The 1153433-nt window shown below is 42.5% G+C and overlaps 15 protein-coding genes, 2 long non-coding RNA genes and 1 pseudogene across 36 annotated transcripts in view; 7 read left to right on the top strand and 11 right to left on the bottom strand.

Moving 5' to 3' along the window:
• The window catches only part of LOC139669559 (voltage-dependent L-type calcium channel subunit alpha-1C), a 412800-nt gene extending 323507 nt beyond the window's left edge, over positions 1-89293 (bottom strand). The window contains exons 1-2 of the mRNA XM_071550062.1: positions 89250-89293; positions 85851-85956 (exon numbers count right to left, since the gene is read on the bottom strand). Coding sequence (XP_071406163.1) covers positions 85851-85956; positions 89250-89293 — 150 coding nt within the window. The remainder of the gene's footprint in view (positions 1-85850; positions 85957-89249) is intronic.
• Positions 89294-89487: 194 nt separating this feature from the next.
• LOC139669558 (voltage-dependent L-type calcium channel subunit alpha-1C-like) lies at positions 89488-117402 on the bottom strand. Its single transcript, XM_071550061.1, has 2 exons — positions 116914-117402; positions 89488-89897 (listed from the first exon to the last, which is right to left on the bottom strand). The coding sequence occupies exons 1-2, from the start codon at positions 116960-116962 to the stop codon at positions 89488-89490; spliced, it is 459 nt and encodes a 152-aa protein (XP_071406162.1). The 5' UTR covers positions 116963-117402.
• A 34422-nt stretch (positions 117403-151824) lies between these two features.
• DCP1B (decapping mRNA 1B) lies at positions 151825-196303 on the top strand. 3 transcript variants are annotated; one of them, XM_071551254.1, is made up of 10 exons: positions 151825-151965; positions 153927-153967; positions 156964-157091; positions 177802-177868; positions 180266-180401; positions 185123-185251; positions 186000-186839; positions 193233-193481; positions 194690-194724; positions 195219-196303. In XM_071551254.1, exons 1-10 carry the CDS (start codon positions 151831-151833, stop codon positions 195235-195237), a joined length of 1779 nt encoding a protein of 592 aa, XP_071407355.1. In that variant the 5' UTR covers positions 151825-151830; the 3' UTR covers positions 195238-196303. The 3 variants fall into 3 exon arrangements, with proteins under 3 accessions (XP_071407355.1, XP_071407354.1, XP_071407356.1); XM_071551253.1 differs by lacking the exon at positions 194690-194724; XM_071551255.1 differs by lacking the exons at positions 151825-151965; positions 194690-194724 and adding an exon at positions 153773-153836.
• A 19936-nt stretch (positions 196304-216239) lies between these two features.
• CACNA2D4 (calcium voltage-gated channel auxiliary subunit alpha2delta 4) lies at positions 216240-342417 on the top strand. Its single transcript, XM_071550060.1, has 39 exons — positions 216240-216319; positions 220733-220814; positions 227300-227416; positions 228894-228953; positions 230542-230704; positions 232875-233006; positions 234014-234074; positions 234643-234793; positions 236333-236407; positions 237915-238004; positions 245676-245789; positions 246862-246940; positions 248954-249087; positions 252118-252195; positions 253464-253544; positions 255915-255989; positions 257356-257442; positions 260707-260778; positions 265170-265231; positions 265942-266009; positions 266130-266175; positions 267606-267703; positions 269812-269905; positions 270838-270933; positions 273165-273292; positions 276600-276680; positions 317688-317749; positions 318889-318903; positions 321325-321369; positions 322263-322325; positions 328097-328167; positions 329015-329090; positions 330868-330920; positions 331898-331953; positions 333306-333326; positions 338476-338593; positions 341390-341495; positions 341701-341892; positions 342331-342417. The coding sequence occupies exons 1-39, from the start codon at positions 216240-216242 to the stop codon at positions 342415-342417; spliced, it is 3369 nt and encodes a 1122-aa protein (XP_071406161.1).
• On the bottom strand, positions 293560-313380 carry LRTM2 (leucine rich repeats and transmembrane domains 2). 2 transcript variants are annotated; one of them, XM_071551250.1, is made up of 4 exons: positions 312862-313380; positions 300603-300766; positions 296277-296867; positions 293560-294794 (listed from the first exon to the last, which is right to left on the bottom strand). In XM_071551250.1, the coding sequence occupies exons 2-4, from the start codon at positions 300667-300669 to the stop codon at positions 294340-294342; spliced, it is 1113 nt and encodes a 370-aa protein (XP_071407351.1). In that variant the 5' UTR covers positions 300670-300766; positions 312862-313380; the 3' UTR covers positions 293560-294339. The 2 variants fall into 2 exon arrangements, with proteins under 2 accessions (XP_071407351.1, XP_071407353.1); XM_071551252.1 differs by lacking the exon at positions 312862-313380 and adding an exon at positions 302232-302524.
• Positions 333761-335560, bottom strand: LOC139669185 (uncharacterized; annotated as a pseudogene).
• An 8414-nt stretch (positions 342418-350831) lies between the features above and the next one.
• ADIPOR2 (adiponectin receptor 2) lies at positions 350832-397535 on the bottom strand. The gene is made up of 8 exons (XM_071551249.1): positions 397403-397535; positions 373733-373968; positions 360614-360733; positions 358641-358812; positions 357798-357984; positions 356535-356722; positions 355111-355304; positions 350832-353593 (listed from the first exon to the last, which is right to left on the bottom strand). Exons 2-8 carry the CDS (start codon positions 373898-373900, stop codon positions 353462-353464), a joined length of 1161 nt encoding a protein of 386 aa, XP_071407350.1. The 5' UTR covers positions 373901-373968; positions 397403-397535; the 3' UTR covers positions 350832-353461.
• Positions 397536-406312: 8777 nt separating this feature from the next.
• On the bottom strand, positions 406313-479692 carry WNT5B (Wnt family member 5B). 2 transcript variants are annotated; one of them, XM_071549774.1, is made up of 5 exons: positions 479385-479692; positions 422128-422258; positions 421191-421438; positions 414779-415071; positions 406313-406881 (listed from the first exon to the last, which is right to left on the bottom strand). In XM_071549774.1, exons 1-5 carry the CDS (start codon positions 479388-479390, stop codon positions 406423-406425), a joined length of 1137 nt encoding a protein of 378 aa, XP_071405875.1. In that variant the 5' UTR covers positions 479391-479692; the 3' UTR covers positions 406313-406422. The 2 variants fall into 2 exon arrangements, with proteins under 2 accessions (XP_071405875.1, XP_071405876.1); XM_071549775.1 differs by having other exon boundaries at positions 479503-479513.
• Positions 443496-446668, top strand: FBXL14 (F-box and leucine rich repeat protein 14). Its single transcript, XM_071551248.1, has one exon. It carries the CDS (start codon positions 444043-444045, stop codon positions 445243-445245), a length of 1203 nt encoding a protein of 400 aa, XP_071407349.1. The 5' UTR covers positions 443496-444042; the 3' UTR covers positions 445246-446668.
• Positions 479693-483448: 3756 nt separating the features above from the next.
• Positions 483449-484812, bottom strand: LOC139669323 (uncharacterized). Its single transcript, XR_011697238.1, has 3 exons — positions 484765-484812; positions 484458-484658; positions 483449-483517 (listed from the first exon to the last, which is right to left on the bottom strand). It is a non-coding gene; the product is annotated as an uncharacterized lncRNA (long non-coding RNA).
• A 10109-nt stretch (positions 484813-494921) lies between these two features.
• On the bottom strand, positions 494922-794422 carry ERC1 (ELKS/RAB6-interacting/CAST family member 1). 9 transcript variants are annotated; one of them, XM_071551238.1, is made up of 20 exons: positions 794320-794422; positions 782141-782962; positions 726858-727274; positions 713021-713095; positions 710856-711011; positions 709018-709101; positions 706395-706562; positions 699899-700066; positions 680764-680901; positions 679783-679923; positions 678599-678739; positions 673762-673797; positions 665246-665439; positions 632781-632916; positions 615391-615522; positions 599151-599311; positions 554648-554792; positions 530742-530843; positions 513049-513237; positions 494923-501659 (listed from the first exon to the last, which is right to left on the bottom strand). In XM_071551238.1, the coding sequence occupies exons 2-20, from the start codon at positions 782807-782809 to the stop codon at positions 501522-501524; spliced, it is 3390 nt and encodes a 1129-aa protein (XP_071407339.1). In that variant the 5' UTR covers positions 782810-782962; positions 794320-794422; the 3' UTR covers positions 494923-501521. The 9 variants fall into 9 exon arrangements, with proteins under 9 accessions (XP_071407344.1, XP_071407339.1, XP_071407340.1 ...); XM_071551239.1 differs by lacking the exon at positions 794320-794422 and adding an exon at positions 794101-794180; XM_071551244.1 differs by lacking the exon at positions 494923-501659 and adding an exon at positions 529077-529143 and having other exon boundaries at positions 513148-513237.
• A 98-nt stretch (positions 794423-794520) lies between these two features.
• Positions 794521-811162, top strand: RAD52 (RAD52 homolog, DNA repair protein). Of its 3 annotated transcripts, XM_071551235.1 has the most exons (14): positions 794521-794608; positions 795130-795242; positions 798036-798119; positions 802040-802128; positions 803383-803484; positions 804056-804149; positions 805262-805329; positions 805542-805660; positions 805750-805825; positions 807629-807825; positions 808026-808168; positions 809397-809477; positions 809974-810219; positions 810480-811162. In XM_071551235.1, the coding sequence occupies exons 4-14, from the start codon at positions 802042-802044 to the stop codon at positions 810536-810538; spliced, it is 1272 nt and encodes a 423-aa protein (XP_071407336.1). In that variant the 5' UTR covers positions 794521-794608; positions 795130-795242; positions 798036-798119; positions 802040-802041; the 3' UTR covers positions 810539-811162. The 3 variants fall into 3 exon arrangements, with proteins under 3 accessions (XP_071407336.1, XP_071407338.1, XP_071407335.1); XM_071551237.1 differs by lacking the exon at positions 798036-798119 and having other exon boundaries at positions 808032-808168; XM_071551234.1 differs by lacking the exon at positions 798036-798119.
• A 2016-nt stretch (positions 811163-813178) lies between these two features.
• WNK1 (WNK lysine deficient protein kinase 1) lies at positions 813179-919236 on the bottom strand. Of its 5 annotated transcripts, none has more exons than XM_071551228.1 (30): positions 917633-919236; positions 883852-884024; positions 879532-879752; positions 877366-877523; positions 859326-859414; positions 857780-857999; positions 857250-857562; positions 855626-855813; positions 846906-846977; positions 846139-846288; positions 844622-845095; positions 843338-843619; positions 842571-842662; positions 841213-841375; positions 840694-840810; positions 837862-838035; positions 837041-837092; positions 836734-836874; positions 834968-836367; positions 832196-832279; positions 829077-829163; positions 828309-828378; positions 826758-826837; positions 825569-826227; positions 824454-824656; positions 823155-823349; positions 821834-821926; positions 819563-819604; positions 816337-816524; positions 813179-816031 (listed from the first exon to the last, which is right to left on the bottom strand). In XM_071551228.1, exons 1-30 carry the CDS (start codon positions 918425-918427, stop codon positions 815717-815719), a joined length of 7290 nt encoding a protein of 2429 aa, XP_071407329.1. In that variant the 5' UTR covers positions 918428-919236; the 3' UTR covers positions 813179-815716. The 5 variants fall into 5 exon arrangements, with proteins under 5 accessions (XP_071407329.1, XP_071407330.1, XP_071407331.1 ...); XM_071551229.1 differs by having other exon boundaries at positions 821855-821926; XM_071551230.1 differs by lacking the exon at positions 832196-832279.
• Positions 919237-943757: 24521 nt separating this feature from the next.
• On the top strand, positions 943758-944972 carry LOC139669322 (uncharacterized). Its single transcript, XR_011697237.1, has 3 exons — positions 943758-943848; positions 944526-944606; positions 944909-944972. It is a non-coding gene; the product is annotated as an uncharacterized lncRNA (long non-coding RNA).
• A 1618-nt stretch (positions 944973-946590) lies between these two features.
• NINJ2 (ninjurin 2) lies at positions 946591-996883 on the top strand. The gene is made up of 4 exons (XM_071549772.1): positions 946591-946696; positions 993238-993469; positions 994816-995000; positions 995846-996883. The coding sequence occupies exons 1-3, from the start codon at positions 946664-946666 to the stop codon at positions 994977-994979; spliced, it is 429 nt and encodes a 142-aa protein (XP_071405873.1). The 5' UTR covers positions 946591-946663; the 3' UTR covers positions 994980-995000; positions 995846-996883.
• A 1486-nt stretch (positions 996884-998369) lies between these two features.
• Positions 998370-1066410, bottom strand: B4GALNT3 (beta-1,4-N-acetyl-galactosaminyltransferase 3). 2 transcript variants are annotated; one of them, XM_071551226.1, is made up of 20 exons: positions 1066146-1066410; positions 1024270-1024373; positions 1023539-1023616; positions 1017043-1017138; positions 1016434-1016524; positions 1015443-1015543; positions 1015016-1015083; positions 1014414-1014492; positions 1013947-1014013; positions 1012121-1012264; positions 1011056-1011165; positions 1010302-1010402; positions 1009008-1009084; positions 1007423-1008428; positions 1006021-1006319; positions 1005489-1005642; positions 1004678-1004750; positions 1004066-1004219; positions 1003236-1003362; positions 998370-1002442 (listed from the first exon to the last, which is right to left on the bottom strand). In XM_071551226.1, exons 1-20 carry the CDS (start codon positions 1066291-1066293, stop codon positions 1002334-1002336), a joined length of 3186 nt encoding a protein of 1061 aa, XP_071407327.1. In that variant the 5' UTR covers positions 1066294-1066410; the 3' UTR covers positions 998370-1002333. The 2 variants fall into 2 exon arrangements, with proteins under 2 accessions (XP_071407327.1, XP_071407328.1); XM_071551227.1 differs by lacking the exons at positions 1015443-1015543; positions 1023539-1023616; positions 1024270-1024373; positions 1066146-1066410 and having other exon boundaries at positions 1017043-1017135.
• Positions 1066411-1073178: 6768 nt separating this feature from the next.
• On the bottom strand, positions 1073179-1088196 carry CCDC77 (coiled-coil domain containing 77). The gene is made up of 11 exons (XM_071551225.1): positions 1087980-1088196; positions 1086304-1086520; positions 1085025-1085167; positions 1082771-1082864; positions 1081456-1081513; positions 1080595-1080692; positions 1079144-1079292; positions 1078564-1078804; positions 1077530-1077655; positions 1077293-1077445; positions 1073179-1075565 (listed from the first exon to the last, which is right to left on the bottom strand). The coding sequence occupies exons 1-11, from the start codon at positions 1088009-1088011 to the stop codon at positions 1075419-1075421; spliced, it is 1458 nt and encodes a 485-aa protein (XP_071407326.1). The 5' UTR covers positions 1088012-1088196; the 3' UTR covers positions 1073179-1075418.
• Positions 1088197-1091340: 3144 nt separating this feature from the next.
• On the top strand, positions 1091341-1143097 carry KDM5A (lysine demethylase 5A). Its single transcript, XM_071551224.1, has 28 exons — positions 1091341-1091717; positions 1093393-1093470; positions 1094497-1094619; positions 1096699-1096869; positions 1097332-1097466; positions 1102986-1103091; positions 1103636-1103724; positions 1106621-1106779; positions 1109105-1109224; positions 1110351-1110509; positions 1112071-1112252; positions 1113969-1114131; positions 1114941-1115060; positions 1116308-1116502; positions 1116606-1116787; positions 1117056-1117180; positions 1117429-1117579; positions 1120697-1120814; positions 1123980-1124335; positions 1124853-1124991; positions 1125882-1126061; positions 1127496-1127657; positions 1129103-1129654; positions 1130435-1130578; positions 1133854-1134013; positions 1134494-1134714; positions 1137905-1138315; positions 1140419-1143097. The coding sequence occupies exons 1-28, from the start codon at positions 1091553-1091555 to the stop codon at positions 1140629-1140631; spliced, it is 5079 nt and encodes a 1692-aa protein (XP_071407325.1). The 5' UTR covers positions 1091341-1091552; the 3' UTR covers positions 1140632-1143097.
• The last annotated feature ends 10336 nt before the right edge of the window (positions 1143098-1153433 follow it).

Below are 1153433 nucleotides of genomic sequence, written 5' to 3'. Positions count from 1 at the left end.
GTGCCAGACACTCGGGGTATAAACATTTCAAAATCAATCAAATCATAGTTTACGATAGGAGTTAGAACAATATTTAGGTAACAGCATTATGACCAGATTAAAGGTTGACTGTGCATCTAATTTTATATTTAGCAGGTGCCTTAGCTATTCTCACTTTTAGTGCTGAGGTAATAGGATCTTTTGGCTAATTAAATGTTAATATGCAGCAAAGGAGAGGCACTGGAAAACAATTCCATTTTGGGGCTTTATATAAACAGCTCTTTTCAAATACAATTAAAGTGTGAGAAATCTAAAGCCAGCCTATGCTAATGAGGGAGGTGAGAAGCCATAAAGCACATTCCAAACCCCTGCAACCTGAGTGCTGCTAAACCTGATTAGCTTAATGTCCAGATGCAGACCATCAACTCAGTACTGTATTATTTTATAAACTGAGTGCTTCCCATTTCAAAGGAAGACCCCAGTGATGCAGATCCTAGTGCAGCTTGCCCAGGGAAATCAGCATAAATCTGGAAGCAGGAAGAGGATTTTAGAATGTAGCTCTATTGTCAAGTCCCATCCCTTTGAAAGCCACGTATTTTTATTTGTCTGACTCAGTTTCTGTATTTATGCTGCAGAACTTAAAATATTTTTAATATTTTTGCTTATTTCTTAGAAATATATCAGTCATGTAATGTGAGTGGTAAATGTGGTTAGTATAGAACTAAATAAACATTTTATCAAATGTGCTATTGCTAATTTATATTAATGGTACAGTAAGATGCAAAGTTATCACCTAAATTCAGATTCACAAGGCAAGGCACTCCACAGAATACAGTTTCTTTACAAAGAAACAGATCACAAAAATATGGAAAAAAAGTGGACAGAGTTGCATAGGTTGGAAAATAACTTTAGGATCATCAAGTCTAACTGCTATCCCAGCACTGCCCAGCCCACCACTAAACCATGTCCTTAAGTGCCACATCCTCAGGTCTTTTAGATAACTCCAGGCGTGGTGACCCAACCACTTTCCTGGGCAGCCTGTTCCAGGACTTGATAACTCTTTTGGTGAAGAACTTTTTCCTAATATCCAAACTAAACCTTCTCTGGTGCTACTTAAGGCCATTTCCACTTGTCCTATCCCTTGCTACCCAGGTGATGAGGCTGACTCTCCATCTGGTTAAAACCTCAGTTGTCCTCCAGACCCTTCCTCAGCTCCATTGCCCTTCACTGATTCAGCCTGTCCAGATCCCTCTGCAAAGCCTTCCTACCCCACATCAGATCAACACTCTCACCAAACTGACTGAGGCTGCACTTGATCCTCTCATCCACATCATCAATAAAGATATTAAACTGACACTGAGCCCTGGGGAACAAACACCACATATGACTGGACACCAATGGGCTTTAAATCCATCCAACACCATCCCAGCCAGTATTTAAGTCAGTAAAGAGACATCTATGCAAAACAGGAGCAGCCAGTTCCTCCAGGGGAATGCTCTCAGAGGATGGGATAAGTGAAGGCTCACCAAGGCTGCAAGGAGAATTTGCCACCACGCTCATTTAGGTAAATACAAAAGAAGCTGGGACATATTTTTAAGATGTGGACTTAAGTGATAACAATAATATATCACATCTACTCCATCTGAAACTGTTCAGATATTTAAAGATGATGAATTGAGCCATCACTCCTTTGAGACATCAGAGATCATTACTGGGTCTAGAATCATTAACGTACATAAAGATAATGGATTCAGGTGAAGAAGTTATGGCTTGCTGAACCCAGTAGTTGTGTTACCAATTTCAACCAAAACCAGGATTTCACTCAGTGTTGTATGGCTAGAAGAGACTTTTACAATCATTAGATCTGTTTAGGGCTGAGAAGATTCCTTGTGAAACAAAACAACACCACTTTGGAGGCACAAGCCCATTAATGTTTCTGATGGGCAATGAAATATTGTCTCAAAATGTACAAGATGACCTTAAAAACAGATGCAGTGAAATGTTTTTATTAAGCTGTTTAGGATTCTGTGTGGAGATTACCAATTTCCCCAGCATGGGGTCAGCTTTCAGCAACTTTTTCCATGAAAACACATGTTGCTAGCAACATAAGCATGCTAAGCTTCTTCAGATGGAAGTTACACATTTCATTTTTATGGTAATGACTAATACTCCCAGTCTATGAAAAATATAATAAAATAAAAAAAGCATCTTACTCCAACTGCAATACGTATTGTGGAATTTCATGAAATTACATTTCAGAAATAAATCAAAATAGGAGGCTGGATGTGTCCTTTATTATTCATAGCTTGCTCTCTTAAAGAAATGTTAAAGCCCTATGCAGCCTTTCAGATTTATGCTCTATGAGCTGTGAAAGCTCCAGTGCTCTCTGGAAGAATGATAAAATGTCAGTTAATCAGTCATCTACAATTTTTATCTCTGAAACCGTATTTCTAAGATATTTCCCAATTTTTTAACCTTAGTAAAGAGAGGATCCTTTACATGCTAAATTCTGAGATTATCTGCAAATAATCCACTTTATTTTATTAACTACATTAGTTTCTTGACCTTATCCTTATTTTAAATTATGGGTTTCAATTATTTGTGGATTCACAGAATTGCTCCTGCATTCCTTAAGAAAACTCAGAACCTGTATAGCATGAAACCATTATACCATCCCATGAAACTAGAATAAGTCTACAGCTTCCTCTCAGTGTTTTAAAACATTTATCTGAATTCAAAGGAGTTGCATGTGTTGTTCTGCTTAAACATCATGAGACTAAAAAAGAGTTAGTTTCCTCACTGAGACCTTCCATGTAGCACATCTGCAAGAGAAAGAGGTTGGGATGATGTTGTTGTGGTCTCTGTTTATGAATTGTACAAACTCAGTGTTTTAGAGATGTCCTCAAGTCCAGGTTCAGGACAGGAATTGCTCTGCAAGGGCAGTGTGGTTTGGAATGCACCCTCATTGCCTGTGGACTGTTACCAGGTTTGGCAGGACTCACAGGAGTGACAAGTCTCTTTAAGCACGACCTGTGATCCAAATAGCAAAGCTATTACAGAGGTCAGAAGGGATACACATTGGGCAGAGCATGTGAGAAACACACAAAGGAACAGGAGAGGCTTTTGCAGTTCACATTGGGTAGAGGCAGCATGCACATCTGGAATGGCAGAACTGAAGGAGGATGAAATCAGAACATGAGACAGAGTCACAGAGCTGGTGAAGGTCACAGGCCTGCAGTAATGAGATGTCACAAAACATGGATGAGCTGCCTGGGTAGCTCTATCTGACAGCAGCTTTGACTACATAATAACCCAAGCCATTGCAAAACATATTTATCCTAAAAATGTCAAGGAGGAAAAATTGAAAATGCTGTTAAGTCTCATAGTCCAATGATGACGGTTGAACAGTGACACAAATTCTACTTATAGAGCATATGGCAATAACTAATTCATGGGCAGATCAAAATAAACCAAAAGATATATTCAAAGCAATGCTACCAGCAAATATATTAAAATAAAACTATATAATATTCTCTCTCATTTCTCTTTTGAGAGTTTCTCTTCTCCACCTAGACAGTTACTGATGGATACACACAACAAGGCGACTGTATACCCCACTCAGAAAGTTCAGATGACTTCCAGAACACTTAGGTCTTTCAAAATATAAGTGTCCAGGACAGTACTAAATTATAGATCCCCACTCAACCACCCACTTACACAACAGGACATCCCAGGTCCCAAATAACTAATATTTTTCAGTATCCTGAATCGTCAGATTACAGCATCTCCATGGTCCAACCTAGTTTAAACAACACAGGGGGAAGGAGGCATGGGGGTGGGACACAAAACACAAGCATGTAAGCAAAAAGTTGGCTTTAATAAAAGAACCAGAGCTCAGAGGGTATATAATCTCCCTGTCTGAGCTATCATGAATAGGGCTCTAAAATCACTGTGATAAGATTATGTTTTCTGACAAAAAGAAAGAATCCTTTAGATACACTCTGCAGATGAAAGTGAAGAAATTCCTCTATAAGTATTGATAATATTTTAAAAATGCTTTGCAATAAGAGCTGAGGCATTCAATGTTCTTTTCAAGTGAATTCTCACCATTTTAAAAAGGAAACTGAAATAAAAGATTGGCAGGATAGAAAAAAATTAAGGACGGAAAGAAGAAAATCTGCAAGTCATCACTGCACAAGTGACTCATAGATTATCCTTCCATCTTTTGACTCTTTTCCATAAAATGTGGCAGAAGAAACATTGCAAAGCAGAAGAGCAGAGGGCTGAGCACGGAGCATGTCAGACAGCTGAAATTAAATGAGAGGTCAGCAGTATTTCCAGGCTGACATGCCAAAGTGCAATTTTCTTTTCCAAATTGGAGGTTAAGTGTGCCAGAAGAAACTCCATAGTAACTGGAAGATGCAAAGAAGGAAATGGAAAAGAGAGCAGAGAAAAACTCATTTATGAATGATACACCCAAGCAAAAGGGTTCAAGGGTGGCAAAGAGGACAGGAGATTTGTCTACAAAGAAACTTTCCTAGGCCTTATTGAAGGCAGTTACTACAGAAAAGAGAAAGAAAGCAGACACAAGTTAGTTATACATGTTATCAGATGGAAGGAGGTGGCACCTGGGGCAAGAGCTGCAAGTTATTAACTCAATAAATTTTCAGGTAAAGCAAAGAAAGGTTCAAGGCGGAAACAGGAGGGATGGATGAAGTCACAGGCAAGCTGTTTACTTACAGACAGAAAAGAATGCACCTGTACTTTGAGGAGAAGAGGTCAGAGGAGGAGGTAGCATGAAGGCAAGGTGGACAGTTTTCTTGCTTTCTGAATTGTGACTGGTTAAGTGTACATGCAGGCAGCAGGTCTGGTCTTGCTGACTTCTTTCAAGACACACTGTAAATCAAGTAGTAATCCCTATTACTATCTCTCTGAATTAGTATTCCCCTGGGACATCTAAATTTCTTCTGCACATTGAAGTAATTTTGCTCATTGCTTACTCTCCAGCAAGTTACTGGCTGGAATATTTTGTAACTGCCGTATTTTGACAGTGCATGAGCATTTAATTCTATGCTGTCCTTACCCTAGAGATTCAACTTCTCACTAGCCTGCAGCACACTGGCTAAGGACTCACCAGGACAGCAAGGAAAAAAAAAAGGGGGTAAAAAAGTCCATGTAGAAAGAACGTTCCAGTTCACTGTGTTACATGAACATAGTCTGGAAGGGCCACTTCCCACTTTGTCAGCCACAGACACAAAAAGCTGTAGTTCTGTAAGAATTTTGGTTGAAGCTTTAGATCAAGTCTCACCAAATTCACATGGCATTGAGTTTGTCAGTAACAACGAGGGAAAGAACAGAGTTTGTGTGCCTTGTAAGAATTAAATCCATGTTTATATTCCTAGTGAGAGAAGGGAAGACAAGAAACATATAGTCAGTTCTTTGGGAGGGGAATAAGAGCATGCCTGGATCTCAAAGAATGAGACCTCGAGAGTCCACGTATGCACTTTAGCAGACAGAATCTACCTTAGCTCTGCAAGGAAAACAGCAAGGGATTTATATTTATAAGTGGATTCCAACAGGGCAGAACTGGGCAGGCAGAAAGAGAAATTACATGCCTGTATCCTAGCAAGAGGCAGCTGATGTTGCACATCAAAAATGTGCTTTTTAGCAATGTCATTTACAGGTCATTGGTGCACACTGCCCCTTACCTCTGCTGTAAATCATCAGTGGTTTGGGGCAATTATCTGTGCCTCCATTTCCTGGCCAGTGAGAGCCCTATTTATTTTAGGAGACAGAACTGGACTAGAAGTGTTCCTGACATGATTTACAAAGTTAGTATTTCTTCACATTTCTCTTGCATAGGAAACTTGCTGCATGTTTATAATAGGATTTTCAAATAGCTGATTCAAAAGGCCTCCCTCAGCAGACAACAGCATCCAACCACTGATTTTCCTGAAAGCAGCAAATTCTCCCCAGTAGTGCAGATTCCCCACAACTGAAGCTGCCAATCAGAAAAATGCTCCATCTGTGTGCAAGGCTCTGACCCTTCTTCATTTCTTTCATTTGGTAAGCCAAGCTTCAATATTGCAATTTCAGGCATTTTTGTTTGAAAATTCTAGAAAGTATGACTTACCTGAAGTCATAAGCAAGTTAATTAGAATACTAATTTCTATGTTTCTCACACTTCTTGCACTGGAATACACTCCTCCCTACAGAGCAAAATGTATTTCCCCATCTATTCCTTTAAGACTCTAAGGCTCAAACAGAAGCTATACACAAGTGCATATCAAAACTGCCACAGGAAAAAAATTCTCCCATTTTGTTTTGTAGGCTCAAGTCAATGTAACAGTATAAGCCACTTATCCTTTAATCTTCTTTTCATAGTAGCAGAACACTCAAAAACATATTATCCTGAATTTCCTTTAGCAGGCTCAGTAGCACCAGGTTCCCATTAAACCAGGCTGCCTTTTCTTCATGCTGTTACTGTACTTACACCAAGGACAAGATGGGAGCATCTGTGTTTCAATCCTGAATGACCTTCCAGAGCAGGAGTGCCAGCAATTACCTGTTACCATACAAGCACTCCCACTAGGAAGGCTTGGTGGCATTTTATATGCTATTCGATTTTGTTTCCAGGTGACAGCTCGTATCTGTTCTTTACCTGCAGAGCTTGAAGCATTGCAGTCTATTGTCCTATGACAATATTTCCCTTTTTGACTCTGTGGCACACCTTCTTTTCAACCACCAAGTGCAGTTCTAGAACGCAGTACAATGTCCCATCGGTTTGAGGGAGAAAGCAGAATGACAAAGAGAATGGCTGGCAATAGTTTTATGACAACACTGAAACCCAACAGGTTCAGAAATGGCTTTCTTTGACGATATCTACACAAGAATTTTTTCTAACACAACAGAAAAGGTTCAGTAGGTTAGAGGAGCTGATGCTCAGGCCCCTACATCTCCCAGCTATGAAGTTCTGCTATTACTTGAGATGAAATTTAATCTGTTTTCCTGGATCAAAACATCCCCACTCTGCATGTGATGTAAGTGCTCCAGCAGATTTATCCTTCCTTCAGACCCCTGTGCTCCCTTAGGGACTTGAAATGCTCTGGATACACAGGCAGATAAGAGCTTTGGGTTGCAGTTGGTCTGAGAAGAATCCATTGAACATGAACCAAAACCACACAAGAGAAAGGTACCAAGAGCTGGTAAATGGGGACAATCAGAGGATTCTTTTCAAAACTGCACCACTTCTCTGTACCAAAACGCTGACATAAAGCCATCATTCATTTTGGCTGTAATGGGATAATTAAAAATAAACAGTCAATAATTGGAGTAAGTTTGGATTGGGTATGAGACATAGAAAGGAGCACAGCTATGGAAAGAGGGACTAGGCCTGAACACTGCGAGGACTGTATGGATTTATTCACATCACATGGAAAACCTGAGGCCCATCACGTAATTTTAAGGTATGGTTCACTTATTTTGTCTGTCACAATGTGGACAGTGAACTCAGACTTTTTTTGGTCACATTTTTCATCTAAACAAGTACTATCTGAGGAGATACATCCAAAATTTTACAAATATATGTCCTGTATCATTTTATGATCAGCAGAGAGATACTTCCATGAGCTGAAAGTCTACCCAATTGTTATAATCCCTGAATATTTTAATGGGAAGATTATTTTCCCAGTCTGGGATCCAGCAAATTTTCAATCCTCTTGGTTTTCCCATTTGTTCCTTTCCAGTCCAACAAAGCCATAATATTTGCTAGGGGCATTCAACCCTGATGGGCTAAGGACTCTGTGGTATGTAAGAGCTAAATTATTTGGCTTAGTCTTGGAAGTGATTTGTGGTAGTGGGAATTACTGACAAAACATTTTAAAAGAGATGTTTGTGCAAAAAAAGAATGTCTATCAAAAATGTTCTTGTTTGAAAAAGCCTTTTTACCCTCAGCGATAATATAGTATTTCTTTTAAGAAGTAACTACAGCGACAAGGTGAACTTGAAGTTGTTAAATAATGAAGCCAAGTTGATCCTTTATTTGTATATTTATTTCTATGTTAGCCAAGACTCTTGTTATCAGATTTTTATGAATGGACAAATGCTTATGTAAATGGTATTTTTATATTCTCCAAAGGTTGTCAGTGATTCTGCAGGATGGGCAAAATGTAATTCAGTTGATACAGTGCTTAACACATCCCTTCATAGACTCAAACACTTCAATAGAAAATTAGACCATTTAAAAAATCTTTTAAAATTGACTCACATGTCGTAATGCCATTAAAGAGGCTACTGGAGGTGTTAATGCAAGTTTCATTCTGAGTAGGGTGATGAGATGAATTCTGTGTGTGAAAGCCCAGCATAAATCCTGAGCCTTTGCACTCCTTCAGCTCTAATATGAGTGTAGGTGGGGTAGGTGTGATACAGAGCCTTAGGTTGGCTGTGAACACTGGCTGAGGAGGTTTTGTAAGTCAGAATTCCACTTCTGTTTGACTCATCAAATAACCTGCAAAAGCCTGAAAAAAATATTTTCTAAAAGGGCTTAACTTCTTCTCAGGTTGGCAGTTTTGTCATAATAAAGTCTACACTCAATGCAACACAACTGAGTCATTCTGTTTATGGGGCACCACCAAATCATTAAGCAAAGGACAATATGGAAAATATAACAGCTTGAAAACCATTACTACAGAAACACAGAATCACAGAGTTGATTGGGCTGGAAAAGACCTCCGAGATCACCAAGTCCAACCCTTGGTCCAACTCCAGTCCCTTTACCAGATCATGGCACTCAGTGCCACGGCCAATCTCAGTTTAAAAACCTCCAGGGATGGGGAATCCACCCCCTCTCTGGGCAGCCCATTCCAATGCCTGATTACTCTCTCTGGAAAGAATTTTTTTCTGATCTCCAACTTCAATTTCCCCTGGCAGAGCTTGAGCCTGTGCCCCTTGTCCTATTGCTGAGTGCCTGGGAGAAGAGACCAACCCCCACCTGGCTAGAACTTCCCTTCAGGTAGTTCTAGAGTAATGAGGTCACCTCTGAGCCTCCTCCTCCAGGCTAAACATCCACAGCTCCCTCAGCCTCTCCCCACTGGACTTGTGCTCCAGTCCCTTCACCAGCCTCGTTGCTCTTTTCTGGACCTGCGCCAGCCCCTCAATCTCTTTCCTGAACTGAGGGGCCCAGAACTGAACACAACACTCAAGGTGTGGCCTCACCAATGCAGAGTATAACACATTTAAACACCACATTCAAGACAGTAACATGACCTTCCAAGAAGGAGGAAAGAGAGATGAAATAGCAGAGTACCAAACTGTAAAAGAATATGCTGTGTTTTAATTCCAGAGGATGTTTTCTTACTCTTAAGTTGTCTGGTCTATATCAAATGCACCAAGAGCTTAGAGATCTCTAGGGGTTAAAAAGTCTACATACCTAAATTACACTTATAAAGTGAAATAAAGAAATTTAAAAATAATTTAAGGCAGACAAATCCATTCAAAAGTGCAGTCAGGAAGGGCCCTGAAAAGAGAAGCATGGAACAAAGTATGCAAGTCTTTATGGAAGAAAACTTACTAATCCAAATCCATAGTTCTGATCTGAAGTGGTCCAGATCTATAGTTCAACTTACTGTATTTTGAAGTAGAAGATGCAAAGACAGGCAGTATTTACTGCAGATAGGAGAAAAATTGGAAGGACTTCTACAACTCCTAACACCATTTTGAAACTAAAATTCAATAAATCTAAAAGAAACTGAATTTCTGAAGTGACCTGTATTTTCTCTCACTCTTTCTATACTAAACTTGAGAAAAGAGTTCATCACATGGGGAGGCTAAAGACAAGCTGAGCTGGATAACTGTATCAACAACATCTGGAACAACGCAAGTTCACTGATATCCCTAATGCACTCCCAAATTCCCCCACAATGTGGGAATGGGAGTCTCATTCCTCACCCAGAAAGATCACTGTGTGCCTTGAATGTTGGTGGGGGTTTGGGATTTTGGTTTATGTTCCTCTAATACTGCAAGTGATCATTCCTGGGTACAGGTATTGAGGAACCAACAGCTTGATTGAAGGTGGCAAATCCAACCATACCCTCCTGAAGTTCTTCAGAAATTGCTCTTAGTTCAGGGGGGCAAATTAACTGAAAATTAAATGTAAAGGAGAGAAGAGAAACAGACCCCGGCACTGAATTAATTTATTATTTCTTCATCTAAAAACCTTTTCCCCCCCCCCCCTCTTCTATACCTTTCCCAGTACTGCAGGAAGACTGTTTTGGGTGTTTTTTAACATCTAAGAAAGATGAGATTCAAAACAACATGACCAACAGGGAGCACATTCCAGATGTGGGGGACACACACATAGTAAGCATCCTATAAATGTCAAATATAATCTGTGTTGTTTTCATATATGAATTGGGCATATTTTTTATTCTGCTCCCTGCTTGGGGTGTTTGTCTGAGAGTGTACCAGGTGCATACTAACTATGGATAAAGTATGGCCAAGCGATTATGCCAAAGCAGCAGCTTGTTATAGCTCTCATTTCACTGCTTTTATTGGTACTTGTGGTGATGGAAGAACAGGCAGTGAAATGGCACAAGTCATTGCTTAGGAGGCTCCTGTGCATTTTAACTTCTGCAGGGGTTAGAAGGACATATGTGGAAGGACAAAGGCTGTTTACAAGTTGTGGGATCACAAATTCCCACTGAGATTCCAATTTCCAACACAGTTAACAGACAAACCTTGTTTTTCAGAAAGGAATTGCCAGGTCAAACAGGTGCCAAAGCAGAAGCTGGGCCAAGAAATACCAGCTTGCCATGAAAATGTCCTCTTGTGCTAACTCTCCCAGAGGAGAGCTTGTCAGTTGGAGTGAGCACATACCATTTGAGAGCAGAGTGAACAGAAACACTTATTTTGGGACTCTTAAAAGGGCTCCATATCCCTTCCTATTTTTTTCTTTCCTGACCAAACATTTTCCTTTCTCCTAAGAGAAACAATGGAATGTCCTTACTGAACTAAAATTGTATTTGAAATTTCTCAGACAGTTCTGTGGCTCAGAGAAACAAAAACTTGCTGTAGAGCCTGTCATGTTTACACAAGGCACTGCTCGTGCTCCCTCACCATCATTTCTACATCATGTATAAATATAAGTGAACTTTTCTAATATGATAAGACATGCTCTTCCATCTTGTAACCAGGAGAGCTGGGAAATATAAATTCCATTTCATGGAAGCTTCTGATATTTCTTTTTTATTCTTTTTCCTTTTTTTATCTCTGATTAGAACAAAACACAGCTCCTTCCTAGAGTAACTCCTGTGATATCCTCCTGTCAAGTTTTGTTTCTAGCTTAGAGAGATGAGGTCCTGCTCAGATAGCCTATAAAGGCATGACCAGGTATAAAGCTGTGCATTTCACTGCCTCAGTGGCACAAGCACACCGATTCTTGGAAATTACTGTGAGCTCATTTTAATAAATTCTTCTTGAACTTCATTGTTACATGTGTGTGAAATGAAACCCTTAAAGCTGGGAAAGCACACATGTTATCCAGCCCAAGGAACTATTTTATCACTTGTTGAGGTGGGCTTGTGTTTGACTCTGAAACAGTCCATAGATGCAGAACTCCAAATATCACACAAGAGGTGGCAGCCAGACACTGGCACTTGAGACATAAGATAAAATGGACTAAATTGCAGAGCATTTTATCCTTTGGCAGCAGAATAATCAGTTTTTCAACATAACATAAGAGGATAAGACAGAGTTACAGAGCTGTGTTAGCTATCCAATAAGAAGATTGCTTATAATGACATTCTCTTTAATTGGCTCTTAATGCCTATGTTACACCATTGCTTTCTGTTGAATAGAACCCAAATTTTTTATGGGTGTGCAATGGCCCTTCCAATTCAATCAACAGGAGACAGAGTCTCATTTAGCTTGTGTGTTTGGTGCTGGTGGAACAGCAGCTGCTTTTACTGAGATGTTCTCAGCCTTCACCAAGAAGTTCTGACTGGCCCCAACAGGCAACAGAAGAAAGATGGGGAGTGATGTGGTGAAAACCTTGGTTTAAAGTCCCCTGCCAGCAGCTGCCCTGCTGGTTTATGTGCATAACTGTGTGGGGTTACATAGGAAAGCAGAGAGCATAGGTAAGTAAAACAAAGGAGGAACTCACAAGAACATTAGAGAAAGGAGATATCAGGAGACAGTGAAGTTACACTGTGGATCTTGCATCCTAATTCAGATCTTTTTCTAACACACAGAAAGCAACTTCTCCTTAGAGCTAAACCACTTGCTTGTTTTTTTGCATTAAGTATGGCTGAAAACGCTTTTTTTTCAGGTCGATGAGAAACAACTTTATTCTTAAAGCTGGAAGCTTATTTCACATTGGGTGAAATGCTTCCTATCATTTTATATATCTAAATACACACAATCTGAATCGAATATTTAGACTTTAATTCTTTTGCATGTCTTAAAACTGAAAATATTTACCAAATTCAGCACAAAGACAAGTGTATTTTCCAGTGCTTTTAATCTAGATTGTTTTGGGCTGCAGTTGCCCCAGATTTCAATAATTTATTTCCTTTACTCTTTCCTCTGGTGAGCTTAGATTTGGAAAACCCACTACTACAGCTCACACGTGTAGCAGAGACACATTTCTGGATACAGCAGAAAGGATCTTGAGTGGTTCTCTCTATGGAACTCTCCGATCCCTCACTCCCCTAAAAACTGCTTGATTTCAAAGATCCACTACAAAAATCCATGGATGTGGCACCACTTTCAATGGAGTTAAGTTAAAGCTTTCAAGGGAAAGCTTTTTGTGTACTATCCTTTCATGGACTGAACATTTACCCACCAAAGTTGAGGCACAACAATATATCTACTTAATATTGTACAAAATATTGGCAGACAAGGCAGGGCTTAATGAAAATTTTATTTCTCTGAACAAAAAGTATAACTTCAAAATGGAATTTCCTGACTCGATTTAGACAGAAGCTCAGACTTCAGCTGAAGAAAAATAAAAAAAATGTTGATAAAAAATGAATACATTATTTGGATTTTGGTTGGAAATCTAATTTTATTCAGTGTGATTGTTTTTAGAAAATATTTTCTTTGTAATTATAATTTTCTCTTCTAGAAAGGGGGAATTTAAATGTCTTTTAATTATTTTTTATCAACTAACTTCCCTGTAAAGAAAAGAAAAAAAAAGAACCTTTCAAACTTTCTTTCATCATCAGAAAAATGCAACTGAATAAGAGACTTTTCACAGCTTTAAAATTTTCCCCTAGATTTGTTTCATTGTCCAAGTCTGGGGCATATGTAACTAAGCATCCCTGCCACTAAATCCTTAATATTAAATTTCATTTTCTCTGCCTCTTAGTCAAAAGGAGTGTTTGGTAGCCAACAAAGAAAAGAAGAAAACACATAAATAGTCCTAATTTTTATAATTGTATGCAATTAGAATTTCAGTTTGAACTAAAGGGATAAAATATTTTCACTCCTAGTCTTTCAAATAAAACAAATTACAGTCTGTAAAAAAAAAATACCATTTAAAATATTCTAAAGACAGAAACAGCCAAAAACTTAAAAAAAAATATTAAAATTGATAGCCAAGATTCCTTCTTGTTTGAAGCATTTACCACCAACTTTCTCGGCAGATTTGACCAATCATTTTAATCATTCTGCTCCTTATTCTTAAAAGAGAAGTAATAATATCAGTTTGCATAACCAGGATGTGATCTGGCTTTTAGTATTAAAGACAGTGAAGTACTTGAGGAAGTCTGTTTTGAAGTCAAACTGCTGGACATAGTAGATAATCTGAAGAACTTCAAAGCAGTGTCATCTTCATTAAAAGGAGGGCTAAGAAAAATATTTGTATTACTCTGCTACGTGTTTCCATATGCAGACTTCTGAAAATAAGTTTCTGACTCATATTTAAATATTTAGAAAGGCAATGTGGTTTTAAAAAGCACTGATCTCAGTAGCTCCCCACCTGGGATGATAAAAGATGCAGAAGCCTAATTTTCATCACACTTTTAAACTTTACTTAAGGCCTAGTCCTAGATTTTCTTCTAATTATATCACTTGAATTTTCCATCATCTGAGGATCTCAAATGTTTGACTTTGCACAGAAGTACAGGTGAACATTCAAGCATCAGTCAGTCTTTTCCCCCTCTCTGGGCATAACACAGCATTGCTTTCTGAACTTCCAGGCAGGGGTGAGAAGCACCACCTGCCTCACACTCCACTTTCAGGAATATTCAGAGATCAAAGGCACAGCCTGAACACCACTAGTAACTCATTGGACACCATAAAGCCTCCATGCAGATAACAGAACTGGTGCCAGGAGAGGAAAACAACTCTCATTCATCAGGTACTGCCATGATCATGATCCCTCATGATCTATTGCCCATGTAGGATGCCAACTGGCAGCATATTTCACCTGTCAGGCTCTGTGGTACCAAGGCCTTCACTGGCAGCTCAAAATGCATGGAGGGGCTTTGTTACAAGGTGAAAGAAAGTTTTCTTGCTGGCTGGCCGTGCCATGGCGAAATGTTCCCTGGAAACAGATCAGAGAGATTCCAGGCATTCCTGCACCATCCCTGAACCTGGGTCTGCTCCCTCTGCACAGGTCTTGGACTAAAGGTGGGTGGCAGGGGAAAGACACCCACGAGCTTGATTTATTACTTCTTACAAAGAAAATGGCACTACAGCCACAGAGATCAGGAGAATGTTCAGCATAAACAATCTGAGGAGGAATGCAAAATGCGTGGATGATTATCCCGAAATGGAGACTCTGCCTGAGCCATTTTAGGTGTTTTTGGATTTCAAAATAGCTCAGGAGTGTTAAAGTCTAAATCTAAATTTTTCTTTAGACAGGATTGTAGGAACTGAGCCTCTGTGAGTAAGGGATACCCCAGTAAAATCTGAGGAGGGGAAAACTCAGGGCCTGATCCAGAGCTGAATTTTAAAGAAGGTTTCTATATTTTTCTGTTTCTTATTTTTGCACTGAATTTCAATAGCAATTGCTTTCTGAAAAATCAAAGGAAGATGAGGATAGATGAATCCAAAATAAATACGGAGCTCTAACTTGTTTGTGAAAAGCACACAGATAGCTGACGGCAGAATCTGTACCTAAATTATTGGAACGTCTAAGTTTTAATTAATGCTGTCACAGGATCTGTGTTCAAGCAAAGCAAAAACAATTGGAGGATTTGAGGACTGTGACCGATATCTAACCACGTATTCGCTCACCAACAGAGACAGCAAATGCAGCTCTGCATAATGAAGCATCTCAGTGTCCCAACATCAATATGATGCACTGTCATAGCATCCTGGTATTGAGCAAAAGCTAATCAATTCACAGGGAGTATTAAAAGAACTGATTTCGAAAGCTCTCAGTAAATGCTTTGGGACAGATTCTCTATCACCAAACTGCTCTTTTACTGACAACAGTATTTAAACAAGGAAACCACCAGCAGGCAAAGAACTGCCCCGGCCAGCATCCAGCCAGCCTGGGGTTTGAGCTGCAGCAAGCAGAGGGGAAGGAAATAATTGCAGCCTGCTGGATGTCACACAGTGTGTGAGCCCTGACAAATCACAGCTAGCAGGGTCAAGCCAGAGCAGCCAGAGAGCTGCTGCATTCTCCACCAAGACTGCCACCAAGAGTTAGGAACAAGTGAATATATCACAGTAACATCCAGCTTGGGAGAAAGAAGGAGGAAGAAGGAGTGGATAAAGCAAGCCCACAAACACACACGGAGAGGGCTGGGCCCGAAGGACAGAGGAGTTTCCTACTAACCTAAACCCTTGGGCAGAGCTCTGTGGACAGGGGCCAGAAGAGGCAGAAGGGAGGGCACCCAGCACACAGCTCAAACACTGCTTTTTCAACTACTGGTCTGAATAAATTAACTTGAACTGCTTTTGATAGCTACCATCAGTCTGTTCTCCTTTTTTCCTTACCCTGAGCTGCTCCAGGCATCTCTGGAGGAGAAGGACTGCATATTGTCAGGGGCACCACTGCCCCTAGCAAGACGTAGGTGATGCTTTATCCCTTGGACTTCCAAAGCCAGGGAAGTAGAGTGTAGAACCAAGAGCAACCAGACTGTGATCTTACCCTGCTGTAACACAGCTGCATCCAGGGAGGGACAGAAGCTGCACAGATCACTCACAGCTTACAGGACACAGAATGGGACAGTGATGGGAAACAAATGAGGAGTCAGTGCTTCCTACTGTCTCTCCATAACAGTGAAGTTGATCTGAATGTTTCATATCAGGCCCAGTTCAGGAAACTTATTTTTCATTCACAATCTATTCAAAACATTCCTCTCAAACTATCCTCAACAAATGTCACACTGTTGGTCCAAAGGGCACTTTCCAGACAGATCTCACTATGTTCAACTTCATGAGATCCCAGCACAGCCAGTTATTGGCACCAGACTGAGCAGAAAGTCTGTTGCTGCTGCTGATCCCAGTCAACAGCTTTTTTAACAGCAGGCAAAAAATTGCAAGGAAGGTCAATATCCAAGGTCTTATGGAATTGCTGACCAGAAGCTGCACATCCAAATGGAAATGGTGAGAAAATTCAACAACTATTTTCAGACTACCTAGAAACTAGGTTTGAATTCATGGGAGATTTGATTTGCATGGCCTAGATGATCTGTTTGCAGTCTAAGAGGTTCTGAGAATCCAACACTGAAAAATTTAATCATCTGTTTTCTTTGAGCATTTCTTTAGGATTTACTATAGGGAGCTAACTTTACGTGCTGGAAAAAGCTTTTAATATCAAAGCATTTCAGAAACTGAGGAAATGTCCAGATTTATTTTTGGTGGAGAACCAAGGGACAGAATGAAAAATCAGAAAAGCAGGATAAAAATAAAAACAGAGAACTATGTGGACTTTTTCTGTTCTGAGCATTTCTTAGATTCATATGTCCTCTGATAGACACATCATCCAGCTACATGTCAAAGCCAATTGCTGTGGATTGTACACCTCTAGAGGCAGGAATGAGCAGATAATGTAACTTGTGAACAGAAGCTTGGCAGCAAAGAGAATGGAAGAGTATTAAGTTCACAAAGTTAGACTTCATTAGGAGGCAAGACCATCTCCAGCTTTACCTGAGTGTGAGGACTGAATGTCCCTGGCAGCTCACATGTGACTTTCTGAAGGTGCAGCTTGAAAACAGGACTTAACTTCATTCTTCTGGGTAAGCAAATCTCACTCTTCTTTCCCTTTTTCATGTACAAACAGGGGAAATATTTCTAAGACCTGATATTCAAACACAGAGCACTGCAGGAGGGAGAAAAGCCTCTCAAAATCAACTGGGAAATACACTTCTTTTGGCAAGAGAAATTAGTAAGCTTTAGAGCCAGGAAGGACTTGAACCATACTTGGAAAAGGAATTTGGGATTTAAGATTTGTCACAATCACAGATGATGAAAAAGATTGTGTTGATTTCTTCATCCTTATCTTTACATATTGTTCTTGGTATTTTTAGACTCTTCAGTATTCAGTTGCAAAACCTTCTTTCCATTTTATCCTTGGCCTCACTTTTATGTATGTTAGAGCTTTCCATCTGTAACTAACCTGAAAGAGATCTTAGGATTCTCCCTTTTCCTTTTAAACATTTTGTCCACTCTTTATAGATCAAATCCTATTCCTACTGAAAATATGGAATAAATCTCAATAATGCCAGTAGGATTAGCCACAGTGCCCATGAAATAAACCTTGGAGGTCTGAAGAAAATGCTGACAGGTCTTTATTGGAAGGACAAAAAAAAGAAATGCACAAGACAGAAGAGCTAGTAAATCACTGGTAAGTGCCCCAAATGGCTGTGAATCTTTCCATGCAGTCATCTTGTTTTCACTGCGTTACTTAGTAGTACCTGGAGCTGAATGAGGCAAGAATAGGCCATTTCCAAATGGAGACTATCCAAAGGAAAAAAATTAAGTATTGCCAGGATTGTAAGTGAATTAGTTCTAGAATGTGGCTACATTTTAAATATGTTGTGATTGTAAGTAGGGACCACTATTCAGTAACGGAGGGAAGCTTTGTAGCAGATCTCTGACTCTCCCAACAAGCCCCATATATCCCCAGAGTGCATTTGTTGGCCTCATACCCCAGCTGAATTTCCACTTAGGGAATTATTTCTTAACTATCTGATACGCCCAGAAACATCTCTAAAATTATTCTGTAACTGTGGATACTTTAAAATAATTGCGTTATTTCACTTTGGAGGGAAATTCACATGGATTTATTTGTTTGCCAAACAGAAACCCCAACTTTTGCAAACAGTGGTTGAGACAAGAACTTCACTGGGTGAGACATGAATGCCTGGGATTTGGGATGAAGGAAGGGGGTGGGGGAAGAGAAAGAAAAGAATCTTTGGATATATTTTGATATGAATGAGAAGGATTGGATGATGTTTTGCTGCCTCTCCACTGCATCTTGCTCCATATTACACACTAGTGTGGGATGAGGAGTATCTGCAGTCCTGTGGTTACAGAGCTTGGTGATCACTTCCTTGGGGCACCAACGAGGAGCAGAAATGTGGAAAGGCAGGAGAAAGAAAAAAGTACTTTGTACATTTCCCAACTAATACATTGGATTGGCAGGCAAACCTCTTGGAAAGGTTGTGACAGAGCCATTGGCATGAATACAAAACAGAATGTTTACTTTTAATAGGAAAAAACCCCAAACAACAACAACAACAGCAACAAAACAGCCAGAAAAGAAGTGATGCAGCTGTATTGTTCCACCCATTAAATTACATTAACATCAATTCAAAAGGTGCACTCTAGGCCTTTGCTGGCACCAAGCTCTTTTATTCATTAATCTTCTTAATGTGGCCAAAGAACTTTAGAATTAAAGAATATGCTGTGGGTTCTGCAATTCCTTGACTGATTTTTTTTTCCACCTTCATACAGCTCTTTAGCTGATCACCATATAAAAACACCACATATAAAAACATACCTGCTCAGTATAAAAAACATATAAAAACACTACTGAAAAGCTTTGATGAGAGTGGAAGGTGTCAATTTGCAAAGAAATTAATTTATACACCAAAATGGTGTTCCTGATCTAGCAAAATGAGAAATCAAAAGGCTGGAAATACCCTGGGTTAATTTGCCAGACAATATGTAGGTTTACTATTGGAAGAAGATGGGGAAAAAGCATATCTCATATATCAAAATCCCACTATGAGTGCAAGCACATATGTTAAACCCAAAGTGTTTTTTTATGGGAAAAAAAGAAAAAGAAGGAGTAGGAAGATCAAAACAAAAACACCATCTCAAACCTACTCTAACCTACATAGTCACACACTCTGTCACACAGATGCTTTTATTCCCATCTACCCCAGCGAGCCTCCATCTACCCACCTAAATACTCTCCTATCACTGCTGCTAGCACATGAGCACCAACACTCACATGTACTCACTTGCTCTCTCCCCCACATGTACACAAGTAATCCATGGCTGTCGGTCTGTCACTGCACCTCAGCCATGATATAACAATATTACAACAGATAGAAGACAGAGAAGTGTTCATTCAATCTCACAGCAACAAAGTCCAGCAAACTGACTGTAGTTACCTACACGTCAGAGGGCTTGCCCAGCATTTAGAAGGTACCACATCATCCTGTGCGACCAGAGCCTGATAAATCCAAGGGTGATGACAGCACCCACATCCCTCATTGCCTGCATTAATAGCCAAGTTTTCTGGCCATCAGTGAAGAAGGAACCAGGGCAAAACATGCACATAGAGGAGACCCAAGGCACTGAGTTGCCTTAATCAGTATCAATCTTACTACAGATTGTAAAAAGTTTCCATCAGACCCAACCTTGCTTCAACCAACATAGTACTGACAATGCTCTTCAAAAATGCAAAAATAGGTCAAGCTAAAAATGCTCCCAGCTCTGAACTTTACTGCAGTCAGTGGGAGTCCAGCTGAAGCAAGCTTGGCCTTTGAACTGCAGAGAAAACGTGCCTTGCGTTAATCTAAACTCAGCTTGTTGGTTTTTTTTATTCTAATTTACTAGTAGGAGGCTTATAAACAAAAGGACACCAATAGAGAAAAATACTGTAGTTAGAAAATATGATGCTGAAGAGAACAAGCAAACATTACAATTGTTGGCATTACATCTTTTTGGTAGACTATAGATCCAGCAGAGCAAAGAGTTATCATCCTGAAGTATTTGTGTTTCATGTAATAATGCCTTAATGATTCAATTAGCATTGATTCTTCAGCTGCAACAATATTTTCTGACTGATCTAGTAATTTAGCTCTCACTGTTGATTGATACAATTCCTATGAGTAATAAAGCAGTTTGAAAGAAATTTATTTAATAATTCACAAATCACTTTAAAGAAGATTTTTATTGCTTCTGCAACAAGTAATCCCTAAGATTTCTGACCGTGAGATATTCCTTTTAACAGTCTGGCATATGTAATAGTGAGTCTTACTATTACAAAGTCCTTTTTCCCACCTGGCATGGCTGTGATGACTTCATCTGAGAATACTTACTAGCCTTTAGGTGGAGAAGATTAAGACAAGGATGGGTAATCTGAAGATGAATGTACATCACCTATAACATGCACAGATCACATAGAAATAACACAGGCAACATATGCAAAGTCAATACATAAAATTTGATTTTGAATCTCATTAGCTATAAGGAAATATCTTGAAATTACAACTGCTACTGAAGGTAGCCAGGCAGAGAGATACTCAAACTCTATGACACAGGGAAATTTATTCTAGTGTGGAAATGGTGGTGGATAAATGAATTATCCTCCTAAGTGTTTTGGGAAAAAAAGGCTGTTTCAGAACTTCTGCAGCAGACAACCAATAACAGCTTCACGGCCTCCATGATGATTCTTTCTGTAGTAGCAAAAAATACATACAAGGGAAATTTCATTAGCCTTCCAAAATAGCATCCTCCACGTGATTTGTGTTTGTCCATGCTCTACAGAGCCTCATAAATTTCCACGCTGATAAGTAGATCCTGTCCAAATGAAATGCTCTTTTAATAGGTTTGTATGTATCTCTTTATGCATGTATTTATACAACACACTTCTTATTTCATGATAGCTCCCCAGGCTAAATCCCTCATTCTACTTTATTAATTGGCTAGTATTTCCTGGGGAAAGCAGACAGTTCAGGAGCACACAGATTTTTCTTTAAGTCATACTGCTCATCATTTATTTTCAGTTCAGTGGGGAACAATCCAACTGAAAAGACGATGTGAAGAAAAAAAAACCTTTGGGCAAACATGGATAACAAATCAGACAAGCCCACATGAAGTTTTGAGGAGAATTCATCCTTACTGGGATATATCAACTTCCCTGTTTCAGTCATTCAAGGAGAATGAATAGCTCTAGGTTTAAAACACGGAACAGGGAGACTGAAGGCATTGGTTCTCTTCCTCACTCTGGTTAAACTCCTTATGTGACCTTGAAGATACAAGGTTTTAGTTTGAAATTGTGCTCAAGCTACCTGCATATACATATATCAGTCTTTTGCAAATATACCTGTTCAACAGTCGACTGCTTTGCTGTGAGATAATGCTTTCACAATTTGGGGCTGAAATTCAGAGCCTAATCTGCCTATGCTTTAGTGTCCTATCTTGCTCCTGCATAAAGCAGAGATAATGACTCTTACCTAGTTGTACTGCACAGGCATGATGTTGCCAGGCTCCGTTCATTCATACAATATTCATAAAGCTTTCTGAGATCCCTAATAAAAGCTTCTACATAGCTACAAATTATTATTTAATGATGGAAAATTGAAACATGGCCTGTGGAATGCAAATGAGAGTGAGATATGGCAGTTTTGCTCTGACAGACTGAGGTTGTCTCCTTCAACCGAGTGTCAACCAGCACGCAAACATGAATGCAACAAACAACTGTGCCACAAAAAGCCTGTTATCACAAGGTTCTCAAGAGCAGCAGAAGTTATTTCAAACAAGATTCTACAAATGGCAATTATGCAATCAAAAAGGACACCAAAACTGAGTATCCATTGTAGGTTTGTTTGCCCCTTTCGTCCCGTCAGAGGAATTCATACATAGAGTTATGTTCCCTCTTCTTTTCATTGATATTATTAATATATCTAGGTCATTTAATAATTTCTGGGGCAGGTGAACAGGAGGTGACACGAAGAACTGGCTGCTGCACAGTTGCTTTCACATGTTTTTAGAATTAATGTAAAGTACAGAATACAAAAACCATTTAATCTTGTCTACTCTTTCCTCAACTTGCTTCTACCTCTGCTACAGAAATCATTATTTGGCAACAGACAGCCTTCTATTCAGTCTTGCCCTGTTTGCCAAAATGTCCTGTGAACTCAGGACGTCTCCATTCTCCTGCCCTTCCTAACTACACCTACCAGCACTCACCCATCACAAAAGTACAAAGAATTCAAAGCATTGAGTACATGCTCACAAGTTCACTTTCAGCTTCTGACTTGCTGAACAGCAGGTTAAACTGCCCTATACTCTCTCCTTCCATGCTTGTCAAGGCAGAAATCCCCATAAAGCCCACAGGAAAAAAAAACCACACCAAAACTGCACAAAACCCCCCCAACCTTTCATAGCTGCAGTGGTAACATGCACTTCAATGCATCAATCACACCATGTAGGTGTCCCATTGGTGAGGCAGATCCTCCTTCAGCCCTCAGTGTTGAAATGTCCCAGTGGAAAACACACCTAGAAGAGCCACTATCTAAAACAGACATCAGCTGGGACCTTAACTGTTTCAGAGACCACCAAGTAAATGTTTATATAGCCAAAGACTCTCCAACAGAAAAAATGCTCCTTCCCCTTCAGAACTGAGACATAGGATGCTCACTTCCTGAGAAGGGAGAAAAGCTAAATATTCACTGCTTTTCATTTAGGATGAGCAACTTAATGTGCTCAACTCCACCTGAAAAAAAGGAAAACTCTTCAATACCATTATTTTTAATCACAGAATCTCATATAGTATCCTGTCATGAAATGAGGATAAGAAATGTGAGGAGCACTAAAAAAAAAAAAAAATCAGATTAGAAACTGAGTATTGGGTTTCCACAAATCTACTTCCAGGGGATTGTGTATCAGTGGAATTTTAATATTGAACTATGTCAGTGCTTGGTCTCCTTCAAAATAAGTTTGCCATCTATTATCTTTATTTTGTTTCTTGGGATAATATCACACTATCAAACCTCTGATAACAATTTCAAGAAGGTTTCCTTCCATGCAATCTAGGTAAATCTTTTAAGAGAGAAGAGATGCGTAACATAAGTTTTGCTATATGTAATTTAGAGACACTGAACATTATATATGAACACAGCACAAACCTTCCTCCCGGGGACTGTGACCAAAAATCTCAAAACATACAATATCACAGAAAGGTAATTCTTTTTGATTTGTCATAAAGTTCTCAGATATCATCTGTAATTAAGTAGCTCTCCAAACTCCAAACTCCAAACTAACTCAGTAAATTCCAAAGCCAAGACAGATATTTCCAGAAAGGCAACAGCATTCTGGTGAACATGAAAATAACAAGGATAGCCTATAATGCCCTGAACTCCTCACTTTTGGATTTCCCTTATGATCTGTCTCGTTACTCAGTCAACAAGGGCCGTACTCCAAAGGAAGTGCCCACCTCAGTGGGTAGCAGAACAAAAGGGAGAAGCAGAAAGAATGTGCTAACAAGTGAAACATCAGTGAGTAGTGAGAATTAGTAAGAAGGATATCCTCAAGTAAGAACCATTGCAGTAAAAGCTGAGACAAGTATAGTACAGACAAATATTTTCTTACCAGACTTTTACTTTCACTTAGTGATGTTGTAAGCATGAGACTGGTGAGCCTCATTTTAGAGTGTCTCCCTTTCTGCCCCATGTTTATTATCAACATTCAACCTCCCTGGCTAATGACTCTATTAGCATACAAACTTCTCCTGTATTTATGGAATGTTGAAGATATTTCATATACCAGCAATTTGAAAAGAATAAATTCCTATTAGTGAGAAATGAAGACCTTATCACAACTATGGTAGCTGCAAAAGATCTGCATTTCCTCCAGGAAGAAAAACAGTGCTAAATGTAAATTATTTTTACATGTCATTGGAAAGGTACTTCTCCCTGATTTACACTAAGTTCTTTCTCTTGACCTACAACTTCTATGTCAAGGACCATTAATTATCTTTCAACACGTTATACTAAAGCAAACATCATTTTCTGAAAGTTTTCTGGAGTTTAAAAGGATAAAGTAAATTAGCACAAGTCAATCATATAATAAAGGTATTCATTTGACTGTATCTTTCCTTAGCTGGCAACTCCACCACTCTTGCATTGTGTTCTGTGTGCAAATTAGAAATGACCTTTTGGATAGTGCTAATTGTTTTCAGCAGTTTAGTGTTGATGATTCATCCCTGTGGGACACTGTCAGGAGGCACAGAAAATATCAAGACCAATATCTAACAGATCCTGATGACTGTTCCATATAAACATTCCTCCCTTCCACAGTTTCAGTGGGTTTTCAGATTCAAAGGATCATATTTGAACACAATTCCCATCCCTGGAGCTACTTTTAGAGTGATTTACTAAAAGTTGTTAGTGCCTTTTAGGTTCAAAAAGATAAATTACCACTGTCTATGCACTCACTAAGGGAAAGTCAGCAGAGAGTCCCACACTCCTACAAGACAACAAAGAACAGGGAGTTGAATACAAAAGTGTACAGTTTGGATGGGAAAAAAGAATAGAGTAAAACTTCCTTTAATAAATAGAAGAAATTCTTTTGTATTTATATTAGATATAAACATGCTTAAAGTGAAATAAAGTTCACAGTAAAGTATATTGAGAACCTGGCAGTCCTTTTTAAAAGAGGCAGTACTGCATCCTTTCCACCTCCTTGAGCACAATGTCAAATTGTTCCCTATTGTACATTTATTAACATTTTGTCCAGTCTATATTTAAATGTGTCAACAATAGGGTTCCCACCATTTCTCTGTTCCACTATCTATTCCCCTCAGGTCTAAAATTACCCTGTTATAATTTCCTGTCATTAGCTCTATTTAACCCTCTAGATCTATCCGAAAAAAACCCATTCTCTTCAGTGTTAAATTTACATCATTTTCCCACTTGCTCTTTACTATTGGAAAAACAAGCTACCAGAGGTGGCAAAACTCTTGTCAGCAACAACTAGTTTAAGGCTGTTAAATGCTCAATATTAAAACACAGTATTTTCCACTGCTTATTACTGACATTATTCTTGCTAGAAATTTTTCATCCTCCCTCAAGCTGAGTTTGGGAGGAACTTTCTTTTCTTTATTCAGTCAAATTAATTGTGTTACTAGCCAAGAGGAAAATACTCCTTCCACTGCATCTTGTCTAAGAACTCCAATGACATTTCTTTTGAAGCAGCCCAGTATTGCAGATTAAGAACAGAAACCTGAAATATAAATAATCTTTCTCCTGTTACTTTTTTTTCTTGTTATACACACTTAATTCAAGCAAAACCTTTCTTAATCTGTTAAAGTGAACTCAATACGAAAAATTGTATTTTGCAGACAGCCACCTATTGCTTTCATTAGCACAGTGATTCTGTGCTCTCATTGCCTGGAGCATTCACTCAGGGCCTGTCCTGCAGGGCACTGATTATCCTCAGCTTCTGCTGAAATCAGTGGAAGCCAAGCATGGCACAACAGGCCCTCTGCCACTGACAGGAGCAGGTACTTCAGGTTAGTGACATATGGAAAACAACACAGGAGCAGCCACTTGTTAATATTAAAACTGCTCTTTTGACCAAAAAAAAAAAAAGAAATCCAAAGGAAGTCTTATTCCTGATACAAGCAGGGCCTGCTGCATTTAAAGCATGATATTAACTGTGGTGAAATACAGTCAAACTTTTACAATGGCACAGAACTTTAGGAGAAGAGGGAGAGAGAAGTGTGATGTATGGCATGTGCTCTGCACACTGCCCTGCCCCATCCCTCACAGACAGAGACTTCCCTGTTCATGCCTGAGAACCACTATGGAAATCAGCTGCTGTGCACAGGAGGGAAGAGGAGCACGAGGGAAGGGGAGGTTTGACAAAAGTGAACGCTTCAGCATAGGTTATAAAGCAACAGCAACCATTTGAAGTACCTTGGGACAAAGATCTGTTTCTATGGCCCATCAAGTCCAATTTAAGGCTTATTTGCGCTAATTTGTTTCTTCCTACAACTATGTCCTTCAGAGCAAAGTGGTATCATGTGGTTGTCCAAATATTATCTGATCTTCTACTTGAGTAACTTTTCTACAGCTCCAAAGCTTGGATGATCTATTCACTGGGATAGACAGGAGGGACTGATAAGTCCCTCAAAAGCAGAGATGAATAGCGTGAATATAAGAACTGTATCCAAGCCTTCCATTTGACAGTTCATCTAAGGAATATGTGTGAGGTTGAAAATAATATAATGAGTCCCACCAGTTACATAATGAGTATCAGATAGAAATGAGAGCCACTGTCATTCCAAGGGAAATACTCAAGGCAATGTTTGCCAAATGTTACACACATCCAAACAGACTGAATATTATGAAATCTACTTTTCAATAAAAAATACCTTGGGATATCTCTGCTTTTAGATGGTTTTCCTCTTGAGAAGAAAATAGATGTTCCCCACTTGCAGAACAGTTCAGGTTACTGAGGTCTTTTGGAAAGTACAGCAGTATGAACCTGCTAATGAAATTTTTTGGGGGAAGCCAAAACCCAGGAAAACTATGGGTTGTAATATTTCAAGGCTACAGAACACTAACTATTCTACATTAAAAACTGTGATACCCCTTTGGAGTGTCTTGGTATTCTACCAATGCATTAAAACCCCTGGGGACCATGTAATTTACAAGTATTAGAAACTGTTACATGTTTTAATATTTTAACTTTTAAGAAATTATGCAGAACTGAACAAAAAGTGGGAATTACAAAAGTGAAAATCAATGCAAAAGGAAAAACAGGAAACGCTGCTGCAGCAACCCAATGCCCAGATAATCACAGTATAACTTGTTTTTAAAAAGAACTTTGATAATCTCATATAAACGTTTACACTCCCAATACCTAATTATGGAAAACAATTAAGAATTCTCAAAAGACATAGAATAGAAAATAGGCTATTAGTCTTATAAGTGAAATGGAGATGCTCTTTAATGCACTTCCATTTCGTAGGTAGAATAAAAGTCAATTAGATGTAAAAGGTCTATAAAAAATGAATGGTCTGGATTCCAACCATCTATGAGCAAAAATGCTCTTCATTATCAAGCATTGCCTATATGATGCCAGGAATGCCACCAACACGTTCGTTTAGAAGAGCTTTGAATTTCCCCTACAAATGAGCTCACAGTAACTGCGAAATATTCCGACTTGTCTGGCAAAGGAGAAACGAACGATACAAACTACTTTGGTTTTGCTGTAGAGAACGACTGGGAATGTGGAGATCCCACTCACAAGTGGTGCAAAATCTCTGCAGAGCCATGTTCCCAGAGCTCTGCTGAACACAACCCACAGACTCTGCCGCCGGCATAGTTGGGGAATCCCAGGATGCCCAACAAGCTGCAAAGATTTCATGGGAAGCCCACAAAACACTAGGGCAGCCAGCTTGAGTTGAACTCCATGCTGCTGTGATTAAAGAGCTTTTGCTAGACAAGATACTTAGTTTTAAAGCCAGCTCTGCTTCTTCTGCACAAGCTGCTGTTATATACGTCATTGCTCAGAATGATCTGTCAGCTATTTAGATTAAATAAGGGTTTGAGTCTTATAACTCCCAAGAGTATTCGCATTGTGTGCATTTGGGAAATAATTTCCACTCTACAACTTTCAGTACATGTAAAAACAGGTACTATTTTCTTTAAAGCTGCTGGTGGTTTGAACATACCAGGCCAGCACATCAGTTTGCAACTAAACAATTTACCACTTCCCTTCCTGGCTCCCTCTTTCATGGTCCAACATTTCACAGAAGTTGAAAGCAAGGGAGTTGAATCCTGACATCAGTTTTGACTCTCCCTGGAAAGAGGTGTGAATACTTGATTGAAAATGGTTTTCCTGCTGCATAGTTTGCACATGTGGCACCTTTATTTATTGCATTACAACCTCTCATCAGCACATGCCTTGGTCACTCTGTGGTGTGCAGAGCAGCTCCCAAGCTCACACCTTGGTCAGAATGGATGAGCCTGCCTGCTCTTCTGTTCCACAAAGATTTAATCTGCTCTGACTGCTTTCCATGAGCTGCTCGGAGTGGTACTTTGCCTTGAAGGTGATCTCAGGAAGTTTTAAACACTCAACTGGAAATAACCTTTATAACATAGAAACTGACTTTTCACCATCCTTTTTCCAGGGATTCTACTTCTGCCCATAGAAGTCTTTGTACTTTATCACAGCTGATTTCTTGATAGTGGAACTCACTACTCTAAAGCACTCATTTCATTTTATATTCCTAGCCATTTTTATTAAACAAAAGCCGTCAGCATTTTTTAAATACCAGGAGGATTTTTTAAAATTATATTTATTTAATGATTACTTCTAGCCTTATGTTTATTAATGCAGTGTCTTTCCCAGCCTCCCTTCTGAGCATATGATTGTGTGGGAGAGAGAGGGATAGTAGGATGCTGCCTTTGTTTTTAATCTGTTTGCATTTTAATACTATGTTATTTATTTAGTACTACTGAATTTTAATGTTTAAATGAGCGATTCCTTGTTTAAACAAACAGAATAAAATAAGAAATGGAGAGTGCTTTATATATAAGAGCATTATTCTAATTTTGCTGGCATCAAAATGGTAGCCTAGGCAAGATGGGGCTGCTCTTCTTAGGCATTACCATGAATAAATAACCACAGTTAACATTGGTATGGCCCCAAGACTCTGAGGCAAAAGTGAGTTTTTCCCATCAATAGTTACATAGCACATGCACAGAGCACCTTATTTCAGACTTACAAGGTGGTCCCTGAAAAAGAGGTGGAGCCATTACCCAATCCAAGGACTCTAAGGGCTGTTCTCTTCAAGGAATGGAACAATTAGCAAATCCCCTGGGAAGCCTGACACAAAAGGAGGTAGAGAAACCTAAAAAAAAATCAGGACTTAAGAGGAGGGTTTGGAGAAAAATACACCTGACAAAAGATGAATGTCACCAGGATCAAGAGGACACACAAGCACAACCACAACTGAAAAAGAAGAAACTGTATTCTGACTGACCTCAAATTTTGTATAGGAGCACCCAGACCTGTGTAAGTCCCAGGCAGTGCAGCTTCCACCCTGGGGCTGATTTTGCACTGGGGCAGGCAACTGAGTGGGTTCCAAGGCTCAGGTATTTTGCATGAAGTGTTTTGCATGAAGGTTCCTTTATCTTCTATCGTACAAAAGGCTGGAGCTACAATCGTACAGTATTTTTTGACCAAAGTCCTCTCAAAATCTCACTAATGTCTTTTCAATAGAAGAAAACTTGCACATATTGGGATGGTTTTCAAAAGTATATTTAAGCTTAAAAGACCATCAGAACTTCGGCGCAAAACAAAAATGAAGGCAGATGCATTACTGTACAAGTTAATTTATTTGCAATGATACGATCCATTCGATCTAGCCGTGATTTAACATGCACTATCTCCCCCATTGTTATTACAGCATTGATGCACACATGAGCACATCCATGCCTCTGTCTGGTTGCACCATTACTAATGTTCTACCACATGATAAAATATGCATAGAAAAAGTGAGCAGGAGAGAGGATAAGTCTTCTGAGACATCAGGAAGCTCTAGTGAACTGACTCTGCCATGGCAAAGCTGAAAAAGCAAACAGTGCTGCAACCACCACTCTACAGCACCGTGCAGGAGGAGCAGATGCACTCGGTGGGTAGTGCTCAGGCCCTGAGCTGTGCCAGCCAGCCCCAAAGGGTTAAGTCTCTCTTGAATCTACAGGGATGCCACACACACATCTGTTTAGCACACACTGACTAATTGCAGCGTTGGCGGAGTGTGGCGCGATGCCAACCCCGTGCTCATGCGCAATGAGCTGCTTTATGCATTGATCTGCTTTTCTTGTGTGGGCTTTAAATACCCAGATAAGCCTGCAAAGCTGCAAGAAGATCACATCGATATATTTACCCCACAGGCTTCCCTCTCCCTTCCTGTCATTCTGTTGTCTGTCTGCCAGAGGTTTGCTGTGAAACAATCTCCTGAGCCCTGTTGTGTTGTAGCTTTCTCTCATGTTAACTGAACTTCCCGTAGTAACAGAGACACGGTATCTCAGCAGTATTCCCCCTCTCCTCCCTGAATAGCTTATCACTTGGTGGTGGAGCTATTCAAAATGGCATCTAGTGTTTTCTTCAGAAGAATTCAGTCCCCAATTATTGATGAATTGGAGTGTAATTTTCAAGGAGATGCAATTGAGCAAAACAGTTGGGTAAGTGATAAATAGGGGCTTAGCACCCAGGGATAAGTTTTGCCTGTGACAGCACTACATCCAATTTCAAGGTCAGGACTCTCATTATCAACCAGCATAGAGCTCTGGGAAGAACACCAGCAAGGTATGAACATAAATTCCTTCACCTCACTCTTTCCACATGAGGCAGGCAGGTGTTGTGATCTCCATTACACAGAGAAATGCAACTTCTGAGAGACAGAGAGTCCTGTCAAAAGTCCAAAGACAGTCACCAGAGAGGTGTTTCAACTATCGTATCTCTGAAAGATGGCTAAAGATATTTCCATGGAGTACTTGATTTTCCAGAGAGATGTTGATAAATGGAAGTCAAGAGTTCAAATTAACATCTATGCCTGTATCAGCAAAGACAGATACAGAAAAAAAGGGAATGGCCCAACCAAGCTCAATTGGGCAGTAAGATAAATCTAGACAAGTAAAAAATAACTCACTATATTCTAACTGGAGAGAGAGCTTTAAAATTTTGCTTCACTCAGCTATAGACCTTAACGTGGAAAATGAGTGTCTGTCCTACTGCTCTAGAAGGAGCATCTTTCTTTCTTTGAAAGAGTCATCCATCTGCAGAATGAGTCAATATTTTGAATGCTGAAACATCTCACAGGACAAAAGACAGTCTTTCTGCCCATTCCTACTACTTGCTTCTGAAGTCTAGGTCAAATAATATCCATAAAAGTTTGGAGAAAGATAAATGAAGTTGTCACGGTTAGGGAAAAGTTGTCTTGATCCAAAACTTATATCATCGAAAGTTTATTTAAAAAAAAATAAAAAACCAGAAACAAAAAAAAGAACAAGCAAAGAAACAAACAACAACAAAAAAAAACACCTAAAACTGGCCTATTTCCTCCAACAAGCATTCTGGTACCAGATGAGAACTAGACCAAATTCCACCTCACTGTGAAGTGAGGTAGGACTTGTACAACAACAAGGAAAACATAATGAGACAGGGGTTACTTCTGACCAAAAGAATCTTGTAGAGAATAGAAACTAAACAGAGGCAGGAAAAAGACCACTCAATTTCCTGCTAATTTGAGCATACAACACTGGAAATCGCAGGTTTAAATTTATCAGCATCTATTTTTAAATTATCAAGGAGTAAATATATCGTGAGGATTATTCCTCTTGATCAGTCCTCCCATAAAATATAGTTTTTTAGGGAATGTGTTTTGGTATAGTTTTGTTTTATTTCATCCCTCATTTTTATCAGCTTTCAGGGAGTCATTTTATATATATATATATATATATATATATATATATATAATTGTTTTAGTTGTGGATGAATTAGGTTAGAACAGAGAGATGGAACTTACTCCACCTCCTAAAGAAGTTGGTTCTTTTTTTTATTTGAAATTGAAACTATTTTGCAAAAGAATCTGTGAACTATGCTTATTTATTTTCCTAGGAAAGGGAGCAAAACAAGGAGATGCTAACATAATTGCTTTTATTGTGTTAATAAAGGTCAGTCCAAAGCAATCCTGTAAGCCTGCCATTTGGTACTTGTGCCATACAGACCTTCCTGACATCCCTGTGATGTGCAAATATGACTCTTAGTGTCATCTTTTCCCTGCAAACCTTTGAAAGGGCCCTTGCTTGAACTGTTTGCCACAAATGTCACAACATCACGTCACTGAAGACATAATAGTGTGCACTTCTTTGTCTCTCACCTTCCTCAGTCTGGACTAATTTATCCAGCTGTTTCTTGGCCTAGTTAATCCTCACTTGAAAAAACCCCCACAATGTTAGTTTATTTTTACTTATTTGTTAATGTCATTTCAGAATGTGACTCTGGTAAAAGTATGGAGAAAATGGCAATGACAAAAGAAAATCTTTAAAACAGAAACATTTCTGTTGGCTTTAGATCCAAAGTTACCATAGCAGCCAATTGTACACTACTTGTAGACTGGAGAGCAACAGATAAATAAAAGCTGGGAGAGCTCAGGCTAAAATCTAAAGGTCTGTGCAGCAGATTCTTCATTGGTACCCATGAAAACAAGCAGATATGTGTCTTGTTTTGATTCCTGGCACCCCTAACTCAACAGAACCATGCAGAAGGTCTCCCTGGCCCTCATTTCCTGTGGCAGTATTGTGCAGACATCCTCTGAGAATTAATTTCTGGTAGGTTTATATAATAATACAGCTCCAAGAAGCCATCCTCTCTGATGATGAATGAGTGTTTCTTTTCAGTTTTCTACAAATGGAGAAGAATGCCTAAGCCCAGATGCTCTCAATTCACTGAGGGTAACCCAATCTGATGTGAGATGCAGACTTCTAATGCTTCTAGACTCATAGAATCATAGAATCGATTGGGTTGGAAAAGACCTCCAAGATCATCAAGTCCAACCCTTGGCCCAATCCCAGTCCATTTACCAGATCATGGCACTCAGTGCCACGGCCAATCTCAGTTTAAAAACCTCCAGGGATGGGGAATCCACCCCCTCTCTGGGTAGCCCATTCCAATGCCTGATTACTCTCTCTGCAAAGAATTTTTTCCTGATCTCCAACTTAAATTTCCCCTGGCAGAGCTTGAGCCCGTGCCCCCTTGTCCTATTGCTGAGTGCCTGTCATTATGTAATGACAAAGTGATTTGCATTTCCAATTTAGGAAAGTTCTCTCATACAAACTCTCTATTTTACATTCATACATATACAGAATCTATGTAACAAACTGTACATCCTGTAAATATCCATATGTGTCACTTATATTTTACATACTGATCTGTTTTATTATTTTCAACCACCAGGTCCTTGGTTACATGGCACAATTCAGCTGGGTGGCAATACTTCTAAGCAATCACTATTACATTATTGCAAATGATGCCATCCATCAGATGAGCTAACCCAGATTAGCTGGCCATGGTCACATCAAGATGCTGGATCCTGCAGTCTATGATAGCCACTACAATTAATTTTCAAATAAAGATAATAGCAAAGAGACACTGCTGGTGTGTAGGTCAAACACAACTCAGTTTGGCTTCAGAACAAAGTTTCTCCACAGGTTCAAAAGCCTTCACAGACATGGAGAGGGATTTTTGCTTGAAGTTTGTTGTTTTTAAGAAGGGATTTCCTCATTGTGACTTTGCTGGTACAAGTGAACAATAGAGAGCACAAACAGACCTTCACCAAGGTTAATAAAGAAAATACTTAAACTGCATGGCTGGGACTCTTCTTTGCTACTAAAGTACATGAGAACTGTCTATGCAAAATGGAAATCAGGAAAGAGATTCCCCAGTCCAGTACTACAACAATGTTAATGAGATTTAGTCTCAGTGGGATCTCTTGGTGTTTGTCAATTATGCCATTTTACCTGTCCTTTTGGCTTTTATTTCTCCAATGACTTTTCTATGCAGTTTGCCAAATAACAATGAATAATAGTAATGAAAACTTGCATTTTAATGCAGTTGTGTTTGAAAAAATAATCACACAGCAACAGAATATGATTCAGGCTGCGGATATAGAAGAGTGCTTAAGAAAATCATTAACTTTAGACCTGTGCAGCAGTCCTACAAAGAGACCGAAACAAATGCTTAAGTACTTTCCTGAGTTGGTTTTCCAGAAATTTTAGTCTGCATAATAGTTTTCCCTATCAGCTAAAATGCAGGAATTATTCTATTCCCTGAAGCTTTATCTTTTTTACTACTGAAAGTGCTTATGGAAGTTCAATTCCCATCACTTTAAAGATCATATTTCACTTCAAAGATCATATTTCTACATCAGGTGGGGCAGTGCCTGTCTCAAAGATATTATGATGTTAAATGGACAAGGAAGACAAATGTGAGAGAACTGAGGGCAATAAAACAGTAAGTAACCACCAAGAGAATGAGAACTGGGAGAATGAAAACCCAAAATACGTTTCAGCTGAAACGAGAGTGGAGCTGAAGGATGCTAATAGGAAGGGACAGCTAATCTGCCCCTGTGCATTCCTATGGACTGCAAATAAGGAATGTTGGGGAGTTTAGACTTTAATTTTGACTCCTAATTTTTGCTGTCTCAGGAAGTTGGAGAACCTGCCTTTAATATTGAACCATGAACTTCAATCTAAAAATGTCAGTTCAAATCCACTTCTGTGCAATTAATTAGGACGACGGTGGAAGTGTGCAGCAAGAGTTTAACTTTTCTGACAGATTCAGATTCAGCTATTCTGAAGCATAATTTATGCACTTTTTCTTGTGTGGAAATTAGTGATTGAAATATTTAACTACATGAAATTGTAGATGAAGATATGAAACTCATAAAAGATGCATTGAAAAACTTGTAAGTAAACTAAAAGCTATCAGGATAATAAAGGAATGGAAAAAAAAAAAAAGGAAAAAACCAGCTCAGACACAGAGGTCAAGCAAACAGCCACGTGTGAATCTGTTCAGTCATCCGAAAGCATTGATGACTGTCCCATCATCAATGAAAAGATATAATTACCAACTAGACCTAAACCTCAATCTGTGCAAGGATTGCAAATTTACTTAAGACCAGCCACACATAAAGCCCAAATGGTTGTCAGTTTAGAAAAATCTCACTGCAATCTGCTGAAGTTTGTGTGCTAAAAAGAAGTGTCACAAGGATTGGCAGGATGGTCTCACTGTATAAAAAGTACATTCATTTGTCAACTTGGATATGCCTGCTTCACTTGAGACCTTCCACCTGCACTTCAAATAGTATTTAAATCAAGTTCTTATCTGCAAAGTCAGGATAATAATATGTGGCCTTTCTCATAAAGCAGTTCATGATTCTTGGCTCAGTGGACCTACAGAAGTGCAAACTATTTACCATTATGCAAATTGTTGTTGAGAATGACTCTGGGGCAGCTAACTGTACTTTTTTCACTTCAAAAACACATCATCTCTTCCAATGGAATTCTCTCCCAATCCCAAAATTCACTTTCATTGTATTAAATTACCATGAAAAAGACTCGAGGGATGAGTTCCCACATTTTCACTCATTCTTTCTTCAGTCAATGTGAAGTTAGTAAAGGGTCTGTTTAAATAACAACCAAGTGAAAACTGATTAAGGAACTCCAGATCAAGCCAGGAAAGGACCGTTTTCCTATGTATGTGGAGGAGGAAGCGACTGGCTGCCCTTAGATATTATCTTTAATACAATGCAATAAAAAAGATTTGGTAGATTGTTATTATTCTTAATTAAGAAAGACACCACTCAGCAGCACACAATATGCATTCCAGCTGCCATTTTTCATGTTAAATTTATTTGGCTTTGTTTTAAAATAACCAAAATTATTTACTAAAAGAATTAAGCCTATCAAAGAAGTGAAGCACAGAGTTTTATTCCTAAGAGCTTCAGGACCATCTCTAGACAGATTGATTAAAAAACAAAACAAACAAACAAACAAAAAAACAACCAAGATTAAAAGATTCCTGAGTTCAAAATGCATTTGGAAAAAGCACATCCATAACAATGTTTTTATTTTCAGTTTTGCACTCCTGTCTGAAAAATCACATATCTTAATGATAGCCCCCTAAAGCTGATGAATGTCTTTATTTTGACTAAACTACATCTGACAGCCAGTCCCCAAAGCCTTTCATAGTCCACTCAAATTCAGTTTTATTTGCAATATACAGTCATTACTCTCTTCCCCATCTCCACTTCAATACAGAGGTACTGCTAAGCAGATGACAAACACTAACAACTTAATGGCACATAAAACTCTTCCAATTGATAATCCCACTCTCTTTCTTATTCAACTTCAAATACTATAGAAATCATTCAGAAATGCCTTGAATTGAATCTTTGATCTTCATGCGTTTGGATTTTTAAAAAAATGATCAAACTACACATCACCATGAAGCCTTTTTCAAGACACTCAACACCACAGTTATCAAACTGGAAACAATCATTCTAAGAAAAAGCAGATCTCTGCAGAAGATTTTCTCTTCTATGAATAGAGTTTATTTCAGTGTCTGCATAACAGTAAAACTTTCCTGGAAAATATTCTCTGTCCTTCTGTTTCACAGGGAAAAGTAGCAAGATAATTTTAGTCATAAAAATCATATAAGGCTCAACGGAGTACCTTAAACCAAATTCTGCCTGTTTACCTCCACACAGCACAGAGAAAAGTGCAGTTACAAATTGTCTGAAAGAAAACAGACATGTTCCCCAATCCAGTGCACTCTAAAATCAGTGTGATTTGATTAGCAGAGTAGGCTGTTACTACAAAATTCTCTCACTTTGCTTAATTTGCTCATTTCCATAGAGCCTAAATGGCCTAAATGCTCCCTGGATTGATCGCATGAACTCAGGTCATCGCTGCCTCCTGCTCTTTCTTTCTCTCCACTGGCCACTCAGTCACTTCCTCTGCATCGTGATAGACCATCCCTTGGCTCACAAGCAAATGGCAGAGAATACAGACAATTTTTTTACAGGAGGTTGGAAGTGAATGAAATCTTTGAGTAGCCTTGCATTAGGCACCAAAACAGGTCTGTTTCCTTAGGTTGGGATGGCCACCACAATTAGTCTGACTTTTACTAGCTCGTTTTTTTCCTACCATGCCCTCCCATTGCTTGCAGTTTTCTCCCAGATCCCGTCTTTCATCCTTCCATCTTCAGACACCTGATGGCTTTAAATCTTTCAGGTATCTTGTCAGTAGTGACCATCAGCTCAAAATACATTCTGGGTCACCAGTAAAGATCCCAGTATTAAGCACAGCTTTGCTTTGACATTTTATTAGATAGACATCAAAATGTGCGTAATAAACACATTTCAAGATATTTCACTCCTGCAAAAGCATTTTCTTCTAATCTCCTTGTGAATACTATCATCCTTTTGTGTAACATTTCACTGTAGTCTGAATTCATCAGTGTCAGAATCCACCATTGTATTTGCCTGTACAGTGCCACAAACATCTGTGGCTCTGTAAAAAGTAAAAAAAAAATCATGAAAATACAACGATCTTATTTCTCCTTAACAGCCTCTCGTCTCTCTCACCTATTAATGCAAAGTCAACTTGAAAGTTTATCACAAGTAGAATGACCTTTGCTTTAGGTTTTGTCTTAAAATAGACATGCAGTGCTGTAGAAGAAGTCAAAGCATCACCCATCATCTGCTGGTTTGCTGGGTGGCAATGGCTCAGATGTCTCACTCTGCTACCTCAAGTGGTTAACTACATTACCTAAAGCAAGCCTTGACTGGCAAAGCTTGAGCCCATATTCTTCTCTGTTTTCTCTGAAGGTAATGCAATTTCAGATAAACGATTATTTCATCCGATGAGAAAATAGAATGAAAATGCTCTCTCTAATGCACTGAAAGGATCTGAGCCTTAATGTCTTAATACACTGTAATGAACAATAAGAAATATCTTTTCATCTTGTGAAAGGGGAAATTTTTGATTGCAAAAATGCATCTGTGATAGCAACAGTGTACAGTGTTGCATATTCAGCCCAGCCTGATGATGCTCACAGAGCACACAACACAAAGCACTTCTTTTTTTTTTAAGCTTTTGTTCCTGGATTTTAAGTAAGATGTTCAAGGAAAGTGTGAGGGCAATATTTTGAAGTTACATAACACACTGTCAACCCTTCACAGTTAAAAATAAAAGGATTCAGGCTCTCCTCTGTAATTGTAATTTACAATGAAGAGTTGCATAGACGTATTCTCCTCAAGAATTTCAGTATTTATTCCTCTTTTTAGCACTGTGAATCATCCCACTGGCTCTCTCTTCAGTCAAGTTACACACACAGTGACTTTAATGGATTAGGAACAAAAAAGATCAATCCCAATATATTTTTGTTTTCTGCCTTTGTTGCTTAAAGGCAATAGATGGAAAATTAAAGAAAACTATCAGTGCACTCCTCAAAGCTGCTGTTGGAATGCACTTCAGGTTCTGTTTCTGTCCCAAACTTTCCCACACCCTTGTCCTCTCCTAAATGCTCCCCACAGGGCTGAAGTGCTGTGTATTTGTGAGGTGTATTTATAGCACAGCTAAGGCAAGAGGCTTCCGAGGAGGGGAGGCAGAGCAGGACAAAGCAGAACTCAGAAGGAACTGGGAGGCCAGCTGCATGTGACTTGCAGGGGAACCTCTTCACAGAAATGTGCTGCCAGACCTACAGAAAGGAGAGAGAAGCACCATCTCTCACTTTTCAAGCATCCAGTTTGAAGAACTGAGGCGCCAAGAGAGAACAAACAGTGGCTCAGCTGCAATTACAATTCTGAATATATTTCTAAAAGCCTATCAAGACAACACAGACCTTCGCCTTGACAATAGTGCTATTTGTAATAGGTGTTCATTTTAAGGCTTTTATTCCAAAGAAATGAAGACCTACAAGCAATCACCTGCAACACTGCTATGATTGCAAAAAGAGTCATAGTCTGGATGGATTCTAAAGCATCTTCCACCCTGCTGAAAGCTTGTTGGACAGATTATATTACTGAGAGAATAAAGTGTTTACTGTGTCAGCAGGAAAATTATATCTGAGGGGAAAAACCCCCATGTGAACATTCATAAAGTCTCTCCCCAAAACAGAGTTATGTGCTAAAATAATGATGGCTGTACAAATAATCTCAATTTCAACAGACTTTTCTCTTGCAAAGCTCATGGCAACCTATCCTTCCTCCCCTATCTTCCAAAGGTGTCAGTCATCTTCTACCTTATCACTATGAACACAATGCAGCCCAGCACTGCCAACTCCTTGTCCTGCAAGAGCATTTGAGTAATTAGAGGTTTCTCTTTTGTTTATGTATTCTTTTCGATATCTCTCTCTCTCTTAATAGTAAAAGAGATATTTTCTTTTCCTGCAAAATTTGTCTAAGACTCACAGTCACAACTTCTACCAAAAAGATACCAAAAAGTCTCACAACATTCCCAAGCCTTGTGTTAAAGGGCTTAGGCTGAATTCTGAGCCCTGAAACTGAAGTAGAGGAAACAAAAATCATAACCTCAATTTTAAAGTGTTAGAATAAGATTCTTGGAGGTCTTGAGTAAAATAAGTTTTTAACATAAGATACATTTCTGTAAAATTGTTACCATAGATTTCAAATGGCACCCAGAAGCTCCAAATTGTACTGTAAATTTTGGATCAAAAGGAAGAAAAATCTCTTTATAAATATTTGACCGAACCCTGTGAAGTCTTTTGTACTAATTAAATTCTTTCAATATTCCTATTTATTACTACTTTCACCAATCTTACATGAGAACCTCAGCAAACTACCAGTGAAATCTAGACTCAGAATAAAGATAATTACTGATGGAATGAGATTATAGAGACTGTTATCTCACACAGCCGAGGAATTTTCAGTAACTGTGCTTTCACAAATTTTATTTGAAAAGTAATCTCCAATAAGTAGGTCAGTATCCTGATTAAGAAAAGCATTTAATTCATGGGGTTCAACAATGCAGAGTCCACCAAAACCAAGAAACTGGTACAATTCCCGCTGATTCTAAACATAATACCCTCAATCAGAAAGTATCAATCAGAATTTTGCCTGTAGCTTTACAGCGAATTCTTTTTAAACTCAATCCAAATTACTCAGTGCAGCTGCTTCAAAAATGCATGCAATCAACACATTTTACATGCAACACCACACAGCATTTTACCCAGGAATGATGAATGGGGTAGAAGGCAAACTAAATGTTAAAAATATTAGATCTCATAATTTCTTGTAATATTTATACATGTACATTCGAATTCTCCTCAGCATCTTCTAAATCAAGACATGCATCCTACAAATTCATTCCTTCTCTAGTTTGCACTAACACAGGAATTTCAGTTGGAAATTTAAAGCATTACCACTTAGTATTTTACTATTGCTAAGAGAGATGTGAGATGACAGCTACTAAAACACCAGACCAGTCACAGAGTATTCTACTCCTCTGACTGATAAGGAAAATGAGCACATCAATAAGTGCTTTTATGGGCAATCACAGGCCCTCAAAGTGACATGACAGGAAGTATATCTGGGGTTTAATAGTGTGTATTTGAGTACTGTTAGGTAAAAATGAAAAAACATTTCACTTCTACATTACCAAAACCCTCAAAGTGGTACTACTGAGCCTAATATATAGTAAAGTTTAGAAAATCTTAAAACATTAAAATACAGTAAATAAATAAATAAAATCCCAAACCTCCCTATCCAGATTAAAGATAAGAAATTCCAAGGCAAACATCAGTGATCTGCCTGCCACATACAGTGCATCAAATGACATTCTTCTTTCCCAGGTAAGAGGGTGAATATTTGAATATGCAGTGAAACTCAGCATGACCTGAGAGACCTGGTACCACTCACTTCATTGAGTGCAAGGCAAAGACTCCCTTTGATCCTGACTCCCTCAGACTCAGACTCTGAGTTCTGAAAGCTCAGGGTGGAATTTGTCCTTGCAAATGTTTTGGAGGGTGCCTGATGTCCCAGGTCTACATTTGTGCTGGCTCTGCACTGTGCCACGTTGTACCTGCTATGTCTGACCAGCAGCACACACGACACAGGCTGCTTGCTTTGCTGTAAGGAACCTTGTTCGTAGCTGTCTGACACGTTCAAAAAGCCACTGACAACAGCAAAGACCTTCATGACATGCTTTTTACTGATCAGTTTGGTTACACTAACATCACCCCAAAAAGAATGGCAAGCAAACAGGTATTGTATTCAAATGAGGATGGCTTAGGCTCATCTTTTGGTCCCCACAGAAACTTTTGTGAGGAAAATGAAATTTGGAAACCAGCAAATTTTCGGGTGCTGGGGGCGGGGGGGAAGTCTTCTTTTCTGTATATAACATAGGTTTAGTTTTGACATACTATGTTTAGTAGGTTCAGATCTTTTGAAAACCAAGAGAAATTCAGCTTCTGCCCTCTGTTTGAGGGCACTCTAGAATTTACTTTTTTTCCTACTGTTATGATTAGTATATCACTTCATTTTTACACTACAGAGGAGAAAACTACAGCATGTTCCAGTCTGCAGGAATCCCTCTAGTGCCCTACCTTTGTCCTCATTTTGGCTTAGGTAAGGTTTGTTTTTTCTTAGTAGCTGGTAATAGTGTTCTGTTTTGCATTCAGTATGAGAATAATGTCGATAACACACTGATATTTTCCATTAAAACTAATTAAAAAATAACCAAAAGTGATCTCACTATGACAGAGGCAGCTCCCTTGGCTCTTGTGAGTGCATCCCAAACAGGTCATGAGGACTTGTGTATAACCATTTTGTTTAAATTCTCCCTCGTACAAAAAGCAATTCCCCCCATACCATCCTGCCCCATCCTTCCTAAAGAGTTTGTTCACATCCATTACTGCACTGCTCCTCCCATCCCACCACACCTGCAGTTCAGGTGATATTTGTAGCCCTGAAACCGCACACAGAGCCCTAACTTCTTCTGTTTGTTCCATACACTGTTTGCTGTACCAGGCAGACTCTTTAGATGGGTACTTGGTGGTGCTGATTTCCCAGAAAAGGTAGAAAAGCTTTCCCTGTAATGCTGTCTTGTGGATGTTTCCTTATTGTGTGCATGGGCTTGAAGTGGGCCCTCCTTCAGTGTTGTGGATTAAGAGGTTTCTCCTGTCTGAAAAAGTCTGCATCCTTTGCTTACAGGTTCAGTTCACCCCTTCCTTACTTGACTGTGGGTCACTTTTCCTTTCTCCCATTGTTTCTAGTTTAAGGTTCTCACCCTGTCAGTGAGCTTGTTGGCAAAGTTGCTTTTTGCACACTCCCTCCTCAGCAGTCCACAATTCTTAAGGAGAATCACACAGTCACAAAAGTGGAAACTGTGCTGTGAAAACCAGTTGAGCCACCAGTTGCTCACCCGTAGGATCCACCTGCTCCTTCTCAAGCCACATTGAGAAACATGTCAATAAAAACATTTTCTAACGCAAAGGTGTGAATCATTTCTAATTTGCACCCACCCTGTGAACAAGAGCAGTCAGGCCTGAGCTGTATTACACGGAGTTAAAACCAAGACAAGGAAGCTGCAGCAATCTCTAAGAGATACACAGGAGAACTGAGCAGAGCTTTGTCCTTGAGAAGGGATCACCGCCTCCCATCTCCTGGGAAGGTCCCAGTGACATCCAGAAGAGAAAACAGTCTCTGTTCACAACTTTCTCTACCAAACTTTCATGCCAAGTTTCCAGAAACCAGAATATGCTAAATTTTGTGGTTTGAGTTATCAGTGGAGTAAATCCAATAATAATTTAAAAAAAATTAACATCTGAACTATCATTACATATTACATTAATTTACAAAAGAACAAATAGTTTTCTCCTGTTATGGTAATTTCACCTCACCACATTAAATTATCAAAATTATGCTCTGATTTACAACCTCAGCACTAAAGTCCCAGGTTAAACTGTAGCATCAATGACAAAACCACCATCTGTGCCTTGCAGAACGTGCCATGCCAGGCATGAACCATGTGAATGTAACCAGGAGAAGCACCAGCAATGTGGGCTGGGAGCCTCTGGCTGAGAGAAAAATTCATAAAGAGTTAAAGAAGAGCTTTATCGGTAAGAAGGGTTAGGAACACAAACAGGTATGAATGAGAGAAGAATTCATAAAGAGTTAAGAGCTTTCAGTAAGAAGGGTAAGGAACACAAACAGGTATCAATGCAGCTGCAGTTGTGAACTGAACAAAGACAATGAGCGCATCAAGAGTCTGGGTAGCAACTCAAAAGAGATGAATTTGACAGGACTAGCTCTCCATTTCCCAACAAAAACTTGAAACCCAGGCAACAAGTTCTCTCGCCACCCCCCCCCTCCAGAGCACACAGCAGGCCCCTGGCAACACGGCAGTGTCTCAGCAGAGCCAGCAGCCCGTGGCTCTGTGCCCTTCAGGGGCTGTGGCAGGGCTGCAGCTCCCAGCCCGACCCAGCCAGCAGAGCCAGGCTGAGCCCGCTCCGCAGCACCGTTGCCATGGCAATGGGCTGTTGCCAGGTAGCCCGCAACTGAGAGAAGACTGAGAATTAGCAGGGCCTAAAAATAAAGGTGTCATATTTTAATTTTTTTTTTCCTAGATGTTCATATGTAACAGGCAAAATAATAAATAAATAAAACTCCCTCAAGATCTCGGCAGTTACGGGGTGTTTCTATTCCGCAGGCTTTGATCACCTTTTAAAATTAGCACATTTTTCTAAGCAACAAAAACAACCAAAACATGACGGTGGGAAGGTATTCCAAATCATTGAAAACATGAGACTAAAAAGCAAGAAAGGAGATAAACTGTTCCCAATATTCAAAAAACCTGACAGATAAAAGGCTAAATTCTATTTAAATCTCTGCATCAGCAGAGTCAGAAAGCACAGCAGCTCTGCTGCTTTACATCATTCATGTGGGAACTGTCCTGTAGTTAAGGGATGCAGGAAAAATGGATTTCATTTCCATCCCTAAACATTCTGTTTGCATATGGATTCTATAAAATAAGAGAAAATGCAGCTTGGAATATTATGCAACGTCAAGGGCTTTGGCATTCTCAGACTTAAAGGGATGGGAATACAAGACGTGCCACATCTCATTGCAACAGGGTTTATGAAAGCAAATGTTGCAAAGGCTCATCACCAAGCAAGGAAAGGCTGTCAGAGTGAAAAAATTTTCAACAGAAGTTACTAAAAACACAAAAGGCAGCCTTCCCTTCTTCTCCATGGCCAAAACAACCACTCAAATCTAAACACAGGTCACCACAGCCCCAATGGAAAGACAGGTCTGCAACATCTTTCTTCCCAGGAGCAAGTATTTTAGAAGAGAGGAAGCTGTGAGAGTCCCTGTAAGCTAAAATATCAAAAATCAAGTCTGATTGCAACCAGTTGTGGTTTACAGTTATTGATTCCAAGATCTGCATGGGATTGTGCTACTGGATTCCCCAGAACCATTCCTTAGAGGTTTCAAGGCATAAGCCCATGGCAGAAATACAGGAGGGTTGGGCCAAATTGCTTGTCCAGCTGATTCCTTTCATAGGAACATCTAGACAATGAATGAAACAGTGAGTCTGAATCTATTTCAATGTACCAAGTAAACACTTGCTTTGGGTTAACTAAAAAAGGAATTTTACTTAGTTTTTTCTTCATTTCAAGTAAAGAAAATCTGCAGAAAAAAACAAACGCCATTAATTCTTTCTATTAAGAAATATTGTTCTCGCCTTCTTCTCTTTTAGTAAACCAAAGCCAAAATGTAATGACGTAAATCAAAAAGGAATTAGGAAATGAGAAGTAACTTCAGATTAAATAGTATAAACTTTCAATGCTAAAGATGTTAAAATGAAACATTTGGTAGTTTTTGAACATTGTTCCTTCAAATGAGTAACTTAGCAACAAAAAAGCAATTTCTAAAACATCTTGGATGTTGCAAAATCTGTATGTTTTAGTAGCAGTAAAATTTCATCAAAATATTCAATCCTATCTCAAGTATCAGCCCAGGAAATATTTCCCCCCTAAATTCTATGCTGTATGTGACCCTGTGTTCAGAAAGATGCAGGACTCTGAGCATCATGGCAAACTCCTTTTCCCCCTTTTTTCCCCTCCCATGTTTCAATAAATAATATATATTCTTCAATGTATGTTAGGAATCAATGGGAAGTGAAAAAAGTCAAAGTAAATAAACACTTAATAGTAGCTCAATGGATCTGAGAAACAGGCATAACATCCCTGTGCACAAGGGCCTTTGAAACACTGACATAAAGAAGCAATGGATTTGCTGAGAATATTCTATAAATATATTTTTAGACACCCTACAAAGTCACCAAATAAAAGGCCAAATTTGAATGGAAAATTACTTCCAAAGATGAACAAGAACAATACAAAGGAAGTTAAAACAATGGGAGCTGGATTTCTTATTAGTGACTGTTTGTTTTAAGAAATGATTTAAAATTAAAATACCTCTTAGAAGAATCATTCTTATCCTCTTTCCCTTTGTTCTGGCATCCATCACTGAGTTTTATACATTTTGACTTGCTAAGTATCAGATAAGATCAATTTATACAAACATAGCCAGACCCACTTCATGTAACTGTGTCTTAACTCTCCTGATTTCAGTCTAGAATTGGATTTTTGTCTGAATGGCTTAGCAATCCCATAAAAACACAAAGCAATTGCAAATATGGTGATAACCTTTAAGGAAGCCACAAACTTGAGGACTAAAAAAAAATCGGACTTGACTTTTCCCTCTTGTTCCATTCCCTTGGGAGACACAAATAGTCACCACATGGATGGTTTCCAGAAACTCAGTGTTTTCTGAAGTTCAAAAGAGGTATTTTGATCTCTTGGAGTTTCTCAGCTTTGTTTCTGAAGTACAATTAGAGATTTCTTAGCCTAAGCCAAGTTGTTGCATATATGGAGGTGCTGGTTAACGTCTCCCCTGTAGAAGAGCACGAAGTGCTGTGATGTTATAAAGACATTCTGTTCTCTGTGCCACACATGAGATTCTCTTTGTCTCCAGAGAACTTAACTATTTAGGGAGAAGTGTTTCCCCCATGGAAAACCCCATGGCAGCACCCAAAGTGGGACTAAGCACTGCCTGATGCTCACACAGCAAAGCCCAGCGCTGGCTCCTGGTTATGCTGGAGCACAATTCCCTCCCCTGAGCTCCCAAGAGGCAGCTGGGAGGGGCAGGGCAGGCAGAAGGAAGAGGCGAGCTCTTATTTCTAGTTTTAACCATGTACAGAACTAAGGGAAAATAAGGGAACAGACATCATTAAGTGATCTCCTGTCATCCTTGTTTAATTTTTGCTGCACTTCTGTTTCCTATAGTAAGTCTTTCTTTTGGTGTCTTCTAAAGCTTAAAAAAAAAACCACCAAAACCCCAAGCCAATAAAAACCTTGAAATGGCAGAGAAGTTCTCTCTTGTGCAAAAATAAGAAACAAAAATGCAGTTTTTTGCATTGATATCAGCTAAGTTTTTGACAGAACATTGTCAAAGCTTTCCACTTCAGATATTGAACATAGCAATTAATGGACTCTTTCTCACACTAAACTATTAACTGTAATTGTAGATGTAAAAATAATATATATATTATACTTGGTGAGACAGTACAAGACAGAAGTTGAAATTAAATTAATCAAACTGTTTCAATACCATTAAGGTGATTGCTGGATTTTCAATTTTAATTCAAAAAATGTTGAATGTATATTCCAACTTGAAATTATTCTCTACTTAAATTTTGAAATTCCCCATGAAAGACAAAATCGAGTATTTTATACACAAATAATTGTCACACATTCACATGAATCTTCTGAGGAATAGAGCTGCAGCCCAGGAGCATTAGCTAAATTGAATACACTCAAGAAAAAATGATTATTAATTTACCTCCAGAATACTGGTGTTAACATGCAATTTAAATTCAAACAATTCTGTATATTTTCTTATGGCCTCCAGAAGCATTTTATACTTACTCTCTTTTTCTTCTTTTTTTTTCCTACCTACATTACATTATAGTTAGAACAACAACTACCTCACAAAATACAATGAAAAAGCTCCCATAAGATTAACCCACTTCTCTGCAATATAGAAATAAAAGCTTTGTATCCTGATAACAAGAGACGTGGGGAAATTCATCTGGTTGAGTCCCACACGAGGAAGCTTGCAAGACACGAGAAACCTCTCTACTTATCCAAAAGTTAGAGGTTGCACACTAGTGAAAAAACTGATGATGAGACTTGTACCCTAAAAGAACACAGAGCTCACTCTTGTGCAGCACTAGAACGAAGATGCACTGACCTCACCTCTCCAATTCTACTGGACCATTGCTGAGTCTGAGAAAACTTCACTTCAAATGCATAGGTAAAAGCATATATACCACTGTAAAAGTGTGTTATAAAATAAAGTAGTATATCATCTACCTAGGGAAGTATTTTTTCTTCCAAATGTGTTGAAATTTCCTTCTGTGTTTCTTTCTCTGTTTTGAATAATTAAATAACATGGGCCCCTCTTACACCCTCACATAGGAGAGAAGGAGCACTTAGTCATTGAAAGGCCAGATCTCTGTAAAATGTTGCCATTTATCTATGTACAGAAATTATATACAGTATAGCAGGAAAAAAAAGTATTCTGGAATACCTTTGCATGAGGATATATTTATACTTTCATTTCACTGGACTCTTCTGTGGTTTTGCTCAGTTGTAGCTATTTCAGTAAGTTACAGGATATGCAGTCAGGGGACAAGAGTAGAGTAAGAAATGCAAAATTTCTGACCCAAAAGTATTCATGTGTTCATTTTAGTGTAATTTTTCTTTCTTTTTTTTTCTTTTTTTTCTTTCTTTTTTTTCCCAGTCTAACTCTAATTAAACTTAGAGTAAAATTCTCCCTAAAATCATTGAGTTGCAGCCTATTTTCACTAAAAACTGCTAATTGACTCAAATACACTTGAATGATTCAGAAGCCTCTTTATGGTTTCTCCTCTACAAAGCAACACATAAAAATACTTCTACCAACACGAACACTAACTACACAACTTCTTTATAACTAATTGTCTTTGCTGCTTCTTTAAATTTCTTTTCTTCTTTCTATCCAATGAGGAAAAAATGTGTTGATCAGAGTGAGCCAGTTCCATTTTTGGTGTATATATCAATTTATAAGTTTCCATTGAAGAACCAGATCTGGAAGTTTATGGCACCTGTAAAACCAGGGCTTGTGTAAGTTCCATTGAGAGTCAAATCTATGCTGCAGAATATTATTGGTGATGATGCACAAAGTAGGAAAGAATCAGGCTTGTCTTTCTTTGCTAAGTCTGCAAGGCTGACAGCAAAAATATCTGTAATCTAAATATATTTGATCTGAAGTTATACAGAAAGAAACATGACAACCTATCACATCTTTTTTCTTTTTAAACAAAGTCACATTTTGAGAAGAACTGCAATTTCAGGAGTCTTTCAAGTTTTGAGGTCTGAGTCAGTTATGAAAGCAGAAAGTGGGCATAATGAACATGCACAGCTCCAGCAGGTACCTTTAGATCCGTGTCAATCATTTCACATGCCACCTGGAAGGGTGGCTTTCCCTCAGAGACACACAGGAGAAACAAGCAGAGCTTCGTCCTTGAGGAGGGACCACCAGCTCCCTTCTCTTGGGAAGTTCCCAAAAACTGATCTAGAAAGATCTAGAAATCATCTTGTGATCCACTGCTGTAGTTTTGCATCATTTTCCTGAGAATTACTTTGTAAGAGAGGGCAGGACACCAGCCAGCCTCCAGTCATCCTCATTCTGGTCTCTCCACCCTTTGGCTTCAGCCTAATTTTTTCACAACACCCTCCACCACTGCTGGTTTGTTGGGTTTTTTTCCCCTCAAAACAATTCAGGTAGGGATTAAGGCATTTTGAAAACCACTTTGAAAAGCTCAGATCACAAAGTGATCTATAGTTTTCCCAGTTTATTATTTTTTACTTGTTCTAGACCATCAGCTCATCATCTTCAAACAACAAATTTATGCATATGGATATGGGTAAGGCTGGCAGGAAAACAACAAATTTATACACTGAAAGCATTTGAAGTTTTGATCTCTTTTGGTTTTTTATGAGATAAAGGACTTGATCACTTACATCCCATGCCTTGTGTATGTGCTAACTCATATTTGTTTTGCTGAAATTCTACCTGAAATTTTATGTAATTGTCATCAAAGCTGAAGCTTCTTACTTCTTGGGGAGAAAAGGAAAGATTTAATCAGCTTTAGTTATGACTTTAAGTGAGGAATAAACCAACATGTAATGATAAATTAAACACTGACTCCCAAACACAGGCCCAATGACTAAAAAAAAAAGAAAATTAAAAGAAAGGTAGCATGACACATCCTTTTACTTCAACTAATAGGAGACACAAAGGAAAAACAGAGATGTTGATCAGCATCCAGAGAACATGAGGTTCCTGAATATGGATATTTCTGATTCTTTTGAAAGGTCTCTGACATAGCACAAATCTCTAATTTACAATTTTCAAAGAAAATTTGAATGTGACAAGCAAGACAGAGTCAAATTAAACCTAACAATTATCCTCTTTCTCAATAATGGAGTCTTCAAATATGCACAGTATTTAAAATTAAACTTTTACAATCCAAATCTATCTTTGGGGTGAGAACCCTTATGCAGAGACACAAACACTAAACCTCTACCGGGCTGAGCTCTACCTAAAGGAAAACAGTGCAGAGACACACACACCCCTCCCAAATAAAAGGGAACAAATGGCTCTTTAGGCTGGAGAACTAAAAAAATCAGGGTTCCAACAGATTTACACCAGGTGTGTTCTGCCTCCTCTGCTGCCATGACAAGAAGCTCAACTCACCCAGTGTTTGCTGTTGTGCTTCCATAAGATCTCCCAGGTTTCCTCAAACACCTGCAGTACCAGCCACCTGCAAAACACCTTCTGTTCCTCCCTGTACTTGCATTATCACTCCACATCTTTCTCAGTGTTCCTTTACCCCCTCTTCTGGCAGCAAAATTCCACATTTTCTCCAAACCTCACTGACCTTTCTTGTTTGGCCAAGGCCAAGCATGAGTTTGTCCAAAGCCACTGATGCTCTTTGCTGATGGGATGTGTCTACTCCTGTGCTGGTTGGTTGTGCTGTTTGCCAGACAGGCTCTTGCCAGTCAAGGGATAATGGCTGAATTTTCTCTGCCATTCTCTCAGTGGGGCCATTAACAGGGTTTCTCTCCTTTAATTAGCCACGCTTTTTAATAATTGTCTTCGGAATTCAACACCTCTGAGATATCTGTCTACATGCTAATTTTGATTAAAATTTGCCAACAAACTCACAACTTATTAGGGAAGACTGACAGAAAGTGCTGTTCCTTACACTTTTTTCTTGAAGAAGCCATGCAAAAAATACAGTTCAAAGAGGTGTCATTCATGGTGTTATTCTTTCTTTCATCACAAAACTCATCTCAGATCAGTATAGCTAATACAATCTCAGTATTACTTTTCTTGTTATATTACACATTTTTGATTGACCAAATCAGCTAGGGCTTCATACAAAGTTAGAAGAAACTAAAAGTTTTTTTGCACAAGGTCATACAACATGTCACTCACACATATGAGTGTTGTCACTCATGGTCCAGGTTGTTCCACCTGGAGAAAAAGAGACGGAGGGGAGACCTTCCTGCTCTCTAGAATGACCTGAAAGAGGCTGCAGTGAGGTGTAGGTTCAGTCTCCTCTCCCAAGTAGCAAATGACAGGATGAGAGCGAATGGCCTCAAGTTGTGCCACAAGAGGCTTAGATTGTGTATTAGGAAAAATTTGTTCCACAAAAGGGTTGTCAAGCACTGGAACAGGCTGCCCAGGACAGTGTTTGAGTCACCACCCCTGCAGGTATTTAAAAGACGTGCAGATGTTACAAGTGGGGACACGGTTTAGTGTTGGGCTTGTCAGTGCTGCGTTAATGGTTGGACTCATTTATCTTAAAGGTCTTTTCCAACCTAAACTATTTGATGATTCTATGACTCTGGTTTCTATTTTCCTAATCAGTGTCTCTCCCCTCTTTTCTCATTTTTCTCTTCTGTACCAAAAATCTTCTATTTGCTATTTTCAACACTGGAAAACACAAGGTGTGGCCCTTCATTGGTCCTTCAGAACAGGACACTAATTTTACCTGCCTTATAGAACAAAACTAACAAAGAACTTGTAGAAAAAATCAGAACAAACTTGCCTGAATGATACTCCATTCTACTCATTAAGGAAGTTCATAAAAGGATGGTGGAAGGAACACTTTTAAAACTACTGAAATGGTGCTGCAATTCTTTGATGAAATTTGTCCACCCTATACGTGATCAAGCATTTTGTTTCTATTAGTTGCTGCCTATAAACACTTTGATCAATAATTCAGTATAAAATTAACAAACACACAATCAAGAATACCGTTAGTTTTCCTCCAAACCTTTCTGCAATGTGTAAAAAATAAATACAATTCTCCCTCTTTCAAAAATTGACTCCAGTTTCAACAGGCTGAACACTCAACACTGACCCTTTTGATCAAATATTGTTTTCCTCAGTCTTGAATGAAACCACAGCGGAAGGTCATAATATTTCATGTCCTTCCTTGTAAAACAGACCACAACCTCATTCTTAAATTTCTGTTGGACATACGTCAAATGCAAAAGAGATGAACTGCAATAGGTAAAAATATTTTCCTATTTTTATCATATCAGAGGTTTATTCTTTTGTCATAAACACCTGATTTTAAATAGCTATGTGGTTTCTGAAAATGTGTTATTTTAACAGCATTTTTCACATTATTACATGCTTTAATTTCTTTTATTTCAGGTGCATAACTGTTTTTTTGGCTAGTTCTGCTCTCCACCCTTGTCTCATTCACCAGCTGTAGCACCACTATGAGGTCTACAATGACCACGCAGAATGTGGAATCTTAAAATCCCTACCCAGGACAACAAAGCTTTTAATCCTAGATAGTCTAAACTCAGCTGAAGATTTAGCCACAGCTGTTTATTTCCATTGCCTCCTGATGTAATAATCTCATTTTTCATGAATAAGTAATAACAGGAACAGAAAAATGTAGTCCTCAGTGCTTAGGAGTCTCTTGTAGGATGAGCATAACCAAGTTTCACCTGCTCATTGCAATGAACAAAGCCAAACTTTTCCAGCAGTTGAACCATTCCAGCTGAAGCCCAGTCCCAGATTCCCAGCAGGAAACTCAAGAGAACTCAAACCCCTGTTTCCTGTGTCCCAAATCAGTGTTTCATCCACTAGAGCACTGGCCATGCTAGAAGTGCTAGAAGTGCTTTTCCACCCAAGATTTCAGAACCCCTTCTGATTTAACTTTCATCAAAAGCACTAGATTCCTACAAAAGCTTTCTTTTCAGTGAACTCATTTTCAGATGGAAATGTTTAGATGAAGAAGAACTCCTACTCACAGTTGTTTTGCAATCCCTGTTAAGGGATTTGCAGACCCTTGTGAAAAAAACAGACTCCAAAAAAGCAAGCATTTATCAGCACTTTGTTAAGTTCAGATTTCCTTTGGTTGTCATTTAACAGTGGCCATATTTATTCACAAAATGAGAGGACCAGGAAAACCTAACAAAGTGTCAAAGTGACCTTGAGAAATAAGGACCTCAGGGATGCTTTCACTGCTTGCAAGGAAGGAGATACTGGAGAACATATTCAAGCTGGTTTTGTGGAAATGTATAAATCCACAGCATCAATTACTATTACATGATGAGCTTACTTCAGTTGTGACCAATATTCAGTTTATTCCAACCCCTGAGACACCAGCAAACCCTAGTTCAACTCAGAAGCAATGGATTTTTAACTCTGTTAGGATATAAAACGAAAGCAATTGTGCTGTCTACAGTACTTGAAATGGGACATTCCTAGTGTATGATGTTGAACTGTCTTTCTGCTGCTCCAAAGGGAAACATGAACATCAATTTACCTAGGATAGACAGTGAAAATAATATGAATTGTCACTAGTTGTATGTAACAGCAGAACATTCCTCAGTACTCACACACCTGTGCTCCTTTTGCGTCCCCGAGACGCTCAACCTCCACCAATTCCCTTAATACCAAAACTCATAGCAAGGACCTTGTCCAAGAGCAGAACTCGAACACCTGGGGGAAATTCTGTTCCTGAGTTTGGCTGGTGTTACACTGGCTATTTCAGAGAGGCTGTGGGAAACACACAGCAGAATTCAGCTCTGTGCTGAATTCATCCACAATTCAACACTGGGCTTTTTCTTACAGAAGCCACCATTGATAAAGCAGTGACTGCCTGACTGATCTGACACACTCCAGGAGGGTTCTGTGCTGTTGCTCACACAGGCACCATTTCCCAGCTGAGGCTCTCTGGTATTTACAGTCACTACAAACCCCACAGTTCTATGGAGAAAACATTGCTATTCATGCCTGTGAGTTATTACCTTCTCCGCTTCAAAATATGCAGTGGTTGGTTGGGGTTGTAGTAAGGAAAGAAAAATGAAAGTTATTTTTTACTATATGAATTCAAGTACAAATTTAAAATGAGGCTTAGCAGTATGACAAACTATTTCCCCAGCAATGTTAAAAATTACTAAATTATCCTTTAAACACAGTGTTTTTCTCCATCATACTTATTTCCTGAGAACTTCCAGGCAGTAAGTATACCTCCTCCTGGAGAGGTTGATTTTTACTACTTTTTATCTGATTTTTTTATTACTTTAGTCTAATCATCAAGTTGTTCTCATATATAAAATCTTCTCATATGTCAGGTCTTCTTTGGTATCAATAATGCCACATAATTTTAGTAACCACCAACTTTCTTCAGCATATTATTCCTTTTTTTCCCCCAATACAATAATGATAAAGAATATATTTGACAAAACATGCTAATTATTAGTGAATTTCCATCATGGGAAACCAAAAACACCCAGACCCTCAACTGGTTGCATGCTAATTGAATGAAAAGAAGTCATTCATTTGGTAGTTTTATCAAAATTTGCTGTACAAATCTAGGGTATCTCTATTGATATGTACTTCTATCAGGGAATATTTGCTTATCATAACCATCCTGAAAGGAAAGGCTTGTTGCTTCACCCCTTAGAGTAGCAAGAATGTACCTGCAGTTTCCACCTGCATGTCAGGAGCTTGCTCACTCACATCTCACCAAGTTCTGCAGCCAGTCCCCAGCTCCTGCCTCACATGGGGTTATCACCATATGCAAGCACCACCAAGTGCAAAAGCAACAGTATTCCTGCTACAAAACTGTGCCTAAGTTTAAACTCACAAGAGACTTACAAATTCCACATAAAGACAAGAGGTATTTCCTGAAAATAAACCCACTGGATTTGAAAAACATAAAAAAAGCTCTGTATATAATGAGTAATTTGCAGGTGAAACAGATCTCTAAGGCCTGTGGAGATCTAACCAATCAATTATAGTCAAATCTGACAGGAAGAAAGGATTAATTGATACATCCATCTTGGAAATGTTTTGATGCATCCATCTTTCCCGTTTCGTGGGTGTTTTGCCATGGAAATAGGACTGCTCCCTAACTACATGTCTGACCCTGAAGAAAGATAAAATTTACACTTCCAAAGCAAATTTTTGAGATCTCTGCACATTTTTCTTTCATTGCCTATTCCAAAAAAGAATTGACAAAAGAAAAAATCATTGAAAAATACTTTGCTGGGTCTCTTTCACACATCAGAATCTACTGGCCACAGACTCCTGCCAAATCTTTGATTAATGATGTACTGGCAACTATAAACATATTAAAACATTGTAATTATGCCTGCTATTTCATCAGATGTAGATGAGACATACATGCTCCCTGCATTTCCAGGACACATCTATATCAGCTTCTAATGAGATTTAAGAAAGTGACAGAAATGATGGAAGATCTCAGAATATTCAAGCTGTGAATGTATTTATGCTGAAGATTATGAGCCAAGTCCTAACTATAAAATAGCTTTCCTCACATGACTAAAATGCCATCATCTCAGATATTCTATTGCACACTATTTGTTCTATCTTTATTCGTAAAGGTGTTTGGCTAAAAGAGTCTCACTGAAGAAAGCAGAACTGCAGAAGAAATATCTGTATAAAGATATTTATACCATAGGAAATGGCAGACACCATGAAACATTGGACATCCAAAACACAAAAAAAGAGAAACATTTCTACCATTTCTAACATTTTTTTATCTGTACGTAATTGCAACTGAAAATGACAATCCCTTTAAAACATTTGGTATAAAACTTATTGAACAAGTATGATCTAAAATAAATCTTGCAATTTGACTCCTAGTCCTTCACATAACAGAGTTAAACATACAGATATCTAATTCCTGGCACATTGAAAAATATTTAGATAAAAATGTCCTCTCTCTCTAGGCTTCACTGCTGCAGAGAACAGTATGGTTTTCACAGGTATATATTAGTATAGAAATATTGTATCTAAGTGTCTGGGATTTTGTTCCTATTTTTAGTGCAATTTCACAATCATGTGACCTTATATGTACATAAAAAACTCATGCCAATGAAAAAGAACCAAACTTCTCTTTAAGAACTAATATATTCCATTTTGGTACCTCAAAGAAACACACAAGTGTTGAAGACTAAGTATGAAAGGAAAAGCTATCTAGTTCCTAAGAGTTTAGACACCTCATTTGTTTTCTCTCCTAATGTTATATGCCTCAAAATTATTCAGAATGGAAGTTCTTCCTCTGCTTTTGTAAGTACAGTTTGCCAAAAAAAAAATAGAATTGAATGAAGAGAAATTAGTATTGAAGTATTCTGAATTAAAATTAGGTGCAAAATTTTTCCAACTACATATGTATCTGCTTTCCGTGAGCACAGGATGTAACTCAAACCAGACTTTATAAATATAGAAAACCTTACCACAGCATTTTCCATAGGATATTAATAAAAACACTTCATCACAAATGTGGTCAAACTGATAGGTTGTGGAATCTTCATCCTTAAGGATGATCAAAACTCACCTGGGCATGGCACTGAGCAATAACTTCAGTCTAAACTTAAAGCTAGTTCTGCTTTAAGTGGTAGCTTAGACCACACAACCCTGAGAAGTCCCCAGTAACCTCATTTATTCTGTGACTCTCTCTTCAAGGTCAGCTCTCCCAGATTAAGGACAGAAGCATCTTACAACTCTCATGAGTACAGACTGTAGTTATCATACTACTATGATGATTTTCCATTGAGTTCCACCTGCTGTTCTCTTGCCAGGTCAGTTTTCAAAGCACCTCTTATATTGCGTGACCACCTCCCCCTAGACAGGCAGCATCCAGGCTTGCATGTATTTCCAGTCCCTCTAATGTTTTCTGTGAGCATCCCTCCTCTCACACACTTTAGAGTACTGAAGAGAAAAGGAACGTGATGGAATTTTGCCCAAAGAGGAACTTCTGTCTCATTCAGCCAATAGGATTTTTACCAGAACTGGGAGCAGAACAGTCATCTCCACATTGTGGTTCAAGTGGGTGATATGTAGGTGCAAAAGTCAGGTCATGAGTGTGAAACTAGCTGAGAAATTCAAAAGCAAGTATGTGAGATAAGAGACACCTGCAACAAGAGGTAGGAGTGATCCGTATTCATAGGACCTATGCTCTCTTCAGCTTTGCTAGAATTTTTATTTTCTTTTTAATGGTGAAGGTCTTGTTATTTGTAATAAGATGTTTTATTTTTTTGTTTTGAAAATGACCAATGAACATGATATGACAGTTACTCTCCTACAGGTAATGTATTTTATCACTGATGTCCTAGAAATCCCATTAGTTTCCCCAAATTAGCCTTATCAGGAAGCAGTTTAAATTTCTCAAAAGAATTATCTGCCAATATGTTAGGTGGGGATGGGAAGGAAGAACAGCTCCCCAACAAGGCCAAGTTTTGGAACCTGCACTTTGGTCACAACCACCCCATGCAGCGCTACAGGCTTGGGGCAGAGTAGCTGGAAAGCTGCCCAGCAGAAAATTATCTGGGAGTGCTGGTCAAAAGAGGCTGAACATGAGCCAGCATGTGCCCAGGTGGCTAAGAATGCCACTGGCATCCTGGTTAGTGACAGCAATAGTGTGGCCAGCAGGACCAGAGTAGTGATGGTCCCCCTGTACTCGGCACTAAGGAAGTCACACTTCAAATCCCGTATTCAGTTTTGGGCCCCTCGTGACAAGAAAGGTACTGATGTGCTGTAGCAGGTCCAGAGAAGGGAAACAAAGTTGGGGAAGGGACTGGAGCACAAGTCCTGTGAGGAGTGGCTGGAGGAGCTGGAGTTGTTCAGCCTGGAGAAAAAGGAGGCTCAGAGAGACCTCATTGGTGTCTACAACTCCCTGAAAGGAGTTTGTAGCAAGGTAGGGGTTTGACCTCTTCTCCCAAGTAACAAGTGACAGGACAAGAGGAAATAGCCTCAAGTTGCACCAGTGGAGGTTTAGATTGGATATCGAGAAAAATTTATTCCGCCTCAGACTCTGTGATCTTAAAGGTCTTTTCCAATTCAAACAATTCTATGATTCTCTGACCATAATAATGCAGGTAATATTAACTTTATTCTGAAGTTGACTGTTTTTCTCTTTTTCTTGGTTGAGTCAATGGGCACATCACTGCTGACCTCCTCCAGTGTGAGAAGCACCACATGATTCCATCTGCTTCACTGATGCTTCTGAGCAGTTGGTGTGCAGTATATGACCAGTTCTGTGCACCTCCCAGGCTTCATTTGTCTACATTGCAGGAGGCTCCCATGGTTTTTAACTCCTAACCAGACTGTGGGTCTGTATGTGGGGTAGTATAACCCAGCAGACATGCCTGAGTTAGATTGCTATGCTTTTCTCCAGTGAGGGCCTCAGCAGCAGCAGTGTTGAGTAAAAAAGCCTTCCAAAATCCATCTAAGTATTTGCTTGGAGGCAGTGCCATTGGGCCATTCTTTTATTTCTGCTTGTTCTGATTTTTACCTGATTGCCCCCATTAAACTAAATATGTTTGTAGAGTAAATACTGACATAACCTAATCAAAGTAACATTCTCAGCATCCTCCGTCATGCCACTCCAAAGTCTTGCTAATTATCTTGACTAGCATATGGAAATAAAGTACCATGAAGCAAAAGAGAAAGTACCATGATTTTATCCTTCCTAATGAATTAATCTTTAGATATCTCCAATGATTTTTTAATTTTAATTTGCCATAAGCAAAAAAGATCATACCAATGCAACCGTCATGGCCACAGTTTCCTAGCCCCACATAATTCACTGGTGCTTATCAATTAGTGTTTCAAGAAAACCAAACAAAATTCTCATTTCAAGAGCCAATATTATGTTTCTCTGTGAAACCTACTCTTTATGAAGCTATTATGGTGTTGTAAAAGAATGCAGAGACTGGCTTTCTACTTCAGGTGCATGTGCATGCATGCACACAGAAGGAGACTGCATTTTGCTTGGCACTATTGAAGTGTCAGCTCTGGCTTTATATTATTATCCCTGAGGAATATGCCTCTCTGATTTCATCGGACCTTTAAGAGAAGAGTCTGCTAATGCTGATAGCATACTACTGTGTCTGAAGCACACTATAAAAGCGACTGGCTGCTAGATATGCACCCAACTCTCCATCAAGGAAAACCTTTTTAACTCTGAACAGTGACAGTCAAACCATTGGAGACTTGAGGTTCTGTTAAGCACACCAAGCAGCCAGTTTCCCAAACCTCTAGCAAACCTCTTTGCTCTTTTAAAGTAGAAGGAAGTCTGGCAAGAGCAGACATGGGAATTTATGGGGTTTGCTTTGTTGTATTTGGTTGCTTCAATATTATTCTGCCATGGTAAAGTCTCCAGCCCCTCCCAGGTCTCGCCTGGCTGGAATAGCCAACCTTCCACCATGCAGATCTTGCACAAGGGGTCTTCACTGGAACAAGGAAGAGCAGAGTTCATCAAAGTGAACAAAAGTGGATTAACTTTAATAAAATGGAAATATCAGAGTTCTGAATGAGTGATTCCAATTAAAAATATGTGAGAGACTTGACAGTTACTTCAAAAGCAATCTGATCTAGGTTTAGTTCAAGGGCTTGGTAAAGAACAGAGTCAGTTCTAATTTTATCCGAACTGATTCACCTATTTGTAATGGCTGTCCTATGTGCTCTAATAACACAGTCCTGTGGGTCTTACACACATGCTGTTGCATAGGTTTCAGGTTTTTAAGACCCTGAAGAGGTTTTTTTGCTGGCAAACTAGCAGCTTGACCAAGCATATCTTACCAGCTCACATTAAGGGACATATATTGTGGAGATTCCCTGGGGCAAACAATGGGACAGCAGGCAAGACAATCTGTCTCATAAGGAAAACTTAAAATAGCTGTCAAGTCAGAACAAATCTTAGAGTACACAACAAGTTTAGTGTATTAAAGGTAAGGAAAACATCAGTCAGAGTTAGAAGTCAGTAAAGAATTGCAGAATACATTTTCTGTGAACACCTAAAAATAGAGTTACTACTGACACTATTGTCCATGCCACAGAAAAGGCAGCAGCACAAGAATAATTGAAACATCAGTCACTAGAACAGAAGAAAGTCAGGACTCAAGAGTTCAGTACCTTTCTTTACATGCCTTCACTTCATCTTTATTGAGTTTTAGTTTGGGCAAAAAGGAAACTTTTACAAAATTAGAAATTAAGAGGTTTGCTACAGCAAAATTATCAAACACTCTCTCCCCCCTCCATATTCCTTGCCAATGCTTTTTAACATTAGTAAAGCAAAACTCCTTTGAAAGGCATTGAGGACGATCCTGCATGAACATGTTCACTCAGCCAATTATGGTCAAATACTAGTGGTGACTTTTCTGATGTGGGCACTACTGATGATTTATAGAGAGACTATTACTGTAGCAGTGAAACATTTACTAGAAACTGGACTGGGGCCACCAATTCATTTCACACAAGCTATTGAAGCAAATAAAATGTTCTCGTGTCTCATTACTAAATTGAGACAAAGTTACTTGGTTCCTTTAAATCAGTGTTTCTCATTAGCCTGCTCTGGGTTCAAAAAGGCTGCTTACAATTTTTGTGACAATTTATAAGGCTTTTAAGCACTTAGTTCAGTATAGCTCATTGAATAAGGGTTAAAGTAATTGAAACATCCCAGTGAAACATACACAGGCCTTTTTCCAAATATTTTCCTGTTGCACTTGAGGCATTGCAAAACAACGAAGGCAGTTTAATAATGCAAATGGTATTGTTTTATTACTGGCTTTCATCATTCTTCCTGACCATTTATATGGGGAACTGCAAAGAGAAGTCATCTACAAGTAGTTTAGTACAGCGATGGCCATCCTTTGTCCACAGAGGGTCATAATGAAACAGCAACAAAAGAATATACACATAAAATGGAGAGGAGCCAACTATTAACACTGAGACACCATGTAACCCTCCATCTAGACCCGAACAACTGACTCTAAGTATAAAACAGGTCCCTAGTTTCCTAATGCAAGAGTTGGAAACTAATTTTTCCTACAGATCAGGATATTCTGGAATCTAGAAGAAAAAACAAAGCCCTTACCCCGCTGTATAACTAGCAGCTCTGCAGCTGGTTACAGCATTTGTATTGGGTTTGGGAAATCCCCAAATAGACCTTTACTCTGCTTATTCAAGAATGTGAATCTTATTTTTTTTAAAAAAGGAATGTCTTAGCAAATAGATTACAGAATTATTGTCTCCTAAAGTTTCCTGTAGGAGATACCCCATCATGTATAAATGACTGAATCATTGCAGACCAGGCTTGAGTCTCTTTTGTACATCTCTAGTGATTGTCCTGTCCTAACTGTGAAGATGGATTCAGTCCCCCTCACTTGCTCCAGACTGTATCTAAGTATGCCCACCAAGAATAACTCTGACAGGAAAAAAGCCAGGAATGATTCTATAACTTGGTGGCTGGGGCATTTGTTGAGTAGAGAAGTCACCACTTTGTTATTGAACTGTTTGAAGCCTTGAATCTGAATCACTCCATCAAGGGAGGGCCCTGGACACTGAGCTGCTGGTGGCTGTTTCAGGTTGTGTGTTTTCTCATCCTAACTATAAATTCCACTCTGAAATTAAAAAGCTTTTCCTGCAGAAACTGGTAGTGTACATTGCTATAAAAAGTGACTATTATGACATATGCACATGTTCCAGACTGACACTCATGCAAGTACATGCTGGATCCAGACTGGATCTGAATTAGAGGACATAACTGCTGGTTGTTCTGTCCCTGCCTTGGTTCCTCCATCTCCGTGTAAATGGGCTCCCACAAGGATCTGGATGACCCAAGCAAAAATCTCCTCCTTCACATCTGAGCAATATGGTGGTAAATATGATGATGCCTCTTAGGCAAATGTAACCACCTTCCTTCCACACATTTTAACAAGCACACTCCAGTGATCATGTTCCTGGTCTCCTTTATCCTCCTGCACTGAAGAGTCCACAAATTATGGAACTAGAAAAAAAGGAATAATCAATTCCGCTATTATTAAATCCTCTGTCCTGCAGCCAAATCCAGGGGAGTAGGCCATTGCAAAACTAAGGTTTGCAACCAAATTAAGGAACATCACTGCCTATGTTATATAACTTGCAATACATAACATTTCTTAATATATGAAGGTGCTTCTGAAACACAACTGGTACTCCAAAGGTAAGTCCCAAATGAATCACACAAGCATTGTGGCATTACAGTATCTGTACATAAGAGGCAGAACAAACATTGGCTCAATAAGAGATAGCATATATGTGTATGTCATTGGGTAAGACAGCAAGACTTTAACCCATAACATTTAATTTCACAGCTGTAAGCATTAATTTTTCCTAAAATAAATCCTGAATCCCAGTTTAACAATGTTTCAGCAAAGTGAGGTAACCAAGTAAGAAACCCCAAACCTCCATTAAGCAAAGATCAGTAACCATCTACATGAATACTTGTAGAAGATTTTTTCCCCCACTCAAACAGCATAATTCATGTGACTCAAGTAACACACCCTTAGTTCATAGTTGTGCTACATCAACCAGTGCCTGAGTATGACTGTTAAAGAAAAAAGATGACTATGTAGGTAGACTTCAGGAAAGCAGGAAAATAAGGAAATTCCAGGGAAGAGCAGCTTATAGTTGTTGGTTGTTTCCCCCCCCCCCTCACCACAGTTAAGTGTTTTTAACATGTAAGTTATAACAAAGTCTCACTGAAATCTGTGTGGTTACACCAGTTCACACAGCCTGAGGATCTAGCTTCAAGACTGGCATTTGTTTGGGATTTTTTATTGTGAAGCATTTCATCTTCACAAAATAACTCATCACCATGAGAGTCTCATATGGGCAGAAATGGTCTCATCTCGCTGGCCATCCATGAACTGTAATTAAATAACTTAGAGTAGGAGTCCTGAGGCTCCTGCCTGGTTTTAATTGTGTTTTCATTAAAGTAAGCACTGCTGTTGTCCAAGTCAACTGCGAGTTCTTCAGCGTGGCCTGAACTGCCTCTGCAGGACCTCCATGAACTACATGAAGAAACCAAATGCTACAGTTTGAAATGTAGAGAGTCCATTTTAAAGATGTTTGATTTAAAAGAAAGCAACATAGTTACTCCCTCCTTTTACTTTGCTGCCAAGAGAAATAATGTTCCTAAGCCAGGATGCGGGAAAGCAGCCTTATGGAACAGACAAACGGCACTTGCAAATACATTTACAGGTCTCATGGTACCCTTCAAGTAATGCAGGAACAATATCCTTCCTTATAAAGGAAAACAAGGACAATACAGGAACGACGCACCTTCCAATTGAAACCTGGCAAGGCAAGCAAGTAGTTTGCACATAAGGTCCAGGCTATGCAGCTTTGCTTTAATATCTGCTGCAAGAGTAGATTCTCCCCTAAAGCCGCTGCAGTTATTAATATTGAGAAAATAGGATTACTGTCTGAGCAGCAAAGAGATGAAAAACTGCATCTGCAAGCTGGTTGCTTATTCAGAAAGCATTCAAGGCCATTTCTTCTTGATAATATAGATGAAGAACAACTTTGGGAAAATGATCCTTTTGTGCTATTTTTTTAATTTCTTTTCCACCCTGCAGATGATCTGTGATTTTTTTTCCTAAGTGACACAGAGCACACAAATTCTTGCATCTTCCCACTACATGCATGGGAAAGGTTTCCAAGAGATTAAATTCAAGGATTCCAAATCATAATATTAGAATAAAAAAGAATGATTTAGAGGGCTTCCTACTATGGAAAGGAATGATTTAGAGGGCTTCCTACTTGCCCTGAAGTACGTAAAAATCAGCTATTGCCATTGCATGCAGAGGTAAGTGTCTCTCAAGCTGATTTTATTTCATACCCTAGCTAGAAGAAACTGGAAAACACTTCAAAGAGAAAGTGGATGAAAATACTGGCCCTGATGATGGTTGCTAGGCACCAAGCAATGCAGAGAGGACTAATACTGGCCATGTTTCAAGCAGATTTTGATTTTGTCCTAGTGAACATGGAGTGTCATTAAAAACCAAGGCCTAGTTTAAATAATTTTGCCCAGATGAATAGAAAGGGAAAATAATTTCATTATGGCTAACTCTTCAAAGTCAGATAAAATACCCAGGTAGGTGAACACAATGATAGTTACAAACACAACTCATCATACTCAATTTCCAAATAAAGGAAGATTAAATAGCATTCATGACTCCTCCTGAGCATAAGTTCAGTGGTTCACTTGCAAAGTCCCTCCAGCAGGATGAGAATGCAAATCCTGACCTCACCCTTGCCAGTCACACCTGCCAGTCAGCATGTCCCCAAAAGGGACACCTCTGTGTGTGGCAGGTTGTACCACACCACGAGGCATTTCCAGGGGAGCTGCAATCCTCTGAGTGCACCTGACACAAGTCCAGGGTAACATGCACCTCTCTGTGCCAAATGTGAAACAGACCAGTGTCTTAAAGAACTGTAAAATAATCTAGGTTGGAATAATCTAGGAGATAACCTGATCCAGTGTCACACTCAAAGACAGGCTCTGGGCTCAAAGCAGGCTTCAGGTCTTTGAACAACTCTGCCTTTAAATAGATTCAATTTCAGACACTGCACAGTTTGGGGATTACTTTTTTCTTTTCTTTTCTTCCTTTTTTTTTTTTTCAAGTTAAGGTCTTTGATCACAGTTACTTTTTGGATATGTGACGTTTCCTCACCCTTATCTGCCATATCTCTTCATGCTTTAGACCTAAACACTGGAAATAAAATAATATCCTAAATCATCCCAGATTTTGAAACACAGACACAAACTTCTCAATTTTTGTCCATATGTTCAAAATGCTTCTAGGAGAATATTTTGATCTTGGTGCTTTTGTTTTCCCCCCCATATATTCTGATTATTACTACAGGTACTTACAGAAAAGCATTTAAAAAACAGTAAACTGCCACCACTCGAATTCAAAACCACTCCAACCAATCTAAAGCCAGTCATGGAGCAGATCAAACTACATCAAAATATAAATACATGGAGATACAACTATTACCAAAGTTTTATCTTCATTTGAAGCAACACTAAATTTCTCTATTAAAAATGTTTTAGTGAGCGATTTCCAAAATATTTTCTGCAATAAAAAATTCTCTAGGTCATCCACTACTAGAAGCAGAAGTTTCTGTTTAAATTTTCAGTTATCTAATATCACAACTTCAGAGCATTTTATTATTTGTATTTATCTTACCATCTCTTCATATATATTATTTTGGGGTTGTGTCATATTTTGTGCTCCAATCTACTAATTTGGACAAACTTTCCATTTTTCAAAAGTTTTTTAGACTCTAATGAATTAATTCTCTTCTATGATTTATTGTGTGAAACTTAGTGCCTTTATTTTGTTATTCAATTTACTCTTCTAGCAAAATGCATGTGAACAGCCTTCTCTGGGATAATTTTATAGTTTAACTTTTGTCTTGTTTTTCCATCTAACTTTCAACACCTCTAATAATAAATTAGAGTTCCCATGCTTAATAGCTGAATTACTCCTAATCCTCTGCAGAGAGGGCTGGTCTGTGAATTTCTGCCATTATGAACTGGTAAAAAATACCATCATAAAAAAGAAATAGTTATCATCCTACTGTCTCCAAATCTTCAACCAGTCCTTTGACCAAGCTGGGATTCTGACCAGCAGAATTAGCGCAGGGAACAGAAAGAGGCAATGGGGCAGCTGAGAGTAGCAGAGGGACAGGCAGTCCTGTGACCTGCATTGCCCGGAGCAACTGGAGGACAGAAGCACTTCTGCCACAGGTGGGGAAGAAGAAGAGTTCAATTTCATAGGCAAACCTGGAAACAGTTCAATACAGCAATGACTTGGATTCCCCATTCCTAATTTGAGCCTATTTGCCTCCATTGGTCCCAATAACAAAGTTCTGAGCCCTCTCTCTTCCTTTATGTGCTCCAAAATCACATACTTGTTATGTTGAAAAAAAATTATTATTTAAACAGATTTTCCTCTCTTATCATACAGGACTTTTCCACTATTTAGAGTCTGGCATGATGTGCCACACATCTGCTATTATTACTTGTATTCATGCCTTTGTAACCCAAGGCAAGAGTTTGTAAAGCAACTGCTTGAAGTTAGCATTCTATGCCAATACTTCAGCATCCAAGGCAGTGGCTTAATTTTCACAAGTCCTGAGCATACTGCTGCTACCTTAACTTTGAGAATGAAGAATAAAGGCTACTAAATTTCTTTGGGGCTTTTTTAAAGAAAGTACGTTTTTCAAAGTTTATTTGACATCTTTTCTTTTTTTCAGGATACAGCTAGAAAATTTGATAGGTGAAGCAAAAAAGCCTGACTAAATAAATAAAAGCATTTATAGCAATACAAGAAATGAGATAGTTCAGAAAATTAGTAAGCTTATAAAAGGAACACAAATTAATATAATGTCTTTTAGAACCAAAATAAATTGGCACGTGGAAAAATGTTTTCCTTCTCTGATAAGATTGTGCATTATAATGACTCTTCCTCTTCCACTCATGTGTTCAGACACCACTACAGTCCTCGACCTGAGGAACGGCAGTGCACAAGGAAGCCACTGTCTTTTGTAGCCTGGCAATAGCAATGTACTCCTGAGGCACCCGAAAGCTCACTACAGCACTAAGGCATGTTCATTTTTAAAATCCCATGTTCCCACCTAAAAAACCCTTTGAGACTGCACCATATATGGTGCAATAATAGTTATATTCTTCTTATATTTCATAGCTACTATAGAATTCCATTCTATAGTTACTATACAAGCTATATATTTCCTTTCTAATACCAATGTACAGCCAAGAGTTTATCAAGAATACACAATTTGACATTGCAGATCAAAGACAACAATATTCAATACTGAACTTCAAGCACTCCCATAGGATTAAAGTTTCACCACTCTTGATACATAAGAAATCAGAAAAGAGCATAATGAACTCATTTAATATCCAGTACAGTCAATCAATTGATCTAGTCTGATAACCTACTTTGGGTAGGGGCCAGTTTCTTGAATTTCATAGGAAAACACAAAATTTCCATCATACTCTTGGATGAGATTAGAAATTTGTGAACATGTGGAAAGCATAAAGGTGCAGGGAACTTCACTGATTACCACAGACAACCTCATGTCAAAGTATGTCTCATAATTAAACTGTGATAATCATTACTCCCTCCCATTGAAGTGCAGCTATCACACTGTTTGATCAAAAGTTCTACAGTTTAACATCTTTCTAAGCATTTCCCAAATTCCTGCATGCACTTATATGTGAATAAAACATTTGTGTTGCTAGCAATATGCTTGTCCTCAGTACAATTACATAGTACAAAGTCAGTGAAAAACAAGATGAAGGTAAATGGTGTTCAAGGTCTTCTTCCTTGTCCTGGAACAACCTAGAAGCTGTCCCCAGTCAATCAGTTAATTTTACCTAATGTAGCTGGAAGAGTGTCAGGCCTGTCAAGGAGACAGACATGCTCACACGTCCTCTCTGCCAGCTGCACAGCTCTTCCAAATCAATTGTCGGGCATGAAGAAAAGATGGAAGAGTCTGTCTTGATCCACTGCTGTGTCAGAACAAAAAGTCTTTGGGACAGTGACTCACTACAAAGACTGAAGTTGAATTATCACATTATTTGATTTGAATCACTTTGTAACTAGAAGAAAACTCACAGTCTCCATCCTGGTTCTAAATCAGCATCTTATACCATGTAAATCCATAACAAAAATCCCTCTCTAAATTTTAGACTTCAGGAATGGGATGTAAAATTTTAAGTGAATGTATCTCATTTGCTGTGAGAGGTTGAGGGAGGAGAAAGCAGAACTGCAAGAACCATAAAATACAGATGCAGCTTATCTTGATGATTCCATTCCAAATTGCTTCATCCAATCTGGAATTGTTATGCACCTGTGAAGTATCTGAAGGTAAAGACAGAATAGAGCCCTTATGCCTATTGTTCCTTCTCTCAACCTAATCCACTTTCCTGATATACTTTTAATTTCCCAATCACCAGACTGGAAATTTTTGGCAAATTGAAAAACATAACCTTTGGCCACAGTTTCAAATCAACCACTCAAAAATTCATTTCAAAACACTGTGACTATATCCATGATTCTTGGTGCATGATCAGTCTAAGTTGTGACAGTTCTCAAACATTAAATCACAAAAAGTAAGGAGGTTTGGGCACAAGGAGAACCTGAATAAAAGAATCTAAGCCAAAATTGTACAGAAAGAGGACTGGGTAATTACAGTGTCAGTGTTCTTCCCTTTTAATCCTCAGTGAGCCAGTGTGGGGCCAGATGCACAGGCTATGAATGTTTACCAGCAATGTTACATAGTACAGTCATGACATTCATTCCAAGAAAAGAGTCCATAAAGCCAGGGCAAAATCCCAGTTTATGGGATTTTTATTTTGGTTTGGTTCATTTTAAATATACTTCATCCTCTTCTGACTTGTTTTCTCTTATACTCACTAGATACAGGTGAAAACATAGCTATGATAATTCAGAGCTGATTTTATAAAGCAAAAAACCAAAATTCCAGTGGCATCCATCCTTATATTGTCATGTATTTTGTTTTCAGGCACTGGTACTTTGTTGTACTTTTAGAAATGCAAGAGGCAACAGTATCTTTTCTTCCAATTGTACCACGTCAGAAGACATACCTTAAAAAAATTCAATTTTACACTGACAAACACGGTGATATGACAGAGTAATCGTAAACTCCCTCCTCCTGTTTTGGTACATTTGCACAGCTTAAGAAATTGAAAATGCTCTGTAAACTCCTGCATTCTCAAAAATAGGCATGTAAAGCAGTAATTTGCTATGATATGTGCCACTTGCTATTATACATGTCTCTGGCTTCAAGACAGCTCTTGATATTCAGATAAACTCACTCAGATAACAGCTTGTATTGATAGATATATTCTCTATTCACATTGATGAAAAATAACCAAGCACCTGGAGAAAACTCTTTGAGTTACACAGGATTGCTTCTTCCAAGAACTGCGCTGAAAGATTTGGGGCAGGAATCATCCTTTATTCTCTATAATGCTTAGCACAATGGGGTCTGGCCTACCTCGAAGGCTCCTGGCAGCCTGGATTCTTTAAATAATTTTCCTGCAGTCTAACGGCATAGAATGGCACAGCTCAATCCCTGCACTGCTCCACACTGCCCAAGGGTTATTTTGCTGTGTGACTGTACTCACTGAAGGCAGCAAACCCAAGAGAACAAGCTTCACCTAAATCTGTACAGAAGAGATTTTCACCAGGATTAAAAAAGTGCTTCTAGAATCAGCTTCAATCTATTGAAATTCAGGCTACTCCTTCAGTTGTGACAGCCCTGTCAGCAGCAGCTGTGGCTGTGCTGCCTTCACCTGGGCAGGGCTGCCCACAGGCTTCTCTCCACCCTCCCAAGCACACCACGGACACGTTGTCCTGATCAGCAATGCTCTGTGGTCAGAACCAATGCTTTGCCAACTGTGCCACAAACCTCTGTGTCAGTAACGAAGGAACATGGCATCTCTGAGAGCACCAACACAGTGTGAAAACAATAAACCAACTCACAGCCACGAGCAATTCAAAAATCTGTATTTTCACGTTATCTTGCTCGTATTATTTGATATAGCTTAAAGCTGCTTAAAAAATTTCAGATAAATATTACTAAATGCAGCTTCCTTCTTTTTCCCAATGAAGTTATTTCAAGAAAGAAGCACATAATTTTATTTCTAATGGCTATTTTTCGGCTATACACATTTTAGAGAGAAACAAAAATATTTCCTTTTCCAGTTTTAAATTAATCTTTTAAAAAGCAGCTATGAATGATAATACACAGAGCCTTTTCAGAGTCTATAGTGTTATTCACATAATTTAGGTCATATATATTTTTACTAGATTTATTTGTGCTGGTTGAATTAGGACTAAACGCTTGAGTCACTTACCGGAAAGTTTCAACTCCAGGATTTTTATAACCATTTTATAACTCCTTTGTCCTATGTACCATCAGAGTCTTTTCAAAAGTGTATAATTAGTTCCTAATAGAACTGAACTTCTTTTCATAGACTCACTACATTAACCATTACTAAAATGACAAAGGCATTGTCATGATACATACACTTATAATTTACAAGTGCAAAATACTATAATCCCTCACAGATGATACTTATGTGGGCTCTGTGACCTTCTCATGACATTGTTAAAATTGTTCTCTTTCAGAAGTGTCAAACAGGAGCTGATGCCTGTCCTAAATCCAGGTGCCTAACTCAAATGCAGGAAGTGACAGCAAATGTAGTGAAACAACGAACATATCACTCATTTTCTTATTAGATGTGACTGGATGATTATTTTTTCATGACAGTTCTATTCTTAGAAAAGTTGTGAAAAGGGGAATGATATAACAAGAAAGGTTCTGGTCAGACGTTTAGGCCATAAAAAAAAAAGAAAAAAAAAATCTGAGCTTCCTAAAAGTTCACTGATCCTGAAAGTGGCCTGTGCTGATGACATTTGCTGATCCAGAGAGCACAATGGCCAACTAGAAGTCAAGTAGATCCAATCAGAGATTATGTAGCACAGCAGTTTTGCCTTCCTGGCTTTAGAATTTCAGAACTGCAATTCCAAGTTGCACTGGATTATTTTAACATCCTCAGGAAATCAGTAGCAACCACCAGCAGTTCATAAAAGAAACCTTATCAACAAAAGATAAACTTAACAGCAAAATTTTATAGAAGCTTGTGTAGAGAGAAAAGTATCCTGATTTGCAAATGCATCAATGTCTGGAGTTTAATGGCATCCTTGTGATATATTAGTGCTCAAAAAAAAAAAAACCCACACAAAAGATTTTACTGGCTCTCAGAATAATGTTGCTGAATTGTCTTCCTAGAGAATCTGAGAAATGCCAAAAACTAATGCAAAACCAGCAGGATATTTTCCAAAATAGAGTCAGCATCCAGACCTTCAATTCAGACAACTCTGGGAAGTGACCTAGATGCCACAGAGCTCATCCCAGGCTGAACCCAGAGAAATTCCCTCTCATTACTAATACAGAGATGAATGCAGTCGCCTCAAAGTTCTCACATTCCCACATAATGTCTCCTATACATGTAAAGTGAAAAGACTAAAAGGGACGCAGATACCTTGTTAAAATAGGGTAGAATACCCCTATGTGATTATGGCTGGGACTTGTTGATACTGTGTGAGGAATTAGCACAGCCTGTTCCTATAAGCTTTAGTCTTCTAAGAAAGTTCCCTGGTCAGGAACTTTATTGGAAAGACTAAGAGGATTCTCTTCCAGCAAGGTTTCTGAGGCCTTAGAGAGATCCATTTTTTTTTTTCAGATATCTAGGACACTTATATCTGGACTCCCACTGGCTAGGGAATTGATGAAAATAGGGACAGTATCTAGACCATGCTGCTAGGTCTGTTTTCCTTGGAGAGAGCCTGAAATGTCTTGGGTCCTGCCATCTCCTTCATAGTCCTTGTATGTGACTCTCCACTGAAAGCGCCTTGAAGTAAAGCTACTGAAGGACACCATGAATATGACAAAAAGTGTCACAAGTCTGATGCTGAATTGTCAGCTTCTTCATGACCCTGCACTGCCAAGACTCTAATGCAGGATTTGTAGTGTCACTTCACAGATTTTCAATTTCTCTTGCTTAAATCTAGTGTGAAAAACAAAATTAGATTCAAAAACATATGTTTTGAATAGAGGGATGTATCACAAATTAACAAATCAAGACCATGAAATTATCCGCCTCCCTTCCCCTTAATACCTCTCTTCTAAGTCTTTGTACCATCCTGAGATGAAGAATTTTTGCTGAATACTTTTTCACAATGACTAAACTCCCAAAACAAATAGTTCTTTATTTAAAAGGAAGACCATGTATACCTTCGGTACTTTGGACAATGCTTGACAGGATCCTGAAAGACTCAGGAAAACACAGAGTTTAGTTTTCCTGTAAGCAATGCCAAGGTAATATACACATGAACAACACTATTATTACGTGGCAGGAATCACTACTGATTTTGGTTTACAAGACTCTGATGACCAGCCTAAGTAAGAAACCAATACGAGGGAATTAAAGTGATGTCCTTGGAGAGAATTCTTCCATGCGAAGGGATGAAAAAGTAAAAAATTCCCTGTGAATAGTTTTATCAGTCACATTCAGGTTTCATTTCCCAAATTAATTTGGATTTAAGTCCACAATATGTATGAAGCCAAACATTATTACCAACAAAATTAGCAATCCGACATAAAAGTGCATTTTCAGATGTCAACCTGAGTTTGGCAGCTCCTACATTACTGTCTCAGGATGTGTCTCAGCTGACAACCTTGAACCTTCCTCTTTCCTCAGATTTCATTACAGTAACAAGCCACAAATCTTCAGCTTCACTTACAATTATGTTCTGTTAAACCAAATTCACTAAAAGGCCAGGCTGGATAACGCTTTGAGCAGTCTGGTCTAGTGCAAGGTGTCCCTGTCCATGCAGGGGAGGTGAAACTAGATGGTCTTTAAGGTTTCTTCCAACCCAAACTATTCTATAGCCCTATGAAAAGTCAAGGACTACTGACCTTTAAGGAAATGTGTTCAAAGTACATTGTTTCCTTTTCTTTCTTGCCTTTCTGTGGCCAGAAGAAGACTGGCCACAAAACCATAGAGCTTAATCTTGGAATCCTTCTGGATTTTGAATCCCAGTGTTCTGGTTTTCAGGTTCCCCCCAACCCTCCAACAAAGAGTTCATTTAACTCAGTACTGTGATTCCAGGAGTGACCACAGTCAAAATCCAAAGGAAGATCCAGGACAGGACAGGCTTGGACCTCTCCTGCATATTTCTCTCAGTTTTCAATTACTTTCAGCTTAGGGGATTTCCTCAGCTTGATGCCGTTTCTCTATCAATCCTCAACGGACCTGTCTTCCAAATTCTTGTTGCATTCTCCCCCAGAGCTAATGTAAACTTTCTGCATTCTTACACAACAGTAATACTTCAGACTAAACCTCTTGATTGTTCATGAAGTAATGTCAGAGGGGAATGGTACAGAGAATGAGTCATTTCTGTCTCCTGACTCAACTTTTGTCTGGGATTGCTATTTTCCTGTGAGGCTATAGGGAATAGGTGGAAAGTATTGCTCCTTACACAAGTCAGTCAATCAGCTCCCAAGTGGAAAAATCCATTATAATAAGCTATCAAAACAAAAGGTCTTACTGAAATTCATAAAAGGCTGCTTGTGAGTTGGTCATTTGCTATCTTTAAAGTGTATAAACTTCTCTATGATTCATTGAAAGCAGACTGAGAAATAAATTTTTGCTCATTGAGACAAAACACCACCGAGCAACAAGAAGAAAAAAAAAACCTATCAACAACTCAGTCTATTTATCAACAGTTCAATGTAAGATTATTTAATGTAAACTACCTTCTGCTGTCATGGGGTTATGAGCATTTCAGTGTAAAAAAATATTAATTTAAGTTGAGAAGGAGTATTGTATCTGACTCATGTTCAGCACAGACTATCATCTAAAGTTAGGAGTCTACTTTTTGAGGGTTTTGTTTGGTTTTTAACAGAAAACAATGAGACAATGAGCAGATTTTAGTTTTTAAGTAAATAACATCCATGTGAGAATACAGCACACTTTCCTCCTGCCTCTCTTCTCCCTGTTCTGGCACTCAGTTATGGAAACAAAGACAAGTATAAATCACTATATGCCATCAAGGCAAAACTGGCCCTGAGAATCTGGCATCATGCCCAGGATTTTACTCACTCCGTGACAAGTGGTGTTCTCTTCAACCAGGATTTATCCAGCCTCATCAATAAATACCTCAAGCATGGTCATTTGATGGACATGATGAGATTAGATTCCAAAACATTTAGGGCTGTATACAGTATTTTGCTATTGTAAAGAAAATGGCAAACACCCTGAAGTGGGAACAACTTCTTTTCCTGGCATTGAATGTCCTAACAAATTGTTGTACAATCCTTGTTGGCCAGGAATAACAAGGGCTTTGTAAAATTCACTCAATGCTTTTTCTGTACATTATTCTATGAGCCACTTTCCCCTCAGGGATTGCTTTACAATCATCACCCCTTTACTCACTTATGTATGATAAGGGAGAGTTATGTTCTCATCCGTGTCTCAAGAAGCAAGATCTGGATTTGATTACCAGCTTTCAGTTCTTTGCTTTTCTCATTAAGACCAGGGTATCTAAAATAACAGGTTTTAATATGGCAAGTAAATACAACAGACTCAAAGCTCACAGTCTCTCTTGCTCTCTAGTCCAATTAAAATATATTTACTGATAGCAGAATAGAGTAACTGTATAATTACTTGCATACAGTGCAGGGCTCCGGCAGGTAGGATGGAAAGAAGATGCAGAGACATGGCAGGAGTAGCCAAACAGCAGAAGAAACACAACATGTTGTTTGTAAGCTGTTCAACTGAGCCTTCCTTACCAACTGAAATCAACCTGCATGTTTCCAATTTCGCTAAAGCTCTGCAGGCTTAAGTGTATTTGTCAGAGGATTGGGAACTATTGAACAATGTACCTCAGCATAGCCAAAACCAAAGGTGTATATCTGGGATTGGGGAATGCAGGTCAAACTTATCAAACTGTCACTACATATTGGAGAATAACAGTTATTCAGTGTGGCTTTCAGATCACATCCAAGGTCAGCTGAACACAAGTATCAGGACAAAGCTTTTGGATAACGTGGCTAGTAAGACTCCAGAGGATGCCCACTGAGTTATTAACTTTTATGCTGTGTTAGTGATAACAATATGGAAAGCTTTATCTTCCGCCAATAACAATCCCTTTAGAAGGAAAAAAAAAGAATTATCAGGAAATAAGAGAAAATAGAAGTAGTTACTGGTACTTCTAACAGGGACAATTAAGCCATGACTCAAGACTGATCTGTCAGAATTTACATGGAGTAAGGAAATAAATTTTCATTCTTGGTGGAAAATTGTTCAATAGTAGAGGAATGTATGGAGGGAAAAAACTTTCTATATTTTTTGGGTTACAGTTTTCTTAAGCAGGTTTAAATTAGAAGTGATGCTGTCTTACAAATACACTATAGACATTTTCCCTCTTCTTGATAGAGAAGGTATTGCATGAATTTACATGACCAGTGGAAAGCAAGACTAGGGGCTTGCAATCATCCCCTCCCACTTCACAATATAGTCTGATCTATGGAATTTGCCTAAAACTTCAAGTTGGTGCTCACCTCTGGGTCCTGCTATGGTCTAATTCATTTGGTCTCTCCCTAGTCCCACAGGGTCAGACATACTTTCAAGAGGTCATAGGCCACTTTATTTTAAGCAGTTCAATGAAAAAGGAATAATTTTCAGCTCCCTATGGATTTTCATGCTTTCAAAAGGTCAAAGGCTCTGCAGAGCCCAGTTTGCCTTCTGGGCTGGAACAGTGAAGGCACATCAGTTTCTATATCCAGAGGCACACAGAGCGATGTGGTTCTCACTGCGCTCAGCCCCCTGTCCATATATGCAAATGCATCGATTAGAGGCAATTTTTAACACTCTTCTGATCAAAGCTCAAACAGTCACCCATGGGAGAACAGCAGAAGGCCTTACCTGCTCTGACACTACTCCAAGAGCACAGCAGCCTTCTTTCCTGCACAGACTGCTGAATGGATCTGCTGCCCATCTCAGGGAGACAGCAGGGAAGGTGCAAAGAAGACAAGAGGCACTTCTTCCACTCAGGCAGCTGCTGCTGTGTCTGCACACAGAGACAGAGGGAAGCCTCCAGCCTGGTGCCTGTTACCCTGAGCATCTGTATCAGGACTAGTGTGTACTTCTGTTAAAGGATGGAAATGGCAGAGACCAGACCTGCCTCTGACAATCAGAGAGCCTCTCAGGGGTGTGAGTTGCTGTGAGCACCACCCAGAAACATCCAGAACCCTGGCCCACACAAAGATCTCAGAAGTGGATCCTAGCAAAGGTGGAACCATGCTCTTCATAACCTCTGTTTCAATGTATTAGCTCAATAAAGATGTTAAAAAAAGAAAAAAAGGCTAAGGCATACTGAAGAACCACTGATTGAAAAATCCTGCTTGGGAAATTATTCTTCTTCTAAGAAAAGGAAAAAAGTGTCTTTTAGTAAGTCATCATCCAATGAAACATTTCTCTGTGTTTTATTAAAGAGCAGTGGTGGGCACACAAGCTGGGAGCCACATTAGTTCAGGTCTGGATGGTGAAAGGAGGGAATGAACCACAAAACCAATTCTGTTTTAAACACACTTCTTTAGATCTACACCAGAGCCCAACAATGATACCTGTCTACTGTGGAAAATGACTTGAGTAACCAAAGTGAACAGAGCAGAGGAACACATGAGCAGCAGCTTGAATACAAGCTGTGATCTCTCTTCCTCTGGAAGGGGGATCAACATCTCTGCAGTCTCCTTTTTCAATACGTACTGAAATGTGAAAGCAAAGGTATAGATTTTCAAAAAGAACTGTCAGCCAGGACTGAATTTATTTCAAGGGCTGTTTATCAGAACCATTTCCATGGTTGTATCAGCAGTTACTCCTCTCAAATACCACATTGCATTTTCTCTAGATTAGCTCCTGCTCTTTACACCTTTGAAACATGTCCCTCATACAATCAAACCCTCTGTACAACTGCTAATACACACTCAAAACTTAGCAGCATTAGACCTTCTGAAAGTTACAAATACATTTCAGTGTATACTTTTCCTCCTCTTTTTCTTTCACTCCATAAGATTTGAGTACAGAAAGAATATCAGAAATAGTCAAACACATCCTTATATTCATGGCCTTGGAAAAGCTAAAACATTCAACTTTGCTTCATCTGCTTTTTCCTTTTTCCCCTATGAGCTGTCAAATACTGGCATCCAACAGCCTGATGTGTCAAAAGGAAAACAAAGCAGCAGCAGTGCTGTTTTTATCATAGGGACAATGAAAACTGGAGACAAAGTTGATCTGGACATTAATATTTATATATTTTAAAAAAACAAAAAGCAAGAAGTTGATATTGGAAAGTAATTCTTAATGGTGTTGTAAAATGTATTTAATTTGAATAAAGGGTAATGGCAGAGCATGAACTGCTATAAGCAAGAATGTACTTGTGTCAAGAGGAAAGCACCACACACACCCCTGAGATGGAAAAAAATTATATAATTGTCAAAGGAGAAGTAGGATACAATAAAAACATTAAATAAGATAAGAGCTATAAAATAGCTAGTGACTTGATGCACAGCTAAGATTTGGTTCCAGTTGAGTAAGGAAAGAATAGTTCATGGTTGTTGACCTATAAAATTAGGATGCAAGTTGTTTGGTTTAAAGGAGATTTATCAGATTCTTGCTGGCAGAAATCAATACAACCTAAGGTGTACACTGCAGCTGCACATCCAGCCCTCACACCTACATGCAGATATCAGCTTTTACCTACTGTTCTACCCCCTTTGACATACAACACTGGATTTTATAGAAAACTCCAGATGAAAATATAGTACCACTCCATTACCATAGTTGCACATATTACTCAGTGTTTGCACAAGCAAATGCTCTATTAGCTTGTTGGACTCAGGAGGCACCTGAGGCATTTAATGGAAGTAAGTGGGAAGCTGGAAATACTTTATTTCTTTCCCGTTGTTGCAAAGACAGCAGCGATTTTAAAGAGCAGAAGCAGCAGATTTCCTTGTTCTACAGAAAAACAATTCTTAACAGCTAATTGCCCCAATACCTGTCACCACAGTGACACCAATCTCAGGTGTGTTTGAGAGCCTCCTTTGTCATTGTTATGATTTAGGTTTACAGCTACAGGAGCTGTTCGTTCTCCTCCTGTTATTTCAACTCGAAGTCTTTCATCTCAGCCAACTACTCCTGAAGGGCATTGATGTGCCTTTTGTTCTGACTCAGACATTGTCTTGGCGACCATGACGAGGAGAAGCTTCTGTTTGTTTGTTTTTAAATACAAGTTTAGATTGTGAAACAATTATGCAACTAGATCTTTAAAAATCTTTTGTGACCACATGTTTGACTGCATAATCTCATCTAAACAGGGATTCTTGTGCTGAAGTGACTCAGACAACAAGGCCACACGAGGATAACAGAACTGTAAGTGGTTTTCAATGGATAAAAATAATAATGATAAAATTACATGCGAGTTCCGCTTTTGTGTAAGGTTTTATATTTGAGGAGATTTAATAGAACTAAAATATCTTAAAATGTCCACATAAAAAGCATTCTTCATGCTTCAGATCAAAGAGTAGTGGTAAAAGATTAAGCACATTTATTGCTAGCTAGAAAAACATTTCAACATACCAGATGAAGAAAATCATATGCAAAAGACATTTGCTTCAGTTTCTAATATAAGCTACCTAAATATAAATTTTACAAGCAAGAGACAATAGCAAACCAGCAAGAGAAGATGAATTCCAAACCCCCAAACTCTCCACCAGTGCAAGTTTATCAGGACAGCCTGAAAAACAGTTTCATGCTTGCCAACACATCCCCACATGCCATTTCCATTCTGGAAATCTGATCCTCTGGGAGCTGGGCATCTTGCTTGTGCCATTGCCAAATTTAGTGCATGGGACTAAAGGTGTTGACACCACTGTTAGAGAGACTGTCAAGAAACTGTACAGCAGCAACCCCAGGAGGGTAAGTTTTCAAAGAGCAGGTGTGCTCCCTCAGCCAGCAGTTCAGCATCCAATGGATAAGATCACTGTGAGCACAAGACATCAATTTACATCACACCTGTATAAAACTTTACAGTTTTACACCACTAAAATGTCTCAATGGAGCAAAATATGCATTCTTCAGTGTCCCACAGATCATCACAAGTTATTAGGGTTATAGCAAAAGGTCAGAAGAACACTGCTGCCTAAAAGTGGTCCAGCTCTCTGGCCTAGGCTTAGCTGAAACAACTAGCTAAGGATGTCTTAAGGAGATAACCTCCTGTGCCAACTTCCCAGCATCTGCCAGAAACTCAGCATACTGAAGAGACATTAATTTCCTGCTGCTTACTGGAAGTCTTTCCCTAACTGGTCAACTTCCAAGATCATATTCTTAATTGAGAAATATCTTTGCTAAGTATAGGCCCTTTGTGGTGATCATATGAGAAGAAACAAGATTTTCTCCCACGAGGTTATAGACAAACTCAATTGTACATTGTCCAGCATTTCTCAACGGTGAAATTCATGGATGGTCTTAGCTTGCTCTCTGTCATACAGCCAGGAGCCCTGAAGAGCTGCTGTGACATACAGACCTTCATGCTTTAGGAGTTAGAAAACATGGGGGAAAATAGGAATTGTCCTCCAGAGGAATAGCCCAACAAAACTCTGACAAACCCACAAAACATATTCTTCCCTTTTGGCAATTCTGTCTCTTGGCAAGCAGCACATCCATTCTTTTATTTCTAAGGGAACTATGAAAAGTTGTTGGGGTTTTTTTTCTAGTTTGCACAAGTACATGGAGCATTGCCTGTAGAGTCAATGATTTTGTAGATGTCAGCAAAGCCCAATGTTCCAACAATTGTTTTCCAATGGCATGCACTAAATTAGTGGTTGGATTTGGGTGACAATCAAGTAAACGTCTGTGAAGTCAATGGGAAGTTTGCCTGACTAAAAACCCAAGAATGTAGTGCAATACAAACTATACATAAAGGAATCTAAGGGTCATGTGTGTTCTACTGTATTTCTGGGTTTTCTAGATGCTCATCTCCTAATGTGATTAAAAGGATCCTGAAGAACTCACAAACAGAAGTCTGACATCCCACATACTTACAGAGTGATAAGGATACCTGTATCAAAAGGAGAATACAAAAAGCACCAGCCATTTTGGAAATTTCCACGGCTTTTGAATGACTGTTACTCTTGCAGTGGCAGGAATTAGACTACAGTGAAAAGAACAGTACTTAAATACTCTTATTTAATCTGCTTCCACATTTTTTTCTCCTTCCTGAACAGGTAAAAGTAGTAAAAAAACTCAAAGAAAACACACACACGAAAAAGTCCTACAGTAAATTTGAGGTTTGATAAACAAGAATAATTATCACTTTAAAAAAAAAACAAAAACAAACACACTTGTTAAAAGTCAAAGATTTAGAAAACCTATACATAAGGAAAAGGAAAATGGTAATCAGAGCTGTTTAAAGAAATAGGATAAATTGCTTAATCTGTGAACAAAACCAACAAATGTGCCATCAATCAGAACCAAAAGATACAATTAAAAATCACACAGAAACATACAACCTTCAAATTTTAAGTTGCTATTTCTTACAGTCCTACTTACACAAAACTTACACTTACAGTCTTACTGTGAGTGAACACAAGCATCCACTTCTTCTACCAGACTTAGGGCTGTTTATAAAATAGTCCTGTCTCTGCAATTCCTCTGAACCAGGTCAGCCCCTCTTGAATAGTGGAATTTTGCCTCAAAAGCACATACTTCACTTTCAAATCATATCTGAAACCTACTTTCCCCCTGCCTTGGTCTGTATCTCCTAATCCTCTTCTCTTTATTAGGTTATATACTGCCTAATGTAAATGCACCTGATATCATTACAGCATTAGATATAATTCATTGTTTAATTCTGAAATCCTGTTTTGCCACACTTCAATATTTCACTGATTCAATGAAGCACCATGTTATGTATTAATATGGAAGATATTAATGGAAGTGAATCTCTAACACTATTTCTGTTAAAGCTACCTAACACTGTCAATTACTAACATACTCTTTTCAACTGCTTTTAATTGTGATGTTACCAGCTAATATTAGTTTTTCATGCTGCTTTCTGTCTCAGGTCAAATATTTGGGAAGTTTAAAAATATCCATTGATTCACCGTAGTTTAATAAAAAATCTCAACAATTATTTTCTTTAATGAACATATTCTTTGCAACAACTTCATATGCACCACCAAATTAAAGGTCTTTGTGACAGGGCTGCATCTTTTGCCTCACCTACCCACTCAAGTATGGCCAAATTGGCTTCTGCAAACCTCCCTCTGCAAAGGCTCCACAGAGACCTGCTGAGGCTCCAAACCCAAACTGCCATCACAAAGACTAACCAAGCACCTCCACTGTGAGCACAGGCTAAGAACACTGAGGCTGTTCAGCCTAAAGAAGAGAAGGTTGAATGGAGACCTCACAGACACCCAGAGAGGGACTCTTCATCAGGAACTGCAGTGATGGAACAAGGGGTAATGTCTCTAAACTGACAGAGGGTAGGTTTAGATCGGATATTAGGAAGAAATTCTTTACTGTGAGAGTGGTGAGACACTGCAACAGGTTGCCCAGAGACGGGCTGGATGCCCCATCCCTGGAAGCGTTTAAGGCCAGGTTGGATGGGGCTTTGAGCAACCTGGTGCAGTGAGAGGCGTCCCTGCCCATGGCAGGGAGTTGAAACAAGATGATCAGTTCCAACCCAAACCATTCTATGATTCTATGGTCTTACAGCTCCTGCAGACCAGAGAGTGTGTCACATCCACAGAGCTGAGCAAGGGCTACAGAGGCCTTCAAGGACCCATGCAGGAAGGGTTCTCAACTGGTCTGAATCAAGCTGGAATACAGCAACTGAGCTGAGAGTTGGGGCTGCTCTCAGTATTTCTACTGTTGGTGTCCAAACATCATTGGGAAGGACTATGATTTCCAAAGTAAAAGGGTTAAGGCCAAACCACACACAGGCTCAGACTAGGAGACTAATGTGTTGAGAATGGAGCTTAGAAAATAAGAAAGAAGCCACCAGAATGTGCACTGGGATTAATTACTTGATTACACACACCAGGTTCAGGAGTTGAAAAGAATTTAAGAGTAGAATTACTCTTTCCTTTCTCCTCCTCATCCTGACTCCCGTCCCTTTCCGGACTCATCAGCATCTCTCTTCCAGCTTCTGTCACTTATTCCTCCCTTTTCCAGTTCAACAACCTCCCCCAGCTGTAGCAGTGCTGGCAGGAGGCCCAAGGTAATAAACCTATCAGAGTGTATTAGTGTGGTATGCACTCCATCCCACCCTGCACCTCACCCCTGGTGTCAGCATTGCTCCTTACTCGCCTGCTAGCTGGGAACTGTCACATGGGAGCATGATAGCAATGACACAACAGAACCAAAAGCCTTTGTGCAGTATCCTTCCTCACCCTTATGCAGAAAAGCCTTCCTTTCTTTTCCTGATCCACTCACCCCCACTTTGCTCTCTAACACTTTCTGATTTTGCACAAGAAAAATTTAGAGATTGTTCAATCTGGTGACTCCAGAATTCTGGACACAAGAAATGCCTAAGTTTGTTATGCCAATAGATAGAAACATAATAGATAGTCACATCCAGGCCTATTGTGATGGTCTGCTGAAAAATGCAATAAAAACATAAAAACACTTTCTACTTTTTTAATACAGGAATCACCTGCTCAACTGAATACTACTATAAGGATAAAGCAGCCATACCTCCCTGAAAGGCAAGCCCCTTTTGTGTAGGCAGACACAAACACTGGCTGGCAAAAGCACTAACATGCAAGCAGAAACCCCATCTTTCCTTTCACAGGGTCCTATTTCAGGTTTAACAAATTAGTTTGAAGGTGACATTCCATTATAAGCTCACGTATAGACACAAGAGTTCTTTTTTTTTTACATTTAACTCGTGTACAACAGGATTTCCACCCCATAATAAGGACAAGAAAGGGAAAGCAGAGCTATCAATACAACACTAGGAATATTCTCCTGCTCTTTTTCCAAAGCAGAAACAACCAACCGAACTGCCTTCCCTGGAACGTGTTGTAAACTTTGGTCTTAACCTCATAATGTTATCACCATGCTGTGACATTGCCCAGGCTTGTGCCATTTGCAGTTGCCAGTGAAGTGACAGGAGCATTTTCCTCTCAGCTTCCTATCTTAGGCAGTCCATAGTTTTATTCCTAAATGCACGTTATCTCTGTTCTAATCCATAATTGCAAGGATAAAAGCAGAAAGCCTCCGTATCAGTTGCAGCCTCTGATTCACGCCAACTTTAATTCCCCTCACACTACCTTCAGTCTTCCTGACTTCATTAATACACAATGGTTCTTTGCACAGAAATTTACTTCCCTTGTAAATTTAAAGTCTCAGTATTACTGGACTTGCTGAAAAAAGTTTGCACCCAATACAACTTCCCTCCACTTGTGCAAGTTCAATATTTTTCCAGTGAACACAGTGCAGAAGTAACACATAAAAACTGTTGAAGCCAATTTCAAGCATTTATTGTATTATATTGTTCTGGCATTTTTCTTAAACCAGTGACAAAGACACTGCAGTGAGCATAAAAATATGAAATTTGGGGTTTAGTATAAATCTCCATTTAAAAATTGAAAGTGCTTCACAGTCCAAATTACTGTCTCCAGATTTGATAAAAATGGCTTGAGGATTTATAGGAATTATTATTCTAGGAAGATAGATTGCAGAGAAACAGTCAGAATATCTGTGTGCTATTTGGCCTAAACTTGTAATATTTAACAGCTATTCACAATTCCTTGCTAACACAAAAGGGAACACAATTCCTTGCTAACTAACTACTCTTCTGTTGTTAGTTCCAAGGCTCATCACTGTGGCATCAAAACAAATACAGCTAAAGATAAGGCTAATTAAAATGGAGACATGAGTACAGGGTACTGGTTTTGTACAGGTAAATGAGAATTCAAGAATTCTGTGGAAGGCATACAGCACTATATGTGACCATGGCTATTGTCCTCTGGCTGGTCTCATGTGTGAAATTCATACAGAGAAATCATTTATCAAAACTTTATGTAGGTATCAATTTCATACTTTTATAAAGAGAAGCCACTCAGTTTCTCTTCCCCCATCACCCTCTACTCCATCAGCTTATTAAAAACAACTGACTGGATTTTTACCTCAGTCATCAAAGTTTGCAAAGTTATGATGAAACCTTAGGGAAGGAATTCTCAGGGAAACATGGCAGCTTATTGGAAAACTGCTGTTGTGCCATTTTCAGACCTCGTAAAACAGTTACTGCCCATCATGTTTGCTGTAGAAAGTTTTTTATGTCTCAAGAGTTTAGGGATGGCTCAGGAAAACAGGGATAACAGTTTCCATTACAAAATGCAAATGAATAGAGAGTTCTTACACAGGGAAGTCATCTTCTGGGCAGCCAGAAAGATTCTGCAGACATTCAGTCACACTTCTGCTCAGTACACACGAGTGCACACTACTGACCTACGTGCACACGCTGAAGACACTCCATGCCTGTTTCAGATTACAACCCTCAGAGCTCTAGACTTCATGGCTGCAAAATACATCTGGTTGTGAAATACATGCTCACAGGTAGACAAAAATGTAAAAGATGAAGAGAGTACATGAGCTTTTACATGAGCAGATTATTAACCCCGGCTTGTTTCTAGTCTCTTCCATGTAGTTTGGCTCTCTTGCAGTAAGGCTCACTCATGTTCAGTTGCTGCCTTATGGAATAGCTTTGCTTTAACTCCAAGTATCATATGTTCTTTCATCCTATTCCAAAACACAACTAGCATGTTTTTTCACCCTTATCTCACCCATTAGCCTCCATTTCCCCTCCCTATTGATCAGGACTTTAGTCACAAAATGCAGCGTACGACTCAAAAAGTCTGTTTCTCAACAGCAGTATATACAGGCCAAGAGACATGGATATCACTGAGAAAACAATAACAAACCCACAAAACCCAACAACCACAAACACAGACTAACAGGAGATTACAGGACCAAAGGCTACTGAGCAGTCAGAGCTCAAGGATTTGATCTCTAGTGTAGAAGAGAGTCTTTATTTCATCAGTATAAGCCCCTCATGGGATACATGAGCATTCCTTTTTCCATACTTAATTCTTTCTTCCACTGAGACACAAAGAACAAAAAGTGGAGGCAAGCAGACTCCCCATTTAACTTTCTTCCCCACTACTTCTGTGAAACAGCTCTTTAGATAAACTAACAATGCCTCCTCATCCTCAAGGCTATAACATCTCGAAACTTCTGAGATGACAGTTCTTGCTTGGCTGGGTTTTTTTTAAATCCTACTCTCAAACAACATGAATGTTTTGATAGACTGACTAAATGATGAAAAAGATGTCCTGGAAAACATGCAGAATAGCAAGGTGCACGTATTTATTTACAGTAGAACAGTTTCAATACACATTATTCAATTACAAACATAATTCCAACCTAGTAATAGCCAGAAGTCTTCTCACTGAATTAAGGCACATACCCACCCAGTTAAACTCAAGACAAATTGTGAGTCCTCTGACCTTCAAAATCTGCTTCCTTTTCCTCTTTCAGCCTTGCAAGTCTGAACACATAATGACTATACTGTCTTTTTCACCAGAGGATCTATTGAATCTGCTTTTTATTAAATAACAGATAGCAATTTTTGAGAGGTGCCATGCTGAAGTTTTTTAAACATACACATCACAATTCTCTGTTGTTAAACACTAAATCATGCTAAGGAAGAGTAGCTAAAGAGAAACAAGGCCATCTCATGCATATTGTAAATACAGAGAGTAGTTAACAACTTGTCACCTCCTGGTCCTATTTTTAAACTTCTTTTTACAGTGCAAATGCACTACACTACAAAATTTTTACTCCCCTCTCCTTTTGTTTTTTTAACAAAGAACTCCTGTTTCAGAAATTCATGAAGTTTTCAATGTGTTTCATTGAGATTCATTGCAATTGTGTTTCAAGAGATATTTAATCAAATAACTGACTTCCAAGAACAGCATGAATATTTTTAATTACAATGTCTGTCAGCCATCCCAGTTGTCACTATTTTAGAAATATGGCTTTATTTGCCTCCACTATCGCTCTAAAATTTCTTAGAAGTCAAGAAATTTTGATCAGGAAATAAAATTCCAGCTCCTAAACTCTGGGAGCAAATTCTCATCCTGATTCAGCCAGACAAGTAGGAGATTTGTTCACATATTTGAGAGGGGGAAAAAAACGTTTTCTGTTAATTCAGTGAACTGCATTTCAGAGCTGTTTTGAGTAGTGCCCTTACTGGACAAAATTCTTGGCTATGGCTTCATGCTAAGCCAAAAGTAAACACTCTTGGCTTTTTATATGAAGAGCTCTATCCCAAAGTACCAACACCAGCATCAGTGTTGACAGAAGAAAAGTTATATTGCCCCAGTAAGAGAGAAGAATAAAAATAAAATTAAAAAAAAAACAAAACACAAAAACAAAAAAAAACCTAACCCACAACTGAAAAAACCAAACAGCCTCACAAAAATTGTTCGACCAAATAAACACATGGGTCTGAAATTCAAGCAAGCATTAATGTACTTCCCAGAAACTAGTCATCAAGCTGTGCTCTTGGGTATCACCTGACAGGAGGACAGTATCATTTTCCCAATGGCACATTGTAAGACAAAAACCATCATGTAATCCCTGATTAAAAGAGATTTTCCACAAATACCTGCAGTTTAAAACTTATCAAGCACTTTTGCAGCATGCAGGAATTTGTTAACCTAAACACCACATACAGCATCTGCACAATTTTTGGAACATTCTTTTCTAAAACCAGCTCAGCTATAACAGGTGCTGACATGAATAGACAAGACATAGAAGTCAAAACCAATTTTTCTTATGTTCTCATATTTGGTGGATATATTTATGTTCCCCAGCTTCAACAGTCTCTATGATCACTTTTCAAAAGGACTTTCAAAATAGCAAGAATAAACACCATCGAGGACTTACCAGATTGGAATTGGTGGCATTGGAATCATCTTCTGGAAAGGGGATATAGATAGCTAAGGCCACACAATTGGCAAAAATAGTCAGTAAAATAATTATTTCAAATGGTCTGAGGAATTGAGTTAAGGAAATTGTTCCAAAATGTGCACACAAAAATAAAATAAAAAAATTTATAAGAATTCTGTTTAAAGAAAGCATTCCAAGACCCTTATATTATGAAAAGAAGCATATGCCTTTTTAAGTGCTTTTAGGAACTTCCAGCCAAGAATCTTCCTAATATGTCAAAAGCAGTGCAGGCCAGTCGCGTGCCAGAGTAAACACAGATTTCTTGAAAGTTTTTTCTTCTTTAATTTATTTAGATTGCATTTTCCCTGATTTTCCTTCTAGTGTGGCTGGACTATTTTTAATAACAGAAACCTCTTCTAGAAGAACAGCCTTTGCTCCTCTCAGGCTTAATTTCCTTTGGTCTTTCTCCATCTGCATTTACAAATTCTCAAATAATTTTGACAAATATTTTGGTCTGGTTTTTTTTTCTGTTGTTGTTGCTGTATTTTTCCCCCCTTTCTCAATTTCTCCCTCATATCTCAAAGCTAAATATATGCACACACATTTCTAGATGTTTAAAAGATGATAAATTTTGTTAAGGCAAAAAAAATAGCTTTGTCTAAAATATGCTCAGACTGCACATTGCCTCTATACTTGTTTTGCTTAAAAATTATTTGAGGGAGTATTTCTCTTTTTCTTATTTGCATTTCATATCACAGGGTACACAAGTGAGCCAGCTAAGAGTTCCTTCTGACAGAGAAGGTAGCAACAATTCATGGGCATTTCAACTTTGCATCAATGTTTTTAGGGGAAAAAAAGAATCCAAACATTTGGGATGTTCAGCAAAGAAATCCCTGTGTAACCTCAATGTCCTTTGACTGTCCATTGGAATCAAAGGGCATTTTTCCACCATGGGGTTTGCTGGCACTGTCCTTCATCTACTTGAGTGGACTCCCTCATCTCAGTTGCTGTGAAGAGTCTCCCAGCTCAGACCACAGACCAGATTTACAGTCTGTCTGCATTTATTTGCCTGCAATATCCTGCAGGTCAGCTCTGGGATAACTCTCCAGGACTTTGGAGGAGAATGAAGAGCAGGAGAGGAGAGGGAGAATGCCAAACATAACCTGTGCCACAGAGTGCATTTGAGCACGAATTTATCTACCCTGGGACTGCCTCTGCAGCACTGCCAAATGTCAACACAGCATGTATGATTTTGGTCAGCAGTCTACTGTTCTCAGCAGGCTTCAGTAGGAAGGAACTGGAGATCTTTTAATGTGCAGCTGAACTGCAAGATAAACACAAATTCCAGGCACCTGGCTGCTGTTTATACTCAAATACATTCTACATTTCACATAAGGAAGAGTCAAAGCAGTCTAGTCCCACCAGACTACTCTGCTTAAGCCTGTGAATAATAGGAGATACGTGATCCTATAGAGGAACAAGAGCAGATCAGGGTAGGTAGATTAGATGTTAAATCAGTGAGGCTTCTCAGGTATGTACTTCAGGCTGCTAATATAATCTTTACTGCTTAAAGATCTGGATTTCCAAAGGCTTTCCTGACCTTAATTGCTTTATTTCCTCAATGTTTTTGTTTGTTTTGACAGGATTATTACTTACTAACTTACCACTGTTCATGCATATATTCTTTTACTTCTTTTTGTTGCACTGTAAAAAGAAAATTATATAACATTTACAAATACAGTGCAGGCAAAGCAGAAGATTAAATACAAATATAAATCTTTGTAAAATAAGATAATTGCTTCATTTTATTTTTTTCTTAAGTGCAATTGCACCTTCAGGCTGTTAACACTGTAACATTTGGGTAACAAACACCCCTGAAGTACCATTTGATATTTGTTTAACATCTATTATGCTTAGACTTCACTGGTTCAGCAAATTAAGCTAAGCTTTCCTCAGTTTTTAGCAATTAGGAAAAGTCAGTATATAAAATAAAATTAAAGCTTATCACAGTCTTTTGATATTGCTACTTGTCATTGAAGTGTTTCATGTTTATAAACACTAGATGTGCAATGAGAGGTTCTGATGGAAAAAAACCACTTCCATCAACTCACCTAAAACCAAACCAAACAAAAAAATGCAAGTTTCAGCATTTTGGGATTGCTTTAATCACATTGTTTGGTCCTCATTTGATCTCAGCAGTGCTGCATCCTGCTTTCCAACACAGTATTCCCAACATTCATTGCTGATCTTACTCATCTATCCAATGTCACTCTGTGCTGTCTCTAAAGACATGTGGATACTGAGGTGCTGGCAAGTAAACCAATACTCAGCTTCATCCTGTTAGTCATCATCAATCATCTTGTGCTTAAAGTATCAGAGCTATGTCAGAAGGTATAAAATACCACAAACTTAATCACGGTAGTAAAAATTAGCAACTGAAGAAAGCGATAGGCAGGCAGGTAGTTTAAGGACATCTAAGAATTGACAGGAGCATTTTTAACAAGTTCTTCATCTGAAAAATATCTCTATGTCAGCAATACCTATATATTCATTTTCTGTTTTCACCTAACATCCCACCAGACACGCAAAATAATATTGTCATACTGTCTTAAATGTCTTAATTCATTTTTTATCATATGAACCACTGCCAAGTTCTGTACTTCTTTCACATGCTTATCTATCCCTAAAAACATTCTGTTTATTTTGTATTTACTGAAGGACCCCATTATCTTGTGATTACTGATCAAGGTTAGTAATGTTTTCTCTTTGGGGTTGTGAGGGAGATACTATATTTCAGCTTGCATTGCACATCAAATACTCAAATTCCAGCTTGCATTGATCAGCCTTGGGTGACTAAAAAGGCTTTGCTCCTCACAGATAACAAACCAACGGCCAAACTCTCACTGACTTCCCAGGGAAGCAGCACTGATTCTTACATTCTGCAATTCTGTGTCAGTACTTATCTGTTATCTGTGACACTGTCTCTTGTTCAGACTACTAAATCTGGCTCTGCACTGCATTTGTATGTGTTGCAGGATTACTTTTATGTATTTCTTTTCCCCTTCATCTAGATAACCATTACCCCCTTACCATACATTACCGAGCCTTACTGGTTTAAGTGGAATTCCAATATAATGAATAGTCCTTAGCCCTATTTCATGATCTTACTGCATACATTTGGGGGTTTTTTAACCTCCTCCTTTTGCCCTATTCTTTTCTCCATACTGTAGAAAGTGTGATGCCACGCGTTTAACAAAAAGCATACAAATCAAAGTACAAGAGCTGCTGACTGGTGGCACTTCTAATTGCCTGCAAAAATACAACAATAACAACAATCCCACCAGAAAAGAAAGCCAGCAGCTGCTATCAGTTCCATACAGTCAGCTCAATTCTGACCTCAGATACCCTGAATATCTCCCACCCATTTCAGCCTGGGCCATGGGTTTGTAAAATAGCAGAATTCAACCCCTAACCTTTATCATTTAAACTTCTAGTGGTTTCTAACACATGGGTGTAGTTAAGGCTTGGGGTCTATCTTCTTTCCTTCCCCCTCCCCCAGCAGAAATTATCTCGACTTAGACAATCAAAAACTATTTGTGTACTTTAAATTCCCAGCAGTGCCTTTCACCCCAACCTATTGATTTCCCCACACATGTGGACAGCACCTGACATGCACCACCACCAGTTTGTTGTTTCCCTGGGGAGGCCACCAGAAAGGATATTTCCATTCGACGATGCTGATGCAGGCCCTCCGGATGGGGTTCTTCAGCGTCAGGCACAGCAGTGCCCGTGGGGGGCGGGTGGCTGTGGTGCTGCCCTGCTTTTTCTGCTTCCCGTACTGCTGCCGTTTCCTCTGCGTGGAGCTGGCCGTGGATATCGTTGCATTGCCAGCGCTGCCCATCAGTTTGGCTTGCCTGGCAGCATCGATGGCAGCTTGCCAGGACAGAGCTGCCCCTGGAGTAGGGATGTGCTCTGGGGCAAGCCCTGCAGCTGCATTGGCATTCATGTTGGCATGAGCTGGACGGGGACTCCCATAGTTGGAACCTGGGGGAAAGAAATTAAAACGAAATAAACAGACAAATTTGTGAAGGCATTTTTTAAACAGCAGAAGAGATAACTGATGTTTTCAAAAACCTTCAATATCAGTGAAATCGGGAGATAAGGTTAAGTGTAGGGGATCCATTTACTGTCAGCTTGTTCCTTCAGTTCAAACTCTTCATTTTAAAGTAATAACACTATGTAATCCTTCATCTTGCAAGAGACTCTCAACATGACCAATGGACACCGAGCTGTTAGAAGTGGCTCCTCAACACAACCTCCAGAGATTCACAGAAATCAAACTATTCTTTTCCTTTTTAACCCACATATTTTGCAAGTTGGACTGCTTGAAAGCTCAAAAGGTGAGGATAGGTCTCATCACCTTAACACACAGACATGCACCACTACGTTATTGATTATGACAAAGCACCCAAATGAGATCCTATCATAAAAATCCTTATGTTTTCAAGATTATCTCTAGATAAACTGAAATTCTAACAATAAGTTTAATTCCCTCTGCAAACAGTACACATGGATAAGCCTAGGAACAGCCTGACCAGAGGGTACACTGAAGCAGAAACTGGAACACAAAGGTAAGGCTCAAGGCTTGTGTGCTCTATACATTGCTATGCAGATAGGCCAACCAACACATATTTAGAAATCAGAACCTATTCCTTATCCTTATAAACTGATTTTAAAACAGATTAACTACTGAATCAATAAAGTAACACTTGCTTAAGAAGTGTACACTAACAAGAATGGTAATTCCAACAGTCCCAAGTTTTGCAGCTCTTTTAGCCAAAAGTGAGGGAGAATATGCTTTTGTCAAATCATAATAGAACATACACACCAGGTGACACGTGGCTGATATTTAGGTCTTAGAAGTACAAAAAATCACCCTTTCAAGCTGGTGTCATTGTTCCATTGTTTCAGTAAAGACAGTTAAGTCACCTGTGCCTCTTCAGTGAGGCTTTTTCAGAGACTCAAAACTTCAATCACTTCAAAATGAGCACATTTTGAAACTTTAAAACAGATTCCCCTAGTCCTTGGATCTTCAGTTGAATTCTGTAAGAACTTGAAAGATTAAATGAATTTTGCTACAGATATTTTACAGAAGAATTTATAAGACATGTTACAAAAGTGCAACATAGAATCTACACAAAGTCACAACAGCAAACTGATTAAGAAGAACATCCAATTTAAGTATGTCCTATATAATATTTAAGAGCCTAATTTTATTTGTTGTGCACTTGGGACTTTGGCTGTGACCCGTACATTGATATACAGATAAAAGGGAGCCAAAGGGGTCTACAGATCTGATTCCTTCACAGTCTCCAAAACTAGAGTTCAGTTTCAAAACACTGCACACCCCACAGACTGTGTTTTCCTCATATCTGAACAGCAGACTCTGCTGCAGAAAAAGTCCACGTGCAAGGGGCAGATAGAAAACCAAGTAAAGGAGTTAGACCACCTTCTATTTCAAAGCAAGCTCAAAGTCTGCTATTGGCCACGTTGGACTTCAGATTAATGTAGAAATACGATGTTACAAAATAGGTCAGGCAGGATCTTTATAGACTACTAGACCAAGCAAACAGAACACCACTTGGCACAGTGTTTCATTTACAATATCAGTTGAAAGACATTCAAAACCAGGAAGCTGGCAAGCTGTTCTTGAACAAAAACAATTACCCAAGATGCATATTTCATAGCTGGGTGTGCAGTGCCAAGGTATCAGAGCACTGACTGCACTGCTAATGAATTACAGCAGGTAGAAGAAATACAATTACATTGACACACAGTGCAACAGGATGTGCCTCTACCTAGAAAGCATACAAGGTTTTTAAATTCATCTCACTGAATCGCAAGGAAGAACATGATAGAGTCAGGTGTTACTTTATGTCAGGCATTGCCATAAGATTTCAGGGCTGTTATAGTTTCATTACATAGCAGGAAAATCTCAGGCTTGTCTGCTCACTGAAAATCTCCTAGCTGCAAACCAGCCAAAGGAAGCTGGTGAGTAATACCACTCTGATATGTGAAAAGGAAAGCTGAAAGAAACAAGAAATGGGAAATAGTTAATTCACATCCCTCGGATTTTGAAAGTGAAGAAAAAGAGCTTTCAGAATCATACAGGCTAAGCAGATTTCCTCGATGAAGGAGGCAATCAATGGGCAGGCAAACTTAGTTTTCTAAGGCTAAGCAAATTGTACACAGCACTACTCATGGGATACATATTTATTTTCAGACTAGTTCCAGATGCAGTTTTTCTCTTTAGCATCTATTTGACCTCCCTAACCTAAGGCATACTCCAAAGGAAAAAATAAATGGAAAATTACTCTAATTATTCTCCAGCTCTTCCTTACTGATCCATTAGAGTGGATAAGAAAGATGTGTGTGTTTTCCAGTAAAAGCAAACTTGCTCATCCCTCTCTGCTGGGTTCTTATCATGCTGACTAGACCATGTGGTCCTGAAAGTAAACAGCTGCTGAATCTTAATGAAGACTTTTCTGCAATTTGGGAATGTGTCAAGCATCTTCATTACTATTCCTTATTAGTTGGGTTCCACATGAGGATTCAAGTCCATGCATTTTGACTTTGATGTGCCAGCAAAGTTAAGGAGCCCAGTTCTGGTGGTTTTATTGGCTTTGCTTCTACCATGATCACCAGTCCCATAATAAAGTGCTTTGTCTCAAATTCATTTTAAATGATGAGTCAGTAATGACAGATTTATATTAAAAAATATTACAAATATTGATTTCTGATAAGGATCTGTCTGTTTTATGAAGCTCAGAGGCTGCAGACACTATCTGCACTAAATGACTAATGGCAGTGACAAACAACTTTTCTAGAGGCAGTTTATAGAAATTGCTTGAATTTAAGAGTGAAGCTCACACAGCACCACAAAAAGTACATTCAAGAACTGAGCAATATATTTTCAAGGGCAGCGTAGCCAAAATTTCAGGGACAATGAAATTCTACCCCCATAATCTTAATGTTTAGTGTTATTTCCTGGGAAGTAATGAGGACACTGTTTATATTGAACTCATGAGGCACCACGCTGAAATTTCACCTATGGAATTCATTTCTCCCCACCACAAAACTTTGCTGTAACCTGAGAGCTGCAGTTACTGGATTTGCAGTTTTCTTTTTGCAGTGTAGCAGTTAAAACACTTCACTAAATTTGCCCATTAGGAATGAAGTTTCACACTACCTAAATGCCTTGAATCATACTTGTTTACATTGTTGTTAGGCTAGAAGTTGAGCAGAACCAGGAAAGGGAGATTCAGCCCCCACTCAAATGCAGTAACTCACTAAGCACTGTGATCCACAGCATCATCACCCCAGTAATCCCTACCACCCTGCAGCAAGAATTTGTATTGTTGACTATATCCAGCTGGTCCACAGAGCTCTTCTTTCCCAAGTACTTCTGTGCTATGGACAATGAGTTTAAGCATTTGAATTATAATTAAACAGAAAAGATCATATAAATGAATAAATTTGATTACAAAGTCTTTGGGAGAGACTTACTGCGAAAATAAGAATTTGCAGAACTAAAACAGGTGCAGAAACAGAAGTCTCAAAAATCAGATCACGAAAGTAACAGGTAAGGTTGCTACACAACAGAAAACGTTCCACACTGCAAAAGTACCTGACATTGTAAGATTACAACTATGTCACCCAAATCACTATTAAAACATACAGTCATAACCCTTAAAAGCTTTATAAGTGGCACACTACTTATTAACTACCTCAAAAGAATCATTAAAACAAACAAACAAACAACTAAGCAGTGACCATTTGATATATGATGTGAGCAAGTTAAAGACACAATGGAATCACAACTTAGGAGCTTTTTTGACTTGATCTAGTTAGCTACGTGTTTACTGTATAGGAACTTTGATTTAGTTAATTCTCTGAATGAAAAGGGACCTATCCTGGTGTGGGGCTGTCACTGTTCTTTTTTCCCTTCATTTCAAAAACATCAGAATGCTAAGAATGCAAACTTTGAAACTGTGCTACTGTATTTTTCCCCAAAGCATAGGAGAGATGGGTACAGTAAAAACTAAGTGGTTAAATCATAATGTCTTAATTGAATTCAGAAAGAAAGCAAATAGAAAGTAGGAAACTGGTCACACTACTATGATCATGTGTGAGACCTAATCCAGCACACAGGAAAAGAATTATAAAATATTAAAGCAAGAAGTGTCCAAAGCAGAAGCATGAAGAATAACACACACACACAAAAAAAGTCAGTGTATGAGATCATCTCTTAACAAGAATGTGGAAAACATTGATCCATTAACCAATGGAAAAAGGGGAGCATTTGATAGATGACTGCAAGAAGGATTAAGTGTTACATGAATTTTTTCCATCAATTTTGCTAAAGAAAATCCATCAAGAGCTGGTGACTTGCATAAATAATCCCGCAAACCAAAACAAGTAACATTTCCAACTGTAAAATTGGCACAAAACCAGGAGAGATCTCAAATGGCTGAGAAAGGGTGAAGGGAGTCCCCAGTCAAAAAAGGAAAAGGGGGGAAAATTTAAATCCAGTTTCACTTTGGTTTCAAAAAAAAAACCCCAAAACTGGAATAAGTAAAATAAACAAGTGTCAGCAAGTACTTGGATGACAAGTAGAAACAGAGAAAGAGACATAGATCTTTCATGAATACATCATGTCAGAGAAAACCAGCTCCTTCCAGAACTGAGGAAGAGAATTCCCAGGCAAATGGAAGCAGTGGGGTCCATGTCTCCTGATCTTTACTAGGTCTTGTCTGATAATTTCATAAGAATGCTAGGGATGTATGAGAAAAAAAAACATTGCTATAACAGGAATATGAAATCAGTGGATATCTGAGAGCAGTTATAATTGATACACAGTCTAAACTGGAGGATGTGTCATACAGAGGTACCCAAGGGCCTGCCCTGGATCTGATTCTGCTCAAATAATGATCTGGGTGATTAAATGGTGAATAGAGTTACTAAGCAAACAGGTAACTGTGAAGCAGGGAGATAAAGCAAACACACTGAAGGACAGGATTTGAATTTAAAATGAACTTCATCAATTGAAGCAAAAGTCTTTAAAATAGAGGGACAAACGCGAAGTATTTAAGCAAAATGAATCATCTGCCCAAATTCCAAAAAGCCTTGGAGAGTGAGAATAATTCTGCAACATAACAGAGGCTGATATTGTCATACTCCATTCCTCCCACCAAAATGCAAGCACCACAATGTGGGATGTAAACAGGGAGGAAATCTATGCAACATTACAGCTAATCCTTGTCTTCAGCTCAGCACTGGCAGAGCTTCAGCTGAAAAACAAGGGGCAGTTTGGGTGCCACACTCCAGGACAGACCCATCTCAGTTCAGGCTTCCCAGAAGGGAGCAAGGAAAGCAGCCAAAGGTCTGGAGAACACCAGCTATAAGGGACAGTCACAGAAATGGGAATGACAGAGCTTGGACTGCTGTTCCTGAGGATCTGAGGGGGAGGATGGTATGATAACAGCCTTTAAGTGTGTATATATATATTTATATATATATATATACACACATGCTATATATCTGGGTTTAATATCTATTTCTAGATATATATGTCTGTTTATTTTATTTCAAAGAACAGAAAGGGAGTATCTATCACCAGACTCACAGGGAATAAGCAGAAGCAATGTTTTTTCACAGTAAGAAAAATTCAGGATGTACCTCCCACACTCTTAAGTCTTTTAGACCAGGCCAGAAAAACATTTATCTGGAATCAGACACCCGAGGCAAGATTTATAGTGAGTAGTAGTTTCTTTTGTTAGCTTAAAGCAGGTTTGACATGAAGGAAGGCCTCTGTACAGAAAGACTGTGTATTTATTCCATCTGTTAAACTCTTAAAAGAGACCCTTCTGGGTAAACCCTGCTTCACTCAAATCTTTAGGTTATCACAGCAACATCAGCACCTTGTAAGACTTTATTTGTGCACTCATCTCTCCATGGTGGGGAGAAGGTGAGGACCCTCAGTCCCATTAGGCTGCAGCTTCTAAAACACTACTCCACAAATATTATCAGTCTAAAAGCCCTTCAGCATCTCAAGACAACAACAACTAGCCACACTCAAAGTTCAAAATATTGACATAAAATAAACTCCTTTAGTTGCATGAGAAAACATGCTTTTTCCAGAAATCCTTATTAAATTTTCAGATGACATGCCTGGAAATTTCCCTTACTGAATGCAACACTGCACACACATGAACCCCTCATTCCTTAAAATATGTTTGGATATTTTTCCTTATTAGATTTTTTTTTTAGTTGACAACATGTTAATTCTGACAGCTAGCTGGTAAAGTAACACTAGGGGTTTTTTTCCAAAAAGTTTTTTTGTGAAGGCAATTTGTAATTAGAGACATGAGTTAAAATGAAAGCTGGATTGCAACCTCAGCTATGGCTTTTTCTATAACAAAATTTATAATAGTCATACATGTTTAGAGATCACATCAGACTAAAATTCAGTGTGTAGTTTTTAGCCCAGATAAGAGAGTTAAAGAATTTTTCCTGTAAGTTGTTTTGGGGTCTCAGAACACACACACACACCATAGAAGATATGTAATCTCAGATGGTTTGTTTGCCATAGTTGAGACTAAACATTTTTAAAAATCTAAACAAAAAAATGCTTTGCAACTGGATCTTCATTCTTCTTTATCTTCTCTCTCAAAATACAGGTGTTTTGGGTTTGTTTGGTTTGGTGTTTTTTTTTTAATTCATGCTATTAACAGAAGAAGCAATGAACTTCTAGCAATGTGGAAAAAAAGTCCATTTCAATGAAGAGTGCAAGTGCACAAGTTCTTCTCACTTCCAGTATTGAAGGCCTCCAAGTTAAATATTTACACTTGAAAATTAACTACTGAAACTGCACAGTAAATTATTGTAACTTCGCCAACACTATTTAGATTTTTATTTTCTGAGAAAGAGATTCTACATTCCTAGAACACCCAGCACAATGGATTCCCGGCTCATGAACAAGGCACAGCAAGAGCACAAGCAATAATAATTTACTATCAACACTGGAATAAACCATGGGACAACTCTCCCCTTAAAATCACCACATACATATTTCTCTCCATGCAAAAATGCCTTATTTCAGAGTCTGTGGCAAACTCACTGCTTCCTAATCAGATCATTTCTCTGTATGCACTGAGATACAAATTTCTAAGATTTCCTTTATTTTTCTGTTTGAAAATGCTATGGTTTTCAGTGAACACAGTTCAAGTGTTTGGGATGGTTTTGTGGTTTGGTTTTTGTTGGTTGTTTTTTTTTTGTTGTTTTTTTTTTCCTCTGGAGCTTTTCTTTAGTTTGTTTGTTTTTAGGGGGGTTGGAAGTGTTGAGGGAAGGAGCACTGCTTGTTTTGCACTAAATTTAATTTTTTAAATAAATGACACATCCTGTACTTGTAGTAAAAGCAAATGATATTCCTATTTCCTGATAAATTTGAGTTTTTCCAGTTCAACATACATCAACACAAATTACAGAATCCCTCCCTCTCCCCATCCTAATTAGCAGGTGGTAACAAATTATCATCTAAGATTTCATCACTTGAGTGTTCCTTCTTTCAAAGATTTCACTTTCTATTCAGAAACAATATAAGTAATGTCTGTTCTGCCTCCTTCACCAGAGGCATCTTGTCAAACCCTTCCCAGAAGAATCTAGAAAGCCCAAAGTTTGAAAATTCTCAGCAGTCACAAAAATCCGTCTAGCTTTGAATTTTTCTCTTCTGTAACTATGGATTCAAGAGAACTAGACTGGGAGATAAGGTCCCTTTTTAATTTTTTAGAGAGGAGGAAGAGGGGGGAAAAGCATGAAGCCTACTAAATGATAAGGCCCAAGGCAAGTGTGTAAGTTTGAGCCAGAGAAGTTCGGAATACAACTCAGCTGAATTACAAACTCTGTAAGAAGATAAATTTCTTTGGGTGAGGAGGTGTTAAGAGGACAATTTCCTTCAAAACATTTGCCTTTTTTTTTCTTTTTTTTTTGGTGGCTTTCGAGCTACAAGAAAACACAAAGAAACTCCCACAGAATCCTTTTTGATTTCTTGAGATGAGTTCCTGGAGGCACCTACATTAACCTCTCAGAAGTCAATCCAGGTAACACTTTCCTTCAACCACAGCTCACTGAAACTTTCATACAACTTGAACATAACAAGGGAGGACCAGGGACACAAAGATCTTGTTTGCTAACAACAGTATTAGTATTTGTCTCAAATAAGCCTGAGAGAACCCAATGAGCCATGTGTTGGAAGGAAAGGCTAGCAAGGGTTTTTACATAACACCATAGTTCTGCTGTGAAATGCAATCTCCAGCAGAGCCCAGAGCACAAATGGCATATAGAATAAAACCAGAAGTTCCTCACTTGAGGCAGTTATAGATGCACATCTCATGGTATAATGCATCAATACATCTTTTTAAAGTAGGGTACCTACTTTTTAGGGGACCTGTCAGCACAAAACCTTTGCAGTAACATGCATACACATCAGGGTGAGTTTCTTGCCCTTCCATCCTCAAATCGAAACACCAAGAGAGCTTTCTTGTTGAAATGTATTTTTCTTCCACAATTTGTCTCAATATTATTACCACTGTTACAGATCCTGGGATCAAGCACAGCTTTGGTAAAATTTCCTTGACTTCTGGAGATAAACTGTAACTCAATAAATCAGATTCTTCTGACAAACTTGTCATCTTAAGTGCTCATCATTTTCTTATTGGTGAATGATTACTTTTCACATAATGAGCAATCTAAATATAACTTCTTCGCAGAAATTAAGCTCTTACATTTTAAAAATAATATTCACTGAATCAGATCATCTCCAGATAGCTCACCTGAGAAAGCAGAGTGGGATAAAAAGCAATAAAGAAACCTGTCAATGTGATTTGCCTCACCCTACCCAAACCATTTTAAAAAGGGATCTTGTCTAAACCCTCTCTCTAGACAGGACAGAGGATCATTTCTTCTATCCTTAACACAGATGTCTGAAATGCAAGTGAAACCAGCTGCTCAAAGTGCCAATCTCTCTTCAGACAGTACAGAAGTAATCTAAACCATAAGTTTAATTGCACAACAAATTTAAGTGGATTAAATGAGATGAAATGACTCCCACTTCTTTGTGGGGAGCACAAGCATGCACATGTGATTGTGCACAAGGTGGGGAGCAAATCTGCAGCTGCATTTAGTCCAATTCTATAACTGCTTTGGGCCCAAAACATGTGACACAATTTGGAAAATATGTACAAGTGTACGATACCTAAATAATTCACAGCCTGCAATTTCAATATTCCTCATCCTAGAAAAATCAATCACAATTCTTCCACAACTCATAGTATTCTCAGTCCAGAAATAGCAGGCAGTTCCCAGTTTCAGCAGATGTTGACTAAAAAGCACAAAGGGATCTCTATATAGGTCTGTATCTGAGTTACAGACAGTGAAAATTTCAATAGACAAGACACATACCCCCAACAACAAAGCAAAAAAGAAAGAAAAGAAAAAGAAAAACCAAGTCAAATAACAAATAAAAAAGAAAACAAACTTTTGCCTCCAGATCTGAAGGGAGATCAGTCCTGATAAACAATAGACAGTGCAACTTCTAACAAGCTGAGGGTTTTTGCTTCCTCTTGATGTTTATGGAGTCAGTGTTCAGCTGCACAAATCCAGACAGCAGCTGAATTTGTTGGAAAGACCTTAGCAAGTGTACAAAAGGAGAGTAGGTATCCAAATTTCCTGCGCAAGTCTTAAGTATTCCCTGCCAGCCCTCCCTCCCAGTCGTGATACCCACATCAGGAAGCCATTAATCTGCATTATGATACAATAACTTATCTTAAAAGGGACCTCTGAAGGCCATCTGGTCCACATCCTCCTCCTTTTTAGCCCCCCATTCCAAGTGGTCAAATTTCATCAACCTCTTTGGCTACCCAGCATCAGAGTTTACACCATTACTGCTGCCTCTGAATGTGTTTGTAAGGCTCTAAGAACTGACCACAGCAGTCACACAAATCAAAGACTCATTCAGGTGCTGGGCGTACAGCTTAGAAGAATATATCTACCAATATATGTATATATCAATATATAATCACTGATTTTCAGAGGTACATTATCGTTGGTGAACAACAGTCATCTATAAATTATATCATTAGTGCCCAGGCAAAACAGTCACTTAAAAACTATTTGTGGCTTTCCATAAAGGCAGAAATTTATTTTAAACTGCATTTACCTAATTTTAGATCATGCCTGCAATATCCTAATAAATTAAAGATGCACTCCCTTCATGAAATATAGCCAGTTGCAAAGGAAAAGGTATTATAAGATGCTTCAAGTGTCAAAACTGACTTTTGATTTTAGCTATTAATCTTAGTGATCTAAAAAGGGTGATTTTTTTCTTTCCCCTACTGCTTGGAGTAAGATTAAAAAAACATCAGAAAAGGCAACTGAAGATGAAAGTTTTGAAACAACCTATACAGAGAGTTCCATCAAATCCTAAGAATTAAGTGAAAATAGAAAATTTTGGTGTTTCTCTTAATTTCAGTCATCTACTCAATATTCTTATTTTTTAATTATTTTATGCAAATAAAAAGTATTCAAACAGGAGGGTTGTTTATAACTTGGCATCATTAAGGTACTAGAGAGGTATCATGTAAAATAATGGCAAAATTTGAACTGAGGGGAGAATTATTGCTTCTTTCATTCCATATATTTCCTTTCATCGACAAAACCACAAGGAAATGCTCCATATATAACATGCTCTGCAAAGCAAGGAAAAGGAAGCCCTTGTGAACCTCCCTTAAAACAAACTCACAGAAAATTACTAACCACATGAACGTAAACTGTGCCACACAACAAAGGAAAACAGTACTTGGTTCAATTTCAGGGTGATATTAAAAGACAAACTCAAACTAGACCTTTGTGATCTAGAGGTATTACAGCATTAACAGATTTCGAGCCATATTTTTATAGCACTTTGCATAAATAATTCTACTCATTTGTTTGATACCTAAGGTGCTCTATCTCCAATATATAGACTTTTCTCTAACATTTATTATTTACTGATATGTTCTTACTAAATGTTCCAAGTCTGAATATTAAGCACGTGTGATATGCAGATGCAAAAACAAGCACTCCACTTGCTCTGCTAGTTGTGTGTTTCCAAGCTAAGGAAGGCACTAAATCAGCAGATTGCAACTGTAGCAAAAAGAGGGTGGGGAAGGGGCAGGAAGATAATAAGAGGTGGAGAAAATTAGCAAGAGACAATCTTTGTAAGCACCTGTATGAGGAAAAAGTAGCATCTGGTTTACATCTCAGGCTGAATTGTAACACGTAACCCCAAAATAGTTCTTATGTCACTGGTTGACTATACAAACATTGTTAAGCAGCTTCTCTGTGACCTTCTCTACAGCAGATGTTTGAGACAGTCTTTATAGATTCTTTCTAAAAATAAGAACTCCTGCTTATATAAAAGCAGATTCATTGATCATTACTGAATTTACACATAGCAAGGCAAAGGTGGCACAAGCAGATCCACACCAAGTTTCTAGACCACTTGCTCAGAACTCAGTAGGCACTATTTTAGCACTGCCAATGAGTTAGTGCTCCAGCTGCTGCTCCAGCTCTGTCTTCAGATTCTTCAGATCACACCAAAGATGGTGAAAGCTGAGGCTTTTGTGTTCCTTTCTTGGGATGCTCTGCTCTTTGCAGGGTCAGCATCACAAAAAGAGCAGGGCATTTCCTACAAACCCTTTACTCTGATAGCACATGAACACTGACCAAGAGATTCTATCATTAGAAAACAGTAACAAACAAACAAAAATAGAAAACACACACACAGAAGCATAACAGAAACTCCCAAAACAGCCGGCCTATTTGCAAGGATGAAGCATCTCTCATTACCTCTGGAGTTTGCCATCTCTAAAAAATACTAAGATAAACGAAAACTATCTGAATCATTTAGTCTTATATAAAAGAGAGTTTAAAAAAATGAATGGGAATTTATCAGCATGAGCATACAAAAGGTTTGTGATACCTCATGGTTCTTTCAACTTACTGGAGTAACCCTTATTAGATTCAATATTTGGTAGCAGTAACTAAGCAAATTCAGCTGTCTAATAAGGTATACACAGGTAGCAGTGAGGAGGCCTGAGCAGTGGAAACTTCACTGTGAAATGTCAGGGTCACTTCCACTTTGTGTCCCCAGGCCAGGCCTGTGCAATTTTCTAATGTCCCTTTTGATGATCAAACAGGAGGATTCAGAAATTGCTGGGAGAGATTCCTCAGTTTGGCAGATGAACTCAAAAATCTGTTATCCACAGACAGCCCAAGGACAGCAGGAAACACAAAGCTATCGGGATGATATTTAAAATACATCAGTTGGAAATGTCTCTGTAAAAAGGCAGGTATTTTTTGCAACATATTGAGGCCTGTAGTGGGATAAATGGAACATTTTCACAAGCAGACCAGGGATCCCCATTGTTGCCCTTATTTCAAGTTATTTGTAGCACAACGACTTAATCAGTCAAGTAGTGCTACCAAAACAGTTATGGGGGTTTTTTAAGTAAATTACTCCCACTTAAATCTATACATTTCCTGAAACATTCTCTTGTTTCAAGTTTTGAGTCATTGTATCATTACCAGGCACAGGCAGTAAATGAGCACTCAAAAGCAAATGGTGAAAGTGTAACAGCAAACATCAGAGACAACCCTATGCAAAATTACAGAATAGCTTTCCATAGATGCAAAGCATACATTCCTGATTTCTACAGAAAGATTTAACTGCAAGCCACCAATGGAAAATACCACATTTAAAGGTTGTTATTTCATTAAAAAAAATCCCCTGACTTCCTATTTTCAAAATTCAGCTTTCAAAATTGAGGTCACAAAAGTTCAAGTGTTTCATCAGCACCTCACGAGAAGGGCAAGCACTGCTTTAAGCTGATCTACCCCATGGCAGAGGAAGTTTCTGTGAGCAGAATTCCTAGTTGAGGCTCTCCAGGAAGCTGTAATAGCTGCTTCATAGCCCAGCCTTTCTCCCAGGGCACGGCAGGTGTCTGGGCACTATGGAGCTCATGCAAAGGGCAGCAGCGGAGAGAGAGTCACGGCTGCAAATTCTGGGAAAAGAGGCTCTGAAGAGATATAAGGATGATACATAAAGACTTTGTATCCCTGCTTGTGGCACTGAGAGGAAGAAATTTTGAAAGACACATATTCTTTGAGATAATATAGTAGTATAAGAATACAAAGAAAGTGTGTGTGTCACCCTTTATTTAGGATGATAAAAACTTGCCCTGCCAAGACAAGTTAACCTTTTCTTCTGATGTCACCAAAATGAAAGACCTTTGTATTCCTGCTCTGGCTGCATCCTGAAGGGATGAGGGCTCTCCCTCTGGTTGCAATCACGGACCCAGCACACTCTGCCTGGCAGAAGCACATTGGCCAACACGTCCAAAGTTGAACAAAGTTGCCAAGCTAACACGACCAAATGAATTTTGCACTTCAGTTTATCTTCTCTTTGAGACCCTCCTACTGTCTAAGTTTGCAGTGACTCAAAAATTACATGGTCAAAATCAGGCATGCTGTATTTGTTCTCCCCAAAGCACAACACACAAATCAAAGAATTACTGCAGAGAACTCTCTCTACATGCCTGTTACCTAACTATTAATCTTTCCTTGTGAATGTGGTACATTCCAGCCAGTTCAGCTGCCCACACTCACTAGCTAGGAGGAAAATACTGATGACAGCACAGTTCCTCTGGTGCTGTGTCTTCTGGCACACTTGCCATCCCTCTCTGACACTGCCTGGAAGGCCCCATCTCCCTCCTGAAGCTACCTGTTTTGCATTCACAAAATTCCCTGCTCCTAAACTTTGTCTAGTGTGAGAACAATTCATTTTTCCCAGGATTGAGATGGGGCCATTCCTTAAGAAGCAGCTTTCATGAATTCCCAGCAGGGATTTTCCCCAAGTTACTGTTTTTCTTATCAGGCTTTTCTTTGCCCATTTCTTTTATTTAACAGTGTGGATTCAGGCAGGAAGCACATATTTAATACATTCACAGGTCACCTGAAAGACAGGTGACTACTAAAACCTAATATATACCTATAACTCCTTTCTTGACACTCGTCTTCTGTTGTTGACAACCAGAACTAGAAATCAACACACATGCATGAAGTAGAACTCATTTCACTAGTTCAAGCAATCTAAAACCTGATATTCAGTCTAAGTCAGTCATCAAAGCTTTAGCTATATAGGCAAGGCAGAGTTAAGTAGCTCCAAAATAAGTAGCCTACCCCACTATTTTAGATATCTATAATGTTCTGTGGCCATGGCTGCCTTCCTCTCCACTGACTACACATCAACTCTAAATGATTAGCTCCAACTAGACAATTTAAACACCTACAGTGAGGTAAAATGAAATCTACGGCAAATAATTAGTTTTACTATATGAAGAATGACAATCTGAAAACATAGACCATTGCTCTCTTATTTGGTACTATTCTATTTCTTTCCAAATCTTTCATAACACAGCTAGATCTTTCCAGTCACAGTCACTTATTCATTCTGGTCCACTAAGCAAATTATACTTCTGCCTATATATATTCACAACTGTGTAGGCACAGTGCAACTGCAGACATCTCAGAGACATTCTAATGGTTCCTGAGTGTAAGATAATTTTTTCCAGTTATTTGAAAACAAAAATAAAAATGTCTCATGATACAGACACTTCAAAGACAGCAGATAAAATCAGAAATGTCTGTGTAACTAGGTTGCTGTTTGAGCCCTGGAGGTGCCTACTGACAAGTATGTGTAGAATTGGGAGGAAGAGGGAGGCTCAACTCCTCTTCCCCACTAGCACCAAGTACACTCTGTGCACACCACATCCTACCCTGTGCAGTCCCCAGAGATCAAACAGTTCCCCTTTTTATCAGATTCCCATTTGACCACGGTAATATCTACATTCAAGGGAAACATCCTTTATGTCTGCAATTCACATCCAAGAGTGAACCCACATACATCATGATCAGAAACTATATTGTTCAAAATTCCTGCTAACATCTCTGCACTGACTCCCCAAAATCCTGTCTGATCACTTTTTTCTGTTACCCAAGATACTGGCCTCCTTCCATGACCAACTCTAAAACTGATGATCACCAGGAAAAGATGGCACTTGCCAAGAAGAGAATCCTCTTCACTTATTAATATACAGCACTAATTACTGAAGTGAAGATTACTAAGAATAATTGGTATTATGGTTGCAGGCAGATGACTCAGCCCTGGCTTGGGTAACTGAACAGGACATGGAAAACTACTGCATATGACATGAGAAATTACCAGACATGATAACAAATCAAGAAGCTGACAAGAGTTACAGGTGGCACTGGGAGGAATGGCCACATTCCCCACATGGGTAAGAGAGAGTTGAGTCTGAGATGAATGAACTTCACAATTAGTTGACAGAAGTCCTGTTGGGGAGTATCACAAGGCCAACAGTGCCCACATAACTCTGTTAGTAATAATGCCAGAATTACTGAGGATCAGTATCAGAAACATCAAATTTGGGTATGGATGTAGAAAAGCTGGGATAACGGGGCAAACAGTAACTAGGGGTGGGTTATTTATTCTGGTGAAGACTGGAGAGAGAAGGGAGGCCCAGGGGCAGATGGAAGGGGAGTCAGTAGCACTGCAAAGAGATAATGCAAATCATGGGGCAATATTTATGGGGATTCCCACTGGGGGCCCTGCCCTTGATCACCACAGCTGCACCAGGACAAAAAACCAACCTGTTGTTCTGATCATACCACAGGATTCAAACCTCCTTGAGCACTCAGGAGGACCAGGGCAAGGGTTGCTCTCCCTGATTAGCACCCAGACACATGGATTGAACAACCTAGTATTGCTGTGTCTGCTACAGGTTTGATGACATCAGTAACTACACACCATGTCATAGCATGGATCTTACTAAAATTAAATGCCATATTAATTTATTTGCCTGTACCTCCTAGAGTAGCATCTTTACATAAGCACAAACAAAACATAATTGGTGAAGAAAAAGAACATTAATTTTCCAAGCCTGTTGACCTGGCATGTTGGAAGAGCAGTAGAGTTTTTAACACTGGAAGATGTTTGTACAACATGGATCATCACCATGTAAATATATATGATATGCAAATACCTTCAAAGAAAACAATTTTTTTTCAGTCTTCCAAAAGGGAAAAAAAATAGCCTTTATGAGGTTATGACAGATTCTCTGGAAGTCTACAGCCTAACACAAAAATAAATTAAAATACAGTCTGATCCTCTAAATGTCCATACTCCAGTCTTTACATTCATCTGTCAAACAGCACACAACAGTCTGTCAGATCTCTGTTCAGTGTGTTGTAGATGCAGGAGCAGGTTTAGATACTTTCTACTGCTGTTATTAGAACAACTACCTACATTAGCCAGAGGTTTAAATCCTAAGATGACAAGTGGGGCTTTCTTTCTTCTGCAGTAATTTTATCCTTAAATAGTATTTTCAAAGAGTATTTCACACTGACATAGGGAGACAAGTAATAAAATTCACCAATATATTAAGCCATCTGGATGAGTTTACATCACATTCCTTTTGAAGGATCAAACACCACTGATATGTGCTATAAGAATAAATTTGCTTCCCTCTGATATTTGTAGAATTGACTCCACACAGGGTTTCCCCATCCATATTTCTCACAAGTAATGATCTCTCTGGCCCTCCAGCATGCATGGCAAAATCCTTAGCATTATTCAGTCAGACCTAGCTCTGGATTCTGTACACGAACGTTCCCCAGGAGAAACCACCTTAAAGGAAAACAGACAAAATCTCAAAAATGCATACCCCAAAATAGAATTAAAAATGTGTTCTGGTGAAATAAGAGCAAAGCAAGATAACAGAAAAGTTCTCAAGAAGAATGCTAAGTACTGGAAAAATAGATAAAGAACTGCTGACCCATATGTACTTATTTAAATGCAAGCTTTGCCTTCAAACAGCAGGATGTATGTTCCAGTCAAATGCATATCTGTCAACAGAAAGACTCTAAAAGCTGTGTAAATCACATTGCAAATTAAAAGCACTTAAGATCTCTAAGCATAATGTTTCATAGAAAGTAACAGAAGTTGCATTATCAGCATTAAAAACTTCCTGCAATGTTTTGTTGAATTATTCATATTTTAAGATGCGATTCTTTTTTAAGCACTTCACATGTGACCATGTGCTATGACACTTTCCCAGAGATTCTCCCAGGCACCTGTAAAGCCCCATGCTCAATATTTCTCAAGTTTGATACCTGATTTTTTTCCCATTCTATTTTTAAACACTTCAGTTGTTTTTAAGAACTGCCAGTAGCAAGTCCCTCTAGTTATTTTTTGACTGATTTCCTGGCATGCATAACAGCTTTTATCACTGCATGAGAATTGGGACACAATTTTTCATCTCTTATGATCTTTCTTGACACCCTCTGCCTTAAAGTAGATAAAAGCTTTGAAGGCATGTTCATCTTAATCTTTCACTCTCTGCTTTTATTTCTGACTTTTGCCATAATGGCTGAAATGACAAGAGATACTCTATTCCAGCCACCACTGGGCAATTGCATTTGTTTTCAAATCCAAAACTGAAAGGAAACTATTAACTCTTTTGGTCATAATGTAAAGTGAAAGACAAAACAGAATATATTTTTTCAGCATATTCTCTCATGAATTCCCCTGTTTCTGATTCAAGCAATAAGCTCCATTATATTAAACAAATAGCAAAAAATTCTGAAAGAGAACCACGGAGAGATGTTTTTGAGAACTCAGCAGCACAGACTGTTCTGAGTTGGAAGGGACTCACAAGGATCATCGAGTCCAACTCAAGTCAATGGCCCACACAGGGGATTGAACCCCTGATCTTGGCATTATTACAACCAAGTTTTAACCACCCCATCCCAAACACCAACTCAAAACTATTTCAGACTCACAGAATTTGTGCAATTGAGCCAAAGCCAGTGAGAATCTGTCAGACAAGATATTAGAGTTCTATCACTCAAGACACTCATTGATTTGAACTCTGACACTGCCTGCACCAATCCTAACTGATGTCTGCAAATCTCAAGTTTTTCATTTAAAATCTTCATTTAGGTGAAAATGATATAAAAATTTTGTGTAATCCACTCCTAGATGCCGCTCCTGAATACAGTCATACTAAAGTCCCATTAAACTCACAATTAAACCTGATCACTTTCAATTTTCACCCCATAAATGCACATTACTTCTCTCTAAAGACACCAATTCGAATTTAAATTACACCTGAAAACACTCTATGCACCTATACAATTTATAATAGGCAATAATAACAAGCAATATACAATTTATAATAGCAGTAATAGGCAATTTAAGTATCAGATGGGAATTCCAGCACACAGGTGAAGCTTTCCTCCCAACACATAAGTCTGTTTGTTCACAACTCCAGAGAGTAATGAATAATATGGATTTCCTCTGTTTTCTTAACGACCCTTGGGCTGATCTGACTTCATTTGCTGACTTTGCTGTCAATATGTTGAATTCATCCCAAGGAAATCAGACCCATTGGTACTTAACCAAATTCAAATTTCTAATATTTAGATATAGGGTCTGCATGGAAAATGCTCTTTAGTGAACTATATGGAAGCTACAAGATAGAAACACCAACAAAATTTGGCATTACAGATCAGTCAACTTTCAGCTTCCTGATATTTGTCAGTTTTAAGGTTCAACAAAAATCCACTACACAGTGTATTAAAGTGCAATAGTTCATATTCCCTTTGCCTTCAACAAACATCAGTTTTGATTCCTGGTTTCACCTGGATTACATTTGCTTCTACACAGTTAATTGCAGTGTTTCTGTAGCTAGAATTCATGAACTCTTCTACTAACAGCTATATCACGCTGGTTTCAATTTCAGAATTATTATTTTTGTCAATAATACATGATGCAGAATATAGCTGGTACCTAACAGGGTATAACTGACTTGCAAGCAAGGAAACACAAGTATTCTTTTTGTATAGGTAAAAGACTAGTTTGTGTTACAAGAATATCTGATATGTCAATAATACATATTAAATTTTTAAAAATACATAATAAATTTAAAAATCGAGTCTTACATCTGGCCATCCATAACAGAGAATGGAATCCCTTTTTCCTCTTTTGGAATAAAGAATCTGAAACTCATCAGTAACATGAATTCGTTCCTACAATGCCTTTAGGAAGAAATGTTGAGTTAATTACTCAATTAGAGCATATTTACTTTGTAATTATAATGTCATGTTCAGTCATATTTAATTGTTTTTTCCAAAATACCCAAAGGCAACCATACACATGGTGGGCTGAAAACCTGAAAAATTTTAGATAAACAACAATACCATTTAGAGAAGCATATTTTAAACATATGACAGAGTATCCTTTAAGGTTAGATGGATCTCAGACAATATTTTCCTTAAAACAATTAACTAAAGATTTGTGTACAAAATGCAAAAAGAGTTCCTGTGGAGTTAGCCAGATTTTTACTGGGTCTGGTTTGAAAAACATGAAATTTCCAGTCACCCTTAAGAATTACTTTATTTTAATCTTCTGTCTTCTAACAAAGCAGCAAATTTTCCCTCCCTCTTAAACATGGTAAGTTTGTTCGTGCCCAGTTGATGAACCCAATGGATTTCTTTGATTTCTTTACAGCTCCCAGGTTAAATAATCCTTTTCTTTAATCCCCACAGACAAGGATTTAGCTGGTACTCTGGTAACTCCTCACAGCTATAGAAGGACATCCAACTTGCTGGTGTTTTTTCACAAATTCTGAATGTTTTGACTGCTGAGACAGACACTGAAATTCAGAATTTATTATCTGGGACTGGAAAAAACAGAGGCACATAAAAAAGAAGGAAAATTGTCAAAGTCCTCTACAAATGCAAAGTCTTAGCATTCTTAGATAAGTTTCTAACATCCCAGATAACATCCCTTAACAGTTATTTTAATATTCTTTAGCCTGCAAGGAAAAAGGAATGTCAATCAAAGCTGGGATCCCAATCCTGTTGGGATCCAAGCCCTACAGTCATCACTTCCCTGGTGATTTTGTGTGGGTACACAGATATCCCAACAGAAAGTAACTAGATATGGCTAAAGACTTATAACTTACAGCAGGATTCATTTATTGACCTCATAAGTTAACAGGTATTAGAACATGAAATGGAACTACTCACAGGTTTCCACCACCTCATCACTGTATGTGCCTATCTCAGTGTTGAGCCACAATTCTGTATGGAAGTTATTCCAGCACAGGGCAGGAAAACAACCCACTTACAAACTCAGGGTGTCTGCCCAGAGCAGCTGAGACTCCAGGCTTGTCTCACCTTTCCTGCAAACTATGACACCATTTCAAAGAAAAAAAAAAAGGGGGCAATCACACTACTCTAAAACTGGTGTGATGCACTGAGGCAAAAGCCCCTCCAGTTCTCCATCTCAAAGTTTCAAGCAACGGCTCCCCTACACTACTACTAGACAGCTGTAGTTTAGCTATTGGCTGACATATGTAAATTAGCTCTTCATCTTCAAATACAGAGATTTAAATATATAGAGTAGATACTAGGAAAAATGTGTTGATTGTGTTTGTTTACCACGAGGGTAGTTAAATTCTGCAATAGGCTGCCCAATGAGTTAGAGGAAGCTCCGTCCTCAGAGACATTCAGGATTAGACAGGATATGGTCCTGAGCAACCCCATCTAATTAGACCTGGTTTGAGTAGGGTGTTGAACTACCTGGCCTCTCTAGGTTGCTTCCATCATATTGTACCATTTTATTTAATCCTCACCTCTTAGAAATGCAATTCTTTGCTATGAAACAAGCACCAGTGAGGGCAGGATTTCCCAGAACTGTCTTTTTGGGAAAGATGCCAGGGAAGGTGACATACAGAGCAGACCACCTTCAAAGCCATCATCAGCTGGTTCTCCTCAATTTAATCTCTTGAGGATGAACCATGCTAATAATCTCTCAGCTGTGGAGCACAAGAATTCAACCTTGGTGTCTGGACAACTGCCAATTTGACTAAATAAAGACAAAATGTGGTTCCATCAAATCTTCTGTCACCCTCTATGACACATGTATTAATATTTTCTCATTTCCCCACCTCCCAGACTCCCCTCATGGACTCTCACCTATCCAAACCACGCAATTTCTAATGTTGTATTTAGGTTTCTGGGAGAAATTTGGCCAGGCCTTCTGTTCTGGAAATCTCAATACATGGTACAGAGACACCTGTGACTCTTCTAGCTGGAAGAGACCTATCCTGAAACTATTTCAAGCTCTCAAAGAAGTTTATCCCACTCTCATGATTATGTCCCATGCACAAAATCTGACAGAAACTATTTCAAAGACTCTTTCATACAAATATTCCTATATACTATCAGCTACACCCTGATATATTCCATGACAATCTTGCAAGAGCATCAGGTGCATTTGTGATCATATAACCATAATAATTGATATAAGAGCACCCAGCAGGACCACTCTACCACCTAAACCCACACCTGCTCTCTGGCAGAAGCACCACAAGCCCATCCCTGTGCTCTCTGCCCAGAAGACTGACTGTGACTTCCTCTTTCATAAGAAAAAAAAAAGGGTTGAGGGGAAAAAAACCTTCAAGCACAGTGATGCTTTCAGTCCAATAAAACAAAAATTCTCTTAAAATGGCTTTTTTTTAACTTCCACTGGTAAAATTATAAGAAGAAATGCTAATTTTATGTTAGGTAATATATGAACTACCAAAAGGAAAAGTATTCAGTGGCAATCAACAGTCTGAACCCTTAATACTGTTTCCTCTTTTTAAAATTGATGATGCTGAAATTCAGTAATGAATATTTTAATGAATACATTTGCTCTCAAATTCATATCATCCCCACTATCTAAAAAAATCAGTGTTTCAGATAAATTATTAACAAAGAATATACTGGGTTTGTCTACAGTCTCAAAAAAAGGCAATAGAGCCATTTAATAACATTATGTTTTGTAAAACACATATCTGCCACTGGAAAAAGCTTTCTTTGGTCTTGATCTGATTTGTTGTGTTCAATAATTTAAGAAAGACTTTTATTGCATGCAGGCACATCTGTTATGCTGGTTGATTGTCAATAAATTTAGAGAACACACTTGCTCAGAAGAGATCTCATATTTGCTGTTCCTGAAGTTGAATGACTGTGTTCCTTTAATTATTTCCCAGAAAGAGTTAAATCAGACACTTCCTAGCAAGTCAAATGGCCACAATGACAGTTCACACACACCTGCAAAGAGTAAATTTAGGACTGATTGCCATTCAGATAAATCCTATTTTAAGCATAGATATAGAACCATTTTCCACAAACTGAAAGAAAGTAAGCACACATGGTAACAGTGCACTTACACCACGTTCCCTGAAGTGTTGTGAGCAAACAAAACAAAAAGATGAGGACAAATAATTCAAATCAAATATCTTGGGTGGAAAAATTAATTCTACCTGGGCAAGGCTGTGTCACATCTGCTGCAGTGAATTACTCAGACGTAACCTCAAAAACATATTTGATTGCAGAGTAGAGAAGCAAGAAGGAGTGGGTTCACAAAGGTGCCCTGGTTGCAGAGAGGACACCAGGTAAGTGTTCAGGAGACCAGGACAAGCTTCAGGAACCAGCAAACAGGAACACTGATGATGGCCTAGCAAAGGCTGGACTCTGTGACTGTAGATAATTTCAAAGACAATCTTTCAAAAGTATATCCTTTAAATTCCATGCCTTTAGCAGGAGACTTAAATACTCCTTTTAAGGATAGGAAATGCTTGAAAGCACTTAAATACTTTTCTGAAGATTCTACTGGCAACTTTCATAATGCAGTGCACTGTAACATGAAGAATGTTGAAGTATTGTTACTTAACACTAAATATTTTTATATTACACTGCTATTTCACACTATATTGAATTAAATGCTTTACACTTACTGAAAGTTCCTACTACTTTGAGGCAGAAGACAATACTTCAATACTTCATAAATACAAGTGTTTATTGTTAAACCAGGGGGTTTGGAATTCTAGTGGTCCATGTTTAAACAGTGATTCAAACTCTTTTTTACAAAAATCCTGAAGATAAGTTATTTCAAACTACTTAAGGTGAATTCTTTTTGCCCCACAACTAATGCCTAGTCTGACAGCACAAGAATAGCTCAGTTTACTAATCTGATCACTTTGTGACCATGGAAAGAGCATGGTTTCTCCTACATATAAAAGCATTGCCCCAAAAAATAACAGGAAATAAAACTGGCTTTCTGAAAATAGAGCAGAAAATTAAAGCAAACATCCAATAAATTCTAGTGTATATAACCAATGGTTTTGTCTCGTAGCACAGCACAAGACAGATTTCAACCCTTCAACTGGAATCAGCTGTGAAATGTACACAATCATCTCTATTTATACCTGTAAAATTAAGAGGAATATTTGTGGGTCTGACCCTCACTTCAGGTCAGAAAATGCATTAGGGACTGTGCTTGTGACTTGACCCTCTCGCTATCAATAGGCTTCTGAGAAATAAAGGGTATACTAATTAGTTCTTAATTTAACACATACAGAAGATACAAGGACTATGAAAGGAGTGTCTTACAGGGTAAGATTTCAAGAACAGGGTATGTGCAGGTTTGGAAAGGAGGTTGCAAGAAGACCTAATTATGGTTGACAAATACCTGAGGGGGTTTTTTTCTACAAGCAGCAGGTAGAAATCTGTTCAAAATATGCAATAAGGACAAAGCCCAAAGGCATTATCTGAAATTGGAGGAAGGATAGTTCAGACATGGTGTCAGAAATGGCTTTTCACTCAGAGAATCATTACTACACGGAATAAATGACCTACCAGGGGCTCTTCGATCCTAATGAATTTTATTCCGGGATAGACACTTGTCTCTCAGTGCTACATGTGGCTTTCCCTCCCGAAGCGCAGGGTCTGGGTGCGCAGCGCGGGCAGCGGCTCCGGCCGAGCCCCTCGGAGCGCCGCGGGGCTGCGCGGCCCTGCAGTGCCACCTTCCGGGAGCGGCAGCCGGGACCCCCCCGCTCCCCCTCCCCACCTAATCCCCGGAACTGAAAATCACTGCAAAACCGCTGCCTTGCTTTCATTTCCTGCCTGATCGCCAAATCTCCCCCGGACAGATCCCGCCGGACTCCAGCACGGCCAGCAGCGAAACCTCACCAGGTGTTTGAGCGACGCTGGAGACCCAAAGCGGCCACCCAGGGGCTCGTTCCGGTCCCTCCCCGGAGAGAGCTGCAACACGTGGGCTTGCAAACTGATTTTTCCATTTCATATTGGACTGCAAGTTTTCAAAGTAATATCAGGGAGCGCATTAGAGCTGCCAATCTAGGATTCCATTCGGTCCCACATGTGCACTAGAGGTGATGTAGTTACTTTTGAAAGCTTTTGCTGCTGCTCAGCAGGTGGGTTTTTACCATTTTCTAGACAAACACATGCTCTATAGCATTAATGAATAATTAATGGTATTAAAAATACACTCCGATGGGTAGCAAAAATGAACACTGAAAAATGTCTCAGCATCAGCAAATAATATTATTTACTCCCTTTTGTGCAATAGCAGACTAATGAAAACACAGCTTGTGTTTCAACATCAAAAAAAAGAGGAAATTCTAACTTTAGAGTCAAAGATTTTCAGGGTACAAAACCATGTTCAAAAGTGTAAAACAAGTGTATTACAAACCTACCAAATCAACAGTTAAGTCAACAAAGCACTTGCAAATACCATTTCTTTTCCCCACAGCCCTCACAATGTAACGGCTGTGCCTTATTTATGTATTTTAAGTAAGCCCTGTTACACCAGCTCCCCTAATGCCTAGAGACCTGAGTGGAAGGGCTGTTCAGGTGCACTGATAAAGTGCACTGAGATCAGATCTGTGCAGAGAGCAACTGCTAGCAGAGGCCTAGTCATGTCAGTCACATTTCAAGAACAGGCATCAAAATTGATCTTGCACCACTAGTACCTGGAATATTCACCTTGCTGCCAGCAATTGAGAAGGATGTAAGAGTAAGGACTTATCTAAATCAGACTTCCCTGCTCAAGGAGTAGAAAAGGATCACAGACCCAGCTTCACCTTCTACTCTTTTTCTACCACTACCTTGCAAGTGAGAATCCGTGGTTGCTTTAATGGCTCCATTCCACATTGTGATTGGTTTACTCCCATCTCCTCACCACCAGGTTTTCTTGACTACTGATCAATTTAACCTTTCAGGTGCTGTTTGCACAAAATAAAAATAGATTGTAAATAAGTGGCAGCCTGAGCACTATCAGGAAACAGAACTCTCTTCCACCTGGCTGATTTTCTGTTTGCTTTAGAAGTTGTTCTTTCACCTGGGAGTAATGACAATCCGCACCAAGAGACAGATGCAAAACTGTTCCTCCAATTATATAATCACTGCAGCTGATAAGGAGGGAGCTGGATTTAGGTTGCCATAGCGTTGGCATATTGCTATGGAGGCTGAGCTCTTCATCCACTTTATCAGCTCTGGACCAGGAAGAGCAGCCCAATTACGCCTGCTGAATGCATGTGCTGTGGGCTCGCTCCCTCTTGGAAGGAGCACTCTGGATCAGGGGCTGCTTCCTTTCCCCTCCTACCTCATTTCGATAGAGTAGCTAGGGGTGGGGGTGCTGGGTGGTTTTATTCTTTTTAATCTGTGTTTAATCGGAAGCAGGGTGGTGGTATCTCCAAAATCCACTACTCGTCCATCACTGAGGGCTGCCACAGCGCCAGTGCCCCTCCCCAGCTGCACCCTCGGCCGCCCCTACAAGGGGTAGAGGGCACCTGGTGGGCTCACCGGGGGCACCCTCGCACCCAGAGCAGGTGCTCATGGCAGCGGGCGGGGGCACGTTTGAGGGCAGGCAAGTTGTGGCTGGCTGAGGGAGGGGCTGCCCTGAGGGCAAGGCCGGGGGCGAGGGGGACGTGAGGGAGAAGTTGGCCGTGACTGGGGGTTTCTGATGGGGAGAGGGAAGCATCCCGGCACCCGCTCCCGGCGGAGCTCTGCTTCTCTCGCGCCGAGGGGAGGAAATGGCTCTGGCTTCTCTGCAACACCGACGTGTGTGTGTGCAGCCAGGGCTGGAGGGAAGGGAGGGAGTGGGTGACACCATGCAGGTAATAGGATAAAAATAACTTCAGGGACGGCAGATCGGGGTTGGGCGGGGGGACGGGGAGGAAGGCTTCTGGAGTTTGGACAAACAAACTTTTACTACAGGGAATAGAGGGGGACGTTTGCTAATGCTGAGGAGCAGCAGCACGGGTTGGTATCCATGATGCGGGCGATTCTGAGAGGACCTCGAGGAGAAATCAGTGCCCCAAGTAAAACCCAACTTTAATTTTAATACAGGAACAACCCCCACCCCTCCCGGTGTCTCTCGTTCTCTCAGTATGGGCGCGTGTATGGTGTACATGTGTGTAAACAGATAATTCTCCCTTCCCCTCCCCTTTTGTGTGAGAGATTGAAAATAGCGTAAGAGAAGGGAAGGGCTCCTCTCCCGGTGTCTTAGGAAGCCGTACCCACACGGGGGTTTGGAGGTCCGGGACCACGTTAATTGGGAAAGATCCCGTAATTCCGGCCACCCTGCGAGTTAATCTTGCTCTGACACGGAGGAGCGGGGCTGCTCTGCGGCTTCCCTCAGTCCCCGGCCCCAGCGCGCAGCCCTTCACTGGGCGCCCCTCCTCGCCCCTCCGCCTGAGAAGGCGACGACGGCGACTTAAAGCAACTTTTCTTTGCCCGGGGTTGCCTAACACACGCTCCCTGAGGGGCTGTGGTGGTCTCCCTGCAGCACACCCGGCCGAGGGGAGCTGTGTGCTCCGAATGGCACCCGGTGTCAAAGGCTGTCCTCTGCCCCGGCCCCTCCGCCTGCCGCGGGATGTGGCAGCGGCGGCTGAACTGAACCGAGAGATAACGGACAAAGGGCAGGGTCGGGAATGGTTGCTGGGTCCTCGGAGGTAAATCTCAGGCTTACCTTGATGGTTTTCTTCTGGAATGTACATCCTCTTGTTTTCATTGACCATTTAAAACGAGTCCAGATTAATCCCTCCGAAAATCGGCTTGGTAAAATTCAAGGAAGAATGGAGCTGTAGAATTTCCCCTTTTATTATTACCTGATTCCCATTATTGCATCAAACACCAAAAACTGATCCTTTCCACTACTGCCTCCTTTAGTGAAATTGCAATGCATCCTCAGTACATCCGGGCCCCTTCCAAGAATTTAGCACAGCACCTCTGGCTGTTAAACCATAAAAAAGAACGGAAGGGGGGAAACGAGAGAGAGGGAGGGGGAAAAGGGAAAAAAGCAAAAGCATCCAGGACAAACCTCTCAGGGCTAAATGTCTTTTTAAAATCCACCAACTACAAGAGTAAGAAAAGGAGGAAGAAAAAAAAAAGAGAGATGTTCAAACGCTGCTGCTCCTCCTCTTCAAAGCCATTCTGAGCGCGTTGTGTTGGCAGGGAGCTGTTTCTGCAGAGGAAGAGAACACAGTCCCAGCCCCTTACTCCCTCCCCTCCCTCAGCGCGCTCGCTCCCCGCTCTCTCCCTCTCGCCGACAGACAGACACACTGAACGCTTCCAGATGTTCCAGCTGCGGCGGCTGCACGCAGCCCCCCGCGCACGGCGTTGGGAGCCGCCGGACTTGATCTGAAAGTTTAACACGCTGCCTCCCTCCACTGCGCCTGCTGAAGCCTCGCTACAGACATGACGTCAAGGAGGCGAGCTGGAGCCGGCTGCCTGGAGAGGAGAAGTGGGGGGACAGGCGAGGGGAGCAGGGCCGGCGCGGGGGCAGGGGCGGCACGGTCAGACAAGCGGCACGGCCCCAACGCAGCGCCCGCCGCCCGCCCGCGCCCCGCCCGCCGCACCCGGCGCCGCCGGCCCCGGCCCCGCTTCGATCCGGTTTCTCAATATTGTGGGCTCTGCCCTGCGGTTCCACTACGGAATGTGAGTGTGAGCTGCATTTCAAGGAGGACAGAACCGTTCGCATCGTGTGCGAGAGCTGAACGAGGCGGCAGAGCGGGCTGCAGCTATGTTTGATCCGCTGCGAGCAGGCAGACACAGGCACGGTAGGCAGGCAGCGGAAGGGAGAGATACCCAGGGATAAGTTGCACAGACGAGAGGATGCACAGATGTTTAAACAGATTAATCAAGCTAGGATTTGCAAAATCCTTGGTGGAAACCCCGAAGTGCTCCGCTGGTATCCCACCACTTGCTTTAATTATGCCTGTCATTTGGCCCTCTATAATTGAAGCCTCCGCAGAGAGCAAAAATGACTCCTTTAAAACGAAATGTGAACTGAATGCAGTACATGTTAAACCTATTTGGACTCTCTGAGCTGCCATGTTAAACAAGAGATGCAGAGTTCTAAAATACCCCTCAGGAACCACTGCAGAAACTGCCACAACCTGAAGAACTAAACCCCTCTGACGTACACGTAGGTGAATGACCAGAATATCATGTCCTACATCCAAACCCTTGGCTGTAGATTCTCATGATAACCGAGTATCCATTTAATGTTACAGCAGGCAATACTATTTGTGGAACTTAAACACAGTGGTTCTTTCCTTTCAAGTGGTTTTCCACTTCAACTAGAAAAAAAGAGAGTATTTAGAATTGGTAATACCTCTATAAAGGAATTACTTTTGAACAAACTTAGTTCCTTCTCTACAAATGGATTACAGTGGGATGTATCAAATATCCATCTCTTTGTGAGGCTTTCTTCCCAGCGCTTTAAATGAGCTGTCTCTCAGCTGGAACTCAAAATATAACAGAAAACACCACCACCTAACAGATTTAGGCAAAGAAACAAGAAAACAACACATCCACTTGGAACTACAAGAAAATGGGAATAGATGTAAAGCACTTACCGAAAACTGGATGCAGCCAAAGCACTTGTCCTAAACAAAGGTCATTTTGGTTTCTAATAACCACTGATCATCACAACTTCTGCATTAGATGCTATTCAAAGGGTAATTAACCAACACCATATTGCCATTGACAGCATGTAGAGGCGCAGCTTTATTTCTGACTCAGGAGGAAGAGTTCCTCTGAGCAATTAAAATACTCTGTCCTCTATTGCCTAGTTTTTCTCTAATAATGTCACATGCACTTACCCCATTTAACTTACCAGATCAAGCAAGATCTGAGCTAGAGGTGGAATGGCAATATATTGGCTTTCATTTTCAACTCAAGCTGCCTTTTCTTAAAAAGAAACAAGTCTTCCCTTTGCCATTATAAGACATACTGAACAGAAAACTCTTCACTGCCTACATTTGTTGTGTAAATGAACATTTTATTTTTCTCCTTGTGACCACAAATCCTTGCCATTTTGGATTGTGCTAACTCCATTTTTTCCACCCATGAGTCAACTGAGAGTTGCATGATTCACCCTTGCATGGACATAGTCTCTGGGGAAGTAATTAAGTGCATGCTGATCACTCCTCTACAGAAATCAAACACCAGTGGAGATATTTCTACACCTGTAAATATTTCTTTTGCCTTTCTTGGGTCACATTCTCAGCCAGTTAAAGATTTATGTACAGTATTAGTTTAACAGTTAAAATCCACATAGCCTTCCTTTCTGCCAGCTCACATATGCATGCAGCCACATACACAAGCTGTCCCTGCCACCTACAAATCTTTTTCTCTGTTCTTTATCCCTCTCTCTGCCAAGCTCCCACATAGGACACAAGTTGGGCCAATTACCAAAAATCAAATACAGAAGAAAAATAGAACAAGAAACACGAATATTAGCTGGCATTAATTTCTTCAGCATAAATAAAATTCTACTATAACTTGAGGTTTCCTTACTCAGCAATTCTGATGCAAATAATTTTCTATACAGAGAAGTGGAAAGAAACTGATTGAAGGATTAAGATGGAAAGATGCTGCTAATGTAAGAGAATCGGGTGGCTTAAGAGCGACCATCACACCATCCCCTGAAGCATTTGTACTGTCCAAATGTAGTCCATGAAAACTGTTATGGTAAAGAGATGGCCTGTGAGGTGCTTGTAAGATTTTTTTTTTAAAAGTGATTGTTGAAATGCATATTTAACATATTTCCACCTGGAAAGAACTTGAGGTATTACTATTCACAGAGACTAGGAAAATTAAATTGGCCTAAAGTTGGTTTCTACACTTTCTTTCCCTTTTCATAGAAGGAGTACAGAAGGGATTGTATTGGGGACTTCAGAGCAGTAGCTTGGAGACTTGGGAGAGGACAACAGCCCTTCCCTGTGTGGCCTCTCAATCCTGAGGTCCCCAAAGGGGTACCTTCTGGACCAGGACTCTAAAGGCAAAGTGTATAGCCTAAGCAAATTAAAGGTTTTTTTGCAGGACTGAAGCTCTGAAAAGCTTTAAGGCCTTCTGAAGGTGGGGAGGCACACTTAGCCTTCTGAGTTCAGTCCCCACACAAGCAGCCCAAAGAGGAATACACAAGTAAGAGAAGATCTTTAAAAAACTTATGAAAGAATCATTATTTCAATATAAAACCAATTAGAAAGTTCTTAGTCCCTGCCTGATACAGCAACCAGCAGATTTAGAGGTACGATGGACAGTGTAATGATCAGACACAAGAATAAGTAACACTGGGCTGAATCTGTGCTTGTAGACTTCCCCTAAGCAGATGATACAGATTAGACAAGTGCTCCAATGTACACTCCGCTTAGGCCAGCTCTAAGATGGAGATGGTAGTTTTCTATCCCACTCAATGCTACAAGGAAAAAAAATGTTCTCCAGTTGCTCTGAGAACAATAGTTACAAGGGCCATATAAAGCAGCAAATCAAAGATTTCTGAAAAACAGCTATCTAAAGTTATAGTGTCAAAGGGTGCGTGATATGAACTTGCAACAGGCCATTCTGTGTGTCAGGAATGTTTTGTTCTGGGTACAGTAGAGTAGTTCTCCTCTCTTATCCAGCCTTATATAGAGTATACTGGGCACAACAGCTTCTTCAAAATCCAGTATCAGAGCCTGAATCCATCTTCAGAACAGAAATAGGTTAGAAACTGAATAGGTTGTGCAGGAGAATGTCTCCCTGATTCAAGAAGGAAGACTTACTGTCGTGCTGGATTTAACGATGGAGCTGGAAAGCAATGGAATGAAAACAGACAAGAGCATGCAATACCTCTGCGCTGAACTATTTTTATAACTTATAAAATTATTTGGAAGGCTCTTTTAAGCACTCAGTACTTTTGAAGTGATGTAGGGTTTTCATTGGGCCTACTGCTTAGGTTATCTGTCTAATTGCTGTAGATTATGCTCACGCTATTTTGGCAGTAATGCTTTTTACTATAAAATAAAAAGGTAAATTATTCAAAAGTGGGAAAGAAATGCATTTTATCCCAGAAATAGTACTAATGCTCACAACAAAAATGCAATTTCTTCCAGGGCCAGCTCAGAGAAACAGTGCCAGAGCTCTTTATTACTTTGTTGAAAGGTACTTATTTTCCCCACAGATTTAAGATTTTGCACTTCTACCAACAAACAGAGAAGGCTTCCCATAAGAATGAACACTTCCTTGCACTGAAAACTGTGGAATCCTTTATTTCTGTTGATTTAAATAAATGGGATCTAAACACAGTACAATCTTGACATGAAGTCTGACTCTCCTTTTTATAAAAGGCTAACATGTCAATATTTCTGGTTTCTGTCCGGTGTCTGTTTTCTTCAGAGCATTCAAGCCTAAAGCAACAGCCTGATCAGTCCTGGGTACACTCAAAGAATCACTGTGCATGAATAACATAATACTCTAAACAAATTCTGTCATTTCTGACCAGACTGCAAAATTGGTCCATACGCAGCAATATTGGGTATTTGCTGGTGTTGTATGACTGCAGTGTTATTTTTTAACTTCAAATATTGATGATAACAATTTTTTCCTCATATTTCAGGAGTGTTGTGTTTACAGTTTTTGATTCTTCTGCTCTACATATTGTCTAAACTGTGAGTATCATCCACTACATTTGATCTTCCTATTTGTTAATGAAAAAAGTACCAGTTCACATCTATGAGTAGGGATTTATAGAATGTTCTTTATTTGACTTTTCTTGGTTGCTTAACATTAATTGAAATGAAAGCAATTGATAATCCTATCTAAGGGTATTCAGAGTGTGGTCAGTGCAGACCCTTCAAAACTATCAAATAACTACAACACAGGAGACTTTCTCGAGATAAATAAAATCTGGGATGGAAGGGAAAAGGAAAATTGATGATTAGGATTTCTAGGTGGTTTCCATTTCTTAAAATCTTCAATAATGACATACAGGAACTTTTGAAATTTTATACAGTGAAAGAGATTGATTTTCAGAGTCAACTTGGAAAACTTAGCTGTGTTTTTCACATTCAAATTAGTAGGAGTGGTTACTTGGCTTTGACATTTCAGTCATTGGCTTTTATATTTGCATTTAAACGTTGACAAGCAACTACAAAAAAGTTAGGAGGAAAATTATAAGATTTATCAAGACAGTTGTATGGCCACTAAAGCATATTAAGACCTAGTATTGGTAAATGACAAAATGTTAAATCTAAGAGGAAAAAAGGAAAGAATGAAACAACAGACAACTGGGTAGGAAAGTAGTTAGTAAGTAGAATAAATGGTCATTAGACACAGAAGAGAAGGAAGTAGATTAAATTGATAACCTTTAAGTAGGTTTTGATTTTCTAGAGTATAGAAGCCTCAAGAAAGTAACCTGGATATCTGACCATGTGATTTTATTCAAATCTTGCTGGCTATCTCAGCTGTCAGCTGTGAGCTGTGATTCAAAGGCAGGTGGCAGGGATGGTTTTTTAATTCCAACTGCAGAAATAGAAGAGCTCACCACTTATCCTTGTAAATAGGTGTTTGATTACTATGTGTGACTCCATGTACAATTTCAAAGTGTAACAGCAAACAAATTGTTGAACACACTGAAACAACAAAAGAGACATTTGTCTCAAGTGGAATATAAATGCAGCTACACTCGTCAGACTTGAAGAGAACTTCTGGCAGTTTTCACTGTGCCATCCCCATCATGGATCCACGGTGCTAATTAGAGCACTAAGGAAGGAAGGTTTAACACCTTTGCAGCATTTCAATACAGAAGTATTCTCTGTTCCTCAAGCAGGAAAAAGGTCAGTTGGTGGCTCTTCCATGAAAGCTTAAGGAAAAGACTTGAACTTGAAATAAATGCATTGTTTCTGTTTTAGATAAGAATGATTTAGCTTATCTAGACTGGTTACATCCTGATACAAAGAGATTTAAACTCAGCCCTCTGTCATTAGCTACTGCCAACTGGAAAAAAAAAGCAAAACACAAAATTGTTGTTACTGTAAATTGTTACAGTAAATAATAGCCTAAAATCATCAGGTAAACAAAAGACGCGATCTAATAATGTCTACAAGGAGATATACAATGAAAAATGAAATTTTAATCCAATCAGCCTACACTTTGGTGAAAATAATCATGAGAACTGTTGAGGGCATCTTAGATCCTTGCCACACATTACATACCAAACATTAAGAACTTATCACCATTCTAATCCTCTAACGTAGTTCTACTAAATATTCAGGAAAATGTAGTTTGTAGTTTGTATCTTGTTCATAAGTAAGAACCACACATAAGCTGAGGTTTAAGGCAAGCACAAAGACTTTTTTAGGAGAGGTTCTTCAAGGAGTAAATTTTTGCAAGTTGTTGAGGAAGACTTTACAGTGACTAGAGGAATTACGCAATGTTGACATTTGGAAACCTCGATGGATCTAATTACTAAACAATGAAAACTACACAAAGTCAAAATAAGAAAGCGATGCAGAAAAATGGTTTTATCTACTATAACCAATTCCAAGTGTAAAATTCATAAACTGAGTCCAGAAAAGGAAAACAAACTAATGTTGGAGTGGGCTGCAAGACCAAGCTCCTTTCTTGTCTTTGGGAATTTAAAGTCTCAGAACTTTCAGATCTGCTTTGTCAACATAGAAAATTATCGAGAAACTCATGGAAGCCAGTAATTTGGAGTTCTGACAGATTTTGGAGGATTTACAATAATCACTAATGAGATAAAATGGTTTAAAAATACATCATCTTATGTATCAGCCACAAGGAAAATGATTAGATTAATTCATTAAAATAGTCAGTTACTGTGATATTGGCCTGACAGACACTGTCAACATTTCACTTTCAGCTACAGGTCTTTCTATACTGAAGGGCTGAACTGCTTAGTAAGTGTATCTGGTTATAATGCAATCTTCTTGTTGTTCCTCTGGATTTTTTCACCATTGTTTCTCTCCAAAATGAAGAAATACACAACTCATCCAGCAATCAGTCTCTGTCTCAACTCTAGCAACTTTATTTCATGTAATCCTAAAGTCTGTTCTACAACTTGCAGTTCTCCCCTTGCCTCCTTTTAAAATAACTGCTAATTGTGTTTAGCTGAATAATGATTTTGTGGTCAAATCAAACGGGCACTAAGTCAGAAACAACTTCCATATGTAGCAATGTTTGATTTCAACCCTCTTCCAGAATTTTGTGGTTAGAGACTATAGTCAGACCAGTTACCTCAGTACCACCTAAGCATTGTGTTTAATATTTTGCAAACTGCCCTTTAAAACAAAATTAGTTCCACTAGAATGCTCAAAATAGTTCTCTTTATTTCCAAAAAAATCATCATCAAAACATCACAAGCAAATGCTATACAAACCCTAATTGAATCAGTTATATCATGAACTTTAAAACTATGTCTTTCATTATGATTCCATCTTGACTAATTGTTCTCTGAGGACATCCAAAAGCTCATTTAGTGGAACTTTAGTAAAGTGTTACAGAGGTTCTGAAGGTGTGAAACAAAGTGTTTGAAAGTGTGTTTTGCTGAAGAGATATTAAAGGCATCATGGAAAGGTTCCTGAACACTGTATAAATTAAATCTGCTCCAATTGCATGGATTTGGGTTTGCACACAACAGTTATTCAAATAGCTTTAATTTAAAAATGGTTGTGTTACTGTGAACTCCAAGAGTGCTGCAGAATACTCCAAACAATCACAGCAATATGGAATGGGGGGTTTCCTGAATATGTGCCCTCCAAAACTTCCTTAGGTGCAGTGGAACCTTGAAGGAACAGAAGCAGCAAAATAGGTTAAATGACAAGCAGCAAAGCTGAGAGCATTATTTAATCTGGGAGATAATTCAGTAAGGTAGGTTTTGATTCAACATACTATAGGAAATATTTATTATGCTTACAGTTTCTCAAAACAATCTGAAGCTTTAGAAACTGAGAAAAATGCTATACTGTTATTTAAACTACCCTTCTAGCATGCAATCAGGAGTTTATTTATGTCTCCACTTTCAGTCCTTCCCTCTTTGCTTAAACATGCAGACAAGCAAAATGAAACAAATAACTTTAAAATCTTTACTCACTAGTCCCATGTGTTGTGAATGAATTATTTATATTTCCTTAAAAGAAGTGGTTAAGAGTTCCTTATTTTATAATGCCATTGATGTGTACATTAGTTTATAAGCGTTGCCTCTCCAGAACTCCATGAGACCATGAGTGACCAAGCTAAGCTCCTTACAAACACCAGAAGGGGAAAAAAAGAAAGCAAGAAAGCGAGGAAGGGAAAAAAAAAAGAAAGCAAGAAAGGGGAAAAAAAAAAAAAGAAAAAAAAAAAGAAAAAAAGAAAAAAAAAGAAAAAAGAAAGACAGCTTTATCTGAAAGAAATGCATCACAGGAAATAAGATTTCCAGATCAGGTTTAACATCCTCTTTGATTCAGGATGACAGCAAGGAAGAAATAGAGAAAGACCACCTTCTGCTTGAACTTAAAATAACACTGAGGGGAAAACAGATAGGTTGCAGAATAGGTTACATCACTGGCTAAGTCTGCTTGAGCTGTTATTCAGAACGCACTCTTTTTTAGAGTACCATTGAATTTTTCAGCCTTTATTTGACTTCTCCTTTTAAACTACAGGAAAAAATCTAATGATTTTTAATAAGAAAAAAATCAAATCAAAAGAGAACGGAAAGCCCATGCCAAGTACACCTATAGCAAGTACATGCAATTGCATCCTTTCATTCCCTGCCATTATCCTTATTTCCTGTCCTCACATTTTTGCATTGTTTTCTTAACTCAGAAAAAATACATGAGTTGTAAAGAACTCAGGTCTTGATCCTGGTACAGAATTTTGAGATTAACCAAATATAATAACACTTATCCTAAGTAACCTTTCAAATTGTGAAAACCAGAATAAATGTCTGCCCCAACGTTGCACAAGCTATAAAGAAGAGGCCACACTTCCCAATTTATTCTCCAATTGCCTTTTGAGATGTTCTATATATCTCATTTCTTGTGTTTCCATGAGACTGTTAGAGTCTTCTGGCTGCAGAAAAAGATTAGGTGAAACAAGATGAACATTTCAGACCTGGCTCATGAACAACCAAATCCCCAAAGAAGTCTCTGTATCTAGTTCCTTATTTGCTTCTTCTAGATTTCAAAGCAGAATAAAGCCAGGTTCTTTACAACAGGCACAAGTGGCAGTGACCATAAACTAACACACAGCATGATCCCACTTGTTGTAAATAAGCCTTTTTTTCACCCTGCAAGCTGTCAGACACTGGACCATCTCCCTTTAGTCTCAAGGGTACTTCTCTTCCATCAAAGGAACATGAAAGGCTCAGAGTCTTACTCAGTTCCATCTGCAGCATCGTAATGCAAAAGGCTTGATCATTCTGTTATTTAACTGAGTAACTCTTGGGCAGATTTCCCTCTTCAGTCTCATAGGAGAGTCTCTGACTTTTACAATTATTGTGTCATCTGCTGCCATCTCCTGAAGAAACACAGCTTGAACTTTGGAGAGAGACAGGAAGATGGAGGTATCGATATTCTGAGCTTTCTACTGGTCAGTGCTGCCTGTCAGTCCCAAAGGAGAAGTGTAGCCTGAAAGTTTCATGTTGGTAGATGTTAAGAATGTAAAAAATGAATATATGGGACTATTACATCCCTCTGATTCCAGTTCTCTTCCATTCAAATCTCTAGTGCTTGTGGCAATTGCTACCATGCACATCAGGGGCTGCTGGTTTCCTCTGCAGCCTGAGGAAGGAATTCTTATCAGCACAAGCACAACAGTGAAGCTTATGCACTACAGAGCAGAGAAAATCCACAGTACATGGGCTGCACAAAGACTACCTGATTTAATAAGGCATGTGACTGTTGTTCTAACATGAATAGGCATAGTCTTGTGCCCAGGGGAAGGACTGACAGACTTAACATTTTGAATATCTGTATCTAGCTGTACATTACTGTAGTGCTGTTTTGCAGCCCAAAGGATGTCTAGAAGAGAAAGACATCAATTAATTGAAGAAGGAAGAAACTAGAAAGGAAATTCTGTTCTCAAAATAAAATATGTTGACAGAAGAAGAATGCTAGGAGGAGAGGGAAAAAAAAAAAGAAGCAGCAGGGAAAAAAAAAGGAAGGGAAAAAAGCGCAACAAGCCCCAAAAAATCAAAACAAACTCTGCTTGGCCCAGTGACCCAAAGACAGGCCTGTAAGATCATCCTGACCACAGCCCCAGATAACTTCATATCTGTACTTACATAAGTCTTTTTGTGCCACTCTAGTGTATCAGATAGCTTGTTTACCAGAAATAGAACTGCAGAAATAGATCTATAACCATATATAAACAATTTTTTCTTCTGTGCTCCTCCAGGTTTTAAAATCATTTTAAAATCATACAGCTATTTTTAAACTAGATTTTTGCAGCTTAACTGGCCTAGCATATCCAAACAATGTAGTCATCCAGAAAGTTACAAAGATAGAGGAACAAGCACACTATGAAAGAATGGCAGATGGTATTATTGTCAAAATGGAAGGGAGCTGGTGGTCAAGTCTAATCATTCATCGAAAGCTACATCATGCCTGAACTTTCACACAGGAAGAACACATGGCCTAAACGTCTTAATTTATTTTACAAGTATTCTACTGGTAAATAACAAGCAGAATCCACAGATGCTCTCCAGTGCAAGGGAAATCCACATAATTTCCAAGGGAACTAAATATGTGTATTTCCTAAGACCATTCCTATTTCCAGAGAAGCTGTTGAATCTGAGAAGATCTCCCATAAGAATTACACTGCTATAGGTCTACCGGTTTTACCAAATTTCTCCCAATTTACCTTATTATAAATGAGATCAGGATGCTATTTAGTCTTCAATGGAAGTAGAATCTCACCCACAGAGATGCATCTGCACTTGAGTATTCAGCAAAATGGAAGTGATGAATCACACTTTTGCCCTAAGAGTGGCACAAAGGAGCAATCAGCTTGAGCTGATGTTCTGGCACTAGTTAAGAACATCCTCGTGACTCCCCATGTTGTAAGTTTTCGGCCCTTGAGATGAAGGGGCATAGTCTGCAGCAGCAGCAAATATAATCACTGAAGAGATTCAGAGTGCCTTGCATCCAAAAAAACTTCAGAGCACACAAAAACTGTTTAAAAATAATTTTACTAGTCACAAAGATAGAACTGACATTTGAGTTAAAGCTTCGTTTTGAATTAACACCACACCATACCTTGAAATTGGAATTGAGAAATGTCATGTGAAATGATTTAGCTATTGTAAGAACTTGGTCAGAATATAACTATAAAAAAAAAGGAAATCTGCCTGTCCTCTAAAGCTTATGGAAAGGTTCAGTGATATGTATAATGAGCATAAATTGTTGACCCATCAGTTGTGTAGTACAGTTAAAATAGCACATTAGGCAGCACAGTGAAACCCAAAACATACAGGTTTGTTAGCTTAGTACTTACTCCAGGAGAAGAATGCAATCTGCTCACTAGCTTTACTACATCTGCTGTCATCCTAAATTCTTCTTGAAGTCTCTTTCAATTAGTAACTATGACTGGTTTTGCCAGAGTTCAATTCCTGGTAACATGGTAAGTAGAACAATCAAAAGCTGGGCTACACTGGAATGAAGAACCAAATTATCACACTTAGCATTTTTAACTCTTGCAAAGCATGGACCAATGAATTTTTAGATTATCTATGAAGACAGCAAATAAGGCACCGTTCTTTGTGCTTGGATTCAACCTGACTAAATTGCAGATATCGTGGAAATTTTTTTTGAAGCAAAACCTACTTGTGGGGGTAAGACCGAATGTATTTTCCAGTAAATCAAGGGCATCAGATCAATTCTGTGATAGGAAATAAAAAGATGAGTAGGTGGCTGCCCTACAGTATTCCTACAAGCTAACATTGTCCTTTCTGTCCATAAATACTTCTGAGAATAAATGTTAAATGAACCCTCATGGAAGAGGATATTCTGTCAACCCTGGTAGTTTAAAAAGAGTTGGTGTGGTTTTTTAAAAGAAAACTTGAGCTCTACACCAGTTTCCAACTACTTTTTGTCTTTCTTTATATACTTAGTTCTCTAGTATACATCAAATATTCCCTTTTTACTAGATCAACCAATACAGTTAGAAGTATTAGACCTTTCAAAAGCAAAATGAATGGTAGGCCACAGGGGTCAAGAGTAAGGGGGTAAAAGGTAAATCACAATTGTATTCCCAATTAATTTGCTGTTTCCTGTCAGCCACAACTAAGGAATACAGGCCATCATTTCCAAGCTGGTGGAGCCAGATGGTGTGATGTGCTAGAGTTAATATTAATGGTTGCATGCTGCCTTCTCTTGACTAATCAAGAGTGTTGCTTCATGCTGCTTTGGGGGAGAAGGCTGCAAAGCCAAGAACTGTCACTATAAGGAAACATGAAGCGGGAATTTCTGTTCATCGAGACAAGCTTTGGTTTCTGTAGTTGGTACCCAAAGTTTCAGGCAGATGTTTTTCTTCAAATTTTTATTTAAGAGACTTGTCACAGTATTGGGAATATCCCTCTTCAAAATACATTCAAATTAACATTTTTTCTTTGGAGTCATGGATCATTGCTCTGAGGGCTCTTCTCTTCCCCCCAAGGTGTGCTCTAGGACAATATTTGAAGAGTCAAAGCAGTAACTCACAATAGTGATTTCTTTTACTTCCTATCACAATTTAACATTTTAAAAAGGACATGAAAGAGTTCCTTTCATTGAAATGAAAAACACCACAGTATGTTACATCCTCTGCTTGAGCTTTAGAAGACAAATTCAGGATACTGTTTTACTCTTTCAGTCCCATCCTTGTAGGATACCTCAAATCAGGATGCATTTCCAAATGACCCAAATTTGGATACACTTTTAATACTGGAGCACTAACAATTGCCACCACCTTAAAATCAATGGGGTCACATCCTGCAGTACCAAACATACATTCAGGCAAAATGTAAACCAACTCAAATAGTGACATCAACAACGACTTCATGATTTCACATACTGTTGCTTTTTATTTTTAGTAAGGATGGATTTCCAAAGTCCACATAATCTTCCCTCACAGACAATTAAGGTAAATTTTTATCCTAAATAGTACAGTTTTTAATTTTGATCTATTTCTACAACATATGTTCATCATAATTTATTGCACTTTTTTGGTTATAGATGGGAATTCCACCTTCCCATAGTAAGGAAAATTATTTCTTTAATATCATTTGCCTTTCCTTTAATTTGAAAGGTCACATTTCTAAGGTGCATCTTCTGATACTTGGTATATTCTTGTCTTTAGTAAACAGTAATTCAACTATCTGCCTTTGTATTCTCTAATTATATGTAAAAAATCAGCATTTTAAATAATTATTTTCTTTAAAATATTTAGTAACACAAAAGCCACTCCAAACCCTAGACTGGGAGAAAATATTTTCAGTTAAATTACATTATCAAATTTCTTGCAATTTCTATTAATAATATCAACTAAAATCTGGTTTTGTTTTTCATACTGAAGTGGTACATCTGATCTTCTCAGGCACAAATGCTATTTTTAAATAAAAAACTGCTTCTATAAATATTTCAGCTTTAAACACCCATAATTCAGTTTCTCCTTTTTTTATATGTAAAACTGCAGCAGGGCCTTGGAGTGGTAAAACAAGCACAACCCCCCCCACCCCCCCAGCATCCACATAATGACTACAAGTAGCATTTCCCCTTGTTCAAAGCAGACTGTCCATAATTCAGAGGACACGACAAGGTCACTAATAAATATCAGTGCACTCTGTCTGCTTTTGCAAGTTCCACATAAAAATAGTGCATCCCTGGGAACACAAAACAGACATAATAGATTGGTTCACATCAGAACACACATAAACACAAGAAGCTAATCATCTTTTGATTGCAAGAGGCTCTGATTCAATTATTTTGCAACACTGGCAGCCTTCTCCTTTGTATAGGGTTAAAAGAAAGGAAAAAAGTCGCTTTGTGACTTTAAGCAATTAGAATTAATGCCAGAGCCAAATTAAGCTCTTTGTAGACAAAAGTAAAAGGCCTGTTATGATCTACACATTTGGCAGAACTCAACCTGAAATACTACAATGCATATCATCAATTGAATTATCCTCTCCCACCAGAAAACACACATGCAGCAGGGTGGGAATTCAGTTTTTCCCACCACCCTATTTCTTCTGAATGAAAGAAGTGATTCCAGGAGGGACTGAGGGTTCCATTTACCTGCAGCTCTGTATCACAGAATACCTGACAAAGCACACTGCACTCCCCTCTCTACATAAAACATCTTCAGCTCTGAACAGAAAATGCACTCACCAAGTGACCTGAACCATGTGTTACCGGGTGGGGGGACGACTACTCAGTGAGTGAAAGGTCAGCTTGTGAGAGGCCAGCACGTGGAATTTACAAGCAGTACATAAAGAAGTTGCTCCTGAATTTACTCTTGTAGTAGCAAAATATTGAGGAAAAGTCACCCAAGTGACAATGACTATTGAATACTCGGAGAAGATGACTTCTGAAATACTCAAGACCTTTGTTATTACAAATACTTTCTCTTATTCAGTTCCAAAGGATAAACCAGACCGTGTCTTAGACTACACACTCTTTGAATAACAGACGTCCCTCCTTAGCCCTCGCCAAAAAAAGCAAACCATAAAACCCTCAAACCCAAAAAACCACACAACATATTTCATTTTTGTTTCTTCAATATTTGTCACTATTTAAGGTACCAATTCATTGTATCTTCTGCGTACTTCCTTTGTAGTTTTTCATTCTTATCCCTACTTAGCTTTCTGATGTCAGATCACATTTAGAGGTCCAGAAACAGAGAAAGACAATTTCTTCCTTCATGCTGGTTGCAAGACATATCTTGACATAGTCAAAATGTCATGTCCCCCACCCTTCACTTCCCAGCCATTACATACAGTTAGTAAGGATGTTTGTACTGACATCTTCCCATTTTTCCCCCTCCATCTGTGAGGCACTGTGGAAGCTGGAGTGTTCCCAGTGGAGGGTGGGAGCAGTGCATTTGTAACTGCAGAGTAATTTATTATTGAAACTTGCAGGAAAGGAAAGAAACACTTGACATCTCCTTGCTGATTTCTAGTCATATCTCTGGCTAGGTATCCCCCCAGCATTTTCACCCTCTTGTAACATCAGGAATTAAATGGTCCTTCTCTCTTCTCTGTGCTCTATGTTCTTCTCCCCAAAGATGCTGCTGAATGGGGCTGTGTCCAGCTGGCAGCCAGTCACCAGTGGTGTCCCCCAGGGGTCAGTGTTGAGCCCAGCTTTGTTTAACATCTTTACGGATGATTTAGATGAGGGGATTGAGTCCATTATGAGCAAGTTTGCAGATGACACCAAGCTGGAAGGGAGTATTGACCTACTGGAAGGGAGGAGGGCTCTGCAGAGGGACCTTAATAGGCTGGAGAGATGAGCTGATTCCAATGGGATGAGGTTTAACAAGGCCAAGTGCTGGGTCCTGCACTTTGGCCACAACAACCCCCTGCAGCGCTACAGGCTGGGCACAGAGTGGCTGGAGAGCAGCCAGGCAGAAAGGGACCTTGGAGTACTAATTGACAGGAAGCTCAACATGAGCCAACAGTGTGCCCAGGTGGCCAAGAAGGCCAATGGGATCCTGTCCTGTATCAAAAATAGCATGGCCAGCAGGCCCAGGGCAGTGACCCTTCCCCTGTACTCTGCATTGGTGAGGCCACACCTTGAGTGTTGTGTTCAGTTCTGGGCCCCTCAGTTCAGGAAAGAGATTGAGGGGCTGGAGCAGGTCCAGAGAAGAGCAGCAAGGCTGGTGAAGGGACTGGAGCAGAAGTCCTGTGGGGGGAGGCTGAGGGAGCTGGGGGTGTTTAGCCTGGAGAAGAGGAGGCTCAGAGGTGACCTCAGCACTGTCTAGAACTACCTGAAGGGAAGTTCTAGCCAGGTGGGGGTTGGTCTCTTCTCTCAGGCAACCAACAGTAGCACCAGAGGGCACAGGCTTAAGCTCTGCCAGGGGAGGTTTAGGTTGGATATCATGAAGAAGTTCTTTACAGAGAGAGTGGTCAGGCATTGGAACAGCCTGCCCAGAGAGGAGGTGGATTCTCCAACCCTGGAGGTTTTTAAGGTGAGACTGGACATGGCACTGAGTGCCATGATCTAATAATCAAAGTGAGGTTGGATTAAGGTTTGGACTTGATGACCTCAGAGGTCTCTTCCAACCCAACTGATTCTATGATTTTATGATTCTACAGTTACCACATTTCACAGGGACAGAAAGCACCAGGGACACTCAGTTACTAGAATGACACCTGGTCATGACATGCACGTGGCTTTCTATGACTAAGCCGAACTTTTACGTGAAAACATGTAATCTTCCTGCTAACCTCAAAAATATTTGGTTTGCAGTTAAAGTTTTATGGATTTCCTGAAGTCATGAAAGATCTAGGAGAACACAAGGCCGCAAACAATCTTCAGGTAGTTTTCCTCAAGGTGGGATGCAGTATGTGTTGTGATTTCCTTCTACTACTTTTTCCGTCCATCACTTCACCTCTCTCTGAGACTGAGTTTGGACTTATCTGTTTCATATATTTCACTAGTACCACCCAGGTATTTGGGTAAACAGTGTTAGGGGAAAGTTAGATGCAAGGAGACCTTCATTCCTCAGATTAGAAAACTAGGCATTAGAAAATATATTTTTTAGAAAAGTGACATATCCTCAAAACCTCTGGAGAAGCTTGAAGATTACTGGGGCAAAATAGTGTTACTGCAAATCCTAATAATTCTCTGACATTTCAATAAGGGAAACCACATCATTTACATAGAATACTGTCATTATTTCTACTGGCAAACTTTCTAAACACTGGAAATATTTTTGAAACAAAATCTCATTAGTTTTTCACCAGCAGAAAACTGTCACAGCAGATGATATATTAGGCATCTTCAGAGGTATTTCATTAATATGGGCAAATTCTTGAGTGTAAAGAGGTTAAAAACTTCACCAAGCTACACAAGATGAACTACTAACCAGTGCATTAGAAACAGAACAAGAGAGTGATTGCAAATGAAGAGTAACAATGATCATTGTAATAAGAATCCAAAGCAAAATATAAATAAGCAGTATCAGTACTGATTTTTAAAAAATATTTCTAAAATATGCAGGCCTATGGTTAAAATTCATTAAAAATTTTCCCCATGCAAATTTTTTGCTTCAAAGTATCCCTTTAACTTAAGAGTCAATTCTGTTTAAAGAAAGGGCACCAGGAGAGTCCTCTATTAGAAGTTACCTGGAATTATTTCCAGATTAGTCTTTTTCTTGACAAGCACTTTTCTAGACAAGATATCAGAGGGAATTGTGGGTTTACACTAATCAGGCCAAAATCTTGGGGTGAATTTATGAAATACTTGTTGATTCACTGACCAGGAATAACCTACAAAGGAACATGAAGGGCAAAAAATACAAAATCTTGGTTAGTGGCAAGAATTTATATGACTGTGTAAGCAACAATAAGAGACTTAATTCAAAACTTACTGCAATCAAAGAGTCACATTCATTTCAGCTGCTCTAAGCAAAAATGAAACTACTAAGTTTTCCCTAAATTTGCAGTTTCAAAGGTTAACAGGAAGGATTTGGTAAATTATTGCATCCCTAACCTCAAGTGCATCTTGCATCTTCACTCATGTTCACCAACTGCAGCCTTTCCCATCCTATTTTTGTTTAAAAAATAAGATGAATATAGTATTTCTGCATCTCACTGAGGTGTAGAAGATTCATGAAGTTACCTGAGATCTTGTAATGAAAAACTGAAACTCCATATTAGTACACATGAACTATAGTGTTATTAAATGGTATCCTGCAACTTGATTTTCATTTAAAAATAACCCTCTTTTACACAATGTCAGTATAATGCAACACTACTGCAAGACATTCTTTTCTATTTGTGATAGCAAAGTTCTAACTATTTGGATTGAAGTTTCTCAGGGTGTAGGTTGAATTTATTCTTGAAGTTTCTGGGCGAAAAAAAAATCAATCATCTTTAAGAGAGGGGTAAGAAGTGCTTTATCTGACAACATTCAAAAATTCACATAGTAGAAATTCCCAATGAAAATGGGTAGTAAATGCTTCAGAGCCAGGACTTGCAATCTGACAAGCAACATTGCCCAGATTTCAAGGCCTTCTGTCATGTACATGACTTGAATCTTGTCAAGCTAAAGTTCCATAAAGGAACTGTGGCTTCCATATGTTCAGTGTGGAAAAAGAACAAGCTCTAGGGCCAGAAACACCCCAGAACACAAGAGGCACTGACCTTAGAAGCTACATTAGAACATGACACTGGATCTCTACACTCTCCTGCCCAGAGAAAGCAGCTCCCACATCTTCTGCAGATGTTGCTTGTGTTTCCTCTCAAGGGCTGCCATAAGAATACAACCACCTACACTTAGTTTGAAGTTACTTCTGTTTTTCAAATGGTAAAATAAGGTCTCTGAATAGAAATGTTTCAGCTGTTTGAATAAACTGTGGAGTAATAACAAGTGTATTTCAGGAGATACAGAGCAAGAAAATTATTTCCGAAAGACTATGTGAAAGATACAAGAATTAAGCCTGAGTAACCTCATAATTCTGTTTCCATGGAGTTATAATATTTACATCATGTTCAAGTACTACTTTCTGACAGAACCACTGGAATATTTTACTTCTGTGATATTGATGTATCTTCTCTGCCTTTGGAACCAAAGGACTGAGTAAAGAGGTTGTATTTACAGCAAAATCTTTTGCTCCGGGAAAAAGGCACAGCTCTACACTGAACCAAACTAGTATCGCTGTCATCCAGCAGGAGTCACAGTCTGTGCTGGTGGACTACTGGGAAAGGGCAGACTGAACACAGCTGTTTTCACACTATGATGTCATGGCAATTTGGAGACAGCCATCCTATCATTTGATACTCTGAATCAAGATGTAATCCTCCTTCATAAGCGAAAGCTCATGAATAGTCCAATTAAGGTGAGTAATGAAAATTAATTTTCCATCAATTAGAATGGAACAAAGCCTGTTCTTACATTTACTGCTCTAGTAGAATGCCTTGATGAGAAAATTCAATAAAAGTTGAAAAGAATTAAGAATTTGGGCTTTGGAAGACACAATTCCACTTTACAATCATCCTCAGAATGTGGTTTTTCAGCTGCAGATTATCAGCTGTTCTTCTGGGACACTAAATACCTCGATGAGCTTGGACCTTCAATGACCTAATTATTCAGTCTTATTTTTCAGTAATCTGCTGTTTTCCTTGTCCTTCAGTAGGATAAGGAAATGTCCTACTTTTTGACAGTGTCCTCATGAATGTCCTATCCTCAAAAAGGGGAGGCAAAAAAACCCCCAACCATGTGGAATACTTCCAATCACGAATCTGTGTCAACAGATGATGTACAGTAAGAGCACAGCTAATCCTGTTCCCATTTTATAACCGGTTACACTTCCATGTTTATAACATAACGAGGGGGTTTTTTTATTAAAAGGTGAATATCTTGAGATAGTGTTATAAGTTTGATACAGCTGTGTTAAGTGTACACTGTGAAATAAATTAAAAAGTTTTGTTTCTGAAGCTTTACATCAGTTCAAACATGCAATAGCTTACCCTATATCATATTCTAATTTCACCTCTAAGGATATAACATGTATGTGTATAGCTGACTCATTTTCCTATAAGACAACCTTCTGGCATTCTGTACAGCCATTATCTTCAGTTTTCAAGGCATAAACAGTATTTCCTCCCCTCATTTGCTTCTCTTCACTTTGTTTGGAATGAGTAACTGAACCAAAATTATTATTTTCACAAGGCATTCCTTTTTCCTCATACACCACATGAAATGGTATATTCAGAATCGAACATCTGCATAAGAACTTGCATGTGACCTGAAAACCTTTTCTGTCCCAGTTTGATAAAGGTTGCTAACTGCTCTGAATGGACAGGTATAGTAGGACAGTCAAATACATGTCCAACATTTCTTGGAATACTATGAGGAAAACAAAATTCTTAATATTTGGCTCCTTAGATCTCTTCTCTCTAACGTGCATATTGTAACAGCGTGCTGGGCCTGCATTCCAGAAAGTCACCTTGATGGCTGTTTGTAGTCCATTTCCCTGGAATAACACCCTCTGATCCATGGCTCAGAAGTCCACATGGGCCTTCCTCTACTGGGCAACTCAACAGGAGACTATGAACAGTAAAGTCAGTTCACTTCCCCAGAACAAACAGCAATACCTGCTCTTATTAGCCTTTTTACTCTCCTGAGAATCTTTATGTAATGTTGCATTAGTAGCCTCTACTAAATTAGAAAACCAAAAGGGAAGATAAATCAATATGAATGTACGTTTGCTGATATTGATTTTTCCTCTTATAGTCAGCATGGGAATATTGTGGCTCCTATTAATACAAGAAGTGGGAGAGCTTTAAATGGTTCTGTTTGGGTAATTACCCAATAGTTTGGGAAACTTATTCAAACTTCTTTAGCCTGTAATTTTGAACCAGACATTTCATGAAATCAAACCCTTATCATTAATAATCATGTTAAGATGTTGTTGAAAATTTCTTGATGCAGAATATCAACAAGATCACTGGGAGAGGCATTTGACCTGGGCAAATGCAAAGGTTGAGGACAGCCTAGGATGCAGCAAACATGACATTCTGTGGTTCAACCTCCTGGAAGAAGTGAGAAAGAGAAATACTGAAATTACAACTTCAGAATTCAGACTACGTTTCAGGTTTTTTAGGAATATTCTGTGGGGGATCCCACAGCAGACTGCCCTGCAGGGCAAAGTGGCCCAGTACAGTGCACATGAACAGGTCATTCTGACAGGCAGGAGTGAATCAAGTATGGTAGAAGGTGTGGATGAACAAGAAACTCCCATCACAGCTCAGATGGGAAAAAGGAAGTAAGCAGAGGATGAAAGCAAGAGCAAGGTACCGAGGATAAATACACAGACATGACCCAAGAACATGGAGCTGGAAAGCCAAAGCTCAAAGGCAGTTGAAAAAGTGATAGATAAAAGAAGGGCTTCTTTAACCACACTGGCAGCAAAGGGAAGGCTGAGAAGAATGTGGACCCACAGCTCAGTCTGGCAGGGAAAGCAGTGAGAAAGGGCATGGATAAGGCTCAGGTATTTATTGACTGTTTTACTTTACATCTTTCTTTGCTTGTTGGTTTGTTGGGGCTTTGGCATTTTGGGGGTTTTCTGGTGTGGGTTTTTAGTTTTGTTTTTTAGTTCCTAGTAAGGTTTGTCTTTAGGCCTTTGTAGTCTCCAAGCCCAGCATCAGTCTGTGGGATTGGAGCACTTAAGCCAGTTGGACATACAGAGATTCCTGGAATGACATGAACTGTATCTGAAGGTGTGGAGGGAGGTAGCCAATGTCACTGCAAGGTCACTCTCCATTTTTAAAAGGTCATAGCTATCAGGGGAGGTTTTTGATGACTGGTAAGACAAACATCACATCCATCTCCAAGAAGAAGGAGCCAGGTATCTGTAGGGCAGTCAGCCTAACTTCAACTTCTGGAAAGATCATGGAGTAAATAATTTCAGACACCATATCCAAGCACACAAAGGATAAAAAGGAACAGCCAGATTGGAATTACCAAAGGCAAACAATGCCACACCAAACTCAGTGCCTTCTGCAGTGAGATGACTGGCTCTGTGGACAAGAGGACTAATGGGTGTCACTTACCTTGAGTTTAGCAAGGCCCTTGACAGTCTCCCATACTATTTTGTAGCCAAATTGCAGAGATGTAGACTAGATCCACAAGAAGGTTGAAAGTTTCCCTGGACTAGCAAAAATGACAAATGCAAACTCCTGCACCTGGGATGGAATAAACCGATGCACCAGGAGAGGCTGGGGAGCAGCTTTGCAGAAAAGAACGCGATGTTCTGGTAGACAAAAAGCTGAACATGAGCAAGTAGCACATCCTGACTTGGAGGAAGGCCAACCACATCCCAGACCTAATTAGCAAGAATGTTGTCAGCAGGTCACAGGGAAGGCATTCTGTGAGACCACAACTGGAATACCCCATCTAGTTTGGAGATACTCAGTACCAGAGGCCGCAATACTGGAAGAAGTCCGGAGGCTTCTAAGAGAATTAGGGGGCTGAGGCACACCACACATGAGGACAGGCTGAGAAAACTGGGTTTGTTAGGCTTAAAGAAGGTAGACCTTGTTGCTGTCTTCAGGTATTCAATGGGAGAGCACAGAGCATGTGGTGCCTGCCTCTTACTAGAGGCACAGAGTGAAAGGGCAAGAGGCAGCAGACAAGTCATAAACCGGAAAATGCCAGTTAGACCCAAGGAAAATAATTTTCATTATGAGGGTGATAAAACACTAGAACAGGTTGCCCAGAAATGCTGCAGAATCTCCTTTCCTGTTGCTACCACTTTAGTTTAAATCAAAGATCTGCTCAGAAGCAATTTTTTTAACACAGAAAAGGGAAATTTGGGATTTTTTCCTGTTACTGTAGCAGTTTAAGTACAGTATTCTCATTCACAGAACAAAGATCATATTCCTCAGCACTGTAGGACACTTCAGATTCAATAAAACTACAAAACTCATGGGGTTTTCATTCTCTCCTAGTATAGCAAGATGGATTTGCCATGTGAAAGGAAAAACCCATAAGCCAACCATCCTATTCACTTTCACTAAATGAAAATGGACTCATCTCTGATGGAGTTACTGCAGATAACCAAATGCTAGAGGAAATCAAACTTCAGAAAAGCTTTACAACATTTCATTGCTTGAAATTTACTAAAAATAAGTAAAATGAGCCGCTCCCTCCTTTCGGGCCTTGGTTTTCTTGTATACAAACATACATACATATATGACCTAAAGCTCAGACAAAACAGCTTGGTTTATATAATTTTTGCAAACAGCAATATCCAAGACAGAATGTTAAAAATAGCACCCCCACACCTTTCCTCCCTCTATATCCTAAAGCACATTTCAAACAGCAATCTCTAATTGACATACTTTGGGATAAGTGTGATTTTTAGGATAAAATGTGACTGCTGTTTATCAGTTGAAGTTAATGATACCTGGACATACGAGTATGTTAGACTGTATCATCTCTGCTGGAACCATACAAAGGGCTTCGACATCTTGTGGCAACTGTTGCCAAGTAGTAGGGAAAACGGAGATGCCTTCTAGCAAGGTTTATCATTTCATAAATTCTTCCTCAATCATTACAACATTTCTTTTGATGGTAAAGCAACTTCTCCTAGAACAGTTAAGTCTATGCCCCTTTCTTCCTCAAGAGAAAATGACTGTTGTTCTGTATCCCTCAGAAACAACTCAGAGACAAAGAGGCAGCAAACGTTTGTGATGCTGTATCTGCCTCGTAATTGCTCAGAGCTGCGTGAGGAGAGACTTCCAACTAGGTCACGTCACAACCAGCAATTAAAGTGACCTGAAAATGGCCGGGGTATAAGGGCATTTTCAAGTAATGACAGCGCACTGACATCCTTGTGCTCAGCATTTCCTTCCACCAAAACCCCATTATAAAATCTCCTGCCCTGAGATCCACATAACTCCGGCCTTTCCATTTCATTTTATTCCTAGCAGGTGTCTCATTCTGGCTGGAATTCTCCTTCAGTTTTGCCCCCCTGCTAATCCTGCCTTCCACTCCACCACAGCAAGCCTTGTTCCACCTCTGCTCTGCCTCCTGTCCTCCATCCCATTCTTCCTGGTTCTTCTGTCCTCTTATCACATCAGCTGTGCTTCATGCATCCTGCTTCCCCAGTCTGTATGCTCATGTATTGTACCAACAATAACACAAAACTCTCACTAATCTGCTTCCAGTCCTTGCCTCTCCACTATAATCATGTCAGACAATGTGATCTCCAGAACCTGAACCACCCTGTGATTCTCAGAGCACCATGAAATACTGTATTGTCTGATATTTTAATAACAGAAATTCCTCAGAAGCCATGTAGAACTGTTTCAGCAAGATCTTTCCTTGAGTAGTATGTCAAAAGTAAATAACAGAAGCACCTAACAAAAATGTCCTGAACCTGATTTAGCTTTACACAGTCTTGGTTAAGTGATGCCAAAGGGGTTTTTTTTCATTTTTATAGATTTTAGGAACACAGTAACTGTAGCAAATGTAGTGTTGATATTTGTAACAGCTTAAGTTCATTGTTTATACATCCTAACCCCTACCACAGATTAGTAGCTCAAATTCTTTTAGCTGTTTAGGCTCTCTTCAAGGCAGAAAGGCCGAAGACTATCCGAAAGGCCTGCAAAACAAGACCAAACATAAACCAACAATCTTGAGTCTAAGAACACTGGAAGAACTCCAAAAGCCCGAGGAAGAGGAAAATGAAGAACAGAGGGTCCCATGACCTCAGCCCCAGATCCTGGGGGATGGCACAGGGGTGGGACTAGGGCTGGACCGAGAAATGTGTAAAGTAATGATTGGAAGGATCATATTATAGAAGCCATGGAAACCAGTGTTCAGGGGTGCACAAAGATGTCATCATGTATTCCTAAAAGCCCTAAGCCTGGACATTAAAGAATGTACCTTTTTATCTTATCCCACATTAACATGACTCGGAGTCCTGGTTTTGGGTTCTCTCACGGCATCAAGGTTTACTAGTGCTTCATTGATACAGCAATTTCACTGCAGAGTACAAGGCAAGATTATAAGATTAATTTAGGATGATAATAAAATTAACAGAATTGGGCAAACCAGCAGGAAAAGTAAGGCAGAGGGAAGAAATCTTGTCCTGTTTCTCCTTATAGAAGACTCTTTGAAAAATCCATGTAGTTCACGTTTCAGTCAGGCAAGGTAATACATCTGTAAATTTAATCTGACAGAAGACACAGCACAGCTCACCAGAAAATGACACAATCAGATTGTGAAAGGGACAGCCAAATGCCTTCACAGCTCTCAGAATTCACCAAGGAAAAAAAATTCACATAAGTGTAATAAACCCAGACTCACACACTCACTGGAGGTTTGTGGTGCTAATACCTTTAGTTTCCACTTCAAAATCTCATTCAAAATGCTTATATCTTCTATTGGTTGCCTGTTGGAAGGTGCCTTTGCCCAAATCCATCCCTCCTGAAAACCAGGGACAGACTGCATTCATTGTTTCCAAGGGCAACACTTCAAATGTTATCAAGTGTTTTCTTCTGATAGAGTTAAACAAATCTGAGCTCCTTTTTCTACCTAAAGCTTTCTTCCCACACTCACAAACCTTAAAGCAACAAAAATAATGTCCAAAATAAAGAAATAAAATCAAAATGAAACTGGTTTAAGCTCCAGGAAGATGCAAGTAATTGCATTTAAAGCATAAAGATCATTGTGAATCCTTATTGTAACAAGCTGCATAATGAAAGAAAAAAGTCAAATTTCAGTTTGAAAGGAAGTTTACTTTAAAACAAATCTCCCACTGATATTTCCTAGCCAAATAAAGCCAGCAGCCAATAAGAATGATCACCCAACGTGTTATACCAAAACGTAAAGACCCTGCTATTATAAGTTAGGTGATCTCACATTAAAAGACACTTAAAATAGCTTTTAAATCTAACCTTAACTACTGAAGATGTATTTGTGAGAACCTTCAGAAGCTTTTCTGGCCCCACAGGAGCAGATCTGAAACAGCCATTAGCATCACAATTTCCCCCCAGCAATATTCATGGGCAGCTATCAAAAATACAGAAGGGTTGGGGGAATATTTGAGGCAGCAACCCCACTTTACTTGCTTGTTTTCACTTTAAGGACCCTTCTTTATATCATCATTTGTCTGTTCTCTAGAATTCTGTATTGTCCCACCTCATTCACTTATGCCAAAAGCTATGAAATACTGTATCAGTCTTTAACAAACACCAAATTCTTCATTCAAAACAAACAAACAAAAATCCAAACAAACATGACAACAACCCCCAAGAAGATACTTCTGTTAGTTAAGAAGGCAAACTCTCTTAATAAAGTAACACTACAACTACAGGTATAACAGCTATTCAGACCTTTTCCTTACTTCATTTAAGCTGATTTGAATGTACAGAACTGATTTTTATAAAAAGACACTTCGGCACCACCGGCACAGCTCCCTCTGCGCCCCATCCCATCCCATCCCATCCATCCCATCCCATCCCATCTCGCCCCATCCCGCCCCATCCCATCCCATCCCATCCATCCCATCCCATCTCGCCCCATCCCGCCCCATCCCATCCCACCCCAGTCTAGCCTGGGCTCAGCTCAAACATTCCTCCAGCACTATCAGCTTCTCTGCAGCAGCAACAGTGTCACATCTCTGTACTGACTCCATTTCCTTCATGTGGCAAGAGCTGCTATGCCAAGTGAGGTGTAAAACAAGGTCCTGACTTAATGTAATTATCTAATGGAACTTTCTGTATTAGGGGTTAATTAAATGGTCTCCATCTTCCCTGTAACTAGTTGGGAAATTGCTCTTTTAGAGCTGCAGGTGTTTGATTCTGCCAAATTAAATGGTGATTACCAGAAAGATGTGGTTGGAAAGGTATTATCTTAGGTAAGATATAATTGCTGTTATATCTTATGAACCTATGGGCAATATCAGGAATGTCTTATCCTCTTCAGTATCTTAGTGGTTTGTCTAGCCAATCAACAGTGCAAAGAATGAAGATGATGGATTAAAATAGTTTATGTCAGTTTATCAGGATGGCAATAAGGTAATGGCTATAAATAATATTTTACTGAACTTAAGCACATATAATTGTGGCAACAAAATTACCAAAAAAAATCAAATACTGGCCCCAAATGGTTGCATTCTCATAATAAAATCCAGTGATAATTTTTAAACTGTAAATAAAGTAATATGGTGGGGGATGTAAAGGAATTGGCAAAGTTAAGCCTTCTGAGAAATGTTATTGAAGTCACTGAATTGTGCTACATTAAACAAATAAAAAGTGTGGAGGAAAGCAGTAAGTTTTGCCAGTATTTTTTCTTTGTTACAGCAGGAAAATCAACAATATATGTTTTGATCATTATCAGCATTAGCGAGAGACTGGAGAATAAAATCTAGAATTTTATTAAGAGATCGGACAGAATCATGCTCACAAATCTACAGCTATAAAAGTCAGGTAAATTTTGTGGATAAAGGCAACCAGATTAACTGGGAGAAATATTCCATACACAAAAATCTTTTTTTAGGTTTACCATTTTCTCATATCTGCTCTACTGAAAGACAAGTCAGTGAAATCATATAGTTAGTTAAAACATTGAAAATCTGATTAAATGTACTTGAGGAAGATTTTTTTTTCTGAATAGTACTATAATTCAATGCAACTATATTGGTACAGCCTTTCCCTTCTTCCTCCTGAAAAAAAGCCTTTTTTTCTAATGTTAAATTTATTTTTTCAGCTCAGTTGATGCCCTTGGAAAAACCACTAAAGTTAAATCAAAAAGAGTTCTTCATTCCACAAGAATAATATCTACATAGGAAGTTAGAAAGTAAAAACTGTAGCTCTACTAATGATAGTGGAGATCTTTCCTTTAGCTCTGCTCAAGTGAAACCACTGGCAGAAGTTGGGCCTATAAAAAAGGTGAAGCTCAATAGCTTCCAAATAAATGTACAGTAGAAGTATAGAGTTACTTACTATCAGAATTACTTAATAAAATGTGAGTCAGAGGAAGACAAAGTCTTTTGGTAAAAGCCCCAGCTCTTACATGCAGGAAAAATGCAACCTTCAACTGAAAATCATAGTAAATTTTAGTTAATTATTTTATGCACAGTATGTATAATATCAGAATTTTCAAACCCAACAATGCCAAAGAACACTGTCCCATTTCTGTATGGATCAACATTTGCAGAAAGTCTCAAAACAATCTCGTAAACTTCACTAGGGAGCAGCATTACAGACACATGTGCCTGGTAATAACTTATTGTGCTGGGGTTTATTTGGGGACAGGGAAGGGAGTTATTTTGAATTGGAATGAAAGTACCCAGATCTAGTTTTAGTGCAGAGAGACAATATTTTAATAACAGCAGCAGATGAAACTGTAATAGTCTGACTCTATAATCACTAAGGAACACTTAGCAAGTAATGGATTAGCAACAAAAAGACTAACATTGTTTTAACTATTAGGACTGGAGTTAAGAAGTGGCCCAACGGTATAAACAAGAATTTCAACTTTTGAGCATGAGGAAAGCATTCCAGTGCTAGCTACTGAGAACCTCTAATAAATGTGGGCTGAAAACACCACACATTTCAGCTGAGCCTGGGAGGGAACCACTGGTTCCCACGTGGTAAGGGCTACCATGCTGCAGAGGTGAAAGCACATCCCCAGAAATACGTGGGGTATGGCTAATCAAGCCTTGTGAGATCATCCTGGCTCCACAAGAGTAACTCACTGTTCCCAGGAAATCAGCACACTGAAAAGCATCACATGAAGATATTTAAGTAGCCCTGGATGGACTAAAAAGAATCTTATTAATGTTGCTCCTCTAGCAGAGGCAGCAGTGGTGCCACCAGTCAGAGTGAGAACAGAATTATGGCAGCCTTTGGGAAGAAATAAAATGGAAAAGGCAACTACTGTGCAATAAAAACCCCAAACAGACTGGAGAGGAGGAAGTGAAGCAAATGAGGTGCTCAACACCACCTTGGCTCAAGTTATTCCTGCTGTTTATAAAGGAAGTGCTGCTCTGAGAACGGAGGGAATGTGAACAGGTAGGCAGGCAGCCAGTGCAGGCTGTGATCTCAGGGGTAGCATGAACACTTGTTTCTCACACAGTTCATTTCCCCCATCTGCGTGGTTCACACTGAGGCCACGTGCACACCTGTGCCAGCACAGCACCAAGGGGCCAGAAGGGCAGCACTGAATGCCTGGCACATGGGCTGCACATACCCAGCAGTGCCACCAGATGTGTGTGTGTGGCTCGGCTTCACGAACGAAGATTTGGGAAGGGCTGTCCCCACGTGGGTGCCCTTCCAGCCTGCGCAGTGGATTTTAGGTGAGGCTCAGCGTGCGCAGAACTGGCCCCACCGTTTAAGTCCTGAGGTTCATCTTCCACAGCCAAGCGACCTTGAACAGTGCCAGTGAAATCCTCAGGACTAGAACCTACAGCACCCGACATTTCCCAGGAGGTCTCCCATCCAAGTACTAATCCGGGGCTGACCCTGCTTAGCTTCCGAGATCTGACGGGATCGGATGTCAGGGAGGCATCACACTCCCAGTGTCAGTAATGTGCTGGAGGAAGCATGGCTTAATCTTTACAAGCATTATGGCTTCTTGAACATGAAAGTTTAATCACTGAACAACCCTTGTGAAAAGATTTGGCCTAACCATCCCAAAATGTGTAATTCAAGGAGACCTTCAGAATGTCATGCTGTGTGGATTTTGCCTTAAATCACTCTGAATATTACCTACACAAAATGCCTTTCATACCATGTCAAAAGCATAGGTTTTGGGGTTTTTAATATAACAGTATCCAGGTAAGTAGAAGACAAGAAATTGTATTGTAATTATACACTTCATGAAATTATGACATTTTGAAAGCTAGAAAATGACTCTGTTTCATAAACAAAATTACAGCAAAATCATTCAAAGTCGATTTGATAGTTATTATGGACTACTGGATTACTGACTGTAAGCAAATAACCACAGTTTAAAGAATCAATCTTCTAAGCTGTGACATTTTTGACAAAAATCCTGAAGTTTTCAGATGCAGTGAGAATTCACAGTGTTTTTCTTCTTAATGGCATCTTGTTTCACTCGAAAATTTTAGTCTACTCTCAAGTGATCTCACAAAGCAGGGCAGAGCTAATGGCTTTATTAAGTATATTTACTCTAGGCTAAATGGAAGGAGCTATTACATCCCACTTATACAGGAAAACAGCTGGAACCAGCTGAAACTACACCACAGTGCAACAGAAAATATAAAAAAAAGGCCTGATCAGAAGCTTGACAGGTTTGCTGACTCAAAACACAGGGTGGAGGAACTGTCTGTCCAGCTGTGTTAGGAAGGGGCACAGTGATCTGGGAGGAAGGTAGGACTGAAAACACATCTGCAAACAGGGCACTGAAAACAGACAGGCAACATTTTTGACATGCCTGCCTCAAGATACTTAACCTCACAGCTGAATTTTCTTCCATGGACCTCAAGAAAATGGGACACACTGTGGCCTTCCTATGTCAAGAGAAAGGCAGAGGAGATAACGTTAAGCCAGTCAGTCTCTCTAACACAACAACTTTGCATGGCTTTAATTATTACTTACTGCCTGGCCTGACAAAAGAGGCAACAACAGAAACCAATTAAGTTGTAACAACTGGAAGGCACCTTATTTCTGCTTTAAACATTTTTATTTCAAATGGAACAGAGCTGAAAAGCATCTTCTAAGTACTGCTTTCTCCTACCCGATAAGTTATGAGTAACCTTCTTAATTCACATAAATAGACTTTGAAATGCAGTTCCTATAACACACTCTTCCTTATGGGACTATTTGCAATATGCACACAACCACACACACACACAAAAAAAAAAAAAAAGCTGGGCACCTTTTTTGTATTACAGCTGGAGGAAGGAAAAGCATCTGGAAAGGGAAACTCCATGAGTGGGACTTCAAGAGTTTCACACTTCTAAGCCTTGGTGACAAGTTGGGACTTTGTGTAAGCAGAAGAATTGCCAAAGAACTGAAGATGGTGGTAATGAGAAATCCCAGCACATGAGAAGGAATGTGGTTAGGGGTGCCTGGAAACTGTGAACTGAGAACTATCTAATCAGCAAAAAGAAATCATTGTGCATGTTAGCCATTTGAGCAACATGACTTATCTTTCCTAATTATTCCTTTTTTGCCTTTCTATTCTGGTCGTTTCCAGACCAAGGACAGCAGTTGTTGTTGTCCACGCTGAGCCTACACACCTTTCCTGATGTTACAGGATCTGTAAGTCAGCCAGAGCTTTGCAATGGAACTGCTTAGAGCCTCTTCCTACCACAAATATAACAAAGAACACTTATAAAATTCTAAACCCTAAAATCGTGTTTCATCCCAGCCCCAAGAGAAACAAGGTGGCTTTAGAAAAGGAGGACCTAAAAGTGAGATGGAATATAACTAAAGGGTGTTTATATGTTTCTTCTTTCACTATATGCTTGCAGAACAAGCTGTATGTCCTAATTTTTAGTGGCCGCCTGTAATAAAACAAAACTTACATATTCTCTTCTAAGTCCCAAACCCCAGTATTTCTTTCTGTCCTTTTGACAACATGCCCATTCCTATCTCCACTCAGGACTCACTGTCCCAACATTTCATACCATGAATTTCCATCTTGCTGTCTCTCAATTTGCTCCTTTCTTCGCACAATGAAAGCTTTTCCACCCAGTGTCCTAGTTCAGCAAGTGGGACCAGTTTATCACTGTGTCAGTGTGACCAAAGCTGTGTATTCTAAACCCTTTATGTCATTTCTCATGAACTGTTAAAAATGGACCATTTGCAGCAGTTGCCCAGTGCAACCCCAACCCCTCAGCATGTACACTGGGTGTTAAAGAAGTCTGTGAGATAAGAGCTGTGATAACTCCCCTCCAGGGAGTCGTTAGCACCTCCACACCCAGCCTGAAGGGGTGTGTCTGCTAATAGGCCATCAACAATTCCAAAAATACCCCATGACTCACAGAGTCAGATCTTCCATTGTGGAACTCCCCACCGTGGGGGAGGTACTGGGAGTTCCCACCTGAACCTGAGGGGATATAATCTTGGTGTTTGGAGACTTCTGGGACCATTTGTCGGATCCAGGGGAGGATGAGAACCTCGATAGGACCGTGATTGCCACTCTCAACAAGACTGCGACCGTCATTTGCACCAACAGGTTTTTCCCTTCCTTTTACTTTCAACTCAAGGGAACCACAGAAGGGTCTCAGCACAGGGGCTAATGAACACCATTCTGTTTGTGCCCCAGGGGCTGGGTTATACTTCTGAGTTTTGTGGGGCAAAACCAATTTCTCTTTGTATCATTGCATTTATTGTTATTAAATTGTAACTCTGACTGATGATCTCTTTTCTATTGGGTTCACTTCTGCTGGTTTACCTTTAAACCAGCACACCTGGGCTTGCCCATTTGCTCTTGGAACAAACACTATTGCTCGCTCTAACTCACAAGTTCCATCTGGCGTAGAGTGAAAAGAAAGGAAGAAAACAAAATTACAGTCCTCATCTCCTAGTCCAGATACTGCCCTTTTAAAAATGTGTAGTCAGGAACATTGTAAACAATTAAGACAGCATCCATGACCTTTGCCTTTAGTTCTTCCAGGGTATCCCATTCCCTGGAAGTAAATATATTGTCTTGCTGCTTCTGTACAGAGAAGGTGGTGACTCCTTCCAAAACTGCTACATCAGTCTGAGGTGACAGAGTAAAAAAAATGTGCTCTCGCCAGGGATTCAGGCTGAAATGGTTTGCAATCTTTTCAATATATGTGCTGAGTTATCTGCATGCCTCATAAAGCTCATGTATTAGCTGTAAACTGTTGGTATCAATAGATTAATAATAAATATGTGTGTCTGACAGTAAAATGTGGCAACCAAATTTGTGGTCTTGTCCATCTGTTGCTTGCTGTTTGCATATCTCCACATCATAGTACGCTTGCTTAGGTTTCATCTGCTTGTCACATGTATGAGTATATGTATATATATATATTTACAGGAGGGCTGTGTATGGTTTAGTTTGCAATCCTGCTCCCTTCAGTTGGATGCAGGAGTCTGTGAGTGTGTGCCAGCAAACACAGGCTGTGTGTGCTCATCGATCTGAACCAGCTTCTCTGTCTGTGCGAGTGCTGAGCGTGCACTGTGCTGGTGCTCAGCCCAGCCCATGGGAAGAACACACGTCCTAATGGATTCCTGTGGTTACAAACACACCTGCTGGCTTTGCTCAGTCCCGCACATGCCTCTCTCCCCAGGCACACCAGAGTGTCCATAAAGGAATCACAGAACTATTGGGGTCATCCAGTCCAAGACCCCTGCCAAGGCAGGGTCACTGGGAGCAGGAGGTGCAGGAATCCATCTATGTGGGTTTGGAATGGCTCCAGACAGGAAGACTCCACACCCTCCCTGGGCAGCCTTTGCCAGGGCTCTGCCACCCTCAGTGGAAAGTTCTTCCTCCTGCTGAGGAAGAACAAGGCTGGTGAAGGGACTGGAGCATAAGTCCCATGGGCACAGGCTGATGGAGCTGGGGTTGTTCAGCCTGGAGAAGAGGAGGCTCAGAGGTGACCTCATCACTGTCTAGAACTACCTGAAGGGAAGTTCTGGCCAGGTGGGGGTTGGTCTCTTCTCCCAGGCACTCAGCAATAGGACAAGGGGGCACGGGCTCAAGCTCTGCCAGGGAAAATTTAAGTTGGAGATCAGGAAAAAATTCTTTCCAGAGAGAGTAATCAGGCATTGGAATGGGCTGCCCAGAGAGGGGGTGGATTCCCCATCCCTGGAGGTTTTTAAGGTGAGATTGGCCGTGGCACTGAGTGCCATGATCTGGTAAAGGGACTGCAGTTGGACCAAGGGTTGGACTTGATGATCTCTGAGGTCTTTTCCAACCCAATTGAATCTATGATTCTATGATTCTATGAAACCTTTGTTTCAGTTTGTGTCCATTACACCTTGTCCTGTTGCTGGGCAGCACCGAAAAGGGTCTGGCACCATCCTTTTGGCACCTACCTTTGAGATATTGATGCGCATTGATGAGATTCCCTCTGTCTTTTCTCAGGACTAAACATTGCCCAGCTCCCGCAGTCCCTTCTCATAGGAGAGATGCCCCAGACCCCTCATCATTTCCTGGCCTACGCTGGACCCTCTCCAGCAGCCCCTTGTCTCTCTCGTGCTGAGGAGAGCAGACCTGGAGCCCGCAGCACAGGCTTACACACACACACAGACACACACGTGCCAGGCTGAGCCGGCCCGGCTCCAGCTCCAGCGGGGGTGCGCCTCCTCCCTGCCCTCCTGGACCTCCGTGCCGTGGTGTGCTCTGTGCTCCCTAATCCTGCTTCTGCTCCGGCCGGGCGGGCTGGCGGGACCCCTCTACTGAGGAGACACTGCGGGAGCTGGGCCTGGTCAGTCTGGAGCCCAAAGGCTGAGAGCGCATCTCATAAATAGCACACAAATATCTCAGAGGCAGAAGCCAAAAGGACGGTGCCAGACCCTTTTCGGCGGTGCCCAGAGACAGGATGAGGTGCGACGGCCACAAACTAAACCAGGAAAATTCCCACCTCAGCACGAAGGACAACATGTCTGTGCCGGGGGTGGCAGAGCCTGGCACGGCCTGCCCGGGGAGGGTGCGGGGCCATCCCAAGCCCGCGAGTGAGCAGGCGGGTGGGCAGGGATGACCCCCAGAGCCCCCTGCACCCTTGTGTGCCCGGGCCGTGATCCCACAATCCCGGTGGGATCCCGCACTCCCGGTGCCCCCATCACACAACACACACACTCCGCCCACCCGCGGCAATTCCGAGCAGGCCGCGCTCGGCGCTCGATTGCGGCGCCTTACACTCGGGCCGTGGCCGCGGGGCGGGAGCCGCCCCTTCCCCCCCCACCCCCGGCCGGTGGCGCGGGCGCTCGGCGGCGGATTGGTCGCGCCTGGTCGCGGGCCGCAAGATGGCGGCGGCGGTGGGCCGGGGGCTGGACATCAGCCTGGCGGCGCTGCGGCAACACGACCCCTACATCAGCCGCATCGTGGACGTGGCCAGCCAGGTGGCGCTGTACAGCTTCGGGCCCCGCGCCAGCCAGTGGGTACGTGCGCCCGACGGCAACGCCCCGCCGTCCGCACCGGGGCCGGGCACGGCCCGGGCACGCCCCGCCCGCATGGGCCCCGCCACGCCCCCGCCGCGGCCCAGGTGTGAGGGCGGGACGGAGGGGTGTGCCCGGGGGAGGAGTGTGCCCGGGAGAGGGAGGGGTGTGTCCGGGTGAGGGGTGTGCCCGTAGGGGGGATGTCTCCGGGAGGGGTGTGCCCATGGGAGGTGTATGCCCGTGGGAGGGCTGTTCCCGGGTGAGGGGTTTGCCCATGGGAGGGAGGGCTGTTCCCGGGGGAGGACTGTGCCCATGGGATGGGTGTGCCCGTGGGAGGAGTGCGCCCGTGGGGGGGATGTCCCCGGGAGGGCTGTGCCCGTGGGAGGGTTGTGCCCATGGGGTGGGTGTGCCCCAGGTGAGGAGTGTGCCATGGGAGGGTTGTGCCCATGGGATGGGTGTGCCCGGATGAGGGGTGTGCCCATGGGGTGGGTGTGCCCCAGGTGAGGAGTGTGCCATGGGAGGGTTGTGCCCATGGGATGGGTGTGCCCGGATGAGGGGTGTGCCCATGGGAGGTCTGTGCCCCGGCAGGGCTGTGCCCATGGGATGGGTGTGCCTGGGTAAAGGATATGTCCGGATGAGGGGTGTGCCTGTAGGAGGGCTGTGCCCGTGGGAGGGCTGTGCCCATGAGATGGGTGTGCCCATGGGCTGGCTGTGCCTGTGGGAGGGCTGTGTCCGTGGAAGGGTGTGCCCGTCACACCTGAGAGGAGCTTCCTGGGGCCTGGAGGCAGCCTTGGGGTGGCTGCAGGAATGGGAGGGAGGAGTTGTGTCACATGGGGCAGGGCAGTAGAGGCTGAGGTTTATCTCGGGACTATATGAGATTGGGGTTAACCAGGTCCATGGAAAGCTGGGGTTTAACCAGGGCTGTGGAAGACTGGGGGTTGACCCAGGGCCGTGAAGATTGTAGTTTAACCCAGTGCTGTGGGATACTGGGATTTCAGCCTGGTCCAAAGGGGTGCAATGAAAATGGTGAAGGGCATTGATGGGAAGCAGCTGAGGTCACTTGGCTTGTTCAGCCTGGAGAAGAGACTGAGGGAAGACATCATTGCAGTTACAACTTCCTCGTGAGGGGAAGAGGACAGGCAGGCACTGATCTCTTCTCTGTGGTGACCAGTGACACCAGGTGGGGGAATGGCCTGAAGTTGTGTCAGGAGAGGTTTAGGTTGAATGAAGAAAAAGGTTCTTCATCCAGATGGTGGTTGGGTGCTGGAACAGTCTCCCCAGGGAAGCGGTCACAGCACGAAGCCTGACAGAGTTTAACCCAGGGCCATGGGAGACTGGAGTTTAACCCATGTCTGTGGAGGCTGGGGTTTAACCCCAGGACATGGGCCTGAGTCACTCCTCTGCCATTCAAACACCTGTAATAAGACCCAAATGAGTACAAAAATGTAGGCGTTCACAATGCTGAAAAGACAGTTGTAAGATTTAAAACCTTAATTAACATGGGGTAATTGTAGGTAATCTTAACATTCAAGCTCTCTCCCGCTGGTTTTTGCTTTGCTGCAATGGTGTGGCTTAGGGCCTGTGTTTGAAGACTCTGTACAATATACCTTTTGTGTTGTTTTCCTTGGACCTGTCGCAAACATTGCCCCGAGGGCAGGTGCCAGTTGGAAAATCCTCTCCCTGACTCTGAGCTGTCCACTGCCCTCGGGTATAGTGGAGAGTTATTCAGTTTAGTCTCATGGTGTCCTGCCTTTAATCTTTTCATATCTTACCATGATATGTAGGGTCACCTGTGCTCACTCCAGCCTCTCGCCACCAGCCCATGAAGTTTGATTCATTTATTCAAAGCTTGGATGAGAGAGGTGAAACTGATGGTACTGGTAAACAGAGATAAGGGGGTGGTTGCTGGTGGTGAGCAAAACACTGCCCTGATTTCAACTTTCTTAACTTTCCTTTTTCTTCAGGAGAAGACTGATGTGGAGGGAACACTGTTTGTTTACACAAGGTGAGGACACTGTCTTTAAATGCTGCAGGTGAAACCTGGGGATATGGAAAAGCTGGCTGGGAAGGAGTGTGGCTGAATGAAATAAAATACTCCCTCTTGTTTAAGGGTGAAAAGAAACTGAAACTGGCAGAAGCAAATGCAGGGACAAAACACTTGGAAGGAATCATAGAATCATAGAATTGATTGAGTTGGAAAAGACCTCCGAGATCATCGAGTCCAACCCTTGGTCCAACTCCAGTCCCTTTACCAGATAATGACACTCAGTGCCACGTCCAATCTCAGTTGAAAAACCACCAGGGATGGGGAATCCACCCCCTCTCTGGGCAGCCCATTCCAATGCCTGATTACTCTCTCTGGAAAGAATTTTTTTCTGATCTCCAAGTTAAATTTCCCCTGGCAGAGCTTGAGCCCGTGCCCCCTTGTCCTATTGCTGAGTGCCTGGGAGAAGAGACCAACCCCCACCTGGCTAGAACTTCCCTTCGGGTAGTTCTAGACAGTGCTGAGGTCACTTCTGAGCCTCCTCTTCTCCAGGCTAAACACCCCCAGCTCCCTCAGCCTCTTCCCACAGCACTTGTGCTCCAGTCCCTTCACCAGTCTTGCTGCTCTTCTCTGGACCTGCTCCAACCCCTCAATCTCTTTCCTGAACTGAGGGGCCCAGAACTGAACACAACACTCAAGGTGTGGCCTCACCAATGCAGAATACAGGGGAAGGGTCACTGCCCTGGTCCTGCTGGCCACGCTATTTTTGATCCAGGACAGGAACCCACTGGCGTTCTTGGCCACCTGGGCACTCTGTTGGCTCATGTTGAGCTTCCTGTCAATTAGTACCCCCAGGTCCCTTTCCAGCAAGGGAATGCCTTTCTGGCATTGCCTTGTATTTTGATAAGACTTTCAAATGTGATTTAAATCTCAGTATGGGTAAACTGTAGAAATCTTTTGTGTTGCTTTAAATAGGATGTAGCAGTTTAAAAAGCATCTGAACAAAAAAAATGGTGAAATAAATATTACTATTCCTTAAAGTAAGGCAGTGGTACAACTTAGGGAGTATTGTTTTTCCAACTTAGGATACTTTCCTGCTACTTGTGTCTGTGTTCAGTTTTCATGCTTATTTCATGCAACATTTTGGATGGGTTTAGTGCTTTCTTTTAGCAGCAACTCTAGTTGTGGCTTTTCAGAGCACCAGTGTTTACATAATTTGTTCTAGAACATGTTTGTTCTATTGTGAGGCCTGCCTTACATTGGGGTTTCCAAACTAGTGCCCAAGGATTTCCCCTGTGACTGTTGTTAAAGTTGGAAAATAACACAGTCAGCAGGTCTTGCAGTAGTTGCTGGGGTTTACCACCAAAGCAGAAACTTTCTTCTTCAACTGTTATGTTGAAGGGGAACCGGTAGGAGAGCTGAGAAAGCAAGAGATTGTTTTGAGAAGGCGAGAGATGTGTGTATGAAGTGAGAGAAAGGCCCAGGAGTCTGAGCTTTGTGTGAAGTGGGAATGCTGGTTTCCATATTTCAAAATCTTTTGTACCAGCAGTGGAAATGGTCAGTAGTAATTTTTCTAAGCTGCTTTCAGGTAAATGGAGATAAGGTGCTGCTCTAATTACCACCTTGAGAGGAAAGAACAGGCCCTTTGTTGTGCAAGCAGTAGGTGGATGTGGCTATTTGGGTGCTGCAAAACAGCAGTGGTATTTCCTGGTGTGTTGGTTTTAAAGCTCAAGAACTGACAACATGTAACCTGGTACTGCTTAAATCTGTGATCTTTCATTGTTCTTTTTGTTGCCTGAGGAAATTGCCCTTTAGAGCAGAGGTTGATGCCTGGCTGCTCTATAGGCAACAGAATGGAACAGGTTGTGGACTGTGGCTTAACATCATACATCATCAGTTTTAACTTTAGTTTTTCTTGGCCTTGAGCAAAGCTGTAAAGCCCTGTGGAAAAGACATTGCCAACAGATCATAGGTTGGAGACCACTGCTGTTGCCTTGGTTGTTTCTCTTTAGTCACAATGTAAAGTGATGTGACCATTTTAGTTGAGATGACTTGAGGAGCAGTCAAAAAGTCAGACTTCCAACTGGGTTAACACCAGTAGAAGTGGACTGTTTGTTTTAGTGAAGCACTGACTGCTGCAAATAAGGATTCTTGTTAAGGATTCCACTTTTGTTTATTTTTTTTACTCCAATCTTGGAAGTGTAGTTTCCTGTGCTTTGGGTTTCATAGAGAAATCCACACACCAACAATTGCCAGAGGTGGCAATTTTCCCAAATGTTTAGCCATCATCTTTTCCTTTGTTGTCATACTTGGTTTGAAAGTATCTCCTGTCAGGATCCCGATGGGTTTAACAGCTCACATTTATCTAAGTGACTTGAAGTGTAACCCCCATGAATGTGCAGAATGATTTAGAGTCACAGAATCGTGGAATGGTTTAGGTTGCAAGGGACCTTTAAAGATGATCTGGTCTAACCCCCCTGCCATGGGCAGGGACACTTTCCACTGCATCAGGCTGGTCAAAGGCCTGTCCAGCCTGGCCTTGAACACTTCCAGGGGTGGGACATCCACAGCTGCTCTGGACAACCTGTTCCAGTTTCTCAGCATCCTCACTTTCATTCTTAGGCCTTAGATGGTATGAAAACTCCTCTCTGGGATGACTGATACTGTGTGCAGTGGTTAACCTGAGTATTGAAAAGTGTGCTTGCACTGGCTCATGACTGACTTGTTTTAATTTCTTCTTCCTACTCCAGTGAAAATGTACAGGGTAGATTGTAGTGTTGCATAAGGTGATGCTGATAATCTATTTTTCATACATAATTTAGGGTTTGCCATAATTAAAAGGGTTACATGAAACACTATGAGAGTCAATTGCTATTTCCTTGGCAACAAAATCAGTTTTTAGTAGTGCCTCTTAGAAAAAATTAAAAAAAAAACCATTTGGAGAACTATACAGCAAAGAAATTCTAATGATTTCTTTTTTCCCTGACTTGATGGGATTTCTGCTTGTTATTTTTCAGATCAGCTTCTCCTAGGCATGGTTTCACAATCATGAACAGACTGAGCATGGAGAATCGAACAGAGCCCATTACTAAAGACCTGGATTTCCAGCTCCAGGACCCTTTTCTACTGTACAGAAATGCCAGATGTAAGTATATGACACGCTGGGTTAAATACTGAAGTCAGCTTCTCTTCAGAGTCTGTTCTTGGCTAAGGCAGTCCAAGAGTTTAGACTGCAGCTTTCAAGGGCTGAAACCAGCTGTTTAACAGGTGAAATGAAAGGCATGCATTTTGCTTTTTTGGTGTGCTGAAAGAGAAGGAGTGCTCAGTGCTTCCTAAAATGCCACTCTACTAAAGGAAGTATTAGAATGTGCTTAACAGTAATGTCTTCATTTAACTGACAAAGAGCAGATGTTTATTGTCCTGTGTATGTGATGGGCTGAGAGTCAGAGAGAAGAGCGTATGTGTGTGTTCTGAATATAGCTCAGAAGTCTCAGAGTAGTCTTGGCTTTCTGCATAAAAATAGGCCAATGCAGCCAATTCAAATTGTTTTCTGCTCCAGCTCCAAAATCCTGTCCTTGGAGCAAGTTGGAAGGCAGGTTGCTTCTCAACTATTAGGCATAACTCTTGACGACATAATGTTGAGTCTAATTTAAGCCCTGATGAAAGACAGAGTTATTACTTTGGGCTCTGTGTTTATCTTGCACGATTATCTTTATACCAGAATTAGCAAGTGTCAGGCAAACTCAGAAATAAGTGGAAGAGAAAGCTTACTTGTACATGCCCATGTGCATACAGTGTTACAATGTGCAATTACATGAGAATGAGCAGTTGTAAATCTAAAATTTGTATCTGTGCTTGGAAGTGGAGCTGTGGTATGGTCTGTGCTTTGTCCTTGATGCATAAAAGCAGATTGCAAAAATGTTTTATGTGAACTGTGATGCAGAAGTGTTCCCCCTGGATGAAGTAAAGGCAAAAGCAATCAGTGGCATGCAAAGCAGCCCAATTTCGTAATCTGCTAGACTTCTTTACTTCATAAACTAATTTGGAGTCGGAAAGTATATCAAGAGGGAATCCTGTTGTTCACACGCACTATGTGGTAGAAACAATACAGAAATAACATTTTAAATAGCCTAAATGAAACTGCTGTTTTTGAGAGTATTTTCTAGGTTGACAAAGAATTGGAATTCACAAAGAAACTGAAAAGAAATGCAGACATATCCAGGCTGACCTAGGACATTAGGATTTTAAGTACCATGAGACCTATTTATCCCATCTGTTTTTGAAGGGTCATTCTTATGTAAGAGTAATCTTTAATCTCACTTTGAAATTCCGTTAGGAGTTTATGTATGTATATACTAGTACCTACATTTTTGTTGAGACCGTAACTCTGTGCTGACATGAAGTCAGTCAATCTTTAGTCTGATTACTACCTGTAAACTGTGATTTGTTAATTTTTTTAATTAGATGAAAAATCATGGAGTTTGGGGGGTATGAGCTGTTTTTACTAAGAGATGTCAGTCTTTTGGATTTGCAGGGTCTCAAATATAAGTACTAACCTGTTTAACTACTTTTGCTCTTCTGATTGTCTCCCCCATCCCACTGAGGGGAGGGAGCAAGTGGTTGCAGGGGCTGAGCTGCTGCCTCGGGTGGACCCTCCCAACACCTACACCAACAATTTGCCAGTGGCAACATGGGAGTAGAACTACCTTTCTTTTAGTTTAGGACCTCTCAGCCATGAGATCAGACAGTTTTTTGTCTTCATGGCACTCTTTACTGTATCGTTCCCTTGAATGTAATCATGAAAAAAGAAGTTAAAAGATCCCCAGCCCTGAAAATGTGTGGGGTTTAGGCCCTGATGTTGTAATATTATTTTTATCTCCTGCTTTCAGATTCTAACAAGGAGTACTTGGTAATAGCTGTTTACTTGGCAAAGCAGTGGACAGTTTGGCAGTAATACTTAACAGTATCTGGAAACAAGTTATCTTTTTCTAACATTTTGTTTGACTTGGTGACTTGTGCTATTTTTCATACATGCCTTCTCATTAGATCTGAAAAAACTAACGGTTTCCTGTGTTTTCCCCATTGGTATAGTGGTTTTCCCATATAGCAGGACTTATATTTGGATTTTGTCATAATGTAAATTTCAGGAAAATACAAAAGAAGGCGTTTGAAGGAACAAAGAAGTCGTGCCCAGTGTTTTGTTTCTTCCAATATTCTGAATATTTGTTGAAACCAGCTTCATTTCAGTACAGCAGAATATGGCTTGTTGTACCACACAGTCTAAAATAAAACCTCTTGGAAGCAAAAGGTGGTACTTGTGTACTGGACAAATCCGCCAACATTTTGTCATGTAATGGCTGTTATTTTGTAAAGCTTGCTTTGCATCCAATGTATGATTACAACAGAAAGGTTTTTCCAAAGTTATACTCAATAAATAAAAGTTTTAAGAATATTTAAAATAAGAAAAGGAGTATTTAATCTTCCTTTTTACTTTATTATTTTTTTGTATTTCTTCTATTGTTCCATTCCATGTGATCCTGGTCATCTTAAGTTGAAATACTGTCTAAACACCATGTTGGAGACACTTAGTCTAATCCCAGGATTTTTCAGGCTGGATTTGGGATCCATGCCAGTTTATGTTTGCACAGATCCACTGTTTCACAGAAGAGTTTGGTTTGGGAAATCTGTTAGAGTAGAGCTGAGGTTAATCATTTCAAAGCCAGGAGGGAAGCTCAAATTAAAGTTTTTAATGCCAGCAGAAATCTTTGTCCACCAAGGGACAGGGGGTTTATGGATCAAATAGGGAATTTTCAATGTGCCCTTTAAACTTACGTAGTTAGCTGCAATTTTAGATGCTTTCTTTCTGAGAGTTCTGGTTTTGTTTAGATCATCTGAAAATTTTAAGAGTTTTAAAAAATGTCCTGAGTTCTCTATTTTAGTAATCTTAACTACATAATTACTACTTTTTCATTAATTTTTGTTGATATTTATTGTGAAAACCAGTGTTTAGAGCCTGTTGCTTAAGGCTTTGTGCTGAATAATATCAGATAGTTCAGAAGAAATACATAGCAGTAAATTATTGATAAAATGAATTTAATTTTCTCCCTTCAGCACTGATCAGCTATATAATAATTACTCACAACTGTGTATTGTACCGAGTGTTTCTGCCTTTGTGCTGGGTCACTGAATTAATTCCTCAATTGGCTGATTTATCTTTTCATCACCAAATACTGTTTTTCATGCTTACAGGATGCAGAGGATTTGGTTACTACTAGGCTGTGTATCTCAGAGTCAGCTTCACCTTGAGCATTTCAGCTGCCAGAGAAGAACACAAGATCCTACCTTAAAATAGTGTGCTAATTGTGACAGTGATCTGTACAGGTTAATTGGGTGCTTTTCTGTTACATGACTTGGAGAAATGAATTGTGTGACAGATCAGCAGATACTCTCTGACAAGTTTCTGTACCTGTTGGCATCGCAGTTACTTTTAATTTCTGTGCCACATTTGTAGCAAGGCCTTTGTTCCTGTCATCTCCTGGGCTTGAAACAGGACCAAGCCTTTCCAGTCAGGTGTGTCTACTGAACGTGAGCCTTAACAGAGGTTCAGTGAGTAGTACAAAAGCAGGCCAGACATGCCTGGCTTTGGCAAACTGGCCTAGGCACATGTGAGACATACATAAGCTCATACTTGTTTCAGTTGTCCAGTTCAACCTGCCACTAAGTGTCTGTGAGAACCCTTTTAATTTTGTATTATTTTCCCAAAGATGCCTAGTGGGTGGAATGGAAGGGAGAGGGAAGTTTGCAGCTGTACAGAGAAGTTTTGTTGATTGGGTTTTTTTTAGAGGTTTGGGTTGGTTTTCTTCTCTCCTCTGTAGGTCATAATTATTTTTCCAAATATATTGCCTGGGAACAAGTGACTGTAAAATGTTTAGGAAAAGATAATGGTGTATATTCTTTTCAAACTATTTCATTCTTAAATTCAAAATTACAACACCTGAGAGCCCTCTTAAAAAGAACAACTCATCTTCTTGTAGCTCATTTCAGTTCACTCTTCTAAGTAAATGTGTTTTGTAAAATTGCTAAATGGATAACAAGTGTCCCACCACTGCTGGCATTTCTGAAAACCCAGTGACCCTGCAAGTAGCATTGCATAGTTTGAAGGCTGTTAGAAGTTTACCTCTGAAGGGAAAGTAGAGACAACAATAAGACCATGAGTGATATGTAAAAATGCATTTATCATGAAAAACAATCATCTTTTGGATACTGTGGTGTCTTTTTTACCCTGCAATATGTTTGTAGTCTTTATTACATTACACGTTCTGTAATGGGGTGTTTTAAATCTCTTCTTTCTTCTGAAATGTGTTTTTACTTGAGAATGAAATCAGCATTTGGTGGCTAAATTTACTTGTGTGTGTGTTTAGATTCAGCCTTCTGCATATTGCCCAGTAAACAACTACTTGCTTAATTGTTTCCATTGTGACAGGCAAAATAGATATTCTAGGCTTTGTTTTTATGATGTAATAGAGTTTCTGTTTGGTTTTTGGTTTTGGTAAAAATGTCAGTTTAGAATGGAGAGCATTATTTATCAGCCTCCTGCCTGCCAACATACAGTATCTGGTCCAATAACAAAAACCCCAGCAGGATGAATGCAGTAAATTGCCACGTGCATTCACTTGATTATTCCCCAAATGCTCATTTTTCTTTCAGAAGTTTGAAACAAATACCTTTACATGTTTTTAACTTTGTTCAATTTGTATTATTTTTCCCTAAATTCAGTGGTCTACTAATCCAAAAATATGACATGGCTTTCCACTGCAGCATCATTAAGCAAAGTGCAGTGTTTTTTGTCACAGCTAAAAAACTTAAAAACAATTTTTTTGAGGTTAAGTTTGATTGCAGAATTATTGTTCTGGCTTGCTACAACCTGCATGTTTTGTTGAAGAAAATATTTCTGTAGTTTAAAACTCTTTGAAAAATGTTTGTCAATTTGGAACAGAAGTGCAACCTCAAACTATAGAATTCAAAGTAATTTTGGCAGAAGGGCCTTGCCCTCTTTAGGAGTATATTCTTCTCAGCCTGTTTTTTTGCAAAACGGATTTGGGTAAAGCTTCTTTTAAGAAGTCTGCCTGGACTGAATACTGCCATTTATTCAGAATACCAATGCTTGTGGTTCACCTGAGGTTCTGTCCTTCGAGACATTTTTGTCTCTGAGATACAAACAAACCTCTCCTCCTTCCTTCCACTCCAATTCCTCTCCTTTGATCAGCATTATAAAAATTCATCATGTATGCAGTAAGACAGAACAACAATTGAAGGAGGTCATGATTATCTTCCCTGCCTGTTCCTGACCTTCAAGTGAAGCCTCGGCTTTGCTGAGGGTGTTGGGATGCTGCCACTTCAGTGCAGGTATCACTTTCCTTTTGCAAGTTTCACAAGAAAATATGCATACTGAAAATAATTAATGTTTTAGTAAGCTAATTCTAAACCCAGGAAATGAAAGTTGCAGCAAGAGCTTTGTCATATTATATACTTTTTCTTTTTTGAAACCTGTTTTACAGTTTGTGTCCAAGTTCACTGCTTTATAGTTTGTCATGTGCTAATTTTCTTGAGAGAAGCAAGACAGTTTCTTATTGCCTCTATTTATCAAGTGCATAGTGATGATTTTTTTTTTCTGTGAGATGCTCTCCCGTACTCAGTTAATTGACTTCCTTCTACCTATACTCAGAAATTATCTGTTCATAGGCTAGTGTACAAAGGCATTACTAATTTCCTACTGTTTCCCATATAGTGCCTCCTTTTGTGGTCTATATTTCAACTAACTGATGATTTTGGTGTGCTTAGAAAATGGTAAAAATTGCTTCAGAATGACAAAAAATAATAAAGAGGCCCTTGGAAGTGGTATAGATACCAATTTACATTTTTGTAACTAAACCCATAAAATATGTACATGTATCTATTAGATCTTTGTGCTTTCTGTCTCATTTTTATCTTTAAGGATGCCTGAAAACCTTGAAAGTCTGCCTGCTGAGATATAAAAGTATTATTGCAACTTCATTCCATAACTTAATACTATTTTGCAGTTGGGTAGGGATGGACATGCAGCAGTTCTGGCTCAAGGCAAGGGAGTTTTAAGATCAGGAATTATGATTTTGCTATCTAGTGGTTGTTTGGCTTGCCTGTTCTAGAGTACCCAGACTGGTTTTGTAACTATTCTGCACAAATCTATGAAAGAGGTGAATTTTAAATGTAGTGAAAAGGACAGAAAAACTTGGTTTAAAGTAGTAGGCATGTATGCAAATTACTTAACCATAAATTGACTGGAAAAGTGCCATAGAATATAATTTCTGTGTAAACTGGTAGTTGATCATAATTTCCTCTTTTCCTAAGTCTTTTTTTTACTGAAGCTGGCCATATTTTGAGTAAAAGCCTGGAATAAATGACCTGCAGAGGTCCCAACCAAACTACGTTATTATTATTATGATTCTAGGGTTAGCAGGTATTGGTTCATTCTACTTTAGGGTGTTTGGGGTTTTTTCTGCTTATTGTGGAGAGTAAATGATCTATGACTTAGGTTTTTAGGGTTCAAATAAAAAAAAAAAAGAGGAAAAGCTGCAATATCCCATTTTGTTTGTTGTTTTTAAAGCAAAATTGTTTGTACTAGTAAGTATTTCTAAATTTAGTTTTTCCAGTGCTGGAAAAACTAAATACAGTTTATGTTTTTTAGTGGAATTTGTTCATACAAGTTCTAAGGTGTAAGGTACAAGTTTTGATGTATAACACCATGTCCCTTTTGTCACTCTTCCCAGTTCAGCACAGATAGTTCTATTCAGACTTTCTTCAAAGAATGTTTTAGTTGTATCTTCCTCACTCTTCCTACTCTGAGGATTTGTTACCTGTTGTGAAAGTCTTTGACTGAGCAAAGCAAACAATTTAGAACCCTTTCCCTTCGTGAAGTGGCCTTTGGCAGCTGTAACTATGATCACAGAGTCATAGAATCACAGAATCGATTGGGTTGGAAAAGACCTCCAAGAGCATCAAGTCCAACCCTTGGTCCAACTCCAGTCCCTTTACCAGATCATGGCACTCAGTGGCACGGCCAATCTCAGTTTAAAAACCTCCAGGAAAGGTGAATCTATCCTCTCTCTGGGCAGCCCATTCCAATGCCTGATTATTCTCTGTAAAGAATTTTTTTTCTGATCTCCAAGTTAAATTTCACCTGGCAAAGCTTGAGTCTGTGCCTCCCTGTCCTATTGCTGAGTGCCTGGGAGATGACTGCAGCCATCTTTTCAATCTAATGATGTGTTTCTGTAGTGCCTTGAAGGTGGTTGAAACAAAGTGTAAGGGAAAGCAGTGCAGTAAACCTAACGCAGGTTTCTTGTTCTGTGTGATGGTGGAGTCCAATCTGAAAGTCAGAGTAAGCTATATGCCAAGTGAGAAGAAACAGGCTAAGCAGCTAAGATAACACAGCTATGCAGTTTTTTCATGGCTGGTAATTATTTTGTGTATAGTGGAACTGTACCTCTGCCTGGGCAAACAATTTGTAGGAAAAGTGCACGGAATAAAATTGAAAGCACATATTGAGCATCCTGCTGTCATGGATGAGTTCCTGTATAGAATGGAAGGACAGTCATACTGTGAGTATCTGCTAGACACTGTCTTTTTTTTCCCATTTATGGATGTCAACATATAAGCAACATATTAGCTTGTCTAGAGGTTCACTGTTGAGAGTGTACTGCCAGTGCTGGGAATTCCGGACATCTTTTCAAGATAAGATAGGCATATGATGCAGTAACGCTCAAGAGTTCAAGTTGGAACAGATAATTGTTTTTTCCAGAGGTTGTTTTCCTGTGACTACTTGTATACCCTCTGCTTCACACACTCCTCCTTGTATAGCATAAAGTGGTAGGTGTTCAAGATCAGGGTAAATGTGTACATGAATGCCTACATATTTCTTCTGCAAACGAGAATATTACAGAGCAAGTTGCTTTCCAGAAATCTCTTGCGTAATCGCCTTTGCAGCTTAATCCCTTCACATGTGCACACACGTATTTATTATTTCCAGCGTTTGTGTGTTTTAAACTTCTTAGACTCTTTGTCTTAAAAAAAACATAAACCTTTCTCTTTCTTTTTCCTTACACTTGCATTCCTTTTCTTTTTTTTTAATCCTGTCACAGTGGAAGTGGGAAAGAAATTTCCATTAGATGCTCAAAATACAATATATTTCTAAGAGAAGCCATTCATCTGCTTAACTCCACAGATTCAAGTACCTTAATCTGTGGTACCATGATCACACATTCAGGACTTCACAGTACATTAGCACCAAATATTGCTACAAGTTATTAGTGTAGTCTCCTACATTGTGCAGATTGCTCTGTTTAAATAGGAAAGCAATACTCAGCAGGTGGATACCAGTACAGTTTGTGTGCACACGACTGGGTAGTGTTCTCTTACCTCCAGGTTTGATGTAGAAGCAGTTCAGCTGAGTTTCATGCACCAGTTTCCCCTTGTACTTGGTGTCAGGTTCTGGCTGGTGGCTGGGTAGTGGGTGATACTGCCGAACCAAGGCTTGAAACATTTTAAAATTCCGAGGAGCGTTCAGTTCAAACAGCTGAACCTCAGTGTATTTTCTATAGATAGAAAAGGCACATTCCTTTTGGTCCGTTTTTTCTTGCTTCAGAGTTATTTTATGTAGTAGCCTTGTACAGAAGTTAAAACTCGAATGCTGTTTTAAATTACTGGCAACTGGATCTTTTAATCTAGAAACTATTTTCTAGCTCAGAAACCTCTGCAATATCTCTTGCATTATCCTTCCTTTTCTTGATCTCCACTCCTAATCCTCTGCTTGTCCTCTGTGCCTTATGCTCAGTTGCAGCCTTCTCCTCCCCCTGTCGTTTTTCAGGAAAACTTGGATTGAGAAGTGAAGATAATGGGTGCCATCCACCCGTCAGCTCATCACCTCACCGAGCCATGGCGATCTCTGGTTTCTGTATATCAGCACGGACTTCTCTGATAATATCCTCTTGTGCTTGAAAGAAATAGGTTTGTCTAGCAGAGGGTGGACTTCACTCCTGACATAGCCAGAAAACTTCTCTTGGAATGTGAGCTTGCTCACTCGCACTCTTTTATATGTGTGTGTATATATATAAAAATATTTGTAACCTTCTCTCAAAACATGGAAGATAAATATGTGAGCAAGTGTATCCCACAGCGCATATACAAGCTGCTCACTTCTGTCTAACATTGATTTAATGCGAGCTCTTGAGTGCCTCATCAGCGTTCCCTTTGTCAAAACAAGCCTTAAATCGGCAGTAAACAATACTTTTCAATTACAGGAGGAAAAAGGAAAGAAACCCTTCCCAAGTGTAAGATCGCATACCCTTTAAAGGACAAGGAATGTGTTATATCCAGAAACACGGTGCAAGTGCTCCAGTGGAATTCCACTCAGGCTGCAAATGCAGTGTTGCTTTTTTGACTTAACTGGCATACAAACTAGTAACAGTGTTGGGCTTAATGCCTGCTGTCTGCTCTGCTTTAATGGTTGTGGCTGCAGCCCAGTTGTTGGTTTTTCAAAGCAGAGCTCCCTTTAATAAAATATAAAGTCTTCATATCACAAAGCGTTGCTTAAAATCAATCTTTAAAAATACCCCAGTGGGTTTTACCTGCTAGCTCCATTATTTTGGACATACATATGCTTAGGAACCTGTTTCTGTGATCCTTTTGCATAACAGAGCTACTATTTATATGAATAAAACCAATCAGAGATTTTGTAGCCGGGGGAAAAAAAAGTGATATAAGACACACGCTTCAGGTCAGAAGTCAACAATAAAGGGACAAAGAATATTGTTCCTGTGAATCATCTGGTGTTGGTTATTGTCTTAGACAGTATATAGACTTTTAGTTTGATGAGCTCTACCAATTCTTTTGTCTCTGCCAAACAAACTGCCTTTCTGTAAAATTTCAGTATTATTTGCTTAATAAGGTACAGTGTTAATCCCCCCTATATGGGAATGTGTAACATCTCTCAATTAAGAAGTTTGTGAAATTTCATAATAATTAGAAAAAGGAGAAAAATAACATTGGATTTTTATGTAAGGTATCATATGCCTTCCTCCAGGGCTTTACTGCTTTCTTATTGTTATATCTTGTTTTTCTTCTGATTTCTTTCACATGAATATTTCTCTCTCTAACAGAAAGCAAAGTAGATGTTCAAATTTGCACTGAGAGTTAAAAGCTGAAGGAGGGGTAAGACTGAGGAAGCAGAAGATGATTACAGATGTATTTTTTTCCTAAAGGATTATGCATGAGTTAGTAAAAAACTGCTGACTTCTGAAGGAAAATGAAATACACATTTTTACTCTCTGTGTGAAAATAATACAATTGCTGTAATAGAAATAATCCAGTGCAAAATTCCAGATTTTTATTAAAATTTAGCTATATGTCTAATCTATATTCAGGGATTCAAAGTTGCAGGGTAGCCCCCAGAGCTGCCATTGTGAAATGTCTTGCTGCTAATATAAAATGAACTTGATAAATGTGGAGCTTTTTCCTGATTACAGGTTTAAAATAAGGAAATGTTTACTGCTGAAACTGTGTTTTCTTGGTAACAAACTTGATCTCAGGGGTACATTCTGTTTCTCCCTTTGTACATATACCCATATAGAATGTCTTGTGTGCAAGAATGCAGAAAAATCAGTAAACTACTAAGTAATCTAAACACTAACAACAGTAGTTAAAATAAAATTTTGAAAGATATACAAATACATTTAAAATTAATCACAATAATCAAAAGAAAAAAGCAACAAGGTGATATTTTTATCTTCATGAAAGAAATTGCTAAATTGCAATTTCACAAGAAAATTGCAGGTGGAACATTTCTATTAATCCTTTAATGATCCTTCAGCTTTCAAGCATGTAAAAATACAGTGACCATATATGAATGATAAAAGGGTTCAGGGATGCAGCCATCTACTGAAAATTACCCTGTGAATACAGTGTGAACCTACCCACAAAGTCGAGTAAACCTGTTACAGTTTGCCTGTCATTATGTGAGAACAGGGAAAAGCTTTTCTGTGCCTATGAAATTGTATTATATCACTGAAAATTGTATGTACTTGAAAATTTCTGACTGCAGCTCTACAGACAAGCAGATGTTACTGAAGGCAATGGAACAGCTGACTGCAAGAGAAGGGATGGCTACAGAGCAGTAGAGAACTCTTTAATGTGTTGAATATAACATGTTAACAGGCTCTGGCAAAGCAATAAAAGGAAATACATAAGATATGCTGTAAACATGAGCTAAACATTCACAATCTTGGGAGGAGTAGTTGGCTTTACTTTTCCCTATTTCTATGTGATTTTTTGATTGTTTTTCTAACCATTTCAGAAATAGAGATGGTGTAAGAAAAATGAAAAAATTGCCTGCCTCCAAAATGCTGGTGTGTACAGAGTATACAAACAGCAAAATAACAAAAGTGAGGCTTTTTAAAATTCTTTAGTCTTAAGGTACTTCTGACATGTTTCCTGTTACATAAACAAGTATATACAAGTAACTCCTCCTGTTGAAGGCTAAGAACTTAGTCCAGATTTGCAAGTATATTTCCATTACTTAGGATCTGAAGGTATGCAATGAAGAAACAAGAGATGAGATCACACCAGTCAGAATTAGAAACATCATCTATAGTTAAAGTTGCTTATTTTCCTCATGAAGCCCTTTTTGAAGTTGTTCATTATTTTGTGGGAGTGAAGCCATTTGGAATGACAGCTCATCACACTAATACAGTAAAAACTCAGATTTCAGGAAAAAATTACGTGCTATTGAACACCTATTTGAGGTTAAAATAGTCTTTCTTTCCCTCCCCCCCCTTCCCCTTCTATTATACTGCAAAAATAACATCGTCAGAGTTTGGAAAATAACTTGACCTTGACCTCGGCTATAGCTCTGGAGTAAGAGGTGTACTTTGACCTTTGTCAGGTACCTCAGAGATGCTGCACTTTAAAAATAATTGGGAATACATTCTTAGATTGGACTAAATTATAAATGAAAACTGTGATGTTCAGATCCTGAGGATCCCTCCACCAAGTGCGTGTGGTACATCCAGGAGTGCAGCCTTTATCCCCATGGGACTGGGAGCCCGGATACAGCACAAGAAACAGGGAAGCTGCTGCTTTTCTTAACATAGTGGAAGGCAGGATGAAAATAAAAGTCTGGAAATTGAGATGCTGAAGGCAGCTCTCCTTCCTATTCTTTCAAATAAAAGCAGGGTTTTTTTGTTTTGTCTCCAGGTTGGAAAAGCTGTGTTATCCCATTCTCCCTGACTGAGGGGAGTTCTCACTGCTTTTCACCTCTAGGCACGATGTGATGTGCACAGAATCAAGAGCATGGCTTCTGGTTTAACCTCCTCTACTTGTGATAGTCTTCTGTTAGTGCAGAAGATGCAGATCTATATTTAGCCTGGATTTGTTCAAGGCATTTCTGTGTTATGTTCAGATGATTCCTCTAGACCAGGGCCTGGCTTCATTTCAGAGTGTTGAAGACATTTTGTTATTTGCTATAGAAACTAAGCAGAGAATTCGGAGCTAGTAAAGGTAATAGTTTCAGATGTTGAGGAGCTATGGGATTTTTTCCACTAAGCCATTCTCTGATGGGTTTTTATTTCACAGGAAGGATGCTGTTGTTGTCTCAGGATATTTGGATGTAGGTTTTACCTTTGCTGCAGACTTTTTCACTGACCTTGCTAAAGTCAGTGTCTATCTATGTAAAAACTAGAACAGGACTTTCCCCCACCGTTTGTTTCTCTTAATACCTCTTCACTTTGCTTTTACCCTCCTAGAGTGACATTCTGCAGTGGTTTCCATTACAAAAGGCAGTGGAGCTCCAGTCTGATGGGGACATTTTGGAAGTCTGTTGTGAAATAGTAATGAGAACCACTTGTTTTTTAAGAGCAGCTTATAAATAAGAACAATAAAATGATTTATTAGGACAACTTGTTATTTAAGAAGTTGATAGCCTGGCATTTACAGACTTCCTGCCTTCATTTCAGTGTCACATACCATCATGATTTAAAATTTATTTGGAACTGATGATGCAATGGCAGGAGGTGGGACTGGCAAACCAGTGGTGTGGGGAAAAAGCTAAATGCACTAAGCCAGATGGATCATAACATAGATGCTATTCCTGTGTCATGACTAAAAATTTCTTGTAGCATCAACAGAATGCATTTTAAAGGAAATCTTGCACATACAGTTTGCATTTGGGCTCTATTCCAGAAAAAGTAAAGAACCTGCTGATGGACTCTTACATCTGCTGAGCTTTATGGAAATATATGGATCAATGGACTTTAAATTTTCCTGCAGTACTAACAGAACTTCAGCTTTGAGACTATTTTAGGGGGTGTTGCAGGGAGCCAATTTTGTTTGTCTGCTATAGAGCTGATTTTTTTCCAAAAAGAATTTCTGATAAATTTTGATTTAAAAATCTGCCTGAAGTCCAGGCTATCACAGTAGAGCCACAGACATTATTTACTAAACAGTTTGCCATCTCTGTGTTGTCCCTTTTTTGCCTCATGAAATCAGAAATATTTGCAGGCTCTATCTGGAAGTCTGTAAATTAGTCACCCATCTTTCATGACTGGTACAAGATGACAGGGACATTTCAAGGTCCATTCTATTAACAAAATTTGTTTCTTATGTTCATTTTTAAGGCCTAGTTCCAGGAACAGTTAAACATATGGTGGTAAGGAACTTAGTCTTTACTTCAGTAGTGTTGCAAAACATTGCCCACTTTCAAACCATTTGCTTTGGGGGGAAGGGGTTTTGAGAGGCTTTTAAATTTCCTTGGGTGTGCTGTTGTTGCACATTTTCTGGTTATCTTTTTTAAGAAAGTTACTTGAACAGTTCTCTCCTCACTTGAATTTCACTGGTCAAGGTGAAAAATTACTTTTTTTGCTCTCCATGTCTGATCATTGCTTTGCATTAACGTGTCTCTGAGTAAGTTCTTTTGCCTTTATAATTGTGTTGGTTGGTTGGTTGGGTTTTTTTCCTGTTGTTCATATTTAATATTTTAAACATTTGAAATAATAGAAATACCAAATCATCCTTTTCCCTCTCTTTATTAGCAGTTCCCCAAATAAGTGGATTAGGAGCTCTATCAACCTTTAAATGAAAGAATGAGTGTCTGTTGATTTAACAGATTGGGTCTTTTCAGAGCCTTTTAGGAATTAAGGTTAAGCTCATATCAAAGTACACATTTTTGTTGCTTGAAAACCTCTTACCTTGCTTCAGTTTATTGACATTTTTGTGCCTGAGAAATTATAAAAGTTTTGGTTCCCCTTTAGAAACCTCCTGAAATACAAGGATGTATCTAGAGCTGTGTATTCATTATTTAGAAGCAAATACATATTTAATATATATGTTGTATTATGCAGTTTTGCACAATGTAGAGAAGCAAAAGATCTAAAAATTCCAGTCCTGTTGATAAGCCACATTACTATCAATATGGCAAAATAGGACAATTTTTTTTTTTCCTAGTGTTTTGGTTTTAAATACCTAAAATACCTAAGCAAATTGTTGTACTTGAAAGAACTTAAAGGCTCCTGAGAGTTAAAAGAACTTTAGGACTGCTAAACTAGGAAATACCAAAATTAAGGTTTCTTGTGCAATCTCTCTGTTTATGGAATTTTATATTGCGTGATAATTTTCTTTTGCAATAAGGACTTTGTTTCAGGTATCAAATAGTCAGAATAGTGTTCACATGAAGGGTGGCTATTCAGTGTTCTGATTTTTTTCTCCTAACTTGGGTCTCTTGCTTTGTTACATGCCACTGAAGTTCTGCACTGGGGACAGAATTATTACTTGCTTTTTTCTTGTTGTTTCGTGCACTAATAATCACTACAATAGCTGATAACTTATGAACAAACTGAACTGTTTGACCTTGCTCATATTAGAAATATTATTCTCCCCATTTTACATATTGGGATCCTAGGGCAGACTAGTTAAAATTACAGAAACCAATTAAACAAGGGGTGCCTGCCTTTCATTATTTGAGCCAAATCTTTACAGTGTATTTCTTACTCAAATGTTCAAAACCTTCTTACAGACTTTGATTTGATTATGATCCTGAGTCGCTGGTGTTTTTGCAGGTCATGCACTCCAGTCTTACACTCAGGTCTGGGATCTCAAATCAAACACTGGAAATGAAGCACACAGAGTCAGTGCAGCCACTTAAGATGACATTTCACAGCTTCTGTATCATTGCGAAACATCTCTGGGACAGCATCAGAGATGGAATTCAGCTTTCCAAGACAGTGCAGCTGCCTCAGCTGCAGGGTTTTATATTTTCATAGAATCATAGAATCGATTGGGTTGAAAAAGACCTCCGAGATCATCGAGTCCAACCCTTGGTCCAACTCTAGTCCATTTACCAGATCATGGCACTCAGTGCCACGTCCAATCTCAGTTTAAAAACCTCCAGGGATGGGGAATCCACCACCTCTCTGGGCAGCCCATTCCAATGCCTGATTACTCTCTCTGTAAAGAATTTTTTCTGATCTCCAAGTTAAATTTCCCCTGGCAGAGCTTGAGCCCGTGCCCCCTTGTCCTATTGCTGAGTGTCTGGGAGAAGAGACCAACGCCCACCTGGCTAGAACTTCCCTTCAGGTAGTTCTAGACAGTGATGAGGTCATCTTTGAGCCTCCTCTTCTCCAGGCTGAACACCCCCAGCTCCCTCAGCCTCTCCCCATAGGACTTGTGCTCCAGTCCCTTCACCAGCCTTGTTACTCTTCTCTGGACTCACTCCAGCATCTCAATATCCTTTTTGAACTGAGGGGCCCAGAACTGAACACAACACTCAAGTGTGGCCTCACCAACGCAGAGTACAGGGGAAGGATCACTTCCCTGGTCCTGCTGGCCACGCTATATTTTCTTCCCTTTGTTCCATCCTCTCTTGCATTATGCTGCAGAATAGGATGTAGAGCTTCAACAGGCAAGTCTCTTGTACCTCTTGAGCCTGAGCAAAGTAGAAGGAACATCCTGTGTTTGTATTGTGATTGTAAACATCATAGATGAAATGAACACACACTGGAGTAGAAGAGGGGAAATGAACATGGCATGCTTTAGTTCATGTTTTAAGTGAAGAGCTTGTAGATTAAAAATTACTATTGTGGGTATAACTCACTTTGGTTCTTTTCTCAGTAGGTGCTGCAAATTGGGGGCTGCAGTATTTGAAAAAGTACTAGGAAAAGATATGCAAGCATTGATAGTTTGCTGGAGTCACGTATTACATGAATGGTAGACAGCAAGGGGAAAAGACGACCAACATAAAGGCATTGGCTACCCTGTAAGGTGTGTGTATAGAAGCTGCTTTTTGGTGTAGCCAAGGGAGGATTTACATATTCAGGAGCAGGTGTCTAGACCATACATAGGGAATAAAGTACCTTAAAAAGCATGATATAAATATGAAAGATTAAGACCCATTCCCTTTCCCTTTCCCTTTCCCTTTCCCTTCCCCTTCCCCTGCCATGCCCTGCCCTGCCCTGCCCTGCCCCTTTTCTTCCCCTTCCCCTTTTCTTCCCCTTCCCCTGTTCTTCCCCTGTTCTTCCCCTTTTCTTCCCCTTTTCTTCCCCTTTTCTTCCCCTTCCCCTTTTCTTCCCCTTCCCCTCCCCTTCCCCTTCCCTTCCCCTCCCCTTCCCCTCCCCTTCCCCTTTTCTTCCCCTTCTCTTCCCCTTCCGCTCCCCTTCCCCTTTTCTTCCCTTCCTTTTCTTTTTTTAATGCCAGCAAATGTAAAACACTTTCTAGGTACAGAGGGGTCTCTAGTCAGTAGTTGTTTCTGTATTAACTTTAACCAAGCTTAAATACTTTATGCAGCTTGTGAGCAATAGCTTAAAAATCATGTGTTCCAGGGACACTGAAACAAAAACCTTGGTAATGGAAATGTCTATCCAGAAGACTAAAAATTAAGAGCTGGAAAAATAAAGAGTAAAACAAATAATCCAAGAGAATGTCTTCCTTTTTGATAGAATATTTAAAATGAATGATTGAAGTTGGTAAGAAATTCTGTATTCTCTTAATAACTAAATAAATGTTTCAAATATTGAGAGGGTAGAAATTGTTATCTGTAATTCTGCTAGATAGCAGCTGTCAGCTTCTGCTTATAAATAGCATCAAGTGCTCTAGTGTTTGTGAGGACAGGAGAAATCTGTAGACAAAAAATGAAAATTGTAAGGCGGAAGCTGTAGAATTGGCTCCGAAGTCGTGATGTAAAACTCAAACAGTGTCCTTCCCAAAATTCAACCATGCAGTTATTAAAGATGCTTCATGGACTTTGTTGAAATGTTTCAGTTTTGATTTCTGAGTAGTCTACCTTTTTCACATTCTAAAAATTCTAAAGACTGATATCCCTTAATATGTAATAATTTCAGTTACATTCTTTAAGTAATTTATTTAACTTCCCATTCAATATTAATTGGATCTTCTTGATTTGTTAGTTGCATTAATATCCTTCTAGTTTTGTGTAATCTTGTTAACAACATCACTACTTTGGCACCTTTTTTTTCCTTTAATGTCATCGATTGACTTTGGTGTCTTTTTTTTTCAGTTTTTTTACAATATTCTCTTCTTGGATGACTATGATTGAAGCTGGGCCTAAGAGTGACTTAATATTTCCTCTTCTGTGCAGCAGTAGAAAAATTTACTTTGTGCCTCTGCTGTTTCATGATTCATTTTTAATGTGAAGGTTTTAGTGAAATTTCCACTCTACAGATGATACTTAGATCAGGAATTCTGTTTTGTCAGTCTGATAGAGAGGGAAGGCAGATAAAAGTAATCTGTGTAGGTTTAATCCTGGTAAGACATGCAGTGTTTTCACAATGGTAGAAGGCTTGCAGTGAAATTAGTATTATTGTATGTGTATGAGTGTGCCAGGTTCCTGGCTTGGCAGTTACAGTTCATAGTCATCCTGGGTTTTTTTTCTCCTCGTGGGGTTTTATATGTTGACACACACACAAGAATTCTTTTTTGCCATTTTGTGTTCATCATCAATCAAGATGGTGGCATTTAACACACATTCTTAGTACTTTTATTTACCCTTTTTCTCCCTTAAATGCAGATTATAACAAATACATTCCTGTAGTGTGAATTTATGCCATGGTTTCTCCAGGTGTCTCAGATTTCCACAAGTTATTGCCTTCTCACTGGTACCTCATTCTCACGAAATGAGAAGCATGAAAAGCTTGGAGTATGTTGTGCTGCCACAAATGGAGCAGCTGAGTGATTATTTCTCAACATATTTCCAAAGTGCTTATCTGGCCTGGGCAGATGGGGTAAGTGTGGAAGGAATAAGAGTAGGACTGTCCACTTCTGAAAGATTTCACTGCCGACTGGGTGAGCTGTAAGCTCAGAGCATGTTGGGCTTTGGTCTTAGCTTGATTTCAGCCATGCTTTCTAATCTGGGTTGAAAGTACCATTTAACTGAGGTGAGAAAGTAAACGTGAGTGGGTTTGAAGCTCAGCTTACACCTGGCTAAGGGTCTCTGGATCTGCAGTATCCTGACTTAAAGCTGAAGTTAAGATGTGATATATTGTGGAGTAGTGGCTTGATTTGGTGGGACAGTCCCAGTGTCCTTATTCTGTGATCTGAAATTGATTTGTTTTGTTGGAATTGTATTTGAAAATAGTAGTTGTAGTTTTGTAAAATCTGAAGTGATCTTTTATACAGACAGTTTAGTTGTGTTTGACATTGAGGTAAACTAGTTTGTTTCTGCTGTTGATTCCAGTCTTTCAGCTTTTTATGACCACAAGCACTGCAGCATTTCCAAGGGACTGGCAGCTTTCAGATTTATTAGATACTCATGAATAGTCTATGACATGTTTCATCAGTTGGCCAAAAGGTGAAACTGCTCAACCTGTGTTGCATATTGATGATGCCACCAGCTGTGGCAGACGTGAGAACATTTGAGAAGATGGAGCAGATGGCCAAAATTTCATCATGACTCTTCTGCACTGGAGATTCTTTTATAACAAAGAAGAACCTTGATTAAAACACATTTGCCTTGTCTGGGGTTCTCAGTCTGCTTGCTGTGTTGTTGCATTGAAGAATGTAGGGTTACTTGTGATTTGGACGAGAAGTTTTTAAATGTGCTTCACCAGAAGAATGTGTAATTTTGTATATCAGGTTGGTGTTTTGGAACCTTCTGAGTTGTTCACACACTCTTCTACAGATTCACAATTTATTATTGGATGCCCATTGGAATGTGCTAGAATAGTACTGTATATTTTAAATGTATATTTTAAATGCATATATTAATACTTATGTCAGAAAAACCTGAGGTTATTTGTGCAGTTCAGCTCTTACATTGCACATTTGTAGAACCATTGGTGCATATTATTTTGCTTGCCTGGTTTAGGTGAATAATAGAAATCATTACACTTTCCAATAATCATACAAAGTCAATATTTGTATGTCTACAGGGTGCCTGTTCATTTGTGGGATATTTTAGGCTTTTCACCAATGTGCTGTATTGAACCATTTTTAGTTCTATAGAAGACAACACACAGCTGAAAATCTGAGGGGGAATGGAGAGAAGTATCACACTTGTGTCTGATGAGCAACTGTACATTCATTTTCTCTCCAAACACTAACAAAGCCAACATACACTTCATGTGCCACAGGTTTGGCCCTGTGGAACTGAAGGATCTATTGCCTTTGGATTCTGCTGGTACAAGGAAGTATTACAGCATCGGGGTCAGTGTTGCAGTTGTTTTTAAACAGGTACTCAATCCATTTCAAATGAAATCCATTTTCAAATGAAATCTAACCCCTGCTATGTTTGAAGACATGTTAGGAACTGCCATTTCTTAGTAAGGTTAAGGGAAAACTCTTGCTTGCAGTAGGGTAGGAGGGAGAAGAAACACAGCACCCACCTATTTGCTACCCTGAACGTGGATGGTGCCCAAGGCTGGGGTAATGGAGAGGGAAAGATCTGTGGTGCTTCTGCCTTCCCCTTCTCACAGCAGATGCCTGAGGTTAAAACTAGCACAGTTACCCTGAGAAATGTGGACAGATTGCTTTGAGACAGCATTGTAGTTTTATTCCCAGGCTATCTTACCAGGGCGTTGTAACATGGGTGTGAGTGGAAAAAAGCTCCCTGTTTAGGATGATTTTGGAACCTGCACTGACAACAGTCCTGTTACGGTTCTTATTATCATGGTGGTTTCATTAACAAGTGTGTATGTTTGAAAATCTTGAACTGTTAGTAAATTCAAATCTGTCATTGCTGCAGACGCTTAGTTCAGGGAATATCTAAACCTCTACATAGAATTCTAATCTTGGGGTTGGCTACAGGTAATTACTTCTTTGGTGGTGAAAATAATGGGCAGCATTGAAGGAAATCTACAGGGAGGCAGAGGTATGTTTGTACTACTCCAACAACTTTTTTGATGTATAAGACAGAGCTGAATGTTGTTGAAAGCTAAACAGATTTTCCTACTTATGTATGTATGCACCACTCCCTGCAGTATTCTAGTCACTGGAGCCTCATGGATATGATATGACAACTGAAAAAAAATTACAAATATTTTAAAGAAAAAAACCCCCACCACTGGTGTAGTGTTCTGAAGAAAAGGATCAAATATCTTTGCCTCCATTGAATATTTAAGAGCTTGTAATTTATGTGTTTAGAGATGTGCCTTTGATCTTTTTTTGATTTTTGTAGGATCTCAAATGTCTTTTTATGTTTATAGATGGGGGAGATACAAGACAGAAATGAACTTTAAAATTCCTTTACAGGTCACTTTTAAATATCTACCAGGTAGAATTGCTGTTTGAGAAGATACTCATAGTTTGTGTTTGATGTGCCTTTACAGTGTCCATATATGGGATTTGGTTTTATGATAAGGAAGAATGCCAAAGAATCGCAGAGCTCATGAAAAAGTAAGTGATGGGTAAACAAGAATTTTTGTGCCTTTTTTATGTATGTATTTCTGTACATCCATGCACATTATATTTCTACGATGATAATACCTTTTTTCTTCAAACTTGTATTTATAAACTTTGTTGGAAGTGTCAAGCCATTGTATAATTTGGTATAATCAGAAATGTCACTGTGTTGCAATACTTTTTCCTAATTGGTAGGGGTGCTTCACAGCTACATCTGAGTGTAACAGCTGATATGATTTATTTACTGATGACTCAGAGATTTTTGAAGAATTGTATTCTTTGGGGTTTTCATGTATTTTTCAGTTTGAGAAGATTTTGTTTTTTAATTCTACTGTTTCCTTTTTTCTCCAATCAAGGTAAGTGCAGGAAATCATGAAGGTATATTTTATTAATGCAGTTTATATGGGTTTTGTCCTCTTTACACATCATGGCTGAATTCCTGCTTCCTCATGTTTTTAGCAATATGTACAAAATTCACTTTGTTTTTGGAATATAAAGCAAGACTTCAGTTATATTTGAATTCATTACTTTCATGTACATAAAGGTGTTATTTTACATGTTACACAATCTTCAGTTTTGCAGTGTCAACCTGAAGATCACACAAAACTGTATTCTCAGCTGTTTTTAATATAAGAATCTCATGGATATTTTTTTCCACTCTCATTCCTTTCTTCACGTGTCCAGGATGGACAGGGCTCATTCTTCTGCTCTCCCCTCAGGCTGGCGTAAAGACAGGCTTGTTTTTAATGACCATTTTCTTATGACTGTTCTGCAGGCTTTCATGTTTGCTTGGAGGAGGAAGCAGCTGAAGTCTTACAGATTTTATCAACATAGACTATCTAATTTTTTTAGAGCTGTACTGTGGAGGATACAATGACAGGGCAGGGTAGGAACAGACAGTGATTGGATATTCCACTTGCCTGTGGTATAAAGGGTTGGACATATCACTGTGTCACAAATCTTGCAAGGGACAGGAGGAGGGATGATGTAGAGCCATGCCTTTGTCATCCCAAGAAAAGCCATGGGAAGTGGATACAGTCAAGCTGACAGCATTGGGTACTAACAGAGCACAAGGCAAAAACCTGTGGATCTCTCCTTTTTGGGTCATCTGTCTCGCTCTGAGCAGCTTCTGTAGCCAGAAGCTTCCTGAGGGAGTGACATCAAGTTTGATTGCCAAAATTGCCAAGTGCCCCAAAGCCCATTCGTGTGCCCGGCAGTACAAGACCACACAGGCTCATCCTCACACATATCAACTCATAGCAAAGTCCTCTAACTCTTCTACCACTGTGTTCCAGAGAGGATTTGTGATAAAATACTGGATGGGAAGATGGTCATGTTTCCTCTGTACATCTTTTAAGTACTACCTGCCGCGTTTCACTTTGCAGTGACAAAACATTGTGAAATACAGACTGTGACAGTGTTGAGGGTTTGTTTAGTAGAGTTTGTTGGTTTTGCTGTATATCCTGCAGCTCTAAAATGAGTCAGTTGTGACCCAAGAAATAATTGATGGGGATGAATTTACAGAAATAAGCAATGAACCCTAGGAAACCCAGGTTTTTGACAGCTCATTTTAGTTAACTAGCTCAGGTTTCAGTTGGTGGTGATTAGGTGCTCTCAAACTGGTAATTTACTACAATAAAACCTAGTTTTCAGAGGATTCATGCAAATGTAAACCACGTGTAGTGGTTTATAATAGCAGTATTTCATATAGATAAAAAATACCCTGTTGCTCAGCCAATTGGCTGTGTGTTTTAATTCTCAGCATTCTACAATAATAATAAAACAGCTGGGGCAGGAAATTGGTCATTTGCTAGTAGTTAATGCCTGATTTGTGTGTGTTTGCCATCCTCCACCACCAGCAGAACTGAATAACACTATAAATTCCCTGCTCCTTCTGGGTATAGAAATTGTGACTCAGAAATTTTGTTCTGTGGTCTAGTGTAGTCAAGATGAGAGAAAATTAATCTCGTGTCAAATTATGGTTTTATGTAGATTTCTAAATAGAGATTTTCTTAATACATGTTTTAATATAGATGGGGGGAAAGCAAAAATTATTGAGTTTCAATTAAATATTGTGTAATGGTTTGACCCATGGCTTCCTCAGACAAACACAATTAAAAACCTCAAGCATGAAACAATCTCACCTAGGACAGGAGAACCACCAACAACTGGAGGGATCAGATCCGGGCCAAGCAAGGAAAAAAAACAAAACCACTCCTCCCCTGCTAGGTGGAAGACACGTGTGGAATACTTGTAACTTCCTTAGATACAATGGTTACTGAGGAAGCCATGGGTCAAACTATTACATATTGTACAGTAATTGTAGTTAAACTTTTTATATTTTATCTGGGGTTTTGTCTTGTGTGTTCTGCTCTCCCCTCCAACTTTCAGCCTAACTCAGCAGGAACAATTCAAAGCACAGCAGGGCACGGGAACAGGAGTGTCGCCAATGATGGTGAATTCTGCGAATAACAAAGAAGTGGATATCCTACGGATGCTCACCAAGGCCAAAGATGAGTATACCAAGGTGAGACTTGCTGTTTAGAAAACCAGGACATTTCTGTTTGGCGGTACTATGATGCCAACATGCTCCTGCTTTACATTATGAATCATAAAAGATTTGATTTTTGGTTTATTTCATTTTTGAATAGTTTTACTCAAAAGTGAAGCTGCTTTTGGACAGTTTGCTCTCTCGTATGTGTAGTGGCTGGTAGAAGAATTCTGGCAGAATTTGCTAAAGATTCAAAAGAAATGAATGCCATCAATAAAAACTTCTAGAGGGAGAACATGTATATGATTGATTATTTGTTGAATGGTAGAGGGTAAGAGCAGGTGTAAATCACCTTTCATTTTGATCCTTAGAACTCCCGTGTTTGTTGAGTAGCACCTGGAGTTGTGCCCTTTTTCTGGGTGAAGTGGTAATAATTTCTGTGATTTGTACAAATGCCTTCGTTCAGAGGAGGCCTTTGACAGTGAAGTTACTGCTTTTAATTGTGATTGTTAGCTACTTTCAGACACTAATGGAAGGAAATGAAAAGGTTGAAATGTAGTATGATTTCAGCCCATGTGCTGCTTTGGTCTTCTGAGGCTTCTAAATAAAGAAGTAACTAATGGACTAATAATGTTCTCTATTATTGAGCAATCAAAAACGTTTTACTTTGGGGAATAAAAATCTAATAATTTTAACTATTCATATATAAGCTGCAAATTGTTACAGAGCCTGCAGGTTCCTACTGCTGTTTCCTGTATTGCTTATGTGCTGTCATGCAGTAATAAAGCTTATAAATGTTCTGAGTCTAGAAATACATGTATCTCTTTTTCTCTTTAAATTTATGTGGGGATTTTTTTTCTGAAATGTAGCTACCAATAAAATCCTCAGAACCGTAATAGCAAACTATTTGAGTTATGGTAAAATGTAGCCCTTTTTGTTGTGGTATAGTTTATTTTGAAGCTTGGGGTCTTTGTATTTTCTGATTTAATGTATTATAGTGGACAAACACTTCCAAAACATGGTATCTTTTCTATGTTTTAATACTGAATCAATATCTAGGCTTGGCATTAGAGACCATGATTTAAGATGTTACAAAACATTCAAGAGGTTTCCGTTAAATAATCTTAAAATACTGTAAATGGAAAACTAGAAAAATATTAAGCTGTGCTGAGATTCTATGAAAAGGAGCTAAAAATTCTAAAAGAAGTTACCTTACCTTACCTTACATTAGCACACAGAAAATCAAGACAAAGAAGAGGAAATTTTATTGTTTACATAATAGCTTTGGGGACTTTTCTCCTTGCAGATAAGATCTTTTGAAATCTTGCTTCTTACTTCATCTTTAATCTTTCCACATTTAAGGGATTGCCAAGGAAATAAAAAATAACATGATAACTTCCTCTTCATCTGGAACATGAGCACTAGGAGTCTCTGATCTCTTCGGAGCAGGATGTATGTGATTTGTTAGCAATATAAATTTTAAAAGAGTCTGATCAATAAAGGCAGCGACAACCATTTTTATATTTAATGTTAATATGTTTGGAGCAATCATGATTTTTTGCTGCTTTGTGACATCTGCTTTCTTGCCAGTGTATGTATTATGACTTAGATGTGCTGAAATCAGTTATGAATTACGTTGTGCTCCTCTTTGCTCGTTTCAGTGAAGAGGGTGTTTTGAAGTATTGGAAGCTGTAGAATAAAAACACCAGTTTTCAAAACTTTTAAGGAATTTTGCTCAATTTTTAATGGTGTAACTAATTTTGAAGGGTATATCTTGTTCCAAAATTATGTTACGCATTTAGAAGTTACATGCAAAACAAAATACACAGGCTCCCCTCTCCTTTTTTTTTTTTTCTTTAATGGTGCTTTAGGATGCTAAACCACTGAATTAGTTTCTGAAAAATGTACTTATTATGCACTTGATCTCTGGTAAGAAAAAGTGGTGTTAGCCACAGGTGATAGCCAGGGAGATAAACAGTTGAAGAGCTGTGAGGGCACAGAATGAAGCATGATGGAATGTGTTTCTCTTTAACCATTGTGCCTTGTACTGCAGGACAAGCTCTGGTTTTAGCTCTGTGCTGCACAGATCTCCTACAGCATCTCCCCATTTACCACACCATCTTTGATCTAGTAAAGGTCAGATTAAGTGGATATCCTTTGTCTGCTTGATTGTGTCCAGTATAACTGAACCTTCCTTCTTCATTCCAAGGACACAGAGCCATTTGATAAGAACATAATTTCTGGTGGTGTGTAAGCATCACCTTGAACTTCTGTTTCTGTTCTTTGCCTGCAATTTCACTGTTTCTAAGCAAAATGTTCCACTGGTACTGCCCTGACCCAACAGGAATATAGTTTCAAAGTTTTCAGGTGCCTTAGCTTTTGGTGTGTTGACTGCGTGAAAGACTTGATGGCAGGATCCAGAAGGTCTGGCTTTCCTGAGAGCACTACCATACACAGCCTGGATGATGCAGAGTCAGCATTCCTGTGCTTAAACAGTCTGAAGTGGTTCCATACGTCTCACTTAAGCAGGGCTTTGGCTGGAAAGCCTTGCTGCTTCTGCTGTTCCTCAAGACTATTCTTGTCCTCTTTTAGTTGCTCTCTTCTGCTGAGCACCTTGTACACCTTCATGCAACTGCTCATTAATGTCATTTTATGGCTGCATTACATCAGCTAGGTGGAAATCCCCACTGTCCACGGCCTTTTAGGTCTGCACTCAAGCTCTGATTCAAGCCCACTTCATTGCTTTCAGCACAGACATCAATCTCCATAGCTCTTCTAAGTTCCATCAGGTTATGGCTGATGTTCTTTCCTTGTATCAGACCTTCTGGCATCTCCTCCTAAGTTCCATCAAGTCGTGGCTGATGTTCTTTCCTTGTATCAGACTTTCTAGCATCTCCTCTTTGTTCTTGACAGATCTGTGTAGCTCACCTCTCAATGTCAGGTTTCCACTACAGAGCATGAGATTGGGATGTGACTTGGCATTTGCGTCAGGAGGATTACAATACTGAGGTTCCATGATTATCCACTGGCTGTTTCCTTTGACAGTTCAGCCTGAGCTTCATATTGCACAGGTAGACTATGAGATCTCACAACACGGAGCCGTTGTTTTCCTCAAATGTCTCTGCTAAACTCATCAAAACATACTCAGTGTTGTTCTTGCTCATTTTGATTCACATTCACCACATTTTCTCCAATGTTGCAGAGACTTTCTTTGACTTGATCTTAGAACCTTTTGATTTCTTGAGCATCTTTTGTAGGAGCACAGTTTTGAACTAAACAAAATTGTTGTAGCTGATGAGTGCCCTTCTGGTTCTATCACTAAAGAGCATGGTGACATTTCTTTCCTGCTGCTTTCTGCTGTTTGTTGATGATGCCATCTGATTTCTTCTTTACCTGTCTACCTGAAAGTTGCTTAAAATGTCATGCTAGTGCTCCTGACTTACTCATCAGCAAGGCCGTGCTCCCTATCTGCCAACGTGGCCTTATATTCTGATCTGCAATAGTTACAGATTCTTTTGAAATCATAACAAGCTTTTTTTCTCTTCAATGTACTACTCTGTGTTTGATACCAGCCTAGTAGCCACGTTACCAAATCACAACAATGATACCAAGCTGGGTCAATGTCATTCTCTGTAGGCCTTTGTATATACTGATGTTCATTTTGCTGAGGAATTTGGTCTGAAAAATGTAGTGACAACTCTGTTAAACTCTGCTGCTTCTCACCTCATGCTTATATGCTTAGTTCTGGTATCCTGCAGAGTAAGGCAGTGGAATCTAAGGTAGTTATGGCTTCTGAAGAATTCAGTCTATTAAAATACCCCAGGAAATAAAGGTATTATTTAAATTCCGCAGAACTCATTGCAAAATATTCAAGACTATGCTATCCATTATGTTAAAGAAAAAACTTATATGGGTTTTGCCCAATACCTTATGCTGAGAAATAGCAATGAGAAGGAGGTATGTTGAAAAAAAAGCAGCATCATTAGAAAGAGAACAGTTTGGGAGAAAAAAGCTGTTTAATCTTACTGAAGTGTGGTTTTGGTCTACGTAGTATCATGTAGGATCTGTCCAACCTGAAAAACAAAATTCTCTACACTTGTTTTAGTATCAGTCAAATAGGGGCTTCATTCCATGTCTCTGATCACTTTTAGTTATTTGCCTCTGCCCATCTTTTTATAAATATTTTTATTAATATTGTCATATTTAATATGAAAACATACTGATTCTACAAATTGATTAAATCTTTAATTATTTTTCTGTGCAAGTGCATGCATCCTCCAAGTTCCCACAAAGTGAAGATTTATGTAGAAGTGTTTAAACTATAATTCCACTTTTTAAAAAAAAGCATTTTAAATGTTCTTTATGGGCACATTAATCCTTCATGGATCTAAACTACTTCTAGCAGCCTATTGATGCAGGAAAAGCATGTCTGTTGCTTGGTTTCCAAAGTGCTTTTGAAAAATATTTTATGTTCTTTTAAGTGCAGGAAAAGCAGATTAAAAAAAGTACTGAGATTTAAATTAGAGCGAAGTCTCATACTAGGGAAATCTTCGAAACAACTGTTCAATTTCACATATGTCTTGTGGTTTTAGAAAATTAGGTTGCAGTTGTTACAATCCTTCCAGTAGCATAATACTTAATAATCAGTGCTACGTTAGTATTTTTTATTATTGAATACCTGGTTATGTCTTTTTACTGCAGTTGAGAACTATAGGGAAAAGATAGTCATACTAAAAAATACATCTTTTCTGTTGCAGTGTAAGACCTGCTCAGAGCCAAAACAAATAACCAGTTCCTCTGCAATCTATAACAACCCCAACCTAATCAAGCCAATTCCAGTGAAGCCGAGTGAAAATCAGCACCAACGAATCTCTCAGCAGAGCAAGGTAAAATGTGCTGTGTGTTTTCTGACTGGTGCTGCTGTAATCGAGGAGCCCTGTAGGAATATTTATTTGAGCCAGAAGGTCAGTGCAAGAATTTGCAATGGAGCCACTGTGAGGAATTATTTTAATGCACAACTAATCTGTTTTATAAAAGCTCCTGAACCCCCACCATATGATGTGGAGGCATGTGAATTACAGACTTATTATTCTGATGCAACAAAGAAATAGTAGTCTTTCAAATTTTAGGTGCTTCTTTGATCACAAGCTGATCTAGTCAATTGCCGGACCACAGCTTTTGTGTTTATTTTTTTTAGGTGAAATAATTTAATTTAAATAAAGAAAAGTCTCTTAATACATCTTCAAGCCAAATCACACTGCAGAATCCTAAAAACTGAATTCAGCTGTGACCAGCAGATGCACAAGAAGCAGCCCTACTTCATACACAGGCAGATTTGTCTCCTACTAATACTGTACTGATGGCTGAAAGAGAAGATGCTCTCTCATGATATTTAAAGCAAAGCCACTGCTGTATCTCAGATTCAGTGACTTTTCTCCCACATTAGCAGCTTGGCAACAGTCTTCTTGCCCTTCGTATGTGACAAAACTATTAAAAATCCTCTTGGGGGAAAAAAAAAGAGCATAGCGGTTTTCTCAGCTTTTCCTTGAATGCTGCTGGCTAAATATTGTCGCCACTTAATGTAACTTACGCATGAGGGAACTGTGTTTACTCTTTCCCTTTGTCCCCTCACAGAGTGCGGATCCTGAGCCACAGCACTTGTCTTTGACAGCACTGTTTGGAAAACAAGACAAGCCAGATGTCTCCGAACCACTTAATAAGCAGCCCCCGGAGACCCTCCCTGTTAGGCAGGGTGTGGTTCGCTCGCTGTCCTACGAGGAGCCCAGCAGGCACTCGCCCTCTGCAGAGAAGCAGCTTTGCCCTGCCATTCAGAAGCTCATGGTGCACAGGACAGACCTTCATCCCCTGGCTGAGTTCCCCCAGAACCGACTCTGTGAAAATGGCAATATCCACCCTGTGGGAGAGACTTTCACAGGACTCTTCCAACCTGTGACTTCTCATGGTATTGCAACATCTCACGTGGTTCAGGATACTGCTGGCACTCAGAGCTTATTGCAGAAATTGCAGAGTCAGTCAGTGTCAGTGACGAAAATGGACCCCAGTGCAACAGGACCTGTGAACTCAACAGCTTCTGTGTTCAGCAGGACTCCTGCTGCTGTTGGAGCACCAGCAGCAACTGTGAATAACATGAGCCAGCCACCTTTGGTGTATTTCAATGGGTCCCTACCAGGCCAGACTTTAGAGGCTCAGACACTTGGTAAAGAACAATCCAAACTTCCCAGACAGCCACTTTCTCTCTCTGGCAATCAAGCAGCCAATTCTGGGGTGATCTCACCTCAAGAGTTATTGAAAAAACTCCAGATAGTGCAACAAGAACAACAGTTGCATGTGTCCAGCCGACCAACCTTGGCAGCTAAGTTTCCTGTTGTTGCTCAGAATACCAACACACTGAAACCACTGGATTCCTGGATAGAAAAGGCACCGGGTACAGAAAAACAGAGCACACTCTTCCAGGTAAATGGGGAGTTTCAAAATTACACAAACAAAATTCTGGCAATCTTTTAAACTTGATGAGTTATTATGTTAGTCTTTGGTTCATTTTGGCCAGTGTATTCTTGTTACTGTTCTATGACATATTGCACATCATTCATTTTGCAGGTGATACTTTAACAACATCAGGTGAGTTCTGATTTACCAAAATGTGGTATTGCAGATACTGAAGGCCACACCTCTGCACATTACTGATGACCAAAAACTACTGCAGTGTTGTTTTTTATCACAGATCCTTTGAAAAGTCACCTAGTTTTCAGTTGCCATATTTAGTCTTAGGCTGTTGTGTGTAATTGATGGTTAATGAGTGTAATATTTTGGGTTTAATAATATTTTCTACAAAATTAGTCATAGCTGTGTGTAGATATGCACTCTTCTGTATTCCAGTTGCTAAAGATCCTTAAAAGGTCCCTTGTTTTCTAATAGTAGCTTTCTAAGTATTTGTATATTGGTGAATTAGTTATCTTGTACCACACCTGCTACTTCTACCTATTCATTAGCAATTCTTTTTCATATGCTGTGTATTATTTTGAAAAAAGGTCTTGTACGTGAACGCCATCAAAAAGCAAATCCCCATAGTTCTGGTGATTGTGATCCTAAAAGTCAGATTGGTGTGTTAAAAAATTCAAGAGATGTCAAGAGAGTTTGTCTCTCCTATGAGTATTTTTTTCTGTTCTTCAGAAAAGCAGCATGTGCAATTACAAGAGTCCCATCCTGGATAACTACTATCTTTAACAACTTAATTTTCTAAAGGTTCTTCTGCACTAGAATGTCTTTAGATGTCCTGTTTAGGGATGTTTCTAAGCCCTTTTCAGCTTACTTTATTGTGGATAGACTTTCCACAAGACTTGTGTCGTACAGTATTTGAGACTGGAAGTTACTTATCCAAATGAAAAAAACATTCCCTTTTTCAGTGTAGAGTTCAAAAGCTGCTTTTCTGTTGCAACTATTCAGTTTTTCTATTTCTACTTTATTCTTTTGTCTGTTTCTGTCAAAACCTTAATGAAAGACTGCAGAATACCTCAATGTGCTCCAAGAATCCTCCCCATGCTAGAAAGTTATTCTACATGTGAAGAGACCGAAATGGTAATTTAAGAATGTAAGGGCCACATCTGTCACTAAGTCTGTGACAGGTCAAGTTTTCTAATTCCATGAGACAGGTCAGAGGAAGATGAATTTGATAGAGCAAATAGCCATCATTATTTTTGTTCTTTTAATTAATGCAGCATGATTTTGAATCTGTGTGAAAGAGTTTTTTGAGGATTAGTCATTGCTATTATTCAGAATCAGTTGCTTACAGATGGTAAGTCTGACTCTCCAGTGGAGAGCTAAAGAATAAAAAGAGGATCCAGAGTGACAAAAATTTAATTGTTTTCACTGGGGATGGAACTTGCCTGCTTTAAATGCAAGAAATTGCCTGATTCACTGGTACTCATAGCATGAGAACATAAGACATTCCTACTTCAATGGTAAAAGTGAAACGAGGCAAGTGCCAGACTGTACATTATAAGTCAGCATGCATAAATACAAGAAAGGAAATATGCTGATATATTTTTTCAAATTAATAATCCCTAGAGATGCTACTATGGCTAATGACTTTATTTGTGTATATATGAACAAAAAACAATGCCAGCATTAGTTGGAATATGGAAAAGCATTTACTGAGGTCTGACATAATGCAATTACAAGAGTTTCACTGCTTGAATATGGATAGAACACAAGCTTGGGAGAAAAACAAAATCTTCTATGGACCAAGTCTCATTCACTGTGGTTATTGCTGCAAGTTGACCTTAAAAAAAAAAAAAGAAGCAACTCTCAATCTCCCTTTCTGTGGCTGTGAGCACAGCAAGGAGAGTGAGACTGTCTAGGAGTGGCTTCACAGGCTGACACAGCCAAAGCTGCCATTGAAAGAGTATTAGATGCAGCTCTTCCTACACATTTAATATAGCTTTTGAGATTTAATGCATAGACTAAGATGATAATGAAAGCATGACTAATTGTTGTTTAGGACAGCTAAAGCTCTGCAGTCTGGAAGGAATGGCCTCTTTCAAATGCAGCAGATTGCCAAAAAAGCAAAAGCTGGGAGGCTAAAAATGAAGGAACGAGTCTGTGTTCCTCTGGAAGCCATGAATTAGCCACATGAAATATGCCTACTTTTGATAAAAACCTGGAAGATAATAAACAACTTTGAAAATCCAATGTTAATCTTTTTATAATATCATCCTTGCAGTAGACCAGAGGCTTTAAGTGCTGCCATGCCTGCAGAGTAGACATTCGAGTGAAATTGAATTGGCACAAATACATCTGCACATGCTCATGCAAAATTGATCAGAGCAGATTCTGACAACAAATGCTGAAAAAGGTTTGTTCTCTGTAATTATTTGTCTTTTGGTATTGCCTTTTCTACTACATTCAGCATACAGAAACAGCAAAGTCTAAAAAGTCTGACAGGAATAGAGAGGTGTCTGGATGGTGTCTGTTGTTGGAAAAATCATATTAAAGGAACATCCTTAAATCCATCAGCAGCACTAAGAAAATGAAAGCAATAGTCTTTTGCACAACTGACACATTACAAGTCCAAGTTTAAATTGGCTTCTGCTGCATCTCCATATGGTATAAGAACTGTGATCTCCCACATGGAAAGGAAGAGACCAGTTACCAAAAAAAAAAAAAGAAAAAAAAAGAAGAAAAAAGCAAAAGCTGAAGAATAATACTTGGAAGCATTCAGTCTGGTCTGGTGCCAGCCCTATTCTGCGAAGTATTCCTTATGCAGACAGTGAGTAATGTGTGCTTAAGATACAATAAAAAACATTAATCTGCAGTGGGCTTTTAAGGATATGTTTAGTGTTAAGCATGTGCTATCCTGATTAAAGATACATGCTTGCTTAAGTGTTTATGTTAATCAGAATTATGGTTTTAAAAGTGCTTACAAGAACCCAGACATAAATTGATCTTTTCTTCAGAAGGCCACTTCACTTGCAACTCATTTTTCTCATTTCCTGGAGCATTTTTCTGTCATGAATGTATTTTGTACATGGTGTTACATTTTCTGAGTATGTGCATGTATCTTGTATCTTTGGTGTGAGTGTCACACCGTTGCCTCTTCGTTGTCCTGACTGCAGTTTCAGCACGAGATTGTAAATGCACAGGAGGGATGCAAATAGGTGCATAGAACTTGTTTCAAAAACTAATTTAAGATTCTATAGCTAAACATCAATTAAAATATTCAAAATTAAGCTTGAAAGACAAGACAATGTTAGCATTGTAGCACGCTTTATTTTAATTAACTGCCTTTAAATTCCCAAACCATTCTTAAGTAATGGCACTAAAAACTGTTTGAGGCCCACAGCACCCACTGGGTGTTGATGTTCCAGAGGAGCACTCATTGCACATGAGATTCTGCTCATTTAGGAGCAACAGAGGGTGCCAGTTTGCATTACAGGAGATCCAGTGCATTCCTTAGTTCATGGTGTTACGTGAATTTTCCAGCTACCATGTCATCCATCTAAATCTCAAACTGGTACCTTAGTGAGCATTTGGGCTTCAGAGAAAGAATACTACAACAATTGTTTTGCACATTTTTCGTTGTTCTTACTTCATTGCTGCACAACTGATGGTAGACTCTTACTCTGTTATTAGTGACTCAGAGATTTAAGTGTTGACCTGATAAAGCTGGAGATAATTCAGTAGAGGCTGGATGAACAAGCAACTCAGGTTATGTGCTGTGGGAAAGAAGTTGATCAACAGAATTTTGGAAGGGCTGTTACAACTTGTAAGAAGTTACTCAAAGCTAAAAGATTGGTCCAAAGGCTGTTAATGTCCCTCCAGAGCATTCTCAGTGCTTTCTGCAAAAGCATGGTGTTATAGGAATTGCACTAGTTATGCCAAGATCATCATCCCATTTTTTGATGGGTGTCATTTTTCCTGGTGACTCAAGGTGATCTGAACTGAATCTGAAATGAAAATTTTCCTTCATATTTAAAAAACCAACAAACAAAAAACCCCAACCCATGTGGTTTATGTAAAAGTTTGTTTTATGAGAGAAGTTTTGAACATGAACTCTTAGCAAAAGATGCATTTTAATATTGTGTACAGATCCAAATGTTATGCACTGAAAAAAAGATATGTGTAATTTCTATTCTGGCACAAATATTTGAAGTTCTGTGGTAACCTGTAGATGTTGTCTGTGTCACCAGTAGATGGCAATATTGCTCATTCCATGTAGTTTCCATATGCTTGGCAAGCCCTACCAAAAATCGTTTCTATCCAGAGAAGACATAATTCTTCATATGTCTTTTAAACCACTACATGTGTACGTGTTTGACAGGAGAAATTGTATGTTACTAAGAGCACAGTTTGTCTCAGGTTTTGGTTATATGCTTTGGACTGCAGAGGAAAATGTCTTTTGATTTGAGGGGATGTGTTATCTAGGCCTGACATAGTCTGTGGTAGATTCAGCAATGTCAGTGGGACAGTTTATCTCCTCCAGCTGCTCCCAACCTTCCCTTTGCAGGAGGTTTCTGCCCTTGCAGAGCAGTTTGTATATCCATTCTTTAAATTACATTAGGAAGAGTCATCTTGTTTAAACAAACCCTGCCAATTCTGCTTGAGGCAGGTTAAAGAGAAGTTACTTCACTGGCATGGATGAGTAGAGCAGAAGCATTATAAGTGTCTGGGGACAGTCAGTCTTCCCGAGACAGAAGAAAAATCTTCTCACTTATGGGAAAACATCTGTGCACAGTCCAAAGGTCTCACTCCACAGGGGGATGTCACTTTGGATTCACACTGGTTTTCTTCAAAAAGGAATGTACACAAACATATGCACTGCTACAACCCTGCAATGAGTTAGTGATACCTCTGCTCATTCAGGACCTTGTAACACAGATCTAGTGATCACTGTTACAATAACGTGCCCTGGAGTTGGAAAAGAGCTGTAGGTCAAGAGTTTGGAAGTGCTGCTCTCTGTATGAGAAACAGAAACAATATTTACCTAACAGGGTAAATATCGCAAAAGTAGAGGAGGGTTTTGCATTAGGTGCACACTGCATGCTCTCTATTACCCATGAGTTGTTCCTGACCCTTAGTCTTTCTGCTTCCTTAAATTTTCTGTAAAAGACTATTACATCTGTCCTTCTCCTTTCTTCCTATTACTTTTTCTGTTTTGGGCTCACTAACATTGCTCAGAAATATCTTGGGTAGAAGGATCATAACTAGGAGTAAGACAAACTACAAGAATATGAATATTCTTTAATATTAAATTATGTGGCTTTGCATACTTAAGGGAGCACCCTCGGTTTTATTTTCTTAATTTTAATTTTTCTTCAAAACTGAAATGTAATCTAGGACACAGAGTGAAGTGATTGTAGCTTCTTACCTTTATATAATAGCAATAAATCATGCTTCAGTCCAAAAGGAGCTTTGGTGAGGTCAGATCAATTCATTTGTGTTTTCTGCTCTTTGAACAGAAGATGGGATACAGGAATAGCAAGAAGATGGCTGTTTAGGATTAAGATTTATTACTAGAATTACCTGGAGGGAGGTTTAATATCTGCAAACCAAGTGAATTAGCTTCCTGTTATGTTGTGTGTTTTATCTGATAATATTTGCTAATCCCACGTGTTTTACAGTTCCAAGATGCATTACAAAATTTAAAAGTAAAAATGATTTGACACATATCTTTGCAGGTTGGCATGGTTAGTATATTGAGGGAACTTGCAGAACTGCTGCAGCATCAAGGCTTTCATTCTCTTTGAGGGTCATTTTGATTTTGTCAACTCTGTGTTGGTCAGGAGTCAGTTCTGTTTCTGACAGTGCCACCAGCTCACTATGGCTCTTAAGTCTGCCACTTAATCTCTGGGGCTTTCCATTCTCCTTAAGTAAAATGAGAAGATAAAATATATACATATATATATTTATGAAGTAATTTGAAAGTTTTAATTGGTAAATACCTTCAAGTATTGGGTACAAAGATTAGACTTCAATGGTGACATTTGCATGTATGTTATCAAGGATTAAATTTACTGATTTACCATCCTTATGTAGAAGACTTTACAGCTTTAAGTGCTGATACTTAATAGCGCTCTGATTTCTGTACTAAAATCCTCTTGTCCTAAGATATGTGCCTATCAGATAGATTTAATCACACTTGAATCCATTGCTGCAATCTCAAATTGGATAGAAGACCTTTTAATCTGGAAACAGATAACATAGGTGGTCCTGAGCTGGAGTTTGACATCACTGTATCAGTATCCAACAGTCCCTGGGCCTGTTGCCAATCTCCCTGCAGTTTTCATCATCTTCATTCCCATACAATTAAGTGGATAGGTTTAATTGATGACTCTATTTTTGTACGGACAGGTAATCTCACCTCAGCGCATTCCTGCCACTGTGACTCCCACGCTGCTGATGTCCCCGATGGTGTTCACTCAGTCCACCCCTGCTCCCCCCAAAGCCAGTGAGAGTGGGCGGTTGGCAACAGCAAACCCAGAGCCTGCTGCCAGCCCTGCCAGCCTTCTCCTGCCCCTGCAGGCCCCAGAGCCAGCCATGCTCAGCAGCACCTCCATGACAAAGATGCAGCTGCAGGAGACACTCCTACACCTCATCCAGGTAAAGCACCAAGAAGTCTCCCACTTTTCTTTAAATCCTGATAACCACTTTTATATAAGCACCCTGTAATCAGTTGCATCCGTCTGTCTAGAGGCTGAATGAATAATTAAGATACATGTTGGAAGTTGTGCTACCTGTGGCTGCCTCTTAACAGGGCACCATGGCACAGGTTGGGGCTGTGAGAGCCTCTGCTTGCACCCTGCTGGCTTAACTGCATTTCGATTAATGCCTCTGATTTCGGGTTCAGGAAAGATAATCATTTTGATGAAAAAAACCCAAATGACTGAAAGCTTTGTAAGGTCAGCCTATGAGCCACAGAGACATCTATTATATTTTTAGCTAAGGATAAATAATGGGTGATTATCCGAGCTGCCAAATATTTCAGAGATGTGTGTAAAGCAGTAAGAGGAATTCAGACAGGAAATTAAAATTGCAGGATGAGTATGAGCAACTTTAAAATATGGGTTAGATAACATGAATATATACTAGTTCAGCTTAGCATTTAACTAGATAATTACATTGAATAAAATTCCTTTTGCTGCAGTTTTTCAGGTTTAATTGTGGCAAAGCATTAACATCATCATTAATGCTTGTTGACTGCTCTGGAATGGTGCATAACATGAATATTTTTTTCCTTAACTTGCTGTGTGATGAATATCTGAAGAGTAGAAGTTTATGAGAGATTACATTATAAAAGACCTGGCTACAGGACACAAGAAACAGACACAGGTTTAAGAGTTCATTTTGTAGACCAAAACTATGTGACCGCATGGCTTTGGAATAAAATTAAAGTCATTATTGGAATGTTGAAGTTACTTAAAATGCTGTTTAACTTATAAATCCAGAAAGAAAATAGTATGTTTAACAAATTGGAGGCTTCCCATTTTCCCCTGTATTTTTATTTTGGGATTGAAAAAAAAATTACATTTTCCTTTTCATTTTTCTTTACATGCTTGGAGTATCAGGATAGTATATATGAAGTTAAAAAGGAAACTAGTCAAGGAAAACTGGGGGTTACCCTCTGTAACTCTGTACTGGTACAATATATATTTAACCCTGCTCTTCTTGGTGGTAGTTAGGATTAACCAAGTTACCTGGAAATTATTTGCTGCCAATTTGTTAGCTGTCATTTTCCATTATATAAAACTATAATCTTGGATGCTCCTAATTTTCCTTAAATATAATCTTGATTGTAATTATCCTCGTAGGTTTATGTGAGCTACTTACAACATTCTTTCTCAATGTGAGTTGAATCATTCTTGTGAAATGTTCTTCATAAGGAAGAAAGTTAAACATCAGAGCAAAAGCAGCAGCTGTTAGGAGTGTTAAGCCTAAAAGAGCTAAACAAGATGCAAGGATTTGCCCAGGTAGGATTTAGTGTCTGATCAAGACCCAGGGTGTTTCAGTGTTCTTCAGACATGTTTGGAATTATGGGTGACCTGATGGAGGACACAAGTCAGGGAAATACCTTAGGTCAGTGGTGGTAAAGAGCAGAAATTACAGTGTTCTATTGTCACTGGGCTATCATGCAACAATAAATCCACAGTGAGTCTGGAAAATCTGATTCTTCTAAAGCTGCTGGCAAGGCTTAGAAATAATACATCTCTTTGGTAAAGGAAATAACCTTCCTATTGCCAAGTGAGGCTGTAAAGCATCTGGTTCATAAAATGGAATAACCTTCTAATCTTTTTACTTCAAGTGCTTATCCTGCTAACAATTGCCTGTTTTGTTTTTCAGAATGATGACAACTTCTTAAATATTATTTATGAAGCATATCTCTTCAGTGTGAGAAAGGCAGCAATGAAAAAGTCTATGTGAAAGATGATTTTTAACTCAATTTCCATTGCTTCCTGCACTCCAGGAAAAGGATTTCGACATTTTAAAGTATGTTTATGTTTGAAGAAATGAATGGTCTTAGGCATGTTGCATACACTTGGGTTTTGCTGGTTGGCAAAGGAATGCTCTACTGAGAAAAACGAGTGGAAATGGATTGTGCCTTTAATGAGGGGAGCATCACGGTACTGAAGACTTGAATCACAAAATATCTTAAATTATTTTTCTTATCTCGATTCACACTTAGAATTCGTTTCCTTGCATAAGGACTGAGTTCTCGGGATCCAGTTTGATTTGCTTACTCGCAGTGTGGTTATTCATTGCCTGGGTATTTGTCCTGGATGTTCCCCGACCGCCCTGTGCAGCTGTCCGGGTGAACGTGCGCATTCCTGGCCACATGGGGGCAATGTGGGACTATTTTTAGGAACGTGAAAATCGGATGAAATCCTCGCGGAAAGCCTCGGGATGATTGATCATCGTACTTAGTTGTCTGCAAAGCAATTTAGATGATGTGTCATGACTTCCTCCAAAATTTTTGTAGAAAAATCTTTTTCTATTTTGACAAGAATATTTTTAGCTAGAGGTAGAAATGGGATTCTGCAGGTGTTTTGAGGAATTGCAGGGGGGTGGGTTTGTGAATGTACTTGCTATCCATAGCTCTGGGGTGGCACTGGATTCGTGTTTCTGTTATTCCAGGTCCAATCTGCATTATTATAAGCAATGTGAAAATTTGTTAAGGGAAAGGCTACCTGATGTAAAAGTCCTATTAAAATTTTTTAGTGTGTTCCTGGAGCACAGTGATTTCATTGATCCATTTCTTAAGAAAATAAAATGGATAATCTCTACTGTGTGCTGATTTCCTTTTGCTGTACCATGGGCTATGTATTTAGGATTGTTGGATCACTTGTTTGTATGACTTGAAAAGGTTTTTATACTCCTCAGAAGACACATGAGGTTTTAAATCAACTAGAATAAATGACTGAAAGAGTTTTTATGTATTTTTTTTCACTGGCATCTGCTGCTGTAGCACCAGTTTACTACAGTTTAGGAACACACAGTTGTTGCTGAGGAGGCATTTCTTTTGTGGGCGCAGAGAACCCAAACTGTAATCCATAAATTATTGTACAATCTTCTTTACTATGGGCATTGATGTAGTCACAACTCAGAGGCCTTATCTGTGAAAGTTCTTCAGTGTAAATTTGGCTGCAGGTTTCAATTAATGTAGTTGTAATTTTCAAACAGTTGCTCCTGCCCCCATACCCATGCAAGAGTGGGGGGAAATTCACTCATTTTCCTTGGGAAAGGCTCTAAATCAATAGTAAAAAAAAAAGTCACGAGCTAGTTTCTTTATTCACACAAGAAAATAACCTCAAGAGACTCATGCCTACAAAGCTGCTAGACCTTCCCTTCAACTAAGCAACTGGTAGATAGCAAGTCTTACTCTAGTTCCATTTAGTTAACAAATTGTTTTCGATTCTTGCAGATTCAGTGAAATGAACATGTTGAGCAGATACCAGGAAAAGCAGATTTTAAAGACTGACAGTCCTAATTCTAATCCTGTAGCCTTTGCAATTTATGTAGCCATTATAATTTATGGGATTCTACTGAGTTAATTGGTATTATTTCTGAATGAACTGGTGTGGAAGAAATTGCAATTTACACAAAAGAGTTTGAAACTAAATACATACATAATTGGTGTCTGTGATGTTGGAGTATCTGAGAGTGAAATTTAAAGATGATGGGGACACATAGTTAATACCTTGTTTGACATCCAGAACTTCAGGTAAAAACAATCCTTAAGCACCTCAGGCTGTGTTTCTGATAGGTTTTCTAGTCATGGGGAAATATTTCTTTTTACAAAAAGACAAGTAGAAATTTTAAAAAGCCTCTTTACTTACTGCTTTTCAGAGCAATTTAGAAAAATTAAATGCATATTTTTTAAAACATCTGTTAACCTGGATGCTTGTGACAACTGTAGTATTGGCATTATGGTTGATAAACTGAGGCTTATCTTAAAGCAGACAAGGATTGAGCTAATTCAGAATTTCTTTTCACTGCCCTCTCTTCTGGTTACATCTAACACTAACAGAGTTGGAGTTCTCTCACTGTATTATGCCATAAGGAATTTCCGGGATTGTTCAGGATGCCTTTTGTGGAATGAAGGAAAGAAGGTAGTTGCTAAAGAAGGGAGGGGCTGTTTTAGCTCACTATCACGCTTACCCAGAAACAACAGTGGTAAGAAAATCGAACAAACTCAGAAAGAAACTCTGAATTTTAGGACAAGGAACAGAAGAGGAAAAGTAGTGAGGAAATTATGTTGAAAAATAAAGCCAAACTTCATGTCTAGGTTTCCATCTCAGATGGCAGGATCTGCTTCTTCAGATGCATTTGGGTGTTGGAGACCAAGCATAGAACTGAGCTCTGCTCCTTTCTCTCTTCTTTCTACCTCAATCTAAGCATCTGTCTCAGAAAAATCCTTTTTCTAGAAATATAGTCAAAGTCTTCCAGTACTGTGGAAACCTGGAGGATTCTCACTGAATACTGGAAAGTTATCTCTGCCTTTGTGGTTTTGTCGTACTTTACTGGGGGCTTTGAGCAGCCTTCTATCAGCTGGCACTGTCTCTGTAGCCACATCTGTGCGGGACACCAAACAGGTTATTTTGGGTTTGAGGGATCACTTCTGAATACAGGGGTTGTGAATACTCAGGTTCCCCTATTTTATTTTTTAAGACGAGGTAACAAGGCCTTTTGAGAAGAAAAGGCTGCAGCAATTAAGATTTACCTTATTTTGCACCTGGTTTTTTACCTGAATAAGGAAAAAAGACAGCAAGCAGGAAATCAGAAAGTATGTAAGAATCACATTAACTGCCTTAAATGATTCCACAGTATGCATATGTAATATTTTTATTGTCTGTGTGTTTCTTAATATAGTGCTTGCTTCCGGTTAGTTGTTCTGTTTGTTTTGGGGGGTTTGTTTGGTTATTTATTTATTTATTTCCAGAAAAATTAAGTAACTTGTAAATTGTGGTGTAGCAGGAATTCCAGAAGTTGTAGCAGTGCTTTATGCATTAATCCCAGTCTCAGCCTTGAACGGATACTAGTTTTGAGTGTGGTTCCACTTAACCACTGTCCACTTCCTTAGAAAATTCCACAAGAGTGAGAAATCAAGGAGTAGAAAGCCAGTGAAAATATTGAAGCACAATTTCTGTCAGTCTTTATCATGAAAATCCCTAATATTCAGTGCAGGAATCCAAATATTTTCTCACAAAAAATTCGAATCCTTAATTGGATTTTTATTCATTAGCTCTCTGTTGCTCCTCTGTTTACTCCCTGTAGTAGCTGCAATGGGGATAATTAAAATGGTCCAGCAAAATAAAATTTTCCAGGAGCAGGATGCAGCAGAACAGGCAGGATGCTTCGTCTCCTCTGACAGCCTATTTAGAATGTGTTGAGCTTTGAATTTCAGTCATAAAAGTGGTGAGTATTGGAGATATCTTAGTCCCTTTAGGACATTAAAATCATAGTTCAATATTTTAGCAAACTTGGAGATCTTTGCTGAGGAAAAGGCAAAATTAAAATACATTTTTCATTAAGCATTTGAGGCTCCAATGTACAAAAATCTAATGAGAAGGCAGCTTTACCCAGAGGGATCCCTAACACCTAGAAAAAGGCAAAATTCTAGTCCTGGAGGTGAATAATGCACTACAAAATTAATCCTCCATCAACCTATAGTAAACTTTACTGCTAATTATAAGGACTTTTAAGAGACTTTTCCAAGTCCTTGCCTTTTCCAAACTGCTGCAAATATCTCTAACAAGCTTGTTCTGACCTTTAGATATAAATCTGCGTGCAGCTGAGTTGGGAATATAGGAGGAGGGAGCTTGGCACATACAAGCAGCAAGTGGAAAATGGGGTTCCACAAGACACTGAAGAAGCAAAGGTTACAGCCCATCCCAGCCACCCACTCTAGCTGCTCATCCCTGCTCCCACTCAGTCTCTCCTGTCTTTTTCCTGATTTTTTCTCCTTTTTTATTTCAAGATGGCTACATGGTAAAATGTGTTCCAGCAGAATTAGTCCAGGTTAAGACTCCTTCCATGCCAAGGTTGGCTTTATTGGAAATGAGTTCAGTGGGCAGCAGCCCAGGCACCTGTACCAGTGTATGGATGGGATGTGCAGCCATGGGGTTGAGTGGGTGAGATGTGGGGAGAGGAAAGTGAGGCAGAAGACAGGAGCTGTGCTACTGCATTAAACTGACTTGAAGCTTCTGTGAAATGGGGATGTAAAGGCCTTTGCCTCTTCGCTGACACTAAGACTTGGAAAGTGACACAGAGACCAAAATGTGACTTTTTGTTGTATCCCCTGCCTTGGCTGTCTGTGGGAATCCTTGGGAGTGTTTGCAGATACCCTCACAATGGGTAACTGCTGATCCTGAGCCGGATCTTACTGCAGACCCAGCGCTAAAACAGGATCCTTTTGAGGGCAAGTCTTGGTACAAACCTAATTTAGCTTGTGAGATTAGAGTGTCTGGGCTAAAGTTAGCCTTCCCCACCATCACCATCTTATACTGACCAGTGCTGGCATGAGAGTCAGAGACCCTACCTTTCCTTGGAAAACAGCAGATGTTGGGTGAATATTCCCTTCATTCTTAATTTTTTTTAATTTAATGGAGATTATACCATCAAACTAGAACAGACTCAGATATAAATCTGCCCAGCATGGAAGTGAATGTGAAATGTGGGAACCAGATTGCTTTTGTATGAAAAAACTACTGCAACAAGCAGGAAATAATCACTGGAAAAATAAAGGGGAGAGAAAACAGATTTTTAGATCATTTCAAAGAACAGCTTTTGGAGAAAGTGTGTTCAATATAGGAATGCCTTTACATTACAGCTCTTGTGGAAAGAAGTTCAGTTGCAAGTAATCTCCATGCTTCTTCCTTTTAAGAGGTGAGCAACAACATAAAAACTTCCAAAGACTGAATTTAGAATAAACATCTGGTGTACACAACAGGAATTCATGCACATTTTTTTGAGAGCAGCAGCTTCAGTCATACACATAACAACAAAAAATTTCAAACCATTTGGAACACACATTAATTAAAAGCCCTTTTTACTATGTTTGTATCCAAATTCCACAGAAAGCAAAGTAACTCTGACCTCATAACAATGTGTCTACACAAACACCACCAGGCACTGAAGGCAGAAGGAAAAACCCTCGGGTGTGTGGTGACTAAACAGAAGTCAAGAAATAGAATGGGTGACATGTTACTATCAGCAAGAGAATATCCTGCTTTCACGCCATGAGGGAACTCTGGGAGATGATGGCAGTCCTACAGCTGTGTGCACAGAGGGATGCTAATCCCATCCTTACATCTTACATAAATATTAAAGCAGTTCTTGCCCAAGTGCTGCCCCCCTGCTCCCTGGGCTGGCTGCAGAGCTGCTGTGCTGCCTTGAGCTGTGCTCTGTGTTACACCCACTGTCTGCAGGTACAGCCACTCGTGCTGCATTTCTTCACCAATACTTGAAATCTGCTTCTGAAACACACTGAAATGGAGAGAAATAGTATTAATATGTCACTTCAGAAACCTACCCACCTATGGGTTTGGCTTCAGCACTTGTCTATAAATACAGTGTTGGGAGGGAGAGAGGAAAGAAGCGTGCAGGCTCTTGGCAGCCCTCCCAGAGCAGGGCTACTCGGGCTGGGAACAAAAGCTCTGTTTTCCTTCATTTTTACTGCTGCTTAGCAGTCTGGCTCACTAACAGCCACCTTCTTTCTGCTTGGAGCAGTAGCCCCAGACCTACCACTTAGTAAAAGTGCCTGCCTTATGCATTCATCTGAGGAGGAGGAGTTTATTACAGGGGGAGCCCCTTATACCGAGCTGGGCTGTGGACTGACAGTCAGAAGAGCTCAGGCACAGAAGACATCAGAAGGCTTGATCAGAAGGCTCATAACTTAGGGAGTTTATTCAAGATAGATTAACAGACAGATCTTCATAGCTCATAGTAGAAGTAGATAGTTCCTAGAAGTTCCTATTACATCATCTCATATCCTAGTAGAACTCTCACTCAGTAATATCCACACCTTTTATGCACTCTCACATCCAACATGCTACCACATAATTGGTTAACCAATTCACCTTGCATACACCACAGTCACAAGCCACCACACATAATCCAGGTAGCTCTGTTCTCCTTAAGGTAGAACTCCAAACAGCTTTCCTTAAGGGATGCACTTACATTCACCCCTACGTTTTATGTCTGATGTTCCCCTCTTGGATTCTTATCAGGCAAGTCCTGCCTCTCCTCTCCTGGCTTCTCACATGGATGCAGTGAAGTATGGCCAATAGTCTGAATTACAGGAGCTGTCAAACTGTAGTATCATAACACTGTTCAGGAGTTGCACACTTAGTGCTTGAAGTTTGGCAACAGAAGTGTAATTGCTATCTCTTTTAGAAGTATGTTTGCAAGCAGGATTGACAGCTTGTCTCTGCCATCTCACCTTCTTGTGACACGCCTTTCCTTTCCATTGTTTTTACCCTCAGGCCAAAAGCTAATGCTGCCAAGCAGTCTGTGACCTCCTTGTTACTCCTGTGCCAGTTCCCATAATCACCACCAGTTCCTCCAAAACGCTGCAGGGAGATGCTGTAACCTTTGTCTGCCCCATGAGCAAGCACAAGCCATCACGACAGGCAACTTCCAAGGGGATCACATCCCACCAAAAGTGTGCCACAACTCAGGAGTGTCTTAACAGTGTCAGGGACCACATGAGCTTCATTAAGGGAAGGGTAGAAGGAATGAGTAGAAACAAAGAAGTTGAAGAGTCTCCAGTTAACTCCTTTCACTGAGAGGTATGAGGAAATGATGGCTGTGTACTCAAGAAAATCCACTAAGATCTTTGAAATTGTCGTGATTAATTCTAAAAAGAAGCAAAAGCTGAAAATTTTCATTTTACAAGACAGAAGTGAAGGTGTGAAAATTGGAAGAGGAAGCAGGGAATATTGAAAAGCAAAAATGAAACAAGATACTGTTCAGGAAACTTTAACTTCCTTGTATAAAAGCAGAAATTTAAGGAGCATTAAAAGTTCAGAACACTAAGCTAATCCCTCACAGCAGGGGGCTGCTAAATCCAGCAGACAAATGCCCTTCAGTGTCAAGTGCACTGAACAGTCAGATGCCCAGAGATGAAGACAAGAAGTACTTGTGTCTGACACAGGCAGGCTGCTGAAACAGCCCTGGCTTTGCAAAGCAGAGCACTCTGCAAGTGCTGCTGTGCATACCTTAAAGAAACCAGTTTATGGAATGGGAAGATCTTGGAAATAAAATACCAGTTTAGGAGGTAACAGGAAGAGAAAAGTCAGGGACTCTTGTCACACCATAACAACCTGCTTAATTACTGTGCTGTGGGGGCAGGTCTGAGCAGACAGATGGGTGGGGTGGGGAACATGGGCAGGTTCAGGTATAGAACAGAGGGATATAAACTCTGGTTGGTATTTAACCCAAAGTGAGCTGCTCTTTTTTCCAAAGAAGGGATTTCATAACCCACTAAAACATTCTTGGATGATTACTATTACATGATTGTAAAGGATTTCTGTTTCCTATATATATTTTTTTTCTATGTCTTCAACATTGCTCTAGAAGTGCATTTACACAAATAGATAGATAGATACAAAGCATCTGGAAGTGCTTTTTATACACATTACCCATGCAAAGGAGAGAGAAGGAAATACTATCTCCATTTAAAGTGGACACAAAGAGTGGTTTGATAATGGATTTATAGAGGTCACAGAAGAAGTCAAGAGGCAAAGGCAGAGTCTGATGCTCAGTCATGCCTCACTGAGGCTTCACTCCTTTCCCCATCGCTTCATCTTTGTTTGCAGCCAACTGAGAAATCCCTCAGTCCAGCCCGAACTGCCCTGTTCCCCAGGTGCAGCAATTCATCAGAGATCAGCATGTTGTGGAGGCAGTGAAAACTGGAAAAAGCAAGGAACAGATAGAGGCAACAGCAGCAGCCTACCAACCAAAAATTAGTCCTGACAAATGCGGGATTTCTGATATTATATTTTTTTCCCTTTGCAGGTGCTATATCTCCTAGCAGGAATCCCTTCCCCTCTCCCTTGCTCTGCAGCATCCTCATGGCTGGCACATGGCAGCCTAGTGTGCCCTGTGCCTGTTGTAGGCCAGGCAAATGAACAAAGCCAGAGGGAATGATCAGAAAAGAGAGAGTACTTTCATATGCAATTCCTGTATTGATCAGAAAATAAATTACTGCTGCTCCACAACGTAGTTTCTCCAGCTGCGTAATAAAGATTACACTGAAGAGGCCAGTTGGTGCAAGTTTCCCACTATCCTTCCTGTCCCATTAGCGTCTGCTCTTCCCTCAGCTCTTTACTCAGAGTCTCTGATGTAATTTGTGATGTGCTGCTGACAAAGCTGCTGTTGTGCTTCCCCCTTAGAAGTGTTTTTCTCTTGCCAGGTGACTACAGTGGCCTAATGGCACATTTAAAGTTTTATTGATGGTCTGTCCAGAGGTGAGCAATTGCTACTGGCATTTCAGTAAAGAGCAGAATTAAGGGAAAGTCCATTTTCAGCTGGAGAGGAAAAGGAAAAACCTGCTGTGTGTTAGTTACTTCCCCACAAACATGGGTTTGCCAGAATAGGGTGGACTCCTGAGCTATTGAGGTCTGGTTTTGCCTTGTCCTTTGCCACACCAGTCTTCATGCACCAGAGAAATCTCAGGGCCAAGCACAGTGCTGTTCAACAATGTGGTAAACCTCTGTGGATGTTAAAATATCTTCCTGACTCCTGAACACAGGATATTCTCCCTTTGTCTCCACAAAGGCCCTGTTCAGAGATTGAGCTCACTGTGTGCTCTCAAGCATATTATCTGCTTTTGTTTCTACACTTTCTTGGCCCTGAACTGCCATATGCCTAACTCGCAATTTTCTAGAGCTAATAACAATTTTCTACTTGGTTAACATGTGCAGCAGCGTACTAAATCCAGCTAATCTGTGTCCTCTCTGCCGAAAAGCAGGAAAAGGGCTCCATGGCTATTCTAGCCTCTCAGAGTTCCTAGCCCTCCTAAGCAACCAGTTCTGAGGACTTCTAGTCACATCAGCCTTCTCTGCTTCCATCTTACCCCCTACTAGATGTGATAGCTTATTTCTCTTTAATCTTTTAGCCTGAGTATGACCAGCAGTGGGTGGAATTTCAAAGCCTGCTGGATTCCCCCCAGCCTTTTTGGAGGACTGTGAAAGCAGTGAGCTCCTCTCCTAATCATCCTCAACAGATGTTCATGTCAGTGAGAGGAGAGAACACCAGCCTGCCCTTTGCTGCTAGAGACCATCCCTTGGAAAGGAACAGCCTCTCCAGTTGCTGTTTCTGCCTGGGTAGATGAGGTAAAGACAGCTGTTGGTGGATCTGAAAACCTATATGTGCTGTTTTAGAGGTAAACCGGCAGGAGAAATGGACCCACCACAAGAGAGATTACAAGTCAGAGTTACAATTTAATGAAAGATATTACCATAAATACACTGACACAAAGAGAAATTGCTTTCAACTCACAAAACCCAGCAGTATAACCCAGTATCCTGGGGCACAAACCCAAAGGGGTTTGTTGGCCCTTGTGCTGAGACCCGTGTGGTTCCCCCAAGTCCAAAGCAAAAGGAAATGAAAAGCCTGTTGGTGCAGGTGATGGCTGTAGTCTGGTCGAGAGCGGTGATCTCCTCCTGTCGAGGTCCTGCTGCTCCTCTGGATCTGACAAGTGATTCCAGAGGTCTTCTTACCCACCACTTATGTACCCTCAGGGAGCACCCAGTCCCTCCCCCTGGGCAGGGACTCACACAATGGGTGATTAACTCTGGGAGCCATGGGGTGTTGTTGAACCATTGATGGCCCATTAGCAGCCACGCCCCCCCAGGCTGGGTGTGAAGGCGCTAATGACTCCCTGGGCTGCTAATGGTTCATTGTCCTTGGGAAATGAATAGAGGGGGTAGAATACACAGCTTTGATCACCCCCACACAGTGATAACTGGTCCCTCCTGAAGTAGGACAAGATATTAGGAAAAAAATACCAAAAGAGCTCTGGAAAACCTCTAGAAGGCAAAGTCAAAGCTTATAGCACTTTAAAGATGGGACAAGACTGCCCAGTACCAGCACATTCTGAAGGTGCCCAGCAAAAGACTTGTGAAATCCCAGGCACAGTTAGTTTACATCTAGGTGGGGTAAGGAGTGCTGTGTCTCTGGCCTTGTGTACTTCCCAAGCAACCCCAGAGAATGACATCCAGTCTCAGGAATTCACTTCCTAAATGGGCTGGAGCTTGCAAGGTGGAGGTGCACATTGAGTAAGGGGCTTTGCTGGAGCAGGAGAGCAGGTGGAGGGTCCTGGTAGAGGTGGCTGGCCCTGTGTCTGGGCTACAGAGAGGGATAACTTTAAGGCTGTATGACAACAAATGCTGTAAAACCCAGCTGCTGTCCTTGGTCATGGTTTCCCTCCAGCACTGGGGTCCACATGGGTGGGTAACACTCAGAGGCTGGTAGAGTCTTACACAGCTGGAAAGTGCAGGGGGAAGCCTGAGCATGACCTAGTTTAGAGTATGACATAATTTAGGCTGCAGACACCACTAATGCTACAAAGGCAGGTCCCATGGCAGAGCCACTGCTGCCAAGTCACAGCCACCAAGTCCCAGACACCTGACCTGGCCTGCAATGCAATGCAAATGTCACCTTCATCTGCCCAGGGCTCTCCTGAGACACAACACCAAGCAGGATGGATTGCTCATGCTGGCAGAGGCTGCTGTCCCTCTCTCTCACAGCTGGGTGCAGCTCTCATGTACCCTGTGAGAGCCACCACGGGGATCTGCCTCTTCCAACCAGCCTTTGCCACACTCCAAGGTCGGCATCGCTGGAGGAGCTTTGCTGACTTCATCCATTGTGGCCTCTCAGGTATGGTCCTCAATTCTTGCAGCATACTTTGAAAATGGACAAAGACATTGAGATTTAATGGCTGTTGTACCTGTTCAGAAGTACTCCACTAGGATCACAAACATGCAAGCTGCAACACCCGTGTCCCTGCTGCCTGCTGTGACATTTTGGCCCCTACACAGCCATAAAACAGCTTAGTGGCTATCAAAGTGTGACACTGTACATCAGAGCACAGGAAGAGCCAGGTAATGCTTTTTCTTTCCAGGGGAATTATAGGCCTGGCAAGCAGAGTAGATCTAGGTCTAAACTGCAGTTATAAAAGGGAATCGCCCCAAACTGAGAACGCCAATTAACTCCAGCATCACTTGAACCAATTAAGCTAAGGTCAGAGCTGCAGCAAGCAACTATCACTAATGAGATTTCAGCCCTGCTCTGCCTACTTTATGCACATCAGATTTCCCGTGAAGGAGTCCCTCAGGGCACAACTGTTTGGCTTTTGTCTGAAACTTCAGGAGCCTCTGGCTTAAAAAGATGTTAACTTCAGCCTGGACAATACACTAACCAGAAGGTAGGAGCTGGAGTGCTGTTTTTGCAAATAGCAGATGATTTTAGGCAGACATCACAACTTGGAATTCAATTTTTTCCTTACAATATAAAATTTATAAATATTTATGTTATTAAAATTTTATATTTATGCTTGCTATTTATTAAATATTTATTTATCTATACCTCTGGTAATCTGAATTCCACTTTGTGTCATGGGCAGGGAATGTAGTTCTTAGTTTTATCTCAACCATGCCGCAGACTGCTCTGTCCCCAACCCAAGCAAGTGGCTTGCTGAGCTGTCCCTGTCTCTCTGCTGCCTGTCCCACGTGCTGCCCAGATGCTGACAACAGCAGGAGGAAACAGAAGAACCCACGCTGCTGGAAACTGATTTTTTCAGACATATACTTTGCACAATGTTACACATTCCAGCAGCAAGAGAGAGATTATTTGTTCTCAAAACACATGTGCCCATACCAGGCTCAATCCTTGAGAGACACTCTTTCCTGGGAGCGGTTATTGATGTTCTCCTTAGCCAGCACCCGTGTGGGGAGGAGATGGATGTAACCTGGGGAGACCTCACCCTCCACAGGCTCACTGTCTCCAACCTGTGCCAATGCGGGTTAAAATAACATAAACAAAAAATTCCAGCAAGAAATGCACCGGTTTGCTTCCTCAGCTCATTTGTGCTCCTTGAAGGAAATCAAAGGCGGCATTTAATGATCCTCCTGGGCACAACATGATTTGTATCTTCATCCTTTCAGGGCAGGCTCACAGGGCAAAAGCCCCTGGGGTGGAGGGAAAATCTGTTTGAAAGCTGCTCGCAGAGTGAGATGCTGTCAGATGTTGAAGGGAGGAAGAATGAGTGTGTGTTATGGAAGTTGGCAGGTGACTGAGCTAATTACGGACTCGGAGGCAATTTAGGGTGACGGGAAGTGACTTGAATTGCAACCAGAGGTTAAAAGAGTTTAACAGGAGACAGGGCTGGCGCTGCCATGCTGGGATGGGTGGATACCATTCCCCTCAGCCCGTGGAGCAGCTGGAGGTCAGGAAGCACCTTTCACACACGGTACAGAGCAATTCTGGAGCAAAACACAAACTGCTGCAAAACGGTGTTAATTGGATGTGGAAAACCTTTTGGAGCCTTCCCCCACCTCTCCTTCAAAACTGTCAGGGTATTTTTAATAACAATCGATGGTTGCCTAAAATCACAAAACATGTTTTCATTAATATTCATGAAAGAATGGACTGGTTTTATCTACACCTACATCAGTGTGTGGTAAAATGTATCCAAAGCCCAGCTTTTATCTTTAATCACACTGAAATGATCGCCTCTGATTTTTGTGGGGAAAAAAGCAGTCCTCTTTTCAAAGGAGAAAAGCATGAAACGCTCTAATTTCTGACCTAGAATTTTGGCAAAGCTGCTCCCTTCTGTGAAATCAAAAGGGGTGGGGGGTGGGGGGAAGAATACTTTTAATATTTTTGAGTTCTGAATATTCCAGAAATTCTGATATGCATTTCTGCAATAGCTCTTGCCTGAACACTGTGTATCTGCAACAAAACAAATAAAACTAACAGGACACCTTTGAAAGATCAAAAAAAAAAATCAGTCTGCCTAGGCATTGCCCTTTATTCATGCTGTGGTAGCACGCAGCAGCTTCCCCAGGGATCAGGCACGACTGCTGTACATGCCAGGCAATCCCACAGACACTACACTGGGGACAGTCAGCTCGTCTGTATTGATGCCATTCCTCCTGACAGGCAGATGCTGAACGCCTGAATCACTGCAGAGAGGTCTGCAGAATGCTGCAGCCCAGCTCCACTGGCTCTCTGATCCGCCCCTATTGTCAGGGAACAGTTACAACCACCCTGTGGGCTCAGTCCAACCCCGTGTAAATTGACAGTGTGATCCAAATAAATCAGGGGAGGAGAGGGAAGCAGACAGGTTTGTTGCTTTGCCCCTGTACATCACTTGCCAAATGAGAAGAGGCTCCTTGACCCTGGAGGCTCTGCTGTCTCCTTCTGCAAGAGCTCAGAAAATTACAGAGCACCCTGTATTTCCAAAATACCCATTAGCCATTACCTAATAAATCTTTACAAGGAATTCAGAAAATAGGTGAGGCGGTAACATCAGACCATAAAGGCAAGTAATTCATTTCTGCACCTCCCACACCTGCTGACTCTGACAGGGTAACACATGGGAGGAAGGACCCTCCTTCTTTCTAGCCCAGTCAGGCTGGAGCAACTCTGCTTTGGCCCAAATACCTCTGTCCTGATAACCTCACAAAATCCTAATCCTTACATACTGAAAAGAGACAAGGAGGTATCTGTAGCCTGTTCCCTGAATAGGGTCATTGCATCACACACATAATACAAAGGATTTGGCTACATAGATGATGTTGCTAGATGTGCACTGAGTCAAATGTCTTTGCCATGTAGAGAAGAACAAAATAAGTGGTATAATTTATTTAGTCACTTGATGCACCACAGTTCCTGGAATGCCTCACAAAGACAAGCCTCCGCCCCTCCCACCCCCCCAAAAACAAAAACAACAACAAAACCTCCCATGTTTTAGTGCAGCCAGTTTGTCACAAAAGGCTTTAATATCTTTAAAATGGGGGTTCCCTTCTTCTTAATCAAGTTCTTTCAGGTGGACTTAAAATGGAAAAGAAAAAAAGGTGTTAACCCTTCAGTAGTGAAGAGATAAGGATGACTTTCACTCTGGGTGCTTTTGTGGCAGCACCCAGGAAAGCTGCATTCTGCTCACAGTTCTCCCCAAACAGAGCATCTGTTTTCACTTACTTTTCCTTTTCTTCTTTTTATTTTTTAATTCATCCTTCTTTTCTTACCACAGCTTCAGAGGTGGTCGAAAAGTGCTTCAGTGATTTTTGTTTCCTGTGCATTCTGCTCTCTCTTAGTGTCTCCCTCTGTGCCCTGAATTTCCTGCTGCTCAGAACACTGTGTCTGACGAGGGTTTAAAATGCTGCTAGCAAAAACAAATTAAAAAAAAAATGCTCATTTCTTCTTGGAGTATTTAAACAAGTCTAAATTTAGAGCGAGACTGTGGAAAAAAAATAAAAAGGAAAAAAGGCAAAGTAACCTGCCGAAGGCATTAATTAACATGACACCTATGTGGCTGCTTCTGTAAACTACAGGGAGAGCATGTGGCTGGCAGATGAATGGATCTGCAGGCAGATATCTACTGAGCACACAGATAGAATGTGGGGTCTACGAGGAAACTTGTGGCCTGAGTGATGCTGCTGGCACCACATGAGGCTCTGCAGGCCAGACATTCATCCATTATTCATTGCCTCTGAGACAACCTGAAGTGAAGTCAATGGTGTAATTCCTGCCTACATGCCAGTCAGAGTACCTGTATATTCCTCTATATAACCCCCCTGTGTTACATTAGGGATGACTCTGTACTGCCCTACAGAGATTCTATCCAGGGATCAGGTACAGAGGGATCAGGTGCATTCCCATGGTAAATAGGCTTGTGCATGCCTTGTCTGTGGAGTCATATCAGGGCCTCCTTGTGACCATTGATACTTATCAGCCTGGACCCCAATGGCAGAAGAACCTTTCCATGGCTTCAGACTGCATCAAGTTTTTTCCCTGCACCTGGAAGGTAATAAAAGCAGCTAATTTAACCCAAAACACACCTGGGAGTGACGTATTTTCCCACTAGGGCTGCAGTAAGGAAGGGGCACTCAAAGAAGCTGTGCTCACCCAGCACCACGTGATGATGAAGATGTTTCAGATGTCACTATCCCAAATGTCCCAGGTCCCAGGTGCTGCCAGTCAAGTGGCCAACAGCATTCTGGATCAGACAGCATCTCCGTGTTTCATTGCAGCTTCCCAGAGGACAGCTGGGATTGTACAGGTCCTGATGTGACCAAGCAGGGTGGGAGGGCAGATCTCAGTTGCAGGGACACCTCCTCAGCTCCCACACCCCAGCCCTGCAGTCCTGCCTGATGCAGGAGCACCTCCTTCCCCATCCCCACTCAGCTATCAAATCCACACCTCTGCAAACTCAGCTTGAGAGTGACAACTCTCCATAGCACTGAAACCTGATCAGAAGAGGTTTGCATGACCAGCCAGTAAACCCATGACTAAAAGTACTTTTCCACCATTGCTTCTAGCAAGGGCACCTTCCCCATGGCAGCTGCCAGGACAGGGAGATTGGATTCTCTGGTGTTGGCAGAACACCACACGCCTGCTCTCCAAACCACACAGAGGAATGGTTACACCTACTCAGACAAGCCAGAGACACAGTCTTTATATCTCCTCAATAGGATATAAGTACAAACACTGGTGAGACAGCAGTTTCATATGCAGAATGTTTGACCAGGATAGAAAGGAGTTTTTGTACCCAGATACTCATCTAAGGAGTCCTGTCAAGAGATAACGAGAGGCACAAGATTATGATCTCCAATAAATGCATCTGCTGTGAACAAGACTGCACCGTTTATTCCCATCATGACCTGTTTTAAGTTATTCAGAATAAAGCACATTATTCTTACTAAGTGATTATGTCCCACATGTTTTAAGTTCAGGATGATGATGGAGCAACGACTTTGAGGTATGCACTGGTGGCAACCACACAGCAAGATCCCAGTGTCTCCAGAATGAAAAATAAATCAGTGCTGATCTCCTGAAACCCCTGCCCCAGTTCTGATATCTATGGTGTGAAAAGGACCCTGATGTTTGCTCCATGTGAGCCCTGAGACACTGATCCAGCGTACCCAGAAAATGGGAGGGAGCAGCCCTGCCTCACTGCACGGGCCATCTGTGAGAACACTACCAGGGATGCCATGGGGAAAAAGTGTCTCTGATGACCAACTTCAGCCCAACAAACTTATTGTTTACAGGATACTTCAAAAGTAGTATTACAATGCACTGGGTGCCTGAGAAGGCTGAGACACTGTGCCATCTGCTCTTCATCTCCATGAAGCTGCATGATCTTCTCTTTGCTGTGTTCAACGTTGTTGCCATATCCCCTGTTCCAGCTGTCTTTCTAAGAAAGAGACACTTGGCTGCTACGAAATGTGGCTCATTGATAAGTAGTGCATGGAGACAGGTTGCCTCCAGAGGCTGTGCCATGCCCAGCATCTTTCTAATCAGCTTTCTCAGAGCTATTTAAAAGACTTGTCAATGTGGTGCTTAGGGACATGGTTTAGTGGCTGACCTGGCAGTGTAGGTTAATGATGGGACTGTATGATCTTGAAGGTCTTTTCCAACCTTAATTATTCTATGATTCTATTCTATGATTCCCTGGCACTCAGTGTAGTTTCCCCTGTAAGACTACACCTCTTAATCACTGTTTTGGTGACACTTGTTCTTTTGCTAGTCTTAACATTCCCCAGCATCTTCTCATAACATGATAATCCAAACTGAACTCAGGTTCTAGTCAAACCAGAAATAAATAAAGCTGGTAAATTTTCCTTGTGCCTGTGAATACAACACAAAATCACACTGGCATTTTTTTAATTGCCTCGTGGTTTTGCAAATGTAGCTCTACATTGCTGTACTTGTTCACCTCATATCTCTTGCAGCCTTAAACTCCCTTACTATGTATTTGGTTTCATTCTTTCTCAGAGGATTAATTTTCTTTTTCCCTAGTCAGACCCTGCTGTTGTTTATCTCCTTCCCATTCTCCAACTGTGCTTACATGCTGTGGTGGCTGCGCTCTGCAGAAGTAACTGGATGCACACTAATCCCATTAAGGGCCCTCCAGGCACCTGGGGTTTTCAGTTTTCAGTGCTATTTTCATTTAATCTTCAAATCTTACTTCCTTGCAATTTTAGATCATTAAGGGGTTAAGTGAGATATATCCAGCAAATGAGATAAATCCAAATAAAGGGATTTAGATCTCAGTTCAGCGTGTCCCTGTGTCTCATTGCCTTTTCTATCAATGTTTCAGGGGTTTCCAAACACACCCAGACAAGGGCTCTTGCCAGAACCCATCTGGATTAAACTGGGTCCCAGCTGCAAATAGCACATAGTGGCTGGGAGGGTTACTGAAAAGATCCTGCAAAAATCACTCACAATAGCTATTTATATGGCTCCTTGCAAAGTGGAAAAAAATGCTATCTACAATGTCGATAATCCTGCTTTTAGATCTCATTTTAGATTTTTTCAGAATGTGAATTTTTATCGACTCTTCCCTGAAGTATCCAGACAGGGAAGCCTGCCAGCCAGGATGCTACCCCTCATTTTTAATCCTGGTAAACACAGACAAATGAAACATTGACTGTCAGCCTTCCTAGCTCCTCTAAGAGCAATCTTCTCCTCTTTTCAGGCTGCAGAGGAAGAACAAGGCAGCAGAAGCCCAACCCTGTGGTCCCCAGTCCCAGCAGCATCAGGCTGGACTCGGGGGAAGGGTAATCAGCTCCCTCTGTTCCCGTGGGGGACACGATGAGCATTTCTGGGAGGAGATACATTTCTCTGTCCTGCCCTCACCTCCAGATTTCCCCAGGACCATGTGGGAATATATGTACTCCTTTATGGGGCAAGAGCCCCCACAGAACATTTTGGCAATTTGAGAAGTGCATTACTAAGACCCAGACTTTCTCTGCCTGCTGCCTTCCTGAGCTGACTATGGCAATTGCTTTGCATGCATGTGGTATGCTGAAGGCACTGCCTCTAGAGTGTTTGTGTGTGTAGAAATTTTTTGTAGCTTTTAAGGTCAGAAACATCCATTTCAACCTTCCCATGTAACCTTTTGCAAGACTTAAGAACACAGTTTGGAAATTTCTGCCCTTCAAGCCCACAGCTTCTGCCTGAAGAAGATTGTAACTTTCAGTAAGACACTCAGTCTGGAGTAAAGATTGTAATAAATGACAAAACCATCCTATCCTGAGGTGAGTTATTCCTGTAATTACTTAACTGCTCACCGCAGGATTTCAGCCTCTTTTTCATACAATTTAACCTCTCTTTCCTGTTTCATGGCTTTATTTCTTTCTCTGTATTTCTCTGTCACTTCTATTATCCCATTTAAAGTGCCTCTGTGCTGGTTTTGGCTGGGATAACTTTCTTTAGAGTAGCTGTTAATGGGACTGAGTTTTGGATTTGTGCTGGAAACACTGTTGACATCTCAGGGATGTTTTGGGTACTCCTAAGCATGGAGTCAGGCCTTTTCTGCCTCTTATACCACCCTACCAGCGAATGGGCTGGGGATGCACAGGATGCTGGTGGGGGTGGGACACAGCTGGGATCACAGACCCCAACTGACCACAGGGATATCCCACACCATATGGCACCTTGCTGAGAACATAGGGCTGGGAGAAAAGGAGGAAGGGGAAGATATTTGGAGTGATGGCATTTGTCTCTCCAAACCAGTGTTACACATGATGGAGCCCTGCTGTCCTGGAGATGGTGAACACCTGCCTGCCCAATGGCAAGTGGTGAATGGCTTCCCATTTTTTCTGCTTTGCTTGTATGTGCAGCTTTTGCTTTACCTATTAAACTGTCTTTATCTCAACACACAAGTTTTCCCTTTGGCTTTTTGGATTGTCTCCCCCATCCCACCAGGGTGGAGTAAGCAAGGAGCTGTGTGGAGCTCAGGTACCAACTGGTGTTAAGCCAGAACAGGCACCAGTGCTGCACTTAACAGCACATCTATAGTACTTGCCTTAATTTTATTTCAGTGTTTTGTCAGCCAGCTTCCCCCTCCACACCCTCATGAGAAACCTAACAACACAGCATGGCTTTGCATTTTATATTAAGTAATTATTAAAAGTAAAAAAGATGATTGGAAGATACTCTAATAAATGGCTTAATTCATAGCAATAAAGTCAAGCTGTACAACAGGTTGTTGTAGTAATTTATAATCTTTCTGCTGCCATATCTGTAGTTATTTATAATTCATACTTCTCATGACGATAATGAGCTTCGATAGTGTGTCCCTCACCCGAGCATGCAGTTTGCTACTTCCTGCTATTCATCAACTTCAGCCATTGGGCTCCTTTGATTCATTGGCCTCCAGACACAGATGAGGGCATGGCAATCTCAATTGAATGTTGCACAAACGGAAAGGTCTGACTATTAATAAATAATCATTCACATTAGGAGGTGATCAGTTAAAACTGGCAGAGTGCTTTCTTTCACACTGCTTTTGTTTCCCACTGCTCATTTTCCCACCCCTCCCCTCACCAGTGTGAGATTCCCACTCCCAGCTTGGAGGGCAAATGCCTTGGCGATTGCCCTGGACCTGCACTGGATGCTGGCAAGGCACCAGCTCTCCCTGGCCTCATCTGTCCCGTACAAACCGCAGTGCCAAGCAGGGGCTGGCACGAACCTGCTGGTACCTGCTGGTACCCACCATTGTCCCCACACTCCCTGTGCCAATCCCAGGTACCCACTGGGGAGGAGGCAGCACTGGGACAACCTGCCAAAGGACCTGCCGGCATCCTGCATTGTCAGACAGAGGTCAAAGCTCAGGCAGAGGTGTTCGGGATGTGGATGAGACCCCTTTAAAGCAGGCATGGCCTGACCTCCGGTTGGAGAAGCCAAGACCCGTCTTCAGGAATCAGAGTAATCCCGGGTGATTTTATCCCACTCCACTTCACTAAATCTGTGGCTGCTGCTGCTTGGCGAGGGGATTAAGGGGCTGGCAGGGGATTACGCAGCCACTGCGGCTCCCGGCGCGGAGCTCCCTCCTGGCTCGGCTGCTCCTCGGGGCGCGGAGACGCAGCGCACCTGTGGGTGCGGACCCACCAGGGGTGCCGGCAGGGTTCGGGCTCCTGCCCTGCACTGCAGACCCCTGACGGCGCCTGGCAGCGGGAGAGACGCTCCCGGGGCAGAGGGAGCCGGGGTGCCCCCGGGGCTCGGCCCCGCAGCAGCAGGGCCCCCAGCCCGGCAGGATGGCGGGGGCCGCCCGGGAGCCTCCCCAGGGCAGCAGGAAGGGCGGGGAGCCCCCGCACCCCGTCGGCCGGTCCCCTTGCTGATGGTGGGTGCGCGGAGGATGGGGCCCTGGGCTGTCCCGTGGATGATGCTCTGTCTTTTTTGCCTCCTGCCCCCTGCCAGGGCCCAGACGAAGATCCCGCTGGAGACGTAAGTGTTCCTCTCCCTCTGGCGTGGGGTGTGCCTGGCGTGGAGTGGGCAATCCGTGGGCATGGCAGGCGGGTGGGAGTGTCTCCCTGGCAGTGGCAGCACTGCGCGTGCAGGCTCCTCCGGAGGGGCACGATGCTGTAGGGTGGCGTTTCCTTGCGATGGTAGAGATGACTCCTGGCAGAGGACGCAGACACAGGAGCCACAAATTCGGTTCCCGGGTCTAGCATAGGATGAAATACCTCTTTTTCCCCATTTGTCAAGCATAGCAATGCTACTCATCTGCTTTAGTTAAGCACTTTGACATCTATTAATGATCTGCTTAATGCATTGGGCAGCAGAAGGCAAAATCAGTTTAAAGCCACGCTGTAAAACCTCGCTGCTGCTGCCACTTGTGGAGATCCAACCATGGAGGTGGATGCAAGTGGCCCCAGTTTGGCAGCTCCCCAGTTTAGCAAAGTGGTTTCAGTAGACACTGCTGGTTTTCAGTATGTCAGGAAAACCCAAGGGCTGCACAGCACTACCCAGGATCTGGCAGCAGGAGGCTACACACAGGATGTTTGAGCGAAGACACATGTCTGTCACACACGAGATCCAGATCGTGCAGGGCAAGGTTTGCAGTTTCAAAGCTCTGATTCCTGGCACTGGTCTGGGACACTGATGGCTGAAAAGAGCCTTCATGCACAAAAATGCAGCCTGGGTAATACACACATATTCACGTACTCACGTGTGGGAATGTCAGGAGAGGTTAGTGGGAGGAGGCTGAATGGAGGAAAGGGGCCATGGCACTTCTTGCTTATTCCTGCTCCACCTCACTAGAAAGGGCACGACAGCCCTCCCCAGAGCTCTGGAGGAAAGGAAAGAAAAGCTGAGCTGCAACACAAGGCATACACAGCCATGTGTTGTGAATGCATTGCAGTTGGGTCCAGGTGCTAATGCACATGCAGGGAAACCTGGTGGACCTTTTTGGATGTGGGTTTGCAGGGCACCTGCGCCTGCATATGTGTTGGTGTGACAAGTGGCTCCTCTGGCATGGGCACTGCCGGAAAGCTCCTCGCCAGCAACGCAGCCTTGGCACCCCACCAGGAGCCTAACAGCTCTCAGCAACCCCAGTTTATAAAAACTTCACCTTGTTAAGCTGATTTAGACAAGTTAAATCCTTTAAGGATTAAAAATGTCAGCACCGTGATTGGTAAAAGTAGTTGTGGGGCACTGGGATAGGTCTGCTGGCACAGGACAGGGGCTGGTCTGCAGAGGAGGCAATACTGTCATCCAGTTTCAGGAGGAGATATGTCCAATAAATCAACAAGTCAGCTCAAGCACTTTACTGAGTTTGGGAAAATGTTTTATAAATTGCCAATAAGACCCTTACACATGTGCCCACCAAAGCCCATGCAATTACCAAGTGCTGCACTGATGTTATTCAAGATGGTCTCAGGAACCTTTGCGACTAATTTTATTCTTGGCTATACTATCAAGCTCTTCCTCAGCAAAGTGCTTCTGATTTGGGTTTCACAAAAAGGACACAAAAGTTCCACAGAATAAAATCCAACTTCTGATAACTTCAAACCATGCAAATTGACTTTCCATGCCCAGGATAAATACTGCATGGAAATAACTTTTGGCATTGAAACCTGTGGCATTAAGAAGCCAGCCTGTCCGTTCTGCTGTTTTTTGCCACTGAATACAACTGCAGGGATTACAGGCAGGCAATCTCTGACCAAATCCTTTTCTGATGTGTTTAGTTATAATGTGATAGCCCTTTACTACTGAGAAAAAGATTTACGTCACTTTGCCCAATTTGGAACTTATTCATGTACAAGAATGAAGAATAAACAATAGAAAAAGAGCTGGTGCTAAAACCAGACCAAGAGCTGGATTAATCCCTGGTGTTTCAAATCCACTCATGAATTTTACTAAAACACAAGAGTTGCCCTTTTGAAATGAAATTTCAGTAGAGAAACACGCTGGCCAGGGGTCCAAAGGGCGTAAATCAGCAGAAAATGGACCTGTTCCATAGGTTCCACAGGGACATGTAGGGGACACAAAACCAGAGTCTTTTAAACACTGACTGGGTTTGATCACAGTTAAGTGACACAAGGCGGAGTTGGCCTGTGCTGCTCCCCAAGTCGTGTCTGGCTTTGCTGCATCGCGCTTGGCTCGTTGTCAACTCACTCCCATCTTTGCAAAGCTCACTCAGCTTTAACTCCAGCAGTGCAAAAATCTGCTCAGTTATCAGTGATGCTTCTGGGGTGAAAGTTCAGCACAGAAACCACGTCTTCTTTCCTCCTGGACACAGCTCTGCTTGTCAGCTGGCCAGGGCATGGACAGGAGGGCTTGCAGCTCGGAGGGTGGTGAGGATTTGGAGCAGGTTTCTTCTTGGCCTAATGGGAACACTTGGAAATGCTGGTGGGAGAGGTAAAGATCAACCTGGTATGGGCTCTTTAGGCTGCCCCTATTGCCTTTATACATCTCCTCCTGAGTTGATGAAGCCAGCAGCTTTAAATGAAATTTCTCTGCAACCTGATGAATTTTAGACTGGCCTTTTCTTTATTTATGAAAAAAATAAGGAAACCTATTTAAGTTCAACAAGCTGCCCTTAATTCCCCAATACTCTAAGGTTGCTCATTTCTCTGTTTGATAGATTTGTAAATTACAGTGTATTTCTGCCTCTTCACTTTCCTCCTTTTCAACTTCTGTGAAATGCCACCAGATATTTTTAATTGCCCAATAATCAGACATGTAACACAGTGATTCTGGACCTCTGTGCCTCTAATTTCTCTGTGCTCCCTAACTTTCCAACCAGCCCTCCAGTGCTGCTGGTCTCTGGCCCTCTCTTTGGTCCTCCTGCCTTTGCATCTCCTTCCTTCTCTGTTTCAAGACTAGCAGAAATATCAGCCCCTGAGCCAGATTAGGGACTCAGAAGAGGCTGGGAGAGCCTTCCCAGTGCAGGAGTTGACCCAACACATGGAACATCCGTGTACAAATCCCAAAATTACACAAACCTCGACCTTTTTATTTGAGTTCTGCTGTTACTGGAAGTTTCAAGAACTTTCAAAAGGAGGCTCAACTGCACCCACTAATCAGAAATTAACACCACAGCCTCTTCCACCCTGCTGGGTTGAAAAATGATGAGGAGTAGGGGCACACACATGGCCACAGACCTGACACAAATCAGAAAGACCAGGATCAAGTGCACCTCTTTCTTTTTTTTTTTTGAAGGCAAATGGGGTAAAAATAAACACCCCTGCTAAAATTACTATCCCAAGCTTCATGTTTATGTTCTCTTTTTACAGTAGAAGGTGAGGAGACTGGAGAGAATATTAGTTAACATCAGCACAAAACATCTCATACATAAAACTTATAACGCCAGCAGCAGCAGATGGGCATCAAGTTAGATATTGATCCAGAGATCTTCATATCTAAGGGAATGTGTTAGTCACTACTACAACAAACAAGAAATCATCCCATGGGATCCCTGTTTCTGGTTTCCTCTTTTATTCTGGTCTTGCTAAAATAACTCTCTTATGGCCCAATAAATCCTGGTCTCCTAGAAAATACTTGTATTCTTTTTTCTCCAAGGATGACGTGATGATATAAAAGCTCTGGCTCTCAAAATAAGATGCAGAGCACAATGGAAAAAAAAAATTACTTCAGCTGATGCTATTTCACACTCAGTGGTTAAATATGAATGTCTCATTGCCAATTAAGGACTGATTTAAAAAGACACCCACTGTCTCATATTTTTTTTATAGGCAGTGGAGAGAGATGCAGATCAGAAGCCTTCTGTATGTTCATTGTCTAGAGCTGCATATGTGTCCATATTTGCAAGAGGGGAGTCTAAATAGGCTTTCTTAGGCTAAAGTTAGTTGTTGTTATTATTCTACCATTGCTATGGTTGCCTTATTCCAGAGATCACCTCTATGTTGATGTATTGTTTGTGGTGCAATGCACTTGGGCATCAGGCCCTGAGGTTAAAGTCTGCTTGGGACTCAAAGAAATCTACTGGAAGCCAAGGGTAAGACTCTGCACACCATAAATAAGTAGTGTATTCTGGTAAGTGGAGAAGGCCACTTACTGCATTAAAGACATCTCTCTTGTTGAAGGAACAGCACGTAGGTGGAACTGCCTAATGCAGATCATGTAACAGATTTCTGATGAAGTGCTCTGTCAATTTTGAGAGCCATCTATTTTGATTTGGCTGGCTCAGTGTTCAGGCTGCTCTCCAACATCCATATGTTCTCCATGTGGTATTGCTATTGTCCATTATTTATAGGATGGCACAAATGTGAGTAGTGTTTTACAGTGACAAGGTGCATAATCTACTGGGGCATTATCAAGCAGTACTATCACCACTGAGAGCAGTGAATTCGCCTGGCTCATTAGTCTCTGTCCTGCATTGCTGCAGGAACTGAATCCAAGGAGTGAATCTTGACAACTTCTTCCAGGTCTGACACTTCTTTCTCTTCAGCAGTCTTGACACTAGGTGTCTAGCCCATCACCCCAGGCCCTGTCAGGGAAGACAAATAGGTGTCTGCAGAAAGCTCATTATTTCGCTTTGCTAGCAACCGAGTGAAAGCAGACGATACCTAGGATGAAATTTTTACCTCTAAAGTTAGGTGAGACAAATTCAACTCAAAACATAGTGACCAAGACCAGCAGAACAAAGTGTTTCTCCTTGCTGACCAATGTCCTGGGCAGGATCTCCAAGAGCAGCTTGCCCCTGAGTTACTGCTTGTCTGGCTAGCACTCTGGGGAAAAAACATTATTATAGTAGCTTAGAAAAATACAGCAGGGTTCGTACTTGGGAAGATAAGAGTTTTCTCTGTCTGAAAAAGCATGAAGTTGTGCAGACTTTGAATTATTAATGTTGATTTTCCTTTTTCTTTTTGTCTTTTTAGGGTGAAGTCCTGGGCAGATGCCTTTGGTGGGGAGCTGTACTCCATTGTGACTAAGTATTCAGGCTCTCTCCTGTTGCAGAAGGTAGGCAAAATCTGAGATGCTTCACATCATCTCCCTGTGTAGCCCTCCAAGGTTTCCCCCTGGTGAGGAAAAACCAAAAAGACAGAAGTTTCCAGCTATCTTTCAAATCCATCCATAAGCACAAAGTGATGTCCTGTGGCCATTCTCCATGAGCTGGAGAGGGGGATCTGTTTAATTCCTTTCCTGCTTTCATTAGCCATTGCCAAATGCCACCTAAATTGTCCCATTTTTTACAAATACTTTTAAACAGCACTCCTCATGTTTCCCCTCTGATGATCATTTCGTGCCCTCCCAGACTGTTCCTTCATTCCTCCTTTCCTAAGTCCTTATCAGTCCCTCTGCTACTAATCACTCACCTGCTCATTTTCATCCCATCATCCCCTCCTGCAGTTCTTCAGCTGACACTCATTTCTTGCTGTTTCCCCATCGGTACTCATCCAGTTGTTCACCAGTGCTTTGAATTCTGCCCTGAAAACTCTCCTTTGGACAGGGTCCCTGAGGCAGGTGCCCTGGAAACAGTGATCTTCCAGAGGCACAGAGCTTGGCTTCAACACCAAACAGGCACTGTTGCACTAAACTCTCTAGCAGCATTAAAAGTGTAGCTCCAGGGGCTTTAAACAAATGGTCCCATTTGCAGCTGTAGAGAAGTTTCCTTAAGTCAGTGGTGAATGGCTGTTCCTCTTTCAAACTTGGTGATCTCTGCCCTCTGTGTGAGTCAGCACCTCCTGAGGGCTGCTCTGGGAAACTGGTGGGCCCTGAAGGAATCCAGTCACTTCTCCACTTCATGCAGCCATCCAGAACTTTTCCTTTACTCTTTCTCTGATACTTCTCTTCAACACAAGTTATGAGTTGCCTCTTAGACCTTCTAGGTGTCTGATTTCTGTACCCATATTAGTAATAACACCCATATCCCAATGCAAAGAAAAGGATGCATATATAATTTTCCTTGCCTTGCTGTTCCTGTATCTCCTGAGTGCTGCTTTTTGTCTGGAGTAAGCAAGCATGTCCTGCAGCATCAGCTTTGCTAGTCTTGGCCAAGAAGGTCTTTTGGCATCCATCACAAAGATCTACGCTGATCATCAGTTCTTCTTGGGAGAAAAGTGTCACAACGTGATTGGAAACTATCAGCACTGATATAGGTACTTTATGCACTAACCATGAGGCAGTTGCAGGCAAAAGTTTGGCTTTTAGCACTTTTGATGATGTTTCCACATTGCCTGGTGACCCATGGAGTCCCCAAGCAATAGTTGCCAGATGCAAAGTAACATGTTAAGGCATGTCTGGTGTGGGTACTGGAGCTCCAGTAGGAAAGAGGTACAGATTGGGGTTATTTGATAGTCAGGTATTTGTCTGATGCTGTATAGCTGTGGGTCAACACAGTCAACTTGCACAGTGGGTATTTCTACTAACAGATAAAAGGATCTCATGTTCCTTGAGGTCCAAAAGTCAGTGGGACTATGAAGAACTGGGGTTAGCTTGAAAATACAGTGTTATAAACTATAACAATGGAGGCCAAGTATGGTAGCTGTGGCACTGAGGTGAGTGTCAAGACAGCTGGGCCGTGCTGATCCTCTGGCCATATTTCATCTACTTATGGGTTTTATCTCTTAGGATCTTGATTCCTCTGGGATAGAGGTTATATGAGACCTGTACCATTAAAAATTAGAGTCACAGTCATCTTGAACAATTAGAGTCATAGTCATCTTGAACAGAAATTCACAATTTTACCAGCTCTTGATATAATTCACTGGAAACAAATTAAAATCATTTCTGATGAAAAAGAAGCCTGAATGTAACCAAATCCAATCTAGTACTCATGTCAAGAGAAATCAAGGCAGAGCTATATTTTCCTGATGCTCTGACAGCCTTATAAAATAATAGCCCATGCCTGCCCCGGTTTTCAATGCATGTGGTTTTCCTCTTGGAGAGGAGAAGGTGTCTGGTTCACTATTGCATGTGTTGGGGCCTGGATGCAGCAGAGACTGATTGTGCTTTGCACAGTAGAGCATCACCTGTGATTCAGAGGGAAAATGTCACTTCCAGCAGGGGATACAGATGAGCTGGATCCAACCTTGCCCTTTAAACACTCCAGCAAAGTCATCTCCTGAATGCATGTTCTGCCCTACCCTGCCCTAACTTTACTTAAGCAGTTTAAACAGCTCAGATTTACCTTTCAACCCTCACTTCCTGAGCCCTTTTATTTCCCCTTATTTCCCTGTGAGTAAGGAAATAGAGGAGAACCAGCCAGCACCAAGTTCTTCGGTCCTTCTCTCAGCCACCATTTCTTTAGTAAGCAGTACATCAGGCACCCTCTCAAAATCATCATCTTAAAGCAGGGGCCATCCTGGAGGGCCCTCTCTGCATCCTTGGCACCTCCTGTGCTTCAAGTGGATGCAGACATGCCTTTTACTGTTAGGCAACATTGTCATGCGCTCTGGCAGACTCCAAACAGCTTTATTGTAGATCATCACACTGGCATGGCTTGTGGGCGAGTTAGGGCTGGGGAGCCAAGTACACCAAAGTCTGGAAATCAAACACATGGATTTGTCTGCTCCCCAGGCACTTTTCTCTTCTTTGAGCTATTGCTTCTTTTTCATGTGAAATATTTCTCTTGGTGCATGTGTATGTGCAGACTAGCAGAAAGGTGGGGAGCACAGTGAAGAGGTTCAGGCAATTACTTTCTTAGTGTTTGGCTGAGTCAATGTATATTTTGCCTTTGAGGAAATACAGACTGAGAGATAGCATCACATTTTGTATTTTACTTTGTGTCTACCTTGTGCCTAATAGTCCTGAAGCAACCACTTTATTGTTGCTTTGAGAGCCATAATTTTTCAGTTACTGAGTGCTTTGCAAGTCAATGTTGTCTTTAATATTAAGCATAAACTTTCTTTTGTGGCTTTGAGTTTGATCCGTTTACTTTGGGTTTTTTGTTTGCTTCCTCCAGAAGAACCTTAATATCATGTTGCAACCCCAAATGGTTGACTTCTCACCAGGCTTTATTGTTCCCAGAGATCTGGTGAATCAGTAGACATCCCTTGAATCTACAGGGGAAGGATTTTACCCTGGATCAGAGAACTTTGAGAAAGCCCTCAGCAGTCAGGGTATCAAACCTCACAGAGGTAGCAAATAGAGAGTAGCTTTGGCTTGATGGCTGAAGCATTCATTGTCTTGTATTCTCTTGCTCATTGTGCACACTTTAAACCTGACTCAGAGATGACTGATCTGTGTTAAAGTGTTGGCTGTGGTCTGGGACAGCTGAAGGCAACACAGATGGAATAAAGAAGCAACGTGAAATGCTGAGTAGGGGGAGGGCATGTCTCAGAGCAAAGGAACAAAGTGTTTGAACCTGTGGCTTATCAAGTGTGTTTGCCACAGCCTTGCTGCTGCAGTTGGCCAAGCAGTGACCAGAGATAGGCGTGGGCCACAAATGGCAGCCATGCCAAGAGGATACCATGGTGACTCTGGGCTTCTTGGGGCTTGTCTTTAAGTGACAAAACCACCATCAGCTTCAGCAGACCCAAAACTTAACTTTTCTTCTACTGTGTCAATGATGCACTATAGGTGTTTCTGAGAAGTGTCTCATACTTCCTTTTGTAGCCAAGGTGCCAATTGCCTTGCCCAGTGGGTAGAGCTGAGATAGGACAGCAGGGTTTGACTCCAGCCCTGCAGTTACTAGAAAGTACAACAAAAAACTACATGGCAAAGAAGAGACAAACTCCAGAAGTTCAGTCAAGACATTTTCCTGGGTGAAGATGAAAGGAATGTCTTTCACACTCTTAATATAGTTCCACTAGCAGTGAGTAATGCAGCACTGTGTATTTCAATAGGCTAAATTTCATGGAGGTGGGAACAAGAAAATATATTTGGTGACATATCTCTGTTCACAGATAAAACTTAAGATACTGAATTCTGGATATTCCACTTTTAAATTACCACCCCCGTCACTACAGAAGGAGAATCTTAATGAATTGCTCCTGCTGTTTTAAGGGAATGCTAAGTACTAGCTGAATAAGAAAAGATTTTCTGTTACATCTGACCTAACTTTTTGGCGTCTCTTCAACATATGATCCTTTCAGCAAGCTCTCCCAAGCCTCATTCCTGTTCTGTGAATTATAGTGATCTGATTACCTGAACCCTAAATACAGGTTGTACAGGAGCATCTTGGGCAGCTACGAGCACCTGAGTTGACTTTCAGCCATGGTGTCTGGTAATAGGATTGAAATCACAAATACCACCCCATTGCCCACCATTAGAAACTCTTGGAGTGAATAGTCATTAATAGGGGGAGATTTTTAGCAACAGGAATACAAGCATGAAGTAGTTTGCTGGTTTATTTATATGAAAAAAGCTTAAAGAGGATCTGAGCTCAAACTTGGTGTATTCTTTCAATGACCTGAAACTTGCAGAAAGTTTTGTTTCTTTGTTTGTTTTGTTGGTTGTTTGTTTTGTTGGTTTTTTTTGTTTTGCTTTATGTTTTTTGTTTTAGTTTGGGGTTTTTTGTCTTTCCAGCTCTGGCTAGATCTCAGGGCTGAGACATGTAGGGTATTAGTAGGCTGCTCGTGATTGGTCATAATTATTTTTACCCTATTAACATCTGCTTATCAATGTGTCAAAAGCACATTAAAAAATGAGAGGTAAGAAGCCGTTGTTGAATCGAAGCTGTGACCCAAGGTAACCGCTGGCGGGTCACTTTGCACAGCGCATGTTTGCCTGTGCTGATGTGGTCCCCCCCTTCGTCAGCTTTCCCAGGAGAGATTACCCTCCTCCCCCCGGGGAGCGCCTGATTAAAGCCTGGCCTGGCAGAGATCACTTCCCTCCCGTCGAAACCATGACATGGAGCTAAATGGGACAGACACCAGCTGGGATGCGCTCCGCTCTCGTCAGCAGCCGGGGACCTCAGCCGGGGGGTTGTCGCTGCACATTCCTGTCCCTGCAGCGTGGTGACACCACCCTTCATGCCCCACCCCACCTCCTCCTCCTCCTCCTCCCCCGCCTGTCTGTCCCAGCTCTGCAGCCGCAGCGGATGGGATGCGAGGCCTGGCGTTTTTAATCCATAAACCCCTTTGCCATTAATCATGCCAGACAGAGCGAGCAGCCTCCCTACCATGCCTGCTGCAGGCTGGATGCTGCTGCTATTTCTATCTGACCTCCTCAGCCTGCCTCATCCTCAAGGCGTTTCGTACTCTCCCTGCGCTCAGCTGCCCTCGCGGACCATCGAGGAGCTTCTTGGACAAAAGCATCTCCCCTCGGTCACCCTAGAGACATGCAAAGTCTTTTCTCTGACATTTTCTTCTAATTCAAAAGTGTCACCAAAGCCCCTGCCATCTCCTCACCCTTTTCACCAGCTCATTTTTTTCCCAGCACAAGAAGTCCAGTCCAGCCTGAGATTGCTGCTATGGTGCTAATACAATGTGGAGATGGGGGTGGTTTGTTTACACTGCAGAGAAAACTGATGGTGAGGGAATTGCAATTTGTTGTTTCCATACTGCTGAGGAGATAAGGCTCTATCTCTTCTGAATAGATTAACCATACTCTGTCCTTTGGCAGGTTTTTTACTCTTTTTTGCCTGGCTATCTCTATTACCTGTGGGATTTTTTAAAAGCAGAAATAAAGGCCATTGTGTCCAGTCTTGAAAGGGCAGCTTTAGGGACACAGATTAGTTACACAGTTTAGGAGTTCTCTTTTTTTTTTTTTTTTAATGCCTAGATTGTATAAAACCTGATCAGAAGACACCAGTTATCTCTAAAGCTGTCAGATTCAGATACTCCTCGTTACAACATCTCTCCCAGTGGAGGCAGCACTAAGTGGCCATGCTTGTAATTCCTAGTTTCTGGGAAATGCTTCTGTGGTGCTCTTAGCCTAAAGCACCAATAAGTTGCATCATAACTGTCTGTATTAGCTTTCCTGAAGCATTGACCAGACCCTTCTTGCTGGAGATCTGGCAAGTTACCTTACAGATATGATGACACTGTGGGAGGACAGCACATGCACCAGCATGACGTCCCTCCCACCAGTGCCTCAGAACACATATGATATAGAAGGAGATGTAATGACAGTATATAACTCTGTTCCCTTGCCCTTCCCTCTGCCTTAAGTAAATTTAAGGTGTGGGATGTGTATAATGCTGCTATAGATGTAATCACAATACATGTTTTAGGTTTGAAAAAGTTGGCCTTTTGCTTCTCTCTCTAATTTGTAGGCATTAATAGCTTCAGGTGCATTGCTGTTTTCAACAGCCACAACCTCACAGTTGGATCAGTTGCTTTTACTTAAGCAAAATGCTTCAATTTATGGACAGTGATCTGCACACACCCAAATTATGGGGTGAAAAAGGAGGAAAGGCAAAGATGGGGAAGGTGATAAATCAAAGCGATTCTTTCAACACATCTTTCTTCACCAAAACAGTAGCCAGCCAGCAGTAATAGATTCACCTGTCTACATATAAGCCTCCTGCTCAACAGGAATTTCTTTTTTCCCTTGAGTAGAAGTACAAAGATGTGGAGCCAACTCTGAAGATCAAAGAGGTGGATGGCTTGGAGCTGGTGAAGAAGTTCTCAGAGCAGATGGAAAGCATGCTCCGCAGGAAGGTTGAAGCTGTTGAGGTAGGACCACTGGGGCTGTGGGAAGGAAGTCCTCTCCTGCCAGCCCCAGAGCAGCAGGCACAAGCCTCGTGCCTGTTCCAGGAGTGTGTGGGTGCAGAGGTTGTGTGAGGACTTCCTTGCCCAACCAAATGCCTGCTGATGCAGCTGGCTGCTCACTCTGAGCTTTAAGCAGACACTGGTGGGAGGATGTGGGCGTTCAGACAAGGAAATGCTGGCTTCTCCCACAGCCCAAAGTAGGAAATAAGATTAAAAAAAGTCTAGGAATAAATATGAGGGAATGAAAACTCTTTTAGGAGACAAGAGCTGTTTTAAGAGCTAAAAAAATAACCTCTCACAAGTGAAAATAAAATTCATCCTTGCATAATGCACTGTGGCCACTGAAGACTAGTAGCTTGTTTCTACTGTGTGTGTGGCTCAAGGGAAATTTCTGCACCCCCTGAACACGAGCTGCAAGGAAGGTGCTTGGATTTCTAGCTGTGTACTTGGGGAAGCGTGGAGGAGGTGGCAAGAGGTCCTTAGCTGTTGCTGTGTGGGAGATCAGAGCAGGTAATCGTTACAGCCCCTCTTACTTCCTACATCTAAGGATTGATGATATTCCTGTGTATTTACCTTCTATGCAAAGCCTATTTCTGTAGTCACAGAGCCGTGACTGTTTAAGGCGTCTAATGTGGAAAAGTCATCCAGAAACACATCATTTGAATCTCAAAGTGAAATACGGGCATATTTAAGCCCAGAGCTTTGGCCCACAACGTTAAATTTTTACCCAGATTTTTCCAGTGTTTGAATTGCCTTATCCTTTGTGAAGGAGCAAAACATAGTTTTGCTGAGACTGTTGCTGATTGTGCAACCCTGAAAACGTTTACATATTTAGCTGGATTCCTTTCCAGCCTGTACCAATTGAGAATTACTGCCCTGAAGCATCATACTGGAGAATACTGGCTGATTTTATTGCCTTCCATAAATGGTAAGAGCTTATAAATGGCCACAGCATCACTGAGCCCTTTATGAAATCAAATCATGGTCTTTGTCTCAGCAACAATACCAGAGTGAGACTCCCACAAGGCCTTTTCTTTTGATGAGATGCTAAACAGCAAGCTGGGTCTGCAAAGCCTTTTCCATGGCTTTTTGGAAGGGTTCATGGAAAATGAATTTAAATCTCTGTCTGGTTTTTTTCTAAATGGACCTTTTTCTGTTTGTATATGTCCTGTGATACCTAAAATTGTTCAAGTGTTTAGCAGGGACTCTGGAGTAAGTAGGTGTGAATATACTTGGCAATAAATAGCTGGAAAGGTGCAGCACAGAATGACAGGTCAGCAGAAAAGGAGGGAAAGAGGGAAGTTTACAGCTCCATGATCTGTTGTGGTGAAGGAGGTAGTTGTGTGCTTTCATTAACTGTCTGAGTGGCTGATACAGCTGGAATAGCTTCTGGAGGGCTTGCCTGAGCACCTGCTCATCTTTCTTTCTGTGTTTGCATTAGAGGTTGGTGGAAGCAGCTGAAGACGCTGATCTGAACCATGAGTACAACTCCTCACTGGAGGTGAGTTTATCCTGGTCAGTGACAAAACACGACCCACATCCTCAGAGAGACCAGCCAAAAGCCAGGCCTAGCCAGGAATGCAGCCACCTCAGGTTCCTGGACAGGTTAGGAATCTCCTTGTCCCCAGGGCACTCAGTTTGTCTAGAGACTCAGGGAGTAAGAGACTCCCTTGGCAGATCTCAAACCTGGTAACACCATGCAGATTAATCCTTTGGTTTTGGGAGGGGAAGGACTTAGGGAAGACACTAGACTGTGTGGTATTATTGGCATTACTTTTACTGCACACCAACATTGTCATTACTTGGTGCGTTAGTGCAAACTAGCTGGCACTTTGTGGGGTACTTGACTGGAAAATGAGCTAAAAATTGAGTGTGAATGAGCAATGAGGAGGATGCTGTTACAAATACCCTCAGCAAACTGTTAATCCAAATGAACTGAGCTTCTCACCTCTTTCTCAACAGCTCCCACCATCTTTTCTCTACCAGACAGACACCCACTTCTGTCAGGACTTCTGTTAGGTGAAAGTTTGGTGCTGTCCGAGCAATTTGGATAATTGGCTTTCTGTTAATAACTATTTGTTGTGGCCAAGCTATGGGATTATTGCTGGTGAGAGGAGCTGGAGTGAAAATTCTGTTAAAGGAAGTCTTCTGTCCATTCTACACACACAGACAACTTAGCAGCAGTGCAGGCTACCTCTGCAAGTACATGTCTCAGTGCTGGGAAAAGCTGAGAATGAAAACATTTGTTGAAATCAAGCTAGCTCCTAATTTCATCTCTCCTAGCTTTTTTTTTCCCAAAGAATCATATTAGTCATGGTAGTTGGCTCAAATGCATTCACATCATGGGTGAGTTTGAGGTACATGAATCTGTGCTTGTACCCTCTCAGTACTGATGGTGCTTGAACATAAATCCTTAAATAACCTCTAGTTCAGATAAAGTCAGCAAAAACATCTTAAAAATGTTGGTTATCCAAGGACAAAGAATGTCCTAAATATATTAAAGGGACTGTAGGTGATAAATCCCCAGTGACCTTCACGCGGTGGGAACTGTGTTGTCCTTGAGCACCTTCTGCTTGATCCTTTGCTCTTGATGAGTGCCTGCTACTTGGAGTGACAGAATGAAGGGATAATCCTGCCTGGATGTACATCAGGAGTTAACTCTAGTAAATGACAGCTGTAGAGACAGGCCAAGTAAGGTCGGCACTGGCATGCCCTGCAGTAAACCTGGGAGCCAGACCCAGTGAGACACTCCACCTCTTCAGTTAATCACTTAAATACCTCTGAGGGACCACAGGAGTCTGCCATTGTGTCCCTTTGCTCCTAAGTGGCTCTTCTGCTCCTGGCTATGACCCTGCTTTCAGTCATTTCTTATTGCGACCTGACAGTGAGAAGTTGGCCAGCAACCACCATTTGGGCAACTTGACAATTTTCATTTGGTAATAGCTTGTTTCTTGCTCATCTTGATCCTGTTTGAAGCCCCAATTCTCCAGAAGTCCATTTTTTATCTTTTAAAGAGTGAGTTTTTAGGCAGTACTGGTAATTTTCTTGTCTCTCTTCATCTTTCACTTTTCCATTGTCTTCATCAACAGTTTGATTACTACAACTCTGTCCTGATTAATGAGAAGGATGAAAATGACAATTATGTGGAGCTTGGAGATGAATTTATTTTGGAGCCAAATGAGCATTTCAATAACCTGCTAGTGAACACAACATACAGTGATATCCAGCTCCCCACCAATGTCTACAACAAAGGTAATGGCCTCTACTTTCTCACTACCATTAGTTTGCTGTGGAAATTATTAGTTAAAATACTGGAAAAAAGGATGGGAATAGAAAAAACTGACTGATAGAAGAGAAACCAGGGCTGGAAAAGTACTGTCCCAAGGCACAATCATGTCTGTGCTGTATTCTGTCACTGTGACAGGGCTTCAGTATAATCTGCTCTTGGAAAATCTTTTATGATGGACAATCCTCCATCTTGGGCAGGAAGTATATTCTCCTACCCAAAGAAAGATGCTGTGAAAACTGATGTGACTGTATTGGCAATTGTTACTCTGTATGAAGGGTTGGATCTATGAAGATCTTACATGTCAGGGATCCACTGATTTCAGCTGAGTATTTAGACCCCAAATACCTTTGTGTCAAGAGGCATTAACATTTGATGAGGACACTTTCAGGAAGCATATCCATGGGGTACTAGGTGTGATTCACAATTGCTACTGGGACATGACAGTTCTGGACTATTTTCTGTTCTCGGCAAGCCTTTGGCACCTTGGCAGCTGCAGGAGCCCAGGAAGGCACCAAGGCTCATGTGGGCTCTTCGGTGCCCAGACTGTGTCCTCTCCCCCAGCACATTCACACCACTCCAGCTGCACGCCAGAAACAGGTTTATCTCCAGGCTGGTCAGCAACTGCCACCTCTGCAGGCTGAGACACTAATTGCAATTGTCCTAAGTTTACTGCTCACTTTGGCCAACATTAAAAGCAGCCTGTGCTGGCTCCTTAACTTGCCTCTCCATCAGCTCTTCCCCTTGTGTATGTTTTTGGCAAGAAAAAAGGTGCCATTGCTTCTCTCATCAATGGAGCTCATTTAAAGTTTTCAGGTCTGGATGGGGAAGGCACTGGTGACTCTGCTCACAACTGCTGTGTTATTTAGACAGACAATAGAGGGAGTTCTATTTCTCCCATGAGTTTAAATCAGTTCCATCTGGTCTGACAACCCCAGACACTAAAATCTTCCTCACAATAGAGCCACCAGCAGAGCTGGCTCTGGGTAGATGCAGCAGAGCTGCACAACACAGGCTGCTGCCCTCAGCAGAGGACAGAGGGTTTTGACCACAGAGTGGTAAAATGGCCACTGTCAGAGATAGCAGAGAGGCACTGCCCAGCCATCAGATTTTTTGCCTGTACACCTTGATGGAAACCAGCCATCTGCTCTGGCTATGGCTGGAGGGATGAGCAGGAGATGGAGGGCTGCTTCCATGCCCAGGGATCCTCCAGGGAGCAGTGCCCAGCAGTACTCACTCCCTCTGTTGGAAACAGCAGCAAGCCTCTTTTGGCTCTCCCTTCCTGTGGGACTTACTTTTACCTCATCACTGGGGAATCACAGTTCAGTTTTCCCCCTATTTTGACCAAAACCGCTTTTAGTAAAATGTCTGAACAGGAAGTGGTAAGTCAAATCCCCATCCCTTTCAACATTAGTACAATGACCAGTTTCTCTTGATTCGCTGTTTCTATTGCTGCTGCTGTTGAGTCTCCTGAGGCAATGAGTCAACATAGACACCAAATATACACTGCCTCTTAGGAGTTCTTGGAATCTGCAACTTCCTATACATTCTGATGAGATGGGGGCAAGGCAGGACAGCCCAGGCATTGTGAAAGAAAGGGCAGGGAAAGAAAAAAAGAAAGAATTGTTGAGGAAAAAAGGAAAGAGAGAAATTGTGTGTCATTCCTAAGGCTCCACTGTCTGAAGTAAACACACCTAGCATAAATTTAAACAAAATTTGCAGGAAGGCTGTTAGTGGTGAATCAGGCTGTTGTCTTTCAACAGCCACAGGTTCCCCTTCATCTAGCATCTGAGTCCTGCCTGTATGGTGTGCCAGCAGTGCTTGGCATAGTGGTGCCTTTTCTGGGTCTCTCACAGCATTCTTCCAATCAGATGCAATGCCCAAGGGAAGACAATGCTGGAAAGAGATATAGAGTATGACCAAGCTGAGATTACACCTGTAGTGGCCATTCATGACCTGACCTCCAGGATTTATTTTGAGTGATGCATCCAATTCTTTGCCCAATGTAAAAGCTTTGGACAAAGCTACATTCCTCCTGGAGTTGCCTTTGTTCCAATCCCTCTCTTCCATTGGGGTGATAGATGTCCTTCCTTCATTTACACACTTTTTTCCTGATTTTTATTCTTTTCCCCACAGACCCTGCCATCCTTAATGGAGTTTACATGTCGGAAGCCCTGAATCCTGTTTTTGTAGACAACTTTGAGAGGGATCCCACGCTGACCTGGCAGTACTTTGGAAGCTCCACTGGATTCTTCAGGCTCTATCCAGGTAAAAAAACAGCTTGACTTTTCTCTTCCAGTGTAACAAAACAGTTTTGCAGGACAGGGTCTGTGCCATGGAACAATCTGGGAAGGCTGGGGGCATCACAGCCCCATGATGGGCAGGGTGCAGTAAGCAAAATACTTAATTTATGGACTGCTTGGGTTGAAGGAACAGTGTCCAACAGCCACAAACCCCTTTTTCCCATGGGAACCAGCCCCACAGGCATGTTGCCCTTGCAGCCCCAGAGGATTCTGCTTGCAGGGGTGTGCCTCTGCTTGTAGGCTGCCCTCCAAAAAGCTCACCAAACACTATGGCAGAACCCCCATGGCAGGGCTCCCTGCCTCATGCTGCCTGTGGTTTTCAGTAGTGGCCAAAACCTCTCTCTGTCTCCATGGACACACGTGGCAGATGCAGCTGGCTGGCCTGACTTGTTATCCACTCACCAGCTGTGAGTGACACATAAGGTCATGGTACAAGAGGGAGGTCCCATGCTCAGAGGAACCCATGAAATACTCTGCAGATGTAGCTTGGCCTGGTGACCACTTTATCAGATGGCTGCATGCCCTTGTTCTGTGACCTGTCACGTGTTGGGAAAGGGGAAAGCAGAGATGACTGTGAACAGAGCCTTTAGCAGGGAATCTGGGACATGTCTCTGTCACTTCTGCTGCTTTTTTATGTTCTCAGCCACCCATGGGGAGAAAAATATGTTGTTGAGATCTATACCAAAGTGGCAAAAAGTTCAAAGTACATTCAACTGCTCCCCGAATTTGAACAGAATATGCCTGGGTACATTTTGTAATAGGAACTCAATAAACAGTTTACTGAGAGCTGCGAAGACCATGCAGCGCTGCTTGTATTTGTGCAGAGTGGCTGCTGCTGTTGCTGGCCAGACTCGTGTGCCCCCGCAGGGTCGCTGGGGCTCGGCAGTGAGGAGCAGCAGTGTGGGTGCCTCAGGAGCAGGGAGCAGATGCCTGTCTGTGTGTGCTGATTGCTCCTTTTGCTGCTCTCTTCAGGAATAAAGTGGTTACCAGATGAGAATGGAGTCATCTCCTTTGACTGCAGAAACCGTGGCTGGTAAGTTTTGGAGTGACTTGGCCAAAGCACCTTTCAGCCTTCCTCTCTGTCTTTTCCAAGGTGACACCTTGATGAGTTGTTGATCAACAGTTACTGTCCTGTCTACCTCTGTGAGGGATGGCAGGTACATAAACAAAGGTAATAGCAGATTAGGAAGGTCTAACACCTGCCAGCAATAGCTTTTCACGTGGCATCTACATGGAAATCACCACTGTATCCTTCCTGTCTCATTCTCCTTATAATTTTGCACCATGGAGGCAGGGTCATTCAGACTCCAGAAATGTGGCATATTAATTCAGACTACTCAGCATAGCTAAAGAAGGCTTTAGCAATTATCACTCTTGGATGTGTGTCTGCAGCAGGCCCAGCACTTCCCAATGCAGGCAGTGAGGTGCTGGGGCCAGCAGAAGAGGCAGTTTGGTAGGAAGGGACCTCCCAAGGGACCAGCCTGATCCCTCTGGATACCTGTGCTCCTGAGCTGTGGGTAGCGTTGTGTGACAGCAGTGTGTCCAGCATTCCTCCTCCTTGGATGCTCGCCCTGCTTCCTTGTATTCTTCTGTTTATGCAGGTATATCCAAGCAGCCACCTCTCCAAAGGACATTGTCATCATTGTGGATGTCAGTGGAAGTATGAAGGGCCTGAGGATGACCATTGCCAAACACACCATTGTCACCATTTTAGATACTCTGGGAGAAAATGACTTTGTCAACGTCATTGCAGTATGTCTGCCCTAATTCCAGTACTGAGCTGTCTTCTTGTGCCTCATACCAACTCCTCCTTCCCCTTAGCAAACAGTGGCTACAGTCATGTAGCCACAGCAGTTAGTAGCTGTGTTGGATGGGAGATTAACACAAATTTCTCTTGGGAAGTCAGCTTTACGTGGTCAGCAGGATGGTTGCCAAGTCCTTTCACCTCTCCTCTACAGATGTCAGCTGCATCCTTTTGCTTACTTAAGGATGTGACTGCAACAGGTAACTGTTGAGAGACACCTAAGCTAGCAAGGACCCGAGCCAATAAATTCACCTATCTTAGCATAATACTGTGTTTGGGTCCAGTAGCAGTACAATCCTCAGGATAATGTTTCTGGGCTAGAAAATTACCACCATATGTCTTTTTGTGCACCAGCACCCTGCAAGGCTGCCAATACAGTTCAGAGTCAGTCTGCACAGGTCCCCATGGAGTTTGGTCAGGTTGCCTCGGTGTTATTCTCTTCCTTTTTAAGGAAGACCTGACCATGAGAATGGGCTGATTACCCACAGAGAACCAGCACAATTGACCACAGAAAGCAAAACTTTACCATAGTCCATGCCAGGACTGGTGCCAGATTAAAGGCTGCTCACCTTCTAATTTTCAAAGCTAATTCAAGCAAGCATCATCTCTTTCTGTAAAAGCTTGCTAGGGCACAGACACTGAGATATAAAGTCTACTTTTTGTTATGTTAGATAATTAGAAACTCCAATGGCAACAGCTCCATCTTTATATGACTAGACAGATGGAAGAGTGAACAGGGTTGGCAGAAAAATGGAGGGAAGTTATTAGGGAGTTTGAAATATCATCTGTTCTTCAAAAACAATCCCCCAAAAGACCATATAATATATATATATATTCCTTTACTTCACTCTCACCAAGAACCTACTGGCTCAAGACACATTATAGCCTGACCTAAGCCCCTATTGATCAGCTGAGCATCAGTGGCCTCTTATGAATTGCACTCTTCTGAACCTTGCAGGAAAGGGTTTACACATCTGAGGTAAAGATGCCAGAGCATCAGCCTAGAAGCACACACCCCACCGATTACCACAGTTTGATGGATGTGTGTTAACTTGGTATGTTATTGTTCAGCTGTGTGCCCAGAGGCATCAAAATTCAGGTTACAAAACCACTTGCAAAGTTCAGCTGATGCCTGGGGACTCAAAAAGTCTCCAGAAGTCAAAACTATGTGCAAATAGTGCTAGAAGCAAGGCCACGGGCACAAGCTAATAGAGTGTGGATGAAAACTCTGCAGTGTGAAGGGCAAAAAAATATAGGTAGATATGCTCGGATAGAACTCAGCAAAACACCATAATTAATGTATTCTTTAAATAAATAGATTTATCAAAATTAAAATCTGCCATTATCACTATAAACAAGTTTTAAGGGAAGTATGTATAAAATGGCATAATGCTCCATACTGCTTTCTGAACATCCATCTAGGACTTGAACCCATTTCGTGAATTTTCTCCCATTACAGCCCCTTTCTTTCCATTTTCTCTTTGCAGTACAATGATTATGTTCATTTTGTTGAACCCTGTTTTAAGGGTATCCTGGTCCAAGCAGACAGAGATAACAGAGAGGTGAGTACCAAACTCCCATCAATGTAATCCAGGTAGCTCTCTTAATGTAAGAAGTATAAGGGGTTAAGATGCTGAGACGTGAAACTCCAGGGACAAGGAACAGCCACCTCCCAACAGTGTGTGGGTTTGCATTTCAGAAACAAGCCCCAGTTCAGTGGTGCTGGCTCTGTGGTTCATCTTTGCTTACATGAACTCACTAAGGCAGTTAAATGCCTCCCTGACATCCGATCCTGTCAGATCTCGGAAGCTAAGCAGGGTCAGTCCTGGATTAGTACTTGGATGGGAGACCTCCTGGGAAATGCCGGGTACTGTAGGTTCTAGTCCCGAGGATTTCACTGTCACTGTCCAAGCTCTCTCGGCTGTGGCAGATGAACCTCAGGACTTAAACGGTGGGGGCCAGTTCTGCGCACATTGAGCCTCACCTAAAAAAAAAACACTGCGCAGGCTGGAAGGGCACCCACGTGGGGACAGCCCTTCCCAAATCTTCGTTCACGAAGCTGAGCCCCACATGAACTCACTGTACACAGGGTCAGCTGGCCAACTAAAGAGCAGGACTGGCTCCCCTGTGCCAGCACTGCTGTACCATGAGCACACCTGACTGTGGAAGAACAGTGTGCAGAGGGCAAAGGGTCTTCACCTCTGAGACCCCACATCCTGAGCCTTCAGAAGGGAGAACAATCAGCCCTTTCCTGGTGGATGTTGTTTTCAGCCTGGTCTGATCCTTCATCAGGGTGGACTGGCAGCTAGCTTTCCCTGATGAGGGGTTTTGCTGCTCTGATCCAGGAGGCCTCAGCAACCCTAGGGTGGTTAGACTGCATCCAGCTGCTCCACCACTCATCTGAGCTGACTGGTATTTTCAGATTTTCATACTGGCTTTTTTTCTTCCTTTTTTTTTTCCTCTCTGTATTCATACCACAGAGGTAGCACATCCCTTTGTCTTCAACAACCAAATTTCTCTCCAGATTTTTTTCCCAGCTTAGCTCTGGGTCACAGATTATGACTCCAGAGGGTGATGTCTCCTGCAGTGTTTCCTAAAGGATCCCCAAGCCTTTTGGACACTACCTCGCAGAGAACACTCTGAGGTTTTGATTTACAACCAGATCCAGTGCTTTTTAAATAGTAGACAAACATTCAAATATTTTATTTTTTTCCCCATCCTATTGCTTTTACATGCACAGGATGTTCTTTACCTGAAGGAATGGATGAGAGAAAGTCAGATTTCTAGGGGTTTTGTCCCTTGCATGACCTTTCACGGATTATCAATGGTTCACAGTGCAGAGACTGAGAAATGCAGTCCTGCTGTAGCTGTGTGGGCAAAGGTGCAACATGATTGTGCACCAATGGAGTGGCCATTTGATGTTCCCACCTCCATCAATCCCAGTGCTGCCCTGCCCTGCCAGCAGTAATGAAGAAGCAGAGATTTGTCTAGGCTACCTTTTCCTCCCCTTGTGCAAGGGAATACCCTGCTTCCAACTCATTCCTGTCTTTTTCTCTCACTTCTTGCTAGCACTTCAAGCAGCTGGTGGATGAACTGCAGGCAAAAGGAGTGGGCACTGTGAGCAAGGCTTTGACAGAGTCCTTCAAAATTCTGAGGGAGGTAAGAGTCAGCATTGATCCTTGTGTCAGGCACAAGAATTCTTGCCCATTCCTACATTCCCCTCTGAAATCAGTGACTCAGCACATCCCTCTCTGCATGGTGCTGCAGGGTAGATGTGGTATGAGTTGTTCTCATGGACCCCAAACTTGTGACAAGCAGTGTAGAGGGATGACCCAGCTTTGGGGAGGTGTTGGTTTGTGCATGATGTCCATGGCCACCAATCCCTGCCCAGGAGAAATAAGGAGCCAACAGGGTTGTGGTTCCAGGAGTCTTTTCTTAATGAGCCCCACAACTGTGCCTTGTCCAAGCACCTTTATAGATGGTGGCAATAAAATATAACTGATCAGCTAAGGGCAACAATTCTGGTTGTAAGTAATGTTATTGGTGAGCAGTAGATGATGGTGAAGACATGAAAGATTATTCTCAGGCTTCACATTTATTTCAGTGTCACTTTGCTGAGTATTAGTGCTTGGGGAAGAAATCACAGGTCCAGGAGAATTAATCACTCTGATTATACCCTATGATAAGAATCATAAATGATTCATTGCCTTGTGTGAACAACAGGGACTTCAGTAGCCTGCAGATAAACATACTACTTAACTCTGTTTCTTAAGAAATGGTAACAAAAAAAAGGGCCAAGGACTAGCTGAATATCCCCATCTCCTCATGGCACTGTCTATAGTGGGGTTGGCCTAAAGATGCCAATGCTTTTGGTACTGGCAAAAGCATATATGCATATGATGTTAGTGGCTAATAATAATGATGTAGGTGTCGCAGGTGGTGTGCCAGAGGTACTGACACCCTGGGAAGGATTCTCCACTCTGACTTATCTTACAAATTGAAAGTATGGGTTTGTTTGTCCATGGTAATGCTGGTCCCTATTTATGCCAGTGCAGGCACCATCAGAGTTGAACCCAGGGAGGGCGATAGCTGAGCTGACATGTCACTGGTAGTAGAAGCAAAGTGGTTTTAATGACAACCTGAGAAGAGTGTAATGTATCCTTGGCATGGCAGTTCTAGGCTGGCAGCGCTCCAAGGAGTAATGGTTCAACATCCCTGGAGGAAGAGGAAGATAGTTACTGCGATGACCAGGGAAGCAGTAATTATATGAACCTAGAACAATTACATGAGCTAGATGCCTGCTAGATTTGCCTACATGTATCCTTGCATATTACAAAAACCCAAAACCAAACCAAATGGTGTTTTGTTTTTTTTTTTAATTAATATTTAAAACAAAAGATACAGAACCTATACCTGAGACAGGAAAAAAAAGTCCTCCACTGACACTGCTGGACCAAAAATACTCCAAAGAGAGAGTGATGTCCATGCAGCTCAGTGGACTCATGTGACTCCATTCCAGTAGTAGAGAAGAAACTATTTGTAGGTTACAAAATATGGCTTTTTCTATTTGGCTCCAAAAATGCAGTCAACAGTTTAAGTAGTCATCACTGCTCGTGATCCTTGTTGGTTTTCCCTTGTCTAATGAACTCAAAACAGCTCTGAGATTGCTCTTAGACAGTGCAGCACTCAGAAACCTGCTGATACTATTCACTCACAAGGGGAACTACTGCTTTCCTCATGCCTTTTGCCATCACCTCAGATCTGGAGAGAAGGCTACTGGCACAGACATTTGAGCATCTTTCCTTTGAGCACGGGCAAATGAGGAAAGGTGTTGTACTTTTCTGCATCCTGGAAATGGTGATCCGCAAAACAGTATTTCAGAAACAGCATCCTTGTTGTCAAAGAAAGGTGTGAAACAGGGCTAAATGTCTCTTCCACCCAGCTTTCCTTTCCCAGCAGCAGTGATTGCAGCTTTCTTACAGCATGTCTTTCACTGTAGCATGGGCCATGAGTATGTACTCTTCAGCACAATGGGACAGTCCAAGGTCACTGAAGCCATCAACTAAGACCCTTGCTCCCAACCAGCTGCACATGTAGCAGGAGTCCTGCAGGACCTCCTGTGTCTTCATCCCAGGATTTCTGTCTGCCTGGTGACATTCAGAAGAGACAGACATTGTGTGTCTGTGCACACACAGCAGCACCAGAGGCTGCCAGTACACAGGCATACAATTGTAGAAACATGCTGCAGCCTTCCCCAGACTGTAGCATGGTAAGGGCTCATCTAAAGAGTGCCTTGATATTGCCAGCTGGAGGACCCCAGGGTCTTCAAGTACCACAACTTAAGGCAAAAGGATATACCACCTGTCAAATGCTCATATGGCTTAAGGGCTCTCTGAAATCTTCTCTTAGAGATTCTGAGATCTGTAACAATGATAGTGGAGGAAAAGATTTTTAATCAGTGTGCCTTGAAACAAGTCTGTGCTGCTGCAGTCATGCAGGCAGGAGAAAAGGAAACTTTGATAGAATTGACCACCCCCTTCTCATCAGACAAAATTCACATTCTCAGCTTGTAATTGTAGCTGTTCCTCACAGACTGTCCTGTTATTGTTCACGGGAGCATACGCAAGAGGGTGAAAATGAAAATTGCTACATCACACTGATGAAACAGGCTTTGCTGATTACAATAGACAACCAGTAATAATATCTGTAATGAAAGTGACTGCAAAATTTCCCTGATAATTTTCCTCGGTCCAATTGCTCACAGAATTAATAGCCCAGCAGAGACCTACTCAATGAGGTATGAGTAGCAAAGAGGGATAGAAGAGCAAAAATCTCTCACCATCTTTGTTTTCCTCCATTATGTTCTGGGGTAGACAGGGCATATTTGAATCCATGACACAGTTTGCAGAATGGCTTCAGGACGACAGTTATTCAGTGCCTCACCTGCCCCTCTCTGCCATGCTCAATAAACCACTTGGACTTTCTATTTCAATTTAGCCACACACCAAGTGGTTTCAATAAAATATGCATCCCAGAGAAATGATGGTCTTAAGCACACATTTATGAAGCGCTTCAAAATTCTCAGGTGTCAAGTGTTATCTTTTGAGCTCTTTCCTTATTTATCAATAATCTATCTCACTGTTATCTTCTCTTCTGTTTCAACAAGCTTGGCACTTCTTATTCTCTCACCCTTTTCCTGCAGGATTTAGCCCCTTTGTTCTGGCTGCTGCTCTGCTTGTGGCTGCTTGCAGGCTGCCTTCCCTGAAACACCATCCTCCCAACAGTGTGGAAGTGCTGCAGCTGAGAGCTATCAAGGGCTAGGCAGAGCAGAATAATTGCCTTCCCTGTTTTACTCACCATAGTCCTCTTAACACAACGTAAGACAACAGTTATGTTTTTTCAGACACTGTCACTTTGTTAATTCCTATCCAGCTGATCTGTCTCTGCATTATCCCTCTCCAGGCAGTATCCACCATCTTGTTTGGCATTTAAGCCACTGACTATCCTTTCCAGTCTACATACATGTGTACACAAATACATGTGCAAACACACCCCCCTAATCCTAAGAGATGCATATAAATATGTTCATATATTTGTTAGATATTAAACTTTTAAGATTAGATAGTACATTAGATGGACCAGATGACCCTTGAGAAACCCCTTCCAACCTGGTATTCTTATGATTCTGTGAAAATCTGTGGCACTTATGTATCCTCCTTTCTCAGAATCCTCTCAAAGTAAATAATTATTTTGAAAGCCAATGCTTGTCCCATTCTGCGGAGGACAAGAAATGCCAAATTCTGCTTTCTGAGGCCACCTTGAATGTTCTCTCCTCTTAACACTAAGCTGTTTTAATTGTGCCTTGAATCACTGCTGACCTCAGAAATCGCATAAATCTTGAAGTTAATTGAGTAAGGCTCTCCAAAATAGCTATAGGTGAAAAAACATGATGCAACTGGTAACAAACTCATTTCAGTGAGACATAAAATTCTAAGTAACTTGAGCAAACTGGTGCCATGAAAAAATGAACCATCTGTTGATGTGAGTAATCAAAGGTTTGTGGCCTCTTAAGCCTCACTTGTGTGGAGAAGCATTTCATTTGCACACTCACAACTGTGTTACTAATTTTTTTAGCAACATGCATAATGTTTAAGGACTATTTACCCATCTAGTTTCCTCTCTTCTTGTAACACATTTTCTGTTGATTGCCTCTTCCTTCTTTGTGATGTACAGTCCCAGTCAGGTCTCAGCTCATGAGACAAGTAGTTCAGCTGTACCTTCTGCAATTCTTTCCCTTCATGTTGAGCATTATTCAAATGCTTTCAATTAGCTTTCTCTTTAGCTCCACCACTTTGTGACCCTGTCTATAATTCATCATTCTTTTCTTTGTTTCTTATCACTTCAGCCATTACAATATTATCCTTTTGATGATCAAGTATGGAGGTTATAAAGCATCTCTGCCCGACCATTTCCCTCTTTTTTTTTAACAGCTGGCGACATACTATTTTTACTCACTTTTTTTTGCATTTTTTCTTCTTTTTATTAGTATTTGCTTAATTCCAGTCACAATTTTGGGGCTTGGATTTTACAGCATATTTTTCAAGATATGGAAAGATCAGTATTTCCTGTTTACCAGTTCTTATTATTTTACTTCATTTTTCATTTCTTCTGCACTGACTTTCTGATTCCTTCTCTACTGCTAATTTTCTACCCATGAGACACTTTCCACCAAGCTTGAATTTTCAGTAGTTCTGGAGGCCACTCTGGAGGCAGGTCTGCATAAGAATAGGGCAGGAGGAGATGAAGAGGGGCTGCTCAGTCCTCTGGCCAGATGTGTACATAATCAGCACGTGTGCCTGCACATCTCTGAGCAATGGGGATGGTTCCTATTGCTTCAGTAGTAACTCTGTGCCAGGCTATAACTGCAAAGCAAATGGCAATGAGAAAACAAGGGACTGTGACTGAATTAATTAGATAATGCCTGTTAGTCCTGGCAATGTGGCCAAAGTCATACAGGAGAACACACAGCTCCATGCCTTGTTCACTGACCCAGCTCTAGCCTGTGTTTCTTCAGACATCTATTCTGTGGGCATTTTATTCTTCATCTCCCCTTCTTTCATGCTCCTTAGACTTCAGTCAGAGCAGGGAATTATGGTGAGAGCTGGATATGAATGCTGTCAGATCATTTGCTACAGCTGCAACCAGTCACAAAAGGACCTAAAAACCAGGGATTACCTCCTTGTTCATTTGTTTTCTAAATCTGTCTTTTTAATCTCTATTTCTATGACACTGATGATCTCATTTTCCCTGTTGAAAATATCATCTACTCCTGTAATTAGGAGATTGCTGGTTCTGATGCAGCGTCTAATTTCTCAGTATTTCAGTATTATGAAATCTGAAGTAAGCTTCATGAGATGTCTTAAGTAGTTTGATGAAATAGTGGGTGACCTTAACTAAGTGGTAATTTAATAATAATCTAAACAAACATGTTGCAGATTGCAACATTTTGCAATAAGCTGCTTTTGTAACGATAAGGTTTGCTTATCTGTGATCTGCACCTTATTCTGTCAGCATCTCCTGCACCATCATAGCCCCATGCCTCCCTAGTGGACACGCACACTGTCTGTTCTCCCTGCTAATCTGCATGCAGTTGATCTCTGTCCTAGAAACAGCTCACTTGAGGCTGTCTTTTTTGTACCTGATGGTCTGCAGCAAAATACCATGTAGCTGTCACCTGCCTTTCTCCTTTTATTTGCACCTAGGAGCATCCTGTGCTTGTTCCTGTGGTACACCCTCAGCCTTTGTCCTGAATCTCCTTACTGAGCAGGGTGCACATGAGCTCTGACCCCTCCTGAAGCTCAAATTATGCTGTATTCAAATTACTTGGATGGGATTTTTTTCCATGGTACAAAGTATAGCAGCTTTTTAGACAACTGGACACCTTGGGGACTCTGTAGAAAGAGACATGGGAAATCCCCACTGTTGGGTTGGAGGGACCACAGCAGAAATATTGTCTGTCTCCCCTCTAAATGTGCTGCTGTGGTGACATGAAAGAGGAGGAGCACATCCAACCACCTCATCCAGCTTCAGGATGTTTCACCTGAGAACAACTAGTTAGAAATTACCTTATTACACCACCCTACTCACTCCACTCATAGTAATCTGATCTGATTCTGACCAATGATACAAGTAATGAAACAGAGAGAGATGGGTTCATACAAGTGGTCATTTAGCAGCTGTTTGAATCCATGCTTCCTGCTGTAGAGTTACAGGTACTTGGTGATATTAAGAGTAATGTTGAAAGAGGTAGGACTGATAAAACAGATGGTGGCAGGAGGTGATGTTGTGGTGATACTAGCACTGAACTTGGTAATTTCATAATAAGGTACAACCACAGAGCTAATTGTAGGAATGGTGAAATTACTGGGGAAATCTGGCTTGGAGCTGGCTTCCAGGTATGGATGGATTTTGGTGTTAACAATGGATATTGATGTTAATCTGCAGTGGAACCACAGTGCTACCCATGTTGGTACAAACATTTGTCTGTCATAACATAGTATTACCAAAACAGAAGGGAGTTGTGAGTTGAATCCTGAAACATCTAACAAGTCCCAGTTCACACTCTATGCTCTTGTTTTCCCATTCAGTGCTTGCTTTCATTTTATGCTAATAATCTTGCCACTTTTTCCTTATTTATATGATATAAATATCCTTTCAAATTTAAAATTGCTGCTGTTTGATACAACCTTACCCTTCAGTTAGTCTCCTGTATACTCTCTATCTCATGCCATTGCCTCTCATTAATCTCTTGTGCAGAGTTGTCATCTCTCCCTCTTGCCATATTTTTTTTACCCTGCATCAGTTTTTGCATCTTCCCTTATTGATTAGACTTTTCCTTGCTCAGAGCACAGAAGTGGTGAGATGCAGAATAAGGATAAGCACATGCTGACATCAAGCTGGGCACCTCAGAAGAGTAGCTGCTCATTTTTGTAGCTTGGATGTCCTCCACTGCCTCCGCTGGTGGCTATGTTGGTGCTGTAGAATGCACTTAGTTCTCTTGGGCCATAAGGCAATCGCTCTGCATGCAGGAACAGGAGATGAGCAGCATTCCAGGGCTGAGGGGTTTTTTGGCTGAAAACAGGGAAGGGCTTGCTGGTAAGAGCACATCTGTTCAACATCTCTCCAGGTGCTCTTGGGAGCACATCGACATTTGTAGCAGAGTCACAGTGTACTTCTGCTCTGCCTTAAGTATCACTTATGCACAGACAACAGGTCATCTGTCACCACAGTGTATGGCCTCTCTCTGGCACATCCATAACCTTTCTCAGCTCTGGTGGCAGTAGCCTTCTTTTCTCATGTGCTCCTGCCTTTCTCCACTATTCTTTGGCAGATTGATGGATTTACCCTGAAATAATGAGTCTGGTTTTCACTCCTCTCACATTTTCTTCCATAAAAAGTGACAGTTATTGCTGTCAAATCAGAATTGCAGTGTTTATGGTCAATCTATAGTTGTTTTGCATAAACGAATGCGACTGTGCAAGATGTGAAGCAGCAGGGAATCGCACCCTTCCTCCACAACACTTTTTTTCTCCTCGTTATTTTACTTTTGTAAAGCCTCCCATGTCTATATGTGCTAGGCAGAGCTGTGGAAATAAAAAAAAATTATATGCAGCATGCAAACACAGTCCTTATTTAGACAGAGTTCTTTCTGAGTGCAGTGTGAGGTTTGCAAGAGGTAGTCAGAATCTGCTCCCCCATGAATAAGTAGAGTGCAGTTTCACAGCATCAGCCTGTGCTGGGGTAACCAATGCTCTCCCTCTCTGTTTGTAGTTCAGAGACGCCGGTCAAGGAGGCTTGTGTAACCAAGCCATCATGCTGATCACTGACGGAGCAGTGGAGGATTATGAAGCTGTGTTTGAAAAATACAACTGGCCAGATCGGAAGGTCTGTCTGGGAAGTGGTAATAGAAAGGGAGAGAAAAGGGGCTATCCTGCCATGGTGGGAATAGAAGAGCATAAGCTGAGCATTCATATCCTCCAACACCTGAATCCCCTTGAGCACCTGTCTGTAAACACAAAACCAAGCAGCCAGGCAGGAGCCTGCTGTGGTGTTTTCCAAGGTGGTAGGATTACAAGTGGATATCTGTAGGTCAGTGAAGATTTTGTTTTTAATGTACTTTTGTTTTCTAAAGGTGTGGACAAAAGGTTCTCCTAATAACATCATAAAGACTGAGTTGAATATTTCAAAATTTAAAAAAAAGCCCAAAAAATTTTGAAAATAGTTTTAATCCCATGCAGGACTGTTTATAATTGATCCTGTTTGGAAAAGCTTTGGCTATTACTGGTTTTATGTTGGGCAGGGAATGGCCCAGAAAACCTCTCTAGGTGCCTTCCAGCCCTGTTTACTCTGAGGTCTGTGATTACAGGCTTGTACTAGCAGAGCTGACTCTGAAAGCAGAATAGACCACAGCTCATCCTAAACCCTCCTGATTTATTTGTTTACCTTATCCCAGCTAGCAGCAATGCACAAAGGGAGGGAGAAGCCTACTGAGAGACCAGAGCAGGGGGCTGTTGAAGCAGTTTATTTCAGGATTGGCTCTTTTGTTGGTGGTCAAACACAAAAGAAATAGTAAAGCTTTCTCTAAATGATTCATACGGCCAGCTGTTCCCTTGGGTAAAGGATTCCTGTGAGCTATAAACCTCTCTGCATGTGTTTGCTGAGTGCCTGGCAGAGCTGCTATCATAAAATCAAACAGGATTTGCACTCGTGCATTGTTATTCAGATGATGCTGGGTGCTACTTGGCTTTCTGGGCTTGTAATTGGAAATTAAGTTCTAGCCCACAAAATGCAAAACAAATGGCATGAGAGGCTCCTGTCTCTGTGTGAAAGCAGAGCTATTGCTTTGCACCACAAACAGGCACTCACAGCAGAGTGTAACAGAATGCCAAACCTCAGCCATTTGGATTTGGTAGCACATTACAGCCTAATTCTTCTGTCTTTGTGTCCTTGTGCCCAGGTCCGGGTTTTCACTTACCTCATTGGACGGGAGGTCACTTTTGCCCCCCAGGTGAAATGGATTGCCTGCAACAACAAAGGTGCTGTATGGGAGTGGGTCCCCAATCCCCATCACACATGTCACATCGGGACTGCACTCACAGGGCTCTGGACCCCTCTAAGGATCACAAACCACAGCTGGGGCCCATGAGCCCTTGCTTGGAAGACAACCTAAGGAAAAATCAGCCTCTTCTAGTCCACATGAAGAGTGCCTGTGTCCAACTAACACAAGCTCTCCGTGCTGAGCCACTGCATTTTCCTGTCACGCTGCCAAGGGACACTATGACCGAGATTCATGCTGGCTGTAGTCCACCTAAGTCCCTGTGCTTATTGTGCCCCAGTTGTTGGCTTTTGACAATCTGTCTACAGCTCTGTCAGAGAGCCTGACATCTTTTGGCTGAGATGTAAAACAAACATCACTCTTTTAAAGATTTTACAGCATTTTTCACAAGGTCTGTGGGTTAACCCCTATATCCTGGCCAAATTCCTTGTGTGTCAGTGGTTTTCACTGAGGCACCACAATAGCTTGTTAATCCCCCCACCAAAACCCAATATTCTCTCTAACTGGCATTAAATGACATGAGTAGGAAAATCCATTCACAGTTGGTGACTCACCTCTGTACATTTGGGGCCAGTTAAAAAGTCAAGTTAGCTCTATCAGAGTCTGCAGAGGGAAAGGAGGGGTAGGAAAGTCTTCTGTGTTTGGGCATGACCTGGCCTCAGTGTGCCCAGAGACAGTAATACTTGTTACATCAGTGTCCTGATTAAACAGGGAAGGGAAGGAAAGATTGCAGCTGGGAGATGGGTACATCAACTGTTTTCTGGTCTGAGCAGTGGTTCCAGCTGGCTATGAAATGCATGGAGGCTTTTGCTACAGAAAATAATTGACAGATGAGTTGCTGACCTGCAGAATGTCTGTGAGCTGGGGATTTTCAATGCTCAAATATTCATCTATTAGCACTATGAATTACACATGATATTTTTAGGTTTTGTTAAATGAAACAAACCCCTGGATTTCAGATTGTATATTCAGTGATTAGTGACACAGAATTCATGGTGCTGTTGGTTCACTGTAAAATACCAGATTGGCTTCTTCTCAATAACCAGGTAACAAAAATATACTCTTTCCACTTGGATTCTCACTTACCAGACTTGAGCTTTGCAGAAGGCTCCCTGATTTGGTTCTTCTGTTTCAATACATTGTGTAGCTCTCATGGTCCTTGTTTTCAAGCACACTAAATCTGTTTCCACATCACAGAGCTTATCAGAATATTAGCCCTTTCACATGACAGTTTTTTCCTAGTCATAGAAAGGGTTTGCATCTATCTATCTATCTGATGTATTCTATCCTATACCAAGTACAACCAATCTGTGCAGTGAGAAGCAGGACAAGAGTCCTCATGACATTAAACTGTGTTAGCACTTCTAACCAGGTAAGCAGCTACTGTTGAGGACTTCAAAACATTCTTTCCCTGAACTCCTTTTTGTAGTGTTAGACTGTTACAGGTCCATCTGCAAGGACAAAGCTTTAGAAATGGGTTACCTGCTTTTACCTTTGTTTCCAAGGGGTAGATGGAACTAGTCACCATCCTTGGATGTAAAGCTAGGCAGAATGAAGAGTGCTGGAAAAAAATCTGAAAGAGAAGGTGGGAGTTTGGTCTTAATCTAAAATAGTGCAGGGTAAGCAGGTAGCCTGGTGAAATACTTTGTTCACATATGTTTGGCCTCCAGGACCAAAGGCAGCCTGATTAGTGAAAGCTTTTACCCAAGACACAAAACAATGTTGTATATTTGCTCTGCATAAATCTGGTTATATCAAGACTCTAGTCTTAAGCATTGCTTCAGTATTTTGAGAGAACAGAGTCAGTACTTCAAAACTAGATTTCCACAGAAACATGTGTCCACAGAAACTTTGGGATGCATATCCAGGCCCATTTTGTAAACTGGGTAGTTTCAATCTCTGACACCTATTTTTCTAGCCTGGCACAGACACTCATTTAAAACCACAGAAGATGCGTCAGCAGAGTGACTCACACCTCTGTTTCTCCATAAAGGCTACTACACTCAGATCTCCACGCTGGCAGACGTCCAGGAGAACGTGATGGAGTACCTGCATGTGCTCAGCCGTCCCATGGTCATCAACCACGACCATGACATTATTTGGACCGAAGCCTACATGGACAGCGCGGTAAGGACCTACAGCACAAGTCTTTAGTCAGCAAACAGTAGGGCTTGTGGGCCAAACTGGCAGAGGTCTTGGGCACACAGCTAGTATGTTAGGCATACAGCTTCTCCCTGCTTCCCTTCTAAATATCTTGTGTGTATCAGAATCTAAATAAAGTCCTGGAATTTGTGTAATACTGGGAGTTGGTGGATTGGTAGAAATTACTGGTCACTGGCTATGCTGACGCAGACAATATTTCTCTTCTGCTCGCTCCGGAGCTGAGGTGTGTATGCAGACTCAGACCTGAATCTGCAGTGACCCAAGTGCCCAGGGCTTATCACAGAGGCACAACGTCACTTAAGTAGTGCTTCTGTGAAAGCAGGTTACCCTCTAAAGGATTATTCACAGGGAAGATTATACATGGCTCCGGGTATGGGTCACAGAGACTGATTTTCTCCAGACCAGGAGCTAACTGCATGTTGCTTGGCTCTCAAAGATACAGATTTCAGCAGGGAAGCAGGCTCCCTCTTTCATTCCTTGAGCTAGCACGGCCTAATGTCACCACAGTGGTCCTGTGCCCAGTTCTGAGGGCAAAGGACACATCACAAAGAACCAAACAATCAGCACTCCCAACACTCCGTGCTTTGTCTCAGGCCTGCCCTGTTGGAAGGTATTGGACCACGAGCAGGTGCTGTCATGCTGTGGTGTTGCTAAAGCAGTTTTGAAATTCAAAGGAGTGAAGGGAAGGACAAAGGAGTAGATGACCACTGAAGGAACCTTCCCCTACACTTCCTCAAGCAAAAGACATTCCTCAGGCTCCATTCCTTTTTTATCCTACTTGAAAAAGAAAATTACAGGGTTTTTTTGGTTCTCTGTGCCCTCTGTGTGGGGAGACAAGTGCCTGCATAACTCTGACAGCTAGAGCTGACCAGAAGTCAGGTTTCCCTCTTCCAGAAACAAATCTAAGGGTTCAGGACTGTTTATTGTATCTGAGGAGGAAAATATTATAGAAATATGGAGAATGTTTCTGTACACAATCCAACTGTGGAACTGAAGTTATGGGCTCCAGTCTGGCCAATAGCAGCTTTAGGGTGTCTGCCACAGCCCTGGGGAGAACACACAGTTTTCAGGTTTAAGGTCTGCAGTGAGAAACAACTCTTTGAGCTGGAGTAAAACTAGGGGTAGTGAACTTAGCTTTGCAGCAGGAAACATGGAAGTCCAAGTTACACATGGTGGTATTTAATGCTCTGAGCATGCAGTCAAGACCACGTGAACCTCAAGAAATACCTCCAAGGTTGCCAGGCTTGCACCATCATGGTGTATAGATGTCATATTTGGGAGATTCTTGTGGGAAGGGACCATTCACCACTTTTGTGCTGTGTCTGACCATTGAGGCTGTAGCCATGGCACACTAGCTCTGGAAGAGTGAAGTGGAGATGTCTTCTGCAAGAGCTGTGTCAAGTGAGAGCTGGGACATGGTACTTGAGCATACTAAGCAAACCCTCTAGAAATGCTACTAATTATGCAGCAAGTTTATTTTATCAGTGGGCTTGCCACCCCTAGCACTGGTGTATGGGGTCACACTTCCCAAGGCAGCCTCAGGGATTTGTTTGCTGCTCACTTTTTGCTGCATCTCTTTTCATGCCTTGTGTCCTGGCTTGCCATTCTTTTCCTCTGTCTCAACCTCTCCCATCTTTGATTCATTCCACCATTCATGTATTCATTTCTGTGTTCATCCATGTCTCTCACTAGCTGCCCCAGTCTGAGGAGGTAACTGCACCCCTGTGTTTTGTGAGTGTGCTGTTTCCCTTGTGCCAGGTGGTGTGTCAGTGCCAGCATTCACAGCCACAGCTGGCCTGTACATCTTGGGGGTGGGGGCCACAGTGCTGAAAGAGTCCTCTTACACTGGCAAGAAGAGGAGAGGAGATGCTGGATGTACTGGAGAGCTGTGCTGTGCTGTCCTGCTGGTTCAGAGTAGGTAGAGGTGTCTGTGTGGTGCAGTAGCTTAGTTCACCTGATCTCTTTCTATGTGTCAATAAGTGCCACAGAACTTTACTTGCTGTGTGTTAGTGTGAGTGTTGCTGTGAATGGGAAGTTTCCACAAAGATCATTCAGGATAATGACTCAAGATACCATACTCAGATCTCCATCAAGTGCCTGTATAGATTATTGACTGGCTCCTTTATGGCTTCCAGCACATATTGTAATGAAGACAGGAGGTCATTGCTTGCCTTGCTACTTACTTGACCAAATGAGAGATAAAAGGGGGATGCTACTGGTAACAAGGGATTAGATTCTTTTGACAGCTTGGCATGTTTGGGAGACTCATTTGCATGTGTCTTATCTGTTTGCCTCCTTTCATGTGTGTTTTTATAGCATCTGTCTTCTGTTGAATTGGGAGCCTCTGTTACCCCATTACACGTGCATGTCCTGTGTCCCTCATAGAGATAGCTCACTATGTTGTATCTGTTTGGATCTGTTGTATCTGTTTGATTTTGTCTCTGTTTTTCCTATGCTTAGGTGGTTGAGTAACAAATATATATAAGTAGGCTTTGTGTGTATTTATGCCTTATAAATATTTACCTGTGGTGTTTTTCATTTGTGGCGTTCATATGTTTGCAATATACTTTGTTTGTGATTTTGCTCATACATGTGTTGCTTTTGTCCATTCTGCGCTCCTTGTGTTGGTAGTTTTTATACTTCTTGCATAAGTTCTCATGTCTACAGTCCTAAGACATGGTGTATATAAATTGTGCCACCACTTCTACAGGTTCCTGTCTTTTCATTAAAACAGCTCTTTAATTTCTCCTGATTCAACACATTTCACTGGCTTTCATCCCATCTCCATCACCCTACACAAGCAAGCATCCATCCCACAATCCTCTTGGATACAGAGTATTTAAAAGTGCTGCCATCTGGTTTTGGAGAAGTGTGGGAGGCAAGGAGGTGGCTAATTGTAATCAGCATCTGGGGTCCTTGGGAATTCCAGTGCCTTCCATTTGGCTTATCTCTCTTATTGCATTTGCTAACACACATCCCGTTGCTCTGTGGCAGCTCTTTGCATCTCAAGCTCAAAGTCTGTTGCTCATGACGACAGTGGCTATGCCAGTCTTCAGCAAGAAGAATGAGACGGTGAGTGCAACATGGGCTTTGCTCTCCTCCCAGCCAGCAGAGGTGACAGGATGCAGTGGACCCTTGCAGGGTTTTAAAGTCTTTGAAAGAACATCCGGCCATTAGGAACTGTGATAGACCTCTGGCAGGATGGATGGCTGATAATTTATCTGTCAAAATTATAGACTTTCATTTCCTCTGAATGCTGTTTCTTCAAAATATCTCTTAAATGTGACATTTATCCTTGTTTTCTCTCTTCCTTTTTCAAAATGTGCCTAGTTCTTTGACCCTAAAATTTCAGGTTGGAAGAGATCATTACCTTGTCTAGTCCATCTTTTTTACTGCAGAGCTTTACATTTCCTATAGATGGTCCTTCATGAACCCAATAGCATGGTTTTGGCAAAAGTATCATTGAGGAAAAACAGCCAGCCCCAAGCTCTCCATTGTGATTGCTCACTCTTCATTAAAAACTGATGTCTAAATTCCACTTTCAATTGGTCAGACTTTGCCTTCCTGTCATAATGACTTCCTCTACTAGATTAAAAGTCTGTACCCTTTAGTATGTTCTCCTGGGAAGCAAATTCTGCACTTCCAGAAAGTCAAACCTGTCTGCCTTGATAAGATAAAAAGGTTGAATTATTCAGATGTATTTGATAAGGGCATTTCCTCTGGGGTTTGAAACCCTTTAGACGCTCTTTTCTGTACCATTTCTAGTTTCTCAGCATCCTTTTAAAATGGTGGATGGTACTTTACCATTGCTGTACAAGGGACAAACTCTTCTCTTGGGTCCTATGAACAATTGTCTGTCTTCACCTGGGGCTGTCCTTAGCCTGTACTAGCAGAGTGGTGGAGCGGGAGTCTGTGTGCCATTTTAAACAACCAGTTCCCATATCATGGAGGAGGGAGCTCCTTTTTCCTAGATTAACAATTTTATATTTGGTATTTGATTTAGTTGACCCAGGCTATCAACCATGCATGTTCTGTTGCGTGATTGCCTTGACCTTATTGTTATTTACACAAACTGAATGCAGAGGTTAGCCCTCAAAACTTGTTTTCAGTGACTTTATGTTGTTTCTAAATCATAGTAAATAGTACTGACTAATATTGTGTAGAAATACTTCTCTCCATAAACACTGCAACAACCTCTTTAGATTTTCTGGAGTGTGTTAGTTGGTTTTAAACAAAGATATTCACACAAGCCTAGAGAGACCAGTAGAAAGACAATGTGTTTTCAGGTAGAAAACTATCCAGATCTTGCTTCTGAAAATGGATTCTCCTTTGTTTTAAAGCGATCTCATGGCATTCTTCTGGGTGTGGTGGGCTCTGATGTACCACTGAGGGAGTTGTTAAAACTTGCTCCACGGTATAAGGTAAGACTGAGATTATGCAATTTGTTCTTTTGCACAGCAAAGTCATTAGTCATTCTCCCATGGGTATGACTGCAAAATCATTTCTCTGCCTGTAAGAAAAACAGTGAACATAAAGGAAGAGATGTTGGATGTGGTGATGTGTGGTTTCTATATAACACATGTGAAATTTACTACTAGAAGCTCTTAGGCTGCTTCAAGAACTCAAGAACTGGATGACCCAGTACATTGGCAAAATGTTATGGAACCTTTGCATCTTGATGGTCACCCACCTAGATTCCTGAGAGATGACAGCCTATATTAGAAGAATTAAAGTTTTATATCCTGTTCCCAATGGACAAGAGTTGCCATGCCAGCTGGCAAAAAATGTACTAGTTTCACTGTCAATATTGTTAGCAGAAAAAGTGAGGACTGAATGGATTGCAGAGCCAAATCCTCTGTCATGTCTGGAAGGTCTTTCTCCAGATCAGCATGAAGATTTTTGGCAGGACAGCATACAGAAAGTTGGCTCTTATTCACTTGTGCTATACCTAGATAGAGTATTTTCTCCCCAGACTTGTTAATCAAAAAGCTTTCCATTAGCTCTGTGTTCAATGTATCTAAAAAAAAGAAATGTTCATCCATAGGAAATACCCCCCACCCCGCAAGAGATGCACTGTTTAGTTTGGTTTCTGCTGTAAATTCCACGCAGTGACCCTTTGTTCAGTCAGGCTGCACTCCAGGAGACAACAAGCACATCCAAGGACCACCATGAAACAAGGCAATTTGAACCATCATTTCAAGTTTTCAGTTTCTCTGAAATAACTATGAGACAGCTACTACCAGTTAGGCAGTTGTCCAAAACCTGATTGCTGAAGACTCATAGGACTGAAAGTGCTGTCAGAAGCTATGAATTTCAGTGGCGCTTCCAGATGCAGGGCAGGCCATTAACATGAAGGTGCAGGAAATGATCCTTCAGGCAATCCTGAAACTAGGAGTGTCGGGGTGCATGCACTCAGCATGCAAAACCTATCTGGTTTGCACCTGGGGGAACATTGTGTAGGAGCTTCAATGTTTATACATTTATTTTCTGTGTAAGACCTTTTCCTCTTCCTCTCTCCATGTCACTCAAAGGCCAGGTGTCACCATAATCTCTCTTCTGGGCCAAGGAGGGACACTTTTTTCCTCCAAGAAGTGCCAGGGAAGGAGGCAAAATTATTTGGATTTCCTTACATCAGAAGCAGGAACCATCTTCCCAGAAGCTTTTCCAGCTCCAAAGTAGCTTGGAAACCTAGGATCCTCAACTTGAATTCCCTGGCATATGGCTTCCAAAAGGACCAGTTCCAGAGTTCCAGCCTTCAAGAGCTTATATATTAATGATCATGCTTACTCGGCTGGGAAATTTCAGCTTTAATAGGCAAAAAAAGAAGTTTGCTGATCCAGTGTACTGGTTTCATTCTTGCCACGCTGAGCTGAGCCAAGTGTGCTTCGCAAAAACTGATTCACATAGAGACAGTCCAAAGTTTTGTTCTGGGATGTGTGAAATACAGAATTCATTCCCTGCATGCACAGACGGATTGTAAATGACTTACCTCCTCATTTTCCTACTGTTACCCCTCCAGGATCGTCTCTATAGGAAAATAAAGTTGCAGCCTTTTTTTGAAGATAGAAACCTTAGCCATTCTTGTTTTCCTTGAGATATATCTTGTTCTGGCAAGCACAGGCTATCTGCGGATTTTTAGCAACTCTGGATTTAGTTGGAATTTGTATTATATATGGGCTTGAGCTGAGTAATTGCTCTCTCGGAAATCTCTTGCAGATCAGGTCAGCCAGTGTCTGCTCTTGTTAGATTATACTGTTCCTGTACAGTTGGCCTAGGCTAGGTCTGGTCTTGCCAACAGCGAAACATAATGCAGAGCTCCTCTGAAGGCTGATCGGGTTTCCAGGGAAGTGAGTCATGCTCACTTGTTCATTCATTGCTCTGCACACATAGTGATGGGCACACAGACCTGTCACTGCTGTTCCTGTGCTGTTTACAACATTCCCCATCACTGCCCATTTCATGTGCAGCTCTGCTGTGCCTGCTGAGAGAGCTCAGTCTGCCTCTGGGTGGCAATTGTCCATGAGGACAGTGAGATTCCAGGAGGGCATCTTTTCCTGAGTGTGTACACAAAACCAACTACCTGTCCATGCCTTTGTACATCCAAGCATAGTAAGTCTGTTTAGTCAGAGACCTGGAGATAAATAGTTTGGGATGGACCCTATTTTCTGCTGGTCAACACCTAAAAAAGGAAAATATTGCTGACTGTTGGTGGTGCCAGGATATTAGTTGTACCCATTACACAGCAGTGTTTCCAGCTAAAGCACTAATTATCTTAATGCCTCTTTCCTCAGCTGGGTGTCCATGGATACGCCTTTCTGAACACCAACAACGGCTACATCCTTTCACACCCAGACCTCCGTCCTTTGGTATGTATAGCTGTGAGCTTGAGAACCTTTGATGATGTGAAAACAGTGACTTTGAGGAGTCCTTCTGATTTGGGTTTGGGGGTTTTTTTTTGTTTTTTTTGGATTTTTTTGAGCTGTGAAGGCTACTAGGCTCTGATATACAGGCACCCAGGAGAGAGAGGGTCAGAGAAATTAATTCTGTGTATATAGATGTATATATGTAGACACATGAGTATGAAGCTTAGGGTACCTTGCCCTTCTGTTCTCCAAAAGACTGCACGTGAGGGCTACATTTGTGTGCACTGTGGGTACACATGTATCTGTCCACACAAGGTTTCACTGCCAGGCTGCAGAAACAGATGCCCTTGCTCAGGCATATCTCCTGCAAGGAGATTCAGCATCAGTAGCACCCCCAGTAACAGCTACCCAGTGAATTTGAACATTTTAGGATTCTGAGCCTAGCAGGGTCCAGTACCACCAACCTTAGTAACATGGTGAGCCAGAGACCATTTAGAGACCAGTAGATTGCAAAGACCTTCTGGGACTTGAGGGAATGGACACTCCCAGTGCCACTTGGAGCTCCAGGCCACCCATCTGTTTGCAAATACACAGCAGTCCTCAATAGTCAGATATCCAGGCAGGCAATGAATTTATCCAGGCAGGCAATAATTTTAAACTCCATGCACATGCTGGTCAGCACAAATCCACCTGCACAGAGCTATGGGCATTGGTGTTGTCACTGGCAAGAGGAAGTGCCACCACAGGGCTTCACAGCAGCTTTGCATAGGGGGACCAAAGGCACAGGCAGTTACTTCAATATGAGAAGGGGCGCATCGTGTTTTCAGGGATATGACAAGACTAAGTTAGGCAAAGGTGCTGTTTTATCCTTCCCTCAACTGGAAGATTACAGTGAAACAGCTCTCTTGCATCAGTGAGCTCTAGGTGAAAAGTCTACCTCCAGTGGAGTCAAAGCCTAACTCGTGTCAGGAAAGATCTCCTGCTGGTATTACAGTGTTAATGGGATTTTACTCCTAGCTGCAGGGAAAAAACTGATTTCCTGGAGGCAAGTGTATTGTACTGATCTGTTTAGAAGAAGGAGGCCCTGGCCTTTACCTGCAAGTTTACCTTTGTTCCTGACTGTCCCTTGCTCCTGATCAGCCTCTCCCACTTGAACTCTCTAGCCCTGCACTGCCTGTGTAAAGAAATACATAACATATGATCAAGAAGGTGATGTACAAATGCTGACTGTCTATTCAGAGAATAAATGAGACACCCCTATTTTTTCAACCAGTTCTTAAAGGGTTAGTTTAGGAAGTTATCTAGCCACTTACTTGGGTGTTTTTCTTTCTTTCTTTTCTTTTTTTTTCTTTTTTTAAATAAACACCAGTATAAAGAAGGAAAGAAACTGAAGCCTAAGCCGAACTACAACAGCGTAGATCTCTCTGAAGTGGAGTGGGAAGACCAGGAAGAAATAGTGAGTATCAGAAAGTGAATTCAGCCTTTTTTGTAGTTCCTTCTTCCTATTACTTTGTGTGCCTGTATGAAAGGCGTGAGGTAGCAGTGGTCATTTCTGGTTTTCCCTGTGCCTGACTGGAGTTGGAGAGGCTGGTGGTCTGCAAGAGGACAAAAGATGAAGCTTCTCTACAAAGTGCTTGTCTTCATCCCAGTATGAGTTTACCTTCTCGTGGAACAAGGAGGGACAGCACTGGCAGGAGGAAGGAAGCACTTTGAATGGTGCTCCAGGGAACAAGTTCTGTGTATACATGGCCCAAATGCTGCCTTAATACAAAGTCAAGGTAGCTTTAGGAATATGGCAGTGTCCAGTGATGTTACCCATACATGCGGTATGTGAGATAAAGCTGAAGCCACTTAACTAATGAGATCTACAGCAAGGAAGAAAGTTCATTCAGAAAAAGACTAAAGCTTGCAGTTACTATTAATACTGGACAAAGACAATAAGGGACTTACACACTTAGAAAAACCAATTTCCAGAAACCACCTTTTTGGACAAGTGTAGAGGCACTGAAAACAATAGATGGCCAGTGGGAAAAGATTAGAAAATACCTTTTCTACTGTCTTCTGATAAAAATTATTAAAAAGGGATAGACAAGAAACAGCACATTGCTGCTTTGCATAACTAGGAACCTAGATAAAATGAGAAGGTAGTGGGGTTTTATTTTACTCAGAAGAAGTAGGAAAAAAGAGATACTTAAGTTACTAAGATAAGATCTGAATTTGGAGTAGGACAGAATTAGCTGCGAGACAGATGCTCCTGGATTACAGGGGAGACTGCTGAGATAAACGGATCTGATGCTATAGATATCCACTTAAATAGGTAGGACAAACAAACTGACCAGCAACAGGATCAAAGTAGATACTACCACTAGTGCAGGCCAAGTACAAAGGGTACGCCAAAGGAACTTGGGAAGTGGAAGAGTGGCAAATGGAGAAAGAAAACAAAGCAGAACTGGGTGTGAAACGTGGAAAGCAAGACAAAAATAGAGGCTTTACATGTAGTGGAACCACCAAGATGCAAGTTGCCACTGGCTATGTGTATGTTCACTGATAATTTAGAGAAGCTCTGCTCACACTGTAGTGTTCTCTCTCACTGGAGACACTTTTAAAGCTGTTCCTCTTTACCTAGTTTGTTATTAAAAAAAATCCAGAAAATGAGAGAACTTTGCTTTTCTCTCCTATTTATTTGGCTAGCAGGTTCCTGCCTGACCAAATAACACTGATACCTGAATGCAACTGTGATGCAAAGTATAATGTTTTTTTCCATAAGCAATCAGAATAAAACTCTCCAGCAGGACAAAAAAAAGTCATGAAACAGGCAAGAAAAACAAAGCCACTTTGTGTTCTTGTGCTGCACCTTCCAGAAGAAAGAAAGGTTGCAGTCACTGAGGGTGCAGAGACATTCAGTGACGTGAACTATATCTGCAGTGTGACTTCAGCAAGTCTAGGGACTCTCAAGATACACCCACTGCAGCAGGCGGCTGCCAACATTTCAACACTTAGATTTGCAGCTATGGTATTAGATCAATGACAGACTCAACATCAGTTGCAGTATAATCAAGCAACACTGATAAGCAGCAAATTCAGACGGGAAAAATATGCCCAAGTGCTAATGGTGTGTAATACAGCCAGCTGCTAAAAAGAAACATAGTGGAGGGAAGATGGCATTATCTGGAAAACACCAACTGATGCACAATGGTTTTATCTGCAGCCAGGCAGCAGCGAGGATTTGGGCTTGCTTGTAAAGCAACACAGGGACATTGACAGTGTGAGGAGGAAAAGGGGAAGGGTCGAGTGTCTAGGGTGGAAGACACGATGAGTGGTTGAAGTCACTTGGTTTGTTCAGCCTGGGCAAGAGGAGACTGAGAGGAGACCTCACAGCAGTCCACGGCTTCCTCATGAGGGGAAGCAGAGGGACAGGCACTGATCTCTTCTCTGTGCTCACCAGTGACAGGGGCCCCTTGAGGGAACAGCATGAAGTTGTGTCAGGGGAGGTTTAGGCTGGGTATTAGGAAAAGGTTCTTCACCTAGAGGGTGGTCGGGCACTGCAACAGGGAAGTGTCACAGCACCAATCCTGAGTTCAAGAACCATTTGGACAACACTGTTGGACACATGGTATGATTCCTGGGGCTGCCCTGTGCATGGCCAGAAGCTGGACTTGATGATCCTCATGAGTCCCTTCCAGCTTGGGATATTCAATGATTCTAACCCCAGAGCCCAGAGCAAATGCTGCAGGCTGTTAGAGCAGAACAGAGAGTGGCTCTGGCAGGAGGTCAAACACTCTTAGCCAAAAAGAAGTAATAGTACCAGTCAGTGTTTTCATTTCCAAGATGTGGGCCTTGGGAAACATGAGATTTATATTCTAGGTCTGTAAATAACCCACATCAAAGAGCCATGGTAAACAAAACCGTGGCCTTGTAAAGCAAATGCAGTTGAGACTGGCTAGCACCTGAATGGAGTCCTGTCTCTGGAAGTAAGGAAACAATTTGTGTGAATGAATAAGTTGCTTCCCACCTATTTTTTCTACGCAGGCTAAAGCAATAGACTGATATGCTCTGGCAGGCTGGATCTAAAGTCAAGGCCTCTGCACTTGTGGAAAAATTTCCTGGCTCTCTCTTGCAAGAGGCTGGGAGTCTCTAAAAATTAAATTTTACCTTTGGAACCTGGACTGAATAAAATGGTCTTCTCACTGCCTACCCTGCTGACATACAGTCTTGTTTTGCTGTGCTAAACAGCTGCTTTGCTGTATCTCAGAAGTGGTGCTGAATACAGCCTATAATTTATAAATCAGTTTTAAAAATGTCAGAGAGCTTTGGATTCAGTCTGGGGGAGTTAGTGAGTTTCTCAGTTGTCTCCCCTCCCAGGCTCTCGAAGCACTGTGCTAATGACTTTCTGCCTGCCAAACAGTGAAGTCTGAAACTCAGACTGGCAATTTCATAGATTCCAGATATTCAAGATCCTTTCTTTTTGCTAAAAAGATATATTAACAAGCTTTCAGCATAAACCATTACTATTCTGCATCACTTATCAGCTTGACTGAACAAGGTTTCTGACCACTGGAAACAGGTTTTCAGTTTAAAAGAAGCAAGAAAGAGCTGGGGAGGAGAGGGAAGCTACAGTCATTCTTTCTGCCAGCCACTGTGTGTTAATGACAAGTGGCTCTATCAGTTCCTGTCCTGCCCTGCCTGGAGACACTAATCCCAAGCTTGTTCACCTCTGCAGCTGAGAACTGCCATGATCAATGGGGAAACAGGCTACCTCTCTATGGATGTGAAGGTTCCTGTGGATAAAGGGGTAAGAAATCATCCTTCTGTTCAGGTCACACAAGGGAGTGGATGGGAAGTGGATACAGAAGAACCACGAAGGATGTGGTTTTAATGCTCAGCATTTCTGAATGTGAGGATTTTATTGTTTCACCACATATATAATGCATGTGCTAAAGACATAAAAAGAGCATCATTAGAACTGCTCATTATACCTTCCAATATTCTGCTCTTGGAAAGGTATTGGAAATGCCTCTCAGCTCCCTACTTTGTTCAGGCAAAGCCAAAAAGCATGTTGTTAATTGTTTATATGGCTGTGAAATGAAATCAGAGATCTTCAAGGGTTTAGAATGGGGAAGACTATGCTGAGCTGACCTAGACAGAAAGGTTTGGAGACTATTTTGGCACTCCCTTTTCCTACCCAAAACCACTCGTGAAAATTCTGTCCCTCACTGTGTCAGAATGTGATTTCCTTTATCCAGGTCCAGGATTAAGTTTCTATGCAAATATTTGCAGACGTTTTCTGAAATGTCCTAGTGAAATGTAGATTTTTGAACATTCCCTACCAGCTCTAGGGTAGGGTTATACATCTTCACTTGGAATCAGTGCAAAATGTTCTTGTACATTTATGTTCACTTGTACTTTTTCTTTTAGGTTTATTCAATCTCTTAAAGATTTTGGCTTTCATCATTTCCTGTTAGGAAGTATTCCAAAGTCCTGCAAATTATACTGCCCAGAAGTCTTCCATATTTCAAGAAAATTTTCCATGCTTTATAGAGAGCACTTTTTCAGTGGCTGTCTGAACTACTCCCATGCTAAGCCACAGTCAGCACCAATTCCAACAAACCAACTGCTCACAGCCACCGCTGAGATGGTGCCATTTCCTAATGAAGACACCCCTCTGTTTCCTCTGAATAATTACACTGCTAGATTCTTGTCACTAAATTTTTTTTCTCTATTCCTGGTGTTTGCAGCTCTCACGTACCTGTCAATGGCTATGCCTTTCTCCTCCTGGGCATTGCCAACATCTGCATTTGAAATATTTGCACACTTTTTAGTCCAAGCAGTTCAGCTATTATGTTTGTTCTCTTTGTCTCCTTTATCATTTCTGGTGCACAGGTACCAGGGCTTTGCTTAATTAGAGTTCTGTTTCCCTGTTGCTCTTCAGAGAGCATCTATTCTCTGCAATAGGATATTTCTGAACAGGGAGCCCCAAATCTCCTTTCTGCTATCTCTTCAGGTTTTTTCCCCTCCCACTGCTGTGCTGGAACTGCTGCTTTCACTTCTATGCTTCTTAGTTCTTTTTTCCAGTTGCCATTTTTCCACATGAAACCCACTCCTCCTCTTCATCCAGCCTTTCTAAATTTAATGGCTGTTGAGACTTAGTATGCAGAGAAATGTTTTATTTTGTCTTACAGATCCCTGTATGTAAGTGCTGCTAAGGCAGAGTCTGTTCCTCTCATTAGATCCTTTTCCCTTGGTGGCCTGTTGTTTACTGTTTCTTTTTGTTTACAGTGCTGCAGCTGGTTCTCACTCCATATCTTATTTAAGCCCACTTTAACAGATCCTTTAGAATAAAATTTCATGAGAAGCTGTTTCAAGTGCTTTATATAAACCCAGATACATTGCATGTCCTTTATTTCCTCCATCCCTTACCTTAATTATTTTGTCAGAAAAGCAATGAAGGTTTTCAAGCTCAATCTATTCCTTGTAAGTCTAGATTGCTTATTTTGTTAGCTTAACCTCTTTGTTTCTGTGAACTCTCAATAACACCTCTTCTGACTCATCCAGTGGTATTTTTTAGTTCGATATTTTAGAGACATCTTTCTGATCCCCTACCCAGGGAGAAAAAAGAAAAGTGACAAAAAGTAAAAGTAGCCTTGGTAAAGAGTTATTTCCTGTTTCATCTGCAACTCTGGAAGCCTTATGAAGCATAATAGGAGACTGAAGCTGAGTATGTGACAATTTTTACTATGATCCGAATACACATAGAGTGGGAACCAGAAATGAAATTTAGCAATTCTCACTTTTACCCTGCTAGCTGATGAAGCAGATCAGCATTGAAACAAAGAAAGTGCTGACAGAGCCTTGGAACAAAGAGAAGGAGGCAGTCAGACTGTGGAGAGAAGGCCTGAGTGAAGGGGATAGAAATTATTCTGTCAGCCATGTAAAGGTCCATTTTACAGGTTGATCTCGGGAAGGTATTGAGAGCAGAGGAAGACAGAGAGGGGGGAAATAAGGAACAAATACAAGAGGCAGTTTTTAGAGAGATCTAGTGGCAAAAATGCCTTTGCTTGCAGCTGAAGTACAAAAGGGTTGTGACTGTGAAAGCAAAAGAGCAAGGACATGGGTAGGAGCTGTGGCAAAGCACTGGCAATGGCAATGGCCAGGACAGGATACCTAATACAGTGACGATACCAAAACTGGAAGTACACATGTTCCCAGACTGCAGGTGATGGTACTCAGCCATCCTATCACTGCGCCAACATGCCCATTCTCTTCTCCCTTGATCCCACTATGTAGCAAAGTCCTGCCTGATCATTCTCAGCCCTACCTGGCTCAAGGGTGCCTCTGCTTCTCTTCCATTCCATGGATAAGAAGGAGCCCCCCTCCTGCTGGAGATGATGATGATGATGATGATGATGTGCAGAGCTGTCAAGGTTGCTGTGTATGGCAAAAGAGCAGCAGGGCCCCACTGGCCCACTGGCTGGCCACCCACTCTTTCCTCCTGCCCAAACAGAGGTTTACCGTCTCTCCCTCTGGGTGCAAGCGCTGAGTGGCTGATGTACAGAAGAGGGGCCCATCAGGAGAACAAAGGATGAGCAGGGCAAGCCCTGCTAAAGGAAAAGGTCTGAGTAGTGGTCAGTTCTTCTCCATGCCTCCCTGCCTCCACCATCAGATCAGATAGGCAAGAAAAGAGAGGGTTAATACCTCTTGTACCAACCCCACAGCCACCAAAACACCACTATGTTGTTTGGGGGCATCCCAGCACTTTGGATGATGTTGCACATCAGGAGAAATAACTTCATGGAAAGGGTTATTAAACATTGGAATCGACTACCCAGTGAGGTTGTGGAGTCATCATCGCCGGAGATGTTCAAGAAACAACTGGACATGTTGTGCCATGGTTTAGTGGACAAGGTGGTGATCAATGGCTGGATTTGGTCTTCTTAGGTATCTTTTCCAACCTAAATGATTCTCTGTGATCTTGGCACAGCAAAAGACCCTGGTGTTCAGCGGTACACAGCTGCCATGCATGGAGAGAGAGAGACAGAGAGAGAGAGAGAGAGGAGGGAAGGAGTTGAGCCTCCTGCCACCTCTTCACCTAAAAACATCCCCCATCCCCATCAGCCCAGTGAGCACAAACTCAGCACACACTGTGGAGCTGGAGCTGGCGCTGGCTCACCCTTTGTGCCTCGCTCCACTTCCACTGCTGCACAGCTTGAGCAGGTTAAAGCAGGCACAACTCTCCCTGGGGAACACTGAGTTTCTGTGTTCACTCCCCTGTTTCCCACACACATCCTCTCACCTCGTTTTCAGACTGGGTCTAGGACTTTAAACATATTAGGGTTCATATGCTGGCATAAGGCTTGGATAGAAATTTTCCAAAAACTTCTCTCCTTTGGAAAAGAGTTCCACTGAAATCAACACTTTCCTACAGGAAAAGGCCAGTCTGGCAAACAGATGAAGTTCTGAAGCAGCTTTCAGTAATCTGAAATGTCTTCAGTTGAAATGTCAGTCTGAAAAAAATACTTGCATGTGAATCAAAACGGCTTGGATTTGAATCAGCACTTTTTTCCAAATTGAAAATGTAATTTTTTTACTGATGTTTTTTAACAAAATTGGAATATGCTAATGTTTTGTCCCAGTTTGGCATGAAAGCAAAGGTCAGGAATATCAATATTTCCCCCAGGAGTGGGGAGACTTGGCACCAGCTGCCCACTCACATGGTGGATAGGTTTGCCATCCTGCCTCACCTTCAAATCCACCTCTCCTTCCCACCTGCCCCACTGAGCCCCTCTGCTGCTGGAGATGATGATGATGATGTGCAAAGCTGTCAAGGTTGCTGCGTATGGCAAAAGAGCAGCAGGGCCCCAGCACGTTGGCTTGGAGGATGTGAGAGGTGGGGCAGCTCCCCCTCACCCCTTTCTGCAACCAGTGCAGGAGCCCTGGAGCAAAGAAAGGTTTAACTGAAGCCCTAGTTGGAAAGACAGAGTGGCTGCCTGGATGCTAAAAGTGCTGGATATGCTGAATACTGCACATTCATCCCTGCCTCCAGCCAGCCCTAGCAGGGTGTAAAGTGTTGGTGATCATCAACTGCTTTTGCTTAGCCTTGGGGACATATATCCCAGGTCCCCATCACCACTATGCTCTTGGTCTGTCAGATGGTCTCTCATTTTCTTATTTCTGTTCTTATTCCAGAAACGAGTTCTTTTCCTCACCAATGATTATTTCTTCACGGACATCAGTGGCACACCCTTTAGGTGAGCAAGAGTTCATGTGACACCAACACAGTGTATCAGAAGTATGATCAGGGACAGCAGATTGGTCACTTTTCTTCATAAAGCTGGCTACAATTCATGAGCAGAGCAGTGTGAATAACTGACTTCTTTGTTCCATAGCCATTAAAAACTGCTTGGGGTCAACGCAAAAGGAATATTATGATTTATCTGAAGTTCAGAATACAAAAGCTATGCCTTAGGTTAATCATGTTGTTTCATTTCATAGAAATGAGACATCCTGTGTCGTTTATATTCTGGCATATGACTTAAAAAAAATCCCCACAACGTTGCTATAAACTGAAAATTACAAAACATCAGATAAGAAATCAAGTAAAGTGTGTGTGTGTGTGTGCGTGTGAGTGTGTGTGTGTAATTGCTCGTGAGTGGTTTGTTTTTTTTTTTTTAACTCCAGCCGAAATGGTTGGAAACTGGCACAGATTTAAGTAATGTTATAGTTGACCTGAATCTACAATGTTGGACAAAAAAATTGTCACCAGAAATGCCTCATAGCTCTACAGGCAGGTTCCTTTGCCTCTTATGCTGAAATTGGATCTCACTTAATCCTCTTTTGATGATGTTCTTTTCTTTAATAGCTGTGGAGGGAGTTAATGTCTTTAAGGGAATGCAGCATCATGTTTAGGAATTACACCTTTCCTTGCTGACACATCCTCTGTTTTCCTTCCTGCCTCCAGCCTGGGTGTTGTGCTGTCCAGGGGACATGGGGAGTACATTCTGCTGGGAAACACTTCAGTGGAAGAAGGTAGGTTAATGTGAAAGGGCCACACTGTCCTAAGGGACAAGGTAGCTACTCTGAACCTCACCAGCCTGTTCCTGTCTGCCTGGTACCTCACTGAATACTCCATGTATCATCTGGTTTCAGGTTTGCACGACCTGCTCCAGCCAGACTTGTCTTTAGCGAATGAGTGGTAAGTGGAGGAAATCTTGTCAGTGACACAGGACTTTGTCACATATTTGGGCAAAGCTCCCAGCAATTTGGCTTTCATTCACCACCCTCTGTGGCCTAGAGAAAAGCAGTACCTGCAAAGACCTGATTGTCTTCAGTCAATTCAGTTCCACCTCTTCCTTTGGGAGATCTCACCAAGACCTGGCATATTACTCTGCTAAGAAACATCTGAGATTTATCCTCAATCTTCTGTGCTCAGACTTATTTTTTTCCCCTTGTGTTGCTCAGAATTGTTTTACAAAACCTACAGTATGTCAAACCTGTCAGGAAATTTTGTTGCAAGCTTGGTGAGAGATTGAAATGCTTTTTTAAATCCTAGCTTATTTTTGGTTGGCATTCTTCTAAATTGAGCCTAGACCTAATTTCTAGTGAACATAGAGGTGATTTATGACCCCTGTTTCAATAGCAAGCAGAATTTATGGTTTTGCTTAGTTTGGATATGAGACGGGGTGAAGCATGGCACTTTCCATTTATTGCTGTGAGGTTTGGGGTTTTCATGAACCCAACATTCAGTTACACTCAGTCACATGAACCCAGCTTGTATCAAAGCCAAAATAACTATATTCAAGAAGCCCTGCACCCCTTCTCACCTCCCATTACACTGTTAAGTTTCACAGGCAGCGCATTTGATGCACAAGCAGTGACTTCTCCTTCTTCTACTCCTGACTTGGCATGTCAGCTTACCACACTTTACATATTAACTTTCCTTAGACTTCTCTCATAAATCACTCCTTTCAGCCCCTTTATGAGTTGTAATTCTCTCTTATAACCCCTTCCTCTCCTGACAATGAAGTGGTCAAAGTTGGAAAACTGGATTCTTTTATAAAGCAGAGCATTTGTAATACATTCTTCTGCTTCTCCCCAGAGTGTGTCCTGAGGCTGCTGCAGTTGTGTTCCCTTGGGACAGCTTTTCATGTCACTATATCATACTGCAAGATCATTTCTCATCTCACATTTTGTTTCTCTGTCTCTTGTTTTTTCTGCTTTTGTTCTGGTCTTACTCATGTTACACAAGACTCTCTGCTTTTCAGGTCTCTCTGTCCCACTGCTATTGTCTATACAGACACGTGCACATCTTACACAACATATAATACAGATAACTGCTGGAAGGATTTGGGACACCTGTGTTGCATTGTGAGCTTATGCTGAAGAACATAACAGCAGCCCTACTAAGCATAGCAGCCACGTTAATTGGTGTTTGGTTTATTGGTAGGAATTGACTTACAGCCACACTGTTAGATTTTGAGTGGGCACACCACACTGCAGTGGCAAAATCTTTGCAGCCCAAGGTTTCTTGCTGAATTTTTTTTTTGCAGTTATTACCTTCCAGGAGTGTTTCCCTGACTGTGGTTTCTTTTTGTCCTTGTGGGTTTCTTTTTCCCTTCCCACCAGGATTTACTGCATCACCGACATTGATCCAGACCACCGAAAGCTCAGCCAGCTGGAGGCTGTGATCCGTTTCCTCACTGGAGAGGAGCCTGACCTGGAATGTGAGTCCCAGGCACTGAGAGGGCCCTACTGGCGTTTTCCTGTACCCATCACAGGGGAGAGGGGACTATGACAGAATGATTGGTGTCAGACTGAGCTCCTTTGGCAACTGCTCACACAAGCAGGACTGAACTCAAGCCCAGATTAATTCACAAGTGGAAGCAGAGGATCCACTTCCTTGTCTCTGTCAGAGGATTTTTTTTCCATTTCAAAGCTGACACATAACTCAGCCTTATTGGAGGTCTCAGCATAGGAAATACTGAAGGGTGAAAGGCTTGAAAGGAGCTTGGCAGGGGCTGCACACCGTGTTTAAGACAGACTGACCAGCTGGGCTAGAGGGGGCGGTGGCAGGAAGAGCCAGGAAAACTTCTGAGACAACTCAGCTTCCTAGGCCCCCAGTCATCATCCTCCAGGGGTTCACAGTGCTATCTAGAGAGATGGGTTCTTTCAGAACAAGGATTATTAATTTTGTTTTCCAACCAAATAGGTGACTGATCTTGTGGGAAGAAATTGTTCCTGAATTATTATCTTTCCTGCTCTCCCTGCTGCTCACCCCTTGCAGCAGGGCCCATTCTCCAGGCAACATGTAGCCACACAGGCAGCTGGTACAGCACCACTACACTGAGAGCTCTGTCAGAGGGCAGAGGTGGGAAGCTCTGCATGGGAACTCCTTACAGCAGGAGTTGCTGGGATGTCCTTCAGCCCTCTGTCTGTGCCAAGTACAAGCTTTTGCAAGTAATGCTGCCCCTGAGAGGCACAAACCTTTCCACAAGGATGGGAGTCTCTTAAAACTAAAATCAAATGTAATCCAGTAATTTTTCATCTCTTGCCCCTCCTGGCTGTCCTTAGAGCAGGCTGAAAATAAGAGATGTATGAGCTGAATAGGCCAAGGAGAGGAAAGTTTCAGGAGAGCTGACCATGAGAAACATGCAGACTTGGAAGTGCTATAGAGGAAAAACAAATACAATTTGAACACATCTGAGACATATGGGGCCTGGAGAGGGAAATATCTCGTGGTGAGCTCTGACTTTGAGGTTTGAATGACAGCAGGGATGGAGAGAAGAATCCTGAGAGCTGTGACAAAGAAAGTTGGGAGAACTTGAAATAAACCATTGAGAGACACTGGAACATCAACAGTGGAGTCAGAAACACTGGAATGCTGGGGGTGTCTCCATCTAGAACAGCACTGAAAGGGGCATTTCTGCAATATGTTGTTCATCATATTCTCACAGGAGATTAATGCCAGCAGGGCAATACAATAATGAAGCAGGTCAAAGAAATGGGGTTTGGGGGTAAGTCACTTAGCACATGATGATACCTTGAGCTTTCATAATCACTTCTTAGTTCCAAAGTGGATTAGACCGGTGGCCTGGACTGGCTTGAGCAGCTGGTGGAAACCAGGACAGGACAGTGTTTTGTGAGCCTTACACAAAAAAAAAGAAGGTGAAGAGAGAAGCCAGTGAGCACAGGGACAGAGTAGAGGCCATAAAGAAGTCACTAGTGATTTTGAAGAAAGCTTCTTTAGTGGAATGTGGTGACTGGTATCCTCTCTGCAGGATACCCAGAAGAAAGGTCAAGGCAGGGATTTGAGGCAATGGCTGTGGACAGCCTGTTCACTGAAGGAGATGGTTGAGTGAAGGTCTAATGAATAGCTGCATTTGAAAGCCTCTCACTTGCCCAGGCACCACCCTTCCACCGAGTTTGCAGAGCAACTGATCTGGTGATTTTGGACATTAGGAAGAAATTCTTCACAGAAAGAAATTACAAATTGGAACGGGCTGCCCAGGGAGGTGATGGAGTCACCATCCCTGGAGATGCTTAAGGAAAGACTGGGCATTGCCACTCTGTGCGATGGTCTGGTTGACATGGTGGTGTTCAGTCATAGTTTTGACTTGATGACTTCAGAGGTCTTTTCAAACCTAGTTGACTCTGTGATTCTTCGATTTTAGCAAAAACATCTTTTCCTGTGCTCTGCACCATCCAGGGGCGTAGATCCTCTTCTCTGCCCTGTAATGGGAGGCCTTTTTGCTACATTGTCCCATTATCTTCGCCAGGTAGATGCTCCTTACCAAGGGACTCTCTCCTGATTTTTGTTCTCCCTTCTTCTCAGGTGATGAGGAGTTGGTCCAGGAAGTGCTGTTTGATGCAGTGGTCACTGCACCCATGGAGGCCTACTGGACAACACTAGCCCTTAATATGTCCATGTAAGTGTATGAGAAGTAAATATGGGTAGAACAACATTGAAGATGCATCTTCAGAGGATATGGGCTTATGCAGTGCCTGACACAGTCACAAATCATTGCACAGCATACAAGAAACTTCAGAAATAGCTCAAAAACTTATAGAAATAGCTCTAGAAATAACCCAAAATGTGTCTATCAGGAGTGAACTGCAGTAGGCTGGGCCTCCTTGGGACAGTCTTTAGTTTGGTGAGGGATTTTTTTTAGTAAAGAAAAGGGAGTTTGGTCTTGCCTCTATTGGCGATGCCTTCAGATTGAGCCTTAGGAGGGTAGTGGACAGGCTGCCTTCACTCACCAACTTCCTACTTTGTTATTTCCAGTGAGGCACCTGTTGCTTGTAGTATCTTGTGTCATGTCAAACATCTTCTTTCAGCAGACAATATGTTACTTACACACATTTGTGGCCACAGGACTCCTGTTTCAGCTGCTGGTATCCCTACCACTAACAGGTTGAGGTGAGGTTGAGCCAGTGACAATCATGTTAGGAAACCCAGCTATCTGCACAACCTTAAACAGCTACACCAACACACACTCTTCAGAGACATTCTGCTATGCTGCCCATTCTCTGCATCCCTAATCCAGCCATTCTCTCTTCGTACTTCCTCTCCTTCACTTCAGCCTCATGAGGGTGACCTGGAGCAGGGCTAGCAGGAGAAGAGAAGCTTATGGTCTATTTACAAGAGAATTAAATGAGCAAACTTCAAAGATGTGAATCTAAGTACAAGTGTTAAGCCTGCCAATTGTTAGCCAGTAACAGCCTGTTTCCATTAGCAGGGAGGAACCACTGTCACTCCTGGTGTAAATAGGTTATGCTGCAAATGTCTCCAGGTGTGGCTTCTAGTTTGAAAGGCTCTCTGAGAACTGTTTGCTTCTGCTTGTGTGTTTCTGTCCCACAGGGACACCGATGCAGGTGTTGAGATGGCATTTCTGGGCACTCGGGCTGGACTCATGAGGAGTGTCCTGTATGTGGGCTCTGAGAAAATTTCCAACAGGTAAGTCCCAAAATTGTATTAAGGGGTTTCTCTCAGTGTCTCTGAAGGGGCAGCCTGAAGTCACCATCAGCCTTGGAAATGTATTTAGGAAGACAGAAACAGAATGGAAAGAAGCAACACCTTGATGGCATTGGTGCTGATTCACAGTCAGGGTGGTGGGCCTGGTCCTGTTGAGTTTTCCTTAAAATGTCATGCCAAAGTGCATTCATTTAAATGGAAACCTTCAATCATTCCCTGGCTTCAGTCAGCCAACACAGAAAATGTCCACAGTTACTACATATCCCCAGGACCATTTTGCAGTGCAAAGGCTCTGCACTCCAGTGCCCCAGAGACATTCCAGCTTGGCTGTTTGATCTTTCTGTTTCAATTCCTCCTCCAGATTTATTCTGTTCTGCCTCTCACATTGCCCACATCACAGTAGCATCCCAGTGCCTTCCAGTGAGGCATTAAGTGATGTGACTGACATCTGTCACATACAATTCGTTCTCTTGTCCTCTCCCTCAAGGCAAAAATGTGTGTTCAGTGGAGGGTTTAACACGGCTATGGTTTCCATTTTGTTGTGTTTTGAATATGCAGGCTGGTGCATGCTGCTGTAAGAAAGGACAGGTCACAGAGGCACACCAGCAGATGGAACAGAAGGGGACCATGTTCATGGTGGTCATTAACTTCTTGGCAGCTGTTTCACTGTCCCCAAGTTCCCTAAACATGAGTCCTACATTCAAGCTCTGCTGTGCCTGAAAAGTGACACTCATCATGTTTTTGAGGCAGTCTGAACAATGCAGAGTAATCAGTCTCTGGCAACAAGGGAGAAAACGCTGTGTGCTGCAGGAGGCTAATATGATGATTCCCTCTCCCCCACTGCTCATCAGGAGCAGCGTTCAGTGCTTTCAAACAGCTGCAGTCACCACACTGCTGAGCCAGACCCCCACACATCACACAGGAGGCGCTTCTGGAGTCTCCTGAAATGAAGGAACCATATAAATGAGTAATTATCATTATGTCAAAATATACAGCAAAACAAGATCCTGAAAACAAAGGGACTTGCCAGCCAAGTTGTAGGGACCTCAAGGGAAACCAATGACCTGATTTTCATGAGGTCTCTCCTGAGCACCCACTGCTTGTCTTGTAATGCCCCAGGACACAACCTCTTGCCTTCAGAAGCACCCCTTCGCTCCAGCACTTCAGTCCCTGAACCTCTAGGAATCATAGAATGTTAGGGGGTTGGAATGCACCTTAGAGATCGTGTAGTTCCAACTCCCCAGCCATCATGGGCAGGGACACCTCCCACTACAGCAGGTTGCTCAGAGTTCCATCCGACTTGGCTTTGAAAACCACCAGGGTTAGGGCATCCACAACCTCCCTGGGCAACCTGTTCCAATATCCCACCACGCTCACAGTAAAGAATTTCTTCCTAATGCCTAACCTAAATTTATCCTCTTTCAACTATTCCTTGTCCTATCACTACAGCTCCTAAGGAGGAGTCCCTCTCTGGCTTCCCTGTAGGTGCCCTTCAGATACTGGGAGGTTGTTATGAGATCTCCATTCTGAGAGAGGGTCCCCCGAGGAGATCGGGAGTTGACTACAGCAGTATGATCTTATGTTTGGGGTGGGGTTGGTTTGTTTTTGTAGGAGAATGCCTAATCCCCCTTTCCTCACCTGCTCCCCACTGTCCTGCAGTAACTAATGGCCCCACTCCAGCGCCACGTGGGCTCCCCTCTCCCACCCTCTCACCTGGCTCTCCCGGCTCTGCCCCGGCTCCCCGCGGGGTAACCTGCCAGGTTGCTCAGGTCCGGCGGGGCAGGACCACATCCCCGCATCCCTCCCTGTCCAGCTCCAAGCCCCGATCCCTGGGGATGCGCCGCGGGCCTCGGCCGGGCCAACAGCGGCACCTGGCGGCGGCCGGCGGCGGCACCGGCCCGGGAGCGGCCCCCGCACGGCGCGGGAGGGCTCGGAGGTGCCCCGGGGATGCCACAGGGGGACACCTCCTGCCCCCGCACGGCGCGGGAGGGCTCGCAGGTGCCCCGGGGATGCCCCAGAAGGACACCACCTGCCCCCGCACGGCGCGGGAGGGCTCACAGGTGCTCCGGGGATGCCCCGGGGGGACACCGCCTGCCTCTGCCGCAGGGGAAGCCCCACGTGGTGAGATGCAGGCGATGTGTCCACCCCCGGGGCTGGCACTGCACTGCCCTCCACCCCGTGAACAGTGGCCTTCCTGTGTTTTCTCCCCGCAGGAAATTCCTGACACAGAAGGACAAGGAAAGTATCTTCACTATGGACCACTTCCCTCTGTGGTACCGCCGGGCAGCCGAGCATCCCCCCGGGAGCTTCATCTATAGCATTGTCTCAGAAGATGATTCAGGTAACCCCAGCCTGAACACAGAGTAGAGGAGGAGAAGGAAAGAGCTTTTCACATCTTGCATCCCACACCACGCCCATCCTGATAAGTTTATTTCTGCTTCCTGCCTAGTGGAAAGTGGAGAGACCTGACCTCTTGGTGTTACCTTGGACAGGTCATGGCCAAAGTACTGGTCACAGCAGAAAGACAAAGCTGTGAGCTGTGGGGGAGGCAGGCAGGGCTGCGTGATGCAGGGTTACACAGGAGGTGAAGAATGCATGGAATTGCAGGGCTTGGGTAAATGGAAAGATTTAGGGAAGTGGGAGTTGGGGGAACACAAGGTACCTGTGGGTCTAGAGAACACACTAAAGGTGAGAAGGGAACAGAAAAGGTATTGCAGAAGGAATGAGACACATAGGTGTGGCCAGGCTTGGGAGGGAACATCAGCCAGACTGGGTGACAGTAGCAGCTGGCAGTGATGAAGGACCATCAACACTCAGTCAGGAAGTCTAAATTTCGAGGGTGTCATTTTTTCCATCACCACTTTCCTTGACAGGAATGGATGTGTTTGTTATGGAAGATGGCAGAGGAAAAGGGCATGGGAAAGGCTTTTCCATAGCATTGGTGCCCTGTATCCTTCCTATCCTACTACTAGAATATGGCATCTCTTGCTCAGTAAAGAACTTCAAACCCTAGAGGAAAGCAAGGAGTAGCTTTTCAATGTCTCTTCCGTAGGGTGTTGGTTCCTGTGACTATGCAGGACCAGTCAGGGCCTCCTCAAAGGCTGGAAGAGAGCAGAAAAGCCTAAAAAGAAACAAACAAACCAAAATATTCATGTTAGACTCCTACACAGAAGGCAGAATTCCCCTCTGTGCTCCTTCCTGGCCCCTAGTTCTCCATCTCTGTCATGGAGCTCGGCACTTCAGCTGTTAAAGCTTTTTGTGGCACACTGGTGGGAGGCTGGTGGGTGGGAAAGCAAGTAGCAAAGTGAAGAAAACCAGGCTGGAAGGCAAGAGATGAACCAGGATGTAAAGTAAGAGGGATGGAAAGAGAAAACACTTGAAACCTTCTACAAAAGCCTCTCTCTGCCCAGAACTCTTACTTAAAAGTCAAGTGTGGAGAGAGGGGGAGAGATGGCAAGAGGGACCTTTTACTCCCCTGCATGCCACAGTAGTTGCTCTTTGAAATACAGTGTGAGTTAGAAAACCAGGCAGTGACACCCTGTGGGATTTCCTAGGGCAGCCATTACCCACAGTAGTAACTCTTGGGCATTATGTTTGCTGTGGCTTTCTTAGAAGCCATGGGTAGTTATGCATAAAGACAGAAGACAAGTAGCTGCCACTGGTTTTTGTTTTACATGGCTGTTGGTCAGAAGCTTCAATCAAATCCAGATCCCCATTCACGTAGAAACCCTGCAGGCACATTATAAGAAGTAGTACATGGCCCTGAAGACCTTGTGCCCCAAACTGTAAGGGAGATTAGTAGTCTCTTTAGGGATGAGCAGCTGTGTTTAGAGGGACTGATCCATGAGATCCCACAGTATGCCTGGAAAGAGCCAGGAAATAGTACTCAGTGCTTCTGAGTCACAGGGATTCACTGTAAAGCAGAGTCCAGGCCCTTCTTTGACATTCAGTGAAGCAGGACTGCCCCACCTTTTAGCCAAAATAGGCCACCCAGTTTCTTATTAAATTCTATTAGATGCTGAAGTCCCCTTTTCATGTTTTCCACAATTCTCTACCCAGTGACAAGGGGTTTTCATGGCAGATGGAATTCTAACTATATAAGAAGGGAAAGCCCCAAGAGCACCCTGTTGGGGAGGAAACCAGCAGGGAATGACTGCAGGTCATCAGAATACTTTATCCAGGGCACCTCCTTCCAGCATTCAAAAGTCCCAGAGATAAAAAGGCAGTAGGGAAACCTCTGCATGTCAAGCAGAACTGTTGTTACCAACCAGTTCCCTCAAGTGTTGGATGAGATTTTTTTTTCTAGAGTTACTAGATGTGTTTTACTTTTTTGTCTCATCCGAGGAAGAACAAGACATTTGGGATTCACCATAAAGGCAGGATCATGCCCAAGGCATGTGAGCATAAGTTGGCTGGGTAGTGTTTCACAAGTGTTTCACTATTTCTGACACCCTTGAACAGGTTAGTCTGTCTTTGGTCTAAAAATTAAAAAAAAAAAGCCAACAATATGAGCCTACAGGCTAAACTGTGATAGACACTGAATTATGCTCTGGACACTCTGGGTACACCCAGAATGATGAAGGCAGAAATGGAAAGCAATAACAAATGCTGGAACAGTTGGAAAAGAAATAATCCCTGATGCATCTCTCTAAGCAAGAAACTTCCATACAGCATGCAAGGAGGGAATCAGTTGCAGACTAAGTCAATCATACTGACCTTTAAACTGTCCCCTGGCAGTTCCAAAAGAGGTGCCCCAGCTGAAGCTAATCTAATAGTTAAAAAAATACAGAAATGGAATCTGCCACATGGACATTTGCAGGCTGAAACAACTGCACTAACAAAGAGGGGCGATGGGGTTCAGTTGTTTAAGCCTATCCAGCCATGTTGTTTTAAATGCCCTGTGGGAGCCAGGAGATCTGCACAGGGCTGGCAGATGTGACATGGGGCTTACAGAATGCTTAAAAGATAATTGGGAGACCCTGGAGCATAACAGATTTTAAAGTCCCAAAGGACCTTATTTCTGAAATGGAGTGTACCCTGGAAGTACCTGGGAGTGCTTTGTCTCTCTCTGCAGTTTGCAGTGCTGGCCTGGCTTGGGTAACTGAGAGATAACCCTGGGCTTTGCTGTGCAAGTATTGACAAAATTACCTGTGCTGCTTCTCCTCTGTCTACAGAATTTAGATGGTACATTAAACAGAACAGCTTTCTGGCCTAAGAGAAGTCCCACATGTCCAAAATCGAGGATGCCAGTCCTTTACATTTTGTCATAGAATCATGGAATGTTTGGGGCTGAAAGGGACCTCAAAGATCATGTAGTTCCACCCACCCTGCCATAGGCAGGGACACCTTCCACTAGACCAGGCTGCTCAAAGCCCCATCCAACTTGGCCTTGTACACTTCTTTTATGCTGAGGATGCTACTTTTATCATGAGACGTTATCTATAAGGCAGAAAAATAATATCTACTCTTAGTCCATTAGGTTGCTTGTGTGTCTTGAAAGATTCAGTCTTCAAAACTTTGGGATGTTTTAGAGTTGAGACATATGTACACACTGTCCTGGATGCGAAAATGTGTGAGCAAGCTGCTCCTGCATTTTCCTCCTCTCTGATGGTAAGCTAACCAAGCCTGCTGTATTTGTGTCTCAACAGAGGGAGGTGACCTGCCAAAAGTGGTGACAGTGAGCACGGCTGTGTCTGTGTCTGTGGATGGGAAGATGGGGATTGCTGCAGGTAGGACATTCTGGTTTCTCTTTTTATCTTGAATGAAGTGGTTGAATTTTTGATGGAGTGTGGGAGCTCAGAGCTGTTAGCTTGTCATTCAAGGAAAGTGAAGGGAGCCACAATAGATTGTGATGTTGAAAACTAGGCTTAACAGAGAATAATAGAACAGGCACTGAATGGCTGACAGTCTTCTGAAAGGAGAACTGGGGAAGCTTCCCATTGTCAGTTCTGGTGAATTTGTAGATTGAGGCTATTTCTCTGGAGCATGAGTAGGTTTTCAAGTCCATGCAGGTTTAAAACTCTATGTAGCAGGCATTTTTGGCTTTGGAACAGCATCATGTTCATGCATCTCCATTGTTATCTCAGCTGAAAAATAACTTCTGCTGGTGGAACGGGTGTGTTGCCAGTCTCCAACTCAGACCTAGAGATTGCCAAATTTACTGTTGTATCTGAGCTTTAAACTCCTTTTGGTAGACCTTCACTAGACTCTGCGTTTACTTCTGGAAAATTCATACAGCACATTACTTCCAACAGAACACCAAAGCTTTTGAAGATTCACCATTTTCTGTATTAATTGCTTCAGCCTTTACAGAAGTACAGTAAACTCAGAAGTGAAACAGAGCAGCCCTTTAAGAAAACAAATCAACATAAATCAGCAATGCTGGTGTCACATCCAACTTAAACATTCAGCATAGGAGTACTGGGGTAAGAGAAGATGTAGCTCAGTGGAAGGTGGTTTAGACCTAGAAGCATTGACTAAGAGGAGAGGTTGGTGGAGCAACTATTATTAGTGGAGAAATATGCTGTGATGCAAAGCTTCCTGTGAAAGAATGGTTAGTGTTAATGGAGCCTTGTATGATGGAAAGAATGACTGATAGAAGAGATACCAAACAGCAATTTTGTTATAGAAGTATCCAATAGAGAGAAGGCCACACTGCAGGTACCTTCATATGACAGTCTGCCCTTGCTTTTGCCTGGGCTGGGTAGGATACAGGGAATGATCTTCAATACTACTAGTCAGTAAAACCATGGCAATTTAATGTCATCTGATGAAGTATTCCTTAATTTCCAGGCTTTAAGTAAGTTCTAGCTGAGAGTGATACTCTTTAAATATCACCTGGGCATTAAGAAAGTATTATAAACTGAAGGAGGAGTGTTATGAAATAGCACTTTTCACAAACAAGCCACCATGTTAAGCCCCAAACCTGAAAAATATTATGAAAACTGACCAGAGACACCTGTGAAATAGAGATGGTTTCAGCAAAGTTCACATGATACTGCACCAAGGGTCCCTATGCAGCACTGGAGTGTTTTTCTAAACAGTAATTAAGGTGGAGAAAAAAGTCTTAAAAAGAAAAATAGAGAGTTTTCTTTTCGTGATCCCTTTCCTGCTCTTTCCTGACCTGTGAGAAAGAGCAGAGGCACACAGGCAGTTCATCTGGCACTCAGAATAAATACAAGGAAGGAAACTTCTCAGTGGAAGCACTGGAGGAAGAACAAGTGGCAGGAGGATCTGCCCCTGACAGAGCCATTTCTCTTCTGTCAGCAGCGCTTTTCACAACCCCTGTGGAGATTCCACCCACTCAGTTACGCTGAATACTGAATTGACTGTCTGTGTGGACATGCTGTGAAGGGGCAGGACTCTTTGCAGAAGGTGGAAAAAACAGCAGAGGATAGGAAAACAAATCATGTTAAAACAATAAGGTTAAAAATCTGTCATTTGTGGAAATGATACAGAACAAACCAGTGTTCTCACTGGCATTGACTTCAGCAGGAGTGCAAGGGTTTGCTGAGATATATCCCACTTGCTGTCTTGGGTGTCAGTTTACACCACATTTTGGGGGTTTCAGAGAGCAAAAAATTACTATATCTATATTATCATTTGCTTTTTTCCCAGCACTGACTCGGTTCATCATCTGAATCTTTCATACTAATGGTCATTAAAAAAGAACAATAATTGTGGTCACACTAGCTATGGAAATACTGTGTTTTCTTGAGGATGTCAGCTTTGAGAGTAAGGATGTAGGTCTCTCTTCATCTCCCCTCACACTAATATAATCATCCTGAGTGTCTAGAACCTGATTTTCGGGGGCTTCATCCCACAGTGGAGTCTCCAGTTCAAATGGTTCTGAGCCGTGCTGCAATACCATCCTGAATACAGGACAGAGGTAAAGGAAGGGGAGTGAGTAGAGACACAGCGAGAGGCAATCAGAACAGAATGGAATGCAGATTGTTGTTATTATTGTGGTTATTCTGATGGCATCAGCCCTTAGTGGCATTGATGCTGTGTTCATTTGGGGTTATGATACTAGCAGAAATTTGCTACCCAGAACTGGTCCCCAGAAAGCCAAATATCTGGGCAGACTTGTAGTTTCTGAATAAATGCAGTCAAGTTCTATAAAAGGGGAACAGAGACTTTTTAACTGCCCCTATAAAAGAATAAGTGGTATGAACTGGCCTGTCATTCTGCCACTGATAATTACTGTCACTTGTTTGGCTTGATGGTGCTTGAAGGGATTTGTAAGCACTATGAAATGTTCGCTATGCATGCAGTGAAAAATTAAGCTCCAGGATTTACAGCCATGCCCATGGGGAGGGAGCACCCTAAGTGTCCCCGTGGGGAAAACGTCAGTGATGGAGTGTTGGGCCCCTTTTCTTCTGGCAGATGAATGTCAGTCCCCAGCCAAGGCAGAGTAAGGCACACTGGTAAAATCAATTCCCAGGAAGATGACACAGGCCTGGGTGCTGTCACAGAGTGAGGGAGCAGTCAGATGGGATTAGAGAGTAGCCAGTCTCTAGGGCTGAGTGAAAGGGTGGAGTAGGGAATACAAGGGCCTCCTTCCTTTTCAATCTGGCTTAGCTCAGTAGGGAATCCCAGAATGTGTTTGAGGGGAGTCCAAGCTGCTTCTCTTGCCATTAGAGGTGCTACACTGGACAAGGACAGGTGGGGAGCTGGCCAAATTCAGGAGAGAAAAGCAGTGTCCTCTGCCCTGCCCTACCCTCCCTTTTCCCTCTCCTTCCTTCATGGGCCAATCCTGGTGCACAAGCAAGGGAAACAAAGGGTTCAAGGTACATGCAAATTTCCTGGAGGATGTGGTGGAGTCAAGACTGAGTCCACTGGTGTGAGCTGAGTTGGTGTGATCTCTTTGGTGGGAAGCCACATGGGGAAAACAACCTCTGACTTGACTGTACCTGTTTCTTGCAGTTAATAATATCTACCTGCTATATTGTGCTTTGCCACTTCAAAGCATTATGCAAACATTAAGTAATGGCTGGATGATTAATTATAATTAACTAGAAGGCAGCTATTCTACTGGGATGTCAGTCCAGTACCTTTCATGCACACTAACTTCGTTGGAAATGAGAAATAAGGAATGGTGATGGCACTCTCCCCAAGCCATGTCCTGCCCCAGATAGCATTGTCATCTGCTCCCTCCCGTGAGTCAGTAGCCTGGGGCTTTCTGGTCCTCGGGGTGCAAGGCAGAAATCACATGTAGTTGCTGACAGAAGCTTTTAGTGATTTAAAGCCCCAGTGAAACTGCTGGAATCTGCACAGGAGTTCAGCTGTCACTCTGGGCTGTGTGTGATGTCTCTTTCATTGCCTGACCTTCTTGCTGTTCAACTTATGTGGCTGTCAGCTGGCTGCCAGTCCCACCAGGGACACATAGGGGTTTCTTTCCAGTTGGTGCCTTGCCATGGTTGTCATGTTTCAGGGATGGGAAATGGATGATGGGGCATGCCCAGGCTCCAAGGTGCCCAATAAAAACAATCCAAATGGGCACTTAGGAGATGCAGGTTTATTTTATACAATACTTAGCTCCTCTGTTTATATTGAAAGTTACTGTTCTTATCAGCAGTGATTGGACCACAGTGAAATCATTATCCCCTGACAACAAGTATATACAGATGTATTTGAGGAGAGCTCTAGTCAAGCTCAAACAAAGGCCAGAGGAGAGAATATTGTCTTTATTTTAAAGAGAAAGTTTGGGGACACTGAGTTATTAAGACCAGTATTTTTGGAAGAGCTGTATACTCACAGCAGGAGCAGATTTAAAAAAAAAAAAGCTTAGGAGATTTTTTCAGAGGTATTTGAAATCAATCAGTCTGAGAAGCAGATAATGGGAAGTTATTTTGCCATTTTGTCACTGATTAAAATCCAACCTCCATCAGTCTGACAGAAACTTTTCATTTGAAAAGCAATTTCTGGCCAGCTTGATGTCTCTTCCTTGGTTCCTGATTTTGGCTACCCACTGTCTGTTACCAGCAAGCAGGGACAGGAGGTGCAAGTGGCTTTTTCAGCTGTTCTGTTGCTGTGGCATCTTTTCAAACTAATCTACACGCAATTCTGTATTCCTCCAGTTTTGTTGCTTGGATGGATAAAACATTTCAACCCTCTCTCTTGAAAATGACAGTTGCATCCACAGAAGCTGCTAAAAGGCAGGAAATAATCTATAATAGCATAAGCACATTTTACATTGGAATAGGTGCATCTAAGCTAGAGAATTAAAATTATTTCACTAGGCTGGTTCAGAAACCAGCATAAAACTACCCCTACAAAACTTGAGGGCAGCTGATCTCTTGAATGTGTGCTCAGTATTCAGGAATACTGTCTCTCTTTTGATGGTGGAGGTTGTGCCAAAGTTGTCCCAATACAGAAACTTCTGTGAGCTCCTGAGGCATCACCAGGTGCCTTTATGGAAATCATGGTCCCCACAGCATCCAGTGGTAGGATGGATAAAAAGAAGGAAGACTCAAATAATTTTCAATCCATCACTTGCTATGTTTGGTTTCTGCCTGATGTCAGCCCCTTCTGGCAATCCCCAGAGCCCGAGCAGTTTCTCACTCATTCATTTAATCTGACAAATGAGAGGCATCTGAACTGGCCATGCCCTGGAACAGAATCATAGGAAGTGCTGGGCAGAAATGCTGATGATTTTAGTGCTAACAGCAGTCACACCTCTTCCACCTCTCAGGACACCTGTCTGGAGGCATTATCAGTGGATGCACACATGGCTGGCCTAAGGGTTGAGCCAGAACTCCGTGAGCCAGGTATCCACATTACATGGTGCCATTGGGGTGCCAAAATCAGTGTCTCTTGCACCCTTCATCCATCCACCTTCCTGCCATCTACTGAGTTCTGCTTCTGTACTGAGCCTTGGGGGAGAGACCTGTAAGCACAGAGGCTGCTTTTTGGGGGGTTTCTCGGGCAGACACAAGCTGACCTATGAGCCAGACAAAAGCGAGGTGGTTGCATTATTTTGCACTGGCTCTGATATTACAAACTTTGCCTTTCACTACGGTTTGGTATTGGTGTGGGGCCACATGTCTCCCTGTTCAGAGCTGATTATCCTCCAGCAAGGTCACTGAATAGAAAGAGCAAACATCTGCCTGCTGAACTCCAAATAGATGTCTCCATACATAGACAGTAACTGGCAACAAGAGGGCAAAGTAAGTTGATTTTATCCTCAAAAGAATGCTAAAAATAGGCATGTGAGACATCTTTCATAGTGTTCTGCTTACCCGGTCTGGACCTTTGCAATTCCATTTCTTCCATGGTGTACCTGCTGTCTCATAGGCTGTAAGATCTTCTGTGCATGAGTGATGCTTCCTCCCTGTGTGTGCAGACATTGCCTATTGCCTTGGGATGAGCCCTTGTCTGGGGAACAAGTGAAGACAATAGCCAATTCTGTAGAATAAATGTTTTCTTCTAGTCTCTGCTGAGTGCCAGAGTTTGCACACTGTGCCACTTACTGGGAAAAGAGCACTAAGTGACTGAGCCCTCTGTTTCTCAGCCTATGCAGGCAGTTCTCCACCCAGCACAGAGCAAATGCCCTTGCTGTGGGTGGGTGCCCAGGCCCTGCCCTCACCAACCCTTTCAGAGAATTTTCTCCATGGGACACCAAAACAAATTGTGAGCAGTGGGTTTTCTCTTGTGGGGTGTGGTGAGGCCTCTCCAGAACATCCTCAACCCTGAAGCCTGTTCCAGGCTGAGCTCCAGCCCAGGACCAGGTTCTTTCCTATGTGTAGCAGGAATCTTCTAGCCTGAGGTTATCCATCACTGCTGCCTCTACAGCTCCTCTGATTGCCATGGTTGTCACTCTTGAAGGGAAAAGAGCCCTTGACACTGGCTCAGGAGAGACTTGCATATAGCTGGATTTTTTAGATTGGCACCCAGTGCCTTCACCATGTTCCCTTTGCTTGCAAATTATTTGATATCATTTTAATTCTGAGCCGAATTAGAGCAGTGCAGGGGTTGCCATAGCAACCATTTCCTTGTGCCTTTTGGTCTGACTCATTGCAGACAATTACTCTTGCGCTCCAGGATTCACAGATGTGATAGGAGAAGGATCATGTGCTGGGCTTTCAACTTTTTTTGCTTTTAATTTCCTTCCCAACCTCTCTCCCATTAACTCCTACCTAACCAGCATCAGCAGGGACCTGTATCTCTGCCCAGGGCCACATGGCCCCAGGGGAGCACGTTTCAAGAGGAGTATGTGTAGATGCACAGTGTGTGAGGGGATTTGTGATACATGTGTGTATTGGTGTACATAAACAGTTTCTCTGCAGCGTGTCCCATGGCTGGGATACCTGTCTGCTTGTCTGATTAGGTATATGCACAGATACTTATACCCACGGAGCAATTTGCACTTACTCCTGTCTGTGGTGGGGCTACATGTTGACACATGGTTTCTGTGTGTGCACACAGGTATGTCCATGATTAATCCCTGCAGACATGGAATTTTACCCAGTGAGCAGTGTCTGTCAATATACGCTGGGTATTTCAGGGGATTGACAAAGTGTGAGGGTCACAAATGGTCCAGGACCTTCCATTTGGAGCTGTGTGGAGATCCAAATGTCAAGCAAGTGGCATTGGCACCTCTGACAAAGCAGGGTCCCAGCCTAAATCTCTGTGTGAATTCAAGGCCAGTACATTATTTTGCTCACACCTGGCCCCCCAACACCCCACAGCTGTGCATCTGAAGTACATGGAATACAGCAGTGCTGTCCAAGCAAGGACTGAAGTCTTAGCTCACATATAATCAATGTCATGAGCTGTATTAGGACCTACAGTTCAGCAGAGAAGCAAAGTCACATGAGAAGATGCTGGAAAGATCACATAAGCATATGTGATCATAAATATGAATATAAGCAGCCTGTAAGATGTAAAAATGGAGGTGGTAAATATCACAGCAGAGGAGGTTATCGGAAATGTCTGCTAAGATGGTTTAGCTTAAGTTCAGCCAAGGCACAAGCAGACAGTTTGCAGGGTGGAAACCACAGAAACTTAGCAGATCTGAATACAGCTCCAGTCTAATCCAAAGATACATTGGTTTTGCCACCAAACAGCCTGAATTATTCTTCTTCTGCCCTACCTATTCCCTAAAGCACCAAGCTCCCCATCATAAGCCTGTATAATGGGACTCTGCCATCTCTTTCTTTTCACAAGACCTCTTCTTTTCCTTCACTGGGATACAGAAAGCCTACCTAAAGAATCACAGGATAATTCTGGTCAGAAGGCACCTCTGGAAGTGTCTAGCCATCCCTTTGCTCAAAGCAGGGTCAATTGTGAAGCCAGACCACTTTGCTTAGAGCTTTTTCACATTAAGAGTCCCAGAAATATTTCTTGTTCCTCACTAATGCTCCTGCACTGTGCTGTCCCTGGGTGTGCCATGCAGAGGCTGTACTGACAGACATTCCCTTTCTCTCTTCCTGTCCTTATACTGTATGAGGACTATCAGCAAATCTTCCTTGCTCACTGGGAGCTGTGGAAGGTCTGAAGACAGGGTAGTTTGCAGTGTCAGTGGGCCCAGTGTTGGACGCTGAGGCACGGAGGATGTGAGAGGAGAGGAAAGGAAAAATGTGGAAGGTAGATATCCTGCTTCTGCATATGGGAGAGCCCTTGCCTGGAAGCCATGGAAAGTTGCAGGCTTCCCCAAGGCAGTGCAGAGGCAGGGAGATGAGGTTGTGTGTGCAGGAGATAGGCAAGATATGGAACACACTGCCCAGAGTGTGGGGAGGGTGTTCTGCTGCTGGCTCTTGGTGCTGCTCTCACAGGCAGCAGTGCAAAGTCTGGAGTGTGGGGAGGGAGCAGTTGAGATTCTGAGGACAGTGTGAGGGCCTCATTTCTTTGAAGAGCCTGATTCTCTTACCCACCATCTGCCTGCCACCACAGGCAACTGCTTAGGCTGCTTAAGCTGGCTCTGCAGGGACCCTTTGTGGAATGGAAAAAGAAGAGACAGCAAAGAAGGCTGCCTTGCCTTGCCTTGCCTTGCCTTACCTTTGCCCTGCCTTGCCCTCTTTTATGGGTCAGGAAATGTAAGGATAATGTGAGGATTGCTTCCAAATCAAACTGAGTTAGACCTTGCAAAGCTGGTTAAAACAAACAACAGAAGATTCTTCAGCTATTTGAAAAAAAAAAAAGGAGAAGAATAAGAAGTGCAGCCACTTTTGAGCAGTAAGAGTGCAGTTGAGATCCAAGGAGTCTATAGTCTGAGCGAAAACCAGAGGACTCTGTGCCCAAGATATTGATAAAGACAGAAATATCGTCCTTGGGGAAAGAAACATGCTGACTGCCATGAATAAGCAGTTCAAGCTGCTTAGTGCACTTGCAGTGCTGGGCATGTCTGCTCTCTGGCCCTGGGAGAGCTGGCATGTGGAAACACAGGCTAATAAAAGGGCTTTTTTCAACTCTGCTCACAGTGGTGACTTCATGCAGTCTGGAAAAGTGAAAATTCACCAGTTAGGATTAAGGAAGGGCAAGAAATAAGTTTGTCAGACCTTTAAGTGTGACCTCTGTAATGTCTGTAGCACTTTGGAGGAGATTTTGAAGGAAAGTATAATTCTTATCAAGCAGTTAGGGGAAAAGGGAGTCAGGCAATATGAGGTTATCAATGCTGGATCATATCAGACTAACCTATAGCTTTCTTTCAGATGGTTCTTTCCCTGGAAGGCAAAAGAAATGTCAAAAGTCTCATCCCCATATTTCAGTAAAGCACTGATACAGTTCTACAGAAGAAACAATTAGTTTAAATGGAGAAGATCAAGAAAGGCAGAGGAATTGTGAGGGACAGGGAGGGAGAAGTTAATCTGAGAAGGCAGCAGCAGCAAGATCACCTATCAAAGTCTAGCAAAAGGTTACTTGTTACACTCCCCATTGTCACTCATGGGATTAGCCTTTTCTATTATTAACCCAAGACCCTATAACTGTAGATACTGTGGAAGTGTCCTGATAATTCAACATTAGAAGGCATTGCTAGTACAGGGGAGGACCAGGATGTTGTAGAGAAAGCCTTATTTGACCTTGGCAGGAGTACCAGAAACAGAATGAATTTCAGTAGTATGACAGACAAGGTCATATGCTTGACAACTAATAATAGAATTCTTCTGTAAGCTGGGAACTCTGTGAGATCTGGCAGAGACCACAGCAAGCAGGACTAGAGGCAGTCCTTGTCTTCTGGGAACTGTTGGGCCAATTTTGCCAAGACTCAGTGAGGATCCTCAGTGTAAGCTGTATTGCTCCTTGATGTCCACATAAAATTCAGGGAACCTTTGTCATCTGCCAGGATCTGTCCTGAGATTCTTGCTGAAAGGCAGCTGGGTAGACTCAGTAGGTAAATGTATCCTCGCAAAGCTCAGGAAAAAATGCTGGGATCTTCTGTGTTAAGTGATGGTGGGATGATGGTGAGTGAAAGTCTGATGCAGTTGTGGATGAAGCAAATGCTCTTCTAGAATGTACTTAGGAAGGTGTTCCCTGTGGTGAAATGCATTGATGCTGCTACCCAAAGTCCTGTGAGACCTCTCCTCTGGTTTGTACTACAGTTTTGGTCAGAGAAATACAAGTTAAGACAGGAACAGACAGGATGGAAAGATGAGAGGAAAGGAAAGTCTGACTTTGAGAGAGGAACATGAGAGTACTCAGCATGTTAACCACATGCAACCAAGGCCAAAGTGGATAGGATTGCTGTAATAAAGGCATCTTGAAGGAAACATTTAAACTAACATGGTTGTATGGATATAGTGTAGCACAGATAAGCAATGAAAATATTTAGGGTGGAAAATTAAAAGAGGGTTTCTGGTAGGGTGATGCAGCTTTGCCCAGTATCTGAGGTAAAAACACAAATGGGTTTGAGCTGGTGCTTGAAAAGTCTGTAAGAAAGAGGTGGTGCCTTGAATAAAAAGAGCTGAGGCCCTGTTAGTGTGTCATCCCTTCTCCATCACCAGGGAACAGCTGAAGAACCTGATCTCACCATGCAATAACCAGCAACAAATGAGGTGCAGGATAGTCACTCAGGGAACTCTATGAGCGCAGCATTCCCTTTGGGCACAAGGCTGGGCTTTCTTACCATATAGTTCACACACTCCATGATTTTAGTCATGACTGAATAAAAATATGCTTGTTAATGCAGCTGAAAGCCCCAGCAGAGCACCTGAAAGGCCAGAAGTTAGGGATGATCTAAACCCTTCTCTCAGCCTTTGATAGTGTGGTGGTTTCTCTTAATTGATTTGGATTTTGCAAATTAAAGAACTGTGAGTAGAGAAACCCCTGCTTATGATAACAAACCCTTAAAAAGCAGATGGGGATGTGGGGGCTGGTGTGTTTTGTGGCAGCTGAGAAGTGACAGTTGAGCAGAGTAGAGAGAATCTGAAAAGCAGCTGGTCAGAGGCACTCACTGGAAAGGGAATGATCAGTCACAAGAGGATGAAAATAAGGGGGAGAGAGAGAGGATGACTGGGGAGCCAAAGACATGTATGTCCAGTGGGAGAGATGTGCAAAAGAACCGTATGAGACCCTGAGTGGATGAAAAAGGGAAGAATGCTAGAAGGGGAACATCCTCTTAAATAAAGGGCTAGATTTTCTCTTGCCAAGAATTGCGTAAATCTGGAGGCTCTTGTATAAAATTCAGTGAATTTATACTACTACAAAGGTGACTGTGAGTGAGATCAGGACCAGTTACCCATAATCTGGGTCCCTCAAAGTTGCTTGTAAGGGTTTTGCCCTAACATTTCCTTAAGCCTCCATCTTCAGAGCAGGAACAATGTTCACACAGCCCAGCGAGTGTGCTGTGAGACATTATTTGGTGGGGAGGAGTAGGGAAAGGTAATATTTATTATTTTATTACAAAAGTCATGTACAATACAGAGCACAGATACTGATGGATGAGAAGAATAATTCTAAAAGGAGGAGGAAAAATTAGAAACTGTGCCAATAGGCTACAGTGTTGTTCCAGAGGTGAGGAACTGCTTTACAGGCCAAAGACTTAGTGAACTCAATTTATTTATCTTATGTGAAAGAAGACTGAGAGATGATCTCATTTAGAGCATAAAGTGCCTTCACAGGGAGAGGTGCTGGTCACTGAAGGTTTATTTTTTTTTAATCTAGGGGAGAGAAGCATAACAAAAACTGTGGTAGGAAACCAAACAAATTCAAATGAGTTAGTAATCATGAATGCTAACAGTGAGCATGAATATTTACTGTAGTAAGGTGTGAAGGGAAATGGGATTATTCCCTTGCTCGGATGCTTTTTAAATCAAAGGTAGACGCCTTTCTGGAATATTCAACTTAGCTGCATGTAAATACTCACTGCTGGTCTTTCTACAGGATAACTTGTTTAATTTCTGTTTCATAAGCTAAACAGATTGAGCTCTTTAAGCCTTTCACAGGAAGGCATTTTCTGCCACCCTCAAATAGTGTTTGTGGTTCTTTTCCACACAATTTCCAAGTAGCGTGCGATACGCAGAAGGTCAGACTGGATGATCTAAAGTCCCTTCTGGCCTTTATATTCTCTGAATCTCTGCCTCTGTGAATTCATTAATGTTTGCAAGCTCCCAGAGAGCTGCCAAAGGCAAGCACTATAGAAATGCAAAGCATTGTTGTTACTCTGCATATTTCCCTTGAGCTTTGTGCAGAGCTGTTTGACTATCGCAGTGTATGGTCTGTGCGTGTTGCCTCAAATCAAATACCTGCATTCGTCGCTCCTTTGGTGCCCTTTGAGACTTGATTTTCTGTGCCTGTTCTAATAAACAAGTTTATTCCCAAGTTAGGACACAGAAAATGCAACTGTGAAGGGGCAAATCTCTACTTGGAGCCCTGAGCGAAGAGCGGCACATGTTTGTCCTGGCCTCAGAAGCTCCATTCAAGGCAGAGTTATTCTTAGCATCACAGTTTGCTTTCTCCTTGGCTCCAGGTGCCCTGCACATGGCCTCTGCCTGGCTGCAGCACAGCATGGCTGTGGGAAGGACAGACCTGGCCCCTCTTGGTTGCTTTTCCCCCCATCCTCTGCAGGGAGAAAAGCTGTGATGATGCTGCCTTGTCCCCAGATTTCCAGGGCTGCTGCAGATGTGAGGAGCACCCCAAAATGACACAGGAAACCTTTATTTACTTGCACTTCATTCTGTAACCATCCTCCTTGGGGAATGCTTATTCTTTTGTTTGTATTGCTCTTGGAGGGAAGGCTTTTTGGTCCTCAGAAATCCCATGCTAGGGCTTGCACTTACCTGATCAGAGTGTGGAAGCTGACCCTCTGACCTGTGCTTCCAATCAATGCTAGCAAACAGTCTTCAAGACAGCACAGCAGGCTGCTGGTGAACAAGAGACTGAGGAGGAATTCTATTTTATATATTTTGCATGTTATATATATATACATAATTGTATGTGGTGTCATGTGTGTGCATGAGTAGATATGTAAGCAGGACAAATACATTTGCCAATATCAAATAATAATCAAATTATAATAATCAAACCACAGAAAATTACAGCCTGTTCCCAGACAGTTCATGAACTGAAAAAGCCTCGAGTCATCAGATGAGTGTGTTGGCTTTGCTTTTTTCTGCTCTGTGTTTCTGGTATTATATGAAGTGCTTAGTAGTATCTGTGTGCACTCCTCTACCTACATGGCAAAATTAGACTAAACTATGTGTCATAGACACCATACTATTAAACAATAATGGTGACTTTCTTGCAGCACATACCTTTTCAGCAGCACAGATGCCTCAGCTGTTATCAGATTTAGAGTATTTGGGTTCTGCTCCCACTTTCTCTCTGGAAATCAGACTAAGCATAACAGGGTGACTGAGTATAGCAGTGTGAATACGGTGGCACAAGGGTTTGCTTGTGGTAGGATTTAACATCTTTTGTGGTTCCACATGTGCCGGGATGAGCTTTTTCTCACAGGATGAGAATGTAATGAATTGTGTATGCTTAGCACTGGAAGTGGCAAAGTGGGGAATTTAAACTTCTTAGCTGTGTGTGATAGACCAAGCCAGGGAACAGCTGGAGGACAGACTCTTTTAGCTCTAGGGGTGACAGCTTGTGTACTTGGGGTGCAATAGGATTAGATAGCAATTTCCATCCATTTCAAAATAACCTTGCTCAAGAGGGTCAGGAATTTGGAGATGTAGGAAGCCATAGCTCACTATTTGTTACATTATGTTCTAATTAAAAAAAAAAAAAAGATTTTGGAATCAAATTTGACCTGAATATAACTCCATTGGCTTCTGAGTTCTTACACTAGGGATTAATTTGGCCCTTTCTACTTTTATGTAATGAGCTGATTGCCACAGTATCTTATCCTTGTTACACAATCACCCTTGTCTGGCTGTGTCCCTGGAGCACTGTGTGTGTGTGTTTCTAGATCTAGGGTCTCACCTTGACTGACTGTGTGCCTAGTCCTGGAGCCTCACCCTCCCTTACACTCATACACTCTGTATGTGCATGTGCATTCCAAGTTCAAACAGAGTGTACAGACAAGCATAGGTGGGAACTGAGAGGCTTTCTCATTTGGCTGTCTACCCCTGTGTTGTTTGCTTTTGCAGTGGACAAGGAAAGAGGGAATTTGATTATCAGAGATCTCATTTAAACAAGAAGGAGCATAGGAAAATACATTCTTTATTATTATTCTGTAACAACAAGCCAGAAATATAATATACCTTTAAAAATTTTCTGTCTCATGCCAAAGAAACCTCCATTCAATCATTTTAGAAAATCTTGTCGCTCTCCCTCAAACAGTAACAAAAAAGAAAAAGGAATTACAAGTGCCATCTGTTCCCTGCAAGAAATGTGCCTGTACCACAGGTGGGGGTGTGGGGAAGGGGAGCGGAGGGAGCAGGAGGGGTGTTTCTGGTGGCCCTGCCAGCCCATGCAATGCCCTGGCATGTGTTGGACCTGCCTGCCCCAGAATGCCACTTCTTGAGTGCAGGCACCTGCATGGGGTGCTGGTGCACCTGCCTGCACCAAAGGGCAGAGGGATCTCTCCCATGCCTGTAGGAATGCCAGGAGCCCCAGTCTCCACACACCAGAGGAACTCATTGGCTGAGCACACAAGGAACACTGGGTCTCATTCTGTAACCAGCATCCCACAGGAGGGCTGGACCACACTGGAAACCATTCCCTAGAGTGCCTGTGGACAGTGCAGCAGCTCAGTCACACTAGGGTAGCCTGTTTTCCAGGTGTGCTAGGGAAGGGGAAAAGAGCCTGTTTGCAATCAATGGCATGAGGAGGGCGTTTCCCAGCAAACCCAGTTACTCTGCTCTGCACGTTAGAGGACAGGTCCTCATCCTCCCAAGCACAGTATTTGCTTTCCAGTGGGACTCCCTATAACAGCCAGCCTTCATATTTCTCAGTAACACTCAGTTGTTTCCTTTCCTGGATGGGTTTCTAAACATAGCAGTCCCATGTCTAGGGTTGAGATAAATCCAGGCTTTCTGCCGTATAAATTAAAACAAAAAAGGAAAGGATGGGCAAGGTCATCATCAGCCCCACAACACAAGATATAGAAAATATTATTAGCAACAAAGAAGAATTGGTCAGGGCAGAAGGGAGTCACAGAGAAGGTGCAAGGAAAGGAGGATTTCATCCCTCCAACCCCTGCTGTGTTCCCTGCCTTCCTCCCATTAATTTTACCTCTAGTCTATTCCCTTAAAAACGGTCTCTCTCACTCTCGTGCTCACTCACACACACACATACACACACACATATATAGATCCCATTTGTTTTGTGCAATATTTCACCATTATTTGATGCAAGTAAAATATAGATCTATAAATATACCACTCTGACTCAAGTCCCATTTCAAGTATGATTGTGGAGTCCAGTATGGTAAAGGGAGAAGTTCCCCTGAGAGGGAGGCTGGGGAGAGGTTTGGATCCAGCAGGCAGAGTCTAGTCCTGGCTTGCTGGGAATGTGGAGCAGCAGTAACACGCATATGGAGTCTGCAGTGCACCAGTTCTGCCCTTCAGAGCGGGCTGCAGTTGGAGCAGATGGGATGGTTGGAGTAGCTATACAGTGCATGGGGCGAGAGTCCTTCCTCCTCCTCATCTCTTCCCCACTAGCAGTGTGCTGGGAGCAGGGATAAAATGTGTGTGCACGCTCATGGGTGGACTGCTTCTCCCAGTACTTCCTCCATGGCAGCCTGGGCTTCTGCTTCCTGAAGAACATCCTCCCCTATCCCATGCATCCCTGTGTCGAAGGGAAGTCATGCTTAAAGAGTCCAGAGCATCCTGTCTCCTCACATCTGGTGACTCCGGGTAGACCAGGAGCGATTTTGCTGCTCCAGGCTTTGATTAAAGATGTTGTGTGCCCATGGGTCAGTACAACCACCTGTCTGGGACCAGAAGGGGATGAGGAGCCAGCATGCATTGCTTCCACAGGGATCCAGTCACAGCAAGCAGGAGGGCTGTGAGATGTCCAGAGGCATCGGGATTCAGATGGAGCAGGTGGAAGAGGTGATGTGCCCTGGCAGGGTCCACCTGCAGTGCATGCTGGGCTCTGAACACAGGTTGCCGGTGAAACACCTTGCAAAGCTGGGCTGGCTGCCAGCTTGTTTCCTGATGGCAAGGATCACACCATCCACAGGCACTGTGGATGCACGACCTCTGGTGTCATCTTCCTCGCCCAGGAATACCCACTGTGACGGGTTAGAGCAGGTTACCATGGCAATGTGCGTTCTCCCCTGGAGACAGCATTTTATCCCACTTCCAGTGATACAAAATGAGTCCTTATGTTGAGTTCCTTTCATTTTTTTCCCCTCTCACTTGTTTTTTTTCCCCCTGTCAGGTCAGAATGAGCTAAGACTAATAGGAGGTACTGCAGTCTGAGGGCTTTAAAGTCTGACTGGGGGAAGTCACCCTACGTGACAGTGGTAGTGGCAGTGTGCACACACTCATGTGCAGCTGTGGATGGCATCAAACACACCAGTGATGGTGAAGGGAGTGTATGTGGGCTGTGCTGCCTTCCATGCCAGACCCTTCCTGGGCTCTCCCACTTGTGCCACGCTGTGGTCCAAGTTTCAACTTTCAGCTCAAGACCCCCCAGAACTGTGCCCACTCTTTTCGGTCACCCCAGCTGGATCACCCTCCTCCACACACCATGTTGGTCCCTCTGGCAGCCACACCAGTTGTGTGACTTCTGACACCTTTCCCCAGGCTCACACTACTCAGCATGGCTTACAGTGCTGAGGCTGGTAAGCCACCGCCTCCTCTAGTCTTTTCTGATGACCCACTTCTGCTTTGCCAATCAAACATTTCTAAATGGAGGCTTCATATCCTTATCTTCTCCATTTATCAGAGAAACATAAAACAGATAAGAAGAATACACCTTATTTTTTTCATGCTCTGTACTTACTTCCACAGTCTCTTACTGTAATCTCGATAACTTTGCTCCTTTTCATCATCTCCTGCCAGTTTCCACTGGCTCTGCACTATGGCCAAGATGTTTTTGTTAGGTCCTCAGTGGCAGTGTGCATATATTTTGTCTGAAGCGGAAGGCAATATGCACTGCTATGATCAGAGTAAGGTAAAGTGGCTGAATGAATTCATGGTTGCACAGAGAGGGCAGATCAGCATGGGCATGTGTGGCTCTGCATGTGCAGGTGAGATGCCTGCATGTCTGGAACTGGCTGTGTGTGCATGTTGGGATCAGAATGAGTCAGTGTGTGTGTGTACAGGAGGGTGACTCTGTGTCTGTACACTTATAGGAGATGAAGTGTGTCAGCTCACAGATTTGGACTTGGCCAGGAGCAAAAAGAGGGACACTGTGCTCCCTGGCAGTGTGTTAAAGTGATATGAGTATCTTTCCACCTTTAAAAGTGAGAAGGGAACTCTCTCACTGACTGTTGTCCTACCCTGGGGACCTTCCCTCCCTTTTGATACAATCTTGGCAGCACTGACCTGAAGGGTAGACAGCAACTTGCTGCCACACAACAGCAGTGACCCTAACAGTGAGGCTTGGACACTTCTGGTGTCCTGCTTCCCACATAAACTTTCACAGAGCTTCTCTCTGTTTGCAGAGAACTCTTGACAGGATACAGAACAACTCAGGACCAAAGCTCAGAGGATGGCACAGGTTCCCAGAAGGTGCCAGCTGCCTTTGCAGAAGGCATGTGAGGGAAGATCTGTGCAAGGGCATGAGGCACAGCAAGCACTCGAGGTCTGACTCTACTTTATTTTGCCTGGGAGGCCCCAAGGGTGAAAGGGCAAAAAATGGGCCTGGGGCAGAGGAAAAGAAATTGAGCCAGGTGCCCTGACCCCCCAGAAGCATGTTACACTACTTGGTTGAGTGGAGCAATAGCACAGTCTGTCTCTCTGTCTGGGAAGATGTATTTTGGGAGGACCCCATGCTTGACTGCTCTCAGGTACCTTTTTTCATTGCTGTCCCTTCCTTCCTAGAAGAGTTTCACGCCACAGAAGAGATTTGTTTTTGTTCTTCATGTTCACCTTCTGTGTCACCCATGAGTGGCTGCCTCTTCTTCAGCTCCCGGTGGTACTTGGCCATAAGGGAGGCATAGATGCAGCCATAAGCAGCTGCCACCACCATCATGATGCAAACAATGCCACAAACCACCCCTGCAATGATCACAGTGCCAATAGCCCGGCGCACGCTCACGGGTCTATATCGCTGTTTCTGAGGGCATCCCACACTGGGCTCCACTTCTGGTTCTGGGCCTGATTTAGATTTGGAAGGAGTTGGGCTTCCTTTAGTGCAGGGTGGGCCAGTATTGTCCAGGACTGTAGAGCTGTTCTCATCATCCAGCTGGGAGCAATAGTTAAACATCTCCATGGGTACCATTCGCATATCCTTCCCTTTCAGCTCCTTGGGCAGGGTACATGCCAGCTGGTCAATTTTCCCACCTGTTCCAATAGAGATAACAGGAGTGAATCACAGCTTCATCCTGATACAGTGACAAAAGACTTACATCCTGAGGTGGGGTGCGTTCTTGGGCCCCCATCACATCTGCTAAATATTTTCCCTGCAGAAGCTTCAACCATCTCAGCTGGCTGATATGATTCTGCGTAGGTTGGATTTGACATTATACCTCATGGTGCATGATATGTGCATAGACATTTTTGAGGCCAAGACATGAAAGCCCTCTGAAACCATTTATTAAGTCAGCCTCATGTTGTTTAGTGAGTTATGTAAATGTCAGTAGAACTGTTTTGTAAAAGGAGAAATAAAAGTAAAAAGATAGGACCAGGCTGTATCTTCTCAAAATAACAACAGATACACAGTCCCATCTTCTAACAACAAATCCGTCTCTGTGAAAATAATGACAGATGTTGAAACAAATGCTTGAGTGAGTTTGGGCAATTTCTTTGGAAGGGGAGAAAAAAAGCAAAGTTATCTCTGTGTGCTTTCCATGTGATATGGGAGTCAAGAAAGAAAACAAACCAGAAAAAAAAAAGAGGAAAGTGGCACTGGTGTGCTTCTTTGATTCTGCTCACACCAATGCATATTTCAGACTGCAGTGTAGCCATAGGCAGAGATAATCTTCTTGCAGCATGGCTGTGATCAGCAGGGATGTGACAGCTGACTCTTGCTATCCGCATGATTTGAGACCTTTCCTACTCATTGGGTCCAGCAACAGAAGGTCAGGCCTTCAATCGTCATTCCTGTAAAATGTGCCATCTTTCTTTGAGTTTGAGCTCCTAAAAACATATAATCCTAGCAGCATTCCCTATAGGTGATATGCACCTTTCCAGCCTTCTGTGTTTCAAGGAGAACTTCTTAAAAACTCCTTGGTTTAAAATGATGATTTTATAGCCAGTCTGACTTGGGACCTGGCTTGTTAATTTAAGCCTTAATTTGGGATTTCCAGTATTAGTTGGACTGTTTTTCCTGAGTGGCGCTGTTGCCTATGGTTCTTTTTTGGCAGAAAACCTTATGCCTTACAGCCAAATCTGACTTTTAGTTCACTTGGCTTAAGAAAGAGAACAGGATGGTTATTTTCAATTGTGAAAAGCATTTTTTCTCTTTTGGGAGTAAGGGTGAGGTGAACTCATGTTCCTAAAATTTTGATGTTACGTGGGGAAAGTTCTTTCTTCTCCAAAGTTTAAAAAAAAAAAAAGAAAAAAGGTAACCCTTCAGATTAGAAACTAAACGAGGAAATAGAAGATCTGGGTCTGCAGAGGACTCCTCAGCCTGGCAGTGTGGTTGTACAGAGGTGTGCTGGCTCTAAACTATAACACAGATCTCATGTTCTTTGTCTAAGACATATCCTTCAGGTCAGCCTGACCTTAAAGATGTATCTGCTCAGGTTTCTTCCCTACCTTTGTTTGCCCTTCCGTGGAAGAGCAGCATTTCTGCACTTTCATTCCCACAGAGCAAGCACCTACCTCGGTAGGAGAACCACTCCATCCAGTGCTTGAAGTCTCGGAGGTTGCAGTCACACTCCCAGGGGTTATCCCCAACTTGGAGCAGCTGCAGGCTGGTTAGTGGTTCGAAGGTCACCCTGTCCAGGCTCTGCAGGCGATTGGACCTGAGAGAGAGGGAGCGGAGAGCAGGCAGGTCGTCGAAGATGCCTGAGGGTATCTGGGCCAAGCCGTTGATGGAGAGGTCCAGCTGACGCAGCAGAGCCGTGTGTTGGAGCAGGTCCTTGTCCAAGGCCCGGATGCTGTTGTTCCTCAGTTGGAGCTCCGTGAGGTTCCCCAGGTCACTGAAGATGTTCTGAGGGAGCTGGTCCAAGAAGTTGTTGGATAGATCCAGCCTCTGTAGAGCAGAGAGGTTGGAAAACACTGCTCCTGGCAGGATGCTGAGTTTGTTGTTGAGAAAGAGGAAGGTCCTGGTGTTTGTGGGGATGTCCGAGGGAATGGAAGAGAGGCCCAAGCCACTACAGTCCACTTCCAGGTTGCCACTGTTACACTTGCAGGAGGAAGGACAAGCAAAGAAGGACTCAGCAGCACATAGCGACAGCCAACAGCCAAGCACTGGTAGGTGTAAAGCAGGGAAGAAAGAGTGCATGTATTAGAGCATTCTTTCCCACCCTCACCCATCACCACCCTGAGCACAGCCATCACCACAGTACAACCCTCAGGGCAGGACCCTTCGCTGCAGTGCCCTGCAGTGTAACCAGTTTCATCACAGCTGCATCCCTTTACTGCTGACCTGCACCCTGACTTTCCTCTTAGCCTTTTTTTTATGAGCAAGCAAGGAAATATCCTTCCAGTTTCACAAAGAAGTTAGAACAGCGCATCCCAGAGGACTTTGCTGACAGATACTGGAGCACTGGTACCTGTCAGAGCAGAATGGAGCAGAGAGTGGTGGGGAGGTGTCACCTCTGATAAAGGACATCTCTTTCTAAGAAGTCAAGGTAGAGAGAGGAGGGATCAGTTTATATTTAAGAAGCTCTTTTTTTCAGGAATAGACATGTTAATGCAGAGCTTTTAAGAAAAAAAAAAAAGAAAACAAAACAACCCATATCTCAGTTGTGCTCCTGCAGTTTGAATTCTGATATTTGTGATAGAACAGGCACAGATCTCAATTAGCCTCTAAATCAGGGTATTGTTTGCTTACCATATTCACAGTGTGTCATGTGGGCCTTCTGTCCACTTTTAATGACTTAAATTATATGTTACAAAGGGATGACCAAGAAAGCTGTCAAAAAGTAACAAGAAGTCCCTGGACTGGACACCTGGAACTTGTCATTGCTCTCAAAACAGTTTTGTAATCCTATAGCAATAGCCCCAGAAGTATCTCCATTGACCGAAAGTGCCCACAACAATGGAATGAGGAAATAAATTGCAGGTTGGTAATTGAAAAAAGGGGGTTAGGAAAAGGGTTACCATGTACACCCTTTCTCCGCAGTGCCTCAAATTTAAGGTCAGGCAGTCGACAAATCTGAATTCTTTTAGAACTGCTCTGGATCACCATTCCTGACATGGGGCCAGATCCTTTGAGTGGAATCAGGACACTAGTTATCAACCCTCTCTGGGTGCCAGTAGCTTTTAAAACCCCCATTTCTGTGACAAAGAAGCATTGGCAACAGGAAAGTGAGCTCTGTGCCTCCTGTCATTAGAGGAGTGGGAGTTATGTTTAAGCAGACTATGTAAAACATTTGCATCCTTCATCTTAATTCCTTTTGTGGAATTGAGATTGCACAATGAATTCCAGAATTCTTCAATGTGGGAAGCAAATTCAGCTCCCTTGCAGTTTTTAAGGTGACAAGCTTGAGCATTTGACTAAAACTGAAGCAGGTTTGTCTATATGTCATGCTCTGTCCTCTCCCTTTCCCACGTTTCTTCATAGAAGGCATTCACTTAGGGGTTGGTAGAGTCTTTTTAGGGGTGAATGGTGGCTAAAGTGGATGCATTTATTGTCTCACCATTCTTTCCTGAGCTGGAAATCAGTTTCTTTTGCCCTGCTTTTTTTTCAAAGAACCACCAAGTAGGTGATTTGCTTCTTAACCCTAAAGGAATTGTGAAAGGGCTGCCACAGGAGAGGGAGCCAATGGAGACAAGCTCTGGAGTAGCTCTGCCTGGAACAGTTCTGAAGTCAGCTGTGCTCTTTCTCTCTTCCCCTGTGACACTCTCTAGAGCTGAATCTGACCCATAGCCCATTTTTTATATCGACTTGACTTCTATCAGTGATGTGCCTTCATATTCAAACCCTGTCATGCTGCATAGGGTGATTTTTGTGTTCCCAGTGATCCTTGGGAGAACTGGCACATTTGTGGACTGGCAGCCTAAGGAGAAATACCCAATTTGGACCCGAAGCTATCTGACTTTATTAAGGACCATGGGATAAGCGTTCAGAGAGAGTGTCCCAGCTCTCTCTCTTATTTTATCCATCTTTTGCAATTCTTCAAGAATCTTTCACTATCCTGCAGTTGAGATCTCAGGTCTCCATCAGCCCAGGCCATGCCAATATGTGTGCCCTTTTAATGATAATTATGGATCTATATGGTGAAATACAAGACAGATCTTTACCCTGAGTGTCTCTGTGCTTTCTTGTCATGCAAGGTTGGGGTCCACAGCAGAGACTGCCGTGAAAGCAGATTGTAGCCTGTGTACAGGGACTGACTAGCTGGCTGATACTTAATTCTGCTCAGAATACGTCACCCTCTTGTTGTAGGAAGAGAATCAAAAGAATGGGAACTAGAATGGGGAAAGGAGAGCCATGAGTCACTCAAGTGACCCCGTCTTTTCCTGCATGCTTAACAAAAGCACAGTATTAATAATAGATTGACAGCTGTGATGATGAGATAACACTTAGCTGCTTTGTACACCAAGAAAGGCAGGAGCAGACAGTGTGTAATGCTATACAGGTGGCATTCTGTTCAGGGCTTATCTCTCAAAATGCCTGCCTGCCTCCGGCGCCGACTGGGTGGCTGTGGGGTTCCACCAGTATGTGTGCTGGCAGTGGCTGGCAGGAACAAAGTCTCAGGCAGCTGGCTGTGGTTATGTTCAGGAAAAGGATTTATGCCAAGTTTCTGCAGCCATGTAGGGTATGCCAAAAATGTCTTGTTGTTACCCATACATTACTGTATGCTTTTGGAAATATTTTACTAAAATCATCCATAGAAGAGAAAGCCTGATTTCATTTTCATTTCCTTTCAAGAAGTGTATCCACTAGGATGTGAGCTGAGACCAAGGAATTCGTCTCACCGGTTAGGAGGCAGCTCTGTGGGAGAGAGAGGCAGGGAAGCAATAGACAGAGCTTGGAGCTGTCTTCTAGCCCTACAGAGGATGAATAACACGTGTTTTTGTGTTAGAGGAAGATGAAGTTACTTTGTGGGGTGTTTGGTGACTCTGGTAGGTGGCAGAAAGCTGATCCAAGTATATCAGATTAAGTCAAAACTCAATAGCATTCATTATAAATAATCCATACAGCAGTCTAGTCCATGAGGATAGATTACAAAGATGCCTGTTTTCTGGAGAAGGAGATCATTCCCCCAGCTTCTTACAGAGGCAGCCCCAAATTTGATCAGGAGGACCGAAACAATGGAAACCACAGACCTACTTGGTGCCTGGGCACGCGGTAGTGCTGGACACACTTCGAATGTTCCCTTTCCTCTGCTGTGGTCCCCAGGTGCTTCTCTGAGATGCAGGTACATTGCCAGAAGTCCCACACCACTCCAGCAGTCTCTGCTCTGCATTCATGGGTACTGTAGCAGATGCCCAGTCCACTGGGAATATGCACAGGCTGAATGCTTACAATTTAATTTGAAAGATATATTCTTTATTTATTTCTTGATTTTCACTACATGTGGCAGTGCCCAGTAGGAGAATTCTGCCTTCACATCCTCCATTCCCTTGTAAAATCTGTTGTGAGTTCTGCTGTGAAGAGCTGGGAGCCTTGCTCAGCAGCCTGTGTATAAACCCCTACCACAGAGAGGAGTCTGCAGCTTTTAGGATACTGTTTTGAGAAATGCTCGGGGTTGATCTTTGTGTGATGGTATCTGTCATGCTGTTTCTCACCTGCCAGGCCCACTGGAATTCAGAAGCAATCATCACTCGCTGTCCCACTTTAAGCCCATATTCAGCTTTAGATTCTCACTCTCTCTCCCAGCTAGCCTGGCCTCTAAAGGAATCAGGAATTAGTTCAAACATCTCCATTCTTAGCTGTCCCTCTCCCCTATTCTTAACCCTGATGTGACCTATTTTCTTTCCACTCCCTTGACAAACAGGAATATTGTACTTAGTACCTGAGTAGGCATTACTTACGACAAGCCTCTTGCCACCTCATGAGGAACCTGCTCCTCCACCAGTGGCCAGCAGTTGTAGGCAGCATCGTTGTCTTCTCCAGCGTGTTTTCACATCCAACAGCCAGCCTGGCACACAGCCCCAAAATGAGAAGGAATGAGTCCTTGTAGCCTGCCAGCCAGGTCCTGGAGTGGGAAAGCAGAGCAGAGCAGTGAGATTCACTTCCCTGAGTGCAGGACATGGGTCTGGGCTCAGTGTTGTCCTTTCCCATCTCCAGCTAGTGTTTTGCCTTTGAGGCATCAGCTTTGTTTTGGAGGAGAAATAGAGGATGTTTCAGGAGGCACAGCATGTTGAAGATGCAATGTTAATTCATTTTGAACCTCAGTGCAGAAATGAGGCCTGATTCACCTAAGTGCCAAAGAGAGGAGTTTGTGCTTGAATAGCCTGCCGTGGTAGCTACATTAGCCTCATGCTCAAGGTTAACCTGAGGAATTGCTAAGGTGACCCTGCCAGGGCAGCAGACTCTGGCTCATTCCTGTCGCCTCCACGCTGGCTGGTACCACCTGTGCATCCTCTCCCTGACGCACGGCTCAGGCTCACTGAGATCTGGGTACCAGCGGCTGCCAAGCTGCTTTTCTCCCTCCCACCTCTCCCCCCCACCCCCTCCCCGTATTCCCTACCAGCACTTCCTGTCTGTTTTAAGGTAAAATGGATGTGGTGGCTAGAGCAGCACAGCTTCAGCCTGGGGATTTCCCACTGCAGCAACTGCAGGAGCTGAAGAGCAAGCGAGCCTCGGAGGAGAAGGAGAAGGAAGGACCTGGGGCGGGGGAGACGGAGTGGGAGTGTTGAAAAGAGGGGAATTGCATCTTAATTAGAAGAAGGAAAAATCCTCAGTCTAATTAGAAACCCAAAGACCATAAACTCTCCCCTGACAGTAAGTGACTGACAACAGGTTTCAACTTCCTTCCTGCTTCCCTTTAGGATACAAGGACGCAGATAAAAGGAAAACACCACGGACCCTTGTGTCCCCCTGCCGTACTCTCTGACATGCCACCCACAGTCGCAGCAGCAGTTAGATGGACGCATTTCAACCAGAGTACAGAAATAAACCATTCTCCATCCCCTCTGAGGCGCTCTGACAACATCCCCAGCCATTATTTGAGCTGGGTGCTGCACTCGCACCAGTACACCCTCCCCATACACGTGCCAGCAGCCTACCCTCCCCCCGAGCTCCCATGACTGATTTATTTTATATGGGAATGTAAACCACGAGAAAATATTTAGCATCTTGATGAGAAGGATGAGCAGGTTCAGTGCCTGGACTGGTACCTTTGCAAGGCTGTTTAGATCATTTACCTAAATGCCAATGCACCAACTAGATTAATACCTCTCATAGTACCAAAACTGATTCCACCTTCCCCCGCTGCAGCCCCCCACTCCCCAAACTGAGCTGGAGCCCTTTCCCTGCAGTCCCCACTGAAGGAGAAATTGCAACAAATAGCTGTCCCCATTTGGTGCTTGCGCTCGACCTGACTGAGGAGACTTTCAGCTTCCCCCATATAAATGTTTCCATCCTAAATGCCACCCCTGAAGTCTCCTTTCCTTGCCTGTCCATATTGCAAAGGAGGATGAAAAGCCACAAGCACTTACCTGGAGGGGTTCTGCCTGCAGCCACTTCCACCCGATTCCCCGGACACTGCCCAATTACAGCCTCTATCTTCCCTTTCCCTCCTTGACTTTCATTCCCCAGCAGCAGGCTTTCCGTGTGCTCTATTTAACTCCCTACAGCACTGGAATAAACGGCAGAGTTAAGCTGACAGCCACAGAGCCTTATCTGCCTGCTGGATAGCGCGAGTCGATCAGCTCCAAATCCTGTTGCCGAATGATCACGTCCTTGCTCTCAGCATCAGGGGCAGCCGCCTGCCACGCTCTGTCTTTCCCTCTTCCCCACCTTCACTCCATCTAACTTTTGTCAGGGTTATAGATAGCTCTGTTCCTTGTGCTCTTGCTTTTTGGCTCTGTTTTGTAACACCCCATCTGTATCAGCTGGCTTGGTGCCAATTAGGGGGCTAAGCTTTTTTTTTTTTTAAATAAACAAAACCAGCTTCCTTGGGTGCTTTGTGACACAGTTTCCCCCTGTGGTCTCCCCTCAGCCCAGGCCCCCTCTCAGGCCATGGGCTGGTGTCTCCCCTATCCCGCTCACCGCTCTGTGCAATTCATCCACACCATCCGCAGGTGACAGTGGGGGGCTGAGGGCAGGGCTGGCATACCCAGGCCTGAGGACAGTGAAAGGCTTGGGGTTTCTACCCCTAGATCCTTCTATTCTGTCAGGGCAAGTCCAGCTCTTGCACTCATTTCTAGTACCTCACGGGCACCTCTTTCTCTCAGACAGCACCAAGGCTCAGGCAGAGAGTGCAGGGTGGGAGGAGCAGCCGTGTATAAATAAGCCCTTTCCCTATGTTTAGAATTTATTACAGTGCATAGTGATTAACACCTGTTCAGGCTTTAATGCTGTCTCCTGCACTGCAACATGCACAAAGATGGAGGGGCCTTGATAAACCCAAGATTATTTTAAAAACATGTCACATACACGCAACACTCCCCAGCCCATAGATAGCAGCCACCCTGTGTGCACTTGTACACGTGTTTTCCAAGACTTGAAAGTGACTGTCTTCAGGTCCAAATGCACATATAGTCTCCAACTGAGCTTAAACTTACAAATATGTGTGCAGGGTTGGGCTTGCACATGTCCTGGGGACTCTTCTGTAGCCCATATTTATCAACCTCCATGTCTTCCACAAAACTGCCTGCTTCTCCAAGCATGACATATGCTCAGGTGGCAGAACAGTAGATTTGGAACAGGTAGAGATTCTTGGCTGCTGAAGAGCAAAGGACAATGAGCATCTGCACTTATACCTTAAAGTGGCATGTTTATTGAGAAATTTGAATTCCAAGGATCCAGAAAAGTTTCTCCCATGCATTGACTACCCATAAGCACATTATACCCTTAGTATTAATATTCCATAGTCAGGAGAGAGCAAAGAAACAAAGAGGATTTTTGAGAGTTTCTTTTTTAAAGGTTTTCTCTGACTTATTTTTAATTCTGACTTAATTAGCGATTTTATTGTGGCCCAAGAGATGCCTTCTGCTCTGCAGAGCACCAGGCCAACTGCACTCACTGCTAGTGCAGCATTGGAAATGCACAGTCCTAGGGCAACTAGCACCTGTCCACACCTCAAACCTCTCCACAGCAGCATCAGATCTGTCTGGATGCATTCAGCCTGACAGCCAGGGATTTTTCCAGCTCTGAATGCTCTGCCAGACCTAGGAGTGCCCCCTATATGTCCCCAATTCAAGAAGAGAGGCACCGTGCTGTTCTGAACTAGCCTGGCATTGACTGGGTTTGGGGGCGCAAGGCTGATTAGCATTGCTGGAGCTCTGAATGCTCTGAAGTGACCGAAGTCACCCAATGGCTCCACAAACCAGGCATTAGTCTTTCTCCTGGGCTTACTAGATGGTTCCTTCTCCCTAGAGCAACATGTCAGCTGAATGCCCTGTGATCCATGGGACACAGTGTCCAGAGCTTTCTTCCTTGTACTTGGAGTTGAATGTCTTTTTCAGATTCTGGAGAAATTAACGGAGTGGCCTGTGGCACTGGTGATGGCCTTTTCTTCTTACTGTTTCATGTAGGACAGTAAAAGACAACTTTTTTAGTTTCAGCTCAAAGCAACAAAATGAAATCATCCATTTCTGGCCCATGGGCTCCAGTGGCCAAAAATACACCGAGCTGAAGTGCCACTTGGACATTTGGCCTGCTGTCAGACTCTAGAGGACTCTCTAATGAGGATTCCCCTAATTAGATTGAACAGGGAACTTTACTGCTGGGGGCGGGGAATGGGGGGATACAGAGGAGACTGTAATGACTCTGCAGCACTTGCCAGGACATAAAAACTACAGCAGACACTATCCCTGTCTTGTGCTTTGCTTCTCTCTACCCAGACACCAGTAATGTTTGCAGTATCACTCCAAAGCATTAGCTTTTGTGGGTAAGGTCCCAAAGATCATGCTATGAGAGCGGGGAGGGTTTCAGTTAACTGCATCCACATGCTGTTTTAGTAACACTTCCCGATTCTGTGGCACCTTCTAACCAAAGCTTTCCATCTGCTCTATGAATGGCTCTTACCATAGTTGTAGGTGGTGTTATTTTGTATTTAATGAACCCCAGAAGTATGGCTGAGATATCAGCCAGTAATGCGTCTGCTCTTGGTAGGTGGAAAAAGGTATTCCATTTTCCGCACAGCAATGCTGAGGCTGGAGAGACAGGTGACTGTGTCACTAGGATGAGACACTGTGAGAAACAGAGCCCAGCAACTTCTGTCTCTGATTATCATTCCTAGTCCTTTGCAGTAACCCTTGGATCATGGCTCAGGGATCAGACTCCGTTAACAGCCTGGCTTATGAGCATTGGCAGGGCATGTGGGTGACCTATATTATAGAAGGGTGGGTAGCAAAGGCTGCAACAGATGCCAGCAATAAATTATCAGAAAGTATACACAGACGTTCATCCCTCCCCCACACTCTCCTTTATAGCAAAGTCCCTTTCCCCTGAATTGCTTTAGCCTTTATCAGAAAAGCAGCAGGGTGATGGAGGGCATGGAGGACACTTTAAGGAGATTATCTTCTTTCCTTCCCCTTTCCTTGTTGGTTTTAGGATTCATGTTTTATTAGTATCACCCCATAATGGAGGGGGAGAGTGGTACCCCAGTATTGAGTGGCTAAAACATGTTTGTTCCATGCCTATTCCTTGATCAGCCCTTGGGGGTCAAGACTCACAGGCAGCAGGAGGACATGTCAGCTGTGTGGCCTGATTAATACACCACAAGTGGGTTTAGATGGCATGGACATGATGCCCATTCTTGGTCCCCCAACAGATCTAAGTTAGTCGTGCAAATTATTGATCACAAGAGGTCACATTGTCACAGTGGCAGCCCTACATTTGTCATCTATTTGGACTGCAAAAGCATGCAGAGGTGGTAGCAAAGCTCAGCAGTGCTGCAGAAAGATACAGCATGTGTCACTGCCCCAGTGAGCCTCTAAGGTAAATAGCTGAGGGCTTCATTTCCAGTGCTTGCTGATTTATTAACACATGTGTTCAGGATTTGTTAGTGTTATGCTGTTACAATCAATGGAAAGCCCATTTTTAATTCATATGAGAAACCCGGCTGCAGAAGAAATGGTGCCCTCTGACTTGCAGTGATCAATCACAGCTAAGCAAAACACCTCATACAGAAAGCTTTAAAGCAAGTAGAAACCGTGCAAAACCACTTAGTATTGTAAGGGACTCTGCTGCATTCCTGACTTGGTGTGAATAAAAACCACACCCATTTCTCTATGATGTGAAGAGGTCGAAAAGCTTCTGATTTTTGGATTGACAGTGTGTAGGCACCTCTGAAATGCGAATGTATTGATGGTAAAAATGTTTCCTCTCCAAGCCTCTCTAAGGAAGATCAACTTTATCCCCATATTATGGAGGGGCAAACTGTGATACAGAAAAAGTGGCTGTTGAGTTTGGCTGGCTGAAATTTCAGCTGCCTTGGTTTTGATACCTCATCATGAGCCCACATCAATTCCCTGCTCAGGATTTTCAAAGCTCTCAAGTGCAGCACTTGCACTTGGGCTTGTAAATACTCTTCCAACTTGCAGAGAGTATTTGAAGGGCTTACCAAAGTTACACAGAATAAAGGAGTTTTGGCCAGATTTTCCAAAAGTTTCATGACAGGCCTGTGACAAAAACAGGAAAGACACCAGTTTTCTTGATTCCTCATTCCATACCTTAACCAAGAAACACTATTTGCATCCCAAGCCTCCCTGACCAATGCACGATAATTAGACTGGGAGATGCTGTAAGGGATGGAAATACCCAGGATATAAGGCCTCAGCAAACCCTCTGAGAAAGTACAGAGCATCTGAAGAGGGGACAGAGAGGGTGGCATTACTGGGGAAGACCCAGATTGCTGTGGAGATGTGGAATTCCTTGGGAAGCTGTGGAAGCAGGTGGGGAGACCAGGACATTCAACACAGGAGTGACAGGAAAGTCCCAGCACAGTGTGAGTGCGGCATATGGAGGAGGCCCAGAGCAGCAGCAGGAGGAGAGCTGAGGGGGCAGCTGACAGGAAGAAATCCAGCCATGTGTGTGCCAGCATCTTCTCCAAGTATTATTGAATGCGACAGACCACGTGCATGTTTCCTCCATGCAAAACAGAGGCAGCTGAGAAGGCAAGCGGGTGAGGGAGTGGGAGAGGGGCTCAAAGGAGGGACACGTGAACTGACTACCCAGTTTCCTCCTTTTTTTCTTGCCACAGATTGATGTTTTCATTCTTCTCACCCTGTTGGCAAAAATTGGTAGCCAAGTGAGATGTGGAGAGGGGTTCTACATGAAGTTGGAGATAACATTTTCTGATCCAGCCGGGAACAGTTGGCTGTGGGTGGTGGCTTGTCACCAGCCCTGCCAGTTCTAATCCAGATCCCAGTTTTTCTCTTTCAGCTGTGGAGTGAAGAGCCTTCTCTGCAACTTTAATTTCCTGCAGGGGTTAATCCCGTGGTCAGTGGTAGCTCAGGCCCTTAATCCTTTCGCTCAGTCCCTTGACAGAAAGACTGCAGCTGCTCCTGACCTGGCACCCTTCTGCTCCCAGCTCCTCCTTTACACTCCACGAGCATCCTCCAGCTCACTGGCATTTGAAATGCTTCTCCCCCCTTCCTGCCAAACCTACCCTGGGGGTGTAAGTGGGTGGTACAATCCAGGAAAAGGTTCCAAGCAGGGAAGACAGCTTGGTGGGAGAATCCTGGTTCTTTGGTCCTCAGTGCCATCACCACTGCACACACAGGTATTTTCTGCACTTCTCAGTTGGATGGTGCTCTGAATCCCAAAGTATTCTCCTTCTTCTTTGTATTTGGGTGGAGGTCAAGAAGGAAGGTAGGTATAGGCCCACATTTAGGAAGGATCCTCTGAGGGTTTAGAAATTTTGACATGACACAGTACCTGAGTCTCTTATTAGAGTCAGAGAATGCAGCAGATCTTTAAGAGGGAAGATGCCAGCCTGTCTGAGATGAGAGATACATTTACATGCACAGAGTAGTAGATGGAGGTGCATCAATTTAGCAGCAAGATAGGAAAATGTAAGGGTTTTAATCAATGCAAGCTCTCAGTTCACAATACTGTCCACAGAGTGCTAGGCCAGAAGTCTATCCTGAACAGTATGGCCAGACTGCCAAATCCAGGGGCTTCCAAATCAGCACCAAGAAATCCCAGTTACCTCTTAGGAGCCAGGGCACTTCAGCCATAAGCTTTTCTCCTTGTGGTTTCCCAGTCCTGAAATGAGCTGAGGTTCTGCAAGCCTGGGTGACCGCTTGCACACAAAATGCCCCACACCTGTTTGTTTGCCATCATTCACATCTGCATTAGCCTGAAAACTGGCTTTCCCTTTCTCCATAGTCTGTGTTCTGAAATACACCAGAACCTCCAGCTCACTGGCCTTCCTAGTGCTTAACTCCTGTTACTCTTTCTTCTTATGGAGACACCAGCATGGTGGAGATCTGCTGCCACCCAGGCTCCTGAGTGAGGAAGTCCCCCCCTCTCTTCTTCACTCACCACCTTGGCTTTGCTTCCCTGGCTGCCAGGCTCCCAGAATGAGACCACCAGGTGCACAGCAGTGTCTTGCCACTTTGGCAGATGGGGCAGGAGGAGAGAGAGAAGGTAGAAAACACAGTGCAACAAGGGAAGAACTTCACTACCACCTCACAAGCCTGTGCCCTGGGCGCATTCAGAGGGGAAGGGATCGTCCATGCATGCAATGCACCGTGGTGGGGCAGAGCACAAGATGCCAGCAGTAAAAATTCTCTCAGCTCTTATCATGAGGGGATCGGTGACCCAGCACGCACACAGCTCCTGGCAAACCTCCCAAGGAAAGGCCGACTCCCATTGTTGGCACACAGTGCATTTGTTCTGGACTCTGAAGGAGACCTTTTCTGCCTTAGTGAGTTGCACAGATCTGTCTCACTCAGTTGCACAGTAGTATGAGGTCACTGGTGCTGCCTGTTAGAGAGAGCCTGGAGCTCTTCTGGTGCCCCATCACCTTCCTACCACCTTCCCAGAGCACCCAGCAGGGGCAACCCTGCAAGGTCCACTCAAACTGCATGAGATCTGAGCAGCTGCCTGCAGCTCTAGGGGTGCCTGCAGACCTCTGGGACACAGTTACACTCTTTATCAGCTGAAGGTGGGCCCTGCTTTCCACACCACTTGTAGTGGGGAACCCTGCCCATAGCTCAACAAGATGTGGTGACAGCTCTCCCAACCCAGAGTTCCAGCCAGGATCTTTGGATGCATCTGGGTTAGCACACAGATCACAGCCTCATGCTGCAGGGCTTGCTGAGGCTGAGGAAGGTCTTCAGGTTTGATGTGACTTTAGTTTTCCAGAGGGTTTGCAGCCACAGGAGAGATATGGTTATGGCAAAGTTCACATCCCATCAAATTCTTTAGATGCAAGTGGTGTGGAGAGCAGGACCCAACTTCAGCCCCTCTGCCCCAACACAGGTACCTCACAGCAAAACCACAGCAGCACCATGCTTTTTGGGCAGCATTGGCAAGAGACAACATCACCAGGAGTGGAAAAAGAGCCAAAGCATTGACTGCCAAGTCAAGTTGCCTCTAAGAGCTCTTCTCCAGACTCAGAATTTTTTACTCCTTGTGTGGGAGCATGGTTCATTGGGAAGGAGTCTTCCCAGCCTCCTTGAACTGAGGAGGAGCACGGTAGCAGGGCCAGTCTTCAAAGTAGCAGCCTTTGCTTGTACTCAGTAGGGAAGTTCTGACTTGTATGGTCCTGCTGTAAATTTAAGTCTCTGTCCTTCCTGTGATGGGTGTGGGGCATTGCAGTGCATGAATAATAGAAAGTCTCTTGTTTTCCCATTCATAAGAATCAAGAAAGTGTCATTTTAATTTAAAAAAATGCCACATGATAAAATATGCTATTTGGCTTGCAAAACTAAGCACTTAAATGTGAGGTAATACCTGCCCAACCTTCATTCAGTGACTTGCATGTGTATCTTTGCTTACTCGACCAAGTACTATTTCTTTTTTTTCACAGTACCCCATCCCATACTTGAGGCAAAGGACACATGCGATACTTGAGCTAACAATGAGGATGTTGTAATAAATAAGGCTATTTTTGTATGGTTGGAAATAAATATTAACCCACAGTTTTGGCAGGAGGCCACAGTCTGCACATTCCTAGTTTTGCTGGTGCCCAGGACAGGACCCCAGGGGCCATTTTGCAGAACTGCTGAACATTCACAGCTGTTGTCCAAAATGCTGGCAGCTTAGCCAGCAAACTGGTCTCAAGGACTCAATGGCACTGAGAGCCAAAAGGCCTCAAGCTCTGGCCCTGCACCTGCTGCTCCTTCCCTGTGTGACTAAAGGGGAAGTCTCTTTTCCCTTCAAAAGCAGAGAAAGTAACCACTCTCTCCTGCCTGGTGAGGAGCATAAATTCTCTATCATCAGCTACAAGGCAACTGTAGCAGCTAACATCTTCAGAACACCACAAGACAATGAATAATGATGTATTGCCTCCAGGGCTTGGATGGCAGGCAGTAAACAAACAAAACAGGCACACACTTTGCAGTACCAAAAAAAAATAACAGCCCCCTGCTTCACTCCTCAAACACCATGTAGCCAGTACCCTGAATGAGGCAGCTCATGAAAATACAGCACATGATCATACCAGTCAGGACTGCAGCCCAGTGCAGATGGCATGCTGCCCCCAATCCCAACATTTTCCAACTTTCAACTGCTTGTTTTTGCAATGTGAATAATGTATTTCACATTATCCCACTCCTCACAGGCAAAACAACTTCTCTTGTCTGAAGTTGAACTGGTTTATAGAAAAAGTGTACATCATCTTGCTACCACCATACCCTCAGTCATGCAAAGCTTTTTGAGAACCAGCATTTTGGTAAAGCCACAGCAGGAATAAGGTATGTGTTACAAGGTATTTCCATGCAGCAGAAGGAACATCCCGGAACTCCCATCCAGCTCCTTTCCACTGAGAACTGGAGTGTATGTCATAGTGTAGCTCACTGGAACATTACCCAGCTGGCAGGAGCATCCCAGTATGGTCATTTGAATTATGGCTTGAGCCGCCCAGGACTGGGATGGATGTCAAGCAGTGTAAGCAGCTGCTTATAACCAAACATGGCAAGTGAAGGAGACTGCTTTGTCTGTCTTTTGAATCAGCAACAGGCAAGTGCTAAAGAGTCACCAAAGAGCTGTCCAAAAATGCCCTCCCACAGGCTTAAGGCTGTCCCCATCATGTTGCAGCCTCTGCTGCTCCCTGAATGCTCCTGTCCATGTATCCTCACAGCCCTGTGCTGCTGCCGACCCTCACAGCTCTACTGACACAGGTCTGCCTTCATCAGGCTTCTGTGGTGCTGAAGAGCCTAGAAAATCCTTTCTGCATCAGGCTTTTAAAAAGCCAGAGGAAGGGCAGGAACCTGAAGTAACTCATGAAGATATCCAAGCTGAGAGTGCACCTTGCTAGTGTGTGGCATTCACTTTGCTGGAGGCAAGGGTAAAGCTATGATCTGGTATAAAAATTACATAAGAAGGCTTCTCGCCCTTTCTCCTTGCAAACAGTCCCTTTGCTCAGGATTTACCATAATTCCTTCAAGTGGGCAAGATGCACTAACAGAGGCAGCGGTGATGTCTGACAGGGAGACAACTCCCGCAAGCCTTTCGCTCATGTGGAATAATTCCCTTGCAAATGTTGTTTGCCCACAGCAGTTTAAGGAAGATCCACCCCCTCCCACCCCCCAACAGACCTGAGCAACAAAGCTCAGAAGAAAAATGGTCTGCTCTTCTGGAAAGGCTCCCTCATTTCTAGAAATGTCCCCTGCCTTGGGTTAAGTGCCTGTGTGCCTTTAAGGGTTCCCTTGTCTTTTAAGGGTTTCCTTGTTTAAACTCCGCAACAGCAGCTGCTCCAGCCCTTTCCCAAATGAGATCTTAATTTCTCTCTCCATCCCTGAATGGCAGGTCAGGCACCAGCAGCAGAGCAGTGCTGTACCCTGCCCGCTGCCATTCCCATCAGGGCTGTGCTGCATGTGGCACATTCAGGCTACCTGACAGTCCACGAGGCCCAGCTCAGTCATGACCTGGTTGGAACAACAGCTTAAAAAATCCTCTCCCCAAATCTGGAGAGCTCCAGCTTCACGTGTCTCTCTCAATTAGCATGAGATGCAGGGGCAGTACTGAACTGGTCAGGCAGAGGGAGAAGCAGGGCACAGAATGCCCTGTGTGGGACATACGTGTGCACGTGTCTGTGCATGTGTATGTATGCACACACACATACATACATGCTAATGCTTGCATATATATCCCTATCCTTAGGGGGCTTCACATCAGCTCATTTGGGACCTCATTCTTGCCCTTTCCTCCCAGTCAGGGCTGGAAAAGGCTGTGAAGCTTCTCCGCGCTGTGTTTCACTCACCTCCCTCAGTGCTGTGCTTTCTGCTCAAAAGTTCAGAAATTGCAGACTCAGTCTGCAGAGATGCTGAAAGTAACCTGGGGCTTACTTTTGGCTCTACTTGTGATCTGGCATTCTTCACTTCATGTCCTGTGCTCATGTCTGTGAGCACACACTCCCACACACTGATACATATACAGCCCCCCTCATCTAAAGCTGTGTACTGAGTGCTGAACCTGTTCAATTTTGCTCCTCACTTCTCCATTTTAGGTTGTTCTTACTAAGACAGCGGAGCTCAAAATGATAGCCAGCAAAGTCATCACGGGTCAGGCAAGTGGCACCTCTCATGCTGACCCCTTCCACAACCCTGAGGAGGGGACAAAAGCCAGGGCTACCTGGGAGCTGCTGATACCTGGTGACCACAGCACCAAGCTCATAGCCTCAAAGCTACACCTGAGCTGCCTATGGTGCAAGAAAAGGTGCTGGTGCCATTCTCAGCTGGGAGAAGTTGCTCCCAGCCGCCTGCACTGAAACTGGACTGGAACTGGCACCAGCAACCTCTGCAGCAGGTTTGCCGTTCTGCTTTGCCGGGAGGATCGCTGCCCATCAGTCTCGCACAGCCCAGACTTGTGCACTGTGCTGTCTGGCAGACGGCGCTGCCCCTGCTGACACTCCGCTCCCCGGGGAAGCCGGTTCCTGGAGGGCAGCTCCACTGATCTCGCTTGGCTGGGGATGGGGAGAAACCGCAAAAGAGACATGTCTTTACTTACCTCTCTCACGCGGGAATGGGCCCTCCTGTGAGAATGGCAGCTCTTCCAGTGAACACGGCTACAATCCCAAAACAAATCCAGCAGAAAGCCCCTGTGTTGCCAGCCGGGCTCTCGGTGAACCCTGACTGGCAGGAGCCCCCCCAAGCCAGCCGCTCACCCCGCGTGGAGGGCAGAGGAGCCGCACGGCGAGATGACAGCGTGGGAAAGGGACTGTAGTCCTCCGTAAATAATAAATAGGGGGAGAGAAAAAGAGAGAGAGAGGCGGGAGAGAGAGCGACTGTGCGCGGTGAAGTGACAGCTGGGGGTACATCTGCGATGGCAGCAGCACACGCACAGGAACGCGCACAGACAGTGCAGAGGAGTCACCCCGCCAGGCAGGCAGGATCTGCACCAAAACACCCAGAAGAAGGAGCTCGGGAGGTTTTCATTTCTCTCAACCCATCCTGGAGAAAGGGCAGTTGCTGTTAGTCCCCCTCTCTCCCTCCTACCGCCCCTGCTGCCATCCCTCTCCGGGTGCCAGGAACCGAGGGGCTCGAGGACGGGTGAGGAGATGCCAGGGCGGGAGGAGCTCCCCACAGCCCCTCGGGAGGCAGATTGGTCAGGCACAGGTTACAAGAGAAGGCTCTGAGCTGAATTCCTCCTCCCCTGCCTCCATCTCTTCCCTGCCTGCTATGGCTGATGACAATAAACACGGAGAGAAAGGCATGAGGATAAGGAGGGACGAGCATTGGCTTTTGTACAGAGGCGAGCGGCTGCAGTGAAGGGGAGGTAGCAGGGGAGAAACTGAGGGGCTTGGGAGAAAGGCATCCCCTTTCCACCAGTGCTCCAGAGATGATGGGGTGGGTGGCAATGTGTCCAACAGAGAGACTTAATTGAGAGGTGCCCATGCCTAGCTGGCCACGTCCTGCCCGGGCACAGTGGGTGTCCCCAGAAGCTGACAGCCCTGTGTCCCCTTCCGTGGGGATTCAGGGAAAACTTGAGGTGTGCTAGTAGGGGATGGTTTGGACAAGGGGAATGGATGAGAGAGAGAAGTGTTTTGCATCTGTTCATTTCCCTAAATCTTGTGTGCAGCAGGATGAGTGTGCTCAGCTGTATGTCCAGTGCAAGTACTGGGTGTGGTTATACCCATGCAGTGACCGAGGCATCCCCTGCCCTCCCTGACATAGCCTGCTGGTACAGGGGTGCAGTAAACAGCTGAATCCAACCCACTGCCTTTGTCAGGATTCCCTCTATGCTCTCCCACGGGCTCCTGTAGCCTATCTCCACAAAACCAGACCCCTCTCTTGCCTTCCTTGAGCTTGCTGAGGACCTTGTAAGCTCACATTTGCAGGAATTACTCTTTTGCTGATCTACTTGAACTGTGTCTTCTATCAGGTCCAGTATCATAAACAGACTGGTTTGGGCCTTTTATTAATTTCAATTTGTCTGGAAGTTATTTTTAAGTAAAATTTTTAGAGGACTTAAAGTAAAATTTCGAGCTGCTGGCTTGAGAGGGAAAATGGGAATATTTCAGAAACAGGGAACAGAGAATGCAAAGGGACAGTATGGGCATGGCTACTCTGCTGCTCTGGTACCTTCTTCTCTTTGAATCACGAATTTTATTTAATCATTGGACCGGCTTCCATGAAAACAGGTTATGAATGGCAAGGTGAATCTTGATAAGCACTCTGCAGGATGTAATCTTGCAACTCTTTGTTATGCCTTTTTTGGTGTGCAGCAGGCCCAAGAATTAAATCTTGGGGAAAGCTCCTTATGAGAACAACATATGAATAATCAAAGAGAGAAGCCAGAGAATGCAGACAGAGAGGCAAGCAGAGGATGAACTAATAAAGCAGGCAAGCTCACTGAGATGAACAGGTGGAGGGGAAGGCTCTTATCTCCACAGTGAACAGCAGTGCACAACTCCAGAGAGAGCCCATTGCAGTCATGGGTTTGCAGGCAGGGTGCCTGCTGGTGGGAAGTCATGCACAGCTTTGGGTAGCATGTCAACATAGTGAAGCAATGGCTATCCAAGCAAGGTATTCAGCATTGCTTGTCCTCATGTTTTATTTCACTGCTGGGATGCACAACTTACTGACACATCACTAGGAATAAAACTATTAGTCTCTGAAGACTCTGCAGTGGCCACTCATCATTTCATGGACCTCAGATGTTCCTGCTGATGCAGCATACTCTTTCTCACCAGAGCAAAAAGGCTCATTAATAATCAGTTACACTTTGGAACAAGCACAGAGGAGTTTATTCCAGTTTTCTCCCTCTCACCTGAGCTGTAGCGTCATCCTTACATCAGACTGAATTGCTGCTTTCCTCCTTTCTCTTTAGTTTCACCAACAGCATGAAGATGCCAAGGTGACTATTTGTTACTAGCACTGGGGAGGTGGTGATTATGGCCTGTTTCTCCTCAGCTTCCATGTCTTCTTAAGGTCACCTGAATGTGTGAAAGTTTCTCATAGTTCTTGCCAGTAGCTGTCAATTCACACCAACTGGCAAGGAGTGGTGCTGCCAGGCAGGAGCATGAAGCAATCCCTCTAGTACTGTTCCCTGTGATGGATACCATCCAAACAGACAAACCTGGATGCAAGGCAGAAGAGACCCCAGCTTTGGTTTCAAGAACTTCTTCAGACTGTACCATGATGTGAGGAGGAGAGTGGTGGTCACCATACTTCCATGGATTCTCCTAGCTAGAAATGTATGCTGGACCACTGAGAAGGAAGAAAAGGGCTCGTGCAGAGAAGACAAGTTAGTGCAAGCCCTGTGGAGAGGTTAGAGCTGAAAAGATTGCATCCAAAGAACAAGGCTTGCTGTCAGATAGCACAAATAGGTTACACACGACTGTGGGCAATGTACAAAGAGGAAAAAGAGAGCTGGGAGACTCCGTTTTCTGTCTCTGCCGCTGGCCACTGGGTCTTCTTCTTCCTCATGTTGCAGGCAACTCTGTCCAGGTTCAGTATGTGTTACACATGCCTCCTGGGCAGAAGCAGGGATTCACAACCAGGGGCTAAGATCCCTTTGAAGAACAGTCTGAGGCTGAACGTTCCCACTGGCAAAAACACGAGCCACTGAGTAAGTCCACATTGCAAGGTTGGTTATGTAGGTATCAACTCCTCTTCAAGGCTTATAAAACTCTATGTCCTGGGTAATGCTCAGTCCTATTGGTGTGATCTGATGTGATAAGGGGAATGACTCTTTCTTGAGATGGTTTAAAAGGATGGCAATGAGTTTATTTAAAGCTACATCCCAAATCAGGTGCGTGGGCTTCGTTGGACTCAGCAGCAACAGCACCGTTTCCCTTCTGTCATGGACTGCTGGTTTGTCAGCAGGGGCACCAAGCCAAACCATGCCTGCCATAGCTCTGCTGAAGCTGATGAATCTTCGCCTGAGCTGGACTCAGCCTTGTCCTTCCTCCTTTGTGTGCATTCTTTGTCTTGTCTGGTTTGTGCTCTGTGAAGCTTAGGGCAATGCAGCTCTACAAAAGCATTCCTTTTCCCCACATACAGGCAGTCAGATTCAGTTTACAGCAGGGAGAGCAGGTTAAGAAATGTGCCTCAGCTACATGTGATTTTGTAAGATGTACCAGCAAGTGTGAATGTGACAAGGACACTGGTATAGACACTGGTAGAGCTGATGCCAGGTGCCAAGGTCTCTGTAAGTGCAGCAAGAAAATATACCATTGCATACTCCAGTTTTAATTCATATCCATCTGAATTAGAGCATCAGATCATACTGTTAGCTTAAAAGCACCCACACGACATGATTCAGATTTAAAGGATCTGTTCCCCCCTTTGAAGCTCCTTCTAATTTAGAAGAAATCTGTAGAAACAGCAACACTTCATCCGCCTGATATTGAAGGTTGTGAGAAAAGGCTCAGAATCTCCCTCTCTGTGTTTCTTCTTCTCCCTTACTTGCACTTTATATTCTATTTCAAGGTCCTACTTGAGGCTGTAATTCCTCCAGAGCTCTAGGATTCAACTAGTCGACACGCAGACCAGTTGTTGCCCATCACCGTGCCAGGCTGTGTGTGGCTGCACTGGTTATTACGTGTGCTTGTAGGCAATCTACCCAGGGACAGCTGGGATGTTCTGGTGAGGAGACCCTGCACTGTTCCTTCTCCTGTGGAGCTATGCCTTACTTCAGGAACATGATGCTGGGAATAGAAGAGAAATTAAGACAAGAAATTAGGACACACTTCATTAAGTGACACACACACAGAGTTATGCTTAGCCCACTGTGCACTAGGCTGGGACCAGGTAACAATTTGCTATTCCTAATCACACTTTCTGTCAAATGACATTCATAATTCTGTGTATGTGTAGTGGCTTAGGAGCAATCTAAATCTCTGTGGTTCCCCCTTGAGACAGGTGGGTTTTCAAATTAATCCCTTCCTCACACTGGCCTACTTTATTTTTGATTGATGCTGTATGGTGCAGGACTTGAGGCCAGGATGATCACAAACATCCATTCTGGCCAGGGAAAACTGAAAAAGACAAAGAGGAAAGCTTGTGATATCTTGGGAGATTTTGGGAGGATTTTTTTTGTTGTTAATTTGTTTGTAGCTTTGTAGTGCATAGAGTGAGTGAGGTCTCAGTACCTCAGTACAGTCAGTGTCCCCTATTCCTCTCCCTTATTAGAATTCTGACTCTCACTTGGCAGTCTGACTCAGCACTCATACCCCGCTGCTTATCATTCACACTTGAAAGCAGGTTGCAATTGTGATTTCCATCCCATCAGCTTGGGCAAATATTTCCTCCTCTTTTCCTAACTTGTATTTGTCTTTCCTCTCTTGCACATTCCTCTCTTCATCTTCCCCTCTTTTTTGTTTCCCATAGCGGTGGGTGTGCAAATTAAGCTGGAGTTGCTCCAACGCAAGTTTTGGATGGCCATGCAACAGGTAGGAGCATCAGCAGTCATACAAAGAGACAATTTAATACTCTTTGTCAGCAAAGTTGATACTGTTACATCACATACAACGGCATGTTGATGAAGGCTTTTGCGAAATTCATATTAAAAGATTTATGAAGTAGATTAGTTTGAAGTCACACATTTCTGTAATCCTTTGACGGCACTAATGCCGTGTGAGCCATGACTCTGTTCTGCAAGTGCCGTGTGGACAGTGTCAGCATCCTGGCCTGGCATTAGCTCTGCTGCATGTGAAACATTTAATTGTGGAAATATGCTTGTGCTCATTCAGCCTTTCAGAAACCTCATGGAAATCTGCAATTTTGGGCACACAGAAAAAAAAAAGTCTATGCCTTCTCTTATTATCTTGGTAATGATAAAAAAACACTACCAGCTTGCCAAAATAAAAATTATTCCCTTCAGGGATAAGCCTTTGGTGTTGTCCTAATTTTGGACAATTTCACTGGACTGAGAAAAGTGGAATAATTAAAACATCTACTCCAGTCTGAGAAGCAGAATAAGTGAAGCACTTTTGCTTTACTACCCAGGGTCTTTCTCCCCAGAGTTTGCTTCCAGGGAGATCTGCTGGAGAGGTGATTCTGACAGGACTGAAGCAGCACACAGCAGAAGCAGCTCTTTGCTGTCAGAGGAGGGAACTGTCATCAGTGGGGGATAACAGAGAAGACAGGAGGGCAGAAAGCTGCTCACTGGGAGTGAGCACATGTAGGGAGTGGAAAATCCCAGAATTGACCATGGAGGCAGGAGCATCCTAGCAGGTGGGAGATCACATAAATGTAACCTGAGCTAAAAAGACCTCTGCAAAGCACAAGAGAGAATCCTGAAGCAGCTTCATTTCAAAAAAAAAATCTCTTGAGGGCTGTACCCAGGCAATTTTCACAGAAACAAGCCCTCATGAGCATTAAGTGAAACCAGGAGGACTTATTAAAGAAGCTGAAAGGAGGCCTGTGGCCCTTGTGGGTGCTGGTATGAAAAAAGCTTGTGGATGGTTTCCCAGGACATGACCGCCATTTGACAGAGGAATGACTAACAGATTTTGTTTTCTCTCTGTCTCTCCTGCTTTGCTGCATGCTGTGCTGCTCTGGGTGTCCACACCGTGCCTCCATCTCCCAGCCCAATGACAGTGATGTAAGTAGACAAAAGCTGGGGACAGGGAGGCATCCTGGCGTGCCTTGCCGCAGCTTGGCTTCGTAATTGTGTCATTTGTGTGCCAACATATTATAGGCACTGTCCCTTGTCTGTAGTCACTGGAGATGGTCCAAACCTGTCAAAGGCTGTGTTTGTCTTCACAGTAATTAAGTGTCTTTGGCAAAGCTGAAAGTGCTCTGGGTCACAGAGACCTGACCAACAGCAGGAGGATGCTGTGAGGTAGGCTGGTCTCTGAGGAGGGAGCTGTGCCTGAGGCAGCAGATGTGGTCTCAGAGCAACCAGGGAGCACAGGCTCAGTTCTGCCCCCACCTCAGGGGCTCCCTGAAGGCTGTTGGTGCTCTCAGACTGGTGTCCTCACTGTGGTGCTGCTGCTGTATGGCCAGCCCAGCACTGTGCACTGCTGGAACTTCTCCAGGTCTGGAAGAGCAGCAGTGGTGAGACTTGGTCCTCACACTGCTGAGGAAGATGCTGTGAGACACAGGCCCTTCTTGTGGAAAACCACTGTGGGCTTCTGTTCTGATATCTGTACTCTGGGCTCCGTATTTGTTATCCCCCAAGGCCATAATGGTGGTTTGTTGTGGCCATATTTCTCTGCTGATCAAAGGAAGGAAACCACCAGGGTGAAGTACAGGGCCACCTCTAGGGATACAGCCAGGGAAACCGAACAACCACACGCTGTTTTGTGGTGAGGCAGGGGTGAGACGGTGCTTGCAACTGTGGATGAAGGAATGTTTTTAAACCATCATCCCTGGGGCCTCAAAAAGCCAGCTGGATTCAGACATGTGATACTGCAAAGCCATGGGGCTTGAGGCAAACTCAGCCATCTCCAGGCCTCCTCTGAAGTTGAGCAGAGGGACAGAAAATTGAAACTGCTGGTTTTGTTCTGCAAAACTCAAGAGGAGAAACAAATTCTAACTGAAAGTTATGGTCTTCTTGTGGTCTGAAATGGCAAATTCACCTCTTGCTACTGAGAATCATCCAGGAAGGGGGTTGGAGTTTATGTCTGAGGGTTTTGAGAAAATAAAGGTAGTGGCTGAGAGCAGACAGGCTATACACTATGCCAGTGTCCTTCCTTGACCCCAGAAAACCTCTGGCAGGAAGGGGATCCCATGTACAGGAATGGCAACGCCATGTCAGCTTTTTTCCCTCTGCTGCTGGAGAAAATAGAATTAACAAATAACACGAAGAGACAGACACATGCAGCCACAGCAAACTCTGAACAATTATGAAATCAATAAGCACCTGAAGGGCTTTGTTACTCACCACTTAACCCCTCGTGTCCCCACCTGGTTCAGTGTTGTGAAACACATGTCAAGTCCAGTAGGCAGAAATCCTAAATTAAACAAATGGATGGTGCCTTGGGCTACATGAGCACCATTCACATCCTATTTTATCATTAGCAGTCTGGAAAATAAAGAAACCAACAGCAACAACAACAAAAAGATTCCTGCCTGAGAAAAATCCTGATCTAAAATACACTCAGTCTGGATACTAACAGATGCTGAAATGCATGCTGGTTTCTCACTGGTGCACAGTAACCTCACTTTCACCCTTTCTTTACAAGTGGCACCTCTGCTTGGAGTGCACAGGTGCTGCTGGAAGCATGTCAGGGAGGCAGGTGCAGGATCAGAGCCCTCAGCAAAGGGGATGTTGCTCAGAGAGGTGGAGAATATGTGGAGTCACTGAGTGGCCAGCTTGGGGGGTGGTACCTGTGCCTGCTGTAGAGCTTGTCTTGGAAATGCCAGATATATTGCAGAGCTTTATGGAGTGCTGTTATGGAGACCTTTAGTTCATCAGCCCCGAGGGGAAGACCATAAGATGAGATCTTGCCACATGTTAGGGATACAGTCAGTGCAGGTATGTCAGGGTGCAGCTGCAGCGTGAGCTGCAGGGTGAGCTCTGGGTGGTGGGAGCCCAAGAGAAGAGGCCTTGAACTGGCACTGACCCTTCGCTCAACCAAGGGCACAGGGATCTGTGGGCCAGCCAGGTGTCTGGTCACAACACAGCCATTGTCTCACCAGGAAGACTCCAGACTGTTACACTCATAGACTGTGAGGATGTGAAAGCCCAGGGTTTCCTTTGTTCAAGGTCCCTGCTCAGAGGCACCAGCTCAAGCTGTTTCTGTGTTACTGGACCATAAATAAATTGTTTTAAAGTTCTGGACATCTGAGACTCTGCTATGGAAAATCTGGAGTCAAACCAGTAAAGAAAACCTATCTGACTATATAGGAAATCAAGTAGGGACCCATCAGGTCACTGAAGCTGCCCTCTGTGAAGAGGTTTCAGTCCCAGCAGTTAAATTCTCTGGTATTGGGAGTGAGACTACCAGAGTGGTTCCTGCATGATCAGAAAGGAAAGTTTCCTTAACACCATATTTAACTCTCTGCTTTTCCTTCCCAGTGCAGTGCCTTGGACGGTGCCTGTCCACTCAGCTGTCAGGATGATGTAAGTTGCCCAGCTTTCTTCTCTGTACCTCTGGTGGCTGTGATTGACTCCCACAGGTATTTCCTGTTAGTTCCTCACAAGAGATTGGACAGCTGGGGCAGGACCTCATGCTAATGAGAAAAATTTATAGTTTAGGTCTTCCCATTGGCTGTGAGATGCCAGCTGGGCCAAGGCAGGGACAGCAGAGTTCCAGCCAGTGACTCTAAGAAAACTGTGTCTCCTCTAAGCCTGTCTTCCCCAGTGTCCCAGATGAGATTGGAGAGAGTGGTTGTCATGCCACTCTCATGACATGCATACTGGACACCTCTCTTTCAGCCTTGGTCCCAGGAATATTTGGGACCCAAAGAGTGCGATCACCAGAGATTTCTTGTTGTATGGTCATGTAGGATTTGTTCTGCACCCTGGTTTGGCCCTGCAAGACCTAAGTGCTTTCATCTAAAATCAGTGACTCCATTTCCTGCTCTGCAAAATAAAAATAAGATCAGCACTGATACTCAGTGGTAGGGAGAGGATTATTTCATGAGTGGTTATAAAACGCTGAACTCTAAAGATGGAAGGCATTAGATACCATATAAAGAGAAGAGCTCTCCAAACCTCCTGTCTCTTCCTGAAGGATGTCTTTTATTAAGTGTGTCTCATAGCCTCCTAGGCCTGCACACAGCCCTGGCAAGAGTCAATCTCTGTCACAGCTCATGAACTAAATACCTCAAAATGGAGGCCAAGAGAGAAAGGCCAATTGTGTAAACCCTGTGGTAGCTGAGCCATGGGGCTGGCACGGAAATGCCAAGGCTGTTGCCATCATCACAAGCCCACAGCACTCCATCCTGACCACTGAGGTACACACAAACATGGAAAAAGCCACCTTTAACACTGATTCTCTTTCATCTCTGCAGATGCTGAATTGCTTCCTCATTGATAACAACGGCTTTGTACTCATTTCCAAAATACCTGAAGAGGTAAGAGGGCATAAGAGAAGGAGGAGAGTGGGGCTTGCTTGTTCCTGAATAACCCACCAGAGCTGGATAAAACAAATGCAGTTCGATTGTGTAATAAAGGTGGCTGTGGTGTAATTAAATTCAACTGTGCAGTGAGGGGGAAGCCTCCCAAAAGAGTGACAGCACATCCTAGGTGAGGAAGGAGCTCGCAGTGATAAGGAAGGAACTAGTCAAAATATCTTTTTATCAGAAGTGAGGAAATTAGCCTCCTTTCCCTTGGCATAGATGCTGCTGAAAGATGATCTGAGACAGTGCCAGAAGGCAGACCTGCCAAGGAAAGGGGAAGTAGAAGGGCAAGAGGAGGAGCAAGGGCAGGGCAAGGGAGCAGCACTTTTGAGTGCTTCTGAAGTCAAAGCAGGTGTTCTTCAAGAATGGAAACTGAGGGGATGGTAAGAGTAAACTGCCAGTGGCAAAAATGAAGATTAAATCTTTTAGGCAAATTGGAAACCAGAACACACCTAAGGAACTGGAGGATTTACTTGACTCACAGAGGTGAAAGAAATATGGAAAAAGACTGAGAATAGTAATAAAAATAAGGTGTGTGCTTCCACAACCATTTCTAGGGAGCTGAAGTGGTGCAGTTTGTGCTGTGACATCCTGTGCAGCCTGGGTAAAGTCAACACTACCAGCCACTGCATGGTTGAGCTATACTTTTTTGTTCTCTGATAAATTCACCACACAGCTATTTCTTTCAAAATAATAAACCCCATAGTTCTGAATGTCAGAAAGTGATTTGTTGGAACAGTCTCATAAACTGCAAAGCAATAAGTCAATAGTAAGAGTGGTCTTATGGAAGAAATGGAAAATGAAGCAGTTTTGTTACTGCCAGAAGTGTGGGTTTCATTAAAATTGCCATTGTACTGGAGTTAACAAATACAATCTGGGCATTTCCAAAAGGCAGCAGAGCCAAGCCCAGAAATTATTTTCTTCAGGATGTGACAAATAGGTTGAAATGGAAATTAAGGTAACAGAATTCCCAACAGATGTTACTGGGACAAGCAGCACCACTTCCATAAGGAAGAAAATTTATCAGCTATAGTTCTTTGAAAGTGAGAAAATCAAGACACAAAGAAGACTGGATTACCTACTGTATTTCAGTTCTGTTCAGCCTTGAACAGAGTCCCTTACAAGAGGCTGTTAATTTTAAGTTCTGGCAAAAGAATGAAGCACGAAATAGTGGCATTGATACCAAAAGAGAAAGAAGAGGAATTTTTAGATGGATATTTAGACAGAAAACATCAGCTGTATGAGTCCCATAGTTTCCCATCTGGACTTCTGTTGGTTAGCATGTTCAGAATGGGCTGGCCAAAGAAAGAGGTGAGGCACTGCATGGTGAGTTCAGAGAAGCCAGGATGAGAAGTGTTGAGACTCACAGAGCGAAACAAATCAGCAACACGGTGGCATCAGGGGGTTATACAGACAGATATCAAGGGGGGCATATTGCAAGGAGTAACCAATCTCTTCTGTAGGAAAGTGACCTACCCAGTACACTGAATAGTCCAGTAAAAGGGCCCCTTCAATTCTCTGGTGTGCCACAAAAGAAAAAACAAAACAAAATGTTGAAAAATAAGGGAGGGCAATGGTGTAAAGTTGTATTGGCTCCCTACTAAGGGAGACCAGGTCCTACTGCATACTCAGGACGAACTGGTAGTCTTAGGAATTGATGGTTCCTTCTCTGACTCCCATAGCATTTTGAAAGGTGCTTTACTGAGTCCCATGACGTGTCCAGTGAAGACAACTACACCCTTTAGCTACCACATCTACTGTTTTTCCTCAGCACCACTCTCCTGGATTCTGTCTTTGTAGTTTTTCCTGCATCTTATGGAAAATGGGTTTTTCCAAAAGCTCATCTCTGGAAAATCTGACTAACAGAAACTCAGCATTATAGTGGATTTGGGTAAATTATAAACATTATCCACATGCCTCCAAGATCAGGTATTTTGGCAGGCACCAGAGCTGTCCTCCTCCAGCTGTTCCCTCCTCTGAGCTCAGAGAGTTCACCACTGCTTTTCTTCTGATGTCTTCATGTTGTTCCAGTTAGTGCTTTTTTCCCTGGTGGCACCATGAGTTTCCACACAGTTAAACCCTACAGGGAATTCAAGACAACAGCAACACTAAATCAAAACTCTGGTTTTCTTATCTTTGTCACCTGGATGTTGCTGCATGGATTCATTTGTCCCAATGTGGCCCTCCCTGCCCCATCCTACACTCTTTCCTCAGTGCATCCTTGAACATAATGCCAAAAAAAATCCCATACCTCGATTTTTGTGGGTATTTTGCCATCCTGGAGAAGTCAGCTAATTCACTGCCCTCCCTCTCTGCCCCATATCAGCCAGCAGCAAAAGTGGCTCAGCTGCCTGAGTCAGGGTTTCAGCCCAGCACGGTGGGGAAGGGCAGCCTGCCTGCACACTGCCTGCGCTGCCCCTCCAGATGGGATGGGAGTGAACTTACTGGATGCCAAAGGAAGGAGGATCCACAGGTGAACCGTCTACAGCACAGAGCCATGTGGGTTGTGGCAGCTCCAGCACAAGCATGGCTCCAAGCACATCCCTGCTTCCTCTAGGAAAACAGTCAAGGAGCTTTCATATCGAAACACCTACATTCTGGGGCAGAGTTGGAGCTAATAATAGTGGAGAGGTGCCAAAGTCCCTGTGTCCTTACAGCCCTTGAGTCAGCAGCTCATGCTGGAGACCCTTTCCTCAGGCTCTGAGATGTTTTGTTCCATCTCTCTGCTTGTTCTATCTTTCTGCTTGCTCCTTTGGTTCTGTAGCATTTTATGATGTGTTCATCACTGCCTGCCCAAAAATTCAAACTGCCTGCACCTCCTTCCTTGAGTGACCACTTGTGGATTCCTTCCAACTCAGCATATTCTGTGATTCTGTGAACCAGTTCCCACAGGAAAGGGGTGAGAAGAGCAGGGTTCAGGCCCTGCTCCTCTCTGCCCATGGGATGGGGGATTGGACTGAGGGGTTGGCTCTAATAACCTCTCTGTGTAGGCAGCAGGAGGCTTACTGGCAGTCAGAAACCACCACGGAAGAGGGACTTAGGATTTTAATGAGTGACGAGTTGGAAACTCCCTGCAGGATTACTCGGGGAAGAACGGGTAATCTCTTAATTCGAGCTAATCTCTCCATCTGACTCATCAGAGGAAGCAAAGAGTTAAAACCCAGAGCCCTGAGAACGGAGTGAGGGAGAGGACCAGGCAAATGAGAGCAGGGCAGGCAGGGGAACTGAGTGGCAGGCTCAGGCTGTGCTGTAAGGAGGGCTGCTCTGTGCTGTGTTTCTGCCAGTGTTTGCACCGTGGCCCCACAACCACCCCTGAGTTTTTAGCTGCCTTTAGTTGCCAGTCATAGGCACAGCTGTGGATCACAGGTCTTGAGCTCCCACCGACTGCTGCATCCAGATGTTCCGTCACTCACTAAACCCCTTTTCTAGGACTGCTGCCTTCTGCCTGAGGCATTTTGCAGGGCATGTCTGCAAGCTCTGCCCAGGTGGGACTCGGGGACGGGGTGGAGGGAGGCAGCTAAAAGGCCAAAGTCCAACCAGGCCTGGGCAGAGTTTGGGGAGAAGCAAGAACCTTTTGAGCTGTGCAACAAGGAGGCTGCCTGCTTGTCCAAAGCCTGGCCCATTTGGCAGATCCTGCTTGTCCAAAGCCTGGCCCATTTGGCAGACCCTGTTTGTCTGCAGCTTTTAAGTGTACAAAAAGTGTAAATTGCTCAACGAGTCAGCAGAGCATGGATGCCTGTATGTCTGTGAGCAGTGGTGTAGCCTCTGAGCCATATGTGTGCGCTGGGTTGCCTCTCTTCCCTGTGCGGGTGCTTGTACGCTCAGCTGCAGGGGATGTGACACAGCATGTGTCGTGCAGGAAGTTAGAGCAACGCTTTGTGCTGTGAACCTCTGAAGCTGCAAGGGCCTGTGGAAACTTGCCCAGGGATGGGAGTTAGGAGCAACACAGCAGAGGGATGCCCAGGCGAGCAGTAGATTGTAATGAGAGCTGCTTTGCAAAATGTTGCTTCAGTACAGGACCACTTTGTTTTCTGCCAAGTGATGCTTTTCTCTGTTACTACCTGCACAAAGTAGTAAAAACAGCATAGAATGTCTGGTTTGGTGTGTTAAAGGCCAAAGGTGTAAAAGGTGTTTGGTGCTGATGCTTTTGTGAACACACTCCCTGGGTCATACTCCCTTTTACACCAGTAGATCCTGACTCTTATACGACTAGGAATGAAATTCTACCTGGAGAAATTCGGTCAGACATCAGCATCTCTTGACAGGACAGGCCCCATTTACAGTCTTGCAGTGGCCCCCTCCCCTTGCCACACTGTCTGCAGCTTGCACGGTGTTAAATCCCACCTCTCCAGCTCCTGCTGGGTCTGCAGACTGGTATTAAATGGAAGCAGCTGGCCTCTTCACCACCCTAATCAGATTGAAAGAGCGAGGGCAGTGAAAAAAGTTAGTGCTTGCTCAGGCACATTTTACTATGTCTGAGACGATTAGAGCCTAAATGCTCAAAGGGGAGTTGATGTTATGTATCGATTTATACAGTGAAATTACTTCTAAAGCCTGTTGGGAAGAAGCTCATAACCATGTAACGCTACTGTTAGATGATTACCCTGTGATCTTAGGTAAATCTGCCTAAGGGTTCAGGTTTTTTAGTGAAAACGTCCCACTCAAATAAATGAAGTCATCTGTCATCTGCTAATACATGCTAAATGACTGCTAGCCTATCAGTGGAAAAGCAAAACATCCTCCCAGACTCCATGAATGCCTCTATAACACATGGGAGCTATTTACTGTGTCAGGATCCATGAGCCAGGAAAATAGACAGAAGACAGTTCATATCTGCAGTTTTATTATTTACAAATATTTTATTTACTTGCCTGCAAACAAAATGGTCAACTTGATAGATTTAAGAATTTTTGCTATAGATTTGTCATGGTTTAGTAATCAGGAGTGCCAGAGCTGTTGTTTCTTTGAAGAAGTTTTCAAGGCAGCAGTTCCCAGATTTAGGATTGTATCTGTATTTGAGGTTATTGATGCCAAGGTGTAAATGGGACCAGAGGACCTCAAGCTCCACTTTCAGCCCAGGCATGCAAGTGCGACTGGGGGGTTGTTGCCCCCCAAATGCAGCTTTTGGTAGAGTGAAGCCTGTCCAACAGCTCTGGCTATGTCAGTGCATAGTGTGTATGCTAAAGGAATGGATGGATTTGGTTGTGTTGTTTGGGTTACTGCCTGCTCAGTGAGTTGCAGAATTACATTTGCTACCTAAATATGTCAGTATGTCACTTACACATGATGGGGCAGTTCACGTAGCACAGCAGGAAAGCAGTTTCCAAAGCCACTGTGACCATGAGCTAACAGAGAGGCTCAAATGGAAGACTCAGGCATTCAGATCCACAGAACATGGATTCCCAAAAACCCACAGGAGAGCCCAGGCCTCTGGTGATTCAACATGCCTGGGTCTCTGAAGCTTGAGAGTCTGCCTTTTTCTGTCACAAGCTGCAGGGACTTATGTGGGCTAAATCATTTCCAAGCGTGGTAGGAATGGTGCAGGATGCCCAGCTGGCGTTGGGGGAAGTCCTCCCTCAAGCTTTCCAGCCAGCCAAAGGACAAAGCTCAGCACTACACTTGTGTGTAGTGGGCCACCAGTCAGACGAGATCGGCTGGAGCCACCGAGCGTTTGGAAAAATTACTGTTGTCAGTTTATCCTCTGTTTTCCTTTTATGTATTTGCAGACTGGAAAATTTTTTGGTGCAGTGGATGGCTCAGTAATGACCCAGCTGCTAAACATGGGCATGTTCAGGCGGTAAGTGGGGGATCTCCATGCTGTACTTCTCGTTCTTCGCTGGTGTGTGGGTCAGAGCATATTGGTCCCTCTAAGAAGCACTCGAGCAGGGAAAAATGCACATGCTGATGGTGCATGTGACTGTCTTATTTAGATACAAGAGCTCCTTTAGCTACCTGCCCCCTCCCCTGACTCGCTCAGCCATCATCACCACACACACTGTTTCTCCTCATCTCCTGCTCTTCCACCTGCTGCAAAACACAGAGAGAGACAGTAACTTCCAATCTCCACGTGGCCAGAGAGCACCTCCTTCTCTGTTTTCTCTAGGGCAAGATGTTATGGGAAACATTTCTCTGCATTTTGGGTACAAAAATGCTTCAGTTCCTCCTGAAACTCAGAAAAGCCTATCTGTGGAGTGGTTGTCTGAGAGTTCCCAAGATGCAGCATTGCAGCTGGCTGACCACATTTCTCTCTCTCTTGAAAATACCTCTGTTCATCTCACATCACTCGACCAGCTGATGTCAAAAGGGAGTTCAGAGTTTCAGTGGCTTGAAAACAGGAACTAGGGGGACCTGAGGTAGTTGCAATCATAATTCCTCTGCTTCACAGCCTGCTTTGCTCACTCTCTGAAATTAGGGACATATTTCCTCCTGGACTGACCCAGTTAGATTAATCCCAAGCCCATATTTCTTGCTCTGCAACATCCAGCACTGGCCAAACAGCAAAGATACATGTAAGCAGGTCGCTGCCTTAGTTCATACAGGAAATAGTTCATACATGAAATTTTTTAGAAAAAGCTGACGTGCCTGTCCCATAGGCAGTTGCATTGCTTGCCTCTGACTGCTGGCTTGTTTTGTTCTGATTGCAGGGTGACCATGTATGATTACCAAGCAATGTGCAAAGTCCCGTACCACCACCACAGTGGCGCCCGGCCCCTGCTCAGCGTACGTACCCCTCAGCACGCAGCCCTCCCGGGGCTTGGCTCCCTTCTAGGGCTCCTCCAACACCTTGCTGCAGAACAGCCCCCAAAAAACTTTCATATAGATGTTTGCTTTCAAGTGGTGGGAATGTCCAAACTCATGTAAGGCAGATTTCTGAGGCAGTGTTGGGTGACTGGCCGTGGTTTCCATTGTGGCTCTCTATTGGCATATAGGATCTCAGTGCAAATTGGAAGAATGGGGAGAGGACACGAACTAGATTATGTCAGGCTTCTACTAAAAGCCAAGGAACGATCTAGCAGCTGAAATGAACAGGAATGCTTTTACAGAAGGTGGTTTTACTCAGCAGCTCAAAAAGGAGAGTTGCACTGTCAGGGAACATCTGGGAGAAAACTGAGTGTCTTTTTGGGAAGTATGAATGGGCTTGGAGCAACAGAGAGAGAGAGAGAATGCTGATAGCCCAGGAAGAGTTTTACCAGTACCCCAATGAAACCTCTCTTTAGTCTGATACAAACCAACAATCTAATCCCACTCTACCTTCCTAACCTGGCCTCAAACAGGAAGAACAAAGTAATTTAGTCTACACTTAGGCCACTTCAAACTGGTTGACACAACCCTAAACAGGGATGTGTTCACTATTGTTATGATCCTTTGATACTTTAAAATGCAATGTGCTGGAAGTACTCCTTACAGTGTGACTATAAGGTAATTCTTTCCAGTAAAAGAATTTTCAGCAAAATATTACCTTTTAACAATGTGTTACATTTTTAACAGCAGGTCTCTTTTGCTATGCTTAAGCTGGCTAGATAAAATATTGTGATTGTAGTGAAAATTTTTTCTTGATCATATCCTCCAATTCTGATTACTGAGGGAAATGTCACAAAATATGAGCTGCCAAAGACAAGGGAGATTTGGAAGAGAATAAAAAGGTGAGCATTCAGTCTCCATCTCTCATCTTCCCTCTTAGCAAAAGCTTTGAAAAGGAAAAAATCAAGAAAAGTCTGGTTTTTATATACACACATAAAAATCAGTCAAATTCCCCATAATCTCTCCATTTGCTGACTTACTTTGGCTGAAGACTAGTCTGTTAGCAGAAATGGAACATTATCTTGTGTCCTGTGACTACTGCATCTGTTTTGGGTTTGAGGACATGGGCATGATTTTGAGAGGGAGAGATGAAAATTAGACAGGGTTACCATGAAGAAAAGAAGCAGCAGGATCCTCTGCAGATGAATTGTCCCTGGGATAATGCTGGATTTCCAATTTGTAGCTGAAAAGCAGGAAGATGATAGAAGTCATGCCATCTTGAGGAAAAGCTGGATGAAAGCACAGTTAAGCATAATCAATCAATGGCAGATAATACTAAATCCTGGGCTTGTCCCAGAAACACCACTTGCTATCAGAACATAAAAGCATCCTAAACTGGTGGTGTCCCATTTAGCTGTGTTTCTCTGCTGCTCTGAGCTCTGAAGGTCATCCCTACTGGAGAGAAATCATCAAGCAATTACATCTTCAAAGTCCTTCATACATTCATGATAAACTCCCTGACCCTGATGGGGAGAGGGTGAGAAGGTATTATTAGTAGCAAGGAAGCTCTGCTGGCTTTTTACATCAAAACATTTTGGACATTTTCCAGTGATGCCCAGACCTTGAATTTCTAGCCTGTCTTCAAGAGCTCTGTTTAGTGGAGGGAATTGCTCTGAAATGTGGGGTCCTGCATAAAAATTATAAAATCTCTGACCAGGTCCTTATGGTATTTATCATTTCTTCTTTTGTTCTCCAGCCAATTTATGCCTTTCTAGCTGCAGTGAAATGGCTGATAAGTGATTTCCTCATGTGAGTACCAAAAGATGGGGGTGTTTGGGAGGCTCAGACCAGTGGGGGCAAGAGCTGAGAAAGTTGCAAGCAGAGCCCTCACATAGGGCACTGCTGTCAGCCTTCTGCTGACATTCAGCTCAGTGCCTTGCTCCTGGGAGACAGAAAGCTATTACTATTCCCATTTTGAGAGGCAGAGGCCCAGAGTGGGTCTGGGATTTACCTGAAGTCACTCAGTACAAAGTTCCTGAGTCAGAAATAGGACTTGAGTCTCCTGGGGCCCTGTGCAGATCCTTGATGCCAAGGCCTCTTGCCTGTCTCCTTTGCCCGTGATGAGTGAAGGAACACCTTCCTTTCACAGGGAGGGGGGAGAAGACTTAAGGGAGCAAGCCAGGGAGCTCAGGCCTGAGTGACAGGCAAGGCAGGAGAGACGGGAGGCTCTCCTCTGGATTTGGGTTCACCTCAAACTTCTGGGGTGAATCAGAGTTGAGGCTCAAATTTGGATGAAAGTGCTACTGCTCAGCTTGCTGGATGTGCCAAAGGGGAGATGTGGAAAAGGTTCGGCTCTGAGGACTTGAGCCTGTGGGTGCAGAAGAATTCAATGTGGCTTGTGGTTGCCTCCAAGTAGCCAGAGTATGGGCTCATGGCCATCCATGCCTGCTCCTCAGGTGGGTCCCATGGTGACTGAATGCCCTCCCAGGCTCAGTGGCTGCTGTACTCATTCCTCCCTTCACTAGTGAGCCCCTCACACAGTGTATAACTTTAGGAGAAGCCCTTTCAGATCTTCCACAGTACAGATCCCATGATATACAGCTACACTCTTCATGTGGCGAGGGAAAAATATTAAAAAAAAAAAAAGAGAGAGAGACTTCCACTGCCAGCAAATTTGCAGTAAACATTTTAGAACTGATACTCGATGGGTGACAGGGACATCTCCCTGACACCTGCATCCTTCCAGGCTGCTGAAAAAGCATCCTCTGTTCTTGCTCTTTTGACAGCTTCCTTTTGGAGTTTAACATGAGTAGCTTCTGGCACTCAGACAACTTGGCAGATGGTGAGTATACAAGAGTCCAGCAACCCCATAGCACATGTGTTACAACCACTGGTGTCAGAAGAAACTGTATGGGGAAGCCTGGCCTTGTGCGAGGAGCCTGCCATCTGCCCCCCACCTCTTTCTCCCTGGACACTGGAATCCAGCTTCCAGATCTCACCACCACCACCATATCTTCCCCCATTTCCACCTCCATTTCAGGCTGCCACAACACCAGAGCAGTCAGGGTGAGGTGTGTGCTGCTCAGAGCTTGCTTTCCTAAGGGGAAGTTGCTGAGAAGGTTGGAGGGTCTTCTCGCTGAGCATCCCTACCCTGTGTGCAGTGGGATGAGAGAGGCCATCCTCTGCAAAGCACTTAAGTTGGAAAAACTCCCAGTCTCTGACAGGACAGAGCAGGGCTGGAGCAGGAGGCTCTCCAAAGCCTAGCAGGGTTCCAGGAAGCTAGGCAGAAACCTTACAGTTCAGTAACACGTTGAGGGTTTTCACTTACCCACTGGACCTGCTCTGGGAAAGAGAAGATGATGGCACATGGTATTGCATGGCAGCTGAGTGCAGCAGAGGGGTATGACTGGTTTGGAATCCAGTGACCTGTCCTGCAGCTGTAGTGCTAAAATCATCCCAGGAATCTCCATGGTCCCATCTCTGGCCCTGCAGGCAGGTGGGATGTTTATGGCCCTGAGGAGACTCAGAGGGAAAGGTGGAGTGTGCCCTGTGCAGCCACATAGGGACTGTTGTTGCATTCTCACTAATTATCAATCACTAAGGGTGCTTTTATTGGAGACAGTGGTACCTCCTGTGCTAACTGGGGAGCTGAGTCTTTTGCATGAAGTCTCCTGGTGTAATGGGGAAACAGTGATTTTTAGAAAGCAAAATTCCCTTCTACTCAGAAAACAAGGCCTATGTCTGGGAACTGTTTAGGTTCCACTCACTTCCTCCAAAGAGATGGTAGTAGAAGCTGCAGTGTCTTCTAAGTGGCCGCTACCACCAGGATAACAGGAGTGGCCCCATGAAGAAACTGGTGAGGAAGAGTCAGATGAGCAAGTGTAGTGCTCATGCCAGGGCAGGAGAGACTACTCTTTCTGGAGGACAGACTGACCCAGTGTTCCTGCATGGAGCTGCTGTGGATGCTCAGTGGCTGCAGTTTTAGTCTTTGCTTGAGAAGATGTAAGGAAAAAGGGAGGGGGTTCTCACTGCTGCCCTGCTCATCACCATTTCATTTTGTGCTTTCTTCATCTCTTTCCCACATCACCTCCATGACTCCATGTGTGAACCCATGTCTTCATGCGCTGCCATCATGTGAAACTGTCATGTGGCTCCATTGTCACTGTGTGTCTGTGTGTCATGGGACTTCTCCAGCCAAGGCTGTCTTCCATCACTGTAAGTAGAACTACTTAACAGCAAAAAAAAAAGGAGAATTAACTAGAAATTCCAGGCTAGGAAAGACTTTTTTCCACCTTTTGGGCAGTGGGGAACTTGCAGAAAGGTGTGATGGGGACAAGGCGGTGCCTGACTCTGTTTCCCTGCTCTGCAAAGAAGTACGAGGTGCTGGTGCTCATTTAGCTGGCTGAGCTGGTGATTGAAGGTCTGTCACTGAGAAGTTGATAAGAAAAGGATACACAAGCCTCCTCAGGGACTGCAGTCACAGACAAAATCATCACTCATTACTGTGGCATAGCTGGGCCTGTAGCTCATGTACCATGGCGTGTCCTTCACCTTGGTTCCCAGCTGGCTCATTCTTTTCCATTGTTATTCCAGAACCAAAGACCGACACATGCCTTCTTGCAGGAAAAACTATAGGAATCTTGTAGACTTCAATTATTAAGAAGCAAGTTAAGTCTTCTTTTCCACACCCCATGGCTTAGCTCCTTCTGATAAATCCCAGCCCAGCTCCAGGATAATGCAGAACTACTTTCAAGCAGTTCAACTGATAAGTAGATGCTCCAGTTCATAAATCTGCTCCTACAGACGAGTTAGAAATTCCTCCAAGACAGAGTCCAGACTGTGGCTGTATCTCCCTGCTTCCATATCTAGCTTGCATTTGCTGATTTGCTCTCTGCCCAGCAAGACATATGTGTGAGACAGAGATAGGGAAATAGAGACAGTTGGAATGCATTTTACTGTATGAAGGAGAGGAAGAGAAGGAGAGGGTGTCTACAGATGAAAAAAATGAATGTCCATGTGTGTGTGGGAGTAGCAGGGTAGAAGAATACTATTGGGGCTGGAAGAAATGGATTGCACATGTTGTTAAGAAGGGGCTGTAGATTTTTGCTAGAGATGTTAACATTTTCTTGACTGCGTGCCAAGGCTGGTGTATGCAAAAAATACGAAGCAAAGGAGACATTTTGTGAGAGAGAAATTGAGCACACATATTTTCCAGGTTATGTGCAGAGGAATTAATGATCAGGGATCTAATGCTCACCCTTGCCTGACTGTGTACCACTGGCTCTGCAGCACTGAGCCTATTTCTGCTTCCCAAATACTCTTGTTTTCTGGGAAAGCAAGACTTGCTGTTGGAATATGGGCGTGATGTATTCAGACTGCACTCATCATACAAATCTGCTTTTCAGAGGTGGTGAGAAGACATGTTTGCTGCCACAGATTTTTCACTGCTCTCAGCATCTTAATTCCTCTCTGTGTTTATAACGGCTTCTGCTTTAATGGACACCACCACAGGTTTGAAAGCTTTTAATTAGGCCAAAAATACTTCCAGCCAAGGCATGCAGCCTAGAAAGGACTATTTCTAGAATTCTGTAGATCATAAATGTTTCTTTTTTTACTGGTAATGTATACAGAGGATATTTTACAAGATAATTGATTAAATTCTGTGTTTTATATTGGTAACTAAGTGGCAGATTTTGTCTCGTGTCCCAGAGTAAATCCACTGACTCAGGTGCATGATTTATGCTGGTGGGAAAGAGTTCACAATCTGGGCTCTATAGTTCAAAACAAGGCACGGCAGCTGCCTTTGCTGCTCAGAAGGATTGGTTGCCAAATGTCTGACAAAGTCTTTCTGGAAGTGCAGATGGTAGCAACGACAGCCTGGAATTAACTCACTCTTTGCTATAAGGTTTGCAATTTGTTATCAGCTCCTCTGGCTGTTTACTAATCCCTAACCACCAGACTCTCAGGGCGCTGATAACATTTTGATGTCCAGCATGTGTATTCAGAGGCTCAGCCCGAGCGTTTTGCTGATGAAGTACATGCTACTGGGCTCCTCTGAACTTCTCAATACTGCATTGCTTCCAAGTGAATTAAGTGGCAGTAGGCTTAAGCATAATCTCTGTCATAGGTCTTGTCTCTCTGCAGACGTTAGGAGATTTTAAAGCAGCTTCTTTTCATTCAGCTTGTGCCAAAAAATCTGACTAAAGATTGTCTGCGCAGGGCATTTCTGCCAGTTTAGCAGAGTTTAAAAATACAGCTTGGTGTACATGGTGAAGTTAACCCAGAGCAAGACAAATTGCAGACGGTCGTGAAAGACTTAACCAGAAATGCCACTTCTGAGAGTGACATAGCTCATAATGTGAGTGGCAGAAATGCTCCTGAAGGGACCAAACCTGGTGCACTTCCCCCTGCTTACCTCCAGATGCACACTCTGCTGCTCTGAGTGCCATCATGGCATAGCTCAACACAGGATAACTGATCAAATGTTGCCTCTCTAGTCCTGTGTCCAGAGCTCTTGCCCACATGTGCAGATCAGGCCAGATAACAGTGTTGTCCAGGTTTATCCTGGGTATAGATCATGCAGTCTCTTTAATTGACTTTCCCCTTGAGGCCCAAGGCCATTCTCCAGGCCCACCAAAGCCAGCATGACAGCCTTCATTCATTGCTACTTGAGTCTGGGAGACCTGAAATCAATTTCCATTCCATATTTTCCACAATGATGGTCTCCTTTGCTCCCTCCCTGCACACCCATCACACCACTGTATTTTATATTGCTGCAACTCCATCTGCTTTGATGATACTATAACAGGAAGCTGAAGTTAGTGAGGGATCTCATTCTCTACCAAGGACAGGGGAAAAACTCTTATGTCAGGACTCTTTGCCACTCCTGACATGAGCAATACACTAAATTCTTGCAAGCAGTTTTCCCCAACTTTATGAGGTCATCTTTGTGTAATCATCTCTGAGTAAGAATGGCACAGTCCTTTACCAACAACTCTGCTGCAGTGACAGTGCTGTGAATCCAGGGATAACAACAGGACTTTGATGTGTTGTGGCTGAAAGATCAATGTGTGGTCCTGCCACAGGCATGTCCCCAGGAAGTTCTGTCCTTGATCCAAACTATGATAGCCTGGCCACCTGTTTCAGAGTTTGGAACTGCTTTCCCAGTCTTAAGTACAGTGAATTAAGGCTGAAAGAAAGGTTTCCCATTCTGTTCCTCACACTCCTTTAGTCTTAGTTTAGGGACTTAACTGGCCAGAATACAGTTACCACCCCTGGAGGTGGTCTGAGCTAGAAAGCATTTGCAGCTTCTCTCCTTACAACATAAACAGAGATATTCTGCATGTTCTATCAGAAATGTCCAAGTTGTTGAAATTCATCTCAGAATCTCCTTCTGCTCATCCCAAATCTGCTGAGGACTGTTTGTCCTTGTGACAGGTAATAGTCAGAGACATTCTCCATTAGCAAAAAAAAGGGAGAGGCTTTTTTGCGCTTCTGCAGTGTGGGGTTTGCTCAGAGGGACGGCAAATGGTGGCAGAGCACAGCCAGGCAGCTCCTGCCACCAGCCCCTGAAACAGCGAGTTTAGCTGATTAATTCAGTGTGAATCCAAGGTGAATACAAAACAAGGCATCGTGCTGAAATCATGCTCCGTGTGCTTTTGGATCTGTGCAAAATTAGCCTCACCATTATACCGACAGGTGGGTCCCACAGTCTGGCACAATTTTAAGGGGCTGCCTCGTCAGTGCTGTTTCTATAAAGTTCAGAAGAAAAGCACAAAGTACAACTACCAAAGACTCTGTACTGCAGGGAGAGGTTTGAGTGCCCATTATATTCACCTGGGAAAAGGCATTAGAGGGAAGATTGGGCTGCAGTTCTTGAGAGAAAAATCAGAGAAAATCATCCAATTTTTCTCCCTCTCATTTAATCCACATTGTTTAGACGGCAAGCTCCGCCGCGTGGTGCCAGCCGGTTCCTGCTCCAGCAGTGTCGGGGGAGAGGAGACCATTGCTCTCAGTGAGGGTTTTACAGTGATGCAAATTACCTATCGGAATCATGGGTGCCCTCTTGCTGCCTTAACGTACATTTGCTGATTAAAACCCATGATGCTGCATTTTTCTGTAAATCTTCAACTCTTGTGATGCACGGGATAAACTGGGCGTCCTCCACTCAGAAGGACCCTGTTCCCTGCTGGTCTGCCCCTGGCAGGGCTGCTTGTGGCTGTTGTGTGGGAGGAGGGCTGCGAAACGGGGCTTGGTGCTCAGACCCAAAGCCGATGTAAAACCATTTCTCAGACTTGCTCTTGGCTGAGCTGCAGCCACCTCTGCCCTAGCAACAAAGCTCCGCATTTCCATCGGCAGCATTCCCCTGTGTCTTACGAGGCAGGAGCTGGCTTTGCTACCTCCAACTGCAGCAAATAATTGCCAGAAGGGCCCAAGGCAGTAGTTTCAGGCAAGACAGATTTTGCTGAACTCCTAGAAAGAATGCTCTTGCTTCTCGAGGGAGGCTTAGTAAGGCAGTCCAGCTCCCCCTCATCCCCAAATTAGTTTGGGAGTCCCACAGAGTGTGACTGATGAGTGATGGAGCAGCTGCTCCCTGCCTCTGTGGTGGATGGCTCCCTCCAGGAGCCAGAGTTGTGTGTTAGCTGGGTCTCTGCTGGTCCTTGAGAGCCATCATCTGCTTTCCTGTGGTCTCAGGACAGATCTGTTTGCCTGTGGTGATTTCTTCCTAATGTGGCACATATTCAAGCCCTCAGATTTCCTGCTGTGCACTCGCTCTGAAATGTCAGAGGGCTTAGGAAGGATCAGCAGTTGATGAATCCCACCATGGACATGCAGGGTTCCTGCAGGGGCAGATCAGTTGGCAAAGGCACTGAGGATCAGCCCAGTCACAGGTTTCGATGTTTAAAACAGTGAACCAGGGCTGGGTTAGGCTGGAGGGAATTCATTAAAGCTGCTGGTTCAGTCAGACCCCATGCTCCTTTGAACACAGGGGTAGCAGTGCCCACGTGTCCCTGCCTACCTGGCTCTGGGGGTCCCTGCAGTGCTGTGGCTTCAGCATAGCAGGGTCTCTGCTTGCTGGGGGAGGGCAAGTGGAAATATTGGGTACATTTCTCATATAGGCTGGTTTTCCCACACCACCTAGTGGGAGCAGGGATCACTGCCTGCCTGCTTTATGCAGCATCTCCTTCCCCCTCCTCTCTGGTAGGCACCTGCTCTTTGCCACTGTCGAGGGGGTAGTAGGCATGCAGGGCTACTCCTCCAGCCTATGTTACCAGTCTTAAATGTTTCTATCTCAGTGCAGGCGGCTCCTGTGTGATCCTCTGCCCTTCCCTTCCCATCTCACCTTATCTCCTTACCCCCGCAGCTCACAAGCACAAGAAGCACGACATGTTGCAGCCCTGTGACACCGAGTACCCCGTTTTCGTGTACGAGCCGGCCATCAAGGAGACCAATGGGCTGATTGAGTGTGGAGATTGCCAAAAGTAAGAACTGCAGCTTTCCTTTCATTTGGGGGCTCCTCAGGGGGATGTCACATGAGCCTTGTCAAAGGGGCCATTGCCAACGACAGCAGCCTGAGAGGAGTCACCTACTGCTTTGCCTATGGCACGGCCCCCAGGGCATCCACAGCTCTGGCTGCAGAGCAGAGCTAAACAGCCATGCTGGTCAGGGAGGAGGGAAAGAGATCAAGTTACTGTGTCTTGATAAAGAGCATACAATTTAAAACCATCTGTTAATAAGCCAAGGTAGCTGGAGAATGAAGAAAAGAGCATTCAAATATATATATCTTTCCATTCCACATATTTCAGAAAGGAACTTTTTCTGTTTTCTCATGCTTCTGGCAAAAGTTTTCTTATAAAATTTTCCTTTTCTACAATGCTTTTGGCTTTCCTTTTCCTTTTTTTTCCTTTTCCCCCTTTTCTGTTTTTCTAAAGAAACAAAAAAAAAGCAGGGATGGGGAAAAAAGGAAGTGTTAAACTGAATGAAAACAAGGGTCCACTTTATTCATTTTCCATTTCCATTTTAAGAGAATGAACAGTCCAAAACGATAGAAAAGTCATTGTGGAAAGAGGCTGTTTTCTGTGGCTCCACAGTGCCATCAGCAATCACATGTGGAAAGGTGACAGAAAGATGAATTTCCACTGGTGCAGCTTTTCCTAGCATGAGGCATCCAAATAGATCTGAGTGGAATTTCTTTTAAAAAAAAAAGGAAAAAAGAAAAAATTTCTACGTAGTCTGACTTCAGTCTTGGATCAGCTGCAGGAAAGACTTAAAATTAGGAAAACAGCCTGCACTAGTTAGCATGACTGTAGGAAAATCAGGCTTTACCCAACATTGTTTCAGAAGGGATTGCAGATTTGATGACAACAAGGTATTGTGTAGGGGCACTAAGCTCTGGGCAGATCCAGAGGAGCTGAGTACCCTAAACTGACCTGTTAAGCTCTTGCTGCACAGATCTCTGTACCAACATTGCCTGGGAATGACCCCTCCTTGCTGGAGGCTGCACCTCTCCAGCATCAAAGCAGCAGGTGCTGCACCCTGCTCTGCTCCTTTGTAGTCACAAGTGTAGTTGCTGCCTCTGACACAGGCTCTGTGGAGCATTAGCCAGTGGGCCACTGAGGCATGCAGGCTTTCCTGGTCACATTCCGCAAGCCCAGGTAGTTCCTGCTGGAGTGAGGGTAGGCTGGGTGCTTCATGCCAGGCAAAAAGTGGCTTGCTGATTGATGCATGGAGCATCTCTGTCCTGGTTACTGGGTTTTGTGAGTGGGTTAAAGCCTGCTTGTCAAAGCTCCCAATGCAGTCATGAGTCAGAAAATGCTAATGAAATGGTCAGAGCAAGTGTGTGACATTCACCATTTCTGAAAGAGAACACAGTGATCTCTCGAAGGCTAGAAGGCAGCAAGACAAGGTGGTGAATAACCAGGGAGACAGGGTGCTCCTCCAGTGCAGTCAGGTTGGGCAGTGCAGTGGGCACATGCTCACAAACCTGTATTTGTATTCCAGAAGCCCTCTCCCGTGACTGAGCAGCATTTAGCAGGACTGGGAGTGCAGAGCCACATACTGGCTGCAGCACCATAGCCCTGCATGCTGAGCCCGATGTCCCCAGCCTTCCCTGTGCCCAGCAGCTCCAGGAGAGCTTTGCCAGCTCCTGCCATGGCTGCACAGCCACTGGTGCCTGTGGCAGCATCACAGCCTGTCAGGCAGTGGGGGACGGCAGCCTGGGCAGCTCAGCCTCGCTTTGGGTGGGTGCAGCCTCTGTGTTGGTGAATGACGTGCAATGGCTGCAAGGCATTGGGCAGGGAGCAGCACAGGCTGCTGAGATGCCCAGACATGTGGTGCCACTGGCATCCATATGCTGGGAAATGCACCCCCTGCGACTCCTCGTGCTCGCCCAGGGGTGCCACAGACATGCACGTGCCAGGGCACAAACCCACAGGCACAGGCACGCACGGCCTCGTGAGCACACAGGCACATCTGAGCTGCCCACGCACCTTCACGTGCACAGCACTCATGTGTAAAACCCTGCACTGAGCCGGCACACATCCTGCCCCCAGCCCTGCCCTGCCCACTCGATCCCTGCGCCGCCTGCGCACCGGGCAGCAGCGCTGCCACAAGCCCTCACGTGCACGTCCTCAGGCGAACACTTGCATCCAGACCCATCACCTCTGGCACGTGCCTGTGCTCATCACCACAAGACATGGATCTGCTTGCCTGACAGGGAGGGGAAGGAGCAGGTGAAATCGTGGCTGCAAAGCGAAGCCGCACAATTCTCAAACACCAGTTGGTCAGCCCTGTCACACCAATGTAGCGTACAAGGCTACTGGGATCCTCTATTTCTCTCTCCAGCAATGTGAAATTTAGCACAACACTGCTCCTCACAGGACCTCATAATGCAGACATCCTTGCAGTGTGTAAGCATACACACAAATGTATGTTAAATGTGCACTGCCGTACCTCCAGATGAAACCAGACTTTCTGAAGTGTCCTCTGCTGTCACGTGCTGCCCCATCTTGGGTTGGGTTGGGTTTGGTTGGTTGGGTTTTGGGATTGATTTTGGCTTTTGTGCCTAACACAGAATTGTAAATTTGAGCCAGTTGAGAGTTTTCTGAGGCCAAAAGGGTGTGCTAATGTCACTTCCCTCCTGGGTATGTCTGCTCCTTGGGTCCCTCCTGCCTTCCACTGACTGACATCCTGTTTCCAGTGGTCTGTTTTCTTTGCTGTGGTTCAGCCAGTTCTACTCTGGAGGGATGTGCTTTTTCTCACCTGCTCTCCTCTTGCAGGATGTTTGTGGCACAGCAGATCATCAGCAGTAACCTCCTGCTCCTCGTCACAGATGCTGTCTGTGACTGCAGTGTCTTCCCACCTGTCCCAATGGATGCAAAAGAGGTCAAATATATCCTTCCATGCACAGCAGGGATGCACAACTCCACAGGCCCTTTCATCTCCATGTTTGCTAGGGTGGAAAATATGCTTCTGGTGTAATTGCCATGGGGGTGGAGGGCATGACCCGACTTCTGGGACAGCTTGGAGAAGTCTCCAGCCTATGCAAGGTGACCTGTCCTTCCCTAGTCCTCCCCATTCTGCCTCCCAGGCCATGCAGTCACACCTAGACCAACTTGCATCAGGGCCCTGCAGCTCTGTGCTGTGTGCATCCCCCTTTTCCCTGCCTGCTGCTGCCATTGTCCTTAACAGCCTTGCACATAACGCTTCAGTGAAGTGTGAACGGATGCGGTCCCAGAAGCTGCGGCGGCGGCCGGACACCTGCCATGCGTTTCACCCTGAGGTACCCTGGGGTAATGTGGGAGGGAGAGCATGAGGCTGGACTTCACCATGGGCATGCCTGTACCCACACACATAAATGTCTCCTCTTGCACCCTTGCATCGAGTGTATAATGTCCTCATTCTGCTGGCTGGACTCTGACACAGTCATGTGAATCCCCAGGGGGCCTCCTGGCAGAAGGACCCTCACATTAATATCACCTGGGAAGGGCTTGAGCTCAGATATCAGAGGGTCAGGAGCAAGCATCCTCACCACTGGGAGACAAGGAGGCAAGTGTCTTCCTGGCTTTCAGGTGGCTGCTATGGCAAACAGGCATCAAACCAGTCCCTTCCTTTGCCCCAGTGATCTTCCCTCTTCCACAGGTGACGGGTGGGATCCCTTCCCTTTGCCAGCAGCTGCCCTGGCAGTGAGCAGGCTAATGCCTTCTCTCCCGTCCCCCAGGAGAATGCCCAAGACTGTGGTGGCACTGCCGAGATCTCTGTCTCACCAACTCTGCTGCTCCTGCCGCTGATGCTACTCCTGCGGTGACACCTCCTGAGACATGCCTTACACAGCACAGGCCCAGGAGCACAGGGCTGTCGCTGGCTGGAGTGGTGGGAGCGGAGGACATGGGAATACAGCCCATTCTGGGACACCCACTGCAACTCCCTGGTGTGTCCCTCACCACAAGATCCAGCATGGTGCCAGCGGTGGAAGCTGCTCCCTCCTCGAAAGCCTGTGAGCACCAAGCAGGGTGAGATCCTGACACAGCACCTCCTGAGCAGCTCCTCACAGCCATGGGCTCACAGCCGGGAAGGCCCGAGGTCATCGGCATGGCCAGCGTTTCACCATCAACCTGCCTCCCACACAGCCACTTGGGGTGCAGGAGGCAGAAGGCTCAGAGGGGCAGATCTGGCCTTGGGAGAGCAGGAGGGGCAGTGGACACTGTCTGCCTATCCTGCAGTGGGAGCCACCAGGATTTTGAGCACTCAGGTCTGGAGCAGCCCAGGCACAGCCCTGCCAGAACAGGGTCCTTAATGGTTCCCAGCAGGGAGGGAGCATCTCCTGTTCTTGGGAGTGGTCCTCAGCTGTGACCCCAGGGGTAGGACATGGTACCTGACCGGAACTGCACTAACTTACCATGCAGCTGGACAATGGGAGGTACCATGGCTTGGTTAGCTGCATCTATGCCAGCTCTGCCAGGGAAAACTCTCCTAATGCTGCTAGAACAGCATCCAGATTCTTGTCTAGATGTGGACTTACCTCTAGGAAGGGGTTTTGCATGACCCACCAAAAAAGAAGGTATGATGTTTCCTGCTACCTTCACTGCAGAAGGAGCAAAGAAATAGGCACTTTTCCCGTCGGAGCAGCACTGCCCTGCTCACTGCAGCTGCCCTTGATTGTTCCCTGCCCTGAGCCTGGCATTCCTGCCTAGTGGGCATGGGCCATTTCTTACAAAGCTTTATGGACAAAGGGTGGGGAACACCCTTTTTTTTTTTTTTTTGTATGAACTGCTCCATACTGTGTCATTAAAAGCAAATACATGGCATATTCTAAATAGATACTGTAGCTTCAACATGTTTGGTGGTAATAACAGCCTTACACTACACCCCAGAAACCTGTGGGGACAGGTTGTGGGTGGAAGGACTCAGCTGCAGTGGCCTGGCCTTCAGGGGTGTGCCAGCAACTCATAGGGATGCCAAGAAGTGCTCCTGGTCACTGTGCTACTGTTTTTTACTGGAGCTACAAGAAGACCCTCTGGCCCTGCAACACATGGTGATCCAGCTGGCTGCAGCCCACAGCCCACAGCTCTCCATCACCTCTGAGGTGGGGTGGAGGTCCCAGCAATGGCAGAGTATGTGCCAGGGGGTAGGGATGCCACAGCCAATGGCTATAGGTGGAAACAGTCTCCCCTTGAGCTCTGCACCGTCTCCATCTGTAGCCACCCTTGCACACACAGGTAAGCCATGGTGGCCCCAGAGGAGCAGGCAGTAAACCAGCAAGGCAGAGCCTTGCCCTGGCCTTCTTTGCCAGGTGGGCCACTTTGGGAGCCTCCTGCACTGCTCCAGAGCCCCAGAGCACTGTGTGGCTCATCACACCAAGCTTCCAGCTCCTGCAGGACAAGGGCCTATGCCCTCCTTACTCACTGCCTGACAAGCAGCACTGCCCACCACACTGCCTGGCACAAGTGTCTGCCATGGGGAGCTGTGAGCTCTAAGCCCACCACATGACCCACTCCCACAGCCACCACCTCAGGGGCTGGACTGATGCAGCTGCTGCAAAGAGCAGTTTTATGGGAAAGGGCTTTATCCGCACACCAAGTCGGTCCCCTTCCCTGCACAAGCAGGAGCCCACAAAGACCCCCCAGGTGTTCTAGGGAAAATATGGATGCTGTCCCTCTTGTCATCCATCTCACCTCATGCCAAGGGGACAGTATCAATCACAACCAGGTCCTGCTGGAGACCTTTCAGGACGTTTGAGGTCCTGCTGTGCGGGTTTTGCCTTGCTGGAGGCAGTGTTATGGCAAAGAGAGGAACAACTGCAGTACTGGAAGTAAAACTGGAGACGGGAGATGGACTCCAGGCTTCAGATGCAGTGACCTTATCAGAGCCAGAGCAGCCAATGAAAATGAAGGCAGCACAGAGGCAAAAGGGGCTGCTGTCAAGGCCGAGGAAGCAGGAGCCATTCAGAGACAGAGAAGCCACTGACTCAGGGCATCCCCCACTGGCTGGCACAGTTCCCCCAGCTCCATGTGCCTGCCCTTGGTGCCTGCCCTCCTTGGGCACCATTCTTAAGGATGACCTTCCTGTCAGAAAGGATTAGCAGTCCCATCTCCACTCAGCTTGAACAGGATATATAAATACACATTGCCCTGCTACATACGAACCTTGCTTGATTTCAGGTGCATTAATCCACAATAAACATGAGCCCTGTAAAGATACCTGCATTGAGAGAGTGAAGATGTGAATTATACCTGGTTTAGTTGGCTCAGCGAGCTTGTGCATAGGTTGTAACTGGAAGAAATAGGACAGGGGTGAGAACTGGATTATTTCTTAAACTGAGAAGTAAAAGCAAAGGTCTGCCCTGACTTAAAACTTGAGCACACACCAGGAATCAGGCTGTGGAGTCACTCACCCTGATGGCACACTGCCGCGGGCAGCAGGACAGACATCTTCCCCTGTGCCAGCACTGGGGTACACATGGCTAAAGGAAAAGATGCTGTTCTCAAAGCTGCTGGTGCCTCCCAGTGCACCCTCGAGCAGCAGGAGCCAGGCTGTTGGCATGGCTGGCCAGTTCAGAAGGGCCCTGCCAGGGCAGGCAGTGGATGCCAAGCACTCACCTCAGCCTGTGCAACCTCAGTCCCACAGATCCCAACTCACCTGTCTGTGCAGCCTCCTCCAGCTCTCACAGGGTCAAACTTGATGGCAGCAAATGGTCAGATGCTCTGGCATGCCTCCAGAGGAAAGCAGCTCCTGCTTCTGTACATGAGGTTTGTCTTAGCTGCTTATTAGGAGGCAAACAGAGCCCTTCCCACAGCGTTGCTGATCCAGAGAGGGATGAGGTGCACCTGGGTATGGTTTTAGCCTTGGAAGGAAAACAGCTGGTTTGTTTGTTTGTTTGTTTGTTTGTGGGGGTTTTGGCAGCAAAGGATACCATAATCAAACCTACCCATTTCTGGTCTCCAACATGGGGTTAAGTAAATCCCATTTCATGCTCTGACAGAGAGAGTGACTCATGGCACTACAGCGAGAGAAAAATCCCCAGGAAGAGCAGCTGCCTTAGCTCCCAACTTCTTCAGCCATGTGTTGGGCACAGCAGATGAAAATAGGTCAGCAAAAGCAAACATTGAGCTGAGGCCAGAGGATCAGACCAGCAGCAGAGCAGCTGTGAGAGAAGCCATCTCTCACTTCCAGCTGAACAGCATCCTACTGCCACCCTAATACAGCACTATAAACCACAGCTGTCCCTCCTGCAAGACCCTGTCCACCCCTGTAAGCACCCAAACTGCAGGCATCAGGGGCTATTCTGTTAGGGCAAGACTCGATGGGAGAAGACTCACAAGTGGTGCTCTGCAGCCAGGAATGTCCATCAGACCCATCCAGCCACATCTGGCAGCCACACAAATCAGGGGCTCCACAAGTTCTAAATCTGCAGCCAGTTCCCTCACAGGCAGGGAGACAGGGAGCTGGGAAGGGGCCTGAATTCTCTTCACTGCACTCCTTACAGGCTTCAGAAACACCCCAATGCAGGCTGAGGTAACCCTGGATCTCCCCCAAGCACTGTGGTGGGCAATGAGGGTGTCTGAACCACAGGCAGGGACACACACCTTGCACAGCGTCATGTACACGTGCCCTCCCTTGACTCATGCCTTGGGACAGAGCAGACCAATGACTAGACCTTCAAGTGTGGCCAGACAGGGATGACCTCATCCTACAGAATAGTAGGAAAATCAGCCCTGGATTTACAGCAGCTGTTTGCAGTTGAGATTGGGCACAAAAGCAGGCTGGCCTGAATCTGGTTACACTTAGCAAGAGCCTGGCACGTCCCAGGCTGGGGATTGCAGCAGTCCTGGTGAGGAGCTGCAGGCTCCAAACAGGTGGCCCATCTCTGCCAGTGAAGGACCAATACCACAGTCTTGCTTGGGTTTGAGCACACCTCAAACTCAGGCCCTGCAGAGTATTTTCCAGGATGCTTTTTCGGCTGATAAAACCCAATGGCACCATCAGAACAGAAACACTGGACTCTCACAGGCCTTTGCTCCCGGGAAGGGGCCTGAGGGCAGCCTAATGCAGCACACTTTTGTGCTAAGTGAATTTTCAAAAGCAAGTAGGGAAAGACCATCAGATTTCCATGTGCTGAAGGACTCCATCACCAGCTGGGCATTCGCTGAGGAAACTTGCTGTTCCTGTCCCCCTTGGGCACTGGGGAGCTCCCAGGCTGTTTCCCAGGCTCCTGCCCCAGCTGCAGGTTCCCCTACACCACCTCTGCCTAGCCCTGACAGGATCCTTTACACCTTCTGTGGCTCAGGAAGCAGCTCTGTCACTGCCTGCCATGACTTCAGACACAGCCATGTAGCTTCTCATCAGCACGTGATGCCAAATGCAATGGCTCCCTCAAATGCCACCAAGCACGTTCCTACAGTAAACACCTCACTGGCCCTGCAGGAAATTTCATCAGCTCTTCCTGCTCTGCTTGCTGCTGCTGCCTCAAATTTTGGGAGCCCTGACACTCTGCCTTTCCCCAGGCAGGCTCTTCCTAGTGGCAGGTGAGGGCTGGGCACCAAGCCCTGTCTTTACACCCGTTTAGCTCCCCTAGGGCCAGGCAGCTGCCACGGTCCTTCCCACCAGCATTACGAGGAGCAGCATCTGCATTGCACAGGGGTGTGCATGGGTGCTTCCTCAGCTCTCCTTAAACTGCAGGGATAGTGGCAGCAGGCTGCCAGCCTTCCTGGGGGCCACCATTGCACCCAGGGTTGGCCTCTCAGAGGTGGCAGGGAAAGGGAAGGGAGCTGCTGGGGAAGCCCCCACACCAGTGACAGCTGACAGTGTAAGTTACACACCAGCCGAAGCCTCAGACTGCTCTTACTCATCTCAGATTCAGCCAGCAGTGCCTTTCCTTAGCCCCTGGCAGCAGAGCTGGAGCATGCTGTCACCCTTTCCTGCCTGGCCCTGAGGGACACAGTATTGCTTTAAAAACTGGCAGGAGACTCCTAGCAAAGGCAGCAATCCTAGCCTGGCTGCCCCGGCAGGCAGCAGGATGGGGGAGCTGGGCCAGAGCCAGGGCAGAGCCCCAGGCCGGCCGCTGAGGCCAGGAGCTGGCAGGGAGGTGTTGGCAGTGGCTGCTCCCTCCCAGGGGCAATGGCTTCCTGTCCCAGCAGCAGATGCCACCCCACATTCCCAGTCTGCCTGTGCCACAGTGAGCAGGCAGCCTGCCCTCAGCCACAGGGAACAGCTCCTCCAGTTTGGGGGGCTGGGCTCCTGCCAGCACCAAGGCAAACCCCAAACCACAGGCACAGGTTCGGCACGGTTAGAGGTGAGAACAAAGCCAGCCACTGGAATTGGCTGGGGTGCCATTTGCCTCTCTAAGGGAAACACATCGTTGCTCTGGGAACCCAGCCAGACCAGTGATTTTCCCATCTCATTTACAACTAGACTGATTCAGTTTTTATGCCAACTGTGAAGCGCCCCTGTGTCCTGTTGCACCACTACAGAGATGAAGCTGCTAATAAAACAGGATCATGGTGAATGTCCACTGCAAACACCTCCCAGCTCAGAAACTGTAATACCTCAGTTGTTTAAATATGAATTTTACTAGAGGAAGGCAAAGATGAAGCTTCTGGAAATGCCAGAATATTTCTTCACTATGAGGGTGCTAAGACACTGGCATAGGTTGCCGAGAGAAGTTGTGGATGCCCCATCCTTGAAAGTGTTCAAGCCCAGGCTGGATGGGGCTTTGAGCAGCCTGGTCTAGTGCAAGGTGTCCTTGTTTCTGGCAGGGGTTTTGGAAGGGGATGATCTTTAAGGTTCCTTTCGACTCAAGTCATTCTATACTAAGACCAAGCTGAAAACCATCCCCTTGGACACACACAGAGTTCTAGGCTCACATCCCACCATCCCTGCCCCAAGAAACCTCCCTTCCCAGCAGTGAGCAAGGTGGTGAACAAGGAACTGGTTAGACTGCAATCCTCTTGCAGCAACTGCCCACATGATGTTTGGCAGAGTTTCCTCCAGCATTTTTCATACTTTGCTCATTGTTAAAATAGCTGAAGATGAGCAGGTGGGACATGCTCACTGTTGTGAGCTCAAGGCCAGTATTCCTTCTTCAAGAGCAACATGTACGTAGGAATTAACACACATCCTCTCCAAGGAGCTGATCTTTTTAAGAAACTTCATTCAAACCACATCAGTGCTCAGCACTCCTGGAGATTTTCAGCTTGGGGACTTCAGACAGATACAGAAGCACTGAGCAGCAGGAGGGTTTAGTTCAAACAGGTTGCTTTGATGCCACACAGGAGGCAGGGGTTAAAAGCAAAAAGAAAGGGAAAAGAACTCAGTTTTGTAAGGAAGCCTCTAATAGCTTCAACTAAACTGAACTTGGCTCCTCCATCCTAATCATATGCTTCATTTATTTCCAGCTCCTTAAAAAGTCAGGCAATGGTCTTAGACACCCACCTTGATTGCAGCACTTTAATCCATACTCAAGATAATTAGCAATGAATTAGCAAGCCATTCTTGGAAGAGGGCAAAACATGACCACAACTACACATAGAGGAGGTAGGACATAAAATTTTAGCCTGCTCAAACAACCTTTAAGTAACAGAAATAAATCCAATTCATATTCAAAAGTGAAAGCTACTTTTAGTGAAGTATGTGTGAAATCTGATGCCAACATTCTCCATATTCCTTGAATTTGGTTTTCATTAAAAATAAAAATAAAACAATAATACTCGATCCTGAGACCTCAAGCTGTTGAGGTTATTTACAAAAGTTGTCTCTCTTACAACATCACTGCAAAACACACATCCCAACTCAAGTAACTGACAAAACCCACAGCTCAGCTGTAGATGCCCAAACAACACAGGAGGAGGATTGGGCGTATCTTGCTCAGGCAGTTCCCAGCTGTTTGCTGACAGCTGAGGAACAGCAATGATGGAGCAGAAGGCAGTCTGGCACATGGCTGTTCTGGTCAGCACCAGCCTACTTCCCCTGCCAGCCAAACCCCACTCCTGCACACCAGGAGAAGATAATCAATCCTTTACATGGGTACAGGATTGGAGGCATTTCTTCTACATGAGGAATTTGAATCCAGGCCTCCTCAATGTCTCTTCTCGATCTCAACTCACTTAAAATTTTGCCCACAACTACCAAGGTCTCCAGCACTCACCCTCTTTGCCACACTCCACAGCTCTTCTTTGCACCTTTGGTCCCTCCTGCCCATTTTTCTCCTTGGAAATGCTCATCTCCCAGTGCGTCTTCACCTTTGGTTTTCCAGTGCTGTCCATAAATCATTCCCTGCTCTTTTGAACACACTCCACCCATTCTGACTCCCTGGCCAGCCTGTTCCTTCCCCTTGTGTGCCTGTTGTTCCATTGCACCCAACCCACAGTGTTGAGAGAAAGCCTTTTAAATCTTGAAAGGAGGAAGGGGACAGTCTGCTCTAAAATCTGCAAGAACAGGAACTGGAAAACTGAGCCAGTCAAAATTTGTATATCTAAAAAACGTAAGTAATTCTTGAAATTCTAGCTAGCCTAGCTTTGAAGGCTTGGAGAGTCCTGAGCAAGACTAGCCAGCCCCAGGACCACACTGCTGCTTTATGCCCTTGCTCTACACCATGGGTTCAGTAAAGCTCTCCAAAAAGGAGTACCAACCTTAGCAGTAACACCAATCCACCAATCCTACTTTTAAAATATGGCAGGGGTCAAAACTGAGCAGACTGACCCAGGCTTATCATTCTCTGCCAGTTTGGAATAAATGTATGGCAGGAGAATTTTCTGACAAGCAGCTTCATGCAGTGGTAGCACCAGACACATTTTCCCTCACAACACCACTGGCCCTGAACTACAACTGCCAACTCCACTGGTCATCTAAGTCTAGTCTTTGGACAAACCAATTTCCCTGGACATTAGCACAGTAATCAAGAGGCAGCACAGGCCACAGAGACAGCCAGCTGTGATGCTGAACTGCACCAGGCAGTACCAAAATCATAGAGCAAGACCAGGCACATACTTGATGTCCATCACAGACATCAAGAGCATGCCAAACTTCCCACCTGCTGGCTTTGGCCAGAGCAGGCACACAGCAAGCACCAGCTGTGGATAACCAGGACTTTAGGCAGCAGTTTGGTTTCTGCACCACCAGAAGTCTTTTACCTACAAACCTCACTGATATGCGTTGGGAAGGAAGGAAGCAAGAGTGACTTTCAAGCTTCACACATGGCACAGAAACACCCAAACTAGACAATACTTCATTTGGTTCTTTTATTAGCAGAAGTTAAGAATACAGCAAGTAATAAGATCCCATCTTATATGGAACCATCACCAGAGTCCCCAGCCATCAAAACCCCAGAATGTGCTTCATTGCTTCCAACAGTAAGCAATTTTTAAAAAGAAATATACTGAACAAGGCCACTATTTAATGGGGAAGGAAAGAAGCTGTAGGTCCTAACTATTCTATGGCAATAACCTGCACACAGAGCAAGCAAGCCTCTGACTGCTGAGAGTAAGGCATTCAGGTGCCAACCTGGGAAGAGTTCTCAGCAAAAGCTACAGAAAAGTGCACAGCTAGGTTGTTTTTATTGGAACACACAAACGTCTTGAACAGAGAGACTGACTCGGTTAAGAATAGCAGGTGGAGTACTGTGTTTTTGTAATAGTTCTGTGCTGTGTAGGACCAGGTTACAATCACCCTTCAAGGAGTGAACGTGGGATGATCCAGGATGGAGACTGTCGCTTCTGCTGGTACTGTTCAGAGGTATCCCAAAGCACCTTACAGACAGCTCTGATTCTGATATGTACCACGCTTTTCTCACACCAGCACACTTCCTCCAGGCAACTCTACACCTTTGTCTGGGATGCCAGTGCCATCAGCCCTTACATCCAAGTTAATACTGCTCTTTGCTTCATTTAAGTACCACACAGACCTGTGACAAACTGCTTCCAGCCCTACAGGCATCCAGTGTTGCGATCCTACTGAGAACATGACCCTCTAAACTTGCACACTCTAGTGCAGCACCTCTTTCTACAGCTGACCCTGCTCTCAGAGCCTTTACTCCATTCGAGGGGTGAAGCCTTAATATTCAGTCAACTTTAGGAAGGCATTCTGCTTCTAGGTGCCTCAGCAACTCCCCAAAGCACACCCTGTAGCATCCAGAGTACGGGATGATCTTTGCAATCCGTATCTCTTTCCCTTGAAGGATGAAAATAAACTTGCAGGAGTCTAAAAAACCCGCAAAACTCCAACAACAAAAGAAAATGCACACAAAAACCAACCACCCCTTACTTTCCTTGTGAAACACAGCACATTGTAAGATGTTTAACTCATCTGTGAGAGAGGTAATTGCTCTGAATTTCCACCTAAAGACTCCAAGCAGTACCTGTGCCATAACAAATAAAACGTTCAAGTTTCATCTTACAACTCCAAAGATTCTCCTTCAGTCTGGCTTCTGACTGGGCTCCAAAGATCAAGCTACATCAATTACTAAGAGAAAGGCATAGGCCTCCCCTTATATAGGAGGTGTGTCTGCTCCACAGCAATCCAGCTGAACTCTCAGTTTTAGGTTTAAGAAATACCAGCAGTCCCATTAGTCCCTTTGCTAACGCACAGACGGGAAGCAGACCTAAGGACCAAAGGGAAAAAAAAAAGAGGAACTGCACTGGGCTGGTTGTGGATTTATTCCTCATAAAAAGAAAAACCTGCAAACTCCCTTGGCATATCGAGCCTGACACACAAGAAGGTAATGTGCTTGAGGTCTGCAGTAACTGTTAACTCTAAGTTCTGGAGCACACAGCTTCCTCTTTCCAGTCCATCTTAACCCCACCTCTGTTTCCCCTCACATGCTCAACTATCTCCTGACAAGTCTATTACCATCATTTCTTCAGACCAAACAAAGCAGGCTTGCAAATGGCAACCACCTTCTCAACGGGGGCCTTTAGGTATAGGCAGGCACTGATGGAGTTGAACTGTTTGCCATTTCATGTGCAGTTATCCCATCATGCTCCAATTCATATGATGAGAACCAAAACAACTAACTGCAAGATCCACTATCCAAAGCTACACACACCACACAAGCTTGGAAGGCAGCTGTCCCACACACTTGGGCAGGGTGCAGATGTATCCTCAGAGTTACTCAAGTAAAGACCTTTGCTCACACCGTGACCTGGATGATGTGACTAACCCAGCCTTCACAACCCTTGTGCACATGTACTGAACCTACTCCAGGTGCTGGCCAGGACCCCGCATTGCCCAGGGCATGCTGGCCACCAGGAAAATCTGCAGGGCCAACGTGCTTCACTCCTGGGAATTTTACCTGGTCCTCCTGCAATCATTTATTTTGTGCAAAATTGAAACAGTGTGTGGTACTTGCATGTTGCATTCTTTACAAAAACCCTTTTCCCCCCACCCATTGTTTAAAACATTTATATAAATTTTATTTAAACAGAAAGTTAGAAATCTTATTTACAATTTTTCTCCCAAAAGAGCATCTAAAATCAACGCCCAAACCCTCCAAGAGGATATAAATTTAACCTTGATTTTTTTTCTTTTTTTTTTAAAAAAACGGAAACTGCTAAGCTATCCCTCCCCAATTCTACAAATAAATATGGCATTGAACAGAAGCCGATTTGGAAAGGGTCCTCTGTAGCTCAATCTGTAGATCCCAAGAATAAATTAGGGTTTCAGAATTTCCTGGTCTTCAAATTGATTTATTCCATTGCTTGAGGTATAGAATTTTATCTTGGTTAGTCAGAATCCCCATGAAGCTCCATGCCTCAGCAGCTGAAACGTGGATTCTTCTTAGGTATTCCTTTCACTAGCCTGTACGCTTCCGCCACGCCGGCGGCTCTGTTTTGGTTACGGTCTTGGGCTGAAGGCTGGTCTTACTGCATCCCATCTTCCTCTGTGCAGCCTCCTCCCACCGTGAAACGGAACTCCTGGAGGTTGGAAACGCCGTGGAAGTGCACGAAAGCGCCAGCCACTACAAAGACGTGGAACAGCTGATGGGAGTGGAACTGCGGAAAGGAAAACACTGTTGTTCAGCTGAGGCTCCTGGGGCTCCAGTGCCACCCTGCCTCCCAAAAACCACACATTCAGCTGAAGTACACAGTAACACGTAGCAGTACCTCAAATCACGAGCTGCAGAGTTCTCCAAGTTGGGTATTAAAGCCCATCCCTTTCCTATCATTTGCAAAGTAATCGAATTCTACACACACACACACCCCTCCCCTTCCCTTCAGAGTCATCATAACCAGCTGGTTAATCAACAAATATGGTACATAAGGGCTATAACTCATCTTTGTGAAGGGACAAGGATGATTGCAGAGCCTCAGGTGAAAGGCTTAAGCAGGACACTTTTAAAATTAGCTCCTTCACAAGACACACTGCTGATTTACTGATAGAAAGGTCTCTCTCACAACAGGTAACAGGTACAAACCCTGCTCTGGTCACAGGCATAAGTTTTTCCAAGTGGACTGTGAATGCTATTATTTTGTTTATCACAGAGAAACAGAACAGAAAAAACTGTATTACATTAAAACCTAGAAACAACTACATGTTCTGAATTAATGCCCAGCAGGTTATTGACTGTAATACAGCAGAATGAAAACCATGAGGGAGCTACATGACAAAGCATGCCCTTGTTTGAGGGAAGCCATACCAATATGGATAATACTCTTGAAATATTTCTACAAATGTGTATTTGCAGGCTTCATGGAATGCTTGGAAAAGAACTGGTGGCACACCAGTGCTTTTGGTGCCTAGCTCATCATGGCAACACCACTTCCTTCGGCCATTTAAACAAACCAAGCACATTGGTGCTGTGCAAAAGCCACTCACCCAGGCCTCATTCTCACTCCTAGCCTTAAGGGCCTTAACTATCCTAGTGGAAGTACAGTGGCCTTCCAAAGGTCCACTTCCCCCTCATCTCTATTATTGCTTCATCCAATTTCTTTCTTTACATCTTCCCCACGTATTTCTCCTCCAGTCTTCACTATTCTTTCCCTCATACCAACTTCCCTCATCCACCTATGTGCTCACCCCACTCTCCCTTCTTCTAGGCCAGAGATCCCTTCCAAGTCCACCATCTCTATCCAGCATTTTCACTGGCTGCACAAGATGAGGAGCCAGCCATGGTGAAGATCCCAGAGAACACACTGAGCATCAGTGAAATAACCATGTACTATTCTCCACAGAAGCAAGATAAAGATGTGTATTTCTAGGGTCCTCAACACACACACACACAAAACTTTGCAGAGTTGTCTGCCAATCTGTTAAAGCAGCCTAGTACACATGCTGGGGTGAATTTGCACACCAGCTGTTACCTCAGACCAGCCAGGCTGTGACAACTTGGGAAGAGAGGCACCAGGAAAGGTAGGCTCAGAGAGCCCACAGCTGTTTGGCCCATGAAGACCTATTGCTTCTGGTGCATCTTTGATACTTGCAATAAGCAAACATTGACACAACATCCCTCAGCCTCAAAGGGAACCAGCTTTCACGTTGGTCTCCTCATCCAGCCATTCTGTAGACTCACCCAGATGTCACACTTGCCAGGGAAGAATCTCTCCGGGATGCGGGCAGCATATAGTGCAGCACCAGTGATGTACAGGCATGCCATGAGTGCCAGCCAGCCTATCTGCCCCATTGTGGCTGCTTTCAGGAGCCCCTCAGAGATGACAAAGTGCAGAGTGGGAATTACCCCACTAAGACCCAGACCTAGAAATACTCCTGGGAGGTAAAGAAAATGTGGGAGAGTCAGGTTGGAACACAGTGGTGGTAAAGGGAGACAATGAAAACACAAAAGCTATGGAAGGAAAACTCAGTCTTTGCCAAAGCAGCAGAAAGGTGACAGCTCTTGAAGCTGGAGGTCCCCAGAAGAGATTTATTGGAAGTTAAAGAAAGCACAGACTTCCTTCATATACCAGAAGCTACTCAGCTGTATGTTCCAGCAGATAGCCAAAATACTTTGTTTACTGATTGCTCCTGCCAGCCTCAGTGTACGTGAGGCCAGTTACTGCTCTTGGCCTGTAGAGGGAACTGAGACCACACGAACTGTGCTTCATTTCACCACAATCGCTCAAGAGTAAGACAAGGAGAAACGACAAGGAGAAACAACAAAGGGATTGTTTATCGTACACTGCACAAGGAGTCCTAGGAACAAAAAAGGGGCATCTGTGCTCATCTGATCTCCCATATAATAGAACATGGTTGGTTTGTTTAGATTTTAGCAGCAAGCACAGAAAACTTGTAAAAAAACTGGGCATGGGGGGAATATTCATGACCCATACAGAGATTTTAAGTTTAGAAAGCTGAACTCTCTGAAGGTACACCCGTAACTTCTCCAGGAAATCTAAATTTACCGTAGACACCGTGTGCAGGTTAAGAAACAAGAAATATTACTATTCAACCCAGCTGTGTGCACATTCCACAGCTGCTCCCTAAGCTTTCTCTTGTTTCCTACCTTGAAATGTGAAACCAAATCTGGTTTTGGGTTTTTTACGATGTGAGGAGAAAAAATAGTTTTTTGTCTTAACACTGTATTTTATCCCAGCAAATCATTCAGATTAATTCAATCATCCAATGATTTGCTAATGTCTGAGCCTAGTGCTACAAAAACAAGACTAACAGTAGAAGTACACATACACACACCAAGCAGTCAGTCATTTTTGGGGAGCAAAGTTGCTAGATACAGCTAGAAATACTTTGCACTACCTTTCCTACTGCATGTGTTACTGTCCATTTCAGGAATGCACTTCCAGGACTTGCACTAGCCCTTTATCTGTGCATCCAGTTGGCTACAATACATGCTGAAAGAAAACCCATCAAGCACCCAATCCAAGAATATTAGGTCTCTATAAAGTTAAGCTGTCTTAAGTCTTCCCAAGATGGTTTTTCCAAGTGGCAAGTAGGAAGGAGGAAAGGCAGTCAAGTAGCCAAACAGTTAACTTCAGGTCTTACCTGCCCTTACACCCCGGTATTCAGGGGTGGCAAACATGTCCCATTGTGAGACAATTATGGCTGCAATGCCCAGGACACAAATCACAATCAAGTAGATGAAGCAAGGCTGAGGGTTGCAGTAGAAGGAGTAGTACAGCCATGGTACAAAGCTGCCCATTATGAGAAGTGCAATGCCAGAATAATCCAGCCTAGAAGGAAACAAAAATCAGTTTCATAAGAAATGCAAACCTTTGGAAGTCCTCTCACCCACATGCTCTTATTTAGTTGACCAATTATCTACTTCTCACTGCAAAATTAAATTATTCTCACTATTGTAGCTTACTTCTTGATGGCAACTCTTCCACCAATGAATGTCCTCCTACAGTAAGAGATTCTCTTGCCAAGACAGCCAGTAAGGCCATTTTTGGACAGTCATCAGCAATAACTTCAGCAACCTTTAGACTAAAGCTTTTTGAGGAAAATTCAAATTTGAGTTTCAGATGAGGTAAAAAGCAGCACAAGAGCCCCCCTAAACACGGGGCACACAGTATGTTGTGAGAGCACAGCCAATGCAAACACTTCAGCATCTGACAAGCACAAGTTAGTCATGCATCAGCTTAAGTGACCACAGAGGAATAATGTTGCAATTTTGGAACCACGCTGTTTTTCTATACACCAGTGTGAAAAAGGAAATCCACAGCCACTGCTTTTTACCCCACCCTTGATAAAACACTCCTACAGAAGTTAGTGGAGCTAATTTTTCAGTAGGAGACTTTTAACAGCTGGGTTACTTTGAAAGTGGTCTTGCAGATTACAGAAGCCTAGGGTTGAGTAATCTTAGGAAATAAAAGTTATTTAGCAGCCACCCAAAAAAGAATGTGTAGTAAAACCAAAAGACCAAGACATCTTGATACACGTTGTGGAACTGTCTTACATAAGTTTAAGTTCAGAATAGTTGAAATGATAAGAAGTGACAGTTGCATTAAAAATGTAAAGTCCTGCAACTAAGCTCAAGGTGTATTACTTATAGCAGCAAGATGCAAACACATGCCTGCCAAACAGCAGAAAATGATGGAGTTTTAAGACTAAAATGACAGCACAAAAACTCATGCTGAAACAAACTATAATTAGAAGAAGCTGCATTAAATCTCTGTTCAACTCTGTTCCAAAGTACATGCAGTCATGAAATGAACAACTCCCACACTGGGGCTCCAGGCACAAATCCCAGCCCTGTTTTCCCACCTGTTTCCTATTTGGCCTACACCCTGTTCTTCAGGCACTTACTTGGAGAAGAGCCGGGAAACACCTTCTGAGTGGCAATAAACTGTGTGGAAGAGCCATGAGAAGGAGAGGCAGAGTATGGCTCCCAAGAAGAACAATCCAACGACCACCTTCTCCTGCACAGGTGCTACAAAGGACATGTTTGGCCGGAACATGTAGAAGATTCCCAGACAGAGGAAGAACACACATCCTGAAAAACAGCAAGGCAGAGAGGTGTCAAGTTCATGCACACTGAAAGCTTCTCTGTAAAAGTTTGACTTTAATGATAGGACCACTAAACCCAGGCCAGCAGCATATGCAGTGCTGAGTACTGCCCTACTTCAGCTCTGCATTCCAGCCACAGCTCTGTCTCAAGACTGATGCAACACAGACTTGCACAGACTGTATTTTCACTTGTTTTGCAAGATGCCTGACAAATATTTGGACACTACAACAATAAAATAGCTGTTGCAAAAATGTAAAAACAGGGCAAAGTTCAAAAAAAACCCTTCCCCTTCAAGGTTCCTCACAAGTTGAAACCACTAATACCAGCTGCAATATAAGCCTGTTCCTGTGGTAAGAAATGTGATCTCAACACCTACACACTCAGGAATAAAAGTATTACCAATAATCTATGAACAATTAGGAAATTTTTAATGCATTTGTTTGTATTACCTGACATAATTAAAGAAGTCCCACCCAACACTGGTGAAATGAAATTAGGAGAGGGATATCAACCTGCGAATTTAACAGGTTATTAGTGGAAAAATAATGCTGACAACACCACACCCCTTTTTATCTTGCTTTCTTTGAGAGCAGTGAAACCAATTAGCATAAGATTAGAGCAAGCTGAAAATCTGAAAATACCTAGAAGATGTGTCCAGATGTTACCAGTTTCTGTATGTATTCTGAAGATACTCTTGAAACAAGCCCGGAAGGAAGGCATGGGTGGTCTGTGTCCATGCAGCAGGTAGTCATTGTCCTTCAGCCAGTCAGGCAGCACATCGTGGGGAATGACTCTCCATCGGCCCTCCCACACCTACAAGTTAAAAGACTTTAGTTAAATGCAGCAAATTGAGTCCATCATCATATGGTCACACCCATATTAGCAGAAGTGTTAATCTTATGAGTGCAGTAAAGAGTTGATGGGACACCTCTGGGTAAAAGGCTTTACACTTGAAATATAATGGTTTAGTCACTGTTCACTATTATGAAGCTGAACTGCACCACCAAAGATACTTCAGCATTTCATTGAACAAGAAGGCTACTGGGCATTTTTTACTGTTAACAAAAGGGAAAGCATTTAATTAATTTCCATGTTCTGTTATTATTACAGGTCATCTTTTCCATTTAACTAAAGAAGCCTACACCTAGCTCTTTCAAAGGAATAAATAGGCCTGTTCCTCCACCACAAGGAAACCTGACTATATGTATCTGGTAGCATTTGGTGCAATCTAGCAAAAAAAAGCTACCCATCATCAGCACTAATATGGGCCAGAAAGCAGGAACAGTGACAGGTGTCCAACGCCTTACTCAGGTTGGGGAAAAATCCCCCCATGCTCACAGAAGAAGTGGTGACAGATCAGTTAAGGCAACAGATTCATGACTCTTAATTCCATCAAATTTCTCCTTTAAAGGGGAAGAGAGTGTATGTGCACACAGCTATTCATGCAGCTGGTTCCATGTGAAATGAGTGTGCACAGATGTCCTTAGCGCTGCTTTGGTAACCTAAGACACACGAAGTCTTCAGCTGGGCGTCAGAAGCAGCACTGCCAAGCACAGGGGGAGCAGGGAACTGCTTTATGTACCGGGGTTGTTTCTGCTGTATTCCTTGGATTTGCCGTCTGGCTAGTATTACAGGAGCAGGGCTGAAGGTTCCTGAAACACTGAGTTTAAAAGGCTACATTCTTATTTCAGTTTCAACAAGAGCCCAGACTTTTTTAAATCAATTCTCCACACTCATGCATGGAAGAAAAACAAAGCCATTCAGAATAACCAACCCGGTTAAAGATGAGGCTCTTAAATACATTAAACAAGAAAAGAACTGGTTTACTTCAAGAACCAAAAAGTTGAATTGAGGTAGAAACAGAAGGAGGCAATTCATTTTACACAATCTACTCTACAAAACAGTTTAAAAGAGGGTAAGATGCATAGTAAGAAAAACCCAAACAAAACAACAACAAAACCCACACACAAAAGACCACCAAGTAACTACAGTGACTCTGCAAAAACATAAAAACAAATCATAAAAACAGCAGGAACCAGAGTATAAAGGGGTAGCATTTCTTTCAGCAAGGAAGGAGGGCCAGAGACTGACACAGCCCAATGGCTCTAAAAAGTGACAAAAATTGAGCCAAGGTCAACAATTACAAAACCTACAATGGAATTACTTACATATAGTTCTAATGCAGCATTGTTTTCAAGTCAGGGGCAAAGTTTATTCTACAATGGATGCAAATAGTGCTGGAAAAGCAAAGTATTTGCAGGTCTGAAGAAAACTGGACAGAATGACCTTGTAAATGAAAATGCCTTGAACCAGAAGGCTTTTATTCTGCTTTGCACTCACAGGTGTTTCCCAAGAGACACCCTTGAGTTGCATGATCAGCTTTAGAGCCTCATTTGTAATCCCTATTGTTCCATGCTTTAAAATTTAATCATATATGACAGACTGAGATCCTGAGACACTGCAGCATTGCTAGTTAGAACATGAGATGCTCACTCAGGGACAGTGTCTACTTCCCCTCCCTCACATCAGCAGCTCAGTTACTGTAAGTATATCCTGCTGCCCACGGAGCTTCCTAAAAGAGAAAACTACTTCAGTAGTTTCCACATGCCCTTACCTTACACACAAATTCTTCCATTCTCTCCATAGCATGGTGGGCTTGTAGAAGAGGTGACATACCCATAAACCCTTCATCTTCTTGAGGTGACTCATCATTGTGTTTGCAATCTTCAGAACACTGGGAAAAAAAAACAAACAGAAAATGCTTTGTAGAAAGATGAACAGAGAAAGTTGATGTTGTTTTCCATACCAAACTATGATTTGAGGTCTTGGCAAATAAGAAGTCTTTCCTTGTACAGCACTGAGAAAAGAATTCAAAAGAACAAGCAAAAGAAATCATTATATTCTTATGTATCTGAGAACAACTCACATTGTCTAATCCATTCTGCATGTGCTTTCAGCAGGTTTGGAAGCAAGCAGTGCTCCTCTGTAAGTTATGCTTCATTAAAGCCCAGATATGGAGCCTGCAGCTTGCAGCCTTCCCACCTCTAGGGAAGGATTATTCCCCAGTTTATGTTTCAATAACACTATGTCGGTGTTAATGCCTCTATAACATATCTGGCATTTTGGGATAATAAAAGGTAAGACAAGGAGAGGAATCCATTTACCTTGTAATAAATATTTCACCTTGACTTTCAGTTCGAATCTAAAGATCTATTCTGTTTCACACACTTCTGTTCATCTCATAATCCAGTAACAGCCATTTACTAATTTGTTTGATTTTCAGTGTTTCAGAAATTAGTATGAAATTTCTGCCAGTCAAAGGCAAGTTAACACAGAAAAGCAGTAACAGAGTTTTAAGCAAAATTCAGATAAACACCCATATATCCAAGGTGTACCAAGAAAATTATAAAAGCTAAAACAATCTGCAGAGCCAGGGCATTAAGCTGGTACAGACCACTAATTTATAGAAATGAGGTTGGGTAGTTTTCTACCATATGGTGACTTATCACATCATCTACATATTATGATACACTGTAGCTTCCCTTTATGGAAAAAAGCAGGGAGGTCACAGCAGTTCTACATTCCTGTTTGCTCGCTACAATGGTCACAGCCCATCAGAGACTCCATTCAACACTTCAGCTTCCAAGATAAACAAATTTGAGAAAGCAGAAAAAAAAAGAATGAGCTTTTTGTACTTAATAAAGAAAACTGCCACTCACCTCATGACCCAGAAAGCTCTGCAGTCTGTACAGAGAGTGGACTCCTCCGTACCTCCCAAAACACTCCTTTTCCCTCCTATTCCCATACCAAGGTGAACAACATTAAAATCAAGATTCCGTATCAATAATGCCATCCAAAGTGACTGAGAATGTAGTATATAACCTCTGATACTTTCATTATTAGCCATGTCCAGGTTGATGCCCTGCACCCTGAGTCAGCTCAGACGTGGCTGTGCATCCCACTTTACAGCTCTCTCCTTACAGTAAAGCCTTATTAAGTACTTCTGTCAACAAGTTAACTAAATAAGCTGCTTAAAATGTTCATTTTTTATCAAATAAAAGGAGACTTCTTCCAGCCTGCAGTGAGCTATGCAGAGTCTTCAACATTTTTCATTTTCTGAGAGAGAAATCCCTGGCTTGCAGAAGCCACTGAAGCCTCATCTTTCAGAGGTCCACCACCAAATAGCTCTTGACCCAATTCTGCTTATCTAGAACACAATTCCTGGTAATATGCAGTATACACACCCTTTGCATGTTACACTAGGATATTTGTCCACACTAGGAAAATTTAATTGACTAAACAAATCTTAGTAGATAACCCAGGTTCCTTGTACTGTCGACTCACCCTTAAATTTATTATTCCAGTGAACACCCCTCCTGCATTTTATAGCAGTGACTGATGTAAATATTGATCAGCTCTAACCGGATTCTACAGCAGGTTAAGACACTCACTCTGCCTAGATTATCGCATTAGTTCTACTCAGAAAAGCTAAGATGCAGATAGGTTTAATATCCTTCTAAAACAGGCACAGTTCCTATTAGGCATAGGGATAATAAACAAATTTAGTTTCATTCTGACTCAACAACTTTCACTGACATTATTTCCCACACTGTCAATTTTACTGGCTTCTTCTACTAATGGAGCTCTCTGGTTAAGATTCTCAGTTTTCAATACTATAAATAATTCACTCAAGGTCATAGAAACATAGAATGGTTTGGGTTGGAAAGGAGCTTTAAAGTTCAACTAGTCCAAGCCCCCTGCCATGGAGGTCTGCATAAGACACTCATGATGGTCTGCACAATCTCAGAAACCAAAGAAACCTTCAGTGTCCAAAGGCACACCTTAGGAAAAGCAAGGTTGGTGTTTAAGTTCCAATGCACTCAACAAAAAAGCACTGCTGTGCCTTTTAGCTATCCTAGAATTCCCTCCCCCAGTCCACACAATAACCAGCTCAAATAGGGTGAACAAGTTAGTAATCCTCAATTTACAAAACTTGGTGGACTGAAGGAAAAAAAGGTCCCTTATGGAATCAAAGCCTGTATTCATTGCAGTCTGCCCAGTGACTCGAAGCCAAAAAATGTTCATTTCCCCCTCTGCACATACTCCCATTTCTAGAATGATGGGAAGGCTTAAATTTGAACAGACTGTAAAGCTTGAAGAGCACAGCTATTTATGAACTAGTCCAAAATCTTTGCATTTTGGCAATGTGCCTACAAACAAATCATTACTGAGCTTCTTCTAGTGATAAAAGGAATTCATATCATAAACACAGCCCAGATTACTGCCAGAAAATGGAATTGATTTTACTATCTCCTTCCTGCCATTAAACTGCAAAATTAGCATTCAAGGAAAAAAATTTAAAGCTCAGCTTCTTAGTCCTTTCCTCGCTAAGGAGACAAAAGAAGGTCCGTTCTGGAACGTCCGTCCTCTCTCAACTCCTTCCCGTAATGCCTCATTGGAAAGAACAGCAAGTTGTGCTTCTTGAAAGCCAGAAATCCATAGTGGAAGGCAACACCAATACCAGTTTTCCTTTGGAAATCTGAAGGAGTCTACTGACCTTCAGTTCTTCAGACAATGACTGAAAGGAAAGAATATCACTTTTCTTCTCAGAAGGCCTATTGTAAAATTTCTACTATGACAAGTTCCTTCCTGTCACAGGATTCCCACACTCTCTCCTCTCTGGCTGATCATGTCAGAAATTCGAGAATAATTCTAGATCGTAGCAACATAAGCAACCATGGGCTTTAGGACCTGTTTTCAACTAAGTCCTGCCCACAGAACCACACTGTAAAATGAGAAACATGCTGGGTAAATAATATCATTTTCCTAAGACCGTGCAAGAAATGAGAGCCCAGAAGAAAACTCTGATAACTGTCACTTTTAAAGAGCTTTGGTATATCCTGAATTAAGTGCTTTCAAGAATAACTTTTGCCTTTTTACTTTTTAGACCACAGGCCAAAAGGATTGTCACTCAGCTAATGTTTCAGATGTTCTTTTATGTCATCTTATTGACTCAATTTCTTTTAAAAGTGTCTCAAATTTTGACGAAATAATTCTGTGAAGTCTTCAGAGCATCTTTAAATAAAACCCTTCATTTGTTTGTAACAAGCAAACTCGTTGCATCATCAGCTGTCATTTTTCTGCTGCACACATGCAGCAACGCACACCATGAGTCTTTCACACAAACCAGAAATCATGGAGAGTATCCATAATTCTGGATGGGTTGGAATCCCAATTCTAAGGAAATGCCAAGCAATAACTCCGATTTTAATCCTACTCCCTTTGCAAATTCACAGTGTGTTTAAAGCTACCAAAAACCAGTGCAGATACCTAATGAGATGGAAATTACAGAACAGACATATAAATACAGCTTGAGCTGCATAATGGTACTGGAGAATAAACCAATCTGAAGGACAAGTGAAAGTGTCCAGAAGAAAAGAGCTTTTCTGGTTTATCCATATTCACTTTATGTTTGTGAAGGGAGAAATCAGAGTTAATTATATTCACTTTCTACAAAGACCTAGGCTGCATACTTACAGAGACAGATCATCATCTAAACAAGAATTTCAGAGCATACTTTGGTAGGGATCAAAAAGGTTTGATCCCAAAACCAAGACTTAGAGCACCAGAGCAAGCAAAAAAGCAAGAAATCCAGGAGCTCAACTGCACAGTGCCTATCATTAAATAAGATTAGGAATAAAATCTCACTCTCTTATAGCAACGGGACAAAAGGTAAAAGTTTACATTCAGTACAAGGATTTGTTGTCTGAACACAGTCCAAAAATGTCACATAGCCAAAGATCCTGTTACAGACAAAAGTGCAGTAAAACTTGCCCTAGTAAATGCAATATACTTCTCTTGTCTACTGCCGCAGCTTATCCTTCTCACACAGATGAACAGTTTCTATACTATCACGCTCAAATCTGTTAACAGACACACTGTTTAATAATTGTCCTTACTATGGAAAAGAGTGTCATAAGTCAAGTCATAACGACAGAATAGAAGTCCAGAAACACTTTTCCTACTTTCTCGAAAGTTGTGTTCTCTGGATTTCAAGTAGTAAAAGTTTATTTTCTTGAGGTCTGCAGTTTCTTGGTCTCAGTTTAAAGGTTTCTAGAAAGTTTCAGAGTTTGCACAGGTGACATGCAAGTTCTGGCTCATCACGTCAGAAAGTGTCATCTATCTGTGTTCATTAGAGTGTACAAAGTGAAACAAAAATCAAATCTGAATGAAGCTACCTAAGAAGTTTACTCTGTCAAAGTGGTCCTCTTCTCCTTCACCCCCATCTGCCATTACACTGACACCAGCATCCCTCTGATCCTTGGGTTGATTAGCTGATCCAATACTAATCTGGCAGAAATTACCCACTTTTTCTGCTAGGTGACCTTCCTATTAGATCATAAAGCTGGTGCAGATAACCAGGGGATTTAAGGAGCTCAAGCCAGTGCAACAGAAACAAAGGGAGCATCAGCTCCCATTTTACTGCAAACCACTACAGAATACATTCCATGGATCATGTGCAAAGCCAAGTTTCTCTTCAACACACGTCAGCCAGATGTCAAATGATCTACAGCCCTCCTTTTAGCAGCATTCATAAATCACCAAGGAGCCCAAGAACACAGCTAGGCATGGAATGAGCAAAGTTACACCAATGATCACTTCAACAGGCTGCTCCAATCTCAAAACTGCTTGCAGCTTTCAGGACTGCACTTTCTGAAATTTGAGACTTTTCCTAGGTTGCACGTATGGTATTTGAAGAAGTGCACATGTTAACCAGTAACACCAGTGGCACAGTTTAATCCCAGCTGGCAATGAAGTACCACAGAGCCACTTGGTCACTCTGCCCAACCCCACACTGGGATAGGAAGAAGAATCAGAGAAGAGGTAAAACCTGTGGGTTGAGATAAGAACAGTTAAATGAAAAAAGAGTAAAATATTATTATAATGATAACAATAAAAAGGAGAGAGAGAGGAATAAATCCCAAGACAGGTAAGTGTTGCACAGTGCAGTTGCTCACCAGCCCATTCCCCAGCAGTGACCAGCGGCTCCCAGCCAACTCCCCCCCTGTTTAAATACTGGACATGACGTTCTCTGGTGTGGAATATCCCTTTGGACAGTCCAGCTTAGCTGCCCTGGCCCTGCTCCCTGCCACCTTCCTGTGCCTCTCCTCACTGGCAGAGCATGGGACACTGAAAAGTCCTTGACTCAGGTAAGCACTACTCAGCAACAACTGAATCATCAGTGTGTTATCAAAGTTATTCTCACACTAAACCCAAAACAAGCACCATACCAGCTACTAGGAAGAAAATTAACTCTGCCCCAGTCGAAGCCAGGACAAACAGTAACAGCAATAAAACTCTCCTAAATGCCAGAAAGGGCAAAAATGTTCTGGTTTAGGGTTCCTTTTCAGACAGTGTCATTATCCAGTTACCCAAGAGCCTAACTGACCATGCACATTCCCATGTAGTATTAAGCTCTGGAGTTAATGAGCCAACTGCCATGTCTCAAAGTTCAACTGTCTGGGATGCCAACTCACCACAAAGATGTCACCAGTGGCCTAAATGTATCATCACAGGGATATCCAAAACATGATGCAGTCTGAATCTGTTCTAATACTGTTGCTTCCTTCAGCTGCTGACACCACTTCCCCACTCCCTACATGTGTCCTGACACAACTCTCTGCCTGGTACCAACACAACGTTGTTACATCATTGTAGCACAGGCAGGATAGCCCAGAAAACCCAAATGTCTTGGATAACACTGAGTCATGGGATATTATACAACACAGTACTTAATACACTGTTCTCTTCCTAAAATACAAGTTAGAAAACACATGTTGCTGCATTTACAATACCACTGTTATCCCCCACATTAAACCAAAGTCACAAAGTCTAGACATGACTTGGAGATTTTGCTCTTGTTTATCTTGATCTCACCAGATGAATGATTAATAGTGCTTAACGTGACATTTAAGTCATTTAATGTTCCTTGGGGCAGTGTGCCAGATTCGGTAACTCAAGAGCCTTCAGCATAATGGCCAAGATACGTTCAAGGCTTTAATATAAAAATGCTATTTTTCTAATCACAGTCCTGTATCAACCCCATTTCAGCTCCCCAGATGCCTTTTTTCCTCTGTGCCCATTCTGCCAACTGACCTTTATCAACCAGCCTTTCGTAAGGGGAAAGCAGCAATAGGTGCTGCTGTGCCACACCACTTCTAAAAGCCCATTGCACATTTTGCAGAATCTCAGCAGTTTATGTTCTTTGGGCTGTCAGAAATTAACTGGAAATGAACGGCACCATAAAACTTTCTCTGACTTCCCCTAACTTTTGAACATACCAAGTAATTCTAAAATAACAGCTTTGTCCTTTAGAATTCACATTCTGACAGGCTTGTAAACACAGCTACACCACAGTTTCCAAAAGGCCAACTATAACCCTCTAAACAGAGTGTGCAAAGCTGGTTTTGCTGTCACTGGACCAAAAAAAGTCTTCCATTAGCACTGTGCCAAAAACCTTTACAGCCTGTTGGTCAAAATGTTAAGTACTGGGAGGTTCCTGGAGTTTAGTATTTTTCCTTTGTAGGTCACCTTCTTATAAAAGACACAGTCCATTAATACAGCACTTGGAAACAGCTTTATCCAACTGGTCATGGGTGACTGCTTGCTGGCACTCATTTAAAACAAGCACTAACATTCAAAACTCGTTTAGCAAATAGACTTAGGACAAAGTCACATTTTGGCTTCAGCAGCCTTGCTAATACACCCTGACTAGAACAAGGTCACTTGTTAAGTATCTGCAGATGAAAAGTGTCTGTTGCATCTCTGAACAGCAGCAACTACCGATTGCCTGTCCATGCCAGTATTTGACAGGGGCCAAAGGCCTCAGTGCCCACATGAGCTCATCAGGACACTTTGGGGGAGAGTCTGTAGAAATTGCTTCCACTGCAGACGAGCCTCGTGCCGTTTTCTGCTCCTTTGCCATTGTTAATCCTGACAGCAGAGAAAGAAAACAAGCACGCTGGGCTTATGGAAAAATAAACCCTCTGTTTAAAAAAATAAACAAAGACTGAAAGTGTATTGCTGAACTCAACATCAGAGCAGAGCCAATCCATCTAAAGCAGCTGGAAGAAGATGCAAGTTAACCCACCACAGCAACACTGTTTTCTGTTATATCACCATGAAAGGCAGACATTTGTCCCCACTGCTGCCCAAGTCAGGCAGATAAGATCTCCAGGAGAACAAAGACAAAGCCCATGGAATCTCACCCTTGTCCAGGGAAACAGTTGTGCCAGTGAATGATAAAACAAAACTACTCCCTCCCTCGCCTAGTTTCAAAACACTGCACAGCAGGCAAGGGTTACAAAACCTGCTGGCAGGCAGCAAACTCTGGAGCACCAACACTTCCCCTCCGCAAGAGCTGAAAGGCTCCACACTAATAGGAGACAGTTGAACCCATGTGCAACTCAACGAGCCATAACCTGTGACAAACTTCTTGTGAAATCAATCAGAACTTTCTGGGAGACAGAGCACAGAGAGAGACATGGCTGTTTTGCCCATGTTACCAGCCTTCTGGGCAATGCCTACTCATGGCTGACTAGGTCACCAGCTTGTCTTTTCTGCAGACTTTCAAGCTATTCAAGTCTGTTAATAATGCAGGCACATTACCTGTCAGTGAAGGATGCATCAACATCTGACCAACTCAAGCCTGTGGAGCCTGGAAACCATCTCCATAAACGTATCACACGTCTTACTACTATTTGAGTGGGAATACTTGGAGATATTCTGCTCTGTGGTGTATCCAAAAATGCTTTGCTGTACGAAAAAAGGGCATATTTACTAAATTCGAGCACATACTTCAGTGACTGGCAGTCCGAGTAAAATATACATTACTTCCAGTGCTTAGAACAGCAAGTGAAGGATAAATACAGATGTTAAGATCTTCTGATCTGAAGCAAAATGCTTTTAAAGAAGTAACTCTGCTTCCCAAGGGTTGCAAAAATGGAGGAAAGGAAGAGGTGATAAAGAAGTCTCCAGAACAACAAATTTTGAACATAATGTGCTTTAAAACAAAAGCAAATGTGTTTTGCTGGGACCTTGAAATTTATTTTGCCAGGCCTCTCCCATTCACAACCTCTACCAACAAACCCTGCAATGCATTGCAGGAAGAAGGAAAATACTGAAGCAGATGCCAAGTTTTTAATCACAACTCCAGAAAACCAATAGTAAAATGCCAGACTGAAAATAAAGCTAAATGGTTTCCAACTGAGCAAGTAACGTGCAAGTAGATCTATAAAGGATAAAATTTCAGGCAATCAGAATTTACAAACATCAGCTTCAGAAAGCCTCAAATGTCTCCCTTTGACCTTCAGGACTTAACCTCTGTGGCATGCACCATAAAGACAGGTTGACAATCCCATTTATTTACATGCACCCTTCTGTCAATACCAAAAACATTTCTGCAGTCTGCTTTTGCAAACAATACATACACACTTCTGTAACAGTAAAGGCTTTGAGTAAGTGCTATGATACAAGCTAAAAGCCTCGAGTCATTTGTTCACCTTCAATTACTCTAAAAACTCCCTAAAATTCTGTTACATCTTTCTGTCTTGCTCCTTCAAGTCACTTTGGTATTTACAGTCTAGAAAGATTCCTGTAGGTACATGGAGATATCATGACATTTGTCAGAGGTCAACTAAGTTCCCCTTGAAGTCAAAGCCCATGCTCCCAATCCAGACAAGTATTTCCCCAAATTTCTTCTGCCCATTCAGACGACTCCAGCACTACACAGAGCTCCTCACAAACCCGGACTGGAGGTTTTCAAACACTTTAAAGCAACAAGGTCTCCTCCCTTTTACGGGCAGATTTTTGGTGCAGCTCAACTGCATGAAACAGGAAGGGAATCATCATCCAAGCACAGGAAAATTCGACTACTGAAATAAAGGTAAAAGAATTGGTTCTTTTGTTTACCTGCTGTCACTAACAGGTTAAAGTGCAAAAGGAAAGAGTCAAGCACAGGGTTTCAGGGCTGCATAAAAAGCCCATTCACCCCATTGTGAGAAATCATATGCATTTGATTGTGTCACTAAACAAAGCCACAGTAAGAGAGAGTTCTTTAGGAACTATTACTGCTGGAATTACAAAGGCAGTTAAGACACAGAAACTCCAGGGCAGGACACAGGATGCCGCCCCAAAAGCAGGGCAATCCAGCAGGATACAGGAGGGAAGCACCTGCTGGAAACTGCCTTATCAGCACATACAGAGCACACAAATCAGAGAAAAGTTTAAGTTGATGAAAGAACACGAAGAATTATGCAGCTTGCCTGATCCTCTTCTCATCACCAAATGCTTAACATGCAGAAAAATGGTCATTATTTCTCCAAGTCACCACAGAAGGTTCACCACTGACTTGTCACTACTTTAACTGCATGTTCAAACAAAACAGTAAGATGTGTATCTATTCTTTGGAACAAGTACTTGGAAGAGGGGATAATCTCTGAACACATATGCACTTTAGGAGAGAGCTAAGAATTATGGAATCAAATACCAACTGAGATGTTCAAGTGTAAAAGGATATTGATTTTATAGGATTCATATTTTCTTATATGAATGATTGTAAAACTGGTACATTAACAGAGCTGGCAGAAGGATGCAGCTGTTTTATTATTATTTTGAATAAACATGTTCAATATGTCTAGCAAATCTTTGAGATGGATATAGATACATATTTTCAGTGAATGCCACTATTTACAGAAGGTAAATCTTTAATGTGATTTTTAGTTCAGAGCTATGCAACCTCCCAGGTAGTTACTGGTGTCAGGGTCAAAGGCCTCAGAAAAAAACTTTCAGCAGTAAATTTTATTTCTTAGTATCATTCCCATTTTCTTTCTACAAAAAAGGCTTTATTACTAATAAGGACCAATACTGGTCCATTAAAACTAGAAATATATAGTATACACTGCAAGCTGTGAGGGAGATGGAAAATAATTCTGATAGTCTTTTCTAAGGAGGTGGAAGCATGCCACTATGAAAATAATTCACCAAATTCAACTATTACCTCTTAAGAGCTCGCACTGCTTAGTTCTGTAAGTGGAGCAGAAAGTAGGCAGAGGGAAAGGAATCTTGTATAGGAGAGCTCGGGGAAGATTTTATGCAAATAAAGCAGCTGTAATGATGTAAGTAGGGTAATAGGAGGTGACAGGAAAAGTAAACAATGCAGTAATATCAGAGGATAAAACTCACCTATTTTTACACTAACACCTCAAGTCTTAGGCTCAGTACATTCAGGGGAAGTGCTGTATCTATTAGAATACATCTGTATTAGGATACTAGCTTTCATTTAAAAGCACATTAAATGACGATGGTGGTTCTACCACCAAGACACACTCCAGAGCTTTCATCCACCTTCCTTATCCAACGTGGGAATTGTTACCATCAGCTGCACTGTGGTTGCATTTAGCCCCTGGAGCACTAATGGAGTGGGCACCACTTGAGTCCCTTTATCAGGCTGTGTTTATCCTGAGTGCCCAAGTACCACTGCCATCTAGCCAAGAACAATAACCTTACATTGCTGTTATCTAAACATGAACCTCATCAAGACCAGAGGAAAACGAGGCTTTTGAACTAATAAGTCATCTCTACTGAGGCAGCTGCACAAGTGAATCCCAGCTGATATTTGAGTAACAGCTGTGCTGAGGCTTACACAAGACAGAGGAAGATATACAGCATAATGTCTTTTCCAGATTATTTAGAACACTGCAGAATATCACATAATAAATGCCATTTGGCAAGCTAATATTGGTACTTTTGACAGCAGAGTGTTTTGGGATGATCTATCAGAAGCATAAATTATTCAGCCTTTTTAGATGAAAAATAATTTAAATACATCACATTATTAAAAAGAAGAAGTCACAGAGGACGGGAATAAAAGGCTGAAAAAAAGTCAAAAAAGCAGGTAGGTATATAAGGCAGAGAAAGTGACGCAGATTAAGACAGAACAGCAAGGCCCAAATGGCAACAACAAATTTCCGTGACAGCATTTCAGAAGACCAGGGAAAACATAAGACATCAAACACAAGGAAGCTAAATATTTGTAGTGAGCCAAAACAAACACATATTTTTATCATACAGATAAAAGCAAACAAATGAAAAAAACATAACACATGCTAAGAATGTCTGAAAGAATTAAATTATTCAAACCATTTATTTCCAAAATGTTAAAATAAAACACTTTGACTCATCCAGATAATTTCTGTTTAGCTAAGTAAATTTACAGAAAGAATTAAAGAACACAATTATGGACTTTTACTCTGGGCTATTCCATCTACAGGCAGCAGGTAACTCACAGTACTCAACCAGGAAAGTCAGAGATGAGAATGGAAATGTCCTTCAAAACAGATGATCCCAAATACACGGTCAGATAAATGTGTGTCCAAAAAAAAAATGACAGCACAACTTAACTTTTTTTAACATTAGAGCATTCAGCTACTGGCCAAGACTTTGCACCTCATACACATGCTTCACAACCTCTCACAGAACAGAAACAGACTGGCTATTTCCTGTTATCATGATCCTGGAAATGTCCTAGAGAACAACTCAGAGTGCAGTGGCTTGGCTTACTAGCCATGACTATCTGTTCTGACAGATTCTTCTCATTACAGGGACACTTGAAATTCAATTCTGTAAGGACTCAAACTCATCAGGCTAAGACAGGCTCATACCAGTTCTCAAGTCAGCTGATCCATGACAGTGGGCCACGCACAGACCCAGAATTTGTGGCAAAGGCAATTACAGCCACAGCCCAACATACACTGAGTAGCACTGGCGTGTTTTTGCTGCTGGCTAAAACCACACAGTTGCTGTGACTGTGCTGATTTAGTAAAGTCATTAATCCATGATGAATTTAATAGTGAGCCCAAGATGAATGCCTCTTCCACTTAACTGTGCTGATCTCCATCTGAATATATCCTGGGAGAAGCACTAATTAGAGTTCTGGAACTCTCTAACCAGAAAGTACTTCTGTCCAAGCTTGGACATTACCTTCGTGTAACACCTAATTAATTTGGGGAAACGCCTTTCCACAGGATGTTGTGGCTGCTGAAATGTACAGAGGCTCGTGCACCAGCCACTGGCTCAGAGAATCTGTGATCCACCAGCTGCTAAAAACTGGGAGAGTGTTCCAGGAAAGTAAGACAACGTGCTTCCCCACCCCTGTACTCTTCCTTATGGATCTGTTCCTGGCTGCTGTCCAGAGATAGGATATTGTGCACTGTGGATGTTTGGTCTAATCCAGTTTGGCCATTCTTAAAGCAAGAAGACTTGCAAATGGATTCTTCTGTCCTAATCTCCAAAACTGTAGCAATTAGCCAAGGTTTTGATTACATTCAGGCAAAGTAAATGCATCTTCTCCTTTCACGTGTAATTAACTGAAAGTTACAGAACAAAAATCTTTTTATATGAGCAGCATCTCAGCAGAGAACAAATCAGTACAAATTGCATTTCTTTCAGGATGCAATAAAAAAAATAAAAGTTGGTAAAATTACAGTTATGCCCAGTCTTATCATTCAAGTTCCCACACATTCAACTGAATATTTCTGGAACCTTCCTGGTATTATTGCAATTATTTAGTAGGCATTAAAAGGCTCACAGTCCACCTTTGTGAGAGTTATTTCCAACGCTGAACCACTAATGTCATAACTTGCTTTTCCCAGCAAACCTTAGTCATGTAACTTACATTTTCCTGATCAGAGGACAGAGGTGGCTCCACTAAAAGAAGGCTCTGTTGAGAGCTGTCCTCCCCAAAGGCTGCCTGTGTTGTTGCAGGGTCAGACATGTGTCCTCTTCTGAGCCGCAGACCTGGCTCTGGAGAACCAGCATTATCGAGTTCCGTTAGTTCATTCATGAGATGCTGGGAGCCTTCTCAAATATTCTCTTTCCTCTTGGTTCAGTTTGGCTGATTATGTGTTGGCTCTGAAAGACAAACAGTTTATGTAACTCAACTGAAGTTAAAAAGAAGGGTGTAAAAGTTGGCTGGAAGAAGAGCATGTTTAAACGCTACAAAACAGCTACAGCAACTGCGTTTCTGTTTGCCAAAACTCCCACAGGATCAATTACACGGATTTCCACACTGCTGGACAATGAATTCTCATCTTGAGACCACTAACACTTTCATATCCTAACACAAGTTAAACACAACTTTGAGAGATGATAGAAATTAAGCTTCACAGAACTTTAGTTTTATAAATTTTAAATTTTTTTTATAAATTATATTTACAAAGCTGCCAACACTGGGCTGTTAATACTAGTTAGAAATAAACTACTTATCGCAGGTACTCTCTAATAATCAGCTTTTTGTGCATATGAAGCTCATACCCAAGCTCAGTCATCTGGACAAGGATTCACCAAAAGTAGGACGCCAAGTGCTGGTACAGCTGCTCAGGTAAGAGCAAACCAGCAGGGCTCATGCAGCAACTAATTTTAGACAGGCTGCAAGAAGGGCAGTAGTACACAGAGCAATTAAGCTTCCCTTGCTTAAATTAACATGCTCACAATCACTGCCAGCAATGGGCTTATACCTTTACTTGTGTAAGGAATTAGAGCAGACAGATTTAAACACCGTTCATTCCTTCAGAGCAATCAGACACAGGCAATTCCCCCTGAAAACCATAAGCCATGATTTCTACTCAGAAAAGTAATTGTATTTTATACTTACAACACTGCAAAAAAAGGATTCAGGCTGAATTTAATTCAAAACGCTAAAGGTTTGATTAAATTTGCAGAAAATTAATGACAAGAGTTATTATGAACCCTCATCCAAGAGTATTATTGGTTACCCCTTCATCTTGTACATCACTGTGTGGTGATCTCTTCAACAGCCAGACAAAGATGCTGCTGTACACTGGTAGCCTTGGGAGCAGAATATCCAGAGAACTTTGCAATCTGAGTGCCAGAAACCATTAGAGCAAATTATCAGAATGAAGCCTCAGCTGAGGCTTCAGAATCACTTTGAATGAGAATCTATTTGTTTTGCACTAATCACTTGGTGTCATTCTTATTACTGTAGCATCTAAGTACTCAGATGTGACTAACACATAACATTAAGATAATCCATCTAACTAAGTTTCAACTTGCCAGGATGCATAATTAAATTGGAATTTTAGTGCCCAATAAAAGATGCTGAAATTTGTCATAATGTAGGAGAGAGAATTAAAAATATAAGATGGGGAATTGATATTGGCAGTCTTATAATAAAATGTCACCTCCAAAAAGCCAATAAATAGCATATTCTGTCCTTACAGGAACTAATTTCATTTACATATGATCACTGCAAGATAATTCTCAGCTGTGACAAATGGGCTATAGTTAATCTTGCTGCAGCATTTTGCCATATTATATCCCCTCAGCTGCCTGGCAATCCTCAGAGGAGAGAGCTGCTAATGAGCAGGTAACAGACTTTGCAGAACTAAGTGATACCTCAGGTTGTCTGAGTTCAGTATGGCACAGTGCTTTAATCACCCAGGATGGCAGGCTGACAACCCGACTGCAGAGCAGATGGCGTGCCCACCTTCCTGCCACCTTCACTGCAGGGTCAGCAGCCTCATCTCAGAGGCAACATCTCAAATGGCCACAGCTGTTTACTTGGTAAACACAACAGGCACAGGAGAATTAAGATGAGGTTTAACAGCATCACACAGGAAGTTCAATGAAGAAGTTGAGCAAGTAGATTTCAAGAACAAATACTTAAAAAGCTACAGAGCTGCTGAAATTTTCACTGTTTTGTCATATTTCAAGCAGCTAAATCACAATTCTATTTTTATGCACGAAACATGAAGACAATCACACTGCCATTTGGCAAAACTGATCTAAGAGAGAAAAGAGTATGCAACAACTACAGTCTGAAAAAAAAGCTTATGGGTATCTTAATTTAAAAGGCAACCTATAGGAGACTAATTTCAGTCCAGTTCTATGCTGGTTTTGGCTGGGGTAGAGCTGATTTTCTTCCCAAGTAACCGTTCTGTGTGATGGAGTCCTGCTTTCCTGGGGATGGCTGAACACCTGCCTGCCCATGGGAAGTGGTGAGTATATTCCTTAGTTTGCTTTGCTTTATCCAGAGCTTTTGCTTTGCCTCAAACCACAGGTTCTCTTTTTACTTTTCTGAATCTCTCCCCCATCCCTCTGGAGGAGTGAGCAAGTGGCTGTGCAAGGCTTAGTTGCCAGCTGGGGTTAGACCACAAGTCCCCTGCACCAATTTGTAGTGAAAACCAAAAAAATGTGATCAAGCAGAGCAGCTGGTCTTAAACAATAGCTACACACACACAGGCACACACCCCCACCTGGCATCCCACACGGCACTTCAAACAGGTAGTTAGCTGAGACAGCCCTAGTTAGTTCCATGGATTGTGCAATTTGCATTAGATGTTTAACCAGCAAGTTTTACTAGTTCTTCTTTCTATCAGCTTTAAGCAATAGAATTGCCACCGTGTGCTGCATTACCCACTATGTTGCCCAACAGTCTGTCCTTACATCACCTCTGTGACACTGTGGGAGCAACGCTCTGAGACACAGTAACAATCACACAACAGGCTGAACCACATTCGGCCAAGATGCTTGTGAAAGGTTCTTCCAAACACCAAGATACAGGAATGGCAAGAGACTTAAATCAGGCCCTGACGATTTACCTCACTAGCACTCACTGCCAAGCAATCACTAAGGTTAAAAATAAAAGATGCATTTCAACTCCAGAGAGCCAGATTTGCATTCAGCAGTAGAGCTGAACTTAAGAGCTCTGCAGAAACAGAAGCTGCTGTTTCTTGACATTACACTGGAATTGTTCAATGAACTAAGATGTTTCCATTATTTATGCAGGATCCTCTTAAGTGCTAGATATGCTGGCCCTAAAACAGCATGCAAAGGTGAACAAGTTAAAAAAACAGTCCAAAAGCATCACTGCTGGTTTTTTGTTCTTTTTAAACACGTACTATGAAAGCCTCAACTATTAGTTCACAAGTGAGAGATAGCAGTCTGAGGCTATGAACAGGAAAGGAAATCAGAAAGAAATTAGGAAGTCTTACGTATGGTCTGTAGCATCTAGACAGAATTCGATGGCTGAAACATTGTTAAGGGACTTACTGCCCCATTCTAAGTCAGTGTAGTTCATGAAAACAAAAACTAAAAAATGGAAAGCTATAGAACACTTGAGGTCTTGTAAAATACTGTTTTGTGTTTCACTGAGATTATAAATCTCATATATGAAGTTCTTTAACTTTTTTGTAGCATGCAAACTAAAGGTTTCATTAAAATTAGCTTCCATTTAAAGAGGAAGTTGCCATGTACAATTTAAAATCTGCTTAATGACTGCACACATAATAAGCATAATATCAGCATCTAGATGAATCAGTGAGTTCCTGCTGTGCTTCAAATAAGCTGAGAAAAGCATCCACAGAATTTGGTTTGTTGTGGTGGGGATTGTTTAATATAGAAAACCTCTAAAAGCTAAGTCAGCTTTTAGAAAGGACTTACCAGTTTAATACAACCAGAGTTCTAAACACGGCCTATAAACACAAAACGGGACACTCCCTTAGTGGAGTTAATTTGCTGCTGCCGCCGTGCCCCCACACCCCCCCAGCAGCCTGAGCTGCTCCCTCCATCCCAGTTCAGCAGCACGAACCCCACAGCGAGGCCAGGAGTGCCAGGCTGAGGCACCTGCCGCCTTTGCAAAGGCAGAATCAGAAGGCAATACCATTTCAGCAGTTCACTGCAATTGTGCAATGCCACAGGAGTCAACATCCACAATTGCAGGATATTTAGGACACCCTTTCACTCCTCTGCATAACAAGGAAGGGGTAGTTACACAAACTTAAGCACCAGGGATAATGCTATTATTCTTTGTAGGATATTCCCCAGGATAAGCACTACAGCCCTTTTAGCCTTCCAGGATTCACCAAGCACAAGGCCTGGTTTACAATCTAAGCTAAAGGATGTCATATGGTAGCAAAACAAAGCAAGCACACTAACAGTAGCGTTTGCAATCAAATCTTAAAGATCTGTCACAGTCCTGGATGGTCAGACTACCTCCCACTACCCCTAAGCAATGCAATCTCTAGTATTCAGCCCTTGGCAGTATGTTCTCCTCTATAAGCAGCACAAGAATGATCCCTTAAAAGGTATTTTACTCTGTCTGTAGCTGATATTTGGAAGATGAATGAGAATTGCATCCCCCTACACTCCCCTCTCAGCTGCCTTTCTGACAGAAACTTTCTTGTTCAGGTGGTCAATGGCATCCACTTCCTTGCTAATCCTCTTCCAAAACATCCATTAACGCAGCGTAAGCCATGTATACAATGCATGATACTTCTTAAGATTAGCCCATTCTCCCTAACAGAGAACCGAACTTATCAAAGGAACAAAGAGCCATCATGAAAATTTCAGGCTATACATTTCTCTGAACGTTCATTAATGCTTCATGAAGGGCTTGAGTGCCTGAAAAATCTTGTAAGAGATACTATCTGTATCTACAAACTTTGCCTTGCCTGTGTCCATCATGACAGCTGCAACAGCATCACGAGGTGACTACAACTATGCCAGCGGAAAGGCAAAGCTGATTGAACAGTAAACCACTGATGGGCTCAGTAACTTCCCCAAATCCAAAGCTGATTAGACGAGGCCTTAGTAACAAGACAGGTACAACTCCATTTCCAGAGCTGCTAGCACAAGCAAAAAAGGCAAAGTAAGCACTTCAGTACAACCCATGGGCGAATTGTGTGATAAGAACACAACTTACATAAGGTGATGGGAAATTCTGTGCCTGTGGAAAATAAACTCTGGCTACCTTGACTGAAAATAAGGTCTACTAAATGAAATGTAGCTTTCTTGGCACGTTATATTTCTACTACTATCTTCTGGTAGGGAGCTTGTGTCATAAGTAGTCCCTCACAAACACTATAGTAACAACAACAGCATTTGGTAACACCACACAAAAGCTTGAATTATTCTCAGGTGACAACGGCATCATCCTATGACCCATCTGGTTCCCTTCCTCCCTCCCCAGCAGTGATGCTCAACTGAGGGCATCAGCAGGGAGCTGCTGGCAAGGTGTTGGTGTTTGTGCTTTGGGCTTTCTTGGGGGAGGTGCCCTTTTCTGACATTGTGCCTCAATTGTGCCCCAGTCCATTTATAGCAGAAATCAGGTGCGACCAGCACAGCGCGGGTGCACTCGGTGTGTGTAAGTTAAAGACTGTTATGCACGTGGGTTTGGGGTTTTTTTGTTGTTACTGTTTTGGTTGTGGTTTTTTTACTTAGAGTCTTTCAACAATTGAGCTGTCTTCTTCAATTAAGGAGTTAAACATCCACAGTTAACATTCCAAATATTCTCTAAAACTACAGTCAAAAACAAAGCAAACAAGGGTATGTATGAAAGGGAGGAGGAGGGAAATCTCAGAGAAGACCTTGTTTTCTCAGTGTACCCTAAAGGAGAAGTATGAATCAGGCTGTAAAAATTCTTTGGAGGTCATCTTTAACAATGAGGAACAATGAGGAAGTAATCCGGCACCTCTTTTCCCGATGTAATTTCCCCAGATAAAGAGGCATCTACAAAACAAAGCTTAGACTCCCGCAGAGGGTCAGTGGCCAAAAAGCTGTCTTGGTAACTTGTAAACTGTCACTGGACGCTTCAGCCCAAGCTCTTTCACAGCAGGCTGCAGAGGCAAACAATCAGGCACATTCTGATGCATTTGGGTCCAAAGAAAGGGAACAAGCCAGCAGTCTGCCTACATTAGCAAAATGCTGCCATTTCAGAGGATCCCATTACATTGTTACAACATTTGTCCAATTTGTACTGCAAATTGGACCCCAGTTTTGTAACTGGGTTAACTGTTCTGTCGGAGGTTGGCCCACCCCTAGTGCACAATGTCCGGTCATTAGAAACTGGATAACTCCTGTAAATTAGTTCTATTCTTTAATAAACCAAAACCAAGAGAATTGTCACAAAAGCAATACAAAACTAAGAACAGAAATTCAAGTTCTTTTCACATCATATTCCACAAGTATCCACAGACCAGACCTGGAAAACTTGCTTTAGCTTCATTTTTTATTGAAAGACTCAGTTTCACCCCTTGTGATTTTATTCCCATGGCATGCCACTCACAGCAACTTCACAGTTGCCAACAACAAAAAGATGTAGTTCTTTTTCGTTAGTAACACTCTGGATCACAGACTGTCTGAAAGTGAAAGACTGAAATTAAACATTATTTCTGTCTTAAGTGAAAATTTAGAATACATCCTTTTAGTTACTGCCTCAAGGACATCCAGTTCACAAAACTGTTGGGTAAAGATGAAGAAACTCAGCTATTTGGAGCAGGCAGAAATCCAGAGCTAGACCACTAAACTGAGGTTACATCCATTTAGCCCCTCTACACAGAGGATCTTTGCATGGGAATGCAAAGGACACCAAGATAACATCAATCCAGGGAGCAAACATTCCTCTACCCTGCCAGGCACAACACTCTCCTCCTAGGAAAGCCAAGTTTCAATCTGTAAGAACTGAACCGAGATCTTTTATAGCTCAAGAAAGTGCTCCAAGGCCTGGAGCAATGGGACAAAACCAAACACTACCACTGTGCTTTTCAAAGACTCATAGAATTGGTTGGATTGGAAAAGACCTCGAGATCGGACACAGATTGGACGTGGCGCTGAGTGCCATGATCTAGTAAATGGACTAGAGTTGGACCAAGGGTTGGACTCTATGATCTTGGAGGTCTTTTCCAACCCAATCGATTCTATGATTCTATGATCATCAAGTCCAACCCTTGGTCCAACTCCAGTCCCTTTACCAGATCATGGCACTCAGTGCCACGGCCAATCTCAGTTGAAAAACCTCCAGAGATGGGGAATCCACCACCTCTCTGGGCAGCCCATTCCAATGCCTGATTACTCTCTCTGGAAAGAATTTTTTTCTGATCTCCAACTTCAATTTCCCCTGGCAGAGCTTGAGCCCGTGCCCCCTTGTCCTATTGCTGAGTGCCTGGGAGAAGAGACCAACCCCCACCTGGCTAGAACTTCCCTTCAGGTAGTTATAGACAGTGCTGAGTAATACACATGTTTCAGGAGGCAAACTTCAGCAGATCATTCAGACAGCTGCCTTCAGCACTTCTACTGGCCTGCTGGGACACCTCTTTGCTTCAATGCCACCACCGTGCAGATCGAAGGGCTGGCTGGTGCCCAGAGGGGCAGCCCCACTCAGAGCCCCACCTCTCACTGCTGCCTCTCCAGAGGCACCCTGATGTTTGTCACAACCCATTCCAGGTGACAGTGTGGAAAAACATTAACCCAGGGAGGAGAATGAGATCACTGTTTGCCATGAAAGACGTCAATGCTCTCAAACATGCAAGCTCAATGGCTCAGTGCACTATCAGAGCAGCACCACGGACGTGGGTGGCGTGACAAAGGGCAGCACCCCACCCCCAAAATGTTAACTCTATATATTTTATAGGCAGTGTTTCCTAACCTGTTAAAACCTGACAGTTACCTGTTGGCCCTGGCCGTTAATTGTTATATATGTACACACCATGGCCTTTATTATGACCTGTTGACCAGCTGCAGATACACCTAGAACAGCAAACCAGACACCTTACCAAGATTTACCAGTCTCAATAGAGCGGAGAGGATTTCAGAGGACTGGCTGAAAAAGCTGTCACTCCTCCCAGTTTTTGGGCACCTGCTCTCTAGTTTTGCTGATAATCTTGGTAAGCTTTATTCATAAGATTGTAAGCTTGCTCATCAGTATTTTATTTTGTGGCTGGCAGGTTTGGTCTACAAAGTGTTTGCATTCCCATATTTATAAAAAATAAGAACAAGCAAAGTTATTACTTTACTTACCCTACATTTCTTCAGCTGAAAATAGCAAGAGCCATAATGTTGTTTTGTCAGAATTCAGATAACTAAAAATTTGTTATTTTTCTGTAGCGAGTCCAGAGAACAGCAACAAGACTGGTGAAGGGACTGGAGCACAAGCCCTATGGGGAGAGGCTGAGGGAGCTGGGGGTGTTTAGTCTGGAGAAGAGGAGGCTCAGAGGTGACCTCATCACTGTCTAGAACTACCTGAAGGGAAGTTCTAGCCAGGTGGGGGCTGGTCTCTTCTCCCAGGCACTCAGCAATAGGACAAGGGGGCACGGGCTCAAGCTCTGCCAGGGGAAATTGAAGTTGGAGATCAGAAAAAAATTCTTTCCAGAGAGAGTAATCAGGCATTGGAATGGGCTGCCCAGAGCGGGGGTGGGTTCCCCATCCCTAGAGATTTTTAAACACAGATTGGACGTGGTGGTGAGTGCCATGATCTGGTAAATGGACTAAAGCTGGACCAAGGGTTGGACTCGATGATCTCTGAGGTCTTTTCTAACCCAACTGATTCTATGATTCTCTTCTATGAAATGCCACAATAACATTGTAGAAATAACCAACATTCACATCCACAGAATTGTATCAGCCTAAGATCAAGAGTGGTGCATCATCTTTCAGATTCTTTCTTACCCAACAAAACTCAAGCAAACGAGGCAGATCCACCACAACCAGACTGCATCTAATTTATGTGAGTCAGAAACAGATTTAGTCAAATGGCTGAAGTTCTACATAAAACCAGGTAAAGCTAATTATTAATTACATGTCATAACTCCCTTAATGCAACAGCCAGAGGGTTTAAAAGACAAATATTGTTGAGAGTTAAGAAAAGCTGAAGTGAACTTGTAGTTTCCTTCACCATTTACAGCCACTCATATAAGCATTTGTTTCCTGGTAACATTGTTTGAAATCATCTCGAATTCTGAAACAAGACCTGGTATCATAACACTGATATCACAATACATCACTGATGCACTTCAAAAGTAGAAATGTTAAGTTAATCCTTTATTTTTTACTGTCCCATAACTAAGGAGAGATGGCAAAACACCCAGTCTACTTATGAGAACACTGCTACAATTCCAAGAACCAAGACTATTATCAATATACATGTAAGCCCTCTAAGCAGGGATGTAGCTTAAACTCAAAACACTCTACAGGTCCTGGATGAAGGCACAAAAAGTCATCTTGCTGTGGTTTGACCATCTTGGCACAATATTTTCTGCTAGTTCCACTGTGTCCTCCTGCAGAGGATTTTGCTGCAGTCTGTTGTCTAAGTGAGCACAGCTATCCTAGTGTAAATTTTAAGTCTGAGACAATTCAAGACTATAAACAAGCTTCATGTTAATTTACAAGCAATGAGGAAGTATTTTGTGAATATACATGTCAGATGTTTTGCATGACTTAATATTATTTATTGATGCATTGGGATAGTCATACAGGGGGAGGTCTGTATGTGTGTGATCCTTGTCCTTCAACTTAAAAAAACCCACAAAATCAGAAAAGTTCCCCAAACACACACTGGAATTGTCTGAAAAACCAAAATGCTGTAAGTGACCTGTGGCAACGAGGAGCACTTAATTTCTATATACCTCTAGTGAAAAAAATATACTGTCCCCATGTTGAAGCATTTAATTGCAATCCACCCTTTGATAACAGAGCTACACTGCTTGTTAAGGACAATGAGGACTCACTGTAACACTGGGTTAAGGAGAATCAGCACTGTTAAAGAAAAATAAAGATTATTTTTTATGTCAAATGATTTACAGCAGGTAATTCACAACATAAGATAGCGACAACAGCAAAACATTCCTTAAGGGAAACAGACACAGTGTTTACACTTACGAAAATATCTTATTACAAAACCAGAATAAAACCATAATTTCACTTGAACAGAAAAAGGTGGACTTAGACATCCATGTTGCCTTTATCATGGATGGAATACAGCATTTACTGGAATTACAAAATTCATAAAAGAAAACAGAGTATTATGTGCAGCACTTACACTGAACAACAATGGATATGTGTGACAATAAGTACTACTGGCTACCCTCAGACCTACACAGGTCACCAAAAGGCAAGACAGGACAGAAAAGAGGGGATGTCTGCAGGATCACTTACTCCTGCTCAAGAGTCTGAAGTCATAAGAGGGTCTGCAACACCATTCCTGGACTTCCAAGTGATATGCAGGGATTTGGGGACACTGAACAAGGGGAAATCATAACCATGCAGCCCTGTAAGTGCAGCACCATCGGAGCCAGCGAGAGGCCAAACGTTCCATATCGAGCCACAGGGCTTGCTCTGTCTGAACTTTTCTTGGGCTTTCAATCAGTTTAGCTGTGACAGCACTTTTTCTGACTGACCAGGCGTCATTCACATTCATAATTTGGTGTGATATAACCTGTAGTTATCCTGCACAGAAAAGGGAATGTACAGTGATGTTGAGAAATGTAGCCCTAGTATGACAACAGAGGCTCTGAGAAGAACAGATACAGTGCAGAGCAATACAGGCATGAAATAAGGGATGGGGCACAGCCTTGCCACCAGGGATGGGGCACGGGCCTTGCCACCAGGAGACCCACGGCTAAAGAACTTATTAATGGACACTTAAAAAAACCACAGACTTGGAGCTGGATACACCTGGCTTTAGAATTAACAAAGAAATGCGAATGAACATACACAGAGGGCAGTAAATTCAGACATAATCTGGAGCTTTAGACCAGTGAAGAAAGGTAAGAAGAGTAAAAAGATACTTGCAAATATACCAAAAAACTCAAGTGAATCCTAGAGGGAGAAAGTAGAAACAGGCAAAATCAACACCATACTCCTCCCAACAAACGACCCCAAGGCTGACAACCTCCCATTATCCCCTCCAGCAGTCAAAGCTGCTGATTTAAAGACCCAAAGCAGCAATGGAAGTGTGCAAGTAACCCCAAGAGAAGGGACAGGAACCAAAAAGCATATGTGTTACAATTTTCACTGTTTGGCAAGGTTTTCATCTATGTGAGTCTCTAACTGCAACATTTCTCTTAAGAATCTCTAGTCTAGACTTAATTATTAAACAAAAATTGAGTCAGACTGTTAAGATTTCTATTATATCATCAATTAATTCTTGGCTTTTCTTCAACACACACTACTTTTATAAACAGACACATGTACAAAGAATACTTCCCTTTTGCCCATAAACAAGAACAAAGCAACATGGATGGAGCCTTCCATTCCTTCTATTTTGCAACTCTGAAGAGCACTGTTGTCTTTAAAGTGTTACAGGAAAATTACAATACAGTAACAAGCTCTGAAACAGCCCCAGGAAAAGCAACCAAATGGGCAACAATCTCTCTCCCCAGAGGGAACATTCTGTGTGGGGTGACGAGGTCAGTGTTGTTTTGTACCAAAGGGCCTTTCACACACCTATAGACAATCCTACAACAGCACCCAGACACAAACAGAGAGCTGAGCACACACCCTCTGCACTTTCTGTTTGCTGAAAGCAGCTCTAGACATCGTACAAGACACTCAGTTTCCTCAAGAAACCCTACGAACAGGAAGGAAACATGGCCAAGCTGATAAGCATTCAGGATCTTAAGAGTAGGAAGGGTAGGAATTTCGGTTGATTTCTTGGACAAGGACCCAGACAGGAGGAACATGAGCAGAAAGCAAGAACTGGGTCAGCAAACTACTGAATAGTTATTTGTCCTAGTTTTCAAATACTCACTGAAGGTACTCTCACCATAACACAACTGCATCAATATGTGTAAAATACTCACATGAACTATTCTGGAAAAAAGAAAAAATACCTTGCACTGACACAACAGCTACTGTCAATGGAGTTAGCAAATAAAGGATTTCATTCTTGTCTAAGTTTGTTCTCATTCTGTAAGAAAAATAAATTTTGCTGAGAGGACAAACTATTGTATTCATGGCTGTGACCAAGATGCAACACAGCTCTTCAGATTGATCTGACCTGCACAGACACAAAATACAGGCCCAGCTTCTCAGCAGAGAGTGAGTGCTACATGTAGGAGCCAACCACTAATTTGTATGCCAAAGATGTACCTGGAAACCCAGCAGAGTACTCTGTACAGAGGGGCAGACCTAAACAGCATAAACACTGCCTTATCCACTTGTAAAATCCCCAGGTACACTATTATAAAAAGCATTGAAGTATTGACAGCACAGTAGTGGCAGGCATGATTTTGGGGAAAAAAGCAGACACTGACAGGCTTTAAGTCCTAAGAAAAATCAATCATCAGTGTTGTGAATTTTTAATATGTTAGAAAAAGCAGAAACAAAGTCTTGAAGGACAATCAACCTGCCCAGGTAACAGGCCAGTCCTGACCTAGGTAGATAAACAAGCAATTGCAGCTAAAGAAACAAGTAAGATGTGAAACAAGCCCTGCATTTATGAAATACAGAATCTGGTATCTACTCTTATCATGTGATAGTTAATCTGTTGTAAGAGGTCAGAAGTTTTACACCACATTTCACATATCTACTAAATTATTTGAGAGGGTTTCCTTTGCAACAGCAAGGAAAGTTTTATGTAAAACCATTGCTGGTTACTCAAAATGGCAGTTAAGATTTCAACAGAGCCCCATATTTCCTCATCTTCGTGTCTACAACAGCAGCACCCCCCAAACCAAGAAAAAGTGAAGATACCAACCACTGCTCATCAACCAAGGTAAGGTCACAGAGTAAGTAGATGGCAAAAGGAATGCAGTTTTGACAGATCAAAGAGGTGAACCTTGGGACTTCTTGCTACACGATAAGGATTTACAGCGAAACTGGACAAATGCACAGGATAAATCCCTCAAATCATGTCAAGCACATGAAGCCTCCTCTAGCTCTAGAAGCCCCTGAACACCAAATACTGCTTGCACATTCACGCTTGGAAGCTTTTTTCATCCTTAGGGAATTGATGTCCTTACTAAAATCCTTAGAGTTCTCTCTCAGGAAGGACAAGGGGCCTACTGAATAAAAACACAAACAGGAAGGAAGTCAAATTATTATGAAACAGAAAACTAAAAACTCCACATAAGAAAGGGTAAGAGCTGAAAGAGTAAATTTCCCAGGGACACAGGGCAAAGCACCCTCACAATACCAATAACTCCCCAAAGGCATCCAGTAGGCACCACCCTGAGATGCTTGGCCAGCAACTTATGTAAGAGGACAAGGGGACAGAAAAACCCTCTGGCTGCCAAGTTTCCTCCTCCTCCCCTGAATGGTCAGCTTGGCTGGGGCTGGTAGGTGGTCCTGCAGTTTGGCCAGGCTTCAGCCTCAGAGGTATAAATAGAAAGGTCAGGGACAAAGCACAGTCAAAGACTCAGTAGGAAGTGCTGCAACCTGGAGCACTTGGCATGTGCATGTCACGGTTCCACCCCGCAGTAACGGGACACATCAATGCGCCCCACCACGAACACGTTCATATCAACTCCCACACCACTCACCCAGCGCCAGTGACACACAGAATCTGCTGAGCACAACCAGCCCAAAGGCTCTTGGTCTCGATACTTCAGGCAGTGTTGTCACTGTGCATGGGTGAGACACGGGGGAGAGAAAACGGAGCAAGTGGAGCACAGGAACATAAAGATGTTTCTGTAGCAGGGCTTGGAGCCACACAGGGCAGACACCACACTGGGGGTTACACACCAGAGGGTGGTCAAAGAGCCTCAGGGGGCAGAACCTCAAGCAGCAACGCCACAATAAAGGCACAATCCTGAGCCAGAGGGATTTCTAGTTTGACAGGTTTATGTTATAACTACTCTGAAATTTCAGGTTTCATTGGATTAACTTGCTGTTTTCCAGAGATAAAAGGAAATCAAAACACTCAGTGTGCCCTAAATTTTGTTCTTACAGATTAGATAAAATCTGTTTACTACTATGATTTTTAACTTCTTTCATGGTGATGTCAACGATTTTCATTTAACAAAAAGTCAGAACAGTAACAGCAAATATTTTAAGAAAAACTGGGAGAAAACCCCTAAACAAACATCCCTCCTCCATAAAAAAGCAAAACAACTCATAAACCTGAAAAAAAATCCACAAAAAGAAACCATCCAAAAAACCAACCTTATCAATTACTTGATGCACTGCTGCAGCTTCCCTCCTGAAGGAGAAAAGAATGATTTGTTCAAGTACTATCTCTGACTTGTTTATATTCTCCTGCACATAAGGAGTCCTCACCTGAACCGTGAACTCCAAGTTGGAAGCCAACCTTGCAGAGTGACACTTCATTTCAGAAATGTACATATTTCTTGTAAGCCTCAGTACTGACAAATGACAGAACAATGAAACAAACAGATCTTGCACCTTCCCTTTGGAGTAACACCCAGCAGTTATCTTAACCACTAAAATAATATTAAAAAACCCCCACCAAGTATTCCTCACACTAAAGTGCTCTCTGATAAACAGCTGTGCTACCTATGAGGAAGCACAGAGCAATCTCTCATCTCAATTTTGTCACTGGTTCCTGGTGTTTGTATTCAAGCTTGGGAAGGTTACAGGCCAAGAGTCCTACAAGAAAGATGCGCAATCAACATGAAAGGTGTTTCTCCAAGTAAACTTAAAATTAGATAATAAATTTATGCAGAGAAGGAACAAAAATCCTTAGAGTGCATGTCCCGCACAGCAACTTGTAAACATTTAGAGGATGACAAAGGGCATGCATTCCACTGAAACTAGAATCCTTCCATTTTTATAGGCTCACTCACCAAGATAACTCTGACTTAAATAAAACCCCACATAGTTACAGCTAAATTGCATAAAGATGCATCAGCACAAAACCAAAGAACACATGAAATTCTTCAACCATCTCAGCTATATCATTCTCTATAAATGTTCAATGTAACTCCAGATACCATATCTTATCCAAACTCTCTGCCAAACAAATCTCTGCCTCAGTACTTGGTAAAGCTGATTTATTAATGTCAAATACATTAATCTGCATGTTAATCTGCCTCAGATCACTTGAAGTTAGAGAAAAGGGACCTTTGTCAAGCCACATAAAATGTAGCTTTTGGTCCATGTGGGAGCTTGAAATCAGAGCTTGGGAGAGATCCTCTATGACATAAATATTACAGCACGAAAACAGCAAGGAATGCAGAAGACTTTTCCTGTAATCCATTTCCATTTTCACTGCTGCACTTCATGGCTTGCTGTTAAAGCCTAAAAATGTCACTAAACGAAGGCTGAGTTTATCTCAGGCTCCCGTGTCAGTGGAGTTGTAAAGCACAAAGTTCCAGCACGACAGCTCAGACTGGCATTCCCTGCACTCCCCTCAGTGGAGGAGGGAAGGTTTGTACGTTACACAACCTACTTAGTCCGTACTGCAAGGAGTACACAAGGCAGAAAGTCTGGCTCAAACATTACACACACCACATTAGGTACAGTAACTGCTGGTAATATTTATATACAAAGTCTTATATCCAACAGTTTAAAACCTTCCAGCTGTGTGGCTTCCTTCCTCAACATTTCCAACAGAAAGCAGAACTAGTTTTCACTAACAGATCACTTGCCTCCTAATATAACCAATTCCCCAGGACAACTTACCAGATGACACAAGATTTTCAGTACAGCCAAACCAGCAGTTCAAAGACAAATACAGACAGTTGGATGATCACTGAAGAGAAGCAGTTTTAACAAACACATCCTGCATCTTTGCCTGGCATCTGGATCACCCTCAGCAGAATGTGCTGGTACAGCTCTATTAGCTCTGCCACATTTCCTGAAGAAGCAGTCTCCAATGGAAGCAGCAGTCATGAGTACATCCTCCACCTTTCCTTTTTATGTTTGCCTGGTAATTAATTTTAAGTGCCAGTAATTCTCAATTGCTCCATCATTAGTATGATTAAATGCCACTCTATGATAGGAATTATGCAACTATGCTTTGGTCAACCCCAAATAACCACCACTGTCACCCGTGACTTTGAATGTTGTAGCAAATAATGTGCTTATAAACTGTTCATTTATTACAAAGACATTACTTTGATTACTGACCAATTCACGAGTCCCTTTGGCTTGAAATGAGAAAGTGTTCAAATTATCTGCCACCTCAAAACAGGATCTCCAAGAAGGAAGCACCAGGTTTAAAGGGAGTTTTGATGTCTACATAGGATGAATTCTCTCAAAATGTAGGAAGATTCAGGTGGTTGTACAAGAACTACTGGACACATCACACTCACTGCTAAAAGAACAGGAATGTGGAATTGTACCTTCAAGGATGACCTTAGCCTGCAAAAAACATTCATGTGAGTCTTGCAGGCAGATAAGCCCTCAGGCACTTAAATAATAATGAACGACTGAAACAGAGCCAAGACATGAGTTTTCAGAGGAAAACAGTCATGAGTTCTGTGATCATGCTTTGCTTCTCACAATGACTTTACTGTGATGTGTAACAAGGGGCTGTTTGATCCCATTAACCAACACAGAAAAAGTCAGCTGGAAAGGACTTACATGGAGGAATTAAAAACTAATGTCCTTCTGAGAGCTTCTTGTACCACCTTTCCAGCAGCATCTTAGAACTCTGCTGCTCAAAACCCACGGCAGGTCATGGTTACCCACAGTCATGGAGAGCTCTGCTCTTACAGCCACCCCAACCTTATCCTGAGTATTCGGGATTTTTCAGTCCCATCTCCCTCTCCCTACACTGACCCCTACACTGGAGCCCATCCAAGTCAGTTGACACGACTGGCATTTTCAACAGCATCACGTGCCAGTCTGATGTTTGGGACAGAAACATTAATGCAAGTGAAACTTGGTCAGCTTCTCTTGCTCTCTATCCAAAGGACTGGCTTAACTTTAAACTGAGTTTGCCTTCAAGGCAGAATACAGGCAACATCCCACCTTTAAACCCCAGAGCTAAGACACAGTAGCTAAAACTAATACACACCTCCAATTTTTTCAGCAACAAGTCATTTCCTACTGAATCAAACATTGGATTTTTGTAACCCTGAAAGTTTCAAAATTTTATTACTCATCTTCTTTCTTTACAGTCCTAGGTGGTATTAGAATGCCAAAATACCTATGAAAAATCCTAACAGAAAGAAATGAGGCTTTAGCAAATTACGCTCTGTGTTTCTGGGGGATGATCTAAAATGAGAACACAAACACACCACCAAAAACTATTTCTTTATATCCTTCACAGAATGAAATGAATAATTCATCATTATCAGGTATATGTTTATATTTAAATAACACAGTATTTATATTTAAATTGAGTATTCCTCTACTGCACCAAAAATGTATTTGAAAATTGCCCCTTGAGAAATACCTCACAAATCAAGTCTAAGCTACCTAGCAACTTCCTCTGCTGCCTTAGTGAAGCTTGCAAAAAGAAAAGGAATTTTGTAACACATCTATTATTGAACTATTCCTGCAATGCTGCAGAATTCATATGGTTGCCAATTATTAAAATGTCACAGAGCAGGAAGTCAAAGAGCAGTTGCACTTAACCATGGACATTAAGATAACCATGACATAAGCCTTTCTCAGCATCCTTCTTTTAGCTTGGATTGTGTAAAGGTCAGAAAACCACTAAGTAAAGCTTTTGTTGGCTTTGTTGTGCTTTTCACAACTCTCAGAACACTCACCTCAGAAAATAATCCATTTTGTTCCCCACTGAAGGTACAGCAGGCAGAAAGCCAATAGCTGGCACTTTGTCACGTACATACTTCAATAAAAATTATGAACAGTCTTTTACTTTTATTTCTACAGTCATGTTCCATTAAAACAAAAAAATTATTTGCCTAAAAGATTAATACTGAGAGGAGAACACTGCTGCTACCAGCCTTGCAATGCCATATGCTATTCTAGGAAATACACAGACAGACAAATAATTGCTTGAACTAACACAGTTTCCAAAGCACACTGTTCTCCATATGCAAATTGGCTGTGTCAGCCCATAACATAAAAAGTCCCAGATTCCACCAGCACTAACTGATCCCCACAGCACCAGTATTTGTCTAAGTAACACATGCCCACCAAGTCCACCAGCCATGGAGACCAGGATATAATTTAAAGCATTAGGAACAAAAACAGAGAAAGTAAATCCTTCAGTTTACATCAGGGAATGGCAACTATTGAATCTCAGGACTGGCTCCCCAGGAAATGCCGTGCAGTGCTCCCCATAACGAAAGCACCCGAGAGATGCTGAAATGCATGGTCAGTGGATCTTCATCCCAAGCCCTGATAGCCATCCACTTCCTTGTTCCAAATGCTAAATTCCCTTTCCCATCAGCTAAAAGCCTGCCACTACTCTCAGAATGGAGAGCATAGTCAGCCTCAGGTACATTTATCTTTGCACTGCCCTGCTTTTGAAAACAGCTCCCACTGCAGTCTGGAAGGCATGGATGTATTCCTAGTACAAGCAGGAGTTAAAGATTAATTTAAGGAATTTTACCACCAGCTAAAGGAATTTTACCATTCAGATTTAATCTAAGAAGCCTTGATATTTGCTCTCAGAAGGCAGCTTTTACTGCCTCAATTCAACCATTCCATTTTCATCACAAGTCCTGCACTTTACAAAAACACAGAAACAATGCACAGATGTGTGTGACCTTGAAGTCTTTATCATGGTTACAGCTCCCAAAATCCAGTATCACCCACCAGGTAGTTTGCACAAGAATCAAAGGAGTATGGATAAGTGTCTTTAATGAAGTCTGGAGCATTACATGAAGAAAATGTTTCATACAGCAAGAAGGCCCATGCCTTGTTCCCTCCAGAACAGCCTATTTATTCAAATATCCATAAGCACCCAGTTTACTAAAACACACTTATGACAGCATTTTGAGAAAAATCAAACTTGACAAGCAAAAAAACAACCATCAGCAAGGAGGTAAAACAGGAACCTTGCCAGGATGCCATCATTAAAGCAGAGAAAAGCCCACTAAAAGTTCTTACCAATAAAATACTTTTTATCTAAAAGCTGTACATCTGCTTAACACATCCAGTGATCTCCTAACGAAACCTGAGGCACATAAAGTGCCATCCTTTACACCCAAACAGAGCAGCACAATTGACCTTGTCTTCAAACAAGGAATGGTAGTCTCTGCAATCCTCTAAGCAGATGGAACCACACACCTTGGGAAAAAAAAGCATTTAATTTGATTGCGAAGGAGGAAAATTGGATGAATGAGAAATGGCTTTGATGCAATTAAGGTAAGGCAGCCTAGTCACATCTTACCTTTAAATATATGCAGATAGTCAGAAAAACTTAGAATATACTTTCAAAATCAACCATGCACTTTGGCAGACAGATGGATGTTTACAGGACCTATTTAAATGCAGATAACACTGTAACATTATGACATCTATACCAGCATAAGTTTGGCTTTCAGCATCACATGGAAAACATGAATGTAAACCATTCTGAGATAAAATACTATCAGAAAGAAGAGAATAAAACGGGGTGAAAAAAGGAAGTAGCCTTTCCTCTAGCAGGTCCCAACAGAAGTTTGCAATGCACTATAACATGTGCTGGCAGAGCTCTGCAATACCCACTGCAAGTATTCAGGCTTGACTTCCAAACCATTCTGCAAGTGAATTCTCTGCTCTCTTGCCCACTGCTGTCGAAAGGTACCTCAGAGACAGTGATTACAGCTCTGCCTGTTCCAACACTTTTTCCTGTAAATAGTGCCTGACTATTTTCTGTTCTCACAAGGGCTTAATTAGTCCTGTTCACAGAGCGCTGCAGCAGCTGGCACAGCCCAGCATTTTCACAGCTATTGAAACCCATCTGAACCAGGCAGCAGATTTTTCTACACTGACAATTACGTGTCCTGGGAACCTTCTATCTGCCTGTGCATTTGCAGACACCTTTCTGCAATCAATTTAACCACAAGGCAGCCCTGAGAAGTCACAAAATATTCACTGTCACAAAAACAGTTCACAGAAGTCCAAAGAATCCTGGCTGGTGAGAAAAAGAGACTTTCTCCTCCACTAACAGAGCAGCAGAGATCTCCAACTCCAGAATACAGGGGTAATCATAGCTGTGTGCAACAACAAATACAACTGCCATCTAATTTTACTTTATGCTCATCATCCCTACAGCACATTTCATCTGATCAAGATAGCATTAAGCCACAAATTAAAAAACAAACAAAACCTGGACAGTAATTTTCTTCCTACACTGGCCACATCATAACTCAAATAGATGCCATTGAACAAAAAATAGTGGAGTACAAAGATATTTCCATGAAGTCCTGAACATTCTAAAGATGTTATAAATTGAAAATCATATTAAATCAGAAGGCAAAATGGCATTAAACACGTAATATTTGCTCTTCAAATTTCTAAGCACCTTAATTTGCCACCTCACTTCAAGTACTTTGCTACTTCTCAAATCAAGCATAAACTGTGGCACCTTCTTTCCTGAGGCTGTCTGCTTATCCCCACCCCAGCTGCCACTTCCTAGCGTGGTGAGCCATCCTCTGGAAACAGAAGGTCTGTCACCATGTCCTGAAAGGAAATCTCGAGGTTCATCTTCAAACTGGACGATGATAAAGGGATAAAGGGATAAAGGTTATGCTTTTATGTCAAACTACAGAGACATAAGTTTAAAATGTTTTCAGAAATCAGTTTTCTGAAGATTCAGAAGTGGTATCTTATTTGCCTCCATATTCTGAAATTTTGAAAACCAGTTTCTTTGTTAAACTTGTTTTGACAAACATACTGCTTTAAATAGCAGAGGCAGACAGTCAGCACATTAAGCACAACCAGCTGGAATACAATGTCTTATCTGTCAATACAAAGGAAACAGCATTTAAAACAAGTTCTATCAGAAAACAATACAGTTTAAAGTAACAGCTTTCCCATTACACACTGTTCCAGATACTCTGCCATAATCACAACGATTATCTTGTGTCAAGACTTTTCAAATCTACCAATACCGTCTGTCAGAAAATTCACTGAATGACTCAGACACAGACACTTTCAAATCATAAATACTCAAAATTGCTATTTCCATTTCAGAACTCCTATTCAAGGGTTTGAATTGCTGATGGCTTAATAATCCAACGACCTCCAGAAGTTTCCTTATCAAGATTTTCCTCATGCACAAACAGCATCTCCACTGACGAAAGCAAAGCTTTGTTGCTTTGCACAGTGTCTTGGACAATATGGTTACACAATCAGAAACCTGTAAAACTTGCAAAATTTTTAGTGCCTAATATAGAGTATCTTTCATACATGAATGCTTGACACAGCTCCTTGACCACGCAACTGAAGACATGAGACAACAGCAGGGCCAAGCATTAAAATCGTGGGCATTACATGCCCTGCCAAGTCCCATTAATTTTCCTTCATGACAAATCAGCAGAAATGCTTGCCGAGAGCAAGCACAGGCTCTCCAAACCCCAGCCTTTTAATCCTGGAGTCAGGCTTCAAGTCTGAATCTCACCCCCGTTGCCAAAACTGCTGCTCACTGGCCACTTCAGCAAAGCAGCAGTGATGGCAACAGCACTGACACAACTCCACCAGTGCAAAGAGTGCAGGGGGGGTAAGGGAAAGACCTTTGGATCTGGCTCCCTGCCTTGAAGACCTGATACAATTTAAGCTCTTATACCCAACATATATTTATATTTCAGAATATACATTTAAGAATCTGCTGAAGAAATTCTCACCATGAAAGGTTTTGCTTAAGAAGTGTGCCAAAAATACACTCTTGTCCTTCACGCCAGGTTATGTTTTCATATCTGATTTACACTCAGAAAGCATCATTTTGAAAATCTGGACTGAGTTGGAATGTAGCTTTAAACTGCTCCATCACTAACTCCAATTCAGTTTTCCACATTAGCAACTATTCTCCATGGTTTTCACTGCAATGCTGCCAATAACCTTACTCACAGTCATATTTATTTGTAAGCTCAGACAAGGGAATCATTTCTGTATTTTATTAACTAATATTATGCTTCCAACACAACAATGAACTTCTTTAAAGTTTCCTACTAACACACACTCACAGTCTTTGTGTAGGATTAAGTGTCGCAGTACAGATGAAGTTGACACATAATAATAAAAGAACCACAGCACAAAACCTTCATAACTGGAACTTGTACCCCTACAGGAAAAGTAAAAACAAACTCAAAACACAATCACTTCCTTTCACATATAAACAATATTAGCTTATAGCTGGAGATAACAAGGAAAACAGGCTGTGTTATGACCAGGCTGCACCCATAATTTCATGACACAACAACCTACTTCTGTCGATCACAAATGTATTTTCCTCTGCTACAGCAGCTACCACCAAACCTGCAGTACTCTCACTAAGGTTCTGCAAAAATCGAGCACCTCGACACTGAAATACTACAAAAAAGGCCTGTGAAAGCTGAGGATTTTTAGCACAGTCCTGAGAGAGAGGGCTGTGCAGTGCACAGCTCTTCCTCGGCTCCCAGAGCAGATCTGTGAGACCACAGTCAGGATGGAACCAGAAATTTAATACTCCCCAGCACTGACTACAGCAAGGGAGTGAAAACAAGAGTTTAGATTACACTTTAAGACCTCAAGCCTTGAAAACCACATTAAACCAAGAAGGGCTCACCCAGAGGGCCTGGTCAGTTTCATCAAACCTGGTCTATTTTGAGAAATACACAAGGGTGGGATACACAATACAACTGCCTGAAGAACTTCAATGCTGTACAAAGAACAAAAGGTGTCCTTAAACAAGGAGTAATAACTAAAAGCTTTTCTGCTATGTAATAGGTGCACAATAGTTTACATACACAAAGTGACAAAATCTGTATGCCAAAAAAAAGTTATCATTTCATACTAATGGTTTTCTCTAAACAAATGCCCAAACACCCACGAAATCAACTGACCTGTAAGGCTAAGACAGATGAAAAGAAACTACCACTGCTTGAAAACCCCACTAAGAACAACAGCTGTCGTATCTGCTTTGTCTTCCAGGCGATTGCCATATGTTTAAACGTCTTTATTGTTCATCCTAAGCAAACAAGAGCTGAACGTCTAATTCTCCCGAGGGGGAAAAAAAAATCACAAACTTTTAAAAAAGTTTATTCAGCTGTCACATGAGAATATCCAAATTGTGGTTACCCTGGTATGGAATATTTGCATTATCTACTGTCGGTAAACTCAATAAAAACAAGCACTTGAAAACACCCAGAGACTGCTCTGCCTGCACAATAATGTTCCCATATTGTGGAAGTGGAGGAGTTATTATTTTTATTATCTCCGTGAAAATACTTCGGGAGCAGCAGATCTCCGTGCCCTGGCGAGCAACAAGTGCACGGCAGGCTATAAACAAGACCCACTTACGGTGCTCTTGACCCACTTAGAGGCTCCGCTGGCCTAAAGCCTCCTCCAGCCGGCAATTCCCGAGCGAATCCCGAGCTGCCCCGTGCCCCGAGCGAGCTCCCGCCCGCGGGGCCCAGCGCCGGCCGGGCCCGGGCAGCGCCCGCCGGCCCTACCGCGGCTCCCCCGCCCCGCAGCGCGGCCCCTTGGCCGCGGGGCTGCCCCAGGGCACCCCCCGGCCCCGCGGAGACCCCGCGGAGCCCCCGCTCCTCACCTGGCACCGGCCGGCGGAGCTTCTGCCGCCGCCGCCGCCCCCGTCCCGCGGCCGCCGCTGCCGCCGCTGCCGCCCGGCCCGGCCGCGCCGCCCCCTCCGCTCCGGCCCTACCGCGTCATCATCGCACGAGGGGCCCGCCGCCAATGCCGCCCGCCCCAACGCGCCTGCGCAACCGCGCCGGAAGGACGCGAGGCCGAACGGGCCCGGCAGGGAGGGGATGGAGGGATGGGAGGGATGGGAGGCGGAGCCGAGCGGGCCGGCCCCGGCAGGGAACGAGAGGAGGGAATGGGAGGGATGAGAGGGGATGGGAGGTGGCAGCGCGGCCGCGCAGCCGCACCGGGAGCGGAGGTGGGACGGGTGATCCGCCCCCTCCCGCGGGAGCAGTTACGGGATCAGGGGACGGGGTTATCGAGCCCACGGCCACGGCCAGTCTGTCCTTAAACACTCCAGGGGTGCTGACTCCACCGCCTCCCTGGGCAGCCCGTTCCAGTGTCTAATCAGCCCTTCTGTGAGGAAATTCCACTGATGTCCTGCCTAACCCCTCTCTAGTGCAGTTTAAGACTGACTGCGCGTCCTGTCACCTGTGACCTGCGAGAACAGCCCGCCCCACCTGGCAACACCCTCCTTCAGGGAGCCGTAAAGAGTACCCGAGTCCCTTTTCTCCAGGCTAATCGCCACCGGCTCCCTCAGCTGCTCCAGTCCCTTCACCAGCCTCACTGCCCTGCTCCGGACTCGCTCCAGCACCCAAATGTCCTTCCTGACTTTGGGAACCACAGCTGGACACGGGTCTACAGCTGTGGCCTCACCAGTGCCGAGCACAGGGGACAATCCCTCCCCTGGTGCTGTGGCCACACTGTTGCTGGTACAGCCTGGATGCTTTGGCCTCCTCAGCCACATGGAATCACTGCTGGCTCATGTCCAACTGCTGTTGAACAGCACCCCCAGGTCCTTCCCTGCTGGGCACCTTTCCAGCCGCTGCCCCCAGCCCGTGGCACTGAGTGGAGTTTACTGTGGCCAAAGAAAAAAGGTCAGCAAACACTGTCATGGAACAGTGAAGCTTCCAGTTCCCAGCAATGGGTTCCAGGGCTGGCAGGGGGGTTCCCCTGTGACAGCTCTTCCTGTGTGCCCCAAGCAGGCGGCAGAGTGTCACCCTTTCCTACAGAAATTGGTGTCTTGGGAAACCCCTGGCCACGCAGCGCTTTGGTGCCACGTGTGGAGACAGCTCAAAGCCATGCAGGCAGTGCCAAACTCACTGGGGGGAAGGTGACCAGCAGAACATGTACCAGCAAGGACAAAAAGAATCATGATCATCAGTTAAAAAGCCCCAAATAACAATAATAACAATACCAGTATAATAACAATGATCACAGCATGCTCATGCCCTCCATCCATCAGTCTTCTCCTCCAGGGCCTGAAGCTGTTACTATACTCTCTTATTTCTTAATTATGTTTAAATTACAAATCTCTTTTTTATATTAGAAGAGAAGACTGGAATAGGGACTCATCAATGCCTTTAAGTATCTAAGGACGGGGGTGCCAATGAGATGGAGCCAGAGTCTTCTCAGTGATGCCAAGCAACAGGAAAAGAGACAACAGGCAGAAACTGATGCACAGGAAGTTCCACCAGAATAGGAGGAAGAACTTCCTTACTGTGCAGGTGATCACTCACTGGAATAGATTGCCCAGAGAGGTGGAGTCTCCTTACTGGAGATATTCCAGAACCATCTGGATGCAATCCTGTGTCATGTGCTCAGGGATGACCCTGCTTGAGTAGAGGCTGGGACCAGATGACTCACTGTGGTCCCTTCCAACCTGCCCTGTTCTGTGAGTCTGTGGTGTGAAGCATTCCTGTTGTCCAGGGCAGCTGCCACAGGCCCTGCTGAGGCCCCACTGGAGCAGGATTTAGTGCTTGGGACTGACCTGTGTGCTCCAGGTCATGGCACTGGATGGGGAGGCCATGGCCAGTGCAACACCAGTAAGATGATGAAAACCAGACGGTGTTACCAGGCCTGATGTCGCCAGAGGCAACTGGGAAACCTGGCTCATGTGACAGCATTCAAACGCCTGCGTCTGGTGGAGGGGCACAGAGGGGGAACACTGAAGAGAACAAGAACTTCCCCTGTTAAGGAATGGGAAGTGTAGGCAGAGCTGCAGGAAAACCTATGTGATGTGGAAATTTCACCTCCCAAAATAGTGTCCTTGGGGAAAATGTTGGAAATCCTACACTTGCATGTTTTGCAGTGAGACCAATCAAAACACTATGGGAACACTGCCCTGTCAGAGGACAATCTTAGCAATTGCCAAGGAGAACAACTGGATGATTTGGAGAGTAACTTGTGTGGCTCTGTGCACTTTAGTGCTTTGCTGAGCTACACTCCAGCCAATGCATTTGTTCCCACACCCAGAGAATTTAGCCCAAACCAGTGACTGTGAATGAAATAGTTAATGGAAGCAAAATTATCCCTATAAAATAATATTTGAAATGTTTTGATGCCTAATACCCACAAACATTAAATACATACTGGTTGTTCCTTAAAACTTTTAAAATAAAGATATGATTGCTTATTGTCTCCTTTAAAACATGTCCCATCTCACACATTCATTAAAGTTTTTATTATTGTAAAGTGAGCAAGATAGTTACTGAACATCACAGTTGCATTATTATGTGTACTTACATTTTCTCTCATGAAACAAAAAGGATTTTGACAGCCATTGGGCAGCAGCACGGAGACCAGCAGCTGCAGTGGCTGCTCCAGCTCCACCCCGTGCCTGTTGGATGAAGTATTTCCTGCCCTGTCTTTCAGGATTTCTTCTGTAAAATGGTGCTAATGATTTTAAAATATTTTGAGCTCCACTGATGAAAAATATATGTAAAAACTGCATGCCATTTGTATCTGTCATTTCCTGTCACCATAACTTAACACGTACTCAGCCAATGAAGAGGGAAACTGAGATAGGAATATTGTTTCAATAAATTAAAGGAATTAGGGAAGTTTATTCTGGTTCAAGATCCTAGAAATCCAAAAGAAAAAGCTGTGCTCTGACTTAAGGGGCAAAGCATTCAGCAAGACACATTTTCAAAAACTGAGCTCTATACAGCCTGGGCATTTATAGGTAGTTCCTAGAAATTGTAGTATTAATAAAATGTTCATTGCCTTAATTCCATCTCAGAATGTTTTTCTCCTACATACATAGCCCTGTGATTTGTGGAAGTTGGTAGGTAATCACAGGTTCACTGTTGTCCTTCCCGAGCAAGGGAAAACAAATATACCTGTGGTAAATGAAACTGAGTCTAGACAGAATCATCAGAGTCAATTGCAGAGGGCTGCCACCCTTTTTAAAAAACTAGTCTAGATGTTTGCTCAGGCCAAGAAAGGTGATGGCTAAGTACTTGTGCAGTTCCCTGGGGCTGTAGGCAAGACATGGCTACAATTAGCTCCAGCACAGTGACACTGGGTCTACCCCACATCTTTTACTTTATTTCCCTCGAAAGGCAAGATTATAATGTGTCCTTGTGTGGTAATGCTTCATCCTGCCTATCCCACGTGATCACAATGCTCTTGGAGTCTTGTGAAGGACTAACACAGCTATATGGCATTCTAGGAAGAGCCATAAGACAAACTGTGATTCAGAACAAAACTGCCTTAGGGTAAGGAAGAAACTGGTCTTTTTTTGATTTTTTTTCCCCCAGGATATGCTTTGTTGCTGCTTCATCTCTACTGACAAATATACCTGAGCAGCTCCCTTCTCAAATCCCCAGGAGGGTTGTCAGCATGTGACAGTGCCATGGGGCAGCGCTGATGGGGAAAGGGCTGGGAAAAGGTACTGTTATCTCCCTGCCTCCCAGTAAAGCCAAGCCTGCCATTCCCTCTGTATTTCCTTCCTTCTCAGAATCTTTCTCCCCTGCCAAATCAACATGCAGGTGGCCCACACCACACACTCCATGGTGGTGCTGAAGACTGATGGTTGCTGCAGCCACCACATTCCAAATAGACATAGCTGCTGCCAGTTCCACAGGGCCATCAGAGCCAGCTTGCACTGGGTGGGTAACTTGCAGAAGTAACTGTGACACCTAGGGCAGGTGTCCAACTTCAGTGTCACAGGGCAATATTTAGTACTTCTTTTTATGGCTGCTGCATTTTATCACTGCTCACAGGGAGAACTCCTGACCCTGTTTGTTCCCCCTTCTCTCTCTGAGGAAATGCTGTCAAGTAGGTCATGCCTTTTTGAATTTGAATGCAAAAAAATAGATTTCAACTGTCATTTCAACAGAGCTAAGAAACAAGAGAGGACAGTAACAGCTTCAGACCCTGCAGGAGAAGACTGATGGATGGAGAGCACAAGCATGCTGTGATTGTTGTATTATACTGGGTTTTTTATTATTCTTATTTGGAGATTTTTAACTGCTGATCATGATTCTTTTTGTCCTTTGTGGTATGTGTTCTGTCGGGCACAGAAATCTTATCTTTGCTTATCTCTGAGGCTGGTTATATTTAGACCTCAGAGCTGGTATGCTCACAATGTGGCCCAGTCCCAAAGCCACCACCTATCTACACCGGAGCTGGGACAGGCTACCCACTCATCAGCCTTTGCACACAGGGTACTGGTGCCCACACTGCACCAGCGGGCAGTCAGGATATGGCCACGATGCACATCAGGACCAAGGGGATGGGATGCATCTCTGGGTCCCAGGGGATTGGACAAAGAGTAGAAGCAGATCTGATATTATGTTCACATCTGCTGTCAGTCATGTAACAGTTCCTTCAGAGCCTGCCCTTCAGTGAACTTCATTTCATAGAGTGTTAGAAACTATTTCAACTGAAATGTAGTTAAACAAAAGCTAAATGAAAGTTAATGACCATATAAGCAGCTGGTTCTGGAAAAACCTTGTGACAGACACTTGAGAAATGCCCTTTAGTCACTGGAAGGTATTTCCCAAGGACTTCTTGGGATGTTCTGTGTCTGTGTCAGTGGATGAAAATACTGTCTATATTTCTGTAGCCACAGGTGATTAGGAATTGCTCCCACAGTGTAATTTAAACCTACTAGGCTTCTCCCTGGATAGGGTCAAGTCAGCAGAGAGAGACCCTTGCATGTTTGATTTTATACAACTGAACAAGATCTGCTTCATTTGTGCTTTGTCAGGGCTGCAAAACTTGGGTGCATATAGAAAGTGTAAGTTACACTCACACTGCTTATCTGGGTTCAGCTTTGCTGTTTCCTCAATTGCAAAAGGCAGCAGTTGCTCCATTACATTGAGCTCTGGGTAGGCACAGACTTTTTGGGGACAAAGAATGGGAGCCTCCAAATGGTGCAAATGGCCTAAAGCTCAGCAGTGTTAAAAGGTTCATTTAAATTTTCTCACAACCCTACCACTATCTTTTTACCATAATTAATATCAAATGAAAGTTTCTGTTCTGGGATCAGCTTTGCTTAGCTTACCTTGCAACAGAGCATACCAAGACCTCATTCATTCACATTATAACCTAGGTAGTACTAGCCAGTTGGAAAATGCTGACAGATTTGTGTCCTGTTCTGGTCCGTTTAGGAGTCGATGTTCACTGACTTGCAATAACAGTATGTTTGCATACTGCCTTTAAGTCCAAAATATTTTAGTTTTACATGATTTAAGGGTGGTCATTTCTGTCAGTGCAGTGACTTCAGGATTGGAATGTGGCAGCCAGTTACCAGCACACACTATATAATAGCGTATTGTGTGAATATCTTATCCATATGAAACTGCAAACAGAATTTGAGCAGGTAGATACTTGATTCAGAAACCAGGCTAACCTCCCTAGCCTTACCCTAGCTACAAGACATTGAATACCCACAAATAAACAAGCCCCAAGCTGATCCCTCTTTTGTAGCACAGTCTTTCCTCCAGCATTGTGCCAGAGTAAGGCTTTGCTGCTACAGCCCCTCTGAGGCTCCTGCTGAGCCCCCCAGCAACCACCTCTGAGTGTCTGACCCTTCGAGGTGCCGCTGAGCCTCTTTGACCTGCTCTGAGCGTGTCCCGGCACAATGGGGGTACAGCTGAGCAGAGTTAATGAGCAGAGAGGGCAGGCCTTCAATTACTGCTTTTGTCAGACACATTTCTCAAAAACCTTTACAGGAAAAGGAGGCATTCTGCTCCTCATTTTATACAGAAGGAGGCTGGAGGCTAAAATGTAAGGAAAGTAAGTAATTTGTTGAAGACTACAAAGTAGATAATGGGCAGAGCTCAGAATCAAGCTTAGGTCCCCAGTCTCACTCCCCTCCACCACTCTGAGAATCTAACAAGGCCCAACTTAAAATCCAACTCTTAAAAACTTTCATAGTAAAGAAGCAGTTCTGCTGCAGCTTTCTGTTTGACTTCTTTTGGCTTTGCATCAAGTCCATCTGGCTGTGTTCTTATTTTATACTTACTACCACCCTAAGGAGATTCTTTTATGTGTGGGCGCCATAGAAATTAGGTTTTATGCTACAGTTTAGTTGGATCAAATTTTTGGATATCAAATTCCCAGAAAATCTAAAATACTGAAAACTAGGTCTTATGAAAGAAAGGGGGAGGAAAGAAATTTAATGGTCAGTTCTTTCCTATCGCTATATGGTCCCAGTCCAATAGGAACTGCTGGGTCCAACCAGGCTGCCAGAGGTCTGGAGTGCTGCGACAAAAGGCCAAAACCCATCTTTTTTCCATCCAGACAACATTTTAGATGGAAAAAGAAGGACATACCCAGGGACACCCAGCTAAATAGTAACCCTATCAATGCCAGTTTTTCTGCTCCCAGAGTTGTTTACACCCACAAAATTAATTGTGGTGCCAAACCACAAAGAGAGTTTTGACTCTCTTAAATGTGTGGTCTTTATCATAAAGGCCAAATGAAATAATTTTGAACTATTAGGCATATTAACAATGCCTGAGGGTGTCATACACAAATAGCTGACACCTTTAGGTACTGATGCAGTAAGGATGGACAAGAACAAGAGGTGAGGGTGGTGGGAGGAAAGGTCTTTTTTAGATGCATCCAAGGTAGAGCAAGTTTTATTACTGGGCTAGGAACATATAGTAGCTCACACATTTGATCCAATCATGGGCTCAGTCCAGCTCCCACTGAAGTTTAATGGGAGTTGGATCAAACCACTGCACTCACATTTTTTCCATGCATGGAAAACTATTTCCGTTACTTTGAATTACAATACCACTGGCTTTGGATTTTATATAATAAAATAAATCTTGGCCACTGTTTATATTCCAAAAACCTGCATTCTGGGATGCCAGCAAATATATTGCCTGTTGGATGAAAAAAAAAGTAAAATAAAAACTGGACACATTGGTTTAAAAAAACAACAGCTCCTAATTGTTAAATGTAATTTCTCTTCCTTGTGCTTTTCTGGAGTCCTCAAATATTTGAAGTATGAAAGGTACATATAAATTCTTCTCTGGTGGTTGAAATGGTGGAATTTGTAAAACTGCAATGTTTTACAAGAAACAGAAGTTTAATATAAAAACAATAATCTTCAAAACTGGCTCTTTGCTTACTGGCATATTTTGTGTATTTTAAAATTTACAGGGGAAAAAAACCCAACATCCTTGGAATGTCAGTAACAAAGGGGATATGTATTAACAAACCCTTATATTTTGGGAACTGGCTCTTCTTTGATTGTTCTGACTGCAAATGAACTCTGCAGATGCTGAGAGGCACAGGAAATGTGCTTGAAACAGCGTTTGTTGCCTGCTTCATGAATTGGATTCTACTAAAATCCCACTGTGGTAAGACTGATTAGCAGACTTTGGTAATGCCTTCTGCCCCGGTAGAGTTTTATTGTAGTCTTTTATTACCAAGGAGGAAAACACAGAAAAGACTTCCATTGGTGAACATACACCCACATTCTGGGAGCAAACATAACTGTGGTCAGCTTATGCCAGTGAAGAGCATGGCCCCCGGGCTCTGGAATAGAGGGCAGCAAAATAAAAGGCACCTCACCAAAAGAATAAAATAAAACCACATATATACACAAGCAACAGAGGGAAAGAAATGCCAGTGAGGGGTGTTTAATGTTAAAGAGAAATTATGCAGCTGGGATGGTGGTGGTGAGGATTTAATAGAGCTGAACAAGGTGACCACCTGCATCCACTTCATAAATGAAAGCCGGCAGTGGTACTAGGAGTGCTTATGCAGTCACGTGCATGTGTGTGTGTGCAATGCTTCTTTCTACTGACAAAATACACTTTGCAAATATCCCTGGGCACCGGCAGCTTTTCTTCTATATTGACGAATTCAGTTTCAGCATGAGATTAAAAGGAAAAAAAAAAAATTCTCTCATACACATAGCCATGTAGTCTGAGCTGGACAAATTTGCCTTGGCCCAGGTGGTACAGAAGAGGTGCTGGCTCCATGGGGACTCCCAGTGTGTGCACTGGTTAGCCACAGGTTGCACCTTCCTTTTTCACAACAGATGGTGGCAAACCTTCCTCCACCTCATTGTGATCTGCAGAGCATCCAGGAATGGTTTACAGGACTGTGGATTTTAAGCCATACTCTGTTAGAGGAGCCTTGGCTAACCTTCCCTCTAGAGTGACAAAGCGCTTTAGACAGACCAAGAATTGGTTCCAAATTCCCCAGTGCAGGGTTTGAAACTCAAATAACTAGGACTCACCAATGTCTGGCTGCAATTTCTGATGTGCAGTAACTATGCAAAATGCTGAGATTTACTGATGAGAGAGCAGGAAGAACCCACTTTTTTTCTCGTTGGCTTTCTTTCTGTAATGAAATAGTGTGTGCTTGTGTGCTTTGCCACACCTCCTCAGTCTCTTCACCCTGACTGAAACAACCCAAAGGGAGATGAACCCAAAGACAAACTTTTCGAGTGAAACTGATGGAATGTCAAACCAGATGGCCTGATGGGGGAGATTTCAAAACCAAAATGTCTCTTAAATAAGCTTCTTTAATTATTATCATCATCTGTTTATTTATACAAATATAAAATATATTTATATAGATTTATATAATATAGATTTGTTGCTTTGGTGGCTCCTTTCATTTACAGACATACTGGTCAACGATCTCTGTGCACTTTTTACACTTGACATAACAGCACCAATGGAACTTGCAGTGGCAACGCTCCACCTGCACGCTCTTGAACTGGTCATAGCCCCGTCCGCAACACATCAGCTCACACCCATCCATGCCCTCGGAGGTCTTGTTGCACAGCCGGCCCTGGGTGCCCAGGGAGCCGGTGGTCTCGTTGCGCAGGCAATAGTCCGGGCTGGGGTCAACGTAGACCAGGTCCTCCTGCGTGGGCATGTTGAACCGGGTGTTCACCAGCTCCAGCTTCCCCTTGCGGCTGATCCTCATGGCAGCGGCGCTGTCGTACTTCTCCTTCAGCAGGTCGCCCACCTTGCGGAAGTCAGCCAGCTGCAGCCAGCAGGTCTTGAGGCTGCAGGAGCCTGACACACCGTGGCACTTGCAGGCCACGTCTGCCAGCTTGTACACGGCCTGTGGGGAGAGAAATGCAGTCAGGCAGAGCTGTGTCTATTCCTGCCACACTGGCAGCTGGCTTAATTACAATGAATTCATCCTGCTTTCAGAACTGTGCTGATTACCCCGCAATTTCTGTTGTTTCGCCCTTCAAAGAGACAAAGGTCCTCTGTTCTCCCTGTTGGGACTGCTGTGTTCCTGATCCCTAAATATTTCTATTTCTGGTCACATTGCCTTCAAACATGACTCCCTCACCCCACCTTCTTTCCCTCTGGCAGACTGCTGGCTTGACAGCAGGGTCATGAGATGGAAAAACAGGAAAGAGTCCTCTTCGGGTGGACTCTGGAAATTCCCCATCTCACACACCACAGTGGTGGGGCATGTTTTTCCCTTCAGCGCTGCAGAAAGGGAACACCTGGGAACCAGCCCATTTCCTACCACCCACACCAGGAACCAGCGCTATCACTGTAGGGATACATCTGCATCCTTTGGAAATAAATCCACAGACCCATACCCTTTCCCTTCATCTCTGTTGAGATGAGCTATCCAGGGGCAGTGTCCAGAGAGGAGCAGGCAGGGGTGGTGGTGCAAAAGATGGACACATCCACTCTGGAATGGAGCAGTTCAGCTCTGCTCGAAGTGTTAACCTGGAGGAGCAGGGCTGAGCAGGGAGCCCTCCCTGCGGACCTGCGCCATCTTGTGCCCACACTCCACTAGCAGGGCTGTCGCCAGGCAGAAAAGCCTAGATTCTAACAGCAAACACAAGTTTTCCATGCTGTCTTTTCCCAGACACTTTCAGCTGTTTTCAGGAGCCTGCGGGGGTTGTAGATGCACGATATCCCCAAAAATCTGGCATATCAAAGTTAGCAAAGAGTCCTGAAAATTCAGGGCAGTGAGCATTAAACCCTCAGCAGAGCGAGTACACCATGTAAAGGGAGACAGTGCTTACTCTCCTCCTCCCCACACTAGCTGGGAGGAGAGAGAAATACTGAAAAATATTCTACAATAACAAAGCTGAAAACCATGGAAAATAAACTGCAATGCAAGTTGGGTTTGTTCTTTCGATTTATTTCAGAGACAGGAACCAAACTGCATGCTATGTGAGATCCTGACAGCTCCCAGGCACTGACAGAGCTTGCAAAGTGAGGGGCTGGCAGCATCCCCACACCATCAGAGCTACTCCATGTTACAGGGCCTGACCCCCTCAGCCCTTCCTCCTCATCCTCTCACCAGCACATTCACATCTGCTCTCTCACGACCATCCTGCAGTGCCTTTGCCAGATCCCACATGCCAATCAAAGGTGTTTGGCATCAGCTGCAAAATTACCACCAGCTGTATCCAGTGGGGGAGATCAAAGAACATGGGCAAAAAAAATAGGGTTCTCTGAAGGAGATGGTAATGTGTCTTCCAGCCAGGTTTTCTGCTGAAAAAGAAGCAGTCAAACACAGAGGTTTATTTCCTGCCTCACTCACTGACACAGAAGAAAGCTTCCCAGCTCTCTGCTAGCACATGCCAAGGACTGGGTGATGAAGGCAATTGAGCATACTGCAAGCAAAACCTTCTGCCTATGACTGTTCTGGACCAGCAGCAAAAGGTCAGAGTTCTCCTACAACAATGGGTCACTCCTGGCCTAACTAAGGTCAGTGCTTTTGACAGCTAGAGAAGATTCAATATGGCTTAATGGCTAAATCACATGGAGGCCAATCCAGCTCCTGAGAAAGTCAATGGAGTGAGTCCTTAAAAAGAAAAGCTTTAGTTCTGCTCCTCAGAGCTCAATTTACTGAGGCAATCCCTCATGGTGCAATGTAACAGCTGTAACAAGCTGGGAGTTAAGCACTTGTCTTGGATCAAACTACAACTGCAGAGGACCAACCACACTGTTACTTAAGGATTCCTGTTGTACTATAACCAGACAGAGCTACAGCTGAATTTCCCAAGCACCAGACACTTACTATATCCTCACTGCATTGCCAGCCTGCTTGTTATAAGCTTGTGTTAGCACTTTTTGGTTATGGTTCTGTCAAATCCCAGGCCACTCGTGCCTCCCTTGCCCTTGCAAGTGTTTTTATAAAGTATTATGATTCTTCCTAATCCTGGGCTTTGTTCCTTTAGAAAAACACTGCAACTCAATCCCTCTCAGTTAATGTCATGGGACTGAGTTCACTCCGTCTTGGCTTTAAGCAACTGATGCTCAAAACATCTGGCCCATGTGGGCAGTAGCTGTGCTGGGGAACAGAATGCTACCAGTTATCCCAGGTAAGCACAGCGCCACTCAGCCCCCCACAGCTTCCAGCATCAGTGTCCTGTGGAGGTAACCACAGCTTCAGCTCCTAAATGACTCTCACACTCTCCCCCTCTGCTGTCTGTCTGGATGGGGAGAAAGCAGAGGAAATTGGAGAATTCCTCTCTGATCAGGCTCAGGTCAAGGTAAAGAGTAACAGACCCCACATGCAGTTCTGAGAGCAGGAGCTGATCGACGGCCATGCCTCTTAAACAGGTTGAAAATCCCTCTAATGGAAAAGCTTAGAGCCCCTTCCCATAGGCCCAAGTTCTTTTCCAATTCTTTGCTTGCAAGAATGGGAACAGGATGAGAATTAATGGGCAATTCCTATGTGGTCAATTAGCCAGACCCCCTTCCAGGCTGGCACTTGCTGGAGTGACTGATGACTGAGGCCTGCCATATGCTGACTGGGTAAACAGTGTGGAAGGACTGACCACCACAGTCTGCCAGACACGGTGACAGATAAAGAATGGGGTGAAATAACAGAGGGTAATGGAGACCAACTGGAAGAAAAAGACAGATGGAAGGAAAGGGCATATTGAGATAACAGCCAAAGACAAACAAACACAAGCAATAAAGCCAGAAGCCACGACCACAAGGACTTCAATGTGGAGTGAAGGGGTGATGGGGTCAGGACTGCCTGAATGATAAAAGACCTCTGATCCCCTCTTGTCCCCTCCAGCTCCTCTGAGAACCTCAGACAAAAGGGACAATCTTCTCTCCTGCTGCCAGAGCTCCTCAGGGTTCAAGGAGAACTTACCACTCACAGGAAACTGAGTGAAGGGACCTGCCAAAAATCTGCCTATAAATCAGGAGGTATCAATGAGAACACTGGCAGGGAAAGAGGGGCAAGGCTGCAGGGGGATGGCACTCAGCAATGCTCCCTGATGGATCTCCCATACTCCTTTCCTTCAGCATCAACTTCTGGGAGTATGGAGTTACACATGAACCTTCCTACTTCCAAAAGCAGAATCTCAGAAGTTTAGGAATGCAGGACTAGACAGGACCTCCTTGGTTATTAAGAATGATCTCTTGCTATTGTAGGCACTGCTTCAAATAACAATTTCCCCAAATGCATACACTGCCCTTTTAAAAGCAATTAGGTTTTCAGCCACCATTATTCTGATCACTATTCCAATGATAAAATATCTTTCTCTGATTTGCAGCCTAAATGTATTCACTTTATGCCCATTTGCTATTGTGCCAAATTGGCCTTTTGCTTAAAAAGTACTTTTCCTTCCCTATTATTTCTCCCATGAACACAGACATCAGTCATAGCCTCTCTCAACTTTCACTTTACTAGGCTAAATATGGCAAGCTGGTCTAGCCCACTTTCTTAAGAAAAGATTCCTATCCCTTGGGTCAGCCATAACAAGCCTTTTGTAGTCTGAGGTCATTTTACTTGGGAATATGAGAGCATACAATATTGTGGAGCCTCATGAGAGCTTAATACAATGGCATTAGTATTCCCCCATGTTTCATAAAAAGTCTTTCCTTAGTATGTTATAGGATATTTACCACCTTCCGAGCCACATTACATCTGCAGTCGTCTGCAGCTGCCTGCAGACTCATTTCCTAATGACTAAAGACATATTTCATACAAGGCCTCAAATGATGGTCTTAATGTTATTTTATTGGATGTCATTAGCTGCTGTACAAAATTCAGATTTTCCTCTGCCACCTTTGCATCATCATGAAATTTCATCAGCCCATTCTAATGCTTGTGTGCAAAAATACTATAGCAAGTCCTTGAGAGCTCTGCTAAACAAGCTCTGTTAAGATCAAGATACGCCCTTTCACAGAACTTACTGGTATCTTTTCTTGAACCAGTTTCCTGTCCATCTCATAGCTGCTGCATTTTTCCTTGTATTTCCCAATTTAATGAAGAATTTTCCATGTGGGAAATACTGTAAATGCTTCACAGAAGTTCAGATAATGAGACCCATCAGATCTAGTCTGCTTTTCAGAAAATGAGTAATGTTCTGAAAGACTGTGTGATCAACCTTTGAAACAGTCTTCTCAAATTATTTCCCTTTTTGCCTTTCTCTGAGATACCCTTTCCCAAGTCCACTTGTAAATGCAGCCAAGGTCAAAGGTGCCAGCTCTTTCAGAGTGCCAGGAAAGAAAGTGAGTAATCCCTGAGTCTTGAAAGGTTTAAACCTGAGTTTTGCATCCACCCTGGTGCCAATAATTTCTGTTTCCAGCCTTTCTCCTTTGCTCCCAAGCTAATACGTTTTTAAGAGACAAGATGAAAGACTGCCCTGTACTGGCCAAATACCAGCCTGACCAGAAAACTCTGAAATATGTAGCAATAACATTTCAGAGACACCTATGAAAGGATCTGGAGATGAGACCTGAAATGGCTCTGAGATAAGATCTCAGAGATCTGAGATCTCCAGATCCCTTCATTTTCATCTCCCATTGCAATCCCACTATCTCTGTTCCTCACTACCTCCAAATCCTTGTCCACTTAATCCACCCCAAAGCCCCAGCCACATTTATTCCAGAGCCCTCCTCTCTTCCAGTGCTCTGTTGCCACTTGACTCTCATTTGAATCACCAGGCCAGATGCCAAACTCCCCTTCATAAGCAGCCCCTTGCACCACCCCACCCATCTCAAGTCCAATGGCTCAAACTTCAGTACTTGCTGCTCAGCTTCTCTTCCTCTACCTGTCTGAACACAACACCTGCCTCCTCGTGCCCTCCTCACTCCCACAAGGTGCCAGCACCACCAGCCACTGCCTACTCTGGCAGACCTTTGCCTATGGCACCCTGCCTGGCTCCTCCCAAAAAACACAGTCCCAGAGATATTTAAAATTCTACACATCTAGTGCTTCTTCCCTCTGAGCAGAAGTGCTGAGGACAGAAAGAGACATCTTCATTGTGCAGCAGACATACAGCATCCCTCTCTACCAGCAACACCCCAGACCCCAACTTGAAGACCCAGGTAATGCACTCACTTACTTTTGGGACCAAAACTTCTCTACCTTCTACTCAGCACCATCCTCATTGACTATATGTCTCCTTTCTTCCAAACTCCTCCAATCTGCAAAGTTTAAGAAACTTTTGCAGTTTATTTTCCTACCCTTTGCAAGGTCTGACTCAGCATGATTTTTACTGTTCTCACCTCATCTTTACACTTCTTGACTTCTAAGACAGAGCTTTTTGTTATTTATTTGCTATCAGTTGTTTTTTTTTCTCCATTCTTGGTAGGCTCTTGGTCTAGTCCTAACAGCTTCTCTGTGGCAGTTACTCATTCAGAGAGGTCTGGATATTCTTCCTACAAGCTTTTTCCCCTTGCTTGGCATGCAGAACTGTAATGGCTTTAGCATCTTTGACTTGAAAAAGTTCCAGACCTCCTTCACATTGAGTTCCTCGGCTGAGCTTATTAACCGGCTCCCTTAGTTTATCAGAGGTTTTTTTGAAATCCACAAGCTTAATTACACACTGGTTTATACTACCATTTAATTTAATCTAAAATGACTTGTGTTCATTTAATCTAAGGTTATTGTCTACAGCCATCTGTTCTAGAAAGTCTCAAAAACCCAGCCTTGAAATAACATTGTCTTTTGCTGGCCCCTTTAGAAAGCTTTTGTCCAGGTCCTGGGTTAACTGGAGCCACAGAAACGGCCTTGAGAGCTTGTCTACAGAGTCCAAAGAAGAAAGGCACTGTAGTGTTCCAGGTACAATTTAAACAACTTTCTGCCCTGTAGTAAAGGCAGGACGTAACTGGCTTTAACTCTATCCCTAAAGCAGGACAAAGCTTTTTTTCATCTGTATCATCACCTGGAATCTCAGCTCAGAAAGAATCTTGCCTATATAACAAGAATAACACAACAGGGCACTGTTTTACCCACACTGTGAGCAAGTATCTTTTGACTTGATGCAGCTACAGTTCAATTGGCTCCCAGACTACTGGCCATATTCTATCTCTGGATCCCTCAAGGCAACAGGCCTGGCTGTTAATGTCTCATAACATACTCACTCCCTGTTTTAGGCAGGGTATTTATTTGCAGTAATCCAAGTTCATGACTCCAAACGTCTAAGATGTTCTAAGCAAGTAATGCAGGAAACAATGTCATGTTCAGGCTGCTACTCCACCACACCCTCCATTTCTAAGCAAATGCAGACCCTCTGCCCCTTCCAAGCCAGAAAAAAAACATTCTCAAACCAGAACCTACTGTGTTCTTACAGCTTTCAAGACCATTTTATCACCTACTGCAAATTTACCACAGTTTGATTTTGCAAAAGAACCACGGAGTACTTGCAATGCTTCAACGTGACACATTGATTTTACAATCAAAGAAATAGAGCAAGTCATCTTTGGTGGCAAAAGGAAGCTGAAATTACATGCAGAAGAGACAAACATCCATGGGAAAGGGAAAGATAATTCAGTAACAATTAAAAGCAAGAAGGGGTAGAAAATTGATAAGAAAACTAAAGATATTAGTTAAGAATGTGCAAAAGAGCAAGACTAAGTACACTTAATGGGATTTTTTAATATGCATTAGAAATAAAACTAACCTTAGAAAAGCTTACTTCTAGGGAAGAATGATAAAAATTTGTAACACCCTGAGGAAAATGCACAATGTAAGTATTCCTGTTGTACTTCTGGAAAGAGGCAGAATCACACAGCTCTAGTGCATATGAATGATGTTACACCTTCCAGGCTATTAATCACAGACAGAGGAACTGTGTAAAAAGCAAAAGTGCATACACTGAATGCATACAAAAGGGCTATGAGAAAACTGGAAAGGGTATGCTAAATTGATAGAAAAATGATTTGACGGCTGATGAGAACCTCTGAAAGTGAGAGAGTCCTCAGTGCTCAATCTAGTTTGCCAAGAAAGAATGGTGAATAAATTACAGTGAATAAATACTTGTATGCAGAGGAAATTCTGATTAGGAAGAGGCTTTTGGATTTAGCTGTAAAAGTCAGAAAAAGAACTGATTATGGTGCCAGATAAATTCAAATGATAATGAGGTGCAGCATTGAAACAGGGTGATTAATGATGGTAGCATACTACAAAGGGAAGGAATAGATTCTCCATCCCTAGGGGTGTCCAGATCAAAACTGTGAATCTTCTCAGAAAGTATTTGTCACCTAGATGGAAATTATTTATTTTGCCTAACACTAAGGCAACTGAGCAAGGCCTAAGTTCCAGAAATAGCCAGGTAGACTGATTCAGCGTTTGCTTCTGGTCTTATATTCCCAAAAGTATAAATGATGTTAGTAGAAGAGAGCTCCACATGCCCAAATATTCTTATTTTCACCAGCCCGTCACTTCAGAGCTCTGGGAAGCTGATTTCTGAGACATTAACCTTAAAAATGGGCCATAACAGCGCCGTTTTATTTGGAAAGGGCTTACATGTCTGCACATGTGTGCCACAAAGTATCTCAACAGACCCCAAAATTCACTGGCTTTAGCCAGCAATGGAAGCTTGACATTAAAACTGAAATATATAATTGTCAATATTGTCTGTAGTATTGAGAAAAATGCAGAAAATGTGACCATACACTGTTACTGGGGCATCACTGGACTGTCCCTCATCATACCTCCAAGTAGTTTGGTATCCAGCTATCTCCAGCCTTCTGCATCTGCCTCTGAGAAAAAGGGTCAGCATTCCTCTTACCCTGCGCCCAGCCTCGTTGTTCTGCAAGTTCATCAGCATGCGGGCCTGCTCCTCCGAACCTCTCACGTAGTTCTTCTCCCTCTCCTTGGCATCCACAAACTCCTTGGCAAAGCGATATCCATACTCCACGTTATCCCCGCAGCCGCCCCACAGCCAGTCTCGGGGCAAGTCCTTGGGCCGGGCGGTGCGGCTGCAGCCGCAGCTGGAGAGCTCTCCCTCCCGGCAGGCGCGGCTGATGGCGTTCACCACCCCGGCAGCACTGACAGCATAGGTGAAGGCAGTCTCTCTGCTCCCTGTGAGAGAGGGGAGAGAGGCAAATTAACCACAGACAGACCTCATTTGACATGCAGTGCACAGCCAGGAGCAAGCAAACAGCCTCCAGACAGTATGACATGATGTATTCCAACAGGATGCACAGGATTTGCTGGAACACAAGAACATGATGGTCAAGCACAAGGGCATCACCCCGTTCTGGACCAGGGGGAGCTGCCCTAATGCAGGCTTGCATCCTGGGTTTGTTTTCGTTGCATTGTAACAGCTGCAGCCAATTGACTGTCCAGAGCTGGCAATTTCTGTGTAACCAGGATCAAACTCAAATCTGATTATCTGACACACACCAGGGAAGGGTCTGAGATTCCTGCCATCACCTGGAGCAATGTTCTTCAGAAAACCATGGTCTTCATCATTTGTGGGTGCTGCTCCTCAAGGGTTATTATTTTTATTACACCTATATTTGAACATTTAAGAGTACTGGGAACTCCAGGCCTTCCCAAAAGAAATAGCAACACCACAGGCAGCGACTGCTCAGCCTCTTTCCCCTTCACTTATCCTCTCATTTCAACTTGGAGGAAGCTCTCAAACAGCAAGAGGGTAATTCACTTGCGAAAATACAGCTGCTGCTTTAGCCACTGCATTTGCCAATAATCACTGAGAACAAGTAGCGAGGTTGGGTCTGTGCAAAAGAAGCATTCTGGTTAAGCCAGGTATTACCTGGAAAGGTTTTCGTTTAAATGCAACAAGGAGTCTTTATGGGCTCCTCAGTTCATCAACCTTATTTTGGTTTACATAAGGTCAGCTGAAACTTGTTGAGAGACAAACTAAAGGAAACTCATTTTTACACTACAGCATCGAGGCAGAGGCTCTCCCAGTGCCTACAGAATCGCAATGCTGGAACAAATGAAACTTTCCCGTGCAAACAATAATAAATGAAAAGACTTTCCATTAGCAGGTTTACTAGAGACTGCCCTGCTTGGCATGTATGCCCTACACAGCTTAGCTCTGAGCCAAGCATCTGGATCGGGTCTCCAGCTATGTACTCCTGGCAGTGATTCAGCCCCACTGTGACCGGGGCACCAACACAGCCAGAACCCAGAACATCGCATGAGGCCAAGTACCAGCAGTGCTGTGGGTATGAATAGGGGGAGCAAAGGAGAAGGAGGCAATCCGCACCTGTCCTTTCACCACACATTCTAATAGCTAACCCAACACCTTCAGAATCATTGTGTTCATCACCAAACTTTTACGTGATAGAGAACAACTGCTAAAGCTTCATTGGAATAAGCAATCTAATTGTGAAGGGCTACTCACATCAAACCCCAGCAAGATCCTCTCAAGCAAATTTGAATGGCTTCAGAAGTCAGATCTTCCAAGAATACTTAGCTCGTCACCAGCCGAGGCCCTCAGTGCCAGCACCCTTAGCAGGACTGAGCTGATGCTTTTGGTATAATGATGTTCCAATTTGCACTTGCTGACAATCTGTAACTAATAGCAGCTTATCACCAGCTTAAGTGGTAATGACCCAAGACAAAAGCAGGGCTGTGAATGGCATCTACCTTGCAGAACAACTTGTGAAACAACGCCCCCCCCAACTGAGAGTTGAACACTAAGGGTTTCTGCTCTGGACCGCACAAGGCTGATAAAATGCTGCAGGACACAAAATGTAGAAGGGAGGGCCTTACTAACAGATCATAAGGAGAGGACTGTGCCGTCCTAAACCTCCCTGGTCCGAGAGGTACAGAGGAATGACTCCCAGTTAAGGTAATTCAGCAGAGACTGGCCCATAAGGGAGTTATGGTCATTTTTCAGTAACCGCAATCAAACTTTTACTCATCTAGTTCGTTTGGCATGTTATTTTTTTTAAGATAACAATCCAATATGCAGTTTTGACCCTACCAGTCTGTGTCTGTTAGAGAGAGCCCTGCAGACGTGTCCTGTTAAGTAGAACACTCCCTTTCTATAGGGATTAAAATACATGCAAGGAAGGGACCTCACGCTGTTACAGCTCGTGCAACAGAGCCCTCATGACTCCAGGTGCTTAGCATCCTTACAGCTTGCTTCAGATCTCTGAAAGCACAGACTGAATTTACACTTTTACTGTCCATGTTTTAACCATCTCCGCCTGCCAGTTGTAGCAGCACAGCTCAGTGTGCAGCCCCTGGATTTGGGCGAGTTGTTTAGGCTGCCAGAGGATGGTGATGGGAGAGGCTGAAACATGTCACAGCAGAGTGGGGTTTTCTTTCCCCGTGCTGCCCACAAAGCAGAACAAACCACAGTGCCCGCTAGTCATAGGTTTGGAAGACCATGGCTTGGTCTGGGAGTCACGATCAGACATGAGATGAAAGCCTGTGCTAATACAAAGCAGATTTGTAGTTGACAATTGAGGGCTTATGCATTCAAGTTTTCCCTGCTCTCTTGCCATGCTTTCCAGCCTTTGAAAAATATTTGGGTTTTTGCTCATCCTCTCAAAGTTCACTTCAGTTTCACACCTCTGTGCTGTCGTGTCGAAGGACTGGGGTGTCCTCAAATTTGTCCTGCCCTCTCCCACACCTCTGCCGAGCTCTCCCGAGCGCTGGATCACAGTCGCCGCGGGCTGCCGAGGCCGATGCCGGGGCTGCGGGCCCCAGGAGGCTCTGCCCGCCGGTGTGGAGCTCCGCGGAGCTCTGCTGCCCTCCTGTGCCCGGCAGCAGGACGGGGAGCCCGGGCTGCGGCGGCTCCCGCGGGCACCGGAGGGATGCGGCGTGGGCAGTACCCAGGCAAGGGCTCAGTCCTCACGGCTCCCTTCCCTGGAGCCGCTCGAGAAGAAACGGGAGAATGGACCACACCGGGGAGACTGACACAAAGTTGACAAAAATATGTCACTTTAACTTTTTTGATGAAAAAGTTTCGGCTTTAACTTATTTTTTTAAAGGATTACCCGAAAGTTTGCCAGTCTCAAAGAAAAACAAGGAAAAATATTTCTCTTTGTTCTTTGCTTTTATGACTCTTTTTTTTTCCTCTTTTAGCATTTGAAAAGGCTGAAGAGATAAGATCTCTGGCTCCAGAAACGACTGGACTAACCTGGAAACCCCAGCCTGGCATTTAGGATTCCTCCAAGTGAGATCTGTTCTCTCCCCTGGGGAAATTCTAACCTGACCTTTTGGGGTGCTCTGTCCCCTCCGACTCATAAATGTAGCAGTAAGGAATGTCTGTATAGAATGCACAGAGATACATATACACTTACGTGTGCAGTCTAAAATCTGTATGGACAGAACAAGGAGCATGGTTTTTGTACATCAGGTATGATTATTGAATAAACCATATTTAATAGGTAAGGGCACTTCTCATGACAACACAAACAGTAGGAGAAACCAGTGCTAAAAAGCAGTGTACCTCAGTGCTATGGATGCTTCTACAAAAGCTTTGTATCGTTGGACTATCTCACCTCTTATGAAACACACAAAATGAAGGTGTAATGATTAAACACAGACTGACTGGCTCTCCTGTTTCTGAGCCAAGACAAGTTCCGCGAGGGAGAAAGGAAACTAATCTTCCAGGTTTCTGAGTGAACGCTCTCACAAGGATCTCCCAGGCTTTGGACTTGGCCAGGTCAGGTTCTCCTCCCCTCTCACAATCCAGAGCAGCTCAAGAAATTATGTAATATATGCCATGCCTGCAGAGGTGGGTGGGCAGCTGAGGGTTGCTGGCACATTACACACCTTCTGGGTCCTTATCTCCTTTCCCCTCCCTCTCCACAGCAATCTGGCATGCCTGTGCACTCTTGCAGATATTCTGGTCTCCAGACCTTTCTCATGCCATTGGCACAGAGAACAGAAAAAGGGCTGTGGTCCAGATTTGGGGCTTAGAGGTTGAAAGCAGGAGACAGATACACGGTATGAGCCCAGGGAAGAGTGACTTTACAGCTGACACAACTTGAGAGATTGAAAGGCTTTGTCTTCTTCCCCAGTGTGGAAAATAGAAATGATAAGCAATGACTTATTACAAAGTAGGAAAATGTTAAAGCGGGAAATAGAACTAAGAGAAGAGGCAGCAACCCCCTGCACAGCAGCTTGTCACTGACATAGGAAACAGCAATGAATCACAGATCCCCTATTACCCCAGGCCACTTTGGTGACAGTTTACTTATTTCTGTGCTGTCTTGTGCTGGAGTATAGACATTGGAACATACCCTAAGTGACCAGAGAATCTAAAGGGGCTGGGTTCAAAACCCTGCTATGGGAGGTTTTTGAACAGCGGTCAACTGCGGGCAGTCACCCCACAGCCACTGCCATCAGCAGATTCCTACCAGAGATACAACAGGACTCAACAAACAAATCCAAGCACACATAAACCCAACAGCAGGAGCAGGACTTCTGGTCATACACATCACATACCCACAAGACTTCTGCCTTTATCAAAACTTAAATCTACTCCCAATCTAAACAAATAGGATCGAATTCATTTTAGAGAGGACAAATCTTCCCATTTCCACTATTCATTCACTCTAGTCCCTTCTTCCTGTACACACTCAGATCCTTCTTGACAGCTTCTCATCCCCAAGCTCTGATTTGTGCTTCCTCTTAGTTCACCCTTAATTTTCCAGGTGCAGACTCTCCCACTGGACCAACTCAAGAGTTGCAGGAAGGTACTGAAGAAGAGAATGAGTTTTGCTTCATCAGGGGAGATTGCTATTTTCTTGCATCCTTGCGGAGTCACCAGTATCTCTTTGGGGATCTGAAATTAACTCTGGTCTTTAGAATAAGTTACATGTGAGAGAAGGACATCAGAAAGGAGAGATGGAGGTGTATTTTCTGTCCTTTCCCTTTGGTGGCTGAAATTTCAGTTTTCATACCCCAAAAGCACAAGTTTTAATAATCTGGGATTGCATGCAGCCCCATCTGGCCACCACTCTTGCTATCAGAAAGTGGGAGATCAAGGATGCACAGATGCCTTGGATGTGTGTCAGGAACTAGAAGTATGTGACAGAAAATGGCATTTCCCAGGGGAGTACCCCAGAGAAAACTTGTTGGAGTATGAGCTAGGCAGAAAGGGAAGGATTAGAATGGCTCGGGTGGGTTGAATTAGCAATTCTGAAAGGTTGAGTAACACATGCAGAAATATCCTCAGAATTCCCTAGATTGACACACAAGAATTTTAGAATCAAATGGAAGGGACCGCAGGACTTGGTGCTCTATCACCTTGATGCCCCAGAGGTATTAAAGATTCATCTCTTGGTGTGTTGCTGCCTATGCAGTTTTTTTGAGAGTGAAGCCAAAAAAGTGCAAGCAATGCTGAGGGCAGCTGGGGGTTCAGGAGCTGAAGGTCTTTTTCCATCCCTTGCTAAGTGTTTTCCTTGACCTCACAACCGAGAAATAGTGCTGGTTCTTCAGTGTAAATGATTGGCTTTGTGGGTGGGAAAGAAAACCTCTTCAGACAGGGGTTATGGAGAGTGAGCGAGTGAGTGTGTGTGTGAGTGTGTGTGTGTGTGGCTGTTTTAACACCTTTTCTTTATTGTCCTGGCTGTCGGACACATCAAACCGAGCCCGGATTTCTCAGTTTCTTGCCATCAGATGATTGCATTTCAAAAGGAGCTGGGACAATGTAGCTAGGTCACACCTCAATTCAAGTGCAGCAATGGCCTGTCAATGTGCCTCTTATGGCCAGAAGGGTAGGAATTATAAAAATCGCTTAGGTTTACTCAGAAAGTGGCAGTACAAGGAAGGGGGGGGGGGGAATTCCCATGCCAGGGGAGCCCATATTTCCCACATCTCAGGGCTGCATTCCCTTGTTCCAGGGTACTCCAGATGCTGGTAACGATAACACGAGTCCATTGTTCCTGGCTCCAGTTTCTTCCCTCACTACCTTTAAACAACCACACAAAACAGAAGCAGCCCCGCTCTTCCTGACCTTCCCGTGCTCCCCCAAAAAGAAAGTGTGTCCCCCTCGCCCCCCGCTGTGGCTCAGGTGCGCTGGTGCCACTCCCAGGCAGCACTTGGGCAGCCACCAGCACACCAGGGAATGGAAAACTCGTTAAAGGCAGCTTTAGAAGTTGTACTAATGGGGCACATCACTCTGGCGTGTGTATTTGAAGGAAGGGCGAGAGGTGCAGAGGGGCAGCCGGCCTGCATCCAGCACCTTCAGTACTACGTGTTCCTACCTATTTTCATGACCCTCCCAAAGACGGAGGTGTTGTCCACCGTGCTGCAGTTCCACCGCCGCTGCCGAAACTGGTACTGGCACTCCTTGATGGCGCTGCGGGCCCCTTCTCCGATGAACACCATGTGCTCTTGGTAGAGCTGGCAGAGCTTGCGCTGCCCCGGGGACAGCCCTGGCAGCTGGCTGCACACCGGCTGAGCGCCGATGATGTACATCTCAGGTCTCTGGATGGGGTTCATGGCCAAAGACCTACGATGAGAAAAACAGCCCTGGGAGTCAGGAGGGAGAGGCCCCCTCCGCGAAGCGCCCGGCACCTCTCCCCGCCAGCCCAGTCCAGCGCAGCCCAGCCCGGGCGCATTTCTCATGTCAGCTGCCTCCCTCCACGGCTCTGCCAGATGCGAGGCTCTTCCAGGGCTCTAGCGGGAGAAACGCAGCTCGTCTGTAACACGAGTTTAAATACAGAGGACACCCGGGATGGGGAAGGGGCAGAGAGAAAGCTCCGCACTTTCTCTGCCGAAGAAAGCGAGCGGCTTTTTTAGAGAGCCCCGGGCGAGCGATGCCTGCCTTCCAGCCAGGCTATTTTCCGCTCCTCAGGAGAAGGGGGCTCCGCGGCTGCTCCCAGGGCTTTTGGCAGCGGGTAGGAAACCTTACCCATCCACTCCCTACGCATTCCCCGCATCCTGAAGCCCGGATGGCATTTGAGCGAGCCCGTACAAAAGGAGCCCAGAAATGCCTGGAGGAGAGGGGCTGCGTCCCACGTCTCCAGAAACTGGGCAGGGACAGTGGGAGCGCGGGGGGAACCTGGAAAGGAGCGAGCTGCTGCGAAAGAAGCCCAGGAGGCAGGGAAGTTCCCGCGGAGGGCGCAGGGCACGGAGCCGCCGCAGCGCCCCGGACGGTCCCCGGTGCGGACAAAGGCACGTCTGGCTCCGCTCACTTACCACCAGGAGTTGGCGTCGGCCACGGGCGAGGTGCAGCTGCAGAGGAGCGCGGCGGCGAGGGCCAGCCTCGGCCCGGTCATGGTGGGCTGCGGGGGCAGCCCCCGCAGAGCCGGCCGCCGGGACGGGGCGCCCTGCGGAGAAGTGCGGAGGAGAAGCCCTGGAGCGGGGCCTGCGAGCGGCAGGGGCGCGGCGTGCACAGCCCGGCTGCCGCCCCCTCCCACCCCACAGGACCCTCCCCCGGCCGCCGCCTCCCGGGGGCTCCGGCGGCGCTGCCTCCCGTCCCGCCCGCCCCGGGGCAGGGGCCGCGCTGCCGGGGCTCCGCCAGCACCGACGGAGCCTCCGCCGCCCGACCGGGGCTGCTCTCGCCCCCGCGGCGCCCAGAGGGGCTCACGCAGCCCGCGGGCCGCCCCCGGCGCGGCCGCCTCTGGTGCCGGGGAGCGCCGCGGCCGCAGGTGTGCGCCGAGCCGGCGGGGCACATCAAAGCGCCGCGCTGGCCCCGCCGCCTTTGTAATGCGGAGCCGGCTCGGAAATGAGCTGCGCCCCCTCCCCAGAATGGCCTCCCGGGGGGCCCCACGCCGGCCCCGGCCCCGGCCCCGCGCCCTGGGCGGGGGGTCTGCGGAGCTCGGGCGGGCGGCGAGGCTGGCACCGGAGCCTAATGGCTTTATGGGCGGGTGGACAGCAGAAAAGCTTCAAAGGCTCTTCTTGTCCAAACAGCCTCTCCCTTGCCAACTCGACCCACCGGGAACCTCAACGGCCGGGGCAATCCGGCAGCTCCTCAGCCCGGTCTCCCCCAGCCACGGGCAGAAGGCAAACGCGGGCATCCCTCCCTGTGAAGGTACTTGTAACAGATGTTCCTCACACCCTGCCTCCCTCATACTGCAGGGAAACAGCCACCTTATCACGCCATCGACACTGCTGCTGCCTCCATCTCTACACGACTTCCCACTGTCCTGTCCTATCCTGCACCACACGGTTTCCATCTCTCTGCCATGGAAAAACGTCTCCTCCTCCACACCAGGCCTGGTGTCCCCCCAACCCTGTCTTGCAGCAGTGGCTCCCCAAAGGCAGGCTGAATGTGCAGGTTCCCCCTCAGGCTGTGGCCACTGTGCTTATGGTCCAAGATGTACAAGTGCCCAGCCCTTCCAGTTTGCCTCACAAGCAGCACCCGAGACATGAATCACCAGACTCGGCAGCTCAGACCGCTGAAGTGTATTTTTTATCAAATTCCTCGCACCCGCCACGGTGGACTTGCTGTGTTTGTTTACAGCACGCTTCGCTTCCTCCCCCATCCAGATGTGCTGTACCTGCCACTGGTGGCCCATCTCACCTGGCAGGCAGATGTGGGGCTGCAAGTGCCAAAATTAGCCTCAGGACAAAAAAGCCTTGTGTGACCCAGAACCTCAGTGGGAGGGGAGTTTTACTGCTTGGGCACAGCAGGATCCATGTCTGAAGAAAACAGGGTGACTTTATTCACATCTTCTATATCCTTCCCTTTTCCTCCTCCCTCAGCCCTGAGTGTGACGGAGCGATGGCAAGGTGTATGTGTGTGTAGCCACGCATACATGTTTTGGGTGTTTCTATAGGGAATAGACAGAATGGAAAGTTTATCTCCCTGAGTCTGGGGAGGAAGGAAGTTGTGTATGGATGAATGGCTTTTCCATGACAAACAATGAGTCTGCACAGACATGGTGTGATGTCACCTAAAGAATTTCCAAGCCAGCCTCAGATACAGAAAACCTCTTCGCTGGCAAGATGAGAGCCTCCCACCTTTCCATCTCACCACAGCCAGAAGGAAGAACTAGGACAAGGGGAGAAAAATAAAAGCCCGCACTGTCTCTCTCACACACACACACACACACACACACACACACACACACACGGCATGTGCCATGTAAACAGATGACATGATGGGAGAAGTGTATCTCCAAGCTTTGCCCTCACCAAGTCTTCTTGCGGATTCTGAGAAAGGAGTAAACTATGGCGAGCCGCCCGGGTGCGTCTCCCAGCCAGGAATGTGAGCCGGCACCAGTCGATGAGGCAGTTCCATAAATACAGGTGATGTCAATGTCCGTGTTCGTGTGAGCTTCTCCAGGCACATGTGCGCAGTCGCAGCTCTCCATGGGACAACAAGGATACACCACCACGCAGCCCTGCACTGGTGGTCCAGCACCAGCACCGTGGTGTGGTGGGAACAAAAACCTTTCCAGCCTGGGAGATGCTCATGTGAGACTTGGTCCAGAAACACATGACATTAATTAAATATCTCATTTTAAATATTAATATGCACAGGCAGCCGATGATTAACAACTGCCAAGTGATATCAATACTGTTAGTAGCAACCTGACTGCCAACAAGCACAAACAAGGCAATGATCTTATTTTGAAACACGAGACGTAAGTATTGCCGTATGGGATAAGATCGCTTATCCAGCCAACCTAATATCCTGTCAAAGGCAGCAACTAAAGGAGTTGCTTCAGCAGGAAAGGTCTTAAACTCTGAATTCTACCTAAAATCTGCTGCTAGTGAAATCAACTGCCACTGAACTAAGATGTGAATTATGGAAGTGAGTCCTTTTTAAGGTGCTGGAAATAATTTCTTCACTGGCTGTGTTTATGACTTCAGATAAAGTGATAATAGCAAGGTGAGGCATTGCTGGAGGGATTTAGCCTCAGCCAGCAACTTCCAGACCAAAAGCTGCAAAGCACTTGCCTGGTGGTCCGAAGAATTCAGTCTATCCCTCTTCCTTGTGCCTGTTTCTACTTGTCACCAAAATCCTGAAAGTGAGTTTTTTGTTTTGTAAATAAAAGCTTGGGTTATTTTTTAAGCACAACTGCAGGGCTGCTTCAAAAAGTTTTGCGAGGTTGTTTGCCAAAGCAGGGCTGGGTGGGAGAAGTCAATGAAATTTTGTGACGAGGAGAGGTGGAGTGAAGCAGGGCTGCTGGTGGGCTGGGATGAACAGTCAGTGACGCATGAGGTAGGAGAGCCCAACCTCACCATAGGCACACCACCCTTCCTGGCCATCATGCCTGTCCACCCTTCACCACCCAAGTGATTCCCACTCTCACCCCAAACCAGCTCTCCCCTGCAGCAGCCCACGCACACCAACTCAGTCCACTTCTGCTACACTAGGGAATGAAGGAGCAGTAGAAAGAACTCCAAAACTAGGGGTTGCTCTTGCTTCTATGCAAAAAGGCTCCCTCTCCCCACCCTTTCCAGTGGGCATAGATCACTCAAAGGGTAAAGTGAACACTGGCTCAAGCAGTGCATGCCTGGTGCTTGCACACAGACTGCTGAGCATCACCTGAAAACAGGACATGAATCTCAAACCTCAGATTACGGTCTAATGCTCCCTTCTCAGAGGGCAGAGCCTGCATCTTTGTACAGCCTTGGCATTCTGCTGCATTCAACAGTCTGCTGCCCTAGGCAACTGTCTACTGTGTTGGCTGGCTGCCTAAAATTAGTACCTGTGTTTGCCTTTGTTCAGTTTTCAGAGGTGACAACTGTGCACGAAGCATAAATTTACACATCCAGTTTCCAAAGTCACAGCAAAGCAGTTGGAGAGCTATCCCTGCTTTCCCAATACCGTCCCTGCCATGTCTGCTGGAGAGAAGCTGCAAGACTCCAAGAAAGGGAGGTCATGTCCATGAGATCACTTGCAAAGATTTGGCAGACTGTGAAAAAGTTGAACTCTGGCTGGAAGACAGCCCTGATAAATGAGAAAAGAAGAGTTACTCATGCAAATTCCTTGTCCTACTCATTGTTTTTCAAAAATTTGGGATGTCCCCAAGTGTGACACAGATCCTTATCAAGTGCTATAAGGAGTGTTGAAAGGAAACGTGTCTTCCACAGAACTCCAATGATACTCATTTCTGCAGCTTGTCTGGTTTCTCCTAGGCTGGGGAGAACTGGACATACATTCTTCCTGTAATGATCAAGAGCTTCTTCTGAGTTCCTGTTTATTCTTGCAACTTGACAAGCATTGGCTTGTTTCTAATGCCTCACAATGTCCAGGGCATCCAGAAATATTTATTGCTCTCCCTGACAAAAGACACTTATTCAAGATGTGAAAAATATTCCTTGAAGTAGAGTCTCCTCTGCTTAAGGTGCCAGTAGAGATGCATTGCCCAGTGTCTTCATTTAACCCCAGCCAGTAACTAAGTACCACAGAGCCACTCGTTCACTCTCCTCTGGTGGGATGCAGGAATCAGAAGAGTGAAAGAGAAAGCCCATGGGTTCAGATAACAATACTTTTGCTTTAATAGGTAAAGCAAAAGTAAGCAAAAGGACATGAGCAAAGGAAACCAAGGAATTCATACACCACTTCCCATGGGCAGGCAGGTGTTCAGCCATCTCCAGGAAAGCAGCGGTCTGTCACACGTAACACTTACTTGGGATGTCAGATGCCACAACTCGAATGTCATCTCCTCCTCCTCCTTCCTTCAGTCTGTATTGCTGAGCACAACATGATATGGTCCAAAGAATCCCCTGGGCCAATTGTGGTCAGTTGTCCTGGCTGTGTCCCCTCCCTACTCCTTGTGTACTCCCAGCCCACTCACTAGTGGAGTGGGGGGAGAAGCAGAAAAGGCCTTGACTCTGTGCAAGCTCTGCTCAGCAATAACCAAAATATCCTTGAGTTATCAACACTGTTTTCAGCACAGATCCAAAACACAGCCCCATACCAGCTACTATGATGAAAATGAACTCTACTCCAGCCAAAACTAGCACACAAGGAAGGAGGGTTTGCATGTGCTGCTCGAAAGGGAATCCCTGCCCTTTGGTTCCATGCCATGGACCTGACGTTGACAGCACCAAGAGATGTATCATAACGTCCTGCTATACATCTGCTTCTGGCAGCCTGGCTTGGTTTTAAACCACAGTTCTTACTAAGATTACAGGAATCTCATTATTAAAGTCACATGCTTGCCCATTCAGCTGAACCAGTTTTCGAGGGAGTGTAGATTAAAAAAAAATAGAAGAAAGTAAAAGAAGAAATCACTTGAAGCTAAATTGCAGTCTTCACACAGAAACTTAAATCACCTTTTATCTCACCACTCCCTGACTTGTCTGGTTCTGTGCTGCTCTCTTGCTGCCAACCTGTCCCTCTCTCAGCACGGTACCACGATGTTGCTGTACTGGTGTCAACCTTCCCAGATCTAAATGTGTTAATTTATTTGTATTGCAATTATTACTTAGACAGCAACTGGAGCCACCTCCGTAGGTCCAGACCTGGTTGGGGTGTCACAGAAGGTATAATGAAACCCTCTTAAAGTATCCCAGCACATCAGTCTTTTATGTCTGCCCTTTTGTCTTAACACTGCCTTGCCTCACTGAATTGTTACGCACCGTCTGTCTCGGCTGGAAGGGCAGATTATTCCTGCTTATATCCTGCTTGTTTCTTTTGGTACTTACAGACTTGGTTTTATCTCCTGATGTGCTCATGCACTACCTTCTTCTGCATCTCATCACCTGTCACCCCTGCTGACAGATCCAGGTTTCCTTTCACCACTACCTTGCCCTTTCAGTTTTCCATGACTCTCTCGGCCAGTGACACCCAGCCTCACTGTCACCAGGGCATGTAGTGCAGCAAATGCCAAGATATACCTGCCAGTCTCAGCAGACTCACTGACAGCTGTCCCTGAAGTGCCTCACAAAGCAGAGCAAGAATGGGGGAAGGTTGCAAGTAAAGCAGAAGCATTAGACAACAAAAGGGCTCAGGTACTAGTCAGATACTAAATATTTTCACAATTTATATATATATATTTATATATATAAATTTATATATAGATAGATTTATATAGATAGATTTATATATATAAAGATTCTATGAATAAAACAGCTTCTCATTAGTAAAAGATACAGAACATATGTAAAGCCTTACGATCAGTCTTTTTCACCACAATAATTCACAACAGACAATGAGCTCACCTGGAGCAAGACCATCTCACCCCCTACAAGAAAAGAAGCAAACTCCAAACATAAACCAGAACATGATCTTCTTTCCTCTCGAGGAGATTCAATGGTAGATGTACTTTTATCACAGATTAAATCCCAATGTTAAGCCAACCTGGTCCACTGAGACTGGCACAAGATATCCCAAAGAAAAGTGCAAGAGACTCAGCAACAATCAGTGGAGCATCTGCAGAAGCCTCATGTGCTGAAGCAAAATTGATTTTGATTTTTTGAAACTAAGAAGCAATATAGACCCAACCCTGCAGGTACATAGCTGTCTGGAAAATCTCCATATTTATGATACTCCCATGGACAGATCCAAGTCACCCAGTTCCCTTTTCCATGGGAACTTTATCTGCATGCTGGCAACCTCAGCTGAGAGCCAGAGCTCTGAACCAGGACATGTCTAGCCCAAATTTTACACTTCTTGTTCCCACGACTACTAGAACACCAGGGTTTCCGGGCCTGCAGCAAATCATCCATAATCACAAACTGAAATTTTCTTACCTCTTTTATTTATATGAGAAAATCCCGTAAGAAATTAGACCAGCTCCACTGTGTGTAGTCATAATCTAACAAATCAGTAGATAGATATATTTGAAAAAAGTACCAAGCATTATCCTCTGCTGACCATTCAGTGGCTTATTTAAGATGCCCACCATGTCACAGCTGACTTGTCAAACAGGCACTCCATCTCCTTAAATAGCACTAACAATTTCATCTTCAGAAACTGTTCCCCAGGCCCCCTCAAAGGAGCCATGGGGGGTCAGGTTGAAACACAAACCCAGGAAGATTAGGAAGCTCACTTTGTTGCTTCCCCAACATCACAAGTTTCTAAGAATGAAAGACCTCAACCCTAGAGGCCATCTAGCTAACACCTTCCCAAAAGGTTAAGTGTACACAGAGGATTAACCATCCTAGAGAGGAATAAGACATGAGAAAAGCAAAGAGCGAAAAGAAGAACATACATCCCTGATTTATTTGTTTTCCCAAGGCCAGCCTGGGAGCTGGTTTGTTACCTGCTATAGCTGACGGCGGCACAGATCCCTCTAGCAGTGACAGGAGGGCAGCCCTTGTCCTACTGGAGAGTTGATGCTGCCTGCAGGGTTTGCATGAGAACTCTGGACTCAGATTATGGTGGTTACGAGCACACACGTCAGCCCTCCTTGAAGGTTAGGAAGGATAAGAGCACAAAGTTCTCTGACAGCGTGAGCAAGGAGGCAGCAAAAGGCAATCCAAGTCAAAGCAACTTCCCTGCACAGATTTAACAACAGACCAGGGGATGGAAACAGCTGGATGACTTTGGGTGTTTTCTTCTTCACTCTGATCTCAGAAAGCACAGAGCAACCTTCATCCTCCCTACAGGGGTGTCTAACTCTGCCAGTCCCAGTGGAGTCATTCCAAACCCAGAAGATTTATGTCTCTGCATCTCACAGGACTCATTTTTACTCTGAATATATATCCCTTTTAGTTTGTTCCATGCTTTGTAATAATTACATCAACTGGCAAAGAAAGTCAAATATTTAAAATACAGTTAAGCTGCCGCTGCAATGGCTCTTAGCAGTCCAGGAGGGACTGACCAGGGGAAACAGGGAGACGTGTGGTTACTGCTCTGTCCTGGACATCCAATTCCTCGGTGCCGGTCACAAGGACCAGCGCCAGACTGAATCGGATCAATAGCCTCGTGCCAGTTAAATCATTGCCAGCAAAGCTTGACATACACATTTCCAAAGGAAATAGTAAGCCATGGGAATGAATCCAAATTTATTATGATTTTTCTCCTTCCTGACAGACTCTTCAAAGATGTTCTTTTAAAGTCCAGTATAATGAAAATAATATTAATGACCAGCTCTTCCTCCACTCTAGAGTTGCAAAGCAAGCACACACATCCATATGTTAGACCACAACCCCAACAGCCAGTATTTTTCCCTGACCTTACAGAAAGGGAAAGAGAGGTGCAGGATGGGCTGAGTAACAGGATCAAAACAGTAAATCTGTGGTGCAGATTTACCTCCATTCAGCAAAGCACTAAACCAGGTGCCTGAAAGTAAGTATACAGCTCCTTATTTTTGCTGAACAGGGATCAAAATTAAAATCTGCTGGTTTTTTCCATTCTTTAAACCATGAAATGCTTCTGCCATCAGTTAAATGTTGTTCCTGATCAAATAAATTGATTCAAGTACAAAATGTTTTGGGAATAATGCCCCAGTGTATCAGTTGTATCATCTTCATAGTTTTCACAAAAAGTTTCCAAACCAAAGAAAAAACTTTTTTCAACCATTCTTACTGTGTTTTCATATTAAAAATTACATACAGAAAAGGTTGAAGCACTATAAATAAAATCCTGTCTATGTCAGAAGATTACACTGAGCTGACCCATTTCAGAACTTATCTTCTGTACTGTCACACTTCTGTGAAGGAATTTCCTGTTAATTCTGGATGCAACAGATTTAAGCTAAACCTGTTCAAACTGTCTGGGGGACAGACTGCATATACATTTGTACCAAAAAGAAGATAATTTTATATCTCAACTTTATTCTAGCACCAATCACATATAGGCAATTCTAACTTCAGAAAATAAAGGTATCCTATGTTAGATCTTGATTGTAGAATGCTATTATAACATTATTACCTGCTTAAATAAAGAGCTTCCAGATACAAATTTTCAGCAAAATGTTCACTCATGCAAACCAAATCTGCAAGAGTAATATCTGTGTATCAGTGTTGTGTAGGTTAGTTACCCTTTAAATCAAAAGCAAAGCCTTTGAAATTAAGATCTGCACTCATTTAACTGAACTGTTCAGTTAAATCACCGCCATTTTTTTTCCTTTGTAAGTAGATATGGTCTAGTGTTAGGAAGAAGGTGTTGTGCCTCTTTTCAGTGACACATCACATGATATGCCATATGTAAACTCAAGAACCATCTTGAAAGCCTTGGTTTATTTGGGGTCCCTTCTCTGTCTCGCACCTCACCATGCAAGAAGATGTGACTCTAATTTTCAGTCAAATTTTGTTCATGGTCAGCTCATGCCCATTTGTTCACATGCCAGCTTGTCCCTTAAAACTCAGGATGCTGAAGTTGAAGCTGGAACCTGACAATATGGTTCTGCTGGCAGCATTACCAGGGTAATAGAGACCTCTCCTACCCTGGGGGCTCGGCCCCGTGCCACAGAGCATTGCTCTTTCAAGGTGCAGCCCACTGATGATATAAGCAGTTAAAAAGATGGTCTAAGGAGGCAAAACATTCAAAGTTAAACTTACAAAAAGAGAACACCAGGTTTTACTTCTTCCTAACTGCCTGGACTGGTTCATGCAGAGATCAGAAGCACAGTGGAATGGAGAAGGCTGGAAGGGACTGAGCCGTGGCAGTACCACCTTCTCCTGAGTCAAATTCTCCTGAGTTAAAGAGATGCACTGACAGTTTAAGAAAAGTAGTATTCCTGGGGGATCTTTTCACTGTGGGTCCACTCTCTGACCAGCCTCACAGCTCTCCACCACAGGCTGAGGACACAACTGCACAGAGGGTGAACATCACCCATTTGAACAGAAACTACACAAAGCTGTGATGCTGCCAAAGGCTCTGTGTTATCAAGGCAAGGCCTAAAGTGCAGGACCATGGTAGCAAAAGGAAAAAAAAAATCTAAGTCGTAAAAAATTAGTAACAAAGCATTAGTTTGAAAGATGTCTCTTGTGTGAAATTAGCCGGTTTGTAACAGAGGAGGTTTCCAGTATTGGTGCTAGTATTTGCTGCTTTGTAAATCTTTCTTTGAGCATAAAGGAAAAAAAAAAACCTGGAAAAGTAACCGAAACTGCTAGTGCACTTCACTCTTTTTTTTCATTTTTACTGACTTTAAATATGCTTCAGTTTTCAAAGCATATTATATAGATGTTTTAACTGCCAAAGTTATCCAAAAGCTTTCCAAAAAAAGCTACGCTTTTTTCCTGCTTCTCTCCTCAACACGAACTCTAATGTGACATTTTCACTGGTGGTACAGACACGAGAATAGCATCCATCTTCTCCTCCCACAGCTCTGCTTGCCCAGCAGGGCTAACGAAAATCAAAACTTACTTTACATCAACGCAGCCAGAGCAAGCTGTCACCAGACCAGCTTTCCACCCATGGGAAGGCTTTCTGAGCACATCCTGCACTCCACTGGTGGGGACTTCATCCTCCAAAGAGCTCAGCCCACACCTGGGCTTCAAAACAAGGAATCAGATTTCAGAGGTGCCTGTGGAAAACTGTGTTTTTCCTTTCCTGCTTTTGACGCGAAAAATGTTGTAACCACCAGAAACATAACTCCAAGGGGTTAAATTATCTGGAAAATTTAGGTGTCTATCTAACACTTCATCTACTCAAAATTAGTGTGCAAGTCCAGGAATGACTGACACCAGACAATTTGGCTCTGTGCTGTTCTGAGAGGCCAGATGGCAGTACCCACATTTTGCAGCCCTTCAGATAGGGATTTAAAAGTCACCATTCCCACAGCAGGTCCAGCTGGGCTGAATAAGGCTACCCAATTCAGATCCTAGTGATCCTGCAAACTTCAGGAAGGCACTGGGATGTTCTGACTCCTAATGCCAACCAGTTTTCCAATCCAGTTTGTTATCAAGCTGAGGGAGGGCACGACTGCTTCTTTTGATGCAATGTGGGTTGACATCATCTTTGAATGATCGTACACCTACAATGTCAGATGGCGTGACATTGTCACCAGGTCTCAGAATCACACCTGAAGAAGGAAACAAGGATCTACTGAGTGATTCTCATTCCTGGTGAAAATTCAGGTGTGTATATGATCACATGCTTATTTATCAGCAGGAAGGGTGTTTTCCTCAGAAGCCATGGAAGACAGCAGCTTTAGCCTCTCCTGTGGGCAAACTTTACGCTGGGCACAGGGTGGACATCAGACCAGGTGCCTGCAGGGACAGCCTGACTCCCCTCCCCGCTCACACTTTTATGCTAACGGCACTCTTTGGCCACAGAATGGGTGGCACTTAAATTGCACTGCGCTGGCATTTCCAGCGAGGAGCACGTACAAAGCTGACGGTTTGGCACGAACAGCCCTCACTGCAGTGACTTCGTCTGGAGCTCTGCTGATCTAGGCAAGGTGGGGATCTGACCCTGTGTCTGGTGACTGCAGCAAGGGCTCAGGTCAGGACCTTGTCTTCCCAGCACCGCTGCTGACTTGCTTACCCATCTTGTTTTGGTTGTAACTGACTCTGAAATTCAGTTCCTTCATCTGCTGGAGGAGCTAAATTTATTTCAGGACCAGTATTGTGATTTTGCCTGTAAATGCTATGGTGTGTTACAGGCTCCAGTGCATTTAAAGATCCTCCAGTGAAAACATGTAAATACAGTTATTATTAAGTCCATGTTCATAGGAGACCTCAGGCAGAACTCACCAAACTCAAAGGAACAGTCTACAGGAGATGGCTTTCTTTCAAAGAAAGTGATATGTTTATTCTTCCCTTGAAGCTAAAGGGAAAATAACATACCCAGGGGGAGAAATCCAGGGGGTTAAGTTCTTCCAACTGCCACTCAAATAGAGAAAATTAAAATAAACTATTTTTTATTGCTATGATCCAAAAGACTATTTACAGTACTAGAGATTCCTTCCCCATTATCTTGAACATATTTATTCTCTCTGGCAATATGCTATTGAGTAAGTTGACTAGACAGAACCAGGAAATTTCTGTAGGTGGAACAGCTGTACATCTGGATTGCAATCTTTGCTTTTTTTGACAAAGTTCTTGCAAAGAAAAATGCATTTGTCCTGCAAAAAAAGCCCCAGTGTATTTGCAGAGAAGACAGGGATTGCTCATCATGAAAGCAGGGAAGCTGCACAGCACAGAGGGGTTATGAGCTGGTGCATGAGGACATGTGCACCCATCCCTGCAGCAGGAATGGTGTAGGAGGAAAGAGGGAATTGCCTGAGTCTCCATACTGCAGGGAAAGCAAGAAACCCTATTAAGGATTTATGCTGTTTCAGCAAAATAACTTCCTCATTTGAAGCAGAAGCCAGGTTTTCCATTGTCTTTGCTTCTGTCGTGCTGACAGTGTGCAGTTCTTTGGTCAAGCCCAGCACCAGTACTGAGAGATTCATCAGTAGAAAATGGGCCACCAAGGCTCCTATTCCTGCTCTCAGTCACAATTTCAGTTGCTTTTGAGATGTACTTCCAAGCCCTTGTGTTTCTGAGCACTCCAAGAGGGAAAGCAGTTATTTAGTACAGGAATGGGTTTGAAAACCCAGTGACGTGCATGTTCAAAAATACTTTCTAGAGAAGGCATGTACAGGAGATGTCTGAGAAGACATTTGTGCATGGTGCATAATAATTAGAATATGTTTTCATTTACACAGTGTCTCCTCCACGCACAAGAGAATGTAACAAAATGTAACTAAAACCACATATCCTTACAAATAAGGGGAGAGAGAGTGTTTCATACAAAGGTTAAACAAAAAAATCTGTTTAATGTCACTTTGGGGATTATAGGAACCAGAGCAAAACAAGCATCCAGAACAAACTTTGATGGGTTGCTTCAGGAAAAGCACATGTGTGAGTGTGTGCCATCACATCTGCATATTCAATATGTCTTGCTGGGACAGCTCAGGGAAAATAGGAAGCTGGAAATATTCAGTGTGGGAATTAGATGGAAGAATGTGAACCATTCTAAACAAAACATTGCAAAGTTGCCAGCTGACTTGCTAAAATGCCAGTGCTCTCTAGGATCCCTTGAAACAGAGCTGAGGACTGGCCTTGCCGCTCTGGGAGTGGGTAGGGAGCCAGGAGATCTGGGCTGTATTCCTGGCCCTGCAACAAATCCAGCATGTGATGCTGGAAAGTCATTCAGCTCTCAGTTTCCAAAAGCTGATTTCATGCCTATACTTCTGGGCACCTAGCGTGAGACAGCATGAGCCCAAACATCCAGGATTTCAAACAAAGTTAAGCTGCAGGTACTAACTTCCCATCCATGAAAAACATACATTTTGGGACTCAGCTTTATCACAGATGCAACAGGGCTAAAACCTGCAAAGCAACCCAAAATGCTACGACGCTCCAGGCAGTACATGATTACATGATGGACATCTCGTTTTGCAAAAGGAAGGGTGCTACAGATATACAAAGGAGAATTATTTAGTTACCTGTTGTCTCCCAGGTGCTGGAAACCACTGCCATTCTATAAACATTTTCACAGGTTTCAGTACATCTGAAGACTTTTGTTTAATGTTTCCTGCTGCGGTGCATCAAGGAATAATCTTCTTACAAAAAGATTCACTGTTCCAAAAGGAACGTGAAGAATACAGATCAGGAGTGCTGCCAAAAAGTGTGGAACAACAACACTGTCAGGACTAGGAAAATACTTGAACTCAAGAGTGAAATATTGGAAAGAAAGAAGCTTTTCCATGTAATTTAGTCAGCATATATGCTGGGGAAAAGAAAAAAAGCAGGAGAAGAAACAGTATTTCTAACTTACGTTTTTTTCTGTGCACACACATTTTTAAAAAACACTGGAACCATGTGAATTAAAGAAAGTTGTGTTTTCATTGTACATGACAGGGTCTGGTCACAGAGAAGATTAATTTACATGACACTGTAGGGGAAAGGTTTATTATGGGATTTTTTTATGAACGGTGTAGAAACAAGTTGAAAGAACTACTGTAAAACACAGATCTTGGTTTACCCATTTATATTTCCACCTCCAACATGATGAGCTCTATACTTTCTTCATAACCTGTTTGTGTCTGCCCTTAATTTTAACCCCACACATCTAGAGAGGATTTTCAAGATTTTTGTGCAGGTAAATAATACGTGTTGGTGAATTTGGCTGTTTGAATGGGGTTTTTAGAGTGCCCACATGTACCCAAGAACAGAAGCAAGAAAAAAAGCAATTAAAATCATCCACTATGTATAAAATTGTTTTGTATCTTAAGCCTGCCTTCCTTACAAAACTGTATTTTCTAATTCTCACCTGCAGTTTGAGCTGGGCTCTAACTGTGAATCTGATTTTCACAACAAGTTCCCGAAACAGTACTGCCCTATTTTTCAGTTTTCTTCCAAGAACTTACTTTGGAGCTGATGCTCACAGGGCTGGTGATCTAACTTTGTCCAATTCAAGGGAACTGCCAATTTTAGAATGCTATTTACTACCTGAAAATATGCTGGTGGCCACAGTCCAGAAAGAGAGGAGTTAAAAGTAGTGCTGCAGTAATCCATGGGTACAAAAATCTTGTGTTTTAAGAACCTTCCCTGGGCTGAGTTTACCTCTTAAGAGGTTACCTTTCACTATTACAAGAATATATGTGAATTATTTGTCCCTGGACCTCACTCCTGGGGCCCCATGCAAGGCTTGACTGGAGAGGGATGCACCCAGGTACTGATACCTTTTCTTCCTTGCAGCTTCAGACAGTGAGGACAGAAAGAAGCTTTCCTGATACCAAATAACCCTTGCTCACAAGCTGACCAATATTGCAACATCTGCCCTGACTGCATGGAAGCCTTTGGCAGAGCAGAGGCTGCAGCCACTCTTCTCCAGCCTCAGCCAAAGGCCACAGCATCTCCTCCACCCCAGGCTGGGTGTGCTGGCTGTCAGTGCACAGAGCATCCATCTACCTCTGCTGGGCTTTGGACTAAACAGCTGTTACAAAGGAAGATTTCACAGACCTGCTGCTGTTAACAGGTACCACACAGCATGTCAGACACACATGTTTCTGCTGTGACTGCACAGGCTGCCCCTTTTGGATCAAGTTGTAGAGGTCTCAGAGTTCAATCCCCAGGAATGGCTTATGAAAGCAATTACTACCTGAAAGGTCTCTTTGTTTTTGTGCCACTGCTTTTAATAATAATGATTGCATCAGATATTTTCTGCCATCTCGATCCTCTTTGGTACTGCTAACAAAGATATGACAAAGCCCAACGCTTAAAATAGCACCCAGGGCAATGAACTGCAAGCACTAAGGTTTGAGGTTTTACATCCTGCCCTCCCAGAGCACTTTCCCTTTGATGATTTTAACCATTGAGTACCAAGCTTCGCATAAGCCACAGAGGGTGTGACATGTATGGCCGAGTCAGAGAATCCCCTGTGGGCAGGGGCCCAAGTCCCTTGCTCTGAGCACCAGACAGTCCTGTCCCACAAGAGCAGACAAGACATACATGACAGGCACATGGCATTCGAGGACAGTTGTCCGGACAACAATACATTGGTTTGGTTCTTTAAGCAATCCTTTCATTTGTGCTTGGTTCAATCCGTCACAGCAGCAAGTCACTGGCCAGTTTAACAGCAAAACTGGGAACATAATCCAGACCTCCCACACTTTACATCCTGTGACCTCTCCTCCTCATATCCACATAGTTAAGTTCTTGTCAACTACTGATTGACAAGTAAAATCAAGGCCTGAAGGAAAAGACCCAAATCCCAAAGGCTCGGATTTATAGCTGGAGTCTGCACTGAGACATCAGCTCTGGATTTTACCCCAGCAGCCAACCACATATTCACAGTACATTGTATTTTGAATAAACCATCCCTGACACCAGGAAATACATGGCAGATGAGAATTACTTTGTGCAGGTTGATACTACATAATTCTGTAGCATCTATTAGAGACAAGATAGCTGCAAATTACAAAAAATGCACCATTTTTTTAAGAAAGGCTTAATAGTGACCTAATCTTCACAAAAAACCTCAACACGCAAAAGGACCCTAATGTTACAATTTGCAAATAACCCATGGATTAGTTACATTTTCTTTATAATCTCTGGTAAAAAAAATAAAATTATAAAGAGCATGGGTTCCAAGGGGAATCCATTCACTTCACAGCTCTATCCTAATTTATATCTGTGTTTCTGAGTACACAGGTTAAGTATATATGCTTATGTATCTAAAATATGCACCTTACATGTCCATTCTGTCTACACTTAAATGAGTAACTCTTAATAGAGATCTTTGTCACGTAATTACTCATTGCATTTACAAAAGGTTTCATGGGGATCATTTTTATTTTACATTCAAGAAGAAAAGGAACCTCTAAAATACACCAGGGCTGCTTCTGTGACACTTTGCTAAGCCCAGAAAAGCTTTTCAGTAGTAGTCAGAGTCCAGTCAGTGTGAAATGCTGATGAGCAGCATGTTCCCTCCACAGCAAGGGGCACCCTCACTTTGCTGAGCCATGTGAGAAGATGATGCCTTAGGTGTCAGCAATGCAAAATCACAGAATCACTGAACAGTTTGGGTTGGAAGGGACCTGAAAAGGCCACCTAGTCCAACTCCTCTGCAATCAGCAGGGGCATTTTCAAATAGGCCATGTGGTTCAGAGCCCCAACCAACTGGGCCTTGGATGTTTCCAGGGATGTGGCATCCACATGGCTCTGGGAAACCTGTTCCTGTGTTTCACCACCCTCCTTGTAACAAACTTCTTTGTATCTAATCGAAATTGACTCTCCTTCCATTTAAAACCATTCCCCCAAGTCCTAATGCAACAGGCCCAAAAGGGCCCTTTTGGTCTCATTCTTACACAAAAAGAACATTTCCCAAAATGACTTCGAAGAAGTTCCACTAAACCAACTTTAAATCCAGTTTAAGACCATGTTGTTGTGTCAGACTTAGTTGATTTTTGTGGATATGCTTCAAACATGTTGAAGAAGGTCTGAAAGCCAACTTGTGAAGGACAACTGTATTCCCCTGAAGTGTGCCTGCATCTGAGCAACCGGATCTAGTGGGAGGTGTCCCTGTACACGGCAGAGGGGCTGGACCTAGATGATTTTTAAGGTCCTTCCAACCTAAGCCACGCTATGATTCCATGATGAGAACTTGAACCAGTCCCACATCAGCACTAGCTGAACTACTCAGCGAACCAGCTGCATTTTAGGAGCGGAGAAATTTCCGCACTGTAGCTCATACAGTGTGTTGAAACGCTTTAAACTGAGAAGTAATGTAGTGGTGGGTTGGACAAAAGAGCTGAAAACCCAACCCCAGCCAGTCACAGGAAATTAGCTAATGGATTGTGTCAGGCTACACCCCAAAAGGCACCAGCCTGCAGCCTCTGTAACTGATGAGGGAGGCTGAGACCATCCATCCCTTCTTTTTCCAAGGGTGGGAAGTAAAAGGTGGGAAGTTTTAAACAAAAGCCTAGATCTTGAAGCTGTTTGTGTGAACCAGGGCCTTGCTGGGCTCCTACCTCCCTTTGATCATCTCAGCCATGCTGAGTAGAGCATGTAAATCTGAGCTGCCTCTCTGCTCCCTCAGACAAAGCTGCTTCCTGTCTCTCAGGTGCTGCAGTAAGGGACAGTGTGGTCAGTTGGGGCAATGGAAAGATCAGAGACCGCAGGGCACAAGAGAAGGCAAGAGGAACACAGTTCCTCAAGGAGCCAGTTCAGGAAAAGGACTGTGGTTAGCTAGGCAAGGTGGGAAAAATACATTACTTTAGGAATTAATTTAAGGTTAAATGGAACAAAAGAGAGAAAAGGTTAGCAGGGCATAGGCTTTACTGTCCAAGGGGTTTTGTGCCATTTCTATCCTGCAGTCTCAGTGGCCACCACCCATAGGCAAAAAATAGCCAAAGGCTAAAAGGATTCCTGTGGGTCAGTTCACAAGTTTTCCATTCTGCAACTGAAGCCATGAAAATGCAGAAAGCACATGGAGTAGGGTGGAAGAAGAAACAGAAGGACAGGGAAGGATTCTGTTATCTTTTAAATTATTAATTTGAGCCAAAAGTTTACCCTGCCAATTGACTGACAAAAATAACAAACAAGAACAGGCTGAGATGGAAGCTGTGGAGAGACCTGGTGGATGTTATGCCCAACCATGGAATAAAAGACACAGGATAGACAACAGTGCAGCTATATCAGCAGGAATCATTTCCAATGGCAGAAGCCACGAGTGAATTATGTGGATCTTCCTGAACCCCTGCCAAGCAAAACCGTCCGGCCTCAACTGAGCATCAGTGGAACTGGGGAAAAAAAAAACCGAAGCATTTATCTGGCAAGTGCTTTCAAAAGAGAAAGTGGCTGTTGGGAGCTGCTCAAAGGGCTGGAATGCTAGAGACAGTTCCAGGGTGACAGATCAGCCATCAGAGTGTACATGAGACAGGCAGGGACTTTTAATACCATGCAGTTTATTGCACAGTGATTACCACCTTCTATTTATGCCGTACAAGATCCTGAAAAACATGGCACTTATTTCCTTACTCCTGGAAACACAAAGTCAATTGAACAACCATGTGACATATGGGCCCTTTTCATGCACTTTTATCTTTCTAAACCTCAATTTCCAAATATCTGTCACTTAGACCGGGAAATAAAAACCTACTAGAAATAATAATACCTGTGCCTTCCCTCTCCTTCCTGCCCAAACCAACCCCACAGTAGATTAGGACTATGAGTCCAAATTCCAGGCTGTTCCACTCAACATATAAATCTCAGTTTTTCAAAAGGAATGACATATGCTCTAAGTGTATAACATATGAGAAAGAGAACTTTAGGGTCTCCAGAAAATGAATCATCTATTTCTAACCTTTACTGGATACACCTAATAGGCATTTGAAGGCATAAAGAAAACCATATTTCAGGTAAGCTTTTATGCCTTGAACAGGCACCTTTCCCTACTCTCCTTCAAATGTGGTTTGAAAGTGAAAGGCTTAGAGAGAGGAAATACTGCATTATTTCCGTGATAAGATTCTGCAGCTAAATTTGGGATAATACGGTGAAAGACTTCATTAGCACCCTTTCAGAATGACTTGTCTAACTTGCTTGTAGCTTTGCCAGTTATGAGTAATGCAACAATAGCTAAGATACACCAACACCACTTTTGTACCACATTTCCTTCACACATTGCCTGATGTCTACTGGACTCAGCTTTCTTGTGTGCAATCCCACTGCCTTCAGACAAGCAATCCTGGCCAAGACAAGTCCACGAGAGGCTGTACCTTTCACCTGCTCCTCACTCCACAGAAATTCTCCTTTTTGGTTGAGATGTTCTGTGACTGATCTGAGCACAGCTGAGCCGCAGTGCAGCTGCTCAGAAAAATCTGCTGCCCTTTATCTTCTTCTTATTTAACCTGATGGTTAACCACCTCCGACAGCACAAAACTACAAAAATAATGCCACAAAGATAATTCATACTGGGTGACACTGGGTGACTGCAGCTCCACAATCACTACAACCAGGTCTACACATTGCTGGATGACCCAGGAGTACAAATTTGGTCGGGATTGGACCAAGGTATGTGATCAGTCTCCTGCTGAATGAGCCAGAGCGCAGGATGCAGAGCCAGCGCCAATTCTGCACTGGCCGTATGCCAGCCACAGGGGTGCAGACGATACCTGATCTGGCTGGAGTGGTGCTCAGGGATACCTGAGCCGGCATAAAGTCTGCTAGTAAAAAGTTAACCTGTCAAAAACCACTTGAATTAAGTTGAGCAGGCAGGGTGAATGAATACCAGGTCAGCGCTTCACATCATGTGGCCACCCCATTTTTGAGCCAATAATAGGAGCTGTACTGCTGGCTTTTCTGCATTGCCAAACCACAGCCTAATGTCAATAGTGATGCTTATATGCATGGGGATCTCACTGTAGGGTCAGGGCCTCAGAGTCCTTTAACATGCCTTGCCTCTAACTTAAGGCAAAAAAGAAAGAAAGAAACAGAAAGAAATTTAAATGTTTAACCTCTAAGTAGTCAACTCGATCTACTAATATGGAATCTGTATGTGAAGATGGAGCCATGGGTGTTTCTGTAGAAGATAAATTTAGATGATGATTAAAATAGAGCCTATTTCTTCAGGTTAGTCAAAGCCTCACTACAGCAAACACATCAGTAATGAGGCCGATTTGTGCAGTATTTTTGTAATCCAAACAGCATTAAAAATGTGCCCTGTCATGTTGAACAAATGTGAACTTCATTTTTTTCTTTATAGCCCTTTGGCACAGAAGGGCAGTTCTGCTCTTCTGAAACTGTTTTGAAAAGCCTTACCTGATCTCTGGTATTTAACCTGGAACTTAACCCATTTTTAACACTGCCACAATACTGCCCAGCATTGAGATGTGCACAGTTACTATTACAGGAGGCTACAGACACATAGGAAATGTGGTTTTCAAACATTCTTGAAATTGCTGCAAATCACTGGAAATTGTTTGGTTTATATGAGTACTTCAACTATTTTCAGGGCTAGTTCAAGAAGGACGTTAGCCGAAAGCTGTTTTCAGATTTTCCATTTCCCATTACAGAGGTCCTAAAATGGTCCACACAGAGATGGATGGCAACCCTGGCAGTTACCCAGATCTCTGAGCTGTTTACAGCCATGCTCCTATTGCTCCTGCAGGCATGCCTGGACAGAGGGTTCCCAAATTTTGGCCCTCAAGGCTATTACTCTGCCTCAATCCCACATGGCAGACCACAGCAGTCAGTGCTCCAGAGGGCAAGGGCAAGGCAGTGGCCTGCTTTCCCCATGGCACCTTCCAGACCTGCATGAGCCCCCTGTCCCTCCTGACAGGGCTCAGGGCTCCCAGAGAGCTCGAGGGATCACCAGCCAGCCAAAAACAGCCCTTGACAAACGCCAACATGGAGTGGGGCCAGTGGCAGGCACCGAGGGCTCACAGGGGGTGGAGTGAGGGTGCTGGCTGGAACATGGAGCTGAAGTCTCAAGCTGTGCCAAGGGAGGTTCAGGCTGGACATTAGAAGGAATTTCTTCATAGCAAAGGGTGATTAGACATTGGAATGGACTGCCTAGAGAGGTGGTAGAATCACTGTCCCTGGTGGTGTTTAAGGAAAGACTGGACATGGCACTTAGTGCCATGGTCTAGTTGACATGGTGGTGCTTGGTCAAACAAGGGACTCAATGCTCTCAGAGGTCTTTTTGAGGCCGGGCTGGGGGCGATACTGTGCCTCAGGCCATGCCGGGCTAGGGTGATGCTGTGCCGGGCCGGGGCCATGCAGTGCCCCAGGTCGTGCCGTGCCGTGCCGTGCCGGGGCGATGCTGTGCCGGGCCGGGGCCATGCTGTGCCACAGGCCGTGCCGGGGCGATGCTGTGCCCCAGGCTGGGCCGGGGGTGATGCTGTGCCGGGCCGGGGCCATGCAGTGCTCCAGGCTGGGGCCATGCAGTGCTCCAGGCTGGGCCGGGGGCGATGCTGTGCAGGGCCAGGACCATGCTGTGCCCCAGGTCGTGCCGGGGGCGTTGCTGTGATGGGCCGGGGCAATGCAGTGCCCCAGGCCGTGCCGGGCCGTGCCGGGGCGCCCCCAGCGGCAGGGCGGGGCAGCGCCGCGGGCAGGGCGGGGGCGCCGCGCGCGGCCCGCGCTGTTTCCAGGGCGACGGCTCGCAGTGTTCCGGACCGTACCATTGCGCAAGCGGCGCGGGGGGAGGCGGGAGGGGGGGAGCAGGCCCGGCCCAGCACCGCCTCCTCCTCCGCCGCTGCCTCCTCCCCCCCCGCCTGGCCGCGCCTCCCCCTCCCGCGGCCGGAGCGGCGCCGGGCCCAGCAGCGCGCGGCGCGGAGCGGAGCGGGCGGGCCGGCCCGCAGCGGCGGAGTCGGTACCGGCGGCGGGCGGGCCGGGCCGCGCCACCCCTGCCCTCGCTGCCTCGCCGCCGGCGCGGGATGCGGGCGGCGCGGGGCCGCGGGCTGTGAGCGGCGGCGGCGCGGAGACAAAGGGAGGCGGCGGGGCTCGGCGGCCGGCGCTGGGCACGGGGCGCGGGGGCCGCCGCCGGGGCGCGCCCGCCGGGATGCGGCGCGGGGCGGCGCGGCCGCGGCAGCAGCGCGGCGGCGGCAGCAGCAGCGGCGGCGCGGCCCGCCCGGCGCGGCGGTAGAGGCGGCGGGGCCGGGCCGGCGGTCGCGCAGCAGCGTCTCCCGCGCCGTCCGCGCCGGCGATGTGAGGGCGGCGGCGGCGGCAGGAGGAGCGCGGCGCGGAGCGGAAGGCGGGCGGGCCCCGGGCGGAAGCGGGCCGGGCCCGGCGGCGAGGGGCAGCGGCGCGGCGGGGCCGGCCGGGCGCGCGATGGAAACGCACATCTCGTGCCTGTTCCCCGAGCTGCTCGCCATGATCTTCGGGTACCTGGAGGTGCGCGACAAGGGCCGCGCGGCGCAGGTGTGCACGGCCTGGCGGGACGCCGCCTACCACCGCTCGGTGTGGCGGGGAGTGGAGGCCAAGCTGCACCTGCGCCGCGCCAACCCCTCGCTCTTCCCCAGCCTGGCGGCGCGGGGCATCCGGCGGGTGCAGATCCTGTCGCTGCGGCGCAGCCTGAGCTACGTGGTCCAGGGCATGGCGGACATCGAGAGCCTCAACCTCAGCGGCTGCTACAACCTCACCGACAACGGGCTGAGCCACGCCTTCGTGGCGGAGATCAGCTCCCTACGCTCGCTCAACCTGAGCCTCTGCAAGCAGATCACGGACAGCAGCCTGGGCCGCATCGCCCAGTACCTCAAGGGCCTGGAGGTGCTCGAGCTGGGGGGCTGCAGCAACATCACCAACACCGGCCTCCTGCTCATCGCCTGGGGCCTGCAGCGCCTCAAGAGCCTCAACCTGCGCTCCTGCCGGCACCTCTCCGACGTGGGCATCGGGCACCTGGCGGGCATGACGCGCAGCGCGGCCGAGGGCTGCCTGGGCCTGGAGCAGCTCACGCTGCAGGACTGCCAGAAGCTCAGCGACCTCTCGCTCAAGCACCTGGCCCGCGGGCTGGGCCGCCTCCGCCAGCTCAACCTCAGCTTCTGCGGGGGCATCTCGGACGCGGGGCTGCTGCACCTGTCGCACATGAGCAGCCTGCGCAGCCTCAACCTGCGCTCCTGTGACAACATCAGTGACACGGGCATCATGCACCTGGCCATGGGCAGCCTGCGGCTATCCGGCCTCGACGTCTCCTTCTGCGACAAGGTGGGGGACCAGAGCCTGGCCTACATCGCACAGGGCCTGGATGGGCTGCGCTCCCTCTCCCTCTGCTCCTGCCACATTAGCGACGAGGGCATCAACCGCATGGTGCGGCAGATGCACGGGCTGCGCACCCTCAACATCGGCCAGTGCGTCCGCATCACCGACAAGGGCCTGGAGCTCATCGCTGAACACCTCAGCCAGCTCACAGGCATCGACCTCTACGGCTGCACCCGCATCACCAAGCGGGGCTTGGAGCGCATCACCCAGCTGCCCTGCCTGAAGGTGCTCAACCTGGGACTTTGGGAAATGACTGAGAGTGAGAAGGTCAGGTGAGAGGAGGAGGGCGCCCTGAGACCTCCATCTCCTCTGGAGGGACTCACTGACTGACTGACTGCTGCAGAGGAGGAGAGAAAGAGAGAGAGGGGCACGCACAGAGTCATGCTACCCACGCACTCTGGCACTGGAGGGGGGAACACAGAGAAAGTATATCCTTGACCCTTCTGTGCTACCTACCTACCCTTGCTGTAGGGGAGGAGGAGGAAGGGGGAGCAGGAGGAGAGAGAGAAAGCACCTATCCATTTTCCAGGTCATGCCTCAAGCTCCATGCTGGGGAAACGGAGCTCTCCCTTCCCACAGCATCCTTCCCTGCAGAAGAGGTAGAAGCCCACACTCTTATGCACTGGGGCTGAGACACCCCTCTATCCCCACTCCCCGATTCCATCCCCTCACGCACTAAGGATGGATAAAGAAAGACCCTTGTTCTGCCATGCATTCGGAATAGATTATTTTGGTTTATATAAAAGGAGAGCGGGAATGGAGATGGGAACAAAAAATAACAACAGCAGAAAAGGCTTCCTAGCTACACTTGTGTATCCAGCCACCCAGTCACCCTGCACTGGGCACAGACACAGCTTTTGGTAAAACACCATTCCATCTCTGTGCTTGCCCCTCCCCTGTCCACACATTTGTGACAGAAATACTGCTCCCTAGGTACACAGATTTTTTTTTTCTTTTTAAATCTGTTTTCAGTCTCTAGGTTCATGTTATTCTCTGCTGTGGGTGGATACAACCTCCCACTATTCCAGTTCTCCACTGCACTGAGATTAGTGATAGCTACAGCCTCTCCTTTTGTCAGTATGTTTCCATGTCATCCACTATGGCTAATGGAAAAGCCTAGGCACTCCATTCTCTCTCCCCATCTCTCTCACAATTTCCTCCTCCTCATGTCTCTGTGGGGACTGGACACAGACCCCAGTCTCTTAAGCCTTCCCATGCACTGGGGGACACTGAGAGTTACCGAGACTTGTCTTCCCTTTCATCGTTCTCTCTTTTTCTCCCTTCCATCGTTCTCTCTTTTTCTCCCTTCCTTTCTCTTGGCAACAGGGATAGACATATCCAGCCACATACATATCCATTCCTCTTTGGATCGGGGGTGAGCAGGTAGAAGGGGTTTTCAGCTCCTCTCTACCCAGGGAACTTGAGGAAGAATCTCCAGCTTCATTTCTGCTTCATTTGAGATACTGTGACCTGTTTTTATTTTGAAATGCATAAAAAAAATTACTGCTACAAAAACAGCCTCTTTCTATCCCTTGCTTACATCCTGTAACTGATTCCAGTTCACTCATTCTCCCCTTTACAGTATTCATTTTCTTACATGGTTTTATTTTTAAAGACATATGAAGTTGCTGTTCTTGTGGATTTTTAAGTACATTTTTTTTCTGCTGAATATATTCTATATATATAAATATATATATGATGTCTGGCTACCTCGTTTTAATTTGTTACTTTTTTTTCCCCCTCAAAAGCCCTGGAATTCTTACAGGAAAGAGATTTTGAGACTGAAACATTTTTGTGCCTAGACTGGAATAATGCCCCTTGGGTTTGTTCTTCTTTTTGCCCCTCCTCGCCCCCAACCCCTTTTTTTTTAAATTTTTGTTTTCAGGCTTACGCTACTGTGTCCCACCTTCACATTCTGGTTGTGCCTCTCCCTCCCTCTTCACTGGGGACCCAAACTGTGCTTCTGCATTTTTACTTTTCTAGCACAAACATATAACGTGAGGAATCCACTTTGAGGATTGGGCTACTGTTAACAGAAATGTGTAAAATGCAAGTTTGTTTTAAAAAAAGTTATATATATATATGTGGATATATGCAAATGCTTTTCCCCTCCCCTGCTAAACCACCTACAAAAGGTCACTATGCCAGCCTTCCTGTTTGTAGGTGGGGAGGAACAGAGCTGGCCTGCAGGCCCTGAGGCTGCAATGTGAAGGGGAGGAGACTGAAGTTCATCTGTCTTATCTCTGTTCTGTCAATAAAATGGAGCTGGGTCTTTAGATTATTTTTTAATTATTATTTTAAAGAGAAAGAGCAAGTTTGGGGTTTGTTTTTGTTTTGAGGTTTTTTGTTTCATTTTTAAGTATCTTGGCTTTTTTTTTGCTCATCTGTTCAAAATCTCAAATCCTCTACAGTAACAGGCCAGACCATGGAGTTAACGCAAACCCTGAGACCCCTATGGATTAATTGTACTGTTTGTGAATTTGTATAAAAAAATAACAAAGATCCTCTTAAAACATTTTATATTCTTACAGTAAAAGGTTAAACATATTTATATAATAAAAGAGGAAATATGAAGTATGTTTTTGAAAAAAAAAAAAAGCCGTATCTGTGTTGTCTGTGCTTTTTAAAGATGTGTATCTGTATCTGTTGGGTTTGGTAAGTACAGCCTTGTGGCTGATGGGGGGAGTTCAGGGCTGCTTGCTCTGGTGAGGGATGGAGGAGAAGGAAGGGAGAGAGCCTGGTGCCTCCAGTGCAGGATGTTGAGTAACATTGTCATGAAGAGTTTGTAAGGAAGGGGTTTGGCAGGACCAGCCTTGTCTGCGAGGGTGCTGGCAGCATCCCTGGGGACAAACCCAGTTCAGCTGCTTATTGGTGTGAAGAGTCAGCTGAGTTTGAGGTCAGACAAACCAAAAGTGCTGAAGCTTGCTAGCAGCTAAATCAACTGCTCAGAGAGAGAGGAAGACATTTGTGAGCAGGGGAAGAAGGGCTGTGTTTCTTAATTCTCTTAAGCTCCTGTTAGATGTTGTGGGGGAGAGGGTTTTTTAGTAATTTAAATTGAGGCCCTCCCTGGATGGAAGACCCATCAAAGAAAAATATTTCCTGGCAGTGACAACCACCAAAAACCTGTGCCCTTGTGGACCTGTGAAATCTGAAAAGTCTTGGTTGATTTCCACTGCCCAGGCAAAAATTAAAGAGACAGTAAAGTGGGACCGTGTTAAAAAAACCCCAACAGTTTGAATAATCTGAGATGTCCTTTGTCCTATACCATAATCTTTCTCCTCAGCGTATGACTTTTAACCCGGTAGGGTCCCTTTTTGGCCTCCACGACGTGGGGTGTTTTATTGTTGTTGGGGATGGAGCTTAAGCGGTGTTTATAGGCAGCCACAAAGCCCATCTCCCCCAGCCCGCGGCGGGGCTTGCTCGCCCACTGCCCCCTTCCTGCCTCGAAGGAGGGGGAGTGCGAAATGGTGGAAGAAGCCGGGGCCATTGTTCAGGAAAGTTAAAAGAGGAGCTGTCCTTGCTTGCTTGCTCAGTCATGCATACTCAATCTGGCCGGGCCCGGGTCCCTATGGAAAGGAGGAGGGCGATTCTTCCCCTCTTTTTAACATTCCTCTCCAGGCCTGGCTGTATTTAAGCTTCTTTCCTCCGCGCCGAGGAGGAGGGAGGGGGATGGTCTGAAGTTCCTGTACATTTGCATTTTAAGCACTTCCAGCACTGAGCAGGCCACTTTGTTCCCTGCTCCAGCAACCCTGGCCTGGTGCTGCTCCAGGTGGGTTGGATGCGCTACCAAAGCGGGTCCCCTCGAGCCCAGGCCTGCCCTGGATGCACAGTCTCTGCCTCCACAGGTATTTTGGCTGAGGCTGGACTGGTCATACTCTTTTGTTGCCAGCTCTAACCACCTCAGCTCTTTTATGTCAGTGCCACATGTCAAAGGGGAAAATAGTGTCTGACTCTGGCCCTCTTAAAAAGAAACACCATCTCTTCTGCATCCTACGGATCTGGACTATCTCAGGGTTTGGACTTGGAGGCATGTGTTGTTTTATTCCCTCCTTTCCAAGACTTCCAAGCTTTCTGCTGGGAGTCTATCACAAAAGCCGCATTGTTCGCTTTAGGGAAAGCCACCGCAATTGGATCTAATTGAGCCTGACACTATATCCATCTTCCTCTACTTGGAGGGAGGTGTGGGGTCTGTCTTTCCAGCATTAAGGAAAGAGTTTACAGTAACTTCTTGATGGAAAAAGAGCATGTATGTAAATGTTATAAACAACAGGAATTCCAGATCAGGTTCCAGTAACAGCTGAAAACATAATTGTTCCTGGGATCAGCAACAGTCCCAGCCAAGAACAGGGACTGATAAACTTCTCATAAGGTAGGTTTGTTTCTGCAGGGTTTGAGTGAAAACGGCATCTCCTTGATAAAGCCCCATGTTCACACGTATAACACTGGGACATCTATGTTTAAATATAATGTGCATGCTCATAAGCTTTGTCATCAGATCTAGGACAGTATTTTTTTTTAACTAAAACGTTCTCCAAACTTCTTCTCTGAAATGATATAAAAAAACAAACCAAAAGCATTGCCCTGATGACTTGACATCCTTTTCAAGGAGAACCCAAGCCAAAGGAAGCTGCCAAAACCAAGGCCTCCCTGAAGCCCAGAACTGAGACACCCTGGGTTGTTCCCGTAGATGGAGCAAATGCTCCTCACACCTTCCTCTCACGCACCAGTGTGCACTCAGGCACAGATACAGACCAACAACCATAGACCAATTCCTGCACAACTGCTCAGCCTAACAAGGAAATGTTTGGTCCCCGACCACTGTTGAAATTTTGAACATGACTCAGCTGGCAACTGGGGTAGAAAACAGTAAAAAACACCCCACTACTTGGAAATGAGCTGGAAGTCTCCTGTCCGTGTCAGTGAGCCCACAGTGCCCCAGCACTGGCTTTGGTGCCAACCTTCACTGCTGTGCCCAGCACAAGGGCTCCCAGCCCTCCCAGCCAAGCATGGCTGGTACAGCAGGTCCTACAGCTGCACAGGACATGGAGGGTGAACCAGGGACCCACTTTACAGACCAACAGCTCTGGGGAGCAGAGAGGCCATGCTCAAGAGGTGGTGACACAAGCAGAGCAGAGCAGGAGCCACGCAAAGGAGGGATGAAGTGACTGAGCAGGGGAGGAGGTGGCCAGGGACCAAGGGGCAGCAGCTGCAGTGAAGTCCTGCATGTGCATGGGGGTCCCTGGTTTGCAGCAGCAGCTGCTCCCTTGGCCAGATCTGTGGCTGGCTCTTCTCCCTGGGAGACAGGAAGGAAAAGCAGGCTCCACCTGGGTCCTACTGCCCTTGGACTAGCACATGGGAGGTCCATGCATGACAGATTTATGTATTTTATACCTTCTCACGCCATGCTGTGGGTTCAGCTGAATCAGTTTGTCATGGTGATTCTGGGGTCCTTTGTTTCACCAGTAATAAATAACGGGGTCACGGGGCAGCTGTCAGACAAACCACCTGGGGCCTGTGCTACGACCAGAGGTGATCTCTGTGCTAGATAGTATAGAGCTTGCTGTGGAACCCGCCCTTTGGAGGTCAGGCAAGGGTTAAAACGAGAGCTGGGTGGTCAAAACACCCACAGTTTTTGAAACCAAAGCTAGAAGTTAGCTCAGGCTGCCATTACCAACTCAAGGGTAGATGTCCCTTGGATCCGGCAGCCTCGCTACGTACGTAACGTGGGATGTTTCTAGCAAAGTGGACCCTTTTTTGTTTTCTCTCTCCTTCCTCTACCTTAAATGCCACTCTTTCAGCCAGCAGCTCTTTATCCGTGCCTTTTGTGGAGGAAAAAGATAAATGGATAAACTCAGCTGGGTGGTGCGGGCTGGATGTGAGGACCCCTGAGCACATCAGCGAGGCCCCACGCCAGAGCTGCTGGCTGGGCTGCAGGACACTCCCCACCATGGCCAGCCAGCAGGGCCGTCCTGCTCAATTCCCCAGCCCCAAGCTGCACGGAAGAGAGAGCTGGAGACGGTTCATCAGGCTCCTGTGCCAGAACTTAAGACTCCAGCCAAGTTTGGCAGGAATGCTAGAGTTTCTCCCACTTCTTTAATTAAATCTACCAAATGCATTAGCTCAATGACAACCCAAACTGGAAAAGCACGATTGAGATTTTGAAAAACCCGAATCTGATGTGTCCTTGCAAAAGAAAGATAAATGGAATTGGACTTTTCCTTAAAAATTTCCTAAAATCCACAGTGTGTCTTGGAAAAGGTGTCAAAAGTTTAATACCAGGGCCTGGATACATGCCTTGAGTAAGTATTTCCACATGAGAGGGTTACTGAGACATAAACCAAACTCATATTCTGCTACAGAAACTAACTCAGATCTAGAATGGACAACTCCTCCTAGTTATTTTCCTTCCTCTGAGTCTTGTTTCTCCAGGCACAGCCTTAGTCATTTCACAATGAAGCAATTTCCCCTCCCAGCTTTAAAAAAAAAATTAAATAAAATACCCAAACAAATGTTATCTAAGCTTTGTCCTCTTTCTCCCTCTTCTTCACCTTTCTCCCTCAAAATGTCCCAGCTTTACAACCCCTGGGTAACTTTGGGGCTTGGCAGCTGGCAGGCACAGACAGCACCACACAGCCACACTGATACCTGCTCTGCAGCCAGGAGCTCTCAGCTTGTTCAGTGAGCTGAAATGCCAATAAATCCCTGCCATCATCTGCTCTCAGGACAGCCGCAGTGGCATTAGTGGCACCTCAGCTTCGGCATGAACCACGTGCATCCTTCAGTGCCAAAAACTCCGCCTGCCACAAACTGGGCACAAGTCTCCTAAGGCTGTCGTGCCACAGGTTTCAAACCTCTGCTCCGCCAGACTCCTGGAGCTCCCAGGGATGCAACGCCTGACCCTCAGCTCTGGCAAATCTCCACCCCCTCAGTCAAAGTGCCCAACGCACCACCAATCCCTGTGCGAATCGACCAGAGGTGATGGGGACAAGATCCCTCCGGGCTGCTTGTCTACCAAACACCCAGCGGCGGACACAACACTGCAGGCTGTGATACCGGCGGGGGTTCTGCGATCGCATGGGCTGGGTGAAGCATCCCCACCGCAGCTCCTAAGGGAGCGGCAGCGCCAGCGGCACCTCCGGGATCGCTCCCGCGGGGTCCCGCCTGCAGCGCGCCGCCGCTCCGCCAGGCGGCAGCATTGCCCGCAGAGTGCGGCACCGCGCCCGCACCGTAATTAATTAAAGCTAATGGCTTCGCACCGGGCAGCTGCGCCCTGGCAAGTCCGCACCAGGGCACATGTGCTGCTCGGGGGGGTCACCTGCGGCATCAAGTGGGAGGGGTGAGAAACTGGATGCACGGATGGATGGATGGGCCCCGTTTGACAACCCTGGACCATGGGGCGGTGCGGACACAAACCAGCACAGTGTGGCTGAGGTGGAAAGAATGGTGAACTCCATTGCTGCTCATCATCACCACCATCAGTATTTGGTGATAGTGGAGGGTCCTGAGGGCTTGCACCATAAACCAAAACGGGAAGCCACACATGGCACAGCTGGACCAGTAGTCAGTCACAAAATCACTGAATGGTTTGGGTTGGAAGGGACCTTAGCGATCAACTTGTTCCAGCCCTCCTGCCATGGGCAGGAACATCTACTACAAGGTGATTGCTTAAAGCCCCATCCAATCTGGCCTTTAACACTTCTACGGATGGGGCAGCTACAGCTTCTCTGAGCAACCTGTTTGGGTGTCTCACCACCCTCATGGTGAACAATTTCTTTCTGATACCTATCTAAATTTATCCTCTTTCAGTTTGCAGCCATCACTCCTTGTCCTGTCACTACATGTCTTTGTCAGAAGTCCCTCTCCAGCTCTCTTGTGAACCCTTTAGGTGCTGGGAGTGCTCTAAGGTCTCCTCAGAGCCTGCTCTTCTCCAACTTCCTCAGCCTATGTTCACAGAAGTGCTCCAGCCCCCTGATCACCTCCATGGTCCTCCTCTGGACTCACTCCAACAGGTCTGTGCCCTTCTTATGTCCGGATGTGCATCAATGCACTCCATCATTATGCAAGAACTTCACACCCCAGCCTAGACCATCTTCTGGAAAACATCCATTCTACACTAAGCACTTCTGCCTGAAGTCTGAATCTCTTTACATCTATGACTTGACACGAAGAAAATTATTTTGCTGACTTGGTTTTATAAAAGCATGCAAGTGTGAGAATGGTAATGGAGCAGGACCAAACAAACTAATGCTTGGATTACGTTATTTCAGTTCTGTTGTGCAGGGCTTTGCTACACTGTTGGCACGGACACTCCACTGGGTACCTCTGCAGTGATTAAGGTATCTGGAGCTGTATATACGTGTCCTTTTCTAACAGATAAATTTGAAAAGTCTTTTTTTATACAGTTCTTACACAGCTGCTACAGATACAGTGATGGTGTCTTTTGCAGAAGCAACTATACCTTATAATTTAAAGAACTAATGATGAGCTTCTGCAGGCTCATTACACACACAGACGTCAGGAAGAGAAATGTCAGCATTAGTGGCGAAAGAGGCAACTTGACTAAGGTTATGTCCCAGATCTACACAAGGCCAAACAGTATCTTCTGTCAAGCTCTTCCATCTCCAGTTCTGCTGGTTTCTGCCACTTGGAGCAGGAAAACCAGAAATGAGTTTTCCAGCCTAAGGTAGCCCTGGAGAGGAAGAGTCAGGACAGAGAAACACAAAGTGCAGAGAACATCTTCCTACTCCTCCCACACCAGGTGCTACCCAGGGCCCCAGGAGTGCTGGTGGTGTACGAGTGTGGGCTGTGGAAAAGCTCCCAGCAGCAGGAGCCCCTCCAACAGGTCATCTCTCTCTCCCTGTGCAGACTTTCCAGCCGTCATGGCTTTTATTTCAGGCAGCAGCGAGTCTCACCGAACAAACGCGGAGCTGACAGAAAGCGCCGCCCTGACAGCCCTGATCGCCACGGTCCCGCCGCAACAACAGGTACGGCTCGGATTGCAGCTCTCCCAGCTGCTCCAGCTACATCTTCACCAGCACTATCCCTGCAGCCAGGCTCGGGGACCACCCATGCGGATCAAAGGCACGGGCATTGCACAGTCCTTAAGGCTGCAAATGTTGTCTCCCCTCATGGATTCCCTTCCCGAGAGACACCTGTCCATTAGCGCAAACTTGCCCAGACCACACCAAAGGCCAGCCAAGCGACAGTGACTTTCAACCCTCAGGCCCAGACCACACGGCATGAGCACTTGTGCCTGGGCTGCCCACTCCCCTCCCCTCCCCTCCACTGGTTCCAAATGCAGCATGCCAGGGGGACATCGGGGGGGACATGGGGGACATCATTTCCCATCCACACCTGCCAGGGAGTCAGCAAGACCAGGGGAGGCTGCATGTGAGCGGCTGGGTGTAACTTCCACCCTATCCCTAGTGCCAAAAACAAGCATGTTAAAGCTAATCTACCCCTGTCTCAGCTCAACTGCTTTTCTGTGACTAAGCCCCTTATAATAGTTTTACTAAAATCCCCTTTTGATGGAAAAAATCCCAGCTGGAAGTTTCGGGCTGCGGCACAATGTGCAGGTCTGCGTGTCCCTTTCCCCAGCTTCACAAAAGCCTCTAATCGAGTGGAAAATTTGCTGGAGGCCAGAGGTTTAGGCCTGCAATTATTTTTTAAGGGATTATCAGGAGAGAATGGGGGTACTTATGACCCTCCCTCTCTTTGTGCTTTGCTCTGTGCCGCTTTCAGACAGACTTAGCCAGAAACCTAAACCACCACAGCTGGATCCAGCAAAACCAGGGCTCAGCTGGGCAGCTTGCCTCTCCTCTCTTATAGGACAGATCCCAGACTCCAGGTTAGATGACTTCCACTCCAGCAGCATGCAATGAACAGAAGTGCTTTTCCACAGAAGTAACACTGTAAGTTTGGGATTTTTAAAAAAAAACCTTGAGAAAAAGCGAACAATTCCACTCCTGGGAGCCTCAGGGGAACTGAAAAACCGAGGAGCCAGAAGGGATGAGGTCCATTGGACAGGCTGGGCTTTGGCTCTGCAAAGCCATTATGCAGGAGGTCTTACACAAGTTACTTGCAGCAAGCTCCAAAACTGACTTGGCAGTGAAGGTGCACGCACTGTAACACCCAACTTTTCAGGGCTTTGCTCCAAGGGTGTATCCAGGCATTAGGGTCCTCGGTGCTGTTGTGGCCTCCCAGAACAGTCAACCACCACTAAGGATCCAGAACAACTCCTTGCCGGGGCATGGAGCCACTTACTGTCAGCACATTTAGCACAGGCAGGCCAGAGAAGAAGCACCACTGGCCCTTGTGCCTGAGGAGCTCCAAACCTTGCTCAGAGACACCAGGAACCACCTGTACTCACACCTGCCCCCAAATCAGGTGCTCCTCCTCTACCACCAAACTGCTGTGCTCCTGCTTGCCTAACGGCAAGCAAGCCATATCCAGAGGAAGCAGCAGCATTCCCTGCCTTCAGTAGCCTAAGGGGAAGAGGAAGAACTGCTTTAATCCCTGCCTCCCTTCATGGCACTTCAAACCTATCCCTCTGGGAGAAGGCATTAACCATCAGCCTTCAGGTGAGGGCCAAGAAAAAGAGCTACTCTTCACTATTCCCATATAAGCCATGCTACAGTGTGGAAGATTATTCCAGACTCAGAGCGAGGAAGGAAGTACAAGAAGGAAGCAATGGTGATAGACCAGAGGCCTCTTGGTGTGTGGCATAAATAACGCATCGGTCAAGACAGAGAAGCAGGTTTGATCCCTGAGCTTTCCAGCCATTCAGCTGCTGTATAAGCTGTTTCAAAAGGAAGTGGCAGTTGCCACTGGGTTTTCTATCTTGTCACGTGCACGTGTGCTGGGTGAGCTCTGAAAGCACCTGGGGAGGCTCAGGAGCCAGGGTGCTTGCTTTGGATCATGATCAGACTCATCAGTTTTGGGCAGGCATGTTAAGTAAAATGCTCAGCACTTAAGGGGTGTTAAAACAAAAATAATTTTAAAAACCCCAGAAAAACACAGAGAAAAAGTCAAATGAGGCATGTGTGGAATTACAATGCCTCCAGGAGCTAGGTGGTGCCTAAGCTGGGGATTTTGATTTTGCAATTTTCAATGCTGGTTAAATGTCATTTGATTTTGTTTTGAGTTTTTTCTTGGATCAGTTTTTTGCTCCTTTCTAGCCAGTTCTCTCCATCCACACAGACACTGTTTTCAGAGTTTTAAGACAGTAAGGTAAATGACAAATGGCCTGGCCTGCTCAAAATTGCTCATTAAGGCTAATGTGCTTTAAGATACTCTCCACATGTCTAACTCCTGCAAGATGGATGAATCTGTTCTCCGAGACAGCTTGAGAACTTCAACATCCAAAGATAAGGAATGCAGAATTGCCAGTAACTAGTAGCACAGGATGTGACCTGTGTCATTTACTAATGGCACTAGAAACACAAGATCAGGTGAAGGGTTAGGTTCAGCTCCAACTTCTCACTCTAATAAACTGAGCACCATGCATAGTACCACAGGAATCCTCCTTCACTACTTCCAAGGAAGCAGATATTTCCTCCAGCCTGTTGTTCCCAAGTACCATCAGTGAGCCTTGCTCTTGGAGTCCCAAGTCCTTCTGTTTACACACAGTCTGATGTCCACAAACAACCTTGGAAAGCCCTACTTACAGTATCACTGAAACACTACAGACTTCAAGAGATCACCACACACATCTGCACAGAGGCAGGATCAAATATACTTGGATCATTCCTGACAAGGAACCTTCATTTTATCTTACCTGCTCCTAGAACCCTCCCTAAAGGCACATAGCCTGAAGCCCTCTTACTCAACCACTACCAGTTTACTTCTAGTATTTTTTCTCCCTATCCACTGCAAGTATTTTACTTTTTCTTTGAGACTAAGCTGTGTTTTTAATGCTTTCCACAACTGGCAACAGAAAATAATTGAGGAGTTTTCTGTTTCAGGCAACCTCTTATGACCTGGACAAACACTTCTTTCACTGAGTCCTCACACTCCTACAGATGCACCTCAGATGCAACTTGTTTCAACTCCACCTCTGTGCAGTGTCTGCCTTGTGAAGAGCCCAGCTATGCTGCATTGTTCCAGTGGATTTCTAGATATATGATAAACATTTCTGGAAACTGCTACTATCCTCACAAATGTTCGTGGCCTGCAAGATTTGAAACCAGAATCCCGACAATGTAAAGTGATTTGCTCACCGGGATGTTACAAAGATTTTATATTTTACAATATTATAATATCTTTATGGTAGATATTATAATAAAGATACAACTTGCTGCTTTTAAACTGTTAAAGCTTCCTAAAACATGTAGTTAACTCAGCATCTACCCTCTGTCTCAGCACTCCCACTACTTTACTTTATAGATATCTGCCAGCCCCACTCCTTTATCCTCCTTACAGGTGTTCTCTCACACCCCTTGATCTCACACAGCAGCATTGCCCAAAAGAGGCAAAAGGGACCCTATTTCTGTCCCCTACCAGGTGCCACTGATGGAGACACGAGGGGTGTGCTCAGTTCAGTAAGACTGAAGATAACCAGTGTTTCACAGGCAGATGCACACAGCAGAAGGATCTTACTTTTCTAGCACAGCTTTAAAAGGCAAGTTAAAAGAGGGGACTGATGGGCCATGACAACTGGAACAACTCCTGTTCAAGCTGGACACTGCACCAAAGCTATCCTAGCATAAACATTACAAACCTTTGAACTTCATGGGCTCCTGTCAACTCAGTCATCAGGACAGGAGGTCCCACATCATGAACAGACTGAAAAACAAAAATCCCTTTCCAGATCTCAGAAAAGTAGTCCTGCTGTCACTGTACTCAGAGAGTGCAGGGTACAGGTAGGTACTTGTTTCCTACTTGCAGTATCACTACTATTTTTGAGACACAATTTCAGCTCCAGGCTCACTGCTAGAGCAGCAGAGCAGAAGTGCTGAGCTGTAGTGCAGTACAGAAATAGCATTACTCATCCAGGAAATTACAGCTCCACATCCTAAACACAGCAGTGCCCTCGTGTCCAGAGATGCAGGGCAGTGGGCATTCAATGGCTTGAATTTTTAATGTTTTAAAACTCCAGGTACTCAGGTGTCCCAGAGCACCACAACAGCTTCTGGTGACTTCTACCTCTCATGAAAAACAATGAGTGGATTCTGTTCCAGGCTCACACATGACTCCAGGCAAGTCCTGCCACTCCCTCTGCATCTCAGCTGCTTTGTGCTTAAACTATGAGAATAGAAACAGTTATTTTTGGAAGTTCAAAAAAGTACTCAAGACCTCTGCATGGACATCAGCAGAGAAGTTTCAAACGTCATTGCTAACATTCCCATGCCCACATCACAGGAAATCTGTCAGAGCCTCCCAACAAGGCTGAGGAAGTCCCAGCACATGTTCATTTCTGTTCCCTCCGTGCCATTTCCCTGAAGAACGGGCCTTGTAGACAGAAGGGTTTCAAAATATGCCTGCAGTGACTGCACTCGAGCTGTGTTGTGTCAGACAGGGGCTTGGTGTTGAAAGAACTGTCTATATGTTCAGCTGCATATTGTTACAAATATTTAAAGAAGCTGCTGTTTCCAACAAGGAAGAAGTTATTACTATTATGAAAGCTGGGGGTTTTCCAGGGTTGCTGGTGTGCCAGCAAAGGATCCAGAGCCAGGATAGATAATCACGGTAGAAATGATAAGAAAATCTACAAGTGCCTGAGGACCACCTACGCAACATCTGCACATCTTATAAACCAGGTGTTGCTCCCTGGAGCACATAATTTGGGCATGCATTCAGTGTGCCACTCCTACCACCTCCTGGCTCCCACCAGAACAGTAGCACGCACTACCTACAGCTACGTGCAAAGCAAGCAGTGCCAACCCCAGCTCAGAGAAATCTGTCATTTACCACAGGGATGTTGTGTCAGTGCAAAGCCAGCCCACAGCTGGGAATTGGCAGGACATACTTCAGGGATCACACTCACAGAGGAGGAACAGAAAAACTGCTTTGCCCACAATTACCAAAAACCTGCAAGCAGTTTAAGTCAAAAGACTTAAAAGGAGGCACACAGAGAAGTCAGGGGTCAGGCTCCTAGAGAGACACAGACTGACACTCCAGTAAACAAGCTATAAAGCACTAAATGCACAGAGGAGTTTATCCCAGCAGCAACTGTCACTGCTGCACACAGACAGGCTTTCTTTACAGAGGCAAACACATCTTGGCACACCCAACATCTAACACAGCTCTGGTCACTTACTCCATGGATCCTACCACACTTGAAGGATGGGACCATCTCCTCTTCATCCACTAGTTGTGCTCAAAACAGATGAAATTCTGGCAATAGTTCCACCCTTTCTTTAAAAACAAAACAAAGTGCCCAAAACAACAAATTAAAAAAAAAGCGGGAAAAAACTCCAACAAACTAAACAAAAAATATCCCTAGGAAATATCCCTGCTCAGGAGTCTGCTACACCACAGAATGAAAAAGTGCTTACTTTTCTTCAGGAAGAGATTATATTTCCTGTATCAGGTTGAAGGTGGCCATGGAATGGGGTTCAGCACATGGATGCAGTTCTGGAGGAATTTTATTTTAATAAATGGCCATAACTCCAGGGGAAAACCTCTGTCAATACAAATTCTATGGAAAATATTGCTCCCGTAGACAGAAGAGAGACCAGTTCTGTTTGTGTATTCAGGCGCTGTATATATGAAGATATTTCAGAGACCTCTATACTTAGCCACTGTGGTTTCAATCTTTCCCAGGCCAGAGGTAGTTGTGTAAGCATATAGTCAGCATTGGCTAAACAAGTACTTTTAAACCATACTATTATTACTAAGTTCATTAAAGAAGGCTAAGGAGGCTTCTATTTTTTTTCTTTTCTTTTTTTTCTCCCTTTGTGTGTGTGTGAATTTGTAATTCCAGATAAAACCTTAAAAAAACCACCCCAAACCCCCAAAAACAAATGAAAAACTAACACCCTTCTAGCCCTTAGAGTGAGATGTGTTTTTTTCCACTATCTCTTTATATTTAACTGCAGCCAGACCACTTCAGGTCATGATTCCATGTGATCTCAGTGGGATGGCAGCGCTGGGTCTCGCCGATGCTCCCGGGGAAACTGGGGTCCCTCAGGAAGCGACGCGGGTGACTCAGGCAGTGGAGCTCCTTCCTCTGAGTCAACACTGACCCAGTATCTCAGCACCGTGCTGGAGGGCACTGACCTGCTCAGCAAGTTGTCTTTTAGAGGAAATAAATGGGTGCCTGACCACGCTTGTGGTTGTTAAAGACAACATGTCATCTTACACAAACATTGGCATCTGCTACGTGACCACTCCCCATGTGCGTAATTACATTTCTGCCTTCCTCCACTTTCCATCCTCAATTGTTTCAATGGCTGCTGTGTTTCATCCAGCCCTAAATGCACTCTCATGGTTGGAGGAACAGTTCCAGCAGAGCCCAAAACTAAGAACCTGGAATTTTATTGCTGACCCTGCCTTTGGCTGGCTGCATAACCTAACCCTAAGCATGTCTCTTCTACCTTCTTTCCCTTGCTTTCCCCATGTTCAAAAGGAGGATCACGTGAAGAATCTCTCCTGTAAAATGCACTGAGAGGCACTGGTGGAAAACTTCATATAAGAGAGCACTATAAGATGAGATGGTGCTATTAATTAGGTATGCTGATTAAACATTTTGGGAATTTCTTTTCAGTAGAAAAAGCATTAGGGAAAATAAGCGAGATTTGTAAGGGAAGAAGCAAAGTCTTTGCATTTGATATAATGATGACAGACCTAAGACCTTTCTTCAATCCAGGAGTGCCTTGGAATATGGACCAGACAGGTATTTCCCACTTTGACACAGAGTTCAGTGATAGCTACTCCACAGTAAATTCTCTAAAGGTGCTGAGCATTAGCAGGATTTTTTCCCATAGGCAACTCAGCTGCCTGTAATTACCTGAAGAAAAATTCCTACTCTTCTTCCCTAATCCCACTACTCCGATCACATGCTCTCGAGACTCCATTTTGGAGCAATGTGACATTTACAACACACAGCCTGAAAAACACATGAGAAATACACCTCGATCTGGGATTTGGCACAAACTCAGCCCAGGTTCACCAAAAGGTTTGTGACCCTTCTGAGCACAGCTGGAACCAAGTTACAGTTTTAGATTGTACCCTTTGGCTTGGACAAGAAAAAAGACTGATCACACTTGGAAGTTTTGACTGAGATGCACTTGGAGAGTTTCAGATCAAAACTCAGAGACCAGAAACTGCCTTGAACAGAGAACAGCTGAAGTATCTGCACTCACCTGCACAGCAAAAAGGATCAGCCTGACACAGGTGACAGGGACTCAACAGCAAACCTGACCACTACCAACTCAGAGACAGCCATGAGAACACTACTGCTGTAGGTGAAGTAGGGATTCACTTCTGAAGCAAATCCTCCACCAATCCCATTACCCATGAAGTGGTTTGCAACTCTGAGCAGCCTTAGAGCTTGCAATTTGAATTCACTCTGGGTGAAACTGCACAGGAGGCTGTGCTTGAGGACACCTCATGTGCTTCCTCCACACCCACAGGATCAGACCAAACTAGTCCAAAATAACACTCCCCCACCCCACAGTGCTATTGCATGGGTGCCACATCTTCAGCACAAACTGTTCACCCTCCAGGTCTGCTGTTCCTGACCCACTCTGCCTGACAGTGTGGCCATGGCCACCGAAAATCTGGGACTCAGCCACCAGAGAACTGGAGCACAGAGGTACAGCGGTACCTGATTATTTGGGATATCTGTTTTTGAGCACCCTCTGCTGGATATTACAATTTTTAATTCCCTTCAGGCCAGCAATGCTAGCAGGCTAACAGATCAACCAGCAGAATGCTGGGGTGTGGAAGCAGGGAGTCTGTCCTGGGTATCTCTGGGATGCCCCAGCATACAACCTGCCCAGTGTGCTGTGGGGGACCCTACGCTGCACTGGCACATCCCCAACAGAATAAATCACAATCAGAGCCCAAAGTCACACTCCTAACAAGGAAAAAGTGAAACCCAACAGTGTTCCCCACATGATTAAGCTGCTTACAACTCCATCTGAAAAAAACATATTGCTGAAAAAAGATGTCAATGAAATTGCTCCCCAAGAGGATGGAGCTGCACAGGCTCTGATGATGTAACACTTCCTACTGCAGCTCAGACCTGCAGAGGTCACCTATCCACCACAGCACTGGAGTTGATGACTATCAAAGAGGTTGTTGAGACAAATGAGATGGTGGTTTGACAGGATGGATAACTCATTTTGGATCTACAGTTCATGAGGATAACAATGACATCGTCATATTCTACATCTCAGCCTTCAGGTGATTACAGAGTTGTGGTCACCTCTGATCCCAGTCAGGTTTATGGTAATCTTTCAGTGCAGAGATCTTTGGAAATGCAAGGCTTAGGCAACAACTCCTCTAAGCTAGTGTCCACTGTCAGATGTTTCAAAGGAAGGTATTAGAGTTTTATGGGGCCAGGAAGAGCATATAACCAGCTGCAGCTGAAAGACTGTCCAGGAGCTGGAAGCCTCATACTTTCTAAACCAGCTAGAATAAAATTAATGAACTGTAATATTTTTATCCATATATCTAAACCTTTCTGCATTTTACTGTGTTCTCAGTCTCAATTATTTATGTGCAGTAACAAAAAAATAAGTTTCACGTGTGTCAGATGTTTTATTTCAATTTCATTGGAAACCTTGTATTATGTAAAAGTATACACAGGAACGCCTGCTTTACTTCTCTGTACTTCTAAGTTTATATACTTCTGTCACGTTGCTTTTTATTACTCTTCACTCTAACGAAAGATGCATAATCTTTTCAGACTTTCCACACCTCCGGGCATTTTCATCACCTTGTTCTGTTAAATATTTGTAGCAGAGTGAGCGGAAATGAACGCATGATATTTTATTTCTAAAGACCGGAGTCCCACAGAATGACTCGTCTTCCCACCAAAGAGATCCCCACATCCCCCCTGCCACCAGCCTCCTCCTCGACCAAGGCGAGGGCAGGGACGGAGGAAGCAGCCCTTATTTTATTACCTCGGACCCTTTCACACTTCCAAATTCACTGCTGCCGGAGGAGTTCTGTGCTCCCGGACCCCGCCAGCTGCGGTAACGCAGCCCAAAGGCATTAACCTGCTCCCTGCTAGGAAACAAAGTCTCCTACTCATTCCCGAGCATAGTTAAAGGCACTCATTTCGGAGGCACTTGGGGGTGGGTAGATACGCTCGCTGCAGTTCTCCCAAGATAGCTCAGAAATAACCTGGGAGGATCCCAGATGAAGGCTGGGTGTCTTCTTACATCTGTCTGGTTTCGGAGATGGAGTGTAAACAGTGGCACATTAGCTGAGATTAATTACAGCCTGTCGGTATTTTGCTTTCATGTAGCGAGCTCCGGGAACGTAACACCGCCGATAATTACGTAGCGCCTTCCATCAAAAGGCTCCAAACCACGAGCAAAGCAGTCGAGCCGCAAAGGCTGGAGCTGCACACAGCAGAGGCTCAGCAGGAGCAGGAACACAGCACAGCTTGTTTAGGAGATGAGACATTTCTACTGAAACTACAGAAGGAATTATCACGTGTCTTACGTCAGTACTGTACCTTCAAACCTGGGCAGGATTAGCAGCAGTGCCAGGAGACCTTCACTACTCAGACCCAAAGTTTTATATCATAGGAAAATAATAACTTCTCGAAGTTTTCCCTATTCCTTATTTTTTTCTTTCTCCCTTGCCCCAGAACAGTGGCTCAGTAACAACTGAGAAATAAAAAACCCTAGTTTTCTCCTTTGTTTTCTGCAGCTATGGGGTTTCTTTGCAGCTTTCCCACACAGAATATGAACAACGCACAGGCTTTATTTGGGAGATAACAGACCTTAGGTAAGCAAGGGTGAGAAAATACAGACCAGGAGATAGATGCCAACAGAGAAAAGCTCATGGCAGTGGGGTTAATCTTCTGTGTCACCACATCCCCTCCTCCTCCATCTCCTTTCACACACACCACTGCCTTGGTTATGTGAGATTTTGTGCCAGGCTTATCCTTCCTTCCCATGTGGCATATTGCAGCTGGGTTACCACATCCTTTCTTGCTGTTGATTTCCTTTTCTGTCCCTGCTCTTTCCAGTCCTGAGGCTGCTTTTTCCTTCTCACCCCATCCCCTTGCAGTCAATGTCCACCAATGGCAGTGAAGACCACAGTTGCTTTGGCTGGGATGGCTGAATGAATTGCTGCTATAAGGCTGGGATGCTCCCCAAAACTGCAGCCCTGGAACCATCAGCTGTTCTCTGAAAGACACCACAATGAGAAGCCCATGTAGAAACCAAAGGGAGAACAGGGACTGCCAGGATCTAGCTGCTGCTTTATGTTCACACTCCATGTCTCAAGATCAGCAGCCCTTTGGAGGCAGGATCTAGGGACTGGGAATGCTGACATACTAAAACATACACTAGATACCTTCAGCATTCCTGGAGTAACTCTCAGAAACTCCAGTTTGAGCATCAGCAGCATTACCAAAGGGCAAAACCACTTATTGTCCTCATAAGCGCAGCACAATCACTCAGTTTTACACAACCTGCCCTCTCTGCAGGGGCAGTGACCAATTCAGCAAGTTTCACCTTCCACGCCTGGATTCAAGGCAAGGCCACAGATGGCCCCCAAGAACCACTCAGGCTGGAACCTTCCTACCCATATGAGATGGCTGGAATGCCTGGCCAGGAGGCAATCCATAGCAGTAACAGTCACAGGGATAAGGGCTTAAGTGCGAAATAAAGAAGGGAGCAAACTTCACACTGGAGCAACTCCTATTTTTGAATGGTTAATTACCCATTATTATGGTTAATCTTCCATTCACCACCTCCTCATCTAACAGAGAAAGCTACCTTTTTTGCATATTGTGTAGACAGTCTTTACTTTTCACAGTTGAGTAAAACCCATGAGTATGAAGTCTGTGTCACAGCATTTGATACAGCAGCTGGAGCAGGCTGCTGTGGGACAGCTCTTTGTGGATTTTTCTGACCCCTGCCAGAAAAAACCCTTCCCTGAGCCCAGCCATCACAGATACCAGGTAATCCAGGCTACAGAAGCTGCACCAACTCCTCGGGGCTGCAGTGGGGGTACTGATGAAGGGGAAGACGAAGGGAACAGATCACTTCACAGATGTAAAGCACCAGGTAACAAAGTACAGGAAAGCCAAGGAGATACAAAGCTACCAAACTTCTACAATATCTGTTAGCATTGTTCACTTACCTACCAGCTTCCTAGGAACCACAGGACAGTTGAAAAAGCAGGACTAGATGCAGAGCCCATAGAAGAAGATGAAGAAAAGTACTTCCCATCTGCTCTCTCACAGTAAGGGAGAGGACAAACTACACCTGGGCAGGTGCAAATGGCAATGGCAATCCTCTGCACTATCTGCTGCTAACAACCATCAGCACCGAGGTGAAACTCATGAAGCAAAGAGCCACCTGGGCTTACCAGAAATCACAGAGCCTGGGTTAACTCCATAAAACCCAGTTCCCAGCCCTCAGCCTCATTCCTCAATCCTACAAGAGAAATCTGGAGTATTTTATTGTTATTAACATGAAGTACATATCCTGGAGCCTTTGGATCCCTCACTGCAGAGCAGGACCCCAGCCTGCCAGGAGCTCTCTGCCAGCAAAACTGTATGGCTTTGGTCTGCAATGTGTGGTCTGTGCTGCAGGAATATTCAGAGGTCCCAGTGTGTTAGGGACTATTAAGCACAAAACAGAAATTAATTTGCATCATTATTATCCCCTTAGATAAATATAAAATCTGATACTGAAAAGTTTTCTTATCTCCCTTTTTAGTAAGACAACCACATTAGCAACACTGGCATTCCCTTCTCTTACAGAGGCATAAGGATAAAGATTGAAAAGCCTATTCAACAGCCAGAGATGTGACTGCAGTGTGTTAGATGTGCAGGCAGTAGATCCCAGAGAGCTCATGGAGAAACAGCAAGGGTTTCCAGCCACTCCTTTGCCTGGGGTAAGTCCCTGAGACTCGCTAGCAGGTTTGTCACCAATGCCCTGCTGCTGTTCCTTGTGTGTGGCACAGACCACACTGAGCTCAGGTGGGTCTCCTTGTGCTGAGTCCACCCCTCAGCATTTTCATGCTGTGCAAACACCTTCCTTTCCCATGGAATCACTCCTACTGCACTCGCAGAAACAGCAGAGGAAGACAAGCCAAAAAGCAGAACTAGAAATTGCAAAACCTAAGTCCCCTCCTTAGTCACCAAGTTGCATCTGTTCCTCACACATTTCTTGGAGGTATACATTTCTGTTCCAACATAAGTGAGAGCCCAAGGACTCCAGTTGTCAGAGTGCTGCCAGTGCTGGAGTTCTTTCTGATATATTTAGAGCTCACAGCATCACACCAGCTCCTCCACCCATTAAGCCATGATATTTGAGCTATGACTTTTATGTTTTAAAGGTAACCTATCTGAAAAAGCTTTCACTGTAAATCTGTTTGCTGAACAAGAAAAATATGGTTGTCCCAGTGTGATTTTGTTGCTGTAGTTAGTTTGACTTTTTTTTAGAGAGTAGGTTTTATGTCTGTCTTCCAAGGACAAACTCCTGATCAAAACTAAAAATCTGGGTGAGACAACTGACCAATGCATCTGACCCAAGGCTGAAAATAAAAGCTGGCTTCCCACCTTAGTTTCCAAGTAAACTCCACCAAATGACGCAGCACCCCATACTGCATTTCACAGGCAGTGCAGATAAATTTAGCCCTGTATGCCCCTCCCAAAGCTCAGCGTGGGGCAAAACTGGCTGAGCAGAACCCAAGGAGAAATACAGGAAAACAAACCAAGCAAACCATCCCCTCCCACTCAGTAGCATGGCTCGTGTTTACTTGCTTTGTTTAAAACAACACAAACAAACAAACAAACCCCCAAAACAAGGAAACCTCACAAGAAGAGTTTTATTTTCAGGTCAGGCGGCAAACCCAAGACTTGTAATTAGGTCCTGGAAATCAGCAGTTTAATTTATTTGTGTTGTTGGATGCTCTTTGTGTTTCCATCCCAGTGCCAGATGAGAATGCAGCAGATGAGATCAGCATCTACCCTTTCTCGAAAGGCTCGTGAGAGAAAATGGTGTAAGCACCACAGAAGCATCAGGTACGTATGAACACGCTGGGACTCCCCTTTCACAGATGTGAAAATAGAGGAAAATAAACCACTTGAACAGTGACATTTGGGTGCCCAAAGCAGCACACTGGTTGCTTTGGGGATCTAGAAAACAGCCTGAGGAAGATGAATTTCAGCAGTGTACAGACAGCTAACATGCAAATGACTTGGTGTATTCCAGCAGACACTTCCCCTGAGAGATTTCTCCAGGGGGTCACCCCAGGGCTATGGGAGGGCTGGAAAATGAATGTAGGGAAGCTGAGGTTTTGCCCTGAGAGCCCTGGGATCTCCTGAGATCTTCTGCTCAGCCTACATCAAATCAGAGAGCAAATAAGCCAAATTATTGTGATAAGAACAACAAAAGGCAGTGGCTGCTAAGAAGCATCTGCCAGCCATGGTTTTGGCACCAGTTGGTTGTATGTGGTGATGAATCTCTTCACCCAGAAAGCTACAGGGAGGGCTTTCTGACTTCCCCAGAAGGTCTCAGCTGCTGCACAGGAACACAAGGCATCTTCTCGGCTTCCATGATGGGCAATCTCCTTGACTCAGATAAAAATGACTTACATACTGAAGTCTTAGTCGTAAAAGACTTTCTTTCTTCTCAAATCAGGAAAACAATCCATACCATACTAGAAATGAATGAAGAAATCACAGCAAAACATAACAATGAGGTTGCATGAACAGGAGTAACCCACCAAGATCCCTGGCCTGCAGCTTTCCCCAACAGGACTGGTTTTAGTTCACGTTTTTGGGAACCTCTTGCTCCACAGGATGAATCTTCCATTCAGAGCTGGCCTAAGCAGAGTTTGATTCATTAAGAAGCCCTCAGTGCAAAACAGAAAACAACCTCCCTTATAATTTTTCTCAGCTCCAAAAGGAAGGTAGTGTAGAGCCAGGGAAGGCTCGTGGCCATGGTAAGACTTTATTGTCTCAGTAACTCTGCAAGCACAGAGACGTCTGATTTCTCAGAATTGCACCACTCCATCCTCTCCTGTGTCAACTGGAGAGGTTGAGTGGAGTAGCTGCCTCCTAGATTCCCCAACCTTTTGTTCCTTTTCCCTAAAGAATGCTCTCCCAAGGCCTCCTTTCCATGTCCTCCCCTCAGCCGAGAGAGCCAAGCACAGCTCTTTGCTCCTGTTATCGCTGCCCCAGCTGACCTGGAGAGGAGACTTCTTTAAAGAGGTGCCGAGTGAAACTGTGATATGACTGTAATTACTGACCCCTGGGCACTCTAAAGCAGAAGACCACAACATGCTGAGACGTGAATAACCCTCCTCCTGCGGGAGAGTTGGGCTGTGTGTGACCAAGAGCTAACCAGGTTTGGAAACCCCTGGACATCGGTGTCCCATTTCACGGTCCTGCAACCGCAGAGACAAATAATAGTTCATAACAAACAGCTGGAGGAAACCTTTTCCTTATCAGATTTTTTAAAAAGCAGTACAAGATTTTTCTCCAGTTTGAGGCAGAAAATTGTTTACAAAAACTCCTGCAAGTAATTCCTGTCCTATAGGTTGCTTTTGTACATTCTGCTGACAGTATTTATCAGCCAAAAACTTAAGAATAACAGGCATAGCTTCTTATCCCTAACTGGGTGACTGCAATGCCTGAAACCAAATTTATTCCACAAACATTTGAAGTGAAGCTGTCAAAATTCAGGTCCCTTCAATAGTGCTTGCTTTAGCATGCTACTACTGTATCTGTATTTTCCCATGATGAAAATAACTCATTAAAATACTCACCAAGAGCATGGAATGCTCTTCAAACACAATCAAACAACACTCTTCCTCTAAATATTGGCCAATACTAGCCAAAAAGTTTAAAATACTCACCCAGCTCATCACTGTTCCAGTGATGTAATGTTTGTAACAGTCCTGCCAGTGCTGTACACAAGGGAGGTTTCTGTGAGAACTAGTCTTTTCTCCTTCAAGAATATGTCTCCTGCTCGTTTAGATTAATTGATTTCACACACAGTTGTTTATGTGTGTGGCCTCCCTTGATTTTCTGAGCTCTTTTTGCTCCAAACAAAACAGCTTAGGGTTGCAGACAGAGCCAACTGCATTTTGGAAGAGGGGAGATAACACCTCAAAGCCAGACAGAAAAGGACATTTCTTGCTTCTGAGACTTTTTTCTGAATTGCTCTTTGAGGCAGCCTGACCAAAGCAAGCTTCTGGGGAACACCATAAACTGCTTCACAGACACACTCCACGGAGCCTGGCAGGGAAAAGCTCCCCACAATGGTGGGAAGGGGAAAAGTAACTTCTGAGCAGAAAGACATATGGCAGTCTGTGAGAATGCAAACAAGAGATGACCAAGAAGCTGTCTCAGATTTTAAAATACCGTGATTTCATAGAACAGCTTGCAGCTACACAAGAGAGCACCATAATCCTCTTTTGTGCATGAAACGTGTATCAGGCAGCTGTGCAGTGCACTACCAAAAGCTGGTTTGGAAGGAAAATATATCTTTGGAAAGAATTCTGGATATTAATTTGAAAGCACAACACAGAGTAAGAAAGATTAACTGCCCTCAGCCTCTCCAGACCAGCCATGTGGACACACCACAGATTCAATCTGCAGTGAATGACGAGTCATCACAGAGTATTGAAGTAGCCAGCCAGCAAAAAACAGCAGAAATACTTTTGTGGATCTGGTCAGAGAATGGACTGTCTGCTCCCCAGGAAGGGCTGCAATTTCACAGTTTGTCTGTACCTCAAATAGGGAGGAAAGTTCAAAATATTATGCTATTTCATACTATGAACAATTCTGAACACTTTTATATGAAAATGCAGTGCTTGGTGGGGGAGATCCTATTGATAGAGACAAAACATTCAAAATATTTTACCAGAATTTTCTCTACCAGCACTGTATAAACAAATGTGCCCTGATATTACCCATCAAGGATGTTAAGAGAGCTGGCTGATGTCATTGCAAGGCTGCCCTCCACAACCTTTGAGAAGTCATGGAGATTTCAGGATATCCCAGAACTGGAAGAAGGCTTATGTCACCTCCATCTACAAGAAAGGCTAAAAGAACTTTTAAGTCTGAATGTCAACTGGAAACAGAAATCACTGGGTTTTGAAACATCACTAGGGAAAAATATGTTTTTCTTCTGAAAATTTCAATTTAGAACAAACCATGTTTTCTTATGAGATCTTTTTATTTTACCAGCTCTGTGTTTGTTTAGCTGCTTGAGGACTGGAGATTTTCTCCAAGCATACAGATGTGCTAGGGCTTATCCACACTGGGAACACATTGGAGGTTTTCTTTAGAAGTCCAGGAATATACCTGCACCCAGACTTTCTTAGGAATCTGAAATATTACAGGGTAATTACATATTTTCATTTAGGAAAAGTGGTCCACAGTGTCAGATGAGTAGCAGACAAACAGAAACTCACTTTGCACACAGATGAGGAGTGGGGTCTGCAGATGCTCCTGGATGCCCTCCAAAGCAACATCTCTTCATCTGCATGCAAGATTACAGATCTCTATCCAAAGGCTGGCTTTGCAAAATCTTGGAAAGAAAAAGGCAAATGGGCCTCTGGAATTAAATTACTAAATCATCTCTAATAAGTTGGTACTTATTTAATATAATTTCTTTTCAGAAAAAAAACCCACCACAAACAAAACTTTTAATTCCAACTCCAGTTATCTGGAGACATCTTTAAAATTTCTGAAGGCATCTGCCCTGTGCAGAAATAACCTGCCAGAGCTTTCTGTGGAAGCAGGGACACTGAGACAAAGCAGTATAGCCCAAACACAAGGTTGTAAACTTTGAGTGAAAAGGCCACTCCATCACTAACTGCTGCCTCAGCCCCACGGGACAATGGCTGTGAACATGCAAATCTGCACAGCACCACAACCACAAAGCACATCAATTCACAGGGACTGCTCACAGATACAGGAACTCAGATTGCCAGTCATCAAGATGGTCTGTAAGATCCACCCAGCACAATGCTGGGTCATGCCAAGAGAAAGGCTTACCAAGGCAAGACTGGCAGGATTAAATGATGAATTTGATGTGATGATGTTGGTATTAAAAGCCAAAAGCTCCTGTACATTCAAACAGAGGAGCTGAAGGCACAAATAAAATGTAGTTAGGGGGAGTCACAACTGTTGACTGAGCAGACCAACAACATTTGCCTGAGAACCAAAGGGAGAATGGATCATGTTCAAGAGACTCATCAGCTTTCAATACCAGACCAGCCCCTGCTGGATTGATGAACCTTCTGGATGTCAACCTATAATTTGGGAATGGGTGCTTCTTTTGAGCTCTTTCAATCCCAGGCTGAGTTTAGAAAACTATGACTATGGCAGCCTCTGGCTCCTGTCCCAAGATGTGAATGAGCCACAATTTCCACAAGACCATGTCATCCCCTACCTACCCTTTCTCCAGCTCCCAGGATACCCTCCACACCAGCACATACATTCTCTTGCATGCAGTTCTGCTGGATAACCCTAAACCTAAAGGTTTGAGGCTTTGTGAAGATCATCACCTCTTTTACTAGGAGGAAGAACGAGTTACTGGACCAGCTAGGAAATAAGAGGATAATCCTCCTTGTTGTCTCAGGGAGGTGAAGGAGTTGGTACAGGTAACAGGTAAAGCTTTCCATGCCTGCTCAAAGGCATGTTGTGATGGTCACCTTCCATCTGCTCAGCTTGGAACTGATTGCATGAAGCATGAGATTTGCCAGCTCACATCTCACCCAGGTTTAACAAAGGCAGCAACAAACTGACAGACACTTCTCTCTGATGTATTTCAAATACATTTCCTATTTCAGCCTTGTCCATAGGCTAAAGTATAAAGCTTAGTTTGTGCTAATTAACTATGTCTAAATGTAATGTCCTGTTGCTTCTAGCTTGGTTTTGCCCTTGACTTGGAAGCATTACCTGGCCTGGTCCAAACTATCAAGGTTACCCCACAAAACTTTTTTAGTTTATTGAGTGAGAAAAGAAAAATAATAAAACCAGACACCTCCCAACATCCCAGTGAACACTGCTGTGCTGACAAAGATGGCTGCATGGTCAGATATGTGCCCACAGAAAATGCTCCCCTCTCTCATGGGCTTTGGAAAGGTGTCAGGGCTGCACAGGCAGAAAAAACCAGCACTGCCCAGCCGTGCCAGCATTGCCCTGCGATAGACACCACCTCACACAAGCAGCCAAGTAAATTGTTCCTGATGTGGGAGTCTCACCTAACTGGCACCATTTTCTTAGATGATAATAAAATTTTACATGCCTTGTGGATAAAAGTTTTGGTTGTCACGTGCAATCGGGTTTTATACCACTGAGGTGCAACTCTCATGCAGAAATACAGATGCACTCTCAGGTCTTCTCAGTATGCTATGAAGGAGACAAGCAACTCTTGAGCCTTTCAGGATTGTGCAGGCTTTGTAGAAAAAGGAAGAGATGCTGAAAGAACCTGTGCAGCTTCAGAAAAAACTAAACAAACCAGTGCTGCTCTTCCCAAGCTTACCCAGCTGAAAACTTCATTGCCATTAATAAAAAGTTATTGGAAGTTCATTTTGTATATTGGCACAACTCCCAAACAGCTTGTTAAAAATAGGTGGAAATGGAGACTAGTTATAAAAACAGAAAAGAAATTGGGACAGGTAATTGGTCGTAATTCACAGGAGCACTCACTGCACTCTACCTGTATGGCAGGCTGTGAAATCTCTGCAGGTGGAATAACAGCTGCAGCCACCCACGAGGCTGCAGATGTTGGTGAGAAATCTGGTTTGTACAGACCATGCACTGGAGCAAGAGCTGACATTTTGGGTCAAAATCAGAAGCTTCCAGTACAGCATGTAGAGTAAGAGTACTCGTGAATATCTGCATTGCCTCAAAGTAAGACCATAAAGCTTCAGTTAGTTTTCAGAGATGCACAACTGGGCAGAATTGACAGTGATGACACCCACAGGATACTACAAACCTTCCCAGCTGTGGTACACAGAGATGATAATGGCAAAATATTTATTGAAGAAAACTCTGCCATGCTGCCAGGACCAATACTTACAGTAATGATTAACAAATCTGGGCCACAGAATATAATAAACCTGCAGAATAGTTATATTTGTAAAAAGAGGATGAAGAAAAGGAACTTAATTTTCTTTTGTACACTGTCAATTTTTTATGATTAGAGACAATTTCGGAAGACTTAGGAATACCTCAGGGCATAATGAACCCGACGATCACAAAATTATTTTTTTTGTGTTTCATTAATGAAGACATATTTGAGCTCCTATGTTTCTCTCAACAGTGATGTGTAGCAAAGCTCAGAAACATTTTCACAGCTAAGCAAGGGAGACTCTCATTTAATTTGCTTTAGAGCTCTAGCTTATCAATAATAGAAGTGCTACAATGCTTCAGGACTCAGTGAAACAATGGTACCAAACCAGCCAAGAAGCTAAATACAGAACAACTGGAAAAGGAAGATGAATTTAGGGAGACCACTGAAATGTTAATATTCCTCTAAGTTTTGTTAACCCTCTGCCCTTAATGAGGGAAAAAATGGAAAAAAACAAACCCAAAACACATGTTCCACCAAACCACTTCAGTTTCCTTTACCTCCAAGATCGGAGACTTTACAGAAAACATATTTTCCCTCAAATCCTTCAAACCAAGAGTTAACCTTCGTATGTATTCACAAATATCTCTCTATGTATATATAAAGACACACTGATGGTCTCCTTTTCTTTCCCTAAGAGAAAAACTATCAAAGCCTTTAAGCCTTTCCCATGAGCTACTTAAAACCACAAATTAATCTAAACCAAGAACTCCTTACAAATCCCTGCATGCAACAGTGCCATGAGCTCTCTGGCCACAAAACAATTCCTACCCTAGGAAGACTCATTCCATTTGAGTATCCCTGGTATGCTGTGCATTAATTTAACTCATTTTTTTCTGCTCCAGATCCTGAGACAAAGCTTTGCAAAAAAGGACTTGTCATTTTGAGTAATCAACTCCAGACTACTAAAGCCTGCCCAAATATCAGAAATAGGTGAATCTTGGAAAAAACAAAACCAAAACAGGACCTTTGACAGCATTTCAAGTTGGATACCCCATATCACTAGTCCTTGCTGAAAATTGGCCTTCGTTACCTTTCCTCTGAATATGAGAGTGTTAAGCACAAGGCCACCGGGTTAGCTCAAAGAGTGGAGAGAAGGCCAGGATTCAAACCATCTCTCTCATGTGGTACACCACAGCATTAGCTACACGGCACAGCAGGCATGCCCAGAGAGGCACAGATCAATTAGGGGTCTCTTGCAGGGTTATGTAGGACATGAATGGCTTGATCCCAATGGTTTTATTTAGATGAAGAAGACTGTCAGGTTGGGCCATATTTACTGTCCCAAACTCAGGAACTCTAAAGAAAGTGAATTCTGTCCAGCCTGACAGGAACAGGAGCATTCCCTCTCCTCTTCTTCTCCCTCTCTCCAGCTCCTCTGAAGCCAAGGGGCACACCACTCACCTCTCAAACAAACTCGGACAAAAGCCAGGTTGGGGAAGCCCAGCTCTGAACAAAGTGAAACAAGGAAGATGCTCTCAGAGGGAATCATCTGCTGACTGCACTGCTGGGATCCCTGTGGGAGCAGAAAGAGGCACTGTCCCTTCAGAGCTGGCCAGGGAGAACTCAGCATGCCTGGTCACTGGAAGCAACCACAGCCAGAGGGAAAACAACTGTGGGCTTTAATGTGACAAGGGGAAATTTCCTTAAGCCCCCTGTGGAATAAACACTCAGCAACCAGAGATGATAGGACAAGGGACCCTCCAGTCCTGAGGGCTGTGCAACCAGATTTAAAAATAAAACCTACAAGAGGGAGGACTGGGACCTCAAAAGAGCCAACATCCCCCGGAGAGAGGGAGAGAGCGGCAAACCACCAGCCCAAGGCAGCCAGGAAATGCTGCAGCAGGAGCCAGACCCACAGCTCAGCCACAAGAGAACAGGTCGGCTCAGGATGGATGAAGGCGGCTGGGGAGTTAAATTTAGACAGGTAAACAGACTGAGGGGAAGAGATGGGGTTCACAGAGTCCTTACCATCTGCTGCTGCCAGGCCCTGGGGAGGACCCTTCAAAACATCTGCTGCAGGGATGGGGCACCTCAGAACGGGGCTGTTGGGGGCAAGAGGGTTGGGAGCACCCAATCAGTCACTTGGGTGTTTTTTTCCCCATCATTTGCTCTAAGCATCTCCCTGCCAGGCAGTGCCTCCAGGAAGCAAGGAAGCTGTTGAGAGAAGCATGGAAAACTGCAACCTGAGGAGAGCTGCAAATCCTGGGTACACATGGTGCAATGGGATCTTGCAAAGGGAAAGTACCAAGGAAAACCCAACGAGAAACACAGGGGCCACAGCACCAGTGTAGCTCTGTCGGTGTCAGAACTCTGCTGAGCTCCCTTTCGGAGGGGAAAAGAAGGGTAAAAGAAGCAAGAACAAGGAGTTAGTCTTGCGAACTCAGCCAAAGTGTAGCTCAAGTCATCTGGACCTTGAGACACACAGCACTCCTTTCCCTGCACTGCCTGCAGCCTCATGGCAAGCCATCAAAGCTCACTGCCCATTTTACAGCTCCCAAGGACAAGGGAAGGATCCCCACACTGACTCACACAGACTGCCATCCACAATGGGCTCCCCTCACAAAGCACTCCTGTGGAGAGCAGATGTGCAAGGACAAGGTACACGAGAGCATCCATCTTTGTGAGAACTGTTGTGCCAAAAAGCTCCAGTCTGCTTTCAGTGACCCTGTGCTTCACCTCACACAGAGCAGGGCAAGGCTTGCATAAGCTTTATCAAGGCCTCAGCCAAAGCTTGGAAGGGGGCAGTGGATCACAGGGTCTGGTCTCATCTGTAGTTCTGTCCATATGGTCTCAGCCAGTTATCCCTGCAGTGAGCCCAAGAACTCGCCCTTCAGTGAAGTGTCTCTTCCACAACGACACCCAGTCTTTATGTGAAGATTTTGAGAGCTGCAGAAGCTAATGTTGCCTTTGGTTGGTTGTTCCGATGGTTTATCACCATGCTGGTAAAAACTCTGACTGTTTCTAACAGAGCTTAAATGCCCAGCCATGTGCCTTTAGAACTCCTCTTGAATTAGAAAGCTCTCCAAGCACCAGCTACTCTCAGAGCTGCTGAAAATGCTCAGGTAACACACCATGCTACCTCTTAATGTTCTTTCTGAAATGCTACCTTAGGTCCACATTCCTTAAATCTCCCAATAGGAAAGGATGTTTTCCAGTCCAGGAGAAATTCCTCTGAGTCCTTTCAGCGCTGCCTTCAGTTTTAATGAAGTCTGTATGCCTTTTCCCAGCAAGCAAAGGTCCCTTTCTATGCAAAAGTGGAATCAAGTCACAGACTGCCCTGTCTTACATAACAACAAGCCCTGGCTACCCACACCCTGATTTTAAAAGTACTGTGTTTAAAAGTCTCTCTGAAATGCTGTGTGTGTGTGTGTGTGTGTGTGTGTGTGTGTGTGTGTGTGTGTTCAATTTATTTGGAAATGATGAAAAGGCTTTCACTCCAACTTTGATCAGCTGTTAGAAAAAAAGATCTTATGAATAGAAACAATTTATATTCATTTAAATGAGCAATCATGCAGTTTTCAGAAAATAACTGGTTTCCCTGCACGCCTTGAAACCCAAACCCAACAACTTCAGGACAAAAGACTCAGGACAAAAGACTCAAGATGTGAAGCAGTCCAGAAACAGAGAGGCCTACTGAGCTGGAGAAAGGGACAAATAGCTTAAAGGTGACTGCACTGATTTATTCATTTTTTAAAAATTTCACAGTGTTTGATCTCTTCCTAAAAGACCAAACTCCTGGAGACTTCACTATACAAAAATGTTAATTTTTCTTTAAAAAAAATAGGATCCCCCCTGCAACCTTCTAGACCCAGTTCTTTCAAAATTTCCATTTTTTTCAACTGATGTCATGAATTCTGGCAGATTGGGAGGGAAGGGGCTGAGAGAGAAGACTTCTCAGGGCTGGGAAGCTGCAGCCGTGACTTCAGCTTTCCTCAGCAGAGGTCAGTCACATGTGGAAGGGCATTTTCATTGTACATGCACTATAAACAAGGGAAAGAACACAGGGGATTATAGCCTTCAGCTACCAAGAGGAGAGAGGTGTGCTAATACTGAAGGAGCTAGGGAGGGACTCCTTTCCAAAAGGAAGGAATCTCTCACAGACACTCCTGGGCACAGAAACATGAGTGAGCAATGGAGCCTGTGAGCAGAGGAAACCCACAGGTGGAATGGGGCCAGCTCACTTCCCCAGCTCTGCCTCCTACCCTGCACTGGCAGCTCAACTTCACATTTTTCTCTTCATGTATTCAGCTAATTACTTTAAAGGAGATAAAAATGCAAGTAGTTCATAGCACATGTGGCAACTAATCTCTTATGCTGGACACTTGGGAAAAAAACATTTCACCTGAATTCCTGCAGTGCCTAACCTTCACCTTGGATAAACCTAGGAATCCATGCATAGGACACTGGTTTAAGGAAAGTGTCTCTCCAGCCAACTTTGAGAAAGCCCACTTCTTTCTCTTTTGGTAAGAAGAGCACACATCCAGCTCGGTTCTCCGTTTACAACAGCATCTGTGTGACAGAGACAGGCACCTGCAGGGGAAACCTCCCACCATCAGAGAAAGCAGTCCCCTCAACTCACGTGTCAGAGCCCAGCAGCAAACATGGGAAGGAAGGGCAGTGACAGGCTTACACCTGAGCACTGCTGGAAAGGGGAGGGTGGGGGAGATGTCAGAAACCTGCCTGCAGCAGGCAGGTTTTGAAGGGACAGAGGGATGAAGAGGAGTGTAAAGCAGAGAGACACCTTGTGTGCCTGTTGTATGTGTGTGCCTGAGGCTGTGTGGACACAAACCCCAAACAACGGGCAATAGGAAAGAGCCCTTTACACACAGGCAGACGAGGAAGTATCCATGTAAAAGACAGTCTGCATGTGCAGGTGATGAGGAGTAGAGCGGATTACACTGGAAATGTGCAGGTGCACAAGGAACGTGATGCACATGCCCCCAAGTTTTTGGCTAGGAAGAAACTGAAGCAAGAATGTAAGTGCTGGTACATGTGTAAGAAACAGCTCTGCCACAAAAACCCCAACAATCCCCAAGAACAACAGGTGAGTATGTGGGTGCAGGCAGCAGGACATTAAGAGGCAGGTGAAAGTTGGATAGAGAGGCTGACAGGGACACTCACCTGATGGCAGAGGAAAACTACCAAAACCATGGGGCACTCAAGTGTATCACAGCACACAAAAGTATGTTTGGGGAAGTTATTTTACTTATATCACTACGGGAAGTATTGCACTACAATTCCCAGAAAAAAGTTTCATAAAACAGCGTGTTTGTTACAAACATAACTGGGATGCTCGAACCCTGGTACTGTGAAACTGTACACCCCGTTACTACCAGTCTGTGTTTCCATGTGCACAAACACCCTTTCCCACGTCACATGCCATGGCTGGTGTCACACCACAGGCACGTGGGTGAGGAGGACAGTGTGGGTTGGGGGCTTGTGTGCTCTCGGGAAAGCTGCTGTGCTCACGCTCAGGAAAAGGGTCCTCACCCGAGAATAACATCCCCGTGCCCCGAGTAACGTCCCTCTTACTGCAGTAACATCTGTTTTGCTGAACTCATGTCTGTCATGCCTGAGGAACATCTGTTTTACCAGCACAGTGTCTGCCACCCCAGAGGAGCATCGCTCGCACCCCAGCAACATCCCTTGTGCCACAGGGTGGCCTCTCACACCCCGGCACCGTCTCTCCTGTCACAGCAGGTCTCTACCACGCAGCAACACCACCGAGGTTACCGCGGGCCCACCCCGCAACTGGCCCCATCCCCGCGCTCCGGCCGCCCCTCCGCTGCTTCGTGTCGCGGGAGGGCTCACCCGGGGGCTCAGCCCCCCGACAGCCCCGTCCGCACTCGGGACCGCCCGCCGCGGGAGCTCCGGACCGCCCGATCCCCGCAGCCTCCGCCCTGCCCCGCCCGAACCGCCCGCGCCCCCCGCAGCCCCCAACCCGACCGGCTGCCCGGGGCTAGCGCCGAAACGCTGCCGTGTCTCCCGGGCTGGGAGAACTCGGAGCCCCCTGGCACTGCCCGCGCCGACTCCCGCCCCTTCGGGGGCCGCCCGGGGAGGCGTCCGGCCCCGGGACGAGCCGATCGCGGGGGTCCGCACCGCCCGGCGCGGACAAACACCTCCCGCCCCACGGCCGCCTCCTCCTCCTCCCGCCGTCGCGGGCCGGGGCCGCCTCCCTACCTGCATCTCCGGGGCGCCGCGTCCCCGGGCGGCGGCGGCGGCAGGTGAGCGGGCGGGCACGGGGCTCCGCGCCCCGCTCCGCGCCGTGGCGGCGGCCGGAGACCGCGAGGGGACGCACCTGCCCCAGGGGCCGCCGCCCCGGGCCGAGCCCCCCGCCGGCTGCGAGAGGGGAGCGGCGGGGAGGCTGCCGGCGCTGCCCTCCCCGTCGCCGCGGCGGCGCTGGGCTTCGGGATCGGCGGCACCGAAGGTGACTCCCGGCCGAAGTTGGCGGCGGCGGCGAGTGCCGGGCCCGGGAGGTGCCGGCGGTTCCCGGGGGCTCCGGCCGCCTCCGCCCCGCCTCCCCCCGCCCCGCGCCCGCCCCTCTCGCCCTGCGCCCGCCCCGCCGCGGGCACCGCCGGCACCGCCGCCGGGATGGGGCTCACCGGAGGGGGCTCGCCGGCCGCCCCCGCCGGGCCAGTTCGGGTATGGGGCGGGCGGGGGTGGCCCGGGGGCGAGGTGCGGACCCGCTACCGTCGAGGGCGCCCGTGCCGGCGAGTGGGGAGGGCGACGGGGGCGAGGAACGCTGCGGTCCCTTGCGCTGGAGGAGACCGGGCTGGCTCCCTCCCTCCGGCCCCGGCAGCCCTCCGGTCCCTGCCGCCCCGCCGTGCCCGGCAGCGCAGCCCCGGCACGGACACTCGGTCGCTCGTGGGGCCCTCGCAGCGCATCCTTGCAGTGCTCCCTCCCGGCCGGTTCTAAGTGTCCAGCCCGCTCCGACCGCCCATAGCTGCCACCTCCGTGCCCTTCGCTTCTCGCCGTGGGGCCACCACGGGCTCCTGCTCATGTCGCTCCTGGCCCGACGGACGACGTGCTGGGAGCCAAAACGCGTCCGATACGGGCAGACAGGTTTCTGGCTGCCGCCAGCGGAGGGTTTTCAACCTGGTGACCTACTGCTTCATCCAAGCAGTGATTTTTGGCCTCTGTCTCCCATGTGCGGTGGGGGGCAGGTTGCAATGAAGGTGTGAAAGAGGCAAAGCCTGGTTCGGGGATGCTGTTAAAATAGGCTGGCAAAGTTTGGCAGCGCTTGAAGCTCTTGATGACTGGCTCTCAACAAGCGCATCCATTCCTTGCCTGCAACACCAGGAATCACACTGGAGGCTTTCCTGCACCCCTCTTCCCATAAAACTTCACAGATTCACAGCCAGACCCTGTTCTCACTTTTCCTGGCAGAAGTAGGGAGTAGCTGCACAGGCATTAGCAGGATCACCACAAATTTATGTTGGTGTAACTGAAAGCGGTGCCTAGTCCCCAGGGTTGCTGGGCATCTCAGTGCACGGAGACAGGATTTACATGCCTGGCCTCCAAGGTTGGTGGCAGCTCTGCAGCAGCCAGCAAAGCCAGAAATTACACTTCTTGTGTCCAGGTCCCCATCTCTGGGCCCCACACTGTCAGGCATCCAAAGTCCCCATGCAGCAGGAGCTGCAGAGCCTCACACACAGTGCAAGGAGCATCCTGCTGCTCCTACACCTACACAAAGTCATATGTATAAGGATCTAAATGGAATTACATTAGGAAGGCATTTGGCACCCTGGAATTTCTCAAATTTGTACTGGTTTGGGACATAGTGCAGCTTTAGTCACACACCCCTGCATGAGCACTTTGTTTCAAACAGCTCTGAGCATCCATTTGGGTTCAGCATGGAAATCCTCACGTGAGCAGTTTTAGAGGAGCAGCTAAGTCTTTGAATACAGGCTACATGGCACAAGTAATTGAAGGCTCCAAGTGTCTTAATTTATGACCAACTGCTCCAGTGTTTCCCATCACTGTAGCCATTAATGATACTTTCTTTTAATGGGAGATAGAGGAGGTACAGCTGGAGGTAAATAGTAACCCAGTATTTGTGGCAGGAAATAAGGAACCATTGTCCTCAGTGCTATATAACCAGAAAGATAATAGTTGGTACAGCAAATACCAACTAATTAGAGGGCAAAGGAAGTCTTGAAATTGCAGCTGGCTGCAGGAAATTTTAGGTGCCAGCTCTTTTGCTCCGAGGTAAAGCCTGTTTACCATATGGGCTCTTGTTCCCTCTTGTCTGTTGAACGTGCACATTAAGGCTGCAGAGGGGATGGGCAAGGTGCTCCTTTGGGGGCCCAGCAAACAGCAGGGTCATCTCCTGCGGACCTGAAAGTGTGAAGGGGAGTGTCACAGAACTGAAGCTTGGTAACAAATTGCTTGGTGTGTTGAGCAACACACTTTTCCACTTTGGGTGCTACAAGGCACAGCTGGCCACAGCAGGTCATTAGGACAGAGATCCTCATTGGTCCTCACAGGAATCCTCCTGGGGCTGGCACTGATTCACACCCTGAGATGGTGTCCTACACCAGAGGTTAGAGGAAGCAGAAAAGGAAGGCAGAGCCACTGTAGGACCACCAGCAGAGACAGATGGGCAGGACTGGATACCTGTGCTCCTTAAAACCTCCAGCTAGGAGCCATGTGGATTATTCAAAAAACGCACCACATGATTGAAAGACCAGGCTGGCTTCAGCATAGCCCATGGGGAAGATGGGACTTCCTGCAGCTTTAATCCATCCTTGATGTCTCCACTCCTGCTTTGGTGGGACAATAAGAGCTATTGAGAGGTACATGCATGTGTGTCAGATGTTTCTGGGTGCCAGGAAGAGCAGAAAGGATGGCTGGGGTTGTGTATCGCAGAAATTGTGTGCAAGTGGTCCCTGGCTGTCTGCTTGAAGGGCTGGAGAAGAGGGGAGGTGTCCTCAGCCAGCAATAACAAGGTGCATGGCCCATCTCAGAGGTGTGTGTCTCACAAGGGGAAAGACTTGGCCACTGCTGCCAGTGCTGAGAACAAAAAACCACAGAATGAGTTGGTCATAGTGTTGGCATGGGTGGATGACAGCAGGAGGTGACCTATTTCTTTACCTTACTTTGCCCTCTCTGCTGAAATGTCTTTGATGTTTTTCTCCTTTTTTGGAAGGAAAAAAGTTGGTTGCCTTCTTTTCTTCTACTTTTCCCTATAAGATTGTTTTATCCTTCACTAGAACACCGCCCTATGAATGTCATTCCATAGTTTTTCTCCATCAAAGCTATTCCTCCATCTAAAGACCAGGGTGGGTGAGAAAAGGGCACTTGTATCTGGCCAGGGGTGATCCTCACTGAGTATTGGGGAGGGGGGGCAACGGCTGCCAATAGGAAGGGCTCCTGTCTAGTCTCAGCTGCCAAAGGTGTTGTCCATATGTTCTTTAGATGTCCCAATATGATTAAGCCTCACTGATTTAATAATGGGCAGTGTCCTCCCCTGGAGCTGGGCAGGATGTGGACTCTAGTCCATGACCAGAATGTCAGCTCTGACTAATATTGGTGGGAGACACTGTCACAGCACACCCAGGGAAGATGTCATGTCGGATCAGTTGCAAGAAGGAGCTTAACCCATGCAGCACCCTGGACAACACAAGCAGGTTCACTTCATCTCAACTGAAACATTCCTATGGCTCGAGTTGTCCTCATGTCACTCTTTCTCTTCTAGTACAGTAATGAATGTTGCGTCTCTCACCTCACTGGCCTCTGCTGCTGGGGAGCAGGAAGAGGGTGGAGAAGTGCTCAGACTGAGATGTGGAAATGCTCAGCTCACATTTCAGAGGAGAAGAGCAATTTAAAACATATAAGGAATATAAGTCACTCTCAGTTAAGGGCATGACCCTGCAGAATATATTCAGAAACAGGAGACTGTATTGTTAGAAACGTTGCCATGCAGCTATGACTGTTCTTAACATAGAGGTAGCCCAGTCTAGCATTTCTACAGTGCTCTTAAGCTCTGATCTCTTGTGAAGTTTCTTCCATCCCTGTTGCATCTGCATGATAAGGCTCCCTGGTCAGCTGGTCCTGTGTCCTCTCTGCATGCAGGGCAGAGCCAAGGCAGAAATGATGCCTATTCCGTGACAGCTTTCAAGGAGGAGTACTCTCTGTGATTCTTCATTGAGATGAACCTTTTTTGTCCTTTAATTACCACTTACCCCACACTCCTGTGGTGGGGTTACCAGTGGTAGTAGAAGCAAGCCAAAGGGAGTGAATTTCTGAGGAACTAGACACATTTCCAGCAGTGAGATTGTTATGAGTCAAAGTGGAATTCATGGAATAAAAATCTGGAAATAGAAAAAAAATAATTTTGAGCTTCTGCCAAAGAAAGGCTCATTCCAGACAAGCTACCTGATCTGACCTGCCTCGCAGGTGTGAAAACCTTCATTGACCCACCCCCACATTCTGTACCTGCCCCTGCAAACACCAAAGGAAACCACCGCCTTATTCCCAGCCGCTGCCCTTGTGGGAAGCAGCCAGTTTCCTTGAGGCGTAAAGCTCATGACCTGAGAATTTGTGGCACTCCACAAAAGGAAATATAGGCTAAACTTCTGAAACATTTTCTGAAGTTGACGTCTTTCAAGCAGTGGAATTGTCTCCCCAGGGACACGTGGATGCTTCGCTCCTTGAGTCAGGGAGACAGGACCGGACAATGCAGAGGGAGACATACTGTTGGGAACCTCACTGCTCCAGGCCCAGGGAGAGACAAGGAGGGGGGGAGAGGAAATAAATTAGATGACTTGAATCATTTCCAGCTCTAATTGCCATGATTTTGCAGTAGTTTTCCCAGCCCCAAGTATAACATTAACCATCGAAGCACGATTTCACCCACGGTCAATTAAACCAGGATTCATCTGGCCTGATATCACCAAGTAAAATGCATCTTGGACTCAGGGACACTCTGCTGAGAAGAGATAGGAGCCAGACAGGGGCTCCCTGGGATGGGCAGAAGCTGCTGCCTTTGGAGGTGGACATCTCCAAGCTTGCTCTTCCCCTCTGCCAGCACAGGGCACAGAGGGCAATACAGCAACCATAAGACCTGCAAACGCCTTTCCTCACCTCAATGATGCACTAGTAGGGTCCCTGGGACTGATCTCCCCATCTGGATGGTGCTGCTGGCTGGGGGGCTGCTCCAGAGGTCAGATGGAGACAGCCTGCAATGCTGGCTGATGTATGCAGCCCTGCCAGAGGCAGAATATCTCTTCACATTCAGTGGCTACACGTTACCTTTTGTCCGGTTTGTCTCTGCCCTCCCGGTCCTCCAAAATGCAGATCTGGGAAGTCCACAAGGGATTCAGTGTCTGGAGGTGCATTCCTGAATGTCGAGGTCCACAGCATAGAGGGTGGATCAGGGTATGGCTCTCCTACAGCGGATCTCCAACAGCTGCAGCTCTCCTCCTTGCAACTCCTTCCTCTTCCTCCACAGTCCTTGAACAAAGGAGAGACACGAGCCATTTACTGGGTTTAGAATAAAGAAATCAAATAATGAGAAACCCTTGTGAAGACACAACAATTTAAAGGATGCAGCACTAACCAGGCTGACCTGGCGGCTGCGGTGGGGTGAGGTCCTGGCTCCCCTGGCTCCACGTAATGTGGTAGCAAGGCTGGGGAGAGCACGCAGAGTTCATACCTCCTCATTTAGCACTTTAATCATTAGACAGGCACTCCCGACAGCGGGCTCTGTGGGCTGAGAAAGTTAAACTGTAACTGCCCCCCTCGGTGGCCCCCCACCAGGAGCCCCAGCTCGTGTGACCAGGACAGGACCAGCCTCCCACACCAGTCCCACCAGCCCTCACTGGTGGCTGGCAGGGATGCAGGGATGGCTGGTGTGGGGGTAGCTGCCCTGCCTCCCAGTGATGGTGTGGGTATGGACCAGGGCACTGCTCGGTTTTGTCCCATGGAGCTGGGAGAGGTCCACCATCCCTCCCTCCCACAGACAGATAAGTATCACGTAGCTCTATGGCACTGCTGGGCAAGGGGACAGGAGATGCACCTGGGGCCAGTCCAGAGTCCTGAACCCTGTGCCTTGCCACTGACACTGACCATGGCTGTGTGGTTCTGGGAGGCACAGGGCCATGGCCATAGCCAGACAGTGAGGTAATCTGCCCCCCACCTCCCCCCCATCAGACCAAGTTTCTTGGTCTCTTCTATTTGGCTAAAACCCCAAGGCGAAGAGTAGTACATCCCTTCCAAAATTTTTATCGGCATGAATTATGACAACTGTGGATATTCTTATTGTCCATTCGATCCTGTTCTAAAGTCTTCATTCTTGGCCTCCCTTGCTTCCTGTGGTAATGAGCTCCACAGTGTAATTAAACACAGTCTGTGATAGTAACCATGTGAAGGGTTTCACCAGGGAGAGCAGCACATGGATGTGCAGGTGTGTCTGTGTGTGTGTGTGTGCAGGCTGGGGTGCACCAGAGGTGACAATGCACCTCTGCCTGCTGGCAACCCCAAAGTGCAGCCAGGCCAAGGTACCAAGGCCACAGTGCTGGGACTGTGACAGGGGTGTCCCCTCACTGTCTGACTGTCAGGGAATGATGAAACTCAAATTCCTGCTCTGACCCAGTCAGAAGGGGATGGTAGCCCTGCCAGCCCTCCCCCTCTGGATTAGTGTGCTGAAGTCCCACAAACTGGGCAAGGTGTCTCTCAGCAGCTGAGCAGCCACAGGTGGTTTTGGGGAAGGTGCACACAAGGCTCTAACTGGGATCTGTCAGAGACAGATGAGCTTCAGTATCCCTTTTTCCTGTGACAGCTCAGGGGCTGCTGGGGTGGGAGGGGATGTGTGCCCCTCCAAGCTGTGCTGCAGCAGAGTCCCTTCCACAGGGATTTCCAGAGAAATCCCAGCCAATGCTAAGAATTCACCTCACTCCACCATACGTGTCCTAATTTAATAATGTAATCTCTTACCTACTTCTCCTTCCTTCATTCCTTCTTTTCTTCCTTTCTTCCTTCCTCCCTTCCTTCCTTCCTTCTGATCATCTCCCTTTGTAATTTCTTTCTTCACTTGCTCAAACATTCTTCCATAATTTCTTTCTTTAAAAGGAAGACAGGCCTCTGGCTGGATCTACCAATGATGAGGTGAGAGGGGATTATTCTCCTGATAATCACTGCAATTCATACCACACAGCAACTTGAGTTAAAGGAGGAAACAAACACAATTCAGATGTTACATCCAGTTTTCCCATGGACCATGCAGATGGGTGGGCTCGTATCAGTGAGGAAAGGCAGAGGATGGGTGAAGAGGATTGAGTCTCCTCTCCCTTGCCTGGCCCCACAGGCACCACTGCAGCTGGAGCCCCCCAAACCCGAGGTGAGAACCTCTCGCTGGGCTTGCTCGGTTCCTGCCTCTGTCACTGCTGGCTTGGGCACTCCCAGCTGCAGGGCCAGCCCCACGCCCTGCCTGGATGGCCCTGGGGACACACAGGTGACACAGCTGCCTGCTGGGGTGGGTGGCACGCGCTCCATGGCCTGGCAGGCGGCAAGGGAAGGAAATGAAATGTGCTGAGACACCAAGCCAGGAGGGTGCGACCAGTGCTGCCCTGTCACCAGTGCCACCAGTGCCACCCTGCCACCAGGGAGCTGAGGCAGTGGGCAGAGGCTAGATGGGGTTGGGGACATCACTGCACAGAACAGGAGGGTGGGATGGAGATGCTGGGACTGCAGGGCTGCAGAGGGAGGATTAGGGCAGCACACAGGGAGAGATTATATATATATAATATAATGTATGCCTGCCAGACGTGTGATTGCTGGTGCCACTGCCTGGAAGCAGAACTGTCCTGGAAGGGATGTCACACTGCCTGGGGACAGTCACTATTTACAGCTAGTGAAGCCACAGCACATTTCCTGCTTTTATTTCTGGGTCCCACAAATCTCAGGGACAAAATGGAGAGTGTCAGGGAGGCTCTGCAGCTCCTGGCTGTGCTGCTTGCATGTTCTTCTGCAAACCAACCTGATGACAATAAAGCTTTTGTATGAAAACCACCGTGTTTTGTAGGTTCCAAAGTGCCCTTTGATGACAAATGCCTTTGCTTAATAGTCTTGCCTTCACTGTGTGAGCTGAAGGGAACACAAATATAATCCTTAGACACTGCAGCTTCTAAACAAATATATATAAAGCATAGGTAATATATAGGCTTACACAAACATCAGCATTAAAACACAGAAAGTAGGCAGAGATGGAAACTATAATAACTGAAGCACCAGTGCAGTCACAAGAAACAAAGAGGTAAAAACCCATGTGGCAATAGATGTTTTTCTTCTAAGGCACTTGGATGTTGTGTTGAATTGGTGCTCTGCCACCAGACAAAGGAATGTACATGGATAGTGATGCTCCCATGGCAGAAGCAGCCCTTGGCACACTTCAAGGTCTTGTTCATGGAAAAAGTGTGTGTGTGTCTATGTATTCACATATGCAAGAAACTAAAGACGTATAAACCAATGAGTTCTAGCTCAGAATCCTGTCACGTACTCTTGCAAAGGTAAAATTAAAGACATGAGTTCCCCCATATAATTTAAATGTAATTGTGTGTATGTTCTGTATTTTCTGTGGTTGACATCTTTAAGTGATGACTGAATTTTCAGCTTGAGACCCTGATTTTCGGGATGTGCAGAGCACCTACCTGCTAACACCACTTGTGGCATCTGAAGTTGTGCCAAATCACTACATGCTTCAACACATCCTGGGATTGTAATTATACACACCTGCAAAAAACCAAAGAAAAATTCCCTAAAAAACCCAAAGCAAAAAAAAAAAAAAAAAACCCAAACAAAAAAGCCCACAAAACCCAAAGACACCATGATTCATGCCCCAAAAAGAATGTGCTCAGTCTGGGGGGCATTTTTTGTAGATTCGGTTCTTGTTTCTGAGCCCTTAGTTTTCATTGAAGATACATTTTTCTTAATTTCCCTCCAGCAATGGGAGCTGGAATTATTTTTTCTTTTTTTCCCCCTTTTTTCCCCTTTAATGTAAATGCAGATGAGTGCCCTGTTTCCTTCACAGGGCTTTGGGGGCTATGTTTGGAAGAAACAAGTGCCATGGAAGATTATAGTGTTGTGTTCAACACCTTTAAAGATATGGTTTGTATATAATCCCTTTTATAGGAGCATGAAGACATTGGGCACAGAGATCTGTGGAGAGCAAATGTGCTTTTGCTTCGTGCAGAATGCCCAAATCTGCCTCCTGTGGTTCTTAATAAGGATATCAAATTGGGCTTTGGAGGTGACCATGTCATCCATTGTCCCTGAGTTATGGGAACCTTCCCAAGCCTGCGGCACCTAAACCTCAGTGTCAGTACTCCTTTTAAAGGCTTGACCTGCAGCTGGAACGTGCTGACAGAGCTCTACTCATGGCAAGGAAGGAGCTGGCCTTTGACATCGTCTTTGCCTGTTTTGGTCTGTGTATTTTCTTTCATTTCCTCTGCTCTTCCTTATTGAGAAGGTGTTAGTTAATGATGTTGGTGCTACAGTGAGGATGTGCTTCAAGACACCCAGACAGCAGGGATCAGGTCAAGTTTGGCTCCAAGCTGGGCAAGAAGTGATGGCTATGTCACTGTTCCCAAATGATCCATGACACCATCTCTGCACAGCACCGGGCGGCAACACACCCCACAGCGACACCAGCCAAGGGCCTCTGCCGTGTCTGAACTTGTTGAGATATCATCTTAAGATTGCACACCTAACGATGAGCACAAGCGATAGTGTTGTGCTGAGCAAGGTCTCCTACCAGAAAAACAGAACTGGGGAAAGTTGGCGTCATCGTCTCTAACCCCTGTCACTGCAAATGCAGAGGAAAGCTCTGGGTCAGCGCTAGGCTGGGTGACTTTGCTGTATGGATCTGAGACTGGTTTCCCAATGAAGTCATGCTCCAGTCTGTCACTGCACACAAAGGAAGCCTCTGGGTCATTGGTGGTAAAATTTGTCTGCAGCTCTACAGATAGCTTTGATCTGCTCTTCTGACAGATGAGCATAAACAATTGTGGTACAGCTCTTGTTTTCAGGAGTCATCACTTCATTAACAAAGGGGGCAAATTAAAGCCTCCAACCATAGGGCAAGGAGCAGCCTTTCACTGTCACCTCAAAATCATCATGTCTGGCTTGGGATACTGGGGATAGACTGTAAGGGCTGCCATTGCATGAGGTTCACCACCTCCAACATTCACCATTTGGCAGTGTTTGTTCCTGTGGCTCAGTGTGAAGCCACCAGTCACTGCCTCTCCCTGGCACCCCAGACTCATGGGCTGGGTGAGCCACCAAACCCCTCCTCAGGTCCACAAGGAACCACTGAAAACATTAGTCCCTGCCTGCCACCCCAGGGATGGCTGTGGACATGGATTCCCAATGGAAATTGACTTTGTATCATATTTTGCTGGCAAATCCCAGTTCTGTCATTTCCACAGGGTTCTTCCAGGGTCTAGTGAGGGATCTGTTTTGGACTCAAGGTGCTATGTTGCTGCCAAACTAAGGGGAGGATCCTTCAGAGAGCACTGGTAGGAAGCACAATCCATGATGGTGTGCAATATCATTGCACATCTCCACAGTGATGGAGGATTTTGAATGCGCAAGGGGAAAGAGTTTCTTTTATCTTCTTTCTTTTATTTGTCCTCAAGACAGTGTCTCACATTTCTCATATACTGGAGCAGGAAAAATAGGCACCTTACAGTGTATTATTGTATTAGAAATGGTCACAAAGGATTTTGCAGGACAGTGTGGATTGAGCAACTTAGTTCCCACCATCACCTCTTGAAGGCCCAGCAGCAGCATGTCCTTTGGGGAGCAGTTCTTGTGTTTGCCACGCCTGTTGGACAGCTGAGGACTGTCCACAGTAACCAGGAAACCCCTCAGGTATAACAGTTTTGAATTAAAAAATAAAGATAACCGAAATGGGTGCTGCTTTCTGAGACACACAGAAAGCTGACAGTTCTGAAAAATTGGGCACTACTGCCTTAAAGCACTTTGCTAGTTTGTCATCTGCAGAGAGAATGAGAGCTGTGGAGTTACTGCTGAACAGCCTGCTGCAAGTTAGCTGAGCCTTGGCAATTGGCAGGATGCCAATTAGCCCAACACAAATCTAAGTGTCAGCTGATCAGTAGCTGCCAGCTACCATTGTCCTCTCCTGTCTTGCTGAGTAGCAGAAAGACCTTGCCATGGTCATACATCATCCTCAGTGGATTCTTGGTTTTCCATACAATACACTGTTGTAGAGCCTCCTCCTATGCAGACAATCAAGACACCAGCAGGAATTCCCACTTACCCTGGTTCACTTTACATCTTTGGAGACCCAAGAGTCTGTACAAATGTGAGTATTCACCATAGTAAAGAGGCATCTTGGGAACAAAGCCAAGCTCTGCACGAACCATTAATAGCTTGGTTACTGCTTTGGCTACATTCTGCTAAACACTCTTTAAACAAAAGAAGAAGAAAAAAAAGGATATCCTGTACAAGCATCATTCTGTTGGATTTATGCATAGGAAAGTAGCTCCCAAAATAAAGTCCTTGGCAGAGTCAAAATTATAGAGAAGTCACTCAGTACTGTGTCAGATGGGGTGAGAGAGCAGCAATGAAGACACCCATTTCTGGTGCTGCACTGCAAACTGCTGAACCTCCTTGGCTTTGCTGGGTGCCATGAGCACACGGAGCTCCCTGGCTGCTCCTGCCCTGGTGCTGCTGAGCCCTGGCTCACTCTGAAAACAACCTTACACAGTCACCACTCAGATTGGGAAAACATTCCTGAAGCCAAAATATGCTACTTTACAGCAATGAAAGATATCAGCAAAACTGGCAACAGTTCAAAATGTCCTTAGAAGGTGCTTTCTCAAACTTTAGTGACTACCACCACCATTGTACGCAGTGACTATTAATGTTGAATTAATTAAATCATAGACAAACGGCATGAACTGTTGATTGAAGTCACATGGGGACCAAAAAAATGAGACGTTGGTATCAAACTTACCTCCTTCTGCACTTTACACTCAGTCTTTAAATCCCATGTGCATGTATTACACATGCCCTCTAACTCATTCAGTATCTGGTGTAGCCTCTTGCAGTTCTTTGCAACTGCAGCCTACAAATGTGTGCAAACATATGCCCCTACTATGACATGTCAGTCTGTCCAGCTGTCAGGTACTCTCAAATAGTTTATACAGGACTTTGTGAAAGATTTTTGTTGCTGCCAGGAATGACCTGGCTGGGAAAGTCAATGTGCTTTGTAAATGATAAGGAAGAACAGAGGAAGAACATTGCTACCTCCATTTTATTGTCAAATTGCATCTCCCTTTCAGTCTTTGAATTCCTAACAAGCCTCAGGCAGTCACCGGTGTCTGATCATAGTTAATGTTCAGCTGCATGGCTGAAGAAACAGAACACTTCTTTGCTGGGTGAAGATTTTGATTATCAAACCCTTCAGAAATAACTGGGGGCAACTGAAGTTCAGAGATGTGTTGCATGCCCAGGGAGGTGCAGCACAAACAGGAGCAGCCCTCTTGATGTCTAAGCTGTCACTAATGTGAGGGTCAATTTAAAGAACCAAAGTAATGAGAGGCTTGTGACAGAGAACTGATGGTCTTGGAGGAAGCATGGATGGCAGCACTGGCAGGGTTTATGCAATTATTGAAGAAATCAATTCATCCTGCACAATTAATGAAGGAAAAGTCCAGCAAAAAATAGTTACATAAATACATCACTGAAAATTGCATCATGGACATATTAGGCATGAAGTCATGAAGATTTTCTAACTTACAGACTTTTGACACTGAAAGCTTAGTGTTCTTGAAACATGGTTTCCAGTGTGCAGTTAAATATATAATCACCCAGATGGGCACAGGCACACAGACCTATACGCACACATGCACTTCAATACATTGGGCTACAAGATGGTATACTTTTTAAAGCTAAAAACAGTTTCTATGCATTATATAAGGGAGGTTAAGAGCATTCATATATATTCCAAGACTTGTGGTTCCCCAAAATGGTGTGCCCTTACAGAAAATGAAGGGTTTATTCAAGCTGAACAAAAATCAGTCTAGGAGGGATTTGGAGCTACAGCAGCCACCCATCCTTTTTAACAATACATAAGAAACCAAAGGGTTTTTAACTTGCCTTGTCACAAGGTTTGTGTCTACAGATGTTCCTGGAGCTGAATTCCCACTGAAATAAGTAACAACTTCACAAAAACGGGCTGCAGTACCTGAGCCTAAATATTTAACTTCTTAGTTGTTCTTCTAGAAAAGTTTTAATCTTTGCAATTGTAAACATGGGGAAAAGCTACTGCTCATGTACTTAAAACCAGATGGATTTAAAGCCCACACCCAGAGAATCACTTGCTATAACCCCACAGCTACACCCAAGCTGGTCGCAGCTGTTCCACTTCTGTTTTATAATACATCATCAGGACATTCAGAAATAAGGTCTACCAACACAAGGTGTATGGCTGTGTTTGCTTGATAAGCACCAATTTTATGAGGGCTTTTAAAGACAGTAAAGAAAGAGGACTTTGGCCATTTGCCCAAGATGTCTAAACATCCTGAAGCCCCAGTGAGAAGAGTAGCTACTTGATACCTCAAAGTCCCAGTCTAAAGGTCACTAGTCATATACAGATCAGTGGTGTAGGCAACTAGTTTGTAACTACTGGTTTGGGTAATCTTTGGTACAGCTGATGCACCCCTACAGCATCAAGCCACATAAGAAGGAGGCATCTGTGCAGCACAAGTGCAGCTGATCCTGTCATAAACAGAAGCTCCTAAATATATTGCTCTTCTCAGTGGATTGCTGGTGTGGTTTCAGTTGAGTTTCCCTGACTGGTGTAATTTAGAAGAGCAGGTTTTCCAAAGTCATCCTGGCTGGAGTACTGCAGAAGGCCCATGTTTAATCAGGAGCCTGGGTAACACAGGTGCTCAGCACACCCCTATGATCCTATCTGCAAAGGAAAACCTTTTAAATTTCTGTGTGTTTGATCCCAGGGCTGACCATTTGCTGTTTCCACTGTTGCCTTGCCTGTTCTGTGTCACAGTAGCTGCAGTTCAACACAGACAATTCTCTTCAGATACCTCGCGTTTCACTGCACAATGCATGAAATGTAACCTGATAATGCACAGAAGGGACTTGGCATCTCCTCTTTTTAGTGCAAACAGTGTTATTGTTACAGGCCATCCAAAATGTGAGTCAGCCTCAGGGATACAGCACTGCAACACACCAAGAGCCAGCGTAGGCTGCAGCAGCTCAGCTCAGCTCTCCCTGCAGATGTGCCGCTCTCCCTGCAGATGTGCTGTCTGCTGGCAGTGACTGTGACTCCTGCCCTTCCACTCGTCATCCTCTTTCAAAAGGACAAGTCATTCAGAAGTGGTGTTTGTACCATTTTCAGACTGACAGATACCTTTTGGTACAGTAATTGGTTAAATTTATGTGCCATGTGGTTTCATTCAGCTGATCTGGACTGTGCTGCAAAAGCCAGGCACACCCTGGCCTGACAGGAATCACGAATCCCCTTCTCAGCCAAAGATGCTCAAGTGAACACAAACCAGACTGGGAACCAAAAGGCTGATGGACTCTTCCTTTCAAAGCTCCTGAGACTCTTAATCCCACGTATCCTTTTCCACACACTGTTTTACATGCCTGATTGAAACCCAAGTGACTGAAATCCAATTAGGAGTGGGAAAGGAACATCCAGGCACTGAGATCAGGATGCCTGTTCCTGTTACACATGTAGTCACTTGTACTGAAATCAGTCAGGATCTTAAAAGTCCCCTGAAATGATAAATTAGAGAAAGCAGGAGGGACAAGACCAGCAAGAAAGCCGAGAGAAAAACTGGCTGTACAGACAGACAAAAGGAGAAAGAAACGGAGGGGGTTTGAGAGAAATTGGTTAGAAAGTGTCCCAGCTTGGGGAGGTCTGTTCTGTCACGGCTTCAGGATAGCTGCGGAGAATCTGGTGGAGCGTGTTTAGCATGGACATTGTTCTACCAGTGGGACCCAGTGTTGCAATGCTATTCTCTTTAGAACAGTTAAAAATGCCAGAAAAATGAGATTTTTATAGTGACATTATTCAGGCAATTTCCCATGTCCTCAAAATGCATCTGGAGACTGGACATTGGGTAGAGCCCATTTCCTTCAGCGTTGCAGGGAGCACAGCTCATCTCATGTCATGAAGCCATGTCTCATCTCATGTCTCCTTTGCTCCTGAGGGGCAGCACCCGTGACCAGGTTTCACTGGGAACACGCTGAGCAGGACAGTCTTGCTGGCCTTTATACAGCAAGGCTCTCCAGGCACATTACTCTGTAAGAAGTGATCCCGACAATGACTCAACACTGGATGCACATCTGGAATTCAGTCACTCATTAGCAACATTTAAGTCACACTGACTTGGAAAACAGGGAGGAGAGAGATAAAGGGAAGAGCTGATTGTGAATGCCGTTGTTTTATCTCCACTCACCTGACCTGTGAGGTCCTGGGGTATCCAGGACACTCCTGTGAATCAGTTCCTCACCTTCACCTTGCAGGCAGCCCCAGCTGTGCCCACGAGCATTGCCAGGCATGTGGTGCAGCCAAAATCCCCAATGGGGTTGTCCCACTGGTGCGGGTGGGCAACAAATGGAACCTCAAGCCTGGCCTCAGTGAACAGCCAAGCAGCCACCCAGCCCTCCTACCTGCCCTCCCATCCCGTGCTTGCAGGAGAAGACATCGAGCAAGACACATTAAAATGAAGATACACAGCACAGAATTTTTAAATAATTTTATAATTTCCTGATGAACTTAGTCTGTGAATAAAAAAAGAAGAAAAAAAATGAACAAAGTGTTTATATTATCAAGGCAAAGTTGAATATAACACATTTTCTTTGCAATTTCATTATCCTGTCAGTAACATGACTCCAGCAATAAAACACATACAAGTTGAAGGCAGCGTGCGCACTTGCATCACGGACATCAATGTCTCCCGCTGCTGTTATTTCAAAAAGGAATTCAAGTACACTAGATCCCGACTCCAAAGCCTGTCTCCCCCTCCACTAAAGTGCAACACATCACTTCTAAAGCAAATGAGGGACCTGTGTCTGTGGAGTGGATGGAGCATCCCACAGAATTTTTTTTTAGTTCCACAATTTGTGAACCTGGTGTGTGACTCTCCTCTTTTACTGACCTGGAGGGAAACAGCAATTCACTGTTTCAGTGGGCTTGGAGCAGCATGTTGGGCTAGCACAGAAAATATTCCCCTGTTCATGGTCCCGTTTGATTCAGCATCTGAACAAATAAAGGCATCTTACACTGAAGGCTCCCCAGATATACTGTAATGTGTGTGTATGTAGGGGCCAAACACAACCACCCTTGGGCAGGCAGGGAGGACTTGGCCTTGTCCATGGAGAGCTGGGAAGATGGGACAGGTCAAAGGAGCAATGTCTACTCATAAAATCTGGCTTCAAATTTGGTTTTGAGTACATGTGACTGATAGATTAAGTTTTTTGCAAATTTCCAAATTAAAAAACCGTTTTGAACAAAAACCCCCCTATCAAAGCATCAAGAACCTAAAGCAGGAATATGTACTAAAAGCAAAACCAATTGACTTGATTTTCAAGATCAGAACCAAAAGTGCAAAATGGGGACAAACAGCAGATGAGAAGTCTGATGTTAAAAATACATTCACTTAATGAAATTCTTTACCTAGTCTCATAGGTAAAGCGACTTGTGTGGTTTTTTTTGTTTATGTTACATGTCAGTTTAGCCTCACACTGTTCCTTTTAAACCGTGCAAGTCGTTGATCCAACCAGAGCAGAAGGTGGCTGCTTGTCCATTCCTGACCCACAACCTGCTGCAGTGACCAACACTGGAGGTCAAGAAACGTAACTGTGATAATGGACCTACTCACAACTGCCTGCCCCAGCTGGTCCACACTTTCTTGTGTCCCTGGTGTCAATGGATGCAATGGAGAAAAAGGAAAATTTGGCCACAGCATTTGGCCCATTTACATCAGCACTTCTTATCTTAAGGGACACCTGGTGTTGATAACTGTTATGAGAAAAGATTGATTTCCAAAATACTGTTTCATTCTGCCCATTTCTGTCTTACATGTGTACAGTATAAACCTGGGAATGCAGGAATTTATACAGGGTTTGTAACATTTCCTAAGAGGCCAAGCAGCCTTGGACCTCAAAAGCCTGTGAAAGGCAACTGGTTATAATTATAAGCCCACAAATCCTTTTCCGTACTATCCCGAGAGGAGAAGTCATGGCTTTGTTGCTTCTTTACTTGAATTCCTTTTAATGAAATTTAGGTTTATATATTTTTTAAAACACATCTTTTTCAATTCTACTACTATCTTTTTTTTTGTTTCAATCTGACAACAGACACACATTGTTGGTAACTGCCCCAGCCTTAGGACCACACAGACAATATCGACAAGCAGAAAACAAAACAGGAAAAAACACCCCTGAAAAAGTCAGGAGAGATACTGATGACAGGGTTACAGCACTCACCACACACACTGGAAAAAGTCAGGATTTCTGTGTTTATGCTTTTGACACTAAAAAGTTTTGAAACAGTTTTTCCTTTTTTTTTTCTTTTTTTTAAAAATAGTCAGCAGACACAGCCATTTTGTTCAGAAGGATCTGCTGTTGTGTAAGGTTCCTTCCATTTATGTGGAAAAAACAATTAAAAACATTATTCTGTTTAAAAAACCCCCCTGACCCTCATTTTCCTCACCACGCAGATGAGAGGGGTGAGCAGAACTGGCCTTGCCAGGTGTCATGCCCCGTGCCTGACCCTCCCACCCCACCGGCCTCGCTGGGGCAGTGTTGGATATCCACAGCCTTCCGCATCCTCTCCGGTTCCCTCTTCCAGTGTGGACATCGAGCTGAGTAGAGGCTTCCTTTAAATGTCAGATGCCTTGATTGTACTATTTCCCTTTTGCATTTCATTGGAGTCATTTGAGGGATGTATGTGTTACTTATGTAGTGAAATTTCTGCTTTAAAATGGTATCAGTGCGTGACTCTACATCCTTTGTAAAGACCCCTCCAGAGGCAACAATTGGCAATTAGTACAGGAGTGGGGACTCAGTCCTGTCAGCCTTTATCAGATGTAGAGATTTCCCAACAAACTGAGCACTAGCAGCAGAATGGGTGGGAATTACAGGGCAAATGAAAAGAGGTGCCCCTTGATTCCAAAAGCCAGGGTTATGCCTACGAGATTTATGACATTTGTGCTCCCTTGTGCAAATTACTGAGAGCCCCAAAGTACCAGAAGATTTGCTGGAGAGGATATTCCTCCCATGCAGCCACAACGGCACACGTGGTTTGTGCATCACGTCGGACCTTCACCTTCTGTCCCCAGGACTTGGCAAAAACTGGATACTCCAAAGAGGGTTTGGCATTTTATGGAGCGAAAGCTGGTTAAAGGCAGTCAAAATGAGAGAGAATACTAGAAGCTTAGAGCTTCCTTTGGGAGCGCGCCAGGCAATTCTTCTTCCAATTGCAAACAGTGCTCATATCCTCACCCTGCAATTCTAGTGTTGTAATGTCCTTTTAGTGTTTTACATGAGGCTGGATTGAGAGGAAAATACATACTTGGATTGTGGGTGTCATGAACAAGCATGGTAGAGGTGTCAGCTTTTACACTGCATGTGGGCTTCAGGCTGCAGTTAGTTTTTTAGCCCAAACCCTGCTATAATGACCTATTTAATTGCCCACAGACAGCTCCTTGAGTCCTTACATCTCTCAGTTTCTCTACAAATGACAGACTGAAAGAAAAAAAAGTAATATTAAAGCAATTAAAACTTTCTCAGCTCCCATGGAAAATGGAACTTCACGCAACAGGAGAAGAAAAAAGTAAGTTTCCTAAGGGTCCCTGGGAAGGGCCCCTGATTTCCTAGAGCTGCTGCATGACAGGACTGCTGTGCTAGGAAACTGTCTGCATCTGCCTGGCTGCTGACACTTGGGAATAAGATCTTAAAAGGGCAGTGGTGGGTTAGGCAACTGGATGAGCACTGCAGTGTATGCACACACGTGGCCATTCTGCCATGTGCCTGACACGCAACTCCACGATGGATTATGGTAATAAAATCCCTTTGTTGCCCTAAGGCCAACGGTGCAGCACTTCACATGAGTGAAGAGAAAAAGCTTTCAGTGGTCACATTCAGCCTCAAATCACGGCCAGCCGTACCTCACAAATCCCAAAGTTCCTCAAGCTATTCACCACAAGATCTCTGTCAACATAGGATCAGCGAGATTACCTGAAATGGTTCAGTGGAGATGAAGTCAGATCAAGACTGTTCCTAAATGAGATCTGCTCTCTCCCTGAAAGCACTTTGCAGAGGTCTAAGACCAATGTTTAAGATGGGAAGCCTTGAAGATCTAGAAGATAACAGTGGTTAACGAGAAAAATCACAAAGGCCCAACAGTCTGGATGGGAGGAACAGCAGGTGTGTGGCTGGGAGATAAAGGACCAAATGGCCAGCGTGAAAACTCACCAGGCTTGACCACATCCTCTCCGGGAAGAGGTCGGGAGATGCACAGACAGTGAGCTTCACCTGGCTGCCGATGCACGGAGCCTGCACACGCTGCCACGACAGCACCGTGCCCCTGGCTTGGGCACTTTGAACTATGGCAACACAGCCCCAAGCTGAGTCAGAGCTGCAGTAGAACCAGCAGCTCCCTGCGATGTGTGGGCACCGCAGTAAAGCAAGGGACCTGAAATAACAGCCCGAAGTGACCGCCCCTCATCCCCATCCCCTCCCCCTGTCCCTGCCTGCAGCAGAAACGCTATCAAGGAACATCTCAGTAAGAGGTTTACAAGCAGGAGTCATTTGAACCATCGATAAGGGAAATTCCACAGCTTCTCACAGAGGAAGGATTGTTTTACAGCAGGGAACCAGGGCAGATGGAGATTTGACCATATAAGTTAATGAGATAGTCAGGAGGGGTGGTGGTGGCCCGATGATGTTTGGCTGATGGCTCTGATGCTTTTACAGGCGGCATTAAATTCCTTGAGTGAGTAATTAGGGGTGATGAAGAAAAAGCAAGAGGAAAGATTTCAAAACAACAGCTCCTATCGAAATGTGCTGACTCAAATAATGGGACCAAAGGGGTGGATCTGGGACGAGGCACAGCTCAGCGGTACGTACAGTCATTGTCTGCACACCTTCCGGTGCTCCCCTCTTCCACACATTCAGGTTCCCATTACTCTCCTCAGCCAGGACAGAAAACAAAGCTTCAGACACAGGCTGATTGCAAAGCCCTGGCAGTTCAAAACATGGCAGAGGTGTGAATCACCCCTTCTTTGGAGACTTACATATTTCTTCCTAGTAGACACTGTGGCTATGGATCCAGTTCCTTCTGCTGACTTGTTACAGTAGAATCAATTGGGATGTGATTTATTTAAAATCCGTTATTTTCAATAGAGTCTACAGGTACTTAAGGTTTCAGTTTTGCCCAATTTTCAGTGCTTGTTTGGAAAAAAATACAGGGTACCTCTTCCCTTACTCAAACTTTTGCTCATTTCCTTTCTATTAGAAGCAATCGGTCACTTCTAAAGGTAAAGTGTGAAAGACCTACAGGGGAGCTGTGCTGTGGATTTGAAAGATGTAAGATATGTAGTTTTTCTGAAAGGGCCTGGAACATTTTCCTTAGCATAACATTTTAGTGATTAAGCTCAAAATGTAGTAAGTCATATAGAATTAAACTGCAGACTCTGGATGGGAGGTTTACTGAGAGGGTTCATAATTAGCTAGTGACTAGAAAACCAAGATTTCTTCCACTGCTGTGTTTATATTTGGTCTCCTTTCACCCTCCCCTTGTTCTCTTAAGTAATATGAGACAGGCAAAGGGGAACAACTCCTTTAAGGAGCACATGGGGACGTGTTAAAGGGTTCTGTCCTGCAGATGCCCCCAGACACACATAACCACTGGTAGCCAGGAAAAAAATGTGTCTCCCCATTAATGTATAGTCCAAGAATGAACACCCAAGTCCTACTCATAAAATAGGATTCTGACTTGCTACCATAATGACAAACTGACCTGGTATTTCAGATCTTATTACCTATCAGCAGGGGCTTTAATGAGTGTCAAAGATGGATGGGAATAAGACTAAACCCTCTCATATACATATAAGAATTGCACTGGTTTAAGTAAAGCTGTGATTTTACACATATCTACTCAGCTGGGTGCCAACTCCAGCAGAGATGCTCCTCTTCATAAGAATAGGTTATTGCTCTGAACTCAAACTCATTCCTTGTCAACCTAAGCTAAACCAAAATAAATTAAATTATAATTATAGTAAGGACTATGTTACTGATTTACCTAACTTAGCTTCAAAATTATACTTTTAAGCTGAATGATGCAATTTTCTCATTTACAAAATGCCTAAGACTATTCTGATGACACCTAATGTTCACAAAGCTATGGCCTGAAAACTTGGCAATGGACAAACTATACAAGTTAAAGCTGGGAGCTGATCTGTTGACCACACCTGCTTGAAGGGAGAGAGTTCTCTATAAAATAACTTAAGAGACACAGATCTATGATAAGAAACTTCATCTAAATCCCCCAAAAAATCAACTGATGGAAAGAGTTACCTTAATGCCCCACCTAGCAAGTCAGAGTCAGACCAGTGAACAATAAAAATCCAAGTTAAGTAAACAGAAAGTACCAGTATGCCTACCTTGTTTCCTAGCTGACAGATGAAATGCCTAACAGGAACAAGTAGGGAAACCTTCCTTTCCTCTCTCTGTTATTTAAGAACATAAGAAACATTGAGACAGGCAGTGAGAGCTGAGCTAGCTACCCGATGCTGGCCAGTCACAAGCCATAACCAGAGCACACTCAGGTTTGGTTTTAACACTATGAAATTTAGGTTTTCAGCTTTTATGAAAATAAAAAAAAAAGAAAAAAGAAAAATTAAAAGCAATATATGAATAAAAGGCAAGGGCTACCCTTCTGCAACCTCATGGAGAACTAGAGCTGCTTGTGTCCAGTGGATCCCCTCTTCTTTGCTCAGTGGACTTGGAAGAGCTCTGCTTAGCTGTATCCCAAAGTCACCACCACCAAAGTTTATGGGGAATCGGATTCTAAAGCAGAAAGGCAGTGAGAAGATGAACACCAAAATGACTGATTAATCATGGACTGGAAGAACCTAGAGAGCATGTAGTTTTTTAGAGGCTGGTTTTTTTTGCTTTTGTTTTTTTTTTTTTGTAAAAGGTGCACCAGAAGTTTCAATTCTGTTTTCTGTCTTTCACGTTGCTCTCCACTCTTACGGCTCCTTGGACTGCCTGGGCTTGGCCACTGGTATGCTGCTCCAGTGGGGCTGGTGGCCGAGGTCATGACGACTCCTCGAGGGCATTGACGACTTGCTCCAGGATGTCCGGGCAGTGATCCGCTATCTGCTGCAGGATGGCATTGGCAAACTCCTGCAGCTCCGCGCTTTCCTTCTCCCCCTTCTCTAGCTCGTCGTGAAGCTGCAAGAAACACACAGAGGCTTGGTCATTGCCTGCCACTCAGTGTGGTCACTGTGCCACAGACCTGCCCAGCAGGCTCAGTTCTGAGCTGAAACACCACTTTCAGGAAGGGAGCTGGCAGAGGTGTCTCATGCTGAGCCCTCCAGGGTCGGCATCTGCCCCTGGGGACTCCGTGCCCTGAAACCGGATGCTCTCCCTGCTCTTTATTTCACTTTTCCATTCTACAGGACCAGGTTTGTGACCTTCCCAGTTAAGGCCATTCCACATGAAAAAACTAGTTGGCTTAACTCCCCCTGAATATTCTGTGATAAATATGAGAAAAACTTCCTCTGTGAATGTTTTTCTGAAAGCAACCATATTCCAGAAGCAATACAGCAGTTTGCTAGTGTGTTGCTTCAAATACTTTGAATTTTATTCCTGAACAGCAGGATGTTTCATAGGTCATTATTTCAGGATTATTTCCTATATATAATCAATAGGAATGTTACATAATTACACAGAATATACTCAGAGTGAAGCAGAATTCTAGTTTTTCTGTGGAATTAGTAATTTTCAGAGACTGTCCTAACTCAGTCATGAGATGACTACACACAATTGCAGTGGAACATACACGATTTTTGTTTACTAACTCTGCATTTCCTGTTGGATCATTTGTTTTCAGATCACTTGGCTTGTAACAGGACATGAAATTTTAAACTTTATATTATTCACTCTGCCTACAGTTTATAAACAGTTTCCCCAACAAGTGGTGCTCCAAACCGTGTCACACAACAGACTGGAGTATATGCAAGCACATCTTTTAGCTCTGAGCACGATGCCATTGCCAGAATTAGAGGTCCACAGAGACTTAATGAAGAGCAGGAAACATCTGCCTTCAGTAACCTGTTTATCTGCCCAGCAACTGATAAAGTCCATGCTGGCTTGTGAACTGTGCAAAATCCCAAATAAGGCTCTAATTTGTGCAAGCATTTTAGGGATTACTGGACTCACAGTGGTCTAAGGATCTAACAGAACAAGGAGAAGCAGCACCTCTTACTAGCCCAGATGACACAGACAGATAGATTGGATAAGCTTTCAGGCAGACAGCCCCTTCATTGCTACATATCAAAAAACTGTTTTATTTTTTCAGACATATGATTTTCTTCTAACCAAGTATATTCCCTATGAATATAAGACAAGCATATATGTAGCAGGTACATATGATTAGATGGATTCTGAAGTTTATTTCAAGCTTCTGCATCCGAAGTTCTTTGTCAGTTTGACCAGCTGCAAGCAATTACTTTATTTAAAACTTCTTTTAAATTTGTTTTTGCTTTTTCCCTTTTAATATTACCTGTCTCTTCTGTAACATTTCCTATTCCTAATTGATTAATATTTGTATTGGAACTCTACTATGTTAATATATGACATGGAAAGGATGTCAAAATGGCATTTTTCCTGCCTGAAGGGATAACTGTTCATGAGTTTATACATTTCTTGATCTATGTTTTGCAGTTCTGTAACGCTGCTCACTGTAGGTTTTAAAAGGAGGGACCTATCAGGCAGCAGCACAACAGGGATCATTTTACCACTGTAAGAGCACGATGCAGTGGCAAAGGTTAGATTTCTACAATTAAAATTCTAATCAGATACAACACTATGTCTCTGTTTAGTGATGGTATCAAGCAAAGCACAGGAGACTGTTTCTGCAAGAAATACTGCATAAAAACAAACAGCCTAAGAATAACTATAGAGTAAATAGAAATGCTTTTCAGGGAAGTTATGGTACAGACTTCTTTGGACAAAAGTGCGAGAAAGGAAATTAAACGGGTGAGCTGTTACACTGTTCCCTTTACTAGGCAGGGTAGCATATAGTAAATTATTTGGGCTTTGCGTGCTGAATGTTAGTTTAATGTGTTCTTATGTGCTTTGTTCCTACTGGCTGCCGTCCTCCCAGCACAGCTATACGAACCCGAGAGGGGCTCCTGCCAAGAATCACAATGCAAGAGCAACCTGATCCTGCTCTGTGGAGTGACATGAGCCGGGGAAGTGGGGAAAACGAGAGGGAGGGGAGCGCTCTGGGCTCCCTAAGGGCAAGGGGGGAATTCAGCAGTAACCCATAATGGTTCAGAAATGACATGGTTCAGAAATAGGTGATTAGCCTGGTTCCAACAGCCTGGCAGAGTTACTAGTCAGAAATTCGCAATGGATGGATAAGCCTAGAGAGGTCCAGTCAGCAGCTGGGACTGAAAGAGTCAGAACAGCCAGTTAGGAGCAGTGCTGGCCATGAAAGCCAGGGGACTGGGATTCAGGGACTACCTCTGGGTTTCAGGTTGCTCAGCCTGGTGAAACCTCAGTAGCTCAGGCAGGCCCGGTTACAGGACCCTGCGAACCACCTCACCACTGGTGCGTTCATGGGAATGGTTGGAGCCTTCAACTCCGAGACAGGGCTGCATTTTGGCTTCCTGGGTCACTGCAAAGACTTCACAGTGCTGTTCATGAGAAGGCCAGGAGGCCATGGAGGCTGGGAGAGAGCAGGCAACGGAAGAAGCAGCCAACAATGTAGTTCTCCTTTTCTTATCTGACACCTGCAAGGGTCCTGAGCTCTCAGTCTGCAGGAGGAGAACCAGGAGAGGGCAGTGTGAGCAGGGAAAGCAGAGGTCCTGCACCATCACCACCTGCCCAGCCAGCATCCCTCCTCCTGGCCTTTTAGCCAACCCTCCAGGTGAAGCTCCAGGAAAGGACAAAGCAATTAAATTCATCATATATAAAAGCACCTCTGAGAGATTATGCTCCAAAACTGAAAGGAGGTTGGTGGACAAGGAAGAATCCTGCAGGATGTTATCTTCAGCAGGGCAAGACTGCAATGTGAAATCTCAGTTTCTTGCTGTACTAGTCAGCACTTTTGTTTTTACAAGATGCCTTATAAAATCAAGATAAGCCCAACATAATAAGCCCATGCCAAAGCGAATAAATCAAATGCAATTAAAAAAAAGTAAGAAACTTAAACAGAGAAAGAAAATGTTTCCAAGAAATGAGTTTTTGACCATCAAGAGCCCAAAAGGAGATGGCTCTGAATGCTGAAGGCCAGCAACAGTACTTTGCACATTAGCACAGACAGAAAGTCTGCACAGCTGGCTGGCAGATGTCTGTGATGGAAAAAAGTAGCAATGATAGCCTTGAGTTTGCTTCACAACATCTAGGTTTAATAATGTGATTCCTACTTCAGCAAAGACGTCTTAATTGGCTCTATGGCTCGTGGCAGCATTTCTAGATCCTGTATGTCATCTCCACTGACGTCACTGCTCTCAGAAGCAGCTGTGAGCAGCACACATCAGTCCTCATTCAGGCAAGTGTCTTCATGGGGAACATCCATCTAATTCTCTATGGTATAACTTCATTCACCTGGATGTTTGGCAGCCCAAATTTTAGGGAAGTTTCCCTAAAAGTATTACTCAGATCTGCTTGTGGTTTCCTAGGTTTTCTTCTCATGAATGCAGGTAGAAATGGTGTTATCCTTCCTCTGACATTCTTCCATGAAAATAAAGGAGTGCAAACAGCGCTTTTTTGCTGGCATTTTCAGCGGAGGATATGAGGAGATTAAAACACTTGCCTCACAGAAATGACCAAAAAAAGAGAAGGCAAGGCCAGATTTGTTTGTCTAGTTGAAGGCAAGTAAAAATAGACAGCTCAGAAAGAAAAGGATAGCAAGGACCACTGAAGTGCTTCATGGTATTTATATTTGGACAGAAGAACAGAAAAGACCTTCAGCATCTCAGGGGAATGAAAGATTGCAGATAATCTGCAACAGATTCAGACACTTTTCAACACTGCTGCCTTCCTTCCTGGGTTTAGAGCAAGTCATGATAGGAATACTTTTCCATTTATAGTTAAACTCCATCAGCAAAAAAACCCACCTAACAATTTAACATGAATTTAGATTCTCTGTTCCAAGATATTTCAGAATTTATTTACAGATTAGTTGAGAGAGATTATAATTTCATAGTTAAGAAATAGCATGTTATGGTTTTATATGCACACAAGGTGAATTGTGGATCTGCTTCACAGAAGTTTTGCGGCCTTTGCTTATTCCATAATGTAAACAAGACAACATTAAGCTGAGATTCTTTAAAATTTATTTACATGGAGGAGGTTTACTCCCCAGTGTGATTTTCCTCTTGTTAACAATTCCACAAAAACACTGATGAATAAAGGCAAACACAGGCCATGGAAAGTAAAACTGGATTCAGAATATGAAATGCTTGTAAAGCAGCACAAACAAACCCAATGCTAACAGGAGGAATTCTATAAGACTACAATATTTGGATATTGAATTATGTTTGTCCAAAGCTTAAGTGTTTCTGGGTCAGGTTATGGTTTGCCTGAAAAATCCATTTAGAGTTTAAGTAAGAAATAAGCATCAATAAGAAATTAAACTGATTTAATCTTACCCTTTGTTTTGTCTCAAAATAAGTTAAACTTCACTGTATCTCGGGCAAAGAGCCAAGAGCTTTTGCATCTACCCAGACTAACCAGTGTAAACATGTATGTTTGAAGTAGTGAGAGCCAATTACATCAAAACCTTTGTTTCTCAATTATATACCTATAAAAGGGCCAAAAGAAAGGGTTTGGAATATGGAAATCCAGACTGACAAACTTTAAAGACAAAAAAACCCCCACAAACTATTTTAACGTAAACGCTTAAATATTTCTGCTCTATCTGGAAACACTGTTTTTATGTCAGCCTTTTCAAAACATTTAAAAATTAAAGAAAGATTTCAAATTAAACTGTCTTTTTACATAATGTAAACATTAAAAGTATGTTTTAATGGTATTCAAATATATTTGATTAGATTTTGCAACCAATTTTGACAAAAAAACGTGAAAAAGTTTGTTGAGGGCTCTTGTACCATATACTTGGACTAACTTTGCACATGGGATTTATCCTACATTTCTGAGCATCTCTAACCTCTGTGAACAGCAGAAATCTTACTATTTCCTTCGTAAGGAAGGAATTTCAAAATTATTTAAATGGGAAGGAGTAAAATCAATGCCTGTAAGTTACATTTTGCATTGGACTGCCTAAGTTTTCCTGCGAATCTGGCATTTGCAGGCAATATGTCCATCCTCCAGCAACAGCAGCAATCATTTCACAGTCAGAGGACAATCTGCTGTTCATGTAAACTCTGTTGTACAATATACACTGAATATTAATGCTGCTGTAAGTGTACAGAAAGCTGTTTTTTTGTGGCTAGGCAGAACAAGTAACAACTATTACTTGTACCACATTTAAAAGACGTGTGGCACTTAGGGACGTGGTTTAGTGGTGTTGGGTTAATGATTGGAATGGCTGATCTTAGAGGTCTTTTCCAACGTAAATGATGGCTACTTCTGCTCATCTCAATTGGAATGCACCATGTTAGGTGCCAGATTATTCTCCCTAAGCCAGACTGCTTGACACTGCCAGAACTACTCTGTGCTTGTACTTTGCCCCGTGCTTTCTCTGCTGATGAATTGGGGCTCCCCATCTCCAAAGGGACTCTTGTCTGTTTAGTCAAGGTCTGACAGTCAGAAACAGGGAAAATTCACCTATCTACAAAGCAAACCTTAAATACCTCTCCTATATGTCCTAGCTGAGGAGTTTTGGAGAAACTTTTGAACTGTTAGGACAGAGGGCTGATGGGTATTTGTGGTCTTGTGTAAAAAACTGAAAGGACAAGGCTGGGAGTACCATTCAAGTACTTCTTAAGTTGACCACATCCATCATGCCATAACTTTACTCATTTTTTTGTGCATAGAATTACTTATTTTAATTGAAATATATACTATCAATCATCATAATTACCTATTTCTAACTTGAAAGGAGATACAAAGTCAAGCAGAATTCACAGCAGTAGCTTAGCATCAGGAGATGCTGCAAAAAGCTTTCACAAGGATCATGGTGTCAGAACAAGGCCCAGTGTAACAGAACTTGTTACTAATGGCAAGACAAAGGGAGAGATGACCTTCAAAAAATAAGGTAAGAGCTCAGGTTGGCACAACATGTGCTTGTAGGAATTGCTTGAAGTGAGACCACAGTAATTTTTGACACACACTTAGGAAATGTTTGAGCATGTCCTGAAATCCCTTTATATCTCCTTTCACATTAGGAATAGCTAATGATACTGATTGACAGTATATATTTTAATTAAAATTAGCAATTTCATGCACAAATAAAAATGAATAATGCTATGGCACTATGGATATGGCCAACTTACAGAGAATGTTTGTGACTTTAGCCAGTATTTAAGAACTATGGCACTGATCCCAAGTTCTCATCCTCACACAAAAGATTAAATATAAAAGTTTAAAATGCTATAAAATGTAAAAATTTTAGAGAGTTCCTATATCCATTACTTTTTTCACTAAACTTGGGAAATACATTTGCACAAGAAGGATATAAATTGTTGCAATTATTACTTCTAATTTCTAACAGAGACCAGAAGTGGGCTGTTTAACTTTAAAATACATTATGCACTCCCATAAGATTACAATTTGAAAATAAATGACATAAATCAGGTGGGGAAGATAAGAAGCTAATGGAAGAGCAGTCAGAGAAGGAAGAGAGGGTATAACTGAAGTAATAGAGTAATTTAGAATGATTAAATGCAAAATATAGCAGAGAAATTTCTTTACAGAAACTAAGTCAGTTGAGTAATTTCTCATAGATGATACAGAAGTAAGAATGCAAATGGGATCTGAACACAGGATGCTTCTAAGATTGCTATTTGTAATTTGGAGTAAAGTATATTCCACTGACATTATTGCTTGCATATCAAATCAAAATATGTGTTCAGTATTTTCAAAATTTAGCAAGCAAATATACAATTTTAAAATGAAACTTGAAAGCTACGTATAGACAGTTTGGTGTCCTGTACGAAAAGATGAACATTACTTTGCTGAGAGTGAAATGTGAATTATGTGCAGTGTAAATTATGCTCCATGGAACCAAGCCATGACTATTTAGCTTACACACCTCAAGTTGTGGCTGATACAGTGAGGTGACATTATCACCTTTTTCCTTCCTCTGCTTCAAGCAGCTGAGCAGGAACGACATTCCTGATTTCTTGGGAGAGGCTCAGTAAGCAGGAATCTTGAGAAGGTCTGTGCTTTGGCTGAGCTGGTACACAGGGAGGGAGAAGAACCTTTCTGCACTATAAAGGCTCTTCTATGGTCATAAAGATTTTTCAGAAGTGCCTTTCAAGCAGCCACAGGTGCAACACTGTGCTCTCAGAGCAGGTGACTCCTGAGAGAGCAGCTGATGGAAATGCATCTGCCCAGGTCTTAAAGACTGCTGTGAGTGTCCAGGTCACAACACAAATGCTGCCAGAAACACCTCTGGGACAGAGCGACAGTTCAGTTGTGCAGGGAAGCAAATGGTGCTTGGGGCCAGCAGAACTGGCAGGACAGCCAGCAGCCTGGACATGCCGGACATGGCTGGAAAGAACCAGTGACAGCAGGGAGCCAGGAGGAAAAATGCCTCCTGCACCTCAGATTAAGAAAATTATTATTTTAATTATATGGGATGTATCGAAAATAAGAAGCTGCCCATATTATGATGTTCTGTACCTCATAATGGAGATGGATTTGAAGCAGTAAGACACATTTCTAGCAGTCCATAAGCTATTAACAACACAAACACTGTTGCCTGCTCCAATATGTGGTTACTGCATTTCATTGTCTCCTTTTGCCCCCTCACACTGCTGCCTTTGCACCACAGCTCAGCACAACACCTCTCACAGAGGGAAACAGCATTTTCACCAAATTCCTCCTCCTACTCCACTCTCTTCTTTTGTAAAGGTAAGAGCAAAAAACCCCCAAACTATAAATAAAAACGTGGACCATATAATTATGTCCTTAATGTAATATCCTTTCATATAGGAATATAAGCCTGGACTTAAAGGCAACTACCTGAAACATGAAACGTGGCAGTAGTTCTATAGAGCTCAAGAATATTACCATAATGATACCTTTAGGACAAAGTGAAAGAAAATATTCTATTTAATAGAAATTGCTAGGATAATGCAATTATTTATACTGAATGAATGGAACTTTTATTTCTTGGTGTCAAGACTGGGAACATTCTGCCTTCCTTGTGGTAACTTCAGTTTTTCTAATAAGAAAAGTTAAATAGGACATGAACTGGTTGAAGGAGGACAGTTCCAGAAACTGGCTAACTTATTTGGAGGCATTGGGTCAGAACTGACTCAAAGGGATATTTTCCACCACAGGAATAAGTTAATGACATAGTTCTGAGCACTTCAGATTCTTTATTGTCCACAAATTGGTGTAGTGTACTATTTTAGATTAGATTTTGAGACACCATATATTCATAATTACTGGCTTCAGACCTTCATTGCAAATGGACCAAAATTTTACTACAGTAAGTCAGCCTCACAAAATGCCTTTGTTAAAATGTCATCAAAAAATGATATTTTGATTACAATCAATTAAAGTCACTCAGGATTATCACTGACCTTAATGGTAGCTTAAAGATACTGTTTTACATAAGAGGTGTACCAATTGTCAGTCAGACTTTGAGACTTTACAAAATTATTTATGTGGCAACAAATTCCCCTTAGAACCATGGTGTTGATGCTGGCAGATGCTTTCCCAACAACTACTTGTACATTAGTTTCTGCGGGTCGCTGTGGATGTGCTGCAAGAGTGACAAGCTTCCATCTACTTCACAGACCAGTTGTACCTACTGAAAGAAGCCACAGAAAACTCCTACTATTTGTACCTGAGCCTCCCCAGTAGGCGTGAGAGACCTACAGAGGACATTGGCAGTGATGAAACACAGCAAGACCAACCTTTGCCAATAGAAGTTGCTGCAGTGGGAAATCACAGCTCCAAAAGCTGCAGCATGAAAATGAATTCTCAACTATTTATAGAAAACCCCCAAAACAACCAAACCAAACTAAACAGTCTCATTGGTGAGAAGTGGATACATTGGCATCATTCTTAAATATTATTGGTGCTCAGTTAAATGTATCCTCCCTAATCATGTTAGCACTTCTTAACATTCAAGAGGATTAATTTTTTCCCACTGAGACTTGTGAAGCATTATCTACAGAGGATCATATTAGAAGGGACAGGACTGAATTTAATGCACTGGATTTGAAGTAATTTACAAAACTCATTAAAATTCCAAAGATGCAAAATGGGTATTCTGTGATGGGCTTTGGCGAATCTGGAGATCTGATTCCCACTGCCCATGGGAATACTTTAAGCACAAAGGAAATTTTGCAGTTAGAAAAAGAAAAGCTCCATGACCTAAAGGAAAAAGCTGCTTTTTAAATTGAAATATATCATTAATTTGTGTTTTTCAACTGGACTGTCTTAAATACAATCTAAGTGAGCATGGGAAAGCAGAAGAGACTACATTTTATTTTAGTTTTATGCATGAGAATCACAAACGGAGTAGTTACTTTAAACAAAAGTGGTGACAACAATGCAGAACTAAGACAATGATGTGAAAGGACAGAAAAATACATTTTTTTTCTCTTCTCCAGGACAACTTAGACAATTCCTTTTTCTCACAATGCATTCTTTACTGGGCAAGCCATAAATGCTGCTAATGGGCTAGCAAACTTTTAATGGGAAATATTATCTTTTATTAGACCAGTACACAGAACTGGTAAAACAGCTGCTGTTTTGGGCTGCCTATTCAGAAGAACTTGACAAAGAGAGCTCTTCCTACTTTCTTTCCCTACATCCCTTGATCAAATAGCAAACATCACCTGGCCCCACAGATGGTGATTATATACAAAGACCATCACAGCTGTACTATCTGGGTAATTTATTTCAGGGATTTCTAAGCTTTGCCCACATCCAGCCTTTACTTTTGTTTTCAGAGATGCCTCCCATACATGCCACAGGTTTTTGTCATCCTTCATCCTACCCTGAAAGACAAGGTGGTTCAAAATAATATGCCTCGCGTTTTGATTTATAACATAGGACCTGTACCTCTTCAACAGAGGTGGATGGAATTGCCTTAAACTGAAAAACTTTTCATCCTATATCAGTGATTACGGAACCCAAGAGGCTCTGCAGGGAAAAGGAATGTACCATGCCTGTAAGAGGCAAATGCAGATATGGAGTGAGGCACACAGCATATGCTGAATTAAATACATGTATGAAGACAGGTACAAAGAGAGAAGGACTGTCTTGTACCATCTCAGCCCTGTTACAGGCTTATTTATCTCTGCTCTTGTTTCTGAATTTTCAGCCATGCTCCTGTTGGCTTCTTGCAATTTGGCTGTTCTCCCCAATTTTTGAATCAAAATTCAGTCTTGAGTTGAAAGTTCAAGGAAATTAGCTTTAAGATCATGAAAGAAGCAAACCAGAGCTGAAGTGTTCAAGACAGGCCAAGATAGTGTTCACTGACCCACAAATCCCCTTTTAACTATATAGGCCTTACACCAGTTTGTGTGCACACTACATAGAGTTTATAAGACATAGGAAAGTGAATAGTGAAAGAATTGGCATTATAATCCAAAGTCAGGGCAAAAAGAAAAAACTAGTCCCATTTAGTTCTGGTACAAGCTCCTTGTAGTAGTTTAAGTTAAAAAAACAAAAGGTATTCAGTAGCATAGGAGTACAATAGTAAAAAAAATTGAAAAGAGAAATTAGGAAGGAACTAGGAATTGTAGGGAATAGTAAATTATGGTCTAAAAACCAGAGGAAAAAACTGACACTGAGGGGACTAAGGAAGGTAAAACAAGAAATTCTCAGAGCTGGGAGAAAAGATTATTTCAGTATCTGATTTATAACTAGATTGATAGACTCTTGTGGAGACTTCATCAGCCAAACTGCTATTACACCATTTCAGTTCCATATTCCAAATCTCCTGGAAATACATGGCTGGGTTTCTGAAATCACTGTGTGTGTATATAAACATGGGTGTATTGCAGGTAGCACACTGAGCCCAAGTCTTGATTTAGGAATCCAGGTAAAGACACTGCATTCATTTACATAAAGTGACACATAAAAATGTGCCAATCAAAGTATAAATGGTTTATGGAATTAAAAAATAATTAAGAGCCCAATGACTACATTAAATAATAAAAAGTAGCTAAAATTTGTTAACAGTTAAACATGGCAACAGAGGTATCTTGCAGTTTGATCTCCCATGAGTGTGTAGATGCAAGGTCTCAAGTACAGATAAAGGAACAGGTGAAATTCCATAATAAATGTTAAATGGCAATAATTAAAAAAATTACCGACTCCTTTTATCAGCTGAAGAGTTGACCTTTGCTACCCATTTTCACCACTTAACGAATGGTTTCACACCCTTTTCGTGTGGCACATCAGTAAGACCCCACCAACTGTTCAAGTCCTTGTTCAGAAGTTCAGACCACAAGCTCACCTGCTCCTGGGTCATCTTCTGCAGCTCCTTCTCCCAAGCTGCTTGGTCATCCTCCAGGTGGTAGGAGGCAGGCGGGGTGAGTCCACGCAGAATCAGGGGGTCACGGTCATGGCAGAGGGCTGTCAGATGGCCAATGTACAACTTCAACTTGCTGCGGTTCTGATCGAGTTCTAAGAGGGGCTGAATTATCTGAAAGAGGAGAACCGACACAGTGAGGAACAGTCTGAGACCCAAGCAGTGCTACAGGGAAAGATCAGCATCTTGTTCAGCTTCATCGTGTAAGAAACCTGAACACGCTCTCCCCCCCCATCCTCTTAGCCCACAATGTACCAACCATCCAAGTGAAGCAGAAAAAACAAGTACACTGGGGAGGGGTGTGGTGATGACAGCTGTGTGATTAGTAAGGGAAATAATGATGATATGGGTGAAAAAATAAAACAATATTAAATTGAATGCATTAACTCTACTGATTATCCAACAGTGCTTCAGTCAACTACTTCCAACAGAAAAAAATTTCTCTGATAAAAGGTGGCTGTCCACAAACAAGGCAATGGCAATAGAGACTTTTAGCTCATTTTGCCAAAAAAGTACATTGTAAATTAAGTCTGCAATAAACATGGTCTAAATCAAATCACTTCAAATGATGCCAAGAAACTGGATAGAGATATATCTTCATCACAAAGTTAAAATATAATTTTTTTATTTTATATAGTTAATATAGTCTTCTATAGTTTTGAAAAGGTAATGGCTTTCATTTTGCAAGACAGATTCTATATAAAAGACTAAAAAACTAAAATTAAAGGACTTTATTAAAGTTATATTTTATTTCATTAGACTTTACCCAGTCTGAATCTAATCCTTATTCTCAATGCAATCCAAACTGGACTCATTCAGCTCCCATAAAAGATATCTGGAGAACCCTTTTTTGGTTTTTTTACAAAAATATAGAGCTCAAGTGCATAAATACATACTGGGCATCCTTTGCTATGACCTCTCACAAATACTGCTTCACATGGCTCTAGATGTTTGTGGGCATATATTCAAAAATGCAGTAAAGCAAAACTCCAGTTTGCAGCTGATGAAAAATCAAGAAGAACTGGGCTTAGTGCCTCCCTTCCACAAAATGAGGTGCTGAAGCTGCAGGCACTGATGTATACGGGCAAGGAGAGCTGGAGAGCCTTGCCAAAATACAGGCAACTCCTCTTTGTGTTCCCAGGCAGAGGCTGCACCTGCTGTTTGTTAGGGGGCCAGAGACATCTCTTCAATAGGACACCTCTGACCCTGTTAATGAATAAGGAGTGAGATAATCTCTGAGTCAACAGAAACAGGGTGCTGGCATGACTTTCAATAAAGGCTCTGGCTTCGACCCTTTTTAATAAGGCTGTCAGGGCTCACTTATTTTGCTTCTAACACTGTTTAACATGGATTAGTTCTGTAGAGTGTGAGGATCTGAGGCATGGCTAAGCAGCTAACTCATGTCAGGCTCCCTGTTCTGCCAAGCTCAGCTGTGCTCAGCAGCACACACCAGACCAAGGGGATGGGCAGTGCCCACCCAAAGCCACGAGGCCATGGCAGAGGAGACAGCCAAGAAACCTGCAGAGAGTGAGCTCATGGGCTTTATTAAAAACCCTAGTGCAGCCTTGGGGCAACCTCTGTTTGTAGATATAGACGCACACATAAAAATAACGGTTTGTTACATGAGGACAGGATGAGTGGACAGAGAGGTGGATTGAGAACAGGCTGAACAGCAGATGCCAAAGAGCTGTGATCAGTGGCACAGGATCTAGTTGGAGGCCTGTCACTAGTGGTGTCCCCGAAGGTTCAATACTAGTCCCAGCATAGTTTAACTTATTCATCAAGGGCTTGGATGAAGGGGCAGATGCCTCCTCAGCAAGTTCACTGATCACACAAAGCTGGGAGGAGTGGCTGATACTCCAAGGGCTGTGCAGCCCCTTCAGAAGGATCTCGACAAGTTGGAGAGGTGGGCAGAGAAGAACTGTCTGAAATTCAGCAAAGGGAAATGCAGGGGCCTGCACCTGGGGAAGAGCAACCCCATTCATCAGTACAGGCTGGGGGTTGACCTGCTGGAAAGCAGCAGCTGAGGGTCCTAGTGAACAACCAGCTGTCCATGAGCCAGCAGGGTGCCCTTGGGGCCAAGAAGGCCAAGGGTATCCTGGGGTGCTTTAGGAAGATCATTGCCAGCAGGTGGAGGGAGGTGATCCTGTCCCTCTAGTCAGCCCTAGTGAGGCTACATCTGGAGTGCTCTGTCCAAGTCTGGGTTCCTCAGGACAACAGAGACATGGAGTTCCTGGAGCAGGTCCAGCAGAGAGTTACAAAACTGATTAAGGGACTAGAGCATCCCTCTTACAAGGAAAGGCTGAGGGAGCTGGGCCTGTTCAGCCTCAAGAAGAGGTGACTGAGGGGACCTCATCAGCATCTATCAGTATCTGAAGTAGTGCCAAGAGGACAGAGCCAGGCTCTGCTTGGTGGTGCCAGGCAGTAGGACAAGAGACAACAGGCAGAAAATGATGCACAGGAAGTTCCACCTGGACATGAGGAAGAACTTCTTTATTGTGTGGGTGACAGAGCACTAGAACAGACTGCCCAGAGATTTTGTGGAGTATCCTCACTGGAGATATTCCAGAACCATCTGGATGCAATCCTGTGCCATGTGCTCTGGGATGGCCCTGCTTGAGCAGAGAGATTGGACCAGATGACCCACTGTGGTCCCTTCTAATCTGACCTGGCAAGTGCAGAAGGTCAGAATACTCTGCTCTCCTGTACACAGGGCAACAGGAGGGGATATTTTAATAGCATCAACACAGTTACATTTCACTGCCATTACCAAGCAACACTGTATTTAGCCAATTACATCAGTCAGCTTTGGTTATTTACTGAATTTGCACTATTTGCCTCAACATCTTATGGGTTAGCAAGATTATAACCTGAAAGTGTATTGTCTCTGCACTTGAAAACCAGTGATGCTTTTAATTTGACTAATACCTTTGCTATCTTTCTTACTATTTGGTTTGCCCACAGAGGGTAGAGTGATGAAATATCCCATCTTAAAAAAAATATAGTTCTATAAAAATGTGAAAATGCATTAGTCCATGTCTAGTAACAAGCTGCCCATTCAATGTAGCAGCTGCCTTGTATTCTTTTCAGATACCACAGTCTATTGAATATCCATCAGATGTGCAGATTCCAGTCTGAAAAGAATCCGACTTGCCAACCTTCCTGGCCATCCTTTGAGGACACAAACCACTGTTGAAAGAAAGAAAGCAGAGCTATCTGGCAAGTAAATATGGAAGAATTTCATACAACAGTTGAATTTAATTGCTCAGGGATAAATCCCCTTGCGAAGCACATTCCTCCTGTACCCTTCCCCCTTACCTCAAGCTGGAAACAGGCCAAATGAGGCGTGTGAAAGTTCTTAACTCGCAGCCTTCCCAAAGCTGTTCACAGAGCAATCATTCCTCTCACTTGGGATCCATTAAATACTGCCAGTCAAGTAGGAAGTGCCCTTCTATCTGCGTTCCTGCCGTATCTCATTTGCGCTGGCCACTTAGCAAGAGGCACTGTGCTTCCCACACAGCAGAGCTGCCACTGCCTTATCTCAAGAGGGTGTAAGAGCATTTGCTAAGTGGAAAAACAGTGCAGTGCTGGATTCATAAACCACATCACATTCTCATGATCTGCTCAGAGCTGTGGAGCTTTCTAGGAAAACAATGGGTGAACAGACCAAGCCCAGGAATATCCCAAAGCAGCCCTGACTCATTAATTGCCCTAATAGGTTTAGGCCATCCTCATCAATGCATGGAATGAAGTCTGCTTAATGTACCCTCAAGTTCAGAATATTGCTAATGGCCAGCTAAGTCTGACAGTGTGTTTCACTAAAAAAGGCAATCACTACAACACTGAGGGAGAAACATGAAATGCCTGACAAATCTCCAACACAAACCCAAGCCATCTCAGCCAACTAATAAAGACATTCAGGAACACACTCCACAACAAATTCAACTTGAAAACAACATTATCGTGTTTTTTGAATTTTTGTAGATTTTTTTTTTAACTTTGAGCATGACAAATGTGAATCTAACTTTAGTTTTACAACTCATTGGGGGAAAACAGCTTTAGAATGAAATTATCCTGTTTATTCTGCAGTGGTCGTGCTGCTGTACAATGGTCAGCTGAAAAATGGGTACCTGTAATTAAAAGGTTTTTATGCTAAGTCTCTGCATTTAAATATGTGTGTGTATATATATATATATACACACACACTATATAGATAAGAACACGTACTTGTAACTGCATGTAGTTGGAGAGACCTATCTAAATGTCTGGTCACTTTTACTATGCAAGATGAAAGTCTCTCTCCCATACAGAGACTGCAGTGTCTAAAAGTTTGTCTGAGCAGTGTCTTCTGTAAATACACAAACCTCACAAAGGTGGTTACATGAAAAAGAAAACCAGTGAATGGGTGGTGTCAGTGCAGCAGTGTCCATAGGACAGGCACACGATACTGGCTATCCATAACCATCTGAACAACAAAGTATGGGTTTAATCAATGTGTAATTCACTACAACCAACAGCTTTAATTATGGGTTCTCTGGGCAGAAAGGTTAATGACCTGGTCACCTTTCTCCCTGCTAACCCTCCCTTCTTCTCTGAAGGAAGCAACCACTTTTCCTTTGCAGAGCCAAGTAATTAACTTCACTAATTTCAGATAATACCTTCTAAATTCCTGCTTAACAAAAAATCTGCAGCTCCCATTTTGAATAAAGTCTTATAGACACCTCTAAAAGCCTGTCTGTTTTTACAACTACATCAGTTGACCCTGTCAAAGTTATCTCCTTGCACAACTTGCCTCAGTCATCAGAATCGTGCATCAACATGCATATTGATCATGAATCAACATCAGTAATCTTTTTCTTACAGGTACAAACCTATGATTTCTCTGAGAAACCAAAAAAAGGGAGAAAATAACACCTTCTTGACACAGCAATAGCAATCCAAGGCTCCATAAGTACATTTGGCACTGACAGGACTGCCGTTGTACTCCCCTATCAGCCTGACTAACCTGCTTGCACATACTGGGCATGCATGTACTCACTACACATGGCTAAAGGGCAGAGGGATGCTGAGAGGTACTCTTTATTTTGCAATCAAATAATTCACCACATTTTTCTTAATTTAACCATAAATCTCTAAATATTTGAGGAAAAAATCCCTGTAGTAACAGCCATATCAAGAAGAAAATAAAACAGAACAGACAAGTAATCTCGGGTGTCAAAGTAATCAACATGAGGTCAAAATGATAGTGTTGTTGTATCAAAAGTGTTCCAAAGAAGTGGAGGCAGAATGAATTTGAAAGTTTCCAAGGAATTCATTTGAGAAATGATTTATCTTGCTAGTGTGGTCTATAGGCTATGAGTTTACATTGTAGATCCTGCAAAGGCACAAATAAATAAGGAATTCTGAAAAAAATCCAACTCAAAATCAAAAACCTCACCGAACATCTCCTCAAGACTTCAGATTGGACATAACAAATATCCTTGGAAATTAAATTAAATGCAGGTATCTTTTTATCTCCCATTAATCATATCTTTCATGTGAGTGTGGAAAATTATTTTCAACATACAGATGCAACTGTGTTACCCAATAAAACCTGCTTCCCAAAGTACCACTGCACAGGAGAAGATGGGCACAAAAATTGTGTAGGCACATTTTTTTGCTAAAAAGAAATGATTGCAAGAGGACCCGGCAAATTTAAAAAAAGATGGTGTGTGTCACAGTGGATCCTCAGATACCTGCCTGTTCCTGGGTTTTATTAAAGACATTGCCAGAAATTTTGCCAACATAGATAAATATCTTATGTTAGGAGATATGGAAATAAACTAAGATACTGAGTGACAGAGTCTGGAAGTATTTGCAAGGCAAATGGAATTGGGCCTTCTTGCTCAGACCATTTGTGTTTATTTGGCAACAAACACAAGGGCTAAACGACAATAACCTCGCAACCATTGAATGCAATGGAGTTTTATGAGCCATGAATTTGGCTCAGAATGTGCAAAGCTTTCCCAAATTCAGAACAATTTATCACTGATGTCTTCCTTTCATTATTTTAAATGGAAACAGAAGAAAGTTCTCAAAAAGACACATCCTGACCTCAGTTCAGTTCAGCTCAGTTCACTGATGCACAGAGATACTTGGTTTCTTCAGAAGACCACAAAACAAAAGCTCAGGGACAGGCTCAGTTTTCTTAAGATTTGTTTTGAAGACAAAAAAAAAAGGGATTTAAATCTAACTTTCATAATTTTCTCCTCATAAACCAAAACAACATACGTGAGGAGCTGAAAGAGATTCTGGCTATTTTGACAGAGCTGTCTTGCTCAGTTCCTTTCTGACAGAATCAATTAGGAAATCATTTTTATATAGCAAATCATTTTAGAAATTTTTATACATCATGAACAAATCCCATGGATTAATGATTTCCAGAGTTCACCCTCTTCACCTTGGGAAAAATCCAGACCAGAAAAAAAGAACAGAGAAAACACAAACCAGAGAAAGTAGTTTTGTCATTAGTTCCCTCTGTTTAAATAAAATCTTTTCCCCATCATGTAGGTGAAGCAAAGAATTGCAGTGGGTTGGTAAGATTCCTAAAGCACTGAAAATGAGCAAGTAATTCTGAAATATTTTTATACGTAACAAATCCAGAAGTGTTTTTCATGACACTGGCAACTTTTGCTTACATGGGCTTTGGAGCAAATGTACGTGAGGAATAACAGGGCCTGCTGTAGATGAACATTCAGGAATGAGGTGCCTCAGCAGAGCTGAAGGGGGTGTCTGCATACAGCTTGAATGTCACTGTTTTGTCAATCCCTTACTTCCAAAAGCAGGAGCATTTGCCCAGACGCTCACCCCTAAATACAACTGCACTGTGCACACCTCACATGTCTTTCTTCTCCAACAGTCCATATTCCTCTTCCCTACCTGAGACACAGGAGAGGAACCTGTGGCTTAACTGCAAGGTGAGATCAGAACACACAAACTGAAATGCTGTTCTATTTGTCTAAGTTTTCTTGTGCCTTCAGCATTTCTTTGAAATCCAGCAAACCCAGAACCTTAGCTCTGTAGCAAACCAGGATGACCCAAGAGAATCTAAAATCTTCAATATATATGAAAAATCTTCTTTATTTGAGCAGTTTCTTCCTGTAAGTTGTGTTAGTTACCAGGTTAAAATTTGGTAAAGTAAATTAAATTACAGAAAGTCAGACTTATGACATTATCAAAGGGGAAAAAAATTATTCCTACTGCAAGTGAAAATAGTTTAACACCTGCTTGCAGCTTGGACATGACACTGTGCATTTAAATAGCATTCTCCTGATCAAACCTTTGTAGATGTAGTTAGGCAAGTTTTGATTGCACAGAATCCATTAGATTTTATGTTGATTCCTTCTCTGCAAGAACACAGCAGCTTGAGAGTAGGGAATAACAACCTGCTTGTACTTTTAATCCCTTCAAGCTTTCTAGCACTTATTATTTTTGTAACAGTGAACAAGACAGCAAACACATCCCTTGCTGTGCTGAATTTTGTCTATTGCTTCTTCCTATTACATGGGATAAAAGGAAACAGTGGCCAACATGCTTTTGTTTGAAAGCAGAACACGGCAGCACTTGCTCTGGGAGAGCATGTCCATGGGAATGCTTATGTATCAGGGACTATGTTCTTCTGTCTCCCTCTGTCTGTTCCACTGCTAATGGAAAACAGAAGGTATTTCTTAAGTAGTCTACCAGAGAACACAATCAGTGCTTTTCCTGTTCAGATGAACTATAACCTCCCTGTCTGCAGGTGATAGGAATCTTGGTCTTGTCATTCTCTAACACTGGGTCTTCATTCTGCTGTTGCAGGCTCTCTGCCTGCTGAAAGACATTTTCAAAGCAAAGCCACATGAAGCCACCAAACACCTGGTTTATCTGTCTTTAGGAATTCTTAGAGTTGTTTGCGCTACAAACACAAAATCCCACAAATACACCTATTTACACACCCACATACAAATATATATATATAGCTTAAGTTCTTATCTAAAAGTTACATTAAACAATCAGAAGTAGTTGGACTGCCTGTGGTGAGCCTACTATGAGTTGGAACTATAAATCCTGACATCTCCATCAGTCATTATGAACTTTACCAGCCAGGAAAATACAGCATCTGGATTGGCTACATGCCCCTGTAAGTTTTTATGTTAGTCACATTTCTCCTGAGCTTATTTTCATAGTTAATATATTGGAAAGTGGGTTTGGGTTTGATTCTTTTTCTAATATTCATCTCCCCTGTCTCTCAGTTTCTCTCCTCCTAACTGACAACTAACAGGGCCTGGCTGCAGCTATTCCTCTTGTGTCTCTATCCTGTCTGTGAGTGCCAGGGCTCAGCTTCTCTCTCCTTCATAAAATCATAGAATCAATTGGGTTGGAAAAGACCTCCGAGATCATTGAGTCCAACCCTTGGTCCAACTTCAGTCCCTTTACCAGATCATGGCACTCAGTCCAATCTAGGTTTAAAAACCTCCAGGGATGGGGAATCCACCCCCTCTCTGGGCAGGCCATTCCAATGCCTGAGCACTCTCTCTGCAAAGAAGTTTTTTCTGATCTCCAACTTAAATTTCCCCTGGCAGAGCTTGAGCCCATCGTGTCCCCTTGTCCTATTGCTGAGTGCCTGGGAGAAGAGACCAACCCCCATCTGGCCAGAACTTCCCTTCAGGTAGTTCTAGACAGTGTTGAGGTCACCTCTGAGCCTCCTCTTCTCCAGGCTGAACACCCCCAGCTCCCTCAGCCTCTCCCCATAGGACTTGTGCTCCAGTCCCTTCACCAGTCTTGTTGCTCTTTTCTGGACCCGCTCCAGCCCCTCAATCCCTTTCCTGAACTGAGGGGCCCAGAACTGAACACAACACTCAAGGTGTGGCCTCACCAACACAGAGTACAGGGGAAGGGTCACTTCCCTGGTCCTGCTGGCCATGCTATTTTTGATCCAGGCCAGGATCCCATTGGCCTTCTTGGCCACCTGGGTACACTGTTGGCTCACGATGAGCTTCCTGTCAGTTAGTACCCCCAGGTCCCTTTCTGCCTGGCTCGCATGGCCCCAGCAGTGTATTCGTAATTTGCAGGAGCTTCTGACCTTGCATGATTGCATTCTGGGGTATGGGCTGCAAGAAATCTGAATGGTAGAGCAACTGGAAGACAGCACAGACAGTCACACAACTGCAAGCAACAATTCTACTGGAAGTGGCCAGAAATAATAATATTGGGGTGCAGAAATCCTACTTGCTACAAAAACCAAGCCACTAGTAGAAGATCACATTCAGCTGCAAATCAAAAGAGAAAATAAGACACAGACCTGGCATAATCTCATTTGGCAGAAATGAATGATGGCCTTTTTGCAATTGTTTTGCTGAAAAGCACAAATCTCTACAAAAAGAAACCAGCCATCTGTTTTGAATGTTTTAGACTGTAAGTATCTACTTGTGTTCTTCTTTGATCTGTAAGAATAATAGGAAGACAGTGATACAGTCCAGTTACACCTCTGTTGTGAGTGTTTAATTCATCCCAGGGCTGCAGATTACAAAATTCCATCTGGAAGTCTTAGTCTTATCATTCTGGGATCAGAAAGAAGATGAACAGTGTATCAAGATCAGTTCTTTTGTGCTTATTGATATAACCTTCTTGGACAGAGAATACTTTCTTCTAAGAGAAATTAGTTATTAAATAACAAAATAATAGCTTTTTTTTTTTTTTACAGACGAACTGGTACCCAAAAGAGAGAAAGGACCAGGAGCAGATGCTGACATTGTCCTAAGGACAGCATTCTTCTCTAGGCTGGCACATCCCAGTCTAACAGGACTTACTGGGTAGAAGACGCCATGCCAGTATGAGTGTAGTGTGAGGGAAGTTGGAAAGGCACAGTTTCCAAAATGAATGGTAAAAGATCAATCATAAAGCAAAATATTAAGCATTCCTTCAGTTGTTGACTCCACCATGACAGGATTGTTACTCACACTGAAGTGAACAGGTCACTCCAAAAGGCTCTCCACTGAGCAGAATTACTAAAGCCAAACAAGAAAAGGTTATTCTCTGAAAAATGACAAAGTTTGAAAAGGCTTGAAAAGAATGGATAATTGTATGATAGCTAAACCAGGAGTTTGAACTGCACTTCCTCAGGGCAGGAATTGGCAATCCATGAACTCTTTGTGTCTCCTTGCCTGGACTTGATGGCACAGGAGTCTTTTGGCTTCATAATTAACAATGACATAAACAAGGCTCCAGGAAATCAGAGATGGAAAGCAGGTCCTGTGATTACTGGAAAAACTGTATTCAAAGTGCTGCTCTTGTATGGATTAATTAGTTACACCACCTTATTTGAGTACACCACCTTAGGGTTCTTAACAAGGGGTTCCCCACCTGAAAGTGGAATTGAGGAGCCCTGGCTGTCACCAGTATGGCAAAACAAATCTGGCATCTTATCTCTCAGTCAGGACAAGTGATAATGTTTACAAGTAAAGTAAGATTATTTCATGTAGCTGCCTTCAAATTTGACACAGGGTATGTTTCTAAGGCACTTTCTTTCACAATGCTTTTACATATCTGGATGAAGAACTGTCATGAACATATTACACCATTATTATTCACTACACAACTAGTTTGCAGAGTTTTAGAGGGGATGAAATGACTCTTCAGATGATAAAAGATCACAGAAAAGAACAAGAGACAGTGGTCTAAACAGCACTGTTCAGCATGGCTGGAGCAGCAGTTCCTTGAAATGTTTAACATATGGGTTATTTTCCCTTTTTTGGGGAGGGAATAGGATCTTGGAAGGAAAAATAAGTATTAATAGAGTCAAATACAAATCTAACATAATTTTGGGAACAAATTCAAAATGAGGTATTAGACTCACCATCATATCACTTTAATGAGTGTATTTCAGAATACTGTACAATAATAGTACCTAGCACTTACATAGCACCTTTCTCAAGCAGAACTTCCACTTTTACAAACACTTCAGCTTATTTTACAATTAGAGAACTTGAGACAGGGAGAAAGAGAACAAGTGAGTGCTTGGAGACGGTGCCAGGAAAGAATTTATCTTCTGAATTGTGGTCTAGTACTGTGTCCAGTAAATTACATTGTAATGCGAGCCAGGCACGAAAGCTGGGTGTTTTTGACCATTCTGCATGATCTAACAATTAAAAAGACCATATTGAAAATAAATTTATTCAAAAGGCTTATGAGGTCACAGTGCAATAAGTGACAATACTGAGAACCTTAGAAGTGTGACACTAGGACTAGCAGTTCCTACCATTCTATGCTGGAAGCATCAAATGTGTCTTGTGGAGAGAAGCTCACATTTATACAGTGAATGAATGCCTGTGTAATCACTTGAGGATGGAACTCACCATGAAAAAGATGCTTACTTTGATGAAAGACATCAGTATATTAATCCAAGCACCAAATAATGTAGAAAAAAAATCAACATTCTTCTCAAACTTCCCAAAGTATTCTTAGTGCTGTAGCAATCTCAGTGAAAAGTTCATGGGGTTTGACAGCTGTGGTAAAGGTTAAATTAAGTCTTGAGATGTCTTGCCCTCAATGTCAGTATTTCTACCCCTCTTACTCTACCAGCACAGTAGTTGCATTTCTTCAGACTGTTACCTGTCACCTATTTCTTCCACTTTCCTTTAAATCCATCTGAATAGCCATGCATGCTGGCTGACTGGGTGTCCATTCACTGTGGATTTCCTCTTAGCTGTAAAATGGACTAAGAAATACCTCCTGCACAACAAAAAGGAAATTGTGAATGCTCCTCCTGGGCATTTCTAGGGGTGAGACAAAATTGCTCTGCAGATACAAGTTGGAAACACATGGCTTTCAGCCCTGAGCATTCAATTGGTTGAAGCATCAACTTCTCTGAGAGATTTAGCTATTTCTATCATTCTTACAGGAACCTTGTTTAATACCTTTGTTCTAAAAAACACAATACAGGAATGCCATTCAAGCCACATTACCCTTTAATAATCACAAATGGGTTTTTAGAATGAAACCAGTTTTGGAAACAATATATTCTTCAAGGATGTCCTTTGGCATATTAAATCCTCTTGATTAAAAACTATACTTAAAAAGTTCAAACTGAATTTATTAGACTTTCTTGCTATTGATGGCTTTCCTTCTATTTCAGATTTTAGATTCAGCTGACTCGTCTACAGAAACAGCCTCAGCAAAGTCAAATTACACCATTAAAAATGTAGCCTTTGGTATCCAACACATACTCGTAATCTGGTGATGTTGCAAATTATAATTTACATTGATTTTGATAAGGAGTGCAGGAAATTTTCTTGAATTGACTGTTTTTCACGTTTAAAAATGAGGCAAATATTTTCCTGTAATGACTTACTCCCTCTTCCCACCACAGACATCCCCTCTGAAATCTGAAGAGAGTTGTTCAGTTCAGCTGGTGTCTTCAGTGCTCAACTCACAATACCTACTGCTTCTGTGTTGAAATCTGTCAACCTCAATTATTGAAGAAAAATGTCACAGAGGCTTTTTTTGTCTTGCAAATATTGGCAAGTTCCTATTACCATAGAAATATTGCACCATCTTGAATTATCCCTATTTTTATGCACTCCAGTTCCATTCTAGCTCTTTGATCATTCCACTGTTACTCTAACAAGGATAATATTAATTTTCAGATTTTGCCCCTGGAATTCAGGCAAAACCAAATGCTTTGCTCTTTAGCAGGAATATACGTGACTTCAGGACTTGTTCACGGCTGTCAGTAAAAAATGCTTCCACAGAATGAATTTAAAGGGCTTGTCTAAAGACAGCACCTACCAGGCTTCAAGCCCTAATGCAAGCTAGAGCCATGGGAGGTGGAAAGAAAAATACACCAGCATGCATGCTTAAACCTATACATATAATCCATAGAAGTTACATACCAGGATAAATCTCTCAGTTCTCAGTTTTGCTCTTCCTCTCTTCTTGCCCTTAGCACTTCAGTTCTGTCCTTGCTTTTCCCTGTACCCTTTAATTTGACTGTCTGTCACTCTTCCAACCAATTTTTGTGACCCTGTGCCTCCCACACTCCTTCAACCAAAGTGGTTCCTCATTTCTGACGGGCAGGGGTGGATCAACCACACCCACACCTTCTCCCATCACAGGTAGCACAGCTGAGCCTCACAAGAAACGAGATGGACTGAACAGATTGGGAAAGTTATGGATGGAAGCTTTGCCTCTTCCCCCACGTGGCGCATACATGGTATGGATTACAAGAACATACGTGTGCAAATGCACATACCCTTTTGCATATGTTAGATCTCATAGACTGTAAATCCATATTATTCTTGATAGAAGTGAATACTGGCTATTTCAGATATTGGCCAGACCATTTCAGCATTTGAGAAAGACAAGGAGCATCCCCATGTGAAATCACCCTGGAATACACTGGGGTATAGAGGAGGATAGAGGTCCATCTGGGGAATAAAAGGAGTCACAAGAAATGCAGACAGCAAGGAAACAAGCCCAGAGAAAAAGGCTAGGAAGGACTATTTCATGATGAAAGATGGTGTTTATATTGAATTATAAACTGAAATGTAAACCACCATTCTCTGGAACCACAGGAAAGGTGCATGTGTTTAGGAACAGTGCTCCATTTCAGGGGAGCTCTATCTGATAATGCTGTCATGTACAGAACTGGCATAATTAAATATTAAATTCAGTCAACTGTGGAATGCTAGAGGGGAAAAGCCTTAAACCCTAAAACATAAAAAAAAATAATGTCCTTTGCTATTGTATATAGTTTTTGGGTCTCCATTTTATCTTCAGTATCGACCAGAGGTGATTGCATCCACAGACCTAAAGGAACTTTTAAAAACAGACTTATTGCCAAGTGCTATACTATTAGTCACCTTTTTATCATTGTAATATATAAATTTAATTTAACACATGGAGGTTAGGGACTCTGTAACTTACATCATCCTAGCTTTTACAAAGAGAATAAAGATTTTTTTTTTAATGCACATGGAATATCATGGTAAAAACATGTACTCTGTTGGGAATAACTGGCTTGGGAGGCATCAATCACCTCTACACTTTCCCTGCTGATGTGTCCAAGACAATCTTGAGACTGACAAGTTTCTCAGATGAGATGCATGCAAGGAAAGGATGCTGGCTGACTCATTATTTTGACTAGGATACTCTCTAACATGCTTTCCTGAGGAAAATGCCTCAGAGTGGAGAGATAAGCTGTATTTAATGTCAACCACCCATTAATTCGGTAAACTAAGAGAAATCATGCTCTTAGCACAGTTGCATTCAGCAGACAGGAGAGGAAAAGAGAAAGAACCTTCCATCAGTGTTTTCTACACAAACTCATGTTTGCTCTAGAAGGAAAATCAGAATTATTCCTACCTTCATAGTCAGCGTCCTCTTCCTTTTCATCTTTACTTACCTGGTCTTTCCTGTTTAATTGGTGTGTTTCAGCTGACTTTTACAACCATTATCTCTAAAACTTAACAACATACACCAACACACAACCACTGCAAGCGCCGTGATTCAAAAAGGATGTGAAATCAACAGCAAGTGTAAATTAATGAAGCATTTTATCAATTTTTCCACTAAAGAGATTTTCTCAGTTCAAACCCCAAGGCATGAAATTCAAGTTTGACTCTGCCACAGTTGGATTAAATTTTTCAGCTGGTTGACTTGAAAACAGGGATTTGATCTGTACAGTCAGACAGACATGTAAGTCTGTAGTTAACTGAGCAAGTGTGAAGAGATGAGAGTGCCTTATTCTTTCATGAATGTTTTACAAATCTAAAGCAAAAATTTTCAGAAATGCAAGAGTCCAAGATTTCCACAGACATTTTCAGAAGTTTTCTTTCAAGTAACTAGTAGGGAAAAATCAAAATGTGCGAAAAAATGTGAACAAATTCATGTGAAATATTTTTTCTTAAAAGGATAAGTTAAGAAAGAAAAAGTTCCATTTAAATTTTTAAAATGCTGTCGTTGCATCTCAGTCCTTTAAAATACTTCAAGTACTTCAGAGAAATGTATTCTGTTTTCAAACTGATGCTTCAAGGCATAAATGAATCCCGTGTACTATGGTCTAATACTCAGTATTTGACTTTTGGGGCTCTATGTCAAGGCTCCTGGTCAGTAAGGGATGTTTTCTTTGCTAGAGAACAGGCATGAGGAGAAGGACTCTTGTCCTGTGTACTGCCCTCTCTTCTGAAAGTGGAGTTGTCATGGGGACAGTTTGACAGCAGAAAAGAGAAAATTGTGGATGCTGACATAGAGAAACAAAATGTACTTTAAATGAAAAACAGCCACCAATTTCTCCCCCATTGTTTTGAAAGAATGAGGGAGATGGAAGGGAGAGAGGAAGGTTAAGGGGATATTCCACTTTCTCTTGAAATTTATAGACAATTTATATTCCTAGTGCATATCAAGAATCATCTCTTGTGAGTCGATAAATAGCTGTGACTGGTTAGGTCAGCGTGCATGGCAGCAATCTCTGCAGCACATCTTAGCATGCCCAAAACCTCCAGGAGGAACATTATCTTCAGGAGGAACATTATCTCTGAGCAAATTCTTTACAAACCAGAATCGAAAAAGCACACATAGATTTGGCTGCAGTGCAAACTGCTTTGAAAAAGAATCTGCCTGAAAACGTTTCCTCCATGAAGTCAATGATAAACGATATGAGAGACATTTCCTGCTCTCTCATCCGCATTAAGGGTTTGCTTTGCACAGAAACTCAATTACATGCCCTGGAAAGTTCTCCCCACAACATCGTGAAACAATGATATGATGATTAGAAGAGGAAAATCACAAACTGCACATAAACACACAGTAAACACCCTCATGCAGAGACTGTCCAAGCGAGGGGAGGGAGCACAGCCAGGGTTCACCAAGCACACGGGAGCGAGAGGTGGGAGTGACTGTCGGAAACTTTTCCATTGGCAAGAGAAGTTGGTTCTCACCGTTCTGAACAAAATGGCTGAACTAAGAGCATCTGACTGGTTATGCCCAAATACCCTCCTCCTCATCCTAGAGGTGCAGAGGTGGCAATGGGAGGAAAGCCCCAGGGCAGCATGGGAATGAAATAAAGAGTTGGTTAGTATTTGAAGCACATATGTAAGTACAAATAGCAGTACAAAGCGTTTAACTCCTTATGCAATATTCTGAGCTACCTTCAGGCATGGCTTTCTTTGTTCTTTTGTAGGCTTTGGCAGCCTTGGAAATGCCTCTATGCAAAGGGGAAGTGCAGTCAGACCCTCCTCCCACCCCCTCTCCTCCCTGTTACCCTCCTCTGCAAGGTCCTTGAAAGAATTTCCACAAATGCTTAAATTTTATTTCTCTCTCACATTTTATCTTTCCATTTCATCTGTGAATGCCATACTGCACTTATTTGCAAGCACCTACTACAGCTACATTCTGGTAATGGCTTCAGCTGCCTATAGGCTTGCAGTGCAGAAACAACAGATATTCTAACATTTACACCAAATTCAAATTAAGAATTCAATTTAATTTGCAGTATTAACAATTTCTCTCTCCTGAAAAAGGTAACACCAACATCTTCCAAAAACACTGCAGAAAATTCCAGCCAGTCAATGTACAATCAAGGAAGGTATTATTAAATCAAGATGCAAAAGAAAGTTGCTTTGAAAATGAGAAATTTTCTCTTTGCTTCTTTGAATACACTCCTTATTGTCTTCTGATGCAGACACCAAAGGAGATTTTTAAAGATCTGTTTTTTGCAGGGTGAACACGCAATTGTTTTTTGCCATTTTCCTCTTGCACCTCACCCATGATTTCTGTCCAAAGTTGGCACTTAAAGGTCTAGAGTGAGATGCCTTCCTTCAGAACTCAACAATTTCTACATGAGTCAGAGGGCAAAGAGGAGCACCAAACATTCCTTCACTTTGGTAAGGCAGTGATTAATGGTCTCTAATATTTTAATTAAACTGGAATGGATGAGATTACAACATGGGCTATGCAATTACACTGGCATTCTCCATGCTACCCAAGGGATGGTTAATCTCTCTGATAGTTAGCACGCACATGGCTGTGCTTTGTACATGACACATGAGGCTCCTCACTGCTTTGGAGATGGTAAATTGATTTTCCTTCAGTTCACGGCCCATTGAGTTTGTGAGGGAGCAGTCTGTGCTCATTTGGCACCGAGGCCAGGGTTTCCTCTTGGGAAATGAAGGGAACTGCTCATATGCAATCCATAGATCAGAAAGCTGATCCTGGAGCATGATTTCCTGCTACTGAAGACAAGAAACAGTCCTGGACACTCCATACACTCAAGCAGTAAACCTGAGCTACTAAAATCTGAAAATGTCAGCCAGGACTCGAGTCTCACATTTAAGAGAGTCATGTTTTTCTCTGCCCTTTCAGTGTGCTCCTTCTTTCCACCCACTTAATAACAGCTTGGTACTGGGAACTGTTCATTGACATTTCAGGAGTTTTCAACAAAGGCAACACAACAGCAACATCCATTTCTGCTTCATAACTGCACTCCAGAATCCTATTTTAGTTCCCAGGTACTGCAAGCATGTCAGGGAGAACTACGTATGGCTCAAAATAATCAGCCCTCATAGTAAAAATTATGTTAAAAACAAAGAAGAGAGACACATTACCTGGTCAGGGGAGGGCTTGTGGTTGGTTTGGTTGGAATGGGATGAGGATTTGAGGTGGTCATCCTCATAGTTGTCTGCCATCAGCTTCATGCGGTTCTGAGTCTATTAATAAAAAACAAACAAAAGAATCTCAGTCTACCTTTTGAAGTGATCATGGGGACTAAAGGGAACAGGGTATTTATACTATTCTGCACATCCTAAATCCATACTTGGAAAAATGTAAGACATATGCATGAAACACCAGTTGGATTACTCTAGAGAACTGGTAAAAACTGGGAGACACATTCAACACAGTTCACTTTGAGGATAAATTAGTTCTGCAATTAAATGGTTCACCTGACTTGTACCTACTAAAACTTGTGCTGCAAGAAACTAATTTCTTCTTCTAGATCCTTGGCATTAAGGTTCAAACATCAGCTTAGAGAATGTTTCAGTGAAAACATGACTTAGATGTCCCTAAGTCAGTTAAAAAAAAACAAACAACAAAACCCCCATAAAGTAATCAGTTTAAAAACAAAAGTAAACAAGCTGAAAATAGGTCATTACTTAGAGAAGTCCATCCAGTTTCAATATGCAATTCCGTTTTCAACTGATATGATAAAGAGCAGAAAAATTCTGAGACCGGCCAGAAAAATGTGAATTATACAAAATTCATCCTGTGAGAAAATTAAAAATAAATAAATCTCTGGGAAGAAAAAGTGATATAATGAAGGTTTATAAATTAAAATCTGAACAGAGTCAAGTAAAGAATTAGCAAAATAGGGAACAAATTTCTTAGGTTTTCTTCAACTTCTTGGGAGATTTCAAGTTGCAGAGGACATATGATTTTTAAAACCACACAACATAAAATAAATTGTGTAAAAATAAATGGAATACTTTACAATACCTTTCTAGGCAAGCAATTGCAATGAATATGAAAATATACTACATGACTGTGTCTGCAAAGGAGTGTGTTGGTGAGATGAAGCCCTTTTAACATACTGCCCTGAAATGAGGTTCCCAAGCACCTACAAACACCCCCCCAAAGAAATAAGTTAAAAACGCACCTGGAAAATGTCCCACTTCCCCAGTAGGACTTACAAAGGCCATTCAGGCAGCAATGACACCCTGTGAGCAGTCCAGAGGGGACAGTGGAATAGCTGAGTGAGGGTCTTGCAAAGCAAAATGCTGCTTCCCTTCACGTGATCTGGGTGCAAGTGTCACTGGGAACTCACACCTGGAGCAGATCCCAGACAGAGTGACAACACCTCTCCCAGCTCAGAGGGCAGACAAAGCCCCATTCTGAGCTTTGGGAAACTCTTGTATTTCAAGGAAATAAAAAGGCTAGCCAGACCTGTGTTAGATATGATACACAGTAAATTATCTACAGCTAGACATATGAAATCATCAGACATGCACTAAAATGAAATGTCTTAGAATGAAAGCTCAAAGCTCACTGTAAAAATGCCAGCTGTTGATTCAATACCTTCATAACTCTATGGTTTCTCACTGAAAACTCTAATTTTAATAAGTATCTTGAGGCTAGAGAATGCATTCTACTTGACTCTATTCAGAAAATTACAGAGAAGGTCCAGGGTTTGAATCTGGATTTGATTTTATTTTGGATTAATTTAACAAAAGCTAATAGTCAATTGAGCTTAAGCAATAAGCAATTTAATCACACAAAATTTTTATATTGTTTTCTCTGCTTTGTCAAACAAGTTTTGAATTCCAAGTCTGACTCATCATTCATAAATCACTACTGGAAACATGCTACATTAATCCTTAAACAACGAGTTTATTGTAAAGGCACTTTCTTTGTATTTATTGTTTTATTATATTTAAGGTTGTCCCTTCAACAGTTTCTCCTTTACAATGAGGACAACTGATTTTAAATGATTTCACCTTTCTTTGGACATTTTTCGGTTTGATAATAAATAATAAATCCTTACATGACTTTCAGCATGTGTGTGGAAAAAAATCTATTGAAAACCAGATGTTTAGCAGGATGTTAGTACAGCACATTAACTTTCCTGAGAGAAAAAGTAGCTCTTCCCAGAGAGAGGGAACATGTTTTATGGTATTGCATGGAAAACCCCATGTTAGCTCATACAGGAAGAGAATATAAAGAATGTAAAGACCTAAACATTTCACAGAATGGGTCAGGTTGGAAGGGACCACTGTGGGTCATCTGGTCAAGCAGCGTCATCCCAGAGCACATGGCACAGGATTGTGTCCAGACAGTTCTGGAATATCCAGTGAGGGAAACTCCACACCCTCTCTGGGCAATCTGTTCCACTGAACAGTCACCTCCACAGCAAAGAAGTTTTCCTCACGTGTAGGTGGAATCTCCTGTGCATCAGATTCTGCCCACTGTCTCTTGTCCTATTACTCAGCACCACTGAGACAAGCCTGGTCCATCCTCTTGCCAGCTTCCCTTCAGATGCAGACAGACATTGACAAAATCCCTTTTCAGTCATCTCTTCTTAAGGCTGAACAGGACCATCTCTCTCAGCCTTTCCTTATAAGAGAGACGCTCCAGTGCCTTAACCATCCTTGTTGCTCTCTGCTGGACCTGCTCCAGGAACTCCATGTCTCTGTTGTCCTGAGGAGCCCAGAACAGGACAGAGCACTCCAGATGTGGCCTCACCAGGGCTGAGCAGAGGGGCAGGATCACCTCCCTCCACCTGCTGGCAATGCTCTTCCTAAAGCACCCCAGGATAGCCTTGGCCTTCTTGGCCCCAAGAGCACCCTGCTGGCTCATGGACAGCTGATTGCCCACCAGCATCCCCAAGTCCTTCTCTGCAGAGCTGCTTTTCAGCAGGTCCCTTCCCACACCTTATCTCTGCTGAACATGACTATGCCCCTGTCCCCCTTTAAATCTAGTTTGCAGCTCTCTCAGTGAGCCCTGCTAAGTCCTGAGCTGATATCCCTTTTCCCCTTTAAGACACGTGGACCCCATTTGTTGTCGTTGTTGTATAAACTGACCCACGACCAAAAACCACAAAGCTCTGCTGTTTATACCAGTCTCGAAGCCAGGTGTTCATCTGCATGATCTTCCTGCTTCTTGCCCCATCATGCCCTGCAACTGCAGGACAGAAGAGAACACAGCTTGTGCTCCAGACCCCTTGTTCCAAGGCCCTGAGGTCTCTCTTAACTGCCCTTAACCTTTTTGGTAGGACTTCATTGCCGCTTACTTGGAAAACCAGCAATGGGTAACAATCAGTGGGGCTGTACCCGGCTGGGAAGGTTCTTTGTGATGTCCCTTCCCTGGGCCCCAGGGGGTTGGATCTGGTCAGCAAAAAGCACAGTATCCCCTACAGAAAATTCTGAGGACAAATTAAAGAGGTTGAGCACTTCTATCACTTAACTTCAAGTAGAATAACCTCCTATTAATACCTGGCAGGAGATAGGAGAAAAGGCTAATGGAAGAAGAGGTTGAGCCTGAAAAAGAAGAGGCTTTTTTTAAACTACTTGATAGGAGGAAATAGGGAAGTTGAAGCCACACTCTTCCTGGAGGGGATAGGACAAAAGATGACAGTTGCAATTTGGAACACGGAAAATTCTGATTAGAGATCAGGAAAATTCTTTTCATAATGAGGTGGATCAAACACCAGAACAGGCTGCCAAGAGACTGCAGCATCCCCATCCTTGCAGGTACTGAAAATGTGACTGAATAAGGCCTTGAGCAATGGGCTCTAGCTAGTGATGTTCTCAGCAGGTGGCTGGACACAGAGGTCCACTCCAACCTAAAATATGCCGCAGTCCCCATTATTTCAGATTTTCATCTTCAGGAAATTTTATAGCTATGAGAGTTAGAATTTTCAAATGAAGAGGGAGGTTAGTTCCAAATTTCCTCCTGCTTGCCAATATGATTTAGTTGCTTTGCCCCATTGCAGCCCTTTGAACACTTTAACCCAGAACAATCTCTGCAGCATCCTGATGATAACAATCCTATAGGATCAGTTCACCTGAAAGGACATTTTCTATGCTCTCCATTTAATTCAACCTGACCTTCCACTGCTGCTGCTGTTAATTTAACAGCGTATGCTTCTGATATACAAGTCTTGGCAAGAAAACACCAAAATCAGTGTTGTGATTTCACCACAGGAACTGATTTATACATGTATCACCAGAGGCAGGCAAAAATCAAGAGACAAAAGAAAAGCAGTTTATCTCCTGATGGATACCATGAAGAATTATTTTACAACATTTATATTCCAAGCAGTGTTGCAAATAAAATATATAATATTATAATACTTTTATAGTTTTTTAATGTCATCACATGGAAATAAAAAGCTTCTGTTTAGGACTGGAATACCAACAACAAACTTTTAACTGGAAATTTTAAAAATAACTGCGAATACATGAATTAAGTATCTCTCTTATTGCTCCTCTGCAGAAAAAAAAAAGTTCAAAAGGATGGAAATTTCTAGAGCAAATGGCTGTTGCAATGATTTAAAAACAAACCATTTACTTTACTGTGGGGAACCACTCCAACATCCTGCAGTCCTGAACTGCTTTGTCATGGCACTATTATACAATCCTCGCCCACCTCATGAGGTTATGGCTCAGATCCTGGGGCAAACATTTCTACATCATTCTGAAAAGTATGTACAACAAAATGGTTTAACCACTGTGTCCTGTGAGAAAGTAAATGAGCAGTGCAGAAAAATCGGTTGTGTCAGGAGTGCTTTTGTCTAAAACCTCCAGAGCTGTAAGCAGAACTAGTAATGATAAGAACAGAATGTCAGATTCACATTTTCCTTACAAAACATCATGTGCCATCACAGGTACCTTCTTCGTGCATGTGCAGGAAAAAGGCTGGAATGAAAAACACTGGAGAAAAATCCACAACTCAAAATAGGTTTCCTGATTTCTGTCAAAGTTTCTTTTTTTTTTTTTTGGACAGATTTCATAACCTTATTCCTGGCCTTCCAATTACACCCTTCTCAAAAACTCTACAACTTGTCAAAGCCCTTAACAATGCTCCTCTTTTCATCCCAATAATCACCGTGCAAAAGAACAGTCCCAAACCCTTCAGACTAATGCTGGTTCTCAAAATAACTGCAGAGCCACTGCACACTCTCAAGCTCCTTCCTGAAAGCCAGGAATGACTGTGGAGAACCTGCCACGGGAGGTCTGCAGATCAGAGTGTATGAACTGCAGGTTTAAAGCATAACTTTGCAAGGGTTCTGTGCCGAAAAACCCCAACCTCCCCCAGTTATATATCAGACTATACTCCAAAACTACCAGGTTTTGCCCACGCCTCCCTTTCCACCCTCCAGAATTTCTGAAATTATCCTTCTGCCTCTCTAATACACTTATTTTTAATGCCTTTCTTGCTTCTTGTGATTATCCAAGTCTGTCCTCTTCCCTATCCCTTGCTACAGTGGCAATTATACAAAAAAGTAGCAGGAGAAAATGAGAGATAAACTTGTTTTAATTATGAATGTGAATGATCAGCATCAGGACTTCTTTCAAATGTGCTCTCTTTGGTTGTTTCATGGTCCTGCAGTGATTTCACTGTATTTTCATCACTTTTTCCCTGGGTACCATATAGTTTACTTCTGCCTGTATTCTATAACCACTAAATGTTTGGGTGAACAAGGAAACTACCACAGAGTAGGCAGTTTCTAACATAACTAACACCTGAAAACTTTCATTGCAAGTTGCACATATACACTGTTTTAGCTGCCTGAAATGTGAATTTTTGAAGAAACACTAAGTTCCCTATTCATGGATGTACTACTTCAAAGCACACTCTCACCTGTAGGTTCTTAAGACTAAGTTATTTTATGTTCACTGCAGGCTATCCTCGTGGCTTGTTTGTGCACCTCAATCCCAAAGATTAATAGATTTTATCGTATTAAATTATTACATGAGAAAAACCAGAACTGATGCTGATCCACAAAGTGTAGGGGAGAGTCAGAGACATATTCTGGAATGTAGCTGGTAAAGCCCAGAGCGGTGCTGTCCAGGTCTGACAAACTCTTTATTGTGGAATTCCACATATAAATTTGAAACCCACAGCTTTAACTACAGACATTGTTTATAATATATTTTACAGAATGTTTTTATTTGAAAGCTTGCACGAAGTTGTATGTTATAATGAGAGTACATACCTTCCTTAAGCATTTCTGCAGGACAGCGAGTGTTCTGGTAACCATTACCCTGGCAAGGTTTTGAAACCAAGTTTTATCCACAGGAATCACACATTTCTGTATCTCTAGACAAGCTTCCTAATTAACAGCAGATATTAGCTCATAAGCTGCACATTCTCTCTGTTAATTTAGTCTGCTTCACACACTCCTTGCACTGACTTACTCAGTTTGCATCAAGTCGGTTCCTCCACCATGAAACATAGCACAAACCATGACATCAGTGGCTACTTTCTCAATTTCTGTACAATATTTGCGTGGGATAATTTCTGGTTTTGCTAACCAGTCTAAACAAGCTTTATTAATCCTTTAATGTAGAGTTTAAAAAGCCCCACATTAAGTAAATATTAATATAATGACTGTACTTGTGACAAATGGGTATGTGGTGGAGGCAGAGTGTCAGCAAGTTAAAGAAGTCATCCCATTTCAGTCTGAGCTGAATGTTTCACTGGAAGCACACACATACAGAAGCTACAGTTTAGAAACACTTTTACCATTAATAACATAGAAATATAATAAGGAAATTCAGGTAATTTTTCTTCCTAAGTGTGTGCCAAATTCAGTATCTCTGAAAATTAGGTACTTGAGAAGACTTTCAGATAGTTCTTTCGTGTTTATTAAAAACCCTGTAAAACCTCTGTAAATGTTCATCCAGCTCCCTGCTGGAACCCACCCATCAGAAACACAGAAAGAATAATCCCTCCTTGCCTGTTATCAGAATATGATGCCCTGCATAACCACCTTGAGTATATCTATACCTCCCTTGAATATACACCTACCTTCACTGTGTACCTACCTTGAGCATTGGGGCTCTGAAAATTTTTTCCAATATTTTACTCTATGTCCTATTTCCATTCATGATTTTTAATGATCTGGCAGACATTTTTCAAATTTGTAAAGAGATGGTACATGCTGAGGTGTCATTTTTGTTTGTAAGGTTTAAAAGACACATTGTTGGTTAGGTTTGGCTTTCATTTTGGCTGTGAAGGATTAGCAACTGAGATTTCTCTATTAGCAGCAAAGCAGCACAATGTTCAACTGCAGGGAAGTGAAAACCATTCCTGTTACTAGAGCACTGTATGTCCTGGAGCCCGTGTTTTTGTGAGCCCAACAAAGAACATGTGCAGCTCCTGGGGTTTGTCAAAGCCTGAAGGACTGAACAGATTCTACCTGAGATTGTGGCTTCTGCATTGGCTGTTGGCAATGTTACAACAGTACAGCATTATAAAGTGAAAGACTTAATCAGCTCAGCTAATTTCTGTGTTCAAGGATTTCATTTTTCTGTTCATCTCCCCATATGTGATAATTACCAAGAAACTGCATTCTGGAGAATTCACATTCAAAAAACCTTTGAACTAAAATAAAGGAGGCAGATCATCTAGATATGGCATTCTCTCTGAGATTTGACATATGTAGACATCTGTGGACAGGATTAAAAAATAAACTTTGAACTGAAATTTTCCCTGTACAGGAATGTGTCTCTTGGAACTTCCTTGGGAGATGAACAAATAAATAACTATGGAATTGCCCAGTGACAAAGCTTATTGAAATCTATTGACTCCTGCATAAAGAAAACCAAGAACAACAACAAAAAAGTCCAAATCAGATCAATGTTTGGGACTTTTTGTGTGTTCCACCATATGAACATCATAGTCTGTGTTTCTGTAGCTCTCCTTTACTCTCTTCAGAGATACCTCAAGCTGTGTTTAAGACTGACTGATCACTGGTAATAGAACTGCCTTCCTCAATTACTTGTTTCACGAGAACTGGAAACTGCCCAGTCACATGTTTCAAAGGAAACTAAAGAAAAATAAATACCTCTTCTCATGGTTAACTACTCAGGAGCAAACCAAGTACGTTAGTTCTTTGGCATCTTTCCACCGCTTGTAAGGTCTTAGGCAGAAATATATGTTTTCCTGTATCTCAGAGATGTCTGAGCAAGGGCTGGAGTCTGAGAACATTCACCACCATACTGTAAACCTAATTTATACTGAATGGATGGCCTATGCATCAAAAGCCCCTTTCAGGAAGGATCAACAGAACAAATGGTAACACATGACAACATTCTCAAAGAATCCTGGATCCCCACACAACAGACAACCCAAGAAATCATTTACTGAACTTGATCTGAAGACATAACAGCAAACAAAATGAGCCACTGTTTTAATTCTTTAGACAAAACAGGAGAACTGGTAGTATTCACATTCCAGTACTGAGTATATGAAATTCCATACTCTTGGTTTAAAGTAAGCAGGTAAGTATTTTTTGTGTTATGAGCCTGCCCTGTGGTGCAGTTTGTAGGGCAAGTCTTGGTTCCACACCAGGGCAGAGGAAGGCCTTACTGCAGAAGAGAATAAGATCAGTATCCTTTGCTGCCACATGCCCTGAAAACAGAAAAGACTAATTTATTTAAATTAGCTAACCAACAATTAGCTTTTTTGCTAAATTATGCTGCTACATCCAGTCTCAGTCTATTGTCCCATCTTAACTGCTTCTTTAATCAGTAAAGAACTAATTTCTTTTGCAGACAGCATGGCTACCCTTGAAGAGCATATGAGTCGACTTTATTACCCATTTTATCCTGGCTAATGAAATCTGCATGCTTTGGATTTGTATTCTCCATCTTCTAACCATGGCCTTCAACCCTGCAATAATCTCTTTCTCCGGCCTGCCTCCCCCATGGAGTCTCCAGGCAAGAGTCAGCTGGGACCAGTGTGAAAGTGTGTATGTTCTGAATGGGCTGCCATATGTGTATGTTACAGCCAAACAAAACAGATCACAGCTCAATTCTTCTTGCCTTTCCCTGTGTGGGAGCAGCACTTTGGGCTTTTTTTCACCTCTACCCAGCTGTGGATGTTAATTAAGTTCCTATAAATTACAAAAATCTTTGAGACTTCTTTCCCTCTGTCAAATTTGGTTGAAAATGGTCAATAAATTGAAAAGTTACAGGATGGGAACTGAGCAAATGGATAGTGCTGTCATTTAAACTCTTCTTTGGAGGAGTCCAAACTAGCAGGTTTTGTTTGAGTTGTAAGAGTTTGGATGCAGACTCAGGATATCCTTGCCTTAAATGCTGCAGAAAAGTGGAGTTTTCTGATAGTGTGGTATGTGCCTTTCTTTAGGATTCTGGGAGGCTGAACTGCTACAAATTCTCAAGTGAACAGGAGCAAACCTCTCATGTTTAGTTCATGTGTCTGCTGAATGTCTAATATATACAGTTTACTGTCTCTTTAACCTACTTTGATACGTACCACCAATGACAACTCCCTTGAAGACAAAAGTGAAATGCTACTTCAATAATAACACAAAAGGAAATACAGTCTGTCATGGTCCTCATTACCCAAACTGTTGAAAACTCCTGATGCCACTTCCCCCCTTTCTCATTTTTCCCTTCTCACAGTGTGTTTATGGATCCAAACTAAAATTTTCATCTTATATTTTATCAAACAATGGAAAGCAAAGACAAAAACACAGCAAGAAAAACAGGCTGAAATGTACTTTGGAGCATAAACTCTTCCTAAAGACTTTGACAGGTTGGTGACATGTGTTTTACAAAGCAAAATGTAAAAGACATCTCAGGTTATGCTAAGGTTGGAAATGCATTCCAACATATTAATGATCCTGTGATTACATTAAACTGCAATTAAGGCACCAACATTAAGTTCTGCAGATAAGGTTTGTCTTACAAAATCTGTACAAAAATGTGAAGGCAAACCCCTTAAATTACCTACATCATATCCTACAGAACAGGAAAATATTTGTATCAAAAACAGAACAAGCTTTGTTTGACATCATTGATGGCACTCCTGCTTTGTTATGACTATTTACTTGAAATTTCTCCTTCCCTTTTCGCTTCAGCTTCACTCCACACCCTGCTCATCTTACCCTCAACTACTTTACTCTGTCCCCCTTTCCTTTGTTATTCTATTTGATTCTCCTTTCCAAAATAAATCCACTTGCATTTGCTTCACAAAGCTGCCTGTGTAACACAACCACTTCAGTCACTCTGCCTTTGTCTTAGCCTTTCTCCTAGTCTGAAACAAGAAAACTTCTCAGTCCAGTGAAAACTGACTGGCAAAATCTCATTTAGGAATTTACATACAAGATGCCTCCTACTGTAAAATCTTAAAACCTTGTTGTGATTCCCTGGTTCAACAAAACCATTTGTAGGCCATCTGCTCATGTGTATCTACATACACCTCTCCCAGCTGATGTGATTTGGAAGTTTTCCACTCTTTGTCTATTGTGACTGTGTCTTTACAATAAATATACTAAAAGCATTCCTTTAGCCAGCAACTTTTATTTTTGGAGGGCATATGCCAGTGTTTTGACCACAGCTCTTTTATTGTTACATACTTTTATTGTTATATGACTAACCACTTCAAGTGCATTTGCCTGCAGCTTCAAAAGTTGTTAATAGCAAAACCTCCTCCCCTCTATACATGCTGTTCTTGGCAGAAAAAGCATTTATGTACAGATACAAATTCCTAGATGCTAAAGTGATGTGAGCTGCTCAGTATCATCTCAACACAGACTGTCTGTAACTACCCAGAACCCAGCTCTGGGTGTATACATGAATGTGTCTGTGTCTATATGATATAAACAGTGTTGATAGCAACTGTTTAAAAAAACATACAATGAAACCTCAAGACTATTTAGGCTTGATCTGAAAATAATTTTAAAAGCTGTTGCATATAAAAGAAAAAGAAACGCAGTATTATTCTTTTTGTGCCTTTCTTTCATCTTTTAATCTAGGCAAAATCCTGCATGGCAACTGCTGGGGGAAGAGTTGAAAGGGCATTTCCTTTGACAACCAACAGAGCTTTGCTACCCCAAACTAAATTAAAGTTGAGAATTTTTGCTGTATGGCCAATTACTCGGCTTGACATGCACCTAGAGGAGCCCTGCCTCGCAATATCCCTCCAAACACACAGCCATGACATTCCTGTCTGTCCGCACCATGCGTGCGTGTGGTCTGCAGACACACAGGATTCCTGTCCATCCTCACTGTCCCCGTGCTGGGCCCACAGAGGCAGGATCCCTCCCCAGCACACAGCAGCACATGTGCACTGCAGAGCTGGACAGATGACTCATCCATTTGTCCTGCTCTTGCACGCACTACACAAGCAAGGAGGACCACAATAAAACAACACTTCTCTTTTCTCTTCTGTTCTTCCAGCAGAGGTGAATTTTTCCTGTTAAATCTGCATCAAAGCTTAGATACTAAGCTGGAAAGACTGAAAAAAACATTTATTTTTTTCTACTGTATTCGTTCCAAACTTACTCTTACTAAGGAAAGAAATTCTCATCCTTTCTACAAAATCCATGGCACTCAATGTGTAGAGTTGTGCCAGCTTGGCCAGATGAATTTCTCTATGGTGTCTGCATTCCAGACAGTATTCCCATTTCTCCTGCTCTATTCCTAATCTGTTGTCTTTCTGGGACTTACATTATATGATGACATTACATATGAATAGAGGCCCACCCAATGGGCACTGTAAAGCTTAGAAAAAAAATTTCACAAAACTCTGTCTCTGCTACAGAAACACTAAATTTTTTGCGAAGGCACTTGAAAGGTGCACAAAATGAAGACCTGTGTGTATAGATAAATATATTTCCCCTGGAAAAAAAAAAAGAAAAAAAAGAGAAAAAACCTAAAATGAGAAGATACAGCCCTTATTACTTCCACAGAGCAAATAAACCCATGCAGGCTTCAGTTTTAAACAACTTATGTATGTGTGTGTTCTTAAGGATCACTATATTGCTTTTATTATTTTTTCAACACCATTAATGTCAGCAGTTGGCAGAGGTTGGGGTTTTTAGCCATAATAAAGGAGGCAAAGCCAAGATTACATCTACTGGTGTTTAGGAGATGGAGGGCACCCTGGCTTGGTCTCAGAAATTATGGTTATATTTCATATTAAGATGAAAAAAGTGAGAAGAGTAATTTCTTAAACTATTAAAAGGATTAAGGAATGATACAACAGTGAAATTGAATGTTTAAAGAAGTTAAACAACCCTCCCCTAATAAAAATCCACTGTAAAAAAAGAAGTACAGAGGTTGTTCAGACTCTGAGAAGAACTTGTCTGGAGTCAGCTGCGAGAGCTCCATTTATTTTTTGTTTACTCAACTACAGGAAATATTTGTATTCACACTAAGACAGACAGGCATTGGTGGTAAACTTAAAGAAAGAGAACAAAAGACTAGGTTCTGTGACTGTAAAGTTGTACTCAAACAAAGAGAACAAAACCTCTCATAAAATGGCTACCCCTTAACCAAGGCTGTATTCAACATAAAAGACCATCATTCCCCCCAGGCATCAGTACTGTGATCACAGTTTAACATATTCTTGGAGACTAAAGCTTTACAGAAGTCGAGAGACTGTTATTCACTTACAGTATTGACAACCTAAACGTGTGTAACGGGTTATTGCAAAGGTAAATTACTCGTATTTGAAACAGAGCCTACCTGATCAGCAAATTGATCTTACATCCATACAATAAATGTTTGATTATGCCAAGTAAAATCAGACAGTAATCTTTTGATAGCTGAGTTTGAGACTTACTTTGTCTTCAAGCACAATCTTGTACTAATCCCTAAAAGCGCACATGGAAACCATTCCTTTATTTTGTGTTCAATGCAGGTCTGCTCAGAGACAGTCAAACACAACTGCCTGAAAGATGATCTGCCAAAATCATTAACTCCTATTTGACAGCACCATCTCATTCAAGGGAGGGGCTGGAAGCAGAGTCTCCATCAGTATCAGCTTTCTCCTCTTGTACCTTCCAGAGCTGGCAGTTGTTACCAGACTGCTCATGGCTTCCCAGCTGAGCAGCCAGCAGAAACACCTCCATCCCCTCCCTACATTCACAAATGGCATGTGGCAAAACCATCACCTCTAGGCAAAAGCTGCACAACCTTTCTTTGGTTGTGAATACCTTTTTTATCTCAGAAAAGGACTGCAGAAATGAGCATGTACTTATTAAGGAGTAAAATGCGCCATTGGTTCAGCACCAAAACATGAATAGTAATTTTTTAAAGATTTGGACTCTTCAGAACATAACACCATGAATTTAACAGAACTGAGGGAATATTCAGCCACCAGCACCTACCCATTTGCAGAAGCTAATGCAAGTAACTGATGCTTAATTTCACAGATCTATGTCTCCTTTTGATGAATCTGCTACACTTCCCCAGCAATTTCTACATCTTCCAAATTAGTGAAGGGTTATTTTCAAGAAACTAGTCCTAACTGACAGCACAGATTTCCAACTGCAAGATGAAACTTCTATTTTCCCCTGCATTACATATTCATTATCATGAGATATGGTGTACTGGACTAGGCTCAGACTGTTTCAAATAGGGAAATGATTTTCAGAATTTAAGGAGCTTAATAGAGTGGATAAGAAAAATATCTGTAGACTGAGAGGTATTTCAGTGCATAAGCTCAGAAATACCTGAGATCACTGTTCATCAACAGTTCACTGTTTACTGAAGCTGAAACTCAATCCATACAGTTGAGACTTAATTTTTTCCATTATCAATTTTTAAGATGGTGGGGATTAAAATTCTCTTTTGCAGACTATGCATTTTTCCCTTCTCAAGCAAAAAAGCATTGATTTATTATGTTACTCCCAAAATAACACAGTCAAATGGCAAATATGCAATACATTCTATCTTATAGATCATTAATTTTCATTACATATTTCTAGGTGCACAATTCTTTCCATCATTCCCCCTTGAAGTAAAGAACACATTACTAACACATTAAGTCATACAACTGTTGATCTGTAATCTACTTGAAACCTTCTACATATTTAGTTTATGAACCCAATCAGTCACCTCATATCTCTGACCTCACCTTCTCCTTTACACATTTTTGGAACACACCTTGAATCATCTATCACCTCACCAGTTGCGGATCTTACACAAATTAAAACCAATTCTAAATCTGGCAAAATGCCCTTCAGCTTTCTGCCACTGCCCTTCTACTGGCTATCAATACGTGAATTGTTTCTTATGAGACATATTTTTAACAGGTTCGTTAGGCTTTTCATCCAAAGATGAGTAATCAGGAATAAAGTCCTACTTTATAGCTTTAGCATGAAGCTGTTCAGTCTGTTGTGTGTTCCCTGGAGAATAATATCAATAAATGTAGGAAGAGATGAGCATAGTGCACCAAGCTGGCACATTCTGAATGGAGATTAGGTGAAAAGACACGTGTGTCTTCTGGACAACTGTCAGTGTCAGGTATAACAAATGAACAGGAATAATTTAGAATGGAAAAACCTGCATCCATCCAATCAGTGAAACACCAGTAAGGATGGTTACACATCCATCTTGTAAAATCACAGTATTTTTACCAAGTTCAAACAAGGAATTCAAAACATTCCTGTATCTGAAATTTTGGTGTGAAATTGCTGTTTCTTCACAAAAAAGATATTCATAAGTTTATCTCAACAAGATTTTTCACATGTTTAAGTGGAATCCTCCCTGTCACAAATACTTCAGAGTTCCCCAAACAATGGGCCTAAATTACAAGATTTAAATGTGACCATAAAATCACTGTATTTTCTGGTCATCCTTCAGACATCATCAATTCAAATACCAAGAGAGTGATGCCAAACCAACCCAGCCACAAGGAGCAATGGTCAGAAAGTCTCAAATATTTTACTCCTGAGGCATATCCTGCCAATGAACAACAAACAGGGAGCAGTCATGTGTGGGTCCTTCCCAGCCGCCCCACAAACCATAGAAATTAAGTAAAGGAAGATGTACCCATAATTGTATTCCTTGAATGAACAACTATTGGCAATCCTGAGCTGTTCAGACCGCTCTTTCCGAGCTTCTGCTCTATCTCATGACTCATCAGCTAACACAGAGACTGCCAGAAATTCAGGAAGGGTAACTGTTCTCAACATAAACTTTGTGGCAAAGAAGAAATAATTAATGACACGGATACTCTGTTGGATGTATGTCTTACAAAGATGTGCACTAATATATTCACCCTATTTAACTGCAAAACACTGTGCATCAGATCAGTGGTTTGTGTCATGGTAACTTCAAAAAACCACCATATGGTACAATTGTGACATGAAATGACAGTGACTATTTTTACATTGCACTAATTTCCAGAAACACTACTCACAGACAAAGGAATTACTATTTTTTGGGCCCCAAATTACATCTCCTAGTTCAGTCTTCTGAAGAAACCCAAGCTTACCGAGTATTCTTAACTCTTTAATACTGCTCACAAGCCTGGTTCTCCCAGTGGAGGTTTAACAACCTGATCCGATATCCAAATCCATCAAGTTGGTCACTTACAAAACTGGGATATAGGGTCTCTCAACTGCTCAGCTAGACTTGTCCAGCAATCCTGATTTTCTACTCAGACATAATGTTGTTTAAATTACTTACTGCAGGAGTTCATAGGCCTTGAATGAGAGCTGCTGGATATGTGGAACTAGATGCTGTTGAAAATTATCCAATTAATCTCCCAGGCACTCAGCAATAGGACAAGGGGGCACGGGCTTAAGCTCTGCCAGGGGAAATTGAAGTTGGAGATCAGGAAGAAATTCTTTCCAGAGAGAGTAATCAGGCATTGGAATGGGCTGCCCAGAGAGGTGGTGGATTCCCCATCCCTGGAGGTTTTTAAACTGAGATTGGCCGTGGCACTGAGTGCCGTGATCTGGTAAAGGGACTGGAGTTGGACCAAGGGTTGGACTTGATGATCTCAGAGGTCTTTTCCAGCCCAATCGATTCTATAATTCTATGATTTGTGCAAACTTCAAGTCAACTAAAAAGCAACAAAACTGCAATATGAAAATCTTAATATATTCAATAAAAGGAGGACTATTTCTAATAGAATGAAATAGGTTTTTGAAATCTGAGGACAAATTTGGGATTAGTCCATAGAGTGTTTCTTAAAATGTTACAAATGTCTAGAAGGAAAGGGTAACAGAAGCTGTTGTCATCTGAGTTCCACAATACTTTCATAAATCTTAAAGCCCACTCTCTCAGGGAGGCAAAACACCTTCCCCTTCAAGCAAACCTAGAGAGATGCCATTGCAATACCCTAAAAAGAAGAGGCTGAGAAATGAGTGAAGGCACAAAAAGCGCTGCCATGGCTGTTCACAGCAGGGCCAAGGGGCAGCTCCCTTCTCTGGCACCCTGAGGCAGCGACAGAAGGAGCTCACCTGAACAGACATTACTACTTAGTCACACAAGAGGCAAAGGGTAAAGGTAAAAGGAGGAGGGAGAGGGGAATGAGAGTGTAAGTAATACCATGGGAAGACAAAATGCTGCCCCCAAAAAGACTGCTGACACTGCACTGAGTGCTGTTACTGTGCTAATAGATGATTAAACATGATGGGAAAAAAGTCTGGAACACATGGCAGGGAGAAGGTGCTTTCTTTTAATCTGCAAGGACTTCCTGTGCTGTGCTTCAGGAAGTGATGCTCAAGGGCATGACAAAGCCTTGCCTTCTTGTGCCTGCTCGGCTGCTCTTGGGGTGCTGGGGCTGCTCCTGGCAGAAACTTCCCCCTTGACAGAAACAATTACTGAGGAGCAAAGCCTGGCAAAACAAGCAACACTGTGATTGATAATCTGGGTGGATTACAGGCCTTTGACAAAATCCACGATGCTTAAATTTGACAGCTGGCAATGCTTGATGAAAGCCAATTAGTGGATATATATTCACTTCAGCCAGAAGTTTCTTCTGTTTCTAGTCCAACAGCTTCCTGAATAGGAAGTGTACAGAGTGATTTCCCCCACTTCTGCCTGCTCATATGTATGCCAGCTACACTGTTAGTACAGCTAAGAATATACTATAAAAATTACGTATTTTGGCATCTTTGTATATTAAAGCCAGTAACTGAAAAGCTGTAATTGACCCTCCAGATAGTGGTGGTAAAAGAACCTAAAAAAAAAGATGACTTCACACTGACTACAAACCATCCAGTGTACAAATGAGGCTGTGACTGCACTATTTATGTAACAAGTCCATTACAAGTGATAATAATTCATGAAATATTTCACTATTCCTTGAAAAGTTTCTAACAAACTGCATTAATCTGTTGCTGTTTCAAATAGATTACCCTGGCATTCAGAGAATACCACAATTCAAAGAGTACCTTCTGTTCTGACCAATACATGCAGAAACTTTTGATGTGATCCCTTAGAACTCATCTGCCTGTTTTTAACCTTCTTATCACACAGGTTTTCTTTCCCCACTTTTGCATCTACTTGCACTCTTGCCAGTGCAAGTATGTGGGCACTGTGGTGAAGAGATCAATAAACAAAAATGGATCCAAGTGCCCTGAATCTCATCACTCATTTCAAATAGTAACTTTCCTTCTCAGCTATGAAGAAGCCAACACCACCACCCTCAGACAATTTATATAGATCTTCCAAAACTTGCTAAGTTCCCTTCTGGTTTGAGAGAAACCTCCACTCATTGAACTTCAGAGGGGACTGCGGGGACTCTCAGAGAACAAAAGTGGTTCTGTCACAAAAGAAACAGCACCACATTTAGCAATTACCTGCAGTGATTGTATCCATGTCACCTGAAGAAGAAATTGCTAACAGGGTAATCACTCTAATCAGACATGGTTTCAAATCAGGGCAGCTAAGGCAAAGCAAACAGGGACTGCATGCTTCTCGTGATCTGTATTATTTCATCAGGCAGAGAGGTAATAAAAACTGTCAGAAGTGTGGTCATGCTGATCCAGCTCCATGGCAGTAAGAGGAAAAGGCTTGCCTGTCAGTCTCCTTTGACCTGTTTTACAGTCTCTTGTTATAAACAGAAATGACTCCAACCCGAGGAACTTCACTTTGGAAAAGTTCACAGCAGAGTGTCAGGTGTCAGTGTGCAGAGTTTCCAGGGAAGTGAGTAAAAGTGGAAAAATAGCATTTTTTGAGAGAGAAGGTATTCTGAAATCTAAAATTCTTTCCTTTTTCTCATGATCCCATGAACCACACTTACCTGGAAAAAAAAGTCTTTGAAGTACCCTGGATGCATAAAGAAAGTCAGTCAAAGTCTTATAGGGAAGAGGCAAAAAGCAACACAAAGAAAACAGCTTTGGACTCACATGGCTAGATGAAATATTTATTAAGTATTGTATAAATGCTAACTATTATTACTACTAGCCATGGCCAAATATTCCTCTCTATTTGTGGGAGCGGCAAATAACAGCCTCTCAAATTCATGCTGGCCTAGAGAGGAGGGAACAATCTTGATGAGGATATAGAAGTAGAAGCAAACAACAGGTATTAAAGATTCCACATAAAGACAAGCAAGCTGACCACATAACCCCTGCTCCCAATAGCAGGAGGTTTCTTATCTCCCTTCACTAAAATAAAAAGGAGGTATTTTCACTAAGTCTAGTGCAAGCAAACTGTAAGAGCATCTATGGCAAGAACATGAAAGGTAGCAAGTCCTTAATTTCCATAACAGATAGAAAAAAACATAATGAGCTTGAATTGCAGTAAGTAACATTACAGATCACATACCATGATAAAGACAGAGAAGCCATAGAAAAGACTTCCCAAGACTGAAGTCTCTTTCACTTACAGCCTTTAAGAAGAGAGCACAGGTGTAACTGAATAAATCAAATGGGTTACACAGAGCTCTATCCTGAGCTCATTACTATTCAGTATTCTTCACTAAGAGTTTTCAGGACAGAAGGAAATATATGTTTTGAAACACATGGAGAAAGCTGAAGCTGGCTGGTTCTGCGAGCATGCTGAAGTATAGGATGAAAACTCAACAAGTTCTCAAAAGACTGAGGAACTCACCCAAAAATAATTTTTATTTAGGAAAAGGGAGCATAATAAAAATGTACCCAATATTAATTAAGCCTGAAGTGACACCACGTAAAATGAAATTTTTGGAGATCCTGTCATCAATAACACTGAGCCAAGTTAGATCCTGGTAACTTTTGCTATTATTGAAGAACCCAGAATAATAATCATAGAATCACAGAATGGATTGGGTTGGAAAAGACCTCTGAGATCATCAAGTCCAACCCTTGGTCCAACTCCAGTCCCTTTACCAGATCACGGCACTCAGTGCCATGGCCAATCTCAGTTTAAAAACCTCCAGGGATGGGGAATCCACCACCTCTCTGGGCAGCCCATTCCAATGCCTGATTACTCTCTCTGGAAAGAATTTTTTTCTGATCTCCAACTTCAATTTTCCCTGGCAGAGCTTGAGCCCATGCCCCCTTGTCCTATTGCTGAGTGCCTGGGAGAAGAGACCAACCCCCACCTGGCTAGAACTTCCCTTCAGGTAGTTCTAGACAGTGCAGAGGTCACCTCTGAGCCTCCTCTTCTCCAGGCTGAACAACCCCAGCTCCCTCAGCCTCTCCCCATAGGGCTTGTGCTCCAGCCCCTCAATCTCTTTCCTGAACCGAGGGGCCCAGAACTGAACACAACACTCAAGGTGTGGCCTCCCCAATGCAGAGTACAGGGGAAGAGTCACTGCCCTGGGCCTGCTGGCCATGCTATTTTTGATACAGGACAAGATCCCATTGGCCTTCCTGGCCACCTGGGCACTCTGTTGGCTCATGTTGAGCTTCCTGTCAATTAGTAGACATTATATAATAGTACAAGTGAATATGGTGGTTTACAGACAATTAATCTGAATAATACTCAAAGCTCTCAGAAAACAGACACTAATACTGTTCAGAGCCTTCAAAAAATCTTAACGCTATTCCTTTGCATTATGGCATGACAATGCCTGGGGATGCTGGTCAAGCCAGGCCCCCGCTGTTCTAGACACTGTACAAACACAGACAATGACAGCCTTTGCTACAAACAGCTCTCAGCAGAAAACCCCAAGCGTTTAAGGCTCAAATCCCACAGACTGGAAAACCTCAGCCCATCCACTCAGATACGCCTCCCCTCTACCCCTCAAAGCCAGAGAGCGTTGCTTTGCTCTGCTGTGACAAATATATCCTGATCTTTACAACTCAGCCCAACAAGGAAAGGAATAAAAGGCAAACAGGCCACTTTCCAACAGATGAGCGGTGGATGTGGTGGCACAGAGCGGCCCAAGCTCCTTGGCCTCTCTCAGTTTCAGGGTGCCACACGTGGTGGGGGCACTCTGTGCACACCCCCCGAGCACAGCTGGCGCTCACCACGCCACATCTGGATCTGGTTAGACAACCTCCAGCTCTGCTCTCTTGCATCAGCCCCGGCCCCCACCGGTGCAGCAGCCTCCCAACCACTGCTTCTCCATGAGCTACCCACAGAGACAAAGTGCCATGGGAGGAGGTAAATTGGGACCACATTGTCTGGTGACCCTCGCCCTGCAGTCGGCACTGCCTTCCCAGTGATAGAGGAAATCCCTCACACAAGCTGACAACCAATATGAAACAGGCAGCTCCAGTTACTGCAATGCCTGGTCAATGCCGAGTGCCTCATTAGGAAATGGTCTCTATATTGAGGCGCATTCCTGCAATTCAGAGCCCAGAAATTCTAAATTAAAACAACATTGATGCCATATCCTCTTTCCAAAATGGCTCTCTTCATCCAAACTTTAATGCACATACTTAGAGAAATTATAGAACCAAAATGTCTCTGGCAGGACTCCTTCCCTCTCTTTCGTAGCAGTGCCCTTCCTGTGTGAGCAACCAGGAACGTGACAGTGTTGGGAAAGAGAGAGTTAGAGTGAGGAGTACTAGCAGGGTCCTTCAGAATCACTACACCCTTTCCTTGATGAATCAATCCATGTATCTTTGCCAATATTTTTAAATAAATGTAAACCACCTGAAATTATTGGAAGAAGTTTTTGTTTTGTGAGGGTGTTGTATCTTTTTACACTCTAAGAAAGGTCAGTCAACGGCAAGTCAGCCAATAGTACCCAGCACAAGCAATGAAAAGGCATAATCCAAATCCTATCCTACACTCTTGGATCCATTCAAACTCACTTGCAGCATAGTCAGAAAACTGCTTTCCTAAAGCACCATCTCTGTCAGAAGATCATCTTTCCAGTTTGCAGTGAGATTCAGCAATCAGACCTATGGCACCTACCACAGCACGCACAACTCTTCCCACAAACCACCCCTTCCGATATTGCTCAGCATTTCTGTTTGCATCCTACGTACATGGAAATGGGAATCTTTTAGTCAGCTGTGTCGGCCTGCCAACTGAAAGAGCTGCTTCCCCACCACAAAGTCTAAGCATCTCCTACAAATGGGATGGACTGAAACAGCAAATACTGGTCAGGAAGCTCAACAGCTCTGAAACAGAAATCTGCAAGGTCAGGCTTACAGCTTTGAATCTGAATGGCTGAATGAACTTTTTGGGTTCCAGAACTGCTTTTCAAAGTCTTCCAGAAAATCTTGGATAGTGGCATCATTTGCCTTCCCTGAACAGCTGTGTTCAATATGTGCAAGTCTGAAAGAATTTTCATTCACAATTTCTACTGCAAATTTAAGAATTACAGCTGAACTTTTAGGAAGTTCCTGAAATGTGATATGGTTCTGTGGAGCTGGCAAACACAGATGGACCCTTGTTCTCAAGATGCAGAACAGGGTCCATGTAGAGAAAGCTTAAATTGATGAAGCAGCACAGTTGTTTTGTTGGAAAATATGAGGCTGGTGACCTGTAGTAACTGAAGAGGTACAGAGAATATTTGCAAAATACATAGAAAAATGAGATTCAGTATGAGGATACTATAAAATCTCATCTCTGCTGACCCATCTCCTATTTCTAGAACTGTCAAAGTTGCTGTGATTTCAATCTATATAGAAAAAGTCCATACCAAAACTACTGGTACTGAAAAAATCAAATGGTATTTCAGATTCCCTGCAACTTACAGAGGTGGTGAGTATTATTGTCCTATTATAAGCAACTTTGAAGAGTTTTTTTGTCAATGTATTGAAAGCTGTACACAAAAAACAATAAAAATGACACAGTCTTAAAACATAGGATAGAATTTAGGGAGGATGTGTCAAATCTCTATTTCTCATGTATTTTTTAAATACAGTTTAGATTGTTTACATGTAAACATATATCCTGCCTTGAGGACTGTGGATATACTGGAGAATATCTGTGGTTTTATATTTATACTACATGTATAGCTTTTACTCATTCTACTCATAGCACAGATCTGTTGAGGAAATTACTTTCTGCTTTCTTCATGTTTTTTTTCTATAACACTACAGTCCTAAACAATCTTAAATAATTCCAAGTCTTTATAGCTGATGGCAGTTTTGGAACCAGAAACTTAAAAAGCATTTGGATACCCCAGTGATTTTGTTGAAAAAGTACTATTGCTCCAACACCAGACCAGAACTGGTCTCACTTCATACCATGAACAATTTCAAATTAATCTCCTTTGCAATTTTAGTTTATTTGAGAAATTAAGTATCCCACACTTATACTGAAAAGCACGTAGAATGAGTATCCCTAAGGGAAATGGCCATGTCTTTTTAGGAACAGCACAGTTAGACTTAACAGCACTGAAAGATAATGATATGAACTACAACAATGTTAAAAAAAATCTCTTAACTGAAACCTTAGACATTACAGAGAAGCACAACCATAATATGCTAATTAAATATACACAAATTTTCAGCAGAAACAAATTCACACAAAGTACTGCAGATTGTTCCACCTACTCACAAAGGATAATCAGAAGGAAACTGGGAAGGGCAAGGGGCATCAGAGCACCTGAATTTAAACTTAGGTCAACAAGAACTAAGAATAAGATTTTCATTTCTCTCGGAATAAGTGGTAACATATATTAAGGCCGCTACATCAACAGGCGATTACATGAAGAAAACAAGTACTTTACATTTCTGTGACCACTTCTGAATCTTGCTTCAGTAGGAGATCATCTGACTGACCGGTGAAAGTAATTACAACTCGTGCTCACAAGTAAATAATACAAGACTATAAACCATACTTGTTGCTCATTCTGAAACTGGCATAAAAAATCCCCAAACTGCTGTTCTTAAACTGTAAATAATTGTCCTCTTAAACAACATGGCCAGTAATCTACTTGTGTTTCCTAAAGAAGAAGCAGAGAAATCTCTTATCACAAAGCAGAGCTCTTTTTGTCTTACATTCTTTGACAGCAACAGAAATCATCTGGTTGACAGATGAAATGTAGCACGTAAAACTTTAGGAAGATAGAAATGGAGGTACTGAAGAAGTTGATCCTGGATTGGCAGGAGCATATGTGCTATTACAAGGAATCTGGCCAGGGAATAACTCAGAAAAACCCACCAGAAGTGCTGAAGTGAAAAATCTACACAGATTTTTTCAGATCCTAAATCTCTTATTGCCAGGGATGCCTTTTGCTTCCTCTATGTTTTATTGGCAATGTATTTTTCACTTTGCATTCAATACTCAAACAGAGTCTTACAAGCTTGAATAGAAACACACATTTTCTAAAAGTTACATCAACAACAGAAGAGAATAAGAGAAGTCTAATTACTTTTCTCTGAATCTGTGATTATTTGCACCTGTAGAGGATAATAACCAATGTTCTGTTCATTCAATATTTCCCGTATATTCTATCCCACATTTACTACTCAGGCAGTGACATGAAGTGACCCTAAACTTCCCTCAATGCTGAGTCTTCTTTCTCCATAATGTTTCACAGGCTTCATGACCATTAGATAGTTTGAAATTGTTACTTATGCACTTTCTATCCCAATATATGAGAGGATTATACATTATTAGTTCCACAAATCAAGATAATGATCCTATACTAGATTATGAACCAGTTTCTTTCCTAGCCCTCCTCTACCCACCTGCTGCTTGAGCTGTTGCACAAGACGGTCCTTCTCTCGTTTCAGTGCAGCTACTTCATCTTGGGTCTTCTTCTTGGAGGATGAAAGCTCCAGCAGAGCAATATTGGCATCTTTTTCACTAATGGCAGCAAGAAGGGCTTCTTGTCTGAAAGAAAACAACCCCAAAAAAACTACATTATTATCCTGCAAAATTCAGAGGAAGCCTCTACAAAGAGCTGAACATACTATAAGTGATGCACCAGTGTGTAGCTTTGAACAGCAGTAATAAATGTTTGCCACAGTTGTATGTCTCTTGTTGGAACAGAAGTCAAGACCCACCTAAACTACTGGGTTGATACAAAATTGGTGCCTACAGAATAAGAAAAACAGATAATAATATGTTCTTATTCTTCACTCAGCTTCTCAGTTTTTAATTGCTAATATTTACTATTACTTTGGCTGAACATTTTTATGTTCTAAACATTTTCAGAAGAGATAAGAGCATATACCCACAAATACTGGACTAATCACAAGACTTGTGTGTTAAATTACATTAGGTTATACTGCTTATTCATGCAGCTACTTTAGAAAGGTGGCATGTGACAATTTTACTGAAATCTCTCAAACAGTACAGTGTATTCCCAGAAGAAAATGGTGACACTTTTGTGCTACATAACATACGTTGAAATAGATGCTTTCAAGGATGCTTGAACTATTCTTTGACTTTTCTTGTGAATAAGCAATATATAAGAACATTCTGCAGCAAATACTATAACAACCAGAAAACCAACCTTGTCATAATCTTTCAAAAGAGAAAGAAAACTCTTACAAATAGAATTCAGAAATATATTACAGATACTGGGAAGAAAGGACACAAAGATAATTACCCTGACCATAAACCAGCAGTTGATAAACAAACTCAAAGGATTGCTCTGAGTTAGGGAAGACAACTATTCATGTCTTTTCACCTTAATTCTCACCTTTAGCTGGTGCAGACAAACGAGGATGTGCAACAGGACATAAAAAGAAAACTTTGGCCTTATTGCCCAATAGGAGTGGCTTGTCCCACCTCTCATGACCTTGCAAAGAAGGAATATAATGAAGTCCTAAGCATTAGTGGTGGTGGTGGTGTGACAGATGGCATCACGCAGAAGTGATGAGGAAAGACAAACTGAAAACTACAGATTTCCTATCTAACCAGCACCTAACAATTTAGTTGTAAATGCAGGTAAATTAGCAAAAATTCCAAATTTCCAATTAATAAAAATTTTTATCTGCTCTAGTTTATAAACAAAAGCATGTTAATATTGATATTTTCAGGGAAAGGTTTTTAAAAATAATAAAATGTGCTAAAACAATTCTGCTAATTATATCAATAGCAATTATTATACTAACAACATAGACTTCACACTTATGTATGTATGTATGGCCAGACTTCATGAATCAAGCTTTGGGAAGGGCTCTCCACACGTGGGTGAGCCCTTCCAGCCTGCACAGTGGATTTTTTAGGTGAGGCACAGCATGCACAGAACTGGCCCCACCATTTGAGTCCTGAGGTCCATCTGCCACGGCCGAGCGAGCTTGGACAGTGACAGGGAAGTCCTCGGGACTGTCACAGTACCCGGTAATAACCGGGGCTGACCCTGCTGAGCATCCGAGATCTGACGGGATGGGATGGCAGGGAGGCTTTAACTGCCGGGGGACGGTCCCCACTGAGACTCGAACTCAGGTCCTTGGGATTCGGAGTCCAGAGTGCTCTCCTTTACACCACGGGACCATCCCTACTTCACACTTAAAAGATGTAAGAAAAGCATTCTATTAGAATGGGACCAAGAAACAACTCCAAGGGCCACCCTGGTGACAGATTTGAGATGATGGCAGAGAAGCAGCTCAGGGCTGCAGCATTATAGCCCAGCTTGGCAGTGACCAGCCCAGCACTTCTGCCCACAGAGTCATGTGAAAGGGCTCCACAGCCCTGGAGCAGAAACCAGCAGGTTCCCAGGCTGTTTCTCTCTTCATACTTGTATGGGTTAGACACCACATTTACTAAGCTCCTGTCATTTTTTCACAGGTGAAATAAAGTACTACTACTGCTCTCATTTGAAAGGTGTGAAGCTCTGCTAAGACAATGGGTGAAAATTCACCCATTGTGACAATGACAGCTTACAGATGAGCAGTAGCTGGGAGGGAACAAAAACCTTTTCTCACACATTGCAGGTTTAGGCCAGAAGAGGGTGACCAGTGTAAGAGGCAGCTTCATTCTGATCCCAGTCACTGACTGAGCTCTTAGAAACATTTATGCAAGTGAAACCTTGAGATCTCTATCACTGCACAGCAGAAAAAGCTAGAGCATAAGAGTAACATTGCTAAAAGGTGATCTCTGCTCATCTCCTCAGTCGATATCAGGATCCCAACTGAAGCCACCGTATCAAAGAATGAGAAAGAATCATGTATTTCAAGAGGAAAAGGTGTATTTCAACAGAAAAAATTGTTCATCCTCTGACAGCAGAATGGACTTACACAATGGATTTTCTGTGGGTAGAATTTCTCTCTGGGTTCACACAGGTGTTTCTTGAACATGCTAAGAGAGTGAGCTTGCTTTAAATGAATTACAAGTGTATCAAAAACCTCACAGATCCAGTTTAGACAGTACTTGGACACTGTCTAGATTAGATCTAGAAAAACTAGCACCTAAATTATCCCTTGCCTTTCAAAATGTAGGATCACAAAGTGAAGCAAATGTCTTTAGATACTTTAGGATAATCGAAAGATATTCTAAATGCATTGATGCTATGAACAAATGCAAATATTCTGGTGACTTAATGGAGGCAAAGAGTAGAAGAAAGTAAAAGGTGCACATCAGATTCACAATTGTAATATCAAGATTGTAGGTGTGGGAACAATGGTTAATGGGTGTGTTATTACTGCCATTTTGTTTCCGTTGCTTTTGCTTTGTGGAAAATTATCCAATTTTGGATGTCTGCCTGAAACATGAAAAATACCAACAGAGTGAAGTGACAGAATATGATCCATGACCTCTGCTTTTTTCTAGCTATCGGTATCCTGGGAAAGACAGGCTGGCTTGGAGCTCTGGTCATTTTCATGTTCTTTAGAGTAATCTGGTTTGATTCTAAAGAAACACTTATTCTTTTAATAGTAAACCCACAATCCTTGCTGATGATTCAGGACCAGAGCCAAGAATATCTCGGTAACACTATCTATATAGCCATTACTATGGTATGGAAATTGGAGGTGCTCAAATAGCACATAAGACATATATACCTCCTGCAATCAAATCTTTTGTTGCCCATCTCTGCTTCTTAAGTGAAAACCCCAAGGCCAGGAAAATGAGATACGGATAGCAGTCCATAATTTTTTTTACCCTGAAAACTTTTTGCCACTGTGCCTTAGGAAAAAACCTACTGGCCGAAACTTCAGTGCTGTGCTGTGTGTGAGACAGGGCTGCTGATCAAGAGGTGGGGTGAAAGGTGAAAGGCTTTCTGCTTGTTTTCTAGAACTGAAACAAGATGAAGTTTGAACAAAAGAAAGAGAAATGGGATGTGATAAGTGCATTGCAGCTGCATTTTTGAATTCTGCAAGCTAAACATATCCTGTGTCATATGGGGAGAGGTGCAGGTGTCACTGTCAGCTCTGCTGAGAGGAGACATGTCTGTAATGGTGTGCTATTGTTCTCAACAGAGTTGGGAACTGCCAAAATGACTCTAAAAGACCACAGAAAGCAAATATCACTGTGCAAAAGCCAAGGTTTGTGACTGAGAAGCACTACAAAAGTGACTTGTTTCCCTTCCTGAAGCTGCTAGCCTCAGGGAGACCAGGAGAACATGCTGCAAGACAGATGCGGTGGCAAGAAGGAGAAAATGGGCTGCTGTGTGAATGGTGCTGGTACCACATGAACCCACCTATCTGTCAGCAGTACTGCAGGCAGCTGTGAGGCTCAGTAAGTGGTACAGGCTTCACCTCCTCAGCAAACTGCTTGTCTTCAGTTCACAGCAATGGACTGGGGGCCTGAAATGCTCTACTGGACAGGCAAAACACGCACTGGGTGCACAACCCAAGGAGGCTGATCTCTTAAAATGCTGGCTAATGCCAGAGTCACCTAACAGACACAGCTCACTTAAGTTAGTTCAGGCATTTCAGATGCACAGCTGTGGCCACACCAAATCAGCAAGGGGAAACCTGCCTGTTTCTCTCTCCACTTGGGCAGGTCCTGCAGCCTGAACAGAGCTGTGTGGCAGCTCACAAGAGGCAAGCACACTTTAAAACAGACTGAATATTACCAAAGGAAGCTTGAAGTGGCATCAGTGTTGAAAACAGGTTCAGGATTAACTGCAAATTGAACAAAAAGAAGAGTAATTATTTTTTTTCTTTCTGTTTACACTGAAGCCTTTGAGTGAATGTGGATCATAATCAATACAGACTGGAGCTGTAGCAAGACCAGTAGGTACAATTCTTAAAAGACAGTGGTGCATATAACCTGAAGATGATTATCAACATTATTTGTTCTGTTTGCAATCTTAAAAGAATAATGCAAAGAAAGATGGGTTTGTCTTGTTTAAATAGATGACTACAGAAAAGCCTCTGGAGTACTTTGGTCTCATACATGTGCTTACAGAGGCCCTAGAAAAAAGACACACGCAGCACAGATGGGCTGACTGGGCAGTTTGAGTGACCAATTATTTGAATGAACCCAGAAAATAAGGAACTACAGCTGATACAGATCCAGTTACCAACTCCATCAGTGCCAGAAGACCCCAGTGTGCAGTGTGGTGAAAACCATAACACATCTCCTGGGAGTACTGCACACACCAGCCTTGTTTCATTCCTCTTTTTCCTCTTTGGTGAACCACCACATATTTTTGCAAATGGGGACATGAGACTTTCTAACTACTCAGTAGCCCTCAGCAGTGCAAGACTAATATGCTGTATTCCTGCATAATAAGCTGTAGCAGGGTGGAATAAAAAAGGTTCATCCACAACACTAAAACTGTTTCAACTACCAGGGTAGCCAAGTTTGTCTCCTGGCTTACAAATACTAATAGAAACAAGATGTCTTCCAATGGGTTTCTACAGCACTTTTTTCTTCAGGAGACTATATAATTCCTTCCTAGTGAAGGAGAGGAATCCCTGTGGTAGAACACAACAGAAAGTGAATTTTAAAAAGCATTTTTGTACTTTTCAGTACTGTTCTCAGGGTCATAATACCAGAATATTTATCAGCTGTATAATTAGAAAGAATAACAGGCTGCAAACAGTGCTGAATTAATGATGTTTCAAAATATAAAAACTATACATATTCATTAAAAGAATATGTTTACATACGCCAGAGAGAACACACATTCCATGCAGAAATGTTACAAATACATCGGTCTATAAAATTTTATTTCAAATTATGAGATTTCTTCCTATGTGAAGCATTTCTCAGAGTATGTACCAGATAATATAAAAGCAATATGGAGATCAGCAGCTTTGATTTCCATGTCACAGAGGAAATGGGATAATTCCACCAGACCTAGTTGCATTATAGGGATCAAATCTGTTTTCCTTCTGACTGGTGTTAAACTACAACATTTAACAGTCTGACACAAATTTGATGAGCTCAGGTGGCTCTAATCTCTAATCTCACAGCAATCCACTCAGTTCCTTCACCAGAGACTGTTGCTCTTCCATCAGGGATGACTCACCTGTCAGCATTTTCAACCTGGCATGTTAGGATGAACTGCAATTGTGGCTGTTGTACCTTCAGTACACAAGACAATTTTCTCCTGTTTCATAAACTGTTGACTCACTCTAAGGGCATCAGTGACCACAGAACAAAGAACTGGCACTTGTTTCAGTTGCCTGTTTTTTGCCCCACTGCATTTACTCACAGCCTACAGAAAACACTGCTAAAAGTTTTTAATGCTTTTCTATCACAGACATTTGTAAGTGTTACCTGGGGGAATTACCACTGCAATAAGAACTGTATTAATTGTAGATGAATTAAAAAACCTTCCCATGATGTGACAGCAACAAAAAGAACTAGCAGGCAAAGAGTTTCAGATGCAGTACTGCAGTATTACATGACCTAGACAGACAGGAGACAGAATATAAAAGCATGAGGACACAGTATTAGCAATTTCAAGAGTTTGGTAGAAGGACAGTGTTTGGGTGGGTCACACTTAATAAACCCTTAAAAAGTAATTGCTAATAAAACACACCAAACTGCTAATCCAATGGGACAGATCCCTTTTAGCCAACATCACCCTTTTCATTCTAAACTGTGTTTCCCACTACAGTTCCAAACTCAACTTCTTGCTGGTTATACAACAACTACAGAAAATTAAGAAACTCCTATTGCTCTGAACCATATGGAGAGTAAATTCCACTTTATATCACCCTGAGATTAACAATTAACAGCAATTAACAGCCAACCATCCTGTCAGTCCTCATAGAGCTCTGGGTACCTGCACTGGCTGCAATTTCTGCAGTGTTCAAGATGCATCTCAAAGTACCCCAAAGTGAGCAAACTTTTATCCAAAAGAAACAGTAGCAGCCCCCTACTGCAAGAGAGTGGGGAAAAATGTAACTTGGCAAGAGGTACTACTTGGCTTTAATTATAGCTGGGAATAATCAAACATCAGGCTGCAAATTAATTTCCCAAACACAGCCTTACACCTTCAGTCAAAGGGTACACTCCTGCCATTCCTGTATTTTTTTCCCAAACCTGCATGTCACCTTTGCCTGGCCTGCAGTCTTTCTCACCCCTGATCTACAGTCTCACAGCTACCAAAAAAGAAACTGAAAATTCAAGCAAACTAAAGTGAGACAAAAACAAGCATTTTTTTGTCATCAGCAAACTGAAGCCTCCAGAATACACAACTCTTCCATGTCATTGCATGGCTGTGACCACAACTGGAAAATGAGATAAAAATACAAATCCTTTGTGAAAGTAGTTGTGTGGTCACAAAAGTGATGTCCCTTTGCCACTGTATGAATGATATGATAATAATCCATGTTAATTTCAGACATAGGAAGCATTACCCCTTGTACTGTACTTGTTTAAAAAACAAGACCAATAATATATTTTCTTACACCCGTTTTCTCTAATATCCTTATTGTCTAGGATCACAGAAGCATCATTTCTTATTAGGAATACCTTTCAAAGTCCTTTCGCTCAATACATTTGATAAAATCACAAGTAGTCATATAAATATTTTATATTACCTTTCCCATCAATGTTTTAGCCCTTCTTTTACTTAAGCTTTCCCATTTAATTTTACCACTTTGGCACCTGAAGCAAAAATTTACAATTCCTAACCCTGCTCACGTCTCAATTCTCTGCACTCAGAATTGCATTACAGTCCTAGACTGTCTGCCAGCACATCCAGAAAAAAAACTAAGGCTTTCACAGAGGAACTTTCAAGCCCACTACTAATTTCCTGACCTATTTTTACTGATTGATTCCTTCAGTGGAGAAGTGGCTGCTGTACATCACAGCTGTTAAACTGATAGTACATGAGCCTTTACCTACTTGCCTGCGAAGAGTGAGAGTTCTTGAAGATGGCACATTTTAGAAGGAACTTTCAATCCTGGCATCTGATGTTATGGGAGATCTACCCCTCCAAAGGGTAGCATTTTCTAAAGACAAATTTCCTTGCTTTACCAGTCTTCAGTGCAGAAGTTGGATGAGAGACAGAAGTACTTACAAGGCTCTCGAGTTCCACAGAGCTGGTTTCTCTGAGAAGGAAGTCCTGAAATTGGTGTTCTTTCTTCATCTGCAGTTTAACAGCAGTGCAAACAGAGTACAAACTTAAGGCATATTTTTCATCCAGGCAATGCAGGCCACCAGAATACATCCACCAGATTTTGAAAAATGACCTTATAAGAAAGGCAGCTCTAATTTCTTTTCCTGGGACACTGTCAAGTACAGGTTGAGTTTAAGCTTAGCATGTGGTTTCCCAATCGGCTTCAGCTGACACAAGACAGGCTCCTGCTGAAGGAGATGGTTCTGCCCTCCCATTTTCAGGTTCCTGCCCCCTCCCTGGTGTTAGCACCACTGACTGTGTATTCCTGCAGCCTGGCAAGCCTGTTAAAAACCAGCCCTGAATAACCACGAGGAACCCAAATCTGACCACAGGTTCCTTATCCTGAGAGGAACTGCAGTTCTTCAGGATGCTGTGACAGTGTCAAACTCTGAGTTGCCACAACCAGCATTGCCTAAATGTAAGAATGGAAAGTGAATCATGGGATTCACATTGATTTTAGCATATCAAACAACCACAATTACAGAGGGAAAATTATGTTTTTGCAAATCAGACCCAGTTGAAAGATGGTAGAAAGAAATTTCAGTTATAGTAGAAAAATGATGACAGCAACAGTGCAGTCTTACTGTAGTTTCTGATGATGTGAAAATCTCAAGTCATGACTTATAACACAGTTGTTTTATGAAAACAATCCAGTATTTATATTCAGTTCAAATTGATAGAGAATTTATCTCCCTCTAAATGACTATCATGACTTTTATTTCTGGTTAGTATAATTTATCGCACTTCTGCATCTGTTTCATTTTGATGCTAGACACAGTCACTCTGACAAGTGATCATACCTGCCTTTCTTTATATTTTATCTACCTGCTCATTTGGAAACCAAGGAAAACGGATTTATTTAATTTTGGGACCATATTCATACTATTCCTGTCCTCAGTGCATTGTGATTCCACTTATTTTCCTGATCAGTGATGTTATCAGTGGCTATAAAATGTTTATTATTAATTTTTATCCCCTTTTGAAGGTCTAATTCTCACTTTAGTCCTATAATTTCTGCGTCCCAGAAATGTCTCTTTTTCTTGACCAGTTTTTAAGGCTGCTGCTTTTGGATGCAGATACACAGCTTTGTAACTCTTCATTAAACTTTTCTCCCTTTGTTTGGGATGCAAAGTCCTTATAGTTTTGAACTTTTGATTTAAATAAATTCCCTGTTTCCTCTACACTTTAATCTCCGAGTCCTTCTGTCCAATTTACTTGCTACCTCAAGTAGTCTCATACTCTTCCCAGTATATTACTTTGAAACAGAAAACTTTACATTTTTAGCATAGGTTTTTTTTTAAATTTAAATATAAGTTTTCTCAATTTGTGGTCACTACAAGTGAAGTTGGCTTTGGTAAAGATTTCCTCTCTAGTATCATTGTCACTTATTACAGTCCTGAAGTCTTACACCAACATCCCATCTTGGGGATCTAGTAAACATTGAGTTAACAAGCCTAGCAGTTTCTCTGATTTGTCTCCAATAAATAGACAACTCCCACCAAAACACATTTCTCCATTATTTACATCTACCACAACTCTCCACCTAAAATCCATAGCAGGACACCATCCATTCTCTTTGTACAACTCCTTTTATGATCCCTACATTATTTTGACTCGAAGTAATGCTATAATTTATGTCATCACTCTTTTATTTCCTCAGAATCTCCAGTGTCATTAACATACACTACCTGTACTTTCATTTTTAGATTTCCTGAACAACTTGTACCCACATTCCAGCTGTGAATATTATTCTATTTCCCATTAATTGCTGTTATCCCTGTGACATCTGGTTTCATGTTACATACTAGATGTGTAGAGCTACTTCATTTTGTTGTTCTTCCACAAACATCTCAATTTTCCTCTGCATTTCGACAGATTTTCTTGCTAGAGTTATGGATTACTTTCATTATGTACTGTCTATCTGACTATCAAGCTGGATGTGTCTCACCTCAGTTCCTACTCCCTCTTCTCTGAGGGTTCTTTTGTATGGTCATCCAAGCCTCTCTTCTAGAACCACACTGGCTGATTTCTAAAGAGATTTATTTCCTATGAAACCAGACTGTTTATATTAATTCTGCAATGGATGGTGGTAATAACAACAGCAGCACTAATGCTGATCTCTATTCAATCCTTAATACCTGTATTTCAGTCTTCTGCAGTTTCTGCTGCTGCACTCCAGGAGAGGGATTAAAAAGAGAGCAAAAGAAATGCCAAGTGTCTGGATAAAGACAGGAATAGCAGCATCAGGGGAAAAAGATGCTGGAAGCAGTTTCCTTAAAAACTGAGGCATCACTTTGCCTCCTGATCCTGGTAGCTCCAATGACTGCTACTTAAGTAGTGCCAAAAAAAGTGTTTCTTAGCAAGCAGGAGTTGTTGAAAGGGTTGAGGACAGGAACGGAGCAGGTGTCAGGGGCTATGGATAAAATTTGGATATATTTAGTTGTGTAATTGCAGCAGAAGGGGCCTGAGAGGTTTCATTTAATTTCCTTTTCCAGATCTGGGTCAGAAAGCAGGTGGACCTCCTTGCAGTCTCTGAGTGCAGAGAGATTTGCTTGAATGGGCACGACAGTACTTTCTGACAAGCTCTGAAGATAACTTTCAAGATGTTTGAAGCAACTGGCATTCTACAGAAAGTAAGGAGCATCCTATCACCTTCTTTTCTGTTTTTATCTCTACCCAGTCCCTGTTCCTCTTGAGATGGAACCAGAGCTGTATGCTGCAAAAGGTTTAGGAGCCTGAACATGAGTACTCTGCTCCAGAACAAGCCCTGTTAAGCCTGATCTAAACCATGCAAACAGATCCTTGGCAACCCTTTATTATCAGATCCCTGTTAAACATAGTGACACACCCCTATGCAAAGCCTTATTTTCATGTACAGATTTAAAGAGTTTTATTCAAATAAAGAGAAGATCAACAATCTCAAAATAAGCTGTTATTGTCTGTTCTGTAACGAGACACAAAGTGCATGAACCTTAAGCAGCATACAGAAAATGAGAGAGCAGGTCATTCATATGTGAGGGAATTGGAAAAATCGAATTTTAGCACATTCTAGCTACCAACACCTTTTCAACTGAACAAATTTTAAGCTGTGTTTATCCTGTAGTTTAAACAAAAATGCCAAGTAAATTGCCTTATTGAAGAAACATGATCACAGATATAACTCTTATCTTAGAAAAAGTATAACCCCTTCAATTTCAAGGCTATGAAGTAGAAGAAACAGACTTAAACCAGCTTGTATCACACAAAAATCTGTCTCTCATAAAAACCTGCCTATGCTATAGCTCAGTGGAAGTCCCCCTACCTTTCTTCTAAATAATCTCTTGGCTGTTTTGGTATAGTTGCCCTTTAATTGGGTGTACCATTGCTAAGAACTATCATTTGGCATCTACTTAGTTATTGAGATTTGTGTGCAAAAAAGTTTCTTGCTAAAATTCAAGAAGTTCAAATTTTATCTACTTTATGGAAAAATTGTGCATATTTTCCCTGGCTGACTTCAGGATGAGAAGGCCAAGGCAAAAATTTCAGTGTGTTGCAAGGAAGAGGCCTCCTAAACAGGTTACAGCTTCTTTGTTCTACCAGTGTTATTTACAAACTAATTAGAGGAAAAATGGTTATTTCTGTCAGTTCCCTATAATGTCTAAACTATCAAAAAAATCAGATTAAAACAGGAAAATAATGGGAAGAATATACAGTGGAGATTTACACTAAATAGTATGGACATTCACAGGGAAAAGAGGCAGAAATTTATGGAGGAAGGTTGAACATGAATAATGTGGACAACTTTTAATCCTGAAACTATTCTTAAGAAACAGGTACTTTGTACAACATCAGCAAAAATTCTGAGCATTTTCTGAAGTGTATGGACCGATGAATTCACAGGAAAAAAGGGATCCTTCCTGCAGAATAAACGTTTTAAAAACTGAGATGGAAAGACCACCACCAAAGAAAAGTCCGAGATTTTTAAAACTAACAACTGCTAAATGACTAACATGTAAACAAACATTGTCAATTGAAATGGAAACACGGCTTAGTGGAGCTGAGAGTCAGGATCTCCTCTTCACATCTGTCATTTGTGGTTCAAACAAAAGCAAGCCATTTCACTACCTCTGTAAATGCAATCGCTACTATTTACTTTAGAGTACATCTGGTAATGTCTGTAAAACAGTCACGTCCTGAGCTGGAAACAGTCAGGTCTCTATTTTTGTTGTTGTTTACTGTTAGCTTAAAGGGAAAAGGGGATCACCAAAAACCTGCACGCTTCAAGATGCCTTATTTTCACCGAGAGCACTGTGAGAGCACTGAGACTGTCCTTCATTTCTTCACACAGGAAACTGCGAGGCCACAAAACTATGACAGAAACACCTGAGGAGCAAGAGATTCCCCTCCCAGCAGAGCTCTTGGGCAGGACCAGTGGGACTGCCAGCCTGGAGCAAACCTCCATGTGTGGATTTATGGCAGCCTCCCAGTTCCAGGCCCATCTGGGCTGGGAAGGGGGAGGCTGGGAAGACCATGTGCTGGGTACATTTTTGCCATTCCTGCTGCGGTATGGCACGAATAAATCACAGGGCTGAGGTCAGAACAGCCAGCCCATAAAGTGATTCATGGGCCCAGCAGCACATTCCCCCAGGACTATGTACTTTATTACAGTAAACCTCAGAACAAGATACAATTTCCTGTCTCAAGGAGCAGCCTTTAAATCAGGACACCTGGACAGCCCTGCAAAGTGCTTACAGGAACAATAGGTCTCAGCCCCAGCCCTGCCTCCTTCCATGCCCAACACACCTCCAGCAAACCTCCTGCATCACCACGGAGGCAACCTAGTCACAGAATCCTACTCTTCAGCCATGGCTCCCCACTCAAGAAATAAATACTCCCTATCTGTTGTTTCTCGTTCCATTTCAGCTTTCAGGTCTCTTCTGCGCTGTGAAAATTTGAGTCAGAGCGTTAAGGCAACACAGGAATTGAAAGGGAACTCATCAGTGTCTGTCCTTGCAAGCAGATCCTTCATGGAAAGGGTCTGGGTTTTTTTCTGCAAGCTGAAGAAACTGACACGCAATGTGGGTTGTAATATAGATGTTATCACTGTGCTCAAGGACTGTGATCTGAGTTTTGGGTTTGGCATCTGGAAGAAAATGGAGGTGGTGACAGGGATGACGGCATTGTTGGACTCCTGAGAACTCTCACTCTCAGCTACAAGTAATGTTGCTCTTACAACACAGGTTTCCAGGAGAAAGAACAAAAGAAAACTCCTTTAAAACCATGGAACAAAGCAGTGGGTATTTTCCACTCTAAATACTCTGGGAAGTCTTCTCTCTCTAAACACTTAAATCACACAGACCCTCCAGGCTGTATTGGAACACAGCCTGCCATGACTGCTTGGTATCCTCGCTGTCCCTCAGGTGAAGGTGAGGCGTGTGCTTATTACACTTAGAATCATAGAATCAATTGGGTTGGAAAAGACCTCCGAGATCATCAAGTCCAACCCTTGGTCCAACTCCAGTCCATTTACCAGATCATGGCACTCAGTGTCACGTACAGTCTCAGTACAAAAACCTCCAGGGATGGGGAATCCACCACCTCTCTGGGCAGCCCATTCCAATGCCTGATTACTCTCTCTGGAAAGAATTTATTTCTGATCTCCAACCTCAATTTCCCCTGGCAGAGCTTGAGCCCATGCCCTCTTGTCCTATTGCTGAGTGCCTGGGAGAAGAGACCAGCCCCCACCTGGGTAGAAGTTCCCTTCAGGCAGTTCTAGACAGTGATGAGGTCACTTTGAGCCTCCTCTTCTCCAGGTTAAACAACCCCAGCTCCCTCAGCCTCTCCCCATAGGACTTATGCTCCAGTGCCACTTTTGTCCTCCTTGGAAGCAACAGGACACTCCTCAAATGGAGGCTTCCCCATAGACACAAAACAGGACAAGAGCAAAACTTGCTTTGCTTCTTCAGATCCACAATGTATTGCCAAAACAAGAGTTTCACTTGGGTACTTTTTCTGTATGCATCAGTCAACAAGGAGGAGCATGAACAAGAAGAGGGAAGGAACCTTCATTTCGAGCATTTATTGGCAAAAGACTCTCCTACAACTGAGCTGACAGTAAGTCATTCTGCACAATCACTCTGCAAATAGTAGAAACGAACCTGATTATTTTCAGTCTTCAAAGTTCCTTCAAAACTTAAAACTACAGCCTTAAGGCAGCATGTCTGTAGGAAGCTGCTTCATGGAAAACAGAGACACACACGAAAGACATTCAGAGGACAAGAATATAAGAGAAAGTGATAAAGGAGAGGAAGTCTGGGGAAAATTTAAGTGAGAATTCATCAAACACTTCAAGTTAAAATGCTATTGAACTGGCCAAAGGAAAAAAAATCTAGATAAGATGAAAATAAAAGGATTGGTAAAACAGATACAAGTAGCAGTAAACCCATCAGATTTATCCAAGACTGAACCCTCTCAAACCTATTTCTTTCATGGTTACTTTTCCTATAGGTAAAACCAGTTGTGTGGTAAATAACTTCTTCCACCTGCTTATTTTATTCTGTTTTGTGCTACTTAAAGGATCTCCTTCACTTTTGTGGGTTGTTTCAGAGCTTACAGTAGGCAGAATCAAGGCTTATTGACTTTTACCCAGTCTGATTTCTCATACAGAATAAATACTTATATCGTATCCAGTTGCTCCCATAGAAGTCATAATTTATTCAGGGAGGCTTAGGAAAGGACATCCACTTGTGACTGAAAGCCACGAGGAACTGGCTGCTATCCCTGTGAGTCTGTCCCTGTGGTTAATAATTTTCCCTGTCACAGTCATATGTCTTTCTAATTCTAACTTTTCTGTCCTCAGTTTCTGGATAATGATCCTTGTTTTGACTGTCTCTACTGGAAAGAAGTGTTTTAATATTACTATTATTTCATTTTCTAGGTATTAGAACTATACAGTCTTCTGACAACTGTATCAATTATCCTATAAAACAGAGGTAAAATCTTCATTCTATTCGTACTCATTAATCCCATTTTTACGTAGCCAAAGTCCTTCTGCTGCCAACATCACACTGCTTTTTTCCATAACATTGCTAAATTTTTCCAAGTCACTCCTTTCAAAATAGCGTACAGTAGACTCCATATTGTTCTGATTTATATGCTTAATGTTCAGATGCACTTAGTGTAAATGAGTACTCATCAAGAAGCCATCTCAAACAAGTCTGCTTTCACCATTAGGGAACACGATGCCATTTTCTCTATCACCTTTAGGCTCCATTCACTGCCATTTTATACTTCCAGCTCATTGATGAAACAATTATTAGCAGCAAGCCTAGCCCCAAAATCTACCAAAGCACAAAAATTATCACTGTTCTGTTTTAACTGTAAATGGAAAATGCAGACAGATAATGCTCACTTTAAGCACACTGTCTATAGTGTTAACAGGTAACACTGAGGGACTTTTGACAAGGGCACATAGTGATAGGACAAGGGGGGAATGGCTTTAAACTGACAGAGGACAGAATTAGATTGGGTATCACAAAGAAATTCTCTACTGTGAGGGTGGTGAGGCCCTGGCACACGGTGCCCAGAGAAGCTCTGGATGCCCCACCTCTGGAAGTGTTCAAGAGCAGTTTGGACAGGGCTCTGAACAACCTAGTCTCATGGGAGGTGTCCTTGTCCATGGCAGAGGAGTTGGAACTGGAGGATCCTTCAGGACCCTTCCAGCCCAAACCATTTTGTGATTCTGTGAATGCTGGGAATTTGTCATTTACAGAAGACTAATTATACTTAATGCAAAAAGTTACTTTATAAACAAGTTTGGGGTTTTTTTTCATCAAACTTTAGAGATAATAAAGGAATCATATGAACATATTTTTGACATTACACATCTTACACATATAAATTTCACTGGTATTAATTAAAAGCCTATTCTTTATGTTATCAGAGTAATTCATCAGCTTATTCATCACTCTGTTCATGAATTGTAACAGTTAATCATTTCATAGCACGTTAGTCATCCTGCCTGTCATTCTGCAACACTTCCAGAACTTTAGCATTTCCATAACTTCTAGAATTTCACCAGAATTCCAGTATTTATTAAATTTTCACAGAGCCAAAATTCCCTTCAGTCAACTTCTCTTAGTGTTCTTAGCTATCAGGAACCTTGGTGTGCCACCCCCAACACATACATGAATTCTTCAGCAGTTCCTTACACTGGAAAAAGAGATATGGAATGTCTCAGTGCCTTTCTAAGAAGAGAGGCAAAATAATTTCTGTTCCTGTGTGATCCAAACTGATAATCAAGGATGTCACAAACCAGTAAAATAATATTTTAGACATGCTGCAAATACTTCAAGTGGCTCACTGAACTGAAGAAAAAAGAAAGAAATAGGTCTTTCTTGACTGTTTTTCCAGTAATGCTAATTATGCTGGCTATTTCTCTAGCAAGAGAAAACAGCAATTTTTTATAATTGAACAGGTTTTTAATAATTTGAATGCTGGCATTAAGAACAAACCTGAGGCAATTTCACCATCTTAGCAAATACAAATGGTGTCCTCTCTGAAACCAAAATTCCCACTGACTGCATATAGTAAGAGCTATATTAAGGGACTGCATTCCCACTTCCTTCTAAATGGCTTTAAATATTCAATGAATGTTCCCCACAAAGTTTCAGCATTTCATCTATCTACCTAAAAAGACACATAAAATCATCCTTAATAAAAAAGCTTCAAGCATTTTAAGGTTGCAAAGTGAAATTTGCAGAGGTTGAGAAATGTAATTATAACCCTATCTGCTTGTGGGGATGCTTTATGCTGTCTTGGTCTTCTATTAAATGAACATATACAGGTTTGGTCAAAGAACTCTAAATTAATTTCATCTTCAAGACTTTATTTACACAGGACATTTGGAGATTATGGCAGGACAGCCCCTTAAATTGCTTAGCAAAATCATCTTCAGATGGAACAGAAATTAGCATTGGCAGATTCCCAGGAATGTTTGGCTAATTGCTTGTAGCAAAGTGCTTAACTGTGACATGGAGTGGCTTCAAGGGTGGCATGAAAAAGCAAGTTTGGATTTTTAGGTTTTATCTAGAATGTGTCATCTCCAATCCTGTTTTAAAAAGTCTGACAGGTAACATTTTATTAACATGATTTCAAAGTCAAAGTAAAGAAGCAAAAGGAAATAAAACCTTTCTCCCTCCCCTTTCACACATCCTGCTTTTTTACTTACTGGTGTGATAGGGAAAAAAAGATACAGGAAACTACGTAGAATAACTGCACAAATGAGAAACATCTCCTCTGTCCTCTCCACTTGAAGGTGGTGCTCTGTATAACCTTCTATTTAAAGGTAGAGTAGCACACCTGTGTCCATCAAGACGCCATTTGTGCTATCAGACCGGAGAGCTCATCTGCGCAACACGCCAGGGATGCCATGAAAAGCTCAGTAATGTGCCAAACTCCAGCTTTTCCAGGTGATGTTTTTAGGTTACAGCAAACACCAAGGGAACTTTCTTTTGCTCCTCTGCAGACTGCACATCCTATGAAAGCGTTCCCTGTGGCACAGCTGGTAAGCAAAGCCCACCACAAGCCACGGCAAGGGGATTAACACCTCTGAGTTTGATGTGGCTGCGGAGCTGTCGTTGTGCTCCTCAGAGAGAGCAGCGCCTTCTCGTCTGGCTGCAAAGGGATCTGTGTGCTCAGAGGGCTGTGAAAGCCCATCTGCCCCGGTAGGATGGTGACAGAGGCCAGCGCATGTTCACAGCAGAGGTCACTCTGAGGGGAGCAAAGCAATAACAACCTGACTGGAACAGACACCTCCTTCATAGAGAAGTCAGTCATTTACGTTTTTGGTCTTGTACACCTCACTGCAAAAGATGTTTGAAGTCCATCATTTAAAATAGGGCAGGAGAGTCGGCTCTCAAAGCAGAAATAAAGTACACACACTAAATATAACCTATTTCAGCCTACAGAAAATATTTCTGAGGGTAATGGCCCAAAAGACTCTCTGGGAAAAAAGAATGTTTTAGAACCAGAAGGCTCTCACACTGTAACGGCTTTACAACATTAAAGTTTGTGGCAGTTTTTCATTAATATGGCTAGTCAATATTATTTTGTTTAAATTAGCATTTTACTATTTTTGATGTCTTGAATTAGCTACCCAGTTGTAGACTTTTCTTTTCCTTTTCCTCTAGTACAGACTGCTGAAAAGAGTGAAAGAATGCTCCCTACAGGAGAATTTCTAGTTTCTATTAAACCCTTTCAGAGCATTGAGTGACGTAGGCATAAACCAAAGCAGTGCAGGAAAAAAATGGTAGCTGAGAAGAGATCCCAGGCCCTCCAAGACAGACTCCAGTGAGTTGCAGAGGACTGACTGTGTGACCTCAGACAGTGCACTGCTTCCTCAAAAAAATGTGATTTATGACTGATGAGCAGTTTAACCATGAGAAACAGTATCAGACAATTAGGCTCCTCAAAGGACACAGACAAAAGCTATGTTTAGATTAACATACTCTCCTGAATATTCCATGTTCTTGAATCACTCCGAGCTCTCATACATTCTGCAGAGTTCTCCAATTATGAAAAAACAAATTCAAATCCAACAACATAAGATGAGTGTGTTTGACACCCACCCACCCATATATGGGATTTCAAACAAGCACATCTGATTAAGACAGTAACTCTCCCTAAATATAAGCAGTATTTTCTTGTAAAGTGTGAGAACTTTTTCAGATACTGAATAAGCAAAGGAGGAATGTCCATGCTACTCAGTAATTTTGGGAGGGGAGGGTGCGGGTAGAAAAGAAGGGGGTTTTCAGTTCAATTTGGTTACAAAGCTTGTTTGCACAGGGCTGTGCTGGCCTCATGGTGACTATTCATAAGAGATCCCCAGAAGAGCTGTAAAGTCTGCCTATAGCCCAGGTGCTATAATTGCTGTCTGTCAAAACAGAGCTGTTTTCTCAGCAAACATTTCAGAATGCCCAATGCTAAGTCGATTAGTTAGTGGCTTTCTGGGGAGGAGCATAAGGATGATGGCTGAGAGACAGAGCAAAACTGATGTCTTGGAGACAAAACTTGGATTTCATTAAAACACTCTAGAGATCGTTTACTTTCTCAAAGAGAATTCCTGTCCTTGAAAAGGAAGTAGGCACTAGGAAGGAGTTATTACCATTAGTGTCCAATTCCCACTGCAAGAAACAAGAATAAGTTCAAGAACTAAGAATCAGTTTAAGACCCAAACAGAGAGGTGTCATCAGTGCAGAATGTGGCTCAGCTGTCCCTTGAGCGTGGCTGTTATCACAGCAATACCATTCCCATGCTGCAGAGATGGCTGCCTTTCAGCACACCCTGCACCCAGAGCCCTCTCAGTGACCTACTGAGGCTTCTCCTGTGCACAAGGGCCTTGAGAACCTTCCTCTTCACATCATGCCAATTCCAAATCCAGACTGCTCTGTGTCGTTAATGTGGAGAGACAGACCCGGCTCCCCGCGGGGTCGGCAGCAACGCTGACCACACAGAGCCTGTTCAAACCACATCATGAGCTCATCCACAGCATCTGCACACAGGCTGAGCCTGTGCAGGTCCCAGACACCTGAGCGTGTGAACTCCATAAACACTTCTCAGGTGAAGCCGCACACAGAAGTGTCGAAGCTGGGAGAGGGGCACAGCAGGCGCAGCTGGCACGAGGCAAAAAGGAAGGAAATCAGGGGCATACAGCAAAGCAAGGCTTCAGTCATCTTTGCAATTAAAGAAACTCTTCACAGACCCTTAAAGTGGTAGAAGGCATTAGTCGTGTGTTTAGGCTGTGACTTACAACTTCCTACCTCTACAGCATGGTTAGGAAGGCAACACAGATGTAAGTCATCGACAACCATAGCAGCCCCTTCCAAACCCCTTTAGGAAGAACTTGGTGAAGCAAATCCATAACGGCTCTTCCTGTACATTATCTGCACTTCTGTATTTTCCATTAGCAATCATTGCTCCTGAACATCCACAGTATTAAAGCAACTTCATTTGTACTGCTCAGGTTACATCAATGTCAATGCTTACTTGATGTCCCAGGGTTTTAGGGGTTTGGAATTTTGCCATCAAACTTCTCTTCAGGCTGAAATGTGGCAAAGTGGGACTCTGCCCCTCCTTGTTTCCCAGGCGCCTTCATATAAGGATTTTTACAAAAACCCCTCTACAAGCATTGAAGGTATTTTTGTTTTTCTCAAACTAGAGATGCCTTCAATTATTACTATGATTATTACATTTGACAAAGGTTAATTGTGAAGTCTCAAAATGTACAATAAATGTTTTAAATAAAACAAAACACTTTATTAAATCCAGTGCAGCACATGTTCCTAGTAGAGTGCACCTACTTATTTTAGCAGTAGCTGATACCAGCAAAGACTACAGAGGGCAATGGGTTATTGCAGGCATAGCTCAAACAGTACAAACAGTAAGTAATAACACTTCATGATCGTTTAGGAACAAATACTGAATTGGTGACAATGCTTAAGCATTGCAGTAATTTTAATACAAATTCTAACAATGCAATGGGCTGATGTAACAAGTCCTGAGACTTAACACTGATTAACTAATTTAATGATTTTTAATAACACCCTGAAAAATGCAAAGTTAATATTGTTCTTGTATTTTTTTCATGCTAATGGTCATTCTACAGCATTGTGGGAATGCACCTGTGGAGCAGACATCAGGCCAAAGGCCTGCAGCAAACTCCCTGGCCCACATGAAAAGGCATTTATTTATGTTATCGCTCTCAGCATTGCCTCAACCCAGGCACTTGCTCCATAAGCAGAATTCGCCATCCAGAATGACACATGCAGGTTCCCTTCCCAGCTAATGCACCTCATAATGGGATCAGTGTTGGCCAAGAAAATAGAGGAATACATGAATCAAGAGGAGTGCAAGGGAGAACTTGTTTTGTTTCCAGTTTTAGGAATTAAAACTATTGACATGGGAGGCTCTACCTGTAAAAGTGGGAACCACAGCCCACAAGTGCTCCTGAGGACACACATCTAAACCAGGCAATGGCACTCAACTGACTGCATTAATTTTTACATGTAAGTGAGAAGTGAATGATGGCAGAGGGAGGACAGGGTAACGATCACTGTACTGACAGCAATCTGTCTGCTACAACACTGCCCAGGAATGGGGAAATTTTCAGCCTCAGAACCTTCAAACTCACACTGTAGGACAGCTATTGCAGTAACCAGGCTACATGACGTATTCCAGGTTGATTTTTCATTTCCTATGTAGAAGGAAATACAAAACTGGAGATCTTCACTGGCAATACTCAACAAGGTTTCTCACTTCATAGTAAGCAATTTTAAGTAGTTTCTTTTTTTATTCTCTTGATGTTGGATTCATGATCTTTATGTCATTAAACAAGCTCATGCCACGTCAACAAAACAGTTCTGCATTTAAAAAAGGTAAAAGCACAAGTGAACTCTGCAAAATCTCCTCTGCACATTCATCAAAGGTGATGTTTGAAAGTTAGTTGTCCACATTCTGAAAACAAAGATATCAGATACAAGGAGGTGGCACCGGAAATATTGTAATCCTTGGGGTTATTTTCTACATTAAACACTGTTTTATTGATTGGTTCTTAAGGACTAAGCTTTTAACTTCCCCAATTTGCCTCCAACCATAGTGATAGCAACTGGATAATGCAAGCTGTTCCAAAAGGATCGTGACTGGCTTCTGCAATACCACATAGGTATACATTATCTATCTATCTATCTATCTATCTATCTATCTATCTATCTATCTATCTATCTATCTATCTATCTATCATCTCCTGGACTGCTGTGAGGAGCAAAATTTGGAGCTAATGCCAGGAAAGATGGAAGACCTGAAGAACAGCCAACTTATCAGTTGGTGTAGTGCACTTTGTAAATGCCAAAGGACCTTTTAGCAATAGGACAGAAGAGTCTGAACTCCAAATGCAACTCAATAGAAAAAACTGATCCAGTTATAAATACAGAATCAGATAGTTTCCAGCACATGCTGAAGAGCAATAGTCTAACGTGTTGATTTCTGTGCTAGAAGTAGATTTTCTTCCAGCCAACTTGCAAGCAAACATTTTTCTTTTTGAATCAAGGGGCAACCACACTATTAAAAATTATCATTGTCTCCATTTACAGGAAGTTCCAAATCAACCAGAGTTACCAGGGCTACATCACTTGCATAATTGATGATAATGCCAATATGTCTGAAATTGAAAGTCTACAACTGATTCTTGAACTGGCACAGGAGCTGAGGACTACAGATTTAATGTTCCAGAATCAAATACTTTTCTATAATGCAGACACAAGCAGATCAAGACCTTATATTACATGCCAAGAAACTACAGTATTCAGGATTTTTGTGTCTCTCAAAAGAAACAAATAACAGACACTTCAGATGGCTCTCTATGGGCAGATATCCAGGTCAGTGCATAAAAAGATACACCAAATGAATGATTGAATTAATGTCTTATCATCTAAATGGCTATAACCCACACTGATTTTTTTTGTCTATTCCTATTCTATTAAGTTCACCAAGTTCATTCCCTTGCCATCACATACAACCATACCATATAACCACTTTCATGTGCAGTACAATTTCTTCTTCAACCCACTATGTCTACCAGAAGACTTTCAGAAATGACACTGGTTTGCTGCCTAAGACAACAGAGTTCTAACTGGAACCTGACTGGCACCCATAGCTTGAATGGAAAAAGATTTTCTGAGGCTTGATGCCCAAGATGGGGAGTTTTACCCATTTAGAACTACTCTCCTGGAGTTTCAGTTTGTGATTAGGAAAGGTATTTCTAGTTAGGGTCACATTATACTGCAAGTTGTGGTAGCATCATATATAAGATGGGGAAACAGGAGTTAGGAGAACTTTTCTTACAAAGTTCTTGAATAATCTAGATTCATATGCTAGAGGAGAGGTAATACTTCTCAAACACTCTAGAACTCTTAACTGACATGCAAATCGAAATTCCACCACATATTCAACAACTTCCAGAGAAAATCACACAGCTCAAAATACTGTGTAAGAATCTGAAATACTGCCTGCAGCACCACTGATTTTACATACAAAAACTGAATAAATCCAAGACTGGACTCCAGTCAATTCTGCAGCCCCTCTGGTATCACGGATATAAATTCTCACATTCTTCCACTTCAGCAGATCAAAGGACTTGTGTGATAACCTTTAGCACCCTAAAGATGCTTCTTTTAGATGTAGCTCACATTGTCTTTTACATACACATAAACAGTAGCAAACAGGATATGGTGGGGAAAGTACACCCTGCAAAAGCTGAGATGCCTCACTGCTGCAGCCCAAGACAATAAAAGAGATTAGCTGAGATTTTTACAAGTTCTGACAGCCAATTTCACTACTGCTGGCTGGCTCATAGGATTTAAATATCTGCATTTCAAGTTTTATAACTTGCCTCCCTAAGGAATTACTAAGCTTCTTTCCAGAGACTGTTTAGAAGGGAAATCATTCACTTTGGAAAGGACAGGACTAATGCCCTTACTCTGGGGGGCTCTGGCTTTGGCTTAGTCCCCTCTGTTCCCTGTCAGACACAACAAGAGTGAACCTGATTGCTGTGAGTCAACAATTCTAATCCATAAAGTTCAAACATCAGGATGCCAAGGCCCAGGCTTCACTCACAAGCATTATCATGGCAGGCTCTTATTTCCTGAAATTAATGGAAAAATCTGAGGTAAAGCAAGATAAAGTTACAATAAGGTGGAACGAAAGCCATGATTGCAATTGTAGCAAAACGCAATCAAATAGATTTCCATTATAGGGAAACCTAAAGCAAACATAATTTTTAGGTTGCAAGGAATCCCTGTGTGATCAAACCTCTTAAAAGTTGCTTGTAGGCACTTCTGAAACAACTCCAAATCTGCTTCCTCCAATCAAATCTTGCTGTTTTCCCTAGCAAGCAAGGTAATTGAAGCAATCTCAAGTTCAACTAACCACTTAGATCTGATCCACTTCAACACTTGACAATATACAGAAGCATTGCATAAAGAGACATTCTTAAGAAAAACAGGATTAAAGCCATATGACAAAAATACTTGTAGATTTTTAGTGTTATACCACACCCACCTATTGGAGAAACAGAATTCTGCCACTTGTCTTTTCAGATGTTCCTTGCACCATGTCACTGACTCTGAATTCATTTGGGCTCAATGCGTACCCTTAATTTCAGTACCTACAGGGATGTAACTCCAGCTTTCCCACGAATTTGGTCTCTTTGTATTTGTTAACTTCACATCATGTAACATGAAATTTTCTTTCACAGTCTAAAACTATTGTGCTGATTAATATTCAGTTCCTGTTCCTTAAACAGGTTAATTTCCCTCATTATCTGCATCTCTGGTTCTCTTCCCATTTGTTAGATTCCTCTTGAGATCTTTTTGGCATTCTTTATATTGGTGTTAGTTAATCTGGGCACCAAAAAGAGAAACAATTACAATGTTTTTTTTTTAAACACCCTCTTTTAAAATTCCCCAGTGTTCTCTAGAATACATTCTGTAATTGCAGCCTTTCAGACCTCACTGCCACACCTTCTCTTGGTTGCACTTTATCAGTTTTATCATAATCTATAATGCAGCCTATTGGTCTATTCACCTCATATTCTGCCAGCATTGGGAATTACAGTATTAAGGACATTATAAAGCACATCCCTGTCTAATCTCATTATAATCTCCACTTATGGACCTACTGTCCTTGAATCTAAGCTGTGTTTGATCCTGCTGAGCTGTCTCTATAGCACAGACTTCTCTGTGGCCATGAAGCCTTAGTACCGGCTGCAAAAGAAATGCTTTTACTTGTTTTAAACATGTTTTACATATCCTACACTTAGCAGAAGAGTAGAGCCTCCTCACATAGCCCTGACCTCGTGTACCAGCAGCCTTGTGCAACAGTTAAAACCCAATGTGGTAAATAAATTCCTTCTTCCCACGAAAAACATTATTTTTCACGCAGCAAGTGGCACAGTAGTGCATTAGTAAGCATTGTTATGCTGTCAAAACCTCCCCTTTAAAGAAATTTTTTAAAAAGCATTTGATGCTCTATTGGGTGTCCATGATGAGGTGTCAGCAGAGGAATTGCAGGAGCCTCTGGGAGAAGAGACCAGGGCTCTGCCCTGTGTTGGACACAGCCAGTTCTTGATGGCTCCTATGGATGCACTGCAAGACATAGCTCAGCCCTTCAGCCAACTTGGTGCCATCTCTAGGAAAATATATTTTAGAAGGGGCAAAATATGCCACACAGGCAAAGAAAGGAAGGAGGCATGTGGGGAAGAGAGTGAGAAACAGCAGTGGGAAGACCAAGGGCAGAGAAGGAAGAGGGGAAAGGGGTGCTCCAGGTGCCAAAGCAGCTATCTGCCGCAGCTTGTGGACAGCCCATGCTGGAGCAGATACCCACTCTGTCCTCTGACAGCCCACACTGGGGCAGATTTTTTCCTGAAGGACTGCAGCCCCATGGGGAGAAGCCACACTGGTGCAAGGGAAAAGTGTGAGAGGGGAGCTGTGTGGAGGGAGGAGGCTTTCAGAGACGACACATGAAATACAGCGAGGCTGCTTTGCTTGCCCTGCTGGATTTGGGGGAAAAGTCAGGATTTGGGGAGACACTGGCACAGGTTGCCCAGACAAGTTGTGGATGTCCAAGCCCAGAAAGTGTTCAAGACAAGGCTGAATGGGATTTGGAGCAACTTGGTCCAGTGGAAGATGACCCTACCCGTGGCAGGGGCGTTGGAATGAGACGACCCATGTATTCAGCAAGGAAATGTTACTCTTTAAACACCACTTCACCCAGCACCTCTGCCAGGAAAATATGCTGCAAACTATGGTGTTAAAAAATTAGCTTAATTTCTAATATGATACAAGCATACAACAATCAACTTTTCAGTTTCAACAAGAACTCTTTTTTTTTTTCTGCCAAAAACATTTTCATGCTGTCTTTTTTTACTGCTCGGCCAAAAGCAACAGTGATTTTGGCTCTACTCCAGCACTATAATCAGCGATACCAAGAAACTTAATCACAATGGCAGCAATGTCAATAAAGCCCTGGAAGAAGCCAAAGGAGCCTTATTCAAAGGGAAATGTTCCCCAGGCTAAAGTCCTTCCCTTCAGCTCTGCACAATGCCATGGAACAGGCTCTCCCTCTACTCACACACTTTCTGTGGACAAGCAGCCACCTTGGTTTCTGAGGACAATCTTCCAGGAGAGACACATTCATTAAACAGCAGTAAGAAACTAGAGCAGATTAGATTTGTTACTGTGCAGGATCAGCAACTCTGACACACCCTGACTTGGGAGTACAGTCAAAAAAAAGAGAAGGGGGGATTAAAAAAAAGGACTGAATGAAAAATGATTTCTGGGTAGATAATTACTTGTTATTTTCTAAACCATAATCAAGTTTAAAACCAGTGCATTCTGGTTTCCTTGAGAGAAAAAATATGGGAAGCTAAATCTGAATGGGCTGTGAAAGTTTGGGGATATTCATCAATGTAAGAGCACTAAGAGATACTTTTAATCAGGATAGATCTGTTTGTTTACCTAATTTTAGTCATAATACACAGCTCTCCTCATTCTCCCAAGAATTACAAGACCTTACCTGAAGGCTATCAACCCACAAAATACCAAAACCAGAAAGAGACATAAGGTAGAAGATAAAACTGATTGCTTCATGCCCCTGGAAGAAATCTGGAGATGACTTCTGACTTTTTATGTAGTCACTCCAGTTTCCAGAGTCTGCCTCTCCACAGAAACAGTGAGAAAAGGGAGAAAACAAGACTCATAAAGATATTGTCATCATGACACCGTCAGTATCATTCTGAAATGTACACACACAAGTTGTTTTTCCATGGCAAAATTTTCCTTCATGTTCTCTGTATCAAGGTGGTTTTTATTTTAGATATGAATAATAGGCACATGTCACCAACAAGTGAGTGGCTTCATTTGAGGAAGAGTCTTGAGAAAGGGTTTCAAGTGGACAGATCACTTTTTGAGATTTATTAGTGGGCAGTTGCCAACCACATCTCCTTTTATTCTACACGGAGTAGATTTTGAACATCTTGTCCCACAAAATAAAAGAATGTGAAAACAGATATATTAATTTTAATTAACTACCAAACTAGAAACTAGTAATCAGGCATTGGAATGGCCTGCCCAGAGAGGGGGTGGATTCCCCATCCCTGGAGGTTTTTAAACTGAGATTGGCCGTGGCACTGAGTGCCATGATCTGGTAAAGGGACTGGAGTTGGACCAAGGGTTGGACTTGATGATCTGGGAGGTCTTTTCCAACTCAATCAATTCTATGATTCTATTGTATGATTAAACTACAATCATAAAATGAACCGCTTTCTGGGGTTTTGCAGTCCATGATTCCAACTCCTTGGTACCTTTTCCAGATATATCAGGTTAAAAACAATTCCTTCCTCTCATGAATCACAATGCTCACATTACAGACTGGGCACTGCGAAAAGAGGGATTCCTTCAGTAGCAAAGAAAGTTGTCAGAGCCCTGACTGTACTATATGATGGGTACACTGGTACAGCCAACAAAACAGAACAGACTGCCAGTTAAGAAAGGACAGATCTAATCTGAACGTGGTTACTTGCTCTGACTGGATAAGCAGGACTATTTGCATTCCCACGTTTTCCTAACATTGCTAAAAGTCTATGCAAGGCACATCAAGCAAGAATTTTTGAAATTCCTGAATTTCTTCCTGTGAATAGAAATGCATATAAAGGCATCAAATAAATTGTATGAAAACATTTGCTTCAATCTTTCTGACTGCTAATAATTAAACAAGCAAATTAAGTTTTTTTAAGGTTTTTACATGGTTCCCAACATCCCTCCCACATTGCAGTAGTTGCCTTTTCTCAAGGCTGAACTTACTAATTTTTTCCTTTTTGGATTGGTTTGTACCTCCAATATATATCACTGCAATTGACAGAGGCAACCCCATGAATGCAGACATTGTTATACTCATATAGACATACTTATGCCGAGACAGTTTGGGCCTATGGGCTTAGGAAAAGAAGCTGTATCAATTGAAGTCATATTTATAATGACAAAATTGCATTCAGTCTAAGGGTCTCCCCAACGATTGTGCTGAGTTAGCCCTTTCTGTTAGGACCAGAAGGGGGGTAGGGGAAGAAACACCTTTTACCAAAATAGTTAAAATGCTATAAAAAAAGTCTGTGTATGCAGCCCAGGCCTTATAAGGAAGTGTTCTTAAACATTTATTTCTTGAAACACAAGGTTTCAATCAACAGCCACTGGAGACTCCAGGGTCATGATCTTCCCCTCAAGGTTCTGCACAAAGGTCAGAGAGGTTTACCCTCTATGAATGAAGTTGCCTTCCAAACACTTCAACTATGGAATAAACAGCTTCTAACCAGGCTTGCAAAACTCAGTATTGTTTTTCTACAAAAGAAGACAAACTCTTGCTAAGATATTCCATGCTCAGACGTTCTGCAGATTCTTTACAAATTAAAGGCCTGTGAAGTCTCAAACCTTTATTAAGTCTGTCAGCAACAAGTAAGTTGAGAAGACACCGCACATCAGTTTAAGAAGCTGAGTGAGTGCCTACACTGTATTCCTCAGCTACCCAACCAGCTTGAAGTGCTTCTTACACCTTGACATGCCACTACATCCATCCTGTGTTAGCACATGCATAGAGAGAACACTCATGCGTGGCATTAGCTGGACTTGTGTCAAAAGTAAAACACTGTAAGGTTACAGGGAATCTGGAGGACGTTCTGATGAAAGAGAGGTTGAAAGAAGAAGTAAATAAAATAATGCTTTGTAGCACCTAAAGCAATGAGGGAAAACACAAAATGATGCCTCTAGGATCTATCTCAAATCCTGATTTCAATATTTCAAGGATTAATTGTTAGGGTCAAAGTGCCACCAAGGGTCAGAACTAAAACAGAAGAGGTATGTTCTGCAGAACTTCAGGAGGTATTTTAAAAGAAGTTACATCTTATTATGCACTTGACAAACACTCTTGTTTCTGCCACTATCACCATTTGACTGGGCTGTCTGGTGCCTGAGCCCTGCTGCAAGTATCACAATACATATTTCTTTTCAGTGATAAGTTACAACACTGACATTTGTCCAGGAACGTATACCTGTTAATTTTGCTTTAGATGGATTCTACTAAAATGTGAAAATCTTGGCAAGGATAGGGGTGAGACTTGCCCAGTACGGGTCCCTTTCCCACCCAGCCAACAGGGCAGACTTTTTAGTTCATTATCACCTCATCAATGCTCCTGTCAGCTGCCAGCAGCGAGAACTGGACTAAGCCACTCACTAATTCCTGGCCCTCCCGCCTCCACTGAAGCAGCAGTAAATCCAGAACAGATGGATGCTCTTTAACCCTCTCAATCCAGACACTTACTTTAATCAGTCTAATCAACCCACTCAACTGAGAACAGGGAATGACTGACAGAGGCAGAACGGAGGGACTGCACTGTTGCAGCTCAGATCCTTAACAGAGAGCACCACTCTGCATCTCAGATGCTCCACTGGTAAGAGAGACAGCTGGCCCAAAGCAGCAGGACTCACATCAGGAGTAGGACAGACGTTCTGTCAACGAGGGAAAGTGAAAGGGGAGTGGATTACAAAACAGGGGCAAGTTTATTAAACATTAAGATTTCATCACGTTACCCAAGCTATGAATGAAGACCAAAAGGCAAAGGGTGGCTCTTGGTTTCACAACTGAAGTTGCAGTTCAGGCCAATCTAACAGAGCTTGCTGTCAATCAGCTCCTTCCCAAGACACATAACGCAAGTTTCAAACTTTGCCTCACACTGTCTTAGACTTGGGGATTGCCATCTCAGTGCACTAAGCCAGCAGAAAACTAACTTCAGAAAAATGTGACCATTTTATTGCTAGGTTAGTGTCCTGAATTAGTTCAGTGGAGTTCTGTGAGTGCCAGATATGGAATAAAGCAGGACCTGGGAGAGGGGAGCAGCACCAGGCTCTGCAGTCAGACAGTTTCTCATGGACCCAGGAATGTATTTTCAGTCTTTGCCTGCAGACCACAGAGCACAGATTCATTCATACAGTAAGGGAGAACCAGAAATTCCATGTGAAGTTTAAAATGCTTCTTAAAGGGGATTTTACTGAATCATAATATCAAGAGGAACTCTTCTGTTTATTTTCATACTCATGTATTTCAACAAGACCTAACAACTGTGGAGAACACAGCTGTGTATACAATTAAAGACCTTTTTTAGATTCTCTGTATGATTTTGTATTACAGCTACAGAAGACACCAAGTAAAAAACCAGCATTATAGTGCTCTGGCCTCTCAAATAGCTTTACATACATGCAGGCTGAAAGAAAACCTTCACTGAGTTATGAGAAAAATACACAGAAAAAAGTAGTTCTATATTCATTTTAGAGCTTGGAAATGTTATAAAGTGCTTTGGCAAAGGGAAAATCACACACCTAGAAAAAGTTATGGATGCCACTTAGAACAACTACTTTCAGTCTTGCCATTTGGTAGCATCTTATTTATGAAAAAAGACAAACAGGAACATATTCAAAGGGTAGTAACAAAATGATAGTCCATCTGAAAAACCAAAGTCAAAGCCTGGGAAAAATTCCAAAGTGGTCCTCTAAACAGAGATCAGCACATGGCAGGAATAACATGAGCATCAGTGCAGTTTAATCATCCTTCTTCAACCACGCTCTTTTAACCTGACTTCTGTGATTGCAGGTTCTCTTTTATACCTTTTCTAGATATATATGAAATCTTGTTGTAAGGAACAAGATACTAAAGAAGATAAATGAAAGAGTCCATTAGCGTCTTGCCCTGCATCATATGAACAGTACCTCCTGTTTACCCCAGGGCCTAAAAGAAATCAGTTTCTTGAACCCAGAAAAGGTTAATAAGCACAAAATGAAAAAGGAAGCTTTGGAAAAAAAAAATTTTAACACTTCTACAAATATGCTTGATTAAACAGTATAAAAACCATCCTGTTCTTGCATCTTTGACAGGAAGAGTGTGCCCTTCTCTTAACATTTTATTCCTTCAAATATAAGCCATACACACAAATTTTAAATTTTAATTAAATCTCTCCAAGTTCTTGCACTTACTTTTACAACTGACAACTTTAAAAGTTATGAGGACCATGTATCATAATATCCCATTTATTAATTAACACAATGCATTTAGTGCACATCTTCACTCACAGAACTGGCTTTCCACTTATCATTGTTAAAATTTATAATTTTGCTCCTCAGCTAACACAGACCAAAATTTGCAGGATTAGATGGTGGTATGGAATAACAGACCAGCCAGTCTTGTGTGAGCAGGAGAAAGATGTTTTGGCAATTAGCCAATTAAACCAGAAGTCACTCCCAAACACCTCTAAGGACAGCTAAAAAGCTTGGTAACTATTGAAAAGCTCATTCAAAGACAGTTTTTCCTTAAGGATGACTACAGTAATGATCAAAAAGATGAAAACATAGCTGAGTTTATTGTAACTGTGAAACAGAGTGGGAAAATATTTCTGCATGTGGCCATTAAAATTCTCTGAATTTTCAGTGAAAAAATAACCAGCAGCAAAATTATGCAGCAAAACCAGAAAAAAATGTTATATACATTTAGAATCTACTGTCCTTTGTTAAATAATAACATACTTATATTACATAAACCCAAAATATTATTGTGGGGTTCTTGTTGGGTTCTTTTTCTTCAAGTACATAGTTCAGCTGTGGAACGAGCTATCAAATACACTATAGCATCCTCAAAGTAGACAATGAAATAATCAGCTACTAGCAAAGTTTTAGAAATAAATCATACCTATCCAAAATAAAAAAGAAACAACTCATTAAAAGATCCTTTCAGCCCCAGTGATTATGACTCATCTATGGGGTGGAAGTGGCTCGACTGAAAGTGCCCTGAGCTAATAATTCCAAAGCTTACAGAAAGTATGTGATCTGAAATGTCCTGGAGACAATGACTCCTAATCCAATGGACCTGGAAGGACAGTGTTCCTCAATAAGAAGCACAAGGCCTTGAGTGAGAATATGACCCTGTAGAGGCTCCAAAAGAGATGACAGAAGTTCCATGGAAACTATGAGGTCTTGCACCACAGACTGTGTTTACAGTGTCAATTTTTGGGCTATTTTGAAGTGATACTGAATGCACCATCAGTGCTGAGAAGCTGCCTGGCCAGACTGCAGTCTTGTCTCTCTGATGCTGATGGGAATTGTGATGACTCAGTTCTTGGTACCTGCTCTGGGATGCCATTGCCCAAATAATGGTTTCTAATGCCACATGAGTTGTCCCAGGACACAAAAGACAGAAGGGACATAGAATACATGGAAGACCCATGCCTTTCTGCAAGAGGCACTTGGAGGTCCACTGGGGTAATCCAGTGCACCAGAAATGGCGATAGACTCCCAGGTTTAGACAACACAGTGGTGTTCTCTTTAGAACCAAAAACTGAGTCATCAACAGGTATGTCAGAGCTGTAAATGAGCTCCTTTCTCATCCAACATATACCTGGTGTGCAGTATGGTGGAAATCACAAAAAAGTGTTTCTTGGAGTCAAATGTGAATCAGAGATCATCACTGGTAGGCAGAGAACAAGGTTCTGAAGACCAACCAAACAAGGAGGAGAAAGTGAAGACTTGAGAAATGGAGAAGATGGGTAAGAACCTTGCCATGTCCCTCCTGGTCTCCGTCCTTTTCTAAACAATTTTCTATAAGAAAACAGATTTTAATATTGCCCTTGAAACAATATTTTAATAACAGCCATTTATGTATTTGCAATCGAATTTGAATTGTATTTATGGCAAAAAAAACCCCAAAGTCATTTTCTAGGAAATGAATCTTATACTGGAGTGTAAGTTACAGTTAATTTGAGTATCGTCTAGAGGTCACTCTACTACAACCAACCCAGATGATTTCTTTATGCCATTTAAATTTTTCTGTGCTGAGTCTCCTTTATGCCTAAATAAGATAAACACTTGGGTTTTTTTCAGAGGAGTATTTCGAAAATTAATGTGCCACTTATAACTGCTTTAATGTTCACAGATGGGAAGGGCTATATGTGGAGTATCGTAATGAGAGCTGAGGACCAGAGCATAAACTGAAATTAGAGAAGGCTGCATAATTTAAAAGAAAAAAATCTATTTCTAGAAGAATCTCAAGGTCACATGGAGACAAGTTATTGTAACCTATTTTGATCAGCAAACTCTTCTTGTTCATTAAAGCTGTAGGTGTGTTTCCAAATCCCAGCAGACTGCCACCAACCTCAGCTGGAAGTCAGGTAATGAAATACTTCCACTAGGCTGTCCTAACTCTTACCTCAAATCAAAACACATAGTTAAGACATAAACTAGAAAAACGTTCCATGCATGAATTCCAAAGAGGAATGTGACATTTTTTTGTGTGTGTTCCTTCAGTTACTATTTTCAAAAGACTTTTTCTAAGACTTGTAAGATTTCCTGGAGAACAGAGCAACAGAAAAAGGCAGATTTTGTCCTTTACAATGCAAGCTGCAGACCAGCCATATCACTATATAGAATGGAAATGAAAGTTTAAATGAAAATCTGTGACTGTTGGTCACGAGGAGTCCAATTTTCCATTCTACCAGGCAGGCATTTCCTGATGATGGTCTGCTGATTTCTGCACAACTGTTTCAAAACTGCGTTGGCAGTAGGAACAGGAGGTAGAGCAACTCTGAAAGAAGAGTTGAGGGCTTTATTCCATGCCTCAGACTATAATCTGACAGCTCTTAAACAAATATTCCTGCCTTGCAAATATATTAAATTTTCATTAAATTACTAATCTGCTAAGAAACCTATAGAGCTTATAAGAGTCCACAAAAAATTAACTATATTTATGTAAAAAATGAAAATGACCCTACTCTAGACAAATCAAACAGAACACAAGTGATGAATGAACACTGCACACATGAGTGTGCACCAGGAAAATGTGTGACTGCAACTGGGCTAAGGTAGGTGTACACTAAAAAACACAAGGCATAACTCACTATGCTAGTTCCATATTAATTCTACACTGCTATTTTAAGTTTGTAAAAAGAAAATAAAAGTAGGTCTATTAAAAGACAACGCACCTCCCATGTATGGGAATAAAGCTTGTATATGTTTTGTACCACTGAGATGAAAACCATACAGTTACCCAGTGCAATTTCTGTCCCTCTAAAACTATTTTCATTAAAGGTCTGTTTCAGAAACAGGTAACAAAGGATGCATTTCTTACACTTAGTTGTATGTAAGTTGCATTGAGATGGTATTTGCCTATAAAATGGAAAAGAAATTCAGTATCTGTGTAAATGATGCACTTCAGGCAATATGGATGCACCCATACATGTCACAAAGTCCTGTGGAGGACCATGTCCCCCCAAAACAAGTGCACAAAATGTATAAAGCAAGGTCCTGTCAGCCATGGTGTCTCCAGGCATCCCTGAGTGCCCTTTTCAACTTCCCACACTCACTCCACGTTCCAAAGGAGGCAAGAGCTGCAGCAGTGGCGAGCCCTGGAGTGAAGCCTTGGGGAGACCCTGCTCCGAGGGGCTGTGTGTGACCCCAGGGCACTGCTCTCTCCACAGGCTTCTTCTGCGTGGGCCAAACGCCACACTGACACACTCTGCAGCTCAGCAACAAACACCTATTCCATTCTCCCAACAGTTTACTTGCATTTCTGCATAAGTGTTGCTTTCTGTTGGCTCCAAAGACAGCCTCACCTGCAGGGTTTCATTCTTCTGTTCCACACCTTGCTGTTGATTTTCCCTCACAGCACAAAAGAACTCGCTGCAGTGCCTCTTTCACAACTGCTTCTTTGTAGTAAACGAGAGCCTTAATAATTGTATTTTGATGGCAAAGTTGATTAATTTTGACTTTGTTTAATTGGTGACCTTTGCTGAGATCTTTGGGGCTGGGAATTAGAGAGCACACTGTACCACTGTACTTCAGACATAGGGGGTGTGCCAACTTATTTCTTGCCTCATTTGTCACAAAACCCATGAAATTGCAGTCCAAAGCCAGCTTCGTATTTTTAAAGGCAAGGCAAAAATGTATTTGTTTTTCTTCTAAATTAACATCTCCGGGCTAAATTAATGTAGTTTTTCAAACTCAAAACCAAAGACCTCACTAACAATGAGACTCTGGTAAGCAAGACAAATCCAAAGATCAGCCAGCAAAAAAGAACAAATTGCTTCTCTCCAATTACAGCACTAAACTGATAAGAAATGCATTCTTAACTTTAGGTGTAGACATATCATAAAGAAAAGAATGAGGATGTAGAAAGGATCTGTATGAGAACATGACAGAAGAGAGAAATAAATCAAGAAATATGTATCTTACATGTACAACATCTCCTATTAATCATTTGTGTCTCAGTAAAGGTATCAAAAAACCTAAATCCCCAGTTATCTTTAGATTTTAATTCCTGACGTCACTGAAGTTCTGTGGCCATGGGTGAATGAGTCACTTTATGTTTTTCTTTTCAGTCTACTCCTTTCAGAAGCAACAATAGCATTTCTCCAGTTTTATAAGAAAAGAAGACTTTGAAATTTAAGATCCTTCAATGAAAAGAAATAGTTCTGCAAAGCACTATTATTAATAATTGCATTATTAATGTTTTTGAAGAAAATGTAGCTAGCTGAGTTCATAAAGGCATTTTCCAAATCAGAAGATATCCTTGGCACTCTTTATAACCAAACCAGACCCAACCCTTTCACGTTTCCTGCCTACTGAGGGTTTGAAAGGCAGCAAGAATATTGCAGCTACTTTGAACCAACAAATTGAATGATGCTTATTTATTCCAACAAAGAAAAAAAGTTTCCTTTGCATGAAGAACACTCAACATGAATTACCTACAAAAGCAAAGTATCTCTTTAGAAATTGAATCTGCAAGTCAAAGACCATACTAAGAGAGAGAACCAAGCCCACATTACACATAGAACAAGCTCATGCACATAATATATGTATTTTTACAAGGCACATTTTTGGTTCTTACAGACATTCACGAAGGAAAGTATATGACCTGTGCTGAAGACTCACATAAAGTGCAATGTAACATACTCTCCATCCTCAACTTAATTTAAACTACCCCAAAGCATGTTCAAATGTATTTAAGTTATTTGTGGTAAGTTGGTGCAATTTGGCTGCAAAAACCTCTCTAGAACCTCTCTTCACTTTATACTTTTGAATTGTCATCTTGTTCTCCAAATTGTCTGAACACCCACTGTGGCATTTTGGCAACTCCTACCCTTTGGCTTTGGCTTGTCACCTCCTTCCTTTATGGACAATTTGAACAGCAGCAGAGTTGGGAGAGGCCTCCATGGACATCGAGTATCACAGGTTTCCCTTTCAACAAGAAACTAGTAATTATTCCTCTCCAGCTACTTGCTTATTCACTTTACACTGATTTAATCAGGAATATAATCCCTACTTTGTTGATGAGACAGTTCTGTGAGACAATCACAAAATCCTCCTTAGATCAAACCCACTGTGTTACCTGGTTGATTCGACATGACTTAGTCTCAACAAGTTTAGGTTCTCTGTTAACACTTTACTATTTTCTGAGCATTTACAAACAATATTTTTGACCCTTTACCCCAATCCCTTTTTAGTAACTGAGGGTAGGCTGAAAAAATCCCTCATTACTCAAAGCTACTTGCAGTCAACATCTTTTCACAGCAGTATCAGTGGCCTCAAATCTTTATTCATGAAATTAAAGTAAATTATCAAACTAGTTGACTCTTAGATTGTATAGCAAATAAAAATGACATAATTTAGCTTAACCTCATATGCAAAGTTTGATTCCTAGATTACACACTGGAAGTAAACCAGTGTGATCCTTTAGGTTTTCAACTCAGCATCAATTTTAAAGCTGTAAAATGCCAGCAGACTGAAAAAGAGCTGTAGGTGTACATAAGGCTACAGCCATATCTATTTAGAACTTGGGAAGGGCTATGAAAGAGCCTTTAGGAAACATCAAATATAACATTGTGTCAAATGATTTTTCAGTCTTCCCTACAACTCGCTATGTAGCTTCTTCCACCAGGAAGGTAGTTCTCTTTATCCTGTAATCTGCATAAACCATAATGAACTGGGGAAAAGTGACTTAACAGCAGTTGCAGCATCACACCTTAAGGAATGACACCTCTATGGTGCTTAGTGTCATCTTTCAGAATATCTAAATGAACAGTTCTGGTCGTTTTTCATGTTTTTAACTCTGGTTACAGGTAATGAATTTCACTGCACACAAAATATAACTAGACATACCCAAACCAACAAGTCCCAAATCCTCTCACTATGGAGTTTTCTGATGAATTCCACAGACTGGCAGATGATGTTTTCTACTTTGCCTGAAAGAACTCTAAACTATTGTCTGGGAAGGAAGGAAAACAAAACAGATAAAACTGAGTATTTCCATACAGTATAAAGACAAAGAGTGCTGGGAATGTCACACCTTGACTCGTTTTTCCAATTTTTCTTACTCGACTCCCACTTGTTGTCCTTCAGGACAGTAGGGAAGCAATTACTTCCTTTAGAGGTTATTTCTGTGATGAAAGCAAATTGACTTGACTTTCAAAAATGGAATTCCTGTTCCACTCCAGAAAACAGACCCAAATTAAGACTTTGCCTTACCCACACCCTGCAAAGCTACACTTGTTATTTTAAAGACAATAAAAGAATGACTCGTAGAGCACAGTGGCCACATGAGCACATCGAACCTTCAAGATTTCCCTCCTTGTATTCCAAACTATGTCGACGATGTCCGGATGGGATTTACAATGGCTCAAAGCTACTATTGTTCACACTACATTAAATCTACAATATATGCAACGAGATACCATAATATTTTCACTTGGAACTTCTATTAACCCACAACTTGACTGTATTTAATGAAATATGTAGTGCTCACAGAGTTGATTTATGTGCACTACTATTTACAGTTCACATTTATAAAAGAGGAAAAAGCACCCTGAGGAACTGATGGTTCTTTTGACTTCTACAGAAAGTAAAAAGTGCCTGATTTGGTTTAGCTCAGTAACACCCCTGGAAGCCCCAGAATCTTATAGCTGGATTAGGGATGGCGACAGGAATCACTGATGCAGCTTAAACAGCCAGCATAGAAAATGCACTGTGGCATCAACCCTGAGCCAAAATACTCCTACGTATTTTAAAACAAAAATCTCAGTCGTATTTATGTTTCTTGTGTACAGAAGTATATACAAACAAGTAAAAAGGCCTGGAAATCTGCTTTTGTCAAGTGTTGTTCTAGACATAAGTGGAGGATTCATATTCCCAAGGGAAAATTACACAGATTTTCTTGAACAGATAAACTTTTACTTCTGCCAGAACTTCTCAGTATATTTAATCATAAAGTAAAAGAATACAGAATTAGCCAGCAGAAGACAGTATATTGGTGCCCTTAGAGCTATCTCACAAGCAGTCTGTTCTATATATTAGCCAAAATGAAACCATCTCTCTCTCTCTCTCTCTTCATTCCTCTACCAGTCTAATATTGGAATATCTGAGTAACCAGATCTAGAAACAAAGCGTAATTCTTCTTATTCTTTTAGATAAGTTGATCTGCATGAAGGTTATGGTGAAAACAAACTTTTCCCAAACCAACACCCTTTGGGCAACAAGGAACACGAAAAACTTATCTTGTGCTGCACCTGCAAGCTGTCTGCAATAATGAACTAGGAAATTGAGGAAAGACAAGAAGGGTATTCATTCTCTTGTGTCAGGATTGTGCAAGCCTAAAAAAATCATCCATTTTAGTACTCTGGGTACATATGCCAAGATCTCTATTGATGAGATTTTTCATGGCAATTTCTGTAAAGTGCTGCAATCTGTTATTAGAAAAGAAAAACAAGACAAACCCTCTGCATTCTTAACATGCCAGGTTTTCACATTCTCACTTGAAAGAGGTCTAATTTCCTTTCACCATCTAGAAAACTATGCTACCAAAGGGATCACTTACACTAAACCCAGTCCTTGGAAAACATATCCAGAAAAAAAAGTCTGGAAAGGCATGGAAACAAGAGCACAGTGTAGCCAAATTATCCGGAAGTTAATAATGACTGGACCTCTTTTTCCAAACTCCTTCCTACAACATCAATAGTCTTAGAAATTACTGAGTGGAGCAAACTGCTTTAACACCACCTGGTGTACTTTCAGCAGCTGGTCTTGCTTCCAGGCCTGTCATGGCTCATTAAGATAGCACAGTACTTTCTCTCTGCAAGACTGTTCTCAGGGACCACAGAATCTGAGATAAAATGAGATAGGGAAGTTTTATCACAAGACAGAACGGGGCTGTGACATATCGTGCCAAGGGTTTAGTATCTGAACAAAAGCTACAGAAGAGAAAGTTTTTCAAGGCAGGTGAAGAGTAACAACAAACCAGTTACAACAGACAAACACAACTTCCCAATAATTAAAGAAGCAGAGTAAACCACAACAAACTAATTCTGTGTGTGCTCATATGGGGCACTTTATTTACAAAGGCTTTGCTAAAGGTTCATGACTTTGCTTTGCAGTTTATCTCCCTGTGAAACTTTCAGATCCAAGTTTAACAGTTCTCTCACGTACTTGAATCACTTGATCAGCCAGTTTAGTGCTGCTGCTCAAAAATGGGTTAAACTTATTTGCTTATTTCCATGATTCAGGCCATCTACTCTCAGCTGCACTGAAAATGAAGGTTCAGGCTGTGTCTCTAATTCTGCCCTAACACTCAGGTCTGAGTGCTCAAAGGCAATGCAGGAGGACAGAAAGGATAATTCCCTTCTGACAGAAAGGCTTCATTTCTTAATTGCCAAGAGAAAAAACATGCAAAGGATATTATGTTTTTTTTCATGTTTTCACCTGAATAAAAAAAAACAGTGTAAGAAACCAAATTTGAAGGTAACCAAGATCTACAATTACATTTATGAAAAGCCCAATGTTTCATTATAGTGAGAACTTTGGAGTCATCAAAAAAATAAAATTCTGGTCTGTAAATAAACTTTAGCCTTAGAAGACATACAATGTATCTACTTGCTATATTTCAGCCTTCCTATTGGATTCTGTGTGAGAATTTGAGATTCACAGCACTCCAAAGGTCCACTTATTTAATATTATTTAAATGTGTTGTTTGTATTGTTCAGTAATTAAAAATGGATTATTTTTCACATTTCAGACTACTGCAACTGAAGCTTTAACAACTTAACTGGGTGATCATATAGAATTAAAATAGACATTTATAATTACATATCTTAGGCTTGAAAATCACAAAACAACAGTAAAAGGATATTTGTGCTGCCTTTTAACTGTGTGCCCCAGAAAAGACATTTAAAAAAGAAAATCCCTAAGCTAATAGAAGAACAAAAGGGACTGACACAGATGCATTTGTTCAGACAGTGAATCCCACAGACACGGAGTGCCCCCTGTGGGACTCCAGCTTATTTAATTGTGCATAAGGTAATTACAGGAGGGGTTTTGGTTACACTGCTGCAGTCACGTGATGGCCTGACACACCAAGTGACCACAGACCTTACCAGTCCAGTTCAGTGATGAAAAGCTTGTGTTGGGTCTAGAAGGCCACACTTTGCAAGGTTAAGATGTTACTGCTTTGTGGCACTGAACCAACGTTGAAGAGATTTCCACCTACAGAGACAACTGCTCACAGTTGCTGTAGAACATATACGTAATTCTGCAACCAGGAACCACGTCTGCTCTGGAGAACTGTTGTTAAATCATATGCATAAACCATAATTGCTTTAATGACCAAAAAAAAATTCTTTAATTTCCACAAAGAGAACTGCTGATGAGCTGACAAGTTATTGTTGGATGGTCATCGATACTTTTCCTTTTTCTGGTTTTGTTCACCATGGGTGCGTGCAACCTGAAATACTTTTGTTTGGTTAAACTGTTTGCAAGGTTTGAAATTACTTCACACCTCATTTTGGATCAACTGAAATTACTTTTCTGGCAAATAAACTGTGTCAATTAATCAGTTTCTTTTGGACTACTTTCAATTTCAGCTTCATACTTGTACCTCCAGACAATGCTGCTTTATTGCAGAGGGGATGAACTTTCCAGAAGATAAACAACCTCAGCTTCCACTGACTTAATTTTCAGTCTGTGAGTGTTTGTATTTTTGTCATCTGACAGCCAGAAAATGAACACGTGGACATATCAACCATCTACCAAAGACCTGTTAAGTCATATCTTGCAAGACAATTTCAGCAGAGATATGGATGAACAGTCTTCTTGCAGAGCACTGCCTAGGTTGGCATCTTATTTTATTAGTAGCTCTCCTGTAGCTCTCAGCAGGACTTCCAACTCCAAAATGAAAAAAGGAAGGCAGACAATAAACAGGCTCATTGAGCTACACAGGCCTGGTTCATCTCTGATCACCACCTACACTCCGTATCAAACCAAACACTGTCTGTGGGATGAATTCATGTAATTAGAAACTACTGTGATAAATATTAAAAAAACCACTCATGTACGGTCACACAAGAAATCAAAAGACGCTTTTTTGACAGCTTGGTTTTGAAACAGGAATTATTTTCTACGAGAACAATTTATTCATCTGTAATATCCTTGATTATTTTTCAAGAAACAAGAGGATAGTAAATTATTCTCAGACAAGTAATAATCTTTCTGTTGTGAGCCAGCAGGATGAAGGATTCAACTCCAAAGTGCCAACTACATTATGTAAGTCTGCATACCTTGAATTATAGGGCCAGCAGCAACTGCAATTAGCAAGAGAAGGCATAATTCAGGAAAGGCTGTTGGACAGTTTTCCAGGTCTGAAAAAACAGATTGAGAAATGCTCCAACTGGGACTTTTCCATCCTAAAGCAGATGAATAGGAAGAACCTTCTGCTCCTTCTGACCATAACAAAAGCCCTGCCTAGTGAAAGGAAAACCCCCCTTCTCTCCATGCAGACACAGTGTCTGTGCCCCTTCCCTGGAAGTGCAGTGTCCACTGCTCCACACTTGGCAACTGCAGGACTTCAGCCTCAGATTAGACTGTTTGGGCTCGGTTATTTTCACACACTGCCAAAATTTGCTGACAACACCAGGAGGAAAAAAAAGGAAAGGAAAACTGGTGATTTTCAACAGTTTATAACTCAGCTCAGCCTAAGCAGGTTTTTATGGGACAAAGAACAGAGATTTCTCTGTAGACAGCACTTTATTCCTGCCTAATTTAAAAGATTTGCTGTGAATGATGGAAACATTAGGACTTCTTAAAGAAAACATAACAAAACAAAAATCCTAGCAGTTCACTAGTATTTCTTTACAGTAGATCAGATTTGGTGATTATAAATAGAGACCATTATCTACCTCTCTCATAATTAGTTGCAATAAAGTTTTTTTTAAAGAAAATGAAAATATTAGACTTAAAGAAAGAGGGCTTCAAAATACATACATTTCTTCAAGGAGTGAAATTTCTTGCTTGGAATAATTCACACTTGAGCTATTCTAGTGCCACAGTATTCCCTAAGTAGTGTGAAATGATCTTCTCAGGGTTATGGAGTCAGTAGTAAACACAAGTTCTGCTCTAAGAAACAGTATTTTAAACATACATTTTCACTACCATAATTTCTAACAACTTCCCATTAAAACCCAGAGGTAACTTTCTGTAGCCCCCTTGTTGCTTTAACACTTTCTTTCAGTCCATATCTAGAATGTCCTAAAGCAGCATTTCCTCAGCTGTTTTTCTTGCCCCATTACCTGACTGCAGAGTCCAGGCTGCAAAAACCTACACCTCGATCAAATCTCAAATTTAATCTGTGCTGCTTTTGAGCACCTCAAACTTTTCCCAGTGAAGCATGGCCTGGGAAATAAGATTGCTTTACTGTATCTTTGAACACTATCTGTATAACAGCTATTGCTGAACACTAAAAGTAGCTAATACTTCACATAATTGACCCCTCATTCAGTTATTGTTATTTTTGAGCTGAAATATTAGAAAATACTCGAACAACATGAGCAACAGATAAGAAGAATGCTTTTCATAAAAGGAATAGGCTGGGAAAGCAGGGCAACAAACAATATACTGGAGTTTCTGTATATAAAAATGAGATATTTAATTGACTGGGAGTCCTCAGCAGAGACTTGTTTGAAACAGAGCCTCATGGTGAGGGTGAGTTTTTGAAGTTTGGATGCCTCTGGCAGCTTTATAGAACTTTAAGACAGACCAGCTATGACTAAAACACGCTCAGCTAGTTAACTATACAAACATAATGTTTTTTCCATCTTTCTCTCCATGTGCTGACAGCATTACCATTCTCTCCAGCGTTCTTCTTCCTTTGGAGGTACAATGGATCTACCAGTTCAGGCAGTTCCTGATGCTACATTTCAGTACAACAACTTTCCAACAATAACTTACACAGCTAGAGAGGTCATCATTTAGAAGTGAGTAGTTATATTAAAGGATCTACACAATTCCAAATACATTTCAGAATAAACTGTACACTATGCGTATATTTTAATGAGAAGGTTTGGCAGAGCAGTTTGGCAGAAGAAAGCACTGTCAAGTGATTGGATATGGGATACATCTCCAGTTGCTTTGGATTCCCACATCACTTTAAGAGCTATTCTTCCCATCCCCCCATACACTAGCTCTCAAGGCAGTCAAATTTATAGCTCAATAAAACTTTTTATTAAAAAATGTGGCTTTTAAGTACTGTACTCTTCCAACATCCTTACTCCAGGTCTAGATCAGACTGTTGTAGCTGAATATGAAGCTAGGGAGGCTTGGCCCACTTTATACAGCACTCCTAAGTTAGATTTCAAGATCTAAGCCACATCTTTCCATTTTGTAACAGCTGGTTTTCTATCCTTTCATTACAAAAAAAAAAAAAGGTAAAAAACGTAAGGAAAGAGACCTGCATAGAATAGTTGAATAAATAAATAATGGCTCACAAAACCACAGTGGAGGAACCACTGCTGGTCCTGCCAATAAAAATGTTCCTTCTCTTCAGGGCTGGCTAAACAACTGAAAGTGTTTCTAATGAACTGCTGGCAGCACTATCCATCATTGCACTAAATGGATTCATGTCTGCCTAAACTAAGGATAACTATTTATCTATAATGCACAGTCAGAAATTAGGAAGTATTCAAGCCTTAGAAGTCTAATTCCTCACTTCTCCCTATCTCCTCAAAGCTTGGTTTTATTCAGGCCTTCTTATGCAAAGATGATGAGAGAACTCTGACTGATAGAGAACTCCAAACTGTTTCAGTGTTAATGAACTATCTTCATTAGTTCAAAAAATATTTGAGCAGAAAAGACACCAGCAGTCTCATTTTAACATTGCAAACACCTGACAGTATGTTTGTCTCTTCCCTCTTTCTTTTTGTCATTTGCAACACTGACTTGCACCTTACCATAGAGTAGTTCTAAGTTCTTGCTCAAAGCAAGATGGCACATTCATAAGCCATAAAATAATTGAGTCACAATAGTTGCTTAGGACTTTTGAAGGTGCCATTGTGCAAATAATAGTAGTCTACTGTAAACAATCAACAGGAAGAAAAGCTTTTGAGCTCCAGTGAAGTGTGAAAGTCATGTCAGCAATCCCTGGTCAGAGGTAAGTTTTGAAGGCTCGACTGATTACAAATCAGACAGAGACATAATCATGCAGGGGATATCTTCAGAACACCAGGGATCAGAAAACAATTCAGAGATATCAATAAAACACACCTACAAATAATGAAAGAAGACACTTACTTCATTTCCAGGACTTCCTCCAAATGTTTCCTTCTTTCAGCTCGTAGGTTGGTCAAATGGGTTTCCTTCTCAGCCAAAGACTGCTGTGTAGAGGACAATTTTGCTTTCATTGACTCCAGCTCCTGCTTAACCTTCTCCATGGCCATCATCAGCTCTTCTACCTAAAGTATTTTTGGAGCAGACAGGAGGAGAGAAAAATAGTGTAAAGAATCAACTGGAATTTACGAAATGCCTCAAGTAAATTGGAGCACACAGGTTCCCAGTCCATGTATTCTGCACAACACTTCTGCAGGCTGGAACCATCATCTGGTGCTGTGCACAGCATGTCTACACTTAGCTGAAGCAACATTACAGCCTGTGAATTAACATAGTTTGGTCACTGGAATGTCACTATTACAGTAGAAAACTTCAACTCTTCTGTGTGTTTCTATTTTAGAGAATGTACCACAAGGATAAGACAATGGCCTGTGTATATTAAAATTGGCACACAAAAACACAAGCTATTAAATCGAACATATTGATAATATCCCAAAAGGATACAAAACTTCCACTGTAAATGATACCCAGAGAGAAACTATATATGCACTTTAAGAACAAAGGTAATATTTCTGAAATAGGGAGAGGATTGGGTTCCCATGAATATGTAAGGCTCCTTTCATCAAAATACCACTTGAACAATGCTGATGGGCACATGGTGTGATTTAGCAACATAAGACATTGAAAGAGTTGCTGATGGCAGAGAAATACAGCTCATATCTTCAGCAAATTAGGAAAGATTCAGAATTAACACGATTGTAAATTCTAGATTAGATTTTACAAAGATGAAGAGTCATTTTGTTTTGCACTTGGAATAAGTTCTGTCTCAGCTAAATTTTATCACTAATTAACATTCAAAACCACAATAAATGCTCAAGTCTAGATAATGTAGCATTCAAAAACCTCTGATGTGCTTTTAATAATTTTATAATAAAGCTTGATGGCACATGCTACTTTGACTGTCTTCTTCCATACAGGTTTTCTCTTTCTATCACAACCAAGTGTTCATAAACAATTTAATAATGTGCTTCAAATGGGATGACACTGGTGCACATAATCAAACCTTTGTATAAATTTAGTATGACAACACAACCCTGCATTGCCTTTATATCCCTCCATAACAATCAACTTGTGATCCATCCTGGAAATGAATTATTGAAATTATATCAAGGTGAATTTCAATTACATGTTTTTATATAGAGAGTCGGGCATGTCATTTGCTTTATAAGTGCTGGAGGAGGGAAAGTACCTAATATGCTTTAATAAATCCTGTACTCCTAAAGGCAGAGCTAACAACTCAGGGAAAAAATGGGTAACAAGATTGGTTTTCATCCTCAATCAGTGAGAGAGCAAGAAAAAATGCAGTTCAGAATTAGCAGATTTATAAAAATCTAGCACAGACATTGTGCACAGTGTTTACTGTAGGAAGCTTATCTACTTCCACCCAAATGCAGCTGCCAAAAGGTATTCTTTTTAGGCTCAGTAAACTAAAAAAAAATAAATTTAAATATGCAATTATCAAAAACTATTCAAAATATACAGCCAAGAATTAATCTAGTAATCAACAGACCAAGGGAAAACACTTCAGTGACACACAGTCCAAACTAGCAAGCAAGGATATAATAATCAAACCTTCCCTGTTTTACTAGTGTGAAAAACAAGATCAGAAACTGGCAATTTTTAAAGCAGAAAAATCCATAAAGCAAAATATAGAAAATACAACAGAAAAGAATGCAAAGAAGAATTGCAGGAACAATGAACAGCAAAAATACTACTAAGATGGAAACCGGTTCTTAGAAATAGAAAAATAGCAACATGGTGGGAAGGCGAAGGTGCACTTGTGCATCAGCTTCTGGGGTATCAACTTCTCCTTCTTTTGGGTGGATCAGGATTACCTACATAAACATCTCCCTTTAAACAGAAGAGGCATGACAACCACAAACCCCTTGGCTTTTACAGCAAACCACCTCAAATCAACAAGCCCCCAGCCAAATGCAACAACCAAAATGGCCTGTGTCCATCTGTCAGCTGCCAAGACATAACAATCTGTGAAGCAACATCTTCTCCATAATCAGATCTGAAGTATTTTTGACATCCTTCCTTCCTTTCCCAGCCACCAAGGTCTGTGATGCTCACACTGAAGGACTGGTTTGCTTAGTGTAGATCTGTAGTGTGACAAAGGAAGACACAAGGAGACCAGAGACTGAGGTCTGGGCCAAGGCTCCCAGGGAGAGGTGGCAAAGGCTAATTGCAGGAGTATTTTGTAGCAGGGCTTCTTGCAGGTACTTAATCTTTTTCTCATTGCTCTGTTGGCTAACTCTTCTAATTCTAAGGTTGTATTCTGTATTTTTGCAGGCTAACAGAAAACTGATCTAATCATGTATTAGGTACGGCTGGAATGCAAAAGCAGCTTTTAAACTGTGCCAACAACTCAGTTTACAGAACTGTCATTACCTTCCATCCTCTCCAGTAAGTACCATTTGTCACGCAATTTACTGAAGACAAAGTTCACCAAAACAGTGATGACTGTACTCACAGTAAAGACTTCATTGTTCAGATTCATCAGGTTATAGATATTCCATGGGTCTGTTTCAATTAAACTTCTACAAAACAAAACATTTTATTTGGCAGCTTATGAATCTTAGAGCAGACCTGTCTGTACATGTCCCACTAAGCAGTCCTGTGAGAAATCATACAGGAATATCCACTGAAAGCAAACTGCTTGCAAAGCACATCTAATTTAGTCGAGACAAAAAACTTCAAATCTATCCTTGATTTTTTTTTTTCTGAGAGCAGCTAATTATATAATAAAGAACAAATATTTGCCAAAACCCAGAGTTCTTGGCATGCTGAGACATTTTCAGAGACATGCTGTTGACATTTTCAATTTAACTGCAGGTGAGCTCGTGCCCTTCCAGCTATAGCTAGAAAGGCTCCATTTCAGAAGGTGTAGAGTGCACTCTTGCTCTTCTTTTCTCTTTGCTCCAATGACAGTATATAAAACAAAGTATACCTTTGACTATCTATGACTTAGCTATGATTCAAGTCTCTGTAGGCAGGCCAGAAAGGTCTTTATCTACTCTGAGCAGAGAACTTAAATTAAGACTATTTTTTCATTGCTTTTGGGCTCTAAGTGACACAACCAGATGACAGCTTATCTTTAAAGAAGCACATCAAGCTGGCAGAAAGCTTCCATTAGAGGAGAGAGTTCCTGAGAGACTGAAAAAACTGTGTGAAAAAGGGCAAAGTATGTCAATTAGATCAGTATGGGATTCACAGCAGCAGCAAAGGGAAATGTCAAGATAGGACAAATTTTTTACCATAGTATTACATCTCCTCCCTTAGGAAGCATGAAAGCAAGATGGAGAGAAACATCAGTACAGTGGAAGTTTATCCACCATGTTAATGGATCTAATAACAAAAAAAAAGAAGCCCTTTTCAGGAGCTTTTCTACCATCTTAACCTCCCTGCTCCTACAAACTCTAATTCAGGCTCCTGTGATACTCCTGTAAATCAAAAATCAGGTTTTTGCATAGACATACAGATACAACACGATCTCCAAATATGCAGTGGTTCCAGTAAACTTACCTGGCCACTGGGTAATGTGAAGCCAGGGACTTGCAGAGAGCTCAGTCAAGTCCCCCCCAAAGCAGTAAAAAGACAGCAAAATTGAGAAAGGAACTGGATATACAAAATACTACTGAGGCTGGAAACCCTACCAATCTCTGTACTAGCCCTTGGAATGATTACTGATGGTCAGGATAGGCAGGTTCCAATTCTCTCACCTGCTATATGAGAACTAGTGCATACTAAAAATTCCTGGCATTTTCAGGCCAGGAAGAATGCTTGCATCAACTGATGTGATTGTTACTATTTGCCTCTTAAAATCAGACTCCAGTAGCTAAGGACAATCCAGATGGACAAGCTAATGGAGCCTCAGCATCCCCAAACACTTCAGTCTGTTCAAATTACACTGTACTTGCAGCTGCCTTTTTTCTTCCCATTGTGAACCTTCCCCAGTGGTGAAGGATCACCTGAAGATAACTTTTCTACTGCACAGAAAATTGAAAACCTTCCACAGCCCTCTCAGAAGGATAGTTCTGGAGCTTAATTTTCTGCTTACAACTTATCAGAGAAACAGAGCAATTTTGGGTCATCATCCAAGCCACAAATGCATCATGAATGCTGGTAACACAATGTAATTCATTACAGTGGTACTGTGCAACTATAAAGAGGCAATGGACAAAATTATCAGTATGGGGAAAGAAGAGAGGAAAATGCTATACACTTGAAAAATGGTGACCTCTGCAATCCAGGTTTATATGCTTTGTGCACATCAAGAATGAGGAAAAGGCTAAAGAATGCCCTTCACAGACACCACAAAAGAAAATTTCCCACTCTCAAGTGACAGGATGTGAATATATCTGAAGTTCACATGCATACGACTGGCTTAAATAACATTTGTAAAAGAAAGCAAATCGCTGGTACACTACATAAAAAGTATTTTGTGTTAATGTTACATAAGGACTTTCCTCACCTGTAGATTAGCAATCTTTGCAGAAGAGACCGCATTGCTTTTTTTTTTTATTTTTCATTTTTTCATAGAATGGTTTGGGTTGGAAGAGACCTTTAAATACCATATTGGCCAATCCTCCTGCCATTCTTTTCACTAGATCAGATTGGTCAAAGCCACATCCAACCCAGCCTTGAACACTTCCAATGACAGGACATCCACAGCTTCTCAGGGCTATCTGTTCCAGTGTCTCACCATGCTCATTGTAAAAAACTTCTTCCCTAGGTCCAGTCTAACTCCTCCCTCTTTCAGTTTAGAACTTTTGCCCCTTGTCCTGTAACTAGAGACCTTGGGGAAAACTCCCTCTCTTTCTTTTAAGTCCCATTTTTATATTGAAAGGTTGCAATAAAGGGTCTCCAGAGCCTTGCCTTCTCCAGAATGAACAACTCAAATTCTCAGGCTTTCTCACAGGAGAGGTGCTCCATTCCTCTGATGGTCTTGGTGGCCTTCTCTGGACCCACCCCGAGAGGTCCATGCCCTTCCTATGCTGGGGACCCCAGAGCTGGATTCAGCACCCCAGGTGGGCTCCCACCAGAGCGGAGCAGATGGGCAGAATTCCCCCCAGATCTGCTGGCCAAGCTACTTTGGATGCAGCCCAGGACACCCTTGGCTTTCTGGGCTGTGAGTGCACATTGCCAGATCATGTCCAGCCACTCATCCAGCAGCACTCCCATGTCCTCAGCAGGGCTGCTCTGAATCCCTTCATCCCCCAGCCTGGAACGATATTGGGTATTGCCTTGAACCAGCTGCAGCACCTCCCACTTGGCCTTGTCGATAATTGTGAGGTTTTTCACTGGTTCAGCTGAAGTTTCAACCATCCACATAGTCCAAGGCATCTCTTAGTCTTGTTATTTTTCCTTCCTCATAATTTTTCTTTCTTTTGATTAAGCACAAAAGATTACAAACCAGTCCATAATAAAATTCTCAATGGGCATGGCAAAGGGACTTGACTGTTACACTAAGAGCCCTATTCCTGAGCTGGAAATACCACACTTACAGTGCAGCCAAATGTGGGAAACACAGTTTAATATTTAATTACATGCCTGGAAACAGACAAATTTTTATATTTCTGATTGAAAGAAAGAAATTCTAATTCTCCCAGTATTCATCCAGACACAGCAGGCTATAGAATAGCTTTTTAGATTCATTACTGTGTCTCAGAAGTTCCATGCAGAAGAGAAAATGATGAAATTTTAGAGAATACAGATACAAAATCCAACACAAACAAGTCATTTTCCATGATCATTGTATATCAACCACTAGAGATCTTTTCAAAACTACCTCAGCAGGCTAACTTTTATATTTAAAATCATTGACTTTCTAAACATAGACTTTTCCCCTATAAACAAGAAAATAGCATTATAAGACAAAATGTACTAGAAATCTCTATTTTTACCCCAAATTTATAGCCAGCAAAACAAAAAGTCTTACAACTAAGAGTCAGTAGAAAGAATGTTATAAAGGACTGAAAAAATAATTAATATTTCTCAAAGTGTCACTCTCTCAGATGACAGTCTCCTGTTTTTCTACAGCTCTTGAGTTATTAAACTCATTTTCATTTCATTGTGTACATTGCTGAAATGATAAAGGGACTGCAAATTTCTCCATTATCTTTCACTTAGTTTTACTGATTAGACTGCAGAGAAGGAAAAGAAATAGACATGAAAAGAAAGACAAAGACAAGAGTTCTGGCTCAGCATAAACTTGTTTGGATCCCAGAAAAATTTCCTAGAACAGATGTTAAGACATGGAAAAAGCACAGGCCAGACTTGAGACTTAAGCATGTAATTTAACTGCCTCAAGTAACATACTACAGGGAGAAAGCATTGAGTCTGACATAACTTGGATTGCCAGCAGGACCAGATGGTTTGCTTAAATCACAAGCTAATAAACCTTTACACAAAATAAGAGGGAAATGAATTATGGTTTCATCATAGCCCCATTTTCCTTAAAGCAGTAGGGTGGCTTTAAGGTGCTCTGAAAGACTATATCCAAGACACTTAACTAAATTCTTGGCTATTCTGAATTAAGGGAACAACTTTCAAATTCCTGTAGGTATTGGGAAAGCTGCTAGGCGCAGCCTTTGGAGAGCTAAAAATATCACAGGAAAATGACAGAAACCAATAAACAAGAACAAGAAAAAGAATCTTCCTCTCCCTCAGCAAAATTAAAATGCAATTTCTGATTTGTAAGGTGAGGACAGCCAGCAGTGCAGTACCCACACACCTGTGATGGATAGAGATTAAGGCATCATGGCTACTGGTCTCTCCATGACAATGGGACCACCACTAATTCCTTTGAAATGGATACATAAGAAGTTAGGATCCTTCAGCTCCCTTTTCACTCCATAACTGCAGGCACTATAAAGATACACTAGGTAAAAAGCAGTTCACCTCAAAGACAGTGTTCCTCCTCCCTACACTACACATAACACCCCATAACTGCTTCATGTGCTCTGTGTGCTCATTGTTAATGATCATAGCTTCAAGATACTATGCAGGCAAGGGGAAAACTTGTTTTTAATTCACCAATTCAAATTGCTCATTTGAAGATCCTACATAAAGACACTCAGAAATAAACACAGCAGAATAGTGCGCAATAAGGAAGGTGTTTCTATACATCACATCTCCCTCCATATCGAAGAGGATGCCAGATTTCCAGAACTCCTTTTGCCAAGGTCAGTTGTGTAGAGTATTACAGGGGTTTGGCAGACTGCACATGGAGAAGGAGTTCTGTTTGGTTCTCAATAATGAGGGGAGTTAAGTGTCAAAGCTGTGAAAATGGCTGGTGGATTACCAGTTTTTCAGATAAAAGGCAGGAGCTTTTGATCATCTGTAATATACAGCAGTAATTTTAAGGATGAACTTTGTGTTGCTTTACATTAGTGTGTGGCTTTCTTTGTTCCTTTGGTTTTTAGATTGTTAGGATTTTGTACATTCAGCATCTCTGATAAAACAGTGTCTTGGTGGCTTAACAGAACTGGTGCCACTGTTCTGCTCTTACATTATTAAATGGGAAAAAGGAGAGGAGAAAGATAAAGAGACAGAACAAAAGCCTATGGTCTGATATCCTGCAGAATACTGCAGATGAATGCAATTTTTCTTATCTCTGTGAAAGTGAGATACTTAAACAGCTGATGTCTCTTATTTCCATGAGCTGGTCTCTCAACAAAAACTTCCATTATATTAAAAAAGGCATCTGATAATGAAGAGGAGTTAATGCTCTGTATTGCTTCTTACTGTCTCCACCGATGGCTGCAGGCAATGAGGAACACCAACATGAGACTGAGCAGGTATCTGACATCACCCTGTTGGTCCTGCAGAAACCACAGAAACGTAAACAAAGGAATTTCTGTCAAGGAGGATGTCACTGGAGTATCAGTCCAGTGCTTTTTGCTCAGACCCTGAGAGGACTGAGCTTCTGTAGGAAGAAAGAGGAATCAGGATTCACAGATGTTTGGAAAAGAGAAAACTCCTGAGCTGCCAGAGTTCAGGACTCCCTAAGTCACAGCTGTGTCCTGTTAGGATGTTCAGAGGTAGCTCTGACAGTTGCATCTCCTAAATATGAGCCATAACCCACACAAATAAGCCACAGCCCACTGCTGGGACAAGAGCTCTAGAGAAGGAAATAATCGCCATCTCTGCTTAACACATACAAAATAATTGAGTCATGCCTGGAAAAAAATAAAAAGAACACTGAATTCTGATTTCTACTGAGGAAAGAAATCCTGTTTCAGTCACTGATGACTGTAACAAGTTACAATTATTCTATCTCTCCATTTCCCTCAAGTGAAACAGTCTCATTATGCTTTTTAACCCTAGCAACCATACCAAAGGAAGCTGTCCTGCTTTATTTTACATTGATCTATAGTCTTAGGAAACTGTCTTGTGTTTGTCTTCTGCAGACAGCAGTGAGTCCCTCCCACCCCTTGGGAACACAGCAGCAATAACTAGGAACAACCAGCTTGAAAAGAATCCGGAATTTGATCACCTTCTAACAATCTCCAGAGGGGCAGAGACATTCGAATATAGTACATTAGGCACAGCTCTGCATACACTCATTTAGCACAATTTGTTACATCCAAACTAAGTTCTCTAGAACTATGGTTAACTCATGATACTCCAGCCACAATTCTAATCATGGCCATCTTCAAAACAAGTTGCCCTTTCTTAGGCTACATCCACTCTATGAGTCTTGCTAAGGTAGAAGTCAGACTAATTGCCCAGGGATTTCAGCCCTTTTTTACCAGCCTCCTGTAGACTGTGCTGATTTCCATTTTGCTGCATTTTAGACAGTTTCAGGTTAACTAGGATATGTCACTATGGCAGACGGTTTAGACATAACTGAATAATATTCAAAGTAAATATTTAATGCTCTGCTACATAACACGGCAAAGGCTGTCAATTTATATAGCACAGATTGATTTTCCAAAGAGAAAAATTCTGGGATGATGTATTAACTCAATATGAGTAGTGAAAAACGTTATGCTAATTCCACATGCAACTTTAACACTCTTTTCCCAAAAGACATTAAGGATCATGAACATAAATAAATGAAAGCACAGGCATTGCCATGCGAAGGTTGAACATGTGGCTAAATGAAGAAGCACAGTCTCACTGGCAAGCTCAGCAAAGTTTCCACCTCTGAGAACTTGTGGAAGCAAATCTTTGGCATTGTAGTTAACAGAAAGCAAACAGCAGAACCTAAACATGATAAATAAGGAGCAATTCCACTATATGGAGCCAATTGAACCCAGGATGAAATTCAGCGAAGGGTTTGAGGGAATCCAGTGGTAAATGGCAGTACAGCAAAGTCTGAAAGCTTTTCTTTTCAAAAGAAGAGGCATCCTTATTTTAATGAACTTCAAGTTTGTCACTTTTCTGTGGTTTTCCATACAGGAGAATGGTAGGGAAAGGAATATGATTTCTTTTTTTGCACTTCATGGATTTGGGGAAAAAATCAATTATGTCAGAAAAAGAGGATATATTTTTCAATTTATTGATCTAATGTTCAAGTCTAATGAACTTTTCTAAAGCTCTATACATTATTGTATCCCATTTGCATTTAGGATCACAGTCAGAGAATGCAATTGGAAAGGAAATTTAAAATGAGAAAAGCATAGGATTAGCTTAAACAAATATTAACACAAACATAGGCTCGGGTCTTACAATTCCAAGGAAGCATTAATGTAACCAAATCTGCAAGAATTTGATTTTCTCCCGAGCCACAACAAATAAAATACTGTGTAGAGGTAGGTGCTTGAGAAAATAGTGTAACAGTCAGAGAGATGCCAAGATAGAGCTTTGTCTGGAATACTTGACTTTAATAAAAGGCATAATGTGAAATCAGTGTTTATCTATTAAACAATAAAAAGGGATAAAAATCCAGACAAAAGGATCTTAAAATCAGCATTTGCACCAAATTTATATATAATAGTTTCCATCAGTGTTTCTCATTTCATTAAATGAAAAGGTGACTTATCTGGAGAAACGCTCAATGTGTTTTTTGCACAGAGGTTAATTATCCTTTCAGTGTCCCCAGTTCTCTTGAAAGTCATCAAATTCTGACCACTTTGCAACCTTAAATGAGAGTAACAAATTAAACAAAAACAAAGTCACCATCCCTGAAGGAATTCAAAAGACAGGTAGATGAGGTGCTTATGGACATGCTTTAGTGGTGGGCTTGGCAGTGTTGGGTTAATGGTTGGACTCCACAACCTTAGAGGTCTTTTCCAACCTAAACAATTCGATGATTCTAAAAGATTTAGAAGATTTTTTTCCTTTATAGTGTCAGAAAAAGATCTCTGTCTGAAAGTCTTTGAGCATTATATTCCATTAATCATTTATTTCCCTATTCATTCTTCCCAGGAGACAAAAAAACTTCCCAAGCCCTCAACTTGGCACAGCTGAACACAACTAAGAAAAAACCCACCCTGTTACACCTCTCACAAGGTACATTACTGAATATGAAGTAATTACATACCAAATTACCTCTCCCATGTAGGGAGCCTGACTCAGTACAAATCTGCATATTTTTAAAGGAGAGATTATGTCATCAATTTAAATACTTGGGGAAAAGAAGTAACTTTAAGGAGACGCAGCACTTCTAGAAATGACTGCAAACATTCATTGACAAGGACACAGTGCACAGTCAACTTTAGCCATGCAAAATGCTCCCTCTAACCAAAGGAACAGAATCAGACAGAAGAATAAAAAAATTATATCTCTTGAAAAACAGTGGTAAGACTATACTTCAGGCTGACACTGACTTCAAAAGCTCTTAAAAGAATTGTATTGCTAAAAGAAATTAAAATACAAGTTTTTAGCATAGAATTTTACTTAACATGAACCAAATACACACATTACTTTGTACATGTATACATACACTAAACCTCAAAATGAGTTTGGCAGACTTTTACAGAAAAGAGCTTTGCAGAAAATATTCAAGAGAAATGCAGCCAAAAAGACATAAACTGCTTAGAAAAATCAGGGCTCCAGAACTTTCAACCCCAAACCATACCTTGGATTACTCCCTTGACCTCCAATCTCTTGGTTTATCAAGCTTCTCATTAGGAAATACAGAAGGAGAGACAAAAATTTTCATTAAAAGCAAACTTTTCAGCATGTGTTACAGAGCAGTCAGAATTCTGACATTTGTACAGTGTTCAGAAAACACTTATTTTTAAGAAGTTAATGAGAAATTCCTTTTTATATTTCCCATTTACAGGGACCTGAAGGACGTAACTTAATGTGTCAGAAGTTCTGCTGTGAAATAATTTAAATGCTCAATATACATTAGAAAATATTTCAGATCTATTTCAACAACAGAAAGCTCAGCAAAAAAGTTGTGCTTTTTAATTTATTTCGCATTTTTAGAAGGTACTCAATAAAATAGGGTTCAATATGATAAACTTGTTGCAAACGTAGTTTATATTCCTACAAGGAAATGTAATAAATAAATAAATAATAAATGCTAGAAAGTGAAAACAGAACCAGAATGGTGGTCTGATGGAAGTGCAAATGACAGTCATTCAATACCTGATGAGAATTTCACTACAGAACTCATAGGTAGGACAGAAAAGGCTCCTGTGGGCAGTGCTTCAATTCAAACCTACAGACCTTGTATTTCCACCAGGGAAACAGGAGATGGTGAAAAAGGAGAGAACTGTGAAGGAGGTTGTAGTGGAGTTACTACCCTATTCAATATTTATTTTTCCTTAATAAATAGATACAAATTTTGAAGTCTGCATGTATGATTGAGAATTTCAGGAGTCTTGTACATGTAATATGTACCTGAAATAATATTAAATCCTGCTGAAATAATTCATAGAGACAGTGTGAGAAAGGAATTGGCATAAGAAAACACACAAACAATATAATACTTTTACAATATTCAGTCTTAGTTCTTTCCTTAAAAAGCAAAGCAGAAAAACCTGCCCTGTGCAGGATAAAAAGACACAGTGTATGAACACTGATAGAGTTATTTAGAGGTCTACATACTTAACCTCATTTAAAATGGCCCACTGCGAACCATAACTTCAAAAAAGGTTGGTGGAAGGTGTCAAGATCAGATTGCCAACTCAAAAATTTCAGTTGAAGTAGCCACTTAAGGAAAGAAGGAATTAACAGGGAATGGCCATTTTTTATGTGTTTATTTGCCGTCACATTTTAGGGTAAGGAGTTAGATGTCAGCTGATACTGTAGAAAGATGCATTGAAGCCGGAGTTGATATTCATGAGAGAACAGAGCTGCACTACTATCAGCAGAAATACTATTTAAATCTCTAAAACCTTCTGCTTTTCAAATTTGAAGGAGATAAAGTAAGATAGAGAAATGTACACTGTGGTCAGGCAATGCAGCAACTCACCCACAGAAACAGCAGCCTATTGTAAAGGACACAATAACAATTTCTGGTAAAAATATTTTCAGCAATAACACCAAGCAATTCCTGCCTCCACTTTCTCAGTCCTTCCTGAGATGTCCCTCAAGTTCTGCATGGGATTCATCAACGAGGTCAGTGAATTGGTTCACATGAAAAAATTCTTTCAAAAAATAAGACAGTTGTTTCATGAATTTGGTCACTGCTCCATTTCACAACAGAGCCCAAGGCTGGGGAAACTGAAGGGATGTGCACTGAAGAGTGGGGATAAAAGTGAGTGAAGAGAGGGAGGGCATGAAGTATCTTAGGTCAGAACACCTCTGTGAACTATGCCCTCCAAAAAAGAAGGCTCCAAATGCAAGTAATCCTAATATTGTGCTCCTTGAGAAAAGAACCTTCTCTTAATTATTGACTGACATTGAATCACAGAACGTGAAATTGTTTCATTTTATTTCACATAAAGGGTCTTGCTGAGGACTGAAACACATTTCCAGCGCTGTCCTGGGAATGGTGCCCATTGTGACTAAATCCACACAAAGGATAACCTCCTGCTTTCTGCTGCAGGGGAAGGGATGGTAATATTCACCAGGACAGTGAAAGAATGCTTGTGAGCAAGACAGGGTCTCTTATCAAAGACTACCTCCACCAGTTTTTCCAAGGGAAGTAAAACTAACATTGTACTTTTGAGCAGGAAAATAACTTGTATTTAATTCTTTCTTCCCCCCAGAGGAACATAATGAGAGCTTTTCTAAAATAAACTCAGATTTGGTTAATGCAGAAATAGTTCCTGAATCTACATTTGGTTTTGCCATTTCTAACTAAAAGAACCTTATGACAGAAGTGTTTATCCAAGTAATCCCACCTTCAGCCTTATGGGGAGTGCTTAAAAAGAAGTCTCCATACACCTTCTCACCTTCCACCTAGAGGGCTGAATGCGCCAGGGTGGCACATAATCCCAAGGATGTAAGGCAGTCACAATAACATTTATATACAGGATTCAGCAGGTGCACCAACAAAACTAGGTGAGCATTATTGGAAAGAAAGAACTTGAAGAACTTTCAAGTCTTTACACCTATGCAAGACTGCCTCATCTGCTTTCTGTATGGCAAGGGTTTTGTTGCACAGATCCATAAGGATAACAAAACCATGCCCAATTAAGTGGGTGCATTGCCCCCAGAAGGAAATGCCCCATCTTATTTTTGTGAAAGATGAAAGAAAGAACAGGTCTAAAATCCAGAACTAAACAGAAAGCTTCAGTCAGCTTGCATACATAGATTGTGTATTAACACAGGGAACCCACTGTCACAGTTAATACACACTGACAGGGTATTTTCAAACACTGGATTAAAGAAAGCAAGATTTTAATCTACAGTGGATATCTGAGAGCAGTGAAAAATCCAGGGTGGCTTCATGGATGCTGTAATTCAAATCTGAAGCCCACAAAACAGCACAACACCACAGGTGATGAGATAGTGGAGGGTGGGATTGCACAACACAGGGCTACAGTAACAACATGGAATATTGGGGCAGAGGAGCACACAAATGAGATGTCCTCATACCTTGAACCACCTAAAGCCAAAATGGTTGATCTCATGCACTGATTCATTAAACAGCTTCAGAGACAGGTAGTGAAGTGGCAGAATGGTAGAAAACAAGATAAACAAGAGAGAGGAAAGAAAAAGCATGCAATTAAAAGCAAATTATGATCAGTTTGAACAACATTAACATTTTAAAAATTCACACATATCACTCACACTTGGTCTAAGAATGTTCCTAACCTATTACATTGTTTGTGAAAGTCAAAGGATTTGCCATTGATAGTGTATAGACCACAAATCATTGCATTTTAAAACTATAAATCATCTAGAGGTGTATTTCATGATTCTACAAATATCCACAGAACAAAAAAAGGCATTTTTCAAAAGTAATTTAAGGAATATGAACAGAAAAACATTTGAAGGGAAGTCTCCTCCTCACCTTGAAAATACAGCTACTTGCCACCACTCTGTTATCTGACTGCATTTAACTGATGCCAAAACAAAATTCGTACTGGACAAAAAGGGGCACAGCAGGTCTCCCAATGCTCACTGGAATAAGACTCACCAGTTACTTTTCCTTTGTGGTGATGGGCTGTTCATATTTTAAAATCTATAACTGGTCAGAGCTGGCAGTTTAATTCTGCTGGAGTGAGGCACTGCTGTCAGTCAGTGATGGCACAGAGGTCGACTTTTCCCTCTTCCAATACTGCTGCTTTCAATCCATTCTTCTTTCTCCTCCTCACTTCCGTATGCACTTCTACATCCAAATGAGTTTCTTTTCCATGGTGTTGTTGCCTATTGTGTTCCACCAATCTTTACCCACAAATCTTACCTGTCTGAGCTCTCTTCCTCTCCTCTCAATCTCTCACTGACCATTATGGCTTACTGACCTTCAGGCTGTGAATTTTCCTGCCTTGTCTCATCCTTCAGATTGTACACCCCATTCCAACTCTATTCACCAGCTCCTTGGTGCTCCAAGAAGATAAAAATGGCCACCTTATCTTGTGATTAATAAATTAAAACAATATGACATCCTAGGCATCAAATCACATACTATTTTGATTACTTTTGTGTCTCATGGAACCTAATCTGTTGTCAGATAAATGTTATCCTTTCAGGGAGCTCTAATCTTTGATGTGGCATTCACCACCCAGCCAACATTTCTATTTCATGCCATTTTTTAAGGGCTACAAGAAATCTGGAAAGAAGGCCTTTTTGAAAGTGAATTTTGTAACTCTGTCCAGGATCTTAGGATACAGCACCCAGAATTATCCTCAATGTGTCTATTAGCAAACAAACAAGCTTGACTCTAGCCTAAAGAGAAACAGATGTTTTCTTTCTGAAAAATTGTATTATTACCAAGATAGTTATATCTTCTTTTTCATTAAAGTCTGTGATATAAGAATACAAAAGAATACAAAACCCCTTAAAATGTTTCAAAAGGCACTTAGAACTGTTGTTAAATAAATAACAAAGATTCCTCCATTGAAATGCAACTGACCAAATGCTCCTATTCACTAATTGTTGTGAATTAAGGAAAGTGAAGAACACTGAAGAGGCTCACAAAAAGCACAGTCAGAGCCTCTGCTTCAAAAGCTTTATCAAAATCTCATGGATTTATTCACTGCTTCACTAATTTTTGAGTATTACTTACGTGAGTTAAAATCAGGCACATACAGGATTCTTCAGAGTATCTCATCAGTGGCACAGAATCAATTAATGTATAAAAGTTTATACTTGTGGCTTCAACACGTGCATGTGTATTTTCTGTGTATACGCTTGGCTCAAGCCAAGGGATTTGTCTCTTTATCCATTTGTTTTGCAAATGCAACCAGACTGTGGTCCATAAACACAATTACCCTAATAAAAAACATTGCCTTTTAAGTACATTCAATGAACAACACAGTGAACCTAAGTATGGTTGCACACAGGAAGACAGCTTTGACAGGCAAGATAGATCAGAAGAGTTACTACTTAAAACAATATTTTAAAGCTCATGATACCATATATATAATTTTAATTTCAAGAAAACCTTACCTATGAAATAAAACTTATCATGAAGGCTTTGCAGAGTTTGAGTTACTTAATGTTGGAACAGAGATACAGGATCATCAAAGAAAACCAGCTGTGTTTCACAGTAAAGCAGGGAAAAGAGTACTTTACTGTCTGGTTACTTTCCTAAGAGGCCTACCAGTGACTTTACAAGATTGCAGACCTGTTTCTCAGCATTGATCCTGGCTGACTCCTCTTGTGCTAGCACCATTTCCCGCTCTGCAGTTATCTGAACACTTTCTCTGAGTGCCTCTTCCAGTTCTTCAATCCGATCATCCTTTTTACGCAGATTGTCCTGGAAAATGACGGGAGACCAGGTGAAGACGACTTGTTTGGAACCACAGCCTTTTAACCAACCAAGTTTTACGCCAACCAAAACGTGTTTCTCCCTCCCGTGGTGCAATTGCAGGCAAATCATCTTCACACAAAGGAGAGAAAGATGAAGGGATGCAAGAGCAAGAGGAAGATCGCAGCAAAGAGAAGGAGAAGGCTAGAAAAGCAGAACCTCATAGCAAGAGTGCCTGCCCTCAGAGTGGGACACAGCACAGTCCTGTCAGACTGCACAGCACAGATAAGCAAGGATTGTTGGTGAATAGGGATTAGTAAGCAGTTCTGAAGAAGCAGAGAAGCCAGAATTGGCAGGAAGGCAGCAGGCATTCAGCATTGCCCATTTGCTCTCACATTCATCAGCAGGTGTGGTAAGAAAGGAAACACAGCACTGCAGTTTGGAATTTGCCACTTCCAGGTTAAGAGGGGGGAAGCAAACATTAACCCAACAGTTTTCCATTGTTCAGACTAAGTCTTTAAGGAAGTTTTACATCTCCAGGAGTAATGAAGGATTCATCTGGGCTATCTGAATCTCAGATATTCAAGTATCAAGACTCCCTGAAAACTTATTCTTCAACTAAGAGCATCTTCACAGTTGCAAGTTCGGATGCCCACATAAGTTCAAAGAACACTGAAGAAAATAGTATAACTTAAAAAAATTACACACAAAATAATGGTATTGTTATTTGTAAAGGAGACTACCCATACTTTAGTCTTGCTAGGAAACTAAATTTGTATCCCCTGCTTCTGCTGAAGCAGTTTAGACAGAAGCCTGCAAAGCAGTGTAAGTGAATGTCTTGGACCATGGCTGCTTAACAAATCCACCAGAATTGAGCAGCAATATGGAAGATTTCTGCAATTCTTATCTTGTAGATTGGTTTAGACCACAGGGTTCAGATGAGTTATTAACACATATTGAAGTTAATACATGGCTTTTTAGCCATCTCAGCTGCAGTGGAAGAAGCAAAATTTGTTAGCACTTTGTTTTTTGTCAGATTTACCCCTTTGGCTTTTGTCCTTTTGTATTTAGAACTGAAATTTTCTGCTGTTTCTCTGAAAGTGTTTTGTATAATATAAACAAGGAAAAAGAAGATGGACTTGGAAAAAAATTAACCTTGCAACCTTCATAATGGAAAGATTGGTCATTGGAGTTTCAAGAAAGAACTCGACTTATTCCTTGATTCCTGCTTTCTATGACCTGGGATACATCCCCAAGGATAGCTGTTGCATGAATGCCATTTCTGAGAGTCTCAAAACTGCTGCTTTCAATCACAATGTTGAAGCAGAGATGGAAAGCTTTGTATCAGAGCAGTGCAGGACATCCAGCACCACTGCCCCTGTGAAGGGCAAGGCCAGTGCTCGACCACTAGCACAGGCACCAGCAGTTGTCAGGCTTTGCAGGCAGAGGAACTTCCTGCTGATGGTTACTTTCCAAAGTGGATTCACAGGGCAAGTAGTTGCTGATTTCTAAAGAAACAAATAAAGAGATCTACATTTCACCAACAGGTGTTTCACAACATGTTTCCAGACTTTCTGAATCTTTTCGAAACATTGACAACATCTTCCAAAACTACTTTATGGGTATAATTAGCCGAAATGAAGTCTCATCAAAAAGATGAACAACAAGCTTACAAAAATCTCAGTACAGAATACTAACTGTGCCAGACATGGAAAAGATATACTTGCCTATCTGCACTACACAGTATGAACTTCACTTCTTGATATATTATTCATGGATAGCCAAGGGAACGTGTAGCTCTCCATGTCAAATAACCAAAGTGGGAATAGTAGAATTGAAGAGCTGCATGTAAAATGCAAACCCCTTTAAAAGAAGAATGCTGAACAAAACATTCTAACACATAGGTATGTCCATTCTTCATTCCAGGCAAACATTTCAGAGGTGAATTCAACTCTGTATAAACCATGACACCATAGAGAGCTCTATGCAGACAGGTGACCTCTTGAGGGACAGGAGGAAGAGCAATTGATGAAACAAAAATACAGTGTCACACTGCCTGCATTTGAAAACTCTATATTCATAAATAATTACTTTTCCTAAAATAATACATAAACTTTTACATATATGATAGTGGGTCGCAAGTTAGAAAGTCCAGTGTTGACTTAGAATGAATTGCCTAGAAATTATGATCTTTTTTAACTTGAGGCTAATACTAATAACCCATCCATTAAGGGAGGACTAGTTAGAACATTTCCCTTTCTGCCTCAGGCAAACCCAGTTAAAAGATGTGCATTTTCACCCTTCTAACAGTGTCACAGTGTGTCTAACTACCTTACAAAACCACACAGGAGCAGCAGATTTTTGTTTAGCCAATAATACTTCCACTAGTGCCGAAGTCTCAAAACATTATTAAAGAATTATTCTGTTTCTAGTTCTTTGATTCATGATTAATTGATTAGTATTTGAATTCTTTTTTTTTTAAATACAAGCTGCTGTTTCATACTAATAGATACAAAGTAAATAAAAGTGAATTCACATTTACCTCTTAATATACCAGCATGTTTTTCCAATTGTTTGGGTCTGAACATGACAGGCTCACACTGACCTTCCACCTCTACTGCTGCTGCTTCCCTCTTTGTAGCTACATGAAATAGTCTATCTTTATTGTGATGAGCATTAAACTATGAAAAAAAACTTCTGTCAATTGTAACTTTTTTCCTGCAGTGACTGATCCTCTGAAGCAATCACACATTTGAGCATTGCACTGAGAGCTAAATTATCTTCCTGCATTTTGGTAAAATTGCAGAATGATAAACAGCGGCGGCCTCCTGTCATGAAGCTTCTACAGATGATTACTCAGAAAGAAAAAACCAATTACTCACCTGTATAGGAACTGCATTCTTCAAGAGGTATAGCTACCCCAACATCTCCATGGCCCTCCCTCCCTTCCCTCCTGTGTCCCAAATGCACAAGATTGCACAGCAGAGAGGGAATTAAACTGGGATAGAGGAGATTCCTCTGCCTTTATGCTCGCTGGTGGCAGCAAACAGAAAATGAAAACCCAGTCGACGCTGTGGGAGTGCCAAGAGTTCAGGCACAATAAAAATTTTTGCTACCTATGCTATGATCCAGTTGCTGATTTGTATGCAAAACTCATTCCGTACATGCCTGCCTGAAAGCCTGAAAGGAAAAGGAGGTGTGACTGATGCACGTTTCTGGGCTTTTCCTTTCCCTTCAGGAAGGAAGTGGCGGGATGTCCAAGTGATGCATGTTAAAACAATGTATCAATTTAATCTCTCCTCCGTTCAAGTGATGTGTAATCTGCCATGAAGTATTATGAAAGCACATGAAATAGGATATCTGCTTTCACCAAGGCATTTAGGTTCAATTAAATCTGAGGTATCCTGGCAAACTTCACATCTGTGTCTTGAAGCAGACTCACAAAGATCTTTATGGCCTAATTTCACTCTTGGAATTAAGGTGGATTTCTCTAGTCAGCTCTTGGGAAAGATTAGTTAACAGTCTGAGAAGGCAATGAAATGCCTCTTTTAACTGAAGTAACTAAAAGTATTCTTGGACTACAGAATCCAGGTAGGGAAAGATTCTTGTCATATAAGCCTGTAAATAATGCAATAGTTTGTCTTACCTGTGCACTTTCACAGACCAGATGAGAAGAACACAACACTGAAAGTGTTTTCCACTAGGAATTAATTATTTCTTAAAAAGTGAAATCATTACAAGCCCTTATTCCAGTGAACTATTGCTTTTTCTTATCATGTATTACCTTAATAAGCCAAAACCTAGATAAGAACCCAATGATAATGATCTCAGTCCATTCCAGACTGAATAAAACTCTCTCTAGAAAGAAAAATTCTCCTTTATGAACTGACCTTCCACTGGGTAAGTGGAACCTGGGAACTCAGGACTGTCAGCTGCCTCAAGTACTATTTAAAGCTTCCTCATGGATACAAACAGTCATTTAGTTAACGTGACAACAAATTCTTCACCAGTATTTGGTGGCAGCCCATCTACAAATGTTAGGATTTTTCCCCAGTTAAAAATATGAGGGCCTGATTAACTGCAACTCTAAAGTACACGCTGGTTAGTTGATACGAAAAACTGAAATCTTGAAAGACTGTAGCATAAACCACAGATAAACACAGATCTAGTACTAAAGATTCTGCAAGTAAAGTAACAGAGAGACAAACTCCCATGTAAAGAGCTGCTACTACATTTATTGCTGGGCATGAACAAGCAGGGGAGTCAGAATGACTACAAATGCTAATCCTGGTTGCACACAACTGTCTTGATGTCCTCAGCTGGTAAAGGAACTGATGTATTTGGGGTTACTTGTGATGTGGAAATCTGTCTAGGCAGAAGCCGAGTATATCCAAGGATTAGGTTTATTGAGTCCCTGTTTCTCACAGAGTGAGCTGAGGAGGGCTTTTCCATAAATACAGCAACAACATATGTAATCATCATGAGCTCCTGAATGAAAGGAGGATTCTGAGAGCTATGAGGCACAAACTGCCAAGCAGGAGCTCCTTGATCAACATTTCCTCTTCTTTGGAGAGATCAGACCTGAGATATACAATGATTATGTCATTAGGACAACATATGTAATGGTCTGGAGAATTGTATCTGCCAAATAAGACATACGGATTGGAATTCAAGCCTGACAAGGTGCATAAATGCAGAAAAATAACTAAAGGAGACAAAAGGAGAAATACTACAGTAGAAGAATTTAATTCCACTAGGAACTGAGAGGGAAGTGCAAGCAGAGCTGGCCACAGCACTGCATATGCTGCATCCTTCTTAGAGCACCATAACAGAAAAAAAAAATGTGTACATTCAGAATATGTGTGCACTTGTGGATCATCAGCTGCAGAAAGAACAAAAATATATTTAAAGAAAAAAATGGATAATATTTATTTCTAGACATGATAAATAAAATTTAACCAGTCCATTAAAATTAGCATGGTGAAAATAAAGCATAAGGAAGCCAACAGTTTATGAGAATTGGCAAGTGAATTTTTCTTTTGAAATAGAAAGTTAGAAAATGGAATGGTGTTTCAACTGAATTGTCCCTTGAGTATCTTTGCTGCAGTGTAGGAGAATACTCAAGAGTGATGAAGCACTATCAAAAATGCTGACAAAAAATTGTGCTCTTCTGTACACAGGAAGGATGCACACTAAAATATAAAAACCTCACCCAAATCCATGAAAACTGGAAAAGAAATATGTATCAACTCTAACGATAGATCATAATACTCAATACCCAGACAGACATACACTACTAGTAATAGATCTAATTTAAATGAGGGAAGTGAAATGGGAGGAAAAAAAAATCTTAGTGAAAGCTTAATGAAAAGAAAGGCTTTTCAAAATATTTCTTAAACCCATATAAAAGCCTTAACAAAGCTTGTGCATATTGCTACTATTGCCTGAAAATTGCTACAAATCTATGTAATGTTTGTAAACCAAAATGTGTGAACAACTCCAACCATTCATACTCTACATGTCACCATTCAGGGGTGTTACTTTCAAAAAGTGTTTGCAGAAGGCAGCACTTTCGTTCAGTGAAATACACAGAGCCTGTGCTAAACAATAAAAAAGGATTCTAATCGATACCAGTTAAAGGACAGCAGAGAGGAAGGAGAGGAACAGGACAGTTACAGGCACTATGAGACAGGCCCCAAAGGGGAGAGGCAGCGGTGGTTATTCCTGTGAGAACCCAGCAATGTCCTTTCCCAGAAGCTGCCACGGTTCTGACGCTGCTTTCCTGTGGCTCCGAGCGTGGCGCTCCCAGCACAGCAATCAGCTCCCAGTTCTGGGTTTGCAGAGGCACTTTCATTAGCCCAGACACACCAAAGCCCCCTGCCAATACCAGCGACCAGCTTCACCATTTAGCAGCTGCACAGGGGGCCAACAGTTGTAACATTTGGCTCCAGCTGCTCCAAATTATCACATTTGTATTTTTTAAAACGTGAGGGACAATGTTTCTATCAAACCACAGTGGGTCACTGCATGGACTATTGAAGTGGGACCCAAAGCTGACAATACAGCTGTGAAAATGGTCTGAAGTGAGCAAAAGCAATAGCTATCTGTCATTGTTATGGGGCTTTGCGTGGGTTTTTTGTTTATTTAGTTTGTATTTCTTTTTTTGGGGGGGGGTATGTGTGTGGTGGTTTTGAGATGCTAATTGGGAAAATGCTACTGTAACAAGATTTGTTCTTCATTCCTAAATCAATACTATGGCTCAAGACTCCTTAATTGATATGGGATTACAGAAAAAGGCAGCAGCAGTTCTAACTAGCTGCACTATTAATAGGAAGCTCAAACCCATATGTTACTCCCTTGATACAGCCTTGTTTGTCTGAACTCTCTTTGCAAATGTCAGTCCTGTCATCATCATTGTACTAATACATCACAAGAGAAATAAGACCTACCTTTCTTTGCTCGTTTTCAGTCATTCAGCAAAAAAGAGTAGCACACATGGCCAGCTATAAAAGACCTGTCTTCCCTCTTTTTCACAGCTGAGTATATGACAAAAACTGCTAATGACACGCCACCACTGAGGAAATGCTGATTCCGCAGCTGATGCCACTGAATCTCTCCCACTGTCTCAATTTTGAAAGGAATCCCTGCAATCACTTCTGGTCTCTATACATTCATTTTGGACTCTGATGCCTCTTTCTTGATTTTCATCATAGTAGAGGAGCTATTGTATTTGTGCTGTGAACAGCTTCATTTAAAGCAGCTGTCTAACAAGATGCTTTTCCTAACCACTGTTTGTTTCACTTAAGGCAAAAAAACCCCCAACACTATTATTTTCAGTCCATGCAGACGTTCTATCTACCCAACCTCAATCTACTCGTCACTGAAACAATTTCACATCAGAATTAAATTAGCAGTGTTTCTCACACCATCCAGGAACACCCCAGCCCACCTGCAATGCCTCCTTAAGCCACATGCATCACGTGAAGGCAATTTCAAGGAAGAGATTTGTCTTAATACAACATGGATTCAGCTGCTAACCAGATACACACATATTAATTCAGGGGAATGTTTGGCTTAAAATATTTAAAACTGTTCTCAATCCCTGTATGGGTCATTGATTTAACAGTTGAACTTAATGATTCTTGTGGGTCCCTTCCAACTCAGAATATTCTGTGAAATATATTTACTGATAAATGCGCAGAGCAGCTGTACACTGTATCTGAGTCTAAGGACACATTTGAAGGCAGGAAATAAACATACTTATGATTTGGGTACAGTAACAGAAACTTAGAAAAAGTTCAGCAAGAAAGGATCAGAAAGAATGGAATGACTTAGGCTTGCATAGCAGTGAATTCACTGCATGTTTGGAACATGAAACCTATTAGATACAACTGGTAAGAATAGAATACTGAAAATGTAAAAAAGGACATTTAAATAGCAACATAATCAGGAGATGGGTATAAAAATACTGAAATAAGGTGTTTGAAAATAAAGGCTTCTCATCTGTGTCTGCAGTGCGACTGACAGTAGCTTTAAACAGGCAACTTAGAATCGTAACATTCATAAAAATTACCATTTAAATTAACTGGTGTAAAACCCAAAAGAATGAGGAAGTGGAAACTCTTCAAATTCTGAAAGATTCTCACTTCTTTGTATGAAATTCCAATTGTTTAAATAAAAGCCTGAACTAGTTCAGAGGAAAGAAAAATAGTTATTGTTTTAGTTTAGTCCTAAATATTCCAAAATGATCCTCTATTGTTCTCAGCCCATAAAGCTGGAAAATGTACTCCCTGGCTCTTGTCTTCATCCATTTCTTTTGCACATTCAAGTGTTCAAATTTATTTAGGATCTGTTTGAACAGAAGCTTGTACTTACATTTACTATTTTCTTCCTTTTCTTTGCCTTTTTGACATCTGCCATATCCTTTCTGTGGTGGATGACCTGCATCACTGCACGTTATTCAGGAGGGAAATGCACTGCTGATGTCCAGAGTGGTGCAACAGCATGTTCTGTTTTGTTGTTTGATACTTGTCAATTTTTTTTATTAGTTCCGCTAACCAATAATATTTTCATGAAAATATTTATTCAAGTTCCAAGACTGCTGTCCTATGGTGTCAGAGCTACATCAGAACCCATCATTGTGTACATATATCTAAGAATATTTCTCCTGACACGTATAAATATGTCTTCATGCTGAATTTCATCTGCTCTTTTATCCATGGGTTTGGGGTATGGAGATACCTTTGGAGCTCTATAGGTTATCTTTCATTTAAATATACTGAATAAATCAGTAAATATAACTCAAATGTACAGTTATTTAGTCTCATTCACAGAAAATACTACATTTACCATTTTTTAGCTAGATATATCACCTTAGCACAAAACAGTAACTGTTCATAGCACTAGGACTTAAAAACATATGCACTTATAATGCAAAAAACATTTACAGTTTAAGAATACTCAATGGTTCTTTGAAAGGAGGATGAAAAAAATACATGGGGGTGACTGGTGGGGAGAAGCAAGCTGTGCTCCAGAAGGGCATGGATACCTCTTGTTGGGACACTGCATTCCTTTAGCTTTTATTTCCTTACTTTTCATGCCCTCCTTCAGAAAACCATTTGTCCCCAAAGTTATCAAAATTCAGGCAGGTTTCAAACACAAGCAACAAAAACAACACAGTGTCTTAAACTGAACTTGCTGATGAGTTTTAACTGACTTAGAGACAACTTTTAGAATGTGAAGGTCAACCCCCTATAATCCTCAGTAAAAGATTAGGTGATACCAATACAGTTAGTTTGGAGATCTGAGTGCACATCAAACAAAGTTCAGGAGCTGAAAGGGTTGCTGGTGACTTTTAGTATTTTACAGCCCTGTCAGTTCTGAACACATGGTTTGCAGCCTAAGCCTCAATCCCTGGTAATATTTGCATATCACAACAAGAGTCATTGTTCTGATATACCACAAGAACGCAAAAATCTTTCAACAGAGGAAAACTTAGTAGGAAAAGTGCCAATTTAAGACAGAATAGGCTTATTTCTGTACAGAACAAAGAGTAGTTTAAGCATGACTGGAGCACAAGTCCTATGGGGAGAGGCTGAGGGAGCTGGTGGTGTTTAGCCTGGAGAAGAGGAGGCTCAGAGGTGACCTCATCACTGTCTAGAACTACCTGAAGGGAACTTCTACCCAGGTGGGGGTTGGTCTCTTCTCCCAGGCACTCAGCAATAGGACAAGGGGGCACAGGCTCAAGCTCTGCCAGGGGAAATTGAAGTTGGAGATCAGAAAAAATTCTTTCCAGAGAGAGGAATCAGACATTGGAATGGCCTGCCCAGAGAGGTGGTGGATTCCCCATCCCTGGAGGTTTTTAAACTGAGGTTGGCCGTGGCACTGAGTGCCATGATCTGGTAAATGGACTGGAGTTGGACCAAGGGTTGGACTTGATGATCTCGGAAGTCTTTTCCAATCCAATTGATTCTGTGATTCTATGACAGCAATTTGGGCAGTTTAGTAAGCAAGACTAAGGAACAACACCCAATTAGAATGAAATTAATTAGGCTTATTACTATTTGAAATGAATTAGAGGTATTTTATTATGCTTAAGTATTTGTTGCTACAGGTATAGAACTAAAAATAAAAATCCACATGTATTATTTTTTAAAAATAAACTCTGAGTTCTGTCTATCTTTATGTCTCCATCATCATCCCATCCCCCTTTCCTTTGTTATTGTGCAAAAGAAGAATAAAGCAGAATAGCAATTTTATTAAACAATGAGACTACTAAATGAGCTGTGGCAATTGGGCATTTTTATTCTTGGGGAGAGATGAGTTAGAAATCGCTTTCAACACAGCAAGTGTAAAAAAAAAAAGCTTGTGAAAGAGAGAGAAAAAATCCAGAAGGAGGAAAAAATGCAAATGTATTGCCATTTCTCAGGCTCATGAAATAAGACACCAAAACGAAAAGAGAGCTGTTCTTCCCCTTGAATGTGCTCCTATTGTTTTGCTTAAATCTGGCCCTCAATGTTTCCTACTCTCAGGAGAGACCTCCTCACAGGAACCACACCATGTTGTCAACAGTTACATTAATCTCTCTGACAGTTTTTAGGAAAGCAGTTTGAACTTTGATACTAATCTTGGAAAAAAAAAACCCACTATGCAAAAAACATCTAGTGGTTAAGGTTGTTGGCACACATTCAGCTGTCCGGTCCTCACTGTACTTAGTTTCTGGCATATCATAAAGGGTACCAACCCTGCTCTTTGCCAAACAGGCAAGAGTACAAATAGCAGGTTTCATCTTGCACTGACACATAATGTTTCTGCAGAAAAAGACTGGGTGAAAGTGTGCCTGGGGAATAATGTTCCTGATGGATCAGAGAAAAATGTTGGGATGTAGGGAGTCCTCTTTCCTCTGCTGAAAACTCTCAGGCCACATAATGGCTTTCTCTCACTACAATCTATATTTGCAGTTAAAGCAAGTACTGGGATAATTGGGAAACTGCCTAATGCTGGTTGTAAATAGTGACTTTCACGAAATTTTTCCAGCTGTCTGTTCAAAACCGTAGAACATTTTTACATTATGTAAGAAGACAAAGTCAAATGGTTCATCTTTTTTAAAGATGTGAAGGCAGTGAATACATCTAACCTACCATAATAAATGTATGGCAAGCTAAACTGTAAAATGAAAATGGATAGAGCAGATGGCTAAGTGTCTACCCAGGGATATGCTTATCCATTTCAAATGTCAGGTCTCTTCATGCTTCCTTTCTGTAAATGTTATGGTAACAAGTATTCTGTAAGGAGCCTTCTCTGGTCAGACACGAGAGAAGGTAACTCCTTAACACTGTATTTAATGTCATAAACATCTACCCTGTCTGCATAAGAACTGCCATGTCAAATTAAGAACCAGGTCATATATTTATTCTGATATTCTATTTCAGATGGAGGAAAAACCTGCATCTTCATCCCTTAGTAACATGACTGAGCAACTCATATAGCAGCAAAGAAACCTATTTCTGAGACAAACCCTTTCTCGTGTTCAAAAGTGTATTATTTTTATTGCTATTCAACATGCAATACTGTACACATGAGCAAAGGGATAAAAAGGACTAATATTCCTAGGAACTGGACCTCACCTGAGCAGATGCTGCAGATCTTCCTGTTTGTCAAAATATTTTTCCTACCTTACTGAGTTTACCTTATGGCAATCTGTCAGCAAGTCTTCATGCCCTTCCTTGAAATTCAAGTTGTAACTTTATGATTTCAGTGAAGAAAGAGAAAAACCTTCCTTTTTTAACTAGAAGCTCATTTTGATGTGCATGTCTTGCTGAAATGGAAATCCAACAGTGCAATTTTGACATGAAAATATAATCTCACAACAGTGCTATTTCATATTATTCACTGACTTTTGGTACTGTGCAGTATTCCTCCACTGTTTAATGAACTAGCATTTCCTTCCAGTCCTCATTCTGGGTTGTTAAACGATAAAAATTATTAAGGCACTAAAAATGCCTAAGCCTTTCTTCCATTAGAGAACATTGCAAATGAAGAATACTTCACACAGCTAAAACAAAGTATGAAGTGAGGCTGTCTATTCATCACCCATACATTATCTATGTCATAACAGTAGATGTGTCCAGAAATGCTTAATTACAAATTTTTAATTCCCCAAAAAAGGCTACAATTCAAATCAATTCCACCCCAGCCTTCCCTCATGAAATTTCCCCTCATTCTAAGTGACAAAGAGAGGTCATAATTTTGGGAACTACTCCCAGACATCCAGGAGAGTTAAGAAAAGCTCTCTTGACAGAAGGTTATGACATGATAAGAACAAGATCTGCTTTTTTCTTGAAGCGTCTGCCAGGGTCAAATATTTGCCTGTATCTACAGTAACTGCAACACACTGTGCTGAAAATCACAACCATTAAATACAGACAGAATGCAGTGTTTGTAGGACATTGCATTTTTTCTAACATATTATAAAAGTTGATGGAAATTAAAATTCCTAATGCCAATATTACATCACTAAAAATCATGATGCATATTACTGTGTCTACTGCATATGTATATCCTGTTTTCTCCTGCATAACCAGCTGCCAGAGAATCTGTGAGAAAGAGATGGAGGGTAAGTTGAGCTCAAAACTACCTACTGGCCACCACTGTGTTTAGCCCAAATAAAACAGGAGGAAAAATTTGCATACATTGATTCCATTGAGATTTTTAAAAGGTGTGATTGTCCTTCAGAGCCTGTATTTGTTCATGCTTGTTGCATTTTCATCAACAAAAGTGCTCCTGAGAGACAGACAGTAAAAACCTGTTTCACAGACCCTCTGACCTCAGAATCACATTTAGCTGAATTATCAAGAACATGTAACAATATTAAGTTTCATCCTCTATTGTGACTGATGAAAAAAAATCTAACGTTTCAAAAAAGGCTAACAAATGTCTTACAAAAATGAATTGCACAGTGAGTTCATAACCCTTCAGTGATTCATGTCACGAGTTCTGTCCTAGAGGACAGCACAAGGATGACCTAAAATGGAATATAGTATTAAGTGAAATTACAGCCACTTGTCTAGGTGCTAATGGCACCTATTCAGCCCAAGGAATACCAACAGAGAATTATCCAGGGACAGGGAGGCCAAAACTTCTCCATGATGTAATTAATGTCTAAAAAGTACTGGGAGAGGAAGAGAGAGAAAAATAACATTTTGATCTGAGTCATTCCCAAAGGTGGATCTGAGCTCACTGAGAAAATACATCTTTAATACGTCAGACTGCTCTCTGGAATAAATCCCATGGAAGCAAATAGGAATTAAAGAATATATTTCTACCAGGCTGAAATGGAGTAGCTGATGGTTTCCTAGGCTGTAACATGCCGAGCTGTACACTCCACTCACCTGGCAGGCAACACTGTAACCTGATATGGCCCTGGTTTACATGGAAGAGAAATTAGCCAGGAACTCAGCACTTGAAACTCACTTATCCCAGGAAAACACCATTTAACGAGTGTACCCAGTTTGTTCAAAGCTGATGATGCCTAGAAAGCCAGTGAGAAAATCTTGAACTTTAAGATTGGAAAGCTTCACTTTAAACCTGACCGTTTCTTCAGAATTTTTGTACTCACTGCCCAAAAGCAAGTTCATAGATTAATTAGGAAAGTACCATCTTGCTTTACTAACAGCCAAAAGACAACAAAACATCATGTTTGTTACAGCTCAGCATTTCTGTCAACAGATGAGATGAAAAAACTTCAGTCACCCCACCCTCAATATCCAATCACACCATGTCAAGAGGAAAGTCTTCTGTAATTGAAGCCCAGATGGACTGGGCTACACTTGGGTTTTCAGGTTTTTCACGTTGACATGGACTGTGTGTACAAGCTTGTAACAAACAGTTAACCAGAACAGAGAGTTTCAGTTGGAAGGGACATAGAATGATCCCCCAGATCAGCCTGGCCAACTCAGGGCTGACCAACAGTTAAAGTATGTTGTTAAGGGCACTGTCCAAATGCCTCTTAAAAACTTGGCAGGCTTGGGGCATTGAGGCTGATATTTAATGAATTTGGAAGGTTCATTTGATGAGAAGGTATTTGGCTACCTATCCATTTCCCTGAGCTTTGCCTGGATCCCAGAAAAGGCATTATTGTACATAAAGCTGCATATTTGTTTAGATTGAAAATTCAGTTCTTTCTATCTAGAATGGTAATTTTTCCTAATATGATAAATATATTACCACAAGAAACTAACAACATATAAATGCATCTATAATTCACGAATTAGGAATATATATTAAACTATCTAGATTTGGTTATGCAGAAAGAAAAAAAAACAAGAACTTTACTTGCTTTTTCCAGTTGTTCATTACGGCACTCAAATATATTTTATGCCACTTCTGGACATACAGTTTGTCAGCAGCAATTAGAGATTGATGGATAGTTGCTGCAACACAGACCCAATAGTACATAAATCCATACCACAGATACTCTAAAAATTCACCCTTAAAACTCTGGAAGATACTAGAGTGACAGAACAAGAAAATACACATACATTCTTCCTGATGTCAACTTGAAGTACCCATTCAAACATAATGAAATTATAGTAAATGTTACCTCCTTAGCACTAGACAGCATATCAATTCTTTTTCACAATTGCCACCCTTTAGTTACTTGAAGCAAAATTTTTCTACTCCAGCCCAACAGCTTGGGGGTTTTTTTATGCTGCTTGTAGACCAGACACTCGTTAACCTCTCAGATCTCTGGAGAGTTGTGGTTTAAGGGAACCCAGGAGGAAAAGACATATTTGGAAAGGTATTTATCCATCTCACTAGAATTGAGACATTATGGTTTTCACTCTTCCCCCACTCCCCAAAATACCAAATTTCCATCATCAGAGCTCTCTGGATAAACGAACATTTTGTTACTGGTCTCAAGAAGAAAGAAACCACACACTGTTAGGGACAGAGAGAGGAGGAGTGGACTCTGTGCTTTGGGAGAGTGTTTATTTGACTGGACTGCAGACGGTCAACCAAAGAACATGCAGATCATATATTTTTAAGCATTTCATAATGTCTTATTATTAATTCCAGCCAAAACCACCAAGACCAAAATTATTTGAAATTGGTGCTTGTGTGTCCTGACCCCAAAGCCAACAATGGCTGCATAAAAAAATAGGTTAAAAAAATCTATGGCCTTCTTAGGTTTAATTTTGTTAATAGACCAGAAGGCAGTGCCCTACAGAGTCTGTGGAGAAGACAGGTCTCCATAACGAACAAACTGAAATGTGGTCCAGGGTAAATTTTACTTCCAGGAAACCAAAACGTTGCAGTCCTTGAGAGAGGGAGGCTGTAAGCAGAGGGCTCTTCTAAAGGAAGGAGTTTTTATTGAACCTGTCACTTGTCATTAAACACTCCATATTTTACCTTAGCCTGATATTTTCATTAGAGCATACAGACCTTTTTCATCTGTGAATGAAAGCATTCCCTTCAGCCTTGTGCTGAAAATGAGGAAAGGCTCACGAGAGCTGAGCCCACCCAAACAGGACAATCAGGTTCACAAAACCAGGAAAGGGACTACGGAAAATCAAGTAACTTTAGTACTATCATAACTTGTTGATTATCACAGCACACTTCAATCTTACGTTTTTTCATGCCTTTAATAGTGTCTATTTTTAATCTAACAAATACTTGCACATAATTATATAGAAAGCAATGGACACCAGTGCAGAATAAAACACAACATAAGCAAAGTGGAAAAGAGTGTGTACCCCTGTATAGAAAGCTCTAATTAGAAAACCTGAATGTAAAAAGGTAAAGATATCCATGCTACTGATAGTTTTATATCTATGATCTCTCTACTGCTCAAAACACTTTATAAGTAAAGAATTGGATAAGAAATTGCAAGGACAGTCAGACATTCTTAAAGAACTCTGATATAAAGAGCACCATTTTTTGCCACCTAATTACCGACCAAAAGCTGCCTCAGGGCTGCCACCAAAGCTGGACCATTTCTTTGAAGTATCAGAAACTTGTGTTAAATAGTTTTAACAGGACTTCAAGTTATCAGTAATAGAAATATCACTCTCTGTCCATGGCTGTGTGTAGCAGAACAAACTTACTGTTCCTTTAAAAAAACAAAGAGTGGTTTCAATATGTAAAGAGGAGCTGGGAGAAAATCTTGGGGTTTTTTCAGTGCATTACATATGTGAAGAAGAAGGAAAAATGAAAAGGGAAAGAATTTTCGGGGGAAAAGGCTGGAAAAGAAAGCCATACCTTTTAAAATCTGAAAGTGCTTCATAAAAACAAAGATGATGGTCTTGGGGAATGGTGTCATTTGACAAATATACCATCCACATAACTGCAAGGCAAATGTCAAGTACCAGCTATCTTTTCAAACTTAAGATATAGATTTACTCAATCTAAACAAATATTGTATTAGTTTGAGGAATTTTTAAAGACATTTCCCTAATACCAGGAGGATTGTGTTATTCAAACTTAGCTGCCACATAACGAGAGCCTTGTGAATTGCCATAGCATTACAGTCACGAAGCCCATTAGCAGATGTAGAAATCCCACATCCCTGCCTTTCAGAAAGGTCTGCAGTTATGAAATCATTTTCATACACTTGGAACTTAACTATTCAGTGCCCTGAAAATACAAGACTGGAATTGAGAGGGAAAACCACAAAACGGTGCATCTAAGAGTATTCCACATGGACACGTTTCTGTGGTTCTTCCAAAGTTTTAGTTGAAAACTTTCCCATAATCCCACAGAACAGAGTAAAGAAGTATCTGTTTAAACTAAGGAGAGTATTTATCTTTGCTAATGAACTCTTAGGATGTATTCTGTGTCTTCATTGTAGATGTATTAAGATATCAAGCTGGTAACAAGAAAGGATTTAACCTGAAACAACAAAGTAAACCACCTAGGAAAGCCTTGCTTTTCAAAGATTTAAAAACTAATTTTAGAAGATCTAAAGGGTAGGGAGTACTGTTTCCATGTTTACTTTCACTCATCAAAAGGAAATTATTTTCCTAAATTAATCACAGGCAAAATGTCTACTATCTCCACACTCAGAATCATGGTATCTTTGCTTTACTTCATGCCAAGAGTTTAACATTTTTTATCACAGCAATTGAAAACTTACCATTTGACAGCCCATCTACACCTAATCTCAACACAGAGTACACTGAGAATTATCCAACTCGCTTTCATACCAGTGACTTTGTTATGCCTGGGCAGATCTGATGGAACCAGATAATTCTGTGGGGCAGCAGCAGGGTATCATTCTAGTTTGCATATTTGCATACCAAGAATTCATGAAGTAAACAAGAAGGAGTACACACAGTGGTCCTCTAGTTCCCCCACAACAATTCCAGCTTCCTCTCAGAATACTTACTTAGTTATCTTTCATTTACCGAAGAAAAGGCAGCATTATAAGGTAAAAGCAGCTGGGAAAACACACAAAACAGCTAAAGAAAAAGGTTGTTAGAAAAGCAGAGAAGAAAGATGTGCCACACCAATCTCAATACAGAATTGATAAATATTATTTCAATAATGCACTTCATAATAGAGTTGAGAGCTAAAACTACTTTTTCCTTTTATGAAAATGGAGTAAGATACAAAGGCAACAGAGAGAGGTTGTTTTCTTTGAAGTGCTGTAGGACAGGTACATCCTTTTAAAACAACCAGTAACAATTTTTTAGGTAAGAGTTAAGAAAACAGAGAGCCAGGTAGCTAAGCCTGGCTGATTGGCCAAATTGCTTTAATTCCCACGTTACCTGAAGCTGTTGGGAGCTGTCATTAAGGTTATCCTCTCGCCTCCTGGCCTCCTCCAGCATCTGTGCACTCTTCTTTTTCTCCACTTGTTCTTTGTGCTTCAGATTTGCTACTTTCTTATTCTGATCTTTAACTTGCCTGTAAAAGAGAAGAGCACTCAGACCGTGTTCCAAACACTTCCCATGGCCCCAGCCCTGGGCAGTTGGACCAGGGAAGAGCGGGACCCTCAAGCAACATCACTTCATTTGCAGGTGGTCACCAGCACCAAGTTCATCGCTTCCCTCAACTGTTTACTCAGCCAAAAGAATGCTTCATTTTGCTCATTATTATTAACCTCAACGAGGAAATTTCTGTAACAAACCCGCTAATTATTATTTGGTATAAACTATTAATCAAAAAATGCACCTGTCCTCTTGTGACCATGTAGCAGAAAACTGTTCTCTATTCATACACACACATACATATAAAATCACAAATATCTAAAGAACTATTTTGCTTTCAGTACCATTATGTCTAATGTGAGGAAAATAGGAGGATCAAAAGGAATAACTACTGAAACATTACTTGAATATAGAGCACTATCTAAAAGAACTGGGCAATCTGTTTCCAGAAGCAAAAGACTTTCTTCTCAACCTCAAATTCTACTTGTTTTCTAGATATTTTGAGGGACTTCATATTCTTTCTTTTTACAGAAACAAGACAGCAAGCAAGGACAAAGTGTTTTGGAAAGTGTGCATGATTTCCTTTTCACTTGCATCTATGAACTACTTTTGATGATCCTGGCAACTACCATTGCCTGCAGACAGGGTTTGGCTTTTCAAGGCATTAAGACACACATGGAGTATTGAATCTAATTACAGACTCTTTCATCTCAGTCTCCTGACCACAGAGAACTTAAGTCTAAACTTTTAGTCCAATCTAAACAAAACAGGCCAGTCTTGCTTCCTCAGCCCTTTTCTCCATAATTATATCTGGAGTTCAGATTTTGGAATAAAAGACAGATTCTTTGGTTGCAAGATTTCCCCCAAACATCATGCAAGTAGTAGAGATGCCTCTTTAATTTACCGTTTAGAAAAGAGAATGATATACCAGCTTCATATCTGGTATGTTATCCACACAGAGAGGGAAGAATGTGTCTTCTGTATTTCAGAAATACTTTTAGAACAGATCACAAACAACCCTGCTTTAATATTTTCTTCAGAACTCATAACAAAAGTATGATCAGGAACATATCTCTGCGATATACATGTTCTAATTATGTGGCACAGGACTATTCATTGCTTTGAGTTCTTCCAAAAATACGTAGGTTCAACACTGAGCTCTGCTTTTTTCATGTAAGCCAACCAAGGGTGGGAAAATTGCAAAGACAGCAGATTTTCCTTGGTGCTAAACAAACTTCTATTAGGATGAAAAAGTGCTGATGGCCTCTGGAGACCAATAAAAAAATGAAAGTCCTTTTCTGATGATGTTAAAAAATTATTGGGATACTTAACTACCCTGTCCAACAGTTACAGCTGATTTGAGTCAGGATGCTTTTAAAACACAACCAGTGTAATTGTTAAGTTATTCTAACCCAGTGCTGCACACTGGCAATGGGCACTCTGCCCAGTTTGAAAGCAGACTTGTCCAGTGCTTAAATAGCTTATTGGAAATATCATGTTGGCACCAACTAAGCTTGTACAATACTCAGTTCTATCTGTCCAATAAAATAAACACAGAAAGTACAGCTAAGTCAGCGCAGAAAATAAAAATATGTCAGCCCAATGCATTCAATTCCATATGAGAATTTTTATTCAACTTTTAAATTAAAAACTGCAGAATTAATTATTTTTATAACCCTGCAAAATTAGATTCACCTATTAGAAAACTAGTCTTTCTTTCTGTAATCTACTAGTTAGATATGGCACAACAATGTTAATAAAGCCAGAGCCCTCATTAAAATATGTCTGAATCTGATAACCTCCTGCATGGTCCAAAACATTTTAAAATAAGTAATTCAAAGAAAGGAGTAATTATAAGGACATATACTATTGACATCCACATTCTGATGTCTGAACCAAAATTAACATCTCTCTAATATATTTGGAAGATTTTTTGAGACAAACTCGAGCTTTCCTAAAGATAGAAGTCTTGAAATTACCTACCTAGTACTTGTAAAACTAATCTCAATCCTCATAAACCCTTCCCCTAGACTGGGTTGCTCAAAGCCCTGTTCAACCCGGGTTTGAATCATGCACAAGACACAACTATCACTCCATAGCTCTGATGTCAAAAAGCAACAATAGCTGGGCAATAAAATGATGCAGTATCTATGGCATTGGCTAAAACTTCCCCAACTGTTTAACTATTGCAAAACTGAGAAGGTGATGTGGAACCCCAAATCTACAAACCTAAAAGGCTTGGAGTCAACTGATGCATGAAAGCACATCTCATCTCATCTCATCTCATCTCATCTCATCTCATCTCATCTCATCTCATCTCATCTCATCTCATCTCATCTCATCTCATCTCATCTCATCTCAGTGGCCGTGGTACCAAATGGTAACTCTCACTTTTACAATACTTCATGCAGACAATCATGTAAAAGGTTCAGCATACACAAGCCCGTAGCCCTTGAACATTTGCACCAGGAAAGTTCTGTGAAACTCCAAGGATTTCATACAGTGATTCTGTAAAGAATGCTCCTTATTATCTGCCAGATAACCTTCAAACCCAGAGTCAAAGAATCATCTTTTTATATATGCAAATCATTAAAATATTGAAATACATACAGGTATTTTTAGTATCATGAGAACTCAAAAGCTTAGTAGGAAACACCCACTTCACTGCTCAATAAGACAGTTCTGTTGCTATTTTAAACACTGCAATACTACTGATGATTGTTATAGAACAATTTCATCTTCACACCACCACTGAACAATGTGCAGTGCTGGACCACATACTGAACTGGAACAATAAGCTAAAACACAGGAAGTATTAAGTGAGCAATGCTGCAACTGGTACATTTTATGAGGCGAGAGTCAAGAGGAAAATTTTCCTAATATATGTCTGCAAGGCAGCTAATTAGGACTGGAAAAAGAAACAAAGCTCTGGAATTCCCATCTGTTAGGAGTTTCATTTTCTAAACTTAATGTTCTTTTAACTCTTTTGCATGCAATTGCACATAGTCCTATCAAAGGGGCAGTAAAGTTTTCAAGAAATCCTTAATCTGTAGGAGTATTTTTATTAAAGCAGAAAAAATCCCCACAACATTAAAGATAGCAAAAAGAGAATGAATTATTTACAATTATGGCAGCAGCTTAGACATTTATGAATGTTTTGTAGAAAGCATTAGTATTTGCATGTACAGCAACCAAGCAAACACCACTCTGCAATGTGCATGTGGAATTCTCAACATAAATTAAAGAGCAAATGAATTTCTGAGAGATACAGAGCATTAAGTATTACCATAATTACTTATTCATACTGAAATATCTTTTTAAATGGGATAACAAAGAGAATGATGGTGATTCTAACAAAAGTTGCTGAATCAGTTGAAGTTCAGTGAGATAAAGCTTTAAAGAGGGACACCACTGGAACCAGCAGACACAACAACAAAACTAACATAAGCAAAAAGCACTTCATCTCAGAAGATGTTTATTCTCAGAACCAGCTCAAATTAAAGAACAGAAAATGTGCTAGTCATATATAAAAGACGAAAAAATCTAATGAGAATGTTTATTATCCTGAATTACAGTGATGAATCCCACTCATTTTGGAAATAAAAATTTCTTTTGCATTTTTAATAGCAATTTTCAGATAATTACTTTTTTTGATGTACAGGACCTAAAAATTTTGCACTCAAAAGTGGAATCCCTTTTCCATTACTTTGAACTTTTCTTCATTTCTCAATATGTCATGCCAAGCACTGTTACAATGGAATACATTACATAAAAGGAATTAGAATCAAATTCACGCTTCGGATTTAAAAATATGAATCCCAAAGCCTCTCAACTAAAGACAGGCAAAGATATTCACCATTAATCATTTCACTACCTTTGATTTTGGGAGCCCAATTTAGGCCATATGCCTGATGACAAAACCCCCAAGGTTTCTCAATCTGGACATAACTGTTAATTTATATGACTTTAACTATTTTATAATGAAACAAATCCACATCACTTTAAAAAGCCACACCTTTCCACTTCTCCATGAAATTCCTGAATTTCAAGTGATGAGGTATAACCAAACACCCTGGGGAATGATAAAGCCAAATAATCACAATAAGCAATAAAACTTTCCAATGAGAATATTTCACATTTTATAATAATTTAAAAACAGAAGGATAAATATGAGCAATAGAAGACCAGTGGACCACCAAGCATTCCTGAAAAAGTTACTTGTCAGTCCTTGGGAAGAGTTTTCTTCCCTAATAATACCAATTGTTATATAGGCCCTCTTATTTATTAAGGCTTCTATTAAACTATTTTTTTCTGTATTAATGTCAATATTTTTTGCATTTTAACACTAACCTTGGTATCATTTACTGTAATGCACATCATCATATACAGCTCCTAATTCTCTAATGTAAGCCATTATCCTCAGCTGCTTATCTTTTCTGACGTAATTCTTGCAAAATCAGAGTTGATAAAATGCTAACCGAAAATATGCCTAAGTTAATTTGAATTTGAATGTATTTTTCCTTCACATTTACATGCCTAACACACAACAATGTTTTTATAATAACATAACTTTGGTTACAATGCCTTTGAACCACGGCAGAAGCTTCCCTTCAATATAAAATGTATACGCACACACTGCGTTTCACACAATGAATATAAACATGCAGCTCTTGCACACTGCTATAGAAACAGCCTGTTTTACTGCTCTGCCTGAGGCTCTCAGAACACATTTCTGTGTGTCAGTCAGCCATGTCAGAGATTGCTCAGCTCCATCCCTCACTGCTGCAGCATTACCACCACCCACAGGACAGTGCTCTGCTGCTGCAGCTGCAACCCTGATGGACAGATCACAGAATCGTGGAATCAATTGGGTTGGAAAGACCTCTGAGATCATCAAGTCCAACCCTTGGTCCAATTCCAGTCCCTTTACCAGATCATGGCACTCAGTGTCACGGCCAATCCCAGTTTAAAAACCTCCAGGGATGGGGAATCCACCCCCTCTCTGGGCAGCCCATTCCAATGCCTGAGCACTCTCTCTGTAAATGAACTGCAGTGTCTTCAAAGAACACTCTCCTCCCCAACCTAAGTTACACTGATGCAATAGTCAACATTACTGAAAAAACCTGCCTGGAAAACTGTGTTCAGTGAATTAATACATTATTTAGTTTTAAATTGTCAGTGTGCCTTGTATTGTGAAATACTGGATTCTACAACGTATAGTACAGAAGCACTGAATAGTTCAAGCGGGCAGGGACCCACAGGGATCACCAAGTCCACCTCCCTGCTTGTTGCAGGACTACTTAAAGCTAAACCATGTGACTAAGAGCATTGTCCAGACACTCCTTGAGCTCTGCTTGGTGCTGTGAGCACTTCCCTGAGGATCCAGTTCCAGTGCCCGACCTGATGCCTATGGAATTTTTGATTTTTTCATTTGAATAGATTTTAGAAGTAATTGTAACTGTAGTAAAAGGCAAATTAAGTGTGCTAATATTTCTAGCAGCTTAAGTTCAATGTTTATACATGCCAACCTCTGCCACATATCAGTAGCTCAAATTCTTTTAGTTGTTTAGACTCTCTTCAAGGCAGAAAGCTGAAGAATATCAGAAAGGCCTGCAGAATGAATCATAAACATGAGCCAACAACCTTGGGTCTAAGAACACTGGAAAAGCTGCAAGGGCACTATGTGTGCTGATGAAGAGGAAAATGATGAAGAGAGGGTCCCACTGACCCCTGACTCAAAACCTGAGGAGGTGTGACCAGGGGCAGGATGGGGCTGGACCGAGAGATGCGTGAACTGGGGATTGGGTGGACAATACTATAAACCCCATAGAAATCAGTGTTTGGGGCACGTCAATAGGTATTCCTGTGGGTCCCAGGCCTGACATTAAAGGATTTTCACTTTTTATTTTATCCCACACTAACTTGGCTCAGAGTCCTGCTTTGCTGGGGTCTCTCACTGCATCAGACCCCCTCACAGTGAAGAGCCTGTTCTTGATGTCCCACTCATTCCATTTCTTTGTGTCCTACTGCTGGTACCCAGAGAGAGGAGATCAGCACCCACCCCTCCACTGCCCACCTGAGGGAGGTGATGCCACTGCATAACATCACAAAGCACTTTGTAGTCCTAAGGGACACAGAGAAGTCAAGACCACAATACAGCAATCAAGGTCAGAGGGCAAAACACACCATAGTAGGAAAGAATTACAGGAGGAAGCACTGGAAGGCAGGAAAGCACCTTAACTAGCAGTCTTGTTCATTAATGACTTGATGGGTGAGAAAACCAGGAAATTTTCACTCAAAAAATTTAACAACATCCACACAATGGGATGTTTGTGATCTGAGCTGGACTGATGTCATCTCACAGGACAGTGTCCAGCTAAATACATTTACTCCATAATTTCCTTTATCACTTCTTTGTTTTTAAACTCTGCCCACACAAAATATTTTAGCTGGCCATATTCTTAACCATAACTTACAAATTTAAAAGATAATGAATACAGTGACACAGCTGAGTTGTTTGGGGTTCTTTGTTTTGCCTTTTGTTTCTTTGCAGTTTTGGTACATAAATAAAAATAGTTACATTGTGGGACATATAACAGAAGAAAACCAAAGAGAAACTTCCAAAAAATGCTACTTTGTTTTGAAAATAAGAAAAAAAACCTGTTCTGAAAGGTTTTGCTTTGGCTTCCAGTTGCTGAAAACTCACTTCACCTGACCAGTGGTTAGTTACCAAACCATGGAGAATAACGGCAGTGGTCAGAAAGCCTAATTGCTCAACATCAAGAAAAAGAAAGTGATGGAAGGAAGCTAAATAAGTGAGGAAGGAAATAGCACTGACCACAGCACACAGTCCCACTGCCATAATTGGATGTCTGATTGACAGTCAAAGGAAAGTTGCCAGAGGTTGAACAAAATTCCGTATGTGTTGAAAAATTAGGATGAGGGGAATTACACACACGGAATTCTGTATGGCTGAGTTAATTTTTTTTAATAGTAGCATTATCTGGGCCTTTTCCTTTGCTTTGTTGGGCTGTACTGAGCAATTCCAGCTTCTTAACTAGCTTGTCACTATCCCTAAACATTGGAATAAGGCCAAAAAATGGTGCACTGAAGTACTAACTAAAAGGAACAATAATTTCATTATGCTTTACAAAGACCTCGGTTCAGTATTACTGCCTATGTTGCACTTTGCATCCAAACTAAGAGACCAATCACCGTAATTTCAATGAGCTGTTCTTGTCCAGATGCACAGCACTCGGTTACCTCTTCTGCCTGAGAACTGCTCCCAGAATCTCTCATCATTTTGTTACCCTGTTCCTTGCTGTTCTGTGCCATTTATATGACAAGGTAACATATGCCAATGAAAATATTCACAGACCTTGAAAATTTAACTGTTCTGCTGTATGTGAGTCAAGCTGTCCCATGGTGGCTTTAAGAGATGGGGGGTGGACTTCATTTCCTGAGGCTGGGAAACTTTGATTTTTAAAAACAAAGTGTGTGTTCAGATCAGCACTGGAGGAGGAAAAGGATGAAGGCTATAAAGCTGTGGGAAACTAGCTTGTCCCAAATTTTAGGAACATGAGCCTAACAGTGTCTGAATCAAGAGCTGCTGAAGTTAAGCCCAGAAGCAGATCTCAACTTCACACTGGTCAGTGCCATTCTTCAATGCTAAGAATTATCTGCATGATATCAATGCACACTTCCTGATGCAGTCAGCACATCAGCCAGCACATCTCTCAATCCAGCTAAAAAAACATGAAGATTTTCTTCCAGAAATGGCTGATGGGAAGATACAGGAAAGGGGAGCACATGCCATATGAATCTAGAAATTCAATATCATAAAAAATGTTATCCAAACCCTCCTAGAATTTAGAAACATCCACCACCTGACTCATCAGCAATACATGAAGTTTCTCAAGTAATAAGGTATCACAAATTATTAATGCTCCATGGCATGTTTCAGGAGGGGATACTGGCAAGTCCTAACCAGGAACAGACCCCATTCTGCGCCACAGATAACTGCACTAATGTACTACCCTTAAATATAATTTCTTCAGGAGTAATTAAAGGCCTCCAACCTCAGGTTCAAGCTTCTCTGAGGCAAAATGTGTTAATGGTCCAACACAACCACCTCCTGTATTTGGCCATACAATGCACAACTACAGGTTAATACAGTTTCAAATATAGTTCCTTTCCTCTCCTCTCCTCTCTGATTCAGGTGAGCAGAAGACTAAGAATGATGATCAAAACCACACACACTTAATCTGAATGCTGCAATGTGCTTGCCCTGTAAAATTTTATTTCTCAGTGATCAGTATGGAACACATATTTATGGAAAAGATTTTCTTCATGATAGAGTGAAATGGTGCAGCATCAAGAGTCAGTGAACTGAGAGTTAAGTACATTGCAAACATGTTAACAGAAAAAGAAACCTAAGGGTGAAATGTCTCAATGTATGCTCTAAGCAGTACAAAACTAAACTATTTCAGAGAAAAGAAACTTTTCCCTTCAGTCCCTTGATTGAACAAACCCAGAATTAACTAGGTTGCTTTCCAGTCTGAGGCAGAAACCCAACCACATACATGGTAAAATCAAATGCTGATGTATTAATATTCTCAAAAAAAATGGCTGTAACCAACTGGCTAAAATTGAGGGATTAACAGCAGAGATTAACAGAAGGGTCTTTGTTTCAGTGCAACAAGTCCATATCAAATAAAAGCAAACCAAGGGTTCACTTCCAGACAGGGCCAGATACAACACACTAAACCCTCTAAACACATCAGGTAAACATCTCTTAACACCCCATGTTTTCACTAATCTCTAATACCAGTTTTGTAGATAAAATCCATTACACCTATTCATCCCTCTACCGTGCAGTTAAAAAAACACTAATAAAATTAATGTGCAGCTTCCTAACTAAATTCTCAGCACCTACTTATTGGCATGAAAGTTTTGGGATGAAAATAATGAATACATTACCATAATTCCATAACTGATGTAAAATTTGAAATCAGACCTCAGAGATTAAATATCAAATTAATTATATGCCACGTTTGATAACTATTTTTGAAAGCCAACAGCAATTGAACTAGAAAAGAAACCTTTAACCTTAAAACTTTGCAACTTTTCGTTTTATTGAAGCTGGGAGCATTAAAAGCACAAACTTCAGGTGAACTCTGAAATAAATCTGGGAGATAATGATGTGGGTATTCTTTGTTAAGAAAAATACTAATACCTTAAGGGCCTTCATCAAAGCATTCAGTAGTTCAACAAATAAGTTTGTTCTGTTGTATTTTTTCTTCTGCTTTAGTTAATTGAGCAAACAGATGCAAGGCCAAAACCGACATTTATAAAATGGTTGGTTGGGCTTTGGTGTGGATTCCTTCCCCTGCAACATGCTGGGTTAGTTGAATTTGGCCCTGACAGTGTGGGAAGAAGTCCCAAAGGTGCTGTTCTCTAACTCAGGCACATAGCCCAGCCAGCACCCTGTGCACGGATCACACAGAGCTGGGCGCTCCCTGCTCAGGAGACCTGCACTCTTTGGCTGAGAGACGTGTTTGCTGAAGGGCAGTAAAATCTTCCCTATGAATGGCATTTCACGGAGGGTTCACAGGGTGGTTTTGTGATCAAACATCACACGTGTCTTTTTTAACTGCAGTCCCACTAGCCAGAAAAGCAAACAAATCATGATACAGTAGTTGTTTTCTTTCAGGCAAGCATGAGATCTTCTAAATTCTTCTCAAATAATGCCTGATATAAAGCAGTAATTACAAGAAAAATCAAACGCAAAAATCAGCCATTGAAACAAAACAAAAAAAAGGTCGGGAGTAGACAATTTGAAAAGTAAAGCTTTTAAGAACTTTGCTAGAGTAGATTAAAACATATATGTAGATAAACAAGTCATGAAGAGACAAACGTCCCTCCTAGAAATTGGCAGGATTTTGGGATAACACTATGCTGTCATCTTGACAGACCATATGCTAAAGAATCAAGGTACGTCTCACATTTTCAAGCTGACAGTTACTGAAAATCCAGTCTTCAGCAAAATGTATTCAAACAAACAGCTGCCAAGGACAAAAACAAAAGCAGAATGAATGCAGAACTCAGTGGAAGAACATTTCTAATAAAAAAGAAACACATGCATGAGAACATTCACAGTCTTGCTCTTAGAAAAGGATGGGAAGACGGTGATGCCAGCAGGACCATGCTGAAATAATGCTCATTTCAGGGCTGACAAGCCTGATGATTTTGTCACTGAGATGCCCAAATAAAAATCTGGTAAAATTTAGCGTATCTCCTTAAAACCAAAATTGTTTTAAAGAAGTACCTTTCTAACAGATTCTCCCTATAGATGTGAACTGGGAAGTGTTTACCCTGTTGGCTACAAGGAAGTTGTATAAAATCTGACCCAAGGCTGGCCATTCACAGAGCCTGTACTGGGAAAAGTATACAAAAGGATGGGGTTGATTGAAAAGCCATGTTATCACACCCATCCAACTGTACCTTGCCACAGCATCTTCATTATCCTGAGAATCTGAGATGGGCAGTAGACAGCTCTGCTTTGGTACCCAGTGGGCGAGACCAATTTCTGGGAGCGAACACAGCCCACAGTGTCTCTCAGAATGGCATGTTTGGCATGTTTCTTTTGGGTGCTTAGCAAACACATTTATTAAGAGGTATCTCCTCTTATGAAATACATTCTGAAGCTTTGACAGCTCACATCAGGTTAATATGGAGAGTGCCTACTGAGATGACTTGTTACAGACCTTTGACTGCCTGGCAAATGGGGGACAGCAGCATTATTTGTAATAAATACACCACACACACGGCTGAACAGCCCAAATGAGGAGTGCAGATGGCTCAGTTCCTCCTCCTCTGATAGAGCTGTAACACTCTTCACTTCTCAGTCTGGCAGCTCTAGGACTCCAGAACACAGCCAGGAATGTTTTGCAAGTGAAGCAAACACTCCTGGGTTTCTGGAGAACTCAGTGAGTATTGTAATTGCCTTGGTAATGTGCATGGACAAGGTGACTGCCTTATGTTTGATGAGGGATTTCTACCATCCCACAGTAACTGGATCTGCTACAGAACTAGTAGATATGTCCATGAGTATTGTGAATACACACATTATTTTTTAATATATTATGAAGGAGCATAGGAAAAAAAACCCCAGTGACAAAATGCCCCATGTGTCAGACATCTGAAACGTACTCTCACTGACATCCTTAGAGATCATAAAGTTCACTAATTAAATTAGCTCTAGCTTGGAATATGTACTCAGAAAGATAAATTCTTTATCTGGGAAATTATAGTGCTCCAGTGAACTACTTTTTGTTTTGTGACCTTGAGACAAATGAGGCAAAATTAAGATTTTAATTGAGCTGATCGCCCTATCAGGGCAACTGCCATGATGCAGCCTGTCACTGAGACATTTTCTGCCTCCCTTCAATGAACTAATTTTCCAAGTAATTGGAGAACACTCCTAATCATTAAGAAAAATCAGCAAACAACAGCATTTGCTGTCAAGAAGAATATTCCTAACCCAAATATCAGACAGATAATTGTCTTTTTACGTGAAGACATACATTGAAGGTTGACAGATATAAGCAGTGTTGAAAATCTAATATACAAATACTGAGAGCACAGTCAGAACAGGACAGAAAGACAAGAGACTTCCAGTCCTTTTCTACTTTGAAATAAAAGTCTCTCTACCTGTATTTCAAGAAGCAACTGCCATTATTCCAAGATGCAGATGAAAACACACACCTTACTCTTTGGAATTTTCAAGAAATGAACTGAAATTCCTTTAAAGGTGGTGTTAGTTTTGGCATTTTTTTTTCTTGTTGACTTCTTTCTGCTTGTGCAGACAGGCATAAGGAAGAAAACAGCAGTGTAGAGAACCTTTGCACTAATTAAAAAATTTCAAAGTCATGTTGCTTTAATCAGACTCAGTATGGCTCAAAATTAGAATTTCCACTCAGATATTTACTAACTAGTAGAGTTATTTATATCTATTAAAAAAAGAAAATTATACAGAGATAAAAATGGACCTGGGGAAGATTACATGTATAATGAAAAAGTACTAGGAATTCATATGTGCTCCTGAAATTTGGAATAGCATATACTTGTCCCTTCTATTTAACTTTAAAATGATCTTCCAAATGCTTGGCTTTTGTTCACACCATAAGGTTTTTGGCCCAAACTACAAATATGTTTGAAGTTTAAAGCATTTAAAAATAGCAAGCAGATTCCTTCAGCTGTATTTCAGCTGTCATTGGTTCGTGCTGTCCAAGCACACTCCAAATGAACATGGAAATGAGCAGTCAAAGGAAACAAACTGTCAAGGACTGTGTGCCAGGCCCCATCTCTCTGAGCACACATCTGCATATTTCACATTAAAATGGGAAATCTGTGCTGAAAGCGAGAGATACAAGAAAGGGAAGGAGGCATGTCATAAACCAAGGAGTGAAAAGACACAGTTATTTGCATCTCTCTGATAACCTTTATATAATGCCACTGCTGGGGCTTACAAAAGCTCTGCCTATTGCTCACAATGCAGGGAACAGTTCCTTTGATTTGCAGACATGATCATGAAACATTTCCTTTAAGAATACATCACATTAAGTGTTGCAGTTCTTATATAAGTGTTGTACTCCACATACAGTAGGAAAACCCATTTTTTCACACTCCAAGTCAGTGGCCACTTTTGCAGTATAAAGTGTCATTTTGCAGTAGCCTAATAAAGTTTTTACTCACAACTTCATTTAAAGCTTTCTAATATTTTCTTTCACACAGGATGGCCTTAAAATAAATGATGGAAAAGAAAAAAAAGGATTTTTCTGTACAAGGGGCAAGAAGAGCAAGCAAAAAAATGCTAAAAGACACCATATACTCATTGAAGAATTGATCCTTTAAAATATGCTGACATGCCAAATACTGAAAAAGTGTTTGCTCTGATATCTTGTACATATAACTGCTAGAAGGAGTTATTAATAAAAAAATCTATTCCTAAATTTATTCAGGTTTCTAAGTGAAATATTTTCTAAGTGAACGTATTGTGCTGACTTATGTATGAAACTGAAAAATTACACACAGTGAAGTGAGTCTGTATATCTATCTGATAGTTGGTTTCAACATTAATACTGCTTTTATTTGGTACAATTACCTGAGGAATTAAATTACATTCTGCAAAATTCAAGAATCCTACCAGCTGAAAACTCAACAGAACACATTTGTTTTAAAACATTGCACATTAAAGGAAGTGAGCACATAATGCAGATTATTAGAGAGTAAGGCAAGTCTAGGGAAAGAACCAACAATGAACAGAATACTGGTAAAAGAGAAAATACATGACAGGAGATGCTCCAAAAAAATGCATTTTCAAAGATAGAGCATCCCCACTGAAGCTTGTGTTGATAAGATTCCTTATCTTTACAGACACTTGCTAGATTATGTCACACCCCTTTTAGTTTCCAGCAAGTGGTACTCCATCAAACATGGCATGAACAACTCAAGACACTAAAAAAGCACGGGAAGTTTGCAGACAATCTGAGGTTTTCTGGCTCTCAGAACAGAAACAATCTGGTCAGGGCTATTTATCAGTGGGATTGAAGAAGCCAAAAGTTGGACTGATGCTGAAAGTGAAGGAAGACAACATGTGCTTTGCAGAGCTACCATCTGGTGAGCTACAGCAGAGCCATGGCTCTGAGAAATTACAAGTTTACAAGCTAGGAGGGAGCTGAGCAATACAGGGGAGTAGGAAAGCTGCCTCACTTTTCTGTTGGGTTGGCACCTTTTGCCTTCTTTGGTCAGGGCTGGCACTGAGAGCACCAGGTTGGCAAGTGCCAGTTGTTGGTAGCTGTAATTTCTAGGACCAAATGAAGCTCTCCTTGCCCACCTACAGTGTTTTGCAACTTAAGTTTGTAATTCTTGCTTGTTCTTGGATTTTTTAGAAAAAGAATTAAGTTACTTGTAATGATGAAGTTCATTCCAAAAGACTGAAAGAAGGATCCTGGAACTGAATCACTCAAACCCCACTGACACTCCAAACCCACCAAGATACTTAAGCCCAATGTCTCCCAAATCTGTTCAGTACTGTAGAGAGATACACAGTAACATTCCTTGTGAAGCACTTTACCCCAGACAGAGTGTGCTGGGTCACTAAAGGCATGGGCGGCACTTTCCCCCTCGGAGCTCGGAGTTAATTATTACGCAGCCAGGAACACAAACTGACAACTGGATATATTTTGCTCTCCAAGGAAGTGAAAAAATCCATTTCTTTTAATTAAGAAGAACATCGTATCTGCTGGATAAGAAGGAAATTAAGTAAATCACTGGGAGCACGATTAAATCTGTCTGAATTGCCTGGGGTACTTCAAGAGGACTGGGCTAGAAAGGCTGACATATTCCAGCAGGAAAGGGCCCTGTATTATTTGCAAATGAAGAACATGTTATGCAGAAGGAGGGAATACTTGACTACACCACCCTGTCAGAACAATGAAATGGAAGAGAGCCACAAAAGAGAAAAGAAAAGGGGGGGGGAAAGAGCTTACTAATTAAACCTTAGCCTAAGAATGTTAAGCATGTTTTTATCTTGCAATATCTCTAATAGCCTACTTGTGATTTCATGGATAAGAAATTTTATTTTCATTTTACAGTAATGTGATTAAGAGTGAATTCAAATTAATTGATTGATAGCAAAAGAAGTCTCCACTGAATCTACAAACTGTATGAAATACCTATGCTTATCTAGCATATTTTTCATCCAAAAGGTGATGAATTATTCACAGAGAAGATGCACAGGCCTGTTATGAAAGCTGGTTTCTCAAGAATGAGGATGGAAAACGTTAGTTAAGTGACCAGTGAAGAAATTCTCTGAGTTGATAAGCACTGAAAGGCACATCTGAAACAAAAGGGTTGCAATGCCCTGTCTGAGGCAGTGAGATCACCTCGTGCGCAGGTCAGAAATGAACCTGAACTTCACAAGTAACACAAGAACAGACGGTTTCAGTTTAGGCACAGGCACAGACTAAACACAGCACGAGTAACTTCCCAGTCAGCTGAAAATCTCACAGCAGGGAAGTGTTGCCTCAACAAGGGAGCTGAAAAGAAAATGCAGCATCAACTATGATCCATTTAATTTGCCCTTAGCCTGAGCAGGATAAAGGATGTGACAAAAAGGGATGCAAAAACTGCAAATGGAAAATGGTTCTTTCAACCTGGATGACAAGACATAATTGCACACCTGGTAACTACAGAAGCAGAATAGTAAACCCACACCCTATCAGGCCACTGTCCCAGTCTAAGCTCTCAGTTAGCAAGAGAAACTTACAGAGAACATACAGAAAATACATGAAACATCATTTGCAACTTTATCTTCACTGATTCTACACAAACCAGCAAGATATGAGAGTATCTGTATTTAAGGCTGGGGAAGAAGGGGAGAGCTATACTACAAATCTTGAAAGAAGAATGTCCAAGTAAACTATCATTTATGGAACGACAAGCCTATTAATACCACACTGATATATCACAGCGATACATTATTGCAGGAAGAAGCAATTATTTTCAAAATTGTTTAAAACCTGAGAATACAAGAAGAAATTTGCCAGAAATAAAAGTGGAATGGACACCCAAATATTTTTATTACTTATTTCTTTTCTTACAACTGTATAGCGCTATGAGATAACAAGAAAATTTCTGTTTATCCTGTTTTACCAGGTCATTGTTACGCAGCATATTCTTACCAAAACCACACAAAACCTGTAGAGCCTGTCCTAGAATACAAATTAAGTTGGTAAATTAGAATCACCATAGTTTGGTTGGAGGGACCCCCAAAGACCACCTGGTTCAATACCTTGCTCAAAACAAGGTCAAATTAGAGCAGGTTGCTCCTAGTTTAGTTTTGATGATCTCCAGTGTTGAGGACTCTTCAGCCACTCCAGGCACGTTCCAGTATCTGACTGATCACTTTGAATTTTTTCTGCCCATTATCTCATTGGGACTTACACTGGAAAAAGCTGCAATTTGTGTCTGTTGCCTCTCCACCTTTTACTGAACATGTTTGAGAAGAGCCTGACTCTGCCTTCTCTGTTCCTTCCCATCAGACAGCTGAGAGACCACAGTAGGATCTCCCATGGGGCTCCTCTTCCTAGGCTGGAACACACCCCCTTCTCTCTGCCTCTCCTTCTCATGCCACCAACCTGCCTGCTGTCCTCCAGCCATTCTCACAATGTCTTCTGTGTACCTGGAAGACCCAAACCAGCCAGAGTATTTCAGCACAATCTCCAAGAGCTAAGCAGAGGGAAACAACCACCTGTCTTGCCCTTCTAGCTGTGCTTCTGTGAGCACAGCCCAGTATGCATTTGGCTTTCTTCATGGTGGTGTGACACTGCTGACTCATGTTCACCCTGTCCTCAGCCATCCCTGGTCCTTCACCATGGACTAGACTCCTAACCAGCTGACCCTCAGCTGGTAGGGATGCGAGGGGTTATTCATTCCCAAGTACAGGGCTTTGCACTCATCTTTACTGAACTTCATGAGGTCTTTACCTGTTCATTTCTTCAGTCTGGCAAGGTCATCCTAAACAGGAACCCTGCCCTACAGCATATGCTCCCCATAACCACTCCCCTTAGTCTGCTGTCACCCATGAAATTATTGCAGGTGTATTCTCATCACCCATGAATCTCAAAAGACACTGACTGCTGCTGATTTCCCTCTGAGCCAGTCAGCTCATCACTGAAGGCAAACTGGTTGGTCACGCATGATTGGTCTGTAAATCCATACTGGCTGTTCCCTATCATGTGCTTGCAGGTGACTTTTAGAAGGATCTGCTCCAAAAACTTCCCAGGACACGAACTTATGCTGATTGGGTGCAATTCCCCAATGCTTTCTCATCTTTCCTGAAAATGGGTGTGATGTTTGCCAGTTAGGAGGAATTCTCCCTGACAGCCACGAGCTTTTGAGGATGACAGGAAGAGTCCTTGCTCTGACATCAGCTGGCTCACCCAGCAACCTCGGATGTATCTGATCCGATTCCATCAACCTGCATATTTCTAATTTGTTTAAATGGCCTGCAACTTGGTCGTCCAGTTCTGTGGGTAATGCTTCACTCCTACACACTCTGCCACTACGCTCAAGATCTGAAAGAGAACTTACCAGTTAAAAAGGAGGAAAAGCAGCTGCTGAGCTCTTCACCCTTTTCAGCGACCTTTTAAAAAGGTCTCCTGCCCAGCTGAGTTCTCTGTATCATATTATTGCTGAGTCCAGGCTCTGCTGAAGTCTGTGGTATTGCCAGTTATGGAATCAAGACTATTTTACCACAGATATGTGTACATTCACTGTCTGTCCTTATACTTACCTGGCTTTTAGAGTTTTAGTAGAAATAAAAATCTAGCTATTTGGAGGGATAAAATTTTGCACAGAAGTCAGCTATTAAAGAAGAAAAATAACCTTCAGATTTTATTCCTTTGATTAAATGTGATGTGACACATATGGGTTAGTCAAAATGTTTAATGTTGCATGAAGTTTGAGTGATCATTCCACTTAATCTTCCGAGGATGACATGCTAAGTAATTTGTTAACTTTGGGATATATGAACATAGGGACATTTTAAAATGTCTTCTAAAAATAATGATGTCTTTCAATGTTTCAAATAGAAGGTAAAATGCCATTCTTTCTGTTATATCTGAAAAAAGCAATTGTGAAGGATTTCTCCAATTTCTCACGGCATTCAACTCAGATCTCTTCAAAATTCACAGCATGCTGATGACACACAAACATCCTCCCCAGTGCCATATCCAGTCATGTGTCTTTCTCAGTTTGAATGCCCACAGGAAAGCTGCACCCTTTGAGAATGCAGTGCTGAAAACAAAGTAATAGCACCCCACGACAAACAACTCATCTGTGTCTCCTATAATTAAACTAATTTCAGCAGCTAGAAGGAAACAAATTGGATCATGTGAGACTGCAGAAAAGTGAAAATTCTGAGATGATGTACAGCTATCAATGATTTTGCTCTATAAAGGTGCAGTTAAATGAGGCAAGAAAAGAGGACCTTTGACAGAAAAGGTACAGGTTCCACCTCCAAGAGAGGAAGAAAGCTCTGATAATCACTATACTGAAAGCAAATTTGAAAGGCTATGCCAATGACTTAAGGAAAACCACAGTTCTGTTTTGTACCTACTTATCACCACACAACCTTTAAGGCCAAGTCTGATGCCTTCAGTTCTTCCTTTCCCCACTATCACTAAGATGCCTCACTTCTCCTCACTCACAAGGACAGACAACTCTTACAAAGAAGAGTACTTTTTCATATAAAGAATTTCATAAAGCTGGTTTTAGTCTATGTAGAACTAAAGGAAACATATATTGAACAGAAAACAACTATTAGAGATTGTTATTTTTTAGAGAAAGCCAAGGAAACTGAAGTGGAAACTTCTCTGAAGACAATGTTTCTGTCTCTGCTGAGCTAAAACAAACCACTGCTGACTCAACATGCTTGAAATTTTTATCATTTCCAGACACGTTCAATGACCAACACTGTGGCAGAATGAAGACCCTTAGTGAAGGTGTGACACTGAAGAGCCAGTCACATTTCCAGTGACATCTCTCCTGACTGCCCTGGCACTTGCTCGTTCCTCAGATCCACAGCTTCTTGGAGGTACAGCATATGAGTCACTGTATCAAGGCATTTCCAGCACCCTGAAACCTCCACAAGTACCACAGACTAGATGCCTGTAACCAAGTACTCTGCTTTTTTAAAAAAGAAGTAATTATTGAACAGTATCCTGAGTTTCCTGAACTTGCTTAACTTTCTGTGCAATGTTATCTGTCATTTTCTTACAGAAGGAGGACATGTTTAAAATATTTTTTCAGTGGTTGGACATGTTCTGTGTAATATAAATTTAGGACTCTGGAAAAAGGACAGAAATAATCCCCTCAGATTTAGTATTTTGTTTTTACTTTTATGAGGCTACACTTGAGTTGCTACACTGACATTTAATTTTACATGGACACTCTCAGGAGACTTTTATCTGGATTCATGTCACCGACCTGCACTCATCTAATCACCAACCCACTTTCCTTGTGGAAATAAGGTTTACAGTATTTTATTACTACTTCTTACAGCATCCAATTCTCACTGGTATAGCAAGACATCTAGAAAACTTTAAGACCTGGATTACTTGCTTCAAAAGATGAGAGACAGTACAATTAGCCATGTGATCTGAACTAACAGAAAATCTGACAGTAGAAACAGAACACTGAAAGACAAGTCACCTGCAGGAGCCTCCTGTCCAGTTAAGCGGATTGTTATCCAATTTGAAGCTGTAAATCTTACTTTTATCAGTCCAGCTCATTCTTTCCTTGAAAAGTATGCAGTTGCTCACAATAGTACCTGATGTTGTCAGTCTTGTTACCTTTATCCATCACAACTTTTGTGACACGCATTCAAAGAACAATTTAAAAGAACTGTAGCATATGATTTTATGATATTCTTCCCTTTTTTGTTCACTGATGCAGGTTATGACATCAGAAAAGTGTTATTTGGCTTGTTACTCTTGAATTCAGCCAGGATTGGGTAGTTCTTTATGTAAAGCTGTCACCAACAGAGGTGCTCAGCAAAGACTCCTTATGGAAAACTGCCTTAAACCCCATGCTTTCCAAGATTGTTTCATTTACTGTGAATCAGCATGACATCCACTCGAGGTCCTTAAGACTTCTGAGCAGCAAGTACATGTCATAACAGCAACAGTGATGTGGATTACACTGTTATATTCTGATTCTCTGAGTTTATCAACAGGAGAGAGATGATGAAAGCTTAATAGATAGATCAGAAAATTCAGAGCTACTGCACTAATTACAGTAAGTAAAGCTGTTCCTGATGAGAACAGATATAATTCAGAGTATTTTTTCCTGTTTCTAGAAGACAGACATACCTAGTACATTTTTCACATATTCAGTTCTTTTCTAGGAGACACATTTGCTTTGATGTCTGAAAAAAATAACTGCTTTAGATAACCCAGAGAAAAATCAAGTTACAGCTCCCATAGTACCTTCCAAGGTAAAATGCAACTTCACAGAACAGCTGTTTCTTCGTATGTTGCAGCTAATGGTAATTAGGCAAACTCTGAAATGCACAGCAAAGAAAATGAGTGGTACTGCAACTCCTGTAATTTTTCTGTTTGTCTTTAGGAGAGTCTTTTAATTTTGTTTCTGGCCAGCAGGGATTTCATAGTTCCAAGAGGAGTCATTCCACCTATTTCCTTACATTCTTGATTTATTTTAACAAATATGTGAAAAGCTCAACAACTCACCGTCCTAGCAATTAATTTTAAGAATGGAAAAAAGTAACAACAATAAAAATCAGTAAAACAACTAAGAAACTATGAGGACAGAATGGATAATAATATCTTATCAGAAAACTCTTCAAAGTGCTTAACAGTTGGCCACCCCAAACCACAGCCATATCTTTTCTAGCCCAATTCTACAATATGCTCTGCATGAGAGAAATGAAAGTTAAGGTCACATTGTTTGGAAAAGGAGAAATCACACTGAGTCTTAAAAAAATCTGCACCAAAACCACACCCTAAAACTGTTTCCCCTCTTCATCATAAATTTCAGCACAGGTACAGGTACTGATAAAATCCAGCACAGGCAGAGGTACTGATAAAACCCAGCACAGCCCCAGGTACTGATAAAACCCCACAGCCCTGTGGATTGAAGCAGGAGCAGCTCTGACAGATGGAACCCATAACATTTAGGACTTAATCAGCCAGACCAGGCACACCAAGCTCCACCCATGGTGGTAACCAGCAAACACAAGACTGCCCAACAGAGTCCTGCCAGTGCAGGCAAAGACAATGTGTTTATTCCAGAGGGGAATGCTCAACAAGGCAGAAGATCTTCCTGGCAATTATGTTCTTTGAGATCTGAAGACAGAGGGTCATTCCAGGACAGCTCTGCTGTCCCCAGAAATTACAAGTATGCCAGTATGACACACTGAATAGGGAAGGTATTGATGGACAACAACATGATTAACTTCTAATCTTTCTCCAGTTTGTGGGAGGAAGGAAAACACGCAGACAAGGCCACAAGTGCAACGTCTGTGCCAAACCAAGGTCAGAACACTGACACAATTTAAGGGCATCAGCAGCATTGCAGCAGTGGGGGATTCCACTCACCACCACATTTTTCAGTGTTAAACACAAATAGAAAAGTCAGATGTTGGTTGATAACTCAGAATTTTAGTCATTAAGCAGTGGCTTTCTGAGCAAAGACACTGCCTGAAACAATTACGACCATTCCTTTGTCAGGAGTCACAGACGCTTTCTACCAAACAGATTTTATCAGCCAAGACCAGAATCCAAAATGCTTTCAGAGCATTTGAAAGCAACTGGGGGTCATTAGATAATGTACTCTGACTTGTATTACGTATGCCATAGACATTCAACCCCAAGCTACTCTACTGAAATCCCAAAATCTACCATTAGCAATTGCTTTTAAAAAATAAAAATAGAAAAATGATTCATGGCTGAAAGACTTAAAACATGTTGCCTCTTTGTAAGGTTATTTCAGTAGTTTATCACTTTGAGTCTTCAACAAATTTATCGTCTTGCTAATTTACTTATCAGCTCTCAGTTCTGTCTGACAGCACAACACACTCAGTATGCACCAGAACTGGTTCTGCAGCATCACTGCAGGGTTTCAGGCACAGATTCAGGGATAAAAATGCCACAGCTAAAGTAGGGATGACTAGTATTTTAAAGGAACTAGTTTTGCACTCAACAGCGCGTAACTTATCAGAGAACATGGCTAATGGCCAACCTATTCTTTCTAAAAGTAAGAGATAAACACAGTAATATTTAAACTCTTGCTTCAGCTTCCTGTTCTGGAGTTTTCCCCTTTAAAGCCTCCACTGGTCAGTCTTCCCCCATCTTCCTAGTGCACAACAAAATTGATTTACAATGGTTTGATATAAATTCTTTCCTTCAAGTAAACCTTTCTTCTAAACATGCACCCTGTTCAACCCATCCTCCTACACAGACCTACCAAATGTCTGATCTTTTATTTTGTAATCATGGAATTCGATGTGCAATCTTCTGTAAGATCTCAATTTCAGCTGAATAGACAACAGTCTTATAAACACTCTTTTAAAAGTGAATACTGACCTTGAGGTGAGGCTGAAGGAAGCAGCAAATCCAGGAAGGAGATGCGAAAGAGAAAGAGTTAGAGTTTGTGAAAACAGTGTCCAGAGATAAAGCAGTTCAAGAATAAAGGACAAAACAAGCAGATATAAATCAGGTAATGACACACAGACACACAATCCTTCACAAACACAGAGCTGCATGTTTTATAGACATCTAATTAAAAAAAGGAAAAAACAAGAAGAAAGAAAAGCAAAAAGGACCTTTACATTAGATTACACCATTACAATTAGAGGCAACTTTCTGTAGGGAAAATAGTCTCCAGTATATATGAGTTCTTGGAAAAGGAAGTAAGCCAACTGTAAAAAACTGGATTTAAATCACATCATTAGCAAGTATCTTTCTTGCAGAATTATAACAAACATTTTGAAAATATGGAGTTTGATTACCCAAGATGAAACCTAATGTGTTCCTTTATGCCATTTTCGAGGAGCTTATTTTCTCTCCATGAGCAAGACATACTTTTTGTTTTTTCAGTCTTCCTGCAGAGGATCCCAACTTGTCTAAAGGGACTAAATAGAAAGGAGAAAAACCCCAATGCTGGCATAAAGCCTTCAAGACCTGAAGACTTGTCAAAGCTGAAAGTTCATCTTTCTTAATTTTGAAATTGAAGTCAACCTTTCCAAAGAGAAACAAAAGCAGTGCCTGTTTCTTCTTCCTGCCATATAATTCTCCTGTATAAGGTGCAATCTAAAAACAATAATGACCAAATAGGCATATTTTTGACAGTTCCCTCCAACATTGTTCAACAGCAGGATTGACCAACACAAAATGCTGGAGTCCCCTGTATATAACATGAGGTCCCATAGGTTCATTATTGCTTTTCCCCCCCCCAAATGTCTCCAATATCTTTCATATGCATCTGCTGCCAATTTCACTGATAACAGCGAAGGGAAGTCAACAAGGAGTCATAAATACAGGTCTTTTAATCTGGTTTTAAATTTGATGCTTTTTCAGTCAAGAGAAGAGAAGCAAAGTAAATGTCTTTCTCTCCAAAGCGGCAATTTGGGCTTCTACAACATATGTTGTAATTCTCCCATGACAAAATTTCACTCTAAAAAGGCAGGATATGGTCTGGAGAAAAATATTTCTGTAGGACAGGCTAACTGTTGTATTCTTTATTACTCTTGGTATATGGAGGCATGTAAATGAAATTTGAAGTCCTTATTTCTGGCATAAATTTTACTATCAACCACGTAGGGTATTGAATTCATAAAAGCAGCTGTTGTTGGTCTGTAACAGATTAACCAGTGTAAAGGTACTTTTCTTTGGCTTCTAAACTAACATTCTTCAAATCAAGCTCGTCAAGGATAGCTGTTGTAAAGGCTGTGCCATTTGGGGATTTGGGGAAAGATGAGACTTGCAAAATGCCAAATACCAGATCTCAGCATTTGATCTTGATGCAAGTTCCAAAAGCCTCAGTTAATTCATACAGAAAAACATGTAATAAATTCTGACTGAAATGCAACAAATTTAACAAAAGGGAATAAAGATGCGAAAGTGAACACTTGGTTAGATAAGGGAATAAATAAGGCACAGAGAAAAAACCCCTATGTCTGTTATTGATTCTAATTATGAAAATGTAAGACTCCTCGCCTTGTGTTTCATGGATCCTTTGCAATTCCTGGCTCTATTGTAATGATGTGATATTGTTTCTCCAATTAACAGTGAAAAAAGGTACAGGCTGGAACTCAGAACAGCCCTGTGGAATTTAAATGAACCATACTGTTCTTTCAAATGCTATTAAAGGTAGCATCTTTTGCTGGCACAGGATGAAGGCAAAAGAGCGTGTAAAACACTATGCTGAGGTCACTTGCAATTTTCTGGATGCTACAGAAGTATTATTTAGCCAGCTGCATGGGATTTAAATGGACAATAATTATTGGTCCATCTCCATTTTGTTATGGAATAAATTCTTTCTTCCAAAGAAAAATACATGTTTGTGTAATTGCTAGCCCCTTTTTCCATGGTTTTTTTTTACAGGGGTACAGAATATTCATTTTAGACTTTTAGAATAACCATATTTCTCCAAACAAAAATAAGGACTATGTCTGAAAGCACATTAAAATTAGACAGAAGTCTGTAAGTGTGCTATCATTCAAACTAAACCCAAGGCAGTCAGTGAAATGGTCAGTTATTAGGAAGTAAATGAAGACCTGCCACGGGCTGGAGGTGAAGCCTTCGGTGCACGGGGCTGCATCAGTGAAATTGTGCAGAGGAGCACAGCAAGCACCTGCCCCAGGCCGCAGCCCCAAGCAAGCAGGATCAGACCCACACTGAGACATGCTCATTACAGAGCAAAACCATAAGTTTCAGTCTGCACTCTTTCCCTTCGAGCAAGAACACACACTTGCAGCATTCCTTCCAAGATCCAGCAGCAGCGTTTCTGCCCAGCCCCATTAACTGCGTACTCCGATGCAACAGTCACACAGGGAGACAAGACAATTGTAATGCCAACTGGCAGTCTCAGAGAAAGCCATTTCCTTTTAAAACACCATCTTGTTAATTTTAAAGATAAACCCAACTTAAATCTGATCAAAAAAGTTAGTGAGATGTGAGCACTGAAGTATTTCAATTAAGAAATATATATTTAAAAAGCTAGTGATTATTCCAGCTACAATTTTCTCCACATGCTTGTATATTATAGGATTATAGGGAGTGAAACAAGTCTGCTAAATTAATCTCAGATGTACTTAGGGGGGAGTTTATGTAACGATTTTCAGTCAGACTTTGAATTGCACTTGTTTGACAGTGAGTGATTGTGTATATTTACTACTCTGTCATTCCTTCAAAGCAGTCTGACAGGGAACAATAGGCATTTGATCTTCCTTGTGTCTGTCAAAGCAGAAAGGCTATTTATGTTTACCACTTCTGACACATTTTCTTGGTAAAAAGAATGATGTCTGGCCTTTTCCTTTCTTTCTGGGTTGGTATTTAGAGGGACAGAGAAGAGATGGGGAGACAGAGAGAGAAGTTTTGTGCGTACATCCATGCACAAGTGTGCACGGATATAAGAGCACAAACAGATGGCACTGATGTTACTATTCCACTGGCTTTCTGACAAATACTGGATATTCCTTTTGTTCTTTCTGTACTCCAAGACAATGTGAGGATCTGATACTTATTTTTTTTTACTATATCAGTAGTACAAAAGAGAGACTTTGGTGAGTTTTTTGTTATTCCTCTTGTACTAGCTTGTGAGTACAGATACCTTCATATGTTGACTGAAACAAAGCTACCAAACAGCTGTTGAAGAGACGTAATAAAGGCAGGTAACAATGAAACCCTGATATGCAAATGAGGCTCCTTATCTACATGATAATTTTTCTCCTTGTGTTTTAGAATTATTTTAATTATATCACAGCTCTTACACTCTACTGATGTAACAACTGGATTAGGAGATATTTGCTAAATAAACCCGTGCTACAACGCAGGCAGATGACAACTCCTATATTCATTAGAGATAACAGGCATGGGAGGGAATACTTGATAACCACCCTGATTTAATGACAGAAACAAACAGGACTTCAGTGCTACAGAAAACTTGGCAGGAAAAGAAGCTTTCAGAAAATTTCACAATCAGTGCTTCTCATTACTTGCAAGTATTTCTCTAGTGCAGGGTCCTTCTTGGAGGATCCAAGATCAGATCCTTAGTCTTGGATTAGTAGATAAACCATGCTCTCAGCCCAAATTTAATCAGGCAAAATTTAACAAAGGAGTCAGTCTGTACTCAGTTCCCTGGACATAAAGCACTCTGTTTAATAGTGTCAGTCCTGCCTGCTTGAACATGGACATTATACTAAGGCAAATCCCAGGGTTTAGGTGGTTCAATGATGGGATAACACAGCAGGTCCATTCAGCCAAAGCCTGAACCAGCCCTGACCTCTCACCATGTCAAGGGCTGGACTAATTGGAGCTCTTTGACCTTGTATTTTAGAACAGCTGTTTCTGCAATATCACAGTTTCAGCTTCCCCCTAAACACAGGAAGAGGGAGAGAATGGGAAATAAAGAACAGCTAAATAAAGAACAAATCGAAAAAGGATATCCCATTATATGAAAAAGGTGAGGATGGATTGAGGAGGCACCGTAAAATCACTGTGATGGCTTTTTTATCTGGTGCTCTCTACAGATGGATTTGCAATTACTGGCAGTGTCTCCCTGTCTCCCTTTTCTTAGATGTAGGTTTCAAAAGTGATTAGTGAGTCTGAGTGTTGATCTTAAGGCACTTTAACAAAGGTTGACTTCCAGGGGGCAGACACTTGCCTTCTGAAAATCAGCACACTTCCAAATGCCTGAAGTCACCTGCCAGTGAAGGTGCCCACATCTTTTGTCCTTATCTGTTTAAATCAGTTATGTTGATCTAAAACGTATTTTGTTTTCCCTCTGTGAAACTTGACATGGTACTTCAGGAGTAATGCTCATTTTGTAGGAAGAGAAAGCAAGACTGAGAAGAAAGAAATGACTTCTTCACTTCCTAGCTCAGAAATCATGAAAATCTTAATATTGAATAGATCTGTGTGCTCAGAGGTGGAGCTGAATTAACTACCACTCCTGACCACTTCTTTCCATTACAAAACCTTGTCCTCAGTTGCTTGCCAAAGATTAACAAATCTTGCTGATATTTTCCATGACAGGTGTCAACCTCACCCAGGATTTTTGGGGACAATTTCAGCTATGTCCTTCACACACTGCAGGCAGCATTCTCATGGAAAAACTTTGTTCATATGGTCAAAGACTGTATCATTTCACTGCAACACTTACGCCCACGTAAGAGGGGAATTAAAATTACAGGGCAATCTTCATTTTGGAATATCCTACGTTTTGAGTGATTTACCTTAGAATGTTAATATTTACTTAAGCTACGGATTTTTGAGGGAAGTGGATGAAAAACACAACAGATTCTGCCTTGTAGTAATACCATTCAACCATAAAATAAATATATTTGATTTGCTCTTATGTTTTATGGCACCAAAATGGATGAAAGTATTTTAAAATAATATTTAATTGTTTCAAGTTTTCCTACTCCTGAACTAGAGTTCAATTAATTTTTGGAGGACTGTAATGAGTTACGACAATACAGAATTTTGGCCATACATCTCTCAAGGTTAACTTTAATGGTGATGATTATGACTTTATAAACACCTTTGTTTAATTTGACAATGTCCCTTTAACTTATTTATATGCCCTGATATGGTTCTTTCTTAGGAACTCTATAAAAATTATTTAAAATTTCAAAGGAACAACCAATTTGAAGACCAAAGACAATTATTATAAGATGAGAGTAGTGGTTTGAAAATACCTATTTCAACTTCAAATTGTTGACTTAGGCTTAGGGCATAATTTACTAGTACAGTTTCCTTTACACTGTTCTAGGAAAGTGTAAGGTTGATGGAAAATACAGCTAATTTCTCTCTCCATCTATCCTTCACAGAACACTACACAAACATCACTGTCTTAAAGACATACAAAGATACTTCACTCTACTGTCCACATTTTTCAGCACCCCTTTGAGATCATCCAGTGTTTTTTAATCTTTTATTTACTGTTGAAAAGAAATATTCAGGATGAGTAGTATACCTTTTGGCTGCTACAAATCAAAAGCTGGAAGGTTTCCTCTTGAAGAGGGTATCCTTAAGTTCCTTTTAGAAAAATTCTCAAAAATCTCTTTGTTAAAATGGCCACCATTTCCAGCCGTCCTTAACAGGACTGCTGGTATCCTGAAGTGGAGTGCTGTCTTTCTTAGCTCTCAGGTCAAAGTCAAGCCTCTTCCAGGAAAAAAATGGTAGTGCCCTGTGACCTTACAAGAACTACCTATCTTATATAGTGAGTATGGCAAATGAAAATCAATTTTAAACCTGAACTTAACTTGAACCAGGACTTCCATATGTATTCACTCATTGCTTGCTTCTGAAGCAACATATACATATATATTTATTGCCACCCCTCAGCTATGAGGACAGTTCTTAGTTGCACAATACATGCACACAAATAAGTCTGCATGTAAACTACCCATCTGAAGGCTGTGAAGGCCATGTCCCAGATAAGTAGCATTATTTTTCTTGATTTTATCTTCTTTTCGGTTTGTTTGTTTTCTTTTTATAGGCTCATAATCACAATAAACCGCAAGAATAAGTCAATACTGACCTCTGTCAATGGCAAATTTTAGAACACTTGGAGAACACTGAGTTTTAGCTGGTTCAAGCAGAACTGATAGCAGAGATTAGAACCAAAGGTAAAACACAGCAAGAGAATTAAAACTGAAAGGCAAAACATCTTCTGTTGAGTTTGAATCAGGGAGAAAACAGCAAACCTCCTCTGGACTGTGGTGACAACCCCTGTGACGTGAGTGGAACACAGAGACTGTCAGAGCTGGTACTTGACAGAACGAGTTCCTGTTTGACCTAAGGAAAAAAGCACCATTGCAGCAGCCCCAGGCAGCAGCAGCAGCAGCAGCAGCAGCAGCAGCAGCAGCAGGAGCCGGGCAGCCAGCAGCGACATTCCAGCCCGGAGGAAACAGAAGCCTTGGAGAGCACTCACTTTCCCAGGAAGTCCCACACAAACCCCCCTACGTGTTGCGGTGCAGGGACCGGCACCTGGCAGGGAGGGTGCAGTTTGCGGGAGGTGTGTTTGCTGAGGAAAGGCACAGTCACAGACACCCACACACACAGGACAGGACAGGACACAACAGAACACAACTCGTGGGACCAGGACAGGACACATGGAAGGAACAGGCAAGGGAGGGAACAAAACACGAAATGAGAAGTTACAGAGGGAGACGGGAGATGGTGGAATGGCAATACAAAAAGCAAACGGTTAGTTATAAAGAAAGTGAATAACCAGACAGCTACAAAACTCTCTGCACCATCCAATTGAGGATAGAAACAAAACTTACAGGGCTGTTCACCCACAGAAGAAATGTGGACTTAGGGCCCACCTTTCCATAAGAAAAAGCAAAATCCTCCCCACCGAGAATATAAATGAATGAGCTTGTGATTCCAATGTGTTGACTCTAGAATATTTTTCAAACTTTTGCATAGCATGCACCAGACTAACTCATTTTTTTTATATCTTTCCTCCCATTCACAGTTGAAAAACAATGTCAACCACCCAGAAACTGCAACAGCTACCAAAGAGTAAAAGCATTTTGCTCTTCATTTTAATTTAAACCGAAGCAGCTTTGTCTACATTGAAATGGCTTAGAGAACAGTTTTCTGCATTTTATTTCATCTTCCTCCCCATCCTGTCTCTTCCCCTTCTCTGTTCCTCTGTGCACACTTCCCTGAGAGAAGACACATCTCTTCTATGGATGAAACCGTGCTACTGTTTCTCTTTTCCTGACAATAAATGGTCTAGTTGTCACATGTATCTTGCATAAGAGAAAACTACAGGCAAGACAGACTTTCTCTTTTGAAAAATCCCATTTCTCTTAGTACAGTTATTCTCTGAATGTGACTCATTTCTTCTGATCTGGCTCTATGTAGAATAACAATGGTTCCTGATAGGCACAGCACTATTCACTATTTTGCTTGCTGACAAATGCACTGAGGTTCTTTGCACAGCAGTGTCTGAACAGCTGCAGAAGCATCAGAAGTCAAGATAATTTCTAGCTCACTCTGCATGGACTACAGTTTAGGAAAGACTTTCAAAAGGCAAGATTATCTTTTTTTTACCAAGACTCTAGCTCTAAAACATTTGGATATGTAAGTTCATCCACAAAAGGATACTTTATAGATAAGCATGGGAGATAAAAACTGGACCAACCTATGCATTTAATAGGCATGTTAAAATCTCTGCTTTGTGCAAAAACTCACAAGAAGAAATCAAGGTTCCAGGGAAGAGTGGCTTGGGGAGCAGCTGAAAATAACTAAGGTCAAAGAGAATGTCAACAATTATTCAGAAAAAGAGAAACTACTAATTAAAATTGCTCTATAAAGTTTCTGAAACCTTCTATCTTTTTCTCCAGTGCTGTGATTACAATATTACCGTTCCATCTGAAAAATCATTTCAGGTTTTGATACTTTACTAATTCACCACACTAGATCCCTAGATCATGAAGACTTCTTCTATATCTACTTTACAGGAGTTATAGAACATGAATATTCTTAGATTTATTTTCCTCCTTGATTTTTTCAGCTGCTGGAAATCACATGATAACAAAAGCAGTCTTTTCTTTTACACAGTTGAAATACCTATTCTAATTATTAGAAATAAAAGAAAACATATTCTATGTCATCTCAGTAGAAAAGATGACAAGTTAAAAAGAGAAGACAACCACTCATTTTTTTTGTAAGAATGAAGATCTGATGGTAAGAGGGAGAGATTAGACTGAATAGCCAAAGTATTCACCAAATTGTTATGGAATGATGTCCAGTTATTTGGGGGTTTTGTGCTTTCATATCAAGAGTTTGGTCTGTGACTGAAACAGCAAGAAACTACCTTGCAACATGAAAAACAGCAATTGCTTTGCAGATCTCTAAAAGTGCATCTTTTCAAAGAAGCAAACTGCAATCTAACTCTTTGAAGACTGGGTATCAATGCTTTTATCTGTAAAAGAGAATGAGACCCATCTTAAAAATTAAGGCACTATGAACATATTTCTTCCCCATACCTTACTTCTAATAGAAATTTGCTGCCTATACCTGATCCCTAATAAATGTGCATGCCCCAAGATGATGGCATGGTCAACTTCACACCTGGGACAGGCACCTCAAAAGAACTGAAAAAAATCACACAGACAAATGACCTGTAAGTGCAGTGTAGCTTTTCTGTGTCTACACTTAATGCACTTATTCTATCAACCTATTGCCTGAATCTTCTGCTGAATACATTATGTATTGATGGGCTGAAAGTTGGTATCACTTAGGGAAAAAAAGGAAAGACAGTTTAAAAAGATACATCTTTACTTTCGGGTGATCAAGCTTATGCCACAGGTACGAAGAATTTTGGTTAAATAAAACAAACAAAAGTAACAGGATGTTGCTTAGAATCACAAAGAGAGAAGAATCCCAGCTGAGAAGCTGGACTGTTTCAGAGCTCTGTAACTTTTAAGGAAAAGAGAAAGGCTTCCTTACAAAAAAGTTTTTCAAATCATTCAGAGGGGCCCATAATTTGACTATCAGCAAGCCAGTGAAAAATAACCATTGAACACAGAACCCAAAAAATCCTCTACTCAGTTGCCCTAATCTTCCTGACACTGAATTGCAGAGCAGTTGAACAGTGAAGAGATGGAAATTAGAGAGGCTATCCTGGCACAAGGCAAATGGGAATAATCAATTTTCCTTTTTTTCGTGTTCCAAGTTAGTGATTCTTCACTGGGAATGGTAAAGTGAATGAAAAAGCCCCAAATAGGTATCACTGCCTGGAAATTCCTTCTTGGTCCACTGTAAGGCAAGAAATTGAGAAAATGTTCTGTGAGAACACAGAAATTAATTCAGGTCTTTCCCAAGATCTACTGCTTATAATTGTGATACAAATGTCATGGAAACAGAATAGATTATGATTTTTGTTTGGGACATTATAGTCTTGAAAAAATACCTTGAGCACCCTGGCTCCAATGGAAAGATGGAAAATGCTGACAAAGGCTGGATCACATTTTGCTTGGACAAAAGCAAACCTGTTCTTTAGGCTTCACCTGGGCCAAAGTTTACCTGTGTCCCTACCAGTGCGAACAGTTACCATGCACTTGTCAGAAGAATCTGAGTAATTGGTTATCACAAGCTCTTAAAAGTAATTTGTCTGGTTTGTTTTTGTGAGAGCAATACCTGAGGAATTTATTAAATCAAAACAACAAACTGTTCCACAAACACACCAGTGTCAGCAACTTTTCCTACCTTCTCCATTCCCTTACAGCTCTATCTACCCTTCCAGTTCTACCTAATCAGCCCTGGTTTTGAGCAGCCAGCTAATTAAGCACACAGTAAGACACTCTCTTGCTTACCACAATAAAGGATAGAGAAAAGGACAGAAAAAAGACAGAAGAACTCTAAACAGATTTTTCCAAAACAGACACACTGTGGTTTTTAAGACAAGAAAAACAGACTTAGTTATCTCTAACTTGCATCAGCTCTTTCACTCCTCTATTAACTTTATACCACTCTCACCTCTCCAGCTCTGCTATCTTCTTATCCTTATCATTCTTCTCATTTTCCATCTCTTTCAGGATCTCCAGAAGACGATCCACTTCAGCCTGAGCCTTGCCAGATTCCTCCCGATACCGGGTTACCTCTCTCTCCAGCTGCTGCATCCGATCGCTCAGCTCTGGGCTGGCCCTTGCCTCCAGGGTTGCCTCATGAGCCTGTAAGAAAGAGGGTCAAGAAAAAATACTTTCATCCACACGTATGTATTTCACAAATACTATGACAACAGCAAAATGCTATCTAGAGACCTATTTCAAAATGGCAAGATTAATTATTGCACTGAAATGTACAGGGTCTGTGCTGCTTTAAAGTATGGGAAAATGCCTCAGGGAAAAGAAAAATTTAAAGCAAATTTAATTTTATTCATTTGGCCTGAAAAAATGTACATTGTTGTTAATCTAAAACAGAATCAAAATAAGAAAGAAGTTAAAATCCTGAAGAAATTTAATTTCTTTGAAATGAAAGGAAAAGCAAATGTGAGTTTAAAAGTTCCTAAAATACACTTCTGAAACAGGGATAAGGCTCTAGAATTAGTTATCTGAGGTATTTTTAACTTTTATAATCTAGAAAAACAAATCACAGGTTAATAGCTTTCAATAACTACAGCACTAAGCAAAGTGTCAGATGTATTTGCATAAATGGTGCTGGTGTCCTCAAGCCCTTGCTAGTTATGTGAGCCCCAGAGACCACGGTTAATATGACCATGGCTACCTCCTGAAATTACCTTTGCCCAGTTATCTAGGAGATAGATTTTCCAAAATCAAGCTATTGGGACAAAATCTATCAGAAGACTGAGGATAAAATGATGCCAGTGAAGGGATGGATAGTTTGGGGGGTTTTTAAGTGGCTTGACACTTTCAAGTTGGCTTTGACAAAATCACTAATTTATTACTAAAATTAATTTCACAGTTTCCAAGCATATTAAAGATAAGGAAAATTCAGTATTTAGGCTGGAAGTCAAACCAACCAAGTAAGGACTACCCTTTTGTTCTCCCCCTGCACCTCTGCCCTTGGATCTTGATCTGCAATTTGGTATCAATTAAAGCCATTTCAGAATCACTATTTCAGAATTTGCTTCTGTGAACAGCAGGTGTGATGAAGCTCTTTCTGCTGATGAGGACTGCCTGCAAAATCAAAGCCTTTCTCCTCTCTGAAACAAACCTCCAACAGAAAATGAGAGTATAGACTTTTCTCCCCTTCGTGTGCAGCTGTGGAAAGTTGTTTTACAAGCTGCCAATGTTCTGCTCCAAAGCACACTAAGTCTGGATCTGATAGTACAAGACTGTTGGTTTTAAAGGTAATTGGAGAGAACTGCAGCAGTAGAAAACACAGGGTTAGAAGCTGCTGCTTCCAAAGAACTAAATAGCAAAATTACACTTGGCTAAATCTGTTTAGTTATTCAGTAAAATAAGACTGGAGGAAAATATCCATTCATTGACCCCAACATTTTTGCCTTGAAGTGTCTTATTTTTAATTAGCTCCTTTAAAGCCAAGGCCACATACTAGTGAAATCCAGGAGAATCTTGGAACAGAATATTCTAAAACTGAAGGATGTCTTGATGCCTGTGTTTACTGGGACTATGACCTTGGGACAGACTTAGGGTTCCCAAATAATGGCACACATCATGTTCCAGGGCCTTGGCCCTGCAGCTCCTCCCTCAGGGTCAATGCTAAGCTGTTTTGCCTTTGTTTTTTTTATTTTAGACAGGAATTCCAGAGAGCAGCTTAACCTGTACAGTATTTTCTCCCAGAACAAAACACCTGGCAGTCCCCAGGTCATCCAGGGAGGAGTGCCCAATAACCAAGGATCGTGGAAGAATGGAACCCTTTCCTAAGGCAATGCATTTGGGAAGACTTAAACGGCTTCCTACTTCTAGGAAACTTTCCAGTCAAACCCCAACACTTCTGCCACTGAACTGTAGGTCTGAAAATCCTGCTTGTGAGCATTCCTGGTGAGCCTGGAAGCTTGGGAAGCCTTTGGGACTCACGGCTGTCAGAGCTTCCAGACTCACTGCCCCATAAGCACTTCAAATTCCACAGCCTTGGAAAGGGCTCTCCACAGCAAGTAGAAGTGTAATGAATGCACTGCCAGGAGGATGCAGACTCCAGGAGGACGTGGCAGCAGCGAGGCTGACAAGTGTGTCAGGTCCATGAACAGCTGCAAGCACCAGGGGACATACTTGGCTTTGGAAAGAGACTGTTGGTGGGTGTTTCTGAAATGCCTTTTTAGGATTTCCAACCTGCAGGAAATCTGAAATATTTGATTTCATTTCCTTTTCAGCCACACCTAAATTTCAAACAAAAACTCCATCCTTCCTTCCCAAATAGAGGGAACTGGGAAAGCTGTTTTTGAGGGGCACCCATACAACCACTGGGGGCATCTATATTCTCCTAAGAGACACTGAGTAGAGAGTTAAGTGTGGATTTCACCAGACACAGAGCCTGAATTCTTCTGCACTGGATTTAGGTATGTTTCCAACATCTCAAATTGTTTGTTTTAACAAATACTCCTCCAGGCTCTGTAAAGTCATCCAAAATACATGATCAGATAATCAAGAAACTCCTTTTAAGAAAAAGCAAAGTTAGGCTGTTAGCCTGGCTTATTAAACTCTGATTCAAAAGAAATTATAAGACCTAATGCAATTCTACTGTCAGAACAGTCCTGATTTATATTACCCTGCTAATAAAAGCATCTCCACAACAACCCAAGAGACACTACTGAGAAGAGGAAATAAATTTTCTTTTTTAGAAAATTAGCCAACAAGTCAGTGTGTCTGGTTCTTATAGAACCAAAGGGCTATTTACACGACATAAATTATTAGTTCAGACACGTTAACACATGTTATTTGTATATAATGCACATAAGTATGGATACCTTCACCTAACACAAGGAGAACGTTATGTGATATGGTGCAAACTGGAGACCACTTCCTGAGCTGTGAAATACTGAGTGACTTTGGTTCATTTTGTGGGGTTTGTACAAAATATGTGTTTCATGACCATATCTTAAATCCTACTGGATTCATTTATTGTGTAGGACAGAAAACCAGTGCATTGAGAGGTTTCCCACAAACTCACATCAAGATTTGGAACACATGAAATTGGCCATCTTCCCAATGCAACATTGTGCAAAATAATTAATCAGTTTGGGGTTTTTTTTAAACAAAAAGTTGAACACAAATAATGAATTCCTACATTCACAGTAAAAAAACCCTCATGTACAACTTCTCCTACCCAACAAAGGTGTAGAAAAATTCCAAAATAAGCAGTAATTTCATTTTTAAAACAGAATCAACAAAAAAAATGACAAAGGCATTAAGAGTTTCTGCTTTATTATTGAGACTATAAGAAGTATACTTCAATAAGTTCAACTTTCATCTCTGCCTAACACAGTATCTGTGAATCTGAGGTCTCAATATAGTTACAAACACAGGTGATAATGTATAAAATAAGTATGATAAAAATATAAATTTAAAAAGCAGCTTGCTAAGGGTGAAGGGAACACTGTTCTTTTTCCCCTGACAAATGGTCTACACAGGCCATGGAGTTTACCTGTTTACAGGCTATTTTAAACCCCTGAACTGTTCCTGCTGACCCTGTCATTACCTCTCTGTGTGGAGACCAACAGGTGAATTTAAGCTTCTTTCCAGAGCACAGCCAAACCTGCCTATGCTTCATCCTGCACTGACCTCCATAAGAAACATAGTCACATTTTAGCTGGAAAGCAGCACTTTTTTAAGCTATGTTTTTATTCGCAAAGCTCATCTGATCAGTATTAATCTTTGTCAGTGTGAATTCAAATTCTGAGTAGCTCAGGACAGAGAACAGGTTAAGTTTAGTACTCTGGATATGCTCTCACAGTTGTTAAGAGGGGCTACAAACTAAAAGATGGTTGAACAGCTTTCTGCTTTCCTGCTCTCAGCCATCATCTCCCCCCTGGAATGCGCTCAGTGATGGGGTGAGGGCTTCAGGCACCTAAAGAATACAAGAAAGAGTGATTGTTCCTCAGATAAATGTACTATAACTTCTATTGCTTCCACAGAAAATCAGCTGACAGAGCCAACTTCTACAACTAAAACAAAGATGACCAATGTTTCACAGAAATAACCACTATTTACAGATGGAGAGGAGAGGAAGACAAAACACATTAAAAAGGATTTTCTAAGTTGATATTTCTCATGCCAGAAACCTCTTTATTACGAGGAAAGGTAATCTTACACAGCTTAGAGCGTGCCAGAGGCAGGGAAGAAAACAATAGCACAGATCTAATTTAAAAGTTCTAAAATGTAAATAAAAATTCCAAAATTGTGACTAAGATTCCAAATCAATATTCTGAAAAGATTAACTAAATCAAACAGCAAATAATTCACAGCAAACACTTTCTACCTTTACCTATGAATTGAGACAGTAAATTCAGTTTAACATTTCACATACAAACGCTGCCAAGAACTTTTGGCCACAAAGCAGAAGTTCCCAAGAACCTGAAATCCCATTTTAATCCATCCTTGTACCTCCAAGGGTGCCTCACATCTCCTAAAAACAGTAAATGCACACACAAATACAAAAATATATTATGACTATTTGCTGCAAAAGACAAACACACATGCTCACATTCTGTACTTTTCCTATCAATAAGGCAGCAATTCAACTGATAAGACATTTGTGCTGCCTTCTATTGTGTCTTTACTGGCTTCAACAAAAATATAAATTTAGAAAACAACAAGACTTTCGACTCCGTTAGTTCCAGGGCTCTACACACCACAAACTGTAACACAGCTTTTGGAAAAGGTTGTAATGGAAGTAAAAGGCTCAGGAGATTCTCTGATATACTACATACTGTAAACCTGAGTCTGCCACAGAGTTAACTGTTGTCTTTTAACCATCCTTAAATGGTTAGTCTTTGTTAATGTAAATGCAAATTTTGGACACTAAATAAGCAAGTATTCAGTTGGAATAATTGCATAAACAAATTATTTTCTTTTTAAAAAAATATTCAGAGAGGAAGACGCCTCAAGAGAAGGCTCCATCACTTAAAGAAGTGATTTCTTCAGAAAGATATGGGTTTTCACAGCTCTTATTAAATATTAACAATTTACCCTCTTTGGAATTTACACAAACACAATGTATAAGGACAAGAGGGAAATGCCCAGGGGACATCGGTCTTTGTAAGCAAGCTTCAAGCCCCTCACCTGCCTGCTCTGATCTGGGCTGTACTCACCTGGCCAGAGGCTGCTGCTGTTTTACAGGAACAGAACTCAGATAATGATCGGATACTCAGGACCTGCTTTTGGATAGTCAGTGTATGGCTTTGCTTATTCTCAACTGCAAAATGACATTAAAAAAAGTATTTTGCCAATTTTCTTTCTAGCATGCTAATCATGACCTTAGACTACTTTTGGCAAATAGTAATTAATCCCTTCATAACATCACCAGTGGGAAATGAGGATGTGTTATTACAACTGTTGTGCAAGGATAAAATGAGGTTGCTCAGAGCCCTGTCCAACTTGGCCTTCACAAAGCCTCTTATACCTTATCCTGTACACTGGCTATATCATACTGGAGAATAAAAGATCCTGCCTTGTTCACGCAATGCTTTCCCACTACTAAAAATACTTTATCATCGACCTTCTCCAAATGATTACCATCTTCCTCATATATCTCTGGCTCACTCTTGGAGCATTTGTTATGCAATACTGAAGACAGCAAGAGTCCAGCAGACAATCAGTTAGCTATAAAAATGCCCCAACAACTAATGAGAAAAATGAGAAAGACCACACAATGTGGCACTGGTAATTTCCCAGCTTTTGGATATTTAATTTTTCACAGTGAGTGTTATTTTAACAAGGTTTCTGGGAGTAGTAAAGCAGGTAAGTTTAAATTTTTTAGGTAAAATTAAAACAGGGAGAAAACCTCCCCAAACTTCCACTGCATGAGATGGCACTGACATTGTCATGAACCATCATCAGGACTGGAACTTTAAAAGCCATCATACAATTATAGAATGGTTTGGGTTGGGAGGGACCTTAAAGATCATGTACCACTCCAAAATCCCTGCTGTGAGCAGGGACATCTTCCACTAGACCAGGTTGCTCAGAGCCCCATCCAACTTGGCCTTCACAAAGCCTCTTATACCTTATCCTGTACACTGGCTATATCATCCTGGAGAATAAAACGTGGTTTGTTCCCACAGTTTTTATTTCTTGACTTAAGAGTAATGGGGATATTTCAGAATTTTTTCATGCTGTGAAAGATTCTGTAAAGAATATGCTCCCCTTACACAAATTCTCCTGCCTAATTGCTCCAAGTACAATCTTTTCATACTGTATCTTTTTTTCCCAACCTCTCATCAACACTGGTTCAAACACCCAGGTTCAAATTCCACTCCTCTTATCCAGGCAGATTCCACTAATCTTTCAACCCTCTTCAGACTTTTCCTACCACTCTTTTTCAGGTTTGGGAGATTTTCTTGTACAGTTACACCCAACAGCACCTGTAGTCCCATGTCCTCTGCTCATACAACAACCCCCTCCTCTTCACTGTGTCCCAGGTCAAGTAGAATTTCCATTGTAAGCCTAAATACCCATTCTCCCAGCAAAATCCAACCTGATTTCTCCTCCCAAAGGCTACCATTCAGCACCAGCTTCCAGTCTTAACATTCTCTGTCCTGATGAGTTCTGCACACTGAGGTGCAGATTCTTTTTTCTGCTGGATTTGGATCCAGCAGCTGCTTGGAACCAGAATGGCTACTGGGGAATGGTGTGCTTGGCATTGCTGCTGCCTGCCCAACTCCCAGACCCAGGAGAGGCTGTGGCCATCGACAGAGACAATGGGAAGGTCTTCCTCCCTCTTCAGGATGGGGTACAACCACTGCAGGTGGAATGTTTGGGAAGTTTCATTGCTAATCCAGCTTTCTACTGAGCACAAACAAATAAACAAGGCATTTAACCTTCAATTTAGATGGGTTTAAACAGGGGCATAAAAATCTGGTACAAGGATCAAATCTTTCAATGAAAAATTACTAGTGCTAAAAAATTATTTAAACCAATGTATTTCTGTTCCAGAAAACAGTAAGTTGTTCTGGCTGAGTTTCTTTCAAAAAGACACAGAACCAAACAACAATCTCAGACTGAAGCAAACAACATAAGAAACTTTAGCTCAGAGGTTTTGTGAAACCAGAAACAATTGATAAAACACCTATTTAATAGGATGCACTAAACAAGTTTAGTAATGGGCTGTACCAACGTAATCCACAGGTTCGGAGTTTAGCAAATGATTTTCAACGTATCAGGAATGTATCAAATTCCTCAAACCCACTCGATTCTGCTTTTCATACCTGAACACACAAAACTTTTGGGGGAAAAACATTTTCTGTTGTGAAATACTAAATAATGAGATACTCCATATCCATATCCACTAGTTTTATAAGAAGCCTTTCTCCGCTGACCATATCTATGGCATATGCACTAATCTTCCAAGAAAATTGTTGGAGCTTTTTCCTAACTTTGGCCACAAAACACCTTAAAATATTTATTAATGACTGTTTTTCCATCTAATAAATAATTCAAAATGCAGCACAGGAGTCCTTAGACCCTAATTCACTGCTGTATTCTGATAGTTCTAACAGAATTTTAGTCCCATAAATGCACTGTTGTATTTTCTGCTCTACTAAAATAATTTCTAATATGGGATGCCACAAAAACTGAACTATTGCAAGCACCAGCAATTCTCTCATCCTCATACAATGATTGTCAGGATGGACAGCTACATTTACCCTGAACATTGTCAAGAGCAACACAGACATCAGACTCCTGAAAGTTTTGTAACAATTCTTCATGCACAAAGCCACAAAAGAAATCTCTGATGAAAACCACCTTGCATTACGTAATTTATGGTGTCAAGATATTATTATACAAACACTCCTTGACAGGAGTGCTCTTTGACATCCAACAGGAGGCTGGTAACAGGGTCCAAAATTAAACTGACATGGTACCAGCCAGCTTAATGGTTACACAAGCTTTTAAGCAATCTTTTACTTGCTGTAACTTAATTGTTATTTCTCATGTGCTGCTGTACAGAGTGTTACAGAATACTTTCACACAAGAAGCTTGATTTGCATGGAAATCTACATTCTTGCTTGGAAAATGCACAGACAATGGAGATGACAGAAAAGCTACAGGACATTTCAAGCACTGGCAGCAAAGGGAAACAAAAACGCTGGCACAACATTAAGCCGTCCAAACAAAAATGCAGTTAGACCAGCAGTCAAAGAGTGAAAGCATCTCAGAAAGCTTTTTTGAACATGACTGGTCAGACACACCACAGCATTTTGTTTGTATCCATACTACCCATAGCCACTGATAAAATAATTCACCAATATCCTCTGGATTGGCCCAAATATAAAAGCACAGGTGATTACACATGCAACACAAAAAATTAAATATATGGCTGGCAACAGTCTCTCAGATTGCCAGGGAACTTACTAGCTTGGATGGATGACTCAATAGAACTTCAGGGTGCTAAAAAGGGAGAAAGAAGATAGGAAAAGATGGAGAAAATTTGGGATAGGAACAGTGTGAGAGAGAAAAAGAAAAGATGCAACAAGAACGGAATTAAAAATAATAGCTGCAACATTAATTTACCAGGACAACGGAATCTCCATTAGGTTTCAGCATTTCATGCATTACCAACCAGCTCTTGAAACATGAGAAACACAGAGCATTACCCTCATGCAGGTTCCACCCTTCAGCTTGATTTTTCAGTTTAACACATTTATCCAGTCCCCACAAATTTAATGTAGTTTTGTGGGCTTACAGGTGAGTTTCACAGATGGAGAAAGACTGTAAATTTTAGTGCTTCCCATGTATCAATTTCAAGGCAGCTAAATGGTTTAGAGAGTTAATTCAGTAACTACACTATCTGAATGCTGAACACAATTGCTGGTTTTTTACTTTTATTGTTATAAGACATCCTGATTTCCCCGGTAGCTTTTTCCTTTCTATGTTGAATAAAAAATTTACTGCAACTTCTTAAAAAAAATCAGTTGAGAACAAAAGACAGTATTTCTGTCTCATCTACTAATATTATCTGTAACGTTTTCAGTTGTGGCAGGAAATCCATGCTCACAAAAATAAAAAGCACCAGAGTCTGTATTGAGATTAGCCAAGTAAATCTTGGGAAAGGTAGAATTTGGATGAACACTTCATTCACACATTTCTTTTTTCCTGTTCTTTGAAAGATATTATCCTCCTGAACTTGAAGAAAGAACACCACAGCAGCAAAAACCCCCAAATCCAAACACCCTCTGAGTGAGCCTGTTGAATTCAGAGGTATTTTCCTGGCAGGGAATCACTGCTTACATTCTCTGATGAAAAGTTCCTAGAACTGCACCAAGGGGAAGTTGGTTAACATATGGTTTTGGACTCTTTCTTTTCCCTAAAAATAAGGAGTATATCTATAGGGAGAAGAACTACGCACTGGAAATGAAGATGGGGAAAAATCCACTTATCTTTGCTGGAATGACTTCTAATATTAGTTGGTCTCTTCCAGATTATATAGACAAAATGAAACAAAGTACACTGGCTGGGAAAGACAGCACAGAAAAAGCTAGGAAAAGGGTATCCTGAAGAAAAACAACTAAAGGAAAACTTTTTCACTATAAAATCATTACATTAAAATAGGAGTTTGGAAAAAGAGTTTCCTAAGGAAAAGAAAAAAACATCACAGTGCATAAAACCACTTCACATAAAAACAGGGAGAGAACCCCCTGTGTGTGATTTGCCTCTTGTGATTCCATGTCAGCTAAAAGGAAAACAGGACACTGGGCCATGTAAACTCAACAGGGATTTATGGCTGGTTTTCAGCATTCAGAACCTACCAGAGCATCTCCTGCTGGCAGAGGGCTGACAGTTGAGCATAGAAGCAGTGACAGTGGAATAATCAGAACATTATGCACACAGATTTGCATAACCATAGTATTATTATTTGAAGAAACAATCCCTAATATGAAGAACTGCAGTTTTAGTCTCCAAGTCAAGGAGCAATATAAAATAGTTACTAGTGAGAAGAGGGATAGTAACAATGAGAAGTGGACACCTCAAGTCAGACACTGGAGACTGACATGGAATGAAAAATAGTATCAGCGGCTTTTCAGCACACCTGCACTCACTCCACCTGGCTAATAATATTGCAGTTTAGGGTAAAGTTAAATCTCTTACAGAAAAAGTGGAAGCTTGCATGGTTCATGATTTCTCAGAGGTTTGCTATTTGGAGATTAGCAAGAGTTTTTCCCAAGGACTGCTCAAATCTGTTTTTATCTAATGGCTTAACAGCAGCCCAGTTCAGACTCTTCCATCAGTTTCTTGACTTAGAAGGCTAATAGATTTAACTAAAAGTACTCCAACTGTTCACTGGAAATAAGAGGCAAGGCAAACAAGATTGATGTTACACACTCTGTTCAAACTGAACAACCTAAAAGAAAAAGTTTTTTGCCATTTACTGTTAAGAGCTACACAAGAGCTTCCTTCCTCCACATCTTATGCAAACCTGCACTAGGATAATGTAATAAAACTCAAGAGAATGAACCTCTAATTTAGTTTTAAACTGAATGCTCTTACATAGTTGATAGTTTTATAGTAAATTATGACAATTATTTGCAATGGTTAACAATGCAGATGTGTAAAGCTGCGTTTTCAGAAGCTTTAAATGGAGTTGGATTATCTATCATAATTGTTTCAAGGATGGGAAGGAACTAATCTGTCTTGAAAATGTCAAACTGCCTGAATAAATAACTGCAATGCATTTAAAAAGAGAAAGCCTTTAAAAATAGATTTCATTTACTCCTGTGCAATCTAAAAAAAACATGGGGAGATTAAAAACAGCCATAAAAAAGGTTATTAAAGAAATCCCTAAAGTTACTCCTAAGTATAAAATGTATTCAAGTGAATGTTAAGTATATTTTCTTGAGTAAGAGTAACTGTGACTTGGTTCTAGAAAGCAAGGAAGAGCAGTGGTAGAAGTGGGCCCTTTTGTTCTGCTTGAGGAAAGCCAATGCAGTTAATTACTGAATACTCAGGTCCTAGAGGTTACATTCCTTTATGAAAAGTCATTGTGGACTGACTTCTTATCACCAAAAAAATCTTCACATTGAATTTGAATTTTCCCTTGAATCAGAAGAATGCAGCAGCCCAACAGGACACAGTATTTAAAAAAGGAACAAAGCATTGATGATTTTGTTTCTGTAGGACTTGAGGGAGTACTTCAGGGTATCTGCACAGGAACCAATAGCCCAAAAGTCCTAGTAAACAGCAATGCCTGAAGCAGAGGAGCAGATATACAGAGTATTAGAGAAGGGCTTTCTACTGCACATCACTAATGGCAGCCTATCAATTTTCTTCCATTGCAGAACTGAAACCATCCTGAGAGTGCTTTAGGTGGCTTCTTTGGTTGGGAAGATGCAAATCTTATTTGTGTTTACAATACAACAAATTTATAGTCACTATTTTTCTCAAATCATTATGTCTCTCCTGTACAATTAATAGTGCTCTTTACATTTGAGCTATTTTCCCTTTTTAACCCTCAGGAAAAGGATCACAGGATAATAAATAACTTTCTTAATGATTTCTCGAGGAAAAAAGAGATTATAAATATATACAGTGTTATGAACTGGCTCAATATTCTTGGCTCAATGTTCCTGAATACCAGCTATTAAGCATCCTCTCTAATATGAAATGAGCACAGGTAGGTCTAAAGGAATTAAAATGAAGAGTTGTCATCACAGTGCAAATTTACTGCGCGTTCATCTTTTAGCTGGCAGTGCCTCAGCAGATTTGGGTTGAACTCCACACTCACACTACTGTTATATTCACTTCTTACAGTCAGGAAAACATCTCAGGTGGAGCAGTGAAAAGTAGTACATTTACAAATGCTAAATGTTACAGGCATGTCCCCTAATTACTGAATTTCTGCAACTGTTTTTTCATAACCTGTTTGCTCTGTGCTTTCCCAGTCAGTACTTTATTCTTCATTCTTGAAATGATATAACAGCAGGTGTCTACCTACAAACCAGTACTATCATCCAATTCCTGTAACAGCCTCTGGCAAATCTCAGCTACAAGAGATTCCTCAGCTCATTACCAGTAACACACTGACACAAGAGGAAACTGCAATTCATGACAGAGAATTCGAAGTGAAAGGGTCCTTGAGGACTTCTGAAATATTCACCCACTGAAAACAGCCTGTGAGAACCAACTAAATGAGTACAACTATCTTTTCTTGCTGTTGTGCTCTCTTGATGCTGAATAACAGAACTGTTTATTTTGTGTGATAGAAGTAAAAAGAAGAACAAACATGGGTCTAGATATGCTTTAACACCCACCTTGCACCCACACAACAGAAATCCTAAACAAGTCTTAATTGATGACTCAAAATTTGATCTTGAATTCATTTAAGGAACTGCGACAGAGTTCCAAACTGCAGCATGAGCACTCTTTTTCCTGGGTAGATGTAAAGAAACAGCTAGAATTCCACAATCCAAGACTGAAGTTTCTTTAAAAAAGTGTTGCATTTTGCCTTTTTCTAATTTTACGAACAGAAAGTTTATCACTATTTCAGTAGCGTGTTTTGTGCTTCTTCATCACCTGCTCTTTTAAAATCAAATAGGTAAAACAAACCAATGTTTCTCTAAACAGTGCAGTATTTATGCTAGTCACAGCTAAAATAAAGAAGGTTTGTAATGCAACTTAACCCAAAGATGTTGTTCACAGGAATTAGCTTGCTTGTAATAGAGCACTATTCTCAACAGCAAACTCCTATCCATGTATCAGCTGTGACTGGCAATCAGATTAAAACAAAAAAACCATGCACTGTAGTGATGATATATTCTTTTCATTTGTTTTTATTGTTTTCAACAGTCAGGGCCAATCATGCATCTGAATTTACCACATTAACACCTGTAAGCATCGATAATGGGCATGTGAAGTGTTTAGCTGTTATTTTTTAGGTGTTACACCAGTTTAATGCACAGTTACTGCTATGAACTGTACTGAAGCAGACTAAGACTATAATGCCTAGTACCTGTTAACAAAAAAGGCCAACAGCACTGATATTGCAGGCAAATGAACTCCAAAGTTAGCAGAGGTGCCTAAAAGTTACTTTCTGATGGGCTTAGTTTGTAACATGGTTTGCATGGACACACCTTCACAGTTCTTGCTGGAAAGCAACTCACAGAAGTTGCTCCTCAGACCCAAAGCTTTCTTTGCAGACATGGCCAAAGTTTTTAGCACTGTATGCTTACAACATATAAACATGAAGTAAGATTACCTTCTTCAACTGAGTTTCCATCTTCAAACATTCTTCCTTTTTCTGTTCTAATGCAATTTCCAATGTCTTCAGTCTTGAATCTTTCTTCAGTCCTGATGAAGCTAGTGATGAAGCATGTTCCTTCAGATCCAGCAGGGATGTCTAAATTAAAAGATGTGAAATAACTATCAAGCAAGGGCAATAGCTAGTTTCTTTTCTCTTTAATTTTTCCTATCCCTTCACATCATGTTCAGAATCCAACTTAGGACAATATGGATGTTCATATCACTGACTTAAGACAGTTTGATTTACTTCAGACACTCAGAATCAAAATAAAACCTTGTCTAAACTAATTGTAAAATAAGTTTTAAAGACAGATGATTCTGTAAACTGGATCTTGTGCTCCAGTGACGGTCATGTTTAAAGAAAACTGGTTTTCAATGAAACTGAATTTAAAACTGTATTTGGTTAGCACTGAAAGGATTTTTTTGCATAGCTTTCACAGGGTGAAACTGATTCAGGCTACCTAACTCCAAAACACAATTCCTTGCTTTCTAAACCAATTTTTGTCTGGTTTTATCCTGTCAAATGCTGATTTCCACATAGACAAAATCTTAGTACTTCCTGGATACATTTTTTTTTATTGTTCTACTTAGATTAAGTTTTGAAAAAAGATTGTAAGTACAGCAGAGAGGAACTGAGAATACTCATCCCTACCTCATATAATTAAGTTAATTTGTCTAGCCAACTGGCTTATTACCAATAATCAACTTAATTAATCAAGAAAAGACTCAAGAGTTAAAAGAATTAGCTTAGTATTATTTGTATAGAGGAATAAACATTATCTTCATGCTTTCAGCACCCATAGCTTTGGTCAGACTCTGCCCTTTTTCCTCTGGATTTAGACAGGAACAAGCTTGTTCTCTGCCTTCAGTTGCCCATAATCACAGCTCTCCTCAGTGCTATCACTGACCATCAGTCATTCACTGCTAACACAATTAATTCCTTCAAATAAGGGGATGGCTGCTATCCCTGAAAGGTGGTTCTGAAATATTCATGCTTTGCAAATTTTCAAATAATGTGTTTTACTACATAAGCTTTGTTGAAAGACAATACTATAAAGGAAGAGTTTTCTTCATCTCAAACATAACACAAACATATATAACAAACAATTCTATCACAACAGATTTGTGCTGCTGGTCAACCTCTTTCTCTGTGAGATCCCCTTGCAAAATGCTGACTTTCTCTTTCAGGTCCTTAATGTCTTTCTTGTAGTTGTCGATCTCTTCCTGCTTTTCTCGTTCGTCTCTGTCACGCTGCTCCTTTAAGCGCTCAATGGTCTTTTCCTGACAAAAGAAAGCACTCTGTGAAGAAAATCCCTCTTAGTTCAACTTCTGAAACTTCTTACCACAACACTTCTTATACACTTTAAATGAGGAGGAGTGTAGGTTATTACCATTTTCTTTTCTTTGTGGTTGTAAAGAACCTCCAGGAGGAAACTTAGGAACTATATGGATTCATTGCTAAGAAACACCAGGATTGCTAGATCTGTGAAAATTACCAGTGCTGTTACAATGAAACACAATTTATCTGGTTCTGATAACCAAAATTATCCCAAATAAGGACACATTACATATCTCTTTCTGACATTTAAATCTTATTTTTCTCCAGTGTACAGTGACGTCTGTGGTCCTTCAGAGAGGAAAGGGCACAGCACCAGGATTGATGCACAGTAAGGAAGGACAACAAAACAACTTTTCAGTATATCCGTGGAGCTTTGGTTATCTGGGAAGCTGAAGGGATGGTTTAGAGAATCTGACAGACTAAAGGAGCTGCAGCCCTGGTTCTCTGGGAACCATGAAAAAGAACATAAAGTAAGTCCAAAGAGTTGTCCCAGCAAACCAGAATGGAAAAGCCTGTTCTGTCAGCGGGCTGCCTCCCGAGAATCGAGTAGGGATTACTCAGCTAAGTTGGTTACGAGGACAATCCTTTCGATCCCATGGAGGGAACGCCGCCGTTCCCGGGCGCGCTCCCGCGTCCTGCAGCGCCCTCTGGCGAAGGGATGCGGCACCGCCGCGCGCCCGGGATGCGCCGGGAAGCGCCGGGGAAGGGGCCGAACGGCGAAATTAAGGAGCTCACCGGCAACAGCAACTCCCCAGGGAAGGGGCTGAGCCTCCCCTACTCACCTTTTCTGCGAGCGCTTCCTCCAGCGTGGTCAAGGCGGTGTCCGTGTTCGTGGTGTCAGCCTGCAAAGATTTCACTCGGTCCTTCAAGCTGCTCATTTGCTTCTCCTTGTCTCTCAGCTGTTCTTGAAGATTCTCAATCTTAAAAGAAAAAGGGGTACATTTTAAGGTGATAGCAAGTAAAACCATCCAAAATCATCTTAGGGGTATATTAAACCATTAAAATTATTCTTAAAGCAAAGGAGTTGGCAAATGTCTAATTCTTGTAATTCTATATCAAAACATCAAGTGATATAACCAAACCCACTGAACAGCAGCAAGGAATCAGTCACCTTTCCAATAATCAGAAAGAAATTCAGAGCAAGAAAGACTAAACAGTATTTACAATAACAACATAAAGAAAGGGTATTATTTCCAATTTCTAAGGATGTTGGGTACTGTGTGATTGAAGGATGATCAACATATTAAGAGAGGAAAAAAGCTGAGAAAAGCATATGTAAACTAAAAAAGGCACTTGATAAATAAAAAGTTGTGAAGAAGCATTATTTTAAGTATTTTCTTTGTTACATATTTTTTGCTGTACTGGCATACTGCTTGTTCATTTTACATGGTGGCTTGCTATGTGATGGATGCTCACAAAGTGCCATTCCCTGGGTAGAAAATATATCAGCCTTGTTTTCTGTGGGTGTAGGATTTGATGTATTTATGAGTTCTAAATGTATCTTTTGATACACTAAGAAAACCTAATGCTAAACTCTTTTTATGCATACACACACATTAACATCATCATAACCTGACAAACCCCCAAATTTATCAACATATGAGGAAACTGTATACAGACTTTTTTGTGTTTTTCTGACAAATTTTTGCATCAGCAAATGTACATCATAAACTGACAAATGACATGTGGCATGTAAGGTATCCATCTCCAAAACACTTGCAGCAAAGCTATTCTTGCAAAGACATTTGTAAGAAATAATGCAATCAGACAACCCCAAGGGCTATCTAGTCCAGTGTTTTCAATGCTAAATTAAAGCACTGACTAGCTTTTTTTGTTTCACCTATTGAATAGTACTTAGCAGTGCCCAGGTTTTAGTACTCAACACTGGAAAAACCGAGTTGCTGATTCCAGAGAAAATGGCTGTGTAGACACATCCACGACTACTTTGCTATCTCTAATAAAATTACATCTGGAACACAGAAGAACACAGGAGTTGGAACTAGATGATCTTTAAGGTACTTTCCAACCCAAATGATTCTATGATTTTATGATAGTTTTAGGAAATGGTCTAGGTTCATAATGATCACCATGAAAGACTGTGCAGGGTTTTGCAAGAGACTGAACATCCAGTCACAAGTAATGGCAGGTGGGTTAACAAGTGGAAGCCACAAGGAAGAATAATCTAATTCAAGGGAACATTTGCAAATATTCCTTTATATCCCATGGCCATGGAAGGAGTCTACTCATCTAGGACTCTTTATACCATATTTTTAATTTCTCTTAAGCAAGCACAGTAAACTTATGATTTAGATTTGTACACAATTTATATATTACTGCTAGCAGAAGAACCATCTAAGTTTTCTGATGTTGTTTAAGGAATGGACTGAAACTGGGTTTGGTTTATCTTTGTTATTAGTTTCTATTAGGCAAAAAAACCCCACTAGGCCTTCAAGTCATGCTCAAAACTAAATTTGGGCACAAGACAAATGACATAACAAAATTAAAGAGCACCACAAAACCATAGCCAGAGATGTGTCATGTGAGTCAGAAATTACTGTAAGAATTGAAAATTCCTTCTTTATACACTCATATCTATTTTCTAATGCCTTATGTAGCCCACAGAGGTTCAGAAAGAGCTCTGCCAGCTCTGACTGACCCCTGACTGGTGCCCACACGTAGGGCTGCTGAGGAGGTACCATTCCCAGAGTAGCCCAAGTGGTTGCTCTTGACCTCAGGAGCTGCCAGTGTCATCGGCTGTCTAGACAGGCTGGTGTTTAGACAGTCAACCATGAAAATATACTACAAAGAAGGCTGAGTTATTCTTAGACTCCTGTTTACTTCTGGAGGAGAAACACTCTGGCCAAAGGCTGTGGCTGCAGAGGGGATAGTGCAGGGTGACTTTCTGCTGTGAGCAAACCACACACAAGAGGCAGCTCAACACTGCAGCTTCAGCCTGTATTAGGATGATTGCCAAGGCAGCACAAGCCTTTGCACAAGCAGTGTGCATTTTCATGCTTCAATCACACTGATTGCTACAAGCAGAGTAAGAAGAGAGCTGTATGTATGACAGAACTCATCTCCCCTTTACAATTGCCCCCTCTGGTACTGGAAAACCTCAAACCAAGAATGTAATATGTATAAAGTGCGAACCTGTCTATTCTTTCTGTCTATATGCATATTTTTCAGTCTAGAGTAATAAACAGTGGGTTTGGTTATTATCCAGGGAACAGCAGCTTGCAGAAATACTCCAAGTCATACCAATAACAAGGCACTACTTAACAAACCCTCTGCACCTACAGCTGTGCCTTTTCCAGGGTCAGATAACTCAGGGTCCCCAGTGAAGGACATGACCCTTAAACTACAGAAACAAACTGGCTCAATGGGTCAAAACTGATAAAAAAAACCCAGATAACCAAAATTAGGTTTTTATTTTCTGCCCAACAAAAAATGAAATAAACCATGTTGGAATCTCCAAATCCCCTGAAAAACATAAGGGAATAAGGATTGAACAAACTCTGTTTAGTCTTGAAATACTCAGAAGATGATAAATCTCTGAAATGTTCTGACCTAAGGAATATATTACTATACTGTCCTTCTAAAAAGGGAAAAACAAAAAAATATTATTAATTACTTTATTTTTTGCCTTGTATCCTTGTCTTGAAGGCTAAAGACAGCAATCCAAGGATAAGTTAGCAACACTATCCTTTACTGTAAAGGTACACATACCTACACTGGAATCATCTACTCTGAACATCGATTTTCTCATCAATAATGATTTACTGAAATATTTTTTCCAACATTACCAGTTGTCAGGCACTATCATGTTTCAACCTGGGTGATTTATTCTTGCTTGTGTGGAACTAATTATTTTGCCTTCCAGCCCTGCAGCATAGCAGCACAGGCAACAGAAGCTTCCTCTGGCATTCTGTTCCAGAGGCAAGGAAGCATTCTACTTCTTACAAATACTGATCTCACTGAAAACCATAAGCAAATGCAAACTAAGAACAGCCCAGGAATTAAATGAAACACATCTAGTTAAATATCCCCTAAGGCCACTAGGTTATCAAATTCCTCTAGTCAGAGGTTACTAGCAGATCCTCTGTATCAGGCTCCAATGAAGAAACTCTTCTGCACAGCCAGTGTCTACCCTGGGGCATGTGGAAATTGAGCATTTGAAAAACAACTTCTGTTCTACCAGTGACTTCTGAATTAACTGAGTTTGTGAACTAGTTGTTAAATTTCTTCTTTCTGCTGAGTGCCTGGGAGAAGAGACCAACCCCCACCTGGCCAGAACTTCCCTTCAGGTAGTTCTAGACAGTGATGAGGTCACCTCTGAGCCTCCTCTTCTCCAGGCTAAACACCCCCAGCTCCCTCAGCCTCTCCCCATAGGACTTGTGCTCCAGTCCCTTCCCCAGCCTTGCTGCTCTTCTCTGGACCCGCTCCAGCACCTCAATCTCTTTCCTGAACTGAGGGGCCCAGAACTGAACACAACACTCAAGGTGTGGCCTCACCAATGCAGAGTACAGGGGAAGGGTCACTGCCCTGGGCCTGCTGGCCACGCTATTTTAATATATACTGAGTATAAAGAAGACAAACAATTTAACACTTGATAGTACTTCTTCAATGTACTACAAGAGCAGATGTGCAAAGGAGTATCTCAGGGTTCTTTTAAGCCTCTCCTACTGTTTCAATCCCAGCTCTGCTCTAGTGAAAGCAGCACTGTAAAAAGGACCTCAGTAATCAGGTGGGTTGAAAGTGTTTTATGTTCCATTCCTGTGACATAACCATCCACATAAACAAAAACTTCACACAAGCTGTGACCTTTCCTGACAGTTCTTCCTTGGTTTTGTAAAGGCACTATTGGTCACACCACCTCCAGGGTCAGTGAGCACGAGGAGCTGATGGATTCCCACCGATCACAGGCAGAAGGGATTCTGCCACATCAGGAATATTAACATGAGGACAAAAAAAGCATTTTAGGAAGAAGGAGTGGGTAAGTAAGCAGGTATATGATGATACAACAGCCACAATTCTGTCTAGCTGGAGACAAACTACTCCCTTCAGTGTAAGAATACTGATACGATGAAAATCTGAGAGCCCACAATTGTACTTGAATTGCTGGAATCCCACAGTACTTGAGAAGCTGACAAAGGTGGGCTTGCATCAAAATCAAGATGACAACATAACAGTTAAAAGAGACACGATCACATAAAAATGTAATAAAACAACTGTTGCTTTGGGGAAAGGAGTAAGACATTAATGAGAGATCACCTTAAGTCCCAAGAGACTGTTCAAGAAAGCTGTACTACTGGATTTATATTTATTACTGTATTCCTGAAAATAATCCTTTGGAGACCACAATGAAAGCCTGTAAGCAGGTATTACTGATCAGTTTTCTAACATTAAACTCCAGTCTTATCAATGTCACACTGTAAACTTCACCCTCATAATTGTCTTTCTGTTGCAAATCCTGCAAAAGTACCACTAGAACAGTTCTGTGTGAATTGCAAAAACCTACATTTAATTTAGCAGTAACAAATTCTGTGTGTGAAGTAAGGTCTGCCACATAAGTGAACATCATTCATATTACTGTACTGAACCATTAGACTGAAAGTAATGTTCTTGCTAATAATTTTAAAGGCTAAGTTCCCAAGACTAGCGACAATGTGAAGCTTTAGGCACACCATGTCTTCTTGCAAGGGTGAGATTTTTAAGTTGTTTTAAAGTTCAGAACAGATCAAAACAATTTTCCTTTGTTCACTAAGATTTTGGCAAATTCAAGTCAGAGTTTCTTCCAAAGTTCAGCTGCATGCAGTATGATCTTTTTACTTTATGATCCAACTAATTGATATGAATATGGTCACAATGTTGTCACATTTTATAGAGATTAATGTTCTTGAATTATCATACTAAAACCCATGTTCAACTGCTTTGTATATCTACTAAATGTGTAAAGTTTTTTAAGCATAAGTAAATGAAAACCACTGTGAAATGCAAGATACCAGTAGTGGTCTCTCTCTTCCTTTCTCTTCTTAAAGAATTCTGAATTCTGTAGTCCCAGTTAACACTTCATGCAGAGATGGTGAACTCTTCAGTTAAGTGGCAAACAATTGTTCCATTTACATTAATTCAGCTACCCAGGAAAGTCTGGACTAATTTTATTTTAATTCCCAATAAAGTTTTCTTCTTTTTACTGCTGCTCTACTTCAATGCTTATCTGGAACATCACACTGGAATGTGATTATGCACTTTGGAAAAGTCCTGATGTCCTGAACCTAAAATAGTGGGATCTGCAACACCTTGGACTGGTACAAAGGATCTTACAGCAGGAGGTTTCTTCAGTGGCAATGGGCTAACCAAGGAACACTGTTGGCCTAAGAAAGAGAATCAGGCTAGAAAGGGTGGGGGCAACACAGAGAATGACAGGACAAAAAGAGAATTTAAAATGCAGAAACTCCAGTGCAGTGATGCATCTTAAACAATTAACTTCTGTACCCCTACACAGGTCCAGTTAAAGCCCAAAACAGTTCCCATTAAAACAGCTGTTTGATTTTTCAGAACATAAAATCTTTTTGCCATTTTTACTCTTGTGGTCTCCAATCTGCAGAAAGTCCTTTGAAATTAGCACAAAGCTCTACAGTGTTTAGCTTTACAAATAAAGCATTTTATTGCTATGCAGCTTAGAAAGTACAAAGAATTTATTTTTGTGATTTCTATTGAAAATAAAACCTTAATTATGGAATAAATATATGGATGATAAAGAGGAACACTAGTACTGCTTCAAAATGAAGTAACTTGAATACAGAGAGAAAAAGCTTAAAAATTATCCAGGAATAGCAGAACACCTCGTAAAATCAATGCTTTATTCTTGACCTAACTTTGCAGTCAGGGTGACTTGAGAAAAGAATGGCATGCACTAAGTGTTGATTCAACAAAAACTGATTTCACTTGCACAGACAGTTAATTATTTTGTACCTCTGGTGAAGGAACAACAAACAACTGACACTGAGCCAAAAGACTCCTCTCTTTCCATTGCCTTTTCAAATAAGGGTGCTTTGTGAGTAGATTTATCCCAGTCAGAAAAATAGTTCATCTATGTTTACAAAATCTCTAAGGACATTTATTTCTAGCCCTTTGTTTCCTTTTCTTGTCCTTTCTTTTGCACACCTAACCATCCTCTGGTAGCACCAGTTTGCTGACAGGTCCCTGCAAAGCAGAACTTAACAAGAGCACTCACCTTAAAGTGAATTATGATTCTACCGTCTCCTAAATAGTAAAGATTTTTCTCTGTACTGTCATAGTCCCCATAACAACCAGATGTTTCAAGCCATATTCTCAGAATATTACTATCATGTCTGCAATCCTGGTAGTAAATAGCATGAATTTCCTTCAAACTTCAATGCAATTCTATCATTAAAGTTTGGTTTTTCTCAAAACTTACACTGAGAGGCCTTTTCCTTACAAGCTTCTGAAGATAAACTCCATCACAATTCAAATTGGGGTAGGGGAGGAAAAAGAAGGGAAAACCCCCCTGATTTCTGAGTTCATAAATATCCTGAAATTCACATTTTCAAGGGAGGCAACCTATATGTTGTTCTTAAGCATTGTGTCAGCTCCAAAGCACTCACCTAGAAAAAATTACTCATTAGCAATGACTCACATCCTTAGACAGCTGTAAACCACTTAAATTTAGGTAAGGAATTGCTTCATTCTGAGGAGGTTCAACAATACCAATAGCCTAACCCAGCCAAAAGTCTTAGAATCATAAAATCCTCTCATGGTCACTACAAAAGAGGGTTTTGTCATGAGGGGCAGACACTTTTTCTAACCTAATGATACTGGTTATGTCCCAAAGCACACAGATCTCAGTATGAAAGGACAACACTTTATGTAAAAGGCAGTTTAATAACAAAAGTAAAAAAGCTGGTCCTAAGAAATTTGGGTTGGCAGTATGCAAGCCAGTTGGTTACATACATATGGTTCATTACATAATCCATTAAAAATACTCTCTCACTGGTTTATCTTAAAGCTTCACTGGGTGACCCCTTGTTTCTGCTGGTACTCATCAGGTAAGAGAATGTATTTCGTCAGCCTTGGTTGTTCATGAAGATAATTTTTTGGTTCCAACTTGAGTGTAATACTTTCATTCCCCAAGTAATTCAAAACAAAACACTACTGTCATAAATAGCAAAACAAATTCATTTAGATGTTACTGCTTTTCAATGAAACCCTAAGTTTATATATTACTCATTTACTTCATATATGTTAAAAAATACCATGCTGAAAACCATGATTGAAATAATCTGGCAATTTATTTCACAATCTAATTATGAATAATATCCACTTGGTTGCAATCTCAGTCTAACCATGCAAATTAACATCATGCTAAGTCTCCTTTCAGCTGTGTCCTGACATTATGAAGCAATCTCTGTGACTATGTTTTCCAAAGTTTTACTCCTACAACCTACCAAGCACATTGGAATTAAAAACACAACTATTTGGGAGACATTTGCCACTCCTGTTCCAAGTCTCAGAAAATACTTGGACAATCCATTTGGACAGATCTGTCTTAGAAAAGTTAATTACTGGAAAAATACAAATACTATAAACTGGAATATTTTCATGATTGTTCCCAAATGTTCAAAATAAGAAAAACCAAAAATACTTCATTGTGCAAGGCTGATAAAACAAAGGAAAAAACTGGACCCAGTAATAAGTTAGATCTGATATTCTGTTTTGTAAGAAGCGGAATAAAACTAAGGAGTTGTGACATTGCTTTTAGAATAGCTCAAGGATCACACGGTTATATAACATTTAAAAACTGTCAAGTGAAAAACTTCCTATATTAACAATTAAACTTCTTTACTTGGATAAACCAAGTGCAGTATTTCATTGACAATTACTGAGAAGGTCATCCTTCTATGGCAACTTGATCTCATACTCAGGAATACTGATGACATTTTCCTGATTTGCTTTAGATTTAGATTTTGGACCTTCAGAGGGTAAGGATACTGTAACTACTGACACAGCTCCGCTTAGAGAGACACCTGGTGGTGTTTCGTATCATACCTTCATTATAGAAAAAAGGGTGGTGAGAAAGGACATGAAGAAAGGAAAGGCTTAACTCCTCAGAACACTGGGATACCCAAGCATGGAAATCAGGGAGCAGAAAAGACTAACCATTGAGGCAGCCCAATGGATAGGATGGGAACAGGGGATTTAATGTTGATTATAAAGGAAATCCTCACAGCAAACTAAACTCCATTTACATTATCATTTAGGATCATTCAAGCAGAAGGCTGTACAACTTGAACAAAGATTTGAAATTAGATTTCCATTCAGACACTGAATTACTTTGTGCAAATAACTCATTTATTATGATCAAAGATACACTGTAAAGGAAAACTGTCCTAACCCAGAGGGGAGAGCTCCGGAAAGGAGGGATGCTTCTAATCCCAGTGTAAAACATGGCCAGTGAACTGTGATTGTCCTGCTTCATTCTACTAGAAAGGATATGGAGTGATGAATAGAGAGGGGTTAGGAAGTCATACTGTAACAACTAAACATGAGAGTCTGTGTATTCTTCAGTATTTAGCTATCCCTGCTCGTACAGAACTACTTCAGAGCATGATGGGTGACAAATTCCTTAGTGGTCCATGCTCAAAAGAAATAATTTAAGAACCTAGTACATTCAATTAGTACCATCATTTTATTACATTCTTTCCCACCTTATACCACAGACTGCTTTAGGCAAATCGACACTGCAATCTCTACAGAAAGTAAAGGCTGGAAGGGACAGAGAGTGGCCCTCTTTATCCAGAAGTTATGTGTTCAAAACTGTTCAATGCCATTCTTTGCTGCAAGGTACATAAGCCCTTCATCATGTAGAGGAGCACCCTAAAAATCAAATGCACACTATTCTGGGACTAAGAGACCTTAATTTCTTCTGATGATGCTACTCCATACTGACCAGCTTTCTTATCCTTTGGAAGTGAACTCGTAAACTCATGTACTTATCCTTTGGACAAGTGAAATCATGAACTTGAAAGCCATTCATATACTTGTGCCTTACGAGAGTATAAATACTACGCAGAGACCCAGCCTAGAAGTCTGTCTAGCTTAGTGGATTCAAAATTCACTCCTGAATCCAGTAAACTATTGATTTAAACTGAAAAATTACTCCTTCCTTGTTCTAGTGAAGATCCCTAAGCTGGCTAAGGCCATCACTAATGTGTGTTCCAGACACAGCTCAGACAGAACCCTCAGGGGCAGCAAACGCCTGGTGACTGAAGCGCTGGAAACTGTGAAGTCTTGCAGCCCAGAGAGCAGGGAAAAGCCAAGCCCTGTGAGGAAGGCTGATGTAAGCAACCTCAAAAAGGGCACACGCCCTTGCTCTTCCTGCCTCCTCAATCACTGGGAAGTTTGTGTTTGTCTTGCTGACAGTGAATACACCAACAAAGCTCATTAGCTCTATCTTGCCAGAAAAACTACACGTTTAATTTATAATGAAGGCAAGAGGCCCCACAGTTGGCTGTTTTCCCAGATCCCTCCAAGAAACGAGAATGTGTCAGTCCCCCTACCTATGAGTAATGTTCTGTCTTGCCAGTCAAGAGGTTATCTCAAGGCACAAGAAGGACACCATATTAAAATGACTGCTCCTCTTTGAGGAGTACTAAAAAAAGAAGGTTCCTTCCGTACATGACAGATTTGCTGAGTTGTGGTTTCAGTCTTCTGGAATGCTGGAGTACAGATAATACCAGAGACTCCAATGGAGTTTTCTTGTAACTCTTCTATTGCTATCTATCTTATGTGACACTATTACAGCAGTGTGTGCATCAGTTTAAAACCCTGTTTTCTGGCTACAAAAGCTGAACTACAGAACTAACATCGTTAACCTCACAGTCCTGTTTTCTTTCTTTGAGCCTACTTATCTACAAGGAGGAGTGGATATCCATTACTTCAGAAAAAAACCCCAATCAAGCACTTTAGTTACTAAAGTCAATAGGCAAGATTCTTTAATAACATCAATATAAATTGAGAGAATGTTACTTACATTAATAGATCTAAAAATAAGAAACTGACTTGCTGTCTCTCACACACATCAGAGCAAGATTTGATTTTTTGAAAGAATATTACCATACATCTGGGAATACAGGTACATATGTTACATATAATCCAGATGTTTTTATTTATATTGTGGTATCACAAAATACTCCAAGCAAAAACAGCGCTAACATAAAAATGAAACACCACATTCTACACTTACAAATTCTAAATCATAACACAGGCAGGCATAAAAACTTGTTTTGAATACAGTAGGTGCCTCTGCCATAGCTGCTGAAGTAGTAGTCATAACTGTGCACTAAAAATTACTGTAATAACATAAAATCTGTTATATGCAAAATCAATTATTCAAATGTAACTTATGCTTCCTCCACTAGTTTAGATGACCCACGTAATACTCTAAACAATCTTCAAGTGCATGTTCAGCACCTATGAGATAATTCACTCACAGATTCCACTGCTCTGAAATTCAATAAAAAGCTGTTCTTACACAACCCTGTTCAAAAGCTGCTAGGACATGGTCCCAGGCAGGTGACTGGGCAGTCCTTTCAGCAGGCAGGTTGACAAGATGACCTCCCGTGGTCTCTTCCAACCTCAACCATTCCATGATTCTGTGAAGACAATGTGCCATAAAACCACACCTGAACTGAACAAAGAACTCAGGAACAGAAAGTCTCAGGTTTCCTCTAATGATTTCAATGCAGAAACATCTTACAACGTTCTTCAGCAGTGCAAGTCTGTGCTTAGGGCAACTCTACTAAGACTCTGACTTCTGGTTTAATGACAAAATGCAATTAAAACTCTTCACTATAGTGTTGAGAATGCTCAGAGGGTGAGTTATTGCTTTCAACAACAAAGCACAAAGTATTCAACAGACAAAAGGGAATTTCACCAACTAATATAAGTGATCATGCACTGTATTATAACCTAAGTAAGAAACCTGTTATGATATGCTGGGAACTCACTGGTGAGGGCTGTGTCAGCACCCAACTTGAAACCACGAAATCCATGCTCCTCTGGAAAGTGAAAGCCCTTACAATGAGAATGCTGAATCATAGAATTGATTGGGTTGGAAAAGACCTCTGAGATCATCAAGTCCAATCCTTGGTCCAACTCCAGTCCCTTTACCAGATCATGGCACTCAGTGCCACGGCCAATCTCAGTTGAAAAACCTCCAGGGATGGGGAATCCACCCCCTCTCCGGGCAGCCCATTCCAATGCCTGATTACTCTCTCTGCAAAGAATTTTTTTTCTGATCTCCAACTTCAATTTCCCCTGGCAGAGCTTGAGCCTGTGCCCCCTTGTCCTATTGCTGAGTGCCTGGGAGAAGAGACCAACCCTCACCTGGCTAGAACTTCCCTTCAGGTAGTTCTCGACAGTGCTGAGGTCACCTCTGAGCCTCCTCTTCTCCAGGCTAAACAACCCCAGCTCCCTCAGCCTCTCCCCATAGGACTTGTGCTCCAGTCCCTTCACCAGCCTTGTTGCTCTTCTCTGGACCCACTCCAGCCCCTCAATCTCTTTCCTGAACTGAGGGGCCCAGAACTGAACACAACACTCAAGGTGTGGCCTCACCAATGCAGAGTACAGGGGAAGGGTCACTGCCCTGGGCCTGCTGGCCACGCTATTTTTGATACAGGACACGATCCCATTGGCCTTCTTGGCCACCTGGGCACACTGTTGGCTCATGTTGAGCTTCCTGTCAATCAGTCCCCCAGGTCCCTTTCTGCCTGGCTGCTCTCCAGCCACTCTGTACCCAGTCTGTAGCGCTGCAGGGGGTTGTTGTGGCCAAAGTGCAGGACCCAGCACTTGGCCTTATTGAACGTCATCCCATTGGAATCAGCCCATCTCTCAAGTCTATCCAGATCCCTCTGCAGAGCCCTCCTGCAGCACACTTTAAGCTGCAAGTTATCTGCCATGACTGATCTGGATTATCAAGACAATCAAAGTACATTGCTCAGGTCAGTCCCTGGGAGAACACACTGTCACCTCTATCAGCACCTGTAAACTGTGGACTATCTGCCACTGCAAATACTGCCTCAAGCCAAGTGTGTGGACCTTTTAGGACCCATAGTCCAAATCAGAAAAATGTATCTTATACGGCTCAGAAAGAATCAAATGTGTCAAATCTCCCAAAGTAAAGTCTGCCCTGAGAGGGAAGGGCTCCTGCTAACACTGAACTTGAAGCCATTGTACCAAACTCCAGGATCTGTAAGGTAATAAGCCACCTCTAAAACTGAACTAGTAAAGAGTTAAAAAGTGGTATGAAGAAATTGTGTTATTCCCCTGCTCTAATATTATCTTGTTAGTTGTACATTCATAAAATAAGAAAAAAACCCAACACACCATGTCACCTAACCTGGGCTGCAATTACTCTAAAAGGTCTTGGTGGATTCTCAGAGAAGTGGAAAGTCAAAACAGAATGGTAAAGGACCTTACTATGAAAGTGATCATGGCTTATTGTAGAATGAAAATAAATTCTGTCTTGTGTCCCCATTTTCCATGTGGAAATTAAACAACTAAGCTCCTACCTGAATGGCAGAAATTCAAAAAATCTCACAGGATAATTATGCTTAATTTGAACTCACATAATAAAGTCTCTCCAGTCTTCTTTGGCACTTTCATTGCTACCAAAGATTTTAGCTAGTAGTATTTGATAGAGATGAGGAATTAAAAGATTGTCTATTTTTTCCTATTATTCCTCTAACTGAAGATAAAATACTACCTGGATCTCCCATCCCACGTGGTAAAGCAATTATGAGAGTGTATTGGTGAAAAGAGAAGTGACTGTAGCATCTTGGAGACAAAGGGTAACAAATTAGAACAGCTTCTGGCAACTTCTAGAAGCCACAGAATTCAATTTTGTTCTGTTCAGTGGTTGTCAGCAAGCCTGCAACAGAAAGGCTTGAATGAAAGAAAAAGCAGCAGCAGAAGAGGTCTGATACCCCTTCAGGGACAGAGATAGAAGTCTATCGTGACCCTACAGGACACATCTCTGAAGTCATGTCTGTCAGATTTAATAAATAAGCTGCCATGAGCCTGTGGGGGTGTTTGGTCTTTTTTTGTGGTGTTTGAAATCTCTGAACAGAGTCTGGAACGCCTTCAGTGACATGCCTTGAGCCCTGGAGGAAAAGGAGCAGAACTCTGGCTTTTTCTGACAGAGAGAGATGGTTACAGAAATACTCTTGTATTTGCTGTGGATAAGCCACAGTGCTCCTGAAGAAAAGTACCTATTTCATCAGTTGTGGCTGAGCAGAAAGCCCAGCACATCTTCCTTCTGCCTCCCTGCAGAAGCTGGGCCGATGAGCAGACTATTATGAACCTGTAGGGTGCTCTCCTTCAATGTTCATGATTTGTGCACGTAAGAAGCCGAGAAAAAGCTTGCCCACGGGTATGTTACAGAGGCAAAGAATCATCCAGACTTAAGCAGGAGGGCACATGCACACCCACTTCATACCTGTACACACAGACCACCTGTGCTGGGACAGCCTTAGTTGTTCTTTGCTGTCACTTTGTTCCAGAGCCCTGGACACACACTGCAGGTTTGAATGAGCCACTGCCCGCAGCATGGACACTACAGGACTTTTAAACACTAAATGTCAAAAGTCTCAAAGGGATATCTCAAAGTCTAGCCTGCATTTTATTAATTCTTCAAGAACCATGTATTCGTTCACCTGGTACTCAAGTCCAAGGTCACATCCAGGAGGATGAAGCTACCAAAAACTGAATTACATGTTTGAAAATGCACTTCCTTCTCTTCAGGGCTGGAGCAGAAGAGCTGCCTCAGGAGGTAAATCTTCACAGATGAGGGAATAGAAACAAAACAATCTTTAAGGCACAAACACTGAACGTCAAAAGTTAGGAATGCTAAACCAACACTGCTTTTGTAGTAACTATGATCTCTACTGATTTTAAACAACTGAGTTACAAATTTCATTTGCAGCCTCTTCCACACAGTATTTCTTATCATTAAGCATAAGGTGTTTATTCTGATTTCTAAGCAGAGGACATTTATTTTCTGTGGAGAAAGGCAGTGCTTCTTATCCAAAAGTGCAGGAGCATTTGGAACCTTCCCGAATTCAAGCTAAACAAATCAGCACAGCCACCAAAGAAAAAATAACTCTTAGTTCTTCCTTTATCACAGGTCAATTATCACACAGCACATGGGGAGCTGCCAAAAACACTGAAATGTTCAGACACTAAAACTTGCATTTTATTTGCCTGCAGCTGCATTTCACAAAGAAGGGAGTGTTAACCCCCTTCCCAAGACAAAACATGACCTACCCCAAAAGCTCGGGGTGATTGATTCACTGCTTTCTTTTTTTTCATCTTTCAGGGTACTGTTACTTATCTTTTATCCCAAACGCTGTTTCTATAAAATGCTTTGATTGCAAAGTATTGATTTCTCTTTCCCAATCCTTTTCATCCTTGTCTACCAGCACAGACAGACATGTGGCAAAAAGAGTAATGAACACAATTTAAGGTTTCTCAGGTTCAGATTTCAAATTTTCCCAGCATGGTCCCTACTTTATTCTCAGAGACACTCTTCCCTTGCCGTGAGTTCTAACAACTAAAAATGAGATTTTACGCAAGATTTGTTTTCAATGAAATAAGAAAAAAAAATTAATCCTGAAGCTCTATAAAACTAAGTTTTTGCATTAATTTTTCAGACAAAAAGCCAAAGTCTCCAAATTTCTAGCATTTGCCCCACTTCTATTGTCTAAAATAAAGGTGCTACCAAGCAGCATCACTGTATGAGCTTAGAACTGGAAAGATTCCAGAATTTAAAATGCAAAATGTGGTTTCCTCAGCAACCTGGAAAATGTATTTTGGTGCCTACTGGGTATCAGTAATGATACCAATTGTCATGTTAATTATTCAGATCTTTGTTGTTCATAATCTTCTTCTGTGTCCTTTAACTGATCTCTAATCAGCCAGTAAACTTCCATTACTTTCTTCCTCTTGATTTTTGAATGACCAAAAAGTAACACTTTCTAGTTCATCACCTTTAATCAATACAACAACAAAAGTAATGGTTCATAACACTAACCATGCAGTGGCCTGTGTGAAGGAATCCAGAGACCCAATAGTCAAGGGTGCATTTTAAAACATTTTTGACTCAACAACAGGAATTGTAGAAACTTAGGAGAACATAGTCTTGGGCACCATGCAAACAACCCTTGTCAGTGTCATTTGAATAGGTGGTTACACATCTAGAACAATCACAGAAAATTTTAAAAATTCATGAAGTCCAAATACCCATTTGACTATGGCTACATTACTAATCCAGGCAACCTCTCCAGATTTCAAAGGAAGTAAACAGCTTCTCCTAAATGGGTTATGAAAATTAATGACATTTTAAATAAATTCTTTTCTTTTAAAATCTTTTAATTTTAGCTTTCACTACAAATTTTCTTTTTACTTAGCATTAAAAAATATTAGTGTGCAAAATTTAGTTGATTAGAATCAAACTTTGAAAATATCCTCCAACCTGAGTACCTGCTGAGGGACGAGTGCTTGGTGAAAACTGATTGAATAGTGTCTACTAGTACAATTCTTAATTTTTTTGAAATTCCTTCAACATGCCAACACCTGTACTCTGTTCCTTCTCATAACTGCTGCTTCCAAATATCCATAGAGAAATATTACTTAACACTATAAAGAAAAGCTTTTTTTCTCCCACTAGCCTTTCATAGTCTTTCACTGTATTCAATTAAAATGCCTGAGTACCATTTAAATCATGTCCATAAACTTAAAACAAACATTTACTATCAGATAACTAAGGCAGCAAAAAAACCTCAAACAAACTACTATCTATGATGTCTATGACCTCTGAAGATACTTTAAACTGTACCTTCATTTCTTCAACTAGAATATATAGTTAAACCTGATCTGTCTGAACACACCAGTTTATAATCAGAGGGAGGAATAAAAAGGACTATTGTGCAGGCAGGCGACAGTTTAAAGACTGCACATTTTTTTAATGACAATAAAATTCTGCATTGTCCTGGAAGGTCTGAAAGACAGCATTTGGATGAAGCAGAAAACAAGCTGTGCATTTTAATAAGAAAATGCACTCTAGAAATGCAAAGAAAGAAAAAGCAGAACATTGTTTACAAGCATTAAGAGAAAAACATTTGCATGAGAGCAGCTACAGACTTCCAAAGTTGCAGGCAAAGGGCAGAAATAGCTATCTGTGCAGCTAAAAAAGGACAGGCATATAGACCAGATCAAAATGAGACTTCCTAATTTTTCCCTAGCACCTAAAACAGGTTTTATGAAAGTTCTCATAACTTCCACAATAAAATTAAGACCCTGAGATCAGCTCAGTTGGTTAAAACTTGGTTGTAATAATGCCAAGGTCATGGGTTCAATCTCCTGTGTGGGCCACTGACTTAAGAGTTGGACTCGATGATCCTTGTTGGTCCCTTCCAACTCAGAATAGTCTGAGTCTGAGAATATGTATTAAAATATCAGACCAGGCCTTCCTCAGGTATTTTCTAAAGCTCTGCTTTTCTGGGAAAAAAGGTTAAAGAGAATGAGAAAATGTAAAGCCCTATCTACAGAAAATCCCAAACCCAGTCTTAGATTCCAGGTCTGGGCAATCAATTAAAAATCTGAGCTAAGGCCATAAATCCTTGAACTTTAAAGGCCTGAATTTCTGTTTATTTACCTGAGATTATGCAAAAAATAAAAAGAAATTCCATATTGCATCACGAACCTCAGACAAAAGAATTGTCACTCAGATTCTTCATAAAAATATTCCAGGTTTGTTAGTTACCGAGACTGAGAAAATAATCTTTGAATTTACAACCCTCAGCATTTAACTGCTCATGTTGAAGGAAATGCTTCCAGCAACTTCAAGGCTAAAGCAAATTCAAATCTCGGCATGTGATTCCAGATAGCAGCACGAAATAAGTATTTTTCTACAGATAGGTTATATACGGATATGGCACAGGCTGCCCAGAGAAGCTGTGGATGCCCCATCCCCGAAGTGTTCAACACCAGGTCGGGTGGGACTTAGTGGGAAGTGTCCTGCCCACAGCAGGGGGACAGAAACTGGATGATCTTGGAGGTCCCTTGCAACCCAAAGCATTCTATGATGGTTTGATTGTGTGGCTTTTGTTGTTTGGTTTTTTTTGTTTAAGAAGCACAGATGTTTACTAAATACCACAAATTGCTATTTTTTTTCACAGTAGTCTTATCCTTAAATGAGCTGTCTAGGAAAGCAAGACCTGAAACCCTGTACGCCTAAAAGCCTGGGTCCTTACTTTCCAACCTGAACAGACCAGGGACTTTTACCTGAAAGCAACAGCAAACCAACCTCAAAAAGCAGGCCAGATGCAGGAAGACACAAGATGAAAACAATCTGAATATGGATTACAGAGGTCTCAAAAACACAAGCATTAAAAAATGTGTAAAAAGAGAACCTTTAGCACTGCCTATAAATGATCTAATGAACAATCACTCTCAAGTGTGACGTGAAGCAAGTAAGAAAACGTGTGAAAAAGCAGTGTGAGAGTAAATGGAAGTAGAACGACCTCAGTGACATCTAACATTTACGCAAATGTCAGATTCCTCACTTCTTAGTCAAAAATTCAGCTGGGATCTCAGTCTGTGTTTGGCAAGTGCATGACCAAGTTTGAAAACAAAAAGAAAGCACAGCACAAAAATCAGAAATCAGTAAGTGTTCCTAAAAAGATGAACAGACAAAGAAATGAGACCATGAAGACTGAGAATTTTAGGGCTCTGCTCTAAAATTATTAATGACTTATTTATGGCTAAAGTCCATTCCTGAACTTCCATTCCCACACGACGTCGGCTGTAACAGAACCGAACATGACCTAAACCCTCATGATTCATGGTTATGTACAAGAAGAAAAGGTATTGGCCAAGTGTCAAAAATTAATCAATATTCTGAACTATTAATATCCTGAGAATTTCACAGAATTGTTTAAAGGTCTAGGGAAAAAATTAAAAAACACATCCCCTTCATTTTAGCCTGAATAAAAGGTCCAAGAGCCACTTTTCTAAAGATATAGAGAAAAAATATTATTTAAATTAAAATTTATTGCAATACATGCATTTCTCTTTACTGTGTGCAGCAGAAAATTGGGATCTACTGTGTGCAATTTGCCAACAATCATCCATAATGACATCCACTGCCCCAGGACTCAATGCCCTTTGGGAAACCACTCTAATTTCCCTGACAGGGTCTACTTTCCCTTACCCAGACCTCTCCCATTTCACTGATAAGCCCTCCATTTTCTTATCCAGAAAGATATGAAGGATAGTCTGAACTCTGATTATCCTATTCTAGAAGTTCCCAAGAAATGTTAAGAACAACAAAACAGCATTTCCAGTGAAAGTTATACAAAGTTCTTCCTGAACTTTCCTCAGAAAGTGACGGAGAAATCACCATAATTGCTCCTACTGATACAAGCCCTTGCTCATTGAGTCACATGCTGAAGTTGTAGTCAGTCAATGCCCAAATCAGTGTGGCTTTGGGAAGCTGGTGGGTGGGATAGGATTGATTTTTCAGATGATGTGCCCTCATACAAATGCTTCAGTCACTGTTAATAGTAAAATGGAAGCAGAAGCAGCACACACAAGCACTGAAAGGCAACAACCTCTCCTTTGAATTCTTTCTATTTTTTCCATCAAAATTTCAAACTGAAATTCATCATTCACCATATTCCCATTATGTGAATGGACTCATCATTCACCACATTGCCATTATGTGAATGGACTCAACCATTAACCTCCAAAATGTAAATTCTAGTACAGACTTTCTGACGGACTTGAGATTGAGATGCACAAGAGATGTGTATCTGACTTAGACTTCTAAAGTCTTACCTTTTTCTGAAGAACATTAACTTTGCGTTCCTTCACCTCCAGCATGTCCTTGAGGTCATGGATCTCTCCTGCCTGCGTCCCTTTCTCCTCTGCCATCTCCTGGATCTGCTTTGTCTTCTTATTCAGCATGGTTTCCTTCTCTTCCAGACGTAACCGTAACGCATCCACCTGGACTCAGAAATGCAGAAATAGGGTTTGAAGCTGAGAAATTCTGGAAAAGGAGAACTACACTTCCACAGGGGAACTGTAACAAAAAGATTCAGAAATCTAGCACACCTCACTTTAAGAATTCAACATATATAAGAGTGTGATAAAACACTTTTCACAAGTGGCAGGAGACTAAACATAAACAACTGTTTATTTTTATTTCTGAACTGTATGAGACTAATGCTCCTCCTTGGATGACCTCAAATCATACTTCCCACATATCTCAGTCTTGTAACATACAAGACTGGAAATTTTTCCTCAAAGCAGGACCCAATGTGTTCATGAGAAGTTCTCTCACATGTAGGGAAACTGACCCCTTTATTTGAAACAATATTCAGATTTAAACATTGACTCTTAGTACCAAATAGTCACTTTATACTCTAGGTTTTAATAGGAACACTAGCTAAGCCTAGAGGTAATGAAAGCAGAGTTCTTTGCAGCAACTGCAGATGAAAACATGGAAAGAGGTTACCTTAGGATGGCTAAGAATATTTTAGCTCGAAGAGTAACATAATAATTTAAATGTAACATGCACTTTCCGCAGGATGCAGTTTTATATTAGAGATAAAATGGAACAAATGACACAGTACAGCATATTGTGGGTGCAATTTGGACACATAAACACATTGAGAGCTTTCATGGCCTCAGTAAATTTAGAAACACACTGGGAATTCTGTGGTATCCTCAAAATTCAAAAGTGCATGTTGAACAGCTTTTGCTTTTCCTTCTGCATTTCTCTTACACAAACAAAACAGCTCACAAGGCAAAAGAAATGGAAGAGGGAATCAGAACTATATGAATATAAATTTGATGAGAAGAATAAGGTCACTACAGAGCACAGACTAATCTCAAAGACCATTGTGGAATACGAAATCCAACACCACAACCTGCTCAAGACACCAAAGGAAACCCAGTGACCCTTATCCACTCGGCATTCAGAGAGAGCTCCAATCTGCCAGCTTGGCTGCTAATCTTATTTGACAGTATCAGATTTGGTTCCTGTTAGCTGAATCCATTACAGGACATCAGTCACACAGAGTAAACAGGGTGATCAATGAATTTCTTGGTCCTTCTGCACAGCACAGACTAGCAGAGACATGAAGTGAAAAGATGACTTTGACAACTCCAGCTCAGGAAAGAATTTAGGAAGTCACTATGCCTACAGTATTCTGAGCAACATTTAGTTTTAATGTGTTATTCTAATTCCATTTTATTTTGATTTGCTAATGGAAAAGCTGCCTCTGAGGCTCTGCATTTACAGTGTGTTACACCCACAAAATCCTCTGCTGTTTTGTCTGACTACTTTTACACAGAGCAATGAGCAGCAGGGAAAAGGAGTGGCCTGCTCTCCCCATCAGCACTGCAATCCCACTGCCACCTCTACTGGAGCCTTCTCACTTACACATACATTATTAAAATCACAATTCTGACCCTTCATCCAGTAAGTGGGGCATAGAGTATAATCTGCAGGGATATTAGAGTGCCAGGTATACCCAAATATGATTTATAGCATGGCTAGGGTTTGCAATGAAAAGTTTAGCAGATGGATCAGGCTTTGTCTTCCTTTTAAAAACACACAGTTTTATAGGTTGATTAGGTATGTTCTTCTCTATTTATCTCTCATATTAAAGCTAAGAGTCACTTTTATTAATTCTTGAAGGGAAACTGAAAATTGCCCTCCCAAGAAAATCCACATACTCTCAACAGTTGTGTTGCACAATATTTGAGACAGTCCAGATGCCTACAGCACAGTAAGAAGTGAAAAGAGAACATGTGCAAATAGAAATTTATCCACAGAATGCTTTCCATTTTCTGATTGATTATTCTCTTTGAACTCTATATAAGCTTGTGGTTTGGGGTAAATTGCATTCCTGGTTTTATTTGTGTGAGGTCCTTACCTAGGAAAACACAGAAAACACTTTCAAGAGTATTTTCAAAGGCTGGCAGGACACACAATCATCACCTTAGCACTATTCCTGGCAGAATACTGCTCTTGTTTATTCATGTCAGCTCAGGTTATGTATGGAATCCTCCCACAGTGACAAGAATGGAGGTCTGTGGGAGTCAGGTGATGCCAACTTCAACAGAGTCAGCTGAAGATTTACTCTGCCCCTAGAAACGACCAGGCAAACAGGAGGTGGTGACTTGTCCTGACTTCAGTGTCTTGGATGGTGCAGTTTAACCCTGGGTTAATCCAACTGCTCTCACAGCAATAGACTGCCATGTCTTTAATAATGCATGGCAAGTAAAACCTTAGAGTACAGCTCAGGCAACTGCTGGTACTTTGTCTAACAAAAGGCTTGCTCACTTGACTTGCACAAACCATCCAGTTGCCCACAAAGCTTTAGCAAAATAAGCACATTGGTGGCCACCTTCAACAGCCTTCCTGGGTACAGGGACCTCTCTTCAGCTGGGCACCACACACAAGACTTGAATTTCTCCACTGTAAGAATGAGATATGCAAAGCTGTGCTGGGAATTTTCCAGTAGCATCAAATAATACTCTATGACTCTGTTCTTAATATGTCTGGCCATACATTAAACATGTAGAAGTCCAAATTTCTAAGAAAAACCAGTATATTAGTAGCTTTCATGACTACCAGAATAAACATAATAAATGAAATTATGTTTAATAAAATTTAATTCTAAGCCTTTTTTAGAATATTTATTCTGCAATTACGGTTTTAGCTTTCAGAACATTCCCAAACCATAGGGAAATCACTTAAATTTCCAAAGGTCCACAGTGAGTTTCAGAACTCATTCAGGAGCTTGAGTCAATAGGACTTAGGCTGCATACATATTTTTTATTCTAAATTTTACCATCATTTCCACTGTACATTAGCAATCAGGTTATTGTGGCACTGGTGATTCCCATTTGGGTTTAAGATGTCAGTGATGCCTAGAAAAACCAGTGTGGTTCTCTTTTTCCTGAGTGATTCTTCTCATCTACCTTTCACCTTTCCAAACCATGGCTGAACTATCAGCTTAGATCACTGAACCAAACCATATTTCATTCAGTGGTATAAGATGGTACAATCACCCCCATGCTCTATCCAAGCCCAAATTTCTCTGTAACAGCAAAATTCAAACATTTAATTCTCTATTGGTATGACTACAGTAAAGGCAGCAAAAGGAACAGATGGAATACCAATCCTGAAATGTGTGTTTAGAGCTTGCAAAGGTTTCTAACAGGAGGCAGTCACTTTTTAAAGCAGAGGTTGAAGTAATTCTGTCAGCACTCAGGATTCAAAGATAATTGAGAAATGCACAGAAACAGGAAATTATATTTGTTATGTGAGTGAGAGTTGCTTTTCACCTACAGCAGCTCTTATTATGTGAAGTCTCCAAGTATGAGTACATTTTGAAAAGAATCAGTTTCGAGACATTTCATTACTAACTTGCAAACATATCATATAAACACAAAAAAAGAGTTAAGCCTTTTTACTGATAGCATAGTCTGTAATTAAGACTTTAAAGTCATGTTTGCTGACTGATTTTGAATGCAGTGGCAGTTCACAAGACTTAATTTTATTCCCTATTTTTGACATTGATCTTTATTATTAATTACATTACAGTTGATACTTCACCACCTTATACAGATTGCAGCAATATCAAGTATGGTCTGAAGAAGAGAGTGAATTCTTTATGAACATACAGCTCCAGTTACCTGTACAACTCAGAGTACATGACCATGCCACAGAGCAGGGGGGCACACAACTGGCTTTGTGCAGAGCTTGTCTGGTCCTTGCAGAGCTTATAAACTCCATACAGGACAGATGTTCTGCTTCCAGGGCCTGCTCAGGTCTGAGAGCAGCTCAAATGTTCTTCCACAACCTCCAGCACAAGATACTAAATACCTGCACATGGCAAACTCAGTTCTGTGAGCTGACCTTCCTTCATGCTTGCAGATGGTCAGTACAGGTCTCAGTGTGGCTGGGGTTAGTAAGTCTTGTTGAAGGCACCCAGCTCCCATTTGCACATTCCTCACTAAATGCAATCCACCCCATAACTGTCTCTGATTTGGGAGAGTCTGCTATACTTTCAAAATCCCACTATAAACCCCAATAAAGAAAAATCCATAGAAAAATCTATGTTCTACAGAGTCATTCAGAGCAAGGAAGAACTTCCAGAGAACTAGATTCATTTTTCTACTGAATATTCATCTGAATTTACCATAGGAACAGACCATTTACAGAACTATGCCAGCTTGGGCAGTATACAAATATAAAGGGCAACGTTCTGGCTGGTCAGTGTAACCTCCCACTGAAGCCACATACCCTCACACCTTCTGGCACTGACCTGAGCTAAAGGGCACACTGCATAAAACGTAAACTTTATATGGATGAAGACTTAATTCCAAAATAAATACTGACTTATTTTTTGTTTTGTTTACAAAGTGACTGTACAATTTTAGAGCTATTTTTAAAGGTTCCTTCACAAATCGAAAAGTTAACCATAATATCCTCTCCACCCAACAGCCCTCAAGATAAACAGCCCACAAACACCTCACTGTTGTTTCTAGTTCTGGTGTGGCAGGTGGCAAACCCATTTTTGAGATATTGTATCAGCACTTTCCCTCACCTACAAACAGGTTTCTTTAACAGAAGACTAAATAAAATGCAAAGGGTTATGAAGGAATTCTCTTCTCTTTTAAAATGTTTATTTGCACTTTTTGAAGAAAAATCCCATTAGGTCTGGTATTGTGGTGCTATATGAGAACCTCATCTGGAAGCACCCAGTGAAGAACAAATATTCTCAACAACTATTTAGTAATATTACAAGTTAGATGGTAATTTTCTGTATTAAAAAGGTACTTTGGCCTTCAGCTAAAATAAAAGCAAATTGTTCTGCATAATTGTCAAGAGTACCTACCAGTGGTATATAATCAAGTCTTTTTGTTTTTAAATATTCTGTGTAAATTTTGTACATTTTAATTGAATAAGTATGATACCAGCTGGAATTAAAACCCTCTACTGAAGTCTTTTAGCTTGTTAATAAAGTACATTCATTCAAGAATTTATCTCTTATGGGCAGAAAAGTACTGCTATTTATTATTCAACAGTGGGAAGAGAAATGTGTTTCTAGCTTTGTAGGTTTGTCATAACAGTGCACAATGATTTAACATGCTTATATTCTTTTTAAGCACTGTAATGGTTTAAAACCTGCAATTTCCTGCTGAAAATGTTTATTTACATAATACCCACTTTCAAAATGTACATAATACCTACATACTTTGAAATGCAATTTTTTTTAATAGACATGTATGAATCCAGGGCACGTTCCTGAACTAGCAAAAAGGAATGAACAATTTTAACAAGAGCTTTATGACTGCAAACTAGCACATTTTCACAGTTATACCCACTAATGCCATTTCAACATAAATCTGAGAACCATCAGAAAAGCCATCTTAGAACACACATTTATTGTGTAACTCCATTTCTGCACGTCAACGAGGCCACGTGCACCCACAGATGCACTGATTTTGGCCAAAGGGAAGCTACACGAGGGTAAAAAGCTCAGGACAATTCTCTTACACTTCTCCAACGTGGAACTTTTCTACCAGTGTTACCCACAGATTTTCTGCAAGACTCTTTCACAGCTCCTTTGGCTTTCTGCTGGTTTAGCTGTAACCACTCCTAGTTTTTGATGCACCATCGCCATCTTTTGGACTTCCACTATCACTACAATTTTCCAAGCCAGGGACTGAAATGCTGCCTGCACACAACATTTCATGCTTGCTCTTCAACAATGACCAGAAGCAATAAATTTGTATTTCTTATTAATTTGATGTTCAGATATACACTTGGGTCTTACGTAATACAGGAATTTATTAAGCACTTGTTATTGAAACACAGTTTGGAAAATATTTTTCCTTTCTCTTGGAATACACTTCATAAAACATGAAAGCCCATATTTTAGCTGTGAGCACAGGTTTACATGCAAGGGTTCCTGCACATGCTCACAGTGGCAGTGAAGCCTCTGCAAGGTGTATGCTGCTGGAATGCTCTGCCTTTTTCTGCTCTCTTTTAGCTACAAGGTCATTGAAAATAAATCCTCCCAGCTCAGACATTGAAATTCCAATTTAACTGAGCACATATAGACACATATTTGTCCTTACAATCAATCACATGGCCTAGAGAATGAAACATATAATCAAAGACACAAAGTGCTCAGACCAAGCAGCACTGAATGGCTGTGGGATTGTATAACCTAAGCAAACAGAAACAAAATCATGCTTTTTATCTCTTTTTCTGTGAAAAGTCAGTAAGTAAAAGAGTTGCCCATTTCACCTCTGTCTGCAGGATGGCAGCCCTTTGCTCTTTGGCTGTCAGAGACTCTTTCAGCACTTCGATGTGCTGCTTGCTGTCCGAGAACTGGTTGGTCAGGGTCTCCAGCTTGGTCTGCAGGGCCAGCAGCTCGGTGTCCTTGCGGGACAGCTCCTGCTTCACCTGCCCAATCTGGAACAGAAACAAAAGGAAGACATCATTTACACCTTCCTTACACAAGTGACTGTAAATACACAGAACTACCTGCAAACAGTATGATACTCTCAACTTATCCCATGGAATTGTGAAGCCTTCTGTTATCTTGACTGAAAGGCCAGCAAAGGTCTGTGCCATGAGCAAAGGACACAAGGAAAAAGATGGCGGAGCACTAGCATCAATTTTGCAAGAGAGGTTCTTTTTAACAGAGTTAGATTGTTCTTATTCATCTTCCCAAGGACTGACCAAAACCAGGTACTTAACACGGATAAAGTTTTGATGAAGATGAAGCAGAACCACAATGAGAAAGTTACCCTCCCAGAAGCACAGTGTTTGCTTTGAAATGTCAAATCAGAAGGCTTCCCTCTATCTCTCCATCTTCCAATTCAACCTCAGGCTTACAGAGGATGTAAAGACACTTTTACTTTCCCCACTATTTACAAAACCAGCATTTCAATCTTCTAAGAAAATACCTTTTAATTTATGGAGGCTTCTCAAAGTGGATGCAAATATACATAGAACAACAGGAAAACTGTGGGGCTGCATTTTGTTGAGAGAAATTTCCTAGATTTAATTTAGTAAATTTAGTAAATTAAATCAGTACAGAACCACAAATTTTAACAAATGTGGGTTGGATTATTCGAAAAGATAAAGAGTAAGAAATGATAAAATAAAGCATTGAAATGAGCTGAAATGTCCTTCTAAAGTGCAATCATCACCCAGGACAATTTATAGGGAAGTCTAAATGTAGACCTATGTCTGAGTTTGTAACCAGCTTTCTGGTTTGCTTCCTATAGATCTCAGAGAATAGCAATACTTTACTGCTACATATGATATAGGAGAGGTTGGACATATCTCTAAAAACTTTTTTAATTTGAACAATTTTGTTTGTGACATGAAAAAAAATCCCTTAGTCCCAAAAGCATGTAAAAACTTCAAAACAGAAACTAAAGGATATCCCAATTTAAAAACATTGCCCAGGCCATCTGCCATGTTTGGGAATGTGTCAAGAGCAAAACAATGGTATACTTTATATTTTTTTAAAAATTAATCAGAATATATGCACATAGTAGTAAAAATAATTGAGAGGAAAAGCTTGGGTAAGTACAATTTTATCTTGACAATACTGTTTCAATAATGGGCAATTAAAGAAAGAAAACTCTTTACCAAAGAGTACTAAAATAGCATCAAGGACTGCTGTGTTCCAGCGTGACACAGTGTACATGAGGAAGAAGGAGGACATCTATCTCGAAAAACCTCACACAAGCTATTTATTTTAAAATAGAATAATGGGAAGGTATAAAAGAACAATTTATAGAAGTATTCAGTAATTTATTGTTCACTTAATTTAAACATATCAGGTTGTTTTTTTCATATTTCTACTAAAAGCTGATATGCACAGAGAATGATTTTGCCACCTATTTGAATTCAATACAAAGGTATTGATGTTAACAGCACTATTTCTGCTGTCAGCCACTGGCCAACACCACCAGTTGCACAAAACTGCCAGGCACAGCAGAATAGCTGGGAAGGGATGAATTATTTACTGCTGGTTATGTTTTCTAGAGTATGTAAAGCAAAAAAGCCTCCTTAAAAAATTTCAGGTGACACAAACTTTTCCAACTAGTAGGTAACCTGAACTATAGTAAAACTTCCTTGAACCACTTTGGACTTTGTTTGAAAAGATGGATTCTTTCGGGGGTCATATCAGAAGAGATGTTTACCACATTTCATGCCATTGAAATTCCCAAGTAGCACCCTAAGGGTCTTGTCTCTAGAAATGCCCATTTCAGAGCTGCAAGCCCACATTGCCAATGTGCTAAAGCACTTTGGTAAGAACACAGTGCATACCATTCCACATTGCAGGAGAATTTAAGACAACATCAAGTGCTCACATCTCTCCTTTTGGTGAGACACTACCTTCACTCTTTTGAGTGAAACTCTAATTTCACAGCAAAGGAATAACCCAAATTCATGCTGCTAAAATTGAACAATCAGTTTTAAAAGCGTTCAGCACCCAGTTTTTCTTATCTTTTGTGATACAACTTTAAGGGGGTTTAACTCAGGTTTTCAAATTAGTTTTGTTTCACTAGGAGAAGCAAGTCTCTGAAAGCCTGGCTGCAAAATGGGTGCTGAATACTTTTGAAAATCTGCTTCAGTAGAGAAGAGTAAGTTATTGCTCAAACAGCTCATACCATTAAAAAAACCCAACAAAACAAATACAGATGTTCAGCTCAAGAGTGATGTTATTGATGGACACCAAACCCATGTGAACAAAAAGGCAGCTACAAGGCTGAGCAGGCTGTTAGTTCTACTTGTTAAATCAAGTTGTGAAGAGGGTAAGAAAAGAAAAGCTACCCCAAAAGCCAGAGAGCTACCAAGCCCCAGTGAATGGCCACTGCACACAAAAAATAGATCTTACTGCAGAGACCTCAGTCTGGAGACCAGCCACTCTTTTTTTCAGGTCCTCCCCTTGAGCCTCTTTGGCACTTAGCTCTTCCTTCAGTTGCTCTACCTGTCACGACATTGTTATGCTTTTAAATATTTATTGTTTGTCAGCTTCTAGTTACCCTGTTCCAGTCCAAGGAACTAAAAGCGACAAAGAACTGAACAGAAGAATCAACACTGGTCACTCATTTTCTCTTCCATTCTTCATAAAGTCTTCTCAAATGTTTGATGCCTGTGTAATTTCATACAGGTTGCCAGGCATGAATTATGAACAAAAGATGCATAGTTTTGGTTATGTTTACACATGTCAGGTATGGGGCACTAAGCCCAATGGTTTTGAAACCGGAATTCATAAGGAAAATACAATAGGAAGAAGGACATGTCTCAGTTTAAGAGGAGTAAAGTTAATTGTCAAGATACAGCCACAAAATTACCATGCAATACAACACTGAAAAAAAATTGCTGTGCAATTACAAAACAAAACAAAGGTATGACATCAGGATACCAAGATTGGAAATGGCTACGAGTCATGAGTAAACAGTTACCAAAAAGGAGCAAATTATCTGCAGGAAAATAAATGAGAAGACACAGTAGACAGAAGAGATCCAGAAATCAAATGGCTGAACAGATCTACAGGTTCACAGAGGGAGAGCAGAAGGGCAAACTGAGGAGCTGCTAACAAGGGAAGAAGGAAAGAAAAAGAAACAAGAAAAAATGGAGGGAAGAGGTGTTCTGATTGTGTCTCCATTCCTAATTTGAAGGGGGTGTCCTTCAGTTCCTAAAAGCAACCCAGTGGGGTAAAGGGCAAAAGGATAAAAGAACAGATGTGGTTATCTTGAGGTAAATCAGTGAGCTGGTGTGAGGCATGTGAAAGAAACACACACTTGGTGTATGTTCCTACTTCAGGGCAAGAAATACTTCTCCAAGATATTTTATCCAGCATTCTTTTTTTGACAAATAATTTCAAGCAGGACAAACACAGTAGGTCACAATTCAGGACCCAGCAGAGTGATTTTCAACCTCAGTTCCAGGGATCTGTACACTGCGTGCAGGGAGTACACAAAAGTTAATTATGAAAACCAGGACTGTTCACAATATATTTAAATTTACTGCATAGGGGAGCCTGAATCTTCCTTAAGGATCATTAGGGCCCACTAAAAGACTGAGAAACAAAGAATGAATTGATTTTTGCTTGCAGACAATTCAGTAGTCGGTGTCCATCTTTATACCTGAGGATCAATATGTCTCTCTGCTGTATTGGTCCTGTATTCCAAAAAACATAAATTAATGTTGGCACCACTACTGTTGTAGAATCTACTCTCATTCTGACTCCACTACTGGAAGGAGAGTGAAATGGAAAGCCATTATAGAGACAGTTCATGCTCTTTTCAGCTTTTATATAATAAAAAGGCCTATAGTTATAGAACAACAGCTGGTTTAAAAATACCCTTTTTTTCAACAGACTGCATCTGAAAAGACTTTAGACCAAATAAAACCTGGAACTACAATGGATTAGCAATGGTCTAAAGATAAACACAAAATCTTTCTAAAATAAAAGAAAATCAAGCATGACAGTAAAAGCAGGATGTGGGCCACTGACTTTACTGAAACAGCATTATTAACATTTTCAAATTTGACTTTAAAATTCTCTTCAATATTTACAAATTCCTTTAGTGGTTTAATGGCAGAATACAAATAAATTCTCTTTCGCAGCAATTGAATGGGAGCCCAGACCGTAACTCCTGACTGAACTATGAAAATTTCTCTCATCTGTTCACTACGCTCAGTTTAACTTACTACTGTCACTTGTTTTCTCAATACCTTATTTTTCATGAATTTGGAATGACTCCGGTACACCTCCATCTGCTTCATTTCCTCCTCACGTTCCTCTGTGCTCAGAGCTCCATTTGACTTCAGCATCTGAATCTCCTCTTCCAAGTCCCGCAGGCCACGCTCCATGGAAGAAATTTTTGAGTCCTGAAAACAATTAGAAGAGACAGATAAAGATACGCAGTGAGATGATTTGTTAACATACCACAGGAGTGAAAAAAGGAGTGAAAGATTTCACTCACAGGAGTGAAATCTGTTAGACATGTACCTGCCCTTGAAATTTACTCCTAAGGTTCCTACAGAAATCAGTCTACAACTCTCTACATCTCACTGCTCACATACTCATTTTCCAATTTTTTTTAACCTTTCAGGGAAAGCAAGAGTTCAGTACTCACTGAAAGAAAACATGGCTCAGGGCAGGGACACAGTGTATGATGAATAAATAAAGAAACATGAAGAAAAGTCGCCCTATAATGCAAAGCCAACATAAACCAGAGAAATGTAATTCTAATTGAACGGACAGCAAAACGTGACTGCAAGAATGGCAAAAAATTGCGTTTGTGCCACTAGAAATTTAAGTGGGGTCACAAATGGGGAACCGAAGAGCACCATAAGCAAGGAAAAGACCCAACAATCTAGTATTGATTGGATATAGCAGTAAAGGATCTGTCAAGTATTCTGGCTCATGTATACAACATGTAAAACATTGCCATGCTTTAACAGTATCCACCTAGAAAAATAAAAAAGTCAATCTATCATTAACCTCATAGTTTTACAGCTATTCAGTCTGCTCAGCTTCCTTTTCTTTAGAAGTTTTATGTGTTGGGAACAGCAAGAACAGATTCATACAGCACAATTTCATGCATGTTCATGAACATGGGTATGTATTTATGAATTGTAATCTCTTAAAGCAGTCTATTTTTTTTATTTAATTTCCCCCAAATACTTAGTCTTTCTTGAAAGACAGATAGGGTTTGAAACTATCCTACTGTCTATCCAAAACCTTTATATTTTTTAATTTGATAATCAAGGCACAGCTGAACGAAAAGCTTGAAAGATTTTCACATACACGTGTTAATTCATGAGATGAGGTTTTTCTAATGGATCATTATGAAGATCTAATTGGCTCTCCTGCCTAATGTTTGATGATTAAGTTAAAATCAGTAAAGTAGACTTTTGTAACAAAAAATTAGAGAGGTAGTAAGGTGAAGTGATAGGTTGAAATGCACAACAGTATTTAGTTTCACATCATTTCCCAGAAATGTTGGTGTGTTTCTCTTTTGATAGTAAAGACTCTTATTGTTACCAGATGGTCAATTAGTTTTCATTAGCATGGACTACAAAGATGACTAATAAAAGAATGACAGCAAATAAAAGGCTACAGAGTAGAAAGATGGGATATGAATATGGAAAACTCTGACACATAATGGAAAAAGTTGCAAGGGAAAAAAAGGAATGAAAATAAAAGAAAAAGGAGGAATACAAAAAGGAACAGCTTGCAAAAATAGTTTTCAATTTTACTGTATTTGTTCAAACCCTGTCTGAAGTACTTTATTGGCTATACAATATGAAATATGACAGCAAAAAGCTGTGTAAACCACACACTCCATCGTGGCTCCTGAGCTCTTGGTAAACTGCCATCAATCCATTAAATACTTAAGTTAATGGTTTAAGAATTCAATCACAAGTTCATCTAGAAAAGTTGGCTTTATGATGACATACATCTTTCCAGCTATATGCTCCATTCTTTAAGTGGGTGTTGAGTTTGCTAACTTTGTTAACACACAGAATGCAAAGCACTATTTCAAATGCTGATAATATAAAAAGAACCTACATCATCATGAAAATTTAAAAGTCTTTTAAAGTAATCTGTCATTCCCAGTCTTGTAATATAATGGACTTCAGGTTAACTGTGAGAAACCTGTATATGCTGCTGCAGGCAGACAGAAGGCAGGTTTCTACTGTGCCTGTCTCTTCATTGATCAATAGTAACAAATAAAATAATACAGATAATAAAAGAATATAAAATAAATATACTTGTTTTAAAGTAGAAGACTGACAGATCTATACAGTATTTGGTAGAGTCAGTCACCTTTCATATGAAAACCCATTTTCCAAAAAATAAACCCTGCTGTGGCATATCCAGAGTCATTTACCTTCATCTCAATAACAGTTTGCAGAGCCTTTGTCTTGGCTGTGTCAGGAGCGTTTTCAAATCGACGATGGATCTCCTGGAGCAGCAGAAAAGAAAGCAGGAGTGAGACTAATGGCATTACATCCCAATAAAAACATAATTACTAGAAGGTTCTCTGTGATACATAGCACAACTCAGTGCTGCTTTCTGATGTTACCGGTCCATACATTTTCTTCCCATAACAAAGCAAGGAGAGGTGGAAGTTCATTCAACAGAATCACAGCCTTGGTTAAAAAGGGACAAAAGAATCTGCAACAGAACCTGCTTACTCAAAATAAACCTGAAATGACAGCTAAATCTACTAAAAAGCTCTATCATCTGTCTGTTAAACTAATCTAAACTCTTGATAGTTTCTCACAGAAGACATACATGTAATTCATGTGACTACGTCCTTACTTAAAACAGTAACACTGTGGTTTCTACTTCAACAAGCAATAGGGTGCAGCTGTTCTTGAAACTCTTTTTTTTCAACTTTTTTACCCCAAAGTAGCACTAGTTAACTATACAGGATGAAAATCTTTCTCCACTGGGCCCTGAGTATTAGTCAAAGTACATGACTACATAGCACATGGCTCTAGAAGCTCAGAGTACACAGACAGGAGGACACAAAAGTGATATTTCTGTTGATGTAAATTCACAAAATCATCAAGTTTCAGGCTGCTTGCTAAGGAATAAAATGATAGAAACCTTAAAAAACTTGTTCTACCATATAAAAGTAGAGGTTTCAAGACAAGAAGTGTGAGACAGGAGAAACAATAAAGTAACTATTCCACTTCTTCTTGGTCTTCATATTGTCCTTACACCACACACTCATGTTGGATGTAGGAATAGGAATACTGTTAGAAGGTTAATCTTGGATACCATAATAGTATTTTGGTGCCCATAGAGTACAAACTGTGATATCAGTTGACCTAAGAACAAATTGTGTATGTGCCCACACACACACAGTTGAGCCACTCACTTCCCTAAAAGACAAATCCCAAAAGCCATCCACAAACTTGTATTTTCAACAGGCATGGTGAAGAGATAACATTTTTATGGTAGTCACACGTGCAACTTGCTTCTTATGATTAATCGTTTGAATGAGAAAGGCAGAGTCCTGCAGTGCTTTTTGAAATACTGAAAACACAACTTGTAAGATTGTTCAATGTTCCTGCACAGCTGTGAAGTGAGCATGATTAAAATGTGGAGTGACATTACAAGGGTCATAAGAAGAATTTCGTGCAAGACCATTTGCATAAGTTGATGCCCATGAATGGTAATAACAAAAAAATCCAGTAGATGATTTATCTTTTGTGTGTAGCATGCTCAGTGAGGAGATATTTGGGAATGCTCCTCGTAGCACACATCCCATGCTGGTGTACAGGATTACTCTGCTTGGCTATGAGAGCACCTACTGAGACTGCACAGAAACAACAGAGCTGCAAGAATCTCAATTCACTTAATTAATACAAACAGTCCACAGTTGAAGGCACCCCAGTCACATCTTGGTGGCGGGTTAAAATTCAAGTCCACTCAAAGAAAGTTATCTGGGATGGGAAATAAAAGAGGGTTTGAATCCCTTAAATTTCATACTTTAAAAAGAAAAAAAAAGCAGCTTTTCCTAACTTCAAAACTCATATATGGGAAAAAGGGAGTAATTCTGAAGATGGTTCTTTAAGCTTAAAAAGGTGAGGAAAGATCCAAGAGTGATAAGTAGCCTTTCCTGAATTGCTTGAGCTTTCTCTAAATACAGAAAGTTGTATCTCCAGCTGTTCCTGTCACATCAGTTGAACAACCATCCAAGTCCTGTTATTTTAGAATAAAATGGAACAGTTTGATAATAGAAAAGAAATGAAAACAAACTCTTGTGAGCTTTTAGAAACTGAGAAAACAAAGCCTAAGATGGCCAAAACATGATATGCCCTAACTCTATTTGGACCACTGTATTGTTTTTATTTTAGATAATTTTCACTTGTGCAGAGAGATGGTTTCTGAGCTGAGAAGATAAAATCAGCTACTGCTGTGGAAGTGGAATAGACAGAACACGTGGTAGGAGAACAGCAGGGCTGTAAAGGGATGCCAACAAACAGTCAGCTTTCTACATTGCACAGCATTTTCACAAAGAGGAAATTCTTCTAAGCTTCTGCCTTGGAAATGCCTGAACCTCCTCTGTCTGAAAGGATGCTCTGCACTTCAGCAAAGGAAATGTCCTACTTCTATCATCTTAAGTAATTCCACTGCGATCTGGATGACATAACCTGCTGAAAAATAACACCTCCCACCTCTTGACTGCATAGTAAGGGCTTAATTTTGGCAACGTGCCTGCGATTCTGAAGAGCGTGGAAAAAAGACTCCATGGCAGACTGAGCCTCCCAGAACACAGATTGAAGTGCAGCTGCTGAAGAAGGAGGAGCACAGATACACTGTCAAATTATGAAATACAGGTTAGGTACAGGTGTGGCAGTGGCAGAATGGAGAAATCCTGATGTATCCTACCCTGATGCATTCAGATTCTATTGTGGACACACACCCCATAGCTGAATGAAAATTAAGATTTGAATCTACAAAACAGGATTTTGCACAATCGTTAAAAACACAGGGCCACACACAGATACCAGGATCTGAAAAATACAAAACCAATCCTTCATTACATTCTGATAACGTAATAAATCACTATTCCTTGGCTCCAATTTCAAACATAATAAAGAACTTTCAAATGGTATTGTTCCATAACAGATTAGTAAAATTCAGCATCTTTGTACCTTTGAATGCAACTTAACTTATTGAACAAGGGGTGGCTCTTACAAATCTATGTTATGTTTTTATTACTTTTATACATTCAAGGATTCTGCTAATTTAGAAGAGATTAAAAAAGGGAGGACAAAAGCACTTGTTCCTAAGTTATGTGCACCATGCAGGCTTTTCACTGATAAATATTATTAAAAATATGTACTATGTTTCAGTTTAGCCAGTGGGAACTTCTAGCCACCAGATATCATCACAATACTGCCAGAAAAATTGAAGAAGGCTCTGCTACCCCGTTTCTATTCCAATTTTTACGTTTAATACCCCATTATTACAAAGTAGTAAGGTTTCTATAATTCTTTGACATACACAAGACATGTTTTAGGTGGAGGGATGCCTTACTGCCTGTTTGGCACTAGTGCTACCACTACAGGTATACTGTGTCCACTTTGTGTGCACAATTCAAAAATGGTACTGATATATTTAAGAGAGTTCAAAGAATGACTGCAGCAGGGTGATCTGCTGTCAGGTTAAAAAAAAAAAAACAAACCAAAAATTATGGTGCAAATAATTTCCAACATTAAATTGCATCTACAAGCAACAAAAATTCAAAATGGGTTGTTCTGCCCCCAAAAAACCATTAGGATTCAACTAGAAACTGAAGGCTGGAAATGGTCAGAAGTTCTAAACAGCAAGGCCACCTTAACCAGAGCTGGGGTTTGTATTTCATCACTGCCAATCTGTGATTAAGAACAGCCATCTTCCTTTTAAAGATCTACCACTGCAAAAGATGTAAACTAAAGGTGTGTATCATTATTACATCTGCCAAGTAGGTCTGCAAGGTAGCACAGTACCCACCCCATGAGAACAACACTAATTTTCTGGTTGGCATAATTACACAGAACAGCTGATCAAACACACTGAGAACTGAATATGCAGAGAATAGCTGTGATAAAGTGATATTAATGCACCATAAAGAATCTGTGGGGGTCTTTCTTGACCATGAAATATCAAAATAATTCAAAGTAAGAGAATATAGTATAAGATTGAAGGAGTTCTCAATAGACAGAAGCATAATCACCATAAGTTATACATGTGTGCATAAAAATGAAGGCAGGAATTTGGTCTAAACCAAGAAATTCTAGTTAACCTGGCCACATCATTCACTGCTATTTCCTGCACCTCATTTTGCATGGGATTGAAAACAAATGTGAAGGTGCACTTTCAAGCAAGGATGTTTTTATAGTGGTGTAGTCTATATGCTTAAAAATACAGCAACTTATCTCTCAGTAGCCACAAGATAAGCAATTTCCAAAGGAGTAAAGGACATGCCTTCCATTTCCTGCCAAACTTACATAATCAGGCAGAACATTCTACACAGAGAACATGAAAAACATAGTATTTCATACATAATTTCTTTCTCAAAAAACTGTGAAAAAAAATTTGTGTTATTAAAAGCACACTTATAATTCTGACCTTTTTTTCCCCTTAAGCCTATCCATGTCTTTATATAATTAAATACGATATCCTGTGCTGGATCTTTGTATCATTCAGTGGACTGGAGAGTTTTAGTTGACTAAAAACTATTCAGTTTTATTCTCTAACAGCTAAATAATGTTTTGCCTTTTCTACTTAAAGTTTAGTCTCTCAGGAAGCTTTTCTGACTACCTAGATTTTAGCAACCTAATTCCAACTAATTACAATGAAATGCAAATGTTCCAACCAAAGGAAAATTTCAGGAGCATCCACCAGTTCAGTATTAACTATCACTGTTAAAGAAATAATTTAATAGATACATAAGATAAAATAGATCTTTAATTGTGTAGAAGGACAAATCATGCCTGACTAACCTGATTTTCTTCTGCAGTGAAGAAGAAAATGGCTGTGTGGGTAAGTGATGAGCAATGGGTGCTGCATGTCTTAATTTAGGGCCTCCAAATACCCTTGGCGGCAAACGTGTGAGACACAGGCTGGGCAAATACTTAACAGAGTGGGTGGAACATCAGCTGGACTGTCAGGCTCCAAGGCTGGTGGGGAGCAGTGCCAGTGCAGTGGGCAGCTGGTCACTCTGACAGCCCTCAGGGGCTGAACCTGCTCAGTGCCCCATTAATGAGCTGAGAGATGGCAGAGATGAACTCCCAGCAGGTTTACAGATGATAGGAAATTTGGGAAAGACATGAACTGGAAGCAAGCAGTGTAGCCCTGATGTGGGAAAAAAACCCCAAACAGCCCAATTACATGCTGGGCTGTGTTAGCAGAAGCACACAAGCAGGACATGGGAAGCATCTACTCCCTGTGCAGCTCTGGTGAGACCACTCATGCAGCCCCGTGCCCAATTCTGGGCTCTGGTGAGACCCCACTGCTCAGCCCTGAGCCCAACTCTGGGCTCTGATGAGACCCCACTGCTTAGCCCTGTGCCCAACTCTGGGCTCTGGTGAGACCCCACTGCTCAGCCCTGTGCCCAACTCTGGGCTCTGGTGAGACCCCACTGCTCAGCCCTGTGCCCAACTCTGGGCTCTGGTGAGACCCCACTGCTGCAGCCTGTGCCCAACTCTGGGCTCTGGTGAGACCCCACTGCTGCAGCCTGTGCCCAACTCTGGGCTCTGGTGAGACCCCACTGCTGCAGCCTGTGCCCAACTCTGGGCTCCCCAGTACAGGGAAGGCACTGAACAGCTGACAGACACTGCAGTGGCTGGGGCTGGAATACATGGTGGAAGGGGAGATGTAGCAATCAACTTACAATATCTGGAATGGAAAAAGTCCTGTCAGAAGTGGACTTGTGAAGAAAATGAAGAAGCTGATTCCAATGACTTAACAACTGAGGTTTTTAATGTTGTTTAAATGTACAAAATGGTTTCTATTGTCTTTTTTGCAAAGTCACTGCTTCTCCTTCCCAAGATCCCTTGAGATGGCTGTTATCCGGGGGTCTGGAAGGAAGTTACAAAATGGATGTTATCTACCCCCTTTTCTATGGGTTGTAAACCCCTTATTCTTATTGGCAAACAGCCAAGCCCCATCTCTTACCATTGGTAGATTTTGGATCCCTCCAAGGTCCATATAAACCCTCTTCTTGGAGCAATAAACTCCCTCTCTCGTCCCTCTCCTGTGGTCCCTGTGTGGGCTCCCTGGGGGCCACGTGGTCGGGGGCAGCAGAAGGAGCACACCCCTCCAGGACCTGGAGAACTCTACTCAACCACTGCAGGGTGAAAAAACTGTTTGTTCAGCTGAGAAGAAAAGAAAAGAAGTCTTGGGGAGAAACCTGCTGCCCTCTAGAACTAAGTGAAAGCAGCAGAGATGACAGAAACAAGCCTTTTCAGGAGTGGAAGGATGACAGGCACCAGGCAAAAGTGGAAGCACAGAAAATTTAGACTTGTTAATATGAAAAAGATTTTACCAGGAGAGCAACCAAATGCTGGAGCAGGTGTCCAGAGAGGCTGTGGAATCCCCACGGCTTGAAACTGCTCCTTTGAGCAGAAGGTTGCATGAAATAACCTGTGGGAGAGCCCTTCAGTCTGCATGACTCATTTATATAAATATCTTTACTACCTGGGGCAAGAAGGTGACTGGATAGTGTTACAATTGTTTAGTCTCAGGATTTTTTAAGAATATTTTTCAAAAAGTGCTCATCAGCAAAACATAAAACTGAACTGAAAAAAGAATTTACAAGAAGAACCCTGTAAAATTTATTTAATTTCTATTAGAATTTTGCTACTAAAGTGATAGTGTTATACAAGTTTGAAGGCAGTAATTATGGTAGTTCCTTCAGAAATTATTTCTGCATTTTTCCACTTGTCATTTCCTGCATTTGCAAACCCAATCAACATAATTCCCTGAAAAAACTCTGACTGTATTAATGAAGAGCATAACTTTGGAAGATGTGCTGCAAATTGCACACACATCCATAACGGAGGGTGCCAGTTGCTTGGAAGCTCAACTACCCCTGGCTAAAGAAACTCATCTCTCTGGTTTGCAATTTTATTAATCCATTCAGATGATTATTTCTAAATCCAACTAAAACCTCAGATATGAGAACACATAAGTTTGTTTACAAAGGCATCAATTAAAGTGAAAATTGAAGTGCAGTTTCCAGTTCATCTCGCTATTCCAATCAGCAAGAACAAAAGCAAAATCCCTCAAAATTTCAGCATTAGAGTAAAAGCAAGATGAGAGAGACCAATTCAAACCATCTTATTACTTTTAAGTCATTGTGTTGAAACCTGACTAAAGTGTGAACTCCAAAGCTAAAGAAAAGTCAATTAAAAATTAAAGTCTTAATCACGTAGAAATTTATTTATGTATGTGTTATTCTTGACTTTTTTCTCTTATTTAAGGTGCAAAAGCATTTATTTTGTACTCAAATTAGCTGCCAACTTGTTAATGGTATTTTCAATTTTCCTTCCTTCTAGTGCAATGTTTCACACTTGCAGAAAGAAAATTCCACAAATTTCAGTTCTACTGAAGAAAAGTGCAAGGTAATATTAAAGTCTCCAAGGCAAATGTACCTAAGTTCTAATTCGTAAAAGAAACAAATCATGTAATATGTATTGACAAAGAAAATCTTCTACTATAATAAAACATCAAAATACATTAAAGTTTAAACAATTTAAACCTCTAACCCCCAGCAAGATTTATGCATTGTTTCACATAGTTTTAAAAATCCCATCTGAAGGGGATGGAAGTGCTAAAATGAAATAGTAAGAAATTTTGCCATATGTGAAAAAAAAATATCTCTGAAGACTGGCACATTCAGAGAAGAAAAAGATTGTTTTGAAATAGGTTGAAGAATTAAATCTCTATAATTTACCCCCCTGCTAGAAAAATTTACCCCCCTGCTAGTAGAATAAACCTACTGATATTTTATGGATTATTTCACTCTGATGAGACCATAATTGCAAACCAAAACAAACACCCTGACAAGATGACTGCAGTTCTGCTTTTCTTCCATTCACTAATATCCACATAGTATTTAACTATGACATAAAAATCAGAAATTTTCTATACATTAATCAAAAGGCATTTAAGACTTTTTTGTAGTTTGGAAAAACAGAAAACACCCTAATTTTTCAACTTCTGCAAAACTATCAAGCCACCAACCTCTGAACTGAGGAACAATGAAAACAACATTATATGTGTTTGAACAGTTTTAACTGTTGCTCTTTTGTAAAGTGACACATAAAAAAGCTAAACTACAATGAAATTTAAAAAGTAAAATATATAAAGAATAAATTATGCGAGCTCTCAAGTTGCAATAGCCCATTTTCTCAAATTTTAACCTACAAAAGCTCTGTATGTTTTGGAACTACTTGCTGACCAATCAAGATAAGCAGTTTCCAAAGCAATAAAGGACATGCCTTCCATTTCCTGTCCAACTTGCATAATCAGGCACTACATTCTACATAGAGAACATGAAAAACATAGTATTTCATACATAATTTCTTTCTCAAAAAACTGTGAAAAAAATTATGTGTATTGACAAAGATATAACTATTTAAATTTATCAACAAGTCACTTCCCCTTCCCATCCTCTTCTATAAGATCAAAAAGATGAAGCAGCAACATAAAAAAGTAGAAAATTTAACTCATCAGACAGATATCCTGCAGTATGATGGCAGTAAGAGTTCCAGTTACTGAATGTATCTACTCCTGCAAAACAGAAGTTCTCTCTAGTAGTATCTTATTTATGTTGCAAAATCCTGGAACAGGACAAAAGTGTTCTTTGAGATAACTCTAATTGCACCAATTAAAATTTCTAAATCTTCCTCCAAGCCTGGAGCAGAAAAGGGTAAGAATGGAAAAACAACTTGTTTGCAAAGCTTGTCAGAGTTCATTAAAATCTGGTGAGATAAGGGAAACAACCTCTGTGTCCATGGGCACAGCTCAGCGCAGCTCCAGTGGGATGTTTGGATAGCACATCCATCCCATCCCCTCTCACTGAGCTTCTGCTGTTGCTCTTGGGCCATCACAGCATCGGGTTTTTATAATCTAAAGCTAAATATCCATGTTCCAGCCTCGTGTGCCTGCTCTGACAGACACCCACCAAGTGCACAAAGAGGAGAGGGTGCTCACAGAAATTCTCTGCTATTTCCTGGAATAAAGAGGGGAGTGTTTGACTCCCAGTAGCTACCAGGAGGGAGGGATGGATTCTTGTCGTAAGGCCGTGCTGGATAACTGAGATGCAGTTCACAGACAGCACTTTGTGGAGCCACCATTTCAACAAACACTGAAAAAAAAGGAATAATAGATTTTTCTGCCATAGCCTCTTTCCTCAAGCTCATTGTGAATGAGTGCCCTCATGAACAACCCATTTCAGTGCCTGTTTTACATACAAGACCACCCTTTCTTTCTTAAGCGCTACAGCCCTAACTCCTCCATTCAGTTGTGCACTCAGCTGCAATAAAAATCCATCTTGTTTGAATGGGCCCAATCAGTAAAAAAATAAAATACTAAAAAAGTACAAATTGTAATTGTTTACCAAACACAGTTTTTGGACACAAAGTATAAAGCTAATTTTGTTTCTCTTCCCCGTTCCACACCACTGCAACATGCAAACTTTGAACCTAGAACTGACTCTTGAAGAAACAAACCTTGGAGATAAATAGCCTTCTTTCTGTTTCCAAGTAATGGCTGTGCTCAGCCATCTGTTCTTACAGTCCTTGCTGGACCGCCCTTACAAATCTTTTGCCCATAGTACTGCAAGTGTTTAGAACACCAGGTATGGATGCAATCACATCATATTCTGCCCTAAGTTGCACTGGTATTTGGCTGCCAAGAAGAGCACAGGAAGGTTCGTTATCTTCAGCTCTCTGTGCTGTCACTGCCATCACTAATAATTCTGCAACAGGCGAGTCTGGAACAATATCAGTGCAACTTGGGAGCTATTCTGGAAGCTCAAGTCCAGCTGCTGGATTTCATCAAGTATTTCTTGCTGGTATGATAATAATTTTGTTTTTCAAAGTTAAGTCTAGAATACCAACAACAATATGAGTAATTGTCACTAAGACTCAATAAGGGGTATTCAAAATAACAACCATCTTTTTATAAACTCTGAAGCTTAAGCTTGTTTTCCAGGGTAGAGGAATGTGATGCAGGCACACTGTTATCTGCTGAAGTCAGGGCATCCAGATCCATGTCTGCGTTAGAATGTTCAATGAGACATTTAATTTTTCACTATTTTGTGTTGATTAGAGACTGCCCTCTGTACCAGCAAGCTGCCAATCCTACCCTGAGAGACTGTCCCCTGTATCATCGAGCTGTTACCCTATGCTCCACAGAGGATCCCTCCTGGAAAGCCTTTTTGAGATCCCCAGAACTCAGGACACTTGGGAAAAGCCCAAAAAAGTCAAATTGCTAATGTGGATACCTCTCACTAGCTGCAGGAGAACCGATTTCATCAGCTGGATATAGGAGACTGAGACAGTGCTCTGGGAGGTGACCAAAAATATGCAATTAAGTAGCACTGGACTTTTCAGCCTGGAAGAAGAGAGAACTTGGAATGGATATGACAATTTTAAATTGTGAGTGGCACGCACTTTTGGCAGTGATCACCTGTTCACTGTGTCTTCCAGTGCAAGTGCAAGAGGCTGTTAATGAACCTACTGGGAGATAGGTTTAAACTACTAAAGAAATAAGGAAATAAAAGAAATAAGGAAGGTTCTTCCTGCAACAGAGAGCAGGGCTGTGGAATTGCTCACCAAATAATGCTACAGCTGCAGAAATTTCCACGGGCTTGGGCAGACACTGCCCCTGTATTTGGATGGCAGATCCAGGGAGGATGCAAAAGTGACCAGTCACAAAAAATTCAAGAAAACCCTCCTCTGTAAATAGTCAGGAAGATATGAGAGCTTTACAGAGAAGTACCAGGTTGGCCTTGTTCTTCCCCTCTCCTGTGTGTCTGCCTGTGGCTTTGACATGGAATAGAATGCTGGACTAAAGGGACTGTTGGCTTGAGCTACAGCTATTCCTTGGTTATAATATTATCAAAATCACAACTCTGGGCTATCTTAAAATTTAGTATCCTTAGGAAATTAGTGCAATCTTTAGTAATAATACAATAACAGTAACAGAAAATGCTGAAGAAATCAATTAATTCACATGTAATTTTCAAGGTCATGGTGTTGACACTGTAACTGCGCCGTCTGCCTGAGAAACCATCTGATGACCCTGAGACTCAACATCCCACTTTGTAGGCTTTAAAGCTTAAAAGTTGAGGAATACCTTTTTCCTTCAAGATGCAGATCTTTAGTATTATTCCCAGCAAATATTGTACTAGAAATCTAACACACCTTGTATAGTCAGAAACAGCACTACTGGATTCTGATTTCTCAGAACTTGCTTTGGCTAAGATGGTCAAGATTGCTATCAAACTTTTCTCAACTTTTCTAATGTGTTAAAACATGAAAAAAATGCTGACCTCCCAAGCACTTGGAAGTCCATTTGAGATACTAAAGCTTCCTTTAACAGCAGCATTCCAAGAGAAGTTTAGCATGCCTTTCCAGATACTGGGAATGCCAGATATAGAACCATCAAGGAAGTAAACTCCTTTCTTCAAGGCAGCTCAAAAATTCCACAGTCAGTATCTGAGGGTGCAAAGGACTAAAATAACCTGAAACTATGGAAATGCAGAAAAACAGGTAACAGAAGGTTAACTGAGGAGGGTGATGCAGACACACCTAAGAGGCTCTGCACAAAGACAACTTCCAAGTGTGGAACAGTGACAGCAGAAGTGAACCAGTTCCTGCAGAGCAGAGCGACTTGGTGTGAAGGAGTCAGATGCATCGGTCAGCTGCAGTTCAGCAACCTCCTCTGATTTCCTCCAGCCTCCTGGAGCCCCAAGGCTTGAGTTTGATGCAGGCAGGTTTGAGGTCACTTAGCTCAGCCTGGCCGAGAGCTCAAGGACAACACACAAGGACAAACAAAACTCTTCCTGTTGTCATCCAGTTCCATAGGAGATAATCTGGCATTTCTGTACAAGGCACTGTGTTTCCAGGGCTAGTAGGGTGCTCAGCTTCAAGGCTGGATCCCAGACCACAACAGTGGCTTGAGCTACAAATTACACCACCCAGCTTACTCTCTTCAATGAATATAATTGGGTCACCAGGAAGGAGCAATTAATTTTAAAACATTTGATAAACATCATTTGCACTTTAAGTCAGTAAGTCATCTCTACTTTCTCTAGGTAATCTTTTACCATAGAGACTAGGATTTAAAAGACTGATGCTTTCCAAATATGCATGAATGAAACAAGAATTCCTGTCTCTCAACATCTACTCATCATCATCAGGAACAAACGTAACCAACCACATTCCTAAAAAATTACACAGCTCCTGTCAGGTTTTCATTTATGTTGCTGGACTTAGAGACGAAAAAAATGGAAGCTCTTCCTGAAATAGTTAGAAGAATTAGAACAGAATTATTCGTTGCTAAATAAAGGAAAAACTGTAGTGTAGAAACTCTGGAATCATATTATCTTCACTCCAGACACTCAAGAGATTACTGCTCTAAAAAATAAATCTGGCCTACATCTGGTTCAGAAATGCAATGGGCACCAGCTTTCTTATATAAATGCTTGCAAGAGCACAAGTACAATGGGTCAGGCCATGGAAAACATACGAATAAGAGGTATTAAGAAGTATTTATTTGCTGCACATGCTCATCTCAAAAACCTCTGTGCCAGGCCTTGCTTTCCTGGCTTCTTAGAGAGAGGGTTTAAATCCTGTGCATGTGCAGAGCTTTCAGAAAATGCTGAACCATGAAGTAACACACAGTGCACAAAACAGGCCATTAAATTCACACACACAGTGCACATACGTGTCTGGCTATCAGTTTGTGCCTTCAAACCTCTGATGCATGCAAAATAATCTTTCCATAAAATCTTACCCTAGTGAGTACACATCGTATACATATATTTACCTGTGCCTCTGCACAACACATGCTGAATCACCAGCCTTACAGAAGTTAATATTAGAATACTTTATGAGCCTGGGCGACAAGAGGAAAATGCATTTAATAATATCAAGAAATTGAATGACACTGGCTACACAATCACTCATTTATTTTCCTTTACTTATTTTCCTAAGATATTTGTATTGTATATAGCCTGTATTTTATTATAATTGGTTTTAAATGATTAATAGTGAAGAATGCCTGCCACTGTACTCGTGTAAGGTTCAATACAGATATAACAATGGTTCTTCTTTTCTGTTTTCAGAGGGATGGCGAGAAGGGATTACTATGTGTGCAGCAGTGTAATCTTTTTTTTGGCTGTGCATCCAGGGCAGCTAATAGTTTTATCAAATACCCTTCACAGCAAGATGACTGTTTCCATGGCAACTGTAGAGCAATCATCCATTATTCTTGCAAAGGTTTCTCTCAGCTTTCACCCAAATACAGGTAGCTACTGTCTCTCAAACTACAACAGAACAAATGCATTTTACAGACCGTAACAACTCACCTCCAGAGCTTCCTATGGAGACTATGGGGAAAGTGGGGCCTACAGCACAAAATCCCAAAAGGCACATGCAAGGAAGACATAAAGAAGTTTTGTATGTATGTATGTATGTATGTCTGGCCAGACTTCATGAATGAAGCTTTGGGCAGGGCTCTCCCCACGTGGGTGAGCCCTTCCAGCCTGTGCAGTGGATTTTTTAGGTGAGGCACAGCATGCACAGAACTGGCCCCACCGTTTAAGTCCTAAGGTCCATTTGCCACAGCCAAGCGAGCTTGGACAGTGACAGGGAAGTCCTCAGGACTGTCACAGCACCCGGTACTGACCGGGGCTGACCCTGCTGAGCATCCGAGATCTGATGGGATGGGATGGCAGGGAGGCTTTAACTGCCAGGGGATGGTCCCTACTGAGACTGGAACTCAGGTCCTTGGGATTCGGAGTCCAGAGTGCTCTCCTTTACGCCATGGGACCACTTTAAAGTTTTAAAATAGCCACAAATTCTGCCCAGTCTATAATGTAAAATAGAGCTTATAGAGAGGATGGAAGATTCTTTCCTTACAACCGTGAAATGGACAGGAGACAGAGAAGAGTTTAAGATTGCAGCTGAACCCTGAGCTTGGTCACTTACCTCTCTCAGCATGTTGTTTTCCTTTTCCTTCTGTTCCAGAAGGCTTTCCAAGTGGTGCACGTGCATCTCTGCCTCGGCCAACCGTCTTGTTCGCTCATGATCTTCCTCAGTGGCCTTTGCTGACAGACCTTTACTCTGCAGCATCTCCAGCAGCTTTTTGATGGACTCATCACGTGCATTTAAGGTCTGTTTCTGTGTCTCGATGCGCAGTTCCATCTCCTCCAAGGTTTTCCGTAGCAGGAAGAGCTCCTTGGCCTGGCGCTCGTGCTCTGCGTGAAGGCGCTGGAAGTTCTCCTCTGTCAGCTCTGCCACAAAGGGCTCGGTGGCTCTGGTGCTGCTGTCCTGCTGGAACAGCTGGTTCAGGTCTCGCTGGATCCGAAGCTCATCCTGGAGAGCCTGGATAGTCATCTGCATATGCTGAAAGAACAAATAAACACATAAAATCAGAAGATTCTCTTCACTGGAGGAATAAAGAACCACATCAGTCCTCCTGAACCACCAACCAAAAAGGAAACCACAGCACCAACAGACCAACATTGGTTTTTTTAAAGCAGAATTGAGGTAAAACTGGGTTATACTAAAGATATATGCTGACTGGGAAGAAGGGTCACATCATACAATTTTATGCATGAGGCTTTTAGTACAGAACCAAAATTACCACCTCACAAAGAGAAATGTGAAGGCAGTCCAATGATCAGCAGTAATTTGTGGTTGTGCAAGACAACAAATCCTTCCTCAATGGCTGTGAGTACAGTGGGTTAATACAATGGGACAATATAGGAGAAGCACAGTTTGTCTAGAAAAAAGTCCTCACTTTAGATAAACATGCTTTTTCTTCTCTGCAAGACAGAAGTATCAAGGTAATAACAGAGAAGCACAAACACACTGAACAAAGATTTGATTACCAGGAATGAGCTGCACAAAAAGTAATACATCTCTACTCCCTTAAGTGAGGCAGAAATGCTCACAATTTAGTCTGGATGTGAACAAGTCAGATGGACTCATCCTTGGGGGTCTACCTTTATATTACAAAAATCAGTGTCTGCAATACAGCTACTGTCTGTATTCACTAAAGGACTGGTTAGTATAAGCTACAGGGTTTATAATGGTGCCCAATAAGTATGTTTTACATAAATCCAAATACTTCATTCCACCCAAATATTTGTGAAAAGAGGAGATGTAAAATGATTTGGGTTTAAGTATTACTTCAAAAATGTATTTATCACAATTCTTAGGTAAAATGAGATTAGCTCAGTTGGCTAAAACTTGGTTGTAATAAGGCCAAGGTCATGAGTTCAATCCCCTGTATGGGCCACTGACTTAAGAGTTGGACTTGATGATTCTTGTGGGTCCCTTCCAACTCAGAATAGTCTGTGATTCTGTGAACCTTCAGGTAACTATTTCTGTACATTCCTGGTTCAGGTGCAACGCAGTCTATGCAATTTACACACGATTAATTTACACATGATTAAAATGCCTTGGAGATATTAAAAAGCTGTCTGGATATGGCTCTGAGCAACGGGCTCCAGGTGGCCCTACTTGAGCAGAGGGGTTGTACCAGCTGACCCCTCCAGACGTTCCTTCCAACCTCAGCCACTCTGTGGTTCTATGAGAAGACAGCAGGCAGTATTGTAAAACAGTTACCTAACCTTTAATTTGAGAAACATAAAGGGTTAGTTTGGTTGTACAGAAAGGTGCTTACAGGCAGTCCAATCCCATTTTCTTCTCCTATCTTCTTGGTCTGTACTTTAGACCAAGTACTTCCCCTCCTTTTGTGTTCTGGCCTAAGAAGAGCTTTCCAAAACCAAAGGTGCTGTTACACATCCAAGCTCACCTAAGTCCACACTGCCACTAAAAGGAACAGCCCAACCTATCTGCCCTTCCTTAGGTGGCTGACACCGACAACTGGATCAGAACTTCACCTGGCTGAAAATCAGCCCCACCAAATCCAAACTGAATGTCTTTCCAGCCAGATCTCCAATCCAGCAGACAGTGTGACCACATCTCTGCTGATCCTGCTGCCCAAGTAGAGAGGGGAAAGTGCAGTCCAGGAGCTGGCAGAGAAGAAAATGGAACCAACCTTTATGGTATCAGCATAAACTGAAATTCGCTTAAATATTCAGTTCTGTGGCTGGTGTAAGGTGCTGTAATTGTCTTTTCTTCTATTTCAGTAACACAGTATTTGGCAGTTACTAATTTGGTTAATCTAAAACTACACTTTAGGTTGTAGAATACGTGTGACAACAGCACAAGTGTATCAGGTGATGGAATAAGTAATTACTCTGTTCTAAGAGGTACATTGTGTTCAAATATTGGTGGATGCTCAGATTTATTTTCAAGTAAGAGATGAAAAAATAACTGATTTCAAAAACATTTTTAGAAATCACCTTTTTTATGAAACATCTCAACTTTCAGTTATTGTCTCCACACTACAGTCAAAGTGAGAATGTCAGAACAACCTTCAAGCCTTAAAATGAAAGCAATACAGGTAGGCAATCAAAACTACCACAGCTGTTCCATTAATGCCAGTTGAGTGAGCTGTAAGAGCAAACTTACTGCATTCACTGAAAGACTTGCCTCATCTGTACCTGTCCAACACCAATACAGTCAGTAGGACTATGACAGCAGTAGTGAGACAATGTCCTCAATTTCATTAAAATTAAACAATAACCCCACCAGCTATAACTTTACAATTCCACACATGAGTTAACTTCATTTGTATTTGAGAAGCCCTACTTATTCCCAGCCCAGCTGTGTGTTGTTCCTCCAGCTAACAAACAAATTCCCACATGCTTCCACCTGCCTCTCCATATTCTGCCACTTCAGCATTTCCTTTCTCCCAGGCGAGAAAAGAGCTTCTTCTGAGCAACCACATTATCTACTAAATGAAATTACTTCCTCTACTCAATGTTGTCTCGGAATCAAACTTGGGTTATTTATAAACATCAATGGACTAAATCACCACAACCAAATTCTTGTATTTTTATCACTTGATCTGCTGTGAAATGTCATTTCAGGTTACACAGGCAAAAACAGTGCCTCAGACCCAGAGAAATCATAGAATCTGGAATTGGGTTGGAAAAGACCTCCGAGATCATCAAGTCCAACCCTTGGTCCAACTCCAGTCCCTTTACCAGATCATGGCACTCAGTGCCACGGCCAATCTCAGTTGAAAAACCTCTAGGGATGGGGAATCCATCCCCTCTCTGGGCAGCCCATTCCAATGCCTGATTACTCTCTCTGGAAAGAATTTTTTCCTGATCTCCAACTTCAATTTCCCCTGGCAGAGCTTGAGCCCGTGCCCCCTTGTCCTATTGCTGAGTGCCTGGGAGAAGCTTGAACTTCATGGAACTTTTGGGTCAATGAACCAAAATCTATTATATGATTCAAACACAGGACGTGGGAAAAAAATTAATACCAGTGACAAACAGAATTTATTGGTATTCACCAGTCTGTTAAGGAAAGACAAGGGAATTTGGAACATCCACAAACATGGGCAGCAACTGCCTGTAATTTAGTTTCCCAGGGAAAATGAAGAGGTGGGGTGAGAGGAGAGGTTAGGCAGAGAGCTCATGAATAACTATCACTGTTCTCTAAACCACTGCTCAGATGAGAACAAGCTTCATTATGTGAAAGGTAACTGGAAAATACACCACAGAAAGTTATTCTGTGCTTCTGACACCCACCCTTTTCCAACATGCAAAATGTATGCAAAATGGGCTCTTTTCTCTGCTGTCTGAAAAAGTTTTATGATTCTCACAACGACAGAGCAATACCCTTTATTAGTTGGCATCATAACTAAGCTCCTTTTTTAGTTAAAATTGCTTGTCTTCTCTATCATTTCAATGAAAATGGCCTTTTCCCTCTCAAGGAGCAGGCAACTCTCACTAGCTTCTCATTTATTTCCTAGACTTCCCTTTAAATCAGTGACTATTCCAAAAAGAAGACATTTTCCAAGCTCATGCAATACCAGCAATTGGTGCTTAATCCTACATCTAAAACCTGATTAGAGACTTCAAGCAAACTTGCAAAATACTGTTGAAATAGTCTCCTCTAGAAATAAACATGTAAAACTACTTTTAATACCACTGAGCTTTCTTATGTCATACTCTACCAAATAAGTACCAATCACATTTTCTTAAACAGTTTAATACAGAAAACATAATTAAAGTCAAAGCAATTATGATGAACCTGAACTTAGCTTGGAATTTATTGCTCTCATCTCAAATCCTGAGGATTCCCTGTTTTGTCCAAGTAACTAAAGCTTGTATTTAAGCATCACTACAAAGTATAACTGCACCTGCAAATCACGAAGATATTTGTGTGAGCACAGTTCTCTAGCCTTGCTGGTTTTGTCCAACATATTTTCTCTTGACAAGCACCTTCAGGCTCACCTTAAACACAAATCCTAAAAGGGCACAGTGCAAACATAACCTCTTATATCAGGTGTTCCTCTGCCTGCATTATTTCCATGGGTCAACTTAAAAGTTTCCTAACCAGGCTCTACATAGGAACAGAGCTTGACTTTCATCCAGCAGCCCCAAATTTACATCTAAAAGTAGCTGAACGTGATTCAATCTTTGGCTCCACCTACCAGGACTCCAATTCACGTTTCCCACACCTTGGCAGATTGGTTGGATGAGCTTCCAACACACATGACTGCAGCCACTGATGGGAGCAGCTCCTCAGGTCTGGTTCACGGAGCAGTCCTGTTGTTGCAGTCTCAGGGTAACACAACGTACCCACTGCTGAACTGTGAGTTTGGGAACCTTGCTGCAGGCAGCTCTTTCATCTCTCCCTGTTGAAGCTTTTCCATTTTGCATAAAATATTTAAAGATTCAGGAGGCCTGACAGAAAGTATTAGAGAGAGCAGAGCTGCTTCTTCTAACTGGGAGAACACATAAGAACAGAAAGACCTGAACAGCAATACTTCCAATTAACTTAAATGTTTATCATCTTACCATTCCAAAGGAAGTGAGGGATGTGCATTGTTAACATTCTCAGTCAGAAAAAGAGATTTAATTGATATTCTACAGCCAAGACCTGTATTCTAACCCTACATTTTAAATCAAAAGGAGGCAGTATTGCTACAATCCTGATTTTGAAAGAAAGGATTAAATTATGACATACTTTTTTTAAGGAAAGGATTTCCACACTCATCTTTGCAAGACAGAGCTTGACCTACCAAGCTACTGCATTTAAGATTCCAGTATGAATTTGTCCCTTTAGTTTTGGTTGCCTGATTTAGGTTACTCATACTGCAGATACTGACTTTGTAACTACCGTAATCAGATATATAACTCATCCTATAATTTATTCAAGAAGTCTAAATGCTTAAATTAGAACTGTGGGTTCTACAACACAGGTGAGACACCTGGACACCAAACAATTCTGTAGTTAAGTTTTCCTTAATCTCCTGGATTTAAATTCTAAGTAGGTTAAATGTAGGAAATTACTTTAATTTTTCAGGTACCAAGAAAAAACTCAGTATGTTCAAGAGATGCTTATCAACAATACCCAGAAAGAGAAGAATGTACATTTCCCCAGAAACAAGGGAAGACATAAAATGCAATTACATGACACTGTGTCACAGAAATGTGTCACAATGAGGTGGGAAGCATTGTGACATTCTGCAAAACTCAAGGACTAGAAAACAATTCTCCTCTTACACTGGGAGAACACTGAAGCCTCATAATCATGAGAAAGAGAATATGGTGTGATGGTGAGAGCAGGGAGAAAAAGAGAGGTCCTACTAGAACACTCAGTAGTGTGTCAGAACACCTTTAGCCTGTAAGAGAGAAGTTCCAGCCCGTACTCCTCATCTTCAGACAACCTTGACGAGGCTCCCGTCAGGAAGCAATGAGCTGTTCCTGGGCGGATCTCTACCAAGATATTCTTACAGAAAGGACTGAGAGTCTGCCTCGTACAAACATCTGAATATCGACTGACTTCACAATTTAAACCTCATCTCTCACATTCCAGTGTCATAAAGGGAAGATGATAATGGTCTTCGCCCAAATTAGCCAAGAGATGCCTTAGCACCTCCCACACTCCAGTGAGCATTCCTACCCAAGCCCGTTTCCTGATCAGAGGTAACCTCATCTCACTCTTCCCTACTGATTAATCAGAAATTCCACTCTGCAGGGAGAGAGAAAAAAATTCCTAACAAGAGTTCTGCTGAAATCAGCAGATTCAATAAAACCTTCTTTTAAAAATTGACAAAATTAGATACAGAAAATTTCATGGTCACTTCTGCTGTTAACCCACGAAGCCACCACATCCTGTACTGAATGGCAGCTTTATGATGCACATGTAGTTGCCAGTTTGCTGCACATTTGCTCAGTGGTCAAGCTATTCTCCATGCAGAAAACAATACAAGTTGGGGGAAGGAGGAGGAGAGGAGGACATTCAATTTATGGCCTCTGACATCCAAAGTCATCACTACACATGACGCTGCCCTGTTTTCCTGGGAACAGCTGAACACCTGATGATGGGAAGTAGCAAATTTATTCCTTGTGCTTGCATATATGGCTTTTCCTTTACCCATTAAATTGTCTTTATCTCAACCAACAAGTTCTCACTTTTGCCCACTAGGGAAGAGTGAGTGGCTGTGTGGCAGTTAATTGCTGGCTGGGGTTAAACCACAACAACATGTTTCCCTTTATTTGCTATATATCACAGACTTCTCTATTTACTTTTCAGGATTTAAATCAGGGTTAAAAAAATAAAAAAGTTTAAAAAAGAGACAAAAATGATTTTTTAATCGAGCAAAAAATAGGTTTTAGAAGATGCCAGTTTACAGCTAATCTTTCCTTCAGCCAATTATTTTTGGAGCTGACAAAAGAAGACAAGCTTTCAGCTACAAAACACTTTCAGGTCTGAAATGTACTTGTATGTCTAAACACTGCCTGACTTTTGTCTTTATTTCATTGTGACTGCAATGCAAATACTCTGCAAAGGAAAGATACAGTAATTACGATGTACTTAATTTCAGAAGGACAATTCACTAAGGCCTCCACCCTCAAATGTACAGCACCAAAAAGTGACAGAACTCAGAGGTGCTTTTCTTGCCATCACAAACTTTCCACTATGACAAAACATTTTAAGAGGATGAAGCACGTTGAGCTCCAAAAAGACCACATGTGAAATGTTCCAAGAGGATTTGGGCACTATGGGAAACCATTCTCTCCCATTCTCAAAGAGTTAAATGTTTTGGCAGCGTTTCTGGGCAGTAGATTGTGCTGAATGCAGGGCAGAAGAGAAGGCCTGGCTGTCCCAGGGAGTCCCTGCTGACATTCAGCTGCAGCCCACGCAAAGACACTGAAAAAAGGGCTAATGTCAGGTGTCCTGCAAGGCTGGGCTGAAACAGAACTTGCTGATTCCAGAAATGCTACATGTTCCCTAGAAGATGGATCAGGGGCTTCAAAACCCTTATTTAAATGGAAATGAGTGGGCGATTTTTTTAATGTTAAGATTAGATACAAAATACTGCTATGATTTTAATAGGATTTAATTTGTGAGAGTCAAAGAAAGAAACCTGTATTTTAAAGACAACCATCATATATTGCATTATCTCTGAGACAGCAGAAGGGAAAGATGGTAAAAAAGTGCTATAGATAAAGAGCTAACTTGTCAGTAATACATTTGTCAGCTGAACTAGACTTGCACAAAATGACTCATTTAAGGGGGCCAGTGTGCAGCAGCCCAATTCCTTCATCCCTGTTTGCACCAAAAAAAAAAAAATCAAGTCAACAGGAGTGAATTTAAACTCCAAAAGTAAGCAGATCATGACCAACCCACTAAACCTGTAGTCACAGAAAAAACAAAACTGCAGTGCAACCACCTGACACTGTGTGTACAGGTACATCCATAAAAAGGCTGCAAGGTAAAGCACAGTAAATGCAGGACAGCAGGTATTCAGTGCTGAGTGTCCATGTGAAAGATTTTACCTGTGCTAAACATGAAGCAGCTTATCTTGAAAGAACTAAGGTGTTTTATGGTCAAAGGATAATGTATGTCTATAGACAGTTTCTACAGCATACCTGATCCATAGTAAAAACATCATTTACTCTGAAGAGATCTGTGCACACACCTGTGTGCCAACAACAAAAATTCGCATCAAACTCAAGCAAACCAGCTTATCAGTTTTTGAGCTGTGAATACAATTCTGACAGTTCTCCAGCTTCCCGAGGGAATTTGAGCTCAGTGGCAGATACCAGAAATGTCTAGTAGGCAACAGCATTCAAAGGAAAATGATTTCTGAAGTTGCATCAGTGAGTCCCAGCCAGCATGTGTTTACATTTCCGCAGGTACTTCTACATTAGTAGTTTACTGTGCTTCAAAAGCCTTTATTCATGCAAATATTCCCAGAATCTACATTTCACACCCTCTGAGTGTCAGCCTGCTATGATCCTGAAGCTAAAAAAATGGATTCTTTTTAAGTGCTCCTCATCTTTCTTGAGAATAGGCATTTTGGGATTAGGGCAAATGTTTAGAATTTCTCACTGGAATCAACAATTTACATACTGATTTTAACCTCTGTTTCCCACCAGGCTGTCCAAATTAGGTTAGCATTACACTACTTAAATATCATGTTTTATTTATATACAAATATGAGCTTTGATTTTTTATTCTTATGCTGTTAAAGAAACAGGAATCCTTGCACAGATGCAGTTTCATCCATCACAGAGAAATAACTCTTTTCAGATTCTGTCTCGCATGTTTGGCAAGCATCAGCATCTTTTGTCACAAACTGTCTTGATAAAATGGATCCTCATGTAAGAGGTTTCTGTTAAAAAAAAAGCAAAGCCAACACACAAACACCAAACTGATCTGTATTTAGGCCAGCCATGACAGAACGTGTAGAATTTGATCTCATCCCATTTTGCATATGCATAAACACACCCAATTTCATCCACAGTACTGTATTGCTCCTCTCCTTGCCTTCACAAAGAGCTGAAATCACTGAGGCTGGGGCTAACAGAGCTGGACACTGATATCACTTATTAAAATCAATTTCTGTTTTTTTTCTTAATAAATAATATTACTTATTTTATCCTTATTAAATAAAATAAATGCTGATATTCTAGCCAACGCCTAGGTGCCTATAACAATTCTGGTGCCGTGACTCGGATCCAAAGGCCTTGGACATGAGATCATCGACAGGAAGAGCGCTCCCATCATCCCAACAGACGGTCCTGGACGCAGATTCTACGGAACAAGACTCTGGACACTCGAACCTAGAAGGCAAGTAGAAGGAGCAACGAAAGCAGCCTTAAACAATCCCGTAATCCTGGTGCGCACTGCCCGAACAAGAGACCCAAGGACGAGTAAGTATTGTGCGATTCTGTTAAATGCCTCCCTGACATCCGATCCCGTCAGATCTCGGAAGCTAAGCAGGGTCAGCCCCGGATTAGTACTTGGATGGGAGACCTCCTGGGAAATGCCAGGTGCTGTAGGTTCTAGTCCTGAGGACTTCACTGGCACTGTCCAAGCTCGCTCGGCCGTGGCAGATGAACCTCAGGACTTAAATGGTGGGGCCAGTTCTGCGCATGCTGAGCCTCACCTAAAATCCACTGCGCAGTCTGGAAGGGCACCCACATGGGGACAGCCCTTCCCAAATCTTCGTTCGTGAAGCCGAGGCACACACACACACAGTTCACATCTAAACGTTGCTCCTGTGGAATAGGTGTTTAGATGCCACATTCAGCTTCTGTGAACCTCTCAGCCCATGAAAGCAATTATAAATTATTACGGCACTTAAGGGAAAGAATTTTAACATTTACATACATATAGAAGTCCAATGTTTTCAAATTAATAGCATCTATATGAAATATGACTCATTGTGTTAATAGATTAGGAGCTTTTCTTCAAAAATGTATTAGTCACCTCAATTAGAGAGGTCAGCAAATACATCTTTCCATGAGCTGACACAAGGAGTCAATCCAAGATATAAGGTGCTCTGCTACACAGCCTTTGATCTTGTGCTCAGTATTTTCCAAGACATGAGCATACATCTGCAGTGTGCTCTAAAAAGGAAAAACAGCTGATGATTTCTAATGAGAGAGTACTCTGTGAAAAATCGATGCACAAGGAGGCTGTTGACTACTTTATTCACATCACCCTCCTCTTGCCACTCCCCTGCCTTTCTTCTGTACTAGTTGGTTTAGAGAGATTATGGTACAAATCTCACTGCACACATGCATGGGTTTCACAAGAATATTTTCACCAAAATATTTTAATAACTGCATCTGTATATGCACAAATTTGATACCTCTCATGTGAGAGTGTAACACGGAGTAGGCTGGATCTTTCAAATTTTTTTGAATAGTTCAAGTTTGTGGCTGCTGAGGACTGAAGACACAATTACAAGGTGGGCTGTGATAACTGATACTATTTCAAATAATTAGTTTTAATGTAGAACAGCGAGCTTTCCAACATCTGCTTGCCCACAGCAGTACAACACTTGGTTCTTCCTGTCAATCTGGAGTGGCATCCTTCACCTGCAAGCAACAGTGGAAGATCTCATGAGCTCCCCAATGCTCGAGGACTAATGGATTGATGACTACAGTGCTCTTCTCATACCTGTGCCTCCAGAAACTGAGCTACAGTCCAGAGAAGATATTTATAAGCCACATCAGACTGAATTAGCAAACCTGGACAGTGGCTCCCCAGCAATTTGGAAACACTGAAGTTTACTGACGTTTTGCTTGTTGCCTATTGTCTGATGCAAGAAAAGCATCAGATGACCAGATATGGCCATAAATGTGAAAAGGCTCCACACAGGACTTGATCTTGTGAAATAACAGAACATGTGATATTCAGGATCTCACACACAACTTATGGCTGTCCTGTGACACATGGGAAGTTCCTGCCAATGGAGTCTTTGCACAATGTTCAGCCAAGACAGGGGGACAACCAACAGCAAAAGCTGCCTCTCAGCTGCACAGATCGGGGTAGACCGAGGATTTGCCAGACTGCTTATAATTTTCCTTGTGATGATTAGATGGTAACCTTGCAAGGCAAAAGTCATCTTAGGGAGATGGTTGTAGTGCAGAAACCCTGTATTGTCCCACAACTCATCCCACTGATTCACAAGAAATGGAACCAATTTCACTATGTCATGGTGATACTTCTCACTTTATTTGCTCATAGTCTCTCCAACATGCCTTCCTAGCTGCTTGCTATCCTACATACAATTTTAAATATTGCATCTTGCCACATTTATCATATCATAAATTCTTCAGAGAAAACAAAACAAGCTTCCTAGAAAAGAACTTTTATGTGGTTTTCTTGTTTTAAGCCACAGTAAGGAAGAACTGTGGACTTTCATGCTGCATTGGCCCCAAATCCAGAAGGCCTAAAACAACTGCTGAAACAAGAGCAGTATCCAAGTGTATCATCGGCCACTTGGAGCACTACAACATGTGCACTGCTATATACAGAAAAAACCAAAAACAAAACCAGAACCAACTCATTCATTGTCCCCTCTTGAAGTAAACAGAATGGGCTTTTTAGAGCTATCAATGCACTGCAGTCAGCCACAATGGCTGATCATTTTAACTCTATCTTGAAAGATTAGGGCTTAAGCATCTCGCAAATAAGACAAGTTCTTGCCAAATGGAAGATGGGCATCCCTCCCATCTGTGTAACTTTTTTTTAATTTTCTTTCAAGAAGGAAGAAAATAGAAATCTGTTCATAACAAAATTTACAAAAGCAGCAATCATCGATAAAACTCCACTAAGCCTTTTCAAACCTGTGGCTTTTGACATGATACACTGTATCTTCTTGGCCCTCTGCCATGAAATATTGGCTACATTCACAAAGGCACACACTTGAAAATGTTCTTTTCTGGATACGTCAAGTCTCTTACGCCAAGTGCCGTTGTGGGAGGACAGGCAGTTCAAATGCACTATTGGAATTTCAGGATAAATTTAGAATATGGCTGCAGCAATCATTGTCCCAGTGAAAGAACAGATAAAAACCCTCTGATCAAAATGTTCTGGCACTTACCCTCATGCTGAAATGACAGCAGCACCTTTGACAGCAGAACACAGCACATCACACCAAGCTCTGAAAGGAGCTCTGTGTGACTTCTAAGAGGCAACACAATTGCCCCTTGAGCACATTTAAGAGATAAGTGACAGAAAAGAATGAGGAGAAACTTGGGTAGTTCTGGAACCAGGAAGGTCTAGTACAACCCACCTGAATAAGAGGCATTCAAATTTCTGCTAGATGCACCATGACAGTGATCCATGCCAGGCTCGAGTGCTGCTTTGCAAGTACAAAATCAAGGAATGTCATTATTAAAATCTTTGCTGGATCCTAAAATGTGATGAAAATACCTAAACAAAAAAGGTTTTCTATTCAGAGGAGCGGTTCTCTCCCAGAGACATCTTTGTGCTAGGTGCAAGGATTTCCAAAGCAGGAGGCAGTTGCCTGTGGCAGTAGTGCTGTCACCCACCACGGAAGCCATCAGGTGCAGTCAGCTGATTCTTAGTGTGCATCAGAAATGCATCTGTTCAGAATGTGGAATACACAAGCGACAATGAGTACCTGCCATAGGACTGACAGCCAGAACAACTTCTGCCAGTGAAGAGCTTTAATAATGCCTTGTCTAAACTTGCACATCCTTCTAGGAATTGACAGAATAGACAGAAGAACATAAAGGAGATTTGAGTTCATTGCAATGAACGTTAAACAATCCAACACCAAATGGTCTCCTATTGCTCACGGATCAAAATGGACAGTTGGTATAGACTGTGTGGGTAAAATCACGTGGGGTAAATCCCTCACTGAGCAAATGCTGGCTCTTAATAAATCTTTTCAGGAAATACTTACTCTTGAGTTACCATTACATGGTCATTCAAGCAGTTTGTCATGCTGTTAGAAGCTTCTCATAGAGCAGTGACTGAACTCCCTCGCTTCTTTATATACCAGACTGAGAATACATAACTGTTCAAGACCTGCAATAATATAGACAGAAATGCTGTACAGTAGAGTCTTTTGGTTCTGGTCCATGTGCATTTATGCAGATCATATTGTAACCAAGTGCTCTGCATTTCAAAGCTATTCAGAGAAATATCTTAATCTGCTGATACATCTGTATGAACAACTGTCAAGACAGGGAGGAGAATGAAATTCCCTGCTGTGAGTTCAAGGCATCAGCCCTCGAATCTAGCAAGAGCTTAAGCTTGTCTGAACACAGACAGTAATCCCAGAGCTACATGTTTTATGAGAGTCTGTTAATTCAGAACTAAAAAAAAAAAATAAAAATAATTGAAAAGGGCTTGTAGCATTGAAAATCCAGAACACTCATTTGTCTAGTGTTAGACAATTCATTTCAGGGAAACAGGACAAGCTGGCTCTGAAGACCCAAATTCATATCTTCTGAGACCTAGAAAGAATTAAGGAGAGGATTCTCTTTTTAATCCATCTCAGTGCAAGGTTGCAGGACCAATGTGATACTTATTTAAATGTAAAGTTTAAGCCACACTTAAGAACTACTTCCTGGGATTTCCCAAAGAAATAAACCCATATGTAAAATAAAAGTGAAATGCAGCAGAGTTTAGCTCTTTTTTTTTCCATTTAAATGGATGGCTAGATTAGCTTTACTAGACAGTTTGTATAACTAATTAACACAGAAACCTCAACAAATTACTAAGAAATCAGTTCACAGTCCTGCATTTCACAATCCCTGCACTCCTTGTAGATTTTACCTAACATATGTCTTCCTCATCATTTAGACAGTCTTGTTGGTAACACTGCTTTGAGATATTTCTGCTATGGAGATTGGTAACTGCCTAAGGAATTAGGAGCACAAATAACATTCTCCTGTATCCTTCCAGTTTCAGGGAACAAGGAGGGAAGAAGCAGGAAGAGGCAGATCAATACCTGGCTCCGAGCCTGGTGTCACTGGCAGAATTTTGCGGTTTTTAATTATAGGTCAGTTTACATGACAGCAGGTCTGCTGGCAACAGCCAGGGTACACCTGTCTCAGAGGGGAAAAGGATCTTTGCCCAGCAGCTCACAGGGCTCATTGAGAGAGCTTTAAACTAGATTTGAAGGGGGAGGGGGATAAAACCAGGCTCCCTAGAGATAAGCCTGGGGGCAGCATCCCAGCAATCCTGAGACAGGGTATGAGCAAGGTCTTTCTGTATCAGCGGAGGTGTGGGATGGAGACCCATGGAGCAGCAAAGACACAACAGCTACTGATGTGTTGGTAACCACAAAAGCACCTGAGGCTGATCACATAGGAATTAGGGCTGGTGCCTGTCCAGAGAAGAGCAACAGAGCTGGTGAAAGGTTGGGAGCACAACTCCTGTGAGGAGCAACTGAGGGAGCTGCTGGTGATATTCTTCCTGGAGAAAAGGAGTCTCAGGGGAGACCTGATTGCTTCTGTAACTCCCTCAAAGGAGGTTTTAGCCAGGTGAGGCTGTCTCTTCTCCCAGGTAACAAGCAACAGGACAAGAGAAAATGGCCTCAAGTTGAGCCAGGGAACACTGGATATTGGATATTACAAAAATTTCTTCTCCTCAAGGGTTGTCAAGCATTGGAATGGGCTGCCCAGGGAAGTGATTGAGTCACCATCCCTGGAGGTATTTAACGGACATGTAGAGGACATGGTTTAGTGGCAGGCTTGGCAGTGCTGGGTAAGGTTGGACACAAGGATCTTAAAGGCCTTTGCCACCCTTAATGATTCGATTCTATTCTATGATTGTCAACAGACATTTTTCAAACTCCAGACAGAAATGAAGTGCCTCAAGTTCTATAAGACTCATCCATGTTTCTCCCCTCTGATCAGAACCACAAGCCACCTAATCTAACCTACTGGGACAAACCCTGTCCTAACCTAGTAGGACAAACCTCAGATGTCCTCACAGTTCTGTTCATGTAGCTGAAGTTCATATATGTAATTTCTAATGGCTATTTCATAGAATCATAGAATGGATCGGGTTGGAAAAGACCTCCCAGATCATCAAGTCCAACCCTTGGTCCAACTCCAGTCCCTTTACCAGATCATGGCACTCAGTGCCATGGCCAATCTCAGTTTAAAAACCTCCAGGGATGGGGAATTTCTAACTAATGAGCACGTACCAGAGATGTATTTAAGATTTCAGGGCTGTTGGTAGTGGTGTTGGGGGAAAAGTGGAGTTTGTTTTGGTTCTTTTAAGAAACTTCTCTTTACAAACACACTCTTCTTGGAGAACAATGTGTTCGAGAACAACCTTTGTCTGGCTTTATGGGCTTTGCTATTGAAAGCAGGTGTGTATCTGTCACCTTGTCTGCCACAGACTAATTGGTTGCTGTTCTTGTCTGTATCCCCAGACAAAAGATTGTAGACTATTTTCCTAAACTGGTAACTGCACATCCACCAGCTGCATCAGTTACAGACTCCAAGTGCCTGGCAGATAAAAAGCCAATCTATGCAGTTTTAGGATTATCTTCTTGTCAGTCCCTGTCTATTACACAGAGGTAGACAGCAAAGCCTGATAGAAAATCTTTCCTCAGAAAGCACATTTCTCTTATCAGTGTCCAGAATAACAGGGATAATGTTGCAGAGGAGGCAGCACTGAACTTGGACAATTTAACTTTGGTGCCCAGCATGAAATCCCCCAGAATCTCATTCTCCGAAAAGTCAGAACTGCACAGTAGTACAACAAATAGAAAGCAGAAATTTGTTGTGTCCATAAATCTATCCCTGTTTTTAGCTATGCACACAGAAAATGTCTAGGATTTTTTATGTTTCTATTTTTTGCTTTAAGTTAAATTTTACTGGGTTTAAAGTAATAATCATTTTAAATTATTTCAATTCACTTGATTTTCACTAAAGAACACCTCTTATGTCTGTACTTTGCATTTCACAGATTATATACCATAGTCATATAATTCTTTTTAACTCATCTGCACACTTACATCAAAAAAACAAATGCTGCTTTTAAAGTTCAGCATCCACTGCAGGTGTGATTTGGAGGTTGGATTTTCTTGGTCAAATTAGTCATTTGTTCACTTTTTTTTATTCAGATTTTGTTTTCTGAGGAAAATCTCATTAAAATCCTAATACACAACATTTGATAAATGTAAAAGCACATCTAGTATTATGAGATATTAATCTAAAAATAAACCCCTTTATATGATTATTTTTACCAGAAAAGGACAGAGCTCTTCTTGATTAACCTACTAGAAAATTCAAGCAAAAACACAGTGGCAATTCAACTGTTTTAAGCAAAAGTAGTTGAAAAAGTAGCTAGTTATTAAATTACTTCAAATTTTATACAGAATAGGTGGAAAAGAGCTTTTTAAAAAATAAATCACTACTTGAACCAGTGAAGAGTGATTTATAAACTCAAACCTCAGCTACTGTCAGAAGAATAGAATATATAATGAGGACTAAAAACATTAAAAATTGTTATCTTTCTTCAGTCAAGATTAAAATGAAATAATTTTTAAAAAAATTTTTATCTGGAGAACAGATAAGCACATAACACAACTGCATTTCTATTAGTCAAAAATCACCATCCTATCACTTTTTCCTCACTGCTTTCCTCGAGCCCAGATTATCAATCCTTCCTGTCATGTTTATGTATGTGCCAGGATAACAACCAGAATAATCCAGCACCAGCCCCTTCAACACAACCACAATATAAAGAGTGAATCAAACTGCTACAGCAGCAAAGGATTGAGAGCAATAAATAAGGAATGAATAAAGGCTTTCAAGGAAGCATTACCGTTCTCACGGTCTAAAGGTCTGTGCACAGGATTTGTAAGGAGACATGGTGGCTCCACCAGCTGATACACAAAACAGCTCTCAGAGCACAACAGTCCTTTAGGCTTTGCTGCTTTTGTATGAAATCCCTGAAACTATAAAGCAGATGTAACAAAACACAGTGAATTTATCTTGATTATGTACTTTAAAAACAGTATTTTATCTAGTCTGTGATTTTTAGCATTCAGTACTAGATTACTGTGTATTGTATTTTTCTCATGTCATGCCCATGATGTGTCCTCACTACCCCACAGAGAATTCTGTTTCACAGGAGCCACTGAGTGCAATGAACTCCCTCCATGACATCCTCCCTTATCAACAGCCACCAGTGAGATTAGTTTTCTACTGAAACCAACTAACTCAATTACTCAGAACAGAATTTCTCAATTTGTTCTCCAAGTTCCTGCTTCTGCACCCTTTTCTCCCCTTAGAGAGAGGCTTTAAGTTCAAAAGTTTGTTCACTCTTCTCTGGGCTACATCATTTAATTTAGCAAGATGTTTTACTTCCCCACAAGGCTTCCTGTGGTCATCATACTGTACTTGGGGATGTTTCTTCTCAGAAAATGCGAAGGTGCTGTCATGCAGATCATGAGAATATTTAATTGTACACTGAAAAATCTGTGCTATGGTAGCACAGACATGAGTAGTAAAACTTTATGACAATCTCTAGTATCTGTTTTAAGGAAATACAATAGCTGTCTGTTGCTAATATGAGGTCTATGAGAAAATAAAATTCCATGAAACAAATCTGTGTATTAACTAATAACATTTAGACATAATGGTGCCTGGACACTAAACATACCTTAATTTCCCCAGAAGACACTCTGAGAGCCTTACTGGAACATTTGATAATTTATTTTGAGGAAGACCTTAATCCTCAAAATGTAAGTGCATCATTCCCCCTGCAGCAGAAGTGCCCATGAGTCACTGCTGACACCATGGTACAATAACCTTCCTGTGCCTCTCCACTGCTGGCACTGGCAGTGACTCACCACAAACTCCACTCAGGCCAAGATTTCCCGGGATGCAGCTTCTGTTGGCACCACGTCCTCAGCAGCCTTGCTTACACTCTGCCTCTCACATCCAGCATCCACAAACAGGTAATAAAAAGGTGACATCCCCCATCCTGCCTCTGTCACACAGAAGCAACTGTATTTATTCACCCCAAAGAAAAGCCTGAGCTTTATTCTGGCACTACTAAAATTAATAGGAAATGTGATTCAATTATTGAAAGGACAGAGGCATTTATGGATTCTCCTGTATCTCTCCCTCCCCACAGCAAAACCTGTTTTGGGGACCACAGTTTAAAGGATAAAACATTTGTCTTAACAAACTGCATTTAAAGTTCTCAACAAAAAGTTTCAAGGAGCTTCAACTTTATATTGCTAAAGCCATTTTCAGTGATAAGGAATATGGCATGAACAATGAGTCACTACAAATAAATAACTGCTGCTACAGTGTATTAAGTGAAAAATCAAGTATTCTTCATAAGTGATTTAAGTAGAAAAAAAATACAATTATGTAAAATTAGTCTGACAAAAAAATCCCCTTTATTACTTAAAGTAGCAGAAGAACCTCAACCCCTTCACGACCAATAGAAGGTCAATTGAAATATATAATATAAATAGTTAACAGCTGAATAATGAATCCAGAGCTGAACCAATGGCTTCACTGACCACTGAATACATCTCCTATCTTCTCAACACTGCTACAGAAATGAACACTAAAATCCATGAATAAAGCATTTCCTTTTTCAAGATACAAATAATAAAACCAGAAATAAAAGTAAAACCATTTTCTTCAAAGTAGTTTAGAAAAAAACTACACTGGTAAAATACAATTTTGTTAAAAAAAAGTTAAAATATTTTGTTAAAGTATTTAACATATACATTTCACAAAAATATGAAACTTTGAAAGCATTTGTCTTACATGAGACAAGGCAGTCCAATATCCTCAGTTCCTGCTTACCCACCAAACCTTAAGAAACAAAGTCCTACACATGTTTCGGTCTCACCATATATTTTTGAAGTATCTATAATATAAGCCCGTTGTTTGAGAAGCCAGTTTCTTGATTTCAGTACTACAACCAACTCTCAAAAGCACAGATACAGCTTCCAAAAGAACAGAAGCATTCTCTTACAGGAAATAATGAAAAAGGTTCCTACATAGGTCCAGAAAGGATGAAAACAGTATTTCCAAGTCACTTTTTTTTTTCCTCAGGATCTTGATTATACTGAAAAATTAACAAAAAACATCAGCCTTGCATTGGACTTCCCAATTCTGGATGGCTTATGTGAAAAAATCTCAGTCTTAATCCTTACCACTCTTGCATGGGAGATTTCAGTAACTCCCCTTTAGTTAATTACATAATCTAAGAACTGACACAGCCAGATCGTTTGTGTCCCTCTATTTACAGAATGATCCAAAAACTGCCCATAGTCAGTTTAAGAGAAAAAACACCATAATTATCAAAGCTGAACCACGAGATGAGTATCTGATTAGTCAAGGACACAATGAGTTCAGTTTTCCTCCACTCATTCTGGTTTGTCAAGGAAGAGGCAAAGGCTAAAATATCCTGCTACTCCTTGCCAGGAAAACTGTATCAATATTAAAATTTTTATTTAATAACTACGCCTTCTACCAGCAGGGAATTTCTTGCACTCCTTGCCAACACGGCTCTGCATGTAAAGTTTAAGAGATGACTAATCCCCATTAGCAGCATTTTGCACACAAGTGCCGCCTGAAGCACTCAGGGCAGGGTGTTAACCCAACAGAACCTCCTGACCACCTGCCCAATCGCTCCACTTCCACCACCTGGTTTAAAGAGATCTGCAAAAATAAGGGCTCCACAGAGGTAGGTAACATATACAGTAGGTGAACGTAATGACAGACTGAACATTTCAAATACATTCACAGCATTTCTGTTTTCTTCAAGTGATTGTCCAGGTGTATCATCAAACTATTGGTGACTGCATGCAGTCCCTGCATATTGCCTGGATTATCAGAACCCCCAAAGGCTGTGCAAAGTTACAGCTTTTCTGTTGCCTGGACACTTCTATGAGTGCCAGGCTTAACAAATGTATGAATGGAATCCCACCTGCAGATCTGTGGGTCTCCCAAAGGATATTTTTTTCTGAAATGCTCCAGGTAGTTTGTCCTCAAATTAGAAATTGCTCCCTCTGCTCTGTTACAACATGCCCCAGTGACCAAAGCTCCAAGCAGGAACTGTCAAACCCAGAGTGTTTCCACCAGGCAAAGAACAACCAAACAAAAAGGCACGTTTTCAAAAAGACCAAGTTACCCATCAATATGATGGTGGAGCTCATCAGAAGGTAGCCTGTGCTATGCTGTCTCTGGTGAGGAAGAATGGGATATTTTGACACAGGCAATGGAAAATCCTTTACAATAAAAGCAACTCAAACCACTTGGGTTTCAGGCTTCAGATATGTGAAAAGTTCAACTGTATTCTGAAGGACTGAGGCAGTGGGGAAAAGAGGAACAGTTCTCAAGTGCCTAAATCTCTACAGTTTTCCCTGCCAACAGCTATTAAGACACCCACTTCTGTGGACAGATAAAGAGAAGATGACCATAATCTCAAATGGTTAGTCAATTGTTTCATGAACCATTGTGTGTTTCTGTTGCTGTCTCGTGGTATCCACAAACAAACAGCACAGGACAATCACAGAACTGCTGGGGTTGGAAGGGACCTCTTGAGACCATCTAGTTCAAATCCCCTGCCAAGGCAGGGTCACCTACAACAGGTGACACAGGAACAGGTCGAGGGGAGTTGAATGTCTCCAGAGAGGGAGACTCCATGGTTGTTGCAGTGCTGTCACACTCAGTGTAAAATTCTTCCTCAGACTGAGATGGAATTTCTTGGTTTTTAATTTATAGCCACGACGACTTCTTTAGAAGACAAATATCAAAGGTTATTTATTTACTCCAAGCCTAGAGTAAACTGAATTTCATCTGGATAGTAATCAAGAGTCAGTAATCAGTTACATTCATTTAGAACAATTTAGATATTTGTATCAAATACATTTGCTAATGAATAGATTGAATTAAAAAAAAAAGTTCAGGGCATGGAAACATTTATCAGGTGCTAAATCTCCAGAATACATGGAGGGAGGAGTGAGTAGCTCTTACTGAGTCAATCAGTTGATAAACCACTGCAGAAAAAGAGACGAAATCCAGTCTAAAAAGCAACACTTACATCCTCAAGAAAATGAACGGTGCTTATTTTAGTGAGAGCAGCAAAACTTCTAAAGATGTTTTAATTCAATTTCTGAACGAAAGAATCAGCAAAGGGAAAATTTCAATCTGCCTGGACAGCACAGAAGACTTTGACAGGTTCTTAATCATAAAAACTAATGCTACACCAAGATGAATTTCTCCTTAGTGCGTGCAAACTGAGGCATGGGGGATGCAGACAAAACTACGCCGTGGAAAAACATCTCACCAAGTGCCAGGTCTTCAAAGTGCCAGCTGGATGTCTTGCCAAAGGTTATGCAGGGTAGAAAAGCTCTCAGTTTTGGCAGAGATTAAGAAGGTTTCTCCTTAATTCTGTGCTCTGCTCTTTCATAAACCATTTATAATGGTGTTATTCCATATTGAGTCACAACACTTATCTCTTTTTTAACAAAGGATTTGTGAAGTGTGTCTTAGAGGTAGCTTAGTTACAGATCATTCCTCACTTTAAGGCTGTAACGAATAGGGAAACAGAACACAAACTGTGCAGAAATTGGTGTGTTCAGCTCTTAGCACATTGCTCTGAGCACCCAAATGGCAACTACTCTCACAGAACGTGCACAGACAAGGCAGAGGGCTGGGAATAAAGCCTTCCATCCAGCAGTGACAACGATGAAGGCTCTTCAGCACATGACACAGCAGGAAAAAACCCACCTGAACAGACACTGAAACTTCCTAAGCACTGCTCAGAGAGACTGGGAAAGAACACTTGTAACACAAGAATGAGAACAAATGGCTGTTAAAAGAACCTAGCTTACAGGCTAAAAGTTCTTGAAATTAACTTTAAAATCATACAGATGAATTTAAAATCATCAGAGTAACAACAGACCTGCCTAGAAACCCTAAGAAAACCTTATCACTTCATGTTACACCTATGTAAACTTTCCTATAATTCATAAAGAAGAGAGGAGCCTCTCTGGAATTCTGAGACAATCCTACTACAATTGCGAGTAAGCACACTCTGAGATGCAGATGTTTCACCTTCCTGCACTCCAAGTTCCTGAAAGGGAAAGCTGTTAATAAAAGCTACAATGAAGTCTTGCACAAAGAGATGAAGTATTCTCAATGTAGATGAAATCTCATCAGACACTCTGCATTCCCTTCTGCAAAACCCCCATGTGCTTGCAGAAGAGACACATCAGCTGGTCAGATCCACAGAACACAGACACTCTTGATGGCCCTGAAAACTGACTTCCTGTGGAGCAGAGGAATCAATGTTATTCTCCTGGATTTTAAAGAAGCTGATCTCAGGTCTTCCCTAAAAGTCAAATGGAAAAACCAGCAAACAAAAAAGCACCCAGTAACTGCATCCTGAATGCCTTGGTCATAATGTGCCACCTGAAATGTCTTATCATACAACATGGACAGTGTTCCCTGCAAGCAGATTGGCAACCACTAGTTCCAATTATAGATAAGTCAGGAGCAAGTGGACCCCCAAATGTTCTACGAGGGGGAATTTAATATCTCTTTATTTACTAGAAATTGTTCTAGTCTGTTAAGTCATCACCTGCCATTGATGCCTTACAACAGAGAGAAACCCCTGGCATGTTTTCCAAACTCCTTGTGCCCTGAGAACATTTAGGTTAGACAAGGATCTTTAGCAGACCCAAAGTCCCAAGTAGTATGACCTGACGTGGCAGGAGGTCAAACTGTCTGTTTCTTTGACACCAGTGAAACGGGGCATCCTTTCACCAGGTGTACAATGTGATTCTGACTGTCTGGTACTTCTGCAGACTGACAGGAGGGGTCCATTAAAAGGAGGGTAAGAAAGCAGCAGGATGTTGTATGCATGACTTTCAGTATCCAGCAGACAGGAATTCAAGATAAAGGCATTTCAGCCAGAAACATGACTAACCCAAAGTGACTGCTGAAGGGGACAGAGACTGAGGCAAAATGAGTCATGTGCTTCCCAAAGAACACTCAAAACATGCCAAAAAGAAAATACAAACTGAGAAAGCGATTGAGTTGTAACTGGTAGCCTGCACGTAAAGATCATCAACAGATGATATTTACATAAACTGTGATGTCTGCCCAATATTTCAGAGGCTAAAGTATGAGTTAAGGTGGGCTTCTCTACACAGGAGGCTGCATGGCAATATCTGCCCTGTCTAAAACTGCTTCATGAGAGCAACCCTTCAGCTTGGCCTTATTTATGAGGAGCTTTCTCCACAAGGGAATCATCCAGGAGTGCTTTGAGTTGACCCAAGTGAAAGTAAATATAAACAGGTCTGAAGAGCTTCATGTTTTATAACCCTACACAGCATAATCCTGGAAGAAAGGATTTCCCCTCCACCCTTCACACATCACATGGTCCATACTGATAAGACTTGTAAAACGTAGTGAACCCCCTCTAATCTCACCACTGCAACACAAGAATTCAAGGACAGATGTGACAAAAAGGAATTTTGCTTCCATGTCAGGACTTAAAACACACTGACCCACTCAAGGCTATATGGAAACAAGACTAGTCCACAGAGGAAAAAAAATTCAGCTTCAGCATTGTCTGGGAAAGCACACAATTAAAACAAGACCTGTAGAGCAGGTCAGAGCACTATGAAGGGAGTTGAAGGAAGATCTCTGGAGAGTCTTTGATGTAACTGAAGTCCACCAAATACTTGGCACACTCAAATAGGTATGATAGAGGATACAGACGGCCCCCAAGCCCAAGATGCACAAGCAAAATGGTCTTTGTCACTTAATAAGATCATCAACTCAGGCAAGAAAAGCTGATGCAAACACAGATGAACGTTCTCTGATCCATCTCTTGGACTTGCTTGTGCAAAGGAAGAGGTATGATGTTCTTCCAGGACTGATGGCAGATGCAACAACCTCACTACCCAAAGCACCAAGAACAGACTGGGAGAAGGTTCAGCTGTTTATGGAGGTCTATAACCAGGCAGTCATTTTCTATCTGAACAACACCCACATCACTCTATTCAAGGCAACTGGAAGAAAAGACGCAAAAAGATAGTAAGAGACTCTGGAAAAATAAGTCTTTTGTGAAAGAAAAAGCTCAGTACTCCAGAGCAGAGGACAGTCTATAAACACAAGGCAGTTCACATGCAATGGGAAGCCACTATTTGGCAAAAGTAGTAGCTTTGTACTTTCTATGATCCCTCTGCTGTAGCAGCCATAAATGAGCTGGAGCCTTCCAGGATAGAAGGATCTTCTCTTGATGCCCTGAAGCAAGAAAGTCTTGCGAACAAGACAGTATGGAGACACTGCCAAAGGACTAACTTCATGCTGGGCTCATTGTCTACAAGTTGGAGGAAAAATCACGAGTTCAATGTTTATGTACATCTCAAACATTAAAGATCACTCTGAGTCAAGGCCAAAGCTGATGGATGTGTCCAGGAAATATTTAAACAGTCTTTCCTCCCTTACTTGAAAGGCATTAGACTTGAAGCCTTTGTAAACCAAGTATTTCCTCAGGGATCTAATCCTCCAATAAAACATAAGTATTTGGCACTCCTGCTGGGCAAGGGCATAATGGATGCCATTTAAAACAAGTCAGCTTCAGGAAATGAGACAGACACATGAAAGGAAAAGAGAAAGAATTACTTAAAACCAGCTAAAAGGTATAAAAAACACGTCTACGCAATGCAAGCTGTTGCTCAGCCCTGTGCCACTGAAGATACCATGTCAGCTTGAGAGATGCAGTACCTGGTTTTATAATAATTTACAGAGCCATAAAACATTTGGTTGGAACCTACTTCAAACTTTCACTTAAAGTAGAGCTAGTAATAACACTAGATCAGGTCAGCAACTCTCAGATATTTACCCTTTTGCCATAACCTTTGAATAAGCAACTTCATACATACTTCGAGCCCTGACATGTACCAACAGAATTTTCCTACTAGTTTGTTTAAATAGGAAATAAATTGAATGGCACTTGTGCAGAGACCAGTCAAAAATTTCAGTCTCACTCATATACACATGCAGCAATTCAAGCTAGAATTCCAAATCCTGCATGTACTGCATATATGTAATAATATTAACCTGAGAATTAATCTCTAGATTAATCAACCAGAAATGAATCTCTGTTCAGTAAGAACTAATCAAGGTAATTGTAATAAATTTAAGTTTTATGCTACTGACCTGTATCACATAGCAGGACTGCCTCTATCTTAACAAAGCAAGAATTCTCACAGGTGACAGAGAGTATGAAAGCAACAAAACATAAGAATACCAAGTATTCAGACTCAGTTACTTTTCTACCTCAGTGTTTTTCACAATTTATCTCAGCTAAAACTAAACTGATGCAAGAAAAGGAGCAAAGATATTACATGTAAAACTGTTCAGAAAGTCCTTGCAACATTAGTATGCAAGTCCAAAAAAAAAGAAAAACAGAGAAAAAAATCAGATCAGAAAGATTTATGCTTTCCAGACTGTAACAATGCTGCACTTTACACCAAAGATCAATAGTACCACATCTTGCAATGCACCATCCTCAGGCAACCTCGTTTGCTTTGCTCTTTATCTGTTCCAAACACAGGCAATTTCTATGCAATGGAAAACAGAAACCAGCTTAGGAAAGACAGGTTTTACCAACCTAACAGGCAAGAGCTGAAAGGAAGGGGCAAAAAGAAAATCATTCCTTTACTAGAACAATGATCAGCAGTGCCCACAAACCAGGCAGTGCAAGAGCAAAGTGACAAAAGCTTCAATGCTGAGAACCAAATAATCTACTAAGAACTCAGAAAACATCTTTGCTTTCCTTCAACTAACAGTCTATGCTTCTTGTCACAGATTATTAGAACATGCCTAAGATCTTGCTGCTCTCTCTCTCTCCTCCCAAACTGGTTTTCAAGAAGTGTTTTCCTACAGCAAGTACCCAACTGAGTTTGTATTGCAGCATGACAGACCAACTTGAAATTCAGCAGGCCTGGCTACACACAGCTACTTAGAGCAGCTCTGCAGGACAACATACTTCATACCACCAACTCCTTAAAAAGTCTTTCAGCCCAGACCAAGTGCAAACGGGATAAAACTGATCTTAAGGCAGCTGCTTTCTTATTAAAGGTTCATATCCACTACACAAAATCCATCAGGAACAAACTGATTAAGAAGCAACAAGCAGCTAAAAACACACACCAAATATTGCTCCATCCTGAGAAGGGTCTGCCTTGCACTACCACTGTGACCTGGAAGGAAAACACTGCTTTTTCTGCAGCACGTTGTACTGAAGGAAGCTGATCTCTCCAGTGAATGCACATTACAGCAGTAATGGTTATCAGCATTGCCATATGCACCTCACATAATTTTTTTCAAGCACAGACAAACTGAAAACCTTCATTTCTCCTAAAATCATCCATGAGGAATGAAGCTTTATTTCTTACACAGCTTATACAAAGGAAGTAGTAGTTAAAGAAATATTCCATCTTTTCCACCAACAGATGTGACAAGAGGACTTTGCTGGGACTCACTTCCTTGCAAGCACTAACTTAGAATTCCTGCCTGCGGTATTTTTGAGTCAAGCTGATTCTGCGAGATTAAGTACTCGGTTGACAGGATTTTTTTTTAGTATTATTTTTTATGTTTGAGGGAAAAAAAAACCTTCATGGCTTAAATTCTACCCTTAGAAAGCCAGTGCCTGAATTTCAGCAGCTGCACACTCCCCATCTACAGACACAAAAAAAAGCCATCACTTTCTCTGCATATAGACCTGCTGAAACACACAGACCTACTGAGGGTGCCAGGGATTGCAGGTGCCACTGAAAAGCCCACCCACTCAGCCTGCCACTTAGAGGAAACCAGGGAAATGCCTGTACATTAAAGAGCGGAACAAAATTTAATTTGTTCATGAATTAAAAATGCCACTCGCAGTCAAATCACACAAACTCGGGGCAGACACATGTCCCAAAGATCTCATTCAAAAGCCACATATTTCTGTTTATCTCCTACTGTCTAACTGGGTTAGAGATACACAAGTCAGGAGAGGAAGGAAAGCTTTTGATCACTTGCCCATCAGCAACTAATCTTTAACATGTGCTCAGTTTATCTCTAACTTACCAGTTAGAAAAAAGGTAACAGCTGGAAAGTCTGTACATTTTGTTTAACATTTAGTTTTGCAATAGGAAATGTCATGACACTAATGAGACAGGTATTTATTTAAAATTCACATGGATATTCTGAAATCTGTATAATTCATAAAGCTGTATCCGGCATGTGAAATCTTCAGTATAAACAGTTATATTTACCCACTGTCCATTAATCATTAATTTTTTATTGGTTTTTGTTAATTCCCGTCTTCTTGCTCTTATTTCCTACCAAGCTGGCAGACCAAGGGTTACAGGAAAGAAACATTACCCTGTAAGTCCCTCAGTGATATTCAGCAGTTAGAAGGACTGGTATGAACACCAAGAAGTGACAATAACACAGACCCCTGACAGAGCAGTGAGACACAATGGGGTGTGTGCATCAGGACATGCTCAGCGGGTACCTGCATTTATCAACACACAGAGACAACTCTGAGTCACACACGTCTGTGGAACACACTTGGATTTAGTTGGTATGAAAACTGACATTCTACCACTTGACCACCATGAGCTCCTCCCACAGAAAGATAAAGGGTGTCTGCTAAAAATTCAAATGGAACCTCAGTGTGCTGCTTTGTGTAACAGCACAGAGACATAATTACCGAGGCAGCTGCTGAAAGAGTCACCACTTTCCAAAGAAACACCAGCATCAGGGAAGGGTCTGATCCAGTTCTCTAATGAACAAATATCCTTCAAAAAGACTCTGCTCTGACTGTGCAGACACTGAAATTTTACTGTTGCTTTGTGAATTACCTGGTAAACATTTAAGGCATTTGAAGCTCACACATTTATCTTTTCTGCCACTTTGAGTAGAAACTACCAAAATATTTAACCTCTTCAAGTTTCATGTCATACAATAAATGAGACACAGAGGTCAGGAATTCCTCATCGCTGAAACCTAACACAGAAGATCTCTAATTTTTAAAATCCTGAACAGCAAAATTCATACTTAAAGCTAAAGAAATACACAACGAATAAATCTGCAGGAGCTAGAAAAGGGAAATATATATGCACAAAGTTGCTCTGATTGACTTCCATACAGATATCTGAATAATATTACAAATATAATAAAGCAGATAATATACTTTTAGCCTCAAATTTTTAATCAGTATCTTGAATGCTGTGAACATTCAGCAAATAAGATATGTTACTTGTAAGAGCTTATATATGTCTCTCAGAAGGTTAAACAAGGAACTAAGTTCTCTGTACATCTGAGACTTAAAGTAATACCTGAAAAATATTTGCTAAATAGGTTTTTCTTCTTGTAATATAATTTTAAAACCTCAAAGCAATATTCTGTATTATATCATTTTTCAGGATAGTCACTTTCTACCATGAATATTTTTTCCCTTTAAAATTTCAGATGTATCTCTGACTTCAAACCAAAACATTGCCCAGCCTAGTTGAATATAACATGTAATTAGATTTTACTTATACTGATAAACTGTCAAAAATTAAAGTAACTACTATAAAGTCACTATTACTCTAGAATATAACATGTAGATCATAAGATACTGTAGAAGTTTCTCACTACTTACATCACCCACCCCTTAGAAAATGCTTAATTTTGTTAAGCTCCAGACTGGTCACAGAGTAAATGTTTTATTTGTGGTTACTATTTATCAACAGGATTCTGCAACTACTTCTCAAATCTTTTCCTGTTCCTCTACAGACTCAATAAACCCACAAGTAGCATTGAGAAGATGAACAGAAAACAGCTACTCACTGGTTTTTGTAATACAGGAACCAACATGTGTCACATAAAATTACTAACCAGTAGGTTACCAAGGAATACCAAATCAGGTGCAAACCACGATACAAACTGGCAACAGGTGACAGCAGAAATTCACCTGAATTCTTTCATGACAATCAGGAACAGCAATATCTACGTAAACACAAAGTACACAAAATGAGTCAACTTCTTAAGCTACATATAAACATCTCTATCTATTGTCAGGGTAACACACAACACAATTTAAAGCAATAAACTACATCCATGTATTGAGTTTTAGGCAGGGGGGACCAAGTTCCCCTGTGCCTGACAGACAGGATGGACCCACTGCTGGTCAGGGATGGTGGAGGTGTCTCGGGGATAAGCAGTTTAAGGGGACAGGAGATACCACAGAGAGCACCTGCAGCCAGAGGAGAGAGGAGAGTGAAGAGATGAGACAAACAGCTCTGAAGACACAGGTCATGATGCCTGGAGTGCAGCCCATGGCGGGACAGGCTGTCCCTGCAGCCCATGGAGGGCCACGATGGAGCAGAGATCCATCTGCAGCCTCTGGAGGATCCCATGCCAGAGCAGGTGGACGCCTCAAGGAGGCTGTGACCTCCTGGGAAGCCTTTGCTGGAGCAGATTGCTCCCTGTGCTTATCTAGAATCACTGGTATTTAATGATATTTTTCTCTCCCCTGTCCAGCTGAGGAGGTGGAGTGATAAGAGTGGCTTTGGGGGGCACTGAGTATCCAGCCAAGCTCAGCCCACCACACTATATAAATAATAAGAGAACAGGAATTTCTAAGATAAATAACCACGCTAGTCAATGTAATTTAAGTCAATTTTTAAATTCAAAGTTCATAATGAATCATCTAAATGTTTAAGAGCATATTAGAAGAAAAGGACTAATGATGACAGAGGTGAAATCCATTTCAGTTCTCTAGATGTGGTCATTATACTAAATTCAACTAAAGAAAATATTAGCACAAGAAGAAGAATATTGTTTGTTAAAGTAGAACTCAATTAACCAGTTTTTTACTAAGCTTCAAAAGCTTCATTAAGCATGAACATGAAAGGTACACAGAAATGTAGATCAGGCTTAACACAACTTATTCCATCTTTAAAAATGTATTTATTTTAAAAAATAATTTCCATTACTTTCATTTAAAACAAATAATCACTAGTTTATTTTCCAGAGTAGGCAGGCACTAAGCTGCTTTTCAAAGACTAATTCATTATTCTTTATGCAGCTCCAAATTCTGCCTTGTCACATCTGCTTGACCATCACACCTTATTGCATGATTCCAATATTAACTGCAGTGAAAACACTCCTATGTAGCCTGAGTTAGGCAGACAAAAAACATCAAAAGTATTTTAGAAATAGAACTGGTACAAGTTCATCCACTAAGCAGCTCACCAAAAACACACCGAGGAAGCAATCCAGTCTTACATGAAATTGCAAGAAAGCAGAAGGCAACACTGGCTTCTAATAATAAAGTACTTATCATCACTTAGTAGCAATATTTAGCCCAGTGCTTCCTTTTCCACACTTCCAGAGCATCATTAACCAACACATGCAGATGTAATTATCCCTGTGTTGGGGCAGGTGTCCAGGTGCTGGCACAGGGGGCTGCAGGGTCTCTGTGGGAAGAGCCTGGGGCTGTCCCAGGCTGGACATGCAGCTCCAGCAGCTCCACCACAGGACACAGCAGAGCCTCTCAGCCATGTGTGGGGCGCCCTCATGAAAATGTATTTAAGAAATGGCATCAAACACACGAAGAGGAGGGACCAACAGAGGGCACAAGAGAACAACAAGGTCAGAGGAAGAAGAGGAGAACAAGGAAGAGAAGATACTCCGTGCTGGAGCAGGTACACTGCCAAAGGGATAGTGGCCTGTGGAGGACCCACAGTAAAGGAAAGGAAAAACAAGTAGTAGCAGAAAAATTGATATGCCCTGACCCCAATCCCTGCTCTGCCATTTGCCTCACTGAAGGGACCAAGTGGTGCTTACAAGAAGGGGATGAGACATGCCTGGAGGGAAGCTGAGCCTGGGAAAGAGGAGGGATGATTTTCCCCAAGTGTTTTAATGTTTGTCTTTTTTTGTTTCCCAGTAATTAAATATTTATGTCAATTTGCAATAAATTAAGTTAAATTCCCCAAGTCAAGTTGGCTTTACCCATGAGAGTGACTGGGTAATGATTTCCCTGTCTTTATTTCAACCCTGGAGCATTCTCATCCCTGTTCTCTGTGTGCTCCCCATCCCTCTGTGGTGGGGACTAAGGAAGCAGCTGGATGGGTGCCTGGCTGCCAGTCAGGGCCAACCCACCACATGGAAAATACAACACTATCCTGGTAAAATAGAACAGTAACATTATTATATTTGACCTAATTTTCACAAGGGTGAAACTTACTATCCTTAAAATTGTGTTAATTTATTACCAAAAGTACTGCCACTAAAAATGAAATCTTCCTCAGTGGGGAAACCGAATAGCTGATAACCAGGCATTTACTCAGTAAGAAATCTTAATTTCCCTGAGCCACATCTCCAAGGGCCTGAACATTTAAACTCCACTTTCTTCACAGTCAATGGAGAGCATAAGCTGCACAGAAAAGATACACATGTGGAAAAGTGCCCATGACAACCATCTCCAAAAATCACTCAAGACACCTTTCTACCCCTGAACTAAATCTGCCCAGTAGTCTAACCTGAGTACTTAGTATAAATAATGAACAGGCATTGGGCAGCTTTGTGTTTCCAACAGTTTGGCATGGGCTTCAGCCAGTCACACAAACATGTATGCACCTTCTTTGCACATTTTCTTTAACAGGTTTATGATTTCTGGAATAAAAAGCCATAAAAAAAGCATCATGAGCAAAACTCTGGCAAACTGAAGTGTCACTCATTAAACACCTAAATAGAATACTACAAATGTAACAAGGAATTCAATTTTAACACAAAGAAAATTACTGTTTACCACTAGTTTTTTGAGAGAAATGGTCTTTATGTCCAGGCATACTGTGGTTATGCAAACTGCAAGTCAAGATTTACTATATTGTGTTTAGAAAGCACAGACATATTTTGCAAGTACAGTTAAGGAAAAACTTAGAACAATATAGGTGGGACACTTGGTGGGACAATCTATCAAATGTCCTGCTCAAAAAAGGGGCAATGAAATCAGTTTGCTCAGCAGGCTGACACAATCAAGCTCTGAACATCTCCAGTATCAGAGGTGCTGATAAACCTCAGTGTTTAATTAGTCTAATGATAAAAATGACATTCCTTGTGCCTAGTAAGGACGAACTTCTCTTGTTGCAACTTCTGAGCCCTGCCACTTCTCTCCCACTGCACTCCTCTGAGAAGTCAAACTGAATCTTCTTCACACCTTCCCATTAGGCAGCTGGGAACCACAGGATGATAGTCAGAGCCTTATTTCCATCAGACTCAGGCAAACCTGTTCTTTCAGCCTCTGCTCATATGCTGTATGTCCAGTTCACTAATCATTCTGACTGCTTGCTAGGCTCACTCCAGATCATCAGTTCACACCCCTTGTACTGCAGAGCTGAAAACTGGGCATGGTACTCTAGCTGTGGTCTTAAGCACTGAACAGAAGGAATGACTGCTCCCCTTCATCAACTGACTATGCCCTTCCTAATACAGAACATTAGATGAGTGGCCTCCTTCACCTCGAGGGCACACTGCTGCTCCATGCTTGCTTTGGTGTCCACTAGGACACCAGTTCCCTACTGGAAAGCTGCTTTGAAGCCAGTCAACCCCAGCCTGAGAGGAGGAGATTTTCCTGTTCCATGTGCAGTTCCCATCACGCCATTTTTCCAGTCTGTTGAGGTTTAGAGTACTAACACAGCCATTGAACAATACTGCCCAAGCATGGCCATTGAAGAGCACTGGTAAGCAGGCAGCTTTGGAGATAAAGAAGGATTTCTGTGTTGAGAAAAAGGTTTTTTAGAATTGCAAGCAAATTCTGGGACCTACTGGCAAGTATTAAATTAGTTCTGTAAGACCAACAGCTAGCAAAACCAAAAGCAGATAAGGTTTTAGGTCAGCCTGCCCACGGGAATGGAATGTTGAAGAGGTAAGGTTCTCATGGCAAAGTGAACATCTGTCCAAAAGTGCCATCCGATTAAAAGTTGTGATAAGCTTTATAGACACTGTGATTCTACCTATAAGACGGGGCTATGGGTGGGATTTAAGAATATATATTGTGTAATTTGAAGTAAGAGCTTAGCTTTTATCTTTACCTGTTTTTCCTTTCTCCATGGAGTGATTTAATATACCATCTTTTGTGTGTGACACCTGTGAGCTGTGCCTCCTTGTTTTAGCTGCCACGATTTACTGTGTACTCACAGGCAGCAGTTTGATTTTGTGCTGCTGCTGTTGCCAACCCTTAGAGCCTGGCAGTCCAGCTGTGCCAGTGCACTTACCTAGTGAGCATTCTGCCAACTTGGCAGTAAGGATGCTACAGGAGACCATGCCAAAGGCCTTGCTAAAGTCCAGAGAAACATCCACTCCAGTCCCTTTGCCCACTAGATCTGTCCTCCCATCACAGGAGGTCATGGGGCTGGTCAGGTATGATTTGCCTGTGATAAAACTATACAAGGTCCCCCCAGTCACATCTTGGTCCCTCACATGCCTGGATGTGGCTTCCACAAGAATGTGTTATCACAGATCACAGACTGTTCTGAGTTGGAAGGGACCCACAAGGATCATCGAGTCCAACTCTTAAGTCAATGTCCCACACAGGGGATTGAACCCATGACCTTGGCATTATTACAGCCAAGTTTTTAACCACATAACCTTTCCAGAGGTTATTCTAACTGCCCTACAGTTCCTTGTATCTTCTTTCTCACCAGCGTTGAAGATGGGCATGGTATTTGCATTGTTCCAGTTACCTGACAGTTCCAGTTATCCCACTCATTGTTTTCAAAGTGCAAAAATGGTGATAGGAAGACAGGATACAGTTGGATGAACACAGGAATGCAAACAGGATACAGATTATGTACAAAATGGTATAGAGTACAACATACCATATAGCCCTCAATTCCAAATTTTGGAATTTTAAGGTCCCAAACCAAGATCACAGGGAAGCTTAACACCTACATGCACATCATCTACTTACAGACTGAACATCTCTTCTGCTTTGAATGACAGCCCACACACATTCACACTGACTAAATACTTATCCATGTCCAAATACCCATCAGTGTCTTTGACATGGCACTGGTCATTCCCTGTAGAGTAACACACACCAGATAAGAGACTCAGAAGACTTGGCAGGTAAACATCTAACTTGGAAATACATCAGAAGCACCAGTTTCAAAATTGATGCTCTCTTCACAGAGGAGAGTGGGATTCTACACTTGTTGACATAAAACACAGTGGTAGTGGTGTTTGTGTCTAACATCAGATATATTTACATACTAATCAAGCACAAATGATATGCAGAAGATTGATTGCAAGACCCTGGAAGATAAAACAATAGCAAAGCAACACAGAAGGCAGAATAAAATCAGCAGTTGCCCTTTTTGGATTTCAAACCCTTAGAAGTGTCACCCCATTCAAAGAGAGACTGGCAAATCAGCAATCCTAGTGAAGTATTTCTTGTTACAGAGTGGCTGGAGGAAAACACTTTGAATTGCTAAGTGATAATCTTAAACCATGAATAAAAGCAGATACTGTCTTAGCAACAGCTTTGGTATTCTGCATGGGGGGAAACCTTATAGAACCTTTCAGTACCTAAAGGGACTACATGAAAGCTGGAGAGGGACTTTGATGAGGGCATATAGTGATAGGACAAGGGGAAATGGCTTTAAAGTGAAAAAGGTAGGTTTAGATTAGATAATAACAAGAAAGTCTTCACTCTGAAGGTGATGAGGCACTGAGGTTCTCCAGAGAAGCAACCTGGAAGTGTTTAAGGCCAAGCAGGACGGGGCTTTGGCAACCTGGTCTACTGGAAGGTGTCCCTGTCCATGACAGGGAGGTTGAACCTAGACAGCATTTAAGGTCCTGTCCAACCCAAATCATTCCATAATTCTGTGAATAAATCACCTGCAAGCTCAGAGAGTTCAATCAATTCTTCCATTGCAGAGACTGTGCTATCAGTTAAAATACAATCATTATGAACTTGAAATACAAGATGTAACAATCCTTGTAAAATTGTGATGGAAATTCATCTTTGGTTTTCTTTCTAGTATTTAAAATGCCATAACTCTTCCCTTAAAATTTGTTCCTCCACAACTGCTCTCATTTCTGTAGAAATGGTTGAGAAAAGAACACTTTCAAATCCCATCTCATCTTCTGAAAAAAGTCCCTGGAGGTAAATAAGTGAAGTCTGGAACTACACAGTGATGTCAAATACTTAAATATACTCTCCCTATTGAGCAAATTATTTAGAGAAATTATGTAATTTCTTGAAACAAAACCCTCTTTCCCAAAGAGGGATTACAACTGGGGGAAGGAAAAAAATGCAAAAAATAAGGAATTATTTGTATCTCCTGGATACATCAAACCTGCTACTTTAATACAAAAAGCTTAGAAGACTGAGCATTTCCACCATTAGAATCTGTGGCATTAAAAAGTAAACTCTCTTCAGAAACATGCAGAGTTCCTCAGTGTACAATCTCAGTACTGAAGGCAAGGGAGAAGGGAGGCTCTTTGAAGAGATCACTAAACTGAACTGCTGAGAGGTTCTCAGAGATGTAACTATTCAAACAGGTGCAGACAGGTATAGACAACACACAGAGCAGGATGGGACTGCAGCAGTGTTTCTGCAACCAAGTGCCAATGGCTCACGAATATCAACAGCACAGATGTGAGATATCACTCGAAAAATCAGAGACGAGGAGCCCAAAAGGAATTTCACACATGCAAGAAAGAATAACAAAACTTGTATGAAGAAGCCGAGTAAAGGACCAGAAAACACCAACCTGCAAACCAAGTTTACCAACGTACAGTGGAACTATGAAGGGGAAAATCCAAAACGAACAAGCCAAATAGCAATGAAAACATACACGGGATTAAACACAGACATGATAAATAAATTAGTATCCAAAAGAAATGTATGTTTTTGTATATACACATATGCATACATATATAAACATATTTGATACAGAAAAGAATGTCCTGACACACACCAAAGACAAAGTTTGAGACTCAGACTCACAAAGGAGGGTTAAAAGGTACCAGAAGATGTCTTTAAAGCCTGAATATAAGACAGGAGGGGAAAAAAGTAAATATCATCAGGACAGCAATTACTGATCAACACCAGGATTTCCAGATCCACCTGAATGCTATATTTGAAAAGCTGAAGATACCCATGTAAATAACCGAAGGTTGAGTGACCAAATACAGATCTTTCACAGCACAAAAACAGGAAAAGTATAAAACTTGCAAGGTACTTACACAAACATTTTACAAGACTGACATGAGGAAAACAAATCAATGGGGACTCCAAATTAATGGTGAAAGATGAAAATAATCAGACTGCCTGCTGGGTGTTTACTTTACAAACTTTGGAAGTGCTCCTGATAGCACAAATACTTTATCTGGAAAGTAATGGGAGACTGATGAAATCCCTAATGACCCATCACTGCACAGGTATTCTGTAATAAAACTGAGTACTCAGAAGTCACAGACAGCACTCACTCTCAGGTGTGTGTGGGTGTGCTGGGCATACACAGGCAGGTTCTGGCAGTGGGGGCTGCAAGGGTGGCCTCATGGGAAGAGATCAGGAATTATTGTACCCATGCCAGACAGGTAGAAGAGCCAAAAAGGAAGGAGTGAAATCAAGCCTGGGAAGATGGGAACAGGAAGGTGTTTTTAGTTTTGTCTTTGTTTCATCAGCCTACTTTAATCAGAAAAAACCAAAATTACCTTAATTTTCTGAGTTGAGTCTGTTACAACCATGACAGTAACTGGCAATGATCTCCCTGTCTTTATCTCAACAATGAGTTTTTTCATCTAATTTTCTCCCCTCTGTCCTGTCGAGGAGGGGGGATGAGAAAGCAGCCTGGTGAGCATCTGGCAGCTGACCAAGGTCAGCACATCACAAAAGGTTGTGAAGAAAGAGCTTCTTTCACTGTGCTTGTTCTAGTGGTATCAGGATGAAATCAGAAATACGATTAGAACTTAGGGGAGAGTCAGAATCAGAGGGGCTTTATCCCATTTGCCACAAGTTAAAACGCAGTTGTTCTCTTCCAGAGACAAAAAACCCCATGATGAACATGGCAAAAACTGGAATGGAAAGGCTGTGAAAATAGAAAGCAGTAAAAAACACTTGCTGAAAGTGGGAAAATGAGGTCATTTAGATTAGACTAAGTGTACTCTATTTCTATGGCATTGGACAAGCCTTCCTCCTGGACATGCTGTGCACACTCAGAGGACTGAGGAAGATTCATTTTCTAACACCCAGAAAGAATGTAGTGATAGCTCAGCAAAGTCAATTCACTGCAAAATAAAAAAAAAAACCAACCCAAACAAAACCTTGAATTAAAATTTAGATTTTTAACATGATATAATTTGATTTTTTTTGCATGTAAGATTTACATCCAATATAGAAAAGTTCTTAAAAATTCAGGTCTTTAACTTTTAAAACCTGATGGCAGGCATGCATTTTATAAATTGGTTAACAGACAGTGCATGAAGAACTACAAAGTGGAGATCAAAATAAAATGGCTAACTATACTCTGAAAAATTTAACTCTAAGACTACAGAAAAGCCTCAGGAAACTTAGACAGCAAGACTATTGAAAAAGCTAACACAAATATGGTCTGACCTGAATTGCAACTGAACAGTGAGCCAAAGGCAGTGCAGCTACAGAACTGTCATAAAGACTGAACACTTTTCTCTCAGTTAAAAAAAGATCAAGTGACAACATAAGGCTCACTACAAAACTCTCATACAGACATGCCTACATGTTGATTAATATTTTAAATGCACCATTACCATCTGTAACATAATAACTTCCTCCCTCAGAAACGTATTTAAAAATAAATTATAGTCATGACCATTAGTTCAGGGCTTTAAAACACAAAGGCTTTGAACATAGCTGTTTACATTAAACCTACAAAGATTTTGAGAAATGTGCATGTAGTTGAATCATAGAATGGATTGGGTTGGAAAAGACCTCCCAGATCATCAAGTCCAACCCTTGGTCCAACTCCAGTCCCTTTACGAGAGCATGGAACTCAGTGTCACAGCCAATCTCAGGTTAAAAACCTCCAGGGATGTGGAATCCACCACCTCTCTGGGCAGCCCATTCCAATGACTGAGCACTGTCCTGGAAAGAATTTTTTCTTGATAACCAACTTAAATTTCCCCTGGCAGAGCTTGAGCCCGTGCCCCTTTGTCCTATTGCTGAGTGTCTGGGAGAAGAGACCAACCCCCACCTGGCTAGAACTTCCCTTCAGGTAGTTCTAGACAGTGCTGAGGTCACCTCTGAGCCTCCTCTTCTCCAGGCTTATCTCTCTATATATGTATTTTATATATATATACACACCCCATGCAGCATGCAGAGCCTGGTTCCTCTTCTCAGTAACGACCCTCATAATATGGGAAAGCTGCTACTGTATCCTTGCAAAACCTTCTTTTCACCAAACTAAACAAGGCCCATCCCATCACCTCTTCTCACAGGGCCTGTGCTTCAGCCCACCCATCACTTCATCACTCCTCCAAGAAACTTGCCTGCTCATTGATGTCTTTCTTTGTATTGGGTGGACAAAAGCTGGACAGAGTAATCTATATGAGGTTCAACAAGTGTGAAGCTGAAGGAGATAATCACTGCACAATAAGCTTCTCCACTGCCAGAATGTGCACCCCTGGCTCATGCTCCACTTGCTGCTCAGTAGGTCCCCCAAGCCCCAGTGTATCTTCCCTAGTGGCTCTTTATTCCCATTCATCCTGCTGAATCTCCTAATTCTCCTGCCTGCTCATTCCCACAGACCAGGTCCCTCTTTCAGCAGATCAACTGGTCCCCTCAGGTTGGTGTCACTGCCACCCGAAGGAATGGGGACCACATCATCTCTGTCCAGGTCAGTGATAAAGGTGTCAAACAGGACTCACCTTGTTACAGGCAATTGGGTAACAATCAACCCATCAATCCCTCACACTCTAAGCCTGACCACACAACCAGCCTTTTTGCCACCTGGCTGCCTAGCCACTGAGCCCATGGCAGTCCAGCTAGAATGACAAGAATGCTGCAGCAAAGAGTGATAAAAGCCTTACTAAAGGCAAGGTAAAGGGTAGTCACTGCTCCTTCCTCATACACAAATCCAGACATTTCATCACAGAAGGCAATGAGATCAGGCATGACTTATCCTTGATAAATCCATGCTGACCCTGCCCAACCATCATCTTGTCACTGACATGCACAGGAATGTGTCCCAAAAGGACTCATTCCACACTATTTCCAGGGACTGAAGCAAGAAGCACCAATCTGTAATTCCATGGCTCATCTTTTGGCCTGTTTTGAAGATTTTGGAGCATTTGTCTTTCTGGTTTATTGAGACCCCTCCCCAATTTCTTTAGTCTGTTACAGATGATGGAAATCAGCCTTCCAATGGCACCAAACAGCAACCTCCTTACCGTCAGATTCATCCTGTGGTCTTGCACCAATCCAGATATTTCAAGTAATCCCTGACTCAGCCCTCATTGAATTCACAGCTGGTAGTTCTTCTCCATGAACCCTGACGGATGCAGAGCCTGGGAGATCTTCCCTGGTACCTGAGCAGATTGGTGTATCACAGAAAGAGGCAACATTTTGTTCAGATATGTTCTCTATTTGCATACTGTGGGAGACTGTAGGAAGACAAGCGGAAAGGATGAAAAAACTGAGTAATCAGTCAGGGGATCAACACTAGTCTATATTTCACATTAAAAGTTCTTGAGTTTCACAAGCAGGAGTTGAAAAAAATCCTTCTTGATTATTTTCCTTAATAATTGCTTGGGAATGTGAATCTTCAGAAGCTGAAGCACACTTTTAGTGAGTTTGTAAAACTCAAAGGAAAATTCAATCCTTATGTACTGCTTCTAACCAAACTCTGTTCTGAATGTAGACACAAATGTCAGCATAAGCAAGATTGGTTTCATTCTAGGGTTTATTACAGAACTTTTACAGTAATGAAAATATATTTACATTTCTAAGGTTATACATGTTCATCTTAGTTCCCTCAGCTCTGGTGTTTAAGGAACAAAGTGATGAGAAAATTTCCCTTCTGCCCTGTCACTCTCTAACGAGAACAGTTCCCTGACCCCCCATTCACCCAAATAATTCACTCAGCTCTCTAAAACCAGTACCAGCAAGACGGGACAATGACAAACTATCTGAGATTAATGACAGCGGAAATAAAGCATTTTTAAAATCAATTCCATACCAGAACTACATTAAAATATGTGCAAAGTTCAGGACTTCCTAATATTTGGGTTGACACACACTGACTCGATTCTGTTTTATTCACCTTAAGCTGAATATGTGCTCACATCTTTACAATACCAACTGTAGCTCATTTGGTGCAGTGATGATGGGTGGGAAATAAAGTAATTACTGACACTGCCCAATGGAGCTGGAATTTTACTGCAGAAATGAAAAGATTCATCAAGAATGAGCAGAAAACACAGATCAGTGGGAAAATACAATTAAGACAACAGCTGTATGTTTTTTCCAGAGTGTTTCTGTCAGGTGTTGATGGTCAAGTGGGTTTGTTTCCCTATAGTTTATGATGTCAAAAATAGCGTGGCCAGCAGGCCCAGGGCAGTGACCCTTCCCCTGTACTCTGCATTGGTGAGGCCACACCTTGAGTGTTGTGTTCAGTTCTGGGCCCCTCAGTTCAAGAAAGAGATTGAGGTGCTGAAGCGGGTCCAGAGAAGAGCAACAAGGCTGGTGAAGGGACTGGAGCACAAGTGCTGTGGGGAGAGGCTGAGGGAGCTGGGGGTGTTTAGCCTGGAGAAGAGGAGGCTCAGAGGTGACCTCAGCACTATCTAGAACTACCTGAAGGGAAGTTCTAGCCAGGTGGGGGTTGGCCTCTTCTCCCAGGCACTCAGCAATAGGACAAGAGGGCACGGGCTCAAGCTCTGCCAGGGGAAACTGAAGTTGGAGACCAGGAAAAAATTCTTTGCAGAGAGAGTAATCAGGCATTGGAATGGGCTGCCCAGAGAGGGGGTGGATTCCCCATCCCTGGAGGTTTTTCAACTGAGATTGGCCATGGCACTGAGTGCCCTGATCTGGTAAAGGGACTGGAGTTGGACCAAGGGTTGGACTTGATGATCTTGGAGGTCTTTTCCAACCCAGTTGATTCTATGTCCACACTCTTCTGTTGCTGACCTGCCTGTTGGCCATGCAGAATTAGCACAAATCATTTTTAACCATGAAGTCAACATAAACTGTGGTTTGAACATGAGGTATTGTAAGAAGTCCAAGAGAAACAGAGCCCTTCTTGTTTCCATGTTGGCCATGTAAACGAGTAGCTTGGATACAGAACGTGTGTGTGCCTTAGGGCATAACCTGTTGCATAAAACTGAACTTGTGCAATTTAAATGATTCCAACATTGGAAGTGACATAAAAACCATTATGTTACACATCAGCCAACAGCCAGCCCAGTGCTGAAGGGGGAAAAGGAAGGAACTGTGCCTAAGAAAGAGGAAGCCAGCCTGAAAGAACACAAATTAAGAGATAAAATAGTTTGGGAATTAAAAAACATTCATTTTGGCTACCAACTTAAGTACTGCACATCAGGGGATAATAATTTACCTCTAATAACAATATTTCTTTAGTGCCTTAAACCTCATGTTTTACAAAAGCTCCAATCATCTTCATTTAACAGCACCTATTAAAGATGCTATTAAATATACTGGTTAATAGCACCTTTTAATGACAGAAAAACTGCTGTGATAGACAAAAGTTCTGAAAGTAACTGAGGTGTTAATTCAGAACACGCTGAAACAAGCTAAAAGGGAAGATGTTTTCTACTGGAAACTAAATCTGTTTATGGCAGTAATTGCAGTTTTGTAACTTGGAAGTACTGACAAGTGTCACTGGTTACTTGCAATTCAGGTTTGTGATGCAGTGTGAGAGGGATGGAAACCATCACTTACACCTGGCACAACCTCCACCAGCTTCTTTAGAATTAACAGACATCAGAAAACACCAAATTTAAGGAGTCATGTTCCACCTTTTTAATTATAAAATATCTTGCTAGTTACTCTACTATGTGCAAATCTGCACAATCCAGTCAAGAAAGTGACTTCCATAAATTAAAGGTGGGCTTTTTACCAGGCCTCCCACAACGTCAAAAATCTGAAAATTCATATGAAATCATTCACTTGGTAACAAGTTTTGCAAGTTAATCACCATTTCTGTTTGCAATCTATTTAAATAATAAAGTAGAAACCACTGATTTTCACAGCTTAAAAGATCAACAAAAGCTTAACTGAATGGAAGATTAAGGATAGAAATATCCATCCAAAGAATTTTTTTTAAATTAAGAAAAATACAGCATATACCCTCTTAAAATGAAAAAGCTGTGACAATACAGAAATACTGAGCTAAAATTATCTATTTTAATGAAAAAAATACTTCTGCATTTTTGTAGTGAAGTCTGCTATTGATGAAGTTCCATTGAACATAATAGAATTTCAGAAAATGAAAGTGCTCAGCAGCAAAACCTCATCTCAGTTCACTCACATATAAGCCTGTAAGGCATAATGACCTTTCCTGTTATTGGTGCCTTCACTTACAGAGGGTTAACCAAATGAATTGACAGAGTTGTTTTAATCACAGAGAAAGAGAAGTCCACTGTGCAGGACAACTGAAGCTCAACACCCTTTGAGAAAAAGGTGGCAAAACTAAAAGATCCCTACCCAACCCAAGCACAGTACAGAGCTCTTAGGGAAACAGCTCCCAGCACTCAGGACATACCCATTCACTTTCTGAAGTAGGAGGGGACTTTGCTTTCTAATGGTTAACAGAGAACAAAAATTCTCCAGTATCTCAAACCACCATAACCACTTAACTGAAGGATTTTGAATAATCACATAACTCCAACTCAATTTACTGGTTTGGAAACATTTTACAATATACATTCACTGACAGAATGTATATTTTACAACATACATTCACTGAGTATTGAAATATTTAATTCATCAGTAAAAAACCACAAGTGCAGGGGAATGGTGGTTCAACAGAGAAGAATAAATCCAGTGAAGAGTTAAACAGCAAAATTACATGCAGCATATATAAAGGAGTCCCAGGATCAATTACTGTCTTTAATAATCAAGTTATTTTCTGCACTAAATAACCTGTTAAGCTCAACCTGTGAAGGACAGATCTACTTTTTCCAAATTAACCTTCAAAGACTGTCTAGCATTCAGCAGTTAACAAAGAAACATTAACAACTGCATTAAGTATAAAAGAAAATGAATTAATGATTTCTTCCACAAATTCCCAGACCTTCAGATTAAAGAACTCTGACATGAAACACACGAAAAAGTTAGTTAACAAAAGAGTAGCACTAAATATGAATGAATGGCAATTCTCACAGGGCCAAAGAAGAGACAGACCTTAGGCCTCTTAAAGGCAGATGGACTTGAGCTGACTCAGCCAAACGGAAAGAAGGAGAGGAATAATTTCCAAATAAGTATACACTAAAAGGATTTTGCATTGAGGAAACACAGCATTCAGTTTTAATAAGCAAGTCTTGAATGCACTCCCAGCTTTGGTTGAAAAAAAAAATAGCAAAGCTTTTCCTGGACAGAAACGATAATTTGGAACCTTCTTTAAATTGCAAACATTGGATTTTGAACCTCACCTCCAGGACTGGGGAGGGAGAAGGTACCAGCAGGATGACCAAATTTGTTAAATTGTTACATGTTAAATTCAAAGCCCAGTTTTGAAGTCAAGTTGTAAAAATATTTAGTAACTTCAAACAAAAAAGCTCAAAAAAGTGAGATGGGTTTTGTAAAAGCAATTTGAAGGTATACTATTTCCAATTAAAATGGCTTATAAAGGATTAATTAATAGTGGAATTAGCACAAGGGTCTCAGTAGCAGGCTATACACCTCTGGCCAGGAACGCACACAGAGCTTCTCACAAACCATGGACAAAGCAGACTTCTTTAAACTTGCTATCAAAACCATCTGCTAGTTCATACCCAAATTAATTCAGTGTTAGGAGAAATCTGGATTAACTCATTTTATTGCAAGGTTATTTTTTGGTTTCCCTCCTCCCAGATAAGTTACTGCAGATAATTCTATTTTTTTTTAACCTTCCAGTCATAGCAAAGTGACCAGTTGGTCCCAGTACCCTCTGAAAGAGGATCACAAAAAGGCTGTTTATTTTTCTTCACCCATAAGATGTCCTTAACTGCACATTTACAGCACACTATTTACCTACTCATATGGGAGTCTACTTTTCTTAGAAAGGTCCCTCCTTTGAGTAACTAATCTCACACATCTATTAAAATGGTTACACATTAACAGCCTCACAACCCCATGGCCACACCTGGCCCATCACCTGGCCTGTGGGAGAAAGGCTTAAATGTCATCTTCCAAATCAAAGCTTCCAAAGGCAGAAAAATTTGACTTTATTCTACTGATAGCAGGCCAATGAAGACTGGGAAATTCCTCTACTCCCACCCCAAAAATGCACACCTATGGTTGTAGGACTTTTGTACAATCACTTTAGATAAATTATTAATCTTCACAAGCAACTATATCTGTTAGAATTAACATATGCACACACCAAGGAAGATTTCAGAGAAGTACCTAAATCTGTTATGCTAATGTAAACCATACAAATATGCCATACCTGGTCAGGTCAAAGAATTACTTAGATTTTTACCTCTGTCCTTTCCCAAAATTCTTCTCCTTCCTCACCACAGTTACTGAGCATCATAATCCAAAAACTAGTGGAATACTGGTATTTAATTCTGCTGTGCCCAGTAAACACAACACTGTCATTTGTACCCCTAAACTGAACAGAAATGAATAAGGAGCCACTGAACAATCTGATTTCCCTGCATTTATTCAGTCGAGGGAAATAAGGCAGTTACTTCCCAAGTCTCCACTGCAGGGCAGAGCATTTCCTAACAACCTTATTCAAAGCCTTTACTACGCTTGTTCTTTCTGCCCATTTCCTTTTTCTAGGATTACCCTGGAATTCACTGTTTCACCCATTAACCCTAATCCTTAGACTAAAGCCTTTGTTATCCTTTTCTCTTACCCAGCAAAGAAACAACAAAACCTTTTGCCACAGAAGCCAAAACCACTTTCAGGAACTTCCTATGTACATTTTTAGTTGAAGCCAAATCCAGAAGTACGGCCACTCTTAGAGACAGTGTCTTTCTCATCAACCAACTGTTTCTTTAGATCAGGTCCGAGGCATTAATTGACAAGGGAGGATTAGCATCTTCTACAGCAAAGCCATACTCTCCAAGCAGGTTGGTGTTTCTTAGCTGTGTTGCTTTTGACATTTATAATATTTTAAGAGCTATGGTATCATGCCCTGAACCCTTCAGCAAATCAAATGTTTAGTATTAAATGTTTCCATCTCTCAAAAGAGACACAGACATAAGAATAAGCCTCGTGGAGGCTTCAAGCTGTGAGCTCAGATGCTGCAATGGGCTGCGTGGGTATCTTGCCTCTCTCTGGTTACCTCAAGTTACTTCTGTTGCTTCATTTTTTGTTTCTGTTCATCCAAGAACTGATATCCACTTATAATGCATAAAGCCTAATGAATTATGCCAAATAGTAAAATAGCATGCACAAAAAAATAAAAAAAGCTTTGTTTTTTCATAGCAAAACAGGTCTGCTATAGGACACAAAACTGTCCTCAGTGCCAGGACTTCTCCCTGATCCAAAGGAACAAGTCCAACAATAGGTGAAGCCATAGACAAAGACCTGTAGGTGCAAGATTACTCAAAGATAACATGATACAACAAAAACAAATGTTCAGAAAGCTCTTTCCTCCCCTCAGTCAACAATCAGAATTTGTTATTTGAGACTGCACTAAAAACCAGACCATTGCCTGAACAACTTCATTCTTCCTGTAAGGAAAAAAGGTGAGCCTCATCACACTGCACTAAAAAATGACAGGATTTATGTGTGTCTGTGTGTGTCTCTCTCTCTCTCTATATATATACATATGTATATATAAATTAATGTCAGGAAATAAATATATATATATATATAAATGTATACGATATATATTACTGTGTATATATATTAATGGCAGGAACAAACAACTCCTATGGAAAACCAGATCCTGCACAAAGCACCTGAACAAATAAGATTTCCATCTCTGAATGGTGGTAGTTCATGTGCTGACTTGTTTTAATCTCAGGAACAAGTGACAAGAAGTATCAGAAGAAATGCATGGCCCTGTATTCTTTGGAATCCACATCAACATATAATTAGAAGACCATCTGTTCACAAAATTTAACAACCCAAGGTAGCTGGTACCTTATCATCTGACAAGAAGGATCAAAAAAACCCAAAAACAATGTTAAGCATATTTTCTCATGTAGAAGACCTGAATCTGTGAAATATTTTAGGTAGTGAAACAATATTTAGTGAAGTGCCTGCCCCTTGATAGTGCTGCTCCTGAGAACATGATGATGTAGTGCACAGTGTCCAGGAAAAAATGAAACCATACTTAGCTTTGATACAGATACCAGCGAGGCTTAGTTAATTTTGGACTACCATTTATTACTTGCTTGTTTTTCCAAAGCAAGGCTGTCTCCCTGCTCCTCTCTCCAGCCCACTGAAGCAAGGATGTGAAGGGGGAGGAGGGGGAAGAAGCAGGAGAGTGTACCAGTGCAGAAACAGAGATGCAGAACAGCTCTACAGAACCCGATTACAAAGCAGAATACAGCAACAGGCATTAAAGAAAGCATCTTTTAACAAAGTAAAATACAGTCTCTACCTCTCGGCTATATTTGCAGGACATTGAAAAATACATTTTTATTGGACAGCTCATGTCCATCCCTTCCTTTCTCCCTTAATAAAAAGTGTATTTTCATTGTGTTACACATGAAATTCAGAAAGTTGCCACACCCCTACGACCTGATCTTATTTTGCAGGCTTGCCATGAACTGCCCAAGATCATTAGGAAACTACACACTGCATTTAAATTCCTTTTGATGTTGTGAGATCAAATTCTGGAAGAACCTAATTGCCTCCAAACTGCTCAACCTTGTTGAGTTATACTATTTATTTTCCAAAATAGTGGTAACTACCATGAGATTCTAAAAGCAATCCATGCAGGAACTGCACAGAGCAGCAAGGACTACACTGACTTCTCTGCTTCAAGAGGCTCTTGGACCAGAAGACCCTACCCAGGGAAGGGCAAAATCAGCCCACTGCACACCTACTTTAATAATTTAAACAGTGAGAATAAGCAGTAATACATAAGTAAAAAAAAACCAAAAAGCAAAACAACAAAACCCCAAAAATTTGTCTATAGATATTAAATGCAACAGGCATCAAGCTCTGACGTTTGCTGCTGATTGTACATTACTTGGCATTCCAGTTTACAAATGAAGTTGCTAAAATTAAACTGAAGAAGCCAGTCATGTGGTATTTATTCCTGTAGCTGTTATACATAAGTTTAACCCCTCCAATTTCTAAAGCAATGGTCACTAGAAGCTCATGGAATGGTGTTTTGTGCCAGTATTTTGGCATCTGATCACACTCCTTTCACTGCACACACATGCAACAGAAAACTATTTTATGCCTTTTGGGGGCTGGGGTTTGGTTTTTTGGGTTGGGTTTGGTTGGTTTGGTTTGGGGTTTTTTTTGAGGGGGGGACAGTCCTATGTGGTTTGGGGAATTGTGGGATATTTCTTTAAAAAAACCATCAAGCCTCTTCCTAGGGTATAAATCCATAAGACCTTCTTAAAGGAGGTCAATGGACAAAAACTCAAATAACAATGAGATCTCTTCACATTCCAATTTAGATATTCATAACAGATTCTTTCTTTCTTTTCTTCATGGTTTAAAATGTAAACACAGTGCAACTGCAAAATATGATGTACAAAATATGATGTATATTGGTATGCCCCAATTTTCCCCAACCAGTACAGAAGTTATTAATGTTTAATTCAAGATTATAAATAGAAAGAAAAAAGTAAAGTTCTCTCAGGATAAATAAAGGCAAACAGACTGTTTAATATTCCTCAGAAGCAAAATTATCCCTACATCAAGGGGTTTTTTGGTGGTTAACTATGATCTCTAAGTTACACTGGTCCTTCACAAAAACTGATCCTTGTTACCTGTTTCTCAAGGCTTATAATTTAACCAAACACCCCTTTCTGCTTCACAGACCAAGGTACTACTACTGCAAACACTAAGCAAATCACTTGCTTAGAACAACTAGTACCAACACAGAAGGAAACTAAATACATTTTGTCCTTGTATTTTTTCCACTACAGATGGTGCCTCTGACCTTTCCAAGAGGATCCAACATAAATCTGAAAATACTGTGTAAAAACATACTTATGTAGAACCTTCTGGGTTATGAAACTAAGTTCTGCTGAAAGGACTTTCTTTTCCAGGCCTGGGGATTGCTATCTTCAGACAAAAAAATGGGGATACAATTATGATCCACTGCATTTAGCAGATGCAGACATTTTCCCCTGTGTTCAATGGATTATGTTAAAAATTATACAGAAAAACTACAAAGCATTACCCATGCAAGGGAAAAAAGGGTAACCCCAAATGGATATGCTTACCTGCTGACAGACCATTGTAATCTATTTCTGCTGAGGAGCTCAAATCACCATCACTGGTATTTCACTGTGTCTGCTAAACACAAGTGTGTCTAGAAAATTCAAAGGACTGAAACATGTACAGCACTACCAAGTTTATTCCCTTATTCCATCCCTGCCAGTTGAGCCTAAAGTGTCATTTCACAAATGTCCCTTTCTTCAATTACTAATTCAAAGAGCTGAATGATTGTTTTTGATGAGCTATCCACTGCAGTTATCACTTTCAGAGTACAGAAATGTCTCCTCTGAACTCTTTAGGTCGCCAGCTCTTATCTCAGAATACACGTATATATACAAATACTTATCCTAAATACTAAATTTCTGTTTTACTAATGTCCTGAGCATTACATGGCCTGTTAACATGATCTTAGATACCGACATTGCTGAAAAAGAATTATTCTTTCCAACTAACAGTTTAGTCATGGTGACCCACCCTGCTGTATCATCAAGTCTGTGAGGCTTCCTCATATCACCAAATTGAAAAGAGTATAAAAAAAGCCCTATTTCATTTTTTTGTCCTGATGGTATACATGAAGTTTGGCATAAATGCTACTAGTACAACTTCCTCTCCTCTCCTTTTTACTTAAATCATAGAATCATAGAATTGATTGGGTTGGAAAAGACCTCAGAGATCATCAAGTCCAACCCTTGGTCCAACTCCAGTCCCTTTACCAGATCATGGCACTCAGTGCCACGGCCAAGCTCAGCTGAAAAACCTCTAGGGATGGGGAATCCATCCCCTCTCTGAGCAGCCCATTCTAATGCCTGATTACTCTCTCTGCAAAGAATTTTTTCCTGATCTCCAACTTCAATTTCCCCTGGCAGAGCTTGAGCCTGTGCCCCCTTGTCCTATTGCTGAGTGCCTAGGAGAAGAGACCAACCCTCACCTGGCTGGAACTTCCCTTCAGGTAGTTCTCGACAGTGATGAGGTCACCTCTGAGCCTCCTCTTCTCCAGGCTAAACACCCCCAGCTCCCTCAGCCTCTCCCCACAGGACTTGTGCTCCAGTCCCTTCTCCAGCCTTGTTGCTCTTCTCTGGACCCACTCCAGCCCCTCAATCTCTTTCCTGAACTGAGGGGCCCAGAACTGAACACAACACTCAAGGTGTGGCCTCCCCAAGGCAGAGTACAGGGGAAGGATCACTGCCCTGGGCCTGCTGGCCACATTATTTTTGATACAGGACAGGATCCCATTCACCAGTGGATCCCAATCAATACCACATAGGGCAGGGAGGACAGAAGAGAATGCTGGATTTGGCACTGGAAAGCTGTAATACCAGTACAAGAGCACTGCTAAAATGAGCTGTAATGCAGCACCTCTGTGGTATTGCCACCATCTCCCACTGTTCACTGAGGGACTATAATGAAGCCACACACAGTTTCAAGCTGCCTAGTCAGACTTTAGAAAGTAAGAACACTTAGGGGAAAAAATCAGTAACTCCATCACCAGAATTACAATAATGCTGAAAGGCACAATGGCTTCTAGAGAAATACAGTAACGCAGACAAGACTCTTCAGGAACATCCACACTAAAAGGAATGACACACTGCAAATCCAGCTAGGAGTATAAAGTCTGGACAGTATCAACACATAGTGGAGAAAGAATTATGGCAGAGAGTCTGCTGTAAGTTCTGCAGAATTTAAAGTACACCCTCCCCCAGCTCAACAGCAAAAAAAGCTCAGTTAAACTCCTAAGTTCAGCACTACCACTGACGTCACCCATTTTATTACAAGCTGCTTTTAAGTTAGTAGTAGTCCCCTTATATGTTTAATGGATCAAGTGGAGACCAGCTGTTCAGCCTATGCTACAGCTCAAAGCATCCCAAGGTATTAGATGCTACTTCAATAGGAAACAGGAGAAAAAAGGAGCACTGGGGAACACATAAGCATAAAAAGTCACATTTTATTTCCTTCGAGAATGAAAAAAAAAAAAGCCCAGAACACAGAAGGCCCATCTCTTGGGTGATGACATGACAATTTCTGAAGTTGCTACAGAGTGCTACAACTTGATAAATTCCTCAGGTATCAAGCACTCTTGAGGAAGTAGTTCTGAGTTATTCTAAGAGAGAATTAAGTTATAATTTCATACTGCAAATAGGGGAAAGACAGAAGGAACCTTAAAGCTGGCTGCATTCTAGAAAGCTGACAGACATCTGCCAGTGAAAGAATTACTGAAGTGTAAAGCTGTGTGATACAGATAATGCCTTTAAGCAACGCCTAAGGAAGTGCATATTGTACAATTAAACATCCATAATGGAAGAAAGTTTAGCTTTCTATCAACTAATAACTAACTCAGGAATGCTACTAGTATTAGAATGACACAGTACCAAGACATATCAAAACTTTTTGTTAATATATATTTGACAAAAACCCCACTAAATCAATGGAGAAGTGAGAATTGATCTGATTTTCAGAGGAAGAATGTACTCCGTAGAGGCTCAGCCAGTCTCCTAAGAGCAGCACCCGACATTTAAGAGGCTAACACACAGACAACTACTTTTTAAAAAGCAAGATGTTCATTACACACTACTATGAGACAGAGTATTTCTGACTCTGGAGAGAACACTGATGAAATGCTGGAGTACATCCATCACACTTCTCCATCACAATAAAGAATTGTCTTCAAGTGCTTACCCCAAAAGCAAGGTGAAATTCCTTTCAGGAATATTTTCTTGGTTAAACTCTCTCACTCAGACATCCAAGGTCTCTAACCACAAAAAGACCACAGAAAGGCATCAAAGTAAAAAGCTGTTTTCAGCAGTACCACACCATTTGAGCTGAAAACACAAATCAGATCTTAAACAGAGATCAGTCAAATGTGGGAAATTTCAGTGCAGGGTGTTAGACATCAAACTTGCATTGCACTACTTATTTTAAGGGACAAGCACCTTGGTTATGAGCAAGCTGCAACTGAGAGGAATTCCTTTGTTCTTGAGTTTCACATCATCCATCACTATGCAGCTTTTAGGCAAATCATTTGTACCATTGTGCAAAACATACTCACAGTCTTTGCTTTCCTCTTCTGGTTTCTGATGAAGAGGTTTCCAGGGAAACTTTAAACCACACACACTAAAAAAAAATCCTTCTTCAACCCAGAAAGATACAGTTCTTACTAAAGCATGCTGGGCAGAGTGATACCATGCCATAACCAAGCTCCTGTTTTCTCGTTTCATCAGTTTCTCCTTGAATATGCATGGGGGTCTGCATAACTGAGAAACCATTTGCACTCCCCTTTTGGCTCCTTGCAAAGTGTAATTGGTTAACTAACCCAAACTGCAATGAAAACTATTGTGGTTTTTCAAGAATATCTATGTTAACTACAGGAATACTTTCCATGTTTAGTTGTGAGCTCCTCAAAATGAGATGACAATAACATTCCCCATTTATGAAAAGAAAGGACTGTCTGTCTCTCCCAGCTTGGTAACAAGGGATGAAAATGAAGCTCAGCATACACCAAACTCCTCAGCTGTACTGTTTGCTCAGAGCAGCTGCTGCTGCACCACAGATGAGCAAGACCACAGAACCCTCCACCCAGATGAGAGCAGCAGAGAAGTACGGGCATGACATTCTCACTGTTAAATCCAAGAGGTCCCTGACACCCACTGCCCTAAGAGGACAATCAAACAAAAGGCTGAGACTGCCTCAGGACAGGCAGCTCTTCAACCTCCCTGTCCATTCTCTGAGCTTTATCGAATCCAGAAAACTTCCCGGGGACCAGTAAGCAGCACAGCAATAATTCTGATTTATTTGCACAGGAAAGAGAACCTGAACACCAGTGCATTTATTCACAGAAGGCTTTCCAGGTATAACATGTATGTGTATATGTACAGCCAGACTTTGCAAACGTAGATTTGGGCAGGGCTCTCCCCATGTGGGTGTGCCCTTCCAGCCTGCACAGTGGATTTTTTAGGTGAGGCACAGCGTGCACAGAACTGGCCCCACCGTTTAAGTCCTGAGGTCCATCTGCCACGGCCGAGCGAGCTTGGACAGTGACAGTGAAGTCCTCGGGACTGTCACAGCACCCGGAGCTAACCGGGGCTGACCCTGCTGAGCATCCGAGATCTGACGGGATGGGATGGCAGGGAGGCTTTAACTGCCAGGGGACAGTTCCCAGAGACTGGAACTCAGGTCCTTGGGATTCAGAGTCCAGAGTGCTCTCCTTTACACCACGGGACTGGCCCTCAGATATAACAACTTCCAAAACCAAAGGGCAATTCAATCATTCAAGTTGAGGTGACCAGAAGCACAATTTAAAAAAAATACAATTAGGAACCATCAAGTGTGTGTAAAGCAATAAAGAGCCACAGCCACAGGAAGGACACTGAGATGGCTACCAGAAATGGCAGGAGTCAGCCAGCATCTTGGATCCATAAGCTGAGTTAAGTTTTAACCATGCCACTGGCCTGAAATAAACTTTAGTTAAAGCACAAGTACTGCACATGCAAGGTGTCCTTATTAAAAGTCATGTGCTGAAATACTCATATGAAGTCTAAAATTCCAGTTCCTGCAACTATACTAGAACTCATTTGAGGGGGAGGCTGAAGGGGTAATGATGAGGTTGTTCTGGTCCCCCAACAGATCAGGGAAGTATCTTGTTCAGAGTCTAAACAAAGAAGTCTGTTTAATTACAGAAAATCTTATTAAACTTATCTTCCATATAAAGGACTGAGGTGATCAACTCCAAAAGGCTACAGAAGACACAACGAATTCAGAGTTTAATTAGGACTTAGCTAACTATAATCTATTAATTAGCATTCTTAGTTTTCACAGCTCGTTGCAATAATATTCTTTTACTTTTAAATTGCACCCTTCTTAATTTTTGACCAAAGTTATACAATTCTACCAGTGTGGTGGTAATTACAGTGATTGCCTTCAGAACAGCAGCCTAGAAGTATCTGTAAATGTTTAATAGGCAATAAAGGAAAGACAAGAAGAAAAAAACCTAAGATAGAGCAATCACTGTTCTCTCATCTATTCATATTTAGTAATTGTTTAATCCATTCTAAGCCAAATATTCATTGTATTTTTCTTGCAAGATTTCCAAAACATCTTCTAATGTCAACTATTTCAGAAAAAAAAAGTAACTGTATTCCAAGACATTCTCTCCAATATGAAAACAGGACTAAAAATGAAAAGAATTTGAGAATGTAAAGACTTACCTGTAACTGAAACACAAAGAGCAACAGAAAGCTGAGTGAATGGCCTTCCACATATTTATTATCCTGGTACTGTACCACTCTAACTAAAATGTTCACTGCATTACTCCTTCTAAAGATAACCTACTTTTGTAATAAAAATTAACTTCAGCTTTTCTGCACTCCAAGACAACATATGAAAATGAATACAAAATGTCACACACCTTAACAAATCCAGTGTTGTGATACTTGCCATTTGGAAAGAATACAGCTATAAAACCACATGACAAGTTCATTCAATTATTTTTTACTACCTTGGGAAAAGCAACTTACTTCCTTCAACTCAGTACTTGAAAAATGGAAAGAAAATTGCAGACAGGCTCAGTGTAGCAGATTATCATTGACCAAAAGGAATTTACTATTTAAGACAGGTCACCTGAAAGCAGAGTACAATATGTAGAGTACTATTGGCACTATTCTTTTCCTTCAACAGTGTCCCTTGCTCTTCCATCTTTGAAAGCAAACCTTACAAAAAGCATTGCCTAAAATACCAACTGTACCTTAAGAGCTACAAGAACATGATCACGCTAGAATTATGGAAACTATTTCATTAAACTTTCTTGGATACTTAAAAAGCTCAAAAGGGAAAGTAATTTTGTCACAGTGAAAGCTGACTGACATTCCAGGGAAATCTTGGAGTTGGGTGCTGGGCTTGTTTTCCATAGGAGTGGTGAGTTTTGTTACCTGAGAGTCCAGACAGATGCTTAACTCACATTTGACCAGAAACAACTGAGCAGGAGGACACTGATTCAAAGACAAGTAGTTACTTCATGATTAAGACAGCAAGGTGTAGGTGAGAAAATGTGGAAAAAGCTTTTAATAAGTAGAACTGGCTTCAAAGAGATCTCAATTTTAATCAAGCTCTCAGTTTTATTCTAAGTTGGAAATGCTTTTAAGATGGACAAGACAAAAGACTCAGACACTCAAGACTCTCGGTTCTTCTGCCTATTCTGTAACTAGCCAGACCACTACAAAAAACCCATAGGGTGTTTTATGTTAGTTGCATGACAAGGTATACACAGCTTATGTTAAAAGATTAAATGAGCATGAAGTAAACCATGTTACTTAAATGTAGCCAAGAACACAATTTGTATCTGTGAGAAAACTGCAGGTCTGGAGGTTTTAGGTCTGAAGTAAGACCAGTGTAATTTGAACTTTGTTTTAAGGGCATTCAATCAAAATTCAGCAAAAGTTCAGCTGTATTTGGGGTCAGCAGTTGGTACATTCTGCACCTCAGAGAACGCTTCAAGAGGGAAACGGTACTGAAATATTAATTATGAACAGCGTAAAATACTTTTACAAGGAACCAAGTGGTTAGCACCTGTCCTAGGGGAAAAACCCACACAACACCCAAGGATAAATGAGCACTTGAGAGGTGGCTTGTAAGTCTGACAAGAAACATTTAAAAATAAACTTGCAAGTTGAAAACACATTTTACCACACCAATTACCCAAGAAAAGCACCAATCTCATTTAGCTGCTTATATGTGACATGCAAGTTCATTAAACTCTTGTTATCATACTAACACAACTGTGACATTAAATGACAAACCTGGTTTTCTTCTTGCAAAACTCTGTATTGTTCCTTCCAAATGGTGATTTTTGATGCTTCATCTTTCCTCAGAGCTCTCTCCTTTTTTAGCTCAGGACTCCAGAAGGTCTTGATGCTGTTCATGGAAGAACTGAGCTTGCTTTCCTTCACCTCCACATCCTTGCGGAGCAGGTCGTTTTCCCTCAGCACCTCTTTGAGCTGTGTCTGCAGGTCCATGATGGTGTTGTCCCTGGCCTGGCGCAGCGAGTGAGGCACAGTGGATGCCATGCTCACCGCAGGGAGATGGTGCTCCCCAAATGCAATGGTGTCACTGGCAACTCCACTAGTGGCGATGTTAGGGCTGCTCCCCATCGCAGTCATCCTAACACCGTAAGGCAGCCGCCCCCCGGACCGGCCCAGGGTCATGGTGCTTTTCGGGGTGTCTGCACCCACGTTCTCATGGTCACTGAGGTACATGGGGCCAGACGTAGCGTAGGCAGCATTTAAGGACTGAATGTTTTCCATAGAAAGGGTTTTCCCACTCCCACCCGCAGTACTGCTGCCCGAGCTGCCCCCCGTGCTGTTGGTGCGGCGGTGCCCCAGGCGGGGGGACCGCGGCAGCCGCGGGGACCGCCCCGGGCTCTGCGTGCTCGGCTCCACCTTCCCCACGGACCGAGCGCTGCCGTACATGATGCAGCTGGTGGGTGAGGCAATCAGAGAGGCAAAAATCAGGAAGGAGAGAGTTCTTCAAGGGTGGTGAGTCAGTTTAAGGCCAATCACAACTTAGAGCAGATGCAGCTGTCCATCTCTTAAGTCACGTGCTCACGATGTTGAGGACCATATCTGTGGCAATAAGAACATATTAAAATCTGTATCAATAAGAGTAACATGTTAAATACTTAGCTTATCACCAAATATTTTGTCCCACAAAATATTACTGGAATTTATTTGGAATAAAGTGTAGTCTACTACCTTTAGTACCATCACTGAGGACAGAGCTTAAGCAAGTATAGATGCAACTCCAAAGAACAGCGATCACACAGCAATGGGACCAACAAGGCTAGGAAGAACAAGAGAATCACGCCTCCACTGAAAACTGGTTCTAGTCTTTTATTTTCTCTCAAACTAAAATAACTTAAATCTTTGTTCAGGTTTAAAAAAATATTTCAATTGAAACATACTTCTTATTAACCAGCTCAGATTAATTCCATTAAATCATATTCCAACAGCAGGAAACTCTTGAACACAGAACAGTATGACATCAACCTGCTGCTGATCCTTCTCCCCTCTGCTTTTTCATTAAACAACATCTCTGGCAGCATATGCAATAAAATTCCTTATTTTTGCAGTGCAACATGATGCTACTGTGCAAGTGCTGGTAACTCTTTAGTACAGGGGCACTGGGCTGGGACCATGGTTAGTAGTCAGGATTTGGTGGAGAAGCAGGAAAGAGGGAAGAAATCCATTCCAGTGACTAAACTACTGCACTAAAGAACTACTTGCACTGTCCGGGTCTCATTTTTTTCCACCCACTGACTTTTTCCCAGTGTAAACTATTTCATGTTACTGTTGGGCTTAATTGAAGTAATAACTAAAACACTGAAACATTCCTGATCACGTTTGATGAAAGAATAATGGGCAGTGACTAAAGATGAGCAGAAATTTATGTATCCCAACAACTTCCCTTTCACACCAGCTTTTAAGCAGCTGCCCCTTCTGCTCAGAAGTTGGGCTGGCCAGATATTCAGGAGCAATTTTCCCACATCCTAGAGCATGTTAGTGAGATAGCAACTGGGCAAGCAGATTAAAGATTAGGTTTAAAAGAGGAATACACTTAAAAAAGAATGGGTAGAAATAGTACAACTGGGTGGAGGGGAAAAGACAAAAAAATAATATTGCAAAAAAATACCAGAAAAAAGTGAAGAGAAAAAAGTGGAAGATATAGTACTTTTCATTTCAGAACAAAAAGTTAGTATAGGACAAGATGCAAGAAATAGTTTTTAAACATTTAATTTAAATTTTAAATGCAAACCAAGATCAGATTAAGCCAGCCTCTTTTCATTTTCACACCATTTCATAGAAGGCACAATGGCATGAGTAATTTTACAAAGCTTATGGAAGCTGACACTGTTTTGTGAGTAGTTCCTGAGAGGTTCACATGCTCATCCCTCCTTCTTTTCTTTTTTAAATGAGGAGAAAAGCTAGCAATAATATTGCTACAGAATATTTTAAAACACATAGGTAAAGGAAAACAACCAGCAACAATAATTGAAATTATCTACCAAAGCAACACCGACAGATTTATTTTTTTAATACAAGTTACATTTCTTCTATTTCAAGTCTATATCCTTAAGTGAAACAGTACAGAAATATAAACTATGTAACAAAGTCTACACTAAAGTTGCTTCAATAAGGAAAACGCTGTGCCCCAGATCTGGAAGAAAAACACTTTTTCCAAACAGAAAGGCTATTTCAGACCAGTCTCACTGTCTGAGATATGAAAATGCTAAAATTGCTGCTGTGACACTACTTGAGCACTCAAAAGAAGTCAGATATGATTTCTTAGACACCATATAAAGTACATTCAACTGAGAGCTTGCATTCATGAGAATTCTCTTGAAAATTAATCCAAATCACAACACTTAATTCATTTGCTAAAAACTCACCACAGTCAATCAGTGCAAACACTCATTCACTGAACAGCTTTAAATGAGTTTAACTTAACCAAGACATCAGACACGTTTTATTGCGTGAGTTTCAGTTTCCCAAAAAAACCCCAAAAATTTTAGATCATTTCTAATGAGTTCATTTTCCTCTAAATAGGACAACTCGTGGAATTGCCTTCTCCTTGCTTTAGAAAACATTTTGTTAAACTCTTCATACTTTTCAAACAATGAAAGTGGTTGATATCCTAAACAGGAAAAAGCTTCCCAGGCAGCTGAAAGGAGCTGGTCCCAAAGCAGGGGCTGTGCAGGAACCATCACCATCTTCAATCACACTGGGCAGGCAGGTGAACTCACCTCCACCAGAACTGCAAACACCAGTCCCGTGCTAATTGATAGAATCATAGAATCGATTGGGTTGGAAAAGACCTCCGAGATCATCAAGTCCAGCCCTTGGTCCAGCTCCAGTCCCTTTACCAGATCATGGCACTCAGTGCCACAGCCAATCTCAGTTGAAAAACCTCCAGGGATGGGGAATCCACCACCTCTCTGGGCAGCCCATTCCAATGCCTGAGCACTGTCCTGGAAAGAATTTTTTCTTGATAACCAACTTAAATTTCCCCTGGCAGAGCTTGAGCCTGTGCCCCCTTGTCCTATTGCTGAGTGCCTGGGAGAAGAGACCAACCCCCACCTGGCTGGAACTTCCCTTCAGGTAGTTCTAGACAGCGATGAGGTCACCTCTGAGCCTCCTCTTCTCCAGGCTAAACACCCCCAGCTCCCTCAGCCTCTCCCCACAGGACTTGTGCTCCAGTCCCTTCACCAGCCTTGTTGCTCTTTTCTGGACCCGCTCCAGCCCCTCAATCTCTTTCCTGAACTGAGGGGCCCAGAACTGAACACAACACTCAAAGTGTGGCCTCACCAATGCAGAGTACAGGGGAAGGGTCACTGCCCTGGGCCTGCTGGCCACACTATTTTTGACACAGGACAGCTCTAGGCTTCGTCTCCCAGGTAGGCACCAACCCCTCTGCTTCTCCAGAAAAATCAAATAATTCAAGCTATAAAAGCCAGCTGCCAGAAATAGCTGCTGATCAGGGGTTTGGGAAGCTGGCACAGATGAAACTCAGGAAAAAGAGCTCCACTGTCACTGCCATGCATCACACTGCACTCACTCTGCAAACAAAAGCAGTAGATTAAGAAGAGCAGTAGCCTTGGGAAACAAGCAAATGTAACCCTCCAGTACTTTTCTTGAAATGACAACTTTGATTACACCATTCTTAGACTTCAAAATTGTGCATATTCCAAGTATTAACTAAATACACCCTTCCACACATGCAGCCAGTTTCAGTATTATCATTGACACAGAGATTTGCCATGGTTCAAGAGAAAGAAATGATGTTACAAGATAAAAACTCTTTTTTCTTCCATTTTTTTTCTGATAGCATTTACCACCAGCCCTTTCACTTTGTTGTAGGAGCAGATATTAAGACAATTAAGCTCCGAAAAAACATCTTTCATCCTGGAAACAGCAAAGCAAAGGAAGTGACAAGAAAGTATTTTCTTATTCTCAATACCAATTAATCTGGAAAAAGAAAGAATTTCCCTCCCAGAGTCCAAGCAAAAGTATATGGAAGATTTCTTTCTGACAGCAACATAACCAGAAAAGTTAAGAGTTTTTCAGTGTTCTGAAGTATGGTCTCTTATCTTCCATGAGGCCAACATGCAGCACTGTTACTATTTTCCTCTTCTACAGTGACTCTAAATTTAGTCCCAAATAAATCATCCCTTAACCTTACAAGATGGTGGTAACCACAAGGAACACTGTCCAACTGTGACAAGAACCTACAAACCACCTTCCCTTTGCAAAGTGCCCTGCAGGTTTCAAACCCCTTTGGTCTTTCCTGCCAATATAAAAACCCTTACCCAAGATTACAAAGCAAAAGACTATAAACTCTAAGTGTTTAAAAAACAAAACCAGCTGAAGCCAGTGCTAAACCATTTTTCCTCAAAGGTAGCTTGTATATCTTTACAATTACAAAACAAAATTCTCATGCTCACTGATCATTAAGAAAATAAAAACTCACAAAGAGTATCCTCTCTGCAAGGCAAACTAAAAATAAAATTCATGTCAGCTCAAGTAAAAACTTCACAGAGATACCTACTAATTGGCATAGCAGCTTTGCAAATACAAACATACATGACTGACCTGCTTTAGTATTAGTTAAAAATGCTATCTAGCGGTTATGGAAAAGCTTGAAAGAAGGACTATCAGAAAAAGAACAACTCAGAATTACACAATATTGTAGAAAAAGGTTTGGAAAAGGACGGTTATGAACACATTTTCTGGATGAAAATTTTAAGATAAATTAACAGTACATCCAGCCAAGAAAAATGTCCTCTCAGATCAGAGCTGAGTGTCCAAAAACTCTCAGAGACAGACTATGAACTGTGGAAAAAGTTTAAAATCTGGCAGTAGACGTTCCAATGTACTGCAGTGTACCTTGTGGCAACTAAAATCCCTCTGTTTCATTCCAACAGCCTGGTCAGCCACTGAAAAGCACTGGAGAGTTAAAGCTTCCTTCCAAACAGCAAAACAGCTACCAATCCAATAAATACACCAACATCCAGACCCAACATAATGAAAACAGTGATTCAAAGCAGCCCAAACGCTGGGGACTCCTGCATCAGGCTCTGGCACACGGAAAGATCAGGAAAAAACCACCTGCACAACTTCATGCAGATTTACCTGTAAGGCAATTCTGATGTGAGAGAGAACAGGAATAGGAACAACACTCTTGTCAAAAGATCTGGTGGTTTACAATAAAAGGGTTGTATTCAGGCATAATAGAAATCTAAGAAATTCTGTAGGGATCACATTAACATCAACTTCAGGATAAAGAATCCAATAAAATGAGGTGTGTTTAGCAGTGCTGTCACACTCAGCCCCTCTGTGTAGTATTCCATGTGAACCATGAAAGCAGACATTCCTGGCCACAGCTGACAGAAAACAGGTTTATTAACACAAAGTTTTGGTCACCTCTGGAGGATCTCTCTGTCATAGAAATATCTAATGCCTTTCATATCTCCCCCTACTCCAGGAAAAATACTACTGCCACAGTAACTACTTCTAGGTAAGCAAGCAACCAAATACACAAAAACATGCTGCAGAAATGAAGGGAAACAATGCCCACATTTGTCAAAACAAAAAGAATTTTGGAATTACTTCTGCAGCCTTCAGCAAGTAGCATTTCCTCTGAACTTCTCTCCTGCAGTTTCTGTTCAGGATTGACACCAGCTGACAGACAACAACATCTATGGAGACAATTCCTTAACAGCATCACCGCCTGACAGTCAGGAATGGGCAGTGGGATCAAAAGCCAGGCAGGGAAGCACATCCAGGAACCTTCCAGTGCCTCCCAGTAGAGCACTAGAGCCACGTGTGGAGCTTCCAGACCACAGGACTTCTTGTTCTTGCCTGCACAGGGAAAGCTTTAAACATCAGTTTTACAACAGAAGCAAACCCAGCCTTTACAAGTGGAGTCTTAATTTGATAAAGGTCTGCAGCAGACACATTAGACTTCATTAACAGAGGTAGCAATTGTTGCCATTTACATAATTCACACCCCAAGAGTTAATCACAAGTATGACCAGATTACACAGCAGGACGTGGACTGCAGAGCAGCACAGGGAGGAGGGGGTAGAAAAGATGGAATTCATAAAAAAGGAAAATCTTATATTCCAATTAAACCCTGACAGGTATCTTCACCTTGGAATCCAAACAGTGGATATAATGAGAGAATTGACACAATTCACAACAATATTAAGGTGTCTTAACCAGGAGAAATATTATATTTCTCTTATTTTCTAGTGCACATCACAATTACAAAAGCTATGGCTGCTATGTTACTTTATATAAAAAGTTTGAAGCCTTTATCTTAGGGCTATTTTGTAGATTTTAGGTTTGAGACTAGTTTTGGAAGTTAAGAAAAACTCACTACTTATCACAACAATTTAATGACTATTACACACAAAAAGGACAAAAGAAAATTTACTCTGGAAACTGCAAGCCAGCCAATGCTGGACACAAGGCATTGAACCCATGGAATTCAGGGTTGTTTTATCAAAATATCCTCGTGGCTTTAACAGCAAGAAAGCAAAAGGGGTGAATGAAATTAAGACAGAAAGAAGTCAAAAAAGTAACTGTTCACATTAGGATTGATTCTCATTACTAAATAGCACATAAATAGATGCCCAAGTGCTGCCATCTGTTTATATCCAATCCTTTTTAAAAGCTGGGGGGTGGTGGTGTTGGGTTTATTTTTTTAAATTGAATTCACCTACTTGCACATCTGCCAGGTTCACTGAATGCAGCAGTGCCTTTGTTCCACCTCACCAAACATAAGCAGATGGGAATTGATATATTCTCCCCTACATACACAGACAGAAAAACCTTCCCAGAATGGCACCTCTAAAATCCCTGATAATCTTGAAGTGACTGTGACATATTAAAAAAACATATTCTGTAAAATACAGGTCATCAACCCTGATCCCAACATTCTGAGAGAAAAAAACAGCAGTCTTTTGTCAGGGGAGTGTTTTGTTTCCAAACATAAAGTGACATTCTGTTAAACTCATTTTACATTTGAAAGGTTGGTATATACGATCCACACACACTTTAAATCACCACAGAATACGGAAACATCTTGATTCTCTGTCTTTCTAAGATACCATTCTGCTTCCTATTCCTTCAAGATATCCCAGCCAGAAAACTCTACCTGCGAGTCTCTAAACAAGAGCCAGAAAAATTCTCCACCTTCCCAGTTAATTTGCCCCCCCAAATATACAACTCCTTTCATGGGATCTACTTACTCAGCAAGTAAGACACAAAGCAGAACACACTCTACAGCAGTTTCTTTGCAAAAGCATGTCAGTTAAAGCTTTAACTGACATCAGGTTTTGTACTTTATAACTCCCATAAGTCTTGATATCAGAATAAAGGGCACACTTCCATCACCACAGCTTCACTCCTTTCTATCTTCTTTCCCAAAAAACAAGACCACAAAAAAAAAGGCTTACTAGTACTATAATAAATAAATCTATTTCAGCTGAACCTTTATTTACTCATATTTATATACTCTTTCTGATATGCCACTTGCATATAAGGAATTCCTCCTGGAGTTCTGGAGGTCAGTCTCAGCTTGAGGCAGAACATGAGGCACTGCTGGTATTTCTAAAGGCCTTACTTCATCCTGCTTGTCAGACTTGGGTGGTTCTGCACCCAGTTTACTGAGTCAACCCAGTGACCAAATTTGGGTGGCACAGCCAAAATCCTTCTGTTCTGCCTGCTGTGCACAGACAGAAATTTTTCTATCCCCCAGAACTGGAGCACATCCTGCTTAACACTACCTGGACATTGCACTGAAAGCCTTCCTAGGTGTGGCAAAGTCTTGGGCACTGTTCCAGAATGTATCCTCTCCTACAGCCTTAAGTATTTCACTGATTGAACCTGTTACAGCTGATTAGCATGTGGTGCAGATATGACCATTCTCAAACTGGTTCTTGCCTGGGTTTACCAGTCTGGGCCCACATGGTCCCTTCATGCCCTACCACCCTAACACTGCCATTGTGGGTAGGTTGGGTAGGTGCATCAGGGTTTGTTTTGTGCAGTGACTGGGACATAATTAAAGGTTTCTAAATTGAAAGCAGATGTGAGAAAAAAAATTATCATGTGTGCTTTTCAAAAAAGGTCCAAAACACAAAAAGCAACAGGAGTCAGAACTTGCACATATCACTTCCTAGTGATAAACTGATTAAACTGATTAAAATAATTCTCACTCTCCTAATTACCTAGAAGACCTGTGGATGCTAATTTTCTGTCACCGTGTGGCTAAAGAGTTTATGGTCTGAGTTTTAAAGTCAGTAAATACTACATGTTTGCATCCATGGCTGTTTCCCTCTTCCCCAAGGGGTGTCATGAAAAAAGCAGCCCACTTCCTAACAGCAGAAACAGTCCAGAAAGACATTTCAGAAGCCCAGAAGTACCCAGAACACCAGTGAATCAATCCATGGAGGCTGCCAGCCTAAAGTCACCATGGGTAATGTCACTGAGCAAGGCAAAATATGCTGCAGCTACAGAAATTCCATCATAATCTCACCCTGACAACAAAGTTGCATTAACAATATTGACATAAATCACGTACTAGAAAACACCACTTTTGCTAAATCAGCACTGGATTTTGTAGGATCTGCTGCTCTACCACTGCCATACAGTGCCACAGAGTTAAACTGTTGGCTTGAACAGGCAGCAGTGGATAGAATCCTCTTCACCTCAAGTGCTCTTATGGCAGAGTAGCCAGCAAGGGTCAAGAACGCTAATTCTGTTGTTTTAGTTCTACCAATTATTTAAAAAGCCACATGCATCCCTCCATATTTACATTTCTGATCAAATCATACTCAGCTAAAACAATCCAGACCCTCTAAAAGTAACTCTACAGTTACTCTAAAAGTTACTCTAAAAGTAACCAAACCAGTGGTTTAGACAGGTAAGTGTAGTAACAAACCTCTCACAAAAGAGGGGCTTTGGGGGGAACAGGCTTGAAAATGGGGAGGGGCAAGGGGAGGAGGGATAACAATTGGAGAGTATCCTGCTTCACAAAATAAGGAATAATAGCAAGGAACTCGCATACTGGTTACAATAGCATGGTGAAATATTTCTATTGATGGAGCAGCACAGATATCTGCTTCCAGGAACTGAGAAAGTGGCAGACTCAGAGGGGGAAAAAAAGGAAACACCAAATCACAAATCCCCCTCAAAAAGCTAACCAGAGTTTCTTTCATGACCAAGATTTGCAATTCAGCAAAAAGGTGTAGGCCATGTAAATACAAAACCTGCTTTTTTGGCTAGTCAGGCCATTAGTCACATATTACAGATGAAAAGTAATGTGAACAGAATCTCAAAAAGCTTGTGACAGGACTAAAAGGAATGCTAGGAAAGATCTGACACTTTAGTATGGCCCAGATAGCAGCTTTTCTTCAGTCTGGGCTTCTGCTAACATCTTTACAATGATTTAATTACAGCTAAATTGGGTTCCCAGAAGTGGTGGAGAAAGTCCAAATTACATCAAATACTGTGATAAACTCACATTTCACTCAGCAAATGCCAAACTTTTTCTACCTGCAGACCCTCCTGCTGCATGATGGATTCAGACAATTCCAAATTTCTGGATGACATAGTAAAGTCACAGACTCGACTATTCCAGGAACTGCTGTTCTGTGATAAAGTTCTGAATTGCATTTCCAGAACTGAACTACACTCAGTATAGCAGTCAGCTAAATAACTACTGATTTAATCCAAATAATCCTGCAAAAAATCACCTCTTGTGCTACCAACTCCAGTGACAGCAGCAGGGGCAAGGTGGTGATTCCTCTCTTATGCTGTTTGAGATGGCTGGGAGGGTGCTGACTCATAAGTGACCGTGAATTGGGACACACATCGGAGCCGCTGCAGTTTTCCACACCTAGTGGTGCCAGTTTTCCCGTGGCATGTCAGGCTGTGGCTCGGGGGGAAACGTGTGTGCCCAGACACCTCTAGACACAGTAATCTCGGGGGGAGATGTGCGCCCAGCCACCTACAGTAATCCTGGGGGGAGATGTGTGCCCAGACCCTACAGACACAGCAATCTCGGGGGGCAGGTGAGTGCCCAGACCCTACAGTAATCCCGGGGGGAGATGTGTGCCCAGACCCTACAGTAATCCTGGGGGGAGATGTGTGCCCAGACCCTACAGACACAGCAATCTCGGGGGGCAGGTGAGTGCCCAGACCCTACAGTAATCCCGGGGGGAGATGTGTGTTCAGACCCTACAGACACAGCAATCTCGGGGGGCAGGTGAGTGCCCAGACCCTACAGTAATCCCGGGGGGAGATGTGTGCCCAGACCCTACAGTAATCCCGGGGGGAGATGTGTGTTCAGACCCTACAGACACAGCAATCTCGGGGGGCAGGTGAGTGCTCAGAACCTACAGACACAGCAATCTCGGGGGGAGGTGAGTGCCCAGACCCCACAGACACAGTAATCTCGGGGGGCAGATGTGTGCCCAGCCACCTACAGTAATCCTGGGGGGAGATGTGTGTTCAGACCCTACAGACACAGCAATCTCGGGGGGCTGATGAGTGCCCAGACCCTACAGTAATCCTGGGGGGAGATGTGTGTGCCCAGACCCTACAGTAATCCTGGGGGGAGATGTGTGTGCCCAGACCCTACAGTAATCCTGGGGGGAGATGTGTGTGCCCAGACCCTACAGTAATCCTGGGGGGAGATGTATGTGCCCAGACCCTACAGACACAGCAATCTCGGGGGGAGTTGTGTGTGCCCAGACCCTACAGACACAGTAACCTCGGGGGGGAAGGCAGGGCAGGCAGCTGGGGGAGGTCAGTGCTGGAGACACCTCAGCCCAGCTGGCCATTGTTTCACAATTACAACCCTCCAGCCGAAGCAGACTACTCTCTGTGGCTACAGCCTGTTGGATTTGAGGTACCACATTCTCCAGCTACAACCACCTCACGTACATCAACGTGGTCCCCGAACGAGCTTGGACAAAATGTTAGACACACTGTTCTTCAGAACAATCCTAGTTCTATCCATTTTCTTTCCTGCTCTTGTACTGCCTTCCCCACCACCAATACCCCACAGGTGTTTCTTTACACCATTTATTTGCACCTCCCAGCCTCTCCAACCCCACTTCGAACCATTTCACGCCGCGTCGGCACGAACCACAGCGCGAACTTCCCGGGAGCACGCAACATTCCCGGGAAAATAAATTACAGACTCCTCCCTTAGTGGGATTCAGAGCTCAGGCTACGAGCGAGGCAGATGTGGAAGGGCAGGAATTCCTGACACGGGCTCCAGGATGGCAGGAGATGCAGAAACAAAGCACCGTGTCAGCTGACGCTCGCCCCGTAGTAGATGCGATAAAATACCCGAAACGTGACCATTCGGGACTCGCAAGGAAAATCAAACCCCCCCGAGGCGTGGGCAGGGAGACAGCGCTCCCCACCACCTCGGCCGAGGTGACCGAGACAACAAAAGCGTGCGCGTCCCAAGGGCAGCTCGAGCGGGAAGGGGCGGCCGGAGGGCGAGCGGGCACAGCGGGACCCGCCCGGCGGGACGCGGCCCGCGGGGTGATGTGGCCGGCCCTCCGCGGTGCCCGGGGCCGCCCCGCCCCGCCGCGGGCGGTGACAGCGTGCGGGGCCCTGCGGGGCGAGGCCGCGACCCCCCCGGCCGTCCCCTCCCTCCGCCCGGCCCACGCTGTCCCCGCACCCACCTGCGCGGCAGCGCCGCGGCCGCACCCCCGGCTGACCCTGCCCGGTCGCCCCTGCCCGGTCGCCGCCGCCGCCGCAGCCCCTCCTGCCCAGCGCGGCGGCAGCTCCCGCAGCTACCGGCGCCCGCAGGCCCCGCCCCACCCCGGGCTCCCCCCAGCGGGCGCCGAGGCGCGTTAACGCGGCTCCCCCGGCCCAGCCCCGGCGCGGAGCGCGGCGCTCACCCCCTGTCAGCCCGCGGGCAGGGCCGGGGCGGCTCCGGGCGGGCCCCGCTCGGCTCCGGTTCGGCTCCGCTCCCTCCCGCGCCCCCGGCGCGAGGAACGCGCACGCCCCGCCCCCGGCGCGCGCGCCCGCCCGCGCTGCCCCCGCCCCGCCCCGCCCCTCCCGCCACGGGCGCGCGAGGGGGCGCGGTCTAGTCCTGGCCCCGCCCACCCCGGCACGCGTCACCGCTCCCTTCCCCGAGGGGGTTTGGCCGCTCCGCCGCCCCGTAGCGGAAACCGGGAGCCCGCACAGGTACGGCGGGAACGGGAGCGGGGATGGGAACGGGAATGGGAGCGGGACCGAGCACGGAACCCAGAGCGGGCCCGGCCTCTCCCGCTGCGGGCCGGCACCGAGGGGCGCGCGGGGCGGCGGTCGCTGAGGGAGCCGCGGACTGAGGGAGCCGCTCCGGAACCGCCGGGCCCTGTCCTTGCTCCGGCGAGATCGGGCGCCAGGAGCCACAACCAGCCCTGAATTCCCTCCGCCGGCACCCGCAGGGAGCGCCACAGTGAAGGGCACGGCAGAGAGGATGGACCTGTGAGGTTACACAGGGAATGACACGGTTAATGGCGTGTAAATTATCGCCATTTAAAGTAGTACCTGTCTGCAATAAATACCGCTTATGTTATACTTACATTTATCACGTTGTATTGTTATATGGTATTATATATTATCTATGTATTTTATATATATTATTATATTATATTAATTTAATGTATATTATTATTATTATTATTATTATATGTGTTCTATATTACTGTCTGTTGTAATTTCAGTTTTTATCGCGGTTCAGGCCTCTCCCAGGCTGACACCCACTGAGCCCTCAGGAGCCTGAGCTTCCTTTGCAACTGTAGAGGCACAAGTCCATTTTAAATTAATTACAGTAAAGGTAAGGAAGGAAGAGCTTTGCCCTGTGTTCATTAATTACACATAATCAGGTGCTATAATATATAAGCCTTCTGTCAAGCCTGAAGTATCCTTTCTGTTGCTGTCTAAGAAAGCAAAAGGTATAAAATAGGTACAGAGGTGCCCGTGCCTGGAGTGTTCTGCCAATTTCAAATGTAAATGCTTTTCTATTTAACAATACACAAGGGTCAACCTGGAGCAAAGCAGGAAAACACCTTTAAAGCTTTAGGTTTTCTGTCCTAACTTCATTAGTGTGTCAGCTTAGAAGGGTCTTGCTGCCAGAAGGGTCACCTGTACCTGCAATAACAGTGGGGTTTATGATCCTCAGTCTGACAGATCTCACACAGCTCTTGCAGAGTTCACATTTTAGTTTCCAGCCTGGATTAATTTCTTGTCAGGTAATTGCATTTGGGAAACCTGCAGCCTTTCCAGTTGCAATTGGACAGGCTGCTTTTCCCTTGAAGCCCCAGACCATTACTCTGAGTTAAAAGGCCTGCTGGTCTTTCCTTTGCCATGACTAAAGTGACTTGTACATAAAAGATGTGGTTATAAATCAATCTGACAGGCTTTTAGAAGAAGTACCCACGTAAATAATTTACAATATTTGATTAATATTTCTGCCAGGCCTGGTCTCCAGGACGGGCTCTTTTCTTTTCCTCCATCTGTATGGATGGGAAACTCGTTGTTGGGGAGCAGATTGTTCACTTTTGATACTGTAACTGTGAGGTGTCACTGTTTGACACCTGGAAAAGAGCTTGTCTGACAAACAAGTTCCTCTTTTCCTTCAGTTCTACCCCGTGGGGCAATAAAACAGAGCACTCTTACAACAACCCTGGCTCACTATTTGTTGTTATAGGGATTTTTTTAATATACTGGCATTGAAAGATTATTTGCACCAGTTAATGCCCTTCATGAAATATTTTTTCATGCAGAATTGTGAATTAACACAGAGAAATTAAGTAATGGGAGAAGTAGGATTTATGTTCTTGGAAATCAAATGTGTTTCAAATTTAGAATTGTTTGGAACTACCTGTTTCATAAGGTGATACTTGTAAAGAATGAAATTTCATGGACCCTCTGTAAGGCAAAGATCACAGAATCATAGAATTGATTGGGTTGGAAAAGACCTCCGAGATCATCAAGTCCAACCCTTGGTCCAACTCCAGTCCCTTTACCAGATCATGGCACTCAGTGCCACAGCCAATCTCAGTTGAAAAACCTCCAGGGATGGGGAATCCACCCCCTCTCTGAATGACAATGGGTGATGAATTTTAAAACAGCAAACAGGATTATACTGGAAAGGAGTAACTGATACACAACACTGCTCTTCAGGAAATCTTTGAAAGTGTAACCAGCAAAACTTGAAAATTATGTGGGCTATAGCACAGCAACACATGCATTAAACTAACCAGTCTGGACCGGAAGTGGGTTTGTAACTGCTGGGGAAGCAGAGCCCTAAACAACCTCCAATAGTTACACAGATGTTTGATGAATTTGTGGCAGCTGCATAAGCTGTCATGACATGAAACTCAGCATGGTAAATAAGGAGGTGAGTTTCTCAACCCATGTTCTAAAAATGCAGGAATTGACCAGGTAGGCTTTGTTTGAGATGCTGGATGTATTCAAAAACTCTTAAATAGAAACACTGCCCCCCAAAAGCACTGTGTTATTCTGCTAAGGTTGTATAAAGGTAAGGAAGGAAGAGCTTTACTCTCTGCTCATGAAAATGTTAATAAAAAGTGGAACCAGAATTAGTGTTTTCTGTGTAGTGCGGGGAAGGGGATCATCATCCTAGACATGCCAAATGTAAACCCAGTACTACCTGATAGATATGAGAATTAAATTATGCTTTTAGAGCCACAGAGATCCCCCACTGGAATAAATGGCACTGCTTGAAGGTGTCAGATCTGACACATGCCCAGAGTGAGTAGGAATTGTCACAGTGGTGTTTGTGTGCCTTGAAAGCAAAGACAGTTAAACTGCTGCGGGTAACTCAAACTTTCTTTGTTACATCTTTTGATTCTCTTACTACAGAATGTAGCCTGGATCAATAAGATGCATCAATAAGGTATTGGCAGCATCAGAGCCCACCTTTAGTCTACAGTAAACACCCCCTCTTGTGACCTCCCCATGCATTTCATTGTTTAATCTGCAAAACCCGGAATATCTTTCACCTCTGTTGAAGTTCACAGAACGTCACCTCACTTTTCTCAAGTCATCAAGGTTGTTTGCTTAGAGATACCAGAAGTCAAAACTGAAGAGTTCTATTGTATGCAGCTCTCCCACAAGCAATTTCATCCTCTGTTTTCCACTCTCTTTGAACTGTGGCTGAGCACAGGCCTGTATTGATCAGGAACATCTGCCCCATTGTACTTAAAAGAGGTACCTCAGCTCAGCTGTGGGGAAAGCCTTTGCATAACAGGTAAATCAGGTTATAAAATAGCTTGGAGTTCCCAGAGAAGAGAATACTCCACAGAAATACAAAACTTTTAAAGTTTTTTTATGTTTTCTTAGAGTAATATGCACCTTAGGTTAAATATCATAGAATCATAGAATCAATTGGGTTGGAAAAGACCTCTGAGATCATCAAGTCCAACCCTTGGTCCAACTCCAGTCCCTTTACCAGATCATGGCACTCAGTGCCACGGCCAATCTCAGTTGAAAAACCTCCAGGGATGGGGAATCCACCCCCTCTCTGGGCAGCCCATTCCAATGCCTGATTACTCTCTCTGCAAAGAATTTTTTTCTGATCTCCAACTTCAATTTCCCCTGGCAGAGCTTGAGCCTTGTGCCCCCTTGTCCTATTGCTGAGTGCCTGGGAGAAGAGACCAACCCCCACCTGGCTGGAACTTCCCTTCAGGTAGTTCTAGACAGTGATGAGGTCACCTCTGAACCTCCTCTTCTCCAGGCTAAACACCCCCAGCTCCCTCAGCCTCTCCCCACAGCACTTGTGCTCCAGTCCCTTCTCCATCCTCATTGCTCTTCTCTGGACCCGCTCCAGCCCCTCAATAAATATGTGGCTTTATCTTCAGTGCTTGTTAAATCACTTGTCGCTACACATGTAACTGTTTGCTCTTGGTGGGCTCAGTGGAATTGCATTTATTGAAAGAATGTTGAAGATTTTTACTCAGCAAACCAAAGTTCGGCTGTGAAGGAAACTTACCTTGTAGGGAGGATGATGTTGAATATAAAGCCCTCTGGAGTTTCACAGCCCAGGCTAAAGTCCTGTCTTAGATTGTGTCATGCTGCGTGTTGTTTCTTGGACCAGCCACGCTCTGGGTGAGCATTTCCCAAGCTGTGGAACTCACACAATTCATGGTATGCAAACTATTTTGGAGTGATGCAAAACTGCCTGCTTCCACCTTACACTTGAAAAGAACTGGGAGCTGCCTCTCCTAACTCGGGATTAAGGCACAGTGCACCGTTAGTCAAGACAGAGGAGAACTGATAGGAAAAGAGGTGATTTAGGACCAAAATAAATTTGGGGTGGATAATGGACAGTAGAGTAGAAAGGTGTGTGAGGATGTGTTAATTTAGAAAATTAGAAGTCATGTCCCCTACAATCATGTGAAGGTGTTGCTACCACAGCCCACAGTGATAGTTGTACCTGAACAGATGAAATTCAGGATTATCTGCTCTACAAGATTGGTTTATTTCCTGCTTTTGAATTTGTGTAACACCCAGATTTTTCTCAGAAGCTGCTCAGTTCACTACCACCACACAAATAAATATCTATTTGTAGTGTGCTGTTGAAAAGCAGCATTTCATATCCAGTTTCCCAAATCAGACTTTATTTTGATTGTGTACCTAATGTGTTCAAACGTTAATTTCATGTTATTGTCATTTTTTAAAAGACAAGATCAAAATACAGAAGTAGTTAAAGCTGTTAATTTTCTTTACCTGGTCTTGTCTATCAAGGTGGTGTTTTGGAGCACAGTGCAACACCTCTAGTCTTGTGTGGGTTTTTTCTCAGTGCTAAGAAAATTTTCTAAGAACATTACCAGCTAAACTGAAAGGAATTCTCTATAAATAATGAGTAAGTCACAATCATAGAGGTAACAAATTATAATTCCTAGTCTTTAAACTGATGATAAACAGTTCGTATTGTCCTGCATACAAAGCAAGTATACTTGAACTTTAGTTTCAAGATGACTTGAAAACAGGGGTGTTTGTAACACTGGTTGGTGAGTCAGGCAGCCCCTGTCACTGCCCTGGCCCTGGAAGGCATTGGAGGCTCTTTGGTACTCTGGTCTAATAGCTAATTATCTACTTCAGCATTAATGTTTCATGTAAGTTAAAATGTTGTGTGGAGAGGGCAAGGTGGGTGAGGAAACAACATTACACTGAGCAATGGAAGTGCCTTTGCCTTCCCAATTCCTGGCTGTGGTACTGAGACAGATTTACAGCTCCATTTGCAGAATTAACTTCTCTCTCTTCCAAACTCCTACTCTAATAATTTTGATATTGAAGTTCTGTCACTTAGAGATGCTCTGACAGTTGCTTTGAGGCACAGGGCTCTGCTGAACTGCACTTCTCTGGCTGTAAAACCCACCACGTTGCTCTGATGGAGCATTTGCTTTAAGCTGTTCCTGCAGGGAAAGCCTGAAACCAGAGTGGCATCATCCCTCTCCTTCACACAGACTGGATTCAAACATAACTTGAAGATGAACCACTGACACATTTTTAAACTGCTTATTGCAGACAAGTACATTGCTGGTATTCCTTACCAGCATCTGATCTGCTGGATTAAAACCATGTGATGTGAAGTTGTTTTCAGTGGAATTTGTGCTCCTCATTCAGAATCAATGCCCATATCCCGTTCAGGGCTTTGTTGTCTTCTTCAATGAATTTAGACTGATAATGGTGCACACAATATAAAAACTTAAAAGGACTGCAGCTGAAATCAGTATTAAGCAATTTTGCATCCAAATGCCACCTGCCTACTCTGCATAAATTGGTCACAGGGTTATGCAGGCAGATGACCTTTCAGTCACTGTTTCTTCCCAAGGGCTTATAATGATCAAGATCTGATTGAGTCTGCCTGGGGCTGTGGGATGGAGGGCAGCAACATTGTTCAAACTTTGCCATTCCTCATATATACTCTTTTTTTCTCTCTCCTTGTCTCCCTCCCCTTGCAATGAGCTCTGCTGAACAGTGGAGCAGCCTGTTTAAATCACAAGTGTTTCTCCTGGTAACGTTGCTTTCTAGTTCTTCTTTTTCCAAAACCAAATGTATTTCCCACAAATTGCAGCTAACTTATGATTGAAACACATTCAAACAGATGAACACTGTACCATTATGCAAGTTTTGGGCTGAAGGTGAATAATTTCAGCCAACCAAAATTAAGGAGAGTTTTAGCTACACCTGCATAATTGCCAGTGCTCCTACTTGCCCAGGAAACAACTGGCATCCTTTTTTCTGAAAAATGTTTGCTGAGTCCTTGGTGAACTTTGGAGTTCTTGTTTAGAGACTAGAAAAGCAACTTCTTTTAAAAAGTGCTGAACCTGAAATACATTAGCAAAGCATAATACTAGCCAGGTTCTCTCTGTCAAATCGTGCTGTCTGCTTACTCAAACTGTTTTGACATCTCCAGATGTCTTGTATGTGTACTAATTTGTCCTGTATTTGTATTGCATACAAAAGTCTGAGTGCTGGGCTCCCAGTTGTACAGATTGCATTTGTGCAAATACAATTAAAGGTTGTCCTTGGGGGTTATTCAGAGTTGCTGCTGCAGCCCCTTGGCAGACCTGGGGGACACACTGCAGCAGTGCTGGAAAGTGCTGGATACTGGCTTGGCAAAGGGTGCCATCTACTGAATTATTGGTACCACTTCTTACAATTCTTACAGATTCTGTGTGGTTTTCTACTCTGCATAGTTCATGTGGTGCCATAATAACACAAGACAGTCTGATTGATTACAGTCAAAGCAGAAATCTAAAATAGACTGACAAGTCGTGGTATAGCTGAGTAAGTCTTTAAAAAGTTACCTCTGCTTTTTACCAGAGCTTAAGTATTAATAGATATTGAAAGTGATCCAAGAAGTGCTGAAGAATCTGAGACAGAATTATTTTGTTTTTCTTTCCCTAGAATGGCACAGTGCATTCACATTTACATAAAGAGAAAAACCCCATATATAGAATTATAGAATCGATTGGGTTGGAAAAGACCTCCGAGATCATCAAGTCCAACCCTTGGTCCAACTCCAGTCCCTTTACCAGATCATGGCACTCAGTGCCACGGCCAATCTCAGTTGAAAAACCTCCAGGGATGGGGAATCCACCCCCTCTCTGGGCAGCCCATTCCAATGCCTGATTACTCTCTCTGGAAAGAATTTTTTTCTGATCTCCAACTTCAATTTCCCCTGGCAGAGCTTGAGCCCATTGTGCCCCCTTGTCCTATTGCTGAGTGCCTGGGAGAAGAGACCAGCCCCCACCTGGCTAGAATTTCCCTTCAGGTAGTTCTAGACAGTGATGAGGTCACCTCTGAGCCTCCTCTTCTCCAGGCTAATCAACCCCAGCTCCCTCAGCCTCTCCCCACAGCATTTGTGCTCCAGTCCCTTCACCAGCTTTGTTGCTCTTCTCTGGACCCGCTCCAGCCCCTCAATCTCTTTCCTGAACTGAGGGGCCCAGAACTGAACACAGCACTCAAGGTGTATATAAAATATATACATATTTATATAATTTGTTACCAGTGTGATATTTAGAATTAGCTTTTTGATATGTCATCCTATGGACTGCCAGTTCTGCCATCCTCAGTCACTGTATTTTCTGCTGCCTTCAGGGATGCCTGAAAGCCAAGGCAAGGACAGCGACAGCTCCAGCAGCAGCAACAGTTCCAGCACTGGCAATTCAGTTGCTTCCTTTGGACAGGTGAGTGCCCTGTGCCCAGCAGGGAAGTAGAAGTGTTATGCTCACGCTTCTGGAAATCTGCTCTGCATGTTTATTCATTTTATACTTGGGCACAATAAGGTTGGAATCAGTCTACACCTAATTGTACTTTACATTCTTCCTCCATGATCATCTTGGCACACCTCAAGTTATAATAAATTGCTCTGGATTCTTCCCAGAAGGTTTTTAAATCTTGTACCTTAAAAGTGGGTCCTGTTTTATTCTCTCTTATTCCCAGATGGCCTGGATCGTGCTCACATACATTCTCAGTACTGCTTCAGGAAAGCCAATTACTTTCAGATATTAAAAATAATTTTAAAAAAATAGCAAAATAATTCAGGAAAAAGAAAACCGTATCTGAACTGAATGGAGCTTTTGGTGGTGAATTCTCTTCTCCATGACAGGCATTTATACATAGTTCATGAATATGGCATAGGCATGTGCATTCTCCTTTTTCCTTGTGCTTTTTGGTTCCAGGCTTGCATTCTGGAGTCAGAAAAAGACAGTTATTCCTTTAAGTTTAAACAGAACCAAATACAAATTGGAGAGGTTTGGCAGGGGTTGGAATTTATATGACACATACACTGTAAGATTCTGTGTTCTGCTGAATTCTTAGAGCAGCCAATACATGCATACACAATACTTGGGATTTAGGTGGTAAACGTACATTTAGGCTTCTCTACACTTTTTAAATTGCCTTTCTACTAAGATGAGCCGAAAGTTACAATATTTTAGGCTTGCAGTGATGCTGGCGTTCTGTAATGATGTCAGTGATGTTGGAGTTACTCAAAAGACCTCCCCTGCATGAGGGAAAATTGCTGAACAGACCTGCTTGCCTCAGCTGCTGTCCCCCCTACCCTGATGGCTTATGGTGGTAAAGTAACATTAATCTTTGCTTTTGTTGGAATTTTTAAATACACTTCTCTCATTGGTCACAGCAGTATTATGTTTTGGTTTTGAGAGTTAAAACAGAAGCTTAGATATGTATTCATGGCAAACTGGACTAGGATTATTAATGAAACATAATTGCTAGAGTTCAATATTTAACATCAAGAGTAAGAGAGAAAAAACAAAACCAATCTAATGCACATACGTACCCTGAGGTGTTTCCCTGTCTGTTATAAACTGATTCTAAAAACGGATCATACACCTCTTGGAAGGACTGGGATAAAGAGGTGGTATTAGGGAGCTACAATAGGGAGAGTAAGGTTTGTCTCTCCTTGCTTTTGTCGACAGTATCACTACACAGCCAGTGAATACCAAGCCATCCAGCATGCTCTCCGTCAGAGGCTGGGGCCAGATTACATCAGCAGTCGGCAAGCTGGAGGAGGACAAAAGGTAGGAACAAACAAGCAGGGGTGTTTCAATTCCATTTATTCCCAGAGTTTAAAAAGTTACAGTATTCGTTATATTTCTTAAGTTAATTTCCCACTAGTAGTTTAATGTGCAGATATGAATGCAAAGCCAGTATGGCCTAAATTCTGCCTGTTATTGAGCCACAGATCCCTCTTACACTTAAAAAAAAAAGACTTCATTTTTCAGTGCTTCATCCTTTACAAAGGAGTATTTATCTGTTTGTGCAACACTGAGATGTTTTCCTTATTTTTACTTGACCTGGACTCTCTGAAGCATTATATAGCACTGGCTGTGATTTACCATCTATAGTGCCCTCTGGCTCTGCCTGCCATTAAGGTGTTGTTTTATTAACCTCCATCACAGCTGCTGGGAGAGAGTGAACCTAGAGCTGCACCATCATCCTTTTGTTCACATCATCTGAATCTTGAACTTAGCCAGGTTTCCTCAGTGCAGGGTGAAATGTGTCATCCCTCTTAGAATAAAGTGTGCAGAGATGTGTGCACAAGTCTGTGTGTTTATATGCATATTTTTGTATTTATGCTTTTCTTTTCAGGTCTGTTACATTGAGGGTCACAAGGTCATCAGTCTGGCCAATGAGATGTTTGGCTTCAATGGCTGGGCTCACTCAGTCACTCAGCAGAATGTTGGTAAGTGTCTCCTGAGGGTAAAGAAGTCTTTCCTCCCTCTTGTTTCACAGTGAAGGAAAAGTCTTGCAGGTAAGGGCCAGGGTATCTGTCCCAGAGCTTGATCACTTCAAACAACCTGGGGAAAGGCATGTGCAATTTCCAGGTGCCTGAGCAGTTAGTAAAAATGAGAGAAATTGAATAATAATGGAGCTTCTGTTTTCTTTTTCTGTATGTCATAGTCATTACTCTAAAGGTGTTTATCATTATTCTTGAACTATTCTAATCAACTCTCTGATCTCTATGGGAACACTCAGTCAAGAGTAATTACAATTAAACTACTTAACACCCAGCTGTCTTGAGCCAGCTTTCTTACTCACCTGTAATTTTTGTACTCTAAACAGATCACATTCTCAGTTAATATTCCTCTAATCCTTAGGGATCCATCTTTTTCTGCAGACTCCTCTTCCAGCTAATACCTAGTACTAAGATTTTATAATAGAAAGCTTTATGAAAAATTTTCAACTATAATATGGTGTTCAGGTGGTCTTAAAGCTTCAGCCTCTTCAATCTCAATAGCTGAAATAGTACCTACCAGAGCAGTGTTGTCCCTTTTTTACAGATCTGCTGTGCTAATGCTAAAGACTAGTTGTTGAAGTAGGTCAAAGCAGCTGCTTAAATGCACCTTCTTCCTTCTCCCCACCTTCAGAAATCTTTTCTTAACTCAGGCTGGTAGATTCTAGAAATAGAACAACTTACTTCATTGCTTTCCATCTATTCTGCCCCACTTTTTTGCCCTCTTTTGACATCCCACTTTTTTGACATCCTTCAAACTCCTGCCTTTTTTCAAATAATGCCATGACAAGTCATTCCTTAGAAATTCAGAACACGAGTCTAGTCTAGCCCCTAATGACCAGAAAGTTCCACATAACATGCCCAGAGCATCCATGCAAGTCATCATTCTCAAAGTAAAGTTAATATTTTGTAGGTAATGCTCCATTTTATAGAAGATGATACAGTATTTGGGAACATTCTGCAAGTGTGGTACAGGTTTATCAATGCCCTCAAAGGACAAAAATGTAAATGTGGACCAGAAGCTTTTTGTATTAATTGGGATGTTACTTTTCCCTCCCCAGACTTTGTTGACCTCAACAACGGCAGGTTCTATGTGGGTGTCTCTGCTTTTGTCAAAGTTCAGCTCAAGGTAAGTGGAGTTTTGTTTGCACTGACTGTACCTGAGGAATTGCCTGGAGCTGTGAGTTGAAGTTCAGGCACAGTCAGACTGTGCTCCTGGAGTGCTGTGCTGAGCAGGGAACCTCGTGCTGTCTGAAACATGGACCTTGCTGTAGAGCAACCAATCAGGCAAGTGATGCACAGGTAGAATTTCCCTTATACTCACTTAAAATTTTACTGCAGGATGGGTCATACCATGAAGATGTGGGATATGGAGTCAGTGAAGGCCTGAAGTCTAAGGCCTTATCCTTGGAAAAGGCAAGAAAGGAGGCAGTAACAGATGGACTGAAGAGGGCACTCAAGTAAGTGAAGATCAGTACTTGTACATTTTCAGGAGCTGCAGGAGAATGAGGTGTTATTTCCAGTCACAGTGAGCTCTCTTGTTCCTCAGGTGCTTTGGGAATGCTCTTGGGAACTGCATCCTAGACAAGGACTACTTACGAGCCGTGAATAAACTTCCACGTCAGGTGCAGTACACGGGCTGTTGGAGCAGGGGCTGCAAAACACGACTGTGCCTGTAAATAGTGCTACCAATGCATCTCCTTCCTGAGTGGTGCCAGCCTTGAGACCCATAGCCTTTGTAACAAACACTTCACACAAACTAGCAGGCAGAGTTCTTCCCTGATGTATTACCATGTTTTACAACTACTCTAAATTTTGACTCTCTGCAGCAGGCAAGTTTGCTGGGGTGAAGAAAGTATCTGACTCAAAATGTCAGGTGACATTTATGGCCACATTGTCCAAGTCTCTCTGTTGAATGCCAGTAATCCATACATCAACCAAATTGGCTCCTTCCCAAAAGAACACGGCAAACTGTTGGATGCTTCTGTGCTAGAAAGGGCAAACCAAACTGTTGAGACTGGACCCACAACAGGTTTCAGCTGCTGCCAGTCATTTCAACATTCTAGCACAGGACAGCAAAACAGGGAACACTGTTTTGTTTTGCTACATGAGGAGCCTACAAATGATTCTACAAATGTCCTCTGCCTGACTTCAAATTGTGTTGATAGCTGAGTTTTGGAACTGAATTATGAGAGCAGAATGTACTAGCCTTGGCTATTGGAGGATAAGGAATAACATTAGGATGATCTACCCTCTTGCTTACTTGTTTTCAATTCCTGTTATGATACTACTGGCAAACTGGCTATTCAGTGTATGAAGAGTTGGCATGTACAGCTGATGTGTACTTGAACTGTGGTTCTTACCCCTCACAAACAAGAGGAAACCACACTGCATCTTGCTTTGCTTTTTGGACTCCTTACCTCCTTAGGTTTCAGTTTGCAAGGAAAGGGCAGCAGTTACTCTGTGAAGCACTAGGTCAGTGAACCTTCTAAGGTAACCAGTCCCATGGATATAAGTGCCTCTCTTGGAGATCTTTGGTCCAGAGGGACATACAATAAATTGTGATGTCCATCCTCATCAGTGACAGCCATTCTGTAACCCCTTTACTGTAACCCCTTATGATGTGACGTAACAGTCTCCATAGTGTCCAAGTTGTCCTGGCTGTTCCTGAGGTGGCACCTCAGTAACCAACATGGATCTTGCCAGCTCCAGCTGGGGACAGGAGGCTTCTAGGCAGTGAGTTGCCTTGTGGATTGGGGAAGAAGGAAGCCTTTTACAACTGCTAATCTGTGGAGTTTCACACAAAAGTTTCCTTCAATCTCACTAGTATTTGCCAAGCACCACTAGATGCCTGCAGCTCTGAGGTGGTTCTGTCTGGCTGACAGGCTGTAGGAGCAGATCCAGAGTGACACCTGGTCAGATAAACATGGCCCAAATCTCTGCTTTGCCATTACCGGGGTCATTGCCTATTAGAGGCATTGCCACGAATTTGTGGTATCACAGAGTCAAAACATCCCATCTTTAATAAACAGGAGTGGTGTACCTTCCTTAGAGGCCTCGTGGTTGCAGAACTGAGTAAAGGTTTGCTGTGCCCTTTAACACAGGCATAGAAACAAACTGATAAAACTGACAGACTCAGCAACAGCCTCGTGGGACTCTGAGGAGCTGTAAAGTTCTGCATTGATCACCTGCAGCTGTTCCTGTTTGCAGAGCACAGTGTCGGGGACATGGACTATTGGCCCTGAGCGATTAAACCAACACAAAGTCACAGGAATTCAATGATAACTAACTGAATTGCTGTGTACTGAAAAAGCATGTTCAACTTACAGCAAACAAAATAGATTTGTAACAGTCTGTACAGAAACAACTTCTGCTTATTAATTTGATGATGAAAACTTCTGAACATTTTCTTTTTTTTCTTTCATTAGGTACCCGCCGAGTTAAATTTGGTCAAAGCTAAAATACAGGACTATGAGCCTGAAATAGAGAAAGCAAGATACACTGGCTATTTGGAAAGGCAGAACACAGTGGGGAGACAGCACTGTGAGGTGGCATCTGACTGTGAGCCGGGTCAGACAGAGGCTGCTGTAGTGACAGGAGATCAGAAACAGCCAAATGGGCCCAGGTGAGACTGTTATTATAAATCTGTTTGTAAGCTGTGTTAGAAGTTATTGTACTTCTTAAAACATGTGGACAGCCCAATTTCAAAGGTAGATTAAACTACTAGTTCAGTGGATTATCTTTACTGTTATTTCTTAATGAATTTTTTCTTCATAAAGTGTAATTGCTCAAACCCTGTTTAACTTGGTGCTCACCTTGGGGAAGGGACAGGAACGGAGACTCGTTGACGACTGAGTGCGATGCCACTTACCAGCGGAAACTGCGGCAGAAGCAGCTGCAGCAGCAGTTCCGGGAGCAGATGGAGAAAAAGCAGCAGGTTCCAGGAGTTACTCCCAGCAGCAAACAGGGTAAGACGTGGCACTAAACACTGACAGTTCCCATGACAGCAGCTGGCAGGCACCACCTTACCCTCAGTACAGGAGTCTGAGCAGCCTCAGGTGCCTTTGGACGGAGTTATCAACCCACCTGTGAGGCCAAAGGAAGGAGAATTAATCATAATTTTCCCCCTCTGTGTTCTTAAAGTGGCAGAAATGTCAGCTCTAAACCTGCATCATTAAAAGGGCAATTTTCCATCCACACTAAAACACCATTAACCTGCTGCACCTGAGCTGAGGCTGCAGCATTTGAATCATAGAATGGAATCACAGAATTGATTGGGTTGGAAAAGAACTCCGAGATCATCAAGTCCAACCCTTGGTCCAACTCCAGTCCCTTTACCAGATCATGGCACTCAGTGCCATGGCCAATCTCAGTTGAAAAACCTCCAGGGATGGGGAATCCACCCCCTTTCTGGGCAGCCCATTCCAATGCCTGAGCAATCTCTCTGGAAAGAATTTTTTTCTGATCTCCAACTTAAATTTCCCCTGGCAGAGCTTGAGCCCGTGCCCCCTTGTCCTATTGCTGAGTGCCTGGGAGAAGAGACCAACCCCCACCTGGCCAGAACTTCCCTTCAGGTAGTTCTAGACAGTGCTGAGGTCACCTCTGAGCCTCCTCTTCTCCAGGCTAAACACCCCCAGCTCCCTCAGCCTCTCCCCACAGGACTTGTGCTCCAGTCCCTTCACCAGCCTTGTTGCTCTTCTCTGGACCTGCTCCAGCCCCTCAATCTCTTTCCTGAACTGAGGGGCCCAGAACTGGACACAACACTCAAGGTGTGGCCTCACCAATGCAGAGTACAGGGGAAGGATCACTGCTCTGGGCCTGCTGGCCATGCTATTTTTGATACAGGACAGGATCCCATTGGCCTTCTTGGCCTTGCAGTGGCTCCACACAAATATGAGCTACTGATGCTTTTCACCCACTGGGGAGTCTGGACGGCTGTGATGTAAACAGGAATATGGAGGTGGGAGAAAAAGGCTAAAAAGAATTATGTTCAAGTAGCACAGTTGCTTTTGTCAGATGTCATCAGGTACAGAATCTTATTGTTCCACATCCTGCTACCAAGTCATAACCTCTCTAGAAAAAGAGAGGGTACTTGGTGGCAGCTACTGGTTATCATTTCAGACTCGTCCTCTGTTTAGGAGAAAGGGTTCTTCTGTATTTCTGATATTAATGTCTTCTTGTGTTACCTCCTTCTAGCAATGCCTGATCCTCCTGTAAAGCACAGCACTCCAGCAGCAGTACAACAGGAGCTAGCAATAGAAGAGGAGTTCTTTGCAGGTCAGCCAACAATGACAAGTGTCAAATCACTAGTATTTAAATCTGCTCTTCAAAATACAGTGTAATGGTAAAAGTTATAACAGAAGAATGAGTCTTACCTTAACAATACAAACGTTGCTTGAGTGGCAGGGAAATGATGTCCACCACTATGAGGGGTTTCACACTTGGGCTCCTGAGTAGAGTTGCCACATCTGTTTGGTTAACCCTTTTGTCGAGGTGATACTGCACAGAAACAGAACCCTGTGGGTGGGGTGGATTGTCTTTCTTAATATAACTGTGGCTGTTTGGGTCACATTTACACCACAGTGCCTGGACATTGCTTAAGCCCAGAGCACAAGGGGCAGGACCACTCTCTGCACACTGACATAAAAGAGGCTTTACAGGTTAAATTTTATAGCAGCCACCACTTGTATGAAGAGAGTGCGCTGTTCTTGGAGTCGCTGTCATTGCTGTGGTACAACACTGTCGTCAGGAATCACCTTCTCCTTCATTCCAGATGATCCTGAACTTTGGGACATTTCCTTGGAGAGCACTGATCTTAAGGTAACAGGTCACCAAATGGCAGAGCCATCACCAGCTGGACTGCAGACACCTGAGACAGCCCACGGACGTCACCAGATGAGGACTCGTAACAGGACACCTCACAGAACACCCCACCACAAGGCCTGTGCCAGACCTGCACAGCTGCAGCCTCCTGCTCCCCCCATCATGAGCAACAGCAGAGCCAACCAGCACAGCCCAGGTATGAGCTGCCAAAAACTCACTGAGTTCCAGAGAGCTTGGCTTTCAAAGCAGTTGCTGTTCGTAATACAGTGGAGTGGCAGAGACATTCCTCTTTTCCTGCATCTGCCTGCAGATGCTCTGATAGTGGGCTCAGAGAACAGTCTGCTTTTTCCATCCTACTGTCCTATCAAGGGAAAATCAAAGAATTGAGGAGCACTTTTAGAAGCAGAAAAAAAGCACTAAGAAACTTCCATTTCTCACTCTCTCCCTGTCTGGCAGCATACAGCCCCCTGAGGAGAAGTCAGAGCGTGAAGAAAAGGAGACTGGAACCTACCTAAAGCACCCAGTGGTATCCATACCTCCATCCCAAGACTGCAGCTGGGTTTTCAAATTATATCAAGTGGACTTTCCTGTATATTGTGGTGAAGCAACACAGAAGAGTTTTATAGAGCCAGCAAGAACTTAATGTACTTTTAGGTTATTATGTATTTGAGATGCCTTTTTCTATAAACAAGCAATTATTTGTGCTTCTGCAGCACTAGTGGACTTTATATGTAATTTGCCTGAAAAAGGAAGAGAATGAGTCGTTAAAAATGAGATGGAATTCATCTCTCTCCCTCAGTGCTATGTTTCAGTACAGAGAGATTTTTAGAGAAATGGGGAGCAGGTGGGTTACAGTCAGAGGACCGAACACACAAGCTGTGGCTGCCCATCTGGCCGGGCTGAGGTGCTGCCCAGCCCTTTCCCTGTGGCTGCACAAACAGGGTCAGAGTCCTTTGCCCCTGCTCAGCCTGTTCCTCACCCTCCAGCTGTGCCTGTGGCACAGGGTGGGAGCAGGCCGGGACTGCTGCCAGCTCTGCACAGCATCGCTGACAGCGTTTGCTCTGATCCTTTGTGAAATGAATTTCTGTTTTTAAATAAGCTTTGACCCTTTCCAGTACAGAAATAAAACATGAAATTTGAAAAACAAACCACTCTGGTAGCTGTTTGTGTCTCTGTGCCCTTCCAACCATTACAAACAATTCTTTGACAGCCTCGAAGGAGTTAACATGTTCTGAGTGGAAGCTAAAGAGGTACCACCGTGTCTGCACAGCCTTGATGGGCAAACAGAAAACCTCCCAGGGTTTAAAGGTTAGAGCAAAGCCAACAGCTGTTCCTGCTTAGTTAGAAGGTCGAAGGAAGAATTTTTAAGCAGTATTGGAATAATACTCCTGTATCCATTTGAAGCAGCTCTGTGCTGCAAAGAGAGTTCTGCTGGGCTGAACTCCTTGTTCTGTTCCTCTGTAGTGAAGTGGTTCAGCTGCAGCTCCACCACCACATCAGGGTTCGGACCCCGGCGCTGGCAGCGCTGCTCTGGCAGGGTGGTTTGTGGTTTCACCTTCCCCACGTATCAGGAGAGGGAGCCTGGTACTGCAACGCCCACCACCTGCAGGACTGGAGGTGAGCATGGGGATACTGCATGACTGAAGGTAGAGCTGGACCAGGAAAATTTACACAACCCCTGGGATTAGTCCAACCCTGAAATCAACATCAGGCTTGAAACAGGACCCTATTCCCGTGCTTTGCCACCACTGCTCTGTCTAAATGTAAACACACTTGAAATATTCAGCATTTATTCCTGTTTCTCCTACTCCACCTTCACCACTTAAGCAGTCCATTTCCCTTAAAAGATCCTCTGCTATCCACTTACCTCCTTACCAGGACGAAGGACAAGCACTGACTTCAGCACAGAAAGGCAGGACAAGCGATAATTAATGGTAATAGATTATATCTAAAAAACAGTTTCACATTTCCCCGTACTTGTTTCTCCCCAATTCAGTGCTGCCTTCAGAACAGCTCAGGGAAGAAACACATTCCACATGTTTGAGTCATGCACTGGCTGTTGAAACCATATACCTGCTAGGAAGGAAGGGAACGTGCAGATATTCAGAATAACTGGATTTCAATCAGCTCCACAATTTTGCAATGAAAAAAATTCAAAAGTCTCATAAATGTAACTGCCTCAGCTTCCTTGACTCTGGAAACAGTGCAAATGTAGCTGTGCCTCCTCTAAGAGAATCACCACAATGAGCCTTTTGGGATTGGTCCCTTTGAAAAGGGCAGGAAAACTTATACTTGGAGCTTTTTTCCTTTGAGGCCTTGTACAGCATGACTCATAACAGAAGCTGCTCTTAAAATGGAAAGAAATGCAGCAGCAATTAAGTGTTTAGAAATACCAAATTCCTGCAAGTCTATAGTTGAGAATGACCCTGTCAAGTAGTTCTACAAATTTGGGGATTGGATTCCTATTACAGAGCTCATTAATTTCCCTCTCTCAGCCCCACAGGTGCACATCCCTGTTCCCATCCACCCAGGAGCAGAGGGCAGGGGGGCCAAGGCAGGAAAAGCTCCTGGGAGGGGCTCCCCCACCCTTCCAGCACACCCTGCTCTTGCTCCACTGCCAAAAGCAATCACAGGACTCGCCAGTGACGCTCCCTGCACCTGTGCTTCCCACAGGGAGGGGCACCGAGTTCTGCCACAGCTGAGTGTGCTTGGAAACACCATGACAGTCCCAGCCATAAAGGCAGTCCCACAGCTGATCCATTACCCTCCCACTCCCACAGGCAGTGTTCCCAAAGATCTCTCCCAAAGATTCCTTCTGCAAGTGACTCTCTGTTCTACCTTGGTTTGGGGTATCCTATTAAAGGACAAAGGCTTGTGATTGGTCACTGCTTTGGAGAGGTTAAGGATCTCATTACACTGAGGTTCTTGTACTTTCCTGTGATAAACTGGGAAACAGTTCCATCACTGCAGGAAGAGGATGGAGGGGCTGGAACCTGCTGCTCAACAAGAAAGCCCACAGCCCAACAAAAGCAGGTTTGGTTTATTCAAGTGGCTTCATCCTACAAAGGTAACAAACTGGAGCACAGGGCGCAGTCCCTACAAGGAGCACAGTGCCTGGAGTCAGTGCAAAACACACAACTAACTATGGCCAGGGAAGCCCAAAGTTTCAATTCATTTTATTTTTTTTATTTTTTACAGTGTACATTGTTAAATAATGTAAAGAAAACGCTTGTAATTCAGAAACAGGTTTTATGTGGAAAAAGATACTCAAAGTGTAATATTAAACAAAATAATTTAACAGTTCAGTAGCATTAGTTCATTCCTCTAGACTTCAGTTATTCATCCACAGGAGGAGAGAGGGGAGGGGCGGGGCAGGGGGGGGAATCAATGGTAAATAAAACCAATTCTTGCATAACATTAAGTGGAAAAACGACCTCGAACTTATTAGACCAAATTTAAATAACCACGTGCTGCATTCCAACTGACCAGTTCCTTTGCCAGGAATATTCCCCTTGTCTCATTACTGCCTCAGGTTTGTCACTGCTCCTGTTTCCCACTGACCCTGCCCATGAGACTCCTCTGCACCCACCCCTGCAAATAGAAGGGCAGAGGGTCCCATTCCACCTCAGCCTTTGGGACTCTGCTCTCCCCCTTCCACGGCAGCCCCCAAGCCTCCTCTCTCCCTGCAGCTCCACCTGCACCTGGCACACAGATCCCCCCTGGCCTATGGGCTGGAGCCACCTCCCCACCCTGGGCCCTGCTCCCAGAGCTGCTGTAAAACAAGCCACAGGAACGGAATGGATCTCGCACATTTCTTTGTAAAAATAAAAGTGAGAACATCCACTGACAAAAAACTCCCTCTTAAGGCTCTGGGAGGGGAACAGTGCTCCTAGAAAACCACATGGGCAAGTAACATCTCTGATGCACCAGTGAGCTGCTCCCAAACACTGGGAAGCAGAACTCTCATCCTTCACAGCTTTTTGCAGCACTACATAAATACTGGCTGGTATTATTTTGACTTTGAAGAGGAAACCAGTATTTCTTAAATATGAAAAGGGAGAATGACCAAAGCAGAAGATACAGTACAGGTACTAAGAAGTGACAGGTGACAGATAGTGACAGTCCTGGTACCAGCTTGAAATTTGTTAAGAGTGAACAAAATTGTAAATCCTCCAAGTAAGACAGAGGAAACTTCTTGATGCCGGCGGTTCAAGTACATCCATTGCCGGCAATGGACGTTGCACCAGGACAGTCTGATCCTGGCTTAAATGAATTTTACACAAAAAAGAAAACAAAAAAAAAGAAAAAAAAAGGTAAGAAAAGCAATCCCAGCAGACAAGCCCATGGCAATGAGCAATGGCACCTCTCCCTCAAATCACATCCTGACCAAACATCTTTACCACTTCGCAGGTGGAGTCAAACTGCATCTTAAGTTGGACCTTTCCCAAAGATACACGTTCCCCCCCTCCTCTCTCCACTTCTGATCCAGACCTCCTGCCTCCATAGACAGCATTGGTTAGTCTCATTTTAGCTTCACCCGCAACCCTCCATCCCACCCCACCTGGCCCTGTCACACCAGCAACTTCAGATTCCCGCCTGGACAAGTCTCCCCAACACACAGAAGGCTGTTCCAGCCCGCGGCCTCAATGCCTTCCCCTGCACACACCTACCCGACCAGCACCGGGACCTGGAGCGTCCCTGGCGCTGGGAACAAACCAGCCACCCCTCCCTGACCCTGCCCTCTGCCCACCTGGGCTCTGCTGGGAAGACGATGCTAAACTGCAGAAGCAAGAGAAGTCCAAGGCACTAAAATATCCAGCAAGCATACTGGGAGAACAGACAAGTATTCAAGTACATTAATTTATACAATTTTACATTCACATTTATTTATCTAATACAATGAAAATACAAAGGAAAAAGTTAAAGTGTCTCCAATAAGTATAAGGATATAGCTAGCTTTTTTTCCCATTTTTTCTTTTTAACTTTTTTAACCCTCTATATTCCACTCATTTTTAAACTACTGTTGTCCAACAACATTTATATATCACAGTGTTTCCACATCAAAACTGATGGTAAGTACATGTCCGCAGGGAACTTTTAAATTTTTTTTTAACAATTTAAATTGCTCTAATGCTGCAGTCAAAGCTGTTAATATCTTACTTAAAGCAGTAATGACCTATCAAGCACGGGCTGCACTGCAAGTCCATTCATGTGCCCCATCTTTTCAGAGCCAGATACAATTGACCAGGGAGAGGGAACGGAGGGGAATTTGGACAGCTTTTTTCCTGATCTTGGTTCTTCAGGAAGAGGCAAGAAGCATGCTAAAGCCTCATGCTAGGGTTCAGCTCTCTCACCTCTACACATGTGGATTCAGCTTCAAACCAGAGAAAAAATTTACAGCAAGACTGTATTAACTGACCCCATGACTCCTCTTCACAGCTCTCGTTCCACACAAGAGCAGAACCCCTCGGTGAAAAGCACTGTCCCATCACAAGGATGTTGATCATCCTCCTCCCCCTTCCAAGCTTGTGGGGAAACTCCCTAAACAGAGAGTTGACAGCAATGGTTGGAAAAGATAAATTCACTCCCAGTCTGGCGAGCTACCAGTTCATTGCAGCACTAGTAGTTGATACAGGGCCCCATCTCCCCGCCATGTCCTGTCCCAGCTCCAGCCAGCACGGTCTCCAGCACGGCTAAGTGGTCCGCAGGTTGGAGCCTGGAGGGTTGCTGACAGACTTCTGCAAACTGCTGATGTTGAAGCTCTGCAAAGAGGCGGCCCCGACGGGCTGGAACTGGCCGAGCGGCGGCTGTGCCGCCCCGCCCGCCCCGCTCCACGGTGCGGGGAAAGACGCTGCTGGGTAACCGTACGGCTGCGGGGGGCAGATGGGCTTTGTGAAGGGACCTAAAGAGGTAGCTGATGCTGCAGGGATGGGCGTAGCACCCAGGGAAGATGACATAGAGATACAGAGCTGACCTGGTGCCGAGAATTTTCTTGCCATGCCAGGGCCCTGAAAGATAACCCAACCAGCAAAAGAAGTTAAGTAACTGTGCTTAAAATCCACCAAGTCCACCCCTCGGTCCACAAGCTGCTCCCAGGAGGTGTTTACAAAGACAAGCCATGGCTCTCTGCTTCAGTTACCCCCCTCCCTTCTAGGGCAGGCCATACATCCCACACAGAAAGAGCCAGCTGGCACTTTTCCAGAGCTCTTGTCCCAGCTGCACAGCAGGTGTGCACCAGCTGTGTCTGATACCCTTGTGAGACAGCAACAACCCCACAGCTTCCCACCAAAAAAGCTCACAGGTTACACCTTACCTCATAACTACTATGCCCCTTGCCAACTTTCTTGCCAGACAGGTTCATGGCATCCCGGGCCCAGTTGTCGACCAGCTTGTGCAGGTCATCTGTGAACGTCCCTTTGCGGCTCGAGGCAATAGCAGTGGGCTGAGTCTGGGGCGCTTGGCTGTTCACCGCAGCCCCGACCGTGTTAGTGCTGCTGGTCCCTACAACACAAACACCGTGGATCAAAACTGGGGTTAAAGGGGATCTTTCGCTAGTACATGAAGTAACTGTGGTAATGGTACACCAAGAGAGAGCCAGTTAAAATGCCATGCAGATCAAACCTAAGTTTCAATTCCAGCACACGCTCAAGTGGGAACTACAGGGGACTCCTACAGGCATTTTCTCAGATGGACAGTATTTCATAGATATGTTTACTTTGCAAGAAGTGCTGCAACTGGTCATCTTAAGAGTGGAATGGTAGCAGCCTACAGGACTTTGCAGAGAAAAAAGGACATTAGATTTCAGCACTGAATGACAGTACAGGCACATTGCTGTCTCATCCTAAACCTTTTAATTAGCAGCAACCACTACTGGCACAGGTCAATTCCACCTTTAGGCACAATGCTGGATGCTGAATAAGGAGCAGTAAAACCAGCATTGCCAGCTGCTCTGTAGCAAATTATCTCAAAATGAAGAGAAAAATTCACTGAGTTTACACACACAAAAAAAAAAGCCACAGGGAGAAACAGCAACTGTTTTATCCAATAGCTGTCATACTTATGTTCTTGAGGATAACCAGATGGGGCTGTCTTCATCCACCAAACAGCCAGGATCAGCAGGGGAAGTCTGAACTGCATTAAATTTTGGGATTTGCCTCTGAAAGCATTTTTTTGCCATTATGTTCAGACTTCCTATGTCAGAAAAATAAGCATTTCAGAGGCAAACAACTAATACAGCTTAAAGAAGGCAGGAGTGAGAGTAGTTCCTCAGAGAAGCTTTGACAAGTTTTTCTATTCCCTGCAAGAACACAAAACCCCTTCACATGGATACCAGGTTTTGGTTCTGCTGGAAAGGCTGCTGAACGTTGTCCTGTTGGGGAAAAACCCAACCTAGAAGCAGACAGCCTCACTATGGCCCTCATAACAACAAACTGCATTCAAATTTAGGTTCTTCAAAGGCAGAGCTTGTATAAGGAATCAAAGACACTGTATTACACCTAGGATCCTAAAATTCCCAGCAGTATTCAAAGTATCCTCATTTACAGATGTGGAGGTGCTGGTCAGCCATTAGGGCAGACTCAACAATTAAATCAGCACCAGCAGTACCAAAGCCAGCAGTGCCTGCAAGCACATATCCTCACCTGCTTGGTTCCTAAAGATCCTCAAACATTTCTACTTGATCCCTCCAGAGACTGGAATTGGGAAACCCATGAAAACCTGCATTTTCAGCAGGCATTTCTGAATAAAACTGATTTCAAAGTGGAGCATCAGAGATGGCAGCAATGGAAATGATGTCTCTGTTGCCAAGGCCGAATGACGGCGTCGCTCTCTCTTGCCTGACAGCTCCCTTGCCTGTTCTGCTTTCCCTGGCCAACAGCCACATTCCTGGCAACCACCCTATCAAAGAACGAACTGGTTCCAAACCCCTGCAGGAATGTTTTGCATTGAGGAGTGAATTAGGAAGGTGACATACTTACTATGCAGGACAAATAAACAAAGTGTTACTGCCTCTAGTAGTGTTGAGGAGGGAAGGATACGTATCCATCCCACCAGTCCCTACTCAAGCATGGAAGTGGCTCCCAGTCTGGGTGCCCACAGGTGGGGCAGCAGTTGTTAGGGATGGGCATGCACCAGTACATATGAAAAGGAAAGAGTAAGGTTCCCTGAGCAGGGAGTGCGGCTACAGCACAGATGGAGGGTAGCTGGAACACACTGTATGGTGCAAGGAAAGTCTGCAGTGAAGTAACAAGAACCTTAAGCATGCATCATGTGGAAAGGCCTCTGAATACAATTATTTAATAAGGGCAATGATGTGAAAGGTGAAACTAAAGACAAATGAGGCAAAAGCAACAAAGTACTTGGGGAAGAGGGGAACACTGCCAAAACCAGTAATAATCACATTCCACCATGAGGGTTCATGCAGGGATTGACACACTTGCTCTCATCCTCTTCACGATGGCCAGCATCTGCTTTTGATATTTCACATTTCCACTTTAATCATCACGTACACTGGATCCTGGACCTACACTAGAGAGCCTCCTTGGGCCATGGAAGGGAGAGAATGAACCAAGGTATATGCTATGGTGCATTCAACTGAAGATATGAAAGATGAGTTAGGAAAGTTTAAGCATTTTCAAAAGAACTGGATTGGTTCAGGGTGACAGAGGTGCAAGTCTGAGAGAGCTTTGTCTTCAAAAGTGATTTAGTTATGGAGCTCCCATCTCAGGTCACAGACACACCAGGTTACAGCGTTACAGCTGAGCTGCACCATTGCTAAAGCTCTGATGTAAAGTTCTTCATAAAATGACTTCTCAGAAATTTCCCATTTTAGCTCTGACAGAGTCACTGCCTGCAGAAACTGCCATCCATGAGAGTCTGAAAAGGAAGTGCCTCAACTTGTAGCATTCAATGGAAACAACCCCCCACATTCCTGCTCGGTCACAGCAGCCGTCCCCAGTTCTGCTCTGACATGAAGGATCTCAAACAGGTTTCTCTCCAGCTCACTACCTATAATGCCTTCATTTGGCCCTTTATTTCCCCCCCCATAAACCACCAGTCAAAAGACACCTTTAAAACAGTCTTAAATGACATGAGCACAAACAGACTTTTCTAAACATCTCTTGCTTTGGGAGACACACTGGAGATCTCCAACGGCTTTCTCTTTTTTAAAATGTTGAAGGAGTGTCTGCAATTGGATCTATTCCTGAGGTGACAAGCCCCATTAAATCCCAAACAAACCAGCTGCTCCAAGGTACAACTCCAGCATGTTACAGGGAGCAACTGACCCTGACAGTCGCTTTGCTGAGCGCTGAGCAGAGCTCCACAGTGAAGGGGAGGCTCTGCCTGCCTCCACTTGGCTGCAGGAGCAGGAGCCAGACTATTCCACGTACTAATGACAGAGTACACATTAGAGGGCGTAACACAGACAGACAGATGCTGTGCTGGAGACAGAGTCAGGGACATAAGGCTTCAGTGACCAGGAAAAGCTGATGAATAGCTTTACAATCAGGAATCGGAGATAACAGAAATAAGATAATTACTACAGAGCTGGTTGCAAGGACAGACTTTTTTCACCATCTTCCCTGAAGCACAAAGAGAGAGTAATTTGTTAAAGATAAAAGAAACAGTGAGAAACGTTTAGTATCAGGAAGCATTACAAAAAGCTTGGTGAGAAACAGAGAACACAGCACAGCTGGGCTCTTGCAGTCACTACTGGAGCATTCTAGGAGAAACCCAAAGGCTGATCTGATGGTTTAGTCAGTTGTACTTTCAGAAAGAGAAGAGGCCCAGCCTCCTACAGTTACTCTTCATAATTCCCAAACCATAGCAAAGAATGTCAGGAGACATTTAAGGTGACAACTGGTTGTTATCACAAAAAGGAAAGCAAGTACATTTTCTATTTTTGTCAGGACAGAGCAAGAATTTTGCAATTATCAAAGTTCAACCAGCAACAGGAAAAAATTTACTTGATGGGTCAAGTGCTTTTAGTTTGTCACCCCTTTTTCTCAGATCCGTGAGGACAGTTCAGACATTCCCTGCCAAGCTGTACCACTCTGTTTCTCCAGCTGCACAGTTAAAAGCATCAATCACTGCACTGTTTCCTCCAGGCTGCTGATTCTGGCCCAGCACTCCTCCAGCTGTCACTCTTCACAGCAATCTGCAACAACATTTCAAGGACAAGACTCCAGGAAACAAGCAACCTGCAGTAAGCTGAGTGCCAGGCCAAGCTGTGCCATGCCAAGGATTACCTGCTTTTACAGGACAGCTGCAACACTCTTTTCAACAGGAATCCCTTTCCCTCACCACTAGTCCCAAAAGAGATACCCATGCCAAGGTACTCTCATAGCCAGATAATGGTCAATTTTCAGCAAGCCAAGAAAATTATACTCTGATATATTCAGTTCATTGCCAATTCTAGAAACAGACTGGCTGTTCTTTATATTCTCTACACATAAAAAGGACAGGCTGAACTACAGGTAATTTTTAAAAGTCAGCTTTAATGTGCATAGCTGCACATTAATATACCAAGCAAAAAGACAAATTAAAAAAATTAGTCTTTATATCCCAAATCCAATGAAGTGGGATAGGATTATCATCCCCAAACTGAACAGTTAGGAAGAAGTTTCCCCTCCCTTCCTCAAGGGGATGGAGCTGGTTGCATTGCAGCTGTCTCTGCAGAAGGCCAGACTCAGTGCCACACACAGCTCTGGCTCAGCCGTGGCAGATGATGCACGTGTGGTACTGCCATGCAGTGCAGCCACTGAAGGTCTCTCTACTGCACTTAAAGCTTTCTCATATCAAGTCATTCCAGAGGATGGGAAACAAATGTCAGACATTAAAGGGTCCAGCCTGCAGAAGCAGCATGGGAGATGTTGCAGCACTCCCAATAAAAAGCATCACATCAGCAGCCTTGGCTCAAGCATATTGTTATTTCAGCCATGTCAGAAGTTTGAGGCTCTCTTGTAAGCCTGGCCTAATGTAAGTAAAAATCAAAGTATTCTGAAAAGAGCTGCCTGGTAACTCATGAAGGTTGACAAGAATGCCTGAAGACATCTATTTACCCACTTTTACTGCTATTTGTTGCACATTTAATCTATCTTCAATTCACAGTAAAAACATCAAAACCAGGGCTTGTTAGTAGGCAAGGATTGTTTAAGTTTGCCTGGAAATATTCTCTAATTATTTTTAAAACCCCCAATGCTTTCATCTCTGGCTATCCATCTGCTAATGAACATAAGAAGTCACTACTAACTGCCTACAGGTGGCATCAACACTCTGCACTGCCATCAGCTTTGCTGCCAAGATCAGGTGGAAACTCCTGGAACTTGCACTGCTGGGGGAGGGCAATGAACTCCCCCTCCACTTACTGCAGTGTCCAGCAAAGGAACAACCTGGAAAACAAATCTTGCCTACTCTTCCACTATAAAGATGACCTCCCCTACAAGTCTCCTGTCATCTAACATATGCTGAAGCAAAATCACTGAGGCAGACCAAAAGAAAATGCCTGTGCACCCACACCTGGCTGAGTCTCCCTAGCTTGTGTCACTTCACTGACCTGCCCTGAGAGTTTCCACTAAAGGTTTAGAGAAAATGAGTGCTTGTGACCATGAGTTCAACAACAGAGAATACCTAACATAAGAACCCAAACTTCTAAAGGCCTGCTAAGAGCAGCTCAGCTGAGCCATGGGATGGGAGGGAATATGAGGTGGCGGATGAGAATGGGCTACATGAAACAGATCCAAGCAGCAGAAACAGAAACAAAAAAGACCAAACAAAAAAACAGACAAGGAAGGAGTAAAGGTGTTACACACAAAGAGCCAAGCAGGGCGTACTCAGAAATCGGGTCCTCCTGCCACCAGGCTTGAACGTCACTCTCTCAGATGCACAGTTAAACTTCGCACAGCCTGTGAGAAAACAAGAACAGGAAGAACAGAGAAAGGAGAGGAGAAGAGACAGAACACCACTACAAGATGTTAGCAACTTGAAGTTTGAAGGTGAAATGCATTAACAAGACACACAAGAATAAGTCTCAGAGTGTGGACCAAAGAGTACACAGACAATATACGGAGTGAAGAGACTCCCTCCAACATCTCCAGACATTAAGCCAAGTTTGCAGTGTTACTCTCCAGTGCATAACCCAACAATAAGGTTGCAATCTATAAGAAAGCCAAATCCAGGCAAAAGTATTCCATTACAAAATGGTACTGCACAACTCTAAGTACAAGGAGACTATTCAAGTAGCTCAAAAATGATTGAAACAGTTCTTTAAAAAAACATTATAGAAAATTCTTCCATAAGGTCTGTTTCCATTTTCTGTCAGTACTTCTCCAGTTTCAGCAGAAACACACATTAGAATTGATGTATTTCATCAGTCTGGGGCAAGGCTTTTCAAAAAGACGTGCAAGGGGAAAAAAACCTAGACCAGCTAAGTTCAGAGAAACAAAGGAGTCATGCCCCTAGTGACTGGCAAGCAAAAAAGCTCTCCCTACCAAAGAGGTCAGAGCTGTGCCTGAGGAATCATTTAATAACATACTAATAACAAGGAATCCACAACCTGAGTAACCTGAGTAAATCAACAATTTACTATTCCCACTGTCTCATCCTCCTACACTAACTCTTCCTTCCAGGATAATTTTTTAACTCACAATTAAAGAACATGATTTTTTTTACCTTTCACTGTTAAAAATTCCATTGACAAACAGACAAAGGAGTTTGGAAGTCTAAAAGGACTCTGAGTCTTCAGAAATCTCCCACCATTTCAGTGGTGTTAATGTCAAACCTGCTCTGGCTTTTCCTTCGTGTAACTTCTCATTTCCAACCCCTCATTCTCATGTGTCTCCTCCTGCCCTCAGCCAGTACCTTTTCCCCAGGTCAGCAGAGAATCACTTGCCACCACACACTGTACTGTCCTTGGACTTTCAGTACAGCAGACAGGGCCATCCATTACTTCAACCACCTCATGCTTCACCTGTGTGAGAAGCTGAAAATCTAGTAGCAAAAAGCAGCTTTCTCAACCTCCAGACACAGGCTGGGGGCTTCAAAACTACTTTACACCATGTACTAAAAACCAAGCATCATGAAGAAGATCATTCATTTCCTTGCTAATTCCACTAATTCCACTGAAAGTCTTACCTTGGCCCGGTGCCGAAAGACTCGGTACCGAGAGGGCACCATCACTGGTGAAGGCAGAGTAGAGGTTTTCACTAGAAGGTGAAGGTTTGAGGGGCTGTAACAAATGGTTCTGCCCAGTCTCTGGCACACTACCAGGAGGATGAAGGGTCTGCTGAGGGGGCAAGACTGATGGCGCGCTTTGAGCTGACAAATTGCCTGGAGGAAAAAAGGAAGGCAAAAAGTTTTGGTTTCCCCACATCATTTTTTGAAGCTTCTGTCACTGTTCCCAAGGGACAGGGGAAAAACAGAGCAAAGCCAGACTGGGAGAGTTACTAACAGAAAAAACAAGTATCATCTTCTGGTCAAGCATGATAGTGCAGGCAAGAGAGGCAGAGGGAGAGAACTACTCCACTTTCTGAAAAAGCAGTAAGATCAGAAAAACTCTTCAGTTTTAAGACAACTCTGTGCTAGTTCACTGACATGTGCTCACACAGAGTCCTTATATCATGTAACAAAACTTAAGTGAGCAGCCAGGCTGACTGGACACAGAAATTGCAGCATGACATGGAATTATCAACGTGAATATGCAAGAAGCAGTAATAAATATTTCTGCTCACATTGGCCCTCCAATACTGTTTGCTCATGCTACAGGGCTTGAGAAACATCTTCAATTACCCAGCAAGCATCTGTCATCCACGTCATTTCAGCAGTAAACAGAACTATTTTCTGAGTTCTGTCTATTACAAAAATGGTTTGGGTCAGAAAGGAAACCTTGCCAACCGAAACTGCTTCTCAGTTAAGTACAATAAAGCTGCAACTCCATTAAAAAAGAGAATCACTACTTTAACATCCATCAACTTTGCTTCTGCAGTGAAAGGACACTAATAATACCATGCTTAAGAGAACCAAAGTAGGAAAAAAATAATCTCTGAAGATGACTAAAAAGATCAGCCCTACTCTGCAAAAACAGTTTCAGGAGGGAACAACAACAGTTTATCTTTAAAACCCCAAAATTTTCCTCTCATACTGTAAATTTACTCTTCTCTTCTTAGTCAGAGCCCAACGACTAATCTCTAAAATATACAAACCACAACTTTAAAATGGTTCTTATAGAACAATGCAACAGTATCCTTCAGTGGAATGAAAAAGTCACAAGGAAGGCTATCAAATAGCAAAAGTAATTTCAAAAATGATAAAGAAATCCAGGGAGGAACTGGTACACACACACCCTCTCAGAAGATAATACAGAAACAGACAATGATCTGTGAATGAGAGCCGGTACTTTCCCTGTTTTATCCACTGAAGGAACTGAAGCCTTACCTGACAGCTGAGGGCTTTTATGTCCCTGGGAGCTGCTGCGGCTGGACTTGCTGCTTTTTCCTTTTGTAGGTCGTCTCCTTCTTCCTGAAAGGGGTGCAGCTGGGGGAATAATCACTGCAGGTGGGGCCTTCCCCAATTTCATATACAGTGACTCAATCTCCTGCTTCTGCCGAGTCTGGAGCTCCTGGATCTCTTTAAGGTGCCTAATAAGTTACAGAAGAGAGTGACTTAAAAAATGCTTACAATTCCTCCCCTCCAGTCAAGCCTCTCTGAGCTTTTTTCTCAAATGTTTATGAGAGCTTCTTTGATCAAGTTCTCAAACATTTGAGAAAGAAGGAAATAAATCTTTTCCACAAATAGCCACTAAACACACATGACAGAACACTTGCCATTTTCCAATGTGCTCTAGCCCTGGCTAGAATTCCAGCACAAAGTTCCCAACATGGTAATCATAAAACCAGGATAAACAGAAGTATAAAAAAAGCAAGAAAATGCTACAGGAATAGCCAGATTACTCATTTTCTGACACATGTGGCCTTGGAGATTTCTACACTGGTATTGCCTTACACTTGGCTTCAGAGCAGTTGCATACACAGGATTTAAAACTGCCACCTGCCCTAAAAAAAGTTCAACTTTCAGTATAAATAAATTAGTAGGTCACACTGCTTGAGTTGTAAATGTTTTTTCTAAGCCAACAAGGTTTCTTCAGGAAAAGAAGAACCATTAGAAATGCCAGAAATGCATACTAGAGAAGCAGAGACTTGTGTGTTATTTTCAAACAAGACTCCATTATTCCCACTAACTACTAAACTTCAGGGATATGCCAAATCTTCCTTACATCTGCAGTCTTATTCACAGGGCAGCTGTCAATCTACATACAATAAGGTTACAAGTTAGAAAATGAGGCACAGCAAATATGTATATTCCTTTTTTGTTGTAATTGTCTACTGCTTTCCCACTAAAGAATCCTACTTCCCGCATAAACACTGACAAGGATTCCTGACACTTGGCAAAGGTTGAGCCTTTTAAAGAAGTTAATTTTTGTTCTTTGTGAAAAAGAAGAGCACAGTGAAATCTGTATTTCATACACAACCACACAAAGCAAAAAGCCTTACTTCTCCCGTAACCGACGGAGTTCCAGCTTCAAGTCTTCATCTTCAATATCTGACTCGTTGTCACTGCTCATGTAGGAAGAGTTGAATGAGTTGCTCAGGCTCTGAACAGGGAGGCTGATCTTCGATCCCAGGTGCTGGAGAGAGTCTGGGCTCCCTGAGCCATCATCCAAATCCTTAGCCATCCCACTTAAGAAGGCGGCCTCCGGATCAGAGGATGGACCATTCATGTGTGGGGACTGCCTCGATTCCAACTCCTTCTTCGGAGCTGCAGCTGAAGAAGCAACTTGTTCCAAGCCCACAGAGAGAGGAAGAGTCATTGGCTCTTTCTCTGCACAGCTGACCTCATCCCGAGTCTTTGACACCGAGAAGCGCCCCACTTGATCTGCTGTTGTTGTCACCTGAAAGCGCCCAACCTTCATAGCCTGACCAACATCTCCTGGTAATTGCAGCACGGGCTCAGTCCGAGGAATGCCATCCACCACATCCAAGGAAGTGCCAGCAACAGCCCCGCTTTTCCGACTGCCAGCCTGCTTTACCAGTGTACTCTCTGGGCTACTGCCAGACAAACATGAAGAATCAGTGGAGGTGGTTTCAAATTGCACTGGCTTAGTTTCAGGTTTGTCACCCTCTTTTAGCGCATTGTCCACTGCCACAGACACCTAGAATAGAAACACAACCATGCAGACTTGCTTGGGTTTTCCTTAATATGATGCTTTTATTTACTTTAATAGTACGATGCATCTGAGAGGGGAAAATAACTCATTTCCTTGGTATGCCGCAAAGCAAGCCACTGCTTCCCTCAGGCAACACAGTGTCACACAACAGCACTGCCGAGAATTCTGGAGGATCAGCTCCAAGAAACACGGCAGATTCTGATGGGGCTTCCTTCACCAACAGGACAGGATACAGTGAACATCCCAGCACTGTTAGCGGAAAAGCAGCCAACATTACAGACCAAGGCCTGACATGCTAAAACACTGTATTTACAACTCCTAACCTGCACACACCAGTGCAATCTCTGCCCTGAATGAAAACGGCATGGGCACAAAACACGGTGTTCACAAGTTCTGTGTGGACATTCCCTCCTGGACAGGACAGCGAGGCCAGCATGAGGCACACTGAGCTGGCACCATGCAGGAACTGCCCAAAGATCCTGTGCAAACAGCCAAGGGAGCTGAACATCTCCTACCTGAAAGCGTCCCATCTTCAGAACACTGGCCCCTGCCACGGCAGCCGCAGCAGTGCCCTCTCCATCCCCTGGCACTGCAGCTACAGAAAGAAAAGGAGAACGGGATTAAGAAGAAAAGGAGCAACAAATTATTTGAACTCCAACAATTCCTTTTTATCTACTCCAAATTCAACTGTTCCTTAGCTCATAACAGGTCTTTGGATTCACAGCATCATGTTAACATTAATAATTAACTTTTTAACATTAAGTTGAATTATTTTTCCACAAAGCTTCCCTGCACAATGTATTTGATGAAGGTGCACTTTCAGGTAACAGTTAAAAAGCATACTCATCTCAAACAGGGATGTGAAATAGACAAATAATTAAAAACATAACTGAAAATCATGCAAGAAAAAGTTTATTTTAATTCAATACCCACACTGACTACCTAAATTTCACAAACGCTGGGGACAATTTATTAATAGAAAAGCACTAAGTTGAAGAAATGCTATTAAGCACATCTATTCAAAGCAGTCTATCCAAAGCTTTCAGAGCTGGATTCTTAGGTGTCAGCTCCTAGTTTTGTTGCTCTGTGCACTGACAGTGTAAGGTTACAAAGCTGAGAAATAACATTCTATTTTTAAATCAGTTCTATTGGACAGCTTGCTCCGTTTATTAAGCAACTTCCCAGATTGTTTACTTTTACCTTCTAAACTCTAATAGACAAAACCCAACTCATTTTACAGCAGACTAATGAGTTCTACAGTATAGTTAACTACCAACATACTAAAATGGGAATATTTCATTTTCCTACATGGTTTTATTAGCTTTTGATGGTTTGTCGTTGAACTTCAGAAGGACATGCAAATTAAATAATGTTAAATACAATATAGTTCAAGAAATAATTTCAGCACCATATTAACAGCTTCTTTTAAAAACAGTAGACTTTAAAAATTAAAAAAATGGGTGAATACTGACAGGAAGGTCTCAGATTACTTTGCAAGTATTTTGATTCCCCTGCGACAACTGAACCCAGATTTAAAAGTCACTGATCATTCAGACAACCTTCGGTTGTTCTAAAGCAGCCAGAAGAAAGTCTGGTTTTCCTACTATCTGTCTTGAATTTTTAGCAGTGTAACCTTCATTTCTCTGTTTAAACAGAAAGGAAACACTCCTAGGTTAGGGAGAGGTATCCCATGTGTAGAACAGTGTGATGACACTCCATCAGAAATCACTGTTGTTGCCAGGAGCATCACGCACGACAGAAAACAGTTTCTTCAAGTCCCGCAGCTGCACCTTAGCAGCATGGTGGAGATTCTGTGTGAGTCTTAGTTTAGCATTTTGGACAGCTTTAAATCTTACATGAGTTACTACAATACACATCTATCATCCCCCTCTTCTGGCCTACAGGGGAAAATTTCAGCCTGGTTACTAGAAACTGACGTGATCCCCTTAAACTGCCATTGCATAACTTACTAAAAAAGGCTATAACCTTCCAAATTGCTAGTCTGTTCAATTTTGGATTGTATCTCCATGCTAAGAAACCATCTAAAGTAATCATGGCTGTCTTACCATCCTTCAGAGACTGTGTTGCTGTGGACACCAGCCCGGTAACCGTCGTAGATGCTACTGAGGGCACAGACTACAGGTTCAAGGAGGCAAACAAAAAATTAAATTAAAATGATCAGCGGTTTTACTGAATTCCAACAAATCCAACATACTGCATGTTACATAAAATCCTTCCTTTCCAACAGGGATAAAGTATGACCCATGAAAAGATAAATATAGGAGTTTTTAACCTCCAAAGCAAGCAACATCACCCAGAGATGTTGGAGGCCTTACAACCCTGAGGCTGTGAGCAGAACATCCATCCCCTCTGGCTGTGCAGAAGTCACACACTTGGATATCACAATGTCAATCATTGCCCTCATCTAGTATCAAAGTTCATTATAACTGTCTGAAAGTTTCAGATCCACACTTAAAACGCCCCTCCCAAATTAAGACTGATACATCACATACTGCTTGTTCAGTGCTCCTTCCCCTTAAGCCACAGTTGCTTCCCCTTCTAGTTTGGTGACATCGATGACACCACCAGGAAAGCTGGAATAACAACTAATACCAAAAAACAGCCTCAGGAAATTACGTCATCTCTTGCAACACACAGATTTTTCCTCTTTGGGTTGACTCAGTCCCCCAAACAGGAAGATGACTCCTCATTTTTATTTTTAAAAGACTAACTACTGGTGTAGTGATATTCCAGGCAGGGACCTAAAAGCATGACCTTGAGAAAAGACGGAGGTTTTTCAAGACTATACTAAAGTGCCAACATTGCAAACGTACACAGGCAGGAGCAGATGTCACTGGAAGGGTCTCTGGACTGAGGGTTCTTCTCAGCTGAGCATCCAGATCTTCCAGTGGCTGCTGGGACTGAGAAAGAAAAGAGTAAAAAGCTGTCCCAGCTCAGGAAAAATACATCACCATTGAGAAACAACCATATTTAATACTTAAATGTAGAGCAGTCAGTATAGCTTCCATATTTCTATCACATTTCCTTCCTACATGTTTATATTTAACATGCATAGCACAGCAGGACTGGAAGCAACTTCAACATACTTGTTTAAAAAAAAAACAGAACAGAAAAATTAACTGGGAGTTCCAATAAAAAGTAAAAAACCCAAACACCCTAAACAAACCAACCAACAAAAAACCCCACAAGTGCCCTCAGAGAGGCCATCTGGACGGACTGACTTGAAGAGGAGGATGGAAGAGGGCCAGATTCTCTCCAATATGCTTATTACTTATATTTCAGTTGTTCCAGTTGGCATCCAAGATATTTTTCAAACTTGGCCAATTGAATTGGGGAGGGGAAATTAAGAAGAATTACAAAAAAATATCTTAAAGATTAAAAAAATCTCAGATTCACTCAAAATTATTAAATTGGAGCCATACCCATAGGATACACATGAAAGAAGAAAGTGTTGCCAGATATCGCTAAGTTGCAATTCTGACCTTATGGAGTAGAAATTTCCATCCAAACTTTAGTATTATTAATCTTCTCAAGTATTTTCTATGAAAAAAAGTCCTATATCTGTTTTTGAACTGAAGCTGAGGTCATGGCAACATAAAAACATTATGTTGCACTTTCAAGAAACAGAAAGTTAGAGATACACAACAGCATAAAAATGCTTCAACAGGTTGCCAGGATGACATTCTTCCTGACCTGTGAATTTCAAAGCACAACTAAAATCCCTAAGAACAATAAACCCAGTATCAATTCCATAAAAAATAGCAGAAGATACCAATTTCTATGACTCCATTCAGAAATCCAAATGCTTAGTGACAAGTGACCTCATTTAATTCAGTACTGTAAAATAAAGAGGATATTTTGCCTGAAATACTACACAATTCTCATCACTTATGCTCACAAGAAGATATTTGCTCCAAGTAAACAATGAGCTATCAGAATGATCAGGAAATGAAGATTTCCTTACAGAACAAGGGTACCAAAGTGAAGGTTGAAAAATTAATCTAAATACACTTTAAAAAGCAATTAAGGAATAAATAGATCAGGTATTTAAGACTATGGAACAAACTGTTCCAAACTGGTCTTAAGATGACTTGTACTCAGTCTGCAAATTACGAGTCTGGTACTAAGGAAAGGAAAATAAGTTGTGTAATGACCTAGAGCCACAAGCAGCATGGAAGGCAAAGTCACCTCCTTTAAGAGAAGCCAGTAATTTTCCAGATAGTATTATGTGATAGCAGCAAATGCTCTTAAGAGTCAATTAGATTTGATCCAGTTGGTCTCCTCCAATTCTGTCTCACTCCTAGACAAGCCTTCAGAGTTCACATCAGAAGTGAAATTAGGTAAGTTGTTTTCAAACGACAGGAATCCCCTTCCATGCCCCAAATTCTGCCAGCGTGTCCTGGGTTGAGCTGTGACATACAGGAAGAAGCCTTTTGTAGTGGTACGGTGGCTTGAGTCACACAAGAGGCTACAAGTGCTTTTGAGTTTGGGGGAAAATATTACTAATATACTGAGTTTCAAACAATGAAAATAAAAAGGACTATGAACTAAGTATGACTGATTTAAACCATCTGCCTCTTGATCCATTTGCTAACTGCTCATGGCAAGAACTCAGGTAAGAATTATCACCAAATGGTACTTGTTTTCCTTTCAGCAAAACTATGCTTTAGAAAGAACTGACTGAAAGACAAACGAATTTCTGCCTCCAGAAGTCAAGAGGGGAAAAAAACCCAAACCAAACTGTTGCTTGCTGACAACTCATAAGCCATTCATCTACCTGCTCAGTTTGGAGAAAGAAGATATACATTTCCTGACTACACACAGAGCAGGAACATGGCCAATGGCTCTAAGATCAAGCTGTAAAAGTGAGGTACTTTTTAAGAATCCAGTTGAATGAACCTTTTCCCTTCCAACTTCAGACGTCATCTGCCTTAGCTGTGCAAACCACGCAGAATTACAGAACGGGGCAGGTTGGAAGGGACCACAGTGCGTCATCTGGTCCCAGTCCCTACTCAGACAGGGCCATCCATGAGCACACGGCACAGGATTGTGTTCAGAGAGTTCTGGAATATCCATTAAGGGAGACTCCACAACCTCTTTGGGCAATCTGTTCCAGCACTCAGTCAGTCCCACAGTGAAGAATTTCTTCCTCCTGCTGTTCAGGTGAAACCTCCTGTGCATCAGTTTCTGCCCATTGTCTCCTGTCCTGTTGGCACCACCATTTACACACAAAATATCCACACTAACTGTTGTATACAAGCACAGCAACTGTGCAAGGGAAGCCACTGTTACATTTTAATTTGTTTATGATTGTGGAGCTTCAAACATCTTTTGCAAATCTGAAAGCCTGGTGAAATCAGAGTGGAGTAATAAATACACACAAAACAAAGAAATCAAACCCCCAAAACACACCAGGGATTCAGAAAGGCAGCAATTTTACATTTTCATAAACATTTAGTTGCAATATATTGTTTCCCATATCATTTTGCTACTATACCTTTTTCAAGAAGAAAACAGGTTCAAGTTTTATGCAGACACTCACCTGAGCTGTGGTTTTTTTCGTTTTGGTATTTTTTTAACACCCTTGAAGTTTGGGTTTACACACCAAAAAACCCTGAGGAGCCTGATTAATTGTGCCTGTACTTCAGACACTGGGTATAGCACCCTGAAGGGCAAGTTACACAGAACTCAGAATGGCTGGGGTTGGAAGGGACCTCAGAGACCATCTCCTTCCAACCCCCTGCCACCAGACCAGGTTGCTCATACCCAGTGCTGAAGCCACTCTGGCTGCTGCTAGTTACACAAAAGGGGTTATTCAGTCAAAGGAAAAGAAAAAAAAAGGACATTAATAACATGCAATGGAGAGTTTAATTGAAACATGCTCTTCAATAGGAAAAGCAGCAGAAAAACAATCTGCCAAGTTGTGTAGCACCTGAGTTAGTGAAGGTCCTGGCAAAGGTGGCAGCGGCTCACTGGATGGAGTGCCAGCTGGAAGTTCAGAACCTACTGGTAGCACCTATGGATAACGAAGAGGAAACGCGCGTCTGTCAGACAGGGAACAACAGAAGGATCAGATACCACGCTACAGTCAGTCACGTCATACAATAGAAGCCTTAATACTTTTTTCTGTAGAGACTTCCTTCTGGCAGACTTAGTATTGAGCCTTTAGGCATTTTTGAAAAAAGTTGGGGGAAGTTGTTTGCTTTCTTTTTATTCTATAATCCAGATTATCTCTGAGCAGCCACGATTTCCAGTTTAAACAAGCTGCTGTGCCCCGGAACAAAGTGCCTTGGGGATATTATTTTCAGGTCTGCAAGAAATGCTACAATAATTCTTCCAAAAAGCAATTAAGTTTCCAAGAAGCTTAACTTATAAATGGTGCAAGAACGCACTCAGCCTCTTTACAACAGATCTGTGTGAACTTTCCATTAGAAATTGCAAGCTACGTGCTTCTGGCAAATTGTTGCAAGCAACAGGAACTGTCAGTGCCTGAGGATGTCTCCACTTATTGAGAAACAGATTTATAGAGCTCTCACACCATCTTTTGATCCATCACTACTTTTGGAACCTGAAGTGTGTTGATGACCCAGAGAAGATGACCAGGCCATGCATCTGGGTAGCGAGAAGTCATCCAGGTTGCATGAAGAAGGTTAAGAGAGTCTGGAAAGGTTAGAAGGTGGCATCACAGCCTCCCCATCAGGTTGGATAGTACATTCCAGTTAGTCATTTCCATTGTTAGGGAAGTGGGAAGTTCTAGGAATTAAGTGACCCATTACACAATTTGCACTTCTTATTCTCAGCTGTCATTCTGAGGCTTGCCCGTGACTCTGAGGGCTGCCTGGTGAGTTACACCCCTGGGCAGCTGCTGCCCCTGTGCCACAGGGAGTGCCGATGGATTTGGGGAACTGCCCCGAAGTCCACCCTGGTCTTCAGGCAGCAGAACCAGTTCTAATTTGCAGTGTGTTACACCCACAGCTTAGCCAATGGTTCACACTGCAGTAACTGCCCCGTGAAGATACACCCCATCCTTATCTATCCTGCCAAAAACATTTCAGCAGAACTGGGCCAAGTGGCATTAGCTCAACATTTTTGTGCACTACGAAGATACACAAGGACATTGCCAATTCTGAGGCATGATAAATTTTTAAGCTGTGGTAACTTCATCACTTAGTTTATAAATAAGAGGCAAAACATACTTGAAATGCATTTGTAAGACAAGTCAAAACACATTTAACTGTCTAGGTTAACAGCTTGGCCACACACAGAATAAAATACACAGAGTTTAGCAAACCTCTGAAAACTAAAGTTCCTTAAAACTCAGTAACAACACAGAAAGTGAAACCACAAGTAAGCTTTGAAAAAATCAAACTAATTTATAAGTGAAAACTTCAGAGAGAAGGTGGGTTTTCTACGAGTGGCAATCAAAAACTCCCTAACATTTCTTACATTTAAACCCAAGCCTTTGTAATTATAGGTTTGGAATTAGCAAGTTTCTAATTGCTCCAACTGTTCCCAAATGAATACCAGTTTCTATTCTTTTCAGATTTTTCTTTTCTAATTTTCAATTTCACTTAAATATTATTGAATGCCTTCATGCCTAGATTTCTTTACCAACTTTCTTGGCACATATTATTGACTTCCTTTTAATATTAAGAGTACATGGGAAGGACTACTAATGAATGGAGATGCTGGGAGCATTAGCTTGGCTTGAATGGCCTGAAACTGGTTAACAGCCACCTAAAGATGACCAACACCAAGTGCTGGTGAGTGGAAAATAACATCACAGAAACAAAAAGGAGTATTAAAGTTTTTGGTTTGCTAAACACCTGGAAGTTTCTTCTGCCTATTTTCATTTAAGGGCTATTTTTCCATTTAAGGAAAGGGTTACCAACAGTTTAAAACACTGAAATGGGCTGTCCCCCAATATGGGGAGCCATTTGAAAGAAAGTAACTCGTTTAATTTCACATATTGGTATGTCTGGATAGTGAGCAGGTAACACAATAACAACTTGGGAGGTGTTGTGGATGTTAAGTTATTACTATCTCTGTTTGCTTCTAGATCACAATTCTGTAAATGAACAAAAGTTTCATTTCAGGTATGTTTTAAACTTCTCAAAATCCTGGTTTTACAAATCTAACATTTGAAAGGAAAATAGTACCCCAGCATCACACAAGCAGCAGAGGACTTAAAAAAAACCCAACAAACCAACAACAAATTCAGTCAGGTTTACGCTTGCCTGCCAGGAACAGTCTAATGACAGGAAGCAAAGCTAAGCTACCCTGACCACTTCGTGAACTACACAGCCACCTCATCTCCTTCCAGTGGCCATGTAAAAGATAAAAAGCTATTTAAAACAAGCCTTTCAAATTCTATTTGAAAAAAAAAATCAAGAAAAAAAAAAAAAACAAAAACACACACAAAACCAAACCACAGTAGCTTCACTCTTTGTGGTTCAGGACTAGGAAAAACTACAGTGACACCAGAGACCTCTCTCAGAAGTGTAATAGAGTTGGACTTCTTTTTTTACCAATAGGGACAAAATAAAACACCTCCTGGGACACATAAAAGAGCACAATACTTTCAATACTACATTAAATGAAGACACCTCTGCCTGAATGAACATTTTGCTTTATGAAAAGGATTCTGCTCAAGAAGGCTGTTTCCTACAGCAGTTGAATATTCACACAAAGGTTGGTTCCTTACCGGTACCCTGCTAAGAGGGGGCTTTGAAGGAGAGGTCCCTGGTTTCACTACAGCTGTTGCAATGCTGCTCGAAGCCGAAATGTAGCTGACTGGGGTGATCACCTGCCCGGGAGTGGCAACTGGAGTCAGAACTGGCAAGCCAGTCGGTCCAAGGGGCAAACTGCTTGGAGGTATACAAGTGCTAATGGATGTCAGGGGTTTCGTTGGTGCAACAGCAGTGGTTGGTATCCCAGGAACAACTGTTGTTTCCATGACCAGCGACGTCTCCAGAGATACTGATGGATGCACTGTTCCCACATTACCATGCTCACTGAAGAGAGACCGTAGCTTTTCCTCCAGGGTCTTGATATCATCAATACCAGGAGCTTTAGACTGAGCATCAGCATCAGCCTCCAGACAGTGAACGTGAGGCTGGTTGGGTAACGGAGCTGGTTGAGGCTGGCTGTGTATCAAAGTCTGCTGTACTGCAGGCAAGTTAGTGACTGGTTGTGGCAAGACACCAGGCAAGGGAACCTGGGGCAACATGGGTGTTGCACCTGAAATCTGGGGGAGGACAGGTGTTGATGTAATTCCTGACGGGACAAGTAAGGGATGTATCACTGGCTGAGCAACTGAACCACATATGCTTGATGCTGCTGAGTATGACAAAGGTGCAGAGATTGGAAGAGATAAGCCGGCTGCGCTGCAGGGGTGTGATGTACCCAAAGACTGCCCACTCTCAGGTAGTGACTGTGGTGCACTTACAACTGTTGTTTCTGCTAGGCTGGAGACAGAGCCACTGCTACTAAGCTGAGGAAGCTGCAAAGCCACGTTCTGAGCCTGAGGCAGGGCAGCAGATGTTTGTGGTGCTGCCATACTACTGACAATCTGAGGAGTAGACTGAGATGTCACAGCCGGTGCAACACCACCAGGAGCAGTGACACCAGGAACCTGGGTAGATGTCAGTGCCAAAGACGACGGTGTGCTGATACTGGGGGCAAGGTCTCCAGTTGCTGGCTGAGCAGGCTGGGATGTGGCAGACAAGGAGAAAGAAGCAGGGGCACTCACACTGGAAGTGACACCAGTCGACTGCTGTCCAGATTGTGAGGCTGGAGGTGGAGAAACAGAGCTTGGCACACTTGTGCTTGGTGCAACTCCAATAGCTGCATTTTCTGAAGGCAAAGTAACAGATTCTGCGAGAGAAACACCAGTGCTGGAGGAAACAGATACTGAAGAAGCAGTGACAGATGCAGGAGCTGCAGGTGGAAACGGTGGTATTGTTTGATTGAACACTGGAGGAGCTGTGCTAGGCCCTTCTGCCATCTGAGCATGCCCCATCTCAGAGAAAGCTTGCTGCAGGCTCAGGGACGACGCCGAGTGGGAGAGATTCATTCCGGGACCATGTACTGGAGATGCAGCAACTGGAAGAACAGGAAATTATCACTCCACTTGGAAAGGCTCATTACAGTAGTATTGTCTATGACTGCACTGATAGAACCTTTACCTCTTAGCATAAATAAGAAAAAAACAAAACAAAACACACAAATCCAGGCTTACATTAAAAGACAGAATTAAGGTTTTAGAATCTTGCAAGACAGCATATCAGCATTTTTTTCCTAAGAATACAGCACAGTGTGACCTAAATTATGATCACTTCTTACCAGCACAGACAGTTCCTTACTTCTCAAAGTCCTTCAAGAGGTCTTTAGGAACACTTTAGTTTACTAACTTCACAGTTTTGATGAACATGTAATAGCCATCAGCTTTTAAGAGTGTAGATAACTTACCCAGATCTGAAGTTTCGCTGCCTCCCGAGACAGCAGATGTGAAAAATCCCTGTTCCTTTAACCGGCTCTCAGGGACAGGGCTGACAATAAACCGTCTTCCCGCAGAATGCACCACCTGGGTAAAGGAGCTCGAAGGAACCCCTAAACAGAAAGAAGGGAGAAGGTCAGTGATATCTGACAGTAACTAAAAACATCACCTGCAATATGGAACGTGCACTCCATCACACAAAATAAAATCTTGGCTGTACCCATCCGCTGAAACAGAAAAAGGTAACTGTTGGGAAAAAAAAATTCACAAAAGACTTACCTATTCTTTGTGGCATGGAAGATGTAGGATCTGGCTGTTTGAACTCTAATTTCTGTAAAGTAAGATACAGTTTAAACTTCTATTCTGAAACAGAAACCCACAAGATAGTTCTTAAAATGCTAGCTTCCTGAAATGTGGGCCTTTACGGGAAGCAGTACCTCAAACCCAAGCACCATCACCAAACTACAGGAACTTCATCCAGATAAATGTCAGCTACAGCAGTTTTAGAGCTTCTCAGCTTCATGACCACCAATGTAACCAATTGATCTAAACATTTGTTTTTTAACAGGCAATCCAACTGATTTCCTTAAACATCCCACAGATAAATGGATGTTTCAAACTAGCTCTGGGTGTAATTAAGGCAGAGACTCAGGAAATATCACCCCTTCTCATTCCCAGCAACCAGTTTCAAAACCTCTGTTTCCTAACTGAGCTATCCAATCTCTCAGTAGTTCAGGGGGGTAGAGCACCTGCATCCAGGCTCTCAGTGTTTGTGAGCAGCACAGGGTTGGGGATTTTACTGTCCTACATGACAATAATCTCAAACTCTAGAAGCATCAGCATTTAAGACTGTTTGTTTAGTGGGCTGTTAGGAGATTCAGCAGCTTCTGAAGTCTTCAAACACATCAAAAAGTAAGAGTTCTATTATCACACTTTCTAAGTGAATTTTAGGTACTCTAATATGAAGCTTTCTCTGGTTGTCCTTTCATTTAATCTCTGATATGTTTCACGAAAGGAAGTTTCTAACTAGCTCTGCTCACAAACCCATACCATCCCAAATGGGAAATACAAAAAGCCAAGGCAATCTGTCCTGTACATACCTGTGACCCTGGAAAGAAGCCATCATCTTTTGTCTGCATGCTCTCCAAACCCTGATCACCTTCTGGCTCCACACTTGCATCCTCACTTAGCATTTCATCTGCTTTCTCAATTATCTCCCGTACCTGTTCTACAAATGAGTCTCTCTCTGTTGCTAAAATAAACTCATTCTGCACCTGTAAAGAGAACAAAGCAACATTAATTTTCCACACATGATTTAAGAACAATGTATCAAATAACTCTAATGTACTCTTGGTGCTACTGTTTGTCCTCTCTTTGCTGCTCTGCACAAGACAAGGATGGTGACATCTTTGAGAAAAGAAATAGTTTCTAAAATTGTCTTGAGCACAGAGATGTTTGCCCTGGTTTAATATTTGCTATGGAAACATTCAAAGTCACTTCTTCATTGAACTGTCATCACCTCAATCTTTGCTTAGCACAGGGAAATTTAAAGTTATCACCCTTATCTTACTGCAGTTCCTCCTGTCTAATATAATGTGCATTAAAAGCCATATTTGAAGGGAACTATAACAAAATAAATTTAAAATTCTGTATTGCAAGGTGTGTTCTGTGCTTCTCTCTTTCCATGCAATATGCAACTCCTATTCTATGCAGGTTGCACATCACTAATTTAAAGTCTGGCTGTAGTACATAAAAAACAGTATTAATTATGTTCCAATTACAGAGAAAGGAGGATTGCTCAGCCCATCTAGTTTCAATACATTGTATTGCTCTATGAAAATACCTTGTGCTGCTTATGTTGGAGTGTTATGGGTTTAGCTAAGTAGGCCAAGAAGTTAGGCTTTAAAGTTCAAATTAGGCCTGAAATTGTCAGATGACTTGAGCTGGGCTGAGCTAGCTAACAGCTGACTTCTTCCAGCCAATAATATTGTATTCCATACCATACTACATCATCTCAAAGGGTGTAAAATCCAGTGTGTAGGAGTGGCTTAGTCAGTTCTGCCATGGCCGAGGTACAAGCCGGACGTGACCCAGCTTTTGTCTTGGAGCAGGCCTTGCTCTGCCCCTGCTGCCTCTGCTTGCATTTTGTTTGCATTCAGGGAAGTAGAAACATTTTTGTTGTTACTTTTTCTGTTTCTTGCTATGTGTCTCTTAGAGTACTTACAGATCTAGTGTAATAGACTTTGCTTTGTATTAATTGGGGAGTGAGAAGTTATGCCTTGTTGTATATATGTAACTTGTGTAAGTGTGTGTTATATTGTAGTATCCCCTTAATTTTCTCTTCTCTGTATAAATACATGTAGTTAGTTCCAGCATAAACCTGGTTTTGAGAGTTTTTCTTTTCTCTCTCTCTTCTTTTTCCCTTGGCTGGTTGGGGGGAGGAGGAACCCTTTCACTCTGTCCTGGACAGTTGGCATTTTGCCAGCTCAACCCAGGACATGGAGAAAACTAACTCAAACAAGTATACTTGGCATTTAGAAAGACATTTTTGGTTTGGTCTGACCCATGAGAATATTCTGTCTCCTGAAATTATGCATGGTGGAACTCACAGAGACAGCCCATCAAACAGAGGCAAAGCTGTCACTCACAGTATCTCGGCTGGAAAAGAGAAAGTGCCTTAGAGGTAAAGGCTGAGACGTTGCATTTGCATCAAGTTTCTGGGATGCTGTTTCAGAGAAAGGCATGTCAAGCATGAGTTGTGCTTACATGTGCCTCTGCAATGCAGAATACTTACTAGTTAAAGAAACCTTCAGTGTTTTAAATTGCGGAATGACAGATCTCTATACAGGGTATACCTGACAGTATAATGATTAAAAAGAAACCTGGAAGTCTTATAGTCAAAAGTTTCCTCAATATTCAACAAGAAACCCATGAGCACAATGTTCCAGATTCGGAAGTCTAATTTAGGTTGCACACCTTTAGCTCTGTGACTGCATTTTGCATTCACAGTTCATTTATTTTGCTTCTACTCATCTTCAGATATTTGTGGGTTTTGTTGCTTGGGCTGTGCGTGTGTTTTGGTTTTGCTTGTTTAGGTTTTTTAAAATCAAACATACTCTTTTATTCCCCCATAGGATCACTTTAGGTACGAGGTAAAGACAGACATGTATTCACTCCATATTTTTTGGCACTTGACTTCATGTTACTGATTTGTTTACAGCACCAACATACATATTTAGCCACAAACCAACTTCTCTCTTTCTCGAAAAGCCATTAGTCACAGAGATGATTCCTCTCATATCACTAGTTTGGTACCTTTTGACAGGTACAAAACCAGCACACACCAACACAGGTTCCCAAGAAGAAGAAAGAAAGGTATTCTAGTCCATGCTACACAGTTCTCTCATTTAAGTGTATCTCTACAAGGCAAGTAATTTTCTGTGCTTAACCATCATACACTGAATGGAGAGGTTTATTTCCTCTGAGAAAGACAAAAGCAGCATCAGTAACTAGAGACTTTCAGAAACCAGAAAGTAAGTGATTCCCATTGCTTACTTGAAGGGCAGCATCTTCCTATTTCAGTTGGGAACAATGGCAAAACACTGAAAGTTTAAGAGTAAGTTGCTCTCAGAAAACAAACCAGAATTTTTTTTAACCTGACACTTTCAGAAAGTTGTTTGCTGTTTAAAAAAAAATTAGATTGCAAAAAAATAGAGGCAGATTTACTTGATAAAACCTCAATTCTAAGGTAAAAAATGACGTTTCCATGTGAACTGTGCATGCAATATTAAATGGCAGCCTGCTACATCACTCTGTGCCCAGAGTTTCTAGTTGTGCTTGTGTAGTAAGGTGTACAGGGAAGAGCCATTTTAAAACACAAGAGAAAATAAGTCTGACCAGGCTCAATTCTTCATCTTTACAACATATCTTACCATAATTGAAGCTATTTCCTCAGGGTTGTCACCATCCAAATCAAATTTGAAAGTAACCATTTTCCGATTGTGTGTCTCTAGCTGGCATTCCACTACCCGATCGCCTTTGTTTGAGACCTGAGCAAAGAAAACAGGACTTCAAACCAAAAGCATGAGAATCCAAGACTTTTTCTTTGAAGTTCACTGAAACAAACCAACAGTATTGATACAATACAAATATGTTCTCCCTTTCCATGTACAGCATCACTTTTGTCCGAGGATATATCAAATACTCTGGAATAGTCTGTGGAACCACTGGCAGCCAAGCAAGCCAATTTTGCCAGATCTAATGTTCCAAAAACCTCTTAATAGACGACATTTGGAACAGTGACTGCAGAAGCAAAACAAATACACTGAATACCTTGTGTGTCTGGGGACCAGGGGGCAAGGAACATGACAAGAGAAGAAACACATTCCTCAAGGGAAATAACCATTTTAGAGGCTCACTACTGAACTGTCACTAAAATAAAAAATACTCACATTTAGAATTCTCAGTTTTGGCCTAGCAGTTTTCTCATGGCGAGAGCGACTGCGGACAGACCTCCGCATGTGACGTTTCGTGGTCCTCCCTTCGTGCCTCCCACTGGAAGCTGGGACATTCTCGTTGCCATCACTCAATCCTGAGGCAACATCAGAATGTGCACTAAAAAAACCCACAAAAAACAAACAGACAATTTTACATTAGTATCATAGAATAGAATCATAGAATCGATTGGGTTGGAAAAGAACTCCAAGATCATCAAGTCCAACCCTTGGTCCAGCTCCAGTCCATTTACCAGACCATGGCACTCAGTGCCATGGCCAATCTCAGTTGAAAAACCTCCAGGGATGGGGAATCCACCACCTCTCTGAGCAGCCCATTGCAATGCCTGAGCACTCTCTCTGGAAAGAATTTTTTTCTGATCTCCAACTTCAATTTCCCCTGGCAGAGCTTGAGCCCGTGCCCCCTTGTCCTATTGCTGAGTGCCTGGGAGAAGAGACCAACCCCCACCTGGCCAGAACTTCCCTTCAGGTAGTTCTAGACAGTGATGAGGTCACATCTGAGGCTCCTCTTCTCCAGGCTAAACACCCCCAGCTCCCTCAGCCTCTCCCCACAGCACTTATGCTCCAGTCCCTTCTCCAGCCTTGTTGCTCTTCTCTGGACCCGCTCCAGTCCCTCAATATCTTTCCTGAACTGAGGGGCCCAGAACTGAACACAACACTCAAGGTGTGGTCTCCCCAAGGCAGAGTACAGAGGAAGGGTCACTGCCCTGGGCCTGCTGGCCATGTTATTTTTGATCCAGGCCAGGATCCCATTGGCCTTCTTGGCCACCTGGGATGCAGTCCATAACTGCAACAATACAGTTTAACCTACCAGATGAGATTCTCTTCTGGACATCAGCAGATGTGTGTGATGTCAGAGCAGAGGAGAAGAGTCCTGTCAACTCTTAGAAATGCTATTCAAGTAATGCTAACAGCAATTATTTCACTACATCTCTTGCAAGCTGAGTTGGACAAGTCTATCTTCCGAGTATGTTTTCAAGCTATTTGCAGTTTGTATTCTGTTTAAGTGCCAAAAGGATAGAAAACATCCTTTATGATCCATTTGACATGAAAAATAAAAATGTACTAGAAATTAAATCACTACACACCATCCTCTTTATTCCCTCCATACCCAGCCATAAATCAAAACTTCCTCCACCTCTCATGACCCTATTTTTCCTCATATCCTCAAGAACACCCTCTGTGAAAAAAAAAACTATCCCTGGTGAAAAAAATTTACCTAAAGATCATCCACGGGGGCATAATCTAACATGTGAAACTGCAATTAGGTTCAGTGAAACAAAAATAAAGCTTACCTATCCATAGAGGAAGCCAAAGGGGTAGACTGAGCAGGCTGTGTTGCTGGAAGAGCCTCTGAAGGAGCAGCCTGTGAGACTCCCTGAGTGCCCTATGGACAGAAACCTACATCAAGAACCACCCAAAGAACACAGTTTCTCCTCAACTAACCCAGTAGACTTCAGTATTTCCTCCCAAACCAGCTGTAAAGCGAAAAGCTCTGCCTTTTCAGTACTTTAAACAGCTGGCATCTAGACAGCTCTAATGTACAAAAGATTCTAGAGCAAACTGCAGTGAAGCAAAACATCCTCTGGGGAGGGGTGAGGAGAGGAAATCAGCCACCCTTTCTACTGCTACATGTCACTACAGTTTGCCATGCAGTCACAGTCTTACTAACAGAATGTGCAAAAGGCAAGCCAATGCAGAACACGAGGACAATTCAAATTCTTCCTAGCAAGAGCTGCAGGGAATTGGTGTAACAACAGATCCTCAAAGGCTATTGTTTGCAGCTTGTCTTTGATATGGCAAAAATGTTCTACAGTACTAGCAAGAAGTGAAGTGTTAACTGCTTTTTGCCTGCAGGATGGCACACTCACTTCCCAACAGAACAACCAGTGGCAACAAGGTCCCCACATTGGCATGACATTCTGCTGTAAGAAAAAGGTCATTTAAAATATTAATTTCCAACCGAAGACAAGCATGGAACGGATTAGTTCCACACACACATATACTGCTGCATGATTCAAATATCCTGAAGGTATTGTTACATTATAGACCACATATTTACCTCCAAAACTGCCTGCTGCGAGGAGGCAGATGAAGCCTGTTGTGCTAAACTCACTGAAGGCTGGGACACTTGACCCTGTCCTCCCAGGCTGCCCACGGAAACCAACACATTCTGTTCCCCATAAGGCTGCACGACAGGAGCAAGGTATCCTGGCTGGGCCATTGCATCTGTGGGCAGGGGAGGGGACAGCACGGCAGAAGGAATGCTGGCGGAGGCCACGGCAGAGGAAGGTGCAGCAGTCGAGTCCCCGGGATATTGAGATGGCAGCCGAGATGGGAAGCCCTGGAAAGGAAATGGGGGAGTCAAGTCAGTGAATGTCAGAGCTAATTAGGAAACAACAGTAAAAAAAGTTTCAGTTCCAGGGGCATGTTCCAACCTTCGGTACTTATTCAAGGATTCCCAATATCTTCCCAAAGAAGCAGAGCAAACTGCTCATGCAGCCCGCTTGAGAATCACCATGTTTGAACAAGCAAATTCCCACTCACACTTCCAAGTCTCAGGCAAAACAACCTTCAAACTCACAACTCCTGCAGCTGCCTATGTAGCTTAATATTTTAAAGCCCGAGACTTGAAATGAGTTTGAAGGATTTTCAGGGTGAACAACTGCTACTCAGAAGTTATAAAACTGCTGCTGATTCTTGAGATTAATAGCAAAAACACTCTTGTGTCCTGCCTCTCCTCTCACACTGAGCTGACCCAGGAATAAGGAACACTTTTGTCGCTATTCAGGTTGCCATTTTCACAGTCATCACACAAAGTAGCTGAAGCAGTCTGTGCCCACCAGCGAAGCAGTTCACGACTTGCATCAGGTACTTACGTCACATTCAAGATCCATGCTGCCCAACTGATTGCTAGAAATTCCATGTCCCACCCCTTCCCAGACTTGGAATGAAATACTGACATTGTTGAACATGCTGCCATTTTCTTTCCAGGACACATCCCTCATTTCTAAAGTCACAATTTCTGATTTTCCCCAGATTGTCAGATCTCTTGGATATAAAACTGTCCTCTTTCACACAGTGGTTGAACAAAGTCCTGCACTATGACTGTCATTTTAGACAAATTTCAGTGCCAAATGTGAAAGGCTCAAAACACCAAGGTATCCAAGGAGTTCTCTTTTTCTCTCCTCTTCAACATGTTTTTTGTACCACACAACAGAATTCATGTTGATGGTTTAATGGCTCTCCTATGAAAAGTGAGTTGGCCAGGGCACACAGTTCGGACCTGATACCTCAGAGGAACCGGCAAAAATGTGGAGGTCGGTCTGCTGGCTTGCAACAATACCTGGTAAAGAGCATCTCCAGCAGGAAGTGAAGCTTCAGCAGCTTGTCCCATGCTGACTGGCAATCCCACGGACTGGACAGCCGGCTGCAGGAGCTGCGGGAGAACCTGGCTGGGCAGCTGAGCCACTGGCTGCATCACTGTGGGAAGCTGGCTAGGGACAACGGTTGATCCTACCGGAACAGCAGTTGCCGCAGCAGACGTTGCCAGTGTGAGCAGTGGCTGATTCATGCCAGCTGCCATGGAAATGGGCAGCGACTGGAAACCTGGCTGAGCCACTGTCACATGAGGAGCTGCTACAGGCAACTGAGACACCGGGAACTGGGGAACCACGGAAGTTGGCAAGGCCTGTCCCATGGGTAGGAAATGAGAGCCAATGGGGACTGATGGGGCAACTGAAGGCTGAGGGAGAGAAGGTGCTGCAACAGGTAATTGAGGCTCGCCTTGGATGATCGACACTGGTTGGGAAACAGGAAGCTGGGGAGGTAAAGAAAATAGAGATAGATTTTTTTTTTAAAGCAGGCTTGCGGAAAGCAGAGCTTTTACACATTAGTCAAAGAAAGCATTATTCAAGTTACAGCACTCTGTTAAAGTGGGTGGGGAGCACAGTTGGCAGAGTGGCTGGGAAGCTGGCTGGAGTTCCAAACGGTCCTCACTTTGCAACACTTCCCTTGAAGAACTCAACAGGCTCTTGAAACAGACACCCACAGAGGGTGAAAGAGCAACATTCGAATACCCTGAAGCACTGATTTGTGCATGAACAGAATCAAATTCCCCTCAACTCTGTCCTCAGACCCAAGCCTGCTTTCTTACAGGAAAGAAGTGCAAATCTTTCAACAAATCTGTCAGCTTTGGGTATGGGGACTAAAGCAAAGGAGAATGAAAATCCACTGTGCCAGCATTCAGAGAACGGCAGGGGATATGTCAATTAAAGCCAGCAAACAATGCAACTGGAAAGGCAGTTTAGATGAACAAGCCACAAAACAATAATTATAAAAACAAAATTAAGGCTCACACATTCAAAATATATATGAGCCAAAATGAAGCAATATTCAGTAACAGAAGCTTCTTGACCAGGAAGTAAAGGAGAAGAGCTGAGTAAGAAAGATGAAAGAGCGAAGAAAGGAGTCCTATGGTTCACTACCTAAATAAGTGAATATGTCTTGTACCTATAATGGTGCAGCAGATAGGCATTGTATGGGAAAAAGAGAAATGACAAGTTCCTGAAAATTCATGCACAACATACCATTCATCAATGTGCCCCACGGCATTTTTGACAATTGAAAGATCTTTGTGCATGGAATTACTAACCCTCCCTCAATTACACACGACTGCCAAGTGTGAAAGGGTTCCCGACGCAGTTTCTAACACAACTGACAACTGTAGCACACTAAGAATACTATTGTTTGGATGAATGTTTCGGAACTATTAGAAAAGATGACATAAGTGAAAGTAGCAGCATGTTGAATTTACCAGCTGTGAGAAAAAAAGAACCTTCTGCTAGAAAGAATTCTGTTTACCTGTGTCCCAGCTGCTGCCTGAGGCATTGGCATAATCTGTGAAGTCTGAGTTTGAGAGCCAGGTTGTGCAGGAGTTGTGCCAGCAGAAACAGAGGGCTGCTGCAGCTGGTACTGCCCAGGCTGTTGGGAAGAGGCTGGCTGCTGTGTACTCTGTAAGAAAAGAGGCAGAAGCTGTATTTCCCTCAACAGAGGTTTTTGAAGTGTATCTTTAAATTCTGCTTTTTATTCTCTCATAAGTGACATCAGTGGTTCTTCAGAATATGCCAAGTTAATTAAGCTTTAGCAATTACTTCTAAGCAACACTAACACAAATATATTATCAACGCCAAATCTTGCAACAGAATTATTTCACCTGTGAGAACAAGAATGAAGATTCTATAAAGGAAAAAAAGGCAGTTAAGAGAACATTGCAGAAGATAGTATTTCCAGTTTAGGAGATACCATAAGAATGAAGTTTGCCTGTCTAGGCAGCTAACTTGCAAATCCTGACACATCTTCCCTTAAACAGGGCTGTCACTGCAAGCTCAGGTGGAAGTTGGGGAAGATGGGCAGAGGAAAACAAATGTTAACATGATTTTAAAAATGAGCTCCAGAAAGTCAATGCATATCTCGTAGCACGTTAAACTGGGTGAGGACCAGCGGATTCCTTTGCTTTTGTGCAAAGCTATAGGTTCAACAATGACAGAAGTAGTGAATTGCTCTTAAAAAAGTCCCCAAAATCCTACCCTAAGAGTACTCTAGTCCTGGTTTTCGAATTGTGATCTTACCTGCTGAGTGTGCTGGGCAGGTTGGGATGGCACCGGTGCACTGCTCGAGGCTGGCTGCCCTTGCACCTGTGTCTGGAGAAGAAAGAAAAGAGAGTCAGCTTAAGAAAACCCTATGGTTTCTGTGCAGGCAACTACAATGATTTCTGCCTGGAACAGTCTCTAGCTGTCCTTTTGGCCAAACTCCACTATGACAACTAGAACAAAGCAGAGCAATCTGGAAGAGTTCCAAACTTAATTTTCACCCTTCCAAAATAACCAATATGAAAAGTCTTTGCAACCCCTCAACATGAACAGACCAGCCTACCAGCTTCTTCTTCCACTGGTGATGCTTTAAAAGCAGGATGCCTTGGTATGATAACTGAAAACAGAGGCATTAAGTTTTATCTTTACATGTGTTCTACACAGTCAGGTGGGGCAATAAAAGGAGGTTATGTGGAAATAAAACTATCCATAAAAAGAAAAAAAAACCAAGCACAACAACATACAGAATTCCAGACCAGTTACAACATGTCCAGTACACATACACATCATGAGTTTCCCTTGAGAGGTATGTCGATATACAGGCTAGCAATCAGTTACTACCATTGAAAGGCTACCCAAAAAAATTGGATATTAGGGAATGTGAGGATTCACATTCTAGCTGAAACAGAATTTCTGAATAAGCAATGAAAAAAATGGATGAGTGGCATACAAATGAATGTGGAAGATGCAGAGGAAAATGAAATGAATTTTCATTATTATTTTTGTGGCTGACAATTTTTTATCCAATCCCAGGATCTGCATTATTATTTTTGTGACAACTGTGTTTCTTCATCAGCTCCTGGGAGAAAACTGTCTAGACAAAGACCTCCAGATGAGTTCCCTGAGCATGCACCACTTCAGTGAGCTGCCTTTGTCAGAAGCGTATCTGGCACAGATGTATCATAGCAGAAATTTCTACTAAAATTCCTTTCTGCCATGATCATTCAGCTTGCTCATTAGGAACAAGTTTATTAAAACTATATACTTTTTAAATTATAGAAACTTTAGGGCAAGTAGATTGCCAATGAAGAGAACCATTTTTTTCTTTGCTGTTTTAGAAGCTTGAGGCCCTCACTGGCTACGATCTAAACACGTGCTATATCCCACTGCTGCAACATCTGTTCATATTGACTTGGTTTGGGTTCCAAATTCTAATCTTTTAATGAATTAGATAAAAGACCCCAGAACTTACATTCTGCAAACAACATAATCTATTAGTTTGTTTTCCAGATGTATTTTACATCCATCAGAATTCACTTCCTTAAGTTTAACAAAGGTCTATGAAGAAAAAATCTCTCCCTTTAGTTTTCAAACTTCTTACATAACAGATTCACTCTACAAGTTCTCCTACAGCATAGCAATTGGTATCCATTAGACCAGTGATTAAAGCTGCTTCAGCTTTAATAAAACACTTTTATTATCCCAGACAGAAAGCCTCAAATACGTAGTTATTGATCTTACCACAGAAAACAAAATTATTCTCCTTCACACAAATCCCAAAGGTGCTAATACTCCAATAACTAAAATGTCAGAGCCCCTAATTCCAAAGACAGAAAAGATAAAAGAGAAATCTTCTTGAAGTAAATCTTCTCTTTTCACATAAAGTTATGGGCATTTTCAGACTAAAGTGCAGACACAACATATATACACACACACCTTACAGTCACAATGTACAAAAAAGTGACCATTGCAAATGCAAATACCACATATGCTGATAAAACACATACCTCCAAACTAAGCTTCAGGCCTCAAATTTTGCTATTTAAAAGGACATCATATTCTAGGCTTATTACATGGCGATACCTATTAGCAACAGTTGTTTGTGCCACTGATTAACTACTCAGCCTGTTTAGTTTCTTCAATGATCCTGCAAACACACTTCAAATCCAGGTACACATACATAACACAGCTCCTTCCATTCCTCCCTTTCCACTTTCCTGAAATCTAGAAAACACTTTTGCATTTTGGACAGTCGGCAAAATAACCTTATTGTTGTCTAATGAAACATTATTCATATGAAAGTTCAATTTCAAATAACACTTTTTGATTAAAGTGGCTAAGGAGCAGCAACAAAAACACAAAGCAAGGTTTACTATCACTGGCAGTTCTAACTGTGGGGAAGACAAATTTTAATGAAACCACTGTTTAAAAGCCAATTCTGTCCTCCTGCTCTCTCTCACCAAAAAAATTACTAGTCCCAGGAGGAACACTGAACAACTTTTACTCTTAACACAAAAGCCCTACCAATATTTCAGCCAAATCATACACAAACCAAAAGGTTGCTGATACCTCATTATTTCATTGCAATCTGGTAAGTTAAAGAGATCCTAGTATAGATTGGTGGAAAGACATCCCCATGAATAATACTTAGAACCACAAGGAGCAAATCTAAAAGTAAGGCTCCTCTTTGCAAGTGCAAGGTGTGACTTATAAAAAGCAGAGAAATTCTGAAGGGTTTGCTCCTGTAACCTGAGGGTAGGATGCAGGTGGTCCTGATGAAAGCGAGGTGGACAAGGCCTGCTGAGTTGAGGCTCCCTGGGGGAAGCAGATGAAGAGCTGCGACTCTTGCAACACCTTCTGAGGCAGCTGAACAATGGGCAATGAGAAGTCTGAACTGAAAGCAGAAGATGAGCCCCCTGTAGGGGGAGGAGACTGGAAATCACCAGTGTCAGAGGAAGTCAGCTGTGAGGAATCACTGGAGTACTCTGGGCTTCCTTCTGGCCAGCTGCGCCTGGCAGAGCCTGCTCTGGGCCCCGCTACCCCAGCACTGAGATAGTTACACTGCTCCTCTGTCACAGGCTGAAGCCGACCATGCGACCCCATGCCTTGAGTGGATTCCTCTTGGCTGGTCTCCATAGAGCCCCGGCGACTTCTGTAGACCCGCTGGGGCAGCACTGCCCCTTCTGCCGAGGCAGAAGTCGGTGTGTGCACATGGAACTCAAAGACACAGCTCGCTCTGCCATCACCACTGTGGGAGAGCACAGCTGGGGCAGAGTGCGGAACAAACACCTGGTGGAATGTCATCTGAGCAGGGTCTGCACTCAGAGGAGCTGAAACACTGGATAATGGAGAAAGCGGACCCATCCCAGCATCCAGCCTCAGGTTCTGAACAGGTCTTGCCAGGTATGTTTGCCCCGACTGAAAATCGAACACAGAGCTTTGTGGAGGACCACCTTGCCCATGGTTTGACTCAGAAACCTGCTTCAAATGCTGTTCAGTCGCGTGAGAGTTAAAAGCTACTTGATCATACTGCTCCGATACCTGTGATGGATAGTGCATGCCCACCAAATACACAGCTTCGGGATGCATTCTGTAGTGAGCATCCTCTGCAGGTGGTGGTCCAGATCTATAGTCACTGTGGACAGGAGCTGGCTCAAACACAGGATTAACTTGCACATGCAGAGGCTCTCCAGCGACTCTCTGAGCTGCTGTGCCCAGCATAACGAATGCCTCTGGTGTCCAATTGGTGGGACTACCACCAGGTGGAACTAAACTCTGGCCAGTCTTCAGCAATGGCTGGAAGTGGCAAGTTTGGGCTTCCAAAAATGAAGTGCTCTTGCGCCGCTGAGCAACTGCCACCTTCGGCGGGCAGACAGGTGGTGGTGAGAAAGACACCGGCCGTTCATGAACGGTTGGGAAAAATATCTGTGAGTCTGGGAACGTTGGTGTTCCCCCACGTGGATGCTGAGGCTGTATCGACATGAACAAGACAGGTAATTCATACATTAAAAGTGAAAGCACATCAACATGCACAGTTCACTAGGCAGTTCTGTGAAGTAACTTTAAAGAATTCATACTCAATTCATGGTCAAAAACATACAGTACTTAAGAAATTTAGGTGAGTTGTAAATATCCATTAAATACATCCATGGCAGGCATAGCTACAAATGGGAACATTTGCTGGTGTTAGAGCTGCTTTTCCAGTTCAATTGCAATAATTCACAAAAAGAAACCAGTTTTGCTCCTGACAATAGAATGAGATTTATTGTCACAGCCTATCCATTGTGATCAGCACTTGAAAACCAATCAAACCCCGGGGGTCGCTGCCATATGTGGGATATGAAATTCAGAACTTGAGAGCAGCAACAATGCAGAGCCTCTAATTCGCACTTAGAAGATAAAATGACATCAAATCTTAGTATTTTCTAACACAAAAATCCCACAGTGCTAGTGTCCTGTATGCTATGCAGAGAACTAAAAGAAACCTTTTATGAGAGAAAATTTAACCATTCCAGCACGCAGATTGAAAAAAAAAAACCACTCAGATAAAACTAAAGAGCATTTGGGTTCTGCCCAATTTGATTATGTCTCTCAATCCATTTAATCACTTTTGATCATACCTTTTCACATTGAAAATTAATACTCATTGAAACAAACCTAACTCTTGCCTGGACAATAAAACATTCACAGGTTTAGTAACAGTAGAGTTCTCAGGCAATTCTACTCCATCTCATTTACTACTTCAGATGAGGCTCATCTTATCTAAGATTTGTAGGGAAGATTTCACTAAAGAGCTCCTGTGTAGGAATATCAGACAATTTAGTAATTTTGCATTTTTTCATCTGTCTACAGTATGCTGAGAGAATGTATTCTCTAATGAGAAAAAATCATGTAGGAGTCAGCAGCAAATATACTGTCCAAGAGAGATGGCACTTACGACTTTTTCAAGTTGCTGTTTCCACATTGTTTACTTTCTCCCAGCCCCTTTTTGTCCGGAAAAGCAGCAGCAAATTTCCATATTGACCAATACTAACAACAAGGTCCTACAGGATTAAGTATTTTTCCTACATTCTGAAAATTGGTTCCACTTACTTAATTTATACAGAAATGCTTCTCAAAACTTATTTCATGTAAATTGAAGCTCAAAACTGAAAAGCAACTACTTCTTGTATTGCAAGTTATCTTGCATATGACTTTCTGGGAAATATGAAACTATGGCTTCTTCCCATCAAGAAGCAGTTGAAGTGGCAATTCTGATTAAAGCTTACAAAAAATCCTCAAAGATATTCATACTCTGAATTTCTAGTATCACTGTCAGAGCTAGCAAAGCTTTCAGAATAACCAGCCACAGCAACCAAGCTTTTAAAGCTGGCTGTTTTGTGCAGGGCTTAATTAACATTCAGTGTTTACTCAGAAGCTGAAAAATAAAAAGCTCGTCTTCTGACTTTGGGTGATAAGAAATAGTCTTTCCTTTACCTTCTGTGGTACAATTGGGTAATTTACATTTATTTTATCCTAAAATCAAAGAGCAAATGGTCAGCCACTGTTTGATAATGTTTAAGTGTACTGCTTCATAGAAGAGAAAAAAAATAAATTCAACATTCCAGCAGCACAATGTAAGGACTCAACTCCTCATTTTCTCATTTTAAATATGCCCAAAGCCCAGGATGTATTTAATGATAACTTATCTTACTGTGCCAGGAGGCAAATGGCAACACATACAGGACTGACAGAGAGGGAGGGCAGGCTGGAGCGTCGATGCTTGCGTGGAGAGGCAGAGTGCATGGGCAGGACACTTTCCAGGGCTTTAGAAAGCTTTTCTGCAAAGGTTTCTTCAGGGACAGTCCGAAGGTAGAAAGGAGAAAGAGGTGCAGACAGCGCTGGTGGTGGGGTGCAAGGAGCACTGAGAGGGATGCAGGACATACAGGGAAGAGCAGGAAGGTGGGGGACACAAACTGACATGCTACGACCACGTTGAGGCTAAAGGAGGAAAACAAAAGTTAAGAATTGAACACTTGAAAAAAAAAGTGAATAACAAAACCAGCAAAAACTATAATGAGGTAGAAAAGAAATGAAGACACAATGAGAGGTCCAATACTGACTAATGTGTGGTACAAGATATGAGAATGCTGAATGGATGCCAACACACAGTGGGAATAGGCTGTGTGCACCTCTGAGGGCCTGAGTTTGCCTTGGGAAACTGAGCACTGTGGGAAGTTGCCCAGTACCCTCACAAGAAATGTGTGGAAGGCAGAACAGACAGAGAAAGTGTTTTCTCTGGGGCCATAGAAGCAGCCCATGCTGTGTGTACTCAAAGCATCTGGTAGTCTGACAAATTAAAAAAACCTACACAGATAATGATGAGCTTACAAACATCCATTCGTTTGGAGAGTGGGTGTATGTTTACAGGTACTACCTAACCCAGCCCTCTACTGGGGCAGTCCCTCTGCTTGAATTAAGTGGATTAAATGTATGAAGCTAGCTCTTTACTAACTAAGACATTACCATAAAAATTTAAACATTACACCCTCTACAACAGGAGTTGTGGAAAAAATCAGTTTAATGTGTGGAAAACTCTGTAAAATTAGTCTTAGACAAGCATTTTCCACATGCTGGGCCAATAAAGGCATCAGAATTCTGTAATTTTTCCACAACCCAGATGGCCACAGGTCAAAAGCCAATCAAATCAGAAGAAACAGAATGAAGTTCTAGGGTGGGTTTTGCATTTTTCTGTTTGGTTTTGGGTTTTTTTTATCACTGCCTTTTTTTGTGTGTGTGTTTTGCTGTGGATTTTTTCAAGTGAATGGAAACCTGATCTGTTCAAGAGGCAGTCTTCAACTGCAAGTTTTCCTTCTCTACTATCATATGTTTCTTATGAATGTAATCCACAATTTCTTGAACTAATTGAAATAAATACAGACCTCCACAGAGAAAACATCAAGATATTCAGTGGAGATCTGACTTTAAACACTTTCGATGTGAGAAATCTTGCAAGACTGCTGAAAAACTTGGGAGAGAGGTATAAGAGAACTCAAATGGTTAACTACATACATCTTCATCTATTTCAAAGTAGGAGTAGTTATATATCATTCCTGACTCTAATTTACCCAATTGTTCAGAAACATCTCCACTGATGGAGACTACAGTACTTAACTGTCTTTTTTGGTTAGAGAAAAGTCCTCTCCCAAACAATCATTCCATGCTGCAATTAATGCTTATGATTTCTTATTCTCCCTAACAACAATGGAGTGGTCTGATTAGCATGCCCCTATTTTATAGCAGCCTTTTACAGCTTTCTCTCTTCTCAAGCTCATCTTTCATAGGCCCAACTTAACTATTTCAGCCTTCCCACATGAACCATGTGTATTATATTTCTGGTAGGTTTTTTTCCACACTCCTCTGAATTTTGTCTCAATTCATCCTCATATTCACTCAAGGTGTGCAGAATAGACTTACCCATGGCCAAGAGCAGAACTACCATTTTATGTAATGTGATGTTTGCCTTATTCACAACAGCGTGATGTTTTTGACCATGTCCAGTTTGTGGTACAACATAATCCCTGACTTTGTTGGTTTTTGGGGTTTTTTTGCAGAATGGCTGCCTTGTTGCTCATTCTTTACTTGTGTAGCTGCTTACTCCAGTTTAACCATGAACCTTGTTCTTGTCCTGATTGAATTGCATTCTATCATTCTTTTTAACACCACTTCTCCAGTTGCCAATACAACTTTGACTTGTCATCCTGTCTTCCCAACAAAGGGTTAGTAGTTCCTGCAGTGTTTCTACTCCACCTGTCAGCCTCCTGGTACCACTGTTGTCACCATATAGCACCATGAGCAGCTTGGCTAAACCTCCATCATATGCTTGTTCTCCCTCCCTCTCTCAAAAGATTACACCAAATATGGCTTACCCAGACCAAAAGCTTATTTAGAGGGATTAAGAACTCAGCCCCAAGGACTAGCAGTACCACACACCTCACCTCAGGTTAAGTGTCTTGAAAAAAGACAGAGATGCTTTGCTTGTGAGTGATAGCAGACTGTTTTCCAAAAAGCACATCACACCAGTGATTCTGCAACAAAGCCTACAACCACAGGTACCAGAAGTGAGGACCCTCTGCCTTAAGTGTCGTATCTTCTCCTTTATGGCATTACTACATTATACCATAATGTCTCTGCCTCGGACTTTTGTTTGGGTAAAAAAACAAACAACAACGGAACCACTGAAGACAATATAAAAGTAGCAGAAGTTCTACTCCAGAGTGAGAATAGATTTCTGCATAGTCTCTTATCAGATCCAAAAACATACCAAAGAAAAAACATACCAAAATAAAAGGGCAACACAAATGAACATAGTAGGAAAAGTATTTGTGCCCAGTGCAGACTTTCCGGGGAAAAGGAATACGCATGATGAGCAAATCAACACAAGCTAGAAATAAAATTGGGAACAAGGATGTGGGATCTTTTCAGTCTGGAGTTCTCACATGCAGCATTCTATAATGGTTTAAAAAAAATCTTACCTGCAAAAATCTGTAATCAAAGCCTCACAGAACACACATAGCATTCTCATACAGTATCTCACACTATTCTAACCCCTTCTCAAACTAGACTAACAGCTAAATACCTGGTAACTTCAAGTATACATACATGTACCACCTTCCCAAGAGAGATTAAATGCTCACGTTCATGGGATTGTTTTGCTCTGAGGATGTTGCTTCCATCCATTTAAAAACCTAACCCATCATTCTGCTTAAGTGCACCCAAGATTAAACAAAAACTTCAAAGACAAGGATGCCCTTGCACTTGTCCTTCCCACCTCTAAACTCAGTCACCCCGCAATCAAAGTCCCTGAACTACTCCCATGCAGAATTTGTATCCTATGGGAAACGAAACACATGGCCCGGCAGACTTGCCTCTCACCCCTTCAGTAGGCACACAAACCCCAGTAATTCCATGCACTGGCAATGCTCCAAGCTCCAGCTTACCGCTGCAGGTGCCTGGAATCCTCCATGCTGCTGGGGCTGCGCGGGGCCCACCGAGGCTGAGTATCCCTGGACGGCAGAGTTGGAGACTGACTGGTCAAGCTGGGAACCGTAGGACACAGCCTGCTGACTGCCCACACATGACTCAGTGTAAACAGATGACCCCAAGCCACTGTCAACTGTCCCATCAGCTGCAAAAGTTCAAGATAAAAATTTGCATTTCAAGAACTGCCATCTGGATTCAAAACTTCAAAGATGGTTATAATCGATCAAATACTGGATTGATGTTCATGACATCCGATGGACCTTATCAGCATTTTTCCTCTTGTGGTATTTAAGTTGGTTAAAAAACAGTTACTTTTTTCTCAATACAGCTATTATCAACATGCCTTCCCCCAACCCCTGAAAAAATTAGTAATTTCAGGAGCTCTTTGGGGATATATTTAATAATAAACTGGTATGGTATGGTCAAACTTTGCGAACAAAGCTTTGGGAAGGGCTCTCCCCAGGTGGGGGTGTGCCCTTCCAGCCTGCGCAGTGGATGTTTTAGGTGAGGCTCAGCGTGCACAGAACTGGCCCCACCGTTTGAGTCCTGAGGTCCATCTGCCACAGCCGAGCGAGCTTGGACAGTGACAGTGAAGTCCTCGGGACTGTCACAGCACCCGGTACTAACCGGGGCTGACCCTGCTGAGCATCCGAGATCTGACAGGATCGGATGGCAGGGAGGCTTTAACTGCCCGGCATGGTCTCCACTGAGACTCGAACTCACGACCCTGTGATCAGAGTCCAGAATGCTCACCATTACACGATAGGACCGCCCCTAATAATAAACTATGTGTTCTATAAAAGGCTAGACTAGACATAGAAACCTTAATTTCACACTGTTGATCTTTCAAGGGTTTAAAATTATTATTTTTCCTTAATTTTGCACATACATATAAACAGGTGTCTTGTGCTGGCTGGCAGATGCACCATGTAGGCACAGGAGCAAACTAGGCTTAGTAGTCAATGTAAAATCCCTGTACCTAAAGAACATAAAATAATTTGCTTTTTAACTTCATCATTCTAATATGGAAGTTCTCATCTACCATCGTTATTCAAACACCAAATGTTAAGATGGCAAAAGAGAAGAGACAGGAGTACTAATTTATCTTTTCATCTACAGTATGTAAAACATTAAATAAAGCCTTTCAGAAAGCAAATTATGAGCCGAACTACCTGTAGATTAATCTCTTTTCCATCTTAAATGTCAGTTGACATGGATTCAAATAAGTGGTTTTAACAGCTTTACCTGCACTTCCAGAATACACTGTCCCTGTAGGAGGGCAGCAAAATCAAGGACACGTGTTCATGCTTCAGTTCTGTCAGTGTCTGACCTTGAAACTAAGAGAAAAGATTTTGTGCTAAGACACTGGACTGTCAATTGTGCCAATACTTGGCTCAGCTAAGGCACAGGAATGCATCTTATTTTGCTGTGCTTTCTATTAGGCTGTTGTTCTTCAGCAGGCAGCAATGGGAGACAGCAGCATCTTAAGATATTTACTGCTACAGTCACCAGAAGTGTAAGACTAACGGGAAGAACTGTGGAAGTGCAAGAGCTCCTAAATAAGCCACCTGACACACTTACAAAGAACAGACACACTGGACTGCTGGAACTGCAGCTGTTGGTGCTGATCAGCTTCCGGCTCTTCGGGCTCCACTTGTGTAGAAACCGATGCTGAAGCAGTGGGGACAGCAGTAACAGCAGTGACATACTGGGCATAGGAAGCACTGGGCTGCTGCTGCTCCAGCTTCTGACTCCCTTCTTCCTGAAGGATCTTCTCCTGTTCTTCTCGCACCAACTGACGCTGCTCCCGCTTCCGTTTGATCAGAGATACCCTGTCCTTGATGGCTTTGGCCATGGTCTTGTGATCCCCTTCGCAGACATAGCCAGACTCCACCTGAGGGAGGATACAATCACAGAATTCACTGCCACAGACAGCCACTGCTGCAGTGCTACAGCACGAGCTACCACTCTCTGGCACTGACTTCTCACCCACGAACCTCTGAACCTCTTTTATTTCTGACAGGAACAGCAAAAGCAGAGGCTGACAGAGCACGTTTCACTGTCAGGAAACACCAGTACTGCCCAAGCTTTGTAAGACCACCAGCACTTACCATTTCCTGTGCTACATCCTCTGGGACATCTCTTTCCAAATCAAATGAAAATTCTATTGCCTCATTATCTTTATATTTTCCCTTGAGTTTTTTGATGTCTTCAATTCGCAGCCAGAGTTTAATGGCAATTTTTTCTCCATCATCTTCCTCCGCTAATTCTACCCGTACTCCAGTCTCTTCTTGGAAGAAAGCATGATTCAAAAGGTCCTTAATAGCATATCTAGCACAGAGGGAAAGAACAGACAAAGTATATACAGCTATTAAGTTTTCATAAAATATTAAGGAATATCCTTGCCTGATGATCTCCCAAATTTATTCTCTAAGGTTTATGTGTGTCTTATGAATTACTTGTCAGACCATCATACAAATTTCTACTTAAAAGCATGAATGAGAAACAAAATGCAACACTGCTACAGGTGTACAAAAAACTCCAACCAACAACCACCCACTGGTCAGCAGAAGAACCAAAAGATGTAAGCCAAATGAACAGAATATATATTATAAAAAAAAAAAAGGAACAGGCTGGTTTTACCAAACATTAAGATCCAACACACAACCCTCACTCCCCAGATTAATGTGGCAATCCAAGTCCGAATTTCAATCTATTTCAACATCTTATCAGAAGCCTCATGTAGTAAATTCAGCATTAGATAAACACCACATGATTCTGTTCATATTTTATACTATTTTGAACTACTTTATCTTGCATTCTCTTTGGCACAATTAAAAGTTTAGTCCTGAAGGTACAAAAGACACTTATGTTCATATATGCACAGCATTAGGGTTAACAGCAGTTAACAGCTTAAACTAATTGGCAAGAAATAAGTGACATGCACACAACACACACAACAAGCAATCAGATGTAAAACTTCAAGAGTTAATAAAAGAGGAAGAATAAACATGGACAGATAAAACTTGCTCAGAACAGAATAGGGGGAAGCTAGAGAGGGGACAAAGGCTGAAGCATTCGGAAGTCAGACATTCAGCAAGCAACAACCATGTCAAAGCAGAAGACAAAACAACCCCCACAAACAACCCATCAGAGCAGTCACAGATTTCCCATAATGGTAGTTAATCACTTCAAGTAGAAGTTACCTTACAAGAAAATGTGGATAAAAATGAGTATCAAAAACTTAAAAATTAAAGAGTCCTCAACATAATTAACCCGAAAATACCAACAGAATCAAAGGGACAGAAAAAACTCCAAAGAACTACAGAACAAAACCAACCAACCAATCCAAATACCTGGAAACCTGGAAGGATTGTTCTCCACTATTTTGCTGACTAGGTCAAAGTTTTAATAAAAGCAGTAAAATTTCTGAATGAACTGACATGGATGGTTACTACAGCATCTGCACTTTTCCTGACACTGTTAATGCTCTAAAACATCACTGAGTAAAAATCTACCAAAGAAGCTGCACAAGCATTACTGGGTTCCCAACCTAAATCAAACACAGAAGCCACCAAAACTAATCGGATCTGGTATCACCACAGATGAAAGACTTGGACAGTAACGAGGACCTCTGTCTGAAAAGGAAGTACTCACCTTTCGCCTTTGTTTTGCCGAATGCATCCCTCGATAATCTCCTTCACTTCAGGGAATGCCACTTTATCAAAGCTGGCTGGCTTGACACCCTGAAACACACAAGGAACAACTAAGAAACTAGAAGGCCCACGGGAGTGAAGTTTTGATTGTGCTTACAGATGAACTATTTATATAATATATGTATATTTACTCCATAGATAACTGGCCTAAATAACTAGTGCAAATTAGAGAGAAATCTGACCCCAGTATTGCCCTTTATTTGTTTGTTAGTGACTTTTGCAAACATTCAATACACACCCCTTCCCATTTCTCAGCTGCACTTCCACAACAGCAGGCATTGGCTCTTGGGTTATCTGTGGCAGTAGAACTGTTTAGTTTTCCATGGAAGTTATGCTGGCTGGAGGCAAGTGCACAGACTGCATTGGGAATGGAAGGAAACACTTCCTATGTAACACTAATGTAGGAACCCACGTGATTAATTTAGCAGCCTTCAAAGCATTCTGCTGCTTCCCAGAGTGCTTCCAACATGCCATTATATGAAGTAATTCTGGCACAGATCGATTTTACAGGAAAAATCTTAGCCCAGAATGATCTGATTGGATCACTAAATAACTTGTTCAATGGTCCAAAAATACCCCAAACAAAAATAAAAAATATTTATTTATTGTTTTTAAAAAAGGAGCAAAAAAAGATTTTAGCTTTCCCCTGAAGACCTACTACGCCCAAACCACCCTCCTGCATCACTGTGTTGTGAGTTCAGGAAGATGAGCTCAGTAATACAGGCCTTTACAAAGGCCCTTCCACAACACACAGCCATCCTTTCTCCAATACATGCTAAAATCACTGGGGGAGAGCAAATCAAAACCTAAATAAGATCAACTATCCAAATGAGTAAAACAAACAGGCCATGAGATATGGCCATCTGGAATTCTGAAAAACATTACAGGCAGAGAGCCAAACTTCATCACTTAATCATGGCCAAAAGCTGTATTTTGGGGCTAATTGTCCACAACAGCAAAATCTGGCACTCAATTTTACTTGATTCAGCCTTTAGCTTCAAACTGTGCATTTAAGACAGCAGAATGAAAGAAGATGAAGACATCCTGTTCGAATTCTGGTACACAAAGAGCTGGTGTTCTCAAGCCTGACAATCCTGAAATTATACACTTGATACATCTGACCCTGTGTCACTGGGAAATCACAACTGAACAGAGAGTGAAAACTATGGAGCCTGAAGTACAGAAATACGTGAAGCAGCAGTACAAGCATTAGGATTCATATCCTAAAGAGAAAGTCCTTCTCCCAGTAACCTACACAACAAACAGGGACTGCTGCCCACCAAACAGGGACATCAGGACATGACCCTTCCCCATTCCTTCACTGCCAGTGGGAAACAAGTCTTGAAACAGAAATGTCTGACTCTCTAAACCTGAGTCTTTGCAACTACAGACCTTCATTTGACCAAACATGGAGTCTTAACACAGTAATAGTTTCCATGTGGATATAGATACCTCTTCCCTTACACAGACATGGCAGTACATTGACTTCACATGTTCACTACCTAAAATATTTTGTATCACAGTCTTCCAGGAGAGGGTACTGTCAACATCAGCTTCAACAGATGCAACCCAAAGACTGGGAGAAGCACAAGAAACCAGTCTTTCCATAGGTGACATCTGTCAGTATGTTTTACAAAGGTCTTGTATCTGGAATTTTTAAAATAAACAGCCAACAAAAAAACCACTTGGAATACAGGAAAAAGTTTATTTGATAAAAAACCTCCTACTACAAGAGCATTCTGGTTATCCATTTCTTTGGTCTAAAACTTGCTCTTGTGACATTCCAGCAACTGAAATACACAGAACTGCAGGGTATGTTGTGACTAGAATAAGCACTGAAACAGAGGCTATCAGTCAACATTAGCTCAATGCTTTTAAAAGCTTCACTGAACATTAAGACTTCAGAAAACTGACGCCTCAGGTAGTGAGACATCAGACCCAAGTTTGGACAGATAAGTTTAATACTGTAACCAGGTTATAACACACATCTCCAGCTTCCCAGCAGGACATGACAGAGCTCTCCACTCTAAAATGATTTATAAAACCTGCTCATAGAGCTGCCTTGTCAAAGATGTCCCCCTTTAATTATCACCAAACTTAAAAGGGTCCCAGGAATTTGGGTTTATATGTGTAGTACAGATGTTTCTACACTAATTAAACGCTCTCCCATATGCATGCACATATATAGCCTATGCAATAATTATTCAAGTATTTATTGCATATATTCCTATCTAAATTTGCCAAAGTTTAACACATGTAAGTCTGCTAAAGAGCTCAAGTCCCAGACGTAGCAGCCTGCACAGACCTTCATTTATGCTGGGGCAGCATAAGGATAATGTCGGATTTGTGACAATCTCGTTTCAGAAAAACTAGAAGGTAACACGGGGAAGGCAACTGGCACAGCAAAATATCAACACAACAAAGCAAGAACATGATTTTTCTTGTTAACTATTTTACCACATGCTCTGTTCTTGCATGGAACCTGAAAAGTTAAAGCTAAGGATAGATTTTAGAATCTGTGATTCAGTCTGCTACCCTGTGTTTCTCAGTCCTGAAAGAAACTAAACACCTGCTCAGAGTCTTCAGGCCCTTCCATGAGGACCATTGTACAATAGCCCATTTTGTGAACTGCAAACCCAGAGTTCAGTTAAAGAGTGAAGCTCCTGATGGGCTCCTCCAGCAGGGCTTCCACATTCCTCACTGCTCCTCAGAAAATCCAGGAGAACCTCCCACTTGGGCCTAAACCCTACAGAAGACTTCATGTTCAAGCAGCTCCCTATTTCCCAGTTTGCTCCAAAGTCCATGAGAAGGGCTGCCCAAGCACAGCCCTCAGTGCTGGCCAAGCACCCCCATCCATATGCTGGAGTTCATCGACTATTTTCAACTTTCTTTTCCCTCCTCCAAGCACTAGTGGAAGTGTCAAACTATTTTACACAAGATAGAGGGTACTATGAATTATTAAAAGTAATAAATCAGCAAACTTTTCCTACCCAGAGCTGCCTACACACCTTAACCTGCCATCTCACAGAAACCATAGGGAGGCCAGGCCCTGCAATCCACATAACCCTGATGTGTCCTTAAGAGGCAGTCAAGCATACATTAATTAGTTTCTGAACCCAAAGGCACTCAAGTAAATACCAAGCCATTCAGTGTGTCCTGGTTTTCCCCACACTTAAGATGGTCACATTCCTATCTGCCTCTCTTAGTCCCCAGACTCCTTAGAAGAAGCACAGGACAACTCAGATCTTTTAATCCACCAGTCCTATTCCCCAGTGGCAGTTCGATAAAGACTAAACATCCACATCCTACTGGCATTATTTCTGAATTTGCTAAAGAAATAGAAGGAAGAGCTCCTGGAGAAAAAAATAGGAAGTGTACACAGGTATAAGAGGCACACATGAAAATCACCAACATTTTCTCAAGCTACTGCCTAAATTAGCACAAACTGGCAGAGCTGCTGGAAGCAACAACCACGTTTTCTCCATCTCCCATTCCCACACCTGTGTCATTTCCCCTCTTTCGCTGACAAACACATTTATACAGTTCCATAATGAACCAAATCACAGCATTTATCAGACTTGAAACAACTCCAACCAAAAAGCCCACAGCAGTTTCCAGTGAGCTGCAGTTCCCAGTTCAGAACGGTGCTACCCCATGTCTCAGGCTGACAGAAGGAAACTCACAGTGCAAGAGCTAACAAGGGCAGAATTGCTCCTTTTGAAAGAAGCACCAACTTGAAACCCACTGAACACTTTGATTTTGAGAGCACCTCTAAAATACGGACATAATATGTGCAGGTAACAAAAACACCACCACAAAACTCAAATCTCATCTTAGTCTCCACATTAGGCATAAGAAAATATTTCATATTTCAGTTATGTGGCAAAGTTTGTGAGCTTATCAGACTTTAACAAGGTGAAAAAAGTTATGTTCCAAAATTCAACATTTGTATGGTTATTTGATCAATTAAAGGCAAGTTAGATATTCTTAAAAACACTACATTTCCAAGAAACTTTAAAACACTGAAGTATAAGCTATCCAGAACCCAAAATCAAATTTTTTACCTAGAAACACTATTTGCATTAGTTAGATCACCAGATCACTGGGTCAGTGGTTTAGCATCTTGTTCTAAAGAGATACTGAACAAATCATTTACTTCATTAGAGAAGGTACTTCTGCAACAAACCAGAATGAAGACAGATGAAGTGTTACATACCCTCAGACAAAAAAATAGATTTGGAACAAAAACCCAGGTGAAAAATAGTAGGGACAATTATTGTTCCAGCCTTGTTGGTGAGGATTTTAATTTATGTTTAAAGAACTACAGGGGGGAAGGTGCAGGGAAGTTCAAAAGCTGAAGACCCAAGCCATGCAATGTAAAGCAGTTCAGCACATTTGTCAAGAATTCACCACCAAAATACTTTCCTGTGGCTACACGCACCAGACAGACCTGAAAATCTCAACTTACCTCTTTAGCACAATCCTTGTGAGAGCAGCAACAGTGGGAATTAACAATTACAAAAATGGGACAGATCTCTCTTTTTGTAAAATCCATCAGGAAAAAGAGAGGCACACACCCCAAGAGTTAGCTGGGTGCTGGTTTCCGATGGGAACCCACTGGGCTGTGGATTTAACGCACAGCAGAAGGAAAGCAGACATCAAGGTTAGAAGGGAGCATTGTTTCCTCTTGGACACCTCTTGTTATTTTCCAAGTCCAGAACATGAGGCTGCAGAGATCTGAGCTCAATATCTGCCTTTGTCACTCTACTGCTGAACAGAAAGAATCAATACAAGCAGGAGGTAATCGTGTCCTTTTCTGTCTGCCCAGCTGGCTGAAGGAGCAGGAAGAGGTGACAGTGGAGGGATCCTTTACTTCCTGCATGTCCCCGCCCTCCTGCTTGGCTGCTTGACCTACTCTCCACCCATTTCTCTGCACTAGGTTAGGCTGCAGGTAGGATCACCACGACCCTGCTGCTGCAGAAATCCACTTTAAACACAGGAAAGAGGTGGTTGGTCAGATCCAAGGTTGCTCGCACTGGTTTTGTGCAGGAGAACAAAGGCAGCTTTTTCTTTTCTTTCCATGGAGCTACAGAAGTAAACACACAGCTGACTACAGTTCAATCCTAACAAAACAGGTATCAGCATTAAGATAACAATGTATTTTCACCTCCCTCCTTCCTGACAACGGCATTTTGCTACCACTGGCAACATCATCTGCTTAATGGGTGCTTAACATGAGGGCAGAGTAGTTTTAAGGTGATTTTTAAATTGCTTGTTTTACACCATGTGTGCACATATAATCCAGAATGATATGTTCTAGTACCTCTTCCTAGACTTCAAACCTAAACATGAAGTCTGATTTTTTTTCCTCATATCTAGTTTCAAACAACCATTATACAACTTGTTAATTAATAATGAGCTGTCCACAGCTTCAGGGGTTTGGGTTTTTTTTATAAGGGCATAAGGAGCAATGCTAAGAAAGATCATGTACATCATCTTAAAGTAGGAAGCTAGAAAACCAATTTTGACCAACTAGTGATGATAAACAGCGATAAAATTCAATTTAGAATTACCAAGATCCCTTTTCAGCCCCAAATAACATCCCCAGTTCAAGTATACCACAATTATACCAGTGCAGTTGTTACACTACTCGGCAGTGCTGCAAAAGCAACGCTGGGCATCATTCTAGAATTTCTCTCCACCAGCTGCTGTGAAACCTTACAGGAGCCAAAGGAAAAGGAATCATTAAAGATCCTGCTATACTGACTGCCCTTCCTAACTGCTTAGCTAGACATTTTACAACCACCACAATCAGCCTTCAGAAAAAGAAGAAATCCACTGTTGATTATCACCTCCTTTTTAAAGTGTTTACAAATAAAGCATGTTGGAATTTTGCTTGTCATTGCTTATAAATTTTTTTGCTGTTGCAGTTGCACTCAAACCAGACAATCTGCAGTCAAGGCAAATCTACTTCACTGGAATAAAAACCTAACAGTTTGCACACTTAATTAAGGTTTTTCTGGGGTACGCTGCATGACCCACAGAGAACATTAAACACTTGAGCTTTTAACAAGCACAGGGTCTGCCTGTCCCAGTCCAACCACAGCTCCTGCTTGGCTCTTTTCAAAGGTGCTGTAACTGTAGAGCTTGAAAGGAATTCTACTATTACTGATTAATCTTCTCAAACAAAATGTTCTAATTAATGCAATCTTGAAGCTAATAAAGTCAGTAGCAAAGTCAAATCACACAAACAAAGTAATTAAAGTCTCTATATTTTCTTTTTGCTAAGTTGTTCCCATTCTAGTTTGAGCCAGTCTGGGCTGCCACAAACCATTAATTCCAGGAACTCAGAGAGCATATGATTCCAGTGGAAAAAAAGCCAATGATCTTTGCCACCTCTTTGCCCCTACTCTCAAAGATGCCCTCAGGCAATGGCATATGTAACATTTAAATTGGTTTACCCCATGATCTCCTAAATTTCTCTACCTGCTATTAGTTACTCACCCAGCCCTCAAAACCTGCATGTTTAACTATTTCATCATCTTTTCCATTCCACCTCCATCTTAACCTTGCTGCCTCTTCTAGGAACAATCTTTCAGTTTTATTCTTTCCTAGTTTCACACAGGGTACATCTCCAACTGATAATTCTCATACCAGTTCAACTCAATATGTACTATGAAAATAAAATTTTTATTTACTCTGTTCAAAAGACATGGACTGCCTACAGAAGATGATTTTCTGGTTAAAAAGCAAGCTAGAATAGTTGAGACCACATAGAAAAAAATTTGAAAAGCAAGGTATTTAATGCAAGTGAAGATTTAGCTTCACTGATTTCAGTATTTTCATAGCAATTAATTCTGGGCAATTGATAATTCCACCAAGAATTAAATTGGTAAATCCTGCAGAATAAGCTCTGCACCAGATCAGTATCCGAACAGAGTAAGCAGCATTACTGCAATACAAGCAGAGGAAGCAGATGAAAGCTCCCAGCGAGCCAGAGTCAGTTCAGGAGGTGCTATTCAGACTGGGATAGGCCTGGCTGTTCTCTGTGCTGATCAAAAACAACAATTGCACATTTTGAACCCAGTACCTTCTGAACTTGACTGACCTATCAGCACCCAGATCAAAATCCCTGTCCCAGCAGCTTAACCAGCTGGTCTTCACCCCTTATGACATAGGTGTGCAAGCAATCCAAGGCCCATGATTCTTAATTTTTTCCAAACCAACAGAACTCATGCCTTGCAACAGATCAGCATGTATGTTCAGATTTCACAAATACACTGTAAAGACAATAGTGGCTCTGTGAATTTATACAAACCTGCTTGCTACAACCTGACTGATCACAATTTAGAAACTCTTTTCCTCCCCAATTTATCACCTACCCTCAAAAAACTTTTAAGGTGTTAATAAAAACCATGAGGCCAAACAACTAAAAAAATCCCAGACATCCATGATTATAGGTGCTACACATACAAGGTATATTTTGAATGATACACTCATTGTAATTGCTTCTTCCTAAAGTAAAAAGAAGCCCCTGCTCACTGGCATGAGAAGCTTTGGTGAAAAGAATAAAGCAGACTCTTGATTTCACAAGCAATCACTGCTTGCTGTCACTTCCACATCTGCATCCTACAACTGATCTCCAAGCCCAGGAGCCACAGCATATTGGCACTGCCCACTTAAACAACTTCTTTGTTAGTGTCTCAATACCATATTTTTACCTGTTAAAGCCAGAGAATTCACAGCATTAAAGCCTCCCAAGACCAGGATTGTGGGTACAGTTCTGTTGCTTTGTTCCTACACAGTTAAGTTTGAACAGGAACTCATCACAACTATTCCTAGGAATCACTGGCTGCCATCCTTGCCAGACAGTACTCTCAAGCAAAAGGTGACAATAAAGGTCAAAACCCACTGTATTTGTGCCAGTACTGAACATACACTGTGCCTTAGAGCCCCCCACTGACAACTTATCTGGCCTGGCACACAAGGCATTTTAAGTTTTTACTTTGAACTTGAAAGTCCACTGTACTTCAGTACAGCCAAGTAAATAAAAATATCAACCTATTTCAGAAGTTCTGAGAATCTGGAGCTAAGCACAAGGCTCCAGTAAAGATAGGAAAAAAATATTAATTAATCACAGCATCTACTGTAAATACAGCAATTCTAATGAATAGAAGAAATTAACCAAGCTCTAGAACAGGAAATTTTGTAACTAAAAGGCAGGGCATGGTTCCCTAGTGTACAGCTGGCAAACAATTGGGCTACTGGTGCCTGCAGCAGTGAAAAGGGCCCTGTTCAGAGACACAGCCTGAGGACATAAGTTCTTCTGACACAACAGCACAGTCTGACTGGGCAAGTGGACCAGGTACCAAAAGTTTTAATTCTTGCACAAATGCATAAAAGTAAGATCAGTACCATCTGTTGTGCACCGCTCTTGAACCTCACCCTTACAAGCAGGAATGCTGCTTTTACACCATGTGAACATGAATCCTGAGCTACCTCAATGAGCCTTTGCTTTATTGGGACTTCAGCTTGAAAATGGCTTTCAAAAAATACAGACATGCCTAGACATATTTCAGTTCTATAAATTTAGAAATGCCACAATGATACAATACTAAAACTGCCTGTCTTCTATTTTCAGTATGGAAAATACATTTTAGAAAAATTTTATTAGATGCCTTCCCTGCTATAATCTGCTCCCGTTCTGGTAGAAAGTCATCATCTAGCACTCAGTTTGAAGTTCATGTACAGCAACACTAATTCAAAAGCCACAGATTAGTTCCAGTGGACTTCACACCAAATTTAAAAATGATGCACCAGGGGCCACAAAACACATTTGGTACCAGAACTCGCTTTTAAAAAGGATATCTACTTAAAAGGCCTAGGATAATGTTGCAACATACTGAAAACAGTGTACAATTCCAAAAATGCACCAAAAGTCACTGTGCCTTTTATTTTTGGATTTACTCTATTAGAAGTGAAGGATTTCTACTTGTGTACCAAAAGATCAGTTTTCAGAAGGTTGTCCTTAAGAGGTATCCCTGCTATGAAAAGAACTTTATGATGGTGGTAGTGGGTGGTAAGGTAGAAATACATCTCCGAAAAAAGTTTACCTTAAAACAGTCACAGCCTCATAGTGTTAGAAAGCTACTTACACTGGACAGAGAAGCAACAGCCTTTTTTCTCATTCACAAACATTTTTTAGCCTGTTGTGTCTCTCTAGCATTTGAACTAAACCATATCTGCAAAATCATATTCAACTTTGGTGCCTCTCACTCTCAAACACAGGAACAAGCAAAAGTATTCAAGCAGCCCCATGTCACTGCCTGCCCCAGCAACAGCTCTGAGGAGCCTGGAGGTAATTATACAGGGGTTATGTAAAATTTAGGTGGGGTTCTGGTCTGTGAATCACATAACCTCAAAATGATTTATTACTACTCAACACCCCTCTGAGTTTCCTCAAGACTAAAACCTTCCTGGACTTGCCCTGTTCCTACCCCTGTGGAACTGTGATTGAGTCCATCATCAGCAAATTTGCTGATGACACCAAGTTGGGAGGGAGTGTCGACCTGCTGGAAGGCAGGAGGGCTCTGCAGAGGGATCTGGATAGACTTGAGAGATGGGCTGATTTCAGTGGGATGAAGTTCAACAAGGCCAAGTGCCAGGTCCTGCCCTTTGGCCACAACAACCCCCTGCAGCACCACAGGCTGGGCACAGAGTGGCTGGAGAGCAGCCAGGCAGAAAGGGACCTTGGAGAACTAATTGACAGGAAGCTCAACATGAGCCAACAGAGTGCCCAGGTGGCCAAGAAGGGCAATGGGATCCTGGCCTGGATCAAAAATAGCGTGGCCAGCGGGCCCAGGACAGTGACCCTTCCCCTGTACTCTATGTTGGTGAGGCCACACCTTGAGTGTTGTGTTCAGTTCTGGGCCCCTCAGTTCAGAAAAGAGATTATGGGGCTGGAGCAGGTCCAGAGAAGAGCAACAAGGCTGGTGAAGGGACTGGAGCACAAGTCCTGTGGGGAGAGGCTGAGGGAGCTGGGGGTGTTTAGCCTGGAGAAGAGGAGGCTCAGAGGTGACCTCAGCACTGTCTAGAACTACTTGAAGGGAAGTTCTAGCCAGGTGGGGGTTGGTCTCTTCTCCCAGGCACTCAGCAATAGGACAAGGGGGCACGGGCTTAAGCTCTGCCAGGGGAAATTTAAGTTGGATATCAGAAAAAAATTCTTTCCAGAGAGAGTAATCAGGCATTGGAATGGCCTGCCCAGAGAGGTGGTGGATTCCCCATCTCTGGAGGTTTTTCAACTGAGCTTGGCCGTGGCACTGAGTGCCATGATCTGGTAAAGGGACTGGAGTTGGACCAAGGGTTGGACTTGATGATCTCGGAGGTCTTTCCCAACCCAATCCATTCTATGATTCTAAATACAGCACTACACTTGGCAGGACATGAACCAGCAGCCCACGCATTCCTCACGTCAGTGTTTGTGACCAGCAGCACTGTACTGACAACCAACTTTGAACTATCAGGCTCCCCAAAGCTTCATGACTCACTAATCATAGAATTGTAACAGTTCTGACCACACTGCAGAGCCAGGCATTTTAGAAACACTTATCTCCCTGTTTCTGAGAGCCACCTTTCCACCCCTTGTTAAATTAGGCTCAGTTAATGCAAGAACTAAATGGGTGTCAGTACAGGAAAGAATATGAAGTATTAATATCACAGTTATAAGAGGCTCGATTCTTAATAAACAACTTTGCAAATTTTTAAATATACATGGTTTAGTTTGCACTTAGGTTACATTGCAAAACTCTTTTCTAAAGAGCTTTTAGGTTCTTTTCAGAACCTAAAAATACATTACATCTTGATTTTATGCAACTCAACCAATACTTACAATAATTTTAAAATCATATCCAATCCAAAATTGCCAAAGGACACACTCCAGGCTCAGCAGAGAATGTAACAAAGAAACAGCTCCTTTTACTCAAACCAAGTTTTTTTTACACCAATATTGACAAAATATTTTTAGCTGTAATCTAGAAGCTTTGGATGCTGAATAGTAGAGATGCCTCTAAGATCAAGTTGTAAAAGTGAGCTACTTTTAGAAAAGAACCCACTTGAATAAGCCTTTTCCCTTCCAACTTCAGACGTCATCTGCCTTAGCTGTGCAAACCATACAGAATTACAGAACTGGGCAGGTTGGAAGGGACCATAGTGGGTCATCTGGTCCCAGTCCCTACTCAGGCAGGGCCATCCATGAGCACATGACACAGGATTGTGTCCAGATGGTTCTGGAATATCTTTCCAGTGAGGAGACCCCACAACCTCTCTGGGCAATTTGTTCCAGTGCTTGGTCACCCTCATAGTAAAGAAGTTCTTCCTCATATTCAGGTGCAACTTGCTCTGCATCAGTTTCTGCCTGTTGTCCTATTGCTCAGCACCACCAAGCAGAGCCTGGTCCATCCTCCTGACAGCCCCCCTTCAGATACTGACACACATTAAGGGGTCCCCTCTCAGTTTTCTCCAGGCTGAACAGGCTCAGCTCCCCCAGCCTTTCCTCCTAAATGATGCTCCAGGCCATCCATCACCTTTGCCACTTGACATACAGCACATCAGACCCCATTCCTGCTGGTCGCTGGTTTTCCTTACTTAGATCATTGCAATTTCTTAAAGAGGACTCTAAAGTAAAATGCAAAGCTGCCCAGGATACTGACCCTTCAAAACCCTGAATTCCCATCTTTCACTTTTAAAGCTATTTATTTCTGAATTCATGACTCAGTGACAGTTTCCACACAGGAAGATTATTCACTCTTAAAGCTGTTCCAGAAAAATGCTTGTAACTCAGATGAACAGCTACAAGAGGCAAGTGGTAAAAGTCCAAGTATTCTTTATTTCAACCAGTATGATACAAAGGAATTGCATCAGATGTGCCTTTTGTTTTTCTATTTAAGTACCTGAAATTTCTTCTTTTAATGAACACAAGAGTTTGCCCTTTCCACAATTAATCTGTTTCCTGGTTGGAGGTTTGTGGCCTTTCAGTACCTGCTTTAACAGAAGACTACCTGCTCTCCTACAGGGTTTCCTCCCCTTCTTTTCCATTTATTTCTTTTCCAATGCCTTTTTCACTACAAAGCTTGATATGACAGATGCCCCTGTATCTATCTAAACCAGGTCAAGAAACCAAGTTATTCAGGGTAAAAGAAACAAAGTTTTATTCACGTCTGAAAAAAGTTGCATACTGCTTTGAGGAAACAAAAGAGGATATACCATTGATTAAGCACTGCAAGTAAAATTACTCATGTGTCTAAAGGTTTAGCATTTCTATTTGCTGCCTAGGACCACCCAAGAGGAAAAAGAAAATAAGGTCTGGAATACTCTGTCCATTGCATCTCTAGTGAACATTAAGCAGTTGACTAAACAGTTATGATGCCCAACTTTGAAGACACTAAACAAGAGATTAATTTTACCTCAACTGACCAAACTACAGCACTTTGCCTGGTTTCCAGCAAAGGGAATGACCTTCCCTCTAACCAGTGAGTTCCAGTTCCCACCAGTTAGGGAAATTAGGGATTTTTAAACCAGTTAGATGCTGCCTGATCAGGTTACTCATTATGTACCTTGTTCCCTTAGGCCCTTTAAGCTCAGGAGAACAGGGAATTAAAATGTTATACCCGCTCTGGTGAACATTTCCGTAGAGAACCACCTTTTTTTTTGTTTAAAGTCAAAATGCTAAACGCCTTTTCCCCCCTCTTCTCATCTTACAGCAGCTCAGACAGCGGACATTGGTTTAGAGAGAAGAGACTGCACTTTTGGTGAAAGAAAGGACAAGTGCAAAAGTTCATTTTATCAAAGGAAGCACGGACAATAATCAAGTCTAGTGCACACGTCCACCAGGAGAACTTAACAGGTAAGTTTATACAATGGGAGGGGGAGAAAGAAAGGGAGTTTTCTGCTCATACTCAGTTTATTAGTACGTTCCAAACTGAGGACTGTCTCATTAACTTTTTTGCAATGAACATGTTTGGATTTTTACGTTAGTGGTAGGCATGGAAGGAGGAGATAAATTGGCATAATAAATCCATTAATGACAATAATAAACCCATTATTTGTCTTTTTACTAGTCCTGCGACTAGTCAAGCACCTGGAAAATTTAAGCCTCGGGACACCCAAGTATTAAAAATTGAGTAATTAGTACTTCTACACACCTGTAAAAATAATCTCTGTGCTGCAAAAAGCAAGTTTAAATGAAATACAGTGTAAAAGTAAAAAGTTCTATACTATATCTGTGAATGGAGACTGCAACATGAACAAGGGAAAAACCAACCAGCTTTTGAGGGAACAGATTGGGTTTCAGCGGCCTCACCAGACGCTGAGGCAAAGCAGCTGAAGGTACTGCAGTTATGCCTTCACTGCATTGCTTCCCAAACAGACTAAATCAAGAAATCATACTTAAGATGTCTGTTCTATAAATATCTGTTTTATTTAAATGCACATGTAGCCCATTTTAAATATCTCCTGTGACAAACTGTTTAATTGAAATGTCCATGGAACAGGTCAAATAAAATTACCAGTCTCCAGAGAGAAACAAAGTCAGACAGGGAAACCTTCCTGGATTTCACCAAGATCTTACACTCCTTTTTTTTTTCCAAACAACTACATAATAGAATTACATGTCTTGTTTACATTTTGTGTTGGAACTGTCTGTATTGCTTTGATATGGTGCAGAAATCATTTAAAAAAAGAAAAAGAAAGAAGGGATCCATTCCCTCCTCTGGCAATGTATCTCACAGACAGGGGTGCCTGCACAAGAGGGCAGAGGAGCAACAATAAATCACAGGAGCAGGCAGGACAGCCTTAAAGACAGAGCAGTTTCTTGTCAATTCATTGCAAGCTTAGATCACTTTTTCTCAGGCCAAGTGGGCAGCACTAAGTGGCCACTGGATGCATTCAGTCCCAGGTGGAACAGACATGCTCCTTACACTATTTCTGCCTCAGAGGAGACTTCCCACCCCTCAATAAGGTAAAAAATCCCAAGAGTTGCAATTTCTTTAAGCTCTAATTACTAATTTATTTGGAACTATTCCTAAAGAACATCAAAGAATTCAATGCTTCAATGAAGGAGTTTGAGACAAAACTGCAACATTATGATTTAATGGTGAGGGGGGAAAAGGCATCTCCCCTTTATATTTGAGACAAGACATGCAGATCTCTTTGTTTTCTAAAGAAACTGCTGGTGAAAGGGTCTGGACTGAGTATGTCAGAGGATCCAAGTACAGGGGTTAATATTCTGTGTCAAACTGCTGATTCCTTACCAGAACTGTGAAACAAGGAGCAGGAAAACACCTTGAGCCCTACAAATTCTGGACAGTTGTTTTTTTTAAGCCAGATATTCACCCAGATAATTCTATTGAAAAGAAGAATTCTTCTAGATAAAGTGAGAGAGAATACCAATTTAATTGCACTTCTGTTTCTTGGGCCATGGGAAATTCAGGAACTTTATTCTAGCACTGCTTTAAGGAAAAACAAACTTCACAGTGAGACAATGCAGACAGAACAGATGAACACCTTGCAAACAGCAGACTCATGCAGCAGTGCTGTCATCCAAGATGTGAAACAACAATAAGTGCCTGGGCCAAAACATGTCTCATCTCTGGAAGGAACTCCAGCCTTTAGATCTAAATTCTAGATATTTGCTTATCAAACAGTACTATTTAGACAAAAAGGTGCTTCCAGCTATGAGGGAAGACCCTGAACCAAAGAGGCCAAACACAACACAGCACTCTGAGAAACCCCCACAACAGCCCAAGCCAGTGCTGCAGTGTCTGGGCATCAGCTGGAGGAATCCTTATCACCAAAGGTGTAAGGTTAAATGCAGTGCAGCTGAAGGGCACCCTAGAAAAGAGACCAGTGCACAGCCAACATGTGAGAAAATAATACAAGCTGGTATTAGCCAGTCCAGTTCTGAGAGGACACCCTGGGCATTAAGGCACATTTTACAGGATTCTGTCCTAAACAATAGCAAGCACTTAAGCTAGTGGATCAACTTTGCCTTTTGCTAAGCCCAGTAGTTACTACAAAGAGGGTGAGAGAAATCAATTAATTTAAATATGTATTGCCTGCAGTGAGTGGCAGCACATTTAACCTCACTGCCTTTGGGGTTTTGTGTTTTTAAGCTCCCATATGGCATGATGTTCCATGGCTTTCAACAGCAGATCATTCTCATTGTCCTTCCCTCTAATCTCTGTGTGCATCCAGATAAAATAATCCTTACAACTTAAGGCACAGCAGGACTGTAGCTGCTGCCTCAACACATCCCTAAACGTGCCTAGGAAAGTAGCAAAGGAAGGGGCTGAAACAGAGACGCGAAACATCTTTCACAAACCACATTCATCTTCCAGCACATGTTAGAGGGAAATGTGTTGGCAAGCAATGCTGGATTCTCCTACACAGAAGGTGTTTTCTGGCTCTACTCTGTTATTGTTAGTTCACACACTGCCCTTTCAAGTACCCAATTTCTCAACTGGTTCACCCTTCACCCACAACTGCAAACATGGTCTAAACTTCTAAAGCCTCCTTTGAAGTGAAAGAAAATCTCACATTCTTTAACAGGGAGCAAAGGACAAGGGCAGAGAATTCTATGGCTCCTTTTCACATTGGTTCACAGAGCATTCAGAGTGGTAAAAGGAATGCCAGGAGTATTTTATTTCACTTCCATAACATAGGTCTGCTTTCCACATTATAGAACACCAAACTCTCTATTATCAGTTAAGACAAGTATGTGTTTTACTTCCAGATAATATTGTCTTTCCTTCATTGAAAGTGTTCCTTGAAAGCTACTCAAGTTTTGTTTGTGGTTGGTTTTGTTTTGTTTTAAACAAACTGCTTTGCAACTACCATGAAATAAACAACCACCAACACATGAAAGCACTCAGCCTTTCATCCTCTGCCTAGAAGCAGATAAATGTACATTTCATTTTCTCTACCTTCCTGTCCTTTCCTCCTCCTGAAAGAAAACAAGATATACTTTGATACCAAATCAAGTAAATCTGAGGAGCTCCCAAGCAGTAAATGAAACAGTAGGAACAAAGTCTGTGAACCATCAGCAGCAGAGTAGAACGGAAGGTGGTGTTGGTCAGACTGAAAAATTACCAGCGTTTCTCATCCATTTAGAATCTCATCAGTCAACCAAAAAACACTGGGGAGAAAGGAGCACCAACCACAAAATTGGTAAGCCGAACCCTGGTAAGTCTCTAGATAACCTTTTCTGCTCCAAGCCCCTGCAAAGCTTTCCAGTTGCTAAGTACTTCAAAGACCAGGGAGAAAGACCTGGTGGTTTCCAAGCCTGAGATAATTTCAACAGCTGATTCTTACCAACAGCTCCCTTACCAGCACTTCTAAGGAACAGGCAGGACAGTTACCTCAGGCATCTGTTCTGAGAAAAAGCGTCTATCCAAATTATACAGCTTTGTCTCTGGCCAAGACACACCCACAAGAAAGGCAAAAGGTACAACTAAGGCTGTTTTGGTAAGATACTCAAGTTTTCTTTCACTCATCCAAACCACTTTCAGATTAAATTGTGCTGCAAACGGAGTAAAAGCTAAACTTTGGCCTAGTTCTTCATCTCTATTAAAAAAGTTACAGGCAAGTCCACCAACATAAAAACCAAACCAAACCCAACCAAACAAACACAAGAACCCCACCCAAACAAAACCAAGCCAAACCTCTGTATTTGTGTATACATCTATATAAAAAGTTACTTCAGCATCTGTTCAAACAACCCAAAATAACCATTTTATGCCTTATTTCTTCCTTGTTCTGTGCCCCTTCAAACAAGAACAGCCTTCTGTTTCACCAAGCCTTCCTGCAGAATTCGTTACTTCTGATGTGAGGACCCTTCTTTCCACAATTGCAAGTCAGGAATTACATCTGCCTTTTATAGTGTGAGACATCAGGAACAACAAAGAGCTCGATTTTTCCAAAGCCAAGCAACTTCTCCAAGTGAATAGACACAAAATGACTAAACAGGAGTTCATTTGCCTGTGCATCAGACAAAGAGGTAAGTCTGGGGGTTTCCTCCTTCCTTCGCACACACGCACAGGTATTTGAGAAATTCAATCCAGGTTTTTATTTCCCCAAGCAGCCACCCCACTACTCTTTCTGAATGCTTAGATCAGAAGGTTCAACATGTTTGTTTTACTGCACTGGTGTAGCCTTCACAACACTGCAGCAGATCACAAAGTCAATCCAGCCACAACCAGCCAGCACATGTCGGGCACTACAGCTGTGCTTCCCGTGCTCAAGGTCTGCAGGTGCCCCTTAGTCCAGTCAGATGGGCCAACTCAAATTCCTTGTTGGCCTTTCCAGCCTTATGTGGTTGCACCCACAATGCTTCCAGCACCAGCACCACACGTGCCAGCACTTACCAGAGTGGAATACCTTCTGTTATTGATCTTATTTTTCCACTGCATCATTGTAAGAGCCCCCAGCATGCTGAGTAGGTATGGGCCACTCAAAATTTAAATTATAAAAATCACCCTAGGTAACAATTTATGATCTGTCCTGGCAGGCAGCTAAGCCAAAGTGCTCTGAATCTGTGATCCAGCTTTATTATAGAGAACAAAGTTACCAGCTAATCTTCAAGATTCCACCATTGCCCCAGTGACTTAAAAAATCATCTGTTATTATTCTAATGTGTTTTGTTGGTTGGTTTGGGCTGCTTTTTGTATTTTTTAAACCCCTGTAATACCTTCTTATATACTGAAAGAAGAGTATGAGCACATGCAAAATTTTATTTCCACTCACATACTGCACAGGACTCTGGCAGATATTTGGTGAGTCCAACCATCCTGTAACTTCCCATCTATCCCCAAAAACCTCCTGTCAGCCTTTTCCCCACACACACACTGGCACAGTAGCAGTGCTACCCAACTGTTCTCTTTTGCTGCCAACAGTAGTGGCTTTAGGCTCGGCAGTGAGGAGGGACTTACACTGGTCACTCGACGGTAGATCTGCGCGGCATTTTGGCACTCGGAATAAGGATACTCAGACGTGGCCATCTCTAGCATACACATCCCAAAAGCATACACATCAACGGATTCATCATATTTCTCCTCATACATCTCGGGGGCCATGAACTCTGGGGTACCTTAAATTAAAAGAACGATTCAGACTCTAAATGTCTCAAAGCGAGCAGAGGCTGCTGGCGTTACTCACCGCAGGGGGGAGCGGACGGGCAGACCTGTGAGACAAGAGAAAGTGGAGGCAAAAAGAAGAGGGAGGAAACCCTTAGTGACTCTGTTGCAGCAACACACTTTGTGAGTCTTCCATTGCAAGGCCTTTAAGGAATAAGAATGGTGTGAAAGGACTGATGTAATTCCTGGCTTATGTATGTCAGTTGGCACAAATATCAAACCCAACAGGACTAGCCTGAAATCAAACGAGAGGGGAAAGGGATAAAAAGAGGGAAACCTGTAGACTAGCCATAGGCTGCAAACCAAATACTAAGGAGAGTTAAGACACTTACCTTTTCTCCCTGTAAGAAAGGAGGCACATTAAAACTTGTTTCAAGAAATTACCCGACTGCCCTCTGCTGCAAAGGAAGTAGTACTGGTTGGAGCCTACAGCTAGTCTCTGACCTGGAGCTCTGTCTGCTGTTTGAGTAGAATGGTTCAGGCAAGGCCTTGCAATGAAAAACTCTGCTGTTACAAACATCAGTCTCCGTGAGAAGAGGATAAAAAGTAATTTTCTGCAAAGGCCACTCACCAGAGCCCTTTTCTTCACATACTTACCTTCCCACCTGCAGTATATTTATAGGCCTACTGCAGATACAGGCATTAGTGAGGGACATCCTATAGTCAAAAATACTCAGAAATACAGAGAGATTGAGTTACAGGCATAGAGCGTGAGATTCAACAAGTCCCATTTAAATAGTGTGCAGAAAATTATTGACCAGTGAAGCATCACAGCATCCCCTCTGTAAACAAAGGGGCTGCATTGTATGATCTGATTTACTTTAAGCCAGAGATGTAAGTTTGCTTTTTGTAAATTTAAGCACAGAATTATTTCCTGCAGACACCAGATTCAAGACAATTTAGAAGTCATTCCAGAGCCACATTGCTAGTTTTCACCACACTAAACCAAAAAAGAGAACATAACTGAAGACATTTATCCAAAGGCTAACCACTAATAGATAACTATTTGGTAATTTTCCAATGATAAATTTGAAGATATGACCAGTATGCTTAAGAAATGATTTCTTTTTTTAACACTATGCTTTTCTGTCCTATTAATACTTTGACCTGGTTAAGAAGCAGGAAATATTTCAGCAACAGCTTGGAAGACAATTTACAGGTATACACCACAGATCCCATCAAGGAATCTGGCATAGGACTGTTGAGTAATGCTGCATTTTAGCAAGCTCTAAATACTGAGAGTGAGAACAACTTCATTCCCTGCAGTCTATTCACCCAACTATAAAAACAAAGCTGATAAAACCAATTCTTTTAAGAAGTCACAAGAAAGACTACACTGGTTTCATCAAACCAATTTCTGAAAAGGATCATTAGTAAATACACAAGTGCCAGTATAAGGCAATAATTCCCCAATACCCTCCTAACTTACACAAGTCCACATTCTACAGACTCCCTGAGTAAGGTATTATACCACAGTCTGACTGTGATATTATATAAATATATATAATATTGACTTTCTTAGTTTCTGATTACTCACAAGCTACAGAAGATTTAATATGAACCCCTGGTGACAATCAAAAAAAAATTTGGCAGTATGAACTAACACTACACTAAATATCAAAATGTCGTTTGGTCACCAAAATGCATTTGCACACTTCTTGAAGCATCATCATATCAAAGCTGAGATTTTTATGTAGTCAAGAGTGGTTTTATCAACAATGTTACACTAAACTGTTGGGCAGGACAAAGACTCTGTATTCCAAAATACTCCAGTATTAACATACAAATATAAAAAGCACAATCAGAATTTCAGCATGTAATTGCATCAGGAACACAGAATGACCTTAGCAACCCAGAAACAAAGCCCAGGCATCTTTTGGCTTTGACAGTGGACCTTTGGAACCATATTTTTAAGGAAAGCTCTTAAAAGGCTCAGGAGCCTCCAGTACGAGAGGGGCTTACCTATCACACTTTTGGCAAAAGAAGCTCGTTTCAGGGTTGCCAGACCGAGGTCTCCAATCTTGACTGATCCGGTGGGGCCAGTAATGAAGATGTTGTCACATTTTAAGTCTCTATGGATAATGGGAGGGGTGCGTGTGTGTAGAAACTGTAAGCCTTTCAGTATCTGACGGCACCAGCTTCGAAGGACTTTAATTTTCATCACTTTAAATCTTTTCAAATACCTAATGGAAAAAGTAACAGCAGGTTAAACAGATTCTTCTACCAAGTAGCAGATTAAACTATGCCATTTGCTGTTTGGAAGCAAAGAAACAGTAATTAAAGACATGCACAAATTTAAACTTCACCTTCCATTTCAAATCTACCTGGACATTTCAAGACTTCAGAGGAGCTAAAGACAACTCCCCCTTCTAAAACCTACCCCAGTTTGTTTTAGACAGGAGGCTAATGATTAAAGACAAATGTGAAAAGCTTGATAATGTAGCAAATAACTCATCAAATACAAAATCATCCTACAGTTGGCTTGCTAAGTTTCAAGGCGCTGCTTCCACAATGAAGAATTCAAGGCTCAGGAGTTACAGCAATTCTTTATCTATTTAACTGCTTTAAACAATTACAACCTGTACCTTGATTAATTTTAACTGGGTGGGGAGGTGGGTCACTGGATGCAAAACACTAATAACAACCAACCAAGCAAAGAGTGGGGGCAAACTGTAAGGGTTCTGAAGTAATTTCTCCTTTTTTCTCAACAGTAGTCCAAGCACTCTGGTCAAGGTTTCAATATTACACTTTAAATCTGCTTCAAATTTACTTGTGAAGTTGTCAAGCAAATGGGGAATTCTTCGAAACAGCTTCCCTGGTACAGGACAGGGTCTGATCACCTGAACCTGACTGGTACTACTCATGACTTAGAAACTCCAGGCAGATATGGATGGGGCAGAGAAATCTTTAAAAAGGCTCTGCCACACAATTGAGGTGAAGAGCTCACACAGGAAGTCAGTATTCCTTCACAGGTAGAACGTAACTCAACCTCAACTGTTCTGCCATTGCCACTCTTTGAAATCCCATGTCAGGAGAGTACAATTTCATATCAAAAATATTTTCCAATACTTGTGACCCAAGACTATGATCTTATTCTATTACTTAACTTCAACAGATTAGAGATGTCATAAGGTGAGTAACCTGTGACAGTATTTAAGTGCTTTCCAGCAGTGTTTTCTTAGAACCTCTCTTCAGGTGACACAATTTGAAGTGAAGAGCTGTTTCCTTCCTTTTGAAAAGGTACAGGATGAAATACACTTAGGAGAAAGGAAGTAGTATGCTCTGTAGAGCAAGGACTTCATTCTTATATGGCCAGTGTCAGACTCTCAGACAAAGAACACTTTCACACTACTGCGAGATTGGCAGTAAATTCTGTGACCAGCATGGAGTCCAGTACCCACAATCTTCAGCAAAAAGCAAGTCATGTTCAGTTTTTCTGTGGTGGTGTTGAGTCTGTTCTGCATATCCCCTTATCAAGGGATGAAGTCTGGATGAAATCACTTGAATCAACACTGACATAAAAATGTAGCACATTAATCCCTTTTCCTTCAATTTCTCCAGTTCAAAAGAAGATCTGGAAAATCGAGTTGCTAGAAATAATCCTGCTCTGAAAACAGATCTGTAAAAGCAACCAGGACACAACTCCACAGGAAATCAAGTCTCAGAATATAAAGACAGGCAGGGAAAAAGCCAGGCCAAGGAAGGAGACAAACTGAAGGAGGTTTGAATCACATCAGCTACCACTTGAATTCTTGCTATTGATACAACCCTCATTCATCTCTCTTGAGCTTGTTCCAAACATCACATGGTGGGGCACTTCAGTTCAGCATCTGGAATCCGTAATTACATTCTTGGTTTCAAATATGCTTGCCTTCTGCCAGCATCTCTCTGCTCAGGGACCTGGGTCCAACCATCACCCAGCATCCCGCAGTGCTGCTGTCGGTTTTCCATCACACCGTCCTGAACTCAGTCACGTGTCACAGCAGAGACCAGTTCAAAATGGAACCACATATAAACACATACAAAGGCACAGACAACTCTACCTGCCAGTATGTACCCAATTTTCCTGGCATCACAGGGTAACTCAGGCTACAAGAGACCTCAGGAGGTTTCTAGTCTAGGCATCTGTAACTATGAATACCCACAGCACCTCAGCTCAGGGAGGTACAGGAATCCCTACTAAACTAGCAGAGGTGTGAGGCCCCTCACAGAGCACTCAGGACACACTTTCACCCAGGCCTTAAACAAAACCAAGGGCTGACACTTAAATCAGATTAAACACTGTTGTCTTCATTAATAGGATAATTCAAATTTAAAATAGACAACTCCATTTTCCCCCAATATTTCCACTCCATGACAGCATTCAGTATCAGAAAGCAGTCTTATGCGTTACAAAAATTCAGTTGCAAAACTTTTCCATTCATATATAGAAGTTTCGGGAGTTTTCCTTGTGCAAAATTAGAAAGTTGCCCAGATGGCACTCAAAAAGAAGTCCACAAAATTTTAACATTATTTCTGGGTACTTATCTCCCAATGTATAAAAAATCCCTGGAGAAAAAATTTACTTTAAGATTAATCACCACACTTTTTTTCTGTTCACTTTTTTACATCAAGGGACAACAATGTCTGTGTTCTAAGTCTGAAAATGAAGAGTGTAATACTTTTATTAAATGCAGGTAAAGTAAACATACTGGAAAAAAAAGATAAGGAGGGAATACTCAGTCAGCCAAATATCATAAGCTAACACAAGTGAGCAGTGTTAATCTAGGAACGTGACACAAACACATGAAATACTTCATGATACTAAATTTGGCACAGTAGAAATTTCCCACATATATAGTTACCTGCCAAGTCTCAAGTGAAGTGGGCAAGAATAAACTCAATCCCAATTGTAACATAAGCTATGCAAGAGTGGGGGGAAAAATCCATCCAGAACTCCACAGCTTCAAAGATCTTCAATTAAAGAACCTGTTACTTCGTTCCAGATAAAGTAAAACAACTTTCATACTTCAAAGCACAAAATAATCCTATAGACAGAAAATCTGAAGTGTTTCTTCCTACCAACACCCTACTTCATAATTGTCTATTATTGCTTTATTACATGATGGCATATGTAAGATAAGCCAATCCAAACGCTAAAATCTGTGAGAGGGTTGCAGGAGTAAGAAAGGGAGAAACAATTACATATAGCACTACTCATTTAGCATAAAATTAGGTATCTTTATTTAAAGGCATCTTTACAGAGCTGCAAAATCCTGACTTTATTACTGCTCTGAAAAAAGCCTGTGAAGCAGCAGATCTATTATTTTATCTGAAATACATTAGCCTTCAAAACGTTGTCATGGCACATGACGTTGAAGAATGTTGTGGTATCCTTAGTCCTCCAGAACTATTTCAAGAGACAAACACTTCCCTGTAACTGTAGCCCAGATTCCCAAAGAGCCATTTCTTCCCCCCTCTTTAAAAACGTCCATTTGCGGCTATCAATAAGCATTGTTTAAAAAATAGCAAAAACCCCGAGATGTTTTTTAAACATCCAGTTTATGGGCTATTTTAACCAAATAGATGACAAATAGTTTCCAACTCCCACAGCCTGCTTACACATTTAGGATGTGAATGTCTCTGCAAGACTTAAATGGGCACTGAATGCAGTGACCCACCAACCCTTTACCCCAAGCTGGCAGTTCTGTTTGCAGCAGGAGTGGGGACTCCTGGGAGCCCCCACAGCCCCGCACACCACTAGAGGCCCTCGCAGCATTTCCTGCACTCTGCTTTTACCTCTGCCTTAACCCACACCCAGGGGCACTCACACAGCTGCCTCACCACTTCATCAAGTTTCAGCTAAACAAATAGGGAAATAGGAGGTGAATTTTTCCTCTTTTTACATGTTATTTGCATTGTAGTAACACTCAAAGCCTCCCAAAAGAGGTGAATTAATTTGTGCTTTGAACTCCACAAACCAGCTCATGCTAAATGGAAAGCAGCTGGAGGAAAAAAAAATATGAAAAGTGAAAGTAGAGCTCAGTCATCCCAAGCTCTTAAAATCCAGAAGTTTTCTGCATGCACTTACTGGGACATCACAAGGAAGAATCTGACGAGCTTGGTGGCTTAAGAGATGTCCTACCATGCCCCACACTCCTCTTCAACAATATGTTCCTACAGGATGTTAGCCCCTCAGAAAAAGGGCTCTGTTCTTATGTATTCTGAAATATCATCTATTTCCAGTGCTCTGATTCTGCTCTCATGAAACTTAAATACTTTGACATGTCTTAATTTACTTACGTTTTCAATGTTCCAGACGTCATAAGTTCCGTCACAAGAACAATACACTTTTTTCCTTTGACTGTAGACTCCCAGGAATCATAGAACCTGACAATATTGGGATGCTGAAGCCCTTTCAGCATCCCAGCTTCCTCTTTGAATCGTTGTCTCTCTGACCTGGACAGCTTCCGATCCTAAAGAAAAAGGAAAGGTACATCAGAAAGCTTTGCCTTATTTTCTTATTCAGAGAAGCAGCCACTTGAAAAACAAGAGTACAAGTTGAGTAGACACAAGAATCAGCTGCCTTAAATGCCATTTAGTTTGCAATTCATAGAATCGATTGGGTTGGAAAAGACCTCTGAGATCATTAAGTCCAACCCTTGGTCCAACTCCAGTCCCTTTACCAGATCATGGCACTCAGTGCCACGGCCAATCTCAGTTTAAAAACCTCCAGGAATGGGGAATCCACCCCCTCTCTGGGCAGGCCATTCCAATGCCTGAGCACTGTGTCTGGAAAGATTTTTTTTCTGATATCCAACTTAAATTTCCCCTGGCAGAGCTTGAGCCTGTGCCCCCTTGTCCTATTGCTGAGTGCCTGGGAGAAGAGACCAACACCACCTGGCTAGAACTTCCCTTCAGGTACCTTTAAATACACTATTTTGAACACATTCTTTTACAATCTCTTTACAATATATTGTTCCTTTCAATTCCATTGCTCTCAGAGTCAAAAACTGCAAGTCTGTACATTAACTCCTCTTCCTCTTTTCTCCTCCCTTACTCTTAATAAATTTAGTCATTCCCTGGCTTAAGCTGGAAATAGAATTGTAGAATCATAGAATGAACTGGGTTGGAAGAGACCTCTGAGATCATCAATCCAACCCTTGATCTGACCCCACTGTGATCAGCAGACCATGGCACCTTACAGAATCACAGAGACACAGCATGGGCTTGGCTGGAAAGGACGCAATGTTTCAAACACATCAACAGGATGTAATGTTTGAGGATAAAACCAGATCATTTAAAGCATCTCTCCCTCCTGTTGTACACAACAATATTATCTTCCGTTGTTCCTATGTGTACAATATGGTAACAGATGGCATTGCCCCTCCATACAGGGGTAGAGCATCAAACCTCACTAACAAACAGTACACATTTGTAAATTTAAAAAAAAAAAAGAGTGAATTAGTCGGAATTTCTTTGATTAAAAGCAGAACCTCATGATTGAGCAAGTTTCCTGTGATTTCACATCAACAAAAACATAACTCCTACTAGAAACAAAAAACAATCTTTTGTCCAGAAGGCAGTTCACAAAAAAGCATTCCTGGACAACACGGGTGTGTTCCCCACCAACCACTGGCTGTCAGATGTCACCGAGACTCCGAGCAGCTGTTACCAGAGTTACATCTCAAAGAGAAGAGTCTGCTCGTGCCATTCAGTGTTCTCAGCTCACCAAGGCATTATCAATGCACTGCTCACACCAGTCAGACTGACGTAAATTAGATCCATCATCAGTCTGACTTATGTAAATTAGATCCATATGCAGTTTGCACTAACACTTAAAGCCAAGAATTTTAGAATCACTGTTTGGAAGAGTTATTTAGCAACAACCAGTGACCTATTTGTCAGATTTGAGTAATAACTTTAAGTCACTTCATTTCAGATTTTCTTTTCAATTAAAAGGAGGCAGCAAAACCATGCAGGGTTTACTTATACTCCCACTGTCCTCCAGGCAGCAATTCCTCTTCCTTTGCTTACAGGTAATGTGCTTTCTCAATACCATTCAGCCATGCTAACATCTAAAGTGTTCTATATTTACTTAGATGATTAACTTCTTCTAAAAGGTTCAGAGAGTATCTTCAGGCATGGACAAACTTCATTTCCAGAGGAAGCTCCAATTTCCTGAAGTGTACAATTCTCCCAGAGCAGAGTTTGAAATTATCTGAATGAATCTGAAATTATCTCAGAAATTAGTTTCTTATCTGTGTCTATGCATGTCAATCACACACACACTTTTACATTTCTTAGGAAAATATTAAATCCTTAAGTCTTGAAAATTTAGTCTACAGACATGAAAAGAGTTCAATCCTTCAACATTTCATGCTGCAGGAATGGGCACTACCACCTCTTGTCACTCCTCCATAAATACCCTTGCAAAACTTTCAATATAACAGGTTTGCAGAAACACCCTGCCAACATTTCATGTCTGGTTTTGGGTGTTGAGGGGAGTTTAATATGTAATTAGCACTTCCATTTCAGCTGTCTTACCTGTCTAATAGCTTTCCTTTCATCATAATGAACAGGGCTGCTCAAGTTCTGCTCAAAACCACTCAACCCAAACTGCTTCCAACGCAACAGAAAGGCAGGGTCGCAACAGGTACAGCAGATTACACATAAATGCTTCTGGGAAACACGCAGTGCTCCAAACAACAAAACATCACAAAAACATCACCTTTCTTACAGTAAAATAAAGCAGGATTCTCAGCCTCTGCACTGGACCAATATAATCCACACAGAGCTACTGTAGAGCCATAAATGCAGCTGTTACATATGGCCATCATACAAAAAAGGCTTCAATAATTACTTTTATATCACTTTTAAATAGTCAGTCTGAACACTTATATTCATTTTTGTCCAAAACCTAAATTTTAGATAAACACTTGGATTAAATTTCCTTCATTTTGTGCATACTAACAGGTTATCTACCACAGGACCAGACTAGGATCCCTAGCCGGACCAGGGCAGTGACCCTTCCCCTGGACTCTGCCTTGGGGAGGCCACACCTTGAGTGTTGTGTTCAGTTCTGGGCCCCTCAGTTCAGGAAAGAGATTGAGGGGCTGGAGCAGGTCCAGGGAAGAGCAACGAGGCTGGTGAAGGGACTGGAGCACAAGTCCTGTGGGGAGAGGCTGAGGGAGCTGGGGGTGTTTAGCCTGGAGAAGAGGAGGCTCAGAGGTGACCTCAGCACTGTCGAGAACTACCTGAAGGGAAGTTCTGGCCAGGTGGGGGTTGGTCTCTTCTCCCAGGCACTCAGCAATAGGACAAAGGGGCATGGGCTCAAGCTCTGCCAGGGGAAATTGAAGTTGGAGATCAGAAAAAAATTCTTTCCAGAGAGAGTAATCAGGCATTGGAATGGCCTGCCCAGAGAGGGAGTGGATTCCCCATCCCTGGAGGTTTTTCAACTGAGATTGGCCATGGCACTGAGTGCCATGATCTGGTAAAGGGACTGGAGTTGGACCAAGGGTTGGACTTGATGATCTCAGAGTCCTTTTCCAACCCAATCCATTCTATGATTCTATGCAATACTACTAACCAGTTTCAGACTACACTTCACTTAACGTCACCTGTATTTCATTTGTGAAACCCAATCTCCCTTAAGGGCTTTACTCCCTTTCCCTCCCCTCTACCACCTGTCCTAAATAGAAACTAACAAGTGCTAATCACCCTTATCAATGAACAGACTCTTAACGGACACCCACATTTTGACTCATTTCTCTCCCAGGTTGCAGCGTCGTGTTCCTGCAAACACAGCTGTGACATTTAACACGGACACTCAACACTTCAGTGCTGGCATTAAAACACCCACCAAGACAGTGACAATGTACTAAGTAATACAACCCTTCTTTGAAAGTCACAGGGCCCCAGTGATCCGGGACAAGTCTGGACAAAACACAGCCCAAAATCTTTCACCCAGGAACACACCAATGTTTCTGCAACCAGGGAAACCCTGCGCCCCTCAGCACACACTGCAGCAGGGAACGTTAAACAGAGATGGAAGAAAGACAGAAAGGCCGTTTGTTTCCAAGACCAGCAACACATATTACCTTTTGCTACCCTCATTTCCTTGGGCACAACTCACCCTCATCCACAAGAGGTTTTTATACTCTTTCCCTAAAGGAATACTAATATTAGGTTACAGAAACGTGTGAATATACTTTAAAAGAACACAGAAGCCCAGCCTTCAGGAAAATCTGAGATCTCAGATACATTTTGTTGGTATAATCACAGAATCATAGAATCAATTGGGTTGGAAAAGACCTCCGAGATCATCAAGTCCAACCCTTGGTCCAACTCCAGTCCCTTTACCAGATCATGGCACTCAGTGCCACGGCCAATCTCAGCTGAAAAACCTCCAGGGATGGTGAATCCACCACCTCTCTGGGCAGCCCATTCCAATGCCTGATTATTCTCTCTGGAAAGAATTTTTTTCTTATATCCAACTTCAATTTCCCCTGGCAGAGCTTGAGCCTGTGCCCCACGGTCCTGTTGCTGAGTGCCTGGGAACACACACTCTCCTCCCCCCATCTTTTTTTACCATAATGAAGCAACCTTAGGCAGACAAGACAAAGCCCTAAGTCTAGAAAGTAGCAAGTCACATTCTTGTAGCTCAGTTACCCCATGCCAGGCAGATACAGCCCAAATATTTTTAAAAATATACAGAGCTGTCAAACTGTAGGAGAGCTTGCTTCCTAAAACGGATGTAACTACCTTATAAAAAACAGAGAGCATTGTTCTTCCTAACTGATAACTTCCCTGAAGGACTGGAGTGTCACATCCCAATCACTGGGCTGCCCTTCCAACAAACCGAAACAGATGCATCAACCCCACTCCGCTTATTTCATTCATTCCTTTCCACCTACATTAAATTGTTTTGACAAGCCAGGACAAACAGCAAGGCTTCCCAGCACGTGACCTGCAGCTCTGCAGTGCCAGGGGCTGAAAGGAGACAGGCAGCAAATGAAACAATTGTTCAGCTCAAAGCGATTCAATAAGCTTTTCTTGGCTGTTTCCATTTATCCCTGTACTTCCCATCTGATTTCTTTGGGTCAGGAAAGAGCTATCAAAGGTGTTTACATTTTTCAATGGAAAACAGGGATCTTGGGCAGGTATAGACTTACACTAATGTACTTCACGTACACGAGCATGAATTACATGAAGAACTGTTACTACCCTCTTTCTATTCCTGTACTCATGTACCTTATATAAATGCAAACCAAACCAAACCAAAAGTCAAAACAACCCCCTGGCCCCCAAGATTAGTTATTGTACCAAGCCACAAAAAACAAAGATCAGCAGCAAAAAATGCTTATATTCCCATGGTGATTGATTTCAGCGAAGGCTTAATATCTATCCAGCATCCTTACTGAGGGAAAGAAAATACACTTCTGGCACCTAAATTCATCTTAAATTTCAACTGGGTTACTCACATAGCTGCTGAGTCTACTGAGTAGTTTCTAATACTTTTTTTTACAGAATCATAGAATCAGTTGGGTTGGAAGAGACTTCTGAGATCATCAATTCCAACCCGTAATCCAACCCCACTTTGATTGCTAGATTGTTTTCCTTTCTATCTTTTCCCAGTCCTTCCAAGTTCTGTCCTGTTAACATCACAACAAGAAATCACACATCTGCAACGCACATGCCACCACCACAGGCAGTCACAGAGCCCAGCTCAGACACCTGGAGCAGCAGAGGAGCCTCCTTAGTGAGGCTTCCTACTCTGTTTGGATCGTTCAAGCCGAGATCAACCAGGGGTCCCACCTCCCCAGGCTCTTTTTACTGCCTGAGCTCAAGTCCAGGACAATTCATCTGGCATGAAATGGGCACAGTTATGCAGAGGTGACACACTGCACTTTGCCTCCAAACTCATGCTGCAGGATACCAAGCAAGTGGATAACAAGAGAAATACCCCACGTGGAAAGAACTACATCTGCAAATTCCTGCTATGCACACTCAAAGGTGATTTCCTGTCTCTTAACATCAAGTACAACCAACACAGCCAAAGTGCCAGGGAACCTTCACACACAACAGAACAAACCAGAAAACCTCCCATGATTTCCATCTTCTACAAATAAATAGACTCACAGGTGAGAGGCCAACTTAAAAACAGGTATTTTTATAAAAGAAAAAGGTCATTGGGTGTGTTGCTACACAACTTGGAGCTGTTCCCTCTCCCACTGTATTGGGAAGATAATTAGCAGAGGAAACACAGAAACACTGGACATACTACAGACAGGTCTCGCCATGTTTCTGCACATCCTACCACTGTATACAGAAATTATACGTTGCTCAGTTGCAGCAACAGTTACTGGGTTGTTGCTTTGGATTTTTTTAACTCCACTACAGCATCAGTATGGAGCTTTATCCAAAGACGTGCATTAGAAAAATTAATAGCAGTGAACTGTCTTCAAGTGGCTTGATCTGAAAATGTACAGCCATGAGATACTTGAAAATGCTGTTGAATTATAGTCTGAATCACAACCAAGGTAAACTATCTATCTGTGCTGAGGTTACACCAAGCAGCATTTTATCAAGTATTACAAATGCCTGAAAACTTGAGGGAAGACACTGCAGCTCCCAGCCCATTATTCAGGGGAAGAAGGAGCATACAGAACAGACAAATGTTCTTCTGTGTGCATTTCTGCAGCACATGAGAAAGGCTTTGCAAGTCTCTGAGGCAAGGTTAATGAGGGGTCATCAGAGGAGAAGCTCGCAGGATTGTGCTCTGATATTGGGCACTGTTAATGGAACTGAGGCTTTGTGGGCCACAGTGTTCTCATCCCGAAAAAATCCAGCAGTTAAGAGGAAAAAAGAGCACAGTAACCAACGAGCTAGATGAACAAAATATCAACAAAGAGTCCACTGAGCTTAAAAACCATCCAGCATTACACAGTCGGTGCCTAGAAATGGAAATCTCATTGCACAGTAACTGCATCTACTTCTCTGTGTCAACACATACACCACTTAATACTTTACAGAGTTAAACACCAGGTATGGAGGAAAAAGGAAGGGAGCTGGAAGAGACTGTTCAAAATGCATCCCGTATGAGACACAAAATCTGATGCAGCACCTGCACAGGTCCACAGTGCACTTCCTACAAACCACTGAACCCAAAAGATTAATAAATAGAGCTGAACAGCTGCTGTTCCCAAAGTGGATATCAGGCTAAACAACCCCAGCTCCCTCAGTCACCTCTCACAAAGCTGGTGAGACCCATCACCAGCTTTGCTGCTCTTTATTTTACATGCTCCAGAACCCCAATTTTCTTCTTGTAGTGAGAGGCCCTCCTCATCTAAGATGGAAGACAAAGCTGTTGCTTGGCCAGTCTCCACAAGAAGCATCAATTTTATAGAAGCTACAGAGAGTATACATGGAATAGGCAAATAACCTTAAAGAAAGGTAACAATGAAGCATAAAATACGTATGTAACACAATGAAAAGCAGTAGGCTTCCATCATACCTTTTAAGGTTCTTGATAAAGGGTAAATATTTGCTGTAGGTTTGCTCTTACACAAGGTATTAGAAATGCTGTAAGTTCCAGGGAAGTACCCAAGTAGCCAAAGTGAAACACTGAGGGATTATTCCCATTTCTTGTCAGTGTCCTGGTGAAAAGCATCTACCTTCAAAATTGTTCACTTACTGGTTATGTACAGACCAAAGGAAAATAAGTAATTGATTTGATAATTCTCTTCTGTGTTTCCATTTCTGGCATGTCAATGCATAACTATAATAGCACAGCACAAAATTCATTAGAAGATGCAGTTAATTTGTTAAAAACACACAAAAAATACAAGTGCTTAGGTCCTTCTCTCAGGATTGTTACAGGTAAGTGATACAGCAAGTGTGTACAAGTTTATTGCTGGTGCTCAAATGTTAGAAATTAAACAAATTACACATACCGTGACAGGTAACTGATGGTGGGAAGAAGGAAAGGAAGGAAATGAAACTCTAAATGATCAGACAGAAGGGGAACAGACAGAAGCCTTCATCAGTCACCATTTAGTCTTAGTAAGTCAATTATACATATCCTGAAAGAACTGTTACTTGAGGAATCTTCAGGAAACAAGAAACAGCTTTGTCTCAGCACTGAAGGGGAAGTATCTACAACTACAGCCAAAGTGTGACCAGAAGATCCCAGCACTGCTCTCCATTTTATCCTGCGATTGTTCCAGTTTTGATGAAGCTGTGACTCATCACCACAGAGGAAAGGGGCAGAACACCAAGAATTCCATTCCCCTGATGTGGTCACTTTCCTGCTTTTACATTCACAGTAGCACCTGTGCCAACAGTAGCAGTAGCAGCATCTGAGACACCTGGTGGCAGCAATGTCATAGACTTAAAGCTATTCTTGAAGAGACATCACCCTCTGTGAGTTTCCTGATAAAAGAAAAGGTATCACAACTCAAGTCTGTGCTTGCTTGCACCAAGTTCTGGCATAATTAAACATAACTGACCAGGTCCACAGCTAGAATACAGGAAGGGGGCCAAATCCTCAAGATTCCAGCATACCACAATTCACAAGAACATTCAGAACAAGTCTAACTGCTACCATTGTTACTGAGGTTCAGGAAGAGCAAGCGGTTAGGAATAACTAGAACATGCAAAACCAAAGATGCTTTAAAATAAAAAGTCAGGAACACTGCATCAGAGATGAGCTCAGGAACTTGGGAAGACATGAAGCCACTCTGCCTCACTTCCTCACACCAAACAAATATGAGACGTTATCACAAGTGCAAGGAGCATGCAAGTAAAACACCCATCATGAACACAGCAGCAGAATAACACAACAACACAACGTTCTTCTTTCTATAAGGTCACAAGAAATCTCAATGTGTGAGTCCCAATACCTGTTACAGTAGCTCTGTTTTATTTTCAGCAATGCCAAAGATGACCACAGGGCTACAATACTCGCTAGGACACCATGAGGGATCCCATGGAAGCTCCTTCCCAGTGCTCCCCAGAGACAGACAGGTGCAAACACTCCCTCTTGGAAGGAGCAACAGAAGAGAAGCTGTACAGCTTGGAGAGGGACAGAGCAGTCTGGCCAACAGACTTGCAGAGAATTAAGCCAGATTTTGAGGTTGCCACTAAACTTTTAAGAAGCATTACTATGATGCACCTCATAGCACCACCTGTGAGTCTCTCTGGATTGCCAGCCTGCTCTGCCTAGAGCTGCCTTAGGGGTGAACACACATTAACACTCGTCTGTGCTGCTCCTCTCCCCGCTCTCACATCACACCAACCTCCACAGGCCAAGCAAGCAGGTCAAATTGAGAACCTGAACCAAATGCCATTTCCACAGAAAACAATGACTAAGACTGATCATACACCGTCTCATTCCACAATTCCTTTGGGAAACTTGCACTCTTCAGAATACAGACATGAAAACTACATTGCAGCTTCAGAGTAAATTAAGAACTAAACTCACACTTGACCAAATCTACCACATGTTTTCCCTCTGCTCTCCACGAAACCAGTAAGCAAAATAATTTTAAAGAGTAGGTATGAAACCTAAAGCTTAGACATGACCTCCTCTGGAATCTTTCAGGTCCTCAGGAATCTGGACTAAGAATGGCAAGCAACTGTTTAGGCTTCAGTCATTTCTATTCTAGGGTTGCTCTAGGCAGCATTTGTGTTTCCTCACTTAGAAGTGCTGAAAAAAAATGGCTGAAAGTTTTATTCAACTTACCCATCCTGACAGTCTAAACATAAGGGACAGTGACCAAAATGCTGTCCTATACAGAATTAATCAGTATGAGAAAAAGGAGCGCTCATCTATTTATTTTCACTTTAAAATTGCAATTTGATACATGAAAGATAAATGGGTAAGAGCTCTCTGACAGCAGTTTTCAATAAGGCTTATGTTCATTACATACAGCTTATTAGAGAATTGAAGTGTTAGCTGAACTGAATTCTTGATGAGCTATTAACCAGCTGGACCATCTTGTCACTTGGCTCAGATGCCTCATTAAAAGTTTTGAAGCTCATGTCAGTTCTCATTTTTCACTGAATTGATTGTTTTGTCAGTGAGAGGGAAGGTGCATCCAATCACCTCAGTTTAATTTTACTATGAAGATCCAATTCTCCATTCAGAAGTGACAATACTTCAGGAACAAAGCTTTCTCCACAATCCATTCTGTTTACCTTTCAGATTTATGAACTCTTTGTATTAAAAGTGCAATTGTAGCTTTTGTTTCAGATGTTTCTATATGACTGTAACAGTCCTTTTATGAGCAGGTGCATGTCTGGAACATAAGGGTGAACCCTTTGGCAATTCTGACAAAAGCAAATCAATTTAGAGAATCAAAAACACACCGCAGTTCTTCATGCTGTCTATTCCATGAAGCTAATGGTGAACAAAAAGTTACTATATCCACTTTTCAGTATGATGAAAAGTTGCATCAACATTCTGGTGGGAAAGCACACAGCGGCGTTAGGATTACTGTAAGGATTTAATAATAACAATCAAAGTAGGGGTACAGAGGAACTAGTGATGTTCTTGTGCCTTGGAGTAGCTCCTGTGCAGACACCTCAGCATGAAGCCCAGAGGCAAATAGCGAAGCAGCAGCCCCTGCAAGGCTGTTCCTTGCACTCGTCCAGCTGTAAGATGAACTCCCATTAGCCTTGGCTTCAACACCGGAACACACATCACACGTGCAGTCTGATCACACTGCAGGAGTTGTCCTTCCCAGCTTCCCTCCTTTTTCTGTAAGCACATCCAGAAACAGGGCTTCATTTAATTCACAAAATTCCAGATTACCATCAGTTATGACAGGATGACATATGAAGTGTAGGCCAAGTACTGGCAGCCAACAGAAAATCCTTTACAGTAATCGCTAGAACACTCCATGCCAGACCCCTCTCATTCAGAGACAGATCTCTCATTCAGCCATCCTTCAGTGATCCATCAAAAAAACCCTCAAATCATAGAATCATAAAATCAACTGGATCAGAAAAGTCCTCCGAGATCATCAAGTTCAACCCTTGGTCCAACTCCAGTCCCTTTACCAGATCATGGCACTCAGTGCAACGGCCAATCTCAGTATAAAAACCTCCAGGGATGGTGAATCCACCACCTCCCTGGGCAGCCCATTCCAATGCCTGAGCACTCTCTCTGGAAAGAATTTTTTTCTGATATCCAACTTCAATTTCCCTTGGCAGAGCTTGAGCCTGTGCCCCCCTGTCCTATTGCTGAGTGCCTGGGAGAAGAGACCAACCCCCACCTGGCCAGAACTTCCCTTCAGGTGGTTCTAGACAGTGCTGAGGTCACCTCTGAGCCTCCTCTTCTCCAGACTAAACAACCCCAGCTCCCTCATCCTTTCCCCACAGCACTTGTGCTCCAGTCCCTTCTCCAGCCTTGTTGCTCTTCTCTGGACCCGCTCCAGCCCTCAATCTCTTTCCTGAACTGAGGGGCCCAGAAATGAACACAACACTCAAGGTGTGACCTCACCAACACAGAGTACAGGGGAAGGGTCACTGCCCTGGCCTGCTGGCCATGCTGTTATTGATCCAGGACAGGTGTTCTGCATGTTCTTGCAAGATAGAAGAAATCAAAAATGTGTCTCCCATAGGGAAAGACTAAAGAGATCCAGAAACACCAGGTTTTATGGGGTAAGCAGAATTTATGTTCAAGGTGAGGACTCAGGAATACCTTGCATAAACACCAGTATCAGTACCAGCAAGTCCTGAAACACCTTGGAGGAGCAGTTGTTAAATTTTTTAAGCATCACTCCATCAGTGCTGTAACTTTCCTGTGACCCACCAGAATGCCCATCTTCTTCTCAGGTTTCTCAAAGAAAAGCAGTAACAATCCTTCTATGCTTACCCAAGAAGTTGACTTATGAAATCAGTTTCCTGCATCACTTTGTTTATTGTGTGCTTTCACACTAATACTGTACACATTGGAGATACTTATCCAACAACACACCGCGTGCCTCTTCTTGGAAAATACCACTCAAGAGGTAGATCTAAAAAGTTACTCACAAAGTCAGAAATAGTTCAGATAGTATCAGATATACCAGTAACATGTAAATTTAAAAATATGCCCACTATCTTTCAAAGAGCAAGGAAACTGAGCATAGTTGAGTCAGGAGAAAAGACTCAAATATTTAAGAGTAGGAAAGTGGTGGGATGAGCAACTAAGAAAACTGGCATGATGAATCATGCTCTGCATCCAGAAGCTTAAATTGATTTGCAGTTCAATCCTGAATTATTCTTAAATGAGTTAAAATCTAAGAGAAAACAAAGTGTAATTGAAATGCAGATGAGGGGACCAGTCAGTTCCCATTACCTAAAGCAATGTAAGATACAATACATAAAAACAGCAAGTTTCTTGCTGCACAGTAACCAAAGCAATAACATGGACAGCTTGGACATAAAAGGACTATCTTTACAGAGGTGGAAAGGGAAAAAGGTTAAATACAAACCCCTTAAGTGAAGACTGACCTGCAAGAAGAGGCTTTGACAACTAAAATTCAGTGTTGTAAAACAGGTGAGATGAATGTCAAAGAGTCATCTCCAAAGGAACACAAAGCAGAGAGCATGGGAAAAGCTCTACAAGTAGTTTAAGATGAACATTTGGGATTTGTTTTCTTGGAATTTGGGGACTACATATGTAGTACTCCCACTGGCAAGGCTACTGTGCATTAATCCAAGGTTTTGTTCTGCAGAATACCACAGGGAATATCCTGAACTGCCAGAAGACCAACCCTGACCTGGAAGGCCTCAGATGCTCAAGACAAGCTATCTGTGAATCAGCTATTCAAGCTGCTCCAGCTTATCTAAAGCGCCTGTTTCTCATTACACTCTGCCTCAGTCACACACTGTCCGTCCTTGGTCTGGTGCCAATTGATTCCAATCGTTTGAACAGGAACACTGGAGGAATTTCGTGGAGACAAACTATAATAATGCTTGAGCATGTCATGGTCCAAGGGGCCTGCCTTAAATGGGTCAGCATAACCTGTGAACAGGCTCCCTTGTTTTCCATTTACCTCCTACTTTGTCCCACTGAAGAACTCCACATGCAGTTCAAAATTCACTTGAGTTGTGAACTAAGGAGCATTATAAAAAAAAAAAAGTTAAAAAAATTCAAATACTGTTTCCAGGCAGTGTCCTGGATCAAAAATAGCATGGCCAGCAGGCCCAGGGCAGTGACCCTCCCCCTGGACTCTGCATTAGTGAGGCCACACCTTGAGGGTTGTGTCCAGTTCTGGGCCCCTCAGTTCAGGAAAGAGATTGAGGAGCTGGAGCGGGTCCAGAGAAGAGCAACAAGGCTGGTGAAGGGACTGGAGCACAAGTGCTGTGGGGAGAGGCTGAGGGAGCTGGGGGTGTTTAGTCTGGAGAAGAGGAGGCTCAGAGGTGACCTCAGCACTGTCTAGAACTACCTGAAGGGAAGTTCTGGCCAGGTGGGGGTTGGTCTCTTCTCCCAGGCACTCAGCAATAGGACAAGAGGGCACGGGCTCAAGCTCTGCCAAGGGAAATTGAAGTTGGAGATCAGAAAAAAAATCTTTCCAGAGAGAGTGCTCAGGCATTGGAATGGGCTGCCCAGAGAGGTGGTAGATTCCCCATCCCTGAAGGTTTTTCAGCTGAGATTGGCCATGATCTGGTAAAGGGACTGGAGTTGGACCAAGGGTTGGACTTGATGATCTCTGAGGCCTTTTCCAACCCAATCCATTCTATGAAATATATGATGTTCTGTATATCATATACCAAAACGATCAATTACTGATAATTTTTAACAACGAGGAAAGTTCCCTTAGCCAAAAAGGTATCTGAAAACCTCTTTAGCACCATGGCTGTGTCTGAAACACACTCTTCATGGGTTCAGGAAGTAGCCATACACAAAAAGCCAGGGAAGCTGGAATTCAAATAAAGGAGTTTGTCAGAAAACACAAGCTCTCTGGTACTGCATCCCTTGCTTCACTGGCAACAACTGCATTTCTGTGGGGATCAGAGTGGGTAAGCAGATTTTAGACATTCTGTATTTATATTTAAATTCCTTGCCTACCACACAGCCCCACACAACATCTCAATAAAACAATTCTAATTAAGCTCAAGACGGTATCATAAAGATAACAGACACCCACATCTGGTTTTAGTCTGAAATCCATAAATACTTCTCTAACAAGCACACAGGCTCACTCTTGCTACAAAGCCCAGTAAAGGATTATCTTCCCCACTCCTGAGGTAACCAAGGCTGCACAGGCCCCTTTTTCGCAGCCAGAGACAGGACATGGCCAAGTCTCTGGACAGGTGACTATCAGAGCAGCCATTTCATTTTCACAATGAGAGCCTTCAGTCCAACCACCTGGCAACAGGATGTGAGTACAGGTAAGACAAGTCCATATAAGCAGCAGCTTGGAAGCGCACGAGAATTATTAGTTCCTTGGAGGTTCTCTTACCACTCCCACATTTTCTTCAATCAACTCATAAACAATCCTCATGCCAAGATGAACTTGGCAATCAGAATTCTAATGCTTGAATGCTCAGTACCTACAGATACCAATGAGAACCTCACCAATTCTTCTGGAAGAGTTTCGGGTAGCTTTGTAATTTTCCCTCCTTAAGACCCTACAATATAAAACATTTTTTCCACAGAATGGCTCTGATCCAAACACAGACTTCACCACTTTTGAGGGACAGCTGTGTGAAATAATCTCTTGAGAGTCCTCTTTTGCTAGGGGATCAAGAGATGGAAATGTCATTAAATAGTTTTATATCCTCAAAACATGACAAAATTTCTAAGAGTTTTCTTGTTATTACCACAGGGTTTTGTGCTTAGATCTTCAAGTCTTAGTTTGGGCCACAAAACTGAGTTATTTCAAAAGAGACAGAGAGAGATGATGAGGATTTAACAACTCCTTGTTCTCTAATTACCAAAACTGAGGGCCAGGTGTAGTACCTGCTGCTGCAGCATTTCAGAAATACTGGAACAGGCTTCAGTAGCCAGCAATAATATTACAGTACAGAGCAGCAAGTATTAAAACTCCAAATTCATAATTAACTGCAGCAGCATCAATACTTAACAGGCTGCAATTGTGAAAGGCCTACAGATCACCCAATGAGCAGGAGCTGGACAAATGAATCACAGCCTCAGAGCTGCAGTCCTATCTTCAAAGCTCTTAGCAGGCTGAAAAATTTATGAACAGGCATCTTCAGAATGAGTTGCATCATATCTGTCCATCAGAAACAGACATTTCCCCTTGTGATTTCACTCTGCAAGTAATAAAACCCAGACTGCACTGCCAACAAAGAGCTGCAGGTCCCCCTGCTCTTGCCCTGAGCACTCTGGCTACAGAGGATGAGAAGGTTTTGATGCTATTTTAATCTCTCCTGTGCTTCCAACACATGTGGGATCTCATGGCTCTTCCTTGTGATACCTGTTTCAGAGTATCCTTTCCCAGACAGACCCGGTTCATTCTCAGTCACCTTCTGCTGAAGGTCCCACAACCACCTGGTTTGGTTCTGCATCTGCAGAGCCAGCTAATGCTCAGTACAGACCAAACTGAGACAGCTCGAGCTCTTTCAGCACCCTGAGCTGCTGACTCAGCCCAAATGGCCCCAACTCAGAATTAGTCACACACAAGGCTGGGAGGTGGAGACTGACATTTGTGTCACTGTGAACTCTTATCTCAGCTGACCTCAGGATGCTTCTGCCAAACAAGGACTTCACACGAGATGGACTGGCAGTGAGCGGCTTTGTAGACATAGGAGGCTTTTCTCAACATTCATGTTCTTTTCAAAGACAGGCTATGGAACAGGATGGTATTATAAGAACATGATGAAATCTGAAGACCATAGAAGAGATTACGGCAACCTACCAAAATTACACCAAGAACTGCATTTAAAAAACTGCAGGTAATTTCCAGGCAATCCAAGGGATAACTGCCCTTTCTTATTAGCAGCTCCTGCCAATCCTTCTCCTTCCAAAGCACTTTCAAGTTTCCACTTCCCAGGAAAGGCAAACAACATTAGACATGGCACAGATCTGGCTCTGAGCTAATTAAAAAGGAATTCCCACACAATGTTGCAGATAATAAACAGTAAGACAAAACTAAAAGCAGTCAAGTACTATTCTGATTCCAGCTATGTTTAGATTGTTTATAGATTTTTTTGCAGTTGTCTCATTTATATACTTTATACATATCTCTTTGGACTTTTATTTTTCTTCTCTTTCTGTACAATCATGACTACTATCCATAAAAAAAACCCCACACATCAAATATTTCCTTAAGTCAGCCTTCTGTGTAACAACAGTGTTTGCTGGTAGCCCCATTTCATTTACACCCTGAACATCCAGAGTCGAATTTCATGTGAAAAATCCAAAAGGTATTTAAAAGAACAAACTGTAAATATACAAGTTTATGTATTTTAAAACACATTAAGACAAAAAAGGATAGAGATAACTGCCAAATCTAGTAAAAAATATAATCCTATATTCCATTCTATCTACATTTCTTTCCCTCAAGGCTCATAGGAAAGCAGACAAATTTTGCTATTAAAATAATGAAAAATTCACCTTTCAAAATCTGAATTTAACTACAGCCAAAGTCGTTTGAGCAGCACATTTTTGCAGATGCTTTATTAGACTAATTACAACATATCAGTACCAAACCCAGTTCTCCACATCTGAACACTGAAATGAATACCTGCAAAGTGCTGCTTGTGCAAATAGAGGCTGTTGTCCCAAGAAACATTTTTTACTTGAAAACTTCAATTCCTGTTTCTCCAGAGAAACTTTGAACAGGATGAAGCAAACACTTTCTGGGGATATTAAAATTCACTTGCTTAAACAGTTGCAACACAAACAAGTGAACTGAATGACCCTGTACAGCTTTCCCATCCTGAGGGTTTGACTGGCACATGCTGTACAAAGAGTAATTACACATTTGTAAAGCAAAGCCAACACACACTGTAAGTTGAACAAATTGTTTCATGTGGCATCATCCTCACACAAACCATTCACAGGCTACAGCATGGATCAAGTCTTCAAAGTTTAAAAAAAGATGGTTTCCAGCTAAGTCTAATCTAGAAAACGCCACGTATTTTAAAGTTTTATTATCTGCAAACTCTTTACTTGGAAATACTTTCTCAGTGTAATGACAACACACCTGTCTCAACGCTGCTTTTAGGCCTCTGCTTCACAGCTCTGCAGCACAAAAGCTTTGGGTGCCAATGGATGCAACACAGCAAGTGTTTCTCTCTAAAGCATCTGTAACTTCTTGGCTGAAGCTTAAGACAGAATTAAGCTCAAGACAGACACTTGGCTCGAAAACTTGCAGCCCAGGTGGTGAAGACACACTCCAGTTGTGCACCTGAAAATGGGATCTTATGGCAGGAATCAAACCTAAGTGGTGCCACCAAACACATCAGTGCCCTGTGTCCTGATAAAGAATTTAGCAGTAGATGACCAGTAGGTAAATACAGAGCACTACAAGGACACTTCTTCCAAAGAAAGCTTGTGAAATTACAGGCCATTAAGAGGCAAAGTGGACACAACACCCCACTGACAGCCACGCTCAGTGCCCACAGCACCCACACTGCACACACACAGCTCATTCCCCAGGTCTGGCCCTCAGACTCAGACACTTCCATTCCATGGCACTCCAGGTTAAACGCAAAGGGTTTCATGGCATTAGACAACACCTGTTTCCAGAGTATTGCCACTTCCTGATACAGCCCACCTGGAAAGAAACACATGTTGTTTCTTAGACTAAGGTCAGTATCCTATTGAAGGAATAGAGCCCAGAAATACCAACAAATATGATAATTTTCTTACTTTCAGAAGTAAAAATAGGTATCAACTACCACACTGTGCCAGCTGATACGTGGTAATGCAAAGAAACTCAGTTATATGTAGCTTACCAATTATTGTAACCAACATTTTAGCATTGTCACCAAGTCTCAGACTGAACATTCAAATACTAAATTGTGTTGGTAGGATTTCTGACAGCAACACCCAGCGGGGCTGCAAAAGTAAACAAGATGTCTCTTGGTGTCACTTCACTCAAGGGAAGTGCTCAGCATAAGAGCATCGTCCTCCAGTGCTTTGAGAACAGAGTTACTGAAAAGAGCCAGCAGCAGCTCTTGCTTCATATGCAGATCCTTTTCTGAATAAAAACAGAAGCATTTTCTGAAGCACAACACTCCAAACACAACATGCGAAGCTCCATCCTTTGAACTACCATTTAGTAACTCCAGAAGGTGTTTCCCATCCAAGGCTCCACAGCTGCCTCCCAAGTGATCCAGAGGCACACGTTTCCTGCTTAGGAGAAGACAAGAGCAAACAGCGAGGCAGGAGACTGGACAATACACACCATCTGCTTGATCCTCAGGATCAAAGAGACGTTTGACATTCACAACCTGTAAGGCATAATAACCTAATACTGCCCCACATCAGTAACAACCATGGAAAGTAGTTGCAGTCCCAGGCACTCAGCAATAGGACAAGGGGGCACGGGCTCAAGCTCTGCCAGGGGAAATTTAAGTTGGAGATCAGAAAAAAATTCTTTCCAGAGAGAGTAATCAGGCATTGGAATGGGCTGCCCAGAGAGGGGGTGGATTCACCATCCCTGAAGGTTTTTCAACTGAGATTGGCCGTGGCACTGAGTGCCATGATCTGGTAAAGGGACTGGAGTTGGACCAAGGGTTGGACTTAATGATCTTGGAGGCCTTTTCCAACCCAATCAATTCTATGATTCTATGAGTGTCTCTCAAGTCTAGGGGCAAACCTTCTTCTGTCCTTACATTTACTTTACATCCCTTTCTTCAAGGAAACTGGTTTACTTGTCATGCAATAAGCAGCTGAGTCCTTAGAGTTAATTATACAGTGTCATTAGGGCTCGTCAGACACTGAATTAGAAGTTACAAGACAGATTGGAACAAAGATCCCTCATCCAATCAAACTCCTTTCCATTGATGCTACAGGAGGAATCACAGAGGAACACAGAAAAAAACCAAAAACAATGAGAAATATTTCAAAAGGAACAAGATAAAAGAAAATGAAAAAATCCAAACAAACAAAAATAAAAAACAAAACCCACCACCACCAAAGTGCCATTATTTGGAGTCTCCCAAGTTACACCATCACCAGGCACCACAGTTTTGGGTATTCTGGGTTAATGTGGGCACGTGGCCGGATAGGAACAGCCTCTGTGCTTCCATCATACAGGAAGAACTGAAAAATCAAACAAGGCAATAGCCACAGATGCTTAAAAAAAGTGAAACTAAACTGATAAAAATGGAAATTAATTCAGCCTGCTTTGCCCAGTAAGACAGTCAGTCCCTCTTATCTTTGATGAATGTGTCCCAAGATGTGCCAAAGTGCACAGCACCACGACCCTTGATCTCCACTTGACAGAAGTCATTATTCAAGGCTCAAGATACTTTGCTGTCCTGGTATGTCTCTCAGACTGATCAAACCCCACAAAGCACTGCTGGGGTCACTGCTACAGTCGCTGTTTCTGAGAGCACACACGGGTGTCTCCCAGCCCCTCAAACTGAAAACCTGACACTGAACTACAAAGTGGCCATTCAGATGAGGTTCCAGGTGAAAAAATTCCTAGTGGGTTGTCTCCAAAGCAAGAGATGACATGTCAATAAACAGCTGAAAAAATCCAACATTTTTCAGAATACAACCTACCCCAGACAAGTTATTTTACATAAAGTCAGAGAACAGGGAAAACTGAAGTCCATCATGATTCTGAGGCAAAGTTGCAGACCTTTTAACAAGTATATAAATATCCATAAACACCACCAATCTGTCAAAGGAAAGCATGTTCTCAGTTCCTGGCATCGAGACCAACTGCATGAGTTCAAACAGAAGAGAAGTTTCCACTGAAGCACACAAGCAATTCAAAAGGCTACAACATCCTCATTAAAAGATTCCAGGACAGCTTCTGCCTCTCTAATTCCCATCAGACTCCCCAGTCTGTAGAGCTGCAATCAACTGTTTTGTATGGGCTGCTGGGGCTTCTATTGCACAGGCAGCATTACTGAATTCTGTGAGCTGGTAGAAAACCATTTTTGAAATACAGTGTACCTGGAAGCAAAAGTGAGATCTGTGAAGACAAAGCAACTCAACCAGATGGTGCTTTGGGGTTTTCTTTTGGTTTTTTTGGTGAGTTGTTTCGAGGTGTTACTTTTTTAAGCCCTGCAGAGACTACAAGCCACCAGTGTGGTCAATGGCATTTATTGTTGCATTGTTTACAAGGGTTATCCATAGACAATAAAAAGGAAGTTTTTCAGAGCAACAGGCATGAGTCCTCTCAAGGTTTGACAAACAGGTGGTTTCACTAAACTAAGGCCAATTTCCCCATTTGTTTATGGATTTTCAGCAGTCTGTAGTTGTGGCAAATTTTTGTTTTATTTCTAATTCAGTTTCAGTGCTATACAGTGCAGTCCTCATTAGTCGAGAACTACAGTCTTGCTTTACATTAGTTTTCTGCAGAGAAGCTATTTTAAGTTAATGACCATGCCCATTCTCCCATTTAAGTGTTTTTCAGTCATGGACTTAGCACTCAACTTATTTTTATGGCACTTTGTTTCACATTATGCTCAGCAGCCCATGCAACACTCTGCATTTTGCAACCAAACAGCCAATGGCCACTGGCAGACATCCCCATGTCCCCCCTCCTTTCTCAATATTATTGGAATAAACAGCCTTATTCACACATGGACAGCTGAAAAAACCCTCTGCAACCTGCAAGATCAAGTTAACTCCCTAATTAAAGTATCAAGTAAATTTATTTCCACTCTCATTGCACTTGATTCGTTGTTACCTGTGTGACCCTAAGTAGAATCATAGAATTGATTGGGTTGGAAAAGACCTCCGAGATCATCGAGTCCAACCCTTGGTCCAACTCCAGTCCCTTTACCAGATCATGGCACTCAGCACCACATCCAATCTGCGTATAAAAATCTCTAGGGATGGTGAATCCACCATTTCTCTGGGCAAAGTATCTCAGCTTTTTTGCTAGAAATCCATACTGAAACACAGACTGAGAATCATCATCCAGGAGGTAAGTCTGGATAAATGATTTTACCTAATAAACCACAGAAGGAAAGGAGAGAGTTCAAAGTAATCCTTTGGCTACTTCAGGAACATCATCTGTAAAACATGGGATCAATGGATGAAACTTTATCACCAGTATAAGAGTCTTCTGTAATACTCTAGAAAGAAAATTGTAACTTCACCTGAAAAAGGAAATTACATTTAAATGGCTCAGCTTCACTCCTTCTTTTAGTGATTATTTCTAACAGGACAGCTTTATTTCAAGTTAAAGTAATGCTCATGGCTCTCTAAACTAACAATTTGGTCACCAACTTGTGATCCCAGTGACTCCTGATAAACTCACAGCTGTCGGACTGAGTATTTATACATGAAACAACTGACGTATTTCCATCTGGTCTTCATGACATGAGGATGACTATATAGAATGGCGAATCACTGCTGCTCCCAAACAAAACTCAGGCAAGAGGAAAGGGAAGCAAACTGCTGAGCTGGGCTGCCCTTGACCCATGACAAACAGACAACTCAGCTGTCACTTATGTTTGGGTCATTTGAGTAGCTGCAGAAAGTATATCTGAAATGAGACACCCAATTCAGCTGAAGCTCAAACTACTCCATAGATTTTTTTCCCTTCCTGGAAAGAAATTTGGCTTGACACAGGGGAAGGGAGAAGGCAAGAGTATAAGGCAAATTCCCAAGAGAACAGTAAGCACATTTCCATGGATAAGATTGATTTACCAGCTGGAAAATCTAAGTTTGGAAGAGGCAGTTCCAGGAGTCAAAATTTAGATGCAAGTTTTAAACATACTCACTATTCTTTTACAGGGTAGCTGAACACAGACACAAAATCTGCTTCACTCTGGAGGGCAAGGGAAGTGTAGGGTGAGAGAAAAAAAATCCTTGTTTTGCCAGATGGGTTGTACAGAGACCACTGGAGGATTCAGGAAGACCAAAGTTAGGAAACAGAGCAAAAACCATCGTTGGCAATGACTGACACAGTGTTTTGTTGGGGGGAGGAATGACAGTCCTTCCGGAACAGGTAAGGATCGAGAACAATTACCATTCCCACACAGGAACAACAGAAACAAAAGATATCATTTCCCTGAATATTATTGCCAGAGAAGATAAGGACAGAAGTCAAAGGGAAAGTGGAAAATAGTTTTCTGCATCATCAACCAACTCATTCTTTCCATTCTAAATTCCAATGCCAACTTCCTCACATTTCATACTCCTCTTAAGTGACAAATTGTACTTAAAACATCCCCTTGCTCACAGCCTGCTGCTCTTTCACTGCAGTCATCCACACCAGCTTAGTTAACATGCTTATCAGTTGCGTCATTACCCGGCATTTATCAGTTACTTCAATCAAGTAGTTGCGCTCCTTCAAATCTTACAAGTTTACCCCGAACCATCTGGTTTGTTGCAAGAAGTTATCGAGACCAGAAGTTGAGCAATGTACACTCTTGGACGTGCTGCAACAGTACAATCACACACCATAAGCACAGCTCAGAAATTCAGTATTATCTTAAAACCTGCCACATTAGAAGCCACAACTGTTTTTTGACAGAGGTCAAACCACTGCAGATCTGCAGCAAAAGGAAAACCTTCAGCGAAACAACTCAGGACACCAACCAGCAATTTGCAGTAACACTAAATAACAGAGGTTAAAACAACAAGAATTTGGGGAATTATTTTGCTGATGTTCAAAGCACAGCCAGCTGCTTTAGCACAGCTGATCCTGGCCTGCTTCCTTTGGGCAGCCCCACCTCATCTAGAAGCTACTTAAGCTTTCTTCACAAAGCTGAACCATTTCTTTGCTTCCCCAGTGTGCACTAGTTGAAGGTTTCTTACATGGCAAAAGGATTTCAGAGTTCTTGCAGATTCTTCTCAATCAGTTTATCAGCCATTTCCAATTAAAAGCTCTATCACTCATATGGTTTAGAATCTAAGGATACTTTCTCCCAGAAGCCAAGGAAAAACGGGATTTTACAGCATGGGTTTACCATGCAGAAACCATTTATAGCTTGAGTACATTGGGAGTTTTCCCAAAATCTCTACACTGGGAGCAGCAAGACTCCAGAGTTTTTTTCACTCTTGTTCAACTCCACTCTTGAGGTCTAGTAAACTGTCTATCTTAGAACACTGATCCAGCAAACCTTCTGGAACAGTCATCTACTGCCAACAAGATGTTTGGGATTGATGCCTCTCCAGTTCCAAAAACCTCTTTCAGACACCTGGAGTTACGGTCACAAAGTTTTACAAAGATGAAATGTGCAGGTTCACAACCTATTACAAAACACTAAAAAAACTCAGAACAAATAGCAACAAAATGCTCATCATTTCTGGCTGCTACAGCTCGAAGTCTGAATACACACATGAAATGACTTTACATGTTCATGAAAGTTATACAAGTGTTTAATCTGAAAATCTGTAAAAAAACCTGAGGCATGTCAACAGTAGGTGTCTTATTCTTATTACTAATCTAAGAATATGAAGGAAGGTGTTTTGGCAAAAAGCAGTGAAGAAATGCATAAACTTAAACACAAATATTGTATTAATGATACTTTCTTGAACCAGCCACTCATAGCAATCAGTTCACTCTTTCTACTGGTGTTCTCCTAAAATTTTAAAATGTTATGTACACACCAGGAAACAGGGGTTTTTGCTATTCCTCACTTTTACCTTGTAAATGCCTCTTCAAATCTCAAAGTTTCTTAAAAGAAACCACTTAAAGTCAACAGAAGTAACAGATTTGAGAGTCTCCAACACCAATAAATCAAACTCCAATTCTGGTAAGTTTTCTAGGATTCACCCAAATTTGAGAGGTAAGATTTCATGCTGGGTGGAAGGAAGAAAAACACTTACTGAACCATAGGGCCAAGATATAGCCAAGGCAACTGGCTATTTTTCCTGTTTGAAGTGTTATAATCTTACATTCAGTCACATTCAGTTGCAGTAAAATGCCTGAAGGAAACCTGAGTGTTCAAGACACCTTATGACAGATCTCCAGGTACAGAACAGGCACAACGCACTCTCGTACTGCATTCCTGTCTTCAGTAGCACCCCAGAGCTCTTCATCTTTTTTTCTGTTCCCAAGGGTGAATACTGAACCTCTCAGAGATGTTCAGGCTTGTACAATGAGATCAGCAGCAGAAATTATGCCATCACCTTGACTGGCTCACAGTTGCCATCAAGAGGCAAAAAAATGTCAAACTGAAGTGCTGTGTTTAATTCAGCACCACCCCCCAGGCACAGATAAGCTAAAAGGCAATTCTGCTTTTGAGTCTGCAGAAAGGAGCTCAAGCTGCACATAAAGGAAGTAGAGAAAGCCACAGGAAAAAAGAACATTCTAAAACTAAACTTAAAGTCTTATTTTTGCATGAGACATTTCTGCAGTTTCTCCACTTTGAGCACACTGTTCCTGACAAACCCAACAATGCTGAGCCGCAAAGGGTGACAAATGCAAACAGAAAACGCCCTCAAAGAGCATTCCACACACTGTCAATCTGTACTTGTCTAATCCACAGAGGGCAATATTCAAAAAATAATGTATCATTCACCTTTCAGACAGTATTTCTTACTGCAGGACACTTATCTGAACAAACTGCTTCAAGAACTCTCCAATCAAGTTGTCTCAGCACATTTTTTCTTTAAAGGGGACTCAGACTGAGTCCAGATCAGCCACAACAAACCAGAGCACACTAACTTTGCATCTTGCATTCTTGCACAGATACACAACCTACATTTCCCAAATGAAAGCACACCATAAGCAGCTGAATAAAGCATGAGACAAACCAAATATAGCTCTATATTGGAAGATACTTGTAAGAATAAAAGTCTCATTTTAAAGAAGCAGATTTGAAAACAGACACGGCAACATTTTGCAACATTTAAGCAAAATCTGCTAACAGTTCAGAAAGTGCCATTAACAGATGCACATTACATAACTGCACACAGATTTGCAGATCCTTAAGATAATCAGCCTGGACTGCTGAAGCTTTTAATAGCAATATTTGTGGGTTATTGTTTGTATATCATTAGTCTATCCCAGGATAGCAGCAGCCAAAAAACATTCAGACCAGGGTCATGAACTTGCCAGCAACAATCAGCAAAAAAGAGACAAGGCACAGTTTACCCTAAGAGAGGAAAATGCCCAGGAAAAAATGGGTAACCCCATCACTTGGATAGTTTTAAACTATCATGAGACTCCATTAACTGGCCAAAACCCGACAAAATGCACAGAACTGCTGCTATCAGCTTTGTACCTTCACTGAGCTCAGCACAGTTGTTTGAGATTTGCCCCAGTTACACACAGAGATCAGGACTCCTTTACAAAATCTTTTAAATGGTGGCAACAAACTCAATCACATAATTGGGTTTTTCCATTACCAGTTTTCTGTTTTCTGTTGCTATCTCAAACCTGCTACCAGAACCCACTGTCTTCCACTACTGATGCAATGAAATTAGAAATGGCTGAAACATTCAGATGGAAAGGATGGTCCAGAACAGCTAAACAGAAACAACAAGAGCTTCTACCTCACATAAGGGGTCTAATAAAGCTTATTTTCCACACCACCTGCCATCTTACTAAAGCAGAAGTTCAGTGGAGAGCTATTGAGAGGTTCTGCATATTTAACAGAGGAAACAGGATCAGAACCACTCTGGATGGTGGCTCAAATACAGCTCGTGATGTGGGTGCCAAAGGTTTCTCTGTGTTTTAATCTCATAGTAACGGGGTAGGAGGAGTCCTGCTAAACACCTGGGAAACAGAAGACCAGAAATGCACCCCAGTGGTCCTGTCCTGAGAACAGACACTTCAGGGAACTGCTGCCCATAAATTGCTGATATGGCCAACAGATGAACCAAATGACTTCAAAATCACATTTCAGGCACACAGAGCACCAAAAAGAAAGGCAACCTCTATATTAAAACACACTCATTCCAGTGTCACTGACACATCATTTTGGAAACTCAGGGATAGGTTAGTTACAAGGTAGATAGATGGCTACCAAGTGTGCAACAAACTTTCTGGAGGATTTCTAGATTCTGAGTATACAGGCAGCACTCCCAAAGATTCTTCTTAGACTTAAAATGACAAACACAAATTCAGCAGTTTGTCCCTCTGAATGTTTTAGAATGAGTTAATCTTGTGAAAACTCCTTACTAGTTTGGATATATATTAATCCTTACATGGCTGTTGGAAGGCCACGATACAGTAACACCACCAGTACAATTTTTATCAATTTTCCTTTGCCGAAAAATAAACAGAGCATGTTACGTTGCTTATGATCCAGGCAGAATAACCCAGTGCTACTGCCTGGAATTCCCCAGGCACATCTCGAAGTGCTGCAGAATAATCTGGGTTTGTGCAACACACCTGCCAACACCAGATGAAAATGACAACTGAGATGAAGTTCAGAAGGATGTTTGAGAACTGAATCTGGTTTTGGTCACTGCACTCCATCCTACACACTTTATTCTGACTTACTAGAAAAGAAGGATTTGGCAACACCTGTGATGATCTTGCTGCACAGATCTGCCTTTGGGTCAAGAGGACAGCACAGAACATCAGGAACACAGTTTATCCTGTGCTGCCTGGAGTTAAAGAGGATTCTGCACATTGTGCCCACAAGACAAGAAGCGAGCAGCTTCCTCTCCCAAAGATAACCTCTAGTGAGGCACAGATTCAGTCCCAGTCATCTCTTCCTTTCCTCCAGCTCTACCAAGGGGAACAAAGACAACCAAAACCACACATTGAGAAGTGCTGGTATGACAATTTGCAAATATATTGAGGAAGCTGGAAATAGGGTAGAAAGGAGGATACCTGTAGTATCTTGACCAAAAAATATTCCAACACTGTTTAAGGTTCAGTACTTACCCTAAATGACTGTCAAAAGCTACAAGACAGTCCTAGGGACTGTGAGCAGCTTCTTATGAAGTCAGTCTCCTTCATCTGGACACAAATTTAAACACTAGACTTGAAAAGATTTGCAGATGGTTCATGTTAGATAAAAGCCTTCGACTACTCCAAGAAATCGATTTTCAGCGCTACAAATCCTGCTATTTAGAATAGAAATTGTTCCAACTAATCTGGAAGAGTGTTTTTCCAGACATGGTGTACACACATCATGATCAGGCTGAAGCCATGGTATCATTATCTAAAGTTTTAAGAGTCAAAACCAGTAACTTTCTAACATCTGTCATTTAAAAAAAAAACCACACAAACACATGCTCTGCCAAGTCCTCTGCCCAGCTGCAGAAGCACTGCAAGCTTACAGGATATCTATTATCCTTCTTACATCCCAAATGTTACATCCATTATGTAGACTAAGACAAACTTCAAAATGTGAACTTAAAGGCTAAAACAGAGAAATGCTCAACTTTTATTACAAGTCAACCCAGACTTGAAAAGAACAAATTAGCAATCTCAAAAAAAGATTGGTAATCTTTACAGGAAATGAGTTTCTGAGGAGATGCATGACAGGAAGCACCAAGGCTGCCACTGCTCACACAAACTCTGTCACATGCAGCACGGAGAAGGTGGGGGGCAGTCAGGATTGGGATGTTTAAAGAGCTGCTGCATGAAACAAAACCAGCAATGACAAAATAGGAAAAAGAGTGTATGGCCCAGAGGGATGTTGCTGACCAAAGGTACTGAAACTGCGCTGCAGCCATGGAGACACCACAGATCTATTACTGCTTGTTTTATTTATTACTCTGCCAGACAGCTCTCAAAGGACTCCATACAGGATGTCTCCAGGCAGCTTTTATCAGGTGGGGGTTTTTTCCCTTTAAAAAAATCATAGTCCTGATACTTTTCCTTAGCTCTCAAAAGTTTAGTTGTGAAGTAAAGTGTTTTAAACCACAACAGCCCAAAACAAATCTCATGTAAAACATTTAATTCTGCACCTCTCAAACCCACATGAACTGACAAATAAGAGCCTGTTTATTTCCCTAAGAAATGCTGCATTTTCAGAATGTCCTTATCCGATTATATTTATTGCCTCACAACCAGCCAGTTACAAACTGAACCACAGCCACCTCCAAAAGTGATATCCCTTTGAGGTAAGATTATTTTCCTAAGCAGAGCCCTCCTAACAGCTGCAGCTCCAGAATGTACTTTAAAGCTCCCTTCTCTCTTTCAGGGTCACCTTTGTCAAGTCTGAGGGAGCCTGACCACTGTTTATACTTCTGCAGGTAATTAGTCTGGCTCCTTTCCCATATCATTTATCAAGTTGTCAATTGTATCAATTACAGCACAAACACTCAGGAATATGCTGGGGTTTGTTCTGTAGCCAAGGAGAAACTTTCACATCAGAGATTTGAAGCCATTAAGTACCACTAACTTGTTCTACCCTATGACATGGAAACACAACGAAAATTTAGACTTTACTGCCCAAAATTTCAAGCTTCTTGTGTCCACACACCTCAAAACACTTGGAAATCCAGTGTAACCTGAAAGAACTGTAAATCCATCCTGCACTTCTGGGTTTAGAGCTTTTTACTTTGAGTATTTTGGAATTTGTAGAGCTGAAAACAGAAGAGCTAAGGACAACAGGATGTTCACAGACTGGCACAAACCTTGTTTAATCTACATTTGTGACACCTGTGTATCTGGCCCAGCAGGAGCCACGAACAGGAGACACAGATTCAATCCCAGCCACCTCTGCTGCTGCAGCCACATGTGATTGTGCTCACAGACTAGTAAAGTATTATAAACACTGATATGAATTACAGGGTAGGCATGGGAGCACCCTACTGCATTGTACTTGAACTCAGATCATAGAATCATAGAATTGATTGGATTGGAAAGGACCTCCAAGATCATCAAGTCCAACCCTTGGTCCAACTCCAGTCCCTTTACCAGATCATGGCACTCAGTGCCACGGCCAATCTCTGTTTAAAATCCCCCAGGGATGGGGAATCCACCACCCCTCTGGGCAGCTCATTCCAATGCCTGATTACTCTATCTGGAAAGAATTTTTTTCCTTATCTCCAACTTCAATTTCCCCTGGCAGAGCTTGAGCCCGTGCCCCCTTGTCCTATTGCTGAGTGCCTGGGAGAAGAGATCTTCCAGCATAAGTCTTATAAAACACGTGTTAAATATTCAGGACTAACCACAGAGCTTTCAAATGAAGTGTATTTGTTTCAGGGTGCTGTTTCTCCAGAACCAGCAGAACGTAATCTTTTTCCAATAGCACTTGACAGCGAGTTTCAGGTACACACTCCACGGCCTCCTCTCGCTGCAGAAAGGTCACGATCTGGTTTTCCATTTCACTTTAATGAAGCTACACGATTGTGCATCAGAGCCAGCCCCGCTGCAGCCAGGCCTCCCAGTGAGCAATATGCAACCAGCTTTAAAAAAAAAACACTACAGGATGCCACAGTTATGTGATACAAGACCTTTTTTGGTTGTCAGACTTGAATGTGCAGCTTCTGAAACACCCTCGGCTCAACCAGTCCAGAAAGCAAAGAGAATTTTAAGGATCATACACTGACTTCAGCAAGCTGATATTTATCATGGTCAGCCTGCAGTGGAGTCTTTACTCCAGAGTATAGAAACTGCATTCCACTGTTGTCTGCTGATCTAAAAATCACTATTAAATATGGCTTTAAGTCTAGGAGATAAAGATAGGCACAGTTAAATCTGAAGTGTCACTAAAACTGAAGATATACATCATACCCAAGCAATTTCCTGCACTTTTTAAGTTTTAACATTGTTAGAAAAATTCTGACAGATGGAAATATTATTTAGTACCCCCCTGCTTCCTGTAACAAAGTGACAAGCAGTTGCATTATCATTTTTACCAGAGTGTACTAGAGAAGCTCATGGTTCACATTCAGCATTTTGCTTGTTCTCGTTTTTCAGTGCTACTACCTGTGTAAAGAAAACTCATCTGTGAACCGGAGTGTTTCTACACTGCACTTGGCCTGTAGTTAAACATCTGCAACAGAGTTGCACAAGTGTAACCAACACCAATTTATTACTCGTCACTTAGAACTAAAGGTAACCGAATTCACACTCGGTTTCCTCGCCAAGCAGTAACAGTAGAAACTCTTCCTGCACTGTTTCCACCTGTCCAGCCGATTTCTTGCCCCCAGAGCTCCACGTTGTTCAAGGAGACCCATCCAGCTCCTTTTCTCCTTCAGCAGCTCACACATTAAGCCCAATAACCTGAGTGATACTGCACTGAGGGCAGAGTAAGAACGGAGAAGTGACGTATCACAACACAACACTGGCGAATTTTATCATCTCTCTGACCAACCCACCCTTTCTGTCACAGCGCACAGGAGGGACATGGCACACACCAGACCAGCACTGCTGTTCTCCAATGCACACAGTTTACCAGGAAGGGATTTTCAGCCAATGAAAATATCTTTCTAATAACAGTTTACGGATCATGCTTCCTTTAAGGGAACACACTGTCCAAATGAAAGAAGATAAATCTTCAAATGCCTGACAAATACACAGTAGAAAAACCAGCCCAATTTACCTTCACACCATCAAGCACACGTTCATACTTGGAAAGTTACTAATTTGAATGACATAACCCAGAATAATAATTCTAGATAGAAGATTCTGCAGTCCAGCAGCCGACTGCATGACCCTGTACTGTTCTGTAAATCAGAAGCTAAATGACAATCTTGATACAAAACCAACTCAAACAGGGACTCAGAGGGATGACACAGCAGCACTAAGATCTGGCTTTTACAGTCATCTCTGTGACACTTGGTACTCCTGGCATAGGAGTGTAACTTTGCATAGATAAACTTAATGCTGCAGGGGAAGGCATCACATTTTAGCCACAGTGTTACCTGAACTGTGCAGAGGTGACAAACGACTCACTGCTCAAAAGCAATGCAGAAAGACTAACCAGGAGCACAATTATTTTAAATTAAAACAGAAAACAGCAGCAGTTACTTCTTTTGACAACTTCTATGTATTTAAAGACCATTTAAGCAGTAACACTACCTACTATTTCACTCAATTTATGAGATGTGTTAATGACAACAGTAGGAGGCACACTTGACTCAGAATAACTAGGGTTGGGATGAGTATATACAAGGGGAACAGAAGTATTTGAAGGCTGACACTACATGAACAATCTCCCTGCAGCAGCTGAAGCCAAGCACCAGCACAGAGCAGCTGCTGTTGCTGCTGAGCTCTTCACAGCTCCACTACACTCAGTCACAGCAGGGCAAATAAATCACATGGAAACACCTACACCCAATATCTAACGTAGGTTCAGTTACAATTTGCTTCATACAAAAAGGTCATGAAGTAAGTATCAGTCACACCTGGGTTGGGTTTTTGTCATTCAGCAAATCTGACCCATCTTCCACAGATCAAGGAAAACCAGAGCCTTGGCCAGGACCTTGGCTTGCTGGAGACACCAAGAACATCATTTGGTAACCCAGGGAATTTCAGGTCTTCCTCCTATTCCTCCACAGTTCCATACATCAAGCAGAAGGGAATTACAAGGCAGTTCCAGAGCCTTAGGGATATAGAGCAATATTCTCCAGAGTATCACCAACAACTTGAGAACACAAGCTGCATTTCAAACACAGCCTCCAAACTTCCTCTGAAAGGAAGCAGATTGATAGAATCAGGTTTTTGTCTTTACTGCTACAGAACATACATATAAAAATGAGGTATAGGTGCATTATTCAGCATTAGAAAGTCATTCTGACAGAGACCATCACAAAATCTTCAGCAGTGTTGTTTAGAACACCTTGGGAGGTGGGACATGTCGGATGCTACACCTGCATGAACACAGGAGAAAAGCTCTGCTGCTGGTGAGGAACATTATGTCAGGACAATTAAAGGTAACCACCATTTAGTTATGGTTACTGTAATACAGCATGGAAGAGCATCATTCACATTTCCCTAATAAAATAATTATGCTGTAAAGGTTCACCAATCCTCAAACAATTGCATTCTGGAAAACCAACAACACTGAAGTTTGAGTCCATCTTTGTGAATGCAGATTGTGTTTTGATACAAATCATTGTAACAAATACCAGCCTGTCAACAATAATATTTTCCTAGAGAAAGAGGAGAATATACCAATAAATACAAAGTTCTTCCTTTTCTTTCCGGACACAAACAAAACAGGACTTAAAGTAGAGTCTACGTCCTTCAGCAAATACTTTTAACAGCTACAAAATTTACATTGTTGTTTCAAACTTGTCACTTTGTACATGGCCTCCTTATGAGAGGCAAGCTACAGCCCTTGGAATAATTTAACCCACAAGACACTCCTGTAAGGAATGCAGGTAATCTCTGAGCAAAACATCAACTATCCCCCCCTTACAAATATTTTCATTCACGCTTTTTGCAACCTGTCATTTTAAATTCTTCAATCAATTGAAAGCCCAACAACATGGCCCTTAAAAATTAGCTTCTTTATTAAATTCCTTCAAAGATGGTCCTTCTTAAGAGAGTTTGTCCACATGGTACCACTGATGATTAAGACACTTCAACAGAGGCAACATTAGTGAAAAGCCACTGATCCCAAGCTGACATCAGTTTCTGGTAAGTAAGTAAAGTGTGAAGATAGAAACAGTTTTCAGAGAACTTGGAAACTGCAAACATTAAAATTTAAAATGAAAGTCCTATCATTTGGTAAATTTCTGATATCCTCACAGTTCACATCACACAAGTAAAGCTTCAGCAGAGCCCAGCACTTGATGGTTTCCCTTTTAATTTAATATTAATGCTCAAAGATACCCCCACAGTAAGTGCTTGGTTAGCATGGAGGAGTGGGGCACGCTTAAGGGCCACAAAGAAAACTGGAAACTTTCTTCCAGTCAATAAGCACAGAATAATGGCAATACCACAGTGAACCAAGATGCTGGTAGAATGCTTGAGCAATCATTCAAAGGCAAATATGAACACAAATCAAGAAATCTCTTACTTCCCTCAGCTTAACTGGAACAGATATAAAATTGCTTTTGAGAAAGTTTTGGTGCAGTTACTGCGGTCAATCACTTGTGAACTGCCTAAAAACCCTACAAAGACTTTGATCCTCATGCTCTTTTTTCTGCATTGAATGGGAACATAAGCAATAATAAAGATGTAGGACAGGAGCCCGTCTTTACCAAAATCCAAAACTAAAAAAAAAAAACCAAACAACCCAACATGAACCTTTTCACTTCATGCTGAGGCTTTGAGACCAAACTACTACACCAGGTTTTCGTTCCTGGTACTCCAAGCTCTCCCCACCTCTTTTAAGGTTGTTGCACAGCAACCTGCGTCTGGGTTATACAAGCTCTGACTCACATGGAACTAACGCTGTTCCTGCCATGGTCAGACTGGGCTTCCACAGAACTCTGACTCTGCTCAGGCTACAAACTTGGTAAAAGAGCAGGGACTTAGCCCAGTTTAACCCACCAGTCATTCAGAAAGGTTTAACTTCAGGGTGGTCTTTTAGAGCTTCAGGAAGAAAATAATTTCTTTCTTTCTTTGTGCCTACTAACAAATGTGAATCCGAGAACTTTGAATGAAAAAATACAGCTTTGGAAAACTAAATGGTGCAACACACTACATGCCTTGTATATATTTTAGTTACCTCTTGCAGGAATCCACTGCCACAACATACAAAGTGTCTGTGAAATTAACACTTTCATAATTTTTCCTATAACACCTAAACAAATTCTGAAAAACCAAGTCTAGCTCAAGCTGACATTCACTGACACATTTTCCCTCGGCCTCCAAGCTGTACACAAGTATTTTTACAATCCTCCAAGCTACCTTTTGAAGGCAACTGTAGCACATTTTACGATGATAAACCTAAACGCTCTTCAGAGAGCACAGTATTTAAAATAATTAAAAGGCAAACTGACTCCAAGGAAAAGCTGCACCTTTCTTCCAAAGGGCTGCCTCAGGTAAGCTCTGCAGCTCCTTCTGAATTAGGCAGACCTCGAGCTGATGGGTTTTACCTCCTTGAAGCAGAGAGCCCAGCACCTGGGAGAGTGACTGTGCTCTGGTAATTCACTGATTTTGTTTATTTATTTTACCTGTAGCTCGCACCAGGCAACTTCCACAGTGGTTTCCGTATCCAGTCCTTTATATACAGTTTTGAAAGAACCTCTTCCAATCTCGATGTCAAACTTCAGAAACCGGCCATCCGGGGAGATCCCCACTGCCTTGGTCTCCAGCTCCTCGATGTCTTCCTGCTGTGCTCTCCGCTCCTCAAATTCCCGGCTGGCAGCTGACAGGCTGCCAGCCGAACTGGTAGGGGGTAGCGCAGTTGCCTCGTCCCCCTCCTCCTCCTTGGGCAGCAGCGGGGCGGCATCCTTGGCGGCCGGGGGCTCCTGAGCAGCCTGTCCTTCGAGGGGGAGCGCGGCGGGCGGCGGCGGCTGCTGCAGCAGCGAGGGGGCTTGGGCGGCGCTGACAGTGGTGCAAGGCGTCCTGCCGGCTTCCTCGGGAGGGGACACCAAGGGGGCCGCGCTGCCTCCCGAGACAGGGGCCGAGGGCGCTGCGGGCTGCAGGCTGGGCAGCTCCAAGGCCGTGGCGTTGGAGTCGCAGATCACGCTCCGGCGGAAGAAGCGGTGCTCGGTGGCTGCCGCCCCTCGGCTGTCCTTGTCCATGGTGTGGCGGCGCCGCCGGTACTCCTCACTGCGGCCTCCGTTCCCCGGTCCGCCGCCCGACCCACCGGCGCCGGGGGCTCCGTGGTCGGCGGCTCCCAGCTTCTCCCCGATGGAGCTGTCCGAGCTGGAGCCGTTCTTGGGCGGCGGTGGCGGCGGCACCAGGAAGCGCGGGGCCGGGGCGCCGCTGCCCGGGTCGCTGCTGCCCTGGGCGCTCCCCGACATGGTGCCCCGGGGGAGCGCGGCGGTGGCGGGGCGGCGGCGGCGGCGGGCGTGGGAAGGGCCGGTCACTGAGCGGGGAGCGCGCCCGGCCGCGGCTGCCGTTGCAGCTGCAACAGAGGAGGGTCCCAAGGGCTCCTGGCGGCGGAGCGGGGAGGCTGGGCCGGCGGGGTGGATCCCCGGTCAGCGTCTGCATCCATCCTGCAGCGGGGAGCCGGGCAGCGGGGCCGACATGGAGCACCGGGAGCCGACACGGGGCGCTGGGAGGGAGCGGGGGGCGGCGAGAGGAGGGAAACCCCGAGCACCTGGGGGGGCCCCCAGGCGGGGAGACGCCGGTGCCGCGCCCGGCTGGTTCCCCCCGGCGATGGAAACAGAGCGCGGGGCCGGGAGGGGAGGGAGCGGGGCGCAGGCCCCGCACGCCAAGGAAGCGGCCGCGCTCAGTCACTCGCACCGAGCGGGAGAGGCCCGGGCAGGCCCAGGGCGGGGAAAGGGGTCCCGGGGGCTCAGCCCAGCCTCACCGGGGCGCCCATGGCGGCCGCGGCCTCTCCCCCGCCCGGCAGGCGCAGCCACCGCCCGCGCGGCCCGGCCGCGCTCCCTCCAACAGCCGCGGCCGCCTCGCGCGGAGCCGGAAACCCTCCTCCTCCTCCTGCTGCCGCCGCCGCTCCTTCTTCTCCTGCTGCTGCTGCCGCGGCCCGGAGCCGCCGAGGCCGCCGAGCCGAGAGCGGGTGGTGGCCGGCGCGCAGGACCGAGCGCAGCCGCCGCGGCGACGCCTCCGCGCTAAATGGCGACGGGCGGGAGCCCGAATCCGACACACGGCACAGGGGGGAGGAGGGGCCGCGCCGCCGGCCACGCCAGGGCAGCGCGCCGTCCCCTCCCCCCGCCGCCGCGGAGAGGTGGCCGCGCCCGCCGCGCGCGAGTCATTACGGGAGTTGTAGTTTTCCAGCGGCCCGGCCGGGACGGACGAACTGTCCGTGGATTCACCGCGGGATTGGATGGATGGATGGATGGATGGATGGATGGATGGATGGATGGATGGATGGATGGATGGATGGATGGATGGATGGATGGATGGATGGATGGATGGATGGATGGATGGATGGATGGATGGATGAGGATCCCAGCATGGGGCCAGGGCCAGGGGACCAATGTGGTGTGGGCCAACAAAGACCAGCAGGTCAAAAGGTGCTGAGTCTTCTCACGCTGCTTGTTTTTTCAGGTCCTGCCTTACACCTATATGTAAAATAATTAAATTTATATGTTTATCTAAATATTGTTTATAAACAAATAGATACAATTCACAGAATCACAGATCCTGGGTTGGAAGAGACCCGCAAGGATCAAGTCCAGCTCCTGGCCCTGCACAGGACATCCCCAGGAGTCACACCACGTGCCAAAGTGTCCGAATGCTCCTTGAGCTCAGTCAGGTTTGGTGCTGTCACCACTGCCCTGCGGAGCCTGTTCACCTCTGGGTGCAGAACCTTTGTCTAATATCCAACCAAATCCTCCCCTGACTTGGGTCCAGGCCATTCCCTCTGGTTAGTGCCTGCCCCTCCACTTCCCCTCTTGAGGAAGCTGCTGACAGCACCGAGGTGATGTTTTCAAACAGCCTTCCAAATTCTTTAAAGTCATGGGCAACAATAACACTGTGTAGCTGAATATTGTATGAACAAGTGAGGGTCTGGGGTTTTCCTCTGTTTAGGCCATCTGAAGAGGCACTGAGGGCCCAGGTAACCTGAAATGCAAATAACTGACAGAAAAAAGTCATTATTCAAAAAAATCCCCAGAATGTGCAGCCTCTGCCCTCAACACGAATATTATCCTGTGGCCATTTCACTCATGCTTGTGGCTGCTGCAGTAGAACCCAGGGCTGTACAGCAGCCAGAGGAGCAACAAACTGGGAACTTTCAGGTTAATAAAGTGTTGGCACAGACGAGTCATCTAAATTATTTATATCATGTTCCTCTTTTGTATCACTAAACCAAAACCAAGCACTTTCCTTCTTACGACAGCAGCCTTTTGAAGCCAACTGGAATGTACTGAAGGAGGAGCAAACGATTTGGTACCATGACTTTCAGGCAACTATAGATCAAAAATGACACTGAGGGGAAAAAAAGAAAATTAGGACATTTCCCCGTGTAAATTGTACGTTCCCAGCAAACACACTGTCATTTCAAATACTTTTTTTTAAAGTTACTTTTAAACCAGCAGTTTAGAGGAAGTTGTGTGTTGCTGATGTGAGGCTTTAACTCCTTCTGCACAAGGTAGCACGAGTGGCCCTTGCAGAGCTCAACAGACACAAATCATCAACCTGGGCAATTCTCACGTGCTTGTATTTCTCACACTTAACACCACATGGGAATCAGCATACCATGGTTTTCTGTACATCCTTCTGTCCTGTTTTTTAGTCTTTGTAACAATAAAGAAAATAATGTTTTAGTTTCACAAAGAGCGCAAGAAGTATTTTGATGTGCAACTCTATATCTGCATGGCTCAAGCCTTCCAGAGCTTGCCTTCACTGCAAAAGTTAATTTAGTTAATATATTCATTTGAACTGCATCTGACCAAGAGTGGACACGCTCCAGAACTAAGCTGAGCTGAACAGGGTAATTTGATTACCAGCAGTGACAGGATCGAAACTCTTAAATCCATAATTCAATCTGCCACAACCCTGCCTGCACTGCCAGGACCAACATCTCTGATTCCAGGGAGGGTTCAGCTTCACCCAACACTTGACTATAGGTATTCGTGCATCTCTCTAGACAACAGATTGAGGATTAATTTGTAGCACCAGCAGGTGCATCCCTGCTGGCTTTATACCCTTAGGGGCAGCAAGACATGGTAGCAGAGCTCCAGCAAGAGTTGACAACCAAAACCCCATTACCTCCCCTGGCCTGTGTCACTCCAGCATCACTGCTGCTGTTGCCTTCTGGAGCTACATTAAAGCAGAGATCTGCTTTCCTCCACTGCATTTTTACTAACCCTTTGGATGGTATAAGTAGGATTAGACAGCAATCCTTGCTCCTGCCTGATGTAACTTCATGAGCATGTAGCTAAAATAATGCACCAAGACATCATTCCCTGTGGTGTAAACCCACAGAGCTGCTCGGTGGATTCCACTTGCATCATCAGTAGGCTTTGGCAAGCAGACCCCAGGTCTGTGCCCAGCCACGATCTACTACACATGGTAGATGAGCTACAGCTGGGGAACCACCTCCCTGTGCTCTGCACATGTGGTTTGAATGAGACCCCGAGTGCAGCCCTCCTCTCACTCCAGTGCCTTTCGCCCATTGTTCTTAAACATATTTTCCCTTAGTTAATTAGGCCAAAGCTTTGCAAAAGAACCCAGCCATGCATAGCCACAGGTGGCCTGGGGCAGTATTCCACTAAAAATTGTGGTAATTATGTAAAAAGGCACCTCCCCGGTGTCTGATCCAGCACATTCCTTAGTACTCTTGAAATTCAGGAGTTAGTCCTCCAAGTCAAATGCTCACTGAGAGGTCCCTAACACTCGGCTCTTCTCACTGGCTCCTCTTCTGGGCAGAGGTGGGCAGAGCAATCCTCTCAAAAAGGAAAAAAAAAAAAAAAAAGCTGAGCAGCTGACCTGGAGGTGGGAATGATGGATTTTTGTCTTCCTTGGCTCTGAAAAATGATATGGAATGAAGTGGTATGATATTGGTAATTATATTTTATGTGGGTGTTGATTTAATTTTGTCATTCTAAAAAAAGATGAATGTAATAAAGAATGTGGGCTTGCTTTCCCTTCAATTTTATTTCTTTTAATCTGTAAAACTCTGTTTAGGCTAAATGGAAAATTTCAGTATTGCAGCAAGATTAAATAAGCCTTAAAGTAAATTCTACATGTATTCTATGTTTAGAAACAAGTAATTAAAATAGTTTCGGTGCCAGAGCTCCCAACCCAATTAAAATATTTCTTTTGCCCATTGCCCTATGAAAAATCCACAGAAATAAGGAGCCTGACTATACTTGATGAGTTACAGGCAAAGAGACTTTTGATTGAATCCAAAGGGTTGACATAATAAAAATATCCTTCTTCTGTCAAGCCTTTTTTAGTTACAGTCATCCTGCTTAGAACAATAATAATTTAAAAAATCCCTCTGAATGAAGTGTGATTTTGAAGCTGACTGAATCAGAAAACTTTTTTCTGTTTTGCTTTCTCCAGTGAAATTTCATCCACTGTTGGCATCCATGACCTGCCCATGTGACAAAGTATAAATGTGAAACAGCTACTCTCTATTTTCTCTTATGCAATGCATTATGCAATGCAGGAGGCTATGCCATAATTTGGATGCATGTGATTTTATTCCATAACCTAAGTGCTCTTCAAAGAAACTCCTCATCTCAGTTTTATTGCCCATTACTAGGTTGCAGCAACAGTGCCATATAACAACAGTGACAATACAAATTTTTCCACCACAGTTTCCCCTTTTTCCTTGACATTTCTTGAATTTAGGCCCCTACCACAATGTTCACTTTTGTTTCTTACAGCTGGAAGTCAGTGAAACAAAGTATTTCAAGACCACAGGCTTGAGAAAGGAGAGTAACTTTTCAGATACTCTGTTTTACTTTGTTTGTTCCCCCCAGCAAGTCAAACTTAATTACAATCTTGTTCTAAACCCTTACATTTCTTTTATCTTTAGTGAGGTTTTGTACTTGCAAGTACAAAAGTCAGGTTGGTTATGAAATCATTGTAACCATTTCTAGGATCTATGGGCACTTTAAGTCTTCAGGCTCTGTAGTAGGTGGTCCATCAGATGGTGTTGGATGGTGAGTGCTGCCAAAACCTCAGAACGTGGGTAGTCCCTCCAATAAGCAGGGAACTGGAAAAGATCAAGAACTGCAAGTTTTACAGGGCTCAAAACTAAACATCCCTCTTTGTGACCCCTTAGCTCACAGAATCTGCTACTCCTGCAGGAAGAGAGGGCCACACTATGGCCAAGACACCTGAGCAAAGTGTGAGCTCCAGCTGAAAGACTACTAAAAGAGGCAGCCAGACTGTGTAAGGAAGGCTGAATTCAGAGATGATGAATTTATATGACATTTATTGCTTGAGAAAATGTCAACAACTGTGCACCATAAAATTGGAGGATAGCATGTGCTTCTTCATCAGATTGAAACCTACGTTTCCCTTTCACCCACCATCCACCCCCATCCTAACTACTAGAATAGAAAGCATAACTCTTTCTTTCCCTTTTTTCACTATTCTCTTGAACTACATTAACAAATGTATTCTAACCATGTGGAAGTAAATCAGTGAGAGAACCAGCAGAAGGATGTACCTGGTTTGTTAACTCTGGTTTCTTATGACCAAAGTACAGTTTGCCATTATAGTAGTAACAATATTTAGAGCTCATTGTAGGCTGTGCTGCTGCCTCCCTGTTGTTTGTATCTAATCAACTATTGTATTTATTATTAGCGTATTTAACTACGTACGTTCTCCAAACATAATCCACTCTGATAGAGCTGAACAACAGGAATATGATTGAAGGACATTTAAAGTAACTCAAATACTGAATTTTATCAGAGACAAGATTTAGTTATTGTTCATGCACTATTTCAAACTGTATTGAGCCATAATGGCAGGTTGCTGTGGACAAATTCCGTGTTGGGACCAGAGGAAAACTCATTGCTCACTTCATTCTTTGTGTCATCTTCATGACTATTCTTGCAATGTTACTTTACACAACAAGTTTATGAAGTAGTCTAACAGTGAGTAAGTGTTGTGGAAGCTTGGATATTTGCTGAAATCAGCATCCTGTTCTTCCTTTTTCTGTGTCTTTAGTCAATTGCTCAGGATGCCTCATTTATCTTTTCTGTCTCTGAGGCTTTAGGGAATTCTGTGCTTCACAGCAGTGTCATAACACTTCTAAAGCAAGCACAGAAGCAGGGGCACTGCTTTAATGAAGAGGAGCTGTTTGATGAAAGTGGGTGGAGGGAAGTGTGTGGAAGATGGTGATGCTGTGTTTGCAACTGAATGTGTTAGTGATGCTGTACAGCAGTCAACCTGCCCTCCTTTCTGCTCGCTGCTCACAGGCTGACGAAAATCAATCACTCTCACAGCAGGTCCAGTCCTGCTCCTCTCTACATCAAAGTACAAAAATAAAATACTACTCACTTCAGTCAAAGCAGGAGTAGGATTGTACCCAGGATAACAAACTTCCTCATGTCCTTCAAAAGCACAGTCTGGTCCAAATGCAAAACATTAGTCTGCTCTGGTGCTCTTTATGCCAGCACCAGTACTGGAAGGTTCTTGCCACTTCTGAAAGGTGTTGAGCATTCCTGAAGGATAGTGAGTGCTCTCCACAGCCACTGACAGGGGGAGAGTGAGAGCAAACAGCCCCTCACAGTGCTGCTCAACACCCTGCAGGATGGAGCCCTTGATAAGGCAGGAGTCCTGCAGAAAAGAGAAACGTTATCACTTGGCTGAAGGGAGAAATATAAATCTGGAGTAACCTCCTCAAGTCACTTCTCTCCTTGCCAAATACTCAGCAGGAGGAGTGATTGGCATGTTGTGCATGTTGCAGAGCTGTCCACTTGTGGACTCAGGCAGCTGGCTCCTCTGGCAGCCTGTGGGGACCAGGAGCAAAGGCACAGAGTTGAAGTGCTAACACATTCTGGCAACCCACAGCTGATGCACAGCCTGCCATAGTGGCTCGTCAGTATTGAAAGGCTTTATTGACCATAACAGCACTCTGGCAGTGAAAGTGACTTAAACAAAAGTCCTCACCTGAATGATCCCTGCTACACATGTGCAAAGTTCTCCCACTCAGTTTCAGTGGTGTAATTGTAATCTAATGAAAAATTATCCACGGTAAACATAGCTCTTGGGGACCACTGCCAGATGACACAGGTCAGAGCACCTCTCATGTTGCTTGAATCAGTGTCCAAGGCTGGACAGAGAATCAGTGAGCTGTAGGTGCCTTGCAGATACCACCAGATCTTTTGCTGCGCTTGATCTTAAGTGGAAAACTCCAAGGAATCTACTGCATTTTTATTGGAGACCTTGGAAGTCTGATGATTGTCTTAAAGCTTCAGGTGAGAGGGGAGACGGGATCTGAGTGTATTTGAAAACTGACATACACTGTTTGTTTTTCATCCAGGTAGTACCTATTCAAATGCTGACAAACCTGAGAGGACTGTCACAAATAGTTGACTCTATCACAAAACATCAACTTCTATTTTAATGTCTTTCTCAGAGAAACAACTTGCCTAATTTATCTACCTCTGATATCAACACAGGGGTTCTCCTATTTCGGTCTTACAATATCAGTCTTTCAAAATGTTTCTGTTTCATATTCTTGTTTCCTGAAAACAACTTCCCCTTCTTATACATCCATTCCCAAACTATGAACTGCCACTGATAGCTAGAAAGCAAAGACATTGACTTCTGAGGGCACAAGCAGTATCACAGTAAAGACCAGACTAGAAAGTATAGTAGGACTGACGTAGGACAAAGCCTCAAGAAACAGCTATGTTGAATAGAATCATAGAATCGACTGGGTTGGAAAAGACCTCCCAGATCATCAAGTCCAACCCTTGGTCCAACTCCAGTCCATTTACCAGATCATGACACTCAGTGCCACGGCCAATCTCAGGTGAAAAACCTCCAGGGATGGGGAATCCACCCCCTCTCTGGGCAGGCCATTCTAATGCCTGAGTACTCTTGATATTTTTCTGCTCTCCAACTTCAATTTCCCCTGGCAGAGCTTGAGCCCATCGTGCCCCCTTGTCCTATTGCTGAGTGCCTGGGAGAAGAGACCAACCCCCACCTGTCTAGAACTTCCCTTCAGGTAGTCAATATAGTCATGGCTTCAGAACTTTCAGCTACATAAAGATAACTAGACAGATTTTCTACAGAAATACCAGCATAAAGGACAAATTATTCAAACTTTTTGATGAGTCAGAATCATTTCCTGTAGCTCACTCCACCCACTTTGGGATGCAGGGCTTAACTTTCTGTGGGTGTCTGCAACCTGAACCAGAAGCTGTTTACTCCCAGCACCCTGTACCCCATCAGCAGCCTCTCCACTGTGTCTGAAGGCAGACACACAAACAGGCATTGTCAGGACCCGAATCTGCAAACACTTGAGCTGGGAAACTACTTAGTCCTATGAGCAGTCACACTGACATTTCCCATTGCACACAGCAGTAAGTGTCTGTCTGAAGGATCAGGCTCTTAGTGATTATGTGATTTACAGGTACACCAATTAAGATTCAAAACAATGCAGGTCGTGGAAAGGCAAATAATTCTGGTCTCTCTTAAAGTACTAAAAATCCCCAAATCAAACACCAGTACCTAAAATTAGATCCACGATCAAGTGACAGAGATTACACAACATTCATTACAAGGTTTGCCAGGATTTTCAAGCAGAAAAGACCAAGAAAGAAATACAGATCTACTCATTAGGACCTCTAATATCACAGAGAGTAAATTACTTTTTAAAAACGTCTTGCATTACAGGGAATATATAATCTCAGGGGAAACAAACAGACTCTGAGCAGCTTACACTTTTGGCAGTAACCCAAGATAGCATGAGGTGCAAATCACAGAAATGCCTGAGTTTGTGTAAATTCTGTGCTCAATATCTGCACAAGGTTTCTTCCTAACTGTAAAAAAAATCCTAGCTCAAGTTGTGCTTCTTTGTCCAAAATTCAAGCATCATATATGCTTTCAGACACATCAGGCAAGTTATGGTTGTTGCTTGGATCTGAATCTTTTGTGTTCCCTCACTCTACACATGTGATAGTCATGTATTGACAGTCAGCTGCAACATGAAACCAACAAAAAGAATACCAATTACAATGCTGTGATTATTTCTTTTTTATGAAGTCATTAATTACCTCCTTAAAGGGCCTAATTTCTGTTAATTTATTAGATTATTTTAATAGGCCTGGTTTCTGTTAAAATTTAGGTGTTATTACCATGCAGGAGGTATTGAGGATTAGAAATGTAATTATTTGGGCATTACAACAGTCTATAAATATTTAAAGCATTAAACCCCAGAGAGGGTTAATGTAACACAGGAAAGGAACATTAGAACTACTAAGGTGAGTTGCTGAATGGAAAAATGGAAAATTTGGAATATATTTAAAAGTGGAATAATCCCCCAATAAAACAGAGCTGATCCTGTATTCCTTGACATTGTTTTGGTGACAATACCAGAAGAGCTTTCAATATCTACTGAGTTAAAACATGTAAAATGAGAGTCACATTAGAAGACGAAATGGATAACTTGCACAAACTGCTATGAACAGAGTTTGTCACCCTGATACTAAGAATAATGAGTTCATCCTTGTAAGTAAAATGCATCATTGGAAATACTTGGTTGAGAAAAACCAAACCCAGTGCACTGGTTTACATCTCTCAATCTTCACACGGTGAATATGGACATTTTCTTGGTCATCCACCCCTCCCGTTTCAAAACCAAGACATACACCCTCTTTAGTGCCTGTAGAACTGGTAACACCTGTACACCATGCCAGGATATTAAGCTGTTCATATCACTTTATCAATGCTGTTGAGATCTTTGTACAGGAGGGAGAAGTAACCACCACTGTGGTGTGGTTTCCAGACTGCTTGTTGTTAGCAGCTCAGCTAACTCAGCTGGCTGGTTCAGAGTTTTAAAAATGCAAGCTGACAACAACATGCTCTAAATGTTGGACTAAGCAGTTTCAGACTGAATTTTTAGCTTACTGTCTTGATTCCTTTTTCTTTCAAGTTTGCTTGGTGAGAAAGAAATATTTTGCCTTAAAAAATGGATCACAAACAGACAGAATTTATCTATTTTTATTTACCTGTAGTACACAATGCAGGCTCTAATTGATCAGGGAATTTTCTTAGTCTGGACATATGATATTGGGAATGCTGGAATCCTAACATAATCCTAACTAATTTTTTGCTTTTATCTCATTAAACCCTCCCAATAAGCCAAAAATTATATATGGGACCTTTCCTTGTTAAATCTTCTGTTACCACTCAGAAATTTACTCTGTGGATTTTGAGAACCTTACACTTACCCAGGACCTGTAGATGTCCCACATCCCTAAATGTGTCCTTCCAAAGGGACTTCGGTACAACAAGATTTGAGAGGACTAGCAGAAAGCCTTTCTGAGAGAGGTGCAGTTGAGAAGGAAGTTCTAATGTGTCTGCCCAAGAGCAAAGTAGGGCATTGTGAATTCAGGAGGACAAAGAAATACTGAGGCAGCAGATGAAAAAAAAAAGAAAAAAAATTATGAGCCTTTTCAAAAGGTTTTGTATTTTTTGCTATTTAAGAATGTGTTTTTTAGAGTACAAATGGACATCTCCATGGACACTACATGCTGGATGAGATCTCTGTCAGCAGGACAGACAATTGGTGAAGACAGACCACAGGACATTTTCATGACGTCACGAGAAAGGAACAAGAAGAGCTTAGCTGAGCAAAAATAACTCACATTTCCTCCAGTCAGTTTTTAGCTTCCAGTCTCAAAACTATGCCTTTTTACTCTCCACACTTAGCTGTGTGAAGTTATCCCAGTAACCCATTCAACCCTGTCCCTCCGCTGTGGCCCTCAAGCAGTTCCTGCCTTCTCCAGGTTGTTGAGACACATGCACTTCTCTCTTAGCCATCTATGGATTGTTTTCCTTTGAATCTCAGATTGCACAATGAGTGTGATTGCTGCTTACCTAATGTTTGTTATAAAACCTGTGACAGCATTTTTTCCTTGCTGCTCTACAAGAGGAAATAGCATTTTATTTGAAATGCTGTGCTGAGTGTCAACATGAGAGGTGTTTGAAAAGAGCTGAGAAGTAATGCTGTCAGGAAAATGTTTCCAGGCCTACCTTCCCTCCCACATCCAACTGTGTTGAAATAATCAAACACTATGCCACTTGTACTTGGGAAGAGGATGACTAACAGCAGCTAATTACTGCTCAATCTGTTGCCCTCAGCAGCTGTTGGTCTGAATCACACCCCCGGCACTGAGGGGCACAGTTTGTGGTCTGGAGGCAACTTAATTTTCAGGGTCTTCCTTGGGAGGCAGCAACTGGGATGAGAAATCCACATATTAAGATCCTACCAGAGAAACTGCTACCACCACACCTGACTCAGCAGGTGGGCCTGTCTGGGTCAGTCCTGTCCTGCTGGGGGCCCCGGACAAGCCCATGTTCCGCCACATGGAGAGGAGGAGGTGGGTACTGATTTCTTCCTTCTCCATCATTCTGCAGCAGAGACTAAACCCATCTCAATGGTACTGCATATAAGTTTCTGCTTTCCTCCCAGTTTGCTGCTGCAGTAGCACAGAGTTGGCAGAGGGCCTCCTGTATCATACTTGATCTGTTGACACTTGCAGCAGTGCTGGACTCTAACACCGTAGGAGTTTCCATCTGGAGAAATATGGTAGCCCTTCCTGCCTCCTCATTCCACTCCCTACAGAAAACCTCCCTCTTGTTTTCCCAAATTCTGGGCCAAATAAAATAAACCAAAATAACACTGGAGACACAGAAGGAATCTCTTGCCTCAAACTTGGCCTCGGAGCAATACATGCAACCATTACTTGTCTCACAAGTGAAGCCACATGGGTGGAATCCAGGCAGGGTTTCATGGGCAGGCACTGCAGGTTCAGTCTGGCTGCTCTGCAAACTTTGTTTGTGGTGGCCAGAATGACCACTTGTGCTGTTTTCACACTAGGAGAATACAGGTGTTACACTCTTCAGCTGGCTAACTTAAAACTTTCTAGGAAAAGAAAGGCACAGAAGGTCTTGAACTGTGGTCATGCAGCTGCTGGTGGGCCAACATGCTGTGAAATTTCACCCTTGCATGGGGAAGAGGCAGGAAAACAGTATTTTTATCAGAGTTGTTAGAGCTCCTGCCTCAATTCTGAACATTTTTATTAATTCAGGGATGTTCTTCTGACTAATCATGTAATTCTGCTGCACTCTCATAATGCATTCAACACCTGACTCCTGAGCCAGAAGGTGACTTTCTGTAGCATAACCCATCCACCACAAAGCAACCAGTATTATCCTGCCTATGCAAAGCACAGCTTTGTTGTAGGAAGCCTTTTACCTGGAGGGCAGCAAGGCCCTGCAAGAGATACTAAAGAGCCTCCTTCCTTACCTACAGTTCCTCAGTGTCATTCCAGTCTCAAGCCATTCCACCATCAAAAAGTCTGGGATTTGGCCTAGAGCTGATGATGTAGCATAGTACTGTTCTTTACTTAGAAGCAAGACAAGCATTGTTATCAAGCTTCTGTCATCACCATCTCACCTGGAGCACCCCTAATGTGTCATCCTCCAGCACAGTTAGGTTAATGGTGCAGTCCCTTTAGGATAAGGAAGGGATTAGAGAGGGTTTCTCTAAAATGCAGCTTCTCTGTTTCTGATGTGTGTTTGAAAAGCATATTACTGACTAAAACCCTGCTTAATTTACCTGATCTTATACAGATTTTCATCCCTCTGGGCAATCAGTATCAAGACAATATGTCTGGTGGTAACGAATAGCCCTGTACTGTGTGCTGTAACTTTAGTTCTTTTTATGGAATTTTAATCTCTTCCTGATTCCATCTGCTTCCTGTTCTAACAAGGGCCATATGGCTCTTCAGAGCCACCTATGCACTGCTTAGGTGTGATACAAGTGTTTGAGGTGGCGCTTGTTCTTCTGAGGAAATTTCCATTTCAGGTATAGGCTGAGAATGAGGTCACCAACTGGTTATAGACACTTCTAAGATACATGGAATTAATGACCAACTAGTATCATCCCCACAGTCTTACTGGACACCCTGGTTAACCTGACCTGTAGAATGACACCTGTTCTCCTCTCCCATATGTGATAAGCATAACTGGCTGAATGACATTGGAACTGTAGAGGTATCCAGTATCTAAATAAGGTCCCAAGGATGTCCTTCTGCAACTTGTCTCCAGCCTTGCATGGATATTGTCAAGTCATCTAGCACAGACAGTAAGTTAATTTATAGCAGGTGAATTACTCAACCTTCATTTTTTCCTCCTTTCTCTTATGTTCTCCTCCTCATCTAGTACTGCCTACTGTTTTCTAGCAAATTGCTAGTAAAAATACATATATCTATATATCAAATTTGTTATCTTAGAAAGAAGTTCTCCCTAATGGCCAACCAGCTTCTCAGTGGCAATTTTATTTGACAGATGTCCAGGAGAGAACTTCATGTCTCTATTTAGGCTTTCACACTTCACTGCAATGTGCTCTCACCTTTTCACACAAGCACTTCAGTGCTGATGATGATACCCTTACTCGTGGATCTAGCAGTTCAAGCAACCACCTCTAGATCACAGCAATCCATAAAGTGTGCTCTGGGTGTCCAGAGAGACTTCAAGGTAACAACTGCATGGATGTTCGTAGGATCACTGGGTAAGCAACAAGAATAACTATTTTTTAAAAAATTGAATAATAAAGTGTGTAGGGAATCCAGCACTAGTCCACCTTTCCTGCTGCACAAGTCCTACTACTTCTCTTACCTAATTTCCTCTTGTGTGAACTCCAGGTTTCCTCAATTAATTCCTGACAAACAGCCTTGCTCTGGCATTTGTATCCTAGGCTCCACATTCTTTGGATTTTTCTTACACATGTTATGACTGAGATGTTTCACTTTTTTGCTTCTTTTGATAACATTCCCTTGGTGTTGCACCACGTCCTCCTGGTTAACTGGTTCTCCACCTCTGTCTGCCTTTCCATCTTGCCATTCCGCCTTGGGTGTCACTACCATCTGCCCTCTCCTCTGAGCCTGCAAAGCCTCCGTCAGTGGAGACCTTTAAGAACAGGTTAGACACACATTTACCAGAAATAGCATAAGTATAGTTCATTCTGCCTTCGGGCAGGAAACCAATTCAAGGGCTTACTGAGGCCCCTTCCAGACCTGCATCTTTCTGATTCTATTATCCTTTGCATTAGTAGGAGAGCAGTAATGGAGCCACACTTCTTGGCACAAAGGTTTGCAAGTGATTGTTATCTTGGACTCTTGGGCTTGCAGCAGGAGCTCCCCTTTAAGCTGTCTGCAAGGTAGCACAGGCTGCAGCTAAAGCCAGGGCTCAGGCTTGCCATTGTGGCTTCAGTGATGACTTAAACATCTGAACTTCTTATTTCCATGGAGTTATCAAATTACTTTCATTTCCAGTTATTCTATGTTTTCCAAATACAACAGCCATAGATACTTCCTATTAAAAGAAGGGTCTTTCACCATTCTGGTTCTATTTCTATTTGTCTTTTCAGATAATTCTGCAGGTAAAATAGGCAGCACACAATACTCCATGGCACATCCTGCAAGCATTTTGAGTGAAACTACTCTTTTAATTAGCCGATGAATTTGCTGTCAGGTGTGCAGGTAGGATATCCCAGTTAAGGAATTCAGACCTTTCAAAATTATTAATTTTCTCTTGTATTAAATTCCTTGGTAAATAGGTTTACAGTGAGCAAAAAAATTGCTTTACCGCATGTATAAACATTATAGAATGAATACCCCATTATACCCATCCAGCTGCAAATTGCTGTTATCTCTTCAGAACAATTAGCCTATTGTACATCCTCTTAAGACCTGATACCAGCCCATCATCTTGGACCCCGAAGTATAAAGCCATCCATTAACTTCCTTATACTTTGGATCAGCCCGCAGAAACAGCTTAGTGTTCCAGCATCCTTCGCCATAGGGTTGCTCATTATCAGCTATCAGCTTTTGTGCTAACAGTCCCACACCGAGCACAAAAAAGAAGCCAAAGGCTTTGTCTGTGGTTTTCTATTATTTTAAGCACTCTGGTCTGAACTTACATCAATATTGTTACTGGTGTACTTAAAATAATAGTCAGAAGAATAGATGACTGGAAAAAGGTGAGGTGGTTTGGGGAGGAGGAGGAAATACCAGTGCTGCTGGAAAAACAATTTAAAAAAAAAAAAGCCCAGCTTTACAGTGAGGCAAGTTTTACAACAAGCACCACTGACTTCTATGGAGTTGCTTCTAAATTGTCCTAAAAGAACTGAGGAGAGAGTAGAAATTTTACAGTGGTAGAAAATAAAGTACACAAAACACTGCAAACAAAATGGATCTTTGAAACAATCAGGAGAAGTTTTCAGAACTCTGGTAGAGACAGCCAAGGCTCAAAGACTTTCAGGCTTGTGTAACCCTGTGAAGTAAATCCACGCAGCTCACTGAGCAGAGAACTCATAAAAGGCATTTTCAAAACCAAAGGTCTGACTAATATAGAGTTTCCTCAGAAATTAGGTTGTCCCTGTGCTGTTGGCCAGTCTTAGTCACCTTTAAATTACAACATGATGTGTACTTGTGGGTCAGAGCAATTAACTGAAATTCTTTCTGCCTGTTCCTTGAAAGTAACTCCTGGCTAGCCTTTAGTCTGAGAGAGAATTTGTAAGTGTAAAATACATTTTGTTTTCTTTAGTTGTCCTCTATTTTATTTCCTTACATTCCTTTTCTGTGGTTCAGTTTTCTCATTGTTTTTGCTATCCATTGGATCTCTGTTTTGCCAGAATACAGGAGCACCTCAGACAGGTACAGTTAGGCAGGGACAAAAAATAAAAATAAAAATGAAAATAAAATCTTGTGATGTGAATGGAATTTTTCTTTTTCTTCCCATTGCTTCCAAAGAAAAGTTGGTTGTTGTCACACCCTGCTCCACATGAGACAGCACACAGCAGGCTGCTCTTACAGATAAAGATGCTCCATCTCCCAGTGCTGCTGTGGTGGCGTTATCCCTCTCTGGCGATCAAGTCCCCATCCTTGTCTACTTTAGGACTGTTGAAAGGTAAAAGGCAACTCTCTGGTTTAGGCAGGGGCTGGCAGAAGGACACGCTGTCCTTTTCCCTGGCTGTTGCTCGCAGAAGGGCATGCTGGGCCTCTAAGAAGCGGCAGAAGCAGCTGGTCCAGCTCTGTAATGAAAAATGGACAGGTGTTGGAAATGTGCCCGAGGGCACGGGTCCCACAGGAGAGATGCAAATGGGGAAGAAGAGATGCAGAGCTTCTGCAGGGCATGGACACAGAGACTGTCAACAGTCCAACACAAAGGCAGCCCTTCCCCTAGGGAATCCAACAGGGACTTAGTCCTGCCTGGGCAGAAGAAAAACAGGGATTTTTCCTATTTGGAGGGTTGAATTGTTCCTTTGCTTTGATTCATTATGAGGGAAACAAGCTTAAATCGAGATGCTCTCAGGCAAGTGCCTGTGGTGTTCATTATCATAAGCTGGCAGGAGGCAAGACTGTCCTGTGATGGTGAAGAGCGGGAACTTTCCTCTATCAGCATCTTCCTATCCAAGCTGCCTGTAAAGCTATTCCTCTTTCTTCCCTCCCTTTTCACCTTTCTGGCTGAGGGATGCACGCCACCAGCAGCCCTCAGAGATGAGGGAAAACACCTGGTTGTGACCTTTCAAATTAGGGAACAGGTAGCAAAGGCTCAGAGCCTCTGTCTGTAAGTGACCGGGATAAAATACCAATTTCCAAGGATGCTGTTTTCATTCAGATGGCAGGTGATGTCTGATAGGAAAAACTTCTTTCTAAACTGGTTTTCAAGGAAGAAAAACTGCTCTTTGAACAGTAATTCTACTATAATGAGAGGGAAAAAGCCCAAGTGAGTCAGGATGAAATCTGGTAGTTATAAATAGGGGATTTTGGAAGTCCTGTTTCAGGTATCTATAAGAAAAATGGTTGCATTATCACACCAATTTATAATCCCCAACATGCTTTGCATTCACTATGGATTATATACTGGGAAAGACTATGGTTCACCTTTGCCTGTTTAGAGGGAGGTAACCTTGTAACTCCTACACCATGGGCAGTCAGAGATGCCTGATATAATCGGGTATAAGGGTCAGTCCTTCCACAAGACTGGTGAAATTTGTAAGAAATGCTTTTGTTATCATATTTCTTGGCTTCCACAGGCCAGTGTTTTTTTGTTAAAATTATAACAAGCCAAGTCACCCTTCATGTTAGTTAATGGACATAGAAAAAAAATCCTGTGGGAGCCACTTTTTTTTCTAGCGTAATGATAGATTTCACTAGGAAAAAATTCTGCTTATTCCAAAATAAACTGTTAGCATTCTAAGCCATTTCTGTGGGGTTTTATCTATGATAATCTAATCAGAACTATTTTTAGAATGCCAGTGCATAATAATATTAGGCAGCACTGATCTCTGAGACAATTTGAGACTCCCAGTCGAGTTTATGCTAGAGACGTGTACCATAAAAAGCCCCATCACAAATTTGCCTCTTTGTTACAGAGGCTGCCAGACAGATCAAGGACTTAAAGGGCCTGCCATTTGAAGTCTATTCAGCTTGAAGATGTACTGTCAGGGATCCATACGGAGGAGGCTTTTGTTCTGCTGCTAGAGTAAGTGTTTGTAGATGAAAGGAGAAGCCTGAGCCTGGGCCATCAACTTGACACTTTTCAAGTCATGAAACTCACTTAGAACTAGGCACGGGATGGTGAAATGAAAAATAACATGTATTTATTTTAACTTTGCTTACTACCTTGAGGAGCATCCCAGTCACTTCATAAGGGAATACTGATACATAATTAACCTACTGGAAGGGAGGATTTAAAGCATGAACAGCAAACTTTTGAAATTACACAAGCATGGCAGCCAAGTTCTGGGGCTACACTACAGCCATTGGGGATCTCTCCATTACTTTCAGTGGTTTGATCAAGTCCATAACACTCTGGAGCACAGGTGTGTGGCCACCTGTCACTAAGATCTGTGTCACAGAACCGTCACCCTCGATTTTTTTAAACATGAACACGGATATGATGTCTCTTATTCCTTGAACAACCCCTTCAGATCACAGATGAAATACACTGGGCAAGATAGTGAAAACTGGAGGTATTTTTAAAGCCATGGGCATTGTTTTAGTTTTTTAACGTCTTTGACATCTTTTGTTTATGGAAGAGTACGTAATAATGTACTTTCTTTTCTAACCCAGCAAAACTGAGTATGAGAAAAGGAGAAAGGGTGGGTCACTACATCCTCAGCTGATGTTAGATTCACTCCTGGCCTTCTCCCTTTACCGTCATCCAGAAGTCCCATATACTCCTGCCAAGGAGTGGCTGACTTTATACTGTATCCTCTGTTCAGAGATCTACAAGCACCTAAGGGAGTTTACCACCTGGCTATTTACTGTGGACACAAAGAGCATTTTGCTCACCATGGCAATTCAGCCACCTCTGGCATGAAAGACAGTGTTTTAGGCAGAGAAAGAGTACTCAATAACATGTTAATAGAACTAAGGGGAGATTTTAGGCAGAAATACAGTAATTACCCATCGCAGATGTTACCTGAATAAGAGAGATTTACAAAGTGATACAGAATTATAACTGACACAATTAGTTAAACCCCTGATTTTACTTCTGAGCAGAAAGCAGCACTATATAAAACACTGCCTGCTGAATAACTTGTTGGAGATTGGCTCAGGGAAAATTCTGCCAACACTGTTTTCTATTATTTTTTAGGAGAAGAGGAACTGACCGTGTCAGTATTTGAGTCCCTCGTAAGAAGAATTTGTGCCCGGAGGAACAGACATAATGAATAACTACCCAGATGTAATCCCACCAGTTGGTGTCTGCCACAAGGTTCTGCTTTCTGCCAGAGGATGAGTCAATTATGGATCCCTGGGAATCAAGGCTGGTATCAAGCACAGAACCTTTTGCTCCTCTCTTCTGCCTTGGCAGCTGCTGCTTCATGGCTTAACCAGGACGGACACACCTAAAAATACTGATATTTTATTCCTGCACATACAGTGAAGGGTTTGATCTTGCTCCCATTGCACTTCAGTGTGATTTAGTGGGTGCAGTGGAAAGTGGATACTCACTGGAGAAGATTCTGGCCTCATTTGTACCAGCATTAATTTGAGGTAAATTTCTGACATCAAGAGCCCTATTCCAAATATACTTAGGTATAAATGAGGACAAAACATAACTTTAAAGGACTAAATTTACAGTTGACACCTGCGTGAGAAAACAATTCTCTGTGACTTCCATATACAGTGAAGATGCCTCAGCCCTTTGAAATAGATGACTTAGTGAGTAGCTTGTTACAGCCTGGCTATAGTAGTCAAATCTCACATTCAAGCACAGATCCAGGCAGGTGATGCCAGGCAGCCTCAGCTTCCTCGCTCACACAGGGCTTGGCTGTGCAGACTGAGGAGCAGATGGGTCCTTTGGTCACATTACTCATGCAGCTAAAGCTCAGCACTTTGTTTAATGCTTTGCTGTTTGTGATTGGAGTGGCCAGCACTCTGCAGATTTGAACCTGTTCTTCCTACCACATCAAAAGAATCTGGATACTGGGGCAGATTTGGATCTCCCACCAGTTTTAACTGGTATAAACTATGTGATAACTGGTATGAACTATGTGTAATAACTGTGTTACTTAACATGTCCAAGCACCTGATATGAACACTGAGTGGTGAAAGAGCGGCAAAGCCTATAATTCTTTGAGACCAGTAATATAGTGATTGAAATATTATAAAAATCATTTGAAATCCAGAATTTTTACCAAGTCTATGGCCAATGGTGCATATTAAGCATCAGTCATTGTGCAAGCTAATTCTGAGCATAGTGCAGTGATCTTGTTAAGTACTTAGATAAGGAGGGATTTACAACTTCATTTCCCAAAGGTAATCGAAAACAGTCTTGTAGAAATAAATGCAACTAAAAGCCCAGAATTCAGACTGCAGGGCAAAAGAAGATTGTGTGTTGTTTAGTGAATCCCTGCAATCTATTTTTTTTTTTCTGTATTCCCTCATCTCACAAGCACATCTGGTGTTTTAGGAACATTGTATTCAACAGTGGTAAAAGGACACCAGGGCCAAGAATAACAAATGAAAAATGAAAACACTGGAGCCTAATGCTGATCTCATATGGGTGTAAATCAGAGGGATTCCAGCAAAGCCTTTGGAACCACCCCAGTGAAATACTTGTGTCTGATTCAGGATCAAAATGGTACCGAGCAGTGATTTTTACTGTCAGGCCCCAAATTCTCCCATTCCATTGGGAGGTTTAACTGCAAAATATCTTTCAAAGGTCTCCTCACCAGCATCACAAATGCTGAGGAAGTGACAAAGTAAAGCAAGAAAACTTTAGTAGTTCTTGTGTCTGCACCAAGTAATGTAAAATACCCATCAAACCAGATTAAGCACAAGTATTTGATTTGCAATTTGCAACACAAAAAGGAATTCTGACCACAAATAATTATATATTTTGCACATAGTTACTGGATTAGTACACGTTTGCTCCTAAATCCTCTAAAGACAGAGAAAGTTTACGCCCTGACTGCAGGGTGGGTTGTCCTCAGTAACATAACCTTCCGAATAATACACATTACCCCACTTTATATTTCTGGTCTTGACCTGAGGCATTGCCACAACCATAACACTCGTAACCACTTGGCAATTTAACTAAAACGACTCTTTTTCAAAATGTAAACAAATCCCAGCTGCTTGTTGACAAAATTGTTTGAAGACACCAAACATTAAAACCTCTCAGTCCCCATTTATTGTAGGGAGATCCTAGCAGGGAGGAAAAATGTGAGCGTAAATGCATTACACAGAAACCATTTTTGAGCCTGAAAATTCTGTTTTCCCCTGGATCCCCACAGCAAAAAAAAAAAACATAGGTAACTTCAGCACCAAATCCAATAACTGCACTGAATTTTCTAATCCCCCCTTCCACCATAAAAAAGAGTTATTTTGTCTGCTTGCTGTACACTTCTCAGAGCCAAATCACATCAAATTAGAACCTTTGTAAAAACACAGATCTTCCTCTTCCTGGAGACATGATGCCAAAACATCAGCAATTTTTTTTGTTATTGTCAGGTGCTGCTGTTTTTATTTCATCCCATTGTACTTGTATTTTTACCTTGTTAAATAACTTCCCTCCTCCCTCCTGGTTCAAACATTGATGGAATCTCCCTTTGCCCTGCTGCAAAGATAACTGTAGTCAAGAGGACTTTTTATGGATTTAAAGGGGCTTTGTAGGAGGTACTGACTTTAGTTATACTTTTCTCCTAAAACACTTCTTTGCAAACTATGCCTTCCACTGTCTTGCAGCCATTGCTGCTTCAGTTGCCTGCAGTTTGTCAGTACTGGGGACAAAGCAGCCCACCGAGAATGATGCTCCAAGTGCTGCTATACAAAACTTCTCCCTATTTTTCTCCGTGGCCCTTTAGGTGAGGATGCCCTTTTAAAGTTACTTTGCCCGGAGTCAGCGTGCTGCTTGCTTTGTAAACACAGGAATAACCTACTCAGGGTTGCCCCTTGTTTGGCTTTGTATTCAATGAACATCAAGCCAAACAGAGCTACAATGCCTAACCTTTAAGACTGAAGTTCAGGAAGAAACACTAGAGGTCTTGAGGCAAAGGGTTTCATATTACTGACTCCTGTGTCTTTCATTGATTAGACATTTTACAACTGATAGTGGCTTTCAAGGTTTATTTGGAAACTTTGTCAGGAGGGCAGGGATGGGGGAAGGGAGAGAGTAAGCAAGGCTGAGGGTTTCTTTTATATTTAGTGGGTGGAATTAAGATGGGAATAAACAAAGGTGGCAGAAGGGAATGCCATTAACATACCATTTCCAGATTTACCTCTCAGCTTATCATTTAGTCAGTTCTCTTTAGCTGTAGGTGGAGAGATGGCAGGAACCTTTGGAAGGAGGGAGGGTGTAAGAGAAGGAATCTGGGAGTTGTTCTCTGTAGAGGATTTGCTCCCTTTCTGCAAAATGCTTTCAACTCTAGCTGAAGCACACGGGAGTGATCCAAATATTCAGAATTAGCCTCTATGAGTAAACCCCAATTTTGTTCAAGATTCAAATCCTAGGTCCTGGGAAACTGTCCTACAGGTGAAATGCCACATAGGGAACTAGGCAGCATTTGTTCACAGAGTGCAAAATGTGCTCATGGCAAGATCTGCTGCCATGATCAGTCAGGGAAGACTCAGCTCAAGCAGAGGAACAGCAGGACAGATACCAATACAGAAAGGGGCAAGAAGGGAAGGGAGATCCTTAATTTGCCCACTTTCCAAGGGTCAGATTCAGATACTTTCAGGAGAAAAGAAATGCTTATAAGAGATAGTCTTAATTAGGCGAGTTTCCTGAAGATTTACCCTGGAAAATGGTTTTCAAAGCTGCCAGGCACAGCAAGGCTGGGAAACACTGCTGAGGCCAAACTCAGATATGGACCAAGGCCACAGGCACTGAAGTCAGTAGAAATATCCTCAAGAAAATGTACATATCAGCAAGTTTTTACATTCAGAAGTATCATGAAAGATATTTTGGCAATCACTTGAGGATTCAGAAGAACAGCCTGTAGCATGGCTCACTAAAAGACTCTGCAGTGCTAACAAGAATCATGTAATGGGAGTGTGCCTCTGTGTGTGTTGTGCACACACACGTGTGTGCCTTGTGACCCACTGGTGGTGAAAAAGTTTCAAGTATGACAGTGTCTTGAGCTAAGGAGATGAAGAGAGAGCATGAAGCAACCTGTAATTTCTGCAGGCTGTGGCTGAACTGCTAAAGGGAGGGGGTGTATGCTGGAATGCACATAACCCTTTTCTAACCTCTCACACCTTCCTGTGTCAAAGATAAGGATTGACATGGGAGTTATTTGTCCTTTGGTGCTCTCAAACTGCTCAAGGAACTGCCAGCCAGGTTGTAGTCTGACTGAGCTCCCTGTTTCCTAAGTGATATCTTCTGCTGGGTTTAATTAATATTCTTATTTTTGACTAAAGAAGAAAAAATCTAACAGTGTAGCATCCAGGAAAGAACACTGAGGCTTGAGAAACTCTTCTCCAAATGGACAAATCCTTCCTTTGTGGGACTACCTGAAGGGAAGTTCTAGCCAGGTGGGGACTGGTCTCTTCTCCCAGGCACTCAGCAATAGGACAAGGGGGCACGAGCTCAAGCTCTGCCAGGGGAAATTTAAGTTGGATATTAGAGAAAAATTCTTTGCAGAGAGAGTAATCAGGAATTGGAATGGGCTGCCCAGAGAGGTGGTAGATTCCCCATCCCTAGAGATTTTTAAACTCAGATTGGCCGTGGCGCTGAGTGCCATGATCTGGTAAATGGACTGGAGTTGGACCAAGGGTTGGATTCAATGATCTGGGAGGTCTTTTCCAACCCAATCAATTCTATGATTCTATGATTCTGTGATTCTAAATCCTTTCTTTGTGGGACAAAGCAAATCTGGTCTGGGAATTATCAACAGCCAGTTACATGAGCTTCAGAAGGTGCCCTTGGACTCCCTACAGCCTGATCCACCTTTATTCTCACTCTGACTGTGGGTTACCACAACATTTCAAAAAGTTGAGGAGTGCTAAAAGAATTTTTCTTGTCTAGCATCTGTCCTGGCCTTGTAGAGGGAAAGGGTGATTTTTCTCTCAAGGACAGACAGAAAACTTTTCTCAGTCAGATCCCACAAAAATTACAGTCTGTGCTCCAGACTCCCATTATCAATCCAAATACACAGAACATTATTCCTCTATTATTTCTCTCACAGCCCTATGAGCATTTTCACCTGTGCTAAAGCAGACTGTCAACAGTCCAAAACTCCCCAATTATTCAACAGGAAAGAGTTCAGAAAGCAACAACAGCACTCAGAGACCTGTGAAATATAACCTATGAGGACACAGCAAAGGAATTTTTGTTTTCTTAAATACAGAGAAGACTGAGCAGAGACATGATAACAGTCCTCAAAAATGTAAACGACTGCAGCAAAGAGAAAGGAAATAATCTCTCCTCTCCCACGTGGAGAGGATAAGAATAACAGGCTAAAATTGCAACAAGGACTTTTTATTATTGAATATTAGCAAAACCATTTGTAACTGTTTGGTTGGTGTTACTGAAGCACTGGGATAGGTTGCCTCAGACTGACCCATCTAGAACACTTTCAAAGGAGGCTGGATCAGTATCTGCTAAGGGGACAGGTACCCCTGACCTGCTGTGCTCTGGGAGCAGGAGAAGGAATTGGTGACTCCATAAAATCCATCCTAGCCTTTCTTTCATATAATTTGATGATTCATTGGATAAGTATGTTTGTTTATCACACTGTAGGAGAATTTTAGAGGTGCTCCTTCCACGTGTGTGTTCTTTGTCTCCAGAGCCTTCCTTAAGATTATTACTCTTCCAAACACTAAGGCTATACTCTGTGGTTCTCTCCTATAACCAGGAGCCACAGTTTCACCAATAATTGAAAGGACTAGTATTCCTAAAGAAATTATAAAAATTGGGCCTTTGCCTATCTAGTCACTTGCCTGCACTTTTCCAGCAGCTCACACTACAGCATTGCTGAGGTTGGCTCTTCCAAGCCAACCACCAGTGAAACACAGAAAATAGGACCTGGGACAAGAATAGTTAGCAGGGTCAGTCCCTGGCTGTCACAGACAGCCGTATCAGGCAATCCTTTTGGCAAACTCAGCAAACTCCATTGCCAGTCTGGTTCGGTTGCTTGTCCTTGCTACTCTCACTGGCTGGATTCTTCACATCATCAGCACTTAGGCAGCCAAGATCCTTCCTCTAGTTTCTAACCTAGCATTTTTTCTTGGTCAGTTTATTAATTAGTTCCAGTGCTAAAGCTGCACTTCCATCTCTCTAGAGTTTTCCAGTTTAGTGGATTTATAGTTGACATAAATATCATCTTGATTTTCATTCTGTAACACTGAACAGGCCAAGCTGTATTCATATCCTCTCAGAGAGTCAGGTGAATACACCCATAACTGATCAGTAGTGCACTTGTGTCCTGATATAGAGAAGGGTTTGCACCAAATTACAGGGTGGAGAAAGAGTGTTTCAAAACCAAAACCAAACCACTTCTGTAATACAAGATCAAGGCCTTGGAAGAGTTAAGAAGTGAAGTTGCCCTGTTAGAAGTGCAGTTGTCCTACAGAAACTCTTGTGATCTTGGATACTCTCTCAAGTGCTGCAACAAATCTGGGAGTGAAAGGGAAGAGCAGTTCTTGGATCAGTCTCAACAGAGCATGCCCTGCTTTCTGCTGCCAGCTGTCTGTCCTGGATGGAGCTGAAGCTCAGGGATTTCAGCTCCTCTTCCCATGTCCCCAGTCAGGGGCCAGCACTACTGGTGGCACCAGCACTGCAGCACAGCTCTTACACACCCAGCAGCAATGCTGCTTGAACCGGCTTGTCCCCACCCTCCTCCACTCCCAGCTGCTTTTCCCATTTCCCGCCGGACGCTCTCCCTGCAGCCAGTGTAAGTGTTTGTGCAGTTATGTGCAGAACCAGGTCAGGGATCTGATCCCAGCCAAAAAATTAGCCTGCAATGATTTTTTTTTTTCCCAGCTGGAAGAAGTTCTTCTGTCTGGTTTCTTGGGTGGCTGCACAAGCACTTTGGCTGGCATAAGGAAGGGAAGAGAATGAGGGTGGAAATGAGCAACTTTGCCATGTGTGCTCCTCCCAGGTGAGTGTGGCTGATCCACAGAGCCTCCCCTCCACTCTGAGCTGGTGTGGGCTGACCTCGCAGGAAAAATCACACACTTGTTTTCGTCACGCCCCAGATGCTCCTCACCCTCCTTGCAAGGAACGCTGCTCTTTCCCTCTCCATCTCTAGCATGCATTAGCAGAAAGACTCTCTAATCAATCAACAACCATTAGAACAGACAGGTTTTGAAGGTCTCCCACTTGTCTTAGGTTATACAAAAGACTATCAGAGAGCTCCGGGGCTGTTAAGTCTAAAACTGGTGAGTGCTACCATTCATGTGACACAATCCCTTCTAGAAGTTGGGCTACATTCTCTAGGCCTGAATCTTTGGACCATTACAATGGTGCATTCTTGCATTGTAATTAACTGTTACTAGGAAGATAATTGGAAAAATGTAGTTCTTTGTAATCACATTTAGAAACAAGTATATCAAAATAAGTTCATTGAGGCACTCCTTTCATGGGCAGCTATTATAATTCAGTTTAAAATAAACCCACTCCCTTCTCATATTTTTTGGCTCTGAGCTTTGCTATTAATGACTTAGACATACTAATTTCTATAAGACATTTTATTATTTGAAGTTTTCTCAATTTAATATGTTTGGCTCCTGACATTTCAAGGAAGTATAGAGCCATTGTTATTAATATGCTTTGCAGAAAAACTCCTTCATGTTGTGCTGGGAGAGGGCAATGAGAACCTGGTTTGACTGGAACACCTACAAGGACACAAGGGTTACTGTAAGTTTTGACTGGTTTCTGTAATCTTGTCCTTCAGTTATTCTGAGAACATGGCACAAGATTACTACTTTTTGTAACAGCTCTCTGGAGAGTGTGTTAAGAAAAAAACTCCTAGTGTAGCATTTAGACGTAAGAATTAAAACAGTTTTTAAAAGGCACATTGTAATGCATCATGCAGTCCTATTTGGAAGTTGTGCACTGGTGGTATTTGTTTATCTACTAAATAAAATAATAGATTCTCCATTCCTGTCTGACCTCTAGAAAATATTTTGTAGTTGTTCTTGTGCTTATGTCCCATATAGGAAGTCCAAATACAGCTTTCATGGGTGGTTTGCTGGAAGCCTGTTCACAAAGGACCTGCAGAACATGAAGTTCTTTTAACTCCAAGGAGTGTCTGAGCAAACACAGTGGGCACCCACCTGGTGTAAATTATCTATTAATAAAAATATGTATTTATAAACTGATCAACCATAACATATTTTTATAGACAAAAAAACCCTTAACTGAAACAGATAATTATCTATATTAGCATCTGTGCAATAGTATACTCACAGAGAGCTTTTAGTTAACTTACAGGTTCCCATCAGGAGAGCAAGTCACCAACTGGAGCAGATGGGCTGCATTTTGGGTTAAATACTCCTTACATTAAAAGAAAAAAAAGGAAAAAGTCAAAGCCAACCACTGCTAAAGAGTAGCAATGAGTGGCCTCTTCCTGCTCACCTTCGAACACTTATTTCAATGATAACAAGACACAGGGATCTTAATTTTCGTTCAAAAGCAGGAACCTTGATGGAGGCTTTTGATTGTAGAATCAGTCTCATGGTTCCTGATAGGCTTTCAGCCTTAGGCCACATCCTAAGGATGAAATGAGCTGTATCCTAGCCCTGTTTTCCTGCATAACACTAGAGCTTAAGTCCCTAAATGTATCTCACAGCTTCAGTTCATACATCTGTAAGTTAAAAAAAAAAAGCTGTTTAAGAGGAATGCAGAGAGGGTAAATTCATCAGCACTTTGAAATGAACTTGCAGAACTAAGCACTGGTATTTTCACTGCAAAATGAGGCCTTTTGCTGGGAAGCATCAATGCAACAGGATCATCTACTGACAGGCTTGTCAGCACTTCAGGCAGGCTGGAGTATTAGAACATGGATTTGGCTGAACTGTTTAAACAGAATATATTACTTACCATAAATTTTCTATGCTACTGGAACTGTATCTCCTTTGAAAGCCTAACATGCCTACCTGATCTGTAGGTAGTACAGAGCAGCAGCTTCTCTAAAATCTAGAGAATTATTGCTGATTTTCCTGCCTGAGGAACCCACCTAATAATAATAACAACATGTTTTTCTCCACTCTGACTTGACTCTGGCTGCATACATTTCCATTCCAGCGTCATTCATAGTTGTTTTTAACTTCAGCAAAAAGCAAGATTTAATTTCAGTTAAGACCAGACATATCAAATTCAACTCAAAAAAAGTGTTGGGGAGGGGACAGGAAGAGCATTTTGGCTGGGGAGTAAAATGAGAAGGGACTGTGCAAAGAGGAAAGTGCAAACTTTCTCTGAGATGTAACACTATCTTTGCTGCATTGGTAGCAACCAGGCACAGCTTTCTGGACCTCAGATCTTCACTCCTCAGTTTTCCATTCCATGCTCTGCTGTGTGCAGGCCAGAGAGGAGAGATTGGGATGCCTGCTGTGGCTGCACAGCCCATGCCAGGAACCTCTTGGTACTCTGGCTGCCTCACCGTGGCCCTGCCCAAGTGAGCTCATGGGGCTCAGCTGGGCTCACAGAGGTAGCACCGACACGCAATCAACACGAGTGTCATGGAAAGCCTAAGAGGGGCACTTGTTCCACGGGCTGCCTGGACAATGAAGAATCAATGTGCCACCCCCTCTCTCGCCCCCAGCCGATGCCAGGGCGGGCGGGCGGCCGCCGGCATATGAATAGCAGGTCTGTTCCAGCAGCTGCATCCTGGTCCAGCACAGGGAGAGTCTCTGGAGCACAGAGCGCTCCACTCCGTGCTCCGGCTGCAGTGGGAGAGATCTGGGGGCAGCAGGATGGCCTCGGAAAGGGAGAGCACCAACACTCAAGTGAGTCCATCTTGGGGATATACCCATGGGGGGGAGAAGCAGGAGGGAAGGTCCCCTCTTTGGGGGGAATAGCCACTGCTCCTATCATTTGTTCCTCAGCTTCGACGGCCGATTTCCTTTGAAAACTCAGTTCTGCTTTTTTCCACTGTTCCCCTTTGAAGAAAAAGTAGAAGCAGGATTTCACTTGCCTTCTGCCAAGAGCAGTTACAAGCCTTTTTCAAAAAAAATAATGAGGGTAAGAAGAGGGATATTACTAAAAAGAGATGCTTTTGGGGGAAGGGGGGACAGCAGGGGAAGAAATGAGCCTTCAGCTCTCAGAAGGAGGCAGCACATACTCTACAAGCTGCAAATTTCTGATCTGTTCCTCATCTCACAAAGCCTTACTCTGTTTGGCAGAAAGTGCTCTCAATCTTGAGAGGAGGAAAAGAAATAAATATGGCAAATACTGAGGGAGTGCAGAGGCCAGAATTTCCTATGTAGGGTTTCTAGAGAAACAAAACTTCTTGGTGAAGCTCTTTCAGTTCTCTGTGTTCCCATTCTGAGTGTTTGTGTTTTTTAAGTAGGGTGTTTCTTGTGCTCAGCATGCATTCTCAGAAAGGGCAACTACCCAAGGGTTTGGGAAAAAAAGACACTGTTAGAGATGAAATGGAATCAAAAGCCAAGATCATAAACATCCATCAAACCTCAGAAGTTCAAGTCCAGATCCGCACTTCAGACAACTGTGGAGAAGGGAAGAATATGAAGCATTGCCTGGGGCACAGCTTCCAGCCCTGAATAGGCTGGCATGAGGGTCCCAATTCTGCAGCCAGTTTTAAAGTCTGGGATGGTCTTAATCATCCTTAGACTTGACAGTGGGCAAGTCTATCTGGGGTCACAGCTTTTACCTCTTCATCCCATGTCAAAGAAATTAAAACAGAGAGATTTGTGCCCTAGAAAATAATCAGGACAATTATCCTTAACTAGAAAGAAGGATTGAGACTCCCTAAACATGCAGAATGTATCTCCACTGAAATACAAGGTACAAAGCAGTTTTTTGAAGGCCTGGCAGTAACTATGCTCAATAAGAGACACAATAAGTAAGGAAGATGCACAAGTAGCTATGACAGATGGTAAACATGTACTTTATTCAGAACCAAGAAAGAGACAGGTTAGTCTTTTCTAGAATGAGATAGTAAGGTATAGAAATCAGTAAGCCAGAAACTTGGGGTAAAGGGCAAAGAGGTCAAGAAAACTATGCTAAGTAAAAAGTCAAACTAAGTCCTTGTATATTAAATTATTCTACCCACTGGAAAATGTCAGGTCTATTGTGGATTTGAAATCCAGGTTTCATAGATGAAAAAATCAGCTTCACCAATTAGAATTCTCATAAACTTCTGAAAAATCCTGGGTTTAGTGTTTTCCATTTCATCCCACTTTGTAGTTAAGTGAAGAGACAAAAGGGATCATCAATGTCTTCATTCTTTACAGTACTCAAATAAGCAAGCCCTAAAGGTCAAAGGTGCCTTGAGTTGCAGAACTGAAATGAGCATATCTGTGTGTTTCTAGGGCAGGAAGGCCTGGTGTGTTTGTATTCCCCTCTGCACAGGTTGCCACAAGAACAACCATCCTACAAAGGTTTTCTTTGTGACACCTCACAGGAAAGCCTCAAGGCAGTATAAAATACAGGTGAATGCACATGGATCCCTGAGTGCTTATAATATACAGTGCCAGCAGGGGAGGGAAAGAGTGTTACCCACTGTGTTATGTATGATGGATGTAATCCCTTAACCAAACCAATGGCGCTTTGGTTCAGGCTCCGAAGGACGTAAAGGCATAAGCTGTAAATGGACCAAGAACTCCTCTGGTTTCAGTCTGCTTTCTGAAAACCCACAAAGGAGCAGAGTTGACCCAGTGAGCATCGATGCGTATGAGTTTGGAACACCAATCATGCGTTTAGCACATGAATAGCAGGTGCCTTTTCCAAGACTCATTTGTCAAGGAACAAAGAAAGTTGTGGGTACAAGGAGTCTCATGCACACCTTTACTGCCACATGTAATTTGACTACAAGCCAACCACTTTATTCTATAAATATGACAGCCTGAGTGAGCCTTCTTTGAGCTCCTGGCTAAGCAACCTCACTGCATGGCTGTGGTCTCCCTTTGCACTGTGACAACCTTCAAGTTTGCTCCTCAAAGCAGAGAAACCTGTTACCAACAGCATATCTTTGGTAAGTGATTGATAGTGCCCAAAGCTTGTAGTAGGGTAACTTTGATTTGTGCCTTGGTAAGTTTGATTTATGCCTTGATAACTTTGGCTTTTTTTCTTTCTTGGTAACTTTGACTTGTGCCTTGGTAGTTTTGAGGCAGTGTTCAAATGTGCTGTAAGGTAACAGAGTGAACCTTGCCACTGAGCTTTGTTAAGTCATGTTTTTACAATATCATATTGAAACCACTTTCACAAATACATCTGATGGTGATTCTTTAAGGGATCTAAGACAGCCATTCATGACAGATTGGAATAGATTGCAGGATCTGAATCAGGGTTTGTGATACATAGCTGAGACAAGCGGAGTGTCCTGGCAATGAAGTGACTTGACCAGTGTGAGGTAAGGCAAGGAGTGATAAGGAGGAGAGAAAAAAAATTTCAGTTGGAGGTACATCTTAAAGCCTCCTTTGAGTCCCTGCTATGAGCAGGGAATGCAGAGAAGGTGTGTCCTCTGAAGTTTCCAGCTGTGGGTTTATGAAGAGCTTGTGGGAATGTGCGCTGCCTGCTCTGGGGTGGTAAGGTGTGACTTACTCCTCAAAGAGCTCCTGCATGGAGGAGCAGGAACACTCATGAAAGTTGACTATGACACAACACAGAAACAGGAATTCTTATTTATAGAGTGAGGGTCCTGTGCCCAAAGTAGTTGCACAGTACCCACTAGCATTTTTACATGGCCAGGTTAGAGAGGTAACTACAGAATTAAAGCAACAGGAATCTCTGGCCTCATGCAGGAGAGAGCTAGAAAAGGGAATCAAGATTTAAGAAGTCTCTAATGAGAACTGATCACTCTCCAACATTTTTTGCTTATTCTGAAGCAGGAGAATAGGAGCTCACTCAGCAAAATTGAAAGCCTCTGTAACAGGAGACACTCCCTCATCCAGTGTGACATCAGCCTGTGGAATTTGCCATCTCCTGGAGTAGGTTAGAAGGTCAAATATTGGGGAAAGCATTGAGAAGAGGTCAGGAGGTCCAGTAACAATATTTACACTTATCCAAGCTAAAAAAGGTACCTTCAAATCCCATAAGCCAATAGCAGGATAAAAATAAATATGCTTTTCAGTTCCCTACAGGCAATGGCACAATTGCTGCCCAGACTACAAGTGGTAATTGCATTAGAGAAGTTATACACCAGCTCTCCATAAATGAGACCTAGGACTGCTTTTTAGCAGCAAGAGGTATCTCCCATTAATCCACCTTCTCCCTTACAAAAATTCTCTTGTTCTGTCTGTTTCAAAGAAGTCTTTTTTCCCATTCTGACTTCTAGGAAGACCAGAAAAATCTCAAACTGTGCACAGAGAGATGCTAAGAGGAAATGGTGCTGAGATGGAAAACAAGCCACAAGGCTGTAGAGCAGTCTCACCAGATCAATACCAGCCATTCAAGTGCTAAGAAAATAGATAAACTGGAATGAAAATATTTTAATTAAAAATAATAGTTTACCTATTAAAAGATAAAACTTTGATATTAACTTGAATGATGCATTTTTTTTCTCACCAGACAGCCCTATCTGTGGCTTCCAAGTCAAACTTTCACCTTCCTCTATTAAACACCTGTCATTGATGAGAAACCAGGCAGAGACCAGCAGATGAGATACAACAGAGCACATCCTGAGATAGTTGGGATCAGGAAAACGTGTTTGACATAGAAACAAATAAAACAACCCAACAAGATCCCATCACCAATTTCCTTTTACTTCAGGAAACAAAGTTTTATAAATCAGAATAGAAGTATGGCTTTGATAGAAATACTCTGGCTGATTTATCTGCACTTCTTCCCACTGACTCTTGCCTTCAATTCTTCAACACAGATTTGCAGGGGGGAGAGAGAAGGAGGGAGTCACACAGGATGGTTCTTTGCAGCAGTGAAAAACCTGTTAAATCTGTTTAGCTGTGTACCTCATCCACTGCAGTTCCTGATCTGGCATCTTCACACAACCCCATTTCATTGGTGATTTAAGCTAAAATGTCAGACTTTCAATGGGAGCCACTGAGACAACATCTGCTCCAGCACTCCCAGCACAGCAGCAGGAACCAGGGGTAGGTCTGTGGACAGCTGAAATCAGTAACACTCACACATTTTGCCACAGCAAAGTCTGTCAGAGCACCAGATGAATATTGCAGACTGGAGCAAAGATTGGGGCTGATATTAAGTGGTTCCACAGGTTTATTAGGTTTATATTTTTAAGTTTTCTTACTCATGAATGGGTGTTATGTTCTGTATAAATGGATGTTCAAGGGATGTGCACTAGAAGAAATGTCATCCGTATTCGAATTGCAAAAGAGGCTATATAGTGTATGTTGTGTCTTTCTTTTTATGGTTTCTTACTCTTGGGGTAAAAAAATTTACAGTCCTCTGGGATGAGAAGCAGAAGTAATACCTCACCATTTAGGGAATCATTCATACTTCAAAAGTAAATAATAAAAAAAATATTAAAGCTAAAATAATCGTTCTGGAAAACAGACCCTGCACTGACATTTTTTGGCAGAAGCTGCCTGGTGAATACCTTGAACAGAAAATACATCTGTGGAAATAAAGACAGGTTTGCAAGCAACTTGCAGAGGAAAAAAGATTTTAAATAATTGAATAGTTTACTTCCAGCACTCAGTTTTTGACTGGATCTACAGCAGGCAGATTTTAGACAGGCAGATAAACAGTTAGTTATAGGCACTACAGTGTGGACTTTTCCAAAATGCCCACAAAACAATTGGAAAGTCCCCCCCACCACTGTAAATTCCAGCTCCCACATCCCACTTTCAGTTTAGACCTGATGAGGAGATATAGGGAGTGTGTTCACAACTGGGTTAGACTTTCAGGGTTTTGGGGGGTTTTTTGTGCCTTTAACTTGTGCCTCAAGGCTGTGATGCCCTTACAAGTTCCTGATTTGGGCATGTATTTGCCTGATTCTGCAGTAACAACCAGCTTGTAATTCCTAGTGCTCTAGGACCTCTACTCTCCTTCAGTGATTTCCTACAATGGTGGAGGTCTCATATCACCAACAAAGCAATGTCCCTGCCCCAGTGGGCTTCAGTAGTGTTATTTGGGTTATGTAATTTGGGCCTGGATAGTCTGCACTGAGAGAGAGAAAAAGCCTTTCAGAAAAAAATCTAAAATTCTTCAGAAAAATCCTTTCCTGTGACACCTCAGTATGATGTGTGGAACTCAGTCATCAAGAGCCTGAGGAGCTCATCTCATTGTGTTTTTAACTAAACTAGCCCAGTTACTACAGCCCTTCAAACACGGCTCCACTCCCCACTCCCTGAGGTCCACTCCACCACCTGTGCCATTCATTTGACCCTGGTAAAGCTGATTCAGAGAGCTAAACTCAAAGAAAACTAACCACATTTCGGCAGGGGTAATGTTCTGGTTTGCTGTCCTGTGGTGGTTCCTGGGAAGATCAGACCACGCCAATGATCAGGACTGCGTGGCCATGAGAGCATGGAGAGGCAGCAGAATCCCCCTTTCAGTGGCAGCCACCCCTCACTTCAGGTGAGCAATCCCAAATCTGGGTGTAGCCAGTAGAAGAAGCAGGGAAGGCCTTAGCAATAAAAATTATTGCTCTCACTGCAAGATTTCATGCTGCTACTTGAGATTAAAGCCTTTACAGGGTTAGCTAGAGGCTTGGGCAGAGAGATTGACTGGGCCCTCATTGGTCAAAAGACAGATGTGAAAGTGGTTGTCACACCTGGAAGCAGGAGTGATGCTCTTCTCCCCCAGCTGCAGGGACCTGTAAGTCTGTGTAGCATTACCTGTGCTGCTCCCAGAAACCAGCAGCACTCACACCTGAAGACAGACAAGTGTGACCACAACAAACTGAGAGGACTTTTACTTACAGCCAGTGCTTATTGGTCCTTTGCTATATAGTCAGCTGTGGCATTTCTCCTCTGCCCTATACATTCCTCCTGCCCACTCTGCCTGGACACGGACAGCATTCCCACTTAGGGTGAATGCTCACTTATGCCCTTTCCAAACATGGGGATAGTATTTTTCATTTCAAGGAACTGGACCCTAGGTTTTAGGGTATCTGGGGAAAATGAGGCACATGTGGAGCTAAATATCCCCTTGGAGTTATCCCATGGAAATCAGCATCCTTCCACCAGGGGTTGAGCTGGTCCCTCACAGTCCACTTTGCTGAAGGACAGTGAAGCAAAATGTCAGTGTCTTCCTGGGAGAGGGAGTCTGGTCCCACACTGTGCACTGGACACATCTGATAACCATTGCACAGCCAGAGCTCAGGTCACAGCAGGAACGGGGGCTCCCTGTGTGGGTGGGAAGTGGTCAAGTGGCACAGAACCCAATGTGATGAGATGGTGCCTGTGCAGCACAATGGACTGAGGAGTCACTCAGAGCTTTGTGCAGTCATGGTTTATGCCCCTCTGAGAGTGATAGTGAGTCAGAAGGGCTGTACCCTGTTTGGAGGACAAGATCAGTCAGCAGTCACACCAAACCATCCCAGGACAACCCTTCTGTGGCCCCTGTGCCACAGCACCAGCCTGGCCTGGCCTGCTCATCAGCCACCAGCAGGGCTTTCCTTGTACCACCACCTCCTCCTCAGCCACAACCTTGAGGGGCACCATCTCCTGCCACGCACCCGTTTCACACTTAAGGACACAGGTACACCTCACCCACACCTGTACCTTGCAGGTCTGAGTGCACAAGGAGTGGGTTTCTTAGTGAGTAGTCATAAACCTGGTTATGGTGGTGGCAGCTCACTGTTCTCCTGGCCAGCCAACAGTAAAACCTTCCATTGACACATCTTTGTGAGTGGGAGTCCTCTGCGACATGAAATACCTGTTAAACCAGACCTAAATCAATTTTTTCACCTTTTGACAAATAGTTACCCCCCATCTCCAGCTTCATTCCAGCCTGTGCCTAAGAGCTGCACGATGCATCTGCTTCTCTCTGTCCCCAACTGACACACTGATAAACCAAAATGGAAGCCTTCAGTCCAAGTTGCCATTTCTCAGCTCTTCCTGTAAAATATGTATTAATTTTTTATATTTCTCTTCTGAGGACCAAAAAAGGGCAGAGCTTCAGGCATGCAATAACCACACACAGAAGTGTGAGCTTCTCCAAGTACAAAAGGGTGAATGGACATTTTCACTGCCATTTCCCTGCCCCTGGCTTGTGAGTCAAATGTTTATAAAACTGCCTCTGAGAGAAGGCAACACAAGAAATGAGCTCTACTACTGTAATCTAGACTGCCTCAGGTATGTAAACACACGTAACAGAGACATTTGAATTGGACACCAGAATGATGGAAGGGCCCATGTGCAGATGTTGCAAGATTCACATCACCAGTTACTCTGCACCTTGACACACTCCTTTGAACTAGGCAAGCTATAATTCTTTGTCAAATTACATGAATCAGATATGTGACTCTAATTACAGCTGTGAAAACCATTATACTCAGGATCTTAGAACTTTCTATCCAAAATAACCCTTGGGGAAGAAATTTCTCATGAAGCTGCTTGGGCCAAGGCTCAGTGACTGCTGGAAATTCTGGGGGAATCCTGTTGGCAGGTTTAGAGAAATGAGAACAAATGAGATGATGTACTGCTTTGTGGGTTGTTCAGGCTCTTTTCCCCCTCCTTTCTTTCTTTTTCTTGCGGTATTTATGCTTATTTGCAGGAGTTTTCTGTTTTATAGTCATGTATCTCCAAATAATATTTTGTGAGATTTACAAAATGCCCCAGATTCACCACAGACCTTTGTTATGTGACAAAAATAACTGCTCCAACCAATCTAAAAAGAGCCAAAGGGCAGACAACGATTTTTCTGTAACCTGTGCCTTACTGAAGGAATATTTCTGCAGAAAATAACAGCACAGAGATGTTCTCACAGGACTTGAGTGAGAACCAAGTTCTGCTGCCCCTAGTTCTCCAAGCATGTTATAAATATCAGGGAATTTAATTTCCCAATCTCCACATGGAGGAAGAGGGGTTTTCCTGCCTCTTTTACAGATCTTACGTCAAGGCAGAGACAGCTAAATGACCACTGATGTACCCAAGGACACACAAGTAGAAAGTTAGAGAAGCAGGAAGGCATCTCTGAGCATCTCTGGATTGCCATGGAGCAGCAGTGTGTGCTGTGGTTTCATCCCTGCTTCTTAAATTCTAAATCTCCATTATTTTTTATGAAACCATTAAAGATTGTTTTAGTCATCAGAGACCACTCTGTTACTTCACACACTGTAAAGAAGGACATTAACTGAAGCTGTCAATAAGAGGCCACACACAATTCTTTCCCTGCTGAATGTTAACTTCAGCAGCAATTCGGAAACAGATTTCGACACACTTTGAAGAGTTCAGGCACACAGCTGTGTTTGCACCTCTTTCTTGGTGGAGCAGAGTCATGCTCAACCATGATGGTGTAAGACACAAACCCCAAAGCCAAAGTGAAACAAGTTAAACCATATAAAACACAACTTCTGACTCAGAATGACCATACGGGCTCTTGATGCAACTCTTGAACTTTGCACCTCCTTCTGGCTGAATCAAAATGAAGTGTTCCTACATGTCCCTGTGTGATTTCAAGCTGTGGCCACACATTTTTTGCTGACTGAAGGTGAAGCAGGGAGGTTTGTCCTCATGACCACCATCAATTATTACTGCCTCAATGCAACTGCTCAAAGTAATCATTCTATCAAGACTATCTGGGCTAGGAAACCTCCTTCACTGAGTCTCTAGGCTAACCCAGGTCATTGTGAAAGAACTCATTTAAGGAATATGTCCGGACAGAGACAGAAATAGCAGTTCCTTTAGACAGGCCTTCATCCATCTTATTGCAATGGGATAGTTGTTTGAGTTCTTGAATATTTCTTGGCTGGTTATGTTACCTGAAGATCTGGTGATTCTGTGATTATCAGAAGACCATGAGGTGTGCAATCTGGGGTCTTAGCTTAGTTGTAAAAAATACTGCAAACAACTATCAAACAGAAATACAATAAAAACTATTCCTGCATAACATAAGCACCCAGGGTTTTTTTCATCTTTTGCCTATGATGATACCTTGACTGACAATTCACACTGGTCAGGGAGACTTCCAGCAAAGGAATAACATACTACAAGAAAATAAAATATGTTACTGTTTTCTTTTAACAGAAACAGATTTGAACTCCATCTTCATGTGCTAGATTCTTGGGAGCTGACTCTGGACCAGTTCCTTAGCCAGCCCCCATTTTTGGCATGTGGTTGTGAAAAAGTTGCCGAAGGGAGTTGTGTCAAAGGGCTTTTACTTTGCTCTTAATGGCTCCACGTGCAGTCTGAAGGAATCTGAAGCGCTCACGAAATGTGGTTTCTCCTCTGGTGTTTGCTGTTCAGCTGGCTCAGCAGCTCAACCATTTAAAACCATTGTGAGTGGATTTAGCACTTGTGAAATAATGCTGGCCTATTCAGAGCCAGAGAGGAATGGGCAAAGTCCACCAGTACCATAAAAGCCCCTCTTACCTCCTTCTCATAGGAGGAGCCAGAGTGCAATGGATTTTGAGGGAGAAAACTAACTCATACCCAGGTGCAGCTACACAGACCTTGCAAGAAAGAGATATGGGCCTGACATACATTCAGAGGAAGCAATGTCTTCAGAATCCCAGAAATGGAATGAGAGAAAAAATGAAGAAAAAAAAACCACAACAAAACACACTGAAACCCATTTACCTAAGTATAGGGAGCAAATCATGAAGGAGAGAAGAAACAGCAACAAAAAAAAAGAGGATCATGGTCCCAGAAGAGAATTCTAGTGGGTCGTGTTCCAAAAAACCACAGACTATGAATGCTACTAAGCCAAATGGGGAGAACAGATATGGAAAACTGAGAGTCCTGCAGGTCTCTGTCCCCAGAACTCAGAGAAGATGGAGCTCCCCACTTCACCCCAGTCTGAGCTACTAAGTATAGCAAGAGGTGTTTTGTCTCTGAGCTGATCTAATGCTTAGTTATTCTGTTGAGACCATGAAAAAAAAAAGGAGATAACTAAAAACATCTCTGATGTGGACAACATTGCACTCACACTATAGATCTGTATCTTCATACGTAGGTTTGAACTCAGGACCAAGCTCAGACAGGCAATTCAAAAGCAGATGGCAAGAGGTCTTGGTGGTTCTAATTTAATTAGCTTTTAGGTAGTGATGTTGAGTTGAGTAGCCTTCTGATTCATTTCCAACCCCCTCTGCACCACCTTCAGGCACCAGCCATCACTCTGAGTTACTGAACTAGCTCAGAATTATGGTGTCCCCTTTATTGGGCAGTGGCAAAATGGCAGTTTTGTTTTGGGTCCCTGGGTGGGGGAACAGGCTCAGGATTTGGATGCAGGTGGTGAACACAGGTGTTTATGGCCAGGGTGGAGCAGAGCTGTGCTGAAGCGCTTCCTCTTGTCTCACTCACAGAACGTACAAACAGGGACATTATCTCTCCTGTGGGAGCGACTGACTCACATGCTTGGCCAGCTGCAGGGAAAGGTGTCCCTGCAGTCACCAACAGCAAAGAACAGCTAAAAAATAAAAAGAGGCATCGCTCTGTGGCTGCAGATGATAACAACACATTCCTCTTTATTCTGATTCAAAAGCAATTTTTTTCTTCCTTTGTCCCCCCCCCTGTTTTTTCCTATCTGTTGGGAACTTCTTTCTCAGCTAGGAGCCCAGTCAGTCTGTTATTGCTGTGCTAACATAATTTTTATATTCCTCCCATTTTTTTGTTTTACATATTATCACATGATTTATGAAAACTGAAGTTCAGCCAACTAAACCTCAAAGGAGTTATGCAAGAGCAAGTAGCACTGGGCTTTACCATAAACTCTTTACATTAAACATGTATGTCCTTGGAATGATAAATCTGTTTATGAAGTACATTTTGGATATATACTCTTGCAGATATGGCTGGAGGATACTGTTCCAGGTGGCTATTCTTTAATCAGAAGTCCTATTCTTGACCTCTCTGAGAATTGAGGGACAGTATTTAGACAAGTAACTCCTCCAGCTCTATCAGTCAATTCCATACAGATGATACATTTGTACCCTGCGCACTGACAAAGTACTTCTTTGCCTGTTATCATCTGCTCAGTGGGTGTAATTGTAAGGCTGATTCAGCAGAAATGAGAGCAATACTTGTGGGAAGTTTGTGTCAGGACCAGCAAAATACACAAGCTAAGAGAAGGCTGTGATTTACTGATCACAATCTTTGTAAGGAAAGATCTGTGCCCTTTAAAGGCCCTCTTCTGCTTCTGGTGCATTGCGAGGGCAGGTAGGACTGTGTGGCTCTTCTTGGTTGGGCTTTAGATAATATTTTGTAGACCCAAAATTGTGGGATTATTGTATCTGTTACAAAGCAGCTTCAGTCTCCCTTTGGCCCACAGCACAGGTATTACATACACAGTCAACGCTAACATGTTGATATATGTGAGCAGAGGGAGGTTCACATTCTGTACTCCAGAGCAGCAGGAGCTGAGGTGTTGAGGTGATGTATGAAATTGAGGTGGGGAGAGCAGAAGGTAAGATGACAAGGTAAAAGGTCTTCAAAAGGCCCAAAGGAAACAAGGCTGTGTGTTGCCAGGGTCCAGCAGTGAGGAAAACCATTGTAATGATTACACTAAATATTTATCTCCTTGTCAGGTAGGAATAAATATGTATTAAGAGTTACTGGTCATGATAATCATATTACTAGATGGAAAGAAGTTTCTTTTGCCCACCTTCTCTTTTCGTGCTAATAGCAGCATTAAACAGAGCATCAGGGTGCCCAAACAGTATAGGAGAAACTGTGAATAAGAAAAAGAGTGGCAAAATGGCACTTACTTTTGTTGGGTTTTGTTTTGTTTTCAGAAGAAAAATATGCTGTAGTGAGTGCACAGAAAAGTGCCACAAACCCCCAGAACTACTGTACAATATATTGACAGTAAAGCTGAGCTGCTCCAACAGGGGTGAGCTCTGCTGGGGGAGGCAGAAACCAAAAAGAAGGGGTATGATCAGAAATGAATAAACTATAGGGATAAACTTCTCCATCACTTTGTGCTAGGAATGTGTAAATATTTCAATGCACAAGTAAAACTGGGAGCTAAAACAAGGAATTTCTCTGAGGAATGTCAATTAAAGACCATCACAACTGCCCCCCAAACACAGGCATCCGGTGCCTAGTCTGCCACACATGGTCCAGGATTTTTCTTCCCCCTCCCTAACTCTTTCACCCTTCCTCAAACATTCAGGAGTTCTTTTGGACACAGCTTTTTGCTGTCCCTTTGTGAGAATCCAGTTCTGGTACACAACACATACTGAGTGAACCCCACTTGAAATCCAGGGCATTTGTTCTGCATCAGTGGCTCCCACTTCTTTTGTCCCTTGGTCATCTTGAGGGGAGAAACTACAGGATAAACACCACATACAGTGACTGACAAAGGAATCTGAATAAACTTCAGTTCCTGTAAAATTTTGTTTCCCACTCCAGAAATTTAACATGCTCAGTGGCTGAATGTGAATGTCTTCTTCAGAGCAAGACTATATTTGCAGAATTTGGGCATTCAACTGTCAGAGAAATGGTTATTCCGCTTTAATCTCCTCCCATTCCTATTCTGGCCCCAAGGTATTTGCTTCCCCAATAGAGTCTCCTAGGAAGGCCTCATTTGCTACACCCCTTCCCAAAGGTCTCTCAAAGCAACATCTACTCAGGAGATCTCTGAAAAACACAATTGTTACTAAGGGGATTTGGGCCTCCCTTTAATTTCTGCCATGCTGTACTATAGCTCCTCATTATAAAGTTAGTTCTTAAAGGTGTTTTGTCTCTGCAGGGTTGAAAGTTGCTGACTGAATGTCTGGGTCCAATTTGCCACCCGTTTTCCTTTAGCTGGCCATTCTCAGCTATGCTAAGGGCTTGCATATCATTCACATCAATCTTATTCTACATTTTGGACCTGTTTTGCAAAGGGGTTAATGAGAAAACAAAACACAACCTGAATAATAAGTCACCAGAAAAAATTACTACCCTAATCCTTTAATATAGAGCCTGAACAGCAGTTCTTTTCACAGAGGGAAGAGGCCTGATGTTTTTTTCTAATCTGAGAATGTAATTCTCAGGGACAGTGTATGAGGAAACAGCAGTAATCTACAGAACACCCAGGAACAGTTGTTGAAAGATTCCCAGGGTGTTACTTTTGGCAGGACATCAGGTTCCAATAAAACCCACTGAAAACACTGGCCTAACAACAATAATAATAATATTCTACACAGATGAAGTGTCTTTTATCTAAGGGCCACAAAAGGCTTCTGCAAATGATGAACGAGCTCCTTGAGGAGGGGTAAATGAAATGGATGCTCTGTAGATGTTGCCACTGATTCACTGATTTAGAAGAGAGTTTATTGTCTACAGAGTGTTAGAGGGTACAGAGAAAAGAGTTAACGTGTACAGACAAGCTTAGGAGCACTCCTTGCAGTCCACTTACATAGACATTGTAACACATTTTTTAATGTTTTCCCTAAATCAACTGCTGACATTCCACATACATGATTTGAGCACCTGTACACAAGCCAGGTAACCACAGATTACATTGTGCAAATACACAGAGTACCAGGTGAGTTCATTCACAGGTACTTGACTCTAATGTGAAATTCTACATACCATGCTTCAATTCCCTCCTGGCATGCTCTTGTATGCTTTCTGAAACTAGTATGAACTTTAAAAACATATATAGATAACCACATATAAGTATATGAAAAATTATGGACTGGAAGTAAGAGACTGGTGTAGACTCCTTGTGAACTGCTACAAGTTTTGGATCCAGACCTCCGCTTTGGCCTGTGAGCCCATCTCTGCAAGGAAACCATTCCACAGTGTGGAGACTTTTCACAAAACCTGGAATTCTGCCTCACTCTGGGCCACATATGAATCTCAGCCTATATTTCATACATCATACTGTAAAGATGTTGCTTGTGGTGTTCTAGTGGCAAAAAGTGCAGTGGAAATACAGCCTCTGCTGCATCATTAACAGCTTTTATGGCTGAATCGGATTGCTTATGACTTTTTGGCACAAGTATATCACCAAATGCTGTTTCCCTGACCTTACTTAAGTAACCTTAAGAGGACAACATCTATTAAGATAAGTGGTTTCTTTCCTCAGGGTCTCTCAGTGTATACTTCATATAAGGATTACATCTTGCTCTTTGTAGCCATTTCCAGAGTCAACATCTCTCTTGTTTCCCAGCCCAGCATTCTCTTCAGACAACAAAAGCTGTTGAGAAGTCCTTGTCTGTGTTTGGAGCACACAGACACATGAAATTCCTTCTCACTGTTTACATGAAGGAAATTATGTGAAACAAGTCGTGTTTCCTCTGTGTCATAAGGATAAAAACAATAGCAACCAAGGGTTTGTCAAGACACCCCCAGTCTAAGGCAGTGACTAACAACCAGAAAGATTAGATATCAGGTTGATCTAATAGTCTGCTGCTCCCAAAAGGGGGAAGTCCTGCTCTACTTCAGCCCATGACCCTTGGCTCACTCCTTATCTCCTGCTCCCAGAGACACATCCCACCTTATCCTTGTGCTGGCATTTGGCAAACCCTTCTCACAGACAATTCAGCTCATTAAAGCTAGAGAAAATGGTATTTTTTTTGTAATATATGTATTTTATTTAAATTTAGATTAGTTAAATGAGCTGGATTGGCTCAGAGCAGGGTCTCAGGAAAGCCAGAGTGCAAGAGAGCACAAGGCTCATAGCAGGGGCATTTGCTCTGGACTCTTAGATTGCCACAGCTACAAAGGTGTGACTCTCAGAGTTACACAGAATCATAGAATCAGTTGGGTTGGAAGAGACCTCTGAGATCATCAAGTCCAACGCTTAATCCAACCCCACTTTGATTACCAGATCATGGCACTCAGTACCATGTCCAGTCTCACCTTAAAAACCTCCAGGGTCAGAGACTGCACCACCTCCCTGGGCAGGCCATTCCAATGCCTGACCACTCTCTCTGTAAAGAACTTCTTCCTGATATCCAACCTAAACGTCCCCCGGCAGAGCTTAAGCCTGTGCCCTCTTGTCCTACTGTTGGAAGACACTCTATTGGTGACAGTTTCTCTTTTTGTTATAGGTGACCACAGCTACTTTCTGAGATCATTTGGCCAAGTCAGGAAGGGGATTAGCAGAATAATTCGTGTAATTCAGAAGTTGTATTTGGCTACAAATGCAAAACAGAGAATAATTCTGGCCTCTTAGAGCTGTACCCTACAACACCACAAAAGAACAAAGAGGGGTAATTAGAATTGATGACACACAACTGGAATAGCTTTTATGGTTTGAACACACCATGATGGCAAGGCATCACAGCCACTAAGAGCAGTGTAATGCTTTACTCACTATCAGATATACCCACACGGCTTCCCTCTGGCTTGAAACAGCATCTATCACTAGGCTAAAACACAGAGTTTAATCAAGCACCATGAGTCACTGCAGCATTCAAGTCCATTTTCTCTGTCCAGTTTTGCTTGCCCTAGAGCTGGAGGGTACCTTGTCAGAATCCTAAAAGAAGCTTCAGTCCCACACTAGTAGTGTTTTCCCCCCCACCCTCCACAAAAACCATGTGCACTTGTTCCTTTTGGCACTCAGGTTCTGTACAGAGATGAGAGATGTGTAACTGCTTCTGTTAGACACAGGTTAAAGGCTTCCCAACTGGCCCATGCAGCTGTATGCCTGAGAAAGTGAACTGCTCCCATCTTCTCAGATTTTGGTTTCGAACAGCCTTGGAGTTATGGTCAGAGGTTAGAGGAATTTTTGTGGTGTTAACAGAATGTTTTGGAATTTCTTGTCCAGCCATCTGCCCTCAAAACTTAACAGATGACTCACCAGCACTCACCTCCATTTGTTACCGGGCTAAAATGTTTATCTCCTCGGCTCCTTGTGAAGTTCCATTCTGTATCTTTTCAGAAGCAGAGCCTGTTCTAATAAGAAAGAACAAACAACGTGGGAAGCGCAGCTCTGACTCGAACTTTTCTAAAGCTCTCCTGTTGAATTCGGGCTGAGCTCATGTGCACGTATTTATAGAGGCATTTGCACACATAAATCACAGCTTGCTTGCATCTGGCACACACAACGAGCATGCTGCTTGGCACACTGCTTAAATGTGCTTCTACTATTGGGCTGCTTTCAGGCCTGCAGGTAACTTTGTAGAAGTTCCTTTGCAGTCAGAAGACACAAAACCTTGCTGAGCGTTTTGCTGATATTCTGTATGTATCAGGCTTGCTCTTGCCTGCCATTTCCTAATGAAGCTTCTGCAGCCTTGCATTTGTGGGATTGTCACAAGAAGTGCCTCACATTTCTGGGAAGCACAAAAGATATCTCCATGTCCCAGATGTCGTTAGTTTACCTTGCACAGACTGGAGGGGGCTGTCCTGTGGTGTAAAGGAGAGCACTCTGGACTCTGAATCCCAAGGACCTGAGTTCCAGTCTCAGTGGGGACTGTCGCCTGGCAGTTAAAGCCTCCCCTGCCATCCCATCCTGTCAGATCTCGGATGCTCAGCAGGGTCAGCCCCGGTCAGTACCGGGTACTGTGACAGTCCTGAGGACTTCCCTGTCACTGTCCAAGGTCGCTCGGCCGTGGCAGATGGACCTCAGGACTTAAACGGTGGGGCCAGTTCTGCGCATGCTGTGCCTCACCTAAAACATCCACTGCACAGGCTGGAAGGGCTCACCCACGTGGGGAGAGCCCTGCCCAAATCTTCATTGGCAAAGTCCAGCCATACGTATACAGCTCTGGAGCAGTCCTTACAAGTGTTCAGAGTTTGACCAAGTTTCAGTTTCAAGTCCAGCAGCCATCTCAACAGCAAGTACCACCTCACCCGGACTGAACAGTTTATTGTCCTCTCACAGAAGCAGCTCAACATTTTGCTTTCATTTTCAGCCCCCAGTATAGAAGATATAACCAGGGAAGTTCAAGCTAAGAATACCAGTCTCGTGCCACACCTAAATTACTCTTACTGCCTTGTACCACAATAAGTGCACGTCAAATAAGTTCTTTTGGAGTAGTTTGTGAAAATTCCTTAGTCAATACAACATCAATCACAGCTCTTTCATCTGTAATTTTTTCCCCCTTTAAGTGGGTCAGATTCCTTCAGGGTCCTCAATGATAGCTTTAAAGAAAGAAATAATTTTACTCTTAACCTGTAAATTTATAATCTGGCCAGAACTGCTTTTGAGTTATGCAGGTCCAGGTCTGTACTTCTTTCATAATTGTCCACCATGGTAACAAAGAGGGCAGCACCACATCTGGTCCCTCCAGCTCTGCGCTTATGCCAAAGATAACCAGGTATACTGGCATAATTAATTTTGATGCATTAATAGAGCAACAGTTTTTGTCTTCACCACCCACAATATTTGCCAATAGGATTTGGCAAACAATTCAACAAAGTCCTTTCCTCTGTTAAGAGGAAGAACAATCCCTGTGTTTAGAGAACAGGGGAGGAATCTTCATTAAGTGATTAATCATCTCTGTAACTCCTGCAAAATTCACACTCCAGGCTCTGATACACAGGAACTATGGCTTGATAATTAAGAAAAACAGGGACATTAGCCCTCTTCTTTTAGGTTTTTAAACTGCTGGTTTAAAACTTCTCTCTGTGTGAGAAACATTTCTAAACATCTGAAGTGTGATACGGCAAGGACATTTGCCTGCCCAGCCAAACCCACAGAGGCTGGAAAGAAAGGCATGATTTACACTCAGTACCTCCACCTACAGCCTGGAGGCCATCTGGAACTCTTCAGCTCCAACCTCCACTCTATGAGAAAAGGACTTCTCCCCCTGGGTACAAAGCAGATTCCCATTTTGACTCTATTTGTTGTCACTAAGGGGGCTTTACCTTGAAATTATAAACTCCCTTCTCTGACTTGTATATGAGACAAAGCAAGAAATACTCCAGACCTGTGAAGCTGACACTTACAAGGCCATTCTAAACTCTTTTAAAGTCTTGTCCTGGTTTTTCACTCAAGTTCCCAACAGATACTCTGCTTTTCAGTTCACACAGATTTTCTGCAAAATCCTGAGACACACCCTATTTGTTGTGAACGGAGATAAAAAGAAAATGGTTTCTCCATCTTATTTAAGATAGACAAAAAAAGTACTTCACTTTCTAATTCCAGAGTAGACTTCAATGAATCCCACTTGTTTTATGAGTCCTAATAAGGCTACTTTTATTGTAGAAAGAGGATAATTTATAAGGGTCAGTCCACCACATCTGCTGGATATTAGTCTAGTCCCTGAATGTTACATGACTGGGGTGATAGCTCATCTTAGCTTGATTAAGACATTTCTTCTAATAACTTTCCATTCAGAAATATGTGCTTGACTTCAGTACTGTGTAGAAATTTGTTATTTTCCTGATTGCTCTCAGCCTGGACTGGATTTGACAGCAGTTTTGAAGTATGAAATTTGATGCCAGCTTTGATTCAGTTGCATCAACAACCTTTTTTCCCCCCAAAAGTTTCACTTTTTCACTCCTTTATGCTACCAAGACTTGCTAATCCCTTTGCACCCGCAAAATATCTTTCTAAAAAGAAAAGAATTAAAGACATTTAAAAGCACATGCTACACCAAGCCGAAGCTTTCAGGAATACATGGCAGCATGGAAAACCTTCAGACATGTGAGTAAGAGGAGCTGGATGCTGAGCCTGGAGGCAGGTGCAGCACGGGCACAGGAGCACGGCAGAGCAGGGGCAGGCCTGCAGGCACCATTAGGGAAATAAGGTACATGCAACCATGGCCCATCATGAGGGGTTCCATGGGGAGCCACGTGATGCTTTTCCGATTGACTTTGATGAAGGGATGCTGAAGGGAGATGGTTAAATCATTTCAGCTGCGACATCAAGGCACAGGAAACATCCACACGAGAACGGTTGACTCTCTGCATTCTCAGTGTCAAGGCGCAATAACTCGTTGATTGAAAACTCGTTCTAAAGATGATTGTGGTATGTAGGGGTGATCTGGGGGGAAAGGGTGGTGGGGCACATCTACTTTACTGCTCAGAAACTTTCACACCCATCTGTAAGATCTGCACGTTGTACAACCTCCTGCAGCAGTGGCAGAAACAGTCTGGGGGGTGGTCTTGGGAATGGGAAGAAGAGAACAGAATGAAGCCCATTTGTACTGGACACTACTATTAATGCTCATTATGGTCCATCTTTCTATGGGATCCTGGATTCCCAAAGGAAAAGACTTGCCAGTAAGGCCCTTTCTGTACATTTTTCCAGGTAGCTGCAATAACTTCTTTCATATGGAGATGTCATTTCCACCAGGCAGTGATTTCCCAGTCACTTCAAGGATATAGTCTGGAGAGTACAGACCTGCAAGCTGCCCAGAAACACTAGAAGGTCCAAGGGGGCTGCTTGTTCATTTAACTGTCGAATCTATAGCTGATGTAAGAAGTGCTTTCTCCATTTTCCTCTCCATTTCTAGGTGCACTCCAAGGGATTAAATGCAGTTTTAAAAGCACTCATGCTCTGTGTGCAGTAGGAGCCACCTCCTACCCTGGCTGTAGCTGGAAAGGCTGAGATCCACTGCAGTGATTTTGCTAACATTCCAGTGACCTGACTATCCACAGGGACAGAGTAGTTTTGATAGCAAGCCCTTAATTCTTCATTCTGTAGACCCAGCTGGTCCACAGAGGCTGACATCATTTGACCACAAAATATAAGATGCTAACCACTGAATTTTTGCCAGAGTATAATTTCATATCTGAGCACATTAAAATCTCTTTTGGAATCAGTGTCCACTATATATGCTATTATTCATCAGTGGCATGAATTCAATATCTCTATACAATCAGCCAGTAGTTTTTTTCTAAGGATATATTTGCCAAGTTGAAAAACCAGAAAAAATTTAAACCATTTCCAATGTGTTTCCAACTGCTGGACAATGTTTTCTGAACCACATTGTTGAGTTGTGATGTAAATTAATGAATATTCTCCTGAGCAGCTGCTATTCAAACAGTTATTCTCCATTTTATTTTTTGATTATGATCTGTAAACCATTGAACACAAACATCAAGTGGGGCTACACATGCGGGCAATGTGGGTTCATTACAAAGCAAGTCACAAGTCAGTTATGTCATCCTTTCTAGTCTGGAATGAGTTTACAGTCTTTTTTGGAATGAAGAGTACTATTGAAACAAAAAATGTCCATCTTTCCAAATATATGCTGGTGCTGCTATGGCCAGTTTGACAACTGTGATGTGCATATTTCACAGGAAATTTGGGGGGTTCTGGTTTTGTTGGCTTTTTTCTTCCCCCTGGGCAACTCACTGTCCTGAAGGACCTGCTGCTGGAATATTGAACAAGCATTATTAACATTTACTTGCAGCGATATAACAGCTCAGCTATAATTTTTAGTCAGAATAAAATCTTGATAGGGAATCATTTTCCACTGGAAAAGGACAGTTCTAAAAAAAATTTTTTGAAACTGTGTTGAGAACTCCAAAATCTGTGAAAGTTTTCCACTTAAATGTTCCAGAATGAGACATTTAATCTTTTTACTTTGAAATAGCTCTTCATTTGTATTTGATTGCCCTGGTATTTTATGTTACAAAACATTTAAAATACTCTTGGAGTAATCAAAACATTTTCTCTTAACAAAATGTAGATATTTTTACACTTTAACTTTTAATTTTTAACTTTAAATTTTGAAGCACTTAGCACCATCCTTCCAGATCAGAACAAAATGAAGTGAATGTAACCAAAGAATGAGTGCATATCACGCACCCTCCTCTGGACCTGAGCCACACAAGGTCTGGATCAGTTACAGCTCTCTGCTGAAATCTTGGCTCTTCACCTCAGGCTGCAGGGGCTCAAATGCTCAGCTTGGGACATTCTGCAGTTAAGACTTCAGTGTAAAAGCATTGGCTATCACAACAGTGTCTGTACTCACTGGATTCTGTAACTCCAGTACTGTTAAACCCACCGAGTGTGTGGGGTTAGGAAACGAAGAGAAAATTCCAAGCTCTGTACTGATATCTTGAACAAACACCTTGTCCCTATAATACACTGCCTAAGAAAACAGCAGAGTTCAGATTTCATGGGACTGTTGTGTAGAGGGCTGAGATATTCTGCATAAAATGTTTCCCTTCCTTGATCTTGACAAACACAGGAGGATGTAAAAGCAATCAGTTATCTACCATGTAATTATTGATTATATGTAACTATTGGTTGAGATGCAAATTTTTTCCAGCTGAACAAAATGACTTTAACTACACTACAAGAAATTCAGTCATCGTTGCTAGAGCATGTAATTGAGGTTGTTACAGGTAAATGCTGGCAAGAGTTGGATATTTACCAGCCAAAACCAGCTACTGCTCACACTCTTTCAACATATACTAAGAATCAATCCACTTCTAATTTCTTCTCAAAAGGTTTATCTCTTTGTAGAATCATAGAATGGTTAGGTAGGGTTGGAACCTCCCCTGCCATGGGCAGGGACATCTATCCATTAGATCAGGTTACATCCAGCATGGCCCTGAACACTTCCAGGGATGGGAAGTCCACAGCTCCTCTGGGCAACCTTTTCCAGTGCCTCACTGCCCTTAAAGAATTTCTGCCTAATATCTAATCTAAACCTGCTCTCCTTCAGCTTAAGGCCATTCCGTCCTGCCCTGTCACTGCATGTCCTTATGAAATGTCCCTCTCCAGCCCTTTTGTAGCCCCTTTTAGGTACTGGAAGGTGCTCTGAGGCCTCTCAAGAGCCTGCTTTTCTCCAGGCTGAGCAACTCCAACTCAGTCTGTCTCCATAGGAGCAGAGCTCCAGTCCCTGTGACCAACTTAGTTGCCTCCTCTGCACACATGCCAGCAAGTCAACACCTCTCCTGTGCTGGGAGCCCCAGAACTCCAGGTGGAGCCTCACAAGAGCATTGATGCACTGCTTCAGGTGGCTTCAGTGTAGAAGAGTGAAGCAGAGGAATGTTTAGGTTCCGGGTTTGACTGATAGTGACCGTATCTCTCCTGCTGTGGTCCTGTGTTATTCCCAGCTGTGCAGATATCTCTGTAGATGCTTATTTGGCAGGGCAGGCTCAGCTGCAGCACAGCAGCCAGGTGGATTTCATATGCTAAAGTCTGACCTCCAAAAGATGCCAAGTGTACTGGAATGCCATGTGCTCTTAAGTAGTTATTAAAATCTTCATAATTCATCACTGTCTTGAATTTATGAGGAACTTGTTATGTTCATGGAGCCACATGTAGGACATCCCTCAGGTGCTCTTGGTTATTCACACACTTGAAAGATCCTACAGAGGTTGTGCAGTGCTGAGGCCAAGAGTTGGACAGAACACCTTCAGCTGCTGTTCCACAGTTGTGTTCTGTCAAAGTAGCAAGGCAGGGAAAGAAAAACCAAGCAGATCCTTCAAGTGGTTCAATACCCATCCAGCTCATCATGCAACTGCAATAGTGTTAGTACAGCTCCACAGCTTTTTCAAGGAGCATAAACCTCTTTAGGCTTTGCATAATCCTGCTGACCAACCATTTACATCTTGGGGACTTGGTTATAGCCGGGTGAATGAGATCAACAAAAGAAACTTTTGCTGTCAGAACATAACCAGACCTGAACAATACATTGCCTTTACTCTCTCTTTAACTCTGCAATTTATTGCCTTTCAAAGCCATGCTAGATTATTTATAGAGAGGAAACTAATAAAAGATACAGCTATGTGGGAGAGATTTTAAAATGTGTGCTCTTCTCTGGCAGAAGGAGAAGCAAAATCAGAGAAGTCCCTTCAGGGAAAATACAGCTTCCTCAAAAAAAAAAAAGAATCCTGTACTAAGAAAAATGTACTTTGTCATCATCACATGGCAAGGTCCTTATAAGCACCTTTGGTTTCAGAGTCTTTAAATTTCCACTTTTTGGCATCAATATCCTGATCCCACAGAGGTGTTTGAGCAAAGATATTACACAGGTTACTCCACTAAACTGAAGAATTGACTAAGTCTAACTTTACCCACAGTGTAATAGGTTGATAGAATAACTGCTGTATCAGCACCAAAGCTGACTCAAGTTTACCAGTGCACAGCAATACATTCAAAAAGTTTAGGAAGAGAAACAGATACTCAGGAGTCCTTGGGGATCACTGAATTATTCAGTGTCACCTTCTGTGTGAGGCTGATGCTGTATCACTTTGCTGCATCTGCACCGAATCCAGTAGCTGCTATTTGACTACGGCATATAAAGGTGTCACATCTTGATTTAAAGACTGCAAGAGATGGAGAGTTTACCCCCTCTCTTGGCAAGTTATCTTGTCTTCATTTTCAATTTAAACTTGCCTCAATTCAGCTTCCTGGTACAGGAGGGGTTATATACTTTCCGCAGCAATAATACGAAGTTGGGTTAGTACCAGATAGACTCTGTGCTATTTATTAAATCTGAACTAAGTTTTCTTTTAAGCAGGACAGCTGGATATCTTTCATTCCCACTGGAAGGCATTTTTTAGTATTTCATAATTTGTATGGCTTTTTTTACTGTGCGCTCTCCAGATTTTATGTGTTTCTCAGCTGTGAGCAAGTTTCTCATGTTATTGTGATATTAAACAAATTAATCTTATGAACACAGTTCTGCTCCTATCATCACTGTAGGACTGCCATGTCCCACAGCAATCTCATGTTCAGCTCTATTTCCATTAGGATTCTTAAATTCTGAAACACTGCCTTCCAGTTTTATGGTTCTTAGTGCTCACAAGCTGTATTTCATAAAATCATAGAATCTATTGGGTTGGAAAAGACCTCTGAGATCATCAAGTCCAACCCTTGGTCCAACTCCAGTCCATTTACCAGATCATGGCACTCAGTGTCATGGCCAATCTCACCTTAAAAACCTTCAGGGATGGGGAATCCACCCCCTCTCTGGGCAGGCCACTCCAATGCCTGATTACTCTCTCTGTAAAGAATTTTTTTCTCATCTCCAACTTAATTTCCCCTGGCAGAGCTTGAGCCTGTGCCCCCTTGTCCTATTGCTGAGTGCCTGGGAGAAGAGACCAACCCCACCTGGCTGGAACTTCCCTTCAGGTAGTTCTAGACAGTGATGAGGTCACCTCTGAGCCTTCTCTTCTCCAGGCTAACCAAGCTGTATTTCACTTGTACTGTACTTAGCAATTAATAAAAAAAATAGATATGAAAATGGTTACAGTAACCTTTGCCTATCATTTCATGCCATATCAATGCAAACTGGCCTGGCAAAGTTACCTGCCATGTGACCATGCAGATTGGAATTAAATTACTCATACTGGTTAAACTGAGGCTGGTTTCACTTTGTGCCACATGAAGCTAAATTATCTCCTCTTGCCTTCCCTGTCTCCACAAATAAATATGAATAGATTTTTGTTTAAATTCTTAGTCTTAATTTCTCCCTTAGTTGTTTCTTTAGCCTCGTGGCCTGCATGCTGTTCTTTATAGGTCACCTCTCACATATTCTATTCTGCAGGCCTGCAAGGGTTTTTATGACACTTATTTTAAACCAGCTTTGGGCTCAAGAAATGACACAGATAAAAACACTGAATTACCTCAGTAGTTGACACTTCAGTGTTAGTTTGGATGGTTCCAGCTCCAGCACTCAACATCTGGGCCAAATCCAGCTATAGCACTAACTAATTCTGGCCAAGAGAGCACATCACTGGGGCTGATAATGGCCTGCAAAGGGCAATAAATCTGGCAGGGTATCATATATCACAGTGAATATTTTCAAACAGTGTTTTCTGAAACAAAAAATAATGCCGAAAAGTCCAAACCTCACTCTAGTCCCTCTCCTGCTCTTCTAGCTGAATCCCATACCCAACTTTCCCAATATTTGCCCTCTGCTATCAAAGGAGCTGGGCCAGGATTAACCAGGTCATCTTGCTTTGCCTCTCTCTGAGTTAACTCTCCTCTACACTCAAAAGTTTCCTCATTGCTCAACATGCACCTCGTGCAGCTCTTTGGCTTCTCTGGTGCTGTTTTGGCATCCTGGGGTTTATTTTTTCACTCTTTATGGTTGCTGTTTTTCATCTTTCATAGTTACTTGTGAGGGTTGGAAGGTACTTTTGCGTTCCCATGATGCCTGATTACATCATCCTGATTCTTTGTACCACAAAAGGGAACTATTGAGTGTTTCTGCTGTTCCTGAATCATTAGGACTTTCACCATCTTCTGCTAAGTGAGATACACTATTTTTAGGAATTATTTTATTGTTGTCATCCTTTAAAATGCCTTTGTGTCCTTAGGCTGCAAGGTAGAGGTTTCTTTTGCTCCTTTTCAAGTCTTTCCCTTCTTTATATTTCCACAGGCTCTAATTTACATAATTGCTGCCTCCTTCCTCTTTCTTCTACTCTTCCCCATTTATCTGATATATTTTTAATAGCTGCCTTGACTTCCTTACTTATTAAGGAGGTGCCGCTAACCAAAGATGTCCTTATTCATGATTATGAAATTGTGGGGTTTAGTCATCTAGTAAACTTTCCTAGAATAATGTCCAGGTTTCATTCACATTTTCCTGTCTAAAGCTCACAACTTCCGAGTTTCTCTTCCCAACCATTTTCATTCATTGTTTTCTTGGTTGCTTTGTGAAATGAGCCATTGGGGAGCATCAGACAAGATTAGACAGACACATAGAAAAAAGACTAGAAAGAAAATCTTGTGTCTTTCCTGGGGCAAATTAGAAGCAAGATGGAAAGCTCTTGGTTAACATCATAACAGGGAAAAAAAAGGAGATTCTCAATGTCTCTTCAGAATATGCTGGACTAGAGTTCAGTTCCTGTTCTCATTTAGTCTAATTACACAGTCATTACCAGGAGTTACTAAGCCTGCACTGGCAGTCTCTTTTCTAGGAATTAACCAGCTCTACTCAGTTCAAAAATTATTGGAAATATGGTTTTAGACATTATTACGACAGAAAAGAGCGGCTACTGGGAAATTAGATTAAAAAGACTAGAAGTTCAAAGAAGAACTAAAATACTGAATACTTACTCATTCCAATTAGACCTTACAGAAGTTTGGGCTTTATTAAGAGCAGTGATAACTAAATAAGCTGTTAGTGAGCTATGTTGGACTGGGGAATCCTGGGGGAAAACACTAAGGCAGAGCATTACCTTGCCAGATATTTTGGAGTACTTTGCTGAAAGACACAAAATGTGTACTGTCCCTAAAAAACTAACAACAGGTGAATGAAGTTGACTGGCTGATGCTCCTTCTTCCTGTTACATGCTGTAGTTTGGGAATTATAAGGAAACAAAGAGCAAGTGTTCCTGATGATATAGAAGTCTATTAGAAGTGAAAGGGCTAATGATTATAGGATTAGAGTCCTAATTACAACTGAGCACTGATTTAGTAAAAATGATGATAGGAATAGAAAGCTAATTCCTGTTAGTCTTCTTTCTTTGTTTGAGGCTAGGTATGATAACACACAACAAGAGGAGCATCTAACTATGTATAAGCACAACTCCTAAACAGCTTTTCTGGTTTTGTTCTTTTGGGTGGTGTTTTTGGGTTGGTTCGTTGGTTTTTGGGGTTGTTTCTGATTTTTCCCTCCTTAAATCAAATCTACTGCAATACCATGAGGAAAGAGGGAAAAGGGAAAAAAGTTTGGGGAAAATAGTCTTCCTAGTAAACAGTGTACAAATTTTGCACCAACTTTATAACTACTAACCTGATTTTAGTACTGCTGTTTGTGAGGAAATCAAATAGTTAGAGAATAAAACAAGTAAAAATAGCTAGTAACTGGAAAAAAATTAAATCAGAGGGAGTCAGGGCTTTGGGGTGTGCAACAAACAGGGATCTGTTGGGAGGAAAATGACAACCATCCACCTTTGGGGAAAGGCATGTTGCTGTTACTTCAGGCCATATAACTGATGCAAGGGCTGAGTTTTGTGTTTCATGTATAATATGGTAAGAGAAGTAATTCCAGTGCAGGAATAGAAAAAGTGATTTTTTCACCCCTCCTCTATTAGAATCATAGAATTGATTGGGTTGGAAAAGACCTCTGAGATCATCAAGTCCAACCCTTGGTCCAACTCCAGTCCATTTACCAGATCATGGCACTCAGTGCCATGGCCAATCTCACCTTAAAATCCTCCAGGGATGGGGAATCCACCACCTCACTGGACAGGCCATTCCAATGCCTGATTACTCTCTCTGGAAAGAATTTTTTTCTGATCTCCAACTTCAACTGCCTCCTTGTCCTATTGCTGAGTGCCTGGGAGAACAGACCAACCCCCACCTGGCCAGAACTTCCCTTCAGGTAGTTCTAGACAGTGATGAGGTCACCTCTGAGCCTCCTCTTCTCCAGGCTAAACACCCCCAGCTCCCTCAGCCTCTCCCCATAGGACTTGAGCTCCAGTCCCTTCACCAGCCTTGTTGCTCTCTCTGGACCTGCTCCAGCCCCTCAATCTCTTTCCTGAACTGAGGGGCCCAGAACTGGACACAACACTCAAGGTGTGGCCTCCCCAAGGCAGAGTCCAGGGGAAGGGTCACTGCCCTGGGCCTGCTGGCTATGCTATTTTTGATACAGGACAGGATCCCATTGGCCTTCTTGGCCACCTGGGTACACTGTTGGCTCATGTTGAGCTTCCTGTCAATCAGTCCCCCCAGGTCCCTTTCTGTCTGGCTGCTCTCCAGCCACTCTGTGCCCAGCCTGTAGCGCTGCAGGGGGTTGTTGTGGCCAAAGTGCAGGACCCGGCACTTGGCCTTGTTGAACTTCATCCCATTGGAATCAGCCCATCTCTCAAGTCTATCCAGATCCCTCTGCAGAGCCCTCATTTAAAAGCTTTAAATCACTTCCTGGACTAAAATAAAACCTATACAGTTCTATCTCCATTGGAGTACAATTTAGTTATCTTGGAAACATGATGATGAAATGATACTGCAACTATTTCTCAGTTATAGTGAAACCAAGAAAGTTTTATGAAAATAAAAGTTGTTTAATTGGGGCAGAGGATAGAACTAGCTACTAAATATTTTACTAGAGAAAAAGATCTGGAACATACACAATTTGGTGCAGCAGATTTGGTTTTCTGTGCTATTGGCAATACCTTTTTTCAAAATTAGGTCATTTTTTTCAAAAAGAAACATTACAAAGTAGCATGTGGAGATTACACTACTGTTAAAATGCACACTGCTTTCAAGGTGCAGCGAATTTCACACCCTATGTATATTGTTTTTCAACATACAACAGAATTGTCAAATTGGACTGGCCATATTAAACCTCATATTTACACTTCTCTTTAGTTCAATGCGAAATTAGGGGCATCACATAGAATCCTAGAATCAATTGGGTTGGAAAAGACCTCTGAGATCATCAAGTCCAACCCTTGGTCCAACTCCAGTCCCTTTACCAGATCATGGCACTCAGTGCCACGGCCAATCTCAGGGATGGGGAATCCACCCCCTCTCTGGGCAGCCCATTCCAATGCCTGAGCACTCTCTCTGTAAAGAATTTTTTCTGATCTCCAACTTCAATTTCCCCTGGCAGAGCTTGAGCCCATGCCCCCTTGTCCTATTGCTGATTGTCTGGGAATCATCATCATAATTCTGTAAGAAACTGTTGCTTGGCTTTCTTGGGTTTTTTTTTCCACCTGCCCTTCCTTTTCACATTCCTATAAATAATTTTTCCCATGATTTAAACATAAGTATTTGACTTTTTTTCTGGGAAAGGCTCTCTTCTACTTCAGAAATCATGTATCTGTAAATTTCTATCTCTACATATGTCTACACAAGGCATGTGTATTGGTTTTCATATACCAAAAACCCAAGGACAGGTACTATGGGTGACTGTCCAACACTTGTTCTCTACCCTGACTAACAGTGGTTTATCCTTATTTAACTTTTGACATTCATCTTTAAGACACACCTTTGAGAACTCTGTGAAAAAAATACATCCCTGAAGGCAGTCAAACATTGCAGCAGGTTGTTCAGAGGGGTCTTGGAGACTCCATCCATGTAATGAGGAACATCAGGTATCTTCATAAGTGGCTCATTTTTGAGCAGAGGATTGGACCAGGTGGCCTCCAAAGGATGTTTACTACTTCATTCTCTCTTACATATGAAAATAAGCAAAACACATGTTAAAGTGTTCTCTTTTCCCCTCTTAAGAATCAAGAGACATTTTTAATGTTCTCCTGCTCAACATTCACATCCTGATATAATGTTTCAGCCAGGACCACTGGCTTATCCAGTTGTGCCAGTGCAAGGTGGTTATTTGCTTTAGTAGCAGAAGCAACAACATGTCACATCTGGATTTGAGCTCCAGTAGCAAATGCAAAGCAGTGCATTCTCCCAGTGGTGCTGGGATCGTGCCCTCTGGATCCACTGGTGTGTGGAGTGGCTGCCAAGCTTGGCAAGGTCAGGATTGAGAGCAGACATGCCATGAGAGTTCATGTGGAAGGCAGGGCTGATGGACCCCGGTGCTGAAAGCTTCAAATATGCATGCTGTTGCTTTGAGTGGAGGATTGTTCTTCCACGAGACTGGCCACAGAGGCATCTTCCCCCTGACAGAAATACTGTTCTTGAGTACGTGAAATAATTATGAGATGAATATGAATTGAAAGTGCACTTCCTCTTGACCTACTTCCCAGGCAGGGAAGCACAGCTTGATACCCTCCTGTTTGGAGAGGTAAAATTGTCTTTGCATTCCCTGGGTTCTGCACAAGCCTCTATTGTTTGGTACCAACCACATGACTAATTATTGTGCCTAATATGCAGTCTCTTATAATGATTTCCTTCCATCTCCTGTCAACACCCAGGCTGACTAACCAAACTGGTTTCTTTGGAGAGAAGTGTACCTGTTTACCCCGTCAATAAATACACCTCTTTTTTGTTTGTACTGTGAAGGTAAACATGCAGAATGACAGTGTGAGCTGGCTTTAGGAAAGTGGCTGATCCTTCCAAGGTGCTCCAGCACTGGGTGCACCAGGTTCCTTCCTTGTTAAGTGAATAGACCTTTCTTTACTCACTGGGCTGTAGGTGCATCTCTTTATTTCACCAAAAAATCAATTATATGTTGCATTAATACCAGTTGGGCCCCGAGCCTTCCTAAGTCCCAGAGCAGCTCAATGCTTAGAACAGGAAAGTGATGCCACTTGCGTGGCAACCTCCTTGCATGAAGGATGCAAGCTCCAGAAACAGAGCTTTTGACACAGGAGCCTTGCTGTCCCTTCAGAGAGGTCTGTCGCTCTCCTCCTGGTGTCTGTAAGAAAGTACAGAGGATGCCTCAGCACAGCTCTTGTTGGCATTTCAAAGCCACCAACTGTGCTGGCATTCTGGGAACTGCTGAGAGGCTTTGCTGGGTTTGGTCTCAGGACTCCCTGGATTGGCAGGCAATGATTACTGCAGGTCATTTCCTTCTCCTGGGGAACTCCACAGTTCTCCCCTCAAATGCAACTGTTTGAAAAGGGGGAAGCTGCTGGGATTTTCTGTCCTGGATAAATTTCCCAGAAAAAAAAAATGTGCTGATACTTAAAAAAAAAAAAATCATGAACTGAGTGTGACTGCCATAAATGATGTCTTGCTGTAGCAGAGTATTACTGTGTCCAGGCTCTGAGCACCAAACTATAGAGAAAAGAAAGTTAAGCAATACAGCAGACAGCAGGCTGTGGAGATCCCCAAATTAACACTGAGCCAAGTCAATAAGCCTGTGCAGCCCCACACAGCATCCTGCAGTTGTACCAAGCTGGACTGAAAGCAACAGAGAGCAGGCTGTTGCTAAAAGATTGCTCTGTTAATCCATAACCTGAATAAACCACACAGAGATAAGTGATACGAGGGTGCAGAAACTGACAGAACAAAATCTCAATTCCAGCTTCACAGGCAAAAGTCAGTAGGTCACAGCAAAGGAAATTTATACTAGGAAAGAATCTGATCATGGACTGTGGTTTGCTGGTTTTTTTTCACGTGTCTAAGACACCAAAGATAACAGCATTTGCTGCAAACTTCAGCCAGGATGAATTGTGAATCAGGGTACGTGAATCACCTGCCAAACCCTCCAGTGCGTCAGTGATAAGAGAATACAAATTCAAAAGTGCAGGTGCCATATCAGCAGCTGGAGTGGAGCTGACAGCACAGCCAGAGACAATGAGCAGTCCTGAATTCCTGCCTGGCTTGAATGTTTCGTCTCACTTTCCACATTAAGATATGACACATCTGAGTGACGTGACCTCTATGACAGATCTGAAAGTCCATCTAAGTTCTCTTGGCTTGTTACAAGTGGCAATTTTATTCAGTCTGAGCATCCATAGTTACTGCTAGTCTTGGATATCACTAATTACACTTCTCACAACTATCAGGTGTGCCCAGTGACCAAATTATAGTTCTAGATTTGTCTAACCTCAGCAGGGTTTTGGGGATTTTTTTCCCCCCAATGTACTGATTTAACACTTCCTCCAGGAGACAATTCTGTTATCAGCAAGGATACTCAACAGGCAAACTCCTTGACTGATATTAATCCACAGGAAACTGATTCAAAGGCATTGTTTTGGTTGTCAAAGCAAGCACAGCTTCAGCTCATCTGGGCTCCAATTATCTTAATCTATTTTTGCAGCCTAATTAAATGCATCTTTCTTAATTAATAATTACACTAGAGAAGATTGCCTCAAATCCACAGAAATGCTGAAAGCATGCCAAATCCAAAGCCAATAGGAGTTATTAACCAGCACCTCTGGACAGACACCCACACACCAGGGCTGCTCACAGCCTGCCTGCTCCTGTTTCCCCAGGGGCACCTTTTTTCCCCACAGCTTTCAGGAGGAGCACAGCTGCCCATCGTACACCTCACACAAGTCCCTGACTGGAGCCACTTTAAGGCAAAAGGCCATTCCAGAGCCATTTGCTTAAATGTTGCTTTGGCTTCCCCGATGCAAAACACTTCCTGTGACACTTGAGATTTATCAGCATAATGAAGCTTGGAGTTTATTTCCACCCACCTCCTTCCGAGTGACTAGAGAGATCTCAGAGAGTATAATTTTCCAAGGGCAGTATTTTTCTGCATTGTTGCCTGGAACAGCTGCCTAAGCAAAGTGTTGTGGCTGAGAAGTTCCCACTGGTTATACTAGAAGTTCCAGCCCTGTTAGGCTCATTATAAGGAAAAACATTTAGCTGAATGGTTAGGAGAGACCACTATTAATTTTAAAGTGGGGGATTTATAAATCAGTTGTTGCTTCCATGAATGAGACAGAATGCTGGAGCAAACGGGTAACAGCAGCAAGGTCTGATGTCCTACTGCTGTGATCAGAGACAAACCCAGACAGGACATCTTGGCTCCACTGGCCAGGCAGGAACCAGGAACCAGCCCCCTGACCTTCCTCCCCACACCTCTGCTGTTTGCAGAGCCTTCTCACAAGCACAACTTCATCCACATTAGTTCTTAGTAGCCCATTTCCATTCAGTAATCTAGAAAGGTGTCAAGACTTGGAAGCACTGAGCCCCACTCTCAGGCTCACTTAAACAGTCTATTTTTGAGATGTGGTTCCCCAAGCTTTTTCATCTATGTCTCGGGCTTAGGAAGTGATGGTGTATGTTCTTTCTCCCACCAGATCTGAGACAAGCAGACCTTCACCATTTAAGGCTATACAGGAAGACTCCTTTCTCAGCAAAATTGCTTTAAATCATTGTTTTAAAAACCAAAATAGGAGAATGAAGTTCATGCTTGCTTGCATTCTGTGCACTATCAGTAAGTGAGGTTGAACAGAATCTAGGTTAAGGCCAATTCTTTTTCTAAAACACTCTCTAATCTGATCTCTACTATTCCTTTTACATAAAGCTGAACAGCCACAGCAACAGCTGTATGAGAAACTGAGACCAAAACATAATACTTCTTCAAACTCTGCCCTCCCTGCAGTGCAGGGAAATTTAAGACTTCAGGAGGCTACTATTGACATTCAGGGCATGCAGTGTTATAGCAGGAGAGACAATTTCTCTTCAGTTCAAACTGTATGGCAAGAATGTGTGTCACATGGTTTTTATCCACTATTCAAAAGAACACAATCTAGGGCTACAACTATAAAAAATATCAAATTTAATAAGGACCAGTTTTACATGCATGATCACTTCTGAAGTAGTTCCTTTTACAGAGCTTCCCTGGTAAGTTTTGTTGTAAACATTACTCACTGTTATCTTCCAGTCCCAACTCAGTTCAGGGTCTTGTGTGTTATTTCAACACCACATAAAAGCATAAAACTAACTCTAAAATCGATGATTAGCAGAAGGAAATGGAGGAAGAGAGTGCTTTACAGTTACTGCATATTTGTTCTACTGCATGGATTCTTGCAGCACTCTCCTTGAATGAGTTGTATCAGCATATTTGAAAAGCAAAGAACTATGCTTTCTGAACTCTTTGGCCTTAGACTTCAATCCCTGCTGTGCAGCTGGTCAGAGAGGTTTTCAAATTATTCAATGCAATTTTATAATACCTCCTAACCCAGGACCATCTAGAAAGCATATAACCCCTTTCAGCCATAGTTACATCTAAACTCATAATCCACTGGAAGAAAAACTGCTAATGTATTAGCAGAGGCATAAGATAACCATTTACACTGCAAAAAGTCTTGCTGGTGTCTTAATGATGGAACACCCCTTTGCATTTATGACTGAGCACCACCTGCTGATTATCTCATCTGATTTGGCTATTTCTCCTGTCAGTCCCCCCAGGAAACCCTGAGAGCAGATCCCAGAGTTTAGGAAGACACACTGGCATGGCTGTTACATTTGGGTCCTGCAACAGGGGACACAACATTGCAAAGCTGATCTCCTGAACCCAGCAGGACAGGAAGACAGTGCAGCTGGAGCAGACACCAGAGGGAGACAAAACCCTGGAGCCCCCTAACACAGAGGGCAATAACCCTCCCACTGCATCTGCTCACCACTCTGTCTCAGAGACCAACACAAAGCAAGCAACTCACAAGTTTAAAGCAAGACCAATTGAGACCCTTTCCTTTCCTTCTGAATTCCTGTATGCCTCATCCTCCTCATTCAACCTCTCCTGAAACATGATTTCACCTCACTCTTGCCAGCATCCCATTTGAAATGCAAACTTGTTGATTTTCTCACACAGTTCCCCACTTGTGCCAGTGACTGATGATTTCAGTTTACCATTAATTACTTAATCCAGTTTGCCAGCAGGAACAGGCCAATTACCTACTATTATGAAAAAGTTCTGTTCTGGGCTGTTCAAATCTGTCACTTTGATCTTATAAAGTATCTTAATGGTGATGCTTTCAGGGCCATGCTTTCAGAGTATAATTTAATTTAATACTGTGCACTTAAGCAGAGATGGCCAAAGATAAGTGTTTTCATTGTTTAACTTTCACTGAACTCAGTGGAAGTTGGACAGGGAAGCCCAGTATCATTTTTCAGAAGTGGGAGATATTAGTGCCCACCAGCTGTTTCCCTTCTGATCTCTGCCCAACAGCAATTCACAATTGATGTTTAACATGCCAATATACCAGTGATCATTTTTCTAACCCATTCTATCACTGCCCTGAACTGAGCATGACTAACTGTTACTGCACCATCCAGCTGCACTGAAGGATCAGAAGAAAAAGGAAAACAATCTCATCCTATGAATTCTTCTGTCAACAGAGCAAGCTACAAACCCAAACAGCAGAATGACCCCACCCTTGAAACTCCTCCAGGAAGACAAAGGGAAGCCAAACTTAATATTTTTAATTACCAAGGAAAACCTTCCATTCTATAACCACCTTAAACCTCCTCCCTGAGCTTTACTGTACTGTATCCTAAGGCAGGGCCTTGGCCCAGTATTCAATTAAATTATTAATAGAAACAATAGAGTCAAAGTTTCCCAGGTCAGATCCCTCCAGTTGTTAAACTCATACAAAGCAACAGGACACTAGATCCAGTGATTTCAGATTTTCCTCCTGTACCCAGGGCTTTGAGTGTGTGTTGTGTTGGATCTTTCCTTTGTTCCAAACATAAGAAGGGCTCCCCTGGTGACACAGTTGGTTGTGCCCCAGTGCTTTCTAGTGACAACACCCTGCTAGGGAATGCCAGGTCCCCTCCTAGAGCTGAACCTCTGTAGGGGCTTCATTTCAGACCTTGGACCCTCTGTGTGAGATGGAGATCTCACTGGGCTTGGGTGAGTTGGGAAAAATCTGCACCAGGAAGAAGAGTTAAATTAAATAATTGCTTCTTGCAATCCTTTTGCTGTCCCAAACTCATTTGGTCCCTCCCACTTCTGAAGCAGCCTCCTCTGGAGACCTGCATGGGATGTGGGAATACCCCCCAGAGCCCAGCACTGCTGCCTTTTCCAAAGGGATTTCCCCTGTGGGCACCTGGGTGGGGGGAGATGGCTCTTGCACAGGGCTAGTTTTTTCCAGAATAAGGTTCCACAAACAAGCAAATGGTGTAACTGCTTATCTTGGATGCTCCCAGTTTCCTGTGTGGAGACTGCAATTTGCACACTCCAGTACAGAGGGCATGGGCAGGACACCCTTCCCCACATCTGGATGGTGCAGGAGCATGGCTGCTCATTTTCCCTGTGCCAGCTGTTGCTTCCTTGGCCATCAGCAGGTGCTAGAAGAGAGAATTGCTCCCAGAGCCCACACCACAGGGTTATGCAGAGGGAAGAGGGTGAGTAACCGAGCAAGCATCAGGGAGAAGGAGAAGGCTCTTTCAGGGACTTAAAGGAGACCAGCAGGTTTATACACAGCAGGTAGTCCATGGAAGTTGCTGAGAGAGACACCAAGACTGAAGGAATAGACTTGCTGTGAACACACACTTCATTTTAAAAGCTAATGTATCTCACCCAACCATTTCTCTAATTAAAGAATTCCCCCAATTTATTTTTCTTCAGATTAACAGATTGTTCTCATATCTTCAGTTTTACAAACTAAAGACTGTGTGTGAGTGTGTGTGTGTGAGTGTGTGTGAGTGTGTGTGAGTGTGTGTGTGTGTGAGTGAGTGTGTGTGAGTGAGTGTGTGTGTGTGAGTGTGTGTGTGTGAGTGTGTGTGTGAGTGTGTGTGTGAGTGTGTGTGTGAGTGTGTGTGTGAGTGTGTGTGTGAGTGTGTGTGTGAGTGTGTGAGTGAGTGTGTGAGTGAGTGTGTGAGTGAGTGTGTGAGTGAGTGTGTGTGTGAGTGTGTGTGAGTGTGTGTGAGTGTGTGTGAGTGTGTGTGAGTGTGTGTGAGTGTGTGTGAGTGTGTGTGAGTGTGAGTGTGTGAGAGTGTGTGTGAGTGTGAGTGTGTGAGTGTGTGAGTGTGTGAGTGTGTGAGTGTGTGAGTGTGTGAGTGAGTGTGTGTGTGAGTGAGTGTGTGTGTGTGTGTGAGTGTGTGTGTGTGAGTGTGTGTGTGTGTGTGTGTGTGTGTATGTGTGTGTGTGTATGTGTGTGTGTGTATGTGTGTGTGTGTGTATATGTGTGTGTGTGTGTATATGTGTGTGTGTGTGTATATGTGTGTGTGTGTGTATATGTGTGTGTATATGTGTGTGTGTGTATGTGTATGTGTATGTGTGTGTGTGTGTGTGCGCACCTTTTGATGTGAGGCAATTCCATCTCAAGGCTTTGTCTCCTTCAGTTTTCTGTCACACATGGTCAAAAAAACAGGTTCTGGCACAAAACTTACCCCAACCCTATCTGGATTTTCCTGTGGGTTCAGAATCATGTAGCTTTATCTAACAGCAGCAAGACTGCAGAGAAGCCTGAACATTTCCTGGGCAGCATCACCCCCAAAACAATGTCTGTGTCCCCCCCAAACAAAAGACACTAGATGTACCAATGAAGGAGGAAAATGAGAAAAGAAGAGGCAAAGTGTGGAATTCCTTGGTTCCAACAGTGAGCAAGGACTCAGCAAACTTCAGTTTGAAGGGAGGGAGGTAATGTTGGATCTGTCAGAAAACTAGACCAGATTCTGGGTTACTTCTGTTGCAGCTGCCTGTGTGTTTCTAAGCAGGTTCATGTCTGTCATAACAGGACACCCATGATGTGATGAGGTGTCTGGGTGCCACTTGAATCTGAAAATAGAAGCATCCCCTCCTTGTAGGACATATCCCTCGCCTCTGTAATTGAGGTAAATCCTTCTTGTGACCTGGACTGCAGTGACAACCTTTCCTGAAGGATGAAGGAGCAAAGAGGCATTGTATCAGCACCTTACCTGCTTTCAACTTCAGGGGGGCAAAAGCTCAACCCTCAGCTGCTTAGAAGGGACCTCTGAGTCTTTTCCATTGCTTTATAGCTCTGAACCTGTAAATGTTTCCCACCAGACTGGCAGACCCTTTCAGACCTTGCATGTTCAAGACCTGTCTTGCAATGATGAGCTCACTCTTCTTTGTTACCTTTGGAGAATGCCCAAGAAGAAGATATCTCCAATGCTCCATGAGATACAGGGAAAAGCCAACTGCCTTCCCTAGTGGGAATTTGTTTTGAGTACCTTCTTGATTCAGTCTTGCATCATACTGAGGCAATGCAGGCCCAAACTGCTCAATGCTTTGACACTCAAAAAAGAATTGAAACTCAATCCAGTGCACATGCATGGCATGTGCTTAGGCATGGGAGAGACCAAACCAACCGAGTTCCACAGTTTATGGATGCAATTTCATCAGCTCTGCCTCTGTTGAAACCCTCAGTCATGTTCTTCCTTCTTTCCATGTGGATTCCCACAGCTTCCTTTCTGTGAAGAGCCCTGAGCACTCAGAGGGTGGCCAAGGGCATGCTAATGTCAAAATCTGCAGATGAACCTGAACTCCAGTGCCCTTCAGTGAGCTTTACCTGGGAAATACTACAAGATGTAAACCACCCTGGGGAGAAAAAAACCCCAAAACATCACCTACCTAATTTCATCAGCTTCAGTGGCTTTACCTGCATGAATTCAGTCCATGTGTATTCTGTACACAACAGATACATATCACACTTCTGCAGTAGATTTTGGCCATCTCTCTCTCCTACATACCACCCATATGAACATTCTTATTAATTTACAGATGGGGAAAACTAAAAGCCAGAGAGAACAAGCAGGATGCCCTGAGCCACACAGCAAATGACAAATTAACCTTGGGCTTCCTCACACGAAAAGCAACATCAGGCCAGGGCCGGGTCAGTTCTGAATACAGAGTTACAGATCACTGGTTTACAGGGCACAAGGGACCATTGCTATATGCTTGTCCCATTCTAAGACTTTTCTCTTTCCCACCTCAAACATCTGCTGCAAACTACAGTCAGAGGGGAGCTAGACGTTTGGTCTGATCCAGTACAGCTGTTACCATGTTCCCTCAGTTTTAGAAATCAACCTGACCCCTCAGTATTGGATACAAACACCCTTAGACTTGGAAGTAGTTCAGTTTTAGGACCTTGCTTTATTAATGTTTTGTAGTAAAATGATTTATATGAACACATTTGCTCTTTGGGTCTGGCAGCAGCCTGCGATCAGGCCCAGCTTTTCTTAATATTTTGGGCCATAAGCCATCCAGCTTGGGGATTTATTCATCTTAACATGTTTAGCTTTGTAAGCACAACGCAGTAGTTACTGTTGTGCCTCCCGGCTGCTCTTCCATTTTTTATAAACTCATTTTCTCTGCTAACCTACTTTGAATTTTTTTCTTGTAAAGCTGTTTTTAGTCTTCCCCTGCTTCCCTTCCTGCCCCCTTCCCCCCCCCACCCCTTTTTTTCCTCCCCCAAAACACTGGGATAAAACTGCTCTGGGCACTAAATACGAGTGACTTGAATAGGCTCCAGCTTCTATATCCTGACTTTGGAAATAATTGTTCCCACTAATCCTTTTGAGTGCACTCCCAACTCCATATATTCAAAGAGCTGTTCCCCCCACCACACATACACACCCAATTGCCTCTGTGCAACAATCCGAGATCATGCATCAGCACATTGTAATTGCTGGTGCCAAGCAGTTCCTGAGCCCCAAACCCACTAACTGCTTCTGAGCTATGGATGGAGGCTCCTCCACTGCTGTCACTGCCCTTCCCACTTTGTCCTCATCCCAGCTACCTGGAAAAGAAAAATTATCTTCTATTCCAGCTCAGCCCTGCAGCCTGCCAGTCGATTCCTGGATCCCTTCAATTCAGCATCATAAATACACTTAACGAGGGAGTTTAATATAGATTTGGTAAGACAGTTATTTGAGCGATACATAATTTATGTTGCCCTCTAGCATAGGAAGCCTTGAGTGGCGTCTGAGAGTGAACAGATTCAAGAAACTCGCCAGACACCAGAATGCCAAAGGGGCAAAAGAGAGGGGGAGAAAAAGGAGACAGCAACCCAGGGAAGGAGGTGCATGAAGCAGAAGAGCTCAATAGCAGAAAAAAGCATGAGACGGACAAAGTGAAAGGCACAGGGCTAGAAAAGAATGGAGGAGAGAATACAAGATGAAAGGAGAAAGACATAGGTAAACAGAAGATGCAGACAGGGGCAGAGTGTCTGCAGGATGAATAAGAGATGAGAAGCAGTATGGAAAGGGAGAAATAAAGAGCAGAGCATGCACACTCGATGCGACAAGCAGGTCTCTGCAGGCTGCGAGTGCCGCAGCCAGGCGGGAAGCAGAGCCGACTGCCGTGTCAGCCGGAGGGCAAGGGCAAGGAGGGGCACCCCGGCCCTCAGGGGGCTCTGCTACCTCCTGACTCACCCCTGTTCCCCCTGCCAGCCACAACCAGGGCACTGCTTGGCTTCCATACCCACTTCCAACCCTCCAGCTCCACATGGTGTTAGGTTTCGCTGTAGCCTCCTTGCTCTGGTGTGGCCCCATTTCGGGAGCCATAGTGAGAACATGATGCCAGCCTTTCAGAGGAGTAAATCGGAGAGGTTCTGCTGGCAGTCTCACCCAACCATGTCTTCATTCCTGAGGGACAGTAGTGTCCTACCTTGGCCCCCCCTTAGCTCATGGATGAGGGTCCTAAAATGCTGCACTATGGTGACAGCTCTGCCTCACCAAGTTTGTGTGCAGCTGTGAGGTGACACAGGAGGCAGACAAATCAAATAGAGAGGGGAGTTTGGGAGACCAGAGAACACCAACAGTGCTTGTCAAGCACACAGGATCTGCGTCTGCCATTTGCCTGGGCTTCCACCTCTGAGGAGGCACTGGCTCTCGCCTCCTGGAAGTCACTTTTTGGTTGGAGAGCTCTCATTCAAACAGTTACTGTCAATTAGCACTCTGTTAAACTCAGCAGTGTAGAAACACCTCAGAGAAGGAACTCCACCAGGATCAGCCTGGTTACATGGGGAGAGAGACTAGGAAAGCACCTCTGATTTATTTTCTGGGATTTGTGCAATAAGAATTGAGGACAACACAACCACTTGGCTCCAAACAGGACCCCTAGTGAGCAGAACAGATGGCTATATTAAAAGGAAAAAACTCTAAGCACAACTGGATTAGTCGACAGCCTCCACAGAGGCTGAAGAGGGGGCCTGGCCCTGAACACTCAGTTTTCCTTTTGCCTGCAGTATCCATGACAAGGTTTACCATTACTTCTGTTCATGGAACACAGCCAGGATACTTGGTGTTGTGCAAAACTGGAGAAAAACAGCCTGTGCCTCACAAAGTTTACGGTACAGTTGGTATTGACCAGCGTGCTCCCTGTGCATCCCTTCTCCTGCACACGTGTGGCTGTGCATGGATCTGCTTCCTCACCCACAGGCTGGCACAAACAGCTCTGGGAGGGAATTCCAAGCCCTTGGATGAGCAGGTGTCTGGCCATCACTGCTCTTCCCAGTGCTGCTGCTCTTTGTGCCCAGGCATGGCATGTAGGACAAAGATACTACAATTTACTCCCTTCATCCCAAGTGGAGTGCTCAGGAGCTGCAGGGAGTCAGCTTCCCTGGTAAAGGAGAGTAAGGAATAACTGTGCCCTTACAAGCAGACACCTTTAATCTCTCTGCTTTCTGCCCATAGAAAGGCGACTGTGCTCCTCTCCTGCCTTGCAAGATGATGACTCTCACTGTGCTTTAGCCTTTACCAACCAATGTTTAACAAAGTATTTCTAAAGCTGGTGAGTGGCCAGTACTGGGGAAATGCACTCCAGGTTTTCCCTGTGCCCCATGCTATGTGCTGCTGGTTGTTTATGAGCCAGGATCCCCATGGCAGGAGTCTCCACACTTACCCCTCCAAGTGCACAGCCCACATCCATGTCTGTTTTCTTTGGCATTCTCCAGCACTTCCCTTGGAACTAATGGCAAATAATATAGCTTCTATTCAGACATCTCCCTCTGACAGAGTGCTCCTGTGAAGAGGATTATCATTCTCATACTCATGAGCCTTATGCTGTCCCACTGTCTCTCTCAGGCTGTTCTCTCCCTTGGGATAGGGTCACAAACCCCACAAAGTACACACAGATTTGCAATTAGATCTGGTCTCCTTTTTTTTTTTCTGCTCGGAAAAATACAACAAGCAAAACTGCAGGTTTTGTAGAAATTGTCCAAGCAAGTTTAGGAAATCTCTGTGCTCCTTTTGGCACAAAACCTGCCAGCTTTGAAAGAAATATTTAGATGAACCTCCTTTAAAAGTTTACAGAAGAAAGTAGCTATGTCTTGTAAAAATAAATGCATAATAAACCCCAAATAATTTCTCTTGAAAACTACCTGAAAAATTTCCCCTAAATTTAGTTTCAGTGAGCCATGGAGCTCAGCATGCCCTCTGGTGCCAGAACCAGGTTTCACAGGCCCTGGAACCTGCCAGCTCCCTACAGCAAAACCAGAAATTAAGTTGAAAGGGAAATTAAAAAGAAATCCCACACTTATGGTGGTATTCATCCTCCTTTCTCTAAGAATTTCTGCAACCCCCCCCAAAAATAACAACAGAAGTGAGATTGAAGTATTTGTGTCTGTGAATGCTTTGAGTAAGAATTAAACCTCTGCCTTATAAACATAGATGGTCCTCCCTCAGTCTCTTTAGTAATCTGTATCACTGTGCCACATTTACACAAAAGCAAATGAAAGGGGATTTGCCTGAGGTCAGACTGAAGCAAGCAGAGCCTTTGCAGGGAAAGAGGCCCTCTCATATGGAAAGCCAAAACATCCAGAAATGGGGCACAGGAGATGAGCTCCAGCACCAGTTCATCCAGCACTGCTGCATGACCAGGAGGGAATTTTTTAAGTCCCAGTTTCGCTGCTCTAAAAAAGTGGGCAAGAGTGACAGATGTCCATCTCAGGGAAGTGCTGCATACTGGTAGGTGCTGCTTGCCAGCAGACATGTTGGCTCTGCAACAACACTTTCAAGATGAACTCAGTGTCTGACTGCCAGATGCAGGTTTCCTCTCTTTAATACATCACAGAGAATAGGCAGTGATCTCCTCTTTCCTAAGGGGAACACTTTCAAAGTGTCTAGAAAGACACCAGCTCTAGCCTGACAACATAAATCACTTTGCTGAACCTTCAGGTATGTCCTGTGACTTGACTTAGAGCTCTGTTTGCCAAAAGGGAATCAACCTCCTCAGTGATCCCACATAACCTCCCACAGCTGTCTGGGCAATCCTGCTACAGGGAGACCCAAGTTCCTTGTGAATCAGCAGTTCACAGGACTGAACTTTAAAACAAAGCAAATGCAGAAATAGCATTCAGAAGGCTGTGCAAGCATTCTGGCAGCTCCAAAAAAAGTCACAACCATACATTCACATCCCACAGACAAAGTGGTTCACTGGTGACAGCTATGGCATCCCAAGCAAATCCATCCTCCTACATTAATCCAAATGCCAGGTCTCTGAAGACTCCTGGTTTGTTTAAGCCTCTCCTTATTTGAGATGTCAGGCTTCCATTCATAGCTGCTGGCCTAGACAGAACACTGAGAGCCAAATGCATTAAAAAACCTGGATTTCTCTAACTTGTGTCATATGCTGGCGTGTGTCAACAGAAAGGCAATGAAACAGGTGAAAGGACTGGAGCATAAGTCCTGTGAGTAGCAGCTGAGGGAGCTGTGGGTGTTTAGCCTGGAGAAAAGGAGGCCCAGGGGAGACGTTATCACTCTCTATGACTGCCTGAAAGGAGAGCGTAGCCAGGCGGGTTTTGGAGGGCGATCCATCACAAATCTTAAGCTACCCAAGTTCAGTGCCCAACTTTCATCATCTTTATCCTTTTGGCAATCTTTCTGGATCTGTCTGGACTGACAGAACATTGACTCTGGAGCCACACCTTGCAAAGACTTTCCAGTTCCAGTTACTCCACATAGGAGAACACTACCTACATTTTCATGTCCCAAACAAGAACATGCCATCACACTCATCCACACAAGAAAAGTCGCAAGGAAAGTCACAGAAAAGCTGTCTGTTTTCATTGACTGCTCATCTGGGACACAGCTCAGTACGTTGCAACTCTGCCCTATTTCCCATTCCAGATAAAGTGGCACGGGGGCAACTAAAAAGGAGGACGTGTTTTCATTCAACAAGAGCTCCTGACGTGCTTTATTTTTCTCCACATAAGCAACTAGAAACAGATGTCTCAGCCTCCTTGTACCAGTCACTCATTTAACAAAAGCTCTGTCCTGTTTCTACAGTGTCCTTGTTCTCATACCCTTAACTCATCATTACGCAGAGATAAAATTATCAATGCTTAGCCTTGTGATGCTGCAAGGGAGAGGGCTGATCCTACAGGAATAAGGAAAACAGCACATGAGAGGGATCAAATCACAAATCTTGCACCATTTGGTGTTGGTTCCTCTCTGTTTAAACAGGATCATGTGCTTTTAATCCAACTGAGGGGGAGGAGTACCTCAGTATAAGTTTTTAAAATGTGTTCACAGGATCTGACCTTTTGCTGACCTCCTTTCCTCAGGATGCAAGATGCTTCTATTCTGTCACTGACACCACACTGTAATGTTTAAGTCTTGAACACCTACACACTACCTTAGAGTTCTTATCAGTTCTTTAGACTTCCTTTTTTACCTCCTTCCAGTATTTTTTAAATTCTACCTTCCACAGCAAGAAATACAAGCTTTGCAAAGGAGCCATTTAACCACAGCAATGTCATTGCCAGAAACTGGAAGAATTACCTATTTTAAGTTATCATATAATTCAAAAATTCCCCAAAGTCTTTCCCTACCCCTAGCCAGCTGCCTCTTAGGGGTCACCATTCACCAATAGCTCAAAACAGACACAGTCCTTCCTGCTCGCTTTTTCCTACGTGGCTTTGTCATATAAGGGTGACAACTAGACTGGGGCAACAACTCTCTTCCAAAAATTCAGTCCCAATTTCAGTATCAGACACACAACCCCATACAGGGCTCTCCCAGGATCACTGGTTTTGGTTCTCACTCTCCCAGTACAGAGAAGGTCCCTCCTGAATAGGGATGCACAGAGACCCAAAACCACAGCATGAAGCACCAGCCTTCCCTCGTGTCCTGCTTAGGCCAAGGAGGAAAGATTACATTTATCTAATTTACTTGATAGAAAAAGATGAAAATAAAAGCACTTACTATTTGATGTAGGCATTTCCAGTATGCATCTGAAGAAATCTTTCCCACCACTCAGAAAAGAGGGCAACTCAGGCCCAGCTAGGTCTTTATCTCTGGTTTTAAAGGGTTCCCCATCAGACAATGCTGAGGGCAAGGCTGCCAGTCTTCACTGCAGCTGACAGGAGGCTGATTACCTAGAACTAAAGCTTGTCTGATATGTGGAAGTGCTGGTTTTCTTTCTTTTTAAGTAAGAAGAGCATAGCTTACTGCAGATAAATCCAAATCTCTTGTAACTGTTGCCTTTGCTGGTGGTTTATTACCAGCTTATGACATTCTGGGGGAACTGAAAACTATTATTCACTTTTCTGGTTTTTTTTCATCACTTGGGTCAAGGCAGCTAACAGGGGAACTCACTTAAGAACAAAGACAGAGAAAAGGTGGATGGCTAAAAGCAGCCAAATGACCTACATCTTGCAATTAGATTAAGGACAACCAGGTGATTTGGCTCTTGTAAACACCTGTTTCTTGCCACCAACAAAAAACGTGTCTCAATGGTTAGTTAAAGTTAGGTGTGATGATCTCACCTCTTGTCTTGTTGCATTTTGGGGCTTGATGTTTTGAAGTAGTGCCCTGGGTTTCAGAAACAAAAATGTGGATCATCCCATCTGCTCTAGCACCGTGTCTAAGGCAGAAGCCAGCAAAAGTTGTTCAGAAGAGATATGAAACCCAACCACTGACAGTCACAGAATCATAGACTTGTTCAGGTTGGAAAAGACCTTTAAGATCATCAAGTCCATCCGTTAATCCATTACTGCCAAGTCCATGTCCCCAGGTGCCACATCTACATGTTTTTTAAATACCTCTAGGGATGCTGACCCAACCACTTCCCTGGGCAGTCTGTTCCAGTGCTTTTTGTTACAGAAATCTTCTCCTAACATCCAATCTAAACCTTCCCTGGTGCAACTTGAGGCCATTTATTCTTGATTTATTGCTTGTTACCTGGGAGAAAAGACTGGCCCTTGCCTGGCTGCAGCCTGTTCAGGTAGTTGCAGAGAGCAGTAAGGGCCCCCTTTACTCCAGGCTAAACACCCACAACTCCATCAGCTGCTCTTCATAAGACTTACCCTCTAGACCCTTCACCAGCTTTGTTGCCCTTCCTGGGACTTGCTGCAGCACCTCAGTGTCTTTCTTGTTGCGAGGGGCCCAAAACTGAACCCAGCATTCAAGGTGTGGCCTCAGCAGTGCCCAGTACAAGGGGCTGATCACTTTCCTGGTTGTGCCAGCCACACTATTTTTGATACAGGCCAGGATGTCATTGGCCTTCTTGGCCACCTGGGCACACTGAGGGCCCATGGTCAGGCAGCAGCCCCAGCTCCTTTTCCACCAGGGAGCTTTCCAACCTCTCTTACCCAAGTGTGTAGCACTGCATGAAGTTGTTGTGACTCAGGTGCAGGACCCAGTTCTCATCTTGCTGAACCTCATAAAGGGGCCTCAGCTCACTGATCCAGCCTGTCCAGATCTGTCTGCAGACCCTTCATACCCTCCAGCACAGCAACACTCCTGCCCAGTGTGGTGTGGCCTGCAAACTCAATCCTCTCAAATGGATCGTTGATAACAGTATAAACACAACACTCGACCCAGAGAACTCCCTCTAATCCCCTGTAAGTTTGAGGCTTGTCTGTGCCCTGAAGGAGTAGAATTTAATATTCCTTGCAACCCCTCTGGCTTTGGATAATCTACATTATTGTAACTCTGGACAAGCTTGTTTTCCACAAATACATCCAGTATTTTTGTAACCTTGCTGAGTTCTTGATCACCGCAAGTATCTTGTGCCTATTAATACCACAAGGCTACTGTTAAGGGAAACTGCCCACTCTCAACACGTTTAAAACATGCAACTTTGACTCTTTCCCAGGCTTTCCAGATAAACCCCAAGGAGGAGGCAGCACTCCATGTGAGACAGACCTGTCTGTTGGGTTAGCAATAGTACCAGTTCATGTCATTTCTCCTGTCTCCCCAGGGTGTGAATCCTCACCTCCGGATTAACGGGCCGATGAACATCAACCACTACGCGACGAAGAAGAGCGTGGCCGAGAGCATGCTGGACGTGGCTCTGTTCATGGCCAATGTCACGCAGCTCAAAGCTGTGCTGGAGCAGGGGACATCCTTCCAGTACTATGCCACCCTCATCATACTCATCAGCATCTCCCTCTTCTTCCAGGTGATGATTGGGATTCTCCTCATCATCACTGGTAAGGTGACCGCTAAGGCGTGTGCCCCCTTGCGGGGTGCTGCAGGGGCAGGGAACCCCATGGCTTGGCTGGCATGGGTGGGGGGAAGGGAGAAGCCTCTTCTCCCAAATCATTCCCCTCCAGCTCCAATCAGGGCTGCAGGAGGGTTGAAGGCAGCTTGATGTGGGTGGTAGGAGGACTGTGTTACTGCTTTTCAAAGTGGTGAGTGGGTTGCTTTTCACTTGCACATTTCTGAGCACAACTCTTCCTTCACTTTCCCATTGCTGACACTCTGTCACAGTGAAAGACCTGGGTTTTTGCCAAGATGGGCCATTTGCTGTTCCTGCTGTTATGTGGTCTTTCATGCAGCTCCTGCAGACATGTTTTAGCCTTGAGCTTTTAGTCTCACTTGAGCTGGCACTTAACAGAACAATTCAGGCAGAGGTATTGCCTATCTTAACCTCATATTTAACCAATTGCACAGCTCTCCTTGTGTCCTACAGATGGTATATTAACACCAGCATTTCAGACAGGCTTGCCCAGTGCTCCATCTGATCCAGGAGTTGCTGTATTTCAGTCTCCAAGACATATCCAGTATTAGAAAACTGCAGAATGCTGCATTTTCTATATATACTCTGTGGGTTTTTATGTGGGACAGAGGACCGAAAGCTATGGAAAATCTTGTGATGTGTTCCTTCCCCTGCCCGACATGACACAGCCTTTCCTGGTGGCAGCTGTGCGGAGAAAGGGGACAGGGGACAACTGAGGGCAGGGAGCTACAGGGCTGCTGTTTGCATGGCTTATTGGCCACACCACCCCAGTAACAAGGGTATTCCTCTGTCTGAACACCTCAGTGTACATCAGCTAGGACTAACCCCATTCATGTACCCAGATACCTCCTGGTCTGTGGGTCATGAGGGGGTTGATAGCTGTCAGCACATATAATGACATCTGAGTGTCAAGGAGGAGCTAAACTCCCAACACAGGTACAACGCTGCTGGCTTTGTTTCCCATGTCACACAGCCTTCCCTAGCCGTGTCCCATGGCCGTGCAGTAAGGGGAATATGGCACATGTCTGGCCAGCAGTAACTTGGTCATTTAGGCTTGACTCATTGCAGGGCCACAGCACCTCCACGGCAAAACAAAGATGTGACACTGAAAAAAAGTGCTTTTCTCTGCTCCATTTTTCTACATCATCTTAGAGCAAGCTGTGGCTCCTGTTAAATTCCTGGGACTATTCCCCACACTCTATGGCCTCAGTGCCCATGGGCACCATGGATATTCACCAGGCAGGGAAGGCTTGCAGGGGCTGGGGGACTTGGGGTCAACCTGCAATCCTCCTTCTCTTTTTGCATTGTACTGCATAGCTCGTTTGAACCTGAATGATATTGCAAAGCAACCCCGGCTGAATATACTCAACAATGCTGCCACAGCTCTCATCTTCATCACAGTCATCATCAACATCTTCATCACAGCTTTTGGGGTACAGAAGACTGGCCTCTACCCTACCAGGAATTTTCGACCTTATTAAATCCTGGGGCAGCGGAGTCAGGTAAGGGGTGAGTTCACAAGACAGCCAACCCCTGGGAAGGCTCTCAGTTTCAGAAAACATCTTGGCAAGGTGGAGAAGGCAAAGATGCACAAATTAACAAAGCCTTTCTAGAGGCATGTTGCTGTCCCACAAGAATCTGGGCCCACTGAACAAATACACTCTGAGGACTTCTCCTTGCTTGGTCTTTAAAGCACAACCACCAAACATCCCAGTTGCTGGGATTTATCAGTAGCAAGTGGTTTTTGGAAGGTTGCAGACTTCATGCTAGACACAAATTACAGTTGTGGATGGGATCTATACATTTGGGAAAGAAAACTAGATGCACTGTGGGAGGTATCCAGGGATGGCAGCACTATGTGAGCAGAAGGAAGTTTCTGGTTAGGCCAGGGTAAAAGAGCTCTTCCCAACAGCCAGTGTGGTTTGGCAGGGACTGTTTTAAGAACCCAACACTCATTTTCAACAGTGTTGTTAATAAGAGTCCAAAGGACAGAATAACATGTTCTTAGATTGCAAGCACTTTAGGTCAAGAAGAGAAGTTCACATGTCCAGCTAACATGGCCAGCAACATGTAAACAGAGTTTCAATGCAATATACTGGGGCAACAGCCAACAAGAAATCTCAACAGACACATGATATGATGAGGAAAGATGCAAAGGTCAAAAGCCTCTATAAAATCACTGCTGGCTTGGGATCCAGAAGGGAGTGAGTGCTGAGGAGCAAAAGCCCACACATGTAGGGGTGGTCATGGTGTCGAGTGGCCCAGGACACTGTGACTGCTCCTCTCTGGCTACACAGCACAGAGGAGCCTGCTCTGACCTTACTGGCACTTCTTATCTTCCCTGCAGGATCCAAGGAGTGCAGCTGGAAGGGAAGGCTCTCCTCCTCTGCATTTTCACTGACCTCAGCAGGAGCTCATTGACAAATCCAGAAAACTGGGTTAAACTTCCAAAACTCTGTGTGTGTCATGGAATACTGGCCCCTTACTATAATGCTTTTGCTGTTCTGCAGGGGTGGAAACACTGCCTTTCCCAGCTAGAGTAAACTTTGATAGAACAGCAGCAGGTACATGGTGTCAAAGCACAGTTCTGTAAATCTCATCTCTTACTGTTTCACATATTCAATACAGGCTCATTTGGTAGAGAAGGCTGAATGATTTACTTTGTAGGCTAAATAAATAAGTCCAGCTTTTTTTTTGTCTCAAACTTAAGTTGTATACTTAAAGCAATTCTATCTAATAGTATACCTCCAAATGTTGGAATGGATTTCTCAAACTAAAGAGAGTTCTCACGGGATGTAGAAAAGTGTGCGTACATCAACATAGTTAAAAGCAGCTCAAATGTGTTCCTAGTCAGTTAAAATTAAATGCAACACAGTGAAGGAAACAATCAGGTATTTCCAGCATTGGAACATTAGCAATAAGAAAAAATAGTTATTATGGTCTGATGTCATCATCAGGGACCCATCAGGAATGATGTCAGAATAGCCTGGCAATATTTAGTAGAAAATGAAGAAACTTTACAGATAAGGAGATGGTCTAGACTAAGTGCCACAATGAGCAATGACAGTTAGATAGTGTATTACTTCATTAAATAATCACCACTGTAGCTTAAGGTCTTATCAGTAATATCAATGTTTTTAAATATATTGATTTTATATTGACAATGCTGGAAATTCCCTTGTATTAGAACAATTTGTTTCCTTAAAAAAAATCCTTTGAATTAAGGAGTTTCTAGATGTTTTTTTTTAAAGATTAAAGATTTTTGATCCTAAATTTTCAAACGTTGTAGTCATGCTAAGAAATTGATATTTTAATAGCCTTATGTAAGCCTGTTAAAACAATTACATGCTTTTCTGATTATTAAATGATTCTTTTTCACTGTACTGCAAAACCAGAGTTCAATGTGGCTTTTGTTTTTGTGTATCCTTTGCGTACCCTGAGACAGAAATGACATGAAAACATCCTCATACTGGTCTTTGGGAGATACTGGGAGTGTCTGATACTTAGAAATAGACAGAGATTTCATTTGTATCCTGTATTTGCCTGTACAGAAGTAGATTTCCTTAAGTCACAGGTGGTGCTTTTCTCTGGAGAGGGTGTAAATGTTCTTGCTCACAAAGGTGGCAGTGAGGCCACGGGTCAGCATCAGCTGGTACCTGCAACTGACTTTCTGGCAGCTGAAGGAAAGTTGCATAAAAAGAGTAGGGTGGAAAATACCAGGTATGTATTTAACGTGGCAAAGCTGAGCATGGTCTGGGATCTGTTTGATGAAGCAGGCGAAGACTTGTTCTCCACTTTATCCCAGGGATGACAGTCTGGAGTGACACTGAGTTTGCTGTGGGAAGGTTGTTATCCTGCTCTCCTCTAGAAAAAGGCTTCACTGTAGAGGTAACCAAACCAGTTGCAGGCAAAGCCAAACCACATGCTAAGGGCTCTCAGCCCCTACTGGCCAGCTGGGTTCATGAAAAGGTAAAAAGTTATGCATTCCATGTGCAGATCCCAAAGCCTAGGACTCATTGCTTCATGGAGCAGGAGGCAAAACAATTAGCATTGATGACTGAATGAAAAGACAGAGGGAAAAAAAGAAAAGGTTCAGCTGGGAAAGAAGCAGTAGGAGAACTTCCTTACCAGATCTTAATTTCATCATTGTTTCAGAGAGCTTCTAGATCAGGTATGACATCACTCAAAGCCTGTCTGAGCAGAGAGGGCTTCCTGTCACTCATCACAGGCAAGCAGAAGGCTGGCAGCACACTGGGATACTTTTCCTCCATCACCTTTAGTAATAATAATTTCTCATTATAATGAAATCAGACTCATTAGTAACCTTGGCTGCCTTCTCCCCTCTCCATGTCTGACTCCCATTCCTGCCAAGTTTTTGATACTCAAGGCACAGTTCAAGCAAAACTGGGCCAAAATTAAATGTAAATAAGCACTTGCTTGTGACATCTCCTTTGTGTAGACTCTGCCAAGTACCAAGCTTGGGTCTAGGCTCTCATCTATGGTCTTCTCCAGGAATTGTCCTCTGTTTGCAAGGAGGACCATTTTGTTTTCCACATTCTGTGATCACCTCACACTTGTGACTTGGTGGGATGTGCATTTGTCCAATGTTTCTACCTTGTTTCACATGATAAACTCAGGAAGAAAGGAGAAATGCTGTTTTGTTGCCATCTCATTTTCTGCAGACCTAGAGAGACTGACACAGACCTTGCTCGCTGCATCTCCCATCCACTTCTTGCTGCCTTGGGCAGACAGTGATCTGTTTCTCTGGTATTGCCTATGCTTTCATTTATATGAAGACAGAGGAGCAACACCTGGTTTCTAATCCCTGCTGCATGGTGATGTGGTTGTGAGTAACACACAGAAGTGAGCTCTTGTAGGAAGACAAATGTATTTATAAAACATGAGGGAGAATCTGTATATCCCCCAGCTCCAACAGACAGGTGGCCCAGGAGTTGTCTTGAAGGCACAGAGCCACTTTAAGGCAGATAATTTAAAGGTACAACTCAGATTTTCAACACAAGGCATCTGTATCTAAAGAACAATCAACTTTAGACATTGTTGGGCAATACGAAGAGATGTTCATACTGGGCAAACATTAAGACAATGACAAAACAAATCACATTAGAATTTCCACACAAAACATTTTCTCAGAATAAAAGGCAGCCTTTTTTTGGTCTTTGCTGACCTACAAAACAAGCCCCAGCCCCATAATTCACAGTCCTGAAGACAGAGTCGTATTTGCAGTCAGAGCCCCCTTGCCCTGCACCCCACACCTGGTGGCCCAGGACGACCAGCCTGATCACATCCTGGCCCAGGGAAGGTCCCTTCTGCAGCATGGCCCGTCATCTCCCCAGCCAAAGAGCTTCCGGAGCAGCTTGCTCCTGTCTGATGCATGGAAAATCCCATGCAACTGACTTCCTCCTCCCAGCAAGGCAGGATGCAGCCAGGATGTACATGAAGGCCAGAAACTCGGGCACAGCTTCCTCAAGAGATCCAATGAGAGAAATGGGATCAGCTGTCAAGGGGGAGTCAGCTTCCTGGCCACAGTGAAATACTTTCCCTCAGGGAGCTGCACCAGAATCAGAGATGATGCATGACATGCACCACTAGTGATGGGGCAAACCCTCATGGTTCTGGTCTGGCCACTGCCCTGGCCAGCTGTGTCCTTTCACTGCACAGCTGCAGGACTACCTGTTCCTGCTGTGCTCCCTGTTCTCCCCCTCTTTGTGACTCTGTCTGGAGAGGAAAACTGTAGGTTGTTTTGGAAGAGGGGCAGCAGCCCCAGAGCAAAGCCCAGCACTGCTCCTGCAAGGTTTGCTGCTGGCTGGCAAACTGGGGAGTGTGCAGCCCCCTCTCTCTCTACAACCTGCAGTGGCCTTTGAGCATGTGGGCTGGAAGACAGTTTCTGTCCCCATGGGCTCTCTGAGCTCCTCCATGGATGCTGCCTGCTAGTGTCAATTAGTATTAATCATGTTTACTACCACAATGCTTAAATACCAACAGAGAATTCCCACTGTGCTAGAAAGGGAAAAACATTTGAGATGGCAGCTTTGACAGCAGGGACACTGGCTATCAGGAAACTGGACTGAAAACTAACTCCTTACATCTTCACCAAGGAGCCCTCATGAGGTAGTTCTGCTTGACACTGGCCTGGGTTACAAGGTGTGAAGGAAGGAGCACAGTCATAGCTGAAACTGGGGGGAAAACCCTCAAATTCTGCTGGTAGTGCTGCATCCTACTTTCCAGTCCACTCTTGGATGACTGTCCTCTTTGGTGGAGAAGAGGGGCTACTCATATCATTAAGGCAAGTGAGTTATCTTCTGGGTGCACTTAATTCTTGCCAGTGCCTGCAGATGGAAGCCACTTACTAGAGGTGCTGCAGACCACATCTATAGCCAGATGTGAAAGCACAAGGTACAAATAACCCCTCCTCCCTGTACATGACTTCCAGGCTGCCACCGAATCCATCAGCTCTCCATCTGCAGAATGGGCATCGTGCTGTTCTCAGCCTGACGGGGCCAGACAGCTGGTCCTGCTACTGTCTTGCTGTGTCCCAGCATTCGCCCTCCCAGACAGCCTCTCCCCATTCCACAGGGATTGCGTGACACAGCCGGCCTGGACAGGCTGTGGAGGTGCAATGCTGGAGCCTGGAAAGCAGCTCACCTGCACACTCGTGGGGCTGTGCCTGTGTCTGAGTGAAGCACAGGCTCTGACACGCACCAAGAGCACGACTGACACTGCATATTCCAGGCAGAAACAGAGCTTATTGCAACATTGCATCACAGGGCTCTGGTCTCCTGAACTCCTATAACACTTTTTTTTTGAAGGGAAGGGTTGGGGGGGGTGGGAAGTTGACTCGTCAGTCTCTTTTTTCTCACCCCAACTGCAGTGCTTAATTTCTACTATGTACATGGGTAAACTATTTTCCCTGAACAGAAGACTGCTCTGGCTTGGGCAGGTGGCTAAGGCTGCCTCTTCTGGGATACTCAGGGTCTCCATTCTGCCAAAGGCTCCATGGAGTCAAAGACACAGCCATCTTTTGTCTACCTCTTACTATGGCTGCACACTGCACAGCAAAACTTTCTTGTATCTGGTTGACTTTTTCTAACTCCATCAGTCACAAAACCCAGACTGATGCAAGCAGATGATTTTACAAGATTTCTCTCACGTGCCATAACTTGCATGTTCAGTTTTCTACTGCAATAGCAGAACTTGATGGACTTGTCAAGCACCACAGAGCCAGTAACAAATGAATGTATTCTGAATTGGCATCTGTGCCATCAGCAAAAAGGGAAAAAAATCTAGTACCGTGTCAGCATTGCTTGTATTCTACACACCTCCATTACTCACTTAACAACTGCCCACAGAACTGGGCCCCAAGAGCAGCATCCTGTGTCACACTCTCCCCTCAAGCTTGAGACCAGTAGCAGCCTCTTTAGGATGGTACGGGGACCACTGGGCTCCAGTGTAAAGCACTGACTGTGCTGGCATTTATGGTGTATATAGTCTCTAAAATGTTACAGGGTGAAAAAAAATCTTGCATTGCCTTAAAGAGCAATTTTAGGTGATGAGAATTCCCTGTGGCATCAGGCCCGCTGTGGGCTCTTCCCACATGCCTCGCATCAACAACAGCATGGGTCTGCCCATCCTTTTATTCACTCAACCCTCTTCTGTCCTCACCATCCAGTGCACGGGCCAAGACCTGAGGCCACCTCCTCCGTACCAGGCCAGAGCTCCCAGGACTGTTCCAGAGATGAAGCACCAACAGCTGTGCTGGTTCTTCAACCAATAAGCCTGCTCTCTACCTAAGCATCAAACTATGACAAGACACAACTGTGAGGCCATAACTTATTAAATTAACTTTTAGATGCCACATAAATATACAACAGGTCGAGAGCAGAATACTCTGTCTCCTCTTTTTCTGACAAAACTACAATATTTCAACTAATAAAATATTGCCACTTCTTCCCTGCTAGGGTTTCCCTGATATTGTTAGGACAAACACATGTCTGTCAGATAAGGCTGCAAAGTTCCTCCTGAGATGCCCTTCTAGCTTCTTTGTATAACCCCTCCACTATCCTAGGCAGTGGATCAATAATTTAGGTGGAATTGTAACATCACCCTCACCAGCTCACCTAGGTACAGGCAAGTGTGGCTTTTGTAAGGTATATGTATTTGCATCTCCATCTATGGCCCATAGTTTGCTGAATTTGAGCACAGTTTTTCGTAATGACTAAAGTGAAAAGCACAGAGAAACATCTAAGCACCAGCAGCCTGAAGTGCTCCTCCACAACCAGATTTCCTTGGGTCAGCACATGGGCATGTGGATGCAATACAGTTCAGAGAACTTTGGTCCCCTGTCCAAAACCATGGGTACTGGAGAGATGGGGAAGGAGGGGAAATGGGGAGGGTTGTGGGTTTTTCTTTTTTCCTTTTTTTTTTTTTTGTCATTCAAGTATTGAAAGAGAAGCTGCATTGCTCTAAAAAAGCCATTCTGGGCTTAGCTGGGATTTGTGTTTGTTTGGTGCAAGACTCAACAGGAAATATGGCACCTCTCCCACTGTACCATCCACCAGACTGCATGGCAGGAAATTCAAGTCCTTCCCTTGTTGACATCTCCCCCGCCAGGCATGGATACCACGTATCTAAATACAATGGCTCAGAAGAGAAGCTCCTGCTCCACACTAGCCTGATCATCCCTTCCTCAGCTGTGCCATCCCATCAGAGGGCTCTGGAGGCAGAGGAAGAGCTTGTGTGCTCAGTTGTGTGCCTCAGTAAAGTGCACATCCAGATGAGACAGTGGATGGTGCTGCCAAACAGCGTTGGGGTTGAAGGCTACAGTGTCTTCATCTGGCGTCGGTTCCACATGCCCCTTTTTGAGTGAAACCAGTGGAAGAAGTTTCTCAGGGAGAGACGCTCCACTTCCAGTCCAGCCTGTAAGATCCTGGCAGAAAGAAGGGTAGACTCAGAGAAAACTTGATCACAAAGACACTGGGGGGCTCAATCCCAAGAAAACCCTTCAAAGATGTGCTGTTGACAAGAGACTGCAACTGATTAAATCAGATAGTCCAGAATAGCTCAGGGGTATCTCGTATCTGGAAGCAGACATCTAATGTCACTTGCTGAGTGTTTATACAACCTTGAGGGCAAGTCTGGTCAGGAGTGCCTGCACATGCCAGGCCAGGAGGAAAGACAGCTGGCAGCACAGGATTGCTCAGGATGCTAGTCTATTCTGCAGTCAGCTGACAGAAAAGACAGGACAGGGTCAAAGCCTAGAACCACAAACCCAGAGGCCTAGGATTTGTACAGCAAAGATCCCTCATGACAGACCTCTAAGAAATTGTTAACTGTACCTCATGATCTTTAAATGTTTCTCCAACAGTTGGTCTTCTGGACAATTGCTAAATGTTACCTGGGAAGTCTGAGGGACCCAGACTGTGCACTGCACTGCTTGAAGAGGACAAAATCTTCACAATCACCAGTGCCTGATCTGCATGTGGCCAACCAGCAGTGTGGCAACAGAAAATGGCTCTTCTCTTACTAATGGCTGTTTTGCGTCTCCTCACTTACTAGGTTTGAGGTCAGGACATGCTCAAAGACTCTCCCTCACTGACCAAGCTTATGGTGGCAGTAGTCATCTCAATCTTCTTAGACCCCCACTCCCATGGTTCATTGGTCTCACAAGATCCAATGGGTTTCCCCTCCTGGACATATGAACAGTGACTGTGGATGCCTACCTGTCCAGGAGTTCCCAGTCCTCTCCGCCCCAGCGGTCCCGAAACTCTTTTGTGTTCATGCCTCCGATCTTGTCCAGGTCAGACTTGTATATGCCCAGGAGACCAAAGCCATTCACCTCCCAGTAGCCTGAGGAGAGCATAGAAGAGGCATAGGTATGCTGGTGCTTTGAACCATTGATAACTCCAGCAAGTTGACGCAACAAAGTCCATTCAGCACCAAGGCAGAGCCAGCCATGCCAACCAGCTTTGTAAAGTGAGAAAGGCTTGTGGACAGACAGCATGGGCTTCCTATCAACTTGTTAGGAGAGACTCTCAACAGCTCCTGTCAACTTAGTACCTAATGTACCTGGAGCGTTCCCGCTTTACAGGGTTGTCCCTGTGCCTGGAAGGCTCAGGGTGGCCACCTCTGTCTGAAGAAAATCCTATGTTATGATGATCTATGTCACTTTCCCTGCTCTTACTTGGGTTAGTTTCCTTCACCCCTGCTCTACCAGATCTCCTTAGGACAGGCTGTGCCCCCTAAGAAAAGAGAGAAATGGACAGAAAGGAGTAAAGGAAGGGTTTTTAAGGTTCTTAAATCCATACAGAGCCCTAGGAGACAACCAGGAGAAACATCACATAAAGGGCTCTGCTGGCTTTTTGATCTCTAATACCAGGTATCTGATGCTGTTAAATCCCATCCTACAACTAACACACCCTTACCTAGTGGACCTAAAGTACCTCAAGCTTCAGACCTTGGTAACACAAGGAACAAATCTGAAAGTGTCAGACACCCTCCTTCTTTCCCCATTTTCCAAGGTCTGAGCCAAAGAGGCTCCATTCCCTCTTACCATCAGGCCACTGTGGGGACATCCCACAGTGCAGCCTCATGACCATGGGTGCAAAGGCCATCTTGCCTTCCACGCAGTGCTTCCTGATCGAATCAATGACTCCAGCTGGGAAGTGGATGTGGAGATCACACAGGAAGACGATGCTGTGCGGGTCCTGGAATCAACCATACCGGTGGGAAAAAAATAGGTTGACTATCAGTAAGTATTTCTCGAGGAGCAGAAAAACAGATATATGGGAGTCAATTAACAAGCCATTTGTTGTTGCATCATAAACTGAGGTCCTACAGGCTGGCAAAACAGCCACTGACTGGCTGTTCAATGATGAAAGACCATGACTATGACCTGGCAGAGCCAGTATCACAAAGCTGCCACTGCTGATTTCCCTCCTGTCTTACAGTCCCAGCAGATGGACAGAGAATGAAACAGAGCACAGGCTCCTCAGAATAAGGAGCAAGAGCCTTACTCTGGAAGGACAGGAAACACATCCACATTTGATCTGGTCTGCTAGGCTGCTCCCTTCCCTAAAAACAGCACGTTCAGTACCAAAAGTAGTGGTAGCACCAGACACATCCTGCAAACTTCCCTGTCCATCCCAAGGGCCCCCAGACTTACCGTCACGAGGTCTATCCCCGCCTGCAGCCCAGCAGAACGCTCGAAATTCCCTGTCAGCTTCAGGTACTGGTAGCTGGAGGTCAGATGGGAAAGTGAAGTTCAGTGTGTGTGCCAGGAACCACTGCAGGCTATGGAGCTGCCCTCACTCCTGTGAACCCTCTCAGGGAGGAGGAAAGCCTTCGCTGAGTGAGTGCACAAGCTCAGTACTGCTCCAGGTGCCAGCATGCCCTGAGAGTCTTCCCCCTTGTGCAGCAAGAATAGGGCAGTGCCTAGCAAAAGTCTTTTCAGCTCTAGTCCAGCTCTATCCTAGGACTAGACCTGTTCCTGGAACCCTCTATAACAGGCATGTAAAGGAAATGACCAGTCAAGGCTGGTTCAGATTAGAGTAGGGTAAGCCAGTTACTCCAGCAAGTGGAATTCCCAGAGGTCTCCATGCCCTCTGTCCCATTTCTTACAGCTTTGTCTTCTCTATCCTCTCTGCCCCATCACTGTGACATTTCCTTTCTCTTCTCTCTTGCAAACTTGAAAATAGAGACAAATTCAACAGATTTGGCTGGAGCACTACACTAGGTATTGCCTTACACTTTGATAACATTGTTCTATGCAGTATTTGTGTACAGACATAATACCAACATATTAGTGTACATGTGCAAGGTCTGAGTGGGTGTTATCTTGGTATTCCAGCTGCAACAAGCTGTAGCCGTGGCTGGTCAGCACATGGGGACTGGTAGATGTGCTGTGTTTGCAGCATATGTGTGTGTGGGGGGGGGGGGGGGGGGGGGGGGGGGTTGTGACAAAGCAGTACTCTCACCTGTGCAAGGCAGACCTTTTCAGAGCCTTCTCTACATCCATGTCATCGCTGCTGTAGTCTGTGATGATGACATTGAAGTAGGGATCCTTAGTGACCCGGAACAGCTCCTCCATGTCAGAGATGAACTGCAGCACCCAGCGTGCCTGGTTTTTCACTGGTTGTATTGCAACAGGAAGAGATCTAAGCATGCTGATTTCAATGATGGTGTTATTACTCAACAGGCAAGGCTTCTTGCCTCCTGTCAAATCCTGATAACCCAGCAGGGATGCTGAAATAGGCCCAGGCTGAAAACCTGTTCCAAAGAGCTAAGTAATCAATGTGGGTTCATTCCCACCATGTGACAGGAGTTTTCTTTGAGCTCACAAGCCACGGAAGTTTGGGTCCTATCATATTTCTGAGTGGGTTTAACTTGAAGAGAATGAAAATTGGAAAATAACCCAAATGAGATGGTTGAGACTGGCCCAGATTCACTGTTCAGCACTGCCCCCACAGGAACCACCCACCGTGTCCTGGGGAGGCAGGCCCTCCTTACCTGGCACCACGAAGTGAACCATAGCACGGTGGTTCCAGGAAAAGCCCTGGGGCCAGCACAGCTCTGGCTCGTTCGCCACAGCCATCAGGTGCCGCCGGCGACCCCATGCCAGGTTCCTCATCTTCCTCTCCTCCTCCTCGTCACCACCAACACCCTGCCAGCCCCGTGCAAAGACATACTCGGAGAAGCGGACGAGCCGCCCTCCCTGCTCCAGCAGCTCTAGCTCCAGCAGGTAGCGGCTGCCCCGCATGCGGTCCTGGCGCTTCTCCACGTTCACGATACGCTGCAGCTGGAACCGCCTGCAGGAGACAGAGCTGGTGTGGGCACATCCCTGTGCACCAGCCCCGTTCCCACCTCCAGCCTGTTCAGCTCTGCTAGGCTGCTTCCTCGTGGCTAGCACAAACCTTTTTGTCCCCAGCTTCCCCTTGTTTTGCTGCACTGCTTCCCAAGTCCCACGGGAAGGTTTAGCACCTGCTTCCTAAATCCACAAACATGTGGGATTGGACCTGGGATTCCAGCCAAGAGAAAAATATTTGGCAAGGGAAACGAAATAAAGGTGACACAGAAAATAACAAATGTATCTGAATGATTGTAGGGCTTGTAATAGTGAGTGTACTCAACACCACCTACAATGATCTTGGCACAGGGAGTATGTTTGGGCTAGTGAAACTGGCTCATGACAGCTTATCAGCCAAGAACATGGAGGAGGGCTGAGCAATCATACAGTAAAAACTGGCATGAACTGTAGGTTAGGAATGGCCAAAACTGGACGAAATTCCAGGTCGTGCTCTTTCAGATCACAACAAGAGTTTCTGCTGTAAAGTAGATGCTGATCAGTTAAAAATGCCGATAAAAGCTTGTGTGCATTGATCAGTTACACCTGACTGTGACTGATGTGACCCTGATGCGATACTAAGATGTAGCATTTGACCTACTTCCAGCAGGGATTGGAAACTAGTAACACCTATTGTATAAAACATCCAGGATACTGGTGACTTAAGGAGACAGAGATTAACTCAAACTGAAACCTGCATGGAAAAGGACTGGCTAAAAAACTGGAAATAGAGGCCAACCCAACAGAAGAGTCAGAAGTTAGGCTGTTTAGCTTATGGAGGCTCAGGCTGTTTGTCAGCAAGGCAATCAAGATGGTAAATCTTGAGGAGAAAAAGAATCCTATCAGGACCATGTAAAAAGAGTAGCAACGAAAACTGGCACCATTTATCAGTCAAAAGAGGTATATTTAAAGCCCAGTGTTTCACACAGATTCCTTGCCTGAAATCTTATTTCCCACATGTAGTTTATCCTCTGATTCTCACTAGTTACTCATATGACAGATATTCCCTGTGTAGCATGGTACACCACCTCGGGGACTCTGCCCCTTGCTTGTCTCACTGTGCCTTACCCTTTACTCCTCTGGTTCAGCTTCTTCAGGAAGACACGTGTAACTTCCAGGGCCTCACTTTCTCTTAGCAGCAAGTTTCCTGATGTGTTGCATTTCAGGTCAATCCAGTCTGTGCGCAGCATATGGAAGTCCAGGTTGCTTGCACTGAAGGTCTGCTCCCAGTTCACTGCCTGGTCAAACACTGGAACATAATCAAAATCCTCCTCATCTTCCTCCTCTGGCTCCCCATCTACATCTTCCTCTTCCTCTTCTGCGGCCACAGGTGCAGACTTGCCCTTCACAGGAGATGCCACCTGCGACTCTTCCTTACCCATGTCCCCACCATTGGCTGCCTTCTGCTCTGCAATGTAGGACTCCACTTGGTTGAGCCACTGCGACAACCCAGGCTGGCTGGGGCTGGCAGTGCTCATAGAGCGTCTGCCGGCTTTGTCAGAGACTGGACCTCCTTTCCTGGCTGTCACGGTGCCCACTGGATGCAGCCTGTTCTTAGCAGCGCTGAGATCTCCTCGAGGTCTCACCCCTTTGGGAATTGTGACTCCTGAGTCCCTTGGGTGGCCAAGAGATTGCAGTCTTTGAGATACAGTCCTAGAAGGAGGGTTTGCCCTTCCGACAGGTGCTCTCCTCTGGATGGCCTGGGCATGCTGCGGAGGACTTCTGGAGTTGCCTTTGACGCCAGCTTTTAAACGGGGTCTCTTCGTTACTGGGTTCCCCTCTAGGCCAGCCTGGCTCAGGCTTTGGTTGGTAGAGGCCAGCATGGCTGATTTGACATCAAACCTCCTTGTCCCCCTTCTTTGTATCCCCTCTCCTATATTATGACCCACCATCGAGAGGAGCCGACGACGCTCCCGGAGGGAGTAGTCCTCGTGGATATTATCGCTGCCCAACACAATGCTGGGAGCGTTGCCCGCCAGCTCCGCCTTCGCTATGCCAGGGTGCTTGGGGGGACGGGTGCTCTCCAAGTCCTGCTCCTCGTACTGCAGCTCATCCAGGTTCCCCTCCTGCGAGCCTGCAGGAGTAACTGAAGTCACATCTCTGCCATCCGCCTGCTGCTTTCCCTGTCCTGACCCAGGCACCCATTCTGCTGGGAGCAGCTAATTCTCACCTCATCTCAGTGCTGCCTCTCCTGCCCAGAGGGACAGGAATGCTCCCACACACAGGAGCCATGCTCTTGCTGGTACCAGTAGCCACCACTGCCAAAGGCTGTGGAGGTGTCTGGCTTTGCCTTTAGCTGTCAGTCTGGCCACAGCTTTGCAGGGCAGGTGTGAGCACAGGCTGCCACCATGCACATCTTTGGCTCTGTCACTCCTGCCCATGTTTTTGCTACTATTGCATCTCAGATAAGCTGCAGGCCTGAGAGGTAGTTGCCATGTTGTCTACTATAGCCCATTGTTTGGTGACCTCCCAACCTGCCCTTTTAAGAAGTAAAAGTAGCAGCAAAAAATCTCCTCCCAGACACAGCAGTCTGGCAGGGAAAGTCGATGACTTGTTATGGAAAGTCAATAATTTCTTTCAGCTGCTGCTGGAAGACCACACACAAAAGTGACAGGTGAAAGGATCTTCTGGGCTCTGACATTAGGGCCCCTACCTGGCTGCTGTGTCTTTTCTCCAGAGTCCAGGCTCTTCTCTGGATGATCCATTTTCATATACTTGTAGAATCCAAATCTGCAGATGGAAGAGCAGAACACATGTTTGATGAAAGTTACTTTGCCCTTTCTAAATAAATAACAGCCATTGCTTCAGAGGTGGTCTGTTACTCTGATTACATCTACCCAGCATCTCTAGGTCCTCCCTTCCAAGCATCACCACCAGCTTTCATCTCTTTGGGCAATCAGATCTTACTTTGCACTTTCTAAGATCCCTTTTCCTTCCTTATCATCTCAGTTTGTCAAGGCATTTTCTCCTCAGTTCAGGAGGAAACCCCACTACAAGTACGCTGAAACACTTCTTTAGCCTCCCTTAAACTGCTCCTTAAAGCTCACATATCACGAAGTGCTCACAAATGCAAGTCCTCAAGCTGCAAAAGCAGCTCAAGCAGCTGATTGCAGTGATCTCCCTCTCTCCTCTGACCACTGCTGTGTGCTGTCCTCATATGTCTGTTCCTCAAGCTTTTGGGAGGGATTTCCAGGGCTGTTTCCCTCCACATGTGCTTGATGCCAAGCAAAATGGGCCCCCAGTTCTCAAATTCAGTCACAACACAAACAAATTGCCAAAGCAATACCTCTAGGTGTCACCTCCCAGCCCCATGGCACCCACATTCTCTATCCTTCATTATGAACCACGAGTCTCCTCCCAAATTTATGCCATGATCTGTTGTTCCAGCCCTCAAAATAGTCCTGGAGGGAGGAAGATCCTAATGACAGGGAGGCCACCATCAGCAATCTCACCAGTAAAGTGGTTCCTCATCCTGCAAAAACAGTCCTCCCGAATGGACGAGAGTCCTCACACAAGGTGTCTGTCTTTTACAGGGGGAAGCACGAGAGCGACACTTCTCTTGTGGGGCCACCACTGAGATCTAGGCCCCAGTGAAGATGAATGCCATGCATTTCTTCCCCCAGAGAGATGCCTGGTGGTGAGCATGGTTTGGCTTTAGCAGTGACAGCTTTTAGGAGGCTCCAGCTGCTGGCAGGCAAAGTTTGCTGGGCATTTACTCCCTGATGTAGTGGAACAAACACGCTCTGACTCAGCTACTGGGTTAATAGTGCAAGAAAAGCAGTGGCAGTTTCCCCTTGAGACCTAAACATATTTTCACTAAAGTTATCACAAGAAACTATAAATGTTTTGCAAGGTTTAGGGGATCTTTAAGAGAATCCTACACCAATTTCAGTCTTCAAACCATGTCCTCCTTCCCTGCTAGTACACCCACATTTGCAGCATCCTACCTTTCCAAATGATAAGGGTTTTCCTGATAGAAGCATTTGTTGTCTTTTTCCATGTGGCTCAGGCGGCTGTAGTCATTTGGGTAAACAAAGGATAAATGAACCTGAGAAGAAGGGAGAAAAACAGAGTAAAATCCTCATAAATGCCAGGCATCACTCACAAGGTAACCCTGACATAGTTGTAGGGTGACCAGCCCTTTTTAGAGGGAGCAGGAGTCGCTCATTAAATCTTTGCGTCTCCAAGGCATCCAGTAGCAGGCTGTGAAAAGGGAAAACAGAAGGAACCATGCCAGGATGTGTGCATGGGTGTGCCTTTTTCTCCTTCTCTCTGCATCTGTAACTGTGAGCTTAAGTCATAGAACAGAGTGAGAACTAGATGGAAGAGAGGTGGGCAAGCCCTCTTGAAGAGCTGTCAGGGGCTTTAGCAGTCCACACATACTACAGTTCACTCCATGGGGAATGAAAACCTCAGCCATTGTGAGGCTCTGTGTGAAGGCAAGCTCAGCATTTTGAGGGGTGAGGGACTCTGTAAGACACACACACTTGTACCCCAGTAAGACACATGAACAGTACGCAGCACTCATCTCTCTTTCCTTGATGCTACCCTCTGGCATGTACTGGGATGCAGAAACATGAACAGATGATCAAATCTGCCCAGGAGCTTCAGACCAGTGGAGAGGCCCCATGGTTAATGGGGTCTCTCTCCTTCCCCCTTGCGTTCCCCCGGGCAAGTACCTGCTGAAGAAATAAAACTTACAAACTGGAGTCCCTGGTAGCGCTGCAGAGGAAACCCATTCACCAGGTAGCTGGGCTTGTAGGGGCAGTCTGGCAAGGCTCGGCGCACACGGGACTTGCTGAGCAGAGGCACTGGGGGAACAAACATATAGGCAAGTGCTGCAGGAGGAGCCCTGGCTGCAACCAGTGCACCAGCTTAGCTACTTGTGTTCATGTGAAATACTAACTGATGCTGTCAGTGCCCCCAAAAACAGGACTCCGAGCCAAGTTAATGTGGGATAAAATAAAAAGGTACATTCTTTAATGTCCAGGCTTAGGACTTTTAGGAATACATGATGACATCTTCGTGCTGCTGCCCCCTTCTTCCTAGAACACTGATTTCTATGGGTTTTACAATATGGCCTACCCAATCCCCAGGTTACACATCTCTCAGTCCAGCTCCAGTCCCACCCCTGTGCCATCCCCCAGGATTTTGGGGCTGGGGTCGTGGAGACCCTCTGTCTTCATCAGCTTTTCTTCCTCAGGCTTTGGAGTTTTTCCAGTGTTCTTAGACTCAAGGTTGTTGGTTTATGTTTGGTCTTGTTCTGCAGGCCTTTCTAATAGTTTTCAGCTCTTGTACCTACCTTGAAGAGAGCCTAAATAGCTAAAAGAATTAGAGCTACTAATCTGTGGTAGGGGTTAGGATGTATAACAATGAACATAAGCTGTTACAAATACGAACACTACATTTGCTACAGTTACTGTGTTCCTAAAATCTATAAAAATGAAAAATCAGACACCCTTTCGGCATCAAACAGATGCATAAAGGAAACCTTGCACAGCTCATCTCTTTACATTTCTCTAAGGCACTTGCACAAAAGTATTAACCCTGGGGATAGTGTGTGAGCTGGATGTCAAGAAAAAGGAGCTGAGTTTAGTCTGTGCTTTGTCTCTTACAGTGACTGATTACTGACTGATTACTCTCTTTTGCACCAGCAATAAAAACTGTGGCCTTGACAGCTGTGGTGTAGGAGGACAGTCTAAGCTGTGCTACCACACATTCTGTGACAGGCTGCAGTTACCTCCTCAGCAGCTCTGCAAGTCTTACCTTTGTAAAGAGTGTCCCGGGGGTCAGGCTTCAACATGTCAGCGGGGTGTGCCTTGCTGCCTGCACCGTCTGCAGGCTGGCTCCTGCCACTGGCCAAGGTCTGCGGGATGTGCCCAACCTCATCCATCTTGAAAAGCGTCTCGTCTAGAAACCAGAGAGAGAACAGAACGGGGAGGAAGGGCTAATTTGTCCCTTGTCCCAGAAAAGCACCTCTCTCCAATGTCAGCCTTTTCCAAATGGCTTTGCATCCATGGCACTAACGCTGTCTCTGGCACAGCAGTGTCAGAACCAGTGCAAAGACACCATGGGAAGGAAAGGCTTTGACTCAGAAAGCGGAAATACAGAAGCTGTGGAGTAGGAACATGGCTATCACTGAGAGCAAAGACACGCAGTGATACATTCTGGACACATCAGCAGTGATGTGCTGAAGAAGTCCCCGGCTGACAGGAACTACTGGACACCTCTGCATTATGATTCTTTTAAAAGGAGGTAAGAAAGATGAATGGGAGGAGAAACCTGAGGAGTGGAGCTTTCACCTGTGCTGGAAAAGGATCAGGACCCTGGGGCAAGGCCTTCAGTGGCTGAGGAGGATGTTACTCCAGGAGGGGAATGAAGATCCACAGCAAGCCTGGAGCAACAGGAAGCTCAAACTCACCACTGGGTATTGGTTACATTTTTTCCTGGGTGCTGCTGTCACAGGACTTCATGTCTCCATGGATCTTACTCTAAAATGAGGGGAATGGAGTAAATACCCATGAGGGAAAAGCAACATGCTGCCAAGGGCACTGGTGTGCAACTGATGTGAACAACATGAGAATCCAGAAGGAACAGGATGACATGTGACACAGCCAAAGGCTAATATGGAAGAGGGAAAAACTGTATGGGCAGAAGGTGTCAGAAAAGGATGATACTGCAGCCCTGTATCTAACTATGAAGGGATCTTCTCGGATGTCACTCTTCTATTCTACAGGGAATTAATAAGAAGAGCAGAAGGAAGAAGGATGAAGACGGAAGACCTCATGGAAAGCCTAGTCCTGGCCAAATGGCAGGTTTCAGAATATACAGCAGCTGACTGTGATCCAAGACACAGCAAACAGGTATCAGGGAGTCTTCCATGCACAGAAATGCTGGCATGGAAAAAAACCCCAGAAATGTTGGAAGGCAACAGTAATACATATGGAAAAGGGGAATGCTGGCAGAGGAAAAGTGATGCTGACAAAGCTAGGTAAGGGTAAACAGGACTAAGGAGTTCCTTAACTGATAAAGGCATCACTTGATGAAGGGTTTACAAAACAGGAGGGACTGGACTGATGTGTTTGCTGCAATCCAGTACCAACTTGAAGAGACTTAAGGCTGGTACAGAAGAAAGGAGCATCTCCCAATATCACTAGTGTATCCCACTGTGTTCAGGACCCAGAGTGCAATCTCCTGGAAGTGCTACAGTGGCCCCTTCTCCCTCTTTATGTCCAGCTGAGAGCACGCTCCCACAGCTCCCATGCTATGGGTCTCACATTTCCAGTGGCTTTGGGCAAGCAAACTCCACCCTGTTACTCTCAGATCTGGAACACTTCTCACCCTTGGAGACCCTTCTCACTACCTCTAGACATCCCTGGAATAATGTTCCAATCTTACTTCCAATTCTGCTATATTTACTACTGAGTCACACTCTTGTCTAGAAGTTTTTCTCCTGACCTGTCTCCACCTTTTCCTCCCAATGATGTGTACACCTGCTATTTGCCTGGCGAGACTATGATTCATGGTGAAACACTGATAAATTCTGGAAGAATGGGGAGGCGCTTGGGAAAACCTGTGATGAAGATACTTACTGGCAAAAAGGGAGAGGTGTTGGGAGTCAATGACTTTGAACTTCACTTCTGGGTCATTCAGTCTCCACTGGAACAGAGAAACACATGAAAATGAAGGGCTTATGGAGTTAACCAAGCCTGCAAAAAAGGAACAGGCACAAGATGTTTTTTCACCAGATGGGTTTGCAGCTTTCCTCCTTCTCCCAACTATGACCAAGTTTACTTAGCAGCAAAAGAACAGGAATGAGTTGAGATCCCCCAGAACAAATCCAAACGGGGAAGGACAAAAAGCTGCAACAGACACTGGAGAGGGCAGAACTATCCCAAGCAGAAGAAAAGGTCCTGACATCTGGCCAGGGTTCTGGAAAGGATTAGATACATCTCATGCAAGAGGTGCTGAAGCCTAGGAAAGGAGGGGAACCATTACAGACATCGTTCCAGAGCTCTCTGGGGACATATATACAGCAAGGCCATTTCCACAGACTCACTGCTACTTCCACATGGTCTGTTCCTCTGTCATCCTGCTTGTGCAGCACCTCAAAATAGTACCTGCCTGCAGTTGACAACCTGTGAAGAACAAAGTGTCTGTCACCAGGAGCATTAAGGAACGTTTCTTAGCTTGTCAGCAGACAATGAGTGGAGAGCAACCACACCCATGAAACAACCTAATTCTCAGGGTGAACAGAGTTCGGGCTGCCAAGAAAAGCCCGATGCTGACAGCGACATAGGTAGCTTCCCTTGTGTGTCTGGAGCCCTACAGACCCCTTTCGGTTAATTCTGAATAACTCCCTTTCAGTCCTGCCTGCTGCGTTCTGACCTCTGGGAAACCTGGCCAGTTCCAAGGCAGGAAGCCTGGGATATAGTTCATACAAAGGAGTCTGGATCTGCTGGTGGCTGATTCCTCTGGGGAAGAAAAAAATCAGTGTTGGATTCCTGCAGTAAATCAGCAAAACTTTGGCAATACCCCAGAGTAACCCCTTTCCCTATACTGCTAAGTTTTTCAGGACAAGCCTGGGTTCTTTTTCCCTGTCTTTGTGATTTCCTGGCCATGTGCAAAGGCAGCTGGGAGCAAGGGACTTTGCTCACTCACCTCACCATCTTTGACTGCTGGCTGCGAAATTTCCCAAACTCTCCTGGTGCAGTCCACTCCTTCCCTGTCTGTGAAGAGATGGAAGACGCTCTAGTTAAGATGAGTTTCTTCTCTTGTTACTGCACTGAGAATGATGAAGAAGGAAAATTGAGCTCTCTCTTCCCTCCAATTCCTCTTGGTAATTTGTACGTGAGATCCATCATCTGTGGACAGACTTGAGTCCCAAATTATGAACAGGGGGCTCCCAATAGCACTGCCAATACGTAACTGGCTTAAAGTATGACATGTCATATCCATCTGGCATGAGTGGTAGTGTTGTCTGTAGCTGGGCCAGAAAAGGAACTTGAGCAGTCCAAGGAAGGAGGGTCTCCATTCCCATAGACACATTAAATTCTTGATGGAAGAAGCCGTGCAGCATGCACTGTACCTTGCCTACACTGGCCAGCAGCTGGAGACCAGAGGTCTTTTCATCTGGACTCAGCCAGAACTCAGCATTGTCATCGGCAGCAATGGCAAATTGAAACTCCCCTGTCAAGAGATGAAGGGAGTGAGTAGGGCTTTGGGGTAAGGGCCTCTGCACAGAAATCCCGGTCCTCTAAAATGCTGTCTTTGCCCTTTCTCCTGGTGAGACTACAGATTCCCTTTTGATAATACCACCCTCACCCCTTTGAACCTCTCTGAATTTTCTAACTCTGATTGAAAACAAACTTTACAGATGCAATTTGTTCACTATGCCTCCTGCATCAGCTTCACCTGATGTCTAACCTAGAAAGCTAAGAAGTCTATGCAAAGTCTTACTGACTCCATTTTTATTTCCAGAGCAATTTTTTGTGTGAGGTGCTGCATTTGGATGGAGGAATGTGCATGTGGAGCCACAAAGGGAGACAGGGGTGTTTGAACCTCACTGTTTTGGCCAGGGTTACACAGATGGCAGCTGGAGGGCCAGGGGACCATGAGGGGTGGGGGAGTGCTGGCAGGCTGCTCCAGGCAGACACATGCAGCTGGGTGATCCAGATGTCAGCTGCTGTCAGAGGGTATTCATGCACCCAGGGAGCAGCAGGGACATCAGTGATGTCATGTGCAGTCCTGGGCATGCGAGGGAGGGAGGAAAAGCTCAGGGATTGTTCGTGCCCACATGCACGCCATGGGGCTGTGCATTCATGACAGCAGTGTTATTTATCCAGCACTTCCCATCTGTTTTCTCCTGTGTTTACCCTTTCCATCACACAAGGGAGGCAGATGTGTTTTCACCCATGCCGAGGCCATGGCCGGTCACGCACGTTGCCCATGTGAGGGACGGGACATTGGGCTTGCCAGGGTGAGGCACCAGGGATTCAGTGCCAGGAGGGCACCCAGGGAGGGGAGGGTCAGGTGACAAGAGACGTTGAGTAGTGGCACAGCAGCCTCAGAACCCTCACCATCGGTGAAAGGATGCAGGTAGCCAAATATCCGGAGACCATAGTTGGTCCATTTTGGGGACACAGCCAACTTCTTCAGTGTAGTTCGTGTCTGAAGTGGAAGAAGAAAAAATAATAAAAATAATTCTAGATGTGTCAGGAACAAGGGGATATATGAAAACTGTGGGACAAGTGGGCAGAGGGAAGTATGAGGTTTGGGCTGAGAGAAGGATGGGGTACAATGTGTGATGGAGGCAGAGGGAAAGAGCAGGCCAGACAAGAAATGAACTGGAGTAAATGCCATTGGGATGGTGGGGACAGGATGTGGCGTTTGCCTGCCACTTGGAAAAAGAACAACAAATACAGGGCTTCTTCAGCCTGTGTCCAAGGCCTGGCAGGCCAGCATAAGGAAAATGAGCCTCCCCTGTGCAGGAGAAGAGCAGCCACCCTTGAAACCTTGTGAAAGCCTTGTGCTCCTTCAGCAGGACAGAAGAGATTGTTGTGAGGGAGGTGATGGATGCTTACGAGCAGCTGGACAGAGATGATGCAGGTAGATAGGGACAGGATGTGAAGGTGATCCAGCTGGGAAGCAGAGCTGGGAAGTGCAGGGCAGCAGGTGGTCTTACTTACGTGAGGGAAGAGAGGGAAGTGTAGGTTTTTCCTGAGCTGCTCAATGGAGCTGCCACACCAGTCCTCGAACACGTGCAGATTGGCCTGGCCCTGGAACTAAGAGGCAGAAGTGGAGCACCATGAATTGTTGCATCCCTCCCCTGTGTCCCTCCCCAGTTCTGACAGCCATGGCCCCAGCACTGGAGCACTTATGAGAGTGAAGGAAGATGCCACTGCTGCAATGGGCTGTTCTGCAGAAGACATGGCTCCAGACTCCTGTTTCTCATCTGCTGAGGGTCTGGGGGTGGCACATGACCCAGTGGCACCAGGGAACTGTGCTAATGCTCAGGACATTTCAGTTACGTGGCTGGGGTTTGCTCCATCATGGACGGCTGCGCTCTAAGGCCATGGTGTGAAACACACTGCAGGGTGGCAATAATTACCCAGGATGCAGCAAAGAAAGTGTAGGGTCTTACATTCTCCAAGAAGGTGTTTTGGACTCTCTCACAATCTCAGGGCTGTTTTCCTGACTGAGGAAGAGAGCACAGCCTGGGGGGTGGGGTGGACATGGCAGATCACCTGCTCAGAGCGTGCCTTGAGAGGTAAAGCTCATGGAGGATGGTGGGGACAGGGGGGTGGAGGCTCAGCAGGTGTGGGTACAGATGTCTGTTCCAGTCACAGCCAGTCCTGCCAGGAGAAACTGTTGGTGTCCAACAGAGACCTAGAGCACAGCTTTGCTGGGACAAGCTTTCTGGCCACAGGGGGACTTCAGCAATACATTACTCAAAGGACAGACTTCCTTTTTGTCAGTGCCATTCAGGAGGGAATCAGTGGCTGCCCCTCAGAAAAGTCCAAGCTCTCTGTCTGCAACCAGTGGAGCTGGATGCAGAAACCCTCCTCACAGGACTGGCATTCAACAGTGGAGAATAAATAAGCTGAAGACAGTAGAAGCTACCTTAGATGGTGAAATGCTGAAGAAAGGAATAGGTTGCCTTGGGACCAGGGGGGTTTTGCTGTGGCTGTCTTGCCTATATAAGGGCTGTGTGAGCAGGGCTGGGGAAGCAGCCAGAATAGCACCCAAATGTCTACAGATGGCAGCAAATTCTTAGTTTTTGCTGGGGAGTCTCTAGCAGGGCTGAAGCAGCAGGGTGGAGGAGGGTCCAACCCCTCCATGCACTTCTAAAAGAAAAACTGTTTCCTGGAGTTGTTTATGCCAGGATGGTGAGTTAGAGGTGCATTTTGAAACACACTGTGGCTTGAAGGAAGGCTGCTGACCAGACTTGGCTCAGCACAACTAATGAGCTGTCGCCAGTTGAGCACTTGAAAGCCATTTCTGTGTGCCGGGCAAAACACATTCACAACCAATGCTGTGCTGGAGTGGTCTCTCTGCACTGACACCAGTCTGCAAGCTCATGTCTCCCCCGACTATCTCCTCCTCTTTCTACCTCTGCTGACACCTCTCAGCTTGAATTCTGCCAGACAAGAGGAAAAGCAGCAAGACACAGTGGATGTAATTCCCCAAAGCAATGCACAAATCAGAATGTAGATGTACAGAGGGGTCAGGGTGATGGATGCAGCCAAGAGAAACCCGGGACTCTGCAGGAACTTGCGATCCAAATAAGTAACTGCAAGTGTGACAAACACTGAATTGGAACACAATTGCTGTGCAGCCCTGTGGCCAAATCAAAGTTCACACCCAAGAGTCTTACACTACTTTTCTCAGCCAGATCAAATAATGGCAATTGCTGTTTCTTATGGAACATGAAGTGAGGTGAACAGGCTGGGCTCCCATAGGGAGTCACGGCCAGAAACAGTCCTACAGCAGTCTGCTGCTCCCCACAAGTGATGCTGGTTTTCCTTCTTAGAGAATTGCTTGCACACTGCAGATAGCGGGCTCAGAGCTCTATGAAATGTAGCACAACACTCCCACACAGTGGAGAGGCTGGTGCTGCAGTCTGCTCCTGCCAAAGACAGACCCACGGGATGCTCCCAAAGCTCAGGACTGCGATGGAGCTGGGCTGGCTTTGGCATGGGGTAGCAACCAAACGCAAAACCAGATATTTATAAGGGAAATCCCAAAAGACTGGCTAGACTCACTCAAAAGTTTGCAGAAGGAACTTGGAATCAGTCCCACTGCAATACAATACTTTGCTGCAGAGTTTGTCAGTATTAGGGAGAGGGCAGTCTACTAAAAAATAAGGCAAACACCACTATACCATGTGCTGTATCAATGCTGAAAGAGACGACCCCTGAGATTTGTAGCCTGACACTCCTGTCCCCAAAGTCTTTACAGGCCATCCTGAGAGGAGATTCTGGCAAGAGTTAACGAGATCCCTTTGCCTTCCTGCGCTCAGAGCTACTAGAAATAATTAACTAGTAAATAGTAAGTATTTCTTGCTTGCAGTTTCAGAGTCTTTTCTAAATCAACAAATTTTCTACGAGTTACGGTAGCCTAACTTACTTTCTGCTTCCTCTGAAAAAGAAAAGAAGAAAATTATTGACAGATAAGTGTTGCCTGCCCAAAGCACTACTCTGGGACTGAAAACTGAGCTAGGCTTTAATTTTAGGCCCCCACAAGTCATCAGTCTAGCAGCTGTTTAGAAACCCTATCACCTCTGTCCCTCTGACTCAATTCATTGCAGGCAGCTGACAAATTCCTCAGTTTGCTATATGTGTCTCCTCCGAAACATGCAGTGAAAGTCTCCTGCTTGGGGGTTTTGCAGACTGCAGTTAAGAGATAAACATCACCACCATTCCCAATTCATGCACACGGAAACATCAATGGAGCTTCTAAAACATAGCTACTGAGTTTGCCTTCCCAACTTGGAACTACCTGGCCCTGTTTATCAAAGGGCTGGTAATTTAGGACCTGGCAAGCAACAAATTAAGTTCTCCTTCTTCCCTTAAAAACAACTGCTTTGAAAAATCTGGATAGACTGATCTGGTCAGAAGCCGCAACAGAAGCCAAGAGTGTGTTTTCAGTGGGAGCTGTTTTCATGTGACCTGTGCCTTCCCTAAATGGGAAGGGTCCCTCCTGCCCTTCAGGTTCCTCTCTGTCCCAACCCCACTTCCCAGTTGCTCATCTCTCCCCTGCTGAAATAGCAGCATTCCAAGAATGCAGCTCAGATCCAAAACAGGCACAGGTCATGCTCCAAGGGCACTGTCAGCAGAGGACAAGTATCCCCAGGAGCACATGCATCCGAGCTGTTCTCTCCAAGGTGGTCTGGGCAGGCTGACATCCTCCTGAGCACAATGCCATGGGCACAGACTGACCCAAGGGAAGGGAAAGCTGAACTCCAGCAAGTGCAGGGACAGGATTGCTGGGACAGATTTTTGCTTCAGTGCTGATGCAGCAGCCTCCACAGCTTCGGGAGCGTGGCTGAGCCTCAGCACCCATTCTCCCTGCTGAGCATGCTGTAGTAACACCTGCCTGCAGCCCTGGTTCTGTATTAAGAGACTGTGGTATTTCTGCTTCCTTCTAGCGGGAAATTTTAGATTATCAGCCCCTGCTAGAAAAACAGACTGTAGAGGAGGATCAGGCACCCAGAGAGCCCAGACCTCTCTTTCTAGCCAAAAATTTATCATCTCAAAACTGCCTGGTGGCTGGCACCGCACACCCAGGGGCTCCTGGTGAGCAAGGAGCCCAAGGAAGAAAGACCAGGGCAAGCAGCAAAGCTGGGAGGATTGCAGCAGTGGAGACATGACCTGCTGCCCTGTGACTGGAGCAGGATGGAGAAGAGAAGTCTTTCCTAAGTTAATTCTGGGTGGCTTTGGCATCACAGAGGCAAATCAGCTGCGGAGCTGCACACAGCCCAGGGAATGCACAGCACTGAGTCTGATAAACAGGGCACAGAGAGGGCCTGAGCCAGGGAAGAAAGGCAACATTGTGCTGCCAACTAGAAACTCCTGAGTTTATAAGACTCCTCTGTCTCTGCAGAGTGGCTGCAGCCCCCCCTCCTGCCTGGCCCAGCTCCCCTGACTGGGTGACATTCAGCAGCCAGCAGCTGGGCTTGGCTGCATGTTCTGCTGTGCTGGGCACTTGTGGGAATCCATCAAGATGAGTTAGCTACACAGGCCCCTGTCTGGATGGGCATGAGTGGGCAAGGAAGGACCATCGGCAGGGACAGAGCGAGCAGCAATAGCTCTGTGTTTCACTCGTCTAATGAAAGGATGCTTCCTCTGAGGGCAGGTTTGGTAGTAGGGCAATATCCCAGCACAAAGCTTTGGTTTCATGTAGCACCTATGGACCTATACAGGTACTGTCTGCAAGGGGTTGTGCTTCTGGACATCCCTCACACCTCCTTTTAGAGAGAATAAAGTCCTGAGGCTGCACAGACATGATGGAGGGGAGGACATTTTAAATGCACTCCAGTGTTTTCTTCTCTCAGAGCTGAACAGAAGTTTTTGCAGAGACAAATGAGAATGATAGAGCTAACCAGGCTCTTCTGAAAATCCTCTCACACACCTACAGTAGTGTCAAACGGTACGCTCATGGTCCCACAGCGCAGTTTTGCTCTGACGATAGCCAGACACCTTTCTGAATTAATTTAACAAAGTTCCCCAACATCTTTCCAGCCTGAGGAGGCAGTGGGTGATGCTGGAAGACTTCGTTGTGGTCCCTGGAAGCAGCAGTAAGGGTAGGGATCATCATGTGCACAGGCACCTTGAGGAGCTCAGGTGTGAGGCTGAATCCTGCTTTTCCCCATATACAGGGCAAAACTTCATCAGGGATTTCCTACGTGCACAGTTTCCCACCACATTATCCTGAACATTTAAACTGCTGTTTCATATCCTGAAACTGAGAGGGGAAAATTGAAACTTGTCTTTTTTGGCCATGCTGGCTGCCAGCTCACCCTGCAACCCTGTTAATTATTTATGTTTGTCAGGAATACACCTCTCAACTGAAACAAAGCCCAGTTCCCTGACGTGTGTGAGGCAACCTGCAGCCCCTTGTCCCAGGAATTAGGCTGCAATTAAGTCATTAAAGATGCTGTGGGGAGGGCACAATGGGATTACAGACCCTGGGTAATTAATTTGGGCAGTCACAGAAAAACTTAATCTCAGGCCAGGAGAAATTTCAGCTGGTGGTTGAGAGGACAGCAAGCAGCTCTAGACAGAAACATGTCCATGAGTCCCTCTCCATCTCCTGCAGCTGGTACTGGTGAACCACTGTCCTCTGCAGTCAGGGTGATTCTGCTGACTCCCTCGATACAGACACTTCCTGCAGCAAGGGCAGGAAATTTTGCCTTATAGAGACAAAGAGAAAACTGTGCAGGCCACAGTGTGTACCTCACCAGCTGCATCTCTAGCCCAGTAAAGGCTCACTGCATACACCACAGTCTGCTGTTTTCAAAACTAACATGCTTTTGAGACATCACTGGAGAGGAGATCCAAGACTCAGGGTAAAGCCTCAGAGAAGCCACACAGAGCCTGTGCTGCCTGGTGCTGTGGGAGAGCAGAGCAGTACATGCTCCTGTCACCCCTGTGCAGAGTAGCAGTCCTGGCTCTCCTGTCCCACTGGCTCTCAGCCTGTAGCACCTGCTCAGCACCCTGCCCACACACTGCCCATAGGGCCCTGCAGCCAGAGAAGCCCCCAGGCTGCACCTGGGACCAGCACACCAGAGCCAAGGCAGCAGAACACATCAATGTTCTGGCTTGGGTCTGGGCACTGGAGGGTGACAGGTGCTGGTTGCTTCCAGGAAAGCTTTAGCTCATGCTGCAGAGACCTGAACTGCTCATTGCAATGGCTGGAAGGACACACTTTCCCTTCATCACCAGTGATAATCTCATCCTGAGCACAGGGCCAGCAGCTGGCTCCCTCCACAGGGGAGCTGCAGTGGTCCTTTAATTTGTGCAGGTCTCTAATCACCTTGAGGAATTTAGTGAGCTGGCTCCATTAGCTAAATGCCCCCTGGCTGGTGTCCCTCTCATTAGAAGCAGTCTGTATTGCTCCCTTATCTGAAGAGGAATGATGAGATAAGGGAACAGGGGAGGAAAGAATAAACAAGGCATGAAGGAAAAAAGGGGATTTTTATGCCACTCTGTAAGGGTCACCAGAGAAGATCTCTGTTCATTGAAGTGTCACAGAAGTGGAGTAATCTCTTATGTATGACACACAGGGGTTGGATGGCAAATGCCAGAGCAAGAGCAGAGCGTGACACTTCTGAGTGCCACAGTCACGTATTTGCTTGTTGAATGCTTGGCCTTATGCACCCCAGCCCTGAATGAACTTCACTTTTCACGAAGGTAGCAGGCTGCCTGCTCTCAGGGAATTGTGGGTGGGTGCTTGCTGCCTTGATGACTAGTGGAAACAGCAAATTATCTGGAATCTGGACACTCCTGTCTTTCCAGATGATTAGTCAGGTCTGTAAGTGTCATTAAGCAGGGAGGGGGTGATAGGGGACAGATGTCCAGTAAAGTGAATTATTTACCAGGCAGACGTCCCTGCCTTCCACTCTGACTGTACAGGTCTCTAACTACACCTCTCTCATGCAAAACGATGGAGAAAGGAACCCACCTCTGGCATCCATGGGACAGGGTTGTCCACAGCTGCATAATTCGATTTATTCCTCCCACCTCTTTGCAGGTCTTGCTTCTGAAATACAAGAAGAGGAAAGTCAAAATAATCCCGTAAATGACATCTACACAAGAGGGCTCAAACCTAGGTACAAGAACACAGGATGAAATAAAACAATTTCTCAAGCTCCCTTTCCAAAGGACAGGCCACATGTCATGGCCATAGTGGGGTAAAACGCTCTCTGGCTTGTTTGAAAGCAAATTTCAGGTGAGCTACTGAGGGAAAATGGTATCAATACTTTAAAACTGTTTGCTAGCACAGAGTTAAAACTTAGGTCACTTTCTGGTGGCTTTTTTTCCCATCCTTGTTTCAAAATGTCCAAGCAATAGTTTTTCCAACACTGCCTTTAGGCAACAGTACCAAGATACGCTTCACTAGAGAGCAGCAAACTCTCTTCTGACCTTTCATTTCTGCTTTTATCTTGCTTGGTGCTACCTTCCTGTGCCATGGACCCAGCCAGCTTCAGCCCACCACTGTGGCTTAGTACATCTAAAATTACTTAATTGACCACGCTGGAGTCGTTGTATGTTCACACTGCTGTGAGTCAGCTCCAATTTTGCCCTGTGGCAAGCTCTCTTTCCTGCATGAAGAGAGCGCTGTCTCTTGGGACCAGCATCAGAAAGGAAGGTTTGTCCCTGTAAATGCTCAGAAGGCATCCCAAGTCTCCTCACCTGGTGTTCCAGCTCGTGTGGATAGTAAAACTGAAGGCTTGGGTCCCCACCCAGGACATTTGTGTCTGACAGAACCTTTGCCAGTTCCCTCCAGTTTTCATATCCTGTACAGAGGAAACAGAAAGAGGTGTCAGAAAACAGTCTAATAAAAGACACCAGAGCAGTTACCAGAATAAACTAATCCTTTTCAAGGCTGAGAGACCTCTAATGATCTGGAATGGTCTAGCAGAGACCAGAAGTTGTTTATGTTACTTGGAGCAGCAGAGTGATAGAGAGAGAAATTGCCTTTATCCTCCTTAAAAGCTCTTCCCTCCTTCTTGTTAATACTTATATTAATCATTCATCATAGTTCTAAAATACATGTCAGAGACTTCATTAATCATCACAGGACTGGGAACCTATTTGTAGATCACTCACATAATCCCAGTGGTCAAACTAAAGAACATCAATTTCTATTAACTAGTAATGCCAAAGAAAAATAAGACAACTAGATTACTAATTAATTTAGACATCAAAAGTGTATTATTCATATATATTATTCTTAATTTTTTTGCACAATAAAAGCTATCAATCTTCTTTTCTTAAAGGAAATTATGGCAAAGAATGCAGCTGTAATGCCTAAAATATTAGCAGTGATGCAGTTAAGGATGTCACCATTCAAGTCAAGTTCAAAGCAACTTCATTTTACATCCTCTCCCCTCCCTTCCCATTTTGCTCAATCCAGAGGTCAGGATCAATTTTGGTTTCCTTCTATTAGTCTGGTGGCCTTAGGAGGGACAAAGAGGAGCAGATGCAGCACAATGTCATGACTCTCTGTGCCCACTGTCCGTATCAGTAATGAGACAGTGCTGGCGAGCAGAGCTCACGCCCCCCCAGCAGATCTTCAGTGGCTCACACTATGTGATCTTCAGATTTGACAAGCACTTTGGCACTTAGTCAGCAACTAACCAGCCTGCCAGCACTTCAGTGCTGTGCCCACACTGCATGACAGCTTCATCATGAGGGGCAAGTGCCAAAACCTCCACAATCCCTACCCTCTCCCAGGCTGCTGGTAGACCAGCTCAACATCCACGTACCAAGGAGCAGAACCAGGCTCTCCACTCTCTTTAAAACTGAAAATCATCCCCAAAGCTCCAGGAGCTTGAGAGAAGTTGGCTGCCTTGGTAAATAAAGGGAACCATCCCATCATCTTCAAGTCTGAGTATTCAGACAAACGGTCTGAGCCCTCTGCACTGGTCCTGTAACCAGAAGGGCCAGGAACATGCTCTGAGGGGAAGAAGAGCCCACTGCTGAGGAAATATCTGCTGTTTCAGAGCCAACAAACTCATCTTCACCCAACCCACCCATCTTCACCCTGCCCACCCAACCCAGCAGCATGGGAGACTCACTGTACCTTAAGTAGGAACATGCTCCATCCATTTGCTTCAGAGGGGGCATTTACAAGCCTCATGACTTAGATCATCTCCAAAACATCTCTGAGCTTTGTAGAGGACAAGGCAAACCCAAAACCACCCCAGGAACTAGAAATCACACAAAACCCTTTGAGAGATCCTCCTCCCTGGCTGCATTAAGCTCTTGGCCAGTGATTGCACCTACTGGGTTGAAAAATTCTGTCTCTACTTGCTCCTGAACCTGCGTCCCGTGGGGTCTGGCAGAGGTGAGCAGAAAGTGAAGATGTTGAAGCTGCCTCCTACGATGTGGTGATCAAAGGGGACAATGAATGAAAAGAAAGTGCAAGAAGTGTGGAAAACATGAAAGAAGTCAGAGATTCAACTGAGAGACAAGACTCAAAGGCAACTAGGGTGTCCTGCTTTCCTGATGTGAATGTTGGCTTGGATGTGTGGGTTTCATTCAGGCCCTGCTAGAGGCTGAACAGTCACAAATATCTGATCTAGATCATCCCACTCCCAGACTTTGATTTGAAGCTATGCATTTCAGTTTATGACTAAAAATATCAACATCAGTATTTATCTTCTGCAGAAGATTTTTCAGACACTGTGTGATAAATCTATTGATTAATGCAGACAAGTGCATCTCGTGCTTCAAGGACTGACTGAAACAGGAAAGATGGAGAACTTCCAGTGTCTTTACATAATCTTATGTATAACTGATGAGTTTTCACATTGTTCAGACCAGCAAGGCAGGAACCACTGTTTGTGAATGTCCTGCAGTTGGAAACACGGCCACACTCAGAGTGGGGCTGAAACACACTTTGTAGTTGTGTGAAATTCAGCTACTTTGAGGGCTCATCATATTTAGTGTGAGGGACTTGCAGGCTTCTTTTTTCCAGAGGAAACATCCAGAATCACAGAATCATGGAAGATCCTGAGCTGGGGGCAGGGGGACTCACAATGATCATAAAGTCCAACTGGCTAAATTAGAGAGGAACTAAGGCAAGAGGAGTCAGTTCACCCCTGGAGATTCACAGAGGGAGGACACCAAGAGAAGCAGGCTTTTTTCTTTTGTGCAGAGAGGAGAGATTATTTGGGTTCATTGTTAAACTCAGCACTTCACTGCCCCACTGAATAAGCTCAGGATGAAGCATGAGGAACCTGTCTCTGCTGGGAAGAGGATGCTGGGGCCACCACAGCAGCCACTCTGGCTGGTCCTGCCCACGGCTGGCACGGAGCCTGCCTTGCAGCGAGCACAGAAGCCTGGCTGCTCACCACTGCCAAGGGCTGACATCCCTGGAGAAGAGAAAAAAGGGAGGCAATTCTGTGTGTTGTACAAATATTTACCTAACACATCAGCCAAACACGGGAGAGACAAAAGAACTAGGAATTAATCTGGAGGCAGCGATTTCCTTGCCGGGCAATTTGTGCTTTGGCAGGCTGATTCCCCAAAGTAGTAGGAAATTATTTTCAGAAAATAATAGGATAAACACTCCCCTCAGAGAAAGTTTTTAGCACTGCTGCTCCTTCTGAAAAGGTTGGCTTTTCCGAGGGATCTCCACTGGACACCCATTGAGAAGGACTTGGCTTTGCACAAGCTTTCCTTGCTAAGAGGAGGGAGCTACAGAAGAGAGACAGATCTCCTCCAGCTTCCACCAGTCAGAACACCTCCTGAGGCCAACTGCTGACCAAGGTTTTCTCCCCAGCACGGGTCATAGGATGCAAGACATTGCCTTGCAGGTATGTACCCACTCCTGTGCAACAACTGGAGAGCAGAGCCCTGTGGCTACTTCCACTGCTCTGCCTCAAGAACGTCTGAGTGAGGTTCAGCCACAGGTTCAGCCTGTCCTCCAGCTCTCCATGATCACTGCTCAGCAGCTCAGCTGCCCTGAGCACTCCCTTGATGGCTGTTTTAAAGTCAATAAGATAACGCCTGGAAAAAAGCAACAGTCAAGAACTAAAATACCTCAGCAAACACTTCAGTAACACTAAGAAGAAATGCCAGAACTATTAGCTTTGATGGTTTTGCTCCAACCCCTCTACAAAACCAGTTTGGTTAGGATGGGAAAAGGCAAAGAAAAAGAATAGAAGCAGAAATCAAAGGCTTGGGAAGAGTCTGTCTCACAGCCAGGTTTTGGCCCTGGCTTTCTTTCCATTAGCCTGTCAGAGAGATGTACCAGCCAGCTCTTGGCCTTTCTCTCTTCTGAGCATCACTTTCCACAGCATTTCCCATCACCTCCCAGTGCACACCATTTGTTTCAAAGGCTATTTTTTCACCCCAAACCCCTCCAAGGAAGACAACACTGATGCAGGCACAGCTTGCCAAAAGCAGCAGCCAGCCTTGCTACCACACACTCCCCACTCCTTGGCATAAAGACCAGCATCCCCATAGCCACAAGGGATAGTTCAGAGCACTGATTCACCCAAACCCCACTCCCCAGGAAAGAAGGGCACATGGCTCTCTGATGGGCCACCTTGTCCAACTGAGCTGGCTGGTGGCCACGCAAGCACCACAGCAGACCTCAGGGAAAGGGATGTCACTGCAGCCAGAGCAGTATCCATGCTTCCTGCTGTCTGCAGTTACCCCATGCATGGTGTGACATCAGACCTGTTCCTTCCCCAGCCCTGCCTGCGACAGCACAGCTGGCACCAGAGCATGGTAGATGGGGAGATTTGTACAACTTTGTGTTGAAAGTGTCCCAATGAGCAAGATGTTCTCAAAGACACTGTGGAGGGACAGGAGGGCAGAGAGGTTCACAGTAATGACAAGAGTTTTCCATAGAGTGCACCCAGTTGTGGTTTTTATCCTCACTCCAGACCCCAGGATGTTTTCCCAACATCGACAACTAGGTACTCGGCTGATGTCCTTTCCACAGGCAGATTTACATTTTCTTTCTACTTTTTCCTCTGGTCGTCCAAGGTTCAACACTCACAGGAATAAGCCAATGCCCAGAACCAGGAAGGTTCTTCTTCAGACAAAAGTGATCCTTTTTCTCCCTGCTCCCATCAGGCAGGCTGGCAGATGCCTGCTGAGGAGACAAATGCCTACCTGGGCAGTCTCTCAGCTGCCCTTCTGGATTTGAGAAGGGAAGCCCTCAGGACTTGAGCTTCCTTCTGGAAGAGAGTCAGGTGAACACAAAAAAAAAAAGGCAAAGAAGCTGAAGTGGAGGCTGAGACAGATGCTGCACCCTAGAACAGAAACACAGACAAGAGGCAGCCGGTCTGGAGCCAGTTGCCCACAGAGCCAGTGAACCATCCATTTTTATCACAGAACAGCTTCAGTGAGAGAAAATAAGATGAAGATGATTCTTGACATGGCCCTGGTCAGGGCTGAGGGCCTTGTCTGCATCTCCTTAGCTATACAGTGCACTTGAGGAAAAAAAAAAGGCAGAAAGCCACAGCCAGAGATAACAGGCAGCAGTACCTGGGGAGCTATCAGGCCTCAGGGCAGGAGCGTGACCAGAGCTGCTCTGTGTGTTCAGATTAGATCCATCAAGCCACTGCGGTGCCCCAGACAGCACTCGACATTTCAATTACTCTGCAAAGGTAGCTGGCAATCATGCAAGGGGGAAATCCCAGACTCACTCAGGTGATCAGCTTCCTCTCTGAAGGATGAGATTTGATTACTCTGCTGTTCTTACTGCTGCTTACATAGCTGCAAATGCTATTAACACCCACATGGTATCCAGCCCTTTTGTAACCCTGCTAGATGATTTCACTCAGCAGCCTCAGGAAAGAGCAGGTCCAACGGTTTGCACAAAACGCATTCCCCATCTTAGCCAAAACCCTCATTTTCTTCTTTTTGTAGCAAGGACAGGGAAAAAAAAAAACCCTGGCAGGTATGAAGCAGGCTTATGTTCTTCATTACTCACAGACTCCTCACCATAGCATGATATTTTAACGCCCTGTTGGATGGTGTTATCTCTCCTCTTATTCTGGTTGAGTAACTTACTGTTATCTGACAGGATTTCAGCTTGATTTGAGGCCTTTCCCAGCATTATTCCTGGGCTGAACAGGTATGCAGGTGCAGGACCCCATAGTCCCAGGTACTACCACCAGGTGCCTTGCAAACATGCTAGTCCAAAAAATGCTGGGGAAGGTTGCTTGAAACTGAGCATGACACAAGAGCTGAACTCAGGGAGCTATGATTTAAAGAAAAATTACATATTGATAGTAAAGCACAATTTTATTACAGCCTGGCCACGGCTGGGGCCACGCAAGGGGCCCATGTCCCCCAGGTATACAAAATTCAGCCTTTTTTAAGGAGTTGGCTCCAAATATTATCTGTTACAGGCACTCTGTAGATTTATGCCATGGAATATACATTCTGTTATTTATATCTTATGTTGTTAACTGTTCTTCACCCCCCTTTATGTTCAGGTTCTGCTTCCCCCCATCCCTCTGTGTTAGAAAGCATTTCTCATGTGCTTCGAGCTGCTTCTCCATTCAAGAAAGTCCTCTTATCTTGGTTACACATACTCAAGTCAGCTCTAGTTCTCTTTTTATTTAACTGCCCACCACTTGGGCTGGCCCCACTTGCAAACAGTTACATTACATTGCATTTTGCAAAGTCTCAGCAAATTCAAAGCTAGCAACAATAGAGTTAAATTTTAAGCCATATTATTTTATCTTTGTTTCAGCTATTTGCAGTCTCACACATGCATCAGACCTCCTGTCCTGAACACGAACCTCCACTCTGCCTCCTGCTCCAGTCACCCTCATTTAGATTATCAAAGAATCAGAGACTGTTCTGAGTTGGAAGGGACCCACAAGGGTCATCGATTCCAACTCAAGTCAATGGCCCACACAGGGGATTGAACCCATGACCTTGGCATTATTACAACCAAGTTTTAACTAACTATACCTCACTCACACAGGCAGTGCACTGGGAGTACCTTCACCCTGCCACAGGATGCTGTGCACCAAAAGCACTGAGATCCAGATCCACTGAGGTCCAGCAACTGAATCCTTGTGGCCAGTGAGATGAGGGGGAAAAGCTGCCACGCTGCTGTGCTGTGCACCCCAGGCAGCGTGAATCAGTGGCTGCAGCCCACAAGAAGACATCTCCTTGTCACCTGGCTCAGGCAATGCTGCATCGTGCTCTGGGGAAGAGGGTATTTAGAGAGTTTGACATGCCTTTCATGCCCCCGACCACAGAAAAGCCACACCTCACCAGCAGCACTCACCTCCTGGTCCAGCACAGCCCCACAACACCACGTGGAAAAAGCATAAAGATGAGGTGTAAACTGACCTGCTAGAAACACAGATGTGGGTGAAGGATACAGTGAAAAGGGACAGCCAACAGTTTCTGGACATCAGGGTGAGTGAAGGTTAGGTCAGGCCATGAATCACAGATGGGGCCAGAGAAACTACCAAAAAAGCCTCATTCAAGGATAGAGCCTGGCCAAGAGAGTTTCTTTGGTTACTTACTTAAGTCAACAAAAGGCGTAAGCAGAAAAGAATGGACTCCTTGTCCTCAGATCAACATCAGAACACTCCTGGAGTTAGAAGGATTCAAGAAGCTATGAAACCTGGTGTTAAGAGATGGAGCCCTGCAAACATTTCCATTTCTGGTTAATGCAGAACCCTTCAAATATGATTGGTGACCTCCTGCAGGGATAAATCAAAAGATAGAGCCCATGTGCGCAGAAATAAATTGCTCCCTCTTCCTTCAGGTACAACTCTGAGTCACTGCTATGTGAATGGCTTTGCAAACTCACAATGAGCTGCAGAACATTAAAAGTACATGAAGTATGATGGAGGAAAAGTCAGAGCACTTCACTTGAGGAGGACTGGAAGATGAGCAGACCTAACTACCCAGGGCACTAATGAAGTCTCACTGCCAGACTCACCCACCAAGTAACACCTTGCTGCTATTACCCTCTAGGTATAGGAAATATATTTCATGCAGCAAGGGAGAAACTGATAAGCAATGGTTGGGGCACTAACAGGTTTTGTGGAAAATATAACTCAAATCTTGCTTCTGCCACTAATATGTTCCATTGCCCTAGTTCAGCCATGAAATCCACTTACGCCACAGGATTGCCTAGCAAATACCACCTGCCTCCCAAAAGCTCAGTGAGGATACACACATAGAGATGCAGTGCTAGATTTGAGGGAGAAAGCCCGTGATGTTGCTGCACTAGTCTCAAAATGATGGGGCTGAGTTCCTAAGTCAGCTCCAGCAATGCCTCTGTTTCAACATGGTGTGTACGAGAGGAAAACAATTGCAAACTATTGCTTGTCTGCACTTGCCACGCTGAAGGCAGAGGAGGTTCAGGAGTTCATGCCAACAGGGAAGGGGGTATGACCCACAGCTTAGGCTGTGCCCCTGTAATCCCCTCCCCAAGGTGACTACCACCAACAAGAGCCCTGTGTCCTCTCCTGCCCATCCCCACCTCTCCAACCATGCAACTTAATCCCTCCTCACCCTCCTCTCAGCTGCCTCTGCAAAACTGCACAAAGGAGTCCTGACAGATTAGACTGGGGAAGAGGAAAGAGCAGAGCACTTTGTTTTTAGGGGGAAGGAGGCAACATTGACTCAAATGAAGACCGAGCAGAAGAGCACCTACTGCTGCTTTCAGGAACATAAGATAAAAGACCACAATTTTGGCACTCTGAACTTCCACGCAAGACAGGAAGAAATGTTTTCTACTCTGCTACTCTTTCGCAGTATTCCACGGGCCTTCTTAATCACATAAAACACATATTGAAGCTTTTAAATTGTAAAATATGTTTTCAACATTGTGGGCACGATAGCTGTGAAGTTAAAATCCTTAACTGTTGGAAGTTCAACTCTTAAATTTACAGAACGTGTGGCAATTGTCCTGCAGTTATGGAGTGCTTGTCCCCGAGACACTGAGCTGCACAAAGGCTTGCTCTGTATCTGCCTCTTCCTACCATACTGCCACTAAAAGCAGTTTCTCAGTTTTTACAGTCTTCAACCACAGCAACAGAATTCTCAAAACAGCTACAGCCACTGTCAAAAAAGGGCTGATTCCAGCACTATCAAGGGTAAAGGTATCTGAGTAGCTCTCATCGTGGTATCACATTGACCAAGCCAGGATTCTGTCAGGCATTGTCTTTAAAACACGGGATTTTTATCAAACCATTTGCTGATGGGAGATCCAAGACACTTGGGCTTGCTTGAACTTCAACACTTGAAGCACTTGAAAAACCAGCAGGTTGTCAGAGAAGCAGAGTCAGTGTTTTTGATACAAGGCTAAGTTTCGATTTCTATTCCTGTCAACTCCAGTTTCAAGCTTTTCTCTACCCCCCCTTTTTTTTTTGTGAACTGTGATATTCAGCACTATTTTTGTTTCAAAATACCTTTAACCCCAGAACATTTGCATGAGTTTCTACCAATTCACTCCCAGGGACCACATCCTCAACTGCTGACTCACACTGTGCAGTCTGCCTTATTTTATTTTTAATAAAAACAACTTTAAAAAGTTCCTACCTAAACCTCAAGGTGACCGGCATGAAAAGCAGATGTCCCATCTGGTTATGATCACTGCAAGGGATATTCCTGGCACGCTTCCTTCATTTGGAGGCACTGGTGAAGCCATGCCCTTAGAGACAGAGGAGGCAATAAAAGCCTGTTCCACTGAGGTAACCAGTTAAGTAAAGCTGAAGTTTGCCTCCATTTACGTGCACTTCAGTGCAACGAATCATACACAGGGCACCTGGACACAAACAGGGCAGGCATCCTGCCCACCTTAACTCGTATGTACTCCAGCAGCACTAACAGCAGTAATGACTTTGTGAACAGAAGCACGTTCCTAAACACTTTCAACCATGACCCAACCTGTTGATGTCCACAGTTATCTGAATAAATGCAACTAATAAGAAGCAACATACGTAGGGAGCTTCCCTCCCCTGAGCACCAGGAGGTACCTACAAACATGTAATGGAAGAAAATGGCAATTCTATGCTCAGCAGTCTTTGCCATCTGTTTTTCTTTCTGCAATGAGACTGTGCCCAAGAAAGCTTAACAAGGTCATCCATGATGCTTTCAGGAAGCTTTGGTAAGTGCATTTTTCTCAGCTGATCTAAACATTGCAGTACAAGCACTGCTCAAAGAGCTTTCCAAGATTTTCTTTTTAAAAAGGAGCTGTCTAGGATGTGAAGCTGAACATCAACTGAGCAACAGACCTTCAAGTCAACATTTGTTACTGCTTTACCCAACGTAGCTAATGCATTATTTTTTTTATCTTGGATGGGGATTTTCCTACAGACTCAACAGCTTGCCACTTCCATGTAGAAGGCAAGAATTTCCAAAATCCCTGCTTGCAGCTTGATTTTCAGTCAAGTTCTGTGGAACTTTGTGCTGTAGAAAATATCATTCACTGCTTCCATGAGAAAACCCCCGCACATTATTTATTTCTCTGCCATTTCTATTTGCCATTTTGCTCAAAGCTGTTGTAGCCATTTTCTTCCCCTGAATTTACCTCCAGGCAGTAACCCATGTATCATTCCCATGTTCTTTGTGAGCATTGTGACAAAATGACTGCCCTGCACTATCACTCTCAGTGGTGACTGCAGGCAAGTCCAGGGACGTGACCAAAGGAAGAGAAAAATTAAGATAAGGAACAGGCTGGACAAATATCTGCCAGAAATGGTGCAGGTGGGGTTGATCCCAGCTCAAGACAAAGAAGTGAGCTAAACCAAGGCTCCTGCAGGCCACTCCAAAAATACCTTTTGATTTGTTTAAATTACTTTCATTTGCCTGTGTTCTTGAGGGTAGCAGAATGACTGTTCTTCCCATGGCTTTGTATGGGACACTCCGCTCTGATATGAAACAAAGCCCAAAAGACACCTCTAAACGTGAGACAACACAAAAGTTGTCCAATAGCTGTACTGAGGAGGAATCAGGAGCACTCCTAGTGATGAATATCAAACCAGAGAGATATAACAACTCTTCTAAATAACAAAGAGGAACTGAATGCAGTGGTTGAGGTACTGCTTTGATATTGCTTTCTAGGTATGTCAGATTAGAAACTGTTTGGTGATTGCATTTTGAGTCAGATGAAGTTCTCCTATTAATGTTAATGGGTTTAGGATGAACTACTGGAAGAATTTCAGGAACTTGGATGCAATCCCTGTGCCTAAGTTTACTTCCACAATTCTAAATCAAAACTCAAAACTATGACTTCTGGTTTAAACTTACATATCATCCTTGTGGGTCCTTTACAACTCAGAATAGTCTGTGATTCTGTGACCATATACAACGGTTTGGGGTTGGAAGGAGCCTTCAATATCCCCTAGTTCCAAGCCCTCTGCCATGGGCAGGGACACCTTCCAACTAGACTAGGTTGGATGAAGCCCCACACAGCTCAGCCTTGAACAATTCCTAGGATGGGGCATCCACAACTTCTGTGGCCAACCTGTTCCAGTGACCCACCACCCCCACAGGAAAGAATTTCTTCCTAATATCTAATCTAAACCCATGCTTTTTCAGTTTCAAGCCATTCTCCCTTATCCTATCACTACATCCCCTTCCCAAAAGTACCTCTCCAGCTTTCTTGTAGTCCCCCTTTAGGTACCGAACTATTGCTGCTATAAACATAATCAAATGTTGACTAAAATGGCAGCAAAAAGTAACTCAAAAATCAGAACATTCTTCAAGAATGTCTGAAATTTCTCATCAGATGCTGACAATCCAAAACTACACCCAAAGCTTCATTTGGCCTCTAGCCCTAAATGCCAGACTCGACTGTCTTTGTAGAGGAACTGCGCATGCAGCTCTCAGCCTAAACCACCAGAATATCTATTTAGCAAAGGTCAGATTTGTAACACTGGTTTCCTTTGAACCCTCAACAAATACTGCCTGTTAGTCAGGGCACACAGACATGCAAGATGGACTCACATTTTGAGAAGTTATGGAAAATCCTATATACCTATGCCTTAAAAACCATGTCAAGCTTCAGGGTAGTAAAGCAGCAAGAGCATTCTTGAGCTCCTCCATGACACAGCCTCAAAATTCACATGGACAAAACAAGCTGGCAGTCCTCCCTTCAGGCATCCTGCCTCCAAGTAAATGCCTGCTGTGCAGCGGGATGGGCTGCAAAGAACAGACACTTGCTTCTAGACAGCTTTATTTACACAACATGGGTTGCTATGGGGGAAAAATCAGGGTTGTGTAAACTCTCTTTACATAGCTCTTACACAATGACATAATTCCAAAATACCAACTTCTGAAATGCTGTTTTTCCTCTCTGGACTAAATCCCCTGTCAATGGCCTGCTTTGGGTCTCTAACCAGCCTGTGAAACACATTTGACAAAAATCATTGAGAAAGTGGGAATGAGGAGGAGTTCACAGAAACTACTTTTTGTCCCACAGAATCATTGAATGCCCTGAGTTGGAAGGGACCCACAAAGATCATCCAGTCCAACTCTTGGCCCTGCACAGGACAACCCCAAGAATCCCACCATGTGCCTGAGAGCCTTTTCCAAACACTCATTGAGCTCTGTCAGGCTTGGAGCTATGACCATTTCCTTGGAGATCCTGTTCCAGTGCCCAACCACCCTCTGGGTGAAGAATCTTTTCCTCATATTCAATCTTAAAACTCCACAGAGACCAAAAAAAGAGCCTGTATTTACAGTTAGCGTAGTTTGCTAAAACACTCAAGCCTAAATCCCACTGTCTTTGAGAGAATTTGGCCTAACTTAAACCAGTGTGCTGAGTATTTCCAGCCTGCTAAACTGGGACAGACTCCTTGCACACTTGGGATTTTTTTAATGTGGCATGTTTCAATTTAAAACTTTCTAAAGAAGATCTAAGAAATGCTGCAGAAGGAGAGGCAAGAAGAACAATTTATTTCGCTCTGTAATCTGCTCTTAAAACCTCACTTGTTTTGGGCATCCCAGGATTCCACTCAGCCCCTCCACAAAACCAGACACACACTCTTCCCCCGAGACCCTGAAAACATGCCAGAACTGGGAGGAGGATGCCGATGGAGAAGGGATGGAGATGGATGGAGGAGGGATGCCCCGGGTGCAGAGTCGTCCCCAGCCCCAGTAACCAAACCCACCCTATTGACTTGCAAATTCCACAATGGGCCGTGACTCCCTTGTGCTGGTCTGGGGGGTTTACAGGGACCTGTCCCAAAGACGTTTCTTCCCTGGTTTAAATCTACAAAGCTTTTATGTGCTCAAAAGCTTGTAGGAACACTGAAACCTGTGGACACCACTATGTCACTGGAATTTATAAACTTTTTACAAAGGTATTAAAGGCAGGAGCATTTCTTTAAATTACTGCAAACGATGTGTCTTAAAAGTCTTCTGTTGTATTGCTTGTATGTGGAACCTTATCCTTGAACTTTCCGCCCAAGGTTCCAGTGTGTTGCTATAATCTGTTCACAGTAAGCACATTTCCAGATGTGCAGACACATAATTACAGGAAGTACAAATAAGATCCTGATGTAAAGCATGGCACAACTGAAAACTGGGGAGGTTTATGATTCAAGTAGTTTTTTTAAAAGAGTTTTTAGCAGCTGATGAAGAAGATTCAGTTTGCTTTAAGAAACTACATGCAATAATAATTTGTGTACTTACTGCAGAAAGAGCAGAAACAAAGCAACTGTTCTGCTCTTAGTTGATCCATAGGCCTATTCATCACTGAGTGGGGTTTGAAGATGATAGGAGATCTTTCTTATCTGAAGTGCCAGGATTGTTAAACTGCATCTCTTATTTTTAGCTTATTTCAAGTGTGGATCCTTTATGAAGACTGAGTGGAAAAAGGTCGACATTCTTACAGAAAAATCCTTATGTACTGTCTCTCCTGTCATTCTCTCCTTGTATCAGGTGTTTGAGTTGTTGCAGATTGCTGGGCTTTTTTTCATATATTATCTGCTTGAGAACTTAGACCTGGGATTTAGAAAACCAAATTCAAACGCTTTAACAGCTGGAATACAATGCTAAAATTCTGTCATTGCTGCAGGCTGTGAAAGACATTCAAGCTATACTATAAATTTAACTCATTCTTGCGTTACCTTCTGTATTAATGAAACCTGTGTGACAGGTCTAGAGTTTTTTTCACACTGCCTTAAAACTTCATTAAATTAAGGCAACCATTTCTACTGCTCTTTCAGAACTTCCAGGGAACCGAAAAATTACTTATTGGGAAATTTCTGGTTTGAATTCTGCTAAACTACTGTCCCAGACAGAACAAACTCAGAGCCACTGATAAGCTGAGGTGCAGCTGAACTTGTCAGAGCCCAGACTGCAGGGGCCAGCCAAATGCTGCTGCAGGGCCCCTGTTTTCCACATGCAATCCTAGTCACCAGCAGGCATTCCTGAGGGCTTCCAGGAGGTGATCCTTCACCCAGCAGGAGACAGCCGGGTTAGTTGCCTTGGAGCTGGGCCAGCATGCCTTACAGAGCTATCTTGTTTCAGTGGAATATTTAACTGTGCTGCAGCTTTCTACCAGAGCACTAAAATCGCCCTGCAGTCTGCTTAAGGTGGCTTAAGAAGACTGATTGCAAAATCATAATTTTCTTTCCAGTGTGTTGGAAATTTCCATAAGTCAAGGAAGAGAGGTTTCTACTGCCTAGCACTTATCCAGTAAATGCCCAATGAACTTCAGGACAAATGAAACCGTAACAACTGTCCAATCTGCCTCTTGTGTAATTCAGTACAGGAAACTCACAGTAATTCCTGTACTAGCTCCAGAATAAATATCCAATGAAAATGCCATCTGACATTGGTTATTTAAATGCTGACCTGAGATTTCATCCAAATTCTGCTCTCAGCCACTCTACCAAGTTTTACTGACCTTTTCCACAGGCTCCTTTCTGGTGTGATGCCTACTGAGCTCCACTAGCTCTGTTCAATTTCAATCCTTTTCCATAATGGTATGAGTGTAACACCTTATACAACTTAACCACATATCAAATAACCATTTCTAGCATGTTCTGCCAAAACTAAAGACAAGTAAAAGCAGCTGTCCTCTCTACCACATTTTGCCAGAAGTTTTTTACTATCTCTGTCATTTATGTGCCTCTGACCTCGCTAACTCACAAAGATCCAGGTTCTATATATATAGCAGAGCATCAAACCTCAGGTCTGAAACACTACAAAACAGTTTATGTACTACACACTGTTTTATGGGAAAAATTCCCAATGCAGTGTCTCCTGGGATGGAGATGAGGACTGTGTGTGGCTGTGACTTCCCAGGCTCCAAAAATAGCCCAGGGCAGTTCATTCTCCATCTCTCCTTTAATCTATTTTTCTGCATGCTAATACAAAAGCAGAGAATTACCAAGGGTTGGATGGCACCTCTAGAAACCATCTAGTCTGGACCCCTACTCAGAGCAGTGTCACCTAGGACAGAGACTCCACAGCTTCTCTGGGCAACCTGTTCAGTGTCTGAACTTTTTCACATCAAAAAAAAAAAGGTTCTCATGTTTAAATGGAATCTCCCCTAGCTTAATTTTTGCCCATTGCCTCCGGTCCTTTTCATAGATGCCACTGAGAAGAGTCTATCTCCTTATTCCTTACTCCCTTCTATCAGGTCTTTATACACATGCATACAAATCTCTTTGAGCCTAATCCTCTCCAGACTGGACAGATCCAGCCCTTTCACCTCTCCTTGTATGTCAGATGCTGGAGTTCTGTACTCATCTTCAAGGCCCTTGGCAGGACTCACTCCAGCACATCCATGTCTCACCTGGAGAGCCCAGAACTCAACATAACATTGACAAATGTCACACATGGGCTGAGCAGAATGGAAGGATCATCTCCCTCAGCCTGACCCAATTCAGACCAGGAGACTGTTGGTCTTGGCTGCAAGGGCACATTGCTGGCTCATATTCAACTTGCTGTGCACTAGGATCCCAAGGTCCTTTCCTGCACAGCTGCCTAAGACTGTCTCCCATGGGATTCTTTGTCAGTCTGTTCACCACACAAGGCAAAAATAACTTGTGAAACTAGTTTTAAACTGGCCAGTCATCTAAGGACATTGATAACTCTGAACCCCAAAAGTTTACAACATCACTGCTTTTGGAAAATCTGCCTCGAAGTACCTTGAAAGCAGAAGTGCCAAGGGAAAGTGTTGGGATTTGAGGCAAGCCACACACGTGTCTTTTTAGAACCCAACCTAAAACAGCAATGCAATTAACTACTTCAGAGTTTGCAAAATAACTGTGAGCCTTCCTCTGTCATTCTTTGCTCTCCATACTCCCATTAGAAATCCACCTTCTTCACAGCAAGTCTCAAGTCAGTGATCAAAAATCTTTGTGATCCACAAAATGAGAATGGATGGACAAAAGAGACTGAATGCCAGAAGGAATTCTGAGAGATCTTGTAAGCTAAGTTTATTCTTCATGTCCTTACTATATTAATAATTTTTTTCATTCAAATAAAGCAACCACAGAATAATATGCAGGCTACCACATCAGCATTTCACAGGATTTATAAACTTGGAACAGAACATATATCCTGTTTGCAGCAGGATGTTAGGGCTTTGTCTATTATATTTCACAATACATCTAAGTACCACTGTTAGACACAGTCTTCCACTTGGAGAACTGATGCCAAAAATGATGCAATGGGATTTTCAGCAGTCTACTGTCTGTGAACTTATCCATCCAAAAAAGTCCTGCTGTGATGGAATATGCTAACAGGTAAACTGACAAAACCCCCAAATTGCTCACCTCTGCCAGGTTCATTTCTTTGCTGCTCTGCCCTGGGTCTCAGCAACAGGTAAGCCAAAGACCTGGTGCAGTGCATGAAATGGAGACAGCACCATTTCAGAATCATAGAATCAAGTGGGTTGGAAAAGACCTCCAAGATCATCAAGTCCAACCCTTGGTCCAACTCCAGTCCATTTACCAGAACGTGGCACTCAGTGCCACAGCCAATCTCAGTTTAAAAACCTCCAGGGATGGGGAATCCACCCCCTCTCTGGGCAGTCCATTCCAATGCCTGAGCACTCTCTCTGGAAAGAATTTTTTTCTAATCTCCAACTTAAATTTCCCCTGCAGAGCTTAAGCCTGTGCCCCCCTGTCCTATTGCTGAGTGCCTGGGAGAAGAGACCAACTCCCACCTGGCCAGAACTTCCCTTCAGGTAATTCTAGACAGTGCTGAGGTCACCTCTGAGCCTCCTCTTCTCCAGACTAAACACCCCCAGCTCCCTCAGCCTCTCCCCATAGGACTTGTGCTCCAGTCCCTTCACCAGCCTCGTTGCTCTTCTCTGGACCCGCTCCAGCCCCTCAATCTCTTTCCTGAACTGAGGGGCCCAGAACTGAACACAACACTCAAGGTGTGGCCTCCCCAAGGCAGAGCCCAGGGGAAGGGTCACTGACCTGGTCCTGCTGGCCATGCTATTTTTGGTACAGGCCAGGATCCCATTGGCCTTCTTGGCCACCTGGGCACACTGTTGGCTCATGTTGAGCTTCCTGTCAATTAGTACCCCCAGGTCCCTTTCTGCCTGGCTGCTTTCCAGCCACTCTTTGCCCAGCCTGTAGCGCTGCAGGGGGTTGTTGTGGCCAAAGGGCAAGACCTGCACTTGGCCTTGTTAAATCTCATCCCATTGGAATCAGCCCATCTCTCAAGTCTATCCAGATCCCTCTGCCGAGCCCTCCTGCCTTCCAGCAGGTTGACACTCCCTCCCAACTTGGTGTCATCAGCAAATTTGCTGATGATGGACTCAATCCCCTCATCTAAATCGTCAATAAAGATGTTAAACAGGACTGGACCCAACACTGAGCCCTGAGGAACACCACTGGTGTGTGGCCCAAGCACTCTGGTATGCCTTTCCTCTTTAACCCAACATCAAGAGTGACACTTGTACAACATACATCACACACTGGATTTTTACCTGCTTTTCAGAATCTGGATTGGTTGAGTGAATGTTATCACACCTTTTTGTGCAATACTGACCGATGTATTAGGTGTTTATTCAGCACTGGTTTAGACATCAGTGTGAAAATGGGGCTTTTGCCCTGTCTGAAAAGCAGCAGTGTTGATGTCTGAAAATTCAGAAACCCTAATGTGAAGGGACAGGAGAAACATTGTGAAAAGTAAATATGGAATGAGTACAAGTCATTACTGCACCACCATCAACAGAGATGCATTAGCCCACAAATGTAACTGCATTCACACACTTGGTGAAATCCAGGCCTGTCCTGGATGCTCTCCTTGACTGTTCTTCAGTCAATATTCAGTCAACACAAACCTGTTTGATTCACAGAAGTAGTGTGAGGCTTAATTATTTCACTTTCTAAAACACCAAAAAGTACAAGGACGGAGAGTTTGATTCACAGGGTCTGCACATTCAGGCTCATGCAGACTTGTTATAGAAATGCTACTGGTTATGTATGAAGAATCAGGCCCCTGGGCACACTGATCCTCATTAGAAAAATGAAAAACATGCTTTCTAGTAAAAAACCAAGTCTGATCCTTCTATCTCTGAAGCTGGCAAAAAAACCTCACTGGGTTTAACTTCAAATGCTTGTAACGTTGCATAATTGAAAAATATCAGAATAATATTATTTATGCATCTTTGCATATGATCAAAAGCACGACTGTCACAAAACCAGAGACACACAGCACATCCCAGACCCTTGGTGAAATCTGGTCCCTAAAGCATTCAGTTGCTGTAAGCAACCCTTGTGGAGGGATGTCCTTTATGAACATTTTTAAGTACTTCGGGTCATCTCAAATAAAAGAAGAGTTTAATTAGCAGCTTCATCCTTGCTACTGACTGTTTGAGTTACAAAAAAACTCAAGTAGAGTGTGCATATTTTTCCACCAGAATCTACACAAATTTATAGGATGTTTCTAAAACTGAGACCCACAGCTAACTCCAGACAACCTTATGGGTCTTCCTCATAAAACCTGAGCCCATTTATGCTAGCAATGTGATGGGCTCTCTCTGTAGGGAAGCTCTTACCCAGCAACAGCTCAAATGACAGGAAACACACCCCAGGCATAACACCATCTTCAATTATTAGAGATCAGGAAACATGACAGAAGAGAAAAAAAAACATGATTTTTCTACCAACTGTGGAATAACAAGATGACTGTCCAGTTTCTCCTATATCTTATCAGCTGGCCTCTGCAAGCTTTATATTTAATTTCTTTTTCCCCTGATTCCCTTGCCCTCTCAGAGCCTCTGCCTATTTTGGGGGAGCACACAGATCTTCCCATCTCCCAGTGATCCTCCTGAGACTCCTCCTTCAAGTTCTCTCATGTTTCCTGGTGAGCTCTGTCTCTTCTTTCATCATCTGCCTGCAAGTCCTGTCCCAGTCTTACAGCACTGGAAAGAAACACAACCCGACAGCATTAATAAATGATGGCTGGTCCCTCCTCTCCCTTTCATCTCCTCTCCTCTGGCCGTAAGCAATCCGCCTGCTCCCAAGGCAGTGCACGAGCACCCGCACGGGCCAGGCTGTGCTGCTGCCATGCCAAGCCCCAGGACTGACTCCAGGACAGGCTGCCATCCAAGCAACCAAGCTTGGAGAGCAAGGCAAAACATTGCCCTCCTCTGCTGCCCCAGCCTCCTGCCAACACCTTGAGTGGAGAACACCTGATGGGTTCAGTTTAAGAGGCAACAGGGGCTTCCATCCATCCATCCATCCCAGGGGATTTCCCCAGCAGCCTCCCACACCACCAGAGCTCAAGGCACCACTACATTTTATCTGGAGGCCTCAGACTGCTTCTGCCTCCATCACAGCTCCCAAAAAATCAGCACCACTCCCTGGTCCTTCTCTGCTTAGTGCCCAAGGCTCTTCTCATAAAAAAATCCATAAGATTTTGTGACTCATGGCTCACCCCAGGGTAAAGCTAAGAAAACAAGCAATGATGAGAGAAAAAAGAGTAATTGTCATATGAAAAAAATTTATAAGCTGTTCCTTCCCCCCAGGACTTCCCCTTCTCAGACATGAGAAAAAAGTACCAATTAAACCATTGCAGCAGGTTCCCAGAGCCCCAGCAAGGGCTGGGTGTGACAGACCCAAATGGCCCTGCTGACTTCTGACCTGCTGCAAGGGCATGGGGAAAACCTTAGTGTTCATGTCCTTATAGAGTAGGGTCACATTTCTTACAGCAAAGGAAGTCCTTTCCCCTCCCAAGTCTGACAAGATGTAGCACTGACCTGAAATAAATTAGTGGAAGCAGGATTTGGGGACATCCTGGTAAGTGTGAAATCAACACAGAATAAATCCCCAGTGAAATCCCAACTGCTTCAATACCACGAGCAGGGCAGGAGCTTAAGAGGAGCACACCTGTTCAGCAACTCGATGCATAGATTTTAATCAGGACCCATGAGATGCCTAAATGCAATTACAGTCAAAGAGGTGGCCCAGGACAGCAGCTCAGTATCCCGTATTTTCTCTCTTTCAGTAGCTTGCTCCAGTTCACTCAGCTTTTAAAACAAAAGGATGTTTTCTGACCAGTGGTGCTGCAAACCACAGGCTGAAAAACCAAGCCAGGTTATTTTTTGCTCTGTAAAAATAAAAACACCGCCCACCAAGGATTTTGCCCAGTGGTCAAGACTGCCCAGCTGCTCATTTGTGTGCCCAGCTGTACCCAGTTTGTAGGGAGCTGTACAGCTACAGGAGCGGAAGGAACAGAGCAAACCTGAGCTGCCACAACTGCCATCATTAAAAACATTCTTTTTACCACTCACCTTCCCTATAATTAGGATAGCTTTCTTCCAGTCTTCTGGGTGACTGAACCACCCTGGAAAAATCAACCCCAATATATTTTCTATTTTCAACCCATGTTTTGATTTACTCAGAAGGAGCCAATTTTTAATTCGCTTCTTACAAGCATTTACAACAGGCCTGGATTATCTAAGAGGAAGACTTAGCCAAATCAGGAGTGGGAAATAAAAGAAAGAGTAATGCCCATAAAGTGAACAGTTTGCTAAATAACATCAAATACATGTGTGGAGATTTAGATCTGCTCCTGGAAGTTCCACATGCAAACACACAAAGTGAAATAAATATGGCAAATTATCTATTGCAATTTCTTCACTCAGTGCTTAAGAGCTTCTGCCAGAGACATAGTTCCCATTCGTGGAACAAAAACCGCAGAGGCCCGCCTAGGGCAGGAGACAGACGAGGTCCAAGCTTACTGAATGCTGCTGGTTTCAATTAGGGACCAGAGCTGGTGCTTTAACTCGATCTTATAAAAAAGGTCTCTCTGAAAAGAAGCAGCATATGCACAGTACCTCCCTGTGCAGGAAATAAAAGCCTTATGCAGGAATTTGGTAATTAGCAGATCAGACCATTGGTTCATCCCATCAGATAATCCACCTTTGACCAGCAGCCAACATCTAATGTTTAAAAGGCAGAAGAAAACAACCTTCAGAAGTACCTTTAGCTGTATTACTTAAAGAGAAGAAAAAAAAGTCCTCATGACCTACACAGTCAGCTTATGCCCTGCAGCACAAATTGTGATTACTCTTATCATGCATAGTTGCAAGTGTTACCATTACTCATAAAATTATCCAACCCTTAAAAAGAATTCAGCTACACCACTTGCATCATTGGCTCCTGCAGCACCAATTAACTATGTTGAAAGCACCCGGCACATACACAAGAGACTTGTTTTAAAAATAATGCCTTTTAAGTTCATGGTGTAACTCCCATTAAATGGTATGGTCTTGAAGGAAACAAAACCAAGAGACTGATTTCATTTCTAGAGACACTTCTAATTCTGCAGCTTGAACCTGTCTGTCTTCGGGAGGGGGGGGGGGGGGGGGGGGGGGAAGGTATAGATATCTTAGACAAATAAATCCTGTCACAAGTAAAGCTCTTCTGCCTCAGCCTTTGCTGTTCCTTCCCCTTAGTCCTTCTCAGACCTCATGATATCCCTCAGCACAGAAGCACACCGAGCTGGCTGCTCTGCTGCAGACAGAGATGGATCTGGGTTCAAGGCAATGTCAGAGCTCAGTCATGCCTGTTTATGTTCTCTTCCATTTTTAAAACAAAGCTGCTCTGGACCATGTTGGCTCCAGCCCAGCAGGAGCCCCACCGCTGGCTGCTGTGGGCTCAGATCCAGCCCTTGGCCCTCATTCTGCTTATGATCTGATGAGCTGCAGCAAGCAAAGCAGACAGCTTTGTTGCACAGCCAACTTTTTATCATACAGACTAGTGAGTGGCTTCTGGGTCGCTTTTCCTTCTCAGCAGCCCCTGCGTGACAGTTTTTGAAAGAGGTTTCCTTGTGTTTTTCAGCTTCAGGTGAAAGGCGTCCGGTTTCACTGCGGCCTTTCCAGACAACTCCAGTAACTCAGAGGGATCCAGTTATGCAGATGAAACATGTATTGGTTTGACCATATCAAATCTCATATGGCCTGACTTTAATTAGCTCCTTATGGCCTGGCTTTGAGCTCAGAAATGCCGTGGTAAATCTGGAGCTGCAGAGTTTTGAGAACAGTCTTTGGGCCCTGTGATGAAGTTCTGACCTTCTTTCACGCTCCTGCAAGGCCTGACTAGTAAACAGTCACGAGAGCAGCCCAAGGCAAAACCAGACCTGCAGGGCCCTGCTTTCAAACCCAGGTGCCCCAAGCCATCAAGTTCATCCATGTCGAGCAAGGTGCTTCCTGCGATCAGGACCTTGCCCTGGCACACTTCGCTCTCCTCCTGTTGTAGAAACTCTTCGGGGTGAGACTGGCTTGCCTAAAGAGCACCTGGGAAAACCCAGGCATTTCAGCTCAGCCTGGCAACAGTGCAAAGGACAGGAGGGTGAAGGGTGTCCTGCTGTGCAGCAGATGAATCTGGGCGCAGCCGGTGGATGTTATTCCTGCCAGGCCCAGTTCAGTGCTGGCAAGTGCATGAGGATCTCTGCAGAGGTTCACCTGCTCAGATTGGGGATGGGCTTGGCTCAAGCCTTACAGGACTCAGGAGCAGCTCCCTGCACCTTCCTGTATTTCAGCACCTGATGATGCCAAAAGCCACGGCTATGTGGATATCTTTGTGCCACTCCAGCGCTGTCTTCAAACATCAGCATATGAGGTTACCATGTTAGCTCACTCATGGGGGATGGTGCTGACCTGCTGGCTCTGACTGTCCACACCCAGCTGCCCCTGACCCAGTCTTTTCCATTACCCACTAGTCCTGACCACTCTAGTTGTTTTCTTGAATGCTTACAGGCGGTCCTGTGGTGTAAAGGACAGCACTCTGGACTCCGAATCCCAAGGACCTGAGTTCGAGTCTCAGTGGGGACCGTCACCTGGCAGTAAATGCCTGCTTGCCATCCCATCCCATCAGATCTCAGATGCTGAGCAGGGTCAGTCCCGGTTAGTACCAGGTGCTGTGACAGTCCCGAGGACTTGCTCAGCCGTGGCAAATGGATCTTATCACTTAAACGGTGGGGCCAGTTCTGTGCACGCTGTACCTCACCTAAAAAATCCACTGTGCAGGCTGGAAGGGCTCACCCACGTAGGAAGAGCCCTTCCCAAATCTGTGTTCGCCAAGTCTGGCCATACATCTGTAATCCCATTCCTAGCTCATGTCTGGCTATTTCCTATGGATCCCTGGTCTCTCCTTGTCTCGGTCCCTTTGCAACCCTTCCAGGAGACACAGTCCAAGAACAGATCTTCTCTGTGACTTCCCTATCAGCACTGCTGGCCATTTATCTTGTTTGAGCCCTGTATCAGTTACAAACTGTCCCCTCAAACTATGCAACTCCAACAGCATCAGTCTGAAGGATCTGAATGCAGGTCTCATTCCAATAAGCACCACTGAAATGCTCCTACCAGGCCTGTATGATGGACAGGAATGGTTTTAACAGGTTTGATGGTCTGTGCTAATAGCAGCCAAGCATAACCTGGGGGAAGGAAAGAGCTCCGTTTTGCTTAACCAATCACCTCCCCTTCTCACAAGGCACTGCAGAATTAGCTGTAATAAACTGCCCTTGGATCTGTTGGAGGTCAATAGGATTTTTGCCACTAAAAACCATTTGGCTTATACATTTTTGCTGAAAGACACCCATAGGTGCCTGGAAGGGCAGTATTAAGGTTTATGCTGGTACCCAGTCCAGCTGCAGCTCTTTCTCATACCACAGTTTAGCCAAGTCCTTCTTGATTAACCAGTTTCTAACTCCACCATTGCCTGATCCTCACGCAAAGCTCACGGGACTGTTACCAGAGTCCCTGCAGACCTTTGCCCAGCAGTGTTGTGGCACAGGTAATTATTTACTCAGGCCAGGTATGTGGTGGGGTACCACAGAGTTAGTGTGGCTTATTGCCACCAGCAGCCCAGAGCTGCACAAGGGGGTTTCTGTAAGTTGCCAAAAAGCCCAGACAACCTAACACAGCCAGCATCTGCCCCCAGATTAAATAGATGGATAAAAACAACTGCATGCACATGGCCAGGAGGAAGTGTTCTGAATGGTGGCACTGTCCACAGGATTGTTATTTGCAACAGCTGTAGCTCAACTCCATGAGTAACTGTCCCAGGGTCTGGTGCTGTCTCAGTTGCATGGGAACAGCAGCAGACAGGAAATTGAGGCTGGATAAGAGCAATGACAATTGTCTCGTGGGAACAAGGTCTGACTTTCACTTGCACTTCTCTCTGGGTCATTAGGAGACCTAGGTAGGTCCTCAGAAACCAGCAGCAATCCACACTGAGCAAGGAGGGTGGCTGAGGTCTGGATTCATCCCCCTAATTTCCCATTTCCACCCATCTCAGCCAGCACCACCTATTTTGCACCCAGTTCCCAAGGCCATGACCTGGCAGCCTCCTCTTTTTAATGTCTCCAGCATCCTACTGAAAGGCAGAAGGGCTTTGACATCATGCATTTTGATATATTCACAAGCACCTCTGCTTCTTGTTACCCTCAGGATCTTAAATTTCTCAGGTGACACAGAGAAGGTCCATGAGCTAGAGCTGGGAGAATGCAGAAAGGCGCCCTGTGACACCCTCCCTACTCCTGGGAGCCAAGTGGAGAGACAGCACACAGGGACTGACACCAACTCCCTGTACAGACCTTCACATCAAAGCCTTCCTGAAGAACAGCTACCAAGTCAGGCCCTGATGGGCTTTGCCAAGACAGGAAACCTGGAAAACTCCACAGAGCATGTGGGCTGTCAAAGAGACCCTCTGCATGACTTCCCTTCAGATGGGGACAGAGCAAACCTGGCCCTCTCAGTGCATCAGTAGAACAAAATTCGGTTTGAAGTTTTAGATCAAAAAATGGGTAGAATTTTATAGAGAGAAAGGAGATGGTGTGGGATAGTGTGAGAATTTGAAATGTAAATGCATGGCTGCAACCCTAGAAAGGAAACTTTTAAGTGCCATAGCCATGTCATGTCTTATTTATTCCAGGATCTGACCTCTCACATACATGAATGTTTTTCTCCACCTTAAAGGAACCCAGAAGGGAAAAAGACTGTAATACACAGCAAGCTATGCAGTCCCAGAAATTTGGCAGGGGAGAGCAAGGCTTTCAAGGTCATGAAAATATGTAGGGGAACACCATGAAAGAGCACTAAGTAGGTGAGGTCAGCAACATGCAGGTACTCGCATGCTGGGGTGGCCAGGTGTGTGTGAAGAGCAGTGAATGCATGGGGAGCACCTCCACACCCAGAGAGCACAGGGAGGAGCGGGAAGCTGTGAGATGAGGTGGGTGGACACCCTCAGAGATGAAGGGATGGAGCCTTTTGGCAGGAGGAGAGATGTTTTGCAGGGAGGAGCAGAGCAATGTGGGGCATTGGGTGGGGAAGAGGGAGGAGAGGAAAACTGGTGCAGCAGCAGAGAAGAGTGAGCGTGTGCTGCAATCATCCACACACAGGCTGGGGTTATCCAGGTGCTGCCAACTTCCCCACGGCAGGGAGCCAGTACAGAAATTGCAGCACACATCTGTGATGTGCCTACACAGGTACAGTGGTTCTTTGGGACAATTTTATGTGGGAGACAACAGCACTTACTGTACATGTACTGTTTACTGAAGTCAGTTGCCTGTGGTGCTTTCACTGCATGAGTATCCCACACAGAGAGGAATTCTTGGCTACCACCACACATGAGAAAAGACAAGAGAAAAACCTATGTTGACACAGGACCAAACCTGGAGAGAAAAGTCATTTAACAGTGCCTGAAAACACTTGCTTCCCTGGTTGATGACAAGTGCAGAACATGGCCTGCATCACTCACAGTGTTTTCAGACTGTATCCAAGTCTGTGACCTCATGAATCCCAGGCTGTGTCTTAACATCAACCCTAATGCTGAAACATCAGGGTAGAGTGCAATAAAGTGTCCCACACCCTGTCTCTGTACAAAGGAAAACTACTGCAACCCACAAGGCTTTTACATGGAGTATTAAAGCTGGTGTAGAAGATGTGCCTCTGCCTATAAAACAATTCACCAAGCACTGTAAGCAGGATAAGAGCAGAAACACACTGCTTGAGCTGCCAAACCCCTCACCTCACCTCCACTTCTCACCGTGGCCTCCTCCAGTCCAGAGCAAGGAGGGGAGAGCTGCAACTAGATGTTCATTACAGATCACCCTGGTCCAAGGAAGTGAATGTAAAAGTGCCCCAGTACCAGCCCAGCTGTCTGCCAAGCTCTGCATCAAATTCCCTGGACATCTGAAACAACACAAAGGGAAGTACAGGTGCTGCAATTCTTCTGCTGGGAAATAATCTTTCCTAACCCAGAGCAAACAGGTTTGATTAGATGTGCTCAGTCACCACAAGGAACATAGGTGCCTTTGGAATACAGGACACTTAAAGGGTGCTATCATGAGGCGATCTTGGCACATAATGCAAAATTAGGTTAGACCTTTGTCTTCTTGGGGGATTCAGTTGCTAGTTTCTGGACTCTGGGCTGATTGGTAGTGCTTAGAGCACACAAAGACCCTGTATATGTGGAAAATGTCTCTAGATTTTGAGATACATATACCTGCAGAAAGTAGCTGCAGCCATTGCTTTACAAAGCTACAGATACAGACAGTGCCATCACAAATATTTTAAATAAAAATGTTAACAATACAGATTATTTACAAAGGAATGCAAAGAAATACACGTAGGGATTTGTATGGTTTCATTTAAGCCATACAGTGAAATGGCAAATCCCAAGCACACACAACAGGCATAGCTAATAAAATACAAAAGCTTTAAAGAAGAATCACAGTCCAAGTGCCTGCAAATGTACAAATGTATCCATTTCATTTGTGAGAAAAATCACTGAAGCCTCATGCCTCTGCTTTGTGCTCAGAACAGCCCTGCTGGAACTGCTGAGGTAACCAGAGCTGGCCACGGGCTGTCCTGAGTGTTTAGTACCAGCACAAGAGGTGCCTCAAATGCTTTTTCTCCTAGCACCTTCCTTACTTTCTCTCTCATTTTCTTTCTTTTCTGTTTTTTTTTGTTGTTTTTTTTGGTTGTTTTTTTTTTTCACTTCTATATGCCTGCTCTGGGAGATCCTTCCCCCGGCCACTAAACATTCTCTGGTCTGAGGACCAGCCCAGTATCATTCACCTGAGTTGTCCTCCTTCCCAGGGCCTCTGCCCTCAGCCAAGCAATGCATGAAGTCCCACTCTCCCAAAACCAGCTTTCCAATAACTAAAGCTTTAAGCTCCCTTTGCATCGTATCACTCAACAATCAGAGAAATACACCCAGATCTGACACAACAAAGTATGGGGGTCCTGCTCAGCCTGCTAATGAACCAACCTGAGGAAAGAGTGGCAGGTCACCCACTTGAACCACTCCAGTTTCAGGGTCTGAAACAAGAATTATAAGTAGTCTTCAGACTTGCAGAGCCCAGAAAAGGCATCTCTGTGGATTTTAGCGGATTAACTTTGAGATCTCAGCAGACTTGGTAAATGCCCAGCTCTACAGAGGGGAGGCAGCAGAATATTGCAACAGTGGATTTTAAACAAACTGGTTGCAGAGCTAAATTTAGCCCAGGTGCATAGGGGCATCCTCCAAGTTATACTCCAGCCCTCCTTCCTTTGCTGAAGTGCTGGCAATGCATGCTGCTCCACCTTCAGAGAGCACCAGCCGCTTCCCAAGGCCTTCTCCAGGGTGGAGGGGGAGCCTCCATGCTGCAAGGCTCCTAAAGCACGCACTGTCACGTAGCATCTTCCCATCAGCTCTGCAGGGCCTTGGGCAGGGATGCTGAAAGCTTGACTGGCATGGACAGGGGAGCCCAGCACTGCAGCTGCAAGGCAGGCTCCTCCTGGACAGCCTCAGACAGCAAAGGAAGGCCATTTCAAGTGGCTCTCTGATTAGAAATTAGTATTACTGCCAGCAGTCAACACCAGAACAAAGTTCAGCAAGGGGAAGTGAACATGGAAGAACAATTTTCCCCACTTCTCAATAAATGATGATTATTAAGGGCAAGGAGGTCCCTCTCATTGTTACCAGTGAGTGCAGGAAAAAGCCACTTTTCCAGCACAGAACAGGATTCAAGTGGGAAAAGGCAAGTCCATCCTCTCAGGCTGGTGATCTGAAAGGACACAAACACAAATGGCTTAAGCCTCTGGCTCCAGCAGTGCCTGTGCCCTGCAGGATCACTCCAGCCCCAGCAATTGTGCATTCCCAGAGCCAGTGGACAGAGCCAGGAGCTGCCAGGAGCGTGCGGTGTCAGCACCAGGAAGAAATCTTGTACTAGAGGACTTGGCAGGTTAGTGTGAATGAGATGTAGCAGGACACAGCCACATTCTCCTCCAGCCTCGCACTAAGTCTGCAGCTGGTGGTGCTTTCTTCACCTTTCTGGTGAAGGCAAATAAATCCTTTCCAACAATAACAACAGCTCTGAACAAGGTCTCTTGCAGCTGCAGGAGGCATATTTTCCCATATATTTTATACTTTGCCTTTCTTTAACCATGCTAAAAATACCTTGATGTCCTTCACACAGTCCTCATTCTACTTCCGGCAGGGAAAAGGAAACTCACTTGACAGTTTTGTTTCCTTCACCAGGATAAAGGCACAGAGCAGTGGTTGCAGGAGGGAGGCACCTGTGCCTGGAGCTGAGATGGGGGCAAGGATGGACCCTGCCAGTACTGCATCCCCTCCAGTTCCTGGAGCTCTCTCTTTCCCGCACACCTAATGAAATGGAGACCTGGCAGAGGCTGGCATGCATCCTCTGTACACACCTCCAGACACAAATAGAGAGGCTACTTTCCAGATCAGCTGGTCAAATGCACAATACACAGCTGGTACAGCTAATTCAGCTGCTCTCATTTCACTGCTATTTGCAGGAAAAGGAAAACTTCATCTCTGTTTCAGCAGGAACAATCAGGCAGACCATGACTGTGCTTTCCTTTTTCTTTTTTCTTATTCCTGCAGTCGGCCCAGCTTTCCCCAGGAGCAGTTCCTGCCAACTCTTGCTGGAAAAACAGAAATCTCGATGCAAATCTTGTTTACATTTACTCTGACCTTTATTAGGCAGTCAAGGGGTGCTCATTTTGCTCCACCACACCATGCTGTCCCTCAGACTGCCTCCTCCAAATCTGTCAGCACCAATAACGTGCAAGTCCCAGGGTAGTTGTCCCTGCAGTGCTCACAGTTCATCGTTGTGCTGCCCTTGCCCAAACTGCAGATGCTCTTTCCAAAGGCCTCGGATAAAAGCAATAGGGTTTAAGGACCAAGACCTCACCGAATCTGCATCCTGCCAGCCATTTCTTGCTCCAGGCTGTGCAGTTCAGGCAAGTGCAATGAATGGGAAAGGCTAGAGGTGAGCCCTGTGTTCTGGGGGCCCAGACAAATTCCTGCCACTGCATTACACACAATAGCAAAACTGGTTCTTGAAAGGCAGGGCAGCAGCACACCTGGGGAAGCCAAACCAGCAGGGCTGTACCAGCAGAGTAATGAAACATGCCTTCACTTTGCACTGAAGTAATTCGGAACCCACTTAATACTTTTCCATTCATGGACATTACGTATTTCAAAAGGATAAATAACAATTGTCATCTGCACCTTTGACACAGAGATTAATTGAGGCATGGGAGGTTGAAGCAGCACATTCTGAAGCCTTGGCTGTTCAGCAGCAGGAACAAAGATCCCTGTTCTGTTAGCCCAAATTTGTGCTATAACCACCAGACCACAGCCCCTCCTGGAGCCTGCCCTGTAATAGAGAGCAAACCAGTGCTCATTTAGGGTGGGGACTATGGTGGGGCAGAGAAATCTGCAGCAGCTTGTTCTGGAAGAGTGGAAGTGGTGAATACACACTAGTTTTCTTAGGGCAGCCAAACCCCACAAGTGCCCAGAAAACCTTTCCATAAGCAAGGAGATGCCTGCAGCTCTGAAGACGTCCAGGAGCAAGAACTGGCCTCCCTGGCTGTTTACATGATATTCTAAGAGAGACTGAGAAGGAAACAGCTCTGCAAATCAGGATTTCCTACCATGTCCCAGGACCATCCTGGCAATGCCCTGTTCTCCCCACTGCCTCAGCATCCTCCCAAGCATCCCCACGGCAAAGCATCCCCACCCCTTGCAAGGAGTCCCCCTGAGGAGCCAGCAGGCATGCACGGTGCTCTGTGTGGAGATATTTAAGACTGTTTTCCTTTCTACCCCGCCAGGCTCAGCTGGGTCAGGCACAGCACTTGGCAAGAGAAGAGCTCCATGCTAATTTTAGCCTCTGGCTCTCCACCCAGACAGCAGCAGCTCATTCCCTATGGAAAGCCTGGGCAGCACCGAGGTGAGGGCTGGGAGGTGCTGCCTTAAAATGTCCTGCACAACCACCCATTGCCAGCTAAATATAAAACAGTGGCAGGCAGGGGTGCCACACTCACTTGGCTGAAGCAAATCCCTCCCCCATCACGGAGAGATGGACTAAGGACAAATTGCAGCTCCCTGGGATCTGCTCCCGGGACCCAGGCAGCACTCATGGGACTCTCTTTCTGCCCAGAGCAGTTGTAAATTTGAAATAAGATTCCCTAAGTTTTACATACTTTTGGACAGTTCCGGAGCTGGTGCACCTCAGATGACAACGTGCCCGGCTGAGCAAGCAGCACTTTGCAAACACTGCTCATACAAGAGCCTGGTCTGGCTCCTTCCCATAATGGTCCTTCCTCCACTATGTTGCCTACTGCAAAATGGTCACTCGGGGATGGGATGCCTTCCCTGCTGAGTCTGCAATGTCACAGACCCTGCGAGGGACTTCATGCTCAGGGTGGGAATTGAGTGGGGTGAGTTTTCCCCTGTGTTTGGATGCAAACTTGCACTGGTTCCAGCAAATAACACCTATGCCAATGTGTAAGAGAAGAAAAAAAACAACACAAAAGGCATGGAAAGACAGAAAGGGAGCCCTCAGGATTATGAGAGGAGCAGCAAATTCAGAGAATTTCTGGATTAAATGATACCTGACCATGGACCATAGGACTACACGCAAACCAAGCATTTTTTCTTCTATTTTCACTGTATCTAGAGAAAAGGGACTTCATATACTTGCACACAAAGAGGGACATGTGAAAAATTCCTGACTACATTAGCAAATCCTTTTTCTACAGAAACAACTGGCAAAGTGCTGAGCCTTTGCTCGACACCCAGGACAAAACAGGTTACCATACTCTGCAATTCCAGAGGAGCATCTGCAGCACTGAGTCCAGTGCTCTACATAGGGAAACCAGACGTCTTGGTAGACACTGACCACAGTAAAAAGCCACCATGGTACTAATTTCAAGGCACCAAACACATTCTTAAACATCCCCATAGAGCTGCTTATGGTCCCCACCAGCTGCTGTAATTATTATCCCTGCACTTTCTTCCACCCCTTTTAAACTTAAGTCAGTGGTTTACTCTGTGCCCTCTTGTTCCTACATCTCTTTTTGATCTCTGTTGATTCTGTTTCACTGAAACCCCAAGTACTTGCTTCTAATTCAGCCTTCAGTTCCTTCCACTTTGCAGCTTTTTAGTGGCCATTGGCATTTTCTGATTACTCTGCTCCAACACTCACCTCTCTATGCCCCCTTTTAGGCCACTTCTTACTTTTGTTCTATAATTCCTGCCATCTGTATTTCCAAATGCTGCCTCTTCTCTTCTGCTGGTCTTGCCTTTCACTTTTCTTTCTTCCTCTACTTCTACAAGAGCTGCAAAACTTGCTAAAATAGTTCTTTCCCCTTCTTGGTGTGCCTAATTCAAACACAGAATTACAAGAAAAAAGTGAAAATAAAATTTACAAAGACATTAAATTTAGGTTAAAAATAAACCAACTTATCATGCCATTTGGGATGCATGGAGTTTTGCGACAAAGCACAGGAACAGAGAAACTGCCAATGGATGAAGAGGCACTGTCAGGAAAAGCAAATTAAATTCAGGCTGAATGCTGGCAATCTTAGCTCCACTACTGGAGAAAGTGAACAACGTGAACAAGTAAATACAGATGATGAGCTAGAGCCAGTAACTACAAAGGAAAGGAAAACACCCATGACCAAGGTTAAATTTTGTCAAAATCTGGTCTCACAAAGCATTTCCAGTTCCCCGGAGATGCAGGAACCAAAACAGCAGAGACAGAATTAGAATACATCTATCCAAGGATAAATAAGCTCCCAACATAGCACAACCCAGAGCAGTACAACTGTCCTTCAACTCATACACCTTACAAAGCTCTTCCTGATGGAGGAAGTGGCTGAAAAAGAGCTGGATCAGGAATGACCCTGGGAATCAGTGACTGAGATGGGACAGCTCAGGAGCGTGGGCAGAAAGAGGTGATGAAGCAAGCCCTGCCATGCTCCTCCTTAGGCCCTGGATAATTAAACATCCCTATAAAATGAGGGTTTTACTCCTGCCTGTGAGGGGAGAGAATTATTGTTGATACTAAACCAGTTTTGGGGCTTGAGGTGCTTGCAGCTGGGGGTCCAGCCAGCACTTGGAGACAAACCAAGCATCAACTTGGCATAACCTTTTTCACAATCCAACATTCAAGTTACGTTAAGCACTTGAATTCTTTCTACAACCCATACAAATCTAGATCTATTCAGATGTTTACTTGGGCACAGTGACAGTCCTAGAGGATCATCACCCAAAGCCTGGGAAAAGCTAGAGCTGCTGGGTTTAACTAAAAGGGACTACATAACCTACATGTCAAAAAGAAAAACTGAAAAGTGAAGCAGTTGACAACAGTGATACCAAGGCTGTTGTCAGGGTGCCTGTCTGAAAAGCAGCAGGAAGGGACACAGTGATACTTGGAATAGCATATTACATCAGACAAATTATAAATGGTTGGAAAAAAATGTCTTTCAGAGCTAGAGCATCCTACAGGCATGGGGCTTGAGTTTGAGCCGAGAAACTAAAAAAGAAATGATGCAGGCTTAACATTTTGAGAATAAGTAGTAATTCAGTGATACACAGCTGCCACACTGGTTGGTTTTGCTGTACAAGCCTGTTTTACAAACTGAATATAAGCCTAGGAGAGAGATAACTCCAGACACTTGCTAGCACAGGCCACACTGCCTATTTCACAGAATCGTAGAATGGTTGGGTGTCAAGGGACTTTAAAGATCATCTAGTTCCAACATAGCCTTCAATACCTCCAGGGATGTGGCATTCCACAGCCTCTCTGGACAGGTTGTTCCAGTGTCTCCTGACCCTCAAGACCAGTTCCCTCAGCCTGCTCTTGTCTGCCCTAGCCCCTCACCACCTTGAAGACCCTTGGCTGGACCCACATCCCACACAACAGTGTCCTTCTTGGACTGGGGAGACCAGGAACAGACAGAGGAGTCCAGATACAATTGCCAAAGTACCACGTACTAATTGACAGGAAGCTCAACATGAGCCAACAGTGTGCCCAGGTGGCCAAGAAGGCCAATGGGATCCTGGCCTGTACCAAAAATAGCATGGCCAGCAGGACCAGGTCAGTGACCCTTCCCCTGGACCCTGCCTTGGGGAGGCCACACCTTGAGTACTGTGTTCAGTTCTGGGCCCCTCAGTTCAGGAAAGAGATTGAGGGGCTGGAGTGGGTCCAGAGAAGAGCAACAAGACTGGTGAAGGGACTGGAGCTCAAGTCCTATGGGGAGAGGCTGAAGGAGCCTGGAGAAGAGGAGGCTGGAGAAGAGGAGGCTCAGAGGTGACCTCATCACTGTCTAGAACTACCTGAAGGGAAGTTCTAGCCAGGTGGGGGTTGGTCTCTTCTCCCAGGCACTCAGCAATAGGACAAGGGGGCACAGGCTCAAGCTCTGCCAGGGGAAATTGAAGTTGGAGATCAGAAAAAAATTCTTTGCAGAGAGAGTAATCAGGCATTGGAATGGGCTGCCCAGAGAGGTGGTGGATTCCCCATCCCTGGAGGTTTTTCAACTGAGATTGGCCATGGCACTGAGTGCCATGATCTGGTAAAGGGACTGGAATTGGACCAAGGGTTGGACTTGATGATCTCAGAGGTCTTTTCCAACCCAATTGATTCTATGATTCTATGATTTAAGTAAGAGAGAAGGAAGGCATTTCCACTGTTTTGTTTGTTTTATTGTAAATTTTCAAATTATTGGCAACATTGGAAAGAACTTCTAATGAAGCAGCCAGCAGAGGCCAGGGAGGGAGGTTCACAAGCCCTGGAGGTGGAGGGGTTTCCTTACACTACAAGGCTTACCCCTGCTCTGCTCTCCAGTTTTAAGAACAAACCTTCTCATTGCTTTTATTTTTTCTTTCCTCAATAAGAAAGAAGTGACACGTGAGCTGGGACAACTTTAATAACAGGTTTACTTCTAACACCTTGGCTGGGATGTTATTTTCAAATTCCAAGTAGATGCAGCTACTCTCTCCCATTGGTATGAAAGTACAGGCCATAATCACTGTTAACCAAATTTCCTCTGAAATAGGCATGCACTGATGTTTTCAAGACAGAAGTCGTCTCACTTTGCAATTGCTTTTTACTCCTTATGTTAGGCAGACAATTATTTTCAAGGTACACCTCCAGAAATTATAGTTCAGTCAGGTTTGATGGGAATACTTGTTTTTGGCAGACTGTTGGTTTATTTTGCATTTTTGATGGAAAACAAATAAAACACTCCCAGCTGGTCTGCCCACAACAAAACATGGGCTGTGGCAGCTAATGCAGAGTGAGCTGCTGCAGCAGGTAATTGAGGCTATTAGTACAGGATGGTCTGGACAGGATATCCTCAGCCCATTATAAATTTTGTTCTGCAGCTTAGATGGGGTTAATGGCACCCAGACATGACTACTGCAATTTTACAGAAAATTATATTACGAAATATAAATAAAACTAATTTAGGAAGTGAAGTATTTACGAGAAGGGCTGGAGATATCTTAACTAGGCTCAAATGAGCGGCAGCGCTGAGGAAGCTGTTGGAGTTGCCAACACTGAATACACGGGCCAAGTCAGACAGCCCACACTAATGACACGGAAATAAGTGGCCTCTTGAAGAAAGGTAGAAACAGATTTATCTAGAAGGACAGGAAAAAATACACATAGCATTAATGCAGATTATCCTCACGCCAAGAGAACTCTACCAGGCAATTCTACAGCCATCACAGGTGATTATATAGATCAAATACTTTTACTGGTGAATGGAATATAACAATATCTGACACTGAACTATTGTTTAGTGGGTATGAATTTACACAATTTCAGGGAAACACAGGCTTCCATGTGAGCCTACTAGTTCCTAATACAGTTCAGAGGGCTAGAGGAAAAGAAAGTTAAAAAGATAACACGTGTGTGTTGTAGTCAAGTCCCTGATCTGTATTCAAGGTTTTCACATTACTGACTAGCACTGGCTGTAAATTTCCATCTAGTAAAAAACCACAAAAAACAAACGACTCAAGAATATTTAAACTGTTTGAAATCAACATCAAGGTCACTGAGGTGGAAACCAGGAAGGAAGGAAAGCCCCATGGATGCTGCAAAGCACTGGGACTTACCGTTTGCATGTCTGATGGAAAACAGTGACAAAGAAAGGAAAAAGCCCAAGACGTGACACTTTTGCCACATAAGAGTATCAGACAGATTGCAACGTAATGTAATAGGTGACAGCTTATCCCCCTTGTTTAGAAGTTGGGAAAAAAAACACATTGACTTAAAAAAAAAGTCACAGAATGCTGAAATAACTAAGGCTTAAGCAATTATAAAACTAGAATTAAAGACCTTTTAAGAAGGGCACTAATGCTTCACAGGGACTCACAGATCCACTCAACAATCTTTGGATTGTCTGAACTTATCCAGCATCCCAAAGACTATTTGAATCTCATTCTTATGTGTAGTTCATTTAAAATATTTATTATGGCAACACAAATTATTTTTCTGTGACATCTTAGGAGAGCTTAACAGCAGCATTACTCCAGATCATCTAAGCATCTCAGTGTAGGGAACTCTCTCCAGATCAGCAATATCAAAGCCATTGTGCTTTCACATGGGAAAGTCTTCTAAGGAAAACAGAAATACAGAGCCGCTCTGGTCAAGATCCCAGTGTACTTTGGCTCAGCTGATGACACACACAGACTATGAATTTCTAACGTAATGAAAAGGATAAGTATCTAAGGACCGGATTCACAACTGTTTCCACCCATGGATCTTTTTGAAATCTCATGCTACATCTGAATGAGACAGCTTATTTCCCTTTCTGGAAAGTCCTTCTTAGCTACAACTGCAAGCCTAAAAAAGCAATTGAACTGGGAAACTGCTGAAAGAGGGAATGACAGTGCACACCAAAAGCAAATAGGAGAGGGGAAACACAACAAAATATATAATCCCATCAGCTCCTGAGGCCAGCATTGCAAGTACTGAAGAAAGAACCCCATCTTTACTCTGTTCTCTACTGACACAATTTACAAGGCAACCTCTGTCCACAGGAGAACATCCTGCCTTTTACCTTACTGCAGATGCCAGTCATTTCAATTCACCAGATTAAAGCTGATATCCACCATCTCAGTGCCACTCTTGCTTCACATCTGTCTGAACTTGCAGGTCAGAGAAGGCAGAGCCTTCACATTACTGCATCACACACAGAAACACCTCCAGAACACAACAGCATTCCTCTGCCAACCCCACAGCGTGGGGGAGATGCACAGGAGGGCACCCCTCCGAGATCCGAGTTATCCTAATCCAGTTCAACTCAAGACAGGAAGGTGTGGTGCAGGAATACAAGCTATTTTGGCACACCACTACACAAATCTGTCACAGGTAACATGAGTACATAAGGAGATGGTGCAAGAGTTTATTTATAATGATAATATGTAATCTTTGCAAATTATGTGAGGATCTGCTGGGGCCAGAAAAACTGCAGGCCAAGTTCCAAGAAAACAAACGCCTACCTGACTTCATGTTAAATGGTGAAAAAAGCCAGGTTCACAAATTACCTTGCAGCACATGTCCCAGCAGCAGTGAAAGGATACACTGGCCCAGGACAAGTATGAAATAGCTAGTATGAGGTCTGGGCATTCCATGCCTGCTGTGTCAATGAACCTCACAACCAAGCTAGAGTATGATCCATGTTGCTCTCAACAGCCCTGGATTCTCCATCAAGCCTGTGATAGTGGTCTGTGCTGTGAACATGGGTCTGGAGATGTTGCCTCCCTTTACATACACCAGTGCAGAGCAGGATACAATAGCACTTGTGATCAACCTCCAGGAAGACTGAACCAGCCACCTAGAAAAATCTGCCCCTCCTGCAACACCCATCCTTCTCCCTGCAGCTACAGGCCCACAATGTGCTTTGGGCAACAGGGTTGCTTGGCACAGGTCCCCATGAGTGAAGGTCTGACTACTGTCTTCAACAGTAAAGAAATGCCACATGCAAACTTCATGGCACAGAAAATTCCTTCAGTCAGGATGAGGTGCTTTGGGGGTGATAGTAAATTTTCCTACGGGTTAACAGCTTCCACAGAGAGGAAATAGATGCTTCAGACACCACTGGAGAGTCACATGGTCCCATTTCTCCCCATGAGCGCTGAGCAACTTCCAGTGCAATTAGCTGTGCAACAGAGCGATACTGTGCATGTAGAGGCAGGTCAGCTCGCGTGAGAGCGATTGCAACAGCCAGTCCCTGAGCACCTGAATGAACCTGCACACGTAGGTGTGCTCCTCTCTGTGCACAGGTGCTGCTGGGGCTGCCTGGGCATGGGGGAGGCAAGAGAAGGAAGGTGATACCTTACACTAAATGACCAGCTTTCTCCCCATTCCCTTCTCACACAAACACACATATCTGCCCATTCACAACACCACTGAGGGCAGTTTTTATGTGACTGCTGCTGCTTTGTAGCAGCCAGGATGCCTGAAGATTAGAGCTCGCAGTGGTGGAGGGATAAGGAACCAATGTTCTGGGAAAGGAAAGGGACACTGAAGATGTACATACTGTGGAGGTGGAAGTCTTGCCATAAGGACTTCTTTATTTGCACATCTCCATGGTTTCTTCTGAACCCTCCCTACTTCCCACTTCAGAGAGTGGGAGGGCACACTCCTGGGATAGAAAAGCAGCAGCCTGAGAATCTAGAAGTGAGACAGAAATCACTCACAATCCAAGATGGGAAGATAATGCACTCCCAGTGTTATTTATGCACAACAATAAAATGTGGAGAGGCATCTTAAAGAAGGATCCCCCGATCTCTTGTTCCTACAGGCTGCACCCCCCAGGATTCCAATCTAATCCTGCACACCCTGTTTGTGCCTAGCTCAATGTGACACTCACACCTGCAATAAAAGCAATCAATGCAAACGATTTATAGACTCCTGAGGTACCACGGGTCTTTGCAGCAGAAATAAAACAGATTCTGCATAGCAACAGTTGGGAATGACCTCACCTCCAAGGTTCCTCAGGGATGGGGCTTTGGTTTTACTATGTTGACACAAGACTTGAAAGCAAAGGGGGATCATTGCACATCCTGCCTGCAAGCACAGCTCACTGACACCAGCCTTGTGTCCTGAGAGACACACCTTTGTGTTCAGGTGGGCCAGATGAAGCACTCCTGGGCACAGAAGAGAACACCAGGAAGAGTTCCCTGACCTACCATCTTTTCCACCCAAACAGCATTGCAACAGTTCTGGCAAGTGGTGGTGTCTTGGAGTGGGAATATTCTCAGAGGAAGACCTGTCCCTGCCCATGTCCCTTCCAGTTCTGCTGCCAAGCCAGTGGCATTACAGCAGTAGAGGAAGGGTGTAGGACTCGCTCTCCAGACCTCTGTGCTTTGCTGGTGTTTTCTTCCTCCCCAACACCTCATGCACCCTTGAAATAATAAAGTTTTCTCATCTCCAGTATTCACTTGCAGGAGCAAAGTGTGCTGTGTAGCAGCTCATAAAGATGAGAACAACGTTCCTACTGGAGAGCCCACTCTACAGAGGTTAGTGCCTGTCAGCAGCAGGAGTAAACAGACTGTCTCCAGCTCCTCAGGTTTCTTGGCAGGGGGGCTGCATCCTGTCTGTTACAACTTGTTTTTGATGACAACAGGCCACATTGCATGTGAAGAGAATGTGCCCATCTTCAACTCACATCAGCCTGCTTGTTTTCCTTCACTCAGCTGTAAACATGTTTAAGATTACTATAAACACCTACTGGGCAGCAGACCAGCCAAATATGCTCAATTAATAAAAAAGGGGAAAAAAAAGAAAAGGCAAGCCCCATAACAACAATAGAAACAAGGAAACACCCTTCTGCCCATGAGAAAACAGCGCTGTCAATAAGGATCCCAAATATTTTTTTTCACCAGACCTACTAATTTCAGTATCCCTTTCAATAGGAAGCCATTCTATCCTCTGTCCTTCTCCAGCCCATCCCAACCCCCCCAACAGCTACAAATGGGCCCAGACCAGCTTTTCACACCTGAATCCCAACCTATGGTGTATGCTGAGCACAAGTGCTGCACCTCAGCCTGATCCCTCAACCTTCGACTTGAATATTACAGCAAAGTGAACCTCATGCCAGCACCTCTCCCAGCACATGGTGATGCAGCATCATGGATGCCAATGAATACTGATGATTACAGCACCTTCTCCCTGGCTCCTTATTCTCTTTTATCCAAACTACTTATATGCTTGACCTTAATGCATAACAGAGCTGCACATACATTGAGGGAGGACAGTCAAGGTCTCAATTTTTAAGCATCACTCAAACACCCACATCCCAGGCCATGTGACATTTGCTTCCTTCACCACACACTGACTGAGGGCTGAGGAGGAGGAGAGGGGCATAAAGCTGGGGAGGATGCACCATGCCTGAAGACATGCTCTGAGGCACTCACTCGGGAATACAGATGGAGCAGAGGTATCACAGGGGCTTGTGCTCCATCCCATGTATGGCTGAGAGGAAAAGGAGTATTTTCTGTGACTCCTTCTAGCCTTTCATGAGGAGGATTCACCTCTCTGGAAAAAGAAAACATACTTGGCTTTCTATACACTGGCTGTTCTACAATGCCTTTTAGGGAGACAAGAAGAAACTTCATTACAGACACAGGAGATAGAAATAGTGATCTCCTGTAGATCTCCTTCCAAGCCTAGCAGCTCTTCCTCTTCCTGGCCCCAATGGAGAAGTCTCTTAGCCTTTTACCCAAAAAAATTACCCAATAAACAGCCTTTGTATCTTATCATTAATAACTGGGAAGGCTGTTACTTCAGTTAAGTTGAAGTGGTAGCTCTTGGTTAGTCCCTAGTGTGACTTGCAGGGTTCTCACCTGGGATACGCAACAGAAAACAATGCAGAAACAAGAGGAAAAGTATTAATTGCTCTGAGAGTCCTCCTACACCATCTCCCTGGGATACAGCCACTCCTGTCCCCAGAGAAGAAAACATTATTTAGTTTCAACAGCCAAAAGAAAACAAATACTATTTGTCTTTTGCTCAGATTTCTGAATTTTTAAAACAGAACAGGCTTTTAGAGGTAGTAGGGCAAGAGGAAGGGTGGAGAGGGTCACAGATTAACCTTCCTCCTCTTAGCAGGTTCCAGGATTCTGGCCACAAGGCCAAGAAAACATGACATGAACTGCCCAGTGTGACCACAGCCCTCTGTGATGCTGCAGAGCCACAGAGCACTGCCTGCCCAAGGGTTCATTCTCCCACCCTTTCCACAAGTATTTAAATCCTTCTGCACACAATGAGCAGCAATGTCTCTGGTGGATTTGAGAGAATCTGGACTTTTACCTAATTGAACTTTGTTGTAATGCAATTATTTCGCTCATCTTCTGTTTTAGTTGGTAGTAGTCATGTCACTGCTTCCAGTTTCAATCTTAAAACAGAACGACTTTCATAAGAGATGTAAAAATAACCCTGCCTAAAAGCAAAGAGGAAGAACCCAATTCATTAAAAAAAGCTGTTTGCTCCTGCACATTTCTGCTGTCCTCACACTCTCTGCCCATTTCTCCCATCCCCTCCCTCTCCTTTTGCATTGCTGGCAGTGAAAGGGCCATCAGCTGTACAGCTCCAAACACCTGACTCAGCCCCTTTCTCATCATAACCACTATTTCAAATGTTTCTGAGTAGTTTGTTTTCTCCCTTGCTGCACTACAAGTCCTCTGTACACGTGTGCAGTCTTCTCTAAGGATCTTTGGGAGGTATTGGCCAAGTGGAGTAGAGTAAGAGGCTTGGTGAGATGGCATGAAAGATGCAACACAAAGTAGACTCACAGTGCAACCCATCTTCTGATTTCACCAGGAATGAGGAATTCCACCAGGCATAAAATAGCAATTACAATTAGAGGATTTATCCTAGCCAAAGAAATCAGACCTATTACACCACTGGAACAATAAATGTGTGTTTTTAGCCTTACCATCACTTATAACACAGAACAAATGAACAAGTTGAAGCCCTGTAGTGAACTTTGTGGGAACATACATACATGGCACTCCTTGCACAGCCACAGTTTAAAGCTTGAAGACTGAAACCAAGCCTGATTCATGGGACTAAGAATTAGGAGGTTTATAACAGGTAATGAAAAGAATATACCAGGAAGTATTAATAGTTAAATGCTCCTGTGCAGTTGGGCAACTACTATCAAATTAGATTAACTCCAAGCATTATTATTATTTTAAAAACACACGACCAACATCACAGGCTTTTACAAAACCGTGGGACATCTGTAACTTTCCTATAACTGCAAATGAGAAGAGGAGCATAAGAAACCACATGACACTGATGGAAATAACTATTTTCCTATACTTTGGGGGGCGAAAAAACTCGCTCACTGCACTTGGCATCATCCCTGCTGTTCTCCTCGAAGTTTGCACAAAGCGAGCCCGTCCCTGGGCGGGCGCTGCGCCTCTCCAGGGTACGCATTCCCTCCTCCTCTGCATGCACTTCTCCTCGCATCAAAGCCATATTCAAAGCATCTCTGTGCCTTGCAGGTTGGCACCAAGACCGAGAGACACCTCAAAGCCGTGCCCTCGGGCTCTGCACTTCCAGCACGGTCCCACTTGGACAGGTCTCCCCAAACAAACGGAGAGGGGCGAGAGCCGGCAGGCCGGAGGCAGGGAAGTGAACCCCCCAGCGCCCGGCTCCTTCCCGGGGGATAGAGCCCCGCTCCGAGTTCCGGGAGCGGCTCCCCGGCCGGCGCGGGTAGAAGGGGGCTCGGCACCGGCCCCTGGGCGGGACGGACCCCGCGGGGCCGCGACCGCCGCTCCGCGCTCCGGCCCTAACAGCCTCCCCCCAGTCCCTCGGTCACTCACTGCGGTCCGGGCGAGCTGCTCCGCCGCCGGCCGTGGCCACCAGCTCCAGGTAGGCGGCCCAGAGCCCCAGGGCCAGCGCGCCCAGGACCAGCAGCAGCCGCAGCTGCCGCCGCCGCCGCCGCAGCCGCGCCAGCAGCCGGCCCCGCATGGCGCCGCTCAGGGCACCGCGCCCGCGCCGCCCCGGGACACGGACATGCTCCTGCTCCCGCTCCCGCACCGGCACCGGCACCGCGGCCCGGATTCCCTCCCGCCTCCGCGGGGCGGGCCCAGGTGCGGGGCGGCACCGCCCCCCGCGGGGCAGCGGCCGGGGCAGCAGGGCCGCCGCCCCCGCACCTGCCCCCGCCCCGCCAGGACCGGGACTGGGACTGGGGCACCCCTGGCCGGACAGGGAGGGCAGCTCCGATCCTGCCGGGGCCACGGGAAAGTCGCCTCAGAGCGGAGGGGGCTCTAAACCCTCCACAGCCGGTCTCGGTGCCGGCAGGAGCATTGCGGGATCGCTCCGGGCACAGGAGTGAGCATCTCCCGTCCTCTCAGCGGAGAGCAGGAGGATGAGAGGAGGTGATTCATATTCACACAGTTATTACACGCAGCTGAATCCATTTTAAAGCGTCTTTCACCTGGTGCAACAAGTGTATTTGCTTGGAAGCGCTTTGCTCGGTGAAGTCTCCAAAGCTGCTTTCTGAAGTTCCGAAACTGGTTTCTGGGTGCGATGCTGCACTGCTCAGACCCCGCAGAGGGAGGATGTGGGAGGCCCACAGGAAGACCAGGACCTTCCCTGGGTGAACTTGGTGCTTCATTACACATCTCGAACACGCTTTCGAAGTGACTCTCTCCAGAGTCCCTCCCAGGCTGTTTATTTCGTTCAAATCACCAAGTTGTCTTGGGGGATGCAAACTGCATTCCTCCTGGATGAAGTGAAAGTGGGAGATACTGTTTGGGATACACATCCTGCATCCAGCTGGGGAGCTAGTCCAGAATTACCCCTTTCCAAGTGTGTATGGTCTGGGTGTTGGGTCACTCGCAGCCACCGTTTCACTTCACAGCTCTGCTCCTGCACAGAGGCAGCTCCTGTGCTGTGTAGAACCATGAAGAGAAACCCTAAGGCTGAAGTTAGTTTTTAAAATTCACACAATGATGATAGACCCTTTTGGTTTGAGACCTTTTTCCACATCAGCCTTCTCAAGTGGGAGACTGCACAAAGGGACGGTTGCTGTTATTTAGCTTAAAACACATGCCAAAGGCATTTTAAATGGCATTGAGGGACAAGGAGCAGTGGTGTTGAGTCCCAGCAGGGACAGGCTGACACTGGCAGAGTGCCAGCATCTCAAGTGTTGCACTGGTCGGGAGCTGAAGCAGCATCCGTAGTCGCTGGCATCAAGTGCTGTACATCATGTTCCCAGCACCCCGGCAGCACCAAGAGATTACCTGTCACACCAAAGGATGATGGGTTTCCTTTTCAGGAATGTCTTGCAAAGGTTTCAGAGCGATGTCCCTTCTCTGTGTTGGAGAGATTTCCCTTCATTAGGGAAAGTGCATCCAGAGTTTTACACCTCATTGCAGGACTGGAAAGACATGATTTTTCTCAAGTTGGAAACATCCCACGGTGGGGGAGGCTGGTGAGTGGCTCTGTCCTTCCCAGCCTCCTTGGGACAAGATCCATTCTGCAGCTTTTGAGGATGCAACGCTTGTGTTCCTCCTTCGGTCACAGATGTACATCCACCATCCAATCTTAAATTATGGGGGCTGCTTCCTCCAGTGCAAAGAGAAAGGGCTGCCCATAGCCAGGCACCACCAGTATCCCACTACTAAAACTGGGAAGCTGTGCACCAGTTTAGGCATTGCAAGGCAGGAATCTCATGAGGGCATGACACTCATTGTTGGAGTTTTTTGGTAGAGTGTCGGTTTGGGTTTTATCCCATATGAGAGAAATAAACCAAGTTTTTACATTTGTTCCAACAAAGAGAGAAAATTAGAAGAAAAATGTGTAATAAATACAGATCTAAATTAAAATTTGTTTACCATTTAAAGAATGAGAATGGAATGATGTATTCTTAGCAGGAAGTTGTCTGCATTTCTTAAATGAACAACCTTATGCTTGAAAAATTACAACTGCACTTTTCTGGAACTTTTGTTGCATAATAAAATAAGTAAGTACATTTTTCTCTGGTGAACATGGTACTAAAGTGGAGGGAAGGGAAAAGTGAAATTAAGGGTAACAGTAGTATTGTTGGCTTCTAAAGAACCAAAGTGTATTTCCTAAGAGAACTATGCTATAATGAAGATTCAGAAAAGCTCTTATCTCTGGAGAAAAACTTGAAGGAAATGACTATGGCATGGTGATTTCTATCTGTTACAGTATAGTTACAACAGAACAGTATTAAGGAACAAAATAGATCTGAATGTATAATAAACAGTGAAGTCAGGAATCTGAATAGCTTTACACTGTACTTAAAATAACTAATTTTGGACCACTTATTATTGCACAAAGTACCAATGTCCAGGAATAAGATTCCTGCTGACAGTAATGTTTTAAAACCATCTCACATAAATGGTTTTATCCCAAGTCCACCAGCAGTCTTATATTCCCAAATTCTCAAGCACCCAAGTCACACAATTGCATGCCCAGATGTCATCTCTCATTGGTAGCAATGGAAACCACAGTTTGTAATAATCCCATGAGGTGGGATCAACCCCATTAGGGAAAGACATAACAAGTGAGCTGGAAGCAGTGACACAGGAATGGTGTCTATGCTCTATGGAGGTGACTCAGACAGGGAGCTGGCACTGCCTGGCAGACCACCCTTGAATACCAGATAGATTGCTGCTGGCTCCAGGACACACCTCTCCCAGCCTACCCTGAACATCCACTTCAAAGAAACTGACTCTCTGCCAGAGGACCCAACTGGAGGGGGTTTTTTTGATTTGTTTGAGCTGCTGTTTGTTTTCCATTTTGGCTATGTTTCCTCAGGATAAAAGCAGCCTTTGATACAAGTGCAGCACTTAACGCACATCTCCTGTTCCTCCCAGCTTCCCTCTCCAGATCCATCTCTGTGCATCTCTGCCTCGCCTTGTTATGTTTTTGCTTCTATAGTTATCTATCAACTGTTTTTCTCTTCTGTAAATCACTTTTAGCTCCATGCCAACATCCTTTCTCTGTAGACTCCCCAAAGGTTCAATTATCTGCCACTTGCTCCTTCCCTTCTTTCTTCTTGTGTAATTTTCAACTCTAATTACAAGCTCCGCACCAAAGATACCCAACTGTCCCTAGACTTCACAATCCCAGTAGCTCCACACCCCTCTTCTGACCTCAGTCATGCTCTGAAACACCAACAGTGATTTCATCTCAACATTTCCCATCAAAATGGCTCAAAGGCAGAAGTGTTTCTAAGAGGAAAAGGCATTCTCTGAGGACACAGTTCCCCATTATTTCCCTCTTTGGCTCCTCAGGAATGTACTGGGCTCTAAAAGGCATTACTGGTGGAGTAATCCCAGAAAAATCCCTGTTGACACTGCAGTTGAACATCACTGTAGGGGAATCACTGTGGGCCCACAATCAACAATCTAGCAAAAGGACTCTTTGCCCAGTTAAGTTGTGCTGATATAGTGGGTTTTGCTAAAGTAGTTATATTTTACCACTACAGGTGCACAGCCAGCATTTGTATGAACTGGTCTGAGTTGGGTTTTGAGACATCTTTTTGCTGTGCACATGGCTGTGCTCCTTCACTGAACTTTGACTGACAGCATCACAGTCCCATTGCTCTCCCACAACTTGCCTGTCTGGGTGGAAACCCTCATTCATGATTCTCTCTTTTCACTGCATGATTCTCCGTAGGTCTCAAATCCTAACTGTCCAGATAGTTCCATAGAAGTGGCTGCCCTTCCTTTTCAACTGTAAGTAGGACACATTTTCACATGAAGTTTTACCCAGTACCTTTAGGGAGCATCTTCTGATTACAGGTCCTGTCCCAGGAGTAGACCTGAATTGCTTTTTGCACACCAGAACAATCTCTTGATATGTGAAGCACAGTTTGCACTTCCAAAAAGAAGTTTTCATATATTCTAAGCTGTGAACTTTCAAAAGACCTTTCAGTGTTTATATATTTACCATAATGAAAGATGTATCTATGTATTTGACCATTTTGGAAATCCATCTTTTCAAATCTAAAGTCTTGCTTACATTTCCTCCTTTCCCTATCTTAAAAGTACTAGTACTTGGTTTGTATTTTAAGTGACTGTGCTCATCATCCTTACTTTTCAAGATGTTCCTAAGATGTGGCACAATCTTGTTGTTAGGGACATTATAGAACATCATGATAAGCAGCATTTCCTGTAGACATCTGTCCACCCAAGCTAGGATTGGAGAGGAAAATCTGTTGTACTGGATGATTTAGAAGTGACTCTCTACTGAGATAAATGTTTACAGTGAAAGAAAGGCAACTCAGTCTCTGAATCAAAACAGGAGCACTGAGCACCTTCTGGACATGCTTCACCAGGGTAAATGCTGAGCTTTTTATTAAAATCAAACTCACTTCAACAATGAATCCCTCGTGCCTGCGCAGTTAATCATTGTCTTGCTTTAAGACTAAAGCACTTCTGTGTTAAAAGCCTTTCTGAGTTTTCTGAATAAAAGCAAATAATCTGTATTTACACATTTGTAATCTGTCACCAGTCCAACAGCATCGCAATTCTTAAAACATGTAATTGGGTCGCTGAAAGTGAACAGTCAACCCCATTGAGGGCTCTGTTTTTAGAGCTGTGTTTCTGGAGCTTACTTGAAGGGCAGCCACTCTAACCCATAATCAAAGATGCCCTTTCTCCAACAGTGCATTTGGTGCTAAATGGGAAATACCAGAAGTCCACCCCACTCTTCTCAAATACTTCAGTCACAGCAGAAATGTTTCTTGATGGTGAGTTAAATTCCAGTTACCTCTAATGGCCTGTTTTGGACAGAAAATCCTTAACTTTTGATGTAGCTTAAGAATCAAAACAAACTTTGCTCTTTGTGCCTAAAACCTCATGAAGACAGCAGACAAAAGGAATCATTGCGGTTTCCACCTCTCACACTTTCTATACAGTATCCAAGAATGTTTTGGTGCATAATCCCAGTCTACAGGCTAAAAAAATGTATATACTTCAACAGCTGGACTTGCAAATTTAACTGTTTATACAGTAAAAAGAATATTTTTTTACCATTTAAAGCAACTTGAGAACATAAATGCAAAATATTGCAGAAAAATAATAATAAAAAAGGTCTTAAAATGTCCCTTTTCTACAAATGACCTATGATACCACTTTGAATAGGAACAAATGGGACTTCTTTATTAGAATTTTGACCGAGCAGGCACAAATACATTCTAGTGCATCAAATTGAACATGTTTGTGAGCTGTAATTAAAAGTCTGAACAACATCAAGAGTACAAACTGATCTACCAGAACAAAGTACACAGGCATGCTGGCCCCAGCTAGTCTCAAAAAAGAAATATCTGTGAATCAAAGAACTACTTCCTGGCCTACATACAGTGACATTTCGATTTCAGAATACTGGGCTGCCCAAGGAGTCCATCCATACTGGTGAAGTGTGTGTGTGTTTCTGAACTGATATTCCCACTTACATAGGCAATTTAAATATAGCATATACTACATTGCTGTTGAAATTTATTCTGACACTTATAAGAACTATTAATCTGCCTTTCCAAGTGCAGTCACACACTGCTGCAAATTGTGGTATAGGAAGATCACAAGAGATTTTTTTTTAATTTTGGTTTTTTTTGCCATGTGTAACCTTGCTGTGTAGGGCTGGCTGACAGAGCAGACATTCCTATAATTAAGGCAACCATATGAATAGTGAAAAACTCCTGCAAATATTGCATATAAATACATCATAGGTTTGAAACCAGAAGGAACCACTAAATTATTTCCTGTTAGTTCATGTCTTTATAGTTCATCAAGTTCTAATGTATCAAACCCAGTAACTTATTAAAACAAGCTACCTTCTCCAGAGGTGAAATAATTTTTTGATTTGAAGACAGAGATGGAGGATTTGTTACCCCTACAACTAGTTTGTTATAATGAGGGAAAACTCACACTCTTCCTGTTAAAAATATACGATTTTTTTAATTAACTTCAGGTTCAGGCTACTTGTTCTTGCTCAGCATTGCTCTGCTAGGACAGAGGGGCCTTGGGTAGATTTTTTTTGTCTTCAAGAGACGTGTATATTAATCAGGCTTCTTAATGTAATACAAAATGAGCTCTTGCACAACCTTTTCTCTTACGCTGAATCATCTGCAGTTTGGTGCCTTAGCCAACATTTCAACATTCCTTCCGAAACGTAGGCACTCCTCCCTTACCTAAATAAGGGAACACAACACTAACGTTTTCCCCTACTCCTCCTTTTTCTCCTATTTATGCAAGAGATATTTTCATATCTTGGGTCACAATAAGAGCATTTGTCCAGTTCTAACCTTTAATCCTGTAGTCTCCATATTCTTAAAAGCAGACAGTTTGGAGATCTTTCAAATTCTGTGCTCCTACATTGATAACCTGGCATTTAGCTGTATTGAAATGATACAAGTCACACATTACTAACTTAAATTAGGAAAAAAAGCTAATTGGTCTTTGGAGTAAATGCCATTTTTTGATTTCTACACAAAAATTATCAAAAAAAAATTGACTAATGTAGGTAGTGGAACCTCTCTCAGGACACACCCTTTTGAAAATGCCAATAATTCTTTATCGACATCTTAAAGGGGAGTTGTCAGTGGTAGGAAGCACTCAGCTTTTTAAAGCAATTCTTGGCATGAAGGTCCACATTTGTTTTGGCAACATTTCACATGATCACATGATGTCACACAAAGAGCATGTACAATACTTTGCACTTCCTGCACTTGGACAAATAGTCAAGCTTCCAAACAAAATGGATTTACTGAGCAGCAATACCATAATTTCCCTTCGCCTTGAATAGGAAGTGTTCATTGCCTAGAGAGAAATGAAGAATCAAGTTCAAGCTGCATTTTGGTTTTGACACATCGGCAGATACATTAGGAATGTTGTCATTTTATTCTGTTCAGTTTTTCAAGTAATAAAAAAACATTGGTAAGGAAGGCAGAAAATTAAACATTTACATTCTTCTTCCCTCAATACGTCCCCCCAGTCTTACAAACCTGAACAGCAAAGCCTGAACTCTTTATCTATTCACACTTCATGGCTTTCAAGTGAGCAAAATGTAATTTCAAAGGCAATTCTTTAGCTTGGAAGAATTGGAAATAAACAGGAACCCATTGATTTCCATAGGTTCAAGAGACTTTTTCAGTGGTTTCCCATCTGCTGAATTTAAGTAGATGGACCCTGCTGAGTAAGTGGCTAATACTTCATTATGTAGCAATTTTCAGAAGCAGCTGTCCAGGATTGAGATAACTTTGATATCTTATCTTCAAACAAGTAGTATGTTATTTCACACACAAACTCACTTTAATTTGCTTGACTTCTCTGAGAAAGTACCAATCAACTAAGAGAGAGTGAGAGTTGATAGACAGCATTAAATAACCTTCCCCAACTGCCCACTCTGCATTAGCACCCAGGTTGTTTACGAACCAGTTTCTGAACAGTTCAGCATTTTCAGCTAAACTAACCAGTGCAACAGACCTTAGAACAGCCTCTTGTGAACTGCAGTGTTGAGCAGCCAGGTACCATCAGTTGGCCACTCACACTGAAGTGTGTGATGAATTGACCTCAAAACACAGACAAAATAAAAGCCACGGTACAGGACCATAAGGGACAGCAAGCTTGTGACAAAAAAGTTAGACAACTGAAGTGGGTCTTGACTTCTTAAGGGAATTTCCCCTCTTGCATTGCTTTAGCTGGTTCTATAGAAACAAGTCTTCCTTCTCCAGATCTTGACAGCACAAAACAATTTTTTGCCTATCTACCTCTCAAATCCTGAACGAGAATCTCCATGGCCACTTCCATGCCCAAAAGAAATTGCCTGCTTTTCAATGGGAAAGGAAATGGGAAAGTTATATTCAATGGGAAAGGAAGTGCTGGTAGCCTAGAAGGTGTATACTTCAGAAACAAGGTAGAAAAAGCTAAAGCAGGAAACAGAGGTATCGAAATCCCTTTTGCAACACAGATCTGCTCTCTGTCTAGAAGGTGAACAAGACTTGCTGACACTACAGTAAAAGCATGAACACTTGCAATTATAAACTGGGCTGAAGCCATGTTGTAACCCTTATCAGGATTCCATCTGTTTTCTGGAATTGCAGCATCTTGATGTCTGGAAAGATCATCATCATATGGCTGGAGAATCATTACACACAAGAGTTATAGTTCTGATGTAGCAACCAGGTACCTCCTCGTTCACCCCAGTTTGTTACAGTTCAGTAGCAACAGGTGCTGTAGCAGAAGTTGACCATGATTTCTTTGTATAAAACCATAGCACTGTTTAGAGCTACAACAACAGACAATATGGAGGCTAAGGCAGATACTGGATCCCTTTTATTATGGGCATCCTCTGTGTGTTAAGGTACACTAGGAAAAAGGGACAAAAAGATCAAACAGTGTAGTACTTCCCTCCCCACCAAGCATTCAAAACAAGTGTCTATGCTGCTTGTTCTGGCAGATGAGTTCTATAATGGACTGTCTTGTTCCACCATATTAAATCAGCCAGGTTTGTTCCAATTAGGTAGAACCAAGCAAAGGGGAGCCATTCTAAAGTAGTTATGCTGTCAAGGGGAGAGTCAGATGTAAAACATTTTACTACAGACTTCTATGTGTGGTCTTTTAAAAACAAAAATTCCAGTTACATCCTGAAATGCTAAGCACCAAAACAGTAGTAATTTAAACTATTTAAAAGCTGCTTTTCACATAGGAAAAGGTCAGCCAAAATTCAGATCTTGATCTAGATCCTTCTATGGTTATTAATTTCATTATAACCATATATAGTTTTACAATATGCTCCAAATAAAGGTGAAAGCCAGAATGCACTGATCCCAACCACAAATATGAAAGTAGGAAGACATACACACACTCCTGAGATACCAGTCATCATGCCCTTTCTGTGTCAGTCTTATCAGGTGACATCTCTCAGCTGAAACAGCAATATAATCTGGCACTCTAGGAACGGCTCGTGTACACTGTTATGACATTAACAGAAGATTTCCTCAAACCTTCTGTCAATGGATGCCAGGAAACAGACAGGCAGAAGCTGCTCTTGCATATGACTATTCCACTTAGCAGTGTCTCATTCCTAAAACTAGCATGTCAGCTAACAAGTCAGCTTCAGCAGATCCGTAGTTCATTCTCTAAACAGTAGATTTTTGCTTTTAAGTCTTTTAGTTCTCCTTGAATTTTATGTGTTAATCTGTTTCCGTGGCGGACCTCACGGAGAATTGCAAGATCCTGATCTGGTCCCAAATTCACAGCCACCTAAAAAAGTAAAGAAAAGCAGATTAAGAAAAACAAAGCTGTACAGAATACAATTTAGAGAGTATTATGATGAGTATGTGAGAGAGAGAACTCTAACAGAGACTCTTTGCAGCCAGCAAAGAAGATGTGGAAGTTAATAGCACTTTGATAATGCATATCACCAATAGAAAGGTGCGTTAGAACCAAAAATAAAGAAGAAAGCTTTCATAACATTATGGTGTTATAGGACTGGCAAGGAAGAAATCGGATAGGATATAATCCAGTTTACTCATAGCCTGTTGACTCCTTTCTAATTCCTCTGTCATTTTGAGACCCACAAAAGAGGCAAGTTAAAATATTTATCAAGTAACTTGTATCTAATTCTAAGTACCTGGTATGATGACATTTTATCCTGTTTTGCTGCTAAAACTAGAGGTGGTCTAACTGCTGTGGCTGACCTGCTGCTTCCTGAACTGCACACGATCCAAGAGCAGTTCAAGTACAACGCCTTGTTTCAGGCAGTGACATATGGCCTGTACTGAGCTGAACAAAGGCTGCTGGATAATCAGAATTCCTGATGGCAAGTTGGCCAGGGTTGACATTTCCTGTCACCCTGGATATGGATAGCATGCCAGCCCAGTTACTTTCAAGGGCACGGGCTTGGAAACTACTCTCAAACCCCTCTGTTTTCTTGACCTGCCAGGGTTTCTTGCAGTCATCAGGTAGTTCTTGGTCAAAGATTTGAATAGGCAAATCTGTAGTCATTTTGACCTCAAGTGATGAGAGGAATTTAACAATCAATCTGGAGAATTCTAGCAAGTATTTTGTTCCCCTGCCCTCTTGTGGTTAACAGTGTAATGAAACTGAGAATGCAATTATTTGCATATCCACAGATATAAAACATACAAGCCTGTAGTAAAGGTATCAAAGGCAATTTTCCCCCTTTCACATATGCTGTTTAGCCCTTAAAGAATGGAGTTTAAAAACCCTCAGCCCAACAAAATATATATATAAAAAAACAAGGCCTTTAGTCAAGAAAAATGCTTTGGTCTAACTAAACTGAACTATGCACCAAAAATAAAGGGGAAAAGTGAATCAGTGCTGCCAGACTCCTGAGTCCATGCTATGCCTGGATCATCCTCTCAAGCATGTTAGATAAATATCCTAAACTCCAAGCAATATCAAGGCTGTGGCTTCCCTTCTAAGCTGTTCTGATGTTCATCTACACATCTGGAAGCTACTACAGTACACAGCTTCAACTTCCAGCCATTGTTTCTGCAGTGATTTTTGCAGTTACAAATAACATACTAACAAAGTAATAAATAGATATAATAAATAGAATACACAATACAGAATATTCACAATACTTATGCTATGGCTCCCAGAAAGAAAACTAATCATTTTTATCATTGCAGGATAAACTTCAGAATCAAACTGCTTTACTGCCTTGCAATTTTGAGACAGCAAAGTGAGCTACAGGTACCACATAAGAACTTTCAAAACAAAAAATACACAGCTTGTCAGGTCAGTTCCTGGCAAGCTCGATGACTGACTGACTAACAAAGACACATCTTTTTTGCTTTGTAAAATACTTAAGAGGCAAGTTTTGTCAAATACTGATATCTAAAGGAGTACTTAGGAAAGAAATTATATCCTTAACTCTAGGAAAACAGTGCATTTAAATACTGAGAATACAGCTCTATAGGGTAAGCCCATAACAGTCTGTCTCAGACATGCTTAGCTGCTACCTTATACATTTGCTTCTCTACATCTTTCAGTTTCTGCTGAAGCTGTTTAACATCATTCTTGAAACCTTCTACTTCCATATTACGACGTTTTTCCAGGGCCTCACATCGCTGAGTCATCAGCTTCAGGCGCTTCCCCATCTTCTCTGAGCGTTCCTATGGAGATGAAAACTTGATATGGGATACCAAATAAAGGCTGAAGATCACCACATAGCCAGCAGATGATTGCAGGCTAATTACCTTAAAGAGTTCTCTGCCAGCATCCAGCTCCTCACGAATCCTAGCCAGCTCGCCTTCCAGAGTGACACACTGCTGTCTGTACATGTGTGATAGGTGTTGTTCCTGCAATAGCTTTTCTTGCAGTGACTAAAACACAGGAGGAACAGAAAGAATCAACTCAAAAGATTGTGCTTACAAAATCTCCCCTGCTCTGGAAAAGCATGTGGGAGAAAATTGCCAATATGACAGGCAAATAAAAATTAGCAACTGGATCTGCAGCTAATGAAGTAAGTAGTTGTGGACAATATTCTAACGTCACTTCCGTTACCAAAAGCTTTTAATTAAGTTACCAGTTTTGTATGACTCATCATCAGTTAAAGAGCTGTCTTCTCTTCCCCTTAAAAATAATATTCAACTAATGATGTAACTCCCCTTTTCACAGCTGCTTGCCTACTACTGCATTTCAGAAGAATCTGTGTTCAGTGGTAGATGAAAACAATTCCCTATTACCTGTAGTTCCATTTCCTTACTGCCCATTTACCCCCTTCAGATCTCCCAGCTTCTCACTGGAAGTATAGTAGAAGTGGAAGAAAAATCCTGACTACTGTAGAAGAGCTGGGTGACATCAATTGAAAGGGCTCCTTCTCCCCTGACAGCAGCAAGGAAGATCCAGACACAGAATTCTAAGTCCATCAGCTCAGAGCACTTGCACTAACAAAAAGCCATGTGCAACCAGCAGGTTAAAAACTCTTGGCCCCACATATCAAGTGACTTACAGAACTAGGGATTTGTTCTGGGCATGAAAGAAACTGACAGCAACATGCCACCATAAATCCTAACCAGACATTTTATCTGAAATTTGCAAACAATGCTGATTTTGAAGCAGGAGAGGTTTTGTTTTAGATTAATGCCAAAAGCAACATAACTTATGGCAAGCCAGCACAGCTTTCAAACAGCTGTTAGCTGCTGCCTGTTGAGCCAAAGCCCAGATGTTTGCAGTTTTCTAGTCAAAAACTGTTAAAAGAGCCTCAACCTAGGACAAAACAAAAAAATACCTTTACTTCTCTGCTCTGGAGTTTTGAAGCTCCATCATCTGTTTGAAGCACTTTCTTGGTACCTCTCCGCTTCTTTTTTCCTGATTCACTGCTGAAAACAAGATGATCCACATCTTTGCCAAGTTGCCTCAACAGACAGTCCTTCTCTGCCATCCATGCCTTCTCATTGGCTCTGGCCTCAAACTTGAGCTGAAGAAAGTCACGAGTGCTCTCATATAAGAGAGTTTGAGTCTTTTGGAGCCTGCAAAAAGGGATCCCAATGGAGTTAATTAACTTCTTTCCTAGTTCCCATCTTAATTTCCCCAGTCATCATTGCAAGTTGGAAGAAGCATGAAAAAAGAGAGGTGCTTTCCTACTGAGTTTAGCTCTATTCATCTAATGAAAGAAGTGCTATTCTTCCCGTGTGAAATAGGATTTTTAGTATGTAGATTACTCCACTCATCATCTTTCACACACACTGCCAGATGATTGCATAATTAGCTTTTCTGCCTGCTGCAGGAAGCAACACTCTGAAAGTCATGACATTTCTATTGTTCCATCTCATCTCAGGGCTACATAGTGGTCGTTCTCTCGCACTCACTTCTCTGTCATAGCTTTGATGGTCTCCTGGTCCCTCTGATGCTGGACCTCAGCTTCCTCCATGTGAATCCGCCTGTCCTCCAGTAGTGCCTCAACCTGTTCCTTGGATAATTGTGTCTGTTCTTCTATCTGAGCTTGCAAGGCCTGCACCTGAATAAGCACAGGAAGACATTACTGAACAAGACCTCACACCAACTCTGCTCCTGTCCTTGCAAGTCTCTTAGATTTCAAGATTCAGATCAAAGACTCCATCCAATAACACCTTTGGCACTTCTAACTTCCCAAGCCTTTCCTTTTGTTTTAATGCTGAGTATTTCAAACAGCTAAAACACTTTTTAAAAAAAAAATCATGCTATAGGCAAGAGAGGAATACCATAAGCAGAAACAATAGATTGAACATATTAGAAAGACTTAAATTGCACGCGATTAAATTACATGTCAAAAATCCTGCGGAATATGCAGAGACTCTTCTGTTCCTCTGATACCATCTTCCAATGAAATGGTGATATAAAAATACCTAAATTCTAGGAAGGCAGCAAGTCCAGTTATCTTGAACAAAAAAGATTACTCAATCAGAACTAATTACTAAATGCAAACAAGATAATGACTGAAGGAAAAGGATGCAAAGAATCCTGATCTAGGGCACATAGTTAGAGAGATAAATGAGAGCAAGTAATGAAAAAACGTGCATCTGGTCTTAATGTAAGAAATTGCCTGAAAAAACCCCACCTTGGTGTGTATTTAGACTGCTTGTTTTTATGTCAATTTTGAATGATGCTTTTGTTCCAGAATAAATGTTGTTAGACAGCTAACTGGCTATTAGGTCAGTCACCACCACCCTTCAACAAATAATAACAACACCAAAAACAACCACCACCAATATCTGCTGTACAAGGTTGTCCTTTATTTGCTTTTCTTGATTCATCCTTCCTCCTACTTTACATACCACTTCTGGTATCTTCTCCAGTTCATGATGCTGCACGTTTTATCTTTCATGCTACCTATACCCAACCTTTCAAAGGGAACAATTTATTGTGCAAGGGCATCCTATGGGGGCTACCTAATACTGTCTCAGACACTTTGCTTTTATCAGACTTGCACAAAACACCCAACCCTGCAGATCTGCAGTAGGTTTAATGTAAATTCACAGGCACTATTGAATTATGGGAGATAACATCAATTACATATTCTATACTTAAGGGCAACATATTTCAATTGACATTACTGGAGCATCTGCTTACATAAAGCTTCTAGAATCAGACCCATGTTCTTCAATGTACATTCATTGCACAGAAACAGCAAAGTAAACTGACAGAAAGTGTGAATCCATAGTAAGAAGCAGGGACTGATAAAATTGGTATAATCTATATCTTATCTAAGCAGACAGCATATTTTTTAACATACTTTTCTGCAAGCCAGGAATTATGTCTATTGGTTAGCAAATGCTTTTACCTGTAGCAGAAGTGTTTGATTATCAATCTGATACCTCTCAGGACTGTCTAGTTTTTCTTCTTGTGCTGTTGCTTTTGAAGTGCTCCTCTTGGTACCTGCTGTAGAAATTTAACAAAAGCAGAAAAGGGTTTTCCAATCTACTTGCAGTACCTTTACAACCATGACATATTGCATGTTCTGGTGGGCCTACAGGATCAGGAAAAGCTTGCCAGTGCTACAGTCACAAGGACTTCTAGGAGTGCTAGCTGAAAGAAAAGGATTTCACGACTTAGGGTGATCATATAACTTTATCTGTCTATCATATCCCAGTATTGAGGCAACCTACTAATTTTCTTGGCATATATAGAAAGCAAACTTGACACATTTTCTTAAATAAATGATGAATAGGAAGATGTCACAGCTGCACAAACATCCTGCCTTGAATGAATTTTGAGCTTGTTGGCTAATTGCAGTCAATTTGGATGAGGCAATGCTTTCAAAGGAGAAAATTAGTACATAGGCATAGAAACACACACTGCTGTCTACGCTAAAGTCAGGCAGAACCTCACACCTTGGAATGGCTGTGGCAAAGGAGCTGTGCAGTTGGTACCTGCACAGTTCCAGGACAGCCACCACGTGGTCATATCAGCCTCTTCCTGAGCTGAGCAGATCACAGACATGAGCGTCAGCTAAGGGCATTTTAGAAGATTTTGAAGGGAAGACAAGAGCACTGCTGTATATATATGTACACACAAACATTTAGGGGACTTGATGGAGATTTACCAAAGCATTCACAGTGAGGAAATATTTCAGTATACTGGAGACAAGACACAGAAACAAGTATCAAAAGCTGAGTTGCTGTTAGGCAGCTTGGGGTGGTACCTGGGCTAGAAGCATCTTCTTGTTCTTGTGACTCTGTCAGCCTTTGCAGAACAGTAACCTGTAGAAACAAGATACCTGCACTGAACATCTGACTTCTCCAAAGCAATGGTCAAGAACAAAGAAAGTTACAATGAGATGTCCAAAAGAACAGCATTACCTTACTTCTACCACAAAACAAGGAAGACATTCACAAGTGTAATGTCCATGTTGAAAAGTTTCCTTTATCATGGCTGAGTTTTGCCATTTCTGCCTCTACTTTTTTCATTAAAACATGTGGAAAGTAATTCTGCCTTTTCTGGCTTCATTAGGATGAAAATCAGCACCCTCAGCAGGAAAAGGAGCATTTTGGGGACAAGGAGGAGAAAAGGAAGGTGAAGATGATGTTTCTTTCTTTCATAGTCCTTGTCTCAGCAAGACAGAAGGAACAAGAAGCTTCATTTATCAGCACATTCATTCAAGCTACTGAACAAGCCTGGGATAAAAGTTCATGATAAGAATATTGCAACAACTGTTGAATTGAAACTCACTTAACAATAAAAGGAGGCCTTGAGGGAGTATGTTATAACTTCAATGCTTATCTTTAGGTCTATACTACATAATAGGCCTAATTTTAGAACTACTCTAAACCAGGGAATTTTAAAGCTTCTTCAACATTTTTTAAGTGCTTGAGCAGTGCAGAGCAACCATGAACAACGCAGCACATTTCAGCCTTTTTCTGCACCTTATTTCAGGATGAATTCTATATTCCCATCACAGACTCTATGTCTAAACCATTCATGACATTCCGAAGTAGGTTCAGCTGCACTGCCATTCACATGCACTGCCATTAGATCAACTTAACCCTAATTCTGAAATATGTGATACAGTATTGCCTAGAGGGAATGGCTCGTCTGCACAGAAAACTGCTGCAGCAACAGACACTTTATTCTTTACTGAGGCACTAAAAGAGGCACTCTGAGGTAGCTGATCTTCAAACACTGCACCTGGACACTTTCAGCACTTTTTTTCTTTTTGTGTGGTGTTCTCTCCATCTTCTCCATGACCATTTGCCAGATGACTCCAGACGGGAATCTGACATTTAGGAGGCTGACCTGGAGGTATGTTTTGAAGGTAGAAGGAGGCTGATGCTAAGAGAACACACTTTCATTGTGCTTGTGCCTACTTCCCTTTCAGCATTTATACTGAAACCCGATGCTGCTACAGATGCCTCCTGCTTTGGGCTCGTTTAGCAACTTGTGACTTGTGGGACAGATCTGGTCTGTGCTCACTCATGTTACAATCCAAAGCAGAGTTCTACAGGAAACTGAGAACTTGCCTTATGCGGAGGCTCCTTGTGAAAATATGTAACTGCTTCATCTCCTCCTTCTAAAGCCAGGAGTTGTTGAATTTTTTTCCTGTCCTCCAACTCCCTGTAATTCAAAGAAAGCAGTCAGCATTTTTTTAAATACATCAAGACACTACTTGTTAATGCTTGCAAGTTTTCTAAACTGCTGCAGTTCTTGAGAATATTGCTTTAAAAACAACCTCCCTAACATATTATTGACATTGCCAATGTAATGAGAACACCACCAGTTCTGCTGGGATTGGAGAACCTATCTGCAAATAGGACAATACTACACAGGTTGATATAACAATAGCACATGGTGGTAAAGAATTTGCATTACAAAGGTATGAACTGCCTAAAATACTTTCAGATTATAAGTGTCCATTGTTTTTAAAGCAAACAACATTAAGGTCTGCATCAGACTTTTCATCACACTTGAGAAGTGCCAAAGCACAGCAACATGTTTTGACTTAAGTTCTTATATAACAGAAAACTTGATAGTATCACTCACAAATATTCTGAAGAAGGTTGGAAACTCCTTTGCCACTGGCAGCTAGTCTGGTACAACTGGTTATATTACAGTTCACCAACTAAACAGCATTAAAAATTAGTGGCTGCCATCATGATCTCAGTGATGGAAAGCTGGTCGCTTTGGTCTGCATTTTCTAATTGAGCTTAAGTGTTTTCAGGGCTCAGAAACTTTTGTCAGGCAAGTGAAAGACTTGCATCTGGGTTTTACATGAGTAGCAGGGGGTTGTAGGGGTGGCTTCTGTAAGAGCTGCTAGAAGCTTCCACCATGTCCAACAGAGACAGCATCAGCCGGCTCCCAAGATGGGCCTGCCACTGGCCAGGGCCAAGCGCATCTGCAATGGTGGTGGCACCTCTGGGATATTTAAGGAGGAGGGATATTTAAGGAGGAGGGGAAAAAAGATTGTTACACTGCAGCAGCTGGAGGAGATGAAAGGGAGTAGGAGAGAAACAGTCCTGCAGGCACCAAGGTCAGTGAAGGAAGAGGAGACGCTCAAGCAACAAAGAGGTGATGGCCCTGCAGTGTGTGATGAAAATGCTGCTCAGGCAGGCTCTCCCCTGCAGCCCATGCCACAGGTGGATGCCTGAAGGAGGCTCTGACCCCATGGAGAGTCCACACTGGAACAGGTTTGCTGGCAGGACCCATGACCCATGAGGGACCCACACTAGAGCCTGGTCCTGAAGGACTGCACCCTGTGGAAGGGACCCATGCTGGAGCACCCAACTGACCACAGCACCCACTCCCTGTCTCCCTGTGCTGCTCACAGAAGAGGCAGAAAATTCAGGAGTGAAATTGAGCTTGGAAAGAAGGGAGGGGTTTTAAGATTTATTTCCCATTATCCCACTCTGATTTAATAGAATGATTTAGCTTGGAAGGGACTTACAGATTATCTAGTTCCAAACCCCCTGCCGCAGGCAAGGACACCTTCCACTAGACCAGGTTGCTCAGAGCCCCATCCAACTTGGCTTTGAACACTTCCAGGGATGGGGCATCCACAACTTCTCTGGGCAACCTCTTCCAGTGCCTCACTATCCCCATAGTGAACTATTTTCTGCTAATATTTAATCCAAACTTAGCCTCTTTCAGTTTAAAGACATCACCCTTTGTCCTGTCACTACGTGGTCCTGTAAAAAGTCCCTCTCCAGCTCTCTTACAGGCCCTTTAAGTGCTGGAAGGTGCTACAAGGGTTCCCTGGAGCCTTCTCTTCTCCAGGCTGAACAGCCCTTACCCTCTCAGCCTGTCTTCATAGGAGAGGTGCTCCAGCCCTGTGATCATTTGATGGGTAATAATTTCCCAAAGTCAAGTCTGTTTTGTCCATGATGGTAACTGGTGAGTGATCCTTCTCTGTCCTTACCTTGACCCATGAGCCTTTTGTTTTATTTTTAATTCCCTGTCTAGGGGGGCAGGTGAGTGATAAAGAGTTTTGGTGGGCACCTGGCATCCAGACAAGGTCAGCCCACCAGAGTCAGCTTCAGTCAGAACTTCCAGTTCAAACTGGCGACACACAAAATCTGAACCTCCATTAAACTTCTGCTCTTCCTTTGACTACCAGAATAGGAGAAATAATAAGTGGAAACATTTAGCATCCCAACAGAGCCCACTCTGGGAAGTGTGGCATAATTCCTTCTCTGAAGACTCCAGATCTGGATGAGAACTAGCACACAGTATATGCAATTGCTACTGCCAGTGACCAGCCCACCATCTGAAACAGCACACCTGATTTTCAGCCGGTCATTCTCCGAGTGAAGACGAAGGACGTGTTCTCTCTCCTGGAAGAGGTAGACTTGCATATCACTCAAAGCCTTCTGCAACTTCGAAATCTCCTTTTCTAGCTGACGGACTTCCCATTGCAACTTGTACTAAGTGGAGAGAATGAGGCACTTGAAATGATTGGGCAACACTTATGAACTTCAAATTGCCAGTGCTCTGAGCAGATAACTGGTACAGAACAGCAGCTCAAGTGAATTATTTTATTCTCATATAATACTTGACCAGATGAGGGCAGTATTGGAAAAAAATATTTTAAAATGTTTCAGCAGAGAGTTCAGAGCCTGGAGAGTCACTGTCACTGAACAACAGTTAAACAAGGCCTCAGTTAGAGTCTCCAGTTTCCAGTGGTTGCACTTCCACGCTGGCAGTCAGAGCAGCACAGGCAGGGGAAGCGCAACACCAACAAAAACCTAGAAAACCTCTGCAACAGCACTCACTTTTATAATGAAGTACTGAAGAATAAACATGAAAATATCTGTTTGGTTTAACAGTGACAAATCTGGCTAGTTATTAAGTTACATTAATGATTTTCTACTGGGTGTGGAAAACTAACAAACCTTTTAGGAAATCATTCCCATATGAAAAAAGGCACTATTGTGGAACTTGCCCCTCTATTTCCCCGGATGAAAGTAACTGGAACAGCACATATTTCTCCAAGGACTTTCAGGCTGCTTCAAGCATGGCCAGTACTTGAGGAGACACCTTAGTCACCTCAGAAAGGATCATTCTGTTCCCAAAGCACCATCCACAATGACAAAGATGACTGCTAGACAGATATAGGCTGTAGTTTACTGCTTAACAGCTTATGACCAAGCTTAGGAATTCCACTGTGGTAAATACAGATGACATCCACATCTCAGAGCCCATTAACTTTGGGCAAAAGAGCACTCCTTCTTTACTACGAGAAAAAAGGGAAAGATACTGGACAACATGGAAAACAAACATTTAAACTGAGACCTCAATATAAAAAACACAGAAGCAAAAACCCCTCTGTGAAGATATAATCAAACTGTAATAACTTTAGAAGAATATCCTACAGGCACATTTCCATTTGCTTTGACAGAGGATTTTACAATCAAGATCTATTTCTTTCCTCATAGCTCAGTTCTACCACATCACTGGTAAATCTTAAGATGTCTATGCTGAGTTTTCAGGCAAGGTATAAAACAACGAAGTTTGTGTAAGGATATGTAGCCCATCATTGTTCATAAACTCATTCCCTAACCTGATCATCATATGTTTCTTTGTATCTCTCCAGCCTTTTCAGCAAATCCTCCTGTTCCTCATCAAAGGCAGCAATCTTCTTGTGGTAGTATTCCAGCAGTTCCCGGGAGGGATGGAGACGGGCCAGGCGCTCACTGACTGAAGGGAGAGGGGTAAAGTCCTCCTGATTTGGGGACTGCAAACCGGCATATCTGGATGAGACATGGGGGGCTGCCAGCCTGGACAGAAACAGAGCTTCAGACAAGAAAATTCAAACACTTTTTAAAATAGCTAAACAGATTTAAAATTTTTACACAGAGAGAATTTAAAACACAGGTTGTGCACTTGACTGTGCTTTGGGTGTAACAGGTCACAGCTCTTAGGAGAACCAAAACCTTTCAAACAGAATGGATTTCAGGTCTATTACACCATGGAGAAGGGGCCAACTGAATAAGGAGAGAAAATGTTATAGAAGCAAAGTCTCATAGGTCATTCAGGGAGGGTGAATGTGAAAAGAGGAGGAAGAAAGAACAGAAGGATAGAACACAGGGGACAAAAAGTCCATTGTTGTGCAACTAGAAGCCACTGTAAAATGAGCAGAAAAATATCATCTGTGACAGTCACTATCTGATACCCTGACAGAAGACAACTTGTAGAGACAGACCATTAATAAAGACAATTTTGGCTAGCTGTAGATCTAGGACCCTACAGGCTTTCCATTCTGGTGTGCTTGATGTTCCCGTCCATAGAGCTTGTCCACCTTTGATAGCGATATGGAAGGTTATGTTGAAGTGCCTGATGGAAAGCAAGTCATTACTGTGCACATCAAACTCAGGATATGTATAATTACATACTATATTTTCTTATAAACAGTATTTACTGCATTCAACATTTAATCTGCTCAAACAAGCACTAAATTTGTAAGTGGAGCTGCAGACTTCACAGTTACCTTAAAAAGCATTATTTTCATTATTTACGCTGATCTGAAAGACTCTTTTTTTCTTAATATCATGAATAACAGAAGCAAGAAGCCTCTTTACTAAAGATGTGCTTAATGAAAACACAGTCCAGAATCTGATCTTGAAGCCAGTGCCAGAATTTTGATGATAGTGATTTGATGGATGGCACCGAGCCAGTGGAGACCTTTACGGAGCCACTCATCAGAGCTGCTTAGATCAGAACTCCAGTGCACACCTATGAAAATGTGCCAAGCTCCTTAACTCCTGGCACTGTGGGAAAGCATTAAAGATGCACACAGAATCACAGAATCATAGAATGAACTGGGTTGGATCATCAAGTCCAACCCTTGATCCAACACCACTGTCATTACCAGATCATGGCACTCAGTGCCACATCCAATCTCATCTTAAAAACCTCCAGGGAAGGAGAATCCACCACCTCTCTGGGCAGCCCATTCCAATGCCTGATCACTCTCTCAGTATTTCACGAAGAAGTTGCTGCAGGACCAGAGATGCCCGAAACATCACACTCAGAAAAATAAACACCAGAACGAAAGAGGTAACCCAGGCACAAGGTGAGCGTTTTATTGCTGGAGGGCAGCAGAAGTGGAAAGGCGTAGGGACAAGGAAGCACAGCAGACACAGGAGTGGGCCCAAAGGAGCCTTGGACTGAACGAGGCCAGCGTGCAGGAAGGAAAGGCTCCGGGTGTCCCGGGAGGAGGCCCCATACATTCACTACCTTGAGCGGCGAGGACTCCCCGCCACGCTCATCGCGCCGGGCTCTCCGCGGGTGGGGAACAGAGGAGCTTCGGGCACTGCAGGAGGCTGGCGGGGGAGAGTGCCCGGCGGGAACCCCGCTGGGAAAGCCCCGGGAAGGGGGTCCCGGGCCTGGCGTTCCCGGAAAGGGGGTCTCGGGCCTGGCGTTCCCGGAAAGGGGCTCCCGCCGCCGCCGCCGCCTCACCGCCCAACAGCCACACAACGGCCGCGCCCGCCCCGCCGCGGCTCAAACAGCGCGACGCCCCGCCCCCCACCGCCTGCTCCAATCACAGACAGCCTTCCTTGCGGCACGAAGGCCTCCGCCAATCAGCGCTCGCGACACGGGCGGGGATGGCTCCGCGCAGGCGCCTCTGGGAGTTGTAGTCCGTGGGCGGTGCAGTGGCCGCGGCGCCTGCCCCGCCTGACCTGGCAGCGCTCGGTGCTCTACGCCAAAGACACGGAACTGGCTGCGGGGAATCAATTTATCTACAGCACCAAACCCCGCCACTCCAACGCCGGTTATTGTTTGAAAATGAAAAGCATTGGGAAGAAGTCACGCGTTCAAATTCTGGCTGGGCTGAACGTATTCCTTGGATCATCTGGAACCTCCCCTCTCGGCCTGCTCAGGCACACGCGGCACTACCGAGTAGTCTTAACCGTTTATGCAACACGTGAGCTTCTAATTCACAAGTGTGGTGGGAAACCACAAAACCGATGCAGTAACAAGCCACGTTTCTTTGTTAACGCTTTGTTTAGAGAAATGGACTTTCTGTATGACAAAAAAAAAGCTTACTTAGAAGGCAATGAGGTTTCTCATCTCGGTCTACATGTACCTTCTGATGGGGAGAGCAGGGGCAGGCACTGACCTCTGATCTCTGATCTCTGGTGACCAGGGACAGGACCCGAGGGAATGGCCTGAAGTTGTGTCAGGGGAGGTTTAGGTTGGATATCAGGAGAAGGTTCCTCACCCAGAGGGTGTTTGGGCACTGAAGAGGCTCGCAGGGCAGTGGTGACAGCGCCGAGCCTGGCAGAGCTCAAGGAGTGTTTGGACAGTACTCTTGGACGTGGCGTGACTCCTGCAGTGTCCTGTGCAGGGCCAGGAGTTGGAGTCCATGGTCCTTGGGGGTCCCTTCCAATTCAGCATATTCTGTGATTCTGTAACTCTTGTTCAAATCTATTTTCTCATGTAAGAGAGAAAAGAGGAAGGTAGATAATTTTTTTTGGCAAAATCGAGGAGAAATGCTGCTGTTGGGTATTTGGACTTGATGATGCTTGTTGGTTTTTTCCAGCTCAGGATATCCAGTGATTCCCCTTAGCTGGACTGGGTGCTCTCTCCAGGTGAATACATTGTACAAGGGGCTAAAGTCTCCTCTCAGGGAAGTCATAAATACTCCCAGATAACCAAGAAGAATAAAGACTGACAGGGGTACACAAGTGCCAGCATGGACCTGTGTTTCAGAGGCCAACAGCCCCTAAACTGGAGCAGGTAATGGGGAAAAGAGTAAAATTCTCTTTCAAAAAGGATCTCTCACAGAACTGATAGGATGGAAAAAGTGTCCCCTGAGGTTATTTGGGATATGTCGCTTTTTGCTGTTAGGAAAACCTGCACAATTCCCAGCATTGCCTTCCAGAGCCCTCCACTAACCCAAACTTTTTAACACAAAACCAAAACAGCCTGCAGGGAAATCAGCAAAAGCCTGGTTCTCAAAACAAAACTTTGGAGCATGGAGAGTTTTCCCCTCTCATATTCCTGGCTAAGTCATTGCTTATCTTCAAACTGGGAAGGTTGTTGATTCTGCTGTTGGGAATACAATACACAAGTGTTTCCTCAGAGGACTTTGGTACAGCTTGATCAGAAGAGAGACACAACCAAATCATAAAAGAAACTAAAAATGGAAGGAGTTTGTAGCACTTTTTTTGTAGAAAAATATAAAAAAATATAATTTCTGGATAGTGGCAAGGAAACATCTGCATTCCACATGCTTACACAGTCTTACATAAAAGTACCAAGCAACCATGTCAGGGATCCCCTGCAAAATGCTTTGGAACAACACAAATTTGCTCAATGTTCTGTAAGATCAGTTTGCTCTTACCTATAATTTGGACAAAATTCATCATTTGCAGTGGAGACATGTTTACTACACGTAAAATGTAGACAACATCTCTTCAGTCTGGAAGGGCAACAATGCAGATAAATGTCTTGGTCTGAAGCCTCATGGTAACAGGAGGAGGAAATGAACCTGAATTAGAACATCAGAGCCAAGGTCTGAATGATCAGAGAATAAAGATTCACAGAGAATAAAGTGAAATGTGGCATTTGGTGAACACTGAAGGCAGTTTGCTGGTGGAAAGAAAACAAAAAAACAGCAACATGCAATTTATTTTAGAAGACTATGTTGCAATGGATGGGTAAAAGAGGTACTTAATGAGTCCCCAGTTGTGACTACTTGACTTTGGAAATAAAACATTGTGAAAGGGGAGATCAGCAGGGTATCCATGCACAGAGCAGGGGCTGGGGGGAATGGTGGAGCACTTGGCACAGCCTGGAGGAGACTGAGGGGAGAACTCACTGCAGTTACAACTTCCTCGGGAGGGGAAGAGGAAGGGCAGGCACTGATCTCTGGTGACCAGTGACAGGCCCTGAGGGAAGGGCCTGAAGTTGTGTCAGGGGAGGTTTAGGTTGGATATCAAAAGGTTCTTCCCCCAGAGGGAGGTTGGGCGCTGGGCAGGGCGGCAGTGGTGACAGCACCGAGCCTGACAGAGCTCAAGGAGCGTTTGGACTCCCGGGCACAGGGTGTGACTCCTGGGGGTGTCCTGTGCAGGACCAGGAGCTGGACTCGATGATCCCTGCGATCCCCTCCAGCTCAGGACACCCCCCGGGCCTGCCCTGGCTACTCGTCGGCCCCGGAGAATGCCCAGGGCCCGGGGGAGCCCTCCCGCTGCCCGGGGGCGGGCCCTGCGGCGGGCCCACCCCGGTCTGTGGGCACATCCCCCCGGGGGCGGCCCCGCCGAGGCTGCTCCGTCCGGCCCAGACAATGGGCGACGCGGCCCCGCAGCACCGGAAGTGAATGGCTCGGATTTCCTCGCACATTCCTCCGCGGCGGAAGTGGCGGCGGCCCCGCCCTCCCCCTCCGCGGTGCCGTCCCGCCCCGTGCGGGGCGCTGAGGGGCGGCGGTTGGAGCGCGTTCGCGCTGGCTTCTGTCGGAGGGGCGTCCCGGGGGCGGCGGGTGCGGGACCCGCCCGTGCAGCGGAGGAGCGGCGGGGGGACTACTTTTTGTCTCGGAAGGCAACGCGCCTCGCGGTTCCGGGGGCGGTGTAGACGCGCGCGTCACTTCCGGCGGGCCGGTCCGCGAGGAGCGGGGCTCGGGCGGGGGGAGCGGCGGGGCCGGGACAGGACAGGACAGGACAGTGGCAGGACGGGACAGCGACATCGGCAGCGCCACCGGCACCGCCCGCCGGGGATGCGCCTCGGCCCCCGGCACGGCCCCTGAGCGCCGCGCCCGCCCCCTCCGCCCTGCGCTCCCGGCGGCGCCGGCGCCCCCCTCCCCCTGCGGCCATGGCGGGGGGCGGCGGGTCGCGCTACGCGGCCGAGTTTGTGCCGCCGCCCGAGTGCCCCGTGTTCGAGCCCAGCTGGGAGGAGTTCAGCGACCCGCTCGGCTTCATCGGGCGCATCCGCGGCCTGGCCGAGAAAACCGGCATCTGCAAGATCCGGCCCCCCAAGGTACCGAGCCCGGGGCCCAGCGCGGGGCCGAGAGGGGCCGCTGCCCCTTCCCCCGCCCGCCCGCCCGCGGGGTCGTGTGTGCCCCCCGGCAGGCCGGGGACACCGAGCGACCTGTGGAGTGTCTGCCCTCGGAGCGGGGGGTGCGGGGGTGGCTCTGCAGGAGGTGCGTGGCCGTGTCCGGGACCTCCCGCTCTCGTCACTTCAGCCAAAAACAACCCGCGTATGAGTCGGGAAAGCTGCGAAGGCTTCGCGGGTGAAATCGGGCGTTCACTCCGAGAGGGGAGGAACGAGAAGGGACGTTGTTTGTTTTTAATAGGTTATTGTTTGTAAGCATAAACTTGAAACTGTTGAGAGGAGTGCGGCCAGCCTGTTTGTGCCGAGGAATTATGTTTATTCGTAGCAGTTTAGAAGGCAGAGACTTAATCGCTCTGGTGACTCGGTCATTGCTTTACGATCACTTGCCCGGTGACCTGGCAAAGCATCTCGGCGAGAACATCAGGCACTTTGGCAGCCAGATCCCTAAATTATTCAAGTGCAAAAGTGTGGCTGCTCAGACTTGAAAACACCGAGAGAGATAAAAACTTGAAAAGAAAGCGTGAGCAACTTGGACATTGTTGATTGGATTTCATGATCCTTCCTCTCCTGAGCTGTTTTGGTTCCCGGAATCTGTTTAGTTGGTTTTAATGACACGGTGAAAACTTGACCTCCGCGAGGCTGCCCTTTCTAAAATAAGCAGAATGGCTCAGGTTGAGAGGCCCCAAGAAACCGATCCAGGCCCTCTTCGTTGAGAATAACTAGAACTTTCCTGGCCGTTGGATGTGTTTGTGTTTCTCCAGGATTGCACTGCGGGGTCTCACGAGGTGCAGGCCTCGCTTTAGCCCTTTGCAGTAGGGACTAAATCAGACGCTTCACACTCATCTTACGGATTTATTTTATTACCCTTTTCCATTGTTGCAAGTTGTCAATATTTTAGCCTTGGACTTGAGGCCTTTATTTACTGCAAGAGGGCAAATAATAAATATTTTGTGTGGCTTGTGCCCCAGGCGTGGAGTGTCCTTACTGTGTTGTATTTGTTGACATAACTGAAGCTTCCATAAAATGTGCTAAAAACCTGAATTGCGTGTTCTGATGTTGTAATTCATTTTTGAGAGACAGGGCTGGGAGGTACTTGTGGTTGAACCGACAGCCGGTGGTGCTGAGAGAGTCATTATTTAAGGCTCCATTTCTCTTAAATATTGGGCTCCTGGCTGGTGGTCTTATCTTTATACATGAAAACGGTAGATGTGTTAAAATGTGCTTTATTTATCTTTGTTGCTTTTGGCAGTGAGAACTTCTCGGTGTGCAGGTTATATGGAACTTATTTTTAGAGTAAATAACCAACAAGCTACAGGGTGTACCACTTAAATTTGGCATGAGGCAATGCTGAAATGCTTTGAGCCTCATTTTCTTTTACATTTTTCATTCTGTGAGGATCTTTAACTAAAGTATTGTGGGAGGAACTTTATTGTATAAGCACAGGAATGCCCTAAAATTGGAAAATTATATCACCAGTTGTACTGAGAAACTCATTTACTGTTGGAACCTTGTTTATTCAGACATTATTGGGGTCTTCTGGTTTTGTGCATTTTTTGAGAAGTTTCTGGAAGCAATAAAGTGTCTTTCTGTCTCTGTTTAGGACTGGCAGCCTCCATTTGCATGTGAAGTGCAAAGTTTTCGTTTCACTCCGCGAATTCAGCGCCTGAACGAGCTGGAGGTGAGTGAGCTGTTCCACTGTTGATTCAATTGTTTGTTCGCACTGAAAGCAGGAGGTCCCGCTGCTTGGGATTCTCATCCTGGCCGGTTTCTGAATGGGGGATACTTTAGAAATCCCACAGACCACATCAATGTTTATACTTGGCAGTAGCAGAGTTCGTATAAAATAACTCTCCATGGCTTTGAGAAAAGTCTGTTTTTTATTTCATTACCCAAAATAACCACAAGAGTTTTTCACATTCAACTGGAAATGTCTAAAATGAGTTCCAAATACCATATGTGTAGTAAGAGCAGCCAGTGTCTGGCCTTCAGAGCTCCCCAGGCAAGGATTTTTGAAATATTTACTGCTGTTCTGAAGCCTCTGGTTACCTCATACTATCTTGATAATGCCTTTTAAGCCTTAAAATGAACTGATTTTTTATGGGCTTATTATAGTTGGTTAATTTTATGATTTAAAAATCTCAGTGAGCCTTCTTGAAAGCAGCACGAGTTCCATTCTGCCTTGGCTTTTGCTTTTCTTTACTTTTCTCAAAGCCTTGCTCTGTTCGTGTGCCAAAATGTCCTGTATCGTTTGGCTTGTGAATGGGTCTCCTTATGGAGAGTGATTTGAGTCCTCCAGAAATACTCAAGGGAGGAGGCCCCTCTGCATGGTTAAGGCTTAAATAAAACCTGTTTATAACTCTCCATCTCCCCACCAATGTGTATTTTAATAATTACTCTTTTGTTTCTTTCTGGAATACTTATTTTTTCATAAGTTTGCATTCTGGTTTCAAACTAAGAAACTCAGGGGTTTGGTTTATAGGTTTAAATGCAGATGGAAAAGCATATACAAGTCTTTGTTTGTAAAGATCTTTTTTATCAGTGTTTCTGTTTCTAGAGTTTTTTATCATGACTGAGAAATACCTTCCTTGGCAATGTTTACACTGAAAATGAAAACATTATAAAATGCCTTGTTTTCTCTCAAAACTGTAAGGTTTGTGACATTTGTTTTGGGACATTCATAATTGTCTGCCTTTATTGATTGCAGGCAATGACAAGAGTGAAGCTGGACTTCTTGGATCAGTTAGCAAAATTTTGGGAACTTCAGGGATCCAATTTAAAAATCCCTGTGGTCGAGAGGAAGATTCTGGATCTCTACGGGCTGAGCAAGGTGAGTATTTGTAACCCTTAGTCAGGCAGGGACTTTGTTTTGCATTCAAGCTTAAAAGCCAACTAGCAGGGAGGGCTTGTTGTAGAGCACCAACCTCATTAATGGAGAGATTAAGGGAGTGGGGGGAAAATACAATGAAATAACATTTCAAATTTGAATGATTATGGCAGAGATATCATAGTGCAGTTAAATCAGTTACCTTTGGTTGGATTCTATACACAAGTATTCATTGCCTTGTGTAGCTTGACTGTCCTGATGCCAGCTTGCCTTTCAGCTCTCCTTTTTCACATGTGGTGGAGCTGCAGGAGCTTGAGGTGTTCTTTGGGAAGGCAGCAAAGTGCCTGTGTGCAGTTCAGCTCTGGCCTGGCAATTCTGTAATGAATTGTTATTAATTATCATTGCTCCCTCCTCTCTCCCAGCAGAGGTTTTTATAGATCTGTATCTTCAAGAATTTATGTCACTTTCAGGAATAATTAATTTAAAAACAGACTTGGCTTAAGGCTGGCTGGAAATGTGTGCCACTGTGGTTATGTTTGGTGTGTTGTCTTTCAAAGCTTACACACAAATTAAATCCCTGTTGGAATTTGCTTTTGCACTGGTGAAATATGTGTACCGTTATAAACTTGGCTGCTAAGAATGGCTTGTCAGTATAACTAGGGAGATTTCTTCTTGCAGGGTAAAGACTGAAGTTCTGGTAAGTTCTAGTGCTTCTAGGTTAGAACATCACTTTCCATTCCCCATCAAGATTTTTTTCTCATGACTAAGTAAAAATGTAAAGATCTGAATAGGTTTTATTTTTAAAGGAAGGAAAGTCGAGTATTTTGGCAAGTCTGGAAGTAATGATAAAGTGCAGGGAGAAGCTGTTAAAATGCCTTTCAGTATTTTTGTTTTTCATGTCTGTGGTGGTTTTCTGGGAGATAGGCAGAACATCAGGGGTGTCAGGGAATATCTGGGTCGCTGTTATGAACTAGAACATTTGAGTTGGCTGCAGATTTGCATGTCTAAGCTCATACCATTTGTTAGTGGCTTCTCTAGCTGTTGTTCATGCATAGATAATTTTATAAAACAAATTGTCATGGACATTTCAAAGATAAGTTGAAATTTAGGTTTAATTTCAAAAGGCTCTTCTAGAACTTTTTTGTAAATATGAGGGAAAAATAATGAGCACTGTTTTATTTAACTGTGTCTGATTATAGGAGGAACTAGAATTAATTTTGCCTCAAAAGGAAACCATACCTTTCCCTCCAGTAACAAAATGTCTTTCCATGGTCTGTGAAATGTTAAGCATGAAATTTGGTCCTCATGTGTAAAGAAATGCAATGCAAAACTACACTCCTGTAGAAATTGTGTTAGCCTTACAATAATATAAATGAAATCATAAAATAAGTGTTTTTAGCTACTTGCCAGTGAAACTTTAAAAGACATGGAGGCAGTGGAAATGTTGCCAGTGTTTCTGAGGATGCAGCTCATGCTGTTACAGTCATTACTTGGAAGCAGCTGTTTTTCATACATAAGCAGTGGTAGTTCTGTATGTGAATTACTGGTGTCAAACCAGTTGAGCTCAGGTGTAAAAACTGGGCTGAGTTAATTGGAAGGTAAATTCACTTATTCCTCTTTTTGTAGTAATCTCTCTTGCATTCACGATTTTGTGAGAGTTTAACTGAAGTTCTGAGCTCCAACACTCTTCTGCCTTGGGACTGTTAGCAAGGGCTTTTCTGCTGGGCAAACCTGTGTTTTGCATCAGAGTACAAGTATGGTGAGAGTTAAGTTTTGAGTTTTTACTGTTGGTAGGGTTTGTATTTTTTTCTGACACACCATTAATCTGAACTGTTATACTCCTCCTGTCTAGGACAGTATGCAGTTTGCATTTACTGGGTAAATTGTCAGGTTAAATGTATGAACTAGTAGGAATAAGTAAGTGCTTGTTACTAAAGTACTAGTCTTTCAGGAAACAAAAGCTAAATTCAGAATTCTGTCACTTTTTCAGAAAACCTCTTAAAGTTTGGTTGGTGTAATTGACTCTTTGCTTTTGCAAGGTGGTGAGAGCAGCTCAAAACCCTTAACTTTTTTATGTTTCAGATTGTTGCCAACAAAGGAGGCTTTGAAGTAGTCACTAAAGAGAAGAAATGGTCTAAAGTAGCAAGTCGTCTTGGCTACCTTCCAGGAAAAGGCACCGGGTCGTTACTCAAGTCTCATTATGAACGGATCTTGTATCCCTATGAGCTCTTCCAGTCTGGAGTCAGCCTTATGGTGAGCCCCTTGTCTTTCACAGGATGAGCAGGGGGCCCAAATGGCACAGAGTGCACAAAACTAGGACATAGAGTCTGTGCTTTTAGAAGCTTTAGCTCTACAAACAAAGGGAGAACCACCCTGATATTTACCTGTGACAGAATAGTGCTGGAACTTGTAAAGGTGACCTTGTGTAGTTATTGTCTGGTGTTTCTTGGTAGGACTGAAGTCAACCCCATTGGGAAGGAAAAAAAGGCAAAAGATGATATGGTTAGTTGGAAAGATATCTTTTGATAAGCTGATAGTTGAGATTCAGTTTCTTTAATTGAAGAGTGGATTTATTGGCCTCTTGTCCCAGTAGTGTGTGTAATGCCATGTGATTTCACTTGTGCTGTTTCCTGGCAAACAGAATGATTCACAGGCCGTGGAATGAATGGCACTGCCTGGCCAATCAACACAGTGTCCTGTGCTCTGATCCTTTAGGGCATTCAGAAGCCTAACTTGGATCTCAAGGAGAAGGTGGAGGCTGAGGACCTCGGCTCTGATGCCCAGACGTCCCCAAAGCAGCCCTCAAGAATGAACGTTGTGCTGAAGAGAACCCGGCGTGTCAAATCCCAGGTACCCCCTTACCCTGCCCTTACAGACAGAGACCAGTGCAGCAGCCTCGGCCTGGGAGCCTCCTCTAAAGCACCCCCAGGGAGCAGTCTGCATTTAAATAAAATCCAGAGGAGGTTGTCTTTCTGAGACCTGGTTTGATGTGGTAGATGCACTGTTACTATCAAAACCTTTAAAAACTGCTTTTTATTTATTGACAAGCTGTCTAAGTACCTTGGTAATGAATATATCTGTGAAAACTAAACAGATAGAAAGCTCTTTGTGAATTGTGTTTTTTAAAACTTTTTCAGATGCCCTTAGTTACACAAATATGTGTAGGCAAGTCTTTGTTAATTGTGGAGTTGCATGTGGGGCTGTCAAACTGAGCAGACCAAAATGCTACAGGTGTGTGAGGGGATGATCCCTGATGGCTGGAAGTATATAGGGCTTCTACAGCTTTGCTCCTGAAAAGCAGTTTCTTTTCTTCTGAATTACTGGTGCTGCAGGAACCTCTGGTTATTCTACCAGCTGATACTCGATCCTGAGAATACCCCCTAGGACATCTCAATTCAGACTGGATCGGGACTGTTCTAAATGCTGTCTCATTAGACACAATTGTGGGGTCTTGTCCTGGTGGCTCCATTGCACTTTTTAAAGCAGCCCTTCACCTTTTGACAGAGAGATCCACTGCAGGCAGCATCCTGAGGTTCTTCACATGAGGTCTGGTGGCTCCCTGCTGGCTCATCAGCGGAGTGTGGGCGAAAGCTGGATTCATATGCAACCAACTTCCTACTTGCTTCATGCCATTCTACACTTAGTTTCAGCACCACAGAGTTTTTTATAGTGCTCTTAAACTGCTTTTTTTTTCAAGTGCATCTTTCTTGTCACTGATATATTCGAGTATCCTTTATAAACTCACTTTTTTCTCTGATATCATAATTTAGATTGCATTGTCTTTTTTAGTCTGATTTCTCAGCTTACTAAAGCTGACTTGATGCTATTTATTGTAACCATGTAACAGTGTATCACATAAGCAGCCCAGACTGCTCTTACCAGATCTCAAATGAAGTGTTGTTAGTAGGTTATCCAGGTAAACTGAGAACACTGCATGAACTGCAGTGGTCATTTGCTATGTGGAATTCTTTCTTTTTTGGATTTTAATGAATCTTACAGGAAAATGCCATTACGACTTTTTTCTCACACATGGTGTAGAGGTGTCACTATGTTATTAAGATCCTGTGTGATCTTCTGCTGATTTCACTAGGGTAATGGTACTCCTCATTTCTCCCTGTTGGAAAAATGATCCTGTGGTGATCCTGGCACTGTGTAGCTGCTTCATGTTTTTAAAGGGCCAGCATTTCAGAAATGAGAGGTTATTTTATTTGTATCATCTGTAAAATTAAATATGTGTATTTTTAAATGCCTTTTATTAGGCTTGGTAGCCAAGCTCTCTTTTGAGCATTACAGTTCTTAGAATGGCTGAAACAACTTGTCAGGAAAAACTCAACCTACTTGCATAGGCAGGAGAAATAGTTTCTGGCTATGTTGGAAGCTTTGTATAACTATCATAAGTCATGCCTGGAACTGCATTTAGAGACAGATTTTTTTCCTCAATAGCCCTCAGTGGTAGAAGGTAAATATCTAAGAACAAAGAGAAATTGTTCCAGATTTCAGTGTACCTCCTTACTGTAGATAGGACACTGTTTATTGTTTGAAGTGTATACCTGGAATTGTACCAGGGATTGTCTAAACAGTCTTCAAAGAACAGGTAATGTGTAAGTAATGTAAAGACTGCTGAATAAATGTCATTCTGCTCTAGCTGAGCCATCTGAATGATACATGTATAGTGTGCCAGGCAGTCCAATGCTTGGGGAATAAGCCTGAATAACTCCACAGACCCCCCTGCATCTCCACAGAGCTTTTCTGAGTGCTAAAAGTACTTTCTGAAAATCCTCTCCATCTTCTTGCAGATAACTTGCCTAAGAATGAATAAGAAAGCATAAAGATAGTAATCAGAATTTTAAATGAACATCCACAGCAGTAGAAGAGGGTGTCAGACTTTAAAAAAGCAAATTTCAGGATTTTTAGACAATGGGGAAAAAAAAGAAAAAAAAAAGAGGGAATGATTATTCTCTTGTGGAAAGGATGGGTTGAGAATCTTTGAATACTACAATCAAATGTCAGTTGAAAACAATGTCTCTGAACAGGAAGAAAATAATGTTATGATAAGGGATACTGTTTAGAAAATAAACTTAACACTTTATTATATTTCTTTTTTCTCTAAAGAAAGCTGTCACAAATAAAACTGGAGAAGGGCACCTGAGTTCCTAAAAGCTTGCAAGAAAACAACAACAAAAAGTAGGATTACTTCAGATTAGGAAAGCAGAATATCTTTAAGGAAAGGTTAAGTTTCGGAGGGTACTTTCTTAGAAACAAACAGTGTGTCTTCATAGATGATCTGTCAGGGTGTATTTTAACTGAGAAGGGATTTGTCTAATGAGGTTACATCGTGGTGATTTCAGGTAAAGAAATGCAGTACTGGAACAAAAGCGCTGTCTTTTCAAAGGATATTAACTTAATGTCCAGAGAATTTTCTTAGCCTCAGATCACATCTAAGCAGTATATCTGCTTTTTGGTTTCTTTTGGAAGTGTCGTTGATTGCAGAAGAACATAAGAAAATGAGCTTCAATTTCTTTAATTTGAAAGATTCCCTTCATGGAAACAGATGTGAAACAAAATAGCTCTGGGAGATGCTGACAAATGCCCCAAACATGTAAATGTTTTGGTTCTTGGTTGTAACTATTGTGGTATTACAGATTGGGGGTGGAGGAGTGGGGATGCAAAAGTTTCAAAGTTGATGAGGGTGGGACAACAGCAAAAGAGAGTGTGTGAATCCTGTATGACTGGGTGGTGTGAGCAGGATTGGCCCATATACAGGAAAAGCCCTTGGGCTCTACTTCCAGTTGCGAAGGTGAAAGAACCAAAAAGAAGAGCAACAAGGCTGGTGAAGGGACTGGAGCACAAGTCCTATGGGGAGAGGCTGAGGGAGCTGGGGGTGTTTAGCCTGGAGAAGAGGAGGCTCAGAGGTGACCTCAGCACTGTCTGGAACTCCCTGAAGGGAAGTTCCAGCCAGGTGGGGGTTGGTCTCTTCTCCCAGGCACTCAGCAATAGGACAAGGGGGCACGGGCTCAAGCTCTGCAGGGGAAATTGAAGTTGGAGATCAGAAAAAAATTCTTTCCAGAGAGAGTAATCAGGCATTGGAATGGGCTGCCCAGAGAGGGGGTGGATTCCCCATCCCTGGAGGTTTTTAAACTGAGATTGGCCGTGGCACTGAGTGCCATGATCTGGTAAAGGGACTGGAGTTGACCAAGGGTTGGACTTGATGATCTCAGAGGTCTTTTCCAACCCAGTCGATTCTGTGATTATATGAAAAGTATGTCTGTATCCTTCAGGATAAAGAGGACATGAGAACAGAATCACAGTTTAATCAAATTTGTTTCCCTTCTGTGGAGAAAATACAATGCAAGAGTGAGTTGTGTTGCTAGCAGTGAGAAAATGGCAAGGAACGCACCATTGTCACTGCCATGTGCTCACAGTTTTGAGTTTGGTTTTTACAGTCTTCAGGGACACTGCCAAAGTGCCCAGTGAGGCTTCTTACAACTTTTGGCATTCACATCTTAAACTGCCAATATCCTGGCAGTGTTCATGAGATTGTGTAGGAGTCTGATTTTTAAAAAAGATTGCTATTTCATTATGCAAAATGTTCTTTTTCAAAACTGTGTAGCTTTTTCCACCTGAACATGGATGGATTTCATCCACTGCAGTTTAGTGGAATCCAAAGCAATAAATCTGGGCAGTGGAGTTGCAAAAATCTGTTTAGGTAATGCGTTTTTAAATAAAGCTGTAAATCTGAGGAGAGGTTTCTGCATATTAATGATTTACTTTTAGTAAATATGATAGTAAAGTATTTTTCATGTGTCATCACGAAATCTGTCAAGAAAATAGCAGGAGAAGTTGTGGAGGTTGTTCATAAATGCTGGTGAAATGATGGCTATGCTGAAAAATGTAATGTGGGTTATTTCTGTCAGGTTCTGTTAGTTGACAGTGCTTGAGTTAATGAATTTCAAATGGAAAATGAGGGACTGGGAAGTCTCCAGGTGTGTTTCCTTACGGCTTGTCGTCCAGAACGTGAGGAATTGATGAGGAAACAGTTTCCAGTTAAGCTGCAGGTTCACAGTGGCCTTACAGAGTTGGTAATGTACATCTAAAGTGAAAATAATTCAATAGCAGCATATAAGTGTTCAAAATTAGAATATCAGCAATAATTAGTTTGAAAGGAAGCCCGTTAGGATACACAGCTCAATGGGAACAGGGACTCCAAATATCACTAAAAATTCCTTAGAGAAATAATGCCTAGGAAACAAAATCTCTTCCAACGTCTTTCGGAAGTGAGGAAAAGAACTGCTTTAGGCTGAATAAATGGAAATCATCTTTCTTTTTTTATCCTGATTGCAAATGTATTTGAACTTATTTTAAACACTTTTTGGAAGAGTTGTTTTTGTTTATTAATTAAGAACTGAAAGCACATCATGCATGACATACAAAGCCGCAACTTTGAAAAATAACAAATGAAGTATCATCAGGAAGTTATTTGAATAGTAACCTTTTTAAAATTAGATACCCACCTTCAAAACTGATAGGCTTACTGAGATCTTTTGAGATCAGTGAATTTCAGGAGGAAGATAGAGAGGGTTTAGTGGTCTTCTCTATCATATCAGAAAGGGTTTTCAAAGTATAAGGAGGCAACGTAAATAATAATGCCAAGGTGGTTGCATTGCAGATGAAGGCAGAATATATTCTTTATGTTCTTGTTAGTTTAGCAGCAGTGTGGTGGGAAAATGAGGCAGTTCAGTAATGGGAAACAGGAAGAAGTTCAGTTGAACAGAGCACTTCAGCAAACAGGAGTGGCAGGGGCATGGAGTTGTCACCAAATGCATCTTTTCACCTCTGATTTTGAGGTTGCAACATGAGCAGCTGTGATCTGAGCTGTACTCATAACATTTCATCACAAACTAACCCAGGAGCAGCCAAACCCGAGGAAGATGGTTGAAATTCGTTAGTGTCATGTGGATCTTTCTACTCAAGGAAGCAAATACAAAACCCTCGTCAAACAGTGTATTTGTTAAAATCCAGGCACTTGAGTGTATAATGGTGATTGTGGAAAATCTTGCTGTTGCATTCAAGTTTTTTGTTAAATGTCAAACCTCATTCTTTTATTTGCTGTACATAGGTGGTTTTCTGTAGTTGATCTGTAATACTAGATGGGAAATTATCTGGAAGTTTGAGATGAACCTGCTGTCTTTTATTCCATTTGCATATATTCATTTGCTTTAGGAAGAGAAAATCACGTCTTTTCATGCCTCTTGTTTCCTTTCTTTTGATGAGCAGATGTTGTGGGAGAGTGGAATATAAACAAATTATGAAGGAACTTGGAGGGGAAGCATTGGTGGTTTGTGCTGATGTGGTCTTGCTTTTATTTTCAGGCAGAGGCAGGAGAAGTGAGTAGAAACACTGAACTAAAAAAGCTGCAGATCTTTGGAGCTGGACCCAAGATGATGGGACTGGCACTGGGAGCAAAGGATAAAGAGGGTAATTAAATCCTGGTCTCTTTGCTTTGTAAAGTAGTGAGACTGTTAAATCTTTTTGAATGTCTCTAGAGACAGCATTAAGAAGTAAGGAAATCAAAACTTGAAAGAGAAAGCCAAGTGTTCTAGGGTTTCATTCATGAGAAGGATTTACAGGGTGCTTCACATGCCTTGGCAGAGTTTCAGCTCTTTATGTATTATATAGTAACAATAACAATTAGGCAGCTGTTCCATGAACTGAGTGACTGGAAGGTAAAACAGGATTTGACAGTACTCAAAGTGATCCTGCCAGCTACGTGCACAAATTAGGAGTGTAATTCCCTCTGTTTCATGAGGCAACTGGAATCACCTGTGAGGACAAGCAGAACATGGTTTTCCTAATCCCACTGATTTTAGATTGGCCAGGTATAACAGGACATTTTTCCTTTCTTTGGACTGTTAGGTAGTTTCTGATGTGAAATGCAGAGTACCAGGCTGGGTATCTGGGGTGGTTTTGCAAGTTCAGTCTCTCTCAATGTGATATTAACAGCATTTAACTTTATTTTCAGATGAGGTGACGCGAAGGCGCAAGGGAAGCAGATCAGAAGCGTTTGGAATGCAGATGAGGCAACGCAAAGGAACTCTCTCTGTCAACTTTGTAAGTTTGATTCCTCTGCAGTGACTTTTGAGAAAAAAGATTTAGTCGATATAATAAGATAATTTTTTTCCGTAAAACAACCCCCACCCCTTCAAATAAATGAATCAATGCACACTACAGCAGGTAATAGTGGTACAGGAAGAAAGAACAGTATGTTGATAAATAATCTGTGCTCTAGGTTTTTGTTTTAATCTTTTGGACAGGAAGACTGTTGCAACGTGAAGCTTTTTGCTGATTGTACTTGCCCCATGCTTGAATGCCTCTGGTAGTTAATTTTCTGTTTGAGTTCAGAACAATTATCTTCCTTAGAAGAAATTTTGAGGTGCTCCAGTACTTCAGGAGTTGATTTTTAGTAATTCCACCTTTTCTGTCTTTCTCAGTTTTGAGTTTAAAGTAGCCATTATACAGCTCTACTCAGGAGAAACCCCTAAGGAAAAAAATGAAATGTTTAGTGCTCTGATGTTTGGCCATGGAAGAGCAGTGGATTGTTGTTCTTAATGTCTTTCATAGCACATGATTCTCTACTTTTAAAGTGTCATATTTAGCATGTGTATGCAGCCATGAATGGAGATAGATGGTTTCATGCATTAGACTCTTCACTTAGAATTCAGCTGTTCTTTTTTCTCTTGGCCTGATGACACTTAGGGGAGTTTATTTTAAATTTCATAATTAAAATTACCAAAGAAAGCCAAGGCAACCTAAGACTCCAGTAATAATATTTTTATGTGTAGAAGTGCCCCTGAGGGGGGGAGGAAATGTGAGAGAAGTTGGATATTTAAAAAGTAGATCATTGTGCTATTGCAGCTAAGTTAGAATTTGTGCAACTCTTTTTTTAATTGTGCTACTTCTGAGCATATCATGTTCTTAAATATGCTTTAATTTTAAAATATTTTGTCTAGTCTTTTGTTATTTTAATGGAAAACTGTAATTTGTTTGCTCTTTCCATTCTATTTGTAAGAGAAAACGAAAATACTGTAGCAACAGAAATGTTGTTTTGGAACTATTTTGGTGTAACTTTAATCTCTGTGCAATTCTGTGACTTAGTACTGTTCGGTTCCACACTTTTTTTTATACTTGGATAAGAGATCTTCAAGGAAAGCAATCCCAAGTGCACAGGTGATCCATTTGCCTTATATAACTTTGGTCTGAAAAATACTTTGGAGCAGCTTTGTTTATACTTCTGCATCATTTATTTATCTTTTCGTAAAATTCTAACTGTGAAATTGATTTTGTTTATGTGAATTGCTAACTGGTAGATAAAATACAGCTCTTTAGCCCGTCCTTTCTCCTGATCCCTGTGTAGTTCTGTATCACCATAGTCTTGCTCTGTTTTGTTTTGTGGCTGAGAGGCTCGTTTGTGGTTATTGCATAATCACAGATCTGCTGGTTGATTCCTATTTCAGGGCAGTTTCTGTATTTGACTAATCCTCACCTATGCCAGTATAGAGACCGTGTGTGAATGGGGAGAGCAGGTGGTATTATCAGTGATAGGCAGCCAGTGAGTATTGCAGGAAAACCTCCTCTTACCATCACTGTTTTAAGGCACTGTTAGTTTGGGGAAGAGAACCTGAAAATACCTGCGAAGATACCTCCTGCCCTTCTCTGTGCTTGCAACAAAAGCAGCTGGTTTGGGGTTTTAGACAGACATGATACTCCAGGAGGGTGAGTGCATGGGCTTTTTTAAAAAGGGGAGAATGATATGTCTGTTAATAGAACTGCATTATTTTTTAAAATAGTTTCTTAGGAAACCTGAGCAGTCTTCTTAAGAAGTGTATTGTTGCCCAGCTGGGAGGTTGCATACTTAACTAGGCTGGTGTAACTTAAGACAGGGTTGACATCAAGTATTTAACACAGCTGAGTCTTCTCAGCTGAAAGGCACATGTGTTTGACATCTGGATGAAATTAAACCCCCCAAAAACAACCCCACTACTTCTGGTGTTATTTTGAGCTGCATGAAGGAAATATGCATAGCCTGAGTTGCCAGTGCCTGGGGGTAGTAGTGGCAGAATTTGGAGCAGGTTTCATTCATGAAGTTCAGGTTGTTAGTAAAAATTTATACTTAAGGTGATTTTTTTAGCTATGATAAAGTAATAACATTTTTTTCATTTTGATTATGTTACAGTTCTTTGTAATGAAAGAACTGTATATGTTTATATTTAATTAAAGTCCTTTAGACAATACAGGAAGTGACAGCAAAGAAAATTTGAAACTTGTTGGTGTGGTTTTGTTTCTGGTCCCAGCAACTACCTTGAACAGATACCTGTGAAAATTGTTTACTATTTTATTGGCATTAATACGTCTCTCTGGAGTTTTTATCCCTTGTTTTGGAGAAAGAAAGAAAGAAGCTGGTACCTTTACATGCAATTTCCTTCCCTTCCTCTTGGATTTTTAGAGTGAAATGTGTAGGTTTGTGCATTTTGTTATCTCTGCTTTTTCATTGCAAAGATGCCGCTGGACTGTTGCAAGTGATGACAAAAATGTTTCTGAAATATTTTTTGAGATTTTCCTCAGCTGTGTAAATGGTGTAGAGATTTAGTTTGAATTATTTTCCATGATAAGAGGCCTGAAGTATGGGAGTTCTGTAAACTGTAAGCTACTCTTTTGCCTTAAAATAAGAAAAGTGGGATTCTACTTGAGTTAATTGTCTAACTCAAGTTGCATAGTTCCTTTGCAACCCCCCAAATTCCCTTTCCCTCCAAGTGTTGCTGCTTTGGGGAATTGAAGCATAATCATTCATTATCAATGCTTCTCAAAACCCAGAGGAGACTGTGTCAATGCTCATGTATCAAACTTCAAGATTATATCCTTTGTTCCTTAGTTTAACAAAGGCAGCTTTTGGATGAGCAATTTCTTGTAACCTCTTTTTTTTCTTTTTCTTTTTTTTTTTCCTCCACAGGTTGATCTCTATGTTTGCTTATTTTGTGGTAGAGGAAATAACGAGGACAAGCTGCTGTTGTGTGATGGGTGTGATGACAGCTATCACACTTTCTGCTTGATTCCTCCTCTGCCTGATGTCCCCAAGGGTGACTGGAGGTGTCCCAAGTGCGTTGCTGAGGTACAGTTCAATGGCTGCTCAAGCTTTGTGTGTGTACCTGTGCACCTGGAAAGATCCAGCTCAAAGCCAATCCATCCTTGTAGAAGACATAATTTATTTTGGAATTTAGTCAAGATGAGCCATTAATCTTGGTTGATGAGCCATAAGGAGAGAGAAACATTCTTTATAGAGCTTGGGCATAACCTCTGCTTGTTATATGGCCGTGTGACAGCTGAAACGTTGGCTTTGGTATGTTAAGAGCTGAAACTTAATTTGATAATCTGCTAGTGGGAAATTAGGGTGAGAAGCAGTGTTGTGATGGGAGTTTCAGCATAATGATGAGACATTTTGTAAACTATGAAGTAACCAAAGTGTGCAGTTTGGGTGTAACAGGAAGCTTTGATTATTGGGAAGTCATTATAGCATTGTTCAGAATAGCTTGTAGCATAAAGTGAAGGAACTAGTTTAAAATTTCATAGCTATTTTAGATTTAGGCTAGAAAAGGAACTGTTCAGGCTCTGAAAGTGGAAGGTAGTTGAATTTGATGATTCAAAACTGAAGAGCTACTGAGTTCCAGGAGGTGATGGAGCAACAGCCTAAATGCAGCAAACATCACTTGATAGGCTCGGTGTATGTCTTAAACAGATTTCATAAGCTCGGAGAATTGGTAGATGTAGGATTTGGAGGAAGAAATTTACTGTTCCTAAATCTATAATTTTGAGACTGGCTTTAACTGTTTTAGACCATGTTTTTTCCAAAAGGGGCAGTTGTGCAGACATGTATATGCCCATTTGCCCACTCCCCCAGACCTTTCCGTGTTGGCTTCTGCTGGTCTCTTTAAGGTGGGGAATGGGTAGTTGTGCAGCCACATAACGATGTGGATCAGCTCGCTGCTCTCACCGAGAGGGGAAGTTGTCACATGAACTCAGGCAAATGCTGTTGTGAGAGAGGTGGAAATTCATAGTTACAGGCAAGGGAAAAGATTCAGCTTTTCCCTTTGGGCTGCTGCTCACAGAGTGGATTAAACTGCTTGTTCTCTTAAGAGAGAGAGCTATAAAGAAGTATTACCAAACTTCACTGGTTTACTATGAAGTTAATTTAGAGCATATGGTAGGAAATAGTGTGGCTGCAGTAGTTTAAGAATGGAAACTCCCAAGAAGTTTTACTACTGCTAGTAAAAACAGGAGTATGTTGTTACCAAGGAAAAATATGTATGTACATACAACACCAGGGAAGGTCATGTGCCAAGTAAGTTGTTACTACCAAATGGTACAAAAAATACTGGAAAAATTCTAGAAATATATTGAAAGCAAGAGCAAGAAGGTACTGTGTTATGTAATGGTGAGTAAACAAATAACAGCAGAAAGATGTTTGAAGTGCTCAGTAGTGCTTTATGCCTCAGCTTTTACTTTAGATGTTAATTGTGTATAGATGCTTAATGTAATTTTAACAGCAGGGTGCTGGAGCAGAAGCTGGGAAGAGTAAGGTAGGAGCTTCTTACATGTATTTAGGTCAATGTTGTTTGACAGCAGTCACAGATGTAGATTCTCTGTTGCAGGATCCATTTAAGAGCTACTTGGATACTTGTTGGGCATAGTCTAGGAATAGTTTCTCTTGAAAGAAAACTAACTACTGATGAATTCCTTTCTAGTCCTGTGTCTGTGTGACTGCATAGCTGACAATCTGACATCATCTTGGTGTTCAAACGTGTCTTGTGTGTGTATAAACATTGTGTCACTTCCAAAGGAGCTGAGAAAGACACACTAGAAATGGGTGAGGAGAGAAATGCACACTGCTGGTTTTTGCACTCTCAGAATGAATGGGGATAGAACAGTGAAAGACTTGGAGGTTTTCTGTCAGATGGGCCATGTCTGTTGCTGGCTGTGTTGCACTGTTCTAACTTTCCTCTTTTCCCCTATATATTTTCACAGTGCCAAATCTGTTGATGATTTGCTGACTTGATAAGGCTGAAACACTTGGGGGGGTTTGTTCCTCTGCAGTTCTCCTGCAGGGGCTTGGATCCAGTGTGCCTGAGAAATGTCTTAGGGCTGCCTAAACATCTTGTGCACAGCCTTAGTCTGTGGCTGACAGCAGGAGATGATACAGCGTAATTTTGGACAGGAAAGCAGAAGTGTGTAGCATTGGGGTTTACAGTGTTAGATTAGCTGCTGTGCCATAAATCCTGCGCTGTTTCCATTGTGGTAGGACTTCCTCAGCCGAGGAAAGCACTCAAAAGTAGTAGGTTATTGTGTTTGGTAAGGACTCTGACACTGGGGCTCTTTGCTAAAAATGTAACTGTGCCATAGTCTGCTGCAGGGAACAATATTTTTATGTTCTGTCTCCTAGGAATGCAACAAACCCCGTGAGGCCTTTGGATTTGAACAAGCTGTCAGGGAATATACTCTCCAGAGCTTTGGGGAAATGGCTGATAACTTCAAGTCTGATTATTTCAACATGCCGGTCCATGTGAGTTTCAGCTTTTGTTGTGATTCCTTGTAAGGGAAAAAGAGAAGAGGTTTCAGCTGATCCTCAATTTTTGCTAAGGCATCTTAGCTTTGTTTAAAGAGGCACCGTAAGCTTCAGACTTGTAAACAGATGATTTAGCTTTCTGGCATCTGGTCTCATTTCAACTTCATTTCACCCTTTTCCTGAGATGGACAGACAGCTTTATTGCCTGTTAGGGTATACTGCATTGGGCATACTCTAGTTTAAAGTTTTTGCCCTTTCTGATAAACTCAACTAAGTATCTTGTTCTTGTTTGGCAGAGGTCTTTCTCCTGCCCTTCCTATGGCTTTTGTCTTGGTTTAGTTCATCCAGAGGATAAATAATTGTTTTCCTTGCTGTTACAGTCTTTTCTTGTAGTCAAGTCAATAGACTGAGTCTGTCTGATAATGACAGGGTTGGTTTTTTTATGTTCTGCATCTCAGCAGCATTTTTAAAGCCAGCATTTCTGCTTTGGCAAACTTCCACAGTTCCACTCTCCTGTAGACTGTGTGCTGCACCAAGATCTTTCTCCTCTCATGGTTCTTTGGTAACTTATGGATATTATTGCTAGAGCCTCTGCCTTTTAAGGACTCCAATTTTGATACAACTGTGAGACGTGGAGCAAAACAAGGAACAAAGCTTGTTTTACAAATAAGCTTCATAAATAAATGCTTATAAGTAAGAAGCATAATGAGCTATATGAAGATCAAACATTGAACACAGTTTTATATCTGAATTTCCTTACTGTTATTCAGAAATTCTGGTCATTATCCTCTGAAATGGTTTGGAATTTGCATGCTGTTCTCATTGCATTTGCTACTTGACTTCTTTTGGATGTCTCCCCTTCCCCTTCTTTTTTGCTGTGCTTCTGACAATTCCATCTTTTTTGTTTATTCCTTCCCTCATGATGTGATATCCTATTTCTGAAACATTGCAGGCTCTACAGAGGAATACAGACCAAACTGTGACTTTGAAGAGATGGAGAGAAGAGAGGCAGTGACCTTGGTGTTTGAAAATTCATGGAGAATTAATAGTGATTTATTGCTTGAATGATAATTTTTATGTTGGGTCTTACTTGCACATACCTGAAAGTCTCTTCTGCTTTCAGATGGTTCCCACTGAGCTTGTAGAAAAAGAATTCTGGCGATTAGTGAGCAGCATAGAGGAAGATGTCATTGTGGAGTATGGGGCCGATATCTCATCCAAGGACTTTGGAAGTGGCTTCCCAGTGAAGGATGGCCGACGGAAGCTGATGCCAGAGGAGGAGGTGAGGAACAGGATATGCAAACTGGCTGCAGTCTTTGCTCTGCATAAGATTTCACATTAAGAATTTAGGTCAGAAATCAGCATGGACTTTTTTCATTAAGAGAAGTTGCTTAAGGCTTTTGCATGTACTTAACATTCCTTTTGAAGAGGGCATTAATCTGATAATTGAGGTTCTTTCACAGATCTGGTTGCTGATAAATAAGCTCCTTTTCATGATTTAAGTCACACCTCTTTTGTGTCATTTAGTCTTAGCAGGCAAAGATGTGCAAGTTGTTGCAGTATGTATGAGTATGAGGATGCTAATAGTATCTTTTTCTTTCTTGTTCCAAACCTTTTCATTATAGACTTAGCTACAGAAACATGATTCTGTCCTCCTTAGGAGGTTCTTAATGGGTTAAACAAACTAATTGGGTTTAGCTTGTTTCTCTGACTGTAAGAATGAAAAGATATAGGTACAGCATCCTATTATAGAAAATTTTTAAAGAACATCTGATAAGTATATTACCTATTTTCCCTCACACCTTAGCATAACATATCAATATTCTTTCTGCTTATATGCTTAAATTCAGACAAAGTGAGAGTAAAGGTGTGGTTTCCTGATTACACAGCCCCAAATCAATTTATACTGCTCACTGGAAGAGGTAATCCTGCTCATTGGTGTCTTCCACTTATATCTGCACCTTCATTTGTGCACCTTTGTTGACTGCAGTGATTGTGCAGCTGCTGAGTCAGAATGGATTGTTGATCTGTTTGTGTGTTTGTTTTTAGCCGGATCACTTAAGTCATCTGACTCACTGCTTTGCCTTTGTAGTGTCAGAGCAAAGGAAACAGCAGAAATGTGTGGCTGAGCTGAGTGTTTGACTGGTCCTTTCAGCAACTGTGGGCTAGAAGTCTAAAATGCCTGTTATCTGTGCTTACAGCTTTTTTAAAGGTAGAAGTAGACTAATGTTGAAGCACAGTAGTGAGCTTTTGAGGCTGCCTGGATTATAATTTTTTGTTCAAATTGTGTATATCTGAAAGTAAAGGTGGGAGTGCCTAATGGGCGATCCTGTCCTCTCAGAAATGAATGAGTAGGAATTTCTTCCCTTGAGAAAACTTTTTAAGTAATCTATAAAGTAGATGAACATAAACTGCAGTGAAGAAATAAAGGTGTTAAAAAAGCTGAAGTAATAACATAAGATTCACTGCATTGTTCACAATTTAAAGTTGTCCTGTATTGAAGACTTTTTATCTTCAGTTCTTCTGCTGGTGTTGCTGGTATTTTGTTCCATCAGAAAAGCATGAAACCTGTAATCTTGAGGTAGGGAGGAAATCAAAGCCTAAGTATATAAGCCTTGGTCCAAAGAAGATGGGACATGTATGTTGAATTACTAGGACAGGCCTAAAAATCTTACTATTTGATGACTAAGGGATTTAAGGAATTATTTCTAGTTTTGATATTGCAGGAAGTACCCAGTGTCCTCTATAGAAATGGGTAGACTGATTTTTTCCTTTGGACTTTCCTTTTCTGCAGTTGTTCTCTTTATGTTATTCTCATTTTTTTTCAATTTTTCTTCTGGCAGGATTATGCGCTCTCGGGTTGGAACTTGAACAACATGCCAATTCTAGAACAATCAGTCCTTGCTCACATCAATGCAGATATCTCTGGCATGAAGGTACCTTGGCTGTACGTAGGGATGTGTTTCTCCTCATTTTGCTGGCATATTGAAGATCACTGGAGCTATTCCATCAACTATCTGCACTGGTATGGGCTGTCCTTTGTGCATGTACCTTACACTGCCCTGTTTGCTTTAGTCAATTTGTAGTTCTGTTTGAACTCTGCACACTGATGACATTTTCAGATAAAAAGCCAAATGTGATGAATTCTTAGCTTTGACTGATTAAAAGCAAATGGAGATACTGTTATAACCGTATTAGCCCTTTTCATTAGCTGATTAAATATTCTTGTGTGGCCAGCATTCCATTGCCACTGTAAAATCAGGCTTTACAGGGTCACATCTTTTCAAAGAAAGCCTTTGGTTCTGAACTGAGTTAATATTCACTAGTTCACCACTTTATGATTTAAAGTTGAGTGTGATTTAAAGCAGGAAATTAGTCTGCTGTCTCATGGCTTACAGAGGCACCAGAACTGACTGTTCAGCAGCAGATCTGTGTATACACAGAAATACTGCTCGTCAAGACAAGAGAAAGCAGAATTCAGAACCATCCTGGTAGTGTTCTGGTGTTCAGCTTTTGTGTTTGAAAAGAAGACTTGTGACAGATAAACTGTTTGCACTGCAGTCTTCCCAGTTCATCAGACTCAATCACTGTGGGTGGAGCAGGGCGAAAGGAGAGAAGAGAAGAGCTGTGGGAAGCAACCCTTTAGAAAGTTTGCTGTACATCTGGTACAGATGAGTTGATGGCCTTCAGACCATGATCGCACATCTCTGGAGAAGCATGTTTGCTAATAAAGTCTGACCCACAGACTCAGGAAGGGAATTAATTTTGTTTCAAGTTCAGTTATTGTCCTCAGTGTGCGATTAAGTGGGTCCATGTGTGAGGGTTTGTTGCTGCTGAGCTCCAGCAGCACAGCATAGGTGGAGGAGCAGATTTGCTCGTGTGTCCTGGCTTTGTGCTGCCAGCAGGTGCCACTGCAGCCTGCGGGAACCACAGGAGATGCTGCTCAGGGCCTTGTCTGGCTTCTGGGAGGTGGGGATTATTAATACATTTAGATAGTGCTGTGTGAACTCTTTCAGGTATTGCACTGTAGTACTGCTTGTACTTCTTAATAAAATAGAATTTAAAAATAAACTGCAGCACTGTAGACACTAGGTTGTTACAGTTTATTTTGGTTAAGAAAGGACTGAAAGGACTGGAATAATGCTTGAGTAATTATTTGTTTAGTTTGGGTGTTGTTAATTTTTCTTCCTTCATACTTAAGTAGTTCATGTAATTTGGCTCATTTTAAGGGACCAGTGGACCGCAGGTTTTAGTAATTAGTTGTATATATTAGTAGAGTTGCTTGTATTTCATTCCACTGCCTGGCATATACTCTTCCCTTGGTTTCAGGAATATGACCACTCCAAGTGCAATTAAGTGGAGGAGTAACATGATCTCTTTTCTCTTAAACCTTAACTGTGACAGCCAAGGTTTTGTTTCTTAATTCCTTCTTCCTGAAGGAAAATAATTGCCCATTTTACCCTTTTAGAGCATGGTAAGTGACAGTTATCTTCTACATTAGACTTGTCCAGGAATCTGCTATCAGGTGTGTTGAACATTGTGTTGTAGTGTGGCTGATTTCTCAGGTTAGAATAGTACATCCTGAAGAAGATGCTCATTGACTGAAGGCCTTTTTTGTATCTAGGTGCAAAATGTCTGGCTTTTGAGGACAGTGCTGCTCAGTGTGAGGTGTGCATTGCAGTTGAGTGGCCCCGTTACTTCCCTTTAAATTGTGTGTATTGCTGTGGTTTTGTTTTGGTAGGGGAGAGCCAAAGACGTGGTATGGAGTGCCCTCTCATGCAGCAGAGCAGCTGGAAGATGTGATGAAGGAATTGGCTCCTGAGCTCTTTGAATCCCAGCCTGATCTCCTGCATCAGCTGGTCACTATTATGAACCCCAATGTGCTGATGGAACATGGTGTCCCAGTGAGTAGCACACCAGCATTTTTTACATAACTATTCCTATGTGCTCTGTTTTTTTTCATTCTCTGCCAGATTTGTGTAACAATGGTTTGGCATAACTGAAGAATTTTTATGGTGGACATTTGCATATTCAATTCATTACTTACAGGGTGTTGTTTAAAGCTGCTTTCTAGAATCTTCTGTAGTCTCACCAATCTTACCTTGTAATAGAAGCAAGTGTGCCAAGCTTCCTACATAAAATACCTTATAGAACAAGTCCACATTGTGTATTACACTTAATTTTTAATAAAAAATAATCCGTTCCCTTGTATAACAGCAAGTTTGTCTGAAATACTTTTAATATTTATGGACAGGAAAGTACTTGTTTTATGTTCAGCATTACAAAATGCTTTTCTGACCAAACATAATTGACTGCAGACCTCTAAGCAGCAATCACTATCATTTGCTTTTGTCTTAGTATAAATTGCTTCCCTGGCAAATACCCCAGCAAAGCAAACCATAAACTGTTTCCAGAAGCTTTTGCACTTTGTGGTACAATGGATTAAATGATGATAGCGAAACATCCCTTTTGGGATTCATAAAGAGAATTTTCAGTTGTTGGCTTATATATTCAGCTTTTTTGAGTAAGGCTGTAAATTGAATATTCATTTTGAGAAGGCAAACCCAGTGCTTTCCATTGTTGGGATAGCTCTGTTGCCTGTGATCTTCTATAGGTACAGGAAAGGATGTTCAAACATTGTGTAGTTTTGTGTCTTAAACTCTGTTGCATGTTACATATGTTTTTTTCTTTCCTTTATCCTCATCCACACTAGGTTTTCAGGACCAATCAGTGTGCTGGCGAGTTTGTTGTGACCTTTCCTCGTGCCTATCACTCTGGATTTAACCAGGGATATAACTTTGCTGAAGCTGTGAACTTCTGCACTGCCGACTGGGTATGTTCTTTTGTGCACATTTGCTGTGTCTCTGCTCAGTGACCTCTGCAAGGAGTGTGTTAGTAACATAACTATCTGAAGAATAGTCTTTCGAGTTATATAGTATATTTTATGTTTATAGTTCTTGGTACAGCAGTTAAAAACTGATGTGAGTTTTCATGACACAAAGTAATTTTGATGAGCACATAACTTTATGCAGCTTCAAACTCAGACTTTGGCACATATTCTTCCTTTTTAAGTATTGATCTTGCTGAAAAGTGACATCTCACAGTAACTTTAGGTAGTATTTCTGTGATGCCTCTTTCTGAAGTTGATACAGATCAATGTACTCTCTTGAACAGCTGTTGTCTTTTGGATGTTGGAGATAGGCATATAGCAGTCCTTTTTTCCTCTTTTGTGCCAGCTCATTGCATCTTTTAATTACTTTAGTGCTTTTTCTAAGTTCTAATAGCTGTGCCATATCAGTGCATAACTTATGTGGATTGTTCAGTAAATTGTAAAAAATGTGTTCTGTTCCTATCTAGGAATTGCAGTTGAAAGTTATGATCTCACAGATTATCTGTCTCTAGCTTCTATTTTGTTAACTACAAATAGAAATTTTAGCCTTTGATCAGAGAATTTTATGCATTTATCAGAAAAATTGTCTACAGGATTGGCTGTGTGTCAGTGTTCTTTTTTTCTCCCATACTCCTCATGTAATCTGTGTAGCTTCTGTGAAAAACTGCTAAACTCATATCAGCCTTGAGAAATTTCCCTTGCTTATGAAAATGTAGCCAGGAATCTCTTTGGCAGATTCATCTAGCATCTCACATATTTTGATTTAAAAGGCACAGGATAAGTGATAGCAATTTTGGTTAGCTCTAGAAATCTTGTGTTAAATGTCTATGTCCAACCGTAGTGGTATCCGGAGGGCAATTCATTCACCTTGGCATAGACCAGATGACTTCTCTTTGGTGCCAGTTTCTTTCCACTAGAAGTAAAAAGAGCTTAAGATAACTCTTAAACTTGTGTCTGTAAGTTAAACACATCAGATTATGGAAGATGCCCCCCCATTCCCCAAGTTGGACATCATCTTTGTCTTCATCTATGACATTATTTAGGATTGTTATAAGTGGTTCTGTCCTGTGCAATACAATTCTCCTAGCCTTAGTCTCTTCCCAGTATTTGTCAGGGAAAGCAAAGTGGGAGCAAAGAGGTGATTTTGCAACATCTTTTCCCAGAATGATAGACCCCGTGGTTTTTTGTAGCTTCCCATTGGACGTCAGTGTGTGAGTCATTACCGAAGGCTGGGACGTCACTGTGTTTTCTCCCATGAAGAGCTGATCTTCAAGATGGCTGCAGACCCAGAGTGCCTGGATGTTGGGCTGGCTGCCATGGTCTGCAAGGAGATGACTCTGTTGATAGAGGAAGAGACACGGTTAAGGGAGACTGTTGTACAGATGGTGAGTAATAAAAGGCAACTCTGTGCTCGCAAAAGAACTTTTGCTTCCCCCTCCCCCTGGCTGCATAAGAGCTTTTGAGCGAGTGTCTGATTTTTTTTGTTAGGGAGTGTTGATGTCTGAAGAAGAGGTGTTTGAACTGGTTCCAGATGATGAACGTCAGTGCACAGCTTGCAGAACCACGTGCTTCTTGTCAGCTCTTACATGTTCCTGTAATCCTGAGCGTCTGGTGTGCTTGTACCATCCGTCTGATTTATGTCCATGCCCCATGCAGAAGAAGTGTCTAAGGTACACAGGGTTTTTTTTTCCTGCATACTTTTCTTCCATATCTAATAATTTACTGTAGACCAGCAACCAAATACAATTTGCCACGCTTCTCTCCTCCTTTATTGAAGGAGTCTTTTTGTTGTCTTTGTTTCTTGGTCCCAGGGCAAATGGTTATTGTACATGCTCTGTTTTTCTGGCCTTACTGTAGCTGGAAAAACTCAATATTACAATATCCTGGCTTTTGTGTGGGCATTAATATTTTTTCTGTGTTTTCCTTCCATATTGCCAGGTACCGGTATCCACTAGAAGACCTTCCTTCTTTGCTGTATGGAGTGAAAGTTAGAGCACAGTCTTATGACACTTGGGTCAGTAGAGTTACAGAGGCTCTGTCTGCCAATCTCAACCACAAGAAAGGTCAGACTTCTGTCATTCATAGTAGGATGTCCTGAAACTCCCACATTTGTTCTGTGCTCTGATTTAATGAGAGAAACACATGTTTTGTTTAGTGGAAAGAAGAGATGAGCTAATGCAAGACTATAATGCAGCTTGTCATTGTGCATTTCAAATTGAATTACCCTGTTGGAACCTTGATTGGAGACCTTTGAAGCAATCAAAATGTCTCTTGTACTTGCATACAAATTATTTGTGTACTCTTGTTACAGATGTGATTGAGCTGAGAGTAATGTTGGAGGATGCTGAAGACAGGAAATACCCAGAAAACGATCTTTTCCGCAGACTCCGAGATGCTGTGAAAGAAGCAGAGACCTGTGCTTCAGTAGCACAGCTACTGCTGAGCAAAAAGCAAAAACACAGGTAGGACAGGCATTTGTTCTGCAGTTTCCATCTGTCACTTTTGTTACTCAGCCTGGAAATACTAAGAACGTGGAGGTCTCACTGTGTCCTGACTTCTTTCAGTGGTTCCTGTCCTTGGTGCTGTGGTTCACTGAGAGGTGGGGAGGGGAGATGCAGTGACATGAGAGGCCCAAAAAGTGTACTCAGTTGGAATGTGATGAACATTGTCTTTACAGCTGACTCATGTACTGAAATGTGAAATCCTTTGGAGAAGCTGTGTTTGATTGCTGATGAAGTGTTTCTCTGAATATGTGGGATAGTTGTAGGGAAAGACAATTAGAGGTAAAAATGTAATGAAAAATAAGTTTTGACATGGGTGCTTGTATTTGGGACAAAAGGATCTTGGGGAGCACAGCAGTGCAGAGAGCAAAAGCCATCCATAGTTTGAGCTAATCTCTTACTTGGGAAGGACCTTAGGAGGCAGTGATGAGTGGCTAAAAAGTAGTAGCTTGCCTCAGAAACTTCTGGCAGTTTAGCTCCCTTAGTTCTCTATGTTGCTTGCCTTGCCTGTGGCTGCCTCAGTGTTACTCTCTTCCCTGGCCCTGCCTCAGCTGTCACTGGATGTGTCCCATGTTCTCTCTCTCACGTGTGTTCTGTGCACTGAAAAAAAGTCCCATAGAAATTAATTGATTAATTAATTTGATCAGGTGACCATAATTCTTGTGGGAGTAGTTGTGTGGTAAACTTTTATGCCTTGCAGTTCCTCTGTTGATTATAAGATCTGGCTTTGTAGTTGGTTGGGGGTTTTTTGCATGTGTAATTTTTCTGTACAACTTAAGACTTTTACGGGGAGTAATGTCTTGTTAATTACAATGTCCACCTTCACTACACAGAACATAATGCATATCACATGTGCTTGAACTGGAACACTGTTAAGTGTTGCACCACAGATCCAAGTGTAATAATCTGTTGTAGCTAGAAAGCTATTACAAAATAGAGAAGCATTTCTGCTGTACTGGAGGGGAAAGAAGCCTCTCCTGTTTGTTTTATTGCTTGTAGGATCCCACTGCCACAAAGCATTAGTCACTTAGAGCTCTGGTCTGTGTAAGGGAAGCAACATGACAGGGGTTTCATTGCCTTGTTCTAGTGAAGTTTAATTATTTTGGTAGCTCCCAGGTGTTCCTGGTCTGTTGTTCCTTCCTCTTTCTCCTGCTGTTGGAGTCTTTCAGCCTTGTTTCACCAGACCTTCAGTTGCTGATATATATGTAAAAAAAATAAATAACTCTTCATTTAATCATTTGGTGGATTTCCAGCACTATGCCCAGAAGAACAAGAGGTAGAAAGATTTGGCAGCTTTGAATGGTGTGTCTGATCTAAAACTACAAGGATTCTATGGGACCAAAAAAACGCTTGTATGTATGGCTGAGGGCTGTTGTGTGCTAAATAACAATATTTTACTAAATGAGGTTTAAGAAAGATTTTAAAACTTCTTCGAACAGTATTAGGAAATGTAATTACAAAGATTGCATTCAACTGCTTTTTTAATGTTTATGTTCATATTTAATACATTGAGAAGGCTCACATTTACACAAAGCATAAGTTACTGAAAAAGCAAATTAAAAATAAGTGCTCAAATGAAAAAATTTGGCAGGGATTGATGCAGCAATAAACCCCTGGTCAAATGTAGCAAAAGAAAATCTATGCCTTATCCATCTCTTTATGTATAAACCCCAAAAATATTTTATGTATAGCTGTGCAGCTGTGTTCAATATCCTATTTAATATCCTTCTGAAGGGAAGTTCTTGCCAAGTGGGGGTTGGTCTCTTCTCCCAGGCACTCAGCAATAGGACAAGGGGGCATGGGCTCAAGCTCTTCCAGGGCAAATTGAAGTTGGAGATCAGAAGAAAAATCTTTCCAGAGTAATCAGGCATTGGAATGGGCTGCCCAGCGAGGTGTTGGATTTCCCATCCCTGGAGGTTTGTAAACGAAGCTTGGCCGTGGCACTGAGTGCCATGATCTGGTAAAGGGACTGGAGTTGGACCAAGGGTTGGACTTGATGATCTCAGAGGTCTTTTCCAACCCAATTGATTCTATGATTCTAATCCTAGATCTCTCCCTTCTGTTGGGAGCTGTGAGTTTCCATAGGCAGGGATAGTTGTATCTGTTTGTGCAGCTTTTCATGCAGCAGCAGCCTGTGGTTGGACTGGGGACAGAACGGGATGTTCAGTGTCCCCTCCCACAGTGCTGCCTCATGGAGCCTTGCGTGCTGTTGGCTCTTGGGCAGGGATTCTGGAGGCTCAGCAGGTCTGGTGCAGCCATCACTCCCCTCCTCTGTCTGTTGTAGCAAATCAAAGCCTGCAGTATTCCTTTTTCCCCTCTGAGGTTTAGCTGGTGTATAATTATGTTTGATCATTAATCTAAATTTTACATTTACAATTACATTTAAGTCCATAGGTTGAAAGATTGAATTTCTTTTCTTTAATATTTATGTAGTAATAAAATGTAGATTCATTAGCAGGGAACAGCTTTTAAGTGTTTGAAATCTGTCCTGCTTGTGAAGTTGTGCCTGCCAGTGATATGTATACCAAGTGTTTAATTTGTGCTGTGTGTCACTTTTAAGTCTTTTACTGCAGTCAGTAGGCTTGTTTTACTTGCTTCAAGTGATATTTAATGGAAATGTCTTTGCAGAACATGTCCTACTCAATAGCAGACCTCTGTTGCAAGGCCAGTTTCTGTGGTTCTCTGGCTACAGGGGAACATGCCAGAAAATAAGACTTGTTTTCAGAGTTGGTTGCTGTTAACACACTTGAAACTTCTTGTCAGTGCCTGTCATGGCAATCAACTTCTTGAGCTGCCTAAAGCAGGCTTTATGGGGCTATATTCTTTTACCTATTTATAACAAACTCAACTTGAAAGTCATCTATAGAATTGTACCTTTGGAAGGGCAGAGTAATTCTCTTGAAGATACTTCGGGGAATTTACATTAAATTTTGTTTTCAAGATTTTTGAGTTCTTCGGTGATTGAATGTTTTTGGTACCTTCTCAGTAATTATATTAGCTTTCTGTCACTGGCAGTAAATCCAGGGATCATCTTGTTATCTCTCAGCCAGTCTTGTTTAATTATATCTGTCCATACAGCAGAGTGAGCCAGGACAGTGGGAGGACACGGACCAAGCTAACTATGGAGGAGCTTAAAGCCTTTGTACAGCAGTTGTTCAGCTTACCTTGTGTTATCAGCCAGGCCCGACAAGTGAAGGTAAGTTTGCATCTGCTCCATACATAATGCTGTGCTTTTTGCTTTGTTCTGGTTTTATGGTAGTATTTTTTTTTAAACAGATAATGTTGTCTGGTGTAAAGGATGAAAAGCTTTTTTTTTTTTATTTTTTGAGAATCAGTCCTGTACTGTCAGAGACAGATTGAGTGGGATGTTTCATTTCTAGCTTTTGATGTAAAGCATATGACTGCTTTGCAATGATGTCTGTGGCTTCAAGAAAGGAGGTAGAAGACTTTGCATGCATCTAACTCAGTGTCTTCCTGCATTACTGGGAATGTTGCTCTTGTCATTGAAGTTTTGCTGATGACATGTTGTTGTCTCTTGATAATAACATCTATTTCCTGTTCATTTGCAAGCATATTCTAAGTGGGCATGTGTTGGTGTGTAGTTTTATGCTGCTGTAGTCTCCCAAACTGATAGCCTAAGCATGGCTATCTAGTGCCCTGTGAGGTGCTCTAATTCCGCCTGCCTCCACTGCATTCTGGAAGAAACCTGGCAGTGCTGCGCAGTGTGGAGTGTTGCACATGGTGGGGCAGCATTTGGGCAAACACACAGAGCACTTCACATGACTCTACATGCACTTTTTAGGGTGCCTGTCGCAGTGGGCACTGTCAGATGTGGTGGTGTCACTGCAGATAAGCAAAGATAAGAGATCCCCCTTACCTGTCACTGTCCAGACAGCCCAGTTTTACCTCTCTGAACCAGTTACTCTTATTCCAGCATTATTAATGCTGTCTGTCAAGTGAAATCTTGGGCTTTTTGACCTTTTATATGTTTTGGTAGAAACCTCTGAAGGGGTTACATGGATGTGCTTTTTTAGGGGAGAGGGAAAGCAGTGCCATGTCAGTTTTTCCATAAATACTTCCCAGCCTTGCTTTCCAGGTTACAGCCCTCCTAATCTGTATGCATGGCCTGTATTTCTTGCCCTTCATATATATCTTTGCACCTGTCTGTGAATGAATCTAGATTAATAAGTAATCCAGATCACACTGATCCCCCTGGCATTTATCATTCTGGCAGTCTGCATCATAGCAAGTGTTTTCAGCAGCAATCTTAATTTGTTTCTCTGTCACTGGTGATGAAATGCTAAATAGTGTTTCCCATACTAACCAAGTTCTAGAAAACTCCTTCAAGAAACAGCCTTAATAAAGATTTTTCACCTTGGGACATGCTTCTTGAGATTTATGTTAACCATTTATGAACCTGCATGTTCTGTTGATGCAGTTTTAAGAGTGTTGTATAGTACTAGAGGCCAAAAAAGATAAACACTACCATATGTGCAGCTACTGCTACATAACCAAACAGGCAGTTTAAAAATAGGTTAGTTTTGTTTGAGAAGGCCTCTTTTCCTGAAGTGTTTGTTATGTCCTTCATTCATAAATTTCGTACTAACTTTTCCATGGCAGTTCAGTGTTGATAGCAGAGACTTTATATTGGACTTTCTTCTTGTTTTTCTGTTATTGGCACGTTTGTGCTGAAAACAGGTTCCTTCAGAAAGCAATAGGACTTCAGGATGCAGTTTTACTGAGCTTGTTGATGTTAAATCAACATCTTTGTCTTCCAGCGGTGTTCTTTAATGAGTTTCCCAGCAGATAAGAGAGTGGCAAGTGTATTCTCATCCTCATATGCTAGGGTGGTTTTACTACACTTCTTTCCATATGCAAACCAAAAATATTTATTTATACTAATATTTATCCATGGAATTTTATCATTGTGTATCACCTGTAAGATTGCTCTCAAAGGGCTCTTTTGTTTGTAGTGTGTTTAAAACCTGCTTCTAATTAAAACATAATTTGTAGATGACAGAGCTGCAGGCATACAATAAGGTCTTAACAGTTTTAATTTGTATTTTTGTCTAAATACTTTCCCTCAACTAGTCTTTCTTCCCCCACCTCCCAGCATTAGGAAACTGGTTCTAGTTCAAGTACTCTGCCTGTGCATATGCATGTTTTTTAGCTTCAGCATCACCACTACCCAATAATAAATATTATCTTTTTACTGTTTGCAAACTGTAATCTCTTGGTTTCTCAGTGAAGTCAGATAATGATCATTTATGCCTAAGTACTCACTAGCTTTCAGCATGGCGTTTGAATGCAATTATCCATCGTAATGAATAGCAAAATAGTTGTCATGTTGGATGATGAGTATTTTCTAACACAAAAGGCATTGTCATTATTAAACTGTAATAATTTATTGTTGCCACTACGCAGCATTCGGCATGTGTTCCCTAAATCAACATCTTTATAACATGGATCTTGTTCTTTCTTATAAAGGCCTTCTGGTTTCCAGTCAGTCATGAGAAGCAGCATCAGCCAAAAAGGGCAGTAAGATAAGGGTTAGGAAATGCAGGGTTTGTGCCATCGACTTACTGTCAGAAATACCTGTCTTCTTGTAAGAGACTTGGGAGTGAATCAATTGAGTGTACTGGTTGAATGTCCTTGAATGAATCTCCTGCAGAGATTCTTTCCTGTCTGCTGGTTTTGATTTTTTTCATTGCAGTGCCAAAACAAGAGGATGAGGACAACTGCAGCAGTGCAGTTGGATTTCTGTGAAATCACCTTCTTTAATTAGAGGGTCTTGCATTTTCATTTCTTTCCTTTGTGCAAGAAATTCCTGATACTTTTAAGTGGTGTGCCTAATTTTGGAAAGAATAAATAATAATAATAATACTGTTATTTTAATGATCTTTTGGAATTCATGGTCTCATGCCTCTCTGGCTTGTTGTTTCTCCTCAGCATGTCTTGATCTTCTGTGTATTACCATCATTGCTGTAATGCCTCTGACATTACATATTGAAATGATGATCTGTTTGCAGAAGTTCCCTTTTTTTCCACTCTTAAAATTATGTTGATTGAGCAGTGCTAAATACTCTGTTTTGTTGGGATCTGTAGTCATTTGCAGTCATACTATTTTGGGTGCAGAGTTCAATGCAGTTAATATGCCTTGGGTATGAAACATCAGACCATCAAATAAGTTAGAGGGTCTATTACTTAATATGTGTCAGATTTGATGGCTTGTGTGTAGAAGCTCTGACTGATGGTGTGATGATCACAAACAAATTCACAGCTGACCGATCCCTCAGTCACGTTTCCCTTTTGCTTCTGTGGCTGTTTTTTCCTAATTGAGTTGTACTGTGTGTTGCTTCAGAATCTGCTCGATGATGTGGAAGAATTTCACGAGCGTGCTCAAGAAGCCATGATGGATGAGGTCCCAGACTCTTCCAAGCTGCAGGAATTAATAGACATGGGCTCTGGCCTTTACGTAGAACTTCCTGAACTGCCAAGGCTGAAGCAAGAACTGCAGCAAGCACGGTGGCTGGATGAGGTGAGGTCCACCCTCTTGGATCCCCAGAGAGTCACTCTAGAGGTGATGAAGAAGCTGATTGACTCTGGTGTGGGCTTGGCACCACACCATGCTGTAGAGAAGGCCATGGCTGAGCTGCAGGAGCTACTTACAGTCTCAGAGAGGTGGGAGGAGAAGGCCAAGGTCTGCCTGCAGGCCAGGTGAGTGTTCCTTTGCAAACTGTTCTTATAGGTTACACACTTCTTGTTTTCTCCTCCTCTTTTGAGGAGTTTGATGAATAGTTGGGTCTCTGCAGCTATAGATGCCTTTTGTTCTTTTGGGGATTTTTTTACCTCCCAGTACTTAGATTGCTCAAGAGTTGTACTTGAAGTTGCTGATGATTGCAGAAGTGTTGATTCCCTATCATGTTGAACAGTGGCAGGAGACTCTTGAGTGTTGCTGCTGTCTTTGCTATTCATCTCCCTCAACAAAGAACCCCGAGTGTGCTACTTTGCTGATGTTGAGTTGTGATGCTGTGCCCTTTTGAACTTGACTGTGCAAAGTCCTTCAGCTTTCTCACCTCCTGTTCTTTGGTAGCTGGTAGCCCCTCCAAGCACAGAGCCTTGGTATTCCACACTGCAGTGTAGTGATGAACTTGCATCACCAGCCTGTCAAATTTATGGCTTTAGTTAACTGGCATTTTGAGAGAATGCTGGAACTGGATTTTTCTTACTCTAGGCCCCGCCAAAGTGTGATGGCTCTGGAAGGCATTGTGCATGAAGCAAAGAACATCCCTGCGTACCTGCCCAATGTGCTGGCACTGAAAGAAGCCCTGCAGCGGGCTAGAGACTGGACAGCCAAAGTGGAGGCCATTCAGGTAGGGGTTACAGCAGGCACGGGAATCTTTGATTGCATCCTTTTATTTAAACATGTCCTTTATTCCTAGCACCTCTACCCACAAAGGTGACCTGAGGGAAAATCTTACTATAGCTGTTAAATGTTCTTATCATAGCTGATGTGCTTGAATTTTATTTTCTTTTTGTGCTCTTGTTTCCCTGTTGGCTATCCAGTTTCTATTTCCCTTCCTTTTATGCATTTTAGGGGGGATGTAAAAGCTGGCAAATTCATTATGATATGGTGTTTGGTATTGAAACTGTTTGACATACTGTCACTAGCAATACTTAGGTGCAGCAGAAGATACTCTGCTCACAGGTCTTCAATTTTGAATCTGGCAATGGAAATGTGTTTTTGTTTGTGTTTTCTCCTCAAAATGGTGTAAGGCTTAATGGCACTGGTGCCCGGTATTTTATGTCTGAAATAGACAAATTAGCTCAATATTCTCCCCTTCTATTTGTCTACCCACAAACTTGATCCAGAGTTCTGTAGTATTTCCAGTTATTTAACTCTGGACTACAACTGCTAGTCTTGTATTAGGTATTTGTTGGGAATTGCAGTGATAATCCCAATGGATTTCATGTCAGCTCAGATATAATGGCTCACTGTTAAGCAGACAGCATTCAAGACAATCATATAGAAATAGAGTATTGTCTTATTCCCTAAGCTATCTGGTCATGTCAGAGTGACTGTTAAAATACAAGTGGTATGAGATGGATTTTTAAAATAACAGTAAGATTGAAATATTGCCCTCCTTTCCTTTAACATGGAACTCTATTTTAGTCAGTGACAAAACAGTGTATGGCTTGAAAGTAAGCTGGCAAGTGATATAATGATGGAACTGTTGGCTTAGAGAAATTTCTTTCACCCGAGAATGGGAGCAACTATGCCTACCTGGAGCAACTGGAGAGCTTGTCTGCCAAGGGGCGCCCGATCCCGGTGCGTCTGGATGCCCTGCCCCAGCTGGAGTCACAGGTGGCTGCAGCTCGAGCCTGGAGAGAGCGCACAGGAAGGACCTTCCTGAAGAAGAACTCAAGCTACAGTCTGTTACAGGTGAGCAGCACTTCTCTGTCAGCCTCCAGAAACTGATCTTGGTCGCTGTCAGTGGTCCGGAGTGAACAACTGTTCCAGTGCATTGCAGCACCTTTTCAGAATAGAATACAGTGTCAGCCTGTTCTCAGGTGAAAAGAATGAAAAAAATGAAGAGAAAGAAAAAAACAAAAGTCTGGTTAGTCTTGGTTTATGTATAGACAACCTCATCTGTTACTTTTGAAGAAAGAGGGAAAGTGAGGGATTTCTTTTTGTGTCGTTGTAGAAATGGACACAATGCTGTCTTGAATTGATGAATGTTTTAACTTGCCTCACTGCTTAAATGCTCAGAAAGTAGATCAGATACTTTATAAACTATTTAACTAGAAGAAAAATTAAGTTGACTACTGTTTATTTCAGTTCAATGAATGTAGTCGCTGACTTTGTTTTAATAAAAATCAATCATGTGTTTGAAGATCTATCATGTCTACTTGACGGCTTCCCTGTTCTAGGGCAAACAATTCCAGTTCATTCAACTGCTTTATCATAGGCTGTACTTTTCATTCTCTTACATTGTTGTTAATTCTCTGCAGTTTGTCTTCACTTTTGGCAAGATGTGAAAAGCCAGACAGCATCCTCTCTCTGTGGCTTCTCTAGTGCCATGTGAAGTGCAATAATTGCATCTTGTGTCTCGGGGGGGGTACTGTTATTTAATGTTTTCCAGTAGGATCTGCCCCTATTGCAACAGCATCACACTTCTTTCTCTTTGCTTTGTCATACACTCTACATGCAATTTTTTTCTCTATATTCTTCTGCCTAACTAGTTATTTAGTATGTTCTAGTTTTGCATTTTCCCAAGTGTAGCAATTTGAACTTTATTGTATTTAATTTGCTAGATTTCGTATTTAAGCTTGCATTCCAACTAGTCAGTATAACTTAAAATTTTATTCTTGCCCTTAAAAGTGCTTTGTAGCCTCTCGTATTTGATATTAAAAGGCTTATATTATATTATTAGTTTTGTTTCAGCCATGAAATTGCTGATGTAAATACGAAATAATGGCCGATTTTAAAGACTTGTGCTTGATAAATGCCCTTGAAGGGAATGTTAAACTACTGATATCTAACTACATGCAGTATTTTGGTTAGCTATTTGTGTGGTAGCTTAATCTGAATAGATCTTGCAATTTAATAATGAAAACACAGTGGTACTGATGACATTCAAATTCCCAAAGTATGAAATGCTTTTATCCATTTCTGTTTATTCTCCTCTAGCATTAGTTGACAGATACCAAAGATGTTAAATTGCTGAGTATTTCTTGCTCTCTGGTGACATTGTTGTAATTCCTTTATTCAATATTCTCATGTGTGTCCCTGATACCACAAGGTTATAGATCAGAACTTTTTTCTGTTTTTTGGCATCCTTTGCTCTGACATTGCAAGTTTTTTTGGTGGCTGTAGGTTCTGAGCCCTCGGACTGATATTGGTGTTTATGGGAGCAGTAAGAATAGGAGGAAGAGAGCCAAGGAGTTGTTGGAGAAGGAAAAGGAGAAAGATCTTGACTTGGAATCCCTAAGTGAACTGGAGGACGGCCTGGAGGAGGCCAGGGACACTGCAGCTGTGGTAAGGAGCAAGGAAAGGTGGCATCTCCTGATACATTGTCTCTAATCTGTGAAGAAATCTTATGGAATAATTTATAAATTAATGTCAGTGAGACCGATCACACAATACGATGATACAAGAATATTGTTTAGCTTTAATTGCAGTGAAAGTAGAGGGAAGCACAGTTCGGAGTGTCAGTGTTGGTATTTATGATGAATTGGGCTATGTCTAAGACTTAAATGTTCATGGGTTAATATCTGTGACTGCTCATCTAAATACTAACATTTATTGAAATCATGTTGCAGGAATGTACAATGAGGTGCAGCTCTGCCTTAGCCACTACCAAGACATATTTGGTTAGGTCAATTTTGAGGGCAGCCTGTAAATGCTTGGTCATACACACTGGGCTAGAGGGAATGTTTTGTTTGATTCCTCCTTTTTGCAAGGGTGTTCATGAGCTTATCAGAAAATTTGCCGTCATCTGGCTGCTCCTTCCCTGGAAGCAAAGAAAATATATGCAGGCTTATTAATATGGCTTATACACAGTCAACTTTACCATAATATGCTTTGCCACAGTGACTTGATAGGAAACACTGAGGAAATGCAAGTTGCTTCAGAAGATACATGGTCTCTCAGATGCTTCTGGTGCTGAGTCAGCATTGAAACCATGCTCAGCTGCATTGTTTTGGTAGACAAATTGATGGAACAGATTCTGACTTCTTCCCTCTAGTCAAAATCTGTTCTTGTGGTGGCCTTTTGACAGATTTAATTATAAATTTCAGAAACTTTGTAGATATTGAGAAGGTTATTTTAAGTTTATGTGGCATCTCTGTTAGGAGGAGTCAAGGGAGTAATGAGTAATTGAGGAGGTGGTATCTACACTAAAGGTTTAATTAGATCACACAACTAAGTGTTGAGCTGGTTTAAATCATAGAATCAGTTGGGTTGGAAAAGACCTCTGAGATCATCAAGTCCAACCCTTGGTCCAACTCCAGTCCCTTTACCAGATCATGGCACTCAGTGCCATGGCCAATCTCAGCTGAAAAACCTCCAGGGATGGGGAATCTACCACCTCTCTGGGCAGCCCATTCCAATGCCTGATTACTCTCTCTGGAAAGAATTTTTTTTCTGATCTCCAACTTCAATTTGCCCTGGAAGAGCTTGAGCCCGTGCCCCCTTGTCCTATTGCTGAGTGCCTGGGAGAAGAGACCAACCCCCACCTGGCTAGAACTTCCCTTCAGGTAGTTATGGACAGTGATGAGATCACCTCTGAGCCTCCTCTTCTCCAGGCTAAACACCCCCAGCTCCCTCAGCCTCTCCCCATAGGTCTTGTGCTCCAGTCAACATCTCTTGATATGTTTGGTTTGTATTATGTTGGGTTTTGTTTTCTTTTCCTGTGTTGCTAGTAAAATGAAATCTCTCTTAGCTGTGAAGGTCATGACCTGGCTTTTGCCTGTGTTGGGTAGGTGGCTTTATTCAAGGATCGGGAGCAGAAGGAGATCGAAGCCATGCATGCTCTCAGGGCAGCTAACCTCGCCAAGATGACTATGGTGGATCGAATTGAAGAAGTCAAGTTCTGCATCTGCCGCAAAACAGCGAGTGGGTTCATGCTGCAGTGTGAGCTGTGCAAAGACTGGTTTCACAGTGGCTGCGTGCCCCTTCCCAAAACAAGTTCTCAGAAGAAGGGCTCCAGCTGGCAGGCCAAAGAAGTGAAGTTCCTGTGTCCCCTGTGCATGCGCTCCCGGAGGCCACGGCTGGAGACGATCCTGTCGCTGCTGGTGTCCCTGCAGAAGCTGCCAGTGCGGCTGCCGGAGGGGGAGGCGCTGCAGTGCCTGACTGAGCGTGCCATGAGCTGGCAGGACCGAGCACGGCAGGCACTGGCCACTGACGAGCTGTCCTCTGCTCTGGCCAAGCTGTCCGTGCTCAGCCAGCGGATGGTGGAGCAGGCGGCACGGGAGAAAACAGAGAAAATCATCAGTGCAGAGCTACAGAAAGCAGCAGCCAACCCTGACCTGCAGGTAGGGATGTGGATATCTTGCTCCATACTGTGCTTGTCAGAATTCAGCATGTCAGAATGCCTTGTCTTTTTTGGAGAAGCTTAGGGGAGAGGGGAGGGCAGTTATAAGCTGGGGATTAGATGTGTTGAAATTACTTAGTTTGGAGCTCCTCAGGCTCTGGCTGACTCCTGTCAGCTACTTGCTGCTGCAGGAACAGCTCTGCTGCTTTGTGCTCATTGTCAATAGCAACTGCTGAAGGTGCTTGTAGAAACATCAGGTCAGTCATAACAGCTGGGTATGGGCCTGCAGGTGTGTAAAGCAGTTGCTGCTTTGGTGTCCAAATTCCATTTCCCTCTTGATAGAATCCAAGTTCTCAGTATCTAATTTGTCATGGATTGTCGTTCTAGGCGTTTAGTGTCTTGTTAGTACATTTCAGTGAGGCCTGTAGGCAGGCACTGGCACTTTCTCAGCTCACCTCTTCATCTTAAGACTGGGGACAGGTTATGGTGTGGTGAAGAAGTTTACACAACCACAAGCTATAATTTGGTAGCACTGAACAGCAGTATCTATATCTTTCTAGTCACTCTTATTGAAAAACATGGAAACAAAATCTAATGGAGTCTTTTCCTTGGGTATTTCCCTATTTTACTTCTTATCTTGCTGTAATTAGGCTTTCCTGTGACTGTCCAGGCAGTTATCCTCAGGCCAAAAGAACCACTTCTTTGCCAGTAACTCTAGCTTTTTTTACAGGTTTTCCTGTAAATTTTATTGTTTTATTCCTGTATTCCATTTTTCTTTTAGGGACACTTGACTAGTTTTCAGCAGTCAGCCTTTAACAGAGTGATAGGAAGTGTATCCTCATCCCCACGGCAGACTTTGGATTACGATGATGAAGAGACAGACTCTGATGAAGACATCAGGGAGACTTATGGCTATGACATAAAGGTCAGTGTGGTTTGTCTGCGTGGAATTAATCCAGAACATCTGTCTTATATGGATTAATTTATTTAGAAATATTTTTTGTATCTTAAGCTTCTTAAGGTATCTGTAAATTCTGCCCTGGCTCCTGTTGCAGAAGAGTTAGTTCTTGTGTTTTCTCTGAATGTCTCAGTTCTGAACTACTGGGAAGTTTTGTACTGTTTGTATTCAAAATTTCCAAATGTCCTGTGTGAATTTCAGAAAGTGCTTTTTAGTGCTAAGGAAAAAGATACACATACAAAGGTATTTGTATTTAAAATACCATGGAGGATGAACATCGTCTTTTTGCCCCATTCAGAGATATCATGAGCCATAAATTTAAGTGTCAATATCGAGAGCTCTTCAAAAGTTTTTGCTACAGCAAAAAATATTAGTCTTTGAAAACTGCATGGTATGTAAGAAGTTTCCTGCTGCCAGGGCTTCATTCATGTTTTCATACCTTTCTCTTCATTCAACCCTCATATAAAGGAGGTACTTGTGTTCTATTTTGGACCTGTGGAAATACACAGTACTGGATGTCTGGATTATGTTCTAAAGTTGATATCTGAATTCAGTTCAGAAATTGTAACTGCAGTCAAATTTTTCAAGTGTTTTAACTAGAGAAGAACTTCCATGAGAAAAGGCAATCATGGAGATAAGCCCAGTGTTTTCCATGGTTTGAAATGTCCTTTTGATAAATGTAGAGACAAAAAGCAATGTCACTGTTTCTTCTTGAGAAGTGTTTTCTTTTTAGCAATAGTGTCATCTCTGTGTTAATAGATGCTATCTTAGGAGACAGTGTGATCATGTAAATTCTTCTAAGGCAGATATTCTGGTTTTAAGGGATAGCACATTCTCCAGGTACGATTTGCTGCAAGCTCCTCTTTTTAGTATTTTGTTTCTCAGCAGCTTTATGCATATACACAGATTTTTCTTACAGTTCCATGTAAAATGCCAAGAAGAGCACATTGCAGTTTGGTGCTATAGCTTTTAATTAAATTAGCTGTACATAAAAAAGTAATTTTCAAAATGTTCTTTGCGTCAGGAGTCATAATAAGGCATTTGTGAAAGCTGTGGCATTTTCTGAGGCTGTGATGAAGCATATGTCAGGAAAGATGGCATATGCTTGTCAGGATCTGAGGATTTTGCAGGAGCATAATTTCATTTGTTTAATGATTCTGTTGTCATCATTTAAAAGTCTGTTACTTAACCCTCTTGATTTGGATGTCCATCACTGTATGTAGTTGTAGAAACCTAAAATAAAAAACTATTGAAGCAAAGCTGATGGGGATCAGGAAAGTCTTTTGTTACATCAACTGATGTGATTGAAATGGAAAACAATTTTTCAAGCAGTCAAATTCTTTAGGTCTGAAGTAGAAGCCAAGTTAAAAGAAACAGCAAAGTTTAATTATTTTTAGACTTTTGGCTTTTAAGGTTTGATTTTTTTTTCAGTTTATGCTGCATTAACCTTTTCCAGTGTGTTTAAAAAATTACAGATCATGATGCATCATATATCAATTTGCTCTTAACTTCTTGTGGACCCTATAGCAGTAATCCCTGAATCCCCAAGGGTCCTTAGACTGTATTTCAAAACCCACATTCTCTGGCTTCTCAAGTGCACTGTTGTTATGGAAATGGATATGAAAAGGCCTTTTTGATCATATTGTGTCTTCTAATTAAAACACTGTTTTTGCCAGTAAATACTTCATTATGAGTGTAATAGCTAGATTTGTTTTAAGATCATTGAGACTAATTCAGTGGTCAAATTTACTTTACATTTTCTTCACCTATAATTGTTTTCATTTCTCTGCACCTGTGTTGCTCATGGTCTCTAAATGGTGATTGTTTTAAAAATCAATTTACATATTAGTCCCAAACTTTCTTGAAGGTAGTATAGTAAGACACTCATAACAAGATACTGTACAAGATATAAACTTTATGGTGGAGGGAGAAATATCTTCTTTCTGAGTGTTTTTATTCTACCTTAACATCTGGGCAATTAAAATTTGAATTTCCCACTTGTAGTTCTGTACAGAAATCATTAGTGTGCACTTCACTTCCTTTTAAACGTGTAACTGAAAGCCAGAGAGAGAGATTGCCATTCTTAAACTCCCTTTTTTATGTCATGAAATGACAGTGTCTGAGTGGTACAATTTCCTGAGTTGGCCATTTTGGGACCCACACAACTAATCTTCAGGTAAATATTGTTAACTGCTCTGTAGCCTTTCTCTTTTTTAAGCCAGCTTTTTGTTTTTTACTGTTTTCTAAAAGATTTCAGTCATAAACAGCGTGCTAAGTATGTTAAACCTTTTGTCCAGTTTCATCACACATGATGGAATAGCTAAATTCTGGAAAGTGCTGTGAAAATGGACAGTTGGTTGAGGAGATCATCCTGCCTAATTTCACCTCTTAGGATTGAGTAAGGAGAGGGAGGAATTAGTACTAGGGGGCATCAGGGAATCTACTCAGGTGTACTTGTACTTCTCTGGTTTCTCTGCCTAATGCAATACGAAGTCAAGGCTTCTCCCACTGCAGAGAGATTCCTAATCTCTTTTCTCGATGGGTCCAGCAGCACCTGAAGGCACAGGTCACATTTCAGAGTGTGATGGATCTAAACAGTCAAACCTCCATCCTTCCCAATACCTTGAGCGTGTTCAGCATCTTATACAACATATTGAGCTGAGCACAAGCCAGTGCCATCATTCCTCTGTTCATGGAATAATTCACAACAGCCCTCTTCTTTCAGTGTTTGGCCCTATCTTAAAGGGATTCAAGACTGCCATAAAAGTCCCAGTCCCTGGGCAACATTTGATTGCCATTATTTTGTTACTTATTTCTGTGCTAGACCTCACCTGTAAGATCTTTGCATAGTCACCACTGTTTACTCAGCCTACCCTTGCTTTACTGCAGATGCCAGTCTTTATGGTGTTGCAGTCAAATTTTTCAAGCAAAATAATAAATTATGTAGGCCAGGGGTAAGCCTCCTTTGGGTATGGTGACTTCTGAAGACTGTACTTAAGGCACAGCTGAGGGAGGAAGCTTGTCAGGTGTTGCTCTTGCACTAACTATCAATCTGCTGACCTATCTCTGTAGTTCCTGTATTCATCCACTATTTAAGTAGGGATGTAATTTGTAGGTTTTGCACATGGTCTCGGTGTCTCTGGTGAGGTGTTTTAGGAGCTGCTTAGTCTCAGTAAAATTTCCTTTGAAGTAGGTATTTTCTGGATCCAGGTGTTGGCATGTTTTCTGTGGGTCTTTTTCAGGACAATGCCAGTGTAAAATCGTCTAGCAGCTTGGAGCCTAATTTGTTTTGTGATGAGGAAATCCCCATTAAATCAGAGGAAGTGGTGACACACATGTGGACTGCTCCCTCATTCTGTGCTGAACACGCATATTCATCTGCTTCTAAAAGCTGTTCTCAAGGTATTTTCTTCTGTGTATGTTGAGATAAAATTAAATAGATAACTGGCACGAGCAGTCAGTAAGGAGGGCAACTGCTCTGTTACCCCTGCTTGTTACACAGGATAGGTCTGTCAGAAGGTACAATAGAGTTACATTGCAGTTGTTTCATGATGTCTGATATGTAAACCTGTGTCAATGTGTTTTGATTGGGATTATCTCCCTCCCTAGATTGTTGTAAAAAGTATGTAAGTTCTTTTGGTTTTGATCTCTTCCTTTTATCTTTATGACTGCCAGGGGAGGTTTAGTTTGGATATTAGGAAAAATTTCTTCACTGGAAGGGTGGTCAGATGTTGGAACAGGCTGCCCAGTGAAGCAGTGGAATAACCATCCGTGGAAGTGTTCCAGTAACATGTGGATGTGGCCCCTGGGGACATGGTTTAGTGGTGGGCTTGGCAGGCCTGAGTGATTTGATGATTCTATGACCTGTCTCCTGTCTGAAAGGTTCTAGCACTCCAAGGAAGCAGCCTCGGAAGAGTCCGCTGGTACCTCGCAGTTTGGAGCCTCCTGTACTGGAGCTGTCCCCTGGAGCAAAAGCCCAGCTGGAAGATCTAATGATGGTGGGAGATCTACTGGAGGTATCCCTGGATGAAACTCAGCACATCTGGCGGATTTTACAGGCGACTCATCCACCCTCTGAGGAAAGGTTTCTTCATGTCATGGAGGTATGGAACTTGGAGAAATATTCTGGTGTGGAACAAACATCCCATCACATTATGTTGGTGGGTTTTTTTGAATATAATCTTAGGTAGTTGAGTGCTTAGTTGCTTGACATGTTTGAATTTCAACAGGGGGGCGTAGTAGCTTCCAGAAAATAAGAGAATGAGATCCAAAATTTAAGTTCTTGTTCACTCACACTGTAGCACCTTCTTCCACAATTAACCATATTTAGAACAGTTTTCTCAAGCAGTTCCATATGCAAACCTTATTTTAGAAAATACAAGGTTGGGGAAGGAAAGACTGTTCTTGATTATGCTTGGAAATAACCAATCTGCAAAAGAATTACAAGAAAAATTGACGAAAATGGAAAGTTTAAACTTAAGTTTTATAACTTGATACTTTTATGTTACTAAACTTTGTTACTGGAGAAAGAACATTTATTTTTAGTAAAACATGGTTTGGTAATGCAGGTCATATTATGTTTGTTCTTCCTCAGAGCAACATAGACATAGAAATTTTTTTATTAATGTACTGTGAAGATGTCCTGATCACTTTGCTCAGCTGACAGTGAACCAGACAGGCTTATCTGCTGATTGTGAGATTTGGTCAAAATTACTTGTCCACATTGATGTGGAGGGCAAGGGGTGTGTGCTGGAAGAGGAGGTCGACTCTTGTGTTAAAGAACTCGACTGGAACCTGTTCTTTATTCTGTGTCAGCTGCAGGTGGGGGTTGGTTTGACCATATGTAGCTGTGGGGTATGTGATTGCTTTTTGGGTTATGCACAGCAAGTACCTAGAAGATGATTCTTTCTTGACTCTCTGGTGGTGTACAGTAACAGAGGATGGAAGGTTACATGCTGTGAACAGTGAGGTTAGATGAGCATGTTAGTTGGTGTCTCATTTTCTGAATACCTTCCATATACAGTGGATGAGGTGAAGTGTTGCCAAACTGCCATCAGTTGGGACAGTAGGTACAAACCTGACCCTGCCTCCCAAATACTGCTGCTTTACCACGTTTCAGCCTGAGTACTTTGTAAGCTTCATGTGCTTTTAATGTATTTGCTTTGGCATGGAGTTGATTGAAGAACAGTTTGAATGTCAGCAAATAACAATTTATAAATAATTTCCCAGACTGCTATATTAATAGTTTAGAAAAGCTTTTTTTCAGGGGAGTGGGGTAAGGGGTGTGAGGTGTGTGAGTGTTAGGGCATTTTCTGGTTAACCCTTATGAATACTTGTTTGACCAGAACTACTCATTTTGAATTGAATATTTTCTCTTGTCTATTTACATATAAAATAATAGACTTTCATAAAATAATCTTGAGAGAATTTGGTTTTGGGTGGAGCAGCTATATTAAGAAATGTACAGTAAACAGAGTATCATTACTGACTTATAGTATGTTCTTAATCTATTAATAATTACTAAGGTTAAAGTATGTATAGCTGGATTAACTGAAGTTGAGTTAGTCCTGTTGTACAAAGGAGCTATACATGTGAATCTTTCAGGTATAAATAGGAGTTGTCACTGTGAGTGTTACCTGCAGGAACAGTTTGCCAATTTTAAGCCTCACTTCTGATTAGAATCTGTTACTTAAGAGCTGTCGATGACGCCAGGATATTTACAATGTCTGCTGGCTTGGAAGCCATTCAAATAATGGATGTTGCTTTCCTCTCTTCCTTGAGTTGATGATACATTTTAAGAATTCACCAATTATACTTTCTTAATCTCCAAAATAGCAGTCACTTTCTCTCAAAAATAATTACAGGCAAGACTTACCTTGGATGAAAAATAAGCAAGAGCATCTAACAAATGATTAATCTTCTCAACTTGTATTAAAAAACAACATAAGAAGGGAGTTGTAATTATTGCTTATTTTGCCTCCTTACCCGTGTGATGATTTACTTTTGCCACTGGGTATTTTTGATTGATTGTACTTTGACACAGTTGATGGTACTTAACAAATTTTTTCTGATATGGTGAAAATAAATTTAAGTGCCTTTTTGTTTGGAATTTGTAACAGTATGTTGTTAAGTAGGTTTCTTCATACCATGTCAGTATAAAGGCAGTTAAATGGTACACTGATGCTCGATCCCGTCAGGTCTTGGAAGCTGAGCAGCGTCAGCCCCAGTTAGTACTTGGATGGGACGCTGTGCTGGTTTAAAGGTAAACCAGCAGGAGAAATAAACCCAACACAAAAGAGAGTTACAGTTTAATAACAGTATTACAATAAATGCAATGACACAAAGAGAAATTGGTTTTAACCCACAAAACCCAGACGTATAACCCAGCACTGTGGGGCACAAACACAAAGGGGTTTGTTGGCCCCTGTGCTGAACCCCATGTGGTTTCCCCGAGTCCAAAGAAAAAGGAAGTGAAGAACCTGTTAGTGCAGATGACGGTTTCAGTCTGGTGAAGAGTGATGGTCACACTCTGGTTGAGAGTGGTGGTCTCCTCCTGTCGAGGTTCTGCTTCTCCTCTGGATCCAAAGAGCAGTTCCCCGAGGTCTTCAAACTCCAAGGTTATGTAACCTCAGGTCCAGGTGGGAGCACCCAGTCCCTCCCCCAGGGCAGGGAGTTACACAATGGGTGATTACTCTGTGAGTCAGGGGGTATTTTGGAATTCTTGCTGGCCCATTAGCAGACATGCCCCTTCAGGCTGGGTGTGGAGGTGCTAACGACTTGCTGGAAGGGAGTTATCACAACTCTTACCTCACAGGTGTCTTTCACACCCGGCTCACACCCTGAGGGGTTGGGTGTGCCCTGAGCAGCTGCTGCAGATGGTCCATTGTTAACAGGTCATGGGAAATAAATAGAGGGTGTAGAATACACAGCTTTGGTCACACCCACACAGTGATAAACTGGTCCCACCTGCTGGACTAGGACAGAGACCTCCTGGGAATACGGGGGGCTGTAGATTTTAGTCCTGAGAACTTGCCTGTCACTGTCCAAGCTCGCTCAGCCATGGCAAATGGACCTTAGGACTTAAACGGTGGGGCCAGTTCTGCGCATGCTGTGCCTCACCTAAAAAATCCACTGCACAGGCTGGAAGGGCTCACCCACGTGGGGAGAGCCCTGCCCAAATCTCTGTTTGTGAAGCCTAGCAATACAATGGTAGAGGTAAGTACATGTCTCAGACCTCAGGTTTGCAGGAAATTTGCCTTTGAATAAAAATCTCTCTTCACTCTTTCTGTGAAGGATGACAGCATGGATGAAAAACCACTGAAAATGAGAGGAAGAGACTCTTCTGAGAGGAAGCGGAAACGAAAACTGGAGAGGGCAGAGCAGTTCTTTGGAGACATGAAGCAAAAATCTAGAGAGCTGAAAAAACTGGAAAAGCCTAAGAAAAAGAAGCTAAAACTCACCATGGATAAGACGAAGGAGCTGAACAAGCTGGCAAAGAAACTGGCTAAGGAAGAGGAGCGGAAGAAGAAGAGGGAGAAGGCAGTTGTTGCAAAGGTAGAACTAGTAAAGGAGAGCTCAGAGAAAAAAAGAGAGAAGAAGGTTCTAGATATTCCTTCTAAGTACGACTGGTCAGGAGCAGAAGAGTCGGATGACGAGAACGCTGTGTGTGCTGCACAGAACTGCCAAAGGCCCTGCAAGGACAAAGTGAGTATTTGTGTAGTTGTGGCACGGGCAACTCCATGCAAAGTCAAACCCCCTCTCTGCCATTTAGTATTTATGTTGAACAGCATGAGAAACCAAAGTGGTGTGATTAGAAATGAGAGAGGATCAAGTAGTACTTGGGTAGGTAACAGATGTAGATGTAGCAGTTTGGAAAAGATGGAAAAATACAATCTGTAAAAAGGTCTTGGTTGGGAAGTTTAACTTCTTAAAGCTTTGTAATTTTTGTTGACTATGTGCAACATGCATTGGCTGATTCAAAGGATTAATTGTTAACACAGCTAGAAATGTTCCTGACTTTACTGTGTTTCTGAGCCAGGAGTGGGATGTGTGATGTTCCTAAGTGAAGAATATTTTCTGTATTTCTTGCACTGTCTGTGAACAGTGCTACTGCAGGCTGAGTGATCTCCCAACTTCAGTGCTTCATTTTTCTTGTTGGAGATGAATAATCAGTGATTTTAGACCTGATTGAATTATTACACAAAGATTTGATCTGCCTCTCTCTGTGGTACTACCTGTCCTAATTGTCAGCTTTTAACACAGACTAATTGATTATCAAAAAAAGGTATTTCAATTGCTTTCTTGGAAGTAGAAAAAACAAGCCCCAAGTAATTGTGGGATTGACACTAAACTGCACTGAGTTGCACTAGAGAGAGTAGGAGCAAGTGCAAATACAAAGAGCTTATTTCTTATTTTGCAGAATTGAAACATTGAGTTTAAACCTTCATTGGAACAGTCAAAAAGGCCAGTTCAAAGACCAGTTTTGAAATCTTAAACTTAGACCAAGGTTAGAAATTACACTCAGTCACTCAGAGGGTGATAGTCTTTTGTATTCTCTTCACTTCACAGATGATATTTACCTCATATTAGTACATTTTTATGGAAATTGAGATAGCAAGAGAAAAGAAAGTGACTTTATGCTTCTATTATAAATGAGGTTGCACTGAATTTGTCAAACTTTCATAAAAGAAACTGAGTAAATTTCCTGATTGTATAATAAAAGGTTTTAGTGGAATGACTGCCTTGCCATAAGGTTGGATATACTTTGGTACATTCAACAGGTGAATGCCATACATAAATATTTGTCATACAAGTAAAAAATAGCTGAATGTAATGACTGAAGCTGCAGCTGTTCATGGCCATTACTAGTCACTTTTGAAAATCTGTCCAGGATTAGTTTGCTACAAACTAAAGTGAAATCTTGATCATGTTTCATCATTTTGATAGGTTGGCACTACTGTTACTTTCCTGATATATTACCACATTCCTCTGTAAGTTGAAAGCAGAACTAGAGCAGTAACAGTTTTTATAGCTGTACCAGTGTGTGCCACTAGAATGGATAGTCTGTGTTTCTTATCCTGCAGATCACAGTTTCTGCCCACTGGCTCAAATCAACATCCACTTTTATTCAGGGAATTATAGAAATCAAATAATGAATATTTTTCCTTTCTAAGTTTTAAATTTTTTTTTCACTTGTTCTATAGCAAGTTTAACTCAAAGTCTGAAATACTTTAGCTTAAATGTTCTGACAATTAGGAGTTAAGAGTTGTGTGTGCATTTTGTGGCATTTGGTGACCAGCTGTATACCCAATATCTAGCTGGTGCAAAAGTATTAAAACTATTAATGTCAGATGGCTTTTTTTGTTCAAGTACTTTTGTTTTCTGTAATTTTTAGGCTTCAAAAGCTGCCATTTGATAAAGCAGTCTGAGGGGATGTGTAATTTAGAATGTGTATTTGTAGACTTTCATCTGTGCTGAAGTAACTGTCCCTTGGCATGCTCCTCTTTTAAATGTGTTCTTGGACACCTTTCATTTGAGGAGAGCTGAGTCATCTTCCTCAGCAGTAGTAGTGGATATTTGTATTGTTTTGGTCTAAGGATGCAAGAGGGATAAGGTTTGTTGGAAGAGAGTTATTTTTTATTAGACTGAAGCAGTTAGTTAGAACAAGCTCTGTAGGGTGTTAATTTGTGCCCAAAAGCTTTTATTTGCTAGGTACCTAAGGTAGGTTTAATAGCAAGTATTTTCTTCCCAGAAACTGCCCGTCTGTCCTTCCTTGTAATGTGCCACGTGTTGCTGCTCTCTCTGCAGGTGGACTGGGTGCAGTGTGATGGTGGCTGTGATGAGTGGTTCCATCAGATTTGTGTTGGTGTCTCTCCCGAAATGGCTGAGAATGAGGATTACATCTGTATAAACTGTGCAAAGAAACCCATGCAGGGACCAAGCAGCCCTGCTCATGCGCCACCTCCTCCCTTCTTGTTGAGCTACAAACTACCAATGGAAGATCTTAAGGAGACAAGTTAGCAACTGCTCCATGCCCAGAACTTGTTGGGAAATGGACCACTGAAACCCTCCAGGAAAAGAGGGTTTGAAGCTAATGTAGCCACTGAGCTTCACTTCCAAGGATGTACAGACCTGCAGCAGAGTTGGTCCGTTCCTTACAGCTGGCTTCCTTCGTCCAATGGGAATGTCAAGGCACAGTGGTACCGACTCATCTATGCAGACACCGCCTGATCAGGAGCTCCAGCCAGTGTTTTCTGACTTGGGTGTTTCCATCTTAAGAGTGTGGCTGTTGCTCTTAGAGACTGAGCAAACTCAAGGCTGTTAGATTAGACACTTCAGGGTGTTAGAAGTACATGTTGGCAGTGGAGCTGGCCTGGAATTGGTGGGCACAGGCTGGAGCTTTTAGGCCTACCAGGTTATCCCTAAGGAGATGACTTCAGAAGTTATCTCTTGCCTCTCCATGCCAACCAAGAGCGTAGAGCAATGTCTCAGGAGAGTTAAATTGCCTCCATATCCAGGCAGCTAACACTACACTATAAGGATGGGAGCAAGTGGATGAATTTCTTTTAATTTCTCTTTTGTAGCTGAAGGGCAAAGGAGCTCATATTCTCAGAAATCAGCAAAGGTTCTGTTTACCAAAAAAGAAACCCAACTCTACTCCACTAGGCAAAATTTTTTCTCGGTGGGAAACAGGTGATCTTCCTGTCCTGAGGAGGGCCAGAAAACATGGATAATGTCTAGCTAGTCCAGAACTTGGGAAGAGCAGAGTGCTTCCCTTTCCATGGGGATGCCCTCTCCTTTTCTAGGCTTTGCTTAGAGTTCTGCACTCCTGCACATTAAAGTTGTCTTGTGCAGGATGGAGCTGGCAAGGAGGTACAGCACCCAGGGCACCAGTTTCTGAGGTCTGTACCCAGGGATGGGAAGGAAAGAAGACAGCCCACTTACCTCAGAGGGCTTGAGCGCTTGTGCTTCTGTGAAAAGTTTCACTCACAACTATTTCCAGTGTCACCAGGCTACAGGCACAGCCTCATGTGATACCACAAGCAGTCTGCAGATACTGTTCACAGTGCAAATCCCCCTCTCTGCGGGCTTTGCTGGGTGTGTACCAGTGTACAGTCAGCAACAGTTCTTGTTTGAAGTCACCCCTGGCTTTGCCAGAGGACCAGAGGGGCTTGAGGTCATCCTGGGTGACAGTTGTTTTAGTAAATCCATTTTTAAAGAAGGACTTGTTTTTACTTTTTTCTAAATGTCTCAGACTACTGACTTGTTCTATAAATAGATTATTTTTCTTTGATTTTTTTATACTTACCACTGTTAACCAGCAGCACAGACAGAGGTTCACAAAGCAAAAACCTGCCCGTGGGCTTGGGTTTTTTTACTCCATTCCTTCCTTGTAGTACAAGGAATTAGCAGTTACCTTCCCCATTCTAGCTTGACCAGCTGCCTGTGTTTAAATAGGTAAATACATTTCATGTGCTACCTTTGTGTTTGGGTTTGTTCCTATTAGTGGGGCATCTGGGCCTTAACGACTCCAGTGGATGCTGGCTTTGTGTATGTGACTGTCTGAAGTCAGCCACTGAGCTGTCTCCCCTCTCCACTCGCTCCCTATTGTGTTTCCATTCTTCTGCAGTTCTAGGAGTGTTGTAAGTAGTGTCCAGTCTTACTAGGAGCTGGATTGGGATTTAAAGAAATATTGACAAAAACAAAAAGTGTGCTGTCTTGACTGTTCTGTGTCCCTTCTCTTGTTCTCTAATATTTGGAAGTTTATTTATCTGGCAGAATTATATCCATCCAAAAAAAAACCCGCTCAGGTAGATGGAACTTTATGGCTTTCTTTTAATTTGTGCCTGCTACCTGTGAAGAAGATGATGTGCAAAGGAAAAAGAAATAAGATGGAGGGCAGAAGATAAAGAGTCTTTAGGGGCTTTGAGTGCAAATTGGGCACAGACTTTAATTCCTGCTCCTTAAAGACTAAAATGGTGTTAAAAGCAAGCTGTGGTTAAGCATGTGGCTGAATGGGCACCCTGGCAAACTTAAGAGTATTGTTTGTTTACTTATTTATGAAGGAGTCTATGCTATAGCTAGGCATACCCTCTTTTTGCCTCCAGTTAAATTTTTTTCTTCTCAGTGTATGCTTAGTTTTGGTAAACTGGTTTAAACAGTTGTTACTTTCCTTCAAGCTTTAATTGATGGTACTACATAAATGTTTCCCTATATGGAGTGGATAGACTATCTGTCACAGATGTTTAATCGTTCCAGAAGTAGACTAGTACAAGATTTCTTAAAGAATCCCAGTGTTCTGTATTCTTTCCTGACTCCTAGAATCCATGACACAACAGGGAAAATATGGATAGCATATCCTGTTAGCCACTGAGCATCTCCTCTTAACCATTCCTACATTCTCTGTTGCGATAAAGTTGTTGTTCTGTGTAACTACCATCAACTGGAAAAGAGATATTTGAGTAAACCTGCATTGCATGTTCTGTTTCTCTGCGTAGAAGGTGTGGTGGAGAATGTTATCAGTAGCACTGGTTACAACAACGTGGAAACAAACAGCTGTATGAAGCAAAAATCCATCATTCTGCTTGTAACAAGCATAGAAAGGAGTAAACAACAGAAAGAAACGTGCAAGTCATGTGCAAAAGTCACATTTTTAGTAGCTGTTCTTCATATAGTCTTTTCATAGAGCCTCTGTTCCCCCTGTTGAAAGGAGGTTTCAACACTTTTTCTTGTTACAGATGTCTCGTCTGCTTTTGGATAAGGTGTTCATAAACTGAAGAGCATTATTAGCTTCACATCTTATTGTTTTAAGCTTGTTTTTTAAGAGCATAATTCGTATCAAAGGCTTGCTGATAGTATGAACTTATGAATAAATGTTAACTTTTGGAAAAATCTGTAGATATGTAGTTAGTGGTTGAAAAACCTAAAGCTACAGCTGTGGTATTGTCTCCAGATCTTAGGGTTTTGAATTTTTTATAAAGTCATGCAAAGAAGCAAGATGAAGTTGAGCTAAAGTAATAATGTTCTTACAGGTCTGGTACTGCTGCAGAAAAAATATCTCATGCTTTGGGGACGAAATCTCAGTGTACAAAAAATACTGGCTCGTGTATCTAGAAAGGTACATGTTTTAGTGCTGTAGTCTACAAAGGTTACTAGCCATTGTTTGTGTTGTTTTATTCCATGTATCTGACACATAAGGTCAAAGAAATCACCTGAGTGTTATGAGGAGTTGAAAATGCCCAGGACTTGAGTTGTAAATACAAACTATGTGGTTTCAAGCTTTTTTTGTAAAAACCAGAGCCTGGAATTTGACAATTTTACTTGAAAAGAGATAAATGTCACTCCTGACCTTCAGAACCATTGCTTTCAGGATTTATGGTTTGCCAGATCATCTGTAGCTGAATTCTTGTGCAGCCTGCGCTATTTGATAATGAGAGTTTAAGGTAATACTGATGATATTATGGAAATTACCTTAAGGGATTGGAATACAGTCACACAGCATAAGTCCACAGACAGTTGTCTCTTACATTAGCCACACTGCGAAGCTTGAACATTGATATTTTCAGTTTTTAGAACCATAGACCAATTTAGGTTGCAGGTACTTCTAGAGGTCATCTAGGTCAGCCTCCTGACTAGAGCAGTGCTGATGTTGAAAGGAAGTGAAGTTTTTCAGTGCTGTGTCCAAGCAAATTTTGAGTATTTCCAAGTTTGAGAACCTGTGATTTCCTTTTCGGTGTTGTAGCATCTTCAGTGCAAACTTTTATCTGTTGTACAGATTCTCACTTGCTGTAGCTCACCTGTTGCCACTTGAAGAGTGTGGCACCATGTTTTCTCTAACCATCCATTCAGTAGTTGAAGACTGCAGGTCCTACAGCCTTAATTTCCAAGCTGAACAAACCCAGCTCAGCCTCCCTTGAGCCGTGTCAGGAGCTGCAGCCCTCTAACAGAGTTGGTGGCCTTCACCTGGACTTCCTGCAGGTTGGTCATGTCTCATTTTGCAGTGAGGAGCCCCAGGCTGTATAATGCTATTCCAGGTGCAAGTTATAGGTGTTGAATCCAGGGGAATTAAGTTCCTTGAACCTGCTGCCCACGCTTTTCCTCTGCAGCCTGGTACAGTGCTGGCCTTTATAGCTGCAAGTACTGCTGACTGCTACTCATTATGGCCACTGTTAGCCCTAGGTATTTTGGTTTCTTTTTTCTCATGTGTAGGTATAATGGACTTAGCAAACATTCCATCAGCAGATCACTTCAGTCAGGAGATCCTCTTGAATGGGAGTTCTCTCCTCCCATGTTTGGGGTATCTCAGTCCTGTCCTCCACCGCATTGTTGGGTGTCATCTGCAAACGTGAGTGTGCTCCATCCCACCACCCTGGTAGGCAGCACATGAACTGGTAGTCTCCAGTAACAGCTCCTTAGGTACTGCACTTGGCAGCTGGCCACCTCCTAGACTACAAATTGTTCACTACTGAAGTCTGAGCACAGAAGTCCACCCCATTTTTCACCCCCATTGTAAGCTGTCTGTCCACTCCACGGGTGTGTTTTTGCCATAAATCTGGGTAAATATCCACTGCTCTCCCCTTGTCCATGTAGTTCATCACAGAAGGCAACCAGATTGGGTTAGGATTATAGTGGTGAGTATTACCAGTCACCTTAGCCCTCATGGGCCTGGATGTAGTTTGAGGAGGATTCCATAATCTTTCTCATTTTCATTGAATGGGCAGAAGGGTTCATCACAATCTGTCAATAAACTCATTTTCCATACAGATGTTTTCCTAGGCTTCATTCATCATTGTAGCATGTAAAAGTTGAAGGAACACCCCCACAGCCTATCTGAACTGCAGTTTTTAAGATGGATGGAAAACTAAACGACAGAACCAGAGGTTTCTCTGAGGGCTGCTCATACCTGACTCTGTGTGGGCCTGAAAGAAAGACGTAATACAACAAGCATGAACAGGAGCATCCCATGTTCTAGGACAAATGATAGTCTGCAGCCTTCATTCAGCAGTAGTGTGTGTACCAGGCAGATTTCTGAGGAGAGCTATCACTTTCATTTTTCTGTTTTAATAACAGTTATTAAAATAAACACAACATAGTTGTAGCAAAGTAAAACAAAAATTATTCAGGTATTTATTAGTTACTTATCAGACATGTCTTGCTGGTATTCCAGTTATGTTTTGCATACCTTTAAAAATAATGACTGATTGAAGGAACCGCTGCACGTGAGCAATCATTTTGTGTGCTGGGAATGAAAGGTTTTAAAAGGGTAGAAAAAGTTCCTTACAATCATTCCTGAAATAACTTCTTAAAACCCCTGTAGGAAGTTGAGAACTGGTCTGGTGTAAGCAAGATTTGAGCCTTACTCCAGTTACATGAAAATGAAAAGCAGAGAACTTCACATCCTCTCCAGTTGTGGTCACTGAGAATGTGTTTGGTCAGCCTGCTTGAACCAAACAGCAACTCTGCTTGGAGCACCAAGGCAGCGGGGGGATGCAATAAATCCAGTCCTTATCGGAATTCTAGCCACGCTGGCTTTGGGAGGGTGATAAATGCGTAGGACAGCTGGAAACTGCACAGCAAGACACTGAGAGAACTGAGCCTTATGTAATGAGATGGCTTGGTACAAACGGGTGTTAAGTTGCAAGGTAAAGGAAATGAAAGTAGCAAGGATTTATTGAAATACAGAGATGCTTGCAAGGAGATGTGCTCTGAATGCCATTGAAACAAAAGCCTTGCTGCAGTGAATAGTTTTAATCCTAGGTGGGGCATTGTGTCTTAACTGGAGGCTTTTCAGAGGTCAGGTTTTTGCTGTGTGTGTATCACCCCCACACCTCCTCCAAAAATGTAATTTAAAGGCAAATGCCAGAGGGAACTGCTGTGGGTGCATATTCATTGTACTAGACAGTTTTGTTAAACGTGAAATCCATAATTACAGCAAAACATCCTCTGTGCAGGAGAAGTAACAGTTACAGGAAACTCTGCAAATTCACTAGCTCAGGATGCTTTCTGAGAAAGGACCAACTGGTAATACACTGTACTACAACAATGCTGGGGGATGAGACAGAGGGCTTCCAAACAGTGACTACAATTTCTCTGTATTGTGTTAAAATACTGTCTAAGATAGTGACACAAGTATGGCATTCAAAAGCCAGGTTACTTTAAAATGCCGCTACACTTCTCCTGCACTGCATGCCAAGCCATGTGGGTGTTCATACCCGAGGAGAGCAGACACTTTGGAACACACAGGTCCTGAGGTGATGGTCAGTGTCTCTAGCCCGCTGGCATCTGTTTTTAATGGATGGGTGCTGTGCCAGCTGATGGAACTGCTGCATCCTTTTCCAGGTTGATGCAGCCTGTGCTCAGCCTTGCAGCAGCTCAGCTCAGCTCACCCCCAGGCAATGGGCACACTTGTTGCTCCCCAGAGCAATGAGGTGTTTGCAACTGCTGATTTGTCATAGCAGTGGAGCCCACACAAATCCATACTATGAATCTGAGAAACAGCTCAGGTTTTAGTGGGATGTGGGATGAGTAACACGTTCTGTTTACTTCTGTCAGCTAATGATCTAACTTTTCCCTTTATACAGCTGGAAATTCAGTTAGCCAGGTCTTGTGTGTGTCTCTGCTATGCTATTATCAAAGTGAAATACTGTAAACATCAAAATCTAGACATTATCAGTGTATTGATAGCGTTTCATCCCATTATTTTCTTTCCAGACAGTCTCTTAAGCAGGAGAGAGGCAGGAGTTGAGTGCTTTAGCTTTCCCTAGAAACATTCTTGGGAGAGACAATCGCTCCACACCAGTGTCTTGAGAACACACTGGTGAAGAAGTGGGATCACCTGGTGGCAACTCTGCCTAATGCTGATGAACCAGCCCCAGGTGAGTGTGTGGTGTTTCTGCTCTTCACCTGTTGCTAGAAGGTGGTGATCTACAGATGCAGCTGCAAGCCATTATCCAGGTTTGTATCCCTACTGGTAAGGTTTGAAAATGGTTGCTCACTTTCTGGGCTTTACTACATACCGTGGCACTGGTTTCCCCTGGCTGCTGATAGGAATATACTTGGAATGGTCAGAGTCTAGGATTTGGGAGTGTTAGTACACAAAGCTGAACAAATAAGTAATGGAAGAGTACACAGCAACAGAAAAGCTGTCCATAACTTAAAAGATCGGGGATTTTTTCTTGATGAGTAAGGCAGTTCTAGGAAGCTGATGGGTCAGATTCCTGTTTGGAGCAGAAAGTGGACATGATCTTTGTGTAACTCCTGTTTACAGAGTGTGCAGGGAGTGCTGCTGCACAAGCAACACCTGAGATTTCTGCAAAAAACTTGTTTTGCTTTGTCCTTAAAAGCAGCTGTTCTATGTCCCTGTTTCTCAGCTCTGGATCTTGAAGAAACACAATCGTTTTCTGTGCTTTTTGCAAGCAATCCCTGCGCTCAGGGAAGTGAGGCCAAAGGAAATGAGGACAAATTCCCTTTGCGGACTCTTTTTTGCTCCCAGTAGGAGAGGTCTTGCCTCCTACCTTTCTAGGGCTGCCTGGCTACTTCAGAGAAGCTGTGAGACTGCAAACTGCAGGGAAGCACGGAGCTGCCACTCCCTGCCTCCAGGATGCAGCATCCTCCGTGCAAGTTGGCACTTTGATGCTCTCCTCTCAGCTCTGGCTGATCCTCCAGCTTTTCCACCAGCCAGTTGCTGGAAGCAGAGAAGCTCTGTGGCTCAGGCTTCCAGGCAGCCCTGGGCTGAGTGTGGGAATGGTGCTGAGGGCATGTGCATCTTTGACTACTTTTGCCAGCCTGTGTGGCCGCAGTCAATAGGCTGTGTGAGGGCATTGCTTGAGTTCCTCACCGTGGCTGCACAGACCAAGTTTGGTCTCACCTTTCCAGCAAGTTCCTTTCTCCTGGAGTCCCGTTAGCCTATGTCTTTCTTCCACAATGAGCCAGATGTCCATGCCCATTGGCTTTGTTAGGACCAGATTTGGACAGCAGTAAAAAAGGGCTGCTTTCTGGTTTGCTCTGTAAATCCACAGGTTCACTTCTAGCAGTAGGGTTTATGCTGGTACTGCTGTGCAGTTCAAACCTTGTGGTAAGAAACTTGTAGGGTAAAAAAGAATATCAAAAGCCAGTCTCATTTTTCCCCTAGATCACACTTATGGTGAATACCAAGACTAAAGGTTTCATTGGCTCCATGTTTTTTAATTATGTCCCCAATCTGAACATATCACCATGTCCACCCCCCCCCCCCCACCCCTCGTCACCGTGAAAACTTCAGATCTGGGCTGTGACTGACTTAATGAAACCACATGCTTGGCAAGCAGTGCCTGACCCTCTGCCTTAGCTTGCAGGCACCAGGAATGAAGTGTCTTTATAAAAAAGAGAAGTGGTACTCTGAGCCTGTTTGGCTGAAGAAAAGTAGATAATTAATGTTTGTGATGGAAACACCTTGTGTTTGAGTGTATTTCACCCTCTGCCCCCTTGGTCAGGTTAGCCCCTGTGAGTTTTATTTCAGGTGAGCATTGTTTGAATTCATGGTGGCAAAAGGGTAACGTGGCTTGGAATTTGATACTCAGAAATGACAGAGGGAAGCATGTGAGCAGCCCTTTCGTTCCCTCTGGAAAAGGCTTGTCTCAAGCAGTGCCAAGAAACTACCTTCTTCATTTAGCTAGTGTGTGGTGGGCTCACCAGGCCAGACCCAATCCACATGTGACTTTGCTAAACCTCTGTGCCCAGTGCCTGGGCACCAAGCCCCTGATCCACTGCCACTCCTCTTGGCTGGAAGGGTTAGCTTTCTTCAGACATCAGCTGGATCTAATTTGAAGCATAGGCTCTTAATCTCTGGCAGTCATCAACAGAAAAATAAGATTACCTTAAGTTACCAAAACTTCATGAATTACTTTTATTTTCCTTCTTTGATGAAAAATGTCCAAGCCTGAAAGAGAGAGACTTGGTGCCATATGTTGCAACTGACTACCAGAACAGGAATGACTTGTAGACGGAAGATCAGCCTTGGTGTGAAGGCCTGTGATTCCTGCTTCCAGCAGAATTCCACCCGGCTGGGAAGATAAAGGCTTTAGGTCTTGCTCATTTCATGTCTCAAAGCCCCACCAGGCACTGAGCCAGTTCAGCAGATAAGTGAGAGGGAGTGCATCCTCCTGTATGTGAGCCCCTTTTCTCTGTCTGCAGAGGTAACTGCACTCTCTCCCTGTGCTACCTTGCAGGAACCTCAGCAGGGCAACCAAAGGGAAGGTTAGTGAAGACACCTGCTCCCTCCTGCCCTGCCTGGGGCTGCTGGTGACCAGAGGAGCAAAGCAAGAAACACAAACTGCTTCTGATGAGCAGTGGCCAGGAGCTGGCACACTGCAGAGCCTTGCAGGGGTGCTTGTGACCAGGCAGCATTTCAGGGATGGGCTCTGGACTCTCAGGCTTCTCCAAGCCCAGCATCCCTGGGTGCTGCAGTGGCCCAGGAGCTTAGCCAGGCATTCCTTGTGCCAACATGAGGGCTGGCTGGAATGTTTTAAAGAGAAGTTTTCTAAAATCTGCTGTAATTCTGGTTTTTGGAAGCTGGGAAAACTGAACCTGTTTCTATTTCTTATTGACTAGTTTTGAAATGCCCCAGTTTTCACTTTGTCAACTTGTGCATAGAAAACTTCTTTTTGAGAAACTTTAAAAAACCTTCTCTCATTCTGTCCACCGATGACTAGCTGATTATTTTCTCCCAGAATGGAAACTTTGTCTTCTGAGTAGTTACCAGCCCAGTAGTCCTGAATTAAAGTGGTTGTTTTTGCTTTTTGGTTTAGTGTTGTTGTTGGTTTTCATTAGAGTGTTTAAGTAAGTATGAACAGATGCTTTGAGAACACTGCCCGAACTCTGCCTATTTAAAACCAGATTATGTTTTTTTTGGAGAGGAATCAGTTAAGTAGGTACAACATTGTCTCACCTCAGAAAAGTTTTCCCTTTTTCCCCACTAGAACATCCTCGCAGGCTGAAGGAGTGCAGGGGCATCTAAATCCCAGACCTATCCATGGCTTTGATGTCATTCTTTCTGCATTCAGTTTCAGACTTACACCTTCACCTCAGAGGAGGAGCATGTGCAGAGCATAAGGAAAAGACCATCATCCCAATTGTCCCAGTGTACAGCTCCTTCTCTACCCCTCAATTTACCCTGTACCTAATGAGTCTGCTGATCCTACACTTCTCACTTCTGGGCCACTTAAGCAACGCTGCTATCATCACTAGCTCAGAATTATGATTTCTTTTGGCAAATGGTTCTTGGTATGAAAATGTCCTGTAATTGATTCCTTGGCTGCAACAACAATCTAATGAGTTTTAATTTCTTCAGACAACTATCAATTTTCACATTGGGAGGTCCCAGACTATAGGAGGGCAGTAACTCCTGCCCTCTCCCTAAAATGTGCACAGGCTCTGTTCCTGCAATTTCTCTGAAAGGGTTTGTGCAGGTTGCCCAGTTGCTGGCAAACTGGAACTAGGGAAAAGCCCTGAGGAACTGATGATACTTGATGGAGTTGAGGGGAGAGTAGGAGGAGATGCTAAAAAAGTTTGAAGTCTCCAGGCTTGTGATTCTATGCTTGGTGCTCAGCTCATTTGTTTTATTTTGTATTTTATTATATTATAAGCATATGCATATATATCTATACATATATGCTTTTAACTGTATAACCTTGCAGTGCTTTCATTTTGGTCCATAAATGAAATGAGGCTACTCTTGAATTCTGTGCAGAAAACCACCCCCCTGTTCCTTGCTCATGTGTGCAAAGCGCCAGAGTGTTTAACAGGCACGAGGTACTAATGAGAGGTCAAAGCAGAGGTAAGATGTGAAGCAGATCTGCCTGCCTGGGCACTTCTGCTGTGCCTGTGCACGCAATACAGATATCTGTGTGTTCCTGCTTTAGTCTCAGGTTTGGTGTTCCAGACAGGCAAGTGCACACTCAGGGAGTGCTGCTGTTTTCATCCTGGTCTGAGGGGAAACCACTGCCACTGGACAGAGCTGACAGGAATATCTGCAGCTCTGTTGCTGCTGGGAATTCATGTTACAGCCCAAAGCAGGTCTAGGGGCACAGTTCTTTTGATCTCAACTTACCTCCTCCTGTGCTTTTGATCAGAGGTGCCTAGAGAGGGACTGACCAGCACCCTGCCAGCCTACATGCCAAGCACAATGCAAGCATCACCCACAGCTCCTGCCTGTGGAGGAGCAGAGGGCACAGCAGCGGTATCTGCAGGAGAGGGTTCTCCAGTGCTGTGTGTCCTATCCCTCAGACTGGTGCCCGAGCTCTGGCTCATGCAGAAATGTCACCTGTTTATCTCCAGTATGCAGAGCATGGTGTCCACAGACAAACGTATCTCGCACCACAAACCTGGCTCAGCAGTGAGGCCTCCGATCCCCGCAGGCATCCAGGGAGGACAGGGCTTTTCTTGCCTCAAGTCATTGTTTGGAAGCAGTTATTCACTAGGGAGGCTGTGTCTGAATGAGGCCATCCAAATGGCTGCAGTAGGATATTCTGCCACGTGGGATCTGCAGACTCTTGCAATGGCTTTTGGGTTTTGCCACTGTAGTTTCAAAATACGTGTTCCTTTCTGCGAGAGAGCTTAGTGGCTCAGGCAGGAGTCACTCCTTTGTGCTTTGGCTTCTTTCTCTGCTGAGCAGTCTTCAGGTTCCTGTAATGTGCCAGCTGGTATCAGCCTCTATTTATCCCCTTTCTGTGGATGTTTGTGACAACTTTGCTTTCTACAGCCATAGTCACTTAAGCTGAATAACATTTCCAGGCTGAAGTAGCAGGGTGGTTATCAGATAGAGGAAATGCATTGTATTGGCTCTGGCCTTGGGTTCCCAGATAATATAACGGTGAATTGTGTTCCTGGAAGCTGGGAGGTGGCTGGCAAGATTACGTGGCCTCAGAACACACGAAGGCAGTTTGTCACACGTGACAGAGGAGTGAAGGGGGAGGTGGAAGTGGGGAGCAAAGTTGCTCTCAGTGTTCAACAAAGGCCAGATGGGACCATTGGCTTTTTCACACTGGGAATGAAAAGCAGCAGTAGTTGTGCCCAGGCCATTCTCCTAAATGGAGTTTGGTGGGTTCGGAGCATAATTCCTTTGAAAGTAGCTGCTACTTGCAGAGCTGTAAGAGAGTGTGCTCATCTCCCAGTGAACACTTCCCTCCTCTCTTTTCCCCTCATCATGCCTTTTGAAAGCCTTCTTCTTTTAGGTTTGAACTACTTCTCCAGGTGGTTGGCCATGGCTTGGTGCTTTGGAGGACAGAAATTTAATTAACACTCATTCCCTGATAAACTGGACACAGACATGAAGCAAGACTAGACCAGGGAGCAAGTTCTGTGGTTCCCACCAGAGCACGCAGGGCCAGCGCTCCTGAGTGTGGGTCATGCACGATGGGATGGGATGGGGGCCAGTTCTTATGCACATCTGACCCAGAGAATGTAAAGTATCTCTATCTCTAAAGGAAGATTGTTCCAGGTTTGCTTTGTTTGGGCTGTAAGCACTTCCCTGGGAGTGCAGCCTCAGCTGTTGGTGGAAGACTGGGATCAAGCTGATGACAGAAATCTTGTCAAATGCTGTAAGATATAAGGAAAATGCTATATAAATCGATAGCCTTTAGCATGAGGATTTTCCAGCACTTATCCTGGCTGAGGTGTGAGGCACACTGACAGTGACTCCCCTGGTGCTCTTGCTCTTCTCCAAAAAGTGTATGTTAGGGAGAAGTGGCTAATTTAGGTGTGCCCCACTCATGTCCCATGTACCACCATTGTGCTGCTCTGCCCCCTTGGCAGCCTGCCTGGACCTGGAACCTGCTTCAGGACCTGC

Source organism: Pithys albifrons, chromosome 3 (genome assembly GCF_047495875.1).
Source record: "Pithys albifrons albifrons isolate INPA30051 chromosome 3, PitAlb_v1, whole genome shotgun sequence".
Lineage (NCBI taxonomy): Eukaryota > Metazoa > Chordata > Aves > Passeriformes > Thamnophilidae > Pithys > Pithys albifrons.
The sequence above is the reverse complement of the archived record's forward strand: the minus strand, read 5'-3'. Positions and strand labels throughout refer to the sequence as shown.

Bases quoted from the DNA above. Each gene is read 5' to 3' on its own strand.
- ADIPOR2 (XM_071551249.1), bottom strand. From the start codon at position 373,900: ATGAATGAACTAACGGAACTCGATAATGCTGGTTCTCCAGAGCCAGGT. The intron at 355,305-356,534 runs GTAAGACCTGAA...TTTACCTCCCAG, and splicing joins ATACCGGGGTGTAAGGGCAG to GAGTATTTCTAGGTCTGGGT. The intron at 353,594-355,110 runs GTGAGTCTACAG...TCCTTTCCGCAG, and splicing joins CTGGCAAGTGTGACATCTGG to TTCCACTCCCATCAGCTGTT.
- WNK1 (XM_071551228.1), bottom strand. From the start codon at position 918,427: ATGTCGGGGAGCGCCCAGGGCAGCAGCGACCCGGGCAGCGGCGCCCCG. The intron at 859,415-877,365 runs GTAAGTCCCTCC...TGTGTGTTTCAG, and splicing joins TCTACCGTCGAGTGACCAGT to GGTGTCAAGCCAGCCAGCTT. The intron at 840,811-841,212 runs GTGAGTATTTTT...TTCTTTGCTCAG, and splicing joins CAAAACTGAGAATTCTAAAT to GTCTCAAACAAAGGCGATCG.
- CCDC77 (XM_071551225.1), bottom strand. From the start codon at position 1,088,011: ATGAGCGTGGCGGGGAGTCCTCGCCGCTCAAG. The intron at 1,080,693-1,081,455 runs GTACCACCCCAA...AAATTTCTACAG, and splicing joins AGAAGATGCTTCTAGCCCAG to CAGGTACCAAGAGGAGCACT. The intron at 1,079,293-1,080,594 runs GTAAAAGCATTT...GTGCTTATTCAG, and splicing joins ATCAAACACTTCTGCTACAG to GTGCAGGCCTTGCAAGCTCA.
- NINJ2 (XM_071549772.1), top strand. From the start codon at position 946,664: ATGGCCTCGGAAAGGGAGAGCACCAACACTCAA. The intron at 946,697-993,237 runs GTGAGTCCATCT...CTGTCTCCCCAG, and splicing joins GGGAGAGCACCAACACTCAA to GGTGTGAATCCTCACCTCCG. The intron at 993,470-994,815 runs GTAAGGTGACCG...TGTACTGCATAG, and splicing joins GATTCTCCTCATCATCACTG to CTCGTTTGAACCTGAATGAT.
- WNT5B (XM_071549774.1), bottom strand. The intron at 421,439-422,127 runs GTAAGTGAGCGG...TTCTCATCGTAG, and splicing joins GCCGACGCCAACTCCTGGTG to GTCTTTGGCCATGAACCCCA. The intron at 406,882-414,778 runs GTAAGAGGAATG...CTCTCCCCACAG, and splicing joins ACAACGAGGCTGGGCGCAGG to GCCGTGTACAAGCTGGCAGA.
- KDM5A (XM_071551224.1), top strand. From the start codon at position 1,091,553: ATGGCGGGGGGCGGCGGGTCGCGCTACGCGGCCGAGTTTGTGCCGCCG. The intron at 1,115,061-1,116,307 runs GTATGTTCTTTT...GGTTTTTTGTAG, and splicing joins ACTTCTGCACTGCCGACTGG to CTTCCCATTGGACGTCAGTG. The intron at 1,117,580-1,120,696 runs GTAGGACAGGCA...CTGTCCATACAG, and splicing joins AGCAAAAAGCAAAAACACAG to CAGAGTGAGCCAGGACAGTG.
- DCP1B (XM_071551253.1), top strand. From the start codon at position 151,831: ATGGCGGCGGCGGTGGGCCGGGGGCTGGACATCAGCCTGGCGGCGCTG. The intron at 151,966-153,926 runs GTACGTGCGCCC...CTTTTTCTTCAG, and splicing joins GGCCCCGCGCCAGCCAGTGG to GAGAAGACTGATGTGGAGGG. The intron at 185,252-185,999 runs GTAAAATGTGCT...GTCCCCTCACAG, and splicing joins GAATCTCTCAGCAGAGCAAG to AGTGCGGATCCTGAGCCACA.
- RAD52 (XM_071551234.1), top strand. From the start codon at position 802,042: ATGCCTGAAAGCCAAGGCAAGGACAGCGACAGCTCCAGCAGCAGCAAC. The intron at 804,150-805,261 runs GTAAGTGTCTCC...TTCCCTCCCCAG, and splicing joins AGTCACTCAGCAGAATGTTG to ACTTTGTTGACCTCAACAAC. The intron at 808,169-809,396 runs GTAAGACGTGGC...ACCTCCTTCTAG, and splicing joins TACTCCCAGCAGCAAACAGG to CAATGCCTGATCCTCCTGTA.
- ERC1 (XM_071551238.1), bottom strand. From the start codon at position 782,809: ATGTACGGCAGCGCTCGGTCCGTGGGGAAGGTGGAGCCGAGCACGCAG. The intron at 713,096-726,857 runs GTAAGTGACCAA...CTGCTGCTCCAG, and splicing joins AAAACAACATGCTGAGAGAG to GAGATCCATCGTCGATTTGA. The intron at 599,312-615,390 runs GTCTGCAATCTT...AAAATACTTTAG, and splicing joins GGATCAATGCTGAGAAACAG to GTAGAAGAGCTGATGATGGC.
- CACNA2D4 (XM_071550060.1), top strand. From the start codon at position 216,240: ATGGAGGTGGATGCAAGTGGCCCCAGTTTGGCAGCTCCCCAGTTTAGC. The intron at 245,790-246,861 runs GTCTGTCTGGGA...CCTTGTGCCCAG, and splicing joins ACAACTGGCCAGATCGGAAG to GTCCGGGTTTTCACTTACCT. The intron at 255,990-257,355 runs GTATGTATAGCT...AATAAACACCAG, and splicing joins ACCCAGACCTCCGTCCTTTG to TATAAAGAAGGAAAGAAACT.
- LRTM2 (XM_071551250.1), bottom strand. From the start codon at position 300,669: ATGCTGCCTACAACTGCTGGCCACTGGTGGAGGAGCAGGTTCCTCATG. The intron at 296,868-300,602 runs GTAAGTAATGCC...TACACCTACCAG, and splicing joins GAGGTGGCAAGAGGCTTGTC to TGCTTGGCTGTTGGCTGTCG. The intron at 294,795-296,276 runs GTAGGTGCTTGC...CTATTGGAACAG, and splicing joins GGAGTGGTTCTCCTACCGAG to GTGGGAAAATTGACCAGCTG.
- B4GALNT3 (XM_071551226.1), bottom strand. From the start codon at position 1,066,293: ATGCGGGGCCGGCTGCTGGCGCGGCTGCGGCGGCGGCGGCGGCAGCTG. The intron at 1,008,429-1,009,007 runs GTAGGGGCCCTA...TTACTCCTGCAG, and splicing joins AGAAAAGACACAGCAGCCAG to GCTCGCAGGAGGGGAACCTG. The intron at 1,006,320-1,007,422 runs GTAAGGCACAGT...TGTCTCCTGCAG, and splicing joins CTGAACCAGAGGAGTAAAGG to GCGGTTCCAGCTGCAGCGTA.
- FBXL14 (XM_071551248.1), top strand. From the start codon at position 444,043: ATGGAAACGCACATCTCGTGCCTGTTCCCCGAGCTGCTCGCCATGATC.
- LOC139669558 (XM_071550061.1), bottom strand. From the start codon at position 116,962: ATGGTCAATGAAAACAAGAGGATGTACATTCCAGAAGAAAACCATCAA. The intron at 89,898-116,913 runs GTAAGCCTGAGA...TCTTTCCCCCAG, and splicing joins TCCAGAAGAAAACCATCAAG to GTTCCAACTATGGGAGTCCC.